At 43.7% G+C, this 1,153,433-nt stretch overlaps 7 protein-coding genes and 1 long non-coding RNA gene across 19 annotated transcripts; 4 read left to right on the forward strand and 4 right to left on the reverse strand.

Moving 5' to 3' along the window:
* Window positions 1–6,185: 6,185 nt before the first annotated feature.
* FLT1 (fms related receptor tyrosine kinase 1) lies at window positions 6,186–144,104 on the reverse strand. Of its 5 annotated transcripts, XM_075127622.1 has the most exons (31): window positions 143,747–143,819; window positions 137,498–137,552; window positions 122,273–122,369; window positions 121,744–121,967; window positions 110,978–111,102; window positions 105,026–105,188; window positions 104,794–104,930; window positions 101,536–101,710; window positions 98,942–99,059; window positions 96,408–96,577; window positions 95,835–95,994; window positions 74,506–74,620; window positions 60,925–61,033; window positions 54,969–55,259; window positions 49,591–49,737; window positions 47,698–47,829; window positions 41,795–41,901; window positions 35,438–35,573; window positions 26,276–26,380; window positions 23,590–23,703; window positions 23,050–23,138; window positions 22,321–22,480; window positions 21,840–21,937; window positions 21,205–21,327; window positions 20,100–20,211; window positions 16,343–16,442; window positions 14,840–14,945; window positions 14,603–14,745; window positions 13,762–13,846; window positions 12,700–12,791; window positions 6,188–8,585 (listed from the first exon to the last, which is right to left on the reverse strand). In XM_075127622.1, exons 4-31 carry the CDS (start codon window positions 121,958–121,960, stop codon window positions 8,381–8,383), a joined length of 3,834 nt encoding a protein of 1,277 aa, XP_074983723.1. In that variant the 5' UTR covers window positions 121,961–121,967; window positions 122,273–122,369; window positions 137,498–137,552; window positions 143,747–143,819; the 3' UTR covers window positions 6,188–8,380. The 5 variants fall into 5 exon arrangements, with proteins under 5 accessions (XP_048702478.2, XP_074983723.1, XP_048702460.2 ...); XM_048846503.2 differs by lacking the exon at window positions 137,498–137,552 and having other exon boundaries at window positions 143,747–144,104; XM_048846512.2 differs by lacking the exons at window positions 6,188–8,585; window positions 137,498–137,552 and having other exon boundaries at window positions 12,564–12,791; window positions 143,747–144,104.
* A 59,967-nt stretch (window positions 144,105–204,071) lies between these two features.
* Window positions 204,072–215,662, forward strand: POMP (proteasome maturation protein). Its single transcript, XM_048846575.2, has 6 exons — window positions 204,072–204,202; window positions 206,650–206,747; window positions 209,728–209,788; window positions 211,438–211,539; window positions 213,626–213,719; window positions 215,120–215,662. The coding sequence occupies exons 1-6, from the start codon at window positions 204,200–204,202 to the stop codon at window positions 215,185–215,187; spliced, it is 426 nt and encodes a 141-aa protein (XP_048702532.1). The 5' UTR covers window positions 204,072–204,199; the 3' UTR covers window positions 215,188–215,662.
* Window positions 215,663–217,568: 1,906 nt separating this feature from the next.
* On the reverse strand, window positions 217,569–236,831 carry SLC46A3 (solute carrier family 46 member 3). Of its 4 annotated transcripts, none has more exons than XM_048846543.2 (6): window positions 236,688–236,830; window positions 235,277–235,490; window positions 225,463–226,336; window positions 224,927–225,010; window positions 222,614–222,770; window positions 217,569–220,940 (listed from the first exon to the last, which is right to left on the reverse strand). In XM_048846543.2, the coding sequence occupies exons 2-6, from the start codon at window positions 235,466–235,468 to the stop codon at window positions 220,853–220,855; spliced, it is 1,395 nt and encodes a 464-aa protein (XP_048702500.1). In that variant the 5' UTR covers window positions 235,469–235,490; window positions 236,688–236,830; the 3' UTR covers window positions 217,569–220,852. The 4 variants fall into 4 exon arrangements, with proteins under 4 accessions (XP_048702500.1, XP_048702509.1, XP_074983738.1 ...); XM_048846552.2 differs by lacking the exon at window positions 236,688–236,830 and adding an exon at window positions 236,336–236,635; XM_075127637.1 differs by lacking the exon at window positions 222,614–222,770 and having other exon boundaries at window positions 236,688–236,831.
* A 77,265-nt stretch (window positions 236,832–314,096) lies between these two features.
* MTUS2 (microtubule associated scaffold protein 2) lies at window positions 314,097–803,925 on the forward strand. Of its 5 annotated transcripts, none has more exons than XM_075127651.1 (17): window positions 314,097–314,296; window positions 334,263–334,335; window positions 348,860–348,999; window positions 522,870–525,470; window positions 531,527–531,767; window positions 551,506–551,712; window positions 668,380–668,541; window positions 697,277–697,375; window positions 704,757–704,968; window positions 752,898–752,964; window positions 767,456–767,670; window positions 777,957–778,062; window positions 782,998–783,071; window positions 786,436–786,534; window positions 788,044–788,163; window positions 789,688–789,785; window positions 796,841–803,925. In XM_075127651.1, exons 4-17 carry the CDS (start codon window positions 523,167–523,169, stop codon window positions 797,055–797,057), a joined length of 4,221 nt encoding a protein of 1,406 aa, XP_074983752.1. In that variant the 5' UTR covers window positions 314,097–314,296; window positions 334,263–334,335; window positions 348,860–348,999; window positions 522,870–523,166; the 3' UTR covers window positions 797,058–803,925. The 5 variants fall into 5 exon arrangements, with proteins under 5 accessions (XP_074983752.1, XP_074983762.1, XP_074983740.1 ...); XM_075127639.1 differs by having other exon boundaries at window positions 314,098–314,296; window positions 697,274–697,375; XM_075127661.1 differs by lacking the exon at window positions 789,688–789,785 and having other exon boundaries at window positions 697,274–697,375; window positions 796,841–796,966.
* A 6,182-nt stretch (window positions 803,926–810,107) lies between these two features.
* SLC7A1 (solute carrier family 7 member 1) lies at window positions 810,108–863,431 on the reverse strand. Its single transcript, XM_048846628.2, has 12 exons — window positions 863,300–863,431; window positions 838,451–838,834; window positions 834,511–834,669; window positions 830,894–831,068; window positions 828,842–828,969; window positions 826,619–826,841; window positions 825,647–825,786; window positions 823,497–823,599; window positions 819,494–819,705; window positions 819,036–819,202; window positions 817,602–817,710; window positions 810,108–817,330 (listed from the first exon to the last, which is right to left on the reverse strand). Exons 2-12 carry the CDS (start codon window positions 838,818–838,820, stop codon window positions 817,221–817,223), a joined length of 1,896 nt encoding a protein of 631 aa, XP_048702585.1. The 5' UTR covers window positions 838,821–838,834; window positions 863,300–863,431; the 3' UTR covers window positions 810,108–817,220.
* A 269-nt stretch (window positions 863,432–863,700) lies between these two features.
* Window positions 863,701–867,649, forward strand: LOC125635242 (uncharacterized). Its single transcript, XR_007356186.2, has 2 exons — window positions 863,701–863,831; window positions 865,988–867,649. It is a non-coding gene; the product is annotated as an uncharacterized LOC125635242 (long non-coding RNA).
* Window positions 867,650–879,904: 12,255 nt separating this feature from the next.
* LOC125635235 (uncharacterized) lies at window positions 879,905–881,756 on the forward strand. Its single transcript, XM_048846639.2, has 2 exons — window positions 879,905–880,504; window positions 881,093–881,756. Exons 1-2 carry the CDS (start codon window positions 879,922–879,924, stop codon window positions 881,632–881,634), a joined length of 1,125 nt encoding a protein of 374 aa, XP_048702596.2. The 5' UTR covers window positions 879,905–879,921; the 3' UTR covers window positions 881,635–881,756.
* Window positions 881,757–949,055: 67,299 nt separating this feature from the next.
* On the reverse strand, window positions 949,056–1,019,060 carry UBL3 (ubiquitin like 3). The gene is made up of 5 exons (XM_048846674.2): window positions 1,018,899–1,019,060; window positions 961,787–961,895; window positions 957,535–957,621; window positions 951,118–951,195; window positions 949,056–950,788 (listed from the first exon to the last, which is right to left on the reverse strand). The coding sequence occupies exons 1-5, from the start codon at window positions 1,018,923–1,018,925 to the stop codon at window positions 950,736–950,738; spliced, it is 354 nt and encodes a 117-aa protein (XP_048702631.1). The 5' UTR covers window positions 1,018,926–1,019,060; the 3' UTR covers window positions 949,056–950,735.
* Window positions 1,019,061–1,153,433: the final 134,373 nt, after the last annotated feature.

The raw sequence follows: 1,153,433 nt of genomic DNA on the forward strand, positions 1-1,153,433 counted from the left end.
CATTTTTGGTAAAACTGGAGTAATACTTAGATATATTTGTTATGCACCCATCCACAAGTGTCCCCTGGTGACAATTTGAAGTGCGCTTTCAGTCTGAACCTGGATGATTTGTTTTTGAAAAACTTTATTTTTCATTTCAGAGTAGCAGCCGTGTTAGTCTGTATCCGTAAAAAGAAAAGGAGTACTTGTGGCACCTTAGAGACTAACCAATTTAAGTGAGCTGTAGCTCACAGAAACTTATGCTCTAATAAATTTTAGTCTCTACAGTGCCACAAGTCCTCCTTTTTATTTTTTTGTAACAACCAGAGCATGAATTTTTAAGTAACGTGAAACAAAACCTAAAATCAGCTCTTTGACTGACTACCATAATGCAGCAGTGCACCTTCTTGGGCATATCTCATGTCTGAACTCCAAGGAAAGGTGGCAAATGTGTGGAATGTTTTTCTAGCATACTTGCAAAAAGAATGGTCAGTAAGCAATCTTCAGAATTACTCTGTCCATACTTGAGTTTGAATTAGCGGAATTGCTGTAGAAATGAGCAACATTCATTTGAGAACCTGTTGTAGGTAACCACAAATGCTTCAGTAATTTGTGCCACTGCTAGCCTATGTTATTGTATTAGTATTCTACTTTAAATCCTTAATGCACAGTAGTAGGTACAAGACTTTTTATCCTCCAGGTGTGGCCTCACCAGTGCCGAATAGAGGAGAAGAATCACTTCCCTCAGTCTGCTGGCAGTGCTCCTACTCATGCAGCCTAAAATGCCGTTAGCATTCTTGGCAACAAGAGCACACTGCTGACTCATATCCAGCATCTCATCCACTGTAATCCCCAGGTCCTTTTCTGCAGAACTGCTGCTTAGCTAGTTGGGCCCCAGCCTGTAGCAGTGCATGGGATTCTTCCATCCTAAGTGCAGGACTCTGCACTTATCCTTATTGAACCTCATCAGATTTCTTTTGGCCCAATCCTCCAATTTGTCTTGCTCACTCTGGACCCTATCCCTACCCTCCAGCATATCTACCTCTCCCCTCAGCTTAGTGTCATCTGCAAACTTGCTGAGGATGCAATTCATCCCATCATCCAGATCATTAATAAAGATGTTGAACACAAGCGGCCCTAGGACCAACCCTTGGGGTACTCCGCTTGATACCAGCTGACAACTAGGCATCGAGCCATGATCACTACCTGTTGAGCCCAACAATCTAGCCAGCTTTTTATGCACCTTATAATCCATTCATCCAGCCCATACTTTTTAAAACTATTAACCATACTATTTACCCCTTTTGCTGCCTCTAAAATTTAATGAACAACTGGATGGAATAAGAGAACAACACTACTAGGGTCCTATGATTATATAACTAGTGCTGTGCCCTTACTCCCCACTAAAAATTAGATTGTCTCCAGCAGCCTTCCACCTAGAGGCCTAGCTAGTCTAAACATTAGCAGTAAGAGCCAGTGAAAGAATTGAGAAATATTCAAGATGGAGTGGATTTAGCATTTTGGTTTCTATACTTTAATCTTGCTTTTTATTCAGACAGTATTATCCTCACTGTGTGGCTTTCAAGGATGTAGTGAGCCCATTTCTCTTCAAATTAAATCATACTGTGGCCAAATTAAACTGTTTTATTGGATGTGGGAGGAGGAAGTAAGATAGAAGATCGTAAATATACACCACTCCCCTGCACTATTACTACTTTCCATGTGGATAAGAACATTTTATGACTTTACTGCTGATAAATGTGAAGTTCTTGGGCTAGCCAAGTGTAACAAGAACAGTAGTACACAGCCTTTCTCCTTCAGTTCAGTACTAGCCTGCTTTCATACATTTGTTCAGAGGTGCTGACATGCTGCATTAGACCACTTAGTCAATCTAGTCCAGTATCCTGTTACTAACAGTGGCTGGTACCAGCTGCTTCAAAGGAAGGTACAAGAAACCCTGCAGTAGGCTGTCAAGGGAAAACCCTGTCCCTCAGGGAAGGTTTCTTGCTAACCCCCATTAGTTAGAAGTTTGTTTAAGCCTTGAAGCATGAGGTCTTATATCCTTTCCAAAACTAATTTAAAGGGTGAAAAAGCTATTCTTTGTTCCATCTAAATGTCCAATCTGTTTCTGCATCCTGCTAAACTGTGGCCTCAATCTCCGGTTCCCTTCTCCATGGCAAACGCGCATCGTCTTTTCAATCTTTCTTCATATGAAATTGTTTCATGTACTTAATTATTCTTGGAACCCAGCATTGAACCAACCACCTGTTTCTTCATGTGGTTGTTTTTTTGTTTGTTTTTTTTTAGTGGAACACAGTATTCCAGGTGAGGTTGTTACTGATTTACATAATAGCATAATAATTTACATAATAGCATTTTCCATATTCTTCAGCCTATTCCTTATGCATAATAAGTTTCCTTTTTGCCCTCCGACTGCATATTGATAACTGGTCTCAACTGAGCTGTCCACAATTCCGAGGACTCTTTCCTGAGCTGATAGTTAATTTAGCATAGTAAGGTGTGTGAATAGCCCAAATTGTTGCCTCCAATGTGCATTTGCCAACAATGAGCTTAATATTGATTGTAATGCCCGTTCACTAAACTTAGATTCCTCTGCAGTTCTTTGCTCTTCTCCCAGCTTGAGCAAACCACATGCAAGACAGCTGCTGATTTACTTTTATCTCACTGACTAGACCACTTCGCTGTCTAGTTTTTTGTGGGGAATTTAAGCATTGAGATTGTTAATGTGAAACGGGCTCCTGTGTGTTCTAAGTATTGTCTTACCTTTTTGACCAGTTTTAAACTTCTCCTGTAATTCTCTAGCCATCTCCATTTTTTTTTTTTTTTATGTAGCACCCTAAATGCTGTCAGTGGTATAATCTCAAATCATCACTTTACACCTGGGAAGCAGACACTTTTGGTTCCTTTTCTTTATTCCAGCATATGTGTATGTGTTTCTCCCCGCCCCCACCTGCCCTCCCACCCCCCCCCCAAAATAAAAAAATAAAAAATATAAAACATCACCTCACTCATCTGCCTCGATTTCTAAAGTTAATTATGGAATTTTGTATAGTTAGTTTGACAACCTGGCTCAATGATAGGTAGGGTAGGTGTTTTTCACCCTGAAAGAAGTTTTAAATAGTTAAAAATCCTTGAATTGTTTGAAAATAAACTATCAATATTTTATACCATGATTGCTGTCCTTATTTAATAACTAACAGGCAAATGGTGCTAAAACTGCTTTCCTTTCGGGAATGTGTAATAAAAGCTAGAAGACACTAGTGGCTGTCAAACAGAAAAAAGCAGGATTGAAAGGTGCAAAATTTTTCCTCGGTAGCTCTCTGTGTGCTACATAGGGTAGTAAAAATGGCTAAATGCCTCCAACTGAAAAGAATTGTAGACCTTGGTTCATCCTACCTTCCCAGCCTGAATGAAGTGATTGGGTTAGATGTGCTTGCAGAGAGATCTCGCAGCTGCTGATAGACAAAGAGGGAAAGTGAGTTACAGAAGTCCGTTTACCTTTCCTCCACCCCCACTTCTGAATTTTAAGGCAGTTCAAGGTTTCTTTGAGCTCAATGGTCAGGGAACAGCACAAACCCCACACTGTGAATTGCCAGAAACGAACTGAACCCCATTGCCTTTGCTTAAGTGGAGGTATAATAGGCTCTGTGTTGGATGTCTCCCTGGGATGCTGGCCGCCTGCATGTTGCACCCATTAAAATGTGGGTATTTTGAAGGGTAATGTGTAAAGATATTAATAGAGGGCTGTGGTCAGTACAAATTCGAACACAAATCACAGCCTGCCTGGCAAGAGTTCCTTGCCCATTGCTGCTGCTCAGCCACCCAAAAGCAGTGAAGGCTCCAACAAGGTCTCTCATCTGGAGCTGAGGCATGGGAAGTGGCCAGCTCCCAGATGGGCAGTCGTTAACTTCTTCAGTGTCTGCCACTTACTCCACCTACTGCTCCCCACAAACTCTCTTCGGTGCTATTAGTTCAGTATTGGCTACGCTGAGCTTCAGTTGACTAGCTTTCATCCCCCAATCTCTGGCATAGGTTGGAAAAGGGGACGAGGTGTCCCTGCCCTTCAGAGCCAATTAAAAGGCTGTAGAGTTGTTCGCTGTACAATAGCAGTACTGCAGCCTGACCCATCCCTCTGTCTCCTCTTGCCACGTCATGTGCAGGTTGAACAGCCGAGGTAATAAAAATAAAATCCCGGGTGAGAACTCCCAGGGCAGAAAAATTGCTCAGTGCTATTCTTTGATCCACTCCCTCAGAAGAACAGAGCTACTCAGCTGTAATCCCTATTCTGGCAAGGATCCACCACTGTGCCACCATCCCTTCAGGTGACAAAGAGGGCTGGTGGGTCTAAAATAATAAACATGAGCCCTGGATATTCATTCATCACTAGGAAGTCATGGACCAGTACTTTCTACTCCAGCTACTCCTGAAAATGGTCAAAAGTTTAGAAAATTCCAAAGCTGCTTCATAGCAGCCTCATTTTTTTCCTATAAATGGGGGGATTAGAGAGCGAGGCAGTAATTGGCAAGAGTGACCAGCCCCTGATCAGGGGATTTAATAATTTGAGGGATTCTTGCACCCTACCCATTAATATCATCTACCCCTTGTAGGCTCATGTTTTATTGTCCAAGAGAGCCATCATGCCAGTTTATAACCCAAACCTCCATCACAATCAGTTCTCTTCCTGGCTATCAGCCAGCGAGTAAGACCTTGCTTTTGCCCTTCTCTATTCCTTATAGGAATATGGTGCCTCATTAGCTATCCATCTGGCCCACATCTGAGCAGTCATTTCCAGAACATAGTCCTCAAGTGCTGAGACTCTCCGTACCAAGTAACGCTCCATTGGGCAGGTAACCTGAATTTACTGGACGCTCTGGTGCTGGTATAATGATCAGCACTTCGGATATGCGCTTATGTGGCCTCTATTGGAGTATTGTATCCATTTTGAGCACCGCACTTTAAAATTGGGTCAAATGGGAGAGAGCCCAACAGAGAGCAACAAAAATGATAAAAGGTTTTAGAAAAACCTGTTAAAAAACTGAGCATCTTTAATCTTGAGACGAGAAGCTGAGAGGGGCTGGGATCGTCTTCAACCAGCAAGGATGGTTATAAAGAAGATGCTGGTCAATTGTTCATCATGTCCACTGAAGGTGGGACAAGAAGAAATGGGCTTAAGCTGCAGCAAGGGAGATTTAAGTTAGATGTTAGGAAAAAATTGCTAACTATACAGCCTGGAATAGGTTACCAAAGGAGAGTGTGAAATCCCCCTCATTGTTTAACCTGTTAAAATTTTCCAAACACCTTTCAGGGATAATCTAGGTGGATTTGGCCCTGCCTCAGCATGGGGGGATAAAGTGGATGGCTTCATATTCCCTCCCAGCCCTACATGTCTTTGATTCTATGCTGTGGGAGAGAAGAAAGTCACTGTTCCTTCCATTCCCCTCATGATGACATTAGAACACCTCATGTCTCATCACTTTCAGAATATGGTTTTTGCACCAGCCCCATAGCTGCCTTTCTTCCAGTTTTATTGTGATAGATCATCTAGATACATACAAAGGTGACAAACAGTGCAAGTAAAGGTGGTATTTAGGAACCACCATATCTACAGCTGAAGACCAAAGTTTGTAGAGGCCAGCCAGGATACTGAATGGGTGACCCCACGAGCTAAAAGTACCCCTCCCCACAGCAGCTTGGGTCCAACGGTCTCTAAGTTTTAAGAAGTACAAGACCTAATATCAAACTCAATAATAATCTCCCAGCATGAAGTATTAAAATGGAGTCAGGTGGGCTTGAGTGTGAAGCATCAATTCCTGTACAGTGCATGTGAGGTTCATACTGTGTGGAGGGTGTCATTTAGTCAGGAAGTTGTATTCAGGTCTTTCATATTCTTGTAGAAAGGAATTTGAGGCAGGCAATGCATGGATTGTGCACATAGACACCACGCTACTGGGGATGTTAGGTGAGCATTAACCTGAAACTTGTATCAGAGAGAAATGATGCTATGAAGAGCAGCCATCATCACTGTCCCTTCCCTTCCCACAGATGCAAGGAGATTCAACAGGTTTGTGGGAGAGGAGGAAAAAGGAGAGAGCTTGCCATCCTTATATGAGCACAGAGCTCCACTGGGCCTCTAGGTATGGGCAATCCATCAGGTTCAATGTATTCAATGAATTTCACTTTATTTACACAAAACATTAGGAACACTGCAAGTGTCCATCACCCCTCCCCATCCACTTTTTGCCTTACAAGACTGTGAACTCTTACAGGCAATCACTGTGTCTTCCCATGTGACCACTCAGCTGTGAGCAAATCTGGGCGAGCAAAACTATCTCCACCGAGATGTCTGAATTGTGCCTAATGGTAAGAGATGTCTTTTCCAGAAGCTTTGACCCATGTATTTAGTTAATTAACCAAGCAAAATTCAGAACTTGTTTATTATGTGAATTTAGCAATTAAAATACATTTGATATAAAAAGATAAATGTAAGATGTAAGTGTGTTATTCACATCCAAAGAAATTTTTAGTAAAGTTCATATATAAGTAATCTTAATATGTTTTCTTAAATATTTATGCACAAAAAGCATATTTATAAATGTACAGTGTGCAACACACTCCTCTAGAGATGCACTATCTGTGAATAATTATTTTGGCTGGATTGAAAGGGGGAAACATTTTGTGGATCACCCATAGGTATGGATCAAGATAAATTCTGCTCCACCAGCAAGAGACCGAGCAAATGGGTCATAGTTAGAATTAATGGTCCCCTCAGTTAAGATGGATGCCAGTTGAAGTGTATCCAGAGCATTCTTCAATAGCCTACTGCAAACAGCTCACTCTAGGGCTCTGTATGTGGCTGCTTTTCCTCAAATTGGCAGAAGGGGATTTTCTACCTCTCCCAACCTTTAATAGGGTAAGCTTTATCCAAGGCCTTTTTTTACATTAATATTGCATACGAAGATGAAGGGGGATAGTGCATCTTTATAGCTTTTAAAACTAAGACTATCTGTTTCTCTTCTCAGTCAATATACCTGGTGTCTGATGCAAATTACCAACAAATTACCAAATTTTGCTGCTGTACACCAATACCGTTAAGTAAATTTGAAAGTCAACTGTGCATGTATAGAAGAGTCACCATAGCCTCCCAAAGGATTATATGGTGAGTTATGTGTTAGGAACCCTTGCAAGGCATCTAATAAACATTTGTTCAGTTTAGTAATATGTAGATCTTACTGGCCATCCTGGCAAATTGTTAGTTATGGGACTCAGTCAGCAATCAATACAATATGTTAGACGGTCCAGTAGGTAGTGTAGACAAAACTTGACTTAAATATCTCTAACTAAAATAATTTCCAGTGCACATTCTTGGGGAGACCAAGCAAATCTTCTTGAAGGTTGCACTTTAACTAGTGCCCCATCAAGCTTGAAAAAGCTTCTAATTAATCTGTAATTTTCATTATTTCGGTCCCAGATTTTTCATCTCTATGTAATCTTGACAACTGCATTTTGTGGTGTGTGTAGAAATTCCTGGGCCCAGGGAGGCCTTCAGATCTCTTATGGTCTAAGAATGGATTAAAACTAAATCCTGATCTACCAGAATGCCATTATTCATCAAGGCATTAATCCTCCCTCAAACTTCTATAAGCAGAAGCTGTATATCCTGACCTCCAGGAAGTGGGCCCTTTCTCCCACTCCCAATCCCACACAGGTAGACTTGTTTTCTCCCACTTGCTTTCCCCTCACTACTGCACTGGGATCTCTCAGTCCACGGGGCCCAGATTCCAATGGGCCTGCCTTGCAGTGTAACCTTGATGATCGCACCCAGTTTCTTGCCCACTGTTGACTCCCTCAGCATTAAAGGTACTGTACTGCCCTGATCTTTTTGCCTGAGGAGAATGGAACTGTATTCTTGTTTTCAGATCTCACAGCTATTCCTGAATCTGAATTGAGAATGGATTATGTTAAGTGACAGAAGGCCACCCTTGCTGTGGGGCAGGGCATGCTGCTTCCATGAGACTCCAATCCCTTACCAGGGACCAGAAACTGAAGTGGGGGTCTTGTACATGAACATTAGGGAACAGTCATCTAAGGTACAGAGCTCCCATTAACTGTTAGGAGAGCTACAGAGATTCGGTACTTGAGAAAGCTGGGCCCTTAGCACTGGTGCCCTACTTCATTTTAAACGCAGACATCACACTTCGTGCTGTCTGTAGAAAAGCAGGTCATCTGAGTTTAAGTCAATGCCTGGTGGGGGGCGGGTGGAAAGAAAGCTTTTAAGATCACACAAACAGCAGCTGTTTCAAGTAGAAGCTTTTGAACTGACAGTGTTTAGGAAAAGCTGGTTCAGGTTAAAATACGCATCTGAATCTTTGCGCAGAACTTCTTAAACAGGTGGGGGGGAATAAAACCCCAGTGAACTGTAATCAGGAAGAGGAGGAGAACGGCATGCTCTCATTTTTTCCAGCACTATGTTACCGTAAGGAAATCTCCAACTAGCTTCACTGAGGTGGCCACAGCTGGAACTGCAGAAACTTGGCCTGGTCATTCCAGAAAGAATGGATTCCTTGCTCCTGCTGGCAGCTTTCAGACTGTAAAACAGAGCAGTGTCACTTTCAATGCATGGGGCGGGAGGGGATCTAAGATTATTTAGTGAATTGAATGAGACCGCATAGAAGGAAACAGCCCCATTCATTGGTGGTGGCGGCAAGCACAGTGTTGTAGGGATTGACTGGGATTGTGTACACTCAAGGGAATTTGTGCCTCCCAAGTACTTCATCAAAATACATGGGACCAGCTCTGCATTTAGGCCACCATGTAGTCATGGGATAACATTTGATCACTCTTAACTTGGGCTGCATTTGATGTGATACCATTCACAAGAGTGATAAGACACTGAGCCTATCACCGGAGCACTCCAAGGAAGTTAGTGTTTGCCTTATTTTGCGTCCTTACCCTCCAGTTACCTTATTTTAAATGGTCAGGACTCAAAAGGGTTATTTCGAGTCCTAAGAGTAAGTTTCTAAGAAGTCATGCACTTCCCCCTCACAGCTACCATGCTAGATTCCCAGGGAAGAAACGCCCCAGCCATTGGTTAGAGCTTTTAGGAAACTTTTAAATTTGTATTTAGGCAATAAGATCTTTGAAAGAAAAATGAAGCACCAAAACCTCTATATGTAGCACAAGGCATTTCTTATTTGGGGAGCTGAGGGGCAACAGCTCCTGTTGGATTCTACAAATTCTTACATTTTGAGCCATAGGACATATGTTTTCCAAGGGACATGTTCCCAAGGCACTATGGAACCCCTACTATCTGATGCCCCTAAACTTCTAAAGGAAGTTCTTTTTCTGGCTTTTACACCTTTAAGGGTCAAATTTTAAAGTATTTTCTCCCTACAGGCATAAGGATTATTTACCTTAAAAAAAAAAAAAGAAGAAGAAGAAGAAGAAGGCAAATATTCCAGCATGTCTGTATGATCCAGGGTCTAGGGCATTAGGAAAAGCATCAAATATTACAATATTTACCATTAAATCATAAGCATTGGTAACTTCTAAGCTATCATACATTTATGAATTTCATTAAACTCCTCAGCTGAAATAGCCCCTGAGGGCTGAAACAAACCCCTGCCAAGACTAAGCTCCCCCAACTAACTACCTTTACTATAAACAATAAAGCCCTAGCTATTTTTACCTGAGGAAAAGGTAGTCAGAAAATTCTGTCTGTTGGTGCTGAGACACCATTTTGAGTCAGGTGAAGAGGGCTAATTGGCCAGAACCTGTTGGGGGTGGGGCTAAGGAACTATAAATCTTCCTTCAGAGATGAGGCATTCACTCCATTCTGGGAGATTAGTCTAGGGAGGAAGTGTTTGCTTATCCTGAGTAGCTGGGGCTATACTGGGGCTTTTGCCTAGGGAAGGGCCTGTTTTGGTTCTGAGGGACATGCTAGTTTGGGAGGCTTAATTCAGTAAAGGTCTCTGTTATAGCTTTGAGGAACTTATTCCGATTTAGGAGTTTAATACGGCTCAAAGTTTATTTTAGCTTAGAAACTTGCTTTAGGTGAGCTGCTTTCTCTGGCTTGGAATTTTAGCTTGCTCTAGTCTTCAGAGCTAGAGAATTCCAGTTAAATGATTTCAATTAGAAGGTTTCCAACCTCTTAGGGGGGCATTTATAAAGGCATACTTAGTTCTTCTGAAGCTGTTAGTAGAATCTTGTGATCTAAATGACCATGTGTCCTTGGAAGTCTTAAATCAAAATAATTAATTTTTCTATATCTCTAGTGGACTCAATTTTTTCTTTCTGTTACTGCACTTATGAGTCCAAGACCTTCAGCACAATATGACCAGTGCAGTGTGACACTACAGTGTTCCCTTTTGACCTGAGTGGTTAGCCAATATTTGAGGCCTTGCAGAGTTGTGATGGAACTGATGATGGAATCAAATATTCCTTTGATGCAATCCTATTTATTTACAAAGACTGTACACAAAGTCCTATTTCCTGAACAAAGTAGGAAACAGCAATCAAACAGCAGGTACTTTCCTTATCTCCAAGTCTTCCCAATCTGATCAGTTCCATCTCCATGGAGCTCTGTCTCGCTGCGCCTTCTCAGGGCCATGCTTTTGACCATTTCTCTTGCTTCTTGCTGTCTGCTGGCTTTCCCTTCATTTTCTGCCTCTCAAGCACACCCTGCAACCAATCCTCTAGCTCCTGTGTTTACCACCAGACCTAAGGAAACCCCTCAGATCACATGGCTTGCCCTGCTCAGGCTTCACCATGTGGCCCAGTGCCTTGAGGAGTAACCTCCTATTGTTTCCAGCTATCACTACATAAAGTGGCATTTAACTGTTCCTTCCATTTAGCATGAAGGAAAGGGGGTTTAGCACATCCATCAGCTTTAATCAGGTCTGTGATTGTTTATATATTGAAGACCCGCTTGATAGCAGCTACTAACATCTTCCAGCATATATATTGAAGACCCGCTTGATAGCAGCTACTAACATCTTCCAGCATAACACTGTTACAGATTGCTTTTATCATATGGTTTTGACAACCTCACCTGTTCTCTGCTAACTAATCTAGCTCCCTTTAGGACTTATTCTCACATTCTCCGAACAGCCACCATTTCTAAAAGTCAATTTGCCACCAAGACATTCTCTTCTCTTCTGCAACTGTAGCTTTTTTGCAAAATGACACTGTCCTGAAGAGCAATATGTAGCCTTGCACCAATCATAGTCTTAGAAACAAGAGCTTTATGCCATTAAAGAAGGGAGATTTCTTGGCTTCACAGAGACAAGTAGCACTTGCTGCTAGCCCTGGAATGTCACAAGATATCAGACTTTAAAAATGGCATGTTTGTTTAAAGAAAAGCTATTTTAGGTCATTTTTAGAGCCATTTTGTTCTACTGAGCCTTGCACAGTCCATATGTATTGTTATACATGGCTTTTCAATTGAAAGGATACAAGAAATCATCTCAAAATGAGTGCCTTAAATTTTTCTTTAAAAATCTGTAACACGTGTCCATGGGCAGAACATATGAGGGATTGATTCAGTTATTAAGATTTTATGGCCACTTTATTAGAATGACCTGCATAGCTCTTGGCTTTAGCACTCATAAGTGATTCTTCCATTTCAAATTCTTGCCAATAGAACCTTTCCACTACATCATCAGTATTCTGTGTGTATGTAGACCCGCACGCACACATACACACTCAGCTAAAGTAATATAGCTAATCACTGAAATTTTCCTATAAGTAAATCATTTTAGATCTTGACCAAGAACTTTATCATCTGTGGCTGCTCAGATCCCCCATACCATACGCCACAGTCGTCAGTGTGACCAATCCAGCACAATCAAGATGGCATGATGGCTGTAACTTATTGTCAGAACAAAATGAATGATCACTCGGGTCAGCACAGCCTCCATACTGTGAACTTGCCTTAACCTGGGAATTGAAACCAGTCTGAGACTTTCAGTCTTATAACCGCCCTGGAACTGAGGAACCACCTACCCGTAACTGAGAAAATAAACATTCCTCGTCTAGAACTAGGTCATGTTAGTACAGTACATTGAATAGACAGCCCTTGTTCCCCTCTCAGGCAGCTGTCAGGAATTAGGCAGAGGAAGGTGGCCAATATATTAAAGTGCTTAAAAGCAGGAAGAGAAATGAGGCCCTCACATCCATCTATTGTAAAGTTGCCACTTGAGCATCCTGAGCCTATGGCTCTTAAATGGGTTATGCTTAGCTGATTCATGTAAGAGAAGGGCAAAAACAAGCATTGTTAGATGAATATCTGCTGGGTGCATTTGGTGCCTGCTGAGAACTTCTAGGACCAACAGCAAGTCATTGTCAGCAAAAGGCCATCATCTTTGGAATTTGTTTCCTGCAGCCATCCACCACTGTCCGGGATTAGTGACCTGGGTCACCTGGTCCCTCAGGTGTAGAACTAGCACATGAGGGCAGTGCAAATATATCTAGGTAACTTTTGTAATTTGTTTGATTTTCATTTACTGCCAGATTCCTGGATGATCCGGTCCCCGGTACTGAATAAATAAACCAGTCACACAGCATGATCACCAATAAAATGATTTACAGAGTGTCAGACTGTTCTGTCAAGTGTGATTCAGCACAAAAATATGCAAGACTCTCTTTGATTTTGTGTGTGTGTGTGTGTGTGTGAAGGACAAGAAAGAGGCATGAAACACAGACCCCAAAAGCGTTTGCTTTTGTTTGCTCTCTGTCCAAGTAAAGCGTTTCAGTTCTTCTGAAGCCAACACCATCCCACTGTCTGCCTGATAATCCTAAAAAAAATTAAAACCCTATTAGGCATATAATGAAAACAAGTTATTTTTAAAAGAATCACATTCTTTTTGGGTCAAATTTTCAAAAGCAACTTAGGTGCTGATTTTCCATGAGACCTGGGCTTCTGAGTGCCTATTTTACTTTTGAAAATGGGTACCCATTGTGTGGCTATAATGAACACATGAAACTAACACGGCTGCAACATTTTAAACAAAAACACCTATGAAGTGTCCAGCTCTGTTTCTATAATAGCAATCCAACATGGTGTGTTGGGTTAGCCACCCCTATGATCAGCCCATGGGACAGCAGCAGTAGGAATGGGGGAACTGATATGGCAAACCTGAGTGTGGAGCTGAACCTCAGTCCATCCCCTAAACATTTCAAAGGTTTGGTTTGATTCAAATAAGTACCCTTCCTGCACCCTGCTCCCATCTCTCATCTCCCTCTCTACAACTCCACAAGGTTTATAATAATAATATATAAGGTTTATAATAAGGTTTATAATAATAATTTAGGGAGGGGGAGGCAAACTTTGCCTCATAGAGGGACTCATTGCCAGCTCACTAGGTTCCTAGCAAGCTTGCCTAAAATGGAGTAGAATTCAGTTGCTCTCTTCTTTACTGATACAGAAGTGCAACCACAAAACTAGAAATCCCACTCTGCATGCTCAGGCTGCTCAGATGAAGATGGGTCACAGGGCACCAGATTCTCTAGTCTCTGTTGACTACACCTTCATATCAAAGGAGAGGGTGGTGGCAGACCATGTGATGGAAATGTGTGGTCCATACTGGCCAACTCTTGATGCTCTTCATTTTACTTTCTTCAGCTCTTCACCTACAATATTGTTTATAAACAACCTAACTTCTAGGAGCAGATAATGCTTCACTGCACAGACACACAGACAAACTAAATGTAAATATATGAATAAAGAACAAATTGTCCACTGTACTTGGGCTGAGTATCACTTACATCAAATACAAAGATATCCTTGGATGAAAGCTCTTCAAAGGTATTTACCCTCTGGGGTGGCTTCATTTTGAAGGTGTTTATGTATCTATTCAACAAACAAGCAGAAGACAGATATCATCAAGAAGTTTTTTCTAGGAAACCTCAGCAGCTATGCAATAAAATGAGTTTTGCATAAAAAGCATAAATAGGGACTGTTCTTTCATTTTAATATTTTAAAATGTATTAACTTGTTTGACGGCTAAATGGTTTACATACAAAACCCATTCTATGTAAACCTTCATTAACTTGTGATTCAGTGGCCATGTGGGAAGGCTTCCCCTCTTCACCAGGTCTTTTATCATCTCTCCCCTCCCCCCAGTCTACCAGTAGATACTTCTCTGCATGACCTTGCCCATATGTCACTCCTTTAGCTTTGAAGATGTAGTACCGAGCTCAGAAGCCTGAGTAGCCTCTGCTGGGCCTCATCCACAACTGACAATGTGTGGGTTATCTCCCCCAGAATGCACTGCACACAGCAGAGCAGGTAGAATTTCAAATCAGTGGCAGGTGGGGATGGGAAGGAATGTAGTGGGGGCAGCTATTGGAGGGTTATACAGAGGTAGTGCGAGATTCATGGAGAGGCAGGGAAGGACCAGGTGCCATTTTGGAATCCACGGAGGAAGAGAGAAATTAGGGGTGATCTTTTTTTAAAAAAGTAAAGTTTTGAGTCAGATGATGGACAGGACAGAAAGTTCAGGGTGGTTTTTAATGGTTTTCTCATCCTAATCCAAACCATGCCTGAGGAGAAATTTCCTCTGCATAGTTAATATAAAGAAAAACCTCTTGGTATTTTTTCTCTTACCCAACATTTTCAGTGGTTTCACAGTTTGATTTTGGAACTGAAATATCTTCACTCAAATGAGAGTTGACTGAGGTGGGACTTGAGTGTGCAAATCTGCTATCTGCTGTAAAGATAGTATTCAAAGGGATATAGTCTTTGCCATCCTAAAAACCCAAAAATATATTTAATTACAATAAAGACAGTCCAGGGTATAGCTAGTATATATACAGTAATATGTTGATGCATTTAGTTCTGTACCTGTTGCACATTTGCTTGAAGCAGGTCCCCTAACCTTTCCACCAGTTCAGAAAATCTCGGTCTTTCATTGGGGTTCCCATGCCAACAGTCTAACATGATTTGATAGCTGGGAAAATAAAAACAAAATGAGCACATTTTGTGGTAACACACGATATGTTCCTCACTGGGGCATATCAAACAGGTTTTTTATGGTAGTGTCATGTCACTGGATTTAATTATTGTTCTTCATAATGCTTTAATCTGGAAAAGCCAGAAGGATTTCTGCATTTTAACAAGGAAGATGTCCGGCATTACCAGGGACTGTTATTGAAAAGAAAAGAGCCAATCTTCAGAAACAGACTCCTCCTTGGGGGCACTGACGGGTCTTGAAAAGCAACCCGAGAAGGTTGCAATCAGAGGATAACTTAACCAACAGCTCCTAAAAGATATTTTTTTATTCCTAGCACAGCTTTAAACCATGGTATAGAGCATTTATTATCTGGTAATGGAAGGCACCGTAAGATGACTCATATGAATGTCTCACTTCCTTGTATTGGTCAAGTCTAGTTTTCCTTCCTGCAATAAAATATTTGAAACAACAAAAAAGTTCTTAAGTGTCAGTAGGATAATAAAATTAGCCAGTAGGTTACACTTCCAGAGAGGATTAAGTCTAGTGTGTATCCTTTTACTCCACCTTCTGCCATTTTTTGTTAGTGTTGCTATTTAGAGTCCTGTTGATGATCTCAGGACGTGGGTTGCGGACAAGGCACCATAAAAACCTTCAGTCTATTTCCTTTTGCAGAGGGAGGCCCAAATGACAGATGTGCAGAATGAAAGTGGATTCTGATTTCTGTGATTCATTCAGAACTGACATGATTAAAGTTTTTTGAGCTTTTTTTTAAAAAAGGCTGAGTATGGTGTGACTTGTATCCGATGAATGAATAATACAAGTGCAGAGCATTTGTTTAAAGATTACATAGGCCAAATGCTCTGATAGGACTTTATTGTCTAAATGTCAATTGTATCTGTTGAAAGCACTTCTCATCTTTACCTGAGATGAAATCAGGGCTCCGAAAGGCTCAGGTGATTAGTAACAGTGTATGGAGCCTTTCATCTCTAGGTCATCTAGCCAGGGAGGCAGAGACTGAAAGTTGTTATCACTTGATGACCAATTTGGTGGTCTATGTAAAATGAGTCATCACTTTTAGTTCAATTCCTAATGAATTGTCTGCACAGTTGGCAGAACGGTTGAAAACTGCAGAGAGGCCAAGGACTAAAAAGGCCTGGAGACCCTTTCACCTTCCCTTACTGTTAGAGGTGGTCTCCAGAAAAGGGTTGAGTCCACAGCAGCTGAATAGCTGGGGGGATGCTTGAACTGTTACTGCCCAAGTTAATAAAATGATAATACTTGGCACTTGTATGGTGCTTCTCAAGCAGATGTGTTAATAATTATCAAACTTGGATGGATATAAAGTGGATATCCATGGATTTGCATGGCTCTGCATATAGGAAAAGTAAACTCACATTTCTGATGTTGCATATTCTGGGGCCCGCATCCTTGTGCCTTCTTTTAATCTGCTGCAGAAGTCCTCATCTATTTGCACCCCTGGGTAAGGAGAAGCACCTAAAGGTAACAGTATACAAATCAGTACTTGGACCAAGGTAGGTTGAGTAATTGTCTATACATGTATAGTTCTAGTGTTATACCACTGAACACATAGTCAGGGGCCCTGATCCTGTAAGGCACCAGCGCCTTCAACTTCCATGGATGCCAACCCACATTAAAGGCATTTAGGCCCAGATCCTCAAAGGTATTTTAGACTCTTCACTGCCATTGAAATCCCTTTTCCAAGCTGTTGACACCAATGGAATTGACAAGGCTAAATATCTTTGAGGTAAACATCTTGCAGGATCAGGTCCATGAGTATTAGCAGCACTTGGCTGGATTTAAAGGAAACGAGCAATTCAGTTTTAAAATAGATACCCAATAAAAGGAAATGCGATTTATCTTTTCTTCATACCTAAGAATGGTTAGATTCCTCAATACACACAAATACTGCCCTAAAAATTCTAACAGACACAGTCTCACCAACTCCAACTGTTCACACAGCATAAGTCATGCCTAAAAAATCATGACATTGGTTTATCAATTGTGATTTTTTTCCTAAAATCATAGCAACATTTGTGTTCTTTGCTTTCTGAGAGCATTTAGGGTGCACTCGGGTCATTCAAGCTTTTCTCCACGACCAAGAAGACTTTGAAACTTAGTTTAAAAAAATGAAAGCCGAGGTTTTCAAATAATTACTTGAGACCAGGAGCTGGGGCTTTGAAAGAAACACCAAACATTGCCATAAAACCACCAGAGTCAGCAGCACTGCCAACGTGTATTCAAACTAGTCAATGATTGCATGAGGGACAGCCTGGGACTGTTTCCTCTACTGTTGTGTCAGTCTCTCTATTGGACCCAGTTAAGATTCTTCTCTTCTGAAAGTCATTGTTTCCCTTTCAGTATTGATTCTATAGCCTGCAGTTTTCACTTAAAAAAAATTGCCCCGCACTTGTTTTTATTTCAAATTCTGTGCTCTAGTTTGTTCCACAGCGTCTGTTTCAATGTTTATTCGTCTGTGCCGGCCAGTGATGAGTGTAAGTAGGAAGCAGCTGTGAACGGTGAAGTGCTGGCATTGTGTTGCTGAAGGATAATTGTGGCTGGTAGATTTTTCAAAGAGTGGAAATAGAAGGTGTCATTTTAAGCACATCTCAACACAGCGAAATTAAAGAGGTTCTGTTTATTGGGGCATTTTTGGTTTTGACTAGGTTTTTATTTGCTCTCAAAGGAAAAGTTGAAACCAATTAGGGGATTCTAAATCATATAGAGCCAAATCCTAGACTCAGTGAAGTCAATTACACACTCCCAATGACTTCAGTAGGATCAGGGTTATGTCCTACAGGAATATTATGTCCATAGCAAAGGCTCAGCGCTGCAGAGGTCACTTGCATGCAGTCTCAGAATTCAGCATAACCATTCTCTTGGAGAAAAGGCTACAAGACTGGGCCCTAAGAGCTACACTGAGGGTCAAATCCTGCTTGCCTTATACGCACAGACCCAGAGGTATTTACATATTAAAATGAAATGTTCAAACATTGATTTTACTTTCCTGTCAAGCCCTCCGTCTGGGAGTCTGTGTTCCCCTTTCAAACAAAGCACCTGAAACTAGTCAGGCTGTGTTCACCTCAGTGGATCAACTATCAATAGATCTTATAGGGCATGTCTTCGCAGTGACCGACAGTGAGTCTCGGAGCCCAGCTCACCAGACTTGGCTTTACAGGGCTTGGGTTACGGCACAACAAATAGCTGGGGAGACATTGCGGGTTTGGTCTGGAACTCAGGATGGAAGCCTAGGGAGTGGGAGTGGGCTCCAGACCAAGCCACAATGTCTGCACAGCTATTTTTAGGCTGGTAGCTGGAATCTTGTGAGCCCAAGTCTGTAGACCCAGGTTCTAAGACTCGCTGCCACTCATGCCATAGACATACCTATAGGGGAATTCTGAGCCATGGTCTTGGAGGGTAAATAAAGGAGAAACTGTTCAAATACTTTGGTTATCTAGTTGTAATTTGTAACAGTACTCTAGCTGAGGCCTAACCAGTGCTGGGTAGAGGGGTACTATCAGCTGCCATGACTTGCATGCTATGCCTCTGTTAATGCAACCCAAAACTGCATTTGCTTTTTTTGCAACAGCATCGCATTGGAGACTCATGTTGAGGTTGTGATCCACCACAACTCCCAGATCCTTCTCAGCAGTGCTGCTGCCCTCCAGTTATCTCCCATTCTGTGTTTGTGCATTTGGTTTTTCTTCCCTAAGAGTAGCACCTTACCTTTGTTTTTGTTGAATTTCATTTTGTTGTCTATAGCTCAGTTCTCTAATTTACCAAGATCCCTCTGAATTTTAGCTGTATCCTCAAAGTGTTTGCAACCCCCCTTGCTTTGTGTCATCTGCAAATTTGACTCTATGCTCTCTATTCCTACATTCAGGTCATTAATACAGATGTTAAAGAACACTGGACCCAGAAGAGAACGCTGTGGAACCCCACTTGAGACCTCCTTCCAATCTGACATGTCCATTAATAGTTACTCTGTTTTGTGGTTCTTTAACCAATTATGAATCCACCTAATGGTAGTTCTACTGAGCCCATATTTCTCCAACCTGCTTATGCGAATGTAATGTGGGACTATGTCAAAAGCCTTCCTGAAGTCCAGGTATGTCATGTCCACTGCATTCCCCCTATCTACCAAACTAGTTACCTTGTCAAAGAAGGAAATCAAGCTGGTTTGGCATGATTTGTTCGTGGTAAATCCAGGCTGGCTGCTAGTGATCACTCCTTCATCCTCCAGGTATTTGCAAATTGAATGTTTTATACATTGCTCTAGTAGCTTCCCAGGTATCAAAGTCAGGCTGACTGGTCTATACTTCCCCGGCTCCTCCATTTCCCCCTTTTTAAAGATGGACACTATGTTAGCCCTTCTCCAGTTTTCCATGAGTTTGCAAATATTATTGCCAGTGGCTCTGAGATTTCTTCAAGTTAATTCCTTCACCACCCTGGGGTGAATTGCATCAGGCCCTGCTGACTTCTATTCACTCAAATTGGCCAGAAGATCTCTGACATGTTCTTTACTTATCCTGTTCTGCATCTCTTCCCCTTCATTGTCTATGATAACTTCACTTGTCATCCAGTCACAGTTATTTTTTGTGTGAAGACTGAAGCAAAGTAGGCATTGAGCAGCTGCAACTTCTTATCACCTTCCATTACCAGTTCACCTTCTCTACTGAGGAGCAGACCCATACTATCCCTGATCCTTCTTTGTGGTCTGACATTTGTAGAGCCCCTTCATGTTGTCTCTAACATTCCTTGCCAGTTGCAATTCATTCCTTGCCTGGGCTTTCCTGATTTTGTTCCTACACACTTGTACTATTCCCATGAATGCTTTCTTAGTGACATGCCCCTCCTTCCATTTCCTGTATGTATCACTTTGGGGTTTTAGATAGCTAAAATACTCCTTGTGCAGCTATCTTGGCCACCTATGGCTATTCATTGGTCTCATGTGGTTCTCCATGAAATCGAACAAACAGCTACACACACAACATAGATCATATGTACCTAGGATCAAAGGACTGAGCCGAAGTCAGCTGAAGTCAGTGGGCATTCTTCCACTGATTTAAATGGGCTATGGATTAGACCCTAACTGTTAATTCTCTGATTTCCATAATATACATTTAAACCTACCCAAGGAAAATATTTCCCACAGCAATACCCCATAAGACCACACATCACTTTTTGTATTGTAGATCTTATCAAATATGGATTCTGGAGCCATCCACTTGAGGGGAAGTCGTGCCTGTAACAAAATGGACAAGCCAGATAATTTTCAGTGGATACAAAATTCAACCAGAGATGATATAAAAATATGTATCATGTGAATAGTTATCATTGGAGTAGGATTTTATTGTATTGTTTTACAGAAACCAAGAATACAATAAGCACTCAATCAACCAGAACATTTTATTCTCTATTTTGCCGGGTAATTTTTTTTTTCTATTTAAAATTAAATGAATTTTCCATCTATGCTACGTGGTGTAAAAAAATGTAAACTGAGAAGCCTATTACATTTTAATAGGGAGACATTTTCAGTTATTCAAACAATAATTCTTGGTGCCCATTTAGTACTCTAAGTCTTTAAAGCAATTTATAAACATTAACTCCTGGAAGGTAGGTAAGATAAGTCTTGATTCTGTCAAGAGAACCACATGGGTGGATCTCAGAACCCACACCAAGTTCCATTCACTTCAATATGCACAGGCGCAGTTTGCCTGCACAGGTTTCACTGGGAGCAAGCCTCCCAGCCCAGGAGACAGACTCATGCTAGCTCAGCCTGATTTTACAGGTGGGAGGCCAAACTTACTCCTGGTGCAACTCCATCAACTTCAGTGCAGTTATGTTAAATCTACCCCAATGTCACTAAGAGCGGAATTTGGCCCTGTGCATGTACACTCAGGGACACGGACCCCTTTTGGCATAAATGATTGCTTTCAAGGAAGCAGCTCACTTTGACTGGCTTACTTGGCCAGGCTAGCCAAGAAACAAATGCCAACATGTAAACTATTAAAAGACCAGAGCTGTGAAACGGTCAGCATTTCCGAGCATTGTTTTTAAGGATGCAAATGGTCACTGTATATACAACACATCTGGATTGCTCATCTTCACATAGAATCTATGATAGCTTTCAGACCCTTTTAAGTGCAGGGAATATAAACATTTACAGACCATTTTAATGAAAGTTTAAAATGATATGTTATGAACAACTGGACAAACAAACCGAATGTTGACTTACATCTCCTTTTCTCACATAATCGGGATTCTTATAAATATCTCTTGCAAGGCCAAAATCACAGATCTTCACTACATTGTTCTCAGATAAAAGGACATTTCTGGCTGCCAGATCACGATGAATACACTATAATAAAACAGTTGAACAATCAAACTGCATTTCTTTAATCCTACCCACAAATTTCCTGAATCTTTCCGTTTCCTTTTTTAAAAAATATTATTATTCGAAAGATCAAATTAATATTTTCTTAAGGAAGTTGACAAAAGTTTATATGAAGTTACTGTAAACAATGGGCAGTTCTTCACAAACAAACATTTTTCCAGACCAAAAAGTCATGAGCCTTTAATCTGTTACCTATTACGAAGGTAGGCATTAAACAGGTTTGTGCTCCATGGTTAATATAGCTTGAAAAAAAATTCTCTGAATGAATCAGCTTCAACCACAGTCTTCCACCTTAATCCTGTGTTTATAGTATGAAGACTTGAATAAACACATGCTTATATTTAGAACATCAAGAGAGAAGCCACCCTTCCTTTGGGAGTTCTGCCAAGGAAAGGTGTCACTAAAATATAGACATCATTTCACCTCTCCTAAGTCTGATTCTGCTGGAGAGGAATATCCAAAAGGGTAACACTGACCTTTCTGGATGACAAGAACTCCATGCCTCTAGCCACCTGAAAACTGTAAGAAATCAGATCTTCCATAGTGAGGGGCCATTTGTAAAAGTCATCAGAATCTGGAAGCAATTTAACACATACTAAGTTAATAAGGTATTTTTCCTAACTGCCGCTGTTACCTTGTAAGTTCACTCTTAGTCTTAGTGCTTGGACATCCAACCACTGTCACCAACAACAAAAATAGTATTTGCTTTATACTCTGTTACTCCAGTGTTTTTCCCAAAGATAAAGAGAGTCAAGAAGAAACAGTCACACGTTTTCCTGTCAGATTTAGTAACCCAGTAAATAATCTTTTTTTAAAAACTTCTAGCTTCTGGACATGATGCTGTGAGCATCTCCCACGGATGTTTAGGGTGATAAATGAAGAAAAATTTTCAGAGATGCAGAGCACATTGTAAAAATATCACAGACTGTGTAGGAACAGGAAGGAATTAATACCTACCCTCCTCTTCCTCCTCCACATCACTCAGACTTTTATCTTCCTGAAATCCGGAGCTTGCTAAGCTCTCGCTGCTGGTGACACTAGCCAGTCTTTGTTTTTTACCTTCCACCAGCTCAATATCTTTTTTCTCTTTCATCGGTTCTACTTGCAACAACGCATCCTTTAAACAGAGGGAGCAAGAGATACTGTGTCAAAGTTGTAGGAGCTGGATGAATGAAATCAGTTCAGCCAATGAAACGGTCTCATCTGTGATCTGTTACTAAAATCTTCCTCTTCCCTCTATGGGCGTGATGCTCACATAGGCAAGCACAGTCTCAAGAATGGCTGGTATTGGTTTACTCATGTAATTAAGTAAGTGTCCACCAACACAAATAAGGTTGGCACTATTGGCCCCCATGGTTGTGACAAAGAAAGAATCCACTAAACCAAGTGAAACCAGCAGATTCCACTGCAGGGAGTGTGCTGTGTAGGCACAAGGGATCCACAATCTTTTATTCTTGATGTTCCTATTCTTCATGAATTTCAAAAAGTAGTTTTAAACCTTTGAAAGCTTTCCTAGCCTCATCTCTTGCGTGTTCCTGACAGCACTGGGATCAGGGGGTCGTGCTGCTTCTCCTATGCTTCTGTTCCATAAACCAAAGCTCTAAACCCATCCATCGCTCAGCATGAATGATCTTGCTAGCAGAGAGGGAGGACACCCATTGAAACACAAAGCATCTGCTTTTTTACCTTGTTGGGGAAGAAAAAATTCCTTTTGCTTTTCAGGTAGTTTGATAAGTTTCCATATTTGCAGTATTCAACAATCACCATCAGAGGCCCTGAGCAGAAGTCAAAAACATTTTCAGTGGCGTAAAATAAGATATAAGAAATAAGTTCTGAGGAACAGCGAAAATCTCTCCTGCACTCAACTAGCCCTAGCTCCCAGCATAACAATTATCAATACATTTTAATGGAGAGGACTCCATGCCTGAAGGACTCCAGATACCTTCACAAAATAATGGTGCTGAAAATTAGGGATGAGCCAACACAAAACCCTGGATGCTGGAAAAATTTGGGTTCTCATTAAAATTTTGACCAAAAGGAATGTGTAAAAAAGGGGAAGGGGCCCGCAGTTATTAGGGTAAATCTGACTCCGTGTTTTAGCTGAGGGTGGACACTGACAGAACAAGCCAACAGCTGGCCCTGGGGACGACATTGCAAAACCAACACAGTCAAAAGACTATTATCCAGAGAATATCTCCACGTTTAGCACAGTACAATTTCTTTTACCGCCATTTTTTGTGCAAGCTCCTAGGAGGTTCACAATATTAAGATGATGCCCAATGTGTATCAGGATTTTCAGCTCTGTCATCAGTGCTTTGTATTCACTGGCTGTGGCTCCTTCTGCGAACACAAAATAAAGCCAGTGCATAAAGACAGTTTCATTTTGGGATCTATGCCACCACCTGCCGATTGTCAAGGATTTATACATGAAATAATTGTCATCCCTGGATACACTTCCATGTATTTGTGTTCACTTTTCTACCCCTTCCTTTCCTAGCGGCCTTTTAATTGCAGTGAGACCCATAAAAGAATTAGTCAGTGCTAACTTCCTCCCAGTGTTATATTTAACAGTGTGTTGGCTCAGCTTTGGTGCCATGTAGGGGTAGGAGGGATGGTCTGGTAGATTGGGCTCAATGGACTTGGGATCAGCACCTGGCTCAAAAACAGACTTCCGGTGTGATCTCGGGCAAATCATTTAATTCACCTTGTGCCTCAGGTCCCCATTCTGTCAAATGGGGATAGCGCTGCCTTCCATCACAGTTGTGATGAGGATAACATCCATGAGCATGAGGTGCTCAGATACTACAGTGATGGGGCCATATAGACAGACAGATATGGGTATGCTACAGATATCTTCTCCCAAATCCCCGACTGGCTTTATGGAGCTGAAAATCAGTGTTTCGCAAGAATCCTAAGTGCTATACCTAAAGCCATGGACTATCCAGCTGACTATTCTTAGATCTTCAAGCACATAAATTCACATGCTGGCCAACCCATTCTGTTATGAAGGGTTAGATTCTGAGCTGGCTGACATAGGCTACCCATCCATTGGGATCAGGTGCACAGGGATAAGGGACTTTGCACAGCTTCTTACTCCCCACCACTACAGGTGGGAGAGGAATGAGTGAAGTCTTGGCTCCAGGCCCCTTCCCAACATGCTGACCAGAACTGCTGAGCTGGCATGGGGCTGACTGGGCAGTAGTTTATTGCTGGTGTAGGCCAGCAGAAACTTACCACACCTCTGGAGCAGTGAGGAACAGGAAGGAATTGTGTTACCCTGACCCACAATTCCTTCCTCCGGGATGCTGCCATGAAGCTCAGCAGCAATGCACTACCCCCTACTAAGGTATTTGACTTAGTAATGCACAACATTTTCATTACAAAATGAGCACCGTACAATATCAATATGGGACACGTTAAATAGATTAAGAACTGGCTAAATGACAGATTTCAAGAAGTGGTTGCCAATGGGGAATAATTGAAATGGGGTGTTTCTAGTGGGGTTCTGCAGGGATCAGTACTTGGCCCAATGCTAGTCAACGTTTTCATCAATGATCTGGAAGTAAAGATAAAATCACAGCTGATCAAATTTGCGGATGGTACGAAGATTGGCAGAGTGGGGAATAATGAGAAGGGCAGGGCACTCAGACTGAGTGACCTGGATCACTTGGTAAGAGGGGCCCATTCAAATAAAATGTGTTTTAATACAGACAAATGCAAGGTTTTGCATCTCAGAACCAGGAATGCAGGCCAGACCTACAGAATTGGTGGACTGTATCCTGGAAAACTGCTTCTGAAAAGGATCTAAAGGTCATAACGGACAAACAACTCGACATGTGTCCCAGTGCTGTGCTGTGGCAAAAAGGGCTAACGCAGTCCTTGGAGGTATAAACAGGGGAGTGAGAGTAGGGAGGTGATTTTTACCTCTATGCGGCATTGGTGAAACTGTGCACTGATCTGGTGTCCACATTTTTAAAATGACACTGAGAAATTGAAGAGGGTGCAGAAAAGGGCCCCAAACATCATTTAAGGGCTGGAGAAAATGCCTGACAGTGAGAGGCTTAAAGAGCTTGCTCTGTTTGGCTTTTCAAAAAGAAGATTGAGAGGCAACTTGATTAGCGGGTAATGACCTTCACGGGGAGCAAATACTAAGTGCTAGTAAATGGAGCTAAAAAAGGCATAACAAAAAGCAATGGCTGTAAGATGAATTAAAAGCTCATGCTCAAATAAATTGGTTAGTCTCTAAGGTGCCACAAGTACTCCTTTTCTAAAAGGAGAAATGAGACACAAATTTCTAACCGGGAGGCTGATTAACCGTTGGAACAAACTATCGAAAGAAGTGGTAGATTCTCTATCTCTCAGTAGGTTCTGTGGCCTGCGATGCGCAGAAGGTCAGACTAGATGATCATGATGGTCGCTTCTGACCTTAAAATCGATGAGTCTATACTGTTGGGCTTGACGCAGGGGTAACTGGGTGAAATTTAATGGCCTGTGTTATTCAGGAAGTCAGATTAGATGATATGAGGGTCTCTACTGACCTTAAACTCTATGAAACTATGGGCTGTGTTCTTGGGATACACGGTAGCCCCCAAACCACTCTCCCCTTTCTATTTTTCCTAGTGGGGGCCAGATTTTTAAATGTTCTCAGAAGCAGCAGCAACCAGGTGCGGAGTGCTTCTGAGACCCTGGCCCACAGCACGTGAACTTTCATCAGCACTTTCACTAAGAACCTTGTTTTTCATTTTAGGGGCTCGCCATTTAGCTTGAAAACTCTGATCCAAACTGACACGTGAGCTATACAGCCTTTGTGGGGTTTCAGAATAAACTCTTGCTTTTGAATGACATGCAGAACAAGGCAGGGGAGAGGGAGAAAGGGGAAACCAGTGCAGTATATCTTCCAACACAGCCCTACCTTTCAGCATTTTCACCGCAACTATTCTGCACGGGGGGGAATTTTTAATTCCAAAAGCAGCTGCCTCTACCACTTTTCCAAACGCCCCACATCCAAGTGACTTTCCTGTACAGAAAACAAATTGTGGAAATACACACATGTAAACAAACAAACTTGTGGTCATTGAAACCATTCATACATATTGAATAACAAACCGTGCTCTGCAAATCTTCCTTGGTATATTTTCACAAAAAGATAATGCTCTGTGGTCCACTTTTTAATGGGCTCCCACATAGGTGAGCCAGAATGTGGTCAGAAAAGGTGACTCTAAACAAATGGCACTCTTAGAAATATTTGCAGTATTGTTGTAACCATGTTGGTCCCAGATTAGAGAGACAAGGTGGGTGAGGTAATAATTTTTATTGGACCAACTTCTGTTGCTGAGACAAGCTTTCCAGCTTACACAGACCTGACGAAGAGCTCTGTGTCGCTCGAAAGCTTGTCTCTCTCACCAACAGAAGTTGGTCCAATAAAAGATTTTACCGCACCCAGCTTGTCACTCTTATCAGTGGATGTATGTTCACTTCTGAGCCTCTCTCTGCAGTTTGCTGACAAAACCAAGTTTTGTGCTCATCATTACAGCGCTATTACCTCCGTAGCACGGGCCTGAGCCAATTCCCATTGATCTCACTGGGCTGTGGATCAGGCTGTAGAAGGGTAAGTTATATTCTGCCCAAACAGCCTAGTGCCATAGCCCAATTCTATCCAGACTGCGCCAACAGCTTTGTTTGGTAATCTTTATGTAGGCCACACTTTTCTTATGTAAGGTACCAGCCGTGCAAATGGGACCGTTAAATGTATGTGAGCTGAGGTTCGCGGGGGTTTGTGACAGGAGATGCAGAGCCACAAACATTGGGTCACATGGGAGTGACCGCAAGGTTTCCAAACAAATGAGGTGTGTAGCCCATTCTGCAGGATGGCTGAGTTACCCCTCCCACCACACTGGCTCCTCAGGGCAGCGTTGGGCCTCATGCTGTAGGGTCAGCACGTGTCAGAGAGCCACCCGCTCCCCCACATACCACATGCCTTCCAGCAATGTGGATGCACAGACCATTCCATTTCCCCAGGAGGGTCCCGATTTCAGGTGCTCTCTCATGGGCTCCCTGTGGGGAATCTGAAGCCCCACCATCACCCTCCCCTCTCTCAAGGCAGACGTAAATATAAAGTGGGGGTGAGACATACTACCCAGTTATCCTCTTAGTCTCTAAGAGTTACTCCACCCTGCTGAGAGCATGGAAACCAGAAATAAGTGGGTGATGCCTCTCACGTTAACTCCTGTCAGACCCTAGAGTGCAGAGGATGGAGTAGCTAGGGGCCGAGTGCCTTACAGCCCCTGCGTGTGCACTGGGGAGGAGCTGTCACAGAGGGAGCGGTGAGTATGGTGACAGCAGAAGCACCAGCATCAGTGGCAGAGTAGGGTCTGGATTTAGGGAGCGGGGCAGGCAGGACTGAAACAGCCCCCTCAACCCCAGAGAGGCAGCCAGGCAGAGGCTCCCCTTAGAGGAACCAGGAGTCTCAGGGTCACGCCTGCTCACGGCCGGTGGGCTCCAGTGATTTCAGCGGTGACACCATGGCACTTTCCGTGCTGTGGCTGAGATGGTGTTGCCAGCTTCTGCAATTTTATGACAAATCTCACAACATCCAGTGTTCTTTCTAAAGCCCCAGCTGCTGGAATCACAAATTGGTATGAGAATCTCAGCTTTTATTTTTTGTTTTGTTTTAAAAAGAGTATGTTTCTAGCCCTCATGGTTGTGCAGAAGAGCTTGAAAACACGACTTGAGCACATCCTAAAGGCTCAGAGACCAGAAAGCGAATAAAAAGAACCCACATTTATTATTAATTATTATCATTAAAAAAAACCTCATGACTGTTATGTCAGTCTCAGGATATTTGGGGACCTGACTCATGATTTTTGAGCATTTGGTGCTGGCAATACGGATTTCTCCCTCTCCCTCCACTTCACAGTGGGGTCTGGGGTCCTCACTCCTCTTTCAGTGGCTGATGGAGGTTCCGATAGGTGACAGGATGTCAGCAAATAATATTTTTTAAAATCACAAACCCAAGTGTTTAACTTCAGCTTGATTTCTGCTTCAGTTTCACTAGGACTTAAAGACCCCTTAATGCTCATTAAACTTTATTTTTACTGATTTTCTAGCATGCCTGTGGCTGTAGTAGAACAATTGGTATGATGGTGAGGGAACAAGGGTAGCACATAAAGACAAGTTTTTCATTCAGAATAAAAAGGATAGAATATGTAACAGGGAGAATGTATATTCATCAAATATGTAAACTGAGACATTGCATTACTTGTGTAAGATCTCTCTGTTTTTGGACTTTTAGTCTTAACAGATAGGACAATGCAAAATAGAGCCATTGCTTTGGTCACCACAGTTGTAAAATGACACACGTGCACATCCCTCTGCAGATGTTCGGAGCCCAGGAGAGTTGAGCTGTGCTCCTGCAGACCTCAGGAAGTAAGCAGAAAGGAGGGAATTATCCGCCCACCCTTCCAGCCCAGTTCTCCCTGTCCTCTGTCAAGACTATTTTAAATAAGGAACTTCTAAGACAACCCCTGATAAGATGGAGTGAAAGTACAGATCTATGATGTAATCGGATCATATTGGAGTTTTACAAAAACAAACAAACACATAATTCCAAACAAGCAAACATTAGAAAATCAAAATTTGGAGTAAATATTTTTGTCTAGGAATTGGCACAAAGTGTTTTAAAATACAGTAGGCTCTCAGAGTTACGAATACCAGAGTTATGAATTGATCAGTCAACCACACACCTCATTTGGAACTGGACGTACACAATCAGGCAGCAGCAGAGATAAAAAAAAAAAAAAGCAAATACAGTACAGTACAGTACTGTGTTAAACACAAACTACTAAAAAAAATAAAGGGAAAGCACCATTTTTCTTCTGCAGTAAAGTTTCAGAGCTGTATTAAGTCAATGTTCAGTTGTAAACTTTTGAAAGAAAAACCTTAACGTTTTGTTCAGAGTTACGAACAACCTCCATTCCTGAGGTATTCGTAACTCTGAGGGTCTCGTGTATTGCAAATAATGAACAAATTTGTGAAAACCAGTCTACTAATGGACTGGTTCGGTAGGACATGTAGGTTCAGGATCAAGAATGCTGTTTAAAATAAAAAGCTACTTGGGCTTTCTACATCCAGTTTCTAAATCCAATCCCTCATAAGGATTTAGGGCTAGATCTACAAAGGGGTTTAGGTGTCTTCCTACCACTTTCGGCACTTAAATCCAAAATGCATACCCTCAAAACCCCTGCTCAGCTGCCACCTAAACTTGTAGGCATCTAAAGTCCCCGAGGGCATACGTTTCTGCTGATAAAGTCCTTAAGTGCCTAAGAATTTGCCGCTGAGCATGCTCAAAGTTGGCTGATCCAGCTCACACCTGTAAGCCCCAGTGGGATCCTCATCTAGACATTGCCCTATCTTAGCTGCACAGCCTGACCCAGAAGGCATGCTCAGAGGCTGCCTGATAGATTTGGCCCTGTACAAAATGCCAGTTGAGAAGGGGGTACCTTCCTTTAAAATTACAACTTTAGCCCAGTGGTTAGAACACTAACCCAGGATGTAAGAGATGTTCAAACCCCCTTTTCTTCCCCCCTCTTGAAGTGGAACAGCAAACTGAACCCAGGTGTCCCTGGTCTCAGGTGAGTGATCTGAGCTATGGGATTCTTGAGTTGGCAGGGTTTTAGGTACCTATCACACTTTATCATTAGAAAGATAGGCACCTGGGGAATTTAGGCAGTGTGACAGTCTGCATCCCTATATTCACCCTTTTTACAAAACTATAATGGATTTTTTACAAAGTATGCCTGGTGAGGTATCATTTGAAAATTCATAATATGCTGATCATTATTGTCCTGGTAAAATATGTGTGGCAACATTGTATGTAAAGTTATAAGATTCTACTGTATAACATTACTGAGCTTTAATTCAAGTTTAGAAAAGCAGGCACAAACCGATTCTTCAAAGACAAAAGGCAAACTGATTCCTCAGCCAGGCATCAACAAAATCAGATGGACTATCACTTGCTAGGGAAAAAGGTATGAGCAAGAAATGTACATCTTGGCAAAGAAGCAGCTGGAAGTTCCATCTCCCCAGATTTTGTCTCCTGAACCCCAGCTGGAGATGATTCTCAAAGAAAAGGAAAAGGATAAAAGGGAAGAACAGAGGCCCCAAATGTTCTCTCCCTTCATCTCTACTCATGGCATCAAGAACACCTGAAGGACAAGGAAATTAACACTGAACTGGGGGAGGAGTCTTGGCTGAAAGGATTCCAGCCAGTAAGATTTCTAAAGCATGTGGTGAGAGAAACCTTTGCTTTGAATTCATTTAGCTTGTTAAGTTAGGTATTAGTCTGCAATTAACCTTTTATTTCTTTGTAACCAATTTTGACTTTTATGCCTCATTACTTGTATTCACTTACAATCTTTCTGTAGTTAATAATACACTTGTTTTATTGTTTTATCGAAACCAGTGTGTTTGGATTGAAGTGTCTGGGGAACTTGAATTGAGACAACAAGGTTTCTATTAATGAAATGACGGACTTTATATGAGTTTGCATTGCCTAGGAGAATGCTGGGCAGTACAAGATGCACATTTCTGGGGAAAGTCTGGTACTGGGAATTTGCTGGTGTTAGCCTGCAGTGTAATTCATGGTTGGCTGGCAATAGCACTCCTATAGTATATCTAGGGGTGATTTACATGCTGGAGGCTGTGTGTGGGCAGACGAGACATGGTTGCTCTCACAGCAAAGCAGTGTAAAGGGCACCCCAGGTTGGAGAATTGAGGGGACACAGCTGTCCATCAGTCCAGATGGTACCCTGGGGAATATCATAGGCAGCTATAGGGTTAGGCAGCAGCTGAGTGAGGATTTTGAGGATCTAAATTTTGGACTTAGGTGCCTAAATGTGTATCCACATCTGATCTGCAAAAGTTGTTTGTGGCTTTGCAGGGCTCTAAAAAGCTCCACAGGTCACTACACAGCAAGCCCCCCATCCCCAGCTGTCCCCATTTCTCCCCAGAGACCTTCTGCCCCCGCCATACTTCCTTCCCCACTCTGAGTAGGAAGGCTACAATCCTGGGCCCTCGTGTGCAGTGCCACCCTCCCAGTGGGTGCGGAGGAGGGCTCCAACACCCCTATGCAACTGCGGGAGCTGTAATGCATGCAGACCTGGCCCAGACAGAGAGTGGCAATAACTGCTGTCTTCATAGCACGTGCCCTTGCCGCCCACTAGTTTAAATTATAACACCACACCTCTTTCAAAATGGTACTCGGCTCACTCCCTTCTGGGAGTTGTAGTTTGCCTCCTCTGTCCATGCAAGCTGGGGACTACAATTCCCAGAATGTCCAGCAGGCTGTCCCCTGCTGCGTGATTCAGAGAACTGAGCTGAAGCCTGCAGGCTGTGTGACAGATTCCTCATTCTGGTGAGTCTGTGCATCCAATCTGCTCTCCGCAAAAATGGTCCACGGATATAAAGCGGATAACCATGGATTTGCAGGGCTCTAGCAGTTGGTGGTGTGCTCCAATATGAAGCTTAATCCAAGACACTACAACTCCTGTATCCACAGTAAAACTGTGTTTAATCAGTAATTGTAATTGGTTTCATCAGTAATAATCCATTTCCCATTTTGAGATGGGAACTATTTAGCCACCACTTAGAAAACAAATTTGTTGCCATTTAAAGCAGCATATGGCTTCTATTCTCCCTTTAATCAGTTTGAATGCTAGAAATGTGTTTTTCCTCTGAACAATAACCTTGATTTCATGATAATCAAACTGAATTGATAGCTAATTCTGTTTTGCGTTATATTGAATTTTAGAGCAGATCGTGGATTCTCAGACTTTCTCACTGTGTGGAACAAATTTTAAAATACAGATTGTGCCTTCGACAAACTCTCCTCCCATTTATGACAGTATATAATCCTTGTGACAACAGCCACATATGTTTACATGCAAAAGTAATATTAGGAAAGTATCTAATTGACTTTTAGTGCAGGTTAGCAGATGAAAAGAAGGACCCGGTACCATGTGAGCTACCAGCTCTCCACAGACCAGCGTTCGTGACCACATTTTGAGAACTCTGATGCAGAGAATAATGCAGCTGAACTTTGGTTAAAATTCTTCAAATTTGCTAACCCTTTCTGAGGCTAATCCAAACCCATTAAAGTCAATGGGAATTGACTTAATTGGCTTTGGGCCAGGCAATTTCTGTTCAGGCCCCAATTCAGCAAGATACTTAAGCACACATCTAACTTTAAGTATGTGAGTGATCACGTTGTCATGTGCATGTCACTTTGCTGGAGCAGGGCCCCAATGGAGAGTGCAGGCAGAGGCTAATCCACAAGTCATTCTTGCTATATGCTGTTGCCTCTTAGGACCTGGGAAGGCAGGAGTTTCAAAGAGGCTTTCAGTGAACATGAACAATTCGTGTGACACATTCCAGACGTTCTGTTGCTCTGTATTAGAGGATTCCTGTTTTAAATTATTGATAAATATGAAAGTTCAGTGTGTTTACAAACAGGGTGGGAAACTCACTCATCTCTGGCGGAATGAGAGAATAGTTGTATAGTGCATAGTAGGAGTGTGTAACTAATGAAATTGTTTACTACATAGATTTCTGAATCTATACTCTGCCCGGTCCATCGGTGGCAAGAATTACAATGGGTCCCTGTATCACAACTTTAGCACTTTCATGGATGTCCTAAATTATGATTTATCACCATCATTGGTAAGGTCATAAGATACAAAATTATATCAATGCTAAAGGTACAGGGTTGTAACTAAACACAGCTATTTGCCTTAATGCACCAGAGTTTTACAATCTAAGTTAGGGGCTAGCATTTAATTTCATTTCCATTCATCTAAATTGGGAAGATGTCCCCTGAATTCAATGGAGTTAGTATGGATTGGTTTCTGTAACACCTGTAGCCTCAGGGCGTGAGGAGGAAGTCCTCCTACAGCATTGCATGGATGTTACCTCAACAATACGGACTAAGGGATGAGGAACATAAGGCAACTGAGATATAAACAGAGAGTCTCCTCTCACTGGTTACAATAACTATGTAAGCTGCAGTCAAATAGCTAGAAAGGGAAGACACACACATCTGGGATTGGAAGGAACTATTCAAGTTTATGTGATTATTCCCCTGCAGAGCTGCAAGGGTCATTGAAAGGTTGGGCCAACTGCCATGTAAATGGGACCTATTCATGTGCTAACCTAACATCCCTTGCTGACCCAACTTTTCAGAATCCGGTTCTCATTCGTTGTTAACATTTTTTACTTGTTTACACCAGTACTTTCAATTTTAACTAATTCCCCATTCTCTTTTTACTTTTCACAGCTCACCTCCAAACCTCTCTAAAAAACCAAAACCAAATCCCTTTTCAGACAAGTTTTCTTTGGAATTTCAAAGAACTTTAGTTAATTCTATTTCTACTTGATTCTTTCCATGTACTTTATACACATTGAACTCTCGATGCAATAAGACCTTTTCAAAGATGAGGAGACTCCCAACAAGATTTCATGCTTCGGCACTCACAAAATAATGTACATGTGTTAAAAATTACCTTTAAAATATTTTGGCTGTGCTTATTCACATACTGGTCGCCCTGCACCCTGTATAGCAGACAAATTAAGTGAGATCTGAATTGTGTGCTCGTGCACTGGTGAATGTGTGGCTGGATATGCCCAGATCTCCCTCTGTGCCAAAGCCACAGAAAGTGTGAATTTGTTACAGCCCCCAGCTAGAGATCCATGTATCTTTAGCTCAAATAGTAGCAGCTCATGCTTTTAGATCTGGAGGTCCCTGATTCAGTCCACAGTGTGTCAGCCACTGTCACCTTAGCACATTGGATTGGCTTAAGTCTAATTTGTGACTGAAAGGACATGTGGCCATGTTGCCATAGCTGACGCTGGAGTTGGAGGCCCCTTAATATAAATGAGATCTGCCAGCAGGGTGTTCTCAACTTTGCAGTTTGCACCTCCCATGGTCTGCCAGAGCTCAGACTCCTTCAGCTTAAAGGAATACTTCAAAACCCTTTTTTTTTTTTTCACTCAGGCATTCGAAGACTGGATGGCTAAGGGATGGAAGATTCTATGCACATTTGTTTAGGCATGGCCAGTCCTTTCTGTTATCTCCTATTGTGCATTTTAATGTATGGGATAGGTGCCCCGTGCACAGGAAAGACACTGATAGGTTTTTTTATAAATTTGAAGAAAAGAAGTAAAACAGAGTGGGTTAGAGGAAAATGCAAACAGGACAATATGGGCTCATTTCTGCCCTCATTTTCACAGGCAGTTGCCCCTTTATAAGTGAGAACTGAATTAGGCTATGGGAAAGATGGATGCCTCAGATTAGGCTCCTGAGTCCATAGTTAGGCTCCTAAATAATGATACCTAACTCTTGTATGGCGTTTTCATCAGTAGATGAATAAATATGATAAATAAGTGTGAGGTGGGAGTCTGGGAGGGTCCCAGAGTTTGGGCTGCAGCCCGAGCCCGAACATGTACACAACAACTAAACAGCCCGTTAGCCTGAGCTCTGTAAGCCTGAGTCAGCTGGCATGGGCCAGGCACAGGTGTCTAATTGCAGTGTAGACATATTCTTAGGCATTGCTGTAATACTTATAAATAACAGTACTACTAATAAAGCTCCCATGAATTTCAGGAGGGACTACTGGGTGCTCAGCATCTGGCCACTTATTTTAGATGCTTCAGCATGGACTCAGGAACCTAATTTTAGGCTCCCAGGTTGGAAAATCTTGGCCTGTGTTTTTACTTTATGTTCTATAGTATCTCAGTTCCTAAGAAATACATAACAGCCCAATCTGCACTACAAATAAAATGACTGGAAGTACTCCCCAGCTGGAGTCTAATCATACAGAAAGCCAGGTAATAGCAGTTTTAGATCTTGATAATAATTCACCTGAAGAACAATAACAGCTCACTAACAATCAAGTGTAGAGTTGCCCTGCAGATCTGCAATACATGGTGAGCTGCCTGTCTGTAGTCTCTAATTACAAACACATCCAGTTTAATAAACACAAAGGCAATGTGCTGTGTGTTAATACCATAACAAACCTATTACCTAGTTTCAGCCTTTCCCTTGCAAACTCCCACTTGCTGGCATCAAATGGAAGACGTTCACATTGTTCATCTAAGGGGACTTCATCAGGATCCATTATGATTGACAGGTAATTGGTCTTTATTTCAGAAGAATAAGGCTAGGAAATCAAGAACATTTCAAAGTCACCACCAAATGGAAAACAGTAGTGGGCAGCAGCTTCTGGTTTTGGTCAAGGTTTGCAAGTTGATTATATCTGACAGATGCATGTAAAGCACCCCCCACCATAAGGACGTATGTTTCACACTCCAATATACAATTGGTTAAAAATTCTGTTGTTTAATGTTGTGACATTTTTATTTTTATACCAGCCCTTTCTCCACCTTTTTCTTATACATGACACTGTCCATTTCTCCAGTTAAATCCATATAAATTCTCACGCAAATAATTGCCATGGGATATAGACTCTGTACTTTAAAGAAGTAAGAAGTATTTTCAGAAACTGACTAACCACCATTGCTGAAAATAACTTTTGCTGAATGATTGTACAAAAAAAAACCCAAAACCACCCCCCAACAACCCCTCTGCCACCCCCACTCCTCTCCACCCCCACTAGTACATGCAACAGATGGAGTTTAACTGTCAGTGTTTTTTTTATTTTATGAATTCAACAAAAAAAAGTCAGATGTGGTTTGAGCTGTGCAAGACTTGGACTTAGTCTGCAATACACTGAACTGTACGTTACTCAGAAATTCTGGGTTGTCATTTCTGACAACTCTTTTGGAATTATTGGGCTACTAAGGAAATTAATGAAAACCCAGATTCAGACAGATTACTTCAGGTCTTAATGAGTTTTTGGCCCAGAAAAGCATCCTCCCCAAAACAAACAAATTGCTGCCTTCCCATGAGAAATGTAAGGAATCGTCTTCCTTCTAAAGGTTTATCGCTGCACACCAGTTTACATTTTGAAACTTATTTTCTTCTGTGAGCATGCAGAGTTACCAACCACCTCAGCTAGATTTCTGCATAGTCCTAGGAAGCGCTTGTATTTGTGTGGAAAAGGAAAAATCTCGGCCTGTATAAAGTCTGATTTCATCGCTATGGGCTGGAAGTTGTGCAAGCTTCATGGAAATGAGCATCAGGGCGCTTTCCATCAAGCCATGCCAAAACAGCAATGGACTTTTGTCCCTGACATCTTACACCCACATCCACATACTTCCAATTCGTACTCAAGCTGCTCTGAAGCTTGCAGCTCACCTCCTCCATTGCCAGGAATTGTCCTCCTTCCTGCAAGCATTCTCACTACATTGCTTAAAAGGGAAAATGCACACGCTGTAAGTAGGACCACCTCGAGCAGAGAAGCATGTTGAAAATTATGGGCAACTTCCTGACTCTTGTTTCAGCTGCCTTGTGCTGCCCAAAGCACCCAGTCAGCTTCCCTAAAAGGACAACTGAGCATCCCTCCAAAGGAGGGGAATCCTTAAGTGGCACAAAGTCTGCAATATTTGCTTCGGACCTGCTGCCGCTTTCTACAGAGAGGGTGTGCCTGGGCAGGAATGAGGAAAGGCCAGAGCACATGTGCGCCAGCTGATCCGTTTTGCACTTCTCCAGCTGGCACAACTTAGAAACAGCTCTTAGGCTGTCACGTCGGGTCCCAGGATCAGAGAAGCAGATAAATGGCATAGAGCTGCCTTCTCCCGCCTTGGCTGCACTGAGCACCAAATCCTGGGCACTGCTGGAGATTCAGCCCTATATTTGTAGTAAAAGTGGAAGTAAAAGTGTGACACAGAGCAAATACATGTCAGGGAGAGGGAGGTGTGTATGACTTTAAGAAGATGCTCTATTTCTCTGACAGCGTGAAATCGTTCTTGATGTGATAGCTGCTGTAGCTATCACATTTCTGCCTGAGCCCTAAATATGAAGTTTTAGCTTAGAGCTAATTTTTATATTCCAGCCATAAATCTCTAAGACTAGGGATTTATAACAGAAACTTAGAGAGCCTTAAATAGGCAATACTGAAGGGAAACTTTTGGATTGGAAGAGACCATTACTATGTTACCTAGAAGCTGGCCTCCCTTGTTTTGTGGCAAGTCTGGGCAGCAAACCCAAACTTTCCTGCAGCTCTTTTTCCCATGGTTTAATTGCTCTTACAGTTAAGGTTTTTCATAATACTTAACCATTTCCCAACTGTTTAGTGCCATTACTAATTATTCTGTCCTTAATGACATGTGGGAATAATTGGTCCTTATCCCCTTTATAAGATCTCTTTACCGATTTGTAGTCCGGTATAGTTCCCTTCTATCCTCACTCTTCTTTTCGCTAGACTTAAACGTGCCAGGTTCTCTTTATTTCAGTGTGTGTGTATGTGCGCATGCACATATGTAGTGTAGGAGTGGAAAGAGAGGGAGAATACACATTGAAATACAGTGACCGAAACAATGGTTTTAAAGGTCTGATCCTGCATTCAGTGTCCAAAACAAAATGCAGCACTGGGCCTTAAATTGCCTCAGGGCAGGTTTACACTTAATAGACTGCATCGGTGCAGCTGCCCTGCCGGAGCGCTTAAGTGAAGATGCTACCACGCCAACAGGAGAGCTTCTCCCGTCAGGGTAGTTATTCCACCACCCTGAAAGGTGGTAGCTCTGTTGATGGGAGAATCTCTCCTGCAGACGTAGCGCTGCTTACACCAGGTGTTAGGGCAGTAGAACTACGACACTCAGGGGAGTGGATTTTTCACACCCCTCAGTGATGTAGTTATACCAATATAAGTCTGTAGTGCAGACCTGTCCTAAGATTCCCCTTTTTTTTTTTTTTTTAAGGCATGGGCTGAAGAGTACTCCTGGGGCATTCTGTGCCAAAAAATTAAAAATGCTGTGCACAATATTTTAAAATTCTGCAGAATGTTGCAAATTTTATTTCTCAAAATAACACACATAATCACACCGGTTTCAATTATTTTGGTAATTTATTTCAAAATACCTGTCAGCAAATATGTCTGTAACAATACGGACACACACCAAAATCCCCCTGGGAGTGGAGAGTTAAAGAAACCCCTATGACAACCCAATTCCTGTTTCTCTGCCCTCTTCCCTCCCAGAGCCTAGTCGGGGGGACAGATACCCACAACCTCTCCCCTCTGGAGCCCAGCTGTGGTGCCTCCCCCAGCCAACAAACTCAAGCCCTCTCCCCCTGAGCCCAGCCATGGCCCCCCCTGCCCAGATACCCACACCCCCTCCTCCCCAGAGCCCAGCCATAGGGACCTCCAGCACAGATACCTGCACCTCTTCCCCCCAAAGCCCAGCTGTGGAACCCTCCCTTGCCCAGACGCCCGCACGCCCTCTCCCGCAAAGCTCAGGGATCCAGAGGGAGAAACAGACTGATGCTCGGTCCCAGGCTTGCACAGAGTTTCCTGCGCACCGCCCTCTCCTTCCCTCAGGGCATGCTGGGAACTGCAGCTGCCAGAAACCCTCTAGCTGCCTCCCCCTCCCCCAGCAGTGTCTTCTATGTGCAAGCTGGGCTCTGCCGAGTCCAGTGGCCCATAGTGGCAGCCAGCAGCACTGCAGCCCATTTCTGTGGGGGAAAGGAAATTCTGAATGCACATTAATTTCTGCAAAATTCTGCATTGCACAGTGGTGCAGAATTCCTCCAGGAGAAGAAGAGGCAACATCTTATAATCAGACTTTGACTTGATTTGCCTACACTTGCTCAGACATGAAGACTGTAGGCCTGAGTGGTCTACACTTAAAATTTAGGTTGACATAGCTACATTGTTCAAGGGTATGAAAATGCCACACACCCTAGTGATGTTGTATAGAATCTGGGACACACTTTAGGATCTTATGAATACCAATGTTGTAAAATTGCAATGAGTTGTGCCAGATATGCCGTGTGAGGTATCTGCGAAAATGTTATAATTTGCCAAGTCTGATAATCTTGTTTATATGTATCATCTTTGTATTATGAGTTACAGATATGTAGGGCATATCTGTATTTCTAAATGATACCCCCAGACAGAATGGCAACAACACTGAGCTGGCTTGATGGACCACCAAGGGCCATCAACTATACAATGAACCTATTGAAAGGAACCAGGAACTACACCTTACAACTCAGCAAGGCATGTAGGGGCATGCCAATGGACAGAACTCTAAGGTTTTTCCATGCCATGTGCTGGACAGCTTGTGTTTGGAACAAAGGGAGTACGAGCCACATGGCAAAAGGAATATATAAGCAGCTGCATCAGCTCCATTTTGTCTTCAGTCCTGCTTCTTACCTCTGGAGGAACTTGGCTACAAACTGAAGGTCTGAACAAAGGACTGAATGACCCATCTAAGCTGTGGATGTGTTCCAGAGGGACTTTCAAGTCAGCAAACTCACCAATACTGCTAAGAACCTGATATATGGACTTGGAAGTCTTTTTGTATGTATGTTATTGCTTTACTATTTGACATCTCTCTTCTTGTTCTTTCCTTTTTCTTTATCATAAACCTTTAATTGTAGACACTAAAGGATTGGCTGGCAGGGTGGTATTTTGGATAAGATCCAAGCTAATATTGACCTGACAATGTGGCTGGCCCTTTGGGGTCAGAAGAACATTTTGTATAGTGAGCAGAGTTTTAAAACAGTTTCTCACTGTACTGGACTTAGGTGCAGATTGGGTGCCAGAGAACTGGAATGCAAGAAGGGGGCTGTGTGATTTCTTTCTTTCTTTTTTTCTTTCTTTTTTCTTCTTGATAACCAGTGTGGAGAATCAGAAGCACAGTCTGTGACTGGTTGGGGAGTTTAACTTTAGTGTTACCCACCAGTCTTGGGAGTACCTGCTCTCTCTTTTGCAACCTGCCCTGACCTTGGCATTTCCTTTGAGGGCTGCCCTAGGCACCACTGGGTCACAACCCCATAGAGATGTAGCTGTGCCAACCTAACCTCCAATGTGGCCATAGCTAGGTCAATGGGAAAATGCTTCTGTCAACCTAGTTACCGTCATTGGGAGGTGGAGTTCCTACAGCGACATAAAACCCTCTTCCATCGGTATAGGCAGAATCTATACTACGGGATTATGCCAACATAGCTACAGCGCCATAGCTATGCCGGAATAGCCTCTATAGCATAGACACAGCCTCGGTTAAACAAAGGTTACTTAACACCACTGTGGCAGTTTAAAGGGGCCTTAAAGTGGGCACAAACTACATTTTACATTCACTCTAAGGCCCTTTGACGCGTTCAGATCTCTGTAAAGGGGCCTTAGTGCTTTTCTACACACACACAGTTGCACTGGTTTCATTATACCAGTGTAGTCAAGGGGGTACAACTTCCCCTAGGCTCCCTCTCCAGTACAGCACTTACAGCGGTGCGGCAGCACTGTTTCACCGCTTGTGGTGGAGACGCTGCAAGCCGATGGGCGAGAACAACCCTGTTGGCTTAATAACTCCTGCCTCCGCGAGAGGCGGTAGCTATGTCCCGCAGACATCATGCCTGCTACACCAGTGCTTAGGTCAGTATAATTAACGTCGCTCAAGGGCGTGGATTATTCTCACCCCTGAGTGCCATAAGCTATACCGTCGTGGAGACGAGGCTTTTGGACACAGTTATATTGGTATAAAAGTGCTTTATAGCAGTGTAGCTACGCCTCCCAGGGAAGGGGAATGAGCTACGCCAGTACAAGGCACCTTTTATACACAGTAGAGGTGATACTGGTACAGGTGTTTCCGTAAAAACAAATCACACCCCAAAGTGACATAGTTACACCAGTGCAAAGACCAGGTCTTACCAGTCCCTGTTCTTCTAATTACCCCGAAGAGTCAACATTCACAGGCACTTAGGCCGGATCCTCAAAGGTGTCTACACCAGCACTGTTGTCAGCAAAACTTTTGTCAGTCAGGGGTGTGAAAAAACCACACCCCTGGCCAACATACGTTTGACCCGCAGAAGTGCCGGTGTGGACAGCGTTATGTTGGCGGGAGACACTCTCCTGCCAACATAGCTACCACTGCTCATGAGGGATGGTTTAATTACACCAGCAGGAGAGAGCTCTCCTGCCAGCATAGAGCAGCTCCATGAAAGACCTTACAGCAGCACGGCTGCAGCCATACAGGTGCGCCGCTGTAAGCTCGGTAGTGTAGACATAGCCTAACTCCGGCTGAAATCAATAGGAGTTGTGTGTGTAAACATCTTTGAGGCTCTAGACCGTAGCAGCTGATTCACTCCTGCTTTGCACCTTCTGTCGCATTAGCATTTTGCACCTACTTTGCACCTGGTGTAGAGGACCAGGTGAATTAATGTAATGTTCATGAATCTCATTTGACATAGGAACATTTTCTAACCAGAGCAAATGCCAGTGAGAAAAGGGGAGCAGGGGGAAGCTTAGTAATTAGTCATTCTTACCCTTTTCAGCTTGCGTATAAAGAGTGTTAATAGGAGCCAGAAGAGCGTAGCAGCCACACAGGTACATGTCAGAGTTATTAGCTCCAGGTTTGATCTCTCTGCTGTTCCTGGGGAAATGAAGCAACAAACATTTTATAGAACTACACTCAGAACAGCAGAGTTTGCTTTCCCTTGGCATTTAAAATGTATCTGAAGAACATATCAGTAACGACCAACTTCCTTTCCAGAGATGTTAATGACTCTCAGAATGTAGAAAAATTCACCCCCTGGACAAAACTCACTGCAATAAACACATTGAAATGAAACTCTTGACACCCTTGCTGGAGAGCTTGCTAACGCAGAGCTCAATCCTTTTGAGGGGTTGGGGAGATACCATAGGACAGGCAGCAGGATGCTAAGAGGTGGCTCACTTGCCTGTGACATTAGAGATGTGACTATGGAGTACCCTTTTTTCAAGAAACTGGTTGCTGTGCTCTCTATTCCCATTGCAGGGAGGAGAGCTTAACAGCATTGCCCCAGCTATGACCAGCCTTGGCCCTCAGTGTACAGTCCCGGGTGTGACTCCCACTGACATCAGTGATGTGGGGGTCAGATCCCACATGTGCCTTCCCAAGCAGCACCCCCTCTATACATGTGCTGGCTGGCAGGGTCACACCCTTAGGGTAGGTCTGCACTGCAGTTAGACAACCACAGCTGGCCCATGCCAGCTGACTCAGGCTCGCAGGGCTCAGGCTGTGGGACTGTTTCATTGCTGTATAGACTTCTGGGCTTGGGCTGAAGGCCGGGCTCTAGGACTCTGGGAGTGGAAGGGCCCTGGAGTTCAGGCTCCAGCCCAAACCTGTAAGTCTATCCTGCAGTGAAACAGCCCTGCAGCCCAAGTCAGCTGGCATGGGCCAGCCGCAGGGTTTTATTTACAATGTAGACATACCCGTAGTGAGCTTAGGGAGAAAGTTGATCCAAATAATGCAGAAATTACAAATGGGAAAAATGGGAGCAGGAAGAAAATATTAAAACTTCTAAATCTGGAAAATAGTCAGTCTCACTGATGGTGCTTTAAAAATATCCAGAATAAAATTTCATTTCATACTGCTCCTTTGGGGGCTCATAAAATGTCTTCAAAGCAGAATGTTTTGCAAATGCTGTGATCATGTCACAATAATACACTTCCTTATTGGTAGCAAACGCGAAAACCCATGCTCTGCCCCTTATTGTGATACGCTCACAATTCCGACTCAAGTGCACAGCTTTCAGACCGAGAGACAGGGAACACGGCACAGCATTCTGAACACGAGTTCACTCTTTTTTGCTGGCCATACTTGCAGCAATGTCAAAGCTTGGCACCATTCCTGACAATTGAAAGAGGAAGGAGTGATGTCTCACTGGTGGGCCGATGGGGTAACCAAGGAGTATGCGGTGCCTTGTTTTAGGCAAGTCTGCAGAGCTTTGTTCGGCGTTTGAATTGCTTTCTGCAGCGGTGACAAGTCTGCTGTGCAGGAATTGTGAAGGTGATAATCAGATTCCTGCTCATGTCCAATATTTAAAAGACTCCTCAGGCTTGTCCCTATTGGAGCTATGAAAGTAAGTTCTAGCAAAATAAAAAATATGAATACAACTACAAACTGGGATTCAAGGCATTTATTCTTCCAAACCCTGGGATGTGATTAATTTCTCTCAGGTGTGAGTACTTAAAAAAACAACAACTCCATTTCAAATACAACGCAAATGATGCTTTCCTTTATAATGTTGTTATGACAAATGTGCTGTGAGCTGCAGACTAATACAGCTAGATTGTCCTCTAACATAACACAGGACCTTCTCCAGACTGTGTATTTACACATCCATATTCTTGTTTATCCTGTGAACGTGACTCAGTGCCTGTGCAGGTGACAAGGAACCGTTTCTGACATTTATTCAGCAGCAGCTGGAGGGGAAAGAGTGTCTGCCACCATTTTTTAACATAGAAATCACTGCACCCACAAGCTGACGTGCAGCCAGTTCCTGGTGGAATGCAGCAGCTTTTTCACCGCTACGGTTTGCTCTGCAATTGTTAAGGAGTGAAGTGAAGAAGGATAGTGTATCCATTTGAAACTGCAAGGACAATTTAGGTCAGTAGAATATCATTATCCACGCTGGGATTCAGCTCAAGTAGCAAATTTAAGAACCCTGCTCTTGTGACAGGTTTCAGAGTGGTAGCCGTGTTAGTCTGTATCAGCAAAAAGAACAAGGAGGACTTGTGGCACCTTAGAGACTAAGAAATTTATTTGAGCATAAGCTTTCGTGAGCTACAGCTCGCTTCATCAGATGCTGTAGCCCACGAAAGCTTATGCTCAAATAAATTTGTTAGTCTCTAAGGTGCCACAAGTCCTCCTTGTTTTTTCTGCTCTTGTGAAGAAGTCACAGCCTCTGTCGTGACCACAGGTAGTTAGGATGTCAGTTTCACTTCTCATCCTGACTATTTTATCTCTCGTCTGCAAGACAGCACATCCACAAGTGCAGTATGGGGAATGCCACGCGGTGTCACTGGTTCAGCACTGAACCAGAAACACCAGTACCATTTCCAGCAGCTCCCAAGACTTTTCCATCCATGCACTGATCTGATCTATCCCTGCTTAGCTTGGGCAGTCTACTGAGACAACAGCCCAAGGCAGCATGGAATCAGACTAATGACCGCCCACCATACACTCAGAGAGGCAATTTATTTCATAGCCATACAAACAAAATGTAAGAGTCTAAGTTTCACCTCCCGTTAAAGTTGGGGAAACACTCCCATTGACTCCAGTGAGCGTTGGATTGGGCCCCTTTGCACAAGCTACCATGACGTGTTTGTCAATATACAAAATGTGCAAGTAAGTAACAAACTATTGTCATGAGTTCAGTCCAGCTGAATAAAGTCCAGCACAATTCATAGTTCCTTTGTCGTATCTCTGAGAGTCACATAAAGCTGTCCAGAGGCAGCTTTAAACCAAGATACATTATTGTTTATTTATTTGGGTGGAAGCCTGAATTTAATTGGGTATAAATTGTAAAACTAGCTCCTTCTTTTACACCTAGACCCCTTTTTACATCATCCTACTCCTTCATAAACTAGCTACTTAACTGAGACACGCCCCTCTGCAGTGTGCATAATACCTGCAGAGTCAAACTTCAGTGAGAGGACTTTATTAAACGGTTCTCCAGCTGGAGGTCTGAGCAGTGTGACAAGTGGCTGAACTGACCCCTAAGTGCAAGCTGCAATAAGTAGCTCGCACGCACTCCTTCCACAGCAAACATCCACTGAAAACCTTCTGCATCATTTAAAAGGATCTTTTTGTCCATATGTAGGTGCCTCACTCTGATTTGCTATTTGTATTCATTCTATTATTTCCCATTCAGTTCTTAAGCTGAAGGTGATTTGATGGCTTATGGTGACATTTTTTGGCTACATCTCTTCCACAGACTGTCCTACATGTGTGGCTTCCAAACTAAACAAGGACTGTGATTATTTAAAGAACCCTCTTGGATTCCGCAGTCCATTCTTCCCTTTCTGATACAAAAATAACACATTGTATTATCTGTAAGTATAAGAACTTTTTTTCAAAGGAAATAAAAAGAGCAGACAGTTTCCTTCCTGGTTATTTTACAAACCACTTTTCCAGTCTGTTAAACATAGCCCTGGACACGAGGCACTTGCCCAGCCTTCTTTCATATGATCTACTGTACTTGGCGAGCTACTGTATGCAGATCAAAAACGTCAGTATTTTTTGTAACACTGGCAGAAATTGTACACTGTGCATTTTCGAGAATGCAGTAAAAACTGGAGATGAGCCCAGCTCTCGACCCTCCAGAGCCAAAGCTGGGTGAATGGCTACAATTCCATGTCCCTCGGAAGAGGGACACTTGTTCAGGGGATGATGAGCTGCTTGGGGATGATGGCAGGGATCACTTTTCATTTGACCATTGTCCCCTTGCTGAGACCACAGAGATTTCATGAGGGTGGGAGAGACAGGGTGAGGATGCCTTCTCCCTGAGCATGATCTTTTGCGGGGGGTTGATTAAATGATTTGTCTCTTTCCTTTTCCAGACATTAGAGCTGGGGAGTCTTTAACTCACTGGCCCCCATTTCTACTTGGCTAAAGCTTTTTATCAGAACCATCCAAAAGCTCTATCTAGCATCCATGAAGGACACTTATCCAGACAGGAATCCACTATCCTCCCTTTCTCCCCTGGGTCAGGCAACAAGGAGACACTGCTTCCCCAGAAACTAGCCCACAAAATGTTATCAGTAAATAACAGAATACAAGTACAATACAGGGTAACATTACGTTGTCCAGACAAATTAGCTAATCTGCCGGGTGTGTTAAACTGAAAGCACTCTAAAATGAGTCATTTTTTGAGAATACCCACACAAATTTAAAATTACCCCCCAAAACATAACTGGCAACAAGTCCTTCCTCTGTTGTATGTAGCCCTGCTCATATATACACGCTGACTTTTTACAGCAATGAACTTGCCAATGGGCCAAGAAAGCCAAAGGACTTGCAACTGGAACATTTCAATCCTGATTTCTTTCTCACGTTGTGGGTGTTGTGGCAGTACCCAAACAAACAGGGATGGGAGTCTATTGTGCTACAAGCTGTACAAACACACAGGGAGACAGTCTTTGCCTGAAGGAGCTGATAATATTTTGCCTAATTAAAATGTTTCCTATGGAGAGAGATTGAAAGGCTTGGGATGGTTGAGTTGCAAAAAGAGGTTGTGTCCAAAGTGCACACAATAATTAATGGCATGCAGCACATTCAATGAAGTTGAAAAATGACAAGCTTAAATCTGATAAAAGAAAAAATACTTGTTCACGCAATGCACAATTTGCCTGTGGAACTCATTGCCACAAGGCACCATTGAGGCCAAGAGAATTAAAAAAAAAAATGTTTGGACATTCAGATGAATAGCACGAGGATCCTGAGGAGGAGTAACAATAACAACCCCTAGCTCCTATAGTAAATACCTCTGAAAGATGCATTTGTGTTTACCGGAAAACTCTTCTGCTTGGACATAACAACCCACTTGATATTAAAACCAAGAAAAGGAAAATATCAAAAATGTCTCATTCTGGCTTATAGTAGCCTGAAATGAGAAAATGAATGGGTAGGGTTTTTTATTACACTAAATTTACATTTATCTTCTTCCCTGGCCCTCTCTTTGTTGGATTGAAGCAATTCCTCTTTTTAGGTCAGTATAAACACATTCAGAGTTAGCATTTCCCATTGGCTTCCTTTCCAACCTGGTACATTCCCCTTGCTAAGACTTTCCTCAAACTGCTGTATTCAGAAATCACACATGATGAACAAAAGAAAAGGAGGACTTGTAGCACCTTAGAGACTAACAAATTTATCTGAGCATAAGCTTTTGTGAGCTACAGCTCACTTCATCGGATGCATTCAGTGGAAAATACAGTGGGGAGATTTATATACACAGAGAACATGAACCTTGATTATCACTACAAAAGGTCCCCCCACCCCCACTCTCCTGCTGGTAATAGCTCACCTTACCTGATCACTCTCCTTACAGTGTGTATGGTAACACCCATTGTTTCATGTTCTCTGTGTATATAAAATCCCCCTACTGTATTTTCCGCTGCATGCATCCAATGAAGTGAGCTGTAGCTCACGAAAACTTATGCTCAGATAAATTGGTTAGTCTCTACGGTGCCACAAGTACTCCTTTTCTTTTTGCGGATACAGACTAACATGGCTGTTACTCTGAAGCATGATCAACAAGCCACTTACCTGCCTTCCTAGTCAGAGCAAGAACTCCACTTATAAGCCGCTTAGAGAAAATAAGAGGGGAAAAGAGAAAAAGTAGATCAAATAGAGAACAAGAACTTAGAGCGATTTTTCTCATTTCCATCTAATGCAATGCTTTACCTTGTACAGTGACATAAGCTTTACTGTCCACAGATCCTTTTAGGTTGGTGGCTATACACTGGTAAAGTCCTTCATCCTCCTCTTTGACTCTTTCGATAAACAGCATTTTGCTTCCTGGTCCTAAAATTATTCCTGTGGAGTAAAAGATCTTTAAATGAGTGGGACCTGGAGTATAAACAAATAAACTCTTTCTGTAAAACAATCCTCTTCTGATTATTAGGGATGAGCCAGACATAACATAACACCCTAGGGGGTGGATGGGTCTTTAATTTTGCATGTTGGTTTCACAGTTTCAAAGTGTTCACAGGTTCTGAGGCTCTGGTGGAAATTGGTGTTTATACAGCACTTACATTAGTAAGAAGGCTCCCTCTGTGGCAATGGTCTTGAAAGTGCTTTATTTCTGGGTGTAATGCTTAGTACTTGGCTTAGACCTCGATCCAGGCAAACGCTTAAATGTGGTTAACTTTAAACACACAGGTAGCAGTCCTACTGTAGTCAATGGGAGCATTCATGTTGGTCTCATTGTAACCAATGTGCTCAGTACTAAGTGTTTGCAGGATTGGGTCCTATATCTGGTTTGGTGTCTTGTTGCTAAAAGAGCATAATGTGGTCTGGGGGTTATTACTGGTAAACGTTCTAAGATTTTTCCAGTTGCTTACGTTTGTTACAAAATAATTAGAGATGGCCAAAGCCAGAAGCTTAAACACCAAACCTCCTTGGATTTTGCTACAAGAGATTGGGGATTGGATTCCAATTCCTGTAGTCAAACCTGTCAGAATGACTTTGGTTACAGATCAGATGTAAAACCAATGGGGCCCTATTTTCAGGTTCTGGTTAGGATACGGCTGAAATCTCATTATATTTCTCCCAGCCGAGATTCCTACCAACTGAAGCTGAAATCTCCCAAGAATAGTATGATTGCATGATTTTGGTGCCATTTTAACTGAACATTTAGCCCCATCTGAGCCTTGAACCCAAACCCCAGTGCAATCATGATCCAGCTCTAAGATGCCTCCTCCCCCAGCTCTTTTCTACTCATATCAAGAAAAGCAAATCTAAATCCAACAAAGTAACAGCTCCTGGATGTCTCATAATAGGATGTAATCATAGAATCTCACAGTTGGAAGAGACCTCAGGAGGTCATCTTAGTCCAACCTGCTGCTCAAAGCAGGACCAATCCCCATTTTTGGCCCCAGATCCCTAAATCGGCCCCTCAAGGATTGAACTCACAACCCTAGGTTTAGCAGGCCAATGCTCAAACCCCTGAGCTATCCCTCCCCCATGTAATGCTACATGACAAATGGATCCCCCTACTACAGGCAGATGAATTCCAATTCTGTTCTGATATCCCAACACCAGATCTGTCCAGAGGTTAGGGTGCTAGCCTGGGGAGACACATGCTCAAATTCTTACTCTCCCATGGATTTCCTGTGTGACCGTGAGCAGAAGTAACTTAGCCTCTCTGTGCCTCAGTCCTCTCACTTGTAAAACGAGGGAGGGGAAAGTTCTGCCCAATCTCACAGGGGTGTTGTCAGGATGAACACATTAAAGGTTGTGAGGTGCTCAGATACTATGGTAACAGAGACATAAGTATCTAAGGCTATGTCTACACTGGCAATTGAACAACAAAAACCCTGAAAGACGAAAGTTTTGCTGGTGACATGCGCCAGTGTGAGCAGTGCGTCCTGCCGACAATGCCAACGCCGCTCGTTGGGGGTGGAAGTTTTTTGGGCCAGCCGACAAATGACGGCTACACTGCACGACTTTTAGTGTCACAGCTGTGGCGAGACAGACCTGTCGCTAAAAGCTGTGTAGTGTAGACATAGCCGAACAGATACAGAGCAAATATAAGAGAAGAGATTGAGGAGGGGAAAGGGTGTTTGCAGCTCTCACCTGGTTCTTGCTGTATTTCTTCGTGGTTTTTAAACCAGGATATCTGGGGCTCGGGGATGCCTTGAGCCTGACATTCTAAAGTAGCAGAATTGCTGGTGTTCACAATCTGATCACTGAGGTTACGCAGGAGGGATGGTGCTTCCTGAGCTACAAAATAAAACGAGAGTTCAACGATTACATTCCGAAAATCATGTGTGTGTATATTTAAAATAATCTCCTGCATTGTCATTAACGATCTTGTAAAATGTCAGAGCTTTCTGGAGACATTCTACCAAATTCCAAGCTTACACTTTCCCTACTTACTATCCCTGTTTGAAAAGAATATTTAGTGTGGCTTAGTGATGCCTTTTCCTTTTGAGATAATTTCCTTTCATCAGTTGTAACTGGTTATAATACAGATCATAATGGAAATGATCCAACAACAGATGCTGTGTTAAGACAAAGCTTTCTGCATTCATTCTCTTACAAGCTAAAGTAAAGACTCTTTGCGATCTCAGGATTTTGCTATTTTCAGGAGAAATGTACTATGAAGTGCAAGATTTTAAATAGGTTCAAAGGGATCTGGTCTTTAGGTTAGAATATCCCTGAATTAGTGATAGCTTTATACAGTTAGATGTTGCATATATACTAGTCTGTGTATGAATAAAATTTACATAGTTTACTCACTGTGAAGATCAACTTTATTGTAAGACCTATTGAGTAAACTATCATACTTCAAAACCAGAGTGTGAGCACTGAATCACTGAGTTGTATACCCCCAAGTCTTCATATATCTTTGGGTTTTGTGTTTAGCTGAACTCAAGGAATCTTGGCAAAACCACATGACAGCTAGCCAAACACAGATAGTCCTTGTATTTGTGAGAAATGTGTCTATTTTCCCCAGGCAACATTCCCTCCCATAATGCAAGTGTCTAAAACACTGATCCCAGAGGCAGAAGTATGGGTTCCACAGTTCAGTGCTATATAAAGGCATATAATTCCTATTTTATATTAGCCACTTTTATGGATTAAAATTCATTCAAATGTATGAAATAAAATGGAGTTCAATGACTTTCTCGCTAGTGTTTTGGAAGCACACCTCGGCATGTTCTGATCCTATCCAGCATTTACATCCCCCTCAACCAACGATAAGAAAAAACCTCAAAAGTTCAACAAGCACAATATTAAGTCATCCCTGGGCACCCAAAGCAAGCAGACGATCCTGATGTTGTTTTCCTCCCCATCTCCAAACCAATCCATTTCCCCCTGCCTTCTTGCACAAAGTTGAAAGCTGGTATGACCAAGATTAGGAGGATAGCTCCAGAACGGACGGTGATTACACAGCAACAACTTTTATACCACATTTGCAACTTCTTATATTATCCCTTTTGCACTTTGGTCCTGTAGAGTGCAGTGCATTCCTGCACAATCCTGCACTGCATTGCCGATTTCCTTGAATTCCCAGTTCCTGCAGGAACTGGTTGATGCTGCAATCTTTCTCTGCAAGGAAACTTCCGAGATTAGGGTTCACTTTTTCACAGCGACATATATCTATATGCTAAGATCAAGTACAGCATCAGTTTAGCATCTGACACATTCTTGTTGGGAACATTATATGCTAATCTTTCAGGAGGGTGGACTTCATGATCCAACAGGTCTGTCCATTTCCACTATGATCCAACTACCTGACCTGATTAAAAACTCTCCAATACATTTCACACTAGTTCTTAGTCCATTTATATAATTTGTATAAACCCAAACGCACTGAAAGCTTTTCAGAAGTTCTGAAACGAATGACCTCTGCTAGACTTTTATCCCCTGAAATCAATTCCAACACATCTATAAACCATCTGTGTCTGATTTTTTTGTCTATGCCCAAGCTAGAATGTACATTCCTTGGGGCAATAACCATTAACTTATGTGTTTATAGTGTAACAAATAGTCTGTTCTTATCAACAAACAACAATTCCAGTGAGTGAAGTTTAGATGTACATTCTTCATCAAATCTATATGCATTGGTATTAACATCAACAATGATTTCTCCCCATCCAACAAGATTGCTCGCTTTTCAGCTATGGATCCTGGACATTTACATTATGGTTCCATTTTGGCAAAATAAGCTGTCTATGAAGATGTATTGTTTGAAAATCTGTTCACACACAAAAGCTGACAGATTTAAGTCACTTGGTCCAAGTTTTCTATTTATAAATAATCCCCACAGAACAACACAACCAACCCATTCAAAATGAAGTGTGTCAGAATGACAGAACAAAGGCAAATCACACATTCTGTAAGTTATTTCTGATTAATTTTAATTTGTTTATATCCATACACTAAAGACGGGTTTTCATAGTGAGCAAAACTTTCTTGCTTAAAACTTTGAGCCAGTTACCATTCACATATTTTTAATAATTTCTTTGACGCAGTTGGCGGGTTTTCAAGGACGTGGTTAAAACAAGAGGTTTCTCTCTCCCAGACCACCTGCTTCTCTGGTTGATGCTGGAGTGAAGCCATAGGATAGGATTTTCAAAAGCACTCAGTGTTGGCCTAACTGTGCTCCCGTTGAAGTCAGGTAATGCTCCCATTGTCTTCAGTAGGAGCAGAGTGAGGTCACTGCTCAGCGCTTTTGAAAAATCTTACCCCTAATGCTGAATATTGCACATTAGCATCATAGCCATCATGTCTCTCTGTGAGGTCATAAACATGGGCTGATGGACCAGTTCTGCCCTCAATCACGCCTGGGGAACCTCACTGTAGGCAGAATTTGGCCCAGTGGAGTTACATGGGGGTGTCACTGAGGGCAGAGCATGGCCATATGACTTCAGACTACAATGACTCAAAGTGACACTGTGGCTGTGGAAAAGCAAAATCCCTATTGCAAAACCAATCCTTGGCAATAGGGAAAACATGGAAAGTTGTTAGCACTTTTTGTAGAACTTTTCATTTCACATACTTTTACCTTAGTACACTTAATGTTCCTTTTTTATTAACCAGTTTGAAAATATAAATACACAGTTGCATTTTAACACTTGTTTTTAAAAAAGGAATATAAATTTAAATTACATAATTATTCTTTCTAAGTAATATGCTACTCAGAGGGAGTTAGAGAAACAGCCAGAAATTGACATGATTCTTCAGTTTAATCTGATGAGATCAGCACTGACAAAAACTTTATCTCACCATCGAATGCAGAACCCTTTTCCTCAAACAGTTTCACTGAGGTTCTTCCATGCCTTCCAACACTGGCCACTACGCCCAGGCACTAACATAGCATTGTACAGCATCACAGCTGTTCAGAGCCTTGGCCAACACCATACTAGGAAGTGGCTATCAAGCTGTCCCTTTGGGCAATGTGGTATACATCATCACTTAACAGTTCCACGCAGGGACAGTTTCCAACCACGACATCGGTTTGTGACCCAGGCTCAGATCACCTGGTTGCTGCCAGCAACTGACTTCTACACGCGACCACACTCTGGCTTCCAATTTCATTAAAAATGCATAAAGTCCTGTCACTGCAGTCCACCGGGCCACCAAAGGTTTTCTCAAGTGCAGCCCCATAAAGAGGGAGACCTGCATTGTCACAACAAAACAAGCTTGCCCCATTTTAAAAGCAATTACCATTATCATTTCACTTGCTTTTTAAGCATTTAAAAAAAAAAAAAAAAAAAAAGAGAGAGAGAAAGAAAGCGACACAAATTCCTTTGCAAGTACACATTGTTTCTGGGAACCATCATGCTAATAATGAACAAAAGAGCTACTGTACACAAGAAGGCTGTAGGTGACATTTCAAGATCTAAATGATTATTCTTTTCTTTACTCTGACAACTTCCAGGTTACTAATTGTTTTCTAAGCATTTTAGGCTCCGTGAAGCTGGCATGATGGGGAAATGCTATTGTTTACCCTTTCACACTTGACAAAAGCAATTCCCACGTGAAAGACAAGTTTGGCCGTGGGACACAGTCCCAATACCTAAAGGAGGAAACAGTCTGGTGAGTTCCCAAGCACAAGGAGTTGTCATGTTGTCACCCTCTATTTTAGAAGCACAGCCACTTTGTTCCTTTGCAGTGGCTATTTTGGTCACTAAGGCTTGTTTTGTTATGGTTTATGTAAATCCTATATAAATGATCAGTCATAAATGAAACAAAAATTATAAAAGCTACATATTGTAAAAAAATAAAGTTATCAGATCTATTAAAAATAGTAACTTCTTCCGTATACTGCATTTATAATACACAGAAACACCTCGTGGTGAAATCATATAAAAAGGAAATGCTTAAAAGGAAGTTTAGATTACCCTTAATTCTCCTTCAGTAGTTTGGCCATTTCTTAATCCCCATAATAAATCCTATTGTCATCTGCATACCAAAAGGGAGGGATTTTTTTAATGGCCTTAATTTTAAATTTAAATTTGGAGGAATATATTAAACATTTCACTGTGATGGCTTTAGCCTTGTCAATGGAATGAGTGTAGCACTTCTACTTTAACATTACAAAGTCCTTTATCCTCATGGCTGCCACAGAATTCTTGCTGATGTCCACAGGTCTTTTTTGGTAGTGCAGTAATTAACTTTAAAACTGACCAACACAGCAACGGGAAATCGACCTGGATTTATTTGGAGAAACAGGGTTCATCTCTGTCAGCTTTTAAATCCTCATTATTAAAAATGATAAGATAGGTCTGTGCATTATATCAACATTTTTATTTCTTTCCTGCATCCACAGGGCCTTCCTCAAGAAGATACTTCATAAGATTAATGTACTTAGCATAGAAAATTATTCAAATAAATAAGCATTAGAACTTGCTCAGCAGGTAATATTTATAAATCCACCAAAATCCGATTGAAATAAAAATGTAGAGTCCAGTCAATCTCAAACTGAATTGTGCTCATTCCACACGTTAAAATTAACTTATTAAATGTCCATTGTTGACCAAAACCAGCAGTTTATAAAGTTAATCAGTTTATGCAGCTTTGACTTTCGAAGAGGCCGATACCAAAGTGGAAGATAAAACTGGTCCAAAGTTTTCATTATCACTCAGTAGGAGGCAGCAACGGACACAACAACACAACATACACAATGCAGTACAGGGGATCTTCCAAACCCCAACTTCCACCAGCTTTGCCAAAGCAGAACACACCCGTCTGAACTGAACTGGAAGCCCATGTGTTATGCTTTTGTTTTGCTACTCCTCCTATGTCCATACCCATTTTTGGAGGTGCACCACCTCAGAGCCTGAAAGGTAGCAACTGTAATAAAAAATCAAGATGATATGAGACAACTGTGACTTTTTAATGAGTCCTTTAATGTTTTACATTGTTTTGTGTTGTACAATCATTCCTTGTGCTTTTAAATTTGAGGATCCGAGAGTAAACAGCCTTTTTGTTGCAGTGCTCACCTCTAATTGTAACGTCTTTCTTTTGAAGCACTTCTTCCCCCGAGTATATGTTCCTTGCTCTGCAGGCATAGGTGCCTGAGTGTTCCAGGGAGACATTCTTGATGGTGAGAATGAGGGTAGTGGAGTATTCCTTAATGATGTGTTTTTTTGCTTTTGTTTGATTGTTAACTGTCCTTGGCAAAATCCAAGCAATGTCTTTGTACAGGAATTTGTTGACTGAACAGGACAATATCAGGTTCTCTCCTTCAATGGGCATTTTTTCCAAATTAATATGAAATCCATTTGGCACATCTGTCAAAAATCAAGAACACTTTTAGTTTATAGGAAAATCATGGGTCAAAATTAAAGTTATTTCTATTTTCCTGTTAGCCTGAAGATCCTTCAGCTAATACAGTGGACCCTCGGTAGAGCATGCATCGTTATCGCGCGGATTCGCATATAGAGTGAGCGTGGCGATGGAGCCCAAATTTAAACATTTAAATTGGGATCCATGGTAACGCAGCCCCCGCTATAAAGCGATCATATCTGATGCTGACTAGCAACTGCTGCAACTTCTTTGCTTTCCCCAGGATTCCGTAAGACCAGATTTAGATCTCAGCAAAACCAATGTAAATCAAGAGCTCTTGAGAGCCAAACTTACCTTGGAGGTAACTGGTTTGTTTTAAAACATTAGGCCATAATCAGACCTGCTGTAAGGAGGTGCAGCAACTTCCCTGGGCCCAACTCTTGCCCAAGGCATACCATCTGGCTCACTTGCGTTACTGCGCCACCTTATGCCAGCTCTGAATTTGACCCAGTGTGTCAAGAAATAGCAAAGTATCCACCTGAAATTCTTTTAATTTTCTTGCTATGAAAATGTCAGTGCTCAGTATAGGCTAGAAAAAGCCAAGCAAAACTCTTAAGACAAAATCAAGGAGGACCGTGAGACTCAGTGGGAGATGACCTATTTTTAACATGAAAGGATAATGTGCCCTCCGAATACCATAGCTATAGCTACTTTATGGTGTCGCATTTGGGACATTTCCTAGATGTCACCAGAAAAACACTTTTTAAAAAAAACAAATCTGGGGACAAAAGCAAAATTCACTAGATTCCAGTCAAATAATTTGTTTAATGACTCCAAACTCCTAATATATGACACCTAGCATGAAATCTAACAGCCTGAGGCGAGCTAAGTAACATGGCTGGAATAATGTAAAAGAGTTTTATTTACTTTAGTGATTTGAAGCTTCCTGTGGAAATAGCTCCCAGGTTTCCTGATGGAAGATTTTGTTTATCTTTGCCAAGCACCATCAGGAATCTCAAAATAAAACACGTCTAGTGACATTGGGAAACCAGGGAGATAAGGCAGAGCCGTTCCTGTCTCACCCTCAGTAATTGCAAACACGCCCATGGGCCTGCTGTGTGCCAGCAAAACATCCCCAAAAGTAGGGGAAGGGACAGATTCAGGGGGAGGGGCCTAGTGCAGTGTAATTTGGCACATAGGAATTACTCTCAAGACTGCCCCAGTATCAATGAGCAGGAAGTCTTTTAGGAGGGAACACTCCATATTTTCTCTGCATAAGATACCTCCCTACAGTTATTTGATGGACTAAGGCAAAGGTGCACATTTAAAAACACATTGAAACAAAGCCTAAAATGGCCTCTGCTCTTGACTGGCCCATAGGAAGGAAAAGCTATTCAAGGGCATATCAGATTCACTTCTATCAAGATTCACCAAATCACACTCCCCTCAAGGGAGGGGTGTAAAGTTGCACCACTCATAAATCTCCCAAAGATACACATGGGAATTAAACTCCAACCTCAGAAATACCAAGGGCTCTACAATAATAAACATGAGGGTTTGACCCCATGTGTTCATCTTCAGCCCCTTACCTGTGCTCCCTTGTGCCCCCCCCCGCCCCGCCCCCATCCCTCTCTGTAGGAAGTAGAGCCCATGGAGGTAAGTGCTGCCAGGAGCAGCCCCAGTGGGGATACTGAGAGCCATTGAACCAAACTGTAAACCTGTATATAATGGAAACCACTTCAAGCCAGCGTGTGCGGAAGCACCCCCAGAACCCCTAGTTCCAGCCCCCCAATTCCAGCCCTTAGCCTCTGATAACTTTCTAGCTGCTATTTCAGTCACTGTCAGAGAGGAGCATGTCACATAAAGAAACTGCCCCTCTCTACCCCAATTCTTCCCATTGCTCTAGCGCAAGGTTTCTTGCCACCTAAAAGACAAGGATTGACCCACACAGTAATTCAAAATAAGGGGCATATTGGAGAGGGAGGTATTATCTGCTTAGACTCTACTTGAGCTTTTCGCCATGTTCATTGTCCTTTCTGACCTCCCTTGCTGTGGTGGGCAGCTTCTGACTCTACAAGCGTTCATGTTCTCCTTCTCTGGATATTTTCATGTGAGACTTTCAGTCTTTGTGTAAGTCAGAGCCAAGTGAGAACAGCCTCCCAGCCCCACCCACAAAAACCAAACAAACCTCCGGCAGTCACCCTAGCCCTGAAGTATCTGTTTGGAATACATTAGAAGGAAATCCTTTTCAGTGTCCTGTCTGTTCACACCATCAGCATTTTTTGGACTGTCATTTTTTCCCCAAGTGCGCTTTTCAACTAACACCAAAAACAAAAAAGGCTCTCAATTGCCTTGAAGTATAAAATGCTACCTGACGAGAACAACAGTCTCAGCCTGAAAGGGTGTACTTGCTAGAGTAATGTGTGAATCCAAATGAGTATTTCTGATCTTTCAAATTAGATGTGCTGGAAGCAGGGGAGAGAAGAACAAGCCCCTTTTAAATGTGCCAACAGCAGATAGCAACAAGTCGAGTTTAATTAAAGCAACCAGATGTCAGTAGACAAACAGGTGTTTATAGATCACACAGTTCAAGTCTCACAACACACCAGGAGTCCGAAGGACAAATACACCATTTTAAAAAACTGATTTAAAAGCTGAGTTTATATCAGTCTCACTACCCCACATAAAAAGGGTGCTACCAGTGAAACCATGAACAATTTCCAGACAACAGTAAACCAACCACTCCAATATCCATCCCATTTCTGAATGGATGCCAAAACCAAAGCCTTCAGGGGAAAGTCATAGCTATTCACCCTCTCTGCCATTATACATTCTACCAGGTAAAGTATGGTATCATGGAGCGGGTTAGGTTCCATTCAATATCTTCATAAATAATTTGGATAGAGAATACACCTATAAAGTTTGAGGACAATACCAAGCTGGGAGGGGTTGCAAGCACTTTGGAGGACAGGATTGGAGTTCAAAGTGATTTTGACAAACTGGAAAAATGGTTTGAAACAAATAGGATGAAATTCAATAAGGAGAAATACAAAGGACTACACTTAAGAAGGAATAATCAGTTGCAAAAATACAAAATGGGAAATGACTGCCTAGGAAGGAGTACTGCAGAAAGGGATCTGGGGATTATAGTGGATCACAAACTAAATATGAGTCAACCATGTAACATTGTTGACAAAAAAAAAAAAGTGAACACCATCCTGGGATGTATTTGCAGGAGTGTTGTAAACAAGACATAAAAAGTAATTCTTCCGCTCTACTCAGCAATGATGAGGTCTCAGCGGAAGTACTGTGTCCAGTTGTGGGCACCACACTTCGGGAAAGATGTGGACAAACTGGAGAAAGTCCAGAGGAGACCAACAAAAACAATTAAAGGTCTAGAAAACATGATATACAAAGAAAGACTGAAAAAATGGGTTTAATCTGGAGAAGTGAAGACTGAGAAGGGACATGATAATAGTCTTCAAGTACATAAAAGGTTGTTATAAAAAGGAGGGTGAGGACAGGACAAAAAGTAAATTGCATCAAGGAAGGAAGAGTTAGGTTAGATATTAGGAAAAACTTTCTATCAGTCAGGGTAGTTAAGCACTGGACAAATTTCCTAGGGAGGTTGTGGACTTTCCATCATTGGAGGTTTTTAAGAATAAGGTTAGACAAACACCTGTCAGGGATGGTCTAGATAACACTTAGTCCTGCCTCCGTGCAGGGGACTGGACTGGACGGCTTATCGAGGTATTTTCCAGTCCTACATTTCTATGATTTTTCTGCGCCCAGCTAATAATCAATTCATACCCTGAAATATAACGATATACGTCATCATGCTCTAGTATCAGACAGTTAGGTGGGAGAGCAACTGAAGATGTTAAACAGGCAGGTATTATGGCACCAAAAGATCTTCTTCACTTGACTTCAGGGTCTTACACAGAGCATTAGGTGCCTAAAGAGATAGGGCTAGAGCACACAACTCAATGTCTTGCACATTGAAAGAGCAAGTACCCAGTAGGCTGACTGATGATTAGAATGTTCCTATTCACTGTCCTACGTTGTGTGTAAAGTCTTTATGTGACATATGTACAGACAACAACACAGACAGATTAGCGTCATTGTTTGAGTAAAGGTTTTAGCTTTCAAGGAAATGTACACAATTTAATGCCTGAAAGCAAACAAAAAAACTATGATTCTAGAACTCTTAGTCAGCAAATACTCCTGCCATATCTATTAATAGAACAAGTAAATATTTTCCTTTTTCATATTTTACAAATAACCTCACCATGTGTTACTTATCTATGTTCACATTTCAATGACTAGTTCTGGTGTTTTATTACTGAACTTCTATATTTATAGACCACCAACAGTTCCTAAATGTGGGAGTGTATTATTACCGTTGGTCAGAACATTTCAAAAAGTGTAAAATGTAATTCAAAAAACGGGGAGGGGCAGCATAGTACCAGCATTATTTTCATTGATCAGAATGACAGGCAACAGATCAACAACAAAACCGATTACAATATTAGAGCAAGAACAACAACAAAACATGCTTAATTAAAAATGTATCCCCTTTTCAGCTGTGAGGTTATGGCAGGTTTCTCATTTCTAGTATTTTTAGTATTAAAGATAGATTGGCCTGTGGTTTCTAAAATATCTGCTATTAAATGATTAAGTCTCATTTTCTTTCACCAGGATCTTTTCCAAGACTATACGGGACCATTAATGTAAGCCTCACATCCCATGAGTCCACACTTGGTAAATGCATCGTGCAACAGCCAAAGCAAAACCTTCAACCAGAAGGTAGCTCCTTTGCAATGTGATCTTGCTACGTGATGGTTGATAAATTGTGTACTGGCTATTAGTGAATTCCCATTTATTTCCTTAGCTCTTGAAGTCACAGCATTTACTCCTTAAAGTCCTGTTCCTGCAAAGACTTATGCACATGCTTGACTTTATGCCATTGAAGTCACTAGAATTACTCACATACATAGTTAAACACATATTTAAGTCTTTGCTGGATATGGGCCTATATTATACAATGGTATCTTCCTCAGAAGGGGATAGTAGAATGCATTAGGTCCTATCATCTGTGTCCAAAATACTCATTGGTGTCAATGGGAGATACACCTGCAAAAAGATGGTCAATTGTGATCCACCGGCCCTGGTCCTGCAATGTGTTCCTGAGGTAGGCAGATCCCTATGCCTGTGCTGAATTGCATTGACTTCAATGGGGCAGCGGGCAGGCACAGCGTTCTGCTTCCAGGGTACCTGTTGCATGCTCAGGGCCATAGTTGGCAGAAGCTGATACATAGTGTGAGCACACCTGATGCTGCCTGAGATGGGTTTCACAAATTATAAAGTAACATTACACATGTGCCGACTGCACTAGAAAAAAGTCATAGCAAGAGACCATTATTTTCATGAGCAATTTGCATCTTCATTAGAAAGCTGATAATGGATCATGTGTGCTAATCCCATTTTTAGCAGCCAAGTCTTAGCAGTTCTGTCAAAACCCACCACAGAAGCAGTGAAAAATATTACATTAGTTAACATCTGCCTCCAGTAAGTATCACACCTAGGGGAAGTGTAAACCACATGACATCCTAACAAATGCAACATTCTGACCAGGGTGGGTGTTTAGTTACTGAACGGATTGTACCTTACCTGTTACATAAAAGCTAATGTTTCTTTCAACATTTCCTACTTTATTGGAAGCCACGCAGCTGTAGATTCCGGAAGATTTGGCTTCGGCTACAGCCAGAATGCTAGCAGTCTGTGAAAGCAAGAATAGTTTTAGCTCATGTTAGATTAAGAAGTTGTTTGAACCCTTTTTTAAAAAGTTCCTATTGACATTAATATGATTCAGTTGCTCCATTCATTCAGTGGTGATTAGTAGGAGGTGTCACCATGTCAGGCTCTGGTAATGATGGAAAAATAACAGGAAACTAGCTGCCCAGGAGACCACTCCATTATCAGAATCACTACAATCCAAATCTTTGCATGTGCCTTTCAGGGTGATTTATCTCATGCTGCTGATGTAATAACGACAGGTTATAAAACATGAGGTGTGGCATAGCATGTTCTACCCTAGGAGGCTGCCCGTGGGTCAGTCAGTCAACAAAGGGAGTAGGTGAGGAACGCCTTATTTGTTTGGATAATACTGGGAAAATGAAGCTCCATTTCATAACAGATGAGTTTGTGGCATCTTTCGTTGTTTCTTGTAACTGCTACGAGAATGAGGGCAGGGGCTGGACAGACATTACTCACCTCTTCCTTTTTCACATTTTTTTCCTTTTGGATTTCAGTTTTAATACAGTTAATATAGTAGCAGTCAAAACTCTGCTTTGATGATCTATGCCTCTATTCCGCTATTCTGATCACACCATCTTAGAAAGCCTAGCACACTGAATGCTTTCCTGAGGTGATATAATTTGTACGAGTAGATAGCTGAAGGGCATGGCACAGTAACATCTAACATTGCTTCAGAGAAAAACGTTACACTGATGCCTACACGAGGGAATACCATGCATAGTGGTGGATGGATGGTCTAGTGCTTAGGGAACTGGTCTAGCCCATGGGAGACCTGGATTCAAGTCTCTGTTCCACCACAGACCTTCTGTATGACCTGGGGCAAGTCTTTTAGCCTCTGGGTTTCAGTTCCCCATCTGTAAAACAGGGCTAACAGTACTTCCCTGCCTCACAGGGGTATTGTGAGGATAAACACATTAAAGATTGAGAGATGTTAAGATACCATGTTAGTGGGGGCTCTAGAAGTACCTAAGATAGAGATTTTGGGGAGGGGGATTCCCCAAATAATGATTGGTGGTAGTCTTAATTTCTGTTATTTATTATTATTAATTAATATGAAACATGGTGCTATCCAAAAAGAGCGTGGGCATGGTGCTGTGTGTGTGTATATATATATATATGTAAGAAGGCTCAAAGTCTAAAAGGATAAACAGACAATGGGTAGGGAAAATAGGTACAATGGTCGTGGCTGATCACATCCTGATAATTCAGTTTAGCTCCCCAGTTGTTCGTCAACCCAACCATTCTTAATTTATTTTGCACAGGCATCATGGTAGAAGTAGGTTTTGAGAAGAAATTTGAATGCAGACAGAGCAATGGGGCTGCAAAGTGGTTCAGGAAGGGCATTCATTTTTTCATGCCACCTCGAAAGGAATGGCATGGATAAGAGCATGGCGATGGGTCTAAGGAAAGCAGATAAAGGCATGCTGAGCTGGCGTTATTGGTAGAGTTGTGTGATAGGCAGCAATGAGAAAAGATACGTCTATGTCGATTAACATGTTTGAGTTTTTTAAGCTATTTTCAGAAGCCTTCAAAAATTATTGTAGTGCAGTTAATATTTTCTTCTGTTCATTCTGTCTGTAACTAGAGTCATGAGTCAAGATCAACAACATTGCTCCTTACTGAGGCATAGTGACCTTCTACATCGCCTCACTAAGTGCTGGTCAAACATGCTAAAAACAATGTTTATGAACTGTGATGATTTGGGGGTCTGTTTGTTCAGCTTATGAATTCTGGTTGATGTTATGAAGTGGTTATTATGAAACTGTTGTATCAGGGAATGTCTCTGTGACTGGGAAATCCAGCATTTGCTGACAGGGCCTGTAGCATGTCTGACAGACCAGGGACAATTATCAGTCATTAAACTTTCATAGCTGTATTCAGGTGAAAACACTTTGGGAGAGTGGGTTGGCTGAAGCTGAGAGAAGCTAGCTCTTCCAACCTGTCTGCAGGGCGGGGAAGCGGAAAACCCCAGCAACAGAACAAAAAAAACCAGGTGTTCGTAGGGGGCCATAAAAACTCAAGGGACTCAGAGACACATAGGAAGCTTTGGGCAGGAGAGAAAAGCATGCTTGGTGGGGCGGGGGGACAGGCAGAGGGGTCCTGTTTAACTGTGGGACCAGTCAAGGTCAGAGGCAGCTAAGTTATGTAGAGAGAGATGAACTACTTGATTTTGAGGAGAAGCCATGAGCTGCAGGAGAAGGCTCCTGAACATCACAGAGGACTCTCCCCAAGACCAAAGAACTCTCTAGAGAAGAGAGGAAACTGAGGCAGGATAATGCATACAGATGTGTTTGTTATTTTGCCTAGATCTGTGTATCTTTCATGCTAAGTCAGAGTAATCATGTTTGGAAGTCTGACTGTGTGTCTCTGTTGGCTTGCACTCTCATGTGCTCCTGAAGAGTGAAGCTGTAAATCCAGAGCACCCACAAGGTGGAGTTCTGGGTGTGTTTAAGATATGGGGAAGTCTGAGGGGTCAGGACTGTTCCCAGGAGCTGGGCAATTGGCTCACTGAGTCTCAGCTCTCAGAAGGGGAGCTAGACAGAGGATCTGATTCCAAGTGTGTGCCCAGAGACCACAGCCAGGAGCAGTGTCTGGACTTTGCTCACTCTCAAGAGGCTTAAAGCACACGGGGCCCACTGAAGTGGGCCCCAAACACAACAGTCTGTTCAGTGCTTAATTTGTGCCAGGGCTTGGCAGTTCATAGTCCCGGCTCCTCTGGGCTTGCTCAATCAGTTATGAATGTAAAAAAATTGTTTGAGCCCGGCACCTCTTTCAGTACAAATTAAGCACTGAGTGAGCTGGAGCTCATGAAAGCTTATGCTCAAATAAATTTGTTAGTCTCTAAGGTGCCACAAGTCCTCCTTTTCTTATTGTGGATACAGACTAACACGGCTGCTACTCTGAAACCTGAGTCTGGTGAGTGTCCAGCCAGGGGAAACTCTAGCCAGGTTACGTGTCTGTGACATGAATATAAATTCACACTCTGCACTAGCAAATTATAGAGTTACAGATAACTGAGGCCAGGTGGGGCATCTATGATCTTCTAGTCCATCCTCTGGGATACCACGGGCCTTCTAATTTCACCCAGTGATTCCTGCAGTGGCGGGGGGGAAGGGATTATTTTCCCTGCTACACAAGCCAACACTTTCAGGCTCAATAACTTGTGGCTGAACTAGATCATCTGTTTTAAAAAGACATCCAATCTTGATGTAAAGACTAGAAGTGGTGGCAAATGTACCTCTTCCCTGGGTAGGTTGTTCCAACGGTCAATTGCCTTCACCGTTAAAAAGTTACATCTTATTTCCAATTATATTATTTCTAACTTGGCCTTTCAGCCATTTTCCTGCTAGATGAAAGAGCCCAATAATATCAGATATCGTCTCTCCGCATAGGTACTTACAGATCAAGTTGCCTCTTACATTTCTTTTAGATAAGTTAAATCAGCTGAGCTCTTTAAGTCTCTCATGATAGTGTATGTTTTCCAGCCCTTGAATTCTTTTTGTGGCTCTCCTTTGAATCCTCTCTAATTTTTAAAGGTGTAGACATTAGAGCTGGGAGCAGAATTCCAGCAGTGGGCTCACCGAGGCTATATCACTTGATATTATTTCACACCCATTTTGCATAGATGTAAACAACTACACAAAGTACCTGGCAGGGGAGAAGCAGGCCTTGGTCTCTGACTCTACTGGTATCTGATATCTATTTTATTAGACTGAAGCCCATAGTGTATTATTCCTGAGCCTGAGGCCTATATGGTAAATACGCCTTCTGCAATTCCCCCAGTTTGTGGGAATTAATTTTATCATCCAATACTTTGTCTGACACAATCAGGTCTCATTTTTAAAAGGGAAATTTCCTCTAAAGCATAAGTTTTCTTATTCCATCAGACTTAGATATATTAATTATACCCGGGCAGAGGCCTGTGCACTCCTTTAGATATGTATATAGTATTACCTCAGTTATTGCCTTAGGTACTTGTAGTGTATAGGAATAAGACCGTATCCCTTTAATATATTGTCTGTGAGTCTTCTAATGGTGCACACTGTGCTCTGTGTTGTGAAAGCTGTCTGAAAACTCTCAAAAAGCAGTGTGTACGTAGCTAGTCTTGGTTTGTGTATACTGAGTAAATAGCCTTACTGGGGACCTATCTGAGCTTTGTGTTTTCTTCATAGTGTTGCGTAAAGAGAGTATTTGATATTGACTTCATGTCATCTAACTCCTTCAGCATCTGACATTCTCTGCAACGTGAAGAGGTTTAGAAATTGGCCAGAGCAGCGCTGTCTGCACAAGAGGACAACACACAGCAGTCAGATGCCACAGCTAGCTATGACAGGGTAAAGGCTGGTATCTGCTAGCTTCCACCAACGTTTATCTTGTATCAAACCAACCCAGGCCAATTGAAGTATTAAGTTCTAAGAAACAAGGCACATTGCCAAGTCAGAGGCTGGGGAGATTATTCTCCTGTTGCTGCTGCCATCACTAGCAGCTGAGAGAAGAGGAGATCCTGAAAGCAAGGAGAAGGCGGAAATGGTGGGCGGCCATATCTGAGGCTGATGGGGAGGAGGATCAGGAGTGCAGGCGCACTGATTAAGAGAGGTGACAAAATCTTTGTAGGCAGGAGGAAGCACAGGTTGATTCCTCCCCTCATGCTGGCGGTTTCTACATTAAAGTCCCATTCCGCGTAAGAGCCTGTACAAAGGACTCACACTGTTGAGACGGGTGGCAGAGAAGCCAGAGGGAAATGGTTGGCAATTTTGACAATTTTCCTGGGGAAGATACCTCCCTCCCTCCTAAAAGGTCTTTACATGCACCTCCGCTGAGGGGGAGACCTTATTGTGGGAGACCCTTGTTGAAATACTGGAGCACATCACTGTGTTGTTTTAATTGTGCCAGTGATGTTACATACTTAATAGGCTTCACCTGTTGGCAGGAGGTATCTGTGTCAAATACCTGGACAACATGCTTCACCTTCAGAACAAACATCGTTTTCAATATAAGAAACACCTACTGAAATATCTCTGAATTGAATAACCAGACGTGGAGAAAAGTTATGGGGAACCTTTTTGTCCTAAGTTTGTGCTGTCAAGGCAGGTGACTTTGTTGCTCATAAAGCAGAGCTGTATCTTCAGCAGCACTCCAAGCAGAACACATTATCCCCTTGAAAGAGCAGTGGCAGGAGCAGCCCTAACCATTTTGCTGGCCAGAGCAGAAAACATTTTCAGCGCCCCGCCCCCACCCCTCTTCCCCCCGAGTGGTGAGACAGGGCCTCCTGAAAGAAGGTGCCCCAAAACAACCGCCCTATTTGCCCACCCGTAGAACTGGCCCTGCATGATTCTAAAGAAGCTGTAGTACAAGCAATGAAGTATTCCTGGATGCACCCATCAGGCCGTCTTATTCAATGCCATATGGTTAATACACTAAGATTTGACTCACTGCCTCTGTGGCACCTGGAGGGAGGGGATGTCAAGGAGCCGATGGCAGACAGAGCTCTGCAACTGCATGTGCCAAGTCATGCTTTTTAAAATGTGTCAAACTCTAGGCCCTGCCCAGAATGCCCCTCTGAAGTGATTCTTTTAAAAGTGATAACAAATTCTAGTAGCACTGAGGAGGATGGACACCCCAGAGAAAAATTATGTGTGGTACATTGAAAATAAGGCAAACTAAAATCCTGCAGTAATGCTCTTAAAGTAAATAGTACAACCCATGGCCCAGATCCTCCGAAGAGCTTAAGCATATGAGTAACTTATGAGCATAGAAACAGTCTTACTGAAATCAGTACAACTGCCACATGGTTATAACTGCCCATATTCTCCACTGCTTTGCTAGGTGTGAACCAGAAGAAACAAAATAGAGGGTGAACTATCAGAAATACTTTCATTTGTTAGGATCGACTTTATATAGACACATTTATGGCTCCACAACTCGTAACACACAGGATCCATCCCTACCTTCTCAAAATATTAGCCTAATTACACTCTCCGAAGTGATGTATTATTTATCTAATGTACGTAAGTGTTTAACACATTTTTATTAAACTACTGTCCTGCACGAGTTTGTATTTTACACTGCAGCGTCACAAACTGTAATGGCACCTACACATCTGTGACCAAAGATGGTATCATCAATCAAACTAAAGAGGGACAAAAACAAGAGTAGTTTTAGGTTTGGAAAACCTTTACGTTTGGGTGTTTAGTTTGCATTTTATCCTAAATCCTGAAGTCAAGTGGCTTTGCCACTCATAAATGATACGTCCATCCAAAACGTATGCCAATAAGGTGCACAGATACTAAGGTGATAAGGGCCATGTAAGTAGCTGGATGGATAGATAAATAAATAAAACCTTCATACCATACCACACTACACGGTCATGTATTAATTCTCGCTAAATCATATATTATCATATATTGCATAGCCAAACACTCCAAAGTTAGTAAATGCCAGAATTAAGGTTTCCTGTGTAACCTTAATTTGGCCCTCTTGTACATATGCACTGTGATTTAGCTTTTAATTACATGATTACATACTATTTTTTCCACAGGAGCCCTGCATCGTTCAGTGCACAATGCTCATTTAATGAGCAGTTATTCCATAGTTTGTTTTCTCCTCATTGTTCAATTTGTGGCCCCCATACCTTATTTACTGCTCATTATTCAATCCTGATCCAAAGACAGAATCACTCATTTCCTCATGGGCTTTTCTCTGGTACGCGTCACTATAATATTTGAGTGCTTCACAAACTTGAATTAATTTTCACAAGTCCCCTGGATAAGGGGGTGGTATTATCCCCACTTCACACATGGGGAACTGAGGCAGTGAGAGTTTAAGGTTTAAAGTAGCCAGTAATGTTGGGTGCCCAATTTGAGATGTTGAGGAGCTGATTTATCAGAGTACTTAGCATTACATAGCACTGTCTATGTCCAAAATACAACTCACGTTGACTTCATCACAGCTGCAAGCACTCAGCACTTCTGCAGATCATACAGCAGGATCTCAATAGGCACCCAGAAAATGAGGAACACACAATTAGTGGCCACCTGGGAAAAGTTTAGTTTAAGTGACTTGACTAGCATCACATAGACATTTTGTGGTAGAGGAAAGGACAGAATCCATTTCTCTCAGGCATTGTTCAACTGCGTTCACCATGAGACCATCCCTTCTCTTTCTGAAACCCTCTGCCTCATTCCCGACAGACCTTCCAACTTCTGCAGCAAATGAAGCAGGGGTCTTACAAACAAGAGTCTCCTTCACTACAAATTCCTGAGTCATCCTCATCCCACCCCATGAGGCAGGAGTCCTGTCGGAAAAACTAGTATGTGATCATGTAATTGAAGACTGTATCATAATGCATAATACACACAAGGGGGCTGCACAAATAGCCTGAACTCTGGCATTTCCTAACTTCTAAGTGCTCTTAGTGTCCTTTTAACTTAGTTTGTGTGTGTGTGTGTGTGTAATTCCCAGCTTGTAGAAAAACAAACTGAAAAACAGTAGTTCTGTCTTGTGGCATCATATTGACAGCCCCATGGTTTCATCAGCAGGGTTGGAGCTTTGAGCCACATAGCACAGCCATCTGACACTTGAGCTAAGAGAGTAGCTCACAGCGGTAGTAGGTTGTAATCCTCTATGTGGACCAGTGGACCAGTATTAGAGGAGATGAGACACACTCTTTCTCAGAAGGCTTCACAGCTATTTGCTGACAGCAGATGAATGGAGAGACTCGGGGATCTTTTGTTCCATTCCAGTCTCTGGAGGGGAGCATGCTCTAGTGGAAACAGACTCTTTTGCTCCAACCTGTCCCTGCCCTGTTTCTTTCCCAACTCTTGCTCTTTGTCCTAATCCCATTTTCCTTGCCTACATAGTCCCAGTCTCCACTCCTCAGACTTCTTATCCCAGTCTCCTTGCCTAGCAAGTCCTAGTCTCGCTACTCCAGACTCTCCATTCCCAGTCTCCTTGCCCAGCCTTTCCCAGTTCCCCCTACACCCCAGTCTCCTTGCCCAGACAGTATACGTTCCCCACTACCAATTCTTCATCCAGTTGGTCTTTCTCCTCCCTCTGGCCTCCATACATGCTCCCCCCCTGCCCATAGAATCATAGAATACCAGGATTGGAAGGGACCTCAGGAGGTCATCTAGTCCAACCCCCTGCTCAAAGCAGGACCAATCCCCAATTTTTGCCCCAGATCCCAAATGGCCCCCTCAAGGATTGAACTCAGAACCCTGGGTTTAGCAAGCCAATGCTCAAACCACTGAGCTATCCCTCCCCACATTCGCCATCCCCACTGGCTCTCAGTCCAAATTTTCCTTCCTGAGATCCTTGTCCAATCTCAGAGTTCCTCTCCCCAACCACCCAGGGCCTTGTCCCAATCCCTTTGCCCAGCCCGTCCTAGTTCTTCCCACACACCCTGGCTCTCTGTCTCTCCTCCTTCCTCACCTCCTTCCCCACACCCCGCTGGTTCTCAGTCTTAGTTTCTGCTCCAGTTCGCAGTCCCAATCTCCTTGCCCTGCCAGACTTTCAGTCCCAGTTTCCCTCTTCCCTGACAGCAGATGAATGAAGGCCTGCCAGCCTTCAACTCCAGTTTCTGCCCTCACCCCCAGTACCCTGTCTCCTCTCCATTTGAATCAGGCAGCTTTCTCCTCCACATTATCATGGGAACACCAAAAGGCACAGCCCCCACAAGAAAGCCCTCATCTCTGCCATATTTCAGGTCCCTGCCTCAAAGCATGAGGGAGTCAGAGCTTTTGAAAGAAAAGGTTGCCAGGATTTTTTAACATGGGCAAAACAAGTTATTTCCCCAAGCCTCATTCTTGGAAACAGCTGAACTGTTTTGGCTGAAATGTTCAAAAACAAATTCATCCTGTGGCAAACACGTGGAATGAAAAATTTCAGGCCAAACAGTTGAAGTTTGGCAGTTATATGCAACTGAAAACAGGGTCTTATAATGGGAAGTGTCAGGCAACACACACACACACACACAGGGATAGATTAATGCACCATTTCTTACTTTATTTTTATTGCAGGTCACCCACATATTGCCTTTGCAATGAGTTGTTGCTCCAGTTAAGGATAACTGCCAGTATTAGCATTGCATGAAATATAGCCCTAATTTTAGCTGGGAGCACTCATAACTGATGTTTCTTAAGAACTGAATGGATCAGTTTATATGAAGAATCTAAAAATAATCTGAGTTATTACACTGTAGAAAATCAATGAGAAAGTCCAATGTGAGAATGAAAACTTTGGGTGTGGGAATTGAATCACTTGAACAGTTATTTGATGATTAAGTATTATTGCTTACATCATTGACTTATTCCATTATACCACTCAAGTTTCTCAATGTCTGTTTAGAGAGGTTTCAGCGGAAATGTTACTAAAATACTGTCACAACCATGGTTTCTCTGTGTCACTAAATGAATAATGTCGCACACCCTTCCTGTGTTCTTTTACCCATGCAAACGGGGGGGGGGGGGAGAAGGGGGGGAGGAAGGGCTAAACTTAATAATAAACTAGAGGTTGCATTTATATTTCCATACAGACAACAAACCAACTCACTGAAACAAAAAGCCAAACCAATGAGAACCATGACCTGATATGGCTCTAATGCTCTATTTACACACAACGTGGACAGAATTGGCAACTCTTCCTTAGGCAAGACCCAAACACTTACCTTGATTACCAAAAATAAACCTTTGAACATGCCTTGTTCATCTCTTGCCTTAATTACTGTAACTGTCTTTGGCCTCCCCTGTCTCAGTTTTCCTCTCTCCCTCTATCCAAAATAACTATCCTTTCAAGTTTCTCTAATCATGTTTGTTGTTCCATCCCTCAGTCCCTTCACCAGTTTCCTCTGTCATTTCACATCAGTTTTAAGATCCTTGTTCTCAGGTGCCCAGCTCCATCTCAGCTCACTCCTCAGCTCTTTCCTCCTTGCTCCATCCCATCCAACTTTCCACCCTGTCCTTTAAGTGCTGCCTTTGTCTACTTCTCACACTGAGCTTCATGCCTTTTATGCTTGGAAATAGGAATAATAGGAACATGGATGTATCAATACAGAAGATATTCAGAAGTTCTCTGAGAGTTTTTTTTAAAGTAACAGCTGACATTGTGATGAAATGTCATATCCAGTCTGCTTAGTTCTGTGAATGGACTCAACATTCCTCCCAATCAGGAAGCTTTTGTCTCAACTGTCTCCACTTTGACTTTGCTTTGGAACACAATGAATGAATTTTTTAACTAGATATGTCAGTGATTCTAATCCTACACAAGTTGACTGCAAAGACAGCAAAACCACAATCTCTCCTGGCAATAAAAATGTCTGACTACTCTATGTCAGCCACGTATGTAGAAATCAGGCAACATAAGACTTGGCAAGAAACTATGCCAAGGGCCAGAGAGCACATTTAGAAGAGCTATCTGTCCTCAGCCAAACAGGGCCCGAAGACCTGGGAAAAGCAACTCTTCAGAGGCAAGGAGAACTTACACTGACCTAGCTGGAGCTAACCACCACATTTCAAGAAAAGATTATTTGTGCTTCAGATGGCTCATAAAAATTACAGAAGCCTCCTTATCAGCTCCCTTTTTGCTATCAGCGTTATAGCTAAAATGCATGAAAAACTTTGGCAGTAACTCATAACTCTGGTGACTTCTAAATGCTATTCTTTTAGTGCAGACACGTGGCCACAAAGCAACCCCACACAGTCCATTCTGGGATTAACAGCACGTTGGATAGATAAGGAGAACAACTGTGTTTCATTGTAAAACTTTCAATAATACACACACACAGGAACCATCATTTCAGATGCACTTCTGGGCATGCTTCAAAAAATGGCTGATTGCCAAAGACTTCAAACAAACTCTGCAATCCCGCAGCGAGGATCCATTATTAGCATCTTCCTCCAGGGAGGAACTTATTTGCCGTGGGCTGGAAGTTGGCCTGACATTTAAGCCCCTCCCCTTCCACTGTCTCCAAAAAGCACAACACACAAACAGATTAGGTCTGGCTATTGCACAGCTGATTCAATGTGTGGTGGCCAGTTAGGACCACTTTCAGCATGGCTAGATGCCTGCTGGAACATAATTGGGTTCTCACTGTCTTTTGTTCATCGTATCCCCACGTGGAACAGCTTCCCTCTTCCTGTGCCCCAAATGACTTCCTTTTCCTCTTTCAAAACCCTCCTTAAACCATGTTTTTCATGTAATCTTCCAATTCTAGCCTCTCCCATCTTTGCCTCGATCCTTAATCATTTGCACAGTCCCTGGCTGAATTGGACTAAAAGTCCCTCAGGGCCAGTAACCATTCTTATATGTACAGTGCCACGAACACCTTTGGGAACATATAAATAATACAGTAGTGGTGGAAGTCACGATTCCCAGGCCTGATTCTCAGTTATACTAATCCCCATTTATATTGTTCTGACAGTGGACAGGGGTCTTAAAGTGGGTGTAGCTGTAATTCACGCACTGTAAGGCCCTTTTACACAGCCACAGCAGAGTAAAGGGAACTAAGGGTATGTCTACACTGCATTTTATAACCTGTGGCAGCAAGTCGCAGAGCCCAGGTCTACATGGGCTCATGCTATGGTGCTATAAACAGCTGTGTAGGCGTTTGGACTCAAGCTGGAGCTCAGGCTCTGAAGCTCAGTATGGGTGGTGGCACAACACATATGCTGCTGATTTTAGTGTGGTAGTATGGGCCTGAATCCATAGACCCGGACTCTGAGACTCGCCACTGTGGGATTTACAACACAGTGTAGACGTAGCCTTAGTGTAACTGAGAATGAGGGCCCCTGTGTATGTCACCTGAAGTTTTATGAAGCCCTTCACAAATATTGGGAATTAAAGGCACTAGGACAGTGGTTCTCAACTGCGGTCCACCGCTCGTTCAGGAAAAGCCCCTGGCTGGCCAGGCCGGTTTGTTTACCTGCCGCGTCCTCAGGTTCAGCCAATCACAGCTCCCACTCGCCACGGTTTGCCGCTCCAGGCCAATGGGGGCTGCGGGAAGGGCGGCCAGCACATCCCTTGGCCCGCGCCGCTTCCCGCAGCCCCCATTAGCCTGGAGCGGCAAACTGCGGCCAGTGGGAGCCACGTTTGGCCGAACTTGCGGATGTGGCAGGTAAACAAACCGGCCCAGCCTGCCAGGGGCTTTCCCTGAACAAGCGGTGGACCACAGTTGAGAACCACTGCACTAGGATAAGGTTTTACTTCTTTGTAATACTATCTGCCATTATTGCCACAAGTCAAACTAGACTGTAAGACCAGATACAGTGCTTAGCTTTTCTAGTGGCAAACTATGTTAATAGATTTTAAGGACAGAAGGAACCACTGTGATCACAGGTCTCATCTCCTGCATAATACAAGCCCCAGAACCGCACTGAGTGATTCCTGCGTGTAGCTCAATAACTTGTGACTGAACTAGAACATCTTTTAGAAAGAAATCCAGTCTTTATTTAGACTTCAAATGATGGAGAATTCACCACATCCCTTGGTAAGCTGTTCCAATGATTAATTACCCTGATCTTAAAAACTGGAGCCTTACTTTCCATTTGAATTTGTCTAGCTTCAACTTTCACCTATTGGATCATACTATGCCTTTGACTGCTAGATTAAAAAGCCATCCCACCATCAGCTCAAGACACATCCTAAATGTCTCATCTATACTTTAAAAACATTTAACCCTTTAAGTCTCTCACTGTATGGCAAGTTTTTCAGACCCATAGTCATTCTTGTCGCTCTTCTCTGAATCCTCTCCAATTTTTCAACACCTTTTAAAAATGTCTACAGCAGTATTCCTATAAATTAGTATTCCAGCTGTGATGAGAGCAGAGTGTGCTATACTCTTATCAAAAATAAGAGAACTTGCACAATGGCATGAAATGGAGTAAATATCACATGAAATTTTGGTACAAACCTAAGCAAAGTGTAACTTTAGATTACGCTTGTAAAGTTATTGGTCCCATTGGTGCTCTATGTTCTCACTGGTCTTTTGACACTTTCATGTCTTCATCATATTCCCAGACAGCATCAAAGTGAAAATGTAAATGTTCACACAGAAAATGAACTGTGAGTTGTAATTATAAGTTGCCCCTTCATGCTTATGTTCAGTTCTGACAAAGCCTATAGGCCCAGGGCTACCAACAGTTATTCTCATCCATAGTCCCAAAGCCTTTCATAGGACAAGGCACAGAAGGAAGTACCTTTTTGCAGCACCAGGCCCTATATCTGTAAATAAAAACCAAACTCTGTGTGTGTCCGAGAGAGAGAGAGAGAGAGAGAGAGAGAGAGAGAGAGAGAGAGATGCATGTACGCAGTCCTTCAAATTTAAAACATTTACAATACCATGGCATTCAGTTATTCAGTGTTAGCTCAATGATCTCTTAAAATACATCCCCAGATAGTGCCTTAGCATCGTAGTGATATGTTTGACTCCTCCAACCATACCTTATTCTTTCCCTCTATCATTGCCATGTGTTGAGTGATGCTCTGGATTCTGTTCCCTGTGCTGCTGCCACTTTTCAAGATGAAAGGTCCCTCGGTGTTAGAGCAAACTTCATACCTATGGACAGGAGCAATCAAATGCTTCTCTTAGCAAAATGAGTGTGGAATGAACAGTTGATTCTGAAGAACAAGTCGCTGTCCTAACCACCTGCTGCTCCTAAGGGACGTCAATGGGAGCTGTAAGGGCTCTGATAAGCTGGCCAATTACATCTATGCTTCTTGATATCATTGGCAAACATGGGCTGGAGGCTGAAGTTCAGATCCAGATCCAAACTTCCCCCAAGAGCGAAAGTTCTTTTGACTCTGTGTTCTTGTTTGACCCACAGTAGAGTTGGGCTTCAGGCGTGAAATTCAGCTATAAACCAGAATCTGAACTGAATCAAAATTTGGGACTGTTTGGGCCCAGTATTCTGATTCCAGTGTTCCAAAGTTTGAAGCCCACCGTTCTGGTTCAGCCTTAGCTTTAATTATTATTTATATTATTGTAAGACTTAAAATGCTGACAAAGTTTAAAAACTTCTGAGGTCAATTTTTTAAAAATGATTCCGATGCAATTTCTTTATGTGCAGGTTCTTTTGGTTATCACAAAAAATATGTCACAAGCCCTGATTTTCTTTGTTTCAACAGATTATCTTCCACGTTATCTTTCAATTTACAAATGGTAAAATATCTACTGCTGTGACTTCCAGTTTACTAGACAGGCAATAAAACTACAACCAAATAATCTTGCAAATTAAACAAAATAAAAAGTTCTATCTAACTGCCAAAGGGTTTCAAAAAAATTTTTTAAAAGCTGAATTAAAATCATACTACATTAATGCCTTACACTACAAATCATCTTTTAATCAGAACATGCAGATGTGGCATGGTGGAACTAATTTGTTTTCCAAAACTTAATTTGGTACATATGGAAATAAACACTTGGGAATGTTTGTTACATTCTGTCCATCTCATATGTTTTCTCAGGACATCTAATTATAGTTTTAACTAACACGTTCAATCCCAGTTTAAAAGGGAGAGATTGCCCCTTCATTTGTGTAAAAGGTCTTTCAAGTTTGATATGTTCTTCAAACACACCAAAGTTTTTAAATATAATACATTTAATGCTCATCAGCAAATTGGATTCATACGTACATCAGGCTGTTTGGAGAAGTCACCTTTAAAACCACTTGGCTGTGCACTGACAGCTACAGTACTACTAAACTGATCAAAGAATCAAATAACTCTACATTTTGCTTGCTTCCTTTATTGTTTTTGTATCACTGTAGATGGTTTACACCATACAATAATTTTAAAATGCTTTGCATTACATCAAGAGTAATATCACCTTAACTATTGTTATGTTAACTAATTGAACAACCTTTCAAAATGATGATTCATTAACTAATTTGGACATCATTACAGATGTGTGGCTTTCTGCCCCAAGAATTCCTTATGATGCAGGGATGGCTCAGCCATCTTACAGTGAAGGGTCATGCTCCTTCATGTGGAGGGTGGGGGAAGCGATGGAGAGGACTGGGATGGCAGGTATGCACTCTGGGTACAATCCACAAAACAACTCAGGGGCCTAAATGCCAGTGTTAGGTGCCTAAGTCCCCACTGCGACACAAAACCGCTGCTTGGCTGCTGCCTAACCCTGTAGATCATTTCGAAACTTATTTGGCTCCTAATTTTCTGCTGTAAAAGTTCCCTAGGAACCTAAGTTTTAGGCCCTGGGGCATATGCACTGCTGCCCCACTCTAGGTGTCCGGACACCTGTCTTGTACCCAACCCCAGAGCGATTCACAAACCAGGGGAAGATAGACATTCAGCTGCCTAAGTCACATGCGGTGTTTGATCTAGCAGGCAGCCTCTGAGCATGCCTACCAGCTCAGGGCCCATTCAAAATCTGGCTGGATGAGGCCAGGAGGTATTAGTGTACACTTCATCATGATTAGTCCAATGGCTAGAGCACTCACCTGGGATGCTGGAGACCTAGGCTCAATTCTTCCTTTTTCCAGAGGGGGAGAAAAGAATTGAAGTGGGGGAGGCCATCTCCCACCTCCTAGGTGCGTACTTTGACCATCAGGCTAGAGTCATTCTCTCTCTTGCTGGCTTAATGACTATTTAAGAATTCATCCACAGTGGAACAGTCATTGGGGCAGAGTGTGAGAGAGTGTTTGTGAGGATCCACCTGCATGGTGAAAGACCCCAGGGCCAGAAGCCCTGCTCCAATGATTTGTTCAGTAGTTATCCACAGTGCAACAGCTTCAACAGGAGAGATTGAGACAGCCCCACATCAGCACATGCCATAGCCTGGTGGTTAGCACACCCTTCTGGAGCCCCCCTTCCCGTAGCAGAGAAGGAGGAACTGAACCCAGGTGTCCCACATCCCAGGTGAGTGCTCTAACAACTGGGTACAAGTTACAAGGTGGTACCACCACCTCCTCCTCAAACCATTTTGTGGGGAGCAAGGCAGGCACAGAGTTAATTCATGCAAGAAGTGACTTAGGCTCCTAAGCTAGCTGCCATTGGGTGGCTGGTTCTTGTTCAAAGGTCACTAGCAGAGTGAGGCACCTCCCTGCAACCCAGACTTAGGGCTGGTCTATGCTACAGACCTATATTGGTATAACTACATTGCTCGGGTGTGAAAAATCCATAGTTATTCTGACCTAACGTCGCATGTAGACAGCGCTATGTTGGCGGGAGAGCTTGTCCCAGTAACTTAGCTGCCGCCTCTTGGGAGGGTGGATTAACTGCACCGATGGGAGAACTCTTGCACAGAGTTGCCCTTAAGCTCCTATCTCAGAGAGAGGGGCAGGGCTCAGCACACACTCCTCTGGTCAGCATTTCCCATTGGCTAGCTTAGGCAGCTCACCCCAGCAGGCTGGCTTTGTGGATCTCAGTCTAAGGCACCTGTCTCCCCCACCCTTCATTGTATAAAGAGCCTAGGTGCCTAACTTAGCCCTGGTCTACACTGGGGGGGGGGGGGAGAGTCAATCTAAGTTACGCAACTTCAGCTACGTGAATAACGTAGCTGAAGTCAATGTACTTAGATCGACTTACCGCGGTGTCTCCACCGCAGTGAGACGACTGCTGCCGCTACCCCATCAACTCTGTCTGCGCCTCTCGCAGCGCGGGGGTACAGGAGTCAACGGGAGAGTGCTCGGGGGTCGATAATCGCGTCTAGACTAGACATGATAAATCGATCCCCGCCCGCCGATCCAGCGGGTAGTGAAGACACACCCTTATAGCTTTGTGAATAGCAGTGTTGTTCCTGTGATTTTCTAGGCACTAAGAAGTTAGGTGCTGTGATACTCAGCATTGCAACACCTACGTCACTTCACATGTCCTGCCCTATCTACCCAAATATTTCTCTCATGCTTTCCATATGCTGTTTCAAAAATCAGTTTCTGTGAGCACACTCGTGGAGGCCTGAGTAAGTGGATAGGATATAACCTTAAGATGATTTTATCAACTCATTCAAGAGCACGCTAGGACAAAAATAGGGTTTAGAGAGGTTCAAATAAAGTTAACCCCCGTCCACTTTGCCTGCACCACTCTTCGACAAATACAGTGTTTTTAACAGCCTGTTTGAAAAACAGGAAACTAAATTGGAGGAAACTGTAATATAGATGGGGCCAATAATGCTTCCATATTGCTGTGATTTGCAGTGACCTCTAGACTGTCTGTACACAAATGACTATTCATCTAGTCTCTTGTAGTTGGGGTAGGGGAGGGATCTTATCACTATCAGGTGAGGCATCATGATCTCAGTTCAACTGTTTTTCTTGTCCCTCAGGTGTTTCTTTGTCAGATTTTTGCCCTTTGAAGCAGGTGAAATTGTAGTCTTGCCTCATTGAATACATTGACGTCTCTTTGCTGCAGTGTTGAAAGTCTGGTCTCTTTTTGATAAAAGTACTTGTTGAAAAATAATTTGGCAAGGGAAGGTGGGAAGGGTTAGAAGAAAAGGGCTTCACAATCAGAATTAGGCTGTGCATCGGCTATGCCAGAGATCTCATAAATCCCTTATAGGTCTGCAGCCTCTGAACCTAGTTGAAATTATTCTCTGTAAGAGAATAATTTACAGGGGAGTATGTATGATTAGACTGTAAACTCTTTGAGACAGAGACTATCTCTGTTATATGTCTGTATGATGCCCAGCATAATAATAATAATAAATAAGAAAAACATTGGATGGAATTTTCCCCAGGGATGTGCATATGTGGCTTCGATGGACTTTGCGTGTTGTATTATATTCACACTGCTGACTATAAAGTAATGCAATTATAATGGAAAATCAAATTCATTAGTACCAGTTAGCCACATTTTGAATGACTTCTTTTAATTCTGTTCTCAAACCATTAAATATATCAATGCAGAACGAGAACGGTTTTCAGTGTCCTGACCTTGTTAGCCAGTTCAGTACCTAATCTTTCCCCCCACCCTGTTATTTCTGAGTGAGCCACATAGTCTCATTGTTTAACCCAGCAGAACTGGCTAGAGCTGTGCAATAGGTAAAGGAGAGTAATTAAAAACATGCCTCCTACTTTGGTTTATAAGGGCACATATCTTGTAACAGAAAGGGAAAAGTCTGAGCTGGATTTAAATATAAGCCCTGAGCCAAGTTTGTGTTTATATAATGATGTTTGAAAAGGTACAAACAAGAATGGAGCTATACAAATCCATTCTGGCTGGGACTGAAAAATCATAATCATCTTCCAATTATTTCAACTGATGCCTCAATGTGGGTCTCCTCGTATAACTTCATCTGTGCATTTTTGTCTGTGTTGTTGTTTGCCAATCTCTTCAAATTATTCACTATGTAAAATAGGTGGGGTGCTCCGGTTTGTAACCAAAAAGTGAATTGCTGTGGGGAAATCCCATAAATCTTTGGGAATCAGGGACTGAAATGATTATTTTTACCTGGAACTCTCTGGAGTTAGGGGGACTCCAGTTGAGCTGAGTTTAGTTTCCTTGCACACCCAGGAGGGTTTACACCAGAATTGGAGTCAGACCAATGGAAAGCACACAGCAATTCACAAACAAGTTAGAGCTGTGCCAGCATGCTCATAAGTAATGCGGTCAGTCTCCCCAGTCTTACACCTGCCTTCGCACAGATCCTTTCATGCCCTTTTGTGCTGGTTCCATGTATACACATGTAGGTAAGTGTATATATCAGGGCACAATCAGACCCCAGTGTTCACACTAAGTGGTAAGGAGATTCCTGTGGGGTTAAAGGTTAGGAATCCTTCCCCCCGTGACTGGAGGGGTAAGGGTCCATTGTGCCAGGCACTGTACAAACACAAAGAGACAGTCCAGGCCCCAAACAGCTTCCAGTCTAAGCAGGACTGACAAAAGGTGGAAGAAAGGAAGCACTATCATCCCCATTTTACAGATGGTGAACTGAGGCACAGAGACATTAATGGTGAAATCCTGGCCCCACTGAAGTCAGTGGCAAAAATCCCATTGATATCAATGGGGACAGAATTCCACCCCAAGGGAATTGCCCTAGGTCACACAGGGAATCTGACCAACCTGGGACCGAATACAGAGCGCTTAAGTTCCAGGCCAATGTCTTAGCTACAAGATCTGGTAAATTGTGTCTCTTGAATTCCGTTTTCTCTTCCCCTAATTAAGATGTGTGCATGCGTGTGTGTATACAAACACACACGCTTTAGCCCTGTTGTGTCAAGTGCTTGAGAAATAGGCTATTCATTTGTAAAACCAGAAGCCATTAATTCTATTTTGGATTTTCAGAGGAAAATGCCGAAGGGGGAATGAAGGGTCAAAGCTGTTAATCTGACACTCCCTATTCTCAGGAAGCTCAAAGCACATGCATCGTAGTTACAGTCAGAAAACAAAAAACTTCCCGCCTTTTAAAGAAGGGACTTAAGACCATGGACAAACTTAACTCCCTGGTTTTCAGTTTTATGAATTTACATGCTTGTGAGGGTTTTTGTTTGGTTGGTTGTGGGAGTTTTTTGGAACCCGAAGTTCAACTTTAAATGCCATTTGTGGAATTGGCCACATACCAGCACTTCAGAAGTAATTTGGGGGAGGGGCGTGAGCCTGACTCTTAAGAATACATCAAGCTCTTAAGGAAGTAGAGTGTGCCATGTTTGAAGATGCAAAGATAATCACAGTGCTGGGAACCGTCTTGTGTAGAGGAGGAAGCCAAACAACAAGAGGAAAGCAGCATATGCTTCTGATTTCGCACAGGAAGCTCACAGCACCTCCTGCCAAAGCAAGATAAGAAAACTCCCATGGCCTATTCTGGACAAGGCCACTGTTATCAACCTTAGCTTCACGCTGTCCTCACTCTACTCCACAGCCCTCTCCCTTTCCTAATGAGTTTCAGAACTCTTACCTCTATTTGCATACCACATGCCAAGCATAATAGTGTGGTATATTTATAACTATTGATGGGGAAAAGTTTCCAGGGTGAGAGTGTACTACATGTCATTTTGGCTTATTCCACTGAAGTCAAAACACAAACCAGTTTCATTCTAGAGCCTAATAGGTATAAACACCAATATTAAAATAAAAATAGTCATGTTACCAGTATTGATGGTTTACATTGATTTGCGAGGGCTCCGGCAAAGGATTTTTCTAGTTATTCTCTGGGTGTACTGAACTTCCTGTACTACAGATGGACCTGAACCAAAACTCTGGAACCCAGCATGCCCCAACCTGGAACAAGATCTGAAAGTTGCAGCTCAGATAATATAGTGATGTGTACCACTATAAGAACCTGGATCTCTGTATTATATTAGGAAAGAGGGTGGCAACTTCTGTATTCACATTATTTGAATTCCTCATTCCCAAACCTACCAGTGAGATCCTGGGAGCCTACCAAAGCTGTCCCAGACTTAAAATCTCATTCTGTCCTCAAAAGAGTATTCCATTCTCAGCAAATCCATAGGTATTGTAAAGAAATATTGAGATCTTAAGAACAACTGACACCTTGTCCATAAAAAGAAAAGGAGGACTTGTGGCACCTTAGAGACTAACAAATTTATTTGAGCATAAGCTTTTGTGAGCTACAGCTCACTTCATCGGATGCATGCATCTTGTCCATAGTTCATCTTATTCAAGGTGTCTCTCATATTTATTAACTGAGTTTTAATGGTTTTCGGGCACTGTCAATAAACAACTACTTCTGTGAAGCTGGAGTGATGAGACTGAATTGGGAGACAGCATAGGTACTAAGAGCAAGAGAAAGCCACACAGCCATTGGGGTTAATAACTTTTAACACTGGTTAAAAAAAATAAAACCAAATCATATCACCTTTCTCAGCGTCTATCATGTTTATACTAAAGAATTGTCTTCATCAGAGTTTGGGCAAACTTACGGCCAAGAGATGAAGTGTTTTGCATCATTCAAGATATGATCATGACAATACTGACTTAAAGATACAGGATCCGGAAAACCTAAGCTCTAGAATTGTGAAGAACATAGGGAAACTAGTTTCCCCTTTGGTTACCAAAAACACAGATTACATGAGACTATGCTTATCTGCACATTGGGGTTCTACAACAAAAGCCATCTGTGCTGTTGTGTAATCCATAGCACAAAGCACAAAGTAATCACACATTGTTAGGAATCCTGAATCATTTTCAGTCAGAAAACAAAGGGGCTTAAGAGTAGCAAGGAGCAAGGAGATGTTGTAAAATGTCTTCTATGGGAGTGGGGAAGAATATTTGCTGGTACCTTGCCAATGTGTTTGAATATAATTGGCTGCCAGAGTTATAATGTGTTCACCTGTTGAAGAGACAAGGTATAAATGTTCCTTTGCTACTGCAGGTGCTGTGTCAAAAGTAATCAGTGATAAGGTGAAATACCTGCCCTATTGACATCAATAGGGCCGAGATTTCACCCAGGATGGCCAGACTACCATATTAAAGGAATAAATAAATAGCAATATGCTTTTGGAGCACATTTTCAGTAAGTGTTAGGACATGGCTACATTTTTACAAATTGTTTCTCTTTTTTAAAAGTGTCTTTGTATTTTAGTGCTTATGTAAGAGGGCCGGACTGAAAGCCTGGTACATGAAATCCTCCGTTTATTCACAGTGACAGGTACAGCATGACAGCAGCGGTCCAAGCTTCCCCGCACTGACTCCTCAATGTGCCTCACACCTGACCTGGAGATAAGAAGGTAGGTCATTCTTCACTCTCGCTGGTCCTTGGCCTCTCTGCTGTGACTGTCACAGGTGCCAGCCAGGGCCAGCTGAGGTGGTGGTATTTGTGATGTCAATGCCTGCCCACTGGAAGCTGATCAGACATCACAAGCTCACGTCAGATTTGACACCTACCAGCTTGCAGATGGCAACCAACTGCTGGTCTCTACCAACCAGCACCACTCACTGGAGTCGGTCAAGCCCCCCTCTGCATGGGAGACCTCTGGCCAAAGACCCTATAAGCCATGCTGAATAGTTATCCCTTAATGAGCAGCAGGGGAGCAAGGGACTGCTCAGTGACCACTCCCTTGGACTCTGCCACTTGTGTGTAGGATGAAGACAAAAGTTTCTTTTCAATCTCTCTGCTCAGGTCACAGGAGGAGAGGGACCAGTGTATGTTCTTTGTGAGCACCCAGGTGTCCCAGGTCCCATGCTTTAACTCTGGCTCCCATTCTCCTGGCATAGATCCGGGTTACTCCGCATGTACACTAAAAAGCAAGTGACAGAAAGCATGACCCCACAGGGCTTTCCTAACATGCAGCCATGGACTTAGGGTAAAGCTGGCTGGGAATTACAGGAGTCTTTCTTATTATTAACCGTGTGTAGCTGGACTATACAATCCGTTCTCTTTCCATGGTCACAGTTTCAAGCACTACAATTTGTCCTGAACTATTTGCTGGGGCTGCTACTGGGGACTGGTTGTTCTGAATTTTCTCAAACAAAACATTATCATCCTAAGAGCTCCCAGGATGATCAGGAAATTTGTCTGGGGCATGGAATGAAAAGAAAAGTCAGATGTGTCAGAAGCCAGGAATGACATTCCCACCTCAACTGAATTGTCCATATTCTTCTCACGACCGTCATAAACCCCTTAGTCATCCGACTTTTTTTTTCCTGGCTATCATATCCATGAGAGATACATTAATCGATATAGTTAAGTGTCCTACAATAGTAGATCATGAAGATGACTTGGCAAATGGTTGCTGAAAGAATGAGTTCTCTTCCAATTGCTTTACAGCTTGTGAGACCAGTGGCCCACCAGGAAAGTGACAGTGCTTGAAAGCAAACGTGCATCAATTTTTCTGGTCATTAAGGCAACATGGGATTATTATACCTTGGTTTTTGTTATTGGCTAATTGCATTTTGCTTCTTGACACTCTGCTTCCTGCTGCACACTGCTCAGCAGTTCTTACAAACTCAGAATAAGATTTTGTTTCAGCCAATCCTTCCTTCCTTCCTTCCTGGTCCTCCACCTCCTTTCCTCCCTCTGCTAGATGCTAATCACTCAGATCTCCTGTACAGTCACTGGGACTCAGCCTCTCACTTTCCCTCTCTGACTCTGAGAAAGGGCCAATTCCCCTACCTTTCCTATAGCTGAGATGAGCATTGGCTGGAGCTACGGAGATGTTGCTCAAAGCATAACAATGGAGCTAACAGCTGAAACGTCTTTCCTTACTGTTGCAACACAGATTGGTTTTAACATTTCATTTAGTGGAGGAGGAAAGGACATGCTCAAGTATCAGGACTTCTGAGAAGTCAGAAGGCTAAAGGGAAGGACCATAAAGGTAATAGGACCAAATTGGGCAATCTGACTCCCTTTTATTCTCAATTCTCAAATCTCTGATTTGGAAACACAGCCCAAGCTCAGGGTTTCCAAGAGAACACAGGCAGATGTTGTTCAGTGCCTGCTACGCTAGTCTATTTTCTCTACTCAAACAGAACGTTCTGCTCAGTCAAGAATGCAGTCAAAAGACCCCACTTAGATCCTGATGCAGAGCCCTGTATCTGCATCCTTCCAGGACCCAGATCATCATGAAATCTCCATCCTCACAAAAAAACCGTTATACAGGACCAAGCTTATTGCTGTCCAGGAAGAGGAGAGCCTCTTCCTCCTACACTACACTTCTCCAGATTATCTGGCATGGCACAGTTGTCTCACCTCCACCCAAATAACCTATGGGTTACTTGTATTATCACTAAACAGAGCTGCCATTCAGGGCAATGTTGACTCAAGGTTTAAGAAGGATACTGGAATTCCTCTCCCATGTTCCAGTGGTGCTGGTTGGAGATACCTGGCTCTAGACAGCAATTCCCTCCCTGTACTGCTCACCAGACAATGTCAATTCCATTCGCCAGAGAACAGCTGAGCGGTAGTGGAGACAAAGAGCCACTGCTACACTGAGTTGCTGCCAGTGCCCTGCCGGGTGGTCCGCCCTCAGCACGGCTTTGGGTAGAGGACTTAGGGCAACTCTGAGTCAATTGTGGCACTGGATGTAGGAGGAGGGAAAAAGCCATCCCCAAGGAGAGGCACAAAAAAGGAGGAGAATGAGACTGAACAGAGGGAGATATTTAGAGGGGAGAAGGAAAATGTTAATTAGAGGAAAGACAGGGAAAAGGGTGAGGAAAAAATACCGACAGACATAGCAGTTTACTTTTATTCTATGTGAAGGGGGAGAGGGAATAAAAACAAAGGAGTAAGAATGTTAACACTATATTTTGAGAAAGGTTTGCTTAATATAATGAAATATAATGATAAATACATTAATAATTATATTTAAGCACAGATACAGTCTGATCCTGCAACCACTTATGCAAATGGCAAAGCTTCCATTGACTTCAGCAGTGCAGGAATCGAGCATACGTTACGAGTCCTACTGGTTTTAAAGTTTCTGTGTGTTCCAGAGTTAGCATCTATCTCTAACTTGGGGAATCCTCTTCGGTGTGGCCGAGCATTTTCAACTGGTTGAACTTTCAAAAGGGCTGTTTGTTCAAAGTATTATTTGCACAATATCCAAATGCATTTTCATTATGGTTTAATAACAGTCAGTAACAGTCCTCTGGGATATCTGGGACATTGTTGTATTTTTTTTTTTTTTGTGTTTTAAACCAACGTGGTTTGATTCATCTCTAATTAAAAAAAAAAAAGACCTTGGCAACATCTTGTATCTTGTGCTTAAGCATTCTTTTATTAGACTTGCGAAACTCTGATTAAGAGCTATTTTAAATCTAGTACTGCTGAAATTTGAACGATCAAACTTTTGGTTCATTTAAGGCACATAATGAATCCTTTGATAGCATTTACAATATGCACAGTAGATTCATCAGAAATAATTGTTTGCCACATTTACTGTATCATTACAAGAAGGACAGACAATGGCAAACTATCCCAAGCCTCGATATACAAAAACAAGCAAATCTGTGTTTGACAAATACATCAGGTCTTATTCTCAGGGCATTTTATAGGTAAAATATTTGAAAGGATTATTTTGCAAGATGCACATAAAGGACCAGGGGCACTTTTCTAGTAATTTCCACAGGACAGAAGTGGCTGCTCATTAGTGAACATCAATTTTTGGCTCACAATGGAAGCCTACAGTATAGGATGACCTGCTTTAGTTGCTCATTTGTTCAGTGTGAAGCAATGCTGAAAATATTTCAGTTGGGAGGCTCCTTCTCATTCTCTTTACTTGATTTAAAATTCTTTAATGGGAATTTCAGTTCTCTGCCCATGCTACGTGCAAACCGACACATCATAGCATGTATGCGTGCACGTTTTTAAAAAGATGAGTGAAGAATGTAGACCAGGAGTCTCATTTATACTTAGATCTCTTTACACATCTTTGCCAATGTAAAGGTGCATTTAAGTGGGGAAAAATATATATACACCTGCTCTAAGCCTACTTTAGGCTACCAGAATAACGTAAAGGCTCCTTTGTGTAAATGAGAATCAGACCCATAGAGTCCATCAGCCAGATCCTCAGCTGATGTAAAATTAGACCAGCTGAGGATCTGGCCACGTGTCAAATTAAACAAAGGCATTCTTGAACTACCTGTTGATTTAATGGTATCTGACCTACTTTTGCCATCTCTTCCTCCCTTCCTGAAAATAGAAGGTGGCACAGGGAACAGCATACAACACAGACACTGTGGACAAGCTAATGGGCATCCATGGTTGCAGACAGCCACAATTAAATTTGGGTGCTTCAGTACATTTCTAATTAAGTCCAATTAACATTTGTTCTTTACTTGTTAATTTTACATACCTCACCAATGTTCCAACCCTAGTTTCCTCCAGTCATCTATCCAAGCACATCCTAATGACTCTGCCCTTCAACCCTTTATTAGTATACCCACATAAGCAATGTACAAATGCAATTAGACTGTCTCTGCACACAGGGCCTGCTTCGAGTCCCATTGAAGTTGGTGGGAGTTTGGCCACTTATTTCCACGAGGGCAGGATCAGGCCTTCTATGCCTAGGCTGTTCTCAATGCAAACTCTAAGCTTCTGCCTGGGTGTGAGCTGCTCACATCTCTTTGTCTCTGGAAGGTGCCCGTCACTGTGGTGTAGGAGGGCCACCTATGTAGAAATGAGCTCAAAGCTTATTTAGAAGGTGATCACTCTCACCTTCAGGGGATGCTTTGGAAGAGAGGTTGCCAGGCAAATCTTTATATAGAAAAGGGCCATTGCAAAGTGCAGATAGGATTCATGTTCAGATATTGAAGACTCTTGGGGTGTTCTGATCCAGGGTTTTAGTTCAGGCCAATTTCCAACTAAACTAACCTGTCTTGTCCTTAATCTGTTTTTTCTGTAGCACTGATGTTCTTTTCTGCAGTTTGGTGCTGAGTACCTTGAATTCTCTGATTGCTTTCTGACAAAGACTACCTTTTAAAATGGCTATAATAACTGAATAGGGTCAATCCGCTCCTCTGCCATCCATTAACCCAGATCATCCCATCTACTGGCAATCACACATGGCCCTCCTTTGTTGCACCTGAGCGTTCTTATTTTCGTCAAAGAGCCCTAGCTTTTCCTGCCCACAGTCTCAACAGTAGTGAATATGCTGGGAATCCCACGTGGATGATTTCTATGGGCAGGCACAAGACTCTCAATCCTTTATTACTGCATTTTCCCAAAGTGCACGGGAAAGAATGTATGCTTAGGGCTTATGAGGGTGTTCTCTCAGTACAGCCTACAGCTATCTGTCTCAATTCCTGCAAGTGAGGGAAGTCCCAGATCTGGGATTTTTAGGGCCCCTTTTATGCTGCTCTGGCCCTTTTACCTGGTGGAAAGGGCCAAAGCAGGGATGAGAATTTCACTCAGAGGGCCTAAACCTTTTACTTATTCTGTATTAAATCAGCAGTAACTCCATTGAACACAATGGACCTACAACCAGGCTAAAAGTGGTGTAAGAGAGGAGAATCAGGCCCCAACTTTCCCAGTGCCTAATATTTTGTAGATACCTCCAAAATAGTAACCAGCATTCAAAGAAAACAAAACTCATTCAACATAATAATGTTGCTGTGTTTGCAGAGTTGCTCTCTGGGGAGCTGGCATAGGTTATTCACTTGGTATTCAGTTTGTTTGAGCCTAAACATAATGGAAGGGTAGGGGGAGAGGGAGCTAAACCATCGAAGATAACATTCCAGTGCTGTGTGTGTTTACAGGTTCAGACGGGTCAAATCAATTGAAACTCAGTCAGAACATGATGAGGATATCTCTTCAACTGTCCACGGTCAATGTGGAACTGTCCAGAGACAGAAACGCCCAAAGAATAACACCATGTCAGTGCTGAGGAAACCAGTGATTGTGCTGAACAATATCAATATCCCACTGTGCCTTCCTTGGCAACCTCTGCCCAGATAAATGTAAGACAAACACAAATCTGCAGGGCACATTGCAGGATCAGTCATTTTGAGCAGGTGTTCCACACTGAGACGCTAACCTCTAAAGCTTCAAGGCATGACTCCCATTGATTTGAACGAGCGTCCCACAGCAAACACTTCTGCACACCACTGCTTATGGCACCTGTTTAATTCCACCCAGAATGAGACTTGTGGAGAAGAAGGGCCAGAAGCTCAGCTGAGGTAAATCAGCCTGGCTCCACTGAAGCCATGGACCTTTGGCCCTGAATCTGACAGAGGAGATTCAGACGCTAGATAAAATGAGACTAGAGGTGACAACTCAGGTTTGGTATAAATATGCTGGGGAAGATGATTTGTACTGTTGGGACTGCTCTGCCTTTTCCGACCTACACTGAATAACTGTTGGGGATTCTCCCCAATACATCTGATGCTGGGATGAAACACGTAGATGTATATGAGCAGTGGCTGATCTAGCTATGGGATATTAACACACATTCATTACTTTAGTTGGGGTGAGTTGAGGCTGGAGAAAGGTTTTCCAGAGAAAATCAACATTTTAAAACAACATGCTTTTCTCATTCGTTTTTATTATTCTATTTCCCTCTGTTTTTAGTCTCATTTTGTTCTCTCCATTGATTTGCATTCTCTCTGGGCCCATTAGTTTTGGGTGAGCTTCAAAAACAACCTTTTCTCTTATCCCCAGATGGGTCTTTCCTTGTCCCTATATGACTAGTGTTTTGGGAGGGACAAAATCCCACCAGAAATTTGAAAAATATATAGGAACAAGTTCCTTAGTAGCAAATGAGTTAATTTGAGCAAAGTAGGGGAAAAACAGGGACATTTTAATTACATTATTTGTCCCCCTCGATTCCATAAAGACAAACTTGTTGAGCAATGTTAGAACAATTTTTAAAAATCCCATTCTTTAATTTGCCATCAGGAAACTATGGAAACAGGCTTAAACGTAGCCATCCTGCTGGTACTAGCCCACATAATTGACAAAGGTGAGTTACTTAAGTTCATTGCATGATTAATCACATAGTATCAATGTATCTGCATGATCTTAAAACAATACACAGAATCCAAGGACTATACTGCAATATGTTTTAAATTTCAACTATAGAAATACTGAGGGAATAAAGATTTAAAGAAACAGCCACATTTTCAAGTGGTTTCCATTTTTGTACCTTTATGCCCCAATCCTGCAAAAATGTAAGCATGTGTTTAATGTCATGCATTGTGAGTAGTTCCACTGATTTCAATGGCATTACTCACATTGGGTAAAGTTAATCATATGCAGAAATCTTTGCAGAAACTGGGCTCAGACTATAAGCTCTTTGAGAGAGGGACTGTTTTATTATTATATGTGTGGAGGATCCTACCAAAATGGGGTCCTGATCCCTGATTGGAGCTATAATAACCGCTGTAGTACAAATAATTGTGGGTTTATCAAGTGGAGTGTGCAAATCTTCACATTGTGCATATAAACAGGCACTGGCTGATCTAACTACACAAAGCTGACACTAATAGAGGTCTTGGGTACCTAAAGTGAGGCAGTTAAATCCAGAGAAGGGGAACACCCGCAGCTCCCAGGGACTTCACTAGGAGAGATACCAGTGGTCAGCATCTTTGAAAATGAGGCCAAGTTTTATGTAGATGGCAAACTCTGGAGCTCCATACCTAACTTTATACATCTGAAGTCTGAAAATTTTAGCTTTAATTTTTCTGTACCGCAGTTTCCAAACTAAATATAGTAATGCTGACCTACCTCACAGAGAGGTTTTGACTAGGGCTGTCCATTAGTTGTAGTTAACTCACATGATTAACTCAAAAAAATTAATCATGATTAAAAAAATTAATCACGATTAATCGCAGTTTTAATTGCACTGTTAAACAAGAGAATACCAATTGAAATTTATGAAATATTTTGGATGTTTTTCTACATTTTCATATATATTGTATTCTGTGTTGTAATTGAAATCAAAGTGTACATTATTTTGATTACAAATATTTGCACTGTAAAATGATAAACAAAAGAAATAGTATTTTTCAATTCACCTCATACAAGTACTGTAGAGCAATCTGTTTGTGGTGAAAGTGCAACTTACAAATGTAGATTTTTTTTTGTTACATGACTTCACTCAAATACAAAACAATGTAAAACTTCAGAGCCTATGAGTCCACTCAGTCCTACTTCTTGCTCAGCCAATCGCTAAGACAAACACGTTTGTTTACATTTATAGGAGACAATGCTGCCCTCTTCTTATTTACAATGTTACCAGCAAGTGAGAACAGCCATTTGCATGGCACTTTTGTCGCTGGAATTGCAAGGTATTTATTTGCTAGATATGCTAAACAGTCGTATGCCCTTTTATGCTTCAGCCACCATTCCAGAGGACATGCTTCCATGCTGATGATGCTCATTAAAAAATAATGCATTAATTAAATTTGTGATTGAACTCCTTGGGGGACAATTGTATGTCCCCTGCTCTGTTTTACCCACATTCTGCCATATATTTCATGTTATAGCAGTCTCAGATGATGACCCAACACATGTTGTTCGTTTTAAGAACCCTTTCACTGCAGATTTGACAAAACGCAAAGAAGGTACCAATGTGAGATTTCTAAAGATAGCTAAAGCACTCTAGCCAAGGTTTAAGAATTTGAAGTGTCTTCCAAAATCTGAGAGGGACAAGATGTGAAGCATGCTTTCAGAAGTCTAAAAAGAGCAACACTCCGATGCAGCAACTACAGAACCCGAACCACCAAAAAAGAAAATCAACCTTCTGCTGGTGGTATCTGACTCAGATAATGAAAATGAACATGCATTGGTCTGCACTGCTTTGGATTGTTATCGAGCGTAACCTGTCATCAGCATGGACACAGGTCCCCTGGAATGGTAGTTGAAGCACAAAGGGACATATGAATCTTTAGTGCATCTGGCACGTAAATATCTTGCGATACTGGCAACAATAGTGCCATGCGAACACCTGTTCTCACTTTCAGGTAACATTTTAAACAAGTAGTGGACAGTATTATCTCCTGCAAATGTAAACACACTTGTTTGTCTGAGCGATTGGCTGAACAAGAAGTAGGACTGAGTGGACTTGCAGGCTCTACAATTTTACATTGTTTTATTTTTGAATGCAGTTTTTTTGCACATAATTCTACATCTGTAAGTTCAACTTTCATGATAAAGAGATTGCACTACAGTATTTGTATTAGGCGAATTAAAAAAATACTATTTTTTTTGTTTTTACAGTGCAAATACTTGTAATCAGAAATAAATATAAAGTGAGCACTGTACACTTTGTATTCTGTGTTGTAATTGAAATCGATATATTTGAAAATGTAGAAAACATCAAAAACTATTTAAATAAATGGTATTCTATTATGGTTTAACAGTGTGATTAATCACGATTAATTTTTTTAATCGCTTGACAACCCTAGTTTTGACAACTGAATGTTTAGTGTTTTGTCATGTGCTATATACATCCTAAAAGTCACCAGGAATGCATATTCGATCCTCCACTGACAGGATATAACAATCTTCAGAATCCCAGCCTTTCTGGACAATTGTCCCTTGCAATGTCAGCTGGGATTCTCATGCTGCAGAAGGGAAAGTGCGGAGAACAGGACCTCAAAATTCCATGCACACACTTTACATAAACTATTATTATTTTATCTCACTTGTATTTTGGTAGGACCTACAATGTGCTATGCACTGTCTAAACACAGAGTATGACATATGGCCTGCCCAAAAGAGCTCACAATTTGAGAAGACAAGCAAAAGTCATAGAGCAGGAAGAGGGATAAAACTTACAATCAACACTGCTTCCCTCCCTTCCAAACATCAATAATCCCCAAAGGGCTCTTGGCCTAGCAATTAACACCTAGCTACTTTTTTAATAGATAGCACACCTAAGTGGGTCTGAAAGGCCTGAAAAGAGGAAAGGGTCATGGTCTTATGGATCAGCTCAAGGAGAGTGCCCATGTGTTAGGGAGCAGCATAGGAAAGACACTAAGGACAAAATTCAGGAAAGCATCTCTTTTCAAGAAAGTACTGAAGCACATGCATAATTTTAAGCACAGCCTTAAGTCCCAGTGAAAGTCAGTGGGACATAACACATGCTTCAGTGCATTCCTTAACTGGGGCCTGTCACAAGCTGGCTGGCCCTTAAAGGTTCAGCCTGTGACAGTTCAATTACTCACCCGACTCCCAGACCCCATACAGAGCTCATCCTGAACAGCTGGAGATGAGGTGGCTCAACTTAGTTATCAGACCCCCGCTGGCGGAAAGCTAGGGATACGCATGAAGAGTTGGGTGAGTCTAGCTGGGGAGAGGAGCTGGATTGTTCCTCCTCTCTGAGAAGCAGCCCTGAAAGCTGGCTGAGAAAGCAGAGAAAAGGAGGCAGGAACCCTGAGGAGCAGCATCCTGTCTGAACCCCTGAGTGGGAGGAGGAATGTGCCAGCCCCTGGGCAGTGGGTTGTTGGAGGCCCAGGAGCTGGGACTAGGCATGGCCCACACATGAGCAAGAGGCAGCCTGCTGAGCAGTGGGGCTGAAGATTCAATTGTTTTGAGTATTTCTGTTGGACTGTGATACAGGACTCTGTGGCCCTGGAAGGGGTAGGACTTTATATAGTGGTCTGGCCAAAGACCCAGGTGGCCAAAGGACAGTGGGAGAAACTGAGGCAAAAGTTGCTGCAATGCTAGAGCAAGCCAGGAGGGGGGTGTTGGGGCAGCAACTTTGCCACAGGACCAAGGACTTGTGGAAGATGCAGACAATCAGGATGTCGCTGGCATCACTTGTGATGTACCGGGAATGGGAGGCAACACACTAAAAGCTCAGTTTGGAGCTATTTTATGTGCCCCACAGAGGGCAGTAAAGGGGCATAATCTACTTCCTTACTCCCCTGTACAGGCTACCTGCATTGCTAGTCTTTGTGCAAGTAGGGTGACCAGATGTCCCTATTTTATAGGGACAGTCCCGATATTTGGGGCATTTTCTTCTATAGGCACCTACTACCCCCCACGACCCTGTCCCGATTTTTCACACTTGCTGTCTGGTCACCCTACATGCAAGGGAGAGAGCAGTGGCCACAGGGCCACTAATCACTCTCCTGGGCAGGCGGGTAGGGAGTCGGTGAAGACTTGGCTCTGCCTCTCCAATGCACCAGACAGTGCAACTGAGCTGGCACAGAGAGGGAAGTAAGCTGTGCCAGGTTACTTCCTCCCTGGAGCAAGGGGCCCCCAATTATTTAGGTATCTATGTCTTTTCCTGACGACTAACTTTCACCCAGTATTTCAAAGGGCATAAATAATATGTGAAGTAGTAAAAATGGAGCATCTATATTTTTTATTTGTTATGAGGGCTGCAAGGAGGAAAGGGGAGTATTAAAAGAGAATCGCAACAACGGTTTTGAAAGCACATTTGAAACAGATCTGGAGACAAACTTGCAATAGAGCCCATGACTGATATTTAATGTGTTGCTTTTATCCTTTGATCACATGTTAAAGCTCATTTCTTCTCATCTCATTAACTGAGGCTTCAGGGGTTAGAAATGATTAAGTTTTATTTCTCATTATCTGATCTACTATATAGTAGTGCAGTCCTGTGTTTGTGAAGAGAGAGAGATGTTGCGCAGACATAGGACATCACTCTGATTCCCAAGCAAGAAGAACCAACTCTTGTATCAATTCCACCCTATATTTCACATAAAAATATGAAAAAATGATAAACTTTCAGGTCAAATTAAAAGGATCCAATGTCGTAGTCTATATGGCTTTCACCAGGGACTCCTCAGTGAAAAAGCCATTGTAATTTCTTTAAACCTATGCCTTACCTACAAGTAAAAAGATCAAATTTAATTACAGTTTTGAAGCTGGTACTTCTAATGGAACAAATATAGGAAATACTGTTGGTGAAATGGAGAACTGCAACTTTTCCTTACTAAAGCACATGTAGAGATTTCTGGTGCCACCTATTGGTGAGAATAGTACAGCAGATGATTCTCATTTGCATAATCTTAAAGAAGGGTACAATCAGGGATGAAAGTAAAGCGGAACTCTTACCAGTACGGAGGCCAACTCTGCGCGCCCCCCCCAAGGGGCAGGGCCTTGGACAGAAGGGGCGGGGTTGGGGGTCAGCGTCCCCCAGCCAGCCCATCCGCACTGCTTGGCCTGTACCGCCAGGGGCTCCAGCAGCGATCTAAAGGGCCTGAAGCTCCAGCTGCTGCGGCTGCCAGAGCCCCAGGCCCTTTTAAATAGCCGGCCCCGGGGCAGCTGCTCCTTTTGCCCCTCCCACCACTGGCAGCCTGACGGGGGGGGGCGCTAAAGGAGCAACGACATTAGGGCACTGCCACGGCAGCGCTTTAAGCAGGGTCCTTTGCTGAGTGTTTTAAAGTCAGCTGTACGGACCGGGACCAGTGGCCACTTTTTACCAGGACACCGTACTAGCCCATACCGCCTTACTTTCACCCCTGGGTATGATGGGAAAATTAAGGTGTGATCCTACAAGGTGCTGAGCACTCTGGCCATGAGCCACCAAAGCACTTAAGCATATGCTTAATTTGAAACATAGGTTGTCTTACTGAAGTCTGTAGGACTATTCATGTACTTCAAGTTAAGCATATGCGTAAGGGCTTTGGTAATTGGCAGTAACTGCTCAGCATCTTGCAGGTTGCACCCTTCATTAGTAGTTATTATTCTATTGTTTGTGTCAAGGATTTTTAGTTAAGAATCTGTTTGACTTTATGAGTTAGGCCACGTTTTGGCAAAATGAGTCGGTGTTCAAACTAGTCATAAAAGAAACCAAAACTAGGGAAGGAGGTTTGAATACAAAAGATTTGCTGAACTTCAATATCACGTGAGTCTTTATGATGGTGTTACGTTTTACACTGCTAACATACAACGAGGTAAGAGCTGGGCATGTGTGGATTTATGATATTTCTATCTATTTCTATCTATCCATATCGGAAGGTATATTTGTCTTTGTTCTTTTAGAATCCAAAATATCCTGAAAATGTTTCTGCAGAAGATTATTCCTTTGGCATTTTAAGAAGAAAGGGGAACTCGTCTATTGTAACATGAATTTATAAGAGAAGCCTTGCAGAGAACATATTGTAGAGTACATTTGCTTTCTAATACTAAACTATTAGTGCTGTATATGGTACACTTCTAATCATTGCATGCATGATTAGAAGTGTACGATATACAGCACTAATAGTTTGTACCCTCAGCTCTACCTACAACTGTAAAGTAATGATGCAGAAGGTGCCACTTCTGGCATATTTTGCATAAGAAACTGCATTTTGCCCAGATGTGTTAAAATACAAAAGACAGTGATACAAAATCATACAAACTCCGCTGATTTCTCTACTGTAATTGCAAGCTTTACAACTGTAAAAAAAGAAGTTCTTTTGATCATTGTAGTGTGGGAGCAGAACAGGTAAACAAGCTGTCCTACCTTGCTTTGGAACGATTTTGTCTACAAGGATGCCATATCCATGTAATTGTAGGCTGAGGAATACCATAAACAGTGCAAGTCAGCACTTGCTTGCTGCCCAGTAGATAGAGATTGGGATCAGGAAATGATGACACTGCTTTTTCATAAATCTGGGGTTTCACTGTAAAACGTGTAAATAGACCAGAAGTCAGAAGGAGTTGAGTTTCCACTGCACTCTATCATCAAGAAAGTAAAATAATCCTGCACAGTGGGAAATTAGGAAACTGAAACCCCCTCAGGAACTGAAACAACACCAATGGGGAAAAGTACAGTGAGATGCATAGGTATTAAAAATACTTAAGTAATGTGGAAAAAATGTAATTGTGGAGGGCAGACCCCAACCTGGTATAAATCAATGCAGTTCCTTTGGCTTCAGTGTAACTCTGCCAATCTACACCAGGAGCTTGCTCTTACTTCCAACAAATAAATGGGAAAATTTCCCATTGACTTGACTTGTACAAGATCAAGCCCTAGCTGAGAATCTGACCCTTCAATGTGTTTAATAACAAAGTAGATACCAGCCTGCAAACTTACCATTTACAATGAGTGTGACTGTTAGGTTCTTATACAAGTTCCACTGTCGTATACTCAGTGTTATGGTAAAATTCCCTGCATCCTCTTCAGCAACATCTCTGATGATTAATGAATAGTCTTTAACCACATAGCGGGCACACTCTTCCGCAGCGGGTAACCCATCTTTTAACCTGTTAAAAGAACATTATAACATAGGATTATGAAAATGGTGTTTTTCAGAGTAGCTATACGCTAGAGTGTGAACATCCTCATGTTGAAGTGTTTTAAGCTATGAGCATCTATGGCAGACCAAGCTTGCACTTTAATGGTCAGAGGAAATCACATGGAAAACAGCATTCTGAGAGATCATGTTGCTTAAGTAGCCTATACTCCTTCATCTTGTGTCTCTTCTCTGGACCTTTTGACTAGGCTCTAGTATCTGTTTAATGCCTGATATATGCTCTACCAGTGGCATAGCCACCACCTGCAGGGAGCAGCACTCGCTAGACTTAGGCCCAGATCTGTAAGGGTATTTAAACATTGCTGCCCTCAGTGTTACAACCCCAAACTCAGCCAGAATCCCATTTTCAAAAGGGATTTAGGCACTTAGGAGTCTAAATCCCACATGCAGATGGAATTTAGACTCCTAAGTGCCTAAATCCCTTTTGAAAATGAGATTTAAGCTCCTGAATCAGTCAAGCATTGAAACACTCAGCACAGCACTACCTAAATAGTTTTAAAATGTGGGCCTTTGTAAAATATTTATAAAGTACTTTGACAATGAAAATTCTATGCGTTAATATCAATATGATCTAACAGACCTCTCCAACTTTCAACTGTTCAAATCTGTTTTTAATATGTATGTTTGTATGAAAATGGAGAGTCCAAGCTCTCCAGCCGCTTATTCCCAATTTTACATCATAGGGACCAATCCTTCACTCCTTACCCACATAAATAATCCAGTGAAGTCAATAGGATTACTCTTATGAGTAAGGGTTACTCCTATGAGTAAAAGCTGCATGACCCAGTTCCAAACCCTTTCTTTATGACATCATAAAACTTTCCTGAGTAAAGAGCTCTGATATCACAAACATGACTGTGATTTCAGATGGGAAAAGAGCAACTGGACTGTGAAATTTTAAGAACCAGATATCTTGGGTTCATGCAGATATCTTTATAAACAACAGAAAGTAGAGTCATTTCTAAACAGAATATTGTTTTCAAAGTTTTATAGCTGGCATCAACAGTTCTTCCATAGCTTGAAATAGTAAAATTGATGTATTATCAATAGAGTACAAATAATTTTTTTCTACAATGGTGACTTAGTTCACTGAATTGTTGGACACACTACTACACTGTCATGTTCTAAGAAACATTTCGGGTAAGGTCCTAAATGTCCATTGCCCAGTCTTTCCATGGGCAATGGAAATCTTATCTGTTTAGTGACTGTAGGTTTAGGACTTTTGGTTTCCTTCTGCATTTCTGTTTCTATATGGACAGTCAAGAAATCAAACCACTAACTAGAAATGCAAAAGATTGAATAATGGCTTATACCAGTTTCATATATATATATTTCTTAATTTTCCATTTGGAGCAGCAAACGCAATGGGGGAGATTAAAACAAAACACAATGTTTGAAGCAAAAATAAATTCTGGCTGAGAGTACTATGAACTCACGCTGTTCATGTATTTATGGATTGTTTTTCTAATCAGTCTTGTCACACACCCTTTGTTAAAGTGTAATGAATCAAGCCAAAGCTATTGCCATTTAAAATTATTTAAACAAAAAAAATGGAGATCATAAATAGATAGCATTGTTTGATATAAAGGTGCTTGGACAAATTCAAAAAACTTCTTAAAAGATTTCTTAATATAGTGCATTTAAGCCAAAAAAAAACAAAAAACCCTTAAGTCACTAAATTAGGTATAGAAACTACAGTCCACCAGAAAACTAAGCCAACCTCTAGTAATACTTTATAAGGCTGACTCTTTCAACCCAGTCATTACTTTTAATTAAAGTTTTTATTTCTTTCCAATATTCTCTCTGGCTGATCTGAAGGAAGATGGTCTTGTGGTCAAGACAGTGCCAGGAGAGCTGGATTCTAGTCCCACATCTGCCACAGATTTCCTGTATGACTTGGGGCAAGTCGCCTACCCTCTCTGTGACTCCCCTTCTCCATGTGTAAAATGGGGATACTATTTTCCTAACTCATGGGTATATTGTGAGGATTTAGGCCCAGCAAAGCACACAATTAACCTTAACCTCGGGAGTAGCTTCATTGAAGTCAATGGGACTACTTGTGTGCTTGAAGTTAAGCACACACTCAAGTGCTTTGCTGGATCAGGGCCTAATTAATTAATATTTGTGAGTACTCTGAAATCCTCTGATGGAATGTGCAATAAAACTGCTAAATATTATAATCATTTATTTCCATATCAGGGTATCTTATTTCAATATTTTACCAGGAAATCAAATGATTAAACCTGAGCAAAGGTGTTATTTCCCCACCCAAGAGGTAGTTCCTTTATCTATGTGGAAATAACTGTAATCCTACCATACAACCTCTGGTGAGGGAAATGCCTTCACTTTCATTGACAGCCGATAGGATTTTCTGCCAGCTACAGCCTCAAGCACACTTTTCCTTCGGTGTTTCAAAGTAATGAATGTTTTATCTTAAAAAACCAAAATACAACATAGTTAAGATACTGATTCTCAATCAGGCTTCATACTTATTACAGACAATAAGACATATGTTATGGTGACCTTTACAAGAAGGCGTCTAATAGGGATCTCTGATCATCATTTGTGCATCCATGGATTCTGAGATCAAGGCTATGTCTATATGACGCAGCTTTTAGCGACACAGCCATGCCACTACAGCCGTGCCGCTAAAAGACATGCGGTGTAGCCACTGTTTGTCGGCTCTCCTGCCGACAAAAAACTTCCACTCCCAATGAGTGGCATTAGCATTGTCGGCAAGAAAGCACTTCAGCCGACAACACACTGTTTACACCAGCGCTTGTCGTCGACAAAACTTTTGTCTTTCCGGGTTGTGTATGTGGCTTTTTTTAACACCTCTAAATGACAAAAGTTTTGTCTTTCACTTGCCAATGTAGATAAAGCCCAAGACTGAGCTCTGAGTTACCAGAGATTTATAGCGATCAATCTAGCCATTACAAAACCTAATGGATCAGCACAAACATTCAGAAATTTGAGATTTGGTCCATGGCCCATAAACCTGGCTATATATTCCAAAGAGGATTTTTTCAGAGGAAGAAATGTTCTATTTATCTTCATCAGAGATATAACAACCACAAGACAAAAAGACTCTGGATCAGTGGCTTACAATTGCATTGTCAAACAAAGAAATTCTTCATAACTTCATTATAATCATGTCTAATCTCTTCACTTTGTACAATTACATTACTGTATATTGTCCCATGTTTCAGTCTCTATGATGAGTTATTTGCATCCGATGAAGTGGGCTGTAGCCCACGAAAGCTTATGCTCAAATAAATTTCTTAGTGTCTAAGGTGCCACAAGTCCTCCTTTACTTTATGATGAGTTAGTTTGCCTAACAAAGTAATGTATGGAGTATTCTTTAACACCGGAGGAAGATTTTTTTCTTCTAAAAACTGTAAAGTTTGGTTCAAAGGAAAACATACGACAGATCAATGGGTTGTAGATGTCCTTTGAAAGTGCAGACGTATCTATACTTAACTATGTTTTGAGTATCAAGGATAAGGTTAAGAATAATGCAGGCAAGTCCCAATTCAATATTGTAGTACCATCAACCCGATGCTACCTAGAGTTCAGGAAGATTATTGGCTCAAATAAAGATTTGCAGGCTGGGCCCAACGGGCTGATACCTTTCATTTTTTCTGTTCCTTTACGAAGTGCATTTCTACACCACCCTTCGGCACAGTGTCAGGAATGCATGTTTTACAGCCATAAAAAATAACTACAAATCTTTGTAATCTAAATGTAAAAAATAGTTTCACCTTCTTTAACTGTTGGCAAAAGCCTGCTCCCGAGCTGAGAAAGCTAGCTGTTGAAAGCTCAGGTCCTGAGGATTTCAGGTTGATTTATTCTAATTTATAAAAATGTAGCTGTAATTGTTCAACCTGTGCTCTGGACACCCAAATCAGTAATTAAAACAGACAAAATAATCCCGCAGGACTCCCCATGAATATAACCACCTGGACCCTCAGCACACACCTTGACGGGCTTTGCAGCACGGCCAGAACACATGCAGGTTCTGGACAATAAGGGATGTGAGTTCCAAACCCAAGAACCCCTCCCAGAGAACTGCCTTCCAGCAGTCCCCTCTCATTTAGTATCAAGGCAGGGAGCTCCAATGTGAGTGCCTTGGCTGATCTCTGCTGGAGATATGTCATGGAGAGAATGATCTCTCAGGTAAGCAGGTCCTAAACCGTTCAGAGCACCCTCAATTAAAACCAACACCTTGACTTCCAGCCGGAATCTTACTGGAAGCCAGTTCAGCTGATTTAATGCCCTCAAACTGAACCTCCTTTTCATAAATCAGCTGCAGTAGCCTGCACTTGCTTCAGCATTTGAATTGTCTCAAGGTGTAGTTCCATACAGAGTGCATCACATCAATCTACTCTCCGTGTGTGTCTGGTAAGGAGTGAATCATATACGCAGCTGGAGATGTAGTTCTCATGAGCTTCACATAACAAAGAACTTCCAGGAGCGGAAACCAGTATCATGGGCTATATGGTTTGCATACCACTGGGCATAGATAACGAAAGTAAATGTTGCCCAGAGAAGAAGCATTGGGGTTTTTCCATTTAAATTAAGCCTGTTTATTTGTCTCTTGTTTGGGAGTCTTTCTGGTGCTGGTGACTACTTTTGCTGGTATTGACAAGTGAAGAATTTTCATGCACTTTGCAAACAAAAGTGATCAGCTTAGTGATCAGACTTAGCTATCTACTACCAATGAAATAAAAGAGCATCTTGGATCAAATGGTACATAATCTGTTCCCAGGCTCTTTTCTCTTCCTACGACTGGCTTGCCAAAAATTCACCTCCATTTTGTCCTTGTATACAAAAAGCTTCTAACCATTGTTTAGCTTTGAACAGGGATCATGAGCATTACACATTCTATACATCCACACTATTTTTTACCATAAACGTGGACTGTTGTGTTAACAGATTTGATTGATGGTCCACTCTTCACATGGCAGGTATACTGGCCTTTATCAATATCACGCACTTTGTCAACAACAAGAATACTGTAGAAAATATTGGCATCTGTATTCCTTTGGCCAATGCGTTTGGTTACAGATGCTCTGTGGTTTGCCTAGAGAGAAAAAAAGTGTAAATCAAATGTTATTTTTTTATGATTATTATTTATTAATAATAATATTAATATGTTTTTATGATTGTGCCCAAGAACCCCAATTGAGATTCAGACCCCTGGTGCTGTTCAACACACACAGAAAGACATGGTCTCCACCCCACAGGGCTTACAAACTAAATTAGACATAATATTACGAGCAGCAAATAGTTATTATTATTTAAATTGCAATAGCATCCAAAATCTACTAGGCACTTTCCGAATACAGAAGAGGGCCAGGTCACTTTGTACAGTCTAAAATATAATGATACAGTGAATAGCAGCAATCTCATCCTTGGCTGCTATTACCTTTAGTGCTAGTGGCAATGTGGAGTGCACTGTGAGAGTTGCCACTGGGACTCAATGTACATGGGCAAATTTCCCTAGCTCCAGGGTGATAGGGGTAGAGGAGGACTAGCAAGCCCAGCTGCTCCTGTACCTTCTCCACTTTTCTTTCTCTGCAGGAGAATCATAGAATCGTAGGACTGGAAGGGACCTCGAGAGGCCATCTAGTCCAGTCCCCTGCACTCAAGGCAGGACTAAGTATTATCTAGACCATTCCTGACAGGTGTTTGTCCAACCTGCTCTTAAAAATCCCCAATGATGGAGATTCCACAACCTCCCTAGGCAATTTATTCTAGTGCTTAACCACTCTTGATAGTTTGGAAGTTTTTCCTAATGGCCAACCTAAACCGCCCTTGCTGCAATTTAAGCCCATTGCTTCTTGTCCTGTCCTCAGAGGTTAAGAAGAGCAATTTTTCTCCCTCCTCCTTGCAAAAGCTTTTATGTACTTGAAAACTGTTATCATGTCCCCCCTCAATCTTCTCATCTCCAGACTAAACAAACCCAATTTTTTCAATCTTCCCTCATAGGTCATGTTTTCTAGACCTTTAATCATTTTTGTTGCTCTTCTCCTGACTTTCTCCAATTTTCCCACATCTTCCTGAAATGTGGCACTCAGAACTGAACACAATACTCCAGTTGAGGCCTAATCAGCGTGGAGTAGAGCAGAAGAATTACTTCTAGTGTCTTGCTTACAACACTCCTGCTAATACATCCCAGAATGATGTTTGTTTTTTTTGCAACAGCGTTACACTGTTGACTTGTATTTAGCTTGTGATCCACTATGACCCCCAGATCCCTTTCCATAGTACTCCTTCCTAGGCAGTCATTTCCCATTTTGACTGCCTAGGAAGGGGCTGGGAGAAAAATGAGAGAGTTAATTTGAACAAGATTATCTGATTGCTCAGCAAGGGCTATTGCAAGACATACTGGAACAGAGGGGTGCTTGGGGGGGGGGGGGTTAATTCACCGTAAATGCAGGTCTTAGCTAAGCATGCTTGTGTAGCTGTCATGGCAGAACCGGATCTTAAGGAGGTATTGGATTTGGGGTCCTATAATTCTTCCTAACTAAACCAATCCTCTGCTCTGCCTGTGTGACCCAGTGAACTAGAATGACACTTCTCCATATAGAGTCCAGTCCCCCAAGACAGGAAACACTGGTTTAGGGGGTGAAAGGCTCATGTATTAACCCAGTGTGCCTGCTAACCCTTAATTTAAAATTTAATCTGGTTATTAATTACTATAGTCCTACATCTACCAATTTTGCATATGGCTACATAGTCACTTCCCAACTTTAAATATTGCCAGCTATAGGGCCCCAACACGGGGGAGTGAGTGGAAATGAGAATGGAGGTGCGCTTGGGGCAGAGTTATGTCGCACTTAGGAAATGAGGCTGAAGAATCCGAGTGATCCTGACAAGACATACAGACAATGAAGAGACTCCACAGGAAAGGGTGGAAACAACAGGAGAGGAAGATTGTGTTACCTGCAGCATGTTGAATAAAATGGAGAAAAAATAGGAGGCCAGAGAGGAGAAGATTTACAGTAGACAAGGTGTGTACCAGGGTGTTAGCAGCAGGAACAGAGAAGGGGAGAATTCTGGAAACATTACAGAGAGAGAGAAATGACAAGATTTGGCAAGAGAATAGGGTGGAGCAGACGATAAACTGAAGCTGAGGGGTTATTTCCTGTGACTCCCCCTCAGCCTTTGGCCTCAGAGTTTATTTAACCCAGAACATTATTATTGTCTTATAAAACATGGAGCAGCCTATCATCTAAACAAAAACAAAACACTACTTCACAGCGCAAAGTGTAATGTTAAGCAATGGATCAATGGCAAGGCAACAATGTGCCTCTCTAGCATGCTCAGAGTATTGTTTGTTGCTAAGTTATTTATTTCTGAGATGAAAAAATGTTAGTGCAAACAGCCACAATATGCTAGAAGCTGCTGGTGTAATCATTCTGACATAGTGTAATCGTAATTTCAGGTTGTGATTAGGCACAATGACTGACATAATAAATGATCATGACTTGAATCTACAGTATAAATCAAACTGACATGAAAGGACTGGGAGCTGTAAACCTTAAATGAATGTCAAATTTCTTATCAGCTTAACACGGACTCCCTGGCAGTTGTTTCATAAATGACAAGTATTTATGAGGATGCTCCCAATCTGGGGGGAGGCAGGAGAGGGGAAATACATTCAAGATCATTCTTGTAGTTGTCAAAACAAGAGAATTGTTGGTGTGACACTTAACAAATGAGATCTTGGCTAGCTGAATAGTAATATCTTTTCTAAACATGCTTGAGTCGGGTGCCTGACTGTCTGCCAGTCCTTTACATGAATGGGCTTAGAAAGATGGCTTAACTGAAAACTTTTCTGTTACAAAAGAGAACTTGGCTCTGGGTGATAAATTTCGATTACTTCACCGAAACCAAGAAGAAATTCCCAAGGATGAAACAATTCTGTTCACTCCTGATTATGCAATATACCTCAGCGTATTGTGGAAACATGTTTACTCATTCAATTAAGCAAAATAATAATTGTAAAAAGGCAATAAAAGACATGTCAGCGAGGGTCATGACTATGGAATGCCAAGTATGGCAAGTATTTCAAGCCAAAATTCCTAACGGGGTTGCTTATTAATGGGATGCTGTTTCAGAAAATAAGTAGCATTTTTACATACAGACCAAAGCACTCACCTCACCAGGGTAACTCCATGTCATCTGAACTCTTGTGTTCCAGGCTGCAGCAACTGTACAGTTAATGGCCAGGGTGTCTCCTTTCAGCAATTTGACTAGGTTTGGGGTGTTTAGTTGGACATCAAATATTGTGTTGGCTGCAGATCACAAAGAGAAAGGAAAAATGAATAGCATCACACCAACATAAAGCCATGTTTCCAAGACTGAGACAACTGAGGTGAACACTACTCACTTTGTCGGTGCGTTAGGTATTTCGTACTATACTTATGCCCGCCAATGGTTGTCTCGCAGCTCATGAGACCTATGAATCTGTATGTTGCCTTTGGTATTATAAAGCCTTTTGTGCTATCCCAAATTATTGTCTTCCCATCAGGAATCAGAGTTTCTAGTGGAATCTGAAAATTAAGAACATATTTGATAAAAACTAATCCATTTTTATTTCCACATAGCCCCCTCCCCAAAAACCTGTGGAGGCTTAATAAAAAGGAATTTAAAAAACAAATCTAAAAAATGCCAATCAATTTACAAATGACAAGATTTAATTAGGCATATTTTCAAGTAAATGTTTTATGTTAAATTAAAAGAAAATCTGGGTGCAGAATGTGAAGGTTTCATTTGTATCCATCATTTACATTATTTACTGCAGGCTGTAAATTAATATACAAATGAATGACACTAGCCTTAGCCTAGGAGCTTAGTCTGCCTACAATACTATTGGCTTTTGTTGGCAGTCAAAGTGCCTCAGACAGACAGACTTTGTAATTAACTATTCTGGTGTGGCTATTGAGAAAGAAATACACATTTTCCCCTATGGTTGACGGATTAACTTCCTTTGCTGTCATCTTGTGCCTTTTACAAATGCCAGCTCAGATTCAGTTTGATGAGTCTCTTGATTTCTGTTGTCTTCTAAGGCCACTGAATTGTTTCTGAAAGGGTGTGAATATTATGTGCACATGTTCCCAAACTGACACATCATAATATACATGCTTCTCATGACTATCACAGCACACAATCCATGAATCATAAGGCCGCAGAGCTTCCTCAGTCATGCTAATTGTAGTTCTTACTGGAAAATGAGGAAAGCCACAGGAGGTTGTGACCTTAATTTTTCAGAAGTGACTAGTGATTTTTGGTGCCCAACCTGAAATACATTAATTGGGCCTTATTTTCAGAGGATCAGTGCTCAGCACTGAAAATCAGGCACCTTTAAAGTATCTCAGGTTGAGTACCCAAAAACTGAGGAATCCAAAATCATTAGTACGGAAATTCACAGTGCCATTTTTTATTGTCACGTTTTAAAGAAGAACTGCACGTTTTTTTAAGATTTCTCCCAGTTGAGCTGCAGTGTCCTCGTGGTCTAAGAAAGGACTGGTGTGTGCCCCTTCCCCTCCCACGTCAACAAAGCACCTTTGCCGTTGCCACTGCTTTCTGTCACCAGCCTCGCTGCATGCCTTTCACCTCTGTCCTGCCCCCTGGCTTGACCAGAGAACTCGTCTTCTGGCCAGCCCTCCTCTTCTTGCAGCCAAAGCCTTAGGGATGGATGCCCAGAATCTGGGGACTTGTGACGAGGTGGCTTCTTCCTGCACAGAACACCTTCCCTCTGAAATGTGGCACACTCGGTGCTGCCTATTCAGCACAGGCCTAAAGCTGCCCTCAAGATCCCCCTCGTCATCGCATGCCATTTCCTCTGACAGACATGAATGATGACTAATTACAGCTGGCACAAAAGTGCTGCAGTAGAATAGAATTCCTTATCTTTACAACATCTGATAAGAAGCTATAATAAGCTTGCAAATCACAGGGGACTTATGTGTTACACGCATAAGTGCAGTCCATTACTTTATAGCCAGCTGGCTGACACTCAGCAGTGCCTTGTATTCTAGGGACGGCGCTATTGTAGTTACTGTTTCTACATACAAACAATATGTTAAACCAGTTCACGGCTCTGGTTTTCAAGCCATCCAGCTGGATTTACCCCCGGCTGGTTCAGTGGAGGTGCAGGTTGTCCTTATTGTTTCACTGCTGCATTCCCCCAGGGGTTCTGCTGGGAGATAAGAGGAGGATTCGATTTGCAGTCAAGGCTCCACAGGAGCCCCACAAGCAGATGCTGCCCAGGGCAAGCTGAATTCCTATTCATTAATTAATCAGTTAATAAATTTGCATTAGCCTAGCTTTAGGGCTAAGAGTGTTATTCATCTAGCCTTAATACATAGCACATGCTTCCCTTTAGCTAGAAAAGCTCTTAACACTGACCCTCTCTGGGAGTGGCGCAGAGCGAGGGAGAGAGTCTAAATTACTAGAACAAACCTTTACAAACTTCATCTCATTTTGTGAAGCTGGAGTATAGTTTGTGCAGTTCACAGACCCTCAGGCTCCAAGAGCCCCACCCATCCCTAATGCAAATCCATGCACAAACAATTTACTAGTCCGGCACCTCCCGGAAAAGGTTAGAGTTACATAAGCAGCTTGACAGGTTTCAGAGGAACAGCCGTGTTAGTCTGTATTCGCAAAAAGCTTGGGCATCTTTAAAAAAAAAAAGTGTGTGGGAAACTTCAGTTACCATCAAGGACACATTAGACAATTGAAATCCATGACTAATGAAAATTAAAAGCAGGGGCAGAACATGAAAGCAAAGCCCTCTGGGATCTTACACAGCAAAGCTGGTCTCCTGTGGCTGAGTCAGATCAAAAAGTCCAAGGTGCTCCAATCAGCTGTTCTCTGAGGAGAGGAGAGCTAAGGTTTTTTTCCAACTGGAAAGAACCGAAACAGGCCAGGTCCTCCCTACTTATTTGCTGTTATATCTTACTGAGCCACCCTCAGCGCTCACTCCATTCCACCAATGCCACTACCCTCTGTGACCTGCTTGCCCACTTTCCTCACCAGCTTCTCCACGCTGCCCCGATGCACAGAGCCACTGTGACCGAGCACTACCCTCTCCTCCTTCAAATCACTCCACTTCTGCCAGGGGGCCAGCAGGAAACCACCAGTGACTGATTTTTAAAAAAGTTGAAATGATCCAGAATCACTTAGTTGTTGTTATTATTGTTTTATTTTGTATTACCATGACACCTAGAAGGCCTAGTCATGGACCAGGACCTCACTGTATTAGGTGCTGTACAAACAGAACAAAAAGACAGTCCCTGCCCCCAAAGAACTTACCATCTAAAGAGAGCCAAAAGAAGGAGTCAGACACATGAGGGAGTTCAAGAAAAGAACGAGACAATATTGGTCAGAATAACCTAAGTAAACATGGGATATTATCATTATTATACATCTAGGTACTTAGATCACCCACATCACCATAGCAGCTAAGTTTCCCTAGTCACCCTCTGCTCTTCTTATTTCCAATTAGACTGTAGGGGACTGTCTTCCTATGTGTACAGCATTTAGCGCAATGAGCCTTGATCCTGCATGGGGTCTTATGGCCCTGCCACAATACAATATTGAAAGCCTATGAATATAGTAAAGATATGTTTCCCATATGTTTTGTAAGATATATTGTATTAAAAATGCCAATTTAAAGCATACTGAAATGTGTAACAGATTTTGAAATATCTACATCTTTCTTCATGTGAGAAGGAGGAATCTGATTTGGGGAAGGAAGGGCCTATAAAACCTCCCATTCTTGTGGTCAATAATTCCCTAATCTTCCGCCCCTTTTTTCATTTTGTTTTTCAAACATGGCTGCCCCTGTGTGTTAAAACTGTCGTTGGCGTTTTCAGCCGGGAGGAAGAGATAGGGAGACAAAACAACTTCTCCAAGAGATGGTTCCTTCATGGTGGGACTGAGGCAAGTTACCCTGGTGATGTGGGGAAGGCACATACTGTTGCTGCTGTGGTGCCCATTTGAACTTTGGACAAAGGTTACCATAAGCAGTGTCAATGGTGGTTTCGGCAATGTGGCAATCTGTCTACTAAGAATTAGACCAAAACCATTAACTAATTTTACAGGTTGTCAAACAATGAGGAAAAAAAAATTCAGTTGCTATAGACCTAGGATAGATTTGAATTTGTGACCCAGAAATGAAAGTTTCCATCTTCCTTTTCCAATTCCTTGTACTGTCTTAATCCCTGGCTGCAAGATTTTTATGGCTCTTTCTGTGGTATGTATATTGATTGCCATCTTGTGCAATACGCAAACGTTGGCCCACACACTTAACTTGAAGTTATAGCAGCTACACTTCTCAAAGCTCACATAAAGCTGCAATTACATTTGTACAATAGGTAATTACCGTATTTCACTGTAATTCAATTACAGTATTTCATTCTCATAGCTCTAGAGATGAATAATAAAATTTCCCCACATTGCATTTCACTGGCTAACATCATTCATAGCACTAGAGATGAATAATGAAATTTCCCCACATTGCACCATTGAAACTAAAAGGTAACAATACTAAGAGAAACAAAATGCGAATGGCAGTGTCTCCACATGACTTTAGGATTGAGTTGACTCCAAAGGGAGGAATTGCTTCCCTAGGAAGCGTGAAACGTGACAGAGAACCTATTTTCTGAATTCCTGTTAACACAGGATAGAGACCTAATGGCTCAATGCTGTTCTTCCAGCTACAGAAGTTCCAGAACAGGAATCCTGGCTTTTCACTTTATTGCCAAGTAGAAAAAAGAATGACTGCTTTGCCATCTAGACATAAGTACTATGACAGCAGTTGTAAAATAAATCTCAGGCCTCTCTTAAATGTTACTTAAGCAAAAAAATTGCTGGAGCCTACATCCACTGGTTTCATAGCATGACAAATAACCAAGTACATGATCTAAGCACCTGTAGCTTACATGTTCCAGGAAATTTGGATATGAACTAGGGAGGCACATTTCTTTTTCCTGGAATGCAAAAAGTATACATAACCAATTTCCTTAGTTAAGGCAAGCCTCCTCCTCCCTTATAATCCATGTTATATCTGACTTTGGTGCTATAGAGCCACATGATCCTACACCACAAACTTCAGCTACAAGGGTAGTGGATATTCCCTGGCAGTGGAGGAAGAGTGGTGGGTATAAATCTCATTCATTGGAAGAGGAGGGAGAGGAGAAACTCATTTTAAAAAGATCCTTGTAGGCAGAATGCTTCGTGAAACAGGAGTTTTCCCAGTTAGGAATTAAATACACTGAGGTTTAAGACACAACAAGGAAACATTTTTAACCACACAACCTCCAAAATCTAAAAAATTGATTCTCATTCTACAACACACACACTTCAGTCCCAGCCCCATTTATTCTTTGCTTCTACAGCCATCAAATTTTCTGCACAAGCCAACCCTGCTCCACACCTCACTAAGGAATTGTGCTCCAGAATCAAAAGTGCTTTAATCTATAGAGATCGTTTTTAGATTCAAGTTGTTTATTTTCTCTGCATTTTTAGCTTCCTTTAATGTGATTTAGCAGTTGGAAACAAGGAGGAAAGTTAGTGTCATGTCACCAGCCAGGTCTCTACAGACCATGAGCAAGTGCTCCATGGACCACTGCAGTTTGAGAACTTCTACCTTAAGTTAAAACACAAGGGCCACATCTTAGCTGGTGTAAATCAACAGAGCATTGAAATCAGTGGCTCTATGTTGATTTTCACGAGCTGAAAATTTGACCCTGCATGTCTTATTTGAACAGTTCATCAGTTTTCTTGAGTCCTGTCTTACTATTTTCTGCTGTTTTACACAAAGAGTTGACCTTCTCTTTCCTGAAACAATACCATTCATCTATCCCTTCACATATGGAGCTCTCCAGTCATAGATAAAGCATCCCATCCTTGACTTGCACAGCTCTCCTGTTCTATGAGCCGTCGTCTCTATTTAAACTAAACAAGACTAACATTAACAAAGAAGTACTGTTCTCATCTTGATACCTGGGGATTTACTTCATGTATGTAATTCTACTAGCTTCCTTGGGAGCCCCGTGCATACATTTCTTTGCAGCAAGCTCTTGAGCTTGGGTCAGTGGAAGTATCTTTATTGATTTCAGTCATTGGACCAGGCTCCAAGAGGAGATTATCCCCTAAATCAGAGGTGCCCCCAGAATATACAGTTAATATTTAACACAAGGGAACAAGTAATTGCTCAAACACTCCAATCATTAAAATAGTTGCAAAAAAGTAATACAGCAAATTTATGTCTGCAAGACATATACGTGAATCAAGAAATATACGTGAATCAAGAAATATACGTGAATCAAGTTACCTTTTTTAAAGTAACAGCAATGTCTGGTGCTGTGACTCTGCATGGAATGATCATCTCTCCTCCATCAGTCATGTGTATAATTTTAGGTATGTCACTGTGCAGCTCTACAAAGGGACTGCCTGTGTCTACAGAGAAGGATAAAAAGAAAAGGTAACTGCCTGAAACATTACAACTGCATGGAAAATGTGTGGCTCACTTAACCAAACTATACTAACAGGTTACCACAACAACTAAAAAGAGCCTACTCATTTATTGTGGTAAATCTGAAGGGCCTAGAGAAAATTCTCACCACAGGTCCCCCATCTCTTTAAAAATGTTTTTTTCATTATTTACAGATAACTAGAACAACAGATCAGCCAATTCTCCCTAACTATCAGTGTTGATAAGTTCCAAAATACCTGTTCCATTTACTTTCATTATTTAGGGCTGGTAAAATATTTTGGCAGTGTATGAAAGATCACTAATCATTAATAATCAACACAACATTTCTTTACATTTTTGCATCATCTTTAATATAGATAGATAGATAGATATTATATATAATATAGGTGATGTTAAGTAAGCAGATTTTTTTCTACTTATTGCATCTCACATACAGCTTGGACATAAATAAAATACCATATTTCATTGTGTTTGGGTTCATTTATTTTTTATTGTCATTGGAAGAAGTACTTACATGGGACTGAGCTGGAATTCACCTATCAAAAAACACCCCTCTAAGGGCCTGTTCCTGCTCCCTTGGAAGTCAATAGCAAAACTCACATTGGCTTCAGTAAGACTAGGACTGGGATCCTAAACATGGTCATTAAATCAGATATTCAAGTAGCTCTTAGAATTTGGACGAGTAAGCATTAATAATTGCATTCCTTCCCACCAGCACAATATATTTGTGTCTCTTTTGTAAGTGACAAGGTGAACGAAAATGACAGGAAAACATTTATTTCATTTAACTCAACAAATAAGACTTGACAGTATAATTTACTGTCTCCTTAAGCAATCACCATTGACAAAAGGCATTGGCATAAATAGCCCACATTGGAAATAGGGAACATTACTGTTGCTTTTGCAAATGTTTTATTGTTTGTGTTGTTTAACCAAGATGGACAAGAGCCACAAACTCTGGATCCAAATCCTGTCTGCAGATGGTCAGATCTGGGGGATTGGTTTTATGCAGTGTAAAGAGAGAGGCTATTTGCAAAATTCAAAACCCTAGGTTTGGCTTTTTTAACACCTCCAAAATGTGGACTTTTTGATTCCTAACTTGAGGCCTGTCTCTAGTTCTGGTGCATTTTCAGCCAAATTCTGCTGTTTTCACTCAGTCAGAATCCAATACATAGCAATAGTATTCTTCCTTCCAAGGCTTGGCCATTTGTGAATGTTGAAATAGAGTATCACTGCCAAATTATCCCAGTCATGAATCTCTGAACATTCCTATATGTTCACTGAAGCTGCTACTCTTTTAAATACATTATTTTGCTTCTCTTTCAGTCAAGAGTATGTGCATCACTTCACATCGTAATAAAATCCTTTAAGATCCTCATTTCTTATTAGACTACACAAATTAAAGTACATCTTAGGCACAGGGCAGGAGGGAAGCAATTCTGCACTTATTTACAATGGGCTAAATTCAGAAGTACCTTAGATTTACCCCTACGCAAGTGAGAGATAGTTTTGCCCAAAGAGTTTAAGGAGATTTGATAGATGAGATCAAATTGTTGCATGAAGAAAATCATTTGAAATTGAAAGCCTGGATCACAGTCAGATCTGTTGTGATCGTAAAAGGAGCTCATGCACAGTAGAGACTGCGTATGCAATAAAAATACTCAAAGACTTGTTAGTCTAACATTTCCTTTGCAATATGATTCAAGGAAAGACCAAGACTGCGCCTGCTTGTACCATTGTAAAAGAAACATTTTTGTTTTGCAGGGGCTGCAGTTATGGAAGAGGTCACTAGACCTTTAACAGCACTAGTGAAACAGACTTGTTACTCCCCTAAGGCTCATTCATCCTTGTCACAAAATTAAGAGCTACTTTCCCAAACCAGCAAACTTTGCAGAGTAGTTTCCTGTATCATAATCTCCAGATCGTTACAAGTGTGAGGAAGAGCTGCCCTGAAGACTACCGGTACTGTCTCCAGACAAAGTGTCACCACTAACTGATGCCAACATTGCTCTAGTGGGAGCTGTACTGCCCTAACCTCACAGGACTCCCTGCCCGTCTAAAGGCGGTGACAGGAAACCAGCACAAAATGTGAAGAACCATTTTTTCCCTTAATGGAAACGTGCATGCTGCCATTCACACTTGGAGGAGACAGTCAAGTGCTGTAACAAAGCTAAAAAAGTTTCCTTGACTCCTCTGAATGAAATTATTACATTTGAAGATGGCTTTCCCCTGTAAATCTGAAATTACAATTACACATTAGAGCATTTAGACATTAAGAGCCAGCCACAGCTATAGCTCGATTCGTATGCAGAATTCCCATTGACATCACTGGGGAGTTCCGCCATGGACTGAGGGCAGTATATGGCCCAAAGCCCTCCAAATGTCTTCCTGCTTTTGATTAAAAGGAATATGCATCATGTTTCCTAGCAGCATTTTGTTTTCATAATTACTTTGGAGGCTTTTCCTGAGCCCCTTTGATTTTATTCTCCTTCCTTCTTAATGGTCATAAGGGGATATAGTCATTACTTCAGGACTAGCAGCTGGTGCTGGAGTAACACAGTCAGAATACTCCAGTGAGATAGAACCTTTCTTCCCCAATTAATAAACCCTCCTGATCTCATCTTAGTCTTTTCTCCCCACCCCCCACCCCACCCCCCCAACCTACCTATTGCTAGCAGCTCCTGCCATGTTTCCCTTCTGATTGCCAGAGATTAATTTTTCCTTCCTGAGGTGATGTTACACAGTGGTGAATTAGACCCGTAAAGTCTAAATCTGACTTCCCTCCTCTATTCTTCTGGGCCATCTACAATATGAAGTTTCTCCACCCTTTGGGTCTGATTCACCACTCTACTTTTACGGTGGTGTAACTAACTCTAGGTGTAAAAGCAGAGTAACACTGTGGTGAATCAGGCCATGGGGGTCTAATTCTGACTTTGAACAGAATGGTTTATCTTAAAAAAAGAGTATTTTCAGCAATGTTGAAGATCACAATAGCACAATGTATTATGCTATTTTGGCTTTAAGTATTTCATTGGGAGGAGCATGTTTATTTTTTGCTAAACAACAGGGGGAAAAAACCTGAATATTTGCATAAGTTGGAGGTCACTTCTTACTGAATATTGTATTTTAAAACAATAATTGTGCCTGCAGTTAGTGGTTTTGTACTGTGTTTAACAAGGTTACCCGCAATATTTCCCACTCACAATCAACATGAGGCCACAAAAAGTGGTCACAGAATCACAAACCTCATGAAGGTCATTTGCTGTATTGTCTGTGAACATAAATAGCAGCTATTTTATTGAACTGGTCATAAAACAGATTAAAACATAAGAGCCTTAATTCAGGCAAATATTATGACAAATATCTTGCACAAACAACTGGATTAGCACATATTGAAATGGCAAAGTCAGACAAACGGATGCTCCTCCTTTCCATACTCTGTGCCCGCAGGTTTCTTAACTTCAACTACACAAATCTCTGCCTCTGAAAAAGATTTGGAGGCCATGGTCGACAATCAACTGAACAAGAGTTCCCAATATGATGCTGTGGCTAAAGGAGCTAATGTGATCCTGGGATACGTAACCAGGAACCTCAAGTAGGGATGGAGTGGTTATTTTAACCACTGGAATAACCACTGATCACCGCTGGAATATTGTGTCCAGCTCTGGTGCACACAATTCAAGAAGGATGTTGATATGTTGGAGAGGGTTCAGAGAAGAGCCACAAAAATGAGTAAAGGACTAGAAAACACGGCTTACAGTGATAGACTCAAAGAGCTCAATCTATTCATCTTAACAAAGAGAAGGTTAAGGGATGACTTGATTACAGTCTATTTGGCTCTACCTGGGGAAAAATATTTAATAATGGGATCTTCAATCTAGCAGGGAAAAGTAGAACATGTTCCAATGGCTAGAAGTTGAAGATAGACAAATTCAGACTGGAAATAAGGTGTGAATTTTTTACAATGAGGGTAGTCAACCTTTGGAACAATTTACCAAGGGTCATGATGGATTCTCCATCACTGACAATTTTTAAATCAAGATTAGATGTTTTTCTAAACAATATGTTCTAGGAATTATTTTGAGGAAGTTCTATGGCCTGCATTATACAGGAGGTCAGACTAGATGACCACAATGGTCCCTTTGGCCTTGGAATCTAGGAGTCTATGAAAGTCAAAAAACACAGAGATAAAAATGTCAGAAGCAAACGCTGTGGGTGAAACCCTGGTGCCACTGAAGGCTAAGGGAGTTTTGCCATTCTACTCAATGGGACGAGGATACCTGTCTATATCAAGCTTATCTTAGTGGTATTTCAGGCTCAAAAGAAATGGTTTCCCTACTTATAGAGTATACCTTTCTCCGATTCATACAGACATTTTTAAGGATCAAATTCTGTCCTCAGATATACTCATGTAAATTGTATTAAAATCCATGGGCCAAATTCTCCTTTCATTTACATTAATGCAACCCTTGACTTCAGTTATATCAGTTTCAGAGTAACAGCCGTGTTAGTCTGTATTCGCAAAAAGAAAAGGAGTACTTGTGGCACCTTAGAGACTAACCAATTTATTTGAGCATGAGCTTTCGTGAGCTACAGCTCACTTCATTGGATGCAACTATCAGTGCAACTTCATGGAAGTCAATTGGGTTGCACTGGTGAAACTGAAAGAAGAATTTAGCACATTGGGAATGGACTGTGCACAGAATCTAGCCTTAAGTGGACAAAATTATTTCTAGAAGCCCTTCAGTCTTCTTTTCCTTTCCTAGCCCCAAAAATAATGGCCCTCCAGTGAAAATGATTGCTGGACATTGAAGAAAGAGTGACATTGAGACATAAATTAATAAACTTAGAAATAAACCCTGGACAAGAATAACTTGGCAAGCAAAATCCAAAGTACAGAGGAGTTGAACATCTCAAGACTAAAGCACTTATCTTCAGACACAACAGGCTTATCAACATGGTGGAGCAATGCGCTTTACCAGGGTATGATTTCTAAAGTGCATTGACATGTTGCACATTAATTGGTCAGTGTAGACCCTGCTGGTGCCCACTAAAGGTTTCCTAGCACGCTTCAACAATACATCAAAGCACAGTCAGGAACGGGCAGATGCTTATCTTTACACATTGCGGGTAGTCCCAGTAAATCCAATGGAACGACTCACAGTACACAAAGTGAAGCCTCCTTCCGCAGGAATGGAAACGACAAGTGATTTATGTCAATGTGTTTCTAAGGGACTCTATTTTGTAGCAGGAACTTTCTTATGCACTGAAAATGTGTCCACATACTGCATACAGCTGTAATATAGTTTAACCTAGTTTCCCTTTCATAACAAATGTGCTATTACATTATTGACTTTGACAGATTGTTAGCCAAAAAGTACAATTCATATGATAGAGATTTGCCAAATCGCAGAGATGGAACTTGAAAGGGATAAGGGAGATGCAGAGCCTCCCACACTGGGAACACTGGGGCAAGTTGTTCCATGGCCAGGTTATTACTGATTTAAAAAAAAATACAGGAAGAAAATAATCTAAATCTTTGGTCAACATTCAGAGATTTGGGGGAGGGGGATTTGTGGGGTTTTGGGGTTTTTTTTAGTTTTTTTTTAAGTCACACCTTTACCAGTTAAATTCTCCTGACACTGGGTTTTTTTAACTTTAAACCAAAGTTTTTGGAGAGCTGTTATTAGACAGTCTGCCTGTTATGAGATGTAGTATCATGCAGGGTTATGAAAAGTGAATCCATTAGAGTCACATTTAAAATCCATTCCAACTCGAAGGCTTGATTCAGCCAGCTGCCAACAGAATTCCCAGTGATGTCAAAGGGAATTCTGTGCACCAAGGGTTTGCAGGGTGTGACTCTAGGGTTTCAAAATGTGCTCCCAAAAAACAAGCACTTTGAAAGTCCAAAGGCTTAATTTTTTCAGTGTCCACTAATTCTGGGGGCCTTCATTTTTGATTGCTCAGCTTGAAACACTTAAGTCATCTAATCTTGGGCACCCAAAAAATTGAAACAATCAAGATTAGAGGACATGTTTGAAACTGTAGTCATTGGTGATCTATGAATGTGTATACTTTAAATTGTATTGAAGTAAAATCTTGTTTAGTTGCTTCATTTTCAACATCTGGTACCCAGAATATTGTAAGAAGGGCGCATAGCAGGAGTATCGTTAAATATTTCACCATCCAGGGAATAGTGTCAAGGAGATAAATTAGCATACATGAACATTGACAATGCTAGGAAAGACCTTGAAGAATGACAAATTGGAGACTGATAATCAGATTAGGACTACATAAAACAATTCCCATTGCTGACCAAGATGCAAGACAGATAGCAGGTTCCCCTCAAATTCAGTGATACCCACTTTCATCCAGAAAGACAGGCCTGAAAGTGACAGACAGTCACTGGGGAATCCTGCCTTAGGGCAGCCAGTCAGTCAAAAGAGCTGGTATGCTACTAATTTGGTATGTTTTTTAAATATCTTCATCGCATTAATATGATCTAGTTGCAAGTGGAAAACCCTGCCCACATCACTCCTGTGAGTAACGTGAGTGTCCCATTAAGGGAGGTGTTCAGTGAAATGACCCACTTCAGACTGGTGAGCAGGGTGAGAACTCAGAGCAGGATTTGGCCTCATGATCATAAGGAACTTGCAGAAAGCCTTCCTGAGTTTCAAATTCCAATGTCCTTCTCCCTCCTCGGCTCATAGGGTTTCTATGGGCTTATGCACTATACGGATCCCAGTTTTCTTAGTGAACTGCAACAAAGTTAATGCTCTCAAGAATATTTGTTTCTTTTGCCTGACGCATCAGTTCCTGGTTGTCTGGGGCCAGAGTAACTACTGCATAGACTATGCACTCACCCCCCACAGCAACTCAATATTGGCCGTTCCAGTGGAAAAAGTGGTTTTATATATTGACTGGCTTCTGAAAGAATTTCATGTGGCCTGGCAGGATGATAATGGAAACCTAGGATCTTGAAAGTACCATGTTGAGTGTTGGGGCATATAAGATTTTCATCTCATCTTCCTCAGCAAGAATTTTCATTATCCCACAGGGGAAAAGGGACTTATATCTTCCTTTCTGTGTATATAATCTTTTCCTCTGCAATAGGATATTTGTATTACTGAACTGAAAGTCTTAATATGTCTATTCTTTTCTATCCAGTTCATATTCGAAGTCACTCTAATTACGGAAACAAGTAACATTTTCAAAACAATAAGCGAGGACTTCCTGTACAAACAATATTAACTTTCATGATTCCGTTTCTGTGTTTGTAAAGAGCAACTATTTACTCTCCTGTGCAGAGAGTTAAAACATGGGAAAGAGGCACCTTAGTGATCCACATGGTACTAGTATGGGGAATTGACTGACACATATGTCCTGTGACAGGAAACAATACATAACTACTAGTGATTCAGATTTTATACTAGTTTATTTCCCAAGCACCCAGAAATTAGTTCAAAAAATTAAAACCTTCAAAGGAAGTTTATTTATTTGTTTCCAAACTGAGCTCAATAAATGAGTTCCATGCTGGTTTCCAAAAAGCACTGATTTAAGTTAAGAGGCACTTTCATTGCATGCGCTTTCCCTTATAACTGATAACGCCACACTGATTCCATAGGAGAAACAGCAGACTGCAGCAGCAGGAATCATGAGGCACTTGGGTGAGTTAGATTTCTGTTTTTCTGTGGTTCTTTTATGCTCGTCATCAATTTGTTTTGTACCTTCACCCTTTGAGGAAGACTTGGGAAGCTTGATAACAGCAAAGGTAAGCTTCATTCCCCTCACTCTTTCACAGAGCTCACATTCTTCTTTTCCCTCTCTCTCTTTCCCCCTCTCTCTCTTTCTCTCTCCCCCCCTCCACCCCAGTGCATCCTGGGAATTGTAATTCCTGGACTCAAAGCTACAGGAGCCACCTAGGAACAAATTTACAAAGACAAACTGGGCTAGCATCTGCACCTAGCTAGATATAACAACTGTCCTTTTTTCGTGTATTCACAAAAACGCATCTCCCGTGGCTTGCTCAACATTTCTTCCTGAAGTTGTAAAATCTATGTAGGCTCAATAACTTTTCTCCCCACCTTACAAAAGTTCAGAGGAATACATTCATCAGGCACAGATCAAGCAGTTACCCTGCAACTTATTCCATTACCCCTAGGCTGGCACATGTATCCATTGTCATTTATATTGAGATTATCAACACCTGGTTGTTAAGGAACTGACACACCACTGAAAGCAATGTCAGATTCTAAAAACTGGGGTGCCAGAGATATCTCAGCTTGGGACAGGATTGCCTCTTGAACAACCTTTCACAAGTTTCCTGGGAAGCAAGGTGAAGGGTAAAATTTTCTAAGAATCTAAGTCCCACTTTCAAAAGAGACGTAGGCATTCGGGAGTCTAAATCTCATTGAAAGTCAACAGCTCCTAAGTCACTTAGGCACTTTTGAAAATGTTACCTGGCATATTAAAGGTTTTTTTCCTGCCTGCAGAAACCACGCTGTCTCTCAGGACCTTATGTTTCTCTCCAGCCATCTGCATCCACTAGGAAGCCCACCCTGATTCTTGTGCATCTGACATAGATTCTCTTTCAAATACAAGGAAACAACACATAAAGCACTCAAGAGGGAGAAAGACTGACGGTGTCTCAACTTAATTCAGTGATAAACAAGTAGTGTTAACACCTCGTGCAGGAAAGAGAAAGAGAGAAAGTGAGAGAGAGACCAACATGTAGGAGTCTCCTGTATGTAGCAATGTAGACCTAGCACATGGTTTTCAGTCTGGAGTCAGGATGTCAAGTGGTCACAACAACTACCTTTGCTCTTCTCATATTGCTAAATGGGAGAGTATTCTCAGCTAGATGGGGTGGAAGGCTCAAGGGGGGTCTCAACAGGAAAAAGGTTAAGAACTACTATTCTAGAAAGCTGCATATTTTCATGGGCAGCAGGAAATGTTAATCAATAAATTAGTAACCTTCTTTACACTTCTAGGGATACGTTCATAGCTGGCTGCCCAGCATTATGCTACTGAAAGTCACATAGGTAAATGTTTAAACACCAAGAGGAGTATATACTTTCGTAGTGTTGTTCAGAGGTAGAAAAAGCAGAAGTGACTATATAAATTTATTGAGCAATTCTAGGTAAGGCAGGATATAGAGCAGTGGTTCTCAAACTAGGGCCACCATTTGTTCAGGGAAAGCCCCTGGCGGGACGGGACGGTTTGTTCACCTGCTGCGTCCGCAGGTTCGGCCGATCGCGGCTCCCACTGGCCGCGGTTCGCCGCTCCAGGCCAATGGGGGCTGCAGGCAGGGCGGCCAGCACATCCCTCGGCCCGCGCCGCTTCCCACAGCCCCCAATGGCCTAGAGCGGTGAACCGTGGCCAGTGGGAGCCGCGATCGGCCGAACCTGCGGACGCAGCAGGTGAACAAACCGTCCCGTTCCGCCAGGGGCTTTCCCTGAACAAGTGGCGGCCCTAGTTTGAGAACCACTGATATAGACCAAAACGGATGGGTCTCTTGTTTTCTGTCAGACATAAATAACAGGTCTGATTGCTTCCACTTTTACACAGCCTCAGTCATGTTCTTCATTTTGCAAGACCAAAACCAAGAACGATCCAATCCAGCATCCACTTCAATAGGGGAGGCAGACACATAAGTCGGAAAAGTTTCCATTTTGGATTCTCTCTATCGCAGATTTTTAAAATCTATTAATCTGATAACTGACATTAATCTAGTCACGTTTTTGCTGTAAATTCAAAGAATTAAAGCTCAAGGAAGAATAAAATTCAAAAGCAAATGCAAAGCTTGTATTATAATTTTATTTTATTTTTAGTGACTGTTGTGCTTGATTAATATCCCTGCAGAGAACAAGGCCAGCAAGCCATTCTTAGTATTATAATGCAGGCATTTCCCATATATTACACAATCTTTGGTTGTTGAACACAAAAGAGCTGATATTCAGAATGACATAAAATAGAATCAATACGTTTAATATCTGATAGAATTCCGGAGTACTGAATGTTTTGAAAGTGACAAACACTTAAATATTAATTTTCTACAGGATGAGAAAATTCCCTTGGTGAGCTGGAAAATGGATCTTTCCATCTGCAACAAGACAGTATTTGGCATCCTTTGGCCAGATAGCAGCCTATGGTCTTTTAATGGCAATTAGCATCGATAAGGAGTACCATGGCAGAGATATTTTTGAATTACCATTTGATACTGTGAGATGGTTCTGCAATGCCATAATCATTTCACAGATGCACATCTGGTCCATTTCATTTCAGATAAATCAACCTTGCAAAATTCTACTTGCCCAATGTGATGTGTGCTTGGATTTGCGTTTTTTCCTTCCATTCTTTTTCACTAGCAAATAAAACATTGGCACTAAGTTTTTTGCACTGTCCTCCAGCCTCACAGTAAATGATGGGCAAGCAGATTTTGTACATGGGCTGGTAAATTTGCATAACCATTTTGCAAAGCTGAAGATGTCATTCACATGCAGCATTTAGATATTTAACGACAGTTGACTTGCAGCACTTTTGACCACTTTAACACTGTTGAATTTAAAGTACCAAAGGAGCATTTTAAAAAATTGGAATCTTACCGTTAATAAATATATAGACCGTAGATTCTGTCTTCTTTTTTACAGCACTTGATGATGCATATTTGCAGCTATAGTATCCAGTGTCATTTGCTTGAGCTCTGCTCAAGGTCAGGCTACTACAGAACTGTTTGCCATTCCTTCCACAGGCATATTTAATTACTTTCAGCCTTTTGCTCTCCTTACTTGGAGCTTCAGGCAGAGACCATGAATGAACCATTTCCCCCCTGCAAACACAGATAAGGAAATAAAAACAATGATGTTGGGCTACAATTATATAGCTCCAGTTCCCAAGCTTTCTGTTTTATTATATCAGGCTATTTCTGGGGTTCTCTTTAATCTTGTTCTCCAAAAACAGCAACGGAAACAGAGAGCTATTAAACAATTGCCATTGAAGTTAGCCCCCCATTATCCCCCGACACTGTTCCCTGCTCCCCGTTTTATCTATCACAAAAAAAAAAGAAAAGAAAAACAAAAAAAGTCCTGTGGCTTAATACCCAGGAAAATTATCCAACCCAAGTCATCTGGTTACCTGCATGTGAGATTTAAAGTCTGGCCTGCTCGAATGACGTGTTGTGCGCCTTTTATACTCAGTTCAGGACCTTTTAATTTTGACCCTGAACTAGAGCCTAGAAAAACAATAAGAGAAGCATTAACAATGGTAAATAGCCTTCCCATATTCAATCTCCTCACATTCACAGTGTTATCATCACTGCAACATTGCAGTGTAGCTGTTGGGTTTTTTCCCCCACACACCTTCCCCTGGGCCAAGGAAGTCTTTACTCAGGGCCCAAGAACCTCTTCTATGGAATTAACAAACAAAGCGGGGAAGGAATAGAGAGGAAACTTCTGCAAGGTTCCCCACACTGAGTTTGCTCCAAAATTGTTTCATTCGGGGGGACATGATTTTCCCACATGGAATAGGCCCTGGACCCTGTGGCTCAGTAGTAGACTAGTATCATGCACATGGTAGCTTGCTACCCCCATAAGCCTCACACTGATCACTCCCTAGCTATCTATCATCAATGGAACAGCACTAACAGGGCTCCCACAGCTAGTTACTGCCCCAAAGACATCTGACTGTGTCCTCTCTCCAGGAGGAACTCCACAGGGCCAGCGGGAGGACAATGCAAGCCCTAGCCCATTCCCCAGGTGAATGCCTGGGTTCATAGAGAGCTCTCTGTGCAGGCCAGAGACAGAGGGAAAGGATGAAGCCATGGAGGTGGCTGTCTCCCCTTTCCACGGAGGAGGCTGAGATGCATGTGTGGATCTCTAAGGCCCTCAGTTATGCTCAACTCTTGTATAAAACTCTCTGCAAAGTCAATGGGAGCTTTGAAAAGACTGAGTAAGGATGGCAGGATTTACCCCTTTTCATTTAAAGCCATAGCCCCTCTGTCTAACATCCCCTATGCTGCAAGCTCCTCTGCTGTAAAGAAGTCTTGTAAGGCCACTTGGTCTGTCCTTGCCCATCAATATAATATTTACATGGAATCTTTTATGTCAAGCAACCTAAAATATAGTCCTTTAAAAACAAGTAGCAGAATTCCTGTGGGGAAAAAAACAGTCAATGCACTGATCCTGATCTCCACTCACATCAACTGCAAAGCATCCAGAAGCTCGCAGCACAACAAGCAAATGTCAACTGTCTTAACCTAAATTTCGGCAGTACCAAAAGGCTGGGAAATGAAAGGGATAAGGATTTCATACTGCGGTAAAAGAGTGTCTGTAAACCTGAAAGGATCCAAGAGTAGTTTGATTTGAAGAGAAAAGGAAAGTAGTTTATAGCCAATATATGAAGGGGACAGCATTATATGGACAATTATATTGTCCATTATGCACTGAAATATGAGGGAGTAAGAGTTTAATCTGTCTATTTTAGATCATTTGAGGGGGCCTATCACAGTTGTGTCTAGGCACCAAATAGCATAGAGATCCATTTCCATGGTGGACTTTGTGCCATTCCCAGGTTCAGCAGCTTCTGCTTGTTAAGTGGTGTGTGCATGTGAATTTCTTGTCTGTAATGTCTGGAAGGCTTTTGCGAGAAGACACACATCTTGTATCATGTTCTGAATAGGGACAGTTCTCAAGCTGAGCTGAGGGCCTGCCACCACAATCTATCTCCTACTTTGGAGGTCTTAACCCTGGGCACTGTTCACTGCATTGTCCAGAGGAGGGGAGATGACTTGGTAGGCTGTGAGTGGAGAAACAATGTAGCTGGGCTGTGAGCCACCAAGAGTCTCAGTAAGCAAGATAAAGCCTTTTAATTGGCAATGGAAGTGAACGGGGAGCCAGCTGTGGGCACACAGCACCGAAGTGAAGTGTTCTGAGCAGTCTTTCCTGCTGGAGACGTGAGACACTGTGTTCTATACAAGCTTGTGTTTCCTTGTTGCTTTCCTTCACACCCCCAGGTGCAGTGAATTGCAATAGTTTTGTATGGGCACTGTGTCCCTTGGGATCCTCAAGCGAACGAGATTAATGTGCTGATGAGTATGTCTGTGTGTATCTGCACTACTGCCCTCTCTACCAGATGGAACGTCAGACCTGCTCATTTGCTGCTATTTGTATGTCTGGTAGTTGGCCAGCAGAAAATACAAATACTACTACAGTTAACAGAGGTTCTCCTTTGACGCTGGGTGCGGACACAGAAGGTCCAGTTTGAGCCCTGCTGTAGACCATAAAGTACTTGTGACCAAGGTGTGAGGTAAAAATGCTGACAAATAAGTCATATGCATCCATAGAATCACTTCTATATGTATCTCATAAGCTATCACAATATGCAAAATTATATAAAGTTAAATTAATAAAATACAGCACTACATGAGGTTGACTGGCTGTCTACAAAGAGATTAAATGGCAGTTTCCTGCACAGATATCTTTTTAAAAAATCTATACTGGGTCTCTGCAATTTCTTTGAACAATGGTGGGCTGAAATGTGGAAATTAGTCTTTCATAAGAAAGCTGACTTTTTAAAAACCAATGTCACTTCTTTCCCTCCAAATCAAAGAATTTGCCTGAAGACTATTGTTTTAAATAGACAGTTTTGACAAATCAGCACAGCAATGGTCTGGTAACAAGTGATACATCAGTTTTTATTGTGTTCTCCTCATCAGCAGAATTGTTATAAAAGATAAATTCTAGCCCATCATAACATTGACACGTGTCAAACATCAAATGCCTGGCAACCCATTCTGGGAAATAAAAAACCCAGTATTTACAAAAGTCCAAACAATCCTTATAGGCTGAAGACTGAATTCAACTTGTATTTGACATGACATATTAAATGCTTATGCTGTGGTGAAGTCATCAAACCCTTTCATGGTTGCTTAGTCCAGGCTAGAACTTGAGGGTGACCATGTGTGGGACACAAGAGAGCGATTAGTCAGTCTGGGAACTAGAAAGCCAGAAAGAACCACAAGATCTTTCTGTGCTCAGCAGCCTCACAAAAGAATTCCCTTTACAGTCATTACAACTGAATCCCATCTCTCAGCTGCACTGTACGGTATTCTGCAATTGCAACATGTAAAGTCTTAGCAAAAAGGTGGTTTAACCTGCATTCTGCACATTCTAAAGTGAGAGGTTTAGAATGCATAGCATTTCCTACTTTTTATTTCCATAGCATCCTTAAAAGTCTGGCCACAACCAATTTATATTGCCTCTTTTCCTATTGCAACTAAGCATTATACTGATGTTCTTGTCTATGCTGAACCTCTGGGGCTCTGCCTTAAAAACACCATCTATCTGCAACAGGGTGGACTAGGCCCTGAGGCCCCCTGCTGGATGTCTTGTGGTTTTGACACACCCTGCCCCAGAAAAGAGCAGTAGAGAGGTCCTCAAAGCTGCCTAGAGTGGCTGTGTGGGAAGCTGCCAGTCAGGGCCAGGCAGGTCAGTATAAAAAGAGCTGCTGGACCAGAGTGAGTTTAGTTCCTTGCTAGAACTAGGGGAGAGTAGGTGTGCTCCAGTCTGGCTGCTAGGACTCCACAAGGACAAGGCCTCGAGGTAAAGGTGAAGAATGTGTGGGAGCCCTGGGGAAGTTGCCCACGGAATTAAACAATGCAGTTTATTTAAAGGGACATGGTGGAAGGCTGCTACCTAAAGGGTCCCTGCACTGGGACCCAGAGTAGAGGGTGGGCCCCACCAGCCACTGGGAAAATGACCTGGACTTTGAGGTACCCCAGAATGGGAACTGAACTGTAGTGGCCCAGCTAAAGAGCTGGGGCCAGAAAGGGCCTGAGAGGGTGAAGACATTGGCTCCAGGAAAGGAGCCCTGCGTCACTGTTCTATTCTAGAGCAGGGACAGACAGAGAGACATTACAGAGGGCACTGAGAGAGGCCACTGTTGGACTTGTACCCCAAAAGGGGTTTGTGTTGCTTTTATCTCACAGACAGACTGTTTTTGACTTGGCTGAAGGGCTGAGTCACTGAAGACCTGCCAAGAGATCCATCAGCCAGGTGGGTTCTCGCAAGAGGTGGGTGCCACCCCAATATAAGAACTAAAACCAAAAGCAGGCTCATCTCTAACCAAGAGAAAAGGGGCCATCCACAAGAGGTGGGTGCCCCCCCCCAAGAAAAGACTGTGATTGCAGTTTTATTGGCCAGAGAGAAAAGGGGATACTGTGAGAGGTAGGTGCTGACCCTGTTACGCTATCTTTAATCATTTGTATTTACTGAGGCACTGGAAAATTGCAAGTAGACTCGTCAAAAGAAATCTCTCTTTAAAATATTCCCTATGTATTTCTGTTCTATTTCTAGAGCACTTCTTCAGCACACTGCAAAACCTGTGATATTGAAAAGCACACAGCTGAGTAGTGACATCAGGATTTGACCCTGAGGCAGAACACTTAGCCAAAGCCCATTGAAACCAATGGGAATCGTTCCACTGATTACAATGGACTTTAGAACAGACACCCTAAAGACATGAGCTGAAGTTCACTGAGTATTGACATGAGGGATTTGGCCTATAGGACTAATGCATAATCAGTCCCAACAAATGCAAAATCCCTCTTCATTTCAATGGGACACTTTTTTTCCATCTTAAGGAATGCAGAATCAGTTCCTGCAAGAAAATGTTCTCCTATATATTAGTCTCTTGAATATAACTTCTGAATTATTCAGTTGCCTTGATTAAATTTAATTCATTCATTGGAGGAAGGGCTGCTGTCCCTACATTCTAGTTATCTTCAGATCACTGTCTTATTTGTTAAATTTGTTTTGTATGTAAAAATTAATCTGAACTTGTCAAAATATTATCATAGGCCAGAACCGCAGCTGGTGTAAAATCAGCGTAGCTACATTGAATCTGACCCCCAGTATAATGAGTAAGCTCTCAAGGCAGGTCTTTGTCTTAATTTTCTTTCTACCTTTTTGGGGTATTTTCAACCACGTTTACATACCAAAAGCAGATGTTTATTCACTAGAGACCAGGTAAGAAAAGATCCTGCAGCTGTTTCCTAGATTATTTCAATTACTATTTTTACATGTAAAAAGTGAGTAAATAAATGTGTCTGCTGGGGTATGCAGACAGAAGACACTTGGTGATTGAAGTTAATGTGGTTACATTACATTTTTCTCATTCAAGGCCCGATTGAGGAAAGCATCTAAGCTTATGCTTAAAGTTCAGTATGTGCATAAATCCAAGTCATTTAAAGGGAATTTAAGCCCATGCTTAAGTGGCTCCCTGAACAAGAGTGCTTTCCTGAAACAGGACCACAAGCATTATCAGAAACTTGTACATGAGTCATAAAGTCTTTTGTGGCTCATCGACAACCACATTGTTCATTGGAAATAAAATTCAGTCTGTTTCTAAATGAACTGTTAAGTGACGCTTCACTCCATGTGGTTATGGAAATATGCTTATGAATGTAAATATAATGTAACTGGAATATGCTTTATGCAAAAAGTCTCTTGTAAAGTATCATTACAAAGCTTATAATCTACTGAGTGTGTTCATCCTATTTGTATGAATGTATCATTCTTGTATCTGAAGCTAGAAATATGAAGTATTACTGTGAGGTCCTATTGTAATTATGCAAAGTGTGGGCCTTTAATGGTGGCTTGGAATCTTGATGGCTCCCATTAACTAGAACAATTGGTTGTAAATGGCTCTGTTTAATTGTAAGTGTTCCTGTGAGTCAAGCCGGAAAGAATGGAGGTTTGGGGTCTAGCAGAATTTGTGACCATGTCACCTGGTACTGGAATCCATCTTAAACCTGGTGCTTTTCCATTTAGAAGGAGGGATGGAGACCCAGAGAGACAAAAGATTCCCGCCTTGTGCCAAAGCCATAGAAGAGGGTGGAACAGAAATCCCCTAATTACCACCTGAGCTGGAACAAGGACTGTACCAGGGGAAAAGATTGGGCCCAGACTAGGAAGGAATCTAGCCTGTGAAAGAAGCTTATTGGAACATCTCTGAGGGTGAGATTTACCTGTATTCAGTTTCTTAAATGTATTAGGCTTAGACTTGCGTGTTGTTTTTATTTTGCATGGTAACGTACTTTGTTCTGTCCATTATTACTTTGAAACCACTTAAATCCTACTTTTTATACTTAATAAAATCACTTTTTTGTTTATTAATAAACCCAGAGTAAGTGATTAATACCTGGGAGAGCAAACAGCTGTGCATATCTTTCTATCAGTGATATAGAGGACAGACAATCTGCGTTTACCCTGTATAAGCTTTATACAGAGTAAAATGGATTTATTTGGAGTTTGCATCCCACTGGGAGCTGGGTGCTGGAGACAAGTGACTTGCTGAGCAGTTTTTGGTTAAAATCTGCAGCTCTGGGGGCGTGGACCAGACCTGGGTCCGTGCTGCAGCAGACTAGCATGTCTGGCTCAACAAGGCAGGGTTCTGGAGTCCCAAGCTGGCAGTGGAAAATGGGCTCAGAGGTAGTTTCAGTACATCAGGTGACAGTCCCAAGGGGATCTCTGTGACCAAACCTGTCACAAGAAGAAAGGGCCACAAATCTATAAAGAAGTGATTTATGATTTGGCAACTCTGATAGGAAATTTACAGTGTTTTTTTATCGTCTTTCTAAAAACTGATTTTTTGGCTCTGCTAACAAGTGCACTAATGATGTACTGGATAAACTCTTGTAGACACTTAAGGTCTGACTGATTTTCAAATCTGAATCACTAATGCTAGATGTAAAGACTGAGAATCTGATTAAATTTGCTTTATAATAAAAATCCAAGAAGGGTTGCAACTAGCCAGTAGTGGTCAGGCAGCTGTTGAGAAGAAAAATTAGACACTTCGGCTTAACTTTTGTCAATGCTCTCAAGCTAAACAATTTGAATATTCCAATGACCATGTATTTGATGATTATGCGCATTCCTCTATTCATGAGGATTCTAAGATTCAGGCAGCAAGGAAAATTATTTGTTTTATTGAATTATTTGTTTTATTTGTACATAAGGGCAGAAGTCAGACCAGTGATTGGAAAATATGGGTGCCCATGACAATACGTACCACCAGCTTGACTTTTAAGAACAAATTATTATTAAATACAGTAGCTGCCAAAGATCAATCAGGACCAGGGCCCAGTTGCACTAGAGTCTTGTTGGCATTGACACTGTACAAACAAAAAGGAGACAGTCTTTCCTCCACAGGACACAATCGGAGGCTGTCTACACCGCAAAGCTTACAGCGGCACAGTTGTGCCGCTAAGGCTTGCCATGGTAAGGCACGCAGTATAGCCGCTCTTTATCGCCAGGAGAGAGCTGTCCTGATGACAAAATAAAACCACCCCCAATGAGGAGCAGTAGCTTTGTTGGCAGGAGAGCCGGTGCTTTTCATTGGTAAAACTTGTGCAGGGAGGTGTGTGGGTTTTTTTGTTTTTTTTCCCCACACCCCTGAGCAATACAAGTTTTAATGACGAAAGTGCAGTGTAGACATAGTCTAAGAGGTTTTCTGGGGATTCTATCTCATGGAGTGGGTATGGCCTAATTGCCACCACTGAACTCAGGTCATCTACGGGGTGCTTCAGAACACTAATCACAGGGTCAACCAGCTAGTCATTCATTGGAGTGTTCTGGTTATGGTTTGTTTTTTGTCTTTTGTTCTGCTAATGGCGAAGGACCAAAAATGTTACAAATGTTGCACTCTTTTTTCTGTTAATCTGTGGTATCAGAAGCAAAAATGTCCCTGTACAGAATCTCAAGAAACACCGTTCAGAACTTTTATAAAATAGGAATCCTTGGAAATGCATGCTTCATTATAATCCAGGAGACCTGCCTCATAGTTACTGAGCTCAATGCAGGAAATTCTCTAAGCACCCCAACCTGTGATCAAAAGAAATCCCAGATACATTTGATATGTATCCAGGTTTTGTCCTACTACATACATTAACTAATCTAAAAGATACAGCTGTGTTTTGTAATCACTGTGTGCAGAATTTAAAAACCGCTCTAGTGTTGGCCTAACTCTGCTCCCATTGAAGTAAACTGGATTCTTACTGTTGACTTCAAGTGCACTTTAAATATTTAACTCCACTAATTAACCACATTAACACTTAGGCACCTAACTTAATATTTGCCCTTACAGACCCAATATATAAGGCTTGACACATGTTTAATTTTTCAGATTTCCAGCAACAAAGCCCTGAAATACAGAATCCTATTTGTATTAAAAAGTCCACACACACAATAATAGAGTTACCACTTAAGTGGTACAGGTCTGAAGAGAAATAGCTTTTCTTTACATTCCATCCCTGCATGGGTCATTAGCTTTCCTACATTTTTTTAAATGATACAAAAATGATTCAAAGAACAAATGCAATAGGGTTTGACAAGCTTACCAGAAAAGACAAAGAAAAGGAGAATCGCACAGAAATTCCTACTGTCAATATTTACAAGGGGATCACGCCTTCTGTGTACCTTCTTCAGGCATTTTACTTGACACTGGCTTTTTGGAAAGGTCATGGCTTAACAGGACATGTTCATTAATCATTATGCCTGTCACTAAGCGACCATCAGCAACCTACCCTTACAGTGACCTACATTGGCGTGTAACTTCTTTTCATGTGACAACAGAATGACTCTCCCCTCCCCCATATTCACTTTTTTTTAAAGTTTGTAGGACACCTTTAAGTCAGCCAATCAGATTATTGAACCAATGTGTGACCTAAACTAGTGTTTGCGCCAAAGTTACCCACGCTGCCTAAAGACAGGGTCAAAGAACTGTTTGAAAAGGCACAGAACCCAGCTTGGGCAGTATTTGGTATATGAGGTAGAGCTTTCAGCTGGAGATGCAAAGAAGCTAAAGAATAAGTGCTTGAAGTATGTTCAACATATGACGGAACTACAGCACCCTTTTTGCACTCAGTAAACAAACTTGTACTCTGACTATTTTGTGGACTTATACATAGCCTTATTTCACATTATTGTACACCCCAGATAAAATACATGTGTATATGTAAATGTTACTGATATTGTGTCTGATCTACAGAGTACATATATGCCCCAATTCCGCAACCACTTACACACATGGGTAACTGAACACGTGGGATGAAATGAACAAATCTTCTGTCTCGTTAAATGTTGTTTTTTACTAACATCCCTTCACCACACCAGTTAGCCTGAATGTATTACCTAAGCTTTCTTTATCTACACAATGAAGAGGTTAATGAGAACGATCCGTTTATCTTTGCCAACTGCGGTGTACACAGAGCTTCTGGATTTAAAGTGCCATCAGTGTGCAATAAAGTTATCCATCATAGCCTAATTGTTTTACTAAGTGTCAGATTTGCATGCATTTTAAAGCTCATTAAACATATCTCGCCCTTAGTGCTTTCTATTGTCAATTATATTTTCCTCCCAACTTAAACAAATTTATACTCAATCATCAGACATAATTTTTATATTGGTACAGGACACTCTACCATTGGTAGGAGAATGGTTAAGGTCCCCTAAGGCCTTTCACCTCTCTAATTCCCACTATTCACAATTCTTCTTAGCCTGAATAATTTAAAGATTCTTCATTTAAAATATGGGCTAGACTGTGCATTTCTTACTTATGTGTATGTTCGCTGCCTCATACGAGTCAGCCCACTGAAGGGAATGGAAACACTCACACTGGTAAACACACATGTAACAATTGCAGAATGTAGCCAAAATAACCAAAAGTGTGGCTCCATTCAGTGGACCTCTATTGAAAACAATGGTCCTATACTGATTTACACTTGCTGGCTCATTGTATGGATATTGGCCAATCTATTCTTCTGTATACATGACTTGTTCTATTCTAATTTATTTTTAAAAGACACTTTTGTGCTCTCAAGTCTTTATTACAGAATTCTTGTTGGCGTACTGTTACATTATGACCTTTTCTAAAGAAACTTGGTGCTGTTCAGTGAGTAAAGTCAATTTATTTTTGGTTGGAATATTTGTGTCTGTGCATAGTTTTGGTTCCATTACTGAGCTAAATGATACCTTTGCTTAAAATCAATCATAAAATATCAGGGTTGGAAGGGACCTCAGGAGGTCATCTAGTCCAACCCCCTGCTCAAAGCAGGACCAATCCCCAACTAAATCATCCCACCCAGGGCTTTGTCAAGCCTGACCTTAAAAATCTCAAAGGAAGAAGATTCCACCACCTCCCTAGGTAACGCATTCCAGTGTTTCACCACTCTCCTAGTGAAAAAGTTTTTCCTAATATCCAACCTAAACCTCCTCCACTGCAACTTGAGACCATTACTCCTTGTTCTGTCCTCTTCTACCACTGAAAACAGTCTAGATCCATCCTCTTTGGAACCCCCTTTCAGGTAGTTGAAAGCAGCTATCAAATCCCCCCTCATTCTTCTCTTCCGTAGACTAAACAATCCCAGTTCCCTCAGCCTCTCCTCATAAGTCATGTGTTCCAGTCCCCTAATCATTTCTGTTACCCTCCGCTGCACCCTTTCCAATTTTTCCACATCCTTCTTGTAGTGTGGGGCCCAAAACTGGACACAGTATTCCAGATGAGGCCTCCCCAATGTCAAATAGAGGGGAACGATCACATCCCTCGATCTGCTGGCAATGCCCCTACTTATACATCCCAAAATGCCATTGGCTTTCTTGGCGACGAGGGCACACTGTTGACTCATATCCAGCTTCTCGTCCACTGTAACCCCTAGGTTCTTTTCTGCAGAACTGCTGCCTAGCCACTCGGTCCCTAGTCTGTAGCGGTGCATGGGATTCTTCAGTCCTAAGTGCAGGGCACTTTGAAGAGTCATTTATAGCTCTGATTTCCTTCTATTTGCAAGAAGAGCTATTCACCTCGTCTATCTTTGGTTTAACTCAGTATATTTTTTCAGTTACTATCCATACTGCATGTGGCAAAGCAGAAACCTAACAAACAGCTACAGTGCAAAAATCTGAGTTATTCTGACTTTCTGAAAAGTTCACAACACCACCCTCTAACTCAGCTTCTTCTATGGTAGCCCCATTACCTATTATAATGAATGCCTCACAATCTTTAATGCAGAGGTCCCCAAAGGACCCTTGGGGGGAGTGTGGATGAATGTTGGGGGGGGGAGCAGCAGGACCTAGGCCAGCCCTCATAAGGGGCAGCAGGGAGCACCAGCCAGCCTTGCTCCACCCCCAGCTCTGCTCCAGCCCCTGGCAGTGGTCCCAGCTGAAGCTCCACTCCAGCTCCAATCTCGCCCCCAGCCTTGGCCCCTGACCGCAGCCCGGCTTCTGCTCCCAGCTCTGGCCTCCACTCAGCCCTGGCCGCAGTTCCGTCCCCATCTGTGGCCTCAGCCCCTAACCCGTATCCATGCCCCCCACCCCCAGCCATGGCCCTGCTCCCAGCCTCAGCTCCGAGCCGGGGGCGCAGATGGAGTATGGTAAGGTATGACCATGAAAAGTTTGTGGACCACTGCTTTAATGTATTTATGCTCATAGCACTCCTTTAAGGATGGGATGTGTTATTATCCCTTGTTAGAGATGGAGAACTGAGGCACAAAGACTTGCCCAAGGTCACACAGGAAGTTTGTGGCACAGCATCCTGTCTCCCACATCCTAGCTTATTGCCCTAACGGCTGGACCATCCTTCCTCTTAAGTAGACCATCTCAATAAACTAGCATAATGGAATAGTAGCTTTAATTTAAATGGAACTATATATGGCAGTAGCACTATATACAGTAATAAGAGTTTATAGGTTTTCAGCAAGGATATCAACAGCAATAATTAGAAACACACACTGTGTGTTCATGCTGACCTGCCTTGTTTCTCACTGACTCTGCTCTATAACTCATGCATACCTCGCTTGCAACCGCCACGTGTCCTATTTTACTTGCAAGTTCAAGAACGTCATTAAAAGTTACTTGCATACAAAATGGGCATCACCACATCAGGATGATAATTCACAGATTCTTACCTTAAAGCTAGAAGGAACCATTGTGATCATCTAGCCTGACCACCTGTGTAACACAGCCCAAAGAATCTCACCCACTAATTTTTGCATCAAGCTCAAAACTTCTGTCTGAGCTACTTTAAACTATCAAACTATTTTTAGGGCATAATCATCAGACTATGAGAGTGGATGAGCTAATCTCCCAGTAGGACCTGAGCCAGCACATTTTGAAAATCTCAGGGTTTACTACCCGGTGTCAGAAAAGTCCTGTGTATGGTAATTAGCTCCTACTCTGGCTCCATGTCCTGGAGTCAAAAGGCAGTCAGATATACAGATGAGTAGCTAGCTGCCTGTGGGAGATCTTGACAGGCAGAGGAAGATGTACCCTTTTCACCAAACCTCATGCTCAGGTCTGGATCTGAGATTGAGGTTCTGAGATTGAGGTGGCTGCACTATTGTTTAAAATGTATGCATTTAGCATTTTGAAAAAATAAAAATTGCCATCTGCTACACAAGCAACTTGTAACACCTAATAGTTAAAACGGAAGGCAGTACAATTCTGACAGCCTCTCAGCTGCATACTTGGGTGGTACACGCTACCAAGCCTGCAGCAGTAATGTTCTTGTATATGTATGTATTCTCATATGTAACCAGACACGTACATCCCAAACACTGACTCCTCCTCAGGAGTGAAGATATTCCTGGCCTAGTGGCGAAGTGAAGCTCACAAGAATCTAGGCTGCAGCCACTTTATTTAAAGGTGTAAACATCTTTGTTGATGGTATCTAGAAATATAATATCAAGTCACAGTTACAGGTGAGTGCATGAAATAAACATGCATGCCAATTAGCAGCATCCAAAGTTCTGCCATTTCCCATAGTACGTTGACAGCTATGATCATCACACAAGTAGTAAAGACCATAAAAAGGATGCCAGCAGTGCAACGCTCTGAGCCCAGGTATTAGGTGCTCACAGAAACTTTCTCCATTCAGATACTTATTAGCTAAGTATTTGGAAAGTACTGTACTACTATAGCGTAAATACAGTGAGACCAAAACTTCTATAAAGGAGTCATGTAAAATTCCTACATAGAGCAAACAGATGAGTTTCCCCACTCCAACTAAACTGAACAACAAATACACAATTCCTTTCCTAGCAAGCTTCCTAACATTCATTATAGCATCTCTTGCATTAGAAAGACAAGTTATAACAGACTGGATTTGGGGAATATTTTGTATGGACATCTTAAAAACTCAGAACTCTGCCTACAACTCTCTGGGAACATAGGACTGGAAGGGATCTCCTGATGATATGGAGTCCAGTCTCCTTCTGTCACCGGCAACCCCATCATCTAATCCAGTTCGTAAATTTATCAAGCTCCTTCTTAAAACTAGTTACATTGTTTGACCCCCCACTATTTCTATTGAGAGGCTGTTCCAGAACCTCACTGCTCTGATGGTTAAAAACCTTCTTTTCATTTCTAGCCTAAATTTAATCATGGCTAGCTGTCCTTGCACCGACGTTGTTCTTCACCATAAATAGCTCTTCTCCCTTCCTGGTGTTCACCCCCCTGATGTATTTATATAGAGCAACAATAACCTCTCTCAGCTTTTGTTTTGTAGGCTAAACAAGCCAAGCTCTTTTAATTTTCACTAGCTCCATCTGACATCTCAGCCTACCAAATTCCAGCTATTTCACAGTTTATTACTAATCAAGACACAGAAGCAAACTGAGTGACTAAGCAGAAAAGTTGCAGCATTTCCCCTGAGCGCAAAGCTTTTGAGTTATTATTTTCAATATTCCACAGATAACACCCCCCAAAAATGCTGTAACTTTAAGAGAGAAAATACAACACCAGAATGTTACTTTCATCTTCATTTTTTTAATCTGTAAAATAGATCTATTATTCAAAGGCCCTGGATACATGCACAGGAAAAACCTAATGCAACAATTAACTTTTAAAACTAGAGAGTCAAACAGGAACAGCAGATTCAGAGTAAAGGACTTTCCCACTTCCTCTAAGACACACTCCACACACCCTGTCCCTGTGTAGGGTCAAACTTACCCGCTTTCTTGGTTTGGACTTTGTGAATAAATAAATCAGCAATCAGACAAAAAAGGCCAGTCCAAGACTCCTCCTGAAGTTTGGCTGTTCTTAGAGTACTTAGCTCAGGACAGCTCAGCCCACCTCCTAGGTCCTCTGTCTCATACCCAAGCTTCCTCGATCAGGGCAGCCTAGTGCTGAAGGCTGCTTTCCCCCTTTTTTGTTAGAGACTTCCTCCCTTCTGGCAGGTGTGATAGGGCAAGACCAGCTTTAAGCAGCTGTCTGAAACAGACCACTAACTTCATCTTGCTTTGATCCACTGTGTGATTTGTCAGTAGATTAGGACCTCAAACTATTAACCAGCTAAAAGGACAATAGTGCTAAATTAATTGCAGTCATTTAACTCCCTCTCAGCAAATCAAATGACATTTGGCTATTAGAGCTGCCATAAATATGACCTGATTAATGGCCCAGTTCATGCTATCTTACAAGGAAACCTGTATTGAAGGAAAAGGAAGCATCTGATGAAGTGGGTTATAGCCCATGAAAGTTTATGCCCAAATAAATGTGTTAGTCTCTAAAGTGCCACAAGGACTCCTCATTGTTTTTGCTGATACAGACTAACACGGCTACCACTCTGAAACCAGTTCCATCGTGGTGGTTCATTCCATTCCCCCCCATATAACCACAGGGCAAGATCCATCTACAGAAAGGAGCTAGGGAGTATGAGATTGCACTGTTTTATGAATATACCCCAATTTAAAAGGGAAAAAATATACACAGATTATAATTTTATACTACAGCATTACATCAGACAAGGACAGCTGGATTTTTTACCCCAAATTTTGAATATCAGGACAAAAGCAGGAAAAGTTATAAAACATAATATGTTAAAAGACAGTTGTTATTTTATACACACTCGCTATAAAGGCTGACGGCACCTAACTTAAACAGGCATCAAGTTTACGTTGGCTCCTTTGGCCCTTGAGTCTACAGCTTTTTAATACTCTAATTAACAAAATTGTTTTGGATTCTACCACAAACAACTTTCCTCAAGGAAACTTTCCCTGGGGAAAGGTTATTCCATAACTGCCTACTGCAGGGTTTCTTGCACCTTCTCTGAAGGCTCTTACACTGGACACTGTGGGTGACAGGATACCGGGCTAGATGGATCTCTGGTCTGATCCAGTGTGGCAATTCCTATGTTAACACTATTCCAAAGAAATTCAGAATTTTGTCTGAGTCATTTCCATGGGAGACTCATTCATTCAGTTAAGAGTGAAAATAAAAGACTTGGATCCTTCCATTCCATGGGAAATCACACAGGAAGCGGGTTGGGGGAGAATGATGTGAAATTCTTCTCATGAAGTTTCCCCACACTCACCCCCAGGGAGTGGAGCTGATCGTTCTGGCCTAGGAAAGCAGGGCTCTCAGGGGATCTGTCAAAAGAACAGAGAGATCTGTTCAGAGATCCTGTACCTCTACAGTGTCTGAGAGGCCCTGTGCCCTCCTCCCTCACTTTCTGTCTAATGGAGCCAATGGGGAGGTGGTGTCAGGACCTTCCCAACCAGCTAATGTCCTCCCCAGTCAGCTGATGCCCTCCAGTGAAGTTCCACAGGGGGTGGGGGAGAGGAGCAGGGGCAGAATGACTGTGTCTCAGGCTGCAGTAACACTTGGGTGAATTTAGTAATAGCATTCAGGGGCCACGGGCAGAGAAGATGATGTGGTTGTGTAACTGAATTCCAAGGGACTCTGCTTAGGAGTAATTATGTGTATGTATGAAAAACTGTTTGCAAGAGTGGTCCCATATTCCAAAAGCATGCTGGGATCCTTCTGGAGGAAAATCACGATACAACTGTAAATCATTATCACTGTCATTACACGTGAGCACACCTGCTATGAGGGTATGTTATTAAAAAAAAAAAGGCAGGAAGTAGTGGCAGAATACTTTGAAGAATTATTAACTGGGATGTCAGGTGTGTTTCTTCATAAACACAAAGCAGACAACGTTCTGAGAAACAGAACGGACAAAAGTAATAGATTCACAAGGATTTATAATGATCTTGAATTACTTCTGATAATATATTAGGCAAAATCATGCTTTCCTTTACATTAGGCTGGTATATTTCCTCCCACCTTGCCATGAACAAATCATACCCCTAGGCCCTCTCTCCCTCGCTGTATGTACTGGCTTTGCACCATGATACTCCTTTCCAGGGTGGGGGAATGATACTGAGTTTCTACATCTTGGTAAGAGAAGATCGAGAATGCCCCTTGTCACCAACAACTGAAGATGAGAAGGTAATAGATTTTAGGGCTGCATCAGAATGAACAAAAAAAAAAGGAGTACTTGTGGCACCTTAGAGACTAACCAATTTATTTGAGCATAAGCTTTCGTGAGCTACAACTCACTTCATCGGATGCATACAACCTATCAGAATGAACAGTTCACACACAGTAAATGGAAAAGGCAGCCCATTCCTGGTTGTTAAATGCTGAGGAAGGTCATTTCTTAGGTTGATGAGTAAAGTGTTTGTAAATTACTTTAAATGGTCAAATGGAAGGGATTCTCAGATATGCTCACACAAGCAGCCATTCCCCCTCCCCCAAATACTGATACATAGCTTTGGCTTGGGGCTTTGTAGTGTAGAAATATTACACAGATGGTCAAAAAAGGGCAAAGTAAAGATAAAGTGTGTTTGTAAAGGAACTCTTGGTGCATAGCCACAGAGAAATGGTCCAACAGTTGACTGTGATTGCCAGACATCCCTCTCTTGATGGGAAAGCATCCCCCACTCTTGCAGCAATCCCTGCTTCCTGCTCCCTTCTGGGTTGCATCAGGAAGTCTCAACGCCTATCTCTAGCAGACTCAAAGGAACAATTTCCTCAGTAGAATTCCACCCACAGCCCATGAGACAGTTCTGCAATGCTGAGCCTTACCCCTGCCTTTCAAGTCCTTCCTCAATCACCCCCTCTCCCTTTCATTTCCTTTCACTATCACTATCTCAGCCTGACACGAAAACCACCAGTCTGATACTGCAACCGCTTGCAATTTCCAAACTGCACAGAAGTGTGAGGAGTCAGCAATCATTCTGGAAAGCAGCAGGCATTGCCTTCTGTCCTAACACACGGCCCAAACGGTTAGCCACGCCCGCTGCAAAGACCCTAGTTCTGGTCTTTGAAAAGTCTGACAAAGCAAAGGTCACACTTGTTCATGAGCATTTTGAGCTTAAAAAACAAAAAATCTCATCTCACATCACCAATTAAAAATGGTAAATGTATTGAATGTTTGTGGGTGTGAAAGTCATCTTTATTATACAGTATACTATACTATACTATAAATGCTGATTTTCATCGACACTAGTGCAAATCTGGAGCAGCTCAGCTGAGTTCAATGGACTTACTCCAGATTTACACCAGCATACATGAGAGCAGAATTTGGCTCAAAAGAGCTATACTGTACAGAGCACCTTGCCAAAATACCATGGGGTAATTCCCATTAGTGCTGGTGAATCCCATTAGTGTGGTTAAAAAGTTAGAGGCTTAAATTCTACATATAAATGGAAGAATAGATGCTTCTGTTCCACACCAGTTTCTAATCCTCCAGCCTTATGTAAATGTACGCTGGAATTTTTCAAGGAGGGAGTCAGGTGCCCAACAGTCATTGAAATTCAAGGGATGTTGGATGTCCAGCTTTTGGGTTCTTTTATTGCTCCCAGTCCTAATAAGACAGTGGGACTGATCAACCCCTGCAGGCACATATAAGTGCAAAGTGCAGCCCCCTGTGGCTAGGAAGGCCCCAGCACCTGAGGGGGAATTCATATCTGGGTCAAACACATGGTGCCACAATGATCATCCTAAAAGAATACACAACTTGAAACTCAAGCCCGAGCTCCATAGCCATCCCACCTGTGAAGGCTTCCCGGGACAGGCACTGAATTACCATGTCTCCTGCATGTCCTAACAATGCCCCTTCCCAGCAAGATCTCTGGATTTGCATTGCTGCTCCAGGCCTGCTGATGGAGAAGGGGTTAAGAGTGGCTTGTGACACTGCACCCCTTGTTTCCATGCTAGGCAAACTTTCTGCTACCAGGAAGCTCACATCATTCCACTGACAGGACCAGGATGGTGAATCAGACTCTACACACTTTGTGAATGGCAGGATCACAAGACAGTCCTTGTCCTGTTGCCTTTTGCCCCACCAGCTATGCCAGCCTTGTATGACCCTTTGTCCTCTTCTCCAACATATGCTCCCACTACTTCTTACACACTGCCCGGCCACAGGAAATGCCTTTGGGAGCACAAGGCCACTAACCTCTCCGCCTTAAAATTCCTTCTCAAGCTATAACTCTGCTGTGATGCCTCCAGGAGATCAGCCAACTAAAGATTGCATGGGGGGGAAGACTCAGGGATCATTGACATTGTTTATTACATTTTTTTAAATCATATGATTTGGAAACATCAGGTCAGGCATTATCACTATCTTACATAACCACATGATCTTATTATCATTATCTCTTCCTTCCTTACCTCCTATTGTTTGGTTGATACACTTGTCACATCTTGTTTTGAGTTATACTGTAGGCTCTTCCAGGCAGGAACCATGATTTTAGAACATCTAGTTCACTGGGGCCTGACCCTAGCTGCCACTGCAGTACTAATGATGACAAAAGTTAATGTGTAAAGTGACTAGCAACTGAAGCTCTCTAGTCTCCTATTTCTCATTCTATCGTCGTGCTCAGTCCTAGTCCCATTGCTGGTACAACTGACTTCAGTAGGACAAGGGTGCAGATCCAAGGAGGCTTTGGCTTTCGCTCTGTGCTGTCATTTAAAAATGAAAATACATATTAGCTGATCTCTCTGTCTGAAGCCTCTCTGAATGTACATGGTCTCTGGTTCTTCTATCACTAGCCTCACATATGGATAAGGGGCTTGGGCCCAATCCTTTAGCCCTGACTAGGACATAATCCTCCAGTGAGGTCAAGAGAAGAGGACTGCAGAATCTAGCTCTTTAGTTAGCCTCCTGTAGTCCTTCCACACGCCAAACCCCCATTGCTTGAAATGGGAGTCATAAGTGTGCAAGGACTGCAGGATCAGGCCCTAATATGGCATCAAAAGTTTAATTTTTACCATTTGGTAAAAACCTCACCCTAGACCAGTCAATAGTCTGGTGATCAGGGCACTTCGGATATGGGAGAGCCACGTTTAAGAAACCGTGGTCTTAATCAGGCAGAACGGGGACTTGAACTTGTAAGTCGTCCACTTGCCACATGAGTGCCCTGACCACTGGGCTATTAGCTATTCTAAGGGGGTTTCCTCAGTCATGGGGTTTTTCATGAGACTGTTTGAAAGGTCTCCATTTCCTCACAATGCAGAATGGGGAAATGTTTTGTTTCTCAAAAATTGACTTGGGATGGGAAAATCATTTCCTTCCCAGATTGACTACAGGGGATGGGAGTAAGAGTCTATGGAGAATCAATGCTTTTACTTTAACATGTAATTTCCCAACACCCCATTCCTCACCCCTTTAGTATTCAGGATCTGATCCTGCTCAAAATTAAAATCATCAAGAGTTTTGCTATGGACTTCAAAGGAGCATGGTCACCCCTTCTGGGAGATCTACTACATAGCAAGTGACAGAATAGGAGATTTTGCAGGATTGATGATGACCAAATCATATAGTCTGCCACAGTACCCATGCCCAACCACCAGCTACCCATCCCAACTGAAAATCACTTGGCAGGATTTGACCTACTGTCTCTAATTGTAGATATGCAGACAGCTCTGTATTCTCAATGCTTTCAAGTCAAAATCTGAACTAAGTTTCAATGCAAGAACAAAATATTTCAGGGTTGTTTTACTCATTTACACAAACTATTTGCATTACTGCCATGGTTTTAGGAAATTAACTCAGCCTTTATAAATGTATTGGTCATCATCTATTTAGTCTGGATTTAGTTGATTGAAACCATAAAGTAGAATAGTTTGCAATAAAATGTAACACTTCAATGGTTTTATAACTCCTCCATTCAACTAATTTATAACAAATAATGCAACAGATTAAGTTACAACAAGTCTGTGTTTGGCCCTAGGTTCCATATGCATTTTAGTATTTTCTCTCACTCGAACTCAAGACCTCCCTGTGCCTGGTCCAACTCCCGTGAACCTGCAGATGACTTTACCTCTCATCTGGAAAGCTCTGTTCCAGCGCCAGAAAAAGCAAGCATGCCACTGCGAAAATCCATACTCCGGTGCATCCCAGCTAATTAGCACTTCGCCCTGTTGGTCCTACTGTTTTGGGGTCCCCCAAATTGTACCATCAAAATAGACAATACATATTGCTTTTCCTATATGACCAGAAAAAATCCAGGCTCCAACACATCCCGGTGCAAGAGCAATCTGGGTTTTACCGAATCCAGGGAATTTTGACCACAGATCTCTACATTCTGTTGGAAAAATGGAAACCAAGTGTAGCTGCTTCCAGTCCTTGCTAAAAAATCTGGTCCCTGATACAACTCGGCACACAAAGCACTTGTAAAATCCAAACATGGACCGGGAGCCAGCATGATATGGCCCATTTTTTTCACCTAGATCCGCAAAGTTTTACTCTCTATACAGATACTCTTTTACATCAGGTAAATCTATGTCCAGAGCTCTGCTTTGATGGTGGATCTATGTCCTGGCGGTGTTATTTACCAAGGATATATCAGGATCTGGATCTTTGCAGTGGGATTGGAGCTGGTGCTCTTCTTTTCTGGTAGAATTTAAGGCTTTGAGATTTAAAACCCCCACCAGTATCTAGGTACCGGATACATCTTTTTGCGGGGCTGCTGCTCTCCTCTGCTATAGGGTCTGGATTTTCGAGTTCGCTAATAGTTGCTACATTTTTTCCCCTCTGTTAAAACTGGAATTTTGCGGAACTAGGATTACAGTGGGCAGGGTCAGGGCACTAAATGTGTCTTTTTTCCCTCGCTGTTGGGCCAGGATGGATCAGAGTCCAGATTTCTCCAGGGACGTGCGACTACAGCGGTTGTCTGTTTAAATTGTACAAGATCCTGCGGGAGCCCAGTGCTGGAACCGGGCTTCTGCTGCGTTCGCTGCCCGGGATTCGTTGGGGTCCGGATTTTTGGCGAGGCGGGAGCCGCTAGCCTTGCTCTCTGTTTTGATGCTACAAACTGGGGGCTTGAGGCCACAGATCGATAGGATCCAGCCTCTCCCCGAGATTTCTTTTCTGCCCGTGAGAGTCAGACACGGGACAGCTCCGACGGGCGTTACGGGAACCTGCTTGCACAGCAATAGGGACAGAGCCCCGTTTGGGCACCCGGAAAGCGTCCCGGGGTAAGCGGGTGTGCGCAGCAAAGCAGCCTCCTGCAGGGTGGGAAGCGGGGTCCAGACTGGGCACCATGGGGGTGAGGAGAAATGGCGTGCGGCTGGGACCCCAGCTCCGGCCCCCTGCGCTGCCAGGGAGCGGGGAGGGTCACACTCCCCCAGGCAGGGGCACGGGATTGGGAGGGTGTCTCTCTGGGGCGCAGAGCCAAGCGCAGCCGGCTGCCTCCTGAGTCCTGGACCACTTAGCTTCGGCCGCCCCCCGCCACCCCGCCACCCCCACCCCGCAGGGGAACGGGCCACTTACCTGCGAGGAGGAGAGCGGGTGCCAGCAGCCCGCACAGCATGGCACCTGCGAGCGCCCGGCTGCCCATGGTCCTGCCCGGGAGGTGCGCGCAGGGTAGGAGAGCTCCGCCCGAGCCTGCTCGGAGAGAGGACGCGGCTCAGGGACACCCAGCAAAGGGGCTGATCCTCCGGCAGCCTGGCCGGGCTCGCCTTGCCCGCGGTGGCGAAGCTAGCGGGGCAGCTGGTCCCGGAGAGAGATCACTATCCAGCAGCCGCCTAGCCCCGGGACAACGCTGTGCTCCGCTCCGCTCCGCAAGGCGCGTCCAGCTGCGCGCTTAACCTCCCGTGGACATCCCTTCACAGGGAGCTGCCTGCCGCCCGGCTGATTTATAACCTCCACATCCTCCCAGCGGATCACGCCCTCCTCTCCCTGCGTCACCGGGTCCCCCCTCCCCTACATAGCCTGGAGCCCCCCGGCCCCCTGCCGTGCCCCGCTGCCGGCGCAGGAGTGACTCCGGCTCCCGAGCGCGCCAGGCAGGGCTCCGGCTGGGAGTCAGTGCCCACTTCCCGGCCTCTCGGGCCCCCGGTCAACTCGCCTCCGCGGCCCCCCACCCATGCCGCCCCCTGTCACTCCGATCGCTCTCCGGTCCCCCCACACGGAGACCCCCGCTCCGCTCCTCCAGCCAAGGGCGGCTGCGCTCCCGGCCGGAGCCAGGCGCAAGCCGGGCTTGGCCACACGTGTGTCCTTGTCCATCTGCCTCGCTCTCTGCCTCTGTCTGTTATCACCCCCCTACCCCACCCCGCAGCAGCCTGAGTCGGGCAGGGCAGCGCCTCTCCACCGCCGCCTGAGGGGCCCGGCTCCGCTCCAGCCCAGCCGCGCTGGGGACCGCCCGGCCCGGCTCTCGCTGCCAGCTCATCCCCGGAGCCGCGAGCGTCCGGGTGCCCTCCAGGCGGATCGCGTGCCATGCTTGCCGCGGGACCTTTCCGCCGGCCGGCACCGTGCTGCCCTGCACGTCTCCCAGGTAAAGTACCGCGGGCTGGGTCGGTCGCCGAGCGCAGAGAGGACTTTCACCTCCGGGGAGCGGCTTCAGATCCTACCGCACACCAACGGAGGTGGGCTGGCTTCAGCTTCCCCTCCCCGGTCGCCCCACGGCGCTGAAAGCCGCTCAGGGCCGAGCTCGGGACTGCTCAGCCGGGAGATGCTCCGGGGAACCTGCCCACACTCCTTCGGATGCTTCGAGGAGCTTGTGCAGCGCCTTTGCTGGCGCGGGGACAGCCACAGTGCCTGCCTGCCTGCCTGCGGGGTGCCGATTGCCGTGGTCCTCTCACTGGCATGAGTGCCGGGCGTAAGTCCCCCGTCGCCCTCTGTGGGGCAGATAGGTGCTAATATCCCCCATGTCACAGGTGGGGAAATGGAGGCACCCAGGCACCTTGGCCAAAGTCACGGGGAATTTGTGACAGAGCCAGGGATAGACCCCAGCTGCCTGAGCCCCCCAGGACCATCCCGTGCAGGAAAAAGGGAAGACGCCTGCTTTTAAAGGAGTAGTTTAACGTTCAAGTTTAAAAATAGTAGATCAGAGTGTTTGTGTGAACTCTGGGGAATTTGACTGTGACTTATCTAAGGACTTGATCCTGTATCTTCAATACTGTGACCAGAAATAAAACGTCTATATACAGAAGCCTCCACTCTCATCCCCACAGACCATGTAAGAAGGGCCCGGCTGCTTTTTCTCCCAGAGGATGACGCATGAGATCCCTGCTCCCCAGGACAGAGAGGGAAGGACAGCAGCAGGAGACCCATCAGGAGAACTCTGACATTGGGACACCAAGCACCTTGAGGCCTCCCAACACCAGACAACATAGGCAGGACATACCAGCTTCCTCCCCCAGGGGACCTCAGGATCAGACAGAGAGAAAGAGCAGAAGCAGGGCATGAAGAACGCACTTTCAGAGCCCATGATATCTGCTCTCAAGTGGTCAGTGGAAGCCAGAAAAGGGGGCGGGGGGGAGTGGATGCTGATGAAGGATTGAAATGACCCTGTGAGGGAGATGCAGAGAAGAACTAGACAACAGACATTGAAATAAAGCAAAATGCATGGGGATAAAATACAACAGGAAGGATTAAATACTAAACAAACACTTGCATGGCATGGGTTGGGTTGGGTGGAAGGAAGGCAAATCAGAGTACATTGGCCCAGGCACTTGGATATTGTGTGGGTAGAGGAGCAGGGTGGTCTGGGAACTACCTACAAGATTTTGTTTGATTTTATGTTGTGCTATTTCCCTATCTTGTCTATTTAGATTGCCAGGTCTACAGACTGCCCTTGTCTATTTATTTAGGCCCTGATCTTAATGATTGTGGGTGGGTGTTACTGGTATATAGATATTAAATAAGCAACCCCAGATCTACAGAAGAGTCAGTACCAAATAGATGTACACACCTGCTGGTGGAGGGTTTGGCAAGCAGGGGGAGAGGTGTACTGCCCTGAGTGTGATTATTTTGCACCAGAACCTGGCATACGGATAGACATTTTTGTCCTCGTATGTTTTAAGGCCTGTCACAGTCCCTTTGGCAATGAAATGTGGGAAATTTATTTTCTAACATTTGGTTTAAAAAAAATATATTACCAAATGCTAGAAAGGAAACCTGCCAAATTTAACAACTCAGACTAAAACATCTTTAAAATGTAACAGAGACAAACATCTCTGCTGAAGGGCTGATTGGGACTAGTTGCTTTGTCTGTAGTTTTACAGACCTCTGGTGAGGGGTAGGAAATGCCTCTAGCAGCTGACCTACTTGTTTTTGAAATTGCAGAGAATCATCAACTTCATGGCACCACAGCTCCCAAAAAGTGGGTGTTACTGCTCTTGGTCCCCCTGCAGTTTTAACCCACGGCTGTGTTTACTGCTCACACGGCTGACAATGCAATAGTACCAACTACCGTGCATGCCCTAGTTCTTGCTATGGAGTAAGTTGGCTTCTACCCAGCCATTCTGGTTAAACAGTATGTACAATTGTTTTGCCAGGACCCAAGAACACTAAGTCTCTAGTATTATACAGAGCATGCGATGTAGAAGATAAGCACAGAAGATGAGCAAGCCATGCACTGTAGCCACTCCTCCAGTGAGTAATCTAAATATTCCTGCATAGGGCATTGGGGCCTTTCCGAGGAGAGTATGCTGCAGGGTGTTCAGTATTAATGCTGACCTAACAGAAGAGAAGAAGAAGAGAATCTATTTGGCTGCTGAATTAATTCCAACTTCTTCCAAGTCAGTTCTTCATAAAAATTATTCCCAGCTCTCCCCCAAACCATTACCAGGTTAGTGAAATCTCAGCTAAATACTGAATTGGACCTGCCCTTTCAGTACTCAGCTCATAAATGCTTGGTGCTTGTGAAAAGGTGAGCCTTGTGTAGGCATTGGCATTCGTGTTGGGGTAGAGCAGAGTCAGAGATAGATGTGTGATGTAGGGTCCAATTGCCAGAAGTGTTGACTGATAACAAATTAAACTTACCCACAGCAAAAAGTCTTTGCGAGACTTGCCCTGGACTAATGTGCACTGGTGACTTGGACCGCCCTACAATCCATTACACTGCTCCATCCGAGCTATTGCCATTGATATGCTCAACCTAGGGACTTGCTACTCATGCTCCAGCGATGGTCATACATGGTATATTGGGTTTTCATGCAAATGTCAAACACCATCCACTGTAAACAGAGTGATCTTACCCAGGAGATGTGAGTAGTTTAAAGCTCTCAACACAAGCCCGCTGGGCGGGGAAGATCACTTGATATAGCTTCCCCCTTGGAAAATACGTTATTAGCAAAGACGGTATCATACCCCGACCCCAATAAATATGCTGAGACATGAATATATGTGTGTGAAACTCCCCTGGACCTTTAAGAGAGGGGAAACCCACTTGAGGCAAAACACAAACTTCCATAAAACCAAATTAGGGTGGGAATATTCTAGCAGGAAATTCCTTCCTGATTCCAGTGGTGGTTGAGATCTAAAACCAGGGGTCATTTCAGTATGAGCAATAACACAGAGAGATATGGCAAAGCACCTTCTCCAAAGATGACAATCCTCTACCAGTGGGCACACTAAAAAAGGAAACTAAGCAATTATATATGGGAAGGATTGAGAGAGAAACAAGGTGTTCACACAGGTGGAGAGAGCATATAAAAGTTGGTACTATCTGAGGAAGTTCTGTACCTGCCCTGCAACTAAACCTCCTGGCCAATGGCGTTATATGACCCGTACTCACTGAAGGCCAATCTGATTGTCTAGCCACCAGACTGAGGGGCCACGGCATATCGCAGGTCACAGAACCTCACCCCACCCACTCCTATAATAGACCCATAACCTCTGGCTGAGTTACTGAAGTCCTCCAATCTTGATTTAAAGAATTCAAGTTACAGAGAACCCGCCATTTACTCTGGTTCAAACCAGCAAGTGATCCATGACCATGCTGCAGAGGAAGGTGAAACCCTCCCAGTGTCTCTGCCAATCTGACCTATAGGAAACTTCCTTCCTGCCCCCAAATATGGAGATCAGTTGGTCCCTGAGCATGTTGGCAAAACCCATCAGCCAGACACCTAGGAAACAATTCACTGTCGTAACTCAGAACCCTCCCCTTCTAGTGTCCCATCTCTGGCTGTTGGAGATATTTGCTAAGATCAGTGGTGGATGGGCCATATGTCATTATAGGCAATCTCATCATACCAGCCCCTCCATGCACTTACTGAGCTCAGTCTTAAATCAAGTCATGTTATTTGCCCCCATTACTTCCCTTGGAAGGCTGTTCCAGAATTTCACTCCTCTGATGGTTAGAAACTTTTGTCTAATTTCAAGCCTAAACTCGTTGATGGAGAGTTTATATCCATTTGTTCTTGCGCCAGTCATTATAATTATTTTTCACATCCCATTCCATCATCCCCCTTGCAGAGGAGTAGTGTTTGAAAACCATGTCATTAAAGCATAGTTCAAACATAATCACCCAGTCATTATTATTATCAATTGTAATTGAAACAGCGGGCATGCCCCATATTGAAAGCCCATTTCAAAAGCTGCACTCAAGAGTAGCAGAGTTCGACACTATTTTCAAACACAGTGAGGACAGGGCCAAGAAAGCCTTGTCGGCACTACAGCATCTAGCTGTTGCGACCACCACGGTAAGCCCCTGGCACATCTGTAACATACCATGCAGCCACACACAAAAGTATCTACAAAGATGAACACCCGCTGTTGTGACTGCACTTTCTCTTAGAAAGGCTGAGCATCACCTCATCTCCCACCACGTTGCAATTAGTCCCTCTAGGCCAGCCCCACCATGTTCCTGCCCAACATTCAGCGACAGATTGGACAGCTCAGAGCACTGGCTATGTCACCTGTCAAACCAACCACTTCCCAGCTGCATGCAGACCCAAAATATCCAAGGTAATATTTGGCTGGTCTCGGCGCTGCCCTGTTATCAGGGTCATTTCAGAAAAATTCAGGGGGAGAGAGGGGAAAAGTTGTGTCATCATACAGAACATTATATGTGATTATATATCCTGCAAAATCAGGGAGGGGGGCAAACGTGGAATACATAATGGAGCACATAAACCTATGAAAAGTCTGTAGGGACAACTTCACACCTTGCCCCACAGCAAATGACATCCCTGCCTGTTTTGTATCTGCTCCCTCTTCCAGGCCTGGCCATGAGGCTGAATGCCAGTGCTCTTCCTTTACCCAGTCCCCACTGAACTTGTTGACAGCAAGGTGCTATTACAATATACATCTTATGTAAAAACATTAGACAATTTGTTCGACAAGAAGAGCATTGAGAATTGCTGCTGAACAGCTACAAAAATATCATTACATTTTTGATCCATCAGGTTGTTTATCTCCTACAAAGCACAAATACAATAACGAAAGGCTGGGAAGCATACCCACTACATCTACCTGCACAAAGGTAGCATGACAGCATGCACACAGACAGCAACGCTGGCATGGTCTTATCATAGAGTGGCTGGGGTGGCATTACAGCAAGGCAGCTGCCTCACCTGCATCTTCCAGCCTCACTAAGATCCTCTCCTCCCCCTATTCTCTCTGCTGATATGTACCTTCCCTGAGGGCACCACTACATGAAGTAGATCAGAGCAAGCTGTGAGGGAACAGACTGGACCTCAGGGAAGTAGCCAGCTGGATCTACTCCCAGGACCACTCCCTTCATAGCATTTCAGTGGGAGACAGACAGAGAGAGAGAGACAACCAGAAGATCAGGAAAATAACCACAAAACCAAACCAAAACACCAAAATATTCAAGAAAAGAAAACTCCACAAGAAACTAGACCATCAAAAGAAGCAGTGTGTTAAAATAAAAGCAAAAGCTCCTTAGACCTGACCTCCTCAAGCACCATCCCTTAGAGAGTCAGGGTTTCCTTCATTGTAGTAGACACTGGGCCTCCAAGCATAAAGGCCATACAACAGTGGCTAGTGGTTTCCCTGGGCAGCTGAAATGGGAGCATGAGGTATAGCAGGATGTAGCTCCCATCCCCACATCATATCCATGAACGGCTCCATCCTACTTACTTACAACAAGCCCCCCAAAATAATAAAAAAGTGAACAAGTGGAAACAGCCATCTACAATAGACACCATCCTCCTGGGAGCTTCCTGGGAACTCTGGGTTAGGTGTAACACGATACAGGCCCTGTAATGCTGGCATGATAGGCACGGTACTCCACATGTATCCAAAACAGTACAGTTGGTAGACTCATTACACCATTGCTGCCACCACTGGTTCGGTTGCACAGCCGCAAGTGGCAAGCGTGCAGTTCTGTGGGAGAAGGTATAAGGATGGTTACACTGTCTGAGAAAGCAGCAAAGGGCCTTTTTTGAGTTTGTTATCATTGGCAGGTTTGTGGTTGTGGGGGTTTTCAGGGGTTTTTGGTAACTTACTGCAAACATTTAAATAAAGCAGAACTATTAGTATGGGAAATTCTTGACATTTGGACTAGTTCTGTTATTACACTCTTTGTGTGTTTGTGTGTGTGTGTGTTTTAAAACATCTTTTGTGGCTTCTGTTTCATTTAAATGTTTGCTGTGACTTAAATGATCACACAATGGGTTACAATTGTTTTTACTCTATATTTCAACCTGAGATAACTTTTAAGTTTATCACTTTTCCAACATTTAATTTCCTTTAAAATCATAGACCAGAAACTCACAGTGACAGGAAAAGTTATGTGGGAGATTTGTTTCTCTTCCAGTTGTGTCAGAGGCTCACAGTGAGAAGTAGGATTTTACCTTAATGACATAATGTTATTTCCACACTGTGAGTGAAACAATCCCCTATGCTTCCTCTTATGTGGAAAAACAAAAAGCCACAGACCGAGATAGTGGGGGTTGGGGCAAAGAAGGGTCCCTGAAGCTGTAGCATGATTTCCCATCCTGTCCCCACACCTCAGTGACACCCTTTGGGGGTGCTCTGTGTTTACCATGCTCTGTGGCTGAGGTCTGGGACTGGTCCAGGAGGAGAACTGCTCTGCAGCATGGGTTAATCCCAAGAGAATTCCTGGCTGTTAGCATTAATTTATGGGCTCTACACAATACCAGCCCCACTCCTGAGGGAAGGTTTGGGTGGGAGCATAGAATCATAGAATATCAGGGTTGGAAGGGACCTCAGGAGGTCATCTAGTCCAACCCCCTGCTCAAAGCAGGACCAATCCCCAATTTTTGCCCTGGATCCCTAAATGGCCCCCTCAAGGATTGAACTCACAACCCTGGGTTTAGCAGGCCTGGGTTTAGTTACCCCCCCCCCCCCCAAGCAGCCAGAAGGGAGGCGATGGCAGAACAGGGGCCTGGAAGCTCAGAGGAGGCAGGAATCCCGGGGGTTACCCAAGATCCATGGAATTTGCCACTCACCTACCGTCAGTCCCAATGTGCGGGAAAGTGTGGACCCCTGCACTCCTATGGAGCAATAAGGTGGAATCTCTGATACAAACACTCACTTGCCTGTCTGCTAGGAGGCAATAAGGAATACACCATTTAGGGGACAATCAAGCCTTGAAGAAATGTGTATTGTACACACACACACCTACCTACCTTACAGTTCTTATTGAGACAAAACCCTCCTTGAAGTAAAGACACATAAAATCCACACATCTGTTTACATTAACTGTGTAATACTGGGTGTGTAGGTGTGTGATAGTCCAGATGTGTAAATTCGGTTTCGGAGATATTTTAAAGTTCTATTACTGGACGTTGTATCTCTGTGATAGGTATTGTTCATGTGTCTAGACCAATGGAAGATGTAAATTAAAATGCATCCCTATAGTCACACTTTACAGGTTCCACGTGATACAAGAAACAAGATCACCTCTCAGGATTTTAGATTCTTTCAATAAGGAACAGCCCCCCCCCCCCCTGCCCCGGAAGCAGACAAAGATTAAAAACAAGGTTGTATTTTTTAACCAAAGGAGTAGGAAGCGCTCCCCCACCCCTCCCCAGGCCTGGGCATGCAGACTAGCCAGTGTGCTGATTCCCGCAGGGCTTGGTGAAAGGTGAAAGGAGCGTCTACTGAAAGGACGCCCAGGAAAGGTCGTTTATGAGAAAGAGCCAAGAGACCCTTTTTGCGCTCTGCAATAAGACAAAGTGAGCCCAATTCACAAAGAAGGTGTGACTCCATTGAAGTCGCTGGGAGTTACACAGCGGAGTAATTTGACCCACTAGGTCTCCAGCACAAGGGCTGAAGCTTTGATGTACAGATTAAGGTGTAATTATTTCTTCCAGCTTCTGGACCAGCAAGTGAGGGAGAGCTCTGGGATCTCGCTTGGAGTGAATCACCTACATCGCACCAGCGTCTTCTCCCACCCCAGAGAACTTCAGGCTACCAAAAGCAGCTGTCGGTTAATCAAGTGGCCCATTAATCAGCGTGCTGTGTTATCCCGCAGCGAGCGGGGGAAATGTGCCACTGTTGGCATAAGGCCAGGGAAGAGATGCCCAGCCCAGACGAGTGGGAGGGGCACAGATCTCTACCTTGCTGGAGAGTCACGCAGAGGCAAGGGGAGATTGTTATTCGACACGCCCCAGACAGACCCAGACACGCTGGAAATGGCGTGTGAATGACACGAGACTCGAACATGCAGCCACGCCCAGAGATCCTCGTTCGCGCTCTCACACAGCGTGTGTGTGTTGTGCATGGCAGGCACACAGAGATCTACGTGTGGGTACAGCCGTGTGCTACGGGTGCGCGCCCACCTCTCTTCCTGCCGGCGACGTTAGGAGCTGGCTTGGCCGATCGGCTTCGCTTCGCTTCCTTTACGTTCTTTCCTCTCCGCACGTCCAGTGGGGAGGAGGCGGGAGGGACGCTGCCCCGCGGCTTCCTCTCCCTGCTCCGGGACCAGCGAGCCGAGTTTCCCGGGGTGCGTGCGGATGAGTCATAACAAGGGACAAGCGCGATCCACCTTCATTTTCCAGCCCCGAACGGAAATGCTGCTTCCCGTATTGTACAAAACTGGTGCCAACAAGACGGACCCAGGAGTCTATTGTCCTTTTAACAAAGCCACGGCAGAGAAAGACGCCTGAGAAAACAGACTTTTGCAGCAGCGAGGCGCGTTTGATCTTTAGGGGAGGAAAGTGTAGGTGGTGCGACCTAGGGGCTTGGGGAACACCCCTTCATCGGGAGAAGGGACGTGCACACACACACACACACCCCTTTATTGGGAAAAGGGACGTTCACACACACATTCATTGGGAGAAGGGACGTTCACACGCACACACCTTCATTGGGAGAAGGGACTTTAACACACACGCGCACACCCCTTCATTGGGAGAAGGGACTTTAACACACACGCACACACCCCTTCATTGGGAGAAGGGACGTTCACACACATTCATTGGGAGAAGGGACGTCCACACGCACACACCTTCATTGGAAGAAGGGACTTTAACACACACGCACACACCCCTTCATTGGGAGAAGGGACGTTAACACACACGCACACACCCCTTCATTGGGAGAAGGGACGTTCACACACCCCTTCATTGGGAGAAGGGACTTTAACACACACGCACACACCCCTTCATTGGGAGAAGGGACGTTAACACACACGCACACACCCCTTCATTGGGAGAAGGGACGTTCACACACACATTCATTGGGAGAAGGGACTTTAACACACACGCACACACCCCTTCATTGGGAGAAGGGACGTTAACACACACGCACACACCCCTTCATTGGGAGAAGGGACGTTCACACACACATTCATTGGGAGAAGGGACGTTCACACGCACACACACCCCTTTACTGGGAGAAGGGACGTTCACACACACATTCATTGGGAGAAGGGATGTTAACACACACGCACACACCCCTTCATTGGGAGAAGGGACGTTCACACACACATCACACATTCATTGGGAGAAGGGACTTTAACACACACGCACACACCCTTTCATTGGGAGAAGGGACTTTAACGCACACACCCCTTCATTGGGAGAAGGGACGTTCACACACACATTCATTGGGAGAAGGGACGTTCACACACACATTCATCGGGAGAAGGGACGTTCACACACATTCATCGGGAGAAGGGGCGTTCACACACACACGCCCTGTCGGCGTGCTGGAGAGCGGCGGCGCACACACCTCTCTCCCCCAGTCTTTTCCCTACAGCGCCGGCGCTGCGAACGCTTCCGCCGCCTGCGACCCAGCGCAGCGGCGTCCAGGCGCCTCTTCCTGCCCCGCGTGACGGGCAAGCGAAGAAAGCCTTGGTCGCCGGATAGAAGCCGGGGTGGGACACGTCCCGCTCCGGGCTCGGGATGATTCGTTGGTGGCCGGTGCCCCGAGCGCGAGGGAGTCACTTCCGACGGGGAGTTATCTCCCACGGCTGGGCTCCAGCGAGGGGCGCCCTTATTTGCCCGTCATAGCAACAGTCCCCGCCACAGGACTCCCGCCAGCGCCATTGCTCTGAGCCACCGCTTGCTGCGTGGGGACTCAGCTGCGGGAGTAGCCGCGGGGCCTGTTACTCCGCTGATACGACGGGAAACTGCACCCGCGCGAAATCTGCCCCTTGCCCCTTTTTGACCCCGGTACCAATCGGAGCCTGCCAGCTACTTTTGGAGGTGCGCTCGTTTATCGGGGCGGGGAATTGACCAGAAATGGAGCCTTTGCTTTGCCCCAGCTCGGGAAACGCACCACGCAGAGGCGCGCACCACCAGTCCCGCCCGTGCGGACAGACCCGGGATGAGCGCTGGAGCTGGGGGCGGTGCCGCAGGATGCACAGCACCAGGAGCCCACGCGGGCCGCAGGCGTTTCTGAGCCGGAAGAGATAAGTAACATCTGAAGAAGAGCCGCGGGGTTGCCGAAGGCAGCTCGGAAGACACGTCTTCCTGTCAGGGGCTTAAAAACAAGCACACACACATGCAAGCCGTCTGCTCCACCATTCACAAAAGCAGAAGCACATTCTGACTTTACCCCCCTCATATACAGATCAGGTTAGACCAAACAACTGCAATGAGTGCAAAAGAAGGCAGGGCTGAAAATCTTGGCTATTTTCTCTTCTTTTCATTTATTGTTACCGTTTTTTGTTGTTATCCACAAAGATTCCTACTAAGAGCAAAATCCTCCCTGCTTATTGGGACAAAACTCCCATTACCGGATCAGGTCCTTGAATAGTTTAGACTATTTGGTCTCCACTATTTTTTTTTTCAATTGCCCCTCTCCCCAAACTTACCTAGTGACTACAGGATATTATCAGGTTGAGCTGTAGCTCACGAAAGCTCATGCTCAAATAAATTGGTTAGTCTCTAAGGTGCCACAAGTACTCCTTTTCTTTTTACAGGATATTAGAGAGACAAGGTGGGTGAGGTAATATCTTTATTGGACCAGCTTCGGTTGCTGAGAGACAAGCTTTCCAGCCACACAGAGCCCTTCCAACTTTCTCAGCCCCGAAGAAGAGCTCTGTGGGGCTGAAACCTTATGGCTCCCGCCAACCAAAGTTGGTCTAATAAAAGATATTACTTCACCCACCTTGTCTCTCTAATGTCCTGGGACCAACAGGGCTACACTACACTGCATCTAGGATTTCAGTTGTTTTTTACTGACTCTGGTAATCCCTTGTAGACAATTGGCGCTTAGGAGAAAATGCAGATAGTTTTTGAAAATGTGCATGCCTGAAATCAGAAAGGAAACATGATGTTCCTCTTTGACATCCTTAAAGAGAACTGGCAATGGCTGGTTTGCAGGAAATCCTTGGGGAACTTTGAGAACATGTAAGAAGGACCCCAATCAGGTTTTAATGTAAAAACAATTGGATTCCCTGAGTAAGAACAGAAAGTTGTTTTTTAATGAAGTCCTGTGCACAGCAGTAAACCTTAACCATTTTCTGTATCCTCTGCAAGAAAATAACCAGCTCGTCAGGGCTTGAGGGAGACACTCCTCCTAGAGATGGAATTTTTGTACTATCTCTTGCACCAGATCTCAATGATCCTGGTTCACTTTCCTTCTCTGCCACAGACTCCTGTGACCTTGAGCAAGTAAGTATCTGTCTGGGCCTCCTGTCCCCATGGGTAAGAAGATAAGTAAAATCATATGGTCCTTCCCTACCTCACAGGGATGTTATGAAAATACATACATTAACAATTCAGAGGTGCTCAGATACTATGACCATGGGGGCCATACCTGTGGTCTAAAATACTCACATAGTATTGCGCAAGGAAAGATTTTTGATTTTAGTTATTACTATCTAATATTTGAATTAAATTAGTGCTTAGAGGCCCCAGTCAGGGATCAGGTCCCCCGTGTGCTAGGCACTTCTCACAATGAAATGAAGAGACAGTCGTTGCCTCAAGGAGTTTACAGCTTAAGTATAGGATGGGAAACTAAGCTAGATACAACATGGAGATGGAAGGAGCACAGGTAACAGTGAGACTGTTGTGATAAGTGCAATAAGCAGCAGTCATTGCACACAGGCAGCCTGATCGTTGTCAAGGGTTTTGGAGGCCTGCTGGCAAAAATGAGTTTTAATGTTAAGCTCTTAAATATGAGGATTTTCCCCTCTAGCTTTTGGTAAAGGCTGATCACCAATGTTAGACACGTGATCTGCAACATAATTACTATCACCACAACACTAAGTCAAAAAACTAATACAGTGGTCTGTGTGTGCCATTCGTGGTGCAGCTCACATGGTGGCGGATAACCAGCCCCTCCAGTCTTCTGGTTGCCTCTACAGCTGTCCAGGTTCTTCATGGGGAAAAAATTCCAGCTGTAAAAAGTATCTGAAAACAAGGAAGATGAGCCCCTAGTAGCCACTGCTTTGTGGACTCCATCCCACTGCCACTGAAACCAACTGGAGTTTTTCCATTGACTTCAACTGGAGATAGATGAGGCCATTTAAAAGAGGAGAGGAAACTGGAGCCACCACTGGAAGAGTTAAAAATAGCTAAATGCTTTCCTATCACTTTTCCATGTAAACTCTTGCTGAAGTTGCCACAGGGATGCTGTGTGATCATGAAGCAGAAGGACCATGTCCAGGCAATAATCTCCCTCTCTCTCTCATGAGGTAGCAGGGATTCTCAGGCTTTTCCATAACATGGGCTACCTCATTAGAGAGAGAGAGATTATTGCCTGGACACGGTCCTTCTGTTTCATGATCACACAGCATCCCTGTGTTACAAATCCAGTTAGGTAGAATCTTGTCAAGTGCAGCAATGGGGAAACTGAGGCACAGAGTTGTGCAGTGAATTCCCCAAGTCCCCACAGCAGGTCAGTGGCCAAGCCAGAAATAGAACCCTGATCCCACTGGGCCATGCTGCCTCCCTATATAGGCTTATAAAATTGAGGCACTGGCCACTTTGTGATTATTTAAAATCTGTCATTTTTTGAAAGCAGTAAATGTAAGGAAAATGTAGCTTGAAAGGTGATTCTGGTTTTACTTTAGTTTTTCTACACATCATGGAAACTTGAGACGTGACAGCAAAAGTTAGCAGACAACAGAAAACAAAAATTAACTATTCTTCTTCCTTATCCTTGCCCCTCCCTTCCACCACGAGCTGTTGCTCAACCTGCCAAAGAGAGAAACAAGTGCTTTCTCCAGAAAAAGGAGAAGAGAATATTGCCTTGTTTTATTGTGCAAAATATGTTACTATTTCTGGAGACAAAACCACCATCAATGTAACTGAGAGGAAAAGGAAAATTCTTGCAATTGTCTATTCACCTATGAATGAAAAGAAAGTTAAAAGTGTAATTAATAATGTCTTCACTTTGCACTTCTAGTACATCCTGCATTTGAGGATCTCAAAATACTTGAGATAATCTATTAATGTAAGACTTGCAATGGCCCTCTGTAGGAGGTGTCCTTACTCCCATTTTCTGAATCTGAATCCTTCCTACACTGTGAGATGTTGCTTAACGCATAAACAAGGCTCTGCCATCCCACTCTGTCCTGGGCTGCTCTTTGCATGTCCTCAATGTTGCTAAGTCTCATAAATGTTCCCTCTCTGTGTGCTGTTTGATGGAGGGATTCTCTCAGCTCCTTTTCTATGTTCCTCTAGCTACACAATAGCATGCCTGCCGTGTGTCCCAGGTAGATCATCATTCTTAACATGTGTCCCAGATATTCCCATCTTCTTTTCTGGGTAACTCTAGGCATGAGGATTGGGCATTGAATTCTGATGAATCTCAGCATTGTTATGAATTAATTGCATTTCATACCTAGTATTTTCCTCAGGCATTTGCTTTCAAAGGCATTTAGACAGTTTGTACCTTTGGTGGATTTCCACTTTTCTCATCCATCTGTTCAGAAATAACATTTGAATTGAAGATTTGAGGTTTGGTCTGTAAGTTGTAGAATTTCAATAACCAAATCTTGGTTAAACTGATAAATGCAGCTGCCCCCTTCCCAATTTGTGACATTATTTCTTGCTTGAACATTACTGCTTTTGATGTTATCTGATTAAAATATGACCATATTGATCAATGTTGCAACCACTGTTATATATTTGCAGCAAATATTATACAAAGGTTGTCTAGTGAGGTGTCTATGAAAAGGTTATGTTTTGCTGGTTATGATTATGCTATCTGTATGCATGTATCATTTTTGTATGTGAAGTTATAAGTATTGGCTCTATACTTGTATTTCAAATGTTTGCTCCTGGGGTAACGCCCACAAGGTAGGTAGCCAGCACATCTTGGAGGAACTGTTCAAATGAAGTGGTTCATCAAGAAACACTTGGTTGACAGTGGACCATGGGAGACGCCCATCTGCACTGAGTGGACCGTCTTGTAAACGTGCTGTCTGGAGTGTAGGTAATGGCTGCAATGACTGTGGGAAATTGGGCATGAACCTAGGACTTGCCCATATGACTCCAAACTCCATCTTGTTGCTGTAATTTTCCACAGTAAGAACAATGGGATGCCCTCCACATGGCAAAAGCTATAAAAGGCCCTGGAAACACTTCTGTTTTGTCTTCAATCCTGCTTCTTACCTCTGGAGGAACTTTGATACAAACTGAAGCGCTGAACAAAGGATTGAATGAATCCAAGCTGTGGATGTGCTCCAGAGACTTGACTTAAACCCGCAGTTTATTCCATCACTGCTACAAGCCTGAACCAAGAACTTTGGCATTAGTGTATGTAATTGATACCTTTAACCAATTTTAGCTCTCACCTTTCTCTTTCTTTCTTTCCTTCATTTTATGAATAAACCTTTAGATTTTAGATACTAAAAGATTGGCATCAGAGTGATTTTTGGGTAAGATCTAAGTTATACATTGACCTGGATGTGTGGCTGGTCCTTTGGGATCAGAAGAACCTATTATATGATGAGACTGGTTGTAAAGAACCACTCATCTCTGAATCCAGTGTTTTTGGTGGTGATATAAGAACTGGAATGCCTGAGGAAACTGCCTTTATGTTTTCTTGTTAGCCAGTGTGGTGAAACAGGAGTTTACTTTTGTGGCTGGTTTGGTATATCTTATAAAAGAATAACCACCAGTTTTGGGTTGTGTTTGCCCTATTTCTCAGCAATTTGTCCTGCATTTGGCATCCTCAGTCATGACCCACTAAGGCATGGGTATACTGCTAAAGAATGTTAATTGACTCATCTCTTGTATTCCTTTGCCTGCTAAAGTAATTCTAAGTTGGCAGTTGCTGGGGTACTTATTAGATCTGTGTTTTCATAGCTGATTGTTAATCCTGTCTTTTTTGCAATACTGGACAGTCTTTTGCGTCTTTACTTGCATACTGGTTAAGCTGTCACTTAGAGCTATGTTCATCAGCAATATCCAGAGCTTCTAGTGTACTATTGTTGAACTGTGCAATGCCTGTGTTGTATCTGTCTACACTTTTTCCTGTAGTGAAATTAATGGCAATGTTAAACGAGAGGTGACAGAATGTATTCTTGTTTGACACCAGTGTCTATGCTGAACTAGCTGCTCAAGTTTATGTTTACTTTAACTGTGCAAGCTGCACCCTGATACAGAGTCTCAATAATGTGAAAAGAAAAGGAGTACTTGTGGCACCTTAGAGACTAACCAATTTATTTGAGCATAAGCTTTCGTGAGCTAAGTTGCATCCGATGAAGTGAGCTGAAGCCCACGAAAGCTTATGTTCAAACAAATTGGTTAGTGCCACAAGTGCTCCTTTTCTTTTTGCGAATACAGACTAACACGGCTGTTACTCTGATCAATGATGTGAATTATTTTTGTTGGCTTACCATGACACTTCAAGAGGTTTCAGAGTGAATCACGATAGAGGCTGTCAAATGCTTATTTAAAATCTGTGACGTTTATGATAAGTGTTTTTTGGCATTCAATGCTGTCTTCAGTGATTATTCTTCGGGTGCAAATCTGGCTGCCATGATCTTCCAGGTCAAAATCCAGCCTGCTCTTCACTTAGCTTTGCCTCAAATGCTTCCTTTATTTTGCTCTAAATGGTGCTGCAGAAGACTTTGTCCATCACCGAAAGCAGTGTAACAGCTTGCCAGTTGCTGCAGTGACCTAGGTCACCTTTCTTTAGGTATCTTGACTATAATGCCATTTTCCCATTGTTCTTAAGGCTGTTCCTGGCCCCACTCATTGAAGGGTTCAATAATAGCTAGAGACATAAAGGGTAACAAGAAAACAGCCTAGAAATACATTAGAAGGAAGGGGAAAACCAAGGAAAGGGTAGTCCTGTTACTCAACAAGGGGGGAAAGACAATTACAGAAAATGTGGAAATGGCAGAAGTGCTAAATGACTTTTTGTTTCAGTTTTCACCAGAAAGGTTAGTAGCAATTAAATGTCTAACATAGTGAACACCAATGAACATCAGGTAGGATCTGAAGTTAAAACAGGGAAAGAACATGTTAAAAATTACTTAGACAAATTAGATGTCTTCAAGTTGGCAGGGCTGATGAAATACATACCAGAATACTCAAGATGCTGAGGAGATATGAGCCATTAGCGATTATCTTTGAAAAGTCATGGAAGATGGGAGATATTCCAGAAGACTGGAAGAGGGCAATGCGCCAATCTGTAAAAAAGGGAATAAGGACAACCTGTGGAATTACAAACCAGTCATCTTAACTTCAGTACCTGGAAAGATAATGGAGCAAATAATAAAGTAATCAATTTGCAAGATAGAAGATAATAAGGCAATAAGTAACAGTCAGCATGGATTTGTCAAGAAAAAAATCATGTCAAACCAACCTAATAGTTTGTTTGACGGGGTAACAAGACTTGTGGATGGGGGAAAGCAGATGATGTGGTATATCTTGACTTTAGTAAGGCTTTTGATACTGTCTCGCATGACCTCCTTATTAAAAAAACCAGGGAAATACAGCCTATATAGAGCTACTATAAGGTGGGTGCATAACTGTTGAAAAAACGTTCCCAGACAGTGGTTATCAGTGGTTCACAGTCAAGCTGGAAGGACATATTGAGTGGGGTCCTGCAGGAATCAGTCCTGGGTTCGGATCTGTTCAATACGGGGCATTGGAACAGGGTCCAAGGCACCATGGCCCTGCCACTTTTGAAAGAGGATGGGCTGACCCCCTGTCGCTCCTCTTCCCCTTGAAGCTGGAGCCTGGCCAGGGGAACCTGGGCAGCTGTGGCGAACCCCGGACCTTCCACCTGCCCAGGGTTGGGGGATCCTGAGAGCAGCCCCTGCCCCGTGTACCCACCACTCAAGACCTCCCGCCCAGGGCAGATGGAGGGTCTGTGGCTCCCCACAGCTGCCTGGGCAGCTCTTATTATAGCACAGCTGTGACTCTTTGGCCCCTGAGGCCCCACCCCCAGGCTAGGCCAGGAGCCCGGTCAGGGTAAGAGCCATGTGGGCAGCTGTGGGACACCATGGACCCTCCATCTGCCCTGGGAATGAGGCCTGGGTAGCAGGGACATGGGCCAGGGGCTGTTCTTGAGCCTCGTCACCCTGGGGAGGTGGAGGGGCCACAGAGGGGTGGGGCCTCCTGCCCCCTCCCACTTTTAGGAAATATCTGTCACCCCTGGTTCAATATCTTCATTACTGATTTAGATAATGGCATAGAGATTATACCAATTTGGGAGGGGTTTCAAGTGTTTTGGAGGACAGGATTAAAATTCAAAATTATCTGGACAAACGGTCTGAAATAAATAGAATGAAATACAATAAGGACAAATACAAAGTACTCCACTTAGGTAGGAATAATCTGTTGCACACATACAAAATGGAAAATGACTTTCTAGGGAGGAGTACTGCGGAAAGGTATCTGGGGGTCATAGTGGATCACAAGTTAAATGAGTCAACAGTGTAATTCTGTTGCCAGAAAAAAAAAAAAAAAGCAAACATCATTCTCGGATGTATTAGCAGGAGTGTTGTAAGCAAGACATGAGAAGTAATTTTTCTGCTCTACTCTGCACTGATAAGGCCTCAGTTGAAGGGCTGTGTCCAGTTCTGAATGCCACATTTCAGGAAAGATGTGGACAGATTGAAGGAGTCAAGATGAGAGCAACAAAAATGATTAAAGGTCTAGAAAATATGATCTATGAATAAAGATATGATTCTGTCACTTTGGATTCCATAACTTTGTAGGAGGTCTGGGACTTCTTCTGGAGCATGGCTGGAGCAGCTGTCAGTCAGAGCAGAGGATGCTAGAATAGCTGACTAGCGGCCAACCCCAGGGCCATGGAGCAGCAGCTGCCAGAACAGCTACGAGGAAAGATTTTTTTAAAAAACCTTGGGTCTGTGTAGTCTGGAGAAGAGAAGATTGAGGGAGGACATGATAACAGTTTTCAAGAACATAAAAAGTTGTTACAGGGAGGAGGGAAAAGAATTGTTCTCCTTAACCTCTGAGGATAGGACAAGAAGCAATGGCCTTAAATTGCCGCAAGGACAGTTTAGGTTGGACATTAGGAAAAACTTCCAAACTGTCAGGGTGGTTAAGCACTGGAACAAATTGCCTTGGGAGCCTGTGGAATCTCAGTGACTGGAGGTTTTTAAGAACCGGTTAGACAAACACCTATCAGGAATGGTCTAGTGTTATTACGTAGTCCTGCCTTGAGTGCAGGGGACTGTACTAGATGACAACTTGAGGTCCCTTCCAGTCCCATGATTCTGTGCTTTTATCTCTATTATCACAAGCTTTCACCATGTCTCCAGCAACTTGATCTTCACCTGAAGCATTCTCAGAGTTTAGCTTTTTGTTGTTGCATGTTTCTCTTCTTTGTTTGTGATGTGAGATATTATGATGTCTAGTTCTGGATGTTTAATTTCTTTATCAAAGTCCTTTGTTCCTTGTGGTGTTGGTCTGTTTAGCACCACTTCAAAATGCTCTGCCCATCACTCTCTTTGTTCTTTTTCTCTTATTAGGCTCGGTGATGTAGAGTCTATCCCACACAGGATAAGAAGAGGCTAAGATGGCTAGGTAGGCCAATTAACTGCCCAGGCAGCACCTTGAAGATGTGGGCATTGATTAAATGAGGCTCAGCCTATAAAGCCAGGAGCTGAGAGCAGAGGGGGCTGCTGTGAAAGGGCAGTTACACCCTGGGAAGCAGGAGGAGTGTATGGAGGCTGAAGGGAGGTAGTCTGCAGTTAGTCCCTGGAAAGAGGGAGGAGGGAGTTGTTTGGAGCTGGTAGCCCTAGAGAAGGGGGAACCTGGAAGTGTAGGAAGCAGTCCTGGGAAGGAGCAGTGAGGTCTGAGAGGGTAGAGCCCAGAATTGCTGAACTGGACTGAAACCTGGAGTAGAGGGCAGGCCCAGGTTCCCCTACTGGCTACTGGAGAAGTGGCACCATCAGGGCAGAACAAATGAAGACTGCTTGGAATTTTTTGCATAGTAGGACTTTGGGTAACCCCGGAAGGGGGAAACTCAGATGGTGACCTGGCCAGAGGGATGAGTCATGAAGAGGACACTGCAGTTCCTGGAGTGAGGTGGGTCCACAGGGCAAGAGGATGATGAGAGAGACACCATCTAAAGAGGGTGCAGCAACGGGCAGAGCTAATTTCCAGGGTGGCCAGCAGGAGACACCACTGCAGTGAGTAGACCCCTGACAGGATCTTTCTTTGTTTATCCTGAACAGTCCCTCAAGTTGGTGTGAACTTGCCAGCTGAACCTGGTTGAGTTGATAAAGTTATTTACTATCACCTCTTTCAGCAGCTGCTTCAGCTTCTTTGGCAATGTTATCCATGTTTTTACCCGTGTCTCTTCTCATGCTGCTTTTTACTGCTTCGTCCTTTATTTTATACAGGTGGTTTTGTTTTTTTGTTTTCTTGCCACTTCTTTTTCTAGAGATGTTTTTGAGGAGTTGAAGTTTGCTTTGGCTTGTTTCCTTTCTTTCACACATGCCCTCATTTATCCAGACTTCAGGTTTACTTGTCTGGAAACCAACTGTGGTTGTTACGTGGTTTCTGTGATGTCACGCAGAAAGGGCTGTGACATGTTCAAGTTGATTTCTTCCCATTTTATTCATGGGGAAATTGACACAGAGAGGTTAAGTAACTTGCCCAAGTCACACGAGAATTCTGTGGAAGAACTGGAGATAGAACTACTCCTGGGGGGATTCCACAGAAAATGCACCCCCTCCTCCCCCTGAATTCCTGTGTTTCCCTGAAAACACAGTTTTTTGGGAGGAATTTTCCCCCCAAACAGAGGTGAGGTATGGGGGGGGGGGGCAGACGTGTCACTGCTCCCCTCCCCCCATTTCTGCAAGTGCAGAGATGCCCCGCTGAAGGAGGCTGTCTCCAGCAGCTGAGCACAGCCTCCTGGGTCCTAGTGCCAGTTGTGCTCCCCTTCTGTGTGCTGGGAGCCTTTCCATTTTCTGTGGAACAGTGAGAGCCCACGGTGGGGCTGGGTAAGGGGGGGGAGGAATGGCAGAAGGGAGCGGGAGGGGAAGAGGCAGTGGAGAAGGAAGTAGGGATGAAATAGGGCAGGGGAGGGGAATGTGGGAGTGAGATGTAGAAGGTAGGGGAATCACGGGGAAAGGTGGGATCCTGGCATGGGGCATCCCCTTAGCAGCAGCTGGGGCTCCCCCATTAAGCAGGCCCATCAAACCCTCACCCTGACAAGCCCTACCCCTGGACCCCTCTGACAAGCCCCCCACACCCAGACCCCCACCCCACTAAGCCCCAGCCAGCTGCACCTAGATCCCCACCCCCATCAAGCTCCACTCACCCAGACCTCCCCCCTGCAAAGCCCCATCTCCCCGCACCCAGACCCCCCTGCTGAGCCCCAACCACCATCGCCTGGATCCCCTGTAGAGTCCCATTGCCCCTGCACCCGGAACCCCACAATGAGCCCCTGTGCATCCAGATCCCCCCACTGAGCCACCAGTACTCAGATTGCCCCACACAGAAACCTGGATCCCCCCATACTAAGCCCCTCCACACTTGGATCCTGCTGGCTGAGCCGGCTCATCCACACCTGGTTTGCCTGGCACAGAGGGCAGGGCCCTCGGGTGTTGCTGGGGCAGGCCCAGCCCTTGCACTGTGTCAGGGTCAGGTGCAGCCTCGCTGCCAAGTCCCTCTACTGGGGAAGGTGGGAGCTTCAGGGTGATCTCCCACCTCATAGCAGCCAGTGGCCTGTGTTTCCCACTGCCATGCTGGAGCCACATTTATTTATTGACAAATAAAATTTGCAGAATTTTAAAATATTGGGAGCATAATTTTTAATTTTTGGTGCCAAATTTTTAATTTTTTTGGCAGAGAATTCCTTCAGGAGTCTTAGAACCCATATCCCCTGTCTGTTGTCTGGTATCGTAACTACAAAGCCATCATTTTGTTTATCCCACCTTGTGGCTGTTATGATCCACAGAGGAAAACTTCTTCTCATTTTTTTTCTGGTAAGAAATATGTGGAATATATTGTAAAATCCAAGGCCACTATGCAACACACTGTAGTAACTAGAACATCATGGCAACAACAAAGATAGAACTCATCCTGCTGCTCCAAGAATCTCCTTTGATTGGAAGCAGGAAGGGACCTATGACACACTGTTGAACTGTTCAGAGCCTCAGTTGCACATTAGCAAACTATTGGCTGGTGTCATAAATATAAAGGGAAGGGTAACCACCTTTCTGTATACAGTGCTATAAAATCCCTCCTGGCCAGAGGCAACATCCTGTTACCCGTAAAGGGTTAAGAAGCTCGGCTAACCTGGCTGGCACCTGACCCAAAGGACCAATAAGGGAACAAGATACTGGGGGGAAGGGGCAGGGGAGGGAAGGTTTTTGTTTGTGCTCTTTGTTTACGTGGTTGTTCTCTCTTGGGACAGAGAGGCCAGACAGAAATCCATCTTTTCCAACCCATCCTAATCCAAGTCTCCAATATTGCAACCAGTATAGGTAAACTAATCCACCTTGCCTGGCTTATCTTTTGTTTTGTGTGAATTTTCCCTGTGTTGAAGGAGGTTTATTCCCGTTTTCTGTAACTTTAAGATTTTGCCCAGGGGGGATCCTCTGTGTTTTGAATCTGAATACCCTGTAAAGTATTTTCCATCCTCATTTTACAGAGAGGATTTTTACCTTTTTTTAAATAAAATCCTTCTTTAAGAACCTGACTGATTTTTCCATTGTTCCAAGATCCAGGGGTTTGGGTCTTTGATGATTTTGTAACAAATTGGTTAGGATATTATTCTCAAGCCTTCCCAGGAAAGGGGGTGTGTAGGGGTTGGGGGCATATTTTGGGGGAAGACGTCTCCACGTGGTCTCCTTCCCTGTTCTTTGTTTAAAATGCTTGGTGGTGGCAGCATACTGTTCAAGGACAAGGCAAAGTTTGTACCTTGGGGAAGTTTTTAACCTAAGCTGGTACGAATAAGCTTAGGGGGTCTTTCATGCGCGTCCCCACATCTGTACCCTAGAGTTCAGAGTGGGGAAGGAACCCTGACAGCTGGAAACAGATTTTATTAACTGTTCGTGAGTAATCAAGAAAAATGCTGAAAAATCAATGGAAAAATGCTTATCAGCAAATTTATCAAAATGTCCACCTTCTGTGCAGCCATTTAAACAAATCTAATTCTTAGGTAAAGCTTATACTTTTTATATTAAGCCAATCAGAACATGTCTGCCAGAAACAGCCCAATCATATCTGATGGTGTAAAGTCACCCTGCATAGTCTTGCGTGACTTTCCCATGCAATGTTATTTCTTTCATTTAGCCAGATGCACAATTCTTTTAGAATGGCACGATTGCCTCATCATGGGTACTTTTTATAGATTATTGTGACATGATCTTAAAACGTTTGTTCAAAAACTGAGCTCTTTGGTTTTAATTTCAACAATGCCAAACAGTCATGGGGCTTGGCTTTCCTGGGGCTTTATTTTTATTTCTAAATTATAATATTGAAATAAGGAACTACCAGCAATAGCTTTCCATAGAATTCTAGTTCAGTCACTTTGACATGTGAATAACTCCATCCGAGGCAACCAATAGTCACCCAGAAGTACTTTTCCAGTATTTTAAAACTATTTCACAGTTATCGATAATTCACACAGAACCAAACTGCTGTGTAATTCAAAGTTTTGTGCATCTGACCAAATGCAAGAAAAGCTACAGAAGCCATGAAAGACCAAGCAAGGTGATTCCACAGCATCATGCCATGTATGCATGTATCCACAAATTAGTGGTGTGGACAAGGAAAGAGATGTTAGAGCTCTAGAGAAAGGGAGATCCAGTCAGTGAGAAGAATACAGAGCCCCTGAGGAAGGGATTATCTAAACTATTGCTGATATTGTCAACATTAATTTAGGTCAGAAATATGCTCATGGAATAGAATACCCCCAGCAATGCCAGGCGTGTGCGCCACTTCAGCTTCCTGTCAAAATTATATATTCAAGCATATATTGAAATTGGATTGTCCAATGTGTCAATGTGCTGCAATACCAAGTGGCTGTGTAGGTGTAACTGTGCCTCAGTGGGTCACAACTGAGGATGCCAAATTCAGAACAAACTGCTGAGAAATAGGGCAAACACACCCCAAGACTGGTGGCTAATCCCCCATAGGATATATCAAACTAGCAACAAAAGTAAACTTCTGTTTTACCACATTGGCTAACAGGAACTCATAAAAGCAGTTTCCTTAAGCATTCTAGTTTTTATACCACCATCAAAATACTGGATTTAGAGATGAGTGGTTCTTTAAAACCAATCTCTTCAAGTAAAAGGTTCTTCTGATCCCAAAGGACCAGCCATGCACCCAGGTCACTATATAACTCAGATTATACCCAGAAATCATGCTAATGCCACTCCTTCAGTATCTAAAATATAAAGGTTTATTTATAAAAAGAAAAAGAAAGAAAGGTGAGTTAAAATTGGTTAAAGGAATTAAATACATACAGTAATTGCAAAGTTCTTAGTTCAGGCTTGTAGCAGCAATGAAATAAGCTGCTGGTTTAAGTCAAGTCTCTGGCTGCTTCTAAATCATTGGAAGGATATCAGTCCATTGGTTAGAATGCTCCCATTAGTATAAGTCCATAGTCCAGGGGTTTGAGCAGGAACGAAGCAAAATGGAGGAGTTTCCAGGGCCTTTTACATCTTCTGCCATGTGGAAGGAATTCCATTATTCTTACTGTGGAAAAGTACAGTAACAAGATGGTGGTTGGAGTCACATGTCCGTGCATTTTGCCTAGTCATTTCAGGAAGTCAGTACCTATACTTCAGATGGAACATTTGCAGGACAGTCCATTCAGTGTAGATGGGCATCTCCCATGATCCACTGTTAACTGTTTCTTGATTAGCCACTTAATTTGAAAAGTCCCTTCACGTTGTGCTGGCTAACTATCTTGTGGGCGTTATCCTAGGAGCAAATATTTGAAATACAGGTACAGAGCCAATACTCATAACTTCAAATACAAAAGTGATGTGTGCATACGGATAGCATAATCATAACCGGCAAATCATAACCTTTTCATAGACTTGATGACCTTTGTACAAGATTTGTTGCAAATATATAACAGTAGTTGCAACAATGATCTATATGGTCATATTTTAATCAGATAACATCACAGTAGGGAAGGAAGAGGTTGTTACCTGCTCCTATAGCCTTACAGGCTGGGCCAGTGTGATCAGAATAGCATGTTCAAACCATCACAGTGCTGACTGGTGCTTCAGAAAAGAAGGTCCATTTGTCATTTGTGCATTGAGATAAGTGCATTACTCCTATGGGAATTCTGCACCACTGCACAATGCAGAATTTCTGCAGAAAATAATGTGCATGCAGAATTTCCCTTTTGCCCTCACAGAAATGGGCTGCAGAGCTGTTAGCTGCCACTAGGGGCTGCTGGACCTGGCAGAGCCCAGCTTGCAAATAGAAGAGACAGCTGTGGGGAGGGGCAGGAAGATGGAGGGTTCCTGGCAGCTGCAGTTCTCAAAACCTCGACAAAACTCTACCTCTCACAAAACTGGGTGACTGGGCAACAAAATGGCCCATGACATTCAATGCTGATAAATGCTAAGTAATGCACACTGGAAAACATAATCCCAGTTGTACATATAAAATGATGGGGTCTAGATTAGCTGTTACCACTCAAGAGAGAGATGTTGGAGTCATTGTGGATAGTTATCTGAGAACATTCACTCAACGTGTAGTGGCAGTCAGAAAAGCTAACAGAATGTTGGGAATCGTTAAGAAAGGGATAGATATAAGACAGAAAATATAATATTGCCTCTATAAATCCATGGTACACCCACATCTTGAATACTGGGTGCAGACGTGGTCACCCCATCTCAAAAAAGATATATTGGAATTGGAAAAGGTTCAGAAAAGGGCAACAAGTTATTAGGGATATGGAACTGCTGCCATATGAGGAGAGATTAGTAAGATTGGGACTTTTCAGCTTGGAAGAGAGACTACTAAGGGGGATATGATAGAGGTCTATAAAATCATGTCTGCTGTGGCGAAGGTAATTAAGTGCTATTTACTCCTTCTCATAACACAAGAACTAGGGGTCACCAAATGAAATTAAAAGGCAGCAGGTTGAAAACAAAAGGAAGTATTTCTTCATGCAATGCACAGTCAACCTGTGGAACTCTTTGCCAGAGGATGTTGTGAAGGCCAAGACTATAAAAGGGTTCAAAAAGGAACTAGATAAATTCATGGAGGATAGGTCCATCAATGGCTATTAGCCAGAATGGGCAGGGATGGTGTCTCTAGCTTCTGTTTGCCAGAAGCTGGGAATGGGCGACAGGGATGGATCACTTGATGATTACCTGTTCTGCTCATTCCCTCTGGGGCACCTGGCATTGGCCACTGTCGGAAGACAGGATACTGGGGTAGATGGACCTTTGGCCTAACCCAGTATGGCTGTTCTTATGTTCTTAAGGAGGCGGTGTGCAAGAAATTCCATACAAGCCTGGGAGCCAGCATCAGGTTGCTTCTCCCTCTGGATCTCTGGGGGGTAGGGAGTGTGGGTGTCTGGGCTGGGGGGAAGGGGGTGTCCACAGCTGGGCTCTGGGAGGGAGGGCTGCATGTGTCTGGGCTGGGGGGTGGGGTGCCCCACAGCTGGGCTCTGGGAGGGGGGAGGGGCAAGGAAACAGAAACTGGGTTTTGTAGGGGTTTCTTTAACTCTCTACTCCGGGGGAATTTTTGTATGTACTGTTACATACATACTTGCTGACAGGTATTTTGAAATTACTAAAATAACAAACTGGCATGATTATATAGTGTTATTTTGACAAATAAAATATGCAGAATTTTAAAATATTGTGCACATAATTTTTTGGCACAGAATTCCCCCAGGAGGAATCACTGTGATAGAACTTGCAGGCAACAGAGTCCTTGAGTTCCTCACACGTGGAAGGACAGGAAGAAGGCTGAATTCACATCAACATCATCCACTGCCTCTTGAAGGAGGACGCTGAACAGAGAGCCTGAATCCACAGAGCCCTGTTTTAGCACCATGTCCAGACACATGAGAGAAATAAGTGAGGTCTCTATCCCGTCCCTCAAAATTCCCAGTTGCAGTTAAAGATTTAACAAAATCTCAAACGTTTATCAAGCCAATAACAGACAAGCAGCCAGGCCATGGGACTTTCTGGATCCAATCCATTTATGGTGACCAGCCAGGAAATCATGTATCAGCTGACATACTTCAGGATGGTGTTCCAAGAATACAAACAGCTGATACATTACTGTAAAATGTAAACAAGGCCAGTGAACTTCAGTGCCCAGCATATATTTTATATATCATTAGGACCAAGATTTTCAAGAGTGATTAATGATATTGGATGCCCCAATTTTTGAGTGCCCAACCTGGGACACCTTAAATGGGTCTGATTTTCAGACAGTGATGAGCACCCAACCTCTGCAAATCAGGCCTTTAAGGTGTGTCAAGTTGAACATCCAAAAAAGAGACCCAATTTTTTTTTTTAAGTCTGGGCCTAACTTCCCTAGTGTGACACTGTAATTAGCAAGTGCCCTCTTACATCATCAGGAACAAGAGCAAGGGATCTGAAACCTAGAAGTAGCAGCTGATGATGATGTCAGGAAGTAGGACCTGACTCGTGGGACAGAGCTGCTTGAGACAATGACACAGGGGAAGCCAAATAGATGGCAGTGCCAAGTGATGAGGAAATTGTTGATCTGATGAGGACAAGAAATTCATGCCCTTGCCACCTACATTCCTAGCCACTCAAACAGTGATTAGGGAGGTGTCCTTCCCATCCCTGCTTCTGAGATCCTCAGGTACCTGTTCGCTATACCTCGACTACTGTCTTGTGTTTAACGTTGATTGTTCCCTCTAGCATGACTCTAACACACTTTACATTTAAACACAAAATTTTCCCCAGGTGTCCTAGGACTTCCCAGAGGGTTAATCTTGACTAAGCCTCAAACATATTAGCTCAGTCATTTTACCACCTGTGGGCTAAGATCAATGTTGTGTTTTAACAAACAGGATATCTTAATCTTCATGGGTTTTCCCAAATTCAGTCAGCACCTCTGTTCACCCTCTCATTGTACCCTGAACACAGAAGCAAGTATTGAGACCTCAGCTTGCCAGATGTCCCGATTCTATAGAGACAGTCCTGATTTTGGAGGCTTTTTCTTATATAGGCACCTATTACCCCCCCACCCCATCACGATTTTTTACACTTGATATCTTGTCACCCTATTGCCAAAAGTGCTTTGCCTGTCAGTGCTCAGCTGAGTTATTTTGTGCCTGTGACTGACTTGCTATGAATATTGTGACTGGCTACTGCTGGACCCCTGTGAGATTCAGGAATTCCCTCTTGTATACATCAATACTGTCCCTCACTTCCAGACACAATGTGCACCTGCCTCTGGGACACTCACTGTGCGGGAGGGGGAAATGGGCTCCCTGGATCCACCCAGGTCCCACTGGCCATTGTTGACTCCCCTTTCTCCCCCCATTGGCTAACTTTGGGGAAACTCTCTGCAGGCTTCCACCCACAAGCTGGGGGTTGGCTCCTGTTCTTCCCTTCCCTTTGCAAGAGATTGAAGATCTGGCTGGAACAAGGACCAGGCTCTCAGGCAGCCCCTAGAGAGTCAGCTCTATGGGCTCAGTCTAACAGAGTCTATTGCCCCTTTGCAAGGTTTACCTTATACCCCTCTTCCTGGGTCATATTGCTTTACTGTCGGTGAGGGAGGCTTCAGGAGCAGTGCATCTCATGGCTGTCTCCTCCTCGGCTGGACTCCTCTGTTGCCAGTAGTCCCTGGGCGGAGCAAACTTCTTCCTTTCCATTGCCCCTGCCTGTGGTAAATTCCCTGCTTTTAAACTCCTCCCCATCCAGGCTGAACAAGCCTTGCAGGTGAATCTCAGTAGCATGGAACTGACCCAGATGAGCTTCTTAGCCTCCTCCATACCAGGGTGAGGGTGTGTCCCTTCACACTCACTTTGGGGGAGGAGGGGAGGGTATCACTATGAGATGTGCTACAGCCCCTCTGAATGCAGACTTCCCCTGCAGGGCTCTCCATCTGTAGTGATCCCTTCAGGAAATGTGAGACTGGGGAGCCTCTGCTACTGCTGCAGCATAGGCTGGATGAAATTTTCCAAATTAAAATAATAGAAACATTTTGATTATACATTTCACCAAGTACATTCCCCACACACCAACCAATACAGAGCTGGCCAAAGTGCTTCACATTTTGTTTCAAATTTTGAAGTTTGGAGGAAAAATTGGGGGGGGGGGGGGGGAGGGGAAGGAAATCCAAAGCATCTCAATATACCTCATACGTTGTTTTTCAACCAACTTTACTGTCAAACTTAGTCTGTTAATCCATGTATTTTATATATCATTCCCTGGCTTCTGCTTAACATTCACACTGTTTCCATGCAACTGTGTAATTACACATGATACTCCACAATGACACTGGCACTTTTACATTTCCACCTATAATGTAGTATAGGGGGAATTGGGTAGCATCCCTTTAAATGGGCCCCCACTGGGCCCCCTGTCTTCTATTGTGGTAGCCACCAGAACCCTGCCATAGTAGCAGGGAACATAGATAAGTAGGCCTTGTGTATTTGTACATAGTTTACTCCTGAGGGAATTCTGTGCCAAAAAATTAAAAATTCTGTGCACAATATTTTAAAATTCTGCATATTTTATTTGTCAAAATAACAATATAATTATGCTGGTTTCAATTATTTACGTTATTTATTTAAACTACAATACAATGAATGGAGAATGGGAGTGGGGAGCTGTCAAGGTTCCTCCCCCACTCTGAACTCTAGGGTACAGATGTGGGGACCTGCATGAAAAACCTCCTAAACTTATCTTTACCAGCTTAGGTCAAAACTTCCCCAACGTACAAAATATTACACCCGTTATCCTTGGACTGGCCGCTACCACCACCAAACTAATACTGGTTACTGGGGAAGAGCTGTTTGGATGCGTCTTTCCACCCAAAATACTTCCCAAAACCCTGCACCCCACTTCCTGGACAAGGTTTGGTAAAAAGCCTCACCAATTTGCCTAGGTGACTACAGACCCAGACCCTTGGATCTTAAGAACAATGAACAATCCTCCCAACACTTGCACCCCCCCTTTCCTGGGAAATGTTGGATAAAAAGCCTCACCAATTTGCATAGGTGACCACAGACCCAAACCCTTGGATCTGAGAACAATGAAAAAGCATTCAGTTTTTTACAAGAAGACTTTTAATAAAAAATAGAAGTAAATAGAAATAAAGAAATCCCCCCTGTAAAATCAGGATGGTAGATATCTTACAGGGTAATTAGATTCAAAAACATAGAGAACCCCTCTAGGCAAAACCTTAAGTTACAAAAAAGATACACAGACAGAAATAGTTATTCTATTCAGCACAATTCTTTTCTCAGCCATTTAAAGAAATCATAATCTAACACATACCTAGCTAGATTACTTACTAAAAGTTCTAAGACTCCATTCCTGTTCTGTCCCTGGCAAGAGCAGCATACAGAGAGACACAGACCCTTTGTTTCTCTCCCTCCTCCCAGCTTTTGAAAGTATCTTGTCTCCTCATTGGTCATTTTGGTCAGGTGCCAGCGAGGTTACCTTTAGCTTCTTAACCCTTTACAGGTGAGAGGAGCTTTCCCCTGGCCAGGAGGGATTTCAAAGGGGTTTACCCTTCCCTTTATATTTATGACAGGAGCACTGGAGGAAATCCCCAAACCCCCTTGCCTAATAGTAGTGTAGCTAGGTTTGAGCCTTTATTTCTAGTTATTAGTCAAACATATGCAGCTATATGCTCAGTGTTACATGACAGGCAACTGAAGACCAACTGAGGGCTGGGGAATCAAACTCACAATTTATATTAGCTGCTGACCATCTCCAGAAAAGTCAGTAGCAAACAGTTTTTGGAGCACATTTTGATAGGAAACTTTTTCAGTCCAAAAATTTAGTCTAATCATGAAAGCACCATAAGCATTTATAAGGCCATACTGTTCTTTGGACCGCTCTTGCAATGTGAAAGAGCCTTATAACTTTTACACCTGTTTTATATTCCTGGGGAAATTCACAAAGACAATGGGAACAATTCACTAAGCAGGTAGGCTGCTTCTTTCTGCTCTGCCTGAGGGGACATAGCCTAGCCCATGCCTACCTCCTCAGAAACTCCCCAAAGCCCTGTCCCTCTACGCCGAGCATGCTGCAATAGCGAGCGAGCGAGACCTTGTCTCTCTCTCGCTCTCACGCATGTCTGCCCAGCCCCCTGCCCCTTCCAGAAGTGATTTACATCTCTACTGGCTTCTCCAGGTACCTGAACTGACCTGTCTGTGCTGCCAGGGAGGGGTGCATGACCGCTCTTGCAGCTTCCCCTGTCAGAAGTCATTTTTCTGCGGGGAAGCAAATAAGTCTGCAGGGGACATGAATTCTGCACACGCGCAGTGACACACAATTCCCCCAAGAGTAATTTAACAAACACAGTTATTTGGAGCTCAGCAGTGCCTGTGTGGCTTCCCTGTTTTCTTAAAGTTGTGTAAAGAGCAAAGACACGATATAGCTGCTGGCCTGATACGGAGTCTTTTCTGACAGCTTTATATATTATATTTTTATATATTTTTGTTTCTTGCATGCCTTAGTGCATACTTTGGGACTTATTTTGTGATCGATATGTATGATTTGTGAATGTCCAGTACCTCTCAGGAACACTTAGGCCAAAATGTTCATATTTTGATCCCTAAAGTTTGGCAACAAAATAAGTGTTCTGATTTTCAAAGGTACTGAGTGCTTGCATCTTTCACTGAAATCAGTGGGAACTACAGGTACTCATCACATTTAGGAAAAAAAAAGGATACATACTTTGGGACCTCAATATGGATTTAGGTGCCCAGCTTTAGGCATGCAAAAGTTTGAACATTTTGACTGGAACTACTTGCAGGATCAATCTAAAGAAAGAAGGTGAGACAGAGGGAAATGGTGGCAGAAGGAAAAGTAGGATGAAGCCTTAGAATAAAAAGGTCAACAAACTTATTTTTAGATCCCTGAGAATGGGGCCCGAACAGAACAAAACCATTTAATCATGGACATGGGTTCCCCTCACATTATCTCTTGTATTCAACCACTTACAGAGACATACAGTCATTTTTCCTTAGGAGTTCTAAAAGAATCATGTTTGGATTCCAAAATGTGTAAGCAATCTGTTAATTTGGTTCTACATAGAGTTACATACAAAGTCCCAGACCAAAGTATTCAAGTTTCAAAGTATAGTATTATCTTATCAATCCCTCATAGTTTCTATAGTTGAAAGATTTATTGCCAGGGTATATGTTAGATTATTCAAAGCAGAAGTGAAAGAGAGACTAAGTTATTTAATGCATCTCTATATGACCTAAGCATCAGACTTAGAAACCATGAATAGCAATCTTTCACATTTTCCTTTCAGCAACAATGAGATTAGTCCAGGAAGACGGGGGTGGATGAATAATTTAAGAAAATCTCAGTTAGGAGTTCATGAGCCATACACCAAGCTCTTTAAAAAGTGAAGTGAAATTTCATTGTTGTTGTGACAATGCTGGTCCCAGGACATTAGAGAGACAAGGTGGGTGAGGTAATCTCTTATTGGACCACCTTCTGTTGATGAGAGAGACAAGCTTCTGAGTGTACACAGAGCTCTTCTCCAGCTCTGTGGATGCGTGAAAGCTTGTCTCTCTCACCAACAGAAGCTGGTCCAATTAGAGATATTACCTCACCTACCTTGTCTCTCTAGCGAAATTTCAGCCAGCATTGTTGCTGAATCATATTATATGAGGCACTTCCATCGACATGGTACAAGGACAATGTCAATGGAATACACTAAAAAAACCCTGCCCCCTCCCCGAGACCAAAGTTGTTGTTTTTAAATACTAAACAAAAGGGCCAAATTTTGCCCTCAAGTACATGTGCATAACTCCCATTGGATGCAATCTGACACACAAACTATCATCAGAAGTGGGAGAGCCAGAAAATTAAACCACTTAAATTCAGGAGCTTCTGGGCTGAGGCATGGCAACCTGCCACCTTTGTGAGGCGATGGGTCTTAACGGTTTTTTTTAAATTTAGAACTTCATCCGGCCTGAAAAATTATAGCCCAAGTTTCAGCCTGGTATAGTTTAAAATGGCTGGGTATAACCTCCTGCATTATTGAAAATGCCAACAGGACTTTCACTATAGTAGCACAATGGGGTTTTGTAGTAATAATTAGGGCTGTCAATTAATCGCAGTTAACTCATGCGATTAACTGAAAATTAATTGCGATGAATCGCACTTATAACAATAAGAAAAGGAGTACTTGTGGCACCTTAGAGACTAACCAATTTATTTGAGCATGAGCTTTCGTGAGCTACAGCTCACAGCTCATGCTCAAATAAATTGGTTAGTCTCTAAGGTGCCACAAGTACTCCTTTTCTTTTTGCGAATACAGACTAACACGGCTGTTCCTCTGAAACTTATAACAATAGAATACCAATTGAAATTTATAAATATTTTGGATGTTTTTCGATATTTTCAATATCAATTTTAATTACAACACAGACTACAAAGTGCACAGTGCTCACTTTATATTATTATTTTTGAAAAATGATAAACAAGAAATAGTATTTTTCAATTTACCTCATACAAGTACTGAAGTGCAATCTCTTTATTGTGAAAGCGTAACTTACAAATGCCGATTTTTTTGGTTACATGACTGCACTCAAAAAAAACCAGTGTAAAACTTTAGAGCCTACAAGTCCACTCAATCCTACGTCTTATTCTGCCAATTGCTATGACAAACAAGTTTGTTTACATTGATGGGAGACACTGCTGCCTGCTTCTTATTTACAATGTCACCTGAAAGTGAGGACAGGCATTTGCATGGCACTTTTGTAGCTGGTGTTGCAAGGTATTTACATGCCAGATATGCTAAACATTCGTATGCCCCTTCCATGCTTCAGCCACCATTGCAGAGAACATGCTTCCATGCTGATGCTCGTTAAAAAAATAATGCGTCAATTAAATTTGTGACTGTACTTCTTGGGGGAGAATTGTATGTCTCCTGTTCTGTTTTACCCACATTCTGCCATATATTTCATGTTATAGCAGTCTCGGATGATGACCCAGCACATGTTGTTCGTTTTAAGAACCCTTTCACAGCAGATTTGACAAAACACAAAGAAGGTACCAATGTGAGATTTCTAAAAATAGCTAGAGCACTCGACTTAAGGTTTAAGGTGCCTTCCAAAATCTGAGAGGGACGAGATGTGGAGCATGCTTTCAGAAGTCTTAAAAGAGCAACACTCTGATGCAGAAACTACAGAACCCGAACCACCAAAAAAGAAAATGAACCTTCTGCTGGGGGCATCTGACTCATATGAAAATGAACATATGTCACTCCACACTGCTTTGGATCATTATCAAGCAGAACCCATCATCAGCATGGACGTATGTCCTCTGGAATGGTGGTTGAAGCATGAAGGCACATATAAATCTTTAGCGCATCTGGCACGTAAATATCTTGCAATGCCAGCTACAACAGTGCCATGTGAACACCTGTTGTCACTTTCAGGTGACATTGTAAACAAGAAGCGGGCAGCATTATCTCCTACAAATTGTAACGAACCTTGTTTGTCTGAGTGATTAGCTGACCAAGAAGTAGGACTGAGTGGACTTGTAGGCTCTAAAATTTTACATTGTTTTATTTTTGAATGCAGTTTTTTTGTACATAATTCTACATTTGTAAGTTCAACTCTCATGATAAAGAGATTGCACTATACTACTTGTATGAGGTGAATTGAAATATACAATTTTTTTGTTTTTTACAGTGCAAATATTTGTAATAAAAAATATAAAGTGAACACTTTACACTTTGTATTCTGTGTTGTAATTGAAAATTAATATATTTGAAAATGTAGAAAAATCCAAACATATTTAAAATAAATGGTATTCTATTGTTGAACAGCGTGATTAATAGCATGATTATTAATTTTTTAAATCTCTTGACAGCCCTAGTAATAATGTAAACATAACTAGACATATTGCTTGTGATTTCACTTTGAAAAAAGCCACTGAGCTCTATGCACAAGTAGCAGGCAATAAAATATCAAATGCTACTGAAGTTTAGAGATTAGTGATTGCCAGTGGAAGCATGGAAACACATTTACACCTCATAAAATAAGGCTGATTAGCTGTTTAAATAATAGGAAGTGTCAGCCAAGGACACAGAAGAGACGGCAAACAATAGCTCAGACATTCACTTCAAAATTAGTATTTGTACTTAAATAAGAGTCAACTAAAACAAATTAAAGCAATATCAAGGGTTTGCCAACCCATTCAAGAAGGAAGGAAATGTAAAGTAAGTGATGAAAACAATAGCAATAGAAACTCAGAGTTAATTACAGTAGTGCAAATGGCACTCCCAGTTTATACATCTCTTAGGATATTCATGTAGGTATTGAACATACATTCAGTGATAATTTGGAAAATTCTGCAGCTCATCGTGACATATCCACATGTAGGACTCTTGCTGATATCAATGGGAACTGTGTCATTAATTCAGGACCACATATATCCCTGAGAAGGTTAATCAGTGGAAACTATGGTTCAATTAGAAACACTACCTTTCTCTGATAATTTTTGTCATTCCATACTCTTCTCCTTCTGAATTTCAGGGGTGGATGAAACAGTCCCTGCATACAGCTTGTATATCATATTGGGAATGCATTTGATTATGTGCTTTATAGTTTGGTCTTCTGTAAAGTACCTTTAATCTAAGGATCTCAAACCTCAGGTCATTTTCCCTGTAGCGAGGCGATGACTCACGGGTGCAGCGCCTCCTGCTGGTCATCTTGGAATTAGCTCTTCCAGCCTGGAGCGCCCTCTACAGGTCGGTGTCTCACCCACCACTGGCCCCGTGTCCCTCTCGGACCCCAGTGCCCTTTACCCTGGGGTTCTGCCCCAGCAGTACCCCCACACTCTGGGTCTCCCCTCCCAGGGGAACCCCCAACCCTCTAAACCCACCTTGCCACAGTGGCTACTGCCAGTCATCATCTAACCCCCGCTCACTGGGGCAGACTGCAGTGTAATGGCCACTCATCATTGGCAAGGGGTTAGGACCAGCTACCTCTGCCTATTCCCAGGCTGCCCCTCTGCAACCCCAGTATCTTTCTGGGCCTTTACCAAGGCCTTCAGCCTGGGGGTTTACCAGGTTTTGCCCTTCCCCAACACTGCTCTGCTTCAGGTACCATCCTCTCAGGCAGCTAGCCCTTCCCACTCCAGGGCTAGAGTGAGACTCCTCCAGCTTCTTGCCCACAGCCCTCTTATAGGGCAGGCTGTGGCTGCTTCCCCCAATCAGCCTAGCTTTTCCCCAGCTGCAGCCCTCTCCAGGGCTGCTTTAACCCCTTCAGGGCCGGAGCGGGGTAACCACCCCACTACATTCCCTAATAGATATAGGGCCAGCAGGCCATGTTCATTCCTGATATAACATCTCAGGCTTGAATTGGAGTTACGGCAAGCACACGTTTTAGCTCATTGTGTTTCATTTTGCCAACTCTTCACTGAGTGCAACCCTTTCCTGAAGACACCCAGCATCTCACAGGAATACCCAGGATCAAGCTAGTGTTGCATTGAAAACAGTTCTCTCCTCAACTGGAATACTTGGAAAGTCTTGAGGTAAAGAGGTGGATTGCACTACGCAGTGTAAAAAGCAAGATCAAAAATGTGGTTAAAACCAAAATCCCATGAGACCTAGTATCTGCTGAATTCTTGGACTCATTATAGTCAGGAATTAGACTAGGTTGTGGCAGGGAGATGTCCCTAGTAGAATTAATGGAGGACCTCCTTATGGCTATCAATAAAAGTCAAACCTCAGTGGTGTTAATATTTGACCACTCCTCAGCTTTCACACTGACAATCACAAGGACTCCGATGTAGGGAAGTACTGAAGCATATCCTGAAGTCCAATTGGCTTCAATGGGATTTAAACACATGTTCAACTGTTTCCTGAATCAGGGCCAAGGTGCTACTGAACCAATTAGGATTAGACAGCTATAAATCGCTTCAAAGATTGCTCTTCGGATGGTCGAATGGTTAAGGTGCAGGACTGGAACTCAGGAGATCTATTTTCACTTGCAAGATTTTCCACAGACTCTCTATGTGATTTGGGGCAAGTCACAAACTCTGTGCCTCAGTCCTTCACCTGTAAAATGGCAATAAATCCACTGATATCTGAGGCACTCAAATACTATCATGATGAAGGTCCAAGGAGACAGGTAAATTGACTGATAGATAGGAGAGGACTCAGCAAGTGGTGATGGGTAACTGCTTCTCTGCCTCAGCTGCTCTCACATACAGAGCCCCCAAAAGATCCATCCTACCTGCTTCTCTTCAGTGTCTACATAAGAACTCTTGGTGAAGATGTGAGGTGCTATAGGCTCCATTGTCAAAAACCAACTCTACATTTCATTTTCAAAAGACGCTGTCAAGCTGCTTCACAGTGGCTCAAGAGCATGAGTACCAACCTCAGGGCAGACTGCAAAGAACCAGGGCGCTAACTTCAAAATGGCTGTGAGTTCTGTGCTTAGATTTCACCAACCAAATATCAAGTGTAAACTCCTCAGGCACTGTAACAGCCTAACCATGGAGTCACAGCCAGTCCTGCTGAAGACTCTGCTCCATTTTGCCACCCAGAAAGCTTGCCTTTGTGATAGATGGTCTCTTACATCAAAAATCACAACAGTGTTCAGTTTATTCCCAGTCCTAAAGTATTGTGACCGGGATGAGGGGGGGTCAGACCAGAGTCAAGCTGAGTAAGGTACCAGGAGATCAGAGTCAGAGACAGGCCAGAGGGCAAACTGAGAGTTGGTGCCAGGAGGCGGGCAGAGTCAGTTTACCAGGAGACTGAGGTTGTGCACCAGGTTACAGATAGCAATCCAATAGCAAAGTCAGGGACAAACCAGGATCAGAAGCTGGATTCTACGGTCTATCATAAGCAGGGTCTGGAGCAGAGTCAGGCAGCCAGGCAGTCTGTGTTGTTGCTCACACAACTCCCCTTCATGGCTTCCTAGTTTAAGTCCTGGTATCTGCAAAGCAGGAGGGTTGCAGGCTTGCCACACAGGTCCTGCAGGGCAGTAATTCCAGCCGAGCCCAGAGTCTTCTGTTGCAGTGCAGAGGCATCAGCAGCCAAAGCCCCCATAGTCCCAGGTACCAGCTCTGTGAGCTCTAACACAAAGGACCAGTCACTTACCCCAGGTCAATTGCACCTTAGATCTTGCACCAAAGACAATGCTTGTAGCCAAACCTATAGATTTATTAACTAGGAAAAGGAAATAAGGGAGTTATTTACAAGGTTAAAGCAGGTAAACATATATCCACACAAATGAGTTAGTCTTACATTTCAAAAGGTAACAGAAGCTTCTATAATAAGCAAGCTTTATATACTGTTTAAGGCTAACCCAGGCCAAGCACTGGGGATCTTTTGCTTATGCTTAGTAATCCTTGTCCCTCGGAGTCCAAGCAGCATAAAAGATACAGTTCCCCCTTGTTAGGGCTTTTTATTCCTTCCCTCCTTGTGCTTCGAGTTGCAAATTCAGCTTTGGGAGAAATCAGTTGCACGTCTCTTCTCCATGGGTGGGCAGACAATTAACAAAGTCTTTTGTCTTCTGATGTTCCCCCCTGGTTCGCCTGGTGGTGATGGGCCTTCTTTTGTTGGACAGGAGATAACACCTCCTGTTGGCTACTAGTATTTCACAGTCGTTAATGCTTCTCTCCTGTCTGGTGATTTACAGTTACAGAGCAAACACTTAAATATTACCTTATAATATGGGATACCGATGTTATAAGTGAGATTAATGCATGCAGCACTTTACAAGCATTTCATAAAGTCTAAATGTGAAACACATTTTTATAATACCTGTTTTAACAATACTATCACATAGGTGAGCCAGACTGGTTCCAGCTATTGTCAGTGTTCAGCTGAGACATAGGGGCCTTGGCAAGAGCTGGGACCTGGTCTGCCAGAATCCCAACGCAAAACTGGTGTTGGAAGGGGTGTCCCCAACGCTCCTGAATATGCCTCAGGGTCTCCCTATTCTTGATAAGGCATTGTCCACTACATTTTCTTTCCCCTAGATATGGATTATTTCCATGTTGATCAGTTTTTTACTCAAGACAGCAATGGGGTGCCTCTTGTCCCCCACCCTATACTGCATTAGCACTGCCCCTAGCCCAGTGTTAGAAGCATCTAGACAAATTGGAGGATTGGGCCAAAAGAAATCTGATGAGGTTCAACAAGGACAAGTGCAGAGTCCTGCAATTAGGACGGAATAATCCAATGCACCGCTACAGACTAGGGACCGAATGGCTCGGCAGCAGTTCTGCAGAGAAGGACCTAGGGGTGACAGTGGACGAGAAGCTGGATATGAGTTAACAGTGTGCCCTTGTTGCCAAGAAGGCCAATGGCATTTTGGGGTATATAAGTAGGGGCATTGCCAGCAGATCGAGGGACGTGATCGTTCCCCTCTATTCGACATTGGTGAGGCCTCGTCTGGAGTACTGTGTCCAGTTTTTGGCCCCACACTACAAGAAGGATGTGGAGAAATTGGAGAGAGTCCAGCGAAGGGCAACAAAAATTATTAGGGGTCTGGAACACATGAGTTATGAGGAGAGGCTGAGGGAACTGGAATTGTTTAGTCTACGGAAGAGAAGAATGAGCGGGGATTTGATAGCTGCTTTTAACTACCTGAAAGGTGGATCCAAAGAGGATGGATCTAGACTATTCTCAGTGATAGCAGATGACAGAACAAGGAGTAATGGTCTCAAGTTGCAGTGGGGGAGATTTAGGTTGGATATTAGGAAAATCTTTTTCACTATGAGGGTGGTGAAACACTGGAATGCGTTACCTAGGGAGGTGGTGGAATCCCCTTCCTTAGAAGTTTTTAAGGTCAGGCTTGACAAAGCCCTGGCTGGGATGATTTAGTTGGGGACTGGTCCTGCTCTGGGCAGGGGGTTGGACTAGATGACCTCCAGCGGTCCCTTCCAACTCTAATATTCTATGATTCTATGATCAGTGCACAGCACAAATGGCTTGCTGAAGTCAGGGACATAGGTGCCGACTCCATGGGTGCTCCAGGACTGAAGCATCCATGGAAAAAATTAGCACGTGCTTAGCTCCCCCACACAGTCCTCCATAGTGCCTCCCATCCGCTGGCAGCCCCACCAATCAACTCCTTCCCCTCCCTCCCAGCATCTCCCACCCGCCACCATCAGCTGTTCTGTGACATGCAGGAGGCTCTGGGAGAGAGGGGGAAGAGCAGGAGGGGGGGGGAAGAGGCGGGGGGGGCAGAGAAGGGGTGGGATTTGGAGGAAGGGGTGGAGTGGGGCAAAACCTGGGATGAAGCAGGGGCAGGAAGAGGCGGAGTGGGGTGTGGTCTTAGAGGAAGGGATGGAGTGGGGGCAGGGCCTGGGGCAGACGGGGGTCGAGCACCCCCCGGGTAGAGAGGAAGTCGGCATGTATGGTAAGGGCTGACTAAAACTGGCTCTGTAGACAAAGCCTTTTTGATGTCCTTGAAGGCTTTCTCACAGGCCTCAGTCCCTATCATCTGGTATGGCTTCCCCTTTTTTGTAAGGTCTGTTATAGGGGCCACAATGTCACTAAATCCCTTTACAAACCTCTGGTAATAGATGGCCAGACCAATAAAGGACTGGACCTTTTTCTTGGTTTGTGGAGCAGGTCAACTCAGAATTGCTTTTACTTTTAAAGGGTCAGGGCAAACTAACCCACTGGCCATTCAGTGTCCTCAGTAAGGTACTGCTGCAGCCCCCATTTTGCATTTGGACATCTTGACAGTGAGATTGGTGTTTTTACGCTTCTGCAATACAATTCCCACATGGTTCATGTGGTCTTGCCAGGAGTCACTAAAAATAGACAAGTCGTAAACCCCACAGCACTTCATTGACAATCCTCTGAAAGGTAGCCCCTTCATTTTTTAATCCAAAAGGCATAACCTTGACTCATATAGGCCAGATTCCATTATAAAGGTTTGCTTTTTCCTGGATTACAGTGTCAAAGGGAATTTGCCAGTACCCACAAGTCAACTCCAGAATGCTTATGAATTTTGCACCCCGCAATAGATCCAATAGGTCCTCTATTCAGGGTGTGGGGTAAAGGTCAGGTTGGGTGATGGCATTTGCCCTTCTAAAATCCACAAAAAATCTCATGGTTTTCTCTCTTTTAGGCAACATCACAACAGGAGACACACAGGGGTTTTTTGATTTACTAAGCACTCCCAAATCCAGCATGTTTTCCTCCTGATTTGTTTTTACTTTTCTCCTTTAGCACGGTATGCTCTGCTAAGAGCAGGGTGGTGCCTTGTAGTTTCAATGGAATGCACTATTTTTGTTAGTTAAACCTGGCCAGTTGGAAAATACCTGCCTGTGGGGTTTCAAAAGGGCCAACATCTCCTGCTTTTGCTTCGGGTTCAAATCCTCCCAAATCTCAGAGCTCTCCAGAGGAGTCTCTTCCTTACTCTCCCTGACCAAATCAATTAAAGCACAACCAACAGCATAACAAATCATATCCACTGCCATCTCCCTTTCATGGTAAGCTTTCAATCTACTGGCATGTATTGTTTGCACTGCTCCCCTGCCATGGGGTGTCCTTACTCATAAGTAACATCATTCACTCTCTCTATCACCTCAAAAGGTCCCTCCCAACAATCTTACATCTTGCTCTTCCTCACTGCAATCAACAATAGCACCAAGTCACCTATATCAAAAGATCTTTCTCCATCATGCCTGTCCCACCAAGCTTTCTGAGACATCTGACTCCTTTCAAGCTTCTGATGCACTAAGTCCATTGCAGCCTTTACATTCTCTTTAAAACAAGTGACATACTACCCTAAAAGCTGTCCAGTCTGCTCTTTACTACCATCCCAAGAGCCTCAAATTAAATCTAGGGGTCCTCTCACTTGTCTCCTGTCAAGCAGATCAAAGAGGGCTCTTGGAGTACACTCCTTTATGTGAATAACAAATGAGGGAGCAACACATCCTAGTCATTCTGTCAGGAGGTAATATATATCTTTAGCATAGACTTCAATGCCCCACTGAATCTTTCTACCAGATCATTAGTTTCTGGTTGATAGGGGGCAGCCTTTATATGCCTCACTTCACACAACTCCCATAACTTTTTTAAAACTACAAACATGAAATTTGAACCATGGTCTGACATGATTTCCCTGGGAAAAACTTATTTGCTAAAACTGGTAATGAGGGCATTAGCCACAGTTTCAGCTTCTATATTAGCAGGAGCTGCCAAATTGCCGCCACGGGACACTGGACTGCCGCCCCATTCTGAATGCTGCCACAAGCAACTGCTTGGAAAGCTGGTGCCTGGAGCCGGCCCTGTATATTAGACAGAGCTGTAAGCTTCAGGCCATCTGGTGGCAGAATCCACCACAACTAGTATATATTTCCTCCATTCCTGGAAGGCTTAGGTAAGGGCCCCACAATACCTACAGATACTCTGGCAAACACCTTTTCAATGATGGGCAATGAGTGAAAAGGTGCCTTGCAAGGTCCATTTAACTTCTCATGCTTTTGACATAAGACGCAATTCTTACAGTAATTTTTTTAGTCTCAGTAGATATTCTATTTAAGCCTGTCACAGGTTCTCTCCACACCCAAGTGTCTAGCAAAGAGGCAATCATGAGCTACCTGCAGCAACTCTGTCTTGTACTTATCAGGCACAAGCACCTGGTTGCAAACCTCACCAGGGCACCTTTTTCCCTGTGGGAGCCTCCCTGTACAACAAACCTCCCTCTAGGAAAAATTTACCCTTCCTTTCCCCAGCCAGAGAATTATTCTGAGCCACATCCCTCTCCTTGTCTAAGGAAGGATCAGCCTGTTGAGTCTCAATAAATTCCCTTTCAGTCTCACTTAAGTTAAGAGCAGACTCTGGCAAACGTGCAGAAGAATCTCCAAACCCCTCTCCTGAGGACAAACTATTACTTTCCAAGACAAAGGACTTGAGGGCGTTTCCCGCCCTCTCACAGCTCTCCCTACTGTGCACAGACAAAACAGGTGAGGTAGACCCACACTCTTTCTGACTGCAAATTCTATTAACCTGCTTAGACATGGCTATCATTGCCTATTAAAATATTAGCAGCAAGCAGATTCCTAATGTCTGCAACGTCTCCCTTAAAATCCTCGCTCTTGAGGTAAACCTTGGCCAAAGGTACAGTTACAGACAACTCAGCCATCTTCCACCTGCAGTTTAGTAGGAACAGTGTTCCTTGCTCTCTACTGAGGATCTGGCCAGAGTGGCCCATGCGTTCTTCACCCCTGGATTCGATTACTTTAATTCTCTAAACTGAAGATGGAAGCAACAGGAAAGCACCAAGCTTTTCCAGAACACAGCAGCTAAACTCCTCAGCAGGATGATTGCCTGGAACACATCACATCTGTGCAGAACCCTACTTGGCTCCCAGTGGGCTTCACTGCCAAATCAAGCCTTTGGTTTTACTCTGCAAGACTATCAGTGGTTTGGGATCTGGTGTTTCAGAGATTATCTTCCCAACCATGAACTTCTGAGGCAGAGTCACTCCTCTGACAAAAGACACGACAAAAATTTAAAAAAAAAAAAAAAACAGCTAACAAGGTCAAGGATAACAAGCATTTGAGCTGGAGACAGAGTGAACTCTGTAAAGGGAGCTCAACTCTGGAATGAGTTACCAGAGAAGATAAGACTAAGCACAGCCTGGCCATCTTCAGAACACCATCTGTTTCCCACTTATTTACTAAAATCTTCTCACTGAAACAGAAGGCAGAAAAACACTAACATGGGAAGACAATGAGTTATAACTTATAATAATAAAAAACAACACAATCCACATAAGGAGGGCTGATGGCTAGAGTTTAGGAGAGGAGATGAATCCATTAGATACACGATCTTGGTCATTGCTCGCAGAAGCAGCCAAAGAAGGGGCTACTGCACTGGCATGGGGAGAGAGACCGGGCAAAATGGGGCCCACCTGGGCCCACTCCTCCCCACAGCACCATCCCGGACCCAGAACTGTACAGGAGAGGCCCCCTCCCCACACCGCCATGTGGCCTTGGGGAAAAACTACAGAGGAGCCACCCAGAGATAGCCATTCAGAGAACTTTGTACAGTTTTGACTGGACTTTCTGTGCTCTGTGCTGATTGGCTGTTTGCTGCGACACTATCCTTCCCCTTCCTCATCATCTCTTCACCTCGGCTTCACCCCACACTTGATCCTCTTACCACCTTCTCCTCTGCCCTGTCCCCCTCATCTCTTTCCCTTCAATGTCCCCTAACTCATTACTTTACTTTCCATTTAGCTTATCCCCTCCTATCTAACCCTTCACCAAACAAATCATGGAACTCTAGAGCAATACTAGTATTATTAATAATAAAAATAATAACCTGATGTTTGCTGCCATCACATTGTTCACTCTGCTTGTGTGTTTCCATCCCTTCCCTCACCCTTTGACTGTCCAGTGATTTTCAGTTGTAAGCTCTCTCAGGCATGGACTGTGTTCTGCTCTGTGTCTGTGCAGTGCCTACAATAGTGAGACCCCTGTGACGAAGTGGGACTGTTCTTAATGTTTCCTCTGAATACAGTAGGGGTGCCTCAGTTTCCCCTATGCATGTCTTAAGTCTCTAGGCAATGGGATAAGGGGGTGTAATTGTTGCAGAGCAAAGGGCCAGTGTACATAAATGGCTGACACTCTGTCTCCTGGCAACTGATGGCCTGGGCCCTTACCCCCTGCAAGGTGATAGCTAAAGGTGTTGGAGAACAAAAGAATCAGGTGACCTCCTGGCCCAGGAAAGGGACAAAGCCCAGAGGAGGAGGTGGTGGAGAGTGAGTCATTTGGGGGCTGGCTGGGGACGTGGAGTGAAGTGCAGAGGTGGTTGTCTGGCTCACTGCCCCCCAAAATCAACCCAGCTGAGGGGTCCTGTTCTCTGTACCTACAAGCTCTGTTTTAGACCATGTTCCTGTCATCTAATAAACCTCTGTTTTACTGGCTGGCTAAGAGTCAAGTCTGACTGCAAAGTTGGGGTGCAGGACCCTCTGGCTTCCCCAGGACACCGCCTGGGCAGACTCGCTGTGGGAAGCGCACGGAGGGGCAGAGGATGCTGAATGCTCCAAGGTCAGACCCAGGAAGGTGGAAGCCGTGTGAGCTTCTTGCCCTGAAGACAGTCTGCTCACAGAGAGGAGACTTCACCAGAGTCCTGACTGGCTTCATAGGGAACAGTTCCAGAGCATCGCCCGGGGACTCCGTGACAACCCCATTCTGGGTTGGTCCTTGTACACTACCATAATAAACAAGATTAATACTAATCTTAATCAGTAGGCACCGCTGAAAATCCTAAAATAGATTAAATAGGTGTGGCACACATACACTGTGCCAGATTCTGGGCTGAGCTATCATCCTGTGTAATCCCATTGAAGCCAAACATAGTCCTAGTCTAAAGTTACATCTCTGAATGGTTTGTGCTTCCTTATGTTACCACATGGTTTCCTCCTAAATGTCTCTGTGAACAGTGAAGTGAATGGGGTTGCATGGTCAGTACAGTGCTCAGGCCTATAAGAGTCTTATTCACACTGTTCTTGTCAGAGGTCTATCAGCATTTCCACTCTTTCACATGCGTACTAACTTCCGACAAAGATTAGGTCATTTTAACCACTTTTCTCACATTATGGCAAGTCAAAATTAGTCAAAACAAAAACAGCAACCATATGTGTTCGGGATGTGAGCGAAGAAATAAGGATAAACAAATCTGCTGTCTTGCATATCCTAACAGCAGTTTGCCTCAGCATGCTCTTTAAAAGCAGCAGGGTGCCTAGCCTCAGCTGTTGTCAAATAACATTTATTAGACACCCCGCATTCTCTACCGGTAGACCACAAAGAATCCACAGGGAATTAATAGCCAATCCTTTATTTCTGAAATGTTAGGGTCTAGCTTAATCAAAAAATAGTGTGACGCATTTTGTTTTGTTTTGTAGCATGGGAAAGAATGAGAGAGAAATGACCCAGGCAGGCTGATGTATGAAAAGTATAAGGTTAATGCACAGATATATTCATGAGGAAACCATATAATGGTGTAAGGAAAAATAAACCGTTCAAAACCACAATTTTAGAGAGCCATTCTTAGCCACATGAAGTTTTCAATAATGTCAATTTGGGGAAAACCTCAGTTTTTCCATATAGGAAAAGGGGAGAATGGTTAAGCCTGGACATGTCTGGACAGCTGTGGGTGTTGTCCCTAGACACAAAAGGATATAGGGCATTTGGATGGGACAAAGATTGGCCTCACTATAAAAGAACCAGTCACTTCCTGGAGGGGAAGGAAGATGCACTGAATTTTTAGGAAAATGCAAACATTGTGAACTCCAAGGAACAGTGATGGAATGAGGAAGGGAGAGGCTGGTGCTGATATTTGAGGACTAAATATGTAATTAAGGCTGATATAAATGAATCTTAGCACAGTCCTCATCTGTATGAGAACAAGTATATTCTTTTCTTTACTGTTTTCATGTTTCTTCTCTGTCGCTTAAAGAAACAGTCTTTTGTTTAAAGCAACTATAATTTGGGTTTGACATTTGTAAGGAGGGAAACAAGTGCTGAATGATCATCCCAGGAGAAGAGAGAGTTTCTGCACTCAGGGGAGGAAGAAGAGTACATTGACCCCCAAGATATCCAAAGGCATCAGAGTATGGGACAGAGGTGGGGTCTTGTCCCACAATGATGCCACAGATGGAGAAGCTCCGTGTTGGAATAGTGAACCCTTGCATCTTCACATTGCTGGGAAAGGATTGCCAGGTGTTAGAGGTATATAGAATCATAGAATATTAGGCTTGGAAATGACCTCAGGAAGTCATCTAGTCCAATCCCCTGCTCAAAGCAGGACCAACACCAACTAAATCATCCCAGCCAAGGCTCTGTCAAGGCAGGCCTTAAAAACCTCTAAGGATGGAGACATAATAGATGTATAAAATATCAGATAATAATAAAATAATAAAACATTTTGTGATGGCAGCAAGACATATCTTCCCACACGAACAGTACCAGAAAAGATTTGAAACAAAAATGAGAGGGAATGCTGTGATGTTTGTTGCTTGTTTCAGATTCCATTATAGAAGCATACTGCATCCTATAGACCAGGTAGCTTTATCTAGTGAAATGGACACAGAACTGGGAGACAGAAGCTCCTGAGTTTGATTCATAGTTCTGCAAATGGCTCATTTTTGACTTCTTATTTAATTACCTGTGTTACTTTCCCCATCTTACAAATGATGATGACACTTCAGACATTATGTGAAGATTAAGTAAGTAATGTTTTGACAACATTTTGCAGATACCAGAGTAGCAGCCATGTTAGTCTGTATCCACAAAAAGAAAAGGAGGACTTGTGGCACCTTAGAGACTAACAAATTTATTTGAGCATAAGCTTTCGTGAGCTACAGCTCACTTCATCGGATGCATTCAGTGGAAAATACAGTGGGGAGATTTATATACACAGAGAACATGTTCTCCCCACTGTATTTTCCACTGAATGCATCCGATGAAGTGAGCTGTAGCTCACGAAAGCTTATGCTCAAATAAATTTGTTAGTCTCTAAGGTGCCACAAGTCCTCCTTTTCTTTTTGTGGATACAGACTACTATGCAAGCGCTGAATTTCTATAGGAGTGAAGAGGAAGGGGGAATAGTAGAAACAAATAATTTGAACAGAAAGATAATCCTCCAAATCTATTAACTTCATTCCTAGAATGTAGCATTCCCATCTTTTTCTTTTCATATATGTTAGACAATGGTTAACAATAGACAAATGTATCTAACATGAAAGACAAAACACAATTTTATAGTCCTGAAATCTGTAATCTTAGTTCACAGGGAACCTCTTCTTCTGGAATCTGAAATAACATTTTTGAAATCACAAATGAAAAACAAATTGCGGAAAAGTCAATAAATTATCAGTCCCCACAGCATGGGCTGGAAGCAGAACAGATGAAGTAATCAAAAAACAAAAGGTTTTCACATCAAAATGTGTCATTAGAATAAAGAAAGCATGAGCTCACAGCATATTAGATACTGAATTAAATATAGATAATTTTACAGGGTTTTAAGGAAAATTGCCAGACAAAATATGTGGAAATTTTGAGTCTAAACAGAGCAGTAGATTAATGCATTAGCCTTTCACTTTTAGATAGTATGAATCTGTCTCAGATTACTAACAAAATGAGCCTTTGGTATCCATGTAATACATAGTTAATGTTTATCTCAAAGGCATTAAAAATTGTTAGTTTTTCTTTGTAGGAAATCCAGGACTAAAATTTCAGGAGCATATGCTGCAGGTTAGAATTGAGAATATTTGCAGAAATAAATATTATGCAAATAAACAGCTTGCTGCTAAAGTGCATATGATATAATAATAATTAATACTGAACACTTACATAGTGCTTTTCATCAGTAGATCTTGAAGTGCTTTGCAAATGAGATAAGTATTATATCCCCATTTCACAGATGGAGAAATATTCAAGTTTATATTGTTTTTAAGGTTAGGAAATTGTAGATCTGTAAAACTTTAGAATACCATGTTATTTATTGATAATACATCCAGATCAGTGATACTCAGACTGAGGTTCGGGAGCCGCATGTGGTTCTTTAATGTGTCTCCTGTGGCTCTTTGCATGATATTAAATACTGTGATATTAAATTATTAACCAATCTAAGTTATTAACCAATTAGGATGCTTTTACTATGTTAGAATTGTAGAATACTTGGTCAGTCATTTTTCTGTGAAAATTATATATATATATATATATATAAAAATAATGAAACAATGAATTCACACTACTGTGGCTCTTTTGGGTAATGCTGATCACTACTTTGGCTCCTGAACCACTGAGGTTTAAGTATCACTGATTCAGATAGTATAGTTTATGAATTTAGGGCTGGATGCACAAAAGAAGTTGGGCATTGTGATGCTGAGAATCACCTAGGCCTAGTAAATTGCTGCACATGACTTAGGAGGACCAACATCTATCTTCCCCCAATTTGTGAATCACTGTGGGGCTTACATGAGAGATAGGCAGCTGGATGCCTAGAGGTAGGCAGCAGTACCCATGCCCAGAGACAGGAACATAGACATCAAAGGAGCTTTTACCCTGAAAACTTGAGGTGCCGAATGAGTTTAGGCGCCTACAGGGTTCAACGGGAGCTTTGTGCATCACAGTGATCTTGAAACTGGGGCTTAAACATCTAAAATGTGGATGTAGGCACCTAATTCCTTTGGGCATGCAGCCCTTACTATTCATGCATAGTGTTGGCTTGACAGTTCGAAGCCTTATGTCCTTTTTCCATAAACACAGGTATAGAACAGATAGCAAGAGTGCAAGTGTCTTCCTGACACATGTCCTGTCCCTGAGTTAAAGAGTAGTTCAGACGCTATGCCCAGCCAATCTTTTGCTTTTTTGCTGAGACTGTCAACAAGGGAGCCAATTAATACCAATTGTTGTAGTGTTTTTTGTCATGTGAACCCCACTTTACAGGTGGCTGGGCTGTAACTACCAAATTCTTTTTACCAAACCGCAATCATGCAGTAATAATTTTCACTCACTATCTACTTATCCTGGATGGATGTTGAGCTTGAGCTATCAGCTAGACATCCACAACAAGATGTCAGAGAGACAGGCTTAGATTTTAGGTTGGCCAGGTCTGGAGTAGCGAGATAGCTGTGAGAATCATCCACACAGAGATGGTAGTTGAAGTTGTCTATGTGGATGAGATTATCCAGAGATTAGGAGTAGAGGGAAAAGAGAAGGGGACCAAGGACAGAGCCTTGCGGAAGCTGACGGGGATGAAGAGGGAGGAAGGAGGAAAACCATAAAAGGAGAGAGTCATAGAAGCTGAGGGAGGAAAAGATTTTAAGAAGACAAGCTTGGCTGACTGCATCAAAGGTAGCTGACAGATTGATGATGATGAGAATGGGTGTACTGGTTCTGAACTTTGGCTAGGAATAGGACCTTGGAGACTTTGATGAGAGCAGTTATAGTGGAGTGCAAGGTGTGGAAGCCAGATTGGAGAGGGTCTAGGATGGAATTGGAAGAATGGAACTCCAACAGTGATTGTAAATATTGTATTCAATGAGTTTGAATGATATGAAAGGGAGATGGGGTGGCAGCTGGAGAGGCATGTGGGGTCTAGGGTAGGCTTTTTAAGATGGTAGAAATTAAAGCATGTTTGTATTATAAAGCCAGGGATGAGAGGAGAATGGGTGCAAGGGAAATTAGGAGATGGGATAGGGTCATTGGAGCAAGTAGAGGAGTTAAAGGAGGAGAGGAGAAATAAACTTCTGCATCTATGACTGGGGGAAGGAGGAGAGAGTCATAGGGGGGAAGGGGAGCAATCTGAGGGGAGAGGGAAGGCCACATATTTTATCAGTGTTCTCTTTGAGGAAATCAGCAAGATCCTGGGCAGAGAAAGAAGGGGAGACAGGAGGAATGAAGGGTTTGAGGAGTGAGTGAAACATAGCAAAAAGGTGACCAGCAGGCATGAGATTCAAAGAAGTTGGAGAAGTAGAGTTGTTTGACTAGGAAGATGGCAGAACTGAAAGAGGAGAGAACAAATTTGTAATGGAGGAAATCAGCCTGGTTGTGGAATTTCCCCCACAAACACTAAGCAGTGCGAGTGCAGGAGCACAGGAAGCAAATGTTGGGAGTGAGCCAGGAGTGGGGGTTGGTGGCAGGGCAGACCTTGTGACAGGAGAGAGTGCAAAAGAGTCAAAGGTGGGGAACAGTGAGCAATGGATAGAATAAACAACCATATTGATGGAAGATGGAGAAGACACGGTAGGAAGGAGAGGGCTGAGAACAGATGAGAAGTTGCAGCACTATTGCCTGGAAGTCATGGGAAGGTGAGTGACAGCGGTGGTCGGGGGAGAGGGGTGCTGACGGGTGATGCTGAAAGAGACCGAGTGTTGGTCAGAGAGGGGAAACTCAGCAACAGAGAGATCAGAGGGATAGCAGAGCGCTGTGAAGTCCAAGTCAAGGGATCAGCCCTTTTAGTGAGTGGGAGAGTTGAATCAGAGCTGTAGGTTGAGTGAAGAGGTTAAGGTGAGGAAACATGAAGCTGTGGCGTAAGATGGGTCATCAACATGGAGGCTGATTCACCGAGGACAAGTGTGGAAGATTGTGAAGAGAGGAAGAGAGAGAGTGCCAGGAGTCAAAATCAGGGAGAAAGGTTCATGGGGTGGAGTTTAAACTTAGTTCTCATCTCATTAGGCACTTCCTGTGCATTGAGGCCAGAAGATAGATAGGACACTTTATAGGAGAGAATTCCTTATTCTGTGATCTTTAGACAGAGAATACCCAGCGGAGTACATTCCCGACACTCTTCCTTCCCTACTCTTTCAGAAGTCTTTTCATCTCTTCAGAATGGTCTGGATGAAATTCCCAAACAACGTTCTAAAACCACGTGAGTTGCAGTAAAACAACGTTTATTAAGAGCTAAGAGAGAAAATCAGATTTGAAAAATAAAAATGGCATATGAGTAACATATCTAGTCTTAAACTTCACATCAATGCTCTAGATAGATACCATTTGGGGGTAGTTTGCAAAAGCAAAAATCTTACATCTCCATGCACTCTGTTCAGCTGTTTTTCTCCCCAACTCCTCCACCAGGCAGCATGTCTGAGACTCAGACTCTGAACTCCAGATGCCTAATTTGAACCCCTTTGACGTCATCTTGCATCTTTCCATTGACTTCAATGGGTTTTGGATGAAGCCCTATATAGGTGTAATTCCTGTCTCGTATAAGGGGTCTCATGTAAACCTCGCTCTCTTTGTGTCTCCAGGTTACTTTGATCTGCCCACTGTGATCCTCCACCACTAAGGTATTCTCACAAATTTGTACTGTCAGAGGAGGGTATGACAATCTCTCATGAAATGTCCTCTGTATATTTCCCAACCCTTCCAGTGCTATATTTGCTGCTTCAGATAAACAGTTTTGAGTTTATGTTTTTCCTGTACCCTTTTACAATTAAAAAAAGTTGTTTTGAAGGAGGATCCACACAATAGATCTCCCAGCTCACATTTGCATCATCTTTGTTCTAACCTAACCATAGTGCTTAAGGGTGTTAATTTTTATGGCTGGATCTGTCAGTCTGAATCCTGTTCTCAGTTTTCCTTTAAAATGAAGAGGGGTTTTTTTTCTATTCTATATCAAATATGAATTATTGACAAGTTAAAGGTAATCTATTAGAAGGCAATAAATCCCCCTGAACTATTCGTCCTGCCTCTCAGCATTTGAATACTGGGATTTTTTAAAACACTAGATATCACTTAGAGGATCTGTCTAATGATAAACTGTTGATTTTGCTCCATTTCTTTTTAAATAATTTTGATCCTGTCAGACAACAGCAGCCTTGCAATGTTATATTAGTATGTACTCAGTTAGCTTTGTGCAAGTCAACTTATATTGATGATTTACTGCATTATGCAGTAATATTTTTAAAAAACAAGGGGCTGGAGCTGTTTACAGCCCTGTCCTAGAAAATGCTGTTATCTGACAATCTTTGTCTCAAGATCTTCCCAATAATACGACACAAACTGAATAGGAAATTTGCATTGTAAAAATGAAGTTTAACTGTACATGCATTCAGTGACTGTCTTTCAACCAATTACTTGAAGATGGAAGCCTGATTTAAGATGTTGATATAACAAAAATAGTTACTTCATTTCAAGATACAGGTAGATCTAGATACTAAAAATTAGGAGGCACAGTATAAAGAGTAATAAAATTACAATAAAAGTTCAGATGACTAATAATAAGGAAGTATGAATAAAACCAGCCTTGGAAAATGTGTAGTCAGAGTTTCCCAGGAAATATAACACAACTAGAATACTAAGTAAATCAGTTTATAAACAGAAACATTTTAACATCTATCAGCACTCTTTATGGTCAAATTTGGCACAAATCCTTCATTAAAAAAACTGAAACAATTTTGCTCTACAAGAATACTCTAGCTATTATACTAGTCTTGATTCAGCAAAGGGATCCATGCAGATGGACTGCTGCTCATGTGCAGAGTACCATTAACTTCAACAAGGCACCATACAGGTACTGGGCTCTGCTTACAGGCAGCATATTGTAGACTGTAGAGCTAATTTAATTACATTCTGTGAGTCTGTTTGGTTTCATCCAGCAAATATGAACTGTAGTTTCCAATTAGATATGGGTCTTCACTGCACAGTTCAGATCCAGATCCAAACTTGCCCAAACATCAGGGGTATCTATGGTTTTGGAACTTCAAGCCCTCCTCTATTTCCAGTGAATACAAGCAGACGCTTAGTTACTTGTACAGTGCCGGTCACCATGCATCTAGAGACAAATTATAGTGCTAAAACATTAAGACGTAGATTATGGCTGGATAACCAGCTAAGCATCTAGCTCTTCTTTAGAAGATACTGTAGAAAGTGAGCTGGTGGAAATTTTTTTGTTGACACTATTTTGTGGTAGAAAAATGAGTTTCTCACTAAACAAGATTTGTCGGAAAGTATCTGCTTTCCCCTGAATAATGTAGACTTTTTGTTGGAAAACTGAAAATCCCCAAACCAATACTTTTTTTTGTTTCTGGCCATGAAAACTTTTCATTTTCCATCAAAAATCAAAGTGTTCCATGGGAGACATTTTTTTTCCCCCAACCAGCTGTAAGTAGAAATTAGAGATAGCCTGTAATTACCAACCTGTTTATGTGGATATGACTGTGACTCAGAGCAACCTCCAACTCCCCTATCATTGCTAGGTATTTTGGCAGACTCATTGGGGATTTTTTCCTGCACAGTAGGAGGAATGGGAAGTAACTGTTGCATTCAAACACTGGAGCTGGAATTACTATAAATTACTTTCAGGCTTCCTTTAGGAAGATGCACTCACAGGAAACTCCCTTTTCAGGCTCACCTATAGTTGGGCACGGTTCCACGTCTGGGAGGCCCACAGACCAGCACTGATTTAGAGAGAGGATATAAACATCTTTTTATGAGCTCACAGAGGGGCTTTGATTTTGCTGCCATTATGAGTTAGTGCAACTGCTTGTAAATACTGAGCTAGTGGAGTATTTTTGTCCCTTATAGGTGAAAACTGGATGTGGAAAGCATGGGACTTTGTTCCAGTAAGTAACAAGATTTATGTTGTCTCAATAGTGCAATACAACCTTGCAATACGATCCCTTGAAAGGGACACACTGCACTTATATTTCCCTTATTACTTTCTATACTTTTGTCCTTTGCACACGTTCTACTGGTTTTATCTATCTCTGACCTACAACTTTTTATACATTCACATAATGTTGGTACTAATTGATCAAGTTACTTAAAACACCTCGTGTCCATCTAACCTGTACCTATACGGAACAAACAGCTCATGCTGGCAGTCATGACAGAGGATGATAAAGATTCAGCATGTTTGACTCCTGAGCAACCCCTAGTGACTGGCTACAAATGTTACTGCCTCCAGGTTTTTGCCTTCACAGCAGAGCGGGAAACAGAAGCTTGCTGGAAAGAAGAGAAGGAATGAGGGATTACATAGGTTAAGGACAACTGTACAGGGGACAGCTGCAAATCATCCTAGAATTACAGACACCGACAGGCTACAGAATGAGTCACTACCTCAGGGAGGTGGGGGACCCCTTCTTATGCACCTTACCTGACGTATTAGACAATGGAGAGTCCTTGTTCGACTATCACCACCAAAACAGAGAATAAGAATGTTTTAACAGAAGGGATGTTATATTTTCACTTGAAACCAGAAAGTGGCTATAAACTAAACGCTCAGAAATGTTTGGTGTTTGTTCCCCCATTGTGCTCATTAATAACATTTCACACCTCACTGAGATGGGTTATTTTTGTCATTCATCAAGTTCCTCACTGCATTTGAACGATTAGGATAAGTGAATTCAGCATGGAGAAAATCCCAAAAGCTGTAACATTTGCTAACAAACAGGAAAAAAAATCATCTGCTTTGGCAATATGTTGAGATTCAATTATTTTTTTCACTGAAGCAGTAACTTTTTTTAAAATACTTTCACCAGTTTCAGGAAAGGGTGGGTTAGAGTCAGGGGTTTCCTGAGCCTTTTCAGAACACAGTTTTAACGTAGCCATGTGTTTAGAAGAGCCCCTAGAGAGTCTTGTTTTGGAACATACTGACGCCTACACATTATCTTTGTTACATTTTGCAGTTTTGTGTGAAATTTATTTTTAATCTTTATCAAAACATGCCCATGTTTATCTTAAATTCAGAAAAGGTTTAATAATTTAAAACAAAATAACTTTTTAAATAATTAAATTTACAATGAATATTAAAACATAAAAGTCTAAAGCAAGTTAACAAGAAAGGACTTCTTAAAGATCAAAGGAAAAGTGTTTATTTTACTTGATTAAAACAAATAAAAAGTACTTTCACTTTAGCAGGTTCTAACTGGCTGTTGACAGAGACTAGTGGAAAAGAGTTGTATCCCCAACAGAATAAACGTTTTTTCCTATAGAGGTTCACGTACTCAGAACAGACTGCTCACTGACATTACAAAGGTATTACATTTTTAAGGAGGGATGTTCATTATCAAAATCAGAGATTGTTGATACAAAAGAAAGTTTTCTTGGCCAGTATTTTTCTGAGTTCCTACTGCTATTATTAACTGGGACCTGCAGAGTATTAAAATGGTGTGTCTTCCCCCCACCCACCCCATGATGCATAAAAAAGGTCTGAAGAAGGGAGAGGTAAAAACTGCAATGGTATAGTGCCATTTAAGTTAATGGAGCTACTCTGACTTACTGACCCAAGTTGAGGATCTGGAGCAACGTGTTTTTCTGTTTATTTTTTACATCAGAAATTCAGGTCTTGTCTATCTTAGAAAAGTCTATTGTGACTAGGATCTAATCCACCTCCCAGGAAGCCTGCGTAAAGACTCCTGTTGACTTAATGGGAAATGCACAGGCCACTAGAGAAATGATGACATAAGAGCCAAAAGAGTGAAAGCCGCACAATTCAGAATTAATTTTTAGTCAGGCAATTCAAAACTTTTTGTTTATTGGGGTTTTATTTTTGTTAACACCTATTTAACCCCAATGCCTAATGGGTATTTGAGACAAAGTATGTCTTTTAAAAGATTCAAAACCCTCAACATTAAAATAAGGTGTGAGAGCTCATGATATACAGTAGAACCTCAAAGATACGAACACCAGAGTTACAGACTGACTGGTCAACCGGACACCATGTGAAACCGGAAGTAACCAATCAGGCAGTAGCAGAGCCAAAAAAATAAAAAGGAAAATACTGTGCCTGTATTGCGTCTTAAAGGTAGGTACATCTGGGCTGTGCCCACTCCCACCTCCATGTATGAGGACAGCCACTTACAGCAAGATGCTGGGGCTGCCAGCCCAAGGTAGCCAGAGCCAGCAGAGCAGGAGCAGCACTTGGGGTCTATGCTGCTTTCACACACACACCCGCCTGGAGGGGGACGGGCTGTTTTTTCTCTGTCTCTCTCACTCACTCATCCCCCCTTTCCCTCCCCCCAGGAGGACAAGCTTGCAAACTCATACCACCACTGAGTAGGGAGCTCAGCTGCTGCTGAAACCTGGCCTGGAGTGTCAGCTGCTGGATCTGGAGCCTGAACGGTGCTTTGCTCAGTTACAAACATTTCAGAGTTATGGACAACCTCCGTTCCTGAGGTGTCCATAACTCTGAGGTTCTACTGTACATCTCTGAAATCCCAAAGATGTTTTTCAGCAAAATCAGGGAAACAAGATTTGCCATTCCGGTATTTCTTTAAAAAAAGGGGGGGGAGGGAGTAGGGGGTCAGAGGGATGGAAACAAAGCCATTTAAACAACATTTCAGGGCTTTATATACAAAGAAGGAAAAATGGGCAAACTTTTATTCTTAAAAAATTATGTAGATGTCGCTTTTAAAAGCAATGTGCCAAATTCACCTCTGCTGTAACTTCACGAAAGCTACTGGAGTCACACTAGCTTTGTATTTATCTCACTGTGTCTGAGTAACAGGAGCTTTCACCATCCAACTTGGCTTCCCAGGCCTGATCCCAAGCCCTGATCATCTTGTCAGTTGCACACGTGCAACTCCCACTGACTTCAAATGGAACTGCATTTATGCACCTATAGTGACAATCAGACCCTTGCCATAGAACTGGAAGAGATATCACAATCACCTAGCATTATAACTTTTACTACAGGATCAACTGGGAAGAGAAGATAGGCTGTGAGAAAAGCAATCCTTGTTCAAATTCAAATTCACTTGGTAACGTGATGAGAAAAATATCTGTGATTTATGTTTATGTCTGGAAGTTTCCCCTAGTGTGAAAGTCTGTCTTTAAAGGAAAACCAGATCTTTCTTGCAATGTACATTCTTTTATGTTATGCAGCCTAAACTATGCATTGCAATGATGTCAATAATGTACATGGAGTGATTGTATCCTGTCTGCGTCCTGCAAAAGATGACTTTGAAAGTTAGATGTTTCATCTTGACAGCCATATCCTGATCAACAAACTCAAAGAGCCAATAAATAAATATATTCATTGAAAAAACTGGTCTCTGTGTAAGCTGCAGTTAAACAGGAACTTGACTTGTTTTTGTATTCACATCTAGTCTATGATAATGCCCCAACACCAAAACATTTGAGCACCACTTAAACTTACAAGGTAAAACTTGCTTTTCATAAAAGAAAACAAAGATACTGTCTTTCACTCTCATCCTTTTGAAGTCTGTGATTTAAGTGCAAGTCTTATTGATACAAATGTAGAAAGTGCCAATACTTTGGTTTTGTAGAACTTTCTGAGTGGTGATCTTCTACTGCTAGAGGAAAACCAAGAGACACAGGCACCAACTTTCCCAAGTGCCAGGGGGGTGCTCAACCCCCAGCTCTGCCCCAGGCCCCACCCCCACTCTACCCCTTCCTCCAAGACCCCAGCCTGCCTTTTCCTGTCCAGTTCCGCCCCTCCCGCGAGCACGCCGCATCCTTGCTCCTCCCCTCTCCCCCCCAGAATGCCACGAAAAAGGTGGTGAAACACTGGAATGCCTTACCTAGGGAGGTGGTAGAATCTCCTTCCTTAGAGGTTTTTAAGGTCAGGCTTGACAAAGCCCTGGCTGGGATGATTTAACTGGGAATTGGTCCTGCTTTGAGCAGGGGGTTGGACTAGATGACCTTCTGGGGTCCCTTCCAACCCTGATATTCTATGATTCTATGAAAGTTGATCTGTGGGGCCCGCCAGTGGGTGGGAGGCGCTGGGGGCAGCTGATGAGGGGGCTGCTGATGGGTGCTCAGCACCCACCGTTTTTTCCCCATGGGTGCTCCAGCCCCAGAGCACCCATGGAATCGGCGCCTATGCTAAGAGAAACTGACTGGCATGAGTCTCTCAGGAATTAAGGCTGTAGCAAAGTCTTTATTTTTGTGTACTGTATAACAATAAAATAGAAAAACAACGTTCCCAGTATAAAATTGATTTCGCACATACACATGACCTCCTTCAAGCTACACTCCGTGCACATCAAATTTCACACATGAAGTTTGTAGCAAAAGAGCAATTTTTGGCAAAACATGAGGTGAAGTGGACAAATTTCTGAACTTCAGTTCTTAGAAAAAAAATCAATAATATAGGTATTGGATATTTACGTCTGGAGTTGTGGAGGAACAAATGAATGCACACTTCATTAACCTTCCAAATGGATGGATTTCAGAAAGTCTTCATAAGTTATTTATGTCTTCTATAGCAGGTAAAAATCAAACATAAATTTGACACAGGTCTCTATAGATCACCATAAATTATAAATTGATTATAAATACCAAGACGACTGCTGCTGAGAGCCTCTTGCCTGGCTGGCAGTTCCCTTCTCCACTCAAGAAGAGAATAATAGAAATATGGAGCTGAAAAGGACCTTGAGAAGCCATCAAATCCAGCCCCATGAACTAATATGAGACCACTAAAACACCTGGCTGGGATGGTCTAGGTTTCTCCAACCTAGTCTCAAAAACCTCTCATGACACAGACTTTACAACCTCCCTTGGAAGCCTATTCCAGAGCTTAACTACCATTATAGTCAGAAAGCTTTTCCTAATATGCAACATAAGCCTCCCTTGCTGCAGATTGATCCCATTACAGTACCTCCTGTCCTACATTCAGTGGACATGGAGAATAACTGATCCCCAAACTCTTCGTAACAGCCCTTAACAAGAGACTATCAAGGTCACCCCTCCTCTGTCTTCTTTTCTCAACGCTTCTTTTAACATTTTCACATAGGTCAGGATTTCTAACCCTTTTATCATTTTGGTTACTCTCCTCTGGACAGGAGCAGCAGAAGGTCCCTAGAAGTGGGGGGTGGGGGAGTTGAGAGGTGGGCACCAATACCCAAACCATGGCCCTGCCGCCCCTCCCCCCCGTTGTCCCCGAGGCCCCACCCCTCGCATCGCCCCTTGTTCCCGAGGCCCTGCCCCCCTGTTGCTCGCCCTTCCAGCTGGTAAAAAGCGGGAGGGGCCACGGCCCCTGCTCCCGCGCCACTGCCTCGGGGCTGGCTCTCCGCACTGGATGCGCCCCGTGCTCCAGCTCAGGGCTCACCAGCACGAAGGACCGTTACCTGCCGCGTGACGCCATGCGGACCCCACTCCTGCTAACACACCCCGCACCCGGACTGGCCTTGGCTGCCGCCGCGGACTCATCCCGCCTTGCGGGTCCCCTCTGGCCGGCGCGTGGAAACAGCGGCCCGGGCCAACAGGTCCCAGCAACCTCCCCGCACAAAGCTGCGCCGGCGCCTGAGTCAGCGGCGTGGCCCCGAGGCCGGGCTCCCCGCCCCGTGTCCAGCCCGCGCGGCTCTTCCCCGCGGTCGGACACGCTGCAAGGCCCGGCCCGGCCCGGCGCCCCACGCGACCTGCCCCAGCCCGGGCACCTGAGGCAGCGCTACAAACTGCGCGCGCGTTCACTGCCTGGACGGGCCCTGCCGCAACCCCGCCCTGCCTCGCCTCATGGCGTTTCTTGCGTATGACGTAATAATCTGCGCTGAGCGCGGAAGTGACGTCATCAGCACAGGCGGAAGCAGGGGTGGCTTGTGCGTGAGGGGGACGAGATGGTGAGTTCGGGCTCGGGGTGCAGGGCCCCGGGAGCGCTTTGGCCGCTGCTTGAGGGGGGGGAGGCGGCGGTGGTAGTGCTGGCGGCTACCTCTGCGCCGTGAGGGCCCTGCGCCCCGCCACGGCTCCCGTCCGGGTCTGGCAGCTAGGAGCGGCGGGGCTGTGCTGAGTCATGGGGGTGGCCGGGCCCGGCGTGTTCAGCGGCGGGGAGGCGGCTCGTGGTCCGCGGTCCGGTGCCTCGGAGCAGTGGCCGGGGGTGAACCGGAAGCGCGAATCGCCCCTGCCCGCAGCAGCGCGTTCCCGCCCGGCGCGTTCCCTGCCTCGCCCCTTCCCCGCCCCCTTCCCCCCGTGCAGGGTCAGGGCCGCCATGGCACCAGCCCCGCCGCCCACCCCCTGTGGGATCAGTGTCTCGGGGATGGGAACATCTGTTAGATTATCTCTCTCCCCCCTCCCCCCACTCTGGGATTGTTTCCTACTCCGCATCCCGAACTCTGGCTCCAGCATATGAGAGTTTGATTTCATGTCAGTTGTGGGTGTTTTCTTGGGGTGGGGGGGAGGAGAGAGTTAAGTCTTTTATTTGCCTTCTGGTTTCTGAGCTTTGAGGGCGCATTTGAGGGCGTCTTTAAACTTGGCTCGGTAGCCATGAGGGCTAGACAACTACTTCCAAGAAATGAAAGCTGAGGTTTTTACAGAAGTATTTGACTCAAGGAGTTGGGGCTTTAAGAACACCACCAAATGTTGTAAGACTTGTGATAGAGTGGCTAGAGTTGGCAATGCCTCCTGCTATTCCTTTCCCAGGACTTTGCAAAGATTAAGGTTTAGGTATCCACCCCTGCTTTTGGTGCAAGGTCATGCACTTAGGGACTAACAATAATAATTTTTGCTATAAATTGGGATCATATCAGTTAGAGGTGACAAGAGAAAGATATGGTTATATTGATCACTCAAAGATGACTATGCACTGCAAACATGATGTTGCTGTGAAAAAGGCTCATGCAATCCTAGGATGCATCAGGCAAGATATTTCTAGTAGAGATAGGGAAGCATTATTACCATTGTACATAGTACTGGTAAGACCTCATCTAGAATAGTGTGTGCAATTCTGGTCTCTAGTCATTGGTTAAGAAAAACTAATTCAAACTGGAACAGAATGGTTACTAGGATGATCAGAGGAATGGAGAACCTGCCTTACAAGAGAAGATGTAAGGATCTTGGCTTGTTTAGCCTAACAAAATGAAGGATAATCAAGTACTTCTTTTTGCAGTACTTGATGTGTTTCACTCTTGGGAATATTTCTGGTTTTTCAGCCTTTATTTACTTCATCCTATTGTTTTCTAGTCATTCCCTCTTGTACAATAATAATTTCTCCTGTATTTTCATATTCCAAATATGTGTGGTGATAGTGCAAGGAGGCTCCATTGTGCTAAACACTGTACCTTCACATAGTAGGAAACAGTTTCTGTCCAAAGAGCTTACTGTTCAAATAGACAAATCAGGCAGTTTGAGAAGGGAAACTGAGGCACAGAGAGGAGCGGTGGCTTGTCCAAGTCTCAGTAGCTGAATGGCACAGCTGGGAATAGAGTCCAGATCTCCTGAGTGCCAGTCCAGTTCTCTAATCGGTAGATGACGCTACATTTATTTAACTGTTTTATGTTTCCTTGAAAGTCAATGCCTTCAGTCCCACACCCCAATAAATAAATACCTACATACCTACATTTTGTTGATCTTCCCTGAGTTCCCTCTAATTTGTTACTATGTTTCTGGGGTAAAAAGGCGTTCAAAACTGAATTGAATATAAAATTCCCCAGACAGCTACACCAGTCAGTTCCACTTTATAGGGCTTATCTTCTACCTTCTTTACTACCCTTTGCCTTTGCATAAAGAAAAATAGCAATTGCCATGTCCGATCATTGGTCCAATATCCTCCATCTGACAGAGGCTAGAACCAGATGCTTCAGAGAAGAGTTCAAGAAACCTTGTAGTGGACAATTATGGAATAATCTGCTCACAGAAGTTTCTTCCTAAACCTTAGTTGATGGCACAGTCATTTTTGTATTTGTATTATAGAAGTGCCCAGAAGCCCCAATCAGGATGGGGACCCAGTTTAGGTAGGTACTCCCATATATGTAGTAAAAGAGCGTTAAGTTGTTCTTTTTGTTCTGTCTTAGCAAGTTTGAGGAGCAAACAGCATGATATTACACTATTCCAAGAGATCTAAGGACTGCTAAATCACTTTGAGGTGTCCTAATTAAATGTCATTTATAGTCTCAGTTAAAAAGCAGTTACCCTGAAGACTAAGGCTTGTGCGTATGTAGTTTTAAAGAAACATCAAACAACTCTTTTTTGGTATAAAGATCAAAAGATTAATCTAAATTTTTGTTTGCCAGAGCTAACAGAAGCGCTGAATGGGGCCTAATTCTGTAAAAGTAATCCTTGCTTTTTGTTTCAGAATTCCAGAGGAGTTGGATCTCAGCTTAAGGATAGCATCCCAATTGCTGAATTTTCAGCTAGTGGAGCATTTGGAGGTCATGATATTCTACGCAGAGGGTATGCCTTGTCTGCCTGCTAATATATTATTACCATAACCAAATTGAAATTCTAAGTATGCAGGAAGAAAGTTTTTATGTATTATGCACCTGCTTTAGAATATACGCTTCTTGGCCGTATACTTTATATCAAAAGATATGTCTAGTCCAGTGATTATCAACCTATTTACCATTGTGGGCTGCATATGCAGCTCTCTCTGTGTTATGTGGGCCGCATTCACACGATATATATACTACCTGTACATCTACATGGGCCACAGCTGTGTGCTGATTAGGATGCAGGTTAAGAATCACTGGTGTAGTCACTTTGCGTATAATTATTGTAGGAGCATTATGCATCAAGAACTTGTTTCCTATGAAACTTTACTCTTAGAACCAAATAATAAATACAAACAGCTGTGTAACTAGTGATCTGTATAAGGCTGTACCTTTAAACAACTGATAGAAAAAGCTTAATTTTCATCCCTGCGCATATATGAACTTTGTCTTTTAAATAAATAAATAATAATAGTTGCGTGTGCTCTTTTAACGTTGGCCAAAATGGTTGACTTCAGCTATGAATGGCATATGCAACAGTATTAACAGTGTGGAAAATGGCCTAATATTTTTACACTACTTGGTAGTGTTTCAGATGGTTGGTGGTCAGAACCATATCTGTATACACACACGTATATAAAATATACATGTAGAATAGAAGTATAAATATTTCTGTTGAAATTTAAAATGCTTATCAAACTGATTCAGAAAGAGATAATCCAAGGCTTGCATGTAACAGTATAGTCAGGGAATTAAGGTTTGTCTGAAAATGAAATAATGTCAAAACAAGTACCATGTTGTGATGTTCAACCCAGATTGGTAAGAGTTGTGTCACCACCTGCCCTACAACTGTGGGTGTCTTAAATGCTGTGCTGCTATGGTCCACTGCCCTGATACCACCAGCCAGCCTTACAAGCATGCAGGTCACACCCTGGCTTCCACCATCCAGTTACTTTTTTGCATAGTGACCCCAATGCCTTCCCAGTCCTGAATTTCCACAGAACCATCTACCATTACTACAATCTGCTGAGGTTCCCAGAATTGTGAGTTACAGGTCAGTGTTTTGCTACTGCTAAGCTGTGTGACAACTCCCTGACACACCAGCTTGTCCTCCTTGCCAGCAGACTCTTCAGGGCTTTGTTATCCAAACCTTGCTTTGCAGGTAACAATCGGTGAACTCCCAAGCTCCCCAGAAATGTCACTGTGCTGTGTCCAGCCCTCCTGAACATTCAGAGAGTAGTCATTTGTTGCTCCTTTAAAAAGACAATACACTGCAGCTTATTAATTCATAGGGGTAGGGGGGCTACAAATGCTCTTATTTCAATCACAGCACAGAATTGATTTATGGTAAAAGTAAAACACGGTCATTAAACAAAAAGTCATAGATGATACCAAGAATAAAGACAGAAAGGATTACAAGGAAATAAGTGAAAACACTTCTAAGACTAAAACCTGGTTTAAGTCTCTTGTTCAAAGAAGTGTTTCTCGCCACGGGTATGTTTACACTTCAGTGTAAACTCAGAGTTCGAACTCAGGCTCAAACCTAATCCTGCCTGTATACACACAAATTGTGCTAACCCAGGGCTCGGACCCAGGGTCCCAAGACCCCATGGGGTGGCAGGTCCAAGCCTGAGTCAAACCGTGACCCCGTGTTCAAGCCCTATTGCTTTGTAGAGTAGATGTAGCCCCACTGGACTTGTGCTCTGGGAGTCTGCTAAAAGTATCCCACAAGATGACTTTTTTATCCTCTGAACAGGCAAGCTGGGTGGACAGTCAAGTTTTCCCATGCTGCACCATGAACAAAAGGCTAGAGTGGCCACGTTTTAGGAGGGTGCTCAGAAGACTGGGATATAGGTGGTTGGACTCAGACCTACATAATGCAGTGTAAACTTTGGAACCCCAGGTTAGGACCCAGAGTTCAACAATTCCTAACCTGTGATTACAAATGAGTGTAGACGCTCAAGCCTTAGGTTAACAAACCCAGGGTCTGCTAATTTGAGTTCTTCAAATTCTGGGCTTACATTGTAGTGTAGACATACTTGACGTCTGTTTTCCAGGATTGGCTAACCAGACTTTCTGGTGAGGACTCTTCACAGAGCTTAAAGTGCTTGGTTCCTTTGTCTCCTAAGGTGAAGGATAATTTAGGGGTTCACTCCCCCTCTATAGTCCAGTAAACTTCTGAAGTGTACCCCTAGATAAATTTCCTTTTCACTGCTGGGTGTGGATGCCATGATGCCTTCTGCAGACTCTGTTGTCTTCTCCTCCACTAGTGACTTTTACAGTGCAAATGATCTCTTCCTGCAATTTCTTATACAGCTTGTCAAATGAATAGCCCATTGAATTTGGCCCCACCTGGCCTTTTTCCTTTGTTTGGGGAAAACCTGTTTAAACCAGGCATGTCGGGGGATTTGATAAACACCTTTCAGTCATATATTTCCAGCCTATCTGTAAAGTTCTTCATGGGTTGACCGTACATGTCACACAAGAATATTAATGATCAGTAAGTTATTAGTTTTCCAGTGACATGTTACATTACACCTTTTAGATACAGATTGTAATATTAGTGAGTTGGAGTACATTGAGTTGGTCAGGGCAGCTGAAACTCGTTGCTGGATACCAAGCAGACCCTTTGGCACAAGGATGCTCTTAGGGTCACACATGTAGATTATCCATAAGTGAACCAATAATAGCAGGGTTTATTCAGGTATTCAAGTTAAATTTGTCTTCTGTTTGTGAGCTGGAGCCAGGTGAAGAAAAAACATGACTGCTTTTATGTTAAGCTTGAAACTGAAGCAGAAAAAGACTGAAATTCTTGCATAGGTTTTTTCCTTGTTCTAAATGAGCACTGATGTTTGTATCTGGAATTAATGTCAGACTAGACATTGGCGCAGTAATTTTTGGTTCTTCTGTGACTTTAAAAAAACAACTTTTGTTTGCCTTTGTAGCTTTACAAGTGTGAAAAATGAACTTTTGCCGAGCCATCCTTTGGAACTGTCAGAAAAAAATGTAAGTGCAATGCTGAATTTGATAACCTTTTAATGTTTTCTTACCATCAATTAGTTAGAAAATTTAATTAAGGGCCACTGTTAATGTTAACTTCTTGACCAGAGCAATTTCAGTGCATCTCAGTCACTGGTGAATAGGATCCTAATATTAATGGAATAAAGATGCCTAACAATAGTATTGTTTTGATATAATTTATGCAATTAAAATGATATTTCATTATGAATTTTTGATTGGGCGGGGGAGTTGGTTAATAGCTGAAAGAACTGCTAGGGTTTATCTCAGCACAGGAAATTTGACGCAGTAGAATTAAACATCTTCAGGAGATACACTTTTAGGTTCATTTTAGTAATATTCCAAAATATTACTCCTGTATTATGCTGAAATGGTTATGGCTGTTCTTATTGCTGTAGAAGTTTATAAACTCTACAAATAGCATTAATAGCAAAGAAACTAAATGTCTTTGCTTGGTATGTCATAAGCCCCACTTTTAAATAGCAAAAGACACTGGCAAGGCTAATGTAGTAAGTTAAAGAAGTGAAGCTGGGGAATGGGGAGGAAGTATAGTTAATATTTTTCTTCTAAACTTCTGATGAAAATTACAGAGACTGACTAGACCTTTGATGTTTTGCCTAGAGATGGTATCCTGTCCTGTAACTTATACTTCTGCTTGTTTGTGCTAACTATCTTCTTTGGAAACATCAATGGCTCTTACACCAATATATTGTTACCATAACCATCACAAGTATAACTTCTGAATATTAAGAAAATAAAAAAAAAAAATAGAAAAAAATCACTATCTTCTGTCACTGATCTCAGTAGCATCAATGCAAAACCTGGAGCCAAAACCCCCCACTAAGTACTGCAAATACATGCAAAATGATTTTTAGTTTATACTTGAAAAGTTTATTTGGCCAGTCACAACTTCTTTTATCAGGAACCAGTACCTCAGTACCTATTAAGTAGGTATCCATATACTATATTTCATGTTATTGATTAGTGCCAGAGGACCCAGTAAGGAGTCAAGACTCAGCACTTGCTTTCCTAAATGATTTAAAACAGTGGGACTCGCGTATAAGATATTTAACAAAAATAAATATCTGCTGAGATCGTATATAAAGTAATTTCACTATTCTGGAAATAGGAAAAGTTTGCCAAATATAGGCTTCTTATTTTTTTTCAATTAAAGCAAAAAAAGTTACTCTTCTTGTCAGTTTATAAGGCTTGCCATGGATTCTTTTAGGCCAAGATGCTTGGCTTTCCTCTTTCTGGGCTACTAATATATTAAAATATCACTAAGCAATTTCAAGAAGTTATTAAAGTAATACACAACTACTCCACTTGGTGGAGTCCAATGCATTCTGCTTGCCAAAAATAACAAAATACAGTTTCAGCCAGTAGCAAGCAGCATGTAATGCATGGGGATTTTAAAATTAGATTTTCTTTCTCAGTTGCTTAAAACAAATGAGTTAATGTTTTGGCAGTTTTCTTACACACTGAGGTTTATAAATCTAGCAACCTATTTATTGCATTTTTTAAATTTATTTGTGCTGTGGACAACTTCCATATGCATGTTCACTGAAGTATAATTTTACAAATATATTTTCTATAGCTATAATTAAATGCAGCTTTAAAAAAAATTCTTTTGATAGTTTCAGCTAAACCAAGATAAAATGAATTTATCGACTCTGAGAAATATTCAAGGACTCCATGCACCTCTAAAGCTTCAAATGGAATTCAAAGCAGCAAAGCAGGTGGGCACTTTAAACTATTCTAGTAATATGAATTGCCTTAGTTAATTATAGACATATCTGCAAACATGCTTTTTAAAAAGCATTTGTTTATTTCAAAATACATTAGATAACAGCTGTTCATCTACTATACATTTTTCAAGCAAACTCTAAGCAGAACTGGCTCTATTACTTATGATAAAACTAACGCTGGTTATTTGAAACATTCAGAGTTCTGTTATCACAGCAAATTCCAGGTGAAGTAAAGCCGAACTTCTTAAGTCTTGTGTGGGATTTTCCCATCCTGCGGGCCCTGGGAGGAGGACCACGGGAATGGAAGTTATATCCCTGATTTCCTTCCCCAAGACCAATGTTCCTTCTGGCAAACCTCCTGAGAATTCATAGGAAGGGAACTCTGCTTCTGCAGACTAAAGGAGTTTGGGGGGCTGGAGCGCACAAGGAGGTGGGGGAGAGATCAGGGCAGTAAAACCCTATGTGCACCCCTCCATTAGCCCTTCTTTGTAAGCTGTGGGAAGTTCATTGGGAGCCAGCCCCCAAAGTTTAAGTTCAGTGGGAGATTGTACCCACCACCCCTTGTGAGATAATCTTTGAACACTGCACGTCTGTCTTCCCCTCACTGTACCCCCAGGAGCCATAATAGACTGGTTTGTCCTCACTGAATGTATTTAAGGTCATTAAAGACTGACAAGCCTGTTTGGGCTTGTTTACAGCTGAGGCACCTACTACAGATGTGTTTTGAGGTAGAATAAGGAACTACCCCATCCTAAGGGTTAAGCGTTGGCCCACAACAAGCCTCATAAGGTTTGCTGTGGGTTTCCTGCCCTGCAGACACCAGAAGACTTACAAGAAATGCTGGAATTTGTCCTGCTCTCACCCAGTCACTCCTCCCTGCAGATCTCCTGAGAGCTTTTTCTCCCACAGCCTCTTGCATATCTGGCAGGAAGAGAGAGTGGTGAGAGCAAAGAGACTTTTTTCCCCCTATGTGTGGCTCGCCTTAGTTATGCAGGAGAGAAGAAATTCTTGTAACCTTAGGATACCTGTTGGCCTTTGATTGTTATCTTTTTAATGTTCTTAGAAGATAATATGAACTCTCACCACTGATATGTGCCTGTACCGTAACTTAATCTTCTTACAGCATTTGAGTTGGAATAGTATTAGTATTGGAACTGATTAAAGTGCAGCTGTACTAGCGAATATTATGGATAATTACAAATCCAGTATATCCACAAGCAAGAGACAGCTATGCTTTGTTATATATAAAAAACAAGTACTCGCAATAACTTACCAGTAAAGTTTTTCTATGTCAAAGGCAGTTGTGAATCCAAATATGTTGCTGTCCGATGTGCATCTTGTGATCTGAGCTCTTTACTTCTCGTTTTAGTCAGTTGCCTGTGACACGCGCGGAGCCTTCCTTCCTCCACAATCATATAGTGGTCTGATGGTTCATATGGCATAAACCTGTCCTTTTGAGCAAGAGCCAATCTCAAGCTTTGTTGTTGTTTATTTGTATTATTGTAGAGCCTAGGAGCCCTAATCATGGACAAAGACCTCATTAAGGCTGATTCTAGTGGAGATTGGAGAAATGATATTCATAATCTAAATTTAACCTAAATGACTCTTAGAGAAGGCCATATAAGTTCATTAAAATAATGATATAGCCTGTTGATGTGCTTTTTACTCTCTTTTGATATATGGATTGAAAAAATAAAATTGAAAATAAAGTAGCTAACCAGATTATTGAAATGTATGTTTATTAATCACGTAACTCTCAAGGTAAAGATACTTCGTAGTGACCATTCACAGATATTTGGCAGAAAACAGTGGGCATATTTTTCTACTGAAATTGAAAACTGTTTTTCATAATAGTACATTTTGATGTTTAGATCCTATGCCTTGACTATAAGACAAGGTGCCAGACAGGTCTTGAGACAAATGTGTGCAGGCTAGAATATCTCTACGCTCGAGTCCATGTTATCATTCTGTCATTTCCCAAAGAATTTTGCCTGTCACTTTTAATTACAGTCTGGACTTGGGAAGCCTGAATATAGAGAAGCCTGCGTTTTTTCTGACTCTTGCTGTGTTTTCACAGATCCAGCGTCTTCCGTTTCTACATAGCTCAAATATAGCGCTGGATACACTGAGAGGAAATGATGAATGCATTGGTTTTGAGGATATTCTTAATGGTAAATATGTTTTCTTTCAAAGATTTTGTAAGCTGTCAAAATTTTCTCAGGGCTATCAGGGAAAGGTGAGATTTGGGAACAGTCAAGATTTCTGTGCCCCCGACAGTTAGGTTTTTAAAATATCTTGTTTTTTATTAATTTAAATTTAGGGGTCAGAAAAGGGATGTATCAGGAAAAAAATAAATATGGTGAAGCTGCTTGTTATCCGGAAATGTAAAACATGGGTTAGGGGATATGGTACACATCCAAATACAAGACACAGTTTTGCTTTAATAGTAGTTAAAGAGAATAAATGCCAATAAAAATTATTGGAGAAGTGGTTTTATCATCTGGGGCTAAATTATGGAGCCTCCATATTCCTGGAGGAGTGCTGAAAGGAATGTGCCTCAGAGAGGCCCAGTTTGTACTGTGCATGGAAGGAGCACTGTCTGTTCTATCCATTAGGGCAGAGCATATTGCTCCTCAACGTGCATTGCCCCCACTCCAGGGATTGATTTGAAGGGGGAGTCAGTCTGCCCCTTGCATAATCTTGCTTCTTGAAGCACCATATGGGGTGTTTGGGTTGCACTCCAGTATGAGTGCGGTTTTTTAGTATATTCTGTTTGAAGTTCTCATTCTGGTATTTCTCTTTTGTAGACTATCTTACCTATTAGACTTGGGCTCTGTCTCTTTCTATACACATGCACCCCCTTGAAACTAATATTCACTGTTGCTTTTTAGTGTTATAACTATTCTCTAATTTTTTTTTTTAAACTAAGTACTGGGCTTTGATCACTTTGAAGACTTTGTAAAATCTTTCTTTTGTCACGCTCATGTTGCTGATATGCCATTTCAACTTAGTTTAAAACTTGTTGTTTTTCTGTCTGTTGTACTTAATTTATTGTCCTAGGTCTTGTATGTGTAACTCTCTGGTGCTTGAACATAGCATAGCTCCCCCCTCCCTCCCTTTCCCTAGAAAGGAAACCCTTGCCAGATTTCCTTCCCCCTGGTTGTTGCTTAGAACAAATATTTACAGGGTTGACAGATTTGCAGCATACACTACAGAACTTTTCTCAGTAATCAAGATGTGCACGTTGCTATAAACCAGTGGTTTTCAAACTTTTTGTATTGGTGACTCCTTTCACACAGCAAGTCTCTGAGCATGACCCCCTCCTTATAAATTAAAAATGGGGGTGGGGGGTAATTTAATGTAATGGGGGCTCAGGGCTGTCAGCCCCACAGAGCTGACACCTCATGACCCCTATGTATCCACCTCGCAACCTTCTGAGGGATCACAACCCCCAGTTTGAGAACCCCTGCTATAAACAAATACATCTAGAGGAAATGTAGTCATTTTGTCTTATGATGGTTTGTTTCAAAGTGTTACTAACTTTGTAAATATTTTACTGTCTATTTCCTAGACCCATCGCAGAGTGAAGTTATGGGAGAACCACATGTGATGGTGGAATACAAGCTTGGTTTATTGTAACACAAATGTAGTCTGAACCTCCTGTTCATGAAAACATTTCTTGTATGTGTCTTTATACTATACTACAGGTTCAGTGTACAATATATTCATATTACATTGATACAATGTTTTTGTTAACTTACTCACAGGAGAGCTGTTGCCTTACTTGATAAATAGGCACATTAAATGTTTAAAGTCTATTATGATTTGTTCTCTGCTTACTGTCACTATAAATGTCCTAGAACTAGGTATTTTAAAACTGTACAAGACGACTCTTCATATATTGCTCAGGACAATAGCTGCTTAGTTTTTGAAATATTATACATATACTACAAGAGTTCAGAAATGCATGTGAATTTTAAAATTGATTACTCAGTAAATGTAGGGAATGCATGTTCTTGCAAAAGAACTTTTTGAATATAAAACAGGCATTTTCCACTGAATCACTTTTTGTTCTTGAAATCTTTTAAACATCAAATAAAAAAGTTGCTATAAATGCTGTGGTTTCCAAAAATATGTAATCATAACTCAAGTCCCTGACCTCCAACCCAAGCAATGTTACTCTTGTCACTTGCAGTCCTTTTAAGGATCCTTAGTAGCTCATGGGTAGAAAAGAAACCTGCCACACACATTTGTCTCCCCCAGCTAAGATGCTCACTCACTGGAGCTCAGTTGCCCCTTAGGATAGAATTAGACACTGCTCCCTAGGAAGAGTTGGGAGCTGAATTTGGCTTTACCCAGCTACTTTTGAGGGGGGAACCCCTCTTTTCGATTTCACAACAGTCTCGTCGGGCTCCATTGCTCTGTAGAATGAGAGCTTCTGTAGCCCTATTTTGGGCTATGTTCCCGCCTACATGGAAACTTAAAATAACCTTTAAATGCTGCTAAGTGGTTAAGGGAAAAATACCAATATTGAGAAAGAAAATGTAAAATTCATAATGTTTGCATGAAAAAGGCACATCTGACAGACTGCATAACAAAAGTGTTACAGTAAACATGAATTTTTATTTTACATAACTGCAGAACATAAAATTAAAACTGAACTGACTTGGTTGTAATAAACAATCTTATCTGGGGATAACCAAAGGGAGAGCCTAAAATTAAGCTACACTAATGCATCTTTTATAAATGAATAGCCAGATTAAAGCTGTTTTCTGTAAGTTTAAAGGGTGTATTTTTATTTAAATTACACAGGCTCTTACAAGCTATTCAAAGTTAATTATATGCATAACATATTACAAATCCTTGCAATAAGTTTAGGACAATTCTGTTTGTTCTCTTACTTCATACAGTGGTCAAAGTGTGTTATGTACACTTTGAGAATGTAACCAGCCTAAATGCTATGGATTGCTGTCTTTTTGAAGTAGGGTCCTATTAAAAAAAAAATCATAGAATCATAGAATACAAGGGTTGGAAGGGACCTCAGGAGGTCTAGTCTAACCCCCTGCTCAAAGCAGGACCAATCCCCATTTTTTGCCCCAGATCCCTAAATGGCCCCCTCAAGGATTGAACTCACAAACCTGGGTTTAGCAGGCCAATGCTCAAACCACTGAGCTATCTCCCCCCCCCCGAAATCATCCATCTCAAGACCCAATCATTGCAAAGAAAACCTTCCAAAAATAAGCTTAATGCAATGAAGTCTACCCAGGTTTGTAAATGGCCTGAAACAGTAATTGTGGGACATGGGAACTACATCCATTCAGCAGATTTGGATGTTAACTCTGAAGCATAATGTCGAGAACTTAAATGTGAGCCTTGTTCTCTACTCTAGCATTGCTGAATACTTCTGCAGAAACATGCAGGTACACGTTTATTCCAAAATCCCAAGGCATCTCCTATGCCCGTCTGTGTACCAAAAGTCCCAGCTGTTCCCTACTCCTGTGGGCCAAAACAACCAGCTTCCCTTCCTGCCAATTCTCCAGTGCAGTTATGCATTTTTAATACAAAGTCTTGCAGCAAATTGAAGAATGTGGAGGCAGCATGTTGCACTCCAGAAAGGATACTTTCCTGACTGCATTATTTTTCATATTTAACTTAGTAAAAAGAAAAAAAACCTTCAATTTCTAAATTACCTGAGGAGGTTGTGGAATTTCCAGTCTGCTTCACTGGAGAGCTGCAGGAGTCAGGGAGTCTTGTTACAAAACAAAACAGCATTTTGGAATAGCATTTTTACTGTCCATGTAAAAACTGTGAAAGGCTAGCCCATATTAGCTCACATGCTGTTTTGTTTGCGTACGATGTGATCTCCAGTCATTTCACTTGAGTGTCAAGTACATAGTATTTTGTATCACTAGCTGCAAAGGAAATTCAATATGGTGGTGGCCTGAGCTGCTTCTAAATATTACTCCACCAATTGTATTGCTTTGTGCATGCTTATCTGTCAAAAGAACAAGAGCCAAACGTTTAGAAGACTAGACAGATCTCTGCTTTATTGACTTATAGCAAAAGGGTGCTTGCATTTTTACAAAAATTTCACTTCTCAAATCACTCAATTCCTACAAAATTTAAGGTTTTATTATTAAAAATGTATAGTACAGGAGTGCCTGGAGGCCTCAACCCATCTGGTGTCTCATGCTATATACAGAATAAATGAGAGAAATGATTCTACATACCTTTTGGCATAATCTCCTACTTATTTTAATCGTGCTTATTTTACGTGCTATATTCACCAGAAATATTTTGCATCTCCATATAGACAAGTCCACAAAACATGGTTTTATACATTGTGTGCTGCAAAATTGACATAAAATGTTGCATTCTCCCACCCATGTAATATGATCATGTGTGAAAATTCTCATTTGGGCCAATGGAATGTCCCATTGTAGAACTAGGTTTTTCAGATTGCCAGGGACAATGACAGAACCTCCATAAAGAATGGGAAATGAATGAAGGTATCGTTCCTCTTTTTTGAATCACTACATTTTTCAGGAGCTATTAACTTCTACACAGCAGCTTCACTCTACATAGTTAACACCAGAAAATATTATATAACCTGTATGAGCAGAGTAGGCAGATCAGAATTGTGTGTGGTCTATATGAAGAGCCTAAAAAATCATCACAGCACTCTTATGGAAAAAATGTCCTTGCTTTTGTTAAAAGCAAAAAGTTGTTTACAACTCAAGTGCTTTTTTCAGTTTGTGTTTAAGAGTCCTTAGACTCTCCTGTGAACTTATGCTCTCTATTTAGTGAGCATCACCAGTGTACTTGGAGTTGTACAAAAGTAAAGGAAGGCAAAAAGTCCTTGTCCTGAAGAGTCTGCAGTCTAGATCATACACATAATATACACCTTTTTTAGCACCAATCTTGATATGGTGCCAATATTTTTGGTGGATTACCTCTGAAAGGCTTTGCTAAAGCCAAGTAGGGTGTTCTTAAAGTGAATTTGAAAGAAGAGAGGAAGGTCATTTGAGTTGTGCAGATTTGTGGTCTGTCGTCTGTCTCTCCTATATGGTAACAAAGAGGTTTCTCTTACCCGAATTCTGTCCTTTTGCTGTTTAAAGTGTATGTGCATATACAGTTAGTTCACATTTCACAGTTGATTTCCTAAAATAACATCCTTCCTAATATGGAGGCTAAAGTGAACTCCAACCAATTTACTTTATTCTAATTACTGTACCAAATCTCTGCTTAATAATTATCTATGGGTTTTTTTAAAAAACAGGGTGAGAAGGGAAGGGCAGAGTTGTGCGTTATATAATGCAATTGCCTGCCTGACTTGCGCATAAAGCTATCATACTGCAAGACCAACGAGCCAGGAATTCCTTCTGAATTCCAGTTCTGGTGCTAACTTGCTCTGTGGCCCTGGATAAGTCACTTAACCTCTCTGTTTCCTCATCTCATAAACAGGGATGATAATATCTACCCCAGAGGGTGAGAATTCATTACTTAAATAATTGTAAAGTGCCTTGAAGATGAAAAGTGCTATATAAGTTCTAATTACAATTAGAGTGCATTCAGTGCAAAACAATTAGATGTGTGGATCAGATTTAGTCACTTCACCAAGGTTATAAAAGAAATAAAAAAAGATCCACAGAAGAGAAAGATCTTATGGTCTTTCAAGAGAGGAGCTCTTAAAGATGCTACAATGATTTAAATGGAGCTATGATGTAGGTAAATGAATGGTATATATATCTTGCCCCATAATGGGGGGGGGGGGGGGAAGGACACGATGAAGTTAAAAGGCAGCATATTTAGAACTGGTTTAAAAAAAAACAACAAAAACCTTTTATACAATCTGGCTTATGCACATACTTGAGTTTACACAATGCAAGTAATATTTGAAGTGCTGAAAATGCATGTGCTTAAGTCTTTGCAGAATCGCAGCCTCTATAATTAGCCTAGAATATTATTGAAACAAATTATTTAACAGATTATTTAAAAGGCTTAAACATTTAGGGCTAGACCTTGGTCCTGTTGAAATCAATGGCAAAACTCTCAGTTACTTAAATGGACCAGGATCTGGCTCTGTAGAAGAACATCTGCAGTTAAAATAACTAAGAAAAAAATCCCTTCTACTTCACAGCATAGACCAGTCGCTAGCTAGGGTCAGGAACAGATATCCCTTCTCACTGTGGTTACTGCCACATGCAGGACAAGGAGTGGATAGACTATGAGTCTGTTCTGGCACAACAGTTTCTATATAAAATTAATAACTTACTCATGAGTGAGACTTTGTCCATGTCCATCCAATGATTGTAGGAATACGACTAGAGATTAGAGCGTAAATTGAAGGCAATGAGCAAAAGTTACCACAATATTGCAGCTGGTTGATGTTGTGTATGAAATGAGTTAACCTCAAACTAGTTCCAACTGGCCAAATGTCGATATCACAGATCCCACCAATGGAATGAGTGCATCTAGCTGCCATGAGAAGGAATGCATTGGAAAGAGTCCATGCTGGTTTCTCATTGGCACAGGTTATTCACATTACAACATTAGAGGGAAAACCCATCTTGAGAACAAAGTTACAGGTGAGTTCCACACTCACAAATGTTTCACATATAAATTAAACCTGCAGAAAAATGGTTTAATTTACAGTATATGCCAGAATTTTCCCAGTTTTGCCTTTTGGAAGAGAACACACATAGTTTGCTCATTTTTGACTGTCCTACAGGCCCCACAGTAACACAAAAGTCCTTTGAGATGCACACTATAGGCCAGATCCTCAGCTGGTGCAAACTGGCATAACTCCATTGGCTTCAACAGAACTACAGTGATTTATACAAGCTGATAATCTGGCAAACTATCATTGTCACACAAGTATAGATCACACAGCTGCATCATATGCCTCACTTAAAATCATTTTCAAACCTGAGACACAACAAAATATGGCTTTCACTTATTTTCTCTTAATTCTGAAAGAGATATTATTTGTAAATCCAAGAGCACAGCATGTAAAAAAAATAAGTCATTCTAAATTCTTATTCATAAATCAAACATTTTTGCTATACTTTAAAAACTGATAAGGACCCTCCACTCTCACCCTATTTGCATAGTTAAGTATAAGGATTAAACTCATTCTAGCATAAAATAGAAAGACTGGAAATGCTAACAGTTTTATGGTAACTTACAGGGCTACTGTCCAGATTTCATCTACAACTGTCACACCCATTCCCCTATCAGCGTGTATGTAACAGGTTGTATCATGCACAACAGACTAGAAAACCAAGGTAGTTAAATTCTTCGTTCAACTCTCAATACTCTCTTCACTGGATTGTTCTTCATATACAAGTGATGCCAAGTCCTCCTCATGCCAACGGGTGCACATAAGCCAGCTGAAAGAGAGAGAGAAGACACTAAGACATGTTTAGCAAGACAGTAATGTACAGTATGCTGAATCAGCACCAACACCACCCAATGGCTTTCTGCACAGAAAGGTCCAGGTGGCTTAATAAATAAAGCAATGATAATACTTGCCCTATGTAACATAAGTTAGACAATCTCATTTGGGTTCTCTGTGAAAAGCACTAAGCCAGCATGCCTGATTTAGCACAAATTGAAACAAGCTGCAGTTTCTGCTCTGACACCTCAGAAAGGATGGTTTCTCAGGGTGAGTGAGGTTATTCTAAAGGCAGTATACCACAGATAAGGCACAATCTGGAGTGGAGAGGGAAGAGAGGACCTTCAGAAATAACTATCATGCTATTCTATAGTTCTGGATCCAAGATGGATTAATTTACTGGTATGTGTCTATGACCCTTTGTACAGAAAACCCTGCCTTTTTGAAAGGAGATTTCCCTGTTATTCTGGAAATTATAGATTGTTATAGCTCTCTATATCTAAGGTACTCATATGGCCCCATTAACAGAGTATTTGAGAACCTCAGTATCTTTATGTTCTAAAATACTCTCCACTTCCAGGATGAGACTCTATCTTCCAACTCCATTAAACTTAGTGGTTCAGAATCACTGATATATTACTCCAGTTTAAAGCCAGGGTAATTCAATGGAATTAGAGTGGCATAAAGCTGGAGTGATGCAGTAGTGAATCAGGTCCAACGTTCTGAAATGTTGAAAGGCACTGAAGTCGGAAGTGTTCTTCTCGTCTCACTACTCTGATGTATCCGATGAAGTAAGCTATAGCTCACTAAAGCTTATGCTCAAATAAATTGGTTAGTCTCTAAGGTGCCACAAGTCCTCCTTTTCTTTTTACTCTGATCTTAAAACTCAGCTAATCCAGAACAAAAGGTATTTGAGGTGAAGTTTAAGCACAAGGTGAAAAGGTACAAGACTTCAGGAGGAATAACACTATCCCTCTTAGTAAATATTTAACTTTCTATGAATCTAAGAATATACATGAACTGGGTCAACTCCATTCATGTTTCAAAGTCTCAGATGCATAGTTTACGTTAGAGAGAATGCAAGTGAATTCAGATATCATGAATGCCAAGGAAAGGTGTAATTTGTCCTGAATATTACTGAAATACAGCTGGTTGAGTGTGGGTAAATATGACATAAGTTTGTCTTTCCCCCAGCTTTTCTGATATGCATGGAGATTTGTCCACACAGGGCTTGATCCCATGCTCAGTGAAGTAAATGTCAATATCAAAGATCCTGTTGATTTTAATGGGGCAGGATCAAGGCAAAGGGGCCTGGATGGAAATGCTCCCATTCACTTCAGTGGGCTTTGGATCAGGCCCATAAAACTCCCTCTGGTAAGAATATACAACAAAACTGAGCTCTCTGCTTTCATACAGCTCAATTACCCTCATTTTGTGCCAAACTCTCCCTCAGGATGCACACACTCAAACAGGGCTCCCACTCATGCCAATGGAAGCTACACACATGCATCCAGGGGTAGAATTTAGCCCCATATTAGGAAACTCAAGTTAGACTTAAATATGGAGCCAACAGGTGAAAGGCAACATTTATCCACTAAACCACCCAGCTTCACTTCATACATAAATATATTTCTACTCTAATAAAAAAATCTTATGATATATACTTACCACAAGATGCCCAGGGGAATTATACAAAGACCAGCTGATAAGAGGAAACTAAAGCCTGGAAACCAAGCTACAGTGGCTGCATAGAGACTATTAAAAACTGTGAGTGAAATGGCAGCAGTCATAACTTCCAAGCAGGCAATGCAAGCAAACATGGCACCTGTCAAAATAAAAAATATCTGGATAACAATACAGTGCTCTGCATGTATTGAAATTAAAGTCATTCACTTTGGTCAGAGAAGAGGATTAATAAAAAAATACAAAAGATCCACTACAGTTACAATTCCACATCGTACAATTACTGTGCAGCATCTCACTATTAGAATGCTTTACCCGGGGGGCGGAGGGGAGGAGAACCACCTTCAAAATTATTATTTGTTAAGAGACAAGAGCGTGTTGCCAGTGGAGATTATCTTTACGACCACTCTGCCCATGTATCTCCTTTCTTGAATCTTTTCAGTAACGCTCACTGTCCTTCCATATCAAACGACTCATTCTCACTTGCAAAGTTCTGTACAACTCCACCCACTATATCTTCCCTTTTCCTGCTCTCCTCTTCTATTTTTTCTCTATGTCCATCTTTTCCCAACTTTGTTGTTTCGTTCATGCTACCTCTTATATGCTGAACAGCTTCCAGCTAATGTTCAACACGGGTCTAATCCAACAAAGCAAGTGCTTTGCTGGATCAAGACTTCAGTGCCTCTATCCTCTTCCTCCATTTCCAGAAATAAAAAATTCCTACATTTGTCTGCATTTTTTGTATTATACTCCATCCAGATTACACCTTTAGACTGTATATTCTTTAGGAAAGAATGTCTTCTTTTGGCATGCTTGCCCATGCCACAGCATTATATATGCTCATGGTGCTATATAGATAAAATGACTAATAATTCAGCATAAATTCACATATTCATAGTTTCCAAGGCCAGAAGGGACCATTGTGATTAACCAGTCTGACCTCCTGCATTACAAAGGTCATAGAACTTCCACAAAAAAATTCCTAGGGCAGATCTTTTAGAAAATCATCCAATCTTGATTTAAAAATTGCCAATGATGGAGAAGCCACCATCACCCTTGGTAAATAATTCCAATGGTTAACAGCAAACAACGTTAAAAAATTATGTTTTATTTCTGGCCTGAATTTGTCTAGCTTCAGCTTCCAGCCACTGGATTCTGATATACTTTTCTCGGTTAGATTGAAGAGCCCATTATTAAATATTTGTTCCCCATGTAGATCCAAATAGACAGTAACCAAGTCACCCCTTAATCTTCTCTTTGTTAAGCTAAATAGAATGAGCTCTTTGAGTCAATCACTATAAGGCAAACTGTCTCCTACATCAAGCCACTCAACTATAGGCAATCCTAAAGAAAGATATTTCCACATTTGTAGTTCCTTGGCAATGTGAATGATTAGAGACCAGTACAGATAAAAACATCTTTGTTTCACTAAATATATTATCAATATGAATAGCTTAAGAGAAACTCCTTTGCAATAAATGATCTGGCACTTTCACAAAGTATCAGTTTGGCTACTCAAAATTCTGTGAGAGCATTCGGAGCTAAAGGTGCCAAAATATGGTACATACATACTTCAAACAATAAGCTATTCTTTACCATCTTTAAAATTAAAAAAAAAAAAATCAATGAAATCCTTCCAGAATAACAGGCTTCATTTCTGCACTACACTATATAAAGTGTTTTTAGTTTGAAATCTAAACATCCATGGTTTTACATAGGTAAGAATTGATGTTATGTCCTCTGGGAAATTTACTATAGCCATGAGGCAGTGGTGCACAACTCAGTATCACAGTCCTTAATTGTTTCTTTTCATCCTTTCAAGTGTTTCAAAGATTGGCCGTTCACCCTGTGTAATGGCTGACTAAACATGAGATTTATTTATCTCTCTGAATGTGAAAACTTGCCGAATGTTAAAAGCACTTGTCAAGTCACAACTGTATAACAAATCTTTAACTCCACTTCAAGTTTTCAGAGGGTCACTATTTTTAACCAAAACGCTAACCAATCTTTTAGGGTTTTTGTTTTTTTCCCCAAAGGAGAAATTTTGACCAGGTGTTAACATCTAATCTTGTTTACATTAACTTGGAAACAAAAGTCACAAGGATTTTACTGAAATAAAGTAGTGTGATAATAGATAGAGCCTGAAATTAAAGAAATTACCTTTAAAAGCTAGTACAAGCAAAAAAAAAAAAAAAAAAGGAAACTCTGCACACAAATATGTTCAAAACATTTTATAATTTAGAGCCTATTTGTTTGAAGATGCCTAATGACTGTGTTTCTTTAATAAATTCAACTCACCTTGTTCACTAGTCAGAACCACTTTTGACATCATGGACCGTAGAACTGGAATGGGCATAAAACATAGGAGAGAGGGCACTCTCACTGCAAAACAATATAATTAGTCATGAGTCACTCAGGTAACAGCACTTTTAGAATTTAAAGGTGAACTGCCATTTTTTTTAAATGGTCTAACTGCATTTTATGTACTGAAGGCCCCAAATAGTAAAAGCAATAGAAGATTCAAACCATAACTACTATTGTATGTGACACAATCATCTTAAATTATCTTAGCACAGAGAAACATTCATAAATCCAGTGTATATATGTGATATTAAAAGCAAAAAGCTATAAGGAAGTGCTTTCATTAACTTGTCACACTTTTCATTTTTGAATTTACACTTAAAATCCAACATGGATTTGATTGAACATTACTTTTTTGTTGTTGTTTTTAAACATATCTTTAGGTTTTTTTAAGGGATCAGCTGGCTTAATTATATAGAATATAACAATTTTCACGTATTTCATGAATCTAAAGGGCCTGCTTTTGAACTCACTTAAAAACATGAGCAGTGTAGTTTTGGCAAAGGCAGCCATGACCATTCCTCCAATGTAAGAAAATATCCCAATGAAGACAATATAGATGTCCCTGAGACAATGTGAAAAAAAGTATATTCCTAAAAAACTGGTCAGAGAAACAGAAGTGAATGCAGCTGCTCCATATCCTATGTAGAGTTCATTCCAGCAGAGAGGTTCGTCCAGTTCATACAATGTAAAAAGAGAACTCCCACCAATCAAGGTAAAAAAATACATCATGAATGTAAAAAGCAATACAATGATTAAAGTTCGTTTTTTATAAGTGGAAGTTTTAAAAAGCATGTACACTCCAGAAAATGTTTCTTTAAGGCCTTCAGTACAAGATACTAATGCATGTTGCTGGAATTCAGGTACACGTACTGTATCCTCCAGCCAAAATGTAATATAGAAAATATTAATAAAGTGAAGCAGAGAAGCAACCACAAATGTCCAGGGAAAGCCTAATCCTCTTATGAAGTAGCCGGAAGTCAGTCCTGCTAATCCAGATACAAGTCCAAAAATCAAATCGACCACAGCTATACGTATCGTTTTCTGCTTCTCTTCATTACATAGGTCAGCTATAAAGGCAAAGGCTCCTCCGAGGAAAGTTGCCATGCTTCCAAACAGTGAACCAAAAAATACAACTGCAAAGAAAATAGAGAGGGATAGGGAGAAATACGAGAATGCACCGAGGAAAGCATTGGATATAAAAGCTCCCACTGAAGGCAGAACTAAAGATTTTTTGCGTCCATGACGATCCCCATCAGCTACAAGGACAATGGCAACCAAAATGCTGGGAACTGCGCCAGTTAAGTCCAACTGCATAAGAAAAAGAGAGGCCTTTTCTTGGACTTCCTGCAAATGAGGAAAAAAAAAAATATGAAACAGTTACGTATCCAAAAAATTCTACTTCTGTAACCTTTGTCCTTCCTCTCCCTTCCCTTAATATTGTCACTCTTTCGTGCTGTATTTTAACTTAGGACATGATCCTGAACTCTCTTATTCAGGCAAGTAGTCCTTACTTGATGAGTAGTCCCAATGGAGTCAACGAGACTACTGTTGTGAGCACGCATTTGCAAGTTCAGGCCCCTATGCTGTGAGCCCTTCAGCAACATTGGTCTGCTTCTGCTCTTACTGAAGTCGGTGATAAAACTACTACTAGTTTATGGCCAGATGCTGATTCCCTTACTCACACGTAATCATACTGAAACATGCAATTTAATGCAGATAAGGGGGATCAGAAACTGGCCCTGAATGGGATTATTACAGAGCCCATGGTATTTTACTTATCTGTAAAGTGCCATGCATATTGATAGTGCTATATCAATAAATAATAATGCACATCAAGGAGATACAGTAGAACCTCAGAGTTACCAACACCTCAGGAATGGAGGTCGTTTATAACTCTGAAATGTTTGTAACTGAACAAAACGTTACAGTGGTTCTTTCAAAAGTTGACAGCTGAACATTGTCTTAATACATCTTTGAGACTTTACTATACAGAAGAAAAATGCAGCTTTCTAACCCTTTTACTTTAAATGAAACAAACACAGAAACAGTTTCCTTACCTTGTCAAATCTTGTTATTAAACTTTCCCTTTATTTTTTAGTAGTTTATGTTTAACACAGTACTGTAATGTATTTCGGGTTTTTTAAAAATTTTGTTTCTGCTGCTGCTTGATTGCATACTTCCAGTTCCAAATGAGGTGTATTGTTGACTGGTCAGTTCATAACTCTGAGGTTCTAGTGTATTGCATAAAAACTAATCATACTAACACATCTATACTTAATATTATCACATAGTATCCCATGACACGAGAAGCAAGACATGAGAAGTAATTCTTCCACTCTACTCCAAGCTGATAAGGCCTCAATTGAAGTACTGTGTCCAGGTCTGGATGAAGACAAAGATGAAGACAAATGGGCGAAAGTCCAGAGGAGAGCAACAAAAATGATTGAAGGTCTACAAAACATGACCTGTGAGGAAAGACTGAAAAAACTGGGCTTGTTTAGTTTGGAAAAGAGAAGACTGAGGGGGGACATGATAACAGTTTTCTGCTACACATAGGTGTGGGAAGTAGGAGTGTAGGGGGTGCTGCAGCACCTCCAGCCCATGCCCAGGGCTCCACTCCTGGCCCCACATTGGGTCCCAGCAGCTGGCCCCGCACCCGCAGCTCTGCTTCCAGCCCCAGCTCCTGGCCCCCTTACCCCTGTCCGTGTTCCCCTCCCAGAGCCCTGGCTCTGGGAGGTGGGGGAGCACAGACAGGCGTAAGGGGGGTGCGAGGTAAAACATTTGGGGACCACTTCTTTACAGTTTCCTTAGCTGGCTTCCAGCACTCCCACTACAAAAAGTGTTCCAGCATCACTGCCAGTACATAAAAGGCTGTCACAAGGAGGAAAGTGAAAAATTGTTCTCCTTAACCTCTGAGGACAGGACAAGAAGCAATGGGCTTAAATTGCAGCAAGGACAGTTTAGGTTGGACATTAGGAAAAACTTCCAAACTGTCAGGGTGGTTAAGCACTGGAACAAATTGCCTTGGGAGGCTGTGGAATCTCAGTGACTGGAGGTTTTTAAGAACCGGTTAGACAAACACCTGTCAGGAGTGGTCTAGTTATTATGTAGTCCTGCCTTGAGTGCAAGGGACTGGACTAGATGACCTACTGAAATCCCTTACAGTACTACACTTCTATGACCCTCAACAGGTCTGTGAAGTCTTCCTGCAGAGCGTCAGTGTGAAGTACCTGGATAATTTACCTACCAGGTGCAAATACATTTAATACCAGTGGAAAGGATTTCTCAGGCTCAGAAAGCCTCCAAATCACTAACCTCCAGTATCTCCCCAGCCCTCCATTGCCCCTGGTCCCCACTGCCTCCCTACCCACCTCTCCATTCACAGCTTAATTTGTTCCCCCGCTTGCCAGGGTTGAGTAAGTCTGCTATGAAAAGTGATATTAACAAACCTACAAATATCAGTCTTCACAGGAGCAGACTTACTACTTAGCAAGTCTAAAAAAAAAAAAAAAAAAGCAAAAGAAACAACTACAAAAAAGGCAAGGATGTGCAAAGCACCTTATTTATGGTTCTATTCGGTTTAGGTCCAGTAAAGAATAGAGACAACTGTATATAATTTTTATTACTGAGTCTGAAAAAACCCTACATAAATAAATTACAATGATTTGGACATGGATATGTGCATATTTATTTGTTTTTCCTAAAGTTAATTAAGTATTTTAGGAAAAACCGTCAGAGCGGCCACCAAAAAATTTCTTGTGAGAACCCCAGTCTAGACAGCGAGAAAGGAAGCAACCTGATCAGCACAAAAAGAGGGACGGGCCCTGTCTACAGAGTGCAGTGGTGCAAAGGAAAGACAAGCATCATGAAAGGAGAGTAGTGGTGTTAGGAAAGGAAGTAATTTATCCTAAAGAGTGAGAGAGAGGGGAGCATGGGAAGGGAAACTACTTGCTCTGCAGAGACAGCAGCAATGAGAAGGGAAGCAATAGCCTGCAGACAAATGGGCACAACGAACAAAGCAGAGGCATCTTGTGAGACAAGGATTAACTGCAGTTGTGAAGACCGAGAAAAAAATTGATTCCTGGGTAGCACTTTTTGTACAGTTAAGAAGCAAACAGCTTTACATTCACTGTACTTGTTCCATGTTGTATGCAATGTTTCCTTACTAAACCTGGTACTCCAATACTAAGCTGGCACACCACAGTGATGAGCATCACAGAAATGCCAATACTCGGTAACAAAACTGTACTTTACCATCCTGTCCCACCCCATCCCACATAGGAATGCTCAGGGTACTGAAAAACCCATACCTAAAACAGTCTAAAACTCATACAGATATGATAGCTAAAAACCCAACGCCCTTAATAACATTGAACAAGAAGAGAAAAATGGCATGTGTGCGTGTGTGTTTTGGAGGAGAAAGTCCAACACAAGCGAAAAAGGGGGCGAGATGCTCAACTCCTGTAAATCACCCATCTCCATTAATTTCACTGGAATTACCATGGCTTGCACCAGCAGATCTAGTTCAAGGACAGAGGTGGGGGGACATATGCCACATTTAGAATGCATGAACACGATCAATGACCAGTTCAGGCATTTATAAAGTAAACGAAAATGAATGTAAAAAGTTATGGGCCAACTCCTCAGCTCGTTCAAATGAGCACAACTCAATTGAAATCAATGGAGCTACACAGGTTTAGAGCAGCAGAGAATCTGGCCATATTTTCTTAATCTGCAAATCCACTACACTCTAAAATATGATTATACAGAACAAAAAATCCTAGAATACAAAATTAAATGGATGAAAATGAAGAATCCCTTGATTTAAATAAGGCTTTAGTTAAGTGAGGAATGTTGTGCCTAAGGCTGAACAATGACCAGGACAGGGCAAACTGATACTGGCTCATATAATTAAAGAATGTTACATACTAGCAAAGGATACTGTAAGATAAATAATGCTTCAATATAACTCCTCTGAGCTCAGTTAAAAGAGATTTTGTTCAATCCAGCAATCAGAAAGCACCAGCTTTCATTCCAGTGAATTCTGAACCTCTTCTTAATTAATTATAAAGTGAATACATTTACCCAACGCCTATGAGACAATGAATTTAAGTGCCGCAAAGGCCTTATCCACATCTTATATATCTTTACAGACCCCAAATGCTCCCCTATTGTCTTAAAATTTATTTTCTAAATTTGCCCTGACATTGTAGAGATTGAAAAGCCCCTCCCAACCCTAAAAAAAGGGGGGGAACTACACAGGATGAAGAGAGAGGATAATTTGTCTTTTCCTGAGAGACTGACAGAAACAGAATTTGAGGAACACCACAGCAAAATGTAGGCCCTCTATGTATAAAAGTCACTAATATCTTGGACTCCCGGGAAAACCCAGAATACCTGGTGCAAATATAATCTCAGCAAACTGTCTGGAGTTTAAATTTCTCAGCCTCCTGTTTTCACCCACTTGCAGACAGAATTCTTTCTCAGTGTGGAATCCTGGCCCCCTTGAAGCCAATGGGGATTTTACCATTTACATCTATGGGGCAAGAATTTCATGCTCAGATGCTATGGTGATGAGTGTGGTGTAAAACACAGACAGACAGACATGTGATTATTTCAGAGTTTACAGCTACCTGAGGCCTGTATTGATGGAATAATGGGAACTGGAAACAGGCAGGGGATGGGCAACAGAAAAGTTCTGCAGGACAAGATCCCACTTACTGGAGACCCATTGCCCTGAAAGGAGTTATCCAAGTACAGTGAATGTAAAGCTAGTTTTTATTATGCATCCTTTATGTCAAATAATTGCAGTGAGCAACTGTGTGAAAGAGTAAATTCACAATGATCTTGTTGCGAGAAGCCATTTGAAATTCAGCTGACTCATGGTGAATAAGCACTTTGGTTCAGTGCTTTGCATTGAGTGGAAAAGTTTTCTTTTTCCAAGCATGTACTGTCGTGTTTTGAAAAACAGCTTGAATTTCAGGGGCTTTCCAGCAAACGTCAACTACAGAAAAAAATTATCAAACTAAGTTTTTACAAAGTTTAACTAAATTTCCAGATCAGAAATCTGCAGCTGGCAGATTTTTCATCATTTGTGGGTTTGTAGTTGCTATAATGAAAACAACATGACAGCATATGACTATGTCTACACTAGTACGAGTAAAACTTTTGTTGTTCAGGGATGTGAAAAAAAACACAGCTGTCTGACATAAGTTTCACCAACAGAAGTGCCAGTGTGGACAGCGCCATGTTTAATTATGCCAACAGGAGAGCTCTTGCCTGTCAGCACAGAGCTGCTACACAGGAGACTTTACAGCAGCACATCTGCAGCGGTACACCTGTGCCACTGTAAGGTCTGTAGTGTAGACATAGCCTATGTCTGACACTAAGAAGCCCTCAATGCCAACTGGCAAAGGGCTCACTGTTCTGTCAGCAACTCCAATAAGGCCTGACAAACTCACTGCACCTAACACATTGCTGTCACAGTAGTTATCCATAAAGAATGTTGTGTGAGGTATGAAATGAAAGCCAATGACACACTGGCCATTAATATCATTAATGTGAAGAATATGTATTAATACTATATGAGGAACTGTGTACATGTACTGATGATATGCTTTAAAGTCTGTAACCAAACAAACAGAGAAAGAGGCTTCCAAAAGGAAAGATAGGTATCACTGTCACATGTAAATTAAGCATCATGAGCCAAAAACAATGGGAGCTACATTTGCATGTAAAGTCAACAGGAAAAACAGGTTGACAGGGGGGAGGAGGGATGTGAACACAATATGGCACCAGCACCGTGGAGAATAAACAGCAGGAATGCTTTCAGACGTTTACTGGGCTATAACAGGGATGCACGAACAACTCCCATTATCCATTTCACTGAGGAACATCCTTAGTGCAGGGGATGATTTGTGAAGGAATAGATCCTAGATTGACTGAAAACAAGCAAGCTCTACAGAAAGACTTTTGAGGGTGAGAAACTACTTTAGACAAGGGTTGCAGCCTAAGTTTTTATCTCTGGAAAGTGTGTTATAGTTTTGTTTTATTTGTAACCATTTTTGTTTCCCTTACTCTTTCTCAATACTCATTTGAATCTGTGAATCTCTGTTCTTTGTTAAAAAACAATTACAGTGCTGTGTTGCTATAAAGGACCTAATCCTGAGTTGTAACCATCCAGCTGTGTAAACACCTAGCCATGTGTACGCTATCTCTTTAGGGACAGTTTACCTGGTAATTACTGAGAGTGTCCATCGACAGTGGCTGGACACTACCGGGGCGGAGGAGGCGGGGAGGGATGCTTGTGGAAGGTTCAGGGACTGGGATACACCAAGACTTAACCTGCAGGCAAAGTAAGGGCTGGAAAAATTCTGAGGAGTTTGTTTGGGTGGCTAACTGACCATGAGTGCCAGGGAACTGAAAGACAGCAAGTATGTCTCTTACTGAGGCAGGAGGTAACACGTTGACCTCTGGTTCTGGACACCCTGAGAAAGAGTCACAATATGCCAAAATTCATCTACCTAAAACACAGCATGCAGTAAGAGCTAATACTGGATGAAAATACCTGTTGTGGGTGATGTACAAAGACTATTAAGAGAAAAAGCCCAGATCCACAAACCCAACTTTTAGGCACCTTGGAAAAATCACTGGAATTCACAAACCTTGAACTAGGTTCCCTATTCAATTTATGAGGAGAGGTAGGCACCTGAGAATAGAATCCATAAACGCCAGCACATTCTCACTCTTTGTCTAGCCCCATTAATATTTAATTATTTAATACAAAAAGTGGAATGGCTTCAGCAAAAGAGACCCACCTCAAAATATTCCATAGCCCAGTGGTTAGAGCTTTCCCCAGAGAAGTGGGAGATCCCTCTTCAAATCCCTTCTCCTCACAAGGCAGAGGGGGGAATTGAAACAGGGTCTCCTGTATCTGGGGTGAGTATCCTAACCACTGAGGAGCTAAAGGTTATAAAGGGAGGTCTCCTCCTCGTGGCCATTTTGTGAAGAGTTAGACATGCTCGCTGAATTGGGCCCAGCAAGCAAGCTAGGCAGGCTAACACCTACTTTCACCTGGATTAAAGACCACACTGGGGTTTAGGCATGAGACAGGTGTCAGGTCACCTGCCTGAGGGAGCAACGCCATGTCCAGAGGCACAAACTTTGACAGCTAGGGCACTTTTACAGTGAAAATTTAGGTGCTGAGTGAGATTAGGTGCCTACAGTGTTAGGCTGCAGCTGTGCAGGTGGATTGTAGATCACCGTAGGACATAAAAATCCCTTTTAGATCTGAACCAAAAAGCCTTGATCTAGCCAAAAGCATCCACAGTCTTCCACTTCACAAGAACCTCAGGAGACCCTGAGTTCTGGTTCAGGTCAAGCTATTTAAATGTCAAATTGACTTGCAATAGAAGCCTCTCTTCCCCTTCAAAAAGGACAGCTTTGCAGCCAAACATTGCAGCCTTGAGGAGTGGAGAGTTCACGTGTTCTCCTCCTCCTGTGCTCTAAAAGTTATTCCAGTAGCTAGCTCTCCTGCTGTCTGATGCTGGGAGAGAGGCGAGTAAGGTCTCAGCAGCCCAGCCTCAGGGTTTTGAGTTTATTTGTGTTCAATTACATGCTGCAGAGCTAGTGAGATCAGTGCCTACTAGCATCTCTACGTGGATTAACAGATTGCTAGAAGGTGCCTCCTACTCCCAATCACCAGAAAGCTGCTGGGGTCTCTTCTTCCCAATTGCAGCTGTGGATCATGCACAGCTGCTTTCTTGCTGTTTAATTAAAGCTCCATGGGTTGGGTCAGCCAGGAAGAGCTGTTTATGCTTCTACTGGACTCTGACTCCCATAGGATAGTATTTGGGAGATAGAAGCCAAGTAAATCAACACTAAAGGGGATTCATGGGAATCATAAATGGCCTACCTTGGCTGATCTGTCAGCCAAAAAAAACAAAAAACAAAACAAGAGTCCTATGGCAAAAATTCAACTTTGCCCTCTTAAATTTTTCCTTAGCTGACTAGTCTCCTGTCAAATGAGGAAGAACTCATTGTCATGGTAAAAAGTCTGACCTATTCCTTTAAGCAAGTTCAATGGAGTCTACATATGGCATTGACAAGCATGCCCTTATTATATATAGCAAGTGGGCTACATAAACTTGGATGCTCTACTCTTGAGAAGGGGCAGTGCAGAATACCTAATTAGTAATTTTATGGTAGCAGCCCAGAGATTCAGATCTAGGATTGCACAAAATCCTTCACTTCAAGTGCTACTTAGAGTTTTGTAACAATCTCTTTGTCTGATTTTGGAATGATGTCAACTGATGGTCTCTTATTAACACATGCCTTTTTTATAACTCACAAATCCATGTCAACTACCACTTTCCCCTAAATGTAAAGGAAGCTGTGGTCTAACAGGGGATTCTAATCAATATCTAATTCAAGAAGAGTAAATTGTACAAATAATATTAAAATATGCTTTACATATTTTTTAAAAGGATCATTAACAATCAAATTGAAGAGTTGCCATCCTTATATTCTGACAATACAGGAAATGAATGTCACCACTGGCATAAATGAGAAATCAGAGATTTTCAAAGTTGTTGAAAGATCAGCTCAATTAAATACATATTTTAAAATTCTCTTTAATTTTCTCCTCCTGGTCCCGCATCCCTGTCTGATGTCATCTCTCTCTGTATAATGCTATATTTATCTAACTTGGTCCTGCAAAGATTGACATACATGCTTAACTTGACACACGGAGAAGTCCCACTGAAGTCAAAGGTACTAATCACACTGTGTAAAGTTAAACACATGCATATGTCTTTGCAGGATCAGGGCCCTGGTTTCTATACTTCTCAGAGTAAGGGCAATATCTTCTTTTTGGGCCAAACCCTCTAAGGGAGTGGTTCTCGACCTACAGCCCAATCAGCATACAGCTGCAGCACATCCTCAGGGCCATACAAGTAGTATATATATTGTGTGGATGCTACCCACATAACACATAGAGAGCTGCATAGGCAGCCCACAATGGTAAATAGGTTGAGAACCACTTCTCTAAGATAATGTGCACCCTCAACTCCTAATAACTTCAGAGGGAACTGAATATCCTCAGCATCTTGCGAAGTTGATTCTTTGTAAACACTATACACACCTATGGCACCACATAGATATTAATGAAATCATAATTTTATAAAAAATAAACCACTGTTAATTTCATATTTATCTAGTACTCACTGCAAATTTTCCTTCGTAATATGTTTTCATTGGTACTTCCCCCTCTCCCCCCGCACTTACCTTCTGTTTGATATAGGTTGGGTTACTTTTGTTTCGTTCACAGTAAGTAGTGTTGTTATTTTCTATTAAACTGGAGTTGCTTGCTTCTTCCCATAGTCTCTGATAAATATACTGCTGAATCAGCGGTGCAGTCAAGAAGGAGGCAAAAGCGTAAATGACGATGACAGGTTCCACTAACAAAACCTTCCTCATGTCTGGATTGCCCTTCAGTTCTCTGTTCAGAAAGAAAGAACATGTATTAGCTGTCCGATATGAAAGGAACGCACATACTAGTGTTTCAGAATAGTCTAAAATTCAGGTGGGGGGTTTTGCACATTGCAGAGAGAAAGGAAGCGTCGATGGTAATTCTCTGTCAGTTAGGGAGGAGCTTACACTCTGTTTTGAGCCAAGCTCGGTTTTAGATTGCTATTGTGTAATTTATATTGCTAAAAATCTGAGTTACAAATGAGTTGCACATTTAATTCAGTTTCTGTTTTAGCCTGCCAATTATTTAACTAATTAAAAAGAACTGAATGTTTTAAAGGTGGTGATGTCTTCCCCCCTCACTATTGTTCACCTTGTTTATGTTTTGCCATGTTCAGTAGTTTCTTAAAAACATGTATTTTAAAATTCTAAAAGTAGTTAATCAGTAAAAGATCATTTTAAAACTCATATCACACCATTTTAGAGAACCCAAAGGCAGACATCTTTCCTCCCCAAATAAAATGTCAGGTCTTGCTACGCTCTCTGGGGGTGTTTATTCAGCTGCTCCAAGCTATAGCCCAGTTATGCAAAGTCCAGATGTGCAAAATGACCAAAATTACAAGCAGTAGTAGCGAGATCACTTGCTGTTGTGTGACATCACCCCCCACCCCCAAAAATCCGTTTTCAGTGTTAGCAAAGATTCGTGTTTGTGCGTATCTAAGCGTTCAGGTATCAGAGTACATCTGAATGTCTGTGTGACACGTCTTGGTCTGATAACGTGTGTGTTGCTATCTCAAGTAAGCCTGAGTGGCGGTACGCACTGGTCTGAATGCGTCTACAACGCAAAAAAAAAAAAAAAAAAAAGTCTTCACTCACCTTAGCTAACCCATGTTAAAATAGCAGTGAAGACAGGGCAGAGGGGCTTTTAACTGGGGTGAGCAGATCCAATTCAGCTCTAGGCTCCCCTACGGGCTTCCACCCAGGGTGCCTGAGTGGCAGGGTGGCTGCTGCTGGCCTCTCTTCCTGTGTGAGTGTGTTGTGTGTGCCCGCCTCTAGGTTCCCGGGCGGGTTCTGGGGGGCGCTCCAGTCCCGATGTGCCTCCCCCGCGCGGGCTGTGGGGTGGGGGTGCACGCTCAGCCCGCGCTGGGAGCGCCGGGTGCAGTGCGCTGGCTGGGGGAAGAGGAGAGATGCCCCTCCCCGCCGCCCCACGCCCCGGCAGCGCCCTCACCTCCTCTGCAGTGCCCGCCGCTCGCGGCCGCGAACCCCCCGCCGGCTGGCGCCCGCAGAGCTCCGACCCAGGCAGCGGCAGGGACTCCCCGGCCAGCTGCTGCGCCAGGCTGCTCCCAAACAAGGACACGTCAAAGCCGGAACCCGCTCATTGGGTGCCGGCTCACGGAGCCTGTCCCACGGAGCGCAGCGATTGCTCACCCCCCGCGCCACTCGCCCCGGCCCGGCCTCCCCTTGGCGGGCATGAGACAACACCTGCCAGCCCCGCAGCGCGCCCCGGGCCACCCGGCACCTTCCCTCCCGCCCCCGCCGGATCCAGCCGGGGCCCCAAGCGTCGCGTGTTCCCCTCCCCCGGGCCCCGCCGCTGCTTCCGAGGGGAGCCCCCTCCGCGCGGCGGAACGGGCCCCTGGGGGTTTCCGCGGCGGACAGGGGGAACCCCGGCCTTCTGGTTCTCCTGCAGCCACGCTGCTAAGGCAGCTCAGGCTGGATCCACTCCCCGGCGGGGCGATCAGGCAGTTTCCCTCTGCCATTCCCATCCCACTGGGATGTGGCGTGGAAGAGGCATTCTCTGAGCCTCAGGCCGCGCTTAACCCCATGAAATCTAGACACCTGCTCATTGGGTTTGGGTATGGAAACTGGTCAGTGAAGTAGCTGGCCTGGGGGTGAAAACAAATCACTAGCATCCGCCATGTTGTGACTTTACTTCCCCCTGAAATGGCAAGGTAATAGAGCAAATAATTATACAATCAATTTGCAAACACCTAGAAGATAATAAGGTGATAAATAACAGTCAGCATGGATTTGTCAAGAACAAATCATGTCAAACCAACCCGATAGCTTTCTTTGAGAGGGTAACAAGTCTTGTAGATGGGGGAAGCAGTAGATGTGGTATCTTGACTTTAGTAAGGCTTTTGATATTGTCTTGCATAGGGAACTACAACCTAGATGGAGCTACTATAAGGTGGGTGCAAAACTGGTTGGAAAATCACTCCCAGAGAGTAATCATCAGTGGTTCACTGTCATGCTGGAAGGGCATAAGGAGTGGGGTCCCACAGGGATGGGTTCTGGGTCCAGTTCTGTTCAATAGCTTCATCAATGATTTAGATAATGGCATACAGAGTACGCTTATAAAGTTTGTGGCTGATACCAAGCTGGGAGGGGTTGCAAGTACTTTGGAGGATAGGATTAAAATTCAAAGTGATTTGGACAAACTGGAGAAATGGTCTGAAGTAAATGGGATGAAATTCAATAAGGACAAATGCAAAGTACTCCACTTAGGAAGAAACAATCAGTTGCACACATACAAAAATGGCAAATGACTGCCTAGGAAGGAGTACTGCAGAAAAGGATTTGGGGGTCAGAGTGGATCACAAACTAAATATGAGTCAACAGTATAACGCTGTTGCAAAAAAAGCGAGCATCATTCTGGGATGTATTAGCAGGGGTATTGTAAGCAAGACACTAGAAGTAATTCTTCTGCTCTGTTCCGCGCTGATTAGGCCTCAACTGGAGTATTGTGGCCAGTTCTGAGCGCCACATTTCAGGAGAGTTGTGGGAAAATTGGAGAAAGTCAGGAGAAGAGCAACAAAAATGATTAAAGGTTTAGAAAACATGACCTATGAGGGAAGATTGAAAAAATTGGGTTTGTTTAGTCTGGAGATGAGAAGACTGAGGGGGGACAAGATAACAGTTTTCAAGTACATAAAAGGTTTTGCAAGGAGGAGGGAGAAAAATTGTTCTTCTTAACCTCTGAGGATAGGACAAGAAGCAATGGGCTTAAATTGCAGCAAGGGCGGTTTAGGTTGGCCATTAGGAAAAACTTCCAAACTATCAAGAGTGGTTAAGCACTAGAATAAATTGCCTAGGGAGGCTGTGGAATCTCCATCATTGGGGATTTTTAAGAGCAGGTTGGACAAACACCTGTCAGGAATGGTCTAGATAATACTTAGTCCTGCCTTGAGTGCAGGGAACTGGAATTAGATGACCTCCCGAGGTCCCTTCCAGTTCTATGATTCTAAGGTAAACCTGCTCTCCAGTTTAGGGTTTGCTACATCTGCAGCAATGGACTTTGTTTCATCTAATAATGCAATGAGTATTTTCTTATCTCTGGGTAAATGTATGGGCTAGGTTAACATCAGCTATAAAACCTATGGGTCTAATTCTATTCTCAGAAGTATAAATCCATTGATTTCAATGGGGCAGGATCAAATCCTAAACTCCCCAGAACAGCAATAATCAGGGACAATAGAAATTGGTGCTGATTTTGATTTTTTTACTGGGTCCTACCCATCTCTTAATCTCAGTAATAGGGTCACCAACTTTCTAATCAAACAAAACCGAACATCCTGCCCTGCCCCTTCCCCAAGGCCCCGCCCATTCTCCCCCCACTTGTTCCATCCCTCCTCACTTGCTCTCCCCCTAAGGTTGCCAACTTTCTAATCCAGGGGTGGGCAATAATTTTTGCAGGGGGTCCACTCTTCGAATTCTGGTAAGTTGTCATGGGTCGCACATTTCTACTATATTAATGGAGGGGGTCTGGGAGGAGTTTGGGTGCAGGAGGGAGCTCCGGGCTGCTGCAGAGTGTTGGGGTGCAGGAGGGGGTGCAAGTTGCAGGCTCTGGCTGGGAGGCTCTTACCACAGGCGGCTCCTGGCTGGCGGTGCAGCAGGGCCCAGGCAGGCTGCCTGCATGACATGGCCCCATACTGCTATAAGAAGTGGCTGTGGCTGGCTGCTGCTGGCATGTCTCTGTGCGCCCCTTGCGGGGAGGGGGGCATTGGGTCTCCATGCGATGCCCATGCCCACAAGCACCATCCCTGCAGCTCCCATTGGCTGGTTTCTGGCCAATGAGAGCTGTGAGGACGGTGCTGGGGCTGGGGGCAGCGTGCAGAGCTGCCTTCTCCCTCCCCCCGCCAGGGGCGTGCAGAGACGTGCCAGCAGCAGCTGGCCGCTTCAGGGAGCGGCATGGGGCCATAGCAGGCACGCAGTCTGCCTGAGTGCCCCGCTGTGCGGCAGGACTTTTAGCGGGCTGGACTCGGAGATTGTGAGGGAGCAGAGGAGGCCGGACAGAAATGTTAGACAGGCTGGATCCAGCCCACGGGCCGTATTTTGCCCACCCATTAATCCCACAAAACCAAACACCCTAGCTCTGCCCCTTCCCTGAGGCCCTGCCTCCCACTCACTACATTCCCCCTCCCTCAGTGGCTCGTTCTCCCCCACCCTCACTTACTTTCACTGGGCTGGGGCAGGGGTTGGGGTGTGGGAGGGGGTGCGGGCTCCGGGGTGGGGCCAGAAATGAGGAGTTCAGGGTGCAGGAGGGGGCTCCAGGCTGGGACAGGGAGTTGGGGTGTGCGAGGGGGTGAGGGCTTTGACTTGGGGTGCGGGCTCTGGGGTGGGGCGGGGATGAGGGGTTTGGGGTGCAGGGGGGCTCCAGGATGGGGGGGTGGGGCCAAGGGATTTGGAGTGCAGGAGGGGGCTCTGGGCTGGGCCATGGGTTAGTGTCTGGGAGGGGGTTGAGGGCTCTGGCTGGGGGTGCAGGCTCTGGGGTGGGGCTCGGGTTTTGAGATGCAGGAGGGGACTCTGGGTTTTGGGGGGGACTAAGGGCTGGTTCCCGGCCAGTGGGAGTGCAGAGCTGGTGCTCAGGTCAAAAAGACAATCCAGGGTCCTAGGCACATCACCAAATGGGGGCATGTATTATGCAGGAAACTCTTCTCCAAACTGGGATGGGCAGCTGGGGTCTCCTTCAGAGCAGCAGGGTCTGCTTTGCGGATGGAGTCAAATAACTTTCTCCATGGCTCTACTGGCTGCTGCACCTAGTCTGGTGCATGCTGTCTACAAACTCAAGCGAACATCACACCTGGGTGGAGTTTTTCTTTGCATCTATGAGTCCAGAAACATAATAAACCTGAAATTCTGATATAGTTACATGGCTCTGGGAGTTGGGTCCCTGGCCCGTGCCTATGCCTTAATCTGATGTTTACTGTGGTAGTGTCTAGTGGCTCCAGTCAGGAATGGGGCATTGTTCTCTTAGGCACTGCACAATCACAAGAATAGAGGTAGTTCCTGTCTGTTGAGTTTACAGTATAATATGAGAAAAGAAGTGACAAAAATGAGAAAAACAGAAGGAAAGAAGTAACGAAGGTAATGAAAATAAGATCATGTGGTTACTTAGCTATTGCATAACTCAGTAGTTACAGATGGTTCCAAGCAATCTGCCTTTTTTTCCCAGTAAATGAAATCACCTCTCTTGAACAACCAAACCATAACTGATTAGCTGATTTGTTGCAGGAATCACATGGTTCTTGAACTGGGATCTGTAACTGCCCTTCCTGTTATTGAACCAGACTTAATTATTTCCTGATCATAAACTTCACTTCATCCCAGTTTTAGGGGGGTACAGTAATAAATGTCTCATTTATCCTGATAATCCAGATATTCAACTAATTGCACATTCAGAATATTCAGCTTTGTATTATGGAATGTCCTTGCATATCAATGAAACATAAGAATTGTGACAGGAATGTCAGGCCATATTAGGTAAGCACAAGCTATGACCATTGGCTGGTTATTTGGAAGTGAGCTGGTGCTCTCAGGCAGTTCTTCATTAAAATTGCTCCCCCTGTTCTCTCCCCAGCAGTTTCAGACTGGAGGATATTTGCGTAAAAGGATTTTATTTACTGTACTTACAATCTCCTCCAGACCGACAATTTGTGACATCGCCAACAGTACTGGGAGCATCACCAGAGTGGGAGCTGTGTCACAGTCTTGAGGGCTGCAGAATAGGTTTCCCTTTCACTAGCCCTGTTCCACTGACCAGTACAGAAAGGGGCAGAGCCACAGGCCACCTCTATCTGGCTGCTTTGGGGGTTCTAATGATGTTCTGGATACTGGATATTCCCCTTGCACCAGGAGTTCAAGGACTGGGACTTCCGCTGCCCCTTGCACAGGTGAATAGAGGGTGTTCTTTGCACCCTGCCATGCTTGCCACCACCTCTGTAGATGCCTGCCAGGCTAACAACAATCCAGCCCTATGAGGTATCGTAAAGAAAAGAAAGAGGTAACATTTAACAGGATGGAGAGCCTGGGCATGCTCAGAAGCCCCTATTTCAGTCTTAAAATATTGTCAGTTATAAAATATCATTACAAATCTTTATGAGCACAAATATTTCTAAACCATAAATTATTCAAAATTGGAGAAGCCCCTTCCTCTGGAGTGTTTCCTTTTAAAACAGAAGTTCTTTTTATATCTGCACGAAGTTTCAGTTCCCTCATAAACTGATTTGATATTAGATTAACTGTAACATGGGTCATATGAGCCGCAATAAAGCATTTCTTGTGTCAGTTGCATGTGGGCTGGATTTACTCAGTCTCAGGTTTAGGGGCTGGAGTGAATACTGAGCGTACAACACTACCCTGTCACGTGTTTGTCAGCTCAGAATCAGACCAAACTAAAGCTAATTAGTATGGATTATCCAATTCATATGACTAACTGGTTTGTCCGGATACCTGTGATTCAAGGCAAATACCATCTAAGTGGAGATGCGGTTTCAGATTAACTGCACTGAATACCACCCTTGTGGCCTATATATCCTAGACTCCAAGGCTGGCTGGGATCTACAAAAGCACGTAGATGCCTAAACTCCAGTTTTAGGCACCTAAATCCCAGTTTTAGGCTGCACCGTGATTCACAAAACTCAAACTCAATTGGTATCTAAGTTTGCATGCTAAAAGTTCCCTCATCACCTAAGTTTTTGCCTCATGTGCACTGAAGGACCACAAACATAGGTGCCGACTTCCTCTCTTTCACGTGGGTGCTCGACCCCTCCTCTGCCCCTGGCCTCACCCCCACCCCACCCCTTCCATGAGGCCCCGCCTCTTGCACCCCTTCCCCACCCCCATTCCAACCCCTTCCCCAAAGTCTCCGCCCCAACTCCGCCCTCTCCCTGCCAATATTTCAACTCCTTCCCCAAATCCCTGCCCCCCCTCCGCCTCTGAGCACGCTACGTTCCTGCTCCTGCCCCTGCTCCCAGAGCTTGCTAACCAGGCGGGAAACCCTGGGAGGCAGGCAGAGGAGCGGGGACACAGCGCACTCGGGGGAGGAGGAGGTGGGACTGGGAGGAGGGGAGCTTGGCTGCCAGTGTGTGCAGAGCACCCACTAATTTTTCCCCATGGGTGCTCCAGCCCCAGAGCACCCACAAAGTCAGCGCCTATGACCACAAACTGCTCAGTGCAAGCAGGACTGAGCCCAGGGAGGGCTGCTGAAGACTGGGGGAGCTAAGAAGGAGCTCCTGGCTGACTGTGGGGACCAAGTAAGGACTGAGCCCAGAACCTAGCCAAACCAAGTGAGGGCACCCTGATGGGCCCTGTTGGTCTGCTTAGAGACTGAGCCCAGGGAGGGCTTCCAAAAAGGACACACCAAGTGAGGGTACCACAATGGGCCCTGGTTGGACTGTTATAGAAGGCAGTGTCTCCAGGAAGGAAGCCTTGACAGTACGGCCCTATACCTGGCCTGTGAAAAAGAAGTTAGAGACTGTATACCCCGGAAGGGGTTTGTTTGTTCCATCTACAGACAGTGTGTGTAACTCAGCTGGAGGGCTGAGTCACTGAAGATCTGCCAAAGAAACAATCGGCCAAGGGGGCGCTTGCGAGAGGTGGGTGCCACCCCCATTTCAAACAGAGAAACAATAGGCTAACACCCGACCAGAAGGGGGAGCTCGTGAGAGGTGGGTGCCGACCCCATTACAAGCCCATTTTTAAATGTTTGTTCCCCCTGTAGGTATATATAGACTGTAATCATGTCATCCCCTAATCTTCTCTTTGTTAAGATAAATAGATTAAGCTCCCTGCGTCTGTCACTATACGGCAGGTTTTCTAATCCTTTAATCATTCTCGTGGCTCTTCTCTGAACCCTCTCAAATTTTTCAACATCCTTCTTGAATCCTTCTTGAAACAGCAGAAATGGACACAGGATTCCAGCAGTGATTGCACCAGTGCCAATACAGAGGTAAAATAATCTTTCTACTCCTACTCAAGAATTCCCATGTTTATGCATTTTAGGATTGCATTAACTGTTTTGGCCACAGCATCGCACTGGGGTCTCATCTTCAGCTGATTACCTACCATGACCCCCAAATCTTTTTCAGAGTCACTGCTTTCCAGGCTAGAGTGCCCCATCCTGTAAGTATAGCCTATATTCTTTGTTCCTAAATGTATACATTTACAGATAGCCATATTAAAACTTTTATTGTTTGCTTGTGCCCAGTTTACCAAGTGATCTAGATTGCTCTTTATTAGAATTATAGAATCATAGAACTGAAAGGGACCTCAAGAGGTCATCTAGTCCAGTCCCCTGCACTCATGGCAGGACTATATTATCTAGACCATCCCTGGCAGGTGTTTGTCTAACCTGCTCTTCAAAATCTCCACTGATGGAGATTCCACCATCTCCCTAGGCAATTTATTCCAGTGCTTAACCACCCTGACAATTAGGAAGCTTTTCCTAATGTCCAACCTAAACCGCTCTTGTTGCATTTTAAGACCATTGCTTCCTGTCCTATCTTTGGAGGTTAAGGAGAACAATTTTCTTCCTCCTCCTTCTAACAACCTTTTATGTACTTGAAAACTGTCCCCTATCTAGAAGGCTTGTTAGCCTGTCAAGGAAAGCAGTTAGGTTGGTTTGCCATGATTTGTTCTTGACAAATCCACGCTGACTGTTATTTATCACCTTATTATCCTCTTGGTGTTCACAAATTGATAGCTTAATTATTTGCTCCATCATTTTTCCAGGTACTGAAGTTAAGCTGACTGGTCTGTAATTCCCCGGGTTGTCCTTATTTCCCTTTTTATAGATGGGCACTATATTTGCCCTTTTCCAGTCCTCTGGAATCTCTCCAGTCTTCCATGACTTTTTGAAGATAATCGCTAATGGCTCACATATCTCCTCAGCTCCTTGAGTATTTTAGGATGTATTTCATTAGGCCCTGGCGGCTTGAAAACAACTAATTTGTCTAAGTAATTTTTAACTTGTTCTTTCTCTATTTTAGCCTCTGACCCTACCTCATTTTCACTGGCATTCACTATGTTAGACGTCCAATCGCTACTAACCTTTTTGGTGAAAATCAAAACAAAAGTCATTTAGCACTTCTGCCATTTCTACATTTTCTGTTATTGTTTTTTTCTCCTTATTGAGTAACAGGCCTACCCTGTCCTTGGTCTTCCTCTTGCTTCTAATGTACTTGTAGAATGTATTAGTGACTTGTCCTCTTCTTTATTTACCGCTCCCCCAATTTTTGTGTCATCTCTTCTCTCTTGTGTGCAATTCCTCCTTCTGAGTTTCTCCATTTCTACCCACTTGCTCTCCCACAAAGCTTTTTGTAGCTAACTATCTGTTCTTAGTGATGCATCACAAGTGGGGGAAATTTATGAAGCACAGCTCAATGTTTTTCTCTGCTTTTGCTAATTTAATCTAACGTCCTCTGGAGTTTTCCTCTGAAGCTCCCTTTCTTGCTCAACAAGGTTTTCTTTGAACTCTGTTGATCATCATATAGCTAGTGTTTGTATTCAGCAAATTGTTTCCTCTTCAACCTTTGCTTCCACTTCAGGTGTTTGCAGAAGCCTTTCTGTGTCATTGGGATCTCTATGTAAATCTAGATTATGCAGTTTTTGGTATAAACCACTCCTTCCATGCGAGATGAGGAAGTGAAACTAAGCAGCTGCTGTGTAGGCTGAGAGAGATAGTGGTCTGAGGCATTCTCTTTCCTGTTGTAGGAGGGACCTTGTTAAAACTTGCCCTACATTTGCTAAAATGTCTTTTGTTAGTTGGCCTTGAATTAGTGTCCTTTGCATCCATTAAACAGAATCTAATTAAATACTCCATCTCAGAGAAGTACATCTCCAGTATACCATTCATATTTTTGTTTGCAAGTGAAAGCTGCCTTTTCACTTCTGAGAAGTAATGCTGGACTATATAACAACTCATTCCCATCCCCATTCAGAAAGCAGAAAGGAGGCAGACTTGACTCTTTAATTTTGCTGTATGTATGTCAATTTTTGCACAGCTCTGTTAAAATTCTCCTTTCAGACATTAGCCCAATTGTCTGTCATCAGTAAGAAAGAAAGCAGTTACATTTTGCCTCAGTGTACAACTATTGGTGAGCAGAAAGCAACATAATATTTAGGGTGCTACAAGTCAGTGAGACAATTAAATGAAAATTTAGGGTAAATATCAGGAAACATTCTTGGTAATGAGATCCAGGGAGTTGTTCTAAAGCCCCTTGGAGTCAATTGGAAGATTCCTATTGATTTCTTTCAATGGGCTTTGGATCAGGCCCCAACAGGCTGTGCCATAAACCTGAAAGGAGGTTATAACAGTTCCATCGCTTGGCGTATTTTCTAGTCAATTCTAGTTTTAAATGGTAATATACCATTAGCAGAGGTTGATTTAACATGTCTTTCCTCGGTGACATGGCAAAACTCCTGTTGACTTCAACAGAACCAGAATTTTATTCTGTCTTTCTATGGTTTGGATGCTAATGGCATTTTCTAAGGAGGAATCACAGGAGCTATTCTTGGTACCTGAGACAGGAATTAACTATTACCAATTATCAGCTTTCCTTCCGGTCTACCCAGAAAAATGTTTATTAACTGTAACATTTTCTCACTTTTCAAATGATTGTCCTAGTCTGTCAGGGGAGACCTGTAGAACAGCGTTCTTCAATGTGATCTGCTTAATAATCCTTCATTGAAATCACTGTAATTAATTATTAATAAAGTATTGTCATTGTTCTGCTCTGTTTAAGTGCACTTGGACATCACTGATACATTACTCCTGGGGGAATTTTGTGTCACTGCGCGTGTGCAGAATTCATGTCCCCCACAGGTTTCTTTGCTTCCCCACAGAAAAATGACTTCAGATGGGGAAGCAAAGGGAAGCCGCAAGAGCAGTCATGCACCCCTCCCCGGCAGCACAGACAGGTCAGTTTGTGCACCTGGAGCAGCTGGTAGAGATGTAAGTCACTGCTGGGAAGGAGGGGCTGGGCAGTCGTGCATGTGTGAGAGAGAGACACTGTCTCACCTGCTATTGCAGCATGCTTGGTGTGGAAGGGCAGGACTTCGGGGTATTTCTGAGGAGCTATGCATGGGGCAGACTCTGTCCCCTCAGGCAGAACAGAATGTAGCAGCCTGCCTGCTTAGTGAATTGTTCCCATTCTCTTTGTGAATTCCCCCAGGAGAATAAAACAGGTGTAAAAGTTTTAAGGCTATTCCCTCACAAAAGCCTTTTCTCATCTGTTTCCCCTTCTTCCCCCTCTCCCCCCGGCTACAGAATTATCTTTCCACTTTGCTGTGTTGGGTTTGTTTGCACCTGGATTGCACACCCTACCCCAGTTTCTACTTTCAGGATCCATTATCAAGGGTTTGTTCCCAAAAACAGATGGTTGGTGTGATGGGTTCCCCCCAGGGTGGCACCTGGAACTGGGATACCACTGAGTCCTCTCACCCACTACCTTGGGCTCCCTCTCACGCTGTGCTGCTGTGACAAGCTGCAAAGCCCTCCAAGCTTGCACTTTCACCAGCATTCACACAGGTAGGGACATACGCAGCTGCAGTTACTTGCAGGCTCTCCAACCATCAGCCTAGGACCCCGGGGCAGTACTGTCCTACCCTGGTTAAAATCTGGCCAAATTATGGGATTAATACCTGGTCAGCCTCTCCCTCAATGTGAAGAGGATCGTGCACATTTGTGATAACCAAGCTGAGATTTTCTCCGGACACCTTAGTCAAACACACACTGGTTTGGATTAAAACATAAAATAAGTTTATTAACTACAAAAGAATGGATTGTAAGTGATTATAAGTGTTAGCAAACAGATCAAAGCAGATTACCTAGTAAATAAACAAAACTGCAAACTGAGCTTAACATACTAGATAGGTAGGATATGAATTAGCAAATTCTCCCCCTGAGTGATAAACAGTCTGGCAGATTCCTAAGGCACAAGCTGCCTTTGCTTTTCAACTTGGGTTTCCCAGGTTTTCAAACACAGGCTAGAAATTCCTTTAGCCTGGGACCATAGCTTCCCCCAGTTCAGTCTGTTCATAGAATCATAGACTCATAGAATAACAGAGTTGGAAGGGACCTCTGGAGGCCATCTAGTCCAACCCCCTGCCCAGAGCAGGACCAATCCCAACTAAATCATCCTAACCAGGGCTTTGTCAAGCCTGACCTTAAAAACTTCTAAGGAAGGGGATTCCACCACCTCCCTAGGTAATGCATTCCAGTGTTTCACCACCCTCCTAGAGAAAAAGTTTTTCCTAATATCCAACCTAAACCTCCCCCACTGCAACTTGAGACCATTACTCCTTGTCCTGTCATCTGCTATCACTGAGAATAGTCTAGATCCATCCTCTTTGGATCCACCTTTCAGGTAGTTAAAAGCAGCTATCAAATCCCCCCTCATTCTTCTCTTCCATAGACTAAACAATCCCAGTTCCCTCAGCCTCTCCTCATAACTCATGTGTTCCAGTCCCCTCATCATTTTTGTTGCCCTTCGCTGGACTCTCTCCAATTTCTCCACATCCTTCTTGTAGTGTGGGGCCCAAAACTGGACACAGTACTCCAGATGAGGCCACACCAGTGTCGAATAGATGGGAACGATCACGTCCCTCAATCTGCTGGCAATGCCCCTACTTATACACCCCAAAATGCCATTGGCCTTCTTGGCAACAAGGGCACACTGACTCATATCCAGCTTCTCGTCCACTGTCACCCCTAGGTCCTTCTCTGCAGAACTGTTGCCTAGCCATTCGGTCCCTAGTCTGTAGCGGTGCATTGGATTCTTCCGTCCTAAGTGCAGGACTCTGCACTTGTCCTTGTTGAACCTCATCAGATTTCTTTTGGCCCAATCCTCCAATTTGTCTAGGTCCCTCTGTATCCTATCCCTACCCTCCAGCGTATCTACCACTCCTCCCAGTTTAGTGTCATCCGCAAACTTGCTGAGGGTGCAATCCACACCATCCTCCAGATCATTAATGAAGATATTGAACAAAACCGGCCCCAGGACCGACCCTTGGGGCACTCCGCTAGATACCGGCTGCCAACTAGACATGGAGCCATTGATCACTACCCGTTGAGCCCGACAATCTAGCCAACTTTCTACCCACCTTGTAGTGCATCCATTCAGCCCATACTTCTTTAACTTGCTGACAAGAATACTGTGGGAGACCGTGTCAAAAGCTTTGCTAAAGTCAAGGAATATCACATCCACTGCTTTCCCTTCATCCACAGAACCAGTTATCTCATCATAGAAGGCAATTAGATTAGTCAGGCATGACTTTCCCTCGGTGAATCCATGCTGACTGTTCCTGATCACTTTCCTCTCGTCTAAGTGCTTCAGAATTGATTCCTTGAGGACCTGCTCCATGATTTTTCCAGGGACTGAGGTGAGGCTGACTGGCCTGTAGTTCCCAGGATACTCCTTCTTCCCTTTTTTAAAGATGGGCACTACATTAGCCTTTTTCCAATCTTCCAGGACTTCCCCCGATCGCCATGAGTTTTCAAAGATAATGGCCAATGGCTCTGCAATCACATCCGCCAATTCCTTTAGCACTCTCGGATGCAACGCATCCGGCCCCATGGACTTGTGCACGTCCAGTTTTTCTAAATAGTACCAAACCACTTCTTCCTTCACAGAGGGCTGGTCACCTCCTCCCCATGCTGTGCTGCCCAGTGCAGTAGTCTGGGAGCTGACCTTGTTCGTGAAGACAGAAGCAAAAAAAGCATTGAATACATTAGCTTTTTCCACATCCTCTGTCACTAGGTTGCCTCCCTCATTTAGTAAGGGGCCCACACTTTCCTTGGCTTTCTTCTTATTGACAACATACCTGAAGAAACCCTTCTTGTTACTCTTAACATCCCTCGCTAGCTGCAACTCCAGGTGTGATTTAGCCTTCCTGATTCCATTCCTACATGCCCGAGCAATATTTATATACTCATCCCTGGTCATTTGTCCAATCTTCCACTTCTTGTAAGCCTCTTTTTTGTGTTTAAGATCAGCAAGGATTTCACTGTTAAGCCAAGCTGGTTGCCTGCCATATTTACTATTCTTTCTACACATCGGGATAGTTTGTCCCTGTAACCTCAATAAGGATTCTTTAAAATACAGCCAGCTCTCCTGGACTCCTTTCCCCGTCATGTTATTCTCCCAGGGGATCTTGCCCATAAGTTCCCTGAGGGAGTCAAAGTCTGCTTTTCTGAAGTCCAGGGTCTGTATTCTGCTGCTTTCCTTTCTTCCTTGTGTCAGGATCCTGAACTTGACCATCTCATGGTCACTGCCTCCCAGGTTCCCATTCACTTTTGCTTCCCCTACTAATTCTTCCCGGTTTGTGAGCAGCAGGTCAAGAAGAGCTCTGCCCCTAGTTGGTTCCTCCAGCACTTGCACCAGGAAATTGTCCCCTACAGTTTCCAAAAACTTCCTGGATTGTCTGTGCACCACTATATTGCTCTCCCAGCAGATATCAGGATGATTGAAGTCGCCCATGAGAACCAGGGCGTGCGATCCAGTAGCTTCTGCGACTTGCCGGAAGAAAGCCTCGTCCACCTCATCCCCCTGGTCCGGTGGTCTATAGCAGACTCCCACCACGACATCACCCTTGTTGCTCAGGCTTCTAAACTTAATCCAGAGACTCTCAGGTTTTTCTGAAGTTTCATACTTGAGCTCTGAGCAGTCATACTGCTCCCTTACATACAGTGCAACTCCCCCACCTTTTCTGGCCTCCCTGTCCTTCCTGAACAGTTTATACCCATCCATGACAGTACTCCAGTCATGCGAGTTATCCCACCAAGTCTCCGTTATTCCAATCACATCATAATTCCCTGACTTTGCCAGGACCTCCAGTTCTCTCTGCTTGTTTCCCAGGCTTTGTGCATTTGTATATAGGCACTTGAGATAACCCACTGATCGCCCCTTGTTCTCAGTATGAGGCAGGAGCCCTTCCCTCTCACACGCTCCTGCTTGTGCTTCCTCCCGGTATCCTGCTTCCCCACTTACCTCAGGGCTTTGGTCTCCTTCCCCCGGTGAACCTAGTTTAAAGCCCTCCTCACTAGGTTAGCCAGCCTGCTCGCGAAGATGCTCTTCCATCTCTTCGTTAAGTGGAGCCCGTCTCTGCCTAGCACTCCTCCTTCTTGGAACACCATCTCATGGTCAAAGAATCCAAAGCCTTCTCTCCGACACCACCTGCGTAGCCATTCATTGACTTCCACGATTCGACGATCCCTACCCCGGCCTTTTTCTTCCACGGGGAGGATGGACGAGAACACCACTTGCGCCTCATACTTCTTTATACTCCTTCCCAGAGCCACGTAGTCTGCAGTGATCCACTCAAGGTCATTCTTGGCAGTATCATTGGTGCCCACGTGGAGAAGCAGGAAGGGGTAGCGATCCGAGGGCTTGATGAGTCTCGGCAGACTCTCCGTCACATCGCGAATCTTAGCCCCTGGCAAGCAGCAGACTTCTCTGTTTTCCCGGTCAGGGCAGCAGATAGATGACTCAGTCCCCCTGAGGAGAGAGTCCCCAACCACCACCACCCGCCTCCTTCTCTTGGGAGTGGTGGTCATGGAACCCCCAACCTTAGGACAGCGCATCTCATGCCTTTCAACTGGTGGAGTCTCCTTCTGCTCCCTTCCCCGATACGTATCATCTGGGCCACTCTCCGCAATGGTACCTGTGGAGAGAACATGAAAACGGTCACTTACCTGTATCCGTGTTGCTGGTACATGGACATTCCCCCTTCTTCTTCTGGAGGTCACATGTTGCCAGATTTCTTCACCGTCCTCCTGTCCCCACTGTGCAGCCTGCTCTGAATCTTCAGAACCTTGTGCCTGTGGAAGCCTATCCTGACGTCTGTCCAGGAAATCCTCAGTTTCTCGTATGCAACGCAGGGTCGATACCTGTTGCTCCAGACCTTGAACCTTCTCTTCCAATATGGAGACCAGCTTGCACTTTGTACACACAAAGTCGCTTCTGTCCTCTGGAAGAAAGACAAACATGGCACATCCAGTGCAGGTCACAACAGTTGAACACTCCCCATCCATATTACCTTCCTACTATGAGCTTCCTCAGGAGATGCAGTAATTACTCAGAGAAGTCATTAGGGTGTAAGCCTCAGTGGGCTCACTCCAGGCGAACTCCCAGGCAAACTCCTGCTGTTTGCTGCTCTGCTGTCCCCCGCCGCTCAGCTGGTTCGCGGAGCGCTGGCTTTTTTAAACAGCCAGGTTCACCTGTTCCTCAGGTGTTTCCAGGTGTGTTGTTGTAGGGAGAGTGAGGTACCATCATGATGTCATTTCCCCCTTTTATATCTTCTTCCCACTTGCTGGAACGCTCTTTTGCTGTGACCTGGGTCAAACAGTCCCCATTGTGTGGTGCTGTCTCTGAGACATTTTTATTGTACACAGTTCCTGGGGTAATCCTTGTGCTTGTGTGCATTTCCTCAATAAACCATTAACATTGTTTGGCTTTTTTACTGTTGTACCTGAAAGGCTGCTTGTGGGTTTTTTCAACATTACAACATGTTTCAGTCAAAACATACGTAACCAAACTTCATAACTTCACATACAAAGATAGCACATACAATCCAACAAGATATTAATGTCTAGCAGATCAAGACTTTTAGAATGACACCTCACAAGGCATACTTTGTGCAAAACATACCCTAATTATATGACAGTGATGAATAAGGGGATGCCAGGGTATCACAGTTGGGTTTTCTCCAAGTCCAGCAGCCACGCATTTGCCAAGTTGTGATACATGATCACACCTAGAATAGTAGCCATAGCCGATGCAGGCTCAACTCCTGACTGCCTGGGGGTCTGGCAGCTATAGGCCTAATTTTAAGGGTGTTAACAGTGACATTTATCCAGGAACTTTCAGCAGAAGTAGGTGGGACAACAGTGCCCCTCCTGCAGAAAAAAATCTGGGGGAGGGGTGTCAGGAAACTCAGCCCCAGAGCTGGAAGTGCTGCTGTCAACAACACCAGCAGCCCTGCCGGCTGAGAGCCACCTCCCAGCTGCAGGGAGAAGAACTCTCCTCTGCAGTCCTATGCTCAGGCACCAGAGGGAGCTGGAGAGGAAGAAGTTTTTTATTCCTTCCTTCTCTAGCCTGATCCATGATAGTGGAGAGAAAGAGGGCACCAGCCATCCACCTGTCCCTTCCAGTGGAGGGGAGAAAGGTACTTCAACGGTGGGAGAAAATGGAGGCACACACAGAGCCCTTGGCATGGGAGGATTGAGAGCCCCTGGCATATGGAGAAGGAAAGCAGGGGAGCACGCAGAGTCCCTGGCAGGAGGGAGGGGATGGCGTTGCTGGGAGTCCCTGAAATGGAGGAAGATGGTGGTGTTGGGGGGCAGGGGGACACAGGGAACTTGCAGGGGAGGGGATGGAGGAAGTACCATGTGTGTGAAGGGGGTGGGGGAACAAGGATGAGCTACAGAGCCTATGGTTGGTAGGATCTCCTGGGGGACAGAGGTGAACTTCTGAGAAGGTTTCACCAAGGTGTGGCCATGAGGAGGAGGGAATATGATGAAGGCCCTAGGGGAACAGAGTGGGGAGAAGGAAGGAAAACAAGGGAGCCATTGTGATGTTGATTCTCTTGTTATGTAAATGTTCATTGTGTTTTTGTTTATAAAACCCACTGTCATTCCACACACCGACTTTTAGTGGATTGTTCAGGGTAAAGCTGAAGTATAAATGCATGGCAGGATGCTGCTGGCAGCCTGCTGGGCATAAAGGGGCTGAGGTTGTCTGTGAATCTAGCTCTTTGTCTTCCCCCACCCTCCACTGCCAACTGTTAGGTCAGAATTACTCCACGGCTGGCAGCCTTGAGCGTATGTGACACTGCTGATGGGGGTTGATGGATGAGGTTGGTTAGTTATGGAATGTGGCTGCCGAGTGTGCGAAGTCTCACAGCAAAACACAGCCCTCCCTTTTCATTCACCCTATTCCCACCCTGTTCAAGAGACCACTGTTGCTGTTATCTCAATGCTTGTTTTATTTCACACCACAGTCAGTTTTGGTTTGGCGCAGTGATGAGAGCGGTTACATTACCCCTGTTCTTCACAGGACAACAGTAAAACATTTTTTAACTACATTTCTAGGACCCAATTCTATGAGATGCTAAATACACCCTGGAAATGCCAAAAGCCCGTCACTTTTCAGTCACTGAATTGGAAATTGAGGGGGTCAAGCGGTCCTGCAGTGGCTTGAGTGTGAGTACCAACCTCAGGGCAGACTGTTAAGAAGCAGGGTTCAAACCCCAACCTGGCTGTGAGTTCTATACTTAGATTTCACTGACCAATTATCAAGTGTAAACCCCTTAGCCACTATAACAGCCTAACCATTGAGTCAGTCCCCTTGGATACTCTGGTCTATCTTGCCACCCAGGCAAGTTTGGTCCCTTACACCAAAAATCCAGGTTACTCCCAGGCCAAGGGCAAGTCACATACACCAGGTCAATTGCACCTTAGATCTCACACAAAAGACAAAGCTTGTAGCCAATCCTATAATAAACTAGGAAAAAGAAATGAGAGAGTTATTTACAAGGTTGAGGCAGCTAAATGTTTATACACACAAATGAGTTAGTCTGGCATTTCAAAAGGCAATAGAAGCTTCTATAATAAGCAAGCTCTATATGTCCTTGCATGCTAACCCAGGTCAAGCACTGGGGATCTTTTGTTTATGCTTAGTAATCCTTGTCCCTTGGAGTCCAAGCAGCATAAAAGAGAGTTTTTCCTTGTTAGGGCTTTTTATTCCTTCTCCCCTTCTGTTTTGAGTTGCAAATTTAGCTGTTGGGAAGAATTCAGGTGCATGTCTCCTCTTCGGTTGGGCGGGAGGGAGCAATCCACAAAGTCTTTTGTCCTCTGATGTTCCCTTATGGTTCATCTGGTGTTGATGGGCCTTCTTTTGCTGGGCAGGAGATAACACCTCCTGTTGGCAACTAGTATTTCACAGTTGTTAATCCTTCTCTCCTATCTGGTGATTTACATTTACAGAGCAACATGAGATACAGATGTTATAAGTGAGATGAATGCATGTAGCAATTTACAAGCATTTCATAAAGTCTAAACATGAAACATATTTTAATAATTCTAATATCTATTTTACCAATACTAACACACAGGCGAGTCAGACTGGTTCCAACTATGTATTTGTCAGTGCTCAGTTGAGACCTAGGGGCCTTGGCATGAGCTCGCACCTGGTCTGCCAGCATCACAGGGGGGTGCTCAGTTCATTCCCATGAACCTCACAACGTCTCATAGGATGTGGCTTTTTAAGCAGGGGTAGGAAGGGGTGGGAAAGTTTTCCATGTTCGGTAGATCAGGTATATAAAGTCGGCATTGGGAAAATTGTTTTGGGCCTTTAAAAAAGGATGGGAACCAGCAAGCTCTTTAACTGAGGAGAGCTGCACACCAGAGCTGTATTTTTCAGCTGGCAGCCAAGAACGTGAAAGACACCCGAGAAAATATCAGTGGGCCTGGATGTGTTGTGGGTCTGGAAGCCATGGGAGTTGAAACATCTTCCATGCAGCCTACCAAGTGACTTTGATCATACGGTAAGAGTACCCCTAGCAACTAAGAAGTTTGCCTGTGGGGATAAGTTAAGCCTACCATCCTTTTCAAAGTGGGGTTTGGGAAGGGGACACTGAAACATTTTCATAGAATGGATTACATGATAATAGAGAAAGGGTCTCATGGATTCTTCCTCTCTTATTGACAACTAAGTGGGCCAGACCACCCTCCACCACCTATTTGTGCTTGTGCAACATCCCTGTGTCAGCTAAAACTGCTTATGTGGAAGAGTAATGCTAGGAAAGTATTGACTGCAACAAGAGTTTGTCCTTCTTGAAAAACAAAACAAAAGGCCTCACCCTGTTTCCTTGTGTTTTTGTTCCATATCTCTACCTCCCATCTGTTCTGTTTCTCTCTCTCCCTCTGCTTCCCTCTACATGCTTTGTTACCACCTGGTGATTTCCTCCTTCCCCTTTGCTCACAATTCTCTTGATGCTCCTTTCCCATACATCAGCTGCCTGGCTCTCTTCTCCCCTGACCATTTCTCTCTTGTTGAAATCCTGTGATGGTCTCTGGTGGCTCCAGTCTCATTAGTGCTTCTAGTTCTGAGGGTAGCACCTGTCTCCTCTCCTCTCTACCTGTATAGCACTAGATCCTTGCAGAGGCAGCTAGGCCATCTTACTCTAGTTGTTTTTAGCTGCTTGTTCAGGCACCAGGCAATAAAAAATCTAGGCACATGTAAAGCAGCTGGAAACAAAATGGATGAGCTGACATTGTGAGATCTGGCTTCTATTTCAGAGTCATTCTGTGAGAATGGCTATTGTAGTTAATTTCACTTTTGTTGTTTCTGGTCAGTTTCACTTTCTGTGTTGTCATGTGCCATGACTACAATGCTGCAATGTTTGGACTGTAACCCTTGAAGGGGAGGTTTCAATCTAATGCATTTTCTTTTCAATTACCTCAGAACAATTCTATTAATATTATGTTTGTAAAATTACTTTACAAAACTAAATTTTGGACCCAAACTATTCCTGCTCCCATGAACATCAGTGGAAATGTTGCTGTCGTTGTTATGATCCTCCATTCACATTATTTTAAAATACATTTTTAGCACCAGTAATATCACTAGTGAAACATGCGCTGTTTGTACTCATATATATTTGAACCATAAATCACTTATATGTTGTGTAAGTCTAAGCATTTGACATTATTCTCTTTCTCTCAGTTTGCTCAAAGTACTGCAATAGTTTAAGACTTTCCAAGGATGGTAAACTCACATCGCCATAAGTTGATTGTTGGTTTTAAAACAATAAGTGCTTTAAGAGATAACTGGAGACACATTCATTCAGAAAAATCACAGCTTGAAGTTTTGTCTTTTCTATTGTGTATTTCCTGAGTGTGGTTTTTGTTTAGTCTTAAATGATTGTATAATCATTCCTGAAGCGCTGAAGGGTTACCATTCTTGTGCTTGAGTCTGCTTTTCTTGAGTACCCAGTATTCTTCTTGACTTCAAAGAAAGTTTTTGGCGTGCAACAATTACAGGTCTGAGCTCCATATGTTCAACTGAAGTGTACAAATTCTTATCTGAGACCTGCATGGTATATCTTCGCGTGCTAGACGGTTTTCTTGACATGGATGGATCTCCATTGGTGTCAGTGGGAGTTCTGCATGTGGAACAAGTGCAAAGTGTACAATAGAGAGATCCACACAAGAGGAAAAGAAGAAAAGTTCGGCCCAAAAAAATATAGCAAAGACAATTGTAACTATTTATGCGGTCTCCGTTTGATGTGAGAATCAAGGAGTAGAATCCGTGCCCTAACTTTTTGCATCTTTTTTCTTTCTGGCTTTTCTTACTTATGTCTAATCACCACTAGCAGTTTGAACCTTGCACAGCCCTTGTGCTCAGTTAAAATGAAGGGACTGCAACTTTGCCTGGCCTCTGTGCAGGCTTCAAGTGGGGATCCAGCCCATGTTAGGACCTAGCCACTACAATAATGGGTGCTTTAGCAGTTCCTCAGGTCACACAGCACAGTGATTCCCCTAAGGAGGGCCAAGAATTAGCTGTTGGATATGGACAGCCCTCTTAATTATTCTCCAGAGTCTCCGTTCTCATTTAAATATATAATAATCCTCTAGCTGTTATAGTTGTAAAGAAGACCTAAAAAATCTGACCCAAGTATGACTGGTGCAGCACTGTTTACCTGAGTTCACAGAAAGGATAGTTTGGAGGTGTGAATTGTCCCATTTATTATAATGGTTGCTAACTTAGAAGCCAATGCTAATTCTTTAATTAGGTGTACCTCTTTCACGACTCATCAAAGCATGTGAAAAAAGAGAGGCATTTTATTAGGAAGTTTTGCACAATCTAGTTGAAGTGGCCACTCTTTAGACAGATCTTTAACAATGTACAGCAGGCTTGAAAGGGGGCACAGTTGGTATGACTTTGCTGAAGAAGCGCTCCACTGTCTAAAGTTTGGAAAACACTGATGTAGGTACACATTTGACTGGTGTATTTTATAAATCATTAGATTAGCTAGATACAACAGGGCCCAATCAAGCAAGTGAAAATGTTGTCACTCATTTGAACTGTAGCAGAAACAGGCCCTTCCTAGTCAATAAAATGTTGTATTCGTCTGTACTAAATCTCAGGGCCTGAAATCCACGCACAAGCACACCTACATTTGAGGGCAGAGTAAGTGCAATTGTGTAAACAAAGTGGATATTTTCACATGTAAATGGCCCTTTAGACATCTGAAAGATGATGTGTATCTACAACTACTCTATGGACACTCACTGTAACAGTAGGCGCAAATACAGACTAATAACCGCATCCCTCATTTTGCACATGAAAATGGACAAGCACTTAAACAAAAATTGGCTTAAAGGTCCCCAGTAAAATTGATCTCACAAAAATTTACCTTGACTTCCCTTTCTCCCCAGGGCTGGCCTTAGGGAAAATGGCACCCTGGGCAAGCTTGCTGCCCACCCCCTACAGGAAGCCCTTGGGAAAGGTGTTGTAGATGAAAAGCTCATCCTCTGGGTAAGGCAGGCGGGTGAAGCGAACCCAGGTGCCCGCGCCCTGTCTGGACTGCCCGAGCAGCGGGTGACCACTCAGCGGGCAGAGTAGCAGCAGGTGGAGTGGGGCTGCAGGTGTCATGCTGCCAGGAGGGCAGAAAGGGGACGCATGTGAGCGCCTGGCTCCCGCCCCGCAGCCTCCTTTATCTCCTCCCCTGCCCCCCAAGTGGGCACAACTATTAATCATTATCAAGGAGCTCAGCGCTCCCCCGACCACAGCACCCTGGGCAGCTGCCCATCTGTCAGGCCAGCCCTGTTTCTCCCACTACTACCTCTGCCTCTTCCTCCACGCTGCCCCCTAACTGCAATGCCTTCCCAAACCTGTTCACCAAACAGCCTCTTTCTCCTCATTCAGATCCTTCCTAAAAATGTGCTTCTGCACGGTTACCTACAAGAAACGTGAGAATGAAAGAAAGCTAACCTAAGAGAGCTGCCAAGATAGGTTCTGCAAGGCGGGGACTCTGCTGGCTTTTTATCTGTGGAAAGAGCTTAGCAATACTGGAAGCAAATCATAGATAATAAACATGGCAGATTGAGTGGCTGCATAATCTTATTACTGTAGCCCTTATATTTCCTCTCTGTTTTCCCATTGTTTGGGCTCAGTTTATGCCCTGCTGCATGCCTGTGAAGAGGTACAAAAAGGCATAAGGAAAGGAGCACAGGCTCTGCCAGGTTGTTGTTGTCTCTCCTGCATAGGGAGTGGGTGGAGCCTTAGTTCTGATTCACATACCTCCAAACAGCAAGCGCAGCTGAGCTGACACAGAGGGGAAGCAAAAAGAAAAGGAGGACTTGTGGCACCTTAGAGACTAACCAATTTATTTGAGCATGAGCTTTCGTGAGCTAGAGCTCGCTACTCTGCACCAGCAAAAGGTCTGGTGGTGATTACTGGAAGCAAGGACCACATGATGAAATCTTGTTCCTGTCCTGATTTAGAGACAGCTCAGCTATAAGTAAACCCTTACTTGGACTGGATTCTTAGGATGCAATCAAGCCTAAATCTGCCTATGGCAATCACAAGTGTCATGGCTTAGACTGTGAGCTCTTTCAAGTGAAGTACATATCTGGGAGACCCCAACATGCTTTATCATACTCAAAAAATAATACATAATAAATGTAAACCCTGATGACTTTGAAATTGAACTATTTTCATTTACTGTCCAGATCATAGTGTTTTGATCACGGCACAGTGCATTGCAAGGGATGCTATGTTGGAGTCTCCGTGAGTAAAAGCCAATTGTGACAGGAGGGCAGGCCAGAACAGACATAGTTTCTCTAATGCAGCCAGGTAAACATAGCATAATGGAACAAGATTAGCCCTGGGCTACACTAGGACTTTAGGTCGAATTTAGCAGCGTTAAATCGATGTAAACCTGCACCCGTCCACATGATGAAGCCCTTTATTTCGACTTAAAGGGCTCTTAAAATCGATTTCCTTACTCCACCCCTGACAAGTGGATTAGCGCTTAAATCAGCCTTGCCGGGTCGAATTTGGGGTACTGTGGACATAATTCGACGGTATTGGCCTCCGGGAGCTATCCCAGAGTGCTCTATTGTGACCGCTCTGGACAGCACTCTCAACTCAGATGCACTGGCCACGTAGACAGGAAAAGAACCGCGAACTTTTGAATCTCATTTCCGGAGACTGCGGGAACTGTGGGATAGCTACCCACAGTGCAACACTCCGGAAGTCGACGCTTGCCTCGGTACTGTGGAAGCACTCCGCTGAGTTAATGCACTTAATGCACTTAGAGCATTTTCTGTGGGGACACACACACTCGAATATATAAAACCGATTTCTAAAAAACCGACTTCTATAAATTCGACCTAATTTCGTAGTGTAGACATACCCTTAATGTGACCCCAGCAGGAATGGAGGCATAATCCAAATTTTTGTGTGCATCCTTATTAGGCTGAAACTATTAATTGCAGGTCTAATCAGTACATCAATATTTTCCTAAGGAAATTTGGTGTTGGTATTTTAATTAATTTTCTTTTAATTCGATTCTTTATTCTTAATGAGCTTGGTACTATTTATCCATCTTTGAAGGCCAGTTAAAATAATGTATACACTGTATATACATAGCCTCAAACCTGATTTATTATTATAGGAGCAAAATAGGGTTGCTTTGTACTAAGTCAGTAACTTGAAATTATTGATCAAAGACTCATTTAATTTCCCATTCTAATGAAATTCTGTAGCCAAAGTCCTAAAGCCCATAAAATCTCACAGTTCATTCAGCATAAAATATTTGAACTGTTAAGTGAAATCGTCACCTCTGACACACTTATAAACACAATACACTACCTGCACCTCTAATGAGAACAACTAAAGACACGGGGTGCATTTAAAGGGCCCACAGCATATTGTATGAAAGGGGAAAGAATATTATATTTTTCACCATTACAAGCAAGATTTTGTTTTTATAACAGCTTGTTTTTAATTTAGTAGAAAACAGGGTATAGTTTCAAACTGATTTAACAGACAACATGAATATATTTTCTTTCCTTTAAGGAATTTATAGTAACAAGGAGACTGATTATTTCAAAAAGAAGTACAAGACCCCTCACTATCTCTCTAGTGAACAATCAGTTATAGAGGATCAAAGCAAATTTTCCAAACTAGTCCAGTTTAGTTCCCCTAGTCTGGCATGTACATTTGGCAATGGTCATATTACTGGAAAGAAACATAGTTGATAATAGGCTTCTGTGGACCATTCTTGGGGGCCAGAGCTCTGGGAAAAGCTGAAGAAATGAGAAAGAGGAACTACAGAAATGTAGTTTACTATGCTATCATTTCTTTTAAGCAAATAATTTTGTTCAGTTTAATATGGGTGATGCTGGCCATGGAAGGGAGTGGCCAGGACAGCTAGGGTCTTGCTGATTCTGTGCCTCTGTGCAACTGATGTTCCTACGAGCCCCACTGTCCATAATTAAAAGCTGCCCTTCCCTGGTGAAAAGCGGAGGGAGGACAGCAACAGTATCACCACCTGCCCTCCATTGGGTGGACTCCCCTTGGGATGCAGGGGGCTAGGTTGGTGGAGAGAGATGTAATCATGGAGGGACTGGCCAGCACAGACAATTCCAGGGACACCCTCCCACGCACACATACACTCCCCCAATACCCCCTTATTGAGTGGCACGTGATGCAGGGATCCCATTGATCTGTGGATGTGACTCCTGGCTGTTAGAGGGCCAACAGAATGTACATCTGCAAGACCTTTTTTAGGGGGGGACCCACCCACCACTACAGCAAAAAGTGGCCGAGAAGCACAGACGGTTTGGTGGCAGGGTCAGGCTTATCATGCTACTGTATTATGCACAATGAGGCGTGATCTGAGGCATAGCAGAGTAGCATGCTAAATTCAAACTCAGGAAGTAGCAAAAGGCAGGTGGGATGCACATGTGGCAGGACAAGCACCAGGGCAGCTTGAAGGTGAAGCTTGAGCAGTGGTGTTTCGAACCTCCTTATCTGAAGGAAGACAAGCCCATCCCTATTCCCCTGGCTCCTTAGCAGTGGTAGCAGTGAGTAGACACAGCACCGCGATGACCATTAGAGGCCCCTCTTCTCTCCTTTCCCTGGAAGTCCTCGCTCCCCCAGTCTGGCACCCAGTGTAATTTCCACCTCTCTGCACCAGCACAGTGGTTCTGGACCCAAAGTTTTCCACTCTTGGGGTGTCACTCAGACTAACAATCTTCTGTCTTCTTACCACCTTAGAATAAAGCCAATCAATATTGAGTTAGTTTCAGCAAACTTCTATAAAAACCATCACACACCCAGACTGCACAATCAATGTTAATACTATGAACATATAGAATAAGCGCACAGGCTTGTAGGGCAGAAGTAGATAGTAGTCTCCAGTTAATGCACTAATCTCTAGTGCTGTGTGCAGATTTCATAAAGAAACAAGGAACACTTCAAGTTAAGAGCTAGATTGTACTTGCCGTAAGCTTTATGTAAGGGGCATCACCTGAGGAGCAGCACAGGGAAGAACTGAGCCTCTGAGAGGCACAATTTCCTCTGGCTTCCCCCTTGTTCCAGGACAGGGAGTCATAATTTGTTACTAAACAATAACAGGTAGCCAATTACAACGCTACTCCCTGCACTGGCTCAGCTCTGCTGCTGGTAGGCTCACAGGGTGGGTCCAAGGTTCTGCCCCCTCTTCACCCACCTACTCAGGTAAAGGAATAGCATCCACACAGCACCCCCTTACTTCTGTGTGCCTGGACCCAAGGTCCAGAGGCTGTGCAGAAGCTAAAAGTGGGGGGGGGGGGGAGGCTCTTAGGGACAATCAATCTTAGGGGCAATCAAATGCTGAGTAGTTCTGAACTTGACTGAAAATTTAAAATTTGCCCTACACTTATGGAAAAAAATCATGATAATTTCCAGGAAAACTGACCTATTTTTGAGCAGGAAAAGCTGACATTTTGCAAAAATAGGATTAGAATTTTCCTCAAAGGTAGATTTGCAATGAAATAAAAAAAGCAAAATATACAGGGTTTGGGGGGGTTATTATTTTCCATACAAAAAACTTGTTTTGCAAAATGTCACAAATCATAAACTTTCAGTAATATTAGTACTGCATCCCCTCCGACTCTGTGGAACCCTGGATATGATGGATGGAATGGTACAGAGACAAGTTGGGGGTCATGAATGTGTCTATTAAAATAAATTAGTGTAGTGCATGGTGATAACAGAATTATAGGAAGATAAAAGAGGTGACTTAAAAATAGGCACCTGTGAATTGGCTTACAATCTATTACATATTCCCTTTCAATAGCAGACACCCTCCTCTAACATAAAAAACATCTGGCTCTCAGTAAGATGACAATGTTGCAGGTGGAGGGTGAAAGCCCTTATTTCAGCAAGGTGAAAATTAATGGTTGCCTTAAAGTCCTTCTGGTCCACATCAAATGCCAATGGACTGACTATAATGTGTATGCAGCTACAATATTGTTCTAATAATGGTTCCTGGTCACTGACTTGTAACAGCTGATGTCTGCTAGATGTTCCCTCACGTTTTTAAGCAATGGAGAAAATGTAACTGTTGTTCTGTTCTTATGAGACAGTCAGCATTTTCACTGCAAGCCTGACTCAGCTACTGAGTCCCACCCCTAATAATCACAGGATAAACAACAACTGTAAAACGAAGGTAACAATTAAGAAAAATACAGTCCATTTTGTTCTGGGCATTGGAGATTCACACAATTGGCAAAAATGTCAGAGAATGATGCCTTGTTTTCTAATTACACCTCGAGTTTCTTGTGTTCCAAAAAATGGAAAGGTGATTTTTTTTTCCACAGTGAAAATCCCAGATTATTTTATGGGCAGAATGTAATCAATTTTGCTAGAACGATTTATGTAAAAATGATGGAAATGCAAATATTTCAGCCAGGATTAAATTTGTAAATTTCTATGAAATAAACTGTTTTTTCCCCACACTTCTAACACCGATTGACTTTCTGGAATGCCAGGCCCTATTATATGGCATGTTAAATTTTTATTAGGAAGCATGAGTTATCATTTCAGCCATACCTGATGTGCATCACTAATGTGGTAGCTGGCAACATTTGATTTTGTAGCTATCATAATGCTCTGTCTTCCCTATTCCCTTGAGGCTATCATTACTCTCTTGAATGATTTGCAGGCAGCCTGACATCTGAGGGAGCCAGGAATTTTTTCCTGTTCTTGCTTTGAAGTTTTGCTTGTGATAGCTCTGCTTTTATCCCTCCTCCTTTCTTAGTGCAGCTGTCAGATACCATTTGCAGTACTAGAGATTGATGGCATTATGCAAAGGGCTTCTCCAGCTTTTTCTTTTCATTGCTCTGACTAAAGTCCTGGCAGTCTGGAGGCCTGTCCTCTCAGTGATATGCTCCCATTAGCATATCATTCTATCCACCTGCATATTGCTTTCCCAGTGCTTAGCCATGAGGGGGATGACAGCAGACATTGTACAAGCTTTCCTGCACATCTCTACCAATGCATCTGAATCCTGGCCTGCAGCACCTTTGCTGTTTTAAATTCTCGGTCTGTCATGAACAGAAACTACTGATGGTGTCCAGTTATGGGGTAGCCTTGTGATGCATACAGACATCTGCTAAAGAAGATTGGCTCTGCATGCCTCTGCGTACAAAAACCTCCATCCACACCTACATACATCCTCAGTGCCCTCAGTGTCATCACATGGGCACGACTGCAGCCTCTGCACTCCCAGGCTGCTAGTGTTCCCGCTACAAAGGGGATGGGGAGGAGGAGTCAGGGCCATGGCCTTGTTCTCTTCTACTTCACACCAGCCAACAGAACTAACCAGGTGCACAGGGGAACATACTCTACACCCCTTCCAGTGCTTCAATTAACCCAGCATGCCAACCCCTGCCAATCAATGCCTCCTGGCGCAGCTGAGCCCTATACTGAGCTCATTAAACTCCTTTGATTGTTGGCTTAAGACAGACTTCCGAGCTGAAAGGTGGGGATATAAATCCGAGCTGGAGAGCTGAAGTCCTCAGAACTCCTGAGATCTATTCTCACCTTTGCCTCTGGCTCAGTGTGACCCTGGGCAAGTCATTTAGGTCAACATCTTCAAATGTGAGTGCCTAAAGTCAGGTACCTAAATAACTAGCTTGGTTTTCCAAGGTAACTAGCACCCACAGCTCTCATTGACTCCAATGGCAGTTGGAGTTCAGCACCTCTGAGTATCTGGGTGATTATTTAAGGGCCTAATGGTGGATTTGGGTGACTGACTTGAGGCCTGAAACATTCCATGTTTCAGTATTTCTCCATCCATAAAATGAGTACTAATAATACTTAGCCTGAAGGGCTATTGTGAGGGTTTAATCAATTAGAGCAAACTTGTGCTGTGAGATAGGCATGCATAAATATCACTGAAGTCAATGGAAACTTATGTAAAAGCAGAATTTTATCAATGTCTGTAAAGTGCTTTCAGATCTTTGTATGTCAGGTAATAAAGGGCTGTGACAGACCCAGACCAGTGGGGTACAGGAGTCTGGTCGAAGGCAAATATACTAGCCACTGGATGAATAGTTTTCTGTTCCCTGAGTGACCAGAGCAGGGGCTGCCCTAGAGCAATCAGGAACCTGCTAGAACCAATTAAGACCTTTCTAGAATCAGTTATGGCAGGCAGGCTAATCAGGACACCTGGTTTAAAAACGACCTCCCATCAGTTAGTAGGGGTGTGTGTAAGCAGCTGGGAGTGAGAGGATGTGCTGCTGGAGGACTGAGGAGTACAAGCATTATCAGACACCAGGAGGAAGGTCCTGTGGTGAGGACAAAGAAGGTGTTGGGAGGATGCCATGGGGAAGTAGCCCAGGGAGTTGTAGCTGTCACGCAGCTATTCCAGGAGACACTCTAGACAGCTGCAATCCACAGGGCCCTGGGCTGGAACCCGAAGTAGAGGGTGGGCCCGGGTTCCCCCCAAATCTCCCAACTCCTGATCAGACACAGGAGGAGTTGACTTGGACTGTGGGTTCCACCAGAGGGGAGGTCTCTGGGCTGTTCCCCGACCTACATGGTGGATCAGCAGAGACTGCGTGGGGTTGTTCTTCTCTTTTGCCCCGTGCTGGCCAGTGATAAGGTTATCTGAGTGAACGGCAGATTTGAGCCACGAAAGCGGACAAACTGAGGGCTGCCGTGAATCTCTGAGGCAAGCAAATCTGCCAATAAGCACAGGACCCACCAAGGTAGAGGAGGAACTTTGTCACAGGGCTGTAAAATATTAGCCACACTTTTTGCCTCCTTTGCAGTATCTCACTTAAACGAAATTGTTTTACACCACCCAGTGCATGGGGCTGCATCCTGATCATCTTGGCTAATAGCCATTGATTGACCTGTCGTTCATGAACTTATCTAATTCTTTTTTAACCCAGTTATACTTTTGGCCTTCACAGCATCCCCTGGCAATGAGTTCCATGGGTTGACTGTGTGTTGAGTGAAGAAGTGCTTCCTTATGTTTGTTTTAAACCTGCTGCCTTTGAATTTCATTTTGTGACCCCTGGTTCTTGTGTTCTGTGAAGGAGTAAATAACACTTCCCTATTCACTTTCTCCACACCAGTCATGACAGGAGTAGATGTCTGTCGTATGCCCTCTTAGTCATCTCTTTTCTGAGCTGAACAGTCCTAGCCTTTAAATGTCTCCTCACCTGGAAGCTGTTCCATAACTCTAATAATTTTTGTTGCCCTTCTCTGTACCTTCTAAATAGAGCAAACCAATCTAAAGCATCAAATCTGGTACAAGATGATGGACATATTTAAGACACTCCTTAAAGATTTCCATGGCAAGTGATAATGGACACCACCCAGAAAGAGTTAAAGAGGGTGACCTAGAGAACAATTACACAGAAAAATATATTGAGAAAAACCAGATCAATCAACATGACACCCAGAAACCTGAACACACCAGCATGAGACCAAAATAAATAGCAGAAACTGGTGGATGCTCTAAGCCAGTGGTTCTCAAAGCCAGTCTGCCGCTTGTTCAGGGAAAGTGCCTGGCGGGCCGGGCAGATTTGTTTACCTGCCACATCCGCCAGTTAGGCCAATAGCAGCTCCCATTGGCCACGGTTCGCTGCTTCAGGCCAATGGGGGCTGCGGGAAGGGTGGCCAGCACATCCCTCGGGCCGCACCGCTTCCCGCAGCCCTGATTGGCCGAGAATGGCGAACCGCCGCCAGTGGGAGCTGCGATCGGCCGAACCCACAGATGCGGCAGGTAAACAAACCGGCCCGGCTGCCAGCGGCTTTCCCTGAACAAGCGGCAGACTGGCTTTGAGAACCACGGCTCTAAGCTATTGTGTGAGGGTGAGGATTAAAGCCATACGTTGCAGCCACTGCTTATAAACCACAATGTCCCAATCTGGTTCTCTCGCTTTACAGCATTTTCAGACATAATCACCAGGCTCAAAGTAGGACCTGAAGAATCATGACATTTTTAGCTAAGGAAATGCTCTTGATCAGAAACCAGATTTTTAGTAGTGATACTACAGTTAAATAAGCCATTATCAACTTCCTACAGATCTTCTAAAAGCAATTTTCAATCATTATGGAACCCAAATTACGGAAGCAATCTTCATAAGGGCCACTTCCCCAGCTATAACACCTGCTGTGCTATGATTCATGCCTTTTGTGTTCGGCTTGGAACTGGGGGATGTTTATGAAAGGCTGTTATAAATACTACTTGTAATTCCTCTTTTCACAAGATTCTTTATTCAAGAAAAATGAGAAGTGCAACACATGGACGTCATATCATTTCCATTCCCATTGTCATCTGGCACTATTCTCATTACCACCTTCATGCAAATATTAAACGGATACGAGACCAGTATCATGCAACATTCTAGAGAACCTGCTTTCCAGTTATGGCTATTAACATTTGTATGGCACAAGATCCAACTTACAACCGAATTGATGCAAATATGTGTGGGCAGGCCTGCAGTTGAGCAATAAATGTTTGAGGAGGAGGAGAAACGTGTATGAATAATTCACATTCTTCACGCTGTGCATTATTAGTGATCTTACAAAATAATTGCCAGAAGCAACATTAGAAGCACCTCGTATGTTATTTTTAGACTTTATTTTCTTCAGAAAATGGTTTGTATTTGAAAAGTGCATAGCATGCTGCAGGTGCTGCTTCATTCTAAATTACAATACTTTAAAAATGAGTCAAACCTCATTGTAAGCTCTCTGGAGCAGGGATCATCTTTTCACTAGGGGAGTATTGAACACTGCCTAACACAAGAGGCTCTGTTACTACTGCCACTCATCATCATCATGGATCATCCTGTAGTCCTTTCTCAGGCAAACTCCCTTGAAGTCAATGGGAGGCCTGTCTGAGAAGGAACTGAGTAAGGACCTCAGGATCTAGCCCATGGTTGGTTGGTTTGTTTTTTCCCCAGGGAAACAGCTAACAAAAAACTGGGATACCGTAATAACCATGTGACGGGCTGTATTAATTGTGAATTGTTACTTGTTCCCAGTGTTATAAAAACACGAGAAAGACGTGGACTCTGCCAGTTTTAGAATCCAGCCATAGTATTTGGGTGTCACTTCTGTGCAATTCATTGCAGTTGTGATTCAGGATATACAGCCATTGTTCCATATAAGCTACATACGCCCAAAATAACATGCTGTCAAAAAGGCTGCACGTAAGTGTGATCACATGCACACACCGCACAGCTGCTACAGCCCCAGGAAAGGACAGAAGACACCCACAGCCACATGAGAGTTCTCATAGGGGAAGAAGAAGAAGACACACAGCCATCCCATGTATGGGCACAAATGAGCTGTCATCCTGACATTTGATCCTGTAGGGACTATGTCCCTGAAGGCCCATGATGCCTCTGACCTGCCTCCATCGCTCTGCTGGCCACTGTTTTGAGTTCCTATAAGGAACACTACTAATAAGCATTTCCTGTCTCTATGGCAGTGAGACTAATGGCACTTCTTAGACTGGCTGTTTTTTCATAATACTTTCCTACGTCGGAGAAGAGTTATGAAGCTAATTTATTAATATTGGTGCAGTGTCAGTTTATGGTGGTGCATGCCATATAAGGACAGATGCACTCTATAGAGGGGCCATCTTGGGTTCACTGAGGGGTGTGATAGTGGCCCATGTGGGGACACACATCTAGGAAAAATGGGGAAGGCAGTGACCAGCAAGAATTGGGGAACTGGCAGTGGTCCAATGTAGCGATGAAATGAATGAGAGGAAGTGGGAACATTACAAGAGCCTTTGGAGTGAAAGATGTGGAGGCACAGGAGTTCCCCTGCAAACACCACTAGTGGACTAAGCAAAAATAGATGGCAACTAAAATGGGAAAGATCGGAAAATAATAAATTGGCATCGCTCATATTTGGGAGGCAGCATTGTATAGCGGCTAGGGCACCGCACTGCGAGTCAGAGGACCTGGGGCCTAGTTTTCGCACTGTCACCAACCTGCTGTATTTAACGTGAGCAGCTCACGTCACCTTCCTATCTTTGTTTCTCCTCTCACTGTTTGTATGTCTTGTACACTGAAACTGTGAGCTTCTGGGGGGTAGGGACTGCCCCAGGCTATATGTTTGTATACCACCCACCTAGCACAAAGAGGCCATAATTTCTGCTGGGGTCCATAAGCACTTCCCCAGTACCACTCATAAAAGTAATTTCAAATGTCTCCATCTCCCAGAGGAAATGGTAAATGGCCACTATAGACCTACCCAGCTCAGTGACCCGTTTAGCTAATGAGTGAGGATAATAGCTATCTTTATATTGGGTAGGTTGTTTAAAGCAGCCATTTGAACCTTTATTCTAATAAGAGAGAGAGTGTAAGAGAGAAGCAGAGAAAGTCTGGCTGAGGAGCTGAACACACAGCTGATCCTGTTATCAAGGGCATATACTTCCAAACAGATGAGAAAAGGATATCCTGGGTCTGTCTCAACTCCTTCCTCTGCCCATCCTGAAATCCAAATCTTTCTGACTGCTGGAACCTGTTGCAGTATTGTATTACCATAGGCACTGACTCTGTGGGTGCTCCGGGACTAGAGCACCCATGGAAAAAGTGCACCTCTGTGTATTACATATCTCAAATAGTCCAGAGTCACTGCCTGGATGCTGATTCTTCCAGCAGAACCATGGTTGCAGGCCACTGGGCAGCAGAAAGTTTACTTGGAAAGATGGTACAGTGGCAAAAGACAACCCCACTCTGCCAGAGGCCCAGAGCCAATGGGTGTGCCAGCATTTTGGAGAAGCATCAATTCAGCACATCTCCGTGGGAGCCTCAGCTAGTGGAATAATTATAGAGCCCAGGTTGGAGTTTAAAGTAGTCTACCTCTGGCAGAGATCAGTCGCTGCACCATCATCTGCCCTTCCATCGGGGTAAATCATGTTTAAACAAAGAGGGTGAAAATTACAACGCCTAAGCCTGTAGGGACAAATTAGGCTTAGTAATAGTAATATTTATAGCACTAAATTTGTGTTTATTTGGTAAAAAATAGTTGCCACTCAGTAACGGTGATGGTTTTCCAAGTTGTATGAAAAATTAGAGGAATTGTTGCACACTCTGGTTTTGTGGTCTGACATTAAAAAAACCCCAGAGATGTTTAAAATGATAAAAAATTACCCTTCACAAAATTATATCAGTTGATTGCAAATTGGCCAAACTGCAAAAAATCAAACATTGTTCTATTTGCAGAATGTTAGTAAAAGTAAAGTCTGGATTCTCATCTCCCCAGTTCCCATTTCTACAAACTCAGATAAATAGGGTGCTGTGCGTCCATGCGGGTGTCTGTTTATGTTTGCCACACTGATGTCGAAGGTTGTGTACCAGTCCTGAACTGCAGGAGACACACCAAAGCTGGGCAATTTTAAAATAACGAAGTGTAGCAACGGTGTCATAGGGGCTGTGCATTTCCCATGTCCTTGCAGCAGTATTTCATTTAAAATTTTTTTTTTTACTGTAAATGAAAAATTGCCAGCCAATACCAGTGACAGCCAATTCTCAGCAAGTTCAGTCAGGAGATTCTCCAAAGTTCAGACTTAACTGCATAATTCAACATTTTGACAGACACATTGTCAAGGAATGTGACTGCAGTATGAAAGTACAGCATGTGTGGCAGCTGAATAATTGCGGTGATTGTATTAGAGACAGAGGTCCTGAACTACACACAAGATAAATACCACTATAGATAATTCAATACAGAGTAAACTGAACATACGGGTTGGAAGACTTCTGTTATAAAACTCTGAGGCCCAAATTGTGCTCTCATTGACACTGTTGTGATTTGGAGTAAAAATGGTAAAGTCAACATCGTTACTCTGGAATTATACAGTGCAATGGACATATTTAGCCCTGAAGTTGTATATTAGTGTTAGCTTAATATACACTGGAGCAAATAGAAAATCCATATACATAACCACAGAGTCTCTCCAACTTCTGCCAGAGTAATGCTGCTTGGCTATTATATAGTCACAGTCCTCCTCCTCTCCTTCAAAGTGCTTTTGAAACATTAAGGGCCACGTCTTCCTGCATAGGGCCAGGAAGCTGCAAGCTTCCACCTTTGGAGTTCCCCATTGTCTATCAAATCTGTCTATAGGCATTCATACCATGCTCATCACCATGGTGTCTGAGAGCCTCCACTACAGTGAGTGTAAGATTTGCCCTTCTGAGGAATGTGTAGCCCCTGAAGCTCACCAGCCTTGGTGGATGATGTGTGCAGAGACCCTGTCTCCACACTGCCTCCAGCAGCACCCCTACCCAGCAGCAGGTGACATGATACCTGTGCGTTGCCCTGCTTGTTGCTGTCCTTCAACCAGCCCCTAGGGTACATATCTAAATTAATCCTGAAACTGCCACCAGCAGGGATCACTTACATCTGTAGCCCCTACAGGCTGGGAGAAGATACTGTGGAGAGCAGACACCCAAAAACAAAAAAATTTTCTGCCCAGAGCAGTTGCGGTGTGGAGGATGGATCCGAAAGCTGTCTCCTGTCCCAGCAGATCTCTTTAACAGCAGCACGATAGCTGCTCACTTTTTCCTAATTTTGCAGTTGCCTGGCCCGTTTACGAGCTGCCTGAGTAGCCTTGCTACTCAAACATCCCCACCCCAGTGCAGCCTCTCCTCCCCACAACCCTCCCCACACATGTGACACTGCTGAGCAAGCTGCTGACTCTGATTTTGGCCGATTAACAGGGATTTGGGGGCTTGTGTAGCTGTTTGGTAGACTTCACCACCACAGTGGTGTTTGAGTATTTTAAATCTCTCTCTGAACATAAACAGCTGTAATGGGTGAACGTGAAAAGGTCCAGATAAGCCTGTCAAAGTTGTTATCATTACCCTGTTGGCAAAGGGCCACGTAGACCTTTTTTTAAATAACTGATCAAAAGATTGTTATATTAAGAAACCCCTATGTCTTCAGTATTACTGTTCCTAATTGCTTTATAAATAAGGTCATCTGTCACTCTGAGTTCACGCTATTAGAGTTATGCAGCATCTTGTTTTCAAGTTTCTCCTCCAGCTGCAGAAGCATTTTTGTTGTTCTTTCATGTTGGCACTACAGCTCCTAATAAACTACTTCTTATGGAGTGCCGCAGTAACCAGAGAATTGGTCTCATCTCATTTTTCAAGGCAGCAGGTGGGTATTATTTGCCCAACCCGCTTTAACCTGTTTTTATGTATATGTAAAGGTGACTTGCTTAAAGTCTGCTACTTTAACTCTTTTCTACCTTTTCAATGTTCATATTAAACATAAACCAGTGTCCATGGTCAACAGGATATGAATAATAAATCTGCAAATCTGCCCCTTTTCTCATGTAGTCAAGCAGTTAATAGCTGAATGTGCAATACTAATACATATTTTTTTTTACATTTTGAAACGGAGCACATACGAATTTTTTAAGCTCTAGATCTTGGGAGACTATAAAGTCTGACCATATCCTAGGAGAGATCTTCAGTTTTTTTCTGATTTTGTAGGTGTTCTTCCAGTGGCATGCAAGTTTGAATCCCTTGTGTCCAACCTTCCTTTGATGATGCTGTTTCTTTGATCAAGTGGGATGCAATGTTTTTCCTGGCAGTCACCAGCGTAACGCCCTTGAATTAGTTTTGAAAATGATCCAGTGTAGTTTCTGAGAAATTATTCAATAAACAAACTTTTGAACAAAATAAATTGGTGACTTCCATTATTTTTTTAAACCACTTCATAACCCATCCCTAGAATTCTTGCATTTTCCTGCACTCCCATACACTGTGCCAGGAACAACTTATCTCTAGTTTACATCTATCACAGAACTTGGAACTGTTTAGATTAAGTCTGGGCATTCTTTTTGGTCTGAGATAAATTACGTCCCGGAAGCTGAAAAGGGTTACCTGGTGTCTTGCGCTTACAGGACCAAAACTCATCCTGTGTTGTGCGTGTATGCTGCAGGGAAGAGAACACAGGAAGTCTTTCCTCTGGTCTCATAACACATCTGCCTCAGAGCATGGCTGCATTCCTTTCTAGCATTCAGAAGTGCTAAGGAAGGCCTGGCTGTTAGGCCTGCCAGCACAAAAAGTAATAGCATTAAAGAGGTGTTTAGGACACCTGGTTATGCTGTATTCACTGGCATGCAACATGCTCTAATCAAAGCACATGCCTTATCTAAAAACACAAAGCACCACCCTCCCTCAACAAATAAACCCCCAGCACTGTGCCCCCAACCTATCCTAGCTTAGTCTCGGACGACATGACTTTGCACTAGGCTGCCTTGCTCTGCCAAGGAAGGAAGGCTCATTTTGTATAACTTCAAAGCCACTGTGCATTATTTCTATAGTGTATGTGGTTTCAGTTATGAGGATCAGACTGATAAGAGCCAAACTACAATACTGTATGTCGACAGGTTTCAGAGTGGTAGCCGTGTTAGGCTGTATCAGCAAAAAGAATGAGGAGTCCTTGTGGCACCTTAGAGACTAACAAATTTATTTGAGAGTGGATGAGTCTTTGGGAGTGGACGAGTCATTACACAAACTAAAAACTATTTCCCCGTGCTAATTTCCCCCCTACTGTTACTCACATGTTCTTGTCTACTGTTTGAAATGGGCCATCCTGATTATCACTACAAAAGTTTTTTTTCCTCTTGCTGATAATAGCCCACCTTAATCAATTACACTTGTTAGAGTTGGTATGGCAATACCCATTTTTTCATGTTCTCTGTATATATCTATCTTTCTACTGTATTTTCCACTGCATGTATCTGATGAAGTGAGCTTTAGCCCATGAAAGCTTATGCTCAAATAAATTTGTTAATCTCTAAGGTGCCACAAGTACTCCTCGTTCTTAATATTGTATGTGTGTCTTTCCCCCCCATTCTTAAAAAATGGGAAATCAGTTCAGACATCCTCAGGCTACAATCAGTGGTGACTTCATTAAAGACAAGGAAAGCATCTGAGGACTGGCTATTTGGTCAGGACCTGGATGGCAAAGGGAAATGGGATGGCAAAGACTTAAACAGGGAACAGCAGCTGTTACTGGTGCACTAGACAATTTCCTGTTCTGTTCATCTGAGCAGCCCACTGCTAATCCAGAAAGCCAATGATCTTCTAGCAATGGAAGCATGGCTGATCTGCTGGAAAACCACCATTCCTGGCGAGAAAGTGGAAGCTGACCTCCGCACATGTATGGCCTGGAAAACTGAGATTGGGCGTCTTCACCTATGGATTTGTGTAAAGGAGAACAGATGCCATCATAAGAAGTGGGATGTTGTGTCATACGGTTGGAAATGAGATGTTAACTTGTAAGGATCTTCCTACCTAGTCTAGGGAATCAGAAAGAATTAGAGAGGCTGATTTTCCTCTCACACATGTCTCCGCAGGTTTAACTCCACTGAAAAACTGGAGTTTTTCTTAACTTACACTATTTTATGTTAGAGGAAATTCAGGTCCATTGTTTTATTCTGCTGAAAACTGATAAGTGAAATACTTTTGTTACTGGAAAACCTGCAACATATTTAGTGTCTTATTGGAGTTCACAATCTACCTTTGGAATACAGAAGCTATAGTCCCTCTACTGCAGTAGAATTTAGTGAGTGCCTTAAAAACAGAGGGTCAGATAGCTCAGTGAGAGCTGCACTTACTTATTCCAGCTGAAGATCTGTCCCAGAATATGTATTGTAACACTACCATCAATGGTGGAAAAATTATCATTGTTAAAGTCAGGTTTTCTAGGCAACACAGACATTTCCATTTGTGAATGTGGATCCAAGGGTTACAATCAGCTCCATTTTAATTGGAGGTTTAATTAGTGTTAATAACAATGTAAGTTGTTAAACCTATTTTTGTGATAGCCCAATACACATGCATTAAATCTGTAATACCCTAGTAGGAGCTGGACCATCACTTTTACCTTACTAACTTTATACTCTTCCATTTGCCAAACATTTGTGCATCAGCTATATTTAAAGAAAAGAGACTGTAATTATGCAAAGTTCTTAATTATTTTTGTTGTAAATAGGTGGAAGCCTAATCCTGCTCACATGTGTCAAAGGGAGGTTTTGATCTTTAAGTACAATGGGAGCTTTTCAGGCACTTAGGAGTGTTTGTGTGTTGCTCTCTGTTAGCAGGCTACAACTTAGAAAGCTCTTTCTGTAGTTGATAGTTAACAGTCCCTATTATATAGGTAATTTTGATTCCCCCAGTAATTAAAAAAAAAAAAAAAAAAAAAACAGAGAGAAATCCTCTTGCTTTAACATTTTTAAGTTTAATTGACAATTAGAATATGTTGTGAAAATTTTGATAAAAGTGAGCAAGTGCTTTTCAGATTAAAAAAATGTAACACAGTGTCTTTGTGGCATTTTTGCAAAGTATTTTCTGTTTTATTGTGTCCTTCAATCTGTCCAACAAAATCATAGTACACCACAGCATCTGAAACATAGGCAAAATTTGACATTAGTTTAGGCAAGAGGTAGTTTTCAGGCGCAGGAATAGGAAATCACCATTATGTGAAAAATAGGCCCAATTCTCTGTCTGTGAAGCAGACAGAGAAGAAAGCCTGGTGTCAGATTATTATACCATCCACCTATGAACCACCCTGGGCTCCTTTTCAAAACTGAAAGAAATTCCAAGATCTAGTAAGATTATTTCTTCTCCTACAACACCCTCCATCCCCCCACAGCTGTCCCTTTGTCCTGGAAGGAATGTGCATGGGATCCATTCTTATGAGACAACTGAGGAACAAAATTTACTAACAAGAACAGAAAGAGATTTGTGTTTGAAATGCAAGCCTGATTTCTGAGTTGGAAGACATATAACTTAGCCACTAATATACAGTGCCTCTCAAACAAATTGCTTCAACTCACTGTGTTTAGGCCAAGTACAAAATCGAGCTAATGTTTACTTGCCTTTGTAATCTAGAGATGAAAAATATCTGTGTAAGTATGAAACAATATTATTTGCTATATTTAAGGATGGGACACCTAAAAACAGAGAGGTTGAGTGACACAGGTGGGCAATGATATAGCCTGTCAGGTTAGGTGCTGCTTGTAGAATCAACAACATGGAGTTGTCCTCTTGGTTCTGACTTGTCATTTCCTATTAGTTTATAGCACTTTTTACCAGTATTCACAATGAAGATCAGTACAGCTGCACACATGACTAACTTAGCTAGAGAGTTAACATTTATATGTAGCCCTTCTGCCAAGTGGAGTCGGCAGCAACAAGGGCCAGGTTCAATATCCAGGGGTCCCTCTTAACAATAAAATACAGAATTGACTCGAGCCCCCAACCCAGTAATCTGGGAAATTAACTACCACCCCCTAGGGTGACTCTATGAGGCAATACTTCCCCACTCACCAACACTGAGTCTGTATATAGCAGACAAAACTTTTAATACAAAGGGAAGGAACCTGGCTTTAATTTGGGGAAACACCACAACTATGATTTGAACACATCTGACCATGAGCAAAACTCCCACCACAGAGTACATTGGGCAGTGTCCTTTACCTCTGTCATAAATATAAAGGGAAGGGTAAACCCCTTTAAAATCCCTCCTGGCCAGAGTTAAAAATCCTCTCACCTGTAAAGGGTTAAGAAGCTAAAGGTAACCTCGCTGGCATCTGACCAAAATGACCAATGAGGAGACAAGATACTTTCAAAAGCTGGGAGGAGGGAGAGAAAAAAGGGTCTGTGCCTGTCTATATGCTGTTTCTGCCGGGGATAGAACAGGAATGGAGTCTTAGAACTTTTAGTAAGTAATCTAGCTAGGTATGTGTTAGATTATGATTTCTTTAAATGGCTGAGAAAAGAACTGTGCTGAATAGAATGACTATTTCTGTCTGTGTGTCTTTTTTGTAACTTAAGGTTTTGCCTAGAGGGATTCTCTATGTTTTGAATCTAATTACCCTCTAAGGTATCTACCATCCTGATTTTACAGAGGTGATTCCTTTATTTCTATTAACTTCTATTTCTATTAAAAGTCTTCTTGTAAGAAAACTGAATGCTTTTTCATTGTTCTCAGATCCAAGGGTTTGGGTCTGTGGTCACCCATGCAAATTGGTGAGGATTTTTACCAAACCTTTCCCAGGAAGTGGGGTGCAAGGGTTGGGAGGATTTTTGGGGGAAAGACGTGTCCAAACTACATTTCCCAGTAAACCCAGTTAGAGTTTGGTGGTGGCAGTGGATATTTCAAGGACAAAGGATAAAATTAATTTGTACCTTGGGGACGTTTTAACCTAAGCTTGTAAAAGCAAGCTTAGAAGGTTTTCATGCAGGTCCCCACATCTGTACCCTAGAGTTCAGAGTGGGGGAGGAACCTTGACAACCTCCATTTCTCACCTTGTGGTGTGAGAGTCGAACCAATTTCCCTTTATCACGCCTCTCCCCTTTCTCTCTGCCACATTCCACTCACAGCTGCTGTCCTTAGTCAGCGAAGACCCAGTGTTCAGAGGTGCGTTCATGTGAGATCACCTCCACTCGGGGGAGGGGGGAGGAGAACTGTCAAGAAATGCCCTGCCACTGCAACTGGCTCACAGTTGCTGCCATTCACTTGGCGTCACTGCCTGCTGCCACCACTGCACCATCATTCACTCCGCTGCTGTCATTCATTGTGCCATGGTGCCAGCATCTGCTCCATCGCTGATGGCCCTGCGCCCTCACCTTCTCCTGCCACCTGTCTCTCTGCTGAGACCTCTGTCAGTGGGTCCCTTGAGGTTCCACTCAGCTCTCAGTGATTTCAGCTCTCAATGGGGGAACCTCACTTCTAATGCAGGCTGGGCAGTCTCTTGTGCAGAAACGCTGTCCCAGAACAGATTTAAGCAGCATTTAGACCAGATTATTGGTGATTTCCGCTCTAGTAGTGATCACTTAACACAACAAAAGACTCAAAATGGAGCCTAATTAGCTCTATCTTTAAACAGTGGATAGGGGCAGGTTAAATGGTGCCTAGGGCTGTTTGGCAGAGCCCACACCACCAGGCAGGAACAACTGTGTCCACCCACTCTCACTCACCACTGGGATCTGGCATCCGAACCCCCTACTTAGTGAGTTCAGTTTGGTTGAGGGTTACGCCATCAATCAGGACAGGCTAAGCACAATTCTGCTGCCTTTTACTCATACAATGAAGATAACATTTGATTACCTCTGCATTCAGTACTAAAACGATTTGTAACCCAACAGCAGCCAAAATTGATCACTTGGGCAACACAACTCTGTCTGCTGGGTACCTAGGCAGAGTAGGTATGTTGCTGTAAAAACAGCCTGATCTTGAAGACTTTCCCCCCACAGCTCATCACCAGGGCTGGCCTTACCATGAGGCAAACTGAGGCGGCCGCCTCAGGTGCCAGACTGTGGGGGGCGCCACTAGGACCCAGAGTGTAGAAAATTGTGTCTGCTGCTGGTGCATATGTATTCTCTCTGCTCTAGATGCACAGAGATGGTGGAGTGCTGTGCTGGAGGAAGGAGGGCACAAGAGACATAACAGGCAGGCAGGAGAAAAGGTGAGAGGGAATAACAGAAAGGAGCAGGAGCTGCAGGGAGAGAGAGGAGGAGTCTCTTATACCTCTCTAGCACCCCCAGGAGCCTGGACTGATTAACACCAGCTTCTCTGGGAGCTTCCTGTTTCCTGCTGCTTCCCTGAACCCACTTGAGGAGAACAGGCAGTCAATTGAAGTAGTAGGAGCCAGTTAGGCCCTTAAGACGCTGATATCTTCCCTCACTCAGGCCCTGCTACCAGCCTGCTTATTTGTCCGCTTCAACTGAGTGTTGAGAGCCACTATAGCTGGCACAGAACAGCCGTCATGAGCGAAAGAAGAAAACGCCCCTCTGGGGCAGCATTCAGAAAAAGAAAGAAAGCAAAGGAAGCTTTTCTATCTAAGCAGGAAGGAGCTCTCCTGAGATACATAGACACAAATGTTCACAGTGAGCCTTCCGGCCCCAGTGAGGATGTGAGTGGTGAGAAGATGACTGATCTTCCAGTTAGTCAGAGTGCAGGTGACCTGGCAGCTACTGCAGCATCTATATCTCCATCTCAAATGGATGTAACCAGTGTTGCCTCTAATTTTTGACAGGCTGTGTGTGCAAAAAATTTCTTCCGTGCAAATTTTTGTGTGCGCGGTGTTTCACTGTGTGTGCAGGGTTTAGGATTTGTGTGCGCACGCACATGTACACTGCTTAGAGGGAACAGTGGATGTAACCATGCACATTGCTGAAGAAAAGTGTAGATCAGAGAAGAGTGTGGTAGAGGCACAAGAAACAGCTGCTGCTGAGTTTAGTTCCTTAAGTTTGGATGATCCAGGACTGTGGACCCACTTCAGCAGTAGCCTGAGGGACTTCCTTGTACTGCATGGGCCACAGCAAGTGAAAAACTTCATGTTCCCCAAAGACAATGAAAATAGAAGTTTCCATTCAACACATTACTGGTGTGAAATCCCCAATGGTGACAAACTGGAGAGGCCATGGCTTATGTACTCAAAACCCCAGAATGCTGCATACTGTTTTTGTTGCGAACTCTTCCAGTCTAATGTTCCAGCCACATTGAGTTCTACAGGAACAAAGGACTGGAAAAATCTGGCTAGAAATCTGGCATGCCATGAGAAGGCAGCAAATCACCGGAGAGCATTCCATGGGTGGAAAGAGCTTGAGATGAGACTAAGGTTAAAGGCCACCATAGATGATCAGCATTCAAGAGAAGATTGCATCAGAGTCTCTTTACTGGCAAAATGTTCTGAAAAGGCTCATTGCCATTGTGAGCATGCTTCCTACCCAAAACCTAGCGCTGCGTGGCACTTCAGAGCAGCTGTATGTACCAAACAATGGAAACTTCCTTAAAATTGTGGAGCTGATGGCTGAGTTTGATGCTGTACTCCAGGAGCATTTAAGAAGAGTCACCACCCAAGAAATGTACACACACCACTACCTTGGAAAAACAATTCAAAATGAGATCATACCATTACTGGCAACAAAAGTCAAACAGAAGATTGTGGCAGATCTGAAGTCAGCAAGATATTACTCTGTTATTCTGGACTGCACACCTGACATCAGCCATACGGAACAAATTACTTTAATGGTGCGTTTTGTAACAACAACAGAACCTGGTGAAAATGTCCCTGCAATGGTGACTGTCAAAGAGCATTTTCTAGAATTTATTGACATTGTTGATACTACAGGAGCTAGTATGACAAACGTGCTTCTTAAAAAGCTGGAAGATATGGGAATTGCGATAGCTGACAGGAGGGGTCAGGGCTACGATAATGGTGCCAACATGAGAGGAAAGAACAAAGGCGTGCAGACACGGATCCAAGAGTTAAACCCTCAAGCTTTTTTTGTCCCATGCAGTTCTCATTCATTGAAACTTGTTGGTCAGTGATGCAGCATCAGCTTCTAGTGAGGCTGCTGAATTTTTTAATGTAATTCAAAGCATCTATGTATTTTTTTCTGCATCAACACATCGAAGGCAAATTTTGAAGCAACATCTGAGAACATCCTCTCTGACACTGAAACCACTGAGTGCCATACGATGGGAAAGTCGAGAGGAGGCGATAAAGCCTATCAAATACTAAATTGGGAAGGTAGATGATGCCATAGTTGCCATTATGAAGGATAATGCTATGACAGGAACTGTTCATGGGAGAACAGTGGCAGAGTGAAATGGAATCATCAGATACATATATAACTTCAAATTTCTGTGTGGTTTAGTGTTCTGGCATGACATACTGTTTGAAATAAATGTTGTAAGCAAGAGACTCCAAGATGATGACCTTGATATATCTGGAGCAATGGAACAACTGGACAAAGCAAAGTCCTACCAACAGTCTTACCGGTCAGATGAGGGATTTCAAAACGTTCTGAAGTGTGCACAGAAGTTGGCAGAGGAACTTCACACTGAAGCTATTTTCCCACCCATTCAAGAATACAAGAGTCACCAAAGAAGAAGACATTTTGATTATGAGGCACAGGATAATTCCATAAGAGACCCCAAACAACAATTCAAAGTTGAATTCTTTAACCAGTGCTAGATTGTGCAATACAGTTAGTTGAAGAACGTTTCAAGCAGCTCAAGGAACACAGCAGTATATTTGGGATATTGTATGATATTCCAAAACTCCTCACTATACCTGAAGACCCATACCAGCAATGCAGGGCACTAGAGACAGTGTTGACACATGATGACATGCACGATATTTATGCGAGTGATTTAGGTGATGAACTGAAAGCCCTTTCAAGATATGTTTCAGCAGGATCAATTCCAAAGGCTGTTCTGGAATATATGTGCACAAATAAGATGACCACCCTCTTTCCAAATGCTTTTGTTGCTCTGCGCATAATTCTAACACTTCCTGGAACAGTTGCCAGTGGAGAACGCAGCTTCTCCAAGCTGAAGATAATAAAAACACATCTACGCTCCACAATGACACAGGAGAGGCTGGTCGGCCTTGCAACCATCTCAATACACCATGAACTGGCCCAGACTGTGGACCTTCAGGAAGCAGTTCAAATCTTTGAAACCAAGAAGGCACAGAAAGCACCACTTTGATTATTCAAACAGATAAGAAAAGTCACATTTGCTGTTCAGGCATTTGAAAGTTAAGTGTTACTTAAAATTTTTGAACAAGACATTTTAAGTTGTTAGTTCTCCTTTATTGGGGTAGGTAGCAGAGAAGTACCATGAGAAGAGTAGAACAGGAAGAAGGCAAAACTGAGACCTTTCGAAGTTTTGGCCCAAGTGAGGAGGATGGGGGCCATCATTTGAGGTCCCTGCGTCAGGTCCCAAAATGTTGTGGGCCAGCCCTCCTTTTCAGGGTAAGTCTACATAGCTAAGAAAAACCCAACTCGGGCTCGCAGAGTTGCGGGGCTGTTTCAATGCTGTATAGATTTTGGGGCTCAGGCGGGAGCCCAGGCTCTAGGACCCTGTGAGGTGGGAGGATCCCAGAGCTCGGGCTCCGCCCTAGCCCAGAAGACTACACAGCAATGAAACAGCCCCGCAGGCGCGGCCCGAGTCTGCTAGCACAGGGTAGTGGCAGGTGTCTAGTTGCTGTGTAGACGTACCCTCAGAGGGTGGCTGCTCAGCACTTTCTGAATATCAGTCCCCTTTACAAGGCTCAAATTACCTAAAAAAAAAATCACTCAACACTTTTGAAAATCTTGGCCATTTTATTAGTCAATAGTATCAATGTTCCCTTTATGTTGGTGTAAAGGGGCTAGACCGGGGCTCGACCCTCTCCGGGGCGGCGGGGAGCCACACCGGCTCACTACACATAGTTGACTTTGGGGAATTTGTCCAGCCACCGAAGTCTCCCACGGCAGCCTTTGCGGTAACTGGAATGAGCACCGTAGGCCCGGGCCCTGAGTCAGGGTGGGGCACCAAATAGTCAGTAGCTCAGACCCTCAGGCAAGGACAGAGCAAACAGTTCAAGATTAGGCAGGCCCAGGCCCTGGGTCAGGGGGGGCAACAAATAGTCAGGCCCTCAGGCAGGGGCTGAGCAACACAGCATGTGTGAATTAGCCCAGGCCTCCAAGGACCTGGAAGAGGGGGAGACTGCCACCCACAAGTTGGGTGCCAGGGCGTCGCAGGCCCACCCACTCCACCGCATCCCAGCCCAGGGCCCTAGCAGCAGCAAATGACCCGCTGCTGGGTCAGTGGGGATCCTGACCGCAACACTCTGACATGGGTTCTGGCAGAGTTACAGCCAGACTAGGGTCGGCTGCCCCTGGGCTGCTTCCTAACTCCCCTCCTTCTGGTACCTGGGTCACGGCAGTGTTCTCCGGGGGATGCAGCACCATGGAGCAGTAGACAAGCGGCAGGGCCGGTAAATCCTCTATGTAGTGGGCGCAGGACAGGTCCGGTAACTCCCCTGGAGAGCGGGCGCGGGGCAGGCCAGGCCAATCCTGGCGTGGACCTGGGGTCGTGGGGTTTTCCCAGTCGCGGGCTAGGCTGGCTGCGTCTGGCCTCCCCAGCGGCTGGTCCTCTAGTGAGCTCTGAGGGCCCGCCTTTCTACGTCCTGTCCCTCTGAGGGGTGGGCTCAGAGCTTCCTGGCTCCACTCAGGCTGGTATCTGGAGGGGCTCGACCCTCTCTGAGGCGGGGGGGAGCCACACTGCCTCACTACAGTTGGTAATATGAAACACGTTGTAAAACTCATATTTAATGATACTATGACTAGAACAAAATATCCACAGCTTATAAAATCAAATTTTGCTCAATTCTGCTAGCATTTCATAAGTAAAGAAGAGCTTGTGAAGAACTATTAGGATCTGCACTAGATGATGAGATATGGAGTCTTTCTTTCAGGAATATGAAGTAATTTCAACTTGCAATTTAATTACAAAAACTCAATTAAACATAATGCATAGATTTTACTCTCATGCTGAACATTAATACTCACAGTGGAATTACTCCTTATTTGAAATGTGGTTATGACTAATTAGCTGTACATATTGGAACAAAGACTCTTGGTTATGGCCATATGATGAAATCTTATGGGAAGAGATATTATCTGTGATCACTCATTGGGTACACAACAGATGTCACTGTAATTCAGAGCCACGCTTATGGCTGTTTTATCAACATCTAGGACAGCTCTTTTTTAACCTCTTATTCATAGCTTGGAGACCATTCTTACGGTCTGGATGAGAATTGATATGCCACCAGCATTCCGCTGGTTTAGTTTGATTTGTGATGTGTTTGCCTGTAGACAGATACAAAGCTTAAGTGAGGATTGAGGTGGACTGACTCTTCTAGAATGTGGTCTCTTTTAATCTCATATCTCATGCACTGAACAGAACAAATCTCTTTTATATTTAGAGAAATCTAATTTATAATTTGAATACCTTTCCTGTGGGTGTTATGATTAATAGTACTCTTGCATGTGTGATCACTCTTTTGAGGGAATTCAGGAACAATGTTGTAGATTTTTTTACACTGAACTATACACTGTGGTCTAACTGAATAATGAAAGTATGTTGAAAGTAAATTAGCACCCTATAAATACTGAACTACTACTGTACATGCATTTTAATTTTGTCTCATTGTATGGGCCCCTCATGGAGCCTTCTTTTCACCAGTGGCATTATGTTGTGCCATGACGGTAAGTATGAACTGAAAAGGGACCTAGAACTATGGAGGGCTGCATTAGAAGAAAATGTCCTAGGAATCACCTGACAAAAGATGGAATACATGTGATGCTTCATTGAGAGGCACAAGGAGAAGTCAGTAAAACTAGATGGCATAGAGTTAAAGTCTGTGCAACAATTTAAATACTTTGGTTCAATGATTGAGCCATCATGGGAATGTGGCTGCAGATGTTAGGACCCACATGAAGAGCACTTGGTGTAAGTGGAGGGCGTTGATAGGAATTCTCTGTGGTCAGAATATGCCAAGTAAACTACAGAGCAAAGTGTATAAGAGCATGATTGGGCCAGCCATGACATATGGGTTGGAATGCTGGCCAATGAGGAAGAGAAAAGAACACACTGCAAAATGAGAATGCTCAGGTGGATAGTGGGTAAAACAAGAGCTGATAGGCTACACAGTGAAATGGAAGACATGACATGACACAGGTAGCATCCGTCATTGAAAAGCTGAGGGAGTATCGGCTGACATTGCTGGGTCCTGTGAGACTACACAGTGTGGGATATGTTGGCCAGAGACTACAAAAGCTAGTAGTCATGGGACAAAGACCACGAGGAAGACCTAGAGAAAGGTGGTTTGAGATGCTGAAGGAGAACATGAAGAAGGTTGGTGTCAGCTTGGAAGATGCACTTAGCAAGAATGCTTGGAGACAAAGAACCAAAGCCGACCCTGACTGACAGGACAAAGCAAAGGCAAAGAAGAAGTACACACCCTTTTCAGTTCCTGTGCTCCTCCACACATTCCTTCTCCCAAACTCCCACTCTTGGCTTTTTTCCACACTACTTCCTCCTACACTCAGAAAAATCTCCTACTTCCCATATGACAGGTATTCTTCTCCTCCATCACATCCCTCCCTAAAACCTATTCCTTCAGTAAGCAGCCATTGCCAGACACCCTGTGTAGTCACTACAGTGATGGGCAGCAGTAAAAAATCTTTAGATTGTGAGATTTACATCTGTGTAAAGAGGGTGTAAAACACTATCAATTCATAATTTTTCACTCGCTTACACATGTGGAAACACTTCTACACCCACTTTATACAGGTGTACATGACTACACCAAATTTAAAGCAGTGGAGTGTCAGGTCCACGACAAGAAGGAGTTAAAAGTCTGTACAGGAAACCAAGGCTAAAGTCGAACCTGCCTCACAACACCTGCCACTAATCGTGAGGGAGGGTTTGCCAATAGTATGGAATGAAAAAGGGAGAAACCCGGCTTCAGAACTGGGCTGCAATGACAGAGGGATTTCAGATCTGAGGAGCCCTAGGGTATGTCTACACTACGAAATTAGGTCGAATTTATAGAAGTTGGTTTTTTATAAATCGTTTTTATATAGTTGATTGTGTGTGCATTAAGTGCATTAACTCGGCGGAGTGCTTCCACAGTACCGAGGCTAGCGTCGACTTCCAGAGTGTTGCACTGTGGGTAGCTATCCCACAGTTCCCGCAGTCTCCACTGCCCATTGGAATTCTGGGTTGAGATCCCAATGCCTGATGGGGCAAAAAACATTGTCGCGGGTGGTTCTAGGTACATGTTGTCAGGCCCTCCCTCCCTCTGTGAAAGCAATGGCAGACAATCGTTTCGTGCCTTTTTTCCTGAGTTACCTGTGCAGACGCCATACCACAGCAAGCATGGAGCCCGCTCAGCTCACTGTCACTGTATGTCTCCTGGGTGCTGGCAGACGCGGTACTGCATTGCTATACAGCAGCAGCAACCCATTGCCTTGTGGCAGCAGACGGTGCAATAGGCCTGAAAACCATCCTCATCATGTCCGAGGTGCTCCTGGCCGCCTCGGTAAGGTCGGTCAGGAGCGCCTGGGCAGACATGAGCGCAGGGACTAAATTAGGAGTGACTCAACCAGGTCATTCTCTTTAGTCCTGCAGGCAGTCCTATTGTACCATCTTATGGTGAGCAGGCAGGAGATGTGGATGGCTTGCAGTCCTACTGCACCATCTGCTGCCAGCCAAAGATGTAAAAGATAGATGGAGTGGATCAAAACAAGAAATAGACCAGATTTGTTTTATATTAATTTGCTCCCCCCTCCCTCCATGAAATCAATGGCCTACAGTTGTTTTGGTGAGGTCTGTCAGGGGCACCTTGAAAACTTTAATGGAGATTCAGTCCTGCCTGAAATACCAGAGGGAGGGATAGCTTAGTGGGTTGAGCATTGGGCTGCTAAATGTTTTGAGTTCAAGCCTTGAGGGGGCCATTCTGTGTGACAGTTGTTTTTGTTTCTCCTTGATGTAAAGATACCCACTTTGTTGATTTTAATTCCCTGTAAGCCAACCCTGTAAGCCATGTCGTAAGTCGCCCCTCCCTCTGTCAAAGCAACAGCAGACAATCGTTCTATGCCTTTTTTCTGTGCAAACACCATACCATGGCAAGCATGGAGCCCGCTCAGATCACTTTGGCAATTAGGAGCACATTAAACACCATGCGCAATATATGCAGCACCAGCTGGCCATATCCAGCAGTATATGCAGCACCAGAACCTGGCAAAGCGAAACCGGGCAAGTAGGCGACATCAGCGCGGTGACGAGAGTGATGAGGACATGGACACAGACTTGTCTCAAAGCACGGGCCCTGGCAATGGCATCATGGTGCTAATGGGGCAGGTTCATGCGGTGGAATGCCGATTCTGGGCCCGGGAAACAAGCACAGACTGGTGGGACCGCATAGTGTTGCAGGTCTGGGACGATTCCCAGTGGCTGCAAAAATTTTGTATGTGTAAGGGCACTTCCATGGAACTTTGTGACTTGCTTTCCCCTGCCCTGAAGCGCATGAATACCAAGATGAGAGCAGCCCTCACAGTTGAGAAGCGAGTGGCAATAGCCCTGTGGAAGCTTGCAACGACAGACAGTTACCGGTCAGTCAGGAATCAATTTGGAATGGGCAAATCTACTGTGGGGGCTGCTGTGATGCAAGTAGCCAACACAGTCAAAAATCTGCTGATATCAAGGTTAGTGACCCTAGGAAATGTGCAGGTCATAGTGGATGGCTTTGCTGCAATGGGATTCCCTAACTGTGGTGGGGCCATAGACGGAACCCATATCCCTATCTTGGCACCGGAGCACCAAGCTGGCAAGTACATAAATTGCAAGGGGTACTTTTCAATAGTGCTGCAAGCACTGGTGGATCACAAGGGACGTTTCACCAACATCAACGTGGGATGGCCGGGAAAGGTACATGACGCTCGCATCTTCAGGAACTCTGGTCTGTTTCAAAAGCTGCAGGAAGGGACTTTATTCCCAGACCAGAAAATAACCGTTGGGGATGTTGAAATACCTATAGTATCCTTGGGGACCCAGCCTACCCCTTGATCTCATGGCTCATGAAGCCATACACAGACGGCCTGGACAGTAGTCAGGAGCTGTTCAACTATAGGCTGAGCAAGTGCAGAATGGTGGTAAAATGTGCATTTGGACGTTTAAAAGTGCGCTGGCGCAGTTTACTGACTCGGTTAGACCTCAGCGAAACCAATATTCCCACTGCTATTACTGCTTGCTGTGCGCTCCACAATATCTGTGAGAGTAAGGGGGAAACGTTTATGGCAGGGTGGGAGGTTGAGGCAAATTGCCTGGCTGCTGGTTACGTGCAGCCAGACACCAGGGCAGTTAGAAGAGCACAGGAGGGTGCAGTGCGCATCAGAGAAGCTTTGAAAACCAGTTTCATGACTGGCCAGGCTACAGTGTGAAAGTTCTGTTTGTTTCTCCTTGATGAAACCCCCGGCCCCTTGGTTCACTCTACTTCCCTGTAAGCTAACCACCCTCCTCTCCTCCCTTCGATCACCACTTGCAACGGCAATAAAATCGTTCTTGCTTCACATTCATGCATTCTTTATTAATTCATCACACAAATAGGGGGATAACTGCCAAGGTAGCCTGGGAGGGGTGGTGGAGGAGAGAAGCACCGGGAGGGGTGGTGAAGGAGGGAAGGACAAGGCCACACAGCACTTTAAAAGTTTAAAACTCTGCTGATGAGCTCTGCACTCACCTGCCGCTTGCCAAACTGGCCAAACAGGAAATTGAAATTCAAAAGTTCGCGGGCCTTTTCCTGTCTACCTGGCGGTGCATCTGAGTTGAGAGTGCTGTCCAGAGCGGTCACAATGGAGCACTCTGGGATAGCTCCCAGAGGCCAATACCATCTAATTGCATCCACAGTACCCCAAATTCGACCCGGCAAGGCCGATTTCAGAGCTAATCGCCTTGTCGGGGGTGGAGTAAAGGAAATCGATTTTAAGAGCCCTTTAAGTTGAAAAAAAGGGCTTTGTCGTGTGGACAGGTGCAGGGTTAAATCGATTTAATGCTGCTAGATTCGACCTCAACTCCTAGTGTAGACCAGGGCCTAGTAGCAGCCAAACCGGGGGGGGAAAGGCTTAGGCTGCACTTTGTTGTCTTATTATGCATTTTGTTTTTAGTAAAGTTGGACTCTAGGGTGAAGCTGAATTTTGACTGCACACAGCATGTGTGGAGTATGGTATTTTACAACAATATGAAAGTCAGCTGTTCACAGCCTCCATACCTTTCTACCTGTTAGCTATAGGGGCAACTCAACAACAAAAAGTGGAGGACCAAGAAATGAGATTCATTTTAAGGGGGACATTAACAAACTAGAGAAAATGAGGGTTGGGGAAGCAGCTTGAAATGTTGCCCTTTGTACTGCAGGTATCTGAGTTAGCTTGCAAGTTCTTTTAGGCAGGGAGCCTGTCTTTCTTATATGTTTTGTAAACCACTATATATGTTTATGGTGCTATATGGGAAGGGGGGTGTCAAAATGCTCTGATTCTGGTCCACTACTGGTGGAAGGAAGACAATATTTTAAATTCTCCAATATATTCATGCTCATCAAGACCTGACTAAGTGCCCTTTTATCTCTATGCAATGCTTAAAACCATTGGAATAAATATATAGAATAATTTGCTTTATACTTAATATGCTTGTTTTGCTTTTTGGGGGGTGAGGTATGACTCTTGGACCATTGAAACTGAAAAGGTTGTCAGTTATGGGCTGCCCAATAATAGTGGCCTTGTGTTATTTTCATCAGGCAGCAGTAATCCAGTTCTTGGGTTAATAAACTCCCAGTTCTCTCACTGGGATAAACTGCATAACCTTGATTATCTCTGTCAGGAAGCAAGACAGTGGTATTATTGTCACTTTCACATTTTACAGATTAGAATTATTTTTTACCTCTTCAAGTCATGACTGTGCATCATGATAAATTATCTTGTGAATGTGAGCACCACTGCCCTCTACTGGCTGTCAAAACAGGCTTTTAGATTGATGTGTCAACTCTTTCATGCCTCAATGATCCATTGACAATTGCTAGGCAATTGCTTGGTCAAAATATTTGCTCTTGTACATTTCAGGAGATTGCTTTGGGCTTTTGTAAAGTCAATTTAAAAATGCAGCTGACTGTGTTTGAAGTTTGAGAGAAGAACTCCAAAACAGGTGGGATGTATTACTGTTCTAGAACCAGCCTGGGCTGAGTGAACCTATGACCCTTGAAGAGAAGACATTCTACCTAGTGAAGCCCACATTACACTAAGGGCCAATTCTAGTTTCTGTTAAAGTAAATGGAAAGAGTCCCACTGGCGCAAATGGAAGGTGAATCAGGCTCTAAAATAAAAAGCACTCTACCCCACATCCCTGCATTTCTCAGATATAGCTACAGTTGCAGTGAATGGCTGATCATCAGAGTGTAGAGAGGTCAATAGTGTGGTGCCCAAGAGCTGGTCTGGGGACCAGTGCTATTTAATTTAGATTGTAAACTTTTCAGGGTAGGGATAATTTCTTTCTTGTATGTTTGTATATTCCTAGTGTCCAAACTAATAGTATTCTTATGCCACATGGATCTCAGATGCAAAATTAGCATCTGAGTCTATATACTGAACACTTGGATCTATTCATAGATCTCCTTCCTTTGAGGTTTTTAAAGTCAGGCTTGATAAAGCCCTGGCTGGGATGATTTAGTTGGGGATTGGTCTTGCTTTGAGCAGGGGGGTTGACTAGATGACCTCCTGAGATCCCTTCCAACCCTGATATTCTATGATAAGAGACTATTGTGGTTATCTAGCATGACCTCCTGTTTAACATGAGCCACCAGAATTCCCTGGAATTAATACCTGCTTCAAGTCCAGTAGTTGTCATTGAATGTGTGGAACAGTGAGGAGGTGGGTGAGGAAGAGTGAGTTTTCTAGGCAGTGGAAATAAGTGAGGTTACATGGAGAGGGCAAAACCATGCCTGTCAGTTGCAAAGACTGAGTGAGGACTCAACTAATGAGTAGGCACTTGAATGACCTTAACTGTCTTTTAACTAACCTTCTGGAATTATGAAGTCACCAGTAGAGACTCCAGTCAAATTGTTTAAAAATGATTAGTGATTTTGGGTTCCCACCTTGACACACTGATTTTCACAGGGTGTATAGCTGATCTGGCCAAATCCTATATAGAGCTCCACTGACTTGCCCCATTTGTGGATCTGGTCCATATACTAAATTTGTCTGTGCTTTTGATAAGGTAAATAATGTAGAGTGTATAATCAACTTTGCAGTCATTTTCTGCCTAATGCATGATAAGATTATGGGAATAGTCTCCTGAGGGCTGTATTACTTTGCTCCAATTCTAGTTGTTATGCTTGGGTGTAAAGGTGGCTGGGTGGTATTGGTGGCCTGTTATATACAGGAGGTCAGACTAGATAATTTGGTGGTTCCTTCTGACTTTGTGGTAAGGTAACATTGCGAGATCAGAGTCAAGGCTGTGCAGTGCAATTTTCAGTTCTTCGAGGTGTGTTCTAAGGATGATAGCATTGTCACAATGAAAGCAAGTGTGTATTAGAGAGGGTATTAATGAGTGGGTGTAGTGGAGTGTCATGATGGTGGTGGGTGGCTAATGCTTAGAGATCGGGTTTGTGTTTGATGCAACTGTTTCCTTAACTGATGATGTTCTTGCCTTTTATTTTTTGCATTATGGTAAAATACACTAGGGCAAGCTAAACCAATTATTTTGTTTGGGAATACACACAATAAGTGGGCTATGCTGGAATAATTTGTTTGTTCTAATGTACAGAACAGAAAACAAAAGCAAATCAAAGCAAAGGGTATGCTTCTATAGAATATTTTTCTTACAGCCCTGAATTACTTTGTCAATTGTTCAAGTGACTCATAACACATTTGAAATTCAAACAGCCTTCACAGATTGCTATCATTTTTACCATCCTAATGTTTCAGTTATGCTAAACATAATGGCCTCAAGCACTTTTACCATTGGTACCTTCAACTGAATGTGCAAGACTAGGGTCAGAATTAGTTTGATGTCATCGTAGCATGCAAGCGAGCAAAGGAGAGCATTAGCACTATATGTTTTTAAACGGGGCAAAAGGACCTGGATGAGAAACACAAGACAAAGCAGTACAGAAAATTCCTTAGGTATAACAAAGCTTTTCTAGAATCTTAGGAACAGAGGTCAACGCTGTGTTTGTTATGAAATCACAGACTGAGAGAGTGAGAGAAAATATGCCAACTAAGTGTTATCAAGGCAAATGTGAATCAAAATACAAGACAGGGAGGATAGTTCAGGAAGTGTTATATAATAATGGAGATATTAAAAATACAACATAAAGGATACTGACTTCTGTGCTATGCTGTGTGTTAACATATGAGGAACCTTACAGAAGAACCCCATATAAAATGTGATGAATTCAATGAAGATTTCTTAGGCTGAACTGGCAATGAAGGATACATTTAAAAAGTTGTTGAAGATTAAATTAGTCCACTCACCTTAGTATTACCAACCCAAATATTCAAAAAATCATGAGTCAGGTCCCCAAAATATCAGAAAATGGGCTCAGAAATCATGAGACTTAAAAGAAAAATTGGGTTCACACTGTCTGGTTTTTTAATCTTTAGGATGTACATTGTTGGCACCAGGTGACTATTGCCCCCGAATGGATCTTTAATGACTGCCAGTGGAGCAGATTACTGTCATGCCAGTGAAAAAGGTCCACAGTAGTTATCTTGCATACACTGCAGTTTATTTGAGAAGGAATTACACAAGCGGTAAAGGGTTACATTAAGCACATATCTCCTATGTTAGACATTAAGAAGGAACTATACATTAAGAGCTATACATTCCTCTTAGCTAGCCTCTCTTTCACAAACGTAGACAAACAGGCCCTGTGCTAGCCTCACACAGTTCCTGATTGGCCAACAGAGAAGGTGGTTACCCATACTATGGATGGCTTCTTCTCTCCAGGTCTGGTCTCCTCAGCCCTTTGATCTGTCTCAGATTCCCTCGAGGCCAGGCCTTGGCTGCCTGGAGATCCCTCTGGTTCATAGTCCTACTTGAGCCCACAGAGCAGAGTTTTGGTACTTTGTCTAGCAGCATTGTTTCTTTAAGTGTTAATTAAAGAATCGCTCAACAGTAATTTAATTTGCTTGATTTTTATACTCTTTTTCCTCAAATAATGACAGGTTTCAGAGTAACAGCCGTGTTAGTCTGTATTCGCAAAAAGAAAAGGAGTACTTGTGGCACCTTAGAGACTAACCAATTTATTTGAGCATAAACTTTCGTAAGCTACAGCTCACTTCATCGGATGCATCCGATGAAGTGAGCTGTAGCTCACGAAAGCTTATGCTCAATAAATTGGTTAGTCTCTATGGTACCACAAGTACTCCTTTTCTTTTTTCCTCAAAGGAGTCACGTCTTAAAAGCATGCCCACTGGGCATGTATCTACCAATTTTTACCTAATTAATAATTTAGGAGGATACTGCAGAGTGGTGCCAACTGAACATTACCCCACATTCACTCCCTTATCAATCATTCACTTCAGTCCGCTGCGTATGTCCTTTAATAGGGTCGAGATGCCCCGCTCAGCCCATGCTCCACTCAGGATGTTCTACATATGTTGTTTGCTTTAAAGTGGACATATTTGCTGACTCAAAGATCAGTACTGATCATACACACAGCATGGAGCCAGTCAGTTTTACCTCTGACATCTGCCTGATGCTAATAGAAGGATTCTGCTCTCAGAATCCCCTTTCGCAGTTCAGTCATGTCAAGCCATGTTCTCACCATTCATTCAGTATGGCCACATGAATTTGGCACTATCCCAACACACATGGGTCACATTTTCAAGCTTTCCTCCTCAACGATGAAGATTAGAAACTTACGTTTTAAAAAATGAAAATGGACATTCTCATGACTCCAGGAGCTGGGGCTTTGAGAATAACACCAAATATCACAAGACTCACAATAAAGAGCTGGGGCTTTGAGAATAACACCAAATATCACAAGACTCACAATAAAATCACAGGAGATAGGAGCACTGTCATTTAACCCTAACAGGATCTGTGCTCAATGCTCCAAGGTCCCTGCCTGTTCTGTGCAGTTCAGGTTCTTATACTGTGCCCATCATGGTGGGAAGCTGAAAACATTTGCTGTGATATCTTTGCGCTTGAGACATATTTTCAATCTTAAATTAGTAGCAAGATCATGCATCTAAGGCACAGCCCTGGGTTTGGGACAGTATGGAGCTGCAATACCTCAGCAGGAGCTCAGGAAGTAATCGCGCTTTGTGGAAACATAAACCCTCCAAAAGCTCCCTGCACACACATTCACAGAAGGAGCAGTTCCTGTACGTCCTAGGAACACAGGGACTGCAACTGTAGCCTTATGCAGGCTGTGCACCCCCATAAAAGGCCAGCTACAGTCTGGTCCTTGGGGATGAATTAAACCCTGTGCATGTAAACAGGAATTACCATGTTAAATATCTAATCCCATATAAGACTTGAGAAATACCATGGGCACCCTAGTAATCCCCAGCTGCCACCATAAGCTTTGCCACTTTGCATCCCAATTGTATCTATTCTGCCATAATCTCCTAAAACAGACAGCTCCCTCCCTCTCGCAGGGTGGATCCAGCATTGATTAAGTTTTGGCACCATTGGCTGGGACTGACTAGTGATAAGATCAGCACAAGATGGCTGCTGACTGGTATATGAACTGTCTGGACGGCCTAGGGGAGGAAACCAAAATGGCAGATGGCCAGGAAAAGAGTGGCAGCTTATCATATGCATGTGAAACAGCTGGTGATAGACATGGGGAATTAGTTATAGAAGTGAAATGAAAATCATGCCCCATTAAGAACTGACACAAACGCATCATTTACTGCCTTAGCAACTAGCTTCACAGCATGCTAGGCGGGGGGTGGCTTATTTGTATTATTTATAGAGTGTCTGCAACTAACTACTGGAAAGATGAAAGGTCAAACTTTGCTTGATGCTGTTGAACAAGCACAAAAGCAAGCTTGCTGTAATTCAGTATTTTCTACAGGACCGAACAAGTAACAACTGCCTTTCTGAATCTAAAATCCTGGTAATATTGTCATACTATGGGATTTATTTACCTGACTTCAGAGAGAAGTCTGCGTGCTCAGCAAGTCCTAAAATCAGACATTACTAGGTGATGGATGAATTGTTTGTATGTACTGATTTTTTAAAGATCTTTCTATGTCCTTCATTATAGGATATGAATACCTCACAAACATTAATGAACATAGTCTTACAATGTCCTCATGAGGCAGGAAAGCATTATTTCCAAACCAGCTCTCCTGATTCCCAGTTCTGGTCCTTAGCTACCAGACCAGCTTCCTTCCTCTCTACAAAGCACTGCTACCTTCTCATACTAGCTGAAAACACTTTTAAGTTTATGTCTTTGTAATTTTATAGTGACGACATAGGTGGACGCAAATGATCTTCAGACTGAGGGCAGTGAATCCACAATTCTCTCACCACTCCACTTCCATGGTGTTAGGATCTGGAATTTCCTGGCATGTAATGACAGTTTATTTTGCATACATACTAATGCTATATACTGTGAGGTAGACACCTTCTACAGCAAATTTACAGAACTCGTAGAAAGATGATGAGCTCCTAGTTTTGAGGAGCTTAAAGTCTTTCTCTGACAACTAAAATACACAAAACAATAGTTTTCAGAATAGCAGCTGTGTTAGTCTGTATTCGCAAAAAGAAAAGGAGTACTAGTGGCACCTTAGAGACTAACCAATTTATTTGAGCATAAGCTTTCGTGAGCTACAGCTCACTTCATTGGATGCATAAAATGGAAAATGCAGTGAGGATGTTTTATACACACAGACCATGAAAAAATGGGTGTTTATCACTTCAAAAGGTTTTCTCTCCCCCCACCCCACTCTCCTGCTGGCAATAGCTTATCTAAAGTGATCACTCTCCTTACAATGTGAATCATAATCAAGGTGGGCCATTTCCAGCACAAATCCAGGGTTTAACAAGAACGTCTGAGGAACGGGGGGGGGGGGGGGGGAGGTAGGAAAAAACAAGGGGAAATAGGTTACCTTGCATAATGACTTAGCCACTTCCAGTCTCTATTCAAGCCTAAGTTAATGGTATCCAATTTGCAAATGAATTCCAATTCAGCAGTCTCTCGCTGGAGTCTGGTTTTGAAGTTTGTCTGTTGTAATATCACAACTTTCATGTCTATGTAATCGCGTGACCAGAGAGATTGAAGTGTTCTCCGACTGGTTTATGAATGTTATAATTCTTGACATCTGATTTGTGTCCATTTATTCTTTTACATAGAGACTGTCCAATTTGACCAATGTACATGGCAGAGGGGCATTGCTTGCACATGATGGCATATATCACATTGGTAGATGTGCAGGTGAACGAGCCTCTGATATTGTGGCTGATGTGATTAGGCCCTGTGATGGTGTCCCCTGAATAGATATGTGGGCACAGCTGGCAACGGGTTTTGTTGCAAGGATAGGTTCCTGGGTTAGTGGTTCTGTTGTGTGGTATGATGTTGCTGGTGAGTATTTGCTTCAGGTTGGGGGGCTGTCTGTAGGCAAGGACTGGCCTGTCTCCCAAGACTTGCGAGAGTGATGGGTCGTCCTTCAGGATAGGTTGTAGATCCTTGATGATGCATTGGAGAGGTTTTAGTTGGGGGCTGAAGGTGACGGCTAGTGGCGTTCTGTTACTTTCTTTGTTGGGCCTGTCCTGTAGTAGGTACCCAGAAGTTACTCTTCTGGCTCTTGTCAATCTGTTTCTTCACTTCAGCAGGTGGGTATTGTAGTTGTAAGAATGCTTGATAGAGATCTTGTAGGTGTTTGTCTCTGTCTGAGGGATTGGAGCAAATGCGGTTGTATCGTAGAGCTTGGCTGTGGACAATAGACCGTGTGGTGTGGTCTGGGTGAAAGCTGGAGGCATGTAGGTAGGAATAGCGATCAGTAGGTTTCCGGTATAGGGTGGTGTTTATGTGACCATCACTTATTAGCACCGTAGTGTCCAGGAAGTGGATCTGTTGTGTGGACTGGTCCAGTCTGAGGTTGATGGTGGGATGGAAATTGTTGAAATCATGGTGGAATTCCTCAAGGGCTTCTTTTCCATGGGTCCAGATGATGAAGATGTCATCAATATAGCGCAAGTAGAGTACGGGCGTTAGGGGACAAGAGCTGAGGAAGCGTTGTTCTGAGTCAGCCATAAAAATGTTGGCTACTGTGGGGCCATGCGGGAACCCATGGCAGTGCCGCTGAATTGAAGGTATACATTGTCCCCAAATGTGAAATAGTTATGGGTGAGGACAAAGTCACAAAGTTCAGCCACCAGGTTTGCCGTGACATTATCGGGGATAGTGTTCCTGATGGCTTGCAGTCCATCTTTGTGTGGAATGTTGGTGTAGAGGGCTTCTACATCCATAGTGGCCAGTGAAGATCACTGATGGATTGTAGTTTCCTTAGGAAGCCAGTGGTATGTCGAAGATAGCTGGGAGTTCTGTAGCGTAGGGCCTGAGGAGGGAGTCCCACAAGTACTCCTTTTCTTTTTGCGAAAATAATAGTTCAAACTCCAGAGAAATATCTCTGGTGAAACCAGTGTAGGAAGGCTTCCTGAAACAAGTGTGTCCTAAGGAGGGAGGGCACTTGTCACAGCTAGAACAGCAGGCTCTTCACAAGAGGGTCAGGAAAGAAGGCACAAACAAGGACTGGGGAGAGGAGGCAAAGGGATCAGTCTGGAGAACATGTGTAGATGAGCATAATGGGTAAGAAAAGGCAGAGGCTGAGATGAGAACATGCTGATCACCGTGGTGTTTGAGCCGCCACAGAGAGGGAAATATATTACTTATACAACACTGTTAAGTACACATGGATCTGCCAATGCATGTCCTTTCTCTCCAGTTTCCTAGGCAGAGATTACTGTGAAGCTCAAACGTAGCCCATAACACTTGTCTATAAATCTCTACTCTACAAAAGAGCATTTGCATGATGGATTTTAAAACAGGGATGTTTTAGCTAACTCCAAGTCCACGTAGTCTAGTCACAAAGCAAGATCAAACACCCAGAGCAAAATCCTGATGGCCATTGTGACAGGTGTACGTGACCCCTGCTGGAAGCCCTGCTGTCCTACTACATCCTGCCCCATGAAGGAGCAGTGAAAGTGGGTCCTCCAGGCCTGCCTAGAAGGGCTGTATGGTAGCAGTCAATCAGAGACCAGCCAGGCTTAACTAAAAGGAGCTGCAGGTCCTGGTTGGGTCCAGAGGGGTGAGGATGGATTGATCCTGTGCTCTGGCCAGAGCAGCTTGATGGGCTGCATTTGCTAAATCTGGGAGTGAGAGGTTGAGAATTCTAACCTTAAGGTAATAGGCGGAGGTAAAGGGACTAGGTGGGAAGAGGCCCAGCTAATGCAGCAGCAACTAATTAAAGGAAGCAGCATGTGGCTGCTGTTTACAGAGTCTCTGGGTAGGAACCTGGTGTAGTGGGTGGGCCTGATTTCCCGCACTGGCCGCTAGCAAAGCGGCCTAAGCTCTCAGAAGTGGAACAAGGCTCCCTTAGAAATCTGAGTAAAGGCCTGGAATTCAAGGGCTCAGAGATGGGGATGAAGACCTTGGTGAAAGCACATAGTTTGTTAAATTCTGCTATCCTGGAAGGAGTCCATTTGACTGTGTGACTTGGCCAGAGGGCTGAGCCACTGAAGACCTGCCTAGGCAGGTTGGCAACCTACAGGGGGTGCCAGGAGTAGGGGAAACTTTGCAGCTGCTAGGAGGGACTCAAGAAGTGAGAGCCCCCCTCTCCCCCATTACAGGCATGTTAGCCCCTTACCGCTGCATATAGAAGTATCATGCAAGTCTACTTGCTCCTGTGGATGAGGGTAGTGTGGTAGGGGATGTGGTGTGGTACTTCAGCTGTTCTGTTGTCAGGCTCTCTGGAGAACGTAAGAGGCTCCTCATCTCCCTGACTGAATCTTTGCCTTCCCTGGATAGGCTCCATGAAAGCTACTGAAGCCCTGGACCCAATGGTTACTATAACCTTTGTAAAACCATAGGCAGAGGAGTCTGGGGACTGGGATTCTGTTACTCTCTCCCCCTACCCGCAAAAGTTAGCTGCTATGAGGTTAGAGAGGTCTAAGGGGGTAGGTCTGTGCCTTGCAGGGTCCCTGTTCTGCAGCTGTCTAATATCTACTGGGAGGTCCATTTTGGAAAGGTCCGTTACTTCACATGTCTGCAGGGAGCTCTTGGACCCTTCCTTGCCTCCAAAGTTGAACTCCCTGTCGCACTGATAGCTGAGGAAACCTTGCCCCCACAGACAGGGATTTTAGGGCTGTACACCTGGTGCCTGCCACAAATGGTGGTATGAGCAAAGCCTAAATAAACCCTTTGTGGCCATAAGGTCTAGCTGGGTTGCAGGTCTCTGGTATTCTTGCCAGCAAGTTAAAGAAGTATGGGCTGGATGAATAGACTATAAGGTGGATAGAAAGCTGGCTAGATCATCAGGCTTAATGGGTAGTGATCAATGGCTTCATGTCTAGTTGGCAGCTGCTATCAAGCGGAGTGCCCCAAGGGTCAGTCCTGGGGCCGGTTTTGTTCAATATCTTCATTAATGATCTGGAGGATGGCGTGGATTGCACCCTCAGCAAGTTTGCAGATGACACTAAACTGGGAGGAGTGATAGATACGCTGGAGGGTAGGGATGGCATACAGAGGGATGTAGACAAATTAGAGGATTGGGCCAAAAGAAATCTGATGAGGTTCAACAAGGACAAGTGCAGAGTCCTGCATTTAGGATGGAAGAATCCCATGCACCGCTACAGACTAGGGACCGAGTGGCTAGGCAGCAGTTCTGCAGAAAAGGACCTAGAGGTTACAGTGGACAAGAAGCTGGATATGAGTCAACAGTGTGCCCTTGTTGCCCAGAAGGCTAACGGCATTTTGGGCTGTATAAGTAGGAGCATTGCCAGCAGATTGAGGGACATGATCATTCCCCTCTATTTGGTATTGGTGAGGCCTCATCTGGAGTAGGGTGGGGAGAGAGAACCATTTTTTCATGGTCTGTGTGCATAAAAACATCTTTTGTATTTTCCACAGTATGCATCCGATGAAATGAGCTGTAGCTCACGAAAGCTTATGCTCAAATAAATTGGTTAGTCGCTAAGGTGCCACAAGTACTCCTTTTCTTTTTGCGGATACAGACTAACACGGCTGTTACTCTGAAATCTGGAGTACTGTGTCCAATTTTGGGCCCCACACTACAAGAAGGATATGGAAAAATTGGAAAGAGTCCAGTGTAGGGCAACAAAAATGATTAGGGGGCTGGAGCACATGATTTATGAGAAGAGGCTGAGGGAACTGGGATTATTTAGTCTGCAGAAGAGAAGAACGAGGCGGGGATTTGATAGCTGCTTTCAACTACCTGAAAGGGGGTTCCAAAGAGGATGGATCTAGACTGTTCTCAGTGGTAGCAGATGACAGAACAAGGAGTAATGGTCTCAAGTTGCAGTGAGGGAGGTTTAGGTTGGATATTAGGAAAAACTTTTTCACTAGGAGGGTGGTGAAGTGGGTTACCTAAGGAGGTGGTGGAATCTTCTTCCTTAGAGGTTTTTAAGGTCAGGCTTGACAAAGCCCTGGCTGGGATGATTTAGTTGGTGTTGGTCCTGCTTTGAGCAAGGGATTGGACTAGACGACCTCCTGGGGTCGCTTCCAACCCTGATATTCTATGATTCAATGGCTTCTGCTCATTGGCTTGTTATGAATTTTTAAATATAAGTAATACTGCAATGAAAAATGCTTAGTTCCATGTACAGTAAAACTTCAAATATCTAAAGACTTTTTGGTGGGTAGCACCCAAAACCTAGGGGAAGCTGAGGGTTTGGAAAGTGAGATGAACGTGAAATAACCAACACAACGAGTGAAGAGACAGATCAATCACAATCAAAAGTAGGCACTGTTGTATGAATCATTGTGTATACTTAATGGTGGTTCTTGTAAGATGTTAGTTACCGCTGCTAAGGTGTGAAGAAATTTATCACAAATATTTTTCTTTTTACTACGACTTTTTTCTCTACTGCTGTTGTGTGGCGCTATCTCAGTAACAGAAGCTGCACACAATCTGTGTCACTTTTGCTATCTAGCTTGGATAAGCATTTCCCAAAGCATTCTGCTGGCTCAGAATCTGTCAGTCATTGTTAATTTTTTTCCTCTTCCACTTCATTTGCGATATTCTTTCCTGGAACAGAGTCCATGTCATTCAGAGTTGTGAATAAGCCAAATTGTCAGACATATTTCCACAACCCTCATTATTCTGTATCCACTTCCTTGATGATTCAGAGTGTGAATTCCATTGCTGTCCTATCTGTTGGTTCTTTTTCTTATTTCACAGTTGTTACTATGACTGTCCCCACACTACTTAACCCTTACCTACAATAAGCTCTTCCTTAAAATTGCCAGCCATTGTACTCCCAGCAGTGGAGCTTCACAGCTGGTAGTAATGGTGAAAGCTGTCTTGTAAACCTGCTGCTGCTATCTTTATTACTGTCCTCTAACCATGCTCAGAGCAAACCTAGATGGCACAGGGATTAAAAACCAGGGTGGCTGCGACACAGCTATTGGTGCCAACTGGCAAAGCACTCACTGTTCTTTGCAAACAACTCCTGTCTCAGGTGTAGTGAGTTTGTCAGGTCTAATACACCATCATGGTATTTATCTACAAAGGCTAGGTGAGGTGTCTACTGAAACTTATTAATACTCATACTTATCAGTACTCATAATCATTGTGAGATGTGCACAGGGAATTATTAAGGAATAATGTAACTACTGAAAACTATAACTTATGGTCATGGAGTGAAAGTGAGTCATCAGGGAATGGCCCATTCTAGGCCATTATGTAATGTATTGCTCAGTTGTCCACCACTGCAACTACTAAAAAAGTCAAAGAAAACCATCAAAGATGAACTATAAACATTGAAACCACTAGGAAGCGAAAAGGAACGATGGGACAGTGAAGGGATCTCCCAAACTGGGAATAAAGACAAACGACTGATTCAATATACGACAGGGTTTCCAGTTTAGTAATAGTGACTTAGCCATAGGCCAACGTTCCAAAACCAAAATATATTACAATAATATTTAAAACTAAATAAAAAAATGTAAAATCTAAATACAAACTTAAAACTAATTATGTTGTGTATAATCATCATGCCACTTGCCTTTGCCTTATTTTAGTGGCTGATGGTACAAATAGGGCAACCACTCATTCAGATATGGAGTACTTGCTGCCCCTTAAAGACTAACAGATTTATTCGAGCATAAGCTTTTGTGAGCTACAGCTCACTTCATTGGATGCATTCAGTGGAAAATACAGTGAGGAGATTTATATACACACAGAACATGAAACAATGGTGTTACCATACACACTGTAACAAGAGTGATCAGGTAAGGTGAGCTATTACCAGCAGGAGAGCGGGGGGGGGGGGGAACATTTTGTAGTGATAATCAAGGTGGGCCATTTCCAGCAGTTGACAAGAAAGTCTGGGGGGTGAGGGGGGGTGAGGAATAAACATGGGGAAATAGTTTTACTTTGTGTAATGACCCATCCACTCCCAGTCTTCATTCAACCCTAAGTTAATTGTATCCAGTTTGCAAATTAATTCAAATTCAGCAGTCTCTCACTGGAGTCTGTTTTTGAAGTTTTTTTTGTTGAAGAATTGCCACTTTTAGGTCTGTAATCGAGTGACCAAAGAGATTGAAGTGTTCTCCGATTGGTTTTTGAACATTATAATTCTTGATGTCTGATTTGTGTCCATTTATTCTTTTACATAGAGACTGTCCAGTTTGGCCAATATACATGGCAGAGAGGCATTGTTGGCACATGATGGCATATATCACATTGGTAGATGTGCAGGTGAATGAGCCTCTGATTTAGGCCCTATGATGGTGTTCCCTGAATAGATATGTGGACACAGTTGGCAACGGGCTTTGTTGCAAGGATAGGTTCCTGGGTTAGTGGTTCTGTTGTGTGGTGTGTGGTTGCTGGTGAGTATTTGCTTCAGGTTGGGGGGCTGTCTGTAAGCAAGGACTGGCCTGTCTCCCAAGATCTGTGAGAGTGATGGGTCGTCCTTCAGGATAGGTTGTAGATCCTTGATGATATGTTGGAGAGGTTTTAGTTGGGGGCTGAGGGTGATGGCTAGTGGCGTTCTGTTACTTTCTTTGTTGGGCCTGTCCTGTAGTAGGTACCCAGAAGTTACTCTTCTGGCTCTGTCAATCTGTTTCTTCACTTCAGCAGGTGGGTATTGTAGTCATAAGAACGCTTGATAGAGATCTTATAGGTGTTTGTCTCTGTCTGCGGGGGTGGAGCAAATGAGGTTGTATCGTAGAGCTTGGCTGTAGACAATGGATCGTGTGGTGTGGTCTGGATGAAAGCTGGAGGCATGTAGGTAGGCATAGCGGTCAGTAGGTTTCCGGTATAGCGTGGTGTTTATGTGACCATCGCTTATTAGCACCGTAGTGTCCAGGAAGTGGATCTGTTGTGTGGACTGGTCCAGGCTGAGGTTGATGGTGGGATGGAAATTGTTGAAATCATGGTGGAATTCCTCAAGGGCTTCTTTTCCATGGGTCCAGATGATGAAGATGTCATCAATATAGCGCAAGTAGAGTAGGGGCATTAGGGGACGAGAGCTGAGGAAGCATTGTTCTAAGTCACTCATAAAAATGTTGGCATACTGTGGGGCCATGCGGATACCCATGGCAGTGCCGCTGAATTGAAGGTATACATTGTCCCCAAATGTGAAATAGTTATGGGTGAGGACAAAGTCACAAAGTTCAGCCACCAGGTTTGCCGTGACATTATCAGAGATACTGTTCCTGACAGCTTGTAGTCCATCTTTGTGTGGAATGTTGGTGTAGAGGGCTTCTACATCCATAGTGCCTAGGATGGTGTTTTCAGGAAGATTGCCGATGGATTGTAGTTTCCTCAGGAAGTCAGTGGTGTCTCGAAGGTAGCTGGGAGTGCTGGGAGTGCAGGGCCTGAGGAGGGAGTCCACATAGCCAGACAATCCTGCTGTCAGGGTGCCAATGCCTGAGATGATGGGGCATCCAGGATTTCCAGGTTTATGGATCTTGGGTAGCAGATGGAACCCCGACCAGAGGTATTCTAGGGGTGTGTCAGTGTGGATTTGTTCTTGTGCTTTGTTCTTGGGGTAGGTCTTCCACTTGTCTAGAGCTGTATGGACAGAGTTGATTACATTTCTCAATGCCACTATATAGTCCTTCTGAGCAAGTTGGCTTCATAGACTGAAAACAAAGCTGTAAAGGCCCTCCTTAACTTGTTGGACAAACTGTCTAAATAAGCAGCATACTCCTGACCTTTTTAACAAGGGTGAACTAGAAGACATATTTGTAATGGCAACAACTGCCATGTTTAGTTGCTTATTAATATGCTCTAATCTCATTTTGATTAGGGATTTCCCATTTTTTAAACTTAAATCTAATCCGTTCCAATTCTGAGAGGCCTAGAGAATGCAAAAATTTCTGCATACACTCTAACCAAGGAAATTTACGTGACAAAGCCTGACTGAGCAATTCCTCTGTGCTTATCTTTGGCAAACATTATGGATGCAGACTATGAATGTGAAACCAAAAATTGATATTATGGAATTGCACTTTAGCCACAATAGAATTAATGCTTGCCTTAGCTGTAAGGAGAGTGGCTGGGGTATTATTTGGGAGACTCAGAATTTTCCAAAGAAACTTGTTTTGGATCACTTCCAATCTCCAATCACCATGACACCCTTCTGATAACAAAAATTACTACGTATCCCCAGGAAAGGGGACCAAAGCCTGAGCCCACCCAAGCCCACTGCCCCAGGTGGTGGTGGTGGCGGGGAGGGCAAAGCCCCACCGTCCCAGGTGGTGGGGCTCAAGTTTCAGCATCAGCCCTGGGCTGTGGTGCTCGGGGTTTGGCCCTGGGTGGTGGGGCTTGGGCTTTGGCCCCGGGCCCCAGCAAGTAAGTCCAGTCCTGACGACTCCATTAATATGGGTTTGCGACCCAGCTTGGGGTCCCAACCCACAGTTTGCGAACCACTATCCTAGAATCATTCCACTTCATACTTCTGCACCATACCAAATTTGAGTGCGTACCTTGGCCTCAAACACTTTAAGGTCTGGAGCAATTAAGTTGCCTCTGTGAGTCCAGTTGAAACATAACTCAGCTTGCACTAAATTTGAGACCTTCTCTTTTGATCTCTGAACTATATCACAGGGTAGAGAAGGAGTACTTGTGGCACCTTAGAGACTAACCAATTTATTTGAGCATAAGCTTTCATGAGCTACAGCTCACTTCATCGGATAGAAGGGTAGAGAAAGAACTCTGTAACCACTCACTGAGGAGGTACCCTAAAAAAAAAAAATCCATTAAAGACTGGGCCCTGTCTCCTTGAGGCTAGCAAACACTGCAAAAGACTGAATTTTGGGTTGAAAATTGAAAATTGAAAATAGGAAAGGTAACTATTAATAAAGTGTAGGCCCTAGTTCACGTTTTGTGCTTTTGTTTGTTTTGTATTGTACCCATTTGTTTTCATCACTCACCCTTGTTTCTATTTGAACCTCTGTTTCTTAAAATTTCAAACTTCCTTTGATTTTACTACAATCAAACATAAGTGCTGTGTATGATATAGGAGTGGTGGGCTAAGGTTAAATTGGTGTACACTGCTCCTTTGTGAATGGAGGATCTGGGGTGTCTTGTGGATAGCCTGTGATCAGGGGTTAGATACTACAGGGGGATACTTTGAAGGGATTCAGGGGCTGGGATGCATCTATTGTCAACCGGCAGAGTGGTATAGGCCTGAGGAGAGTGCTTGAGTGGCTGTCGGCTGGCTGTGTTAGGGAGCTAACATCCAGCTGCGACAGGAAAGGTTCCCTCCTGCTGGAAGCAGGTGGCAACAAGGTGTCTGACAGTCCGGGATGCTCTGAAAAGCATCAGTCACCCTGTTTGCTCTAGAGCTTTCAGTTCCCGCCCACTGGCAGAGTTGCATCTCTGAATTAGTACACTCATGGGAGACTTTTTAAGGAATGTCTCAGTGTGGGCAGGTCTTGGTGGCTCAATGTTAAATTGAGCTAGTATTTGACCATGGTATCTATTCTCATCTCATTCTATTACAGTGCACCCTTAATTTTCAGACTTTATAACGTCTACTATGGAACTCTCCTCATCTTCCTCTTTGAGACCATGGACTGATTCTCCCCTATGTTTGGATACAGTGCTGGCCATAGGGAGCCAGTTGCAGCTCCTGGACCCTTGGCCACCAGGCCCCAGTGAAAATTAGAGCAATGGGGGCCTACTAACATCCACTACTGACACAAGGGGCACATCAGGCATAGTGGAGCTCTGCTCCTCCACCAGGCCTCTTCTCTCCCCAGGAATGCCCCTGGCACCTCTTTTTACACTGCCATAGGTGGTGCAGGGGGCAGCTTTGCCTGGGGAGAGTTTCCTTTCTCCACCTGCTCTCCAGCCATTTTAAGGTCACTTTGTGGTACCTAAGTGACTCCGGAGAACCAGAGACTCCAGCTTAATTGTAAGAAGTTGACGTCTGTAGTACCACCATCTGAAATTGTGGTTTTTCAATAACTTACCGAAAAATAGGGTATTATTAATAACACTTATATTTTTTATTTATTTGTATTGCAGTGGTACCTAGCAGCCCCAGTCCTGGACCTTAATTTTCAGTGTGCAAGTCAGCTTCTGTTTTTCCATTCACCAATCTTCATCAGGAATAAAGATTCTGCAGGCAGAATGTAGCTAACTATTTTATTGAGACTTAAGCCAGAATAGAGCCCAGCTCACTCTTTTTAGAGCTGTATCAGTTCTCTAACAGTAACAGAAGTAAAATTAGGAAAAAAAAGTATCTTTGCTAGCTACAAGCCTAATTCTGCGACGTTTACTCATGATTACAAATTACTCACATCAATAGTCCCATTAGTTCAGGCAAAATGTGTTCAGTTATATTCGTTCAGACAGTAAGCATAGCTTTGAGCAGGCTGCCATTTTTATCTGACCATAAGTGCACTTTACTATGGTAAGAATTCTTTGGTCCCAATGGGATGAATGTTTTCAATGGTATCCTTCAGGAGAAAACACAATTTAGCATGAGTATCAGTTGTGTCTAGTGTGTCATTACTGTTATCAATGTAACATAAGAACGGCCATACTGGGTCAGATCAAAGGTCCATCTAGCCCAGTATCCTGTCTTCCGACAATGGCCAATGCCAGGTGCACCAGAGGGAATGAACAGAACACATAATCATCAAGTGATCCATTCCCAGCTTCTGGCAAACAGAGGCTAGGGACACCTATGAAGCAGTAATACAGCTCTGAGAGGCAACTGTTGTGATCTCAGATGACTGAATTTATGGCTTAAAATAATCCAAGTATTTAAATCCATGCACTTGGCTGTATTCTGTCAAACAGGGAGGTTATCCATGTTACTGTGTTTAAAGCAATATGGTTTAATAGATTTGTCAGTCACCAATTTAAAAATATGAGATGTTCCTTATAACTTGAATCAATTTGGCGGTGCTTTTCTGGCAAAAGTATCCAGAAAAGTCCTGTGTCAGACATTACAAATTTCCTGTGGTAACAATATTTTGTTTCATTAAATTAGCCAACCATCCTCTACAGATAAAGGAATCGGCTGATTCATAGCAGCTCGCCTGGGGCTCAACTGTATCTTTAAAGCAGTGGCTCATTTTGGGGTTGAAGTAGAGCTAGATTCTCCCCCAGGAAGAGTTTCAGGAGACAATACCTCAGTTTCTGAAGCTTGTTTAAATGCATATATTGTACCATGTTAATGATACTGGTAGAGCTAAAGAGATACACTCTCCTAGTGTGGATGCAGTTATCAGTACAAAGATGCTTCTATAAATAAAGCTATTCCATATGGGAAGGTGAATAACATGATTTAATAAATTGGTCTTATGTCACCTATTTAGTGATATAGCTGTGTCCACACTAGGGCTCTTGCCAATATAACTATTTCAGTACTACCACCACCCTACCCCACCGCAAATCTCAGCCCTAACCAAAATAGTTGTACTAGTGAAACTTTTAGGTGTAGATGAGGCCTGAGTGCACAAGGAAAGTGTCCCTTAAGAGGGTGTAGCATATGCTTCCTGCTGTGGCTGGCCACTGTGGGGAGAGGATGGATCCAGAGCCAGATTTCCTACCTATTCCTCTTGAGGTGCCTAAGGACTTGTCTACACTTAAAATGCTACAGTGTTTCAGTGAAGACATCACCTGTGCTAATGGGAGTTGTTCTCCTGTCAATGTAAGTAATCTGCCGAGGCTGACAGAAGAATTCTTCCATTGACCTAGTGCTGTCTACACCACTGGTTAGGTCAGCCATAACTGTGTCTCTGAGGGGTGTGGATTTTTCCAGCTCTAGCACAACTAGTGTTACAGGTGGAAGCCGTCCTCGTACTTGTGAACATAAGAACCACAACAATGGCCACAAGCTGCAGAGGTGTGCAGAACAGGGAGAGGCTGTGACACAGTGAGGAATTTTTCATAATAATTTGGATGAATATGGTGTGCCTCAGTTTCCCCATGGGGGATTTGTGTGTTCTTTAGAGATCCAGATGTGACTGATGCTTGGCTATTTAGGCCTGGGGGCCATGCCCCTGGAGAGTCCCAGAAAGCAATTGGCTGGATTTTGGCACCTAGCAACTAATGACTGTGGTGGGGCCCACCCTTGGGAGGGCTTACACTCTGCAGGAAGCCAGCTGGTTACCACCAGCTGGAGAACAGAGGACTAAGGACACGGCCAGATGACCATGTTTTCTGGGGAACAAGATCAAAGGACTAACGAGGGGCCCCTTGGGGTTGTTAAGTGTGGGTTTCTGGAAGCAGGAGAAGCTTCCAGACTGGGACTAAGAAGGGGTCAGAGGAGAGCTCTGGGCTCTGAACTGACCTAGATGGACTATGCTGTAACTTTCTGTTCTCTGTGATAACCAGGGACATTCTATACTGTGATCCAGACATTTAATAAACTCTTCTGTCTTTACAATGCAGGCTGAGAATCAGTAGTCCATAGTCAGGAAGTTGGGGGTGCATTGCTCCCGTTGGGTGTGTAAGTCTCCCTCTGGGGTCCAATGCAGGTGGACTTGCTGGAGGGAGCTCCTGCCATGAAGCAGGGGTGCTGAAGGCTGTGAGGTTTAGTCCCAGGAGGCAGTGAAGCCAAGGGGATTACCCCAGTGAGAGTTACCCTAAGGAGGTTGACTCACTGCAGGGGTTCTCCCACGGACTGTTCTAAAGCTGTATGAGAGCACCGGGCCTCTGGATCTGTGACAGAAACTCATGATACCCTCCCCTGCTCCTCCACTTGCGCTGGGATGGGCCACAATCTGGCCCATAGCTTCCTCAACTGGAGAGTCATTCTGTTTCCATCTCTATGGTTGACTCTATTCAGCCAACACCCACTAGCCATGATGGCTCATCTAATTGGATTAACTGAAGTGGTTTTAGAGTAACAGCCGTGTTAGTCTGTATTCGCAAAAAGAAAAGGAGTACTTGTGGCACCTTAGAGACTAACCAATTTATTTGAGCATGAGCTTTCGTGAGCTACAGCTTAAGCTCACTTAAGCTCACGAAAGCTCATGCTCAAATAAATTGGTTAGTCTCTAAGGTGCCACAAGTACTCCTTTTCTTTTTGTGAAGTGGTTTTAGCTTTGACCTTATACTTGAAACTGCTGTACCTTAATTCAAGCATTCGTTTGTCCCAGGATTCATTTCTTCAGGTTTTAAAGTTTTTTTGTTTTTTTTTCCCCTTTATTCTGTGCTGGACCTGCTCATTGTCTGTAGAGGAAGCAATGTCTCCTCTTTTTTGCTTGTCTTGAGTCACATACTGTGACATTCCTTGCTATAAACTTAAATGCAACTTGCAGTTTTTTCAGTCTTTCCCAAATGTTCCCAGAAACATAAATTGTCTTTTGCAGAGATTTCCCCATTGCACACAGAAACCAATGCCAAGAGAAACGCCTAAGTTCTGTGTTTACATAGTATTTGATTAGGTGTCATGATAGCACTAATTGATCTCTGGAATGCAAACAGCTAGGTGATCAAGGGTGTTAATGATTTAGGTGCTAATTGGCTGCTAAAATGTTGTGTTTAAAGAAAAAGGCCTTCTCAAGGCCAGGTACAGATCTCTCTTTCAGAAAATCAGGTTTTGATTGACCTGGTGATATTTTGGACCAATTTGGGGGGTGTCCAATTATTTTCCACACTGTGAATATGGCTAGTAAATTTTGGCAAGTACCATTATACGAAGAAGACTGAAAGATTGCTTTCTCTGTCAGAGTGCCTCATTGAGAATTCAGTGATGCCTTGGGGATGACTAGCGGGCCTGCCACTTTCTTGAGATTAATGACTAAATTGACGGATGTCTTAAAAGGATGCTTGTAATCTTGGTATTGTCATTATTATTGTGTACAATCCCAACTGGATGGACTATGTCTTTGTAGCATTCCCTGCAGACTATTCAGGCCTGGGCTTGAGTTCCTGTTCCTGTACACAGTGCACTGTGAAACTTGGGGGAAACACATCAGTGGTGAGATTGCACCTGATCAAAACAAACTCCTCCTTGTATGGGATTCTTTAAGTCCTTTTTTGAAGTGAAAACTAGCTTTACTGAAAGGGCAATGTCCTTGAAAGCTCTCAACACCCAAGCCACTACAGATGAATTTCACGTGCACTAATGAGTCAGAGCACACTTCTTACTAAGGCTTGTCATGCTACAAGTACGGTACTTACAGCCCTCTGTACCATACACTAATACAAGCAGTATGGGTTGGGTAGTAGTCCTTGAGCAGAAATGGTATCCTACTAATACTTATTGTGTGTGTGTATATAATATATATAAATATAGGCAAAAAGATGAGATGAACTACTCTACAGTACAAGAACAGAGCAGAGTCATAATGAGCTTGATTCAGTGCCCCCTGAAGTCAGTCTTGAGTTAATGGGCGTTGGGTCAGGCTCCATATGGACACTCTGTGCTAAATGGTACCAAATATGTTACATTATGGACAGATCATAACCTCAAACCTGGTTCATTTTACATAGCAGGTCTTAGGAGCTGATTGAAACAATGGATGCTGGGGTTTTTTTTTTTTAGGAGTATATCTTTAATATAGTGGTATAAACTTACACAGAGCTTTAAAAATATAGATAAGACGAATTGCCACACAGAGCTTTTAGTTCATGTAAAACTAAACCAGACACTGGGCAATAGCTCAAAAGTAAAAATGCAAAGATTATTACTTGAAGAAACTATTTTTAAAAAGGGATTTAGAGGTGCAGGGTACTCTCCGCATATTTTGAAGGTAACCTCAAGAGAGAAGAGGATTGGAGAGTAGCCAATCAAGGATCAGCCATGGCCAACAAAAAATAGCACACATGCAAGTTGGCCATTTGTTCTCAAAAGGCCACTAGCACATGTAACCGGTAACTTCATAGAAAAAGGAACAGGGATACAAATTGGCATATACTTTAAATGCCATCAGCATACAAATATTTACTAAATATAATTTTTGTTTTCTTAATTTCATCTTCTGGATATCCCAGGGCTGGTCTGACCCTTCTATTGCAAGCTCCTATGTCCAGGCACCAGTTATGGTTTGTACAGCAGGTTGTAGACTGTCATCACTTTAATTTCCTACTTTTTATATGACATAGCTGTGATGCTGGCAGACCAGATGCCAGCGCATGCGATGGCCAATAGGCCTCAACTTGAACACTGACAAATGCATAGCTGGAAACCAGTCTGGCTCACCTGTGTTAGTATTGTTAAAATAGATATTTGGATTATGAAAATGTGTCGAGACTTTATGATATGCTTCTAAATTGCTGCATGCATTAATCTCACTTATAATATCTGTATTCCATGTGATAAGGTAATATTTAAGTGTTTGCTCTGAAATTGTAAAACCACTAGTCAGGAGAGAAGTATTAATGAATATGAAATACTAGTTTACTACAGGGGGTGTTATTTCCTGCCCAGAAGAAGAAGACCCATAGACACCAGACAAACCATTGTGGAACATCAGAGGACAAAAGACTTTGATTGCTCCCCGCACACCCATGAAGAGATCTGCATGGGGACTCATCCTATCAGCTTGAACTCTGGGGGAAGGGAATTAAAATCCTTAACAAGGAAACACTATATGCTGCTTGAACTCTGAGGGGCAAGAATTACTAAGCATAAGCAAAAGCTCCCAAGTGCTTGGCCTGGGTTAGTCTTCAAGGACCACAGAGCTTGGTTATTATAGAAGATTCTACCACCTTTTGAAACCTAAGATGAACTCATTTGTGTGTGTTTGTCTCTTTACCTCATAAATAATTTATTTCTTTTATTAGTTTTATTATAGGATTGCCTACAAGCATTGTCTTTGTAAGTGACTGGTCCTTTGGGACTGGGAGTAACATGAATATTGCTGTGATTTTTGGTGTAAGGGACCAAATGGCACAAAGGCAGGCTTGCCTAGGTGGCAAGATAGAATGGAGTACCCATGGCGACTGTTTGTGACTCCATGTTAAGGCGGTTATAGTGCCTGAGGTGTTTACACATGATACTTGGTTGGTGAAATCTAAGTATAGAATTCATAACCAGTTTGGGGATTCTACCCTGCTTCTTGACAGTCTGTCCTGAGATTGGTACTTCTGAGCCACTCCAGATAGCTTGACAATTGCCACAACTGCATATGCTATTCAGTCGTGTGTGTGTGTGTGTGTGTGTTTCCTGTTTGTATGTACTAACAGTTAATTTGCATATATTATTGTTGGACTAAAAATCCCTTTCCTAGTCAGTTGCTCAGCCTGCATTTTTGATGCGTCCAGTATTGTCACTTAATTTGTTCTCCAGTTATCATAGTTTTCTAGATCAGACAGGACCTGAATTTCTAATGTGTGTTTTGTTTTGTTCTTTTATTTTTAAAAAACAAAAAACAAATTTTTGGGGGTGGGAGGGTGGTTCGAGGGGCACTTTTTTGGCGTTCTTTATACATCATCAATAGGCACAATTTGTTTTCCTTTTCAGCATTAAGTGAGAGCATACAAGAAATTAGAATCTTGACATTTAGAATAGGAACTCAGAAATGGAAGGCCTTAAGCATACATTCTGTCCTCAGTAAAGAGAGTACCCTAAAGCAGTGTTTTTCAAGACCCTGTATCACCTTGCTCTGGTCAGCACCACCAGCTGGGACATTAAAAGTCCCATCAGCAGTGCTGCCCAGCTAAGGCAGGCTAGTGCCTACCTTTTTTCCAACACTGCTCTGCACCCTGGAAGCAACCAGCTGCGTCTCTAGCTTCTAGGCAGGGGGACCATGGGGCTCCATGTGCTGCCCCCGCCCTGAGCGCTGGCTCGAACCCCTCCTGCACCCCAAACCCCTCATCCCCAGCCCCACACCAGAGCCTGTACCCCCAGCACAGAGCCCTGACCCCCCCTGCACCCTTGTCCCAGCCCAGAGCCCCCTCCCATGCTCTCACCCCCACACCCCAACCCTTTGCCACAACCTTTTGTCCTGAGCCCCTCCTACACCCCAAACCCTTCATCGCCAACTCCGTTGGGTTGCAGGCATCAATAATTTTCTTCAGCTGGGTCCCCAGAAAAAAAGTTTGAAAACCACTGCCCTAAAGGTCAGCAAACTCAGGCTATTTCAGACCAGGGGCTATCACATTTCAGACACCAAGATTTAGCACATCATCATCCATCATGTGGTAGCATTGCAGAGTGCTAGCTTCTAATGGTCCCTGAAACAGTGTTGTCTACTGCAACTGTATCTCAAATCTCACAGTACTGGTGTTTTTCTGTTTTTAAATCCCCAGCATCTGGAATCATGCTGTTGTTGTTACATAAGAATCCCAGCCTTCATTTTAAAGTTTTTTCGCCCTCACGCTTGCAGAGAAAAGCTTGAAAATGTGAACCCAAAAGGCTCGAAGAATGGAAGGCAAATGAATTTTTCAAAATCTCACGAATTTTAAGTCAATCCCCTGATTTTTGTGGGGCAGATGACTCTCCGCTTTCAGCAGCCTGGGGCTGGCAATGCTTCTGGAAGTGTTTGTGGACCTGCCAACGTCCCATGAGCAGTGTCCACAGAGCCGGGCGACAGCCCTATTAAAAAATGGGACAGAGTTAGTAATAGCTGCTGCTTTTTATTTTATTTAATTTATTTATTTAATTATTTTTACATGCAGCCTAAAATCCATCCCTGTGGGCTTTCTTTGCTGTAGCGGCAGGATTTAGCAAGTCTGGACCCGGTTCCTTTGGAAAACCAGCCTCCAAGGGGCACGGCTGCCGGTGTGCCTGCAGAGGGCGCTGTGGCTCCTGCCGTGGCCGGCGGCCGGAGGCTGGGGAGCGGGGAGGCAGCGGGCGCCGCTGGAGGAGGCTGCGCGCTGGGTGTATATATAGCTCCCTGCCCGTGCCCGCATCTCCCCTTCGCTGTGGCTGGCCGGGTGCGATCTGAGGCTGTAGCAGGAGCCCTCGGCTGGGAGCGGGCGCGCTGGTGCCCCCCCCCCCCCCCCGGCTTCCCTTTGTCCTGGAGGAGAAGGCGGCTGCACCGCGGAGCCAGGTACGGATCGTGCGTCCTTCCCTCCACCCCTGCCCCCCGGGAGCTGCTCCCCGCGTGGCAGGGGCGGGCGGGGACTTCTCGGACCCGGCCAGGCGGATGCGGGTTTCTGCGTGTGCCCAGTATCCTTCCAGCCGCGGCTTTGCCTGGGCAAGTTTTTACCCCCTCAGCGGGGTCTCGTTCCCGGGCATCTGCCACTCGGGGGTGGGGGCTTGAGGACTCCACATCCATGGTCCTCTGCAGCACAGGACGCTCCCCCCCCCCCCCCCCCCGCAGCCTAACCGCGCAAGGCTGAGCAGACCCCCAAACAAAACCAACCTCGCCACTGCCCGCTTTTGTGAGTAGCGCGATCCGCCCCCGGCCAGCTGCGCAGGTTGTATATTTCCCAGGGCTGCAGAAGATGCTGTTTCTCCCCCCCCCCTCCAATGGCACAAGACACCTTAGCACCCCCCCCCCCAGCCCCACACAACACCCCCAGCTCCCCACAGAGAAAGGGTCACACGTTGCTAATAACTGTCTATAGTGTGACCTCATCAGGCATTTCTCGCCTTCTGGGGCTGGGACAGGTACTGCAGCATCTTGGGCAGCTACTAGTCCTCAGAGTGCTGCTCATGTCACTTGCACGGGTTGATGGGGGAAGCTGGGCTGCATGATGGGGTATGATGAGACAAAGTGAGCTGGTTAGTGTCCTAGAGGCGCAGAGTAAGGTGAAAGCTGCCCCTGAAGAAATTCCAAGTCCCGGCGTTCACTGCCTCCTTCACCTACCTCGCTGTGCTTAGGTGGAGCAAGCACATCTGGTGTGTGGAAGCGCTCACTGAGACCTCAGTGGGTGACCAGAAAGCTGATGCATCAGCCTAAACTTTGAACGTCCTCCTCGCTCCTTTTACCATAGACATAAGCACATAAAAAAAAAATATCTTTCTTCAAGATGGCACTTCCCTGTAGGACCTCTGACAGGAATTGCTATTAAGGGGCTAGATTTTTGTTTTCGGCTTGTGTAGTGCTTTGCTCATTGAGTCCACTGAACATTTGTTTTCATTTTGCATATAATTGCTCTAGAGAGATCTTGGGATATGTGCTTGAGCCTTCCCTGGAAGGAGATTAGTTTATTTAATCCTTAGACTTTTGTATAGTAAAAATTAATACAGAAGAAAATGCATAGAAAAGAACTTTAAATATGCCAAATGTTACAGCTATATTTTAAATACTAATGTAGTTCTCTTTGAAACACAGTTTACAGATTTTTTTTGTTTCAATATCTGAATATTGATAGAGCTATTACTGCCTGTGGTGAAAACATATGTTGATATTATTCCTAAAATGCTTAGTAGGGAGAAGTAATGTCACCAGGATTTCTCATACGTTCAGTGAAGAGTTCTAAGGAACCTAATGAATTAAATAGTTAAGGTGCCATTTACTCCTGTACAGCATCGGGATAAAGACCAAAGGTTGCTTGTTGATGTTCACTTTTAACAGCAGCAACACTGCTGGGTTCTGGGTGCCTACTGACAAGTGCAGAGCACCCACAGCTCTTGGATTCAGTGGAGCTGACCTAATTTACTTCAGGTGGTGATGTGACCCAGTGTGGTGGTCAGATTTCTTTAGCAGCACTCTGCAGCACCTAGTTACTTTCTTTAAAGAGTATAAACAATAGTAGCTACACTGGATTATAAACTGGCATATATCTTCAATCATGGGGAAAATGACAAAATCATTAAAGATAGAGGACCTGACTCTGCAATCCCTACTCAGACAAAACACCCATAACTACAGAATAAGGTCATAGTTAATCTTCCCCCCTACATTAGTGTAACATGGTAGGGACCAGTGTAATTTGCTAGGGGCAAGCCACTGAGGCTCTTGTCATTTATTATTGTCTAGTGTGAAGTATTTGTACACACATAATGGTATATGTGTGTACAAATACTTCACACTAGACAATAATAAATGCAACAGATGGGTATAAGATTGTTACAAAGGCACCTGGTAGCAACTCCATAATTAAAATTGCATTTTGAAATAGGACCTAAATTCCGGGTTTTTGTCTAAATGTTGGTGGCCAGTTGGGATGAGACTTTTCTGTCCTTTGGGTTTTCTGATAGACTTTGGGTGGTTTCTACACATTAACTTTGAATATTTTGCCCTGCATTTGGGCTATCTGAAAATTTTCCTTGATAGGCCAGCTCTTTCATTGTTTTTTTAAGCAAGAGTTACATTTCTGAAGCAGTGTAGTATTGCACATAGCACCAGAACTATCGGGTAGCATTAATACAATATTGCCAAAAGAGTTAGCAGATATAATTTATTATTGGTGGAAGCAATAGTTTGTTTAGGTTAAATAGCAGTTGCCATAACATACTAGTTAGGAACAGTTCTTGTAGAGGTCACCCTAGTGCACCCATGTGGTCAGGTGTGGTGCTGCAGGTGAGCCCCTGCCTTAGTTTTCCATCACCTGTGAAACAAACAAGTCAAAGAAGGCCTTTCTAATATTAAAAAGCATCCTCATCAGTGGGTATCATGTTTTTAACAGAAAAGGACAACATGAAAACAAAACAAAAGCTTCAGTCAGCTGCTCCACAAGAAACTCTCTGCCTCTGGGTTAATCAGTCTTACATGTTGTCCCTCTAGCCATAGAGTTCACACTCAGGCTAAATTCCCTGCCTGGATCTTAGGCCTCTGTTAAGTGATCAGCCAAACGCCACCCTTCTCCTGACAGTGCTGAACAAGTTCCAAGTAGCTCCCGTGGAGGTCCCATGCCCAGTTTGTTCTTCTTAGCTGCTTTGGGCCCTTGCTTGGGAGTTGTTAAATATTCCCAGTAATACATTTTTAACATTGTTCCTGGAAAAACAAATGCTGCAATACCAAGGTTTGGTGCAAGACCCACGTGTGGGCATGGGGGAAGAGAAGTGGCGTTTTGCCACTTTTTGAATTCCCTGGACTCTGAGCTGGGCTGCTCTAAGTTATGCCTAGATAGAATGACCCTTTGAGAGTGGCCCTTTGGCAGCCATTGTAGCAGCCAAGGGCTGCCTGAGTACAGAGATGCTCCAACCACGTTCTCTTCCTGGACATGCCCACTATGCCAACGGCCGAGTGGGATCATGATGTTAGAGCTTTTTCTGCCACCTGAGATTTCTCCAGTCTGGGGCAATCCTCATTTTGCTGTTTAAACTGACTTTACAGCCCCCTTTTACTGCCAGGGCAATACAAAGGGGCTGGAGCAGATCTGAGGAGTTTGTATTTTATGATAAAAAAAACAGCACAACAATACTATAATGGCATTAGCAGGTGCTGTTATGCCATAAGTAAAGTTGAAAGCTAAAGAGAAAAATGAAGATTCAGGGCATCGTAACAGATCTATACAGCCTTGGCAAGATTTGCTGATGCCAACATTCCAGAATCATTATGATGGTTTGTGCAGAGGGAATGTTTTAGAGTTCTTGTCTAAAGCGCAAGATACCAGTAAAGACCTGCTCACCAGATAGTTTCACTCTGTACAAGACCTTCAAGTAGTGTCCTTATGGGTGCTCACAAGAACGGCCATACTGAATCAGACCAAAGGTCCATCTAGCCCAGTATCCTGTCTTCCGACCGTGGCCAATGCCAGGTACTTCAGAGGGAATGAACAGAACAGGTTATCATCAAGTGATCCATCCCCTGTCACCCATTCCCAGCTTCTGGCAAACAGAGGCTAGGGACATCATCCCTGCCCACCTTGGCTAATAGCCATTGATGAACCTATCCTCAATTTCATCCGCCATTTTGTTGCCCAGTCACCCAGTTTTGTGAGATCCCCTTGTTACTCCTTCGGATTTAACTATCTTGAATAGTTTTGTATCCTATGCAGATTTTGCTACCTCACTGTTTGCCCCTTTTTCCAGATCATTCTTACAGTTAAGTAGTTTTTCCTAAGATTTAATCTAAATATGCTATTCTGTAGTTTGAACCCATTGCCTCTTCTCCTGCCTTCTGTGGCAAGAGAACAACTTTTCTCCATCTTTAATTCTTCAGCCCTGCTCACCTGAATTCATTCAGATTTGTCGAAGATCTGATGTGTTTACTTATCCTGATGTGCATTCCTTCCCCTTTATTTTCTATGATAACTTTGCTAGTCATCCAGTCATGTTTTTTTGAGAGACAACTGAAGCAAAGTAGGCATTGGGCAGCTTTGCCTTCCTATTGTCTTCCGTTAACAGCTCATCTTCCCCACTGAGCAGTGGACCAACACCATCCCTGATCTTTCTTTTGTCTGACGTATTTGAAGAACCCCCTCGTGGTTTTGCTAACATTCCTTGCCAGCTGTAACTTATTCTTTGCTTTGGCTTTCCTGATTTTGTCCCTACATGCTCGTGCTATTTCCATGTTCACTTCCTTGGTGACATGCCCCTCCTTCCATTTCCTGTATGTGTCCCTTTTGGGTTTTAGGTAGCTAAAAAGCTCTTTGTGCAGCCACATTGGCTTCCTGTGGCTCTTATCCATCTTTTGCATTGGAATAGTTTGTTGAGCCTCTAGCACAGGGGTCGGCAACCTTTCAGAAGTGGTGTGCCAAGTCTTCATTTATTCACTCTAATTTAAGGTTTCGCATGCCAGTAGTACATTTTAACGATTTTAAAGGTCTTTCTAGAAGTCTTTAATATATAACTGAACTATTGTATGTAAAGTAAATAAGGTTTTTAAAATGTTTAAGAAGCTTCATTTAAAATTAAACTAAAATGCAAAGCCCCCCGGACCGGTGGCCAGGACCCAGGCAGTGTGAGTGCCACTGAAAATCAGCATGCCATAAGTTGCCTCCCCCTGCTCTAGTATTACATCTTTTAGGAACTGCCAGCCCCCTTTGTCTCCTCCTTTTCTTCCTAATGGCATTCACCTTCAATTGGAGATTTTTAGGTGGCAGTGCCCATTCGGCTCATATATGCTCTTGTCAAGGTTCCTTTCCCACTCTGAACTCTAGGGCACAGATGTGGGGACCTGCATGAAAGACTCCCTAAGCTTATTTTTACCAGCTTAGGTTAACACTTACCCAAGGTACAAACTATTTTACCTTTTGCCCCTGGACTTTATTGCTGCTACCACCAAGCATCTAACAAATATATAACAGGAAAAGAGCCTGCTTGGAAATGTCTTTCCCCCCAAAAAATCCTCCCAAACCCTACACCCCCTTTCCTGGGGAAGGCTTGATAAAAAATCCTCACCAATTTGCATAGGTGAACACAGACCCAAACCCTTGGATCTTAAGTACAATGAGAAAGCAATCAGGTTCTTAAAAAGAAGAATTTTAATTGAAGTAAAAGAATCACCTCTGTAAAAATCAGGATGGTAAATACCTTACAGGGTAATCAGATTCAAAACATCAAGAATCCCTCTAGGTAAAACCTTAAGTTACAAAAAGACAGACACAGGAATATACATTCCATTCAGCACAACAAAAGAGAATCTAACGCATATCGAACGAGATTGCTTACTAACTCTTTACAGGAGTTCTGACCTGCATTCCTGTTCTGGTCCCGGCAAAAGCAGCACACAGACAGAGAACCTTTGTTTCTCCCCCCCCTCCACCTTTTAAAGTATCTTGTCTCCTTATTGGTCATTTTGGTCAGGTGCCAGCAAGGTTATCCTAGCTTCTTAACCCTTTACAGGAGAAAGGGTTTTTCCTCTGGCCAGGAGGGATTTAAAAGGTGTTTACCCTTCCCTTTATATTTATGACACGCCTCCCAAATCACAGATGGGTGAAATGCTGGCTGTGATTTCTTCCTGGAGCTCTAGGAGAAAACAGAGTTAAGACACATGCACCTCTAAATATACTACCTAGTATATAAAGACTAACAATATTTTCCACATCTCAAGGATGATTTTAACCAGTTGATTCTGGGAAACTTTCACGGGAGAGTGCATCAGCCACTTTGTTAGAAGCTCCTGAGATATGCTGGATGTCGAAATCAAAATCTTGGAGAGCTAAACTCCACTGAATAAGTTTGTTATTTCCTGTGGCAGTATGAAGCCACTGTAGCGCAGCATGGTCAGTTTGCAGGTGGAAACGCCGTCCCCAGACATATGGGCGTAGCTTTTCCAGAGCGTAGACAATGGCGTAACATTCTTTTTCACTGACTGACAAGTTGCTTTCCCTCTCAGACAGCTTCTTGCTGAGAAACAAACTACAGGGTGGAATTCTTGATCCAGTCCTTCCTGCATTAAAACTGCTCCCACACCACTCTCGGATGCATCTGTAGTTACTAGGAACGGTTTGTCAAAGTCTGGGGCCCTTAGTACAGGGTCAGACATAAGTGTCGCTTTAAGCTGGTTAAAGGCCTTCTGACACTCTTCGGTCCACTGAATGGCATTTGGCTGTTTCTTTTTGGTTAGGTCTGTCAGTGGGGCGGCGATTTGGCTGTATTGCGGTACAAATCGCCTGTAATAACCGGCCAAGCCTAAGAAGGATTGGACCTGTTTCATTGACTTTGGGACAGGCCACTTTTGGATAGCATCCACTTTGGCCTGTAGGGGGCTGATGGTTCCTTGACCCACCTGGTGTCCAAGGTAAGTCACTCTGTTTAGGCCTATTTGACACTTCTTAGCCTTAACAGTTAGTCCTGCATCCCTTATGCGCTCAAAGACTTTTTGTAGATGTTCCAGGTGTTCTGCCCAGGAATCTGAAAATATGGCCACATCATAAAGGTAGGCGACTGCATATTCTCCTAATCCCGCTACGAGACCATCTACAAGTCTTTGGAAGGTGGTGGGTGCATTCCGCGGCCCGAAAGGGAGTACATTAAATTCATACAGCCCGAGATGTGTGATGAAGGCTGACCTTTCCTTGGCGGATTTATCTAGCGGTACCTGCCAGTACCCCTTAGTTAAGTCCAAGGTAGAGATGAACTGGGCCCATCCCAGTTTCTCTAATAGTTCATCTGTGCGTGGCATTGGAAAGTTGTCTGGGCGAGTTACAGCATTTAGCTTACGATAGTCCACGCAAAAACATATCTCCCCATCTGGTTTGGGAACTAGAACCACTGGAGATGCCCATGCACTGCAGGAGGGGCGGATTACCCCTATCTGTAGCATTTCCTGGATCTCCCATTCTATAGCAGTTTTAGCTTGAGGAGACCCCTGGTAAGGTTGGACTTTAATTGGGTGAGCATTACCTGTGTCAATGGAGTGGTATGCCCGTTCAGTCAGTCCTGGGGTGGCTGAGAACGTTGGCGCGTAGCTAGTGCACACCTCCTTGATCTGCTGTCGCTGCATACGCCCAAGGGTCATGGAGAGGTTCACCTCTTCCACGCCACCAGCACTTTTCCCTTCGTAGTAGACACCTTCGGGCCACTCAGCGTCATCTCCTCCCTGGGCTGTAAACTGACAAACCTTTAATTCTCTGGAATAAAAGGGCTTTAGAGAATTAATATGGTACACCTTAGGCTTTCGATTGGAGGTGGGGAATGCTATGAGATAATTAACAGCTCCCAGGCACTCCTGGACCATGAATGGCCCTTCCCACGACGCTTCCATTTTATGGGCCTGGAGCACCTTTAAGACCATGACCTGGTCCCCTACTTTGAAGAAACGCTCTCTGGCATGTTTATCATACCAGGCTTTTTGCTCTTTTTGAGCATCCTGCAGGTTTTCTTTAGCAAGGGCTAAAGAGGTTCGGAGGGTGTTTTGTAGGTTGGTTACAAAGTCCAGAATGTTAGTTCCTGGAGAAAGTGTAAACCCCTCCCATTGCTGCTTCACCAACTGTAATGGCCCCTTAACCTCGTGGCCATATACAAGTTCAAATGGTGAAAACCCTAAACTGGGATGTGGTACAGCTCTGTAGGCAAAAAGCAACTGCTGCAACACTAGGTCCCAATCATTGGAGTGCTCATTTACGAATTTACATATCATGGCCCCCAAAGTCCCATTAAATTTTTCCACCAGGCCATTTGTTTGATGATAAGGGGTGGCAACCAAGTGATTCACCCCATGAGCTTCCCAAAGGCTTTCCATAGTTCCTGCCAGGAAATGAGTTCCTGCATCTGTGAGGATGTCTGAGGGCCAACCTACCCTGGCAAAAAGTCTGCTAGTGCCTGGCACACACTTTTAGCCCTGGTGTTGCTTAGAGCTACTGCTTCTGGCCATCAGCTTGCAAAATCCATGAAAGTCTGTATGTACTGCTCTCCTCTGGGTTCCTTTTTTGGAAAAGGACCCAGAATATCCACAGCTACTTGCTGAAGTGGAACTTCAATGATGGGGAGTGGCTGGAGAGGGGCTCTGACCTGGTCTTGGGGTTTTCCCACTCTTTGGCATACCTCACAAGACCACACATAGGTAGAAACATCCTTGCCCATCTCCTCCCAGTGGAATGACCTCCCCAAACTGTCTTTGGTCCTGTTCACCCTAGCATGGCCACTAGGATGATCGTGGGCCAAGCTCAAGAGCTTGGCCCGGTACTTAGTTGGAACTACCAACTGTCTCTGAGGATGCCAGTCTTCCTGGTGTCCACTAGAAAGTTTCCTTGTATAAAAGTACTCTTTCTACACCAAACCTGGATCAATTAGAAGAGCTGAGAGGCAGTGGGTTGCTCCGTACCACTGTCCTAGCTCTCTGGAGGCTTTCATCTGCTTCCTGTTCGATCTGGAACTGTTCCCTTGATGCTGGAGACCTCAGTTCCTCATTGGATTGTGGACCTAGGCTTGGTCCCTCTGGAAGCGATGTAGGAGATGGGGCTGTTTCAGCTGACTGTGAACCGCTCTCCGCTGGTGCACTATGTTGGGGTTCAGGCTCCGGCTGAGCCTCTTGTGTAGGGTTATCAGCTGCTGCCGGTTCCGGGACTGGCTCTGTCTGGGTCTCTGGAACTGGATCCACTACTGCTGTTGCAGACGTTGGCCTGGGGTTCGGGTCCATCACCTCTGACCGGGTCCTGGTAGTTTCCAGAACAGAGCTAGGCAGGACGGCTTGCTTAGCCTGGCTGCGGATGACCATTCCCACCCTCTTGGCTAGCTTCATATGATTGGCCAAGTCTTCCCCCAATAGCATGGGGATGGGATAATCATCATAGACTGCAAAAGTCCACGTTCCTGACCAGCCCTTGTACTGGACAGGCAACTTGGCTGTAGGCAAATTGAAAGAGTTGGACTTGAAGGGTTGAATTGTCATTTGGATCTCTGGGCCGATTAAATTGGGGTCCACTAAGGAAGCATGGATAGCTGACACTTGTGCTCCGGTGTCCCTCCATGCAGTGACCTTCTTCCCACCCACACTCAGTTTCCCTCCGCTCCAAGGGTATCTGGTAGGTATCTGGGCCTGAGGACCTCTGGTGTGATTCCGGTGCAATGAACTGTAATCTGTTGAGGTTCTGGGGGCAGTTGGCCTTTACATGCCCTGGCTCGTTACATTTAAAACATCGTCCAGCTGATAGGTCACTGGGGCGAGGTGGGTTGCTGGAGAATGGTGTGGCAGGACGATAAGGTGTCTGGAGTATTCCTTGGTGTGTAGTTGGGGCCTTGGGCTGCCCCCGGTAGTAGGGTGTGGTCTGAGGGTGTCCCTTCTGGTATCCGTTCCAACTGCGACCAGGGTTGTTCCTCTCTCCTCCATCTACCCGTTTTGTTCAGGCTTGCCCCACATCTCTAGAGGGCAGTCTGGGACTGCTCGTATCGATCAGCATCAGAAGAAAGACTTTCTGCTGAGTCCATTTCCTTATCCCATAAACACTGTTTATTTCCTCCTTGGACATATTCAGGAATTGCTCCTGAGCTGTCAAATCACACATTCTGTCAAAGCTAGTGACACCCCTTCCTTGGACCCATTTATCTAACAGATCCTTCATCTGGTTCAGATAAGCCACATTACTTAGTCCAGGCCCCCTCAAGCATTCGAAATTTTATTCTGTACGTTTCAGATGTAATTTGAAATTGCTTTAAAACCAAATCCTTGAACTTATTATAGTCAAGCCTCATCAATAGGCATCTTATTGAATATGTCCAGAGCTCTTCCAGTTAATTTTGCGACCAATGTTGTCATCTTATGAGCTTCAGGAATTTTATAGAGAGTGCAATCCTCTCAAAGGTGAGAAAATATTCAGCAATATCACTGGATTCATCATACTGGGGTCATAGTCGCTCCCATTTGTGGATTGTTGGGGAAGGATGGTTAGGGTTATCCAGTAGATTCCACTCAGCCTTTGCCTTCTCCATCTCCAGTGCAGGCTTCCTTTCTTTTTCCTTTGCCTCCATAGCTCTCCTGTGGGCAGCCTCTTTGGCTGTTTCCTTGGTTTCGGTCATGTTTGCCTCTCTGTTTTTAACTAACTTTACACCCGAGAGTTAGAACTAAAAAACAAACAAACAACTTGGCTTGTCAAAACAAAAATAGGTTGTGCTGTAACCGGATACCTATGTTCTCTGATAGTGATTGTCAGCCTACAGAAAAATCCTTAACAAAACAAAAAACCCCCCCCAACCTAACACCTTTGTCTCCAGGCAAATAGACAGAAAACCCCTCTAGTTGCTCTTCGGTAAAAAAACAATTTCAGGTCTGTGAAGGTTGAGAATTTCCCTGCAGGAGGTTAACTAACGTGCCTTTAGGTAGAGAACCTCAGCTCACAAAAGACAAGACAAGGTCCCCAAGCAGAGACAAAAAAACCTAACTGCTTTCAACTTAAAACCTGCTTTCCAGTAGCCCAAAGGAAAAAAAAAATTCCTTTTAAAAAAATCTGTGCTTCTGGTTCAAAAAAATCTCAAATTGATCTCAAAATGATTTCAGGTTAATCCCACTGCTCTGCCACCATGTCAACATTCCTTCCCCACTCTGAACTCTAGGGTACAGATGTGGGGACCTGCATGAAAAACCCCCTAAGCTTATTTTTACCAGCTTAGGTTAACACTTACCCAAGGTACAAACTATTTTACCATTTGCCCCTGGACTTTATTGCTGCCACCACCAAGCATCTAACAAATATATAACAGTGAAAGAGCCCGTTTGGAAACATCTTTCCCCCCCAAAATCCTCCCAAACCCTACACCCCCTTTCCTGGGGAAGGCTTGATAAAAATCCTCACCAATTTGCATAGGTGAACACAGACCCAAACCCTTGGATCTTAAGAACAATGAAAAAGCATTCAGATTCTTAAAAGAAGAATTTTAACTGAAGTAAAAGAATCACCTCTGTAAAATCAGGATGGTAAATACCTTACAGGGTAATCAGATTCAAAACATCAAGAATCCCTCTAGGCAAAACCTTAAGTTACAAAAAGACAAACACAGGAATATACATTCCATTCAGCACCACTTATTTTCTCAGCCATTTAAACAAAACAGAATCTAACGCATATCTAACTAGATTGCTTATTAGCCCTTCACAGGAGTTCTGACCTGCATTCCTGCTCTGGTCCCAAAAGCAGCACACAGACAGAGAGAACCTTTGTTTCTCCCCCCCTCCAGCTTTTAAAGTATCTTGTCTCCTCATTGGTCATTTGGGTCAGGTGCCAGCGAGGTTAACCTAGCTTCTTAACCCTTTACAGGAGAAAGGGTTTTTCCTCTGGCCAGGAGGGATTTAAAGGTGGTTAGCCTTCCCCTTATGTTTATGACAGCTCCCTACACATCTTCATGCCCTGCACTGAGGATGTATAGAGACATAGGCACTGGCTTCCTTCAGCCCTGGGGGTGTTTCCCACCCCACACCTTCTCCCCACCTCTTTCAAAAAAGTGGGAGGGGGAGACCCCCAGTTCCAGTGCCACTGATTTTATCCCTAGATCATTCCTCATTCTATGAGCTCATACTCTGTGTCTGTGGCCCTGCTAAAGGACATGTCTGTTATGGGAATATGCAAAGCGGCTACATGAACTTTAATCCATGCTTTCCTTGGTTGATGCTTCTCAGATGGATGCTGCCTTTGGGTTTGAGCTTCAAAGTGCATTTAAATCAAGGGTTTTTAATCCTAGTTTGCAAACTGTAGAGCAAATATCTAAAAATTAGACTGGACAAAACTGCAAAATATACCAGAAGGAAACAACCTTACTTTGGCAGCACGCTGGACAAGATAACTTAACAGGACTCTTCCCTCTGTGAAGAAGTGAGACAATTGCACCTATCTGTCCTAGATATTTACAGATCATGGATAAGGCTGCGAGTTTGTCATGAAAGCCACAGATTCTGTGACTGTGGGACCTCCATGACTTCTGCGGTAGCTGGTGCAGCTGACCCAAGGACTGCCTGCGCAGCTGGTGTGGCCCTGGGGCTAGCCACACCAGCCACTGCTGGGGCAGTCTTGGGCCTCTGTGCATGCCCCCCCAGCAGCAGCAGCAGTTTGGGTTGGGGGCTCCGGGCTGGGGCACAGGAGAGGGTGAGGGCTCTGGGTGGCACGTACCTGGGGGGGAGAGGGGAGTTCCCTGGAAGCAGCAACATCCCTTTGCTCCTGGGGGGAGGCGTGGCCAGGCGTTCTGCATGCTGCCTCCACCTGCAGGCACCACCCCCTCAGCTCCCATTGTCTGCAGTTCCTGGCCAATGAGAGCTGCGGATCCAGCACTCAGGGCAGAGGCAGAGTGCAGAGCTGCCTGGCCACACTTCTGCCGAAGAGCTGAGGGAGGGGGATGTTGCTGCTTCTGGGGAGGTGTGGGGCCAAGTAGGGAGCCTGCCAGCCCTGCCAACTGCCCCCCATGCACCAGCAGGGGTACCAGGCCACATGCCACCTCCTGCCCCAGCACCTGTGGTGTCCTCCAGGCCCCCACCCCCTAAAGTTTTAGTCAGGGTATATAGTACAAGTTATGGACAGGTCACAGCCCATGGATTTTTGTTTACTGCCAGTGACCTGTCCATGACTTACTAAATACCCATGACTAAAACATAGCCGTAATCATCAATTAACATAGAATGTACATGCTGATCTGTATATAGCCTGGTCCTAAACAATGGTGGCTCTTAAGTGTTATTTCTTAGATGAGCTGTGTTTGCATGCATGGAAGCATAAGATCCTGTGTACAGTCTAATTGTTTTGTTTAGTCTAACTGGAAAAGAAATGTAACTGAAAATGATGCAGGCTTCATCTTACAACTCCCATTGATCAAAGTCCTATTATATGAAATGAGAACAGTGCAAGTTTACAGGCTATTAGATGACACAGCAGAGTTTATGGCCCAATTCTGTAGCCTTTACTCATGTAAATTGACTCTCTTGATTTCAATAGACTGTGATACTAATGCTGGAGAAAGAGAAGCCTAAAAGCCCAAAATTGCACTCTGAGCAGGACCCAAGTGCATGTGGGGCAAAGGTGGCTTAATCCCACCTCTATGAATCTCCAGTTCTATTGCTGGGTCATCTCCAGCATAAATTAGAGCAGCCTTAAGGTAAAACCTATCAGACTGAAACTATAACGTTAGAGTCTAATGAACCCAGAACAATTTTTAAATGCACAGTTTTTTTAAACATCAACTCACAGAAAATCTGCACTGTTTGTTCCTCTTATACAATAGCAGTGTCTCTATTTTGACTCCACAAGCAATATGTCTATTACATAACAAATGGAAGCTGCACTAATCTTTGCCTGGCTGCCTATGACCTCCAGCAACTGTTCCCACAACTAGGAATAGCACTAGAGAGAAGAGATGTCATAGCCACACTCCCTATGCTGAGGCTGCAGGGATAATATGGAGCAGAGTTGCTACACTGCAGGAGAGTCCCTGCCAGACAGGTCTGATGGGTTTATAGTCCCTTTCTGCTAGAAGAGGGACTGTAGTGCAGTGGTTCTCAAAGCCAGTCCGCTGCTTGTTCAGGGAAAGCCCCGGGCGGGCCGGGCTGATTTGTTTATCTGCCGCGTCTGCAGGTTTGGCCGATCGTGGCTCCCACTGGCCGTGGTTCGCCGCTCCAGGCCAATGGGGGCTGTGGGAAGCGGTGAGGGCCGAGGGATGTGCTGGCTGCCTTTCCCGCAGCCCCCATTGGCCTGGAGCGGCGAACCGCGGCCAGTGGGAGCCGTGATCGGCCGAACCTGCGGACGCGGCAGGTAAACAAACAGGCCCAGCCCGCCAGGGGCTTTCCCTGAACAAGCAGAGGACCGGCTTTGAGAACCACGGCTCTAGATAGCTGCCTCTGCCACCTACTCCACCATGGTAACATGGCTGTTTGCCATGATGTCATTGGCTGCTTCCCCATGCACTTGTTCAGAGACAACAAGGCAGGAGTTAATGCTGCTTGGAGTGTCATTTATTCCTGACCGCGTCTCCATATTGTATGTAGGGAAGTATAATGCAAAGGGTTGCTGCTCCCAAGCTCCAGTGAGAAATTTGGGTGTGAGTCTGACTCTGAGCTCAGGTGGCGGGGGATCCTACCATGCAGGGAGTCGTCTTCCTCCCCAGTGGGTTCTGCACAGTTAGGCAGGCAGAGAGGAGCCTTATTGGAGGGGAGAACAGGATACTGAGGATGCCCTGCAGGGTTTGGCCCTGTGTGAGCATAAGGCAAAATGAAAACTGCACAAAGGTGGCTGGGGTGGGAGGGGGGATTTGTTTTGGTGTCTGATACCTGCTAGGGAGTGAAATGTGGAGAGATTATTTAAAGACTAAATACCAATTTAGCATCTTTTTAAAATATAATTTACCATGTAGCCTATAACTTGCTTTTTCTTAGAGTTTATTACTCAGGTGAAATTCCTATTGAAGCCAATAGGCCAAGTGTAGCCCTGACTTACTCTTTCTGCAAAGCTATTGAAATCAGTGTTGTTTCATGGACTATAAGCCAGGGCAGAACTGGGTTATGAGTTTCCTTAAATAAGGACTGAAGGATCCAACCTGAGTTTTATTTTAGTTCTTGCCTTTTTAATTTTGTTTTCTGAATCTTGTACTTATTTGTGCACAGCAAATACCAGAGCACAGCTGTTTGTATTCTCTTTGTGTACCAACCAGAGAGTTTTTCATGTGTTCTCCACAATCTGCTACACTGATGCCACAAAACCATCTAACTGTTTTTTTTGTTTGTTTTTTAAGAAGTGTTTCAGAGTAACAGCCGTGTTAGTCTGTATTCGCAAAAAGAAAAGGAGTACTTGTGGCACCTTAGAGACTAACCAATTTATTTGAGCATGAGCTTTCGTGAGCTACAGCTCACTTCATCGGATGCATCGGATTTTAAGAAGTGTTTGTCGCTCAGTGAACTAGGCAGAATGAGTTCTTTTCTTGCTACTGGTTTAACATACAAAATGCATTTGGTAACAGTGAGCTTTTTTGGTTGATACTGTTTGAGGGCTGCATAATCCTATCTAAGGTATTTACATGGCTCCCATTAGCACAGTGTGAGCAACAATCTTTAATGTAGTTATCCTCACAACACTCCTCTAATGTTGGGAGGGCCTATGACTAGAGAGACTAAGCATATATTAGAGCAAAGAATTGCACCCAAGTCCAAGACTAGTGCTCTAACCACTGGACCCTACCATTACTGGTACTCTCTAGTCTAGGCACACTGGGCAGGTATTCCATTTTGCTAACCTACAGGTCCCAAGCACAAACCTACTTTGCTCTTTTTAGAACACTCTTTGCTGTAGTTTTCAGTCAGTGCTCTAGCTATAGTAGATATTTTGTTAGTGCCCATTATTGTAGTATCAAAACACTTCCCCCCCCCCCCGTCGTCTTTATACTGTGAATCTTTATCTCCTTAACCCGCTGACAGAGGCTGCTAGTCTAGAACAAAGCATAATGATATGGGTCAGAGCCCAAAAGAACAGAAAGGAGACAGTGAATGGGGATAATTTTGATATTTGGATCTTAGGACGTTTCCCTTAATATAAACAGCAGCTGAAAATGGCTGACAAAGCTAAATAATACTGTTTAGTAAGCCCTTGTAAGATGAAGCCTAAATGCTAGAAAGCAAACACTGCCCGAGTCTGTATCATGGATGTAAGCATAGGAGCAGTGGGCTCAGACATGAGGGGGTGGGAAGAAGTGTGTTGACTTTAGTGTCTTTCCTTTTCTGTCCACACTGTGTTGGAATTTTCTCCTGCATAATATCTAATCTGCCAATGTTTTCTGGACCCACGCCGTTTAAACTTTGACTTTGAGTATAAATCTATTAGCTGAAAGGAGTAAATCTCTAATTTTGCTTTTAAAACAAAGGTGTGTGTTGTGTTTTTTTTTTTTAAAAGAACTATACAAAAAAATCCCTACTGGGATGGTTTGAGGGAGGGATTGGAGGTAACTGTATAAAGAGACCCATCTAATTAAAGCAGTGAAGAAATGGATAGATTAGTTAATGAGGCAGAAAATACAACTAATGCAGTTATTTGAAAAAAAATATACTTCCCACAATATCTTGTGATGGGGAATGGAAGGTGGAAAATAATAGTCCATATTTGGACTCTTGAGCTAACTCACACAAGGTGAAATCCAGGCCTAACTGAAATCAATGGAAATTTTGCCCCTGACTTAAGTCAGGACAGGATTTTTATCTGTAGTGTTTGGGTGGATTTTACTACAAAAGGTGACTACAGCCTACAGGGGAGAAATGAGTGAATGACACACTATGGTATTTATCTTTTTTGTGTATGTATTGTCTTAGTGTTAACATGTACGGTTAAAATCTCAAATCCTCAGGCGCTAATCCAAATTAATTGTTCTCGGAGCCAAAACTATAGCTATGGGGCATTAGTTGTGCCTCTGATGTAACCCTTTCCATTGGAGGGGCTCATTTTTATAAGTGACCTATCCTCCATTTTTAACTCCTGATTCAAACACACATCACAACTATGTACATGCAGAAATATATTTTAATACCACATGAAGGGAAGAGAAATGGTAAATTCTGAGACAGCACCTGCCTTCACTGTCCAGTTGGTGTATTCTAAACTTAGAAAATAAATGGGAGGAAAGGGGGGAAAAATAATCTTTCCTGTGAGGCTGCTGGGCCAGGAGCCATATTAGCTCTCCTTGTCACAATGTTTGTGTGTAACTAAATGCATAACTTCAACAGGCTCGGAAAATATAATTTCGATCAGTCCTACAACAACAGGACATGTACTGAAATAGAAGGAAAAATACACAACATGGGTTGAAACTACTTATCAGAAGGAGGCGAGATACACAGCCACCCATGTGGGCCAACTCCATGAGTGCTCTTGGGCTCAAGCACCCACTGAAAAAAAATTAGGGGCTGTTTACCACACACAGGGCCAGATCAATCTTTTGTGGGCCGCAGTGCCCAGACCAGCTCCCTCCCCTTTTCCCCCCACTCTGCGCTCTGAGATCCCAACCCCACTCTTCCCCCACTCCCAAGACTCCACCTCTGCACCAAGGCCCCACCCTCACTCGGCCGCTTCCTCCCAAGGCCTCACCCGCTGCCCGCAAGGGGTGGAGTGGAGCACCCACTGGCAAAACCAAAAGTCAGCGCCTGTGCAGCCACCAGTCTCAAAATTGTTGCTTTAAAGGCACAGCATGTATGTTTTTGCCTATGTTTTTGCCAAATGTAAAGGGCCAGTCCATTTCCACCACCAAGGCATGCTAGGAAAAAGTACCTGTAAGATGGCAGACTGAGGCAAGTCAGTAGAGAATGGGTAGTGACTGAGAGTCTTGGAGGGGACTGCTTCTCTTTATGTCACTACCAGATAACAAGGAGAAAGTCTTTTTCAAAAAAAGAGGGAAGACAGCAGCTGGTGGAGTGACAAGAACCCTAATCTATTAGTTTTATATAATGACCCAGCAGAGGTTACCTGGTGTGCAGTTTTCCAGAACCTTCTACGTGGAAGTGGTCTCCAGCCTCAAGCAGCTTACTGGCAGGACCTATCAAAGTCCCTCATCCCAGGAATTTCTTCCCCTCTGAATCAGCCCAGTAGCAGGGGTATTAGCCTTTGCTGTTCTTCCTCCCCCCCAAAACTCAGGACACTGATATTTTCTTTCTATGATTCTCTCCTCAGTCTCCTTTGTGAAGTTTGACCCTGGTCTGTGTGGGCCTCTCCTTTGTCCAACTCCTACTTTATTTCTTGCTTCTCTTTTCACTGCTGAGTGTTCCCCAGCTTCCTTTGAATGTTCTGGTTTGTTTCAGTTTTCTTTCCTGCTCTTCCACATTTCACCTGTCTTCTCCCTAAAATCTAGCATTCACCTGAAAGGATGGCTTTTCCCCCCACTGTTTTCTGCCCCCTTCTCTGCTTTCCCTTTACAGCTCCTCATCTTCCTTCCCCAATTATTGTCACCCCATTTCTTTAGCGCTCTGTTCTCCTTTCTTCCTGAATTCTTTTCTTTCTGCTTACTTCCCTAGCTGGCCTTGTGTGCTCTCCCTTTCCTAGTTACATTTACTCCTCCCTGCCTACTTTCTCCAATTTCTCTGGTGGGGCCTATGGAGTCTCCTCTAGCACTGAGCTCGAGTGGTATAGTAGAGAGAGCCTGAAGCATGGGCCTGGTGCAAGGCCCGCAGGTGCTAAGCCCATGCTTCAGACTCTTCTTCTACTACAAGTGGCTAGAAAATATCTGTGTTGGGGATGGGAACCCAAAGATCAGCTGCCATCATGGAAGGTGCTTCCTGCTGCAGTGACTGGACATGAAACTGGCAGATGAAATTCAATGTTGATAAATGCAAAGTAATGCACATTGGAAAAATGTAATCCCAACTATACATACAAAATGATGGTCTAAATTAGCTGTTACCACTCAAGAAGGAGATCTTGGAGTTCTGACAACATCTGCTCAATGTGCAGTGGCAGTCAAAGCTAACAAATGTTTAGGAACCATTAGGAAAGTGATAGATAAGACAAAATATCATAATGCCACTATATATCCATGGTATACCCACACCCTGAATACTGTGTGCAGAGCTGGTCATCCCGTCTCAAAAAAGATATTAAAATTGGAAAAAGTACAGAGAAGGGCAAGAAAAATGATTAATGGTATAGATCAGCTTCCATATATGGGGAGTTTTAAAAGACTGGGCCTGTTCAGCTTGGAAAAGCGATAACTGAGGCAGGATGCGGTAGAGGTCTGTAAAATCATGAATGGTGTGGAGAAAGAGAATAGGGAACTGTTATTTACGCCCTCACATACCACATGAACCAGGGGTCACCCAATGAAATGAATAGGCAGCAAGTTTAAAACATACATGAGGAAGTGCTTTACAAATCTCCAGTCAGCCTGTGAAACTCGTTGCCAGGAGACATGAAGAGCAAAAGTATAACTGGGTCAAAAAAGAATTAGATAAATTCATGCAGGACAAGTCCATCAGGGTCTGTTAACCCAGATGGTCAGGGATGCAACTCCATGCTGTGGGTGCCCTTAAACCCCTTGCTTCTAGAAGTTGGGATTCGACAACAGGGGGATGGATCACTCGATAATTGTCCTGTGCCTCTGAAGCATCTGGCACCAGCCACTGTCTGAAAACATGGACCATTCATCTGACCCAGTATGGCCATTCTTATGCTTTGTATTTAGTCACCAGAGGCCCTTGCCATGAATGAGTGCCCTTCCCCCCACCCCAACAAAATGTGACAAAGGGACAGGTGTTAGCCTGACACTTGAAAAATCACCCAAATCCAAACAACTGTCCCTCTGAAATAAAATATTCCCCAAAGAAACCTGAGAGACAAGGTGGGTGAGGAAATATCTTTTATTGGACCCAACATCTTTGTGAAAGAGACAAGCTTACACAGAGCTCTTCTTCAGAAATCTGTCAACTTTAGTACTAATCTTCCCCCCAGTTCAACTGATGTACTCTTAAGTGATAGTACCCAAAGACATAGCTAGTTTATTAATTGTCTGTGAAGATTGTTTTAAGCAGTGTTGATAGAGAAACAGTGTGAACATTTGGAGTTCTTGGTTCACAAGGGCCTGTACCTCCCAGTGTTTTTAAAAACCCAACAAAACATGGACCAATTTATCTGTGAACTAGTTGCAGGAAACTGAGAAATAAGCACAATCAGAAGTAAAGATTTTTTTGACAGGTTTAATCTTAAGCAAGATGTTTACAAAACAAAATAGGATGCACCATGCGTGTACTCTTGAGAACCCATTTGTTTGATTCTAAAGCCTCTTTTGTCCTTTTTAAAAAGGTTTCCAGCATTGGATTGTCTTCCTGGGCAAATTGTCACCAATGGCAGTAAAACTTGTTTTCCAGCGTTCTGGGTGAGTTTGTTTTCTGTGTTGTTGATTGATTCTATGATTACATTTGAATCTAAAGACATTTTAAGAACAGTATCTTTCATTTTTGTACCAAATCTGTTATTCATGGTGGGGAAGAATGGGGAACCTTTCAACAATTCTTGTAAACAGTACAGTAGTTGAAAGAGGTGACTTGAAAGCATAATTAAAAGTGAGACTTATACCAGTAGAAACTGTCAAGCATAAATAGAAATAAATGTTCACAATATTTCTTACTGTGTCTAGCAGTTATACTATATTGATAGTAAATACGATATTCATGTCTAAACCAAGCTTTGCTCCTTCACTACCTAGTTTCTCTTCTGGTTTGATTCTTGTAACAGAGTGCACTCACCTCTCATGAGTGTCTTCTGCTGGGGGTGAGTGAACCTGTGCGCTCGCTCTTTGCTCCTGGTGCCCCCGGTTGGCAGTTAACTCGTCAAGTGGGTCTTCAATGGCTCAGCCCTCCAGCTAAGTCACACATATTCTAAACATATGAAGGAACCCCTTCCAGGGTAAAAGATCCAACAGAGCCTGTCCCTGTGCCCTTGGTTATGTCTGCAGCTGTCTTTGGGCTCAGTTGTCAGCCCCAGCTGGGCTAGCTCTAAGACTACCCCTGCCCTATTATAGAGCAGCATCCCCAGGGCTTTCTTCATGGAGACTCTTTGTCCTCTGCAGTTCTCACTTACTCAGGCCTCCAGCCAGGTCACCTCTCACATTGTCCCCTTCTGGGGGTGGGGGTGGGGGTAACAGAGCTCAACAAACGGTTGGGACAACCTTATGGTTGGTATTCTAAATTAAACTTGTCCCCTCCTTGGGGCTTTGGCTACCCTGTCAGTGGCTTGCAGGGCAGAAGGGGCCAGGCCCACCCACTACTCTGGATCCCAACCCAGGGACTCTACAAATGGCAGCCACATGCTGCTTCCTTTAACTCAGTTGCCGCTGCTATTGCCTGAATCACTTCCCATGTAGCCCCTTCCTCTTCACCATTACCTCAGGGTTGAGGTTCTCTGTCTGTTCTCTGCTTGAGCAGGGTCTCGCTGAGGCTGCCTCACCTGGAGAGTCACACAGCCTTCCTTGCCCTTCTGGTCCTAGCCAGCAACTGATCTGCTCAGCCCCTGCAGCTCCTTTTAACTGAGCCCTCTGCACTCTGATTGGCTGCTTCCCTGCAGTCTCTCTAGGCAATCAGGGAGGACCCACCTTCACTGTTCTTTTTCTGGGGTGAGGTTTGGTAGGACCATGAGGCCTCCAGCCGGGGGCCTTAAAGGGCCTGGTACACCCTGTCACAATTCTCTAGTGGAGTATTAAAGCCATTTGTGGGACAGTCACATAACCATGGTGGTAATGGTTTTTTGATGTTGTGGGGGAGAGGTGGCCATACTCTGATCTCAAAATCGTATGAGTGAAATTGTAACCTGCAGTTCCAGCTGATTTTTGGTGTGGCTTACACAGTTTTTGTACTGGTGTAAGTCAGTTTGCGGTACGATTATTTTTCCTGAAATGGTTATACCAGTAGTACCCCTACTGTGGATGTAGTTACACTGCTATAGCCTGTTCCCCTTCCCGTATAGGAATAAGCTATACCGGTATAAACATTTGTACTTGTATAACTGCATCCACACTGGTGTGGGGAGGGGTTCTACAATTTTATCTATACCAGTATAGTTAAAGCAGTACAACTTTTGTGTGAAGAGAAGGTCTTCAGTTAGACTTGCACGTGTATATCTGAGAAAATGGCCTGATACTGCATGGGAATGGGAGCTTGCTATGGATTGGACCTGGAATTTGGCCCATGATTATGACTTTGCTTCAGAGCCAAAGGGAAGATGCACTTAACTGCAATAGGGAGGGGAAAACAGAAAAAAGTGCACGTGAAATACACTTCCTTTTGTATAAATGTCCTTGTCTTTCCCAGTTTGCTTCAATAATCTTCAGTGTTTGGCTGAAAATGATGCGGTCCATAGCAGGACTACGGTAGATAGCACTGCTCTATTAACTTTATATGTTTTTAATTTTTGTATAACCATGCTTAAAGGAGATAAGAAAATATAAACAGGCGAGGGATTAGTTTCTCCAGTTGTCCCCTTCTAAATGCCATAATTAAGATGTTCCCGCTCATTAATAAAGTCCTCTAAGTTTCACTGTTAACAGGCATCAAATGGTTTCATTAATTTAATGCATTTGGTTCCATTTTTATGAATTAATCTGTTGGTGGTATTTAAAGTATGGCATTTGAAAAGCTGAATCTGAAGTTTGATTCCTCTCAGAATGATTAAACCAAGAGGATGATTCTTCGACCAAAGAGTACCAGCTGAAAAAGTCTGAGGAATCTTTTAAATGAATTTGCTACATGTAATGAGATTTTCAGGAATATTCAGCGTGTGAAAACCCTTTGAATACTTCAGTGAGTTTTTTAAGAAGAAAATTGCAAAATTAATAGAGGTCAAATAGAGCAACAGATATCAGGCAGTGCCTCAGAATATGAATGCTTTCTGCAAATCTAGAAAAGTGGACATTTCATTTAGGAGACTGAGTTATTGATCTCCTAAAATGTATTGTTTCAAGGGGAACAGGACCAAAGTGCGTATATGAAGGAATAAAGTGGCACTTATTTTTCTGTATGGATCTTAGAGAATTGTGTGGCAGGGTAACAGGTCCCTTTGTATTTCCCAGAGCCCGAGTGAGTCCTATTTGGACAACAGCATAATTCAAGAAGTCTGTGTATCAAAACCAGGATTTTTTTCTTGTCAATGGTTTAAAGAAATATGACCTTGTTTTAACAATTGAATTTTGTTACAATACATGACTGACACAACTGCATATAATAGGAAGTAACTTGAAACATCACCAAAGAAATATGATGGGATTATAACAGTCCTTTTTTTTTTTTTTTTTTTAAAGTAATAGGTCATCATGGTGCTTGCATACAAGGATTTGGGTCAAATGTTTAATACTGTTCCTATACCTTTGTATAATTAGCTGGTAGAATGAGTCAAAGATGAATGGCTTTTTGCTACTGTTGCAATTAAAAGCAGATACTCCAGCAAGCAATCTGATAACACTTTACAGAGTCATCCTGTTAATTAATGCTGGATTACAGTAGAAATCCTACTGAAGTACTTACAGCACCATCGATATGTCAGATGGATTAATCATGATTAAATTTATTGCATTAAATACCAAAGGGATTAATAATGTCTGGGTCTTTATATCCTGGATTCATAGGTTTTTAAGGCTAAAAGGGAACATTATTATCATCCAGTCTGACCTCCTGCATAATGTATGTCAAAGGAACTCACCCAATAATTTCTGCATGGAGCCCTTCACTTCTGTTTGAGCCATAGCATATTTTTTAGAAAGATATCTGATCTTTAAATCAAGACTTCAAATGATGGCGAGTCCACCAGGTCCCTAGGTTAGTTGTTCCAATTGTTAACAATCTGGCTGTTTTAAAGAAAAAAAAAAAAAGAGAGAGTGAGAGAGAGAGAATGAAAATTGCTCCTTATTTCTAGTCTGAATTTTCTTTCTTCAGCTTCCAACCACTGTTCCTTTTTTCATCACACTATTCCTTCCCCCCCCCCGCTAGTTTAAAGAGCTGTCTACTGTTAGAAGTAAATGAATGTCGATTACTCATTTACAATGACTTTTTGCAGTCTATCAGTTAACCCAGTTTTCAATTCATTTAATATGGGCTCCACTGATTTGGCATAGTACAGTTTTTTAATCAGAATGTCACATGAAACTAAGGGTATGTCTACACTTAAAAGCCACAGTGCTACAGCTGTAGTGTTTCAGTGTAGGCACTACCTATATCAAGGCTAGGGGTTCTCCCATCAGCACAGGTAATCCACCTCACTGAGAGGCCATTGCTAGATTGGAATTCTTCCACTGACCTCGCCCTTTCGTTACAGGGGTTAGCTTGTCATAACTACGTCTCTCAAGATGTGGATTTTTCCTGAGAGACAAAGCTATGCTGATGTAAGTTCCCGGGGTAGACCAGTCCTTAGTCAAATGCCTTACTGAAGTCTAAGTATATTTAAATCCATACAGTTACCTTCCTACTTCAGAGTGATACCAGTCATTGTAGTTAGCAAATTTCTAAAGAAATAGGTTTAGCTTGACCTTTTTAAAAACTAAGGAAGTTATTCAAACAATCCTGGCCATATTGGTGAAAATGTCATTATAGTTAGCTCCATAGTATACAGTCAGATTTTATACTTTTTGACATTGGAGTGCTGTTGCTAGCCATTGAGAGCTTGATTCTGCAGACTTCTGAGTCCATATGGCCTTTCGCAAGTCTGAGGTCATTACTGTGCTGCCATACAGCTGTAGTTGAGAACAGAGAATGTACATTTCATGAAGTGGAGGTCTCTTTGTGTGTTGGCTTTGGAGATAACTTTCTACGGCAGCTGGTCCTTGAGACAGAAAGGACAATAGCCAGGGTCAAAAGTTGATATCTCTTTCCAGCAGTAGGTTGTGCAAAAGAGACTTAAAACAATTGGAGAAGATCCTTCTACTAGTAATCCAAATTACTAATAAAAAAATACCCAAAGAGTGAAAAGCAGCAGTCACCTAGGCTTAGATCCTCAAAGATATTTAGGTGCATACTTCCCATTGAATGAATGAGAGTTAAGCACCTAAATAATTTCTAGGGCCCAGATCATCAAAGGTAACTTCCCACACTCTTTGAAACAAGTTAAGGCATGTCTGATGTGACTTGTCAATGTGCTGTGTCCCTTTCTCTCTTTCACCTGGATCCTGACTGCTACTGGTGCTGTGTCCCCTGGCATAGTCTAGTCATGGTAAGTGATTATAGGGAGCTGTGAATAAAGAAAATTAATTTGGTCCAGGTCTCCACATGTGAATGCCTGAGCCACAATCACACTATCAAGGTTTTTATTCCATACTCATCACTATAGTATCTGAGTGCCTCTCATCTCTTTGTGCAGAGGAATTAGAGAGTGGCCTTCTATGGCAGTTTGGAGGGATCAGGATAGGAATAGCCATCTTCCCTGTTTTACATGCACAAGGTGAATGATTGTGCTGTTTCTAGGGTATGGCAAATAGATAGATTTTAGCTTCTACAGAGCAGTAGCAGATTTGTAAACTCTTTGGGTCAAGGACTATCTTTTTTCTGTGTTTGTATAGCACCTAGCACAATGGGGTCGTGGTTCTTGACTAGAGCTCTGTGATGGGATGTACAAACCCCACACTGGACAGCAAGGGATTAAGGAGCTGCTCTGGGCTCAGTCAGCTTTGCCCCATCACACCTGTGAGGCATGCACAGGCTGGAGGAGGAATTAAAAGTACTCCTGAGGGAATTCTGCTCCACTGTGCACACGCAGAATTCATGTCCTCTACAGAATTTTTTTTCTCCACAGAAAATACATTCTGCCAGAGAGGTGCTGCAATTATGCCTTTTGTGGTGCTAGAACAGCAGGCAGGACAGCATGGGGCACACGGGGCAGTTGGGGTGTGTGTCACAAACTGGGGTTGAGAAAGGCTAGTCGGGGGGACAGATTTGGGTGGGGGATGAATAGGAGTGGGGTTCAGGGACACATGGGGATGGGGGACAGGGGTGGAGGGGGGCTGAGCGGCAGTGCAGTGACACATGTGAATGGGGGAAGGAAGGGTGGCTGAATGAGGGTACAGGGACACATGGGTAGGGGATGCTGAGGTGGGGCGTGTGCAGGGACACATGGGGACAGGGGCAGATGTGCCTGACTGAATGGGAGAGGCTAGAGGTCAGCCAGGGTCTGCATGGGAGAGGCTCCCCAACTCCTTAACAAACCCTCCTCCCCCCGCAAACCCCTGTTCCATACTTCTCCCACCCACACCCAACAACCCCCCAGGTTTACTCCCAGGTTACTTCCCAGCAATTACTTCCCTCTCACTCAGCTCCTCTCTTACCCCTGACTCTCCCATGCCTTAGCACTGCTTCTGAGGGGTGCAGGAAATACGGTTCTGTATAGTAGTTTGAACTAATTATTACTCAGTGTTCTGTATTAATATGCCTCATAAGGAATCTATCTGTCCTAAAAAAAAAAAATTCCGTAGTCTTTTTTGTTGTCTGTATTGTTACAGACATACTTGCTGGCAGGTATTTTGAAATAAATTACCAAAATAATTGAAACTGGCATGATTATATTGTGTGATTTTGACAACTAAAATATGCAGAATTTTGCAGAATTTTAAAATGTTGTGCACAGAATTTTTAATTTTTTGGCACAGAATTCCCCCAGGAGTAGAAAAGGGAGCAAAACAGCTCACTGGTGGGCAGACGAGGGAAGGGAACAAATCTCCAACCCTCAATTCCTAAGGAAAGGGCCGAGGAAAGGCAGGAGCTTTCTTGACAACCACTGCCTGAAGGAAGGGAGGGCCTGATCCTGATTCACCCTGAGGGGGAATCATTCCTTGCTGTCTTACTAACTTGGGTGTATTGTGTAAGCTCCCCTTGCTTTTTGTTTACAAACTACCCCGGAAGGGAAGAGATTTTGAAATGACCTGGCCAGTACCACTGGAACACTTTTTTTAATAGTGGCGGTGCTGAAAGCCAGCCCCCTTACCCCGTCCGTGCCCCCTAACCTCCCCCCCCCCTCCGAGCTGGGGCTGGGAGCAGGGCCATGTCTCCGGGAGCGGGGAACCTGGAAAGGGGTAAGGGGGCTGAGGCTGGGGCTGGCAGCTAGGGCCCTGTGCAAAACCTGGGGGTGCTACAGCACCCCCACACCTCTAGTTCCCACACCTATGGACCTGGCCAGAGGGCCAAGTCACAGGAAGAGACAGGCCACTGTAGAGGTTGAGCAACCAGTGACAGCAGACCCCAGCAGAGAGAGACAGCTGCCAAGCCACCTCCAGCCACGAGTTGGTGCTGGTGATGAGCTGATCCACTCACAAGCTTTTATACGCTATTATGATATAAAATGAGGAGTGTAGACTGGATGTGACCAGATACCGTGAGCTTGCAATGACATAATAGAAGGCATAGCTTCATAAACTCCTAGATAAGCCCACCAATGCAAAGTTACTTGCAAAAGATCTTTGGGCACGTTAATTTATTGGTAGCACCTTTTTGGATTGCAAAACAGTTTGATCTTGGCTGTGAAGTAAAGATGCATAAAAGCATTTTAGGTTTATTTTTCGTAATTAATCATGCAAAAGTCAATTTTATGGTAAAATAGACAAATGAGATGTCAGGAAGCATTTGATGGTGAATATGCCGCCTCAAGATGTTAGCATGATTTGTGTCTCAGCTAAAACAAAACACAGCATTTCTTTTATCTGCATTGTAAAATGAAACCCATTCAGGAAAGTAGACTCCAGTTATTATATATTTATATTGTTTGATTATTGAAATCTGTCTAATTTGTAATCTGTGTGTATAGGTATGTATATATAGGCTTGCAAGGATTAGATTATAGTAAATGTCAGTAAGCATTGATTTCACTGTACATACACAAACTGAAAAAATATTTCCATTAATAAAAATTGAAAATTACAGCTAGGCAAAGTAAGAAAAATGCTCCCTGAGGACTTATTTGAGTTTGATATCAGGATATTTACTTTGTATATTTTGACATGTGATGTTGACAATTTGTTTTAACTGCTCTAAAGCTTGAACTTTTTGAAATCAATGTCTGTGAATAACCCTGCTGTCTGACCCCCATCCATAATTTCCTGCAATTGTGAACATTTTATATTAATAAAAACAAAAAGTGCTTAAAACCCATAATTTTGCTCAACTGTGAAAATTTACATTAATTAAAAATTGAAAAAATGCTGAAATGAACATTTGATATCTTCTGAAATTCTAAAAATCAAATTCTCCTAGGCCTAAATATATATCAGACTTTCCCCTTATTCCCTCTTTCCCCCCTCAGCATTTCGGCATAGGCTGTGGCCATGTTTTCAGTCAGGGCAGCTTTTTCCTTCCCTGAAGCTCCTCACACACCTGTCAATTTCTCTCCATCTTCTTCCCTCATTCCTTCTGAAGTAACTGGCTCCAGTGACTGTTGAAGAACAGGATACTGGAGTGGATGGACCATTGGTCTGATTTAGTATGGCCATTCTTCTATTCTTCATATTGTTCTGGAAATTAACTTTGTAAATATCAATAGCTTACTGTGCTACAGTGAAGCAGAGATCAAAAGGATAGTTCAAAGGCTGCGTCTGCTCACATCAAGAAAAGCTGCAACAACCTTTCCTCTGAATGTCAGAGAAATACTTGTGGCCTCTTCTGGAGCTTCTGACAAAACTATTCTACAGATCATCCAGGAGAGTGACTCTCTTGAAAAGGGGTGGGGGGTAATTTACACTTCCCTTTGGAGAACAAGAATGTTGCTGAAATTACATTAATGATGGTTGTTACTGACACACTGGGTATGTCTTCACAGCAAAGAAAAACCCGCGGCTAGCCTGTGCCAGCTCACTTGGACTCGTGGGGCTGTTTCATTGCTGTGTAGACTTCTGGGCTTGGGCTGGAGCCCAAGATCTGGGACTCTCCCACCTTGCAGGGTCCTAGAGTCTGGGCTCCAACCCAAGCCTGGAAGCCAACACAGCAATGAAACAGCCCCACAACCTGAGCCTGAGTCGGCTAGCATGGGCCAGCCGCAGATGTCTAGTTGCTGTGTAGGTGTACGCTCAGAGGGTGGCTGCTCAGCTCTTGAGGAATTTTGGATCTGGACCTCAACTTCATGGATAGGGCCATGTTTTAGAGATAACAAAACCTTCAGTGAATATGATATATAGAGATAATTAACTCTTATAATGATGTTAATAGTGGCAGCCACTGAAGCATTTATTATCATAAATGCCTCTCTTAATGGGATTTCCTGACTTCTAGTGTAAATTGTAATTTTATTAAAAAATATCTTCTTTAGTGGCTCACTTCTATTGTCTTGTCCTTTCTATTTCGTCTGTCCTGGCCTGTTATATCTGTTACATATGCTCTGTATTAATCTTCAACGTAAGCCTGAACTCCGTAATATAAAGCAGTGTGACTGGATTCTTGTGATATGCGTTGCCTTTCCTTCTGATCTGTACAGGAAGGGGGAATGAGGATGAGGTAAAGTCACTTAGGCTCTCTCAGTGAACTAGTTTGGGGAACAGTGGGTTCTTAGCTGTGGGGTTTCGCACTGAAGCCATGTGAGTGTCAGATAACATGTGGTTAAATCCCACCACCACTTTTTTCCCCCTAGTGTGGGTGCACCCACAGTTTTGTGTGCTTTTGACACACAAAGAAATTAAAACAATTCAGTATCGGATTTGTTTTGAAAATTCATTGGAACCCAAAACACAAAGTGAAACTCAAGTATATTGTGAAAGGATCACCCCATACCTGGCATCAGACCCAGTTTCTGCCTCGGTTTCCCCACTAATGTAAGCCCGTGGGCCAGCTCACTGGCCAGTGCATCAGTGAAGGTCCCATCGTCATCAATATTTCACTTTTGTTTCCAAGGGATGGATTTATTGCATTATTGTTCTTGATTAAGTGCATTTAATAATCCAGGGAATATAGTGGGAGTTCTCCATGGGCATATGATGTTTTCAAAAACAAATGTAGGGAACTTCTAGTTTATCCTCTAGTCTTTTGAGTTACAGTAGCATTCTTACTTCACTAGTGGTCTTTCATATTGCTCAGCAATCTGTTCCTGTAAATATCAATAGTCTAAATTGTATGATAAAAAGAAAAACTCAAAATTTCAAATTAAGTTTCTGCTTGGAGCAAGAGTGCCTGTTGGCATTAAAAAAATTAAGATGTTCCCATTTTGAATATGAGATAAGATCAGAGCTAAACTGAGATCCTTTCTTTTTGAGACCTGTACTCTCATGAGAAACACAGTTGGAAGTTGAGGGGTATTCTTCATCTGTGTTTAAGATTTTATGAATAGGGGGAAACTTGAATTTAGGTGCATAACTTGCTTTAAAATGTACATTTTACCATTTTTCACTCACAAGAAGAATAAAAAAACTTTGTATTTAGGGACGTAAGCTACTGCCAAACTAAAGTGGAATACATGAATTTGTGAACCTGCTACAGCTTTTAAAAGAAATCTTAATATCACTATTTTTTTCCCTTTGCATACATGTTCACTCATACTAAATTTCAAAGACTTCTTTGGTAAAACTTCTTGGGCAACTGGCTTGGCATCTGTTAATTTAATTCCCCTGTACTACTGTAATAGGATATAAATTAGAACTCTGGGGATCACTGATAATGTTCAATGAATAAGATGAAACTTTGAAGGATATGAAAGGGATTGCTCTGCTAAGTAGTAACATACAGAGCTAGAGGGAGATTTTACTGTACTGTAGTCTTCTGGGAGAGTTGGGGAAGGAGGAGAGTGGGTAGTCCAAAAACCCAAACTCAGAGTTCCTGTACATGAAGTATATTTGCTTTATATTTTTATATAGACTCCAGTTCCTCCCACTCACAATAAAAACATTCTCTGGCCTCTCCCTTCCTAAAACAACCCATTCTCTTAACCCCACCTGCCTTGTCAGCTAGCACCCTATATCCTGTCTTCCCTTCATCTCTGTGCTCAAGTGTACTGCCTACAATTGCTGTTTCAGGTTCTCCTCCAACTCCAACTGGTCTGATTTCTGCCATCTTTACTCCACTGAACTTATTCTCGCTAAGATCCTTAATGACCTCTGCATGGTGAGATCTCAAGACACCTTCTCATCCTCCTTCACTTTTCTGCTTTTGATACAATTAAGCATTCTAGAGCTGAGCAAAAATCAGGATTTCCATCCACAGGAAATTCCAATGCTTTATTATTTTCATACTGAAGTGGGGCAAAAACTCAACCTATCAACATTTTTATGGAATGAACATTTCCAAAAAAATCCTATTTTGAAATGCCAGACTTCTGTTTTGACATTTTTGATTGGAACACTTTGACAATCCTGAACTGAAATGTTGTGTTTTAGTGTGCTGAATCAAATTGAAACAATGTTGTGAGAGTGTTCAGCTTTCAGTTGCATCTGCCTATGGGCCAGGTTCCTTGGCTGGACTACATCTCCCATGATGCACCACATAATTTGGTTAAAGGGAAGGCTGCAGTGCATCATGAAAGATGTAGTCCAGGCCGAGAGCCTTCCGCAGAGAAGCAAATGAGGGAATGAAAAACCCAAACTATAGCTCCCATGAAACACTGCAGAAGCATAAGTAGATGCAGTTTAATGTTGACTTGTAACAAAGTTTTGCTTCCATTCAACAAAAAGAAATATTTTGATCTGGATTGAACTTACTCAATGAAATTTTGCTTTGCTTTTCCTAATGGAAAATGAAAAATTCAGTAAAATCAGAATCCCCCTTCCCCTCCCCCCCCCAGTTACATGTAGTAGAAATGGCACTTTCCATCAAAAACATGTAATCAGAAAATTCCCAACAAGTTCTAAATCATACCAGGCTTTTTGAACCCGTACACTCCCTTGGCTTTCATGAATCCATCCTCTCCTAGTTATCCTCCTACCATTCTGGTTGACCCTTCAGTGGATGGTGATCCTCCTTCTGTTTCTTACCTCCACGGAGATCTGTCCTTGCTCTGTACCCTCTCTAGATATTTTTTTCATCTCACACAGCTTCCATTAACAACTTTATGTCAGCAATCCACAAATCTGCCTTTCCACTCCTGATCTGACTCCCACCATCCAGGCCTACATGTTGGCCTTTCTCTCTGACATCTCCTGAATGTTTCATCATCAATTTAAAACTAACATGGCAAACATGGAACTTTTCTTCCTCTCCTTCTGCTCGCCTTTCTCTGTCACTGTTGATGGCATCAGCATCTTCCCCTTCTCTCTCTTCCCTCTTTTGCTCCATGCATCCCAAATTTGCTGTTGCTTCCTCCATAGCATCTCTTAGATCCAGTCTGTTCTGTCTGTCAGCACAGCTAATACTCTCTCAGCTAGGCCCTCATCACCTTCTGTTTTGACTACTTTCTGGACACCACATCACCCACTTCAGTCCATTTCAAACACAGCTGCTCTGGTGCTGTCTCTCCATCACCTTCTTTGAATCCTTCCAGTGGCTCTTCTTTGTGGCCACATCAAGTTCAAGTTATCTTCACTGTTAAGGTTCTTTGCAGCTTTGCCCATCCTTATGTATCTGTTCTTGTATACCACGCAGTCACCCTCTGCTCTCAGTGATGCTCACCTCCTCTGCCCACTTGTCCAATTCTCCCTCAAGCACTTTTTCAATTCTTCCACATTGCTCTTTACACATGGAATGGCCTGTTAGAACACATCTGTAAAGAAACTACCTTCTCCCCCCAACCCCCCCACTACCATTATACCAACTGATAAAGGCTAGCTAGGGGCTAGAGGGAACTGCTGATTATTATTTATTAAAACCATAATAACCACTTTTAAACTATTTGAAATGATTAAGTGGAGCACATAGATCTCTGCGTTGAGATAGAAAACAGAAGTCCTGATCACTTGTGCTCGTTAAAGTTCCTATTACGGCTTTTGGAGTGGAACATGAAACCAGACAAATCATCTGTTTTCAGATTTAGTAACTAGCCCAAAACCTGGCTCTTCAATGGCACTTTTCATCAGTAGATCTCAGAGAGCTGTAGGGGGTCAGGATCATTATCCCCATTTACAGATGGGGAAACTGAGGCACAGAGAAGCAGAGCAACTTGCCTAACGTCATCCAACAGGCCAGCAGCAGTCAGGAACAGAGTCCAGGTCTCCTGAGTCCCAGTCCAGTGCTCTTCCCAATAGGCCACACTGCCTCTCTATGTAAACACATCATATTATGGTTATCGTCATCTTCTCACCTCCTTTCCTCTAGCTGTTTGTTACATCCTCTTGTCTTAAACTAGACTGTAAGCTCTTTGGGGCTGGGGCTGTATCTGCATATATTTGTACATAATGAGTCCTGATCCTGACTGGCAATTCTGGACATGGTCACAAGACCAATAATAAATAGGTAAAACAATCCCAGTGCAGAGAAGATGCCAGTGAAAAGTAGCCTTGCTGCAATAAATTAGGGGTTTGTGGATAACAACAGGCCAATATTCATCTTGATTTTTCAATCTGCAGAAAATTGCTAACAAAAAAAGATGGAGAAGCTGCTATTTTCTACCTGGAAAACTGTCTTTGTGTCTTGAATGGCTGCTGATAGTAGTTATTCTCTTACAGCTTTTCTTCTCTTGTATTTTGTGAACCTATCAATTTGTAAAAGCTTTCAACCCTGATGTCAGTTAAGGACACCACTTTAAACCAGTGGTGAGGAAATACAAAGAAAATTACTGAGGGCCTGATTCTCCTCTCACACACACGTTTTACTCCGGAGCAGCTCCACTGACTTCAGTGGAATTACACCTGAGTTACACAGGAGTCAGTGAGAGGCCCTTTATGGAAGTTCATTGTGTGGTGCAGTGACTAAAGTGGGGATTTAAAGTGTAAGATAATAAAGCATAATGTCTTTGTGAAGTGGGATTTGTATGTGCATGGATGTGAGCTATGTTTCCTTCTGATGGTCAGACTCTCTTAGAGGGAAAACTCCACAGGAAATTACAGTGGTGAGGGTCATTCTGCAAACCGTCTTCCCAGGAAGTCACTTCTCAGCATATTGCTAGGAGACACTGTGCTGACGGAGGTGGCATCTCTGCGTTGAGATAGAAAACAGAAGTCCTGATCACTTGTGCTCGTTAAAGTTCCTATTACGGCTTTTGGAGTGGAACATGAAACCAGACAAATCATCTGTTTTCAGATTTAGTAACTAGCCCAAAATTCAGCCCTGCTTTGCAGAAAGAGTTGTTGAGCTTTACTGATCTTTTGGGTGAACCTGGCCATGCTTTTTTGAACCATAGTTTTCTTCCAGCAGGCCCTGGGCTAACTGGTTTGCTGGCTCCCCTAGTCCTAAGTGTTTTGAGGTTGGCATCCTTCTAAATCCTCTAGAAATGTCTTCAAGGTTGTCAATTCCTTGCCCATCAGTGGGACTCATAAATCCTCTTTTCGTCTAGCAGATGCGGCTTTAGAGGCAATTTACTTTTATTCTGGGGCCTGAGGTACCTCCAGAATGCACCTGGTGCTATTTGGGAATTGTTACTTGATGTTTATGACCCTACAGGATCTATTTTGGGCACGTAGTGTAGGTACTAGAACATGGAGTCTCTGCCCTCTAAGTAAGTAAAGTCCTCTAAAAAACTGGTCTTTAAATATGAAAATGGGCCAACTGTAAAAATAACGAAAGTTTTTATGTTTGGGGCTTTTTGTAATTATTGCTAAAGGGATTTGCAGTCTGGGTGTCAGACAAGCACCGTGACTTGCACCTCTGTAAAAACCTGACTGCATGCTGCTATAAAAATGGCTTAAGACTTGGCCTGATTCACCACTGCTTTGAATCCTGTGCAATGACTTATGCCTGAACTCAGGAAGTGCAAAAGACTTCCAGTCTGGGTTGGTAGCCCATTGCAGAGCGGTAGGCAACTGCACAAGGTTCAAGGCGGTGGAAAATGGAGCTCCTGATTTTCATTGTTCTCCTCCTCCTCTCCAGTTCCCAGGCCAACAGCACCGCAGGAAACAGACAATGAACATTGCAAAGAACAACTTTTTAAAAAAAAAAACTGAGCCAGTAATAGCTGCAGAGACTCCCAGAGCATCACAACCAGTGAAAGAAGAGCCCATCTTTCATTTGTAAGTATGCTTAAGCATATGGATTTTGCCATCAGTCAAAAAGTAGGACAGGACAGCTTAGACAATCTAACCTTCTATCTGTAACAGAAGAATATTTCCTTTATGAAAAATCTTTAGATGTCAGAAAAGACCTATTACTCTGCTGAGAAGTCATCTTCCCACAGGTCTGGCAAAATCAGACACCTTTATTGCTTATTACCTTGTATCTATTAAACGTGCTGCTTCAGTGATGCTGTTGTCATTCTCAGAGGCCAAAGAACACCGCTTTGTACATGCAAAAACCTCCCCATATCCAGAAAATGTTCCGCTTGTATCTATCCAGAATTGTTACCAAGGCTCCATATACTCCATAGCAAGTTTGACATGACTTCTACAACAGAGTAGAGATTCTGTGGCAGGTGCAGATACATTCAGTAAAAACCTCGATTTTAAAATTATATATGAAAATGGATAATATAATCACCACAGTCTCACCCCTTATTTAATTTGATACTAAATTCTGTTTGTTCTATGCTGCATCTATATTTTTAATTTTCAAGTTGCTGCAGTATTTTTTATTGAAATGCATAACTGCATAGCTAAAGTGCCAGGAGTGGGAATGAAGCTGAAGATTTGGGAAGCTGGAGAGAGGACACTTAGACCTTCTCTTCATTAGGCAGAAAGGTATGTTCTTAACACATGTTAGTTACCAAGAGGTAACTTCGACCTGCTAACTTGTGTGAAAACTACACACTGCTTTGTCTTCATCCTGGTTTTATCCCCATGTTATTTACCATGTGTTAGCTAACACAGGTTAAGAACACACCTTTTTTCCAAGTAACAACTCACCCTTTGGACTATTTGACATTGGTGAGGCCTCATCTGGAGTACTGTGTCCAGTTTTGGGCCCCACACTACAAGAAGGATGTGGATAAATTGGAGAGAGTCCAGCGAAGGGCAACAAAAATGATTAGGGGTCTGGAACACATGAGTTATGAGGAGAGGCTGAGGGAGCTGGGATTGTTTAGCCTGCAGAAGAGAAGAATGAGGGGGGATTTGATAGCTGCTTTCAACTACCTGAAAGGGGGTTCCAAAGAGGATGGCTCTAGACTGTTCTCAATGGTAGCAGATGACAGAACGAGGAGTAATGGTCTCAAGCTGCAGTGGGGGAGGTTTAGATTGGATATTAGGAAAAACTTTTTCACTATGAGGGTGGTGAAACACTGGAATGCATTACCTAGGGAGGTGGTAGAATCTCCTTCCTTAGAGGTTTTTAAGGTCAGGCTTGACAAAGCCCTGGCTGGGATGATTTAACTGGGAATTGGTCCTGCTTCGAGCAGGGGGTTGGACTAGATGACCTTCTGGGGTCCCTTCCAACCCTGATATTCTATGATTCTATGACTTCTTTCACCTGGGAAGGTGTGGGAGGCAATTTAGGATTGTGGGACATGCACATCAGGCTATTTCTAAAATTATCATCATTTAAATAGTTAACATGGATATTGGCATTGTTGTCACTAGATTTCAAAGTTAAAACGCTATTGTGACAAATGGAAATGGTTCACACTTTTTCCAGAGCTGCTGTTTTGGGTTGCCTGCAGGTATGTCTTCACTGCAAAGTTAACTCACATTACCGACACTTGGGTTACTCACAGCGCGTTAGCCTAGCTCAAATAACAGCAACACACCGCAAAATAACACTCAAGCCGCTGTGTCTACACTGGCGCTGCACTCTCGAGTGTGGCATTGAGATTTCTGGGGACGCATCTCATACTTTCCGCTGCAGTAAGCTGAGCTGCTCTATGAATTTTTTTTTCTCAGTGAGCTTTGGGTGAACTCGGCTGTCCTTTCTGGGCACAGTTTATTGGACTACTAGTGGCACTTGAGCCTGTACTCCTCCCCCCCCCACACACAATGGGCAAAATCACACTTGAGTGAAGGGGGTTTGTGTGTGGATGGGACTCAAGTTAGGAGCAAACACTCGAGAGAGACAGCAGTTGAGTCAAGACAAGGCCTCAGAAAGAGAACACTACATGAGTTTGCACTCAGTTTGTTTGGAAGGTTTCGTTTGCAATCACAAGCTAAAAGCACTGTGTAAGACCTCATCCTTGCCTCAAAGATCCTACAATTGTCAGCAAAGAAACAGAAGAATAGTTCACGAAGCTGGGAGAAGCATGCAGAGACACTTATTTGTGAGGAAAAGGTGAAAAGTGTTCCTGAAAGAAGTGGATTTGAAAGAGGGGGAGACAGAGTTTGGAGAAGAAGGCTATTGAGCTATGGGGTAACACTGGAAGGCATGAAGCTGAGACTGGGAGAAAGATAAAGAGGCAGTGTAGGTGAGAAGACTGGGAGGAGAATAAGGAGTGAATAGAAGGAAATAAGATCAGAAATGTAAGATTATGAACGGGCCTGGAAGGTAAAGATGAGGACCTAGAAGTTGATGTTGTAAGGCACAGGGAGCCAATGAAGGTTTTTGAAGAAGAAGGTGAAATTGTCAGAGGGACAGGAGAGGTAGATTACTTTAGCTATGGCATTGTGCACAGTCTTCATTAGAACTGTGCGTATGGTGTTGCTTCCCCATTTCTAGTGTACATTGTACAGGTTAGTATGTGCTCAGGAGAGAATGCATGGCCCTCATTAACTGTGTGAGCACTCAGCTCATACTGACTCTGCTCTGGTATCTGGAAATACCAAATTCACACTGGGAATGCTGGAGTCTTAACACAGGTACTAGTATTGTTTCTTCTATACTACTGTAGTCTCTTGATACCATCCCTTATATGTGCCAGCCACTGTGTGAGTTCTGGAAATCAGAGAGGGAGTAGCAGCCATTTAGGAACTAAAAATCTTTATGCTTTTGGTTTCTTTCTTTGTACCATGGCAGGAAAGCAATCAGTCATGGTCAGATTTTTCGTTTCTGTTGAATGCCAAAGGCAAGATTAGAGGCGGTATGGTCTACTGAATAGAGCATTGACCCTGGGAGTTAGGAAACCTGGATTCTATTCCCAGATCAGCTCCTAATTTGGTGCCTGCCCTCCTGGCAAGTCACTTCACCGCTCTGTTCCTCTATTTCCTCTCCTATTCTTTCTCTGCCTTGTCTATTAAATTACAAGCTTTTTGAGGCAGGTCTTAGTACAGTGGGGCTCCAGCGTTAGTCAGCGCTACTGTAATACAAATAATAATATACAATTGAATTAGGAAGAAAGAGAATTTACACTGGAGTCTGTGAAGCTCTTATGCTGGTATGTATGCTGGTATGTGCACAGTTACACAGCGTGAAACGAGAGTAAACAAGAAGGTTGTTCCAGAGTTTACTGTTAAAGATTCCGTTGTGTTTGACCAATGAAACAAACCTTCAGAGAATATTTTACACACCATTAGGAATGTCTCTTCTTCCGGTAGTACAACACAAGAACAACAGGGACATTCGATTAAATTGAAAGGTGGCAAATGCAAAACGGACAAAAGGAAATACTTTTTTATGTAATGTATAATTAGCCCATGGAACTCATTGCCACAAAGTCATTTAGATGAATAATTTAATACATTTCTAAAAGAGAACGGACATTTATATGGCTGTCCAGAATATCCAGAGTTATAATAGTGAATGCTAACAAAAAATTTGGAAGGGGTGTTAAACCTTATACTTCAGGGCTTAAGCAATCTGTAATATTTGGAGACCAGGATGATAGGGGGTGGAGGGAACCGTATCCCACTTCTGCCTACTGCAGGGTTCCTGTATCTTCCTCTGAACCATTTTGTACTGATCACTGTTGGGGACAGAATAGATAGATTGGCCTAGATAGATCTCAGGTCTGATTTAGTGTGGTGATTCAAATGTTCCTCTCTGAAAATATCCTTGCTTTTCTTTATAGGAAACTGCTCAAGGCATAAAATACCCATGGTATTTTTATAAGAATCTGACTAGAATAAATGCCAGACAATGAGCTGCTACCGGTTGGCAGCTTTATCAGAAAGGCTAGCAGTTCAATGTGCATAGAACAACCGAACCATTCTCTCAGACCTAAAGGTGGTCCCCCCCAGGTCAGATCCAAGTAGCCTGGTAGGAAGATTTCATTTTCACTTGTGCTGCCCTGTAGACAAATAGGACTTTAGTTTCTGGAGCTGTCAATCTGGCACTTCTCACAAGCACTAAATTCACTTAAAAAATTAAACAAGTGCCCTAGAACTGAATGTTAAAAACACATTATAGATAATTGGGCTTTCTTCTCCCCATAATAAGAGCACATAATTCTCATTTGTAATGGAAATTATGTATGCCAATCTCAAGGGAAAATGGAGCCTATTGCAGGTTGAAGCTTATTGCAGATGTTAGCACTGATCAGACAATTTGTGTATTAATATTCTGATATTTCCACTTTAGACAGAAAACTGATTGAACATGCTGGCTTGTTTAGTTCAAATATATTTTTCTGAAGAGAACCAGTGATGTGTTCACACAAGCTGTGATTAAAACACTTACAATGTAGAATTTGATTTTAGAGCTGTACGAACCCTGGTGACTGACAGGTCTTGCCATGTGATAAAAGCATTTCAGATTTCATTTCTGGCACTGCTGTTCTCTGTGATGCATATTGCTCCTGTTGTATCTGATTTCAGACCCAGCTGCTTTCCTGTCGTATATTCCTTTGTAGCATTGGGTAAAACAGGTTTTTGTACATTTCTGCTGTGCTGTTGCTGGCTTGACTTTTGAGGAATGTTGATATTAAGTAAGTTGCCAGTCCTTTCCCAATGGAAAAACAGATATCCTCTTTTGCTGAGCCAGTATTCTCTTTGCTGATCCTGGAATTCATGATAGGACATTCCTCCACCTGCCTGACTCTGCATCAAAACTGGGTTGTAAAACCAAGCAAGATAAATAACAATAATGATCTAATTTATTATTTGTCTTGCTGTAGTGCCTAGGAACCATAGTCATGGATCAGGACCCCACTCTGCTGGGAGTTGTAAAAACACAAAATATCAGCAAAAAACAACCAAGCAAACAAACAGTCCGTGTCCCAAGGAGCTTACAATCTAAGTATAAGATAAGAGATAACAGATAGATACAGACAGACAGGGGAGTTCAAGGAAACAATGAAACAGTATTGGCTAGCATGATAGGCAGCGGTCTCAGCACATCAGCAACTTAACTGTTGCAAATATTTTTTGTCGGTGTCATGGAAAAGGAAAGTTTTGAGGCGTGGTTTGAAGGAAGTCAATGAGGTAGCATTGCTCATATTTACAGGGAGCTTCTCCTAAGCATGAGCAGCCATGTAGGAAAAGCACAAAGATGCTTGTTTGAAAATGTAACAAATGGGAGATGGAGGCTGGCCAATCAGAGACAGACATCAACAGCTCACTGGCGAATGAGAGATAATAGGTAGGGTGACGATAAACAATGAAGATGTGTTTGTAGCTTGTAGAGAGATTCCCTACAGGAGTTACCAACAGTGTTGTTCACAGTGTGTGCGTGCTGCGCGTAAATATAAGACTTTATAATAAATAAACCAGAAGTCCTTTCTTGAAAAAATAAAGATCACAGATGTTCAGGGTAATTTTTTAGCCATTAGGTAGTTAGCATCCAAACAAGAGAGGTGGTCAGACCTTTGTAGAACTTCAAAAAAAATTTAAAATGCTCACACTCAAAGGATTTTGCAAACCACACCCCTAAATTATATTAAACATACCTTTCTACTTCTGTGGGCCATAATCCAGCACAAGATAATGTTTAATTGGAGTGTTGTGGGGAATGACAGACACACTTTGTTTACTATTGAAATATATCATTTTTGTCATCTAAACATAGCTGTTATGTAACTTTTAAGTTCATTCGAATGGAGCCCAGCTGTTACTACTTCAGTCAGGGAAAATGGTAAACCACATACATCTCAACCTTGTTCACCCTTTTGACAAACAAAATGTGATGTGCAATCACTTTAATTGCAAAAGCCATGCAAACATACACATGCAAAACATAACTATGGTCATGTCCTTTTTTTATGCAGCCCTGTTCTTTTCAATAAACCTGCAGAACATACCATATAACAGACAATCTGTGCCTGATTCGGATCTCACTTGCACCATTTTTTTTCAACTGTTTCTCCATTGATTTCTGAGTAGGAAATCTGCTGGCTGGAAAATAAAAATTCTGTTTCATGTAGATTTTTGAGTTTGATGCTTGTTTTTGTTCCGGATTGGGATAAAATGGAGACCTTTTTAAAAATTTTCAGGATGGGGAGAGAGTGAGACCCTAGAATAGCCAATAGCCCAGTGGATGGAAAGCTCAAGTTCAAGTCCCTACTCCAGGTAGCACAGGGACTTGAATCTGAGTCTCCTACTTTCCAGGAGACTAGCCTGACCACTAGGCTATTCGGGGGTAGATGCCTTGTTTCTTCAACCAGAAACTTCATTCGGGTCCTGAGAAAGTTTGGGTTTTGTTGAGAAATTCCTGACAAGCTTCAAAGGAGGTACTCCTCATTTACACCATTGTAACTGAGAGCAGAGTCAGGCCCTAGGGAGTTAGTGGCAGCCAAAGAAATCTGCTAAATCTCCATGATTTTGATTGTCTAGGCACACTGTATATGTACGTTCTATGATTTGTAAATTGAAAGGGCAGGGGGGAAAGAAAAAATGTGGGTTAGCTTTCATTTAAACTACAATGGGTAGTTTTAGTGCTGTCACGCAAGGCTGGCTCTTGTCTACCAAGACTGAATACAAGTCTGGATGAGAAAAAGGCCGCATTTCTCATAAACTGAGTTTAACTGGATTTTTTTTTTCATGGGCATAAAATGTGTAAATATAGCCATTGCAGTACAGCAACTGTTATTGTCAAGTTACTGCTTCTCTAACCCCTGTTGTCAGTCACTTAATGTTTTTCATCCTTTTGGGATGAAGTTTTTACTTGCTTGGTGTCAGCTCAAGGGTAATTTATTTTAGAAAATTTGAACTAATTTTCTTGCATAGTTTTTGAGTTATCAGACTATGGAAAACATACAATATTGCCTCCTCCTTACATCCAATTTTCTGCAAATAACAGGGCCAAATGAGGAACAACACAAGCAGTAGATTTAGGCCACGTAGCCACAGTATTATAAGCAAACAAGTTAACACATAAAGACAAACTCAACTAGTGTCAGTGAAAGTTAGGGGGAAGGGAACAGCTGTTGTAGGTTTTTACTGGCCTGCTATACTCCATTTGACACTCCAGTCCTATGCATCCAAACTGTCAGAAGCCTAAGAAACCTACTTAAACCTAAGGCTTCATTGGGTCACTGCATTTCCAAGGCCTGCAGCCCCATGTAGGCTACTTTTGGGGAAAACAAGCAAGGAGAGCTTGGACATTCTTGTAGGTCCATCCCCCTTTAACAGAGAAGATTAATGATGATTAATTTGAGGATTAGACATTATCCCCTCTCTCAATCTCCTCAGGCATGGTAACATCCAAGCTTCACTCCCCAATAACTATAATGCTGCCACAGGAAATATAACAGCTAGGGCCAGGATAAACTACTACAGATGTCACATAACTCCCCGGCAAACCTTGTAACCAAATCCCAACCTGGGATGGTATGTCCAGGTTGAAAAATATCAGCTTCTGCACACAAGAGGTGCATGCCACCTGGATAAAGAGAGTCCAGGTTAACCGTAAGCTTTCATGCTTCAGCATCTGGCTCCTGGTGGAATGCACAAAACTCTTCAGTGCCTTCTTCTGCACCGGATCCATTATCACAGGTGTAGAAGTGCCTCTCCAACTCATCACAGTAGTAGCTCAGACTATACTAACATGGTCTCTTGCTTATACTGGTGTAAGACAGGAGTATCTCTATAGGAGTCACTGGTGTAATTGAGGGTGAATCGCAGGAGCTCTGCTAGGATTAATTCTCCATGATTAACTAGATTAATAAATGGATTTTAAACTGGGATGATTTCTGTTTTTAATTTCTTCCTTATTTGTTTTCAGTATTTTTCTAAGCTCCGACTTCAAGTGGCAGTTTATTTTTTGACTAACACTACCCTTCTCCTTCTCTTTCTTATTATAGAATGCTTTTCCTGAGTCGGTTTCCTCTTTCAGTTCTGTTCCCCTTTCTCCCCTGCTGTTTGTCTATTTCAGTGCTTTTTCTATAGCTCTGAACTTTACTTACTTACTTACCAGTTTACTCTTTTTATCTCTTTAAGTCCTTCTCCTCTTCCTGTGTGCACACTGCCATTCTCACCCCCTGCAAAAAAAAGTCTCTCTTCCCCTTCTGCTCTTCTCTCCTAGTCTTTTCCTCTTCCTGGCCCAGCCTGTATTCCAAAGTTGCCCCTCTCTTCTTCCTGTCCAGATTTGCCCAAATTTCCCTTTTGAAACTGCCTCCCTCCTCAAATTGCCCTGTAGTCTGCTTTAGCTTCTCAGGGTCTCTGCAAGGTGCACCTACATGAGACTTGGGCTGTAGGATTTTTCAGGAATGCCTCCAAACTCTCAGGACTTAGGAAATTTCTATGGGATGGCAACAGTCCCAGAATGAAGGAGAAATACACTGATGGGTCCTGCCCAAGAAGCTACAAAGAATGTGATTTTTGAGCTCCATTGGTGTCCAGGTGCACTCAGAATCAGAAGGTGATTATTTTCCTTATTTAAAAACAAAATTAAATTTGATGGCCATTTAAAAGAAGAAACTGGCAAGGCAATATGAGGTAGGATGCAGCCAAGGTGAAAACCTCAGGCTTGTTACTTTCCCATTTTAGGCAGATATGCCGCAAGACTAATGGCTGCCAGCACTGTATTAATTCCCCTATGGACTGCTAAGAATTTGGGAGAAGCACTGGAGAAGTGGTAGGGAGCAAGGAGAACTAGTCGGAAGCGCTGTGCAGTGCTACCTGGAGCAAGGGGGTGGGGGAGCAGCACAGATTTACCTGAGTAATGCTGAGGCAGAAATATTTGAGCAGTAATCACGGGATTCCCCTGGCAGACATAGCAGAGGAATCTGTCAGTGTTGGCTCCCGTGCAGCATTCTGAGCATGGCCATCCAGAAGAGACAGTAAAATCCAGGACACAACACATACAGATTTTGCACTCTTGAGTAAAAATAAGCTCCAGTGACATGTTAGTGGTATGCTAGTGCATCTGCTCCTGCAGGACCCCAGAAGTACAGAGCTGCATGAAAAGGATAAATAAACTTGTGAGGGTGAGTGTGGTAACAGAACGCTCTAACTCAGCAGTCTGATTAGAGCTCTCGCTGAAACCATGGGAGTGGGGAGACTGTTTGCTCTGTCCCCCACCCTCCGAGTCAGTTCACTCCTAATGGGTATAGGTACTTATCTATGGCAGCATCCCCTTAGTATCTGTGAAGCTCCCAAGCATTTAAAAATGGAAATGGCTGTAACAATCTCTCTCTCTCTTTCTTTCTTTCCAGCCTGTGGGATAAATATCTTGGTTTAGAGAGGTTTTTTTAATTGTTCGTATGTCAGGAATTTATTGTAGGAAAGCTAAGCTGAAGGAGCTAGTTTTGCATTTAATTGTAAATGTGGTGAGGTCTGTGGTCATTCTTACCTGTTACAGGAAAGACTTCTACAGCCTAGGTCCAACCCTTGTGAAAATTCCATCTCCTGAACTCACCTGCCTCCCCCATGAGTTGACTTTTCATTGTTTTGCTGCAGAATAACTCTCATGTGAGGTTATGGTTTAGTATGGAGGGGAAGGTGATCTCTCTGGTAGCTAGAGCAATGGTTCTGAACCTTTTTTCAATTGCAGACCTCAACATTTTTGAATGAAAGCGCGAACCCTTTGGAAATCTTAGACATAGTCTGCGAACTCCCAGGGTTCCTCAGACCACAGGTTGAGAACCACTGCCATAGAGGTTTGACTATCGGGGCAGAGACCTGGGACTGGACTCTGTATTCAAAAGGGACCAGTACAAAAATCTGAGCATTTGGGCGATGAGTTCACAGGGATCAACCCATCTATCTTAGGGTTTTACACTGTTGCCCATCACTGTAGTTTCTTAGCACCTTCCAGATAAAATCACTAGCAATAGCAAAGTTTCTAGTGAACTTCATGGAGTCGGTCGTTCTTCCGTTGTTGGGGTTTGGTGTTTTGTTTAACTGTGTTACTAAGTAGACTGGCTGCTCTATTTTGCATCAGTTGGAGCTAGAGTTTGTGGCTTCATACCCAGTTAGGAATTGCAATAATCAAATCTGTTGTTCATAGTGTTGTTGTAGCCGTGTTGGTCCCAGGATATTAGAAAGACAAGGTGGGTGAGGAAATATCTTTTCTTGGACCAGCTTCTGTTCATGAGAGGGACAAGTTTTCGAGCTACACGGAGCTCTTCTTCAGGTCAATAATCAAATCTGGAGGTCATGCAAACACACACAAACCTTATATGCTATCTTTTGAGTTTATGCTGTTAAGAGACTGACTTGAACTAATCAGTTCCATTGAGCTTGGAAAACCAGAGTTAGGACAACCCACTCCCTCTTTTATGCATGATTTTTGAGGTATTGCTGCATATGTTGTACATATATTAAGAATATCCACTGTTCTCCAGCTCTTGAAATATAGGACAAGGACACAATGGGATAAATTTTCAAACATGAATGGAGTCATACAGCTAGCCTCTGCCACTTTGTTAGAAAGGTCTACTGAGAGAGCTTAAATAATCAGAATTTCCTTCCTTTTAACATTAAGGTTTTAAACACAGGATTTTTTATTTCTTTTTTGTTTTCAAAAAGCCAAACTGCATTAAACTGTAATGGCTTCAAGATTTCAGTGGAATTATTCTGATACTTCCATTGATTGAAATTACTTCTTTGCAATCAATACAATATGATTTGGAAATATGAGACATTTTATAATCTGCAGGCCTGTTACAATATTTTGTGTGAAGGTGTATTTATAAAATCTTTAATCTGTGGATTCTTGAGAAGTACCTGCCTTTTAAATATCTTTGAGAAGCAGTTATTGCATATGTGGAGTAGCTGCATTCCTAGATTAATATATTGTCTCTCTGTGTTTGTGAAATATCTGAAGGCTCTAGGTCCATATTGGCCTGCAAGAGTACATAAAAATAATTGACTTTTTTTACTCCTCCCCCACAACAAACCAATTCTTTTCACAATTGTTAAAAGTTGTACCACTCCCCTTCTCAGTTTTTTTATACTGAAACAATCCAGGCACTTCCAGAATGGGAACTTTGTCAAACTTCAGCTCCTTTTAAAACAAACAAAAAAACAATTTCTTTATCATTAGTCCCATTCCTAGCATTGTGCAGAGTAGATGGTAAGGAAATCTGCATGCAGTGGACTATTGTGAATCTGTTCCAACACCACATACCTTTGGTTGGTTGAAGGTGATTTTGGGGGATAGGAAGTGGTACCCTAAGTTAGGATACAGACCATATAGTATGCTCTGTTCTTATTTCTAATTAATTAATTAACATTGTATCATAGAGTCACAGACTCATAGACTTTAAGGTCAGTAGGGACCATTATGATCGTCTAGTCTGACCTCCTGCACAAGGCAGGCCACAGAATCTCACCCACCCACTCCTGTAACAAACCCCTGACCTATGTCTTAGCTATTGAAGTCCTCAAATCATGGTTTAAAGACTTCAAGGTGCAGAGAATCCTCCAGCAAGTGACCCGTGCCCCACACTGCAGAGGAAGGCGAAAAATCCCCAGGGCCTCTGCCAATCTGCCCTGAAGGAAAATTTCTTCCCGACCCCAAATACAGCGATCAGCTAAACCCTGAGCATGTGGGCAAGACTCACCAGCCAGACACCCAGGAAAGAATTCTCCGTAGTAACTCAGATCCCACCCCATCTAACATCCCATCACAGGCCATTGGGCATATTTACCGCTAATAGTCAAAGATCAATTAATTGCCAAAATTAGGCTATCCCATCATACCATCCCCTCCATAAACTTATCTAGCTTAGTCTTGAAGCCAGATATGCCTTTTATCCCCACTGCTCCTCTTGGAAGGCTGTTTCAGAACTTCACTCCTCTGATGGTTAAAAATCTTCGTCTAATTTCAAGTCTAAACTTCCTGATGGCTAGCTTATATCCATTTGTTCTTGTGTCCACATTGATACTGAGCTTAAATAATTCCTCCCCCTCCCTGGTATTTATTCCTATGATATATTTATAGAGAGCAATCGTATCTCCCCTCAGCCTTTTTTTGGTTAGGCTAAATAAGCCAAGCTCTTTGAGTCTCCTTTCATAAGACAAGTTCTCAATTACTCGGATCATCCTAATAGCCCTTCTCTGTACCTGTTCCAGTTTGAATTCATCCTTCTTAAACATGGGAGACCAGAACTGCACACAGTATTCCAGGTGAGGTCTCACCAGTGCCTTGTATAATGGTACTAACTCCTCCTTTTCTCTATTGGAAATATCTCGCCTTATGCATCCCAAGACGCATTAGCTCATTTCACAGCCATATCACATTAGTGACCCATAGTCATCTTGTGATCAACCAATACTCCAAGGTCCTTCTCTTCCTCTGTTACTTCCAAGTGATGCGTCCCCAGTTTATAACAAATGTTTTTTGTTGTTAATCCCTAAATTCATGACGTTGCACTTTTCACTATTAAATTTCATCCTATTACTATTACACCTCTACCCCAATATAATGTGGTCCTCGGGAGACAAAAAATCTCACCATGTTATCGGTGAGACCACGTTATATTGAACTTGCTTTGCCCCCCCCATTCCTTGTTCCCTTACCGCCCCCTCCAGAGACCCCCCTGTCCCTAATCACCCCCAGGACCCCACCCTCTACCCAACTCCCCTGCTCCCTGTCCCCTGACTGCTCTGACCCCTATCCACACCCCCTGCCCCCTGACAGGCACTCACCAGAGGCTGGAAGCAGAGCAGCCCTCTCCACTCCGCCACCTCCCAGCCGCGGTGCTCTGCTTCCCACTGCCGGTGAGTGCAGGGAGGTTGGGAAAAGGACGCCCCCCCATACTCACCTGCAGTGGGAAGCGGAGCACCGCGGCTGGGAGCTGGTGGAGTAGAGAGGGCTGGGACCAGGCTGCTCCACTTCCCGCTGCTGGTGAGTGCGGGGAGGTTGGGGAAAGGACGCCCTCCGCACTCACTGGCGGCAGGAAGCGGAGTGACGCAGCCCCAGCCCGCTCCGCTTTCCTTGCACTGGCCCCAGCTGTGTCGCTTTGGGGGGGGGGTGTTGGGGAAAGGTCCCGCACTCACCTGCTGCAGGAAGCGGAGCGCCACGGTTGGGAGCCAGCAGAGTAGAGTGGGCTGGGGCCGGGCTGCTCTTCCGCCGCTGCCGGTGAGTGCAGAGGGGATCCCTTCCCCCAAGCTCCCTCCCCTGAGCGACACAGCTGGGGTGAGGGAAGTGGAGCGGGCTGCTTCCGGCCCCCCCGCTAATCTCCTGGGCCACTCTGGGACTGTGGGGCCCCCAAAAGTCCGCCCCCCAAGCTCGTGCCTCCCAGACCCTGGGGGGGAGCCCCTGACCACCCCTGAGACCCTCTGCTCCTTGTCCAACCCCTCAACCCCGGCCTGGCCTGGCCTGGCACCCTTAACACACTGCTCAGAGCAGCGTGTCAGAGCTTTACCGCATTGTATGCGAACCCGCGTTATATCTGGGTAGAGGTGTACTCCAGTTTACAAGGTCATCCAGATCTTCCTGTATGGTATCCCGGTCCTTCTCTGTATTGGCAATACCTCCCAGCTTTGTGTCATCTGCAAAGTTTATTAGCATATTCCCACTTTTTGTGCCAAGGTCAGTAATAAAAATTAAATAAGATTGGTTCCAAAACCGATCCCAGAGGAACTCCACTAGTAACCTCCTTCCAGCCTGACAGTTCACCTTTCAGTGTGACCCATTGTAGTCTCCCCTTTAACCAGTTCCTTATCCACCCTTCAATTTTCATGTTGCTCCCCATCTTTTCCAATTTAGCTAATAATTCCCCATGTGGAACCGTATCAAATGCCTTACTGAAATCAAGGTAAATTAGATCCACTGCGTTCCCTTTGTCTAAAAAATCTGTTACCTTCTCAGAGAAGGAGATCAGGTTGATTTGGCACAATCTAACTTTTGTGAAACCATGTTGTATTTTGTCCCAGTTATCATTGACCTCAATGTCCTTAACTACTTTCTCCTTCAAATTTTTTTCCAAGACCTTGCATACTACAGATGTCAAACTAACAGGCCTGTAGTTACCCGGATCACTTTTTTCCCCTTTCTTAAAAATAGGAACTGTGTTAGCAATTCTCCAGTCATATGTTACAACCCCTGAGTTTACAGATTCATTAAACATTCTTGCTAATGGGCTTGCAATTTTGTGTGCCAGTTCCTTTAATATTCTTGGATGAAGATTATCTGGGCCCCCCGATTTAGTCCCATTAAACTGTTTGAGTTTGGCTTCTACCTCGGATGTGGTAATATCTACCTCAATATCCTCATTCCCATTTGTCATCCTACCATTATCCCTAAACTCCTCATTAGCCTAATTAAAGACTGAGGCAAAGTATTTGTTTAGATATTGGGCCATGCCTAGATTATCCTTAACCTCCACTCGATCCTCAGTGTTTAGTGGTCCCACTTCTTCTTTCTTTGTTTTCTTCTTATTTACATGACTATAGAACCTTTAACTGTAATATTGTAATATCGCTTAGAGGCCCCAATTAGAAATGAGAGCCTCATTGTGCTAGGTACTGTACAAATAAGTAAAATAAAGATAGTCCCTGCTCTAGAGTTCGCCGGTGAGATAAAAAGGTAACAATAAAGACACGCATTCTTGTATAATCCACTGGCAGATATAATAGCAAAAAATAGGATAGAAATAAAATTAAGCAAAGTAGAGTTAATACTTGAACAATATTTGTCTTAACTGTATATGCCAGTACAAAATGTTATACAAAGATTCAGGATTCACAAGCTGGTGTGTAGTCACACAGGATGTTTCTTATTTCAGGCACAGTGCTTTGTGAGTCAATAGGTGAAAAGACTGCATGCCTTCAGCCTCTGAGAAATGTGAGTTTCTGGCTGAATCCTGCTCCAAATTATTGGGCGAATTCTGCTCTCAGCTACCTAGGTGCAAATCCAATGAGCAATATCCTATGTAACTGCACACCGCGAGTACTAGTAGATTAATCTTAAAAGAATGCTGACAGACAAATTCCAGAGCTGCTATCACAGCCATCAATGGAGTTGGACTATGCACTAACTGAGCAGACTGACTCAAATCTAGATGTGAGTCCTAGGGAAAAAAAAAGTATTCTGAAGCTTTGCATTTGCAACCTACATCTGCCAAGTTGCTGTGTTATTTGAAGGAGAACAGTAATTAGCTGTACACTTGGAGCAAGTATAAAAAGATGTCTAAATCTTTATAACTGCTCATATGGATTGTAAAGAGAAAATAAGAGTGCTGTACTTATCAACACGTAATGCTGAGGTTTGCAATAGCATGCATCTGTTTGTTTGCTTTAAAACTGTGCCACTGTGGATGTAACCTCGGAAACCTAATTGATGAATTTATGTGTCTATACAGAATATGGATTGTGCATATATGATAAGATGGGTGACCAAAACTGATTGGAGTAGGTCTTTCAAAAGTATTTTCTTGGAACCTCTCATATGTGATAGATTTCTTTCCCCCACATTTTATGATTTAAAAAAAACAACAGGATTGCAAACAGCAATACACTAATAATATGGTAGTGATGACTGAGAAATAAAGCCTTTCTACAATAGCTATTCGTAAACAGAAAGTAAGAAAAAATTGGAAGTATACATATCTTCAATTACGGGTGAATGTATACTTGGGTGATATAAGGGAATTTACTTATGAATTTACCAAACCCCTGCTAATTGATTTTTGAAGAGTCATGGAGAGCTGGAGTACAAGAAGTTTTGAGGCAAGAAATGTTGTAATGATCTTCAAAGAAGGATTAAAAGAGTGCTCCTGACAATTACTATTGGGTAATGCTAAATCCAAATAATCATGCGCCTGTTAAGACAGAAATTTGTAAATTATCTTAAAGATAATGGACTTGTGAGCAATAAATAACATGGATTCATAAAGGACAAATTGCAATATACAAACTTGATTTCTTGGTTTTGGAAGAATTAAAAAAAACGTTGACAAATACAGGAATACGGTATTTGCCATTGGTCTTGACGTTATATTAAAACAATTGATAGATTCTCTCAGTCTTTATCTAACAAATTAATTTAAATTGGCATGGGTAGGAGTACTATCACACATGCTGAAGACCTCATGAAAGACGGTAAGTGAAGGGTACTAAATGATAGATAATCATATATCACATTGGGAGGTAGTGGCCATTGGGGTCCCATAGGAATTAGTACTAAACTTGGCCTTAACTAATGATCTGTAAATATAAAGAACACATCAGTTGAATGTGGAGAAGATACTAAACTGGGAGGTGCTGAGAATACCAGTGGAGATAGAGAAATTTCATAACAAAGAACTTAGAAATAATAGAAATATAGACAGTACATAACAAAATAAGGTTCAAATAGGAAAAATGTAAACTGACACACCTGGGGGAAATGATCTAACCCAGATTTTAAATGGGAGGGTGATAATTCATAAGTAGTAATGCCAAAGAATTTGGGGTGATAATGAACAAAATATTAGTTTGAGCCTGTAATGAAGAGTACTTTAACCATGGAAAAAAGCAGGGGAGATTTATGGACTGCATGCATGGGGGCCAACAGATCTGGGAGTTGGCCCATCCTATGTTATACAGCACTATCAATTCTAGAGAATTCAAACAAGAGCAACCAAAATCTTGCTTCCCCTGAGGCAGCAATGTCAGGGGGTGTTCTTTCAAAGCTGCTATCCTAGTGGAGCAACATTGGGTATACCCATTACCTTTAACCCTCTGTCCCACATACCCACCCACCTACCTCTCCCATATTTCTGCTCATCCCTATGCTCCATTCCTGTTCCTAAGGGGGGTGGGCAGTGTCTGAGAAAGTGTTCATATGAGGGTAACATGGATACAACAAAGAGCACTTATGGGAGAATAGGAAGGAGAGCTGGGATGGGGAAGGCAAGGAGCCACCAGTGATCCAGACTGCAAGGGAGATCTTCACTCCAGTTGGCTAGAGTTCTGAATCGATGAACACACTCTGGTCTTGTCCAGCCAGGACTTCCCTTTGGAAGTTCACCAGAGAGAAAATCAGCCTCTGGAGCAGAGAGGCTAGCTCTCCTCCCAAAGTATCCTCAGCTGCAATTCTGATCCTCTCCCTGCCCATGTTTACAGGTTCTGGTATAAATCAGAACAAAATTTTAATTGTTTCCTGTTTACAATATTTAGTGGTTCTTTGTGCATTGAAAATCTGGAAAACTTAGAATAGCTACACATGCATGTTTGCATACAGACTGTAGAATGGATTATATTTTGGTGATTGGCAAATAAGTATTAAGTCAACCATTTGTCATCTTCAGGGACTTAATACTTATTTGTGTTGAGTTAGTGCTTAGAGGGCACCATCAAGATTGGGTTTTGCCTTCTAATAGCAGTAGGATCTGAATTCAGTTCCTACTGCCCAGGAGTTCACATGGCCAAAACCACCAGTTTTTGGCACCTTAGTTCACAGACTTACCAGAGAGGCCATTGAGACCAAGCATCTGTCTCCAAGTTCGACCCTCCAGGTCAGTGGTTATGACACATTGTAGGGTAGTGATAGGGAAGCTGGCACATCTGCTCCCTGTTCTGTGTATGACCAGAGGACTTTGGCCACCTTTCACAAGCTCTGAATTCTCCTTAAAATAATGCATAATGGTAAAGCTCATTTTTGTGTGTCTTAAGAGTTGGACATTCTGGTTTGATAGTGAACATTTTACACAAACATATACTTTTTTTGAAGGAAGGGGTGGAAAAAGCCTTTTTTTTTTATTGAAGCATGTAAAAAAAATCTTTAAGAACTCAATAGTACATACTGTTCTACACTGGAGAAAAAGCCTATGCACAGTATAGTTGTAAGCATATCAATGCTGCAAATGACTTTCATTGTTGCAACCAAAAAAAAAGGGAGGGGGAGAAGTACAAAAAGAAAAGAGAGCAGCCTACTGTATAGAGCTCAGGTAACTTAAGCATTTATTGGATTGGATGTCTTCACTGAAATAAGCTGGGTAAGCATAAACACAGAGGACATTATAGGGTTTGATTTCAAAATAAATCTTGCTGATCAATACACTTCACTGAGACTGCTTCATCCAACATTTTATGTTTTCAGGGATTAACAGTTATATTTATGCTGTATAAGGCTGCATAAGCAACTCATAAATATAATAACATCCACTGTAAGGTTGATTGTGAATTTTCTCAGCTGAAACTTGACATGTGCTATGTAGTTTCAGACTATGGCTTGCAAAAAGCACTCATTTGGGTATATGCATTTTGGATTTGCACTTCTAGAATATCATTTGTTTTTGAGGTTTCAGACTTTACCTGAAAGCGAAAATGCAATATATGATCTCATCCAGCCACATGTGGTACATTTTTGAAAGAGATGAAGAAGGAATGGTTTCAGAGTAATAGCCGTGTTAGTCTGTATTCGCAAAAAGAAAAGGAGTACTTGTGGCACCTTAGAGACTAACCAATTTATTTGAGCATGAGCTTTCGTGAGCTGTAGCTCACGAAAGCTCATGCTCAAATAAATTGGTTAGACTCTAAGGTGCCACAAGTACTCCTTTTCTTTTTATGAAGAAGGAAGAAGATCAATAGGGGAGGCAGCATGGTTTAGTGAATAAGGTCCTGGATTGGGAGTCAGGAGACCTGAGTTTTAGTCCCAACTCTGCTACTCACTTGCTCTGTGACCTTGGGGAGGTCACTTCACCCTTCTGTTTCCCCACTCCCACCCTTTGTTTGTCTTAATTGTTTAAACTGTAAGCTCTTTGGGACAAGGTCGGTCTCTTACTAATGTGTTTGCACAGTACTTCTCTTAATACTAATCATTAAAAAATTGAAACATTTCCCACAAGTGAGTAAAAAATGATGTTACAGCACATAAAAGGATTAGAACTTTTATGCCTCAAAAGAGGAACACAAAAGAAAACTGACTTGAGAAAATATTAATCTGTATTATGAACTCTCTAAAATGCCTGCTAAAGGGCCAATTCCTGTGGTCCTTACCCAGTTTGTACTGAGGCACCGTCCAATTTACTTTAGCAGTAGTAAACTGAGTAAAAACCGCAGGAATTTAGCCCAAAAGGAATAAAGTTGCTGAAAAAATAACTGTCTGCTGTATCAAGGTTATTCATCTAACTCTAATCTGTAACTTGCAATTTGATCTTTCAGACATGATTTTTTTAATATTATGCATAGCAATGTGTTGCCATGTCTCATGGAGCAGGTTCAAATATTACTAAGATCTGGGGAGTATCTCTAGTTTCAGAATGCTACTTGCTGTATGTGATTGTTTCTCCCTCTCTTTCCCTCTTCCCCCCCACCAAATCAGCATCTACAGCATATATAAGCTAAAACTTTTGGGGAAGCTGTGTTAGCGTCATGACAGTATTAAGCATGAAACTATTCTTTGCTCCCACAGATCCACTTCCTTTTACAAAATAGTTCAGTAATGGGATATATATCAAACAAATTGGAAACTCCACCCCATTCTTTTCCATTCCCTCTTCATATTCATTTGCATTGAAGTTTATGTTGCATCTGACTTAGAAAATTTTGCATTCTTAGTAGATCTTAGGTCTGAATGAAAGGCCACATATTGGGCCTGATTTTGCAGCTGGAAACTCCCTTGACTTCAGGTAGGCTGTCATAAATATAAAGGGAAGGGTAACCACCTTTCTGTATACAGTGCTATAAAATCCCTCCTGGCCAGAGGCAAAATCCTGTTACCTGTAAAGGGTTAAGAAGCTCAGCTAACCTGGCTGGCACCTGACCCAAAGGACCAATAAGAGGACAAGATACTTTCAAATCTTGGGGGGAGGGGAAGGTTTTTGTTTGTGCTCTTTGTTTACATAGTAGTTCTCTCTTGGGACTGAGAGAGGTCAGACAGAAATCCATCTTCTCCAACCCATCCTAATCCAAGTCTCCAATATTGCAACCAGTATAGGTACGACAGGCAAGGCGGATTACTTTATCTTTTGTTTTATGTGAATTTTCTCTGTATTAAGAGGGAGGTTTATTCCTGTTTTCTGTAACTTTAAGGTTTTGCCCAGAGGGAGCTCCTCTGTGTTTTGAATCTGAATACCCTGTAAAGTATTTTCCATCCTGATTTTACAGAGATGATTTTTACCTTTCTTTTTTTATTTTTTTTTTAACAAAATCCTACTTTTAAGAACCTGACTGATTTTTCCATTGTTCCAAGATCCAGGGGTTTGGGTCTTTGATGATTTTGTAACAAATTGGTTAGGATATTATTCTCAAGCCTCCCCAGGAAAGGGGGTGTGTAGGGTTTGGGGGAATATTTTGGGGGAAGATGTCTCCAAGTGGTCTCTTTCCCTGTTCTTTGTTTAAAACACTTGGTGGTGGCAGTATACTGGCCAAGGCAAAGTTCGTACCTTGGGGAAGTTTTTAACCTAAGCTGGTAAGAATAAGTTTAGGTGGTCTTTCATGCGGGTCCCCACATCTGTACCCTAGAGTTCAGAATGGGGAAGGAACCCTGACATGGGCATTTTGTTTGAACACTGTAGCACAAACACCTTACTTTTTGCTGTTTCTGTGACATTACATTCATGGAGCAATATGAGCTCTTCCTGGCAGCTAGTGAACAGCTGCAAACTCCCACATTAAAAGCTATTACCCAAGAGTCTGTATCTTAATGGATGTATGCTGTAGCCTCCCACTGTGTTTAGAAAGGGGAGGTCAAATCCTGCATGGTTGTTCTCTTACTAAATTCTGTTTGTCTGGGGGAATCAAACAACTCAGTGGATTTGTAACTGGCAGTAGTTGGAGTTAATATGTACTTGACAACTGGCCCATTTTTTCCAGGATTGTCCCAGATTTTACTCTGCTGTTGCCTTCTCAGGCCAAAGTCTTAGGAAGCTGGCTGAGTCCTTTAGGTACTATAAGTGGGGCGGTAGTACCACTTACTATTAAGGTTACCTGAAACTTCCCCTTATGAGACCCTGTTTTCAGTTGCAGCTCAATTCCCTGAAGATTCTGTTTGCACTGGGCATGCTTCACCCCTCGGGCTGCGGGGCCAAAGCCAGACTTTCTCTGCAATTGAGGCTAGGGTTGCCACCTGGCCAGCTATTAACTGGCCTGTCTGATTTTTGTATTTCTTTGCTGGTGAAAAGATTTAATGTGCTGGGTTTTCTTACCTGGGACCAAGGTTTCCTTTAAGCTGTGTTCCTGTGCAGCAACCTTGTAACTACAAAAAGAAAAGGAGGACTTGTGGCACCTAGAGACTAACCAATTTATTTGAGCATAAGCTTTTGTGAGCTACAGCTCACTTCACTGGACGTCTGGGCTGCAGAGAGGGTAGGGGGAGTAGATTGGGACAAAGAGCTTGAGGAGTAGTGGAAACTGGGACTTGGAGGCAGGTGAGGAGAGGGAAACTGGGACTGAGTTTGCAGGTGGTGGTGCTGGGCCTGACTGGGCAAGGAGACTAGGACTGGGAGTCAGGGAGGTGGGGATTTGGGAGGAGGGACACTGAGTTTGAGTGTGAAGGCTGGGGAGAGAGATTGGGGTTTGGAGCCCGTGGGTGCAGGGAATGTGGTGGTGGGGTGACTAGAAGTCAGAGCAAGGGAGAGAGACAGATTGGATCAGGAGCTGGGGGGACTGGGAGTGTGGAGGGGTGGAGAATAGTGAGGCTAAGTGAGGAGAATGGGACTAGGACAAGGAGCCAGGGGTGGGGAAGAGACAGGACTGGGACAGGTTGGAGGGGACAGAGCAGAAGGGATCTAGCTCTGGAGGAATGGGCAGAAAACTGGAACACACTCCCCTCCAGATCCTAGAGTAGAATCTATTATTCCTGAGTCTCACCATTCCTCTGCTGTCAGCAAATATCTGTGAAATCCACTGACAAGGTGTCCCATCCCCCTTTAGTGCTGACACAGAGGATGACACCTTACTGCTGCTATCAGTTACTCCATTAGCTTAAGTGGCACAGGGCTGTGCAGAGGATTTAAAAGTTTTAACACTGCTAATGAAACATGTGGGTGTCGGTATGATGCCATATTATGAAACTTCTGTTTTTTCAGTTTGCTTAAAAAAAACCCAAAAAACCTCGGAAATTACACACCAAAAATTGTTAAAAGGCCATTATTATGCTTGTAAAACCAATCACTCAAAAATAGGGAAATGCCAGAATTAAGGTTGTTTGTGCAACCTTCATTCAGCCCCTTTGTGCATATGCATTATGATACAGTCCTTTATACATGATCACATCCTATCTTTTTCCACAGGATCCCTGTCTCATTCATTGCACAGGATGGGCCTGCTCTAGGGATGAATCAGGACTGTGTAGTGAAGGAGACTGCTGTCTCCTGCTTCGTTTCTTGCAGAAGTTGGAAGATGTGTACCTGTTGGGGTTTCTGGGAGATGGCTGGCCTGCCCAAAGCTAAAGGCCTGCCCTTCACCTGATTAATATGGGGTGCAGTGTCACACTGTTCTTTCTCTATTTTGGCTTGCATCATTCCCCCTTGTTGTTAGTATTGTGTTGAGTATCTGCTCACCATTAACCTTTTTAGTGAAGACTGAAGCAAAATAGACATTAAATACCTCAGCTCCTTTCCCATTAAGTAGAGGGCCTATACTTTCCTTCTTCTTTCTCTTACTCCTAATGTATTATGAAGACGTTCTGTAATGTCTCTTGGTAGGTGTTACTCATTTTGTGCCTTAGCCTTTCTGATTTTGTTCCTACATGTTTGTGCCTTTCTTTTGTACTCCTCCTTAGTAATTTGTTCCTGTTTCCACTTTTTGTGGGATTTCTTTTTGATTTTCAGGTCATTAAAGCGCTCCTGATGGAGTCATATTGGCATCTTACTATTCTTATCTTTCCTTTGAATTGGGATAGTTTGCAGTTGTGCCTTTAATATTCTCTTCTTGAGAAACTGCCTGCTGTCCTGAAACCCTTTTTCCCTTAGATTTTCTTCCCATGGGACTTTACCTAACAATTCTCTAAAATTGTTAAAATCTGCTTTTTCTTTCTTGAAGTCCATTATCCTTATTCTGCTGCTGTCACTCCTTCCTTTTCTTAGAATTAGGAAAGCTATCATTTCACGGTCACTTTTACCCAAATTGCTTTCTACCTTCAGATTCACTACCAGTTCCTCCTTGTGGGTCTAAAATGGCTGTCCTCCTGGTTATTTCCTCCACTTTCTGGAATAAAAGGTTGTCCCTAATATATTCCAAGAACATATTGGAAACTTGGTGTTTTGCTGTATTACTTTTCCAACGATAGTTAAAGACCCCCGTTACTCCAGGTCTTGTATTTTGGATATTTCTGTTATTTGTTCTAGAAATGCTTCATCCACTTCCTCTTCCTCATTTCGTGGTCTATATTAGATCCCTACCATGATGTCACCTCTATTTTTTACCACTTTTATCTTTACCCAGAGAGACTCAGCCAATCTGCCTCCCACTTCCCACTGGATCTCAGAACAAGTGTATATATTCCTGATTTATAATACAACACCTGGTCCCTCTTTACCCTGCTTGTCCTTCCTGAACAAGCTATACCCCTCTATGCCACGTTGTGACACTTAGGACCTGAGATTTTAGAACACTTGCTGTTGGGGTGGAACATGAGGGCAAGAAAGTGGATGGTATGAAACATGAGTGTGTACAAATGTTTCATGGGTGCGGTTCAGAGACAGACTGGCTGAATGTCATTCAGCCAACTCAGGTGGCATGTTGGGGCCTGCCAGGGAGGCTTGTGGGGCAGGAGCCCGCTAAGGAGTTCCGGAGGGCTAGGGTTGGAAGGCAGGTGATGAATGAGGCAGGGGACTGCAGGAAGAGCAATAGTGGTCTCATGATTAAGGCTATTAAATGCAGCCCTGGAGAGCCGGATTCTATCTCTGCCTTTGCCACAGAGTTCCTCTGTGATGCTAGACAAGACACTTAAACCAAATATTTCACAGGTAGTCACTAATTGTGTGTTTCTCATTTTCTGGGTTCCTGGCCTGAGATCCTGAAGTCTGATTAGCAGAAGTGCTGCGTGCTCCCAGCTGCAGCTGAAGTTCATGGGAGCTGCGGTTTGACCATATACAGTGCTATATAATGCTAAGTATTCTGAAAGATCAGGTCCTGGATGCCACAAATTAGGCATCCGAAATTAGTGGTACTTTTGACCTTAATCTCTCTGTGCCTCAGTTCCCCATCTGTAAAATGGGGGTAATACCAACACCTCACCCCCCAGGGGTGTTGTGACCTTCCCTGTGTTTGTTCCCCTATTCCCATAAAATAGCAGGATGATGAAAATATTCACACCACTTACCTCACACAGTTGCTGTGAAGATTAATGTTTGGACAGGCCTTTGAAAATAAAATGTAACTAAAGGGGCTATACACTTACAAGAGGTCAGGAGCCACAAAGTACTTTTCCTTTAGAGGGCTTTCTCTTTGATCTTTTGTGGCAAATGAGGGAGTTATATGTATTTTTAAAATATCCTGTTCACCTCAATTTACCTGTGTGTCTGCCTGGTTGAACACAAGGGAAACCAACAGTGAACAAAATAATAGCAAAGATAAGGTACAGTCTAGCGTAAAGCAGAGGTCCTTGGGGAAACAATGGGGAAGATATTAATTGGGGAGTATCCTTGGCTTGGCTCCATCTTGGCTGGCAAAGTTGACTCTTCCTAGACCTGAGGCTAGAAAGAAAGAAGACCCTAAAACTGTAAGGATGCTGGCTTAAGGAAAAAGTGTGTGTGTGTGGGGGGGGTGTTGATCGGGTTGTCAGCAGCTGCCCAAGAGTGAGATGTTGACAGAGACACTCCGAGAAAGAGACCAAAACGGCAGCAAGCAGGTTGTCTCTCCCAACCCAGATATGAAGGTGACTGGGCTGAAGGGAAAACTTACAAGGAGTGATTAAGGGTATGTCTGTGCTACAGCCTATGTCGGCATAACTTATTTCATTCTGGGGTGTGAATAAACTACCCCCAAGCGAAATAAGTTACAGTGGCATAAGCAGGCATATGCACAGCATTATGCTGGCCTGAGAGCTTCTCCCACCAACACAGATTTTGCCACTCACGGAGGAGTTTTATGCCGACGTGAGAGCTCTTCCGTTGGCATAGAGCATCTTTAGCAGATGAGCTGCAGTGGTGCAGCTGCAGCCCTGTACACAGAGCCATGGCTTTAGTTTTAGATAAGGGGAAATAGGTATTTAGGATTTTTGTTCTATCCCATTGCTCTGTGCACGATGCCCCTTCGGGTGACTAAATAATGCTTTGGTTTGAAGAAGATGTTTTGGTGTCATTTTAATTAGCTGCTGGTCAGAGGTCCCCAGAGGAAAAGGGCTTACAGGTGCCGAACCCAGCTGGTCCTGTCAGGTTAACAGGGTTGGTAAACGGGGGGGCTGTAGCCCAGACTCCATCTAAGAAAGGTTGGACCATGTGGTACCACCCAGAGAGGGCTTGTGAAGCCTGTCACCAGATGGGTGCACTCAAGGGGGACTCAAAGGGATCTAAATGCATCTCACTCTGTAACTGTGACACCCCTCTTCCTTTTTCTGAGTGTCCTTTTCCCCTCCCTCTGTCTTCTCTTCTTTCCTCTTGGGCTGAAGGCAGTTAGGAAAAAGGAAGAAATTTTCAGACTGCAGATTGAGGTAAGGACACCCTTGCATCCAGGCTGAGGTGACAGAAGGGGGCTTAGGTGGCAGTAACTGACAGGGCTCTTTGTCTCTTTCATTCTACGTAGGTGGTGTCATAAGCGTTTACAATGTACTGTGTCTTCTGTGAGCTCTACACACATTAAAGTAAACCTTGTCATTGCCATCTTCCAAATGGAAAAACTAGGGGTATGTCTACACTGCCAGCTCTGTTGCGGTAGCACTGTAGTGTAGACACCTGTTATGACGAAGGGATTTTTCTGTTGCTGTAGTAAATCTACCCTCTTGAGAGGCGGTAACTAGGTCGATGGAAGAACTCTTTCATTGACCTAACTGCATCTGCTGTGGGGGTTAGGTCAACCTAAAGTATATTGCACAAGTCGTTAAATTTTTCACAGCGCGGAGCAATGTAGTTAGGTTGACCTAAGTTTTAGGTGTAGACCAGGCCTCAGGCAGAGAGAAATTAAGGGCCTTATCTAGCTCCCATGGATTTCAGTGGGAGTTGAATCAGATCCTAAATGTTTTACTCAGAGCCACACAGTAAATCAATAGCTGAGCCAGTTTTAGAACTCAGCAGTTCTCTGCCCTTTCCCTCCCAGTCCTGTGTTTTATTCCTCTAGCCGTGTTCTCTCTGATGCTCTCCATTCTAGATGTTTCCATTATAGGACAGGTGGGAAGGGCAGGAGAAACAGTCAGTTTTTTTGTGGTTTTAATCAAATGCTAATTTGAAAAAATAAACTGTTTTACAAATATGTTGTGAAAAATTCCGGTTGCTCTTTCTTAAAGTAAATCTAAACCCATGACGTGTGCTGAGCACATTGTAGAACTTGTACCTCTTAAAAGACGCTTAATGGTTTAAGCTCCAGGTTTTAGCATTATCCAAGTGTAACCCTTCTGCCCGTCAGAGTTGGCAGCAACAAGGGCCGGGTTCAATATCTAGGGGATCCATTCCAATAACACAATGCAAACCGGCTCGAGCCCCCACCCAGTGACCTGGGACAAATATATACCACCCCCGCTGGGCGCCTCCAAGAGGCAATACTTCCCCTCTCGCAAGCACATAGTCTGAGTGTAGCAAAAGCCTTTTAATAACAGAGAGAAACAATGTGGCATTATGTTTGGGAAACACCACCAACAGGATTCATAACAAAACCCATGAGCAAAAACCCACCCCAAGAAAATTGGGGCATGCCCTTTTCCCTTTGGTTCTTGAGTCCAGCAACCCCAAATCACCCAAAGTCCCAAAAGTCCAATGCCCCAAAAGTCTCTGTCCCTGGTCAGGGCAGCCCCAGAGTTCGAAAGTTTATCTGCGGAGCTTTACCTCCCAACCTGGGTGGAAATGGGATGGGGGTAAGAGGCACCTTACATGATCTGAAGCTGACCACCCCACGAACTCCTTCGCTCAGCTGCGCTCCGCTCCGCTCGCCGCCCCACGAACTCCTTCGCTCAGCTCCACGGCCCACAAGCAGCTCCTGCCATCCACAAACTGCTCCACCAGCCGGCCCACCAACTGCTCCACAATATATCTTCCGGCTCCCCCACTACTTAACACAACACTCAGTGATTTCAGCTCTTAGGTGAATTCAGCTTGTAGTAGGGGAGCCCCAGTGCTGGTGCACTGTCAGCCCAAAATGAGCTCAGCAGCCTATAACTAGACTTCTAACAAAATCAAAATTAGCTCTGATATTCCACAGTGGAGAGAGGAGGAAGTGCAATTAGCATGTAAGGCCCTCACCAAGGAGCCCATACCACCAAGTATTAGTACTTGTCCCCAGCCTCTCTCCATTCACACAGTTTTGGAACCCATGACCCTTGCCTAGCGAGTGCTACTTAGTTGATGGTGAATCCCTCCATCATAACAAAAGGCCACGTACAGTTCCAAGCACAGTTCCCATAATCAGGGTAATAACAATTTATTCTTCCTGCCCCAATAACAGAGACACTGGGGATCCCACAGCAGCCAAAGTGACCATTTGGGCAGCTATGGTCTCATTCTAGGCGTGGTGGGTGTGCCTATGCAAATGAGATCGGCCCCTGAAGTTCTTTTCCACAACTTGCCACACCTCACCACCAGATGTCAGGGTGGAGCTCATCCTGACACTGCTTACACAAGAATCACAGGACTTTTCCATTTTCAAATTAATTAGAACCTTTAGAGCCCAATGCTGCTCACACTGGCGTCAATGGGATTTTTATACCATTGACTTCAGTTGGTACATGATCAACCCCCTGTCGTCCTTTGCCAATTTCTTTTTAGGTTGTCCTGTATTATACAGTATTGATGTATTCTGCACTCAGCTATGATCATTTTCCTCTCTAAGCTGATCATTCCAACATTGAATAATTGAGAAAAAATAAATAAAATAAAAAAAGAAGAAAGCCTGGCACCCAGGACTAGGATGGCAGCACCACATGCAGAATGGTATCCAGTCCTTAGTGTGGACCCAAACATAAACGAAGCTATACCTTTACCATATCCACAGTTATAGCATGCAAATTTAGCATTTTAAAATGTGTAATATCCAGACTGAGTGTTAGTTGGATATTTAAGAACATAAGAATGGCCATATTGAGTCAGACCAAAGGTTCATCTAGCCCAGTATCCTGTCTTCCAACAGTGGCCAATGCCAGATGCTTCAGAGGGAATGAGCAGAACAAGTAATCCTCAAGTGATCCATTCCCTGTTGCCCATTCCCAGCTTCTGGCAAGCAAATGCTAAGGGCACCATCCCTGCCCATCCTGGCAAACAGCCATTCAACTACAGTACTTGGTGCTGGAATTGTAGACCAAAATAAAATGAGAATATATAACCCATTTTCTGCTCTAAAGTATGATAAATGTGGGACAGCATGTTCTCTTACAAAGAATGCTCTCCTTAAAATCTGATCTAAAACCATGAAGCATGCAATAGTTTTCTAACTTATTTCTGCAGTGCAATAAAAAAAATAAAAAGAGAAAAGAAAAGAAAAAACAGAACATTTTTATGGACCTGCAGGAAGCAAACTGAAATCTCTGGGCTAGCTGCCAAGAGCCCTGGATCCTGAGTCTTTGAATGAACATCAGGAGTTTGTCGATCTAGTTCCTTAGTATTTCACTTTTTGTAACAATATTGTGATGTGTTTTATCTTTTGCCTCATACAGTGGCTTATCTTTTGCTTCTAGATTTCCAGAGAAAACAGGATTCAGAAACCTTGGTAGACATACAGTTCAGACTAATCTGTGCATTTTTAAAATCTGATTCTGATTGAAACGAAACTATACTTAGTGCTGTGGTAGAAACGCTGGGTAGAAATAAGACTACACAACCCTCAGGAAGTATTAAGATTTAATAGCAAGACTGAAACCTGACATACCATTGCAAAACCCTTAGAGCTTTACAGCATGGCATTTTGATTCCATTGTAAGTGTGTTTGAAAATGAGTCTATACTTGATTATGCAAATTATTCTAATATCAAGGAACCACTGTGTGCTATAAAATTAAAACTGGCAGAAAAAATAACCACTATGGAATAATATGCAATAAATCTACTGCAGCGGTTGGCTTCTGTAACTTAATGTCTCATCCTTGTAAGAATGAAATATTTCTCAGTCGTATCGTTATTGTTCCACTCAGAAATATCCAGTTGATTGAACTACACTGGAAAGATCAGTAATGTGAAGCAAATATCAGGTTTTCCCTATAGGAACATTCTGCTGGGGAAGGGGGATACACTAGAGTGATGGTCTGGAAAGCTCAGCTGTTGCAGTTCTTGTAATTGCTATTCTCTTGTGATTTCTTTGCTGAATGAACTAAAACTGCTTCCCACAAACAGATCTGAGAACAAAACATTTGACTCCTCACCAGAGCAAAACTCTTCATAAGCTGTGGTTCACGAATAGCCTTCTTCCATTGTTTCCCAGGCTCACTATATGCTATTGAATCTCTCATCTGATTTTATGGTGCCAGACTTAAAACAGAGAGCGAGTGCTTCTGTTTCAGTTGGTGGTGGTTAATTTTTCATGATCAGTGCAGTGCCTCCCCAGGTAGGTGACTCTGACGCTAATTAGCAAGGAGATGTTTTCTGGCTGCATGGGACACGTGTCCAATGCATTTTGGTTCTATTAAACAAATGGGGGTAGTGAAATTGGTAGTGCAGCTAACAGTGACCACCATCTCCCTTCTTACTACCATTACTATTTGACCAAAGCACTGTTAAATGTAACCCATGCTGGGCCACACTGCTGCAAAATAACATGTTTTTCTGTGTGGGGACTCACTGTTGAAGGAGAACTGTGGTCTTTCTTGATAGAAGCTGGTGAGCATCAAACCTTATAGAAGTATTCTATGTGCATGGTGCGAACAAAGGGCAGATCGTGTTTCATTCTTGCATGTATCCTTTTATGATTAGGGTATTGTTCCTTATGGCATTAATGACATCTTGCCTCACAGAACTATAACCAGTACAAATCCATGGCAAATAAATAAATCATCTCAGATCTCCAGTGTTGCATTTAAAATATTTGCTTTTCTTCAGTACACAATAAGAAAGAACTATAATGCCATAAAATCCAGGTTATTTTAGATGTTGAATGAAATAAATGTCAAGGTTTATTTTATGGACTTTTTCTTTAGAGTGTGTATCGAGATAATAGATTAGCACAGTAGCTACTGTATCTCATTTAAGAGATGGCTGTATCAAATAGCGTAGGAATTGCTAAAGGGAGTTGTTTAAAATGCGTAAAATTAATTTTTTGCATAATTTCTTAAGGCATTTTTATCGTTGCCACTTTTTTTGAACAAAGAGAGTTCTCGCTCCAAATTTTATATTGATTGGCAATAGGTTTTTCAACAGCATCGTGTTTTGACGGCTGTCTGCATTTTTAAGGCTGTTTACCTTAAAACATAGAGGCTACAGTATTTTAAAAGTTTCTGAATTAGGAAACTGATGGGAGCAAATCGTGGTGTGGGTGTTTGTGTGTGTGTGTGCATGCGTATGGTAAAGTGATGCGGGCAAAACCCCCTGCCTGCATTGAAGTAAAATGAAGGTTTTGCCAGAAGTCCACAAGTCAAAGTTAGGAGTACCCTTTAGGACAGGCTTGCTTTTTAACCTGATCTCTCCAGAAGAATAGTTGAGGCAGGACAGGATGGTGAAATCTGTGGTATACTACAGAGCTTAACTGAGTGCTACATGTGCCCCTGTTTTCTGAGGCTCCCATAACCCGCACCCCAAGGAGGGGTCTTGGGAGAACCATGAGGGACTCCTTACAGAGTTTTCTGTTAGTCATTCAGAGTGTGTGCATGTGGGGGGGGAGTGTGCTTCCCCCATGCAGAACCGGCAGCAGTCTTCTCCCCCCAAAAACCTAACTATCTGTAGGATCTGTATGAAGGCCCTGCACCAGTTCAGATTTCCTGGTCCCTACTTTGGCCTCAGGGAATCTTTAGCCACTGTCTGTGCCAGGGATTTGTGCCTGGGTGGAGGGGACACAGAAAATGTTATGTATTCTGAGGCCATGGGGCTTGGACCCTATGAAGGGCTCTTTTGGGTTCCACAATGTGGGTAGTGGCAGAGGAGTAGTGCCTCAGAAGTGATTGATTCATCTCCCCCATGCCTATTCCTCAGCACCAGGTGGGAGGGAGGGAGTGATCGGCATTGGAGCAGATTCCCTATTCACTCCCTGTGAGATGGGGCAGATCCACACAGGGGCGACCTTCCATGCTCCGCTGATGAAGCCAGAATTAAATGGAGGCTGTGAGCATGGCATCTTTCTAAACCAACACCCGAAACAACAGAAAATTTAAGGCTGACACTCAGTTCTATTGATCCCAGATATTGCAGTATTTATCTACCTCTACTTATTGGTGCGGAGCTTGCCAAGCCAAGCTGTGGCAGCCTCATAAGCGAAGTAGAGAGCTCCCAGACCACCATCAAATCTGGTCAGAGGGCAGTCGTCAATGATGTGTGACATTGTCCTTTTGGCCACAACTGCATGAGGGATCCTCTCGTTGGCCCCAGGTGTGAAGGGTGGCTGCACGTTGACTCTGGCCCATTTGATATCAGTTCAGAAGGGCCCACGAGTGGCATGGCAAATCAAAGCTAGGTACATGCATGGTCAGGTCAGTTATAAGAGACTGGTTTCTGATGTCATCTGCAGACCATTCTTCGCCCACATTGAAGTTGCAGAGAAATCTAGGCAGGGCAAGTGGGCCCACAATGTATATACCTCAACGACCAGTGTGCTCTTGGATGATTGAAGAGGTCTGTGTATAGTGGTAGGCTTTGTTTGCCCTGAGCTTCTTAACCATTCTGGGTGTAGCATCGGATAGATTTGTGGAGGAGTGATGTTGATTAACATGGGGAGCCATGCTACTGGTGTGGGTCGAATCATTCCAGTTATGATGTGTATGGTTGTGGGTCGTTGTGTGGCAACCAACTTGACATGAGATGAATAGAGCCAGACTGGACCACAGTATTCTGGTGCAGAATAACAGAGGGCTAAACTGGATGATTGGAAAGTTTGAATGTTTGCTCCCCATGAAGTGATGGCCAGTTTGTTTAGATGGTTGTTATTCATCCTCACCTTAGGTACGCTTTTCTTTAAGTGGTTAAGATACGTGAGAGACCTGTCTAGGGTTTGTTTGAGGTAGACTGGAGAGGAATCGCGTTTCAGGCAGGGTCCATTGAGAAAGATATTCTGTTCTTGGTCTGCTCTGGCCTTGTAAAGATGGAACACATTCAAAACCGTCTTGGTTATCCTTGGCTGTAAATGCCACCGACTACAATATTCAGCCACCTTAGTCAAATCAGCGTTTAGGGCATCTTCAAGTTTCATTTATGTATTGAGATCTACTGATGATAAGTGCTAGTATATTATTATTATTTATTATTTATTATTACAGAGTGTCAAAGGTTAATGTCTTGAGGTTGCCCCCTGGGGCTGAGAGCAGGCACCTTGCTTACCTCTTATGTCATTCTCCAGGCAGTTGTGACCCTGTGGTATGCTGCTGGGGTACAGTGTACAGTCTTCCGGTTGTGCCTTTCAGTGAGTCTACTCTCTTTTGGAGATACAAATCAGTCCAAACAAAAGGAAAATACATCCCAACCCCATTCCTTGTGCTAGAGAGAGGGAAGCAGTTTCTCAGGTCCTGCAGGTAGTCTCAGTTCCTGCTCCTCAGTCTGAGTCTGAGTAAAGGTTGGGCTTAATCTTGGCGGGTTTTCAACAAGAAAATCAACCTGGCCTGATGACTTCCTCAGAGGGCTCAGACAGGTGGCATTTGCAAGTTGGTCAGTTGGTGCCACAGGGGTCCCAGTCTGGGAGCTGAGAGCCCTGGCTCTGCTTGTTTCTGAGTGCCACCGCCACTGCACTGAGCTCCTCCATTTTAAGGGCCCACTTCCAGGCCAGACAGGTGCAACGGGGTTGACTGCGACAACAGGAGTTCCTTAACCCTTGCCTGGCTGGTGGAGGGGAGGGGGCATCTGCCCCCTCACATACCACTCCCCTTCCCCCAAGACAGGGTCTCATCCTCCAAGCCTGGTTCACCCACTTCTTGAGAGAAGAAGTCTTCATTGTTGTGTTCTTTTCCTTTGCAGTACTGGACTTGAAAACTGTAGGGTTAGAGGAATAGGTACTAATGCATTATTTAGGGGTTTGGCTCCTTCATGGAATTCAGCCACTTCAGCAGGGTGTGATTGGTAATGAGATAAAAAAGATTACCCAGCAAATAATAGCTGAAGGCATCTATCGCCCATTTGATGGTGAGAGCTACTTTTTCAGTCGCCATGTTGGCGCTCTCTCTGGGGAACGGCTTAGGACTGAGATAGAGGACAGGATAGTCACTATTGTTCACCACCAGGTGAACTGCTCCCGGCATCCATTTGCAGGATAAATGTGGTGCTTAATTTGTAAAGAATTAAAAGGTTTTCTTCCAGCCCAGGTGCACAGCACAAGGAGTGTCGTGTGCCAGGCACTGTACCATCCAGAGGTACAAGCGAGGTACCAGTAGTTGGATTCTCACCTCACCTGTTAGCTTATTTAGTCTGACACAACAGAGGCATTCATCATGGAGCACAATGTGTGGCCACTGCTTGACCCACTGGGGTTCCACTACCTGGCCATTTACAGAGGCTGTTTGCTCATAGGCCCAGCTCAGTGTCTGGCCCCCTTCTGTTCCTGCATAAAATCTGTGTCATGATCTAGTGCCTCTAGATGGGTAGCACCAATTCTTGAGTCACCTCCTCCCTGTGGGGTGGTGTTAGGTGAACTGTGACCCTCAAGCCAGCTAGACCAGTTCTGGGACCACTTCAACAAAGGGCCACTGCCATTTGTCCTGGTACATTGCTTCCCCATTTCCTGTATCAATAACGGTAGCCCCAATAATAACAGGATAGGCCAAGGTCAGAGACAATCCTATCAGGAGCACCTCTGTGTGTGGTCCCATGGTTAGTTGCAGCCATCTACTTGGGTGTGCCTTCATATACATGTGGATACACTGGAGGAATATTGTTTCTCTTGGGACCGCCTCTGTCCCCAGCTGATGAGTCTGCATCAAAGTCTGGCTGCACCCCAAGTCCAATAGCTCTTGACCTGGTCCTATTGATCCACTTGGGAACTGTTAGGTTGGCGGACCTTCGTATACAGACTTGGTTCTCAGCTGTCCATACGTGGGCATACCCACACTCCATTAAAGGGCTTTCCTATCAAAGGTGACCTCATTGTACTGTTGTAGGGTGTAACAGGGTGCTGGCCAGGAGTTCCTGAGCCAGGCCTCTGTTGGCCCAGCTCCAATTAGGAAGTATTAATTGGGGCTGGCTGAGTATGCCACGCCTAATTGCTAGAAGAGAAGCACCTGCGGGCCTTATTAGCCACGGGGCTATGTAAGGCTGGCAGGAAGGAAGGGGGGGGGGGCAGGGAGAGGAAAGAGAAAGGAAAGGGAGGAGCCAAAGGCTATGCATCCCTGCTGGCTGGAGGGCTAGCTGTCTCCCAGGTTGCTGGTTTGGAGCAGACTGTAAATAGAAGGTGGTGGGACCTGACGTTGAAAATAAAAAGCACTGGTGATTGCACTCAGAAGGGGTCTCTGGCTGATTTTTTGCGAGGGCAAGCAAAGGCCTCGTTACATGTGGGGGCTTGTCTGGGATTCAAGTGCCAGCGAACGTGGTTTGTGGCCCGGATATGGTGGAGACCCTGCAATGGCTGGTCAAACAGAAGGAGCAGATGCAGCAGGCTCTGCAAAGTTTTCAGCAGTCCCATCAGGCTGAAAGACAGGCCTTACTGACCTGGCAAGCTGAGCAACAGCAGAGTCTGTGAGAATTCATACGGGAGCAGATCGGCGTGCAACAGCAGCTCCTGCAATGAGTGGTGAGTCCTGCGGGAGGGGATGGCACCCGGTTGCCGGGCTGGGGACTTTGTAAAATGAGCCCGGCAGATGATCTGGATGCCTTTCTCAGGACCTTCTAGTGGGTAGCCACGGGCGCCGGGTGGGAGAGGGCAACCTGGGCCCTCCGACTGGCTCCATACCTGACGGGAAAGGCTCAAGAAACCTATGTGGCCTTGAACGATGAGCAAGCTCAGAACTATGAGGCCGTGAGGGCTGCCATTCTAGACCAGGTGGGCCTGTCGACAGAGTAGTACCACCAAAGTTCTGGGCGGCCCAATGGATGGTGGTTGTGCAGCCCTGGATGTAAACCCAGAGACTAATGGACTGGGCCACATGCTGGCTGAGGCCGGAGTTGCGCATGGTGGGAGAAATGATGGAAACATTGGTCCTAGAACAATTGCTGCAGAGCCTCCTCGAGAAGATAAGCGTCTGGGTGAGGAGTCACCAGCCTGTCACCTTCGAGGCAGCCGTCAGGCTGACCGAGGAATATATTGAGGCAGAGAGTCCCCGGAGGGAGGACAGACCCCGGAAAGACAAGGAGTCGGGGAAGAAACTGGCAGAACCCTTTTCCAGGAATGGCCTGGAGAGAAAGGGGGAGCCCAAGGAGCACCCGAGAGGCCCGCCAAGCTTGTTTCCTGGGAGTGTGGGAGACCTGGACACACAAAACATGACTGCCCTGATATGGAGTGTGGGCGGGATGAGTTTTGTGGCTGGACTCAAGTTGGGGGGCAAAAAATGGGGCAGAAACTGTCCACCATCCCAGTGAGGATTGGAAGGAATCCCCAACCAGGCCTGATAGATACTGCGTCAGCCTGTTTGCTTGTACAGAGGGGGCTGGTGAAGCTGCACTGGCTGATTGTGGGAGCAAGGATGGCCCTCGAATGTACCCATGGGGACAAGAGGTCCTGCCCAGTGGCCCAGGTGCCCCTCAAAATGAGGGGCCACTTCAAATGAAAGCGGATTGGGGTGCTAGAGGGGCTACCATACCTGGTGTGTTAGGTAGGGACTGGGGCCCACTACCTAGAAAGAAGCGGCGGGGTGCCCCGAAGGAGGGGGCAGATGTCCCTAAACCGAGGATCCCAAGTGGGGAAGACGAGCAAAGTCCCAGAAATAACAAAGGAGAGAACCCTAGACAACAGAGCCCAGAGCAAGCAGACCTGCAGGAAGGGTGTACAGGGGAGTCGGCCAGCCTGAGCCCCTTGAAGGGGAGAGGGAGCAGTTGGAGCACCCCACAACGCCGCTCCCTGGGGAAAGGACCCAGAACCTGCTGGGTGGTGTGGGGGAAACACAGAGGGCCCCTGGAGGACAGTGGGATGGATCCTGACCCCCTACCAAAAGTAAAGGGGGAACAGGGGATGGGACACTTGCCAGGGTGCAACTGGTGTGACGACCTGCGGGCAGAGGCAGAACTATGGGGGCAGCCACTCCCTGAGCAGCGTACGTTTAGTGGGACGGGGAGGGACGCCAGGGGTTGCCTGGACAAGAACGGGGAACTTCCCCGGAGGAGCCCCGAGGGCGGAAGGGCCGAGGCCGGCCGGACCTTGTGGTTCTTAAGGGGGGACGTGTGTAACAGGGTGCTGGTCAGGAGGTCCTGAGCAAGGCCCCTGTTAGCCCAGCTCCAATTAAGAAATATTCATTGGGGCTGGCTGAGTATGCCACACCTAATTGCTAGAAGAGAAGCACCTGCGGGCCTTATTAGCCAGGGGGCTATGTAAGGCTGGCAGGCAGGAGGGAAGGGAAGGGAGGAGCCGCAGCCGCAAAAGGCTGTGCATCCCTGCTGGCTGGAGAAGCTAACTGTCCCCCAGGTTGCTGGTTTGGAGCAGACTGTAAATAGAAGGTGGTGGGAGCTGACACTGAAAATAAAAAGCACGGGTGATTGCACCCAGAAGGGGTCTCTGGCTGATTTGTTGCGAGGGCAAGTGAACGCCTTGTTACATAGGGATATTGATCACAAAGGCCCAAAGAGTTAAAGGTGTTTATAAACTTACTGTCCAACATTAAAATGTGGCTGATGGGCTTGGGATTATTTTTAAGAGCCTTTGGTTTTACTTGGTTACTTTGCAAACATCCAAAAGCATTCATACAAATTGAAAGTTTATTGATTATACACAAGAATGAACAAGAAATTAAAACAGGCATTGTATACTGAAACTGTGGTTGAGGGATTTTGCAAAATGAACGTAGTCAAACCTTATTAAAGTCTTTCTCCTTCTGGAGTCAAAGAGAAACCTTTATTTGGTGAAAAGGAGAAAGTTAATTTTATTCTCGGTCTTGATATGAAAGACATTCACTCAACCTGTCTTCGACAGACAGGCAGACACAAGGTAGAGGAGAGAGTCAATACAACAGATGGGTGAAATACAGCTTTTGTTAAGTTTAGTTATGATCTGGTCAGGGCCATCATCTCATTGGATCGTTTCTCCTTAGACAAGGCATGTTTGGATGGATGCAATCTGACTGGCATCAGGATTCAATGAAAAGTCAAGAGAATGAGGTAGGATAGGAAGGAAAAAAAGAGGTGCAGAAAATAACATAAGGCAAGGGAATACAACACAGGCTCTTACATGCCTTTGCTGTGCGGATAATTAGCTATCCCCAGTGGGGGGCTAAGGACTGGATGTCATGTTAATGTGATGACTTCCAGCACTCGCAGATGAAAACAAAGTTTTTTCAACAAAAGCAAGAAGAAAGTCCTGTAGATGAGTCAAGATGAGTTGCAGTGCTCACAGCTCAGAGGATGAGCTGGGGGAAGATGAGACAAGACGAGTTGGGATGCAAGGTGGGACAAAGGATAAGAGGAATGTTTTTTCAAAGTCTCTTTTAAAGAAACCCAAAAAGGGAAAAGTGGGTGGCATAGTTCATCCCCCTCATTATTTTGTCGACCAATTAGGCCTAAGATTCATCACACCAATTTTGATGTGTTTAACTTTTAGTTCCTTATCTTGTGTTTTTACCATGCAAAATTTCAATAGTCTTTGGATTATATAAACATGCCTTTTTGGTTTAGACTAATCCAGCTTCTTTGTCTGGTTCTCTTGCACTTATTACAACATTCATTGCCATAAATAGCTTGACCTATTCTTTATGGTTATCGTAACATCTTATGAACCTTCACATACCTTTTACGTTTGAGCACACAATAGGGGTATATTTTGTGAGCCCAATAGTCACAACAGTCCACATGAGAAGGAGGTCACTGGGTTACTGCCCAAGCCTGTTGCCTCATTCAGTAAGGAGTCTCCCTGATAGAGAAGTCAGACCTCAGGATTGAACAGGACCCTCCATGTGAGACCATTCAGCCAGTTCTGGCACCTCACTGAGCATCCTCTGCCTACTGCTGGAGCCAGGTGGAAATTGGAGTAGTCGGCTTGAGTACTGGTGGGGCCAGTGTCACCGATACCTGTCCTGGATGTGTGGAGGGCAAACTCCGCTGATCAGGACTTAATTCAGGTCAGGTCAATTTCTTAATCCCTGGGTACATCCTTCCTCCCATCCCTGTAGGCTCTTCAGCAGCCATGAAGTTCTCCATTAATTGTATTGCTTCCAACAATGTCCCTGGCAGTGTCTTAACACCCTGTCTCATCCCCCGGCCAGGAGTATTTGTATAAACTGCTCTACCAAGATTAATTCTGCCACTGGGGCACCGGTCCACTGTTCAGGCCATTGTCAGTGCCAGCAGTGTAACATTTAAAATTAGTAACTTAAAAATAAGGAATAAAACTTAACTGAATTTTAAGGGTTGAGCTTTTAGAGCTGTTACAAGTAATCTAATTTAGGGGAGGACTGTGAATAACAATGAGAGATAAAATTAAAAACTTCATTTAAAATAAAATAGTTAATTAAAAGCAAACAGACATTACAATACAACTATATACTGCATTTATATTGATGTTTTAAGATGAAATGATGCATCTAGAGGTGAATAATCTGTTGCAGCCACAAGGTCAAGTCCTTGGTAGGTGGCCTGTGCTGGGCAAATCAAATAGGGGGACAGGCCAAGGGTTTAATTTTCCTGTGGCCTCTGTGTGGAAGTTGCCAGGTGGTCAAGAATGCTTTGGTGTCATCGTCTGGTCCCATCTTTTGTAAGTTTCACAAATACCGGTGGACGTGCAAGTCCTGAATCCATGGTTCCTGCTGGTAGGCCTCCGGCTGCCCCAACTGGCTTCATCCTGCCATTCACTATTCTACTAGCAGCTGTTGTTGATTTTACTGCCGCGTAGCCAGCTTGCATAACAGCCGCGGCTGGTGGGCAGTCTGGAGCTGCTGTTGTGTCACCCACTGCTGTAATACTTGTTGAAACTGTTGTTGTTGGGCTGCCTGCTGTTGCAGGTTCTCGGCGAACCACTTCAACTTCTGTTCTATATCCAGGCTTCGTTTGGTCTACGTCTTTTCGTGTCCACAGACCTTCAACCTTGTTTACACCACACCTTATTACAGAGCTGAGACTATTGCCTCTATTCTCCACCACTCGCCAAAGGTTACCACTTTGGGGTGACAGCTACTACATCGCTTCGCTCCTATGTCATTCTACGGGCAGCCACAAGGCTGTGGTCTGGTTCTGGCCCTCCAACTGGGCCTTTCTGAGAGTCCACTCACTTTTGGGGGATATAAAGCAGTCCAAACAAAAGGAAAATACCTCCCTGACCCCCTTCTTGTGCTAGGGAGAGGGAAGCAGTCTCCGTTCCCACTCCTGAGTGTGAGGAAAGATCGGTGTTTAATCATGGAGGGATTTCAACACAGAAAACCAGCCTGGTCTGTCATCTTCCTCAGAGGACTGGGGCAGGCAGTGTTTGCAAGCTGTAGATCAGTTAGTGCCATGGAGCCGCAGTCTGGGAGCTCACAGACTGAGCTGACTGAGACCACAGAAGTTCCTTAACCCTGGCCTGGCAGGCGGGACGGGGTGGGTGGGGGGAGTTATGCATTTAAATCAGAGAGACGGGCACATAAACTAGTGAGACATCACCAAAATTAAGAACTTCAATTACTGTAACATTGTTTTATGCACAATAATCGCCTGGTTTTTTTAACAGCAGGTATGAACCGAGCAAATAAAATTACATAGAATCATAGAAGTGTAGGACTGGAAGGGACCTTGAGACGTCATCTAATTCAGTTCCTACACTCAGGACAGGATTATTTACTACACCATTCCTGACAGGTGTTTGTCTAACCTGTTCTTAAAAATCTCCAATGACTGAGATTCCACAGCCTCCGTTGGCAATTTGTTCCAGTGCTTGACTACCTTGACAGGAAACTTTTCCTAATGTCCAACCTAAACCTTCCTTGCTGCGATTTAAGCCCATTGCTTCATGTCCTATCCTCAGAGGTTAAGGAGAACAATTTTTCACCCTCCTCCTTGTAACAATCTTTTATGTACTAGAAAACTGTTATCATGTCCTCTCCCAGTCTTCTCTTCTCCAGACTAAACAAACCCATTTTTTTCAGTCTTTCCTCATAGGTCATGTTTTGTAGACTTGTAATCATTTTTGTTGCTCTCCTCTGGACTTTCTCCAATTTCTTCACATCTTTCCTGAAATGTGGCACCCAGAACTGGACACAATACTCCAGTTGAGGCTTTAGCATGGAGTAGAGTGAATACACAGTGTATTTCAGTTAGCAGTTATTAAGAAAACTTTAGGCAATAAAAGCATATTAATAGGGTTTTGGCCTACAGATTCTAGATTAAGTAGGTCAACTTTTCACAGCTGTTATGATCTGCCATAGCTATAGTTGAAAGCTTGTTAATTTGTGGCTCACCAAGACTTTAAACTTTGGAATTATTACTATTCATTTATGTAAGTGTCGCTGAAATTCCTGTTGAAAATTCCAATGACATTTGCTTAACAAATGTACTGTGAATATACAGTAGCCATATCTATAAGCAGAATAAACTGTTTGGTCTAAAAATGTGTCTTCTCGTCCCACCAAAAAATTGTGAACTAATGTCTTACAACATTTCAGTGTATTTCATTGGGGGGGGGGGGGTCAGCATTCACGTCGCACTCCCACTCAGTACCTGGCTCAAGCTGGGGCAGCTAATGATCCAACCAGCAGACCAAATTCGGTGATGAATCCTGATCATGTGCCACCTGAGGCATGTTGCTCTTACGCTAAGATGAATGCAAACATCAGAAACAAATAATGTTTTCTTATATTGATATAACCTAAAAAAATGGCTCAATTGACTGTTTTTTCCTTCACACTTTAAGAGCCACTACTGAGACTGAGTTACTTTGGTGTTAAATTAATGGTAATGGTTGATTAATCTTTTAAATCTGTGTCCATATTTTAAGAGCTTTAAGCATCTGTAAATCGGAATGTGTAATAGGACTCCACATACAGGATGGTATTTGTACTTGTTTGAGATGTAGATACAGGCAAATGAGTTTAAAAATGAAATTTCACATATGATCCCTTCTTTAAAAAAAATAATTTGTTTAAATAACAGCTGATTGAATTCTGGTTTGTTCTAGTTGATGCCCAGGAATTGTAGCCTAGTTTCTCCTGGGCAACTAATAAAATGAACAGCAATAGTAGTGTTGCCTATTCTTGCAATTTTATCATGAGTCATGCACTATTTGGTGTTTATCTTAAAGCCCCATCTCCTGGATTCATGTGAATACATAAAAACCTCAGGTTTAATTAAACAAAAATAAAAAATTAAGTTTCTAGCCCTCATGGTTGCGGAGAAAAGTTTGAAAACATGACCCAAATGAATCCTAAAGGTTTAAAAATAAAAGTAAATAAAAACAATCCAAATATGTTTGTTTAAAATCTCATGATTTCTTGGGGCCTGACAGATGATTTTTGAACACTCAGGGTTTGCAACATACTAACCCCCTAGGGGATTTTGGAGGAGGGGAGAATCTGGATGACAGGAAGGAGTAGCATGAAATTCTCCAAGCAGGTCCCCCCCGCCCCTCGGAGCATACTAGGCCATGAAGAAACATGGCAGATTCTGTGGGGTGCAAGGCCTGGCCCTCTGAAACAAAATAAGCCCATGAGACGCAGGTTTGGAGTTATGAGCAGGTGATTTTCCAAGTCTGCACTCACTGTATAAAGTCAGATTTGCCCCCTTCTTTGGGTTGGGATTTATTGGTAATTCAATAACTGACAATAGCCTCAACCTAAGCTTTCTCCTCAGGTGTAGCTGTTCCTAGGTTTTCCTGCAGCAGCCTGGACAACACCAAACATACTAAAATCCTAAGTCAGGCTCTAAAAATCATGAGTTTAAAAAAAAAGCAAACCCATAAACAAAAAAACTGTTTGGGTTTTATTTGCTTTCTGTCTGCTGAGACTTTAGGGTGCACTTGCTTCACATTTGTAATATTTTCTCGAGGACAAAGAGGACTGGCTACTTCTTTTTTTAAATGAAAGCTGAGATTCTCACCTAAGCACATGCATCTCGGAGGTGGAGCTTTAAGTAAAAACACTAAATATGGCCAGAGTTAGAAACACTATTACTATTCCTAGTTCCCTCAGGGTAAAGGGGGTCATGACCATCTTTTTTTATAACAGGTTGAAGTTAACAAGCTTCACATGCCACCACTAGTGAATTGGCAGAATTTACTCAGCAGTTGTATGCAGCTTTGTAACGTGTTAATAGGCTAGATCAGTGGAAGAGTCCCGAATCCTTATTTGAGGCTGTAGATCCCACTGCCCTGTTACGGGGGTAACACCAAAAATTCTGAGTAAGTCCCCTGAATTTTATACCAGCTCTAGTTGGGTTAATTAAGCATATTCTGTATGATGTGTTCAAAATATTGGGGGTTTTTTGGTAAATATAAATGCATTTATTTTGTTAGCCACAAGCATTTTGCTTATATGACTAATTCCATTTTATTACCAAGATTTACAGTGTTATCTACAGAGTTCAGTATAGCTGAGTAGCCTTTGTGTGAAAGAAACACTTGGAATAGTAACCTGAGTTGAATATGTTGTTGCTTTCCATATCTGTGGAAAAACATAAATGTCCATCTGTCACTGCTGAATTCTGTCAGCTCACATATTGAAAGTTCTTGGTTTAATATCTAGATTTAATTCCCAAAGGGATTTACAAAATCTACACTGTTAGGGATGGGAAAACACTAAGTAAACATAGATTGATTGAGTTACATGAACGGAGCTTATTGCTGTGGAGAGGCACGTCAGAGCTGAATTATGTAATGCATCATTTGGTGTCTCTCAATAGAATACTGATGACCCTTTCAATGATTTGGGTCACTGGAGTGGATGTAATTCTACCTTCATAACAGAAAATGTGTTTACATTCACAAATTTTTGGGATGCATCATTAAGAATGTTATTTAGAAGAAGACTTAATATAATGTTTTTGTCATTTCTTAATATATTTTATTTGTTCACTATTTGTACTATTTTTCCAGGAGACCATTTGAATCTTGTTTTTATACACGTAGGAGAAAACAGGGGAGGGCAAACAACACAAAACTCTTCTCATATCTGGTTTAAACCGACAAATGCCAGGAATTCAGAATGAATAGTACTACGTGGCTAAGGCTGGTTTTGCCAGAGATTTATAAACAGTAAGCAGTCTTATATAATACATCCTGTGGCATTACCTAGCAAGGGATACAAGTTCCAATCTTAACTCCTGACTTGTCCATTTTTGTGTACTTGGTTTTTCCCCCCCTCCTTTTTTAATTTGAGGGAGGAATGGCCAAAAATAGCTGGTGAAAAGGGACAGCTGAGGGGAAAAAAACCAACAAAAAAAAAACTGAAGAAGAGCTCTGTATAAACTATAAGCTTGGCTCTCAAAGATATTATCTCACCTACCTTGTCTCTGAAGCTATTATAGTCCTGTCATGTAAATGCATATTAAGGAATTTTGGCTTTTTTTTTTTAAAGCAGGTAATATTTTACACCTCTGTGCACACTCCTTCCCCATGCCTGCAGAGATTGCAGGGTCTCTGCTGCTCCTCAGAGCCCAGCCATGAACTTCTAAATGCACAACTTCAGTGCCAATTGCAGGGTAGATTTTTTTCCCCCCAAAAAGTGACACTCACAATTTGAACATCTCTTTTATTCCCATACTGGGGCTGGCAGGAACGGGAAAGGTTGTACAGAGACTTAGACAGTTACCGTTCAAAGTGAGCAATAGAGCTAAATGTTTGGATCCCTGGGGAAGTCCAGTTGAGAGTTGGAGCTCTGCAGGCCTATAGCCTGGGTGCATTCTCCAGTCTTGTCTCTATTCAAGTAATTAGGAGTTTGTGGATTTCCAGGCCAGGCTCAGTTAGTGTCTTTCATTGGGGCCTCTCTGTACTTGCTCCCTGCCTAGCTGCTGCTGCTCCCCCACGGAGACCTGCACCTGCAAAATTGCCAACTTTCTAATTGCAGAAAACCAAACACCCCTGTCCCGCTCCTTCCCTGAGGCCCTGACCCCGGCTAACTTCATCCCCTCTCCCTCCCTCACTTGCTCTCTCTCTCCCCCCACACTTGCTCATTATCACTGCCAGGCCCAAGCAGGCACCAGGAACATAGGCGCTGACTTCCTCTCTACCTGGGGAGTGCTTGACTCCTCCCTCCCCCCCCGCCAAGCCCCCATCCCCACTCTGCCTCTTCCCACCCCCGCTCTGCCCCTACGTCCACTCCACCCCTTCCCTCAAGGCCTCATCCCCGCCCACCTCTTCTCACCCCACCTCTTTCTGCCCTTTCCCCGGAGTGCGCCCCGTCCCTGCTCCTTCCCCTCCCTCCCAGCACCTCCTGCCCGCCGCAGAACAGCTGATCTGCGGTGGGCAGGAGATACAGGCTCTGGGAGGGAGGGGGAGAACTTGATCAGCAGAGCTGCCAGCGTGGGGGAGGTGCTGGAGGGAGGAGGGGAACTGGCTGCCAGTGGGTGCTAAGCACCTGCTAATTTTTTTTCGTGGGTGCTCCAACCATGGAGACGACACCTATGGCCAGGAGCTGCAAAAGTTTGAATGTGGGAGATGGAATGCGTGATTCAAATAGCCTTCACCTCACCAGGGAGAGATTTTAAACACTATTGTAAAATTAATTGCCCCCCAAAAGAGTCCCACTCACTCGCAATGAGTGAGAGTAAAGAGACCTATTGCAGGAGCTTGATTTTTCTTGCCTTCTCCCAACTGTCCTGGTAGAGGATCCAGTAGTGCTGCAGCCACTGACTGACTCCTTCCCTACCTAACAATGAACTGTACAGCAGGGGAAAAAAGTTATGCTGGTCCATGTGTAATGACTAGTTAAATTGTTGAAATGTACGCTTTAATAGACAATATATGCAATGTGGACAAATTAACGTTACGGGAGTCTTAATGTTAACATTTCCTGACACTTATGTTTAAATATATAACCTTAATATTGCATTGATGTTATTTTACGAATTCATTATAGCTCTTTCATGTTAAGAGGTGAGGTTCCATAAAATGTAATTCATGCTGCAGAAACTGACCCCTCCCTATTTTACCATCTTGCTAACCAGTAGATTTTCCAGGGTTCTTCGTTTCAAGCTTTTTCACCTGTACTGTGTGCCAGATTTGCCCTAATTCAGGTTGAGAGGAAATACCTTAGAATGTTGCACACAGCATGACCACCTGTCCTTTGTTCGGTGCCCAATGTTCCACATTACACATCAAATCAATAACTATAGTCTTGTATACAGCAATAATCATGCAAAGGATTGTACACTCTAATACAACGTGGTGTTTCTCTATGAGTGTGTGTCACAAATAAAACATAATTTTCCTATATATAATTCTCCTATAATTTCCAAGTTGTCCTTTATTTGAAACATAAAGGGTTTGTATAGGGGCATAAGGGAGATTACCATAGCCAGGGACTAGCTCTTCCGTTTCACGACCATCAGTCCTAGTGAAGCTGTGCATTCCCTGTTGCCAGGCCCCTTTTGTGCTACTTGTGGGGTTGGTGCCATCAGACCATATGACCCACTTACCTTTTGCAGACTTAGGCGGGCACCCACCAATGTGAAGTGCCAGGCTTTGTGCACAGCGATGTCTGGCTGCTGGCATGGCTCCTGATGTGCCCTGCTGACTGGGTGCGTGGCAGTGGCCATCCCAGTGGTGGAGGCCTGACTAGTCCCAGTGCACTGTCCCTGGATGCACTGACAGAAACACGCTCAAAACCACACTGATCTACATGAACCTCCTGCAGGGAGGGACTGGCTTGCACAGCCATCTAGGCTAGCAGCTGCTGTGTTCCACTTGCTGGGAAGGGGTGTGTGTGTGTGGGGGTGTCTACCCAGCAATTAAAGCTGGCTGCCCCCTGTTCGCTGACTGGGGCTTGCTGTGGGGCTGTTTGGACTAGCTGAAGCCCAAGCTCTGAGACCCTTGAGTGGGGAGGGACTCAGAGCCCAAATGTCTACACAGTAATGTTACAGCCCCAGTCTGCTGAGCCAGGCAGCAGGGTGTTTAATTGCACTGTAAACATACCCCAGATTCCACAGAGGGGCTGAAGTGGAGGCTCCCAGGGAAGGGAGTTGCAAATTTGGAGCATCTTCTCCTGATGCCTCCTCCTCAAGCAGCTGACGGCTGCTTGTGGGGAGCAGGACCCCCTAGGTGGGGCAGCTGCTAGGAAGAGCAAGAGGGTGCTTGGGGCTGGGGGTTAGGGTGAGGGAGCGGAGTGCAGGTTGGGAGGCAGGGGGTTGGGATGCAAGAGGGGGTATGGGCTCTGGGCTGGGGGGGTGAGGGCTCCAGGATGGGGTCAGAAATTAGGGGTTCAGGGTGTGGGAGGGGGCTCTGGCTGGGGTAGGGAGTTTGGGTGTGGGAGGGGATGGGGATGGGGCTGTGGATGAGGAGTGCAGGAGGGGACTCCGAGCTGGGACTGTGGGTTGGGGTACAGGAGGGGGTTTGAGGTGTGGGCTCTGGGCGGCTCTGGCTGATATGGTTTGTGGGGTCTCTGGGAGGCGCTGACCTCAGGTGGACCCCCTTAGCAGCCGCACCAGCTCTGCCCCAGCATTTCCTGGGATGGAGGACTTCCACATGGCTCCCAGGAAGCTGCAGCATGTCCGGCTCCTAGGCAGAAGGTCAGCCAGGGGGGCTCTGTGCGCTGCCCCCGACTGCAGGCACCACACTGAGTGCTGGCTCTGCGGCTCCCATTGGCTGCGGCACCCTGGATTTGCGCCCGCCCTGGCTTCCCGGCCAATGGGAACTGCGGAGCCGGCACCCCCAGGCTGCCCCTCCACCTAGGACCCGGAGGGACATGCCGCCGCTTCCCAGGATGGGAGGCAGCCTTAGCCCCGTTGCAGCCAACCGAACTTTTTGCAACCCTGTCAGCTGTGCTGACTGGAGCTGCCAGGATCCCTTTTCAACTAAATGTTCCCGTTTAAAACCGGACATCTGGCAACCCTACCTGCACCCAGCTGTAATATCTGACAGTCACAGCCTGTTCTGCACGGAGCTCTGCATACGCTTCTTAGGGAGTTCTTTCTCCTCCAGCTTTTCTGCAGCTCCTGGCTTGGTGTTTGGCCACTGCTTCCAAACAAAACACAGTCACCTTCCGATTCTGGCCCTTTCCCCTCCTTACCTGTCCAGGAGAAAGGACGGGTGTAGTGGGGAGAGGGCTGATGGGAGTTACCTGCTTAGCAGATCCATCACACCATTGTGACGATAGTCCCTGTGCATGCACAATAATTATTTTTTCATGCTTATAACTTGGAAATTTTAAATATTTCTGCAAGTGGTTTTAGGAGCATGTGGTTTAAAACTTAACATTGAATTAGTGTTCATGGGTGGTGTCATGTAGGCAGCACTACCAAAGCCCTTTATGTCCGTCCAGCAGGTTCAACTTGGGCAACAGCATTCCCTCAGCACCGGTCAGGAGGCTCAATTGTAGGAGTGAGAGAGAATTCAGCCTCCAGGCTCATTCTTTTTGGCTCCATGCTCATTGAATCGTGCTCTTGGAGTTTGTTGATTACAAAACAAAAAACAGCAGCAACGTTGGCAATCAATCCACTGTTCCACTAGGAGCTGGAGTAATGGCAAAAGCACATTTCAGATAGGGTGCCTGCAGATGATTGATTGCTTCCATCATGGGGTTTTTTTTTACTGTGTAGATCTCAAAGTGCTTCACACAGATAGGTAAGTATCACTGTCCCCATATTACAGATTGGAGAACCTGAGACACAAGCAGGTGAAGTGACTTGCCCAGAGTAACAGAGCAGCTTAATGTTAATTAACAGCTGTATTATAGTAGTTCCTAGAGGTCCCAAATGAGAGTGAGGCTCCATTGTGATTGGCACAAGACAAACCTAGTGAACAGTCTCTTACCTGAAGAGATTAGATTAAATAGACAAGACAGACCAAGGGTGGAAGGGGAAGTAGACATACAGAGATTTCCAGACTCAGTCCTATATTTTATCCAGTATATTGCAATGGCTGCTATCCCGGGCAATATTTTAACAAGTAAAAAATATCCCCACACAATTACAAATCCCAATCCTATAAGTGATATAGTTCCTCCATAACTTGTTTTCAAGAAACTTTAAATTGTTTTACATTTTTATAGTCTTCTCATTATCATTGGTTGTAATACCCTCTTGAAAGCTTGGAAATGACATTTTTGTCTTTTATCCTTTTTTTGTTTCTGGCAACCACTGGAATTTTAAAAACATCTCTTGATTCTTTTTCAATACAAAGCAAATATATAGTAGCTCTGAATTATATATTTCCTCATTTGCTATCAACACCATGAGGGTGTAATAAATTACTGTGTATCAGCATAGTTTTCCAAAAAGGCTTTGTTAGCCGTGTAGCGATCTGTCTGGCTTTGCATTTCAGATGGTAAGTCCCGGTATTGTTTGTGCCTTACTTTAAAATAACTGTGTGTGTGTGTGATTTAATTTTTTTTTTCAATTTACAACAGTAACTTTAACGTTTCTCTATAACGGAGCAGTGGATTTTACAAAAGCAAGTGAGGAAAAATATTTACAGTTTAGTTAATTGTGCCTATTAGTATGTATGGGTACCCGTTGTATTGTTGGTCAAATTTTGGGCCTAAGTGTGTTTAGATTTTTAAAAAAATATATTATTTAAAAGTAATGGGCTAAACTATGATTGTCTTCAAGAGCAAAACAGGTTTTGAGTTCCGGGAACTCAGAGAGAATGTGAGATTGGTAAAAATTGGTTTTTATTTACCACTTTTACTTTATTGTATAGCTCAAACACCTTGGTTTGATGGCCATTCTATACTGCAAGTGAATTTTCCCCCCATAACTTTTGAGAAGAGTTTGTTAAGAAAATAAAATATGCTTTTGATATGAGTGATTTTCTAGTAAGTGGCATTTGAGGGGAATTCCTGTATGTCAGAGTTGTAAACCCTTGAGATTAAAGATAGTAGTGATCAAATGTTAAATGTAGTAGCACTGCAGTGACTGGCCCTATTATAACACTTTCCAGATTCTTTTGCATTTCTGTTTTCATTTGCATCACTGGTCCGGAAATCCTTCTAACTGTGTAGGAGCTATTGGCACAGGAATGAACGCTATCCTTCTTGCAAGTGAAATATGAAAATAGGAAATATAAGCAGCATATTGACTTACTCATGTAACTTCTACAAATTAAAATCCTGCTTACTTTACTGATATAAGTAGACTGAATGACTTCATGGGTGGGGGTGGGGTGTGTGTGTAGGGGGGGTGGGGAAGGAGCAGGATCTGTCCTAGAAGCTGTTTGAAGGTGAATTATAGGGGAAACCAGTTTGGAAGTACCACTTGGTAGATGCAGGTGTTCTGTGGGCTTATTTGCCTCCTACAGAAAGCTGCTGTGTTTGATTCGGTTCTTTTTGAAGGGCCTGAGCTGCTTTGCACAAGGAGTTACAATTGGTTTCAATGGGCCTTGTATACACAGGCCGCATTCTACAAACTGCTCTATCTTTCAAGGTGATCCGCGGAGGAAAAAGAAGATTGGGATTTTGCCAATTTCCCCTTCATTGTGAGGATTAAAGATGGCCTGAGAGGTGTATTATCATGTCGTGGGTTTTTTTATGATTTGTTTTAAATCTGAGAATATAAGGAGTGTTAGATCTCCTCTTCCTCGGTTAGATGTTCTTGGAGGGTTCAGATGTTTATTGTGAGCTTTCCCCACCCTCCATTGAAAGGGCAGAAGGCTTTGAGTCATTAGCATGCAGATCTTTTCTCCCAACGGTTTATACGGTATCTAAATGAAATAGCTGAAGCACACTTGGGAGGGGTGGTGGTGGTGGTGGTATGCAAATCCTAGACAACCTTTTCAGGCCTTCTTTATACATCATAAAGAAACAAAAGGGCCTAAACACTTTTTTTCCCTTTTCCTTTTAAAACAACTACTGCCTCTACCTAAAGACTATGAGTGTAATCCTGAATTTCGAAGGCAGTGGCAAAACTCCCATTTCATCCTATAACCTGTAGAACATATTCAGTCCCTACTCAGGCAAAGCTCCCCTTCTAGTCAAGAGTAGTGGGGCATTCCATCCCCCTACGGAGACTCTGGAAACCTTCCTTGGGTCTATGTACAGTATATTATGTTGTTTGCTAGATTCTGAGCTCAGTGGGGATACTGGCTTATTTAAAAATGGTAGGGTTATCATACGTCCGTATTTTCCCGGACATGTCCGGCTTTTTGGTTCTTAAATTGCTGTCCGGGAGGAATTTTAAAATATCTAAAAATGTCCAGGATTTTGCTGTTATTATTTTTCCCCAAAGAAGGGTTGATCATTCAAGAAAGAGAGTGAATGCTGATCATTCAAGAGCGTGCCCACTTTTCCCCCCTAGCTCCCAGTGCTTGCACCGCGAAACAGCTGTTTCGTGTGGCTGGGAGGGAGGGGGAAGGAAGGGGGAAGGAAGGGGAACGTGGTGTGCTCAGGGGAGGAGGTGGGGAAGGGGTCCAATGGGGCAGGGAGGGGGCAGAGTTGGGGCGGGGACTTTGGGGAAGGGGTTGGAATGGGGGCGGGGAAGGGGTGGAGTTGGGGCGGGGCCAGGGGTGGGGGTGGTCATGAGCAAATACCCCTCCCCGCCATGGAGTGTCCTATTTTTTGAATGTTCAAATATGGTAACCCTAAAAATAGAAAGTTATGTAGCTTCAGGAGCCATCAAGCTACCTAAGTAATTATGATTTTATCTTCATAAATGTGGATAAATTGGAAAGAGTCCAGCGAAGGGCAACAAAAATGATTAGGGGTCTGGAACACATGACTTATGAGGAGAGGCTGAGGGAACTGGGATTGTTAAGTCTGCGGAAGAGAAGAATGAGGGGGGATTTGATAGCTGCTTTCAACTACCTGAGAGGTGGTTCCAGAGAGGATGGTTCTAGACTATTCTCAGTGGTGGAAGAGGACAGGACAAGGAGTAATGGTCTCAAGTTGCAGTGGGGGAGGTTTAGGTTGGATATTAGGAAAAACTTTTTCACTAGGAGGGTGGTGAAACACTGGAATGCGTTGCCTAGGGAGGTGGTGGAATCTCCTTCCTTAGAAGTTTTTAAGGTCAGGCTTGACAAAGCCCTGGCTGGGATGATTTAATTGGGGATGGGTCCTGCTTTTGAGCAGGGGGTTGGACTAGCTGACCTCCTGAGGTCCCTTCCAACCCTGATATTCTATGATTCTATGATTCATTTCCCACCTCCCCCTTTCCCTCTTTTGGTTTGTCATACTTGCTTGTTGTGTCTTGTCTCAAATTAGAGCCTAAAATCAGCAGGTCTGCTATTACATCTATTGCTAATAATAATAATAAAAATAATTAATTAATCACTGCAGCATTTGGACCTAAAAATCTAAGCTTTTGTCCTCTTGAGGCAGAGTTTTTCAACTTCAGGGACTCTGACTTCCTATCCCTGAGCGTCAGCGAGCTCAGGAACGTCTGTGCGATACTAACGTCATGAAGGGAAGACGTGCTGCTACTGCCATCGTTCATTTGAAATGGAAATCCTAAAAATCTTCTTCTTGTTGTTGAAAATTGCTGCTAAAAAATGTTTCCATCTTTAATCTCTCTAGATCATAAGGCATGCTAATCCAGCCTTTGTTCTGAGTAACGGAAGCCCTAAAGCTTAATCACCGTGGGCCTGGTTCTGCCACTCTTAAATTAGCATACCTGCAATGGCATTACTCTTAGAGTAAGGTTTCACATTGGGCCTACAGAGGTTAAACTAGATGTCCAGTATCTGTTGCCCCAGGAGGGCTTGATTAAGTGCCCTATTTAGGGTCAGACTGTCCTCTGGTGTCCGTGCCTTGTCGTGGCAGGACAGCTTGCATGCTCTAATGATCCCCAGAGTCTGTGTCAGTGGGGGCTTTTCTCCTGGTAGGTTCAACCATGCCGGATTAGTCTGTGGTGGAGAGGCCAGACAAAACAGACACCCTGGTCCTCCAGGTTGGGGGTTAGTCACAGGGCTAACAACCCTGTCCCGTAGAACAGTGGTTCTCAAAGCCGGTCCGCTGCTTGTGCAGGGAAAGCCCCTGCCGGGCCGGTTTCTTTACCTGCCGCGTCCACAGGTTCGGCCGATTGTGGCTCCCACTGTCCGCGGTTTGCCGCTCCAGGCCAATGGGGGCTGCGGGAAGCGGCGTGGGCCAAGGGACGTGCTGGCCGCCCTTCCCACAGCCCCCATTGGCCTGGAGTGGCGAACCGTGGCCAGTGGGAGCTGCGATTGGCCAAACCCGTGGACACGGCAGGTAAATAAACCAGTCTAGCCTGCCAGGGGCTTTCCTTGAAAAAGCGGTGGATCTGCTTTGAGAACCACTGCCATAGAAAACAAAAGAATGTTATGGAAAAATCGACCATTACTGTGTGTGATGACCCATATAATTGCCAGTGGTGACAGCCAAAAGGAAGCCACTGGCATGAAGACCGAAGTGCTCAACACTAAGACAAAAACCAAACTTGGTTTTTGGAACATACGGGAACAATGTACGAAACGGGGAAGCTACCTCAGGTCACAGCAAAGATGAGACGCTACAGCTTCAACATGGTGAAGAGCTGTGGAAGCCAAGCTGAAAAACCTGGGGCACAGCTGGGGAACCATTGAAAGACTTGCCAGAAACAAACAGGAGTGGAGGAGCTTCGTCGCTGCCCTAAACGCCAGAGGCAAGATAGGAACATGATGATGATGATGATGATTAGGGTCAGAGTCTGATACAGTTACTCATGTTGAGTGGCACCTGGCTCCTTGAGTAATCCCATTGATTTCAATGGGATCACTTGCAGAATAAGGTATCATTCAATATGAAAAAGGGGTCAGAATCTTACTCTTTGTGATTTGGGGTAAAATTTTCAAAAGCACATAAATCCCATTTTCAAAAGGGACATAAGCACTTTGGAGCCTAAATCTCATTTTGTAAATCAATGGGACACATGTCCCTAAGTGCATGTTACTTTTGCAAATAGGACGTAGGCTCCTAAATTGTTTAAATGCTTTGAAAATTTAACTTTGATCTAGTAAGATTTTAATTGTTCAGTCCTTTGTCTGAACACGTGTGTGCTTGTCTGAACTTAAGAAACATTTTAAAATATCCTTTGCTCTAGGTAAAATATAAATCTTACCATGCTCTTTGTCATTTGTGCATGAATTATGGCATATTTAGGCTTTGCAGGATTAGATTTTTATGGATAAATGTCAGTAAACCTCGATTTCATCATACACATACAAACCAAAAAAATATTTCTATGAATAATAATTGAAATGTACAGATAAGCAAACTAAGAAAAATGCTTCATGAGAATGTCAGAGTCTGATTTAAGGATATTTACTTTGTGTATTTTGACATGTGGTGATGACAGTTTTGTGTTTTAAGAGTCAATAAGCTTTAACTTTTTGAAAATCAGTATCTATGTCATTAAGTAATTGTCTGACCCCATGTAATTTCCTGAAACTGTGAAAATGTAAATGGATTAAAATAGAAAAATGCTTAAAAATAAACATTGATATTATCCATCAAAACTATTCAAAAAATAAAAATTGAATTCTGCCAACCTCATCTTCAGTGTGCTGCATAACTATTGATAGCACAGTGTTACCATTTGTGCAAATGTAGAAGTGTTGTGAATAGAGTGAAGCAGGTGGTAACTAGAGAATAATGAAACGATAGTTGTCTCAAGAGCAATACAAATTCATCTAGTATGAACCCTTGCAGGCAAATGAGTTTATCAAATCAGGGATAAAATTAGGTATTTTACCTTTGGATTTGGTGAAGTGTAAAGCCTAGATTATGGTAAAATTTAAATGCATTCACATCAATCATTCAGAAGGTAATTGTCTCCAGTACCGTACATTCCGTTTAGTACTGCCTTTAGCAAATCAATAAAAGAAAAGCGGAAAAATTGGCCTGAGGTGATGCCTACACTTTCCTTAGAGAATCAGAGACTTTTTTTTTTTCAACCATTCATTTTGCTCAGGTGTGTGTGCGTGTGTAATCATTTATCTCCTAGCCAGTCAGACATCTATTATCCCCTGAAACAGCAGAAGCCAAAATGTTTTGTGGATTTATACATTGCTGGATGTACTTGCTGAATGACTACTGTCAGGATATTGTAAGTTCCCATATGTATTAATGCATGTGTGTGTGTGTGTGTATTCTAAAGGATGCAAGAGGCGACAGCTGTAGATAAGATTGCAGAACAATTTCCATTGCAAGCTTTCAGATTTTTACTTGCTCATAACTTTCTGAAACCGCTGTCTTTTGGGGTGAAATTTTCCATGGTCCATGTCAAAAGTTGACAATCTTTTTATGAAAAAAGAACAGGAGTACTTGTGGCACCTTAGAGACTTAACAAATTTATTTGAGCATAAGCTCTCGTGAGCTACAGCCCACTTCATCGGATGCATGGTGCCACAAGTACTCCTTTTCATTTTGCGAATACAGACTAACACGGCTGCTACTCTGAAACTAATCTTTTTATGGAAGATTGAGCAATATCCTGTCCAATACTTTTGAGAGACGGGAGAGTGAAAAAGTAAATGTTCCCATTTTAAAGAACTTCTGTGGTGTTTCTTTTGGTGGGATTGTGTGCAAATTTAAACTTAAAATTTTGGTCCTGTTTGTACAGTTAACGGTTCACTGTGTTTCAGAAAATGTGTAAAATAATGGAGTAATGGCTATTTGAAAATCAGCGCAGGTGTGCATATGGTAGAAAACACTACTACCTCTTAAGTTGTGATGTAAATCCCCATATGAACTGGGTATGCATGCAAAGTAAGTAGGGCCCTTCATTTTCGGTTTTTATTTTATTTAATTTATCCTGGGAATTTAATGGTGTTTATTACTACAACAATAAAAACAGGTGAAAATTGATGGGAAAAACTATTAATAATTTTGCTGGGTAAATATCGGGGTTTATTTTGGTGGACGGAAGGACGGAGGGAAAACGTATTTAGTAGATTAATGCTTTGATGAACGGAATTCAATGTGGTTTGCTGCAGAACTAAAACAGAACTCAAAACACAATGCCACCTCTGACTTTAAGGAAACAATACATCTCTAATCCCCAAATAACCTTTTCATTTGAATTAACAGTTTACTGTTGCAGACATAAAACTATTAGCCTATAAATATTTACGTTTAATAATTGGGCCACACCATTTGCACTGCATACACTCAACTTCATCGTTTTCGTTTTTGTTTTTTTAAACTTTTGAATACTTGCTTGTGTTCTGGAACTTACTCTGATACAGATTTTAATTTTCTTCCCATTTCAGTGTGTCAGATCTTTAAACCATTATCTGCTAACAGCTTGAAATGTATACATGGTGGGCAAGAGATTCGTCTGTACATTCAGATGCGTGCGTGCATGCCTGTTTGTTTGTTGTCTATCTTCTAGACTAATACATAGCCTTACTTGAACAGGCAGCTCTGCATATACACAGGCTAAGGTATTATCGTAATACATATATCTCATGCAATGTATTGTATTTTTCCTAATAAAACAAGTTGTTGGTTTTTTTTATATATATTTGAATGATACAAAAGTAGGGTGAAAATTGGGGGGGGGGGAAGAACAATGCTTTTTGTAAAACCCAGGATTTTTTTGGTAAAAATCGGTTTAAACTGAAAATGAAGGGCCTTAAAAAGTAAGGTAGCTTTATAGCTAACCACCAGATCAAAAAAAAATGCTCCAAACCATCCCAGGAACCTTTTCAAATGTCTCTGGTCCGATAAAAGGAGCCTCTTCCTCTGGCAGCAGCAAAAGGCGGAGGGGAACAAGCACACCGCCGACATGCTCAGGGTAGCTAACCTGGGGGGACGTCTGTTTACAATGTGGATTCTTCAGACAAGTCTTTGAAACCTGAAGTTCTGTTGTCTGAGTGTGGATGCCAGAACTGGTACTGCCCTACTGTTGCTGAACAGAACGGCTCATACTCCCGCCAGCGGTGTTTTGGCTGCTCCTGTCCTCCCCAGAGCCTAGTAGAATTCCAGGCTGCTGCGCTTTATATATTCATATGTAATCCCTGCTACATGCAAGTCGAGAGCTGAGAACAGGCCTATAAGAATTCCATATTAAAGCTGCATGGTGAAGTACTCAAGACATAAATACTCCAAATTAAGGTTGAATGTCTGGCTTTAAGTCTGCCCCTGTACATATTACAATAGTCATCATTATATTCTCTTTTGTGTTACATGACGAATCAGGTCTTGAGAAACCAGCTTGCCCAGGAAAAGCAGAAATTTTGCTCATGCAAGTGGGGTGAGTGGAACCAATGACCTACTGCTGCTTTCTCTAGGGGCAAGTGTGGGGACGCACGTAGAACAGTGCCACTGCTTGTTTAAGAAGGGAGCTGAACAGCCTCTGCGCTGCTGGTTGGTTTGGAGTGGGAGGGAGCTAAGCAGATGGAGCTGTTACATCTTTGACAGGGAGGAGATCAGGGCTAGAGTCACTGCTGTTTTCACAGGCTGGGAGTTAGGATAGGAGCAGGGGGCCAGGGGCAGAGGAGAACTCGTTAGGAGGCCAAGTGCCATTTGCATGCTAGGAAGGCACCAGAAGCAAAAACAAAGGAGACCTGTGTAGCAGTAGGGCTCCACTTAAATTGATTTATTGCAGGGGAGAGGCAGCCTACCCTGTGTCTGTGTTTTGTGGTGGGGGTGGGGAGGCAGGGGTACCATTAACTGGGAGTGTAGAGTTTAGCCTTCAGGAAACCAGGATCTTTGGGCCCAAGCAGTAAGTGGCAGGGGACTGGGCAGGAGGAAGTGTGGCTTGGAGCATGGCCAGTGTGTTGCTCTATAGTAGGGTGGCCTGTCGCTTTAAGGGCCACAGAGCCTGGAAACAGCAGCCCTGTTGAGTTTATCAGACACAGCTGAGGAGTGATCCTTGTTCTCTACAAAGGGCTGAGAGGGCTCAGTTGAACATCAGCTGCAGGAGGGAGGTTGGCTCCTGTGATTAGCCCAGGAGAGGGAGGGAAGAAAAAAGGAAGTGGGATGGGGGGGGTGAGAGAGGCCTCTGGGTCCTAGTATCCTTTGTGTGAGTGACAGTGAGTCCTTCCTGGAAAGGTTGGGTGAATGTGGGCAGGTGATTGGCTCTGGATCTGAAGAGGAAACTGAGGCAGCAGCAGTTAGCCTGAAGCCTGACTGGGTAGGCCGTGCTATTGTAACACCAACAGACCCCAGTTGTTGTCTGGCGGGATCGAACCAGGGACCTCTGGAGTTTAAAGCATGAACCTCTACCGCATGAGCTAAAAGCCAACTGGCTGTTAGCTAAGGCTGTAGAGCAGACTCATGTAACTCTCTCTCTCTAAGGGTATGTCTACACTATGGAATAAGGTCGAATTTATAGAAGTCGGTTTTTTAGAAATCGGTTTTATATATTCGAGTGTGTGTGTCCCCACAGAAAATGCTCTAAGTGCATTAAGTGCATTAACTCGGCGGAGTGCTTCCACAGTACCGAGGCTAGAGTCGACTTCCGGAGCATTGCACTGTGGATAGCTATCCCACAGTTCCCGCAGTCTCCGCTGCCCATTGGAATTCTGGGTTGAGATCCCAATGCCTGATGGGGCTAAAACATTGTCGCGGGTGGTTCTGGGTACATATCATCAGGCCCCCGTTCCCTCCCTCCCTCCGTGAAAGCAAGGGCAGACAATCATTTCGCGCCTTTTTTCCTGAGTTACCTGTGCAGACGCCATACCACGGCAAGCATGGAGCCCGCTCAGGTAACCGTCACCCTATGTCTCCTGGGTGCTGGCAGACGCGGTACGGCATTGCTTCACAGTAGCAGCAACCCCATGCCTTGTGGCAGCAGACGGTAGCCGTCATCGTCATGTCTGAGGTGCTCCTGGCCACCTCGGCTAGGAGCACCTGGACAGACATGGGCGCAGGGACTAAATTTGGAGTGACTTGACCAGGTCATTCTCTTTAGTCCTGCAGTCAGTCCTATTGAACCGTCTTATGGTGAGCAGGCAGGCGATACGGATTGCTAGCAGTCGTACTGTACCATCTTCTGCCGGGCAGGCAAGAGATGAGGATGGCTAGCAGTCGTACTGTACCATCTTCTGCCGAGCAGCCATGAGATGTGGATGGCATGCAGTCCTTCTGCACCGTCTGCTGCCAGCCAAAGATGTAAAAGATAGATGGAGTGGATCAAAACAAGAAATAGACCAGATTTGTTTTGTACTCATTTGCCTCCTCCCCTGTCTAGGGGACTCATTCCTCTAGGTCACACTGCAGTCACTCACAGAGAAGGTGCAGCGAGGTAAATCTAGCCATGTATCAATCAGAGGCCAGGCTAACCTCCTTGTTCCAATAAGAACAATAACTTAGGTGCACCATTTCTTATTGGAACCCTCCGTGAAGTCCTGCCTGAAATACTCCTTGATGTAAAGACACCCCCTTTGTTGATTTTAGCTCCCTGAAGCCAACCCTATAAGCCGTGTCGTCAGTCACCCCTCCCTCCGTCAGAGCAACGGCAGACAATCATTCCGCGCCTTTTTTCTGTGCGGACGCCATACCAAGGCAAGCATGGAGGCCGCTCAGCTCACTTTGGCAATTAGGAGCACATTAAACACCACACGCATTATCCAGCAGTATATGCAGCACCAGAACCTGGCAAAGCGATACCGGGCGAGGAGGCGACGTCAGCGCGGTCACGTGAGTGATCAGGACATGGACACAGATTTCTCTGAAAGCATGGGCCCTGCCAATGCATGCATCATGGTGCTAATGGGGCAGGTTCATGCTGTGGAATGCCAATTCTGGGCTTGGGAAACAAGCACAGACTGGTGGGACCGCATAGTGTTGCAGGTCTGGGATGATTCCCAGTGGCTGCGAAACTTTCGCATGCGTAAGGGCACTTTCATGGAACTTTGTGACTTGCTTTCCCCTGCCCTGAGGCGCATGAATACCAAGATGAGAGCAGCCCTCACAGTTGAGAAGCGAGTGGCGATAGCCATGTGGAAGCTTGCAACGCCAGACAGCTACCGGTCAGTTGGGAATCAATTTGGAGTGGGCAAATCTACTGTGGGGGCTGCTGTGATGCAAGTAGCCCACGCAATCAAAGATCTGCTGATATCAAGGGTAGTGACCCTGGGAAATGTGCAGGTCATAGTGGATGGCTTTACTGCAATAGGATTCCCTAACTGTGGTGGGGCCATAGACGGAACCCATATCCCTATCTTGGCACCGGAGCACCAAGCCGCCAAGTACATAAACCGCAAGGGGTACTTTTCGATAGTGCTGCAAGCTCTGGTGGATCACAAGGGACGTTTCACCAACATCAACGTGGGATGGCTGGGAAAGGTACATGATGCTCGCATCTTCAGGAACTCTGGTCTGTTTCAAAAGCTGCAGGAAGGGACTTTATTCCCAGACCAGAAAATAACTGTTGGGGATGTTGAAATGCCTATATGTATCCTTGGGGACTCAGCCTACCCCTTAATGCCATGGCTCATGAAGCCGTACACAGGCAGCCTGGACAGTAGTCAGGAGCTGTTCAACTATAGGCTGAGCAAGTGCAGAATGGTGGTAGAATGTGCATTTGGATGTTTAAAGGGGCGCTGGCGCAGTTTACTGACTCGTTTAGACCTCAGCGAAACCAATATTCCCACTGTTATTACTGCTTGCTGTGTGCTCCACAATATCTGTGAGAGTAAGGGGGAGACGTTTATGGCGGGGTGGGAGGTTGAGGCAAATCGCCTGGCTGCTGGTTACGCGCAGCCAGACACCAGGGCGGTTAGAAGAGCACAGGAGGGCGCGGTACGCATCAGAGAAGCTTTGAAAACCAGTTTCATGACTGGCCAGGCTACGGTGTGAAAGTTCTGTTTGTTTCTCCTTGATGAAACCCCCTGCCCCTTGGTTCACTCTACTTCCGTGTAAGCTAACCACCCGCCCCTCCTCCCTTCAATCACCGCTTGCAGAGGCAATAAAGTCATTGTTGCTTCACATTCATGCATTCTTTATTCATTCATCACACAAACAGGGGGATGACTACCAAGGTAGCCCAGGAGGGGTGGTGGAGGAGGGAAGGAAAATGCCGCACAGCACTTTAAAAGTTTACAACTTTAAAATTTATTGAATGACAGCCTTCTTTTTTTTGGGCAATCCTCTGTGGTGGAGTGGCTGGTTGGCCGGAGGCCCCCCCACTGCGTTCTTGGGCGTCTGGGTGTGGAGGCTATGGAACTTGGGGAGGAGGGCGGTTGGTTACACAGGGGCTGTAGTGGCAGTCTGTGCTCCAGCTGCCTTTGCTGCAGCTCAACCATACACTGGAGCATACTGGTTTGGTCCTCCAGCAGCCTCAGCATTGAATCCTGCCTCCTCTCATCACGCTGCTGCCACATTTGAGCTTCAGCCCTGTCTTCAGCCCGCCACTTACTCTCTTCAGCCCGCCACCTCTCCTCCCCGTCATTTTGTGCTTTCCTGCGCTCTGACATTATTTGCCTCCACGCATTCGTCTGTGCTCTGTCAGTGTGGGAGGACAGCATGAGCTCGGAGAACATGTCATCGCGAGTGCGTTTTTTTTTCTTTCTAAGCTTCACTAGCCTCTGGGAAGGAGAAGATCCTGTGATCATTGAAACACATGCAGCTGATGGAGAAAAAAAAAGGGACAGCGGTATTTAAAAAGACACATTTTATAAAACAGTGGCTACACTCTTTCAGGGTAAACCTTGCTGTTCACATTACATACATAGCACATGTGCTTTCATTACAAGGTCGCATTTTGCCTCCCCCCACCGCGTGGCTACCCCCTCAACCTTCCCCCCTCCCTGTGGCTAACAGCGGGGAACATTTCTGTTTAGCCACAGGCAAACAGCCCAGCAGGAATGGGCTCCTCTGAGTGTCCCCTGAAGAAAAGCACTCTATTTCAACCAGGTGACCATAGAATCATAGAATATCAGGGTTGGAAGGGACCCCAGAAGGTCATCTAGTCCAACCCCCTGCTCGAAGCAGGACCAATTCCCAGTTAAATCACCCAGCCAGGGCTTTGTCAAGCCTAACCTTAAAAACCTCTAAGGAAGGAGATTCTACCACCTCCCTAGGTAACGCATTCCAGTGTTTCACCACCCTCATAGTGAAAAAGTTTTTCCTAATATCCAATCTAAACCTCCCCCACTGCAACTTGAGACCATTACTCCTCATTCTGTCATCTGCTACCATTGAGAACAGTCTAGAGCCATCCTCTTTGGAACCCCCTTTCAGGTAGTTGAAAGCAGCTATCAAATCCCCCCTCATTCTTCTCTTCTGCAGACTAAACAATCCCAGCTCCCTCAGCCTCTCCTCATAAGTCATGTGTTCTAGACCCCTAATCATTTTTGTTGCCCTTCGCTGGACTCTCTCCAATTTATCCACATCCTTCTTGTAGTGTGGGGCCCAAAACTGGACACAGTACTCCAGATGAGGCCTCACCAATGTCGAATAGAGGGGAACGATCACGTCCCTCGATCTGTTCGCTATGCCCCTACTTATACATCCCAAAATGCCATTGGCCTTCTTGGCAACAAGGGCACACTGCTGACTCATATCCAGCTTCTCATCCACTGTCACCCCTAGGTCCTTTTCCGCAGAACTGCTGCCTAGCCATTCGGCCCCTAGTCTGTAGCAGTGCATTGGATTCTTCCGTCCTAAGTGCAGGACCCTGCACTTATCCTTATTGAACCTCATCAGATTTCTTTTGGCCCAATCCTCCAATTTGTCTAGGTCCTTCTGTATCCTATCCCTCCCCTCCAGCGTATCTACCACTCCTCCCAGTTTAGTATCATCCGCAAATTTGCTGAGAGTGCAATCTACACCATCCTCCAGATCATTTATGAAGATATTGAACAAAACCGGCCCCAGGACCGACCCCTGGGGCACTCCACTTGACACCGGCTGCCAACTAGACATGGAGCCATTGATCACTACCCGTTGAGCCCAACAATCTATCCAGCTTTCTGCCCACCTTATAGTGCATTCATCCAGCCCATACTTCCTTAACTTGCTGACAAGAATACTGTGGGAGACCGTGTCAAAAGCTTTGCTAAAGTCAAGAAACAATACATCCACTGATTAGTCAGGCATGACCTTCCCTTGGTGAATCCATGCTGGCTGTTCCTGATCACTTTCCTCTCATGCAAGTGCTTCAGGGTTGATTCTTTGAGGACCTGCTCCATGATTTTTCCAGGGACTGAGGTGAGGCTGACTGGCCTGTAGTTCCCAGGATCCTCCTTCTTCCCTTTTTTAAAGATGGGCACTACATTAGCCTTTTTCCAGTCATCCGGGACTTCCCCCGTTCGCCACGAGTTTTCAAAGATAATGGCCAATGGCTCTGCAATCACAGCCGCCAATTCCTTCAGCACTCTTGGATGCAACTCGTCCGGCCCCATGGACTTGTGCACGTCCAGCTTTTCTAAATAGTCCCTAACCACCTCTATCTCCACAGAGGGCTGGCCATCTCTTCCCCATTTTGTGATGCCGAGCGCAGCAGTCTGGGAGCTGACCTTGTTAGTGAAAACAGAGGCAAAAAAAGCATTGAGTACATTAGCTTTCTCCACATCCTCTGTCACTAGGTTGCCTCCCTCATTCAGTAAGGGGCCCACACTTTCCTTGGCTTTCTTCTTGTTGCCAACATACCTGAAGAAACCCTTCTTGTTACTCTTGACATCTCTTGCTAGCTGCAGCTCCAGGTGCGATTTGGCCCTCCTGATATCATTCCTACATGCCCGAGCAATATTTTTATACTCTTCCCTGGTCATATGTCCAACCTTCCACTTCTTGTAAGCTTCTTTTTTATGTTTAAGATCCGCTAGGATTTCACCATTAAGCCAAGCTGGTCGCCTGCCATATTTACTATTCTTTCGACTCATCGGGATGGTTTGTCCCTGTAACCTCAACAGGGATTCCTTGAAATACAGCCAGCTCTCCTGGACTCCTTTCCCCTTCATGTTAGTCCCCCAGGGGATCCTGGCCATCCGTTCCCTGAGGGAGTCGAAGTCTGCTTTCCTGAAGTCCAGGGTCCGTATCCTGCTGCTTACCTTTCTTCCCTGCGTCAGGATCCTGAACTCAACCAACTCATGGTCACTGCCTCCCAGATTCCCATCCACTTTTGCTTCCCCCACTAATTCTACCCGGTTTGTGAGCAGCAGGTCAAGAAAAGCGCCCCCCCTAGTTGGCTCCTCTAGCACTTGCGCCAGGAAATTGTCCCCTACGCTTTCCAAAAACTTCCTGGATTGTCTATGCACTGCTGTATTGCTCTCCCAGGAGATATCAGGAAAATTAAAGTCACCCATGAGAATCAGGGCATGCGATCTAGTAGCTTCCGTGAGCTGCCGGAAGAAAGCCTCATCTACCTCATCCCCCTGGTCCGGTGGTCTATAGCAGACTCCCACCACTACATCACTCTTGTTGCACACACTTCTAAACTTAATCCAGAGACCATGAATTATATCTCACTCTCCTGAGGATAACACAGAGAGATAAAGAACGGATGTTGTTTGAATGCCAGCAAACATACACTGCAATGCTTTGTTCTACAATGATTCCCGAGTATGTGTTACTGGCCTGGAGTGGTAAAGTGTCCTACCATGGAGGACGCAATAAGGCTGCCCTCCCCAGAAACCTTTTGCAAAGGCTTTGGGAGTACATCTAGGAGAACCGCGAATGCCAGGGCAAAGTAATCCTTTCACATGCTTGCTTTTAAACCATGTATAGTGTTTTAAAAGGTACACTCACCAGAGGTCCCTTCTCCGCCTGCTGGGTCCAGGAGGCAGCCTTGGGTGGGTTCGGGGGGTACTGGCTCCAGGTCCAGGGTGAGAAACAGTTCCTGGCTGTCGGGAAAACCGGTTTCTCCGCTTGCTTGCTGTGAGCTGTCTACAACCTCATCATCATCATCATCTTCTTCGTCCCCAAAACCTGCTTCCGTATTGCCTCCATCTCCATTGAAGGAGTCAAACAACACGGCTGGGGTAGTGGTGGCTGAACCCCCTGAAATGGCATGCAGCTCATCATAGAAGCGGCATGTTTGGGGCTCTGACCCGGAGCGGCCATTCGCCTCTCTGGTTTTCTGGTAGGCTTGCCTTAGCTCCTTCAGTTTCACGCGGCACTGCTTCGGGTCCCTGTTATGGCCTCTGTCCTTCATGCCCTGGGAGATTTTGACAAAGGTTTTGGCATTTCGAAAACTGGAACTGAGTTCTGATAGCACGGATTCCTCTCCCCAAACAGCGATCAGATCCCGTACCTCCCGTTCGGTCCATGCTGGAGCTCTTTTGCGATTCTGGGACTCCATCATGGTCACCTCTGCTGATGAGCTCTGCATGGTCGCCTGCAGCTTGCCACGCTGGCCAGACAGGAAATGAGATTCAAAAGTTCGCGGTTCTTTTCCTGTCTACCTGGCCAGTGCATCTGAGTTGAGAGTGCTGTCCAGAACGGTCACAATGGAGCACTCTGGGATAGCTCCCGGAGGCCAATACCGTTGAATTGTGTCCACAATACCCCAAATTCGAGCCGGCAAGGCCGATTTAAGCGCTAATCCACTTGTCAGGGGTGGAGTAAGGAAATCAATTTTAAGAGCCCTTTAAGTCGAAATAAAGGGCTTCATCATGTGGACGGGTGCAGTTTACATCGATTTAATGCTGCTAAATTCGACCTAAAGTCCTAGTGTAGACCAGGTCTCAGTGGCCTTGGTGGCACTAGATGGGACAGAACACTACACCCAGGAGATGTGTGGGTTACACTGTGACACACCCCTTGACTGGGTGCAGCCCTACCACACCTGGGAAGCCATCCCTGGTAGACTTCAGTGATGCATGTGTGTATTATTTAGTGACCTAGGTATAATGATTTCAGTATTTATTCAAACATTGTACAAAAGGCTAAGTGCTCCATCATACAGAGAATTTGTGATCCTTGCTAAACCCCCCCTCTGGAGAGTGGTCTGATTGTCCCTTTCTACAGGATGAAGAGGGAAGAAATCGGCAAGGCTCTCCTTGGGGAGTTTTCTCCTCAGTGTTTCTGTCAGTAGGGTGGGGTTTGCTTTCCCATAGAACAGGCCTCTGGGCTGGTTGGCAAAACCAGCAGCTCCCCAGAGATCTACTGAAGGCCAAAGCTGCCTTAAACAGCTCTGTGACTTTAGCAGCACAGTGTGTACCAGCTGCTGACATGGCTTCCACAGCTCGCAGCTGCTCCCAGGGCCCTCCTTAAAAGGATGTTCCAAATCCTAGCCACTTGGGAGCAGGCTGCAGGAAAACACAACCTGGGGCTATGGATGGAAGGATGCACCCTCTTCGCCTTTCCTGTCTTTGGCTGGATTTAGGTACCTGGAAAGGGGGATAATACTGCCTCCGCCTTTCCTGTGCTGGATGAGAGAGATCTGCATGACCTTCCACATAGGTGCAACCAGGCCCTTTGTTTTGGTTTTGCTGTTATTAGCAACACAATTGTGTCACTATCTATAGAAAACTAAACTTGACAAAGAAGAAAGGTTTTGAAGAAAGGTTTCACTCCTTTATATCACACGAATCACACGTGTATGTGGGATATTTAATTTCAATATGCAGCAGAATTTCTCTTCTGCATCAGTACACGTTGCACTTCCTCTCTGAAGGTTTAGATAGAATAAGCCACACTGTTTTGAGTGAGGCCATCCAGGAGGATTTGATTGAAGTGTTCCATCTGGTAGCACAAACAAGCTTTGTGTGATATCTGCATCACTGCATTTTCCAAAATACCTGGTGTAAAGCAAAAATGTCTGAAGTTATGTAAATATTTACACACACTGATTTTTATTTAGATTTGAGATAAAGATAGTCAGAGTGGTAAATTTGAGGACAGGGCAGTCATACAGTGCGATCTGTATCTCTTGGTAAACAAAGCCCATTCAAATAAACTGTGCTTCCGTACAGCCAAATATTAAGGCTTGGTATAAGGAATGCAGGCCAGACCTACAGAATGGGGGACTGTGTCCTGGGAAGAAATGTCTCTGAAAAGGATTTAGGAGTCATAGTGGCCAAGCTCCCAGTGTGATGCTATGGCAAAAAGGACGAATGCGATCCTTGGGTGTAAAAACATGGGAGTAGTGAGTAGAAGTAGGGAAATGATTGTACCTCCGTACATGGCATTGGTGAGACCTATACTGGAATATTCTGCTGTCCACAGTCAGACACATTTCACTGGGAAATAAGGCACAGCTTTTTAACAGTGAGGGTGATTAACCATTGGCACACTGCAAAGGTGGATATTTGGCTATTAGTTTTTTTATTAGAGCTGTTTGAATTATTCATTGTGAATAAATTCTTGAATAAATTTGCCCCCTTTTCCTGTTAGTGACTAATTTGCAAACCACTTCTGAGTTCTGGGAATACTTTGAATGAGATATTTTCAGCCTTTGGGTGTTTGCAAAGTTCACTTTGACTATTCACTGTTTGGTTATTCGTGGAGTGTAATTAGTCACCTTCATCACATGATATTGGTTCTGCTCCTTGACTGGATTCCTACAACTTTTAAAATAGTATGAATGATAGAGAGAATTAATGCCATTTAAATGAATGACAGACAGGGAATAGTGAGTACATTTTTTAACTTGTGAATCCCCTTGTTCACATCTAAATATAGACATATGTTCCAAGAGTAGCCATTCACTAAACATCGATGCGATTTAGCTTCAGGGGCAAGAAGAAGCAGTGCCCTCTCTGCGCAGGCATGTGTGGTTTTATCCACAATTTTTCTTCCCTCCACATAGTCTCACAAGGTAAAGGCACGGAGTGGGGGGAAGAGAAAGACGCACATACAGACCTAAAACGTACTGAGTAAGTTAGCATTATTGGGATGTTTCATGCATCAGATTGATTTAAATTTATTTTTAGTTCTTTGTAATTGTGGCATTGATATACTGATGTATTCATTGTTCCCTTCCATTAGTTCTATAAAATAGTTCTGATTCTCAGAACAGTCTACGCTGATGGCCATTTGAAATTACATTAAAACTAACAGAGATGTTTAGTCCCTTTCATAAATATAAAGGGAAGGGTAAACCCCTTTGAAATCCCTCCTGGCCAGGGGAAAGCTCCTCTCACCTGTAAAGGGTTAAGAAGCTAAAGGTAACCTCGCTGGCACCTGACCAAAATGACCAATGAGGAGACAAGATACTTTCAAAAGCTGGGAGGAGGGAGAGAAACAAAGGGTCTGTGTCTGTCTGTATGCTAGGTCTTTGCCGGGGATAGACCAGGAATGGAGTCTTAGAACTTTTAGTAAGTAATCTAGCTAGGTATGTGTTAGATTATGATTTCTTTAAATGGCTGAGAAAAGAATTGTGCTGAATAGAATAACTATTTCTGTCTGTGTATCTTTTTTGTAACTTAAGGTTTTGCCTAGAGGGGTTCTCTATGTTTTTGAATCTAATTACTCTGTAAGATATCTACCATCCTGATTTTACAGGGGGGATTTCTTTATTTCTATTTACTTCTATTTTTTTATTAAAAGTCTTCTTGTAAAAAACTGAATGCTTTTTCATTGTTCTCAGATCCAAGGGTTTGGGTCTGTGGTCACCTATGCAAATTGGTGAGCCTTTTTATCCAACATTTCCCAGGAAAGGGGGGGTGCAAGTGTTGGGAGGATTGTTCATTGTTCTTAAGATCCAAGGGTCTGGGTCTGTAGTCACCTAGGCAAATTGGTGAGGCTTGTTACCAGACCTTGTCCAGGAAGTGGGGTGCAAGGTTTTGGGAAGTATTTTGGGGGGAAGGACGCATCCAAACAGCTCTTTCCCAGTAACCAGTATTAGTTTGGTGGTGGTAGCGGCCAGTCCAAGGACAACGGGTGGAATATTTTGTACCTTGGGGAAGTTTTGACCTAAGCTGGTAAAGATAAGCTTAGGAGGTTTTTCATGCAGGTCCCCACATCTGTACCCTAGAGTTCAGAGTGGGGGAGGAACCTTGACATGGTGGCATAGTGGTGGGATTAACCTGAAATCATTTTGAGATCCAGTTGAGATTTTTTGAACTAGAAATACAGATTTTAAAAAGGAATTTTTTTTTTCCTTTGGAAAGGAAGTCCAGAAAGCAGCTGAAACTGAAAGCAGCTTGGTTTTTCTCTGCTTTGTGGCCAAGCAGAGACAAAAGGGGATTATCTTTGTGAATTGCAGGTTTTCTTGCCTGGAGGCAGGGTACTTAACTCCTGCAGGGAAATTCACAGTCTTCCAACCCAGAGGTTTTTTTTTTTTTCTTTTCTTCCTAAAAGTAAATAGGGGGTGTGTGTTCTACCCATTTGCCTGGAGACAAAAGTGGCAGGGGTTTTTTTTAGGATTTTGATTTTTTTGTTTTACAAGGAGCACAGGTTTGAAAAGGAATTTTTTTTTCCTTTGGGCTGCTGGTAAGCAGGTTTCCAAGTAGTTGGAGGTTTTTTGCTTTGATTTGGGCCCAGAGCAGAGACAAGGGAATTGTCTTTTTCTGTAGGCTGACAATCACTATCAGAGAATAGGTATTCTATTCCAGCACAGCAAAATTTTACAGCCAAGTTTTGTTTGTTTATTTCTAAACCTCGGGTGTAAAGTTAGTTAAAAACAGAGAGGTTAGAATGACCAAATCCACGGCTCGACAAAAGCTGGAACTAGCCAGATTTCAGGCTGCGGAAAAACAAAGGGAACATGAAAGACAGATAGAACTCATGCGGCTGAAAATGGAAGCAAGGGACAAAGAAATGGAAGCAAGGGCCAAAGAACTGGAGGAGAAGGAAAAAGAGAGGAAGCATGTGGAGGAGGTGGAGAAGATAAAGGCTCAGCGGAATATCCCAACAAACCCTAGCAATCCTTCTCCAAGTACCACTTCCCATCCCAGAAAGTTCCCCACCTACAAGGCAGGTGATGATACTGAGACCTTCTTAGAAAACTTCGAAAGGGCCTGCCTTGGGTACAACATCTCTACTGACCAATACATGGTAGAGCTGAGGCCGCAGCTCAGTGGACCCTTAGCTGAGGTGGCAGCTGAAATGCCTAAAGAACACATGAACAAGTATGAACTGTTTAAATCCAAGGCGAGAGTCAGAATGGGGTAACACCCAAGCAGTCTCGTCGGAGGTTCAGAGCCCTAAGGTGGAAACCAGACATGTCATTTACCCGACATGCCTACCACATTGTGAAACATTGGGATGCCTGGATATCAGGAGCAAGTGTTGACTCTCCAGTAAATTTGCCCTTCCTAATGCAAATGGAACAATTCTTAGAGGGTGTTCCTGAGGAAATAGAAAGATACATCCTAGATGGGAAACCCAAAACTGTAATCGAGGCAGGAGAGATTGGAGCCAGATGGGTGGAGGTAGCAGAGAAGAAGAAAACTGGTCGCAGTTGGAGCGGAGAGCAGAAGGGACCACCCCAGACCACACCCTATTACCGGGGGCCGCCCAAAGCCCCACCTACCTCCCAAAGAACCCTCCAGACCCCTTATCGTCCCACCACCCCGTTCTCCAGCAACCCTCCTCGCCCCAGTGACCCGTTAGCTGGACGATGTTTTAAATGTAACGAGCTGGGGCATGTAAAGGCCAACTGCCCCAAGAACCCCAACAGATTACAGTTCATTGCACCGGAATCACACCAGAGGTCCACAGGCCCAGATACCTCCCAGATACCCTTGGAGCGGAGGGAAACTGTGAGTGTGGGCGGGAAGAAGGTCACCGCGTGGAGGGACACCGGAGCACAAGTGTCAGCTATCCATGCTTCCTTAGTGGACCCCAATTTAATCAACCCAGAGATCCAAGTGACGATTCAACCCTTCAAGTCCAACTCTTTCAATTTGCCTACAGCCAAGTTGCCTGTCCAGTACAAGGGCTGGTCAGGAATGTGGACTTTTGCAGTCTATGATGATTATCCCATCCCCATGCTGTTGGGGGAAGACTTGGCCAAGCATGTGAAGCAGGCCAAGAGGGTGGGAACGGTCACCCGCAGCCAGGCTAAACAAGCCGTGAGGCCTAGCTGTGTTCCGGAAACTTCTATCAGGACCCGGTCAGAGGTGATGGACCTGGACCCCAGGCCAATGTCTGCAACAGCAGTAGTGGATCCAGTCCCAGAGACCCAGACGGAACCAGTCCCAGAACCGGAACCAGCCGAACAACCAACACCAGACCCCGTGTCAGCACTGAATCCAGTACTTGCAACTTCAACACCAGAGGGCCCCACCGAACCTGAACTGGCAGCAGCCGATAACCCTACACAAGAGGCTCAGCCGGAGCCTGAATCCCAACATAGTGCACCAGCGGAGAGCGGTTCACAGTCAACAGAAACAGCTCCATCCCCTATATCGCTTCCAGAGGGACCAAGCCTAGATCCACAATCCCATGAGGAACTGATGTCCCCAGCATCAAGGGAACAGTTCCAGACCGAACAGGAAGCAGTTGAAAGCCTCCAGAGAGCTTGGACGGCGGCACGGAGCAACCCACCGCCTCTCAGCTCTTCTAATCGATCCAGGTTTGTTGTAGAAAGAGGACTTTTATACAAGGAAACTCTTTCTGGTGGACACCAGGAAGACTGGCATCCTCAGAGACAGTTGGTAGTTCCAACTAAATACCGGGCCAAGCTCTTGAGCTTAGCCCATGATCACCCTAGTGGCCATGCTGGGGTGAACAGGACCAAAGACCGTTTGGGGGGGTCATTCCACTGGGAGGGAATGGGCAAGGATGTTTCTACCTATGTCCAGTCTTGTGAGGTGTGCCAAAGAGTGGGAAAACCCCAAGACCAGGTCAAAGCCCCTCTCCAGCCACTCCCCATCATTGAAGTTCCATTTCAGCGAGTAGCTGTGGATATTCTGGGTCCTTTTCCGAAAAAGACACCCAGAGGAAAGCAGTACATACTGACTTTCATGGATTTTGCCACCCGATGGCCGGAAGCAGTAGCTCTAAGCAACACCAGGGCTAAAAGTGTGTGCCAGGCACTAGCAGACATTTTTGCCAGGGTAGGTTGGCCCTCCGACATCCTCACAGATGCAGGGACTAATTTCCTGGCAGGAACTATGAAAAACCTTTGGGAAGCTCATGGGGTAAATCACTTGGTTGCCACTCCTTACCATCATCAAACAAATGGCCTGGTGGAGAAGTTTAATGGAACTTTGGGGGCCATGATATGTAAATTCGTAAATGAGCACTCCAATGATTGGGACCTAGTATTGCAGCAGTTGCTCTTTGCCTACAGAGCTGTACCACATCCCAGTTTAGGGTTTTCACCATTTGAACTTGTATATGGCCACGAGGTTAAGGGGCCATTGCAGTTGGTGAAGCAGCAATGGGAGGGGTTTACACTTTCTCCAGGAACTAACATTCTGGACTTTGTAACCAACCTACAAAACACCCTCCGAACCTCTTTAGCCCTTGCTAGAGAAAACTTACAGGATGCTCAAAAAGAGCAAAAAGCCTGGTATGATAAACATGCCAGAGAGCGTTCCTTCAAAGTAGGAGACCAGGTCATGGTCTTAAAGGCGCTCCAGGCCCATAAAATGGAAGCATCGTGGGAAGGGCCATTCATGGTCCAGGAGCGCCTGGGAGCTGTTAATTATCTCATAGCATTCCCCACCTCCAACCGAAAGCCTAAGGTGTACCATATTAATTCTCTAAAGCCCTTTTATTCCAGAGAATTAAAGGTTTGTCAGTTTACAGCCCAGGGAGGAGACGATGCTGAGTGGCCCGAAGGTGTCTACTACGAAGGGAAATGTGGTGGTGGTGTGGAAGAGGTGAACCTCTCCATCATCCTTGGGCGTATGCAGCGACAGCAGATCCAGGAGCTGTGCACTAGCCACGCGCCAACGTTCTCAGCCACCCCAGGACTGACTGAACGGGCATACCACTCCATTGACACAGGTAGTGCTCACCCAATTAGGGTCCAACCTTACCGGGTGTCTCCTCAAGCTAAAACTGCTATAGAACAGGAGATCCAGGATATGTTACAGATGGGTGTAATCCGCCCCTCTGAAAGTGCATGGGCATCTCCAGTGGTTCTAGTTCCCAAACCAGATGGGGAAATACGTTTTTGTGTGGACTACCGTAAGCTAAATGCTGTAACTTGCCCAGACAACTATCCAATGCCACGCACAGATGAACTATTAGAGAAACTGGGACGGGCCCAGTTCATCTCTACCTTGGACTTAACCAAGGGGTACTGGCAGGTACCGCTAGATGAATCTGCCAAGGAAAGGTCAGCCTTCATCACACATCTCGGGCTGTATGAATTTAATGTACTCCCTTTCGGGCTGCGAAATGCACCCGCCACTTTCCAAAGACTTGTAGATGGTCTCCTAGCGGGATTAGGAGAATATGCAGTCGCCTACCTTGACGATGTGGCCATATTTTCGGATTCCTGGGCAGACCACCTGGAACATCTACAAAAAGTCCTTGAGCGCATAAGGGAGGCAGGACTAACTGTTAAGGCTAAGAAGTGTCAAATAGGCCTAAACAGAGTGACTTACCTTGGACACCAGGTGGGTCAAGGAACTATCAGCCCCCTACAGGCCAAAGTGGATGCTATCCAAAAGTGGCCTGTCCCAAAGTCAAAGAAACAGGTTCAATCTTTCTTAGGCTTGGCCGGTTATTACAGACGCTTTGTACCGCACTACAGCCAAATCGCTGCCCCACTGACAGACCCAACCAAAAAGAAACAGCCAAATGCTGTTCAGTGGACCGAAAAGTGTCAGAAGGCCTTTAACAAGCTTAAAGCGACACTCATGTCTGACCCTGTACTAAGGGCCCCAGACTTTGACAAACCGTTCCTAGTAACCACAGATGCGTCCGAGCGTGGTGTGGGAGCAGTTTTAATGCAGAAAGGACCTGATCAAGAATTCCACCCTGTAGTGTTTCTCAGCAAAAAACTGTCTGAGAGGGAAAGCAACTGGTCAGTCACTGAAAAAGAATGTTACGCCATTGTCTATGCTCTGGAAAAGCTACGCCCATATGTTTGGGGACGGCGTTTCCACCTGCAAACCGACCATGCTGCACTGAAGTGGCTTCACACCGTCAAGGAAACTAACAAAAAACTTCTTCGGTGGAGTTTAGCTCTCCAAGATTTTGATTTCGACATCCAACACATCTCAGGAGCTTCTAACAAAGTGGCTGATGCACTCTCCCGTGAAAGTTTCCCAGAATCAACTGGTTAAAATCGTCCTTGAGATGTGGAAAATATTGTTAGTCTTTATGTACTTGGTAGTATATTTAGAGATGCATGTGTCTTATTAACTCTATTTTTCGTAGAGCTCCAGGAAGAAATCCCAGCCAGTGTTTCACCCTAGCTGAGATTTGGGGGGCGTGTCATAAATATAAAGGGAAGGGTAAACCCCTTTGAAATCCCTCCTGGCCAGGGGAAAGCTCCTCTCACCTGTAAAGGGTTAAGAAGCTAAAGGTAACCTTGCTGGCACCTGACCAAAATGACCAATGAGGAGACAAGATACTTTCAAAAGCTGGGAGGAGGGAGAGAAACAAAGGGTCTGTGTCTGTCTGTATGCTGGGTCTTTGCCGGGGATAGACCAGGAATGGAGTCTTAGAACTTTTAGTAAGTAATCTAGCTAGGTATGTGTTAGATTATGATTTCTTTAAATGGCTGAGAAAAGAATTGTGCTGAATAGAATAACTATTTCTGTCTGTGTATCTTTTTTGTAACTTAAGGTTTTGCCTAGAGGGGTTCTCTATGTTTTTGAATCTAATTACTCTGTAAGATATCTACCATCCTGATTTTACAGGGGGGATTTCTTTATTTCTATTTACTTCTATTTTTTTATTAAAAGTCTTCTTGTAAAAAACTGAATGCTTTTTCATTGTTCTCAGATCCAAGGGTTTGGGTCTGTGGTCACCTATGCAAATTGGTGAGCCTTTTTATCCAACATTTCCCAGGAAAGGGGGGGTGCAAGTGTTGGGAGGATTGTTCATTGTTCTTAAGATCCAAGGGTCTGGGTCTGTAGTCACCTAGGCAAATTGGTGAGGCTTGTTACCAGACCTTGTCCAGGAAGTGGGGTGCAAGGTTTTGGGAAGTATTTTGGGGGGAAGGACGTGTCCAAACAGCTCTTTCCCAGTAACCAGTATTAGTTTGGTGGTGGTAGCAGCCAGTCCAAGGACAACGGGTGGAATATTTTGTACCTTGGGGAAGTTTTGACCTAAGCTGGTAAAGATAAGCTTAGGAGGTTTTTCATGCAGGTCCCCACATCTGTACCCTAGAGTTCAGAGTGGGGGAGGAACCTTGACAGTCCCATTCAAGGAGGTGGGGGCGGGGAGCCTGAAACTTTCAAGAGAGGAAATTGCTTGTAAAGATAGCTGTTCTGAGAAGTTTATTGCTCACCCTGCAGTAATTAGGCTTATTTCCATAGCAACATTATCAGTTCAGCACGAGAATTTTGAGATTTTGTACCATACAGTAATTAAACTTTCTAATTTTAGCAAATATCACGTTTGTATTTGGCAAGAGTCTTATACGCGCATATGCTTGGGTGGTGAAATAAGGCTCCATTTTGTTCGTTTTTTTCTTCTTGGCTCAGTGTAGGCTGGTTATGTAGCTAATAGCAAAGCCCTGAAGCCTGCTCTCATCACTTTTACCTAAGGGATCTGTCCAGCTGACAAGGTACATGTATGTATGTATTTATTTATTTAAATTTCTAAAAATGCTAACAAGTCTGGCTGCCCATACGCGCTAGGTACCCTTGATCTAACTTAAAGATATAATTGAAATGCAGCAATTTAAAATAACCCAGACAATCCTCATTTAAATTGCTTGACTTTATTAAGGTAGCGAAGGTTTCCTTCCCTGATGAATAGTGCACAGTCACGGACCAGCCACCAATCCAGATAAGCTGTGGAGGGGGAATTCCCATTTGCCTGCTTTCTTTTCAGGAGATTCACATCTAGGAACCCCAAAGATCTAGCTTAGATTGCAAAGATTCAAAATTATTGTAACCCTTCCTATGGCTCTGGGAGCAATGGCTATCTATCAGCCTTACCTATAAATCTCTGATTACTGTCATCTCAGAGTGCCTCATGTCCCGTAGTGTAGTTATCCTCCTAACACACCTATGAGGTAAGGAAGGTGTATTATTTCCATTTTACAGATGGGGAACTGAGGCACAAAGATTTGACCAAGTCTGCAGCAAAGGAGGGGGCTGAACCCAAGTTTCCCAAATCCCAGGCTGGTGCCTTAACCACTGGATCATAAGCAGCTGTCACTGTCCCTACACCTTTTACAGGGACAAGGAGGGTTTGCTGTAGTCCAGCAAGAAAAGTAGGAAGAAAGGGGGAATTATTGACCTAAAACAGCTTGTGCTGCCCATCACAGGTACCAAATATTCAACTGGGGCCACTATTCTCAGCCTCCCAAGCTGATAAGCAACACAGCTAATATGGTTAGAAGGGGAGAGAGATCACAGCAAGGTAAAGGTTGCGATGAGCCCAACAAAACATTTACAAATACTTGGGCCCCCAAGTCAAAGGATATTAGAGGGTACGCCCAATTGCCATTGAGGGCTCTTTACCTTCATATAGATGAGGATTCCATTCTGTTCCTATTCATGGGCAAGGCGATTCAGACCTCTTCAGATCCAAGGGCGACTTTTATTCACGGAGTTACTAATGGAGTAAAAGTAGTTAGAGAAAATTCTTGTGCAAGATCCTTAGCTAGTGTAAATGATCATCTCCATTGATTTCAATGGATCTATACCAGTTTACACCAGTAGAGAATCTGGCCCCTTACATCCTAACTCCTCACTCTTTCTGTAACTGCCCTGGAATTCTACATGTATTATCATTCGGGTTAGGCTGTAAACATTTACTAGTTGAATTAAAACAACAGTTTTCGACTCACTGAAGCTGTCAGTGATGGTTTAGTGAGAAAGATCCTGAAAAAAAAATGGGTAGGAAATATTTTAACAGTAAATCTTCCTGTCTAGGCAGATTTTGCAGAAACCCATTGCATCCTCTTGCTTACTAGGTTAACTTGTTTTTCAAGAAAGTGGGATATTTTATCCATGGGGGGGGGGGGCAAAAATTCACCTTCTAAAATAAAAGTAAGAAAGGAAATGTAACAATCTGGAGTAGCACAGCAGGCTCAGCAAATGCAGTGTTTATAAAATATAAAATAGCATCAGAATAATCATTTCTGTTGCTAATGAGCTCTGAAGGTAAGAGAATAGTTAATGTATTCATCTGGGACTTAGACTTGTAAATATTTTATGATTTTCAGGGATTGGGAAGCAAACTACCATAAAGCTTGTACCCAGATAGAAAGTAATTTTGATCAGCCAAGGCCTTTGGGTTTTGCAGATGCAGCAACTCAGCCACAATCCTTCTGGCAGGGGAAAAGAACTGCTTACTGGACTCACTATACAGTGTCTGGGGACTTACAACTTAGTCTTTGTGGCCTCCTGGGGTTCTATCACAATTTGGCATCTCCCCCTCTCCAGGGAAAATGAAAGTCCTGTAGTATAACCAATATTTTGCTAACTTGTATTTATCTGCAGAAATTCTGTTATAAATCTAAATTAAGGACAGTTGTGAAGCATATTGTTGGCATATAAAGCGCTCTATTGGAGATGGATCTGTGTGTAAATTGGCAGATAGTAACTATTTTTAGGAAATATTAGCGATATGGGCAGACATTTTTTGTATGTGAATCATTGTAATACTTGGGAGTCTGGAACACTGATTTCTTTTCCCATGGAAACTTCGGGCCCTAAAGTATTTAAATAGCTGAAATAATGTTCAAATATGAAAATTCTTCTGTGCATGTGGTGGTTACTCATTGCTCATGACTTACAAAGCACAGTTAATTTTTCCATTATTACCAGGGTCAAACAGGACTACTGGGTGGGAGAGAGTTCCAGGTTGGCATTGGTGTCCACATTGCCGCTGCCTGTAAACAGGTGATACTTCCAGGCACTAACAGTAAATATCTCAGATATTGCCGTCGTTTCCTGTTCTAAATGTGAGACAGTGACTACAGTTTCTCCAATACCACCAGTATGGAATTATTTACGAATATTGACCTTTTAATAGTGACAATTGTATTTCACAAGAAACGAATCACAAACAAAAAGGAAATTACAATAGACCAGAACAGATTGAGTATTTAGGTCCTAAATCTGCAGAGGGAACCACACCAGCATTTGCACATGCAGATCCATTTCACGATTGGAAGTGTAATGATCTCACTTACGTTCCACCTAGACCGTGCTCTACAGCAAGCCCAGCTCTGGGAGGTGGAGTAAGTGTAGCAAAACCACCTAGAGTGAAAGACAGGAAATAGTTTTCTCTTTCTATCTCTAATAGCTTCCTCTTAATTGGTCCAGCAGCTCTCTTGTTAATAGGTCACTTCAATCAATCCATCTATTCTTCCCCTTTGGGAACTTTCCTCCATACTTGGCTACCAAGGTAGTACTTTGGAAGAGGTAAAGGATTTTAAGCCCAACAAACATTGTGTGGGCTCTGTGTATTCCACAAACACTGGTTTGTCTTTTTTCTTTCATATTAGGATGATGGTAGAACATCAGCTTCACACATTACATCTTTCCAATCACTACTTATGGTGAGTGGTCTATTTACCTAATGCCCTGAGAAATGGAGATTCTACATTCTGTTTTCCTCTTGGCTCAAAAGGGGTGGTTTTTGTTTTTTTGGTGTAGTCCATCTTTCCCTCTATGGAAAACTAGAGTAACAATTAAGAAAATATCTTGAGCAGCAAATCTGTTCAGGATATAGTAAAATATAGTAGAAATAATTTTACTTGTCTGAAAATAGGGGTACAGATTACAATGCACTAAATATTAATTACTGGGTATTTCACTGAACTCTCCAAATAAAAGGTATTTGTTTTACTGTAAGATCTCTTCTGAATCATGTTTGATAGTGATTGTTTAAAAAGTCAAGATGCTAAAAGTAAGGATCAATAATCTATCTTGGATTACTCTGAATTGCACACAAATATCTAACATAATTAACTTGTATGGCTAGAGTAGCTTAACACACGCACCTGACAGCAGCTGTCTTTTCGCGAGAGACAGACTGGGGATGAAGAAGATAGAGTCAAATCAGTCCTAACATAAGCAGATGCCAATGCATGATTTCCCAGTGGTGTGTAACCATTTTTGCTACCACAGAAACCTGCTCGCCATCCTCAGGTTCCGTCTAGACAGAAATAGAGGAAGAGCTTCACCTGTGAAGCACCTTCACTGAAGCTACCCATTTGAGTCCCTCTGAGTGTTTGCTTAGGGCTTGAGGTAAGTCCTCCCCATTAGGAATCATTTTATTCACGATCCTATGTTGGTGATATACATTTGAGGGGAAATAAATATACGCTTTTCCCTTCTTTTCTTGATCTTGTTGCTGTATAAGGGTCGGGCGAAGGAGAAGAAATGCCACCATGCTGGTCTCAGTTTCAGCTGACCATAGAGGAATTTCTTTTATCCACCATGCTGTGGATTCTGATTCTGGTTGTGTTGGGTGTCGAGATGCAAGTTGTCTTGTGGCTTCTCTGTAAGTCTCTTGTGCCTGATCCAAAACACATTTACTTCAATGGGCTTTGGATCCAGCCATTAGTTAAAGGAGATGCTCATATTTCATCCCTAAAATGGAACTTGTGGAAAGCATTAGAGGGTCTATAGGAGAGTGCAAGATCTATTGCAAAGAGTAAAGAGAGCAGGAAAGCCTAATGAGAATCCTGTGACACTTTTTCAGTCAAAGAATTTGCATAGCTTTCTACTAGGAAAAATAGGACACGTGGGATGATATTTTTGGATTTAAAAATTGTAGTATGCAGTGATAATGTAAGAAAGAAAAGACCACGATGGACACTGTCTGTACATTTAGCACTTTAGTGGAAACCTGATTTCATGAGTACAAACTTGAATAAAACCATAACACCATAACCTACAGCGAACAACCAAAAAGCATCCAACAACTCCCTCCAATCCTCACCTTTTCTCACTTTTATTGACCATGTTTCCCATATTGTCTCTGTGGAGTCTCACTACTTATAAAATACTTTTATGTGTCAAGTCCAATATATAAGGCATCTCTTTCATTTTAGTACACCTTTAGCGATTTGTTTGTTTAGGGCAATGTGAAAAGGAAATAACGTCTTACATTTATTTAGTGCTTTTCATCCCAAATGTTCTTAGAGAGTTTTACAAACCATACATAGGGATTCCGCTGAAATGGAGCCACCTGTGGGCTGAACCCCAGAAAATGTATAATAATAGCTTAGATAGGAAGTGAAAAATACCGTATTGATTTGAAATGGTAGAAGACACTTAGCTGGGCAGTGTGAAACTAGGTATCCTGAAATATGGCTAGGGCACTAGGCAACTCATCTCTTGTGGGATCTTTTTTTGACTGGAAGCAGTCAGTACCTCATTCCAAACCTGTTACCTTGTGTGCCTAGATGTTCTGCTAAGGCATTGGTTCAATGCTACTGACTCAGAATGAGGAGAAGTACCTATATAATCACAGTAACTATCTGGCAGCACTCTGGGGCCCTGAATCTCTATTAGTTGCATGTTAGTTAGTCATTTACACTTGAGAAAACTAAATGTAAAGCACTACCAGGTCAGAATGGTGGCATTTTACACCCAGGTGTAAACAGCCACACAAGGTGCAAGGCAGTGGAGAATCAAGTCCAGCCTGTTCCATAGGTCTCAGAATCAAGTACCAAGCTTACTTGACCCTGTTTAACTTGTAAGAGCTGCCTAGGTCAGAGCACAAAGCGGTATACATTCAGACAATATTATTAAAATAATCATTTTTTTTAAATATGGGAAACAACTTGAAATGTTATAGCTATAAATCTCTAATCCACGATTAAGGGTTTTCATTTCAAAGCAATTAAATTAACCATAAAAATATCAATTGCAAAGACATAAAAGAATAAACAACTCATTCTAGTCCATTTCCCAAATAGACTCAAAGCTGGTCAGCATTGCTGTGAGTTAATTTTGTTAAACTTTAACTGGAAGCAGTGCTTACTAAAAGTCAGCTGAAATCATTTAGGGAAATTAAAGTGCTGACAAGCTAATAATGACTATTCTGGTTGTTAAATAGGATTGACTTGGATTTAGCATTAGGAGGTAGGTGATAAATTTCTGGATTTGCAGCTGAAGAATATTTTATTAGAATGACAGCTTCTGGAATCCGGCTGCATCAGAGCATTCAGATGTGGGCTAATTACAGCCATGTGAAAAAATCAGTAACCAATGAGAGAGACACTTACTTAGAACACAATATAGTTCTTAGGTACATTCTTCTTCATACTTTAGCAATTACAGATTGCCTCTTATCGCTGCTGGCATTCCTGTGATTCCTCAGCAGCCAAGAGTTATCCATTCTGTTACAGTTTATTTGTTCTGTTTAATCCCCTTGATGCAGTGGATTCTGTACAATTATTATTTAAAATTAATATGCAGCCCAGTGAAGAGAAACACGTTTATAGTGGTTTGAAAGAATTTGCCTGATTAGTCTTGTTAAGCTTTCATCATAAAATCATTTGGATTAATAATGCACTGGCATTCTAGAATTCACATCTGTTCCAACAATAATACATGAGGCAGCACTGTATATTTAGGATACAAAAGTCACAGAAAGCTGGGAACAAAATGTATTCTACATAGAAAATCAAAAAGCTGGTGAATATTCAAGGTTTCTTTTTTGTCCAGTTAATTTCTGCAGCTGGGTTCTCCTTTCTGTATTGCCAGACAGATGGATTCTGTAGAGGGACTACCCCAATGCAAGAATGAATGTGTGCATGGAACCAAAGTAACACTTTGGCTTTGGATGCCAAAGTCTGAAAGTTTCAGATGTCTTGAGACTGAGATCAGCACTGAAAGAGAGAGGGGAAAATGAGGAGATGGTATTTATTGGATGTGAAAGTTACAGGGTCTGCCATTATGTGTACAGAACCCGTATTGAAGTTGGAGTTTTGTGTGCTGATCTGTTACAGGATTGGGTAGTTGACTTGTTAGTAGCAGCAAAAGCTGTTGCACAAGTTACTTAACCTTTGAGTATAATGGGGATGTTGATCAGAGTCCTAAATTAATGTGGCTGAAGACAGTCTTCCTCATTATCCCTTCTAGGACAGGGAAGGACAAATGATTGAACACTATGGGGGGAAAGTCTGGTGTTCTCTGAAAGGTGCTATATGGAAGTTCATAGAAAAAAGTGACTAGATTATAGCATGTCTGTTGGACTAATAAAGCACAGAAGAGGGACTTAAGAATGAAATAAGAATCTTAACTCCAGATTTTTACCTTCCTCAGTTTGCAGTGTCAATGTTTTTTTTAATGTAGCTGTTTGTATTTAATTATGAAACAGTACAATGTGTCCTAAGAAAACCTATGGCAAGTTATATGGTAGCCCTGCTTTATAATGTGTTCTTTTCTTGAAGAGACTGTATACTAGTCTTTTCTCATTTAGGTCTCTACAATTCCACAGTCAAAATTCTGAAACCTCTGACACCTTAGTCACCTGCCTTCTCACATGCATGCTTTCATTATCTAGGAAAGCTTGGTCACTGAGTGCACCAAGCAGATATAATGAAAGATAATGGGATGAAATTAAGAGAGGGAAAATTTGGGCTGATTATAAGAAAAATGATTTATTGACAGCGAGAGGTATTAAGCTGTGGAACAAACTCTCAAGGGAAGTGGTGAAAGTTACATCACTTGTGGTATTCTAAAAGTTAGATGGGATAAATAACTAGAAAACACATTGTCAGGCAGAGGCAACATGTAACTGTTGGTAATGGGGGGGGGGCACATATTTTGAACCCATTCCTCACAAAAAAATAAATGAAAATCCTGGCAGACATCTGGCAGGGCACATGACCCTGTGTGACCTCCTCCCCTCCACCTCACCTCTGCTGTCGGGAAGAATCCTGAACTCTCAGAATATTTTCCCTATATCAGTCTAATTTTTCTCTTTCTTAGTGTCATCCACTTTATCACCCCAAATCTCGGTTTCTCATGGGCTTTTATATAGCCTCTCTGGTATTGGTTTCTATCTATCTAGGTACTTACATGGTATGCATCACCCTAATACTGAATACCTCCCACGCGTTTGTGGATTTATCCTCACTACACCCCTGTGAGTTAGGGAATTACTATCCTTTTATATCCTCTCCCTCAAGCATGCACACATACTAAACCTACCTGCAAATGGGCAGCTAATGTGGGTCTGAATCCTATAGGGATTTAGAACCTAAGACCCTGAGCTCCAAAAGCTTTTTTCCTGACTTCTAACCACTAGAGGGCAAAACTGCCATATACAGACCTGCTCCTACATTCAGAAAGGGATACGCTTTCAGCTCATAAATACTTGGTATCTATCCCATTCCAGCAGGCACAAACTAAACAGCACCAAGCTTTACACACACCTGTGCTCACCGCATGTGTTGGAGCCCTCTGCTTCTCCTGGGACTTGAAGCAAGGATTGTTGGATTGAAAATAGACACTCAAGCACTAGAGCTAAAGGAAAATTTTCTGCAAGGCAGTTCAAATATGTTGGTTGGTGTTTATGTGAAAATTCTTTGTTGGGACTGTCTTGCTCCTATATCAGATATAGACTGACTGCAGAGCTTACTTCTGAGCAAGATACACACCAATGTGTTCATCACAAGATCCTTTAATGCACTGCTAGGTATGGCTGAGGTTAGCTTAAATAAGGTATGTTACACACAGAGCCCCCGGTGGATGAACAATGTAATACAGGCAAAGAGTCCTGTGGGACTTTATAGATTAACAGACGTATTGGAGCATAAGTGTAATATCCACTTCGTCAGATGCATGTAGTGGAAATTTCCAGAGGCAGGTATAAATATGCAAGCAAGAATCAGGCTAGGGATAATGAGGTTAGTTCAATCAGATAATACAGTTTAGCATTCCATTACATCTCCCCCTTTAAGTTCTACATTCCTACTATTAAGTACCTTTGAATTGTACTGCTTTTCTCATTACATGACCCGAATGTGTAACAGTTTGGTCATCTGGCTGTCTGTTAGTTGCAACAACTGGCCGTGGTCAGTTTGGAATCTGAGTTGTCGTCATCTTGTTCTGCATCCACCATCTGTAGAATCTGTTTTGTTGATTGTTCTTTCTGAGGAACAAACTGTGGATGTCAACGGTTTCTGTGGAACTCTGCACTGACCATCCGAATCACGTATGATTGAGGCACTGAATTCTTTTTCTTTACAACAGCTGGTGTTGTCCATCCTTTTTCTCCATCCAATTTGTCATGAACACAGAACCAGGTTCTAGACCTGAAAGCTCTCTGAGTGACTTCCGTTGTAAAAGAATCCATAAGCTCTTTTACCCTTTTTTTATCCAATTGGGCTACTCTCTCCATGTCTGGCCACTTTGGAGATAGTCTTTTCCAAAACGGGATCAGTAGTTCTGAGCTGTCTCCCCATTACGAGTTGTGCTGGACTGTATCCAGTAGTTGCTACTGGTCTTCATCTATAGCTCAGAAAAGCAAGGAATGGATCTTTGTGCTATAGGATTTTTGTGGCTGTCTATACAGCTCTCTCAGCCCTCTCCATTCACTTGTGGGTAATGCGGGCTGCTAATAATATTAAAATTATATTTCATTCAGAATGATTTAAATTCTGCTGGAGTGGACTGTGGTCCGTTGTCCATCACTAGATGTTCTGGAATACCAGAGTGAGCAAAAATGCACTTCAGTATCTCTATTTCACTGTGACATGTTATGTCTTTCAAGTACATTATTTCCATGTAGCCAGAAAAATAGTCCACTATGACCAAGTAAGGATGTTCTCTCAATTGGCATAAATCTGCAGCTAGTTTCTTCCAAGGTCTGTCTGGTAGGGGTGTTTGGTATGGTTCAGCATTATCTCTTAAATTGATTTGTATGGGATCTCCTTTCAAAAGTCCAGTATCCTCAAATCCGCAATCAAATTCTTCACCTTTCTCATTAGTCTCATCATGGCTGCCACACTGCGGCTGAGAAAGTTGTTGGTCTTTGTTCCTTTGATCACATGCATTCTGAATTCAAAGCTTTTGTCTTTATAAGTTGTTTCTGTAGTGAACTGGCCTATGCAGTTCAGGATATTTCCAAGGCTAGTCAGAACTGTGTCAGGTGACATCAGCTCTGGGAGGGATTGAAGATGATTGTATGTCCCTTCTGAGATGATTGTGACATCAGCTCCTGAGTCAATTTTAAAGTCAACAGTCTTGCCATGAATATTCAATTTCACTCTTCAGGCAGATTGTGACATCACAAACAATAGCTCCCAAAAATAATAGCTCTTGATTGTCTGTAATATGTCAACTCCCTGATGGTTTTGGTGTGGCAAGCAGCAGCAAAATGTTCATATTTTGTGCATTTATTATACGCTTTTCCTCTGGCTGGAGACGCATCGTCTCTTGGGATATGACTTTTTCAACACCTTGTGAGTATAGGCTGGAATGTGTCCCTTTTAGTCGCAGGGGTCTTATGATAATGACTTTTTAGAGTCATGCTGAGTCTTCCTACTGCTTCTAAGCTAGTTTCTTGTTTCTTTAAGTTTGGCAAGTTGCTCTTGGTTTTGCTGTCTCACCAGCTCAGATTGCTTTGCTATTTGAATAGCTGAGTCTACGGTTAAGTCTGTGTTCAGTGGTGGCTGCTGTGAAAGATTTTTTTATCTGTTTACCCAATAAGCAGTGTCTCTGATATTTTCATGTTCTGCAATGCCAAAATCAGTTTTCAGCCAATGTATGCAGCGCTCTTATAAAACATCCAGCATGTTCTCCTTGTTCTTGAATTATCTGGTGGAAACATGCTCTTTCTTAAACCACATTTCTCTGAAGTACAAAGTATGCTTCAAACATAGCTCAGAATCCTTTCATAATCATCTTAGCGACTGTCTTCAGTAAAGTCAAAGGATTTAAAGATATGTTCTGCTTACTTCCCCACAGCATGAATTAAAGAAGATACCTGTATATCTCCAGTTTCTTTGTGGAGCTTGTTTGCAATTGAAATCTTGCAAAATACTGCTTCCAATCTGTCCATTGTGAAGTTTTGTCATAACTGACAGGTTTCAGAGTAACAGCCATGTTAGTCTGTATTCACAAAAAGAAAAGGAGTACTTGTGGCACCTTAGAGACTAACCAATTTATTTGAGCATAAGCTTTTGTGAGCTACAGCTCACTTCATCGGATTCATACTGTGGAAAGTGTAAAAGATCTTTTATACACACAAAGCATGAAAAAATACCTTGTGTGTATAAAAGATCTTCTACACTTTCCACAGTATGCATCCGCTGAAGTGAGCTGTAGCTCACAAAAGCTTATGCTCAAATAAATTGGTTAGTCTCTAAGGTGCCAAAAGTACTCCTTTTCTTTTTGTCATAACTGAAGTTCTCTGGGGCAGTGGAGGGGGATGTTGATGAGATCCTGCAATCTTTGTTGCTTTGTTTCTTCTGTTTCTGTTCTCCGCTGGCACTAGTTTACTTCTGACACCATATCATGCTCCTGTCTATGACTACAGAGCTTACTTCTGAGCAAGATAGACACCAGATGTGTTCATCATAAAATCCTTTAATGCACTGACAAGTATGGCTAAGGTTAGCATAAATAAGGTATGGTATATACAGTGCTACCTTCTGGTGGAACAGTATAATACATGTTAGCATTCCGTTAGAGGGAGTGTAGAAGATTCTCTGATACAAAACCAGTAACTCCTAATCTGAACTAAGAAAATTTCCAATTCCTGTCACTGATATCTTTTTCCAGGCTTCTAATGAACAGAGAGCAAAGAGCTTTGATAAGGTAAATGCATTCTCAAGAACCAGACAGCAAGTAATAAAACAAGCATGTGCGGGAAATGTTCTCAGATATCACAGTCTAAAGTCCCTTAGAAAGAAAAGGAGTAGTTGTGCAAGTGAGCTGTAGCTCACAAAAGCTTATGCTCAGATAAATTTGTTAGTCTCTAAGGTGCCACAAGTACTCCTTTTCTTTTTGCGAATACAGACTAACACGGCTGCTACTCTGAAAAAAGTCCCTTGGGTATCTCTCAAAGGCAACACTCATTTGAATATGAAAAGTACAATACCTCGTTAAACAGATAATCAGGTATCCCTTTCTCAGAACTTGAGGGGACAGCTATGTATCTTTAACAATGAGATCTTTTATCTCATTCACTATTTATCAGGTGATAGCAAAACCGAAGTGTTTTAAACATTGACTAAAAATTCCCTTTCTTTTCCATTGCTCAGATTTTACTCCCCTGGTACTTCTAATTTCTGTATAGAGCAGCATGAGCTGCTCCACAGCTAATGGATAAACCCAGTTTTAAATTCCTTCCCATAACTTCCCCCCTAATAAACCAATTCCTCTGAAATTTCACATGCTGCAGCTTATCCCTGGAACTTTTCTGGGAATTTTTGTAACGGAGTTTGGAAGATAGGGGTGTTTGCGAAACTTACCTCAGTTCACTTTTGAAAAATTTTCTAATTCTTTTTGGCATTTTGGTTTACAAAATAACTTGACCTATAAATTCCAAACTTGCTTTGCATTGGTGTTGCTTCGAAGAAATTCCTTTCGGTAGTGGAGATTTTGGGGGAGCTAATGGATAAATTACAAAGATGTTCAGTAGAAAAAGCTTGTGATACCCCACACCGAGGGAAGGTGGGAAAGGGTTAATTAGAAGCTCATTAAAGCATAGACACTAAGTTTTGTTCTGCTTCATGTGATATTTTATACAGAATGAGTTTGCATATTAATAAATGGTTTGACTATTACCATAAGTTTATGCTTATGGGTAACACCTCCTGTTGTAAACGGTGGAGGGGGCTGGACATGAAGCTGCAGAAAACTGGCAGTTCTGTTGGGGTTGACGGTTGGTTGGGTACTAAAGGGTGTTGCTGTGACTGGGGGAGGAGGTAATTTAATGCGTGGGCAATTCAGGCTGTTGATGGTGCTGGTGGTATAGGAGGAGCTGGGATTGGGGTGACGGATTTTTCCTAAAAGTGGGAGGCCATGAGGCCCAACCCCCTCCATGGCCCTGCCCCCTGGCCAAACCAGAAGCCAGAGCTAGACCGGGGAGCCCCGGTCCCTCCGACCTCCCAGGGTGGGGGGCCATAGAGCAGCCCCCAGCCCATGTCCCTTCCCCACCCGAGCCCCTTGCCCAGGGCAAGTGGAGGATCCGTGGCTCCCCACAGCTGCCCAGACGGCTCTTACTATGGCTCAGCTGCACCTTTTCGGCCCCCAAGGTCCCGCCCCCAGGTCAGGGTAAGAGCTGGGCAGGCACATGGGCCAGGGATGCTCTCAGGCCCCCACACCCCAGGCTGGTGGAGGGTCTGTGGCTTCCCCAGCTGCCTGAGCTCCCTGGGCCATTCTTACCTGGGCTGAGCTCCAGCTTCTGGCCTGGGTGGGGGACGGGGGGCAGGGCCTCTGGGAAAGAGGAGGGGCAGGGGGCCGGGCCTGTGGCGAAAAGTGGGAGTACTGCGCCCCCCCCGCCACCATTCCCTGCGCCCCTTGCTGGGATTCATGTGGGGTAACAGGATACCCGTGTCGGAGAGGGTGCTGGGACTTTTAGGACTAGGCTGAGACTGGGTTGGTATGGGGCCCTTCACCTAGTGGAGCTGGGGGTAGGGATAGGCTATCCTGCTGTGCCAACTTCTCTGCAGGAATTACTTCGGGGAAGTTCTATGGCCTGTGTTCTGTAGGAGGTCAGGCAAGATGATGGAAGTGGTCCCTTCTGGCCTTCTGAATCACTTCACCCCCTTTCAGCTGCCTGGTCCTGGTCCAACAGGGGCACAGCAAAAGAGGTGGTGTCTGACCGCCTACTTATCAGATGCCACAGCAAAAGGCAGAAATTCAGACAAATGGCTCTAGCCTTGCCACAGCACAGCTGGCTGTCAATCCATTTGAGATGGAGGGATATGTAACAGAGCTGCCAAATGTGCTTGTGTGACACTCGGCAGACTTATTAAAGCAGAGCTATAAAAAGGAGCCAGTGAAATGCTGAGGAAAGGGCCTCAGAAGGCAAAAGGAAGAGGAGGCACTTGCCTATCTCTGCAAGAAAAGAGGAAGGATTTTATTCATACCATCATTATTGTTTCTAACTGTACCTGCACAACTTGAAATTGCAGACTTTTTTTTTCGCAGACCTAGGAGAAGACAGTTTTTTCAGTTTTGATAATTATTTTATTCATCATGCTATGCAATTATTATGCAGGCATTACAGTACTCTGTAAATCCAAGATCTGTATTGTTTGTTTGTTTGTTTGACCCGTCTAGTAAAACAGAATCTTGCAATTGTTTGGACTAATTCACTACTGACAGAAGCATATACAGTTCCATTGCAGTCAGTGGCCCTCCACCCAATAGTATTACCAGTGAATTTGCCACATTTAAAAAAATAAAATGTAACAAATAAGTTTCATGACTGTAGATTAATTTAAATTGCCAGGTAAAAATTCCCAAATGGGCAATTAAGGGAGAAACCTTTCCATCAACATCAAAAATTGATGGCATTTGCTAGAAAGACACCTTGCTGGGAAATCTGAATGATTCCACAGTGCAAGTCTGTAACAGATAAACTAATGAGCCTGTCACATTTTCAGTGTAACTGCACCTGTATTCTCCCCCAATCCCCATGGACCTGCAAGGGCATCCACTTAAAGGTTTCTGGCTCCCAGTCATCCCCTCTCTTGGGCAGAGATCCACATCTCACTCTCTCCTAACTGGGGGTTTTAAAGCTGCACAGCTCACTGGATGACACTGTGATATCAAGCCAGACTGCCTACAAGACCAGCTTAGAATCGTAGAAATGTAGGACTGGAAAGGACCTCAATAGGTCATCTAGTCCAATCCTCTACATTGAGGTAGGACTAAGTATCATCTAGACCATCCCTGACAAAGTTTGCTTTGCTTTCCGAAGGCTATGACCAGTGTATTGCTCGTAGTTATAAACTACCACACATCCCTTCTAAGCGAGCACATTTATTCTTAAGATAAAATCATTACAGAGAAAACATTAACAAACAACAAAACAAAGAACTACATGCATCCTAGAAAGTGTACCAGAGGTCACCCCCTATTCCAGCTCGGGGCTCTGGTAGGTTTCAGTCCTTCAAAACCCACAATTGTTTTTTTCCCTTGTTTACAAGTTCATACATCTTAGAACCAGAACCCCAAATGGGCAGATCAGGGATTTCTTTGTACAGCTTAGACCTTTAATCTTGGCCTTCTGTAACAGGTACTCAGTGTTGGGTGTTTGCATAACCCAAGTTGGGTAATTTGCATCAACTTCTCCCTAGGGATTCCCTAGGAAATCTACTTAACACTTATTGTCCCCAAAGCCCCCCTTGTCTGGCACATTTTCAATATAGTCTTTTGGACTCCCAGGTCTCACATCTGTAACATCTCCCTCCTAGAGAGGTTACATTCAATCCAGTCCCTTGATGATAGATAAACCTAATACAATTAGGTCTTTCAAGGATATTACAGGAAATTGCCATATCTGTCACATTTCCCCCCTGAAGAAGTGGGTATAACTAGGTTGCTTGACTGGCATCAGAATTTCTTATTTCAACTATGTGTAGCGCCCCCTCTCCACCTGGTTACCTCCTTTAATGCCAATCTTCTTACAGGTTTTGATGGACAGGCTGGGTTCTTTGGGATCCCGCCACCCACTCAGCAGGGTGTATCTTCTTTCTTTTTTTCCTATGAAATTATTTGGCGGTCCCTCCACCCCCCTCGCTCCTTCCTGGCAGGGTCACCAGGGCAGCTTGGGCGGAAAATTCTAACTACAGAGTAATCCCCAATTACTTGCCAGATAGTTGGAGACTTCCAAGAAATAACACAAACACATAAAAATATATTCAACACAATAATTATATTAAACAGGAGACAAATACAACGTAACAGGGTAAAACACTATTTTTAGAGTCACCTGTGCCCACACTGCAAATACCTGTGACTTGATGTAGCAAATGTAAAATTAGTGTCCCGTTGGTAAGCGTACTTTGCTGGGGCCCTTTATGACCTACAACCACAAAATTCTTCTCTGCAGTGGTTTAGCAGCGTGGCTGACTGGATTCAGTACAGCCCAAAGGACTCACAAGGGGGAGAAGGTGGTAAATCCATCCACAGGTGTAATATGCAGCAGGTTGTAAAATCCTCAAACCCTTACTCCCTGGCTTGAGGACACAGTTTAGGGAGTAGGGGGTCCCCAGAACAAATTCCCTGACTAACTAACTAAATGATGGTGCACTCACAAACTCCATGAATGATCCTCAGGTTCGAAGATGACTCTGGACTCCTCAGTCACTGCAGAGGGGCTGCTCTCTGCTGGCAGGGATCCTCCTCAGGCAGGAATCCAGCTGCGTCGGTCCCAGGATTTCCCCTCACCACAAAGGGGTGCAGGGCTCAAGGTGTAGGTTACACAACTACACTAACATCCAAACGGTCGCCTCCCAGCCCAGCCTCCAGTCACACATTCAGCAGGCAGCTTCCCTGGACTTGCAGACAGAGCAGAGCTGACCACCTGGTGACTGGTCTCACCTAGGGAGCTGGAGGGCGAAGTCAGCCTGGCTGGGAAGTTTCCCAGCAAATGCTACAAATTGGGAATCATCAGTGGGGAAGGAAAAAACCCAGCTGAGGGATCTGCTGTCAGGTCCCTAGAGGCCTGTTCTCAGGGGGAGCCCTGCATGCGGGCCTGGGACTCACCAGCTCCCCACATAGCCAGTCCTCCCCTTTTCCTGGCTGGCTCCAGACTCACTCCCAAATGGCTTCTCCCTGGGAGGGCCTCTCACTCCCTATTGGTTGCTGGGCGGACTCTGAGTCTGCCTTGGCTCCCCCTCCCTCCCAGGACAGTGTGTCTCTCCCTGAGCTGCCAGCAGACAGAGTTCCAGGAATCTATGTAATCTCCTTGGGGGTTACATATGCTTATGTGGCTCTCTCCTGTTCACTGGCCTAGTATTAGGTTGTTCAAGATAGGGAAAGTCTGCCTTGTGACTTTTTGCACAACTTTGGCAAACTGGGCCTGAAGCTCCTCAATGTGCTCTGTGTTGTGTGTCAGTGTGTGTTCACCTCAGACTAGACCCGCTCAGACAAACCACCAGGGACAAGGTTTTATTCTGTAAAGAAACATAGAACGGGTTTACAATCCAGCAGCCTCCTCTCTGCTTTCCTGCCTCGTGCTCCCAGCTCAGTCAGCTCTCAGACTTCTTGCTGGGAGGGCAGAGGGTACGTCCTGGCAGGAACCAGGAAGTTCTCCCAACGTGCCGTAGTTTGTAGTGCACAGCTTGCCGTTCCCAAGGCTGCTGTTGAAGCACACTGGAGCTTGGGCTACATATATAATAAACATTCTGCTAGCACGCCAGCATACATCCTTCAGAAACCCCTACAGAGCAGTTCAACAACTACCCTGTATAATTTCTCCTGGTAGAACCAATGGACTAACCTCTCGCAAACCCTCTTGTACTGTTGTTCACCCCAAATCTTTGGCTGTGAACTTGAGATTTGGTTCTTTCACTCCCACCACCCATCCGGTTCCTAGGGAGTATGTGTAGTGTCCCTTTGTCACTCAAGGGGTCAGCTGCCCCAACAGTGGTTTGAGGGTCTCCCAGCCCCACTCAAAAAACAAGAAACAAGGCAGGGCTGGCTCCTTGTGAAGCAGCTCATAACCATGTGCTGCTTTTAACATCAGAGGGGGCAAGTAAGGGAGATTCTTCAAGCTTTCCCCATGGCCAAATTTCTTTCTCTTCCCCATCTCCTCAGAGGTTGGGGCCTGGGGATTCTGGTTTCTTAACTTCAGCTTCTCCGAGGGGAGTGGGAGGATGTTGATCCTTCACCCTACTGGGGTGGCCCTTTGATCCACACATACTGAGTCAAGGCCCACAGCATTTCTTCTCCCACCAGGCTCAGGCAGTTGTAGACTGGGAGGAGACATTCCCGTTTCTTCCTGGCTGTAGTTACTGCTATCCTCTCCCAAGCAGCTGCCGTACACTGTACTTGGGCGTTCCTCACGTTATGGAGGGTGTTCTAGTTTTGGCAGAGCACCGCAACTGTCTCATTGTCTCTACTTTTGGCTGGAGACACTGCCATCACCCTGCTCTGTATTGCGTTTGGTTCCCTGTTCAGGGTAGGCAGAGAGTTTATTTCCCTGGCCTGGGCTTCAGGACTCAGAGAATTTCCCTTCAAGTCAGGAGGCCCATCTGTGTGCTACATATTCCACCCAATCTGGTGCAAAGTGCTAATTTTATTCCATCACTATTAAAACAACAAGAAGATTATAAAGCTGTTTTAAGTAACTCCACAGACCAGAATAGAAACATTATACATAGTCTCTTCACTATGCTGCTAGTTCTAACACTTCTTTGGATGTTCCTTCACACTCTAATTGCCCAGCTGAAAGTGCTCTCATTATAAATTTGTTTATAACACTCAAAATGTTTGGATGCTGAGGGTTATATATAAAGAGAAGGCAGGGTAGTTTAAAAGCTTGTAGTAGTATTTTCTTTCCCCCCTAAGAGCCGCCCCAGAACTCAGCACACTTCTAGGGCCAGATTTTAACCTCTAATATGATGCACATTATTCTGTAACGTGAAAAACTTTGTACTGTGCTTTCATGCACAAACACAGTAACAGATTGTTTCTGGTTTTGCATGCCACTCACTGGAGATTAGAATTTGACTCTGATGCTATGAATGATCTTGCAGTCATATCAACTTCCAAGGGCATACTTTGCACATGTAATTTTCATTGACATCAATTCATGTTCTATGTACAAACCAAGTGTAGAACATGTCCCTTAATATGTAAGATGTATTCAGTTTCTCTGTCTCCAGTTATTCTCAACATAGTACGAACAAACACACTTACTTCAGTGGAGAATGAGAGAGAAAACAGACCATTGTTCTTAATCCCTCAAGTAACCCCACCTATGGATAAGGTAGTGACACTAATTACTGATATAAATAGTAAACAGAGCAGAGTAACATCAATACAGTAAAATAAAGCCAATCTGTTTTGCTAGTCCAACATCATAGATGAGTTTTAATGTTACATACCATGGGCCACACTAACATGGGCTTACTACCCAAAGAAGTGTGTTTTGTTTTTTTTAAATGTCACTCACTGTCAGTGGGTGACTGGCTCCTTTCTGGGTCGATGGGGCCAGCCAGCCAGCCACACCGGTGCCATAATTAATTAGTTGCTTTCTAGCCTGAGGGTGGGGGCAAGGTAATAGTTTAATGGACATCTGAACCTCATAAAAGGACTGAGACACCTCCGTCTGAGAAGAACCACAGGGAATGGGCAGGTTTCTGTGGAAGTCCCTGAGCCAGGGTCTATAGGAGGTGAGTTTCTCCAGGGGAACCAGCTTGGGAGTCAAGTGCTCTGTCCCAGAGCCAGAAAATTCTCCAGGGTAACCCAAAAAGGGGCTAGGAACAGGGCCCAGATATCAGGCTGAAGAGAAGCCCTGAAGGGCAGAAGAATATTTTTTCCATTGGGACTTATTTGTCCTTTTTGCTACCCCAAAATGAATTAGGTTTGTTTGTGATTTGTCCAGAAGGCTAAACCACATCTTTACCACAGACTAATGTGAAAAGCCAAGGAGACCCCTCTCGAGGAAAAAGAACTGAGGCAGGGAGTGCCAGCAGTGCCATACTCAACCAGCAGGGGATGCTATGGGGCAGCCATGCCTTATGACACCCTCTAATAATCCCTGTGCTTTGCTGTGTCATTACGTTGTGAATTCTGTGCGGGGAAAGAAACCTCCTTTTAAAATGCAAATTGAATAGTTTATAGTTTCAAATGAAATGCATTCACTCCAGATCCAATAATAGGATGACACTTCTGTTGCGTGATCAGTGAAATACAGACAGTTGTAATAATATCATGATCATATTTAATGTCAAAGCTTCCATTCAAAGACTGCCACCCAACTAACCATATAATGTGATATATACATGGAGCTAAATGTCTCTGGTGTGACTGTCATTTCCATTGTGTGTACTTTAGTCCCTTTCAGATCAGTTGTGCTGTTGTATATTAAACTGTTTATGACCCCAGGTTTTGTATTCCATTGTTTTGGTTTACATTGCACTTTCTAAACTTCCATAAGAGTTTGTCTTGTTCCACAGATTTCACTTAAACAGCAGCTACTAAAGTTAGACATTTGAAAATCAGCAGGTTCAGATAACTTGCATTCAGGTGTTTTAAAAGTGCTGGCTGTGGAGCTAGCTGGACTCATTGATTTTTCAATAAGTCTTGGAATGCTGGGGAAGTTCCAGAGGACTGGAAGAAAGTTAATGTTTGTGCCAGTATTTAAAAGGGTAAGTGAGAGGATCTGGTTAATTATAGGCTTGTCAGTCTGACATTGATCCCAAACAAGATAGTGGAGCGACTGATAAGGGACTCAATTATTAAAGAATTAAAGGAGGGTAAAATAGTTAATGACAATCAATATGGGTTTATGGAAAATAGATCCTGTCAAACTAATTTGATATCTTTTTTTTGTGGGGGGGGGGTGATATTACAAGTTTGGTTGATAAAGGTAATAGTGTTGATCTAATATTCTTAGATTTCTGTAAGGCATTTGACTAGGTACCACATGACATTTTGATTTAAATGAAACCTCCTTAACATGGCACATTAAGTGGATTAAAAGCTGGCTAACGGATAGGTCTCAGAATGTAATTGTAAACAGGGAATTGTCGCTGAACAGGTGGGTGTGTTTCTGGTATGGTCCCATAGGGAGCAGTTCGTAGCCTTATGCTATTTAACATTTTTATTAATGACATGGAAGAAAACATAAAATCATCACTGATAAAGTTTTCAGATGACAAAAATTGTGGGAATGGTAAATAATGAAGGGGACAGGTCACAAATACAGACTGATCTAGGTCGCTTGATAAGCTGAGTGCAAGCAAACAATATGCATTTTAATATGTCTAAATGTAAATGTATACATCTAGGAACAAAGAAAGGAAGCCATACTTGCAGGATAGGAGACTGTATCCTGGGAAGTTGAGACTCTGAAAAAGATTTGGGGATTGTAGTGGATAATCTGCTGAACACGAACTCCTAGTGTGATGCTGTGGCCAAAAGGGTTAATGAGATCCCTGGAGGCATAAACCAGGTGTCTTGAGTAGGGATAGAGAGGTTATTTTACCTCTGTATGCGCTACTGCAACTGCTGCTGGAATACTGTGCCCCGTTCTGATGTCAACAGTTCAAAAAGGATGTTGATAAATTGGAGAGGGTTCAGAGAAGAGCTGCAAGAATGATTAAAGGATTAGAAAACCTGCCTTATTGTGATTGAACTCCTTGAGTGTATCTATTTTGTTTATTAAATAAAAGGGTAGGCGTGACTTGATTACAGTCTATAAATAGCTGCATGAGAAATAAATATTTAATAATGGAGTCATCAATCTAGCATGATCCAATGGCTGAAAGTTGAAGCTAGACAAATTCAAACTGGAAATAACTTCCCAAGGGTTGTGGTGGATTCTCCATCACTGACCATTTTAAAATCAAGATTGAATGTTATGCTAAAAGATCTGCTCCAGGCATCATTTGGGGAACTTCTCTGGCCTGTATTATACAGGAAATCAGACTAGATGATCTGAATGGTCCCTTCTGGCCTTGGAATCTGTGAATGCTTCACTTTTTTTGTATTAGTCATTACAGATGCCTCCTGACTTCTCTATTGTTAAATGAAATTCTGTTCTTCTGTACTTACCTGTTTTGCTTGTTTCTTCCATTCTCTTCTGTCGTTATGGTCTCATATTTAAACTTTATCTTAAGCCCGATCTCCAGTAGTGGACTTGCAAATGGGACTAGTTCCATGGTTCTACAGCTCCTCTGTGTTTACTGAAACATTGATTTTCTTCAAGTATATGTAGTTGGGGGAAGATGTATATCCCTTTACACAATGCAGAACCAGTAGTAAAGGAGCCCCCTGCCAACCTACAACAAAGAGCTAGTGCCCAGAGAGGAATATCGTTGAGTGAAACAGAAACATATACTTCTTAGTCTAAGGCAAAGGAAAGCTTGGTTCTCTGAACTGTGGCACTAAAGTCACCACACATAGAGCCTAAATACTTTCCAACCAACTTGCAAGCAAAGATCCAAAAGAAATCTCCCTCCTTCAACATGCTGTGGAGAAACTGAGGGAATATTACACAACCTGCCTGTCACAGCATTTTCAAATAGTAGTGAACACACAGCATGATTCTTTTAAAATAAAATACAAGAGGCGAAATGTAAATCAGTGGGAGTTTTGCCATTGATCTCAGTGGAGCCGCATTTTCACCCAGATCTCTTTCATGCAGAAAATAGCTAATTTTCATTTTGGTAAATATATTATCTTCAATCTTTAGAAGAAGAAAAAAAAGTGTGGATGGTATGTGCCATTTCACAAATGTAACTTCATTTTCCATTCTTATGCAGCAGGGATGTGCTTCTTGTGACAGACAGATAACAAGAGATGTTCGCTTTGCATGTTATAAATGTGTTTCAAGCTTCTTTTATACCTCATTCTGTAAAACTTGAAGGAAACATGATGAGCTGCATTTACACGGAGAGTTGATGAAGAAGCGGGGTGGTGCTTTGGTACTGTAATTATAAGCTTTCTCCAGCTCTAGTACCTAGCTGTGTGTGTGTGTTTGTTTTAAGATTAACAATTAAAAGCAATATAAAGAAATGCCTTGTTGGGACTGCAGATGCTATTTCATGTATTATTTTTGGATGGCAACCCCATATAGTGTCTGTCTCATGGCTTGTAAGTAGGTCCTTACAGGGGAAAAAAAGTCTCAGTGAGAAATGTGTTGTGTATTCTTTTGTCTTGGTGTTGTGCCAGGCTATTAGTACTATGCAGGAGCGGGGAAGACTACAATGGTATTTTGGAGGAACTATGGATACTTAGAGTGGCGAGGGCCCCAAAAAAGGCTGATGCATTCTTAGGGCTGAGCGTCATTGGGGTTGAGTGACCAGCAAAGTTTTTAAGCTATTGTTGACCATGAAGAAATGTTACAAAGGCAGGTATAAAGGTCTGGGATTAAGCAAACTATGTGAACAGCAAACAGTGGAGTTACTAGAAGAAATTCCAAGAGGCAGAAGCTCATTCATGACATGACAGATTCTATGAAGCCAAGTGGTATCTTTGAAGTAATAACATCAACTGGGAACAGAATGACCAACGTGGCTGAATTGTGGAAGTTGTCTGTCTCTCTTTCTGAACTAAGATAAGAAGGGCTAATATATGAAGTGAAAGTTGGTTTTCTTTCTAGAGGGGAAGATGCAGGGGTTCAGACAGCAATCAAAATCACTGAGGAAAAACCAAAGCTAAACAGATGGAATAAGAAGGAAGACATCATAAATCACCAATGCTTTCTTCTCTATCTGATTTTAAATAATTTTATGTGTATTTCCAACAATCAAAGCAAGACAAGTCGTGTTCTGCAACAGAAGAGGTGACATATTTAATGTACAAAAATGTATATACAAATGCAAGGAGTATGGGAGTTAAACTAGAAATCACACTAAATGATGGATATTATGATCTAGTAAGTGTCACTGAGACCTGATGCAATGTGTCTCGTGAATTGCAATGTCAATATAGATAGGTACAATCCATACAGGAGAGACAAAATGAGAAAAGGTGGTGAGTTGGCACTATGCCATTTATCCTACAGATCTACAATGCCACTGAGGTACAAAGAAGAGAGGAGGCGTGTCTGTCATTGATGCTTCAGGGCCAGGATGGAGAAATGAACATCCTTCTGAAATGGTCTGATTGTTCACTTTTGCCATAACTGCTCCCTCACACACACCCACACACAAAAGCTTGAAGTATTGAATAGTTATTCAAAAATGCATATGAAGTTAGACAAATAGCTAGTAAATGCACACTGAAGAACCACACGCACAGGCAAAGAGATGGAGTAGATGATTTCCATCTCTGGACTGTAAGATCTAAAGAAAACAGAGTGAACAATGAAGTGATTGCTTGGTTTGGTTCAAAAGTTGATGGCAGCCTGACCAATATGATGGAAGATTGGATTTTTTATGTCAGCCAAACCCTGTATACCTCCTGATCTCTATATGCTTACTAATATGATAAAGAGGGCTGAACAATTTTAAATTTAAACCTTCTCTGGTGTGCTTAGCGAAAATCAGTTTTAGAGTATTTACACTCTTAGTACCGTACTCAGACAGGGGTGAAGTGACTGAGGAGACTGGAGTTGAGACTGAGAAGGTGAAATAATGACTGACAGGTGTTCAATTATTACAGGTTTCAGAGTAGCAGCCGTGTTAGTCTGTATTCGCAAAAAGAAAAGGAGTACTTGTGGCACCTTAGAGACTAACAAATTTATTTGAGCATAAGCTTTCGTGAGCTACAGCTCACTTCATTGGATGCATTCAGTGGAAAATACAGTGGGGAGATTTATATACACAGAGAACATGAAACAATGGGTGTTACCATACACACTGTAAGGAGAGTGATCACTTAAGATGAGCTAATACCAGCAGGAGAGTGGGGGCGGGGGGGGGGAGAAAACCTTTTGTAGTGATAATCAAGGTGGGCCATTTCCAGCAGTTGACAAGAACATCTGAGGAACAGTGGGGGGGGGGGGGGGGAATAGTTTTACTTTGTGTAATGACCCATCTACTCCCAGTCTCTATTCAAGCCTAAATTAATTGTATCCAGTTTGCAAATTAATTCCAATTCAGCAGTCTCTCGTTGGAGTCTGTTTTTGAAGTTTTTTGTTGAAGAATTGTCACTTTTAGGTACAGGGATTCACACTGTATAAAGAAGAAAAATGCCCATATTTTCCATGATGGGACAAGGCTATTTCCTCTGCATACAATAACAGACACTCAACTACTCCCTAGTGAGGCCACATTTTTATTTTCTGAAGTTTGCTGCTAGAGAACATTGAAGTGTGGTCTTTGTGGACTCTCAGCAGACATCAAAAGGAATGATCATGTTCTGTGTATCCAGTACTTTCCCACTCAGTGTTTTTGAAATCTATTTGATAAGCAGTAACTATAAGTAAAAGTGAATAGTTAAGGATATAGTTAATCTAAATAGTCTGGTCTAATGCTGTTTTTATATATGCTGGGAAAGCTTTTTGGTTTTATGTTTCCTTTATATAAAACAGTGTTGTGTTATTCGGTCACATGTATAAGACCTCTTGTCTTGTCCCCTTGCCCTTTTAGATGGAGAGAGTTTTTAAAAGGATACCGCCCTCGCTCTTGTTTGACAGTCTCTTAGGTAGTATCAAAGATGGTAAAAGCTGTCCTTTTGGGGGAAAAGAGAAGAAGTTAGTTGAGATGGGTTGGAGCTGCTGCTGCTGTTAAAGTCCGATCAAATTTCCTAAAATAAAACAAACATACACAACATGGGAGAGAAAAGAATAATAAACATAGAAAGTGCGGCTTCTGCCGCTGGTCTTGACTTCTGGAGAAACAGAGGCCTGGCACAAGACCAAGACCTGGCAAACTTGTACCAGCATTGGGCTGTTTAGGGCATTACTTTTAGCTGCCTCTGGCAGGATTGCAGCAGTTGCTGCAAAATATAAAATCTTGGCTGGCTTACCCAGGCTCTTATTAGACAGAAGGAAAAAGAAGAGAGATCAGAAAGAGAAGAAATAAGGTAGGGGGGAAAAAGGACGCTTCTTGGGGGTGGAATGACAGTCTCACTTTCTAGGTGGTGTTCAGGATTCATCCATTGCTGGTGGAAGTGGCAGTGGCAGCTGGCTCCTTCTTTTTCTGGCCTGGTTTGGTCAGGACATCTCTCAGGAATCCGATTGTGATAAAGACTGTCCAGGGTTCTCACTCTGGATCCCTGGGTCCCAGGAGATGGGGTAGGGGAAGTGGGGGCGGCAGCCATGATGGTTAAGATCGCTCTTTCCCCTTTCAGTCAGCCATTGTTGCCAGTAGCCAGCTTTTCCCCTCTGCTTGTGTTGTTATAGGTTATTGTGGCACTTTGTGAACTGGTCATCCTCTTTTTACAGTAGAACTCACAAATAGGGTAAATTTGTAGGCCCAATTATTGCAACAGGTCTCTCTCAATCTCTTCTCTTGAGATTGTTCCATTTTGTATGAAATACTTAAATATTCATTGGGCCAGTGAAAGAGTGTGAGAGAGACTCTCTAGCCTGGTGGTTTGGGCACTTTCCTGAAGGGGACAAGGGACACCTGGTTTCCAGTCCCTGCTGTAATGACTATTTAATTGTTTATATAAAATAGAACAGCTTTAGCAGAAGAATTGAGAGACCTCCTGTCAAGGTTCCTTCCCCACTCTGAACTCTAGGGTACAGATGTGGGGACCTGCATGAAAACCTCCTAAACTTATTTTTACCAGCTTAGGTTAAAACTTCCCCAAGGTACAAACTATTTTACCTTTTGCCCTTGTACTTTATCGCTGCCACCACCAAATGTCTAACAGATACATAACTGGGAAAGAGCCCGTTTAGAAATGTCTTTCCCTCCAAAATCCTCCCAAACCTTACACCCCCTTTCCTGGGGAAGGTTTGATAAAATCCTCACCAATTTGCATAGGTGAACACAGACCCAAACCCTTGGATCTTAAGAACAATGAAAAAGCAATCAGATTCTTAAAAGAAGAATTTTAATAGAAAAAAAGTAAAAAGAATCACCTCTGTAAAATCAGGATGGTAAATACCTTACAGGGTAATCAGATTCAAAACATAGAGAATCCCTGTAGGCAAAACCTTAAGTTACAAAAAGACCACAAAAACAGGAATCTACGTTCCATTCAGCACAGCTTATTTTCTCAGCCATTTAAAGAAAACAGAATCTAATGCATATCTAGCTAGATTACTTACTAAGTTCTAAGACTCCATTGCTTTCCTGTTCCCGGCAAACACATCACACAGACAGAGAGAGAGAGGCCTTGTTTCTCCCTCCCCCTAGCTTTTGAAAGTATCTTGTCTCTCATTGGTCATTTTGGTCAGGTGCCAGCGAGGTTATCCTAGCTTCTTAACCCTTTACAGGTGAAAGGGTTTTTCCTCTGGCCAGGAGGGATTTTAAAGGTGTTTACCCTTCCCTTTATATTTATGACACCCCCCCCCCCCACTGAAGAATACCCTACAGCTCACAGATTAGAGCATTCACCTCTAACATTGTTTAAATCCCTGCTCTGCCACATTTGAAGCAGTAACTTGAACTTGGGTCTCCAACATCCCAGGTTAGTGCCTTAACTTTGGGAGGGGCATTGACAGTTCCTCCCCCTGTTCCATGAAAGCCCAAAATCAAAACATTTTTGTTTTGGAATTGAACAAAATGTTTCATTTGACCCAAAACTAATTTTGTTTTCTTTTCTTTACTTTTGCTGAAAAAGTCAAAACATTTTATTTTCGGATTGATCTGAAGCAAAATCTCTCTGTTTTTTTCAGTTCATCCAGTGAACTGTTAACCTCTGAGGATAGGACAATAAGCAATGAGCTTAAATAGCACCAAGGGCAGTTTAGGTTGGACATTAGGGAAAACTTCCTAACTGTCAGGATGGTTAAGCACTGGAATAAATTGCCTAGAGAGGTTGTGGAATCTCTGTCATTGGAGATTTTTAAGAACAGGTTAGACAAACACCTGTCAGGGATGGTCTGGATAATACTTAGTGCTGCTATGAGTGCAGGGGACTGGACTAGAAGACTCTCGAGATCCCTTTCAGTCCTATAATTTTACGAAGCAAAAATGATTATTTGCACAGTTCTAGTTAATATCTCCTACTCAGGGTTATTAAGGATCACTCTTTGTGAAACTGCTCAGGTTTTGTTTTAAGTCTCCTCCAAAAGATGACCCACTCTAACAACATAGTTGCCCCTAACAACACTCTGGGTTGTTTATTCAGTTCAGGCTCTTAGAAAAGTGCAGCACACAGATACCTGTTCCAGCCAGGGAGACCCAGCTTAGCTAGTGGAGTCTAATGAGGTCACAGCCCACAGTGTTATAGCACCAGTAATTGCTGAATAAATAAATCACTAATAACTCTCCAATGTTATAGCGTCAACTTTCTTCATGTAGAAAAACACTGTCTCTCCCTAAGTATGAGATTTTCCAATATCAGTATTAAACTTCCACTATTATTAGGACTACTGTATGCCCAAGTTGCAAAATTAACACCTTGTAATTATCTTGTACATTTCATGTCATTCACTGCCAACATTCTGAATATAAAGAACAATGTGCAAACCCAGAAGTATTTTCAAATGACAAAGCCATTATCAGTGCTAAACTCTGTTATCAGCCAGTAGCCAAATGTTTCAGCAGATGCAACCAAATGCGATTAAAGTTTCGAGACCAGAAACATTTAGATGCAAAAAGAACTTTTGCATAAACAGTTTTGCCTTAAAACATTATCTCCCAGTGCATGTACCATAATTTTTCCATCTGTTTACTATACATCTGAGGAAAGCAAAAACTAGAATATTGTAAAATTATAGTTATCTGATTAATTTCTTTTTCAGTTACTGGGTATTCTTCTAGGTGGGAGATAGAAATTCACTTTTTATTGTGAATGTGGATAATTGTGGGCTCCAGAATATTCCCTGAAATTCAATGGCTGCTTATTTTTTCTTTTCTCTGATTTGAGATTATATTATATAAACACAAATAGCCTAACAATGGATATTCTTTCTATGTGGTTAAATAGGGCTGGTTTAGCTACATTCTTAAAATGGCTGGCTGCATTTCAGTGAGACTATGCATTTGCTTTGGAAGTGTCCTGTTGTGCCATTTAATTAACTTGTGTCATGTGAAACATGTGAACTAAGAGATTTACTATAAATTCTGAAATCCCAGAGGACATGAGTATGGACGTGTTTCTGTCATGCTCCATTCCCAATATGAGCACAAGTGTTTTTGAGACTGTATTAGAGGAACTTCATTAAATGAGGAAAATCAGTAGGGAAATACTTAGCAAAGTGAGAGAGAAGCTTTATTATAATACAAGCTAGTACACTGCCACTTATTCTTCAGTGCATCCCAGTGAACATAACAGCTACAAATCAGTGATAGAAAATAGATGATGTTTAATATATCTGATGGTGGCCTTCTCGTCCCACAAATCTATACCATCGAACAACTCTGGTGCCCTTGGAACTGAAGCAATTTAAAAAAAAAATATTTAGAGTATCTTTCTGGAACGTTGGCAAGTAGTTTATTGGGAATTTTTGTTGGTCAGTTTTGTTATTTGCTAGACTAGGCATTAAATTACAGCATAGTATTTTATTAGATACCCAGAGGCCTTTGGGCATGGAAACCTATAATGTAAACATAATAAATTTCACCAAATTTTCACCAGCGAGTACATTCAGCCTAACTGTTTTCTTAACTCTCACTGTTACTCCAGATCTCAGGGTTAACATCTGAGGGGTAAATAATGCAAATTTGCTTATTTGTCACATAGAATCATAGAATCATAGAATATCAGGGTTGGAAGGGACCCCTGAAGGTCATCTTGTCCAACCCCCTGCTCGAAGCAGGACTAATTCCCAGTTAAATCATCCCAGCCAGGGCTTTGTCAAGCCTGACCTTAAAAACCTCTAAGGAAGGAGATTCTACCACCTCCCTAGGTAACGCATTCCAGTGTTTCACCACCATCTTAGTGAAAAAGTTTTTCCTAATATCCAATCTAAACCTCCCCCACTGCAACTTGAGACCATTACTCCTCGTTCTGTCATCTGCTACCATTGAGAACAGTCTAGAGCCATCCTCTTTGGAACCCCCTTTACATGACTTTTGTAGCCAGTTATGAGACAATATTTTTCCTTCTACATAAACATAGAAAGTGGAGATGGAAGGAACTACAGCTCAACTGTGTTGTGTTTAAATGATTAAGTGCCTCATGGATGTATAGAAGGAATGTGTGTTAAGTGTGTGCCTCGTGTGCTTCCTACAGGGATGAGAAGTCCATGTTCTGCCTCTGCAAAATTAAATTATTAACCTCAAATATTCAGTCTCCTGTAATGTACTGAAGGAACCACCCGTTAATATTTAGAAAACCAAAACATTCTTCTGTGTGGTAGTGCATGGAGCTGGAGTTGTAGAACAGATGGTCTTAGGCAAGTGTTGCGTTTATTAATGCAGGTATTGTACCTGCAGAATAAGGACAGTTAGAGGATATGCTGCCCAGGTGCCCAGAACTGTGTGTATTGTTCTGTGAGAGGTCCCACCAGTGCTACATGGATAGGAGCTGTCTTTTTTCTGGTCTGGAATCTGATGTCCTTGCATATGCAGCCCAAATTCGCATAGGATTTTTGCCATCGTATTGTATTCTGAGCATATATTTAGTTCATTGTTACAGTGAAGTCTTTCAACATTGCTCCCCTCCCTCTGAAAATTTCTCACCTGTCATTTTTTTTTATTGCCTACAAAGTCTGTATAATGTAGCATTCTCCTATTATCTTTGTTATCACTTCACCTTGTGGGATACAAGCTCCTTATGCACCAGCTCCTTGGGCGCTGAACCACCATTGCATCATCATCTCCTTTGCTGGCCTCGTGCCTTTTACACCCGGAACATCTTCATGTCCTCATTCATCAACATGCACTCTTTCTTCCTTCAAATTCCATTTTAAAATTCACCTCTTCAGTTGATCCATCCTTCCCTTTTCTTATCGTTCAGGTCATGTCTGTGCTTGGAGCGGAGTGTGTGATTCCCAGCTTGCATAGACATACTCACTCTAGCTCTCATCAAGCTAGTGCACTAAAAATAGTAGTGTAGTGTAGCCATGATAGCATGGACAACAGCAAATGGCACTACAGGCTAGCTATGCAGAGTACCAACCTGAGTGGGTTTGTACTCTGCACACCCCTGGCTCCAAGTGTAGATATAGCCTTAATACCCTGTAGACCCTGAGCTAGACTAGCGGCTATATGTTTCTTGTCTTGAATGTATGTATTCTTACTTAGATTGTAAGAATTTCGGGTCAGGGAACATGTCTCATCTGTTTTGTAAAGTGCAGAGTAAATTCCCAGATATATGTTTTATTATCATAATTTCCCCAAAAATATTTTTTCTTTTATTTTTCCTAACTGAATTTCATTTTGTTACATGCTGCCCGTACACCCTGCTCTTAGAGAAGGACTCACAGATCTATTTAGTGAGATTGTTTCCACAGTTACAGAATGTGTTTGAAGAACTAGCTGGTTTGTTGAAAGGTATGGCTCAATAGTTTGCCGGTCTCAGAATGGTAGCGACAACATAAGGGCTGCTGCTTGTACAAAATGTAACCATTAGCATGGCATTGGTAATGAAAACCATCTGTGGAATTTTTGTCTAATGGTAGGAAGCACTCTGCTAATAATGTAGGACAAGGAGAGGCACAGAGTGGATGCTATCCCCGAGAGTTGGTGGAATGGAGACTTCTTCTCTTTTCGGATAAAAATCAGTGTGAGAATTAGGTCACACATGCCTCTTTAGTTGAAGTAAAAATAAATGTGGGACATAGAATGCAATTCTATTATGTGTGTATTAGCCTACTGGGCTTGAGATGGTTTAGAGTGAGTTTCTGTGTTTGTACTGAAGAAACAGATTTTCTGCTGAGGGATTTCTTCTTCGGTTATCTTTTGGCCTCAGTCACTGATGGCTCTTGAAAAACAAAAGCAAAACAAGATTTTTGTGTAGCTGATCTGAAATGGTTGAGAGCTTAATTGCATCGGTTTTTGCGATCTCTCAGAAATTATACACAATCCATATCTACCACAAAGTTCCTTAAATGGTTCTGTGCTGCCCACCATCCTGGTCCCTAGTATGGGGTGAACTAGTAGTGTGATGTAGGAAAGTAGGATTGTGATCAGAGTGCTGCTTTGCTCTGGCTAGTGTTGGGTGGTAGATGGCCCATTGGGAGCCGATAAGAACATAAATTAGAGCAGCCTGTCATGAGGCACTGAGGTCCAAACCTGACGGTACCACCTAGTAGCAATGGTCTGGGCTGTAACACCCAGTGGTGAGAACCCATGGCCGGGGTAGGGGAACCCAGGACCTCCCTATTCCACCAGCTTCCAAACCAGGGCACAATAGTTCAAATATGTGGCCTGGAGCAGATGCCCTTAGGCCTGTTCCCTGGGCCACTTCCTACCCCAGCTTCGGTTCCTCTGTCTGCACAATTGATCAGTTTCTGGATTCTCCCTGGAGTTCTTTCTGATCACACTCCAGCAGGTCTTCCTCTCTAAGCCACGGCCCATCGTTCCCTGCCTTCGTGGAGTGAAGGGCCTGTGGCGGTTCGGCAGTGGGGTCTTGTGCATGGAGCCCCAATGCTTCTTTGCAGGAGCTTTCAGTGCATGACTTCTCCCCTGCTCTGTCTGCCCAGACTGAATTAAGCTGCTCCCTTTTGAGCCCAGCCTCCAACGGGAGAATGCCCAGCAGGTGCGACTGGGCAGGGCCTTCTGGGCCCAGAGCTGGTGTCTCTAACCTCACTTCACCATTCTGGGACTTGTACACCCCATCACACACCTCTAATTTACAGTCTGGGCTGAGAATCCAGGGCATTCAAAGGTTGCTTGAAGCCATCTTTTTTCCTTCCTTCCTTCCCACCCATTCCCATGCTGACTGAAGATATGGAGAATTGAGGGGTATGTGTGTGTGGTTTCAAATTATGCATATACTATCTAATTGGCAGATGAATATATATTATGTAACTGCTAATCACATTAGAGAGACAAGGTGGGTGAGGTAATATCTTTTATTGGATAGACTTCTGTTGGTGAGAGAGTCTCTAAAATCCTGGGACCAGCATGGCTACAACACTGCATACAATCATATTAGGAAGATGAAAATAAAATAGAATAAAAAGAACTAGGAATCCATAAGAGGTGAAAAGAAAAAGTGGTTGGCAGATGTATTACTGGCAAGGCAGGAAAGAAGAGGAGAGAAGGAATGGAAAACAGGCTGACAAGCGAGGACCTGCTGGCTTGCTTGTTTTTGGACGATCATTATTCCTGTGGGGCGCATCTGTGTTATGAAACTACCTTGTAGCAGCTCCTAGGATGAGGAGAATAGATCCAGATTGCCTCATATTATACACATATTGCACAGCCACATTTAATTTGATGTTTGTCTCTTTCAGTTTTCAAATTTAAATACAATCCTAGTGACATAAGGTAAAATCCTTTCTTCTTCCATATGTGTGGAGGGGGGAGGGAGGCTTAAATTCAACAGAGCCTCTGTGATTTCAGTATGCACGGTGTGAAAGTCTATTTGGGGCACAGTCCATCCCTTGCGGTGGTCATGGAGCAATGGTTTGCAGTGGCTCTCTGCAGCAGCACAAAGGGGATGTTAGGGGCTGAGTTGGGGCAGGACAAGGTAAGGAGAGGATGCAGCTGTGTGGACCGAATGGCTAAATCTCCTAAAGAGGGGTCAGCAAATAATGTTCTGGGAAGGATTCTTTCTTCCCTGTTCTCCATGGAGATACCCAGCACTTAATCTATATGCTTAGGCCTTGCTTCTGCTGTGGGTCAAGGACTTGGCAAATTGATCATGTTAAAGTCTTTCTTGTGGCCTGAGGAGTCATCTCAGTGAATGGAATTTTGTTTGTTTGTTAAGTGAATGATATTTATTTTTTGTAATGAGGAAACCATTTCAAACTGTATGCTAGCAATGTACCTAGCAGCTTAAAATGCACTATGTTGCTCTGCAGTGTCTAATAGATGGTTTAAAAACAATAAATCATAAAATAAACTGTCTTGTATTTTTTTAGAAAGTTAATAATTACTATGAATGATACTGAAATTATGCAAGAAGAAGTGAAAGGCAGTCTTCTAATGGAAGTTATGGGGCTTGATTCTGATCTCCATTACAATGGTGTAAATCTAGAGCCAGTGGTATCAATTAAATTACTCTGGGTTTGCACTGACATAACTGAGATCACAATCAAGCCCCATGGGTTCTAATCCTAGTGAGTCTCTATAATCTCTTCCCTGGCATCATGTTGTAAGGAATCAATTGCATTATCAAAATTGTTCAGCTTTTAAATTGTGCTGATATAGTCCGGTTGAACTGTCACATCTACCTCCTAGATGAAGAAAATGTTAAAAGTCCTCTATTGTATAACACACAACTCCAGTGGAGAGCCAATACATTTTAGTGTAAAAAGGAAAGACCAAGTATTTTGGTTCCAGAAAAGTAGCTGTGTGAAAGTACAACACAGAAGAATTAGTCACTAATAAAAAATGTATTGCCTTTATGATGTACTTAAAGCTACATAAATAGTCTTTGATTGCACACAGCTGGAGAGCTATATATAAAGAGAGCAATAAACATGATACTGTACCAGTGAAATGACTGAGTGAATTAATATAGTTTATATAAAATTTGTACCTAGTTCTGTTGTGTTCCTCTTCCTCCACTTTTTGTATGTTTTATCATAGAATGGTAAGACTGGAAGGGACATCCAGAGGTCATGATTCTAATCCAGTCCCCTGCACTCATGGCAGGACTATATTATCTAGACCATCTCTGACAAGTGTTTGTCTAACCTGATCTTAAGAATCTCCAATAATGGAAATTCCAGAACTTCCCTAGGCAATTTATTTCAGTGCTTAAAACCACCTTGGCAGTTAGGAAAAACTTCCTAATATCCAACCTAAACAGCCTTTGCTGCAATTTAAGCCCATTGCTACTTGTCCTATCCTCAGAGGTTAAGTAGAACAATTTTTCTCCCTCCTCCTTGTAACAGCCTTTTATGTACTTTAAAAACTGTTATGTCCCCTCTATTTTCTCTTCTCCAGACTAAACAAACCCAGTTTTTTCAATCCTCCTTCATAGGCCATGTTTTCTAGACCTTTAATAATTTTTGTTGCTCTTCTCTGGACTTTCTCCAATTTGTCCACATCTTTCCTGAAACGTGGCACCCAGAACTGGACACTATATTCCACTTGAGGCCTAATCAGTGCAGAATAGAGTGGAAGAATTACCCTATATACTCGTTCATAAGCCGAATATTTTTGGTAAAAAAGTGACGCATCAAAGAACGGGGGTCGGCTTATAAATGGGTCTACACCAAAATTTGATGATTTTAAACTCTATGGAATCATTGAATTGAATACCTAATACATTGTCATTTTGTTTACATGGAGCTTCTGCAGGCATGGAGTCCTTCAGCTCCCTGTGGCCGCGGTTCGCTGTTCCCAGCCAGAGGGAGCTGCGGGAAGTGGCACATTCCCATTGGCTGGGAACGGGGAACTGCGGCCACAGGGAGCTGAGGGACTCCATGCCTGCAGAAGCTCCACGTAAACAAAACATCCAGGCCCGCTAGTGGCTTACCCTAATGGGCCAGGATCCAAAGTTTGCCAACCCCTGAAATATAGGGTCGGCTTATGAAAGGGTCATACAGTTTTTGCTATATTTACCTATCCATCTTGGGGGGTCGGCTTATAAATGAATGGGCTAATGAACGAGTATATACAATACTTCTCTTGTCTTGCTTACAACACTCCTGTTAATACAAATCTAAGACTGAAATTTGTAAGGCCATTTTTTCTTTGTGAATAAGAGTGCTTAGCACAATGAGACCTCTAACAGACATTCTAATAGAAATAATAAATAATAATTATCCCTTCTTACATTTTATATTATCAATTTCCATTCTTCCTGTATAGCGTTCTGAAGAGTTAAATAAAGAGAGCAGTAGTGTGATGTTAAGGTCCATATTAAGATATCTCCTACCCAAACCTGGATATTTTAAGAAAGATGTGGACAAATTGGAGAAAGTTCAGAGGAGATCAACAAAAATAAGAGGTTTGGAAAAAATATCCAAGAGGAAAGGCTGAAAGAATTGGGCATGCTTAGTCTGGAGAAGAGAGGAATGAGTGGGGACATAAGTCTTCAAATATGTGGAAGGTTGTTAAGAAGATTGTTAGAGAATGAGCAGGCTGACCGAAAGGTGTATTGAGTAAACGAGCTTCTTTATTGCGATACTTGTTCCCCTTGATCCAATTGTCGAGTAAGCACTGAGCTAATCACATCACACTCTTTTATCTAAGTTAATATGTAAATACCTACTTTTACTACAATACCCCCTAAACCTTAGAGTAATATGAACACTCATACAATGAATATTAATAGCTATATGCTGAATATATTTATTCCCACCCCTGTTTACTGTTTACAGCATTAAGCATATTCTACAGACATTTTTACCTTGAAGATACATTTCTCTGCAGCAATTGCAGCCACAAATTTCCTTGAGCAGCAGTTCACAGGTAAGGGAGGAAGGGGCCATGACCCCAATGTCGTTTACGTAGCTGGGAAAGGAAGGGAGGGGGCGATAACGCTTCTTTACACAAAGGATATTGTTTAGACACCCACATTCCTTATGCAGCTGCAACGCTTATCAATCCTTAACAAGCAGAAGGGAAGGGACAGGGATGGCACTTTATCAAGCGCAGTAACTGTACCTGCCCGGGTTCTACTCCCTAATACCATATCAGCACATCAGCAGTTTCCCCAGTTTTTACTTAACCCTTACACATCCCAATAAGGATGGTGATCAATTGTTCTCCATATCCACTGAGAGAAGACCAAGAAGGACTCAGTTAATCATCAGCAAGAGAGATTAAGGTTAGATATTAGAAAAACTTTCTAACTAAAAGGATAGTTAAATATGGGAATAGGCTTCCAAGGGAGGTTATGGAATCCCCATCACTGGGAGGTTTTTAAGAACAGGTAGACAAACATTTGTCAGGGATGGTCTAGGGTACACAATCCTGCTTCAGTGTGGAGGAGATGGATAGATGATCTCTTGAAGTCCCTTCCAGCCCTGCATTTCTATAATTCTATATTCAATATGCTGATAATTCCAAACTGTATGTCAGTATGACAACTGACCATGTATCACCTAACCTAGTGTAAAACCCATCTGTAATCCTGGACTTTTGTGGAAAGGGGATTATTTTTGGACTTTAGTTGTACAAATTCTATTATATTTTGGGTTGATACCATTAGTTTTGATTTAATTTTATTTGAATTTATATTTTGTGCAGCGTTTTATGGTTTTAATATTTCAAAAGTATGCAAATAATGGTAGCTTATTCAATTTTTAAAATAAATAAATAAATAAATAATGGAAAATATTTCCAGCTTCTCCTGTTCTCATTCCCAGTGATAAGAGAATTAGGCTCATTTGTAATTTGTATTGAATTATTACACAAAAAGCATTTCTCACAAATCTACCACTGTTTAAAAACAGAACTTTTAAAAATGAATAACACCAGTTCATTGGTTTCTGGACCCCAAAATCCTCCAAAGGTGATTAAAAAAATCAATATAATATCCTTGAACTGGAAATTTTAAATTAGGATTTGGATTTTAGTTGAAAGATATACAAAATTATACATAGACAGCTCTCCATTGACTAAGTGTCTGAGATTATATAATTGTGCATGGGTTTTCAGCTAATGTAGAAAATAATATTAGAAAAGGCATACGTGATGCCTTTTATTCTGACACAAGTATGCAAATAGCTTGGGTCCAAATCCTGCATGCTCCCTTCCACAGGTTGTCTGAATAGACATACCTGGGACATTGGAGCTGGATGGGAAACTACTTTCCTGTCCCATGAAAAAAATTGAGATTTAATTGTTTCCACGAAGTGAAACAGTTCTAACAGGAAAGACAGAGAGAACCACCCCGGAATTCCCAATAGCCTGGTGGTGAGGGCACACACCTGGAATGTGGGAGACCCCGGTATAAGTCCCTGATCAAACCTTTGGGCTATTGCCTATTCTGGGGTAGTCTTTTGGCCAGAAATTCCATTCTGGACCCAAGAAGCTATTTCTCGACAAAATTTCACTGAAACAGATATGTTCCTGAGAAAAGTTTGTTTCAATGAGTTGGCATTTGCTGACAATAACAGTTTCATCAAAAAATTTCTGACCGACTGTACTGGACAGCTAGCATAGACACTATTTCTTGCTCATACATACCTGTTGTTCTATTTCCAGATGATACTGATGTACACATTGGGATTGAGAATCAGGCCCTTACAGTTTTGGTCTAGACGGCAATTCTTTGCATAAGCTTATCAGAAACAAGTGCACATTTCATGAGCACTGTATATTCTATAATGGAAGAAAACAACAAACGTAGCCTCCTCATAGTCAATGGGGAGCTATCTTCCTCTGTGTGGTTTTTACATATCTCTCAGCTAAATCAGTTACATTAATGCAAATTCTGTCAGTTGGGGATATCCTATAGATTTGGGAGTCTTTGGATCTATATGTAAATGAATGGATTATATTGCCCCAGATATATGGCTGGTCATCTGGTGACAGAAATGAGTAGATATTCTTTATTTTCTAAAGATTACAAGTCAAATTCAATACACATTTACTGATATTTGTTTGGAATACTCTGGACTTTATTAAACTGCTTTTAGAACACCATATGTGAAATAACACACCTGACTGGAAATTGCTTTTACAAGCCATGCAGGGTGACTGCTGCATTTGATGGAGAAGTGAAGTGAAAGGCAAACATACTCTGGTTTTTAGGAGGCAAATCACATTCAAGATGACATCCCATGCCTTTCACTTCACTGAGATATGCCACAAAATACTGCAGTCCCAACTCTCAAATTCTGCCATACGAGTTTTTCAGGTAATATTGTGCTATGTATTGTGTAATATATGGTTGCAATGTGAGTGGAAAAATGATAGCCAAATATTATATATTTCTTTGTCATAGATGTGCTGGATATGCTGTTTGGACTCCATAGTTTGAGGCAAAAATGTTGCTTATTTCTGATATTTTAATTGCTATGTTTTATGTTGATCTAACCCATCATGTAAAGAAATAGCTAGGAAGGCCATTCTGGATTGGACAGTAAGTAATAGACCTAAACTTAAGCAGAAATGCTTATTTGGTTTAAAATTTGCTTGAAAATGACTATTTATCAGACCCAAGATATGGAATCCCCAAATACAGCCAGATCTGGACACGCACATTTGGCAAAATAATCAGATTAATGTGTTGGCACCAGGAATTGTTGGTCCTCTGGATAAATTCATTCTTCATTAAGCAAGTCAAAATGCAACATCAAAAAATGATGATATTTCATGGGACATAGATAATATTTGGAACCCTTTAAATCCTCCAGGCCAGAAAACAGAATCTCTTCACTGAAACAGTGAAGATAAGAGAATATTATGTGTGGCAACTGATAATCTACTTTTCCCACTTATTGCTTTTCACACTTTGATCAGCCTGGTGTATACTTCTGTTAAAAGGTTTTTTTCTTTGCTGGTTGCCTTCTCACTCCCCAAGAGGTAGGGAAAGAATAGGGCTGGATGGAAGGAGTAAATGGGAATTTGAGAAATGAGGTGTGTTCCAGCAGCACTTTGAGATCATAAATTTATTTCAAATGTTTTCTCAGAGTAACAATAAAAAAGAAAGCACAACTGAGGACAGGTGTGCAATGTGGACTGAATGTTGATTTTTCTGTGCTTGCCTGCAAAATGTCCCTTTATTTTAGCCTGCTTTGAATATCAAACTGTATTTCTCAGGGAGAATATTCCCACCTTGGGGCATAATACATTAAACCAGGGGTTGGCAAACTTTTTGGCCCGAGGGCCACATCAGGGTTTCCAAATTGTATGGAGGGCTGGGTAGGGAAGACTGTGCCTCCCCAAACAGCCTGGCCCCCGCCCCTATCTGCCCCCTTCCACTTCCCACCCCCTGACTGCGCCCCTCAGAACCCTCAACCCATCCAACCCCCCTACTCCTTGTCCCCTGACTGCATCCTCCCAGGACCCCTGCCACTATCCAACCCCCCCATCCCCTGACAGGCCCCCCGGGACTCCCATGCCTATCCACCCCCCCCCCCGTTCCCCATCCCCTGACCTCCCCCCAGAACCTCTGCCCCATCCAACCTCCCCTTACCCCCTAACCGCCCCCTGGGACCCCACCCCCTATCCAACCACCCCTGCTCCCTGTCCCAACTGCCCCGACCCCTATCCACACCCTCACCTCCGACAGCTTCCCTGGGACTCCCACGCCTATCCAACCGCCCCCTGCTCCCTGTCCCCTGACTGCCCCCCCCCAAAACCTCCGCCCCATCCAAGCCCCCTTACAATGCTGCTCGGAGCAGCAGGAGCTTAGAATCATAGAATATCAGGGTTGGAAGGGTCCTCAGGAGGTCATCTAGTCCAACCCCCTGCTCAAAGCAGGACCAATCCCCAATTAAATCATCCCAGCCAGGGCTTTGTCAAGCCTGACCTTAAAAACCTCAAAGGAAGGAGGTTCCACCACCTCCCTAGGTAACACATTCCAGTGCTTCACCACCCTCCTAGTGACAAAGTTTTTCCTAATATCCAACCTAAACCTCCCGCAAACGGAGCCAGCCTCGCTGCGCACGCCGCTAGACAGGAGCAGCGGGCCAGAGCACTGGCGGCGCAGTGCACTGAGGCTGCGGGGAATGGGGAACAGCGGGGGAGGGGTTGGGGGCTAGCCTCCCCAGCCGGGAGCTCAGGGACCAGGCAGGACAGGCCCATGGGCCGGATGTGGCTGGCGGGCTGTAGTTTGCTCACCTCTGCATTAAATATTTGCAAACCACTGATGCCTGGAATGGAGTGCTGCTTACTATCATTAATTCCAGATTTCCAAGACCATGTGTTCCTCCCTCCACATCTCCTGTGTTGCTCCACTCACATCTCCATAGCAATGGTTCAGGAGAAGAGTGTGGGTAAAAGATGGAGCTGCTCTGATGGGGTTCATTTTTCAAGGGTACTATGAATGCCACAGGGAAGCTTTCATCATTGCAAGCTGCCTCTATCAACTTGTCATTTCTTTTATGGGCACCATCCTGCGTACATACTAAGCCTGCAGGGGCCCGATGCATTGGCTGTCACAGGACCCCGCCAGTTCCTTTGTCTTGGTTTTTCTTGAACACTAGAGGGATATCCTGACCTGTTGCTTGCACATGAAGGAAGAGAAACATACTGGTACAGCACACAACATGATCTAGCCCTAAATGTAAAGTGCATATTATACGTCTCTCCATTGGTTCAGAGTGAGACATATTTTAAAATAAGAGCCACTCTTATTTATTATTTTTCACTTTTATGTTAATATTTAAAATAATGTTAACCCCTACCTGGGCTTTTCATGGGGGCAACGAAATAAAATCCTGATAAAACCAAGAACTCAGCATTTTGAAATCACAGGTGAGCAATGACTATTATTCCAATGATAAAGAGGATCTGATGGCTGTAGGAGAGGAACAATGTCTCTGATGTGGCAGCAATCCTAAAATAGGGTAATGTAGAAGTTAGATCTGGAAAAGACATACGTTATTGGATAGAGAGCCTATTCCCCTCCCACTGTAGGATACTGAGCCCCAGTAAAGGATTAATAAAATAATAACCTGATAATAGATACTTGTTCTGGATACTACACTTTCATGATCTGGAAAATGAACCGGATGCCTTCTAGCCACAGAACCATCACCATTAGCAAAATGTAGTCTATTTTTAAATGATTTTCAGAGTGAAAACGGAGAATCCCTTTTATCTTGACTGTGTTTCATGCTTTGTATTAAATAAGCTAATGTATGTGCTGCAGACAGCTGTCTGTTTAGAAGCACCTGACTTGTAAGAGCTTACTTTGTCTCGCAAACTCAATAAAACAGTTAACATCGCCCTATCTTGTGTATAATTCTTCAGTTTAGCCAGATAGGGAACACTCTCCAGAATGGACCAAATTATGAAGATTTGGGATATAAATATGCTCATTAGGTCTAATTCTTCTTCATATGCTTAACACTACATATTCTCCTCTATATGACCTTTTGGGCTGTATCTGGTAGTGTTGTAGTAATTAAAGGGCCAGATTCTTCCACCCTTACATTCAATAGTACCTCACTCCACAAGTATTTTCATTAAAATCAGTGGGACAACTTGCAGGCACTATGCAGTTTGAGTAAGGGTAGCAGAGTCTGACCATGAAGTAGCTGTACCTCAATCATAAGAAGTGAATGAAATGTCTAGGAGAAGACTTGTCTCCTCTAGGACCTTAATACATGTCTAGCATCTATATTGACCGTGGCTAATATTTTCAAAGGCACCTAAGGGAGTTAGGCCCCTTTGATAATCCGAGCCCGCATGACTTTCTACATATCTTAGTAACTAGATTTTCCTTGGAAGTTCAGTAGGTTTAAAAAAGAGAAATCTGGATGCTTGCAACTCATCATTTCATGTAAAAACTTAATTGTAATTTTCTCCTTACAATTTTTCACTCACTACTGTAGAATACTGTAAAGAGAAAAGTAACAATAAGATACAGTAATGGTAGGAAAGAATGATAATGACATGAGGTGTGAATTAAAATGATCAAGGGTTCTGTGTCAGAGCACAGCAATAAAAAAAGAAAAGACATTCCCCAAAAAGTCTCAGTCTGAGGGAGATAAAGTATTGGTGTTAGAGATGCAGCTTTGGGGCTGTTGAAGCTTTCATCTAAAACAAAGTGTGGAAGAAGGGAAGGTGGCTGGCTGACTTTCCCTTTCTTCACAGATTCTTATAAAGTTTTTACAGGTGCCCAAACCAATTCTCACTACCTTCTAGACACTAAGATTGGTTGGCTTGTTGTTTTTTTCTTTGCCATTGTAAATTTGAAGGAGAGTTTTACAGAAGAGTCTCTTATTGGCCACCTTGAAAGACAGGGACTGAAGGTATGATATACAGAATAGAACTAGGTTCATATACCACTCATCACCATGGCTTCTGAGCAGCTTCCAGTAGTGCATCAAGTGATGGAACTAACATCCGTCATGTGTGGTTCATTCTCTCTCATCCACATCTCCTGGTAGATGTACTTTTCCCTGAAATTATGTTTCTGACAGTATTCCACTATCTCTACATTTCCTAAATTCAAGGCTATCCTAATTTTATCCCAAGTCTTCTGTGCCAGTCTGGTGGTGATCCTGAATAAGGTGTGACAAAGTTCCTCCTCTATCTTGGTGGGTCTTGTGCTTATTTGCGGATTTGCTCGCCTTGGAGCTTCACGGCAGCCCTCAGCTTGGCCGTTTTCGTGAACCCACAGTCCAGGTCAACTCCTCCTATGTCTGACCAGGAGTTGGGAGGTTTGGGGGGAACCTGGGCCCACCCTCTACTCCGGGTTCCAGCCCAGGGCCCTGTGGAATGCAGCTGTCTAGAGTGCCTCCTGGAACAGCTGTGTGACAGCTACAACTCCCTGGGCTACTTCCCCATGGCCTCCTCCCAACACCGTCTTTATCCTCACCATAGGACCTTCCTCCTGGTGTCTGATAATGCTTGTACTCCTCAGTCCTCCAACAGTATGCGTTCTCACTCTCAGCTCCTAGCGCCTCTTGCTTCCCGCTCCTTCCACGCACACCACAAACTGAAGTGAGCTCCTTTTTAAACCCAGGTGCCCTGATTAGCCTGCCTTAATTGATTCTAGCAGCTTCTTGATTGGCTGCAGGTGTTCTAATCAGCCTGTCTTAATTGTCTCCAGAAGGTTCCTGATTGTTCTGAAACCTTCCCTGTTACTTTACCCAGGGAAAAGGGACCTACTTAACCTGGGGCTAATATATCTGCCTTCTGTTACTCTCCTGTAGCCATCCGGCCCGACCCTGTCACAAAGGGTAGAATTGTAGAAGGTGGCAGAGTTTAAAGCTTTATTTAACTTCCTGTTTCAATTTTTTATTTGAAACAGAGTTGGGGTAAATTTAGGCTGTATTGTGTCAAGTTTTCAGCAGTACTCCCCATTGATTTCAAGTGGAGAGTTCTACTTAGAAATTGATAGTATAATATCACTCTGAATTTGGGATATTCCATATTCATATGAAATGAATGATATAACCAGTAATACTTTTGTAAAGTATTTTTATATCAAAGTTCATTATACATATACTATTAGACTTTAAAGTTCCAAGTAACATTATATATTCTGAAAAAAACGAACAGCTGAAAATCAATTTCTCCTTCACATACCTGCCAAGACCTGATTTGAGAAGTGAATGTTTTACGCCACTAACATCTCCACCCCTTGAGCTGTGATCTGGTATGTGCCCGGTGCCACCCTTCTTGTGCCATGCACCATCCACTAGATATATAGTGCCAACCTGTGGGGCAACCTGTGGGGATTTTTGCAGGGAAGTGCAGCTCTTTTTATATTAGCCTGCTGATTGGCTGCTTCCCACACAGCTGCTCTAGGCAGTTTGGAGGATCTCCCTACTGCCCTTTTTCTGGGGAGGAGTGTGGCAGGGCCACAAGGCCTCCAGCAGTGGGCCTCAGGGCCTAGTCCACCCCATCACAGGGACCCTCAGAGCTTTTCTTTTCCTTCCTGTGGGTTCCCCTGGGGAAGGCCATCACCTTACCCACAGTTCTGAATAAAGAGTGGCATTTCTGAGCAATCTTCTGCTGGTGTCTGGCATCCTGAAAATTTGCATAATCATTGACATCAGCAATAAAGTAGTACAGTTTAAGAAAATTGTGAACCAGTTATCTACATCAGAAGATTAACACAAACTAGATGTATACACATTACAGTTAAACGCTAATGATTTGCATTAATGCTGAAACAGCTTATGACAGAATTTGATTTGTAATTTTTTCTTAGGATTCCCATACTTCTGGTATGAGAAATGGTGTCATTTTTCACCAAAATGTTTATCAGCAGAAAACATGCCCAGCAGTTATCAAAGCACAACATATTAAAATGTTGGAAGGAGGACAAGTCTGGTCCAGGAAGGCTCCATCAAACCCTATAGCCCTCCCCTCCACTTCCTCAACTGACACTGTCCCACATACAGGCCTGGATTCTTCTCCTTGTTGTATTTTTCTTCTTGAGAGAGAGGAAAAGACTGGCAGCCTATTATCCCTCAGGGGTGGATGTTCTTACTCTCTCAGGGAGGGCCAGGAACCTGCTGCTAGCCCCACCCTTTATAAAGCATTGTTTCTCTTTGTGGGGCAAGCTGCTGGCCCACTCATGCTTTCTGTGGATGTCCTCAAAAAGTAGCATGACCCAGTCCCTCTGCTGGGTTCCACTCATTTGTCATTTTAAACATAAGAACATAAGAATGGCCATACTGGGTCAGACCAAAGGTCTATCCAGCCCAGTATCCTGTCTACCAACAGTGGCCAATGCCAGGTGCCCCAGAGGGAATGAACCTAACAGGTAATGATCAAGTGATCTCTCTTCTGCCATCCATCTCCACCCTTTGACAAACAGAGGCTAGTGACACCATTCCTTACCCATCCTGGCTAATAGCCATTAATGGACTTAACCTCCATGAATTTATCCAGTTCTCTTTTAAACCCTGTTATAGTCCTAGCCTTCACAACTTCCTCAGGCAAGGAGTTCCACAGGTTGACTGTGCGCTGAGTGAAGAAGAACTTCCTTTTATTTGTTTTTTTAACCTGCTACCCATTAATTTCATTTGTGGCCCCTAGTTCTTATATTATGGGAACAAGTAAATAACTTTTCCTTATTCACTTTCTCCACACCACTCATGATTTTATATACCTCTATCATATCTCCTCTTAGTCTCTTGTCCAAGCTGAAAAGTCCTAGCCTCTAATCTCTCCTCATATGGGACCCATTCCAAACCCCTAATCATTTTAGTTGCCCTTTTCTGAACCTTTTCTAATGCCAGTATATCTTTTTTGAGATGAGGGGACCACATCTGTACACAGTATTCAAGATGTGGGCATACCATGGATTTATATAAGGGCAATAAGATATTTTCCGTCTTATTCTCTATCCCCTTTTTTAATGATTCCCATTTGCTTTTTTGACTGCCGCTGCACACTGCGTGGATGTCTTCAGAGAACTATCCACGATAACTCCAAGATCTTTCTCCTGATTAGTTGTAGCTAAATTAGCCCCCCATCATATTGTATGTATAGTTGAAGTTATTTTTTCCAATGTGCATTACTTTACAATTATCCACATTAAATTTCATTTGCCATTTTGTTACCCAATCACTTAGTTTTGTGAGATCTTTTTGAAGTTCTTCACAGTCTGCTTTGGTCTTAACCATCTTGAGCAGTTTGGTATCGTCTGCAAACTTTGCCACCTCACTGTTTACCCCTTTCTCCAGATCATTTATGAATAAATTGAATAGGATTGGTCCCATGACTGACCCTTGGGGAACACCACTAGTTAGCCCTCTCCATTCTGAAAATTTACCATTTATTTCTACCCTTTGTTCCCTGTCTTTTAATTAGTCTCAATCCATGAAAGGATCTTCCCTCTTATCCCATGACAACTTAATTTACGTAAGAGCCTTTGGTGAGAAACCTTGTCAAAGGCTTTCTGGAAATCTAAGTACACTTTTACAGTTTTAAAAGGCATTCTGTAGCCTGTATCCCAAAGCTCATCCACAGTACTGTGAAATCCCTTCGCACAAGGATAGCAGATCCAGCCTTGGGATCTCAGATCCTCTCCCCCATTCTGAATTAACAATGGAGTCCCTTGAGTGGAAGGTATGAGCTCTAGCGGGACAGACTTAAATCAATGGACAGCCTGGCAACTCCTGAAAAAGGACATCCTGAAGCCAGAAAGGATAGCAGGGTCTTCTGAAGAGCAGAAAGATTCACCAAAAAGGACAGTACATTTCTGGTTTCTCCTTATGCAAGAAGACAACATAGCAGATAACATGCGAGGACTGCAAGGACCACTTTAGATAATCTATCTCTAGTCAGGAGAGGACACGGAATCTGAATGAACCTCAAAAAATGGTTTGTTTGGTTTGAGATGTTTCTCCTACTGATTTCATTAGTTTCCTCATCCCTCTCAGAAATGCCAGTGTTGTTGATTAAAAACGTTGTGGTATAATCTCTTCGTCGAATGCCTTTGTGGACCCTCTTGGTGCGCTGTGGATGTTAATTTACAGCAGAACATTTTTCACAATATGTGTAACAAATAAAAATGGCTTGTTTTTGTTTAAAAGTTTGATCAATGAAAAAAGAATAAAAAGGACTGCACTTTGAATTTTGGTTTCCCTCGAACATCTGTCTCTGCTGCAAGACCTAATTGAATGTGCTGTTTCTGAAGTGCCTCCCAAAGTTGCAAATTAATAAAGGTTGAGAATAACCCTGATTGATGATTACAGAATGCACTGTGAGGCTGGAAGATCGATAGCACTTTACTACCTACTAAAGAAGCTGTTTATTTAAATTGTTACTTCTTATGACATATACCAGTAGATAAACAGTGTGTAACTTAGTAAATTTTGTGTGACTGAATGCTTTGTGACTTGTCTCTTCAGTTCATTTTTATGCCATTCATTTCTGAATTTATTCCACAGTAAACACAGATACTGCCATTCCATAATTTTAAAAAGAATTATGTCTCTTCAACTGAGAATCTGTGTGTGTTACATGAATTGCCTATCAAATTTTCATTGTTTTAGTCAATTGAAATTGAAAGTGATAAGTACTTGTTTTCAGTTGGGAAAGTATTGTAAATTCACATAGTAATTCTTCCGTCTAGAAACCCTACTCTCTGTTTTACAAAGGATCATAAAGAAACTTTATGCCTGTGCTCCAAATTTTCACCCCTTTCAGAAGTATTTGTGCTCATGATAAAAAAAAATCACAATTTTTCATATATCAAAACTATTTATTGTACGTGATCTTTTTTCTGTTCCTGTACCAATAGCTGCAGCCCAGCCTCAGTTTGCCTCCACAGCTGCTTATTGTGAAAACTGCCCTCTCTTTTCTGAGAGAGGAGAGCACTTTCTCCTGGAAAAGTGGGCACACAATTGTAAGCAGAGTCTGGCTGAGCTCTCCCCTGGTATCTAGTGGTGAGCTGTGGAAAAAGACTTCAGAAGGTGATCTCATTTGCATGGAAACACCCACCCTGCCTAGATGCTCAGCATGATGGGACTGCTTGCCCAAATGGTCATAGAATCATAGAATATAAGGGTTGGAAGGGACCCCAGAAGGTCATCTAGTCCAACCCAAGTTGGTCACTTGTGGCTGGTGTTGGATCCCCAGTCTCTTTGTTATTGGGACAGGAGTAATAAAGGATTGCTGTCCTCGTTGTGTGACCTGAGGGCAGCAGAACTGTACCTGGAATACCCCAATGGAGGGACTCACCCTCAGCTGATCACTTGTTAGGCAGGGGACATGGGTTCCAAAGCCCAATGAGTTTAGAGAGGGTGTGGCTTCTGTTTAAGGATCCTAGACACTATTTGACCCTTCCTTGGTATAATAAAAGAGCTAATTTAGGCTCACTTGAGAGTCTTGTTACATGCTGCAGAGCTGAAATCACTGATGCCTTGGTCTAAGTCGTAGACCTACTTTGGGACAGTGTCTCTATTGCAAGAGACTGTACAGGGTGCACCATCAGTGAGGCTCCCCCACCAACAACTGAAATCACTGAGAGCTGTGTTAAGTGTGGGGAGGGCCCTGAAGACATCTTGGTGAGTGGGCAGCTGGTGGAAAGATGTGGCAAGTGGTTATCAGGGTGGCTGGTAGAGAGGTGCGACCAGCAGTGCGGCTTGGGTAGAGATGTGGCAAGCGGCCTGCAGAGAAGCTGGTGAAGAGGGCCAGAGCAGTGCAGCATATAAGATGCCTCTTTCCACCCCCACCTTCCACACAGGATGGGAGGTGAACTCTGCAGATGAACCTCTGAACTCTGGGGCTGCACTGGCCAAGGACAGCAACTGTGAGTGGGGTACAGATAAGGGACAGGCACGTTAAAGGGACTTTTGAGTTGCTGGACTTAAGACCCTGAGGGGAAAAGGACACTACCCAACTTACTTGGGGGTGGGTCTTTTGCTCACGGTTTGTGTTTATGAACCCTAGTTTCAGCATTTTCCCAAATTAATGCTGAGTTAATTCCCTCCTTTTATTAAAAGTTTTTGCTACACTCAGACTCTGTGCTTGCAAGAGGGGAAGTATTGCCTCTTAGAGGTGCCCAAGGGGTGGTGTATGATTGTCCCAGGTCATTGGGTGGGGCTTGAGCGGTTTTATATTGTATTGTTGAAAAGGAACCCCTATGTACTGAACCCGGCCCTTGTTGCTGCTGGCTTCACGTGGCAGAAGGGTTACACAATGCTGGTCTCAGTTCGGTCCCCTGCCTAGATGTGGAATGTGGCATAGGAGTGACATTGGGATGTGCTTCTGGACTGGGGTGGGGGTGTGGATGTCTCCTAAGCTGACTGATGTCATGGAAGATATGTCACATTTAAAGAGGCCCTGTAGCCCAAATAATATTTTTTGCCTGATAGCTCTGAAAGGGAAATCTGTGAGGGGGAGAGTCTTGGCCCACTGAGCTAATGATTCCCACCACCACCAATTTTAATGACAAATGTGGCTTATAGGGAGGAAAAAATGCACAGGATTTCTCTCATTTTCTAACTAGCTCTGCTGTCTATTTTGTTCTCCATATATTTTGTTTCTTTCAGTGACTAATCATTATGGCACTCTGCTCTACACTTTACCACAGGGGTTCCCAAACTTTGCTGGTATGACACCATTTTAATGCATTATTTCCTCCTGGCACCTCAGACAGCATGGAGGACACATTTCTGTAGAGGAAAATGGTATCCTCCACACGGTGTGACCTTGCATGCGCTATATGTGTGGCATTGTCTGCACAGCATGACTTCATACGTAAAAGGCATGCAAGGTCATGCTGTGTGGAGGATGTCATATTGTAGAGCAAAATGGTGTCTTCCCTGCATTGTGTCCTCGCATGCATCATACATGCATGGTTATGCTGTGTGGAGCAAAATGGTGTCTTCGACACACTAGTCTTCACCAGGGTCACTTGGGGTCATGACCAACAGTTGGGGAACTGCTGCTCTCTCCTTCTAGGTTCCAACTGATGGATCCAGTGGTCTCAAGTTTATTAATTAGTGAGATCAGTTTCTAATGGCCATCTCAGCTAGGCTGAATAGCTGTTTACTCTGATCAGCTTAATCTGATTGTGATGGGTTGGACCCCCCGTTCCGGAGTGTCACTTGGTGTGCTGGAGTCCCACTGAGCCCACCTGTTCCACCAGCCTGGGCTCCCTCACCCTGTTCCACTGTGCTAGGCCCTCAAGCCTTCTCCAGCACACACACAGGTAGGGACATACCCAGCTGCAAATGGTCACAGAGACACTGAGTTCAGCTCTGTGTGGAAAGAATAAGCTTGCGGATTGCCCAGCATTCAAGTGCACACTGCCTTTGGGATGCAAACCCAAAATTATATTATCTTGCATAGAGATCTATAAATTATATTATGTAGAGATCTATTCAGCAAAAGTTCATAAAAATTGCCCCCTCCCTCAATCCAGACAAAGATATGCACAGCTTTTTGGCAACTCCCTCCCCTAGTTATGAATTGCACAAACTGGATTTTGGAATAAACAAGAAACAAGTTTATTAACTATACAAGGTAAATTTTAAGTGACTAAAAGAGATAGCAAACAGAACAAAGCAGATTACGGAGCAAATAAAACAACATGTGCAAACTAGGCTGGACACATTAAAGAAATAGGTTACAAAAAGTAATTTCTCACCCTAAATGTTGTTTTAATCAGGTTGCAGAGTTTCTTGACGGTAAACTGCACTGCTTGCAGCTTAAATCTCCAGGAATTCCTTTTACAGGCTGATCTGTTTCACCTGGACTCAGCCCCCTGCCCACCCCAGGTTAGTTCCCGTGTTTCTTCAGGTGTTTTCAGCAGTCTTCCTTCTTGGATGGGGAGGCAATGGAGAAGAGCCTTGATTAATTCACTGCCCACCCTTAAATAGAATTTACATATGGCCAGAACTTTTTGTTTTCCCAGTCTGGCCCCCACCGCCTCTTTTAATGGAAAAACACTGGAAGCCCAAGATGGAGGGCCGGGGGAGGGTCTAGTATCAGGTGACACGATCACATGATCCTGCAGTGTCAAAGCAGCAACCCAGGAAGCTTCTCAGGAAGGTAGGAGATTAGTATCTTCAAAGTCTTATTGTTCTTCCTAATGGCCCATTCAGACTGATTGCTTACTGGCTGGTGGATGTTTCCCAGATGCAAACACTTTTGCAATTGTTACAGATCTTATATGCCTAACTTCAGATACAGCAAAGATACATGCATACAAATAGGATAATCGTATTTAGTAAATCATAACCTTTCTAATGATACCTCACATGGCCCCTTTTTCATAAAATACATTTGTTATGCCATTTTCATATCGTAAGTATATTTCTATGAAGAATATGGGGCATAGTATGACACTGATGGCTTTTGAAAATTGCCCTCTGTAGAGACATTTGGTAAGAACTGAATTCTCCAGCAGTCACTGTGTCTAGTACTGAAACTGAACATGGAGAAGAGAAACACTTTCCTGCAAATTAGTGTGCACTTTTCAGCACCTTTGGGCTATTAGACATGACCATGGAGAGACACCTCCCTTGAGGCCTGAGATTGACTGTGAGCATATCTGAGGGTAGCAGTGGGAGGGGGAGGGATAGCTCAGTGGTTTGAGCATTGGCCTGCTAAACTAAGGGCTGTGAGTTCAATCCTTGAGGGGGCTATTTAGGGATCTGGGGCAAAAATAAGGGTTGGTACTTACTTCTGCTGTGAAGGCAGGGGACTGGACTCAATGACCTTTCAAGGTCCCTTCCAGCTCTATGAGATAGGTATATCTCCATATTAAAAAGTTAGGCCCCAGGGGACAGATTCCTTTCTTATTACATCTGTGTATGTGAAGTAAGTGGAATTACTCAGGATTTACCCTGGTTTAACTGATTCAGAAAACCTCCTGAAAGAAATAGGAATGTCACTCATAATGTTAACCTGCCTTTGCTTCTTCTGCTTACTATGTGAATTCCCACTTCAGCTTGTATTTTCACAAAGTGGCAATCACCCGAAGGGTCTATGGCAATCATAACCCAATCTTCCAGGTCAACACAGACAATTAATTGCTTAGCGCTTCTCACTTCAATGCCTATTTCTGATGTGCAAAAGCTTTATAGTGATAATGGCAAATAACTCCAGTGTGTTATCCCTGCCTCACAGAACTGACTAATCGGTTTTAGCATTTTGATATCATTAATACACTATACCCCTGGTCAAATGTAGTGCAAATCATTGCTGTGAGCAATAAAAGAGAGGATTTGGCAGGAGAAAAATAATGGAGGAAATAGAACTTCTTTTGCATATCAGAGAAATCAATTTGATTTTGCAACTGGAGTATTAATACATCTGTATGTTGTAGAGTATAGTGCAAGTCATTCTTATGCAGTAATAAGCATTTCTGTCTTGAACAGAAGGTGGGATTTTTGTTGTATCCAAAAACACTTCAATACAAAACATGAAGAGCTTTTTCTTTTCTTTTTTCCTCTCTAGAAAGTCTTTACTTGTGCTTATCTCAATTTTTCCACTGCATGGCTTGACTGAATATTTTTCACATTTCCATGTTTTCTTACTTTTGGGCTAACCAAAAAAGTTAGTTAAAAAAAGATTATGCTGTCGACCCTGGTGTGCACAAGGGGTTATTTCTTCTAAAATTTAAAAAATCTTGAACTTCAGGTTCACAAAATAAATGAGCAAAGGAGCAGTTTTTAATGATCAACTCACTGATTGCTTCACTGCTTGAATTGCTCTCTGCTCTCACAAAGAAAACAAACCACACAAAAATATGGCTAATAGTGACAGGATATGTTATGTTAACTGTAACATGCATATTGTTCAAAGGGGAGTTCCAATTATCAAATACTAATGCCCCTCAATATTTTCTTGCAATTAGTATATTATCAGAACTAGTGAATGTTTGGTGTGGAGAGCTCATGGCTTACTTTCATTCTCCACAGTCAGGGAACTATAGTTGAAAAATGTGAGCTGCTGTCTAAAAAATTAACTAAGGTTAATTATGTATGAGGTTGTGATTACATTCATGGTGGGAAACATAACAAATATTGATGATAGGATGATTAAACAAGATGCGAGAGAATGAACCACACATATCACATGTTAGTCATGTCACAATGCACTTTTGGAAGGCTCTCAGGCCTACAACGACGAAGATGGTATAAGAATCTCTATAAAGTAGTATAGAATTTGCTTGCACTTGTGTACCATGTACCTATCTTGGATTTTCACTTAATTTTCATGAATGAGGAGCATAATTATGCCATTGCATGAGGGATTCTGCCTCCCAAATCAACAAACTAAAGATACAATGTGCAACCCCTCACCCCCACCAATGGTCTGCTGCAAACTCGGGGCAGAGCATTACGACTCTAGTCCTGAGTGATTGAAATATTATGATGTGGAATGTGTGATTCTGAGACAAGAATACCATACATAGATCTTTTCCTTATTCGGATTGGTATGTTTGGGAATACGGAAGCCCCTTTAAGGTTTTAAGACTAGAAAATTGTTTGGGATTTGAACACAACTATGTGGAATTGAGTTAGCTGACAAAATGCTGACTATAACTGGTCAGTGGAGATCAGGCCAAATTGTGTCAGCGAATTGTAGTTAAAACCTGCTGAGGTTATACTGATACAAAGTATCATGATTTGTTTTCTTCTACACTGGCTGGTCAGACATGATCATCAGCACTGGGTCAGCAAATGTAACTCTAAGTTTGTCGTGTTCAGACATGACTCAGTTTTCAGGTGAAGACAAGCCCTAAGATGGTATTGACTCATAAGGATCCCATTTAAGGGGTCACCTCTGATTGCTCATGTGGCTAAGAGATGTATAAAAGGGCTTACAGTTGGTATTGCTGTTGGCCCTTGATGAAAGCCCATAAGGCCCAAATGTCTGATTTTTTTTTAAATGAATTGGTTTCCTACCTCTCCCCCCTCCCTGCCCACTGTCTCTCTCTACCTCACTTCCTACCAAGGAATGCAGTCTCCACTAGAGGTAGTGCAAAACCAACTTGCTCTGTCATTTTTAAATTTTTCCTCCTGGGGAAACTTTTATGCCAAATTTCAGCTTGGAACAAATATTTACAACAGAGATGTAGATCACTGCAAACCAGGGTTTGAAATGGTAATTGTTACACAGCTTCAACTGTAACGGTGCTTTTGGCTCCTCTATTGTTTTATCACCAACAGCATCGAGCTTCCTAATGAATTAACGATGGAGCTGTGTAAATGTTCCAGAATTCTTTGATGGGCTACGTTGAATGCCATATACTCTACTCCATTTTATTTTGAAAATCCCATTCTCCTGTTTACTTCCAAACCCCTTGATCTAGCTAGGGGATAAAGAGATGTCATATATAATAGAAGATTCATTATCGTATTCCAGTATCCGTATATCATATCTGGGCAAATATATGGAACCAGAGCCGGATTTAGGAGCAGGTGACCGCCTGGGGTGCTGGGCCTGGGGGTGCCAGATTTAGGGTGCTGTTTTTGTTGTTATTGATAAAAGGGAAAACAGAATGTTTTTGAAATAAAATGTTTCAGGTATTCTGTATGTGGATTAATTTTTCACTACCGTTCTAGAATGCTCTGGACCTTTGTAGAATCTTGGGAAATCTTCCAGATTTTCTGAGGAACTACATTTTCCTCGAACCTCCTAGAATGTTGTCATTCATGCCCTCGCAGGTATATAAGGGCAGGGCATCACCAGTCAGTCAGTGAGATATAAGAATGAACTGAAGTGAAGTGAGCCCTGCTATGATATCATGAACCTTTGTTTTATTGTGGAAGTGTACTTGCGTTTTAAGACTTGAAGAGTGTAAATAGCAGCTAATAAAGAACATATTTAATGAGATGCCAGAGTTATCTGTCGAACCCCTCTCTATGCAACAATCTAAAAGAAATACTGTTACTTCTTTTGCCATGCTTAACATGCAGTGTGGATGACTTTCTAACACTGCAGAACATGGACTTTGGCTCTCCCAAACACTGTCTGTTTTTTCCCGCATAGAAAATAAAAGATGCCCCTGAAGATGCCTTCAGGAGCTCAGTATAGGAAGCGAAAAGCTCAATTGCATCTATTTGCAGCAAGGGGCAAATCTGATGGGAAAATATCTGAAACAGAACAACATAGACCGGGTTTAGGCAGTCGCAGTTGTCCCAGTGCAGAAGAAATTAAGGACTTTTTAAAATTAAAAAGTTTCTATAAGCTTAGAGGAAACAATTTTTATTTGCTTATATACGGCATGACGAGATACAGATTTACAGATCCTAGCATGCAAATTTATCATTTTATGTGACAGGGATAAATCATGCATGCAAATTGTGCATAAAAGTCGTGAAAAGGGCTACAAATGCAATAAAAATAAGGTATTCAAAAGTTTAACAAATAGGGCGTGTAAGAGGGTGCAGCTGGGTCCCTCTTTGCTTCCAACCCTGCTGTGCCCACAAGCCAGCCAAAGACCTCTGCGTTGGTGTAATCACCTGTGCTCTTTATTTATCTTTTACTTTCCCACCACCTTATAGCTACCAACAGCTTCAGTCTTACAGCCCCAGGGACTGCTAGCTCCTGCAGCCAGCAGGAAAGAGCTCCACTCCCTCTAAATCTCTGGTTCCTCCCTTTTCTGGCTTCCTTCCTGCCAGCCTTTATGTAGCCCCTGGCTAACGAGGCTGGCAACAGTTCTCCGTTTGCCACTCAGGCCTGAGCTTACTCAGACAGCTCCAATTCCCCTTTCTTGATTGGAGTGGGCAGGACAGAGGCCTGCACCCTGTCACATACCTCCCCCCTTATGAACCACCAGGTTCGTCCTTCCTCATCCTCTCCGCCCACTACTGGCGGGATTCAGCCGGGGGAGTCTCTCCCCTTCTTCCTGGTGATCCTTGGCATCATTTTCATGGGGTTCCTTCATCCCCCACCTGCAGAAAGTACACTGTGTACTCATGGGGACAGGAGATATTGTCTAGTGGCCCAGGTGCCCCTAGAAGTGGGGCAGATTTAAATGGAAGCAGGTTGGGGTAGTAGAGGGGTTACCGTACCCCATTGTGTTGGGTACGGACTGGGGCCCTCTCACTGGAGGGAAAAGGAAAGGTTCCCCGAAGAAAGGGGCAGAGATCCCTTGACTGAGAAGCCCTGGGGAGGAAGACGAGCAGGGTCCTCAGGGAAATGAACACAGAAACCCCAGAAAAAGAGCCCCGATAGGGTAGGAAGAGGGGAAGGAGGTGCGGGGGAGATGGCCAGCCCAAGCCCCTTAGTGGGAGAAAAGGAGCAACTGGAGCTCCCCACAATGCAGCTCCTAGAGGAGGAGAAGCGGACCCTGCTTGGTGGCTTTGGAGAACCTGAGGCCCGGTGTGTCCTAGAGAAGGTCGGGATTGACCCCGACTCCCTACCGGAAGAAAAGGGGATAAAGGAGAAGGGATGCACTAAGCTTTCCTCAAGTATCACTAGACCAGGGGTTCTCAAACTGGGGGTCATGACCCCTCAGGGGGTTGCGAAGTTATTACCTGGGGGGGTTGCGAGCTGTCAGCCTCCACCCCAAACCCCGCTTCACCTCCAGCATTTATAATAGTTTTAAATATTTTAAGTGTTTTTAATTTATAAGGGGGGTTCGCACTCAGAGGCTTGCTGTGTGAAAGGGGTCACCATTACAAAAGTTTGAGAACCGTTGCACTAGACAATCATGGCATGTCTGGTGTATAGTAAAATTTCATACTTGTGAGAACATTCATTATTATGCGAGAATTTTTTTTTAAACCTTAGCACCTTAATAAATTGAATGTGATCAAACAAACAGAACAGTAACCAGAAAATAAGCTTTTAGGGCTAAAAAGACTGTGCACAATTATATTTGTGAGACATCTTTAGCCTGCTATTTTTTTAAAGCAAATATTTGAGTTATGTTTGAAAGTGAATTGCTTCTTCGGATTTTTGAAACATATTGTAAGGGGTTTGGATGCCTGTGAGAATTAAATCACATTTAAAACTTTCAGCACCCAAATCTTGCATTGAATAATATAAAGTATAATGAAATGTTTGACATTTTCTCCAGTGCTGAACCAGCATGATTTTAGCTGACTATCTTTCCTGGCCATCTGGTAAAATAGTGTGAAAGAACTTTATAGGGACTAATTATTTTCTAGATTAATATTGCTGACAAGCACTCCATGGTGTGGTATGAGTGTTTCTGGGGTTTTATGCTATTAGAAATGTCATTAATTATTATGCCTATGATTGCTGTGATTCTGTGTGTTGGCATTCTGCCCCAACATCACCATCTGTGTACAACATTCCTATATCACAGGATATACTATGTAATTTACTTCAGTTTTCTATGGATGTTATTACATTTACAGATCTAAGAAGCTAGATTCTTTCCAAATTCTGTTTGATTGTGGATTTTTTTTCTTTTGAGTATAATGACTGGACAAAAAAACCTTTGCTTTTTTTTTTAAACTTTCCCCTCATAAATTGTGAACGTCTAATAGTTATTCTTAACGATAAAGTACTTTTCCTGCATTGGCTGCTTTCAAATGTAGCAATAGAAATTGAGTAATAAAATCTCAGGCATCAGATGATTTCTCTATTTGTGTATAACACATACTGTAACTAACATGGTTTTTATTTGTACAGAAATTAAAATGCTATACTTTATGTACTATGCTGTAATGTAAATACAGAAAATCACTTGTTCTATTTGCTGTTTCAATATTTATGATATGAATAGAGAAGTAGCAGTAATTTGACAAAACACAACAAAATTAATCCTTTTCTGTCAGGGCTTTTATTAAAATGAGGATGGAAATTATGCTAAATCAAAATACAAAAGAATATTTTAAAGTTGTAAACTGATTTTGCTTTCATTAGTTTTGCATACTGCACATTTCTCATTATTTTCTTTCCAAAACACAAACATGGTATAATTCCAAACTTAGTCAAAGACTCAAGAAATCATTGTTCTTTTATGTATAAATTTGTAAAGCCCTCATTAAGAATAATTTCAGTAGTAACATGCCAATAGGTTTTCTTTGACCTTCTCTGTTGTTTACTATAGCTTCAAGGTCTTTTGACACCTAAGGTGTAGAAAAACAGTCTGATGTAGCAAACTCCTGCAGGTTCTTCTGTTGTTAAAACAGATGCCTTGCCTTATGTACTGTACAATGGGACATTCACCCAGTGGAACAACATACAAATTCAAAAGACAGATATCCACTGGGTAAAAGAAAATCTCAAGTGAAGATGAGGGGAGGGAAGGGCAGTCACATGGTACTTCAGCAGAGAAAAGACACACATTGACGAGTTCATATAGTGCCAGGGATCGTAAATCAAGAAACCAATTTAAAGATGGGGAACTTGGGATAGGTGAATTAAAGGTGTTTAAGAATGTGTACATATGGCAACAAATGGGAGAATGACTTGGGTTTGGGAGGGGCAGGGCAAAAATGTTCAAAGCTTGGTGGGAAAAATGATAAAAGTTGCCAGAGAACGCCCAGCAATATTTTGTAAAATATAAAGGTATAAGACAAGGGCGTTCTCTTGGCCATGACAATCCCTAACCCATTTTGCCCACTGAGAAGTTTCTCCACCAATCTAGGCAGCTGCATGGGACAGGTTCAAGCAACAAAAGATGGACTTGAGAACAAACTACTCCACCCAGGGAAATGAGATAAATGTATCACATTCCCATATTTCAGATCCTGGTTAGGTCTTTTAGATCTCTGTTGGAGCTCCTGAAGATTATGTAGGCAGGAAGTTCTCCTTCAGCTTTTGGGCAGTTAAGAGAAAACAGCTATATTACTTGCTGAACCTGCATTAATCATACAATATCCTATTCTGACATTCATAAAAAGGGCTCGCTTCCTCTCAATGAGAGATACAGTAAAGCCACTGCGGTTGTTCATTATTTATATTACAGTAGCACGTAGAGATCAGGGCTCCATTGTGCAGGGTGCTATACAGAGACATAGCAAGAGACAGCCCTTGACCCCAAAAGGATAAATCTAAACTGACACAATAGACAAAAGGTAAGAGAACGTAGGGCAGTGGGGAACTCTCCATAACTGAAAAAGGGGCTTAGTATGTACCCACAGCATTCATCTGGATTTGATCTTATTTTTGGATCAGCTGTTTATTGGAGGACATCCAGAGGCCAACGCAGATCAAATGAATTCAGGACACCACTTGAGCTGAAGCACGGCATTGAGTTCAGTGGGGCTATGCTGATATACGCCAGCTGAGGATCTGGCCCAAAACTTTATTGAACACATTCACAGATTTGTTTTTCTCCTGTTTAACAAAAGACTCTTGTGTTGCTTGTGGAGAAGTTTCCAGGGCAGGCTCTGGCCTCTCAGAAAGAGGCTTGGCTAATTCTGTTTTTCTACAAGCACTCCAGAAATACTTTCTCACTGTAACTTCAGAGAATACCTGGAGAAAAATCTATAAAACTTCTCAGGATGTTCTTCCATTTCCCAAATGGCTCCTGTCACACCTGACCCCTGAAGTCCCTAGAGAGTAACTGGATTAGATTGATTTTTAATGTTGGATATTTCCAAGTGGGTCATACGGCTGCCTTATGTAATTAAAATACACTGTTGGCAATAGCTAGCTCATTTACTAAAACGTGCATGAACTAGATTCTGAAACCTTTACTCGTGGTGAGTAGTACCTTACTCCTGGAACCCGCCCATTGAAATCAGAGGGGCTACTTGTGGTATAAGGTACTGTTCATTGTGAGTAAGGATGTTTCACTTTAGCTCAATGTTAATAAATATCTCTATTGGGTGTGTTTTCTTCTCCAGTTTTCTCTCTTTAAATCAGTTGCTTTGTCTTGGGTGTGGTTTCTGTATCAATTTTAAAGGGGACAGAAGAGAGGAAAACATGCTCTATTTTTGCAAGAAAGAGAGTATGATATTTTTGGAGTATATGGACATGTTTGGTTAAATACAGACTCACTTTGTTTTGGGAAAGAGGCAAAATATCTACCTTAAAAACATAAATCAGCTTACAAAGGAGCTACATATAAACTGTACGAGAACTAGGTTCTGTAATGGAAGTAATTTTGGCCCTGATCCTGTATCAGGAGCTGCTAGTGTGGGGTCTAAATGAGACTGTATAGAGGGAAAAAGTCTGCACTAGTGGATCTGAATGCTGAGTTAGGGCCTTCAGAACCAGGTAATGTGGAAAATGGTAGAATTTCTCTTCACAGACCTTGAAAAGCACTAACTAATACAATACCCCTCTTTTGGATCCTTTTGTAAATGAGACAGAAATGTTGTGACCTCCTGAATGCCACAGAGAATCAATCAGGATTAGAACTCAGAATTCCTAGCTCCCAGTCATGTGTTCAGATGCCAGGTTATGTCTTGCTTTCAATATTCTTCAAAACAAAACAACCCAAAACCCAACAATAAAAGTTAGAACCATGAAAGTAATGGAAATAAATTATTTCATATTTTCCTTTGTCCTTCTACATGAGAACATCCTAGATTTGCATTATAACCAGGAGGAATTTTCAGAACAGCTACATTGCTTATCAGGAGGAATCTATATCATTTCTGTAAGGCACAGCCATTGCTGTTCAACTCATTTGCATTTGTGGTTCTCAAAAATTATCATATCATAATTAAGTTTATAGAAAAGGAAGAATAGTTTTTGATTTTATGCAGAGTTTTCTGACCCAGTGAGGTTACTTGTTCTGGGAGATGAAACTGGCAAATGAGAACCTTTTTTTTTTTAACCCTTCTGATGGATAATGCCTGTAAAAAAGGTGTATGCACTACTAGTGACAAAAATGAGATGATGATTGGGTAGTTAGAATAGCATGGCAGAATCCAGGCTAAACAATCACACACTTAATTCATATATTAAAGAGCTTAGCACAACCCACCTGTGATCAAACATTACCTTGGACAAGCCAGACTTTGGCACCCCATAACTGGTGCCAGCAGGGTCAGATCAAAGAAAGCTGCTTCTGAGTCAGTAGCACATGCAGGAAGAAATGTGTTTTGCTGGGGAGGCAGAATGGCATAATGGAGGTAGCCTTATTTAGTTGAGGGGTTAGTCTGGTTATGCCCCTAGTTGGGTCCATTGGCAACGCCCTGGCAGGCAGCAACAGGCTGCCACTGATTCTGAGTGAGACAAAGAGAAGAGAGGATTAAGAGATGGCAAGGAAAGGAGAAGAATTTGCTCTAGGTTTAGATTCTCAGATGTGGGTGGGAGGTGGTAGCTCATGGGCATCCTGTCTTGGAAGAACTTCGAAAAACAGACACAACTTGGAACCAGTTAGTTGCCAAAGGAAACATGAAATCACTCCTTATCCTTCCTTTCTTTCTCCCCTCCACATCCCCAGTTTTCCTACTGTCTGTCACTTAAATTGTGCTTCTTTCTTATTCCTTCTGTTTCCCAAGCCTGAATTGGGGTTTTTGGAAGCAACAGTTCTGTCTGAGATAGACAAGAGACACTTTTTTCCCACCCAGGGTGTATTTGCTATTACTTTTTCTCTTGTCTATACTGCCTTCCTGTGTCTTTTCTCCTAACCTTATTGTATTTTTCCATTGCTAATCACCACATTTTCTCCCTGCCTTTTAAGTTTTTATCTCCTATAATCTGTTAACTCTTCTCTTCCTTCCTCATGTGTTGGTGTTTCCCCATCTTTCCTCCCCTTCTTGTCTCTGCAAAATTCTTCAGCTCTCTGGTATGTTGTCATGTCGTAGACACTATGCTATCTGCAGACTGAGGTTATTTAATGGAGTGTTTCCTCTTTCTCTGCAGACAGATCCCTTCAGTGTAATGTGAGACACATCAGAAGAGCATAACCAAGAATGGCCCCAACCATATTGCTTACCTGTTCCTGAAGCTCAACATAAAAACTAGAATTGGTCAAATAAATAGTATAATACGTGAACATTTTCAAAAGAAACATTATTGTTCCTTAGAAATTTGAAATGATTTTTTGTGGTAGTTTTTTAAATGACATTTTTCAAAATGTACCTGCTTTTTAAAAAATGTCACTTGATTTGGCAGAAAAAAACAACAACCCTCTCTCACTTTTTTACTCCCCTCCATTTTTCCAGGGGGGAAAAAATAAAAAGAGGGAGTGTCTTTCAATGAAAATTTTTGAAATCTTTTGAAAGATTTTGTTTTAGTGAGTAAAAAAAAAAAAAAAAAAAAAAACCCAACAACCCTAGACAACCACAAAAAAGTTTTGACAGAAAAATTTTCACCAGCTCTAATAAACATTAATTCCCGATTCCATTGAAGTCCATGGGAATCTTGCCATTATCTTTAGTGGGGCTCGGATTTCACCCAGAGGGTGAAAATGTGCAGTATTTTATACGTCATGCCGTTCAATTGAAATAAATGCTATTGATTAAGAGCCAGGTGTTGCACAGGTGTTGTATTACCTTGGTTATGGTTCTAGGTCTCAACCTTATGCAAGACATAGGGCAATAGAGCCATCCCTGTTCTCTGAGGAATTCTACTGATAATATTTATTTCATTATGAACAGCAAGTATAATACAGATGTATTTTCTATAGCATTTTTTCCTATAAGCTGGATTCCAAAATGTTTTATGGAGTTAAATAAGAGAGTTATAAATTTAAGTATTAAACAATGGAGAGAGAATGAAGAGACTAGAGGAAGAGTGTTCCAGGAGTTAGGAGTGGTAGAGGAACCAGGTTGTGGCACTTGCTTGAGCTTTAGTAAGTAACTTTCCCTATCACTAATCGGAGTGAATGGGCAGCTTCTTTACTTGATAGTCTTAACTCAGGAATAAATTAGATCTTCCACAGGACTCTGAATATTTAAGTGTTCTCAATGCACCGGGTTCAGATCAGGCTTATTTAAGTCTCAGTTAAACCTTAACTTGATCAGGCCCTCTGCACAGAGGTGACTTTTACCATATTTGTTTTTTCTGGTGTGTGACTGGTCACGTGGTGTTTTTGCTTCTTAATTGGATGACTGGAACTCTTAAAATGAGAAGTTGGGAAATCAAAGATTTCAGTGGGATCTCTGTGTCAAGATCTCTCATAGCTGCATAAGTGGCTGCATGCAAGTGTATGAATATAATGGATTAGAAATGAGCATGAATTGACTTGATATAGGCTAAACAAACCTGAGGACAAAGATTCATTCCCATGCATTTTAAACTGGTGGGAATGCAAAATGTCTGAAGATAAATTTAGTTATAATTCCACCAGAAAGGAGGAGGAGGAGTTTCTTTGAGCGCCAACTTTTTCCTGCAATTTTAATGCATATAAATTCAGGTATCTGTTTCACTGTGTGATCTTTGTTCCGTTTTTATAAATTTTAACATCAAATTATGGGTGGCTAGCCAACCTGTCTTTGGGACTGCTCTATTTTGTATTACAGCAGTGTTTGAGGTAGGGCCCTTTTATGCTAGGCACTCTACAAATGTGTAATACAAGATGGTCCTTGCTGCACAGCATTTACAGTCTCCATAATCAAGACAGACCGAACAGTGGTAGGGGAAACAGAGAGATGAAGTGTCTTGACCAAGGTTACACAGCAGACCAGTGACAGAACTGGGAATAGAAATCTGGTTTCCTGACTCCAGGTCTAGAGCCCTAATCATGCTCCCTGCTATAAAATACCTTCTTTATACCTTTGTGCATCTGACGAAGTGGGTATTCACCCACGAAAGCTTATGCTCCAATATGTCTGTTAGTCTATAAGGTGCCACAGGACTCTTTGCCACTTCTTTATAGGGCGGAGCCATAATTATTTTCCATGCTCAGCAAGCTGTTTGGAATTGAGTCTTGTGCTTTAACAGAGAATATTCTTGCTAAATCCTAGGGCCAGAGAGAGAACAGCCGAGGAATGTAGCTAAGAACCATGAAGAACACAGTATGCAAAACTTTGGTCTTTGACACACTGTTGCAGAAGTAACAGTGCAGTAATTTACTTTCACTGCATGTTAAGGGTGTGGATTTAATTTTCAGACAGTGCAGAATAGGTCAGATAAGAGCTTCAGTGTCTCAATCTACCTGATTCCTTATGCACTCAGAAGCAGAAGAATTTTTGCCCACTGCTGCAAAATATAATACTGGCTAGTAGTTTTCAATTAATAAAGAGGATATATGCTGGAGGGACTTTGTTACCTCTAGTTGATGCTTTGCACATTCCCTAGGGGTAAGATAAAATAATTTTGCTTGACTTGTGCTCTGAATAGAACATTAGAAAGCAAGAATGTAAGATAGGAAAGAGAGAAGATGAAAGCTGAGACATTATTAGGTATACATGTATTACAGAGGAAGCAATGAAAACCCAGATAGATTTTTACAAGGATTCAGGACCTGCAGAAATATGCCCCACCACTTGTAAAATCCTGATTATGCATTATATCATATTATGGCTATGCCCTCTAGCATTATTATAGTGAAGGGTCTATCACTGTCTCCCTTTTGAAACCCTGTTATCAGTGGTTTAAAACTAATTCATAAAAGATTAGCTCTGGGTCGAAATTTATGATGTAGTCTCTCAGCCCTGAACATTTATTTTATTTTAAAAAATGGGTTGGCATTTTAACTTACAAACGTTCAAACAAAAGAAAAGAGCCTTTTCGAATGGCTACTTGCCACATTTTAAGTTAGTATGTATATAGCACTTCACATGTTTAAACTGCTACACAAGCAAGAGCTGTTTTGAAAAGCTGTCCATAATTCAGTGCGGTGAAAGAAAAGTGAAAAGACAAAGGTATTTTGAATAGAAGCATGGCTACTGATCATATGCAGTGACTTCTGTTATCAAGCATTTCAAGTAGGATTGCCAACTTTCTACTTGCACAAAACCGAATACCCTTGCCCTGCCCTGTCCCTCCTCTGAGGCCCCGCCCCTTCTTGGAGGCCCTGCCCCTGCTCACTCTGTTCCCGCCTCCCTCTGTCGCTCGTTCTCCCCACCCTCACTCACTCACCCATTTTCACCAGGCTGGCTCAGGAGGCCGGGGTATGGGAGGGGGTGAGGGCTCCAGCTGGGGATGCAGGCTCTGGGGTGAACATAAGAGTGGCCATACTGGGTCAGACCAAAGGTCCATCTAGCCTAGTATCCAGTCTTCCAAGAGTGGCCAATGCCAAGTGCCCCAGAGGGGATGAACAGAACAGGTAATCATCAAGTGATCCATCCCCTGTCGCCCATTGCCAGCTTCCGGGGTGGGACCAAAAATGAGGAGTTCAGAGTGTGGGAAGGGGCTCCAGTCTGAGGCATTGGGTTGGGATGCGAGAGGGGATGAAGGCTCCGGCTGGAGATGTGGGGCCAGGGATGAGGGGTTTGGGGTGTAGGAGGATGCTCCGGGCTGGGACTGAGGGGTTCAGAGAACAGGAGGTGGCTCCAGGCTGGGGCAGGGGGTTGGGGTGCTGGGGGTGGGATGAGGGGTTTGGGGTACAGGAGGGTGCTCTGGGCAGGGACTGAGGGGTTTGGAGTGCGGGCGGGGGATCAGAGCTGGGACAGGGGGTTGGGGGTGTGGGCTCTGGGGTGAGGCTGGGGATGAGGGGTTTGGGGTGCAAGAAGGTGCTCCAGGCTGGGATCAAGGGGTTTGGAGGGTGGGAGGGGGATTAGGGCTGGGGCAGGGGGTTGGGGCGCAGGAGGGGGTCAGGGGTGCAGACTCCCAGCAGCACTTATCTCAAGCAGCTCCCGGAAGCAGCGGCATGTCCCCCCTCCAACTCCTATGTGATGGTGCGGTCAGATGGCTCTGCACGCTGCGCCACCCCTGCAGCTCCCATTGACCGTGGTTCCCAGCCAATGGGAGCTGCGGGGGCAGCACTGGGGCAGGGGGCAGTGTGCAGAGCCCCCTGGCTGCCCCATACATGGGAGCTGGAGGCAGGACATGCCGGCTGCTTCCCTGCGCGGTGTCGCCAACTGGACAGTCAACGGCCCGGTCAGCAGTGCTGACCGGAGCCATCAGGATCCCTTTTCTACCAGGTGTTCTGGTCAAACACTGGACACCTGATCACCCTAATTTCAAGATGGATTCTTACTATGTAGATTTCAAGTGTGTATGTTAATTGCACTGAGCCCATTTGCTAGAATGGTTTCAGAGTAACAGCCGTGTTAGTCTGTATTCGCAAAAAGAAAAGGAGTACTTGTGGCACCTTAGAGACTAACCAATTTATTTGAGCATAAGCATCCGATGAAGTGAGCTTTAGCTCACGAAAGCTTATGCTCAAATAAATTGGTTAGTCTCTAAGGTGCCACAAGTACTCCTTTTCCATTTGCTAGAAATAACTCTGGAGCAGCTGTTCTGACATGTTTTATCAACAGTGTACATATTTGTGCAATAGACAATAGATTCCTCATGTTAATAAGTTCCTAAATACATATTTACAATATAGACTTTGACATCTCCTCAAATCAGATACGACTACAACACTGTTACCAAGGGGTTTTGGCATCTGTTACTTGGCAACCGTTTTTATTGGAAGAAAAATAATTAACATACAAAGCACAGAGAAGCTATCTATTAAAATGTCCACTTAGTGTTTGTTCTAAACCCAACATTAACACATTAGCTGATTGAGTCCTTGTGAGGCAGTCTAATATAATGGTATAACTGCTTTCTGCAGTCCCCATTGGCCTGGAACGGCAAACTGCAGCCAGTGGGAGCTGTGATAGGCTGAACTTGCAGAAGCTGTAGGGAAACAAACTGTCCCGGCTCACCAGCAGATTTCCCTGATGGGCCACGTGCCAAAGGTTGCCGATCCCTGATCTAGTCTATTCCCTGTGGCCAGGACAGAGTTGTTGCTTACAGTACAGTTTCCAGTACTTTCTCTTAAGCAGTTTTGAATGATTCCAGCAATAGATTTGAACTTGCTCCTATTCAAGGCAATGAAAAACTCCCATTGACTTTGGTGGGCCAAGACAGAGCCCTAATAGAGAAAAAAAATGTTTCCTGATATTAATTTAGCCTAAGTCTTCCTCTGCTCATTTCTATCCCATTCCTACTGTGAACACCCTCTTGGAAAACTCTGAACAGATATGCTCCCTCCATGCTGTACAGTGGGTGGGTATTATGGTCCTGATCCTGTAGATACTTAGGCACGTGCTTAACTTTACTGCTTATATCCCCCTGTAGTTATAATTTAGCCAAGTTATACACATTTAGTTCTTTTTCTGTTTCTTCACAACATATGTTAACACCTCCAGCCTTTTAATAATTTCTGTTGCTCTTCTCTTTATGTCCTCTAATTTGTTGCCAAGTTTCTGGTATATGAAGTGCTCAGAACCACACACCTAATTCTAGGCAAAAGTCTTATCTGTATCAATATAAGAGACTTTTACCTTCTCGGTCAGTGATGTGATGCTTCTATGTCTGAAGCGCGAAATAACAAAGGTTAGGAATAAATACTCAGTTTTCTGAATGGAGAGAGGTAAATAGTGGTGTCCCCCAGGGGTCTGTACTGGGACCAGTGCTGTTCAACATATTCATAAATGACCTGGAAAAAGGGGTAAACAGTGAGGTGGCAAAATTTGCAGATGATACAAAACTATTCAAGATAGTTAAGTCCAAAGCAGGCTGCAAAGAGTTACAAAAGGATCTCACAAAACTGGGTGACTGGGCAACAAAATGGCAGATGAAATTCGATGTTGATAAATGTAAAGTACTGCACATTGGAAAACATAATCCCAACTATACATATAAAATGATGGGGTCTAAATTAGCTTTTGGCAATCAAGAAATCTGATCTTGGAGTCATTGTGGATAGTTCTCTGAAAACATCCACTCAATATGCTGCGGCAGTCGAAAAAGCTAACAGAATGTTGGGAATCATTAAGAAAGGGCTAAATAATAAGACAGAAAATATCATATTGCTTCTATATAAATCCATGGTACACCCACATCTTGAATACTGTGTGTAGATGTGGTTGCCCATCTCAAAAAAGATCTATTGGAATTGGAAAAGGTACAGAAAAGGTCAACAAAAATGATTAGGAGTCTGAAACAGCTTCCATATGAGAGGAGATTAATAAGACTGGGACTTTTCAGCTTGGAAAAGAGACGACTAATGGAGGATATGATAGAGGTCTATAAAATCATGACTAGTGTTATTTACTCCTTCTCATAAAACAAGAACTAGGGGTCACCAAATGAAATTAATAGGCAGCAGGTTTAAAACAAACAAAAGAAAGTTTTTCTTCACACAGCACACAGTCAACCTGTGGTACTCTCTGCCAGAGGATGTTATGAAGGCCAAGATTATAAGAGAGTTCAAAAAAGAACTAGATAAATTTATGGAAGATCGGTCCATCAATGGCTATTAGCCATGATGGGCAGGGATGCAAAACCATGAACTGAATATCCATAGCCTCTGTTTTCCAGAAGCTGGGAATGGGCGACAGGGGATGGATCACTTGATGATTATCTGTTCTGGTCATTCCCTCTGAAGCATCTGGCATTGGCCACTATCAGAAGACAGAATACTGGGCTGGATGGACCATTTGTCAGACCCAGTATGGCCGTTCTTATGAAACCTTATTAATACATTTTATTGCCAGAAGGGACCACTGCGATCATCTATTCTGACTTCCAGCATAACACAGGCCATACGACTTGTGTGATCATCTTTATTTATTTTGATTGACACATCTTTAAGAAGTGCCTCTCCAAATGCTTTTGATAACTGTTAAAAAACTCAGTTAAAATAATTTAAAACAATATAGTAGATAAAAATATCAGCATACAGCCTATTTCTGCCATATTTCATTTGCAACTCATACCGTATTTGAAGTTCATTATGATCCTGAGGTCTTTTTTCACACCACTTTCTTCCAGACAGCTACAGTGTCTTTCCAATTAAGTCCAAAATTAAGGTGCACATGGATCATTATTTGATTGTGGTGCATGCATTGGGTGCATTGTGGGCAGAGTGACCAGATGTCCCGATTTTATAGGGACAGTCCCGATATTTGGGGCTTTTTCTTATATAGGCTCCTATTACCCCCCACCCCATCACGATTTTTTACACTTGCTATCTGGTCAGCCTAATTGTGGGACATGAGTTTGAAGGCTAAGTAGCTTCAACCAGCTGAGAAGGCACAAATAGCCAAGTAAATGATGACCCTGATGTAGCTTCATTGTTACTAGAGTAATTCAAAAATATGACAGAACCCTTTGAGAGTTAACAATAGATTATTTTTTGAAAAATAAATGAAGTAATCCCATGGAATTTCCATAAGCCAAACTTGCACTGACATCAATGGGAATGTTGTCTGTCGGGGCCAGGCCCAAGGACCTTTTGACTATCACTGTGTTGGAAAATAGTTCAGAGAGAAAAAAAATGAACAAATTAAAACTGTTAAGAAGGATGGTTGGGGCCCCTCTGCGATGCAACAGATGCACAAAATGGGGAAGTTATGGAAGGAATTGGCTAGATAACAGACTTTTGTCTTCTGTTTTGGGGTCCAGTGCACCACTAGTCAAGGTGGCTCTGAGAAAGACAATGGTGTGATGGTGGAGATGGCCAGAGGGGACAGATGCTCTGCTGTAGAGCTAGACCAGTGTATAGTTACTGAAGCTGCATATACTATCCCAGCCATGCATTTCTTATTGTGTTGATCATGGCTATGTTCATTTCTGTGTAGTTACATACTTATTCAGATTAATATTTTCTCAAATGCTTTGCAAAGGATTGAAATTATAGTTATTGGAGATGGTTGTGATTTTTGTTTTTTGTTTTTTTCCCTTTTGAAAATTGCCTTCAGGCTTGCTTTATTCCATTTGGCTGGTGCTTCCGGGATTTTCTGATTGCTTTTTTCCCCCTCCCCTCAGAAATAATTGCTGCCAGTTTGGTGAGTTACCATTTTCTTGAGAGTGCGGAAGGCACGGTTCTAATGGAAGTATGCCACTGTATAATTGAAGTAACACAATGATGAATCCGGCCCAGTAGTTTTATGCTGATACTGCTATTAAGTGTTCCCTTATACAATGTACTGACAAGATCATTCATTCGCCTAATTCCTCCTCTTGTTAAAGACTAATTTTAAAAAACATCGGAGAATTGATTTTGAACTAGAGTTGTTTTTCTGTCTCTTCATTTCAGAATCATAGCTCAATTTTTATGGCTTGTTTTCTCTCTAGAGTTTCATATACTCCTGATGTGTTCATAAAGCTATTCTTATACCTCTGAAGACCATGAGCTACTATTAACATATATTGCTTTTTCTGCTGCTCTTATCTTTTCTCTGCAATACTTACCTGACTCTGGATGTTCTTCCTTGATTCCCTCTGCAGTTATCCACTTCCTGCTGTTTTCTTTTGTATTTTTTAACCCATAGGCCTTGGAGCAGGTCCTCCTGGGGTCACAGTGACCATTTCTTGTTCCTTATGCTTTTCTACTGTAAGATTGTGTAGAATGACTGTGTTGTTTTTTCAGGATGCTTGAAATCGTACTTTCAAAGTTCAAATTGAAGTAGATATGAGTACAGTCACTTGTAATGAAAGCTGTCCAGAGGACCCCAGAGAAAGGAATGGCAAATGGTGATGTATTGAGTTGTGGAGAGAGATAGAGTAGGGTGGCCAGGGACTGATAGGGCCACTTTTATGTAACACCTTCAGTATTCACTATAAGGCGATTAACAGCAAATTAATTAGGGCAGCAAATTAAATAGGACAGCCCAAATCTGGCAAGTATGTTACTGTCTGAATTTAAAAGAGAGATGCGTATATAGGGAAAAAACCCAAAGCTCCTCTTTTTTTTTTTAAATGGATTATAGGCCAAGCATGCTAGTGCACATGTAACCCTTCTGCCAGGCCAAGTTGATAGCAGCAAGGGCCGGGTTCAGTACACAGGGGTTCCCTCTCATCAAAGCAAACGCAAAACTGGCTCGAGCCCCCACCCAGTGACCTGGGAAAATCTTACACACCCCCTGGGCGCCTCAAAGAGGCAATACTTCCCCTCTCGCAAGCACAGAGTCTCAGTGTAGCAGAGAATCTTTAATAACATGAGGTAAACGACATCAGCATTAAATTGGGGAAACACCACAACTAGTGTTCATTAACCAAACCATGAGCAAAGACCCACCCCAGAAAATTGGGCCACATCCTTTCCCTCGGGTTCTTGAGTCCCAGAACCCAAACGTCTCTTGAGTCCAGCAATCCACAAATCACCCAAAGTCCAAAAAGTCCAGCCCCAGAGTTCAAAAGTTCATCTGCATAGTGTTACTCCCCAGTCTGGCTAAAATGTGCCTGTGTGTGGGGGAAAGAGGTAAGGGGCACCTTACGTGTCCTGAAGCTGACTGCCCTACAGGGCTCTGCTCTGCTACGCTGTCTCACGAACGGCTCTGCTCCACCACGAACGGCTCCGCTCTGCACAGCTCGCCGTCTCACGAACAGCTCTGCTCAGCTCGCCGTCTCACGAACACACCGCTGTCTCACGACCGGCTCTGCTCTGCACAGCTCGCCGTCTCACGAACACACCGCTGTCTCACGACCGGCTCTGCTCTGCACAGCTCGCCGTCTCATGAACACACCGCTGTCTCACAAACGGCTCCGCTCTACCACGACTGGCTCCGCTCTGCACAGCTCGCCGTCTCACGAACAGCTCTGCTCAGCTCGCCGTCTCACGAACACACCGCTCCACCACGACCGGCTCCACTCTGCACAGCTCGCCGTCTCACAAACAGCTCTGCTCACCTCGCCGTCTCACGAACACTCCACCAGCCTATCCACGAACAGCACCGCTGCACTCTAGATCTTCCGGCTCCCCACTACTTGACACAGTGCTCAGTGATTTCAGCTCTCAGTGATTTCAGCTCATAGTAGTGGGAGCCTTAGTGCTGGTGCACCATAAGGCCAAAGTGAATGCAGCACAGTACCTGTAGCAAGACTCTTAATAGACTCAAAATTAGCTCTGACATTCCACAGTGGAGAGAGACAGAGGTGTAATTGGTGCTTCAGGCCCTCACAAAGGGGCCCACACCACCAGATACTAATACCTGTCTCAAGTCTCTCCCCATTCACAGAGGATTGGAACCCATGTCCCTTGCCTAGCAAGTGCTACTCAGTTGATGGTGAGTCCTTCCATCATAACAAAAGGCCAAGCACAGTTCCCATAATTAGGGTAATAACAATTTATTCTTCCCGCCCCAATAACACAGACACTGGGGATCCCACAACAGCTCTGACATTCCACAGTGGAGAGAGACAGAGGTGCAATTGGTGCTTCAGGCCCTCACAAAGGGGCCCACACCACCAGGTACTAATACCTGTCTCAAATCTCTCTCTATTCACAGAGAATTGGAACCCATGTCCCTTGTCTAGCGAGTGCTACTCAGTTGATGGTGAGTCCCTCCATCATAACAAAAGGCCAAGTACAGTTCCAAGCACAGTTCCCATAATCAGGGTAATAACAATTTATTCTTCCCACCCCAATAACAGAGACACTGGGGATCCCACAACAGCCAAAGTGACCATTTGGGCAGTTATGGCCTCATTCTAGGCGGGGTGGGTGTGCCTATGCAAATGATCAGAGATCAGCCCCTGAAGTTCTTTTCCACAACTTGCCACACCTCACCACCAGATGTCAGGGTGGAGCCCATCCCGACTCTGCTTACACACAAGGCAATAACAGGGTTTGGAGCTCTTCTCTCCTGCAAACTTGCCAACGGAAGGTTTTGTACTGGCTGCACCGTTGGGTTCAGAGGAGCCATGGCAACTGCCATGTGGATAAAGGATTCTGAAGTGCACAACTGCAGATTTGCTATTGGATAGTAGGCATCACTACATATTTAAATTTGGTGCATAATACATCATTTTATCAAGGGGAGACACTACTGTAGTGCCACCTTACTAAACTCCTTGTCTGTGCCTAAACCTGGCCCAGACAAACTTTGGCTAACATCCTTGCATCAGAGAGGTTTCTGATTTCAGTGTCATCATTTAGGATATCAGTCACTACAGGAACTTAGAAGGGTTTTAATCTTTTTTACAGTATTTATACAGAACCCATTTCAACTTAAAACAGTAGGAGTAGTTCTGTTCCAGCAATAACCCTGAAAAATTCTACTGTACTAAAACACAAGAGCAAGATCACAATCTATAGATTCCCATCGGATAACCCTAACACTGTACAGACCGTATCTTAACATACACAAATTGAGTATATTATGAAACTTTTAATCAGATCAATGGTACCAGGTTTGTAGTTCAGTAGGCAGTTTTTTCCACCTATATGGTGGAAATGCCCCAAAGTTATAGTGTGGTTCTAGTCTGAAAAGTGACTACAGAAATGATACATTCAAGCACAGCACATCTGGTCCCTGTGTGTATTCAAAGTCATATCTACTTACTTTTGTGATAAAAAAGTAAGTTTTTTTTAGCTGTCCTTTTAAAAATAAACAACCTCTGTTAGCCCAGCAGAGCTGAGAGTGAGCTATGGATTCTATTCCTATTTATATGTCATCAGTGGGATTATTTATGGAGTTCTAAACAGTTAGACCTGTGTAAACATATTGAAGGCATTGGGACGGCATATATTTTCCATAGGACATAATTTTCTGACAAAGACATGGCACAGGTGTAACTGAGGGAATAATTTGGCCTGCAGAAATATTGTTATTGTTGGTGGTGATGTATGAGAGTAGAGCCAATCAGAAAAATGCAAATTAGTTGCAACTGAAATATTTAGCACAAGAGGTTTGACTTTGACAAACTTCGAACCCTATCCAGGGGATTTTGTTTGAGCCTTGAAGCTGCTCTTTCAAGCTATCGGCTCCCTATCACTCCTCTAGGTGGGCTACCCAGGAGCCAAGTTTTCTTGGACTTCCAGGCTCTCCGGGTCCCTGCCAGGTGGGCTGCCATGAAGATGGGGACCCTGAATGGCAGTGGTGAAACTGACCAGCCTAGTCATACTACTCTGGCTGTTTCACCTGCTGTTCCTTGTGGGCAGCAGTGAAACTGACAACTATGTCAATTCAGTCAGCAGCTACCAAGGCTTCCAGGGTTTCTGGCTCCCTGTACCATGCCAGATGGGCAGCGAGGGATCCCGGCAAGCATATTTCATTTTGGAAACACTATATTCTGCAGGATTTTAGTTCAGCAAAAAATTGAGGGTTTTTTGTAATAATTTGGGATGAAAAATATATTTCTGAAAATTCAAAAATTTCCACAGAACTAAAAATCAATTTCCCACTGAGCTCTAATGAGGAGGAAGGAACTCAGTGTAATGTTCACATTTCAGGTTCAATATACAGTTCTGGTATTTAGAGCTCAGTTCAGATAAAATAGAAGTGATGTTAGTACTATGAAGGAAGCAATCAGAAACTATAGTGAGGATTATCTCTTCCCCTTTCATCAGAGGCGCATACCTGCTGGTTTTATATGAGCTGGTGTAACCCACAGGTCAGTGTGCATTACATGTCCCACTCTGTGCCTGAGCCACAGAGGCATTCAATCTGAAGCTCCTCATTTTAACAGAGTGGGGCTGCTGGCAGGCTGTTTTTCATGCAGGGCTGAGTCTTTGGAATTCACTTCCCCACTTTGCCGGAAATAGCCAGAATCTGTTGAGTTTAAGGGCATGCTGCAAAACTCCTATCTTTTCCCAACTTTTGAGAGAGGAGATAAGAATCTCAGGCCAGAAGAAGTGGATTGTTGGAATATTTTGGGCTGGGGTCAGTGACTTGAATGAGGTGTCATTTTCTCCTCTTTGGGGAGGGACTCGACAAGACTGCTGGTTTGCATTTGTGGTGTTTAAGTTGATTTGTATCTCTAATGTCAGAGATACCTTGAGCTTTTGTACAGGTGATTTTTAGGTGAAATTGAAATAATCAAATAAAAAAAAAGAGTGTAAATGTATTTAATCTTCCCACTAGAATCCATGTATTCTTGTTGTTGTAAAGTTTGCATGGAAGAAAAAACTGAAATGAGAATGGTTTTTATTTTGTCTATAAGAATTAGAAATGGTAGGAGGTTAGAAAATGTTAAAGGCACATAAAGAATATCTGCCTGTTTCCCTGTTTTGTGAAAAGGAGAATGCAATTATGTGACAGACACATTTCAGAAAATGGCTTTAAGATATACATTTTTCTAAGCAGAACAAACATAATTGCTTACAGAGAAGTGATCATTGTGATCTATTTCCCTTTTAGTATTTTCAAGATTAATTAAACAGCAGACTTGTGATGCATTATCTGTGCTTGATATTTCTGAATGACAAGGTTTGGGTTCTGTCCTCTGTGATCCTTAACGAGGATTTTCTTTCTTCTCATCCTTGATAGGTCCAAAATCACCAAAACCTGCTTGGGCAAGTGTCACAGGGTCACTCACCACACTGGCACCTCCTGCTGAGTGTTTTGAGAATTAGCTCAGTTCCAGAGAGTGCGCCCTCAGGCGGTGGTAGCTCTCCCATCTTTGCCTCCTCCTGTAGACCCGTTGCAGTTCCTTTCTTTCGGCATCTGCTTCATGGCACAGCCCTCTGGTCATGTCACCATCTGGTTTCTCCCCCTTCCAGGGGACTTCTCCAACAAGATTCCAGCCACTCCTCACAGCAGCTTGACAGTCCACAGCCAGGCTGCTCCTTCAGCCGCTAGTGGTGAAGGGAGGGAGGCACCAGGCCCGCCCACTACTCTGGGCCCTGGCCAGGGACCCTGCAAACAGTAGCTTCCCGCTGCCTCTTCCTTCCGCTCACTGTCTCTATTCCCTGGGCCACTTCCCCGCAGCCTCGGTTCCTTCTGCCTCTGGCTCCAGCTCCTTTGCCCTCTTCCCAGGGCCTCGAGCCTGCAAGTCCTGGCAGCCCATCAGGATCTCTCCCAAACTCCCCAGGTCCCTGCTAGCACCTGCCCTTCCCTGCAGCAGATACTTGCTCTCATCTGCAGATTCTTTTATATGAGCCAGCTGGGCCCTGATTGGCTGGTCCAACGGCTGCCCTAATTGTCTACAGCTGCCGCCCTAATTGGCTGTTTCCTCTGCAGCCACTCCTTTGGCTGCCTGCCGCTCAGCCTCCCTAGGCTGGTTTTAACCCTCTCACGGCCAGTGCTGGGCAGGCGCCCCGTCACACCAAGAAAGAGGGGAGGGACTGGATGTTACTTCTTCTGACACACATCAGTTCAGCTTCTTGTTCAGTCACAGGGGTTCCAATGGAACAACACAAAGAGTTCCTTGTTCCCTAATAGCTGAAATTGCTGCTGGTTCTTACTGGGCCTGGGAATCTAACCCATATCCCTTGGTAAGATATGGTGATGGAGATTAACTAAAGAATCAACGAACTGACCTCACTATGCCAGTCAAAGTTGGTTGTTTTAATTTATGGAATCAGGGTCCCATAATTAAGATTGTAATCTAGATTGAACCACTATTTTCATCTCACCCCTTCCCTCCAATTTGTTAAATAAAAACTTTTGACCATTGAGTCTCAGGTCAAGGATAAACAGGTTTTGGAAATTTAGAGCAAATTATCTCCGCTTATTCTGAATTACAGGTTAGTGGAAATGTACAGTATTTTTGACCATGTATGTGTGTCGTGGTTGTTGTATTTTTTTGTTAATACTTATTAACTGGTTCAACATGTCTGCAGTGATATTTTTGATGATTTGACAGTTAACCTAAATTAGCATAGATTCTATAATGTTAACATTTTCAAACCTGGATGCCTAAAATTAGGCTTCTAAATCCCCACTTAGGGACTGTGACAGGGTCAGGCCAGATGGCTATATGAGAGTAATAGAAGGCAGATATATTAGCCCCAGGCTAAGTAGGTCTCTTTTCCCTGGGTAAGGTAACAGGGAAGTTTCCAGAACAATCAGGAACCTTCTGGAGACAATTAAGACAGGCTGATTAGAACACCTGCAGCCAATCAAGAAGCTGCTAGAATCAATTAAGGCAGGCTAATCAGGGCACCTGGGTTTTAAAAAGGAGCTCACTTCAGTTTGTGGTGTGCGTGTGAGGAGCTGGGAGCAAGAGGGCACTAGGAGCTGAGAGTGAGAACACATACTGTTGGAGGACTGAGGTATACAAGCATTATCAGACACCAGGAGGAAGGTCCTATGGTGAGGATAAAGAAGGTGTTGGGAGGAGGCCATGGGGAAGTAGCCCAGGGAGTTGTAGCTGTCACACAGCTGTTCCAGGAGGCACTCTAGACAGCTGCATTCCACAGGGCCCTGGGCTGGAACCCGGAGTAGAGAGCGGGCCCGGGTTCCCCCCAAACCTCCCAACTCCCGGTCAGACACAGGAGGAGTCGACCTGGACTATGAATTCAGAAAAACGGCCAAGCTGAGGGCTGCCGTGAAGCTCCAAGGCGAGCAAATCTGCCAATAAGCGCAAGACCCACCAAGGTAGAGCAGGAACTTTGTCACAACTGGTGTTAGAAGTGGGATCTGGTGTCCACAGCACGGCAGAAGAAGGAGGGTGTTTGGAAGGGGGGGGAAAGAAAAAAAAGGGAAGAGGGTCTATTTTTATTTTTTTCACCACAATGCGGGAGGTAATTCGGGCACTGATACAAGCCACAGCTGCCCAGCAGGAGGCTACTCGTGTCCAGGCAGCCGCCCAACAGCAGGCTGTGCTGCTGCAGCAAGAGACTAATCACCTGCTGATGGACCAGGCTGCTCAAGACCGGGCTATGTTGTGGGAACTGGTAAACCAGGTAAAGGCCCTTACAGAGCTGAACCGCGGTCATGATGGGATGCAGATCATGAGGACCAGCAACTGGCTGCAGAAAATGACATGGGAGGATGATGTAGAGGCATACCTCCTGGCCTTTGAGAGACAGCCCTGCGGGAGGCTTGGCCCCGAGAACAGTGGTCTGGCATCCTTACTCCATTCCTGTGTGGGGAGGCCCAGAAGGCCTACTATGATTTGCCTGAAGAGGCTGCGGCAGACTACCCCCAGCTGAAAGCAAAGATCCTGGCCAGATCTGGGGTAATGACCGCAGTGCGGGCCCAGCGATATCATGAGTGGAGGAACCAGGAAAATAAAACCTCGCAGTCCCAATTATATGACCTCATCCATCTCGCACGAAAGTGGTTACGAACTGAGTCCCGGAGTCCGGAGGAGATACTAGAGGTTCTGGTCATCGACTGGTACATGAGAGGACTACCGCCAGACCTTCGCGCTTGGGCAAGCCAGAACGAACCCTCCACCTATGATGAGGTTATCGTGCTGGTAGAAAGGCGAAGGATGGCGAGGGAGCTGACCCGACCAGAAGAAGCACCCCGGGTTAAACTAGCAGCACCAAGCCCTAGAGCTCCGGTGACTGGGCCACCAGGAGAGCCCAGGTGGGAAAAGAGAGGGGATGAAGGCCCACCAGAAGCCACAAAGAGTCGGAGCACTGAGGGGGAAGAGGATCATGATGTTAGACTACCCAAACCAAGAGACCGGGGAATGCCTAGGGCTCCATACAGATGTTACACCTGCGAGGAGTGGGAACACATATCTGCACAGTGTCCCAATGCCGAGGAGCCTATGCAGTGTAACCTGGGGAACTGGGCAGACCCATGCTCCCTAATCCACCTTGTGGGGGGTCTCACTAACCCCACATATGTATACTAGACCAGTGAAACTAAATGGGAGACCACAGCACTGGTTGATTCGGGGAGTGCTATCACGCTTGTCTCGGGGAAGCTCGTGAAGCGTAGTCAGCTGCTGTGGGCCAAGCATACGGGGATAACATGCGTCCATGGGACAGTTGGTTATTACCCCACCATCCCAGTAAAAATCGAGATTCAGGGGAACACTACTGAGGTAGCAGCAGGTGTAGTCCCTAAACTCCCATACACAGTGCTCATAGGGAGGGACTTCCCAGGGTTTGGAGACTTACTCCCGATAGGGGAATTGGAGAAAGGGGGAAGCCCTGAAAGTAGTGAGGTATCCACAGTAGACTGTCAACCCCCAACCTTCTCTGAAATATCCCCAGATTTGTTCTCCACTCCCAGACAGCATAGAAAGACGAAAAGGGAAGGAAGGGCAGCTAAGGCCTTGGGAACCCAAATACTGGCCCAAAGCCAGAGGGTCGCTCTCGTAGGTAGGTGGACCCGAGAAGCTGAAAAGGAGGCCACCCAGGAGGGAGAAGTACCTGAGTCTGACCCACACCCTAAAGCCGCTGAACCAGTAGAGGCAACAGAGACTGGCCCCCTAGATCTCGGGCAGATTAGCTCCGGGAGAGGAAATTTTGGACGGGACCAGGCTGAAGACCCAAGGTACGACAACATTAGGAAGGAGGTGACCGAAATAGATGGGATCCCCGTGGAAGGGAAAACCCAGGGACCAGGACCCTACTTCATAATGAAGAAGAATCTCTTATACTGGGTTGCACCAGTACAGGGGCAGAAGGTACAGCAGATCCTAATACCTCAAAAACACCAGAATGCTGTATTAAGTCTGGCCCATAGTCATCTTTTTGGGGGCATTTGGGGGTAGAGAAGACCCTGGCACGGGTCCTGCAAAGATTCTTCTGGCCCGGAGTACATGAAGAAGTGCAGAGGTACTGTGCGTCCTGCCCGGAGTGTCAGCTGCACAGTCCCCATCCCCACTTGAGGGCACCTTTAGTACCCCTTCCCATCATAGAGGTCCCCTTCGATCGAATAGCCATGGATCTTGTGGGACCCCTGGAGAAGACAGCCCTGGGCCACCAATATATACTTGTCGTTCTGGATTATGCTACTCGCTACACAGAAGCCGTCCCCCTGCGGAACACGGCCTCTAAAACGATAGCTAAAGAGTTGGTGGGGATCTTTGCCCGAGTGGGGCTACCAAAGGACATATTAACAGACCAAGGTACGCCATTTATGTCTAAGCTAATGAAGGACCTCTGTATGCTACTCCATATACATACCCTGAGAACTTCAGTCTATCATCCGCAGACCGATGGGCTGGTAGAAAGGTTTAACCGAACCCTCAAGGCAATGATAAGGAAAGTGGTAAGTCGAGATGGGAAGGATTGGGACACCCCACTACCCTACCTTATGTTTGCAATCTGGGAGGTACCTCAGGCCTCACCTGGGTTTTCTCCCTTTGAATTATTATACGGACGCCATCCCCGTGGCATACTAGATATTGCAAAAGAAATCTGGGAAGAGGAACCCAATGAGGGGAGAAATATAATTGACCATGTGTTGCAGATGCGAGAACGGATAGCCCAAGTCACCCCTATTGTATGGGGACATTTGGAAAAGGCACAGGAGGCCCAGCGAACCCATTACAATCGCCAGGCAAAAGGCCGACAGTTCCAACCAGGGGATCAGGTGATGGTGTTGCTACCCACGGCAGAAAGCAAGCTTTTGGCCCAATGGCAGGGGCCCTATGAGATGGTTGAACCCGTGAGGGAAGTAACCTACAAGGTGCGGCAGCCAGGACGCCGGAAACAAGAACAAATTTATCACATTAACCTCTTAAAGCCTTGGCACCAACGAGAGGTGTGTGTAGTGGCCCAAGAGACCCCGATCCAGGGAAATAATATGCAGGAGCAGATCAGGATATCCACTGATTTGACACCAAACCAGAAGAAGGAGGTAACTGAGATGATCAACCGATACCAGGACGTGTTTTCAACCAAACCAGGCTGGACCACCGAAGCATATCACCACATTATCACAAACCCTGGGGCAAAGGTAACTTTAAGGCCCTATCGGGTCCCAGCAGCAAAAAGGGAGGAGATCAAGGCAGAGGTAAAAAGGAGGTTGGAGCTGGGAGTCATCGAAGAGTCCCACAGTCAGTGGTCAAGCCCGATTGTGTTGGTGCCCAAACCCGATGGCACCACTAGGTTTTGTAATGACTTTCTCCGGCTGAATGAGATATCCAGATTGGATGCATACCCCGTATCAATGAGTTAGTTGACTGCCTGGGCAATGCCCGATTTTTGACCACCCTTGATTTAACAAAGGGATACTGGCAGATTCCCCTTGCCAAAGATGCGAAAGAAAAGACGGCATTCTCCACACCAGAGGGTCTGTTTCAGTATACTGTTCTTCCTTTTGGACTGCATGGGGCACCTGCCACCTTCCAGCGTCTTATGGACAAGCTCCTACGGCCCCATACCAGTTATGCAGCGGCATACCTGGAGGATGTGATTATTCACACCCCTGACTGGGAAACCCACTTAGGAAAGGTGGAAGCGGTTCTGGACATGCTAAGACAGGCTGGCCTCACAGCCAGCCCAGTGCTATAGGGCTAGCCAAGGCTAAATACCTTGACTACATTGCAGGAAGGGGCATGATCAAGCCCCAACTAAACAAACTAGAGGCTATCCAAAATTGGCCACAGCTGAATCGGAAAAAGCAAGTCCGGGCATTCCTGGGTGTGGTGGGGTAAAAGCGATGATTTATTCCCCATTTTGGTACCAGAGCAAGTCCCCTGACAGACCTTATAAAAGCCGGGGGTCCAGACATGGTGAAGTGAACAGATGCCGCAGAGAAAGCATTCATGGATCTACGGACAGCCCTCTGCAGTAACCCCGTGCTTATAGCCCTAGACTTCATCAAAGAATTCATTTTACAAATAGATGCATCTGAAGTAGGATTGGGAGCTGTCCTATCGCAGATGATCGGAGATGAAGAACACCCAATCCTCTACCTCAGCAGGAAACTCCTCCCGAGAGAGCAGAAGTATGCCGTGGTTGAAAGAGAGTGCCTAGCTGTGAAATGGGCCATGGATGACTACATTATTACCTTCTAGGATGACGGTTTACCCTTGTGACCGACCATGCACCCCCCCAGTGGATGCAGCGAAATAAAGAGAAGAACGCAAGGGTGACCAGATGGTTCCTGTCCCTACAACCTTTCCAATTCACTATACAATACTGGGCTGGAAGCCACCATGGCAATGCAAATGGCTTGTCACGAGTACACTGCCTGACGTCCCAAGTTGCCCAACCCCGTAGTGTTGAGCGGGGGGGGGGAGGGGATATGTGACAGGGTCAGGCCAGATGGCTACAGGAGAGTAATAGAAGGCAGATATATTAGCCCCAGGCTAAGTAGGTCCCTTTTCCCTGGGTAAGGTAACAGGGAAGGTTCCAGAACTATCAGGAACCTTCTGGAGGCAATTAAGACAGGCTGATTAGAACACCTGCAGCCAATCAAGAAGCTGCTAGAATCAATTAAGGCAGGCTAATCAGGGCACCTGGGTTTTAAAAAGGAGCTCATTTCAGTTTGTGGTTTCAGAGTAGTAGCCGTGTTAGTCTGTATTCGCAAAAAGAAAAGGAGTACTAGTGGCACCTTAAGAGACTAACCAATTTATTTGAGCATAAGCTTTCGTGAGCTACAGCTCACTTCATCAGATGAGGTTTGTGGTGTGTGTGTGAGGAGCTGAGAGCAAGAGGCACTAGGAGCTGAGAGTGAGAACATGGACTGTTGGAGGACTGAGGTGTACAAGCATTATCAGGCACCAGGAGGAAGGTCCTATGGTGAGGATAAAGAAGGTGTTGGGAGGAGGCCATGGGGAAGTAGCCCAGGGAGTTGTAGCTGTCACACAGCTGTTCCAAGAGGCACTCTAGACAGCTGCATTCCACAGGGCCCTGGGCTGGAACCCGGAGTAGAGAGCGGGCCCAGGTTCCCCCCAAATCCTCCCCAACTCCTGATCAGACACAGGAGGAGTCGACCTGGACTGTGAATTCAGAAAAACGGCCAAGCTGAGGGCTGCCGTGAAGCTCCAAGGTGAGCAAATCTGCCAATAAGCGCAAGACCCACCAAGGTAGAGCAGGAACTTTGTCGCAGGACCAATATAAGAGTTCACATATTTTCAGAAGTGCTGAGCACATTTACCTGCCATTGACTTCAGCAGGATTCAGAAATTGGTGCTGAAGATAGTTTACCCTTGGCTACACTTGCAGTTAAACTGAATTCAGCATTAGTTGTAACTGCATTATCAGCAATGGGTAAACTTGTTAAAATAGACAAGGTTTATGAGTTTCTCATTCTTACTTCTTAGAAAGCAAAATTCCAAACTTATACGTGCTTAAATTTTGCAACTATATACATTTTCCCCCTTTCTCAGCTGTTTTGCAAGAGGGGAATAATTTAGCAATCTTAACAAAATGCATCACTTTTGAAATGTTACACACTTCACAGGTTATGTACAGGTTTGGTACTGTAGAACAATAGATTAAGCAGAAAAGTGAATGGGGGCCCAAAATATCTGATCTTCAGGTGTTAGTAGATTTTATGATAATCCATAGTTTGTGTTTTGTGAGGTGCCTTATATTGATCTGTTCATCTTGCTTTTTATAGAATGGAATGAAGTTGAGAAAGCTACAGAAAAAGCCCAATAATCAACTTCTAGTGTTTACCTTTTCTCAGAAATCCTTCCCTCAACCATCCATGCATCCATTGATCTATTTTAGGATTTTATATTTCTGCCCATTTCTGGAGTGTCTGACCAACTTCTATGTAAAATCTATAGCAATAGTGAAGTCTCTTGTGGATTTCATGGAGTGTCTGGCTCATCTCCCTTTTTAGAGTAAACATTCCGCTTTGGGTATTTTTTATTGTTTGAGGGGTTTGACTTCTTTTTCGCGGGTTGGTTGATTTGTTACAGTTTAAAATATTTGGGTAGAGGTATGGGTAGATGGGGACTCAATGTTGAGAGTATCCTTCTTGCTGTGGTAAAAGGGCTCTAATGAGGAGAGATTTTCAGCATTTCCTAAAGACTCTGGATTAGTGTAATCTCCTCTGGAAGTTTGTTCCATAGCAAGATCCCCTTGATGGAGATGCTTTGTCCCCTGTTCTCCTGTGCATTATCCTGCACTTTGTGACCAAGACCTTAAACTGGTATTTGAAATTGAGTGGGGGCCAGCGGAGAGACTTGAGTATGGTGCTTATATGCTCCTGGGAGCCAAGACTATGGAGGAAACAAGTGGCTGCATTCTGTACCAGCAGGAGACTGTGCATTGTCTTTACATTCAATATCAGATACAGTGAATCAGAGTAATCAAGCCTGGAGGTGACAAATAGGCAAAGTTTCCTGGAGAGCTGGAGATGAAAGAAGGCATTTTTAGACATTGATGCTATGTGGTCATCCAGTCTTAATGAGGAGTCACACCAGACTGAAGGCCTCACACTGCTTTGACTAATGGGGTCTGTACATCTGTGCAGACAGTATCTCAGCTGGTTTTTCGAAGTGTTTCCCCCTTGCAACTGTAATCCACGCACCTTCTGGATGTGGTGTGCTGTCTGATCTAGTGGCACCGAGACCACTTAGAGAGATAAAATGAGTCTGCTCTACAGCCTTCACGAATAGCCAGTTGGCTTTTGGCTCATGCGGTAGAGGCTCATGCACTAAGCTCCAAAGCCCCAGGTTCGATCCCGCCTGCCAACAACCAGGGTCTGTCAGTGTTACAAGTGGGGGCTCGTCTGGGATTTCAGCTGGGAAGACTCTGAAGATTGGGACGCGCTTCCTCAGCTAGGGGAAGTATGTAACCCACACACCTTCTGGGTGTGGTGCTCTGTTCCATCTAGTAGCACCGAGACCACTTAAAGAGAGAGATAAAATGAGTCTGCTCTACAGCCTTAGCTAATAGCCAATTGGCTTTTGGTTCATGCACTAAGCTCTGGAGTTCCTCGGTTCGATCCTGCCCACCGTTGACAGGGGTCTGTTGGCGTTACACAACCAGCATCAGTTCAGTCTTGCCTGGGTTCAGCTTGAGCCAGCAGGTCTTTATCCAAGGAGGTATTCTGACATCTCAGTTGTGATGGTGCTTGCATCAGCTGAGAATGGGCTAGATAGTTGTGTTGTCTGCATATTGTTGTCAGCTGTACCCATGCTATTTCACTAGCTCTCTCAATGGTCTCATGAGATCAGTGAAGAGAAGCAGATATAATATCAATCCATGTATGATGGTACAGGTGAGGAACTTAAGAGAGGAGCAGTTACCCATTACCATTGTGAGTTCTGCTGGAGAGGAATCATTGGAGCCACTGTAGCGCTTGTTCCATCTACTCCTTCTATGTCATCCAGGCAGGCTAGCAAAACCTTGTGATTTATTGCATCAAGAGCTGTAGTAAGATCCAGCAATGTGAGCATGGAGACAGTGCCTGTGTCTATGGCCATAATGGATTCCTCTTTAAGTGCCTGTAGTTCTGACCCTATGCTTTGCCCTGGTCTGAACTCTGATTGTAATGCACCCGAAATGCTGGCTGATGTCACATTTGTTGGAGCTTGGAAGCTACTAGTACACCTCACTATTCTTTCTTTCTCTACTTCCTACTGTCCTTTAAAGTTCCAGTTCTATTCTCTTTTAGAAAAGTGTGTGTGGGGGGGGGGGAGGGGATCATTCTACATATATTTAGCATCTCCCTCTAAAAGAAATTCCTTGTCGACTCTTGCTTTTACCATTTTCATATTACTAATTTGGTCTATCTAAATGTGATCAACATTACTTCCTTTATCCGGCTCAAGCTCCTGCCCTCTTTTTACACTTTCTATGTTGCCCTGGCTGCTTGTGGCTATGTGCTACTGACCTCACTGGTCAGGAACAGTTTGCTGGAATCTCACGTTGCTGACTTGGCTTCACTTCTACTTACCCACTTGCTCTTTTTACCCTTTGGACTGACAATATGCACTCATCTAGCTCTGTATCTCTCCACAGCGGTAAATCCTGGGTTGTCCTGGGTTTTAGTCCTTAACTTGTACTGTATTAAATGGAAAGCTTCAGTTTTCTGATAGTATGCACAAATTCCAATATGTTTAAACAAGCAACCTAATCTGAAACTAAAATAAAAATGAAACTTGTTCAAGAGTAGTTTAAATGATAATCTAATTAGCTTTGTGGTTGACTTTATTCAGAAGATCAGAGACATATGGCTTTTTGGAACCTTATTAATAGGATTGTTTATATTGCACTATGTGAAGTTCTCCAACTGTGAATTTTTTTAAAAATTAGGGTTGGAAGTACACAATTATTATGACTTATGCCTTATAGAAACTTGTTTGATGCTAATTATTAAAATAATTTGTCAGTTTTGATAATCAGGATCTTTAATCCTAAAGCCTACATTCTTTTGAAATAACAGAAAGCAGGATTCTTTCCACATAATGTCCTTGGGGATTACAGACTGACAGGTAATAAATTATTAGGTTAGCTCTTCACATTTTTGTTTAAAATATGCTGGTTTTGAAAAGCATTCATAAGGTAACTTATGAAAAAAATGTTTGATATATTTTCTCAGAAGTTTTTTGATCTGAGATCTGTTCTCATGTAAAATGCACTGAACCCCAAAGTGTAACTGGGGAAATGTTATTTGAGATATAGAGGGCTTGTTGCCCTCTACACTGCTGTTGCCTCTTCTATGGTATGGTAAGTTGTAGGCCTGTTCCCTAGAAAGCTGTACACTCACAACTCCCATTAGTCAGCCAGACTTGCATGTGGTAGTGGCCATTTCCTCTCAGGAACAGACCTGTGAAATCAGTTACCCCCTTATTGAAAAGGGGTCTCTGGCTGTGAAACATGCATAGTATTGCCAGCCCCAAAAGTTCAAAAATTCTGAGTCAGACGCCCAAAACCATGAGGTTTTAAAAAATATTGTATTTTGGTTTTTGAACCCCCTTCTGCCCATCCCCAGCGTGTGACCATTAGCATTGCCTACTCTCCCAAATTTACTGAGTAAGTTGATTTTGGCTCTCACTACAGGAGACTTGAGACGTCCCCATCTGCCAGTCTCCTGCCCAGCAATTAACTTTGCTCCCCAAACCTCCAAATCCTCCCCCACATCTGTTCTATTGGTGTCAGTCCAGGTTTTCCAATGATTGCCCTTTTTTTTTTTTTTCTGAGGTAGCTGTCCCAGGACATTAAAAGTGAATTAACTCCTGTTTTTTGTCCGTTGAGTCACCTCTTGGGCTGCTGCTGGGGTGGGGGAGTCTCATCTTTCTCCTCCTCATGCTGCTGCTCCTCCACGCTACTGGCTGCTATGCAGTTGCCGCAAAGAAGCCATTCAGCAGAAGCAGCTGCTTCCTACCTGACCAACAAGCTTCTCAGAGCAGTAAAAAGAGCTCAAGGAAATAGCCCCACAGTGCCTTGCTTCTCGCCATAGTGGCAGCTATTCCTGCTCAGCAGGGCCCTGATCCACACCCACGAGCCACCTCCTATCTTCCCCTGCACCTTCCCAGCTCAGGGATATCCTGATTTTTGTACTTCAAAGGTGGCAATCCTACAGTCTCCCTACCCCTATCTGCTCAGCCCCTATTGGTTGTGCCACACCCTCCCTTCCCCTGCCACATTTCTGATCCTCCTGGAGCTCTTCAGCCCCTCTCCAGACCTGGGGGCTACAGTAGAGTCTCCTCTCCCCCTTCCAGTCTGGAGGGGCAGCTCCAGGGGCTCTTCACCCCTTCTCTGCCCCCTTCCCAGGCCAGGTGTTGCAGGCAGCGGGGGGAGGATCAGAGGAGGCGTCTCATTGCTCACAGGAAGGGAGGGAGAAGAGGGAGTGAGCTGCCGGGCCCTGTGCTCCCCCTGCCACCTCCCCTCCTGTGAGAAAGATGGTGTCTGAGGGGAGCAGGAGGGAGTTCTGTCGCTTTATGCAGCAGCCTGGATTGGCTGTTCTATCCCCCAGAGGTGGGCTAGTGGGATAGGCAGCCAATCAGAGGAGGTCCCATCCCCCTCTGGCAGGTCTGAAATTGGCTAGAAGGTGGGAGCATCTCACCTTGTCATAAGACAAGCTCCAACCCTGGCCAAACTCCTGTCACTCCTGAAAAAATCCCTAGAGTTAGCAGCTCTGAAGGCAACATAATCCCTTTGCTATCCCTCCTGTGCTAGGGCCCCCTTTCTCCCTGCCACCACATGCCATGCACAAGGAAGTTAAACTGTATCAAAATGCTTCTAGTGGGGCAAGTGCTGTTGGTTTTTTACTCAAAAAGGAAAGTGAATTGTAAACTGATCATGCACCCCTTAAATGGACAGAAGCAATGAGAGATCGTAGTGCTGTTACCCAGGGTTTCTGAACCCAGAGCTCTTGGTAACTTTTACTCTTGATGAAGTGGTGGCAGGAAATAAATCACTAGAGACACAGACATTCAACTGATAGATGGCTTGCACAAACAGCACAATACAAGAGTGCTTTCACTGAAAGCTGTACTTTTAGTCTCAAGCACTTATACACCTCCACATAGGGTTGCCAACCCTGACTGAAGCTATTCTGGGAGATTTTTCCCCCCAACATGATGTAATGTCCTTTTCTTAAAATATCCTATTAAAATGTCCCGGATTCCTTTCAATAGTCGCCGGGAAATCTATGCTGATTCCGGAGACTCCAGGCCAATCCTGGAGGGTTGGCAACCCTATCTCCACAACATATTAGTAAAACACCCCCCCAAAATCTCAGATTTGTATTTACCCAAAGTCTTGAAGAGATCTCGAGTGGATAACTGCAAACGTCCAGTGGCCGGTCTTCTGTCTGCAGGGGACCTTGAGAGGTGTTCAGGTGTCCATAGAGCTCAGATTTCTCCCTCTTTTTATACCCAATTGTTTTTATTACATAGCTTGTTCATCAAAACAAAAAAACCCAGACAAACTGCTGAGCAGAAACTAAGTTAAGTGTGGAGATTTCCAGCTTGTCAGGCAGAGAGTATTCCATCAGTTAACCAGCTGTATAGCAATAGTTAACTATTGTCAGACTTTCAATCTTGCAAAACCGCATGCTTGGGAAAAACAACTCAAGTCAGGAGGGCAGAGGATCATGTTTACTCCTCGAGGTCACTCACTTCCCTCTCCCCTCCTGGTCTGTTAGTTGTGCTAAGGTTTCAGAAAGGCCTTCTTTTAGCTGCTTTCAGCAATAAGCATAACAATTAGTACTGCAGCAACTGGCAGTGGTTTAAACACATTGCTTGGTTCCGGGATATCAAAAATCTGCTCCTACAGTGCCTGCTGGCACAAGATTCTTCAGTTCTGTTCTTTCATGGTGAGTCACAGGTTGTGTAAGGCGCACCGAGATGCTGAGCTTCCCTTCCCCCCCATTGTGGGGTGGGAAGAGTGTGGCTCTCCTGCATTTAATTTTGGCTATTCTTTCAGGAATGCCGTGTCTGACAAGTTGAAGAAATCCCCATTGATTTCCAGCAAACAGGGAATTAATTCACTTCCTAGGTATTCCCTTGAAGCTTAAGGTAGAGAAATAAAATGGAAGGAGGCTGAAGGCTTTTTGGCTTTTTCTGTTTGGGTTCTTTTATTGTATAGGAATTGGGTAGAATCCCTATAAATAGTCACAAAAAGAAAAGGAGTACTTGTGGCACCTTAGAGACTAACCAATTTATTTGAGCATGAGCTTTCGTGAGCTACAGCTCACTTCATCAGATGTTTACCGTGGAAACTGCAGCAGACTTTATATACACACAGAGAATATGAAACAATACCTCCTCCCACCCCACTGTCCTGCTGGTAATAGTCAGTGAGCCCTCTGGTGGTGCTCTCTGTGGTCTTAGAAACATGCCAGAGCAGTGGTGTATGTATGGAACTCAGCCTTGCACGTTGCATGTAGTTAGTAAAGATGGTTATTTGACCTCCACTGTGCCATGTGACTGCTTCATATTACATTTGTTGTGTAAAGAGCGAAAGACACAGCAGTTGGCAGCGAACATGGGATACTGATCCAGGAATACAGTGGAACAGAGCGTGCCTGCGGAGGCCTGGTACAACTGAAAAGCCCTCCAGCCACTGGGACTGTGAGAACACTGCTGATTTAGGGAGAAAGAAGGCTTAAAGTATGCATCTGTGTAGGGCAAATGGACTTTGGACTTGGATAGCTCAACAGAAGATTGGCTCACCTATACGGAGAGGCCAGAACGTTATATAGTAGGTCATTAGATCACCTAGTCTGACCTCCAGTATAACACAAACATTACATTTTACCCAGCTACCCTATAATAGGGCCCACTGATGTTAGTGAGTCTAAAGCATTTCAGTCCTCAGGAGACAACTGTTCAGTGCCACAGGCAGAGAACAGGAGAGACCGAGGAGCCATCAATGCCTGAATCCCCTGCAATGTCAGAGGATTCATTAAGTGAGATATGCCCAGATGATCCTAGCAGGTGATCCATGTGCCATGCAGAGGAAGGTGAAATCCAGCCAGTGTCCCTGCTAATATGACCTGGGGGAAATTCCTTCCTGGTGCTGAATCTGGTGATTAGTTTGACCCTGAGCATGTGAGCGAGATACAAAGGGTTGCCAACTTTCTAGCTGCACAAAAGCTAACACCCTAGCCCCGCCCCTTCCCGAGACCCTGCCCCTGCCCCAAGGTCCCACCCCCACTCACTATATTTCCTCTCTCTCTGTGGCTTGCTCTCCTTCATCCTCACTCACTTTTATTGGGCTGGGGCAGGGGGTTGGGTTGTGGCAGGGGGTGAGGACTCTAACTGGGGGTGCGGGCTGGGTGGTAGAACCAGAAATGTGGGGTTCAGGGAGCAGGGGGGGGGGGCTCTGGGATGGGGCAGGGAGTTGAGATGCAGGAGAGGGTGAGGACTCCGGCTGGGGTCGACAGTTTTGGGGTGCAGGAGGGGGCTCCAGGAGGGGGCTCCAGGCTGGGGCTGAGGGATTTGGAGTGGAGGAGGGGGCTGTGGGTTGAGGCAGGGGCTTGGGGTGCAGGAGGGGGTGAGGGCTCTGGGGTAGGGCCAGGGATGAGGGGTTCAGGGTGTGGGAGGGGGCTCTGGGTTGGGGCAGGGGGTTGGGTTGCAGTGCGGGTGACAGCTCTGGGCTGGGGGTGCAGGCTCTGGGGTGGGGCTGGGGATGAGGGGTTTGCAGTACAGGAGGGGGCTCTGGGTTGAGGGGGCGCAGGGCTGGGGGTGGGGGTTGGGGCTCAGGGTTGGGGCATGGGCTTACCTCGCATGGCTCCCGGTCAGTGGTGCAGTGGGGGGGACTAAGGCAGGATCCCTGCCTGTCCTGGCACTGCACTGCACGCACCCCAAAAGCAGCCAGCAGGTCCGGGGCCTAGGCGGGGGGGCCAGGGAGGCTCCATGCGCTTCTCTCACCCGCAGGCACTCCCCCCCGCCACCAGCAGTGCATGGAGCCTTGTGGCCCTCCCGTCTAGGAGCTGGATCTGCTGGCTGCTTCTGGGGCACAGCGTGGTGCCAGCCAGGACAGGTTGGGACTAGCCTGCCTTAGTGCCGCAGCACTGCCGACCGGACTTTTAACAGCCCGGGTGATCGTGCTGACCTGAGCTGCCAGGGTCCCTTTTCGACTGGGTATTCCAGTGGAAAAACAGACACCTGGTCACCCTAGAGCGGAGGTGGACAAACTACGGCTCGTGGGCCTGATCCTGCCTGGCCCCTGAGCTCCTGGCCAGGGAGGCTAGCCCCTGGCCCCTCCCCTGCTGTCTCCCCTCTCCCATGGCATGCCACTGCGTGGGCAGCGCTCTGGCCCGCTGCTCCTTTCGGGCAGTGCAGCTGGCTCCGGCATGGTAAGGGGGCAGGGAGCAGGGGGGTTGGATAAGGGGCAGGGTGCCCCGAGGGGCAGTCAGGGGACAGGGAGCAGGGGTGGTTGGATGGGGTGGAGGTTCTGGGGGGGGTGGCAGTCAGGGGACAGGGAGCAGCGGGAGTTGGATAGGGGATGGGGTCCCGGAGGTGGTTAGGGGCCGGGGTGTGGATAGGGGTCGTGGCAGATAGGGGACAGGGAGCGGGGGGGGGAGGCGGGGGGAGTTGGATAGGGGGTGGAGTCCCAGGGGGCGGTTAGGGGCGGGGGGTCCTGGGAGGGGGTGGTCAGGGGTCAAGGAGCAGGGGGGATTGGATGGGTCAGGGGTTCTGAGGGGGGTGGGAAGTCGGAGGGGGTGGATAGGGTGTGGGGGCCAGGCTGTTTGTGGAGGCACAGCCTTCCCTACCCAGCCCTCCATACAGTTGCACAACCCCAGTGTGGCCCTCGGGCCAAAAAGTTTGCCCACCCCTGCCCTAGAGACACACCAGCCAGGCATCTGAGAGAGGGGATTCTTTGTACCACCTCAGAGCCCTAATCCACCGTCTGGTGTCCTGTCTCCAGCCATGGCCAATCTGTGATACTTTGGAGAAAGGTAGGGAAAAAATTCCAGAATACATCTGGCCAATTGTGCATGATATAATGATATAAATAAATATATCACAATGAGAGAAAAGTGGCAGTTTTGCTTAGTGTCATGGGGGCTAAAACCTGTAACCTGGGGCATGGCTCCTATTAACCAGCAGACAAAGCATTTGCTGAGATTGTGGAAATGCTACAAAAATCACCTGTCCCTAGAGCCACTAGTGCTTGCAGAATGTTTATTCTTTTATAAACAGAATCCAAAAGAAAATTCAACATTTCTGAATGTGGCTGAATTAAGGAAATTAACAGAGCATTGCCAGTTTAGAGAGAATTTAAATGATGCATTAAGAGATATATTGGTATGTGGTATGCAAAGTGAAACAATCCAAAACCAGCTATTGACAAGATTAATTTGACCCCACAATGTGCACTAAAATTTGCTGTATCAAGGAAGACAGCTACTAAAGATGTCAGGGAGCAGCATCATTATGTAATCTGTGCAACAAATACACGAGGCGTCATGCAGGAAGCACGACCTGTGCAACACTCCAACACTGCATGCTTTCATTGTGGGAAACAGTCTCACAATGCAAATGGAGGGCAAATCTTGTAAAAACGGCAACAGACAGGTACACACCGAAAATGTGCGGGGTAGTGCAGCAAGTACAACCGCTACCTCTGGAGGGCAATTCCAGAGGATTTCAGATGCAGCAGCTTGCAGATAAATGACAACAGGAAGTCGATCTGTGCACCTGTTTAAATTAAAGGCCAGGACTATGTTACAAAGGGTTTTGTCAGCAAAACTATATCTGATGGGGTGTGAAAAAACACACCCCTTTGGCCAACATAGCTATGCCAGCAAAACCCCCATTGTGGCCACCCTTTTTTTTTTTTTGCTTGGGCAGTTGCACTCTCGGAGCTTGGGGTGGCAAATTTTTTGCTTGGGGCAGCAAAAAACCTAGAGCCGGCCCTGGTTCTTGTAAATCAGAAATCAGAAAGAGCTGTCAGCATAAGCTCTAGGTACTGTACTGTAGCAGCCAATGCATTTTTAGCATCAATTTAACATCATAAATATTTAGTTGATAGAATTGCAGTGCTGGTGATGAGGGAATATTTATGATATTCTATGCACAGGAAATAGATTTTATTAGAGCTGGTCAACAATTGCAACCAGCTTCTGGTTTTATTTCTTTGCTTCTAGCTTTTATTTCTTGTAATGTTTCTTGAGCATTCCTCTGTGGACCTCAAGATTATCGATGCTCTGTTTTTGGTCTCTTATTAAAAACAGAAAAAGCCCCAATAATATGGTGAGGCTTTATCTTTTTTTCTTTTATGTAGCGCCTTCTGAGAATACAGCCAACACATGCCGCCAGTGTTATTCCTAACGTGCCTGTTTTACAATAACAAAGGGAAAAATTGCTACTGTTGTTTCAAATGGACTGTCACCTTCCTGGTCTAGCTGACCCTATTCTGTTAAACAGGTCCATGTGGTATTATTGTCCCCACAGTGTGTGGTAAGACATAAATCCTCCAGTTCTGCCTTCACTTTCTTCCTTGTGTTGCACGTGGTAGGTTGGAATCAGCTGGTAAGAATGAAGTTTAGGAGAGGCCAGGGCGTGTGAGATTAGGGACCTTGTTATAGCTTGAAAGAAATCCTTAGTTAGCTTGATGACCACCTACTGGATTATGGTGACCATATGAGATTTTATGGTGACCAGATTTTATATTTTATTTATTTAAAGTATATTTTTCCTCAGTTATTTTGCCTTGTTTTTAGCTGATCGTTATTTTCTGCTGCTTTTCACTTGGGGTTATGATTTCAAATCTCACTCTCTCATTTTTTAATGTTCTAAAGTAAATTGTTTCTCTCCCCACCCACTGTATTTTTCTTTTTCTCAAATCTTTTTCCCCACCCCTTTTGTTTAATTGTGGTTATGTCCTCTGTGTTCAATCTTTAAAATAATTCCATGCATGGAATCTCCCTTTCAGGTCAGTGGGAATTCGGAGTTTGGATTTGTAATAGCTACATGTTCACAAGCAATCATCATTGTCCTGTGGTTATATACAGAGGTAAACTTTCTTGAAGTCAGACATCTGGGAGAGAAATGGAGGTTGCTGAAACTAACAAAATTACTTAGCAGCGTCTCAGGCTTTTCAGAACTTTTCTCTTCCCTATAGGAACCGCCGGTAATCATAGATTGATAGCTTGTCTTATTCTGCCCACCAGCTTCTCTATTTTGCTTTGTATACTTTGTTCACAGCATACTGAAATTGTATCCTGCCATGATTTCAAGAGCTGTAACATAACGTGAGTTTCCACGCCCACAAATTCAGAAGAAAGATTTTCTACCTTGCTTCATATTGTAATATGAGACTTTTACCCACATTGAGACTTTTGTGTATTAAGTCCAATCTTTAAATCTTTCAGTCCTACTCCTTATCTGGGATCTGCACGGCACTGCTTCTAGGGGATGTGATGCCACTGTCTTTGGTATCTAATGTCAGTAGTTTAGGTTTAAAAGGTTGCCTTTTAGGAATTGTTAAGACCTTCCAGAGCTGCAAGAAGTGATGTAAGCTATGTGTGTGTGACCAGTTGCTAACAAGTTGATTTAGAAAGAACTCAGACACATTTATCTCCTTCCTCACTTCCCTCTTGATATTTGTTTCATCCTAATGACTCCCAAACAGCTTATTGAAGCTAGGGTTAGACATGCCACTTAGGGGAAGCTAGGCAGCTCAATCCCCAGTGACATAATTTATTCACATAGAAGTTATCTATATTAGAATGATCAGATGCAGTAGGTGCCTACATTTAATACAAAACTATAAATCATACACTCAAATATATCTGTCATAGTCACCTAAAATATTTATTGTGCTGACTCAAACAAAAAAAATGTTTTGGATTCCTTATCATAGAAGCCTGAATAAACAGTATATTTATTAATCAACATATGGATTCTTATCTCTATTTTATGCATTGGTTCTGCAGAAAACCTACAGCTTTGAGCATATTTTAAGTCAGAGTGGAGCCTTAAGATTTATTCCAGCACCACTGCCGCATTCTTCTGAGTCGATAATCCTGACAGCTATATTTACATTGCATAAGTTTTGATTATTGAAACAGGGATCATATGGCATAAATCCAACTATTGGTCTATCTAATCAAAGAATGTATGTCATGCTAACAAGATTGGGGACTGTATCTTGAACAACAGTGGCTCTGAAAAGGACATAGGGGTCACGGTGGACAACCGTTTGAACAGGAGTTGATGGTGCAATACTGTGACTAAAAGAGCTAACACATACCTGGGATGTATAAATAGGAGAATAGTGGGTAGGAGTAAGGAAGTGGCATTAGTTCTGTATATGGTGTTAGTGAGACCATTACTGGGTGAAATCCTTGTCCCACTGAAGTCAAATGGGAGTCTTGCCATTGATTTCAATGAAGGCAGGATTTCACTTACTGTGTCTAAATCTAGTGTCCACACATTGAAAAGGATGTTGTAAAACTGGGAAGAGTTCAGAAAAGAGTCATGAGAATGAGTCAGGGTCTGCTTTATAGTGAAAGACTAAAGAATGAATCTTCATCCTTAGAGGTTTTTAAGGCCCGGCTTGACAAAGCCCTGGCTGGGATGATTTAGTGGGTGTTGGTCTTACTTTGAGCAGGGGATTGGACTAGATGACCTCCTGAGGACTCTTCCAACCGTAATATTCTATTTTTAGATTCTATGATTCTAAGCTCAAGCTATGTAGTTTATTAAAGAGAAGGTTAAGAGGTGACTTGATCACCATATATAGGTTCTCTGCGGGGAGAAGATATCTGATACTAAAAGTTTCTTCAACTTAGCCGATGAAGGCATAAAAAAGATCCAATGGCTGGATATTAAAACTAGACAAATTCAAACTAGAAGTAAGGTACACATTTTTAACAGTGAGGGTTATTAACCACTGAAGCAACTTACCAAAAGGATATAGTGGGTTCTCCAATCCTTGGAAGTCTTTAAATCAAGAATGGATGTCTTTCTAAAAGAGATGCTCCAAGTGAGACAGAAGTGATGGATTTGGAATCACTGGCTGAGATTCTCTGACCTATGTTATGCAGAAGGTCAGACTATATGATCTTAGAATCTAGAGGTAGATTGGGTACCTCCCTTGCGAAGTGGCCAACACCTGATGCTGTAAATTAATCAGTGATCAGTTTGTGCCCCAAAACTTGACTTTTGACTACCTCATTTTAGCTCTGAAATGTTCCACTGTAGTGAATGCTCCAGGATAAGCACATGTTCTGTGAAGTGTTTCTAATTTTTTTTTCAAATTTACCTTCCATCAGTTTCATTGAGTGCCCACTTGTATTCACATCACGGAGCAGTGTAAAGAGGGGGTACTAACTAGTGTTTACCTTATCCACCACAATCTTAAATACCTCACTTATTTCCCTTCTAACATTTTGTAAGACATTTATTTAAAAACTATCAACAGGCTACACTGCTAATCGAATTGCACATTTAAAAATATGTACGATCTAATTGTGCACCTGCAAGCGGCTTTATTTATTTATTTATTTATTTGTGCTGCTGTAGTGCCTAGATTGTTCTCCCTTGGGCCGAGAATCCATAAGTGGGGAAGGGACAAGGAGTTAGTGGCCCAAGGCCAGAGGGGTCCATCAGCCTTGTGCTATTGAGGAAGAGTATATAACGCAACGTTGGGAATATTGAGTCTTAGCCTTTACCTTCGCAGTGGGGATCCTGTTTAAGGGGGCTCCTTACAGCTGCTGCTAGCTTCAGAGGTACTGTCAGTGTAGCTCCACTGGAGTTCTGCTGCAGGATGCGCCCGAGACCCAGAGGTATGAGGCCTCCGTGTGAATGTACTTGGTCTTCTTTTGGTTCTGGGGATTCATCAGATCCTGGGGATTTCATGGAATTCAGGGGTGGACCCTGCTCCTTGTTGTCTGGGGGGAGCCCCTCCCTCGGGTGAGCTGACAGAATAACTGGGGAGAATTTCAGTGAGGGAATATCAGAGATTTCCTCCTATTAGTTTCCCTGCAGGAGTGTGTGGGGGGAGAGTGACATTCCCTAGTGATGTCATCCCTACTAATCTGCAGAGAACATGATAAAGTTTTTTTTAAACTAACTTAAATTATTGCAAAATATCTGACACCAAGATCACGCACTACTAAAAAAAAAAAAAATTTATTGTCCTTGTCAGTTTTGCTTTCCGTTTGAGGGAAATACAGTTCTATTTGAAGAACAAATCCTGAGCACATCTCTTCAATTTAGTCAGATTGGTCGACTTTCCACTACAGGGAAACCATATGCCAAATAAAATTAATTATGTGCATTCCACATGCTAAGCAAATACAAGTTTACTTTATTGACTAAGAGGTGAATATATATGGCTTTTGTTTTTTATTTGGTTGAAAAATTGTATTTGGCAAGCACAGTACAAATTTGAGAAAAATATTTCCTTGCATGTACTTGAAAAGTGATTTGCATTACTGGTGAGAGTAAAGTGACAAAGAGGAGGTTGGGGTTTTTGTTTTGTTTGTTTGTTTTCTTGTTAAAATACTATTTTGTTCATACATTCTATACAAAAGTAATGGAGCAGAATGCAAATCAGCCTATGACAATAGCATTGCTCCCCTCCCTCCACCCGCTGCCCCCCCCCCCCCCCAAAAGGCATGGAACACTGACAACTGAGCACCTGTTCTGAGTAAGCATAGTTCATACCTTTGATTCTGACCATATAAATAAATTAGTCAAATAGTGACTCATAGCATTAACTTGGGTTACGTACCTGGGAACCGTAATTTTTATGATAATCTTCTCTTTATTCTCCCTAACCCCAGGAGGAATGGTGAGGAAAGGAAACCCATTGCTTCATATCAGTTCTGGTTTTCGTTCCTTCTCAGCAATTACACAATGAAAATAAGATTCTGCTAGATAGCCTCTCTATTAATTTCTTTATTAGTGCAATTGTATTATGTATAGTGTTTGAGGTTTTTTGGAGGTGGCAAGATGGAATTAGGAAGAGGGAAGGGATGTTGGGTAGAGGCTGAATTTGAATTTTCCCATCCTTTTCTAAGCCCTGATGCTCTCCTTGCTGTTCTTTTTGTTTTAAAATCCCTTACCTTTGATGCCATGCACCCTAACCATTGACTGTCTACCAGAGAACCCGAGGGTCGCCATTTAGCAACATGAATCATCCCCTATAGGTTGAGAGTTTAGCCTTCACAATTAATTTGTAAATTCTGGTACTGTAATTCTGCAAAATATTTTAATTTGAGAAAGTCCAAATTTTAAATAAAACCTTTAAATATCTACAATCAGTTCAATAATTTAATCTCTGGGAGTAAGGGCAGAACATAACATTAATTTAAAATTCATATCCTAAAGTGCTCCAAGGATAAGATGTATAATAACACGGTTCTGTGATATTGAAATGGAGGTCTGATATAATGTTCTGTTTCATGAATTAATGTAATTAGTTAATGTTTGTTCTAGAGGGGGAACTGAGCCAGAAGCTGGAATCCAAACCCAACCGTGTGTCTGTCTGTGTGTGTGTGCACACGTGCACAAATCTGGACTTGAACTCTGATCTGAAAGTTAGGATCAGGGCCTTTTTGTACAATGGGCTGAACTGGAACCTTGAGTCTAGAGGGATTTTGAAATTCCATCCTAAACTTGCATCCAGATGTTATAGATAGAGCCTATCTCCAAAATGGGCTGATCCAGTACCTCCTAACTGGAATCTCAATATCTTAGGGTATTAAGGTGGTGGTTTCAAATCTGGGTCTCAGTTTTTCAGCTTTGGTTCATTTCTAGTTTTCCAAATGCACATATTACTACATGTTAAACATTATTCATATTACTAATTACTTTTGAATTACTTGAGATAAAATGCGAGGACACAAGAGTAGAAAGCTGTCTTCCTGCCATTGCAGTTGACAGAGGATGCCTGCTCCCTTTGAGCGCCCTACAAAAAGTCAGGGAGGGCCTGCTTTGATGGCTGTAACATAGCTTACATCTGTTCTGCGAACGAAGGGTGTGATTTCCAGCTCGTGTAGACATATTTGTACTAGCTCAGATCTGAGCTAATATGCCAGAAGTAGTGGCCATGGTAGCGGCAGCACGGCTTAGCCATGCCAACTACAAACCTGCCTGACTGGTGGGAACGCACTTGGCACAGCTAAGCCGTGCCTCCACTGCAGCTACCCATGCCACCACGGCTGCTATTTATGCTCACGCCAGCTCTTGTTGAGCTAGCATGGGTATGTGTCTGCAAGCATGGAAGCCCATCCCTAGCTCCTAGAGTAGGTAGAGCCTTAGCATGTGTATCACTGCCATCTGGGGGAGGGAGGGAAGCCAAGTAAACTTTTCCTGATGTTGCCAGAATTTTGTTCCTCAGGACTTGTGTACACTAGAAAGTGTTGTCATTTTAACTATACTGGGATGGTTAAGTGGCATAACTCTCTCAGTTATATCCGTATACAAGTGCTTATACCAGTGTAGCTTTTTTCTGTATGGGAAGCGAAGAAAGCTATGATATAATTACATCCACACTAGTGCTTATATGGGTATAACACACACACATCACACCCCTTTCCAACATAGTTATGATGATACACCTTTTCTGGCGTACACCAAGCCATGGTCTACAAATATTTGTTATTAGCAATAATTGAAAATGTACATAAAGTGTTATGAGACATTAATCTGTGGATGCAACAGTGAGTATTGCTAGTGACATCATTTGAGTTAACAACATGTGTGTGGGGTTTTTTTTAAGCCCCGTGACCTAATGTAACTTTTTTTTCTTCCCTTATAGGTTAAATGGACTAACTGGCTCTCATTCTGAGGGAACCTAATGTCTATATCTTGCTTTAAATAAATCTCTACTGTATGTCAAAAAGATTTCTCAAGTCAGGAAGCTGCTGTGAAAGCCATTGAAGCAGCATAAAAATGTGAATCTAACAAGACTCCAAACAGCTTGAGAAAGAATTTTCTACTGATCAGTTTGTAATTTAAATCCTTAACTGAAGCATGAATAATAGCTAAACTGGTTGAAGAGAGAGCTTGCTCCTTAAATAGGACTGTCAAAAAAGCAGTCACCTGAAATTTCAAAATGAGTGCATCACTGATACCAAGTGAGCCATGTTACACCCAGCTGCAGGACAACAGAAATGAAATAAAAAATAACAATGAAAGCATAATAAGTATGGGAGATACAAATGCCAACCAAATTATGACAAAGGTCAGAAGCACTGAAGGGGAGGTCAAGAGATGTGATTTGACAGCTGATCCTGGAAGTGTGCATACTGGTGGGTCAGAGAACATTACGCAGTTGGATACAGAGCAGAATAAACTTCTGGTCTTTAAGGAATCTCAGATTTGTGACATCAATGTACAAAAATTTAGGTTGCCTCCCACCATAAACAAGGAATTGGATAAAGATTACAGGACTGATGAAGTTAAGGATACTTCAAAGAAAATTCGAATTAGCCGAGGAAAAAGTCTGTCTAATTTGAAGAGCAGTGCAAATGACACCAGTTCAGGGGTTCTTTCAAAAGATGATGATGAATTTACCCGGCATATTTCTAAGGATAAAATGATCAGGACCATGGAAGCTGAAGGAATAAAAAGGCTTTCTTTGGGAAGATCAAGTAAATTTTCTACTAAAACAGAAGCATTTTCAAAAGAACGGGTGTCGTGTAAACGTTCGCTTTCTGTATCACTGGATTCCATTGATACATCACATCATTTGATTGGTGATACTGAGAAATCACAGAAAACACCAGTGGATCATTTTCTAGGTATGGTTTTTCATCCACTTGACAATACCTCAGAGGAAAATACAGTGTTTTATTCAAAACCATCTACCTCAGAAAACAAGAAAGTAAATATTCCGGAGATCCAAATGGATGTGGAAGATGTACCAAATGTTAACAGTAAAAGCACACTGCATCCTACTCACGTAGATCTAAATTTAAGTGGTAAGCCCAGTGAAGTCTCTAGTAAGTCAGAAGCACAATTAGGTCAGGGTGATAAGAGTAAAAAACTGGAGCTAAAAAATCCACCACTTGTACCATCTAAGAATATTTGTCAACAAAAAATTGAGAGAATTATGTTGGTAGAATTTCTAGGATGTCAAAGAGAAGAAAGTACATTGGTACAAGAGAAGAAAGGATGTGGAGCTGAAGTGTCCAAAATGCAAGCTCCCCAGTTTCAAGACTTTTGTAGTAAAGTAGGGGATCCGCTCTTAAACCAAGTGGTAGCCTATGCTGAGGACAGACTACTAAGTGGTAATAACACCTGCCCTGGGTTAGGAAGAGGAAGTAGTAATGATGAAAACAGGGCAGCTAATCAAGGTCGTCAGGAATACATAACAGACAAAGAAATTGGATCTGTATTTCCTCTTAGTGATGATAGCAAATCCAGTGGCAAACTGACACCTACAAGAAATAGAAACTTACTTGAAGCTGGTACAAGTTGCATTCAGACAGTTGGTGGGCATATATCTTTTCTACACAACGTTAGTCTTCCTTACAGCAAAACCATGAAAGTTAATGAGAATAAACTGATGCTAGTCAAAGGGAACACTGAAAACACCACAATGTCTGCCTCTGATCTCTCAGATCAACACAGAGTGCTTAGTACAGAAACAATGTCAAATGAACAGCCAAACAACCAGAATAATGATGTGGAAACCACAAGCTTTTCAGTTCAGAATAAAAAGACAGCTATTGCAAAGAAATATCTTTCAGATGAAGCATCAGAGAGTTATAAAATTTCAGCAAGGGCTGATGCCTTTTTCTGTGTCCCAACTTCCTTGCACCCAGTGGCAACTGTGAATGTTAATAATCAGCCCACAATTTCAAACAGCAATTTAAAGGATCTTTATTCACTTCATGTTGACAAGCTGTCACCCTCCTCAGTCCTATCTCCCATTGACAGTACCCAGTTGTTAAACATATCCCCTAAAGTGCCTATCAAGACTGCTGCCAACAGTGGAATCCCCAAACCAATCCTTGTCCATTCCAAGGGCTCCCTTACAGCCAAAGGTGATGTGGAGAGCGACGGCAGTGAAAAGCCTGAAGAAAACATAGAGATAAAACCTGCCATACCCAAACCCAAACACGTGAGACCTAAGATCATCACTTACATTAGAAGAAATCCTCAGTCTATAGACCATCTTGACCCTTCCTTTGCCTCAACTGAGCTGCCCTATGGTCCCCCTGTGTGCGGTATGCCCATGGCAAAAGAACAGCAGATACTGAGTGGTGGGGACATTAAACCATCTAACATTCTGTATGACAAATTTAAACCCGACTTGCAAAAGCCAAGAATCTATGGTTCAGGACTCGTGGTATCTGGCATTAAACCCCCAGGACATCATTTTGGTCAAATGAGTGAAAAGTTTTTACAGGAGGTAAGGAGATAACCACCTCTTTTGTATACCTATTGACATTTGTTTGTTTGCTTGTTTCTTTGAGGAAAATAGCAGAGATTGGCTGTAAAACCTGAAAACAGTAAATCAATACTGGGATATATGTGGGCATTGTAAACAAATTTTCTTAACTGTTTCGACGAATAGTCTGTTGCTGGAAGCTGTCATTGTATTGTCACAGAATATTCCCAGAAGCACACAGTCACCCCCTAATATTTGAAAGCTATAAATGGGAACATTGGAGAGAGAGAAAGGCCTGTCTCTTAACTCCATTGACATACATGGGTCTAGGCAAGCCTTTTGAAGAGACAGCTGAAGAAAATGGTCACTATTTGCTGGTAAACAGGGGCTTTTCCTCCTCCAGAGGAAGGTTGGCAGGTATGTCCAGCAAGAGCTCTGGACTGTTGACATGCAGTAGGACTAGAAGAGTTTGCCTCTCATTTGGCAGGTTTCAGAGGAACAGCCGTGTTAGTCTGTATTCGCAAAAAGAAAAGGAGTACTTGTGGCACCTTAGAGACTAACGAATTTATTTGAGCATGAGCTTTCGTGAGCTACAGCTCACTTCATCAGATGTTTACCGTGGAAACTGCAGCTGCAGTTTCCACGGTAAACATCTGATGAAGTGAGCTGTAGCTCACGAAAGCTCATGCTCAAATAAATTCGTTAGTCTCTAAGGTGCCACAAGTACTTCCTCTCATTTGGATGAACCGAAAAACAGGGCCTTTCAAAGCTGCTGTAAGACAATTTATAATGTTTAGTAAAATGTTTATGTCTTGGTTCATTTTGCAGTGGACGGGTATATTAACCATTCTCTCAAAATAACAGAATTTTCATTTCCCCAGCTGTTTCTCAATGCAGTCAGAGGATAACTGAATTCCCTATGGCCCATTCAGTACCGCCTTGCCAAGATGTCTGCTTCCAGTTTGGTCACTCTGGGCAAGATCATGGTTCACCTTCTACCCCCATTGTCAGTTACAGACTGCTTCTGTGCCACTACGCCCCCTCCAGTGCAGAAGGGCAGGGGAGTGGGCAAGCAGGGGTCACAGTTGAGTCCCTGGTTAATTTGTGGGACAGCTACTTACTGCCCCTTACTTGGGACTTGTGGTACATTATGATACAGTCGTTACATGGTCACATACTATTTTTTCCACATTCCCCCACACACACTCCCAGTGCACAGATGAAAGGTGCTCACTGTCTGAGCAGCTATTCAGTATTTTGTTTTATCCTCATTGTTCACTTTGTGGCCCTGGCCTTATTAACCACGTACAATTCAAACCCCTCTTTGAAGATGGAATTATTAATTTCTAATGAGTTTGTTGGTGGCACCCATCACCATGGTATCTGAGTGCTTCACAAATATTAATTTATTTTTGTAATACTCTCTGTCAAGTAAGGTGGTATTTTTTATTCCCATTTTACAGATGGGGAACTGAGGCACAGAAATTAAGGCCTAAGTATCCTCTAGCTTCAGGTGCTGTAACAGGGCAGTCTGTCCAGCTAAGGACAGTGGGCCCTGGGGCCAGCCAACCCTGTTCTAGAACATGGCACCTTTAATTCAGTTATTCAGGAAGAATCAGCAGACCAAGCTGGGAAGGGGGGCCAAATGCCAGAATCAGGTTACCACCTCCTGAGCGTTATGAAGGACCACTCTTAGCTCAGTGGAGGGGAAGGCCAAGAGTCAGGAGAGATGACTCTGAGGGGGTAGAACCAGAATCTTGATGGGCCAGGGAGGCCTGCCAGGATTAAAGTACAGCCCCAGGAAAGAAGGGCTGTGGATACACTGTTCACAGGGGAAAGGAATTTTAGCTGATGATTAGAGCTGAAAAGACTTGAGGAAAAAGACTTTTCAGAGAGGCCAGGCTGGTACGTAGGAAGAAGTTCTAAGAAGGAAAGGTAGAACGAGCTAGAGTTTTTGAATTACGTAGCATATAGCCCAGTAGTTTAGGGTTCCCAGGGTCAAGAAGCCACAGTAGAGGTTAGGTGTGTGTTCTCCCAATGCTGTCACCCTATGAGGGGATGCAGCTACTCTTGCTAGTAAGGGGAGAGAAAGGGACTGACCAGAGCCCAGGAGGGCTGGAAGCTGAGCCCAAGAGAAGGGCCAAAGATTGTGGTATGGAACAGTCAGACCCTGTGGAGAAGGGCTCTGCCTGGCACAGGTCCGGAGTGGAAATCTGATGTTGGTGTTTTACTTTGGACTTTTGCTACCTTGGAAGGGTTTGCATTCTGTAGCCTAGCTCTAAGGCTAAGTCACCTCTATAACTGAACCTTGCTGAAGGCTTAAAGAACTAATGGAGACAAAGGGAAATCAAGGCAGGGTGACTGCAGTGCCACACCATGGGGATGGGTTCTGGTAGTGCTGCCTGTCAAATTTCAAGTCCTTGCTCCAAAGCATGGAGGCCAGTAGAACCTCTCAATGAAAGGGCTATAAGAATCTTATTTTACATGGGTCATATAACATAATTTTCCCTTGTATGCAGTGTAGTTGTAGCCATGTCGGTCCCACCTTTTATTGTCTCTCAGCAACAGAAGTAGGTCCAATAAAAGATATTACCTTACCCACCTTGTCTCCATAATTTTCCCTTATCTCATTCTCAGAAAAGGTTGAACGAAATAAATAAATAAATAAATAAATCGCCAGAGCGCAGACACCCAACAAGGAAAAGCTTGTCCTGAACGTAAAGTTTATTAAATGTAAAGATTGTAAAGTCTTATAATGGAAAATGCTGGGCAATCTTAACTGTAGGCATTGCTACCAGTTCTGTTTAGAATTAGCCGTCTTGTGGACGTTTCAGTTGCTAATTTGCACTTAACTGCTGACTTTTCAAGTGATGGAGGCACATTGGTTTATACATAGAGTGAGTAGGAGATATTTATTGCATACCATGGCATGTGAAATCAGAAGTCTAAAATTACAGGAGTTGGGAGCTTTAACAGGATATATCAGTTCATTCTTTAAAAGCAACAAACAGCTAATGCAGAATACTATAGGCCAAAACGAGCCTTGTAATCAGGTACAACTCCACTGAAGCCAATCAAATTACACCCTATCTACATTTGTCCCAAAGTACAAACCATAAAAACGGACTCAATCCACAAACAGCAATTTTGTCTCATTCAGAATAGAGCGATTGTGTGTGGAATTTTTTTTTTAAACAAACATATTTACTGTATTTGCTGAGAAATGATCAGGCAAGTCCTCCTGGATTCCATCAGAGGATTCATTTTAAATTTGTGATAATCTTTTCATGTTAGGGGGTAACCAGACAGCAAGTGTGAAAAATTGGGACGGGGTTGGGGGGTAATAGGAATCTATATAAGAAAAATACCCCAAAATCGGGACTGTCCCTATAAAATCGGGACATCTGGTCACCTTATTTCATGTCTGCAGCCCTGCTGTCTTACCTATAGAGCACTGTCAATAAAGATAACACAAGTAGTTTGAAGCCTTGGCAAAACTAACTCAGCTTATTAAAAATGCATGGTCTCTGTATTCAAAGAATTTCTCTGTTCCTTCTGTTTAGGAATTTGTTGTTGGTCTATTCACTGCCAGTTATAAACAAAATGATAGGAAGTGTATAATGCAATCTGACTGAAATATGCTGATATGAGGAGAAAAGGTAACTAAATCTTATCCAGGAAAAAAATCTCACACCTAAAAGCTTCAGTAAAACTACTACATTGATTAATTTTGAAAAATTAAGATAATTTACTTTTCATACAAGTTAGGCATCAGGAATCAGACATATGTAATGAAAACCTGAATTCTAAAATAGAAAAGTAGGTCATATAAATATAATACAAAGAAAGAAGAATGTTACTGAAGATTTAATGGTGGAAAACGAGGCTACATTTATGGTGAAAAATGTAGAGCAAAGATAAAATGCTCAGGCCTGGTGTACACTAGGAAATTAGGTCGGTATAACTGCATTGCTCCGGGGTGTGAAAAATCCACACCCCGTGAGTGACTCAGTTAAACTGACCTAACCCCTGGTGTAGACAGCGCTAGGTCGACAGGAGAATTCTCCCTTCAGTGAGGTGAATTACGCTGACAGAAGAACCCCCTCCTGTTGGCATAGGTTGTTCCTTTGCTGAAGTGCTACAGCAGCGCAGCTGCAGCGTTTTACGTGTGGACAAGCCCTAAATATCTACAGTATCTGTCTTATCAGAATTTCAGTATAAAATATGCAAAACCCTAAAAGATTCTAAACTGATTCTGTAATAGTTTAAGGCCAATCTTATGTATTTTGGAATGTTAAAGATGTGCTTATGAATCTGCAAGGATCAAAGCTCCTATAGTCACTGTTAAAGTGCATCCTCTAAATGCTTATAATTGCTGAAAAGATATGGGCTTGCCATATTAAATACATTGTAATTTACAGCAGAATTAATTAATCAGTAGATATTCTTCTGCATATGTGATGGCCTGAGGCTATTTTTGATTAATTTTTAAAATAAATTTAGCCCTGATTTCCAAGCCACTCCCCCCCCCCAAATAACCCCAAACCCCTAACTGGGACACACTGGAAAATATTAAAGGGTCCTTAACAGAGAATTATGATTTATATTTTAAAAGAAAAGTCTACAAAAGTTGGACTCCAACCCAGAGTGCTAATCGGGTCAATAGTGTAAATGTGTCTTAGCAAACTGTGGAGAAGTGAACATCCATAGGTATGTGACATCGCTGTCTTCTTTTATCCCAAGTCATGGAAAGCAGCCACAGCCTGAAGAGGTGGACTCAGGGCAGGTCTACACTTCAAGCGTTGCAGCTGTAGTGCTTAGTGAAGACGCTACCTAAGCTGACGGGACTCGCGGGAGAACTTCTCCCATCAGCTTAGGTACTCCACATCCCTGAGAGTTGGTAGCTATGCCAACAGGAGAAGTCCTCCCATTCACATAGCACTCTCTACACTGGGAGTTTGGTTGGTATTACTACGTCGCTCACGGGGTGGATTTCAGTTAAACTGACATAAGTTTGTAGTGTAGACCAAGCCTCAGCATGTGTGGAGCTAAGCACATATATAGGTCTTTGCAGGTTCACGGCCTTTATGTGGAGAATTTGCTCTGCTGTTGTTTGTGGGGCTGTGCCTTTCATCAGGATTCAGACAACAGCCCGTTTATTTGGGACATGAATCCTGAAAGTTTATATGAATCCTGAAAGGTTCATATGAATCCTGAAAGGTTCATGAATTGGACCACACATTTGTCAAAAATGTTTCCCTCTTTTAAGAAGCTTCAGTTTCAGGGAGCAGAAACAGCACCATGTGATTTAGGTTACCTACTACATACCATGAATAATGAATAACGAAAGCCAAAGTGAACAGTTTGTGATTAGCCTGTATGGTAATGTGTTTCATACCAAACTATCTGGCAAATGCTTATGAATAGCAAATAAATTCATAGGACTCAGGGTCATTCTGTGAACAAATAAGGCCAAGTTTCTTTGTATACCTTCATCACAATGAATGTGAACATATTAATCTCAAATGAGATTATTTTTCTGATGAAATTAGCTAAAAGTACTTTTAACTTTGTTTATAATTGTTTCATTCATCATGGTGTAAAAATTAAATTCTCCACATTCCTGTAATAAAAGACAACTTGCTCATCCAAGAAACTTTGCTCGAGATGAGTATCTTTTTTAAAAAAATAGAGCTCTGGTTTATCTTCCAATAAGGAGTATTTTAAATAACATCCAAAAAAATTCCCTTTACTCATTTTCTTGGCACATCATTCTCCATGGTCAAGGAGATTTACCTTTCAGGTGTTAATAGTGTCACTTCATTTTCACTACTTGAGGCTTTTTCTGAGAGCAAGGGTCAGTGGTGTGTTGCATTTGGCTGGGTTGTGAATGAAATTTTTATTCCATGGCTAATGATCAATGTGATCAAACCATCACATTTCGAATCTCCTCCCATGCTGATCTCAAAGCAGCAACCACAAAGAGGAGAAATTAGTCATAGTCTTTACAAGCAAATGTAAGCTCCTGGATGTGTGAGTACACTGCAGTGATATCTGTTTCATTTGTTTCTCTATAGGTTGGGAAAAGGCCTATGAAAGAAGAATTCTGTTCTCCGCCATATACCCACTATGAGGTATCCCCAAGTTTTTATCGATCTGCCATGATACTTAAACCACAGTTAGGACTGGGTGCGGTTTCCAGGTTGCCCTCTGCAAAAAGTAGGATTTTGATTGCAAGTCAAAGGTCCTCAGATAGCTGCCTCCATCAACCAGGACAAATAACAAATGCGTCCAGCCTTTATCATACTGAGGCTTCAGGTAAACTACAAACACTTCCTTTCTTTTAACTATAATCAGTAATTATTTTTTCAGACAGGCATATGACAAAATGAGCAATACCTTGGCCTGATACCAGAAAGCTCTAATATCACTCTACAAGATGCCTTTATCCAGTCTGAGGTAAGACTCTGCTGACTAAGGAGCCTGGGGCTTGTAGGAAGGTTACTGGGTCTCTTGCCAAGGAGGAAGGATCAGTTTAGTACCAGTCATTACAGTGCTTGTGTACCTGATCCTCCTCCTCCCTGTAGGTGTCTGAAATGTCTTATCCGCAATAGTTGGAGGTTAGTTACCTTCGCTGTTGTACCAGGGAAGTTAATTGAACACTTTTTGCCCCATCACAAAAGTCCTTTTTAGAATTTACTATCTCATTCCACCCCCTCCCCCATAACACTGTGTTCTGTTCTGATGTGCGTCACAGTATTAAAATATGCTGGCAGAGAAGTGAAATTTACTACAGTCCTGATCTTCTGAAGGCCTGGCAAGGACCTCTTCTGTGCCAGAACATTGAACACAGCGCAAGATCAAGCAGACTAATATGAAGGGGGAGGGAGAGAACAATAGAAGAATGTGAGGGAAAGAGTCAAACACAGCAGGACAGAAATAATCCTCATCATCATCATCAGACCTTACACAATTTATCCATAATGGCTTTCATCCTGAAGGATATCAAAGATTGTTAGAATGTGTATATATAAGATCTGGTTCACAGACCACTGAAATGCAGCCTTCTCTGGAGTGGAACATGGTAGCCACTTAACAGCATACCATACTACACAGAAATGCAGGACAAGAAGTAAAGCTGCAGTTAAAAACTCCCGAAGGCATTTAGGTAGGCAGAATGGAATATGACCCCAACATAGTGCTTAACACCGCCTCTGCCCTTGAAAAGAGTGCCGTTCGATAGTTAAAAGCACAGGTTGTCTGGATCTTAGTTCTGCATCTCATCAGAAAGTCAGTACCTCCAGCAGCACAGTGCCTCCTATCGCCATCTTGGTGAAATTGGTGCTGTATTGCCTCAGTACCTGGATTTTTTTCTCTGAGGTCCTATTTGCAAATATTGGCCAAACCCGTCTCTGCATAACTTCTGAGAATTTACAAGATCACAGAATAAGGTAGTAAAGCTGTAAGTGACACAGGAATATAGGGGGACCCGGGTGGAGGGCTAGGAAGCTAGAAACAATACTGACACTGAGTGGAGATGTAAGAGCTTGAAGGAAGGGAAGGATGAGACAGTCCTTAAAAGGTGGAAACTCAGAGACAATGTAAGTTTATGGGAGAGGCAAACACAGGGAATGGGCATGCTAACATATTTAGTCACTTATCTGATGGTTCAAATGAATGATTTTTATTCACCCTCTTCATAAATAAAATGATTTTATTCACTCTGTACTTTTCATTTTGCAGTCTCTGCTTTTGCCAGTCCATTTCTTTGTTCATTCAAGGACATGCTGTCTTCCACGTATTAGACTTGTCTAGATTATGCATTGTGTCTTACTTCATTAAAGTGGTGTTGTAGCCATGTTGGTCCCAGAATATAAGAGAGAGAAGGTAGGTGAGGTAGACACCAAAAAACATGGACTTTAACAGGGACACTGATTTTATGGCTCATTACAACAGTTTGTACCACACCACATTGCCTGCTACCTTTAATTGCCCAATTAAACAATCTGTGCATAACAATCTAAGCCCAGTTGCCCACTTCATTGCAAGTGACTGGCTCCAACACGATATGCCTTCTGCTTAACAATCTATCCCAACTTGTGTTTAGCTCAGACACTCTGGATTGAGCCTCCTCCTCTAGACCGGAAGAAGAGCTCTGTGGAGCTCAAAAGCTTGTACTTTCTACCACAAAAGTTGGTCTGATAAAATATTTTACCTCACCTACCCCATGTCTTACTGTATGGAACACCATCTGGAAATCCAAGCAGTATCTGTCTGTGCCTTGCCTCTGTTTCTTTTCTGTAATGTCATCTTAAAGTTTCTAATTGACGAGATTTATCCCTTATGAAACAGTTGGCCATTAATTATCAAGTCATATTTTTCTAGTTATTTTGTGATCTCATCACTGATTATCTCTAGGATCTTGTCTGCCATCAAGGCCAGATTTAATTCCTTCGCTCCCCATAGCTTCCTTCTTAAAGAATTTCATTACGTTTGCATCTCTCCAGCCCATTGTTATCTCACCAATTTCAAAGGTACTATTAAAAATAACTCTTGTTGGACTGCTTACGATCTGTTGTGCCATCTCCCTCTGTATCTTGATGTGTAACCCATCTGACCTTGGCATTCCATCTGTTTTTTATTGATTTTTAAATTACACAAAACTTGTTCTGGAATGATTGCCTAATGCCTTGAGTTTTTCATTGTGTTGCCCCAGACACGTTATTTCCATTTCTGTCATCTCACCTCCAATTTCCCTTATGAACAGTGAGATGAAGAACTTGTTTAATTTTTCTGCCATATCTTGTTCCTGTGTTGTTAAATTCTTTCCACTGTTCTCTGGTGATTCACTGGCTTTCCTTACTGATCTATTCTTTTTATTTATTACAAGTATCTTCTATTGTTTTCCTTTACTTCCTGGGCAATCCCTCTTTTATTTGCAGTATTTTCTTTCCTTAATACCCATGCAGTATTGGTTAGTATTTTTCTTTGTCATCTTTATAGTTTGTATCCTTCAGTCTTATACAACCCATTTTTCCCTTTGACAGCTTTTTGACTTCTTAAGCCATCTTTATCCGTCTTTTTTTTTTGAACCGTGTCTCTGAAAAGGAATATATTGCTTATGAAATATGCCAGAGTGACAGCATTGGAAAATGATGTCCTTTAACCGTGGAACAGGCATAATATAAGCAGTGGCAGTGTAAGCTTCCGCACAGGTTTCTAGCAATATGTTTCGCTCTCTAGAACAAACTGAGGTTCAGTCTACCATTCGTGCCTATTCTACCCTTTGCTTCAGTGATTAGACTGCCAATGAAAGTATCAATTCGCAATAATTGTGAAAGTGATTCTTGTCTTGTGGACACCTCTCTATTAGAATCCGTTCTGAAACAAATATCTTCTTTCATCTAAACCGCAAGCCATCATAGAGTAAAAATTGTTTCAATGTACTTGATGGCACATATGATTTGGTAATTTGATACAGAGCTTTTACCTCTCAGTCATTTCTTAGGATCCAGCTCAGGTGAACAGTTGCTGAACCCCATTATTTTCTGATAGCCATTGAACGATTCATGTGAAATGAGCATTTGGAGTGAGTACAGTTCTCACAACTGCCTGTTTGGCTGGCTGGCTTCATTGTCACTGTGCCTCAGTGAATCACAGCTGAGAATACCAAATTCAGGACACACTGCGGAGAAAGAGGGTCCCCCAAACTGGTGGTTATTCTATCATTAGATTAGACCAAACCCAGAACAAAAGTGAACTTGTGTGTCACCACACTGGTTAACTAGAAGTCAAAACCACAGTCTCCTTGAGATTCCAGCCCTTGGCTCACCACCCAGACACTGGACTTTATGATGAGTGGTTACTGAAAACCAGTTTCATCAGAATTAGGGTCCTTCTAATCCAAGGGATCAGCCACTTAGCCAGGTCAATCTGTAACTCAGGTTTTACCCAATAATCACACTGATACCAATCGTTTAGTAACTAAAAACTAAAAAAGGTTTAATTATAAAAGAAAAGTAGAAGAGAATTATAAGTGGTTAATAGATCATATACATACAAGTGATTGCGAAGTCCTTATGTCAGGTTTGAAGCAGTTATGGAATAAACTGCAAGCTTGCAAAATTCTCTCTGGAAATGTCAGGAAAACAGATTTCAGTCCTTATTCCTTATTTAGAGTTTAGTTGTTAGAAAACCAGTCCAGGGAAATGAAGCAGGAAAAGAAGTCAAAGGGACCCCTGAAACATCTCCATTTTATATCCTCTGCCATGTGCATGGAATTTTAATGTCCCAAACAAAGCCTACAGCCCAGATACACAGAAAATTACTAGCCCAAGATGGATTCCAGGGTCACATGAGTATATCACATGCCTTTTAGGGTGTCCAAATGTCTGGATTTCGACCAGAACGCCTGGTTGAAAAGGGACCATGGCGGCTCTGGTCAGCACTGCCAACCATTAAAACTCCAGTCGGCGGGGCTGTGGGGCTAAGGCAGGCTAGTCCCTACCTATCCTGGCTCCACTCTGTGCCCCGGAAGCGGCCAGCAGGTCCAACTCCTAGGTGGGAGGGGCCTCATGGGGCTCCATGCATTCCCCCCCCCCCGAGCACCGGCTCCATACTCCCATTGGCCGTACTCCGTACTCCCAATGGGAGCTGTGGGGGCGGTGCCTGCGGGCGAGAGCAATGCGCAGATCTGCTTGCTGCGCCTCTGCCTAAGAGCTGGACCTGCTGGCCGCTTTAGGGGTTCAGCGCAGTCTGCTGTGCCAGGACAGGCAGGAAGCCTGCCTTAGCCCCCCCACTGCACCACTGACCGGGAGCCTCCGGAGCTAAGCCCGTGCCCCAACCGTGAGCACCAATCCCTTTCCCCAGCCCTGAGGCCCTCCGAAACCCAAAGCCCCCTCCTGTATCCTAAACCCCTCATCCCTGGCCCCACCCCAGAGCCTTCACCCCCAGACGGAGCCCTCAACCCCCCTGCACCCCAACCCCCTGCCCCAGCCCAGAACCCCCTCCCACACCCTGAATCCCTCTTCCCCACCCCCAACCTGGAGCCCCCTCCTGCACCCCAAACCCCTAATCCCTGGCCCCACCCCAGAGCCCACACCCCAGACAGAGCCCTCACCCCAACCCCCTGCCTCAACCCATAGCCCTCTCCCACACCCTGAATCCCTCATCCCTACAGCCCCCGCCGAGAGCCCACACCCCCAGCCAGAGCCCTTGCTCTCTCTCACACCCTAACCCTCTACCCCAGTCCGGAGCCTCCTCCTGCACCCTAAGCCCCTCATTTCTGGCCCTACCCCAGAACCCGCACCCCCAGTTAGAGCTGTCATCCACTCCTGCACCCCAACCCCTTGCCCCAGCCCAGTGAAAGGGAGTGAGTGAGGGTGGGGGAGAGCGAGCCACTGAGGGATGGGGAATGTAGTGAGCAAGGGCAGGGCTGTGGAGAAAGGGTGGGGTGGGGGTGTGGCCCTGGCGAAGGGACGTGGGGTGGGAGTGTGGCCCTGGGGAAGGGGCGTGGCTAGGGTGTTCAGTTTTGTGGGATTAGAAAATTGGCAACCCTAATATCCGTACATGCTCTGATGACTCACAGAGGCAGCGATCCCATATTCTTCCTGAGGCATCCACAGGAAAGTCTTACTGGGTGGGATGAATTTCTTAAAAGGCCCATTGTGAGCTGACTGTCCTTAGTAGGCAATCAACACATAGTTCGTTGGCCCTAATATAAATTCTCTCTGGGGGGTGTTACCCAGAAATAGAACACATATGTAAGATACCAATCCATAGCCAATATTCCTAACTTCAGATACAAAGATGATACATGCATATAAACAGGATAATCATACTTAGCAAATCATAACTTTTCCATTCACACCTTACATGACTTACTTTGTACAAGATTTGTTGCGACTAGGTAACAGTGGTAGCATTAATAATACAAATGGTCATATTCAATCCTACAGCATCACTTTAGTGGAGAAGACAAGGAAGGAATGGGCCTGGAACTACTGTCTCAGATCCAGAAGGGTTAAGGCACATTGGCGAAGCAAGATTGGGAAGCTTGCACTGTTGCTGTATGTGTACTGTGAAAAAATAGAGAACTTCGTTGTCTAAGCCTGTCAAGCTGGTACTTTCGCATATGCTGAATCCACTAAAATTTACTCTACCCAGTCTATGTAAATGGTTGCGTTTAGCTCTCACTTTTGCACTGGAAGCGAGGAGTGGAATTCCATTTTGTTTATAATTTTTGAAGCATTGGTTTATAATTTGAAATGAAAAGAGCAATCTAGCAGAACCCATCCCATCCAGAGAACTGAGTATGACATACAGATCTGATAGAGTAAAATCAGTATTTGCTTTGTTTGAATCTAACTGTTTTATGGTCAGAACAAACCTATTATGTTTCCAGGAATTTGACACCTTTTATCTCTTGCTGTCAACTTATTTCCCTTAATTTGACAGGCTGTTGTGGTGTTATGTTAAATTATTTCCTTTTATCTGCCTTATTGTTTTGTATGTGGTATTAGAGCAACAGGATGAACTATAGCTTAGATAAACATAATATAATCAAATGAAACACACAAAACAAAGCCCTTTCCTTGATATAAATGAAGGCAATGTTTTGTTCTTAAAAGTGCACATTTATAGGTTTGCTAGATTAAAGCATAATCAGCTGTGGTATCATAAGTGCTTTCCCTTGCTAGGCTTCCATTACTACAAGCAAGAAATGTTAGTGAGCACCCACTTGAGGACTGATCTTGAGCCCTTAGTGCGACAAGCCTTTCACGGATTTCAGTTTTGCAGGATTAGGTGTTCGAGTGGTGGAAATGGAAGGAACTAGCCGGTTCCACGGTGTGATGTTACTACTACATGAATCTGCCTTACCACAGTACAGGAGCCAGGGCAGAACCAGTGCCTTGTAATGGAGATCTTATTCTTCTCCGCTCTGCCTTCCCTAGCACAGCAAGTCGTTTAACCAGCATTGGTGTTGCTGTGGCACTGAGTATTTCGGCTCTCAGACAATAACAATAATGAAGACAGTGCTGTCTCTAAAGCAGTTGAGCATTAAATCCCTGAACGCCTGCTATCAGACAAGCCACAGAGCAATGCATTAAGGATCTTGTTAGTTTCAAGCAGTTATAGTCTTCATTGGATTACTGCACTCCAGTAAGGCAGTGTTGTGGAGGAGAAATCTAATAATGAATGGTTCTGTGTATAATGCTGGTAAACATCCCATGATGAGGCTAAAAATGTGATTGAGTTGATTACAATTCTGTATCTGTTATATATTCAGTCCATGGTGCACTTCTGCATGTGTTATACTGTCATTTTCGTATTTAGTGGTACTGTTCTTTAGAAACGCTTAAATGGATGACTAACTTTAAGAAGAGGATATAAAGTGGGCAGGCAAGGAGTAAGAAAGTGTTATTGTTATGGGGAAAAGTGTTCAACGCTATAGGAGGTATAGTAAGTCAATGAGTTGTGATGTATTCAAAGGATGTTGGGTGTCATTCTCTCTCTCTCAGAGCTTAACACTCATTTATTCTGCATAAATTTTCCTTACCTCTTCTACAAGAGCCATCAAGTGTTGAACAGGTATTTAATAACACTTTACACTATGTCTGTAATGTATAAGTTGTTAATATGCTTTCCTCTGTTATGAAGACTTTTTGGAGCAAATATGGTAATGTTTGTGTGAAGTGGCTGATTTTGATTGGCAGACTATCTGACTTTGAAAAGTAAAATAGTGATCCCTTGACCATCTTTTCAATTAAATTAAATGTCTGCTACTTTTTTCTGATGTTTATGAATATTTTTTCCTTGTGGAGTGTGAGTTAATTAAATTCTCCCCCTTTTAATTTATGACGTTTACCATTTAGGATTTTGTGGCAATCTTGAACCAACTCCACACAATGGAAATTGAATCAAAGCAAAATCTGTTACTAATAAAAGGATACTCAAAGCACTTATACTTTTCTCTCTGTTAATGAGTTGGGGCCTAATCCTGACAGGTGCTCAGCACCCCCAGCTAGGTGCTAAGAGTTCCCAAGTCCTACTGGAGATGTATTTTTTTCTTCCAAAAGATAGAAACAGGACTCTATTTTTCTCTCCCACACATGCGCACACACACACACATGTAAAGTACATCACTAGTGCCACTATGTCTCTGCAGCTTTCTCCTTCTGTGTCATTTTTTTTTTTATGTTGTCACTCAGGGCTACTGAATATCAAATGAGATTTGAAGATAAGAATTGCACTTTGAAGTTGCTTCCTGTAATTTTGTATTTATGCTATTCAGGCTTCAATTTCATTCATTTGTTCTGCAATCTGATAAACCTGGGTCTGGGGGCAGATCTGATCTGTTGAGCTTCTTAGTTTTTTGAAGAGAGAGATCACACACTCAGAATTCAAGGAGGAATATGTGACACTGCTCTGTTCTGTATCTCCTAGTTACTCCGGCGTAATGATTCTGAACAGCACTGCCTACTTTTTCAGCGGGCGGAATGGTGATTTGTATGTTTTTGTGGAGATTTAGAAGTGTCTCAATATGACACTCTTCAGAAGAATTATATGAAGGACAATTATTGCCACCTTAGAAACCTAGCTCTATTCTCCCTCCCCTCTCTCAGCTAATAGTGCCTGTTTAAAGTAAACAACCTGCAGTAACGTTTTACATGCCACATTCTCTGGGTGTCTCCATTGTTCTGTGTCACGTAATTCTACACCTGGTGCCACAGACATTGTCAGTAACAGTATTGAAATACATTGCATCGATCTGTATTTTTGTACAGTGCAAGGAAAATGCTAAAGTGATTATTAAATACTAAGTGCTTATGTACCGCTTCGATCTCACCCTAGCGTAGAAAATCTGACTGGATGCATTTCCATGGGGAGTTAGGAAACAGAGAGGACTTAACATAATTCCATAATCAGTGTGTAAATGAAATGAAAAGGTGTGAAGGTGAAAGTGGATAATGAAAAAGGAGAAACGTGGAATGAGACAAGAGTGAAAAAAGCAGGTGAGTTAGAGGCAACCCTTAGTTAAGAAGGGAGGGAGTAGAGGCAGTTGGAAATGGAGAGAGCTATCCATTGTGTGACATAATTGTAAGTGGACGATAGCCATTCTCCAAAATACATTCTAGCCATCTTCTTGAGGATTTCCATTCAGTTAACTCCTAAGGCAGTTTCTCATGAGACTTTGCTTAATATCAACAAGCTTCTGGACACAGTGAGTGTGGAAATCTGATCCAGAACAGGCTCCAGGAATAGAGTATAGGATCACAGAAATGTAGTACTGGAAGGGACCTTGAGAGGTCTTCTAGTCCAGTCCCACCTCCTTGTAACAACCTTTTATGTCTTTGAAAACTATCATGTGTAACCCTGCCCCACCCCCCCGCACCCAGTCTTCTCTTTTCCAGACTAAACAAACCCAATTTTTAAAATTTTCCCTTGTAGGTCATGTTTTCTAGACTTTTAATCATGTTTGTTTCTCTTCTCTGGACTTTCTCCAGTTTGTCCACATCTTTCCTGAAATGTGATGCCCAGAACTGGACACAATACTCCAGTTGATGCCAAATCAGTGCAGGGTAGAGTAGAAGAATTACTTCTCATTTCTTGCTTACAACACTCTTGCTAAAACATCCCAGAATGATGTTCACTTTCTTTAGGGCTATCGATTAATCGCAGCTAACTCATGCGATTAACTAAAAAAAAATTAATCGTGATTAAAAAAATTAATCGTTATTAATCACACTTTTAATTGCACTGTTAAATAATAGAATAACAATTGAAATTTATTAAATATTTTGGGTGTTTTTCTACATTTTCAAATATATTGATTTTAATTACAACACAGAATACAAAGTGTACAGTGCTCACTTTATATTATTTTTATTACAAATATTTGTACTGAAAAAATGATAAACAAAAGAAATTGTATTTTTCAATTCACCTCATACAAGTACTGTAGTGCAGTCTCTCATGAAAGTACAATTTACAAATACAGATTTTTTTTTGTTACATAACTGCACTCAAAAACAAAACAATGTAAAACTTAGAGCCTATAAGTCCACTCAGTCCTACTTCTTGTTCAGCTAATCGCTAAGAGAAATAAGTTTTGTTTACATTTACGGGAGATAATGCTGCTCACTTCTTAATTACAATGGCATCTGAAAGTGAGAACACACGTTTGCATGGCTCGGTTGTAGCTGGCGTCGCAAGATATTTACGTGCCAGGTGCGCTAAAGATTCATAGTCCCTTTATGCTTCAACCACCATTCCAGAGAACATGCTTCCATGTTGATGACTCTTGTTAAAAAAATGCACTAATTAAATTTGTGACTGAACTCACTGGGGGGAGAATTGTATGTCTGCTGCTCTGTTTTACCTGCATTCTGCCATATATTTCATGTTATAGCAGTCTTGGGTGATGACTCAGTACATGTTGTTCATTTTAAGAACACCTTCACTGCAGATGTGACAAAACCCAGAGAAGGTACCAATGTGAGATTTCTAAAAATAGCTATAGCACTCGACCCAAGGTTTAAGAATCTGAAATGCCTTCTAAAAATCTGAGAGTGTCGAGGTCTGGACTATGCTTTCAGAAGTCTTAAAGGAACAACACTCCGATGTGGAAACTACAGAACCCAAACCACCAAAAAAGAAAATCAACCTTCTGCTGGTGGCATCTGACTCAGATGATGAAAATGAACATGCATCGGTCTGCACTGCTTTGGAATGATATTGAGCGAAACCTGTCATCAGCATGGACACGTCTTCTGGAATGGTGGTTGAAGCATGAAGTGACATATGAATCTTTAGTGCATCTGGCATGTAAATATCTTGTGACGCCAGCTACAACAGCGCCATGTGATCACCTGTTCTCACTTTCAGGTGACACTGTAAACAAGAATCACAGCATTATCTCCTGCAAAAGTAAACAAACTTGTTTGTCTGAGCGATTGGCTGAACAAGAAGTAGGACTGAGTGGACATGTAGGCTCTAAAGTTTTCCATTGTTTTATTTTTGAATGCAGTTATTTTTTGTACATAATTCTACATTTGTAAGTTCAACTTTCATGATAAAGAAGATGCATTATAGTACTTGTATTAGGTGAATTGAAAAATACTATTTCTTTTATTACAATGTAATAAAATGTACAAATGTACAATGTAATGTTTGTAATAAAAATAAATGTAAAGTGAGCACTGTACACTTTGTATTCTGTGTTGTAATCAAAATCAATATATTTGAAAATGTCAAAAAGACCCGAAAATATTTAAATAAATGGTATTCTATTGTTTAACATCATGATTAATCGCACAATTAATCACAATTAATTTTTTTAATCAACCGATTAATCATGATTAATTTTTTTAAGCGCTTGACAGCCCTACTTTTTTTGCAACGGTGTTACACTGTTAACTCATATTTAGCTTGTGATCCACTATGACCCTCAGATCCCTTTCTTCAGTACACCTTCCTAGGCAGCCATTTCCCATTTTGTATGTGTGCAACTGATTGTTTCTTCCTAAGTGGAGTTCTTTTCACTTATCCTTATTCAATTTCATCCTATTTACTTCAGACCATTTCTCCAGTTTGTCCAGATCATTTTGAATTTTAATCCTATCCTCCAAAGCACTTGCAACCCCTCCCTGCATGGTATAGTCCACAAGCTTTATAAGTGTACCCTCTATGCCATTATCTAAATCATTGATGAAGATACTGAAAAAAGTCAGACCCAGAACTGATCCCTGCAGGATCCCACTCGTTATGCCCTTCCAGCTTGACTGTGAAACACGCATAACTACTCTCTGGGAACGGTTTTCCAACCAGTTATGCACCCACCTTATAATGCTCCAGCTAGGTTTTATTTCCCTAGGTTGTTTATGAGAAGGTCATGCGAGATAGTATCAAAAATCTTACTAAAGTCATGATATACCACATCTACCACTTCCCCCCCATCCACAAGGCTCATTACCCTGCCAAAGAAAGCTATTAGGTTGGGTTAACATGATTTGTTCTTGACAAATCCATGCTGACTTATCACCTTATTAACTTCTAGGTGTCTGCAAACTGATTGCTTAACTATTTGCTCCATTATCTTTCCAGGTACTGAAGTTGAATTGACTGGTCTGTAATTCCCCAGGTTGTCCTTATTTCCCTCTTTATAGATTGGTGCTATATTTACCCTTTTTCAGTCCTCTGGAATCTCTCCCGTCTTCCATGACTTTTCGAAGACAATCACTAATGGCTCAGAATCTCCTCAGTCAACTCCTTGAGTATTCTAGGATGTATTTTATCAGGCCCTGGTGACTTGAAGACATTAACTTGTCTAAGTAATCTTTAACTTGTTCTTTCCCTATTTTAGCTTCTGATCCTGCCTCATTTTTACTGGTATTTAATAAATTAGATGTCCAATTGATACTGAACTTCCTGGTGAAAATCGAAACAAAAAGTTCTTCATCACTATGATGGGTGGGTTCGGAGTAGGGGTGGAGTACTGCCTGCTGCCAAAAGTAACCAGCAGCGTCCTCCCTGTGACAGAGCCATATCCCCATTCCCCAGGGGCATGACAGCAATCCTCTCTAGCTCTCTATCCCATAGCTATCCCACCTGCTTCCTGAGGGATTCCACCAGGAGACACCTTTCACGCTGGACGGTCCTCCCATAGCCTGGATTTGCAGAGAGGCCCAGTCTCTGCAAAGCCACACCAGGAGATGGGTAGAGGCATCCATGATTAGCTTCTCTGTCTGGATACAGGTATAGGTGGAGGAGACAGGAGCAGTGTTGGCACTGGCAATGTGGCCCTTCCTAACCATAGCGATTCTATGTTAGTTAACAGCTGACCTTCCTTCCAAAGTAATTCTTTTCATCTAACATGTTAATTCCTGATATTTTTGAGAGAGAGAAGGATTTTAGTGCTAGCTGGAGGGCGAAATGATGAGGAAGAGCAAGAAGTGTGGGAGGGTGGGGGAGCTGAGTGCTTAGAGGATTGGGAATGGAGACTGGTTGACCATCCACCTGTCTCTCAGTATTGTTCTGCTCTTCTGTCAGTTTTCTTATTGAAAGGACAAAGGCGGAGCTGGGGACCAGCTATTCCCTTCACCACAGGAAGGTAGTGGCAGCCATTTTTACTTTCACTTGCTTGTTAGAGCTGGGCACAGTGCCTTGCGGGAGCACACAAGCAGAGGTGGCTGTCTCTCTTGCTGAATATGACGAAATGCCAAGCAGAGTCCCCGCTACATGGAGAGTCCATCTTGTATCAGAGCAGCCGCAACTGGAGGAAGGAAAAGCAGTGTCGACAGACAACTAAGTGGCCTTACCTTTTTCAGGGTGGTATTGCGTTCTCAGTCTGAGGTCAGGGAGTCTCATGGGGAGTGTTATATTATCTGCACTGGCAGCTCCAGCTGAACCTTCCTGATCTGTATACTTCAGTAAATCGCAAACATGGAAATCCAATGTGGATTTGTAATCTAAGTGCAAATTAACAAAGTTCTTCTGTGCAGTGAAAATTTCCTAAAGGAGGCCAATTGGGTTTTGTAGACTGGATTGTTCAGGAGCAGTAACATAGTTGAGGGCAAATGCAGGTAAACAGAGTTTACCCCTTTCTCATTCGGGAAACATGATGTTTGCCACTGCCCAGCCTGGAACAGCAGAAAGGTCAGTTTACCCATTCAATTTTTTTACCATTACACCACTGCTCAGCAGATTGCGAGACACATAGCTTTTTTGACTCTGGGTCACTGGTTCAAATCCGACCCAGGTTTATTTGAAAACTTGTTTCCGTTGGCTGGTTGCCATTAATTGAAGGTCAGTCCAGTGACTATTGTTTTAATTTTGGAAGCCAAACAGTCCTTGGCCTGGCTAGTACTTGGGTGGGAGAACACCTGGGAATCCAAGGTGCTGCATGCAGTCCAGTGACTCTTGTTCATGTACAAGTAGCAAAACATCTTAAGATCCATTTTAAGGTTTTTACTCAGATAAAAACTCCTGGTGACCATAGCAGGAAAATTATCAATCCTTGATTGGAACAATTGTTGGAAGTTCCAGAAGAGATCGAAGATTGAATTACCTTCTGTGTTCATCCAAAATATGCATGCGGCATCAGTGATTGCTGTGTGACCTGGGACAGCTCACTTCACCTCTGCCTCAGTTTCTCCATATTTAACATGGGGGTAACCATTAGAGCTAGCTGTAGTACGTCAGTTCCATTTTGTGACCACTTTCAAGTTTTTGACCATTTTTCCCCCCTCAATGGAATGAAAAAAAAACCTTGAATATTTTCATGAAAATGGAATTGTGTTGAATTTTCAGTTTTTGAAATACAAAACCTGAGGCTTTCATTTCAGTAGGAGGTGTTTGAAAAGAGAGTAAGAGTATGTCTGCCCTGCAGACAATCAGCTGCAGCACTGAAGCTACTCCTCTCTAGCATAGACACTTACTATGAGGATGGAAGAGGGTTTTCCATCACTGTAGTAAATCCATCCACTCAAGCCTATGTCAACAGAAGAACATTTTTGTCGACCGACCGTTGTCTATTCCAGAGCTTAGGTTGGCTTAACTATGTCTTTCAGGGGTGTAAATTTTTCACACTACTGAGTGACATAGCTAGGTTGACCTAAGGTGCAGCCCAGCTGCCTGTGTGTGTTGGGTGAGGAGGTTTGGCTACTGGCCTGGGATGTAGAAAATCCAATTTCAAGTCCCTGTTGAGGGAAAATGGTATCTTTGGGGGAAAATGTGTCACAAAAAACAAAAACTTGAAGGGTCCTGAATTTCAAGGAGGGTTTGAGTTGTTGAGCTACAGATCCCTTTTATGCATACCGAAATGTACTCAGCCATTTTCTTTTACTTATTGTTTGTTTTAGCTGAAACATTTTCAGATTTCACAGAGAGCTCACTTGAAAGTTATTGTTTAGTTATTTGCATCTATGGAGATGTAGTTTACATGCTGCACGAATGCTTACAAAATGATTGCTTGGTAGTTTCCTTGAGGCTTCTAAGGCACGTCTGTCTTGCGTTACCAATGACCACCTGTAAACGCTTTCTCGTTCCCAGATAGAAACAGCTGAAGTCTCACAGAAACTGACTCATGTAATGTACAGGCAACAATTCTTAATTCTATAATTAGCTTCAAGCAGGTAGACAGCTGGAAAATTTTTTGACAGTTTTTGTTAGCTTATTTTGGCAGATTTTTATTAAAAGGAAAGCTGCTCATTAAAATAACTTAATTCTTCTTGGAGTGCTTGCATGTGTCCGTTCCACTTCAGGTGTCTGCACACCAGTGCGTTGGAGCCGGAGAACTTTTTCCCATAGAGGTTCCCATCAGGGAAACATCTTTGTGCTGCCAGCCAAGAATAAACAGAATCCAGGGCTTCTCTCCATGGCACTGTGTTACAAGATCTCCATCAAGGCACTGTTCTCTACCCTCTACCATCTTTGGTACCAATATTGGTACCTAACAAAGTATGGATGCTGTCCCTTTCCGTGTCTGACCCTCCTGCTCTAAATGCTGGGTTTCAGAGTAATTCTCACTCTTTACTAGACCAACTAATATTTAATTAAAGTGAAAAAACTTCAGTAAGAGAGATTGAGGAAGATCTACCTCCCATAGTCCAGTGGTTAAGGTACTCAACCAAGAGGTGGTTCAAATCTCTTGTCCTCATCAGGCAAAGAGGGGATTTGAACTAGATGTTTCCCGTGTCCCACATGAGTACCCTAACCACTGGGCTAAAGGGAGGCTCTCCTCTAGCTGTTTTGCAGCCTCTGAGTTAGGCAGCCTCTGAGCACACTACTGGATTGGGCCTTGCATGTGACTAAGGTGGAGGAACATTTGTCTTCCCCTGTTCGTGGATCACTAGCAGAGATAAGCAAACACTTGCAATCCAAATTTAGGTACCTGTCTCTGAGAGATGGGACGTAGCACACACCCCTCTTGTTGGCATCTCCCATTGGCTAACTTAGGTAGCTTCTTTTGTGGAGTGCAATCTAAGGAATCTGTCTTTCCCCTATTCGTTGTATAGGGAGACAAACTCTTTGTGAATTGCTGTAATTTTCTAGGCATGTAAAGGTTAGATCTTGTGATGTAGTGTCACAAGGCCTAAATCCCTTTGTGAATCCAAGCCTTAGTACTTGAACTGTAAGGCAAGAAAGTTGTGCTTGAAAGCTATTTATGTTTTACCTGTAACAGTCATCATTTGTTCATTGGCTTACAGGAAATGAGTTGGTGATTGCATTCCTGAACCCATTACTCAAATGTCCACATTGCAGAGGCCCATTTGTTTTGCCTGGCCTTTGAAATATTGGCCAATGCATGAAGGTCTTAGTATTTGTATGGATTGTTGCTGTTTACAAAACCAAATACACATTTCAATTTTAAATAACTGGTGGGGTGCATGGAGCCTGTGTTTTGGGCACTTTTTAGTGTTCTTAATTGAAAGAGAATAAATAAAAACAACCAACATGATTTGCATTCATTGCCAACCTTGTTGGCAGTGACAGGAAAATATCAAGACCCAGTTCTCCAGTGCCTTGTCCCTTGTGTAGTCATTTCCATGTAAAGTGAGTGTAAAGTCCCACATGTTGTGTGAGTGAAGAATTCACGTTTGGTAGTTGTAACAGGGTAGTCTGCCCTTTAAGGGTCAGGGGCCCTGGGGCCTGCTAGCCCTGGGCAGATATAAGCCCCATCTGGAAAGGGGTCAAGTAATTATAAAAGCCGGTAAGTGGCTCAGTTGAGAGAGGAGTTGCAGGAGGGAGAGGGTTCCTGCAGTAGACCCTGAAACGGAAGGGTGGGGTGGGATGTGGTGTGTCCACCTTTTAGCACTGAGAGAGACGAGGAGAAAAGCCTTGGGGAGTTGTAGCCCATGCTGGGAAGAAGAACTGTGTTGTTTAGATATTTTTTTTTTTGGCTGAAGTTTTATGTTTGAAGAATAAAACAGACTTGGGACATGGCAGCAAGTCCTTCATGGGCTGGGGAGGCAGGCCAGCACCTAGAGAGGTGTCTCAAGCTCATTTTACACAGGTCTAAATGGCACCTACACATGATGCAAGGCAAGGGAAAATCAGACTCAAAGGATTTAATGGTCAAAAGAGACCAAATTATCCTCTCAGTTTCTAGGGGTGGTCCCTCCAGGTCATGGTCATAGCACCATGGAGGAACAGTGTAGGTAAGCTAGTAACTGAGGGCCCCCCCGTTTTTTCCCCAGTTTTTTTCCTTTGTTTAAGTCAAGTAATAGTTGTTGCCACATGTCAGATCAAACACTAGAAAATGCATGAAAGAATTTGTGCTGTATTTTTGTGTAATAATTCGGAGGCAAAAAGATGAGAAAGTAGAGCTCACGTAAAATACACTTGTTAACAAAATAATGCAGAAGTGTAAAAGCAAAAATCTTTTTTGTGCATGTGTGCCCATTGTCATCTGATGGCCTGTGAAAAACTTTACACTCAAACACCTGGCTTCTTAAATGTTAGTACTTATCTAAAATCCTGAGAAGTTATTAAATGTTTTTCTAAGTACAGTTATAAGGGATTACCATGTAAATCCCATTGTTGGCTTAGTGGATAATCTTTTACTCTTATGTCAAGTACTTTAAAGGAAAATCATTTAAAAAAACAGATTGGGGATTTTTTTGCATTTCTGTTACATATATTGTTTTCTTTTAAAAAATATCTGGTTAGTATTATTGTGCTGAAATTCGCAAGTATATGTCAAATTCCAGTATTATTTAAAACTATTTTTCTGTTCAGACAGATAGTTACTTTTGTTTTCCGTAGAGTCTTGTCAAACAGTAATCCCTAATTAAACATAATAAGGCTATGACCTACATAATTTACGGTGGATTTAAATATTGTGATAATACGAATGCTGTATTTGTTTCTATGCAGTTAATTCCCATTTCCCCTATACAATTATGAATATACACTTAATTTGAAATATTCTTCAATTCTAATGTGTAAATTGTTTTCACAAAGTGGGGAGAGGAGTTTGACTGAATAAACGTATAACCTTGCTGGCTTTTAAACATCCCACTACTTTGTTGAAGAACTTCCAGGGCAGATGAAAGTAGGGATAGGTTCAAAAAAATCGTAACTTTCTTACCCCCATGCAGACTCTGAATCTTTCCACATTTCTAGAACCCAATTTTTCAGAAAGTTTTGGAAAATTTTGGTTTTTATTTATTTTTTCTTCTTTGTCACCTTTGTACGTCTTTGCACACCTGGATTCCAACAGGGATGGAAACCCAGAAGTGCCAAAATATCAGGAGAGAACTGCAGTATTTGTAGCCTAACTGGAGGAAAGAAATAGCAGAAAACTCAGAAGAAAACCTGTTCTTGCAAGCCTTCTAACAAAATTTTGTGTACTAAAGGGGCTTGCATAGTTTAGATCTAATTGGGCTAAGCATCCAGACTTTTTGTGCTTTTCAAACAAAACTCAAACTCCAAACCTTTGGAGGATCATATATCCCTAGTTGAAGATAATTTGGGAAAGTTATGAAATGATATTCCTGAGTTGTCTAGAAAAGTCTGGCTGAGCCATAGCAGTTAATAATAAGGTCAGAGGTAGAGTGGAGAAGAATGGTCAGTTAACGGCTATCAGAGGTACTATAGGTAGATCTGGTGGCAATTTCTATTGCTGAGGTTGCCTAATATTTTCCATTTTAAACTCTAGTTTTCAGTAGTTTATAACTTAGCCAAACATCATCTGCTTCGGTTGAACTTCTGTAGCAGGGAGGAGTCTGACAGTAGAAGTGGTGAATGTGGGATATTAAGGGTGAAGGTGTACTAACTAAGCATACCTTAAGTGTAGGTCACACTTACACAATGGTAGGAACAAAGAATGTAGGCCATACTTACAGGGTGGGGGAAGCAGCAACTCTGAAAAAGCTTTGGCCGTCATGGTGAATAATCAGCTGAACATGAGCTCCCAGTGTGATGTTGTGGCCAAAAGGGCTAATTCAATCCTTGGATGCATAAACAGGGGACTCTTGAGTAGTAGAGAAGTTATTTTACTTCTGTATTTGTCACTGGTACAACCGCTGCTGGAATCCTGTGTCCAGTTCTGGTGTCTACAGTTAAAGAAGGTTGTTGATATATTGGAGATGTTCAGAGAATAGCCATGAGAATGATTAAAGGACTAGAACAGTTGCCTTATAGTGATAGACTGAAAGAGCTCAATCTCGTTAGCTTGACAAAGAGAAGGTTAAGGGGTGAGTTGATTACAGTCTATAAGTACCTACATGGGAATAAATACTTAATAAGGGGCCCCTCAATCTAAGAAAGAAAGATATAACACGATCCAATGGCTGGAAGTTGAACCTAGACAAATTCAGACTGGAAATAAGGCATAACTTTTTACCAATTAATGTAATTAACCATTGGAACAACTTCCTAAGGGTTATGGTGGATTCTCCATCACTGGCCATTTTTAATTTAGGATTTGATATTTTTCTGAAAGATAATTATTTTGGAACCGTCTCTGGCCTGTGTTATAGGAGGTCAGAATAAATTATCACAATGATCCTTTCTGGTCTTGGAATCTGATGTGGACATTTCCTTTCTTTTAAGAGTTTAAGTGGGTGGGTGATTTCATTTAGCAACTTTATCTGGTTTTTACAGAATCCTTTTCTTTTTGGGAATACAGCTTTATGCTGCCATTTTTGAAACAATCGTTCTACCATGTAGCTTCCAAAATCATTCATATATATATATATATATATAATTTTTTTAGCTTGCAGAACTAAAACAGGATTTAACGGTGGAAAGTAATACAATAACTCACTTATAAAAGATTTTATTTGCTTGTTAGTCCATTAGTTGGATGGATTTTTGACTTCATACATTCCGATTCTCAATGTATTTCACCTTTTGCAATCCATTGTGAACTGTACCTGTAATTGTTTTAAATGTATATTTGGCTGAGGAAAGGCGAAGATACCCATGCAGTTTAGGCAGCTTTTAATACTCATGTTCATTTTCATATTACATTAATTTATTGATTTATTTTAAGTACTCTGCGACATGTCCTGGTTTCCTAGTTTTAATACCAAATTGTTTCTTCTTTCAGTTGATCTAAAAAAAGGCCCGTGCCCAAATGCTGCAAAATCCAATCTCCCCAAGCCATGTCAATCTGGACTTCGTCCTCCTGGCTATTCACGCTTGCCAGCAGCTAAGTTGGCAGCATTTGGTTTTGTCAGGAGCTCGAGTGTATCCTCTGTCTCAAGCAACCAGTCAAATGACAGCGTTCAGAGTGATCAAAGCAGAACAACCAACCGTAAGTCAGAGAAAAAATGTTCTGTATTTTAATATTAAAAAGATGTATCCCAAATATGCTCAAAAGGGAGCCTGGATGGAAGGGTTAGTTTAATCCTCGTGACAACTTAACAGTCTCTTCTGTTCCATAAGGTTGGGGGTTTAGAATTCTGATTTTTCCCATTTGAAAATGTTTAATAAATAATGGTGGATGAATAATTACTAGAGATAAATTGCATAGAGGGGATTGCTCTCCCTGTTGAAGAGGAAATTGCTTTAAAGGATGCACTTAATTCATTTTTGTACTCTACTTTTACTTACTTGGAGAATTTTCCTTCTTTAGTAAATAAATACAATAGATGTATTTGGTCAGCACATTGCAATCATGGACAACAGGCATTTTAGGGGGGGAATTATATGAACTGACTAGTATATTCTTTCTCATTTACTATTTTTCTGCACATCTCTTAATGTGTTGTGTGCTAACCTAGGTTTAGAAAGTTAATCAAATAATGCGAGGGGTACAAAATAGGATCAGAATTGGTTTCTTAGCTGTGGTCTCTTCTCCAGTCTTGGAAAGATCTCTTGGCTGAAATGTCATCTCAAATCCTATTTTCTGCAGCTAATGTTAATTTTATTAAGTACTAAATAATGCAAGCTGGAGTGTGCACTCCTTGTGAAATACACACATACCATGGGCTCAGAACATAAACGGAGATTGAGGATTTTTAATGCAAGTTTTTCTTTGAAGACTGGTTTCAGCCTGAACCATGTCAATTTCAAAGCAACTATTATCAGTCTTGAAGTGGTTCAAATTGAATGTGCCAGATTGCATAAAATTCCAGCGGCTTTAGGATGCTGTTGGGTCCTAAATATTTTAGATTTTATATTACCGTAATTTTTAAATAAACTACATTAAATAAAAACAAAAATACACAAAAAATCCTCAGGATTTCTTCTTCGCACTTTTTTATATGGGGTCATTGAAATGCAGGCGATTAATGCATCTAATGAGTTCTGACACACACAATGGTTTTGAAAGCTAAACGTATGTTAGAATCCTTATTACACTGTTGGACTCTTCTTTATTCTTACCTGTCTCATACCTGTCTTTTGTTCTGAAGTTTTTTTGTCCCCGCCCTCCCCCCAATTTTGTGTGTTCATAAAATTTGTCTTTTTTCAGGTACTAAGGCCTTTGTAGGGGGGCAAAAAAACTCATGTCACCACTTGTTTAATCCAAGCTACCGTATTTTGGCTAGAAACTGTGTGTGTACAGATGTAATACAACCTTAGTAGATATTGTTGATACCTATAATTCCAACCTCTTCTATTAGAATATTTTAATTTTAGTAAATTCTCTGAGTAAGATTCTCAACTCCAAAATCCGGAGTCTGTTGATTTCAGTGCAGTTACTCTGGATTTACACTGATGAAAATGTGATCAGAATCTAGCCTTGTGTGTATTCCAAGGATTACAAAACCTCATAAACTTTGGAAGAAGTATATAGTCATATGAAAGCCAGGCAGCTGAGTCCAAGTTTTGGTGAGTTTGAAATACAGAGGTAGTTTAGTTTGTATGTAGTGATGGACCCGGTCCACAACATCTGGGTCCAAGTTTCCAACACCACAGTTTTTGTGGAGATACTTGGATCAGAGATTTTGATTCAGGCCACTTGATATTAGGAAAAACTTTTTCACTAAGAGGGTGGTGAAACACTGGAATGCGTTGCCTAGGGAGGTGGTAGAATCTCCTTCCTTAGAGGTTTTTAAGGTCAGGCTTGACAAAGCCCTGGCTGGGATGATTTAACTGGGAATTGGTCCTGCTTCGAGCAGGGGGTTGGACTAGATGACCTTCAGGGGTCCCTTCCAACCCTGATATTCTATGATTCTATGATTCTATGATTAAAGATTGTAACCATTTGTACAAGTCAAACTTAGATTCATGTTAGGATTTCTGAACAACTCTGAAGTTTGTGTGTTTGAAATTGGGGTTTTGGCTGGACCCATCTGTAACTATTGGTGGTTACCTATCACATACTGAGTTTGTGACTTATGAGCAGGACCAAAATAGAACCTTATCAGCTCCTGTGTCTGCTAGGGCCATGCTGTTGCCCACAATCAGACCACCAGATCACTTTTTGCATTTAAGAAGTATAAAGAACAGTCTTCTCCTCATCTGAATACATGGAAAAATCCTTTTCTTGAAGGCAGAGAGGTGATTTTGTATTGCCGTAAACATCTTCCAAGCGCTGTGTCTGTACATGGGATGTATAGTAACCAGGAGATTTCTGGACTAGAAGCAAAACCTATTTTTATTTTGTCTTCAACCCAATATAGATAATTAACCCTTCTCTCCCTATCCCTTAAACTTGGTCAGATGGATTTATTTCTAAATAACTAATAGGAGATATTGCATTTTATTTTCTTACTTTTGAATAATTAACTGTAATAGAAATATTATCAAACTGAAACTCCCAACTCCTCCTGAATATACTCTGTAGATCAAGGAAAGTTGAACCACTGGTATCACACCTAGTGTACTCGAATTAGACTAACGTTTGTTCTGTTCCAGTGAGGTTTGTATTCCACCAAGGTCACCGAGGTACCTGAGCATCTATCGCATGGAACAAAATAGAAGGGGCGGGGAGGAAACTATCTAACAAATCTTAACAGGATAAATGATTTATTTTCCCTTGCTGTCCATTGGAAGAGTGGTTTTATTTAATATAAATAGCTGATTCTATAACTTCTAAATTGGATCATAAGATGTAACTAAATCCGATTCATTTGCTGAGCAGGGGGCAGGGTAAATTTTGAATATTTATATCCTGCCTCAGTGGGGTGCAGAGTGCTAAATGATGAATCTTTATAAATCTTTAAAGATAACATGATTTTCTATTCTAGCAGCACCACTGTGTATCAGGAAAACAGAATATTATTGAAACCGCCTTGGCAGTCCAAATATACAGTAAATTGAGGGGCATATAGTTGTGGATCTGATCAGTGTCATAGTGAAACAAACAAACACAAGCAAATGGTAAAATATTGCTTCTGCAAGCAGATATCTGTAATTGCAGAGTGGGGGGACATATAGTAAAGGACGATATTAGATCCAGATGATCTTTTCCTCAGGTGTTCCTGTCTCTTTTTTCTCTACTCTTGATTGGTTCAAGATGCTAGTTCTTGCAGTGGTACATAATGGTCATATTACTTTCCAAAGCAACTATACTCCTGTTTAGTTTTGGCAAATTAATATGGATTCATTAAATACCCTCTGCACAGATAAATGTCTTTGAATTATGGTTGTCTAAGGAGATAGGTAACATTCCTTATTTGGAGAAATTTATTAATGAGGTTGTGGTGAGGCAGCTCTGGCATTACACCAAATTCTCAACTTTTCTTGACCATCCTGAAGGCTTTAAGCGTGGGTATGGCACAGATCCTGTTCTGGTTTCCTTGGTCTACAGTCTCATTATGGCAATGGATAAAGATTGCATGCTTGCTGATTCTCGTACAGAGAATTACATCTGAGTTGCTCTGTTTTTCACTTAGAGAGGACCCAGTGAGGTGATTTCTTGTTTGTTGTGAGTAGAGTGAATAATAGATTGACTTTTTTTTTTTTGTTAGTACTGCCAGGGAACCAAAAAGATCAGGGAAAATACTTGGTTTGGTTCAGAAAATGTTTGTGATTTGTCAGCCAATTGGAAAAGTCCACATCTTCTCTGCCTGGTTCAGAGGAGGGATTTGAATCCACAACTCCCAGGCGAGTGCCTTAGTCTCCAGGCTGTAGAGTCGTTCTCATTGCTGTTGGTCATTGGCACAATGCATATTTAAATATTTATTAAACATGCAGCAGTTTCAACAGGAGAAATTGAGAGCGACCCATCCCAGAATAGCCAATGGCCTTGTGGTTAGAGCCCTGGCAGTGAGGAGACCAGAATTTTAGGACCTGCTCCAGAGTGGGGAATCAAACCTGGTCTCCCCCATGCCTGGCAAGCCTCCTACCCTTTGGGATATAGGTTATAAAAGGTCGCACGCTCACATAGTTTGCTGGTCCTGAAAAACTTTTCCTTGGGCATAGTTGTCACGTCAAATTCACAAATAGTTTTGGGTCAGCTGATATTGCAGTTTTTGGTAAATAAACTCTTTGGCCAAAAAAAAATCACCCAGCTCTAGCTTTAGTTGTGAGGTCTTTCCTGTGTGGGGTACCACAGCGTTCTATTCTCTCCCCCCTCTGGTGCAGCATGTAAGTTAGGCTGCTATGGGAGATCGCGTGAGAGTTTAGATTGCATTACCCTCAGTAGCTGATGACATTGCTCCCTGGGGCAGATCGAGTTGTAGGGGAGCAGCTCCAGTGTATGCCGGTGGAGGAGCAGGCATAGTGGAGTTATGCTTCCTCATGATCCTGCCGGCTTCTCTGCTGGGGACAGAGAAGTGGCTGGAATCAGAGGGGGTAATGGATGTTGAATATAAGAGGCTTGGGGAGGCTAAGCTTCCCCAAATAAGGCTGACCATGCAGGAGGGCAAATGCTACAGATGCGGTGTGGGTCACCTCCCTTTGGAGGTGCACCAGCCCACCACCTTTGGAGCGCTGGAAGCGAAGATCCCTAGAAGCGTGGGGAGGCACTGCCCACTCGGCCTCTTCCCCCATGGCGCCATCCCACCAGCTGCTCGCTTCTCTCTGTGGAGAGGAGCGAGTGGTGGGCAAGGGGGGTCCTCGTGGGAAGAGGGGGAGAGGGGCAGGCAAGGGGGGGTCTCGGGGGAGGGAACAGAGTGGGGGAGGGGCTTGCATGTAAGTCTCCACAAATGGAAGACTCATGTGCCGCCTATTGGGGAGGTAAGGTCTCTCCACCAGCTTTCTATTGGCAGGAAGTTTCCTTGCACAGGGCAATTCTGCACTGGCCATCTCTGGCCCTTTTAAATCCACTTTGTGCTGCTTACGGGCAAAGTGGATCAAGCACACTGGTGAATCTGGCCCCAGGTCTCCATTAAATCAAACTTGGATGGTGCGATCACACAGCTTTCCCAGTGGCTGGCTGAGACTGGAGCTTGGGCGGGAGCTAGCAGCTATCTGAAGCTCATTCTGGGCAAGACTGAGTTGTTGCTGATGTTGGCGCAACTTCTGTCCAGGTTGACTGGGGAAGCTGAGGCCTGCAGACAGATCAGGGAGCCACAATACTCTGGTTAGAATGTTCTGCCATGTTCAAATAAAGTTAGTTTAATTGTTAAAGACAAACTCTCTGTGCCTTACTGAGAACAACACAGCTGATGGGTTGGGAAAAACAAGCAGAAGAATGCAGAAAGTGATTTCTGTCATAAGAACATAAGAATGGCCATACTGGGTCAGACCAAAGGTCCATCAAGCCCAGTATCCTGTCCTCTGACAGTGGCCAATGGCAGGTGCCCCAAAGGGAATGAATAGACAGGTAGTCATCAAGTGATCCATCCCCTCTCGCCCATTCTCAGCTTCTGGCAAACAGAAGCTGGGGACAACATTCCTGCCCATCCTGGCTAATAGCCATTGATGGACCTATCTTCCATGAATCTATCTAGCTCCCTTTTGAACCCTGTTATAGTATTGGCCTTCACAACACCCTCTGGCAAGGAGTTCCAGAGGTTGACAGTGCGTTGCGTGAAAAAATACTTCCTTGTGTTTGTTTTAAATCTGCTACCTGTTAATTTCATTTGGTGGCCCCTTGTTCTCGTATTATGAGGAGTAAATAACACTTCCTTATGTACTTTCTCTATACCACTCACAATTTTACAGACCTCTCTCATATCCCCCCTTAGTCGCCTCTTTTCCAAGCTAAAAAGTCTGTTTTATTAATCTCTCCTCGTACAGAAGCCGTTCTATACCCCTAATAATTTTTGTTGCCCTTTTCTGAACCTTTTCCAATTCCAATATATCTTTTTTGAGATGGGGCGACCACATCTGCATGCAGTATTCAAGATGTGGGAGTACCATGGATTTATATAAAGGCAATATGATATTTTCTGTCTTATTATCTATCCCTTTCTTGATGATTCCCGACATTTTGTTCGCTTTTTTGACTGCCACTGCACATTGAGTGGATAATTTCATTAGAGTTTACTGGTTTGGCCATCTTCTGTAACTCAGATTTGCTATTTGTGCCCCACTGACTGCTCATCTCTACTTGACAAGGAGGTTGCAACCTTCCCTGTTAGATACAGAGTTCCCACACCAGGGTTATCCAAGTGTTCGTCACCTCCAGGTTGGATTACCACAATGCACTCATCACAGAAGACCAGCTGGAGTCTTCTGCTGGGATAGAATGCGGTTGCCCAATTAAGTCCCAATACTGTAGTGAGATGCTCACAGGCAGACTCCTGCAGTTGTACAGAGCCCCACTGAAATGAGTGGGTCTCTGTGGGGGTGTGAGGCCTGTCTTTGAGCACACCTGCAAGATCAGAACCCATATTAGTGTTTCATGCAGGGAACATGTTATCTCTGTGCTATCTAGTCTGCAAGGGTTTCAGATTAGTTTCTGGATGCAGTTAAGATGTTAGTTTTATTCTCCGAGGCCTGGGTATTTTAGGCTAGACTTATAGTCTGAGCGTGTGATTCCCCTGCTCGTGTGCACATACTGACACTAGGTCTCACAGAGCTAATGAGTATAAATAGCAGTGTAGCTGCGAAATCATGGGTAGTGGCATGGCTGAGCCATGCCGAGTACAAACCCACTTAAAACCGATGGGTATGTACTTGGGAAGCCTCTGCTGCTGCTTGTGCTACTGTGACTACACTGCTATTCGTACTCCCACTAGCTGGATGAGAGGTAGGGCAAGTATGAGTCACAAGCTGGAAAGTCCCACCCTAGCTCATAGTGTAGTCAAAGCCTTAGAGACCACCTCTCTTCTCACAAGAACCCAATTATGCATGAATAAATAAAAACATATTAGATCAGCGTACTCAGACATCTGACAAACCCTACATTGTTATTTCTAAGATCTGGGGAAGATGTTGGGTGCAGTCAGTATCTCACTACCCCCTTGGTCCTGAATTTGTTCACCTTCGAGGCGTGTTGCAAGATCAGCTCATGTGCTTACCCTTTTCCTTGGGTCTCAATTGAGTTGAGCCATTCTTTCAGAGCTGATTTTGATCATTATGTCCATCTGGATTATTATTGTTGTACTGTAGACTGGATGGCTCCTCCATTTTTTTCCACTCTATAAGAACTGAAGGCCAGAAATAATGGGTGGGCTGAGGTGAGAATGATGGTTTTCTTTATGAAAACCAAAACTGGCATTTTTATATTTATTTTGGTGCTTGACACAAGTTTTTGACTCAGTGTCTGGGATGTTGGATAGGATTAAGTGCAGTGTCCTGTTCCATATTTGTTTATGAAACAATAGTGAGTCAATACATAAAATTCCTGCACCAAAATATTCGTGTTCACTCAGATGCAGTGGACACTGTGTCCAATAATGCTGTACTTTAGTTGTCAGTAAAAATGTGTTTTGTTATAGTGGAACAAACTGTTAAGAATTCTGCTTTCACGCAAGCATGCTTTTAATAACTGGGACAATATAAAACAATTTTAGCATTAAATGTGTGCAATTTGTTGTGGTTTAAGTGTGCTTAATTGTGCAATTAATATTGCAAAACTTGACCTTTAATTTTTTACAATAGATACCTGGTTGCAAAAATGTAAAAGGCCACATCTTTGTGGGTGGAGCAGAATGTTGACTTCCATTAACAGAAGTATTTATTTCTATAAACAATGTAATGCACAATACATTCTAAGTAGATACCGTAGAACCTCATAAATTTACACATGCTAGGAAACACAGATTTATTTCCAAATTCTGCATACTAGTGACTAAGCAGACAACTTCAGAGAAACTTCGCACTCAGGAGGAGGAGGAAACATTTCTCTGGCAGATTGATTTAAAAAAAAAAGGTGTTTTGTTGCTCTGGGGTTTTGGACTGTTAGAACAAGTCATAGGGAGATGGCTTAGTAAGCAAGTGAGATGGTCAAAGGTACACCATATATTAATTAATCACATATTTTTGCAATTTACCACAGGGTTCTACAACTTATCACATGGATACTCTGAGTGTATTTGCCTCCCCCCCCCCACACACACAGAGGGGTGTGTGTGTGTGTAAAACAAGGTTATAAAGAAATGTGTTAGGCAACCATATGTTGGCTTCAGTGTGGTTACTCATAAATCACACAAGTGTCATAGGGATATCCGGTCCATAAACACACTACAGAGGCACTAGCTGTGACTCTGTAGTAAAGGTTGATTTGTGTTTTGTCTGAGCAGCTTTGTTCTATATGAAGAAGACAGTGCATCATCCCCAAGTTTACAATATTTACTGTGAGTATAGAATGAATTTTCTGAGAAGTTTCAAGTACATATGTTCATCAGTTTAAGTTAAAATTAAGTAAAACTGGGTCCTGTAAGATATGTAGCAGTTGTTAGACGTTTCTCGGGAATGATCTCTCTGTGTTTGGATGTATTAAGTTTAAACGTACCTCTGTATTTCCTGGGTTTTTAATACTTGTTTTGGGTTTAACTGCAACAATCTCATGACTGTTTTTGTGTTTTCTTTTCTACCCTTAAGTTACAGATCTGTACTCTCAACATTAATTCCAGTTTAACCTAGTGGAGGTTTTTTATCTGGGAAGATAGGTAAGACTTAACAATGACTTTGAAGTTCAGCACTTAATTGCCATTGTACCTTTGAAAGAAGATGTTTAGGATGGAATGGGCATGTCAGCAACAGTAGCAGAATTAGCTTTACATTATAGGGGGAGATTTTCAAGCACCACTTTTTGCTCAAAATTAACCATGAGCTACAAATTTATGCTTGCTTTCAGCCCCACTGCTTAATATTATGAGGGTTTGAATAAATGTGATGAGCCATTTTCCTTTAATTGAGCATGGGTTTTGAAAGGATTTTTTCACACTGTAGAAAAATTATTAAAATGTTGTGTATACCCAGAATTGGTGAGAATACAGAAGTTAAAATGTGCCATGTATTTAATTTTCATATTGGGAGATTGAGAATTTTGCCAAGTAAGAGGAAGAGTTGGTTGAGAAATAAAGACGTAATAAGGTAGTGGCTGAAGTCAGTGAGAGTTGGATCTGAGTAGGACTGAGTCCTGCAACAGTTGTGAAATGACTGTTTCTTTCAGAATTTAAGATTTTCAGTTCTTTAGCTCCTCCCATATCTACCTCTCACGTAATTTGTCTTAGTTTTTGACGCTGAATTCCATACAGTATGCTAAAGTTTTCTGTTTGTCGTGTAATTTCTAATTTATACACTTCTATAGTTTATTACATAGCAATATTACAATGTTTGTGATTTTGTTTCAGTTGTATGTGTTATAAGCGTAATTCTCATAATTCTTGGCTTTAATGTTATCTGTGTTGCTTGCATCGGTATTTCTCCTGGTTCATTTAATATAACGTTGATTTAATTTATTTTGTATATTTAATCCAAAGGGATTCCAAAGTGCTGTAAGTACTATACAGAAAACACTTCGCCAAACAGTGTAATACAGCCTCAATTGGGGAGAAATGCAAAAAAGGAAACATTGTTTAGGATGGTATGAATGAGATAACTGGGATGAATTCAAGACATGGAAAATGTAGGTTTTAAAACAGGGAAATACTTGTTAGTCATAAAATCTATTAGTAAAAATAATCTTCCAAGTCAAGTGGTGAAAGCCTTATTGCTTAAGATTCTTAAAATAGAATAACAGCGTAGTGTAAGAAGCAGTTCTCCCTTGGCAAGGGAATTGACTAGAAAAGATAGCACTATTCAGTCTCTACCCAACATTCTAGGAATTAAAGAATTCCTTTAATGTGGTGCAGAGAAAGGATAGGGTGATGGGTGCTGTTAGAGAGCTTATTCCTTCTCTCTCCCACTTCCCTGGTCCTTCTCACATGAACAGAGAGCAACAATATCTGAAGTCCAAAGGTGCAAACAATTCGATGTTTATTGGGGTGAACTTCCAGCAAGCATGATTCCAGTTTCCTTCCTTAGTGTCCTCCTTCCCAGCTCTGATACCACAGAGCCTTACATCTATGTTCTTGTTCCCATTCCTGCCCTTAGCCAAACATGATTCCAATTTCCTTACCCCCATTCCCTGTTCCCATCTCCCCCTTTAGCAAAACATGATTCCAATTTCCTTACCCACATTCCCTGTTTCCATTTTCCCCACACACACACACACACCCACTCACTTCCTGATTGACTGCAGGCTATATAGTAAAACTTGAGTTCTGCTTTGCTATACCTTAACCAATCATTTTCCTGAAATTTAACTAACCAATCCTAACATACTGTAACATGATTGTGTAACCAATTATATCCCACCACCTTAATTAGTTTACACCCAGCAAAATTAATTATACAGCAGACAGGAACAATCACAGAGCCAGACAGAGATTATATAGACAAACAATAGCAAAGTGGAAACTATAATGACAAGACAATACAGAAGTGAGGATTTCACATCCCAGCTATTGATAAGTGCGTTCTTGCCAGACGACAGTATGCTATCAAACTAAGTTTCCTTTTACATTTTCTAGGCACTTCTCTTTCTCTGGAGGCGATAGGCATTATCAGGACAGGATTGTATTCCTAACAGCCCAATAGCACCTTCTTTCAATGTGACTAGGTTGGAATGTGAGGACGTGACTGTTCGCTTCCTAGCTTATGGTTGCCTCTGCTGCTTAGCCAAAGGCCTTAGCCTAAGCACAGGGCCTCAGACTGTCACAGTAAGAGAAGGCCCTTACACCAGCAGACAGTGATTTTGATTCTTTCTTTTATACCTCTAGAACTAGCCAAGTGATAAGAATACACCTAAATTCTTAGAGTATAGGCCTTTACAGTCAGGCCTGAATATCTATATCCTAACAGGTGCTTCTATAAGCTTCACTAATAATATATCAGGTCAGCAAATGTTTGATGGTTAAAATTGTTGAAATAGGAAACTCTTCAGTGTAATTTTATTTTGGTTTTATCATCTCTTACAACCTACACATTTCACCACACAGCTTCATACTTTTTTGGCCTTTCTTTGCTTGCTTTATTAATATTGGATTTCCATAAGATTAAGCAAAGGTGTCAGAGTAATCAAACATATGCAGGTGAGTGGAGAGAAGGAGAAATTAGAGTGGACACAGAAATCTTGAATCAACTGCTGATTGCTTCTAGAGAGGTAGAAACATCAGAAGTGTAACTTGGTGCCATGAAATACTCATTCATCTAAAATATGTAATTGTGTAAATCCAGAATGTTTTTTATCTATGAAAAGAATATCTCTGTATATTTTTGTGTATATGTCTTTCTGTTAATTTTTCCAGCCCCCAAATCCAACTCTTTTTCCTTTCCACTTGTCTTTTTCCCCCTGACTTGAATACTGTGATGTGTCCTCTAGTAGGAAGTACGTTTTCAACTGCATTAGACAGAAATTGTATTAGGCCAGTGTTTCCCAAAGTGTGGGTCACATCCCTTAAGGAGGCACACAAAACAAACCACGGGAAAACAGGGTCCAGAAAGGCCTCTCAGTCATTCTCCGGAGTCTCAGCTTTCATTAAAAACAAAAAAGTCTAAACCTTCAAAGCATGAAATAACTGATGCAGCATTGTCTGCCTAAGCATGTAGAGAAGCTGAACCAGTAGCTCTGAGGTGTGAGCTGTCCCATTCCTTTTGATGAGCACTGCTAAATCAGGTGCCAGTGATAATATCTTGAAACAAAAAGACTCTTCTGGGGCTTTTTTAATTTTTTTGGTTGGTTAGTTTTGTTTTTCTTTTGGAGTTACAGAGCTAAATCAGCCTTATCATGTAACCATGGTTTCAATCTTAGCAGTCTCCCATTAGTAAACCACACACCCTGGCAGGACTGGGCCAAAGACCCTGGTCCTATAGCTCCACAAACAATGCTTTTGCACCCCCCTCTCTCTCTTGCTCACAGCCACATATAGGTCAACCTTTAGAAAGTGTTCACCAGTTGTGGGTGCCTCCGTTTTGGAGAGTCTAAATAGCGTGTCTACTGATTTTCAGAGATGCCAAGTACCTGGAACTCTCATTAACTTCAGCTGGAGCTCTGGTGCGGGGTCTGAAATTCAGGCCTGTAGGTGTCCAAAATTAGGCACACACAAATTGAATGATCCTGAAATGAAAGCCACTGTTGAAAATATAGGCAGTAATGTCCTAGCCTGCACCCACTGAAGTCAATAGCAAAAAAACTTGGTAAAATTGTATGGCCTATGTTGAGTAGGAGGTCAGACTAGATCAGGGGAGGCCAACCTGAGCCTGAGACGGAGTCAGAATTTACTGATGTACATTGCCAAAGAGCCTCGGTAATACGTCGGCACCCCCACCCTCCATCAGCTCCCCCCACACACTCCCAGTGCCTCCCACCTACCGGCAGCCCCACCAATCAGCACCTCCCCCTTCCTCCCCACACCTCCCGATCAGCTGTTTTGTGGGGTGCAGGAGGCTCTGGGAGGGAGGAGCGAGGGCACTGCAGGCTCAGGTGAGGGGGCGGGAAGGGGTGGAGTGGGGGCAAGGCCCGTGGCAGAGCCAGGGGTTGAGCAGTGAGCACCCCCCGGTACATTGGAAAGTTGGCGCCTGTAGCTCCAGCCCCGGAGTCGGTGCCTATACAAGGAGCCGCATATTAACTTCTGAAGAGCCCCATGTGGCTCCAGAGCCACAGGCTGGCCAACCCTGGACTAGAGGATCAGGGTGGTGCCTTCTGGCTTTAAGGTATATGCCTCTATGAGTGCGCAATCAAACCAAACACTGTCAGTGACAAAAATCATTATGAACTGTGCTGTATTCCTATATATTTTCTTCAAATATAGCTGATGAATAAACATTCAAGGAGATTTAACAGTCCAGAATAGAAAATTTGCCATAGTTGTTTTTTGAGTTAGAGGGAAGCAAAGAAATGCCAGAGAAGTCAAAAATTCAAATCAGAGTAATTTTTAAAATGACGTTTAACTGAAAATGACTTTGATCCAATTTCTTTAAACTTTGTAGAAACTTTCTCCTTTGCCTTCCCAGTAACTCTGGCAATTTTCAGACTAACTGAATTTTGTAAGCTAAAGTTACAGCTAAAATTGCTAAAGTTACAGTAATGGAAGCTGGTTGCAACCCTAACAGGCTGCTACCTCTCTGTCATGTTCCATGTTGATGAAACACATGTTTATTATATGTAGCTTCCCTGTAATGGCAGCAAACTATTGTTTTAAATCACCCAGCACATTTTTCTCAAACAAAACAGGAAACGAAAAAAGCTTTCCCTGCTCTGTATTGGCCAGGAAGAGGAAAGAATAAAATAAAAAGTTAGACATGCTGTTGATCATCTCATTAAGATTATATAGTTAGCATCTGCTGTGGACAGCCAAACCTTTGAAGTTTGTCACATGTAGAAATAAAGCACTATGTTCCGTACTAGTAATAACTACATTAAAAAGCCCAAATGATATTGCTCTATGTTCTTGATAGACCTCATTTAGCCCACAGTTATCTGAAAACAGCACTGGCCTCCTTGTACTACATGGTTCACAACTGGTTAAATTAAATCTTACACCCTTGCAAAATGAATATGGATGATAAGCACAAACAAACAGGGATTTAAAAAATGTGTGTACAATGTCTCTTCTTTTTAAGGAGGGGAAGAGACTGCTTAGTGTAGGGGAACCTTGCTAAATTAGTGAAGGTATGGATTTATAATAGAGCAAAAAAAAGCAAACTTCAAAGCAATTCCAGTCTTTGATCCCCTTATGACTGCCTGTAGTAGACTTTTGAATTCTGATTTTGTAACAACAATAGTGAGTATAGCCAAAAGAACAAAAAACTCTCCATCTTGAACAAACTTTTCCAGCATTATAGGGTGGGTTGGCATCTCCCTTATGATGATTTTCCATCATGTTTGACAAGTCCAAAGAGCATAAAATTAAGGTCAGACCAGTAGCCTCTCCATTTGTTCCTGAGGTTCTCTGCAGTAAAATGCAGAAATCGCATCACTTGATAGTGTCAAAAGTCTGTTAGTTGTGATTTGAGAATGGAGATTGCAGCTTTAACAGCTGCTCTTTCAAGCTTGCTGTTTGGACGTTTTCTAGAGTCTCATCTAAGACTGCATGATGCTGTAAAGAGTTAACAATTTGGTAAATTTCTGCACTGCATTAGGTGCAAGACCACAAGCCATCAATTTCTGCCAGAAATTCTGGTGTCTCAAGATAATTTAGATGTTAATCAGATGCTGGTTGAGGTCTAAAATAAGTCAAAACAGTAGTGGCAGAAAAAATGACAAATGGAGACCCGCTGACAAAAAACCATAAACCTGAATAAAATAGAAACAGTTGCACATTATTTTCCTTCTGAGTAGCGGTTATAGGAAACGGAGGTAATTGACACACTAGACATCTACAGCAAAGCCATCAGCTGCTAACAACCATTTACTCTGCTCCCTTGGATGTGAGGCTGAAAAATGGTAACATGCCTCCCATGCAGTTAGCCTTAATGTGTACCTGTGGTGTCAATATCATTACAGGAAAAGTTGACCGCTGTTAGACTTGTTTGCAAATTACAGTCAAGACTGGATTCCTTTTCTCATGGCAACAATAAGTAAATTAACCAGGATTATGTGGAGTGAATAGGAGTCTGAGTTCTTAATTTACACAGAATAACATCTCATAGGCTGCTGATGTGTTTTCATATCCTTTATCTCAAGTTATCATTCTTTGCAGAAAAGGCTACATTTTCAGAAGCTTGCAAAAAATTGAGCCGCCAGTGTCGGTGAATAAATATCTCAAAGCATAGGCGCATGTTGGGATTTGCATAAGCACATTGCAGTATGTATGCATAAACTTCAATTAAAAGTGTGCATCGTGGATTTTCTGCACATACCCAGTGTGCTTGCATATTTGTAATTACATTTCAGAGTGGCCCTCAATAGTCTCATCTTCAAAAGCAGCTTCTAATTTTGGAAGCCCAGCTTGAGACCTCTAGGGTCTGATTTTCAGAGCTGCTGAGCACCCAAAGTACCCTCTGACTGCAGCTGGAATAGTGGGTGCTCAGCAATGGCCACTGCACTCAACTCAACTCCACAATGCAGCTCTGCAGCTGCTCACTGGACTTGGTCTGGGGGGAAGGTCCAGGCTCCAGTCTGGCTGCTGGTGTTTTGAGCACCTGGCGAAGGATTTACTCCAAAAACAACTGCAATTGATTATTAGAAAAAAAAGTCAGGCAAATAGACTCCTAATAACACCAATGCAGCACTTCAGTGCTCCTCCATACCCCGTGAAAGAGGGTTTAGAATACTTGGGTGCATGTACAGTGCACACAATTTACCTCCCTCCTAATCCTGAGAGAGAGAAATCGGGCACTGGCTGATGGGCTATGTTCTGCTTCAGTAATTTATTACTACCACAAACACAAAAACATTAATTCTCCATGCTGCTCCCTACTGCAACAATACAGAAACAGAGCAGCTTGCTCCAGTACTTCTGCTCGCCTTCATAGCAACACCAAGGCATTTCTCCCCCAGTACATGGAATCGTTTCTCCTTTTTTATTGTTTTTAAGGCACACAAATTCCAATACACAGAGCTATATTTTTTTTAACTATCGAAAAAGAAAGAAGAAAATAGGATTTTAATTGACAAATATGAATTGGAAGTTATTTTTTTTCAATGTAACTGTCAGACTGCAGGGTGTTTCCTTCAGGCGCTTTGCGTGTCAGAAGTTTTGTGTGTGTGTGTGTGTGTGTGTGTGTGTGTGTGTGTGAGAGAGAGAGAGAATAAACAATATTGCAAAACTATTCTTTAATCAGAAATTTTATTTTGAAACACTTGAAGTGTCTTGGGATAAAACAACCCTGCTCTGACATGTTCCAGTGTTTACTAAATACTTATGTAGTATGGACAGCCCTCAAAGGAATTTTAATTATCTCCTAGGTACACAATAGCTGTTTAGAATTAAGGTATTTATCACTTGTTATAACAGCTTGTAAATTTAGATACAAAACAGACTTGCACACTGTGCAGTGTATGTGAAAGTAAAAACAAGAGAGGTGGTGCTGTGGCTCTCTGTAGGCCTTCCAAACAGATCAATAACGAATGCACGTTTAAAATGTTTAATGCACAACTAAAAGTAAATTCAAATCTACAAGTAAGATGCATAAAAATAAAAATAGTACATATCCCCACCCCGGTATACTAGTCATATGTGTTCTAGTCATACCAATATCCTGATCCAGGAGCAGCCAGAGTAGCTAGCCCTCTAAATTAGACCTGTATTAGTAATAAATACACTGCCAGAACTCTAGAAGCACATTGGAGCTTGGATCCTTGTGCCAAAAGAAACACTTATGGAAAAGGTGTGCATTATTTAGTGCAGGACTGTTATCTATATGTTGTCTGAACCAGTGTCCACCATATGATAAAAGGCCAAATTAAAAGACAAAAACCCCTCCATGTACAAAGGCATAATATAGCTATAGGAAAAGTCGCAGTAGAAAAGAGCTAGCTATTGAATCAATCAAACTAGACACAATATAATTTCGTACTAATTTGGTCTTTCTTCCCCAGTTCAGAGCTCACTGGCTAAACATGTTGATTTTCCTAAACGTCTTCTAAAACAATAATTCATGCAAGTGTAACTTATTTTTAAAACAAAATGATTCTTGTATGAATCCTACCACAGGGAGTTGGTTGAGTTATCTGTGACCATGTCTTGTTTAACCTGATGATTTAAATGGTTAATCTTTTCCTAACATGGATGCTTTTCCAGCTGTCACAGGCCAAATTCTGCTCTCAGATACTATATACTGGGGTAAATGCTCTCCCCAGTTGAGCTGTGAGGCAAGAGGGATACTACCAGACAGCCCCACCCCTGGCCTTTGATGAACACTGGAAAGTGTCTGGAGGAGGGGGAGGTGCTTCTCTGCCTCCTGTTGGTTGGCATGGGGGGGAATAGTGGAGGTGATTGGCTCCAGTGAGAGCAGAATTTGATCTCACATCTTTACATGACTGAACTGTTCTTTTTCTAACTGATTTTTTTGTTTGTTTTTGTTTTTGCATGTGGAATATCTTGGACTAGAATTTGTTTTAGGAAAGTCAGAAAAATTAATTTTGATACCACTTTGAATTGCTACATTAGCCAGTGCCTCCCATCTGCTGGCAGCCCTGCCAATCAACTCCTCCCTGTCCTTCCCCGTGCCTCCCACCCACTGCGATCACCTGTTCCGCGGCGTGCAGGAGGTGGGGGAGGAGGAGCAGGGAGGGGGATGGAACTGAGTGGGATGAGGCGGAGTGGGGGCAGGAAGGGGCGGGGTGAGGGCTTGGGAGAAGGGATGGGGTTGGGGTAAGATGGGGGTGGGGGTTTGGGGAAGGGGGCAGGTAGGGGCGAGGCCTGGGGCAGAGTGTGGGGGGTTGAGCACCGGGGCTTGCCCCTTTTACAGATTCAGAAGCCCGGTCCTTTTACAGAAGTTTGGTCCTTTTACAGATTCAATGGGTGAAGGCTGCCATTCTGATCCAGGTCAAAGAGGGCTCATCTGGGACTAAATGGGGTATAAATACTCCCTCCCTTCTTCTGGTCAGATGTGAGAGCCGCGTGCTTCTTCCCCACGTATCCCTCACCAAGTCCAGTCACTTTATGCTCCTTCCTGTTCTGTCCTGGTAAACTTTCTCCTTCCTTCCCTCCTGCTACTGGCAGCTGGACAAGGATCCACCACATATAGTTGCAGTGATTACATTGCGATAGGCACTGTACAAACACATAGTGAGAGGCAGTCCCTGGCCCAGATGGAGTAGAGACCCATTACTTGAATTTTACCCATTTTACCATGTTGTATATATATTATATATACATTCCTGACTATCAAGTGGTTTTGTGTTTACACCACACAGTTACAGTGGGTAGAAATTATATTTAAATTCAACATCTCTTTAACATTAGCCTAAAAACTTGAGGGGAAAATAAAAATTAACAATAGATTTGCTACAGTTGGCAGCAGTCTTCTGTTGCTCAGCAACCTTAAATGCTGCTTAGTGGATTTTCAAACTAACTGTTCAAGCACAGATGCATTTTAACAAGGATAGCATAAGAAACTACATTATATCGCACACATTGAGCTGATAGATGTTTTAACTTTCTCTTCTATTCTTACAGATTTGTGCCTGCAGTTAAATAATTGTTTATAGTTAATCAAAGAGAATGGATCAAAGAGGATAGAAAAGTTCCTGACCAATGTTAGACTCTTTTCATATGGATTAAATAGAAAAATGCAGAAAGCAATTAAGGGACCAAATCTGAAAACACTTACAGTACCAGTCTGTACTGCTTACTATCTCAAATAGTTTCATTAACTGACTTCAGTGGGACTGTTGAGTGTAGTGCACATTAGCAAGGTTGGGCCCTAACATAACGCTCTTGCACCAGCTTGGAAATCCATATCATGTGGTGTGCTTACAGAACAATATGTTCCCACTATATTTACATTTGGGAAGCCCAGTAATATTACCTACTACTTCTCTAGCAGTTGTCATTTAAATGCATATGGCAAACATTACTTTTGTTTCGCAGTACCCATGTGTGGTAAGTACATCTTATCCCAGGTTTTGCAGAAGGGAAAATTGAGGTACAAAGAGACTAATGCCGTATTTTTCAAAACCTTGCATGGAAGCAAATAACCGTTTAGGAGCCCATTTTCAGGCACAAATTGGGATTGGGTATACATGGAATTTTTAAAAATTGTTCTTGTTTGGGGTAGAGTGCCCTGACCACTCCAGGTCTCTTGTGTTCCATAGAGGCAGGTTTGGGATGTAGTAGTAGGGATGAGAGCTCTAAGAACATCAACAGAATCTGATCAGGGATTGCAGAGACTGACTTGTAAGTAAAGCTTAAAGAGCTGGCTTGGCTAAGTGACGACTGAGGCGGTCATGATAAGAGTGAACATATTTGAAGGACACTTAGTGCTATATTTAGCTACCCACAACACAGAGTGGTGTGAAGCTGCACCATGCACCTGCCTGGGGCAAGCTTTGATTGGGATTCTGCCTTAGATAACACATCTACTCCCCCAGGTCCCTCCCGAATACAGGGAGAATGTGCATGGGAAGCACTCCAAGCGAAGGTGCACAACAGTCCTGGCCTTCCATATAGATGGATTTTGAGCTTACCATATCAACATATTAAAAATTATAAGAGAGACGAGGTGGGTGAGGTAATATCTTTTATAGGACCAACTTCTGTTGGTGAGAGAGATAAGCTTTTGACCTTACACAGAGCTGTTCTTCAAGTCTTGGGACCAACCCGGCTACAACACTGCATGCTAAAAATTATAAAGCAATTTGTAGGCATTCATTTTTTTCAATGGGTGAATTGTTATGAAATGGGAGAAATGGGGCAGCTTTCATGTTGACAGTAAATAGGGAATTAAGGAACAATTATTTCTTTAACATGGTACTGAAATTAGAATGACTTTCTATGTAAGCTAATCAAAGCAAATATAGAAACAAGTTCAAGACATTTTGCCCTTTCCATGTAGAAACCAAAAGGAGGGGACGGATATATTTACAGAGTGCCTATATTTCTGTATTCAGATAAAGACCTACACTATGGTAATTAGCTGAATACAACAGTCTCCCATGGGAAAAAAGCCAGTCAAAATCTAATAGTTACTTTTCTCAATCAGAATTGATAATGAATAATAGCGGACTATGAAGTATTTTTTATAGATATAGCCTAAAAATTAGCTAGGACTCTCAGTAGTGGTAATAACTAACTCTCAAATAGAACTTTTATCCATAGATCTCAAAGTGCTTATTCACCCACGAAAGCTTATGCTCCAATACGTCTGTTAGTCTATAAGGTGCCACAGGACTCTTTGCCGCTTTTACAAAGGAAGTGAGTATCTGTAGCAAGGTGATGACTCACCGGCACGGCGCCTCCTGCTGGTTGTCTTGGGAATTAGCTCTCCAGAATATGGAGTGCCTCCTCCTGGCCGGTGTCTTGCCTGCCACTGGCCCCTGTGTCCCTCCCGGACCCCGGTGCCCTTTTATCTTGGGGTCCTGCCCCTGGCAGTGCCCCCACACTCTGGGTCTCCCCTCACAGGGAAACCCCCAACCCTCTATCCCCACCTTGCCTCAGTAGCTACTGCCAGTCATCATCTATTCCCCGCTCACTGGGACAGACTACAGTCTGTAAACCACTCATCGTTGGCAAGGGGGTTGGACCAGCTGCCTCTGCCTAACCCTGGGCTGCTCCTCCCAGCGCCTGTACCTGCATAGGCCTCTACCAAGGCCTGCAGCCTGGAGGTTTACCAGACTGGAGCTCCCCAGCTCCCTTTGCCCTTTTCCCCAGCACAGCTTTGCTTCAGGTACCTTGCTCCCAGGCAGCTAGCCCTTCCCACTCCAGGGCTAGAGTGAGATTCCCCCATCTCCCGGCTCCCAGCCCTCTTATCAGGGCCAGCTGGGCCTTAATTGAGCTGGCCAACCTGTGGTCAGCTACTCAGGTGCTTTCACTGCTTTTCCCAGTCACAGCCCTCTCCAGGGCTGCTTTTACTGTATCATTGTCCCATTTTACAGCTGGAGAAACTGAGGCATAAAGAGGTGAAGTGACCGCTCAAGGTCAGCCAGCAGGCTAGCAGCAGAGGCAGGAATAGAATCCACATCTTCTGCATCCCTGTCAAATGCTCTCTATTCACTAGGCAACACTACCTCCCATTGCAAAATGGTAATTTATAAGTCTCTCATTAGTGAAATTAGAATGTATCATTTCTAGAATACTTCCCCCTCCAAATACATATCCAATTTGTGTGTTACTTATTCTCTGTGTAAAGCAATTCTACCTAAATTTCTTTAGTTCTCAGCTTTTTCTCAGTTTAAGTCTGTGCCCCTTCTGCCTGTGTTGACACTATTGCAAATCTGCCTTCATTATTTCTCTGTTTTCTCCAGAACATTATATAAATCAGAGTCATTCCCTCTTAATCTTTCCCATGATAGCACTAGTAAGCCTTCTATTCAAACATTTTATACAATGTCCAAATACGAGCTTCCAAACATTTAAACACTTGTATCAGTAATAGAGGCCAGATGCTGAGCATCTTCTGAATCCATGAGAGTTGAGAACACTAAATATTAGAGCGGAATGGGAAACAGTTTTCCCAATCCCGAAAATTTGAGATTTCAAAAATGTTCCCATCCCAAATTTGGGTGAAAAAGTCATAATCGCAAACTTTCACAGACTGAAAATCCAGACAAAAAATTAGCTAGTGCCAGTCAAAACATTTTGTTTTCGTAATTTGGATTTCAATCCTTATTTTTTTAAAAAATGCTATAAATGAACTTAAATTTCAAAACAAAAAGTTGTTACGATCTGAAAAATGTAACTTTTCATTTTGAAAACATCAGGACAGGATTTTTGATTTTAAGAATTTTTTTTTAATTGATCTCCTTTCCAAAGAAAATTTTCAGTGGTTTCAAGTTAGCAGCTTTCAATAGAAAACAATATTTGAGCGAAAAATTCCCAACCAGCACTATGTTAAACATTGTTCACGATCAAGATCTTAGTCACATTTGGATGTTGAAATGACTGTTTCAGCTCCCAGATGTTGGCTACAGACACTTAATTTGGGCACCATGTTTGATAATATGGTCCACAGATTTTGGAGGTTTGGTATTGCAGCTTTTTAACACATTAATCTTTAACATTGGAAATCTGGGATCTAAGGTTTCCTTAAACTATTCATTAAAACAAGTTTACTTGTCTCATTCAGAGATGCATTAGTAAAAACAATCCAAGCAATTGAAAGAAACCTGCGTGTAACCTACATGTCCTATTATATCTGGCTCTACAGAACTATTAGACCCTTAATTTCATAATCTATGCAAGTAAAAATACTAATAAATTAAAAGTAAATTGGAAGAGAAGCTTCTCAACATGGGCTGCACAATGGGCAAAAATATTTCTCCTAGTAGTGAGAATATTGGGTCATTCAGATTTCTCCTCTTAGTTGTGGGCTGTTTGCAGAGCCGCACAGTCAGCTTCTGCTGCATGAGGCAAACATACCCTATTCTATCTGATGAAAAAAATTCTAATTAGTATTCAAATAATTTATACATCAGTGAAATGGCTCAGACGTGTGTTTGCATATTCTTTTTGGCTAAGCTGTATCTGTTCTTCTCAATAAGCCTGGTGTAGTTTAGCTGTGATTTTTAAAAAGCAAGAACCAAGCCTATTTAACACAGTGGAATCCAGTGTGCTCGTTTAATCTTGGGCAATTGTTTAACCTATTGAGTGCCAGAGGGATTCCAGTGCAAGACGAGGGCAATAATTACAGCTTTATGAATGTGCACCGGTTCTGCTGGTGCTCTGCTGATAAAAATAGGTCTACCTCTGGGCATGCAGGAGGCACGTCTTCAAAGGGCTATTAGTATAAGCTCTTGGTGCCATTTTCACACACAGTTAAGGGTGTTTTATTCTCCAGAATACATTTGCTAGACTCATTTAAATTCAAGAGTAATTAAAGCTACACAAGGAATTGATTTTCAGGTGGCTTGTCTTTCACTTAGAACAATTGTGGGAGATATTTTAGTTAATAAATATATCCACATTTAAAATCCTTCAGGATCTGTACAGTCTGCTACTGAATCTTTTAAACCTGTGCATTTATGATTATTTAGAGAGCCAGGCTCAGAATGGTTTAGTGGCCCGGTGGTGCTCTGTGCTGCCATGTGTGAGACTTAGTTTTGATGAATTACTATTTATTATTTCGACAGCTTCATATGCATGCTTGGTATTTTGCACCTACAAGGCCACAATCTCCCTGCCTTGAACAATTTACAGTCTAAGCCCCCAGTCCTGCGAAGGCACAAGCACAAGCTTAGCTTTATGCACTTCTAGTGGGACTACTTATTGCATAAAGCACATGTGCAGGTCTGTGCAGGATCATGGTCTAAGGCCTCTGCTCTGCTCTCCACACACAGGCCCCTACCCCTTCAGAGTCCCAGTGACTTCAGTGGGGCTCTGCACAGGCACTGGGGGCAGCATGTACAGAGAAGCTCGAAGGGCTGGCATCCAAATTCTATCATATCTCCTGTTCTGACAGCACGTTAGACAGGGGCCCTGAGTTCAGAAGCATTGTGGAGTCGGCCGAATAAGGCCAACATTTCAAAAGTGACCACTGATTTCAGGTGCTTCTGTTTCTGGGTGTCCAACCTGAGACAACTTTGTTTTCTTTTAATTTAGATCAGTGTGATATGGATAATAGTCTTCATGTAATAAAGTAATCTAATTTGAAAGACTTAAATACCCTTTACATTCTTTATAACATCATGTATGAGACAAGGTAAGTAGGAAGGGGGCTTATTCCACTAGCCTGTGCTCTTGTAGACTCAGAACTAGACAGGACAGAGGGGGCCATCACCACCCACGACCCCCAGAGCAAGAAAAACTGGTGCTATGCAATAGAAATGACCTTATCCTCCATCCTTGAAACCTACTGATATAATCAAAGAATAGGCACTGGAAAGCCCACTCCCCACCCCAAACAATGTCAAAATAGGAGACGTTTGTTAGGAACCCCAACATAAGAGCATGGCACAAGTGGGGCAGTAGTGCTCGTAAAGTCATGCAAAGCAGGATAGCCACTGCTACCTATGACATGACAAACCCATACTGGAGAGGATCATGACGTTTGTGTCATAGCATACGAAAAGGGCAGCAGACCTGCAGGTCTCCCCTTTTTAAAAAACAGGCAGCCAGCCAGGCCCATGGAACTAAAAATCCAAAGTGCACGGAATTGTGGATAATCAGGACAAATCATGCCAGTTAATGCCCTCGTCCTTCCTTCCCTCCCCCTCTCTCCCCTACACACCCATGTCATGTAGAGAGAACCAAATCCATCCCATGCATTAATATCCTCTCCCTGTTTTTTGCTGTCAATGAGGGAGGAGGAGTGGAAGGTGGGGAACCCGGTTCTCTGGAAAAGCATCCAGAAACAAGGTATTCATAATAGAATTCCCCATCCTGAGAGAATTTCATAAATATAAATGTTTGCATTAGTACCAGTATGGCGAACTAGTCAATGTAGGCCCTTACAACCCTGTATAAAATGAACTGGCTGGGAAGTCTGGTCTGGATTATTCAGTCAGAACAAGGCATGTAGTGAACTAAAACCATGCTACTAAAGATCACAGAGATGGTAATACTGCAGGCATAAGGGTTTTAAACATGTGTCAGAAGTCTGGACATGTACAGCCAGATCCTTATATAGGTCGGCCAAAGCAATCAGAGCATAAAAAGTATAAGCTTTGCTGCTGTAAGTAGATATACCTACACTTTCTTGTTTGCTTTTATGAACAAAGCAAAGCATTATACTCCCAGAGCTAGTTAGCTGACCTAGAGTGCCACAAATTGTATGACAATAAAAGATCCTTTTCCAGGGTTTTAGTTTTGGTGAGAGACTTATATGCTGACAGCTGCAGTGATATTAGAAGTATTGTGACAAAGAAACATATTGTATATTTCCTGAAAGATCTGAATCCAAACAAATGTTGTGTTTTAAACCCAAATCTTCCCTGCAATACAAAATGAAACAAATACAATGTTTTGTTTAGAGTGATGATCCTAATCTTAAACTAAATTACATCCTATCTCCCAGTAACCATAATCTATTTATGATTTATCTTATGAAGCTGGCTAGCCATGGAGGACCAGTTTTATGACTGAATACTACTGTTACCTCTGGGTTATTTGCTGTTCCAGAGAGAGAGAGAGGTGAAGGCTAGGGGTTTATACAGTGAAAAGCTGTGAAGTGATATAATGCTTATTGCTTCAAGAGACAGCAGTTGCTATACTTGTCTTCACAGTATGAATGCGCAAGTATTTTGTCTTTAAACATACTGTAGTAAACTATTAATAGTTCTGTTACTGGAAAATAACATATTTATCAATAGATGTCAACTTTGCTGAACCGTCAAGATTTTCATTGCATTCATTGGTAACTGCTTATGACAGAATAGCAGTGTGTAGAGGGAGACTGCCATGTTAAAACTGGTATTTTAAAACAATCCTTCTTTGTTACAAACACCACCTGAGGTTGTTAAAACTAAAAGTGCTCAAAAATAGCCAGTTTGCTTTTATATTGTCTGCTATCTTGGACATTTCACCAACTTGCACAGTGAAATTAGATTAGTCAGTTTTCCTTTTTCCTAGCCTGTTTCTAGTTTCTAGGCTTGAAGTTAAATTGAAGTCAATTTAACTTCAAGCCTCTCCTGCAGCAGCAACCTATGGAGTGTGTTTGTTTTTAACAAGCAATCCATGGGGACTTTTTTATATATATAAAAATGAGCCATGTGTGACCTGGGAGTGTCTCTTTAAACAAAGACTTTCTCTTCACCCTTCCTGTTCTCCTACTGTACCTACTGTGCAGTGCAATCATAGGACCCAACACCACAAGTCAATTTCTCTAACTCAAGATCAGAGTTTGGCCCTTCCAATAGTGATGGGTGGGAGGAGGAGGGCACAAGGACCTTCCTTCTCCTTAGTGCAACCCAAAAGCGGGCAGGGCTGAGGCAGTGTCATTGCTTGGTACCTCCATACATGCTGGCAAGTAAGCTGCACCCCACAGTGGCGCATAGCAGTGGCCACTCCAACTCTGTTTGCTCAAGCGTTTCAGGAGGCTTACTGTCCCACGGAATCAGGCGCAGTGGGTTCACACTGTCCCTTACTGGGGGCTGTGTCTAAATGGCGTAATTGAGCTCAAAAGTATTCTTATTGACTTCAGTGAGACTGTTCTAAGGATCAAACCATTCATTCCTTATTTCTGGCATAATAAACTCTTGTCACTTGAGCTTGGTTTCTGGAATGCCATAAATTCTTCTTTGAGTGATGGTCCCTCTTGTATTCCACTGAGTGTTAGGCACGCGCACCATACACCCAGAGTCAGAGAATTTGACAGTAGTGTCCGTTGGTCTGCGCATACACCCTGGCACGCCTTGTGCTTCTGTCCAAGGTGATAAATTGCGGAGCGGACCAACTGCGCCGGCAGTTTCTTCTCACCGCCGCATGCTCTGCGTCGGAACTTTCAGTGACCTTGTCTCTGACACTCCTTTAAATGCATAGTTGTAAAAAGTTTCAAGTTTTGTAGTATTTTTACCAGTTTTATTGTAGTTTTCAGTGCTTAGTTTAGATAGATTGGGGGTTCATTTCTCTTCAATCCCCCATACCCACCTGCAGCTCCAGGACTATGTCCAGGAAGCTCACATCATATCTAGGTGCATAATCTGCCAGTCCTTCCCCAGCCATACCTGAGAAGGTCAGGCTCTCTGCCTCCAGAGGCACCTCATGGAACTCACCATGAGGCCTCACGTGGACCGAAGCCAGGGGACACACATCGCCTGAAACTGCAAGGAGTGCACCTCCTGCTACTGAGTCCAAATCCGATACTGGTGGAACCATCCCTATGGATCCCGTGCTGGGCCTAGTCGGGAGGTAAGGAAGCATACCCATAAGCATGGCACTAAGTTTTCCTCAAAGGCAAAGAAAGTGGATTCTCCTTCCATGAGTTCAAGGCATGGAGATGGAGCTTGTGCCGAATCCCATAGACATGAAAAGAAGTGTTACAAACATGGGGATCTGGCAGTTCCAAGCACTGGTCCACGATACCGTCCATACCGGTGCCCCACAAGACATGGGATTCACCTGCTCCGGGGAAGTCCACAGCATCAACATCGGTACTGAGTAAAGGGAGGGTACCTCTGGCACCAGGGAGATCAGGAACTGTGTTTGTGCCCCAGGATGTATTCGCCTTAACCAGGGTCACCCTGTCTGTTGGGCCCTTTTACTTCTAGAGAGATTATTTCTCCCCCTCGTGATATGCCCCCACTGTGGGAGCCCTTGCTGCCCGCTCCAATGGTCTACACCCTTCCACCAGCTCCAACGGTACCGCCAGTGGAACTGGAGTCTGCCTTCTCATCCTCCAAAAAATCAGAAGTTGGAGAGGGACTGTTGATGTCTTACCATCCATATGTGCATTTGAATGTCCTGGTCTTGGCAACAACTACCAGTTCAACCACCCTGGAGTCACTGGTCCCACATGCTGTGGGGTCTGCCTCAACATCCCCCAGATCCAGCCTATTGTCTGTACTGGGGACCCTGGTCCCAACACCCTCCCTCAGAACCAGCCTGAACTGCAAGGGAACCTTCACCTGCTTCTCCATTGAGAAGGAAGCACCAAGGAAACAACAGAAAACCCAGAGATCCTACCTCCTGGGACCCCTTTCACAGGCTTTCACCTCACAGCTACAACCTCCTACCAAAAGATATTTCTGAGACAACCTTGAAAGCTGCTAACCACTTTGCCTACCACCTCACAACCTCCCTCCCCCTTTGGGGGTTGTTTAGCACTCTTTCCCCCAGTTTGGAGTGCAATAACAATGGACAAATGGAGAGCTGAACATCATCCACCGTGGCTATCTGATGGAATTCATCATGCTACTTCCTCCAAAACTCCCCTCCCTATCCCTCCTCAGGGACCACTCTCATGACAGCAGTCTCACCCAAGAGGTGAATTCCTTACTACAATGGGGAGTGTAGAACGTGTTCCCCCGGAATATCAAGGAATGGAGTTCTATTTGACTTACTTCCTGATATCTAAGAAGAAAGGTGGGTGGAGACTAATCCTCGATCTCAGCCATCTCATTTGCTTCATCTACAGATTCAAGTTTTGTATGGTCATGTTGGCAGTGATTGTTCCATCCCTATGAAAGGCATGTGGTTTATTGCTCTTGATATGCAGGATGCTTCTTTTCACATCGATATCTATCCACCCCACAGACGTTTCCTGAGATTCACATTGTGCACCCACCATTTCCAGTACAGGATGCTTCCTTTCAGAATAGCCACTGCTCCCAGCATCTTCACAAAGTTTTCTCTGTCGCAGTGGCCCATATCAGACATGAACTGAAAAGCACTCGCACAATGTTAAGCACCTGGCACTCCAGCTGAGTTGTGCACACAGTCTGTATGTAAAACAAAACAGACCCCCTCTGGGGTATATAGCCCAACAGGAGCCTATCCCGGTACCCCTCGTTGGTGTCTCTGTAGTCCTCCCTGTAATTGCTGGAGAGTGATCGTCATCCATGTGTCCCACACCCAAGGACACTTCCTTGCCATTGGGTCACTGTGCTATGTGTTACCAGTATTTCCAAGCCTCTGTTCAAAAACCACATGGCAGAACCCCAAAAATCATGAGATGCTTTTAAAATATCATTAGACTTCAAAAAAAAATTAGTCTCATGTTTTTGGTCTGAAATACTTCTGTTTATTTAATTGTGAGAGAAAGCTCCCCCTCTCCTGATCTGTGTGAGATTAATTTAACTTGAAAATTCAACCTGCACAGAAGAGGCGCCTCCTTGCTGGCAGTGTCAATGCATGGCTTCAGGGCAGCCCTGCAAGCAGGGCCGGCTCCAGGCACCAGCTTTCCAAGCAGGTGCTTGGGGCGGCATTTAGAATGGGGTGGCAGTCCGTGTCCCGCGGCGGCAATTCAGCGGCAGCTCCGCTGCTCTTCCTGCTGCAGCAGCTTTCGGCGGCGGCGATTCGGTGGCGACTGCTTGGGGCAGCAAAATTGGTAGAGCCGCCCCTGCCTGCAAGTGGCCCCTCAGTTTCTTTCTTGATTCCTCAAACTCAGGACAGCCTTTGGCATATGTAAGTAGCCCTTTTTGCAGCATTAATTTATCACCAAAAGTCCCCTTACTCTAAATCAGAATCACTCCAGCACAGTCCAAACAGGTTTTGGACCCCAGCAACTCCAGGTACGGCTCCAGTTTCTCTGACCATGCCTCACCCCCACCGCTCTAGCTGGGGTTATAGAGTCTAGAGTTTGAGATCAGAAGGGGCCACCAGATTACCTAGTATTACCTCTTGTATATCACAGGCCACCAACACCACCCAGCACCTATGCAATAATGCCAACAACCAAAAGAGACCGGAGTATTACAGCCCACAGGAGACCAGACTATTATGTCCCGCAGGCTGAGAACAGGAGGGACCAAGGTGCACCAGTGCTCGCGGTACCCGCAAAGGCAGGGAAATGATTGAGAAATACCCAGATAATCCTGCCCCGCCCCCACACAGTGGAGAGGAAGGCGAAAATCCCCCGAGGTCACTGCCAATCTGACCTGAGGGAAAATTCCTTCCCAACCCCACATATGGCAAACAGTTACACATGAGCATATGAGCAAGAGCCAGCCAGCCAAGCACTTGAGAGAGAGAGAGAATGCTCCATGTCTCCTCAGAGCCCCAACCCTCCCTGTTTCTCCACACCTGGCGTTTCTCCATCCCATTTTTCTTCCCAGGTAGAATTCCAGCTCTTGTATGGAGACATCTTCGACTCACCCCATCATCATTCCCCAGCCTTCAGCCCCCTCTGGCGTAATCTCTCTGGCTCAGAGATCCAGCAGACATCTCCCTCTGCTGCTCTGTCTTCAGTCCTTTCCAGCCATCTCAGGCTGCAGCTGTCTGGCCTGGGACAGTTTGCAGGTGACCTCCTGACTGCCTTCCTACCTTCTACTTTCACAAGCCTAATCTGAGTCCACTGCTCAGCCAGGGAACACTGACCACTCCCTCCATCAGGAGTATCCCCTCCTTGAAGCGCTCAGACCAGCTCTGATCTTCCTCTGAGCTCTCTGGCCTCTGTCCCTTTCTAAACACTGAGTTGTAAACTCTCCCTCCAAGTTCTGTCTCTCAGCATTCTGGACTCTCATGTATAACTCCTAGGGGCAGCCCCACCCTCTTCATTACACCAAACTGGGGTGCACCTGAACTGAAACAGGAGAGCTGAGCCCAATTTTAGTTAAGGGGCCAGCTACCCTGTTATAGGCAAGTAGGAGGGAGATTCTACTGGGGTAGGGATAGAGGTGTTGTCACCCCTTCCCTCGCTTGTTCTCGTTCTGTCTCCTGGTCACCTGCCCCCACCCCCTCCTGCCTCTTTCTTGCCCTTTTCTTATCTCATGTCTCCCTTGTGTACCTGCTGCCTCCATTCCCCCTCTGCCAGTTCTGCACCAGTATTATCTTCAGATCTCCCACTTTAAAGCAGTTATGACTTGCTTTAATTTATACTGTCCTCATGATGAATTCCTATGCATGGCCAAGAGCCCCTGCAAATTTGTGTGGTTAGACCCATCTTTCCTGGTGTACATCAGCACTTGGTGCATTATATGCACATTGGAGAGCGCTCAACCTGGTGGCACTCCTGTGCGGAGAATTTGATGCACCTATATACTCATTTGCTCCCTCTTGTGTGTTGCACACTTGGAGGGAAGCTAGGAGCTTAAGTTTTGAGAGGATAGTCACATAACAGCTTTCAGGGCAATAATGCCCCTTTAAACCTGAAGAAGAGCTCTGTGGAGCTCGAAAGCTTGTCCCTTTCACAACAGAGTTTGGTCCTTTAAAAGATATCACTTCACCTACCGTGTCTCTCTCAGATCCTGGAACCAACATGGCTACAAGAACTCTGCAAACAACCTTCATATCAAAAGTAGTTAATCTAATTGATTATAGGTGGGCAAAGATGTTTAATTAAAATAAAGTTTTGAGTAGTTTAATCCCTTTCAAAACTATAATTTAGGGTTGAAAGTCTGATGACAATGAGTTGCTGTGAGGCATAGTTGTTTGTTGGCTGGTAATTTAATGGTAATAACATAGTACAAGCCTCCTCCTTAATCACCAAGCAACTAATATTACATTTGGATTGTGGCATAGATTATACTACTTTGTAATGACAGAATCCTCTTAATGACACACAAAAGCACTGCATTTCTGAGGCTGCCCACACCCAGTGGATTTGTTCTTTTAAAGACTGTCTCAGAGAAGGATGCCTTTCAAATGCTATGCTGGGAAGTTACAAAGGCACTAGTTCAGTAATCTAAGATTTTGAACCAAAATCAGCTAGCCATGGGATTTGGTTTGCTGGGATGGTTCACAGTCCTGATAAATAATTTTTGGAAATGTGAACTATTTGTTGCAGCTATGAGGATTAAATGATCTGGAATTCTATCTGCTCATAAAGCCACCATAACTGAGTGCCTAAACAAGGTCTCCTCTCTCTCAGTATCCCAAGAAATGACTGTTGACCTATTTTATCCCTGCTATTTCCCTTCTGAATTTATAGATTATACAGAAAATGCAGACGTTTAACCGACGTGTTTTTAGGTCTCTCGCTGGCCCCTAGCCAAGTTTACTTCTCTAGTAACCTTTCTTTTCTTCTTGTGCAATATGTTTATATTGGTTGCTAAGCAGATTACTTCCTAGTTGCATGTTTAACAAGGATGAAAATGCTAATATAGAGTTAGGAGGTGCCAGATAGCAGTATGGTATTTTTTAGTTAGGAAACTGTAAATAAGGGACTAAAATAATGATAGCTACCACTGCCTGGGATGGAATTTTTATGCATGAAATACTTGGGATTTTGATATATACTGTGTTTTATGTTGTGTCTTTATTTCCATTAATGTCTGAAAATGTCTGCACAAACAGCAAGAAATTTCAGCTGAGGAAATGTAAGTGGTGTGTATATATTACTATTATTATTATTATTATTATTATTATTAAATAGTTTTTGAAAGCTTTAATCTTTTTTTCCAGTCTGTTCTCTTTCAAATCCCATGTGCAATTATGCAAAGTCACATTTAACTCCATCATTTTAACCCTTCTTTGTATAATAAGTAGGGCTGTTGATTAATCGCAGCTAACTCACGCAATTAATTCAAAAAATTAATCGTGATTTAAAAAATTAATCGTGATTAATCGCACTGTTAAACAATAGAATACCAATTGAAATTTATTAAATATTTTGGATTTTTTTCTACATTTTCAAATAGATTTTTGAAATTTGGAAATTTGTTTTCAATTACAACACAATACAAAGTATACAGTGGTCACTATATTATTTTTGTTTACAAATATTTGCACTGTAAAAATGATATAAAATAGTATTGCAATTCACCTCATAAAAGTACTGTAGTGCAATATCTTTATCATGAAAGTACAACTTACAAACGTAGGGTTTTTTTGTTACATGACTGCACTCAAAAACAAAACAATGTAAAACTTAGAGCCTACAAGTCCACTCAGTCCTACTTCTTGTTCAGCTAATCGCTAAGAGAAATAAGTTTGTTTACATTTACGGGAGATAATGCTGCTCACTTCTTAATTACAATGTCATCTGAAAGTGAGAACACACGTTTGCATGGCTTGGTTGTAGCTGGCATTGCAAGATATTTAGGTGCCAGATGCGCTAAAGATTCATATGTCCCTTTATGCTTCAACCACCATTCCAGAGAACATGCTTCCATGTTGATGACTCTTGTTAAAAAAATGCACTAATTAAATTTGTGACTGAACTCACTGGGGGGAGAATTGTATGTCTGATGCTCTGTTTTACCGGCATTCTGCCATATATTTCATGTTATAGCAGTCTCGGGTGATGACTCAGTACATGTTGTTCATTTTAAGAACACCTTCACTGCAGATGTGACAAAACCCAGAGAAGGTACCAATGTGAGATTTCTAAAAATAGCTATAGCACTCGACCCAAGATTTAAGAATCTGAAGTGCCTTCCAAAATCTGAGAGGAATGAGGTCTGGAGCATGCTTTCAGAAGTCTTAAAAGAGCAACACTCTGATGCGGAAATTAGAGAACCCAAACCACCAAAAAAGAAAATCAACCTTCTGCTGGTGGAATCTGACTTGGATGATGAAAATGAATATGCATCGGTCTGCATTGCTTTGGATCATTATCGAGCAGAACCCATCATCAGTATGGATACCTGTTCTCACTTTCAGGTGACATTGTAAACAAGAAGCAGACAGCATTATCTTCTGCAAATGTAAACAAACTTGTTTGTCTGAGCGATTGGCTGAACAAGAAATAGGACTGATTGGACTTGTAGGGTCTAAAGTTTTACATTGTTTTGATCTTGATTAATTTTTTTAATTGTGCAATTAATCACGATTAATTTTTTTAATCGCTTGACAGCCCTAATTATAATTTTTTCCCAGTACAGGGTAAATAATGTTTTATTGACAAGCTATGTTATGTTCCGGGCCTAACAAATCTGAATCAGTGTATACACACTCATTTCAGTATGAAAATATGTAAAGAGGAGTTCAGTTTGATTAAACTGATTTTTTTTTTCATTTTAGATTATAAAATTGATACAGGCTGTATATCCTGGTATCAAGAGGAAAATTATTGCTTGATCCTTCAGTCCTTACTCGGGTTAATCTCCCCATTGAAGTCTATCTGGAGTTCTGCCTAAGAACTACTGGAGTATGCCCGAGAACAGGAAAATATGGGATGAGTATCGTGGGTAGAGGTGGGAGAGAAACTGTGACTTTGAAAGGTAGTTGGATAAAACATGAAAATATGCTATAGAGAAAAACCCACATTGTCGGGAAGGTAGGCTTGATGACACCATACCTCTTACCAGTTCTCATTGTCATTACTATAGAAGTCAGTGATCCCACATTTAATCTGTTTTTTTTTCAGTGTTCCAGAGTTCTGAATTGTCCATACAATTAGTTTATGCTAAAATATCCCCTTCTTGTTACCCAGTCCACTTGCTTGCTTGTTTCATTAGTCTATTATGCCTTGTCTTTTGAGTCAGGTCTACACTACCAAGTTTTGTTAGCTTAGTTATGTCCATCAGAGGTATGAAAAAAACCGCACCCAAGAGCCGACATAGCTGTGCTGGCAAAAAATCCATGCCATGCCAACAGAAGATTTCTTCCATTGGCATCGCTAATTGTTGTTTGGAGAGTTGGTGTTCGTGCACGGGCAAAAAAACTCCTCCTGTTGTCGTACACTGTGGGTATGTCTACACTGCAACCAAAAGACCACAGTTGGCCCGGGGCAGCTAGCTCGGGTTCATGGGGCTTGGGCTAGGAGCTGTTTAGTTGTGTAGATGTTCAGGCTTGGGCTGGAGTCCAAGCTGTCGACCTTGCGAGGTAGGGAGGGTCCCATAGCTTGGGCTGCAGCCTGAGCCCAAACATTTACAGTGCAATTAAACAGCCCCTCAGCCCGAGACAGCTGGCATGGCCCAGTGTCTAACTGAAGTGTAGCCATACCCTGTATTTACATGGGTGGGTCTGTCTGTATAGCTATACCAGTATAGCTGTATCAGCAGAGGTCAGTATATTGTATACTGGCCTTTAGATCGCAAGGTCTTTGAGCCAAGAACTGTTATTCTCTAGCCCAGTAGGACCCCACGTTGGTTGAAGAGGTTGAGAGCTACCACATCGTAAATGCTAAATAACAAGTTAAAATAATCTGAAAAGTTTGGATTAAATTCACATATTTCATCGTTTTTAAAAAGAAGCACAGCTTCCTATGAAGCTATCTTCTGCCAATTAGACACAGCACTGCTTTTTGGGGACGATGTGCGCCCACACTGCCCTACAGGGAGCTCCCACAGGTGAGTGGGGGAGGGTCCGTGTGTACGTGTAATAAACACTTCCTGGGTGTGGTGTTCTGTCCCACCTAACGGCACCGAGACCACTTGGAGATGAGATAAGATGAATCAACTCTATAGCCTTAGCTAACAGCCAGTTGGCTTTTAGCTCATGCTGTAGGGGCTCATGCAGTAAGCTCCTGAGGTCCACAGATCGATCCTGCATGCCAACAACCAGGGTCTGTCAGCGTTATATACGCACAAGCTACCACATATTTTAGAATTGTGCATCCTGCTCCCACCCAGTGCATCTAGTCTACTCTGTGAGGCACTGTGGGGAGGTGCGGGACTGTGGCCCTGTCTCCTTCCTGCTCCCTTTCAGGGCGATATACACTTCAGGGGATACATAGACGGGGCAGTCCCTGCTCTCCACTCTTGCCACCAGCACACTCCCACTTCCTCAGTGCTCTCCACTTCTTTTCCTGTCCTGATCTCCTGCACAAACACCAGTCGAGATTTGGCCCACATCATTCCCTAGTACTGCACTTACAGCTGACCATGGATGGTTACATGGTTTTGTCTGTTGAGCCATTAATAATACACATCTAAACACTGATACCTAATACCCTGAAAGGCGGGTTTCTCGCTGCTAGTTAAATTGTAGTTTTTTTCCAGATTAGATAGGAATGTGATTGAGAATGGCTGAAATATGGAAGCCAATTAAATGACACCAAATTATTGTTTTTGAAAGTGAAATTGCGGCAAGACATAAAGTGGTCTGTTGGCACCCTTTACATGTGCCAATCGCAGTGTCTGCCTCAAAACTCAAATTATACTGCACTGCATACAATCAGATGGCAATGTGGTGATTTTTATTTTGCAACAATAGTGGGTAGATCAAAAAGAGGTTCATTTCCACCGCTTGTGGTTTCTTTATGGGCAGGTTAGCCAATCCCAGTGCTTAAAAGAAATGTAGGGAATATATTGATGGCAGCCTCCCTAACAGAGGAGGGCCACAATTGGTTAGCAGCCACCATGCCCCGCCCAAGGATGTGACTGCACATTTTGGCCCCCAACCTGCTATTTGAGATAGCCATAGGGTGCCAGCCCTTGTTTGACATAAGTTTGGAATACCCTCATTCCATCAAGTAATGCTTCACTTGCCACAACTTTACAGATCTTGTTTGTCCCACACATTTTAGGGAAAAAGCTATTTTATAAACATTTTATACTTCGTGTGAATTTACTGTTGACATGAGTCATAGACACTAAAGCAATCCAACTACAGGATTTAGAATGAAAGAAACATAAATATCAATATTTTTCTTCAGTGATTTTCCTCTATCATAGCATGGAGCAATATAGACACTGTTGCAGTCATGTCTAGCTCTTTTCCCTGAAATATGCTGGCTAATCAGTATTGTTTTTCTTAGTAAGCACTGCCCTACACTTACCTTTATTAAAATACATCTGCCATCCTGTTGCCCAGTCACCAGCTTTGATTAGATCCTTCTGGAATTCCTCACAATCCTCAGTAGTTTCTGTAACCTAAATAATTTTGTTTCTTCAGCAAATTTCAATATCTTGCTGCCTACTTCATCCTCAAGATTATTACTAAATTAGTTGAATAGCACTGTTATTAACAGCACCCAAATATTCACCCTGACAAAAGACCCTTTAGTTTCTTTCAATGCTTTTTTTCTCTACTTTTAATCCACAAAAGGATTCTGCATTTCTCTGGATATTTACAAAGTATCATTTGTATTTTATTGTGTGCAGTCTCCTCAACAACTTTGTGTAAATCCAAATAAACTGTCTGCTTTAGTATCCCTTTGTCCACATAAAGAGTTCTACCAGGTTTGCCAGGGACAATTTACTCTGACAGAAATTTTGCTGGTTTCTCGCTATTCATTTATATTTAGCCAATTGGTTTTATTAATCTGTTTTTAATAAGCCTATTGAAGTATAGATGATCACATCTATTTTGTAGCACTAAGCAGTAGTAAAAAGAATATTCCAAGATAGAGAGCATATTCATAAGTGCACCTTGGGATGTATGTATCAGAAATACAAAAACACAACGACAGTCTTTCCCATTACATTTTACTGCATGTATGAGACATATCTGTGGATTGTTTGCAATTAAATGAGTTGAAGTGTAAAAGATTCTTAATTGCAAAGCTACCTTGATATCGTTGTTCCTTTCTAGGAGTCTTTTCAGTTTGTCTTCCATTCATTATATGGTCTTTGTTTTTTTGTGTTCTGATAAATATATATTGATAAGAAAAATAGTACAGATTTAGCTTACAGGCTATAAAAGGAAAAGATCTGTAAGATTGCATAGGAATGGATGGATATTATGTTCTCCTTATCGTTTTTCTGCATTTAGACTGAGGATTTTGCATCTGCAAAAGAAAAGATCAAAAGTGACCTGCAAATATATTTGTGATAGTCTATCAAGTACAAAAAGACAAAGTAAATATCATGGACACGTCAACTCTCACTGGAGTTTATATTTGTTGATCACTGCTTTGAGTATCATTGAACGTTGGGGATTTAAAATCCTATTTTCCACACACAAAAAAACAAAATAAAAAAAACCTTTCCCATTGTTGCTGATTCCTTTTGCTTATGCTGATCAGTGGGGTATATCGCAATGGATTTCTGTCATTTTCTTTGATATCTTCAAAGATAAGAAGGAAAGAATTTCATTTCTTTGAGTGCTACTGTGCTGCAGATGAAGTGTTACCACTTGTTGGATTGACAGATAGACCCAGTACTAACTTGCCCAAACAGCAGTGTCCAGTTACAGATTATCTGGAGGGGTTTGGAGAGGTTGTTAGTGAAACTGGGATTTTGTTCAAATTGTTTTAAGCTGTAATGTTAGTGCGTGTACCCAGAGCATCGAAGTGGTGTGTTTTTACAAATTGCAGTAAATAGATTAAAATGCTTATCAGGACACCTTTTGTTGTGATAAAAAGGTGATTTTGCTTCTTTGCGCACATCTAATTTGTGAAGCTCATGCTGAAAAAGGGGTGGCAGCATTAAATTGATCTTTATAACAGGATTCCCCCATATTTGAGAAGGTTGTACTATGTAAGCATTATTTTATGTAAGCATTTCTGATTTTGACATTGCAGCTAGCACTATGTTGTGTGATTATTTTTCGAAGAGAAACTCTATTATTGCTTTCCGCTAAGAACGGCTAACTTTTTCCTAGCTGATATATTATGACAAGCAAGTTTCTCAATCTCTTTTCAAGCCCATAGAAATGACAGAAATGTTACTTCTTCTGAATTTGTTGTGTAACGTATGCCCTCAACAACAGTGTCAGGCTCAACTCATGTATTAGGATCTGAAGAGCGGACTTATTGATTAGCTTTCTTTGGCTCCCATGCTTGTGAACTTTTTTAGAGATCATCTTTAGATGTCTGCAGGCTCATATTATAGCCTTTATAATATGAAAGGGAGAACCCAGCTGAATGCAGTTATGTTTGTTCTTTGCTTTTCATCCCTTAATATTAAAACGAAGCAAATACTGCATGATATTTTCCACTAATTTTCTTTCAACTTCAACAGATTACCTTTTGACTGTGCATGCACCCTTTGTGGGTTCACTTCTGCATATATTCTAATGCAAGCTTTTGAGTTATTGTTAATTTTATAGGATTATATCCACTATATGATTTGTTCAGTCATTTGCCAACCTCATAGATATGTCAAGGTTATTATTTAAATTGCATAACATTGGCTATTACTGCTTGCAAGTGGAAAGTTCCATTATAAAAGCTGATATGAAAGTAAAATCTAACCCTCTGCCAAAATGAATGACAATAACTTCTCAGTAAAAGTCATAACTAGCAAAAAGTAACCTTTTCTTACTAGTGTCCGCTGTTGAAAGGAAATGATAACACCAACGACAGCAATTCTAATGGGCTTCTCCCACAAACAGTGGATGGTGTGTCTAAAGAGGACAGTTCCCCCCCTAAACTATTTGGTAATATAATCTGTGCAGTGGGAATGGATAGCTCAGTGGTTTGAGCATTAGCCTGCTAAACCCAGGGTTGTAGTTCAATCCTTAAGGGGGCCATTTAGGGCAAAAATTGGGGATTGGTCCTGCTTTGAGCAGGGGGTTGGACTAGATGACTTCCTGAGGTCCCTTCCAGCCCTGATATTCTATGATTGTCTTTCAGTTATCACAAGGTTGAAGATAAATCAGTGAAATAATCACTGTTCTCCACTTAAAGCGACTATGTTGCCTTGTTAGGCCTTTATGTGATCAAGTCTAGTACAGTTTAACATTCCAGTCAATCAGGGCTGACTGTTAGAACAAATTCAGCCTTCCTCTTCTCAGTCCAGGGGAAGAGTGCTTTCTCTCTCACACACATAGCAGTAGTAGGTGTTATTTTTGTATTACTGCCTTGAAATGGCACCCAGAGGCCCCGATCAGAAGTGGGGGCCCCACTGTGCTAGGCATTCTACAGTCACATAAGTAGATTTAGACCTTGTCCCAAAGACTGTAAAATGTTAAAATGCTTATGTAATAGAGTCCTCAGAGGGGCAGGTTACCTAGTGGTTAGGCCTCCCAGCAAGAAGGCCCTTCAGTCCAGTTCCTAACTTTGTATGTGGTTTATCTTCATCTCAGGGGTTTCAACATCTTTACCTACCCTTTACTAGAAGGCGTTGGGGAGAAATGAGGTTTATGCCGCTCCAGTAACAAGGGCAGTTGGTAGGGGAGCCTAGGCCCTCCCACTCCACTGGGCTCTGACTCACCTCAGGGTTTTCAACGTCCTTACCCTTTTCTAGCTAGAGAGGGTGGGGGGTGGAAATGAGGTTTATGCCTAGCCTGCAGCAGGGGCAGTAAGTAAGGGGCCCTTCCACTCCAGGACCCTATGAGAGACAACAGCATCATGCACTCTGGGGTGCCCCAAAGATACCTCCCTGGATCAGTTCCTATCATCTGTCTACCCCCGTGGCACCAAGTCCAGTATAAGATAGCAAAAGAAAAGACAACTAAACCTTCAGCCCCAGCTAGGCTCAGCAGATAGCCTTTCTTCCTCACAGGGAGGCTTCTTTGGGACTCTTGTTCCAGGAGCCTTTGGGGTAGGTCTGTCTTCCTCCCCCATCTGAGCTGAATTGCTCCCTTTTAAGCTTCCTTTCCAGTAGGATCATGCTCTGCAGGTCTGGAGGGATGGGAGTGTTCCCCTGTGCCAAGTCTGCTGGCTCCCTAGACACCTTTGAGGAGCAGTGAGCACTGTCCAGGATCCTTCCGGATCCCTGATTTTGAATTTGTGACCCTCACTCCTGACCCTGTTTGCCATTACTTGTCCCCTGACCTTGCTTGAGCCCTGGGTATGGTAGCTCCTCCCCTTAGTCTGGCGGAGGGGGTCTTCAGATGTGAGTGGGCTTGTGCCTGCCCACCCACCAGAACTTACTAGGCCTGCAGGGGTGGGGCTACCTGGGTCCAGTATTGGCCTTTAACTCCTTCATGCCCTGTGTGGGATTTGTACAGTCCATCACAGTTTACAGTTCTGAACATGAATTTACCAGCTAATCTGGAAAATGCCTGGTTTATCTGCTTTTAATATATCAGCACAGAAATTCTGTTTGAGCCATATTGATGATATACATAGTTCAGAAATAAGTTTAGTGTGTAGGCAACACCTTTGCTTACAATTAATGGCTAATCTATTGATGCTGATGTGTCTGTCATTTATGATTCTGGATATTGCTGTGTGAGTCAAAGTATATTTGACGTTTGCTTGCTTTGCAAGTTGTTGATGATAGAGTAGTAAATGCAAGTGTCTGATTTCACAGATAAATTTTAAAGCAATTATCTACACAGATATCAACCGTGTATCTTGATCTTGGGCTTCCGTATCATGCATTATTCCTGGGTCTCCCCTAAAATTGCTTGTTTTCTTTTGAAGCATTAGATGGCTAGGAAATGCTCAGTAGGACCCAATCTATGATGACCAAACTTCTTTCTACATACAGATGATATGGATACAGATAATTGGGATTTTATAGTAAAGTTTCATATAAAAAATTACTGACAGTAGAGAATATAATGGTGTCATTCGAATGCAACGGAGCAATGGGTCATACAGAAGGGACAGATGAAATTATAATTAGGGAGGTTCTATGCTATGCTGGGGAATAGGGCCATGCTGTGAAACATGCATATACAGTATGACAAGTCAAAAGAAATTGCCTTGAACATGAACAGTACCTGAACTAAACACAGATTTCTTTGGTACAGCATAGGTAGGACTCAATAAGTGGGGTTGTGGGGAGGAGATTTCAAACCACTCATGTAGTACAGGTCGTCTCTCTAATCGGTGTCTAGTTTCATTTTATTTGAGATCTTAATTCTAATCCAATCCCCTGCCTACCAGTAGCAAAAGGCTAAAGCATTAGACTGCATGCCAAGTCAGAAGGCCTGAAAAGCAGACTAAAATCAAAGAATGTAACTGTATTTAGGCAATAAAACTGGACAAGCACTTCCTCTGTGAACAGAGGACTTCTGACTGCATCGCTGCTGACATGGTGCCTTTCGCCATCATGGCGTTGTACAAAGTATTGATTTTGTTTTCGATGAACAACAAGGCTAACACTCAGAATAATACATCAACTGCCTTCATTTCTGTTTTCCCCTTTCTGATGCCAACCCACCTACTCCTATTGGGTACTTGCTTACCGCTGTCAGTGGTTCACAATATTAAATTTAATAAATTATATTAACAAGTTTCTGTGTGAGTAGATCTTGAAGCCTGACCACCTCCTCCTCCTCTTTCTTCTCTTAAGGACTTTGTTGATTTCGTCTGGGTTTCACTCAGTCCACTTACACAGACATGATTCTTTCCTTGTTGCTTTGAGAGGCATTACTCTGAGTAGTAGGAAAACCCCAAATGTGTGACTCTGCTGCCTTCATGGCCTAACAGACACAGGACAGGAAAAAAACCCAAAAATATTGCTAAGATATAGATTGCATGGAAATACAAATATTCAGTGTTGTTTGGTGACTCAGTGAGAGAGCATAACAATTTATAGAGGGACATTTTAGGACTAATACAAAATGTAATTCATTAGTGGAGCTGTGCGAGAATGGGATTTTCCATTCTGTAACAAATTTTCACATTAAAAAAAATCATACTGAATTGAAACAAAATTAAAATCTCAATTTTTTGCAGGGAGGAAAGGCAAAAAAAGTTTGGGGATGTTTTCAGTGTGCCAGCTGCCTGCCTGGTGAGTGAGCACTTGGGCTGGGTAGCTTCCTGAGCTGCCTTCCAGATGAGGAGCAAGGCAGCCCAGGGAACATGGGAGCCCCATGTCTCCACCAGGTAGCCAGCCGGGGATCTCACCTGCTATTCAACTCCTCGGGTAGCCTGGAGGAGATTCAGCCAGCTCAGAGAACCAGTCACCTGCAGAGTCTGAGAGCTGGCTACCCATGGAGCCAGCAAACAAGTGACTGGTTCCCTTTGAACCCACCAGTCAGGATGCTGAGGAGCCAGGAAGCTTGGAAGGCTGGCAGGCATGTGGATGAGCTGGCAGAAAATCAGGCAAGTAAGCTGATTGGCTGCCTGCCTGGTTCTGTCAAAAATTCTGACAAAATTGACCCATTCCCACTGAGTGTTTTGATTTTTGTGGAATCAGCATTTTCTGATGGAAAACTCCTCTGTCAGAAGACTTGTGACCAGCTCTATTCATTTGCAGCATTCAGAAATCTAACAGCTACGTTCATATGGCTGGTCTAGTACAGCTCTTACGTTTGAGCCTATCATGTTCAGGTCCTAACTGCAATTGTGTTTCTACTATAAGAATGGTCATACTGGGTCAGACCAATGGTCCATCTAGCCCATTATCCTGTCTTCCGATAGTGGCCGGTGCCAGATGATTCAGTAGGAATGAACAGAACGGGGCAATGATCCATACCCTGTAGTCCAGTCCCAACTTCTGATAGTCAGAGACTTAGGGACACTCAGAGCTTGGGATGCATCCCTGATCATCTTAATAGCCACTGATAGACTTATCCTTCATGAACTTATCTAATTCTTTTAGTTACACTTTTGGCGTTTACAACATCCCCTGGGAACGAGTTCCACAGTTTGACTGTGCATTTGTATGAAAAAGTACTTCCTTTTGTTTGTTTTACACCTGTTGCCTATTAATTCAAGGTGTGCCTGTACCATGGATTTATATAGTGGCATTATGATATTTTCTGTCTTGCTATCTACTCCTTTCCTAATGGTTCCTAACATTGTTAGCTTTTTTTGACTGCTGCTGCACATTGAGCAGATGTTTTCAGAGAACTATCCGCAATGACTCCAAGACCTTGTTTTGTTTTGTTTTTTGAGTGCTAACAGCTAATTTATACCCCATCATTTTGTATGTATAGTTGGGATTATGTGTTCCAGTGTGCATTACTGTGCACTTATCAACATTGAATTTCATCTGCCATTTTGTTGCCCAATAACCCAGTTTTGAGAGATTCCTCTGTACCTCTTTGCAGTCTGCTTTGGACTTAACTATCCTGAGTAATTTTGTTTCTTCTTCAAACTTTGCCACCTCACTGTTTACCCCTTTTTCCTGATCACTTATGAATATGTTCAACAGCAGATGATCCAGTACAGATTTTTGGGAGACCCTGCTATTTACCTCTTTCCATTGTGAAAACTGACCATTAATTCCTACTCTTTGTTTTCTATGTTTTATAACCAGTTACTGAACCATGAGACAACTGTCCCTCTTATCCCATGATTGTGTATTTTGCTTAAGAGCATTTGTAAGAGACCTTGTCAAAGGCTCTCTGAAAGTCCAAGTACACCATGTCCAGTGGCTCCCCATGTTTGTTGACCCCTTCAAGGAATTCTAATGGATTGGTGAGACATGCTTTCACTTTACAAAAGCTGTGTTGACTCTTCCCCAACATATCATGTTCAATCTATGTATCCGATAATTCTGTTCTTTACTGTGGTTTCAACCTATTTGCCTGGTACTGAAGTTAGACTTACTGACCTGTAATTGCCGGGATCGCCTCTGGGGCCTTTTAAAAAAATTGACGTCACATTAGCTATCCTTGAGTCATCCGCTACAGGGGATGATTTAAACAGTAGGTTACATACCATAGTTAGTAGTTCTGCAATTTCATGTCTGAGTTCCTTCAGAACTCTTGTGTGAATACCGTCTGGTCCTGGTGACTTCTTATTGTTTAATATATCAATTTGTTCCAACACCTCCTCTACTGACTCCTCAATCTGGGAAAGTTCCTCAGATTTGTCACCTAAAAAGAATGACTCAGATGTGGAAATCTAGTTTAATCTGTATTATGGCATGCCTCACATCTCATGGAAGCCTTGGTGAATGGTCTTTTTCACTGGATATCCTGGGAACAGTTACACTGATCCCTTAGCTAAGGTTTTGTCAACTTGCACCTGCCTTTTAATTGTATCTTAGAAGTCCATATAATGTGCCTTTCTCAGACTGATCCCTGAGCTCCTCATTACTGGAAAGATGTTGCCAAATTGGAGGTAATTCAAAGAGGAGCAAAAAAACATGATTAAGTGGCTGGAGGGATTAGATTTACATGAGGAAAGATTAAAAGAACTAAATATATACAGCTTGACTGAACAAAAACTAAGGCGAAGAGCAGGGGGACATTATAAAGAATGTAGAAGTGTTTGAAAGGGTATAAATAACAATGAGGTAGGAATTTATTTAAGGCAGTACAATGGAATATAACTAAGGGTAATGGAACAATGTCAAAGGAAGGAAAATGTAGGGTAGATATCAGAGGAGAAAATAATCATTCTGATAGAGAGAACTGTTAAACTGTGTGATAGTCTTCGAAGGGAACGGTGAAAGCCCCTTGCATGGGAAATTTTAAAACTAGGTTGAACAAAGTTCTCAAGAGCATACTATAAGGAGCAGTCTTTGGACTGATCTCCAGGGATTGACTATGGGATCTACAAATTCATTTCCTTCATTATAATTCTGTTCAGTTCTGTGACAATGGCTGATCTGTTGCTATTCAAAACTTTTCTCGGAGCTGAAAGCATCCTGCTGGAATATGGCATGCATTTGACAGTCATATTTAAATTGTGTACACTTGCACAGCAGTTTCCAGATTCAGCAGTTAATAGAAACTAATTGAAATCAGGAATTCTGGGTGTGTGTGTGTGTGTATGTGTGAGTGAGAGAGAGAATTTTTTCAGACAAAAATGCCAAAAACCATGGTGGAGATGGTCGGGCCTAGTGGATGGAGCTGGGGCAGTTGGGCCTAGTGGTCAGAAACAGGGGTCAGAGCCGGAATCAGGTGTCTGGAGCGGGGTTGGAGCGAGGCCGGAGTGAGAGCAAGTCTGGAGCAGGACTAAGAAAAGGGCTGGAGCAGGAGCAAAGCTGGAGCAGGCTAAGGTTTGGAGACTGTGGTGCCACTGTCAGGCAGGAGTGAGTTCCAAGCCCTGGAGTGACACTGAACAGACTGAGTTAATGTTACTGCTGTGTGGTTTATATACCTGCCTGGCGAGTCATCAGGTTTATGGATTAGCTGGACCCTAGCGCAGGAGTGACTCGTCACTTTACAAGGAAGTAACAAAAGGGAGCCATATGTAGTTTTGGCCACCAAGGGGCATAAGGGTAAAGCCCCGGTCCAAAAATTGCTGGCGTGAAAAGGCACTGCAAGTGATTTAAAGACAAGAAGTAGTAGTAGAGATATTGAAAAAAGTTGAATTTACTGTAAATTTTGAATCTGAAATCTGGAAGGGATGGACTGGTGTAGGGCTCCTAAGTGCCATTGTCATATCTTTAAAAAGGGGAGCAAAAATAATATATGGAATTATAGACCAGTCAGCCTAACTTCGATACCTGGAAAGATATTGGAACAAATTATTAACCAATCAGTTTTAAGCACGTAGAGGATAATAGGGTTATAAGGAATAGCCAGCATGGATTTGTCGAGAACAAATCATGCCAAATCAACATAATTTCCTTCTTTGACAGTGTTACTGGCCTAGTGATCTCTCTGGATGTAAAGCACTATTACCGATTATTACTCTTATGTTGTTGAGGCAGTCTTGTACTGTGATTGTGCAGAAGGTAAGGCAGGGATTCTTCACCACTCTCATAACATCTGCAACAGAAAGCTGGTTTTGGTGCCTCCAATTAGATACTTCTGACTGAAGAATTGTTGTGTTTCTTTGTGGATAAAATTGTTCAGATCCTAACTGATCTTTTTATCATCACTGAGACAGGACAGTGTCTCAAATGCTACATTTTCCCTGCTTGAGTTCCAGCCACCTGTTTGGGCAACAACTTATGAGTTGGACCCACATGCATACTTCATGGTTGGTTGAAGAATTGATGGAAAGTATTGGGGTTGTCATAAATATAAAGGGAAGGGTAAAGCCCTTTAAAATCCCTCCTGGCCAGAGTAAAAATCCTCTTACCTGTAAAGGGTTAAGAAGCTAAAGGTAACCTCGCTGGCACCTGACCAAAATGACCAATGAGGAGACACGATACTTTCAAAAGCTGGGAGGAGGGAGAAAAACAAAGGGTCTGTGTCCGTCTGTATGCTGCTTTTGCCGGGGACAGAACAGGAATGGAGTCTTAGAACTTTTAGTAAGTAATCTAGCTAGGTATGTGTTAGATTATGATTTCTTTAAATGGCTGAGAAAAGAGCTGTGCTGAATAGAATGACTATTCCTGTCTGTGTGTCTTTTTTTTAACTTAAGGTTTTGCCTAGAGGGATTCTCTATGTTTTGAATCTAATTACCCTGTAAGGTATCTACTATCCTGATTTTACAGAGGTGATTCCTTTACTTCTATTAAAAGTCTTCTTGTAAGAAAACTGAATGCTTTTTCATTGTTCTAAGATCCAAGGGTTTGGGTCTGTGGTCACCTATGCAAATTGATGAGGATTTTTACCAAACCTTCCCCAGGAAGTGGGGTGCAAGGGTTGGGAGGATTTTGGGTGGAAAGACGTGTCCAAACTACGTTTTCCCAGTAAACCCAGATAAAGTTTGGTAGTGGCAGTGGAAATCCAAGAGTAAAATAATTTTGTACCTTGGGGAAGTTTTAACCTAAGCTGGTAAAAGTAAGCTTAGGAGGTTTTCCTGCAGGTCCCCACATCTGTACCCTAGAGTTCAGAGTGGGGAAGGAACCTTGACAAGGGTCATTGTTGGTGGAGGTTGTTGTGTCTCACTATGGAGGATCAGTTGCCAGCTATCCTTTCAGTAGCTTTTTTTGGGCCTCTGCTCAAGAAACTGTCACTGGATGCTGACAAACAATGTCTAATGTTCCATCTTGGGGAAAGGTCTGTAGGAAGGTTGTGTCTAAATAACTGCAAATTTCTGGAGTCTTAGATTTTCTTGGTCCTAGACCAATTAACATAGGTATAGTACTGAAACTGCACTATTTGAATTGGTTGATGTTCTGCTAGTGATAGATGAAGCTCAAGTGTCTGTGTGTCAGCCACCTTTGATGCCGCTGATCTGTACAGTTTTGTTGACACAGCTTTAGGCCCTAGCAGTAATGGATGGAGTGGTTCCATTCTTTTCTTTCAGAGACCTCTTAAAAGGTGGTTTCAGCCAAGTATGCATCTGCTTAGAGGAATCTTTTATCTAGGATACCTCACCAATCTATTTTGTCATTCTCTCCTGTGCAAGACTGGAAAGGTTAGTGAGAGGGAAAGCAATTTTATTAGTTTATTTTGGAGTTATTGTTTTTATTATGTTAGCTGTGCTATAGGTATGATTATATTTTAGTAAAAATATTGTTTGAATTTGCATTAGGTGATATAAAGTAGAAATAAACAAAAAAAATCTCTATACTTACCGTGTTTTCTTTTTCTTTGCTTTCATTTCTCTGTTGTCTCTTCATCTCTAATTTATCATATTTTCCCCTTCTTCTATTAACTCTCTTCCTTCTTCTGCCACTATACTTCTCTCTTCTCCAGTAGTTTCTCCTTTTATTTCTCCTGCTGGTGCCTTTTAAAGTTAGTTAACAGTGCTGCATCTGATCTGAATACATGGCTTCATCTCCTAGGCTGTCAGAAACTGCGGTACCCAGCAGAACAATATCACTGTGGTTCAGCAGTGGGACAAGTAGGTCAACTATCCTTGTTTCAGAAGGGCCCAGGCCCTGAAGATCTCCCCTGCGTACAGCATATGCCCAACTGTAATTTTCTGTACAAATGAGTACTATCAATAGTAAGCACTCATACAAAATTGTCATCTCCTTGCTCACTGGGACTGAACAGTTGCATACCCAAAAGGCACAGTGAATTTGTAAGTTTAGTTTTTAACACTGAAGCATTAAATATTTACTCAACCCAAAGATCATTTTCAATGGTTTAGAAGATTTAAACTTGGAATATAGGGATACTGCCGCTATATTATTTTGTCTGAAAGAAAGGTGAGTGGCTGAGATTATATCATGGAATGCATAATGCATTTCCTCCCCTTTCTGAAGAGGATTTACAATTAAGAGTAATGCTGAGTGCTTTATCAATGAAGAAAGAGTGTATTGATTGGACACCATAATGAATGAAGGGATAATGCATTGTTTGAACACTTCTAAGCAAACCGTTACTTTGCCTTGTTATAATGTAGCAGTTGCAATGCTTGTGTCATGAGACTCAATGGCACCATTTAGACTGAGCCCTGTGTCTGGGTGGTGTGAAGTTGCACCACCACCGGGGGAGTTCACCCCTAAGATCCTGGTGCAAAAGAGGAACATGCTCACTGCTACATCCCTTCAAAGGTGCAGCTTACTTACCCCTGCTGCACCAGTCCTGCTCCTTTTGGGCTGCTCTGAAGAGGGGAGTGGTGAGGAGTGGCCGACACCATAGCTCTCTCGCTTTACGCACTGTGCATTTCCAGGGGGGAATAGAAAGGTATTACCTTGAACAGCTTGCACTGGGGCTGTAGCTATGCATGACCTTTGGGTAGGCTGTATGAAGGGGGTTCCATACATGCTCTCTGCCATTGCTAGATTTGGGTGAAGTTTTTCACGATGAACACTTTTCTGCCAAAAAATACAGATTTAAGTCAATTGAAATAGTTTGTGAATTTGGACCAATTTTGACAAATTGTTTCAGTCGGAAACAAAAGAAAAAAATCTCAGCAATATCAAAATGATTCAGTTTGGGCATTTCCAAAACTGCACGTTTTGACTTTTTGTTTTGGAGGGATGTGTTGTTTCAGAATGTCCCTAAATGTTGTTGAAAAAACATTTTAAAATGTTTTTAAAACCTCAAAACTGAAACAAAAACAGTTTGTTTAGAGTTGACCGAAGCATTTTGGTTGACATGAAATGAAACTTTTTGACATTGTTTGATGGAAAACTTGGAAACGTTTTCATTTCAGGTTGTCCCCAAATGATTTTTTTATTTTTAATTTTCATTCACACCTGCATCTGCACCAAATATTCAGTTATTTAAAGAGCCCTAGCCATTGCACACCCCTGTAAGGAGCCAGGCAGAATCTGGCTCTAGGCAACAATTCCTCTTTTGTGTCCAGAGTAAAAGCGCCTACATCTGACCATATGTAGACACCTTCACTTGCTTTATGTTTGGTTTCAGTTTAACAGCCAAAGTCCCTATGGATTCGGAATTCTACATCCAATATATTATATTCTTTTTATATTGGCCACTAAGAAGCTTGAAACTGGTAAAGCAGCAGCCGTTTAAAGTATTATTGAAGTGCTTTCTCCTCCCTCGTGTGTGTTTTCATATTTAGCATTATGCTATTGTGTGCTTAATTGTTGGATTGCTGGCCTGGATTTCCTTTTGGGGGTTGACGCACTCTAACCTTGACAAATACCTATTAAATGCATTTAAATTTGTAGTTATGTTAATTTTGAGGGAAAACTAGCTTTCAGGTAAGTCATTGCTTTCCTCCTCTCCTCCTCCTCCCCCTTTAAATCAGCTTATTCTTTACATATTTAGAAAACGTGCTTCATTGATTTCAGTTGTTTTTTCCTGCATCTGGAAGTCATATAATGACAGGCATGTACCATTTAGTTTGCATAGCATGGCACCTTTTCATAGCATATGTTTGGATGCACGCTTCTAATGTATTCTCTTTACCTTTGAGATTATCGGAAACCAATTTCCTGACGACAAAGGAGGGACCCATGGTAGTTTGCACATTTCTATTTACTGTGTTACCCTTGAGAAATCCTTCACACACTTTAAGCAGCAGTGTTAAAAATAAAATCAGTGAGCTATCAAAAATAGAGCAGCAACTTGCATACTCTGTCATTAGTGTGGTTCATGGCTCTCCATGTTGGATTATGGAACATTAAATATTTGAAACTGTGGAAGGAAAATCTTGGGTTTCATGTTAAATCCTGATGCCATGAGTGATTAATTAAATTATGTAGCATTTTGTGATGCATACATGCTCAGAGTTTGATTAAAAATGCATTATTTTGCATTGTTTCAAACTCACTTCTCATTAAACTAACTCATCCTTGAGAAAACAATTTAATAGGTTTTTCAAGTAGCAAATCTAAAACGGTGTCTTTTGAACGTTTATAGTATCTGGTCCAATTCAGCTACAACCCTGCTTTGTCTTTCCTTATATCATTAATGTAGACAAACTCTTAAATGCATTTGAAGAGTTTTTTCTATTTGCCTGAAATAAATGAACTCTGATACTATCTACTGAATGTTTTATAAGACTAAGTTTTTACTTTTAAAGCTATAACTTTTTAAAGCAAAATGTGTCAAATACTATATAATACCTCCTTGTGACCCTCCGAATATCTCAGTATTGATTCTGGTTTATATTTATGACTTTCTGCACTTACAGACTCCATACATAATAATGACTATTGAATATAGTATTGCAAAACTAACATTACATTCTTACTGTAAATACAGACACACAACACAGTCATTGTATAGCATAACTAGTGTATTGGATTATACATCCGTCTTCCAAACTGAGAGAATCTGAATTGAAATATCTATTCTTTATAAGCAGTCCTACAAAAAAGAGGGTTAAATTCATTTTATTGCTTGTTTGGGGTTGGCTGCAGTTGTTATTCCTCATTGCTTAATTGCCAACATTTATTTTTTAATTAGGATCATTTATTACTGCTTGAAAATGTTGTAGGCACTGACACAGCAAAAACTGACAATAACAATAACCATGGCAATAATTTTTAGCCAATATGTAATTCGTGTTTGATGGGTGTATGTAATTGATTAAAAATTGCTTTCAGCTGGTAACAATAAAAGGATACACCATGCTCCATCTATCTGTCACTACAGCTTCGTATTGACTTTTGATAATCTTAGGGAGCATTACAATAACACAGAATACCAATGCATCCTTTTAAATGGGTATCCCTATTCTTTTGTGTAATATGAAAGCGTCCTCACTGAAAGCTTCCTTATCAAGTCTCCATTTTTGTGATAGATTAATGCTGGCATAAAATTTAAGCGGCAATATTGCTTGTTAAATGGAAGATATTTAAACAAATCAGAAAATGGTACGTGTGGAGCTTCCATGATTTTGTATTAATCAGCAAGGATACATCTCCTGTAATAGTTTTGTGACAACATAACCTTTAGTCCTGATTGGAAGCAGTCTGCACTTTCCATATATATGCATCTGATTATTGGCTAACTGAGGAGGCCTGTACAAAATACTGTTCATAGCCTTGTCTTGTAGCTAGACCCCATGAACATTCTTAATATCCTTTCCTTTCTATGTGAACCAGGGGTACCCAACAATTGATTCTTATGCATAAATAAGACTGGAATGAAGGCAAACTCAGCTTCCTACTCTCACTTAAGGACACATCTCACTTTACTGATTCAGTTCCTAATCCAAAGCCAATTGAAATCAATAGGTGTCTTTCCAATGACTTCACTAGGCTTTGGATCAGGCCCCTCATGACCTATTCAACCAATTAAAAAGGTCTTAATTCAATAACATTAACCATAGTAAAATATGAATTTTACAGCCAATAAGCAAATGAAGAGTTCTGCTCTCCTAGAATTAGAGCAGGGGTGGCCAACCTGAGCCTGAAAAGGAGCCAGAATTTACCAATGTACATTGCCAAAGAGCCACAGTAATACGTCAGCAGCCCCCCATTAGCTCACTCCCCCCGCCCCCCCCGGTGCCTCCCACCCACCGGCAGCTCTGCCGATCAGCGCCTCCTCCTACCTCCCTGCACCTCCCGATCAGCTGTTTTGTGGCATGCAGGAGTCTCTGGGGGGGGAGGAGTGAGGGCACGGCAGGCTCAGGGGCAGGGCCTGTGGCAGAGCCAGGGGTTGAGTGGTGAGCACCCCCGCCAGCACCTTGGAAAGTTGGAGCCTGTAGCTCCAGCCCCGGAGTCGGTGCCTATACAAGGAGCCGCATATTAACTTCTGAAGAGCCGCATGTATACAATTTTATGTATGCTAGTAGACCATTGAAATTATTGAACAGTTACTCACATAAGTAAGTACTCATCAACATAAGAATTACAGAGTCAGGCCTGAATACTTCTAAGTGTTCTAGAAGCATCTCAGCAGCTTTCCTGCTTTGAGTTATAACCATGTATAATAGCCGAGATTATTTTGTCAATATTTTCATTAATCTCTGCTTCCTCAGGCATAATGGAAGCTGCCTACACCAACACAATTTTCTTTTCAAAATTACAAATGTGTCATTATAATTGTAGCTCCGTCCCCTTCATTATTTGTGCCTGGCGTGGAAGTAGTTGCACATTTGTTAACAGTTTTTTTTAAAATGACGCTGCGTATCTGTTTAACATGACTTGAGCTGTAGAAAACAGCCGCTAATTTTTTGGGCAAGATTTCAAAATAATTGTCGTTCTGCAGGTTTCAACTGGAACAATTTTTCATGCAAACTTTTTGCCAGAATTTTTCAGGTTTTTTTCAACTTTTCATTTCCCCCTCTTTGCTATTGAAAAAGAGGGGAAGAAACAGGGGAAACAAACACAAATGTTGAAAATGAAAATGATAGCAATATTTTTTGTAAAAAAAATGGAGAAATATTTTTTGGGTTTTTTGTTTTTGTTTTAAGAGAGGCCATTTTTCATTAAAAAATGTTTCAGAGAAAAATATGTTGGCCAGTTCTACTTGAGAGATTGGAAGACGATATGTATTGACTTTTGCTCTCTTTCCCCGTTTATTCTTGTGTGATATCTAACTGCAGGATGCCATTAAGGGAGTTAGACACTAATTCTGCAAATACTAACCCACGTGCTTACCTTTGCTACCAGAGTAGCCTAATCAATGGAGTAACTCATGGTAGTAAAGTTAAGCATGTGCTAAGTTTTGGCATGATTGGGAGCTTTGAGTGATACGTTCATGTGGCGTGCAAAGTTTTGGAAATCTGTCTGTCCAGAGTTTTTTTCACTACTGCTCATCACCAGAGTAGCTGAGTGCTTAATGTAAGTACTAAGTTTCAAATTTTCCATTATTAGGTGTTTTCTACAGAGATTTTAGATAAGAAAGGATATAAAAGTTATCATATTTCAGTTGTCTGTGAAGACACTTTTTATGTTTCAGGCACATTAAAATCAAAGGGGTATATATATTCTCACCTCTGTGATAGAGATTTATGTGCATAATAACATTACTAATAAAAACTTACATTTATATAGCCTTATCACCCTGAAGCATCCCCAAGTGTTTTATCAGACTACTGTATACACAATAGAAGAATCACTTCATCTGTCACTGAAATGCAGCCACCTCAGTTGTTAAAAGCAGTTAACCATGTGCATTCTTTCAGAGCAAAAAAAGACTAAAAAGCTAGACTTGTTCAATTGTCAGGGAGAGATATTGTTTGGTAAATGATTTATTGTTAATTCTCTACGGGATAAATTCTGCTTGACCAAAGGATCAGCACAAGGCCCTTGAAGCACTTAAGTGGGATTTCAGTAATGTATAGATTATGTGCTGGTCCTATGCCCCGGGTGTCAGTTTCACTTATTTCATTTATCTTGGTTTCCCAAACACTGAGGACTAAATTCTGCCACCATTACTCCCACTAAGTAGTACCGTATTTGTTTACTAGTCTCTTTGGAATTAATGGGCAAGGTATTTCTCATCATGAGTGAAGATGCAGGATTTGTTCCAGGAAAACAAAGAAACCTCTGTCTGTTGCAGTTGATAACATGGTGTTTTTCTTGCCTTGCTCATGCCTCAAAACATACTGTATTTCAGTAGGTGAGCTATTCCGGTGTAATTTTATTGGAATACCTTGGGCTTGTTTTTCTAATAACATTTTGTCAATTAAAGAAAGAGACTGTATTTTGTGGAGAGAGAACATTTCATAGATAGCTACGGCATATGCTCATTTTCAGTACGGGGGCAGAAAATAACCATTAAGAGTTAAGCTCCAGTACAGTACTGATGACTCCTACAAATGCACTATGTTATTTTGCACTGTTAAATTATTGTCAGGTAAAACATTACTCTGGTTGAACAGCAAAGGTCATCTTGTGGGCTTTTGATCTTTTTTGTTCTCCGTAACATTGTCAGCTGCAGACCCTAGTTTGGGAATCAACTCAGATTTTTTTTTCTTTTTGTCCCAGGCAGATGGAAACTGAATGCATCATGGAAGTTATTTGATTGTTTCAGCTTTTTTCTGTTCAATGTTATCTGCATCACATATGAAACGTAGGTCACATATAAGAGTCACTACATTAAAGATGCCTATAGACGAATAAGACTGAGACTTGTGATTTAACTAATAAATTATTTTTGTTTAGTTGAGACCTCCTTTTCTCTCTCTCCCCCCACCCTTGCCCTTAAAATCCCAGTGTGTGTAGATATAAACAATATATTTTACTAATTTATTCTTTAATAAAAGAATTAGGCCATAAGGTGAGTTCTAAATATAGGGGACCCTACAAGGAAGAAGATGCAAAGACTATTCTAGCAGTAAACCTCCAACTAACAAGGGCCTGGAGTTCTCTAATATCCAGATGTTTGAGCAGAAATATGATTCTAATATTAAGAGCTTCTTTGCAAGTCATAAGCGATTTCAAAAAATTGCCTCATGGGCCAATGTCCCACTGACAAAATACAGTGGAGAAAGGCCACCAATGCAGCTATTCGAGAATTCTTGTCTAAAATAAAATCCATGAAGTCTGAGATGCAAACCACCTCCGGGGAATTCATTAAAGAATCAGAAGAACTTGCTGATAGTGACTGATGGCAAGCAAGGTTAAGTGAACTTTCCCATATACTGACTGAATGCTGCTAAGAATCGTCATGTGGCTGAAACCAAAGATTGACTTGGAGCTTACAATGGATGATTGGGAGAATAAGGAGGAAAGAAATAACGTAACATTGAAAGCACTTGTGGAAGGGGTAAAAGAAGGGAACCATAAAAATATATGGAGACAACTTCTGGAGCAGGGAAAAGACGCTTGCTCCATTGCGGTAGTTTTCTACTCTCCCCATGCCTGCCCCCGCTCCTCCCGCACACTTTTGGCATTGTTTTTATTTTTATCTGACTATATACAAACTATTTGTGACTCCAGTGCAGCACCCTCAGGGTGCGGTCCTACCATGTACTGAACACTTCTGTGAGGTGCTGAGAGCCCTCCACTCCCACTAACTTCAAAGGAAGTTGAAGGCACTCAGCACCTCACAGGAGTCCTCAGCACCTGGCACCTCAGTGTCCTACATTTCTTGCTTTGTCCTTAAGCTTTCTGCTAGTTTCCTTAGCGTTTTAAAGTCCTCCCTCTGAAAAACTTTGGCCGCACTGTGTTGCCTTTAGGGGACTCAACATGATATCAAACTTAATGGTCCTGTGGAGACCATTCATGCATCAGAGTGCCTCCATTTTCCTCTTGTATGATTGCCTTAGAACCACATCTGAAAAAGCTGTTAACAACTTGTTTGTGCCAAGGCAAGTGATCTGGAAAGCAATGTGTGCCACCAAGAAGTTGCTACTTTAAACTGCGCCCTGGTGTGCCATTCAACCAGTGTAAATATGTAGAAGGGTACTTAAAATCACCCATAATAATAACAAAGGTGCACCATAACATTAAAATTCCTGTTTAACCATACCTTGGGTTTAAATAACACTGCAGAGGAAAAGCTGGATGAACTAGTTAGAGTAAGCAGTTCATTTTAAGGCCCAGATTCTGAGCTGTGGCCAAACACAAAAGTGGCTGACTAATCCTACGGGTATCTGGCTGCCAGGCTGACCCCTGGGATAAAGTCGTCCCCCTCAAATCCATGCAGAACACTGCTGCTCTCTTTTTGCCCTTTTAGCCCAGACCTAAAGAAGAGCTCTGTGCATGCTCAAAAGTTTGTCTCTCTCACCAACCCAAATTGGTCCAAAAAAGATATAACCTCACTCACCTTATCTCTTTGTCCTGCCATTCTTACTGTGCCACCCCTTTCTTTGAATCTGTCCACTGAATTTGCCTTCTCAGCCACCTCAAACAGGCCTCATGTCCTTCTCTTTAACGACCTTCATACTTCAGCCATGCCTTACCTTACCTATTATAGTGTTGTTGACTGCTGCCTTTAATCCACCAATGGAGCAAGCTTTTATCACTCATTATTCTACTTCTGCCATAAGCATGGTCCTGTTTTCTTCTATTCTAACACTTATTCTTGGAACAAAGTTCCTGAAAAGAACACATAAAATCACTACCTCCTTAAAGTCTCCTCCAACTCTCCAATATACTTCTTCTGTGACTCTGGCAAGTATTAGAAAATAACAATATTTTTGAAATCCAAAAAAACTGAGATCAACAAGACATGAGCTAAACAGCATGGTTCTCTCCCTTGCCTTTATTTACAGCTAACCCCTCATCAATACGTAGATTGTAAATTGTAAAAGGGAAGAATCTTTTTGGCTTATTGTTTATTTGTTTTATGATGCCCACAAGCGTGAAACATGATTCACAGGAAGCAAGCAGAAGACAGGTCCCTGCAAAGTTTCCCAATCCCAAGTGATAGACTTTCTGGTCATGTGAAGAGAATATACTTTGCACCAGAAACTTGAGGGGTGAGGTATTTAATTTCTTACCTTACACATGTGTATATTTACAGTGCCTATCACAGCTGGGCCCTTGAGCTGAATGGGGCCTCTTGGTGCTAGTGCATTGCTATGACAGACAGATATGGCAATTTCCTCCAGTATCTTTGTGAGATCATACTGTAACAAGTTTATGTATCATTATGGGCCAGGAACTGAATGTAATTCCCTGGTGGAGGGTGACCCTGGCCCTTCAGGAACTAAGAACAGTCGGGAGGTGATAACACATCCAGAGAAGTACCACCACCTGGAGAAGCTCACATATATTGGTTCAAGACCAACAGACAGAGAAAGGACTTTTGGATAAATAGTCTGAGTTTAAACTGACTCGGAGCCTTCCTTCTGATCCAGCAAACGGACAGGACCGTCTGTCCAAGGGGGGCCCAATTCCTCCTGGGAAGGGTTGGAAAGACTTTGACCTACTGATGCTCCATAAGACTGATGTTGTTGATGTCTGGTGAGCTTTTAGAATGTGTATAGGAACTTCTGTTGTTTTTAATACATTTTCTCTGTCATGCTTTCACCTGAAGAGTAAATGTGCTTGCTTATAAAGAGCTGTGTGGTTGCTCATAACTGCTGGCAATTATGTTATTCACAGCCTTTGAAGAGAAAGCAGAGCACAGACGCTGGTCTGTTTAGGCAGTTTGACCAGCTGGGAGTATCACAGTGTATGCAGGGAGCTGTACAGCCTGGCAAAACCCTGGTTAGGAAGGAAAGACATGCAAGTCTCTACCCTAGAGTGGTGATGACTGAGAAGCCAGGAGCCTAGAATGAGTGCTCCTGGTGGATCACGGAGGAAGATTACAGGTGCAGTTGCCTGAATTGTGACAAATGCTATTAAATAACCGGCAATTTAATAATTTTTTAAAATGCAAAGTGTGGACATAATCATTTTTCCTGTAGGCACTGCTGCAGAAGATAGCATTTAGGAATATTTTTTTAAAATATGTGTTGACCTCTCCTCATATTTGCCTTTAAAACACCTAGCACCGATGCTGTGTAAATAATAGTGGCAGCAAATTAGATATGAACTTTCAGAGATAGATAGATAACGATAGATGTAGATATATTTACAACTACCAGTGTATCAGGTATACAACTGAGTAAGTAATAGTTTTCCTTTAGTACAGCTTTGGTTAAGCAATGTATGAAACAGTGTCTGTTGTTGTTTTTTTTTAAAAATAAGTTTGTTAGAATCCAAAGTAGATACAAATGCAAACATTCTAAGGATTAGAGGGAATGACTGAAGGAGGCAGATTAGGGAATTTAAACACATCCACATCTTCTGAAAAGAAGAAACGAGGAGATATAATAGCAATCTAAGAATACTTAAGGGGTAATAACATAAGAAGGTGAGGCATTATTTTAAATGGGTGAAGTTGTTAGAATAAGGTCTAATGGCCTGAAACTCAAAGGCGTTAGATATTAAGAAAGCATTATTAACAGTGAAGTTATTTAGACAATGAAACCATTTGGCAAAGCAGGTTGTTAAGATGTGTCAACAGAAGCTGTGCGGACTGGTCCTGCATTCTGTAGAAAGCGAGACTACATGATGCAGGCAGTGCTTTCCAGCTCTGTAATTTTTGGTGCCCACACACAGCACCTACAAGGGGTCACAGGATTTGCAGTACTAAATAATGGAGATCTCTATGGCCTGCTGTTGCTAATAGCCACATGTGTATAGTAGCCACAAGATGCTTGGTATTTTTAGACATGCTCCCAAACAAAAATGTGAAGTTGCTCCCTGTCCTCCGTCACACAGCTGTTTTCCAACCTTTCCCTTGTTCCACATCTTCTTTCCATCCCCAGTTTCTACCCCTTCTCCCCTCCCATGCGCATCCTCCAGTGCATGCAGATGCCATTCACCTCCATTCCCAGGACCAGAATCACCAGGGGGCAGGCAGGCAGGCTGACAGCAGTGTGTTTCTTGGCGTCCACGAAGAAGAGGAGAACGAAAGCCGTAAAATGTGAATGGAGGGGCTAGGGCTCCTCTTATCCAGAGGGTAGCCTGGGGAATGTCTTCCAAAGAGAGCTAATGGAGCGTCGTCTTCGCCCCACCCCACAGCGAAATAGGGTGCATCGGGCTATGTCTTTCCCTCTCCTCTTCCTCAGGTCAGAGACTAGGGCAGGGCCCTTCCTCTCCTCTGCAGGGGGCGGAAGGTAAACTTTGATTTTGGCAGGGCGAGGGAGTTGTGATCTGTGCTCCACTGCTGCTCTCAGTGCTGCTGCTTGCATCTGTCAGGACGCTGTATTGAGTACACCAGCCAGAAGCCATGGACTACGGCTCAAAGTTCACTCTCGGAGCCTAGCCCTGCGGCTTACACAGCCAAGCAGTAGTGCCTCAGAGCCTCAGGAGCGCAGGTTATACTAAGCGGGTAGCCACCTAATGAAGTCCTTAATTTCCACTGGATAAATCTACCTGTTAATTGGTCAATACCTAAACTGATCAATCCACGTCATAAAACAATCCCCCCTGTAAAACTTTGTTGTATAAGGTGGTGGTGTTTTTGAGATAATTATCACAAGGAGCTGCCTAGAAAGATTCTGTTTTGCTTTTATTTTCTTGTGGCACAAAATGAGTGTAAGAAAACTGAACTCTCTCAAAATAACGCTATCTATCTTAGGTTTCTGCCTGAGGAGAATTTTTAGGGCTGAGTTATAAACAAACATGAACTTTATCATGGAAAGGCTTGCAGTCCCATAATGGTGGTGATGTTAGCCGGCACCAGTACAGTGTCTTCACAAGGGGGATGCAATGAATTCGCTTCTCTCCTTCGAACACGAGGAGCTGGTAAAATATGTTTGAAGAAAAATCCATTTCTATCTTAATGCTTTTGTGCCTTAATAGATTGTTTTTCCCCGTGTTTCAGTTACTTCTCTAGTCAGAAGTACTTAACAGGGACTATATTCTGTAGTGGGTTATTTTTCTTTTTATACACAGAGCTTGGTTTGGTTCCTCTGCAGCTGAAGAGAAACTGTGCAACGGGAGGGCTAAATAATTTATACATCTTTAATACTGGAGTGGTAAATTATTCCTTAAAGGTCAGCATTTCATAACTTTTTTTTTATGCCTGAACTGACTTCTCTTCACGAACTGAGAAGCTTTCATGAAGCACGCAACTCACTATCTCACTTGGGTCTGGTACCACTTAAAACAACATAGGTGAGTGTCATCACTGCCTTCTCTCTCTCTCTCACACATACACATATATATAACTTGGTCACAGAATTCATATTCAATAATATTTTACTAGCACTGGCATATATCAGGATATGGTGTCATCTATATTAAAGTTTCCCATGCTTTCCCATTCTGAAGGATCATTTTTAATTTCTCATCACTTTCTTAATGTTATACTTTTTTGCTTGAAATTTAGTATGCTTGCTTTCAGTTTTATCAAAAGCATACCAAACTGAGCTGTTTTCAAGCATGGAGAGGGTGGGCTTTTGCACTAACAAATAGTATTTGTTTGTAGAGTTGTTTTAGCCATGTTGATCCCAGGATATTAGAGAGACAAGATGGGTGAGGTGATATATTTTATAGGACCAACTTCTACGAGCTTTCGAGGCACGCACAGCTCTTCTTCAGAATAGTATTTGTGGCTTTTTTTTTTAAGTCGTACCTCCCACCTGAGATATTAGAGCTAAAAACATGAAAATGCCCAGATTGTAAATGTGCCTTTTGATGGTTTGACAAAAATAGGTTTTGATTTTGGTCAGGTGACAAGGGTTTAAAAAACATACTTCACATGTGTATGATGATTTTCGGTATAATACAAAACCGTCTGCCAACGTTCTCTTGGCTCATGGCTTATGTATGCCTGTATGGATTGAGTGAGTGGCTACACCAGATAAAAACTTGTTCATTATTCCATTGGATTTATGCAAATGTGCATAAGAAAACTGAGTGTAATTTCAGTTTTAAAGTGTAAGAATTGGTTGAATATGGTCCACAAAGATTCTTACAGTGTGGAGAAAAGTGTATCTAGAGGTCTGAAGGTATCCTACCTCCTTCCATTTGGTAAGTGAGGTTGGGAATGAAAGTCTTTCCATATTTTGTGTACAGAAGGTGGGTATAGGCAGGCCTCTCCACCTGCTTTCCCTAGAACTCCTATCCCTAATGCAGGACAGAATACCCTCTTAAAGCCCTCTAAATACTATGGGCCCCATGGTGTGCTGGCTTGCAGATGTGCCCAAAGCAGCACCCTTGCTTGTATGATGTATTTGACAACAGATGCAAGGAGAGTGGAGTTTTCTGTTCCTTTCTGTATCGTCAGTAAGCTTTTACTACAAAGGGCATCTCATCCAGCCCCTTGGATCATCCTAAACTGTGCCCATCACAACAACGTAGGGCAAGATTTGTCAGCATGTGACATGTGCTCACAGTTTAGTACAGGAGGTAGTGTAAGATTATGTTGATTATAAATTCTGAGATTAAGAGTTTAAGTGACTTGTTAAATTTCCTTGCTTATTAGTAGACACAAAGCAAGGGGATTAGTACTGTATGACAAATAATTATTCCTAAGAATACTTAGGAAGTTTCCATCTCTTGATGCTCCACATTAGAGTAGGCTACAGCTGGTAGAATATTTCAGTTGAATATTAAATTTGCGGCAAATTTCAGTTTTGGGGCAACAAACTATTTGCAAATCATTTTGGCCAAATTAAAAATAAGTGGGTTTTTTTAAGTCGAAATGATTCATTCTGACATTTTTGAAACAAGCCATTTTGCTATCTTGTTTCTAAACAAACCATTTTGTTTTGATACGTCCCTTTGAAATCTCGTTTGGAAGATAAGCATTTCATTTGCAAATTCAAAACAACCTTGGAAACTTTTGGTTTACTCAAACAAAATGTTTTTGGTTTTCCGTTTTGATGAGGGGAAAAAAGCCCCAAAACTTCAGTTTCAGTTCAGACAAACCAGAAGATCAGTTATATGCTCACCCGTAGCATAACCAAAGTTCTGACCTCCAAACAGCTAACGTTAAGTCTCTTTCTTCAGTACCTTCTTAATGTAATAATACTGGGGTCTATTCTCCCCTGGATGTAATTTAATTGACATTAATGGGAAAAGTGCAGACACGTCATGGGGTGAACGAGTCCATCTGATATCAATGAAACCATACTCAGCACAAATATCCATTTACACCAGTTCAGGATCGGGGCCTTAGATTTTAACAGCATGTGACACTTAATATTTCCCATTCACTTGTTTAATTAAGTTCTTTCATTACTTCAATTCCCACCATTCTACTTCTTTTCACTAGTGATTCCTCATTTACTTCAAGATTTATCTCTCTTCTGCCTTTATGTTACTTCTCTTTTTCTCAGTGTAGGTATCCCGTTAATTGTTTGTCTTCTAGTAGCACTCAAAATGTGCTATAATACATGCACACGAGAAAACTGTCCTTGCCCCTGAAAGGTTTCAGTCTAAGATGACAAGCATGGAGGGTGCTGGTGAAAGATATAGTCAAAATAGGCACATTTTCTGTGTATGTTATGTATATTGGCTGTTTTTTATTAAGTAGTTACATATCAAATATACCCAACTGCCCCCTCAGTCATTAATTGTCATTTTGTTGTGGGTGTCACAAAGTGTTAGCACTCACCTCTTTACATATTAGACAAACTCATTGGAGCAGCATTAGTTGGTATCACTCTGTTCAGAACTGGAACACCGATTCCCGTCCATGCAGGGTATCTTGGTGCCCATACTTCCCATTCATCTTTGTAATTTAATTATTTCTAATGAATTGACCTTTAGCTCTTTCCCAAACAGACCATTTGAATATTAAATTCTTCCCTTTCAGCTATTTCCTGTTCTTTCCTGTACTGCCTCCTGTTTCTAAATTAAACATCACCATCTGCTCTCTTAATCACTCATTTACATCTTACTCCCTGGTCATGTTCACAGCCTTCATTACCTATATGTGTATTTCCTTAACTTCATGTAGATTGCTGAATGAAAGGCCTCTAATTCTAGTCGCTTGTATAGCTGTGTTTCATCACAATACTCTATTAATCTTTGATTAACCCATCTGAAGAAAACCGTGCACAGCAAATTTCTGAGTTTTTCTTCTGCAAGTTTTGGGGAACGTAGAGTGTCCTTTAGGCCTGACTTTTAGGCTGAAGCACAAAATAGTGAACTAATCAGATTCAATCTCTGTCAGTATGATTTAGTAGGCTTACTAGTGTGGAAATATTTACAACCTTCTTAGTTCTTCTAGCTATTGCTTATAGAGTTTTGTGAGCTGGATTACCCTAGATTGGGATAGTGAATAGGCACACTGGGGGCCAAATCCGGAGTGCCAGATGTTTCTGAATGGACCGTGAAGTCTTTTTATTTACTTATTATTATCATCAACATCATCGTTGTTATTTTTGTATTATTTTCTCCAGTCTAGACCTTGACAATATCTTGACCAAGAAATTTGGACCTTGACAAAAATAATTGGATTTCCTCTGTCCTAGATACAACAAGGCACGCAGTTTTAGATGACCAGCTATAAAGAAAACTTTTTAAAGTTTATTATATTTTTTATTAAAGATGCAATATGCTTAGTTCCACAGGACCTCCTTATCACTCAACATGGAGGCTACACAACACCTTGAGTGAGCCAGCTGCTCAATATTTATTTTCATCCTAACTGTTCAATGAGAAGCCCCTCCCCACTATCTCATTCCTTGCACATCATCCAAGATGTGCATTGGATGAGGCTGCAGAAGAAACAGTATGTGATCATGTAATTAAAGACTGTATCATATGCACATGCACAAAGGGGTAGTTAATATTTCATGGGCAACCTTAACTCTGGCATTCTTCACTTTCTAACCTTAAAAGTAATTTAACAACAATAATACCCTAAGTTATTAGCTGGAAAGACTTTTCTTTCCCAAAACTCTATGTTCACAATCAAAAGTGTTGTAAATGTTCATTTAGGGATGACATTTTTCATCCTTTATCTCAGCCGTAAGGTGAATTTCCAGGAGAGGGTTCAACAAAATTCTGCTTTTTTCCCCAAGCTATCTGAGCATGGGGGAAAAAGCACCCGTCTTAAACAAAATGCTTGTGGTGCAACCCCCCACCCCCACATCATGCTTTTTGCACTGAGACAATTGAAAGTGGGTTAATTTTCAGATACCTTTGACAGTCATCAATAAGAGGTGTCTTTGTAAAGTCTGAAGAAAATTCAGTTTACATATAAAAAAGTCTTAAGTGATCAGAAAATAAATACTGACCATACCTACTCCTTAACTGTCATGGGAATGTGCCAATGAGGACAAACATCTGTTAGGGTTTGAAAAATGGCTGTCAAAGCAGCAAGTTTATTAAATCAAAATACATTAAAAATGGTAGCCCGGAAGGCAGATGGTTCTGGCAGATGTTGAAAGGTTAGATGTGATAGTAAATCCCGTTACTGTTGCAAGCCTCCTTTTCTGTACTCAAAATAATGAACAATGGTGCTAATATTATTTATTTGAATAGTAGTGCCTAGGAATCATGTGCTAGACATTGTATGAACACGGAACAAAGACAGTTCCTGCCACAAAGAGTTTACCATTTAAGTATAAGATAAGACAACAGATGGATACAGACGGATGGGGTAATACAAGGAAACAACAGTGATCAGCATGAGCATCTGTGGTCTCAGCATACCAGTGGCCTAACAGCTGTCATGTTTTTATAGGCCTCATGGCAAAGGAGAGTTTTGAGGAGAGATCTGAAGGAGGACAAAATGTTAGTTCTGCAGATATCTACAAGGAACTTCTGCCAAGTGTGAGGAGCAGCATGGGAGAAAGCACGAAGGACATATAGCAAGGCGGTGATAGTGGCTGGTATCATGGGCCGATAGGAGCTGACCTTTTGATACTGAATGAGAAATGGTAGATAGGAATGGGGATAGTCATGAAGGGTCTTGAAAGTTAAGACAAGTAAGCTTATGTTTGATATGAGAGGGAGGAGGGAGCCAGGGAAGAGATGCAAAGAGAAGCTTTGTCAGGAACAGATCAAGGCCCAGAATTTAGCTTCTGCTTCTGGCACATGCTTTTTAAGTTTACAGATGTAGAACTTCTTACCTTGTCAGCATACCACTGATGGACTAATGAACAGATGGAATGGGTAAATCAGTTCTTGGATCCTCCATTGCTTCCTAATGATCAGGATTACTGGGTCTCCATGCTGCCCTTCACAGAATTGTCCTATAATTATTCAGTCCATGTGTCTACCCAACAGAGCCATTCTCTGTCAGCTACGGCACCACACTTTCACCCAGCATTACCCACAGTTTCCCTGGTCCCTGCAGCAGTGGATCTAGTCACCTATTTGTACCACGTACACGCACAGAACATCTGGAAGCTGCCAAAAAGAAGAACATCTGGAAGCTGCCATAGCTACAAGTGCTATGCCAATCAAGGCCGTCAGGCTGTACCTAACCTTACCATAGGGGACAGGGTCTGGTTGTCTACGAGAAGCCTCCGATCAACCCAACCACCAGCCCAGTTTGACCATCAATACATAGGTCGGGTCAAGATCATGGAGCAAATCAATCCAGTGACATTCAAACTGCAGCTACTTGAGTCAGTGAAAACCCACCTGGTATTCCATGTCTCCTTCCTAAAACCTTTTATAGAAAGCCCATTCCCTGGTCAGTCCAGCCCACCAGCACCACCCATAACAGACCAAGGACAAGAGGAATACTTAGTCCAACGGATTCTGAACTCCAAGCAAGTGTGGGGTAAGCTTCGTTGCCTAGTGGATTGGGAAGGCAGTGGACCTGATGGCCAGTCCTGGGAGCCAGTGGGCAATGCTCATGCACCAGATCTACTGCAGGACTTCCACCAAGCTCATCCTGAGATGCCTGGGTCGAGGGCCCCTAGAAGTCACCTCAGATGGGGGTGTGGGTAGTATCATCAGCATGAGCTCCTTCAACTGATCCTGAGGACTAGCCAGCTCAGCCTCCAGGCAGATTAATGAGCTCAGCTGGGTTGTGGTAAACCTGGCTGATTGTCTGGCCTGCCTGATTTGCTGAAGAGATCCAGCAGGCCTGTTTTGAAGCTCAGCAGCAGCTGCAATTGCTCTGTGTCTGCATTGTTCTCAGCTTTGTTCCTGTCTTGCTCCATCCCTGCTTCCCTCTTGTGGCTCTGACCCTTGGCTCTCCTGGTTTCTGACTCCGGCTCTGGCTCTTGGCTCCAGTACCTGACTCCTGCTCCAACCAGTAGGCACGATTGCCCATGCCCCAGTTGTGACAGGCCTGATATGGTCAAAGAGGCAGGCTAAGAAAATGATCTTTGCAGTAGCATTCTGAACAGATATGAGCAGGGCAAGACTGCATTTGTCCAGGCCAGAGAAGACGTTGCGGTAATGGAGGCATGAGATAAGAACCTGGATGAGAGGTTTTAGCTGTGATGGAATCTTCTGCTAACCCACTAATCTGGTATTGCTGCCAATGCCAAAGTCTAAACAGGCTACAGTGTCATGAAAGTTACTATTCCATGCTCTCACCTTCTTTGGCAAATGGAAAATGACACACTGGCTATTACTGTAGTTCATTCATACCACAATCGTATCCAAGAAATTCAGTTCACAAATTCAAAAAGGCATAAGTGAGTGAGGATAATCAAAATGAAGCAATGCTATGCATGGGCAGCTCAGCATTTTCCAGTCACACTTTTTCTTTATTTGGGAAAAACATTTCTGCAGGCATGACAAAGGAACCTTGTGCGTGATTGCGTTTTTTCTTTGCACAACTCTTTCTCTAAGCAGGGACAATTTTTGACAGCAATCTATCATATTCAAGCACTGCTCCTCTGAGTGGCACAACAGCATGGATAAGTATGGCAGCAGAGAACCCCTCTGGAATTGTCGAAATACTACCCTCCACTGAACTACATAAAATCATCAGAAAGGGGGAGTCTGAAATGGTGTGCCTTTCTGCTGCCACACTAATGGTAGCGGAAACATCAAACGCATTTTGTAACTCTCGGCCTCAATTCTGCAATTCCTTCTGAATCTCACATTTTAAGCTTTCCATTTCAGCCAATATTTCAGCCAACATGCTTTAGAATCAAGTGCTTTGTTTACTCCTTTGAAACTGTTCATGTTCTCAACTAAGAAAAACAAGGAAAGGTGCAAGATCTTACTGCGCTGCCTCCTTACAGGAAGTATATGAAAGACTTTCATATATTTAACAAGTTGTTGGTGTTTTTTTCTTTCTGTAAGGAAGAAAAGAGCAATTTACAGAGGGAAACAAACATGGGTTTTTATGAAGTGGAGCTGATAACGAGCACTTCAAGACTTCTGTTTCACTCCCTCAGCTGATATTAAGCAGCGAGTGACTTCCTTTAACTCTGACTGGTACAGTAAATTAATATAGCCAAAAGGCATTATTAATAAAATATTGAAAGAGTTGTGGAATGTTGTCTCATTGAATATGCTTCGCATTGTACTCTAAAAGAAAAATTGAGAATGCAATATCCCAGGCACGTTATTCTAACGAAGACTCTTGCTCCAAGACATGAAAAAATTTTGGGGCAAGAGCAATTTACATTATCTTTTTGTTTAAAAGTTGGAGCTTTGTTTCTTCATTTTTTATTCATTCAGTTTATAATTAAGTGCATGTGTGCACACGAGTGCGTGCTCTCTCTAAATATACACACATGCACATGCAGACGGTGACAAAAAATATGTTAAAAGAACATTAAGGCTGCAGAATTATGCATTTGAACTGTGCCTCCATATTTTCTTTACTACACACTATTCAAGCCTGGCTCTGCAGACGGAGATATTAACTCTCGTGCTTCACAAACACCAATTAATTTCATTTTCACAACACCCGTTATTCGTCCAAAGCAAAGCTCTCATTGACTTCACTTGTGAATAGAGTCATAGAATTTAAGGCCAGAAGAGACACAAAATGATCTAGTCTGACCTCCTGTATATCACAGACCGCCACCTCCACCCAGCACCCACACACTAAACCAAACCACTGAAATGAGACCAAAGTATTACAGCCCACAACAAGGCCAGACTATTATTTGCCACCGGCGGAGGATAGGACCGACAGAAGTGCACCAGTGCCTGAGGCTGCCACAGTGGCTGGGAAAGGATTAAGTGATCAGCAGTTCTGCAAATAAGACCCGAGAGTTTCAAGCAGAACTGGGTGAATAATTGATTTTTTTTTCAGGTTTAACAAACACCTGGCATGTAGAGTTTCATCCCAAATGGATAAAGTTTGGGAAGTTATAAGCATTGGAAAACAGGATGTTATAATACAAAGTGTCTTATAATACTTTCTGTGCACTGCCTATAATACACACATGTATATAGTGGGGTGGTGTCCCCCAAATATACATATACACATATGTAAGTAGTGCTGGACAAATTCTAGATTGCATTTAGCATGCTCCTTCGATAGTCACCTGCATTCTGCCTATTAATTCAGCTCACGTGGAAATTATTCTAATGCCGAAATCCTCTGAGCAGCTTCAAGTAACAAAAAAAAAAACTGCCACAGAAATATGTTTTCCTTCCCAAAGTACACTGGTCTAAGTTGCAAGCTTGGCAATAATCAATCCCACACCAGAGACAGAGTTAACCTCCATATCTTGTGACCCTGAGCATCGACAAACTTGAAAATCAGGTAACAAAAGTTGCATCTGCAATGTTCAGTGGCTGAATGGAGATTGGTTTCTGTATCTCATTTTCTGTTCAAATGCAATAGTACTTGGCTGGGTTTCAAATGTTTGGAACTTTCAAATATGTATATTGTACATGTACAGTGTGCTAAATGCAGAATGGGGAGTGACACCATTCCAAATGCAAGAAGCAGTGATATTTTCTCCCTAGGGCTATTGAAAAAGGTTTTAGAGCATCACAGTACAAATGCAAAAATATAGTTGTTATTCCTCACTTCCTCTGTAGCAGTCTCCCTGACTGTGAATACTGTAAAATAGAAAAGTTTACCACAGAAACATGAGGAAAGAAATAGAGTACGTGTGTTTTTTCTTCTCAGATGTTTTCTTATCTGTACCCAAAACAAACAAACTATTTTATTTTGTAAAAAGAAAAGGAGGACTTGTGGCACCTTAGAGACTAACAAATTTATTTGAGCATAAGCTTTCGTGAGCTACAGCTCACTTCATCAGATGCATTCAGTGGAAAATACAGTGGGGAGATTTATATACATAGAGAACATGAAACAACGGGTGTAACCAGAGTGATCACTTAAGGTGAGCTATTACCAGCAGGAGAGTGGGGAGGAGGGGGCACCTTTTGTAGTGATAATCAAGGTGGGCCATTTCCAGCAGTTGACAAGAACATCTGAGGAACAGTGGGGGGGTGGGGAAAGGGGGATAAACATGGGGAAATAGTTTTACTTTGTGTAATGACCCATCCACTCCCAGTCTCTATTCAAGCCTAAGTTAATTGTATCCAGTTTGCAAATAAATTCCAATTCAGCAGTCTCTCGTTGGAGTCCGTTTTGAAGTTTTTTTGTTGAAGTATTGCCACTTTTAGGTCTGTAATTGAGTGACCAGAGAGATTGAAGTGTTCTCCAACTGGTTTTTGAATGTTACAATTCTTGACGTCTGATTTGTATCCATTTATTCTTTTACATAGAGACTGTCCAGTTTGACCAATGTACATAGCAGAGGGCCATTGCTGGCACATGATGGCATATATGTAGACTCCCTCCTCAGGCCCTGCGCTACCAGCACTCCCAGCTATCTTCGAGACACCACTGACTTCCTGAGGAAACTACAATCCATCGGTGATCTTCCTGAAAACACCATCCTGGCCACTGTGGATGTAGAAGCCCTCTACACCAACATTCCACACAAAGATGGACTACAAGCCGTCAGGAACACTATCCCCGATAATGTCACGGCAAACCTGGTGGCTGAACTTTGTGACTTTGTCCTCACCCATAACTATTTCACATTTGGGGACAATGGATACCTTCAAATCAGCAGCACTGCTATGGGTACCCTCATGGCCCCACAGTATGCCAACATTCTTATGGCTAACGTAGAACAACGCTTCCTCAGCTCTCGTCCCCTAATGCCCCTACTCTACTTGCGCTACATTGATGACATCTTCATCATCTGGACCCATGGAAAAGAAGCCCTTGAGGAATTCCACCATGATTGCAACAATTTCCATCCTACCATCAACCTCAGCCTGGACCAGTCCACACAACAGATCCACTTCCTGGACACTACAGTGCTAATAAGCGATGGTCACATAAACACCACCCTATACCAGAAACCTACTGACTGCTATTCCTACCTACATGCCTCCAGCTTTCATCCAGACCACACCACATGATCCATTGTCTACAGCCAAGCTCTACAATACAACCGAACTTGCTCCAACCCATCAGACAGAGATAAACACCTACAAGATCTCTAACTACAATACCTATCTGCTGAAGTGAAGAAACAGATTGACAGAGCCAGAAGAGTACCCAGAATAGTAAATATGGCAGGCGACCAGCTTGGCTTAATGGTGAAATCTTAGCGGATCTTAAATATAAAAAAGAAGCTTACAAGAAGTGGAAGGTTGGACATATGACCAGGGAAGAGTATAAAAATATTGCTCGGGCATGTAGGAATGTTATCAGGAGGGCCAAATCGCACCTGGAGCTGCAGCTAGCAAGAGATGTCAAGAGTAACAAGAAGGGTTTCTTCAGGTATGTTGGCAACAAGAAGAAAGCCAAGGAATGTGTGGGCCCCTTACTGAATGAGGGAGGCAAACTAGTGACAGAGGATGTGGAAAAAGCTAATGTACTCAATGCTTTTTTTGCCTCTGTTTTCACTAACAAGGTCAGCTCCCAGACTGCTACGCTGGGCATCACAAAATGGGGAAGAGATGGACAGCCCTCTGTGGAGATAGAGGTGGTTAGGGACTATTTAGAAAAGCTGGACGTGCACAAGTCCATGGGGCCGGACGAGTTGCATCCGAGAGTGCTGAAGGAACTGGCGGCTGTGATTGCAGAGCCATTGGCCATTATCTTTGAAAACTCGTGGCGAACCGGGGAAGTCCCGGATGACTGGAAAAAGGCTAATGTAGTGCCAATCTTTAAAAAAGGGAAGAAGGAGGATCCTGGGAACTACAGGCCAGTCAGCCTCACTTCAGTCCCTGGAAAAATCATGGAGCAGGTCCTCAAAGAATCAATCCTGAAGCACTTGCATGAGAGGAAAGTGATCAGGAACAGCCAGCATGGATTCACCAAGGGAAGGTCATGCCTGACTAATCTAATCGCCTTCTATGATGAGATTACTGGTTCTGTGGATGAAGGGAAAGCAGTGGATGTATTGTTTCTTGACTTTAGCAAAGCTTTTGACACGGTCTCCCACAGTATTCTTGTCAGCAAGTTAAGGAAGTATGGGCTGGATGAATGCACTACAAGGTGGGTAGAAAGCTGGCTAGATTGTCGGGCTCAACGGGTAGTTATCAATGGCTCCATGTCTAGTTGGCAGCCGGTATCAAGTGGAGTGCCCCAAGGGTCGGTCCTGGGGCCGGTTTTGTTCAATATCTTCATAAATGATCTGGAGGATGGTGTGGATTGCACTCTCAGCAAATTTGCGGATGATACTAAACTGGGAGGAGTGGTAGATACGCTGGAGGGGAGGGATAGGATACAGAAGGACCTAGACAAATTGGAGGATTGGGCCAAAAGAAATCTGATGAGGTTCAATAAGGATAAGTGCAGGGTCCTGCACTTAGGATGGAAGAACCCAATGCACAGCTACAGACTAGGGACCGAATGGCTAGGCAGCAGTTCTGCGGAAAAGGACCTAGGGGTGACAGTGGATGAGAAGCTGGATATGAGTCAGCAGTGTGCCCTTGTTGCCAAGAAGGCCAATGGCATTTTGGGATGTATAAGTAGGGGCATAGCGAGCAGATCGAGGGACGTGATCGTTCCCCTCTATTTGACATTGGTGAGGCCTCATCTGGAGTACTGTGTCCAGTTTTGGGCCCCACACTTCAAGAAGGATGTGGATAAATTGGAGAGAGTCCAGCGAAGGGCAACAAAAATGATTAGGGGTCTGGAACACATGAGTTATGAGGAGAGGCTGAGGGAGCTGGGATTGTTTAGCCTGCAGAAGAGAAGAATGAGGGGGGATTTGATAGCTGCTTTCAACTACCTGAAAGGGGGTTCCAAAGAGGATGGCTCTAGACTGTTCTCAGTGGTAGCAGATGACAGAACGAGGAGTAATGGTCTCAAGCTGCAGTGGGGGAGGTTTAGATTGGATATTAGGAAAAACTTTTTCACTAAGAGGGTGGTGAAACACTGGAATGTGTTACCTAGGGAGGTGGTAGAATCTCCTTCCTTAGAGGTTTTTAAGGTCAGGCTTGACAAAGCCCTGGCTGGGATGATTTAACTGGGAATTGGTCCTGCTTTGAGCAGGGGGTTGGACTAGATGACCTTCTGGGGTCCCTTCCAACCCTTATATTCTATGATTCTATGAAGTCATCTACTACAGGACAGGCCCAACAAAGAAAACAACAGAACGCCACTAGCCATCACCTTCAGCCCCCAACTAAAACCTCTCCAATGCATCATCAAGGATCTACAGCCTATCCTGAAGGACGACCCATCACTCTCAGGTCTTGGAAGACAGGCCAGTCCTTGCTTACAGACAGCCACCCAGCCTAAAGCAAATACTCACCAGCAACCACACAACAGAACCACTAACCCAGGAACCTATCCTTGCAACAAAGCCCGTTGCCAACTGTGTCCACATATCTATTCAGGGGACACCATCATAGGGCCTAATCACATCAGCCACACTATCAGAGGCTCATTCACCTGCACATCTACCAATGTGATATATGCCATCATGTGCCAGCAATGCCCCTCTGCTATGTACATTGGTGAAACTGGACAGTCTTGAAAACCTGGACTAAAAGGGGAAAACGGGGCTTTTCAGTAGAGAAAGTCAAGAGAAACAGAATCCGCTGTCCCTTACCTCTTTCCTGGTGTAACGGGGTCGTGACTCACCACCGCTAGCACCTCCTGCTGGTTGCTCCGGGAATTAGCTCGTCGGCTGTGGAGTGTGGTGTCTCACCCATTGTCTGCTCTGCTGATTTGGGAACCACCTTGCTCTCCGCTCGGCGGTGTCCGCTTCAGGACACTGCCCTCCAGTAGCACCCACTACTCCATTCGCACCCCCTTCCGGGAGAGGGGAAGGTAACAACAGTCCTTCAGCTTGCACCTGCCTCAGTGGCCAACCACAACCCCAAAGTCTAGCCCCTCACCTCAGGGCAAGTTGCAGTCTGTCTCGGCCACACTCCTCTGTGGCCAGGTGCAGTGTAAAGAGGAGAAGAGGGGGACCCAGGCCCACCCACTACTCTGGGTCCCAACCCAGGCACCCTCTAGTGGCAGTTTCTCTCTGCCCTCCTTCTTTCCCCTCTTGTCCATCTATCTTCCCTGGGCCACTTCCCCTTTGGCCCAGTGCACCTTCTTGACCCTTTCTAGCAGGGGCCGCAGCCTAGCAGGGGCCGCAGCCTAGCAAGTGGCCGGGCCGGGCCGGGCCGGGCCGGGCCCGGCTCGGCTCGGCTCGGCTCGGCTCGGCTCGGCTCGGCTCGGCTCGGCTCTGCTCTGCTCTGCTCTGCTCTGCTAGCCAGGGAGAGACTGCCCTCTTCTTTGCTAGGCAGCCTTTATATAGGGCCCAGCCCAGCACCGATTGGCTGCCTCTTCCTTTGCCCTGATTGGCTCTCCAATCTTGACATGAATTATTATAACATTCAAAAACCAGTCAGAGAACACTTCAATCTCTCTGGTCACTTGATTACAGACCTAAAAGTTGCAATTTACAACAAAAAGACTTCAAAAACAGACTCCAAGGAGAGACTGCTGAATTGGAATTAATTTGCAAACTGGATACAATTAACTTAGGCTTGAATAGAGACTGGGAGTGGATGAGTCATTACACAAAGTAAAACTATTTCCCCATGTTTATTTCCCCCCTCCCCCCCACTGTTCCTCAGATGTTCTTGTCAACTGCTGGAAATGGCCCACCTTGATTATCACTACAAAAGGTTTTCTCACCCCCCACCCCCACCCCCCCGCTCTCCTGCTCGTATTAGCTCACCTTTCCTGATCACTCTCCTTACAGTGTGTATGGTAACACCCATTGTTTCATGTTCTCTGTGTATATAAATCTCCCCACTGTATTTTCCACTGCATGCATCCGATGAAGTGAGCTGTAGCTCATGGAAGCTGATGCTCAAATAAATTGGTTAGTCTCTAAGGTGCGACAAGTACTCCTTTTGTTTTTGCGAATACTGACTAACACGGCTGCTACTTTGAAATCTGTGAGAATTGTAATATTTATGTGAAATTTATTCAGCCACAAATGGTTCAAAATCTCCAGTAATATTCGCAGTGTTGTTAATTTTAAGAGTGGCAGCATATGCACTTTCCCACCTTTTGTATAACAAAAATGCTTTGCAACAATGTAATCTTCCAGTCTTACCTTCTGGTCTGTCATCACATGTTTGCAGAATTGCCACTGTCATTCAACTGATGAATCATATCATGAGCCACCAGCTGAAAGATTATTTCATGAAGGATGTTTGTGAAAGAAGGAACTGAATAGTTTATCTGAGCTTAAAGCCATGGGCATCAGTGATAGGACTTTTCATAGCTGACATTAATTGTTTTTATTAATCTGGAAATCTTAGTAAATTGGTGTCAAAGTTATTGTGGTTTTTGGTGTAGGTAAGCAGGTAGCTTTTTTAGAAAGAGAGCATAATGTATAATGGCTCATAAATTGTGTTTCATTTTAAAATTCAAGTGAAGTTGAATCAAATATGGTTTTCTTATAGCCTGAGATGGGTTTAAGGTTCAGAGAATTTCTTTCAAGATGTATACAATACATTCACTACAATATGCACAGTATTGTAATCACTGGGTCAGATTTTTTCAATAATTCAAAATGTTGACAAAATAACAATCTAAGGAGTTAACAATTGCTCCCTCTGTTCGTTGCTTTGGATTCATTAATCCATTGCAGGAAGCAATTCATTTGGATTTGATAATTAATTAGCTGCTTTTAAAATGTGAGAGTAGATTTATCCAGTAGGAGGTATTCTGTAATACTTGGTCTTTCACATCTGTGAGATCTGCAGAATTGGATTTCACCCAACAGGCTGCGTAGATTAGCCTTGTTGTGCTTCAAAGGATCGAGATCTCCCTTACTACACACTGGATGTAGGGGCCTGTACTGCATTTTGAGTTTTATCCATTTAAGCCACTTGAGTGGTAAGTGTGTGTATAGGTCATCCCTGGTTTGTTAACTCAGCTGCAGAAAATGAAATGGTGTTTTGAAAAAAAACAAGAACATGGCTAGTCTAATAAGCAGTTCAACTATATAAAGAATACCTAAACGTGATAAGTCTGAAAGATCTTGTGGCTTGCCCGAATTATGCTAGTGTAACATTGCTAAAACTGAACATTGGGTTTGTAAGTGGTTTTCAGTGCCCTTTTCTGTTCCTTGTAGAGATTGGAAGGACTGAATTTGCTCTTTAAATATTAAAGGTCCAGAGCCACAAATCTGCTGTGGTTGAAATATAACATTCTCTGTACAGTTTGCTTAAGTATCAGGCACTTAATTTTTCGAAGCAATTCGGCACCGTACCAACTTCTGAATTCATTACATATCTCTTGTTAATTGTATTCCTTACATGAGAAGAATGTTTAATTTAAAAAATACATTCTTGAGAGATTCCCAAGAGAGAGCCATTAACAGGGACCTCCATTGTGCATATTTTATAAAATATGAAAGCACACAAATTGCTTGAATCGCTTATTATTTATTAATGCATATATAATAAATCTTCGCAAAATAACTAACTTTCTTACAGGTTTCAGAGGAACAGCCATGTTATTCTGTATTCGCAAAAAGAAAAGGAGTACTTGTGGCACCTTAGAGACTAACCAATTTATTTGAGCATGAGCTTTCGTGAGCTACAGCTCACTTCATCAGATGCATACCGTGGAAACTGCAGCAGACTTTATATATACACAGAGAATATGAAACAATACCTCCTCCCACCCCACTGTCCTGCTGGTAATAGCTTATCTAAAGTGATCAACAGGTGGGCCATTTCCAGCACAAATCCAGGTTCTCTCACCCTCCACCCCCCCACACAAATTCACTCTCCTGCTGGTGCTAGCCCATCCAAAGTGACAACTCTTTACATAATCAAGTCGGGCTATTTCCTGCATAAATCCAGGTTTTCTCACATCCCCCCCACCCCCATACACACACAAACTCACTCTCCTGCTGGTAATAGCTCATCTAAACTGACCACTCTCCAAGTTTAAATCCAAGTTAAACCAGAACATCTGGGGGGGGGGGTAGGAAAAAACAAGAGGAAACAGGCTACCTTGCATAATGACTTAGCCACTCCCAGTCTCTATTTAAGCCTAAATTAATAGTATCCAATTTGCAAATGAATTCCAATTCAGCAGTTTCTCGCTGGAGTCTGGATTTGAAGTTTTTTTGTTTTAAGATAGCGACCTTCATGTCTGTGATTGCGTGACCAGAGAGATTGAAGTGTTCTCCGACTGGTTTATGAATGTTATAATTCTTGACATCTGATTTGTGTCCATTTATTCTTTTATGTAGAGACTGTCCAGTTTGACCAATGTACATGGCAGAGGGGCATTGCTGGCACATGATGGCATATATCACATTGGTGGATGTGCAGGTGAACGAGCCTCTGATAGTGTGGCTGATGTTATTAGGCCCTGTGATGGTGTCCCCTGAATAGATATGTGGGCACAATTGGCAACGGGCTTTGTTGCAAGGATAAGTTCCTGGGTTAGTGGTTCTGCTGTGTGGTATGTGATTGTTGGTGAGTATTTGCTTCAGGTTGCGGGGCTGTCTGTAGGCAAGGACTGGCCTGTCTCCCAAGACTTGTGAGAGTGTTGGGTCATCCTTTAGGATAGGTTGTAGATCCTTAATAATGCGTTGGAGGGGTTTTAGCTGGGGGCTGAAGGTGACCGCTAGTGGCGTTCTGTTATTTTCTTTGTTAGGCCTGTCCTGTAGTAGGTAACTTCTGGGAACTCTTCTGGCTCTATCAATCTGTTTCTTTACTTCTGCAGGTGGGTATTGTAGTTGTAAGAAAGCTTGACAGAGATCTTGTAGGTGTTTGTCTCTGTCTGAGGGGTTGGAGCAAATGCGGTTGTATCGCAGAGCTTGGCTGTAGACGATGGATCGTGTGGTGTGGTCAGGGTGAAAGCTGGAGGCATGCAGGTGGGAATAGCGGTCAGTAGGTTTCCGGTATAGGGTGGTGTTTATGTGTTAGGCTTAAATAGAGCCTGGGAATGGCTAAGTCATTATGCAAGGTAGCCTGTTTCCTCTTGTTTTTTCCTACCCCCCCCCCAGATGTTCTGGTTTAACTTGGATTTAAACTTGGAGAGTGGTCAGTTTAGATGAGCTATTACCAGCAGGAGAGTGAGTTTGTGTGTGTATGGGGGTGGGGGGGATGTGAGAAAACCTGGATTTATGCAGGAAATAGCCCGACTTGATTATGTAAAGAGTTGTCACTTTGGATGGGCTAGCACCAGCAGGAGAGTGAATTTGTGTGGGGGGGTGGAGGGTGAGAGAACCTGGATTTGTGCTGGAAATGGCCCACCTGTTGATCACTTTAGATAAGCTATTACCAGCAGGACAGTGGGGTGGGAGGAGGTATTGTTTCATATTCTCTGTGTATATATAAAGTCTGCTGCAGTTTCCACGGTATGCATCTGATGAAGTGAGCTGTAGCTCACGAAAGCTCATGCTCAAATAAATTGGTTAGTCTCTAAGGTGCCACAAGTACTTAACTTTCTTTCGGATATCAAAAGAGCACAGATAAATCTCCCGCTCCTACAGAATGTAGTAAATAGAAAAGACTGCATTAGGATGGAGAGAAATAATTTTCAAAGCTATGACGAAAAGTAAAGACACAATCTGGAGAAAGTAAGCAGTGTTTAATCATTTGGCCTACAGGCTGCGAATTATATGGAAAGAGTTATTGACAGCACCATTTTGAGTAAGCAGGTTTCGTTCTAATTTGTACCCTTTCACGTGCACTGAAAGAATGAGGTAATATGAAGAACAGAGAATCAAGAATTTGTCTGATACAGATGAGAAAGAAAGGCAACTTATTTTTTAATTATTTATTTCCTGTTCTAGGTACGTTATAGATATAAAAACTAGCTTTTATTACAGGGTATCAACAACTAAGTAATGGGAAGGAGTGAGGTTTTAAAAATTCTCTCTACCCCAGACACCACCTCTGTCTTTCAGCCACAGCTTATTTTTCTCTTCCATTCCTCACCCAGTAAAAGCCCAGAAAACACTGGGTTCTGGGGTTGTGCCTAGAAATCTATTGCATAGGGCTTCGGCACACCACAGCAGGAAGTGAGATTTTAAAGCTAAGGGAACTCCTCACCAGCATGCTGCTGCCACCCCCTGTCCCATTCATACCAAGATAGGGCAAAATGGGCTAGGACTTCTGCATTGTTCAGGGATCATTTGTGTGGTTCCTGCTTCAGGTCTCTGCGTGTACATGGCTTATGCCCAAAAACCTGTCAGTGATGGCAATGGTATAAGAACCTAGAGAGAGGCAGGTGAGATACAATGGAGAACATACTACTTCTGTGGTCCAGGGGGAAGGGCCTTGGAAGCCAGATCCAGTGACCTTAGATCTATTACTATTATTTGCATTATATACTGTGCATGAGGCTTTTCACAGAGGGCAAAGCAAGACACAGTTTCTTTCCCAAAGAACTTACAATTTACATTTTCCATGGGGCACAGTGAATGGCAGTGACAAACAGTGGGATGGGAATGGGCCAAGAAAAGACTAGGTTTCCAGCAATACAACTACATTGCATGTGCACATCCAAGGGGTTTGGGTTTTTTTAATGCATATTATAACATTTAAAGAAAGGTAAAAATCTGTGATGGTGGAGAGCTGTGAAACACGTTGTAGGTCTCTAGGAAGTTTGAGTGTAGTCTTTTCATAGTCTTGAGTGCAGGTTTCCAAAGTCTTTGAATAGTTGGATGAATCAGGTAGGCCCCTCAAACTGTCCCTAAGGCATTTGTCACAGTCACCACCAAAAAGACAGAAGACTGAACCGTTCTGCCCTCTGTGCATTTTCTGGCAGCATCCACCACATGAGTGAATCTCAGACTTCCCAGTGGGTAGATGCTGGATGATGACTAATGGAGGAAGCAAAGCCATCCTTAGCCAGTGCTGTGAGGGCCTTCTCATGAATCTGGAAAATTGAGTGACTATGTTTGAGAGGCCATTAACTATAATACTCTCAGGAAAAAGTGAACTGTGCTCTGGGTGTGAGATATTGTTGAGCTGACTGCATACACTGTCTCCAGAACCAGGTCTGCACTAGATGCATACATCACTTCCTGTTGAGAGGAAAGGGAGTGAGACAAGGCAGGTCTAAGCTCAGACTAAGGAGGGAGTTAAAGACCAAGACAATCTGTCCTAATGCTTGCAGGCATCCTTAAAAATGAGCTGTGCTGAAAAAAAAATGCTTTTTTTATTAGTTATCTTTCACTTTACCCTGAAATTGTATCCTTTGTCTCCGTTAAGTGGAATCAGCAAAACTGAAATCCAGCTTGTAGGAGTTTGTTACTGACTATCAGCAATGACGTTCTATGTTAGTTTTATAGCCTCTTGACCGGCAACTGTCCTCGGATGTATTCCTGGGGCTTTCCTAAAAGATCATAGACCTAAAATCATTCTCATTTACATTTTACACTATGCTAAAAATGGTGTTTCAAAAAGTCACCAGTAGTTTTAAAAATCCAGACGAAGGGTGTCCCAGAGACGTGTACCTTAGTGCTTTTTATGGCTAAAATATTTGACACTCAAATAAAATGATACAAATGTAAAATCAAGTATCCGGCCAGATTAGAAAGTATTTTAAAGTGAATTTTGAGCAGCTATCAACCCTACACTATTTCTAAAAGAAAAATGTAAGTGGTATTGAGAATCAGTTTGAAAAAGAAATTAAACTATTCAGACATATGGCTATAATAGTGGAATAGAAAGAAAAGAAGCTTATGATGAGATTATCTAGTGTAGTGAGCAAATCCCACTTGGAGTTCTTGTTCAGTTATGCGCTTTTGTGCCTTCTTTATTTAAAGGATAAGTTTGATTTTTAGCCTGTCCTTACAGTTCATTCATTTAAATCATGGGAATAGCCTTATTCTTCTTGAGTGCAGCTTTTGTGTGTGTGTTTGTGATATGAAAACCAGAAGTGAAGTGGATAAAATCATAAACAATGTAGTTGTCACTTTAGATTATTTCTTCCATCTCAGCCTGTAAGGTTGTACAAAGACGTACAAATGAAAGCTAAAAAATGTCTGGAACTGGACTTGCTGGAATGTTTTTGACAGGGTCAGATCTAGGAAGCCACAATGGAGAAAGAACATGTCCTATATTTCATCAGCCTTTTCCCCATCAGCAGTGATCTCGAGCCAACTGGTATAATCTGGCATAGCTCCATCAGTGACTTCAATGGAGCTATGATGGTTTACAGCAGCAGAAGATCTTGACCCTGGTATCATCTGCCAACTGAGGCACAGTTTTTATTCTTTTAGAGACCAGCATTTCTGCTGCATTTATCTGAAATAAATTTGCTTCTTCTCTTGCCCAACTAGCCACCTTCCATTGAATGGCTCTGGGATAAGAATGAGAAGAGTCACTGTGTAGTTCCCGTTTCTGGATCAGATTAGCTTGTGGCACAGTCAAGTTTCCTTCCTTGCTATCATTCACATTGGCTTCTTTACTCCTAAAAGGGGACACTCTCAGAAGAAACATAAAAAGATCATTTTTGACAAATAGCTTAAATAAGTACATGGAACGATTGAACCTACCTATGTCTGAGGCAGAGCATTTGGGGGACTCTTCAAAAAAACAGCGAGCTATCAATGTACTGGGAAGGATTTATGATTAGCATGAATAAGCTCTGATTGGGCTGAACAAACTTTTCCCTATATAGTATGTTTTCAAATCTAAATGCATGTCAGGAATGATACTAAATATATCCACCAGCCTTATTATTAGCATACACATTTATAAACCAAGTATCCTTTCTACTACAGTACCCTGGCAACCTTTGCCTAATTAATACTTTTTTCCATTGAGGGGATTCCGATGTGATGAATAGCACAGTTCATGACAAGACGCTTTAGGAAATGTGCACATGAAATGCTGTTATAAATTAGCAATGTCTTTTCAACAAATAGGTTTGACTATCTCTATAAAAGTCCATAGGCTGTCACGTGGGGCAGAGGGAATGTGTTGTGAATTCTTGTCTTGAGCGCCTTCTTTCTAGCTGTACTAATGTTTTTGCGTGGTCTGTATTAAGTTACATTAAATTCTGGGCTCTTTCACAGTCACATCATTGAATTCAACCCAGGACAGTGTAAAGCATGGCTCTACTCTAAAAAGTGACATAAAAATGGCATAGTATGATTACATCTTTGTGTTGTCTCAGGGCCAGCTGCTGTCTGGCCCTTCTGTAGGGGTGCAATGGGAGGTGGTAAGGTTAGCCATTTGCATGACAGGGGAATGCAGGAGCCACTTCCTCCCTCAGTGCCCCAGGGACATGCTGTGCACCAAAATGGAAGGTCGTGCCTCTACCCTTTATGCCCTGACACATCGAGCTGGCTCACTGGACAGGGAATAATCAGTTGCCCCTTATAAAAAAGATATAACGCTGGATACAAGTCTTCAATGATTTCCATATTAACAACACTCAATTTCCAGGTAAAAGGATGTTTGTTTTTAACTGCTAGCCAGCAAGGTCAGGCTGGGATATAGGAGTCAAAATGGGTCACTTCCCTCCTGCAGAGCACCAGTACTAACCATTCTGCGGGTTCCGCCTGTGTGACTCCATTGCCCTGGATGGGTTTGTATAAGGGTAGCTGGAATTTTGTAAATAATTCTGTTGACGATACACAAAAAAGAAGGAAATCATCTCACTGTCTATTAGTTGTGTTGGCTCTGAGGAAGTAGAAAGCAGTAAAATCTTTACTTTTGTCACTCGAATACACAGGCTCTGTGCTCAGACTCTTAGTGTACTAAGAAAACGGATGTGCTCAGAAAGAATGTAAAAATGGCACCTTATCAAAACTACTGAGATTTCTGTATGGTCCACTGCCATACATTTTCCTCGATCTAGGTGCTAAACTCCAGTCAACATCAGTGGTTTCATTTTAAATGGCTTGGCAGTTCTATGAAATATGTTCAGATTTGACAGATTTATTCTTTTCAGGGGTCAATTTTTATTGCACTTTTCTTTTTATTGAAGTGGAAGTTCATTCTTTTAAAAAGTGTATATATAAGCACTATAATCATTTTAAAAGCTTTTGCTATTTTAGTGGGTTCCAGTGAATCATGTGGGTAATTATCCACCTTTTACCATGCTGCTAGAATTTCAAGCTTGCTTTTTCTGAACAACTTACAGGCAACTTACAACTGTAAGGGAACTTACAATGTATAGGCAAAGTGGCCATTGAAGTCAACTCTGCACATGCTCAGCAGTCCGTGTTGTAAATTTCAAGATTAGGGCCGGTGTGATTTGGTCTCAACTGTCCAATAGTCAAAGTTGCCCTTTACACTTAGTATTTTATCTTGGTATAAGACTGGTTTTCCATCTCAGGTTCAATCTTTGCCAGAGCAACTCCAATATCCTCTCTTGTCCAGAATAACAAGAGTGTTTACAGTTTATCCAGAATGTGAAGAGAACTGTCCCAGAATGGAGGAGTCTGACCTGCACAGGGTCCAAGAATATAATGGGTGCAAGAGCATAAGTGGATATATGAGGATTCATTTTATTTCCCAGTTTGTTGAAAAAGCTCCCTGTTGTGTACCACTAGGCAGGCCCATGCACCACTGCACTCAAAGAGAGTCATCGAACAGACAAAGTAAAATGCTGAGCTGAGCAGCAGGTGGAAGATCCTGAAAGCAAAAAAGAAAAATTCCCACTGTGGCTGCAGCCATGGTACCAATGGTTCTGGTGTCACATGCAGGAGAAATTTTCCATCACGATCCTCAGTAATGGCAACAATCCATAGAGTCACAGGGCTGCCCTGGACATGTCCGTTTGGTATCAAAACACAGGGGAGACCAGCCAGAACAGCCTGCAGCATGTTAGGCCCTAAAGGAGGGGTAGCTATGGCCCCATCCACCCTTCCCATCCCCATGAACAGCTGACAAATGCAGAACAACTCTGCAGGAAGCATAGGCTTGCACTTGTAAAACAGGAGTAGCAAGTATCAAAGGCAAGGCCCCTTGGGGCCATTATGCCTGCTCCAGCACTGCACAGGCATAATGCCCAAGAGGAGCTCAGCTCGGGTTTTTTAATTTCACATGATCATTATGGTAGTGCCTAAGGACCAGCCCAGAATGGGGCCCTATTGTGCTAGGCGCTGTACAAACACAGAATAGCAGGCAGTCCCTGTCACAAGAGCTTACAATCTAAATAGACCAGACAGACACAGGGTGGGGGAAGGGATATAAACACACCAACAGAGAGAACAAGGTGATGGCAGCAAATGTCAGGCTAGTTCCATGATTTGGGTGGGGGGGTTAGTTGGAGGGGATCAGCTAAATGGAGAGAAAAGTGAAGGGCATGGGGGATGAGGATGACAGGGCAGGGAGAAGAGGGTTGGAGAGGTAGGTGTAGAGTGCAGCTGAGGTGAAGAGACTGTGTGGGAGGGGCAGGGGGCGAGTTGGAGCAAACAGCCACTTAGCACAGTGCAGAAAAAGTCCAGTTAAAACTGTGGAAAGTTCTGTGAATGATCAGCAGTCCAAAGGTCCCTGCTTTGGCTGCTTCTGCCCCTATTGGCTGGAGGCTCTGTCTGGCTACTCCCTGCAGCCCACGTGGTGGGGATGGGAAGGGACTATCTGGGTTCTAGTGCCCCCCTAGCAAAGTTCTGTGTCCAGGCGGTTACTGGAGGCCCTGTTTTAAGTTCTTACACACACACACACACCCCAGTGCAGCAGTCCCTGATTTGGCTACTTCTGCCTTTGCTGCCTGGAGTCTCCAGCTGGATCCTGTCTGTCTAATGCCTGGCTAATGCTCCTCTTCTCACCCCTCCAAGCCTGGCTCAGGTTTGTAGCACTTTCCTACAGATAATAGGTGAATGTAGGTATATTTAAATCTGCCATCTTCCAATTCAGGTAGAATCCAATAATCAAGATGCATAACTTGATTTTTGAATCTTGCATATTGTGAGTACCTGGAACATCTTTTCCATACAAATGTATTCCATGAGCATGTTTACCCACAGTTACAGCTTGGTTGCATGAGGCAAGGGGAAGGTAGAATGATATGCCCAGTTTGAGGTCACACTGTCGGACAGGGACACAGATTGAATTAGATCCCAGGACCCTCCAGGCTCCTTGTGCCTGTGCTCTTGCACCACAGACCCTCCTTAAAAATAAAAGCATATCACCTTGGCTTCCCACCTGCTCTGTTAACTGAATCTAAAAGCACTCTAGCAGTGAAGCAGTGCTGGGTTTGGAAATGCTATGGTACAAGATGCTTTGCCTTCTTTGTTTCCATGTTGTAGGGACATTAGCTTTGTTCCAAAATATTCTGAGGTTTTAGTTTGCTAAATATTGATGATTTCTACATAGATATTTACACGATTTCAAAGCCTCTAAGCCCTGACTTTCTGCTCCTGACAGAACATCACTGCTTTGAATCTTACACACAATTTAAGAAATCAAACAAGATTGAAGAGATCTCGCTAATTAGTCACTAGACACAAAGGTGGTTATCATCAAAAGAGACTGTCTCATCTTTCCTGGCTGCAATCTTACATAAATGCCTCACACTTAGATCTTGGATGCGTGGCTATTTAAATGATTCAAGCCAACAAACAAATTATCTCTGGTGTACATGCTATGAGTAGAAAATAGGTAGACATGAAGCCTGAGTTGTGAGAGCTGCTGTAGGCAATGAGGGCAAAAACAAAGGGAATATTCTGTATAGCAATGGTAAAATTATTACCGTGCATGATAGGAGTTATCATTTGTATTGCTTTTGAATGTTTGGAAGGCTAACTTTCAGTTCTGAATAGTAATAATTATAAATACTGCCAGGAAAACCTTAAGAATGGAGTGTTCTTTTGAAAGGACATTGTTTTGTGGGTTTTTTTTTTAAAGGTAAGCAGTGGAGTGGCTTGCTCTAAGGGATAACACCCTAAGCCATCATCTAAATTGCATGTGCAAAGCGAGAGACTAGGGATGAAATCCTGGCACCATTGAAAGTTCCCATTCTATTCAAAGGGGCCAGTATTTCTCTCCAGATGTTTGGGTTTTTTAATGGATGCAATGTATCAATTAAAAAGAAACGGAGTACTTGTGGCACCTTAGAGACTAACCAATTTATTTGAGCTCAGCTGTAGCTCACGAAAGCTCATGCTCAAATAAATTGGTTAGTCTCTAAGGTGCCACAAGTACTCCTTTTCTTTTTGCGAATACAGACTAACACGGCTGTTACTCTGAAATGTATCAATTGGGAATGGCATTTGAGGAGTAGTTGTGGGTAACACAAAGGGCACAGGGCTGGGGGAGAGGGAACTGTTCTGTTGACAGCAGCTGGAGATGACTTATGAAGTATAATAAAGAATGTGGTGCCCTCAGCTCATGTTGGGTCTGTATGTCAAAGAAACCTTAGTAATGGCACTGATGTGTAAGCACAGAGCAGTCGGCAATGACAAATTATGGGGAAAAATAGGCAGAGTAACAGAGGAAGAATGTGGCAGTAACATGACAATGGCCTTTTATAAGACTTTCTTTCCTATCCTTTATTACCTAGTACATCAGCATTAAGTATATAGGGCTCTTTACAATATGTTGACTGTACCACAAAGAATAGAAAATCTCCTTTCATCAAGGCACAGGTGCATACCACAGCATCCAAAACAACAAGGACAAGTGCCTATTAGGCAATCTTGGTATGATGCCACTGCAGCTGGGATTCTTCCCTTAATAGATCTGTTCTCAGTAGCATTTGGAAAGGAGACTGTGGGGAGCGGGATACTTGTGAATCTGGAAGATTGTCCCAGGCATAGAGGGAAGCATGAAACAGAGCACATAGACATGTGGAGGCGGAAGAGGAGACAAAGGGAGCCATGAGGAGTGTAACACTTGATAGACCAAAGAGCAGAAGATGAAGACACAGATGTAAATGATTATAGAATTATGGGGAGCGCCGGAAATAAAGTAGAGTTTGAATTTTACATGGAGGAGGAGATGATGCCAATTCAGAGGTTCAAGAAGTGGAAAGCTGGTGGCTCAGCACAAGAATTCTCACTTACCTCATTAGACCTCACAAAACACAGCCAATACAGCAGTGTTTTCTAAATCAAATACCACAGCTATGGTGGTGGTATAAGAACCTAAACCAAAGCAGAATGGAATAAGTGGTAAGAGCAGACAAAAAAGACCTTGGTGGCAGGGCTCAGATGGTCTGGAGAAAGAGAGACGAGAGAAAAGTAGGAGTTTGTAGTAATTAAGTAAGAAAGTAACTAAAGCATGGAATAACATCTAGACAATAGCAAAGTGCTTTGGAGAACTTGTGCCTGATCACACTTCCTCTAACAATCTACCTGTGAAGAAAAAGAAACAGCAGGAAACATTCTAGGAAAGCTGCATGAACAGCAGCCATTAACGTTGATGATCAGCATTCATAATCAACTCATATTAATTTGAAAATGAGTCTGGATCAGCCCTGATATTTAGTCTTCAACATTTTTCAAAGAAAATGCATTTTGAGTGGATTTTTATTTGGGAACAAATACAAAACACAGCTCTTGGTGAAAGGAGGTTATTGTACATCTTTTGGGGTCTGCATTAATTGGTATTAAAACTTTTAGGAATGGTTCCATCATCTGGGAACAATTCCCATTCTGCCCTACTGACAACCATTGTGAGACTGCTAACCAAGGAATACATCCTGCATGGGTCCAAAAGAAATAATCCTGCACAGAAATCACAGATGACTAATTCAGAGCACCATTTGCGCAGCAGTTGAGAGCAGGGAGGAATGGCATCTCAGATATGTTGTATAGACTGAATGGCAAAGAGCAGTCCCACTTCATTTTTCTTCTTTCTGTGCTTTCTGTGGTATTATTCTGTTTTTCAGGCTGGATAGGAAGTGGCCTTTTGTTGCTTGCCTATTGGACATCTTGACCTTTGGGTCAAAATGTTTGTCTGCCCCTTAACCAGAGAAATTTCTAAATGTATTATTAAGTTACATCTTTGCCAAGATCTGTGTTTTTCCTCTGCTCAATTCTAGTTTGCTATGAATGGACTTGATGGCAGATTTCAGCACAATGCATTTCTGATTGCATGAAAAGTGAAAGGCAACTGTTTGCCTTGACTAACCTTTGAAGTCATCTCAATTGTTCGTGATTTTTTTTGTGGGGCTGTCTTAACGTTTCACCCAAGATAGTTTTCGTGTTGTCTTACTCAGATAGTGCTGCTCAATGAGATGTGAAATTTGCTAAGTAGAAAATATCTGATTTTAAAAGAATTCACACAATATTTAATTATAACTTTCTACATTTTCCCTCTTTTCAGCAAATGTCCCTGATTGATCTTTTGCTGTTAATTTTTTTTTTAAATTGAATATGTACTTGATAATTTCTCTGCCGTAGTGGAACATCATCAGAAATGTATCAAATTATCACTTTCCAAAGAGAGGTTCTTTTTTGGAAGTCGTTCATTAGACGCTTTGCTTCCGTCCTCATTTATATTTTTATAGATGTAAGCAGAGTCAGGATGAGCTCCACCCTGACATCTGGTGGTGAGTTGTGGCAAGTTGTGGAAAAAAACTTCAGGGGCTGATTTCATTTGCATAGGCACATCCAACCTGCCTAGCATGAGCCCATAGCTGCCCAAATGGTCACTTTGGCTGCTGTGGGATCCCTAGTTTCTCTGTTATTGGGGCAAGAAGAATAAATTGTTGTTATCCTGATTATGTGAATCAAGGACAGTGGAACTGTACTTGGCCTTTTGTTATGATGGAGGGGCTTGCCATCAACTAAGTAGCTCTCGCTAGGCAAGGGACATGGGTTCCAAAACTCAGTGAATTGAGAGAGGTTGGGGATAGGTATTACTACTTGGTGGTATGGGCCCCGATGAGGGCCCTACATGCTAATTGCACCTCCTTCTTCCTCCACTGTGGAATGTCAGAGCTAATTTTGATTCTATTAGGAGTTAGTTATAGGCTGTTGTGCTGAATTCACTTTGGGATAATGGTGCACCAGCACTGAGGCTCCCCTACTACAAGCTGAAATCACTAAGTGTTGTGTTAAGTTGTGGGGGAGCCTGAAGACATATTGCGGAGCAGTTTGTGGGATGGCTGGAGCGGCTCATGGGACAGCTGGCAGAGCGGAGTGGCTGGTGGAGCGGAGCAGTTTGTGGGATGGCTGGAGCGGCTCATGGGACAGCTGGCAGAGCGGAGTGGCTGGTGGAGCGGAGCAGTTTGTAGAATGGCTGGAGCAGCTCATTCGTGGGGGCTGGCAGAGCAGAGCGATTCGTGGGACGGCTGGTAGAGCGGAGCGGAGCCCCATGGAGAGGTGGGGCAATCGGCTTTGGACCACGTAAGGTGCCCCTTAACCCTCCCATTTCCACCCAGGTTGGGAGGTAAAACTCTGCAGCTAAACTTTCAAACTCTGGGGCTGCACTGATCAGGGACAGAAACTTTTGGGTTGTTGGACTTTTGGGACTTTGGGTGACTTTTGGGTTGCTGGACTCAAGAACCAAAGGCAAAGGACATGGCCCAATTTGCTTGGGATGGGTTTTGCTCATGGGTTGTGTTATGAATCCTGTTGGTGGTGTTTCCCCAACATAATGCCACATTGTTTATCTCTGTTATTAAAAGGCTTTTGCTACACTCAGACTCTGTGCTTACGAGAGGGGAAGTATTGCCTCTTAGAGGCGCCTAGCGGGGGTGGTATGTATTTGTCCCAGGTCACTGGGTGGGGGCTCGAGCCAGTTTTGCATTTTGTTATTGAAATGGAACCCCTAGATACTGAACCTGGCCCTTGTTGCTGCCAACTCTGATGAGCAGAAGGGTTACATACATATATATATATATATATATATATATTATTTTTTTCAGTGTAAAAAGCCTTTCACAGTCTGTTTCATGTGAATTTTTTCCATAATGGAAGATGTTTGACAGCTTTATAACCCTCACCAGTTCAATGTACATTGAACTTGAACGTTGCTTTCTCTTTATTTCTTAATTGTATATGTTAACTTTACCTGTCTGTGCAGTAAGTTTTGTGCCATGCAGTATAAAAATAATAATCATGTAAACTCAAAAGGTAATACCAGGACTCCAGGGCCTTCCAGTAATTTACAAATCAGATAGGATCCTCTGAATGAGTGCCTAATAATGAACAAATATCACTTAACAGGTCATTGTCATTTTAAAAAACATACTTCTCCCTGATTGTTTTTGAAATCTACTATTATTACAATAGATCAGTATAAAAGAAATATTGCAGGAAAATATTTTCTTAGTTTTACACATTATTTACTTTATACAGCTAATACCATCTTGCACGTAGTCAGTTTCACTGTTTCACCTGTATGGTCAATTAAGCAGTTTCCTCTATTTGTGTAGCAGGAGGGGAGAGAGAAAATGTTTGTAAAAACAGAAAAATAGGAAGACCACAAAGTCTAGCAGGGGTTCTCCAGAGCAGGAGTAGTACTTAGAAAACCACTTTGATTCATTTTTTTTTTTTTTTTAGACTGACTAGTCTTCAAGTTGTGGTGTCCATTTTTTCCACCCTTAAATTACAGAATCTCAGTTCTGATGTGGTAGGGGCATGCTTTCCCCTTCAGTTTGGGCACAGAAAATCTATGTTCATTTCAATACGACTGTTGTCGCATTGAAAGAATATGTTTCTTTAATGTTGTATTGGTTGGATTCTGAATTATTGCAAGTAAATGCTTTTTTGCAATCCCATAACATCTCATTCATTTTATTTAATCTTATACAGCTAAACATGGAGTGTGTTTTTCCTCATGACTGGGAAATAAAACAGTGCTTTTCAGAAATGTAGAAACACCGACAATTCAAATAAGCATCAACCCATTTCATTCTTTCCCATCTTTTCTCAAATTCTTGGGCTGTTGATCAACAAACATGTACCTGCCAGCTAAGATACCAATCAAACTGTTCAGTCACAAGTGGCCCACTCTTCACACCCCGGCACTGTGCCTGTTTTCATTGATTTTAATGATGTGACCTTTAGAGCATAACTTTCGTTGTTTTATTGTAGTTCCTGAAATAGGTTTGCTGAATAAAAACTGTACCCTGTGATTTTGGCCAAAAGGCTTCATGCTTTAAAAGAATTAGTCTATGAAATATCCTAGATTTTTAGGATAAGATTGTTTCTTCAGGGTGACTCTTATCTCTTGAAAATTACAATTGAAAAAGTATGTGACTTAGATGGCTTGCTAAATCTTCTGATTTAGAAAGCTATTTTACACTGAGAAAGCTGGCATTATTTGATCCCAGACAAAGAATAATGGATGAAAGACTTCTTTCTGTAAAGTCATGAGTTCCTAGAAGTCACTGACATCAAGGCAGTGCACTAATGCAATGGACATTTTCTCTGACTGTACAGTACAAATGCATGAATAAAAATTAACTAATCCACAGTGCTGCTAGTATTAAGTAGTCCTTTCAAAATAAATGTTTTCCTCATGTTGTGCCATTGCACAACTGGCCTCATTCATTATAGGGTTTTTTCTCCTTTCTCTGAAATTGTTCATTTTTAGAGTCAGATACCATACTAGATAGACCACTGATCTGATCCAGTATGAGAAATCCTCTATTCCCGTGTAACTCTAATAATCTGAATGCAAATGGTATGGGCTGTGATCCAGCAAAGCACTTAAGGAGGTAATTCTAAGTGCCCGTGAAGTCCCATTAACTTCACTGGGACTCTTCAAACCTGAAGAATTAAGAATGTGCTTAACTGCTCTGCTGGATTGGGGCCTCAAACAGTAAATAATACTTATTTCCAAACCAAGCCCACTGACTAACTATTGAACACTTAGGTGCACTTGCGCCCTTCTTCTACTGTTTCAATGTCTTTGCTGCTTATCAAAACAGTGAAATCAAATAATATATCAGAGGCTAGCTGTGTTAGTCTGTATCCACAAAAAGAACGAGGAGTCTGGTGGCACCTTAAAAACTAACAGATTTATTTGGGCATAAGCTTTCATGGGTAAAAAACCCCACTTCTTCATGCATCTGAAGAAGTGGGGTTTTTTACCCACAAAAGCATATGCCCAAATAAATCTGTTAGGCCTGGTCTACACTGGGGGGGGGGGGGGGATCGATCTAAGTTACGCAACTTCAGCTACATGAATAACATAGCTGAAGTCGATGTACTTAGATCTACTTACCGCGGTGTCTTCACTGCGGTAAGTCGACTGCTGACGCTCCCTTGTCGACTCTGCCTACGCTTCTCACTCCGGTGGAGTACCGGAGTTGACGGGAGAGTGCTCAAGCGGTTGATTTATCACGTCTTCACTAGACGCGATAAATCGACCCCTGCTTGATTGATCGCTCTGGAGGTAAGTGTAGACATGCCCATAGTCTTTAAGGTGCCACTGGACATCTTGTTATCAAATAATACAGTACTTCTATTTTAGGATCTCAGAGTATTTTATAAATATTAATTAAGCCTTACAACACCTCCACCTTGCAATATATAGCGAAGTATTGTTATCTTTGTATTATCTACATCATGATCACTGTTGTTGTTATTATACTGCCCCTAGTACTGTTTTGCAGATGTGGAAAATGAGACCCAAGGAGTTTAAGTGACTTGCCCATAGTCACAAAATAAGTTAGTTGCCAAGCTGACATTACTAAATAGTTGGGTTTTTTCACTGACAGTCCTGTTCTTAGCTGGTAGAACAGGGCAGCCTCTCTATGTTATGTAGCATGGGGAGTTTGGGGAGTTCAGAAAGTTAAGTGAAAGTTGGAGGACAGAAATGAATGTTTTGAATATAATAGAAAACAATCCTGATTCAGTGGGGAAATACTTCAACCTTCAGAGGCACTCAAGTCCAAAACATTCTTAGAGATACCACCACCACCATTACCACTAGAAGGTCCAAAATCATTGCTGATAGATGTTAGGATGATCATGGTAGCAAAATCGTAGACTGACCTGTGAAGGATGTGGAAGATGCCTGTGATTATGAATATTATATGCTCTGTTTGTTTGATTACTGTTGTATTGTTTTCTATATGATTACCAGGGATAATTCCAGCAGGCACTGATGGGTACGTAGGCAGGAAAGCGGACAAACTCTTCTGATAGTCACACATTTACCAGTAATTAAAGGATAATGCAGAGAACGAGCCACTTGAACTCCTATCCCTGGCCCCTTAGTGAGCTGCATATACCAGTTTGACCAGGTTCAAGAGACACAGGGGAGACAAAGAACTTGAGGGTGGACATTAAGGGAAACCCTTGAAGAACAGGCAGAGAGAGAGATAGGGACTGTTGGGGTGCAGAGTGGTGCCCTTTTATTATGCTTTGTTCCTGCTGTTAAGATCAAATAACACTTTGTTTTGAAAAAGCTGTTTTGGGTCACTATGTTAGCCACTGGTCACAGCTCTCAAAGACTTGCTGGGTTTGAATCTAATTGGGCCTGCTGAGAAATCACTGTCGGTACACAGAGAACTGTAGCCTTGGTCCTGAGAGTGGAAGAATCTGAGGAGTCCACCTGGAGCGGTGAAGGTGCAGGACATGTCACATGAGTGGGTGCACTTAGAGACTAGAGCAGGGTCAAAGGCGCAGCTAGCTGTAAACCATCCCCTAGAAGTCTCCTGAGATGTTTAAAACTTACTGGGACCATTTGTGCCCTCCACAACCTTCCCTCCCCCCCTCCCACCCCCGATGAAACTGTTCTCTCAGCAGTCAGTCAGTACTAGTATGGAACTTTCTGGTTTTATTTGTATTTGCTGGCCTCTTTTTTGTGTTTCATCTAAGTTAACCCATACACTTTTAATATCTAGAGTTGGAAAACAACCAGCAGTTGTTCGCTTGTGAGCACTGTGAGTTGTTTGCCCTGGCGCTTGTGAATTACACAAATCTGGTACTGCCCAAAAGAGAATTCTTGAGTGAGTTGCCACAATGGGTCTTCCAACATGGCAACAGGATAATGAACCAGTGAAGCTCAGTGTTCTCGATTTATCATATTGAGCAGTAAGTCTCAAACTTTGGCAGGTGGAGAGCCACTTCTTCATTACATGGGATTGCAGAGAGCCCCAAACAATTACACCCAAAGATGTGACATGTTTGAAACATGACATTTCACAAAAATGGGATGATACATTAATGTGAAGACACTGTGACGCAACATCATCACATATGGAGACAACATCCTCCTCCTCCTCTCTCTCTTATCTCCTGACATCTGGGAGGGTAGGGCAGGGCAGTGCATTTCTATCACCACTTCTTCCACTAGTGGCTGAAGAGGAGAATTGATTAATGTTGTCTTTTCTTTCCCATTTTTCCCCCATTCCTTCTGGGAGGGAAGCAACGCTCTCACATGTCATGTGATTTGATTAGCTCTTTATCTTTCCCTCCATGAGCGAAGGCAATCTCTGTTCCATTTGCACAGTGCATTCTGCACTCCCTGACAAGCTGCAAGTAGGACAGTGGAGAGCCATGTGTAGCTCTAGAGACATGGGATGAGAAAAGGATCTGAAGTTCTCCTGAAAATGGCACTCCTAGCTTTGCGTCATTTGTACTGTCCCAAACCAACCACCTTATATTTCACATCTGTATTTTATAGTGTGAGAATGCATAGTCCAGGGCTATGATGATCCTACAGAGCTGATGTAAACCATGTAGTTTGTTGACAGTGTTTGTTTCCAAAGAGCCAGTGACTGACCTCTTGTGACTTAATTTGTCATTCCCTGTGTTGTAACAGGTTGGGCTGTGATCTTTGCACTTCTCACAAGGAGCATTTTACGTCTTTAAACGTAACAAAAAGTCTCTTTACAAATAAGCTAAACAGGGTCAGGTTAATAATTTCCTGGGCCAGTGGATCAGAGAGGCTGAACAGATGAATGTGGATTTTCAGTCCGATGTCTCAGAAGTGATTTTTCCCTTCTGTTCTGTTGTTCTCATTATGCAAATTATGTGGATTAATGAGATTGCCTGTGTTAGCTACCCATCATTTCTTGGTAAAATTCCAAAGTTACACTGAAACTTACACTAAGAACCACTTTCAACAGACAAGTCTGTCTTAAGTGACAACTAAAATATCCCCCAATGTGTCTAATGCAATGTAGTTTGGTAGAGACCAGTGTTTGTTGGTCCATTTAGGTGGTGGCTTAAGGTAGACATCACTGTATTTCATATCAGTCTTATTTCAGTTAAAACATTTTAATGTCTTGCTGTACTTGGGAACCGAACCCTCCAACCTCATCAAAAGCTGGATTCAAGTCCACTGAAGACAACGGGAACTGGAGTGTGGCTGAGGTATTTTAGCAAAGTTTACTTTTGCTACATCCAATTAAGTAAGCAAAGTCAAGGTAGGATGATCTGAAGATGTAATCTTGTCAGAGAATCTAAGAAAGAATTTTTATCCTGTCTTTACTGTATGTCAGAGAGACAAGGTGGGTGAGGTAATATCTTTTATTGGACCGACTTCTATTGGTGAGGGAGACAAGCTGTTACAACAAACAGGATAATGACTGACCTCTAGTGGCAGTAAAGGTGAATTACCAATTGATCCTGTTGAGGTCTCTTGGTAACCAGGTGTTTGATTTGCAAACATCTTGGCAATTGTGCAATATACAGTATGGTTGGGAAATGAAAATCAGTAAACTTAATAGAACCTATATTTAATAATAATATCTGGTAACCTGAAATTGATTACATTTGCCACTAAACATCTCAGAGAAGAATGCTACAATAAAAGCTGCTGAGTCAATTATTGATAAACACTGATGTTGCAATAAGTCAATAAAGGGACTGAGGCCCTGAACAGAAAGAAATTTCTCAGAAACTTTGTCCATGCCTCCAGATGTTAGGACAGGATGATACAAGGGATTTGTACATCTCTATTCAGTCTTGCTGGTTTCCATGCTGTTTTCAATACAGAAGCCTGTTTGTCTTCTGTGTGCTTGAAATCTTTAAATAGTGCACTGTTTTAAATGTAATATAATATAATTATAATTAATATATACATACACCACTTATACATAGTACCAATCCGTAACATATATGTCCATTCAGACCAAGAGAGATAAGGAAAGGAAAAAGAAAGTCAGGACTAGCTCACCTACCTCACTCCTACCTACCAAAAGAACTCCAACCCTCTAGTCACTGTGGCTATGTCTACACTTATGGTGGTGTGTAGAATATATACACTGCATGCCCCCCTACAAAAGGTATAAACAGCAGTGTAGATGATGAAGCGCTGTTTAGATGAACAGAGTAAAGACATACCAGATGAAGTTCTGTGGCCTGCAATGTGCAGGAGGTCAGACTAGATGATTGTTTTGGTCCCTTCTGGCCTTAAGGTCTGGAAGTCTACACTGCTATTTTTAGCAGTGTTTTGTCCTGCTGCCTCAGCCTTTCTCCATTACAAAGAAAGGCTCCAGCAGCAAGGAGAGGCTCTAGCAAGGGGGGCACAGCGGGGAAAGGCTGCAGCATCTCCCTGCTGCCAGAGCCTTTCTTCACTGCCTCTCCCCACCTAAGCCTTTCACTGCCATGTGTAGCTACACACTGCAGTGTGGACACAGCCTGCTTTTCACTGCAGCCTGTAGCTGTACATACCCTACATGCCACCGCAAATGTAGACAAGGCTTAAGACTCTTTATTGGTCTTACTCCAGCTGACCACAAGCCAGTCATCTCTTCTAAGAGAAAGGAAAAGAATCCAGTTCATATGACTCCAAAGCTAAGCAGCTAGACACTTGATATATAAAATATTCATACAATGCTACCTCAGTCATATATACCCTGATAGAGGTACACTAAGGCCAAGATTTTCAAAAATGTCTACTAGTGATTTTGGGTGCCCAAATTATCTCAAATTGAAGGGACCTGATTTTCAGGGGGTGGGTACTGAGCACTTTCTGAAAATCAGACCTCTGAAGGTGTGTCACATTGAAGCACCCAAAATCACTTTTGAAAATCTTGGCCTAAATCTTCAATGTGGAAAAACCCAATCAACAGTTGATGATAACATTTGCTTTATCATCTGTGTCTGTCCATGTATTGTTACTAGGAAGCAGAGCAGGGTAGCAAAATCTGCCCCACAGTGTTAATGCTTAAGTATGCTTAATTGGTTTAACTGTTAAAAAGCATACTTAAAAACCAAGTTAACACTAAACAATACATAATAATCTAATTTAGTTGCAAAATGTCATTAATTTACTTAATTTGGCATAATTTTTTTTTCATGGAAAACTAAAACACATGGTGGAAGAATATAAAAATAAAGGAATAAAGCATATGTGTACATAGTTTACACAGCTGCTTAGTAATCATTTCAATTTACATTCTACAAAAGGCTGCTAGAATGGCTGCTTAGAAGAGAGATAGGAGAATGAGTTTGGGGAGATCAACTTTCCCACCCCGAATGTTTCAGATTCAGGAAGGAAGTAATTAATTCAGTTAATATAAGATTCCATTTTATATGTTCACATCTGGAGTAGTATTGTACATAGTTGATGGGATACAAAGTGCTTGTCAAAATTTGTTTGTTATCACACTCACACACACACACACACACATATAGTTGGATTTTGGATAGCCCTGGTTCTAAGAAATGAGCATCAACAGAGTCCAGTCCTCAAGATTGAAGTAGTCTGACTATGCGAACCACATATTTACATTTTGACAGAGGCATGTTTTTAAAAGTAATCATTTCTTTCTGAAGTGATTGTTTCAAACCATAAAGAGTTTAATAACAATTTTGACAAACCCAAATGGCAAGTTGAAGTTGATTTCAGGTCATAATCAAATTGAACACAGTCAGAAGTGCTTTTACTTAATAAGACATCTATTAAACATTGGCTGAAAGCACTTCCCTTTCGGTAATCCACTCAAAGTCTTTGTTTCTGAAGGATTCATATAGTGGTTAAGTTAATATATTTCACATAAATAGTTCTCATTTTGATATCAAGATTTATGACAGCTGGATTTATTGGGAAATGTCCTCATTTAGGGCTGTATTCTTATTTCAATTGGATTTGTGCGCATCTGTCATACCTCCCAAAGCTCACCTTTCAGAGAGGCTAAGTATGATTCCAAGGTTACTGCCACACTCCTACAGTAACTCAGAGTTCTGACTTGGGCAACACCTTGACTATCTTGGTGTCTCCCCATTCGCCTGTGCAGGGAAAGTCTTCTCTCCTTTCCACTTCTAAACTATGTCATAAAATGCCCCTTTCCCGAGGTGTTTTTTTTTTTTTTAACAAAATGATTTCAATAGGGGAGACGCTCAGAGAGGACGCTGGTGTTTAAGCAGAGCGGGATAGTTCTCATAAGCTCATTAAATACAACCATGCAGAAGATCAGCCTGAAAAACAAATACACATCTGTTTTTAGATTCCCTGCACTCAACTAATGGGAAGAACTAAGTGAAATATTCATGAGGAAACCCAAACTTCCTTTTGTCTAGTTGTGCTGCAAACTTGAAACTTTTCCTAGCTCACTGGAATCTTTTGCTAAATCTTTGTGCCATTTCTGGATTCCAGGGAATACAAAGAGAATTCAAAAAGTTTGATTGAAACTCACAAGTAATAAGTGCTAGGATTTCACTATGAAATCTAACAAACTCACTTGTAAATGTCTGGCCTCATCTGATGATGATCACCATCCACTCTGAGTTTCCCATTAGATTTTTGGTTTGTATGAAAAACAAAAGTTAGAGTAAAACCCAGGGGAGTGTTATGCAGCTGTGCCAAGTAAATCTAGCAGAAAGCTTTGGCGACACTCATGCAATCTGAAGCTGATTGGCTTTATCCAGCTACCAGTATGCTACTGAATAATTTACAGCCTGGGATCCTGATAGAATGGAGCTCTGTTAACATACTTCTAACAATAGGCATAGTTTGCATAGGAGAAGTGGTTTACATTACCAGTGTTACCTCCAGCTGTGTCCTACGTGGTCAGCACTATATCTTCTTTTCAGGCAAAAGACAACAGTGGCCTGGCAAATTTTCTTGGAGTTTCCATTCATGAAAGACCATCTGAGAGCTTGTTGCTGACCTTTCTGTGTTACGCCTCTTCAGATACTAGTCCACGGCTTTGGGTTAAGTGCGTAACATGTTTTGGACTCAACTAGATGCATTTCAGTGATGCTTAGTTCATCCCTTAGTAACATTGTTTGCTATGAGATTGCGCGTACAAACTGCCTATGGTCATTTCCATTCTACCAACCCAAATAGTGATCCTAGGTTTTCCAGGTGTCCACTACAATATATTCTGTCTGAGGATCATCAGAACTGCCCTTGAAGTCTATATCTTCTTTATTTCCCTTCTCAAATATTTTGGTATTGACACAATAGCGTCAAAAGAAAGGATCATGTATATGGAGGCATTTGAAATTATGCAGTTTCTGTAATGCCACAGCAAAAAGTTGCAGAACAACACTTTTGTCCTTGTAATCTATTGAGAACCCTCATTTCCTGGAACATATAACCAATGGCGAGAATTTGACCAACTGGTTAACAAATAACCACTAGGCTAGCCTGACAGTCATACATGATGGTAGGAACTTACACTAAAAGACCAATTGTGCTGATGATGACTTTAAAGAGCAACATTCTGAGTGACTGTCTTCCGCTTCTAGGGATATTCTGAAGAGGGTATGTTATCACTAATCCAGCTTGTATCTGAATTAATAACTTTGACTCCCTATGGAAATTACTAGCAAAGTAGTCAATATGAGCTTTCCCAGCCCCCACAAATCTAGGTCCAAATTCCGCCACCCTCTCATTGAACAGTATGTTGTTCTCCAAGTAATCCCATTGATTTTTCTGTGAGAAAGTAGTATGAAATAGATTGGCCTGGGGTGGAAATCTGATGCCTGAACGGTTGTAAAATGTTTGCCAAAAATAGAGCACTAAGAAAAAAGGGTGTGAAACAAGACAGTTTTAACCATTTAGTGCCTATGTAGAGCAATATGCACTAGAGGAGTGTGATTTCTAACACGCACCAATGTGTTGTGCACTAACTGACCCTTGAAGATCCTGCTGGCATCAACTAAAAGTTCCCTCATGCATTAATGTAGAACTGAAATCACACTTTATTAATGTGCACTAGGGAACTTTTAGTTCACACCAGCAGGTCTACATGGGCCAGTTAGAGCACAACACATTGGTGCGTGTTAGAAATCACACTTCTCTAGTGTGCATTGCAGCTCGGGGTAGACAAACCCTTAGGGCTAAATTCTGCCTGCCCTTATGTGGGCGGGCACGGTGTTGAGGAAGGGCTCAGAAAGTAAATTCAGCAAATGTAGTACAAGGAAGTTAAAATCCACCCACATGCCAGTAAATAAAATAATACTTGTTGCAGGTTTTTCCCCTTTCTCCTCCTCCAAAAGGTTCTTTATAAATATTTGCAGGACAGATTTATAACAACATGATTGCTTTCTGCTACTAACCATATATTGATAGCAATAGCAAGTGTGGTTGGTGGAAGGAAGTCATAGATTGGCATAGATTGGATGTTTTTACATTTACTAATCTACCTTATTTTATGGGTGACAGAGACTAGAGTGCTGTAGCTTGGTAAAGCCATTGCGTTTATGCCCTTACTGCTTCCGGTTCCATTTGACTGTTAGTTTGATGCAAAGATTTCTCTCTCACATATCCAGTGTATAAAATCCATGTGGTGAAACTGCAAACACAGTTAATATATCATGAACACACACACACACATATCTATCCCTATCCTCTGTTGGCCAGAAGCTGGGAATGGGCAACAGGGGGTGGATCACTTGATGATTACCAATCACTCGATGATTACCTTGGAAGCACCTGGCACTGGCCGCTGTTGGAAGACAGGATACTGGGCTAGATGGACTTTTGGGCTGACCCAGTATGGCCGTTCTTATGTTCTTATTATTTCTCTGGGGATGTGAGACTGGAATCCTGGTCCTTTGAATAAAAATCCCACCGGTTTCTACCATTGGAACAAAAGGAAAACTTCTTTAGCTAGCAACAGTAGTAGTAAGTCCCTTATCCTGTCCTCAATTTAGGTCAGCCTCTAGAGAGTAACATCATTCACTGTCACTTTCACACAACAAACCATTTAACTACACTACTATGCAGCTATAACACATGGTTATGTCCTGAACTCAAGAGATATTTTTCAGAATGGTAGCCGTATTAGTTTGTATCAGCAAAAAAACCGAGGAGTGCTTGTGGCACGTTAGAGACCAACAAATTTATTTGGGCATAAGCTTTCGTGGGCTAAAACCCACTTCATTGGATGCATGAAGTGGGTTTTAGCCCACGAAAGCTTATGCCCAAATAAATTTGTTGGGTCTCTAAGATGCCACAAGTACTCCTCGTTTTTCAAGAGATATTGGTGTTTATTTAGATGTCAGGTTTCTGCTTACTGTAAAGTGAAAAATGCCCCATGTTTAAATGTTTATATAATGTAAATGCCACACACTTGGTGGAGACCCACCACCAACACTCTTAGGGAACCAAGGCATACTTTGGGCAATACTGGTCTGAAAGAGGGTGGCTTCTAGTATGGATTCTAGTCTTCTAAATTGATTATTCTGCAAGCAAAATAGTTTGCCATAGCTCACCTTGTTGTTCCAGAAAATGACTTGGCCAGGAGAATTTTTCATATTTCTACAAGACACACCACCCCAGCAACCCCCACAATCTCTTCTGTATGTTTTTCGTAGATGGGGATGATAAGATGGCAGGACAATAAGGTCAATCAAGTTGTAGGAATAAGTGCAGGGAGTGCTACTTCTCCATGATACAGCAGTCCAGTTTTACATCATATCTTGTGAAGATCCCTTGTGCCAATTTATTTTCAGAATTTTCTTTCATTTTAAAGCAATATTATTTGTATATTAAAATATTGTTGATCCAATGGTGGAGGTTAGTTTTCATCCAGTTTATGCAGCAATATGACTTTGAAGGCATTTTACTCTGAGAAGTCCTTGGCAGATAGAAACTTACTAGCACTTTATAAATATTTTAAGAAACAATTTATTGCTTTCCTATTAAACCCATGAATTACTCATTGCATAGCATGTCTTCTCTCTAGGCAAACAGCAGTACTTGCCATCCTGTTTAAAAATGAAAGCTGTTCAAGATAAAGTTGGGTTTCATTAACTAATTACCACTGCAATATTACACCTAAGGCTATAGCAGCTTGGCTGGGGGTAATTTGACACACATTTACAAGAATTTGAATGGCACAAATGAAAAATGTCCTCTTATCTGTATCTCCTCTTATTTTTCTCAAATGCTGCTTAATAATAGTACTTTACATTTCCATAGCACCTTTCATCCAGGGACAATAAAGCATTTTACATTAATTAATCCTCTGAGCGCTCCTGGGAGATGAGAGGGAATTATCATCACCATTTGACACAGGAACAAACTGAGACGCCCCAGAAACGAGGCTGACTTGCCCCAGGTCACATAGGGTTAGATTCTCCCACCATTTCTCACACTGAGTAGCCCATTGCTAAGCCCCTATTGATTTCAGTGGAATTGTCACATATGAAGAGAAATTGCTCTTGGCCCTTAAACGCTGAACGTCAATCAAGATACCTTCACTTGAAAATTGTGACCACACTATGGTAGCACAGTCCCTAAATTCCTCCTTTAAGGAGAAGGTGGCATCAGGCCAAATCCAATAGCATCTTTGTTTACTTCATTTTTTGGGGGCCCTGTCATTCAGGTTTCAAACCTCAGTATGTTATAGAGGCAGTATAGATCTTGCAGTGTCAGAATTTTTTTTGTCTCCATTTGTCCAATGGATTGTATGCTTTCCTCTCAGATATGGACCTTGCTACAGACGTGTGTCCCTCCATCACCTCCAGCCTAGGAAAAATTCAACTAGTCCTGAATATGGATCCCCATCTTTGAAGCAGGACAGACTGACAAAAGCACATTGCACTTGTGATTCAGACTCCATACTGGGTTGCTAATTATTAACCATGAAGCCCTAAGTGCTCTAGGACCCAGTAGCCTCTGAAGTCAGTAGTCCCTCTGCACACACAGTTCCTTCTTCCATGTGGAAGGGGCAATCAGTTACCTCTGCTTTTCCTACTCCCCATCGATGCCCACCATTGCTTCAAGGATCTTTGGGGGTTGGGAAAGGACTTGGAAGGGTGGAAGCTGGGGCTGGTGTATATTACCCTCCATCTGGTCCCATGGAGTTCACATGGAAAGGAATACAGCCTGAACTTGTTTTATCTTTTCTGAAGTAGGAAGCCACTTCCTCCCCATTCTAAGGGGCTCCCTGGGGCATTGGTTGCCAGGGGAGGCCCCTCATAGCATGGTTCCAGTGCAGCCATGCCAGTAGTGCCAATCCTAAGCATTTAAATGTCATGAATCAAGACCCAAAAAGTCAAGAGATTAACTTAGAAATCATGATTTTTTTAAAAAATTACCTCTCAGAGTAAAATGCCTTTAAAGTCATATTCCTCCCACTATTGTATAAACCATTTTTAATTTAAAAAATCCTCTTCTCCTTTGCCTCCACCTTGTCCTGTCAATCGGGGTTGGTGGCTCTTATAGTTAATCTCCAAGCGTTCTTGTCAAGTGTGTCTTCCAGCCTTCTTCATGTTTTGCTTCAGCATGTCAAACCACCTTTTTCTAGGTGTTCTTCATGGTCTTTGTCTGTGACTATTAGCTCTTGAACTCCCTGGCCAACATATCCTACATTTTATCATTTCACATGACCCAGCCATCTCAATCAATATTCCTTCGGGCATTCTGTGATGGGGGCTACCTGCATCATGGCTACATCAAACTTCATTGCATAGTCTATCAGCTCTTGTCTAACCCAGCATCGACCTGAGCATTCTTATTTTGGCTCTGTGAAATAGTTGTTCTTCTCTCTTTCTCTCTGGCCAGCATCATGGCTGGGCTATTCATGATTGCATATTTTGCTCTTTAGTTGGCATATTCTTACTGCAGAGAATTCCCATCAACTACTTCAATTTACCCCAAGCACTCTTCATGTAGCTTCTAACATCCAGATCCACATTTTCATTGTGGTTCAACACTAACCCAACGTATTTACGTTGTTGCACAGACTTTAACTCTTACCATCTAATTGTACTGGCTTCTGGTTGTCCCTCTCAATGAAGCATCACAAGAGTTCTGACTTCTGTCAACTGATTCCTAAACCATTTTCTTCTAATGCCGCCCTCCATAGTCCTAGGTCCCTTTCCAGTTCGTATTTATCTTCATGGTACAATATAACGTCACTGATTAAAAGCATACTCCATGGAGTCCCCTTCTAATCTCCTGAGTCATGGTGTCCTTACAAATAGTAACAGGTTTAAGGCTGATCCTTGATATAGGCCTACTTTCATATTGAATGACCAACTGTAGCCGCAGCTGCTTCTCAGTACTGTTGTGCTACTTTCCTACATGTCCATGATGGTCTGAACGTATGTCTCCAGTGGATTGTGCGACTGAAGGCAGGACCACAACAACTCTCTGGGAAGTCTGTCGTAAGTCTTCTGTAAATCCACAAACATTGACGTATAGTTCCTTATGTTTCTGCTTGTACTTCTCCTGCAATATTCAGACTGCAAGCACCATTGTTGACTTTCCGGGCATAAACCTGAATTGGTTGTCACTTACTTGATACTCCAGTTCCTCCCAAAGTCTTTTCTCAACAATTGTTTCCAGCCATTTCATCGTGTGACTAATTAACTTGATGGATCAGCAATTACCCTACATTCTTGTACATCTCCTTTACACTTGAAGATAGGAACCAATGTGTTTTTCCTCCATTTGTCAGGCAATTTCAAAGATGGAGAATTAAACTGAAAAAGTTTGTCATTATCACCACTCCCTCATGGCCTAATGCTTTAAATGCCTTAATTGGTACATTGTCCAGTCCTACTGCCTTCCCACATTTCATCATCTTTAGCATGTCTGATTCTCCAGCATGATGATAGGTCTTGTAACATTGTTGCTTGCTCATACTTCCCTCAGTGGTTTTTTCACGTTGTTTTCATTGAGGAATTTCTCATAAAATCACTGCCGTCTCCTAAAGATTTCAACGTCTGCCATCAATACTCTTCCCTTTTCATCTTTGACACACTTCACAGCCCCCAAGTCCTCTATGCTTCTTTGCCTAATCTTGTCTGAGCTATATATTTCTTTCCCCCATACTTTGCTTAGTAGTCCTGTGTATAAGGCTTCAAATGCCTGACTGTTAGGTTCTGCAACTGCTCTTTTTATGGTTTTCTTTACCAGCTTGTATTCCCTCATAACTTTCTGCCAATGCTTAAAACTTTTCTCCTCTTTACTGCCTCCTGCACATCACTGGACTACTGTCATGTCTCCTTGCCAGGAAATTTCCTTCCTTTCTTTTGGCCACAGACAGCTTTTGCTGTTGTGTAATATGTTTAGGTATTTCCCCCCAAACCTCGTTGGCGTTGTTTTGGTTTGGTCATTGTCCAACCACTGCAGAACCTCATCCTTCAGTCTCAGACTAACTTTTCCTATCCATGGGTCTCTACCACTTTATTCTGTGTTCCATACTTCGTCTTTGGTCCCCCACTAGCCTTTTCACACACAAATCCATTACAAACCATCTACGTTGCTCTGCAGTCTGCTCTTCCTGGATCACTTTACAGTTTCTTATGTTTTTTACATCTCTTCCCTTGTCAGGAGGTAATCCTGGAATCTGGGACCTGTTGGCACCACTGTTGTGTGTAATTAAGTGCTCTTCTCTCTTTACAAAGTATGTTTTGGAAACAAACAGACCATCGGCTTTGGCTAACTCTAACATTTCTTTATTTCTGATTCCAAAGCTTCATCCTCCATGACAGTCACTATAGCCCTCATTGTGTTCTCCCACATGTCCATTGAGATCTGCTTTGATAATCAAGTACTCTGCTTGTTGTACTTCACCTATTACTTGGTCCAGCGCTATCTGGAATTCCTCCTCCTCAATCATACAACCAACCTGTGGTGTGTCTCCAGGTATAACATTAAATATTTGTTCTCTACTCAGTGCTATTCTCACTTGCATCAGCTGGCCACTCTTCCTTTGGATGTTTGCTACCTTACCTTGTAATATTTCTGCTACGATTATTCCTACTCCATTTCTCCTTGACTGAGCCACGATACATTATCTGGTCACTCTCCCAATGTTCATGGATTTTGATCCCTTCCATTTTGCTTCTTGTATGCAGGCAGTGTGCACACTCCTTCTTTTAAATATCTCAACTACTTCACTTGATTTCCAGTCATTGTTTCCACAGTCAGAGAAGCCAAATATAGTTCTCAGACTCATTTCTTTAGCCACATGCACCCAGAATGCAGTAGGCTTTCCCCATTTTCCCGTTTTCCGGGGAAGTGATCATGCACTGCCTCCGGGGACAGCCCTACCATCATACTGATGTATTCCCTGAAGACAAAGACCCATAAAGTGTGTGTGAAAGGTACAACTTTTACAAACTGCATGATATTCTTGGTTTGAAATCTGAGTCCCTTCCAGGTGGCCTGTCTGCCATGGCTATTGAGCCCCATCTGTCCAGAATATTTCTTTAAAATGAAGAACCTTAAGGGTGCACTCAAGTCACATTTTTAAGTTTCAGGCCACAGCCATGACTGCTAAACTCCTTACTTTTTTTTAAATGAAAGCTGAGATTCTCATTTAATCACATGCCTCCAGGATCCAGGGATTTAAGGAAAACACCAGATATCATGACACTCACGATAAAATTGCAAGAGTTAGCAACATGCAGCGTTGCTATGGTCAGATGGCTGCTGTTGCAGAGACTCAGGCCTCCTGCTGATCCCCCAGGATCCATAGGTTTTGGGGCAGGCCTACAGGCCTATTCCATGATGGGGAAGAGGCAATAAAACCCTATCCAACTGACAGAGCAACATAGGGAAATCTATCATGCTATCTGGAGGGGCTCACAAGCGTGAGTACCAGCCTCAGGGCAGACTGTTAAGCAGGGCACAAACTCCAAACTGGTTGTAAGTTCTATACTTACATTTTACCAACCGAGTATCAAGTGTGAACTCCTCAGGCACTACAACAGCCTAAACGTGGAGTCACAGACAGTCCCCTTGGTTGCTCTGGTCTATCTTGCCAGCGAGGCAAGCTTGCCTTTATGATATGACACCAAAAATCACAGCAATATTCAGGTTACTTCCAGTCCCAAAGTATCGGTCACTTACCCCAGACCAGTTGTACCTCAGATCTCATCCCAAAGACAATGCTTGTAGCCAATCCTATAATAAACTAACTAAATAGTTATTAACTGAGAAAAGAAATGAGTTATTTACAAGGTTAAAGCAGGTAAACATATACACACAAATGAGTTACAGTCTTAGGTTCCAAAAGTGTAATAGAATCTGCTATAATATGCAAGCTCTGTATGCCCTTGAGGGATAACCCAGCGAAGCACTGGGGAACTCTTGCTTATGCTTAGAAATCTTCACCCCTCATAGTTCAAGCAGCATAGAAATAACAATTTCTTCTTGACAAGGATTTTTACTCCATTCCCCCAGAGTTCAAGCTGATGGGACAAGTGCTTGTGCACGTCTCCTCTTGATGTGCATGGGGGAGCAATCAGCAAAGTCTTTTGTCCACTGATGTTTCCCAATGGCTTGTCTGAAGTCTGTGGGCCTTTCTTTTGTTGGAGAGGAGATGACATCTCTTATGGTAAACTAGGATTTTTCTACGGGATTTTCCACGGGATTACATTGCTGTAACCTCCATTCTGTGTCCATGTCTTCATCACAATCGTTCTCATGCTGCCATCTCTTAGCCAGGTTCTCGACATACTCCAGTATATTGTGCGAGGTGTTTACAATGCTCACAACAGCAGCGGTGAACTGAGCGGGCTCCATGCTTGCCATGCTATGGCGCCTGCATGGGTAACCCAGGAAAAAAGGCGTGAAATGATTGTCTGCAGTTGCTTTCATGGAGGAAGGGGAGACTGACAACATGTACCCCAAACCACCCACAACAATGTTTTTGCCCCATCAGGCATTGGGAGCTTAACCCAGAATTCCAATGGGCAGTGGAGACTGCAGGAACTGTGGGATAGCTACCCACAGTGCACTGCTCTGTGAGTCGATGCTAGCTACGGTAGTGAGGATGCACTCTGCCGACTTAATGCGCTTAGTGGGGACATGCACAATCGACTGTATAAAATCAATTTCTAAAAATCAACTTCTATAAAATTGACCTAATTCCATAGTGTAGACATAAGTGTGGCACAGAGAACTGGACACAGTACTCCAGCTGAGGCTTCACCCAATGAGTAGAGCAGGACAATTACGTGCTGTTTCTTACATTGAACACCCCTGTTAATACAATCCAGAATTATATTAACCTTTTCTGCAATTGCATCACATTGTTGACTCATATTCAATTTGTGATCCAGCTCCTTTTCAGCAGTACTACCACCCAGTCAGTTATTCCTGATTTTGTAATTGTGCATTCAACCATGATAACATTGTCATTATCTACCCCAATTGCAAGCAAGGCAGAAGGACGCCTACTTCCAGAACAAACATCTAATGGAGAACCCAAGTAAAGAACCCAGTGGCTTTTCCCTCCCAGGGAAAATATGGTCCACTTTGAACTGCATCCACATACCACACAGCAGGTGCACCTACCTCCTCCAGAAATAATCAAACCCTGGTGGTATCTCTGCCATCCACTCTGTGTCACCAGAGACAATCAATTGGATCACTAACCTAGGCTTGGATCATCTAACATTACTGTTTTTAAGCCACATGGAAGAAGGAAAAGATTTTTAAAAAGTGTTCAGTACCCATCCTCTGAAAATCTGGCTTCTTTTAAGTATCTTAAGTTGGGCACCCAAAAATTGAGGCACCGAAACGTACTGGTCACTTTTGAAAATCTTTCCCAAGGAATTTATTCAGTCCAATGTACGATTATTGTCAAATTGACAAGAAGCAGCCTCAAGTTATTACCATCATGAAGAAATGTCTGATGAGATATTTTAAGAAACAGATGTGGTCAGGGTGAGAATGTTTGTTTTTTTTAATTGCGAAGAAAGAGGAGTACCTGCATATATATGCAACTTCTGGGGATATGGGTGAGAATTTCTGACAGAATAGGAGATGAGCAGGGATCCTAGATATCCGTTAGCTACCAAAAAATGCGGAAAAATGAGGAATTTGCATTTTTACAGAGAATCTTTAGTTTTTTGCATTTTGTGAAAAAATAAAAACATATTAACAATTAACTAAATTTTACTGAAAGTACCAGTGTCACTTATTCAATGCACACAACCTCCCCCTCTTGTGGTGGATTTTTGAATGTGCTTTAAATTTACAGTGGAACCCCGTTTATCCGATCTACTTGGGACCAGGGCCAGATAGGATAATAAAAAATTGGGATAATCAGGAGAATTGGCAAAGAGCTTTCTATCCCTTATTTTAAGATGTGGGGAAAGGGTACAGCTAAAAGGATACAACGTTGATAAAGGTGACCTGCCAGTGGAGTTAACTAAATTCTATCAGTTTTAGCAGTGTGTGCTGGCGGCCGCATCTCACCAGACTAACACAGGGGCCAAGCAGCACCTTACCAACTGTCAGCATTTTAGGTCGGTAACATCCAGTCCTGTTCCTGCCTGCCAGCTCCCAGAATGATGCTGATGATATCAGCAAACATGGAACCCTGCTAGATCACGCAGCAAGCATGCATGTGTCTCTTTTCACTCTTTGGCACTGTGAGGCAGAATAGTGCATGCTGTTACATTGTTATGGGGAAAGGAGCTGGCAGACTGGATGTCATGGGACATAAAGAGTGGTGGGGTGGGCCCCACAAATGGATTTCAGATAATTAACTGGGTTTTATTAATTCCATCTTTTGAGACAACTACCCATAATGAAGCTTCCATAAACTGTACTTTCTTTCAGGCACCTCACTATCACCATGACATTTCTTTTTTATTATTCTTTTAGGGAGGAACACAAGAGATATGCTGCTAGGTCACAGCGAGGAAAATGTTGCTATAGTGCACTGACTTCTGAGTGGGATCAGGAGACCTGTATTCTAATCCTGGCTGTGCCACTGACTCCCTGTGTTACATATGTGCAAAGTATTATAGTTATCTTCCTCCTTCCCCTACATTAATCTGGATGATCTCAGAGGCAAATAATGAGTCTTCAGACACTGTCTGGACCAAAGCATCAGACAAAGCACTGAGAAAAATCCATGACCTCATTACATTCCAAAAGTGGCAATCATGCTTTCTTTCTCCTCATCTGTATTGCAGGGTCTGACCACTTACGGCAGACAGGCCGTTGCAACAGAGTGGTATTCCATGCACTTTAATTGCAAGAGCTCTTTGTACAGCCCTCCTCAGATTTTGCCATTTGTGTTTGGGAGCCTCATTAACTCTGGGTGTGCAGTGAGGCTTCTGAACCAGAGGCTGAGAATGGGCAGTCAGTACTGAGTGCACCCAAGTCAAACAGGATGTACAAGAATCTCACCTATACTTTGGGAAGACAAGAGGCCAGCCATCCACCTCTTCCTAGGTTGCTGCTGCCGTCACCTAACCTATTGTTTGTTCCTCAGTTGTTGGGTAAAGGAGAGAGAAAGAAAGGGTAAGAGAGAGGCAGGAAGAGGGAAGATCAAGGGACACCTAAGTCAGATCCAGAATTGCAAAGTATCCCCTGCTCTTGAAGACCATGGACTGAAGCAGAGGACAATGCTATAGCTCATGAAAAAGGAAGTGATAGAGTGGCATGAGTGCTGATGGAATGGGAGTACACAGCTGTTTTCTGGTATTATAAAGAGTCAGAGCTGAGATCACCCTTGTCCGAGAGTATGTCAGACATAATGTGAGCACGTACCCATGTCCGGAACACTAAGGGTACATCTACGCTGCAATTGGACACTCACGATTGGCTCATGCCAGCTGACTTGGGCTCACTGGGCTGTTTAACTGTGGTGTAGATGGCCAGGCTCAGGCTGGAGCCTGAGCTGTGGGACCCTCCCACCATGCAAGGTCCGACAGCCTGGGTTCCAGCCTGAGCCCAAATGTCTACACCGCAAGTACATGGCCTCTTTGCCTGAGTCAGCTGGATAAGCCAGCCTTGGGTTTTTAATTGCAGTGTAGACATACCCTTAGCGGCAGAGTTTATGTAATGTGTACATGCTCCCCTTCGCTGGGGAAAAATGTATTTAACCCTCCGCCCCTATTGGAGAAAAAATAGAATGGAGAAAAGAAAGAGACCGGCCTGTTTAACTGTTACACTGCAAGTTTCATTAGTGGCAGAAATGTCTGAAAACACCAGGGAACCCTGTTTTCCTCCATAACCTGTAAATGGCAGAGATGAGCCTGAACCAGGTCCAAAGACCCACAACTTTTGCATGTAGAGTCCCAGGTCTAGATTCACAAAGGTAATTAGGACATTAAAGATGCAGATGGGCACTTTAGTAAATCTCACTGACTGCCTAAGTGAGTTAGGTGCCTAACTCCCATTGAAAGTCAATGGGAGTTAGGTACCTAACTCGCTTAGGTGCTTTTGCAAATCCCACTACGTGCCTATCTTCATCTTTAGGTGTCTAAACACCTTTGTGAATCTGGCCCCAAACCCCAACCTGAATCTGTATTTTACAGTTAAGGCCCATCTGTAATAGCTACCTGTCTCTAGCAATCTTACAGAATAAAATTGCATTTAAGAGAAAGTCCATAGAGGCAACAATACTAAAATAAAAAGTAGATAAAAATCTTGTCATGCACCAGGGCTCAAATTGTCAGACAGCCTATTTAGCTGTGGGAAGCTTTATTTTCCCGTATGCTAGATACCCTGCTTTTAGTTCTGCAACAGTGAAACTGACTACATTAAGCTTATTGAGTTTTGCTGTTTAAACAACATTTCCCCCCGCCCCACAAAAAAACATTTCAACTTCCTTAATCAAACTGAATTTTTCTTTTAATAAATTCTTTCACTTTGGAGGTGCTTGGAAGAAAACTGCAATTTGAAAATCTCTGCAAAATAAAAAACAAAAGCAAATGTGGTGCTTTAGATGGTTATTATTTATGGGGAGAAAACATATACTTTCCCATGGGACTTATTGAAAATCTGCCCCATCAAATGTTTGCTGAAAACAATTACTTTAATTAGATTCCTTTGAACATGATCTGGTTACTTTGCAAACCAGCAATTCTAAACACTGTGACCCAGTTTAACAAGTTTTTCAAAGTTTGTTACAGATATAATTGTGCTTCTATGAACTAGAATAATCTAAAACATTTGATGCATAATATTTTGCAGTGAGTAAACAGATGTTAAATTGCAGATACTTTGCAAACAACAATTCTTAAAAGTACATGAAATAACACTTGCAGTTAAACAACAGAAGTTAAATGGATTTTTTTTAAATTTATTGTTCAGTTGTTAACACTTTTATAACCAAAATTACTTAAATTTTCTCCGTCTTAAAACAAAGATCAAACATAACATTTACTTGTTCATTTTTGCCCTGGTCTTGCTCTTCCTACTCAAAAGATGTAGGCTGGATTATTGTCTTGAAATGAGTAGACTCCTTTTATTATAAGAAACACTAATAAATTACAAAATAGTAATAGGTTTCAGAGTAGCAGCCGTGTTAGTCTGTATCTGTAAACAGAAAAGGAGTACTTGTGGCACCTTAGAGACTAACACATTTATTTGAGCATAAGCTCTCGTGAGCTACAGCTCACTTTAGCGGATGCATAGTAATAATAAATAATAATATGCAGGGTCACCAAAATGAGACTCAGAGAGATTAGCACACAGATGCTCAAAGGTATTTAGGTGCTTAACTCCTACTGATTGTAATCCAGCCTGCATCATTTGGATAGGAAAAGCAAGATTGGGCCATAAAGGATTTCAATGGGAGTTAGACACATAAATACCTTTGAGGAGCTGGGTCTAAATGACTTGCACAATGTCACACAAAATCAGTGGGAGAACCAGAAACAGGACATAGGAACAGGAATAGGATACAAGAATCCTGATTTCCAGTCCCGTGCTGTAATTGCCACAAATCACTGTCTGCCCATGTGCCATAAACAGTAATATTATATTATATATTATCTTCATCCCCTGTGCAAAGTCAGAATACCTGAGCTTTTGCAAAGGTCCTCTGTATATGTTGAGAATGGACTCCTTCTATTCCAGATACAAACTAACTAAGGCTCATAATAATAAATCACATTATAGAACTGTCCTGCAGCTGCAGCAATAGAGAACCATGCTTCGTGCTCCCCCTCTCTCATGTAACAGAGGTAATTTCTGTCATAGAATCATGTCATGCATCACACAAGCATTAGGTGTGGGTACTGAATGCATAGAATCCACGACTGATGCTTCCCTCCTCTACAAGGTGGGAATGAGGGAACTGAAGAGTGGGTCATTATCTTTGTAATTGTGGACTCACTGGACAGTCCCTTGCTTCTGCTTTCTGCATTACTCATGAGAAATCAGTCACCCATTGGTAGCAGTACTCTATAGTGCACTGGGGACATGGAGTAGTTCCCCTGCATGGCCTATCTGTTCCCTGAAAAGTGAAACCACTAACATTCCACTGTCTTTAGGTCCATCCAGACCCCTAAAGAAGAGGGACAAGGTTTCATCTATTGGTAGAAAATCTTCAGTGCTTTGTCTTTACATAGCCTCCTCTGATCCTCAGATAGACAACAACAATTTAAAGCATGTACTGTAGGATTTCTTGGGGAACTGTTATTTAACATCTACGCTCTTCATGCATTATATGCATAACACAGCAAACAGTGAAGACTTGAATCAAGAAATCATTTTCCCGATCTTCGTGAGCAAATTGGTACAGTAATTCCACATCTCTACACTTTCTTCACTCACACATATCTTTAAATTAAAAGTTAACTCACGGCCAATGTATGGCATTGACAGCTTTAGGCCCTTACACAGCACATGATGAAAACTCTTTTAGTGCCTATTCTATGGGAAAACACAATTCCAAACCTACAGTGGATGTTAAGGCACTGACATCTGCCAGTCATGTCGGGAAAGGAGTACTGCGTAACATGTCAAAGTTCAGTTTATATAGGAAGGATGTATTGTTTTCCCGTTTGGTTTGTTGAATATGAAAGGTACCAGCATTAAAATCCTCTGTTCAGAGATCAAGTACAGCCGGACATCCAAGCGCAAGGTTCCTTACGCTACCTGCCCAATGTACCTTAACTCTGACCTAGAAGGACCATCCCAAGAGGATGAGACCTATTTCATTTTCATCCAGTCCTCATTTCTAGCCTCTACATTTTTCTAGCAATGTAATCCCGTGGAAACTCCTTTCATGCATCTGCTCATCTTGCTGTTTCTGTATATTCTTTTTATTTAAAAAAATAAGGAATAGGTAGATTTTAAGAGAGCAAATAATATTGAGTCACTCATGGGCCTGTAACAGGGTGCAGACTCACCCAGCGGCGCCTCCTGCTGGCTGTCTAGGAATTAGCTCTTTTTACCAGCTCTGGAGCGCCCTCTGCCAGTGTCTCGCCATCGCTGGCCCCCGTGTCCCTCCCAGACCCCGGTACCCTTTTGCCTGGGGAGCTACCCCTCCAGGCAATACCCCACAGATTTGGATCTCCCCTCCCGGGGAACCTCCCACCCTCTATCCCCACCTTGCCTCAGCCTATGGGCTACTGCCAGTCACCATCTAGCCCCCTTTCACTGGGGCCGACTGCAGTCTGTATAAGCCAGTCATCATAGGCAAGGGGGGGTTTGAACCTGCTACCTCTGCCTACCCGTGGGCTGCTCTTTTGCAACCCCAGTACCCTGGCTTAGGCCGTCTGCCAGGCCTGCAGCCTGGGGCTTTTCCAGTCTGGAGCCTCCCAGCTCCTCTGGCCTTCCCCAGCCCTGCTTCACCTCAGGTACCCTGGTACGCTCCCCAGCAGCCAGGCCCATCCCCCTCCACAGCTAGAGGAGACTCTGTCTGCTCCTGGCCCACTGCCCTCTTATAAGGGCCAGCTGGGCCCTGATTAAGCCAGCTGCGGCCTGATTGGGGCATGGCCCCCAGCTGAGGCTGCTTCTCCCAGTCAGCCCCACTTTTCCTTCCCTGCCACAGCCTCTCCCCAGGCTGTTTTAAGCCTTTTAACGCAGGAGCGGGTGACTACCCCGCTACAGGGCCATAGATGGAAAAGTGCTGTCATGACTGACGGAAAATTGTTAAGTGAGGAGTCATCACGTTACCTAATTTGCTTCCGAGAGGTAAGTAGCTGCACTGAGTTAATTGAAACTATTATTCTCCTCTCAGGAGGTGAGGAATAGTGGGTTTTAATTTACTCTCTGCTTCAGAATGTTAGCTTAAAAGAAAAGAAAAATTCCGGAAATGTATGTAGCTAGCTGGAATTCCAGCCCTGCTGCTCGACTGATTGGAACAATGAGGGCCCAATCCTGTCCCCAGTGACATCAGCGGGAACAGCCTTGAGATTATGTAAACATACGTGTGTCTGTGTGCACACATGTATTCCCACACACATTCACATGTGTATAGACTTCATATTTGGGTGAACAGAAAGATGAGATATATTGTCCCTTAAGTAAAACACTGACCTTAGCGTGGTACCTCTTGGATCTATAAATCTTGCTATTCAACTTGACATCTTCAAGAAGTCAATATCTCCTTATTAAAAGATGAATAACGGAACAAATAATTTAAAAAATTCTGAGAGTATTTGTTCCTCTTCTGTTCTATTATCAGCAATACAGTGTATGTGACAGGAAATGACCATAGGCTTTAACATCACTCTCCAGGTACTGGGCATTTCTGGATACCTGGTATATGATCACATCACATTTCAGGTGGCTTTCCATTCAGCCTGTAATGATTCTTTAATTATTGGCCCTCTTCTGTTGTGTTTCAAAGGGCAAGGCTTTTTGTTGCCAGCTGCACTTCATACTAAAAATCTGAATTTATTTATTTATTTATTTGTAATGCAAGATCTCTCTCAGAAGAGATTATATAGCTTCCCCTGACACCTCATGCTTCAGACAGAAGAATTGCTTCCCTGCTGGAAGCTAGCCAGATTTCTAATTTGAAATATTCTCTGTATAATAAATTTCACATAAGAGAATAAAAGAGAGGCATATGAGGTTTAAATAAAAGGACATTTGATGTGTATATCTCTGCAAATAACAAGAAATATTTCCTCTTGAAGAAATTTTAGCAGCACGTGGTTAAATGATTAAATGAGAGCATGCCCAATAAAATATCACTAACATCCAGGAGAGCCTTCAGCATGCACAACTGCAGTGGACATTACATAGGTTGGGCCAAATTTCCTGGTGGTCTAACTTCATTCAAGTCCATGGAATTCTACCAGCAGAGAATTAGCTCCATAATCTTTAACCTTTGTTAAACTGGTGAAAAATTCCTGTAATTCTGAAGCAACACAACTGTGTAATGCATTTGGGGTGTTATGTGCATGGCAGTGTTAGGATGATACATGCTTGTGGTTTTTCTGCTCCCATTCAAATACAGTAGATGGTTTAATTTGAATTTTTAATGTAGCTTGTTATTTGAGTAAAGGTCAAATGAGTTTGTAGTATGCAGGGTAGTTGCAGCTGTGTCAGTCCCAGGATATTAGAGAGACAAGGCGCGAGAGGTAATATCTTTTATTGGACCAACTTCTGTTGGTGAGAGAGACAAGCTTTCGAGCTACACAGAGCTCCTTCTATCTTTCCCAGACCTGAAGAAGAGCTCTGAGGTCCAATAAAAGATATTACCTCACCCACCTTGTCTTTTAAATGTGTTTGTAGCAATTAATGTAGACTTTAGGCACACTCCTTTAACTTAAGACCGGCACGCAAGGGACAGCAAACCTTAAGGTATTTTTTCAAAGCTGGGTGATACAGTTTTTCCTTTTATCAGAAAAGGTGCTTTTCTTTTTGAAACGTGCACCTTTTTTATAACAGATCCTAAGATGTTCAGAAAGAAAATTAAAAGTCTCTTTATGCATGAATAGAAGCCTACATCTTAAAAAGACTGAGGACTTTGGCATGCTAGCTATTTTAATAATGTTATCATTTCCCTCCAGGCCATACCTAAATAGCATTTTATTCCTCTCTGTTTAAAATAATGAAAATAAAAAATGATAGTCTTTCTGTGAAATTCTGTATCTTTCTTGCCAGTGTCTGTGCTCATTTTTCAAGCAAATGCTTCATATTCCTGCAAATGTTCAAGTCCAAACCTGCTGTAATCTCTCACTCCGCTTAGGCTTTCTACTTAATAGATAAGAAGACACTCCACTGTTTCTTTTTTAAATGTAGAAAAAAACTGATTTCCTTATATCTGCAAGGAGCATAGGATGTGATTATTTCTGAGGTGGCAAATACAGGAAAGCCAAGTAAACATGTACAGGGGTTTTGAAAGGTTTGTATCAAATGGAAACCTTGGCAACCTTAGATTAAGTATGAGAATATGATTGAAAAGTATGTGCTGATTAAAGCAGATTTTTCTTTTCATGTTATCATTCAAATTTCTGTATAAGATCAGAAGAATTGATTGTAACAAACCCTAGCTGATTAAGGACTTGATTCTGCAAGGTGCTATGCCTTCTGGCCCTGATCTTACAGTAAGTAAGGTGCTTACTGCCATCGGTGGTTCCATGGACAGTAGTCAAGCAAAAATGCTCACAGTAGTAAGCACTAAGGAGGCCGGTAGTAAGTGCTGTCAGAAAAAGGCCCTAAAAGCAGCCTAGACTTAACATAGTAGAAATCCAGTATTGGGAACCCTTTACCTGTGAATAACCGGTGGGATTGGGAGAAATATACATGTAACAGAGTCAGTCTGAGTAATGAGGAGAATATGCCTTTATAGCTTATAATTGTAAACATGAGCTCAGTCTATGCTCCAGAACTTGCATACATTTTTTATGAAGTTATAATTAGTGCAATTTTGGCCTCCTGCAGGTTCAAACTTTGGCAGTGAAGAGCAAACCCCTCCTAAGGCATCTGTGCCTTCTAAAGATTTACCCAAGGGGACCAGTAGGACTGCACTGCAGGTATCAACCAGCACAGCAACTCCCCGCAGGAGTTTACTTCCAGCACCAAAAACTACCATAACACCTGCTGGTAAGTTTTTCAAGCTTGTGTATTCAAGTCGCCGTCTGCATTACCTAAGTTCTGTTTAAATAATATTACTAATATACTTTATTTCTTGTGTGGTTACCTTTCACATGGCTCTGAGACATATTACCAAAACTGATCTGATTTTGATTCCATTTGCCAGTAAGGTGCCATAGTCTATTTGAACCACTGTTAGTGACACAGCGGTAGTCTCATTTTGCAAACTTAAGAATCTCTGGAGTTCAAGGCTTTTAGTGCTGCTGGCTGCACATGCCACAGGTTTGCTGTGTACAGTATTCATGTTCATTAAAATACCCACAAAATGGCCTTTTGAAGACATGAAACTTCTCTAGAGACTGAACGCTTCCTTTGAGAAGATAATTCATTGTGAATTATATTTCCAAGGACAACAACATGGCATTCCAAAACCAAGGAACTCATGACATTTTCACTTGAGGGAGGGAAAGGAAAAAAAGAAATCAACCAGGGTAAAAAGTCCTGGGAATTCTGTTTCCAAATCCTCCCTGTAACTAAATCCTCCTTCAAATCCATCAAGACTGATTTCTTCAAACAGGCCTACAACCACTCCTAGTCTCCCTAACAGTACAGGCCTTAACCCAGAAGAATTTCATGAGTGAGGAGGGAACGAGCAGAAGAGCATGTTCTTAAAATATAATTTCTTTATATATAAATGTGAATTAAATGTTTGATCAAGTATCAAAATGCTCAAAGCAGGAATTAGCCACATTTTAGAAATAAAAAAGAAAAGGCATAAGCTTCTTTATCAAAGTGTTTTTTCTACTATATGTCATCAGCTTTCCAATGAAATAATCCATGTATCATGGTAATACTGATGACTCTTCTTTCTTTTTAATTCAAAGGCATCAATATTTTTGCATAAGAAATTGGAAAAAAAGATTGTCATGGTTCATACAATGACCTCACTGGGACTCCTTGCATAGAAAGAAGCTGCTCAGTGAGTGTATGGGTGAAAGAATCAGACCCTACATGATTAACTTTTAATATTATGATGCCCTTTCTCATGCTGAATAGTACCTTACTTCATGAGTAACCCCCTAAAGTCAGTGGGGTTACTAAACCAGAGTATAGGTATCAGCATCTGGCCTTAAATGATTCACATTTCTAGGCAAATAAATTGAGGGGACGGGTAAGTATATACTCACTGGTAACATTTTCTTGTTATTTAACTCACAGGTGGATTTTTCTTTTTCTTTAGTCTTTGTTCATCTAAATGTTTCACATTAAGTTGCAGCTAGGACAGAGCTCTTCTTCAGATGAACCTATTTCTCATCTTTCTGAAAGTACCTCAGCTTAGAGACTAGCCCTGAAATCCCTTACTCACAGGAGTAATCCTTGCTCATAGGACAATGATACCAATGAAGCAGCATGTCAGAATGAGGGTTTACAGGCTCTGGGTCATATTTTGTAATTTTGAGGATATATTTGATCCAAGCCATTATGAGGGTGTAGCTGAGTCAAAGTAACCCCAAATCTATGGCAGTGAACAAATGCATATGGACAGACCAGGCCTGGAGTTTTCAGCATCTTTATCCCAAAAGCTTTCCTGGGGATGAAAGCAAACTTAATGTTCCAGCCAGTTAAACATTCTTAGGATGGTATATTTTGATGGTGTAACGCAGCTAAAGTGAGCTAATTCCACTTGAAGTGTACTGGATTTATTCTACATCAACTGGACAAAAAAAGCCTTTCTCCGAAGCCAAGCAGTTGTTCAGCGCAGCTTGTTTTGCTCACACCCAACCGGAAATTGGAGGTGGGAGATTCTCTAATGGCTCCCCTGCTCCCTCTCCTGCCTCTGCTTCTGGACAAATCATACTTCTCATTGCTCACTGCACTCTTGTCCCTTGAACTCCTTACTGATTTCCCTGTTGCCTCCCAAGGAAAAGATGCCTCACTGACTTCCCACTGTTGGGCTCCCACCTCTGCTAAGACTCTCCATTGATTTTCTGATCCCTCTGCTTCTTCCTTCCCTATACCTTCTTCCATCTGTTAACACTGCTTGCTGCTATATTACAGGATGCCTTAAGCCTACCCATGTCACAGCCTCTTCATCCTCTCAGGTATTGCTCCTCCTGATATGTGCTGGGTAGTTGCTTGTAGAGTCAAACGCACAAAGCAATGCACAGATCCAAGACATCCGCTCGGCTACACAACACCAATGCTGAGTCAACTGAAGTCACAACAAAGTTTTCTTGCCACCATTAAACACAAAACATTGTCACCCAACAAAGGTTCAGTTATGGCAAACAAGAGTAGAGAACGACCCTGTAGCTGTGTGCTCTGGCTCCCACCAGTCGAGCACCTACCACCCAGTGCAGATCAGCCTTGGACTTCCCTTAATCAATAGTGCACTGGCGTGGGTCTGGTCTAGAGAAGTGATGATCATCTGGGGTTATATCACTGGCTCCAATACCTCTGGCTGCGGCAGAGAGCCTCAAAATACGAAGCATCTCCTGTGATGCCAGCTGCTTGAGTGTGAATGCTCTTCCAGTGACCTGGCGGAGTGCAATGATTAGGCAATGGTATGTGCATGGATGTGTTAGGAAGCAGTATGAGGACATGACAAAACGAATCCCTAAACCTGGCTCCCTGTTATCTGTCTGCTTGGAATGGACATTGGCTCAGAAGGACAAAATGAGCATTGCCCATTTCGTATTTTCCTTTGGGAAATATGGCTTGATTGGGCCATCTCTTTTATAACATGATCTTATATAAGAGCTAAATATTATAATCCATCACGGCCAAAATAGGAAATACCCTTTATGCATGTGGGAATGTCCATTTTGCCTGGATTAATGATAACGGTCTAGGCCTAATAGCAGAGATTGTTACTTATATTAGAATCCCTGTCCTACAGATTTTGGCCCTGATTCAGCGAAGCACATCTACTTATGTCCCATTGGAATCAATATGACTTAAGCACATGCTTAAAGTTAAGCACGTGGTTAAGTACTTTGACTATTCAAGGCATTTGAGATTATATGTGAAAAATATGGAGCACCAGTTCACCAAAAATCTTTAATTTCCATCAGAGAGACAAGTTGGGTGGGGTCGTATCTTTTATTGGAGAAAACTTCTGTTTGTGAAAGAGATGAGCTTTCAAGCTTACGCAGAACTCTGGGAAAGGTACTCAGGATGTCACAGCTAAATACAAGGTGGAACAGATTGTTTAGCATAAATAGTTAACACATATTTCAAGAGACCATTCAAGGGGAAGTGGCCAGTTAACACCTCCCCAGTCGTGGGGGTGGGGGGGATGAAGAAGAAAAAACATGGGAGGGGTATTAGTGGGTTATAGATTGTTGTAATACGCTTTAAATCCAGTGTCTCTATTCAGTCCATGATTTTTAGTGTTATGAATTTAAGCTCCCGGGTTTGTCTTTTGAAGATGTTGTGCAGGTTTCCTTTGAGGATGGGGCCTGAGAGGTCACATATAGAGAGATTGCTTTGTGAAAAGTGTTCCCCCGTAGGTGATACTGTGTTTTTGTCTTTTATTATTTTTCTGTGTGAGCTTATTCAAGAGCATAGTGATTGTCTGGTTTCACCCACATAGTAGTTATTGGGGCATTTAGTGCACTGTATGAGGTATATCTTGTGACGGGTTGGATCACAGAAACCCCCTGGGGGCTGTCAACTGATGTGCCAAGACTACTTCTGCCACGGCTTTCTTGCCCTCCCAGCTTGGGACTTCAGTGCCCTGCCTGGTTTAAGCCAGACCCGCTAGCCTGCTGCAAACCCAGACCCAGGTCTGAACCACGTCCCCTAACAGCTGTAGGCTTAAACTGAAAGCAGCTTAAGAAGTGTTCCTGTCTTTAACACTCAGATGCGCAACTCCCAATGGGGTCCAAACCCCAAATAAATCCGTTTTACCTTGTATAAAGCTTATACAGGGTAAACGCATAAGTTGTTCGCCCTCTATAACACTGATAGAGAGGTATGCATGGTTGTTCCCCCTCCCCCCCCCCCCGCCCTGGGTATTAATACATACTTTGGGTTAATTAATAAGTAAAAAGTGATTTTATTAAATACAGAAAGTAGGATTTAAGTGGTTCCAAGTAGTAACAGACAGAACGAAGTGAATTACCAAGCAAAATAAAATAAAACATGCAAGTCTATGTTTAATACAGTAAGAAAACTGAATACAGATAAAACCTCACCCTCATAGGAGTTCCAGTAAGCTTCCTTTTACAGACTAGTCTCCTTCTAATTTGGGTCCAGCAATCACTCACACCTCCTGTAGTTACTGTCCTTTGTTCCAGTCTCTTTCTGGTATTCTTGGGGGTGGAGAGGCTATCTCTTGAGCCAGCTGAAGACAAAATGGAGGGGTCTTCCAGGGGTTTAAATAGACTTTCTCTTGTGGGTGGATACCCCTCTCTCCTGTGTAGAATTTCAGCTCCAAGATGGAGTTTTGGAGTCACATGGGCAAGTCACATGCTCATGCATGACTCAGAACTTACAGGTAGCAGCCACGGTTCACATGCTAGCTTGAACGTCCTCATGTAGACTTATGTGGATTGGAGCCTTCCAAGATCCATTGTCTGTTAAGTGCTTCTTGACTGGGCTCTTAACTTGCAAATTCCTTTCTAAAGAAGCTGACCAAATGCCTTACTAAGGCTATTTAAAATCAAACAAGTATACAGCCAATATTCATAACTTCAAATACAACAATGACACATGCATAAAAATAGGATGAATATATTCAGTAGATCATAACCTTTACATAGATATGTTACATGGCATATGTAGCATAAAACATATTCCAGTTATGTCATATATACATTCATAAGCATATTTTCATAAAGCATTATGGGGTGCACCTTCACATATCGCATATCGTGATAGGCATGTTGCAGGACCTATGGATCTTGAAAGGTGTATTGCGGGGGTGTTGATCATCATAACAATGGAGATATGTTTACAGGTTTTGCATCTGTTGTCCTGACAGGGTCTGGTGCTGCCTTGAGCTGGTATGTTCTGGTCTCTGGGGAGCTTGCTTCTGATGATGAGATGATGAACTGGGGGGTTGTTTGAAGCCCAGAAAAGGGGGTTCAGAAAATAATTCTTTCAGGATGTGGTCCCCATCAACTATGGGTTTTAACTGTTTGATGATACCTCGTATGGGTTCCCGTGTGGGGTGGTAGGTGACAACTAGGGCTGCGGGGGGGGGGGCAGAATTAATTCTGTACTGAAGCAGATTTTCTTGGGATATTTGGGTGGTCTGTTCCATGATGCATTCTACTTCTCTGGTGGCATGTCCTGGTCTGGTGAAACCGGTTTTAAGTGTGTTAAGGTGTATATCCCAGACTTTCTCCTTGGAGCATATTCTGTGGTATCTGAATGCCTAGCTATAGATCACAGATTTCTTAGTGTGTTTACTGCATTTGTGAAGTTAGACCAATTGCCCTCATCAACAGTACGTGCCCAAATCAGTCGCCATCATTACCCAGCTCAAAATCAATCCGTTATCCATCTCCCTCACTGCTTTCTCTCCCTGAAGGACAGACTTACTGTGGTTAATGTTGAGCAGCACTTCCATAGTGCAGTCACTCACACTGCGCCATGGACACAGGGTCTTAGACACAGATAACTGTGCAACTGAAAAGGAGTACTTGTGGCACCTTAGAGACTAAACAATTTATTTGAGCATGAGCTTTCGTGAGCTACAGCTCACTTCATCGGATGCATACCGTGGAAACTGCAGAAGACATTATATACACACAGAGACCATGAAACAATACCTCCTCCCACCCCACTGTCCTGCTGGTAATAGCTTATCTAAAGTGATCATCAAGTTGGGCCATTTCCAGCACAAATCCAGGTTTTCTCACCCTCCGCCCCCCCCACACACAAACTCACTCTCCTGCTGGTAATAGCCCATCCAAAGTGACCACTCTCTTCACAATGTGTATGATAATCAAGCACCTTGGGGTGCTGGGGAAATCCAGCTGGGGATTTCCCCTACATAAGAGGAATGTGTTGCACTCTGGCAATCCCCAACTGCCAGGTGGCCCATTAGAGGCTGGTGCAGTCTAGGTATAGCATAGAGCAGCCCTGATGCTGCTCTAAACTGCTCGGGGCTCCACAGTCGCTTTCCTGACCCCTCCCCGCCCCAGACCAGGGAGCCTAAACCAGCTCCCCCACTTCTGGTTGCGTCCAGAAAAGACTGGATACAACAGTGGGTTGAACCCACTATCTCTACCCTAAAGATTTTATATTCTAAATTAGGCAAGGCAGTACAGTTCAAACAATTAACTCTTTCCCCTGTTTTATTTCTGAAGCAAAATAAATGTGCAAAGTGGGAAAAAAAACCAGCTACATTTTGCAAAAAGATAGAAACAGACCCTGCTAAACAGGTGCAGTTGGCAGGTGCTGTATGTTGCTGTTATAGTATGTAACATGGGCAGGAGCAAAAGCAAATATGTGCAGTTTAGTTGTCTTATTTTATTTTTGTAAGAGCCAAAATACCAGCAGGTGCATCTATGCACTGGTCATACATTTCTTCTTATGAGAACAGTATTCCGGTTCCTCACAATGCTAAATATTTTATGGAGACAGAGGACAAAATAAACAAAGGACTGAGAAATACAAGTACTTTAGCACAAGTCTGATTCTAGCTCCCATACCAGAATCTATGCATGCTGTCTAGATCCTTATGCAATATGGAGCCACCTACAAGGTAGTCTTCTCCTTTTATGTTCTTAGTTATTGGCACTTCTCTTTGTTCAGTGCACTTAAGCATCTTCTTGTCAGTTCTTCCTGTCTCCTAAATGATAAAGCACTAAAAGACCTTTGTGAAATTAAATTCTTTATTAAATTGGGAGGAAAATGCTAAAAATGACCTAGAAGGGGAAAAGAGGAAAGTGGAGGGTTCATATTACTTTGGGGTTTTCTGGTCCCAGACAAACAAAGCTTTATTACAAATGGTCTTTGCTGTTGTGTCAGGTTTGATATTTTAAACTTGACAGAGGAAAGTGTCTGGGTGTCTAAATGCAGACTGAAAAGGCTATCCTTCAAAAGGACGTCCTATAGTCCAGAGACAGTCTGAAGTTTCAAAGTGTTTATGCCACATTGAGACAGTGCAAAGAATAATGGCTAGCGTGGCTGAAATTCTGCTCTGGGCAAATCTGCATTGGCACTGTAGCTTCACCTCATTTATCAATGGACATCAAAGAATGGCAGACTGAAAAGGATAGGGGAATGCAGAGGTGAAATCAGTGTTTAAAAATGTTGGAAGAAGTCATTAAAGAATAATCTATCCCACCCTCTCACTTTCGGTCACTGACATGTCATAAAGATGAGAAAAGTAATTTCTAGGAGAAATGGTAAGGGAGAATGCCAACCTCATCACTAAAAGAACCCTTACCGGTGCTCCAAGCCAGAGATAAAGTGACATCCAGCAGCCAGTAATGAGTCGGGAAGGAAGGGATGGTTGAGAGCCAGAAGGCTAAAGTGGGAGCCCTTGGTGGACCACAGAGGCAGACTATAGATGCAGTTGCACTGACACTGGGCCCCCTCTAGGCTTAAAGGGCAGCATATCCCATTACATGTCACAAAGACACCGTTCCAGGAACATTGGAACAAAGACTCATGAAACGTCCAAAGCTGGAAGAGAGGAAGCGGTCCTAGGGAATTAGTAGTTGAATGAGAAAAACCCAGGAGACTGTTCCTTTAAGGGCCTGGGACCAGGAGCCCTGTACTGTAGGGTGAGGCAGAACTCCCCTCTCTCCCAGCCACCCAGGAGTTGCTCTCTGTAGAAGGGCAATACATAGGGTGACCAGACAGCAAGTCTGAAAAATCGGTACTGGGGGTGGGGGGTAATAGGCGCCTAGATAAGACAAAGCCCCAAATATCAGGATGGTCCTTATAAAATCGGGACATCTGGTCACCCTAAGAGTACATGTGCTGCCTTCTCCCTCCGAACAGGGAGAGTCTGGCAGGAGAAGCAAGCCAGAGCCAGGAGCTGAGAAAGGGCTGGCAGTGGCAGCTTCGAGAGGAGCAGACAGGGACAAAAGGATAGTGCTGTGTATGGTAGCAGAGCCAGAGCTGAGCGTGAACTTTTGTGTTGTGGTGATAGACTTGATTTTGGGGGCCTGCAGATTGTGTTCAGCTCCCTCTGTTATTAAACCAGCCCTGAGTACAGGGGCAATTAGCTGCGAGAAAGACTGAAGAGAGGAAACAGAGGCAGGGCACGTCTACACTGCAAAAACAAACCCCATGGCAGTGAGTTTCAGAGCCCAGGGCAAGTGGCACTACAGGGCTAAAAATAGCAGTGTAGACATTCCCACTCGAACTGGAGCAAGCCCGAGTTCCAGCCCAAGTGGGGGCAGCTACGCTGCTATTTTTAGCCTCCCTCAAGCCTAAGTCAGTTGGCCTGGGCTCCGAGTCTTGCTGATGCAGGTCTTTTTTTGCAGGGTAGACATGCTCAAAGAGGGTGAGCAGGAGGCAGCTGCCCTTATACAGTGTATTTAAGGTTAGAGTCAGAGCATCTACAATAAATCTCAGAAGGTCTAGACCAGGGGTCGGCAACCTGCGGCATGCATGCCAAAGGCGGCACGTGAGCTGATTTTTAGTGGCACTTTGCTGCCAGCCAGGTTCCTGGCTGCTGGCCCCATTCAGCCCGCTGCCGGCCTGGATGGACGGAACCCCGGGCTGAGCCGGGCCAGAGGCCAGGACCACGGCTGGCAGGGGCCGGCGGACAGAACCCCAGAGCGGCAGCGGGCTGAGTGGCTCCGTGTGCTGCCGGTCTGGGGTTCCATCTGCCGCCTGGGCTGCTGGTCTGGGGTTCTGGCCGCCGGCCCCTGCCAGCTGGGGTCCTGGCCGTGGGCACCGCTCATCCCGCTGCCAGTCTGGGGTTCTGTTGGGGGGCCCCTATAAATGTAAACTTTATTACGGGCACGCGAAACCTTAAATTAATGAAGACTTGGCACGCCACTGCTCAAAGGTTGCTGACCCCAGGTTTAGACTTTAGCATAGATCTCCTTCATTTACTGAAGTCTGTCCATCCCAGTCCTCCCTAACAAGACATTTAACAGTGATCAAGATATGCAGTCTTTGGCCTGGTCTACACTGCACAGTTAAGTCGAAGTAAGCTGCTGTGTGTCGAGCTCGCTGTGGAAGTATCTTCACTTAAATTTGTCTCCCGCTGACATAAGTGCCTCTCTACGCTGACTTAATAACACCCCCTCGCCCAGTGGCATAGAGTCACGGTCAGTGTAATTACGTTGATGCAGTGTCAGTATAGACACTTCATTGGTTATGTTGATTGTTGCTGGCTTTTAGGAGCCATCCCATAATGCCCCACACTGATAATACAATCAATACAAGAACTCCTGGTGAGGACGTGCATCACCGACATGAGGAGCCAAGTGTACCCACACAGAAGCAATTTAATCACTGTGGTGGCTGTATGCTGATGTAAATTAAGTTGACATAATTTTGTAGTGTAGACATGCCTTCAGGAACCTGTGAGAGCTTTGGAGGGTGAAAGGGGAAGTGATTCACATTCAAGCAAGACTAACCTCTTCTCAGATTAGGATATCATCCCAAGAAGGAAGAGGGCTGTCCAAGGAGTCAGTGGATATGTGACCCTGACCCTGTCTGTTATTGGTCTCCTAATACGGTCTGGAACTGGAGGAAAATACCTATGTGGAGGGTTGGTTGGAAATAGGTCTAGCTTCCATCTCAGTGGTATTTCCAAGTTCCTGCAGAACAGATACACCATCAGACCAGATCAAATGGAGTGAGGGTTGGAAGCAAAGAAATCCACAAGATAGGATTTTTTTCCCAGCCCTTGCAGAGAGACAAGTTGGGCAAATGCTCAGAAGGCTGCACCTAAGGAGAGGAGGGGCTCCTCCATGTGGGACGTCCAGTGATGAGCATCAGGTGAAAAGATCAGCTCTGTCTAGAAGATAAACCTTTATAGACTGAAGAGGAATTCACATTTCTGGCATGAGGGACTTCTAACCATCACTTGACATCATCTTAAAAGGCAGGGTGATTTTCTAGCCATAGAAAAATAATGTGATGTTGTTGTTGGACTCTTGCATTTAGGTACAAACTACATGCTCCATTCATCGCTCACCTGAGCAGTGCCACTAAAGTCAAAGGGTGCAGCAAAGCCCCTAGAATGGTGAAGAAAACTCCACACAGATTCCTTTGTGGATGTTTCCCCATCATTCCATCGGAAGGTTCCCCTTTCACAGAACAGGCTGCAGGACCCCTATGTAGAATGCTCCTGGGGAACCTATTTACCATGCCTCACCTGGCCACAGCTGCCCCCAGGACTCCACTTAAAGGAGGATGCTCATTGTGCAGGATCCATGGGGACGATGAGACAGCTCCATCCAGCTGGCTGTATTGCCTGTCACAGGTAATCCTCTCCTTGGCCTGTGTGGGGATGATGTGTCTTCTAGCCAGTGCTTGCTCCCGTTCCATTTGTGGATCCTTGAACCAGTGGAAAAGCCTCCACAGAGTCTGGCAGAGGGATGGTGGTGTTGTGGTGGCAGCTGAGCAGCTCTTTTGGGGCGGAGAGGGCCAAAGGGCAGCAGATCTACATCTAGAGTGTCCTCTCCACATGGGGATTTAAAAGCGGGGTAGAAAATCCCCCCTCCCCATTGGGCCTGTTCACATAAGTAAAGTTACTCACTATGTGTTTGTAGGACCAAGCCTCGTAGCAGTTATTATAAATATATTTATTTCTTAAGGCTCCTGTGCAACCCACCTCCATTACTAAAGCCAAATAAAGCTCGGAACACTGCACAGGCAGAGTTAAAATATAGCAACACAAACGTTATATAAATTATATACTGCAGCATCACTTTAAATAATGTAGGGGGAGGGGAAGAGTCTTGCACAAAGGTTGGCATTAATTTTAATGCAAAACATTTCTGAGGGAGAGGGTTACGAGGTGAGATTTGAAATGTTTGGATATTTTGAAAACGTACATCATTATAACCATTCTAAGTAGGATATTTATTTGTAAAAGCACACGTCCAAATGTATTAATGAGAAAAAAATAACCAGCAAGCATCGTGTGAAACCTTTCATGTGTTAGATTCTACCTGAAGAAGGACCACCTGAACAGTAAATTCTCATTAAAAATAGTAAGTTCAAGAGAGATTATATTACTGGTATTTCACTAAATCTGCTTGTCAACTAAATTGGACTACAGGGGATAGATCTCCTTGAATTAACGCAAATGGGCTCCTATAGCTGCTGCTCTACAGTAATTCAGGCAGTTAAAAAAAGCGGGGAAGGGGGGGACCTAGCATGGGACAATAACAATAGAAGATCATTGTCATGCAAACTGTTTTGATGACATGAACTGATTGCTTTTCTATCGGTCTGTGAAAGCAATACATTTACTTTGGTTTAATTAATCTTTTTGTACGTTGCTTTTTGTGCATTGCATTACTGGACCTCTTTCATTTTTGCATACCTGGCAATGTATGAAAGATTAAAAAAAAGGAATTCATTTGAGTAGGAAAACTGGGACACATCCTTTAAATCCACTGAAATACATTAGCCTAGGAGAGTTGTCTTGAGGAATGCAGTGGAAAAATGGTTAACATTTCGTTTCTATTTTGTTTTAAACCCTAGAGCCATGCACCTTTGAGCTTTGAGAAGTTCTGATCTGGAAGCTAACTTTGTAGTTCAGAGCCATCCCTTAATTTTTTTTTTAATGGATTGTCTTTTTCAATAGGGGTAATTGTCATGTATGGTCTACAAGCCACATAAATACTGGATTTTCTACCGTACATCTCTGAATATGCAGGGACACCTGCAAGAGGAAGTATTCTAAGAATGTGTGCAAGCAGTTTTTCACCCATTTGTGGTCTCATTCTTGCAAGTGGTTTGGGCTTGTCTTCAATGCAAGTTCAAGTTATAACTCAAGTGTAGCCTCTAACTCAAGTCCCATCCGCACACTAAAACCCTTAAGTGTGGTGTTGCTGTTAACTCAAGTTGGCTGGCCCACCAGGGTATAGTTCCAGTTCAAGTTAGAGCGACTCATCAGCTGCTAACATGACCACTGTGTATTATGGGCATAAACTAGTGCCACTCAAGTGCCGCTAGACTGCCAGTGCTTTCCCACAATTCCCTTTGTGCCCAGAAAGGTCAGACAAGTTCCCTCAGGATTCACTGGGAAATAATTCATAAGCGACTCAGCTTCGTGCAGCACTAAAAACATTTAGATGTGCCCTCAGACATGTTAGTGCCACACACGAGTGAGTACAGCACCAGTGCAAACATATAGACGCAGCAACTCCAGGGTTACTTCACAGTGTGGCCACTCTGACTTCAACTAGGCTAACTTGAGAGGAATAATTTGAGTGTAGATAACTCAAGTTAACGCTGCAACAAAGACATAGGGCAGGTCTACACTTGTAAAATGCTGCATTGACACAGCTGCCTTGATGCAGTTGCACCACTGTAGTGCTTTAATGAAGACGCTCTGCACTGAGGGGAGAGAGCTCTCCCCTTGGCATCGTATGCACCTCCCTGAGAGGCGGAAGGTATGTTGACAGGAGAAGCTCTCCTGCCATCTAGTGCTGTCTACACCAGGGGTTAGGTTGGTATAACTATGTTGTGTGGTGTGTGTGGATGTTTCACACCCCTGAGCAACATAGTTATACCAATGTAAGTCGAAAGTGTAGACAGACCATAGCCTTTGAGTGTGAGACTCCCACAGCAGCCAGCAGGAATTACACACGTGAGGAGGTGAAGGATCGTTATACATTTGAACATAAAAAGAAAAAATGCATTTTAAGTCTTTAGGGAGTGGAAGGATTTTCTGTTCTATGCACATACTTTTTGATGGAATAACTATTTCTGCCTGATTATTCTTTTTACTTTGTATTCTCCTCATGGACAAATTCCTGCTGTCCCTCTCTAAGAATGTGCATAATTTGAGTGTAAATGACAGCATCAATGAGAAATTCACAAGTAGTTGGGTTTTCTCTGCTTGCCTAGTGAAGTAATGACAACAAGCATTGCTCTGAAAACTGAATTAACCAAAGAAAGATGTTTCTGTTGCAACTACAATGTAAACAGCATCTCCACACTTCCACAGGTACTGGTAGATCGTAAATAAGTAGTGTGGGATCTAAGTGCAATCAGTGTGATGGACAGGAGCCCAGTATACTCACAGATCTCATCATATCACAGTAAAGTACAATTGCACTTCTTTGAATTAGCTTCTTCACAGCCAGAATAAAGCCAGCAACAAAGAAGAGGATGGGGAGGGCAGTGGGGGAAAAGAAATAAAAACTTCTGTGTGTCTGGAGATGTAGGGCGGAAACTTATCCACTGGTTAATTGCGACAATGTTCTCTTTATAAGATATTCGGGTACTTCGCCATAAAATTGTAAATAGATGAATAGTAAGAAAGTAGCAGATAAAACATGAAGTCAGTTCAAAACTTTAAATACTCATAAGAACAGCCATACTGGATCAGACCAATGATCTATCTAGCCCAGTATCCTGTCTTCTGACAGTGGACAATGCCAGGTGCTTCAGAGAGAATGAACAGAACAGGCAGTCATTGAGTGATCCATCCCCTGTCGCCCATTCCCAGTTTCTGGCAAACAAAGGCTAGGGACACTGAGATCATGGGGTTGCAGCCCCGACCATTCTGGCTAATAGCCACTGATGGACCTATTCTCCATGAACTTACCTAGTTCTTTTTTTAACCCTGTTATAGTTTTGGCCATCACAACACCCCCTAGCAACGATTTCCACAAGTTGACTTTGTGTTGTGTGAAGAAATACTTCCTTTTGTTTGTTTTTAAACCTGCTGCCTATTAATTTCATTGGGTGACCCCTGGTTCTTTTGTTACATGAAGAAGTAAACAGAACTTCCTTATTCACTTTCTCGACACCAGTCAAGATTTTATAGACCTCTATCATACCCCTTCTTAGTCATCGCTTTTCTAAGATGAAAAGTCCCAGTCTTCTTAATCTTTCCTCATACCAAAGCTGTTCCATACCTGTCAAGGTTCTTTTCCCACTCTGAACTCTAGGGTACAGATATGAGGACCTGCATGAAAACCTCCTAAGCTTACTTTTACCAGCTTAGATTAAAACTTCCCCAAGGTACAAACTATTTTATCCTTTGCCCTTGGACTTCCACTGCCACCACCAAACTTTATCTGGGTTCCTGAGAAAACATAGTTTGGACACATCTTTCCCCCCCAAATCCTCCCAACCCTTGCACCCCACTTCCTGGGGAAGGTTTGGTAAAAACCCTCACCAATTTGCATAGGTGACCACAGACCCAAACCCTTAGATCTTAGAACAATGAAAAAGCATTCAATTTCCTTACAAGAAGACTTTTAATAGAAGAAAAAATAATCACCTCTGTAAAATCAGGAGGGTAAATACCTTACAGGGTAATTAGATTCAAAACATAGAGAATCCCTCTAGGCAAAACCTTAAGTTACAAAAAAGACACACAGACAGGAATATTCATTCTATTCAGCACAGCTATTTTCTCATCCATTTAAAGAAATCATAATCTAACACATACCTAGCTAGATTACTTACTAAGTTTTAAGACTCCATTCTTGTTCTGTCCCCGCAAAAGCATCACACAGACAGACCCAGACCCTTTGTTTTTCTCCCTCCTCCCAGCTTTTGAAAGTATCTTGTCTCCTCATTGGTCATTTCGGTCAGGTGCCAGCGAGGTTACCTTTAGCTTCTTAACCCTTTACAGGTGAGAGGATTTTTCCTCTGGCCAGGAGGGATTTTAAAGGGGTTTACCCTTCCCTTTATATTTATGACAATACCCCTAACCATTTTTGTTGCCCTTCTCTGTATCTTTTCTAATTCTAATATATCTTTTTTTTAAATGCGGCAACCAGATCTGCATAAAGTATTCAAGATGTAGGTGTACCATGGATTTATATAGTGGCATTATGATATTTTCTGCATTATTATCTATCCCTTTCCTAATGATTCCTAATATTCTGATAGCATTTTTTGACTGCCGCTGCACATTGAGTGGATGATTTCAGAGAACTATCCACAATGACTACAAGATCTCTTTCTTGAGTGGTAACAGCTAATTTAGATCCCATCATTTTATATGTGAAGTTGGGATTATGTTTTCCAGTGTTTATTACTTTGCATTTATCAACATTGAATTTCAGCTGCTATTTTGTTGCCCAGTCACCCAGTTTAGTGAGATCCCTTTGTAACTCTTCGCAGTCTGCTTTGGACTTAACTTCTTAAGTAGTTTTGTATCGTCTGCAAATTTTGCCCCCTCACTGTTTTGTCACTTCCTTTTTCCAAATCATTTATAAATGTGTTGAACAGCACTGGTCCCAGTACAGATCCCTGGGGGACACCACTATATACCTGTCTCCATTCTGAAAACTGACCATTTATTCCTACCCTTTGTTTCCTATCTTTTAACCAGTTACTGATCCATGGAGGACCTTCCCTTTTATCCCATGACTGCTTACTTTGCTTAAGAACCTTTTGTGAGGGGCCTTGTTAAAAGTTTTCTGAAAGTCTACATACACAATGTCCAGTGGATCACCCTTGTCCACATGTTTGTTTGACCTCCCTAAAATAATTCTAATAGATTGGTGAGGTAAGATTTCCCTTTACAAAAGCCATGTTGACTATTCCCCAACAAATCGTGTTCATCTGTGTGTCTGTTCATTCTGTTCTATACTGTTGTGGTACTGAAGTTAGGCTTACTGGCCTCGAATTGCCAGGATCACCTCTGGAGCCTTTTTAAAAAATTGGCATCACATTAGCTATCCTCCAGTCATCTGGTACAGAAGCTGATTTAAATTATAGGTTACATACCACCGTTAGTAGTTCTGCAATTTCATATCTGAGTTCCTTCTGAAATCTTGGGTGAATATCATCTGGTCCTCGTAACTTATTACTATTTAATTTATCAGTTTGTTCCAAAACCTCCTCTATTGACACCTCAGTCTGAGAGGTGGAAACTCATATCTGACAAACTAGGAAGCAGTTTATAGTAAGACACTGAGCCTCAACCTTCCCCCAAGAATTTGGCCCAGAGACTCACCCCTCAAAATGGGGAGGATTGTGTATAAGAGGATTACATGAGTCCATGAAATCCACAATATAAGGAAGAGATCAAATTTTTATATTATCTCTACAATTGAGCTCTGATGTGTTAATAAAGTTACACTGAAATGCTGCACTTATTTCAAGGAACTTTTTAATAAATTTTCCTATATGCCAGACTTTGATTTTGGAGTGATCGTTTAGTATATTTTTGACTTTTTTCTCTTATTTTTGTTTTACACCAGCTAATTTATGAAAAACTGTCTCCATTTAAAGAATGTCAGAAAATAATCACCTTCATATATGCGAAGGAAATAGTCGTTGTCCTCTTATCTCTTACCAGGTGACTTCAAACTTGAAAAACACACAAAGGGAAAAACTACAAGCGTTAGCTGTTTCTCGTTCAACAAACGTAGTCTTTCTTCTACATCTACTTATTTATTCACATCCTTTCAGTGTCTCATAGATCACAGGATGTATGGAATCTCTAGAGAGAATTGGATTGTTCTTATTCCAGAGAATCCATCAAACTTCTAACTTTGCTCATTTTGTCTCAAACAATGTGTGCACGGAAGTCTCATTACTCACCATGGACATGACTAGTCATGATTATCACTGAGGGAGAGGAGTAGAAGAAGCTTGGTGTGGTTGTCTGTCAGTTCACGACTGGAAAACACTTCCTTGGCTTTTTTTTTTTAACTCACTAAATGCATTATTAACATATATAATACGCCTGAGAACAATTGCAGTCCAAACTCACAGCCAGTGGTTACACTGCATTGTTAATGATATATATAGCATGTTAGGGTTTGTTTAGGAATGAATATTCATTACTTATTCGCCAGTACGTTTTCAGTCTGAAGGGTAAATGCAAATTGAACCAATGTTAAAGGCTGTATTATGTGGGCTTTTAAAGACTAGATTGGCAAATACACAGTATGGATCAATGCTGCACTGGCCTCAGGAAAATGGCCTAGATAATATAATAGATGATTTTTATGTCTAATTTCTATTATCAGTTTCTATACAGTTTGGGAAAAGACAAACAAATTTTGGGAGTTTACCCATAGCCAAATTCCTGATGAATGACTCAGCACCTCTGTATTGTTTTGATAACATAAGAGCTCCCATTTTTAAGTGCTACATTTGATTTTTATACCTTTATCTTTGCATCTTGTGTACAGTTTGAAGCAAATTACATAGTTCTAATTTGGAAATTTAAATATTTTTAAATACACACACGTGAACAAATGTTCAAAAATTAGCACCTAAATTGCGCAAACTGAACCCATCTTTGCACCCTCTGACAGGTGCTTATGCGTGCAGTTACCTATATTGCAAACAGAAATGCCCATTTCCACATGCAAATACAGGCTTAAAGAGAGCTACAGTACTTAAGCCAAAGCCTTTGGAAAGGTGGTACAGAGATTTATTTTAAATAAATACAACAATGAGTAGCACATGGCTTGGTTCCTGGCTGCCTCAGGGACCACCTCTCTCCACAAGATCTGTCGGTTAAGGTCAGCTGCCACACAGAATCCAACAAACCCTAATGTCTGGGGGCTAGTGGTGAGATGTTCTCATTGAAAAGGCCCTTGATTCATAAATCTGATCCCCCAGCTGGTCAGAGAGAAGCTATATTTTTGACTTTTAGGATACAGTGCCAGGGACAACTCTTTTCTCAAGAATTTGCCTGCGGGTGATGGGCTTGGTGAGAAGGCCAGTGTTTGCTTTTGGGGATTATGCTGCTTTCTTTTGCCTTTCACGGACTTCCTAAATCCCTTCCCTCTAAACATCAGGAGGTCCACAGTGCTACAGTAAGACTACTCTCCCTCCAGAAAGCAAGACCACAGTCATCAACCCCTATCATCATCATCAGCTCCTTAGCTAACCTCAGATCTAATTAGAAATTGCCCTCCTGGCTTTTAAAATTCTCCAAGGACTTGCTCCATCCTACTCCTCTAACCCTGTATCCACCTGCTCCTCCCCCACTCGCTCTGCTCCACCACTCTCTATCTCCTCTTTCCTCATCTTTCCAGTTGGGGGTCATTCTGTCGCTGTGCTGCTCCATCTGCTTAGAATTTCCTCTTCACCTCTCCTTGAGTCACTGAGTTGCTTTTCAAATGTGAGGTTACAAACCTTCCCATTCATATAAGCTGAAGGATGTCAACCCACTCCTGTTTCCCTGCTTTGTTACTCATTGTTCTGTTCTTCCCTCACTGCAATATAAAATAAATTACTAAATAGCAATCTGTAGCTTTTCTAGTTGTAGATTTCAGCCTTCATTGCTCTTGCTCTGCTCCAGCTTTGCACAGTACAGTATGTTGTTTTTCCCTTGCAGCCTGCTTCAGAGCTGCTGTCCACCGCTCCGTAAAGAATCATCTCTCTACTACGCTATCCCTTCTTGCAAAATGTTCTTTGATATTTTGTGACACGTATTGCCATCGGTTCTGGGGTATAACTCTGATTGCTATCAGGAAAAGTAATATATGCCCTTACCATAAAGAATGCTACATAAAAAAATTGTGTTTTACTAGTGAGGAGTTGTGTTGGTGGTTGATACCTTTCTTTCCTTGTTGCTTCCTTCATTTAAACTGAGATTTACTTTTTTGGATTTTTGTGCCTGCCTGGTGTGTGGGGGCAAGAGCCTGTACTAATTCCCCTGAGCTCCTTGTTCAAGTCTTCTTAAAAATCAAAATAGTTTTGTACGTCCCTTGTCTCCAGTGAAAGCATTTCCTTTTATCAGTATTACCCTGAGATTCATTTTCTGAGTGTCGTGGCAGATGGCCCACTTGTGCATCACATTTTTATTGGTAAACCACAGAATCCCTCCCCCACCCCCCCAGGCATCATTGCCATGAAAAAAATAATTCTAGACTCTGTAACTACATAAATTATAGCTTGTAATATGAGCTCTCTCTTTTGTCTCACAGCTCCCATCACAGGTAGCTTTCACTCAGTCGTTGGCAATGAAATGGCAATATAAACCTGTTTTTATGTTGTGAAGTACTGTATAGCAGGTGCCAGATCCAGAAAATATATATCCTCAGGCATTTCATTGTGAAATGTGTTAATCACAAATGTGAATCTTGGCCTCAATATTTCCAGTTTACAAATGTCCCAGAATATATTAGAAATGTTCTGAAGTCGTGGTGCTAGGGGGACTGTCCTCATTCCCAGGACTGGGGTTGCATGGAGATTCACTGATAGGCCTTTACCATCCAGTGCTGAATGTTGAGGTGATTAGAACTTATCTGAACTTCTCAGAATGGTGCGACTCTAAGAAGATGTTAGTTCTTCTCTTTGTGTGCCATCCTACCAGCTATTTCAGTTTGTGTTAGGCTATGTCTTCACTAGAAAGGCTGCAGTTACATGGCTGTAGTGCTTCAGTGTTGATACTCACAACATCAACAGGAGGGGTTGTCCTGTTGCTGTAGTTAATTCATCTCCATGAGAGGCAGTAGCTAGGTTGACGGAAGAACTCTTCCATCGACCTAGTGTTGTCTATATCAAGTGTTATGTCGACTTAACTACGTCACTCCGGGGTGTGGATTTTTCACAACTTTGAGTGATGTGAAGACAAGCCCTTTGACTGTGAGTCGCATCCATGGGTATGAGGTGAAACAAAAAATCTATTAACATGTGAGACTTTTACTTACCTATCACTCTAAAAGAGATTCACCATGTCCTTCAAACTCTGTGAACGAAATTCTAACAAGAACCTCAGTCCAAAAGTATTCTTCCCCCTGCCTCCCTTTGGAAACAAACAAAAGAATATATTGTCCTGGTTGTCCTGGTTTGGGGCTAATTCTGCCCCGTCTTTTTTCTGGTCTCTCTAAGGGCACCCCCTCATGCAGCAGCCCTCATGCCTTTTCCTGACCTGAGGTGGAATTTTGCAGTTCTCCCACTCTTAGATTGGGCCCTGGACTCCAGTACCATGTGTGTCAACCTTTCTTACACAGCAAGTCTGACTGAGTTTGGTTACCTGCGGTTCTTCCTTTTGGGAATGTGTGAGCAGCGGTATGCAGTGATCAGAGAGCTTTCTTAGATCAAAGGTATTGTTTGTTTTAACAAGAGGAACAAGCCACGAGAGAAAAAAGGGATTTTAATACAACAAACTGTGTACACACGTCTATCTTACTTAAAGGCTTACCAACCCTGATGATAAACTAGGCAGGCCTAACTTCTTCAGACACATCCAGGGGAGGGTCTCATGTTTCAGTCCAGTTCCCCCAAACAACCTCCTGCCTCCCTCTTAACATTGCCAGAGTGGTGTTGTTTTGTGTCTGAGGACCTTTTCTTGTCCTTATCAAAATCAGTTTTGTACGGTAGCTGGAGGTGGAGGCAAAAAGTTCTTACAAAAATCTAAATGTTCTGACATTGTCCCTGAACAAAGCTTAATTGTTTGCTAACGGGTGGTTATTTTGAGACATTTTTTCCTTCCTATTTTTCCAGACAGACTCTTGTTGTATTAAACCAATGTAGTCATACAGAAAACAATCCAATAACAAGTTCACATACAATGTTCATAAATTATTACAGAGCAGCTCCAAATCTGTCATATAAAGCAACCGTTCTATTCTGAGTTACAATACTATTAATCTGGAATAATTTCACTGGAATAACTTCAAATTTACACTGGTATAACTGAGAGCAGAATTTAGCTCAGTCTCTGTGTGTGCTGTTACAGGAGTGCTCTATAAAAGAGAGATGTCTGTCTGTATGTAAATGTTTAATTTACAGAGTGCCAGAAGGTGGCACTAAAGAATATGCAGCGTAGTTCATGGTATTGTAGGACTAATAAACTGCTTGTTCACTGAAAATGTCCTCTTGTGTGAGCTAATTTCATGCAGCTACCAAGATGTGGTGAAGGGAAGGTGGTGTGTCAAAAAACAGGGCATATCATGGGACCTAACTTGTAACTCTAACTACAGCTTTGAATATTATGAAAACTATGTTAATCCAACAAGAATTTACCGGCAGGATTTTAATCTTAATATAAGATTACCAAATTCTATTGTCCTCTCTCTGTGTGTAGCACACAGACTTGCATGAAGCAAAATGGAATAGGGTCTCAGATGCAGGACTAGATAATTGCAAGATGTTTTTAAATTGTATCAACAGTGGCTTTGTTTTTCTGCTTCAGATATCCTGCAGGGTACACAGTGCAATGTAATTGTTCTATTTGTTATTTCCCTAACGGACATATGAATGTACACATGAAAGATTTGGATGTTTATAATGTGAACATTATTTATATTCTACCAGAAACCATTTTTGTGTTTCCTTTGTTTGCATTTTATTTCCAATAGCTGTTATACAGTCTGAGAACTACAATTTAAAAAAATTGCAAGTATTTAAAAATAAAAAAGGCAATCAAATGGGAAAATATATTTGAATGGTTGGCTTTTAGCTTTTGTTTTCTCATTCTTCATAACTTACGCATGTAAAGAGCTTTTTATCATTGACTGAGTAGAATATTGTGTGTCTGTGATTGTCACATGGCAGGGAAAGCGGGAGAGCAATGTTTTCACATGACTGTGCTCAGGGTGATTTTTCATTGTACAGTATGTTGATCAGTGAAACTGGAGTTGGACAGCCCATGTTCCCTGGAGGGACTGTTATTGAGGGGACACCAGTAGAATAGGAAGCACAGGGCATTAGGCTGGAAGCAACTCAGCCGTATGGACAGGGTAGTGCATGGGGTTAATAAAATCGTAGGTTTCAGAGTAACAGCCGTGTTAGTCTGTCTTTGCAAAAAGAAAAGGAGTACTTGTGGCACCTTAGAGACTAACCAATTTATTTGAGCATGAGCTTTCGTGAGCTACAGCTCACTTCATCGGATGCATACCGTGGAAACTGCAGTAGACATTATATACACACAGAGACCATGAAACAATACCCCCTCCCACCCCACTGTCCTGCTGGTAATAGCTTATCTAAAGTGATCATCAAGTTGGGCCATTTCCAGCACAAATCCAGGTTTTCTCACCCTCCGCCCCCCCCCCCCCACACACACACACACAAACTCACTCTCCTGCTGGTAATAGCCCATCCAAAGTGACCACTCTCTTCACAATGTGTATGATAATCAAGGTGGGTCATTTCCAGCACAAATCCAGGTTCTCTCACTCCCTCACCCCCCTCCAAAAACCACACACAGAAACTCACTCTCCTGCTGGTAATAGCTTATCCAAAGTGACCACTCTCCCTACAATGTGCATGATAATCAAGATGGGCCATTTCCAGCACAAATCCAGGTTTTCTCACCCCCCCACCCCCATACACACACAAACTCACTCTCCTGCTGGTAATAGCTTATCTAAAGTGATCATTAAGTTGGGCCATTTCCAGCACAAATCCAGGTTTTCTCACCCTCCGCCCCCCCCCCCCACACAAACTCACTCTCCTGCTGGTGATAGCCCATCCAAAGTGACCACTCTCTTCACAATGTGTAGATAATCAAGGTGGGCCATTTCCTGCACAAATCCAGGTTCTCTCACCCCTCTCCAAAAACCACACACACAAACTCAATCTCCTGCTGGTAATAGCTTATCCAAAGTGACCACTCTCCCTACATTGTAGGGGGCAACTGAACATGCACACTTGTGCTTCCCCGTAGCTCATAAAGAGGGTGCTCTGCCATGGATAGATTTATGACACGGCTGTTTGTGCAAAAGCACTACATCCAGCCCTTTCTCTCATGTATCACACAGGAGTGTCAGTAGCTCTCCTGACTGTTAGTACTACAGGACAGGGGCATCTGTATTCGTTTCAACATGTCAAATGTTCCACAGTACGCATCCGATGAAGTGAGCTGTAGCTCACGAAAGCTCATGCTCAAATAAATTGGTTAGTCTCTAAGGTGCCACAAGTCCTCCTTTTCTTTTTTAATAAAATTGTACTGATTCAACTTAAGATGCATTTGGTTTTACGCTTTGTGAATGAAACAATCATGGTGGGCAGAGGCGATAACTCTAGGCTTAGGTGGTCACATAAGCTTCTAAGAGGGAAAGCAGTTCCTCGGTACAGGATCTACCCTCTCTGACTGGGAAACCTAGAGGACTGAAGAGCTTTTAAGAACCAGCAGCTGAAAAACTCTGCAGGTTGGAGGAGGCAATAATAAAGGCCATGTTACTTTCTCCTGCTTAAAAATTAATGGAAGGGGCAAAGCTAATACAGAGTTTCCATGGCTTCATAACCAATGAAATCTCCAATGCATCACTGTCAGAGGAAGGGCAGGGTGAGGGGGTTAGTGGCTGCATGGGGAAGGGTAAATGTTAGACAGAAGGCATGGCACCTGCAGAGCCAGTGTTGGGTTGGTGAGAGGGCACGTACTGGGCTGCCGGTGCACTAGAACCATATGCTGGCTCAGCCTCGTGGGCAGCAAAGATAATGGCATGGATCCCTTTGGCACCTGGGGCTGCCAGATCAGCTCTTGCACTGATTTGGTTGGCATTAATTTACACTTGCTATCATGGCATCAGCTATTCCGAGGGAAGCCTCTTCCTCCTTCCACTCCTCTTCCCATTCCCTAGCAGACCTGTAGATCTTCAAATTTGTTGAGGAGTTATGCTGGGCACACAGGAGCCTGCCTCAGAGGCTCAGCTCTGTTTCATTCACCGAGTGTGAAGCTGACTGTAGTTTAAATTGAACATGTGAAACTGTATTAGATCCCATGCACTGCTCTGTCCGTGTGGCTGAGTTGCTTCCAGCCTAACTTCCTTCTTCCACTGGTGTCGCCTCAGTAACAGTCCCTCCAGGGAACGTTGGCCCTCCAGCTCCACTAATCAGGATATATCTTCCCTATTTTACAAACATTTTAATATAAACATAAAAAACAAATACACGCCCAGACTCCTGCCCCGGTGTATCTTCAGCCAGAGGTTGCTGGCAGGTAGTCATGTTGGAGTCTCATCTTTACCACAGAGTCAGCTGATTACAGTCTTTGAGATAGTTTGCTCTCCTCAACAGGCAACCACACTGGGAAAGACCTAGTCCTATCTCCCTGCCACCTGTCTCCGAGTCTACCAAACTCTCTCTGGCATCTCCTCCCTCCATGTGGGGCTGGCCACTGGATAGGTCTCTGTGTGTCTGTTCTGTGACGATCTCAGTATCTCCACAGGCTCTCTCTGGGTGTTGTGTCTGCAGACTCACAAGTGCCACCTGTTCCTTTGGATCAGTTGTCCCCCTTGCATAGTCAACTTGTATGATCTGGGTGTCACTGCGCCCCTCACAACTCCTTTAGTCCACTCCTTCTGGTGTCTCTCTAATGGCTGGATCCCCACAGGAGTGCTGGTTTCCAGGGTCAGTGGGTCCTTGGCTGACCTGTCGTACTTTAGTGCCTGCTTTCTCTGATTGTTGGCCATCTCCTCTTAGTGGTATCACCATCCTTATAACTGCAACTGGTCTCCCTTCCTTGGTTAGCAGGGCTTTGGTCTTATGTCCCTTTGTCCCATCTGTTCCTGTCCTGGACTGGTTTGGCACCCCTGGGGTGGGATATTCCTGTGGTCCAAGAATGCTAACAAGGGGTCAGAATCAGAAGAAACAGCTTTGAGTAACCGTCTCTTAGCTGTTTTCACAGCTGATTCCAGTTTACCAATACTTTGGGGTATGCTGTGGAGGAGGCATGGTGCTCAAACTCTCATTTGCATGCAAAATCCTTGAATTCTTCTGAGGCAAACTGGGGTCCGTTTTCATTGAGTACAGTGTCTGGAATGCCATATCTCACAAAGTGGGCCTTCAGTTTGCCAATCACTGACTTGCTTCTTGTATCAGGCAGGACATGGACTTCCAAAACCTTTGAATAGTAGTACTGTAATTAAGTACTGCTTTTTCATGTAAGTTAAATAAGTCTGTTCCCATCTTTTCCCGGTGGGGCTGCGGCGGGGATTTAAAGGGCCCCGGAGCTTCAGCTGCCGCTACTGCCCTAGGGCCCTTTAAATCCCCGCCTGAGCCCTGCTGCCCGAGCCCTGGGGTAGTGGCAGTGGTGGGGCTGCGGCGGGGATTTAAAGGGCCCTGGAGCTTCAGCCCCAACTACCCTCCCGGGGCCCTTTAAATCCCCGCCTGAGCCCTGCTGCCGAAGCCCTGGGGTAGCGGCGGTGGGGCTCAGGCGGGGATTTAAAGGGCTCGGGGCTCCGGCAGCTGCTACCACAGTGGAGCCCCAGGCCCTTTAAAGCTCTGCCAGAGCCCAGAGCCCTGGGGTAGCGGTGGCAGCCAGGAGCCCCCAGGGCTCCTCAGTGATTTAAAGGGCCTGGGGATTTAAGGCCCCTACCTCTTCCGGTTGAGGCCACACCCCCTGCTCAGCTTGGCTGCCAGTGGGTGCAGAGCACCCACTAATTTTTCCCCATGGGTGCTCCAGCGCCTCTGCCCAGTTCAGTGGGTTTGGGTCTATGCAGATGTGTAATTTTCCTGATGGCTCCTTTACCACCACCATGTTGCTCACCCAGTCCCTACTGGCCTCTACAGGTGCTACAATACCCCTGCCCTGCAGACTTTCAAACTCCTTGTGTACTGGATTATGTAGTGCCGCTGGAATTTTCCTTGGTGGTTGCCATAAATATAAAGGGAAGGGTAACCACCTTTCTGTATACAGTGCTATAAAATCCCTCCTGGCCAGAGGCAAAATCCTTTCACCTGTAAAGGGTTAAGAAGCTAAGGTAACCTCGCTGGCACCTGACCCAAAATGACCAATGAGAGGACAAGATTCTTTCAAATCTGGATGGGGAGGAACAAAGGGTTCTGTCTGTCTGTGTGATGCTTTTCCCAGGAACAGATCAGGAATGCAGCCTTACAACTCCTGTAAACTTAGTAAGTAATCTAGCTAGAAAATGTGTTAGATTTTCTTTTGTTTAATGGCTGGTAAAATAAGCTGTGCTGGAGGGAATGTATATTCCTGTTTTTGTGTCTTTTTGTAACATAAGGTTTTGCCTAGAGGGATTCTCTATGTTTGGAATCTGAATACCCTTTAAAGTATTTACTATCCTAATTTTACAGAGGTGATTCTTTTACCTTTTCTTTATATAAAATTCTTCTTTTAAGAACCTGATTGATTTTTCATTGTTCTTAAGATCCAAGGGTTTGGGTCTGTGTTCACCTGTACCAATTGGTAAGAATATTATTATCAAGCCTTCCCCAGGACAGGGGGAGTAGGGCTTGGGGGAGAAGACGTCTTGGGGGAAGACGTCTCCAAGTGGGCTTTTTCCCTGTTCTTTGTTTGAAACGCTTGGTGGTGGCAGCATACTGTTCAAGGCCAAGGCAAAGTTTGTACCTTGGGGAAGTTTTTAACCTAAGCTGGTAAGAATAAGCTTAGGGGGTCTTTCATGCAGGTCCCCACATCTGTGCCCTAGAGTTCAGAGTGGGGAAGGAACCTTGACAGTGGTAAACACAGAGGTTCCTCTATGGGGTCTACTTCCAGTCACAGCTTTCCTTCAAGGCACGTGTCACCTTTGAAAACATCCCCTCATGATTTTCATTATCCATGGACTCCCCCTTTTGCTTCTTGCAGCTATAAAATTCTGATGCTGCACCCATATCAGATCCATGTCTTGTATGGCTGTATTCTCCAAGAGGGGTCTGTGGTGCTTCCCATCCACCCACAAACTGCAGTTGATGCGGTCTGTGTTTTGGGGGGTTAGTTACTCGGAGATCACAATCTCCTGTGGGCTGCATTATGCTCTGATTGTATGTTATTTGAGTGCACCTGCTCACGTAATAGGAGTGTTTGAGCCCAATTCACCCTGAGGAATCACATTGCAGGAGGCCCTGCTGTTCAGCTGAAATTGCATAGGGCATTTCTCTGCTAACATTGTTGCATGCACGGAGGTTGGTATAGTCTCTTGTTGCTTTCCTGTCATGACAGCCTGAATCTGATTTGCTCTTGGACTCAAGAAGAATAAAGCTGTCATCTGATGTGCCATCCCCCTCTTGTACAGGTCTGACTGAATCTTTCTGGGACTTTCCTCTGCTCTGGCAGAAACTAATAAAGTGGTTCAACTTGCCACGTTCCTTGCAATGCTGTCCTAGTGCGGGGCACTTCTCCTTTACCTGCTCATGTTCTCTCCCACATCACTATAGGTATGGAGCCCTGGCCACCGGCTCTCCCTTGCTGTGTCTCTCTGCCTGTACTTCTGGGGGTGTTGTGCCTCCTCGGGCTTTCATCCTTTCTCTCAAGGCCTCCGCCGCACGCCCCAGAGCTAAGCACCTAATGTGAGATTGTCTTCCTGGAGCAGCTGCTCCTGCACATGGTGATCCCAAGTGCCACAAGTCCTGTCCCAAATCAGGGGGTCCCAAATCAAGGAGTCTGTCAAGTCCCCCACATTGCACGTAGCAGCCAGTGTGTGTAAGGCTGTAGCATGGCGGGTCTACTCTCTCCCCTTTGGATTGGTTGCCAGTGAAAAACCTGCCGCTCCACGGTTTCATTCTGCTTTGGGGAGCACTCATTCCTCAGGGCTCCAAGGAGTTCTGTGATGCTCGAGGCAGTGGCGAGCTGCAGATCTTTCTGCCTTGGTCCCCGGTAAGGTAAGAGTTTTACTTTTGTGCATGGCCAGATCCCTGTACCGCTCAAACTCCTCCATCCACTGGGTCCATCCCTGAGCTAGGTTTGTGTCTGCAAAATCCAGGGTTCCAGGGACCTTCCATGGCTCACGCTGCCAGCTGCTGCACTGCAGCGAACTCACAGCTCAGACGCTGCCGCCATGTTTCACTCACAAAGCGTGACGCTGAATGCAGTTTAATTTGAACGAGTGAAACTTTATTAAACCCTGCGGACTCCGTGTATCTGAGGCTGAGTTGCTTCCCTCCTACCTGCCCCCTTTCCCTGTTCCACTGGTGCCCCCTCAATAACAGTCCCTCCAGGGAACATGGACTCTCTGATAATGATACTGGCTTTGCAATTAGCTCCACTTTGGGGCTCATTTTATGCAGTTCACGTGGCGTAAGAGTGCATTCCATAGTATGGGATGGCAGGGCCCAACTCATACTCTGATGAGAAGCTTTTTATTTCAAACCTGTGTTTCTATTTGAATTTTTTCCCCAGTAGTCTGATCAATAACAGGGGAAGCTTTAGTTTACAGACAGCCTTGAGCTTTCAGGAGAGAGCGCCACTGTGCACCAAGGTGCCCTGCTAGATGAGTGAGACAACAGTGTACTCATCCTGTCCGGACTCAGAAAGTAAATGCTTGTTGGTAAGAACAGGTAAAGCAACTCACAAATAACATGGTGCTGTACACCAGAATAGACATCAGGTGCCAGAATTTTAAGGATGTGTGTGTGCATGAGTGAAGAACACCACATGCAGAAGGCCAGAGGATTTGCATAGTGTGCATGGCCTTGTGTTGGCCCTCATTAGTGTGGTGAATTTCACTCCTATTTGTATGTGCACAGTTCCATATTTGCAGAGGCACATGGTCAGTTAAGTGTCTAACTGGCCATGTGCTCACTGAACTACCCAGTTGGCACACAGCATCATGATATCTTCATACATGCAAGAGGCATATGTGATTGTGCACGTTCAAAGGCATATGCAAAGCTTTCAGTATCTGGCCCAAAAGTAATATTGAAAACGTATTTGTGTTTTGCCATGCTGTTACTCTTGTTAGAGGCATGCTGCTGTGTGATGGCAAATAAAGTAAAGATTGGGTTTCTTTTTTTAAAGCAGGTGTGAAGAAAGAAGTACAAAAAGATCAAGATGCAAATAAACCCACTGTGTCATCCCCTAAGAGATTAGCAGTATCAGCCACCAAGCTCCATTCACCAGGTATTTATAAACTGCCGGAGCACTCTTTTGAGGGAAGATTTAAACTTGTCGAATTTGTCTTCCAAAACAGAGTCATTGCTTTTCAATGTTTAAGGGTACAAGGATCATTTTAAAAAATCTTTATTATTTTTACGTTAAAAAAAAAGAAAACAAATACAGGGACCAAAAACCACATGTAATACAATCACCAACAGTAACAGTACACCACTTGATATCGAAGGTCACTGATGTGCAGAAGTGTTACATTTCCTAGGTTATTTCTGTAGATAACTGGGAAAGAGATGATCTTTAGAAATAACCTTCAGATAGCTATAGCAACACTGTCAACTTAAAAATTAATGTTGTAAACAAACACATTTCTTTACTCGGTGTTACCAATAAAACCTTAGATTCTTTACAGCTAAAATAATTTTTAAAAATCCAAAGTACTTCTTACTATTTATGCTCTTTGGGCCAGATTTACACATGTCTTTAGGCACCTAAAGAGGCAGATCGGTGCCGTAAGTCTGTCCCTTTGGGCCTGAAACAAACACCGTTGAAATCATGAGCCCATTGACTTCAGTGGGCTTTGGATCAGGCCCTTTGACTTTTCAGGTCAGACCTTTAAAATCACTGACGTTAGTTTCACTTTCAGCTTCTCAGTGCAACCGTATTTGGGTTAAGAAGAGTTCAAGGGGAACATTATGTTTTATAACTCTAAATTAATAAGCAAAAGAGCATCTGTCCATTCACTTTAGTCATCACTTACATCACTTAAAACACACACATCAAGATTCCCATTGTTGTAAATAAACTGCAGCAATTCCATCGCATGTGACCCCCAGCCAACAAAACCAAGCAAGTGAAAGGTTAAAACCAATCTTCCTTTCCCAGTCACTAACCTCAGAATTCCTTCCCTTCTTCAGATGCCAGGGTTAAAAGATGAGCATTCAAGCTATTTTGGCACCATGGCTGGTAAAAAACAATTGTTTCCGTTAGAATTTAAAAAGAAATCACAGGAACATTTCTATTGGCTTTGTAAAGCTGCTGGGTTTTACAAAGGCCTAAATTTCCAAAAGTGGCTAATAATTTTCAGTGCCTTAATTTTTGGGTGCCCAGCTTGAGACATCTTAAAGGGCCCTGATTTGCATAAAGGACTGAGCACTTGTCCTCTGATGATTGGGTCCTTTTAGGGTGTCTCAGGTTGGGGCCCCCAAAATGATGGCACCCTAAAATCATTAGTCACTTTTGAAAATTTGGGCCTAAATCAAAATCTAAATGAAGTCTACATTTCTTCAGTGGCCCTTTGCTTTCTTTAAACAAAAATAATAAAATAAATAGTGACAAAGGAAAATTGTACTGCAAATAGAGTAGTTTTGTATGACAGCATTCTGAAAACTTACCAAACTATTCCAATTAGTTAGATAATGTGCTGTGAAAAATTGCTATTCCTAGTATAACAAGTTTATTTTCCTTCTATTATTGTACTATTCAAATACACCCCCCCGTCCCTCACTGTTGTTTTTTGGCTGCCATAGAAACCCCTATTGCTGCCACAGAAGGAGGGATTATCTGGTGTGTTTTATCAATGGGTCTGACCTTCAGAGTTTGGATCAATATCCGGATCTGTATTTCCCCAAAGCTCTCGTGAGAGTGTTTTTTTAAGAATTCAACATTCCTGAACCTCCATCTGATCTATCACTATAACCCTGATCCTACAGTTTGATCTGTGGGGGACTTTGCACAGACACAAGGGTCCACCCACATGAATGTGATTGACAGATTAGAGTCCTTGTCTCTATTTTAGTTATTTCTAAGGTGCCTATCACTGTGGTAGCTAACACTGTCCAATCTACTTATTATCAGCCTCCTCAAAATTACTTCTTCACTTTCTTTATCTAAATACTGGAAACTGGAGACAAAAATGTATTAGCTTGTGTACCACATCTAAATCTTCATGGATTGTATTAAATATCACTAGGTATTTATTACAATATTTTATTTCAAACAGTTAATTTGAAAAAAGTGCTAAGAATTTTGAAGCTATCAGTGATTCCTGGATTTCCGAGTACAATGGGTGTGGTCCTGCTTTTCCACAGCACCCCATATTCTAATTGACAAGAGGAAGCAGGATCAGGGCCAGCATTGTCAGTGTATTTCCCATCCTGTGCAGAGCAACAGAACACAAACATCAATGGGCAGAAGAAGCTTAGTGAGCTGCTTTTCAAACCCAGAGGAATTGAGAAGTTCAGATTTATCCCTGAGGAAAATATCACAGTTTAATTTACAAGGACAATTTATGCCATTGACAAGGACAACTTAGAGATGAACACTTCAAATGTTAGAAGGCAGGGGAAATTTAGAATGGAATTAAACAATTTAATAGTTTGTGTTAATTTAATCTTGACTGATTTCAAGGTGACTGGTTTTTTCTCTTTGCGTTTATGACTTTTGTTGCATCACCATCTCCATGGTGTCTAAGCAGTGAAAGACTTTTTTATCAAAAAGACAGACAAACACAGTTATTATTAAATATTTTGTATTGTGGTAGCACCTACAGGCCCAGTCAGAAAGGAGCTCCATTGTGTTAGGTGCTGTACAATCATACAGGAAGACACTATTTCCTTAACCGAAGTCAGTCTAAATAGAGAAGACAAACAGCGGTGAGGGAAATGGGTACAAAGTGATGAGTGTCATAGTTGAGCCTGTCTGAAAAGTGATCATCTATTTAACTGTCAGAGTTTTCTGTAGCACCCATCACTACAGTATTTAATTGCTGCATCATAATTAGGGCCCTATCAAATTCATGGTCATGAAAAACGCCTCACAGACCATGAAATCTGATCTCCCCCATGAAATCTGGTTATTGTAGGGGAGGGGGGCTCCTACCATGCACTGGGCTCCAGCTGCTAGCTCCGGCCAGGCTGGGCAGGGATGGGACTTCCTCTTCCCCTGCCAGGGATGCTCCCAGGGGGGACAGACCCACCTCCAGGAACTTTTCTGGCTGCAGGAAGCTCTGCAGCTGCTGGCTGGGAGCCCAGCTCTGAAGGCAGCGCAGCCACAGAGCTTCCTGCCGCCAGGAGGAGGTTCCCAGAGGTGAGTCTGACTGGCCCCGGGAGCGGCCCCTGCAGGGGAAGAGGAAGTCCTGTTCCTCCCCAGCCCCACCAGACTAGGAGCTAGAGTCTAGTGCACAGTAGGAGCCCCTGCTGGGGTGCCCCCAGCCCTGCCCCAGCTCCAGGCCCAGTGCTCGGGAGTTAAAGGGGCCTTGGGCTGGTTGGACCATGGTGCCCCCCGACCATGGAGCCCTGGGTGGTTGCCCACTTGTAAGGCTGATCCTGCCCCCCCGCCGCCCCCGGCAAAAGTTACAACCTCCCCATACCTGAGACCATCACTTCTGCACTGCTGCTGGCAGTGGCACTGGCTTTAGAACTGGGTGCTCAGCCGGCAGCCGCTGCTCTCCAGCTGCCCAGCTCTGAAGGCAGCACCCCTGCCAGCAACAGTGCAGAAGTAAGGGTGGCAATCCTGCGACCCCCCTACAGCCCCATTTTGGGTTGGGCCCCATGGTTACAACACCATGAAATTTCAGATGTAAACATCTGAAACTGTGAAATTGACTATTTTAAAATCCTGTGGCTGTGAAATTGACCAAAATAGACAGTGAATTTCATAGGGCCCTAATCATAAAGTATTCAGTTATGAAATGTTGCTAAATCTGGCCTCCTTTGCAGCCATATGTTGTAGACACAGTTAATCATGAATGCTGGATTTTTTGTAGCTGTCATTTAAGTCATTTGCAGATCTAAGAACCTGACTGCACACTCAAATAGGGTACTTAAGTATCTACAATATCTGAATCATACTTGCAAATACTTGTGGGTCCCAAAATGTCAATGCTGGCCCATTAAACTATGTAATGTCACTGGTGTGTAGACTGGCTGTCCTACAAAAATTACAGCTATTTTCTAACCCCCACCTGTTGCCATATTGCCAGAAATGAGGTCAGTGAATTCCCTGAGGATTAAAGTTCATGCAGCTTTTGTGTTAAAATTCTGTTTGTTCTTCTTGGCAGTTGTGTGAAATGTAAGCTCACTCATTTGTAACATCAGTTCAGAGTTCTGCATTGCTGTATGAGAGAGCTATTTATTCCTTTGTGACTGGGTTAGATTTGTCTTTTCAGTGTAATAGCTACAGAATTAAGGAAGCTTTTCTGTCACACTTAGTGGTGAAGGGTAGTTGGAGATGAATGTCCCGTTTTTATTTTTACATTTGGCAGGGCCATGTAACCTCCTCCCCTTTTCAGCCTTCCCTCACAAATGCATATTCCCTTTTTAGCTTTCCCTTTCACGAATACACACACCCTTCTTCACATTTCCCTTCCATCCACACTCATGATATGCACGTGCACGCACACACGGAAGTCTATCTTCACCTCTGTCTTCCTCTTAACACCCCCATACACACTCATTTTGGGTATGGTACCTAGGCCAAATCTATCTTCTACTGGAGCACCTATTAACGAGATGTCTGACCCTTTTCTTCTCTCCCCGTTGCTGACTAGAGCCTCTGGGACTAAGGTCTGGGAGGAAAGTTCAACCAATGAGACCCAAGAAGAGATTTAAAGTAGATGAGCTTGTAGGAGCTAAAATGTTCCAGCATGGTGTGCAGGAGGGAGCTAAAAAATATAAAGAGATCAGAGATGAAGAGGGAGACAGTGTCGTAATCCATGCAAGGTGTTGCCCAGTAGAACACAAAGCGTTTGGTATGGAAGCTCCTTAATAAAAATATGAAGCCAGAGCAAATTTCCAAAGCGATGAATCCAACACCTCCGGAACATCAGCTTTCCTTGTTTCTTCAGTGCGACTGAGTAATAAAACCTAGGGAAATGCTATATGCTAGTCAAGTATCAGAGCAGGATTTGGAACATGACCATATCTTACAGAGGGACCATATAAAGTGGCTCCAGTATGACTGACAGTTCAGATAGAACAGCCATGCAGAGGCTAGGGAATATCAGGTCAACATACTCACAATAAGGCCCTATCTGCTCTATAACTATTAACAAGTCTCACAGCCCATTTACAACCCAATAAAAAGATGTAGTGTAGACAGGACTTACTTTTGTCCTGGAATTTCACTAAAGCCATGGACTGTCTGGGGTTTTAACATGTCTATTGGAACATAGAGAAGTCCCATCCATTGTACATTGCAAATTGTAACTGTTTTGTAACTGGGTTCCTGCCTGGACTCTGTTATAGCTGTAGATGGGATCTAAAAAATGATGGTACTGAAAATACCTATGTATATTACAAACCAGTGAACGCCAGCGGGGTTTTGTTTTCAGGGAGTGACAACTCAAACCCGATTTGTGGAACGGTGGTAGAAACGTTCTCTGGTGTAAAGTCTCCGGAGCGCAGACTATCCGTAGTTCAGAAAAATATATCAATGTTTTCAAAAGTCTCAGAGCAGACCTAAACCCATGACGAGCCAGTGGTGCTTTAACCACCACCTGCAGCTTGCTGGTTATTAGTTTTGTCCAGGGTTGCTGTCACTGTGGCTGACTCCCTTAGCACTTCCCTCAGCAACAGCATCAGGAAGGCTGCTAATGCTGCACAGGGATAATAGAACCCCCCCCCCCCCAAAAAAAAAAAAAAAAGAGGGAAGTGATGGTAAAGTTTGAGCACTATATTTCCAAGCTGATGTTTTTTATATAGACCTGGAAAGTAATTCCTTTGGGTTCTGGTGAGTCAGTCAGTCAATGGAGAATTAATTATAACTTCTAGAGATGGAAGAAAGCACTGAAATTTTAAGTTCTGCTCTAAAAACTAACTGTAAAAATAGCATATTGGGGGTTCTGTACGGCTTGTGTCTCAGTGACTCCAGAACAGCTTTTCAAACTGCCAGCCCTGCGAACTCATCCCCAGCACTGCTAGTCAGACTGGTTTATTTCTTCCTCACACATCATCACCAGATGTAAAGGTTCGACAGCTGAACAGGCTATCAGTGATGGCTTTGCAATCCTATTTTCTTTATACTGCGTCCTCAGTGATACGTGTGCAACTCCGTTGTCCTCAGTTGGGTTGCACAACTATAAGTGATTGGTCCGGGAATTGGAATGTGCTTACATATCTGTTGATGAGGCACAAAAATGAATAGACTCCAGCTTGCTCTCTCTTGGCTGTACTGGCATAGCAGGGTTAACAAGAGCACAATCCTCTGGCAAAATACAGGCAGTGTTGCAGCCCTTGGTGGATGTGGGTATCACTAAATGCTCGTTCAATTTAGAGCAACCCCAAAGCTGCTTTAAATTGCACCAAAAGCTGAATTGGCCATCACCCTGTTCAGAGGAGGGGCAGAAAGGTGAAGTAAAGCTACCTTTAGTGCCCTCCCAGGTGCACCAATCAATTCTTTGGTACACCTGAGGTTTGGGTCCGCTGTCTCCATTTCTGTGCTTAGTCCACTGGATCCCTGTTTCCATGAATTCATTCTTTTAAAGGCAGAATCTCTTCCTGTTCCTCCTCCCCCTTTTCCAATCTCTAGCTACATGGATTCTGAATCAGACTTCGGAAAGCCACTGACCTGTGAGTTTGATTACCTGTGTGCCAGATGGCATAGAGAGTAGTGTATTCAGAGAAGAAGACTAACTTAAATCCATACTCACAAAACAGTTTCACAGCAAGTGAGCAAGTATACCTGACAGTCACCCTAATTCTTGTTTAGCTTTTCTAGAAGGATATGACATTTGTCTGACAGAACATGCCTTTCCTTTGATTCTGTGCCCATCTTGGCTTGTATGTAGCTGGAGGGTGTACAGAATACTGACAAGGGGCACAGGTTTGTTAATGAGAGGAGGACCATTGGGCCCAGTCCTGCACTGCACTGACACCTCCTGTGAGGTGTTGAATGCTCTAAACTATCATTGCATCAGTGGGAGCTCAAGGTGCTCGCCACCACGCAGGACACACTTCGGGTATGTCTACACTGCGATGAAAACCCTGTGGCTGGCCTGTGCCAGCTGACGTGGGCTTGCGGGGCTCAAGCTAAGGGGCTGTTTAACTGCAGTGTAGACGTTCAGGCTTTGGGGCTGGAAGCTGGGCTCTAGGATCCTGCAAAGGGGGAGGGTCCAGTGCTTGGACTCCAGCCCAAGCGTCTACACCGCTGTTAAAAAAGCTCCTTAGCCCGAGCCCCACAAGCCTGCGTCAGCTCCTTGAAGGATTAAGCCCAAAGGAGTAACTTGTGCTTTGATGTGCCAGCACTTTTTACAAGTAAATTCACTAGAAAGCTTGTGTGAATGCAGCAGGCTATTTTTTTAGTCGAGTTCCAGGAGCTGTCAAAACATGAGAGGTTGTGTCCATGCATATACAGTAACGGGTTATGGTCTTTGTTTTTATATTTCATCTTGTAGGACACCCTAAACAAAGGGCAGCTGTTCCAAGGAATGGATTTTCCACCAAGGCAGATCTGCAGACTCGAGAGGCCGAACGGCAGTTCATGCAGCAGCTGAAGGAAAAGTGTGACAAGCAGTCCAGGCAATTCAGCTGTATTCAAGAGGAACTTAAAAGGGCCAGTCGTGGCTTCGAGGTCTTCGCTGTAACAACACAGCATTTCTTTCGGAAGGTAAGTGCACCCCATTAGAAGCATTCGTGAGGGTGTTTAATGCTGTGTCGTAATGCTAGTCATCTGCGCGAGCTACTCATTACTCCAGCCAAATTTTAACTCTGTTCTTGGGAGCCAAGTGTATAATTTCATTGTAATGGTTGCTATGAGAAGGGTATTATAATTAGATACTATGTAGCTGGGAATCGAAGATCGGTGCATTGAGCTAGAGGAGAGTGCTGTAACTGATGCCTTTGTAATGAAGGTGGAGGGGTTTTAGAATAGATTTAAGGATGTAAGACATGCAGAAACAAAAGGTGCCAGCCATCTGTACATTAGCGCTGGAATGGACAACTTCACTAAAATTGTGAAAGCTGCAACAAAGGTGCAAACTGGTCATAGACTTAATCTCTCAAAGTGTGGCAGAGGGAGGAAAAGAGACTTTCCTAGTATACCTGGTTTCAGAGGAACAGCCGTGTTAGTCTGTATTCGCAAAAAGAAAAGGAGTACTTGTGGCACCTTAGAGACTAACCAATTTATTTGAGCATGAGCTTTCGTGAGCTACAGCTCACTTCATCAGATGTATACCGTGGAAACTGCAGCAGACTTTATATACACACAGAGAATATGAAACAATACCTCCTCCCACCCCACTGTCCTGCTGGTAATAGCTTATCTAAAGTGATCAACAGGTGGGCCATTTCCAGCACAAATCCAGGTTTTCTCACCCTCCACCCCCCCACACAAATTCACTCTCCTGCTGGTGCTAGCCCATCCAAAGTGACAACTCTTTACATAATCAAGTTGGGCTATTTCCTGCATAGATCCAGGTTTTCTCACATCCGCCCCACCCCCATACACACACAAACTCACTCTCCTGCTGGTAATAGCTCATCTAAACTGACCACTCTCCAAGTTTAAATCCAAGTTAAACCAGAACATCGGGGGGGGGGGTAGGAAAAAACAAGAGGAAACAGGCTACCTTGCATAATGACTTAGCCACTCCCAGTCTCTATTTAAGCCTAGTATACCTGTACACTTCCCATTCACCACAGGCTGGGTAATGCTGACTTGTCATCCAAATTACAGTGATCACTCTTATAAACCTGTCAGTTCCCTTAGATACATAAAATAACGATACCTCAGTATTTGCAGTATCCCTTATAGCAGGAACAGAATAATTAGAAAAGCATATCTGTTTACCAAATCCAGGACAACATTGGGAAGGTTTAAAGGGAAACCACGGTATTCTTGAAGCGTTTTAACTATCACTTTCCTCAAAAGCCGCTTGCTGTGGGATGTGGGGCCAGATTCACCAGTCTGTTCTGTTTGCTTTGTACCCCTCCAGGTGAAGCCGGGTTTGTGACTGCTTTGCGTTGCTGGGGCAGTGCAAAGCAGACAGAGGTCTCAGTGGATCTGGCTCGGGATTTCTGTAACATCCCAGAACTGTCAGTTTGTCTCTAAGTTTGGAACAGCGAATACTATACTTTGGGCACGGAGTGGAGAAAAAAAGAGCCCAGCTTTAAACCTTCTAAAACAATTCTGAAACGCTTTACATGCTTTTTTTTTATGTTTTGGTTTGTGGTTTTGATGGGGCAGGAGAGAGCTGCCTTAGAGGGGGCACCAGAAGTTCTGTCTTGTTCCCAAGTAGGAGTTGATCTAGCTGGCTGGCTGGGGAGTCTGAATGAGGGGGAAAAAATTGGGTGACGGGAGGATTTTGTGAAACACTAAATATTTAAAATATTTTTCTGAGGGTTTCTTTTTCCTTTATTTTTTTTTCCAGCCTTGAGACTTCTGGGCATTTTTGAAGCTCTTTTCTGAGCTGACTGTGGAGTGTTCTTGATTAAAAGCAGAGGGAAATACAAAAAAGTACAGAAGTCCCTACACAGGCAAAATGGTTGAGGGTTGAGTTAAAAGGCAATATGGCAGGGGAATAGTCCTAATTAAGGAGAGAGACATGGCTTTGTTCCTGAAGAATTTAGTTTTAATTTGTACAAGCAATGAGTGCTTGAAAATTCCATGGTCTGCATGCATGGTGATGTCTTGCTAAGCAAGCAGAGGTCCTGATCCAACACCCATTGACATTGGTGGGAATCTAAATGTGCATGTAAGGAATAATGTGCTGCATACAAGTAAAATGCTATCTTTTCTGTTGTGCCTCAGAGTTGCTCCCATCTGGATCAGATAAATGTCCAGATTTTGGGGGAAAGCCAGGATCTTATAAAAGATCCTCTCCCCCCTCCCTCCTGTTGCTCTGTTCTCAGCCAAAATGCTCCCTTGAGGTTGAGGAATATACACAGGCCTGGGAGCCAGTTCCTGAGTTCCAGTCTTACCTCTTTCATGAACAAACATTCTGGAGGGCTTGACTGTGCACCTGTTACTCAAGTTGAGTAGTAGTCACCCTTGGGAGTAGTCCCATTCAGTTCAATGGTACTAACTGCACAATTGCTGCTGTTGGGCTAGATGCTGCAGTTTTCACACAGCCCTGCATTGGGGATGGTATAGAACTGCACCCCCTCACAGGTGGGAAGCACTAGAATAGATCATGTGTGAGGAGGCACCCTACAAATTCCCCAATGCACTAGTCCTATCCTACAGGACAGTAGAGAGGACAGGGCCATGGTCACTTCCTCCCTATCTTTGAGTAATTTGCTCAATGAAGGGATGAGCAGTCCCTGCTTACGGTGATGGCTATTGTGATTAAGCATTTGTGCAGCCATGCAAAGGGAGAGGCAAGTTTTCTTGCATGCTTTCACACTAACCTTTGTGCAGATTTGGCCCTTACCAAGGTAAAGATCTTCTTCAGACAAAAACTATACAGTTAATTTAGTTACATGGCAGTATTCAATTTCTCCTTTAGATAAAGACTGTATTGCAGTGTGTACACCAACAGGGATAGAGTTAAGGTTACATGTGCAACCTTAACTTTAGTATGTCCTACCTTTTAAGTGACTAACCTTGCAACCTTAAAGTTTCATGAGCTTTTTCCATTTAATCTATACTAATATGCCTTGACAGCCATTCTGAGAGAAATTTGACTGTTCAATGATATCTCAGACGAATGTTCCTTTCTCCTCCTCCACTGAACAAATCCTTTAAAAAAAAAGATTAAAAACTGTTGTAAAACCAATAAGTATCAAGGAATTTGAAACACAAAGTAATGCTTACTACCCATCAAATTGCAACTAAAACAGACTGCCACCTTGTTATCTAGAAGGATAGATAACAAATGTGGTGCTGACTCAGAGTCAGAAAGCAAAGGAAAATGAAAGCAGTGGTTCTTACACAGGCCATTAGCCAGTTGTGAAGGGTAATGATTGGTATGCCTGTGGACAGCTATATTTTAATTAATAATTAATTAGCAGATTAATTAGCTAGGGTCAAATTTTGCCCTCAGATATATATGCATAACTCCTATTGACTTCAGTGGGAATTTCAGACTTATCTGAAACAGGATAGTTCTTGCTTAATGTTTCACATTCATAATGCTTAATTCTATCCTCAGCTTATGTGCTGAAGATACCAATTGTGATGAGAAAAGGAGGACTTGTGGCACCTTAGAGACTAACCAATTTATTTGAGCATGAGCTTTCGTGAGCTACGCTCATGCTCAAATAAATTGGTTAGTCTCTAAGGTGCCACAAGTCCTCCTTTTCTTTTTGCGAATACAGACTAACACAATTGTGATGGTATATTACGTGAAGTGAGGAAACTGTCCACGAGGAATTGAACTAAGATTATCCAGTCATTTCACACAATACAATATAAACAGCCTTCTGTGACTTTGGTCACTACTGACCTCCACCAGCTAGTTTAGCCTGATAATCCAAGAAATTCCTGGCCCAATTTCAAGCCCTGTGTTAAAGCCAAAGGATTTTCTTGTGTTGCAGATTGCCTCTTGGAAGTGGCAATAGTGCCACCTACAGGAGAGTAGCCCCAAGTGACATGTTTTGGAAAGGTTTCAGAGTAGCAGCCGTGTTAGTCTGTATCCGCAAAAAGAAAAGGAGTACTTGTGGCACCTTGGAGACTAACCAATTTATTTGAGCATAAGCTTTCGTGAGCTACAGCTCACTTCATCGGATGCATGTTTTGGAAAGGAATCCCTTATTTAAATAAAAAGTAGACAAACTATATGTAAATATTTCTGTCGTATTTATAGATAGAGCTTTTTCTGCTGAACACTAGCATGGCCACACCACCCCAGTGCACTGGGCAGCTCTGTGATAATGGCATCACCTCCTCTTCTGCCAGTTCCAGCTTAGATGTAAGTTTGAAAAACAGTGGAGATACCTTGTTAACAAGCTCCTGATTCTTTGGGTAAATGAGGAGCCTATGTAAGTAGGTACAGAGTTTCCCAACCTTTCTCAAATAAAATTGTTGCAAGAAATTGCTCTTTATATAATGTGTAGGGATGTTGTTATTGGAACTTTCATTTCACTGAGGATCTGATATTTCTTTTATTCCAATTAGGAACGAAACATGAACATTTTGAAATTGACTGAAAGAAAGTTCCAAAAAAAGTTCCATTTCATTTCAATTATGACTTTTAAAAATTGAACATTCTGTCATAATATACACTATAATACAAAATAAAACCTTTTTAAACAAAGGGTCATTTTGAAAAGAAAAAACTAAGTGTTTTGGAACTTTTCCCCTAAAATAAAATTTCAGCAAAATCAACATGATTTCATGAAGCATTTCAATTTCAACAGAACTGCATTCTCAGATGGGAAGTGGGTCCATCAAAGATTTTCTAGCCAGCTCTAATTATTATTATTATTATTATTTATACTAATTTATTATTTATACTAATATTTATTGTCATAAATATTAATGGAGCTTTTCAGAGAAATCTTTATACCTAAGGAGGGATATGTGTGCATTTGCAGTACCCTAGGTGTTCCTTGTTGTGCTCACAGGGAAATACAGGGATACTGCAAATACTAATGTAACCATATCAAAGGCAAAATTGGTATATTAATAAGGGTGGCCATTGTTAGAGAATATGTAAAATACTTCATTTACAGATCTTTGAATCAGATAAGTAGTCATAGACAGGAAACTTTCGCTGTGTCCAGAGAAATATAACAAAGCCAAGGAAAGTGCCCCTATCCTCTCCGTTCAAACACTGTTCTCTGTATATGTCTGAAGAGTAGTGGTTTTGTCCTTTGAATGAACCCTATTGCACCAATGTAATGTGTTCTCCCAGGGGGAGCATACAAACCTTGGAACACTACATTCCCCGCAAACAATGTAGAGAAAACCCATGGGAGGGGGCTAAAGGGGAGCAAGTCCCAGGGAGGTTGTAGCTGAGATTTCTTCCTTATTGTTCAGATGGAGTTTGCTGTCGTGCAGAACAGGCCATAGGGCCAGACTCCATGGATTCCTCCGGAGCTGCACAAATCTCAGGGGCTTCAGCAGGAGACCAGGGCTTTCTGCATAGAGGCTCCATGCCACAGCAGCAGTCACGGCCAACCTTCTTGGCAGCATGGCTCCAACAGTGCCACATTGCCAGGAACTCCCCTGGCTGCAGTTGCCTCCAGGATCCTCACTTGTTCATTGGCAAATGCTGGCAGCTGAACAGCTCCAGAACCAGGAAACTAGCATTTTGCAACTTAGCTGCATTGTTTCTGCTGGGTATGAGACTCCAGAAGGTGTCATGGAGCGTGAGATGACATCACGAGCTGTACTATGAAACAAAACGTTACAGAAGATGAGGTCAGGCCATGAGCAACGTGTGGTGGGGAAGAGGCATGCGGGGTCAAGTGACTCCCCCTCTCCTCCCCAGAGATTTCTGCTTGGCCTGCAGGGTGGAGAGGGAGAGGGGCTCTGTCTTTCTCCTGCTGGGCCCGCCCCCCAGCATGCTCAGCCCCTGTCCCTGGCAGCTGGGCCCAGGTGGGAAGTGGCAGGGGCAGGACAGACACTTCTCACACCGGCCGCTCCAAGAGAGCCTAGCCAGGGAAGTGGCGGCAGGTCGCCCTCCGACCCAGCTCAACTGCCAGGGACAGGGGCTGAGCGAGCCAGGGTCCCCTCTCCCACTCTCCCCTTCCCGGCACATTTCCAGATTGCTCTGCCCCTGTCCCCAGCAGCCAGGCCTGGGTGTGGGGACAGCCCCCCACCTCCTCCCCAGCCAGGCTGTCTCAGACAGCTTGCACTGCACTGAGCAGCGACCCGAAGCATCCAGCTTCAGCCATGTGAGAAGCAGCCTCATCACGCTCTCCACCCAGGCCTGGCTGCCAGGGAGAGCGGCTGAACATGCCAGAGGTGCAGCGGGGGAAGGACAGAGCCCTCCCCCACATAGATAAAGTGGGGCGGCAGAGCACCGTAGCTCCGGACTAGGCACAGGGTCGGGGGAAGGTTGTTGGGCAGAGGAGACGTGGGGCAGTCACATGTCCTCCCCTTTAGATTATGCCATACACACACACCACAGAATGGAGAGGCACAAGACATCTATGGGTCAGGCATAGAAATCTAAACACAGTATGTCCATCGCTTTTACTGCAGTAAAGTCTCCAGAGCTTCCCAGGGTTAGTATTCCAGAAGAAGAGGGATTTCTTGTGGATCAAATGTGAAAAATGCTTCTTTCCATCCTGCCCTTTATATCTGCCTCCTGTTTTCCATTCACAACCATTCTGCATCTCCACATTGGAGTCTCTCCTTCACACCCTCTTCCTTTCCATCCCTGCTGATCTCTCACCCATTGCTGTTCATATTATTTCCATCCAATTTAGACGTTAGTGCCGTGGGCCATAACTAACCTATGCATTTTGTAAAGTGCTGCACATCGGTGGCACTGTGTAAGTAACAAATAGTGAGTATTGCACATTGCTAGGTAACCGCTGTGACGAATAGGAACTCTGGGGTTGAGGGGCAGGGGGAGGCTTGGGAAGCGTACACAATATTTCCTACTTTCCGAGCCAGATTTGTAAAGGTGGCTGTCCAAGCTCAGGTTTCAGAGTAGCAGCCGTGTTAGTCTGTATCCGCAAAAAGAAAAGGAGTACTTGTGGCACCTTAGAGACTTTTTGTCCAAGCTCAGTGTGCACAAATGTGGACAGCGTAGAGCTTGTGCTCTTAGGAAAAACAAGTCAGGGAGAGAACGAAATTCCTAACCCAACTCTCTCACACCTGTATTCCCTGGTTCTCCTCTCTTTTTCCTCTCCCCAGCCCTGAACATCTGGCCGCCCATTGCTTGATGAAGATAATTAGTCTTCAATTAACACCAGATACATTTTTTTACCTGTTCCACTTGCAAATCCCTAGGCCTCCAAACTTGTCTAATTAGCATGTTCAGAGGCATCTCCTTCTGGCACAGAGCAAGAAAGCAGCCTTTCATTAAGCAATTAACTCTTCATCTGCCACTTTTCTAGGTATGTCTCAGTCTGAATGAGACCAAACAGACCCGAGTACTTGTCATTAAGTGCAGTTCTGTTCAGGGCCTCGGCATACTTACCATTTGAGATAGGGAAATCAGTTTGATGCTGCCTACTTCATGCTCTCTTTAAATGCCATTGCTGCTGGGCCCTCCTCACACCTGTAGCTAGTGATAAGTCCTTCCTTCTTCCTATTGCCTCCTGGTGGGTGACTCTGGTGAGAGGAGGGGCTTTTCTACCTCTGCTGCCACAGAGGACATAGTAGGTCCTGCTGGAATAGTTCTTCTGTGGAGACTGAGAGGGCAGAACAGAGGAATAGTTTTCTGCCTCCATTTCTTTCTTCATTTCCATTTCTGGTACATGTTTTTCTTTCCCCTTTGCCCTGCTGCTCAGTGTAGCAGGACCTCTCTTGCTGACAGACATATTTTAGAGCTAAACTAGAGAGAAGGAGCGGGGCCCATTAGGCTGAAGATGACTCCTGTTTCTCTGCTATTGGAAGGAGGAAAACACCATTTAGTTCTCTTGGCAATTAGGGGGAGTTCTCTGTACTGTGGCAGTGAGGTTCCCCAGCATCATAACTTCAGTGACGGGGAAGAGGACATGCTCGCCACATTCTTGGATGATGGTGGACAGAAGTCACCACCCCATTTCCGCTTCCATGTCCCCTCTGACAGATTCCATGGGCTACATGTCCCCAGTGAAGAGATATAGATAGACCCAGGACAGGCAGTTGTGCAGCTCACAGGGTGAGACTATGTACCTGTGTTCACCTCTCTGTGAGCCCCTTTCACCAGAGTTTGTCAGATTTGGTTTATGGGGGATGAACCTTTTTCAGGTCAGCTGATCTCCTGAAGAAAACCACGTGCCATGAAGGCAGTATCCAGGGCCACAGCCAAAATTTACAGGGCCTGGTGAGTCCACCCTGCCCCTCCAGTGACTGCATTGTCATCATCTTCTGCAACTTTATACCCTCCCACCAGAGGGCTCACCTCCATCTCCTCTCTACCTTGCCCCAGTGTTCTTATATCCCTGCATTACCCACCCAGCAACCCCCACTTTGCTCCAGCCAGCCCACCCACATGTAGACTTACTTTTCTTTCTTCATATACATTGATAATTACATTAAAAAATAACTATATTCAAAGAACACTACAGTTGCAAAGTCAAGCACTCATAAGTTAGGAAATGCAAGAATAGTTCATCCCCTCTGTGTGTATGAATTATGATATAACCTTTAATTACGTGGTAACATGCCATTTTTGCACAGCACTCTTGCTTTATTCGGTGAATGGCAGTGGTCCAGTCCTTCCCTTTGTGATAAAAAAAATACAAGTAAAAATCCAAAACCAAAAGATCCTTCTACCCTGTCTTGGGCTGTTCCTTTTACCTCTCCTTTAGTCTCAGTCTTCAGCCCCACTCTGGGCTCAAAAGTATTTAGATCAGATTTCTGTGCTCCTGCCTTGGGGCTGTTATGGGAACCCACTTGCATTTGGTGCTCTGGGGTCTGGCCCAGGGATGATATATTGAGCAGGTGGGTCTGGTCCTTCAAGATGTGCTGCTGTTTCCCTGGGCCACTTGCTACCTCATGTGCTGCTTCCCTGTAGCAGGTGCTTAAATACAGCTTCTCCTCTGATTCTTAGTCCTGTGACTTCTCCCTAGGTCCTCCCAGCTCTTTTCTCTGGTGGAACATTGACCTTCAGGACTTCTTCTCCACGCCTTGTCCCCTTTCTGGGGCCCAGGATTAATTCTGTCCCTGTGGTCGTCTTCAGTCTGCCTCACCCAGGCCCTTCCCAAAGAAAGGGAACTCCCTACCTCCTCTCTCCTGGGTTTCTCTGCTCTCTCTTTTTCAATAGCTCTTGGAGCACTGGGGAAGACAGGAAGAATGCCAATGTTGTGACAATTTTTTAAAAACGGAAAAGAGATGACCTGGGTAATTATAGGCCTGTCAGCCTGACATCAATCCCCGGCAAAATAATGGAGCAGCTGATATGAGACTTGATTAATAAAGTGTTAAAGGAGGATGATATAATTAATGCCAATCAACATGGGTTTATGGAAAATAGATCCTGGCAAACTAACTTGATATCTTTTTTTGATGAGATTACAAGTTTGGTTGCTAAAGGTAAGAGTGTTGATATAATATACTTACGTAAACTTCTGTAAAGTGTTTGACTTGGTACCACATGGCATTTTGATTAAAAAACTAGAACAATATAAAATTAACACAGCACTTATTAAATGGATTAAAAACTGGCTAACTGATAGGTCTCAAAATGTAACTAAATGGGAATTGTCGTCAAGTGGGTATGTTTCCAGTAGCATCTGACAGAGTTTAGTTCTTGGCCCTATGCAATTTAACATTTATTTCAGGTCGCTAATAAAAAATTTCAAATGACTACGGATAAAGTTTGCAGAGGACACAAAAATTGGGGCAGTGGTAAATAAGGAAGAGGACAGGTCACTCATACAGAGTGATCTGGATTGCCTGGTAAACTGGGCTCAAACAAACAGTATGCATTTTAATGTGCCTAAATGTAAATGTATACCTCTAGGAACAAAGAATGTAGGCCATATTTGTAGAATGAGGACTCTATCCTGGGAAAGCAGTGAATCTGAAAAAGATTTGGGGGTTGTGGTGGATAAACAGCTGAACGTGAGCTCCCAGCAGATATTTTGGCCAAAAGAGCTAATGTGATCCTGGGATGCATAAACGGGAATCTCAAGTAGGACTAGAGAGGTTATTTCATCTCCGTATTTGGCACTGGAGCAACTGCTGCTGGAATATTGTGTCCAGTTCTGGTGCCCACTATTCAAGAAGGATGTTGATAAATTGGAGAAGGTTCAGAGACGAGCCACAAGAATAATTAAAGAGCTAGAAAACCTGCCTTTAGTGATGGAAACAAAATGTAACTATTCATGAAATGGTGTTGGATTGGAAGGAGGTCTCAAGTGGGGTTCCACAGGGTTTTGTTCTGGGTCCAGTGTTATTTAACATCTGTATTAATGACCTGGCTGTAGAGCACACTGATCAAGTTTACAGATGACACAAAGGTGGTGGGGGGGTTGCCAATACTTTTGAAGACAGAGCTAATATTCAGAGGGATCTTGATAAATTGGAGAACTGAGCTATAGACAACAAAAAGAAATTCAACAAAGACAAATGCAGGGTGCAATATTTAGGGAAGAAAAAACAAATGCACAAACAGAATGGGGGTTAACCGGCTTGGCAGTAGCACTGCTGAAAAGGATCTGGGAGTTGTGGTGGATCACAACCTCAACATGAGTCACCAATGCGATGTTGTTGCAAAAAAAGCAAATTCAATTTTAGGTGGCATTAACAGAGGCATAGCATGCAAGTCATGGGAGGTGATAGTACCACTCTGGTACTGTTTCCAGTTTTGGTCACCAATGTATAGAAAAGATGTAGAGAAACTGGAAAATATTCAGAGGCAAGTGACAAAGACGATCAAAGGGACGGAATGAAAGCCATATGAGCAAAGGCTGAAGGAACAGGTATGTTTAGTCTGGAAAAGAGGAGATTAAGGGGGCGGGGGGTCATGATAGCTGTCTTCAGATACTTGAAAGGCTGCTGCAAAAAAAGATGGAGAAAAGTTGTTCTTTTTTGTCAGAGAGGACAGGACAAGAGGCAGTGGGTTCAAACTGCAGCATAGCAGATTTAGATTAAATCTCAAGAAAAACTTCCTAAGAACTAAGAACAGCAGGGCAAAGGAACAGACTGTCTCGAGAGGTTGTGGAAGCTCCTTCACTGTAGGTTTTAAAAAAAAAAAGCTGGAAAACCATCTGTCTTGGATGGTTTAGATACAACAAATACTGTATCTTGGTAGGTGGTTAGACTAGAGGGATGACACTTGCAGTCCCTTCTCACCCTATGTTTCTATAGACACAAAGAGCTCAATATATTTAGATTAACAAAGAGAAGGTTAAGGGGTATTTGATTAGTCTTTAAATATCTACATGAGGAGCAAATATTTATTAATGAGCTCTTCAGTCTAGCAAAGAAAGGTGTAATGTGATCCAACAGCTGGAAGTTGAAGCTAGACGCATTCAGGAAGCTAGATAAATTCAGAATGGAAATAAGGCATAGATTTTTGACAGTGAAGGTAATTAACCACTGGAACAATTTACCAAGGGTCATGGTGGATTCTCCATCGCTGACATTTTTAAATCAAGATTGGATATGCTCTAGGAGTTATTCTGGGGAGTGTTATGCAGGAGGTCAGACTACATGATAACAATGGTCCCTTCTGGGTTTGGAATCTCTGACTTTAGCCCCAGAGAGTGACTGCAGACTCCTTCCCTACATCCCTCTTCTGCTCTCAACTCCCTCTGTTTATAGTCCTCTCCCAGCCCCTCTCTAGCTGGGCTTCATCCTCAGTTAAACATGGCTCTCCCTCCAGGTGCAGCCTGGTATGTTAATTGATCTCCTTATTAACCCTTTTGGAGCCTATGTGGGGGACACATCACATGACAGGGTCCCACAGCCAACAGCCTCCTTCACGGCACAACTCTGATTCAACCTGTGCACTGAGTGAAGTAGGAGTCCCATGGGAAAAAATGTATATGATCACATTATTAAAGACCATCATAATGCATAAACACAAGGACAACAAATTAAAATTTGCACAGGCAACTTTAATTCTGACACTACACAACCTTTGAGTCCTTGATTTTGCAACTTTACATTCTGTTAAGTTGTTTTTGTATGTACTTTCCTACGTTTATTTTAAAAAACAATTTAAAATAGAAAATCAATCTTTTGGAACCATACTGACCTCCAGCTTGGATCACCATCAGGGCTTAGCCTTTAGATCCAAAGCACAGAGCTCTACCACTTGAACTAACAGTAACAGGTAGCCAGTAGTAGGCTGTTATCCTCTATATGGACCAGTCACTAGATGGAGGATGAGACACACCTTGCAAATGGGATTCACATCTATTTACTGATAGCACAGAAATGAAAAGCCCTGGGTTCAATTCCAAGTTCTTTAGGGAAGTCTGTACTTGTGGTATAGGCTCTTCTGCCCCAAGCCTGTGTCTGTCCCCCAGCTGTTCCTATCCAACCCACCTCCTCTGGCTACTGCAACCCCTTCTTCCCCTCCCCCACTCCATTTCTCACTCCTTTGCATTCCAGTATAGCATCTTCCTCCTCCCCAACACTGTCTGGGCCCCAAAAGTAGGAGCACTGAGAGCACAAGGGAAACCGTCTCTCTGCAGCCAGTTCCGATGCCCAGCATCACAGTAGCCCCTGGCAACTGGGTGAACAATTGCAGAGAAAGTTCAGATCAGCCCCTACAGCCCAGGATGGGGCATGCTCAGTCAACGTGGTGGCCACCTGGGCGCAGTTAGTGGTTGTGAGGGGCTGGAATCATAGAATCATAGAATATCAGGGTTGGAAGGGACCTCAGGAGGTCATCTAGTCCAACCCCCTGCTCAAAAGCAGGACCCATCACCAATTAAATCATCCCAGCCAGGGCTTTGTCAAGCCTGACCTTAAAAACTTCTAAGGAAGGAGATTCCACCACCTCCCTAGGCAACACATTCCTGTGTTTCACCACCCTCCTAGTGAAAAAGTTTTTCCTAATATCCAACCTAAACCTCCCCCACTGCAACTTGAGACCATTACTCCTTGTCCTGTCCTCTTCCACCACTGAGAATAGTCTAGAACCATCCTCTCTGGAACTACCTCTCAGGTAGTTGAAAGCAGCTATCAAATCCCCCCTCATTCTTCTCTTCTGCAGACTAAAAAGCAAATCTAAATCCAACAAAGTAACAGCTCCTGGATGTCTCATAATAGGATGTAATCATAGAATCTCACAGTTGGAAGGGACCTCAGGAGGTCATCTTAGTCCAACCTGCTGCTCAAAGCAGGACCAATCCCCATTTTTGGCCCCAGATCCCTAAATGGGCCCCTCAAGGATTGAACTCACAACCCTAGGTTTAGCAGGCCAATGCTCAAACCCCTGAGCTATCCCTCCCCCATGTATGCTCAGGGCCAATGGAATCTTCAGCGAATTTAGCTGCCAAACGCTAACCTCTCTACTGATCATGCGCAACCTGCCATTTTTCTGAGGCTTTTAGCCTGGACAAATTTGAATGAATTTTCATGACAGTGACAACAGGCACATCCTTAACACAATTCCTGAAAAATCATTTAGAGCCTGCTCCAGCTCCCAATTAAAGTCAATGGAAAGACTCCCATTGACTTCAGAGGGCTTTGGGTCAGCCCTTTGCTGCGTTAGTGCCACGTCTTTTATGTCAGAAATATCACGGTAACTTCTGTTGTGCATATAAACACATGCCATGTTACAGTCTCTAATTGAAATGAGGCTTTAAAAAGTCCTTCACAGATAATGTGCACATCCAGCCTTGAGTCTCGTGGTAGAGCAATTGTGTAAATATGATGTGCATTAAATATACATATAACATCAGTCTCTATTCACCAGATAAATGGCAATGATTACACAATAGTTGTTCTCGTCTATTGAATTAATAATCTATGGATTTTAAATTGCCTTAATGCCAACTGTAACATTAGACCTCATCAGCTAACCACCTTTACCATAAAGTGCTACATTCCAGACTGTGCAAACATCAGCACTTTACTAATGGCATTGACCTAGTACCCATCTCCCACACTTAGCAGTAAAATGCATTAACTGGAGCTGGGCAAAACCTGCAAAAACACTTTCTACCCATGTTCCTTCAGATCTTTAAAAGAACTGGCTCTGGCTGGGTCTGCCCCACTCTTGTGTTTGTTTCCCACACCTACTGTAGCAAACGAGTTTTCGGGCAGGAATATATGGGGAAATGAAATAATTTTATATTAACCCATTATTCACACCCGAAACCTAAGTCTAAGAATTATATTCACCCGATCAGGGAACACAAACATACCATATGAATTACATGTCCAATAAAAAGAGATTGAATTTCTGATATTGAATGTTCACAGTGGGACTGCATGCTAGCATTTTTGGCTAAATGAACTGTTGTTGAAATGTTTTGAGGAGACACATCTGTTTTGATGAAGTTTTTATTGGGGGTGTTGGGAAAGGAAGACTCAGGCTTTATAGTATTGCTGGGTGGTTAGGGCACTGCTCAGAGAAGTAGGAACCCCAGGTTCAAGTTCCTGATTCAGATGTATCTGGAATGGAAAACCTCTGTCTTGAGTAAGGCAGAGCAGAGTCTTGAACCTGGGTCTCTCACATTCCAGGGCAGTGCCCTGAGCACCCAGATACATACACCCCTGAATCATAAAGTTCAGGTTTTGATCTGAAAATGGGCATTTCTGCACAATTGCATTTTCCTGAAAACATTCAATAGGTTTTGATTTGGTTCCAGTGCAGAACACAACCAAATTTTGAAACCTTGACAGTTACCAAGAAACAGAATTGTCATTCTCCAGTCGGCTCTGTGGCTCACATACAAACTACCAAAAATGATTTCGTGAAAAATTCTGAAAAACAAATGATATCAAGAAAATCATGATTAGCCCTGTGAAAGGGGCAAATAATGTATTTGTTATGAATTCTCCACCAGCAACAACTATCGAGTTATTTGACAACTACTTATGTTATACAATAGGTATTATCTCCAGGGGATAGTTATGATGGCATTGCTGTGGCAGGACTCGGCACAAGAATAACAGAACTATTACACTCTTGTGTATTCAGCCGGGAAACCGCAGCGTAGCTCCGGTGCTATGGGAATTTCTCCATGGTCTGGCCTGCCCTCACATATACACTTATCCTTTCCACGTGCTACTCAGGGCAGCTGCCTGACGAGTCATACATGTGCATATACACGTATCCCCCGGCTCCACCTGCCCATGTACTGCTTTCGTGGGCTTTTTTTAAAACGATGCTTTTGCACAAGTGAGAATTGACGTATCCACCTGCCTACAAATGTACCTGTAGCGTTTAGCTTCCTCGCCTCTCACGGTAATGCAGGCTGCCTGTCCCGCCAGTACCGTGGAGGGTGAGCAGGTGGAGGCTGTGATTTTATCAGCAGCGCTTTACAGGTGGGACGCACTGCAGGTGCCCCTGAGGCCACGTAGAGCCAGGTTGCCTCACTGCCACACCTGTCCCCTGTTCGTATCACATCACAACTGACTTCTCAAGGGCATGCCCAGTGGCGCTGTGATTGTGGCATTCAGTGCCAGTGCCGTGGTGCTGCCTGGTTATAGTTACTTCTCATGAGGAGTTGGGGCAGGGAATTCTTTAGTTCCAATTTGTCACCATATTCATGTGTTTGTATGTTGTATCCCCATCCCTTATGTTTTATCTGTAGATTTTGATTGTAGGTCCCTCCTAGGCAGGGATTATCTCTCTTTCTGTGTCTATACATCACCCAGTGCAATGGGGCCCTGATCCCCACCCCCCATAATAGAAATATTTAAAAATAACGAAAGTTGGTTTGTTTAGGGCTTTTTATTGTTACTTTTGTAACATAGCAAGAGGAACAACTTATTACCGATAACAAAGGGTAATGGGACCACAATATTAAGTGTCCATCGAGCCATTTACACTTTTCAACGGCAGAAACAGCAGGCTCAGCACACAATTGCCTTGATTTGTTTTTAACCGTCACAAACCAGGAACTTTAGCTTTATTTCAAACATCCGTTTTTACCCACGTGTTTCCCAGTGCAATAACATCACTATAAATAACGTTTGCATGTTTTGTTTAATTTAATTATGTGGAGAAAAGGGTAAACATGCATTCTGGACTGGAATTAGATGAGTTAAAAGAAAAGGAAAAAATATGACTAACTGAGGGCTTGTCTATATGACAGGTTATGTTGCTCACGCCGACCTAAGCGCCGGTGTGGACAGCACTATATAAGCAGGAGAGCTTCTGACTATGTCAGCGGGAGGACCTGAAGGCTGTGGTTACTTGTGTGGCTTGATTGAAATACAGGCAACAAGGGTGGGTGTTGGTGCATGCCGCACATATGAAATATGGAAGTGGCTACATTAAGTGCTGTTTACCTTTTCTGTCGACAGGGATGTTGTTGGTGTTCACATTAATTTACACGGAATGAATGTGATTAATATTTGGCGTCCCACAACATGTTCCTTCTGTAGTGCTGCGGGCCAGCCCCCAGCAACAATTCCTACTGGAATTCCTTCGGAATCACTCAGGTTATAAGATGCCATGGCTGTACACCTCTTTCCCTTTGTTGTGTTTTAAGCACGCAGTGTGTGGCCAGAGCTTTACAGAAATGAGCACTGTAACATTTCATAGGCAATATTCCATAGTGACGGCCTCACTGGAGAGGCATCACTGGAGATACGGTTAGTTTCTGGGGCATTCTAATTGCCTCACTCTGGTTTCACTGGTGGGGAAGTGAAATATTTTCAATGGAATCCTTGGAGGGATTGCCTAAGAAACTGAAGAGGGGGAGCAGCTGTGAATTATATAATATGAAACATGATAACTGAAGGGAAATGAAACAGAAGATATACAGGAAATAAAACAGAAAACCTGTAAACACTGGATGCTGATCTAACAAAATGTGATTGGCTAATGTTGATAGAGGGTATGTTTGCCATAGATATGAAGATCCATATTTTGACACTAACATTAATCGGACAGTGGTGCGATTTCTATAGTGCACTAGTAATGACATAGTCATAGGATGATGATGAGGAAAGGCTAGCAATCTTTATGGAACAAAGAGCAAAACTTTAAGGAGCCGTCGTGTTTGAAGCAACGATCAGGATGAGGTGATCCAAGAAGTTCTTGAAGTAAGGACCAAACCCTGCTCACCTGACTGACCTGAGGAGTCCCATTGGCCAGAGAGTAAGGCTGGTCGTGCGGTCAGAGTGCAGACCAGGAGACCCAGGTTCAGTTCCCTGTTCCACCACAGACTTTCTGTGTGACCTTCGGTGAGTCCCTTAGAACATGTCTACATAGCAGTTGGGAGTGTGCTTCCCAGTGCAAATAGAGAGATGTGCTAATTCTGCTCAAGCTAGTGTGCTAAAAATAGCAGCATGGCACAGTCAGCAGCTCGGGCTAGCCACCTGAGTACGTACCCGGTGGGTGGGGCAGGATTGTACTCAACTGGTGCCACTATGACCACACTGCTATTTTTAGTGCGCTAACTCAAGCAGAGCTAGCAGGTGCCTGTCTACCTATGCTGGGAAGCATACTCTCAGCTGCTGCGTAGACATACCCTTAGTCTCTCTGTGCCTGAGTTCCCCATCTGTGAAATGGGGTTAATAGTCTCCAAGTGATGTGAGGGTGAATTATTAAATATTGTGAGGTGCTCAGGTACTACAGTAATGGGGGGCCATATTAGTACCCTAGATGGAATAAATTCATCTCTGGTGTCTTGAATGGGGTGGCACAGGAATTAATTTGGCCTGACAGAACACGTTTCTGAGTCTTTTCCACACAGTAAACCCATGTCACAACAGAAAAAAAGGTTCAGGAACCCCCTTCCATCTAAAACAGTGGGTGGTTGTGGTCCCCAAGTTGAGAACCCATACAATAGAACCTGGCATGTGTGAAGAACTATAAAACATCGGATTTATTTTTATGGGAGGCGGGGGGAAATGTATGATCCAGTTCAGAACTGTCACCCAGTGGGTGTGAAGCGGCGAAGTTCATTATGGAAACAGGACAGGCAATGCTATGACAGGGGTGGAAATCACATAAGCATGTATAAACTGCCAAGGACTGTCAACCTATGAACTGAGCTATAGAATCATAGACTATTCAAAATCCAGTGTAGCGTTATGCGGAGAGATACTGGTGACTGTATGGATCACAATCCACCTTGAGACTGATGAGAGTTAACCTTCAGTTAAAATATCTGCAAGGATAAATTAATCACAAGCCCCCACCTAAGACAAAAGTGGTCTGTGGACCCACTCAGGAGTTTAGGAGTGAGTAGGCAGAGGGACTTTGCTAAGTATTATCTGGGTAAGGAGTGGGGGGAGAGGAGGCAGAACACAGAGAACCACACAGACAACCTGAAGGAGCAGCTAAAAGTCCAGTGTCTGACCATGGAAGGAACCTGGGGAGAGGTTTTTGGGTCAGGATGCGGGTTGAAAAAGGTGTTCTTGGTGCTGCGAGCAAAAGAAGCTATTTCCTGGCCGTGGATTCCTTCTGTGTTCAGAAGACTTTGGGCATTCTTTGTAATCAAAACTGCATCCGAGAAATACCTATCACCAATTTCTCCTAACTAGAACAACCTAGTAGACTGAAATTTTGGGCTAGCTGCAGGGATCAAAAGGAGTAACAGTACTCACTTCGATGAAGTGAGCTGTAGCTCAGGAAAGCTTATGCTCAAATAAATTTGTTAGTCTCTAAGGTGCCACAAGTCCTCCTTCACTTTATAAATGTTATATATATCTGTATGGCCTGGGGGCGGTGAGGGAGTTACTGGAATTTCCTGCAGGAACTAAAATCGCTGGAGGAGGTAGGCTATTAATATAAATTCCTAGGCGAGTAAACAAGTCAGGAGAGAAACCTCACCCCCTGGGAGGAAAATGCATATACCAGTTGAAACTGCTTAAAGGAGGCTACCCAAGCAAAGCAGGTAAGAAATGAATAAACCCAAATGACCAGCCTGCTACACAGGAGTGGTCACACTCACTGGGATCCAAGAACTGATGCAACACTGTGACAAAGAGGGATAGGCCCTGCAGAAAGGGTTTGAAGGACTTTGATATCTGCTAGGGTTCTAGGGGTAGACAGGTATTGTCTGGTAAGCATGCAAGCAAGCTGTTCATTGTTTTATATGTTTTTTTCTGTAAATAAATATTTTGCTCTATGAAAGCTGGCTGGTTGCTGGTTAACCCTCTCTTTTCCCCTGGGAGAGAACAGAATAGCAAGGGCTGGCGTGAACTCAGACTTGCTAAGGTGATCGCACTGAAAGGCAGAAGCAATTGCAACCTAAATCCCTGGTCTTGGCGGAGGGGAATGTGGGTCCCATGCTGAGAGAGGTGATGGGTAGAGGCCTCAGATCTGAGTAGTGGAAGGCCTCCAAGGAGGTCACGAAGGGGTGAAAGGCGCAGTCAACCCAGGAGCTGTGACAGCATGCACAAGGCCATCAAGATTTGTGCCTAGATTGGTGATCGGATTCCAAATATTTGGCCAGAAGTTTTGTCTTTGCAACAGGAATCTCTAAGTTCAGTCATACGGTACAACAGTACAGGCTGCTCAGAAAGAAAATAACTATAAACACATTACAGTTCTGAGTGTAATTAATAAACACAGAACTTTTGAATATATTCCAGTTGCCTAGGTTCTTCAGATCTTGGGGCATGGGGGAGAAGCTTTTCCCCCAAACAATTTTAATCACCAGTTGCAGAAGGAAAGAGTTTGGAGGATCATTTACCATCTTCCCTCGCTAACGCATATAGTTAAATAAATTAATAAATAAATAAATGCCCTCCTGGTATAACTCACTGTCTCTCCTAAATTACTGTTGCAGTCCCAGAGGACAGGAATGTTAATAACATAACTCTTCTCATGAGAATCCATCAATCCATGAACAGAGCTATTGTATGTTACGGATTTTTGCAGCACGATAGTTGCACAGATGTAGCTACACTGCTGCAAATTCTCAGTGTAGATGGGTTGCTCCAGTGTCAACCAGGGCTTGAAACTGGGGTAAGTCACACCAGTCCAAGCCATGCTTTAAACAACATTCAGGGGTTTGCATTGGTTTGGCTACACTGATGCAAACATCCCTAATATAGACAAGCTCTTCAGCAACATTATTCGCTTTTTTCAGTCAAGCTTAGTCAAGAGTAATTAACCATTGGAACAATTTACCAAGGGATGTGGTCAATTTTCCATTACAAATAATTTTTAAATCAAGGTTGAGTGCCTTTCTAAAAGACCTGTTCTAGGAATTGTTTTGGGTAAATTCTGTGGTCTGTGTTATATAGGTCAGACTAGATGATCACAATGGTCCCTTCTGGCTTTGGAGTCCGTCAATCTAGGAAAGTTTCAATATGACCTCTGATTTCCTGGGTGCAGTTTTGTATCTACATTCAGAATGGATTGTCATTGCAAATTTTAGCAGTTAAATGTCCAAAGGCTGGATTTGGAGGCATAGATCCAAGTGGTTGGGTCATCTAAGTACTATTATTTATGCCCTCAATTATTGTAGGTGCAAATCTGAAGGGGAATTGTCTTGCAGGAGCAAAAGTGTTGTTACATCAAAGAAAATCGCATCTATTTTTTAAGTCATACATTTAGTCATACACTTTCAGAAAGCAAGAGCAAATTAATAAAATGTCGAGGAGTCCGTGGCACCTTAAAGACTAACAAATTTATTTGGGCATAAGCTTTCATGCATCTGAAGAAGTGGGTTTTTTACCCATGAAAGCTTATGCCCAAATAAATTTGTTAGTCTTTAAGGTGCCAGCAGACTCCTCTTTGTTTTTGTGGATACAGACTAACATGGTTACCCCTCTGATACTTAATAAAATGTGTTTGCTTTTTTCATTTATTTGAAATACTGTCTTTTCTAGATTGACTGGAGTACATTGTAAGGCTATTATGAAAAGATTCTCTCCAAACTGTGACAGAAAAATTCTATGATTGTCACTCTCAAAAGCCAAAGACTCTGAAGAGATTCTCGGATTGAGTAAGATCATATATCAGACCTTTGCTTGCAACATGAAACAGACCATGGCAAATTAAAAATGTTGAAAATACCATTAAGAGTTGGTTACACTCCCCAGGCTCTTGCCTGGTTATTACAAGATACTTCAAAACCCCACATGACAACAATTTGAACATCAGCCTTAATTCTGCTGTTGTCCGATAAATTGCTCTTGCCTAATAGGTTGCATAAACACAAATAATCTGACAAAGACCACCTGCATATCCCCAAGCCTCACATCACACATAACTGGAGTTGCTATGAAAAGCCGGCTGAAAAGACATTAGGGTGAAGAGGAATAAGGATTCCATACAATCACTTTTCCACGATCTCAGGAAGTAGGCATTGCTGGATCTCAGTCTTTCCTGTTGTGTTTATTATCCTTATCAGTAATTGCAACCTTCTGCACACAAGAAACCTTCCAAATAAACTCCAAAATCTCTCACTCTTAACGTGTGGCTTGAATAACAGCTTCATTCTACCCAGACTCCAGCTACCTTAGACAACAAGCTTCCATCCCCTGCTAAAGGTGGTACTGCTGGGCCATCATGGAACACTAGTGCCACAATCTTCAAATGTGGATCCCTCAGGTTAGGCACTGAAATAAGTGGTCTGATTTTGACATGAGCCTGGGCACTCACAATTTTCCCTAAAGTTAATGAGAGCTGGGGATGATTAATAAACATGAAAATCAGTCCTTCACCCCCACCCCCACCTATATGTGCCTATATGTGGGTTAAGATGCCTAACATTAGGCACCCAGGTTTGGCTTATATTGTATTTATTCAAAGCATCTCAGTGTGCCAGGATGCACTGATGAATTCCCTGGCCAGAAGAGTTCTAGCCTAATAGCAGAACAATGCAACAAGTGGGAGCGATCAACAACAAGCGAGGAAATGAGAGGCTGGGCAGATGAGAGATACAGCAATAAGGTCACACTGTTAGTTAGTAGCCATGTATATGTCCCATTCAAAACATGTTCCACTTCCTTACTTATATGTTGCCTTTTACTACTGCAGCCCCCTGCTCTCTGATCTCCCTCTCTGCCATCTTACTCTATGCCCTCCAAAAGAATGCCTCCAAAAGCCTTTTCCTTTCCTGCCGTGTGTCATCCCCCTCCTTGAATGTGTGTGCTGGTTTCCCCTCTTCTAAACAGCAAGGTCAGGCTCCTCCTCTTCATCTTCAAGATTCTCTGCAATTCAGCCCCAACTTCACATCTCTGTCCTTATCCTCTCCGATATTCTTCCTGCTTTCATCAGTCTTCTTGAGCATCATTTCTAACCTCTCCCTTTGTCTCCTTCCCAGTTTTATTTCTTCCCTAACAAATGGAATAACTTCCTGCTTAACATATCTCAGGACCATACGCTCTCCTTCCAAACAACTCCTTAAAACCCACGTGTTCCCTGAGGCATTCCACCTTTGTGCTTCATTGTATTGTTCTTTACTGCACTTTAAACAGCTTGTGTCCTTGGATCATTATCCATTCAGCATAGGTGTAATATTTATTTGATATACTTCTTCTGTGCAAATCAGTGTGCACTTACAGTGCATAATGAAAGTTTAATAATAATACACAGTTTACATAAGGAAACCCCTTCTCAGTGATATAGATATTGCACCAGGATACTACCTTTATTTCCTTTCACATGAGGTGTATTTAGTAAGTCTGTTCCCAGCGGTATCATCTCTGCGGTGAGCTGTCTCTTGTCTTCCGTTCAGGCTATTTGCTCTCCCTCCCAGCAGCAGAGTGTTTACTAAAACTCACTTGAGCTCAGACTGGCACTTTGAGGAAGTTCATGAAAGGCACAATCTGTCTGCTGTGGGTATTAGCCAGCATCCACAAGGTGAAGTAGACATTGTGTACCGGCTTATGATTAGCAGCCCAAAGTTTATTATGTATATTTCTTGTGTTAGAAAAAGGTTTGCCACAGTTCTGCCAGCACAGAAAAGAGAAATTATCCTACATAGCAACATAGTCTGATTTTCCTCTTGCACTAATGTAAATCAAGAATAACCCCGCTGAAGTCAATGGAGTTACACCATTGTAAATCTGGTGTGAGTTAAATGAGAATCAGACCTCCAGGATATTGCGTTTTAGGGGCCATTGCATAAGTAGACCAGCTATGAACATACTCCTTATGTAACAGAAGCACAAAACAATAATGAGTGATAGACAGCACACATTATCCCTCATGTGTCTATTCTGAGGTTTCTTGCAGGTCCCGAAGCATCTGGCACTGGCCAAAGTCAGAGACTGGCCACTGGACTAGATGGACTATAGGTTTGATCTAATCTGACAATTCCCATGTTCCTATATTGATCAGATTGGTTTGTAGCCACTGTCAGGTTAAGCAGCAAGTCCAGTTTCTCCCCTTGATTGGTTGGACCAACCAGTGAGATGTGATGTGGGCACAGTCCATGGTCTTCATAGGGCAGGGGAATGTGTTCAGCAAAGTATACCCTGCATGTTTCTTCAGTAAAACTGTTAAAAGAGTCTGGAGTAGGGGGCTCCTAGTGGTTGTACCCACTGTTTGTCTTGTCAGCAACTAAAAATTAAGACCCAGGGTGGTGCATGAACTGAAAAGCAGCAAGCACCAGCAAAGACTTTCAGTCTACCGAAAACGTCACAGCTGAGATTATTGTCCCATTCCATCATTTTGACCTCATCAACCCTCCCTAAATACTTGTGCTTGCTTCCTCTTTCCTTTGAACATTAAGTTCAAACTCCTCATCTGCACTTTAAAGCTCTACACATCTCAGCTTCTGCCTACAATTCTGCAATGATTTCTTCCTACCCCCTTCTCACTACCTGTGCCCCTCTATTCTGTCTCTCTACTACTCCCATAGCATCAGATCCCAGTAGTTTTACTCGTGTTAATTGGTATCCTACTCCTCCGATCAGAGGTGCTGGAACAATTTGTCTAGTGGGGGTGCTGAGAGACATTGGACCAAACTGCAAACCCTGTATATGGTGGAAACCCCTTCAAACCAGGGGCTGCGGCAGCATCCCTAGTTCTAGCACATATGCCTCCCGTTGATGTAATGGGGCCCACTAGAGGGGTAAGGCACTACTCCGGCTGTGTAAGGGTATCCGAATCTGGTCCTTAATCATCTTCTTCCACTCCCCGCTTCATACTTTCACTCATGCATCCCACCCCCACCTCCCTCAATGCTTGGAACAGTCTTCTATCTGTTGCTCATCAGACGTCCTCCCTTTCCTTGTTCAGAGCCTTCCCCAAGGCTTGTGGTTCTACTCTGACAAGAGATTCTTTTAAGAACAGATCAGATAAACACCTGTCAAGATAGTTATTACATAGTCCTGCCTTGAGTGCAGGGGACTGGACCAGATGGCCTCTCGAGGTCCCTTCCAGTCCTATGCTTCTATGATTCTATAGGGATGCTCACACACCCAGTCCTGTGCCCTGAGCACTGGACCACACAGTTTTATTTTCAGATGAATTAAAAGGGAGCATTACTCTGACTAGTAGAACAGGTTTATCTCTGACCTTGTCCAGAGCTGCAGTGTGGGGACTTCTGGAGAGAGAGACTGCTTCTTTCTTCTGGTTCATGGTGGAAGAGGACTAAGAGACTGTAACCTGAACAATGCATGTGTATTATCAGTGGGCCAGAACCTTGGTCCTGAGCCTCCCTCCCCTCTCCTGAACTTTGTGAAAACTTGGAGTTATTTGAATCTTAGCTTGACAGATGGCTTTGTTTTTTGTCTTTCTGTTTGTCTTTTCTTTTATGTTTGTACAGCACCATAAGGCTCCTGTGCTAGCTGCAGCCCCTTGGCACTACTATAGTACAACTAGTGCAGGTTAATAACGCTGAGACGCAAACTGTTCGGCTCATATTACTAACACGCTGGGAAGGCCCCGCTTTTTCCTTGGAGCTGTTATTGCAGCAGTTCTTTTATTGCACATTTGTAAAGTTTTGTTTCCAATACAGACTTTTTGCATGTTTTATTCAATGCTCCATCTGCATGTGAAGCATTATAATAAAGAACAGTCCCTATCAAAACTCAGCTCCATCTCCAATATGTCATGAGAACTGAAGAGAGCTGTTTACTTAGGAGTACCATGAATGGGGGATAGAGCCTTCTGCTCTAGAAGAGAGGAAGGATGGTTTTGTGGAGAAGGCACTGGAATGGGACTCTGGGCAATTGGCTTCTCTTCCTGCCTTTGATGCAGATTTTCATAGATTCCAAGGCTAGAAGGGACAATTGTGATCATCTAGTCTGACCTCCTGTATAGCACAGGCCATAGGACTTCCCCAAAATAATTCCTTGAGCAGATCTGTTAGAAAAACATCCCAGCTTGATTTAAAATTTGTCGGTGATGGACTTTCTTGTGTGCCGCTGGACAAGGCACCTCATCTCTCTGTGCCTCCATTCCTCATCTGTGAAATGGGAATAAGGGTACGTCTACACAGAAAAGAAAAACTCTGAGCCAGCCGACTAGGGCTTGTGGCGCTCGGGCTGCGGGGCTGTTTCATTGCTGTGTAGACTTCTGGGCTCAGGCTGGAGCCCAAGGTCTGGGGCTCTCCCACCCCACCAAATCCTAGAGCCCAGGCTGCAGCTTGACCCCGGAAGTCTACACAGCAAAGAAACAGCCCCGCAGCCCAAGCCTCGTAAGCCCAAGTCAGCTGGCCTGGGGCGGCCATGGTTGTCTAGTTGCTGTGTAGAAATACCCTTACTGTGCATTATACAGATATTGTAAGAATAAATTTGTTCATGTTTGTTAGGCACCTCAATGTTATGGTGATGAAGGCCATAGGAAAGCCTTCAAGTGCATAAATAATAAAACATGTTTTTATATAGGAAGTGGCACCATCTAATGCAGACTTAAGAGAAGAGACACATATCATAGTTCTTGCACTTTTTGTGTTGTTGCTAAAAGAATAAAGCTAGAGCATGAGAATATTTTAAGTAGGAGACTTAAATGCTTCTTGCATGGAAATCCTGTAAATAAAATAACCTCACAGTTACAGGTCTTTTACATAAAGATCCTCCTCAAAACTGTAAAATATATGGTATGTTCTGTACTATTTTTAATCTTCTGAATCTCTGCTGCAGTATTTTTAAATCCAGTAAAGATGTTTGCAGAGCACCCATTATCTCTGTGGAGAGCACATTAGCTTTTGAACTTGCTCAGACTATAAATCATTCCGTTCGAAGGGGACCATGGGCCAGATGAGGTAAATTGGCCTAGCTCCAATCTGGCCTTGTGTGTTTCACGCACTGCTTTCACAATACCCCTGGTACCTATTTAAAATGTTTGGGGGACAAATCCTGTGATCCTTACTTATGCCAAACTCCCACTGATTTCATCCTAGAGAAATTATTGTGGTCTGATCTTGCACCGTTGAAGTCCAAGAGAATGTTGCCATTGACTTCAGTGGGAGAAGAGCAGATCCATAAGTTTATTTCATAGAATCATAGAATATTAGAGTTGGAAGGGACCTCAGAAGATCATCTAGTCCAACCCCCTGCCCAGAGCAGGACCAATCCCCAAATAAATCATCCCAGCCAGGGCTTTGTCAAGCCTGACCTTAAAAACTTCTAAGGAAGGGGATTCCATCACCTCCCTAGGTAAAGCATTCCAGTGTTTCACCACCCTTCTAGTGAAAAAATTTTTCCTAATATCCAACCTAAATCTCCCCCACTGCAACTTGAGACCATTACTCCTTGTCCTGTTATCTGCTATCACTGAGAATAGTCTAGATCCATCCTCTTTGGATCCACCTTTCAGGTAGTTAAAAGCAGCTATCAAATCCCCCCTCATTCTTCTCTTCCGTAGACTAAACAATCCCAGTTCCCTCAGCCTCTCCTCATAAGTCATGTGTTCCAGACCCCTAATCATTTTTGTTGCCCTTCGCTGGACTCTCTCCAATTTCTCCACATCCTTCTTGTAGCGTGGGGCCCAAAACTGGACACAGTATTCCAGATGAGGCCTCACAAATGTCGAATAGAGGGGAACGATCACGTCCCTCGATCTGCTGGCAATGCCCCTACTTATACACCCCAAAATGCCATTGGCCTTCTTGGCAACAAGGGCACACTGTTGACTCATATCCAGCTTCTCGTCCACTGTAACCCCTAGGTCCTTCTCTGCAGAACTGCTGCCTAGCCATTCGGTCCCTAGTCTGTAGTGGTGCATTGGATTCTTCCGTCCTAAGTGCAGGACTCTGCACTTGTCCTTGTTGAACCTTTTTCTTTTGGCCCAATCCTCCAATTTGTCTAGGTCCCTCTGTAATCTATCCCTACCCTCCAGCGTATCTACCACTCCTCCCAGTTTAGTGTCATCCGCAAACTTGCTGAGGGTGCAATCCACACCATCCTCCAGATCATTAATGAAGATATTGAACAAAACTGGCCCCAGGACCGACCCTTGGGGCACTCTGCTAGATACCGGCTGCCAACTAGACATGGAGCCATTGATCACTACCCGTTGAGCCCGACAATCTAGCCAACTTTCTACCCACCTTGTAGTGCATCCATCCAGCCCATACTTCTTTAACTTGCTGACAAGAATACTGCGGGAGACTGTGTCAAAAGCTTTGCTAAAGTCAAGAAACAATACATCCACTGCTTTCCCTTCATCCACAGAACCAGTAATCTCATCATAAAAGGCGATTAGATTAGTCAGGCATGACCTTCCCTTGGTGAATCCATGCTGGCTGTTCCTGATCACTTTCCTCTCATGCAAGTGCTTCAGGATTGATTCTTTGAGGACCTGCTCCATGATTTTTCCAGGGACTGAGGTGAGGCTGACTGGCCTGTAGTTCCCAGGATCCTCCTTCTTCCCTTTTTTAAAGATTGGCACTACATTAGCCTTTTTCCAGACTTCCGGACTTCCCCCGATCGCCATGAGTTTTCAAAGATAATGGCCAATGGCTCTGCAATCACATCCGCCAATTCTTTTAGCACTCTCGGATGCAATGCATCCGGCCCCATGGACTCGTGCATGTCCAGCTTTTCTAAATAGTCCCGAACTACTTCTTTCTCCACAGAGGGCTCCTCCCCATGCTGTGCTGCCCAGTGCAGTAGTCTGGGAGCTGACCTTGTTTGTGAAGACAGAGGCAAAAAAAGCATTGAGTACATTAGCTTTTTCCACATTCTCTGTCACTAGATTGCCTCCCTCATTCAGTAAGGGGCCCACACTTTCCTTGACTTTCTTCTTGTTGCCAACATACCTGAAGAAACCCTTCTTGTTACTCTTAACATCTCTCGCTAGCTGCAACTCCTGGTGTGATTTAGCCTTCCTGGCTGCTGGTGCTTTAGCAGTATCTATAGGGTCGGCTGTGGCACCCCCCTGAGTCCCGCACTCATGCGTCGGTACACTAGGCGCCGCCAACCCTACGCCCTCTCAGTTCCTTCTTGCTGACAGCTCCGACAGAGGGGCAGGAGGGTGGGTAATGGAATGGACATGAGCAACACATCTTGAAGAAAAAAGTTACGAAAGGTAGCGAACTGTTTTTTCTTCTTCGAGTGCTTACTCATGTTGATTCCATTCTAAGTGACTCACAAGCAGCATCCCTGGAGGTGGGCTCGGAGTTCACGGTCATGCGGCCTGCAACACTGCCTTACCGAAGCCAGCATCGGCTTGGGCCTGCAGGGTAAGTGCATAATGAGACATAAACGTGTGGATGGATGGATGATGAGGTAGCAGACATGCAGATATCTTGAATGGGCACTTGGGCCAGGAATGCCACCGCCATGGCGTGCGCCCTAGTTGAGTGGGTGGTTGCCATTGTTGGTGGAGGCACTTTCGCCAGACCATAGCAGAAACGGATGTAGGAAGTGAACCAGGATGAAATTCTCTGGCCAGACACTGGAAGACCTTTCATCCTGTCCGCCACCGCGACGAACGACTGTGTCAGCTTATAGAATAGCTTGGTCCTTTCGATGTAAAAGGCCAGGGCTGTCCTGATGTCCAGAGAGTGCAATTTGTGCTCCTCTTCTGACTTACGAGATTTTGGAAAGAAGGAAGGAGAGAACTGCTAACCACTTGCTAGGCAACGGGAAAAAGGTGCTCCAACCAACGGTCACTGGCGGTAAGAAGGAACTGAGAGGGCGCAGGCCGGCTGGCACCCAATATACCGACGCATGAGCGCGACACTCCAGGGGGCCCCGCTGCGGAACCTACCGATACCGCTAGGCAAAAATCTCTGACAGCTGTGCACGTGGGCGCACATGTACCTCAAACGGAATCGACATGAGCAAGCATTCAAAGAACAAGCTTTGTAATTTTAACTGTTAACTGCAGCGCCAGCACCTTTGTAGCCTGACAAATTTCCAGAGTGCTAATCTACATGACAGCAGTGCTTTGCCTCTAACCTCACCAGCATTTCCTGACCCATTTGTTATACTTGTAGGAGAGAGTAAAAGATGGAGAAGAGAAAGACCTACCTTTCCTCTGTATCTGATGAATGTACACAGTAGACTGATCTGCTCTTAGGAACCTTCAGAGAAGGCATTTCTTTAGATGAAGAGGATTCTGACTTTGGTGTCACGATTCTGTCTTTCTTAACAGAGTATAGTGCACTGTCACAGGGAGGCTTGAAGTTTCCCAGTTCTGTGGCGGCTGATTGGTAACTGACAACGAGTTTTGCTTTGGACTTACATTTATATAGACCTAGAAGCAGAAGCATGTAAAAAAGAAATGGGAAAAGCTATCTTGTGTGTATGGATAAAATTTACAAAGCATCATTAAAAACAGCAGTATACAACACTGACCTAAAATTAAGAGGTATCGGACTTTATGTTTATAATGAAATACTGCGATAATGTTGTCTGTAGAAGGCGTTTTACAGAATGTTTTACAAATAAAGCAAGGAGATGTTGGTTTAAGGCCTGATCTTGCAAGGTGCAGAGCTCCACTTCTGAGTGGACTGGAAATTCATAATAACAGGCTTCTCATGGTATCTCCACCACGGCCTATATTCTGTTGGGCTGAAAAAATCATGAGAATGGGTTTTTTAAGGGTATTTTAGAGGGATGGACGAATAATCTGATCGCTGGATGATATTCACAGTCAGAGGTTTAATTGGTTGGATGATACTCTAGGATGTTTGAAATCAGAAATGTTCATAATAATTATGGAATAATTTAGAATATCTTGGTAGAATATATCGAATAATATAGAATTTAGAACAATAACATCCTCCATTGGAGGATCTCAAAGCATTTTACAAACAGATGATTAAACCTTACTAATAATCTTTCCCAGTTTAGTTTAGACCGAGATCAATGAAATGTATTGGAACTGACCTGTAAGTAAGAACTGTATTGGGCCTGAGTGGAGGAAAGAATTGATTCTGTCAATGCAGGAATGAATTAATGCCCACAATGCCTCTTTACCATTAAAAAGGTTGTTTATAGAGTAAGCTCCCCTGGGACATTTGAGAAAATATAGAAGTCCTTCTTGAGGCTTTAATTACCCTGAGGCTTCAGCCTGAGATGGGCTGAGCAGATTCAGCTTCCACTGAAGTCAGTAGGTTTCAGAGCACACAGTGCCATGCAGAACTGGACCATTAGTTTGCATGGTAAGTGACAATAGCATCCTACACTTTTGTGAGAGGGGCTTTATTATCCTTATATGACCAATGGGGAAACTGAGGCACAGAGCCTGTAAGTGACTTGTTCAAGCTCCCACAGGGAGTTTGGGGCAGAGAACCCAGATTGTCCTGATTCTTATTCCTCTGGGCCTTTTTTCTGCAAGACTCTCCTTTCTGCCCTTACTTCCAGTCTTGTATTGGATCTGCCAGCATGGACCCCTATATGATGCAGTCTTGGCAGAGAGACATATGCAGTTTGGGTGCGTACAAGCAGCAAGTGGGAACAGAATATGCAGCAAGTATTGGTGGTGGTGAGGACACAGGCAGGTGGAGTTCAGCACATAGGGTGGAATTCATCCCAGGACAGAGGAGCAACCCAAGGCCTTTGCCAAAATTAAGTCCTAACTCTCAATTTATTATCAGGGTTTAAGTGGTGCATAGGCCTTCATTAATTTTCTGCACTTAGATGAACATCATAAATAGAGAAAATACATCACTAAATGGGAAGTACTTCACTTCCGCATCAGGGGACATTTAGGTGAGCTATTAGAAGAAACTTTCTATCTATCAGAATAGTTAAGTTCTGGAATAAGCTTTTAAGGGACATTGTGGGAATCCCCATCATTGTAGGCTTGTAAGAACAGGTTAGACAAACACCTGTCAGGGGTGGTCTAAGATTACTTGTTCCTGCCTCAGCACAGGGGACTGGACTAGATGACCTCTCGATCCCCGTCCAGCCCTATATTTCCATGATTCTGTGAAAAGCAGACAAAGAGGAGAACTGAGGGTTTGGGGTTTTTTTATTCTGAATGTCAGACAGGGTGATCTAAACATTATAATCTTAATGGCCAAGTCTCTCTCACAATTTTTGTGGAAATTTGACCTCAGCAGGATTTTTTTCTTCTCCAGCACTGAGAGCAGCAATCTGGCTCCAGTCCTTCCAGGACCCAAATCGAGTCAACAATGACTGCAAAATCCCCAAATGCTTACATAGGGCATTAGATGGGGAGGGCTCTGAGTTACTACAGGGAATTCTGGTGGGTCTTGCCCACATGCTCAGGGTCTAACTGATCACCATATTTGGGGCTGGGGAGGAATTTTCCCCAAGGTCAGATTGGCAGAGACCTGGGGTGTTTTTCATCTTCCTCTGCAGCATGGGGCACGGGTCACTTGCAGGTTTAAACTAGTGTAAATGGTGGAGTCTCTGTAACTTGAAGTCTTTAAACCATGATTTGAGGACTTCAGTCATTCAGCCAGAGGTTAGGGGTCTCTTTCGGGAGTGGGCGAGGTTCTGTGGCCTGCAATGTGCAGGAAATCAGACTAGATGATCATGATGGTACCTTCTGACCTTAAAGTCTATGAGTCAAATCACAGATTTGAGGGGCTGGAGCTGTGTCTGCACTATAAGTTAGGGATGCGATTCCCCTGCTAGTGTGCACATACTTGGCCAGCTGTGCTGAGTATAAACCCTGCTGAAACCGCTGGGTATGTGCTCAGCGTGGCTCAATCGTGCCTCTAATGTCTCTATCCGGGCTACCATGCCTACGCTGCTATTTATATTTGCACCAGCTCAATGAGAGCTAGCATGAGTATGGGTACCCAAGCAGGGGAATCACACCCCCAGCTTGTAGTGTAGGCATAGCCTGAGTCACGTGACAAAGTCTAAATCCTCCCACTGAGGATGAAATGCTTTGGCATTGCCTTCTAACCTTACCCTCTTGCTCCTGAATATCCAGCAGCTCAATAATTTCCAGGTGCTATGTGGAAAACTTTGATTCTCTGAACGGGATTGTTAAAACTCAGGGCCACAGAGTGGGATTATTCCTTTATTTTTCAAATTCACCCATCCCTGATAGTCTGACACTTTGCTCCAGCCCTCACTGGACCCAGGAAGAACAGAGGTTCACAGAAATGAAAGCTAATATGGGCCAGGGAGTTATCTGAACCTTTAGATTTGGTTTGGCTCAAATTTTGACCAAAGGTTCTTTGTTGGTTCCTCTTTTATCCAAGACACTGCACACATCCCTGAACAGACTGAAAACAAAAAAACTGTGCCGACTTGGGGACACCCAGAACTGAGATATGCTCAGGCTTGCCGATGGGGGGGTTGCAAAGGAGGCAATTGGCCAGGGCCCCAGGTGATTTAAAAGGGCCTGGGGGCCCGCGGCTGGGAAACCTGGGCCCTTTTAAATTGCCCGGGCAGGCAGCCCTGCGCTTTGGGGGGCCGGCATGGACAGTCCCAGAAGTGGCGTATTCGTCACTTGCGCCCTGGGCCCTGCCCACCCTAGGGACGGCCCTGGCCCTGGCCCTGGCCCTGGGGCCCGGAATTTCTGCCATCTGGGCTGGCTATGCTAGCATGACACTTGAGTAGTTCCCCCACAGTGAGAGTTGTTCTGGGTTAATTGAAAGGCAGTATAAATGTATTGTATGTTTGATTGGCTTGAGATTAGGCTTGTGGAAAAATAGTGCCCGTAACTTTTCTGTTTCTACTCCTTTAACATTTACAGTACACATGTTTCCTAAAAATAGGGAAGGGGTGGGGTGTGAATCAACAGGCTCTCTTGTCTATTTTCAGCTTTATAAAAAAACAAAGGTCTAGTCTCTCTCTCTCTCTATATATATATATATAGGGTCTCTGAAGAGGACTCCCCTAATGTGGGTCTTTTAACCCTATGAAAAGTGCTAAATCACTTATAAATAGCTGCCCATTTAAGGTATTTCAGCAGAAGGATGCCTGGAGGGTACAAAGCCTTTTATAAACACAGGGTTAATTATACAAGCACTCTAATGGATTGTACTACCCAGCCACAAGCAGTCACAGACTCAATTATGTATTTAGCATCAAAATCTCATCTAACACCAGTAATTAACTAAATAAAAATTCACAAGCAGTCACAAACTCAATTATGTATTTAGTGTAAAAATCTCATGTAACACCAGTAACTAACTAACGAAATAAATGAAAATTCACAGTCTACAAATCTAAAAAGCAGCAATTAGAGTTTCAGGCTTGGGCGAGGAATTCTGAAAGGCAGAAAAAGGCAAACCAAACACATTCATACCATAATAATAATACTTAGTGCCTATATGTCATGTTTCATCCCTCAATTTCTTAAATGCTTTACAAAGGAGAAGAGGTAATATTATTCCCATTCTATAGATGCAGAGAGTGAGGCATGCAGAGGTGAAGTCACTTACTCAAGATCACCAGGGCTGGATTTACACTTTGGGTGCCCCTAGCAGCAGGGGGTTGGAGCTCCCCTCCAAACTGCCTGTGGCAGCAGGGAGCTGTGGGGTCACCCCGCCGCCCTCAGCGATTCAGAGCTCCGGGGACCCCTGCCACTCGGAAGCAGCTGGGAGCTGCGGGGGAGCTCAGAGTTCCTAACCACCGCGAGTGGCCTGGGTACCCTGCCACTTTTAAATTTAGGCATCCCACCGCCCAGCACTCCCCTGCCCACAGACCCCCCACTGCCCAGCGCTCCCCTCTCAGCCCCACCACAACTTCCCAGTGCCCCACACAGACTCTCACGGCCCAGCGTCCCCTGCCCTCTCACTACCCAGAGTGCCCCCACAAACTCCCCCTCCAGAGACCTACTTTCCCAAGCCCTGCCTCCTGGCCCTGCTGGGAGGTGACGCTGTCCGCCGGGCTGAGCGAGGCGTGCTCCAGCAGGGCTATGTGGGGCTGTCTCCCGCTCAGCCAGCCCCACCCCCTGCCAGGACTGAGGAGCAGCAACATTTGAATTTTTTGGTGCCCCTAAAATGCTGGCATCCCTAGGCATGGGCCTGCTGTGCCTAATGGGAAATCTGGCCCTGAAGAGCACACTGCAAGTCAGTCTCAGAGTCAGGAACAGAACCCAGGTCTCCCAATCCCAAGCCACAGTCGTATACACTGCATCATGCTACCCGCACAGAGGGCTTAGTGGTTAAAGCAATTGAGTGGGAGTCCAAAAGTCTTCTGTTCCTGTCTCTGCCGTTGACTTGCTGTCAGTGTGTCACTGAGCATAGCACAACAGCGTGCCTCAGTTTACCCAGCCATAAAACAGGGCAAATACTTAGGGTGGTCAACTTTCTAATTACACAAAACCAAACACCCCTGCCCCACCCCTTCCCTGAGGCCCTGCGCCTACCCCCCTTCTCCAATGCCCTGCTCCGCTCATTCACTCCATCCCCCTTCCCTCAACTGCTCACTCTCCCCACCCACACTCACTTTCACCAGACTAGGGCAGGGGGTTGGGCTGCAGGAGGTGGGTGAGGGCTCCGGCTGGGGGTGTGGGCACTGGGGTGGGGCTGGGGATGAGGGGTTTGGAGTGCAGGGGAGCTCTGGGCTGGGGTTGGGCTGCAAGGGTGTGAGGGCTCCAGCTGGGGGTGTGGGCTCTGGGGTGGGGCTGGGGATGAGGGGGCCGGGGTTTGGGGTGTTGGGGAGGTGCAGAGTGCAGGCTCTGGGAGGGAGTTTGGGTGTGGGAAGGGACTCCGTGCTGGGGCAGAGGGTTGGGGTACGGGAGAGGTTTCGGGGTACAGGATCCCGGCGGCACTTACCATGGCTCCTGGGAAGTGGCTGCCAGGTCCTTACAGCCCCCTAGACTCATGAGCAGCCAGGGAGGCTCCATGTGCTGCCCTCATGCCCGCAGGCGCTGCCCCCACAGCTCCCATTGGTCACAGTTCCCGGCCAATGGGAGCTGTGGAGCCGGCTCTAAGGCAGGGACAACACGCGGAGCCTCTCTGGCTGCTCATGCGTCTAGGGGCTGCAGGGACTGGTGGCCAGTTCCGGGAGCTGCGTGGAGCTAGGGCAGGCAGGGAGCCTGCCATAACCCCGGGCCCCCGCTGCGCTGCTGACCGGACTTTTAATGGCCCAGTTGGTGAGCCGCCAGGGTTCCTTTTCAACTGGGTGTTCCAGTTGAAATATGGACGCCCAACAACCCTACAAATAGTGCGTCCTTCTGGTACAGCGATGTTGTAAGAAAGAATGAATCTTGCCCATATGCTCAGGGTTTAGCTTATTGCCATATTTGGGGTCGGGAAGGAATTTTCCTCCAGGGCAGATTGGAAGAGGCCCTGGAGGTTTTTCGCCTTCCTCTGCAGCATGGGGCAGAGGTCACTTGCTGGAGGATTCTCTGCTCCTTGAAGTCTTTAAACTACGATTTGAGGACTTCAATAGCACAGATATAGTTGTGAGGATTTTTACAGGAGTGGTGGGTAAAATTCTGTGGCCTGCGTTGTGCAGGAGGTCAGACTAGATGATCATAATGGTCCCTTCTGACCTAAATATCTATGAATCTATAAAGAATTTGCAGATGTTTGGATTAAAGGCAGTATATAATTGCACAGTATTATTATTATCATCATTGCAAATAACTCAATGTAACTTTGAGGACCAGGACAATAAAGACCCACCTTTTATGGGGAACATGGATCCGCAGCTAGATTCCACTGTATTTTGTGCTTACTCTGTTAAGTTTCAAAATCTTTTTCCTTTTTTGCTTTGCTTGTATACATTCATGTTATTGTGTTCTTCGTTACTGTCTTTTGTGGGCAAACGTGTCAGATAAACCAGATCATAATGCTGAAGAGGCTTGAGTAGGACAAGCTGATGGCCATTAGTTTGCAGGGAAAGTCTGGCTGTCCTCGGAGGGTGATGAAATTCATAAAGGCTCTATTATTGTGTCTCTATTGATCTGCCTCACTCTGAACCTTCTAGTGGCAAAGTGACTCTCCCTTCTTACATCAGGATGCTGACACGCTGCTCACTCTCTGCATGCTCCGCCTCCTCTTCCTATACCTCCTTCTTCTGGATTCCCGAAGTTATTAAGAGAAATAAGGTAGCTGAGGGGACCACATGCAAGTTGTGGCAGCCTGCAGCAGTGTGCACCTGCCTTTTGTGACATTACTGCTGCCTGGGAATTTCACTCTGAATGAAGCTGGTTTCCTTTTCAGCAAGCCTGCCAGGATGGGCCAGTGCTGCTGCAAGCTTTATTACTGCCTTCAGTGCCTGGACAAGACGGTACTTTGCATCTTCCTTTTTATGCTTCATTGAAAGGGCAGAGAGCTAGCCGTTACGCTGATTAAATCTGTGCTCCTTCCTCTAGCTAATGTAGGTAATGTGCCTGGCGTAACTAAAATGGGTGTAATGCTCATCTTATTTAGAATGTGCTGACTTCTCATTCATTAGTATCAAATCAAACCATTGGTTTCACATACACTGCAGTGCCTTACATAATTTTATCCTGCAGTCTCAAAGTGACAATTGCATTTTCATAAAACAATAAGGTACCAGGGACATGGGCTCTAGTTACAGCTGCCTTGATTTGTCGTTATGATTTTCATACATTTTTCATAGACCTTCAGAGCTCGAGTTATGCAGGATCCCTGCATGGAGTTTTAAAGTTAGCTTTTCACTTGCAGAGATTATTCATTCTCATGCTGTCCTAAGATTTTACCTCTCTGTTGTTCCTCCTTTTCTGACATTATAGAATCCATTAGAAAAGAAACAAGGCAAACTATATATTTTCCTTTGTCAGGGTGAATCTGTAGACAAGCAAAACCTTGAACACTGATCTGAACTGTGTTACATGTGTCAATACCAAGAGCAAGATCATAGCCACAGGTAGTTAGAGGATAGCATGTGGGAGAGAATTTGTATGTCAGTTCTAACATGTAGCTCGTCATACTATTCTTTTGGACACTTGCCTAGATTTCTGAGCATATACAGAACAGGAAGGGAATGTACATATGATTTTAATTTGCTTAATAGAAAATATCTTGGCAGGAACACTTGCTGGTACAGTATATTTCATAAAAGGCTGGATTTTTGAAAGATCCGTATAATAGGTCTAATGAAAAGCTCTCCCTGCCTCCCATTTATTTAATATACATTCAAATATAGCTTGAGGTATGTTGCCTGCCAGGTTAAGGAAAATATATGGTTTAATATAAAACTCATTAAAATATAGTCACCGGGGAACATCCTGGTGATCAGTTCTGCTTGGGAACTTTAACCTAAGGGGAATTATGGGGGGAGGTTGCCTGCTATCTAGTATGATTAAAATGGCACTTTTAAAGTCACCCCTTTTTGGAAAGGAAGATAGTCCTTATGAACATCAGTTGCAATGGGATTTCATTATTGCGTCTTCAAGAATCAGCTGAAATATTTATTGCTGTAAGAGTATTATGAATGTGTCTGCTTGCCCTTCCAATGATAATATAAGACCTTGCTCCAAGTGACTGTGAATCAAGCACAATGGTGACTAAGCACCATTTCCACACTAAAACATTCTGAAATATTTTCAAAGCAATAGGTGCAGAGGGGTGACGTAAAACAGTGGCTATAATCACAAATGCTATAGAGCATCTGTGTGCAATGCATGTTTGTACTAGGTATAGTTCAAATGGAAGAAATGCTCAGGGTGGTACTATATGTATGGTTATAACTTGGAATATAACACACCAAAAGTGTCCTTCTTAAAGACCTTGTGGCGGAAGGGAGTATGGTCTGAGGAAAGAGCACAGACAGGGTGTCAGGACTCCCATATTCAGTTCCCAGCTGCTGCTGACTTCCCAAGTAGCACCTGGCAATTCTCTACACCTCTCTCTGGGTAATTTTACCCATCCGTAAAGTGGGAACAATAATATTTACCAACCTGACAAGGTGCAGTGAGATTTAATAATTAGTATTTCTCTGAGATCCTCAGATAAGAGGCTCTCCAGGGCAAATCCCTTTGGAAGTCAACACTTCTGCCTGAATAAGGACTAAGGGTCACAGGATACAGACCAATATTGGTAAATATAATAATAATGATTATTATTACTCCAGTTTACGTCTACATCTTGACCATATTTTTAGTTTGCACTAGTCCATAATATGTGCAATGTAACTATGTGCATTACTTCATAGGATGTAGCTGCAAATGCTTCTGAGCAATACAAATACAATTATCAAAAACAAAAATCACACTTAATAAGGCTGCGTGAATACAAGGGAGTCAGAGGCTGCTTACATGGAGAGCCTGTTTCTCCAGTGGGTCTCTTCAGCTTTACCCTGGTGTAACTCTGTTGAAATCAGTGCAGTTACACTGGTGTAAAACAGGCTCCATAAGCTTTGGTCCCAATCCTGCCTGCCTTAACGAGGCAAATTTCCAATTGCCCAGTGTCTCATTTCATTGTCCCTGGTATAAATATAGTGTATCTCTTTGTCTGTCATATCAAGGCATTTTAAAAATGCCCAGTCACCCTGGTACCTGGATGCAGAATTGAGCTTGCAAGTCACTTAACCACAGATGGTGACATAACCTATCACTGTGATTAGCCGCTGTTATTTATTTGGATGAATTGTTTTTTTCTTTTTTGTCACTCTGTTGGAGTTACTCTGGATTTACAGCAATGTAAGTGAGGTCGGAATCTGTGCAAAGGGAGTTTTGATTGAGTGAGGAATGTACAATCAGGCTCATAGTTTTATTCCCTTCTCATCTAGTGGAAATGGAAACACCGTGAGATGTGGCACTGGCTTCACTGGAGTTGGGCCTTTTTACACTGGAGCTGAATTTGGCCCTTGGCCGCTGTCACCGGGGGGGCTGGGTTCAAACTGGTGACCTGGAGAAGAAAGGGCTACAGATCCCTTTAATCCCTTGAGCCCTCTAGTCATGAAGCTTGATTATTAAGGCTCAGGGCTAGGGAGCATGATTGTTCCTTTGTCTTCTGTTACATATTCTTTGTTGCTATAAATATTAATGGGGTGGATTAATTCAGTGGTCTGTCATGTTCATTTTGATGCTTACACATTTATTGTGGCAGACATTAGCTTTTGTTTTGGGGAGTTATGTAAAAGTAGTGATGTTTTTGACACTAGACCCAACTGAACCTCAGCACTGGATGTGATGATGCTGTGTTTTCTCATCGGATTCAGTTTGACTTTGCAGTCCTGTTTAGTTTAACTGGTGCTAGAATCTCTGATTTGCTGGCTTTATTTACCAGGATTGAAGTAGTGGCTTTGAGTAGAGTCGTGTTGATGAAGATGAAGAGAGGCTTTTTCATTTCATATTAGTGTAGTATTTACACTGGTCTCACAAATATCTCCAGTCCAAACACATAATGTACCACGGACAAAGCAAATTAAGATAATAGAACATGTCAGGGATTTGTGAGTTCACTGCACATCCAGGATATTCTTGGTTGTTATGAAGATTAGCTAATGCCATACCTATCTCCTCTGTCAGAGAGAGAAACCAAAGGCGAATCTCTAAACCATCAGTTAAAGGGTCAAAGGAAATCAAGGGCTATTTATCAAGGATGTTTATAAAGAATTGGAAAATTGAATGTATTTGTTCTAATAAAGAGAAAAAAAACTTTTTCAAAGAGGGGTATTTTAAAATTTGGCACTGAATTTAATCTACACATCTCACATCCAGCAAACAGCTAAACAAGATCCAGGAAGGCAGTCAGAAATCTCTGGCCAATAAATAAACTGGGCTATTACTGACAGTGCAGAGCCCAGGGGATGCTAAGAGTGGTAGCACTGTGGTCTTTATATGGGTGAACCCAGTGTCTAGTTATTGCACATCCTCTGTACTCAGAGAGCATAACACATTCAGAGAAAACGTTTTTATTTTGGAAAGAGTAATCAATATATCAGTCATCTCCAAGAGTAGGATAAGCCTTTCAACAGGAATAGTGGGGGCAAACAACACAACTAGTTTTAAGATGGAGTTTGATAAATTCATGAACAGGACCATATGACAGGGTTGCCTGTGATAGCAGGGGTCTGGACTCGATGACCCAAGAGGTCCCTTCCAGTCCTATGTCTTCTATTCCTAGCACTCTAGTAGTAGCAGGCGTCTTTCAATCTCGAGAGACTATGGATATGTTCCCCTGAGAGGTAAAGAATTTACTCAGTTGGTGTTATGGCATCTGTGGCTGAAGAGACCCACTCAAGAGACACAATCTCTGCCGTATCTGTCACGTTTAAAGGTGATGTTTTGACCCTTTGGGCTCTGCCTTCTGCAAGCTCTTTTCCCCTCTGCTAAGCTGGACGGCTTCCTCTCATAACTCCGGAGACCTTTGTTAAGCTCTTGTTTCCAAAGGCTGCAGTCTTGAGTGTGATCTTCCCAGTTGTTCACATCCATGTCCATTTCTTTGAAGTCTTGCTTGCACACGACCTTGAAATGCAATTTGGGGCATCCTTTGGGTCTTTTTCCAAATGCCAATTGGCTGTAGAGGATGCCCTTTGGGATGCACCCATCATTCATTTGGCACACATGCCCAAGCCAGTGGAGGTGTCTCTGTATGAGGAGTGTTTGCATGCTGGGTGTGCTGGCCCGCTTGAGCACCTCAAGTGTTGGTGACTCTGTCCTTCCAGGAGATTCCAAAGATTCGACGAAGGCAACGCACATGAAACCTGTGGAGTCTTTTTTCCTGATGAGTGTAAAAGGCCATGTCTCACTCCTATACAAAAGTGTGCTGATAACCCATACACGATACACATAGATCTTTGTGTGTTCTGTCAATTTGTTATTTTGCCAGACCCTTTTGTTCAGTCTAGACATTGTTGTGGTGACTTTTCCAATGCAAACGTTGAGTTCCATTTCAAGTGAAAGGTTGACTGCGATTGTGGACCCCAGGTGTGTGAACTCCTTCACCACTTCAAGTTACAAGTTAGCATAAAATGATCCTATGAAGAGAGCTTATGCATTCATTCATGCTGGGTTTCATCACGGGATTTTATTTTAGTTTTGTTAATTTTAACTGTAAGATAAATAACTTGGCAGAAATTTGCTGAAGTTCCATTTTTAACACTCTCTCTTTTTTTTGCAAAAATGTCATAATTATTTACTTATTTTTCAGTGTCTTCATTTAAGTAGAATAATAACAAGTGTCGGTCTGACTTTGGTATGTATGTATGTGTTTATCATTGGTTTATGTAGTTCTTCCTTGCATTAAATAGATTTTGTTTGAAAAGGTGAGAGCTGGTGAGACAAGTAAGTGCTGCCCAGCTTCAGCAGTGTACTGGCAATAAAATAGCCAGTGTACCCCCTCACACTCTGCCTGGAGCCCTGCCCCTCCAGCCCCCACAAATCTATTACATCTCTATTGACTGTATCACCATTAAAATTCTTCTTAAAATGACCCCACTGTGTTAGTCAACCGGTATTGGCTATTGCTGTGATGTTCTGCATAAAGGGGATCCTGTTCAGGGCTGCTGCTTTGGGAAACAGCACTCAAGATTGCCAGTATACTGTCACCAACAGAGAGCGCTTGGCGGAAGCAGAGGAGCATTGAACATACCCATACACTTCTCAACCAGTTCAGCTCACCTCTTTGTGTATTTTATTCAACAAAACTTTGCACGCTGCCTAGTGTAGTGGGGTCTCCAGTCCTGACTCAGGCTTCCAGGCATTACTGCAAAACAAATATCATGTAACAATGCTGATGGGTTTACTGTTCACTCTAGTAAACAAAAGTGGTGTAAAAAGAACAGGAGGACTTGTGGCACCTTAGAGACTAACAAATTTATTTGAGCATAAGCTTTCGTGGGCTACAGCCCACTTCATCGGATGCATGGAATGGAACATATAGTAAGAAGATATTTATACGCACAGAGAACATGAAACAATGGGTGTTACCGTACACACTGTAAGGAGAGTGATCAGTTAAGGTGAACTATTACCAGCCGGGGGGAGGGGAGGAGACAAAAAACCCAACCTTTTTGTAGTGATAATCAAGGTGGGCCATTTCCAGCAGTTGACAAGAACGTGTGAGGAACAGTAGGGGCGGGGGGGAAACAAACATGGGGAAATAGTTTTACTTTGTGTAATGACACTTTGCAGGGTTAACCAAGATATTTGGAGTGAATCACTGTCGCCTGCTTGCAGCAGGAGGGAGCCTTGTCTATGCCCACCAGGGGAAAATATCCCCAGCTACTAGCCATTGGCAGCACAAGTATGCCACTCTGGGCTTCACAAGCCTCACTTTTTCCCTCTGCAGGTTATCTACACACCCCACTTTTCAGAGTAGCAGCCATGTTAGTCTGTATCCGCAAAAAGAAAAGGAGGACTTGTGGCACCTTAGAGCCTAACAAATTTATTTGAGCATATGCTGTCGTGAGCTACAGCTCACTTCATCAGATGCATGCAGTGGAAAATACAGTGGTGAGATTTATATACACAGAGAACATGAAACAATGGGTGTTACCAAACACACTGTAAGGAGAGTGATCAGGTAAGGTGAGATATTACCAGCAGGAGAGCGGGGGAGAAGGGGGGCGGGAGGGAACCTTTTGTAGTGCTAATCAAGGTAGGCCATTTCCAGCAGTTGACAAGAACCTATAAGGAACAGTGGGGTGGGGGGAGGGAAATAAGCATGGGGAAATAGTTTTACTTTGTGTAATGACACATCCACGTCCAGTCTTTATTCAAGCCTAAATTAATTGTATCCAGTTTGCAAATTAATTCCAATTCAGCAGTCTCTTGTTGGAGTCTGTTTTTGAAGTTTTTTTGTTGAAGAATTGTCACATTTAGGTCTGTAATCGAGTGACCAAAGAGATTGAAGTGTTCTCCAACTGGTTTTTGTATGTTATAATTCTTGACGTCTGATTTGTGTCCATTTATTCTTTTACGTAGAGACTGTCCAGTTTGGCCAATGTACATGGCAGAGGGACATTGCTGGCACATGATGGCATATATCACATTGGTAGATGTGCAGGTGAACTAGCCTCTGATAGTGTGGCTGATGTGATTAGGCCCTATGATGGTGTCCCCTGAATAGATATGTGGACAGAGTTGGCAATGGGCTTTGTTGCAAGGATAGGTTCCTGGGTTAGTGGTTCTGCTGTGTGTGGTTGCTGGTGAGTATTTGCTTCAGGCTAGGGGGCTGTCTGTAAGCAAGGACTGGCCCATCTCCCAAGATCTGTGAGAGTGATGGGTCGTTCTTCAGGATAGGTTGTAGATCCTTGATGATGCGTTGGAGAGGTTTTAGTTGTGGGCTGAAGGTGATGGCTAGTGGCGTTCTGTTACTTTCTTTGTTGGGCCTGTCCTGTAGTAGGTAACTTCTGGGTACTCTTCTGGCTCTGTCAGTCTGTTTCTTCACTTCAACAGGTGGGTACTGTAGTTGTAAGAACACTTGATAGAGATCTTATAGGTGTTTGTCTCTGTCTGAGGGGTTAGAGCAAATGCGGTTGTATCGTAGAGCTTGGCTGTAGACAACAGATCTTGTGGTGTGGTCTGGATGAAAGCTGGAGGCATGTAGGTAAGTATAGCGGTCAGTAGGTTTCCGGTATAGGGTGGTGTTTATGTGACCATCACTTATTAACACTGTAGTGTCCAGGAAGTGGATCTCTTGTGTGGACAGGTCCAGGCTGAGGTTGATGGTGGGATGGAAATTGTTGAAATCATGGTGGAGTTCCTCAAGGGCTTCTTTCCCTGGGTCCAGTTGATGAAGATGTCATCAATGCAGCACAAGTAGAATAGGAGCATTAGGGGATGAAAGCTGAGGAAGCGTTGTTCTAAGTCAGCCATAAAAATGTTGGCACACTGTGGGGCCATTCGGGTACCCATAGCAGTGCCACTGATTAGAAGGTATACATTGTCCCCAAATGTGAAATAGTTATGGGTGAGGACAAAGTCACAAAGTTCAGCCACCAGGTTTGCTGTGACATTATCGAGGATTATTCTGATGATCATTATCATTATCCTGATGACTTGTAGTTCATCTTTGTGTGGAATGTTGGTGTAGAGGGCTTCTACATCCATAGTGGCTAGGCTCCCCAGGGCCGCTTGTGCTGGCCGCTTCCGGGAGCGGAACGGAGCTGGGACAGGTAGGAAGCGTGTTCCCCGACATGCTGGGAGGCAGGGGGAGGAGTTGAGGGATGGGGAGGAGTTTCTCAGCAGGGCCCACGGACCCCCTGGAGTACCCTCAGGGACCCACAGGGGTCCGCGGACCCCAGTTTGAGAAACGCTGCCCTATGGCATAAACTGACCTTAACAGCTATAGAAGTTTAGCCAGTAAATATTGTCCTTTCATTCACATAGTGTTTAGAACATTATTTTTTTTAAAGTACCACTCAGTCCAAGTCTGGTGCAGGACATAGGCAGGGCAGGTCACAAATCTCAATTCACTTGGTCTCCCCACTTCCAGAAACCTTCACTGATACCCAGTGTAGCGTGCCCAGTGCCACCTGCTTACCTGCTGCTGGTTCCCAACCCAAAAACTGAGGAACAAACTAGAAGAGGAGGAGGAAGGTTGAGTTGGAACATACACTGGTTGGTGTATGAAAGCACTGGTTGGAAGCTGAAGTGAGTGGTAACAGACAGCCTGGCAGCAGTGGATAGACAAGTGAGTGTGGTAACAGTATCACACTCACTGACTAATGGTTGGAACATATTTGATAGCAGATATATAATATATTCTGATAAATTGGACCTTCTAATTCTTGTTGATTGTGTTGGATATTTTATGATATCGCCATCACATTTACTAAGAGTTTAAACCAGCTGAATTATTTAAGTTAAGGCCATTTTACACTGCTGTAGTCAAGTAAAAAGGGCCTTTAAGTGGATGTAAATATAAATCACTCCCACTTTGAGGCCCCTCCACACTGCCAGAGTGGTGTAAAGTGACCTAAGTGTGAATGGAAATCAGGCCCTGGATTTCTTAGGGACTGCGGTGCTCTGCAGTTCTGTGGCAATGAAAAGGGGCTGCAGAATCACCCCGACTACAGTCTGCTCCCAACCATAAAATAGCACATTTAAAATTATTTCTAGCTCTTTTCTAAGACTATAAATCATTTGTATGTTTGTGTATGTACATGTGGTTTCTACTCTAAAATATGGCCTAGATTTTAGAACAATATATATTTTCCCTTTTTCTTTCTTCTCAAAATGCTTGCTACAGTTCATCCAAGATGGCCTAAAACCAGTCAAATGGTGTAGTGTCATAGAGACAAGCATCGGGTGGGAGAGGCTTTGCTGAGACATGCTGATTACAGAGGCAGTGTGAGAGCAGAACACACAGGAGCACAGGAAGGTTGCAAAGGGATTGTGCTCACTGCAGGCTAAAGAAGAAACAACAGGGGCAGGAGGGGGAGTCTATTAATCTTTTTTTTTTATCGGTATTTCTGCCCTTTTTATAGAAAGTTCCTTCTCTAGCTCTTAATTTTATCTTTTTTTTCATGTATTTCTGTTAAAATTTTTGTTCAGTTAACTGTTGGACTGCAGGGAAATAAAAATTGGTTACAGAATCACCAGCTTTCTGCCATATGTTTCATAGTGCCTGCTGCTGAACTGGTCCTTAAAGTGCCTGGATTCCCTTCAGCCCTGCATAGTGCTGACCAGTTTACTTGCTGGGATTCCTTTCCATTGAATTTGCTACTACCTTGGATGTTCCCCTGAATATGATTTTTCTGTAGTGCCTTTTAAAGACTCTGGTTCTCTCCTTGCTGGGGGCATATTTATATAGTAGCTTGATTTAGTTTTCCTAATCATTGGTGACGTTCCCAGTAGGATATGTTCCTTTGTCTCCTCCCTAATGTATCACAGGGTACATTCCAATTTAAAAGTGGCTTTATGTGCATGCTGTTACTCTGGGATCACTTGTACTTAATCACTCTCCTGTGGATTTCCCTGCAGATAGCTTTCTCTCATGATTCATTCAGCTCTTATGAAATATCTGCTACCAAAATCCTTACTCTTTAGTAGAGACATCTTAGTATTGCCAATATAAATATGTTTTATATTCTTCCGGCTAAATGTCTGTCTTAATTCTTTGTTGTATGTTAAAAGAATTCAGGGGTTCCTTCTTTGAGGTGGTCTTTTTTCTTCTGGTCTAATTAAAATGTACCATATCCATGCATAAAGCTGGAAATATAGACTTGAAAGTCGGGTTATTACTGGTATTTGTGTGTGTACTGTGTATACTATCCACATAATGCTATAAATATATTAATATACACAGTCCAATTTATGTGTATGTGTATATTGCACTATCTAGATCTAGCTGTATTGCTATATGCAGGGACACAAATATGTTTGTCTATGTGAATATCATTAATACCATTTTATATGTGCTGTGCACACAAACTGGAACACAGACACGCACAAACACTGACTTGCAAATACAGATGTGTGTGTAAATATAATATTGTATTCCTTAGTCTTCCGTGAAACATGATTGTGTCAATGCTGGCTTCCACAGTTGGTTTTAAAAGAGAGGTTTCAGAGTAACAGCCTTGTTAATCTGTATTTGCAAAAAGAAAAGGAGTACTTGTGGCACCTTAGAGACTAACCAATTTATTTGAGCATAAGCTTTCGTGAGCTACATCCGATGAAGTGAGCTGTAGCTCACGAAAGCTTATGCTCAAATAAATTGGTTAGTCTCTAAGGTGCCACAAGTACTCCTTTTCTTTTTAAAAGAGAATTAGTTCATAATAATTACAAAACTAGATCTGAAGAATTTACCTAATCCAGCTTAGTAAATAAACATGTGAAAGTGCTTATCTGGGATAAATCGAGGAACTAGATGTTAGAGATCTTATTCCTTCACTCTCCCACTTCCCTGGTCCTTCTCGCATGAACAGAGAGCAACAATACCAGAAGGTGCAAACAATTCAGTGTTTATTGGGTGAACTTCCAGCAAGCTTAAATCCAAGTTCCTTTTTCCTTATTTTCGAATCCCAATTTACTTCCTGTTTGCCCCTAATTTATATAGTAATATTCTTAGCTATACCTTAACCAGTCATTCTACTGAAATTTACCTAACCAATCCTAACATATTGTAACATGATAGCTAACCAGTTATATCCCACCATTTTAATTAGTTTACACCCAACAAAATTAATTATACATCAGACAGAAACAATCACAGAACCAGACAGAGACCATGCAAATAAACAATCATAAAGGGGAAACTATAATGACAAAACAATACAGAAGTGAGGATTTCACAACTACATCTGTAAAGACATAAGTGTTTCCCAGCTGTGTCTATTGATAAGTGAGTTCTTACCAAACAGAAAACTATCAAACTAAATTTCCTTTTACATCTTCTAGGCTCTTCCCTTTCTCTGGAGATGATAGATCGGATCACCTTCCTAACAGCCCCAGATTGCCTTATTTTAAGATGACTAGTTTGGAATGTGAGGATGTGACCGTTCGCTTCCCAACTTATGGCTGCCTCTGCAGCTTAGCCAAAGGCCTTAGCCTAAGACCAGGGCCTCAGACGTCACAGTGAGAGAAGGCCCTTACATAGGCAGACAGTGATTTTGATTCTTTCTTTTATACCTCTATAACTAGCTAAATGATAAATGTATACCTACATTCTTAAAGTATAGGCCTTTACAGACAGGCCTGAATATCTATATCCTAACACTATACATATACTTTTATTTTTTTTAACAGAATGAAAGTGCCCTTGTGAAAGAAAAGGAGTTGTCAGTTGAGCTTGCAAACATCAGGGATGAAGTTGGTAAGTAGGGCTTCAGATACTAACATATGTGAAAAATGTCCTTTCTCACATGTAACAAAAGCAATTATTCCTTGTTGTGTGGTACAAGGAAACCTGCAGAGCTGTAATAAAGTATCTTCCTAAGCCCAGTGGTGAATTTTTGTGGCCTTGCAGGGAACAATAATTTTACCTCGTTGTTGTGGAGACAGGTTCATAACCATACACACTGGAGCTAATCCTGCATTATCTTTATTATTCACAGACGGTGAACTATAAATCTGTATCCTCTGTTCTCAAACAAAAAGAACAGGAGTACTTGTGGCACCTTAGAGACTAACCAATTTATTAGAGCATAAGCTTTCATGGGCTACAGCCCACTTCATCAAATGATTAGAATGGAACATATAGTAAGAAGATATATATGTATATATATATATACACATATAGATAAGTTGGAAGTTGCCATACAAACTATGAGAGGCTAATTAGTTAAGATGAGCTATTATCAGCAGGAGAAAAAAACTTTTGTAGTGATAATCCCATTTATCTAAGCCCATTTAGACAATTGACAAGATGTGAGGATGCTTAACATAGGGCAATAGATTCAATATGTGTAATGACCCAGCCACTCCCAGTCTCTATTCAAACCCAAGTTAATGGTATCTACTTTGCATATTAATTCAAGCTCAGCAGTTTCTCCTTGGAGTCTGTTTTTGAAGCTTTTCTGTTATAAAATTGCCACCCTTAAATCTTCTACTGAGTGGCCAGAGAGGTTGAAGTGTTCTACCGGTTTTTGAATGTTATGATTCCTGATGTCAGATTTGTGTCCATTTGTTCTTTTGCGTAGAGACTGTCCGGTTTGGCCAATGTACACGGCAGAGGGGCATTGTTCTCAAACAGCATCTGAACATGCCACCCAGCTCAGAAAGCCTTCCGCTGTGGCAGTGCACTGTTAGCTAGGAATTCATTACTTTGCTTGTGTGAGTTTACACGTACTGCACTCCCGGTTACAAATGGAAGAGCACCAAGATCAAAACCCCAAATCAGTGTTCTACAAAAACTAACACTTAGTAAATTGGTTATAATCTCTACGTGCCTTGAAAGGCAGGGACTAACTCAGCTGGTGCCACTCATCCCATTTATTCTATGTACATCTTGGTGAGCACATTTCCCTTTTTTGTTCTGTTCTGGAAGCTGATAGGAAAGGCAGTGACCATTAGAACATTGATTGCATCTCTAGGGAGAGGAAAATGGGTCCTCCTCAGGACCCAGACATCAGGCTGAATTCTTTGTACCTGAATCATCCCAGCATAGGTGGGGTGTGTTATGCTTACCATAGAGCAAAAAATGATTAACGGAACCGGGGTGCTGGGTGCAGGAACAACTGAACGCGTATCAATGAAAGCATGGCTGTGCAGCTTCCACACTACTCCTGCTTAATGGCAAGACTAAGGGTAGCTAAGAGCCTCATTAACTTGGTTGCATTTGATATGAAGGTTCCATTTTAAAATGGTTCATAAAGGGTTAATAAATGGTCAATAGGTGTTTTATATAAATTGTTATAGAGTCCGTTAGGTTAAGTGATTGCTTATAACAATGGTTTATAATCATCGATAACCCATACTCCAACATGCTTATAACATATAGTAACCATTTGGTAACCCTATATAAACAGAACCTTAATATGAAGTCTGATTATTAGCTTGATCAGGCTTGTGAAAAAGCCTTGTCTCCCCAGACCCTGCCATCCTGAGTCCCCCACATCCAGTTCCTTTTTAACCCACACCCTGGAGAGTCAGAGAGCAGGCATTCAAGAGCATGAGACACCCACTGAATGCAGAGGACTTTACTTCGGGCTTAACTTTATTTGTCTTCTTCCATTTTTAAAAACCCTTACACCACCCTTCCCTGACACTTGTGCTGGAGCTCAATAACTTGGGCTCCCTGCTGTGCCCTCAAAGGGATTTGCATTACCAAGGCCTACTGTTGATGTAGGAATTTTCAGACTGTGGTAGGGCTTCGCTTCTCCATCCCCACAGAATGGTCCAACGGGGGCCGAGATCACATTTGCAATATCTCTGTTTTCATCTCTGCTGTGTATTCCCCTTCCCCTTCCAAAGGAATTGCTGTGCTGCTTTTGCTTTTCAGGCAGGGAGGGAACACTTGAAGGGCTCTGCTGTGGTTCAAAGACCTATTCCCTGTTTTCAAATTCTGTGTATCACTGACAGTCTGGCTTTGATCCTGCCTGTCTCTGAGTCTGAAGAGTGCACGGTAGGGAGCACAAGGTTGTTGCACTCCAATGCATTTGTGAGTGCCGGCGCAAGGAAAGAGAAGCACTGGCTAGGGCCAGATTCTGCTCCCAGTTACTCCAGCTTTATGCCAGTGTAAATCCACTGAAGTTAATAGAGCTCCTTCCAGATTTACACCAGTGTTGCTGGGAGCTGAAGGTGTAATCCACTGTACACAGTCTAGAGGTCACACTGCAGCATTCTCAATAATGCAGGCTCAGGTTCCTCTTTGCTTCCTGCCCTACTCATCACTATTTACCTGGCACTTATGTACACAACAATAGACACCTTTGCTGTGCAGGATCCAATCCCAGATGAGGAACATAGGCAGCTGTTTTAAGTGCTTGCCTAAGGAAATAAAATGCACCTGAAATGGTCTCTGCTTCTAGGCCCAGCTATAGCCAGGAGCACCAGGTGCCTGCTGTCTCCATCCAAAGGAAGCGTAAGAGATCATTTACTGACCATCAACTTTCCCATTCAGAGATGGAAGGGATCCTGTGAGGCAGCCCAGCCCTTTCCTCGGGTCACAGGAGGGACATCTGAGAGGAGGTCACTGCTGGCCTGTGATGCCCCTGAACAAAGCACCTTTCTTGGAGACAGCAAGGGTTTGAGGAGAGGCTGCAGTTCGGCCATGCCTCCCACCAAAGATAGCAGGTGACCTGCTCTTACTCCCCAGAGACAGCAATCACTGAATAAATAACACTACTGAGGGCACACCTTGGGCTGGTAGAAGGACCCTCACTCACTTGAATAGGCCTTGGAGTGGGGCTTTAAACAGCAGGGGCAAAACAGCCATATATAAAGATATTAAAAATAATTATTCTAACTTGTAAACAACAGATCGGTGGCAAACAACTGTAATCGGACTCCACTGACTCCTTATATAACCATGTGCAGACTGGGCCAGACTCAGGCTCAGGATAAGTGGGCGGGACTCCCTTGCAGTACCAGAATGGCACTCACTTTACCAGGGCTGAATTTAGCCCTGTTGTTCTTTACTCTAGACACATCGGTTTTGCAAACAGAGATAACAGAAAAAGTCATTTGCTCCCATGTGTGTGCTTGGAAAGGATCCGTATCAGTTAGTCATCAGGCCCACCTGCAGGACCCCTTGGAATGACTAGAAAGGGTGTTCCCATCCTCCTGTGTGCTTTCTGTAGAAAACTTGCAATAGAAAGATTGCAAAGTTGTCTATACAAGGCCAGATTCTATGAAGCGCTCCCATGGGTGCACAGGGGCAGAGGGACGTGCAAGAAGACTCCCCTCATCTACCTCCTTGCATGCCTGTGCAAGGTCCTCTCACAGTAGCAGTCCCTTCGCTCCCTGAGTTCTGGGGAGTGAAGACATTGTTCATTCCATTTCCCCACTGGGGAGCGAGATGCCTAAAAGTGGGAGGATAAATAACTGGATCATTGCTTTGCCCCGCCCCCTTCCCACTCCATCCTGTCTATATCGGGGCACATGGTTGATTAATCTGTTATCCCTGTGCACCAGGAGCAGTGCCAGGAGAGAAGGTATCCCCCTACGCAGGGCAGAGCCTGTCACAATTTAGCTGTGTTATTCAGACAGTTACACGCCATGTGCACTAACAAGGGTTTGCCTTGCTGTTTTAAAATGAAATAATAGATATATTATTTACATAATAAAAAATGCAGAATGCACTTGAATGACTAGTTGGATTTTTTTCTTAATCATCAAAGCCAACTTCACCCTTACGCCTGGTGTACAAATGGTCTTTAAACATATCACAGGCCCAAATGGGGAGGTGAAGGCATCTAATAAAAAGCAGTATTGCATACTGAAAATATCCTCCAAAGAGCTGGGGATGTGCCCTAGCCAAAGGCTCAGGATTTCATACAATCTGTCCAATTCGAAAGGCCAATTAACAACACAATTGCTGCAGCCATATACGATATATATACTTTTCCTCTGCATCTTTAGTCAAATAGTGACCAAGCCACAACTTAGCGAAGGGCAGGGTATATCAATGTACAGCTTTGCACCCAGCTTCCAGCACAGAGGGATTCTAACCTAATGATCCTAACCTGTGTCCATCCACTTTCTTAATGTACCTGTCATCATGCTTCTCATCCCCAGCCAGAGGGGCTTCCTAACTCGTGTCAGTGAAGTAGTCTGTTAAAGGAAAGGAATGCTGGGAAAGAGACAACCTATGAGAGTAGTTTGTAAACACTGGATTAGAAAAAGTGGTAAGCTTAAAAATGGAGACAACTATTTTCCCTGCTTATAATTCTTCTTATCAGAATGTGTTCCAAAGACCAGCAAACAGTAGCTGTACAGGGCCAGATCCTCAGCACTGACCAAGAGGCACACAGGGCACCTCAAGAGGGCATCACAAAGGTGGCTTTAGAGTAGTGCACTGATCTTGTCCCCTGTGTGAGATAGAGCAGTCTGAGGTGTGAGCTAACTTGCACTGGCTGCCAAAAGTCAAAATGGGCCAACATAGAAGCCAGGAAACAATAGGTCACAAGAAAACCTTGGCCTCACCCCCTTAACCCAGACCAGACCAGACCTCTTACTACTACATTGGCTCCATGCCACTGGAGGGGTCCCCCTACACTGGGGTAACCCTCCCATGGTCTGCTAGAAGTCTACAGGGTCCCTTTGTGCCAGCAGGTCAACACAAAATGGCTGCAGTACAGCTAAGGATCTGGGCCATAGTACAGTATTTTTCTGTTTAAACATCTGAGTAACTTCTGCCATCCCTACTGCCCAAACAAAGAACTCTTCTTAACATAGTATTGGTTTTGCCTTAGAAAGTTTCTGCCTTCTCTTCTTAACATTCAAAGTGAGACAAGGACTTGTAACATACTTACAGAGCTCAAATACTTGAGAAGGAGATATCTTCTGGGCACACAGAGCCCCTAACCCAGTGGCCACTGAATTCAAAAGGGAGGCTTTCCATTCACTTCAATGGGTTTTAAATCAGGCTCCTATTTTGGAGGATTATTATTGCTCCTTGTATGCTTATAAAACAAGATGTTTTTTAAAAAGCAGACATCCTACACTGGAGTCGGGTTCTGAGGAGGCCTGAGGCAGTACAACAGAGCTCTGAACTGTGGATTTTTAGTTTTTATTAAAAATACTTGTAAAAAGTCAGGAGGAAGGAGATCTTGGTAGGACATTTTCCAGTCATGGATTGAAGGACAAAAGTGTGCAGGCATTTCACAAGGGCAGAGTATTAAAAAAACTGATCAGCAGGACACTTTTTGGTATATATCCATCCATATGAAATATGAACTTCTCTGCTTTTTAATGGGTTTTTAAGGAAGACATATTTCACAATAAGCTGACTTATTTAATATTATTTTCATTACAAAAGCTGTTCTACACAGCTTATTTTTAGCCTTTTCTTCAATAAAAGAAAAGAATTTGTGTTTTAAATCTGTGGGCCAGGGGAATGATGAGTGCAAAGATTTATGATATCTCTTCACTTTCGCACAAGCTTTTGCTTTTTTTTCTTAATAGTAGTAATGGAAAACAGGAGCTACATATATCTTGATGAAGAAGAAATGCATAAACTCCTTATCTCAGGGCATGTGTAACTCAGGGAGCAGTAAGGGAAGGTGTGACACTTTGCAGGGTTAACCAAGATATTTGGAGTGAATCACTATCACCTGCTTGCAGCAGGAGGGAGCCTTGTCTTTGCCCACCAGGGGAAAATATCCCCAGCTACTAGCCGCTGGCAGTACAAGTATGCCACTCTGGGCTTCACAAGCCCCACGTTTTCCCTCTGCAAGTTAGGTACACACCCCATTTTGTTACACTCAAGTGCCCAGTCCCTTGCCCTCTGGACACATGCAGTGTGCACCATTGCGCTGCCTCTGTGGAAGGAGTGCAATCCAATTTACTGGCTTCATGACTGTTCAGCACATCTTTAACAAGAACAGATTTAATAATTTTATTAAGATGATGTTGAAGTAAAAAGAAAACGGTACAGAGTTTAAGCATAGAAGTTTCTGGTTATCAGGAAATAAGGTACAGATTATCAAGGGGTGCGAAATTCGGTTTAGGAGTGGGTGGCGTAAGGAATACATAATCTGCAGTCTCCCCGATTGGGGCTAAAAGTTTAACGGGTCAAAGTACAGACACTGAGATATGGGGATATGTTGTTCATATAATGGCTATGTTCAGGTGTGGAGTATAATGAGTGGATACGATGGTGAGGATGGATTTACCCTCATTTGGTGGGATTTAATGTTCAGTGAGTTTATGGTTCCAGTTCATATGGTCCAATGAAAAAAGTCTCTCAGTCCCTTTCCCATAGTGGATGCACGATGTCGTACCAGCTCACACCTCCTGGTACTGTCGGTGGCCGGTGATGTGTTCAATGTAGATGTCCCTGGACCATCGGATGGTGTGCGAGACCATGAGGCGCCGCATGAGCTGTGCTTAGCTTCAACCGATCCCACAGGTCTGCAGCACACGCTCATTGCAGGGGTCCCAAGCATCCAGGGCTCCGACGATCAGGGCATCCATCTGCACCTCGTAGCCCTTCGCTCTCAGGGTGTCAGCCAGGGGGGTGTATTTGTCCAGCTTATGAGCTCGGGCTTCGCAGAAGGCCAGGGTCCTGTTCTCAAAGGAGACCGTGACGTCGACAAGGATGATCAGTCAGAAATAAGGTTCAGGAAAAGAGAGCCCATATGTAATTAAAGATGTGTGGATCATACTCTCTGAACAATAACTGTAGAGCCAGCCCTCTGATCAGAAACAGATAAACTCTGAAGGAGACAAGGTGGGTGAGGTAATATCTTTTATTTGACCAACTTCTGTTGGTGAGAGAGACAAGCTTTCGAGCAGCTACACAGAACTCTTCTTCGGGTCTGGGAAAGGTACTCAGAACTCACAGCTAAACACAAGGTGAAACAGATTGTTTAGCATAAACAGTTAACATATATTGTAAGGGAACATTCAAGGTGAAATGGCCAGTTAGCAACTCTGCAATCATAGGACAAAAAATTGTGGGGGTTTAGTGGGTTACAGATTGTTGTAATAAGCCAAAAATCCAGGGTCCTTTTTAAAACCAGGATTTTTAGTGTCCAGCAAAGTTATGAATTTAAGTTCCCAGGTTCCTCTTTGGAAGGTATTGGGCAAGTTTCTTTTGAGGATGAGGACTGAGAGGTCAGATATAGTGATAGTTTTGTGAAAACTCTTTGCCCTCGGATAATATGGTGTTTTTGTCTTTTATCATTTTCCTGTGTGAATTCATGTGAGAGCGTACTGATTGTCTGGCTTCACCCACATAGTTGTTATTGGGGCATTTAATTAACTGGATGAGGTATACTGCATGTTGTGATAGGCATGTGCAGGACCCATGGATAGGGTTGCCAATTTTAGTTACACATACTCATGGAAAAAGAAAAGGAGTACTTGTGGCACCTTAGAGACTAACCAATTTATTTGAGCATAAGCTTTCGTGAGCTACAGCTCACTTCATCGGATGCATCACATTGGATGAAGTGAGCTGTAGCTCACGAAAGCTTATGCTCAAATAAATTGGTTAGTCTCTAAGGTGCCACAAGTACTCCTTTTCTTTTTGCGAATAGTCTATAGGTCATTCACCAAGGGAAATAACATCAGCTTGGTGCTAGGAAAGCTGAGGAGCAGTGATGTCAACTCTGTGATTTAACCTGGAGCAGGTTGTCATCCTAGTAAATGTCATTTTATATCAAAGTCCCTTCCAGCCTGGAAAGCACAAGTGAAATATCTGCGGGGGAAAATATCCAGCCTGAAATCCTCTTGATGGGATGTAGATTTTGTTTTGTTACTATGTCAGTGACTGTAGCAACTTCCAAGAGCACCTACGTTTTTGAAATTTTGCATTTGCTTGGGCACATGTGGACTTTCTGTTTGTTAGCAATAAACACTGCCTTCATCCTGACTTTGGCCTTGTGCCGTTGCACCATATGAATTGTGCTTTGGACTCTCCTCTGAAGCTTTGTACTATAAAATGAAGCCCACGTCTGTTTCCAAAAGTGGGGGCTAGGGCATTCATTTTCATAGTAAAGAACTGACTATTAAATATAGGTTAACATGTTATACCAATAAAATAAAAACCAGCAGGATCTTAATAAAGGGGAAAAGGCAAAATGCCACATTTATTGTGAATACAGAAAGAATCATAGTAAGCAGTTAGTTATAGCTATAACATTCCATTCAATTTCATATTTATTCACAGATTCATTCATACACACACACACAGGTTCTGCAAGGTTGTTATCATGGTTACCAGCCTTAGAGTTGCTCGTGCCAAGCCACTGGCCAGGTGGCCTGGACACGAGGAGGAAGCAGGGCCTTGTCAGATGCTCATCTGATGCTCCTGGAAGTTGGTTTCCAGAATCAGACCCCAAAGTTCTCAGTTTCTAGAGTCCATTTTTATAGGAATTTATTCCTATGCCAGTCTATGGGAATTGCTTCATTATGCTGTTGCTGAATCAATCAGCAGATGGCACATTCCTGACGGCTCTGTGCTGCCAGATGTTATCTTGTTCTTCGGTTCTCCCATCCTTGAGGCTGTTGGGTGGATTCCAGTCTGCCCTCTGGGGGTCCTCTGGTTGTTTCCACTTGATGCCTTCTTCAGCCGATGGACACTGGATTCTTAGGCTGGCACCTCCCTGATCAGTCAGTTATTATCCACACCAAGCATTCATCCACATACATCCTCTATCTCTATTTTAATCACAATTGTTAACAAAGCGAGATGAATACAACAAAAGGGCAGGGAGTCTCTGTGTGCTGTTTCTGTTGTTACAAAGTATCGCTTTGAGTCTCTCTCTGTGTGAGTAGTTGTTGTTACAAAGTATTGCTTTGAGAACAGACTCTGTCTTAGGATGTACTAACACAATTAGCAGCTTGCAAGTTTCACACAGAGGGAGAGAAACAGTAAAAATAAGAGACCAAAAACCAAGAGACCTCTTAATTAGTAATACCCTGGGGAATCAAACTCATTTGTGATTTTAATACAGAACTTCTTTAATATGATCCAACAAACAGACCAACCCATAAGCAAGGCCATTCTGGCCATAAATTACTGGTTATTATTGTCTTCTTTTCATTAAATATATGTAGGGCCCCATTGTGAGTTTGATGCCAGACCCAGGCTGCACGAGGAGCCCCCAGGAATAATTCTCAGACAGAATTCTTCCTGAAGACTCCCAGAGAGCACATGATATAGCACCAGCTCTGCCACCCCTTCAGTGCATGCCACATGGATGCTCCTCTCCATGCCCAGAAACCTGTGGTAACCAGTGCAAAGGAGATAAGAGAGATGGCCCCACCCTACCCTCTGAGCTACCCCCCTAGGTTAGTTAGCACCTGCAGGGGCAGTAGCAGAGAGCAATGCCTGTATTCCCTAGTAGTTTTGTGTCTGGACAGTAGGATTGTGTCTGGAGCCTACAGAGAGGCACAAGGGAGGGAAAGAGAACTCCTTGTGTTCTCTGCACTTTCCTCTTCATAATATGCCCCAAGCTCTAACCAAATCACAGATGGTTCTTTTTAAATAATAAGTATCAGATCTGTCCCAGGTGAACTTCAAATAATGCTGGGCCAAATTATTTCCACGTAATGTTAACTAGGAATCCTTTTTCATTGCCTGAAAAGCCAAGATGTGACAACAAGGAAAATGCAAAAATGTAGGGTTACACATGCATTAAATATGGACCTTATTTAAAAGGGGTTTTGATCTGATAATGCTATATGCTCAAGAACAGATCCAGAAAAATCAAAGAGCATAATTATGATCTCAGTTCTATTGCTCCTACTGCACACAAAGATCCAACAATATTTTGAAGTTATGGGGTGTGGATCTTCTAAAGAGCAGAATGGAGCTCCTAAATTAAAATTCTCATTTTACCTGTTGTATTTAATCTTTCTGTCTATCTCACCTAATCTATATCTGTGGGCATGTAGAGCATCTAATCTAAAAGGTCAAGTTCTCAGCTTGTGTAAATCACTATAGCTCCACTGACTTGCTCCATCTGAGAAACATTATATTTTTTAATTTGCCATCTGTCACCGTGACAGTGAAGCTCTGGGGTTTCAGGCATTTATTTCACATTGCTACTGCATTGTGTTGCAATTTCTCTATGTTAAGAAAAGCAAAAGCTCAGTGTCACAATACCAGTGACTCACTAGCTCAGGGGTGGGCAAACTTTTTGGACCGAGTGCTACATCAGCGTTGTGAAACTGTATGGAGGGCCGGGTAGGGAAGGCTGTACCTCCCCAAACAGCCTGGCCCCTGCTCCCTGTCCGCCCCCTCCCACTTTCCACCCCCTGACTGCCCCCTTCAGAACCCCGACCCATCGAACCCTCCCCCCCCGCTCCTTGTCCCGTCACCGCCCCCTCCCAGGATCCCCACCCCAATCGCCCCCCCATGGGACCCCACCCCCATCCAACCCTCCGTCCTCCATGTCCCCTGATTGCCTCGACCCCTATCCACACCCCCACCCCCTGACAGCCCCCCTGGGACTCCCATGCCAATCCAGCCCCCCAGTTCCCTGTCCCCTGACTGCTCCCCCAAAACCTCCACCCCATCCAACCCCCACCCGCACCCTGCCCCCTTACCATGCTGCTCAGAGCAGCAGGAGCTCGCAGCCCTGCTGCCTGGCCGGAGGCAGCCATGCCACTCATGCTGCCCGACAGGAGCGACGGGCCAGAGAGCTGGCGGTGCGGTGCACTCTGGCTGTGGGGGACGGGGTACAGCGGGGGAGGGAGCTCAGGGGCCGGGCAGGATGGTCCCGCGGGCCGGATGTGGCCCGCAGGCCGCAGTTTGCCCACCTCTGCACTAGCTGATAGCAAGATCCATTATTATAAGAACAGCCGTACTGGGTCAGACCAAAGGTCCATCAAGCCCAGTATCTTGTCCTCTGACAGTGGCCAATGGCAGGTGGCCCAGAGGGAATGAACAGAACAGGTAATCATCAAGTGATCAATCCCCCATCCCCCATTAGCAAAATTAGTGGGCTTTCTATTCAGACCTCTACAATTGCTTTGTATCTGAAGGATTTTGTTACCTTTTTTAACATGTTGGTTTATGGTTTGTGTTTGAGAGTTACTTTCTTCTAGTTCAAAAAGTGTCATTTCGTAGCCTTGGCCTGTGTGTTGAGCAATCTCATTAAAGAGACTGCTGAAGGACAGGTTTCATTATAATTCCAATATAAAGCTTGAGTAGGTTTCAATTATAATGAATACAGAGCTTGAAGCTTGATCTCATTGTACTTTGGCTCTTTGATAGTTTCACACAGCAATGGAAGCTAATACAAAATGTAGCTCTGCATAGTCACACAACAAAATAATAAGAGAACATTTAAAATTATAACACAAAACCGCAAGAGGAAAGCAACTTCATCTAATGTCCATATAAATTGCTGATCTTCTACTTCACATACAAGGAAAGTAATAGGACTTCATACATTGCGTATATTGATCTTGCAGAATTATTGGTTTTTCCCTCCCTCTGTAGGGTGCAGAAGACGTGGGAAGGGCAGAAACTCCATTTCAGTGCTCTCAAAACTATCAGATGGTGGGAAACACACACAGAGAAGCAGCATCCAACTGTTCCCTCCAGTCCTGTGAAACCTCATCTGTGCAAAAACCAATGGTCAGGGCCCTGGGTTTTGATAGGGGCATGGCTGAGTGAAGGTAGTGGCACTGGGTGATCAGCTGCTGTGCATCACATCATTCCTCCAGGAAGCCTGCTGGCAAATACTTATGGAAGTTAATAGCGACCCTGAAATCATTAACTTCCACAAGTTCCATTCCATGCTGTCAGCCCCCTCAAAAGGGGTTCCAGGGCTCAGAAGCGGGTGGCAGGCATGGCAGCCTGGCTCCTGATCAGCCATGGTGCCGTGGAAGAGGAGAGTCCGAAGAGTAGTGCAGAGGGGCAGATCACCTGTGTAGCTGCTTCAAGATCCATGAATCTTAGAACATCAATGGATTTGGGCCCTACTGAAATCAGTAGAAAGATTCCCAGGGACTTCACTGGGAGCTGAATTACACCTGGAAGGGCCATGCCTCCAGGCGTCTCTGCAATTGCCATCCCACCAGCAGGACTAGGCCTCAGGAATTCAGGAAGTACAAACACACATATTTCCCTGGATCATTTTCCCCTTTCCATGGTTTTTCTGCAGGAAGGAATGATGGGAGGTTGTGGAATCCTCATCATTGCAGGATTTTAAGAGCAGGTTAGACACAAACTTGTCAGGGATGGTCTAGGTTTACTTGGTTGTGCCTAGTTGCAAGGGGCTGGATTGATGACTTCTCGAGGTCCTGTCCAGCCCTACATTTCTATGACTCCATGAATTATGAGGGGATTTCTAGAATATATAAACTAAACAGGTTTCAGAGTAGCAGCCGTGTTAGTCTATATTCGCAAAAAGAAAAGGAGTACGAGTGGCACCTTAGAAACTAACCAATTTATTTGAGCATAAGCTTTTGTGAGCTACAGCTCACTTCATCGGATGCACAATCTGTTTATAGCTATGTTTGTACTGTATGTACTCTGCAGGCCGCTGAAAGTAGTACACAGTGTAGATGTACCTTATTTGACAAACTAGTGCTACCATGGCAGCTTCTGCATGAAGAATGGGCTCAGACTGAAGACATAGCAAAAAGGAGAAAAGAGCATGACCAGTGATAAAAGTAGTAACCACTGGCTTTGGCAAGTAAGCTGAGTGAATGTGACATGGAAATTATAGAGCAAGTGTGTTTATGAAACGATATGAACCTTGTTCACCAAGAGTTGCAAGCATCCACCATTCTAATTTATGCCATTATTCTGGTCAGCAATCTTGAGATTTGAAATGGGGGGGGCAATTTGAAATGGGAAGGCAGGAGGGGTAACTAATTGGTGCAGCCAGTCTCCTCAGAAAGCTGCTTCTTCTTCCAAACAAGCTATGTCTATGGGTGGAGGATCTCAGACAGAGGAATACCATAGTACAGTTCAAAACACATCTGTTTCCTTGCTTTACTAATTTTTTTCTCACTTTAAATTTCCTGTTGATTTCAATCTTCCCCTACTTGAAAGATCTCAAAAAAGTTAGCAAACTTGCTCTCTCAGTGGGTTCTCTCCAACTTCACTCAGCTTGAACCCAGACATGGATTTTGAAACTCTCTGGCGCAGATGGGTGAAGAAAACAAAGAACCATCCACACCATTGACGTACTCAGAGTTTTGAAACAATATCTGTATGCTCCTACAGCCAAATTCAGGCCTGGTGGAAGCAGGTTAAACTTCACTGACTTCACCGGAACTTCTGTTGGGGTTGCACCCAGTTACACCAGTTCTAGGGTGACCAGACGTCCCGATAAAATCGGCACTGTCCCGATTTTTAGTTCTTTGTCCCGCATCCCGACCGATGTATGGTTGGGATGCCATTTAACGGCTTTGGCCGCTCCAGCGGTGGTTTTTTTTTTTACTTCGGCAACTCCGTCCGCTTTTTTTGTTTTGTTTCCCCCATGGTCCCAATATTTTGTCCCTTACATCTGGTCACCCTAAGCAGTTCTGATATGGTCCCTTAACCCAGAGGAATAATAATAATGATGGATCATGAGAGTGTAAATCCCACCATCGCTTGTTGCCTTAAATGTTACTCTTACATTTATATTCCTTAGGTCCATGAAACACACAAACCACTTAATACAAAAACAATTTTAAAAAGTGGGCATTTATTTCTTCAAGGTCTTCTTTTTATATGTGATTTGTTGCTGAACCAGGACTATGCTATTTAGTTTCTTTCCAGGCTCCAGTTTTTCATGTAGATAGAATGATTTTTCACTGTGTCTCAACAGAGAGCAGTGGAAATCCACTTCTTTCCTATTAATTATTGTTAGACAAAGCATTAAATCAGAATCAGAAAACAGAAATAAAAATTATGGCATCAGAAATCTAGACTCATATTCTAGATCCAGGGTAACACCTATGACGTCAATAGAATTGCCTTCCCTAAGGCAACGTATAATGCCTTGTTAAATCTGTATTGTGAGTTGAAGTGTCTGTGTGTGCGTCTGTGGTAATCATTTCTGTAGCCACTGCAACGTTGTTATTATTTGTTTAATACAGATAGTATTGTGGTGGTGTCCAAGAGCCCCAGTCATGGACCAGGACTCCACTGTGCTAGGCCCAGTACAAATACAGACCAAAAAGATGGTCCCTGCCCCATAGAAATTACTATCTCAGACCTTACCAATTGTGCTTTCTTCTCTCCACAGCCCTCAACACAGCAAGATGTGAGAAATTACAAAAAGAGAAGGAGGAACTGGAGAGAAGGTTTGAGGAGGAGGTGAGGAAGCTGCATTGGCAACAGCAAGAAGAGCTGCGTGCACTTGAGGAGAGGTTGCAGTTACAGTACAGGGGCGAAATGGACCTCTTGCAAGAGGAACACAGTCTTCAACTTGTGAGGATCAAGTGTCAGCACCAGGAACAGGTCAGCCATAAGTTATTCATGTTAGGGGGATAGAGCAATGCAATTACAGTGCAGGTTACTGGCCAGCTGAATGTCGTGACCTTCTCCAGTACGAAGACATTGGTAACAAGCTGATAACTAGTAGAAGATCCAGGTTTCCTACCCTTCCTAGTCTAAAGAAAAGCACATGCTTCTGACTGTACAATGGCTTTCATTCACACATCCTAAAGTGCTTTACAAATAACTCACTTGTGTGGTACCAAATATAAATATTGGGCCCTGTCCACCACCCTTAGTCACAATGAGCAGTACCTTACTCCCGTTGATTTGAATGACTCTACATGTAAGTAAGATACTTCTCAACACAAATAAGGGCAGCAGAAGCTTGCCCGGTTATATTTCAAATTACAGGTAAAGTGGGGCAAGAGCGGTGAAGTGACTTACCCAATGGCACATGTTTTGTCAACGACAAAGGATAAAATCCAGGTTTTCTGTCTTCTGTTGTTCAACCATTTGACATTATTGCCTCTAACCGAGCACATAACTTTGACTATGAGCCTCAAAATTTCTCCTGCTTTTCTTTCCTAAATAAATTGAATTACACAGTATTTTTAGCCTCATTTTTTAATAAGTTAACTGAAGGGCCATTTTAACTCACATATGGGCCTATTACTGTACTCGTGTGTAGACTGTGGTAGAATCGGGTGTGCTAGCAGGATGCTCTGCTGTGGTTTATGGAAATGACTCCTTCCATTGACTTTGAATAATTATTCATATTGCACACAATTAACAATTGATACGATTAAAAAGATTTCAGCCCTGACAGACTCTACCAGAAGACTAAAGGCAAATCGACACTACAGCACTACATTGGCACAGCTGCACCACTGTAGCACATCTGGTGAAGACACACTATGCCGGTGAGAGAGCACTCGCCTGTCGGCATAATTACGCCATCTCAACAAGAAACAGAAGCTATGTTGGCGGGAGAGCGTCTCCCACTGACAGCGCTGGCATGGACAGCGCAAAACTTGTGTTTCTCAAGGAGGAAGGTTTATTGCACCCCTGAACAACGTAAGTTAGATGGACTTACGCAGTAGTGTAGACCTGCCCTACCAAATGCTATTTGTGGAAGGCTCTTCTCATTTTAATTTCTGTATCTTCATCATATCTGGGTGGAATCTAACCCTGAAACCTAAGAGACAGCCTAGTCCTGTTGCCTGCAGGGTCTCCTGGCTGAAATTTCACAGTACTTGGATTCTTTAATATGTACCTCATAGTTTAGTGTTTGGATCAAAAGCCTGAGACTCAGAATTCCAGGGTTCTTCTATTCTTGTCTTTGCCTCTGAAACACTGAGTGATCTTGGGCAAGACACCTAACTTTTCTGTCCCTGATCCTTGTATGTAGTCATTTGCAATTGTGTGAAGTGGATGTAAAGCACTAATCAGTCAAAATGACTCTAACTTTGCACAACGGTAAATGACTACATATGGTGCAAGATATGGAGAAGGAGACACAATGTCTCTGAGTTCATCTGTCTGTGAAATGGGTAGGATATTATTCACGTTCTGTACCAAGTGTGTTGTAAAACACTTTGAGATCCTGGGAAGAGAGTACAAGTACAAAGTGGGGAGATGTTGATTTTATTTTTATCAAATGGTTCCTTATGGAGGCTTAGAGAGTAGGCCTGGAAGAGATGGGGTGCTGCACCATGTTATGTTGCTATCTACTGTCTTATCGTCTGGATGGTATGCAGAGAAGGAAAGTGGTGGAAAACGTGTATCTAGGACTCACAACCAGAGGGGCTAGCACTAGAGTTGCCAGGATTAAAATTGGGCAGGAAACAGTCTTCCCGTCCTGCGAAAATTGTCAAGATTTCAAAGCATCGGGTTGAAAATGAGACCTTCCAAAATTAGGGAGAAAGACAGAAAGAGAGACATCCTAAAATAGCCTATAGCCTAGTGGCTAGGACATGCCCATGGGATCCTGCTCTGAATCCTGACAAGCTCTAGCCAGGATAACTGCATAACTGCACGAAAGCTCATGCTCAAATAAATTGGTTAGTCTCTAAGGTGCCACAAGTACTCCTTTTCTTTTTGCATAGCCACAAGCTCTCCAATGTAGCTTCATGCTGAAAAGGGAGTTGTTGGCAAAAGGAGGCTTTTTGTCTGGGAATGTACATAGAGAATATCCGTGCTCCTCCATTTCTAGCCTGAAGGTGTCTGTTCACATGTTGTTGGGTTTTTTTCCTCACAGCCGATGAACTAATAATCTCTTATGGCAGATTCTAGTTAATGTCTTTATCAAGGATGTTTTCCTTCAGTCTGCTATGTAAGGTTTGATTCCTTTGTGGCAGGGATGGGAGTGCTCTTGCTGGGTTTTGACCATTCTGAATTGCTAAATCCTTTTGTAGCTATTGATCTTAAATCCTTCCCAACTGTGCTTGTTTTACCCAATGCTTCTGTCTGAGCATTGGGTAAAACAAGTACTCCTTTTCTTTTTGCGAATACAGACTAACACGGCTGTTCCTCTGAAACCTGTCTGAGCATTGATATCCTAGTATGTGGTGGGAAGTGTTGTGAAAGTTTGAGTCAAAGGGTCTTTGTGTTTTAAGCTAGAGAGTTTCCTTATCTTCGTTCTTAATCTTTTACTATCTATACTGAAACGTACTTCTTGTTGTTTTTACCCCTTTATGTTGAGTCATTTTTGTTGGTTAAAGATGTCTTGTTGTGAAGTCTATATACTATCAGACATTACTAATTGTTCAAGAACTTATAGGGGAGGTTTTCAGTTGCTGAGGATTTAAGCTTTGGGGTTTTTTTTGTTTTTTGTTCTTTGTTTTCTTTGCAGTGCTGTGTTTCTATTTATTTCTTGGGCAGCTTTTAGAGATATTGGGCAGGATGGTGCTTTGCTCTTACTCAGGTCAGACAGGTTGTTCTGGGATTGGACTATTAGCATCTTTATCTTGCTCATTTCTCAGTCTGTTATGGTTTAATCCTCCACACTATTGCCATCTGAAGTAATGGAAGTAAGTCTGTCTGTCTGTCTCTTTGCCAGACACTCCTCTTTGCTCCCTGCTCTGGACCTTTTCCCTCCCACGATTGCTAAAGATACTCAAAGCCTCTAGCTCTGCTGTTCTGAAAATAGCATTATCATTTAGCCTCACTTCTTCAGTTTAACCCTTCTAATGTCTTATCTATTCCCCTCATTCTTCTAGTACTGTGGGTTCTGACTGGTCTATCTGGTGCTCTCTGAAGAAAGATTGCCATTGACTATTCAAGCTTTCCTTTCCCACTCCCCTTTTTATGTTCTAGGAGCCCTGTAAAGGGCTCCCTGTGGCGCTTTCCAATGTGTTTTCCCCCCATTCATGCTCCACTGTGTGCTCCCCCATCCCCAAACACAGCAGGGCTCTCTCTCTCCCCACCACCTGTGTGTTTTGGTAGGGACTCAGAGGTGGGAGGAGATGGCAGTATAGAGGGAAGCTGCTCTCTTAACAGAAGGATTTTCAATGGAAAAGATGCCTAGAGTTACTGCTTCTTGGACTAGCTTGAACTCCCTCGCATGTGTCTTCTGTCAGGGTAGGATGCAGGGATGGTGGGGGTTAGCTTACAGGAGTAGTGCTGCCCGAGTGGGAGTTGAGACCCTCTGGAATCCATGAGGTCCACTTTTGCTGTCCTCATTCATCTTAGGCGTCCACTGGGTTTGTAGACCTCAGCCCCTACCCTCTCTTCCACCCCCAAACCGTCCCACAAAAGGGTACGATCCTCCAGGAAGTAAAGGAGTGTCAAACTACTGGTGGGGTTTGCTGGCATTTTAGTAGAGTTGGTCAAAACATGTTCCAGAAAATATATATTCATTGAAGTACCATGTTTTGTCCAGGTTGAAAAATTCCCTAGAGATTTCTTGATTTTGACTTAAGTTCTTGACTGGAAGTTTTTTGAGGCCCATGGATCTCTGGTCATTTCTGACCAGGGAGAGAGAGACCTCAGTCCAGAACCTGACCTCTTTAGTCTGAAAATGGGCATTTTGACACATGCCCAAAAACATTGGAAAGGTTTTGGTTTCATTCCAAAGTGGAATGAAAACAAACTTTGAAACCTCGAAAGTTGTCGTGAAACAGAATTGTTGTCCTCCAGCCTGCTCTAGATTTTGTCTGCCTGTGGGCTTTCTCCTGGAAGTGTGAACGTGGGCCAGTACCACCGCGGGGGTGGGAAGCGGGGTTGACACTGTGTATGTGTACACAGCAAAAACTGTACTTGGTCTAGCTTACCCCAGATAGCTTGAATGAAGCTAGCATGGGTAAGAATAGTGCTGAAGACAGCTCAGCATGGGCTTCAGAGTGGGCTAGCGAGCTGAGTATGTACCCAGGGTCTATGCCAGGCTCATATTATCCACACTGAAGCCCACACTACGCTGTCTTCACTGCTGTTGTTACCCGAAATAGGTGGATTCAAGCTAGCTTGGGTAGGCTAGCCTGCATGCAGTTTTTGCTAGGTACACATATGTGACTGGGGTCCCAGTGAGGACCAGCTGTGGTCACACAATTAGGGTGAACTGCAAAGAATGGGGCAGACAATCCCCAAAAATCTGGTGGATATTCCAATACTTAGATTTACCAAGCCAGCATAAAACAACTTCTTTTTTGCCTTACTGGTTACTCAGAAGTCCCAACAACACAGTTTCCTTAAAGTGATCCAGCCTCAGGCCTCCATCCAGGTACCCATGTCAAATATGATGATTTCTGAAAACCTTATTTCATCATATAAAAGAAAAGGTTCTACCAATCCCAAAGGATCAGACACGTTACCTCCCAGGTTAATAAATATTCCAGATCTTACCCAAAATCACGCTTACAGCCAATTCTTATTACCTAAACTAAACTTTATTAAAAAACAAAAGAGAGAGAGCATGGTTAAAAGATCAATATATATGCAAACATGAGTTCAGTTCATTGAGGTGCAGATTCATAGCAGAGATGATGAGCTTTGTAGTTGCAAAGAGTTCTTTCAGAAATGTCCATAGGTTATAGTCCAACGTTCAAGTATCATATTCAGGGTGTACCAGCGTAACTGGGACCTCAGTCTTGCGACTCAAATTTTCCCTGATGAAGCCTAAGCAGCTCTGAGATGAACAGGATCGGGACCCAAGGATCTTTTATACAATTTCATGTCCTTTTTGACAAGTTGGAGTTCCTGCGGGTAGGGGGAAAGGGTAATTAGGATGACTTTGAAGGAGGTCCATCACCGGTACTTAGCTATACGAATTAACATAAGGCAATTTGCTTGTTCCTCCACCATTCACAGTACATTTCAAAGAGAGATGAATACCAAGATATCCTGTTTTTAAGGGGACAGTCCCATATTTAAGCCTTCCTGCAAGTGTCCCAGAGGTGAAAGTAATCCTGTACGCCCAAGTACTGTGTATTGGCAAGAGCCGGTGCACCGTACCGGGACCGGCTTTCCCAGACGGCAATTTAAAGTCCTGGGGTAGCGGCGGTGGGGCTCCGGCAGGGATTTAAAGGTCCCTGGAGCTCCAGCCGCCCCTACCGCCCCGGCCCTTTAAATCCCCGCCGGAGCCCTGCTGCCAAAGCCCTAGGGTAGTGGCAGCAGGGCTGCGGAGGGGATTTAAAGAGCTGGGGTGGTAGCGATGGCTGGAGCCCCGGGGCCCTTTAAAGAAAAAGTTGGGAAGAGGCTGGGCCTTAAATCCCCGGGCCCTTTACATCTTGATTTAAAGGACCCGGGGCTCCAGCTGCGGTAGTGGCGGCTGGGAGCCCTGGGCCCTTTAAATCACCCCCAAGCTACCAGCTGCAGAAGTGGCTGGGAGCCCCGGGGCTCGGGGGCGATTTAAAGGGCCCAGGGCTCTGGCTGACGCTACCGCAGCAGAGGCCCGGGCCCTTTAAATCACTGAGGAGACTGCTGCCCAAGCCCTGGGGTAGCGGCAGCTGGGCTCCATCGGGGATTTAAAGGGCCCTGGGGCTCCAGCCGCCGTTACCACCCCTGCCTTTTAAATTCCCTCTGGAGCCCCGCCGCCACTATCCTAGGGCTTCGGTAGCAGGGCACTACCCTAGGGCTTCTTCACCTGTGCCTCCTCCCCGCCAGGAGTGTGGGGCTGCTCCGTCCCCCAGGCACCCTCCCCTGCTGAGCCACCTGTCTGGCCCAGTTTGCTGAAGCCCCTGCAGTCTGGTTCCCTAGGCCCTGGTGCACAATGCTAGGGCTTAACCCCTTCCTGCCCATGCTGTAGCCAAGGGACAGGAGGCGGCTGGGTTATGTCGGTGGCCAGCTGCAGGCTGGAGGTGTTAGCTGCCTTTCCACACTGTATGGGCAGGAATGGACAAGCTGTTTCCAGCCACAGGGTAGCTGCAGTGGGTGGGGAGGGAAAGAGATGAGCTCTGCAAAGACATGGGCCAGATCAAACCACCTCTCCCCTCCCCCCACGGCTGGAAGCAGCTCCTGTCCCTTCCCTCCCACACAGTGCTGAAAGGCTGCTACAGTCCACATTCTGGTTTGAACCCTGGCTGAAATCTGGGGACTGGGAGCATGTGACCTGGCATGCCCCACACATGTTCCCTCGGGAAGATGCGGCACCCGGTACTAGGAGAGGTGGGTCCATCTCAGACGCCCAGCCAAGCATGGAGGGCAGAGGGCACAGGCAGGGAGGGTCAGGTCGGTGGATCACCCCCACAACCCGTGTAAGAGAGGTGTATGGGAGTGTGTGTGTGTGTCACCTCTCTCCGTGTGAACCATAAAGCCTTAAAGATAAGAAGGTAAATAAAAAGAATCCAAGTACGCAGTATTTCTTTTAACAGGGGCTCAATCAACTTGATGTTAATTTGAACATTTGTACTGCATAGTTCTGGCTGATTGCCATTGAACTCTCTTGAATACAAGTAATTTTACCAGATGTCCTGTATTCAGCATAGGAAATATGGTCACCGTGGTCAAGGTTGCGACCCAGTGGACTGGGTGTCCCTAAGCCTCTGACAGCTAGAAGCTGGGACTGGATGACGGGATGGATCACTCGACAGTTGCCATCTTCTGTTCAATCCCTCTGAAGCATCTGGCATTGGCAGCTGTCAGAAGACAGGTCTTCTGAACCACTGATCTGGCCCCACATGGCCATTCTTACATTCTTACGGCTTATAACTCCTTTGGGAGGTAGTTGTTACAGATGCAAAAATGAGGTTAGGTGACTTTGTCAAGATTAATGAGTGAGTCAGTGGTAGACCTGAGGTTAGAACCCAGGAGATCTGATGCCATGTGCGAAAGAATCGACCTACTATGAAAAGGGGCAGAGGAGGCCACAGTGGGAGAACAACGGGAGCCAGAAGGAAAATGGGTATGGAGTCAGAAGTGTAGGCTGTGCAAATCCGTGGAGAAATTTTTGAAAACTAGCTTTTTGGCTTCATTGAGCGGGAACCTGCCGGTGAAGCTGGTGGTGAGAGGAACTCTGCTCCTGTTTCCTAGATCTCAAAAGATTAGGGATTTAGCATCGTCATTCCAATGGAGTGTTGTTCATACAGAAAGCAAGTAAGGCATGAAAAAAGATTTAAGCAAGCACAAGGTAAAGAATTCTGGCAGTGCTTCAGAGGTGTTGATAGGCTGACATACAAACAAAGAGAATATACATACTAGGGGAAGGGGTTGATGGTATTCATACACATTACCAGCCAGGGCCTGCTCCAGGCACCAGCTTTCCAAGCAGGTGCTTGGGGTGGCATTGAGAATGGGGCAGCAGTCCGTGTCCCACGGCGGCAATTCAGCAGCAGCTCTGCCGCGCGCAGCGGCAATTCGGTGGCGACTGCTTGGGGCAGCAAAATTGGTAGAGCTGCCCCTGTTACCAGCTCACTAAGCCACCCAGCCCTCTACTCACTCACACTTTAGAGCTCATCTCAGCAACTAAATCCCACTTTGTTTTCTGAATAATTCTTAACTATAGCACCGTCTCTTCTTGTTATCATTAAGACAAGTTTGTATAATTTCAAATTCCAAACTAAATGTATATTTTTCATTCTAAATGTAAATTTATCTAATTTAAATAGAAATGTGGCAGCTAATGGCTGAGCTAACTTAGATATTTTGAATGATTAAATGTAGTAAAACATTTATTCTTATCTACACTAGTTCTGTGGCTCTGTCTTTGTTCTCTAATCTAACATTGTGTAAATAAAACAGCTGTGTGCATGAAGCAACTTCACAGTGAACAGCTGTTTCACTCTAAAAAATACAATTGGTATACCACATTACAAAACAACACAAGAGAATATGTTTGATTAGGGAATGTGATCATTATAACTCACAAAGCCCAGAAGAGCAAGTGACTTATATAGTCCTTTATATATGGCAATCAGAAAATTACTCTGAAGGAGCCTGGAGGGCCCAGGAAATTGGAAATTTTCAGCATTAGGTCATTGGGTCAATAGTGGCAAGGACTCATTCCCATCTGATGTTTTTGCATTGGCCTGCTCCGATGTGAGTTGATGGTTCTAGTCCATTTCTATTAGGACAGTTGTCCAAATCAACAGAAACCACCACCGGAACTGATACTACATGGCACCATTGTAGACTAAGGTTTGAGCAAGCATGGAGACCAAACAAAGAGGCAGTTCCTCCAGCTCCAGGTTGGAACGATTTGGAGAAGTTTATCTTGTCACAGCCTGTGATGTGTCTGTTCCATAGAGATGCCAGGTGCATCAGTCTCCAGGGGTGCCAACCTGGCACCTTTCAAGAACACTAACTGTACTCAAAATATAAAGTGGAGGGGAAAGCCACCTGTAAAAGAGATTGAAATGATTCCAGTGTCTTATGTGGTAGATTAATTGTCTGATCAGCGCTGTCACAAGAAACAATGTAGTTGTAGAATCTTTGCGATAGTTAATCAGTTAATTAGTTAATCAGTTAATCTTTGCGATAGTTAATTTATACTTGTCCGGTGACTATTTGTCACCGGACAAGTATGAATGAATATTCAAAAGGCTGAGGCTGTTTTACGTGATTTTTTTATGAGCATTGTGTTTTGATAACAGCTACATGACACAATTCCATTATATTTGACTTGATGCCCATCTCTGGTGCTAAGAATGAATCTCAGCTAAATTAAGAGGTTTTAATCCTATGTGATTTATTCAGACAAAACTCCCATTAGTCTTATTTATATATATTTATTCTTTATTGTCATTATCATATCAAAAATAAACCAGTGTGTGATCCACCAATGGGAGCTGAAGAATAAAGTGCACTTTGTTGAACCACTTCTTAATATATTCACCTCCTTGCCTATTTAGCCACTGGATTGGCCTAATGTTGCAGTCAAGTAATTCTATATTCTCACTCCTGGGTCTCATGGACATAACAAGAAAAATTTGGAATCTGGCTATATCTTATCCACAGGCCCTATAATAAAAGATGTGAAGGAACGATCCATTGTCACGCCTTACACAAAACCAGCAGTTGTGTTATCTGAATGTAGGCAGTGGAAAGTGGAAAGGCAGTGGTCTATATATTATCATGTAGCTTTTGTCGTTGTTTGCATCTGACTGAAATAACAGGAAAGCTTTCAGTGATCAGTAAGAGAAGAAGAAGGGAAACTTTCTGATTTCAGGGGCATCTCAATCATTTATTTTTGCACCAAGTTGAAAATGCGTGTGCTTATATTAACAGAGTGTATCAGTGATTTACTGGGATTGGATTAATAAGCATATGAGCATTTTAGCTGGGAATAGGAGTTTGTAATGATGATTCTCTAAATAATTATTGTTCAATTAACAAATTATATTTGCTGTTAGCTATTATTTTCGCTGTTTTTCTATAAATAAATGCTAAATCTTTTTGGCATCTTCCATTGAGGTTAATTCAAGGTCTTAAAATAAAAATAATTGTAGTAGAATACTATGAAGGGCAATAAACCCAGGATATCTTGGAATTGGATCTGTTTATCAGATCATATGGGAGAGTCTGGTTTGTTAATAACATTTCAGTTTATGGGCTGCTGAGGTTTCCGAACACATAAATGGCCTTGACAAATGAAAGGTTTTCAGCCTGTGTTTTTTTTTTTTTAATTACCACTATTGTTACCATTAAGTTGCAAGAGCAGCAAAGCAGGCTGCAGTGGCCACATGCCGTCACTCGGGGAGTCATAACACACTTTCTGCAATTAATCATTACACTCGATAACGTAAGAACTGTTGCACTCAATCCATGTCATCTGTAATTTTCCACATCCCTGGTGTTTTCTGATAGTTCCTCCTGTTGGTGCTTCATAGCACTAATATTTTTATGTCCATAACTTCATTTTGTTGTCTTTTGAACAGGTGGAAGATATTTCAGCCACTCACGAAGCTGCAATGTTAGAGATAGAAAACAATCATACAGTTGCCATTGCAGTACTCCAGGATGAGCATGGCAACAAAGTTCAAGGTAATCCTGAGACACTTATACATACGGAACCATCCTAGTCCTAAAGTTGGGAGTGCTGTGAGATAGGCTTGAAGCTCCTTAATCCCCATCAGATGACAAAATCACAGTTGACCGATAACCCTGGCCCTCTAACTTTGGACTGAATTCTCTCTATGTAGTTGCACTGTAGGGAGGTGATAAAGGGAGGAAACAATATTCCACAATGAAACCCTATAAACCTTCATCGGCTGTCTTTGCTGCCAAGGACGAGAGCAGAAAAGCACCTCAGTACATGCATAATGCTTAAGATAGGGGTTGACTAGAAAAGGCAGAACCCATGCCTTTTGATTGCTTAGTATACCCCGACATCCACTCCAGAACACAGGAGGACTCCAGTCACTCTTAATGGAAACATCATTGTTGTACACATTTAAAATTAGACTGAACTCACTCATAAATACAGGGCAGGGAATAACTCTGCACTTTAGAGTCAGTGCTGCAATGGGCAGAGGTTTGATTTTGCCAGGTGTAAGTTAAGGGCTATTGCTATGGGCGCCAGCGTTGTAGAATGGCTGCTCCCCAACACCTTCCCCTTCCTGGTCAGCCACTATTGAAATGCAAGACCTTACGCACACATTGTCACTGCAGAGAGGCTCCCGGCAGGCACATAGAATCCAGCCCAGTGTAGTCACCAATTCCTGCCCTTCGTTTTGTAAAACTGCGTGCCAGCTTTTCTGTTACACCAGGGGCTTTGATGAGAATAATATCATAAGCCTACATTACTGGCCAGTTCTAGGGAATTTATACTGATTGATGTGGCGTATAATAGATACCTACAGTATGTGCAAATGATTTTGACCCCTGAAAAATGAAAGGACAGTTGTTTTTATGGCAGCATGGTTACAGCCTTAAACTAGACATGTCACTGCTAATGTCAAGCTGGACCCTGCAAGGTGACACCTGCCCTCCGCTCTCTGGGGGTTAGTGAGAATTGAGAGGTACTGGGGACCATGCACAGTCAGGCCCTTCGTGAAATGAAATGTTAGTTTTAGCCAATAGTCTTAGGCTGTGAAGGATGGTGAGCATTAACCGTGGAGACAAAAGAAATTAAACGGCTGCGTTGGAGAGTGCAGCCGTGATATGATTTAAAATGAAGACCCTGGTGCTAATGGTGTTGTATATAAGCCCACCAGTGAGTAGCGTTAAACACCTATAAAGGGAGCTAAAAAAGGAAGCGGTTAGTGCTCCAGTGCATTTCAGACCGAAATACTGCATGGGAGGAATCCTTCACTCAGATTGGAAGGAACTGTCATGCTGTGATCAGCAAACTGTGAACAACTTCAGGCCTGATCCCACCAGGTGCTGAGCACTCAACTTCCCATAGCTTCACTTGGCGGCTCTCTGCACCACTCAGGATCTCACAGTATGAGAAGTCTGCATTATGCCAAATGAGATTCAAATGCATGACTCCCTTTGAAGTCACAGGGAGCTGCATAGTTGCAACTGAGAGCTGAATTCTGTCTGTATTGGTGATATTCCCAGGTAATGGAGATCCAGAACTTAGGGTAAAATTTTCAAAAATGTTCATTGTCTTAGAAGCCTACATCCCATTGTCAGGAGAGATATAGATACTTTGAAGCCTAAACTTAATTGAAAGTCAATAGGAATTAGGTTTCCGAGACCTGCATTTTAAAGATATGTAGATGTTGCTCCGATCAGCACTGTAATACCTTGAGACTTAGGAACCAAAGTCTCATTTTCAAAAGTGACTGAGGCATTTAGGAACTTAAGTCCCCTTGACTTTCACTTTTGAAAATGAGATTTAAGCTCCAAAATAACTTAGGCCTTGCAGTGCTGAGCAGAGCAACACCTAAATACCTTTTAAAATATGGACCTAAATCTCTTTGGAAAATAGACATATGCTTCTTAGTCACTTAGACACTTATGAAAATTTTACCCTCAATCCTTTGCCTTATTGTTGTGTGTCCATGTGATCTGATCAGACAATCAGAACACAGGCACTTCAGAATAAAACACAAAACACATCAATTTTCTTGTGTGGATTGATATGCAGTGGGTACCACTCTCTCTTACACACACACAAACAAACACCGGATGCCTAATATTTAAATAACTATGTAACGGCATGGCACCCCACCTCTCTCAAGCACCCCTTCTGATTGGGTGTGTCTGCTGTCTTTAAATAGTCCTGGCCCTAGTATCAGGCCGTACTCCCAGGGCTTCCTGCCTGGAGGCAATAGTTTCGCCCTCATAGTCTATTCTGGTTCCTAGCTCCCCAGCTGGGCCGCTAAGTAGTTCAGTTCCCCTTCTGGGGGTTTATTGCTGTCCGATTGTAGGCCAGTTCCACAGTAGCTATGGGTGGGGGACGTCTGGTCCACCCACTACTCCGGGTCCCAGCCCAGGGACCATAAGAATAGCATACACATGCCATCATGTCTCTTTAATTACACTGCTTTCAGTTCCCTGGGCCACTTCCCCACAACCCCAGCCTTCACCAAAGCTTCATCCTTACCTCAGGACTCATCTAATTTCAGGCCCAGCAGCCAGGCAGGAGCTTTTCCTCGCTCCCCTGGTCCCTGCAAGCACTGAGCTGTCTATGGTATTTCAGTTCCCTCTGACCAGCCAGGAACAACATCTGCACTTCTGTATCTCCCTGTTTCTCAGCCAGGGTTCGCATACCCCTGGGGGGTATGCAGACATCTTCCAGAGGGTACATCAGCTCATCTAGATATTTGCCTGTGTTACAGCAGGCTACATAAAAAGCACTAGCGAAGTCAGTACAAACTAAAATTTTGTACGGACAATGAGTTGTTTATACTGCTCTATATACTGTACACTGAGATATACATACAATATTTATATTTCAATTGATTTATTTTATAATTCTATGTAAGAAAATAATTCTATGTAAGACTATGATTTAGTCATGGGTATTTTTAGTAAAAGTCAGGGACAGGTCACGGGCAATAAGCAAAAATTCATGGCCTGTGACCTGTCCATGACTTATACTAAAAGTACCTATGATTAAATCTTGAGGGGGGGGGTGCTGCTGGGGGACATCCATGGGGGCCACTGCTAGGGGGGAGCCGGGAGGGCTGCTGCTGGGGAAAGGGGGGGCACCCAGGGCCTGCGACACCAGCTGTCCGGGACCGTGGACTGCAGCTGCTCCAGATGGCCAGCCAGGGACCGCTGCTGGGGGCCACGGACCATGGCTGCTCTGTCCAGCTGCCCGGAGACTGCTGCTGTGGCCAGTGGACCATGGCTGCTCCAGGACTGCTGCCGGGGGCCACAGTAGCAGTAGCTGATATGGCTGTTCCCGGGGCTGCTCCAGCAGCAGCTGATGTGGCTGTCCTGTGGGCCACCTGAGCAGCTGGCCCCAAAGCCAGCTGCTTAGGTGGCCCTGGGGCCACACTGGCCTCTGAAGAAGTCACAGAGATCATGCAAAGTCATGGATTCCATGACTTCCATGACCTCTCTGTGACAGACACAGAGTCAAATTATATGGTAAAAATGAGAAAGTAAGCAATTTTTCAGTGATAGTGTGCTGTGACACTTTTGTATTTTTGTCTGATTTTGTAAGCAAGTAGTTTTTAAGAGAGGTGAAACTTGGGGGTACGCAAGACAAATCAGACTCTTGAAAGGGGTAGTCGCCTGGAACGGCTGAGAGCCACTGCTCTAGCTCCAGCAAGGAACTGTCTCTGGAGCTTCTTTTATATGGCCCTCCTGCAGCCTTTCTGATTGGCTGTTTCCCCTGCAGCCACTCTAGGCTGCTTGGAGGAGTCCTCTACTGCTCCTTTTCTGGGATGGGTGTGGCAGGACGCCGAAGCCTCTAGCAAGGGATGTCTTGGCCTAGTGCACCCTATACCACTGTACTAGATTTTTCTATTACATTCCTGAATTAAGTAATATTGCTTAGGTTTGTGCTCAGCCTTTTAGAAACACAATTCAGAACCATCTACTCTATGTTAGTTGCACTCTGCAACCTGTTTCCTCATCCTATAGACAGAAAATAGTTTGATGTCTTTTAAAATTATTATTCCTTTTGAAAACAAAACTCTTCCCTGACTGAGGATATTTTTAACTACTCAACTACTTTATTTTTCAGTGATGGAACTCCAGTGTTACTGTTGAGGCATGTGCTGTCAGAATTTTTGTGGGTTCTTCTCATAGCACAGGTTTCAAGTACCCTCTTGTGGATGAAAATGGCATTGCACCAGTTAAATTGTAATGTACTCCAAGCATTCATGAACAAGGCTGATCGGAGAGAGCTGATTTTATTTATTCAATCACAGTTTGCTACAATTGGTTTAGTTATTAAAATTTAATCTACTTCTGATTATTAAATCATAGTTGGGTGACTTATTGCAATAATTATAAAAAGAATCATTTAATACTTATATAGTACTTTATGATCTTCAAAGTACAACATGCTCATTAATTAATTAACCCTCCCAGTATTTCTGTGAAGAATCCTAGGTAAATATTCTTACACACATTTTTGCAGATGGGGACCTGGACACATACAAGAGATTTAAGGCCCAAACTTAATATTGTCCATTCATTCAGTGTACCTCAGTTTTTGATGCATGCCTAGAAATATTAAGGGCCTGGTTTGCAGAGGTCTGAGCGCCCACCATTCCAGTCAGACTCAGTGAGAGCTGTGTGTTCTCAGTACCTCTGATTACAAGGCCCTCAGAAATGGAGGCACGCAAAATCAGTGGATGCTTTTGAAAATTTAGGCTTTTGTGATTTGCCCATGGCCATGCAGTGAGTTATTGCCTGGCTCCTAGGCCCTGCTCAGTCCACTAGAGCTGCCTTCCTAATAAAGTTTGATATTGATATTTCATGATAGGGAAGATAAATGTACTCGCTGTCCATGATTTATACTGTTTCTTAGAGCCATTTAGCAATGTAATGTTTGTGGATTTTCCCTAGAACTGATGTCTGCCCACGAACTGGAAAAGAAAGAATTGGAAGAGAGTTTTGAAAAACTGCGGCTGTCACTCCAGGTTAATACTTTTGTTATGTCCAAAGCCCAATGATGCTGCAAAACTGGTCATTATGATAGCACTTTAGTGACATGGAATTCTCTCAGCCAGTCTAAGGGCTGCTGTATAGTTACTGCCCCCTAACTGTACAGCATTTTCTCAGTAAGGCAGTCCCCCCCACACGGATGGGTTCTGGATGTCTGATTTGCAACATGACCATGCCAATAGTTCTCAATAACTATAGTATGTGAATCCCGGCACTCTGATTGGCTAATTGCTGTTATTAGTCAATCCGAGTTTAGGGATTTGCATAATTACTGTATGATGATTTTTAAAGGACTGTCCAGCAATTATGCACATTTTATCTGTGCTGATTGGCTAACCCCTCTGCTCTGCTTGGCTCTTGTGCTCATTCTTTTCAAGCTGTATGCTAGCTACAAAGATGCCTCCTCAGCTTCTCTCCCTCCAGTGGAAGCAGCAAAATGCTAAATGCGCCTGAAGGAGAAGAGGGAAAACCCCAAAAGCAAAGAAATTGCAGCTGGGGAAATAGATTTTAAGAAGTTTTTTTAAAAAATGTTTTGATTCATTTGCCTTCTTCAGGCCCATCTTGCTCCCAGCCAAGTGAATGGGAGCAAAATCTAGCTTTCCTCATCCATCTCAGCTGGACTCTTGTCCTCACAATAGTTTTATATACCAATTTGTAAAATCTCCCCTTTGGGTTCTGCAGCTCTAATCTGTCACTTGCACTGTCCTGTCTCTGTTTGCCTGGCACAATTTCTCCCCATAATGACCAGCTGGAAATCAGATCAACTTAGAATGGGTATAGCGAAATTCAGCTTTCTGTTCTCTAGACTGAGATCGAAATCCACCAGGAGAAAGTGTGTCCCTGTGATGCATGCTAAATGTGCAGCTCTTGTATGAACAAGTAAAGGTGCCATGTTAAATGGTGTTAGCGCTGCTTGTTTATCTAGTCAAAGACTAATTTTGCTTTTCAAAAACCAAGTAACTTGCACAATTCCACACAGCTATTGCAGCAGCATTGACTGTGTAGCTATAGAATTGAAAATTCTATCAGTGGTTCTATTATTCGGTGCAATAAACTACATTAATGGAAGGTTATGGTTAAGATTTTACGCAGACAAAAGACAGAACTTCAAAATGATTGGCCTCCACAGCAACTGCAGCTTTTGCAGATGCTGTACGTAAGGTAGGAATATTAAAATCTTGACCTATTAATGCGCCATTTTAATACAATCACTTTTCTGATCAGATTGTTTCTCAAATCATTGGTCCCCTTCTGTGTATCTTGCTTACTTACAAAAACAAGATTTCCTTGCTATCGTGCAAAGTCATCCACAGGCCACAATCAGGAACTCTGCTCATCATGAGGCAGAGCTATAACTGGTAAATAATGCACCTGCATGAGTACTGAAACTTCCAAGACAGTGGTTCACTGAGGTTAACATTTAAAATCCTTTATTCCATAAAGTAATTAAAGAGATTAGCTATAGCAGTAGGATCAATAGCACCTACATGTTTCAGTCTGAAGCCTTCACCAGGGTCAAAAATACATTGAGTGTCTCTTGAATCCCATCACTGGGCTAGGTGAGTTGTTTTATAACCTGTAGTATTGTTTTAGTGCTGCAGAGCTAATGCCATGATGAAAGAGTAAGCTGGATTCTGTTCTGCCTCATACATCATCATCAAAAGAGTTACCTACATTCTGACTGCAGAATCTCTGTCACTGATAATGATGCAAGAGGCAAAAAGAACACAGCGTAGTTTTCAGATCCCAAGTTAAATTTTCTAGCAAGGCAAAGGAAGAAGAGTTGCAAGCAGATCCTTTGTTACTTGACTCCACAATCCTTAATTCTCCACCTCATCGTTTTCCTCACGAAGATGGCAGAGATCCCAGATGCTGCTAAAGCTGATGGATAGCAGCTCTGCAACTATTCTGAACCAAGCTGCTGGACTGAGAGGGAATTATTTTCCCCTAACCCATCTGATGCCTCCTAGCAAAGCCCATTTATTTGGGCTTTAGCATTTGGTCCTTAGAGTGCTGTGAACAACCCCCTTTCATCTTAGTGGAGTGTTAACTCTGAAACATAATGATGACAGTCCAAAGTCAATCATGTTAGCTCTTTCCAGAGGTGGCACTGGGGGGAGGGGAGGCTTGCAAGGGCTATAGCCACCCCAAAATTTGTCTTAGCCTCCTACAGCCACCCCTCCCAGGGCAAAGGTTAAATGTTATGCAGCTACTTCTCAGCTGCTGCTGGCAGCAGTGCTGCCTTCAGAGCTGGGTGCCCGGCCAGCAGCCACCACTCTCTGGCCACCCAGCTCTGAAGGTAGTGCCGTCACCAGCAGCAGTGCAGAAGTAAGCCCAGACAGGAGGCCGGGAGGCCTGAGAGCAGCCCCTGGCCTGTGTCCCCGTCTGCCGGGGCACGCCACTCAGGGCAGGTGGAGGATCCACGGTTCCCCACAGCGGCCTGGACTGACCCACTCCATCCCATGCTCCTGGGCCCTGCCACCATGGTTGCTGCTCTCTGAGGACTCTGCCAGCCCTGGAGCCAGGTCGGCTGCGAGCAGTCGAAGGGTGGTGGGGAGCTGAGGAAGAGCTGCAACCCTGGGGCCCCAAGCAACAACAGCAAGAGGAGAAGACGGGGGAGTGGCATGGCCCCTCAAACCATGGCACCAGCCAGCGCATCAGCTGCTTTGCACTGCCTGGCTCTGGCTTCCGGCCTCCAACCTGGCCTGGGGAACAGGGCCCCAAGGGGGAAGGAGGAGGTGGGACCAGAACTTACCTGAGGAGGAACAGGGGGTGTGGCCTTGTGGTGATGTGGGGTGCAGCCCCACAATTTTCTGTGTAGCCCACCTCAGCCTCCCCACTGGGAAGAAACTGGCACCGCTCCTGACTCTTTCACTGCTTATCATTTTAGCCGAGGCTTCTAGCTGCTCTGAAGCTTGGGACTGTGAGCAGTATTTGAGTACCTCCCCACGCTGATCCCTGAGGAGCACTAACCTTGTAGAGGTTATCTGCTTCATGTGTATGACACAAACATGCCTGTCCTTCAAAGCAAGTGGACTGGGTCTCACACAGCCAAAAGGGCTGGGATGTTTTAGCTTGATACAGTTTTAGAAGCAGCTGTTGGTGGCCAATTTAAGCTAACCAGATGATTAATCTCCGGTTCTCCACGTGAAATCCTGATTCTGTTAGTTACCAAGTTATCAAAATCTCCACTGTGAGTTTGAGTGATTTCATGTAAAAATGTCACCTCGCAGTAGCTTCTAAGCCCTTCTACTCAGTTCCCCCATGTACTTTGGCAGTGGTGGGAAATGATTTGCATCATTAGAGCCTAATGGTTTTTTTATTTGTCATTAATTGCAGGACCAAGTAGATACCCTCACCTTCCAGAGCCATTCTCTAAGGGACAAGGCAAAGCGATTTGAAGAGGCTTTAAAGAAAAACACTGAAGAGCAACTAGAGGTAGCTAACAACCTTAATATACATTTTAAAAACAGCAGGACCTGCTTGTAAATATGGCCCACATTTGTATTGGTAGATTATTAGCAAAGGAAATCTCAGCTCAAATGGGCCCAAACCAAAGCTCTGGGTCCTGAGCTTTGTAGGGGGGGTTGGAATCTACATGTGGCTCTGGATACAAAGCTCTCCCACTCTCTCTTATTACTGGGTCATTATCCATCCATTTCTGGTTTTGCTTCATTTTATCTATTTCTCACTTGCTTCTGTAGTTCTGTTTCTTGGGCTTTTTCTCTGGCTCCCTCCATTACTTTTTAGTACCCCCAATCCTCTCTCTCTTCTCCCCTCTGTGGTGTTTCTCCTACCTCTTCACATCTTTTCATATTAATGTGCCTCTCCCCCTCACCCTGCTGGGATTCTTTGCTATCCGTCCTCATTTTTCCTGTAATGGACTGTCTGGCCCAGGGGATATCACAGGAGAGGTTTATTCCATCAACATCCTGTTCAAAATACGACAAAGCAGTAGAATCCCTAAAGCTGGTGGTCGAAATGAAGCCCATTATTAGCAGACTCTGTAGGAAATTGGACCTAATGAAGACCATTTTCTAACGTTGGGCCCCACATACCTTTTGAGAATGCAGAACTCCCTGCTTTCTAGTGCCTTTCTAGAACTTTCCATGGGCTAGATTGAGGTCAGCGCCTGCTTTTTTCCATCCGAGCAGCCAAACGACTGGGGTATGCCGGTGAACTTGCCCTCTCAGAGCAAAATGTGTGTAAAGGATCAGATTCTGTTCTGAGGTACACTGCTGTAAATCCGGAGTATTGACACCAGCGACAGTGGAGCGAGTTGTACCTTTGTAAAGCCGAAGTAACTGAAGTCATTGGTATTACTCTGGATTCCATTCAGTGTAACTGAGAAAAAAGTGTGGGCCAATACTGCTTTGGTAAATTGAACCCTAGCCCCCGAACTTCAGAGATACTAAGCTGGAAAGGGGAGTATCTTTGTGTCTTTCACTGTCTTTCTCCCCTCTGGGACTTTAATCTTTATGAATAGTTCACCTGTTTTGCCACATACACCACAGACAGCGTGATCCGTTACTGTTCTAACCTGCAAACACCCAGCCCCCATCTCCGAATTTTGTTGCTATTTCACACTTGTGCTCTTCTCCGGAAAGAGTAAAGCTCCGCACAGACATAAACAATTCTGTATATTAGGAGACCTAGCAGTGGGTTGGGTCATGGGTACTGAGTAACATTCAAACTTCTTTCACCTACTGCAAGTACCTCACCCACCGTGTCTCTCTTATGAAGTTAGGTATATAGCTAAAATGATTGAATGGTGATAGTGGGTAACATTTTCAAAACACCCCCAGTGATTTCGGAGCCTGCATCCCCTTGGCTTTCATGGGAGTTAGGCTCTAAATCAGTTGGGTGTTTGGGAAAATTTTACCAAGTGGCTGAATACATGATTACAGTTGGAAAACTTAGAATTCACTGTCATCCTTCTTTTCCTAGGTTGCACTAGCTCCATATCAGCACTTAGAAGAAGATATGAATAGCCTGAAGCAGGTTTTGGAAATGAAAAATCAGCTCATTCATCAACAGGAAAAGAGGATCATGGAACTGGAAAAGCTGGTCAGTTATCATTTTCCCCTCCCAGAACAGGGAGATAGGAAGCTAGGAGCTAAACTGGAGTGGGAGGAGGCTGGGACTGGAAAAACACAATGAAGGGATCACAGAGGGCTAAATACTGTTTTCTGCCCCCTGCACTTTCCTGTGAAGTGTCCCAGTTTTTCATTCTGAAAGGGAGAGTGGGAAGGGGGATGCTTCTTTTTATCTACTTCCCCACCAGCCTCCTTCATCCCCCATAACATCCCCCAAAACCTCTCCATGATTCCCCGTGCTGGTCTCTCTGGTTTTCACTTTGAAATCTGCTCCGCTTGCAGGGGGAGGTTAGCTAGGGGAGGAGACAGTGGAGGAGGGGGGCCGCTGTGATTCCTGCATCCCTATAGCTAAGTATGGAGCACCAGCTGTCCCTGTTCCCTGCCTCCAAAGTCAGGAGTAGGGGCAGCCAACAAGGCGGGAGCAACATGGGTGGAAGAAGGAGAGGACACTTGTGCCGTGTGGCTCCTTAATTCAGTAATTGGTGAGAAGTCTTGCTCAGCAGTGTAAATTAGCGAGGGTGCAACCAGAAATCCCAGGTTAGGGTCATGCTGCGAGTGCTTTGAATTATAGCTCCCCACCATAAAGATAACACTGCCTCCTAGCCACTCTATTCTCACTCTATTTGTGTTTTGGTCTCGCCAGGTATGAACTTTTCAGTTAACCAGGAGTTATGTTTTCATTGTAAAGTGAAGCCATTTTGTGAGACTTGACCTGTGTGAACTTCTAACACAGTGACAGGATGAGCCATTGCCACAGTGGGGCAGCCGGGCTGGCTGCTTTAGCACAGCACTTAGCAAGCTTTGTTTCTATTTATGGGGAAGTTTGGGAACCCAGTTGATTGAACAGATAGAGGGTGAAATAGACCTTCGCAGCTCAGACTTCTTAACAACATTCTCTAACCTGCTGCTTCCTTAAGCTAAAGCTGAATGTGGAAACAGCTGATACAGTGGCATGCCCTGGCCTAGGTGGTCTCCAGTCATTCTGTTTGTGCTGTTTCTCAGCCATGCCAGACAGTAGGGTTCTGCTTCCACGAGGCATATGATTTATATAACCCTGTTACAGGAGGTCTCAATGTGGGGTGTGTGACCCCAGCAGATGTCAGGGGACCATGACTCCCCTGCCCTTTGGGAGGGGGAACTCAGACACATGTTCGGGAGGTTCTGCGGGCGGAGCAGAGGGGTCCAGTACGGATAACAGGGGTACTGGGGGGGAAAGGTTGACTCTCTTGACTCAGAACATTGTACCTAATTCACCGCTGCCTCACTCCTGTGCCATACCAGTGTCACCCCACTGATTTCATGGGAGTGACGTGCTGGTGAACCATTCACAACCTAAAATCGCATCTGCAGCCAGGATAATCTACCTTCCCCTGACAAGGATTGTTGGCTCTTACTGTAAGGAAAAGAGAGCTTCTTCCTAGGGATTAAACCCCAAATTCCCCCGCATCAAGTGCTGCGACTGCTGCAAACTCAGCAAGCCCTTCTCGTGTTGCAGGCTGAAAAAAACACAATACTGGAAGAAAAATTGCAGGTCCTGCAACAGCAGAACGAAGACATGAGAGTCCGGATTGATCGGAATACCCTTGTGACCAGGTTCGTGCAGAGACTTGGGAACCACCCTGAGTTTTACAGGAACCAGTAACACTACAACTACCCGGGGCTAACAGCTCCTTCGGGAGCAGTCGCACTAAGCATCCCCCCCCGGAAACTCCCTTCTGCTTATTTTTGCATAAAGGAGGTTGGCTACATAACCGTGTTACATTAAGCTCCCGGCCTCACCACTGAGAACAAAAGTCCCAGTTGCCTCTGAGTCCGGAGTCAATGCCGCACTAATAGTCAGCAGCTACCGGGTGCGGGAGAGCTAGCAGTTTGCACTGTAATATACTAACTGTGCTGGTAGCATCACTGTACCTAAGGCTGCTTTAGCGTTTTCTATTCTATTCTATACTGCAGTAGAAACTTTTGTGCTAGGCGCCGTATAAACAGAGAAGAAAAAGACAATCTCTGCCCCAAAGAGCTTACAATCTAAGTGCAAGACACCAGACGGGATACAGCGAGACGGGGGAGTACCAGGAAACAGTGAGACAATATTGATATTGTGGGCCAAGCACAACAACAACCTAACCACTGTCAAATTTTTTGTAGGCATTGTGGCCCAACAAATAGTATCACATCTCGACCATTTCCAGGCTCACCAGGTTAACACTCAATGTCAGTTAGATACAGTTATTTTCTACACATATTTGGAGAAAGGATGCTGCTAAGTTAAAAGAGTGTTTTTCCTTAGTGGCTGGGTTTCCTTATGGGTCTTAACTTCAGGAGTTCCCTAATATATATATGAACCAAAGCTTTCTGAACATAGACATTTAAAAGCAAATATGCCCCATCAGCATTCATCGAGGACTGTGGTTTTCAATCTGTGGTCGCAGACTCCTGCAGGTCTGCAGATTGTCTAAGATTTCCAAAGGGGTCCGCACCTCCATTTGAAATTTTTTAGGGATCCACAAATGAAAAAAGGTTGAAAACTATGGCTCTAGGAGATAGGTCACCACAGTCACTTGTAGGTGTTGTGTTTTGTTTCTTTTATATACATTTCTCAATGTGGGGAATGTTGCTTTAAAAATAAACTATTCAGAGAGGATCCTGAACTTAAGATCTACCTGGAAAGTCAACTTTAAAGCAAATCATTTTTCAGCCTTGTTAGATCATAGAATATCAGGGTTTGAAGGGACCTCAGGAGGTCATCTAGTCCAACCGCCTGCTCAAAGCAGGACAAGTCTCCAACTAAATCATCCCAGCCAGGGCTTTGTCAATCCTGACCTTAAAAACCTCTAAGGAAGGATATGGGTATAGGGAGGGGTTAACATAAGATTTTTCACACAGAGGCAATCTAATGACATCCAGTAATTTGTCTCCAACAGTGGTTAATGCCTGATGCTTCAGAGGAAAATATAAAACTCCCACAATTCACCCTGTTATGTATGGAGTGAAATGTCGTCTTGCCCTCAGTTGGTGGTCAGGTTGAACAACAGACAGGAGGATAACCCATATCATTTTATCTTTGCTAGTGTAACAGCAGGGGCTATTCTCATTCACAGAAATGTGTAATCCTTTAAAATAATCTATGACGCTGCTTGCCTCCTTTAACAAGGGCTCTGTCCAGTCCACAGCATAAACCTCTAAGAGTCTCGTAGCTCAGCCCTGCACTAGGCCAGCTCCAGAAAGCCATCTGCCACTCAGGTGGGTAACACAAGCCAAACCCTAAGCTCAGCAGTGTACAGGCATGGAGCAACTCGGACAGGTTGGTGGGCTCATGTACTGGGCAATCTAAGATCATGTAGTGAGCAGTACCCAAGCCCCCTGTTCCTTTGGCGCCTTCTGGGCAGATGCAGGGAATAGGAGTGACCCCTGCTGCTTGACCTCACTAGGACGGAGAGAGGCAGCCCCACTCTGAGGTGGGGACATGAAAAGATCTGCATATACAGGCATCAGCATAACTGTAGGGGTGGGCCCAATCAGATGGCCCAATCAGATGGCATGGTGGGGGGCTCCCACAGTGGAAGGCAGGAATCAGCGTACAGTAGATAGTGTTAAAATAGGTGGCTGATGATGGAGACAGTGAGGAGATAATATTTGATTCTAATCCTTTCTACATCCTCCTCCTCCTTCTTGAGAATTCCAGGGGTTTTAGCAATCAGAGGAGAGGGCTGGTCTCCCAAGGAGGAAGAATTGCTTGCAGTTAAATTGTTGGTGATCCACGTTCAGTTCCCAGTTCTGCCATAGATTCCTATGTGGTGTTGGGTAAATCACTTAACCTCTCTATGCCTCTGATTCCCATCTATAGAATCATAGACTATTAGGGTTGGAAGGGACCTCAGAAGGTCATCTAGTCCAACCCCCTACTCAAAGCAGGACCAATCCCCAGCTAAATCATCCCAGCCAGGGCTTTGTCAAACCTCACCTTAAAAACCTCTAAGGAAGAAGATTCCACCACCTCCCTAGGAACCCATTCCAGTGCCTCACCATTCTCCTAATGACATTTTTTTCCCTAATGTCCAACCTAATGGTCTCCCCCTTGAGACCATTACTCCTTGTTCTGTCATCTGCTACCACTGAGAACAGTCTAGATCCATCCTCTTTGGAACCCCCTTTCAGGTAGTTGAAAGCAGCTATCAAATCCCCCTCATTCTTCTCTTCTGCAGACTAAACAATCCCAGTTCCCTCAGCCTCTCCTCATAAGTCATGTGCTCCAGCCCCCTAATCATTTTTGTTGCCCTCCGCTGGACTCTTTCCAATATTTCCACATCCTTCTTGTAGTGTGGGGCCCAAAACTGGACACAGTACTCCAGATGAGGCCTCACCAGTGCCGAACAGAGGGGAATGATCACGTCCCTCGATCTGCTGGCAATGCTCCTACAATGTCGTTAGTCTTCTTGGCAACAAGGGCACACTGTTGACTCATATCCAGCTTCTCATCCACTGTAGCCCCTAAATCCTTTGCTATAGAATGGGAATAGTAATCCTTCCTTCCCCCCACTCTGTGTCTGTCCTGGCTCTGTAAACTGTGAGCTCTTCAGGGGAGTGTGTCTTACCTCTGCTGATACAGTGACTAGTACTGTGGAGTCCTGATCTCAACTGGGGGGGGTCTCTAGATGATACAAGAATAATAATTGGTTTCTTTTCCATAGCACCCATGACAAATCCTACTTGAAAGATGGAAAAGAGCTAGTTGGGGCATGTGTCTTCATAGGCAGCATGTGTATTGTTAATGTGCAATCACTTTGCATCTGTTCATACGCCATCAACACTGATAAATTTCAAATCAGCACTGATAAATTTTGCAGATGACACAAAAATTGGGGAAGTGGTAAATAATGAAGAGGACAGGTCACTGATTCAGAACAATCTGGATCACTCAGTAAGCTGGGTGCAAGCACACAGTGTGCATTTTAATACGACTAACTCCAAATGTATTCAGCTAGGAACAAAGAATGTAGGCCATCCTTACACAATGGGGAACTTTGTCTTGGAAAGCACAGACTCTGAAAAGGATTTCTGGGTTGTGGTGGATAATCAGCTGAATGTGAGCTCCCAGTGTGATGCTGTGGCCAAAAGAGCTAAGGCAATCCTGGGATCCATAAACAAGGGAATCACAAGTAAGAGTAGAGAGGTTATTTTACTTCTGTATTTGGCAGTGGTGCAACTGCTGCTGGAATTCTGTGTCAGTTCAGGAAGGATGGTGATAAATTGGAGAAGGTTCAGAGAAGATCCATGAGAATGATTAAAGGATTAGAAACCAATCCTTAGAAAATGATTAGAAACCAATCCAGTGGGGGAGGTTTAGGTTGGATATTAGGAAAAACTTTTTCACTAGGAGGGTGGTGAAACACTGGAATGCGTTACCTAGGGAGGTGGTAGAATCTCCTTCCTTAGAAGTTTTTAAGGTCAGGCTTGACAAAGCCCTGGCTGGGATGATTTAATTGGGGATTGGTCCTGCTTTGAGCAGGGGGTTGGACTAGATGACCTCCTGAGGTCCCTTCCAACCCTGATATTCTATGATTCTATGATTCTATAGTGACAGACTCAAGGAGCTCATCAGTCAATTTAGCCTAACAAAGGGAAGGTTAAGAGGTGACTTGATTACAGTCTATAAATACCTACATGGAGAACAAATATTTAATAATGAGCTCTTCAGACTGGAATTAAGGTGTAAATTGTTAACAGGGAGAGTAATTAACCATTGGAACAATTTATCAATGGTCCTGGTGGATTCTTCATCACTGGCAATTTTTAAGTCAAGATTGGATATTTTTCTAAAAGATTTGCTCTGGGAATTATTTTGGGGAGGTTCTATGGCCTGTGCCATGCAGGAGGTCAGACTTGATGATCACAGTGGACCCTTCCGGCCTTGGAATCCATGATTCTGTGAATAAAATGACACAGGCAAGGCTGGCATAACGTGACCAAGCACGTGGCAGGGTTGCTGGAGTACGTGGCAAAACACAGGCAGCAGGAGCACTGTATTCTACCTAGGAGGGAAAAGCCACCTCAATCTCCAATGCAAGGTGACGCTTGTTTCTCCTTGTGTCTGGTTACATGACATCATATGACACAGCAGAAACGGCGCTATCCTGACACAGCATGTGGGAGATGAAACAAGCAGTGTAACAAGCCAGGGCTCTTTTCCCTATCTGCATGCTAAAGCAGGTTGTCTTCTGAGGACATGTCTGTATTGCACAACCTATTCACAGATGCTTGGCTATGAAGGCACTATTCTACTCAAATGTCTCTCTAAATTACCTGTAGGTTGTGCATATAACTCACAGCCCTCCTCCCCGCCGCCAGCTCCGGTGTTTATTAGTGTCATAGAAGAGAGTATATTGGCTGACAGTCTACCAAGTTCACTGTAATACTGGATATCACCCTGTGTAGCTGGCAAGCAGTATTACATGTAAAAGAGGCTAATATGTTCTGAGGGCCTGATTCTCCAGCTGCTGCATGCGTATTTCTGCTTCTGAGGGCAGCCCCATTGCCTTCAGTGGCTTTGAGAATCATTCACGGGAGTAAGATCTGTAGGGTTACTCCCTAAATGTGCTCAATGAGCATCCTGCTAAACTGTTCTCAGAAACCAGGCAGGCACATATTGGTTGGTTGTTGGCCTATCTGGGCTTGCATAAAAGCTTTATGGCCCACATTGCTGTGCGGAGGCAGGGGAAGAGGAAAGTAATACAGTCTTTTAAGAAAAATCAAAACCCCTCCCCCAAGCTGACCCTGAAAAAGGAGCCGTGTCAGAGACTCCATGAGGTCCCCTAAGAACTTCGCTGTTGCTGTGGATTTACAGGGCAGGTGCTCAGATACTGCAGTGATGGGCAGCAGTATAAAACAAATTCATGGGTAGATTGCTAGTCTCCTTAGACACACTCTCCTCTCACAGCTCAGAGCATACATGGAAAAGTTAAAAAAGAGTTGGGTAGAAATCTCTCCAAAAATGTTCAGTTTGATATTTAATAAATGTTGTAAACATGAAGCCAAATTAATTTCTGAATAGAGCATGGGCAGCAAGTGAACCACCTATTTGGGGAGGCTAGCCCCTGGTCCCGCCCTGCCCCCGCTGGAGCCCCGAGATCCCCACCGTGGCCCCGGCTGCCCCCCTCAGCCCCGTACTGCCCGAGCACCCCTAGCCCCAGAGTGCCAGTTGGCGCAGCCTCAATGCCCTCAGTACCGGGCAGCGAGGCCCAGCACCCCCATTGCCAGGTGGCGTGCCCCAGTGCCCCCATCCCAGCTCCGGAGAGCCCGGTGGGTGGCCCAAGCACCCCCAGCGCCCAGCCCCAGCACCCCCAGCCCCAGAGCACCTGGCGGCCAGCCCCAGCACCCCCGGTTCCAGAGAGCCCGGCGGGTGGCCCGAGCACCCCCAGCGCCCAGCGGGCAGCCCCAGCGCCCCCAGCCCCAGAGTGCCTGGCGGGCAGCCCGAGCACCCCCAGCCCCAGAGTGCCTGGCAAGCGGCCCAAGCACCCCTAGCCCTGGAGTGCCAGGTGGTCATCCCCAGCATCGGGCGGCCTGAGCACCGGCCCCAGCCGCCCCGAGCCCCTGGTGGCAGGCCAGCCCTGCCTAGCCCCAGCCCCAACCCTGGCCCACGGGAGGGGAGAGCGGGAAGTAGGAGGGGCCTCAGGGCAGATCATGTGCAGGACCATGCCTGGCTGTTTGGAGAGGCTCAGCATCCCCTGGCCTGCAATACCTGACATCCATGGCATTGAGCTAAGTGGCCCATTGTGCTCATGATCAGTGTTAGCTTGACCACCCTAGAGATTGAACATGTCCTATTCATTCACAGAAAAGGAACAGCATGTTACACAGTGCCCCACCAACATGCTTTAAGCCTGACCCGAAGGGAGCATCAATTTAGTCTTCATGATCTTTTCATCCTGGCTGCATATGCTGTGACTGCCATCAAGGATACCAGGAAGAGCCAATAGTAATTCGGGGAGTGTTTTGTTTTGCAGTGTGGACACCTGTCCACTAGGAATCAGACTAATTTTACCCGATATTTCATGTGGTCCTCCAAACACCCATCGGATGGCAACAACTTTAAGTCACTCCCAACCTGGACCTAATTCAGACCCCAGTGACAAAGACTTGAAAGGCTCTAATCCCATTACGTGCCCCTGAGCCATCCAGTCCCGTCCCTGTTTCTGTGATTTGTTTAAAAATTATTGTTTTTTGTGTCATCTGGGAAAAAATACACAATTCTAAAGTATTCAGAATAACTGATTTGCTTAATAACAAACTCAAGAGGGTTTGCCCTCACGCTCACATGCAGTACACCTGGTGTCGAAAATGAGAGCAAATGGAATACAAAGGGCCGGGAATTTTCTGTCAGGTTGCATTAGGTCACTGTGATCTGACTCAGCATCGTGCGATGGAAACACTGTGCCAGGAACTGCAGGTGTATTAGCTGAAATACTCTGCTTGGCTTCATCAGGAGCGAACCATTGCTATGCCAGCATGGCTCTGGTATGAAGCTATCACAGGGGTTGACTTTAACAGCTGTGTGGGGTAGTGGCCTCAGCAGCTGTCATATTTGCTTTAATGACAGTCCAGCACTGTTTAGACTTGTGAAATGTTAACTGGTGCATTATTTCCCTCTGCAGGCAGTTATCTGAGGAAAATGCTAATCTTCAAGACTACGTGGAGAAAGAAACCAAGGAAAAGAAGAGGTTAAGCAGGACTAATGAAGAGCTACTTTGGAAGCTCCAGACAGCGGAGCCCATGAGCCCAGTTAAACTGTCTCCTACGTCTCCTACACCAATTTATCGCTGTTCATCAGGGCCTCCTACTCCCGCAAAAGTCAGCACGGTGCCAAGATGACCGCTCCACGCGGCTGCAGAAGTTAACTGGGCTTTTACACATTTTTCCAATCGGCTGAATGTGATCATCCAAGAAAGTATTACCAACCGTAGATACCCAGGGTTGGTTACTGCAAGCATGCTCTGTAGCTGCATAAGTGTAAGCTAGGCAGTGTACTATTATCAGTGTACTATTATCATAGAAGCTCCCGGTACTGGCACACTGATGTTGTAGAGTAGTATAACCAGTGTAGTCTGATGTGTAAACATTTTGCCATGGTTAGAGCCAAAAGAAAGAAAATCCTACTACTAATGGTTCATCAAAATGAACCTTTGCTGCAGTGTTTCAGGTTAGTTACAAACAGTACATGTTTTGAATATCTATATATGTATGTGTGTTTATATATATATGTATGTATTCATCCTAAATAGGTGTATATATTGACACACGCAACATATATGGAGTTGAAGATGTTCTGAATTGCATTTTTTTATATTGTTGGATACACTACTAAGTGCTGATATATTTTCATTATGGTCAGCAGTTTTGTAACTTGTGCCTAAAACTTATAGCTAAATGAAATGCATTTCTGTCAAGCCTCCCAGGAATATTTCTACCCAAAATAGAAGAAAGTTACTTAGAAATAGAAGCGCCTTCCAAACTACCACCAAGTGGTACACTATATACCATGAACACCAGCGACAATGAGATTCTAAAATAGTACTGCCTTCAAAACCATCACCTTCATACTCAATGCCAGATAAGGCCACGCATTCCAGTCTCCAATTTTCAATTATTATTAGCATCAATGTTGTGAGTGGATGTAGGATAGAGACCGAAACCCAGAGGGCTTTAGCACATTCCATACAGTTTATTTGAAAGAGTAACTCCATTTTACTCTCTCAAATCCTAGTTATCCTTTTTTTTTTTTTAACTGAACACTTTTGGAAGCACTCCGAATCTATAACAAATCCAGTCCCACATTATTTTGTTGCAAACCCTAGAAAGAAGGAAAAAAATATTTGCTGTGAGCTTGACATTTGGCCAAAAGCATTAAACCCCTAGTGGGATGTTCTAAGAATTTAGATCCAGTTTGCCTCAGGGTACAGGGGATCCTGCACATACTAGGCTCTTGTTTGCCCTTGTTAATGGCCAGGAGAACCCCAGGGAAGATCTATGGGGCTTCATGGATCCAGCTGAGGCCAGAATTTTGTCCCTCGACATATAACCCATATATTTTGAGGCCAAACTACCTTAAACCTCTGCCTTCCAGGCAAAATGCAAATACTCTTAGGTTTCCCTGTTATATTAACCCCCTTTGCTGCACCTGTTAACCATGCATGTGTTGCAGCGGTAACTTTCAGTGCAGTGCCTGTCTAGACCAGATGGAATGTCACACCATGCTGAGTGAACACGCTGGTTTCCCAGGGGTACAGCACCTCAAACAGCAGTTAGAATGAGAAGGGGTTAACAGTATTTGATCTGGATCCTGGGTACAGGAAGGGAACTGCACAAAGCCAGGCGAGGTCCTGTTGTCTTTGATGTTCTCTAAATGTGGGTCCCAGCATTTGTATCAGAATTGTTTGGATTAGACTGTGAAAGCATTTGATGTAGGCAGGGTAGGCGTGTGAGTCACCCACACAAAAGCAAAAACAATTTTTTAAATGATATGATGCTTTTATTTTCAGTTTGTCGCAAAGACCCTGCACTTTTTCCTGCCTATTCACAGAGCACACTGTGTGCTCCAGGACCTGACCAAGTTACAGCCAGGATGTAAATACGTACATAAAATATTCCAGGGTCATGAAGCAATGTGAAAGAGTTGTTGTCACAAGGTGGGTAAACAGCTAATGATGTGCATGGAAGCAGGCAGGAAGGCATTTACTCCAGCAAACATGCGCATTGTTTGCACTTGAAATATGCTTCAGCTTTCCTGTGATGTATTCAGAATGCTCAGGCTGCAGCTTAGGTACAGCCAGCTTCAATTTAAGTGTCTTTGGCCCACCCCAAGGTGTAAAAATTAGGTTAATTTTTTTTTTTTTTAGAGAAATTTATTTTTGTAGCAGGTTTGCATGATATTATGATACTGAGTATGTTGAACATCTTATTAGACTAGACCAGGCCATATTTGACTAACACCATTGAAATACATGACTAGATTGTATGTGTTCAGCAAGTACACCCTGAAAGTAGGAGAGTTGTTAAAGAATAAAAACCACTATCACTATAATTTTAGTCACTTTCATACTGCACTTGCTCAATGCACAGGTACTCTGCAATACCTACTTCATTGTTATGTTCCAGTCTAATGCAATGTGTTCTATTACAGTATGAGTTGTTACCATGATGTTAATCTAAATTATCCCATGTGCTACTCACTAAAACGTTTTACTGTCCTGATCTGAGCTGACTAAGCCAGTCTGTTTTGCTTCGTCATTTCTCTGTTTACGGTGCTTTACTCATCCTTTTATCAGCTAAATGCACATGCAATGGATGCTCCTAGCAATGAATTGGGAGTTGGGGCTTTAGTGGTGGGTAGATTGGGATGCCAGCGACCCCAACATCATTTGGTGTCGTTTCTATTCTCCCTGTCTTATAATAGTCATTTTCTGATGGTGTTTGACACTGGATGCTGATGCTTCTATTCATGTGACTGCAGTTGGTTGTCCGGGGTTTCTCTTCCCCATTCCCTGTAGGGGGAAGCCACCTGGGATTTCTCTTCCCGGTTCCCTACAGGAGAGGGGGGAGCTGCCTGGGGCTTCCCCTCTCCCCCCTGCCAGAGCTGGGAAGCCTTGTCAATTTCACAGCTCAGCTATGAAATTGACAAGCCTGCCCAACTCCTGGCAGGGAGCTGGTGGGGAGGGGGGCCCGCTGGGGCTTCTCACCCTGGCTGCTGGCTGGGACCAGGGTCTGAAGCCCTCCCCCCCACACACTCCAGCTTCTAGCCCAGGCTCTAAGTCAGGGGCGGGGTCCAGCCACCCAGCAGAGTGACACAGCTGAGCTCTAGCTGCCCAGCTTTCTTGTCAATTTCAGGGCTCCTGCCATGAAATTGACAAGACAGCCAACAGTAGATGTAAGGGACGCAGTGTCTGTCACCCTAATTACACCAACATAAGCCTTTCGCCTCTCATGGGGGTGGAGTTATGATGTTGGTGTAGTAGGGCACTTACAGCAGTGGGAGGAAGGCTGTAGTGTAGACACTGACATAATTAGGTTGACGTAAGCTGCCTTATGTCGACTTAACTGTGTAGTATAGACCAGCCCTCAGCAGCAGTATTACCACTAGTGAGCCTTTCCCTGACAAGTGGTAAGCATATCACCCTCCAGTATAATCCATAAACCAAGCTTTTTTAAATGGCAGTGGAGAGCACTGCCCCTCTGTCATATAATCTTGTTTCCTAACCTAGCACCCATCCCCCCTCCTCTTTCCCTGCCCACACTTCCACTTACAAACGCTAACATCTGCTGGCATGAAGTGGTTGGTCAGGGAGATGTAACTGTCTGGTGCAAGAATGGCATTGAAGTGAATGCAGTAAGAGCCAAACCTGTTTTCCTTGTGCAACAGAATTCCCACTAAAATTTCACTGGGAGTCACAGGTGCACTAGGAAGCTAGTACCCAGGTCTGTAGGTTGAGAGAAAGATTTTGTTTTCAGGACCTGGGTTTGTTTACTGGCTGGACTTCAGGCAGCAACACATTTGTGGCTGACTTGGCTGATCTTTCATCTACCATCGTTAGGGTGTTGGCTGAAATGACAGGAACTGTACTGCGCTCTAGATAGGGTTTTAAAAAGCAGAAGCAGCAGGATTTTGATAACTCATCACTATCTATTCAGAGGAAAAGTCAGTGGGGGCCTATCCTCTATACCAAGCCACAAGAAAAGAGCAAATATGTTAGGGGGGAAATTTGCTCAGAGCCCTGTAAACTCATGTAAGACCCATGGAAGAGCTACTGGGTGAAGAGGGGCCAAGGACAGTCCTGCTGTACAGGAGTTCTTTATGCACACTGAAACTGTGGGTGCCCAGAGATCTGTGACTCCATGGATTCAGTGACTCTAACAACCCTATTTTAGCCCTTGGGTTTAAATAGCAACCACAATGGGGCACTGCTACAGATCCCCAGGTTGCCTGTGGGCTGGGTTGGTAAGATGCATCGCCTCTAACTCCACAACACAGGCATCCGATGAAGAGAGCTGTAGCTCACGAAAGCTTATGCTCAAATAAATTCGTTAGTCTCTAAGGTGCCACAAGTCCTCCTTTTCTTTTTGCGGATACAGACTAACACGGCTGCTACTCTGAATCCAGGAGAGATGAATCTCACCCTGTTACAGTAGCATTTCCTGATGGCATGAGTGCAGGCCTGCGGAAGACACTTGGGGAGGATTACAGTTTTTTGGCTGAATTTATCTATGTTTTGCAGCCAATGTAAATAGCAGGATTTTCAAGCACATAACTATGGTGCATCGTATGTCCTAGACCGTAACAATGTAGGGATTCACTGTCAAAACAAATGTCCTTATATTATACCAAAACAGCAGCAGGCTAGCAAAGCATTGTGATTGTAGCTGGAGTTCTCACCCTGTCAGCACATGCTCTTAATGTTGGTTAGCATGGGGCTGTTCATGCATTGTGCCTCAATACCAGAACAGTAAATGATCCACTTACAAATAAACCCTACCGGCTAGTGAAGGCTGAATAAGGATTGTGGGGAGAGGGACTATCTTTTACAAGGCAAGTGCTACTGAGACTTAATTATGGAGGAACCCTATCAATTCCTCCGCTTGGTCTTCTCATTAACCCACACTGTGAGAATACAAAGGCTGCCAAACCACTCTTTGATTTAGCCAGCCCTGTACCCACTAATCATTAGAGTTTCTGCATCTCTCAAAGGGCTACAGAGTGTATACTTTTCCTCCACAGCAAATGTCCACAAAGACAGCTATTTAGCTACTAAAAGTGACTTTATTGTTATATTGGAAGCCATCCAATAGAAAGTGAAATAACAATTTTACAATAAAGGAACCAGAATACACGCCTGAGCTTCAGTGGGCTTTGTGGATGCTCAACAATTCTCCTAATCAGGCTAGTTTAACTTACATGCTTAAGTGTGGGTTTTACTAACTTTAGGCATCCAGGTTTGAACATTTTGGCCTAAGTTTGTAATTCAATGCACATAATTATGGCTGTGCTGTAAACCTCTGTAAAACCACATTTTATAATGGAAATGCCTTTAGCTGTGGAAGGATACAATAAATCCCTCTTTTCCTCCACCTCCACTGCAAACTCAAACTGTTCAGTAGCTAAAGCAGAATTACCTTCACTTCTATAGGTCACTAGGTCCTGCTTTCATTAATACAACTAAGGCACAGGGCTAGCATCTGAAATGAGGTTCTGTCCAAATGTTGCTGGGGGGGGGGAAGAGGGTGGTCAGAAGTCAGGTTTTGGTTCAGTCCGTTTCTAGGACATAGCAAGGGGAAGTTGGCAAGAGTAGTCGGATTGCTCCCATTCATGGCACATCACTTGAGCACCAAGTTCGTGACTGGTTTATGAATAGCATTCGACTTTAGTTTTCATTTAGTTTGTAAGTATTGAGCAGGTGAAATGATCAGTGTTGGGCTCAGCAATGGGTAGGGCGGGGGGAGGGTGTGTGTGTGTAACGTTGGTGGCCCAGGGCCTGTAGGTAGCACACGTTATGTGATTATTCTTCCACTCCCTTTCCCTTACAGAGATGACTCAGCCAGGCAGGTCAATGATACTTGATTATTGCTATTACCTTTTAGATAGCAAAAGAGTGCAGGTGACATATACATAGGGAATAATTACTCCTGGGGACCATTGGATGTCACAGTTGCTCTATAAAAATACAACCGCAAGCTTATTTGGGGGCCTGGCCTTAAGCATATGTATTATCTCTACTGCAGCAGCACCCAAAGGACCCTATCAGACTGAAGGCTCCATTGCAGTTGCTGTACAAACACAAATTAAACCATGGCCTCTGCCCCAAGGATGGTCTCTGGAGAGAGTTTTTAAAGAGCCCATCCGCCCCCAACCACCTTCAAATTCCTCCCACCCAACAAGTGTCTTCCTCAGAAAGAATGAGCATATGAAGCAGGGCCTCCTTGAGACCACAGCCAGCTGGTGGGCAGCCTTACTTAGGGCTTGTCTACACTTCTGGCTAAATCAGCACTTCTGCAAGCGATTTAGCGGGTCAGGTGAAGACAAGCTAAGTCGATGGCAGAGCACTCTCCCATTGATGTCTGTACTCCACCTCCCCAAGAGGCGGAAGGTTAGTCGGCGGGCGAGCATCTCCCATTGACACAGAACTGTGTAGACACTGCTGTCAGTCTACGTAAGTTCCGTCAACTTCAATTACTTAACTGAAGTCGCATAACTTAGGTCGACTGACAGCTTTAGTGTACACCAGCTATTAGAGGCAAATGATGAAAAAGAGTCAGAGAGCAACAAATTCTTTCTTGTCTCTTTTTTTCTTCACATCTGTCTGTGGGACATGAGCAGTGTTTGAATTCTTGCAACTAAGAAATTTACATAAATCAGATCAGTAGTTAAGTTCCTGCATTTCACTGAAATAATTTGCTTACGATAAATCAGCAGGTACCTAATGGTTACGTTCATTTTTTGGCGAGAAAAACAAACTAACAAAATCAGGTATTTTATGTCTCTGCACTGATTGCATTTGTGTCCCATGGACACACTGGGGATCCTTCTGTAAAGTTTTTCCCACGCAGTAGGAGTTCTGTAGTCTGATTTAATACGTGGTTAATGAATTACAGGAAAAGTTTGTATTATTTCTGTTATGATGTACAGATGAGTGTAATATATTCCTGATAATAAATTCATGCTCCAGCAAAAATATGGATGGAAGCATGCAAACTGGTGTGTCTTGCTGTGTTTTCTTTATGGCTGTGTATGTGTGGCTGGAGGGAGAGCATGGGGGGAAATAGGTCTGGTTGATTAGGTACATGACTGCATTTCCCATGCTATAAATTAGATTAAAATCTTAATGACTAAATTTCTCCAAAGTCTAAATGCAGTAAATATATTTTCCTTATTCTTGATCCTCTCCTGAAATTAGGAACTGTACATGTGAAAGAGATGGTTGGCACTCACTCAAGAGACATGGATCCTGGGCAACATAATGGAGCAGCTGATATGGGACTCGATTGACAAAGAATTAAAGAAGGGTAATGTAATTAAGGCCAATCAGCATGAGTTTATGGAAAATAGATCCTGTCAAACTAACTTGATATCTGTTTTTGATTAGATTACTAGTTTGGTTGATAAAGGTAAGAGTGTAGATGGAATATACTTAGACTACTGTAAGACATTTAACACATGATATTTTAATTCAAAAACTAGAAACATAAAATTAAGATGGCACACATTAAGTAGCTTAAAAGCTGGCTAACTGATAGATTTCACAATGTAATTGAAAATGGGGACTCATCATTCAACAGATGTGTTTCTAGTTGGGTCCTGCAGGGGTCAACCTTGGCCCTATGTTTGTTTTCTTCCAGGTCATTAATAAAAATGTAAACTATCATCACTAACAACATTTGCTGGTGACACAAAAATTGGGAGCACAGTAAATTATGAAGAGGATATGTCACTTATACTGCGCGATCTGGATCACTTGGTAACTTGGGTGCAAGCAAACAATATGCATTTTAATACAGCTAAACATAAATGTATTCCTCTAGGAACAAAGCATGTAGGCCATACTTACATGATGGGAGATTCTCCTGGGAAGCAGTGACTCTGAAAAAGATTGATGGATAATCAGCTGAACATGAGCTGCCAGTGCCATGCTGTGGCCAAAAGTGCTAATGCAATCCTGGGATGCATAGACAGGGGAATCTTGAGAAGTAGAGAGCTTATTTTACCTCTGGATTTAGTACTGGCGTGACCGCTGCTGGAATACTGTGTCCAGTTCTGGTGCCCACAATTTAGGAAGGCTGTTAATAAATTGGAGAGGGTTCAGAAAAGAGCCAGGAGAATGATGAAATAATTAGAAACCATTCCTTATACTGATAAACTCAAGGAGCTCAATCTATTTAGCTTAACAAAATAGTTACGGTGTTTCTTGATCACAGTCTATATGTACCTATATGGGGAACAAATACTTTTCAGTCTCGCAGAGAATGCTCCAATGGCTGGAAGGTGAAGTTAGGCTGGAAATATGTTGTATATTTTTAGCAGTGAGAGTAATTAACCATTGGAAGAACTTACACAAGGTCCTGGTGGATTTTCCATCACTGCCAATTTTCAAAACAAGCTGGGAGGTTTTTCTAAAAGCTCTGCTCTAGGAATTATTGTGGAGCAGTTCTGTGACCTCTGTTATGCAAGAGGGCAAACTAGATGATCACAGTTGTTCCCTGCTGGCCTTGGAATCTGTGACCCTATGAGTTAGTCAGAGCCTTACAATGACTTCTATAGGAGTTTAGACTTCCTGGACATGTCCATTATCTAGCAGGATAAAGCCTTTAGACAATATGACATATATTCCCAATGCTAATTCTCCTATAGTTTGCTAGTGCAAAGAAACACACAGGGAACCTGCACTTACTGGACTCAGTCACCTCAAATTAGGATTGCCTGACACTTATCATCATAAGAAAGGCCCTATTTTCGCGTATAACTTTGCTGAACAACCATTTCAGGCTGTAATTTTGCATGCCCGATTGGCTGCCTGCAGATGAAATTCTTTGAAAATGTCAGCAAAACTGCTCAGCCATTTCACAGACTGAGATTAGGGGAACCTATGTTGCTTGCAAATGTTAAAAAAATTCTTACAATCTTTTAACTGAGAAGCTCTAGCACTTCTGTGCTTTGAAATTTGGCAGTGGTGCCGGGGATGTGCCTTTTCCATTCCCTGTGAAAATTTGCCAGAATGTAGCCAATTTATAAGCCTCTGAACGTCTGTTTTCACATATTTAATAGAGACTTGTTAGCAAGGAGGAAAAGGAGGTGGGCCTGGTGAGGGAGAGAGATTGGGATGACCAGCTGGGGGGAACTGGGATGTGGGATTGAGGGGGACAGGGGATAGAAGAGGGCAGGGGGAGACTGGGACAAGGACAGACAGGCTGGAGGGGCTAGCAGCAGAAGGGTCTATAACCACTACAAAACAATCTCATAGCTTGGAAGAGAACCCAGGGGTCCTGCACCACTTGCCTCCTGTTAGCAAATACTTGTGACACTCACTGGCAAAGTGCATGTCTCATCCTGCCTCTAAAGCAACAAATGCAGCCACCGTGGCCACATGCGGCCACCAGGGGCTTTTCTTGCAGCCATAGCCTCCTGGGCTCTGATTTGGTTCCCCATAGAGGTACGTATAGACTGTGATAAAGTCCCTGGTGTGCCTGGATGCACTGCCTTGGTTTTGGTTGCTGGGGCCACCAGCAGGATTTGGAACATGTCCCTGCCCCCCTCTAAACACACCTGGGCACAACACTGGAGGAGCAGGCAGCAGGTGAGTTTCCCACCTTCCCAGGAGCAGTGGGGCTCAGGCTTTGGGCTTCAGCCCCAGGCTCCAGCCTTATGGCTTTGGGCTCTGTCCCTGTGCCCCATCCTCCAGCCGCAGGGCTTCGGGCTCTGGCTCCCCACTGCCTCCCCCACCCACCTCTGGCCCCTGCTGCCTCCCCGACCCTCCATCCTGTTCTCACTTTCAGGTGACATTGTAAATAAGAAACAGGCAGCGTTATCTCCCATAAATGTAAACAAACTTATTTGTCTTAGCAATTGGCTGAACAAGAAGTAGGACTGAGTGGACTTGTAGGCTCTGAAGTTTTACATTGTTTTATATTTGTAGTTACATAAAAAAATCTACGTCTAAGTTACACTTTCATGATAAAGAGATTGCACTACAGTACTTCTACGAGATGAATTGAAAAATACTATTTTTTTATCTTTTTATAGTGCAAATATTTGTAATCAAAACTAATATAAAGTGAGCACTGTACTCTTTGTATTCTGTGTTGTAATTGAAATCAATAGATTTGAAAATGTAGAAAAACATCCAAAATATTTAAAATACATTTAAATTGGTATTCTGGTACTGTTTAACAATGCGCTTAAAACTGCGATTAATCGCAACTATTTTTTTTTAGTCTTGTGATTAATTGCAATTAATTGTTTTAATCAGTTGACCGTCTGAATGATAACCTACTACTGCTATCAGTTACTGAAGTGGCAGAGGTCTGTGCTGTGGGGCAAAGGTTCTAACCCTACTGCTGAACCACGTGATGTTAATATGGGTCCACATCATGGAATTTCTATTTGTGTGGTTTGTGTTTGTTTTCAGTTCATGTTTATAAAATTTAGACAATTATATTTACAAAAGTTATATTAAAAGACCCCCCCCCCACCCTTGCCTGATTCAGTGCACTTGATGGCCCATGCTCTAGGAATTGAGCAGGTCTGTGTCATAAAGGAGGCTGTTGTCTGCAGGACCCCCTGATTCATTTGTTGCAGAAGTTAGAAGGTCTGTAGTGAATGAGGCAGGAAACTGCAGGAGAAAGGATGGGCTCATGGTTAAGGCAATTGAATGGTGGCCTGGAGAACTGGCTTCTATCCCTGTCTCTGCCAGTGAGCTCCTTATACCAAACTTAAGGAAGTGTAGCGTAGTGATTAGTTCATTGGACTAGGATGCAGGAAACCTGGGTTCAACGCCTAGCTTTAGCACTGGTTTTTGGGTGACCTCGGGCAAGTTATTTCACCTCCCTATGCCTCAGTTTTCCCATCTATAAAATGGGAATAATAGTACTGCCCTCCTTTTTAAAGCACTTTGAGATCCACGGGTGAAAAGTGTTGTATAAGAGCTAGGAATTATTATTGGTTGTTCCTTATTTCCTGGGTAACCAACTTTTGAGCCACTTAGACTGCTAAATACTTTTGAGGCTCTGGGGCCAAGTCCACTCTGAGGTGCCACTGACATTTGCATAGCTGTCACCTACTCCAGTCCCCTTAGGGGAATGAAAGTTGCCACTGGTCAGCATTTGCAAAATTGAGCTGCCCAGGAGCTGTGGGATATATGTAATTAGGGTTCAGGCAGAGTCCGGCTGAAACCCCACAGCCCCCAAACTGAGATTCTCAAGCTAAGTGGGGGTAATATCTTTCTCACCAGTGGGGCTCAGCCCTAATCATGCCTAACACCTGCCACCTGTCAGACCCCACAGCAGGCAGGCTGCAGGCAGGCCACCCCTAGGTTTAAGGGCAGCATGTCATCCACATGAAAATGGAGGCACAGGGTGAGCAGGAGCAAAGTAACAAGCATGATCAGGAGACAGATTGTTTCAACTGCTGAGGCATGGGCTGCCTTCATGGCTGTCCTGACTACAGTGCCTAACTCCAGGAGAGGGCTCATGGCTGAGGTTCCCACATGGAGCAATGCACTGAGCCATGTGCACAAAGTCAGCCACCAATCAGGCAGCTGCTGCTGGCTTCCGAGAACCCCTTTCTGAGGCACCTGTTTCTCCCCAGGCACTTTACAGGGAAGCTGGTCAGGGAGCTCAGGGCTGGGAATGCCACTGGGTGGCAGAGCAGCTCGATGTTGCAACACTTAAGTACATGTAAGGCTCTAGGCCCTGGTGCCTGATCTGAAGAAGTGCTGAACCCTCGCAGCTGCAACTGAAGTCAATGGGAGCTGTGTTTGAAGATACACAGTGCTACTTAATGCCACATACTCTGAGCAATCAGGGTTCAGGTGTCTCAAATTGGGGATGAAAAATTACCGGATACGGCTGACCTTAAACTCTTGGTGCCTTTGTTCCCCATCTGTAAAATGGGAATAATACAGGGATGTTGTGCAGATAAATTCATGAATATTTGTGATGCACACAGATACTGTAATGATAAGCACTATAGAAAAACTCATGAGGAAATTAATACCGGTGGTTGAATGGGGTGCAGTGAACAAGGCATGGGTGCCACACCTCTAATGGAGCTAAAACGAAATATTAAATAGCTGCTGGTTAAGTGAGCAATGGCCATCCAGAACACTGAGTGAGGCAGGGGACCTGTAGAAAAAAACTGTATGGGATGAATTAAAGACTGTACCATAATTCATATGCACAAGGGGGATGAACTAAGGTTGCATGGGCAGCCTTCATTCTGGCATTTCTTAACTTTTGAGTTCTTGACTTTGCATTCTTTTAATGGAGTTCATAGAATATCAGGGTTGGAAGGGACCTCAGGAGGTCATCTAGTCCAACCCCCTGCTCAAAGCAGGACCAATCCCCAATTTTTGCCCCAGATCCCTAAATGGCCCCCTCAAGGGTTGAACTCACAACCCTGGGTTTAGCAGGCCAATGCTCAGACCACTAAGCTATCCCTTCCCCCGTTATGTAATATATAGGTGAGATCAAAAAGAGAAGGTTTCTGTGAGGCACTTGAGTGGTTCATGATGTGACTAAAAAATGCAAAAATAGAAAGGAAATAGTAGGGAAGAAAAAAAAAAAGCTTATTACTGCAGTATTGGGGGTCATATAAGCACTTAGACAAATAATACCAAGGAGAGTGCAATACATAATTCTTGGCACATTATATAGACCTTATCAGCCAAAGTACTCTACAAAAGTGGGTGAGCATCAGTAACTTCCACTGGCTCATGGATTAGTAAACACAAAGAAGTTAAGGGCCAATCCTTAGGAGTGGAGGAGTGCCTCACTAGAAGTACAGGGCCCTGAGCAACTCACAGGAGCAGGGCCTTACACTAATAAAAATGGACCCACCCTAGGACAACTGCACCCCAAAAATCTTAAAGACTGTGAAGTAATAAGAGAAATAGGAAAGTCTTTGTCAGGCCCAATTAAATGAAGATGCAGCTTCTGGATTGTTGCTAGAGCAGTTAAGAAAGGAGAATCTATTAAACTACAGACCGGTCAACAGTTGAGGAGAAAGATCCCAGGAGTGTGGGTAAGGGACAGAATTATATTGGGAATCAGATTAACAATAGACTTCTGAAGGATGGATTTATACACGTAAGACCATGTCTGACAGATCTGGTGAAACAAGTGGGAATATAAAAACCAGAATGGAAAATAAGGATGAATCAGTAATTTGTCTGAATTTCATGAAAACATTTTAATACTGTGCCATTTAATTACAAGTCGATTTCAAAAGTCAAAAAGCACAGTCCAGGGGAGATTTATTTACAGTGTTGTCTGTTGAAAAGTGTCTGTCTGCCCATGCTGTGCTCTGGGTGAAAGTTTCACATTTTTAAAACGTAATTCTATGGTCTAAACAGTACACAGTTTAAAAAAGAATTTATAACGAAACAACCAAACCCCACACAGAGACAAAAACTAGATTTGCAGAGCTAGGACTAGGAGTCTAACCATTTATCATAATTGTAAGAAATTCTGAGAAATCATTAGAAATATTGAACAAACCAAACAACAGAAACGTATGTACATTTTGATGAATAAAAAAAGTAGGTAAACTCTTCCATGGCTTCTTGGTCAGTAAAAGCAACTTCACCGAAGAAACCCCCCCGTTTTGGGTAGGTTTGTGATACATAAAACGACCCAAAGTTGTCATCAGTCTTTGTGCTCCTACGATCAGTTGAAGCTGAAAGGCACATGTAAACACGTGTCACAGCCATCCCATCATCTGGAAACACCGATGTTACTATGCCAAAGACTTGCTGTAAGTTATCAGTGGGGAAAAGATGCCCTATTGCTTAGAAGTTTCCACGTCTTGGCCTAACCTCACTTCTTGGAGCATGAGCTAAGAGCAAATACCCTGAGGAAACCGTGGCTTGGAGTTTCATAACAAGAGCATTCTTACACCATTTGGTTTCCAGTTTGGTTATCAGACATGTTTAATATGATAAAAATCAGCTAGTAACTGACTAAACATGAAGGGTTCAGAAAACCTAGAGGCCTTTTCATGTCCCTTTTCTCCAGTCAAATGCCTGGAAGTTTTTGTATGATACATTTGTGTATGTAACATGCTCTGAACCCCATTCGTCATTAAAAGCAGTGAATTATCTACCCCTCCCACTGCTGAAACAGGAATAGTGTGAATAGGGGCAAACCTTTAAAATTGCATCAGGCATCATGGTTACAGTGATGAAATGCTGAACAGAACATGGCTTCTCATACCAGCACGTCAATAAACATTCCACTAGAAATTCCAACTATCCTGGTAAAACAGAGTCCCCTCCTTTATGCCTATGAAGTGCCTACCACCCATGCCTCCCCCAACTATTCCATCCCACCATAATCAAATACACACAAAAATAGACATTATTTGTACACAATTCTGCCTTTACACGATTTCAATAAGACTTGGGTAATGCAGTTAAAAAACTAGAATGTGCTTTTGGATCTTCCGACAGTCCCCCCAAGTCTGGGAACGCATCACCCAGCTACCCTGTCAATAGCGTGTGTGCAAGCAAAGAATGATGAGAGTCCTCAGAAGGCAGTGTTAAAAAAATTCTACAGCAAGGGTGAACTGCAACCTTGCACAAAGGCCTATGCACCTCTTTAAAAAACTTAACACAAGTGGTGCCAAGTCTCTAGGGGCTTCTACTTGAGTGGGAGGCTGGGGATGGGGTTGAATTTCATCCAAGTGAATGATGTACCAAATCTGTGGCACTCTCCAGTCCAGTGAAGTATATCCTGATGTGGATTTGACAGTTGGGTGGTGGGGAGCGGGAAATACTATTGCACTTACATGACACCCCCCCACTCCAGTAGCCTCAAACACATCAGAGTTTTGGCTTCAACTAAGAAACAGCCACCCACTGGCTTCCAATGAGTAGGAGGATGCAGTGAGTTGTAAAGAGGAAGTCATGGGGCCCCTAATGCAGGTGTGGTCAGTAAACCCACATCTACAATGGAGAACAAAAGGGATTTTTTAAAACAACACACTTAACACGAAGTACATTTTTGGCTAAAAAGGATTTAGACGTTTCACTGAAACGTCCCAGTAAATATATGTCCAATAATCAAGCTCATGATGCTGAAAGTGTATCCACCTCAAGGCCTAAGAAACAAATATGCTCTTGTGCTAAAGGGGATAGCAGCCACTCTCTTAAAATAGAAGACTGGCTCAATATTCATTCTGAAGTGAAGGCGAGAGAGAAACCAGCAGACCTCTCTGCTAGTAAGCACATTGGTGTGCTTGGAACACATTCCCCGTTCATAGGATTGGAAGGATCAGGTTTTGATTGTCTTGATTACTTTTGACAGATGATACGGGCGAGCATTTCTCACTATCTTTTTCAGTGTTCATGAGTGGAAATTTTTGTACTAACAGGAATTTAAAAATTTTAAATCAAGGCAATATTTGTATAAACTGTAGTGACCGATTGTCCAAAATATAACCATAATAGTTCACATTGCTGTCTGTTAATTGAACTGACAGCAACAGAGGAGGAAGATAGATATCTACAAGAGCAACATATCATATGATATGTTCTTAACTTTCCCTCTCTGTACATTTTTTATTGTTAGTGATGGAATTTCTTTTCACCCATTTCAGCTAAAGGGCAAAAATGACAGTTGTAAACATTTTCTAATTAAAACCTAACCTTTCCAACACTAACTCTAAACAGATGGTCACTAAAACCAGCAAAACAGAGCACTGAAGCCATTTGGGACTTCAGTCTGCTAACCATCTGCAGAGTTTTCATCATGGATCCATCCCTCCTTGCACTGAAGTCAATGGGTCACATTCATCCCTGGAAGAAAATTCATCCGTCCAACTCACCAGGGATGAATTTAGCCAAATAAGTTAACGGACATTTTGTCACTGACTTCAACAGAAACAATCAAATCGTCTATCTTCCTTTCCTTCAAAAGATAGTTGAAGACCCACCCCGGAAATCATCTGAAAATTTACTTGCGATAGTTTTTGAAGCAAGCTGATGTTTTATTTTTCTAAATTTTTCCACTGCATTTTTTTAAATCAGTAGTTTTCAAAAGTGATTTATTTTTTAATTTGGAAAAAAAAAATCCCACTAAGCAACTAAGGTGATCAATCAATAGTGGCAAGTAAGAAATAAAAATCAACAACTCAGGATGATAAAGACTGCAAAGAGTAACAAGAAGAAATCAGCACCTCAACACATACATGAGGAACTCAACAGTAATGGAAAACAAAGAGGAAAAATGAAGACAAAACCCAACAGGTTACATTTTTCATTTACCATTTTCAAAGAAAAAATATTTTTAAAAAAATCTAATAGGTTTCGCACATAAAAATACCTCTTTTTGAAACAGACCATTTTTTGACCTAAGTTTTCATTTGAAAAATGTTAAGAGGCTCTAGTGACTATACCTAAAAATAAACATCTACAGGTCTCCCCTAGAAAGCACCTTCCCTCAGATATGTATGAGCAAATAGAGTTCAAATGAGATCAAATTCCTGAGGGAAGAGGCTGCCTTGAAAATTCCGACTGGCCACATTTGCCACGGCCTCTCCTTTGAAAAAAAGTGGCCAATTCTTCTTGCTTTCGTTATCCCAAAGAAGGCATCATTTCTACACCCAACTTTATATACAGAGAAAAGCTCTGGCAGCTATACAAAATACTCTTATAAACATAGAATAATTACTGAACTATTTACAAAAAGCAGCTCAACTCAATGCAGGCATGTTCTTCACAACAGCAAGATTACAGCAGTATTTGCATGTCGTCCCTGATACGCAGCTTGAGCTATGGTACATTTGGACATCAGAGGGAGAAAAAAGGGCTTCATATATTTAGCACAATCAGTGTCATTATCCTAGAAAGTTTTTGGCGGAACTTTGCCTTTCAACTTGTGAAAGAAAACTTTGGACATGTGTACATAAGAGATAATTTAACTGCCGGTTATAATTAAATAGGATTTTTTTTCCTCTGAACTTTCTCACAGAAAAGGAAATGAAAGAAAAATGATCTCCCACCAAAAATTTCCTTTTTCTTCTAAGTGCTGCTATTTTCGACACTTTATGTGTAATTCGCTGAGCTAAAGCAGTGGAACATGAAGACCAAGCAGGTCCCAAAGACGACAAAAAATGCAAGACAAAAAAAAATAAGTTAACATTTATCAAAACATTTTTACAGCAAGCAATCTGCCTAAATTTAAATAGTTTTCCTTTCAAAACCCACCTTTCAGCCAGCGCTCACCCCTTTCAGATAGTCATGCAGTGCTAAATTTAACAACTGCTTAAAAGCTGTAGCCCAAGTTGAAGAAAGCACTCAGCTGTTTTTGGTACCACAGGAAACGTTCCCTTCTCTGACATCAGTGGTTTTCTCTGACATCAGTGCTTTTTTTGAGCATGTGAAGTGTACTAAGAGTGTCTCCGTTTAGGATAAAAGGATGAGAACTGCACAGTCTGACATTCTTCCTTCTCGCTTGAGTGGAGCTCTTGGAATTTCACGTCTGAGGAAAGAAGAGACCTGACCAACAGTCAAGAGCCATTGTATAGCTCCAAGAGTAGGACGTGGTCTTTATTTCGTACAATAAGCAGCACATGGAACAGTGTTAAAATGATCCGTGTGTTACTGAAGTCCCACCAACTGTTATCACTGAAATGGCACTAGACAAATTCTGAACCTGTGGCAGATCAGCAGTGTCCTACAAAAAAGGGCTATGGGTTAAATTCACTCCTGTGCAGAAAGCCAGGACAAAGTCTCTACACCAGGGGTCTCCAAACTATGGCCCGCGGGCCGGATCCTGCCTGGGGCTTCCATTTGTCTGGCCCTCCAACCAACAAGGGACAAGCGAACAGCTGAGTAGGCATGCCGAGCAGCCAAGGGGAGGGGCCGCCGGCAGCAGCTCGCACCGGGGGAGGGGGTCTCAGCTGAGCTGTGCGGAGGGGTGAGTGCCCCCAGCAGCCAGTGTCCCCCCAAAAGGGGAGCCAACTTAGGGGAGAGTTGCTGCTGCAGCTGAGCAGGCACGGACCCCTGCCTTAGAGTAAAAATACAAGCCAGATGCTTAATTACATCTCCAATAAATGGAGTAAAAAAGATAGAAATTAACAAATTTCATAATGGTTAAATTTTAACTACAGCACTAATAGAACCAAACAGTCCCAACCAACAATGGGAACCTGGAGCTTCTCTTACCAAAGTGCAGCCAAACTTTCAGTCCTGTGTCATTTTCTCCAGCAGAGCAGGCATGCCGAGCAGGCACAGGGAGAAGGGAGCAGGCACGGGGCAGAAGAGACCCAAAAAGGGGAGCCTGATTTACAATTTAAAGCAATACTGACAATTTTTTTAACGGTTTTGCATATATTTCATTTCTTTCACAGTCGCTTCGGCCCGCGAAGCCCCTTCAAAAAGCTAATATGGCCCTCGGCTCATAAAGTTTGGAGACCGCTGCTCTACACCATTTAAGCCCTCCTCGGTGTAACAGGTGGAAGGATGGTCAAGTGGTTAGGTCACTAGCGGGAGACCTGGGTTCTATTCCATGCTGCATGCCAGACTGCCTGTATGGTCTTTGGGACAGCTACACTGTGAGCTGGGGGTTTGCTTCTCAGCTTGAGGAGCCATACCTGTGGCTAGCTCTCAGTATAGCTGAAGTGGCAGGAGGTGCGAGCTGCCTGAATACAATCCCATGCAAAACCCTAGGCACATCCTTTGGGTGACTAACCCCTCACACCGCTGTAGCTACATTCAGGCTAGCACATGTGTGTCTCCTGGAGCTGCTGGGAATCACAGCCCCAGCTTGAGGTATAAACAGGTATAGGTTTAGTATCCACTCTGGGGATAACATAGGGGCATTATAAGGACCAACACATTAAAGTTTGTGGAGTGCTCAGACATTATAGTAATGGGGCCCTTATAGATACCTGAGATACCTAGACAGAGCTCTGCTCAGGGTGGGAGAGAAGACTTTCACCATAAGGAATTGTCCACTCCTGGAAAGTTTTTTCAGCAAAAGCAAAGGAGTGAATGTAACCCGATATAATTACACAAGTATAACTCCTGTGGGGACACACTTACTCTGGCATAGGAGTCCCTTTTTTTCATTTTAGTGTACATTGCTTGGGAAGGGATGTAAGCACAACCAAAAAGAGTCACTTGTATACCAGAATAAGCGTGTCCACACACTGGGTTTAACTGCTTACACTTACCAGCGTTGATCAGGCCTTTCAGCTTACCTCAGCCTTGCTGGGCAGGAGGTGCCATGCTCCATTGTGTGAATGGCTAAGGGGACATTTTACATTGCACACGGGGGTTGCTTGGGAGAGCTGGCAGGAGCCAGGAGAGTCTCAGATACTTTCCCCCACAGAATTTTGAGTACCGTGAGACTCTTTTGTGCGTCATTTTCTACAGGCTTCAACCTGTTGTGCCCATTGAAGTCAAAAGCAAACTCCCAGGGTCAGCTTCTCTTCTAACTCTGACGGGCATAAATCAGGACTATCTCCATTGACTTTAACGGAGGGCTCTTTGGAGACACCTGCGCCTAGCACCACTGAACTACTTACACCGAGCAGATTTACAGCTACAGCTGGAGGCCCCTCTAGTGAGCGATGGGGTCTGTTATTCACAGAAGCATTTGTCTGTACTAGCTGCATGAAGGAAAAGGGAATTCAGCCTAAGAGCAGCTCCCCTAAACATCATGGCAAAGCTGCATTTTAAAGTATACAAGTACCTATTCAGAAGTTAAATACAATTAAAATAAAGCCACTGGATGCTTTTCTTTAACATGTAACTCACTGTAGGCACTTCGAAACCAGATGGGAGATTATTTTTGGTGAGAGGCTTTTTTTTTTTTTTTTTTGTGATACAGCCCACATCACTTGATCCAAGGATCTGATCTAGGAACGACATTAGCATTGCAGAGTCTGCTCCATTTACAAACAAGTACCTAGGGAGTTAATTCACAGGGCTACTGAAAGAAGGACTTTCAGGAGGCCTAGTCTAATAGCAGCATTGAAGGTTAACTGGCACACAGAGGAGCGGTTTTCTTTCTATACATTTAAAATAGAAGAGAGAGCGAGCGCCGGCAGCTTCAGGGAACAGTGTTGTTGGGTGTATGCCAGAGGTGCGGCGTTTTTCTTGGGATCCCTTTTAACTGCATCATCAAAGTAAAGCGAGCTTCAAGTTGCAGCAAGCAGGGCTGGGAATCCCATGCTCTGCTGCACACATTGACTGAGGAAGTAGTTCAGGGTCCCCGAGATGAAGCTTCCTCATCTGAAGCGACAGTTGGGTTGCTTGTCAGCCGAACACGCTATCATTTACCGCTGTCCGAGTTGGTGTCCGTGTTTCTTTCTGGATCTGACGGTGCTGAATATGGAGCTTCCACGCTGTGCCCCATTCCATATGCAAAGTAAATGATAAAGCCTGTGGGAGCGAAGGTGGGGAAACGTCAGCACTATAACCAAGCGAAAGCTATTTTTCACACTTATGGGCCGCTTAGTCTCAATAAAATGTTTTGGCAGCTAACACTAATCTTGCTAACGCTTGAGATCGTAGCAATATCCAGCATTGCAACTAAAGTCAATGAGGTTAACCCCTTAAAGACACACGGGAGGGCAGAATTTGGCCGTACACATTTAAAATAAGTTTGGTTTCTCAACCTCAAATGGCTAAAAAGACACATTTTTAAACTCACCCATGAACATCCAGACAGCAAACCGTATCCAGGTCCCTTTATCCAGCTGCATCATGAGATAAACATTCACAAAAATACTCAGAATAGGAAGTAAAGGCAAAAGAGGTACCTGAAAAGAAAGAGAGGCCAGTGACGTCCACAGGTCATGATACCACAGAGACATGAATGTCCCTTGTAAGCCGGAAGCTGTGCTAACGTCCAAGCCTCATCTGCCAGAGGCTCCTGGAGAAGCGATGAGTCTGTCAAAACGCAGCTCTCCATTCCCCAAGGTGAGGACCACCATGAGCACCAGCCCCGTGTGCGCAGAAAGAAAGCCCTTTGGCTTGGATTTTCCCTCCAGGTGACGCCACAAACTAATCATCTTCCTTCCAAAGCCCTTTCCACTATCCTGCTCTGATACTGTTAGCTGCACTGTCTTCATCCTCCCCTACCTGGGAGTCAGCTTTGGTTCCTCGCTGTCTTTTTCATCTCACATCCAGGACCCCACCTAATCCTGCTCCTCCTACAATTCATCCCCCTCCTCTGTGGCCTCCCTCTCTACCCGCTCTCCTTATCCCAGTCCACCCAAAGAGCTGCTGCCAAAACCATCTCCCTTCACTGCTGCTCTGCCCACATCATCCTATTTCTTGACTCTCTGCAAAAGATTCCTCTATTCCAGCCTCTCCTCTTCACCTTCTGGGCTCTGCGCTCCCACTTACATTTCAGCCCTCCTCTCTTCCACTTCCCCCTCCTGCTTCCTCTGTTCTGCCCCAAGTGCCACTCTTCTCACGCTCTCCTAACTTAGTGCCTCCCTGTCCACAGGACAGCCTCACAGTTAACATATGCAAAGCTCCTTCATTCTCCTACGTCAAAACCCTACCCATTCCATGGCACATTCCAGCTTCAGTGACCACCTGTTGCTTCCTTTCTGTACTGCACCGACTATTTGTTCTGAACTGAACCAGTTTGTGCTCACAGAACATAAGCCCCTCAGGGTTTTGATCTGTGATTTGCTTGGCTCAGCTTCTCTTGCTGCGCAGCACTCTGCTAGATAATACGAGAGAATGAAATCTGTCTCCAGGGGCTTGGTAGAGGGGCAGTCAGTTGTTAACACACTAATCTTTTGCTTTTGGGAATCTGGGTTTAATTTTGGTTTGGATCACAAGAGGAAAGCGAGTTTGGCGATCTCTGCCTCGCTCCCGCAGGACATCTCTCTACATATTCGAGGGTTAGTGCTGGAACAACAGGACCGCTCGCAGTCAGGTTGGAGCTGCACGGGCAGTGGTGTGGGATGGCTTGCCCAGTGTCCCTGCCTGAACTAGGCCCACCTTTAGCCAAGAAGATCAGCCCCTCACTAATATGCACCACAATTCCCTCTCTCTTTTTTCCTCTCACACACATGCACAGCCAGCTCCCAAACAGCTCTTTGCCATTCCTTCCTCACAGGCTGCTTACCTTAAACGAGAGCTTGGTTTTGCTTTCAGGTTGTCTCCAAATAATTAAACTGACAATGAGGCAAAGGAGAACGAGCACGGCAATCATGACGATAGCCCCCGCAGTCCCTTTTATCAGCAGGTCTTTGCCAAGGACAGTAAAGCTACAGCAGCTGACAATAAGTAAACCTGAGAACAAGACGGGCCAATGTTTATTGAATTGTGACTGAGCAAAACATTTGTAATTTCTGAGCCAGCCTCTGCATGTTCAACTTCACTGTTTGAGGGATTTATTTTTAAACCAGTCATTTAATCTATGGTTTTCTATGTCTGTTTTGTTGCCTCAGGCAAGCGTTTGGGCTCCAAAACAGTTAATCAAATGTATTAATTATCGATTAAGATGCCAAGAAGACTTTGAATGAGCTTCCCTAGACTGGCAGCTGGCTCACGGCAAGAGAGATGCCAGGTCACAGTACTCACCTATGATACAAGATGAGATGTTCACCACCAAACCAGAGAGTCTGGAGGGATCTGAGTTTGGGGGAAACAGAATGCCTTTTATGGAATATTTCTCCTCCTCTTCAGGCAGAAACGCAGCCTGCGATTCACTGGTGCTTGCAGACTCATTGGTGTCTGGCTCCTCCGTTGTACTAGCCATCTGGTAGGCCAGGTTAGGCTGCTCTGGCTGGTACCTTGGAGAAGGAAAACAAAACCAAAAGAGCACTGCCTTGGTAGAGCGTACAGTAAACTGTCATCCAGAATTAGAAGAAAGCTTGCTCAGAGCTCTCCACATGGCTACGGACACCTGCGAGGCTTCAGAAGACATGCTGTGGCCAAAATTTACTGAAATGGGAGCCACACTGGCTACTTGTCTGGAGCCGAAGGGAACCATCTGGTATGCACAGTTGGAGGACACTGCTCAGGGATTAGGCAACTGGGGGTTGGAGCACACAAATGGGGGCTGGAGTATGGAATACATACTGTAGGCAGCAATCCTGGATTTGGGAGGAGCACGGACTAGATGTCCTAATAGGTCCTTTCCCACACTCTTGTGTTATCGTCCCAGAATTCAATGCTCTGTCCTTCAGCTGAGCAGAGGCTGCTCAGATCTAGATGGAGGATTGCACGTTGGGTCACATAGGCCCTGATTCTTGGGTGTGTCTGAGCTGTGCTCAGCAGAGGAACCAGGGACGGGAGACAAAGGTGGCTTTTATGTCACCTTTGAACGCTCCCAAATCCCTTGGGCAGCTGGAGACCAGTTCACCCCCTTGAGCAATTTAGAACAGCCTCAGGGCAGCTCTGTCACACCAGCTTCTAACAGACCCCCACAGGGCCATCACCGCAGTGAAGTAGCACCAAAACACAGTACCTAAGCAGTCGGTTGTGACAGTGAGTAATGGATATGGCAGTAGGGAACTGGCTGGCTCTTTTAATCATTCATTTCCAGACTTTCTAATGTTTGGGAGTTAAGTTTGAAGGAATAGCTATTTTGGTCTGGAGGCAGGATAGCTGGACTAACAGCTAGACAGCTGGCATGTTGTAGCTGCTGTTTATTATACAAAACTAGATCATCTCACAGTTGCCTTATCCTTGTTCCTCCCCCACCCCATCTATCTATTTGCTGTATCTGCCTATTGTCTCATGTCATATGTTAAGATGGTAAGCTGTCTGCAGCAGGGACTGGTTTTTATTACATGTGTCCAGTATCTAGTACAATGGGGCCTTGATGCCTGATCAGGTCCTACCACAACAGAAAGAAAAACTCCTCTAACACACGCTTTCACCCTTAACTCTCTTTTAACCAAGAGCCTTACTGGTGAATCTCCGTAGGTTTATAGCACCAGCTTCAATTAAAGGAACAGGCCATTTCAAAGGGCCCCTTTTAAATCTCTTCTTGCAGATGTATTTTAAATGAAGATTCATGTGGGATTTTGTAGATGTGCAAGCTCAGCAAGATTGCACCAGCAGTGAGAACCTCTAACAACTTATGCAGCAACTCAAACGCTGCAACATCAGGCAGCGAAGTGGGAAACTGAAGCTCAGCTGAACTCAGGCTTCCATTCTTCAGGCCTATAGGCAGCTGTGGCTTACAACACTAGCTCTACCGGGATGCGGCTGAGGCCTTGTGAGTGCAGCACTGCATGCCAGATGAAACGCACAGCAGCTTGTAGCAGCAGACAAGGGAGCCACCTGCCCATCTGAAGGACTGGAAGGGAGCTGCTATTTTGCAGTTGCTACACAGGAGAGGAGATTGGGAAATAAAATGAAAACACAGGGGTGCCTGGACAGGGGAAATCCAGCGAGGAATAAATCCAGGCTTTGAATAAATGATAAATACTTTAAAGTCACCTGGCACCTTTCAACTCCGAGCTTTTTACAAACATGAGGGGCGTGGAATTTATAATTGCTCTGTGGAGCAGGAAAATATTATCATCCCCCTGGTAGCTGAGTAAACTGAGACACAAAGCAGCTAGAGACTCAGCTTTCAGACGTGCTGACCATGAGCTTCGGTCAATGGGAGGTGTGGGTGTTCAGCACTTCTTTTTTTTTTTTTAAAAAAAAAGGCATTAAGGCCCCAATTCTGCAAACACTTATGCACATGCTTAACTTTACCACTATTACTTTCCTTAGCTTTACTATTTATTTACAGTACTGAAGTTCAGCACAGCATAAGTGTTTGCAGGATCAGGGCCTTAGTGACTTACCCAAGGTCTGTGGAAGAGTCAGAAATAGAACCACAGGAGCCCTGTGATCAGTTCTTGCTCTAATCATTGGACCCCATGGCCCCTAATCTCCTGAAGCACACGCTTTCCTACAGGTGGGAAGAAGGACAGAGGAAAACTACATAGTTCCTCCTCTAGCAACGTTTCCAAAAGACCCTGGGGCAGGATTTCTTCCCCTATCTCAAGGGATTTGTCTCCCTGACCTCTGCAGCTCATCCCGTCCCCTCTCTTAGCAAGGCTCCACTGATAGGCATCCCCATACTGGCTTTTCCCCCCAGATCCCCACCTAACCAACGGCAGGGTTCCTGGGCATGCAGTGAATCCTTGCACAAGGCAATGTGGCTTTACCACTGGAGTGGATTCCTTGGCGGTTCATGTAGGGGGAGCTGTGGCAGCAGAGCCCGGGTGCATCAGACATTTACAATGACTTGAAGTCTGGAATAGGCGTTCAGTGACCCCTTTCACCCATGCAGGAAAATTGGCTTTCTGGGTTTAAAACAGCTGACATTTAAACTGAGGCCAAAAGGAAAAATCTCCACACAAAAAAAGGCTTACGATGAAATGACAGCCTTGGTCCTGCAGCGTCCTCGTCTTACCTCCCCCTTGGTGACAGTGGTGGATGTTGCAAAAGGGTGGGGGCAAGGGGGGGATGGAAAAAAAAAGAGGCAGATGATCTTGCACATTGTACTTTACTGAGCGCCTGCCCGCTTGTCTCCCAAGGCTGGCTTAAGCCTTCACAGCCACCCTGTGCCTGCACGCAGCTGAATGCCACTGGCTGCCTTGGGATCTCTTGGATATTATTAACGAGCCAAACCAAACCAAACCACACCTGGGGAGGAGAAAGAGTGAGGAGAGAGCGGCTTAAGGCATTGGGCACGAAAAGCCCCTTTGCTCTTTGTTCTTTGCAAGGAGAATTAGGTCCAATTCCCTTTGCAAAGAAATAATAATAATAAAAAAGAAAGAATGCAAAATCTGAGCGGTGCACCCGCCACCCAGAGCAGTTGGGGAAAGGAGGCGCTTTGCTGAGGGGGTGGGAGGGATTTGGGTTGTAACTGCACCGATGACGTGCCTATTCAGTGCTTTGCGTGGAGAGCGAAGGAGGAGGCTGGCTGCCTTTAGGACTTTGTATCGCACCCCTTTTGAACAGAGTTGTATCAATTCAGGGTTGCCAGCGCATTTTATTTTGTAGCAGATGCTAATAAGGAAGGAGGATCTAGACAGCGAGGTTTGCAAGCCCACCCTGGACAAAAAGGAAAGTCATTATGGAGGGTTCAGTCCAAGGTGTCGAACGGATTCTGTGTTGTGCAAATAATAACTGCCCGGTGGGGACAGGGTTGTGAGTCCCCGATGAGCGCTGCCCAGAGGAGGCAGATTGCAAAGTAAATAAACACAGGAGCTCTCCCACAGCACTACACTCCTGCTCAGATTTGGGTTGGGCTGGATGCTAAGATTTGGGTTGGGCTGGATGGCAGGCCCACCCATGGCTATGCCCCTGTCATGTGTTGGCACGTGTGCTACATTTGAGGATATTTTGTGTTCCCAAGAGATGATTCTTTGTGCAGGGTTCCAGGATATCATACGAACATAAGAGCAGCCACACTGGGTCAGACCAAAGGTCCATCTAGCCCAGTATCCTGTCTTCCAACAGTGGCCAATGGCAGGTGCCCAGAGGGAATGAACAGAACAGGGAATCATCACGTGATCCATCCCTGTCGCCCATTCCCAGGCTCTGGCAAACAGCTTGTCACATTAATCCATACCTCAGTACCAATACACAGGCAGCCACCATGGAATAAGCCAGCAGGGTCCCGATGGACATAAGATCCACAAGATCTTTCAGGTCGAAAAGAAAGGCCATGGCAGCTGAGGAACGTGGAAAACAGAAACTGATAAGCTTGCAGAAGAGTCACATTATGGGAGTGTCAAATTCAATACAGTTGAAGCAAGACCATTGCTCTGTCTTCAGATCTGCACTGAGAGAAACCCCAAGGACACATTGGGCTTTGCAGTGTCTCTTGTGAAAGGAGAGATGTGACTCAGGTGTAATGAATACATACCAAACTCTTTATTGCTGCTGATTGCCACAGACAGATCCTGTATTTCTCTCTGGTTCCCACACTAACGCAGCCTAGAATGACTCTAAGAGCTTTGTTTGGTCTCCAAAACACTTCCCTCCCACCTTATAATCTGGAAACAAGAACCAGACCGTGGCAGATTGGCCCTCTTCTAATCAGGCAGGGAACAGAACAGACCCAAAGGGCATTCCAGGAGGAATTAGTCAAAGCTCAGTAACTTGTTAACAAATGCTAAGGCCACAGGGCAGATTCCTGACACAGTTACCTACTAGTATCTGCCCACCTTAGGCTGCTAGGTAAAGGCTGTATACAGCTCAAGAGGAGGTGGGGTGCGTAACACAGGAAAGAAACATTCCAGTCTCTTTCTGTCTGTGACCCTTCTCTGCCTGTAATGTTTGCTCAAGTTTACAAACCCCACAGAGGTTTTATCATCATGTTGGTAAAAACGTGTGGAAAAGACATGACCGGAGTCCCTGGGACTAATCACATCAGGAAGGGGAGCAGGCCTTGGCCGTGCATTGCAAACTCATTTTTGGGAGGTGTCACAGGATAATTTGGGCCTTAAAGAAGAGCTCAGGCCCCAGCTCCTGCTTTTCCTCCCAGATCAGGTGACTTCAGGCCACAGCAAGGCCTGATGGGGAAGAAGGCAGGACAATATAAGGCTCCTTTCCGGTCCAGGAGTGAGCAAGCTGGGGAAGGATTACTGATTTTGTGTGATGAAGGTTGATTGGTGGAGACCCACTGAGAAGAGATACTCTGGTCCCAGTGGGGGGGGGGGGGGGGGCGGTGAAGGGGGGGTGAGGGAGGACGGTTAAACCCTGCACCAGGGCAGGATTAAGACATAGGGGCACTACAGGCCTGTGCTTAGGGCCCGAGCTCCTAGGGTCACATGATCATGTTAGAGCAAAGCATCATGCCACCCATCCAGCTGGAGGATGGCTATTTCTACCGGCCATGCATCTTGATCAGAAAGTTAAACCAATGCCCCCATAGGAGTCTTTAAAAAGAGCCATATGGAGCTTTAGAAAGGAGACCAGCTAAACACTTGGAAGACACTAAAGAAAAATATTATAAAAATAACCTTAAAGCTGAGACACAGGCTCAGCCCCCACAACTAAGGTCAGAGTTTCATAAGAGCTGAAATGACCGCAGCAGCCACATGTGGCGCATCCAGCATCAATTGCCAGTCCCAGCTCTGGGGCTGGGGGTAACGCGGAGACGCATGCACAGAGTTAGTTGTTAACTATTTAGGGAGTTTTTGCTTTTCTCTGATAGCCAGGAGGCTAAACTTCTCAGATTTGTGAGGGTTGGGAGGCAATCTTACCAGCTGTAAGAAACTGGTTAACAAATGCGTAGGCCACAGAGCAGATACCCGACACAGTTACCTACTCTTATCTGCCCAGCTCTGGCTGCTAGGTAAAGGCTTTATACAGTGTCTGTGGCCATGGTACATAGGCACAGGCAAGTCTACAGCCACAGGGACCCTGAGTTGGGCTTGTTCACCTTCTGTACGAAGCTAGTTTTTTTTAAAACCCACAGCGGTGCTCTGGGACAGGAACAGTGAGTGGAGTACGGTGCTACTTGGCGTGAGTAAGGAAGGCAGTAGTGGGTTCTGAGAGAGACCCCATGAGAAAGATCTATATCCACATACAAAGATATTTTGTGTTTCCCTAGTCCTGGGCTATTCAGACTTTGGGAACCCAGAACTAAGCTCAGGAAGCCATGCTGTGGAAATACAGAACACAATATGGAGAACTAGAGCTGAGTTGCTGTATTTTCCCAATAGAGGACCATATTTTTGCTTTCTGTGGATTCATGCAACTCTTGGCACTTACCTGCCACAGCCCCTGAAGTTACCGTAGCTATTGCTGGGGTTTTGGTCCTCTTGCTGACCGTAGCCAAACATCTAAACAGCAGTCCGTCTTCTGCCATAGCATAAATTACTCGAGGCATCGGAAACATGGAGCCAAGAAGGCTAAGGAGAGAAAAAGGCATTATCTACTAGTACAGTTCTCATAGTACACACGGGCCGAAGGCAGAAAAATGGAAGTGCGTTCATCGCAGCCCAATAGCGGAATGGCTTTAGTTAACAAAGCTTCAATTCCAAGGTCTTCCCCAGTGCTGCCCCCACTACACAGACATACTACTTACTACTGGGAACAAGACGTCGGATGTGCAAATTTGGATACCTAAAGCTAGCCACTTAGGCCCAGATCCTTAAAAGGTCCTTAGGCACTTAACTCTCATTGATTTCAATGGCATTAGGTACCTACGACCTTGGAGGATCTGTGCCCTACATCCAGATTTCGACTCCTGCATGGAAGTGGCCTGATTTTCAGAGGTGAGGAACACCCAAAAACCCCACTGGTTCCATGGAGCTGCTCCCACTTACAACTGGTCTGTCTGAGTCAGTCGTGTCTTGTTTCCCCAGGGCTACTGGTAAAGGAGTGCTTCTTTTTTATGTATTCAAGAGATACACTGTTTCAGATGGTCCTTAAGATGGAGATTTCCTGAGTCACAAATGGGAGCTTGCAGCTCTGAAACCAATTCTAAGAATTTGTTTGAACCCTTTGACACAGGGTGAAATCCTGACCCTTTTGAAGTCAGTGGGGCCCGGATTTGACCCAAAGGGCCTGAATCCTCTGGCACTTACCCCAGCATAGATCCAAGTAACATCACTGAAGTCAATGGAGTTACACCAGTGTAAGGGACATAGGACTAAGGCCCTTAGCTCATAACACACAGAAAGAGGAGACAATGGAAATACAAATCTGCACTGAGAAGGGTACAAGACAATAGCATCTCACCTAGTAGAAAGGGCACAAAGTGAACCAACGGCCACTGCATAGTTGGCACCCTCCCAGCCCACGTATTGGAATGCATTGGGTAAAGGACTGTTTGGATCAAGCAAGTAGTAGGGCATCATGAGCGTGAGAGCAGCTGACACGCCAAAGTAAGCAACGAAGCAGATCAGGAGTGAGGCGACGATGCCAATGGGAATCGCTTTCTGAGGGTTTTTCACTTCTTCGCCTAGAACAAAGACAGTTAAGTTACAGCCAAAGAAAACAAAGAGACTAATTCAATGAGACTCACAGGCGAGGAGGGGCTTTCAAAGGAGCCAGGGAGAGTAAGGTGGCCAGGTACTAATGACAGTCAAGAGGAGCCAGGTGCCTGCCTGCCATTTATGTCCCTGGAGATCTTCCTCATAATCATTTCCTTAAAGGGAACTGCCAACACTTTGTGTGACAAGTTTTAGAGTTGAATGTTTGAAAAGAATCATTATCACTACAATTCAGATAGCCAGCATTCGTTCCAAAAGAGGGCTGTGTGCTTCAACCCCGATACAGTTGCTCTCATCTTTAATTCAGAGGGGCATCGGGCACTCTGAATCAGGTTCATCTCTGGTGTAAATTCAGTGAGTTCAGAGAAGACTTTGGTCCTAGGTGCCCCAGCAGGTCAAAGGGAATGGAAGGTGCTCTGCTCCTATCAGGAAGCACTTGAGCTAATTGGAAAAATGGACCAAAAAAATTCTCTGTGGAAACTATCAGTCGCTTTCCTTCCACAGGTTCCAAAGAGCGGGGCTGGATTTTCATGTATTCAAAATTCTGTGAAAATGTATCCATTTTGGTTTTGACATGTCATAGATTCATAAAGTCCAAGGCCAGGAGGGATCACTGTGATCATCTAGTCTGACCTCCTGTATAGCACAGGCCACAGAAGTTCCCCAAAATAATTCCTAGAGCAGATCTGTTAGGAAAACATCCCAGCTTGATTTAAAAATCGCCAGTGATGGAGAATCCACCATGATCCTTGGTAGGTTGTTCCATGAAGAATTATCCTTTCCGTTACAAATGTATGCCTTATTTCTAATCTGAATTTGTATAGCTTCAACTTCCAGCCATTGGATCAGGTTATACCTTGCTCTGCTAGATTGAAAAGACCATTATTAAACGTTTGTTCCCCATGTAGCTACCTACAGACTGTGATAAAGTCACTCCTTAACCTTCCTTTTGTTAAGCTAAATCGACTAAGCTCCTGGAATCTAATAATATAAGGCAGGTTTTCTAATCCTTTAATCATTCTCAAAGCTCTTCTCTGAACCCTCTCCAATTTATCACCATTCTTTTTTTCCATTCTTTCTCCTCTCTAGCCCCCATCTCAGTTTCTTTTATTCATTTTATTCCGGGGGAAATAAAGAGGAGAAAACTCCACAAAACCTACGTTTCCATATTATGAAACCGAAAATTTTGAAAACAAATGTTTTGCCAGAATTTCTAAATTTTGAAAAAAGGCCATTTTTCTAGTCCCAACCCAAAAAAAACCCCAAAAACCCCACCATTAAAACCTGTGACTAGCCAGCTCTCTTGAGCACCTTGTAGATCAGGACCCATGAGGCCAAGAGCCTGTCTCAAGGACACACAAGGTGACCGTATCAGAGCTGGGGACAGAATCCTGTCTCCTGACTCCCAATCCTGTACTTAGCCCAAGATCATTTCTCCCCACTGCCCCACACTTCAGCATAGCGCACTGCTGCATTTCCTGGTTTCAGCTAGGACTCAGTGCAGTGGAAGCCTATTCTTGAAGTTTTACAAACCAACAGAAAATGGGAAGTCCTGGAATTTCACAAGAATAAAGAATGGAAGGGTACCATCTGGATGTGCTGTTCAGTGAACGAAATCAGAAATATTATTTAGTTGCATTGTAGTAGCAACTAGAGGCTCCCAGTCAGGATCAGGGGCTCAGTGTGCTGGCAACGGTACAAATCCAGAATAAAGGATATTCCCTGTCTCAGAGTGTATAATGCAAGTCTTAAATTTAGAAAAAATAGGCAAGAGAAGAAGATGGATGGGTGACCCTAAAACTGAAAAGATGAAGTGATCCCACAGGACAGCCAGTGCACAGCATGATTTCCTGATTCAGCTGAAAAGAGGTTTGAGTTATTTGTAAATTGTGTCATGTGAGGTTACTGAGGGCAGCCAAGCTCATAATGGGAAACAAGTGTTCTCTCACAATGAGAGCTTTCTGCTTACCTGTGGTGGCAATACAGTCAAATCCTACGAAGGCGTAAAAGCATGTGGCCGCCCCCGAGAGGACTCCACTGAATCCAAAGGGCATAAAGCCCCCAACGCCACGCTCCAGATCTCCTACCTGTGTTTGACTGAAAAGAACGAGAGATCAGGAGAGGTTCTGCCTCGGTACAGACACCTATCTGAAGTGCGTTCCTGTAACAGAATCCACCATAACTGGAGCTGGAGGGAGTGTGGTTTCAGGTACACATGGTCAACAGACCTATAGAGGACAGGATGGCATGTACTACAGCTTACACTACATAGAGATTTGAGTCAGCCTGTGACCGGCTCGGGAACCCTTTGAACACTCAGCATTTAAGGCTTGTTCAGATCGTCCATGGTTTTCTAGGGTTTATTAACATGGCTGAGGTGGGAGGAGGAGTGGGGAGGAAAGACTGAACTTGGTCTCCTAACATCTCAACCTGGCAAAAAGTTTAAACTTATTGAATTCTGAAAATGGTGAATGGATACAAATGCTCAAAGGAAGTTTACCCACTTTCAGGCCCTCCACTGATCTTCTATTTTAAACAAAAGTTTATTTTAAATAACTCTGGCCAAAATATGGCCTCATCAGATTTTTATTTTCAAATATTACATCTCCTGCTTACTATTGTAAAGATTTTTAGGTAGGCCCTAAATCCTGAACAGACTTAAACCCGTGCTGCATTCTGAGCAGTCCCATTGTAGTAAACAGGGCTACTCTCAGAGTGTGAGTTAAGCACATGCATAGATTGCAAGTGATCAGGGCACAAAGGAGGTGGCCTACAAATGCAATCATGAGCCACATGTTCTCACACTGGCCTCCAGTTTTGGTTGTATAAATAACTGTGGGCACAACTTTTATTAATGGCATTAATAAAAATTAAATTAGGGCCATTAAATAATCTAAACCCTGGATTTGTCAATTCAGCTATATAGACAGCTAAGTCCCCTAAGCTTTGGAAGCCCCATTACATGTGAAAATAATTTAGACAGTCCAATGTTGATGTTTCTGGAGATGCAGCTAAACTATGCACAAACCCCAGCTCCTCTGGCACATGTCACCAAAATGCAAATCTAATGGGTTAAAAAGCTATAACTAAAGTGAATAATTATCACGACATGCAGGGCAATGCTGGTGCTGAGTCATGCTGTGTCCTTTTCTACAGAGGGAATTATTTACCAGAGAATAAGTCCACTATGGGCTGAATCCTGAAAACCGAATGAGGCCCATTAAAGGCCCTACATGCATCTGAATCAAATGGTTGCAGTGCAGAGGGGTGGGCAGGATGTGGGGAACCCAGGCCAGGGGCCTGCACCACTCCAGCTTGCTGTAGAACTATGCTTTTTGGGATTTCCCTGCACTCCAGCACAAGGGGCTAAGGTAGAAAGCCAGGTGATCAGTCCCAGGTTTAGGAAAAGAGAGGGATAACTTGACAGTGCTGAAGTGTGCACAGTGATGACAGCGTTACTAGAAGTGGAACGAGCCATTAGCTTCACAGAAAATCTCCTAGTAAATGTACGGGTTTAAATGACTCAAGCTGGACAATGACCATTTAAATGCCTTCCAGTACTGTATATATGCCCAAGCTATGGTGGAAAACAACTAAAAAACATTTCACTGCTCAAATGATTTCAGAAACTGTAGGATTCATCCAATGTAAGCTCTTAGGAGATGTTGTTACAGAAACAGAGCTCAACCTTAAATTCCTTATTCAGAGCCAGACTGTGTCCATGTCCCTCTCACCCTCCTAGCAAATAGATCCTCACAGGGGTTTTCTCCCACAGGGCCTCCCAGCTGTGTTTTTAAACATGGGTGATCTAGTTCTAGTCCCAAGTGTCTAGTCAACCCTCTCTCATGCAGAGCTCCCACTGACATTCATGGAATTTCTGCCTGAGTGCAGACCGAGTGACCACTTGGCAAAGCCGTGAAATTTGGCCCATAATGACTACACGTGAATCTCTGAGGTGGTCCCTGAAAACAGATCGACTTGACTACGCAAACCTGAGAAGAGAAGAAATGCTGTGACATACTTGTTTCTAGGTGAATCATTGGTCGTGTTATAGATGTCGTCGATGGTGAGGTGCCAGTTTTTGACTGATCCCTTCACAAAACCTGACACCATAACAAAGCCGAGGACGAGAACGTTGATGCAGGTGAATATTTTGTTAACCATTGCAGATTCTTTCACTCCACAAGTTAAAAGCCCTGGAAAAATTACAAAGAACAATCATCAAAGGGGTAGTCGTGTTAGTCTGGATCTGTAAAAGTGGCAAAGAGTCCTGTGGCACAGGACTCTTTGCCGCTTTTAAAGAACAATCAGACATTCCTTCAACAACAGCACATGGCCCAGCCACAGCAGAGCAAAGGGAAGCCCTCACTTTTTGTGCATGTCTCTCTCACTGCATTACTGTGCTAATAAAATACCATTTAAGTGGTCTCTCTACACTGGAAAGCTGCTAGGTTGAGTAAAAGTCTAATACAAAAAGATAGGGCCCAATCCTGCAAACCGTATTTTTCATGAAAACAGTCTTATTAAAGTCAATAGGACTGAGCCCTTAGTAAATACAAACTTCATCCAGAGACCACAGATCAGATTAGCTCTAAGCCTTGGAGAAAGCACCACTGGTGGTTTTTGTGAAGTAGCTCTTTGTGGTCATGCAGTCCCTGACTAAAGAGTAGAAGTCAGCAATACCAGCCATCTTCAACACTTCCTTGGGAAGATGGGCAGGTATCATGCCAGTGTAGGGATCAGACAAAGCAGGTCAGTTATCTGACACTTAAATTGAATGAATCATAAGAACGGCCCTACGGGGTCAGACCAAAGATCCATCTAGCCCAGTATCCTGTCTTCCGACAATGGCCAATGCCAGGTGCCCCAGAGGGAATGAACAGAACAGGTAATCATCAAGTGATCCATCCCCTGTCACTCATTCCCAGCTTCTGGCAAACAGAGGCTAAGGACACCATTCCTGCCCATCCTGGCTAATAGCCATTGATGGACCTATCCTCCACGAATTTATCTAGTTTTTTTTTTACCCTATTATGGTCTTGGCCTTCACAACATCCTCTGGCAAGGAGTTCCACAGGTTGACTCTGTATTGTGTGAAGAAATATTTCCTTTTGTTTGTTTTAAACCTGCTGCCTATTAATTTGGTGACCTCTAGTTCTTGTGTTATAAATCACAGAGGAAGAAGCCATGGGGAAAATCCTGACCCCACTGTGGCCAAGGGAAGTTCTGGCATTGACTTCGCTATGAGCAAGTTTTCAGCCCATTTCTTAAAAAACTTTCATCTTGAGGAATAGCATGTTTTTAAAAGTGTGAGCAATAACGACAATGAGTCAGCACTCTACATTCAGAATAACAGATTTTGTTTCTCTTTTTCGATCTTTAGCTAATAACTAGAATTCCTACTCCCTTGCTTGCTGTTTAAGAAAGAGGTTACCTGTGTAACCAAAATCTGACATGTAGTCTTAGTGATAAACACCAACGAGAGGTGTGAGCAGTGCTTAATTTCTAATGGAAGAGGCGCTGAGGCTCAAGCAATTAGGTGCCAGGGCTCAAGCAATTTTTTCACATTCATAACTGATGCCGCAAACCGAGAGGTGCCGGGGCTCTGAACTGCCAAGGCTAGAGGTGCCAGGGCTCAGCCCTGGCACAAATTAAGCACTGAGTGTGAGGAGGGGGAGGGAAACACTGTGATGGGGACCAGGATTTGGCCAACAGTGAGTTTATTTCACTCACAAATGTGGAATTCATAGATTATATGGTGAGAAAGGACCGTTGTGATTGTCTGGTCTGACCTCCTATACAACAAATGCCCAAGTTTGTCTTGTTTAAATAAGGAAATAAGCCATGAAATAGGCGGTGGACATAGCAGAAGGTCTAGATAAAGCAGGGTGGGCAACCAGAAAATAAGAAATCAAGCACCAAAAAGGAGGTGATTTCGAGAGCTGAGACAGGCATAAACTACAGGGCATATATACAATGGCAGAGCTAATAGAAGGGCGGGGGGGGCGGGGAGGGAGGGACCACAGGCTTTAGGTGCATGTGTAGCACCTTTTTCACAGGGCTGGAGCGAGAGTCTGCCCTGCGCTCACCTGGCAGCAGCAGCTGGGACCAGCTCCTTGCTCCAGGCATTGTGACATGAAGTGACATTGTGACATAGTGCCACGTGACCCTGTGTGCCAACACCACTCAGTCAGATTTGACCCGGCCGCCCCTCTGTCATGCTGGGCCAAACCTGAATGTTGCTGTGAGCTCGTGCGCCACGTTACAACGTCAGGAGTGAGGAGCCCGTCCCAGCCTGGGAGCCGGGAGCCACCACGGCTGCGTGGTGTGGAGTGGGCTTGTTCTCCAGCCTGCCACCAATGGCCCAGTTGCAAAACCTAGCTCTGCCACTGCTTACATGTGGCAATAAAGCTGCTTATTCTGAAGCTTCCTGAAGCTGCCAAGGTTTAGCCTGTTTGCAAAGTTTTCAAAATCAGAAGAGTTTTCCCATGCAGCAGGAAAACGCTGCTGACTCAGTTTTACTCTCAAATAGCAGTGAGTGAAACTCTACAGATAAAGAAATGGAAGTAAGCACATGCGTTTGAATACTGATCCAAAACAAACCCAAATGGAACCTCAGGAGGCAAATTCTGATCAGTCAGACCACTTTATATCGAGATTAACAGAGTACAGAATGTGTCCTCACATCATCTAACTCAGAGCTCAACACTTCAAGTCCTGTACAGGAGGGGTTCCGATGGACTCCATAGGAGTTCCACACTCATCAAAGGGCTTGCTAGTTCAGGGCTCTCGGCTGGGAACCTCATAAGAACATGGTTCCTTGTGAGAGTTCTGACACTTCCTGCTTCTGATCAGGCCTAAAGTATTGCAAGAAGAGCCTCTGTTGTGGTATCATGATATCGCCTACCCGCTAGGAAGCATACAGGTGCAGGAAAATGATTTTCTTTTAATTAATATGAAGTTTGACAAAGTTTTGAAAGGTTCAGCTGATACCTGGGTGAAAGTTCAGCTGGGTTTTCGTTTTAATTCCTGCTCTTGTACAAAATACTCCCTGCATTCCGATCAAAAACCAAAGACATATTTTGCATGTTATGGAAAGAGAGAAACCAGTTTATTTTTCATGCAGAATTATTTCTCTTGAGTCCTGCAATCACTGCTGCAAATTGAAGTCCACATATTTTAAAATAAACAGTCATGCACCAGGGTGTTACTTAGTTCTGTCCTTTCCCCCCACATTTTCCTGGCCAGTGTGCTATATAAACTGGCAGATCATCAGAGTGGGAGTTAGCGTAATAGAACAGAGTCCCTCTGCGGTAGTTTAAAAAAAATAAAAGCCCTCCATACCTGTCTCAGGGTAACAACTCTCTCTGTCTTACTCTACATGGTATAAAGATTGATTGTTTCCAAGTTTTCCTGTAAACACCTTGGATGCTTCCCTAATGAAAGAGCTTGCAAACAGGATGTGCAGAGTCTGAACTCCAGAGCTGCTAAATAGGTCAATCCAACACTTTGGGCAAACAAAGGAGCCTTTAATAAATTGTCCAAAATAAATGAGGGCGTTTGCTTGTCCACCAAAAGCAAAGAATGAAATTACAGAAAAGGAACGTATTGTCCCAGCAACCTTCCCAAAGGTTTTACCTGTTAAGATGAAGATGATGAACACGGAGAAGATGTCTGGATATTCTGCTAGCACCCCCGGAGCGTTCATGGTCATGTGCTTTTGGCAGAAGCGCTCGATGTGCTTGCCTGTGAGTTCATCAAACGTCGCGCTCCATGCTCTGGCCACGCTTGATGTTCCTACCAGAAAACAGGAAGGACGCAAAGCACTTTTCATGACTAGAAAATATTTCTAAATGAGCAGCACTACGTAGGGCAGAGCTGACCCCTGCTATTCAGTTAGAAGGGGCAAACAGTGAACCCTCCCCCACAGGTCCACTTGGAGGTTCGGCTTCTCTACAAAACCAAATCTCAGAAGACAACCCCTCCTGCAGAAGACCTAGCCTAGCAATTGCTTACCCTCCCCCCAGCAGCCTTCATGCCCCCAAGACCCCTTGTGCAGAAACCGCTTCTCACACTGTAATAAACCACTGACTTCAAAGGCATTCCACTAGTGTAGACGTTGGTGTGAGAGGAGAAAGAGGCACTAAGACGGGAAAAGGGGGATGAGCAGGTTAGCAGGAAAAGCAAATCACAGGAAGGTATAAGATATACCAGGCCTCCTCCTTTTAAGTCACAGTGTTTCCCCAGTGCTGCCCATCCCTCCCGTGAGCAGGAACAGCTCCCACTGACTGAATGGGAGTTGAAGGAAAATGCAAACTGATCCCTGCTCTGCAATTCAAACCTAGGTTTACAGGGAGATAAAATCTGCTCAGTCACACTGCTGAAAATCCAGAGAGACTCTACTGATTCCGGCTGACTCAATGGGAGCCAGGTCAGTCCTTAACAGAGAGCAAAGCAGGCCCCATGTATTTCAAACCCAATTCTTGAGCAACTGAGCCACCCCCCAGCTTGAAGCATTGCCTAGGAAATAGAAGCTATCATACAAAATAAGAGAAATCCTGGAGTGCTGGGTAAATTCATATTCAAGTTCTACAGCAGGGACAGAAAAATACCGCACTGCAAGACAAATGCTGAAATGCAGTTCGCAAATTCGGACACGGTGTAAATAACTTTGGAGCTTTTGAAGATTAAAAATCCCTCAACACTCTTTCAACATTGACACTTCCTTTCCTTCTCCTGACTGTCTAACCTCTTCAAGTGCATGCATGTAATGCACATCCAAGGAGCTACAGAACAGACCAGCATTCAAATTGGGTTTTATCTAGGGTTTTTTTGTTTTGTTTTGTTTTTTAAATATATATCCTCAAAACTGTGGTTTAGGCTCCAGAAGTTCCCCATTGCTGACAACAGGTGCAGCTGATCCAATGCTGACCATGCTTCAGATGCAAGTGTAGTAGACAGGGATCAACATCGTTCAGTGCCATTCCAGTAGCTGCAGCCAAAACCTCCTGAGACACAATGTAGTCCCAGTGACTTCAACAGGATGAAGTGTAGCAGTGGGCACTACTCCAAGGAGTGAGTATTGGCAGGGTTAGGCCCCACCAATGACCCCTTGTGACTATATAGTACCATTTTTTATAAAACTTTTCACCCTAACAACTGTAATTTTTTCACTGTTAACACGGATGTGAAATCGCTCTTACAACTGAAAATGAAATTAATACCAAGAACGAGAATTCTAATTGAAAATACGGGCTGACAAACTAATTCTCACAGATCCACTATTTAGCCAAAAAGACCTGAGTGAAGGTCTTGTGATCATTATAAACTAATACAGCTGTGCAGGAAAAGATAGGGCATAACTGAGTCCTGCAGGGCTTGCCCATATCTCAAGTCCAAGCACAAGGGGCTAGGGGAAAGCAAGCTCCCTTATCATCTGTCCCTGTTTTCTCAGACCCATTTAGCAGGGCATCACCCCCCTCTAACAGACATTGATGAGCTATAGCCTTGGCCTAGGCCAACATAGGTAGGTCTTTTTGCTCAGGCAGTAAAGGCTCAAGCCACAGGGCCCCAGTTCAATCCCCACAAAGGTGTTGTGTTACAAGTCACTACTCCCTCTTGTGAGCAAGCTGGCAAAGAAGGGCATGGAGTAGGGTGACCACCCATCCAGAATTGAGCAGGACAATGCTGAAATGCAGAATTCAAGTCTGAGTCCTGGGCTGCATGACTCTGGGATAGGGTTGCCAATTTTGGTTGGCTGTATCCCCGGAGATTTCATCACATGACATAATCTTTAATTAAAGATTAATCTTTTAATTCCTGGAGACTCCAGGCCAATCCTGGAGGGTTGGCAACCCAACTCTGGGACAGCACTTGTCCCAGATTCCCTGCAGTGCTGCTCTGTGCCCAAGGCTCAGGGGTGGTGCCAGCCTTTTCCCGGTGGGGTGGGCTGAGGCGGGCCCCCTCTTGCCATGAGGCTCTGCCCCCTGCTCCACCCGCCCCAGGTCCTGCCTCTGCCCAAGCCAGAAGCTAGAGCTGGACAGTAATAAGAGCTGCCCAGGGAGTTCAGGACACTGTGGGAAGCCCTGGAACTTCCACCTGCCCTAGGCGGTGCACCTTGGCAGGCGGGGACAGGCCCATCTAAGCCCAGATCCTATGATTAACTTTGCTCAAGTGAATGTGTTTGCAGGATCAGGACCATGAGACCCTATCTAGCCCTAAATCCCCCAGACAGTTTCTGCTTTATTGGTGCTCTCATACCGTGGTGATAAAGGCCATATAAGTACAGTATCTAGATAAACGAGAACTGCTGGACTACAGAAGTCTTCTGTTTATTGCCACAATTAAACCCTGGAGGATGCATCTGTAAGAGGTAATTAACATTTTTTTATAGAACAAAACACCTTGAGAGGAACCTATTTTGGATATCGGGGGGGGGGGGGGGGGGAAGAGGAGGATCAGTTTGTTTGGAGTTTTTTTAAACTACATGTTATCCCCTTCCTGACATCAACCCAATTCAAAAAGAATATCCGAACACTAACTTCTGGGCATCTTACCTGTCACTCTCTCATTTTATACACAAAATCTAGAATGTAAAGAGGTTTCATGTAACATACAGTATGGAATCAATACTAGCCAAGACAAGCAGCACTTATGTTACCAAGCAAGTCTTTATCTGATTTCCAGGGTGCCTGGCAGGAGATCAATCTCAGTTTTAATGGTAATATTTCCCATAAAGTAAAAATTAACCCCCCCGCCCCCCCCTAATAATATAATAGCAAATTGTTTGTCATTGTAGCTAATGGAGTTCTTCCCTTAACTGGTATGGTGATTTCAGCCTGAGCTCTGGCACCATAATACATTTGAAACGTTTGATAACTTGATTAAATGGACGAATCTTTAATTAACCAAAACGGTTTCTTTTTAAACCTTAGAAGTGTGAACTGAGTTGTCCACTTACTCAGGGCCTGAGCCAAAGCCCATTGTAGTCAACCAGAGATTTTTCCATTGACTTCAAAGGGCTTTGGATTGGGCACTGGACTGAAATCAGCAGAAGTTAGGCACCTAAATATCTGTGAAAATTTGAGCCTGAGTGCTGCAACCCACACTGAGCCCAATCCTGCACCCAGTAAAGTCAATGCAAAATACCTACGGATTTCAATGGAAGCAGAACTGGGTCCTTAATCAGCAAACACCATAGATGCTGAAGCAGTGAGAAGCTGACCCCCCTGCCACCTGAACATCAGATTTTTCTTCCATAGCAGAAGGAAAACTCCTGATTCCTGGTAGATAGCTAGCAGGGCCTCAAGCCAAAATTGCATAAATCCGTTTAAACTAAAGGAAGCGGGAGTGGCAACCTGGCATTGATCCAAACTGTTAACCTATAATATTTACCAAGTTCACTGAATTTCCAGAAAGAGCTCTGAAATGCTCAGATCTGGAGGCTGCTGTAGGTGCAAGGTATTCTGTAGTTTCTATTTTTTTAACAATCTGACTGTGCAAGTGAAAGTTAGTGTACAAATAAGACAGGCATTCTGGATGAATGCTACAGTATTTCTGCATGCCCCTCAGTACTTACCAATCACATAAGAAAGAATTAAATTCCATCCAGTGATGAATGCCCACAGCTCACCCACAGTCACATAGCTATAGAGATAAGCAGACCCAGTCTTTGGAACTCTAGCACCAAATTCTCCATAACAAAGTCCAGCCAACACAGAAGCCAATGCGGCAATCAAGAAAGAGATAACAATCGCAGGTCCCGCGTTTTCTCGTGCCACTGCTCCAGCCAGTACATAGACGCCCGCACCAAGTGTGCTACCTACACCAAGAGCTACCAAGTCAAAAGTGTTGAGGCATCGTGACAGCTGGCTCTCATCTCTGGTCCAGTCCACAACTTTCCGGCGAAGCAGCTTCTTTCCAAAACTGAGAAGTCCTTGGCAACCCATCCTTTTGTGGAGACCTGTTAGAAAGATGCTGCATAATTAGTTAAACCAGTGGTAACTCAGGAAACGTCATCTCTGCATAGTAATACCATACTGCTCTTGTATTTAAAGAACAAAACCTTTTCACTTTACACCTTTTGACTCTACAAACTGGCTGCCTGGGTCTTCAGAGTTTTATCTGCTTAGTGCACAGTCAAATCACTCCTGCTCATAGAACAACATATATGTATAAAATACTAAATAAAATTTACAATAAGGCCATGTGAAATTTACATTTCGGATGTTAGGTTATACACAATGTAAAAGGTGATATAACACTTAACTGAAATAGATTTATATTACAAAACTGAACTCATTGTACCAGCTATGAAATCTATAATATCAACCCATGGAACAGAGACATTAGCTGAAGGAACAAACAAATTCATTATTCAGAAGACACTAGCCACACACCCTGGCTTAACCCCGTGATATAAATCAATGGCTCTTACTCAGTAAAAATCATTATTACAACTGCAGGAAGAAAGTTTAGGATTTCATACACCCCCCTGTTTAGTGTTTAGGAAAATATCTAAGTCAACGCTAACAGTAAAGCTTTTCATGAGCTACATGAATTCAAACAAGCAGCAAGGCAAATCTCAGAAAAATCTGCTGAACTGTAGGCGTTCCAAAGCACACAGGGTGAGGAAAGTATTTTCTCCTTTCATATAGAAGGCAGAACTCTTTAACTGTATTAGCATGTCAACACCCTCTGACAATTCTCTGTTAGGACCAAATGCAAAGATACATCTGCTAGATTTTTCTTCAGACAGGTGGTCGTTCACTCCCAAAAACCAGAAGTACCAGAGAACTATAAACTTCAGATTGGTACAGTAACTCCTCGCTTAACGTTGTAGTTATGTTCCTGAAAAATGCTACTTTAAGCGAAATGTTTTTAAGCAAATCCAATTTCTCCATAAGAATTAATGTAAATAGGGGGGTTAGGTTCCAGGGAAATTTTTCACTCAGCTGGGCCCTCAAGGGTTAACACACTACTGTTAATGTAGCCTCACACTCTACAAGGCATCACAAATGGAGGAAGGAGACACAATAGATGCATGGCAGCGGCTGCAAACATTCCCTGCCAAAACTGAACAGGATGAACTGAACCCATGCTATCCCACTGTAATGCACCACTCCCTCCACTTTCCACAGTGCCGCGGGGTGCGTGTGTGTGTGTGTGTGTGTGAGAGAGAGAGAGATGCTCATTGCCCCTTTAAATACGCTAACCGCACTCTAAGTGCATTGCCTTTTTAAGTAGATCAGCAAGTTGAGACACCAGCTGCTGCCAGCAAGCTCCTTCTGTCCTGAGCCCTGTCTCTGTGGAGATGGGGCACAGGAGCAGGGGTGCAGAAGCAGGGGGAGGGGGACACTGACATCAGCACCCCTCTTCCCCCCACCCCCTGCACAGCAAGCAGGAGGCTCCCCGGAGTAGCTCCAAGGCAGAGGGCAGGAGCAGCACTTGGCAGTGGGGTGAGGGACACCTGAACTGTCCAGCAATTGATAGCCTGCTGGGAAGCTGCCGCACAGGGAACTTAGGGGAACTGATGGGGGGCTGCTGGTCCATCCTGGTTCCAAACCCCCACCAGCTAGTCCAACGGACTGCTCCTCCTGCAAGCAGTGGACAAAGCAGGTGGTTGCCAAACAACGTTATAAGGAAGCATTGTGCGACTTTAAACAAGCATGTTCCCTAATTGATCAGCGACGTAACAACAAAACAACGTTAACCGGGAAGACGTTAAATGAGGAGTTACTGTATATGATAGCAACAGCCTGAGTATGAAACTCACCCCTGTGCAGAAGGTTAGCACACTCATAGACTTTAAGGTCAGAATCTAGTCGGACCTCCTGCACACTGCAGGCCACAGAACCGCACCCACCCACTCCTGTGACATTCCCAGGCCAGTTCCTCAACTGAAACTCACTAGAGCTCCAGTGTATCCAACAGAGCTATGTGGATTAAAGCCAGACAAGGATCAGCCCCAGAATCCCTTTTAGACTATGCAATAGCATCTCAGGGAAGTGGTGGAAACCCCTTGCTTGGGATTTTTGCATTTGACATCACTTCAGTCCCACTGGCCTTAAGTTGCGTAGGCCTTGTGCTGCCCTGCATTCACAATGGATAGTGATGGGCTGACCCAGTCGGCTAAAGGCACAGCAATCCACTCCCAAAGAGGGATCCAAGTTGGAGCTGACCTAGCACTGCACTCCCTGTATTCGCAGCACTTGCTTAGCACTCCCCATTGTCACATCCTAGTGACTTCACCAATCAATTACAGAGGGAACAGTGTCTGCCTGCGGGAAGGTTGCCAGAGAGCAGGGCCTTTATGGGGAACAGGAAGGAAATGGGAAAGATGGAGTGCCACCTTTGAGGAAAGAAATACGTATGTTGACTTTGCACCAGCAGGTTCTTTATACCTTAGCCATTTTGTTCAGACATTTGTTCAGTCAACAAATCACAAAGGTGTGGAGAGAGACAAAGGAAGAGAATTTCTACCATGTCAATCTATTGCAATTGAAAGTATTTCTCTGGATCTTTCAGTAGAACAACAAATAAAGAGGTCCCACAGATTTTAAGTTTTGCATTATGTCCGCAGAGTGTCCTTTGAACAACCACACGACAGGTATCATTGGCAACTCATCCAGTATAGCAGGTGATCCCCCAGCCCATGTTAAGAGTTGGCTAAGACAAAATTTTGGTACCAGCACACAGGCGCATGCCAATGGAGAAAAAAGTTTATATCCCAATAAAAATACAGTCATGGCCATTTGCTAAAGAGGTTTCTTGGAAGACATCCCAGCATGGCAGCTGTCATGAGGCAGGGCCCAATCCAACTCCCACTGACGAGACAGAGTCTTTCCATTGACTTTAGTGGGAGCTGGCTCGGGCCATAAATGCATCCCAATTACACATTTAGCTGGTGCAAAGACAGTGTGTCAGTATGCTTGTTAAAATCTTTAACCTCCTGGTTCACACACACAAAACCACTATATTATTTGAGGGAAAAAAATCTAAAATGTCTTATTAGACACCTCAGCAAGAGATCAGTGCACATGTGTGTCTGGTGCAGTGACATCCTTCCCTCCTTTGTCTCTCTGCAGTCCATCAACCTTTCAAGCTACTTTGATTTGCTTCCTGTGATCTCACCTACAAAGGTATTTACCCAGCTATACCACCCTTCAAGGAGCAGAAGACAGCCCCTTGCAATACCGTCCATTCTATGTAGCCCAATCTATTCAAGATGGCATTTATTGCTTTGGATGAATGTCCCGGGGGGCTGATTTTTTTTCCCCTGTATCATTTTTAACAACACACAAAGTCATTTTGATAGTTTTCTCTCAGCCCAGGTTGGAATTTTATTTCCTTAATAAGCATCCCTTACTCCAAAGAGCACCTGTTCTTTATTCTGGCCTAATGACCATGATTTTTATATGTTAATTGACATGACTGTAGGTGCCCATCTGAAACTAAGTAAATCCTTGTCATCTTTTTATCTGAGCTTTAAGATACAGAAGAAGCACACATGCTTAATGTCATTTCACAGAACACAGAGTTAATCTACTCCATATCAAATAAAAAGGCAATCTGTCACAGGCTCTCATTTGTCCAGTCTAATTACCAACAGAGTTCCCCTCAGATTTTAGGACACACTGTGTGAGCTAAACCATGAAATAGTCTTGCAGTGTGTTTTGCCAAAACAGAAGAAGTAATTTTAAAAGGTGTTCAGAACAACAGCAAAGGGAGCGATTCAGTAAAGAGCAGTCAGGTGAGGTCCATCGTCCCATACAGCTGTCTGGGACTCTGCAAGCAGCACCAGAGTCTTGGGCCACGTCTACACTGCAGACTTCTGTCAGCATAGCTTTCAGTCAGGGGTATGAAAAGGGATGATCCCTGACTGACATAGCTGTGCCAACATCCAGCGTAGATGAAGTTATACCAACAAAAGCGCAGTTGTGCCACTATAAACTGTATCCACAGAGGGAGTGCTTTGCCAGTGTAGTACATTGGTATAGCTATACCAGCAGGTTGCTCTTAGTGCATGCCTGGCCATAGTGAATTCTTCATTTTGAACTGTTCTGCCTAATTCAAGCTTCCTCTTTCACTGTGCAGCTGCTTGCAAGGGGAATGCAATTTGGAAGAGAGGGCAGGACACCAGGCTTTCCTACAAACTAAAGGAATTCCCCCTTCCACCCTTGAGCTGTAGGGTAAATGGAGAATACATAACTGACACATCGTCCCAGCCTTCCATAGCTCTGGGAACAGAAATCTGCGTAGTTCCCAAAAGTGTGTGGCAGATCTATGTGCTGGTATCCAAGCAACGCATTTCTCATCTAATTAAAAAAATAATTGTGATCAAAAGAAAAATGTAACATTGTTGTCAGTTTCTATTGCTCAGCAGTATCTCTTTAATCATGAATAACATAATAGGTTTTTTTGCACACACTCTCTCTAAGTGCAATAAGAAAAAAATCATTCTCAGAAGAATGTAAAAATGGCCACACTGGGTCAGATCAAAGATCCATCTAGCATCCTGTCTTCCGACAGTGGCCAATGCCAGGTGCCCCAAAGGGAATGAACAGAACAGGTAATCATCAAGTGATCCATCCCCTGTTGTCCATTCCCAGCTTCCGGCAAACAGAGGCTAGGGACACCATCCCTGCCCATCCTGGTTAATAGTCACTGATGGACCTATCCTCTGTGAATTTATCTAATTCTTTTTTGAACCCTGATAGTGTCTTGGCCTTCACAACATCCTACGGCAAGGAGTTCCACAGGCTGACTGTGCACTGCGTGAAGAAATACTTCCTCTTATTTGTTTTAAACCTGCTGCCTATTAATTTCATTTGGTGACCCCTAGTTCTTGGGTTATGAGAAGGAGTAAATAACACTTCCTAATATACTTTCTCCACACCAGTCATGATTTTATAGACCTCTATCATATCCCCCGTTAGTCATCTCTTTTCCAAGCTGAAAAGTCCCAGTCTTATTAATCTCTCCTCATACGAAAGCTGTTCCGTACTCCTAATCATTTTTGTTGCCCTTTTCTGTACCAGAATACGATACATTCCGTAAGCTTTAAATTCTTAAAATGTGCATGTACTTTATAATCCCAACATTTTCTGAGTGGCACAAAACACTTTCATATATAGGTACAAAATCAGCAGTCTCTCCCCTTATAAAGTTGCTACCCTCAGGGCCGGCACTCGTCTTTCCGCGGCAGCGGCAATTCGGCGGCAGCTTCTGTCTTCAGACATCCTGCTTGGAGTGGCAAAAACAGTAGAGCCGGCCCTGGTTACACTACTAACCATGTAGATTATTTTAGTTTTCTCACAGAGATTTCCTGAGGCTTCACTCAGGTTGCCTTGCTCAGGTGTTGGTCCTGCTTTGAGCAGGGGATTGGACTGGATAACCTCCTGAGGTCTCTTCCAACCCGAATATTCTATGAATTTTTATTAAAGATTCACATCCATCTTACTCATCTGTACAGAGTAAATGTCTTTGATTCTCCTTCCACTTTTCTAAATCCAGACATTGAAAATCCACATGCACCCTCCAGCATACTGTAGACTATTGGTAAATATCATTTTTATTTAAGGCAGTTCTGCAATACAACAAGTTTTTTCTTCCAGAGCCAAACCCCTCAGCCAGGCTGGCATTATAGAGCTGTTCCAGAGGAAAGCATTTTAAGGTACTTCAGACAGCATGTTCAGAGTTTACTGAATGGGGCAGTGAGACCAAGAGACATAATGTTCTCAGCCAGACTTAAGACCTTTTACTAAACAAATAAGAAGAGGAAAAGACAGGATGTAGTCATGGCTTTATATTTTCTGACATTGTATTTCACCTCCCACTTCCAAAGCACCGTGGGCTAATGGGTACTTTATAAAAAGGTTAGCCACTGAAACGTATCCTAGGGCAGGGGTCGGCAACCTATGGCACGTGTGCCAAAGACGGCAAGTGAGCCGATTTTTAATGAACCCAGGCCGGCAGCAGGCTGAGCGGGGCCTGCGGCTGGGACCCTGGCAGGCAGCAGCATGCCATTAAAAATCCTGCCCACCCCAGCCCGCTCTTCTCCGCCCTCCTGCGAGGGCAGGGTGAAGAAGCTTGGTGCTGCTGGCTGCTGCTGCAGGGCAGGCAAGCTCCCTCCTCCCTGGCCTCTTCCTCCAGTGTGCTGGGTTCCTGCCCCTCCTTCTCTCCCTCCCTCCCTGCCACTGAGATCAGCTGATGGCCCTTGTGAGGAAGGGGGAGCGCGCTGGGGGGAGGAGGCGGAGAAGAGGTGGGGACAGGGCCTTGCAGAAGACGGGTGGAATCAGGGCATATCCCCTCCAGCCCCTGCCGTGAGCCGTTCTGGGCAGGGGGCTGGGAGCACCCCCATGACCCTAGCCCACACCCCCAGCCCTCTGCCCTGACCCCTACATCCCCACACACACACCCCAGCCCCCTGCCCTGATCCCTGCACTGCCCCCACACACTCCCAGCCCTCTGCCCTGACCCCTGCACCCCCCTCACACACACCCAGCCCTCTGCCCTGACCCCTGCACCCCCACCCCCACACTCCCAGCCCCCTTCCCTGACCCCTGCACCCCCCACGACCCCAGCCCTGACTCCAGCACCCCCCCACACCCCATGCCCTGACTCCTGCAACCCCCTCACATGCCCCCAGCCCTCTGCCCTGACTCCTGCACCCCCCACACACATACCCAGCCCCCGCACACCCCATGACCTGACTCTTGCACCCCCCACATTCCCACCCCCACCCTGAGCACCAAACGGGAGCTCCCGCACACACATACCCACATTCCCACCTGCACCCCTGGCACCAAATGGGAGCTGCCCAGGTAAGCACTCTACACCCAAACCTCCTGCCCCAACTCTGAGCCCCCTCCCTCATTCTAGCTCCTGGCCAGACCCTACACCCCAACCCCCAGCTTGCTCCTTCACCCCCAGCCCTGTGCTCAGTGCACTCCCACCCTCAGCTCAGTGCAGTGAAAGAAAAGAAGAGAATGGGCTAGAACCAGGGAGGAGGTAGGTATCCACTCTATGTGGGCAGGGCCGGGATCCCAGACCGGCAGCAGGGGCTGAGCGGGGCCCTCAGCTGGGACCCTGGCTGGCGGGAGCCGGTGGACGGAACCCCAGACCAGCAGCGGGCTGAGTGGCAGCAGGCTGAGCTGCCAGTTTGGGGTCCCGGCCGCCGACCCCGCTCAGCCCGCTGCTGGTCTGCAGTTCTGGCTGCCGGCCCCTTGCCAGCCGGGGTCTGAGCCGCAGGACCCGCTCAGCCTGCTGCCGGCCTAGGTGAACGGAACCCCAGGCTGGCAGCGGGCTGGCGGCATAAGATCAGCATTTTAATTTAATTTTAAATGAAGCGTCTTAAACATTTTGAAAACCTTGTTTAGTTTACATATGACAATAGTTTAGTTATATAATATATAGACTTACAGAGAGAGACCTTCTAAAAAACATTAAAATGTATTACTGGCACGTGAAACCTTAAATTAAAGTGAATAAATGAAGACTTGGCACACCACTTCTGAAAGGTTGCCGACCCCTGTCCTAGGAGAATGGTGCATCTGATAGTTTTGGACATCTGTAGCTGGTATTTTTAATGTTAACACATCTTCAATTTGCTTTCACCCCCAGTGACCGAAGGAGACCTCAGAACTCTTCTGATCCTGTCTGTTCCTTCCCCATCCAGCAGAGGAAGACTAGATGTGGCTTTCTCCATGGGACATCAGCAATTTTCCTTGAGTTAGACAGATGGGGCCTGGAAAACACATCATCATGGGGTGCTTCCAACATATCATGGTAAAGTATGAGCTTTGTATCTCTGCAGTCTGCTTTGGTATGTATGTATCAGAAGGCAAAGAACTCAGAATTCCCCAAATCTACTTTCTCCATATGCAGGCGGAAAAACTAGGCATAACCTTGCGGGTTTACCTGTATACACCTGCCATGATAATCCAGGGGTGAAAATACCCATAACTGAATTACTTCCAAATAATTGTGCTACTGGATAAAATCCACCTCCCCATCCCAGGCGCATCCAATAAGGCCACAGTGCAGCATCTGTGCAGGCAATATACTAACTAACTAATAGACTGGAATAGCATCTGCAGCTCCTCCACACCCTTTACATGAGGATTCGTGAATCCACATAACCCAGCACCCAGTAGCCTACACTCCTCTGCTCAGACATGCCCCTCCCACCCCGATTACAAGGATGATTCAGAATTCGCCTGGAGCTCACTCTGCAGCACACAAGTGATATGGATACCCTTTATGCCCCCCCTCTCCCCCGCACATCCCTACCAGGGGGCAGAGGGTCTGGAGCCAGCTGTCCTCAGCTCAGTTCACTCACCCATATGGAACTCTTACACTCTGCAAGTTGGTGTGTATACCTACAACGTAACGGGTGGTCTCATGGTTAATTGTTTATCATTAATAGTTTGGGGGGTGGTTACAGGTATGCGAAAACACAAATACAGTGCATCAGAGCTACACACAGACACTAAAACATGGGTGGCATAAATGTTAGCACAACAGTTCAGCTGTTAGGCTTTAAAAAGGGCAGGAAAGGGAAAGTTTTATCCACAGCAAATGTAAACGAGCCCCTTGAAAATATGTTCTGTACATGTGGTGTTAACTTCTGTGCTCTACTATCCAGTATGTACAATCGAACCAAAAGCTATTGCTCACCACAGATAGTAGCAATGGCTCCATTGATGCTCTGTGGCATTTGTGTGTGTGTGTGGGGGGGGGGGGGAATTTCTCCCCCTTCAGGCCTCACACAAATGCCTTATCCTAAACCAGCTACTTGGGATTGGCACCAGGGGGAGGATTTAGCCCTTAGTGAATAAATAATGCAATTGGCGGGGAGAAAAGATATTACTGCAGCTCCAAGGGGCCGAGTCCACCAGAGTGTCAGAACAGATTGACTATACATTGACTATACATTTTCAAGACAGATTTTACCATCTTCCCAATAGAACTGCATCTTCTGATACTGAATTACACTAGACTTGCTAAAAAAATTAATTGGGATAAATGGGATTACAATGCATACCAAATCAATTAATTAGAAATGGCTTTCCTTAATCCAGGAATGTTTCCACTGATTTTGAGGCCATTCCTGCAAGCCATCCATGCACGGAGCTCTGAATCAGGTCAGGGTGAGCCCTAGACCTGTGTTCAGTTTCATCAGATTTGCAAATGATTTGACACAATGAAAGTTTTTTTTTTTTTTAAAAACTGCTCCCTTTCTATACTGAGTGAAGTTAATTTCTCCTATAAGCAACTAAGCTGCATTCCAAACTATATTACTAACTTCCAAGGGCATTATCATGACTATGAATCTAATACTGTTGCATTCCTGTGATTTTAATTAATACAGCATATAAAAGAAACCTATAGTGAAATTAACTAAAAAGGTTGGCTTTGGCACTAGCATTCCTACAGGTGATTTAGAATTTGAGGAAAAAAAGTGCTAGATTTTTCAAAGCATCTTCCAAAGTCTGATATGCAATTGTTGCATATACACATGAGGATTTGTATGTATAAATCAAGTAATTAAGTGCACAGTTACTGGTCTGGACTCTCATATCCTCTTGTACACACATAGATATACACTCATATTGCGTGTGTACAGTCGCAGAGGTTGTGCTTGCACAAGTCACCCCACGTAGCTAAATAATCTCCACTGAAGTACTATTCAATAAGACACTAAGAATCATAGAATATCAGGATTGGAAGGGACCTCAGGAGGTCATCTAGTGCAACCCCCTGCTCAAAGCAGGACCAATCCCCAAATAAATCATCCCAGCCAGGGCTTTGTCAAGCCTGACTTTAAAAACCTCAAAGGAAGGAGATTCCACCACCTCCCTAGGTAACGCATTCCAGTGCTTCACCACCCTCCGAGTGAAATTTTTTTTCCTAATATCCAACCTAAACCTCCCCCACTGCAACTTGAGACCATTACTCCTTGTTCTGTCATCTGCTACCACTGAGAACAGTCTAGATCCATCCTCATTGGAACCCCCTTTCAGGTAGTTGAAAGCAGCTATCAAATCCCCCCTCATTCTTCTCTTCTGCAAACTAAACAATCCCAGTTCCCTCAGCCTCTCATCATAAGTCATGTGTTCCAGTCCCCTAATCATTTTTGTTGCCCTCTGCTGGACGCTTTCCAATTTTTCCACATCCTCCTTGTAGTGTGGGGCCCAAAACTGGACACAGTACTCCAGGTGAGGCCTCACCAATGCCAAATAGAGGGAAACGATCACGTCCCTCGATCTGCTGGCAGTGCCCCTACTTATACAGCCCAAAATGCCGTTTGCCTTCTGGGCAACAAGGGCACACTGTTGACTCATATCCAGCTTCTCGTCCGCTGTAACCCCTAGGTCCTTTTCTGCAGAACTGCTGCCTAGCCATTCGGTCCCTAGTCTGTAGCGGTGCATGGGATTCTTCCGTCCTAAGTGCAGGACTCTGCACTTGTCCTTGTTGAACCTCATCAGATTTCTTTTGGGCCAGTCCTCTAGTTTGTCTAGGTCCCTCTTCTCTGCTTGACCATACATGAGCATACATCAAACACCTTCAGGCTATAACAAAATGAACAGATGCCATAAATTGAATGAATTGTTGAAATACTGTATGCAATACTGAAGAAAACACAGTCCCTGCCTTAGAGCATAAAGGGCTAAGTGCTGGGCTAACTGTTGACACCATAGGGAATTTACGGTGTTTAGCATCTCACAGGATCAGGCCCTAAATTAGAAAGGCAATATAGTTCAGATAAAATAGGGCCCTAGTCCATGACAGTGGCTTCTAAGAGAATATAAATAATAATTAATAATGCATTGGAATAATCATGAGAATCTAGAGGTGGTGCCTTTTTTTAAGTATGCATGTAGGCTAACCATATATGTGGCTTATTGTTAACAGACTACTGTACAGATATATGTTCTAAGGCGGGATTTGAAAGAGGAGACGGTGGCCATTTAGCACACATGGAACAGGAGGGAGTTCCTAGCACAAATAAGGAGCAGTATGGAAGAAGGCACAAAGACTGGGAGTGGAAGGAAGATACAAAAGGAACAGTAAGTAGAGTAGAGAACAGGCAGCGTTAGAGAAGTAAAAAGAAATGAGAGCAGAGATGTAGGCAGGGGAAAATAATGTGACACCCATTCTGTTCTGAATCACTTAGAGGGGGTGTAGTGGGACTGGAGCGACCCTCCTAATCCCTGTGATTGTCTACAGAGAAGAACTACAACGTCACCTGGCTTGCTGATCATTGTTCCCCTCCTCATTCCTCATTCAGCTCCCACATGAGGCAGTGGGTGGGAGCAGGCAGCTGACCAGAGTAGGCTACATTGCAGCTGCAGAAACATGAGTGCCCCCCTAAACCACAAGTGAGAAGTATCAAGATCATGGAAGTGACCATAAACTTAAAGTGCCTTGAGGCAGACACTATGTACTGAGCATAGTACATTACATTATTATTATTATTAACTATGGTATATCTCCCTTAACAGTAGATTGTACTAATAATTTTTACTTGGAGGGTGACTCTTTTGGGAGGAGCAACCAAGGAGAAATAGATGGAAAGAAGGCCCTAGAGGACCAGATCTTCAGTTGGGGGAAACACAGTGGTGCTGACTTTATTAGCAAACGTGGTGTAACTAAGAGAGCTACAGCAGAATAAAGGGGAGAAAAGAAGAAATAAGAAGGTAGGGAAAAATGCCGGGGGAAGAGGAAATAAAGAATGGGGCTGTGCAAGGGGGTAGATGACGGGACGGAAGTAGGGGTCCTTTCCACTATTCTGTTTGCATAACAACCCTGACTAAATGCACCCAAGCTCCCCTGCTGCAGAGACCCCACCCCCAGTGCTTAATTTGTGCTGGGGCTTGCCAGAGCTGAGCCCCTGCACCTCTGGGCTTGCTGCATCAGCTATGAAAGTAAAATAATTGCTGGAGCCCCAGGACCTCTTTCATTACAAATTAAGCACTGCCCACCCCCACCCTGCACACAAACTGAGCACAGCACAGCTATAGACTTTCCCCATTTTTTCTCAACTCTCCTGAAACACTTTGTAAGAGATACAGAGAATGGACAATGGATACTATTGTTTTGTTCCAGGTTCCTGAGTGAGTACTATCCCTCTGACCTCCACCCGCTATGACAGGGATACCGAGGAGTCATTTCTAATTTGGGATTAAAAAGGTCAGGTTTCAACCATTCTGACCATATTTTTCTTCAAACCCCACACTCTTGCTGTCACTTCTCAGTAATGCTGCTATCCTGCACTGACTGCCAAACTTGCAATGAACCTCTTGAATTGCATCATCCCCTCTACCTCACTCCTCCCCACCCCCCCCCAGGCCAGCCTCTCCTGTGCTCCCAGCTACCATGAGTAAAAAGCACCTGCCATTTTAACAGCGTCCTAGTAATCAATAATATCAACACTGTACAGCTTGGCAGTTCCCAGGCACGTTAAAAGCCATTGCCATGGCAGCCTCGCCCACAGACTGATCCACTTTCAGTTAAAATTTTACATTATACAAAAGTCACTCATGTTTGTTTCTGGGCAGGATCCTGTAAGGCACTCTGCTCCTTCAACTCCCATTCACTTAAGTGGAGAAAGCTCAGCACTCTGTGGGAAGGGAGTCCTGGCTAATATAACAAGCAACCCTCTGAAATAGGGTCATTGGTCTGTTCAAAAAATGTCAAAACAAAAAAGTCTTACACAAAAGAAAACCACAACATACACCACAGCACGCTGTCACGGTCAAATTTAGCACTCAATCAGTAACACTTCAGCTCTTCAAAGTGCACCTTTTATACGCATTAGCGAATTCATCTGCACAGCACCCATGAAAATTAGGGCCTCCATTTTCAAACCTAAAGTTAGACTCCTAAACCCACAGCTCAGCACCTACCTGATTTTTCAAATGTCCTCAGTCCCAATGGGACTTGTAGCTGCTCGAGGATCCTGAACTCAGGCCACTTAGATTGAGGTGCCTAAATATAGATTTAGGAGCCTAACTGAAAATCTTGGCCAGTCAGTAACATCATCCTTCCCATTTTACAGAGGGTAAAATAGAGTTAAACATCACAGAACAGTGGATGTAAAATCAGTTCTCATGTAATGAATACTGTATTCGTAGCTACTGAATTATTTGTAGTAACAGTTGTAGCATTTGCTCATCTTTCCGTACTGTGTTTACTATGCATGAAGCAGAACGAGAGCAAATGCCGTGTTTTTAACTTGACTCTCTGTATGTTGCATCTCAAAGCCCGGCCCTGATGCGGAACAGAATAGTTTGGCTCAGGACTGGGGCTTCTCTGAACAATATATTTGCTACTACATACAGAATAAAATTGTTTAAAAAATGATATTAAGGTCCCAAAGTCAGGTTGTTCATTGCAACTTTAATTCAGCCCCCTGGAGCATATGCAGTATGATAGAGTCTTCAATTACATGTTCACTCTCTATTTTTTTCACAAGGCCCTCTGCTTCATTCAGTTCACAGGATGGCCAGTGCTCAGTGAATCAATTAAGACCGCGTGGTGAATGAGGCTACAGTCTAGGAGAAAGAAGACTATCAATTTTGTCTGTGTCCTATCCCAAAGTTCTAGTCTGTGTGGTTGCTTCAGAAGGCTCAGTGGGGCTGGGGAATATGCTCAGTGAACATATTCAGAGATTTTAGAAACAAGCCTCTAGCATATCCTACTGCACATAGGAAAATGGTGATTTACTGTCATTTATAACTTAGCCATATCTAGCAAGATTTTCACAGGAGCAGCACAAGGTAATACTCGGATCCCAGGACTACATCCCTGCCAGATTTCAAGTTCTTGCTCCAACCTCTGGAGGTGCAAGAGCTCTTTAAAAAAAATGGGACACAAAAATTAGTCAACATATATTTTAAACCAGCCTGCTCCTTGGGGGGGAGGGGGGGGAAGGGAAGGGGTGAGAGAAAGCCCTCTTTCAGTTAAAACTCCCCAAAAATGCAACCTAAGGCAGAGACCGGGCATAGAAAATTTCAGCCTCAGTGGCTGAAGCTTAGCAAAATTATAATCAGTTGAAATCGGGTGATTATAATGGAGCAGGGGTGGGCAAACTTCTTGGGCAGAGGGTCACATCTGGGTGGGGAAATTGTATGAAGGGCCGGGGCAGGGGGTTGGAGTGGGAGGGAGTGCGGTGTACAGGAACGGCCTCAGGGCAAGGGACTGGGGCAGAGGAGGGGTGCGGGGTGTATGAGGGGGCTCAGGGAAGGGGTTTGGGGTGCAGAGTGCAGGAGGGGTGCGGACTGCGGGAGGGAACTCAAGGCAGGGGGTTGGGTGCAGGAGGGGTGCAGGGTGCGACAGGGGGCTATGGGCAAGGAGTTGCGGTGCGGGGTGCAGGAGGGGTTCGGGCTGCGGCCTGGTGCCGCTTACCTAAAGCGGCTCCGGGGTGGCAGCGGCGTGCACCGGGGCCAGGGCAGGCTCCCCACCTGCCTGCCGTGGCCCCACACGACGCCACTCCAGGAAGCAGCTGGCACGACGTCCCTGTGCAGCCCCTGGGGAAGGGGGGGCACAGGGCTCCACGCGCTGCCCTTGCCACACCTCCAGGTACCTCCGCCAAAGCTCCCATTGGCCACGGTTCCCTGTTCCCAGCCAATGGGAACTGCAGGGGGTGGTGCCTGGAGGCAAGGGCAACGCATGGAGCCCTCTACCCCCACCCCAGGGCCCCAGGAATGTGGCGCCGGCCACTTCTGAGAGCGGTGTGGGCCTGCAGCACCACAGGGGGCAATCCCGTGGGCCGGATCCAAAGCCCTGAGGGGCCGGATCTGGCCCACGAGCCGTAGTTTGCCAACCCCTGTAACGGAGAGTAAGAGGCAACCTTAATAATAGGGTCATAACTAGCACCCTCTATAACAAGAAACAGATTCCTGGGAGATGGTGATTAAACCTGGACTTTTAGCCAATTGTGAGGGAGAAGTGTGAACTACTATTGCAGTGTTGTCATAGAAACCAGGCACGCAAGTTCCAAAGGCATCTTCTACAAACTTACCTGACAGTTCTGTTGGAGCTGTAGAAGAGAGGGTGTGTGCTCCAACTCACGAAGAAATTTGTGAGGGAAAAACTTAGACTGGCTAATAAGCCTCTAGGAAAGGAGGGTATAATACCAGCAGGCAAAAAACCCCAGAGGATGCTATAAAAGGAGCTTATAAAAAGCCTCTATGAAAGGAGGCAGAATACAAATATTCCTGTTATGCCAATGCAAGGGGCAGGCCAGATAGGGTAACCTCCCTGAAGAATGATCATAGCTGTCTTAGCTATTTCTAAAAGGCACTTATGTGGTATATAAGGAGGAGCACTACAGGGTGGGTTGAGAGACTGTCGTGATATTTTAGTTTTACTTAAAGATCAGTAAGAGTTTATTTAGGACTTATTTTTCAGAGACGTTTCTGTATATAAAGTGCTTCCTTCTGTGGTAAGTGCACACTGCATTCACTTTCACAAAGAATGAAATTCATAAGGCCATTTAAGTCCCACATAAAGCACAACCCAGCTAGTCCCCTAACTACATGTGTCAGGCCCATTGATACAATTAGCCATATTGAGCTTAGAGAAATGGAGGAAGCAATCATCATTCTGCAAATCCCGTCACCTGAAAACTCCTGCCTTGTTGCTCGGAGTGTAATAGGGTGGCCTTGCCAGGGACCATTCAAGATGAAAGTCCAATCTTCATGGCTACATCTCAGCCACATGAACCTTCTGCTGCTGTGAAGTTCGCCCAGCAACATAGGGACGGCGGACAGTGCAGCTGAACTGCTGCTGTTCCACCCAAAAGAAGAATAGGTGATGGCAAAGCATGAGTGCAGCAGGACCCGGCACACCCTATGGAAGTGGAGCTGGACTCCATGTTGACCAGCATAGAAGGGGATTAAAGGAAAGGCAGGGTCATGGTTAGTGTGTCTGAAATCATGCAGATCCAGGTCCACAAATCACCACCGAGGAGGGGTGTTAAGGTATTTAAAGCCTATGGACTGGGGTAGCAATTACAGAGGGGTTGTGACGCTGCCTTATTCCTTGTCATAAACTGGGAATGGATTCCATCCACCTACCCCCCATGTAGTTTATCAGTCAATTTCTTGTAATCTCTCCACAAGAGTCAGGTACACGGCACACACAGCCTTTCAATCATCTCTCCACATCACAGCACATAACAAAAGCTGCATCCCAGTTCCAACTCATCTGGAATACTGTGTGCAATTCTGGTCTCCCAGGTTCAAGAAAGATTAATTCAAACTGGAACAAGTGCAGAGATGGGCTACTAGGATGATCGAGGAATGGAAAACTTACCTTATGAGAGGAGACTCAAAGAGCTTGTCTCGTTTAAGCCTAATCAAAAGAAGGCTGAGGGAAGGTATGATTGCTTTCTATAAATATATCAGAGGGATAAATACTGGGGAGGGAGAGGAGTTATTTAAATTAAGTGCCAATAGGCTTGAAATTAGATGAAGGTTTCTAACCATCAGACAAGTGAAGATCTGGAACAGCCTTCCAAGAGGAGCAGTGGGGACAAAAAACTAAACTTGCTTCAAGGCTGAGATTGATAAATGGAAGGCATGGTATGAGACTGCTATGAGACTGCCTATGAGACTGCTTATGAGACATGTGGCCCATCTGCAACTGCGAGCAACAAATATCTCCAATGGCCAGCAATGGAACACTGGATGGGGAGGCTCTGAGTTACTACAGAGAATTCTTTCTCAGGTATCTGGCTGGTGGGTCTTGCCCAAATGCTTAGGGTCTAACTGATCACCATATTTGGGGTTGGGAAGGAATTCTTCCCCCGGTCAGATTGGCAGAAACCCTGGGGGTTTTTTGCATTCCTCTGCTGCATGGGGCACAGGTCGCCTGCAGGTTTAAACCAGTGTAATGGTGGATTCTCTGTAACTTGAAGTCTTTAAATCATGATTTGAAGATTTCAGTAACTCAGCCAGAGGTTATGGGTCTATTACAGCAGTGGGTGGGTGAGGTTCTGTGGCCTGCAATGTGCAGGAAGTCAGACTAGATGATCATGATGGTCCCTTCTGGCCTTAAAGTCTTTGAGTCTAAATAATCACAATGCACTGCTGATGTGTTTCAATCCAGTCAGTGAGTTCTCATTAGGTTTAACATAATGTTACTGATACTTAAAAAATAAAGTGCTTTAGATTTTCCTGTGTCATTGATTTTTAGATTGAGGCTTCACATCTTTCCCCATGCCTGCATGCCAAGGGCCAGATTTATCAGTGGCCAACACTGCCTGTAAGTGCCTCTCATAGAATTCTCCTCATACAGGGACCGTCCCTAACAGATGAAGAGTCAGTGTGGCTGCCTCTGGGTGGTGACACAAAAGTCCGGGGTGCAGAAGCATGCCAAAGATGTTCCTAGAATGGCCAGGAACCTTTCTACACCCCAGTTATTCCCAGTTTCTACAACCTGAGGCTTCTCTAACCTGCACAAGTGCTGAACCAGCCCCCAACACCTCCAGCATAGGGTGCAGTGCAAAACCACCTTTGTCCCCCTCCCTCCTCTGCCCCCAGGATTTGGTAGCCTTTTGGTCCCACTTGGCACAGATGTAATTGACTCCACAAAGCACGGGGAAATCGAGTCTCAGGCCCTTGCCCTTTGGGTGACAGGACATTTGATTTTTATGCACTGCTGTGTTACCTTCACTGGCATTCAGGCAGCTGAATCACTGCATTTTTAAACCAAGCACAGATCTTATTTATTTGTTATGTTCTGCTCCGATTTAATGGGAGTTAATGTACTTAGAAATGTATTTAGAAAGCTCATTAAAGTCCCTCTGTCAGAAATTTTCTACGTAAGACCTCTACTTGTATAGTAATCAGGAAACTCTGAGGGGGTAAGGAGACTGTGAGATAATTGGTCCACTAAGTTTTCCTTTCCTCTGCAGTTCTTTATTATTAAAGTGTAACCAGTAAGCAAAGCCCAAATGAAAGCCACACGGAGGAGCACTGAAATGATTTTATCTCTAGTGTCATGTATGCTCAAACTATAGAAGTTTGGGGAAAAATCCAGGGAGAATTACAGGATTCCGGAAGCAGAGGGGATGACTCAGTAAGCTGAACATGTGTGTGAAATAAGTAGGCCCTGTGTAATACAGATTCAAATCTCACCAGGATTAGCTCCGCCCCTCATTTTTAGGCCTGTAGATGAATTTGATGCAGTTTATGAAAGGGTTGTGTGTGGAGTAGTTTCTTCTATGAAACCCTAACTACTGAGATCCTGGCTGCTCTGGATAGTCATTGAACATCCCATGGCACTTTCTGTTCCAACAAGGCTTTATTCCACTATCATTGGGTAAAAATCCTCCCACCCCTTCCGGCTTTATGGCTTCTGACTTCCATCCCAAGGCTGGCTGTATTTCAGTGATGCTGTATGTGTATCACTGCCCCAAAACTTCACTAATCCAGAGCAGAGGTTGCCCATCGCTGCCTCGTACCCCTCCAGATCATCAATTGCAGTAATACTAGAACCTCTGAAAACTACAGCATACAGAGTTACATTGGTTCTGAGTGTGAGCACGTGATAAAGAGAGAAAACCACTGAATAGTCAAACTCCCAGGCTTGGAGGAGATTGGTCAATAATCACTCCCTCTTCTCCTTCCCCCTCCCCTCCAACCAGTTTGACAGAAGACAGAAATGGAGAAGGGCTGTTCACTGTTTTCTACCCCTATTGCATATTTAGCACTCCCTCTGTCTCATTCTTTAATCTGCATTAGTACATCTGACATTCTCCTGTTTTCATAAGCTTTGAATAGCTTTTTAAATATCACTTCCTGAAAGGGGCAGTGGATGTCAGACATTAGCTAAGATAATTACCAAGAGGGTGTTATCAGCTCGGGGAGGCTCAGAGTCACAGTTTGAGCTCCAGGTGTGTGCAAAAAAAAGTTACAAGAACTATACAATTTTGATGTAACATGATTTGTTATGGGGGCTGACTCTCAGGAACCCCTGGCTTGAACAACCTCACATTTGGACCACTTGCCTTATCTCAGCTTTCCATCTGTCACAATAATTTTCAAGTCAATCCAAGTAAGCATGTGGATTTTAGAGCACTTAAAAAATCAGTTGTTCAATAGTAAGGCAAACTCAACCTTAACTATAGTGGTGCTACCATTCCACTCTAATAAAACCGAACTATGGCTGCTCTAATGTAAGTGTGTTGGAACGGACCAAAAGGGTGCACAGAACTCCTTCCTCTCTCACTGCTCCAGTGTAGAAAGCAGCCATAATTTGGTTACTTGCATGCCCCACATGCAGAGTATGGGCAGCTAACATTATTGGCAGGGCAGAATGACCTGTAGGGGGCATGTCTGGGCAGAGTGGGCCCCTACCCATGCTATGCACTGTAGACAGCAAGCAGAGAGCCCACCGAGTTGGAGCCCTTCCAAATGGTATAATAGGGGCTTTCAATAGCATGCTTAATAATGCAGGTATACTACCTCTAAAGACTGATCCTTTTGAGGTGACCTTCTTTTCCTTTATCGGAGCCTTAACTTGGACCACAGTTTGTAAAGTGCTCTAGGATTCTTCCTCAGTGTTGAGAGATGGGTTAGAATTAGATGACCTCTTGAGGTCCCTTCTTGCCCTACATTTCTATTATGAGAGTCATTGTACAACACCATTAAACTTTATTCTGTTTGCATTCTGATTTTGCTTTCTAATTCGCTCTGTGGGAATCTAGTTCTTACAGTCTTATCATGTCTCCACCATGGAAGTTAATTTTGACTCATTCTAAAACGGAAGTCCAGTTATACAAGAGATGGACTCTGAAAAAGTTTAACTGATTTTCCATGACTCCTTTTACAATCCTGGCAGACTGCACATTGTCTGCTTTGCTATAATAAAACCTTACTCAGTCTTTTTGCTTCTATAGCAATCTACATTCACATCTGCCTACATCAATGGTTATTTCTGTGGAAGTCAGGTCTGGACAAAAGCCTGCTTCCTATCCCTTAAAAGTCACTCATTCAACTGTACTTAGTTTTGAGAACATGCTTTGACAATATTATCACTGGGCCTCTCACGTTACTGATGTGGAACTCCATGATAGAAATAAGTGAAATCACTTAGTACCCAATATTATCGGAGATTACTATATTTATATCCACAACAAGATAACATCCTCATCAACCAAATGATGTTTTAGGAAGCAAGTACACATTTTCCTTGAGAAAAATTTGTCAAATGATGTTTTAAGACCAAAATAGTGTTCTTTTTTGCATTGTCATCAACGCCCACATTTTTCAAGGAAAACACCATTTAATTTTGTTTCATCTTTGTCATCATATTTTAAAACAGCAGATTTCAGCCAATATCTGGATATATTGTTGAGTTATATATTTCAACATACCTTCCTCCTAGAATCACCCCATTGGACATCCCGTCTTATCCCTACAGAGCAGTTATGCAGAATCAGATACTGAAGGCACTGTATGTCAGACATATACAATAAGTGCTAATACTATCAGAGCCTTTAAATGACAGCCAGTGGTAACATTTTAGTTTCATCCCAGGCTTTAGGAGGGGAAAGGAGGGGTTTAAAATAACACTGGATAGTTTAAAACAAGATGAATTATTGGGAAAAAATGTTAATTACTGTTATCACCAAAAGTTTGGACTATGGGATGAAAATGAAAGCTGTTGCTGTATTTTGTTATTTTCTTGGAAGATAAGGCACGAAGAAAAGGATACTATCATCAGTTAGTGGTTCTACTAGAACAGTAAAGATCTTTCCACACCACAGCATTGTGCAGTCTGTATATATACATATGTTTAAAAAAAAAACTATTTCAGGAGTTTTTAGAGAGTTTCTAGAAGTCTTATTAGGAATCTTTTCTGTATTACTCCACCAGCAAGCCAGGTTCCTTCAATACCAGGGCTCAGAGAGAGCTATGAAAACCTCTAGCAACCACCACTTTAAATAGATTTTCTAGAAAACTAGCGCAGCCATAAAGCCACTGAGAGCACATCACTCTGAGGATCCACTCACTACAATGGCTACCCACAGACCGATCAATTTCAAAGTCTCAGGCTTCATCGTCAAGGCTCAGTCTATCCCACAGACCACATTTCTCCCAACAAGAATGCCTTCCTGCAACAGGGACATTCCTCAAGAACTACTAAACTATAACCCTCAAGGGGGAAAACTCATGGGAGTAGGTTCCTTCCTACACAAGGCTTTGGAACTCCCTACTGAAGGAGTATAAAGGACCACAGTCTCAATCCCTTTTACATAGGCCACCAAATAGTAGGTTAGATTTTAATAAGCAATGCGGAGATGGAAGATTCCATATTCTGTTACTAAAGCCATCAAATCCCATATACTTAGAATAATTTTTAAAGATGCATAATACTATTAACGTTTCTAATTGGAAGTAAGATAAGACCCACTTCCATAAAATAAACCCAGTCCTACAACTGACAAGTCCGTGAACCCAATTTTCAAATTCACAGTTGAGTCTCTTGCTTCTAATTAAAAAGAAAAGGAGTACTTGTGGCACCTTAGAGACTAACCAATTTATTTGAGCATGAGCTTTCGTGAGCTACAGCTCACTTCATCGGATGCATACCGTGGAAACTGCAGAAGACATTATATACACAGAGACCATGAAACAATACCTCCTCCCACCCCACTCTCCTGCTGGTAATAGCTTATCTAAAGTGATCATCAAGTTGGGCCATTTCCAGCACAAATCCAGGTTTTCTCACCCTCCGCCCCCCCCCCCCCCACACACACACACACAAACTCAATCTCCTGCTGGTAATAGCCCATCCAAAGTGACCACTCATTTTAAAGAGAGTGGTCACTTTGGATGGGCTATTACCAGCAGGAGAGTGAGTTTGTGTGTGGGGGAGAGGGTGAGAAAACCTGGATTTCTTATCTAAAGAAAACTTTAGATAAGCTATTACCAGCAGGAGAGTGGGGTGGGAGGAGGTATTGTTTCATGGTCTCTGTGTATATAATGTCTTCTGCAGTTTCCACGGTATGCATCCGATGAAGTGAGCTGTAGCTCACGAAAGCTCATACTCAAATAAATTGGTTAGTCTCTAAGGTGCCACAAGTACTCCTTTTCTTTTTGTGATTACAGACTAACACTGCTGTTACTCTGAAACCTTGCTTCTAATTCTTTCTCTCCATTATTCAATCACTGCATTAGCCATTTATATGAGCATATCAAGCCCGATTCACTGCTGCATACATTTCAGACAGATGGTTAATATACTTAGGTTTTCAATTGATCTTTTGATATCTTTTTCTTGGGACACAGAGGACCAGCTGCTATGATCCATCCAAGCTGTACTCAGAGCAAAAGAAGGGGGGCGGGGGGTGGGCAAAGGAGCCAGGAGAGGAATCAAAGATGGCTAGCTCCCAGATCCTCCAACAGGACCACTCTGGTGTGTGAGAATCATCAGGGTGTATATATAGTCCATGACGTTATCTCAGTCATATCCTCTATGCTGGGGGAAGGAAGGTACGGACTTAGGCTTTGTGTACTCTACACACCTTTTAGCGACGCGGTTGTGGCGCTGCAGCCGTGCCACTAAAAGGTGTGCAGTGCAGCTGCTGTTTGTCAGCAGGAAAGAGATTTCCCGCCGACAAAAAACTTCTACCCCCAACGAGCAGCGGTAGCTTTGTCGCAAAGCGCTGTTCCCACCAGCGCTTTTTGTCGGCAAAACTTTTGTCATTCGGGGGAGGGTGGGGTTTTTTCACACCCCTGAATGACAAATGTTTTGTCATTCTGTTTCCAGTGTAGACAAAGCCTTAGGTGCCACTACCATGGCTATATGCCACCTGATGACTTCCCAAAGCAAGGAAATCCTCAAGGGTCTAGAACAGCCCGATTTAGGTCTGTTTTGTCCCACTGAAGCAGCACAAAGCAGCCGGCGCAGCGTTAAGGATTCCAGAGTTGCCAAAACGATGTTTTTCTCAAATTACTGATCAAAGACACAGCTGAGTAGAATATGTATGCAAAATAGTTACCCAGGTCTCAAACCAACAAACAAAAGGTTATCCACTTCTTTTTTGTGTGTGATGGTGTCAGCATCTACCTAAGTAGACAAAAACATTATTTTCACTAACCTTTGTTCAATTATAGTAATCTCAGGTGTTACTTGTGACAACAGCAGGTAAAAAATGTCAGACATAGTGTGATTTTTAAGTTGATGGTGTTCCTTTAAAAATTAAGCAACAAATAGCTGAATTCCAGCATCACGAAACTTCCCTTGCAATTGATAGAGAAAAGAAACATGGCATTGCAATCATGCTTGAATGATGTTAGGCAACTAAAGAGAACTAGCTACTTCAAGAAAAAGAAGCGACAGATTCTCCATGCATTCAACTAGAAAGTACTCACAGGACCTCCTTTCCAGTACGTGGCTTAATGGCTTTTACTCCACCACTCAGCTCGCACAGGGGGGTGAACAATGACAAAATGTGATTGATTGAAAAAAGTCACAAGGGAATCTGATCAAATTCACAAGTCCAGCTTCCCCTCACCTCTTACCCAAAAAGGGGGGGGAAAGCACCGGCCATAGCGGCCACTGTAGTCATTATTAGACTTCGCACGTGGGTTTGAGCGGATTCATCGGCCGCTTTTTTCTATTCTAATCAAGAGAGATTAGTTGCCTATAAACGTGGGATCTGATGCCTATAAATGTGGGATCGCCATTACCTCTGCTAAAGGCATGCCAGGCCATTTCCCTCCCACAAGCAGGTAGCTCGCCAGCTCTGACTTTTCATTCAGCGCCCCACCCCGCAAGCCAGGACAGCCAGTTACAAGCATCACTGCGAGGTGGGAGAAGCTAGCAGCGTGGCACTACCTCGGCAAGGAGGAGAGGGCGATAAGCGGCGACTCATTACAACCAGAAGCACCATGTAAGGCGAGGTTCCCAAGACGCAGCCGTAGATCTGGCCGGCTGTCTCCGCATGTGGGGCGTGAGCAGGGATCTTGCTCCCCGGAAGCTCGTTGTAAGAGCGTTTTGGGGACAGGGAGGGGGGGTTAAGTCCGTCTACAAGAGCGGACACCCCCCCCGCGCGCGCACTGACCGACTCAATGAAGCTGGCGCTGCTTCCTCTCGCCATAGTATAAATATTGCATCATGCACCATGCCGCGTAGTAAAATGGATCCCCGCGCTGCGGGAGTGAATTAAAGCAGCCCCCGCAGCGGGAGGACACCACATGCCTGCGGCAGGGCGAGCAGGCCAGCACCCCCGGGCGGATCACACGTGGGCACAGCAGCCGGGAGAAAGCCGCGTGGAGCCCGCACGGCCCTGGCTTCTCCGCATTCGCGCCAGCCCCGCGTGTCCCCGGGGCGCGCGGCAAGGTGAGGAGCAGCGGCGGCAGCAGCCCGCCCGCGGGGCAGAGCAAGGGCAGCGCATCACACTCACCCTGCCTGTGCCCGGCTGGAAGGGCGGCTGCAGCAGCAGATGGGCCAGGCTTGTGCCAAGGGCGCTGAGACCGGCGCAGGGGCCCGAGGGAGAGAGGCGCAGTCCCCGGCCGGCGCCCACAGGAAGAGACGATGCAGGTGCTGCTGCGGGAGGGGGGCGGCTACGTGCGGGGCGCACGGGCTTAGTTTCCGGCTCTCTGCACACCTCGCCTCCTGTCCGGTCCGCGGCAGCCCTGCCGGGTGGTAGGCTCGGCGGCTCCTCCTTCCTGGATGAAAGAGAAGGGGATGGGCGGGCTTGCGAAGAGCCGACCGGGGAGCCCCCTGCCTCCTCCCTTTTCGCAGACAGCAGCATTGTGGGAGCTCGGCTCACCTCCTGCGAGCGCCTCGCCGCCTGCCCGCCCGGGAAAAGACTGCGCGCAAAAGTACCGGGAGGCCGGAAGGGGGGCGCGCCTAGGAGTGGGGCTAAGTAAGGAGAGGGTCTCCGCCAGGGCTGGGAACAAAGGCCGGATCGGGCTGGTTAGCGCGGAGGCTAGGTAAGGGCCGGGTCTGGGCGGTCAGGGCTGAGGGCAGCGCTGTAGGGAGCAGGCACCGGGGTGTGAGCGCAGGCTCAGCCCGCGCATACAAAGGGATCCAGCCCGCGTGGCCCGGGCCGCCCCCCCGCCTGCCTGTGCGCGCCTCGCCGGGCTGGGTGGGCTGCCGGCGCTGTCCGGATGTGCAGGGCGGGCTGCCAGCCGCGGGGAGCCGGCGTGGGGGGCAGGCGAGGACGGGTAATTGCATAACGTCTCCGCCTAATGGGGCCCCCGAGGGGCTTCTGCGGCCTGGCGAGGAGGAGAGCTGGAGAAACGCAGAGAGCGAGGCTGCCCCTTTAGAAGGGCCACTGCCTGCATTTTAAAGATAAAAATGTAACCACCCCCCCTTCGATGGTGCCCCCCCAGGAAAACTCATCTGCCACCAAAGCTACCTCCAAACCTCCCTGCAGCTATTAGCACCTGCTGAACACACACACGTACACACCCCCTCCCTTCCTCCCTCCAAAGCGTGTCTGGCTCATCAACAGAAGTTAATCTAATATATTACCTCCCCGACCTTATCTCTCTCTCGCACACATGCATTCTCTCCCACTCTCCTTCCCTTCTGCGTGCTGCCAGCTTCTGTTCTCCGCTCCAGGGGCCAAATTCTGCTCTCAGTTTTGTGTCCGCAATCCCATTAACTGCAGTGAGGTGGTACATGGACAACTGGGAACAACTGAGTGGACACAGTGCAATGCTGTGGCAGAAGGGGCCAATGCAATTCTTGGCTGTATAAACCGGAAGTAGAGAGTAGGAGTTGGTGATTTTGTTTCGAAAGGGCATTGGTGAGATGGATATTCGAATACTTTGTTCATTTTGGGGTCCATAGTTTTAAATGGATGTTGTAAAGTTGGAGAAGATGCAGGAAAAAGTCACAAAAATGATTTGAGGGCTAGAGAACATGCCTTACAGTAAAAGCGGCAAAGAGTCCTGTGGCACCTTCTAGACTAACAGACGTATTGGAGCATAAACTTTCGTGGGTGAATACCCACTTCATCGGATGCATGTCTTACAGTGAGACACTTAAAGAGCTGGAGCTGGTTAGTTTACCGAAAAGATGATTGACAGTTGACTTGATTAGTGTCTAAGTACCTTCAGGGGGAGAAATACCAGATATTAAAAGGCTCTTCAGTCTAGCAGAGGAAGGCATAACAAGAACCAATAGCTGGAAGCTGAAGCCGGATACTCAAATTAGAAATTGGTCCCAACGGTTAAAAGTATTGTGCCTAACTACCAAGGGAAGTGATTGATTCTCCATCTCTTCATGCCTTCTGATCAAGACTGATGCCTTTCTGGAAGTTATGCTTTAGTGAACACACAAGTGTTTGGGCTTAGTACAGGACTAACTGGTGAAATACGGGAGGTCTGACTAGATGATCTAATGGTCCCTTCTGGCCTTAAACTCTTTGAATCTATAAATTTGACCATGCCATTTTTATGATTGGCTACGGATTAGACTGAGCTGGTACGTGGTTGAATGAGCCTGTACTCAGTGGTATGCCATACGCTGGTGTTCCCGTTTGTTTCTGCAGAATGTGAGCTTTCATTTACTGAAAAATATTAAATTTCTAACCTTTATGGCTGTTAAGAAACTCTTGGAATGTGGACTTGCTGTATGCACAAACAGCCTGAAACTGTAGCTCTGAAATGTGAATTGTACACATTAATTTCCAGGCGGTGTTAATTCAGAAGCCTAATGATGACAATTAAAATGTTGCCATTGTGAACAATTTCATCACCAATCACTTTAGCAAACAAACTGTCTGAAATCAATGGAGCTGTGTTGCCAATTTACACTAACTGAGGATCTCTGTTTTGAAAGTTCTTTGTCAAACAGAAAGCAAACAGCAAAAATATAATGCTTGCTTTAAAATCTTCTCTGTGCTTTGGGTCGCTGATGCTGATTTAATCTGGAATGCCCCATTAAATGCATATAGAATAAATACCAGGAAAATCTGAATAATTTCATGAGAGTTCTGTTCTATAAAACAGGATAACAGAGCTTCTGATGGGATTCTGGCACCATAATGCAAAATGTTCCTATTTGATGATATACTAATTTAAAGCAATCCTTCCTCTCAAAATCTTTAACCTTCTCTTCTCGTGTCTGTCTCTCTCAGGTGGAGCAGCTCCCTTGGGAACACTACCCAAAAGCCCCCTTTGAAGAAGTACTCGAGTGACCATCTGTGAAGTGCTATCTGAGCAAATCATTCTGAAACCTGCTTGCACCTCCCCTTTTAAAGTGCTTCCTAAACTGCAATCCCACAATGTTAAGATGTTTACCTTTGGTGGGCAAAGTAGCTCGCTGTGGATTTTTCATTTATATTCGGCTACTTTTTATAAAGGAGTTCCAGTGTATGTAAAGCTACAGTCCAATTTGCTCCATATAGATCATTGTTACAAAGGACCAATTCACTTTCCTCACACACAACTCAGTGGGACTGGTCACATCAGTAAGGTTGGCAACGGCTTGAGAAAATAGCCCTCAATATAGACTTTTTAAGAAATGGTCTGAGAAATTCTCTTTTGTTGCAGGTTTCAGAGTAGTAGCCGTCTTAGTCTATATCAGCAAAAAGAATGAGGAGTACCTGTGGCACCTTAGACTAACAAATTTATTTGGGCATAAGCTTTCGTGGGCTAAAACCCACTTCATCAGATGTATGCAGTGGAAAATACAGGAGGGAGAGAGAGATAGATAGATAGATCTCTCTCTCTCTAATATATATAGAGAGAGAGAACATGAAAAAATGGGTGTTGCCATACCATCTCTAACAAGACTAATCAATTAAGGTGAGCTATTATCAGCAGGAGAAAAAAACTTTTGTAGTGATAATCAGGATGGCCCATTTCAAACAGCTGACAAGAAGATGTGAGTAACAGTAGGGGGGGAAAAAGTCTTAATGCAAAAGAATAAATGGACACAAATCAGACGTCAAGAATTATAACATTCAAAAAACAGTCGGAGAACACTTCAACCTCCCTGATCACTCAATTACAGACCTAAAAGTGGCAATTCTTCAACAAAAAAACTTCAAAAACAGACTCCAGCGAGAAACTGCAGAACTGGAATTAATTTGCAAACTGGACACCATTAAATTAGGCTTGAATAAAGAGTGGGAGTGGATGGGTCATTACACAAAGTAAAAACTATTTCTCCATGCTAATTTTTCCCCTACTGTTACTCACACCTTCTTGTCAACTGTTTGAAATGGGCCATCCTGATTATCACTACAAAAAAGTTTTTTTTCTCCTGCTGATAATAGCCCACCTTAATTAATTAGTCTCATTGAGTTGGTATGGCAACACCTTTTTTTTTTTCATGGTGTGTGTCTGTCTGTCTTCCTACTGTATTTTCCACTGCATGCATCCGATGAAGAGAGCTGTAGCTCACGAAAGCTTATGCCCAAATAAATCTGTTAGTCTGTATCAGCAAAAAGAATGAGGAGTACTTGTGGCACCGTAGAGACTAACTCGGCTACCCCTCTGAAACCTGTCATAGTTTTACAAGTTCTTTTCTGTTCAGCCTTTGAAACAATGCTGTAGTGTTAATTTTGCACTGCAGGCTCTTGGGCAAGCTGTGGCAAACACCAGGAGAATACGATCTTTGCCTTAATCTCTCACTAGAGAGAGCAATTTTTGGTACACAGTTGCTTTCTGATAACCAGGCATTGCTGCTGGGGCTGAGATTTCTGAAAGAGGGTTTGCCTGCTTGCCCCTTGTGATGACCTTTGATCTAGGATTGCTGTAAGTGTGTAAATAAAACAAAATGCACTAGGAATATACCCAGACTCCATAACAATGATTTATCTTCCACTAGGAGACTGACGTGTAAGGCCCTGAAATCTGCTAACACTCAAATGAGGAGCAATATTATAAACCAGCTTTGGAATTTTTATTACATATGTACATAAGTTATTTCCTGCAGAGAAAAGGACTAGATGGGGCCGAACCCTATGCGGAAGTACAACAGAGGAGAAGGCACAAGGGTTGGGATTTGAAAAAGCACTCAACTGCACAGGGCCCAGGCCCCACCTTAGTCCTTGCACTCCAGACCATACTAAATTTGGGAGAGTCTAGTAGCAACAGCAGCTATAGCCTCTGTGGAAAATGCACACAAACATGCACACAAGCCAACAGATCTTGGCTAGAGCAAGGGAGTATACATTGCAACCCCATTAAAGGCTGTATCAATATCCACTGTTGTATGCATGTATCAGATCCAGAGCCATTGGTAAGGAACTACAACCTGAAAAGAGCCCAGGGGCTGCACCCCTCTTCCAGCTCGTGGGCTGGAGTTGTAGCTGTGGAGAGGCTACATTGCATCCCCACAGGCTGCCCATGGGTTGAAGGTTTGATTTCCATTCCCTCCACTACACCTTTGGAGTACTCCGCACAAAGCCCGGTTACTCAGGCTTTGTGAGAGAAAGGCGAATTGCACCCTAGCAGCACTTTAAATCATCTCTACCTTTTTAATTAAAAGCGGAATCACTGATTTGTTTTAGTTACAGGTAAGATAAGTCCATCTATCTAAGCCTTTATACCACGCTCAACACCCTAATATTTGAGTGCTTGTACCCAGTACATCAAATAAGCCTTTGATTTCATTTGTCTTTGTCCTGTCCCCTTGTTTCTTGGAAATAGAATCAGAGAAATGTAGGGCTCGAAGGGATCTCGAGAGGTCATCAAGTCCAACCCCCTGTGCTAAAGTAGGGCCCAGTAAACCTAGACCATCCCTGACAGGTGTTTGTCTAACCAGTTCTTAAAAACTTCCAATGATAGGCTTCCATGGAAGGTTATGGAATCCCCATTTCAGAGCTTAATTACCCTTATAGTTACAAAGTTTTTAATATCTAACATAAATCTCCCTTGCGGATTAAGCCCATTACTTCTTGTCCTTCCTTCAGTGAGCATGTAGAATGACTGAACACTCACCCTCTTTATAACAGCCTTTAATATATTTGAAGACTGTTAACAAGTCCCCCCTTTAGTCTTCTTTTCTCAAGACTAAACATGCCCTGTTTTTTTAACCTTTCCTCATAGGTCAGGTTTTCTAAACCTTTTATCGTTTTTGTGGTTCTCTGGACTCTTTCCAGTTTGTCCACATCTTTCCTACAGTGTGGCACCCAAACCATGTGAGGCCTCACCAGTGCCAAGAAGGGTGGGACAATTACCTCCCATGTCTTGCATATAACACTCTCGGTTAATACAGAGTGATATTAGCCTTTTTCATAACTACAACGTATTGTTGACTTCTATTCAATTTGTGATCCACTATAACCCCTCAAATCCTTTTCAGTGATACTACAGCTTAGCTAGGTGTTCCCCATTTTGAAATTATGCAATTGATTTTTTTCCTTCTTAAGTGTAGTATTTTGCACTTATCTTTTTTTTTTAATTTCATCTTGTTGATTTTAAGCCAATTTTCCAATTTGTCATGGTTGTTTTGAATTCTAATCCTATCCTCTACAGCAGTAGTTCTCAACCAGGGGGTACACAGAGGTCTTCCAGGGGGTACATCAATTCATCTAGATAATTGCCTAGTTTTACAACAGACTACATAAAAAGTACTAGTGAAGTCAGTACAAACTAAATTTTCATAGACAATGACTTGTTTGTACTGCTCTGTATACTATACACTGAAAAGTAAGTACAATATTTATATTCCAATTGATTTATTTTTATATGGTAAAAATGAGAAAGGAAGCCATTTTTCAGTATTAGTGTGCTGTGACACTTCTGAATTTTTATGTCTGATTTTGTATGCAAGTAGTTTTTAAGTGAGGTGAAACTTGTGGGTATGCAGACAAATCAGACTCCTGAAAAGGGTACAGTAGTCTGGAAAGGTTGAGCCACTGCTCTAAAGTGCTTGCAACCCCGCCCAGGTTCGTGTCTTCTGAAAATTTTATAAGAATATTGTCCACTCCATTATCCAAGTCATTAATGAAAATATTAAATAGTATTGGACCCAGGACAGACCCTCCCAGTTTGACAGCAAACCACTGATAACTACTCTTTGAGTACGATTTTTCAACCAGTTGCGGACCCACCTTACAGTAATTTCATCTAGACCACATTTCCCTAGTTTGCTTATGAGAATGTCATGTTTCAAAAGCCTTTCTAAAATCAAGATATATCACATCTATTGGTTCCCTACTATCCACTGACAAAGAAGGAAATTTGGTTTGGAATGATTTGTTTTTGATAGGGTTATAAGGAATAGCCAGCATGGCTCTATTATCCTCTAGGTGCTTACCTAAACTGATAGTTTAATAATTTGTTCCGCTATCTTTTCAGGTATCAAAGTTAGGATGACCAGTCTATAATTCCCCAGGTCTTTTTTGTTCCCATTTTTAAAGATAGATACCATGTTTGTCCTTTTCCAGCCCTCTTGAGTTAGGTGTTTTTATTTTACCTCTCTCCAAGCTAGCAACCCTTGTAGAAATAACCTCTCGCAAATAAGGTTATTGGAAAATAATTTGGAGATGGGGAATTTCCATTTCAGTAAAAAGATCTTCCCTACTTTGACTGCAACCAGTATTCTCATGTTTCACTGTTTCTGGTTTATTCCATTTCTTTTGCTTTGCTCCTGGTTTGGTGAAAGCAAGAATTCAGTAACAGTTAAAGAATCCAGAGATAAAAGGTAAATAAAAGCTGATGTAACTAGAATTGAGCTAATGGACACCTTTAATTCCGACAAGGGATTTTAACCCTTGGAGGTCAAATTCTGTTCTCCCAGCACTGTAAATGTGGAGTGCCTCCATTGAAGTTCATGGAATTACTCCATATTTACAGCAGTAGAAGTAAAAGAAGAATCATGCCCTATGCATTTACATAATTTTCTCATCAGGATAAAGAGATTCCTAGAATGTGCTCAGCCAAGGCAGTTTTGGGGGGTATTGTGATATGAACCCTTTTGTACTACTTTAGAACTGTGATTTATTTATTTATTTATTTCCCCCCTGAAATGACCATCTACAGTCCCATCCTTTTGTCATCCTGTAAACTTCTCTTAAAACAACTGGAGCTAAAATCTTGGTACTATTTTGGGCTGGCCAGATTATTAACAACATTGTTCTTTTACCATCGTTTCCCAATCAGGTCCTTTCACCTGTTGAATGAGAACTTGTCTAAGTACTTCATCATCTTACAACATGACTTTGTTCTCCAGTTAAGATTTATTGGGCTGTTGTGGATGGATGCCTGTGTTTATCTGGGGGGAAATAAAGTGATGACTTTACTGGAAAATATTTGTGTAGTTCACGTTTCATGCTTTATAAAAATTACTACCAATGAAAAAATATTTTGTACCTTTTGCTCTTGAAAAATTATAGTTCTGGGCAAAGCTGCATTGCTTGTTCCCAGCTATGAAGTGATGGGAGTTAACAGTCCAAAAAGCCCCACACCTAGCAGTGCTGAGAGAAAGTTTGAAATGCTTTAGGACAAGTTGATGGGATCCACTGTGGAAGCTGTATTTTCACAATCGTCACCCAGCAGGGTGCTGTAGCTGTGAGGCCAATATCCTGGCGATGTCATCATCACTGCTTGTGGCTGAGTTGCCTGTAGAAAGTGATGAGTGGCCTCCTCCTTGCTTCCAGTTCCTGCTTTCACAGGTACCTGTGAGGGATAGCTCAGTGGTTTGAGCATTGGCCTGCTTAAACCCAGGGTTGTGAGTTCAATCCTTGAGGGGGTCATTTGGGGCAAAAATTGGGGATTGGTCCTGTTTTGAGCAGGAGGTTGGACTAGACTGACCTCCTGAGGTCCCTTCCAACCGTGATATTCTATGATTCTCAGAAGGGAACTTACTGCTGAAGAAGCAGTCACTTGTGGGTCATCTTCTGCATGTAGAACTCAGGTGGCTGGAGACGAGAATATGATTATGTTGGGTTTGGAGCCACTAGATACAGCAGCTTTCTCCAGGTTTCAGAGTAGCAGCTGTGTTAGTCTGTATTCACAAAAAGAAAAGGAGTACTTGTGGCACCTTAAAGACTAACAGCTTTCTCCAACAAGTTATCATCCCTGTGTGGGGATTGAGGCCCCTAGATGATGTCACACCCCACCTTATATAGCTTTAACATATGGCAGGAAAAAACAGTTCCCAGCCCAGTTTGTGGAAAAATACAAATACCCAAAATGGAGTTCATTGTCATTCGGTTTGATCTCATGCTTTTGCTGAGTCATAGCAGCCATTACTTACAGGCTTGCTGAAATGTTTACAGGAGGGCTAAGCTTTTCCATATTCCATTGTCTTTGCTGATGGGTCATTAGTACTATCTAGCTTCACCACAGTTGTACCTGAAAGGCTGGCTGTGGGTGTTTTCCAGAGTAAACCCATTTGAAATACAGATCCAGAGTCAATATTCATAACTTCAGATCCAAAAATGATACATGCATACAAATAGGATAATCATATTCAGCAAATCACAATGGGGTTGTCTGTCTATCGAATATGCTAACATATTAATATGTCCCCCATCATCATGATATCTGAGCACCTCACAATCTTCAGTTTATTTTTTCTCACAACACCTCTGAGAGGTAGGGAAGGACACAGAGGGTTAAAGTCACAGAGACACAATTCCTGCTGCCTACTGGAAGTCACAGCCTGAAGCGAGGTACCCAGGTTCTCCATGCGCTGTACTGGGAGAGTTAGGCGTCTAAGTAAGGGATTCTCCATGCATGCTGAGTGGAGAGCTGCCCAAGCTAATCAGAAGTGAAATGCAGAGAAAAGGGTTAAGGGCCCAGATCCTCAAAGGTACTTAGACACCTAACTCCCATTGAAATAAGTGGAAGTTAGGAGCCAAAATACCTTTGAGTATCTGGGCCTAAATGACATGCCTAAGGTCATACAGAAAGTATCTCTATGTAAATACCTAGATAGACAGATCTTATTTACTAATAAAACACAAAGCAGGAATAATTTCTTTGAAGTCAATGGAGTTACACAGCAATAAAGTAGAAGTGAGAGAAAATTAGTCCTAGAGTCTCTATTATTCACTGATTAGAGCAGCATAAAGTATATTCTGTGAATAAAATGGAAGCAATCATCTTAAGTCACAAGGATATCAAATGAACCTTTCTCCAATGACAGATTTAGCTCACATTTCCTTTCATCACAAAAGGGATAATTACTCTGCCCTTCAGGTTCCTCCTTCAGACCAGTCACATATTTACAGTATTTTAACAAGCAAGTTACACTGGGAAGGTAAAAGGACACTGATCTCAAATGTACGGCTGAACTTGGCCTGCTACTGAGTCCTATTAGCTCAGTGTAACGTCAGTTTCAACAAAATTTTCTCAGTCATGGTATTTTTGATTCATTAATTGGTCATTGAAGACACCACCCATAGGATTCCCCCTAGCATCAGACAGGTGGGAACTATCCAAGCTCTCTGGGTTTTCAGCTCACAGAGGTACTGGCATTTTGGCCTAGCCCCGTGCATCCCCATCACCCTCAGCATGTTCCAGTCCAACTACAGCTGACTCAGCTCCCTCCCAGTGCGTAGCATCTTCTCAGTCAGTCCCTTTCGGTCTGCGGTCAGCTCCCCACAGAAGCTATGCACCAGTGTTATGGCAGGCCTGTGCTGCAATCAGGAGGTGTGATGGCAGCAGATGTAAACATACATGAGCTAGCTTCGGTGTACCTACTATTAGTCAACTTGGGATGTTCTCTTTACTTCAGACAGATATGCAGTATCCTTTATTGGTGTCTCCCTCCTCAGTCATTCCAGTGCAATTATTTATCGATTGGTGTTGAGCTTCTGCTCTAAGTAGTGGCTTCCCTTCAAAGCAGTGGTTGTTTTCCTCTGAGGAGTGATGGCTCTGGGGGTTTGTGGCAGCTATGTGCTAGCCTTCCTGCCTGTGGAAGCTTGGAGATAATGCTTTTTCTAGGGCGATTTTTCTTAACTGTGATACCTTAGGGTGGTTGCTCTGTCCTCAGGACTTCTATCTGCGTAGCCAGTCTGTGCTGACTATTTCCTGGCAGGGTTTGGAGAGCTTACCTCTAACGTTCGTCCTGGTTTCTGACAGGACCTGGCCAATGTGGAGATCTCTCTCATCTGTGACTCACTGAAGAGCCCTTGGGATGTTCCCTTGGGATGATCTGGAGGTGGCACCCCCTGGTGCAGGCTTTTGGAACTTACAGCTCTAGCCTCTGGAGTTGTTAAGAAACATTCCCCTATCTGTGAGTAGAGAAAGATGCTAGAGCAGTTTCTCCAGCCTCTGGACAATGTGGCCATTGAGGCTTAAACTGTGGCCCTCAAGGCCAATCATTATGGACATTTGTGTTTGATAGGGAACACATTTTCAATTCCCAATGTGTCACCCTGTGATTTTTAAACCAAGTGTTTGAATCAACCCTGAGAAGACGGAAGGAGGCACCAGTGGCCCTCCAGCCCAGGAGCAGGTCTGACGTGAGCTGGGAGCACGCTGAGCAGCTGCTGTCCCTTCCCGGCTTCAGCTGTTCAGCAGCTCCCTGATGACTGCCTGCTGCATGACAGAGAAGGGAACAAAGAGTAATTGGCTGCTCCATTGCCTGCTTCCCTTCCATGCTATGGGAGCTCCAGGGAGAACAGAGTAAGAGCTCAGCTTGCTTTGCCATCACCTAAAGACACAGCCACTCAAGGCAGCCCAGCAGAGGGCGAAAAGAAGAGAAGCTAAGGACTTACAGCCAGTGACAGCTGCCAGTTCTCGGCCCTACCCTGCCCCTGGCACAGGTTGAGCAGCCTGAGGGCTGTTCTAACTTGCACCAGCGGGCGGTTTCTCCAGGGACAAAGTGACCACATGTCCCATTTCTACCAGAACAGTCTCTGTTTTTTCATATGGTGTCTTGGTGGCCCAGGAACTTCTTTTGGGACACCTAAAATGTCTTCTTTTTTTATCATCAATCAAAATATTGTTTACAGCTATAAATGCTTGTTCAACGGGTAGTGATCAATGGCTCCATGTCTAGTTGGCAGCCGGTGTCAAGTGGAGTGCCCCAGGGGTCGGTCCTGGGGCCGGTTTTGTTCAATATCTTCATAAATAATCTGGAGGATGGTGTGGATTGCACTCTCAGCAAATTTGCGGATGATACTAAACTGGGAGGAGTGGTAGATACGCTGGAGGGCAGGGATAGGATACAGAGGGACCTAGACAAATTGGAGGATTGGGCCAAAAGAAATCTGATGAGGTTCAATAAGGATAAGTGCAGGGTCTTGCACTTAGGACGGAAGAACCCAATGCACAGCTACAGACTAGGGACCGAATGGCTAGGCAGCAGTTCTGCGGAAAAGGACCTAGGGGTGACAGTGGACGAGAAGCTGGATATGAGTCAGCCGTGTGCCCTTGTTGCCAAGAAGGCCAATGGCATTTTGGGATGTATAAGTAGGGGCATAGCGAGCAGATTGAGGGACGTGATCGTCCCCCTCTATTCGACATTGGTGAGGCCTCATCTGGAGTACTGTGTCCAGTTTTGGGCCCCACACTACAAGAAGGATGTGGATAAATTGGAGAGAGTCCAGCGAAGGGCAACAAAAATGATTAGGGGTCTGGAACACATGACTTATGAGGAGAGGCTGAGGGAATTGGGGTTGTTTAGTCTGCAGAAGAGAAGAATGAGAGGGGATTTGATAGCTGCTTTCAACTACCTGAGAGGTGGTTCCAGAGAGGATGGTTCTAGACTATTCTCAGTGGTAGAAGAGGACAGGACAAGGAGTAATGGTCTCAAGTTGCAGTGGGGGAGGTTTAGGTTGGATATTAGGAAAAACTTTTTCACGAGGAGGGTGGTAAAACACTGGAATGCGTTACCTAGGGAGGTGGTAGAATCTCCTTCCTTAGAAGTTTTTAAGGTCAGGCTTGACAAAGCCCTGGCTGGGATGATTTAATTGGGGATTGGTCCTGCTTGGAGCAGGGGGTTGGACTAAATGACCTCCTGAGGTCCCTTCCAACCCTGATATTCTATGATTCAAGTTGTATTGCTGTGCCAAATAAAATTTTCTCTGTTTGCCAGGAACAGAGTCTACACACCACTGCAAATGTAGACATACATTTAGAGTACAGACACTGCGGGCTCAGCTAGGTATAAATAGCAGTGTAGATGGCAGAGCAGAGTTCCCTACGTGCATAGGGCATATGAACCCTAGGGCATATACCCTACTCTACACACCCATGTAGTGCCTCCCAAGGCTACACTGCTATTTTTAGAGGCACAGTGTCCTCCTGTTGATGGATTTTCCCCTGCTGCCTCCCCACTGCATGAGCCTTTCACTGCTGTATGTGTGGACACAGCCTGCCTTTCGCCGTGGCATGTAACTGCAGGTTCCCTATGCACCGCCGCAAGTGTAGACACAATCTAAGTGGACGGGTGGACAGGGTTTGGGGTAAACAGAAAAGTTGACTGAACATCAAAGCTGTTCTTTTGCTCCAAGTGACTGCTAATGACATTTGTTCAGTGTTTCATGACAAATTAGTTCAGAACACTCTGTTACTGGAAGAATCCTCCACTTTGAGAAATATGTTTGTGCGGCTGTTTAGTCTGAAATTGGCAGTAGTGACACCAGCCCGTATTTTTAAAAGTGCACTCCTGTCTTTCGTCTGACTGCTAAGAAATGTCAGCACAGAAGTGGCTGGTTTTTCATTTTAAAAATATGGTCACCTAACCAAGGGGTCATAGGTCAGCTGGAGCAAAACCCATTGCTGCCACTCCCCCTACATGCCCCCTGTACCAGGAGCTGCAGGGAGAGAGGCCTAGGAGCCAGCTCTGCCAGCTGTATGCCTGCTCCCCCAAATCAAAGGGCTTATGATGGTTTCTGCTCTTTTTCCACTGCTCGAGGGTGCAGATGAAGTACAATAGGGCAAAGAAACTTCCCCAAAATATTGGTTGTGGCTTCATGACCTTTTAGAAATAATAGGTTTGGCCCTCAGGATGAAAAAAGTTGGACTATCACTGCAGTGGAGGTTACAGGGCTCATTTATCTGACCTCAGGGCAGGGTGTTAATGTCAAAGTGTTCACAAGCACTTGACCCAAGGAACATGGAGGGCTGGGGATCCAGCAAGGAGATGACACTGTTGTCTGAAGAGATGGTTCACCAGTGCCTTAGCCATGGCACACAAGCACCTGGCAGAAGAAGCTTTACAGCATGGGATCTCTAATTTGGAGCATCAGCATCTGGGAGAAGAAATGGTTCCGGCCTGCTTCCACCTCTATTTTCCTCCAGTGAAATGGTGCTTGGCGAAGAGATGCAGTCCAGTGGATGGGTACCTCCACCTCCTTACATCACTACCAGGCAAGAGGTATGTTGTCCTGTCTGCATTAGCTGGTTGGTGAAGCATAAAGCCAGGCAACTCAATGCCCACAGGAGACTGAGGATATGTCTACACTGCAGCTGGGAGCATGCCTCCCATCCCAGGTAGACAGACACGCACTAACTCTGCTCAAGCTAGTATGCTAAAGATAGCAGTGTGGACAATGTGGCCTGGGAAGTCCACAAGCCAGCCACTCCAGTATGGACCCAAGGGGCTTTCCAGGGCTTCTACCTTGGGCCGCTAGCCTGTGCTGCGATGTCCACACTGCTGTTTTTAGCACACTAACTCAAGCAGAGCTAGCGTGTGTCTGTTACCCAGGCTGGGAGGCACACTCCCAGCTGCAGTGCAGACATACCCTTATTCTTACTTTTGGTCTGCCCATTAGCCTGCTTGGTTTGCCCAATTTTGCCCTCAGTAATTCCCAGATCAAGGGTAATTTACCCTCCATCTGTCATTACTGGGAGTTGGGATACCTAGCCAGGCAGCCAAGAAGAGACTCCCTCAAACAGACTTCAAAGAGAAACTGCAGAACTAAAATTCATTTGCAAATTTAACACCATTAATTTGGGCTTGAATAGGGACTGGGAGTGGCTGGCTCATTACAGAAGCAGCTTTGCCTCTCCTGGAATTGATACCTCCTCATCCATTATTGGGAGTGGACTACATCCACCCTGATTGAATTGGCCTTGTCAGCACTGGTTCTCCACTTGTGAAGTAACGTCCATCTCTTCATGTGTCAGTATATAATGCCTGCATCTGTAATTTTCACTCCATGTATCTGAAGAAGTGGTTTTTTACCCACAAAAGCTTATGGCCCAAATAAATCTGTTAGTCTTTAAGGTGCCACCAGGCTCCTCGTTTCTGTGGATACAGACTAACACGGCTATCCCCTAATACTTTCCCCTCAAATATAGTCAGTTTATAACCGGGAATTCCTAACTTTTCATCATTGGTACCTTAAAGTTCAGCCCATTGTCTACAAATCCTTTTCCTTCTGCTTAGTTTAGCCTCATAACAGCTAAATCTTCTGGAGTCTGTAGTCCCCTGACTGGACATTGACACACAAACCATCACAGAAGGCAGCTGCAGTGTGGAAACATCTTTCTGCAAATACCATAAGAGTAAAATATTATCACTGCTGGGACATTAAACCTGTATGATTCAGAAGCCACACCGAACCCAAATTTCAAAGACAGTATAGCTTTCATTGAACGTCCAAATACCTAGTGGTAACAGCATGGAACTGGGAAGTGGGGCTCAATTCCAAGTTTGCCAGTCTTCCCATGCAGCCTTGGACATACCTCACTGTACCACAGCTGCCTCATCTGTTTGCATTATACTAAAACTCTTGTACCTCATAGGTGTGTTGGGAGGTAAAATTGATGTTTTTGAAGTGCTCAGTTACTATAGTCATGAGCACCAAGAATAGCCTATTAATATAGTCCCAGATAAAAACACTGCATTAAGATGGCAGTAACGTGGAGAGTATGAAAACATGCAGCCTCAAAAGCTTTGAACAGCATTGACAGACTAAATAATTTACTAATGAGAACTTTTGACATACGTATCCAGTCTCTTTCACACCCCTGATTCATCACAACCAATACAACTGTAGCATGCAAATTAACTATAGATAAAGGTTGGTGATTGATTGAATTACCTGAGCTGTTGGTTTGACCCTGTCTGTAGCCTGTATAATGATAACAATTAGATACAACAATCATTAATAACTTAGCTTAATTACAACTTAATTTGTTTCAAATATAGCCTATACACAACATTTCTATTATTTTTAACTGTAAGGAAAATTTGAAGGGTCTGCATTATTCCACTGTTAAGATCATTCAGGACAAAGAAAAGACTGTCACAAATGCTAGATTTCTTAAAGGGCCCAATATTTAATAATTTTAAGTTATATATTAGTTAACAGATTTACTTGTAACTTTTCAGAAAATTCATTCTGTACTCTGGGAGTAAGTGCTGTAAGTTTGGGGAGGATACACTGTATTTTTCATACAAAACAGAGGGATGGGATCCTTGTTTTAAATGCGAAACAGAATTCAATCTTAATTATGATGAGTGCCCCCTTATTTACTGCGAACATAATGACAATGAGAGTGTAAAATTTAGAGGCCTTTATTTTTTGAAGTTTGCATCGATATCCATATAGGCAGTATACTAAAAAATTGAGCTCTTCATTCTTTGAAGTGTGCCTATTTTTCTGCTTGTATAATATCCAAGAGCACGATTCCCTTGGGTCAATCTGATTTCAGATTTATTCTTTTTGTATTAGTCACATCCTGGATTCATCACAAATATGCACAGGCCTTGATTATGCCTGTAGGCATAGCCCAGAGCAAGGGATGTACATAAGCTATGCCTCCCCAAGACTAGCACTGGGAGGCATTGGGACTTTGCCCTGGTCTACACTAGGACTTTAGGTCGAATTTAGCAGCGTTAAATCGATGTAAACCTGCACCCGTCCACACAATGAAGCCCTTTATTTCGACTTAAAGGGCTCTTAAAATCGATTTCCTTACTCCACCCCTGACAAGTGGATTAGCGCTTAAATCGACGTTGCCGGCTTGAATTTGGGGTACTGTGGACACAATTCGATGGTATTGGCCTCCGGGAGCTATCCCAGAGTGCTCCATTATGACCGCTTTGGACAGCACTCTCAACTCAGATGCACTGGCCAGGTAGACAGGAAAAGAACCGCGAACTTTTGAATCTCATTTCCTGTTTGGCCAGCGTGGCAAGCTGCAGGTGACCATGCAGAGCTCATCAGCAGAGGTGACCATGATGGAGTCCCAGAATCGCAAAAGAGCTCCAGCATGGACCGAACGGGAGGTACGGGATCTGATCGCTGTTTGGGGAGAGGAATCCGTGCTATCAGAACTCCATTCCAGTTTTCGAAATGCCAAAACCTTTGTGAAAATCTCCCAGGGCATGAAGGACAGAGGCCATAACAGGGACCCGAAGCAGTGCCGCGTGAAACTGAAGGAGCTGAGGCAAGCCTACCAGAAAACCAGAGAGGCAAACAGCCGCTCTGGGTCAGAGCCCCAAACATGCCGCTTCTATGATGAGCTGCATGCCATTTTAGGGGGTTCAGCCACCACTACCCCAGCCGTGTTGTTTGACTCCTTCAATGGAGATGGAGGCAATACGGAAGCAGGTTTTGGGGACGAAGAAGATGAGGAGGAGGAGGAGGTTGTAGATAGCTCACAGCAAGCAAGCGGAGAAACCGGTTTTCCCGACAGCCAGGAACTGTTTCTCACCCTAGACCTGGAGCCAGTACCCCCCGAACCCACCCAAGGCTGCCTCCTGGACCCAGCAGGCGGAGAAGGGACTTCTGGTGAGTGTACCTTTTAAAATACTATACATGGTTTAAAAGCAAGCATGTGAAAGGATTACTTTGCCCTGGCATTTGCGGTTCTCCTAGATGTAATCCTAAAGCCTTTGCAAAAGGTTTCTGGGGAGGGCAGCCTTATTGCGTCCTTCATGGTAGGACACTTTACCACTCCAGGCCAGTAACACGTACTCGGGAATCATTGTAGAGCAAAGCATTGCAGTGTATGTTTGCTGGCATTCAAACAACATCCGTTCTTTATCTCTCTGTGTTATCCTCAGGAGAGTGAGATATAATTCATGGTCACCTGGTTGAAATAGAGTGCTTTTCTTCAGGGGACACTCAGAGGAGCCCATTCCTGCTGGGCTGTTTGCCTGTGGCTAAACAGAAATGTTCCCCGCTGTTAGCCACAGGGAGGGGGGAAGGTTGAGGGGGTAGTCACGCGGTGGGAGGAGGCAAAATGCGACCTTGTAACGAAAGCACATGTGCTATGTATGTAATGTTAACAGCAAGGTTTACCCTGAAAGACTGTAGCCACTGTTTTATAAAATGTGTCTTTTTAAATACCGCTGTCCCTTTTTTTTTCTCCACCAGCTGCATGTGTTTCAATGATCACAGGATCTTCTCCTTCCCAGAGGCTAGTGAAGCTTAGAAAGAAAAAAAAACGCACTCGCGATGAAATGTTCTCCGAGCTCATGCTGTCCTCCCACACTGACAGAGCACAGACGAATGCGTGGAGGCAAATAATGTCAGAGTGCAGGAAAGCACAAAATGACCGGGAGCAGAGGTGGCGGGCTGAAGAGAGTAAGTGGCGGGCTGAAGAGAGTAAGTGGCGGGCTGAAGACAGGGCTGAAGCTCAAATGTGGCGGCAGCGTGATGAGAGGAGGCAGGATTCAATGCTGAGGCTGCTGCAGGACCAAACCAGTATGCTCCAGTGTATGGTTGAGCTGCAGCAAAGGCAGCTGGAGCACAGACTGCCACTGCTGCCCCTCTGTAACCAACCGCCCTCCTCCCCAAGTTCCATAGCCTCCACACCCAGACGCCCAAGAACGCGGTGGGGGGGCCTCCGTCCAACCAGCCACTCCACCACAGAGGATTGCCCAAAAAAAAGAAGGCTGTCATTCAATAAATTTTAAAGTTGTAAACTTTTAAAGTGCTGTGCTTAAAGTGCTGTGTGGCATTTTCCTTCCCTCCTCCACCACCCCTCCTGGGCTACCTTGGTAGTCATCCCCCTATTTGTGTGATGAATGAATAAAGAATGCATGAATGTGAAGCAACAATGACTTTATTGCCTCTGCAAGCGGTGATTGAAGGGAGGAGGGGAGGGTGGTTAGCTTACAGGGAAGTAGAGTGAACCAAGGGGCGGGGGGTTTCATCAAGGAGAAACAAACAGAACTTTCACACCGTAGCCTGGCCAGTCATGAAACTGGTTTTCAAAGCTTCTCTGATGCGTACCGCGCCCGCCTGTGCTCTTCTAACCGCCCTGGTGTCTGGCTGCGCGTAACCAGCAGCCAGGCGATTTGCCTCAACCTCCCACCCCGCCATAAACGTCTCCCCCTTACTCTCACAGATATTGTGGAGCACACAGCAAGCAGTAATAACAGTGGGCATATTGGTTTCGCTGAGGTCTAAGCGAGTCAGTAAACTGCGCCAGCGCGCCTTTAAACGTCCAAATGCACATTCTACCACCATTCTGCACTTGCTCAGCCTGTAGTTGAACAGCTCCTGACTACTGTCCAGGCTGTCTGTGTACGGCTTCATGAGCCATGGCATTAAGGGGTATGCTGGGTCCCCAAGGATACATATAGGCATTTCAACATCCCCAACAGTTATTTTCTGGTCTGGGAATAAAGTCCCTTTCTGCAGCTTTTGAAACAGACCAGAGTTCCTGAAGATGCGAGCATCATGCACCTTTCCCGGCCATCCCACGTTGATGTTGGTGAAACGTCCCTTGTGATCCACCAGAGCTTGCAGCACTATCGAAAAGTACCCCTTGCGGTTTATGTACTCGGCGGCTTGGTGCTCCGGTGCCAAGATAGGGATATGGGTTCCGTCTATAGCCCCACCACAGTTAGGGAATCCCATTGCAGCAAAGCCATCCACTATGACCTGCACATTTCCCAGGGTCACTACCCTTGATATCAGCAGATCTTTGATTGCGTGGGCTACTTGCATCACAGCAGCCCCCACAGTAGATTTGCCCACTCCAAATTGATTCCCAACTGACTGGTAGCTGTCTGGCGTTGCAAGCTTCCACAGGGCTATCGCCACTCGCTTCTCAACTGTGAGGGCTGCTCTCATCTTGGTATTCATGCGCTTCAGGGCAGGGGAAAGCAAGTCACAAAGTTCCATGAAAGTGCCCTTACGCATGCGAAAGTTTCGCAGCCACTGGGAATCGTCCCAGACCTGCAACACTATGCGGTCCCACCAGTCTGTGCTTGTTTCCCGAGCCCAGAATCGGCGTTCCACAGCATGAACCTGCCCCATTAGCACCATGATGCATGCATTGGCAGGGCCTATGCTTTCAGAGAAATCTGTGTCCATGTCCTGATCACTCACGTGACCGCGCTGACGTCGCCTCCTCGCCCGGTATCGCTTTGCCAGGTTCTGGTGCTGCATATACTGCTGGATAATGCGTGTGGTGTTTAATGTGCTCCTAATTGCCAAAGTGAGCTGAGCGGCCTCCATGCTTGCCTTGGTATGGCGTCCGCACAGAAAAAAGGCGCGGAACGATTGTCTGCCGTTGCTCTGACGGAGGGAGGGGCGACTGAGGACACGGCTTACAGGGTTGGCTTCAGGGAGCTAAAATCAACAAAGGGGGTGCCTGTACATCAAGGAGTATTTCAGGCAGGACTGCACGGAGGGTTCCAATAAGAAATGGTGCACCTAAGTTATCGTTCTTATTGGAACAAGGAGGTTAGCCTGGCCTCTGATTGATACATGGCTAGATTTACCTCGCTGCACCTTCTCTGTGAGTGACTGCAGTGTGATCTAGAGGAATGAGTCCCCTAGACAGGGGAGGAGGCAAATGAGTACAAAACAAATCTGGTCTATTTCTTGTTCTGACCCACTCCATCTATCTTTTACATCTTTGGCTGGCAGCAGACGGTGCAGAAGGACTGCATGCCATCCACATCTCATGGCTGCTCGGCAGAAGATGGTACAGTACGACTGCTAGCCATCCTCATCTCTTGCCTGCCTGGCAGAAGATGGTACAATACGACTGCTAGCAATCCTCATCTCTTGCCTGCCTGGCAGAAGATGGTACAGTACGACTGCTAGCAGTCCGTATCGCCTGCCCGCTCACCATAAGACGGTTCAATAGGACTGACTGCAGGACTAAAGAGAATGACCTGGTCAAGTCACTCCAAATTTAGTCCCTGCGCCCATGTCTGCCCAGGGGCTCCCAGCCGACGTGGCCAGGAGCACCTCGGACACGACGAGGACGACTACCAGTCGTATTGCACCGTCTGCTGCCAGAAGGCAATGGGTTGCTGCTACTGTGCAGCAAAGCCGTACCGCGTCTGCCAGCACCCAGGAGACATAGGGTGACGGTTACCTGAGCGGGCTCCATGCTTGCCGTGGTACGGCGTCTGCACAGGTAACTCAGGAAAAAAGGCGCGAAATGATTGTCTGCCCTTGCTTTCACGGAGGGAGGGAGGGAACGGGGGCCTGATGATACGTACCCAGAACCACCCGCGACAATGTTTTAGCCCCATCAGAGTGCTCCATTGTGACTGCTCTGGACAGCACTCTCAGATGCCCGATTGTTTGCCGTTGCTCTGACGCCGGCAGGGGCGCTTACAGGGTTGGCTTCAGGGAGCTAAAATCAACAAAGGGGGTGGCTTTACATCAAGGAGTATTTCAGGCAGGACTTCACGGAGGGTTCCAATAAGAAATGGTGCACCTAAGTTATTGTCCTTATTGGAACAAGAAGGTTAGCCTGGCCTCTGATTGATACATGGCTAGATTTACCTCGCTGCACCTTCTCTGTGAGTGACTGCAGTGTGATCTAGAAGAATGAGTCCCCTAGACAGGGGAGGGGGGGAAGCAAATGAGTACAAAACAAATCTGGTCTATTTCTTGTTTTGATCCACTCCATCTATCATTTACATCTTTGGCTGGCAGCAGACGGTGCAGAAGGACTGCATGCCATCCACATCTCATGGCTCCTCGGCAGAAGATGGTACAGTACGACTGCTAGCAGTCCGTATCGCCTGCCTGCTCACCATAAGACGGTTCAATAGGACTGACTGCAGGCAGGACTAAAGAGAATGACCTGGTCAAGTCACTCCAAATTTAGTCCCTGCACCCATGTCTGCCCAGGCGCTCCCAGCCGATGTGGCCAGGAGCACCTCGGACATGACGATGACGGCTACCAGTCGTACTGTACCGTCTGCTGCCAGAAGGCAATGGGTTGCTGCTACTGTGTAGCAATGCCGTACCGCGTCTGCCAGCACCCAGGAGACATAGGGTGACGGTTACCTGAGCGGGCTCCATGCTTGCAGTGGTATGGCGTCTGCACAGGTAACTCAGGAAAAAAGGCGCGAAATGATTGTCTGCCCTTGCTTTCACGGAGGGAGGGAGGGAACGGGGGCCTGACGATATGTACCCAGAACCACCCGCGACAATGTTTTAGCCCCATCAGGCATTGGGATCTCAACCCAGAATTCCAATGGGCAGCGGAGACTGCGGGAACTGTGGGATAGCTACCCACAGTGCAACGCTCCGGAAGTCGACTCTAGCCTCGGTACTGTGGAAGCGCTCCGCCGAGTTAATGCACTTAATGCACTTAGAGCATTTTCTGTGGGGACACACACACTCGAATATATAAAACTGATTTCTAAAAAACCGACTTCTATAAATTCGACCTTATTCCGTAGTGTAGACATACCCTTAGAAACACAATGCTCAGTCACAATTCTTCATCTGCTTCTTTACCTCCAGGTAGTAGTAACTGATTGCTGCCCTGTACCAACAGCAGTGAATTACTATTATTCTGGCCAGTCAGGGGAGGTGGAGGGGATTTTGAACAAAGTCTTCCCTCTCCCCACCTATTCCTCATCCTACTCAGGGGATGGAGTCAGTGAGCAAGTAGCCCTCCTTACTCTTACACACCTGTACCCAAGGTCTAGGTAGCCCACTAGAGGTGCCTGAGAAGTTCTTAATAGCGTTCTGTGACTGGTCAGGTATAGCGGTCACCCTGAAGTTCTTTCTAATTTTGCATTTGATAACTAAACAAGATTACCCCAGTGCTCACTCAGATCCCTCAGCACTCAATACAGTGAATGCGCAGGGAGCACTGCTGACACTGAAATCACACAGTATAGCTACATGGTAATTGAAAGTTTTGTCTGGGTGACTGCTTTAAGTTACATGGCATTGTTACCGTTAGCTGGATGGACCAGTGAGCAAGAGTTCCAGCTCAGATAGTCCACAGCAGGAACTGTAGAATGGCTTAACATAAAAACTTGCCGTAATGACTTTGCCAGCTGTTTTCTAGGGTATGTCTACACTAGAGCTGGAAGGGGTAAATCTGAGCTCGAGGAGACATACCTGCTTTAGCTCTGATCAAGCTAACACACTAAAAATAGATGTGTAGCCGTGTCAACATGAGTGGCAGGAGAGGGCAAACTCTCCAAGGACAATGCCATTCCAGACACTAGGCATACACTTGAGGCAGCTAAACCCTCCCACTGCTTGTGCCACCACAGTGGCACTTCTATTTTTAGCATTCTTGCTTGCTCAAAGCTAGCACAGATGTGTCTCCTCAAATTGGAATTGACACCTTCCAGCGCGAGTGCAGACATACCCCTAGAGACATCAATACAACGCCACCTACCAAAGTCTGATGGAGACTGAACACAAAAGGGCATTCATATAAAAACTCAAGGAATACTTGCAGACTTTTTTTTTTATTGTATCGTTAACTAATCTCTAGTCAAAACGGACAACCTCCATGTCCTTTGCATAGAATCATAGAAATGTATGACTGGAAAGGACTTCAAAGGTCATCTAATCCATCCCTTCACAGTGAGGCACAATTAAGTATACCTAGGCCATCCTTGACAGATGTTTGTCTAACTTGGAAAACCTCCAATGATGGGGATTCCACAACCTCCCTATGTAACTGTTCCATTGCTTACCTATCCTTATAATTAGAAAGCTTTTCTTAATATCCAGCCTAAATCTGCTTTGCTGCAAACTAAGCTGATTACTTCTTGTCCTACCATCAGTGGACACTGAGAAAAATTTACCACTATCCTTTCCAGGCTGCGCAGGCTAATTCTGCCCCGTCCCTGCAGCTCAGCGCAGCAGCAGTTTCCCATTCTCATGAGTGAACACTGGGACATCTTCATCGACTCTGTGGAGCAATTGTAGGAATGTTTCTTCAATTGATATGAGGCTATGTGGTTGCTGGGGGGAGGGGGTGGTGGGCAGTGAGCACCGATGGATCTGACACTGGGCTTGGGAACAATAGACAGATCTCTCCGTGGCTTTGCCACTATCCTGCTGTATGACCTTGGGCAGTCACTTTGCCTTTCTGTAATATGGAGATAATGATGCTTACCTTCCTTTGTAAAATGCTTTGAGATCAACAGACGAAAGTAACAACCTATAGTAACAGGTAAGTATTATTATTATTATTACTGTGGTGTTTCCCTTGCCTGCTTGTGGGCCAATGCTGCAGATAAGGCACTCCCTACTAACAGCTGGGGAGACTGTAGTTGGCATAGAGTCCCCAAGACATGTGTCTACACTGGAGCTGGTGGTGTAATTTCCAGCTTGAGTAGACATACACTAGTTCTGATTGAGCTAGCATGCTAAAAATAGAAGTGTAGCCACTACCATCTTGTCTTTTTCCTAAGAGGGAGAAGACATCAAGGTATCCAAGTGGGAGTAGTCCGTCTTAGCCATGGTAAATCCTGCGTTACTTCAACAACGGACTTGGAAGGGTTAAGTCCTAGACAGAGGTACACTATGGGGACAATTTCATAAAAATGGCAGAGGATCAGTTATGCATGGAAGAAGTCAGGGACCTAAAAGGGTTGTGATAACATTTTTTCCCTCCTTCACCCAAATTCTCTGTGGGTTGCACTGAGGCTTCTTTGTCCAAGCTAATCGGTGGTGAATCATGTTTCTACTACCTCCTTTCTCAAACACTCTGTACAACACCACCTTTCTGGGGATTGGATCTCACAGAGACTTAAACTGATCAATTATAGTGCAAATTGATATATGGCAAGGATTTTTAAAAGTTACACCTACACTACCAGATAAAAAGTCTTTGCACTATTCAAAAATAGAATTCTCTCTCCATTACAATAATTATCTTGTAGAAATGCAGCATTTAAGAAAGGTAATAGACTGTGAGCTGTCAGCCTGTGTGTTATATATTTGATTGATTATAGGGGATCCATTTTCCAGTTACAGCAAAACCTATATGGAAACTACCCTTACTGGCCACCTTTCTTAAAAGGCCCTCTAAAGACAGTAGTAAAAGTCCCGAGTACAATTCTCCTCCACAGTTTTTTAGGAAACTCTGCTCAGCAACCAGGTTTTGTTGACTTGTTGCTTTAGACATGTTTCACTCGACTTGTTCTTTATGCATGGCAAGCATTGCACAGTATTTTTGGTAATAGCTTCAAAATCAGAATTGAGAGCCATCTTTCAAAGGACCCTTCCCAATACGTGGGGCAAACTAACCACAGACAAGAGGGTGGAATGACTCAGCATTAAAAACAAACACAGCTGCAGTTGCCCTTAAAGAATCATGCTCATAATAGGGGGAAACCAAAATAACTCAACGTAAGCAAAAATAGAGAGAACAGAATATTCCCCAATTTGCAGGTCATCACAGTCCCGTGAGCCCTAGGTGTGCAGTTGCAATGTCATATTCCTGTCTCTGTCTCCCCACTATCCACCCGCACAGCTCTCCTGAGCGCCCATGGAAGAGGAAGGGGAAGCTGGGGAAAGCCCTATACCCCATCACCAGGTGCTGCTGCTTTCAGGAGCGAGGTTGTTCACCTTCTGCACTTAGCACTTAACTGTCTCTGAAATCAAACTCCTTTTCATTAGGCACCTCTGGTTCTTCCTGCTCATATATATCCCCTTTCCATTGCATTAGCTGTACATCTCTAATAAAGCCTTTCCTCATTTGATAGGTAAACGGTCGGGGCCTGGCATTTAGCCTTCTCTCCTGCCGACTGTTGAAAGGGTGACTGGTAACTAGGAACTGGGGAGGCTATGCCCCAGCAGGCAGCCCCACAATAAATACTGATGAGTGGCTGTTGTGCTTCAGAGCATACCACCACCACAATAAATAACATGTTCCTTTGGGTCAACAACTCTCTGTGGACCCACACCATCCCAGTTCCCACACCCCAACACAACCATCACACCACACAAAAATAACTCACCTGTTGGCCCTCACATCTTCTTTCACACCAATCTACCACCCCCACATTACCCCTGGGCTTTACACTTCCCGCACCTGTAATAAAGATCAAACAATATCTATTACAGGCCCTGAATTTTTCTTTTCCCCCACCCCCCATATCATCCCCATCAGTAGGGTACATGTACCTCTGCATTATGTGACTCAGATTGGAGGTCAGTCTGGCAGTGAGACTCAGGTCCAGATCTTCATCAAAGGGATAGGACTCTCAATATGAGCCAGCATCTGATTCTGGTCTTTCACCCACTAATACTGCACTGACATTGAAAAATAGAATCATAGAATATCAGGGTTGGAAGGGACCTCAGGAGGTCATCTAGTCCAACCCCCTATCCAACTTCTCGTCCACTGTAACCCCTAGGTCCTTTTCTGCAGAACTGCTGCCGAGCCATTCGGTCCCTAGTCTGTAGCGGTGCATTGGATTCTTCCGTCCTAAGTGCAGGACCCTGCACTTATCCTTATTGAACCTCATCAGATTTCTTTTGGCCCAATCCTCCAATTTGTCTAGGGCCCTCTGTATCCTATCCCTACCCTCCAGCATATCTACCACTCCTCCCAGTGGAGGAGTGCCTTGATTTTTCATGGGCTCTCCAGTCCAACTTGACACGAGGTGAGATACACTCACTGGTTTTTAGCCAACTCAGGATCTGCCTAGATGTTCTCCTCAGACCAGGGTACTGACCTCAGTGTCAGACCACATGCTCAGCCATGGCTTCTCCCATTCAGCACAGTCACTGTGGGCAGCGGCTAGCATGAGAGAATTCAGCTAACCAGCAGACATCAATACTCTTCTCCCATTCCTTGCTTTTCATCTCCATGCTATCACAGCAAAAGTGGCCAAAATATTAATTAAGTTTTTCACAGCGGTCCAGAGAATTTAGATATACATCTTCCTTTAATTTTAATGGAAAATGTGTCTAAACCCCCTACACAGCCTTCATTTCATAGATTTGATCTCAGTCACAGTCAAGGGCCTGATCTCGCAAGCTGTCTGTATGCAGAACTGCCACTGGAGTGAACCAAGGATTGCAGGACTAAGCCCTTAATAAAATAAATTCTACACAAAAATGGGAAGTAATTGCCAAGACAGAGAAAACCAGTCGCAGACAATTCCAACAGTAACACTCCAGGATCTTGGCTCAGCTGGAAAGTAATTAAGATATTTTGGAAATCAGATTCAAGGCTGCGCACACAAGAATAGATCCTGCTGCTAACAGCAACAGCCTTGTAGTGTAGAGTATGCATACCATTCATTACAAGGTAACAAAGAACAGTTTGATCGTAACTGATAATTCCTCTCTTGTGTTAATCAATAAAGTCTGTATTAGCACCCACGCCTCTTACACAGCTTTTCTTTTCTTCTTGCTGCTTCTGCTGTTTAATACATTTCTTTGTGGAAAATAATGCTCTGCAGGAACACATAAGGCCAAGTCCTGAAGTTCTGACTCCATTTTTACCCAGCCAAAACTTCAGGATTTTGCCAGCTGCAAATAAAAGCAGACCAAGACTCTGTAGCAGACTAAAATGGATACTTTAGTATCTCCTTTTTTCATAAAAAGAAAATAAACTAAACGAGGGATCCAAAGTTTCTTGATCAACTCAGGAGTCATGTCACTATTTTCTTTTTGATGCTGAGCTACACTTTTCCATCTTACTCCTCTTCTCCTCATTTATGGACCTGGTCCAACTCCTATTGATTTCAGTGGGAGTTCAATCAAGCTCTCTCACTGTTACCCTGTTCTCAATTACCTTTATGTCTCTCCTTGCCGTGCTTATGCTCTTCTTGTTTTACTTAGAGAAAAGAAAAAAATTTGGTCTTATGTCAATTTCAGTGTAAGCATCGTTTATCACTTACCCCCTGGAATCACAATGAAATTGTGAAATCACAATCTCCGATAATATTTGATTGAGGCATTTGAAGGTAAGACAAAAAAGTCAATAAAGTCTAATTCGTACAGAATCTCTGTGGTGCTCTTTTCTCATATTTGCCCTGTGGGATATTTGGCAACTTTGCCCACAGTGGCCATAACAAAGTTGACTTATTACATACTTTACAATAGTACAAAAGGAATTCAAGTGTTCTGCTTAACAAAATATCACGAAGAAATGATTCAAGTTTCTATTTGCATTTGCTACAATTTCTTAATCCCCCAGATATGCAGCCAAACCATAAGTAAGGATTAAATTATAAAACACTGAGGAAATAATCTGATGTTTTAGTGATGAAATCTGAGCTTCTCTATTTGAGGTTGCTAGGTTGTTTTTTTTTTAAGAACCCTTTTCAACACCAATGCTATTTAGTTAGATAAATCCATCTGGGAAAGCCTAGACCCTCATTTACACTACGACTCCTTTACACGCTTGAGCCATGTAAAAAGGCCTTAAAATGGGTGCACATGAAGGCCTTTTTACACTGTCAGAGCAAGGCCTTTACGTAAATGATATTGGCACTTGAAAGTTATTGCTTGTCAGTGCAAGCAGGCACATGTTCTTCATCATCATGGTTGGTGGTATACATAGCCCACAGTACCATTTCAATTTAGGTTGATTTCCCTTTGTTGTACAGGACAATTATAAGAGACTAAGAACTCAGTCCTACAACCCTGCCATGTAGCAAATTATCATTGACTAGTTTCATTAGGGATAAATTCAATGGCACTTCAAAGGAAGCTTTGTGTGCAATAGGATTGTAGGGTCAGGGCCTAACTGTCCTACCTCTTATTACGTTCATTCCACACTAGTCACACTTCCCTTTTATGGTCCTGCCCAGATTTACTGTTCCCAGAGCCAATGCATCAATACTTCATGTCTCCCATGAATCCTTTAAGACATGCTGCATGTTCTCCCAGACTGGAGGGTGGGGGGAAGCAGGTTGTTTGGGGAAGTGATTATTTGATTACATTGGTCATCGTTACTGTATTTTGGTTGTCATAGTGATTTTACTAGGCCAAATCCTGAGGTCTTTACTCAGTTTCTACTCAGTCCTTACTTAGGTAAATGTCTGATGTTAATCTGTGTAAAGAATGACCACAAGGTTCAAGATTTGGTCCATCGTTTATACTGTAAATGCACCTGGCTGCTGACAATAGGTGCATCTTATAAATGGAAGCATAAACTAAAATAAATAAATGGAAAAGTTCTTAACTAAACTTGAACCCCAAACACCAGCCCGAAACATCTCTTGTGCTACGACATTCTGCAGCGAGAAAGATGCAGCGTGGGAGGGATATGGGCAGCACCAACAAACTTCAGCCCCTGTACTGATAAAACTTGTAGTGGCAGATATTGTCATGTGCCTTGACCCTGTTTGAGAAGGCCCATGTCCAGGGATGAGGGTATTTCAGGTTCCATGCTCATCCCAAAGCCTGGTCTTTTCTGTTGAGATCACCTGGGGTTATGATATAATGTAAACAGCTGGCCATAAGGAACTGGATTGAGGCCACCAATTCCTGCCATATAAGCTACTGAAGAGCTGTCAGAAAATAATGCTCCTTTTGGTCATACCACCTATGCTAGATTCAGTTGGTAACCTAGACATCAAAGGCGCTCTGTTCATTTGCCAGTGTCTTGACCCTAAACAATTCGGAGAACTGCAATAGCCGTGCACTGTCGAGAAAAGGTAAATTTCTGAAGTTCACTTCTAACTAGGAAGCAAAAATATGGGTCACTAAATCCCGCTCTGATTTATACCTGTCTGAACCCAGAATAACGGCACTGACGTCAAGGGTTAAGCACCAGCAGGGTGTTTCTCCAGAAAGCTGTTATCTAGTGCATATTCTAAAAATTCCAGCTTTTAAGCTGCAGACTTGTCTGACTCCATCCTAACCATACTTTTTTACAGCCAGTTTTTACTTCTCTCAAGAATGTCTCAGTGCTGATGCAATCCAGTAATATAATAATAGAGGCCTCAATATGAATTTTATTCATTATGAAAACTTCAGAACTCTGTATCTCTTCAAGAATATATCAATTATGTAACTGACAATGTTCTGAAATGAGTCAGTCTATGAATCATGGAAGATAAAACGAGAAACCAAGCCACATTATGCTCTGTTCTTTAATAATACAGAATTATTTTTTTCTGGCACATCAAATGAACTTATGCCTTTACTCCACTGTTCAGATTTTTAACCATATTTTTTTCACTGAACAGAGCAATGTCTGATATGAATGTGTTCCTAGTCAATTTGTACTGTAACTTGATGTTGCAAATTATATAGAAAATTGAACAGATTGCATACAGACCCTAACATAGATTCTATGTAAATATATTAAGAAGATCAGTTTTATTTTATTTATTTTATTTACCATTTATATTGGAATAGTTCTTAGAGACCTTGATCAGATTTGGGTGCCTTTGTAGCAGGTACTGTGCAAACATTTAATAAATAACAGTTATTGCCTCAAGGAGCTGCAGTCTGAAAGATTTGATAGTGGCTTTCACCTGGAGTGCCTTGTTTTCATCTGTTTTCTCATTTATGGGAAATGGCAATCCAGCTCAAGTCTTGCTATGAGGAAACTGAAATGCATTGGAAAATAAAGAGCGTGGGTTTCAATGAGCAACTGCACACACATATTAGTGAGCCTGTAATGTGCACATACCAGTCTAATATTAAATATTCCTGCATGCTCACTTCAGGTATTCACATGCATAAGTGAGGTACACACAAATGTATGCTTGTAATTGCAAATGCCTAACTCTGATAACTTGTCCTAGCCCTCGTAACAGCAGAAAGCGTTTTGGAGCTTCTGTGGTTGACGGTTTTGGTGGAAAGCGCTATAATTTGTGATACTGCCAGATAGAAGCCTAATGTAAAATAAAGGCATGAATTAATGTTGTGAAAAAATTTCCATGACTATTTCATCAAATTCTAAATAATTTTTCAGTTCATCCCTTTTTGTTCTGGTTTCGCACAAACCTGGTTTTCAGTTCATAAATGTTTGGAGAGGAGCTTTTCCTTTGGTGTTGAAGTGTATTCATGTATGAATGTGAGTGTACTCATGATGGAAATGCTGACCTAGCCTACTTATGTATATCAAAATCTCTGCCCCACTCCCTCCTGTCCTGGGGACAGACAACAGGAGAAAAAAGCTGGGTTTATTTTCCCTGCTGGGAATTCTTCTGGTTTCAATTTTTTGTTTTGTTTCAAGTTTGCCTTAAAAAACTTGTAATATAAAATAAATTTCAAAACAAACCAAAAAATCAAAATGTTGCATTCTGAAAATGTCAAAACGTAACATTACAACCTCACCAAAAGTCTTCTTTTCCATTTTATTGTTTAAGTGAAATTTAATCAGAATTGACACATTTCTGCTGAACGTTTCAGTTTCAACAAAATGGCATTTTCTGATGGAAAATTTCCAACACACTCTAATAATAATAGTAACAGCACTGAGCAGCACCAGCCCTCCACCCCCAGCATGTCAGCCTCTGGTGTGTATTAGGTGCTGCCCTCTGTGCTGCTATTGGTTGCCTGTCCATCACGCGAAAGACAGCACTGTACAAATCATCAGCACCTCTACCGGGCCCTCCTGCTTCTTTTATTCCACTGGCTTCCTCTTGCCTCCCTGATGGTCCTCCAGTCAGGGAACAGAAATAATACCATGTGACATAGGTGACCAATCCTGCATCACAAATAGTACATTGCAAGTATCAAGCCTTTACTGTGAATGGTTCCTGAGCATAGGCTGAAATATGTTTGTAAAAACTGCGCATTACATAAGAACATAAGAATGGCCACACTGGGTCAGACCAAAGGTCCATCCAGCCCAGGATCCTGTCTACCGACAGTGGCCAATGCCAGTGCATTGAACAGGTTTGAATAATAAATCAGGATGGAAATTTGACATACAGAAAAAAAGGTCTAAAGTCTATAAATAAACAAACTGGTTTCAACAAGTAAGGTGAACAGTTCTGCTCAGAGATAATATTATAGTAGTTCCCTAGAGGCTCCAGTCAAGAATCAGGGCTGCATTGTGCTGGGCACTATACAAAGAAATAATAAGAACAAGATTGCTCCCAAGCCAGCTTTGTGACAAGACATGACAGGCGAACGAAAGAGACAAATCAGCTGGGGCGTGACACCGAGACAAAAGTGAAAAAGCACATTTGGCATAGGCACAGTAGTCTCAGCTCACCACCTGCCTACAGTCAGGAAATCCTGCATTCAGACAGCAGGACTGGGGCCGACACTGCAACAGGCTTTCCTTGGGGTGAAGGCGACAGGGTGATTGAGATGTTGCATAAGAACATCACATAAGAACAGCCACACTGGGTCAGACCAAAGGTCCATCTAACTCAGTGTCCTTTCTTCTGACAGTGGCCAGAGGGAATGACCAGAACAGGCAATCATCGAGTGATCCACCCCCTGTCGCCCATTCCCAGCTTCTGGGACACAGAATGAACGCTGGGTGTCTGTAAAATGCGCAGCTTAGGCTTTGAGGATCACTTGTCCTAATCCTCCAGAGCTGACAGCTTCCTGCTTCACGTCTCTGGAAAGTGTTGGAGTCCTGCCTGGGGATAAGCCACTGGATGCCACTGCTATACCAACACTGTTCTGGTTCAATAGCCTTTGAGGTAATTTAGAATAATAGACAGAGAGAGAGAGAGAGACAGTGATGCTGTGCTCCCGACGGAGAGCACAAGGCTTTTCTTATTCCTCTCACACAGGTGACACAGGTTCTCTAGCAACACTAGTCAAAAAACATCACATGCAGGTACTCCCACAAAGGGAGGGAAAGGAGCTGGCTGCAGCCGGGTTTGCTGATAGATCACATCAGCCTTTGGCTGGGATTTACAGAGCAGTGATTAACACAAAGGAGAGCAGACAGAATCAGCATGTGACTGTCTGAGTTTAACTAACTGACAGTTAAAGCCTGGGAAAGAGACTGACCTGATGGAGCTATTGATCAAACCTGCGATGGCCACTTCATATTTTCAGCTACAATCTTTCCTAAGGAAAAAAAAATGTTTAATCTGTGCCTGTAATTTTCCATAAATCATTTTTCATGCCCGAATAAACCTCATTCTCTTAGGAGACACTGGAAGCTCAGAGTGCCACTGTGATCTTCTTTATAAGGTTGCTTGAGCATGGGGGTGGTGGCAGGCTAGGCTGAGCGACTGGAGGGGGTTTTCATTTCCAAGATGTCTGCTGGAGAGTGCTTATTAGAGTGGGATGCACAGCCTATTATATGGATTTTTGAATGCTGTTTGTTATTGTGAATTTTAAACAGTGATGTTCCAACTAGAAAAGTTGATTCCCTCCTCCATGATTTTTTTTTTTAAATAGCTGCAGTACTTTCTACTGCTGCCCAAAGGTGCAGCATGTTGCTTCTATGAGCATCTGAGACAATGCAAATTGGGACACCCTTACAATGGAGGATACATTTTTTAAAAACAACTTCATCAATAAAAAAAATCCGTATTTTTTTCTACTTGGGCTTCATTTATGACTTTTACTTAATCTAATATACATGCCTAAAAAGCTAGAAAGTCTATTGTCCTTTGAGCAGTACAAAAATGGGTAGTGTTTTGTCTTGAGCTGTGTAGAGAATGGACATTCTGTTTCTCAGAGGATTCTGAAATTTGGTTTAATTCCAATTTGGAATTTGGAATTAAGCCTGAAAATTTCAAAATTCTGCATGAAAGAAAATTTGGAAAAAAAATTCATTTAGAATCAAAATGTTTTGTTTCAATTTTGATTTTTTAAAATTTTATTATATAAAATATAATAAATAATTGAAAATGAAAAGTGATTTTGAAAGGAAAAATCAAACTGTATCATTCCAAAAATCTAGAAATGTGGCATTGACATTGTTAAAACTTTCCCCCATTTTTTTTCTCTCAAATGAAATTTGAGCAAAATCATGTTGATTTCAAAGCGTTTGGATTTTGACAAAACTCCATTTTCCAATGGAAAATTGTTCCATCCAAGGTTTTTCCAACAAGATCTAGTTTTGTCTTTATGTGAATAGCTGTTGTACACCATTTTGTGTCCATATTTACTGTTGTAGGATTATTCATTTCAATACTTGCTTCTGTTTGCTACCATGCAAAAATTCATTTAAAAACACCAACACATGAAAGAGATGCAAAGGGATTTTCTTACACATCAAGACAAAGAGGAAACCCAAAAAGCTACTGAAGCTTCAGTGCATGACTTCCTGCCATGGCCTTTCTCTCAGAAGGCTGCAGCTGTGATCTACTACTCTGCTTAGGGTGACCAGATGTCCCAATTTTATAGGGACAGTCCTGATTTTGGGGTCTTTTTCTTATATAGGCTTCTATTACCCCCCACCGCCTGACAGGCCACATGCCAAAAGTTGCCGATCCCTGAGCTAAAGGATTACAAAACAAAGAAGCTGTACAGAGCCGAACTACCATTGCAGGGGACTAGTGTGGAGCACGATATTTCCAATATACCAGGGGTCGGCAACCTTTCAGAAGTGGTGTGCTGAGTCTTCATTTATTCACTCTAATTTAAGGTTTCGCGTGCCAGCAATAAATGTTAACGTTTTTAGAAGGTCTCTTTCTATAAGTCTATAATATATAACTAAACCATTGTTGTATGTAAAGTAAATAAGACTTTAAAATGTTTAAGAAGCTTCATTTAAAATTAAATTAAAATGCAGATCTTATCAGTTTAATGTGATCCTTGCCCTTGCTTTTCCTTGCTGAGTTTTCCAATTTCTGGCACGTATTTGGATACTTTAAGCTGCACACAGGCTTCTGAGTGATCAGTTGTTACCCGGCTCCAAGAGGGACAGAGGACAGATTTCATGTGTGAAAACACCTGTTCACATAGTTATGTGGATCCAGATGCTGAAAGCATTGCAAACACAATTTTCTTCAACCAATTAAATTTCACTGGCAGGGAAGTCCAGAATAGAGGCCCATGATCTCTCTTAGTAACTTCAAGTGAACTCCGCAGATCTCTAAACTTTGATGCCCATAATTCAAAGCTTTTTACTGAATGAGCTGCATTTCGAAATCTTCAACACCCATCCACTGAAATAAAGTCGCTTTCGTTGAACTTTTCAGCTTTAATTAGAAAAGAAAGCATTGGGGCAGATTGCGGGAAACCTTGAAATCTATTAGAAAATTCAGATTCCAGTTCTTGCATGTACATTCTAATCTCAGCGTCAAACGCAGTGTGCTGTTCCACGTGGCAGGATAGTGATGTGAGCAGCAAATCAGGTCTTAAAAATATCCCAGCACCGTGGTGCTGGAACAATTTTTAAGGCGGGGGTGCTGAGCTGCGCCCCCCTTTTGCCTCTGTCTGCACCCCTCCCTGCCCCAGGCTGGGGCCAGTGGGCCACCGCTGGGAGTGGCTGCAGAGCCCCGGGCCGGCAGCCGGGACCCCAGGCCACCAACAGAGCCCCCCAGACCGGTGGCCAGGACCCGGGGCCGGCAGCTGGCTGAGCGGGGCCAGCGGACGGAACCCCGGCTGCCAGGGAGCTGGCGGCTGGTACCCCAGACCAGCAGCGGAGCCCCCGGGACCAGTGGCCAGACATCAGCTCATGTGCCGCCTTTGGCACCCGTGTTTTAGACAGTCTGTCAGGGGAGTGGGGTCTCTTACATTTCGTTGCCTTCTGTGAGATTGAAATTGTCCCTTGGTTTCTGGAGGTCAGAGCCAATGAAGTCTCTGGATAATTCTCCATGGCTGAGCCCAATGTAGAGGCAGAGGACTCTGACCACACAGGTCTAAGGGAGCGTTCCATGAGAAGCAGTTTCCAGCAGTCTTCCAAGATATAAACTGGCCACCAGAAAATTTAGACTAGAAATTAGACGAAGGTTTCTAACCATCAGAGGAGTGAAGTTTTGGAATAGCCTTCCAAGGGAAGCAGTGGGGGCAAAAGATCTATCTGGCTTTAAGATTAAACTCGATAACTTTATCGAGGAGATGGTATGATGGGATAACATGGTTTTGGTAATTAAATATTCATGGTAAATAGGCCCAATGGCCTGTTGTAGCCAGACAGCCAGCACCCCCCCCCCTCAGACCAGCATTGCTGGGAACATAGGAGGAAGCCGGAACAGGGCACTTAACATATATTCCAGCACAGCCTTTGAAGCTGTGAAAAGCACAGGTGTGCTGCTACAATGTGCCTCTGGGAACATATACAACGATTAAGTTCACAGCAGGCAGAGGCCCTGTGACAGACATGGCTCTTAGCCCCTACTAAGGATACACACACACACCAACATCCTAGGTGGGAAAATATTTACCCTGATAAAAGGAATGTCCAGTAGTCGAAACTTATTGTTTCTCTCCCTTGCAAGTGTAAACTACTCTTGCGAAAGCTGGCGTCACCCCGACAGACCAGCCTCAATTTGGCATAAGAAAGGAGAAAGAGAATAAAGGAGTACAGAGGTATAAGTAGGGGACCTACAGCACCATGATTTTTGAGTGCTGTTCACTATCTATCTGCTGGTCAGATAAGTGACAGCCTCCCAAGGCTTCTGCAGCTAAGAGGGTCCCTAAGCCTTGTCCCTTATTCATCTTTCCGCGGAATTGAGTGACCGATCCTGGCTTGGCACCGCTGGAATCGAGAGATGCAAGGAGGGTAAGAAGCACCCACACCTGATCTCCTATCTTTAGTGTACACATATTTTGAAATAGAGCTCTATACTTTGTTTTCTTTCTTTGGGATTGTGGCTTCAGTTTTGTAACTTGTTTGTGTGTGTAACATCTCTACATTTAAATAAGTAGGCACTAGCAATTTTGTAACCACATGATTAGAATCCAGCTTAATAAATTTTGGTAACCATTTGTGCATAAGCCTGACTTGTTTTCTCTGGTTTACTGTAAAGCAGCCAACACAATTAAAGAACCTCAGCCGTTTTGGCTCTAAAGCCTGGCCATTAGGTGAGAGTACTAAGAGCCTAGCGTTGAGTTGTGCCGCCTCCACGGGGCAAACTCTTGGGACACCTGTCAGTCAATCCTGGCTGCCCGCTGCGAAGGAGCTCTGAGCTCTAGCAGTTAAAGTCACGGATGTGGAAAGGCTCTTAGTGCTGCCATTGGGGCACCTGTCAGTCAGTATTGACTGCCCGCTGCGAAGGAGCTCTGAGCTCTAGCAGTTAAAGTCACGGGTGGTTAGGACCTTGGGGCATCCGTCAGCCTAGCCCGGGCTGCCCGCCGCGAAGGGACAGTGCGTCCTAGCGGTTAAAGTCACGGATGGTATAAATGGGCATAGCTGGCACCTCACCAAACATCCTTGGCCGTCGGCTAACACCTATGATGGGATATTAGATGGGGTGGGATCCGAGTTACCCAGGAAAGAATTTTCTGTAGTATCTGGCTGGTGAATCTTGCCCATATGCTCAGGGTTTAGCTGATCGCCATATTTGGGGTCGGGAAGGAATTTTCCTCCAGGGCAGATTGGAAGAGGCCCTGGAGGTTTTTCGCCTTCCTCTGTAGCATGGGGCACAGGTCATTTGCTGGAGGATTCTCTGCTCCTTGAAGTCTTTAAACTACGATTTGAGGACTTCAATAGCACAGATATAGGTGTGAGGTTTATTGCAGGAGTGGTGGGTGAAATTCTGTGGCCTGCGTTGTGCAGGAGGTCAGACTCGATGATCATAGTGGTCCCTTCTGACCTAAATATCTATGAATCTAGAAGATCTGTCTCAAGGTTTTTGAGATCTGCTCTTGAAGCCAGAGCAGATCTTACACTTGGATGGGGCACGAACCTCTCCAAGGCAGTTGAGGCAGCTGGAGTGCCCGTCACTGAGTGGAAAAGACCCGTGGCAGGTCTGACACTTGAATTCTTGGGTCTTGAGCATTCCCTCCCAGAATGTCACCAATCAAGAAGGCTTGAGAGAAAAGGGGGGGCCTCAAAGAAAGAGGTAGAAAAAGGTTGGGGAGTGTGACAGGTTGCTCCCTTTAAGGTGCCACTGATGTACTGGGATACCACGGTGCCCACCTGTTCCGCCACCCTGGGCTCCCTTTACCCTGTCTTACTGAGCCAGGCTCCTAAGCCTCCTCTAGCACACACAGAGGCAGGGCCACACCCAGCTGCAGACCCCAAGGTATACTGTCTTGCGCTGTATAGAAAAATCTGCACAGCGCAAACTCATAAAAATTCGCCCTCTCCCTCAATGTGAAGAGAGATATGCACAGCTTCTTGCTCCCACCCCCAGATATGGATTGCACAAACTGGGTTATGTTATAAACAAGAAATAAGTTTATTAACTACAAAAGAATGATTTTAAGTGATTATAAGGGAAAGCAAACAGAACAAAGCAGATTATTAAGCAAATAAAACAAAACACACAAACTAAGCTTGATTCACTAAGGAAACAGGTTACAAAATGTAATTTCTCATCCTAAATGTTGAATAAGGCAGGATGCAGAGTTTCTGTAGCTTAGAGTTCCAGGTCTCTCTTCTTATCCCTGTCTCAGTCTAGACTCACCCCTGCCTTTCCCCTCAGGAACTTTCAGCAGTCTTTCTTCTTGGTTAGGCAATGGAGGGGAGACAAGACCAACTCCTTCCCCAGCCTTAAAATGGATCCACCTATGGCGGGAAACCTTTCTTTGATCCTCATCCCTCTACAGAGAAAAAGTACCAGCAGTGTCCAAGATGGTATTCTGCATCAGGTGACATTATCACCTGACCAATGTAGCATCCCAGGAAACTCCTCAAGAAGGTGGGAGATTAGTATATTCAGAGTTCTATTGTCCTTCTTAAATGGCTTATTCAGGATGATTGCTTACTGTCTGGTGGGCATTTTCCCAAGTACACACACAGTTATAATTGTTACATAGTCAATATTCCTAAGTTCAGATACAGAAATGATACGTGCATACAAATTGGATAACCACATTCAGTAAATCATGACCTTTCCAATGATATCTTACATGAGTCATCTTGCATAAATTATATCTTAGTTATGCCATATTCATATCATAACCAGATTTCTATGAAGGATACGGGGTGTAACGTCACAGGGAGAATCCCCTTCAAGGCACAAACTGTGCTGGAAAGGTAAATTAAAAACAAAATAGCTAAGGAACTAATTATAAAACAAAAATTAAAAGTAAAAGGGGCAGAAGAAAAATTGCTTCAGCTAGGTGGCGGGTGCCACACAACTCCATCTCGAGCTGCAGGTGGCTGAGAAGCAACTGGAGTGGCATGGGTCCTCATCTCTCTGTATGCCCTCATACAGGGGCACAAGGAGCCGTACAGCATAGATACAGGGCCACAGGCACTACGAGCAGAAAAATCTCAGACAGAGTGCAGAAGTGTGCTCCCATTCTCACATGGAGCACCCATAGGGACAACAACTTGAAGAAGAATCTCAAAATTTATTAGTTAAAAAAAAATTAGGTAAGACAAAATGCTCCTAAGGCATTTCTACCAGGGGTCATCACTTTACAGAGTTTTATAGAGATTAAAAACAGCCTGGAAAATAGTTGACTCCATTCATGGTTTGTGCTGACCTAGTATACGTAAGGATCACCATTTCTAGCTATGTCTCAAGGCTGCGTGGGGACAGGGCTAAGCAAAAACTAGCAGGATGTATCTGTGCTCTAACATGGTCCCAGTGTTGTGAAGGTCCTTTCTAGCTATGTCTATCTCAGTGGTTCAACCAGGGGTCTGGCGGGCTGAAAGCAGGTTTCAGGGGGAGAGCCAAGCAGGGCTAGCATTAGACTTGCTGGGGCTCAGGGCAGAAAGCCGAAGCCACACTGCCTGGGGCTGAAGTCCGGGGCTCCAAGCTCTGCCACCCGGGGCTGAAGCTAAAGCCTGAGCAACTTAGCTTCGCAGGGCCCCGAGCAACTGCCCTGCTTGCTAGCCCATAACGCCGGCCCTGGCTTTTATATGCAGAAAAACAGTTGTGGCACAGATGGGCCATGGAGTTTTTATAGCTTGTCGGAGCAGAGGGGTCTCAAAAAGAAAGAGGTTGAGAACCTCTGGTCTATCTTACCTGCTTAGCCTCCTACTTCCCTGCTGTCATTGTAGGAAGCCATCCCAAAGTGCATTGGCCTTTCAAGGAGTGTTTCAAGGAGTGCTTTCTAACCAAGTCCTCTCAACACTCTAATAGCCCCTTCATACTTTGTGGAAGGTTGCTGACACATGTCTGTCTCTCCCAATGCCCAGCTTCTCCTCGGGATTAATGTAACCTTTGTACTAAGTCTGGGTAATGCTCAGCGCTGAACCAAAAAAAAATCTGCAATGAAGAATTTAGATAACAAATTAGCCTCTTTTTGTGTCCCTGGAATATCCATGAACAGCTTGTGTTTTCCTGGAATGCATTCAAGAATCAGTCACGTTTTTAAAAACTCTGTTAATTGCAGCCTGTTTGGTATTTGCCCCATTGTAGCAGAGCACTAACTCTGCCATACTTAAGGGTAAGACCAACTTTTTATTCAAAGCTTGACTGTTCAAAGTGTTCTAAAATCCATACACTTAGCCCTGGTCTACACTAGGACTTTAGGTCAAATTTAGCAGCATTAAATCGATGTAAACCTGCACCCGTCCACATGATGAAGCCCTTTATTTCGACTTAAAGGGCTCTTAAAATCGATTTCCTTACTCCACCCCTGACAAGTGGATTAGCGCTTAAATCGGCCTTGCTGGCTTGAATTTGGGGTACTGTGGACATAATTCGACGGTATTGGCCTCCGGAAGCTATCCCAGAGTGCTCCATTGTGACCGCTTTGGACAGCACTCTCAACTCAGATGCACTGGCCAGGTAGACAGGAAAAGAACCGCGAACTTTTGAATCTCATTTCCTGTTTGGCCAGCGTGGCAAGCTGCAGGTGACCATGCAGAGCTCATCAGCAGAGGTGACATGATGGAGTCCCAGAATCGCAAAAGAGCTCCAGCATGGACCGAACGGGAGGTACGGGATCTGATCACTGTTTGGGGAGAGGAATCCGTGCTATCAGAACTCTGTTCCAGTTTTCGAAATGCCAAAACCTTTGTCAAAATCTCCCAGGGCATGAAGGACAGAGGCCATAACAGGGACCCGAAGCAGTGCCGCGTGAAACTGAAGGAGCTGAGGCAAGCCTACCAGAAAACCAGAGAGGCAAACGGCCGCTCCGGGTCAGAGCCCCAAACATGCCGCTTCTATGATGAGCTGCATGCCATTTTAGGGGGTTCAGCCACCACTACCCCAGCCGTGTTGTTTGACTCCTTCAATGGGGATGGAGGCAATACGGAAGCAGGTTTTGGGGACGAAGAAGATGATGATGATGATGAGGTTGTAGATAGCTCACAGCAAGCAAGCGGAGAAACCGGTTTTCCCGACAGCCAGGAACTGTTTCTCACCCTAGACCTGGAGCCAGTACCCCCCGAACCCACCCAAGGCTGCCTCCTGGACCCAGCAGGCGGAGAAGGGACCTCTGGTGAGTGTACCTTTTAAAATACTATACATGGTTTAAAAGCAAGCATGTGAAAGGATTACTTTGCCCTGGCATTTGCGGTTCTCCTGGATGTACTCCCAAAGCCTTTGCAAAAGGTTTCTGGGGAGGGCAGCCTTATTGTGTCCTTCATGGTAGGACACTTTACCACTCCAGGCCAGTAACACGTACTCGGGAATCTTTGTACAACAAAGCATTGCAGTGTATGTTTGCTGGCATTCAAACAACATCCGTTCTTTATCTCTCTGTGTTATCCTCAGGAGAGTGAGATATAATTCATGGTCACCTGGTTGAAATAGAGTGCTTTTCTTCAGGGGACACTCAGAGGAGCCCATTCCTGCTGGGCTGTTTGCCTGTGGCTAAACAGAAATGTTCCCCGCTGTTAGCCACAGGGAGGGGGGAAGGTTGAGGGGGTAGCCACGCGGTGGGGGGAGGCAAAATGCGACCTTGTAACGAAAGCACATGTGCTATGTATGTAATGTTAACAGCAAGGTTTACCCTGAAAGAGTGTAGCCACTGTTTTATAAAATGTGTCTTTTTAAATACCGCTGTCCCTTTTTTTCTCTCCACCAGCTGCGTGTGTTTCAATGATCACAGGATCTTCTCCTTCCCAGAGGCTAGTGAAGCTTAGAAAGAAAAAAAAATGCACTCGCGATGAAATGTTCTCCGAGCTCATGCTGTCCTCCCACACAGACAGAGCAGAGACGAATGCGTGGAGGCAAATAATGTCAGAGTGCAGGAAAGCACAAAATGACCAGGAGGAGAGGTGGCGGGCTGAAGAGAGTAAGTGGCGGGCTGAAGAGAGTAAGTGGCGGGCTGAAGACAGGGCTGAAGCTCAAATGTGGCGGCAGCGTGATGAGAGGAGGCAGGATTCAATGCTGAGGCTGCTGCAGGACCAAACCAGTATGCTCCAGTGTATGGTTGAGCTGCAGCAAAGGCAGCTGGAGCACAGACTGCCACTGCTGCCCCTCTGTAACCAACCGCCCTCCTCCCCAAGTTCCATAGCCTCCACACCCAGACGCCCAAGAACGCGGTGGGGGGGCCTCCGTCCAACCAGCCACTCCACCACAGAGGATTGCCCAAAAAAAAGAAGGCTGTCATTCAATAAATTTTAAAGTAGTAAACTTTTAAAGTGCTGTGTGGCATTTTCCTTCCCTCCTCCACCACCCCTCCTGGGCTACCTTGGTAGTCATCCCCCTATTTGTGTGATGAATGAATAAAGAATGCATGAATGTGAAGCAACAATGACGTTATTGCCTCTGCAAGCGGTGATTGAAGGGAGGAGGGGAGGGTGGTTAGCTTACAGGGAAGTAGAGTGAACCAAGGGGCGGGGGGTTTCATCAAGGAGAAACAAACAGAACTTTCACACCGTAGTCTGGCCAGTCATGAAACTGGTTTTCAAAGCTTCTCTGATGCGTACCGCGCCTGCCTGTGCTCTTCTAACCGCCCTGGTGTCTGGCTGCGCGTAACCAGCAGCCAGGCGATTTGCCTCAACCTCCCACCCCGCCATAAATGTCTCCCCCTTACTCTCACAGATATTGTGGAGCACACAGCAAGCAGTAATAACAGTGGGCATATTGGTTTCGCTGAGGTCTAAGCGAGTCAGTAAACTGCGCCAGCGCGCCTTTAAACGTCCAAATGCACATTCTACCACCATTCTGCACTTGCTCAGCCTGTAGTTGAACAGCTCCTGACTACTGTCCAGGCTGTCTGTGTACAGCTTCATGAGCCATGGCATTAAGGGGTATGCTGGGTCCCCAAGGATACATATAGGCATTTCAACATCCCCAACAGTTATTTTCTGGTCTGGGAATAAAGTCCCTTCCTGCAGCTTTTGAAACAGACCAGAGTTCCTGAAGATGCGAGCATCATGTACCTTTCCCGGCCATCCCACGTTGATGTTGGTGAAACGTCCCTTGTGATCCACCAGAGCTTGCAGCACTATCGAAAAGTACCCCTTGCGGTTTATGTACTCGGCGGCTTGGTGCTCCGGTGCCAAGATAGGGATATGGGTTCCGTCTATGGCCCCACCACAGTTAGGGAATCCCATTGCAGCAAAGCCATCCACTATGACCTGCACATTTCCCAGGGTCACTACCCTTGATATCAGCAGATCTTTGATTGCGTGGGCTACTTGCATCACAGCAGCCCCAACAGTAGATTTGCCCACTCCAAATTGATTCCCAACTGACCGGTAGCTGTCTGGCATTGCAAGCTTCCACAGGTCTATCGCCACTCGCTTCTCAACTGTGAGGGCTGCTCTCATCTTGGTATTCATGCGCCTTAGGGCAAGGGAAAGCAAGTCACAAAGTTCCATGAAAGTGCCCTTACGCATGCGAAAGTTTCGCAGCCACTGGGAATTGTCCCGGACCTGCAACACTATGCAGTCCCACCAGTCTGTGCTTGTTTCCCGAGCCCAGAATCGGCGTTCCACAGCATGAACCTGCCCCATTAGCACCATGATGCATGCATTGGCAGGGCCCATGCTTTCAGAGAAATCTGTGTCCATGTCCTGATCACTCACGTGACCGCGCTGACGTCGCCTCCTCGCCCCGTATCGCTTTGCCAGGTTCTGGTGCTGCATATACTGCTGGATAATGCGTGTGGTGTTTAATGTGCTCCTAATTGCCAAAGTGAGCTGAGCGGCCTCCATGCTTGCCTTGGTATTGGCGTCCGCACAGAAAAAAGGCATGGAATGATTGTCTGCCGTTGCTCTGACGGAGGGAGGGGCGACTGACGACACGGCTTACAGGGTTGGCTTCAGGGAGCTAAAATCAACAAAGGGGGTGTCTTTACATCAAGGAGCATTTCAGGCAGGATTTCACGGAGGGTTCCAATAAGAAATGGTGCACCTAAGTTATTGTTCTTATTGGAACAAGGAGGTTAGCCTGGCCTCTGATTGATACATGACTAGATTTACCTCGCTGCACCTTCTCTGTGAGTGACTGCAGTGTGACCTTGAGGAATGAGTCCCCTAGACAGGGGAGGAGGCAAATGAGTACAAAACAAATCTGGTCTATTTCTTGTTTTGATCCACTCCATCTATCTTTTACATCTTTGGCTGGCAGCAGACGGTGCAGAAGGACTGCATGCCATCCACATCTCATGGCTGCTCGGCAGAAGATAGTACAGTACGACTGCTAGCCATCCTCATCTCTTGGCCTGCCCGGCAGAAGATGGTACAGTACGACTGCTAGCAATCCGTATCGCCTGCCTGCTCACCATAAGATGGTTCAATAGGACTGACTGCAGGCAGGACTAAAGAGAATGACCTGGTCAAGTCACTCCAAATTTAGTCCCTGCGTCCATGTCTGCCCAGGCGCTCCCAGACGACGTGGACAGGAGCACCTCGGACATGACGATGACGGCTACCAGTCGTATTGTACCGTCTGCTGCCACAAGGCAAGAGGTTGCTGCTACTGTGTAGCAATGCCGTACCACATCTGCCAGCACCCAGGAGACATAGGGTGACGGTTACCTGAGCGGGCTCCATGCTTGCTGTGGTATGGCGTCTGCACAGGTAAGTCAGGAAAAAAGGCGCGAAATGATTGTCTGCCCTTGCTTTCACAGAGGGAGGGAGGGAACGGGGGCCTGACAATATGTACCCAGAACCACCCGTGACACTGTTTTAGCCCCATCAGAGTGCTCCATTGTGACTGCTCTGGACAGCACTCTCAGATGCACAATTGTTTGCCGTTGCTCTGACCCAGGGAGGGGCGACTGAGGACACGGCTTACAGGGTTGGCTTCAGGGAGCTAAAATCAACAAAGGGGGTGTCTTTACATCAAGGAGTATTTCAGGCAGGACTTCAGGGAGGGTTCCAATAAGAAATGGTGCACCTAAGTTATTGTTCTTATTGGAACAAGGAGGTTAGCCTGGCCTCTGATTGATACATGGCTAGATTTACCTCGCTGTACCTTCTCTGTGAGTGACTGCAGTGTGACCTAGAAGAATGAGTCCCCTAGACGGGGGAGGGGGGGAAGCAAATAAATACAGAACAAATCTGGTCTATTTCTTGTTTTGATCCACTCCATCTATCTTTTACATCTTTGGCTGGCAGCAGACGGTGCAGAAGGACTGCATGCCATCCACATCTCATGGCTGCTCGGCAGAAGATAGTACAGTACGACTGCTAGCCATCCTCATCTCTTGGCCTGCCCGGCAGAAGATGGTACAATACGACTGCTAGCCATCCTCATCTCTTGCCTGCCCAGCAGAAGATGGTACAATACGACTGCTAGCAATCCGTATCGCCTGCCTGCTCACCATAAGACGGTTCAATAGGACTGACTGCAGGACTAAAGAGAATGACCTGGTCAAGTCACTCCAAATTTAGTCCCTGCGCCCATGTCTGCCCAGGCGCTCCCAGCCGACGTGGCCAGGAGCACCTTGGACACGACGAGGACGGCTACCAGTCATACTGCACCTTCTGCTGCCAGAAGGCAATGGGTTGCTGCTACTGTGCAGCAAAGCCGTACCGTGTCTTCCAGCACCCAGGAGACATAGGGTGACGGTTACCTGAGCGGGCTCCATGCTTGCCGTGGTATGGCGTCTGCACAGGTAACTCAGGAAAAAAGGCGCGAAACGATTGTCTGCCCTTGCTTTCACGGAGGGAGGGAGGGAACGGGGGCCTGACGATATGTACCCAGAACCACCCGCGACAATGTTTTAGCCCCATCAGGCATTGGGATCTCAACCCAGAATTCCAACGGGCAGCGGAGACTGCGGGAACTGTGGGATAGCTATCCACAGTGCCTCGGAAGTCGACTCCGGAAGTCGACTCTAGCCTCGGTACTGTGGAAGCGCTCTGCCGAGTTAATGCACTTAATGCACTTAGAGCATTTTCTGTGGGGACACACACACTTGAATATATAAAACCGATTTCTAAAAAAACGACTTCTATAAATTCGACCTTATTCCGTAGTGTAGACATACCCTTCCTCAGATTGCCTGGAAAGTGGGCGTGCCTCATAAGGCACGCAATTAGGTCAGTGATTTAAATTTGGGGGTCTTTTAAACAAGGGGTTCCTGAGATACAGCCCTCCAAATAAAACAGCTTTTCTTACAATTCAAGTGTGCTAGGAACACATTTTTGCACACAGATAGCGATCAAACCAGGGCTGCCGGAGATCATCACATCAGACTTTTGAGAGTTACCCCAGCAGAGTGCATGCCACCAATTAGGCCTTTGGGGAAAATCAAATTACAGTGTCATAGCCAAAGACTTGAGTTCTTCCGTCATGGGCAGCAGCCTTTGAAGCACTTAGTATCACTCGCTGATGGATATGTAGGACCCCTTCCTCCACTATCTGTCTGATTTCATACAATATTACCGAGGAGCTGCACCACAGCAAAGTCCTTGTGAGTGGATTTTCATGGAAACGGTTTTGCCGGGTTCATTGAGTTCTAGTTATAACTCAGACACATTCCTTATGTAAGTACCTATTGAACAGCAACCTGAACTGAGAGGTAATTTTTAAATTTAAATTCAGCATGGCTTCAGCAATTAAGAAAGGCTGAAGGAGAGCAAAGCAGCAGGGTAAGATCTCCAGCTCTCCGAAATGACAAGGATTAGTTGGTGAAACCTGTGCAAGGGATGTTTGCTTTCAAGTAATCGCTTTAGATTATGCAACCATTTTTCATTAAATACAGCCCTTCCCCGACCCTTTAACTTGAGAGAGAGAGACCTCTGTGCTTCTATAATAGATTGTTTGAGTTTTTGCTTGGCTGGGACCAGATGACTCCCCTTTATAAGTGTCTCATACTCTGTTTGCATAGTGGGCTACCATTATGATTAATAGGAGAAAGGAGCATAAGGACCCAATCCAAAGCCCATCAAAGTAAGTGAGAAGCTCCCCCTTCACTGCAGTGGGCATTGGATCAGGCCCTAAGTCTCCAGAGTGATGAGAACGGACAGCTTTGTGGTTGGCTTGTAGAGCTGTCACTTGGAAAGCTGGGATGGGGAGGGGGTAGGTGCAGCGATGAGCTGCCAAAGTCTTAACAACCGGTTCCCTGTAAAAAGTTCTGATGTAAGGGATGTGCCCCAGTATGTATTTTTTGTACCAAGAGGGTTACCAACCATATGCCCGTATTTTCCCGGGAGGAATTTTTAAAATTTGCCCCATTGTAGCAGAGCACTAACTCTGTATGGAGGAATTTAAAAATTCCTCCCGGGACGGCGATTTAAGAACCAAAAAGCCTGACCTGTCGGGAAAATACGGGTGTGCGTTCACCCTGCTTAAAGTTCTTTTTTAAAAAGATGGGCCTGAACTAGAAATGAGCTCCCTTTCACAGGTGTGGGTCCCTGCCACTCCCTGGGGGTGCGCTAGGGTGACCAGATGACCTGATTTTATAGGGACAGTCCCAATATTTGGGGCTTTTTTTTATATAGGCTCCTATTACCCCCCACCCCCTCTCCTGATTTTTCACACTTGCTGTCTGGTCACCCTAGGGTGTGCACATGTGTGGGTCCCAGCTGCTCCCTGCCCCCCTCATTGAAGCAGGTGTGCAGGGTTACTGCCCTGGGAACTGCAGGGCACCAGTGGACATGGGGCCAGCTGCAGACAGGGGTGTGGGGCAGGGCTAGCTGGAGGCAGGGGGTGCAGGGCTGGCTGCGGGCAGGGCAGGGGGTGCGGAGCTGGCTGGAGACAGGAGGGTGTGGGGCTGGCTGGAGACAGGGCAGGGGGTGCGTGCGGCAGGGGCTGGCTGCGGGCAGCGCAGGGGGTGTGGCAGGGGCTGGCTACAGGCAGGGGGTGCGGGGGTGGCTGGAGACAGGGGCTGGCTGCGGGCAGGGTCCTGGGTACTCGTGGGGGGAGTGGCTCGGAGCAGCCCGAGCAGCAGGACGCAGCCCAGGCCCAGCAGAGCAGCCGGGGACCCACCAGGCAGCAGCGGGAGCCCCAGGGCCAGGGGAGCAGCAGCAGCAACAGGGCTCGCGCCCAGGGCCAGGCGGCAGCCCACATGGCTCCCGCAGCCCAGCGCCCGCGGCGGCTGGAGGAGGAATTACATCACTTCCCGGCCGGAGCCCCTCAAAGCCTCAGCGCCCCCTGCAGGGAAGCGGGTTAACAACCGGTTCTAAAACTGCTTCAAAATTTAACAACCGGTTTGCGCGAACCAGTGTGAACCGGCTCCGGCTCACCACTGGGTAGGTGTCCCTGGGGCTAACGGAACCTCACCCTTTTGGACAATCGGGGGCGGCAGCCTGGCAGAGCTCCCAACAACCCCTCAAACCTCCCATCAACTAACTTTTCTGGGAGCTCCCAATAAGCACTCTAACCCCCAGACCCCTGTCTTCCCCCGCTGGCTGCTCCACGTGGGGCAACCGACAGCCTCAAGACCTGCACAAAGGAGTCAGAGTGTCAGGATCTGCAGCTAAACGACAGACAGTGGGGAGTTCACTTGCAGGAGCTCCCCTTAATCCATTTCAGGGTCCCACAAAATAAGTAGCTGCTCAACACCCAATATTACACCAGTCTGGCCATCCCCAGGATTGCTCAGGCTGGCACAAAGGAACTCCCCTTAATGGGAGCAATGATCCTGGATGGACCACAGGCTTCAGCCCCAGTGTATTGTGGTCTTGTGCTTAAGGCTCCAGACAGGGACTTAAGAGAACTGGGTTCAGCTCCTGGCTCTTCCATGGACTTATTGTGTGATCTTGGGCCAGTCACTTACTCAGTGTATGTTTCAGCTCTGCATCTGCAAAGTGGGGATAATCATAGTTCTGTGCCCTCCTGAAAGCCACTGAGAGGCTGTATTCGTTAATGACTGCGGGGGTCTCAGAAGTGACATGGACCACAGAGATACCTAGATAGTAAATATGAGGGTCTCAGTGCACTTAGTCTGGCACATGCCTCCTGGTATCTAATACACAGTTACTACTCAATAAAGAGCTTGGTAAATAATCAGGTTGTATTTAAAGTGCAATAGCTGTAGCTGTCTTTGGGAATCTAAATTAAACCCGCTTCATAATTCTTTGCAATAGTAAAGTGACTATGTCAAGAGGGGACTTTACTTACAGCTAACATCATTACACTCCCAATCAGTTTTAAACTGTGTGCTTTAAAAGGGGAGATTTTCAAAGGCACAAATGGAAATTAGGCACCTAACTGCTATTGACTTTCAAGGCGAGTTTGGCACTTAACTGTCCTTTATCCTTTGAAAATATCCATCTCTAAGGTGCTGCTCCGCTGGAAGTTCGGTGAAACTGCATTGAAGCTGGAAGTGCATGACAGCTACCCATCGTTCAGCATAAATGTAAGAAGCAATGAAGTTCCTTTATAGAGTAGAGAGCTGAAACAATAGGAGCCACCGCCCAAAATACGGGCCACGTGCCAGGCTGGTGAGGACCTGAGCTATGTGGGCATAGGGGTTTCACTGGCTAATGTTTGATGGAGGTAGGTGTGCATCAGAGAGCAGAAGCACACAGCAGCTGCCAGAGAACAGGCAGGAGAAGCAACCAAAAAAGCCAAACAGACAGCAAGAGAAGCTTTGGAGACACGGTGTGACAGATATAACAATATCCTGGCCAAACCTTACAGAATTAAGATAAACATTATTGAATTTAAGTTGAATAGATTTGGGGTCCATTATGTTAAAAATGCAATTGTGTATGTGCTATTATGGGATTGTATCTAACCTCTCTAGATGACTGACTCAGGCAATCTCTGGGTACGAGCCTGAGTCAGCTGACCCTGGCCAGCTACGGCAGGCAGTGCAGCAGGTCTTTTCTGGCAGTCTAAATGTGCATCGAGTCTACCCTTTTGCAGCTGTGCGGCGTGACAGACCCATAGTTTACTGACCACCTGCTTCTGGAAACTCCAGATTGAAGACCCCTAAACTGCATAAAGGATGGACTAAGCTGTTCCTGAGGGTGCTGGTTCTGAGCTGGGACTGTCACAAACTAGTGACTCCAAAACAGACTCCTTTGGCGGGATTGGAGGACCAGACCAGAGCCCATTTTGCAGACAGTTGGACAGGATCTCTGGTGAGCTTATTAGCATGCGTGTAGGTTCATTTATTGTTTTTAATGTTTTCTCTGCAATGCTTCTACCCTAAGAATAAATATGCTTACCTAGAAAGTGCTGAGTGGTAATTTATAACTGTTGGCAATTACTTTGTTATGAGCCTCTGAAGAGAAAAAAGCAGGCCTGCTTAGTCAGACTGTCTTTTGCTGGGAATAACACAGTGAAGGCAAGGAACTGTTCAGCCCAGAAATACCCCTGTCAGAAGGGAGAGAGATGTGGGTCTCCACCCAAAAGAGGCAATGGGTGGGGAACTGGAAACTTAGAGTGGGTGCCTTTGCTGGACCACAGAGGGGGAGTACAGGTGCAGTTGTCCTGTACTGTGACACAGAGGCCTGAGAGAAAGCCAAGAGAGGGAGTTTTTGGGGCAGAGTGCAGGATGCAAAGAGGCTTAGATCAGGGGTCTCAAAGTCCCAGCCCGCAGGCCATCTGCAGCCCGAGAACCTCCCCACTGAGGCCTGTGGAGGAGAGACGCATGCGGACACGCTGCCGGCAAAGTCTGCTGCAGGCCCTGCCCCCCACAGTTCCCACAGGCTGGGGGAGAGGGACAGAGATACCATCATTAGTTGCCGGGCAGAGTCAGCATCATTAGTTGCCGGGCAGCGTCACTTTTTTCCACAATGAATATAAACATGTCAAAATATTGAACACAACTATCTGATGCCCACCTTGCTGCAATCCTGAAGGTTTCAACTGCTCAGTCACTGAGGCCAAACATCAACAAACTGACAGAACTAAAGCGTTGCCAGGTGTCTGGCAAACACTAAAAACTCGCTGGCAGGTGAAGAATTGTACAAAGTTGTATGACAGTTTTATTATTTCTAAGAAATTCGAAATAAAAAATACAATATAAACATTTTCTTTTCTGAACACCATCTTCAGTGACATTATTGGCCCGCTGGGAGGATTTGAGGACGAGCACTGGCCCTAAGGTAAATTGAGTTTGAGACCCCTGGCTTAGATCTACGAGCAAAGAAACTGCCTCTTGTTTGATTCCAACTGTGTTCAGGGGAAACAGAACTTTGGGCACAGTCTGTGTAAATACACTGAATTGCATCAAAGAAATACCTGACTCTTATCAATTTCTCTTCCTGACCGAAACAACCCGTAAGACCTCAAATATTGGCTGACTGGTCAGGTCAAAAGGGGTAACATTATCAATGATAGAAGAATGTCCTACATTACACATGAGATTTGCTAAAGTGCTTTAACAGTCAAAGGAAAGTTACAAGTCTTACATCACTGTCTACTAGATTTCAGTGCAATATGCTTGCAAAGCAAGTCTTTATGAACAAGGGAGCATGTTAGAGCTAATCACTGAAGAATGGTATTATCCTCCTGGGAGTTTTAAATGGTCACACTGTTTGCGTTCAGACTCCGTTTCACTGTGCTGGCATTGTGTTCGCAGACAATGGCAATAGTATCAGGTATAAATATGTGTAGTTTCAAGTTATATCGATTTACACCAGTTGAGGAGCTGGTCCAATATCTCTTGCTACTAGAATACTTTGCAGAATACAGACAGATTTAGTCAGTCTACAGAAGTTTGCAAAATATCATTCTTATATAGCTGTAAATGACTTCAAATTATCAAGTGTGTTTTATCTGCATAAAAAACAGACAACATGGCCTAACAGGTCAATGGTAGGGTATATACTGCCTCCCCCCTGAAGCATGACCAAGGTACTCGCAGTGCTAAAGAAGTTGCCAAACTCTTTTAAAATCAGTTTTTACTTAAGAAATCGAATTTGGAGCTGATTCAGAGCACCTAGTGCAGTCTTTTAAAGAAACCATAAATGTTTAAAAGAAGATGAGGGCTGACGGGGGAGGGGAGGAAGACAAGAGAAAAGGGAAAAGATGATGCTTACGGAATCTAAGTGGTAATTCTACAATGGTGCCACTCCCTTCATCCCATTAGCCCGCTGCCCTTCCAATAGCAGCCTTCGTGGGCCAATAGCCACTTTGAATCCACTTTATTATAAAACGGAATTGGGAGCATTTCTTCAATAGCGCCTGGTTGAGTTTAGATAATAGGAAGTGAATTAAAGTGACAATTAGGCCACAGAGTGCTACTAAAAGGCAGGCACACTGCTGGGAGTTATGGAGACGGATGGAGGAATCTGACACACCCATGGAACCTCACAGTAAGATTGAAAACATGAACCGATTGTGTCAACTGTGTCAAGGATCTGGCCCAACAGAACCTTTGCTCTGTTTATTTTCCTCTTATCCTTCTAACATAAAGTCTTTTTTCCACCGTGAAGGGATATTTTACTTTAAAAGGTCTGTACTCTAATAGGAAAAATCCATATCAGGCTGTGCCATGATGTAGCTATTGGTCATCTGCACTTATTGGGTGACTGTGGGCAAGAGGTCAAAGGACATACAGAGCAGACCATAAAACCTGCCTGCTAATGCACACTCTCTTGTGGCTTATTGCTAATATTAGGTGAAATCCATTCCTGTGGAGAGGGCCAGAACAAGGTCTATGCACCACTTAAGTGAGGCCTAAGTGGTATATAGATTTTGCACTGGCCCTCTGCACATCTCCTCAGAATTTACAGCCTTATCGTCCTATCCAAGGAACAGAGTATCAAGAATGACAGGTATATCCCACCTCGCAGGATGAAGGCATTAGGGAGATGTTTCTGATAAGACAGCGAGGATGAAATAGTTAACATTCCACTGACCTCCGCGGAAGTGGTAAGTGCACCATTCTCTTGGTGCTATCATTTCTCTCTGGCAGCAGCTGCAACAAAACAGGGGAAAAGCAGATTTCAGAGAGTACACTCAAATCTGCAGGTGGCCCCCGAATTCTCAGAAGTGATGGATTTTCTGCAGCTGTAGATTTCTATTACTCCAATTAATACTCTGTGTACCAGATCAATCATACATAACAATTATGAAAGAGAGCCGGCCTCTCTACTATCATACCTGAAGCCTTATGTCACAAGCTGAAAACGAGGGCTTACATATAGACCCAGGTCTGCTGAGGGATCCCAGCTGTATGAATTATCTCCATTAGATAATCATTAGACCGCAGTGTTAAGGAGCTGGAAACAACCAAAGAAAATAGTCAAATGGAACTTACAAATGGCCAGGATAGCATAGTGCATGTCAGTATCTTCTGTGTTAAATTGTGTATTCCGGTAGGTCTGGTGAGATACTAGTATGCTGTAGTAGTAGGCAGACACTCCCACAATCTTATCCATACAACTAGAAATGCTGAAGAAGAAAGGCAGATCAGAGGAGAAGTCATTAGACTTAGTTCTGCCACCTGATATAGATGCAAAACTCCCTTTAATTGCAGTGGGATTGGTGCACAGACCCAACCCAGAATGCAGGACAGAACGCAACTGGTCAGTTAAAGCTAGGTGCTCAGATACCATAACGATACGCACAGCACATATGCCACAGACAGAATGTATGCAGTAGTGTTGGAGCTGTGCCAGTCTCAGGATATTAGAGTATAAGGTGGGTGCAGTAATGTCTTTTATTGGACCAACTTCGGTTGGTGAGAGACAAGCTTTCGAGCCACACAGAGCTCTTCTTCAGGTCTGGGGAACATACTCAGGGCTTGTCTACACTTAAAACACTGCGGAGGCACTCCTGTAGCACTTCGGTGCGGTCAGTATAGGTACTCCAACTCCCTGAGATGTGGTAGCTAGGATGACAGGAGAATTCTCCGGTTGACTTAGCGCTGTCTGCATTGGGGGTTAGGTTGGTTTAACTGCCTCACCCAGAGGGTTGGATTTTTCACACCCCTGAGTGACATAATTATACCAACCTAATTTCCTAGTGTAGACCAGGCCTCAGAATGCCACAGCTAAATACAAGATGGAACTGATTGTTTAACATAAGTCGTTGACAAGTATTTCAAAAGGCCATTTCAAGGTACAATGGCCCGTTAACACCCCTCCACTCATAGGGGGGGAAGGAAGGGAGGGGGAATAATACAGATGGGGGTAGTTATTTGTGGGTTATAGATTGTTAAAAAGTCATAAATCCAGTGTCTCTAGTCAGTCCATGATTTTTTGTGTACAGCAAAGTTATGAATTTTAGCTCCCAAACTCATCTTCTTGTGCTGATGTTCTTTGAGAATAAGGAGTGGGAGGTCAGAAAGAGAGTGATCATTTTGTGAAAAGTGTTCACCCACAGGCAACAGTGTGTTTTTGTCTTGTTATTGTCCTGTGTGAGTTTATTCAAGAGTGTAGTGATGGTCTGGTTTCACCCACATAGTTGTTATTCGGACAGAATGAGGAAGAATTTTTGGACGAATGCACCACAAAACCAATAATATACTCAAGATACATTGATGATATTTTCATCCTCTGGACAGATAACCTAAGCTCCCTCATAGATTTCTACAACTTCAACAACCGTCACCCATCCATTAACTCTCTCTGAAACACTCCCACACTTGCATCAACTTCCTGGAGACTACAATTGGCTTCAACAGTGGGATCCTACAGTCAACTATACTGTGTACAAGAAATCCACAGATCACCACGCTTATCTTCACAGATACAGTAACCACCCCAAACACACCAAGCAATCTGTTCTATAAAGCCAGGCACTCAGATACCACAGAATGACCTGACGAGAAAGTCTGGGATATATACCTTAACACACTCAAAACCACCTTCACCAAACAAGGACACTCCAGCAGAGAAGTAGATCGCATCATGGAACGGGCCACCCAAATACCCTGACACACCCTGCTTCAATATGGAAATAAAACCGTCTCCAACCGCACCCCCCCAGTTGTCACCTACCACCCTGCACTGGAACTGATATGGGGTGTCATTAAATTAAAACCCATACTCCCTGGGGACCCTGTCCTAAAAAAATATTTCCTGAATCCCATTTTTTAGCCTTCAACCCCCCAGCCTCTCCAAGCTCCCCACAGACCTGGATATACCTACTCAAAGTGGCACCAGAGCCTACCAGAACAGATGTAAAATCTGTAGACATCTCGCCACTGTTATGATGATCAACAACGCCCACCAAACACACCTTTTAAGATCCAGAGGTCCTCCATGTGCCTACTATGTGTGTTGTACCTCGTCCAACTTCGGTTAAAGCTAGGTGCTCAGATACCATAACCACTAAATGCCCCAACAATAACTACTGTATATGGGTGAAACCAGACAATCACTGCGCTCTCGCATGGACGCACACAATAAAATAATATAAGACAAAGACACCCTATCACCTGTGGGTGAACACTTTTCACAAAACCATCACTCTCTATCTGACTTCTGTCCTCATTCCAAAGGAAGACTTTACATCAGCATACCTGTAATGATTTCAGCAGAGTGTCTCTGGATTTACACTGATGTGACAGAAGAGAATCAGAATCAATGGTCATGATTCTCATTCACACTAGGAACCCGTTGCACCACTCTAATGTCTGGTTCCTAGCTCTGCCACTGCTCTGCTTTGTGATCTTTGGTAGGTCACGTAGTGTCTCTGTGCCTCAGTTTCCCCATCTGTAAAATGAGGATGGTATTATTCATCTTCCTCACAGGATGATATAAGGCTTAATTATGGAGGAGATGGTATGATGGGATAACATGATTTTGGCAATTAATTGATCTTTAAATATTCATGGTAAATAGGCCCAATGGCCTGTGATGGGATGTTAGATGTTGTGGGATCTGAGTTACCCAGGAAAGAATTCTCTGTAGTATCTGGCTGGTGAATCTTGCCCATATGCTCAGGGTTTAGCTGATCACCATATTTGGGGTCGGGAAGGAATTTTCCTCCAGGGCAGATTGGCAGAGGCCCTGGGGGTTTTTCGCCTTCCTCTGTAGCATGGGACAGGGGTCAATTGCTGGAGGATTCTCTGCTCCTTGAAGTCTTTAAACCATGATTTGAGGACTTCAATAGCTCAGACATAGGTGAGAGGTTTTTCGCAGGAGTGGGTGGGTGAGATTCTGTGGCCTGTGTTGTGCAGGAGGTCAGACTAGATGATCATAATGGTCACTTCTGACCTTAGTATCTATGAATCTATGAAACCTGCTCAACACCTTCAAAAGACGAGCCTGGGAACTTAAATTCATAACTTTACTAGATACTAAAAATCACGGTCTTAATAAAGACACTGGGTTTATGGCTTATTACAACAATCTATAACCCACTAACAACCCTCTCCAGCTGCCTTTTTCCCCACTCCCTTCTTTCCCCGCCTATGACTTGAGGGGTGTTAACAGGCCACTGCATTTTGAATGGTCCCTTGAAATACGTGTTAATTACTTATGCTAAACAATCCATTCTGCCTTTTATTTAGCTGTGATACTCTGAGTCCCTTTCCCAGACCTGAAAAAGCAGAGCTCTGTGTAAGCTCGAAAGCTAGTCTCTCTCACCAACAGACGCTGGTTCAATAAAAGGTATTATGGCAACCATCATGTCTCGCTAATAGACAGATTGGGCAGATAGGAGTAGATAAAGCCAACAATACCTAGATTTTTATAAAAAGAAAAGAAGGACTTGTGGCACCTTAGAGACTAACCAATTTATTTGAGCATAAGCTTTCGTGAGCTACAGCCCACTGAAGTGAGCTGCAGCTCACGAAAGCTTATGCTCAAATAAATTGGTTAGTCTCTAAGGTGCCACAAGTCCTTCTTTTCTTTTTTGCGGATACAGACTAACACGGCTGCTACTCTGAAACCTAGATTTCTATAGTAAACTCTATGAATAGAAGGCAGAGAGGTTTTTCATTGGTTGATAATTCTTCACTGCATTGCCCCACCATGATATTTTAAAGTTAGATAAGAGATCAAGGAGACTAAATGCTCCTTAATTGTGGGAGGGCACTACACCCAAGTGGATGGCTGCTGGATGGTTATTGTAAGCATAATTACAGTCGATGCACCTAGAGGACATTCTCTTTTTATGTTAAATCTAAAGAAATAACAGCCTCAGACTGGGCTTTTTAATTGGATAGCTGTACCCCGCCTCCCCGTCTTCACTGGACATGGAAAATTGCTTCATAAAACAGGAATCCATGCTGAATTTGATGAATGCCATCAGTATCATTTTTCTACTTAAAACCAAAGGATCCTGAAAATGCAAATACTGTTATATTTGATCAGAAATAAATGCCAAAATTATAACCAGCCATTTATTAGGTCATGTGAGGTCACCCTATTAAACCAGATTGTAAGTGAATAAACTGCTGTACGCTATGCAGTTAACGAGTCTGATGACCTGTGTGACGGATTGGACTCCTCCCACCCCGGGATGCCACCTGATGTACTGGGATTTCACTGAACCTCTCCTGCTCCACCAGCCTGGGTTCCCACTCTCTGTTTTGCTGAATTAGGCTCTCCAGCCTCTTGCAGCGCACGCACGCACACACACACACACACAGGGCCACACCCCGCTGCCTCTCACAGACTGAAGTCAGCTCTGTGTGAGAGGACTCCCCCAGCACTCACATGCACACCCCTTTTGGGAGTTAAACCCAAATTAATACTGTCTTGCACTATATAGAAAAATCTGCACAGCACAAGCTCATAAAAATCCACCCTCTTCCTCAATGTGAAGAGAGATGTGCATAACTTCTTCCTCCCCACACCCCGTTACCCCCATTAGAAATTACATAAACTGGGTTTAATAATAAACAAAATAAGTTTATTAACTACAAAAAGTAGATTTTAAGTGATTAAAGGGATAGCAAACAGAACAAAGGAGATTACTTCAGTAAATAAACAAAAGCTGCAAACTGAGATTAACACACTAGATAGGTAGGATACAAATTAACAAATTCTCACCCTGAGTGATAAACAGGCTGGCAGATTCTTAAGGCACCAGTTGCCTTGGCTTTCCCTGGTTTTCATACACAGGTTAAAGATCTTAGCTTGGGACCATCACTTGTCACAGTTCAGTCTTTGTTCCTCAGGTGTTTTCAGGTGTGTTGTTGTAGGGAGAGTGAGGACCCTCATGTTGTCATTGTCACTCCATTATATCTTCCCCCCACTTGCTGGAAAGCTTTTTTGCTGTGACCTGAGGACATCTTCCCATGAACATGTTCCCAAGAACATCTCAAAATGACGATATCATCACAACTATTACAGGCCCCAGCTACAGAGCCTTGCCTCTAACTCAGTGCAGCTCATGCTTTTAGTTCTGGTCGTCTGCGGTTCAATCCCTAGCATGTAGATAAAATGGTGGCCATCACACTGGTATCCCCCTCAAGATACCACAACATTGGAGGTACAGGTAATAGACAGTAATTGTGATCATTCAATGTTACATGTTGTGGGGAACGTCAAAAGAGTTACAGAAGACAGAACAGTGTTTCCGTTTATGGTCACTGACACCATTGCTGAATTCTTTCCTGGGATAGATAATAGCGTCTTAATTTGGTACATTTCATCAGATTATTTCAGCACAGGTATGTTCAGGTAGGTCTGATATCAAAACTTGGAGGCCACTAGCCCTGGAATCCTCTTGTTCTTATAAGAGAAGGAAAGAATAAAGAGTCAGGACACAGGCATCCTGAGATAATTTTTTTCATGTTTTTGACAAGAAACTATCACTAAGAAATTCTTAACAGCTATTGTAATGCACTGAACAGTCAAGTCAAACAGTACTTACTAATAAGCCATTTTATACATATAATTCATAATTCTCCTGGAAAATCTGCATCATTACGATATGGAGAGATTAGATAACATGTACCGCACAGCACGGAAAGAGACATCTCTCTCCTGCAAACTTTTCACACCCCTGTCTCCCCAAAGGCAGCACGCTAAAATGGGAGAAGGATCTGCAAAATGCTCTCTGGGATTATGGTGCTTAGAGTATAGCAAGGAGTAAAAGGCACACGTGTGTATTAGCACCTTTGCATGCTAGTTTTATTGAGCAAAAAATGTGATCCACATTATGATACATGTGCAAAAAGGAAGACTGAAAAAGGATAGTTTATTTTCTTCATTGTTTTGGCAATGTCTTCAATGCATATTGTTCCACCAAAAACACACACAGTGAATAAGTACGATGGAGTCCATTTCCTGTGCAGCTCATCCTTTCCTGTTGGCAGATCTCTCACTGCTTGGAAGAATTCTACAGCTTCAGCTAAAACAATCGGACTTTCCTTTGCATCTTACTGCACCAACATGATTTTGAACCCATTCGACCAATATAACCCCCTTCATTACTTTGGTTCCTTATCTTCAGGGATGGGCCAGGCTTGAATTCACCTTTGATTTGTGCGTGAATTTGTTCATATTGAGTGTTTTCAGATTAGTTGAATCTCAGTCTAAAAATCAGCAGGCTAGATTGTCCCATCCAGCCAAGCCGCACAATGCACCATACCAGAGTAGGAAGTAGAGGTAGCTTTAAAACACCAAAAAGATGGACAGCAGGGATTAGGGGAGAGGAAGTGAGAGACCTACGAGAGAGATGTTGGCAGGAATCACTGTTGGGCTGAAGAACCTCAAAGGGCTTCCAACTGAGCCAATTCACTGGTGTGAACTGGCTGCTCTCAGCATCTCTCTAGCTAGCAATAATCTGATCAATCCATTGTAGATTCTCAATTTAGGTTCCCATACAGCTGGCATTGCTGCAGTATCTGTGTTGGGATGGGGATGCCTAAAGGCTGCCCTTGTCCTCACCATAGAGCTATACATGAGGACACTGCCATCAAGAGGCTGTTCTTTGCCTTCCTACCCATCTCCCCTATTATTCTTTTGACACGTGATGTTGACAATTTGTGTTTTAATGGTTATAAAGCTTTGACTTTTGAATCTCAACAACTACTCTCATTAAGAGATTGTTGTCTGACCCTGGCTCCATAGTTTCCCACAAGTGTGAAAACTTAAGGAGATATAAAAGAAAAAAGTGTTTGAAAACACACCATTTTGCTCCAGTCCATCGGTGATCTTCCTGATAACACCATCCTGGCCACTATGGAATTAGAAGCCCTCTACACCAACATTCCACACAAAGATGGACTACAAGCCGTCAAGAACACTATCCCCGATAATGTCACGGCTAACCTGGTGGCTGAACTTTGTGACTTTGTCCTTACCCATAACTATTTTACATTTGGGGACAATGTATACCTTCAAATCATCGGCACTGCTATGGGTACCCGCATGGCCCCACAGTATGCCAACATTTTTATGGCTGACTTAGAACAACGCTTCCTCAGCTCTCGTCCCCTAAAGCCCCTACTCTACTTGCGCTATATTGATGACATCTTCATCATCTGGACCCATGGAAAAGAAGCCCTTGAGGAATTCCACCATGATTTCAACAATTTCCATCCCAACATCAACCTCAGCCTGGACCAGTCCACACAAGAGATCCACTTCCTGGACACTACAGTGCTAATAAACGATGGTCACATAAACACCACCCTATATCGGAAACCTACTGACCGCTATTTCTACCTACATGCCTCCAGCTTTCACCTTGACCACACCACACGATCCACTGTCTACAGCCAAGCCCTGCGATACAACTGCATTTGCTCCTACCCCTCAGACAGAGACAAACACCTACAAGATCTCTATCAAGCATTCTTACAACTACAATATCCACCTGCGGAAGTGAAGAAACAGATTGATAGAGCCAGAAGAGTTCCCAGAAGTCACCTACTACAGGACAGGCCTAACAAAGAAAATAACAGAACGCCACTAGCCGTCACCTTCAGCCCCCAACTAAAACCCCTCCAACGCATTATTAAGGATCTACAACCTATCCTGAAGGATGACCCAACACTCTCACAAATCTTGAGAGACAGGCCAGTCCTTGCCTACAGACAGCCCCCCAACCTGAAGCAAATACTCACCAGCAACCACATACCACACAGCAGAACCACTAACCCAGGAAACTATCCTTGCAACAAAGCCCGTTGCCAACTGTGCTCACATATCCATTCAGGGGATACCATCACAGGGACTAATAACATCAGCCACACAATCAGAGGCTCGTTCACCTGCACATCCACCAATGTGATATATGCTATCATGTGCCAGCAATGCCCCTCTGCCATGCACATTGGTCAAACTGGACAGTCTCTACGTAAAAGAATAAATGGACACAAATCAGATGTCAAGAATTATAACATTCATAAACCAGTCGGAGAACACTTCAATCTCTCTGGTCATGCGATTACAGACATGAAAGTTGCAATATTACAGCAAAAAAACTTCAAAACCAGACTCCAGCGACAGACTGTTGAATTGGAATTCATTTGCAAATTGGATACAATTAATTTAGGCTTGAATAGAGACTGGGAGTGGCTAAGTCGTTATGCAAGGTAATCTCCCCCCCCCCCCCCCCCCAGACGTTCTTGTTAAACCCTGGATTTGTGCTGGAAATGGCCCACCTTGATTATCATACACATTGTAAGGAGAGTGATCACTTTACATAAGCTATTACCAGCAGGAGAGTGGGGTGCCAGCAGGAGAGTGAGCATTTTAATCTATAAAAATTTTAAATGCTGATCAAAAATAAATATCAATATTAGCCGTTGAAATTGCAGGAAAAAAACATTGAATTCTGCCAAGCCTGCTAATAACTATGACTCAGTTAAGTCCTCCGGTGAGATTACCCACTCTCCCTTTGGCCAAGGCCAGACCCTGGCTCCATAGCTTCTGGCCTTGGCCAAAGGGAGAGTGGGTAATCTCACCGGAGGACTTAACTGAGTCATAGTTATTAGCAGGCTTGGCAGAATTCAATGTTTTTTTCCTGCAATTTCAACGGCTAATATTGATATTTATTTTTGATCAGCATTTAAAATTTTTATAGATTAAAATGCTCACAGTGGAGCAAAATGAAAAGGAGTACTTGTGGCACCTTAGAGACTAACCAATTTATTTGAGCATAAGCTTTCATGAGCTACAGACTTAATGTTTCGTCTGTACCCTGGGCATTGCAATAAAACAAAACCAGACAGTTGTGGAAACACGCGAGATCAATGCACAAGATCCTCAGCTGGCGTAAATTGGCTTAGCCCTATTCCAGTCTATGCCCATTTATACCAGCTGAGGATCTGGCCCAAGGTTTTTATTACTACATGATTAAAGCACAAATTACCAGCCTTTAGATGTACATAGTCGCGCCAAGCTGCAGCTGATTCTTTAATGTGTTCCTTGTTCCCAGGTGAGTAGAATGGCAGAGTTCCCAAGGCTGACAGGTTCTGTTTGGTGGCCCCCATTACAAAATAAACACACCTTAGGAAGGTATTGTATCTACCACAATAGTTCCCCTGCCTGGGGGATGAGATTTGCAAAAGTACTCGGTGCTGGATTAATTCTGCTCCTATTTAAGTAAGTTAATGGCAAAATTCCCATTGACCTCAATGGGAGCAGCATTAGACCAGTACAGAGCACTTATGAAAGTCACCTTCAGAGCACATGCTGCAGCAAGGTGTGGATACTGCAAGAAAGCTTTCAGTGTGACTTTCAGTCACAGCCTGCACTGGGGAGAGGGCTGTGTAGTAACAGGAGGGTTCAGAGACATTCTAGCTGACTCAGTGATCATAACAAAAAGGATCACATTCCACACACACACACACACACACACACCTCTCAACCCCCAAATATAATGGCCTATTGCATTGAAAACCAGAGAACCACCAAAGTGAATTAAGATAAACTGAATTTAATTTTGAATGAAAGTGTCCACACAGAGATTTAATGCAGTTTAACTAATGCACTTGTAATTCAACCTTTAGTTAATTTGGATTAACTTTTCCAAGTACCCCTGTGTAAACAAGCCCCAGGTTTCAGGACAATCTTTCTGAGCAATATGTTGCCCTCCCCTCCCACTTTAACTTGACCCAGCAGGAGAGATGTCTGGAGACATGGGCATTAAAAAGCTTCTTTCAGTTCTATAAAGTGCATTTTCAGTCATTTCTGTAGCTCTCAGGCACACAGATTTTCCATGAGAATATTGGGAAGTGCACAAGAACTGGAGCGCAGCTGGCCTTTTACAGAATGCAGGATCTGATCCAACCAAAGTGATAGAGGAGGTGGAACCCTAGCCCATTCAACCCCCTTTGGGATGGTGGCACTAGATTCATAGACTCAAAGTAGGGGAGTGCAACTAGGGAGACTGGCTGCCCCCACATAGGATGTATAGAATCATAGACGATTAGGCTTGGAAGAGACCTCAGGAGGTCATCTAGTCCAACCCTCTGCTCAAAGCAGGACCAACCCCAACTAAATCATCCCAGCCACGGCTTTGTCAAGCCAGCACTTAAGGTAGTTGAAGGTTGCTATCAAATCCCCCCTCACTCTTCTCTTCTGCAGACTAAACAAGCCCAGTTCCCTCAGCCTCTCCTCACGAGTCATGTGCCCCAGCCCACTAATCATTTTCAGTGCCCTCCGCTGGACTCTCTCCAATTTATCCAAATCCTTTCTGTAGTGGGGGGCCCAAAACTGGATGCCACCAGGGTTTAGGGTGGGAAAGCTCCTTGACATCCTCTTCCCTGTCCTTCCCCCACTTCTGTGAACCTATGAACCACCAGCTACAATCTGGCCCGGTTTACTTTTTAAAGGTGCTCATGATGTGCTGTATCCAAAGCCTATGAAGCCAGTAGGAGACTTTCCATTGACTATCATGGGCATCGGAAGAGGCTTATAAGTTCTTTTGTCAGTACCTTTTCCTTTTTATTCTTCTTTCTAGGCAATCCTAGAGATGGTTACAAAGCAAAATATTAGTCCCCTTACCTTGCTCCTAATTTGCTAGTGTATTCAGAAAATCAATATCCTTGCACTGGCTATTTGTGCTAGCACATTGTTGGAGTTCCCCTGAGACCTCTTCCACTTGCTTCCCCAAGAACTCAGCCTGACTCCAGCCTCGTCACTCACGTTCCTCTGTTTGGCATACAGCCAAGCTACATGGAGTTGCTCAGACTCAAGTGCAGGGGGCAGGTATATGATATACCACGCATCCAAAGTTACACAACAAAACTCTCCCTTTATATTAGGGCTGTCGATTAATCACAGTTGACTCATGCGATTAACTCAAAAAAAATTAATCGCGATTGATTGCAGTTTTAATCGCACTGTTAAATAATAGACTACCAACTGAAATTTCTTAATTACAATGTTACCAGAAAGTGAGAACAGGCATTTGCTTAGCACTTTTGTAGCCGGTATTGCAAGGTATTTACGTGCCAGATATGCTAAACAGAAGTCTTAAAAGATCAACACTCTGATGCGGAAACTACAGAACCCGAACCACCAAAAAAGAGAAACAACCTTCTGCCAGTGGCATCTGACTCAGATAATGAAAATGAACATGTGTCGGTCTGCACTGCTTTGGATTGTTATCAAGCTGAACCCATCAACAGCGTGGACCAATGGCCCCTGGAATGGTGGTTGAAGCATGAAGGGACATATGAATCTTTAGTGCATCTGGCATGTAAATATCTTGCGATGCTGGCTACAACAGTGCCATGAGAACGCCTGTTCTCACTTTCAGGTGACACTATAAACAAGAAGCGGACAGCATTATCTCCTGCAAACGTAAACAAACTTGTTCGTCTGAGCGGCTGAACAAGAAGTAGGACTGAGTGGACTTGCAGCCTCTAAAATTTTACATTGTTTTATTTTCGAATGCAGTTTTTTTGGTACAGAATTTGTAAGTTCAACTTTCATGATTAAGTGATTGCACTACAGTACTTGTATTAGGTGAACTGAAAAAATACTTTTTTTTGTTTTTTTACAGTGCAAATACTTGTAATCAAAAATATAAAATGAGCACTGTACACTTTGTATTCTGTGTTGTAATTGAAATCAATATATTTGAAAAATGTAGAAAACATCCAAAAATATTTAAATAAATGGCATTCTATTAATATTTAACAGTGCGATTAATAGCGATTAATTATTTTAATTGCTTGACAGCCCTACGTTATATACATTTACCCATTACATTGAATTTACTGTATATTGCATCAACACATTTTAGGATTGGTTTGGTCACTTGGTAGGAACCAATCCCTGTACTGCATGCACTGTCCATGCACGGCTTACTCTTTACCTCATCTTACGTTCCAGGTTTATCTAATCCATTGTTATCTTGTTCTTTGTAAATGGTTCCCTGGGTGTTCTCCCTTATCTTAGCTAGCACAGACATTCTATGTCCAGCCTGCCAGGTCATTTACCTCCCTAATCCTCCATTTCTCCCAAGAAATGAGCCTCAACTGTGTCCAATTACTCATGTGAAGCCAGGCCTAGACACACCACTGTTTCCCATAACAAGGATCATTTGACAAAATAAAGTGTAATCTAATTAAAGTTTACAGAGTAACTCTGTTGATATTGGTTCTCTCATGGTCGGGATTATGTTTCATACAGTTTCTTCTTGGGAAGATCACAAAAGTCTTTATTAGTTCTTTTCAAGAAGTTATCCTCTCTCCTTACTTTCAGAATACACTCTAGGTTCACAGTATCCAGTCCACAAATCCAGGATAACACTTAATTTTGAATATAGGAGGAGAACTCTAGACTTTATGAGCCTGATTCTCATTTACACTAAAGCCTCTTTACATCACTTTGTCAGCATAACAGGGCCTTAAAATGTGTGAAACTGACATATAGCCCCACATAAAAACCCCTTTATGCTATCACAGAGGCGTAAAGGAGCTTTGATAATCAAGCTCTGTATCATCACACAGCAAAAGAAGCTTGAAGAACAGAAATTTTAGTCAGATCAGATTCCGATCTATTGTTTCTGTTTATCATTTCAACTTTTAATTTAAGTTCAATATCTGCCCATTAACATATTGTGTATTGTCTTTTCAGTCTTTCAAAAGATGCTACAGCTTTCATGTCCAGATTATGAATTTTAAGGTACCACATGACTCGACACTTCAGGCTGATTTATAATTTACCACATCCATGTTTATTATTTGACAGCAATTCTGTTGGTCATATTTAAGCCCTTACTTTAATATTATTATAATCTTCTTAGTACTCAAAAGCAGACATAGCACTAGATCTGCAGCTGGATCCAGGGGATGGAGCTATGCCAAATTACACCAGCTACATGGATCCACTGGATAGAGCTAGGTTGATTTACACCAGGTGAGGTTCTGGTTCATAGTTCACACTTCTAAGCAATGCAGCAGAATCTGGCTAGTGCATATTACAAAGTTACAGCCATTACCTCTGCTACATGCTTCTTTACACTGGTCACATTCGCATTTTGCAGTGTAGTCAAATCAGCTATCGAGTACCAGTTCTTATTGCGAAGGTGTAATTTCTAGGCACTCATGGCATTTCCCATTTTATAGAAGTAGTAAAAATTCATAAGAATAAATTTCAGGGACTAGACATTACCGTGAGTGCTTCTGATAAATGCCAGAGTTTGAATTATTTATAAAAATGCTCCTATGATAAATGATAAACAGCCTTTAGTTATGATTTTGGTGCTCAGAAACTGGGATACACCTGCTTCATCCAGACTTGATGAAACGGTGGCGTGTGTGCAATGTTTTTTCAATGGGATGCTCTCTATGGTATGTTCTGCATGGCTAAGTTGATTAACTCTTGGTATTGGATTTTATTACTAACATCCTGCCTCAGCAAATGAATAAATATAATACATGTGACTCTGATTTCTCTATGAATATTTGGCTTCTAATTCAGCTTTGGCCGAATACCACTTTGAGATGTTAGGCCAAACACGACAAGAGGAGATTCCATACACCACAAATTTAAACCTCATCATATGTTTTAGAAAATCCAAGGATAGCTGCACCTTGCAACATTGTCGGAGAGGATGCTGTGCCCATCCGCCCCCACCCTTCCCTGGTTCCAACATGTCTGGGAAGGAAGGAACGCTCTTTGGTCTACTGGGGTTGTGAGGCACTTAAGGGCTATCGAGTTTCAGTGGCTTCTCACCCAGCAGATAATAGGTTTCAGCCTGTATTTTTATAACTCCCAGTACCTTTCTGGAGGGAGAGGGAGAGAGGAATGCTTTGAGCCTTTAGAATCCAGTGTAAATATTGGGGCTGCTGGAGTACACCAACCCCCTAGGGTGCTGGTAGTGTGCCCGGTGTACTTGGATTTGGAGGCAAGCACTACAAGTGTTTCAGCAGCTAGGCTTTGCAGGCACCAGCCCTGGTGGGTCCCTAATAACCCCTCAGACCCATGGCTGAGTTAAAGGGTATTTTTCTGGGACTGGCAGGAGAGGGAAAGGTTGCAAATATGCTTGGTACAGAGATTTAAACCGTTACAGAGAAAAGTAAGCATGACAGTGATTCCTGTTTGGGACCCTACGGCAGGCCAATCATCAGGCCTCGTGCCTGGGGTGTCATCTCCAGTGCAGTTGCTATTCAAGCAAATAGGACGTTGCAGATTTCCAGGCCAGGCTCAGTTAGTCTTTCACTGGGGCCCCTCTGCACTGGCTTCCTGCCCAGCTGCTGCTGCTCCCCATAAGTCCCACACAGACCTGCATGCAGCTGTGACGTCCAGCCATCTCAGCCTGTTCCACACATGGCTCTGCATACAGTTCCCGAGGGTTACACTCTGCACCTGCCTTCTCTGCGACTCCTAGCTTGCCGTGTGACTGTTGCTTCTCAACGGAGCCCAGCCACTTCCCGGTTCAGGACCCTTCCCTGGCCAGGGGAAAGGGAAGTTCTGGGCAGAAGGGGTGGGTGGGAGTTGTAATCCTCTGTTTAGCTAATCAGCTCTTGTGTCCTGTAGGTTGTATATGAGAGTTCTCCAATATATTCCAGATATAACAACCTGTCCAGTATTCCGAAGATATGCAATTTGAACCTGCAGCTTGTTAAAAAAGGTATGTAACAGGCCATCAGCTGGAAAGGGGAGTTACATATAAGCTCTCAGTTATATTTTAATTATAGTGGCTTCATTTGGCTCCAGTCCCTCATGATTTCTGTGACTCACAAAGGTAGGAATGGATTTCCATCTCTTTTCTTTTTCACCGCGAAATAGAGGATGGTTCAGTAAGTGCTGAAACAAGCGTGCAGTATCAGGAGGGTGTGACATTCTATACCTTGGGGGACCACACTGTAACCCCCATATTCCTCATTTTCATATAGTCGTGATCTTAAATATAAAGCATGCCTTGTAAGGTGTCAGGGGAAAGGTTATGATCTGCTGAAAGTCATTTCTCTATCCGTGTATGTGTATCATTAATGCATGTGAAGTTATGAGAATTGTGTTGTATGGTGGTCACTAAAACATGCTGTAAGTTGAGGAATCAGCCAGATATTAGCTCCCCAGAGGCAACAGCAAGGAAAGTAACCAACGCCCGGGTGGGGTGTCAAACAACCCATCAACAACCATTGTCCAGCAAGGGAGCTACAATGCAATGACTCACCTGCATGAGACCACACCAGGGGAATTGCTGAGTCTCTCCAAGCAAGGTTGAGCAATGACCCCCAGACATGCCTGGACTCGTGCTCCCCAAGCACATGGACTAAGGGTATAAAACAGACAGAGTGGACACATACTGGGCCCTTCTCCTGCCCCTACCTTCGCTGCAAGCAGCTAAGACACTGAGAAGAAGAAAATAGAGGAGATTGGTCCAGGTTTAAGGAACAAACCTGTATATTAAGGACTGCAATATCCAGTGGGGTGAGAAAAACTGCTTAATCTAGATGTTGCCCAGTCTAATAGGGTTGAGAGTTTAGACTGCGTGCTTATATTTTATTTTGGTAACCACTCTGACTTTTTGCCTATCACTTAATATCATTTAAAATCTGTCTTTGTAGTTAATAAATCTGTTTGCTTCAGGTAGAGTAAACAGTGCATTTGGTTGTAAGCGTGTCAGAGATTCACCTTGGGTTAACAAGCCTGGTACATATCAATTTCTTTGTTAAATTGATGAACTCATATAAGCTTGCAGCATCCAGCAGGCATAACTGGACACTGCAAGACAGAGGTTCCCAGGGTTGTGTCTGGGATCAGAGATATTGGCTAGTGTCATTTTCTTGCAAGTAGCTGGGAGCAGCTCACATGCCAGAGGCTGTGCGTGAACAGCCCAGGAGTGGGGGTTCTCACAGCAGAGCAGGGTAAGGCTGGCTCCAAAAGTCAAGGATTGGAGTGACCTAGCAGATCACCGGTCCAGATAACACCAGGGGAACATCACAGAGGGTTCATTCAGAGTTTTAATCTGAGTTGCTGCTGGATTTTGTACATTAAGTTTACATTAGGTAGTAAGGAGAGAGGTCTAATGTGGCTTCTTATTTGACCAATGCTCTCCTGAGGGGCATGCACAGAAAAGTAGACTATTGAATCTCACCCTTCAGCCAAGAGATCTTCAGGCAAACTGTCAGCCAATCAAAAACAAGGGGAACAAGATGGGGCAATGGTGCAAATTGTTTACCTTTTCCATAAAGCAAAGACTCTGTTCTCTCACAGTAGGACTAAGGATTTCACAACAACCAACTAAACCCATCAGTCTTCAGGTCCACATTTTTTCATGCAACCCTTAAAATAGTGCCTGCAATCTTTGACATTGTGACACAGGGCCAGAAAGGTTAAGCAACTTGCAGGCTAATTGACCCAGATTCAACCTTCAGAGACCTATTAGTAAATAATGATGGTGTTTTTGTGTATTTACATATATATTGTTAGAGGTTGACGGTGTAACCAAACAGATCCTGTCTATCGCTGTATTCGTTAATTCAGAGCTCAAAAGGAGATAACATTTAAATGAACCGTGAATGTAGTGATATCACTGTCTTAATTTCTCTTTGAAGTTTGTGGTAAATTATCTGTAAGTGGCTGGAGACAGGCAAGTGCCTTATGTTAATCCATGTCGCTAATTACCGGTGATGCTTAGGAAATAGGAGGCTACTTCAAAAGCCTATTGTTCACCCAAGGACTGCATGCTGTCAAAAGGCTGCAAAAAAAACAAAAAAACAAAAAAAAAACTATAAAAGGAATTCTTGGGCCCTGATCCTTTTATCTCTGATCCTTTTATCTCTTTTATCTTTTATCACACTGAGTCAGCAGTGTGCCCTTGTTGCCAAGAAGGCCAATGGCATTTTGGGATGTATAAGTAGGGGCATAGCGAGCAGATCGAGGGACGTGATCGTTCCCCTCTATTCGACATTGGTGAGGCCTCATCTGGAGTACTGTGTCCAGTTTTGGGCCCCACACTTCAAGAAGGATGTGGACAAATTGGAGAGAGTCCAGCGAAGGGCAACGAAAATGATTAGGGGTCTGGAACACATGAGTTATGAGGAGAGGCTGAGGGAGCTGGGATTGTTTAGCCTGCAGAAGAGAAGAATGAGGGGGGATTTGATAGCTGCTTTCAACTACCTGAAAGGGGGTTCCAAAGAGGATGGCTCTAGACTGTTCTCAATGGTAGCAGATGACAGAACGAGGAGTAATGGTCTCAAGCTGCAGTGGGGGAGGTTTAGATTGGATATTAGGAAAAACTTTTTCACTAAGAGGGTGGTGAAACACTGGAATGCGTTACCTAGGGAGGTGGTAGAATCTCCTTCCTTAGAGGTTTTTAAGGTCAGGCTTGACAAAGCCCTGGCTGGGATGATTTAACTGGGAATTGGTCCTGCTTCGAGCAGGGGGTTGGACTAGATGACCTTCTGGGGTCCCTTCCAACCCTTATATTCTATGATTCTATGATTCTATGATCTCAGATCTGCTTAAGCTTTATCAGGGGAAGTTTGAGCCGAAAGACTGGTCTCCAGTCCCATCTGGATCGCCCTGATACTGGACATTGGACTGAATCTATGGACTAATTCTGAAAGAACTCTTTGCAACTCTAAAGCTCACCATCTCTACTTTGGAACTGATGTAAGAATTCGTTTCAAATTGGTATCTATAATGATCTTTTAACCAATACTCTCTTTTATTTTTTAAAAAAGTTTAGTTTAGTTAATGAGAATTGGCTGTAAGTGTATTTGTGAAAGATCTGAAATATTCATTGACCTGGCAGGTAATGTGTCTGATCCGTTGGGGTTGGTAGAATTTTTTATAGGGGAACAAGATTTTCAGTAATTCTCATCATATTTGACTTGGCTGTCTGGGAGGAAGCCCAAGGCTGGGCTGCTTTAAGTCAACTGTGTTTTTGGCTTCTGGGTAACCAATAAGGTATTACGGAAGCTGTTTTGTTGCTGGCTTGGTGAATCTATGTATTAGAATAACCACCAGTATTGGGGATTGTCTGCCCCATTCTTTGCAGTTTGCCCTAACTGAGCAATCTCAGTGTGGCTCCCCTAGGATTCTGGTCACAGATATATTCAGATTGTTCCCACAAACTGCAGGGGCAAACACGGACAAGGCAGACCTCTCTTCCAAGGTAGTTTGTGTTACATATGCACGCACAAAAGGAATTTCCTTTTAACTGTGGAGCATTATGCACAAACGCCTGCAATTAGAGTGGCCAAGCTGAGCCCAAATGTACACTGGGGAATTTAACCATTATTAATTTTCAGTGGATGAAATGGGTCCGATTCAAGGCACATGCACAGTATTTCAGAGAAAAAAGCAGTTACTCACCTTCTCGTATCTGGTGTTCTTCGAGATGTGTTGTTCACGTCCATTCCAATCAGGTGTGTGGTAGCTGGAAGATAGCAGTATCCGTAGGGTCGGCCTGGGCCCCCCCGGAGTCGCACCTACATGGCGTCCAATATAGGACCCTGCCGACCCGCCGCCTCCTCAGTTCCTTCTTGCCGGAGGGTATTGGAATGGACATGAGCAACACATCTCAAAGAACAACAGTTACAAGAAGGTTAGTAACCATTTTTTCTTCTTCGAATGATTGCTCATGTCAATTCCAATTAGGTGATTCCCACGCCTAAATTTTAGAGGCAGGGTCGGAGCTTAAATGTCCGCTGATTGGAGTACCTCTCTACCATCGTCTCTGGCCTGCTGGGTAATCACTGTGGCAGAGCTCCGACCTTGTCCCCGTGGATCCCACACTTCCAGGTGGTTTATACTAGCCTCAGAGGCTCACTGCAACCCTCCATGTAGCCCTTCTCTCTCTAGGGTCAGGGTTTCAGTCTACTGAGCCCTTTTCATCATAAGCCAGCAAGGAGGTTGGTGAGAGAACTCCCAGTCTCTGTTGTCTCTATAAGCTTATTCCAGAACAGTTTAGCCTCCTATCCTGACAGGGGCCTGTCTTCCCCTCCCAGGAGGTGTTTCTGTAGTGGCGGGTTGGGGGGAACCTGGGCCCACCCTCTACTCTGGGTTCCAGCTCAGGGACCCTAATGGCAGCAGCTGTTGGCAGACGACCTTTCACTGCTACATTTCCCTGGCCACTTCCCCACAGCTCTCCCGCTTCTCTCTCAATGCCTTCTTCACCATTACCTTAGGGCTCCCTTTCCAGTGGCTTGAGGGTGTCTTCATTACCCAGCCCTTCGGCCACACTTCCTCTCCTCTGGCTCCCTGGCTCTCCTCAGCCTGACTGGAGTGAGTCCTTTTATAGTATCAGAGGGGCCTTAATTAGAGTCAGGTGTTCACATTAGTTTAACGGCCTCACCTGACTCTTTGCAGGTTAATTGGAGTCAGGTGTTCTCAGTCTAAAGGCTTCAACTGCCTCTTTGCAGGCTAATTGGAGTCATGTGTCCATCCTAGCCTGGAGCAACCCCTGCTCTGGTTAGTCAGGGAACAGAAAACTGCTTATCCAGTGGCCAGTATATCTGCCTTCTAATACTCTGCTGTACCCAACTGGCCCGGGTCTAGCACATCGGATAACACGAGGTGAAAGTGTGTTTTGATGACCACGCCACCGCTCTACGTATTTCCTAGGTTGGAACATGCACCAGCAATGCCACTGACAAAGCCTGCACCTTGGTGGAGTGCACTATGAGCAGAGGGGCAAGCACCCCTGCCAGGTTGTAGCATTCCTGGATACAGGACGTGATCCATGACAAGATCCTCTGGGAGGAGACTGGAAGATCTTTCATCCTGTCTGCTACAGCAACAAACAGTTGGATGGACTCCTGGAACGGTTTTGTTCACTCCATGTAAAAGGCCAATGCCCGGTGAACGACCAAGTGAAGTTTTTGCTCCCTGCTGCTGAGTGCGGCTTAGGGTAGAAAACTGGAAGAAAGATGTCCTGGTTGACGCAAAACTGGGAGACAATCTTAGGAAGGAATGTAGGATGTGGCCTTTGAGCTGAACTTTGTCCTTACAGAACACAGTGTAAGGAGGTTCCGAGGTTAACGTGTTAAGCTCAGACACCCTCCTAGCTGACGTTATCGCTAGCAGAAACGCCACCTTGTATGAGATTAGAGCAGAGAACATGTCGCCAGCACTTCGAAAAGTGGTCCCATCAGTCTGGAAAGGACCAAATTAAGGACCCAGGCTGGGACCGGCTTTCAGACATGTGGATATAGCCTGTCGAGACCTTTCAGGAAACGGCTGACCATGGGGTTGGCAAAGACCGACTGGCCCTCTATGCCTGGATGGAAGGCAGAAATGGTGGCCAAGTGAACCTTTATTGATGACATGGACAAACCCGCTGCTTAAGGTGAAGAAGGTAGTTCAGTATAAAGGGTATGGACACAAGCGTTGGAGACGGATGGTGTTGTGCTGACCAGATCAAAAACCTCTTCCACTTGGCCAGGTAGGTAGCCCTCGTGGAAGGCTTTCTACTGCCAAGGAGGACTTGTCTGACCAGGTCTGAACAAGTGAGCTCTGTTGGGTTCAACCATGGAGCTTCCATGCTGTGAGGTGCAAGGACTCGAGGTTCGGGTGCTGGGGATGGCTGTGATCCTGAGTTAGCAGGTCTGGAAAGAGCGGCAAGGTGATTGGAACCTCCACCAACATTTCAAGGAGAGATGTGTACCAGTGTTGATGGGGCCAGGCTGGAGCTATCAATATCACCGAGGCCTCGTCCCTCCGAACTTTGAGGAGCACCTTGTGAACAAAGGGGATGGGAGGGAATGTGTAGAAGAGGTGGCCCTCCCAAAGAAGGAGGGACACATCCATGATGGAGCCTGGGTTCTGGTTCAGGAAAGAGCAAAACTGCTGGCACTTCCTGTTGCATCATGTGGCAAATGGGTCTATCTGGGGAAACCCACACCGATGGAAGATGAAGTTCATGACGTCCAGGTACAGGGACCATTCGTGGCTGTGAAACAACCTGCTGAAATAGTCCGCCAACTTATTCTGTACTCTGGGGAGGTACAATGTTTCCAGGTGTATCGAATGAGCTACACAGAAGTGCCACAGCATGAAAGCTTCCTGGCAAAGGGGAAAGGAGTGTGCACTCCCCCGTTTATTTATATAAAACATCACTGTGGTGTTGTCAGTCATGACCGATACACATTTCTCTGCCAGGTGGACACAGAAGGTCTGGCATGCCAGGTGCACCGCTCTCAGCTCTCTGACGTTGATGTGGAGAGCGAATTCCGCTTAAGACCAGAGACCTTGTGTCCTGAGGTCTCCCAAATGTGCGCCCTAACCCAAGGCTGACGCACCCATCAGAGCGAGAGGGATGGCTGAGGTCTGGTGAATGGAACCCCCCCCACACACTACCAGTGGGTCGAGCCACGACAGGAGGGAGTCGAGGACTGGGCGAGGCAGTGTGATGAGCCTGTCCAAATTGTCCCAAACCGGCTGATGCACCAAGGCTAGGCAAGCTTGGAGCAGCCGAAGTCTGAGCCTGGTGTGCTGCACCATATAGGTACAAGCGGCCATATATCCCAGGAGTTTCAGGCAATTCCTTGCCATGGTGGTAGGGAACTGCCCAAGACCTCGAATAACATCACCCAGGGCCCGGAACCTCGCTTCCAGGAGGTATGCCCTGACCTGTGTCGAGTCCAGTACTGCTCCTATAAATTCTATCCGCTGAACAAGGGACAGAGTCGATTTCCCCATGTTCAGGAGAAGCCCAGTTCATCGAAAGTTGCCCTTATGAAGTCGACTTGTGCCTCCACTTGCTCTCTGGAGCTGCTCTTGATCAGCCAATCATCAAGATATGGAAACACCTGTACCTGTTGCCTGCGCAGGAATGCAGCCATGACTGCCATACACTTGGTAAACATGCAAGGCACCACTGAGAGGCCAAGCAGGAGGACTCTGAACTGGTAATGAATGTGGTTTACCACAAACGTGAGGTACTTCCTGTGGGATGGAGTGATTGCGATATGAAAATAAGTGTCTTTTAGGTCGAGGGCAGCATACCAGTCCCCTGGATCCAAGGAAGGGATGATGGAGGCCAAGGAGACCATGTGAAACTTCAGTTTCTTCATGAACTTGTTGAGATCTCCCAGGTCTAGGATGGGCCTGAGCCCACCTTTGGCTTTCGGTATTAGGAAATACTGGGAATAGATGCCTCTGCCCCTTAGCTCCTGAGGAACCTTTTCCACTGCCCCTAGTGATAGGAGTGAGTACACTTCCTGTATGAAGAGTTGCTCATGAGAAGGGTCCCAGAAGAGGGACTGGGAAGGGGGTGGGAGGGCAGTAGGGTTGAGAATTGGAGGGCATATCCCCTTTCTACTGTGTGGAGCACCCAACGGTCTGATGTAATATGGGCCCATGCAGGGTAGAAAGGGCATAGTCAGAACAAGAAGGTAAGACAGGGTGGATCCAGTGTTTATACTGGTGAGCTGTCCTCGAGCGCACCTTCAAAAGGCCCGGTTTTGGCCTGAGGAAGGCTTCGACTGGCCAGAGACCTGGTCTGAAGAAGGGTGAGGTCTCTTTCTGGAGTTCCTGTTCCTCCACCGGGAGCCGTCTTGCCCGTTATGTAGCTGACCCTTGGTAACTGTACTGAGGTGGCATGGCCTGACAGGAGCTTCCCAATCAACTGGTCCTTGGACTTGGCTGTGGAACGACCCCTCTCTGGTCTCCTCCTCTTCTGGGGCATTGGGGATTGAGACCGGTGCCTCATAGAGGTGCATGCCGGGGCTCTGTGGGCGGAGTCATGGTGATGCCGAGGGTCTCTGGATGAGTCCTTCCTCGGGGCCAGCGCACTATGCACTGTGGAGGAGGTGCTTGGGGCCGGCTCCGCCGAGCCAGGGTCTGATTGAGGATGGAGCATGGCCTCCATCAGGAGGATACAAAGGCACTGGTCCCAGTCCTTTAGGGTCCTGGGGCGGAAACCTCTACAAATCTTGCAGCACTCCTTGAGAGGACTCTCTCCCAGACACTTCAAACATAGAATCATAGAATCATAGAATATAAGGGTTGGAAGGGACCCCAGAAGGTCATCTAGTCCAACCCCCTGCTCGAAGCAGGACCAATTCCCAGTTAAATCATCCCAGCCAGGGCTTTGTCAAGCCTGACCTTAAAAACCTCTAAGGAAGGAGATTCTACCACCTCCCTAGGTAACGCATTCCAGTGTTTCACCACCCTCTTAGTGAAAAAGTTTTTCCTAATATCCAATCTAAACCTCCCCCACTGCAACTTGAGACCATTACTCCTCGTTCTGTCATCTGCTACCATTGAGAACAGTCTAGAGCCATCCTCTTTGGAACCCCCTTTCAGGTAGTTGAAAGCAGCTATCAAATCCCCCCTCATTCTTCTCTTCTGCAGGCTAAACAATCCCAGCTCCCTCAGCCTCTCCTCATAACTCATGTGTTCCAGACCCCTAATCATTTTTGTTGCCCTTCGCTGGACTCTCTCCAATTTATCCACATCCTTCTTGAAGTGTGGGGCCCAAAACTGGACACAGTACTCCAGATGAGGCCTCACCAATGTCGAATAGAGGGGAACGATCACGTCCCTCGATCTGCTCGCTATGCCCCTACTTATACATCCCAAAATGCCATTGGCCTTCTTGGCAACAAGGGCACACTGCTGACTCATATCCAGCTTCTCGTCCACTGTCACCCCTAGGTCCTTTTCCGCAGAACTGCTGCCTAGCCATTCGGTCCCTAGTCTGTAGCTGTGCATTGGGTTCTTCCGTCCTAAGTGCAGGACCCTGCACTTATCCTTATTGAACCTCATCAGATTTCTTTTGGCCCAATCCTCCAATTTGTCTAGGTCCTTCTGTATCCTATCCCTCCCCTCCAGCGTATCTAACACTCCTCCCAGTTTAGTATCATCCGCAAATTTGCCGAGAGTGCAATCCACACCATCCTCCAGATCATTTATGAAGATATTGAACAAAACCGGCCCCAGGACCGACCCTTGGGGCACTCCACTTGATACCGGCTGCCAACTAGACATGGAGCCATTGATAACTACCCGTTGAGCCCGACAATCTAGCCAGCTTTCTACCCACCGTTGAGCCTCTTTTTTATGTTTAAGATCCGCTAGGATATCACCATTAAGCCAAGCTGGTCGCTTGCCATATTTACTATTCTTTCGACTCATCGGGGTGGTTTGTCCCTGTAACCTCAACAGGGATTCCTTGAAATACAGCCAGCTCTCCTGGACTCCTTTCCCCTTCAAGTTAGTCCCCCAGGGGATCCTGGCCATCCGTTCCCTGAGGGAGTCGAAGTCTGCTTTCCTGAAGTCCAGGGTTCGTATCCTGCTGCTTACCTTTCTTCCCTGCGTCAGGATCCTGAACTCAACCAACTCATGGTCACTGCCTCCCAGATTCCCATCCACTTTTGCTTCCCCCACTAATTCTACCCGGTTTGTGAGCAGCAGGTCAAGAAAAGCGCCCCCCCTAGTTGGCTCCTCTAGCACTTGCGCCAGGAAATTGTCCCCTATGCTTTCCAAAAACTTTCTGGATTGTCTATGCACCGCTGTATTGCTCTCCCAGCAGATATCAGGAAAATTAAAGTCACCCATGAGAATCAGGGCATGCGATCTAGTAGCTTCCGTGAGCTGCCGGAAGAAAGCCTCATCTACCTCAGCCCCCTGGTCCGGTGGTCTATAGCAGACTCCCACCGCTACATCACTCTTGTTGCACACACTTCTAAACTTAATCCAGAGACACTCAGGTTTTTCTGCAGTTTCGTACCAGAGCTCTGAGCAGTCATACTGCTCCCTTACATACAGTGCTACTCCCCCACCTTTTCTGCCCTGCCTGTCCTTCCTGAACAGTTTAGGGGGTCACTCTTGGGCATAGTCCTCACAGGCTTTAAAACCCTGGTGCTGGGAGAGAACAGAGGGGTCGGGGGGGGGGAACCCCCAACTAAACCTATAGACCACTAAATAATGAATACTAACTGCTAACTATATACAGAAACAGGAAAAAGTTCACTGCTAAAAGTGGGGAAGCTTGCTGAAGCAAGAGAATGAGCGTTCCAGCTAGCCATCACTGGCGGTAAGAAGGAACAGAGGAGGTGGCAGGTCGGCAGGGCCCTATATTGAGTAAGATGAAGGCATGACTCCAGGGGGCACTCAGGCCGACCCGATGGATACTGCTAGGGGAAAAATCTTCCAGCTGTTGTGCACGCAGGGCACGCACAGACACCTGATTGGAACTCACAGGAGCAATCACTTGAAGAAGAACAATAGAATTCTCACTACTTTTAACCAGCAATCAAAAAGAAACTAGCCGTCACCTCCAAACTCCCCCTGCAGGTAAACACTTGAGTAAAGGGACGAGTCTTGCAATAGACTCTTGCTCTGTTGGATCTGTGAGGCAAGTGAAGCTAATATAGAGTCAAGGGCTCTCTTCTGGGAGAGCTTTCTCTGATGGTACAAGGCATTTTAGGTGGTATCCTGGCATCCTCTGAAGCCAACAGCAAAACTCCCATTTACTTCAATGTGGTCAGGATTTCACCTTTAAATCTACCACTCAAGAATCTCAGCTGATCTCAGGGGCCATAAGAGTTTGTACGGAGAGAGACCATTGCTCAGGAAGCCAGGACCAAAAGGCCTATAGAACATTATAAATCAAGGCCAACAGCGTCCATTGCAGCCAGAATCAAACAAGCCAGAGTTTTATAATGTCTGACAACATGTGCTCTGTGGCTAAAAACACCAAGCAGGCAGGCAGCTGCTTTCTGCCCCAGTGGTAGTTTCCAGGTGGTCTCCCAGGGTAGCCCTGTGTAGACTGCATTGCAACAAGCCAGTGCAAAAGTCCTGAAGATATGGATTATTGTAGCAAGGTCCGGATCCAAAAGAAACAGTGGCAATCACCTTCCCTGAGTCAAATAAAGGTGCTTTCCAGTGTTGCCAATTGGGATTTCCTGGCCAGCAGGGGATTATAAAGCATCCCCACACTGCGGACCCTTTGGAGTGGAGCGCACTATGTCAGTAGTGGTGGCAGGATCCAGTTCTGCCACTCACTCCAGAGCCTTGTATCAACCCCATTAGCATTACCTCTGTGTCTTGTCTGGTTTGATCTTCAGCCAGTTTGTTCTCTCATTCGCAGCCAGCTCCTGAAAAAAGCAGACACACCAGACAATTGGGGTCAGACAAAAATGACGCATGCTGTAGAGGTGCTGATGGCATTGCAGCCCAAATCATTGTGCTCTCTCCCTCAGCAGCCGTGCCTGCCCATCAGACAGGAGACTTGCAGAACCCCTCACAAGTGATTCCCTAAGGCAGGATGAGCATTTGCCCCAAACTCTTGGGGATCTCTCAATGAGAGAAGAATGGAAGAACTCAGGGGTGATACTGGCAACACCAGTTATGGTCAATCCAGTCTGCAGTCTAGCAGTGCCCCTGGGTTCCTCACTGCCAGTAAGCTCCATCTGTCAGCAACATTTTGTACCATCTCTGGTTGGCTAGGAGACTCCATCCCACCCCGGTGGACTATAGCCTGGTGATGGTCCTAGCTCAAGGGTTGGTTGGTAGGGTAGTGTCACCTAGTGGGCAGGGCTTAGGCCTGTGACTTGCCAAGGGAGTTGTTGGTAGGGGAACCTGGGGCCTCCTGCTCCAGCAGGCTCCCACCCAGAGTCCTTTGAGAGCTATCAGTGATCTGACAGCCAGTGGCTGCTTAAAGCTGCTCTCCCTGGGCCACTTCCTATCACCCCCCAACCCTCTGCAATTGTTCAAAGTCGCCATCTGGGTCCAGGTGGTATGAAGGTGTCACCTCACCACCCAGCACCTTCTGGTGGCTGCACGTAGCGGGATAGCTCTCTTCCTTTCTAGGGTAGCAACTGTCTCCTTCTGCAGTATGGCCCACCCTCTTAGGCCAGATCGGTCCCAGGGCTTTCCCTGGCTGGGGAATTAACAGAACTAGGAGTCCATATGAGAGGGAGAAGGGATGCTTCCTTCTCAGGTCCTCACTTCCCTCAGGGAGGGACTTTTGGGCAGTTGTCGTGGGGAGAAGTCCTACCTTTCCCTCAGCTTTCCTCTGCTGGAGCTGCAGGTTGCAGGTCTGCTTTCTTCCCTGGTCTGCCACCAAGTAAGCTGCTCCCCTACCTTTTAACTCCTCCTCCAGGTGAGGGGAGAAGGGGGGCTGACTGAGGCTAGAGCGGCTCCTTAACCCCTGGCTGCCCAATGTGGGGTTTGTACACCCCATCACACCTGGCCTCAGTTATTCACCCCTCCATCATCTCGCTGCTGGAACACGGCAATGTGATATACCTGGGAATGAAGCCCTCAGTATTAGGAAAGACCACCTAATACTGAAATTTGCAGTGTCTCCCCTCAGCAACACTGGCTGCTGCAACCACCTCACAGCTTGAATAGCTCCCTGGGGTGAGAATCCCCAGTAGCAATGGTGGAGAAAACGCCTCCTTTATACTTGTAGCACAAGACTTGAAAAGAAACTCCGTCACAAGTGATCACCATTGGTGAGCAATTTCTGCCATGGGTGTGCTGACCACTACCCGATGGTTCAGCTGCTTGTAATATCCTACCACCACCCAGCCTCCAACTGAGCAGAACACTAACAGAGCAGTCTCTGTTATAACGGTCTACAATCACTAGTTTCCATGGGCAGCCGAATTAAACATGCTCTGATCAAATAGCAGCGGTGTTTTCACCTCAAATGGCAGCAGGTGGTTGTCAGACAATGACAAAGGTATAACTGACAAATGACAATTATATAAATGACAACGCCAAGATACCCAACTCTCTCCAAGTCAGCTCCGAAAAAGCACTCAAGCACAGAACAGCTGCAATACATATGCCTTAATCCCTAAATTAGTATGGAACGAACATAACATTCGTTGCCAGTCAGACTAGATGATCATAATGGTCCCTTCTGGCCTAAATATCTATGAATCATGCTGTTCATTCTGCTGGTGTGTTATGCCCCTTCCCCCATTTATGTGGATAACAAGAATATCCAGACTTATAATTAATAACAAACATTTTGGAAGGGATATTAAACCTCATGCTTCAGGGGTTAAAACCAATCTGTCTTGTAAGCTCTTTGAGAGAAGGCCTATCTGCTACCCTGTTTGTACAGTGCCTAGGACGATGGAGCCCCACTCTTGGTTGGTCTTTAGGCACTACTGTAAGAAACATGATTAATTATATAACGGCATCAACTTGTTATCCTATTTCTCCACAATTGTCTGTTGCTACTGCCTGTTAGATCAGGCCTACTTTTAGGTTGTAAGATCTTTGGGACACGGGCTGTGCTTTCTTTATGTTCAGTAGACATTAGCACATTTTCAGGGCGTGGATAAATAAGATACAGTGAAGAGGAGAAAACCTGGGATTTGCAGAGTGGAACAGGAATTGCTATATTAGATTAATCCCTGGTCCATCCAGTCCAGTATCCTGCCTCCAACAGTGATCAATACCAGATGTTTCACAGGAAGGTCCAAAAAAATCACAGTATGCAGATGTGGGATAATCTGGCCTCACATCAGGTCTCCTCCTTATCCCTAATAATTAAAGATTGGTTTTAACCCCTGAAGCATGAGGTTTAATATCCCTTCCAAAATGTTTGTTATTAATTATAACTCTGGATATTCTTGTTATCCACATAAATGTCCAATCCCTTTTTGAAACTTGTTAAGTTTTTGGCCTCAATGACTTCATGTGGCAATGAGTTCCACAGTCTAATTACACATTGCAGCAGAAGTATTTTATTAGTTTTGCAATCTTTTAATTTCATTGAACAGCCTCTTCTTGTTGTGCTTTGAGATAGGGAGAACCAGAAGCTCCTGATCTACTTTCTCAATAGCACACATTACAGGGCAGCTCATCAGCCCCAGCAAGGGAGGATAACCAAGAATTCCCCAAAGCTCCAAAATACCTTTTGCATAGTCTTCTTTACTTACTTGAGAAATCTATACAGACTGAAGGACAAATTGTGATTTGATTTAAATGCCACAACTCACTCCAATAGCAAAATGTAACACCAGAAAGTTTAAAGAACATAGTGTTGCATGAGGCTCAAATCTCGGTACAGCCAGTAATGCCTCAAGACACTGCCTTGTTAGCATGGTAATTTCCCCCTCCCCGGAGTCACTTTCTAAGGGTGTTGGACTGGTAACCACTGCTTGGTGAGGCTGAGGCAGGATTGTAGTGATTAAATCTGAGCTGTAGGAGGCTTGCAGGGGGTAGGGATGGGGCCTGTGCCCTGTGACTCCCCAGCTCCCGCCCCCACAGGGTGTTCACTGTGCATGTGCACCAGGCACCTAAGCCCCAGGCCTGCCTTGTGCCCCATCCCAACCCCAGTGGCCCAGGTAGCAGCAATGGCAGCTCCAGCTCCTGGGTCTGCCTGCTGCTTCTTAGCTATGTAAAACATACCTTATTTGTAGTGATTAAGTTATACGCTGGGCGGGGGAGGAAATATCTATTTTGTGATTTATGCCTCACCTATCAAAAATGTCACGAGCCACCACTAGTCCATTCCTGTACACACGGTTACCACATCTGCGCTCATATGCCGCCTTTCTAAGGTAAACGATCCCAATCGTTTAACTCTGTCATCATATGAGAGATTTTCCACATCCCTAATCCCTGTTGCTCTTCTCTGAACCTTTTCTAATTCTGCAATATTCTTTTTGAGATGGGGTGACCGGTTCTGCACACATTGTTCCAGATGAGGCTGCACCACTGACTTTTATAATATGTAATATATAAAATTTATTAGATTTTCCATATTATTCTCCATACTATTCGCTATGCATACTCGCATCTTTTCTTTTTGGGTGAAGCTTCACATTGAGCTGAGTTCTTCTCTGACTGAGCTGTCCACTCTGATGCTCAGCTCCCATTCCTGAGTTGATAGTTACTGTAGAACCCTGAAATTTGTGTGAGTAGTTTAAATGTTTCCCTCCAAAGTGCATTATTTTGCATTCATCAACACTTAACTTCCTTTGCCATTGTGCTGCCCACTCAGCTAGGTTGGTTATGTCCCACTAATGTTCCTCCTTTTCTTCTCTGAACTTGACGAACCTAAATAATTTTGTGTCATCTGATCATTTTGCATTTCACTGCTCACTTCCATTTCCAGATCATTAAGAAATGTATAAATCAAACTGGCAGCTGTTCAAAAGCACTCAGAAATCTTAGAACAGAATAAACATTATTTTTGTTAATTATATTTCTCATTATATTTTATGTGGCATAATTAGATCTTCGGGGTAGGGACTGTATTTTAGTGCAACCCCCAGGACAAAAGGACCCTGATCCCAGTTGGCATCTGGGGATGCTGCTACAATATAAATAGTACTAACATATTATAAATTTAGTTGATAGGATACTGACAGACCTAATACACTGTTACTAGGGAAAAACACTCTTTTTCAACTTGCACTCTGAAGTTAGATTTTGACACTCAAGTTCACAGAAAGACGATACAAATCTAAGGAACTCTAAATATTTCAGTGGAAAGAAAGAGGTAGAATAATTTCTTTGACAGTCATGGAATGCTTCTATATTCCCTTTGATCAGCATACAGGATTTCCGTTGATTTCAGTAGTGCAACTGGTATCTCGGGGAGCTCCCAGTACCAATCTAAGGCAGTGCTTGACCCTAACTCTGTACTAATCAGATGGGTACACTCAGGCAGAGCGAGCAGGAGAAGTTTAGATCAAATGGCATATCCGTGAGTTTGCCTCTTGAACAAAGACCGCAAAGGTGCATTCAATCAGACTACAGAGCCACAGACTGCACACGATTTCCCTTCTTGAACTATGCTCTGGAACCTATGAACACAACTTAAAATTGCAGGAGGATGACAGAGAATCAGCTCATGACTTTGCTTTCAGATGTGCTGAAAAGTCTGCATGCTGGCAATGTTATCAGCAGCCCGTGACTGCAGTGCACGCTAACTGAAGAAGAGATCAAAAACTGTTTGGCTGCATGCCCTTTCAGCATATTTACAAAACTCATGAGAGTATCAGTGGAGCAGGTACTGAAGACACATACTGGAGGGAAACAGCATCTTTTCATATGTTGATAAGGAAGATAATGAAAAATTCCTACTTGTTGACCTTTTTCTAACCATGTTTCCCTCTTCTAAAATAAAGGTCAGAGTATCAGTGATTCTAGGTGCTGCCTACTATAACTGGAATTTTAGAGACAGACAAATTATTAGTACTGGATGAACATCAATGCAGCACATTGATGATGCCTACAGAATAATTCGGAAAGGCATTTACCATGCTTTCTTCCTCCAGTTGGTAGCTTAGGCAAGCCCTGAGGCTGCTGCAACCTTGATTTACTCAAGCTGTGATTTATGAACACTAGAATCTGTTCAGCATCTTACTATGGGGCTATAATCCCCCATATGTATTTCTTGTATCTGATATGGCCAATTTACAATAGGGAGCTCCTTTCTCATGCTTCCATGTCTAAGTATTTTAAAACACAACATGTCTCGAACAAACCTTACCCTTAACTATCCAGGCACATTTGTTCCCAGAGTCCACGCAGTAGCAATGCGATGGAATAGGTGGAACACCATTCTGGATGCTGGCAGGCAAACAAGCATAAAAGTGTTCTACTTTGCTTCTAGAGATCCTGCATATTCACAAGTAGTGACTTTTGAAGCTGAGCAGAGTTTAAAGGATTTATTTCAACATTCTTGTGTGTGTACTTTGTTCTCCTCAAGAGCAGGCAAAAGCATGCTGATATTTCTATTAAAATTAATCTCTGCAAAATAGCAAATAGTCAGCAATCTTACTTAAATGGATCAAAGAAGGGTCACACGTTTTCTAATAAGTATATAATGTGGCATTAGTATTAATACCTTAGATGACTACAAATTATTTTACTATACCTGAAGCTCGTTATCTTCTTCAGTGTCCAAATTTACTGAACAACATAAGAGGAAATTTCTTAATTTTAGGCTACCACCACAAGATCTGTCTCTTCAGTATTTAATATATAATTTTCAAGCTATCAGCAACACACTAGATAATCATTTTTCAAATACCACCAGTTCACACTAAAGATTTATTGAACTAACAAGACATGAATCATACTTCATCTCATTCCTTTTTCTTGTACTATGTGGCAGATCCTTTTCCCATATAATTTCCCTCTTGCAATTTCCCCTCTCTTGGTATTGACACTTCCTCATCAATTATTGGGAGTGGACCACATCCTCCCTGACTGAATTGGCCTTCAACATTGGTTCTCCACTTGTAAGGCAACTCCCTTCTCTTCATGTGCCAATATATATTTATGCCTCTATCTGTAATTTTCACTCCATGCATCTGAAGAAGTGGGTCTTTTACCCATGAAAGCTTATGCCCAAATAAATCTGTTAGTCTTTAAGGTGCCACCGGACTCCTCGTTGTTCTTCTATTTTTATCTCTTTGGGGCAGGGTGTTTTATTCCATGTTTGAGCAACCAAGGAAACAAGAAAAAATGATGTTGAACACAGACTAAAACCAAGAATTGTTCCATAAATAGTCTTATAAACAGTTATTTTTTCAATCAGAGGGGAACTAGGTTTGACACTTCACCAGTTTTCATGATTGTGAAAACACATATAAACCAGTTACAGACCCAGTCATTAATTTTAGACCACCACCAAAATGCACTACAATATTCTTTTATTTAGTTTACAGAAGAATCTATCAGTACAGGTTGCAGAAAGAAAATGTTTAGTGCTATTTACAATTTGTTTTAAAACTCTGCTCTATACAAATTTAATTCTGATCAGTATGAACAATATTTTTGTAGGCCTATGGCATATAAAGCATTTCATCAAAGCAGTAACAATGGGTAAAATAACCTGATTACGTTTGAATGATGCTGACCATTTGAAAAAACAATTACACAGAACATCTGTAAGGGCTGTGAACACTTATTAAGTACAGAACACAATGTCAACCTGTGACTTTTTTTTATTTTTTTATTTTTTTAAGGCTAATGCTATTTATATGGAATATTGTTCTATTATGCTACACGCCAATCCATATTTAAGTTCTATAGTTATGCATTTTATAAGATTTTTATTAAATATATTCTACACTTATTTGTAATTTCATCCAGGAAGAATTCTTCCCGAGTGAAAAAATATAAAATCTTTTATATTTTTACAGGTTTAGATGAAACTAGCTCATGCTTTAGTGCTGTGCAAATTTCTTTAGCATATCAACCTTTAAATTATTGATATGAAATAAAATGGCATCCTTTTTAATTATGTATGCCTTTAAAAATCAGCTTCTGATTTTAATACACTTGCAAGCACTAATACCAAATGCAGATTACATAAAGAAACAAAACTAGTACTATGGCAGAGGTTTTTTTCTTTTAACTTTAATAATTCTTTTGAAGTCTCTTATGAGTAAGCATGACTCTGGACACAGATACAGAGGAGTAAGAATTACCGAAAAACATCAATTGCTGATATTCAAATACATAAAATTGATTAGTAAATGAAGTCTTCTAATATTTATGCACAATAATAAAAGCCTAGGAACTACAGGAAATTACCCCTCCCATATTAAGGCTAGGAAATGCACTCTGCACTTGTTTGTGCTGTATGAACAAGCACTCAACTAACATAGGAGAAAAGAGTGCATATAATAATGAAAAAAAAACCAGTTTCAACAGCCCTCTACAGAGTGCTTGTAAATTACAGGCACATAGTTTTTTTTGTTTGTTTGTTGCAGTGAAAATATATATAGCCAGGCTCGGTTTAGTTAGTATTCTGTGCCAGTTCGGCCACCAAGGTTGACTTGGTAGAATTGACTTCAGTTTTTCCTTTGAGTTGGCCATTAGTGAGCTTTTTTAAATTACAGATTCTATTTTCCAGTGTTGTATTACATACTGTAGATTATTTCTAGGTGTCTCAAATATCATTAGAGATTGCCGAAGAGAAACATACTGTCAACTGTTTTTAGTGCAAATTGCATCTAGAAAGCTTGATTGATTAGTTCCGGTTAATGAAGATTTTTGTGGCAGCAAAATGGTTTCTGCTGTGGAAGAGAACACTAACTTTTTCTGGAGATTGAATGCATTCAAGAACTGATGTATTATAAGATTATTCAGCAAGAAAAAATAGAAATAAAATCATAATGCAATTGTTCATAGATCTCTCCTTTAAAAAAGAGAATAATGTGACAGTGTTTATGTAATATTTCAGTTCAATGGATTTACTGACAGGCTCTTCCTAAAGATGTTTGAAGCAAGGCTGGGCCTCTTCTATTGCAGCAGCATGAAAGACAAAGACTATATTACATCACACTTAGCAGGTAAAGCAGACAGACTTTACAGGATCACACAGCAATTGCTCTCTCCAGTTTTTTCACGGTTTCTCTGACCTGTGGAACAATGAAAAGAAGGTTTTCTTGCAAGTCATTTACAAAACATTCAGTTGGGGTGAGCGGGGGATAATTGTTAATGATGCAAAAATTTTATCTTGTGCGATTTTATAAGCTCTGGAGAATACAAAAAATGTTACTCAGATACATAATTAAGAAATATGCTTTTTATTTTAGTGTGTCCAAAAACATTTGGTTACTTGCTTGACAAGAACTATTCATAAACCATGACGATTTTTCTCCTTTCAAAACAACCAATGAAAACCATAACATTTTTGAACACGTGCCTATGCAGCTGAAGTTGGAAGCTCACCTACTGTATAGCCTACCTTGAGAGTTTGGCTCTGGCAATGTCTCTCTAGCCACCAAATGCATCACTGTTGTCTTGCCAAAAGGAAGTTTTAATGCTGTGTGAAAAATAGAGGATGATTTATTAACACACTCACTCTTTTCATCACTACAGAACACACACAACTGAATCCATAACTTTAACTGGATTCGGTTGTTTCACAGCTTCCTACTTCTTACTTTACAATTCATACTGTTTATTTACCAATTCCAGAAAGAAGTTTTGTATAAATGTTACATAGATCAGGGTCTTATAGAATGATCAGATTAAATACTGTGCTTTTAATGTTTGTCACTGTGAGGATGATAAAGTTCTGAGGCCTGACCCTGCTCCTTTTGAAGTCAGTGGTACAATTCACTTTAATGGGAGAAGGAATGGTCACTTACACCTTGATTCAGCAAAGTGCTTAATTTTAAGCATGTGATTAAGCCAATGTGACTAATTTAAGCCATAATATAAACACTTACTGTCAAGGAATTGAACAGCACACTAAAGCGTGCATTACCAGAACCCTAACATTTTTCCAGTTCTCTTGAAGAGTAAATAAGCCAAATCTCTGCTGATATGATGTGATGTTTACAAATAATTTCATGGAACCTCTCATTGCAATGCCTCATGCTTTGACACTGAACACCCATCACATCAGTAGTATGTGAGAACCGTGCATCTCCAGAAACTTTAAAATGTTTTTTAAAACCAGTTGTTTAAGACAAAGTGTTTTCCTTAATACTGTTACTACTCTGTATCATTGAAATTGAAAGAATTTAAAAAATCTGATTTTCTTTTCACAATTCATTCCACTTTGCAGTAAAACTAGATGGTCAGCTTCATATTCCAGTTTTCACAATATTGTGTTTACGTTTTCAACACTCTGGAATTTTAATACATATTCCACTGCAATCTCACTGACTGAAAAAACAAAACAAAACAAAAAACCACAAAAGCATTTATACCCTATTCATATTAGGTTTGACCCACCCTTTTTCAATGCTCCCCTCAAGGCTTCTATGTTCTGGACCGCAACTTTGTGACAGCATTTGTCAGGATGGTTATTTGTAAAAGTTTCACACATTACTAGAGCTTCATTTTCTCCTGAGGTTTTAAATTTTCCACTATAAATTAGGGGAAAAATATCTTCCGCTGCATGCTCCATTAAAAAGATCAATCAATCAATCAGGGAATATCATCAGCAATAGATGAACCAGCTCAGTTTCTCTTTAGGAATTCAAGGTACTTCCTCCCCAGCCCCTTAGTACTTGTGCCCAAATACATAACCACTGTGACTTAAAGCAGAACCTTAACCTCTAATGAGCAGGTCATAGCTTCCATTTTCACCTCACAGTCTGCCATCTGCATTGAGAAATAATCCATCTCACAGTAACTGCAGAGGGAGGATGGAGAGGAAGTATCCCAACAGTCTCTATTTTCCATTTCAAATCAGTTTATTGCAGATCCAAGAATCAGATATAAAACTAAACCTGGCACTTGCTGGGCAGAAACACCTTGCTGGGCAGAAACACCCTACTTTAGATGGACTAATGGCATCTGGACAGCATGCTCTCTTCTCTCTCCACCCATCTTTTCACACTGACTACTAGCAGCAACAGAAAATGATGGATCTGGCACTTCTTGCAACAATGACACTGCAGACTTGAGAGACAAACGTTTTTTTCTATTACCATTTCCACTGATACTTTTGCTGTTTCCTCAGTCATTCTTGCATCAGCAGATACTTCAAAAGATGCGTTAACACAGGCTGGCAAACAAGCTCAAGACTTTTTTTTTTTTTTTTTAGTTTTAAGCTTCAACTTCAGTCAGTATTTACAAGATAAAGTTTGAGTTTATAAGTAGAAAACTGCCACACTTTGACAAAAAGAACCAAAGATGATATTTAGTTCCCAAAGAGACAATCTGAGGGTACTGTTGCCTCTCCAACTGACTAAATGACTTTCAGTGGTGAGCAAGCCCAAACTCCAGTCAATATTCACTAACCACTTGAGATAAATGTAATGCTCTTTATAAATGTTATAATTCAACACCCCTAAAATCCTTGGGTGAAAAGCACTATAGAAATGCAAAATATTATAACGTCATGAGAAACTGCATACTGGACTAAACATTAAGTTACTATTTTCTTTTGTTATGAAATGTATCCATGTTGCTTTAGTAAAGGTTGAATCAACATTCCTTTTCAGGAATTTATACCTCAGATGTATAATCTTACTCCAGGTTGAAATTTATTACATTATTTCATTAGTGTTGAAATAAATGTTTAAAAACAAACCTCTAAAATATAACAGAAATAAATCTTTGTAACACATGAAATATCCCTGGGGTGAAGCTGTGATGATTAAATTGCAATACATCAGTGAACAGCAATCTGAACTAATGACAGGTTTCAGAGTAGCAGCCGTGTTAGTCTGTATTCGCGAAAAAAAAAGGAGTACTTGTGGCACCTTAGAGACTAACAAGTTTATTTGAGCATAAGCTTTCGTGAGCTACAGCTCACTTCATCGGATGCATTCAGTGGAAAATACAGTGAGGAGATTTATATACACACAGAACATGAAAAAATGGGTCTTTAGCATGCGCATGGGAAGTCCCAGATGACTGGAAAAAAGCTAATGTAGTGCCAACCTTTAAAAAAGGGAAGGAGGAGGATCCTGGGAACTACAGGCCAGGCAGCCTCACCTCAGTCCCTGGAAAAATCATGGAGCAGGTCCTCAAGGAATCAATCCTGAAGCACTTACATGAGAGGAAAGTGATCAGGAACAGTCAGCATGGATTCACCAAGGGAAGGTCATGCCTGACTAATCTAATCGCCTTCTATGATGAGATTACTGGTTCTGTGGATGAAGGGAAAGCAGTGGATGTATTGTTTCTTGACTTTAGCAAAGCTTTTGACACGGTCTCCCACAGTATTCTTGTCAGCAAGTTAAAGAAGTATGGGCTGGATGAATACACTATAAGGTGGGTAGAAAGTTGGCTAGATTGTCGGGCTCAACGGGTAGTTATCAATGGCTCCATGTCTAGTTGGCAGCCGGTGTCAAGTGGAGTGCCCCAGGGGTCGGTCCTGGGGCCAGTTTTGTTCAATATCTTCATAAATGATCTGGAGGATGGTGTGGATTGCACTCTCAGCAAATTTGAGGATGATACTAAACTGGGAGGAGTGGTAGATACGCTGGAGGGCAGGGATAGGATACAGAGGGACCTAGACAAATTGGAGGATTGGGCCAAAAGAAATCTGATGAGGTTCAATAAGGATAAGTGCAGGGTCCTGCACTTAGGACGGAAGAACCCAATGCACAGCTACAGGCTAGGGACCGAATGGCTAGGCAGCAGTTCTGCGGAAAAGGACCTAGGGGTGACAGTGGACGAGAAGCTGGATATGAGTCAGCAGTGTGCCCTTGTTGCCAAGAAGGCCAATGGCATTTTGGGATGTATAAGTAGGGGCATAGCGAGCAGATCGAGGGATGTGATCGTTCCCCTCTATTCAACATTGGTGAGGCCTCATCTGGAGTACTGTGTCCAGTTTTGGGTCCCACACTACAAGAAGGATGTGGATAAATTGGAGAGAGTCCAGCGAAGGGCAACAAAAATGATTAGGGGTCTGGAACACATGACTTATGAGGAGAGGCTGAGGGAACTGGGATTGTTAAGTCTGCAGAAGAGAAGAATGAGGGGGGATTTGATAGCTGCTTTCAACTACCTGAGAGGTGGTTCCAGAGAGGATGGTTCTAGACTATTCTCAGTGGTAGAAGAGGACAGGACAAGGAGTAATGGTCTCAAGTTGCAGTGGGGGAGGTTTAGGTTGGATATTAGGAAAAACTTTTTCACTAAGAGGGTGGTGAAACACTGGAATGCGTTACCTAGGGAGGTGGTAGAATCTCCTTCCTTAGAAGTTTTTAAGGTCAGGCTTGACAAAGCCCTGGCTGGGATGATTTAATTGGGGATTGGTCCTGCTTTGAGCAGGGGGTTGGACTAGATGACCTCCTGAGGTCCCTTCCAACCCTGATATTCTATGATTCTATGAATACCAAAGAACATCTTGTATAGCCATCTTTGGCTGGAGAATGATAATCTGAGACAAGACACCATGGGAATAGAACTTGATGATGATCCAAGATTGGGGTTGGAGGGATGAGGCAAAGGGTAGGGGAAAAGAGGCAATATCTCGACACCATCACAGGGCCTAATAACATCAGCCACACTGTCAGAGGCTCGTTCACCTGCACATCCACCAATGTGATATATGCCATCATGTGCCAGCAATGCCCCTCTGCCATGTACATTGGTCAAACTGGACAGTCTCTACGTAAAAGAATAAATGGACACAAATCAGATGTCAAGAATTATAACATTCATCAACCAGTCGGAGAACACTTCAATCTCTCTGGTCACGCGATTACAGACATGAAAGTTGTGATATTACAACAAAAAAACTTCAAATCCAGACTCCAGCGAGAAACTGTTGAATTGGAATTCATTTGCAAATTTGATACAATTAACTTAGGCTTGAATAGAGACTGGGAGTGGCTAAGTCATTATGCAAGGTAACCTATTTCCCCTTGTTTTTTCCTCCCCCCTCCCCCCCCAGACGTTCTTGTTAAACCCTGGATTTGTGCTGGAAATGGCCCACCTTGATTATCATACACATTGTAAGGAGAGTGGTCACTTTAGATAAGCTATTACCAGCAGGAGAGTGGGGTGGGAGGAGGTATTTTTTCATGCTTTGTGTGTATAAAAAGATCTTCTATACTTTCCACAGCATGCATCCGATGAAGTGAGCTGTAGCTCACGAAAGCTCATGCTCAAATAAATTGGTTAGTCTCTAAGGTACCACAAGTACTCCTTTTCTTTTTGCGAATACAGACTAACACGGCTGTTACTCTGAAACCTGCTAAGAACACACTACTTCTCACTACTTTCACGAGTGGGCCATAAAATTGCACAATAGAGATTACGTATATTAACTAACTGAAGCCTAAATAAAAATTCCACAGGTAAGCGAGAGTTACTACTAAGCAGTACACAGTGAAGTTTATCATTATCTAGCCAGTATATAAAGCAGCATTAGAAAACTGAACCATATGGAGGATAAATTGTCCAAAAGGAGATTAGCAGCCCAGGTTAGTAATGGCTAAAAGCGGTTATCTATTTACAGTGAATTGGTGGCTCCAGTCCAGTTCTTAATGGAGAAGTATCCATATCACAACTAGCACAAAATGACAACCTGGTTACCATTATCAGCAAATAGGGCAACAATTAAAGGAGAAAAATGGAATGAACTGCCCTGTCATTCTACAGCTAATCTCTCCGAGTTGGTGTGGAGGCACACTGACAGGGCACATATGAAACTTTCCCCTTAATGTATTGCATTTGTTTTCCAGAGTCTTTATATTGTGAGATATTGTGGGATGCCAAAGACTTAAGTTTCTAACTAGTGCCACCACAGAGTGATAGAAAACAAACAAAAATGATAAATACAAAGGAATAAAAAGTCATTCCAGGTTTGACTTTATATTACATACATACAGCTACCCCAGGTATGACTTTATATTACATTTTCCCCTCCCTGTGCATTCATAATTACCAACAGCATCAACAGAAGGAATTTGTAGATGGAGAGAATAGGCCCTTCAGCTCACTTCTTAGATTTGGTAAGAGCAAAGAGAAAAGAGATCTATTTTCTTTACACATTGATTTTACTTAAGATTCATATAGCTGCCACCACCTCTGAAAGGAAATATTGTTAATTACAATACATTGTACTACATTCTGATAAATAAAAAATAAATCTACAAAATATAACTAGAAAATATGACACAAGGGGGCACAGTTGAGCTGTATTTCCTCACCATACAAAGTGAAGCCATTTACTTTTGTTCTCACATAACTATACAATTGTATCCTTGGGACAGAGCTAGATAGCAAAAATATTTTCCGTCATTCTAATTCACAGGGTGTCTTTCTTCATTACACTAATTCCCTAGTATTGTTTAGCCAATCATCATAATCTTTATCCATCATTTTTAATATACTTAGAGATTTCTGAAATGTTTTACACTGTAAATGCAGTATATGAGAAGTGGAATAAAATCATCTCTCTTCCATTAAAAGACAATAAAGATAGCATAACTATTCCTTATGTGAAAAAAGTTTTAATTTACACAGTGATATATACCATAGTCTAACACCCGATTCTAGCAGGATGGAAAAATATAAAGGTAACAAGAGTATCTCATGTTATGCTGCAGCAAAACTGTGCAGAAAACCATGCTGTGACCTTGAAGTCTAGAGAGGGTTTTACTTAAATGAGAATCTACTGTATTTTAAATAAATATTCACTTTGCCTGGGAAAAGTTGCTAAATTATACTACCCAAGTTATTTCATTACCTCCTAGTGTCACATTGCCATGAAGAAACCGTCCTTGATAAATAAGCCGCAGAATATTTGGACTGCTGACCTGCTCTTCTTCCCAATCTGAAAAAGAAGGAAGAGGGCTTTGTTAGAAACAGCCCAGCATATGCATCTTTTGTTTATTTCCCACCCATCCAGGGTAGAAAAGAGAAAACAGAACTCTTCCAGTTCAGTACTAACAGGACAGTGCGGCCTGCTGCTTAGTGGAGAGGATCTGAAGTTAAGACTCCTAAATTCTGTTCCTAACTTCCCCATTCAATCTTGGGCAATAACTATTCTGTGTCTCACTTTACTTCTGCTTTATTAGTGGTTATAAGTGATATATATGGTTATAAGTTCCTATGCAAAATATTTTTAAATGGATGATAAGGAAGACACTTCCTGTTCCCATTCAGACTCAATATCCATCTGGTTAATTTAGTACCATTTTCCTTCAATGGCAGGAGATTCTCAATCTCTCTGCCCTCCAACATTCAACTGGCTGAGTTCAGCCTCAGTCTAGGACTGACAAGCAGCCACATATATAGTAGGAACACATCAGTTCTCTGATCTGAAAATCATTTTAAATCAGTAAGCAGAAGTGCTCCTCTCTGTGGCTACTGCGCAGTGTTGGATTAGATTTAGCCAGTTGAATTTCCAGAGGGCATAATGAACTGAACATACCCTGAAATTCCTGGAAAAGCTGAATGGTAAGCATCTGACCCTCGCAGAAGAGAGACATATTGATAGATTTCAGGAAATGTCTCATAGCACAGTCTGGACAGATTTATGTACCACAAATTAACTGTAAGAATCATGTATTTTCCCATGAAGTGTTTTAGCTAAAGTAAATAATGTATAAGATTAGGTGATCACTTATTATTCCTGTTTGAAATTTCTGTCAATTTTCAAAACAAGTCAGCGAATCTGCATTAAGTTTTAAGGGTAAATATTGCAAAACGTTAACAAAATTATTTAACTTCAATCTGCTCTTTCAGAATGCTGACCAGGTATCTGATACCAACTGTTCACAAATCTGCTTCTGCTCTGCTCCATCTATTGTAACATTTATATAGCAAACACGAATATTCAAGAAGGGATAGGAGAAGCCAACCTGTATGCCCAGAATACACAATGGATACAATGGGCAGAGAGGAAGAGAAAATGAAACAGGGGTGTTGGGAAAGGTATTTAAACATTGTGGCAAGTGTGCAACCAGCATCTGGTAGGAAAAGATGCAGGAAGAGAAGAGTGAAAAAGGAACTATTACAATTGATGTCTGTTCACTTTTAGAGGCATCAGGCACAATGACACCTGATTAGAGGTGTACAGAGCACTACAAAGTTAGGGCTGACATCAGAAACAAGTATGAGCGGAAAGTGTGTAGAAGTGGCAATATTTACTAGATGCCTTACAAGATATGATCAACCTAGACAACTGAAACCATCTGAAATTCAATGTTTTCATTTACTACCTGTTTTAATTGCAATGCATTGATATGCTGTCAATAGAGTAGCTAAAATGAAGTGTTACAATTATCCTGATTATTAGTATCAGCTATTTATCTGCTTGACGAAACGTTATCTATAATTTTCTGCTTTAAGATTTCACTTCTCTGACTACCATCTGGACTGCAGTACTAAAGTTTAGCCAATTTGTAGTACTAGAAAGATGCAATAATACAAGCGGCCAGAAGATAAAAAGTGGCAATTTGGTATATTAATTCCTGACTGATGATCCACCGTTTTATGTTTTTAATCTTTGCTCCTTGGCAGAGTCTCAAGAATTCTTCCCCTTAAACAGTCACTCGGGATATTTAATTTTCATAAGGAAAACACTTCTCCACTAGCTAAACCAATGAAAAAAAGTTCAACTGAAAAGTGTCATAACGCTTATCAGACAATCATCGTAAGAGAAAATTTAATTATACCAACAAGGATAAAGTAATTTTAGAAAAGAGGGAATAAAGAGAAACTTTTCTAGCTTGGATATCAACTATCTGTCTGAGCAAATGAATCAAACTGGACAGCCTCACTGGGAGTGAGGAAGTTTTTAAATTAAGAGTATTTCAACCTATACATGGGGGGAAGGGAATAGAAGAGAGGTGGCTTAAGCATGCTAGTTTATAACCCTTTAAAATCATCAAATTTAGGCAGCTGACAGGACATTTCAGATATATGGCAAAATTCTGCCCTCAGTTGCAGTGATGTAAACCGAGACTATCTCCACCAAACTCAGTGATGTTAACTTGGATCTGTATTATTGTACCTAAGAGCACAATTTCGTCCATATCTCTGAAAGACCCCAAGGCAGATTCATCTCTGCACATCTTATGGACAAATCAAACAAATAAAAAACTTGGGGAACAGATTCAACATAGTCACCTTTTTAAATAATTTTAATGTGTCATTCTAGGTCAGTTATAATCAACCCTTGTAACAAAGATAGTTTTCAAATTTTAAAGAACAAGAGATTATTCACATATGCTCATTGCTTGGGAAGGCTTAAACAAGTCAATATTTAATTTCAGAGCTGCCTCAATTTTAAATAATTCCAGTTTCTTCCTCTCAGAACTAACCTAACACATGAAATGGGATTTTTAAAGAGATGGAGAAGAGAGATCACAATTTCACTGACAAATCTAGGCACTGTACTTTCTCCTACAATATAAATAAGGCCATTAGCAGCTATTTGTTCTAAAGATTTACATACACATAACAACTTGATCTGTAATCATATTCAGCCTATGAGCCATTTCTCTTGTACATGTTGCATACTATGATCACACATTAACTTTAGCTGTCGTTCCTTAGGTAATATGGAATGGCTTTCTTCCTATTAAAATATGTAAATTTCTTCATTCTTTGTTATGTGTACAAGGTACAAATCTCAGTTTTAATTGCTGCTGCAAAAGTCTGAAGTAGTCAATTTGATGAAATGCTACTAATTAGATTCACTGACACATAAATAAGAGTCACAAAATATAAATCCCTGATTCTGTGTTACATAGTGCCTGTTATGCGCTTTAATAGCTAGGCAGGGTGCCGACTTGAAACTGCAATGTAATATACTCAGGAGTAAATTTAAGAGGAAAAACAGTTGTTTCAGTCATTACTAATTCACACAAATGCACACTAGATAAATTTTATTTTGTCAGTTGTGTTCCAGAAGCACACTAAAACAATGTACAGTAGATACTGAGTTGCCATACCAAAGAGAAACATTGGTCCAGCTAGTTTGGTATAAAAAGTCTCCAACAGCCGTGTCTCTGTATCTAATACTTTAGAGGACCACAAACCTCCTCATTGTGCTTTTTGTCAACTGTGTAAAACTGCATCAGGGACAGAAAAATTCCTTCCTAACCTTCAGAGGAGACCAGTTTAGGGCCTAAGCATGTATTATTGATACTCCTATTGACATAGATAGCACAGATGCACATTATTCCTGTTCATGTGCAGTAATTTTCTAGCCCTCTTGCAACACTAAGTTAATGGCCTCCCATGACCTCCAGTATCAGAGAATGTATAAGTATTTTCTTTCATCAAATTTAACGTCATTTCTCAGTTTTGGCTTGTGTTTTGGATTGAGGGACAGGGAGATGAAGATTGCCTGATCAGTTTTTGTTGAACAATTCATTATTTTACTTACACCCACACCATCTCAGTTTATACTTCTACTTTCCAAAATAATTACTCCCAAATAATTTAAAATATCTTCATATTTAAATTTGTTCCCAGTTTCCCTCATCCTTTAAAGTCATTTACAATTGCCTTTTATCATTACCTTTTTTCTGGACATTACTGTATTTTTGTAGGTTGTTTCTGAGGCAAAGCGATCAAAAATACAAAATATTTGAGGTTCAGTTTTGCTATTTCATTCATATAAAATGGCATATTTTCCTTACTCATCCTTAGACAAAGGGTATAATATCTAACACCCACCAGGATCAGTCTGCAGTTATTAGATTTGTACCAAGTCTGTCTAGAAAAAAATTCAAGATGAGGGAAAAGCAGTACGTAGGGCACAATGAATACGAGAAGTAGCCTCAGAAATAAACTGGGTAATGGATCATACAAAATTTGAGACGTTGAAGTACCATTGAAAACAGAGGATAAAATATCTCTATATAAACTTCCATTTGAATATGAAGAACAATGATAAAATTGTTAACATTTCAGTCTTAATTACAGAAGAGTAAACAGTTTTAACTGGACAGTTAGCAGCTAAAGGACACATAAGAATGACTCACCCATAGGCCAGTTGTCATACACATGTTTTGCAATATCTGCAGCAGAATCATTTGGTGAAAACAAGAACTCTTTCGTTTTCCCACTTACCAAGATGAGGCGCAAATTTATCTGTAAAGAAAATGGAACATTAGGAAGATTTGCTAAAAATAAATACAAATGCACTATTTAATCAAAAGGCTATTTAAATTGCCAAAGTCATTCACTAGTTTTAGCAACTAATCAGTCCAAATTAGTCTGGAAAAAAAATCACAACAGATTTAAACAGAAAATATTAAATATAGACAACCGTATTTCAACCGTATTTGCATCAACCAAAAAGGATGGACAGAAGGGATTTTTCTCATAGATGGGCCAAGAAGATGACAATTATACTAATAAAATGTATCATGTATATTAAGGCTCTTTAATTCAATCACAATATATGCAAATGCCTTTTATTAGTTAACAGTACCATCAAATACAGTTTTTCAAGGAACAAACAAGTTCATTAAAGAACACTGCTAAATGCTAAGAATTCATCTTCTCTTGACCTTTTACTTAACTGAAGGAAGAAAAATATGCAAATTTAAAAATATGAAATTCTGCTTCTAAAAATTAAACCCTAGACTAACTCCAAACCCCTCTTCTGTATATCTGCACCTTGACTGTCAGACCTGACTTTACCACATGGACCCACTACAGAATATTAGAAAGTCAAACAGCCTCTAGACAGTGCCTGTACGTTTTAGGACTTTGAATCTTCTGCTGATCTCTCTAACTTGCAACTTTATTTTTCTCCCAAGGAGAATAAGATCCTGACTCCGTGAAGTAATTAATAACACCATCATTTTTCTCTTAGATGTCATCAAACGATACGTCCAGATATTGGCATCTTCAGTTATTATTTCCCCCCTTTCTGTTTGAGAGTTACTAATGGACTGAATCAAGACATTCCATCCCTACAGGACCCAGCCCACAGACCAAAAAATGATAGAAAGACGTCCTAATGTCTAGGTTTCAAAACGGTCCTGGTTACAGCAATATTAGTAGTGGCTAAATGATTTTCAAAGCCTAAATTTCCATCCCCACCCCCTCACCATCTACCATTCTGTTCCAAGTAATATTGCTTAGTCAGGGCCGGCTCTCGGTTTTTTACAGCCCCAAGCAAAAAAATGTTTGGCAGTGTCCCCGCCCTTTTTTTTTTTTTTTTTTTGGCTTTTATACATGTTTGCACTTTGAAATGTTTTTGTTGGTTTGTTTTGGGTTTTTTTGACTGTTTAAAATTTAAAAAAAAATGAAAACAGAATTTGTAGTTAGTGAAATAAAACAAATTTCCTACTAGTGTACTCATTTAATTTTAACAAAATCACAATTACAAACAATTTGGGTTCAACTATACAGTGTAATGAAAAACATTAGTGTTTTCTGGTGCGCGCAGTTTTTCATTAATTAAAAATTTATATGAACTGAATTTTTCTGGTTTTAATACTTGCATAGTCTTTTAATAATTCAGTGAAATCTACACTTTGTGCAATGGTACTTTCAACTGAAATTCACGTGAGTCCTGACAAACGATTTTCAGACATGGTGGACCTCAAATAATTTTTTGGTAATTTCAGTTTTGAGAAACTGCGCTCCCCAGAAGTCACTGATACTGGTAAATGTTAAAAGAATGTGTAATGCTATAGCAGTGTTTGGAGTGAGGTGCTCGGGGCTGTACAGCCCGCCCATGGGCCCCCCACCCAATCTCAGACCCGGTCCCACCCCTGCAGAGGGGACAGTAACCGACAGAGAGGCTGGGGGGCGGGTCAGCCATGGGGAGGGGGGCGGACCAGCGTCGAGCCGCCAAGGGCAGCAGGTCCCTTACTGGCTGTGGGTCCTGCCCCGATCCCGGGCTCTGCTCGGCTCCGACTCCTCTGCCACTTGTGACACACGCTGCAGGGGCAGGCAAGGGGGGAGGAGCCACATCGCCCCGCTCCCCCAGTGGCGTGGGGCCAGGGCAGGGACCGCCCCCGGGGCCGGGACCCCTGCGCTGAGCCCACCGCCCCGGCCCCACACAGGGGCTCATTGGTTGACCCTGAGCAGGGCCGGGGGAAAAAAAAAAGGATGGCCGGAATCCCGCCCCTGGAAACGTACCGCCCCAAGCATGTGCTTGCTTTGCTGGTGCCTAGAGCCGGTCCTGAGCATAGTGATAACCACAGGGCTAACCTCCGCAGCACACTTGGGTGTGCTAGACAAAATGCCTTTAGATATATGGTTCCCCTTGCCATTTCTCAGCCCTTGAGCTGTAAGACAATGAATAATTACTATAACAATAAAAAGTGAGGCTTTACTGGATTTTGACCTGTATTCTACAGGGTTTTTTTTCCACTTGCTATACTACTCACAAATAGGAGCTTGAACAGAGATTCAGCTTAAAAGTTCTACAGGACATGATATTTCTATCAGTTTTTTCTTTGTCTGAAATTCACTTAGGAATCCAGTAAGGGGGAAAATAGGCTACTGTACAAATGAAATGATTATTCTTTTTCTTAAACTCCTGTCATAATGGCAGAAACCTTGTTTTTGACTGTAGTCCAAATGTCAATGTTTGTTTATTTATTTTTGCATAAAGCCCATAAATAATTTTATGGTATACCACAGTATTTATTATCGTTTGCATTGTTCTGTACAACACAGATCAAGTCAAAGAAGATGTAAGGCAGGAAGGGGCAGGAGTTGTAGAAAAGTTATTTAAACAAGGAAGATTCTTCAAATGCTCAGACCAACCCCAACAGAAAAACTTAAGAACAGTCATACTGAGAAAGCAACAGAAGATTGCCAAATAGGCTGTTCACAGACACACATTACAGCATATACAAGGACTGTTTGAATTGTGTGTGTTTGGAGATATTCAATGCTACAGAAAAACCTTTAAACCTACAGTACTAGATTAATCTGTTTCAACAATCTGTGTTATATTTTAACAACTCCTGTCTCTACTCTCACTGAATTGCCAAACAATCCAGAAGGTTGAGAAAGGATCACGTAATCTAAAATAGTTACACTACTACTTTTTTAGGTGCTGAATAGTCTTGTCACCAAACATTGACTGTCCAGCACTGCCAAAGACTGATGAGCTAAAACAGACAGAGCAATGCCTAAGGCAATAGTCCTTGTATTAATCAGAGAACTTATTCCCCACTTAGTACAGTATTTAGGGGATGGCATATTTCCTTGTTTTTCTGCTTCTTAGGCTTGTCAGGCTCACTACAGAAAACAAAGATGACGTAAAAATAGTGTGAAAATGTAAGTAAAGTTAAAGTAACTGCAACATTTCTGTCAGGACCTAATGCTGTCCCTTACAGATCTCTGAGTAAATACACAATTTAAAATGAAGATAAGCAACAGAAATGAAAAAGTGAGTAAAAATGTTCATTGACATTCATCCTACATGGCTGACTCCATTACTGCTGAAATTCTGCTATTGTCTCAGAGGTTCACATGATCCTGTGATCCAATATCAAGATGCTTCAGGTAACGCTAACAAATTTTTAAAGAGTATACTACAACTATATGTAGACCAAGGTTTTTGTTTTTGTCTCAGAATGTGACCATTACTGAATATTAGCAAAAGCCTGAAGCAAATCCCTAAAATACTTAAGCAGATGTTAGGTCAAGTTATGTAAGGAAACAACTGCTCTAATAAATGGTTAAATATTTTCTTATTTATAGCACTGCAGACTATAGCCATATTTTTAGTGTGCGTGCTTGTCTAAATTTTAAATCTAATTTTTTAAATCTTCTCTTGAAGGAATCTTACTGTTCATTGTGGTGTGACAGTCCCACAAGGTCTGAATCTGAGAGTCTAGTCTTTAAAATCTCCTTGAGGCACCGTGAACTGTTATAGGCATTCAACTCCTACACTACTTACTCTGCAAAACTCTCCGATTAAGATGATATTTTTAAAGATACTATTGCAAATTTGAGAGTCTGAATGCATATAGTAGGGGAGAGCCTGAGTAATGGACGAGTTATCTAATATACAAGTAGCTAATTTTAAACTCCTACGGTTATACAATGATTCAGATGCCAGTTGTATAATACATCATATCTCATCATTTGAAAGGCTGCAATGGAATTAAAATGTGTCCCCAGATGATTACCAAAAAGAGTTATTTTTCTTCCTTCTTCCTAAGGAGATCCTCTACCCTTGTTATGCCTTCTGTGCTTTTCATGATCGTGGCTGGTTTGTCCCTCCATGGGGGATAGGACAACAATGAGTCTTGTGATTCTTTTTATGAAGACTACAGAAGATAGGTTCCAGCCTCTTGCTGTGGGCAAGACAACCCCAGAGTCTTTGCTATGAGTTTTAAAATTCAAGTTTCTTTATTGTAGTAAGAACTGAGATGTTATTGATGAAAGGTGAAAAGAGCCAGCGATGTTAGAAGTAATATTTAGTGTCAATTCTGGACTATGTCCACTCTGGTTGGTTCTTGCAGAATCAAATTATGAACATTACGTTTGAGAATTTTAAGCATATAAAGTCACTAACTTTTAACATTATCTTTCATAACCCTCATCTCTTGGCAGCTTAAAATGTTTTTATGAACATTGTAAATGTGGGGAAGGAAGTGGCTTGGTGAACAAATTTCTTCACTGCAAGCGTGTTTACTGGGTGAAAACGACAGCCATTTTTGAAAAACAGGCTATAAAATTGTTTGAATGCTGCAGATTCCCTAGAGTTTCATTTTCTGGCCCAAGATAGGATTCTGCAACACAAGAATACTGTAAACCGTTGTAAATAGCAAGAAGTGAGCAAAGTAAGTTACAGTATTTCCATCCTATTCTTTTAATTTAGATATTGATATTATCAATTTTTATATTACACTGATGACTAGAGGCTTCCAATCAGAAACAAAGGATCTTCATAAAGCTATACACTATACATACATAGTGTTAGTACCTGTCCTGAATAATTACAGTCTATGATGTATCAGAGGGGTAGTCGTGTTAATCTGTATCCACAAAAACAACAAGGAGTCTGATGGCACCTTAAAGACTAACAGATTTATGTGGGCATAAGCTTTTGTGGGTAAAAAAACCCACTTCTTCAGTTGCCAGAAGTGGGATTTTTTACCCACGAAAGCTTATGTCCACATAAATCTGTTAGTCTTTAAGGTGCCACCAGACTCCTCGTTGTTTTTGAGACTATGATGAGGTCTCTGAGATAACTTGGGTTTGCGGGTATTATTTTTCCACAAAGTATGCAACATTTACAAAATTCATAGAATCATAGAATATCAGGGTTGGAAGGGACTTCAAGAGGTCAACAAGTCCAACCCCCTACTCAAAGCAGGACCAATCCCCAACTAAATCATCCCAGCCAAGGCTTTGTCAAGCCTGACCTTAAAAACCTCTAAGAAAGGAGATTCCAGTGCTTTTACCACCCTCCTAAGGAAAAACTTTTTCACAATATCCAACCTAAACCTCCCCCACTGCAACTTGAGACCATTACTCCTTGTTCTGTCATCTGCTACCACTGAGAACAGTCTAAATCCATCCTCTTTGGAACCCCCTTTCAGGTAGTTGAAAGCAGTTATCAAATCCCCCCTCATTCTTCTCGTCTGCAGACTAAATAATCCCAGTTCCCTCAGCCACTCCTCATACATCATATGCTCCAGCCCCCTAATCATTTTTGTTGCCCTCCGCTGGGCTCTTTCCAATTTTTTCGCATCCTTCTTGTAGTGTGGGGACCAAAATTGGACACAGTACTCCAGATAAGGCCTCACCAATGCCGAATAGAGGAGAATGATCACGTCCCTCAATCTGCTGGCAATGCTTCTACTTATACAGCCCAAAATGCTGTTAGTCTTCTTGGCAACAAGGGCACACTGTTGGCTCATATCCAGTTTCTCATCCACTGTAACCCTTAGGTCCTTTTCTGCAGAACTGCTGCCTCGCCACTTGGTCCCTAGTCTGTAGCAGTGCATGGGATTCTTCCATCCTAAGTGCAAGTCTCTGCATTTGTCCTTGTTGGACCTCATCAGATTTCTTTTGGCCCAATCCTCTAGTTTGTCTAGGTCCCTCTGTATCCTACCCTTACCCTTCAGCGTATCTACCACTCCTCCTAGTTTAGTATCATCTGCAAACTTGCTGAGGGTACAATCCACGCAATCCTCCAGATCATTAATGATTATTAAATTGTGGGAAGGAAACTTCTTCTCTGTCATGCACAGGAAATATGTTTAATGAAAAACTTGTTGGGCCAAGGGAGTAGAGAGGGTGGTAAACAGCATATAGAAACACAGAGATTTAAGTTTCCCTTTTTGCAGTCTGATATATTTAGTTCCTGGTTCATTTTCATAATTAATGTTTTAAAAGAGCGAGATGTTCTCCAAAGCTTAAAGATAAATCTGGGGCTCCTAAAGATTCAGTATCACTAGCCCAGAAAAAGTCCTCTCTGTCTCTAGGTACACATCACCACACAATACAAACTTTACTTATCAGTGTCAGATTTGCTTAACAGAGATTGTAAAGAGCTGGAAAAATCAAACCAGTGGCTTGAAGAAAAAGCTTGGATCAATGCTAAGGTTCTTGGAACACACAGGCTAAAAAGTGAGGTCCCCTTTCTCCACCAAAAACTATGAGGATTATACTGTTTTTTTGAGTATGCCATGACTCTTTTGTATCTCTGGGACGTCCTAGCAGGCAACACAAACACATACCTGTCAAATATCCAAATATTTTTTAAAGCGCCACACAATCACTCTACAAAAAGAAAAGGAGGACTTGTGGCACCTTAGAGACTAACAAATTTATCTGAGCATAAGCTTTTGTGAGCTACAGTTCACTTCATCCGATGAAGCTCACGAAAGCTTATGCTCAAATAAATAAACCTGTTAGTCTCTAAGGTGCCACAAGTCCTCCTTTTCTTTTTGCGGATACAGACTAACACGGCTGCTACTCTGAAGACAATGATTCTAGTTTTTCAGGATCAGGAATACCATTTTACAGTATTCTGCTGTTCAGGGACCTCAAACTAATTATGAATATATGTTTAAAAAAACATTTTACCCTTATAATGTCCCATTCTTCAGAAGCATGCTCTTCTTTACACTGCTATGACTAAAATAAAAATTAAACCAGAATGTAATTTTACACAGGATCATTTCATCCCAAAGGAACCCAGAGCACTTTACAAACTTTATATACTACTTAATAAAATAGATAAAACCCCTAATTAAAAACATCTACAACATAAAATACATCCACATGACATTATAAAATTTTTTTTAATAATGTTTTCACTACTGGTTATTCTATTTATTGTAAGAGAACTGACAGTGCAAGAAATGGCTTTGGAGAACTTTCACCTTTAAGTAAACTTTGATTAACTATTTTACATTTCCTAAAAGGAACTACTACTTTGACATTTTTTACCTAAGACTTCTATAGCCAAGAGATTAGAGGGAGAAAAGTTAGTTTCCCTGTATTCAGTTTGTTTACTCTGGTGCAGTTAGGTTCACTGTTTCTCCAATGTAGTTAGGCTCGGCAGAATTCAAATTTTTATTTTTTATAATTTTGACTGATATCAATGTTAATTTCAAGCATTTTTTTATTTTTATCTATTTAAATTTTCATAGTTGTGGAAAATTATGGGGTGAGAGGGTGTCAGACTATAGTTATTTAATGGCTGTCACGGAGATTCAAAAAGTTAAATTTTATAACCATTAAAACACAAACTGTCAATATCACGTCAAAATAGAAAAGTAAATATCCTTAAAATCAAAATAAAATAAGTTTTCAAAGAGCATTTTTCTTACTTTGCTTATCTGTAAATTTATATTATTATTGACGGAAATATTTTTGTTTGTATATGTATAGTGAAATCAACATTTACCAACATTTAATGATAAAAATCTAATCCTTCCAACTCTAAATATAGTCAGTTTCCCTGAGTACAGGTCTTTCCCACAACATGAAAGAAAACCAGTTTTTTTTAAAAAATAGGAAAATGTGGTCCTAAACCTGCACTGAGGACCATGCAGTCATATCCATGTCCACACAGAGCCCCTACTGAAGTCAAAGAGGGTCCACCTGCTTGCTTCTCAGTGCAGGATGGGGGCCTATGAGCTGTGACTGTAAAACCACACATATTAGCTGGTGACAAGTATAGCCCCTGAAATAACTGAGGGGCGGGGCGGAGGGGCAAAGAAGTTGACTGCCATTTTAATAGTTACCACATCACATATGTTACAAACGCTATTCCATTAATGGCTATGTTTTGAAGATACATATTATAAGTTGACTTATACAGCACTTGTGGAAATCACTAAACTCGGCCCATAAAATGGCCCTATTTCTATAGTAAATTCCTTATTTTGAAGCAGAGGGAGATGAACAATGGACAAAGATTAAAGAAAGTAAGTGGCAAAAACAAATTTATGGCATGGAGCACTATGAAGTTTTATTGCCACTCATTTGGTAGACCTGCATAACTCACTTGTAGCCACACCACTTTTGAAAAAGGTGGTCATCCCAAACATGAGGCCATAAAAACTTTATAGTATGCAATACTTCACTCTCTAGATTTATATGAACTATGTAACTATTTTCATAACAGGAGCACTGATCACTTTATAGGGAATAGTTTTAAAGAAAAAAACAGACTTGTTTTGTATGTGTAATTGGCCCCTTGAAGTGAGGAATGATTGGGAAGTCTTTGTACAGGTAAGGCAGTCGCAATATACATTGGCAAAGTCTGGAGAAGCAAGTAAGGGGAACAGAGACAACACTAAACTTGTTAAATTAAATTACATTTAATTCTAATACAACTCAGATTTTGAACTGATTTGTTCTGTATCTAGAGCTCTGTTAAACAGTAATAATGACCATTTCAAAAAATTTCTTAGAGATAAGGTGTGTGAGGAAATCTCTTATTAGACCAACTTCTGCTGGTGAGAGAGAAAAGCTTTTGAGCTTTCTGTGTAAGCTTGAAAGCTTGTCTCTTTTACCAACAGAAGTTGGTCTAATAAAAAGTAATTACCTCACCCACCTTGTCTCTCTAATATCCTGGGACCAACATGGCTAAAACAACACTGCATTCAAAAAATTCCTTATCATTCAATCCCCCTTTTCTCGCCCTCTCTCCCCAAAGATCTTTAGGACTGGGAATGTACCTTTGCTTGTTATGTGAAATATCTAAAACACTATTATATGACCAAAACTAAAAATAATTATTATTGGCCTAACTAATCAAAAGATTCAGAACCACCTGGACAATGCAAATCCCAGATGCTGGCTCCATAGGAGGCTAACTTATTCAGGGTCAAATGGACAAAGTTCACCTCCCAAATAAATTATTTTTACCTGCTGTCAGATGTCTGGCTACGCAGCTCCTGCTAATTCAGTTTACAATTCCCCATTGTCTCCCCCTGGAAAGCTATTGCATATGGCTAAGCAGCCCACTGGAATTATTCTAGTTCTATTGTAAAAAACAAAAAAACCCTCAAAGAAGAAAGAGAAACTCCATAATTTATATATGCTACTATTAAATTAACGAGCAGTCCCATTCCCCCCAATCCCAAATTCCTCACTTCCCATAAACATCACCCCAATAACATTTGCTTTTTACGCAGCCCTTCTCTACAGAAGCATCTTTCCCTCAATGTCAGTAGATTCTGGTTATTTTGGACCAATGAGGGGAGTAGTATCCACCAAGTCCCATAGAAAACTAGTGTATTCTACCCACAAAGTCATCTTTAAAGAGCCTGCAAACATGTAGAGAGGAGCTACAAGGAGTGGGGCAGGAAGAGCCAAAATTATCCATGCCAACAGTAACGTGGGCCTCCCAATTTGGAGGTAGGGGTGTGTGAGTGCACACACACTCTGTGGAAGAGAAAGAAAGACATGACTAAAGAAAATGGAAAAAAAATTAAGACAGCTGCTTTATGGCTAGCAACTTTTATTTTATTCATGTTCCTACATATTTTCATGTATGACCCTTATAAGGAGAGGAAGAAAGAAAGACATTACTGGTGCACTAGAGAGAGCATACAGAAAGGTCCTTGTGCACTAGGAAAAGGTGGGAGTGAAATGGCAGTCTGGGTTTCCTGCTGAGAGACAGAAGGGAATGAAGCAGAGAACATTGAAGACTGGGGAAGCGTGTGCAGTGGAGCTGGACATGGAGACATCAGGAACTCTAAAGCCTGAATCAAGAAGTCAGTGAGACCATAGGCAAAGATGAATACAAGCTTCCAGATGTAAATCCTGATGCAGCTGAAATTAAGGGCAAAATTCTATTAACTTCAACGGGACCAGAATTTGGCTCTTCAGCTGAAAATCAAATACAAGGATGTCACTAAAGCACACAATATGAAACTGAACATTTCAGATCTGTGTTATTAACTGGCAATGAAGTCAGCATATTTAGGACTGCAAATGACATTTGGTCATGTGATCTCATTAGATCCAATACACTATTTTTCCAGCACATTAAGATAGACAATGCTCGTTCAGTGATACTGCATTTACTGTGAATACTAATTTCTCTGAACTAACTTAAGAATGTCAGTTGTGCATTGCCTAGGGAGCTAATTTATTTACTTACATTTATTTTAAATGGATTAAAATGAATAAAAATGGTTTAAAAAACAACAAACAATATACATAGGAGCACTCAGTTTTCCAAAATTTACTTTAGCCACACCAGGATTCTCCCATGAGCCCAGGTTACATTAGGAACAGAGCAGGACCAGAGGAGCATTTCCATGTTAAAGTGTGTATTATTTTTTTTCAAATTATGAATGACATGTTTTACTACCAAGAGAAACAAAGGTAGTTACGGTATTTTAGAAGCTTCCTTGAAAGTCTTCAGATATAAGACCTCAGGGGGGAGAGAAAGAGAGAATTTCTTCATCCTTTAAAATTATTTTGTTTGTTTTTTCATGGAGATGGGAGTCCCATGTATCAGAGCATATGGACTAATGTCATGGTGAGTCTCCCACCAGCAGACGAAGGCCGGATAGCTCTCCTTCTGAAAGCTATTAAAACTGTTCCTTGTTTGGGCCCGAAGTGGATGGGTACAAGAGAATGCCAACATGCTCCCATCCAGGGTGGCAAGGGAAAGAGGGACAAGCCTACGGCCAAAATGCTGAACCTATATGCCAACCTGAATGGCTGGTAATGCAGCCATTAATTCAGCTCAAATTTCTGTTCTATTCATATTCTATTGTGAAGCATGTTGCATTTGTTATGTTTTTAATGCTGTATTCAGAACTGTTTTAAATAGAAATCTTTGAACAAGTGCAATAATTTTACATGAAATGCTGAAATGAACAATATCTGCCACTGAATTTAGACACAGCTTGAATAATTCTAGAAAAAAAAATGGCCATGCTGCAGTGTATGGAGAAGTGAAGAGTTATTGGCCATTCATGTAGTGAGGTCATTGCTTATTCTTTAAACACACTACACATAAGTTACTAGCCAGAAAATGATGTGGAAAATGGTGGTCCCATGAAGGGTCCCCAGGGTCAGCATCCCTACAGAAACCTCAGCACTCTTTTCCGACCCGACAGATGAACATAGTAGAATTTGGGCTTCTCACCAATGTGTTGTCCTAGAGTCCTGGTGGTGGGACCCACAGTCCTCTTTTGTTTCTATGGCTTGGCTACTATGCATCTGGTAAGTTTTTCTAGCCTTGACTGCAAGTATCAAGAAAAACTGAAAAAATTCTGTACTTACAAGTATTTTTTTTTAAGTGAGCAAAGCAGAGAATTACACCTTGAAGCAGAGACAGATTTCAGTTCACTTGAGCAGAAATACCATGAAATTAAATTTTTATCATCAGCAACTGATTCCAAGTTTCATTGAACTTACTGTGTACCATGGCAGTCAGCCAGAATTTTGCCATTTCAAAGCACTATCTAAACCATTGAGCTGTGATAATTAAAGGCAAAATACAGGACGTAAGATATTTTTATCTTTGATGCAAAAGATAGTACAGTTTAATTGAAATGGCTGTTTAAGTAACTATAGATCTGGTTTACTCAAGTGAAAGTAAGCAATTCGGACATGAATGAAAGCAAAATCCCTTCTTCCTAATTGGGTTCTTCCTAATATAGCCCATAGGAAACATTTAATCACATGATAAGAGGATTAAGGATTGTGAGGTTACTTGCTAGTTGCCCTAGAACAAAACTCCTTACAAGCCAACAACATGATCTAGGCCATTGAATGTGCTTCTCAGAGCAGGCCAATGGTCATTCCTTACCTTCAGAGATTTTCATCCTTAATGAGTAACGCTTAAAGCACAATAAAACATAAAACTTGCTTTTAAAGAAATCTACATATTTGTTTTGTTCAAACACCAAACGGGATGGGATAAATTCATCGCTGATGCAGCCCCACTGCAGGGGGCTGACTGACATCAAAGGCATTACATCACAGATTAAGTTTGACCCAGGTACTATTCTGTTCAGTATATTCAGTTGTATATTAAAAAGGGTAAATGTAGCTTTTCTGGATTTTTGCTGTATCATGCCAGTCCACTGCATGTGTCCTACCAATCAGTAGGCAGACAAAAGTTACGATTATACCACTTCCCTTACAAAGGGAGCTTGGGCAGCATGTACTAGCTACTTGTTATTAATGGGTAGAGATCATTACTCAATTTTTCCGCTTTGAATGTTTCTTCTACATCTACTGTAGACTTCTATAAAGAAACCTGTACTTTATCAATTGCTATCTGATCACTTGATCCCTTTTCAGCCCTGAGTTCCCAATCCAATATTTCCTAACAACCCCGGATGCCTCTCTTAGGGTTTTATGCACCACTCATTGCCATAGTAGCGAAGAACTTCCAGCTGAACTGGATCTGCACCAAGATGTCTAATGGATTTTGTGGAGTCTAGTGCTTTTTCTCCCTTCCCTGATATAGGAGGCTCTGCCTGGGAAACACTTTAATATCCCTCACAGTGATTACAAAATAGAAAGACTTAATATTAGCAAGTTTTTTCCTCCATCCAACAACAATTCTTTTCTGATAAGCCACCTGATATGCTTCACCAAAGAAGCAAGGTTAGGCTCTATAAATTTGGCCTACTTGTGCAGTTCTCTGCATCTTAATAATTGTTTGTAAAGCACTCTGAAGTATTCTCTTTAGATGATTCAACAGTAAACAAAAATAACTTTCATAAGCTTCTTACCATTTAGTAATAAGTCTACAGCACAACTGATTCGAACATGTATGCAGCACAATGTATGATGATCCACATTTAATAGGCTTTCCCCCTCCCCCATCTAACAGCATTTTTCCATCACACCTGGCATAGGATAATTTTAGACCTGGGATATTTGGACGCTGAAGAGCAGCAGATTGACTGTTTTGATTCTCATTGTCTTTGTCAGCTGCTCCAAATTAAGTGGCAGGACAAGATCAACAATGAGGATACTTGTAGCCAAACCCAGCAACCGCCTCCATCAGCACTGGTTTGGTTTTGACACCTTTCTTGGTGCAGGCATTTTAGGATGGAAGATCAATGAATTATGAAGTTCCTTTACCAAGCAATGCAGCTACAAATGATCAGCAATAACACAATTGCCGAAGCTTCAATGCCACCATAAGATCGTCAGTGATGGAGAGACTGAACATCCAACCAGACCATCTTAAGGACCTAGCTACACAGCAATCTGGGTGGCACTTTATCTGCAAGGAGGCTACATTCATTTTGGATTTGCCTTGAATGATGAATGAATGAGTGACTAGAATCAATCATATTCAACATCATCAAGAACATGTTTTCACCACTTATGTTTAGCACAAACACAGTTAATACATTGATAGAACTAAACCTTGAAAGGAAGGATGCTTTTGCGGCTAAAGCACTGGAACGAGACTCAGGAACCCTCTTTATTCAATTCCGGTCTTTGCCACAGACTTCGCAAGTCACTTCACCTCCCTGTCCCCAGTTCTCATCTGAAAAATGGGGATAATAACCCTTCCCTCTTCCTACACTCTGTTCCTCCTGTCTATTTAAACAGTAAACGTCAAGGGTCTGCACTTGTAAAGTCATCACTAAAATGGGGTCCTGATCTCTAACACCATATGTGTTAAAATTGAGTAATTCTGTGATATTTTAATGGATCTCATAATGCTTCTCACAGACTACTCACATTACTTTAAAATAAAGGCATTTACATAGCACTCCCAGCTATCTTCGAGACACCACTGACTTCCTGAGGAAACTACAATCCATCGGTGATCTTCCTGAAAACACCATCCTAGCCACTATGGATGTAGAAGCCCTCTACACCAACATTCCACACAGAGATGGACTACAAACCATCAGGAACAGTATCCCCGATAATGTCACGGCAAACCTGGTGGCTGAACTTTGTGACTTTGTCCTCACCCATAACTATTTCACATTTAGTGACAATGTATACCTCCAAATCAGCGGCACTGCTATGGGTACCCGCATGGCCCCACAGTATGCCAACATTTTTATGGCTGACTTAGAACAACGTTTCCTCAGCTCTCGTCCCCTAATGCCCTTACTCTACTTGCGCTACATTGATGACATCTTCATCATCTGGACCCATGGAAAAGAAGCCCTTGAGGAATTCCACCATGATTGCAACAATTTCCATCCCACCATCAAACTCAGCCTGGACCAGTCCACACAAGAGATCTACTTCCTGGACACTACGGTGCTAATAAGCGATGGTCACACAAACACCACCCTATACCGGAAACCTACTGACAGCTATGCTTACCTACATGCCTCCAGCTTTCATCCAGACCACACCACACGATCCATTGTCTACAGTCAAGCTCTACTATACAACCACATTTGCTCCAACCCCTCAGACAGAGACAATCACCTACAAGACCTCTATCAAGCATTCTTACAACTACAATATCCACCTGCGGAAGTGAAGAAACAGATTGACAGAGCCAGAAGAGTACCCAGAAGTTACCTACTACAGGACAGGCCCAACAAAGAAAACAACAGAACACCACTAGCCATCAACTAACCTTCAGCCCCCAATTAAAACCTCTCCAATGCATCATCAAGGATCTACAACCTATCCTGAAGGATGACCCATCACTCTCACAGATCTTGGGAGACAAACCAGTCCTTGCTTACAGACAGCCCCCCAACCTGAAGCAAATACTCACCAGCAACCACACAACAGAACCACTAACCCAGGAACCTATCCTTGCAACAAAGCCTGTTGCCAACTGTGTCCACATATCTATTCAGGGGACACCATCATAGGGCCTAATCTCATCAGCCACACTATCAGAGGCTTGTTTACCTGCGCATCTACCAATGTGATATATGCCATCATGTGCCAGCAATGCCCCTCTGCCATGTACATTGGCCAAACTGGACACACTCTACGTAAAAGAATAAATGGACACAAATCAGACATCAAGAATTATAACATTCAAAAACCAGTCGGAGAACACTTCAATCTCTCTGGTCACTCGATTACAGACCTAAAAGTGGCAATTCTTCTTCTTCTTCAAAAAAAAAACAGACTTCAAAAACAGACTCCAATGAGACACTGCTGAATTGGAATTAATTTGCAAACTGGATACAATTAACTTAGGCTTGAATAAAGACTGGGAGCGGATGGCTCATTACACAAAGTAAAACTATTTCCCCATGTTTATTCCCCTCCCGCTGCTCTTCCTCAGATGTTCTGGTCAACTGCTGGAAATGGCCCACCTTGATTATCACTACAAAAGGTTCTCTCCTCCTCGCTCCCCCGCCCCCCGCTAGTAATAGCTCACCTTACCTGATCGCTCTCCTTACAGTGTGTATGGTAACACCCATTGTTTCATGTTCTCTGTGTATATAAATCTCCTCACTGTATTTTCCACTGAATGCATCCAATGAAGTGAGCTGTAGCTCACGAAAGCTTATGCTCAAATAAATTTGTTGGTCTCTAAGGTGCCACAAGTCCTCCTTTTCTTTTTGCGGATATAGACTAACACAGCTGCTACTCTGAAACCATTTACTTGAGCGTTAGTTTTAAAAGAGATTATTGACTAAAGGGTTAATCAACACAAGTGATGAAGAAGAGCTACTTCTCAGAAAATAAGAGTAACTAAACCTTTGGTACAGGCCAATGCGGGGGTGGAGGGTAGATATTACAGTTTATATCAGAAAGAAACACTCCTTGTTAGGACTGCTTCTTTTTAACTCAGAGTTATGGAGGCAGGCATAACTCAGTTGTGCCAGGTCATTTCTAACAACAGGAATTAAAATATATATATTTTTTTTATGACACACACAAGATGGGTGATGTAATATCTTTTATTGGACCAATTTCTGTTGATGGATGAGACAAGCCTTCAAACTTCATAGAGATTTTCAGAGTTTACATGAGAAATGCTTTATTTTTGGCTATGGAAGACTGGGATTTAAAATCTCTTCACAATTGTTGTCATGGCATTATAAACATTACTTCAACTACACGTTCTGGTATAAATGAGTATCAGAAAGTAATTTAAACTGATTGCCCTTGGAACAAGTCACCACCCTGTGTACACAAAATCTTTATGAAAAATATATACAAAGTACTGTTGACTTGGGGGTTACAAGTGGGAGTTATTGGTATTTTGTGAATAGCTAGGAAATCCATTTGTTCACAATTCCCTAGATGATGTTTGATGAGCTCTGTCACAGTCATGGCATAGTTACATTTACAATTCCACAACTGTCTTGCAAAAACTGAAGTGTACCATCATAGGACACTACAATGAATACAAGAAACAGCTGCTCAATATGAAGAGAGAAAAAATCCACATAGTTAAAGCTATTCTATTCTTTCCAATATGTTTGTCAGACAAATCATTGTACAAAGCTGAAAGGAGGAACTGGTGTTTAAAAAGAAGACTGCATTTGTTTTACAAACTAGTTATCAAGAAAACTATTGTCTCAAGCTATCCATGCTAACCACAGACAATTTGCATCAACCTGCGACTAGTGATACTGTCACTTAGTGGTGCCACAGACAGCTATGGCATCATCTGCTTTACTATTACCATTCTTATTTATAAATTAGCGTTTTTAGAACATTTATGAATTCTCATGTGAATACAATTGTATTTCATTGATTTCTTCAACAGACAAGATGCTTCAGCTAAAATAGACTATCAAGTTATACAGGATGACTGTTACAAATACTGCACAGCTGCGTAGTATCAGAAACCGAGGAGCTGAGTAGGTGGATAAATGCATGTAATGTCAGACGCTGTCTAGCATTTTTCCTCCCCATCCCCTGAACACACGATATAAGAAAGTTGCACCTCTTGCTGTCTTTGGAACAATTAGGTAGAAAGGACAAAAATACAGCTGCATATATAATTTTATTTCCATGAACCTGCCCAAGTGTCAGATCTTCTGCACAGAGAAGCACCATTCGGGACAGTTAGTTCTGATTTGCCCCATAGAACTTTGGCCAGCATTTAAAACTTAAACTGAATTTCTAGTTGAAGTCTCAGACTTTTATAGTAAATTTAAGACCACTACTAAGCTCTTAACTGAGGCAGAGATAGGTGCAGCCCAGAAAACAAAGATGAAAGAAACTGGCAGGGAGTAGCACGAGAGAGAAAATAAAGACGACAGGCAGAAGGAATAACTGAAAATTAAACTCATGGAGAGCGAACACCAGTTTGGCCTTGTGAAGAACAAAGGATTCCAGAAATAATGGCGGAAAGCATAAGAACAGTAGCTAAAGGAAGGTGCTCAAATACCATGGTGATGAATGTATTATAAAGTGAGACAGATGTAGTCATCCAAAGGAACACTAAATAAAATGGTGAAGAGAGTTCCCAAATTTGAACACGAGCCAAATTCTGCTCTCAGTCTCACTTGGACGATAGCATTACATGGATGCCATAGTTCTGAATTTGATTTGTTATGCCTAAATTAAGGCAACAAAGGAAACGAGTAGGAAGGAGAAAAAACACAAAATACCTCACCTAGTGGAGGGGAAGGAGGAAGCAGAGAAAAAAGGATTTTTATGAAAAAGGGAAGCTACATTTAATGGACTTTTCTTTGTTAATTTAACCTAAAAAATAAACATTTCTGGACCAGAAGAGGAGTTGTCATATACCTGACATGTATAACACTCCTCTAGTCCCCTCCCTTGCCAAGAAACAATTTTCTGCAATATCTGTCCCAATCTACTCTCTCTTGCTAGTGGTACCTGAAACAGCAGGATTTTCATCAACCCCACAAAATTTGTGGGTAATTTAATGTTGAATTCATCAACATTAATTTAATCCACTTCCCTTCTTCACTCTTTGGATCAATCTCTCTTTGAAAGGAGCTCTAGGGTCGCATCCAGAGAGAGCAGATGGTGGTTAAGTACATTGGAGAAGCACAGGGCTCCCAGACGGGCAGTTTGAGATCCACTGGTTTGGAGCAAGGAAGATGTCCCCTGCTCACCATCAAGCAAACAGAAGAACACATAGAAACTTGGAACAGTTTCTTGACTGATTCAACAGTAGCCCAGAATGATGTTAGGTTTCAGAGTAGCAACCATGTTAGTCTGTATCCGCAAAAAGAAAAGGAGTACTTGTGGCACCACAGAGAGTAAAATTTTTTTGAGCATAAGCTTTCGTGAGCTACAGCTCACTTCATCAGATGCATTCAGTGGAAAATACAGTGGGGAGATTTATATACACACAGAACATGAAACAATGGGTGTTACCATACACACTGTAAGGAAAGTGATCAGGTAAGGTGAGCTATTACTAGCAGGAGAGCGGGGGGGGGGGAGGGGAGGGTGGGAAGAGGGAGGAGAGAACCTTTTGTAGTGATAATCAAGGTGGGCCATTTCCAACAGTTAACAAGAACAGTAGCGGGGAAATAAACAAGGGGAAATAGTTTTACTTTGTGTAATGACACATCCACTCCCAGTCTTTATTCAAGCTTAAGTTAATTGTATCCAGTTTGCAAATTAATTCCAATTCTGCAGTCTCTCGTTGGAGTCTGTTTTTGAAGTCTTTTTGTTGAAGAATTGCCACTTTTAGGTCTGTAATCGAGTGACCAGAGAGACTGAAGTGTTCTCCGAATGTTATAATTCTTGATGTCTGATTTGTGTCCATTTATTCTTTTACGTAGAGTGTGTCCAGTTTGGCCAATGTACATGGCAGAGGGGCATTGCTGGCACATGATGGCATATATCACATTGGTAGATGCGCAGGTGAACAAACCTCTGATAGTGTGGCTGATGAGATTAGGCCCTATGATGGTGTCCCCTGAATAGATATGTGGACACAGTTGGCAACGGGCTTTGTTGCAAGGATAGGTTCCTGGGTTAGTGATTCTGTTGCGTGGTTGCTGGTGAGTATTTGCTTCAGGTTGGGGGGCTGTCTGGAAGTAAGGTGATGTTGTACACTAAGTGTCTTAAGCTTAAAACCAAAAACGCACAAACAGGAAGACACCATGACAATCTGATGATGCAAAGTGGGAATGAAAGACTCAACTTTCTCATTAAAACACTAGAAAAAAGCGAATACAGTTATTTATATATATAAAAATAGGACAGAAATTTAGGAAATTTGCCTAAAATAATCAGTTGTGTTTTCCTTTAATTGATCTTTTCAATTTGTTTTTACCTCCTTTCCATCCTCTATGTCTACCACACACAAGCCATCTCAATAACTCAAGCAGCATATACATGGTATACATGAAGTGTTTTGCTAATGTGCATGACATCTGGGGTTCTTATGAGTTTTTTGAGCTGGGAGTATACATAGTTAAATTTTAAAACAAAAGAAACAAAAAGCACCCCCACACCACCTATCTAAGAGACTATCAGATACTTATATGATTCCTATTACTGGAGTATCTGAGTGCCTCACAATCTTTAATGTATTTATCCTCATAACATCCCTGTGAAGTAGGGAAGTATCACCCCCATTCTACTGATGGGGAACTGAGACTCAAAGAGGTTAAATGACTTGCCCAAGTTCACTCAAAGTCTGTGGAAGACCAGGGAACTGAATCCAGGTCTAGCAAGTCCTAAACTAGCACCCTATCCACTGGATCATCCCATATATAAGCAGAGACAAATTTAAAGATGCGTGTTTGACTTAACTGCATCTTTTAAAGCTTCATTCAAATTGATTTCTGGCATGTGGCCTGAAGATGTTTGTTGATCTCATGTGTTTTGCCATCAATACTCAAAACATACCAAAATAAGTACAATAAAAGCCCTATTCTCCATCCACACACAAACTACATCTTCATGGAACTAAGCGGGTTTTAAACGGCTGAAAAACTGCATGGTGCTGTTAGGAGCAAGCTGATCCTTGTTTAAAAAATGAATTTTAGTGCAGGCATCAAATTATCCATAATGTTAAAAATCAAGTTTATAATCTCTTCTTCATCAGACCTGCTGAGACTGTAAGCAACTCAGATAATAATCTAAGAGAATGTGTTTACATTTATTTATTCATATTTACCCATCTATAGGCGTTAAGAAGGGATTCCCCGCTTCACCCCTCACCGTATTTTTTTCCTCCTTTCTCTGAAGCATCAGGAATAGCCACAGCTGGAAACTGGACGTTGGAAGAGAAAGGACAGGGCTCTGAGGTGGCACCGAGCATTCTCTTTCCAAGGTGGTTGGCTGGCTGGTTATTGCTCATATGTTCAGGGTCTAGTTGATTGCCACACAGTTTGGTTGGGAAAGAATTTTCCCCAGGTCAGATTAGCAGTGACCTTGGGTTTTTTTCACCTTCCTGTGCAGCACGTAGGTGTGGGTTACTTGCCAGGATTATCTGAGTATATCTAACAATCATTTCCTTTCTTCTGCGGGGGCCTTGGGAACTGGTGCACCTCAGTCCCTCCTATTCTCTGCCTATGGCACATAATAATCTACTCTGCTATAGGCTGTAATAATGGTCTAATTTCAGTTGTTGGGTTTAAGGTGCAGGTGCTGGGTGGTTTTGGTGGCTTGTGATATATAGGAGATCAGACTGAATGTCCAGTAGTCCCTTCTGCCCTTAAACTCTATGCAAAGGTTGTTTTATTTTAAAGTACATTTGTACGTTATCAGAATACACTATTAGTTCTTAAAACTATAAAGCAAGATACATACACACACATTTGTCTCAGCCTCAACATAACTAACATATCTAGCTAAGAACTTATTTATTAAAACTCAAATGAAGGGAATCAAAGCGTCATTTCATTACTGCATAGAGGAAATATTCAAAATCAGCCACAACAAACATCTACTTGCGTGCAGCTGTTATGTAGGAGTTATTTAAATGCAGGGAAGCTGAAAACACATATTCACACATGATAAACTTACCCGACTTCTTTAATCAACATACACTTATGAAAAAGTTAAATTATATAAACTATATAAGAAGTGGAGTACATCAGTCTATGCTCACACATGGTAAAATACTATGGTAACAGAGATTAGAGAGGTTTCAGAGTAGCAGCCGTGTTAGTCTGTATCCGCAAAAAGAAAAGGAGTACTTGTGGAACCTTGGAGACTAACCAATTTATTTGAGCATAAGCTTTCGTGAGCTACAGCTCACTTCATCAGATGCACGCTGTAGCTCACGAAAGCTTATGCTCAACTAAATTTGTTAGTCTCTGAGGTGCCACAAGTACTCCTTTTCTTTTTTTGAGAGATTAGAGAGGTGTTAACATCAGCTTCCTTATACAATCAGCAGGTGAGAGGATGCCCCATTGCAACAGTCCGATATACAAATCACTGAGGATTCCTAGAAAAAGCAGAAGCACAATAAATGTCTTGTTGCTAATGTAACTGGTTTTGTAAGTTTAAGTTTTCATGAGCACATTTTGTGACATGAAATTTTTATGGGAAGAGGAACTTGTGCACTGGGGGACTTAGATTTACCAAAGATTTTTTTAACTTTCCCTTGTTTATCTACGTATTTCTTACTAAATTTCCTATTTCTCAATTGGTATTGATGACAAGGACTTGCTTTTCTTCTCAACCCCCTCTCCTACTACTTGATCCTGCAGAAATGCCGTAGTGTTGACCCTGGATTCAACATAATTTCCACAGCAACAGACCCATCTGATAGATACAGAATTAAGCACTTCCCTATAGTATCAAGAAGGAGAAGTTGTGCTGAGGGAGAACATGTATCCATGTAAGAGTACTGGTAAACTGCTTTTGGTACAAATTGTCTCTTTATAACTTTTGCATCAGCGCTAAAATCTGTCTTTGATGTCAAGAAGGACGGTCCAGTGGCTAGCACTAGCCTGGAACTTGGTAGACCTGGATTCAGTTCCTTGCTCTGCTACAGACTTTGTATGACCTTGAGCAAGCCACAATCTTTGTACTACAGTTCACCTACATGTAAAATATAGATAATAATACTTCCCTATGTCACAGGTGTGTTGTGAGACATTCAGATACTTCTGAAAGGGCATGCAGAGCGGATAAAAATTGGGGTTTATTTTATTCAAATTTTTAAAAATCCAATTTTTAAATCAGTTTTTTATTTAAATGAGATTTAAAATAAACCTAACTTACATTTAAAAAAACCTGTATTTAAATTTTAAATTATGACAAGTTACATTAAGGCATAAATTTACTGTAATTTATTAAAATAATTTAAATAAAATAAAACAATAATATTAAGCAGCATATGTTTGCTGCCAAGTTTTAAAGAAAATCATACCACTGAACTGAAGGAAGTCACTGGCCAAGCACCAGAGTTTGCCGAAGGGCTAATGCAGCTTGTGAATAGCAGTAGCCTTTTCTGCAGATGCGGAGAGAATATTTTCTTCATTTCAGTTTATTCAACCAGTTCAGTTCAAAGAGGCATTTACTGAAAGTTAATAAACTAATGGGAGTTGAAAAACGCAGAAAAGCTTCCAATCTATTAATAAAAATCAAATGCCAGAGGATAAGATCTACTAGTTCTAAAAATCTCAAAGGACACAATGACCAAAACCAATCAGTTACATTCACTAGCTACAGATAATATTTATTTTCTTTAATAAATCAATTCAGTTTTAAATTAAAAACAATTTCATATAAAGTTTCTGATAAACTTTATGTATCCAGCACATTTAAGAGCCTTATTTAACTAATGAACACATTTTAAAATTATAGTTTTATGCATTTTAATTTCCATCCAAATAGAGCTCGGCAAAAATCACAACTAAAAATTAATCATTATCTAGTAAATAAGAAATACATCATTCACCATTTTTAATTGCTTAAATAAATGTGGATAGATATGGTGTATCCTCCTGGTTAGCAAAAAAGCACCAAAATATAGCGTAAAGGCTATATTTAATTGAAAAAAATCAATGTTTTAATCGTTACCAGCCAATAAGAATAAAACTTTCTTTAGGAAAAGAGTTAATGCAAATACTAAACAAAATTAAAATTATTTAAATTGTTTTGATTTACATCAATCCATTGGGGAAAGAGGGGGCATATAAGTACCTACGATTTTTTTTGAATAATTAGTGTACTAATCCATGCCCTTTCTCCAAATTCTTGAGGACTTTCACTGAAGCTTCAATAAAGTAACAAACTGTGCATTACAGCCAAGAATAAAAGCTTGTCCAAATAATTCTAGTTGATTAGAACTGTACTAGGAAACTACTTTTGATAGAAACACTTTAAAGTCTTTCATCAGACAAACATGATAAATACTCTACTTCTATTAGGTCCTCACTAAAATTTAATTTCAAATTTTAAAAGCTGACAACTCACTACTAAACTGCAGTACTGACAATAAGTGAACTTCTCCCAGATCTAAACCCATGGTATTTTGGACCTTTCCAATATCTGCCTCAAAGGTAGCATTAAAAAGTTTAATTAGTTCTTGATGCAAGTACTGAACCAGCTGATCATCTTCACCTTCCTCCCTAAATGCGTCACTAAAATCATCAGGGGGCTATCTGTGCTGTGAAGGAAGAGACTATTATTGTGATTACCTGCTGCAATCTCCCTCTCAAACTACAGCAGCTACAGTGCAGTTCTTTAGAATGAATATAGCTCTGCACTTGATAGTACACTACTCCCAGTGTTTGCAGTCATTCCAAGGCTTCTTAGAGCAGAGAACACATCAATATATTTACAATTAGCCCATTATTTAGATGTCAGGAGAATGAGTTGACCTATACCAGAGGTTTTCAAACTGTGGTGCGTGCCCCCTAGGGGGCGCAGCAGAATGTTCGGGCTGGCCCCGTGTGAGAGAAATGTTTGGGGACATAACGTCACAGCTACCCCGACTCACCTCAGTGAGCCACCCAGTATGTGGGTCTATTTAGTCGGGGGAGGGGGAAAGAAGGGGTCAAAACCAAAAATTGTAACTTAAAGGGAAACCTCAGCTCAAAAAGTTTAAAAACTACTGACCTATGCTATATTAAAAAAATCCTTGTATAGTAGGTAAAAGAACTAGACTTGCAGAAGTCATTATATTGGAATACATATCAGACAAATATAATGGACCAGTTTCCAACCCATTAAAACACAAAATAAGAATCTCTGGGGATAGAATGTCTGATAATAACTGATATTAATAAAGGACAAAATAAATTATTTGAAAGTTCAAAATATAAATCAGACATACTATTGCATCTCAGGAGAGAGACAAGGTTGTTAGCAAACATACAAACGAATACAAATGATGAGAACATTTTCACTACCATCTAGAATGCTAATGCTGGGCCAAGTCAATTATACCAGACTGGAAGATAAATCTCCATACAAAATGTTCCTGGGAAAAATAATTCAAGGAGGTATTACATACCCATAAAATATTAATACTAAAATTTTATGTAGAATTCTGAGAAAATTTGTTTGCCATTGCATAAAGACAAAAGCAAACTGAGACAGTATTTCAGTACTATATTCCATAATAATTGCCAGTATACAGATTTGTGTTTTTTTAAAAAGACGCTCTTTGGGAAGCTTTCATTTGTAGTTAGCAATTATTGTCATTTATCATATAATACATGCTAACATTCATAATTTACTCTTCATAAAGACCTCCGCTAAATCAGGCAAAACTTTTAGTTCAGCGGTTCCCAAACCTTTTATTAAGGTGACTTATCAACTGCATTTTGACTTTCTGGGGGACCCACCATTACTCCTGCTATCACTCCCCTTCCTTTCTCAGCCTTCCAGTCCCCCACTTCTCAGGCCAAGCCCCCTCTTTGGTTCCCCCCAAAAATCCCTTGCTCTCGCTCTCCCAGCCATGCCACCTCCTGTACCCCAGCCAGCTCTTCTGTCCTCACAGCAAGGCCAAGATCACTACACTAAGCTATTGATTGTCTGCCTGCTCACTGGCTCTGCCCACTTTCTCAGCACTGTTGCTGCCTGCATCCTCCACACTGCTGCTTGCTGACCAGAGGAAGTGAGCTCAGGATCCACCTAGCAGTGGCAGCATGGAGGAAGCAGCCTGTGCTTTCCCCACCCATTCCCCTGAAGCGTTTCCTCCACGCTGCTGCTTGGATCCTGCTCCCCAAAATGCTGTTGCCAGATGACTATGGGAAGTGAGAGCCTGGAGCAGGGGAATGCCTCTGAGGCACACACAAAGCAGGTAAAAAGAACAAGCAGTACTTGTGGCACCTTAGAGACTAACAAATTTATCTGAGCATAAGCTTTCGTGGGCTAAAACCCACTTCATCGGATGCATGCAGTGGAAAATACAGTAGGAAGATATATATACACACACAGAACATGAAAAAATGCACGTTGCCATACACGCTATAACAAGAGTGATCAATTAAGGTGAGCTATTATCAGCAGGAGAAAAAAACCTTTTGTAGTGATAATCAGGATGGCCCATTTCCAACAGTTGACAAGAAGGTGTGAGTAACAGTGTGTGTGTGTGTGTGTGTGGGGTGGGGGGGAGTAAGCATGGGGAAATAGCTTTACTTTGTGTAATGACACATCCACTCCCTGTCTTTATTCAAGCCTAATTTAATGGTGCCCAGTTTGCAAATTCCTTCCAATTCAGCAGTGTCTTGTTGGAGTCTGTTTTTGAAGTTTTTTTCTTGTAATATTGAGACTTTTAGATCTGTAATCGAGTGACGAGGGAGATTGAAGTGTTCTCCGACTGGTTTTTGAATGTCATAATTCTTGACGTCTGATTTGTGTCCATTTATTCTTTTATGTAGAGACTGTCCGGTTTGGCCAAGGTACATGGCAGAAGGGCATTGCTGGCAAATGATGGCATATATCACATAGGTAGATGTGCAGGTGAACGAGCCTCTGATAGTGTGGCTGATGTGACAGGTCCTATGATGGTGTCCCCTGAATAGGACCTAATAGTGTGTATGGCAACACCCATTTTTTCATGTTCTTTGTGTATATATATCTTCCTACTGTATTTTCCACTGCATGCATCCGATGAAGTGGGTTTTAGCCCACGAAAGCTTATGCTCAAATAAATTTGTTAGTCTCTAAGGTGCCACAAGTACTGCTTGTTCTTTTTGCTGATACAGGCTACCACGGCTACCACTCTGAAACCTGTCACCATGCAAGGCACGGCATTTAGCTGTATGAAGTGGAAATCCATCAACTTCATCAAAAAACTTGTACAGATACAGACAGACATCTTCCTTTCCAAATGCAAACAGATGGACATCATACCAAAAGGACTGAAGGTAAAATATCCACTACAATCTACATACCACACAGATTATGCTGACAGATTGTGCCACACACTCTCAAAGACACTGAAGAACGACCTGATCATCATCCTATACAGCAAACAGGGAAAGATTAAGAATGAGCTCTCAAACCGGACACTCTAATAACACCAATCTTCCACACAAACTTCCTCGTGGCTGGACTTAACAAAAATTAGACAAGCCATTTACAACACACACTTTGCTTCTCTACAACGGAAAAAGGACACTAAACTATCTAAACTACTTCATGCCACAAGGGGCCACAACAGTGGTTCCCTTAACCCACCCAGCAATATTGTTAATCTATCCAGCTATACTCTTAGCCCAGCAGAAGAATCTGTCCTATCTCGGGGCCTCTCCTTCTGCCCTTCCACCCCCATGAACATGATACAATTCTGTGGTGACCTAGAATCCTATTTTCGATGTCTCTGACTCAAGGAATATTTCCAACACACCTCTGAGCAGCATACTAACCCACAGAGACCTTCCTACCAACACTACAAAAAGAAGAATTCTGGGTGGACTCCTCCTGAAGATCGAAACAGACTGGACTTCGACAGAGTGCTTCCGCTGACGTGCACGGGCTGCAATTGTGGAAAAGCAGCATCACTTGCCCCATGACCTCAGCCATGCAGAACACAATGCCATTCACAGCCTCAGAAACAACTCTGACATCATAATCAAAAAGGCTGACAAAGGAGGTGCTGTCGTCATCATGAATAGGTCGGAATATGAATAAGAGGCTGCTAGGCAGCTCTCTAACACCGCATTCTACAAGCCATTATCCTCTGATCCCACTGAGGGTTACCAAAAGAAACTACAGCATTTGCTCAAGAAACTCCCTGAAAAAGCACAAGAACAAATCCGCACAGACACACCCCTAGAACTCTGACCAGAGGTATTCTTTCTGCTACCCAAGATCCATAAACCTGGATGCCCCATCATCTCAGGCATTGGCACCCTGACAGCAGGATTGTCTGGCTATGTAGACTCCCTCCTCAGGCCCTATGCTACCAGCACACCTAGCTATCTTCAAGACACCACAGATTTCCTAAGGAAACTACAATCCATTGGTGATCTTCCAGAAAACACCATCCTGGCCATTATGGATGTAGAAGTCCTCTACACCAACATTCCACACAAAGATGGACAACAAGCCATCAGGAACAGTATCCCTGATAATATTACAGCAAACCTGGTGGCTGAACTTTGTGACTTTGTCCTCACCCATAACTATTTCACATTTGGGGACGATGTATACCTTCAAGTCAGCGGCACTGCTATGGGTACCCGCATGGCCCCACAGTATGCCAACATTTTTACGGCTGATTTAGAACAACGCTTCCTAAGCTCTCGTCCCCTAACGCCCCTACTCTACTTGCGCTACATTGATGACATCTTGATCATCTGGAACCACGGGAAAGAAGCCCTTGAGGAATTCCACCATGATTTCAACAATTTCCATCCCACCATCAACCTCAGCCTGGACCAGTCCACACAAGAGATTCACTTCCTGAACACTATAGTGCTAATAAGCGATGGTCACATAAACACCACCCTAAACCGGAAACCTACTGACCGCTATACATACCTACATGCCTCCAGCTTTCATCCAGACCACACCACACGATCCATTGTCTACAGCCAAGCTCTACGATACAAACACATTTGTATCAATGCCAAATTTGTATTTGCTCCAACCCCTCAGACAGAGACAAACACCTACAAGATCTATATCAAGCATTCTTACAACTACAATACCCACCTGCGGAAGTGAAGAAACAGATTGACAGAGCCAGAAGAGTACCCAGAAGTCACCTACTGCAGGACAGGCTCAACAAAGAAAGTAAGAGAACGCCACTAGCCATCACCTTCAGCCCCCAACTAAAACCTCTCCAATGCATCATCAAGGATCTACAACCTATCCTGAAGGACGATCCCTCACTCTCACAGATCTTGGGAGACAGGCCAGTCCTTGCCTACAGACAGCCCCCCAACCTGAAGCAAATACTCACCAGCAACCACACACCACACAAAAAAAACCAATAACCCAGGAACCTATCCTTGCAACAAGGCCCGCTGCCAACTCTGTCCACATATTTATTCAGGGGACACCATCATAGGACCTAATCACATCAGCCACACTATCAGAAGCTCGTTCACCTGCACATCTACCAATGTGATATATGCCATCATGTGCCAGCAATGCCCCTCTGCCATGCACATTGGCCAAACTGGACAGTCTCTACATAAAAGAATAAATGGACACAAATCAGACGTCAAGAATTACAACATTCAAAAACCAGTCGGAGAACACTTCAATCTCCCTGGTCACTCGATTACAGATCTAAAAGTCTCAATATTACAAGAAAAAAACTTCAAAAACAGACTCCAACGAGACACTGCTGAATTGGAAGGAATCTGCAAACTGGACACCATTAAATTAGGCTTGAATAAAGAGTGGGAGTGGATGTGTCATTACACAATGTAAAATTATTTCCCCATGCTTATTCCCCCCTTCTCGCCCCCCCTCCCCACTGTTATTCTCACCTTCTTGTCAGCTGTTGGAAATGGGCCATCCTGATTATCACTGCAAAAGGTTTTTTTCTCCTGCTGATAATAGCTCACCTTAATTGATCACTCTCATTATAGTGTGTATGGCAACATGCATTTTTTCATGTTCTCTGTGTGTATATATATATCTTCCTACTGTATTTTCCACTGCATGCATCCGATGAAGTGGGTTTTAGCCCACGAAAGCTTATGCTCAGATAAATTTGTTAGTCTCTAAGGTGCCATAAATACTCCTCAAACCCCCCCCCCCCAACAACCACACCCAATACTCACCTGATTATATTTTGAAAAAGACTATTTATCTTAAGGATGTCAGAAAAAAATAGTGTAATCTTACCCAAGAACGGTATACTTACCCTTTCATGTAATGTGTGCATTCCATATTTCTCCTTGAGTTTAGAAGACAACAAAGCAATTTACAGCTACTCAGAATACATTATTTCCTAACTTAAGGTTAACGTTAACGTAATTCATGTGGAGGCATTTCAATTTATTCATTTGGTTGGAATCAAATACGATTTTATCAGGTATAAACTCCTCCTCCTCCTCCTCTTAGACTTTATCTGTAGGTATTCCTCAGGTGATGAACTTCCACACTTAAGGACCTAGACAGAATTTGATCTAGGTAACACTTGATCTACACTCTACAAAGAGGCTACATCACTTTTGGATTTGCCTTGAGAATGATGATGCTGACGATGAAAGTTTTCATATGAAAGTATAGTGGAGACTAACCCTATCTAGTATTGTACTGGCTGCTTTGCCAGAGAGGGGATGCTGGGGAGCGAGTCCAACTGACGTTGTCAACCACAGAAAATGAACAGAAGGTAGGAACATTTTGTTCTTCTGCTAGCTACTTTCATGGTGGACAGTGAGCTCCCAACTGGAGCACATTACAGGTGAAGTGGAAAGAGCCTCATCTCCACTCCTCCTGAGAAGTATGAGACCTTCTGATTTGTAGCTCTTCTAGCTGCTATACTGCTGTAAGAGAGAGGACTTAAAACAAAAGAAACAACCAAAAAAAGACTGGGGAAAACTTGCAAAAAGAGCATAGTGAGAAAGAGGACTCGATGCAAAAATCCCTTCTGACTGGCCACCATCTACCTAACTGACACACAGTGAAGAATATAACTCATTATCCAAACTGGTGGCAGTCAAGCTACAGAAACAGACACACTGGCAATCATTTCTCCAACAAAGTGCTGCCACTTATGTGGGTTGAACTCTGAGCAACTGATTATTAAGTATTTAACTAATGCCATAAGTGTACTTGAGCTCTACAAAAACAAGACACAGCCCAGTCCCAAAAGAAGAACTTCAGTTCAATCCAGTTTAATCTGCAATGGTTATTTAGGCAGGCAGAATGCAATTTCCAGAACTGGAATTTGTCCAGGATGCAAACACACCACTCTTTCAAAAGTATGAGCCTGTGGTTTAAGTTTCAAAGCCCATCCCTCCAGCATTGAAGCCCTGACTTGGAGCATTGGTTTAACACAGACTCAGAGGCCAGAAAACCATCTACTGAATCACCATGACCCCTACTGTCTGTGGTCAACATAACTAGGAGATCTTAGAGGAAAGCTAAGTATTGACAAAAGTAGAACTTGATTAGCTTATGGGATCTGGTGAGATTACAGACGGAGATGTTATGGGTTCAGGCCAAAAGTATGTCTTTATTGGGACTGGATTTAAATTATTCTAAAGATATCAATCTTACATATATTATTTAACTAAAATGTGCCTTGGCATTGAAATTAGAACCAGTAATAAAAAAAATGTATTTCCCTTTACACACTCAAGCCTGAGCAGTACAAAACGTAGAAGAAATATTTGATTTCATGAAGTAACACTGATTACTTACCTCTCATTTGGTTAAAGCAAACATTTAAGTGTACACAGACTGCTAATAATGAATACCTTGACATGTATTAGATCTTTATTGCACAACACATTAGACCTATTCTGGGCAGAATATTCACTATTCTTAGAATTTGTCACAACTATTTTAATGGCTCTTGAAAACCATGAAATTCCACAGCAGGCTATAAATTTAACCCAATTATGTTCAGAAAATATTCAGTAATACAGATATGGTTAGAATGGAAGCGACAATTAAGGTTGCCCAAACATTTCCATTTTAACCTTTGGTTATCACTCATGCTTAACTTTCTGAACCTTGCACCATTCAAATTCAGGTTGAAATTTCCCAAACCTGGTCATTGCTCAAGAGTCTTTTTATTTATTTATTTATTTTAAAGTATGAGTAAGAACAATTCAGTCATTTTTGAAAATAGTGGAAAGAGGAGGAACTACTTTCTCACATTACAAAAGAGAGCAATCTTTTTCTGAACAGCTCTAACCCAAAATGACTGAAAATGGAAAGCAGAAAATAGGAAGGGCAGATACACATCTGTAAATTTAAAAAGAACTACATACCACATATACTCAATTTTTAACATACGTACATATGTAGGAACTTTCCAATACAAAGAAAAATAAAGTATTTTAGCAATTAAATAAAACTGTTTACTTGAACAGGCACCACTATGCCCATCTGGAAACAGCTTTGCCTTATTTAAGAGCAGGTGTCCCCAGATCTCTATTTGGCAACTAATGCATGAAAAAGTATTTAACCTTCTCTAGGCAAACATTCTTTAACTGAAGTTCTATTTTGGTTTCCTACTTAGGATTCACAACAAACCAAATGTGATCACAGACTTTAAGCTCTGCCGGAGACAGTATCTGCTTCAAGATTCTATTTCTGTTAAAGCCGATGAACAGTTCATTTAAAAAAATGAATCTTTAAGCATATTCTGTAATATGAACTCTAGAGTATCAATGCTCAATTTCCCAACTGAAACACCAGCATAATAGCCAATTTCCCCAATACCTTCTGAGAAGTCACTTCCTGCTTTAACTGCTTTAGGTCTGTTATGGCTTTGTACCACATAGCAAAGAGGAGCCACCAATCTTTGGCCAACCTCATGAAATATTGGATTGGCTGACACAGGAACAAAAAAATCTTAGTGAACATACAAATAGCTGAATTACAGTATTTAATGAAATATCAATGTGACAAGCAAAAACTAAAAGGAAAAGTTCCTCTTCCCCCACCCCCCACCACTCAACTTCATAAGAACATAAAAATGCCCACAATGGGTCAGATCAATGATCCACGTAGCCCAGCATCCTCTCTTCCCATAGTGGCTGATGCTGGATGCTTCAGAGGCAATGAACTGAACAAGGCAATTATTGAATGATCCATCCCACATTGTCCACTCTCAGCTTCTGGTAGTAAGAGACTTAGGACACCCGCAGAATGGGGTAACACCCCTGATCGTCTTGGCTAGTAGCCACTTATGGACCTATCCTCCAGGAACTTATAGTAGAACCTCAGAGTTATGAACACGAGAGTTACGAACTGACCAGACAACCACACACCTTATTTGGAACCGGAATTATGCAATCAGGAAGCAGCAGAGGGGGCGGGGAAGCAAATACAGCAAAGTACTGTGTTAAACAAACTACTACAAAAAAACCCGCATTTTTCTTCTGCATAGTAAAGTTTCAAAGCTGTATTAAGTCAATGTTCAGTTGTAAACATTTGAAAGAACTAAAATGTTTTGTTCGGAGTTATGAACATTTCAGAGTTACAAACAACCTCCATTCCCAAGGTACTCGTAACTCTGAGGTTCTACTGTATCTAATTCTTTTTTGAATCCAGTTATACTTTTGGCCTTCACAATAACCCTTGCTATGAGTTCCACAGGTTGACTGTGCATTATGTGAAGAAGTACTTCCTTTTGTTTGTTTTAAACCTTCTGCCTATTCATTTCATTGGGTGACTCCTAATTCTTGTGTGGAGAAAGTGAATAAGAAAGTGTTATTTACCCTTTCACAGAACATCAGTCATGATTTTATAGATCTCTATCATATCGCCTGTTAGTCGTCTCTCTTCCAAGCTGAAAAGTCCCAGTCTTTTTAATCTCTCCTAATAAGAAAGCTGTTCCATACCCCTAATCATTTTTTTGCCTTTCTGTACCTTTTCCAATTCTAATATCTTTTTTGAGATGGGGCAACTAGAACTGCCCACAGTATTCAAGGTGTGGGCATACCATGGATTTATATAGTGACATTATGATATTTTCTGTCTTATTATGTATCCCTTTCCTAATGGTTCCTGATATTCTGTTAACGTTTTTGACTGCCGCTGCACATTAAGCAGATGTTTTCACAGAATTATCCACGACTCCCAGATCACTTTTTTGAGTGTTAACAGTTAATTTAGATCCCATCATTTTGTATGTAAAGTTGGGATTATGTTTTCCACTGTGCATTTATCAGCATTGAATTTCATCTGCCATTTTGTTGTCCAGTCACCCAGTTTTGAGACACCCCTTTGTACTTCTTCACAGTCTGCTTTGGACTTAACTATCTTAAATAATTTTGTATCGTCTGCAAATTTTCCCACATCACTGTTTTGCCACCGCTTTTTCCAGATCATTTATGAATATGTTGAACAGAAGTGGTCCCAGTACAGATCCTTGAGGGACCACTATTTATCTCTCTCCATTCTGAAAACTGACCAATTCTTTCCATACTTTGTGTCCTATCTTTTAACCAGTTACTGATCCATGAAAGGACCTTCCCTCTTAACCCATGACAGTTTACTTTGCTTACGAGTCTTTGGTGAGGGACCTTGTCCAAGGCTTTCTGAAAGTCCAAGTACACTATATCCACTGGATCACCCTTGTCCACATGTTTGTTGACCCTCCCTTCAAAGAATTCTAATAGATTGGTGAGGCATGGTTTCCCTTCACAAAAAACATTGACTCTTCCCCAACAAATTACGTTCATTTATGAGTCTGGCAATTCTGTTCTTTACTATACTTTCCACCAATTTGCCTGGTACTGAAGTTAGGCTTACTTTTGGAACCTTTTTTAAAAATTGGCTTCACATTAGCTATCCTCCACTCATGTGGTACAGAGGCTGGTTTAAGTGACAGGTTACATACCACAGTTAGTAGTTCTGCGATTTCATTTGAGTTCTTTCAGAACTCCTGGGTGAATATCCTCTAGTCCTGGTGACTTATTACTGTTAAATTTATCAATTTATTCCAAAACCTCCTCTACTGACACATCATACTGGGACAGTTCCTCAGATCTGTCACCTAAAATGGATAGCTCAGCTGTGGGAATCTTTCTGGTGCTAAATGAATCGGTCTTCACTGCAGAGGATATCCTCTGCAGTGAAGACTGATGCAAAGAATTCATTTAGCTTCTCTGCAATGGCCCTATCTTTCTTGAATGCACTTTTAGCACTTCGATCATCCAGTGACCCCACTGATTATCTGGCAGGTTTACTACTTCTGATGTACTGAAAAACGGTTTGCTGTTAGTTTGTGTGTCTTCGGCTCGTTGCTCGGCAAGTTTTTTTTTTCTGGCCTGACTAATTATACTTTTACACTTGACTTGGCAGAGTTTATGCTTCTTTCCATTTTCCTCAGTAGGATTTGACTTCCAATTTTGGAAAGGATGCCTTTTTGCCTTTAACTGCTTCTTTTAATTGTTTAGCCATACTGGCACTTTTTTGATCCTTACTCTTTTTTAATTTAGGGTACACATTTAATTTGAGCCTCTATTATTGTGTTTTCAAAAAGTTTCCATGCAGCTTGCAGGCATTTCACTCTTGTGATTGCTCCTTTTAATGTCCACTTAATTAGCTTCCTCATTTTTGTATAGTTCTCCTGAAACGAAATGCTACTTGGTGGGCTTCTCTGGTATCCCCCCCACAAGGATGTTAACTTTAATTATATTACGGTTGTTGCCACCAAGCGGTTCAGCTATATTCACCTCTTGGACCAGATCCTGTGCTCCACTAAAGACAAAATCAAGAACTGTCTTTCCCCTTGTGGGTTCCAGGACCAGCTGCTCCAAGAAGCAGTCATTAATGGTGTCCAGAACTTTAATTCTGCATCCCATCCTGAGGCGACATGTATCCGGTCAATATGGGGATAGTTGAAATCCCCCATTATTTACTGAGTTTTCTGTTTTTATAGCCAATCTAATCTCCCTGAACATTTCACACAATCACCATCACAAGCCTGGTCTGATGGTCAGTAACAAATTCCTACTGCTATACACTTATTATTCAAGCATGAAATTTCTATACATAGAGATTCTATGGTACAGCTTGATTCATTTAAGATTTTTACTATATTTGACTCTGCTTTCTTTCACATATAGTGTCTCTCCCCACCAGCATGACCTATTCTGTCATTCCTGTATTATACCCTAGTACTATGATGTCCCATTGATGATATTCATTCCATCAAGTTTCCATAATGCCCATTATATCAATACCTTCATTTAATACCAGGCATTCAAGTTCACCCATCTAAAAATTTTTACTTTTAGCATTCATATACAAGCACTTTTAAAATTTGTCACTTTTTAGTTGTCTGCCATTATGTTCTGTAATTAAATGGGACACTTTCATTTGACTGTTTCCCTCCTATTCCTACCTGTACTTTATCAATTTCTATCCTCTCCTCTTTACTAGAATTTAAAGAATACCCATTAATTGAACCTCCCCTATGGGACATCTTTGTCCGAACTATGCGCTCCTCCACACCTGTCAGCTTTGCCCTCATTCCCTCAGCCCTTAAAAGCTCCTCTATGGCCTTTTTAATTTTATGTGCCTGAAATCTGGTTCCCTTTTGGTTTAGGTGGAGCCATCTTCCTGTATAGGCTCCTCATTTCCCAAAAGGTTTCCCAGTTCCTAAAAAACCCAAATTCTCCTCTCTACCCTATTGTCTCCTCGACGCATTGAGACACTGACGTTCTGCCTGTCTAACTGGCCCTGCAGATGGAACTGGAAGCATTTCAGAGGATGCTACCACGGAGGTCCTGGACTTTAATCTCTTACCTAGCAGCCTAAATGTGACCTCCAGGACCTCTCCCCATGTCTCCTGGCACTGCTATTGGTACCAATCTCTTCTCTCTAGAGCAGAGGTGGGCAAACTATGTCCCGCAAGCTGCGTCCAGCCGGTCACATGTCTTAATCTGACCCTCGAGCTCCTGCCAGAGAGCGGGATTTGGGGCTTGCCCTGCTCCTGCGCTCCAGCCGGGGAGCGGGATCAGGGGCTTGCCCCACTCCGTGCATGCCGTAGCTGCGAGTGATTCCCAGAAGCAGTGGCATGTCCCCTCTCCGGCTCCTACATGTAGGGGCAGCCAGGGGGCTTCGGATGCTGCCCTCACCCCAAGTGCCACCCTCACAGCTCCCATTGGCCAGGAACTGCTACCAATGGGAGCTGTGGGGGTGGTGCCTGCAGATGGGGCAGTGCACAGAGCCGCCTGGCCATGCCTCCATGTAGGAGCCAGAGTGGAGCCATGCCACTGCTTCTGGGAGCTGCTTGAAGTAAGCGCCACCCAGAGCCTACACCGCTGACCTCCTCCCTCGCTCCAACCCCCTAACTCCACCCCGATCCTCCTCCCACCCTCCAAACCCCTCTGTCCCAGTCCGGAGCACCTCCTACACCCCAAACCGCTCATCCACAGCCCCATCCCAGAGCCCGCACCCCGAGCCCGCCATACAATTTCCATTCCCAGATGCAGCCCTCGGGACAAAAAGTTTGCCCATCCCTGTTCTAGAAACATCCTATCTTTTGCTGACTTAACCATATGCACACATTTATCTACCATTTTCTTTGCTGATGACTCATGTTTACCTTTGCCCCCTTCATCCAGTCCCACAAATCTCTTTCTCTGGGTGTGTTGAAATTGCAGCTGGTAGTATGCCTTCCAGTCTGGACAGACTGACACATGCCAGCTCCACTTCAGCCAGCTAAAATTAGCAATATGGATGTTGCAGCACAGGCTAGCTGCCTGAGTGCAAGAAGACCCAATCTCTGGGTCCAAGCTCAGGCATCATCATCGAATCTGCAATTATTAGCACTCTAACTCAAGCGGAACTAGTATATATCTTTCTACCCAGACTGGGAGGCATACTACCAGCTGCAGTGTAGACACACCCTGTGGTATTTCCTCCTGACTGATCTGCTGCTAACCCAGTTTGAATGTGGCCAAAAATAAGCTTATTTTTTATTCCCAAACCCTGACCCCTTCACCCTTCCCCACGGCTCGGTGGCACACTCACCAACATTCTTATAACTTTGAGGTTCTGTGACCCTTCTCCCTCTTGCATATATATAAGACAATGTCTATCTCATCACTTTCCCCTTATTCATATATTATTTGTACAATCATAGCACATAGCAGCCCTAGTCATGGACCAGGAACCCACAGTGCTAGACTCTGTACCAACACAGAACAAAAACATGCTCTCCAAAGTGGCAGAACTGCAACCACTTCAGAACCCAAGCAAAATGGGAATTGAAGACCCTCTGACTTAATTTAGGATTTTGTACTGCCACCCATTACCACAGTGTTTGAGCACCAGCTGATGGCCTTTGGCTGTTGCCACCAGTATTCAGAGAGAACACCCAGGTTAGAATGTAAGTACCAATCTCTTGGGACAACTGATACATTTCTGAAATGAATAGGTACAACAACTGCAGATTCACAAGTTGCACTGATTAAAAGTTTGGCCTAGTATTATTACTAATAAAAATTCACATTCCCACCTAATTAAAAGTTCTTGTACTGTAGTTCAGTAGAGTTTATGTAGTGTTCTTCAAACAGGACATCACTAAAAACTTCAGAGTGAGACAGTCACACTGTAGTCGAAAGAGAAAAGGAAGGTTTTTAATGTGAGATTTAAAAAGAAGAAGAGACTGAATTAGAAAGGGGAGAGGGGTTTTGGTTGAACAGAAGAATATATGGTAATCAAACCAAACAATATTGCCACCCCATGAATCGGAGGGTGGATCAAAACAGTCTCTTTTTATAAAAATAGATGTACTCATTCAATATAATAGCTACAATTTTCAAAGAAGTGTAAAACATCTGGAGATTCCCTGGCAGCCTTTTTTTATTATTTGATTTTTTTAAAATAGTGCTTTTATTTTGCTTTTTCTGCCCAATCAACCAGGCAGCTAGTGTTTTTTTTTTTTAAAATTAAAGATATCTGGCCTGATTTTGGCGTTCTAGGCAAATTCCGAATTTGTGTTCTCAGTCAGTCACTGACTATTAATTCGCTGCTCACAAATGTACATTTGGTTTCACAAACTGAGTTTCCATACAGCCTGATTTCTGACTGAAATTTGAATTTTATATTAGTATTCTTTCATGTTGGTCAGTAACTAATGCTAAGTCATCGTCCGGGGAAGGAGAAGACGTGACAAAACAGTGTGACCAGATATCCCGATTTTATAGGGACAATCCTGATTTTGTGGTCTCTCTCTTATATAGACTCCTATTACCCCCACCCCCAACCTGATTTTTCACATTTGCTGTCTGGTCACCCTATGACAAAAAGACTTATTACCTCTGTATCAATTTTTGTTGTCCTTCCTCTGAAGGCTAGATGGGAAAAGAAATGGAACTTTTCTCCTTCATTTAGACTATGGTTTTATCCAATCTTTCATCAAGATATTTGCCCTCAGTTATCTGAACAGGACCATTAAGTGCTTGGCTTGGCTCTTCATTTGTCAGGACTTCAGAGGTGCTCTCTTGCATCATCAGTGTTAAATAGTATAGCTGTAGCTGCAAGCATTCAGTGAGGCATTGGAGAGTCCAAGACTGCGGCAAAAGAGAATTTTTTTAAAAGGGTAGATTTGATGTCTTTGATCTGCCTAGAATGATCCTCTGATGCTGAGACAATGCCACATGGAGGTAGCCCATGCAAAACATGTAGCAGCAGTAGAGGCTGCAGAAAATGCTTCATTTTTTTTTCCAGGGCAGTTTCCCATCCACGCAGGAGATTAGAAGAGCAAAGCATTTCAGGCACTTACGTAGTAGGGTAATGAGTACTATAGGAGACCATAAAGACATCAGTAAAACAGCCCTACCTTTTTGCTTCTTTTTGGTGTGTTTATCTACCACATTGAGTGGATCAGAATGAGTGCCCTGCCAAAATAAAGTGTTATTCTTCTGCGGAGCCCAGAAAATAAAGCTTGGCATAACTAAGAAAGATCCCTGAACCCCCTAAACTTTGCAAATTAACAATTTTTCAGTGCTCTATGAATCTGTAGGCCCACCGGATAACTCTGCTAGTAGTCAGAAAGAAGTGAGGATTTTCCATAGAGTGGAATGAAGTCTTTCTTCAGTTGACAATTCTGTTCCTGCCTGAAGGAACAGGGAAAGCCCGCTACTAGAATGGTAAAATTGCCAGTGGTGAAGAACTCACAATTCTGTACAATATACTGCAACATCCACTGAGTATTCCATGGAAAACTAACTGAGTAAATATACAATACATTATCTCATCCAGTTCCTTAAAAATATTTCTGCTAGATTTCACTGAAGTCTTACAGTCTGATTCAACAGATCATAGTTCCTGTAGAAGATGGCAGAATGATTTCCCAACATTTACTTTTAAGATCACATTAAAGACATTTCAAGTAATTCTCAGTCTGAAGGAGACCTGTAATCTTGAACTGCTTTCAGTAATTTTATAGAAAAAAACACTGATATCAGATTTAAAAATAAGTCTACTTTTACTGCACAACGAATGGCAGAATAATGCAATTATATTATATAACTGACCTACAATAACAATGTACTGTCTTTTTGCAGAATTAATATCAAATATTCTCTTGATCTCAACACCCCAATATGTTGTTTATTAAATTGCAATAGCTACAATAGTTAAATATATCTGCCAGTTTCAGTTTATGTCCATGCTAGAGAGTTTATAACCCTGTAATTAAACAAAAGTAAACATTCAAGAAGTATATTTTCAATAAACATCACTAGCCTGTATTACAACGAGAGCTGGTCAAAACATTTTGGCTGAAACTTTTGGGAGGGATAGAAAACACAGATTTGGGTTAACTGAAAAATTTCACGAATTCATGTTGATTTTGGCAAATTGTTTTGATCAAAAAAGGAAGAGAAAAAGATTCAGAAACTACTAAACGTTAATTTCAGCATTATCTAAACTAAATGTTCCGATTTGGGGGGCTAGATTCACAAGGGGACGTTTGTCCCATTCATAAAATCATAGGGCTGGAAGGGACCTCGAGTCTAGCCACCTGCACAGAGCCAGGAATAAAGAAATGAAGGAAAATCTAAAATGGAGGAAGAGGAGTTGTGCTCCTGCCTCTTATACCAAACAGGTTGGTAGTCAGGGCACTCACCTGGGATGTGAGAGACTCAGGTTTTATTCCCTTTTCTAGGGTGGGAACTTGAACCCAGATCTCTCCCCTACTAGGTGAGTGCTGCACTTGTATAAAATACTTGAATATTCATTGAAGAGACTCTCAGATCCCCTCTCCCAGGTGACTGCCCAAGCAACATACTAACAAAGTCATTCTCTCTCTCTGGCCCAATGAACATTTTTTATACAAAGCAGATTTCAATTTGCTAAGAAGTCTGAAAAATGTTGGTTGCGGTTGACCCAAAATGACCTTTTTTCCCAGATGCCAGAGAACCAAAAAAACCCCCCAGTATTTATACAGCTTGAATTAGAACAATGACACCGCTATCTCTTAGCTAAAAGTTACAAAAAGCTGCATCATCTCAATGGATCAGAAAGAAAGGAGAATGTCAGACAGATTACCTAAACCAGTGGTTTTCAAAATGGGGTACCCAAGCTCTGATCGGGGACACACGAAACAACATATTTTATTTAGTGAGACTTGGCAATCTAATAATAGATATATTATGACCCTATCTCAGATGGGAGTATGTGGTAGACTACATTATTTGGAAAGAGGTACACAGCCTAAAAAGTTTGAAAACCACTGACCTAAATGCTACTTGGGTTACATGACAATAGAAATTGAATGCACTGAGAGTTACAGCTACAAAACACATCAACGTTCCTCACAAAGAATTCAGCAGGAATGTACATCTCTAAGCCCTGGTCTACACTAGGACTTTAGGTCGAATTTAGCAGCGTTAAATCGATGTAAACCTGCACCCGTCCACACAATGAAGCCCTTTATTTCGACTTAAAGGGCTCTTAAAATCAATTTCCTTACTCCACCCCTGACAAGTGGATTAGCGCTTAAATCGACGTTGCCGGCTCGAATTTGGGGTACTGTGGACACAATTCGATGGTATTGGCCTCCGGGAGCTATCCCAGAGTGCTCCATTATGACCGCTCTGGACAGCACTCTCAACTCAGATGCACTGGCCAGGTAGACAGGAAAAGAACCGCGAACTTTTGAATCTCATTTCCTGTTTGGCCAGCGTGGCAAGCTGCAGGTGACCATGCAGAGCTCATCAGCACAGGTGACCATGATGGAGTCCCAGAATTGCAAAAGAGCTCCAGCATGGACCGAACGGGAGGTACGGGATCTGATCGCTGTTTGGGGAGAGGAATCCGTGCTATCAGAACTCCGTTCCAGTTTTCGAAATGCCAAAACCTTTGTCAAAATCTCCCAGGGCATGAAGGACAGAGGCCATAACAGGGACCCGAAGCAGTGCCGCGTGAAACTGAAGGAGCTGAGGCAAGCCTACCAGAAAACCAGAGAGGCGAACAGCCGCTCTGGGTCAGAGCCCCAAACATGCCGCTTCTATGATGAGCTGCATGCCATTTTAGGGGGTTCAGCCACCACTACCCCAGCCGTGTTGTTTGACTCCTTCAATGGAGATGGAGGCAATACGGAAGCAGGTTTTGGGGACGAAGAAGATGATGAGGAGGAGGAGGTTGTAGATAGCTCACAGCAAGCAAGCGGAGAAACCGGTTTTCCCGACAGCCAGGAACTGTTTCTCACCCTAGACCTGGAGCCAGTACCCCCCGAATCCACCCAAGGCTGCCTCCTGGACCCAGCAGGCGGAGAAGAGACCTCTGGTGAGTGTACCTTTTAAAATACTATACATGGTTTAAAAGCAAGCATGTGAAAGGATTACTTTGCCCTGGCATTTGCGGTTCTCCTAGATGTAGTCCTAAAGCCTTTGCAAAAGGTTTCTGGGGAGGGCAGCCTTATTGCGTCCTTCATGGTAGGACACTTTACCACTCCAGGCCAGTAACACGTACTCGGGAATCATTGTAGAACAAAGCATTGCAGTGTATGTTTGCTGGCATTCAAACAACATCCGTTCTTTATCTCTCTGCGTTATCCTCAGGAGAGTGAGATATAATTCATGGTCACCTGGTTGAAATAGAGTGCTTTTCTTCAGGGGACACTCAGAGGAGCCCATTCCTGCTGGGCTGTTTGCCTGTGGCTAAACAGAAATGTTCCCTGCTGTTAGCCAGAGGGAGGGGGGAAGGTTGAGGGGGTAGCCACGCGGTGGGGGGAGGCAAAATGCGACCTTGTAACGAAAGCACATGTGCTATGTATGTAATGTTAACAGCAAGGTTTACCCTGAAAGAGTGTAGCCACTGTTTTATAAAATGTGTCTTTTTAAATACCGCTGTCCCTTTTTTTCTCTCCACCAGCTGCGTGTGTTTCAATGATCACAGGATCTTCTCCTTCCCAGAGGCTAGTGAAGCTTAGAAAGAAAAAAAAACACACTCGCGATGAAATGTTCTCCGAGCTCATGCTGTCCTCCCACACTGACAGAGCACAGACGAATGCGTGGAGGCAAATAATGTCAGAGTGCAGGAAAGCACAAAATGACCGGGACGAGAGGTGGCGGGCTGAAGAGAGTAAGTGGTGGGCTGAAGACAGGGCTGAAGCTCAAATGTGGTGGCAGCGTGATGAGAGGAGGCAGGATTCAATGCTGAGGCTGCTGCAGGACCAAACCAGTATGCTCCAGTGTATGGTTGAGCTGCAGCAAAGGCAGCTGGAGCACAGACTGCCACTGCAGCCCCTCTGTAACCAACCGCCCTCCTCCCCAAGTTCCATAGCCTCCACACCCAGACGCCCAAGAACGCGGTGGGGGGGCCTCCGGCCAACCAGCCACTCCACCACAGAGGATTGCCCAAAAAAAAGAAGGCTGTCATTCAATAAATTTTAAAGTTGTAAACTTTTAAAGTGCTGTGCTTAAAGTGCTGTGTGGCATTTTCCTTCCCTCCTCCACCACCCCTCCTGGGCTACCTTGGTAGTCATCCCCCTATTTGTGTGATGAATGAATAAAGAATGCATGAATGTGAAGCAACAATGACTTTATTGCCTCTGCAAGCGGTGATTGAAGGGAGGAGGGGCGGGTGGTTAGCTTACAGGGAAGTAGAGTGAACCAAGGGGCGGGGGGTTTCATCAAGGAGAAACAAACAGAACTTTCACACCGTAGCCTGGCCAGTCATGAAACTGGTTTTCAAAGCTTCTCTGATGCGTACCGCGCCCTCCTGTGCTCTTCTAACCGCCCTGGTGTCTGGCTGCGCGTAACCAGCAGCCAGGCGATTTGCCTCAACCTCCCACCCCGCCATAAACGTCTCCCCCTTACTCTCACAGATATTGTGGCGCACACAGCAAGCAGTAATAACAGTGGGAATATTGGTTTCGCTGAGGTCTAAGCGAGTCAGTAAACTGCGCCAGCGCGCCTTTAAACGTCCAAATGCACATTCTACCACCATTCTGCACTTGCTCAGCCTGTAGTTGAACAGCTCCTGACTACTGTCCAGGCTGCCTGTGTACGGCTTCATGAGCCATGGCATTAAGGGGTAGGCTGGGTCCCCAAGGATACATATAGGCATTTCAACATCCCCAACAGTTATTTTCTGGTCTGGGAATAAAGTCCCTTCCTGCAGCTTTTGAAACAGACCAGAGTTCCTGAAGATGCGAGCATCATGCACCTTTCACGGCCATCCAACGTTGATGTTGGTGAAACGTCCCTTGTGATCCACCAGAGCTTGCAGCACTATCGAAAAGTACCCCTTGCGGTTTATGTACTCGGCGGCTTGGTGCTCCGGTGCCAAGATAGGGATATGGGTTCCGTCTATAGCCCCACCACAGTTAGGGAATCCCATTGCAGCAAAGCCATCCACTATGACCTGCACATTTCCCAGGGTCACTACCCTTGATATCAGCAGATCTTTGATTGCGTGGGCTACTTGCATCACAGCAGCCCCCACAGTAGATTTGCCCACTCCAAATTGATTCCCAACTGACCGGTAGCTGTCTGGCGTTGCAAGCTTCCACAGGGCTATCGCCACTCGCTTCTCAACTGTGAGGGCTGCTCTCATCTTGGTATTCATGCGCTTCAGGGCAGGGGAAAGCAAGTCACAAAGTTCCATGAAAGTGCCCTTACGCATGCGAAAGTTTCGCAGCCACTGGGAATTGTCCCAGACCTGCAACATTATGCGGTCCCACCAGTCTGTGCTTGTTTCCCGAGCCCAGAATCGGCGTTCCACAGCATGAACCTGCCCCATTAGCACCATGATGCATGCATTGGCAGGGCCCATGCTTTCAGAGAAATCTGTGTCCATGTCCTGATCACTCACGTGACCGCGCTGACGTCGCCTCCTCGCCCGGTATCGCTTTGCCAGGTTCTGGTGCTGCATATACTGCTGGATAATGCGTGTGGTGTTTAATGTGCTCCTAATTGCCAAAGTGAGCTGAGCGGCCTCCATGCTTGCCTTGGGATGGCGTCCGCACAGAAAAAAGGCGCGGAACGATTGTCTGCCGTTGCTCTGACGGAGGGAGGGGCGACTGACGACACGGCTTACAGGGTTGGCTTCAGGGAGCTAAAATCAACAAAGGGGGTGCCTGTACATCAAGGAGTATTTCAGGCAGGACTGCACGGAGGGTTCCAATAAGAAATGGTGCACCTAAGTTATCGTTCTTATTGGAACAAGGAGGTTAGTCTGGCCTCTGATTGATACATGGCTAGATTTATCTTGCTGCACCTTCTCTGTGAGTGACTGCAGTGTGATCTAGAGGAATGAGTCCCCTAGACAGGGGAGGAGGCAAATGAGTACAAAACAAATCTGGTCTATTTCTTGTTTTGACCCACTCCATCTATCTTTTACATCTTTGGCTGGCAGCAGACGGTGCAGAAGGACTGCATGCCATCCACATCTCATGGCTGCTTGGCAGAAGATGGTACAGTACGACTGCTAGCCATCCTCATCTCTTGCCTGCCTGGCAGAAGATGGTACAGTACGACTGCTAGCAGTCCGTATCGCCTGCCCGCTCACCATAAGACAGTTCAATAGGACTGACTGCAGGACTAAAGAGAATGACCTGGTCAAGTCACTCCAAATTTAGTCCCTGCGCCCATGTCTGCCCAGGCGCTCCCAGCCGACGTGGCCAGGAGCACCTCGGACATGACGATGACGGCTACCAGTCGTACTGTACCGTCTGCTGCCAGAAGGCAATGGGTTGCTGCTACTGTGTAGCAATGCCGTACCGCGTCTGCCAGCACCCAGGAGACATAGGGTGACGGTTACCTGAGCGGGCTCCATGCTTGCCGTGGTATGGCGTCTGCACAGGTAACTCAGGAAAAAAGGCGCGAAATGATTGTCTGCCCTTGCTTTCACGGAGGGAGGGAGGGAATGGGGGCCGGACGATATGTACCCAGAACCACCCGCGACAATGTTTTAGCCCCATCAGGCATTGGGATCTCAACCCAGAATTCCAATGGGCAGCGGAGACTGCGGGAACTGTGGGATAGCTACCCACAGTGCAACGCTCCGGAAGTCGACTCTAGCCTCGGTACTGTGGAAGCGCTCCGCCGAGTTAATGCACTTAATGCACTTAGAGCATTTTCTGTGGGGACACACACACTCGAATATATAAAACCGATTTCTAAAAAAACCGACTTCTATAAATTCAACCTTATTCCGTAGTGTAGACATACCCTAAGATGATTCTGGGTTGCTGAAAACCTGGACTACACTATGCTTGGTGGTGGATGGAATCTTTGAAGAATTTAGCAGCAAAGTTCTATTAAATCTCTACTGAGCATGCAACTTGGCCAAAATGCAACTTGGCCAAATTTGGGTGGATTTTTACAGGGATGGCAAAGACATCACTGACACAAAGGTCAACTCCCTGCCAAAATTTCAAATCCCTGCTCCAAAGCATGGATGCACTAGTGGGTTTCAAAAAAAAAAAAAAAGATTACTGGAATTTTTAATGTGGTCAAAACAATTTTTCTCTAACCTAGTTCTCTGAAATGGCTGAATTGTTTTGGCTGAAGTTTTTCATAAAAAAACAAAGCCTAAGGCAAACATGGTGGTAAAGTTATAAGAAACTGAACAAAATGGGAAGTATCAGGTAACCTTAGTAACAGACAGCACTACCAGCCCTACCTATAATAATATACTGTTCTTTTTTCAGAGGATGATGGCAAACAGCACATAAAAGTACTTTCATTTTAGGTACATAGTAATATTACCAGCTCACCTGTTGCAATACAACTGTAGAGAGTCACCAATTCTTTTACATATTTTCAATTCTGTTCCAATATTTTCATTATTCGCAAGATAAAAAGAGTTCACGATGTCTACCTCTCTCAGTAAAAAAACTTGATAAATCAAAATTTGAAATATTTTTGCAACCAGTCTTGGTATTGTTGTAAACAGAAAAAAGAAAAGCTGCATACAAGTATCATATATACAAATACAGATGAGTCCCCATATAATGATTTACCTTAAACTGTAAAGATTAAGACAACACGCATAACTACGTAAATCCAATAAGAAATGTAATTGTGTCCATTTACATCAGTAATTCAGTTTTCACAAATGAAAATTATATTTGCTTTATGATGTTTCACACAGGATGGATTTGATTTAAATCATGATTTAAATTACAAGTCAGGAAGACTCGACTTAATCATGGATTTCTACATAAAAGTGCATTCTTGTTGGTTGTTATAACCTTAATACATATTCTTCACAACTCAGAGACAGATGTAGGTTTCATTTTTAGAAGGTACACACTATACATATTTAAAGTGATTTATTTTGAAAACTTTTCAGATTAGTTTTACAGCTATATCAGAAAATGAATGATTGTTTGGTTATTTCAGGTCCCAAACGATTTCTCAATTTGGAATGAATTAGTCCAAAGGAAAAAAATATTTTTTCTACACCGGCAGAAGAAGCTACTGCTGTTAAAAGTGAGATTATCACTTCAACAGTCTCTGAATCCAACTGCTTAAGTGACTTCCACCAGTTCACTGGTGAGACTTTCTTTAGAACATCATCAGCAAACATATTTCTTGAATGGTTCATCCTTAGCTCTGAAGTTTACTATAGCTGGCATTATGGAGGGATCATTGCTGGATACATTTTATAAAAAAAATAAAAAAAATCTGATTTATATACAAAAAAATCAGATTTTTTTTATTTTATTTTTTAAATAATTGATTTTTATCCACCCTGGTTTCACAACAGCTATTAATTACTCTGCATAATTCTTCTTTGTAAAGACTAAAATTAAAAATGCATAGCACCAAGATGACATACAAACTTCAACCCTTATTAGTACACTGTACAACAACTAAAGTAACTGAACATTATTCCAAACAGTCACATTCATGCCACCGGCCCATCCAAGTACCAATGTGTAATAAAACCTATTACATCCACGATTTTAAACCTTATCGATACTGTATAGCTCATTATTAGCCATTCTCTCAGTCACTAATGATACAATACATAATGCTATGAAAAGAATATCTGAGCCAAGGTAACCTGGTACTTAAGCTCCTTTGGAAACTATAAACTTTTTTTTATATTTATATACATATACATATACATATATATATATATATATAGGCCACAGATCTAAAATAATTGAAGTGCTCTCCTGATGACTCATTAGGGTAACAAGGAAATAGGGATTGTTGGATAACTAATCAAGCTCAACACACCATCAGCATCTTAAAGTTATACCGCAGTTCTGAAAGGCACAATTAATTGATTAAATATTGATCTCCACTATTTATTTTTATTACGAACAATAATGGAATCTCTATATTAAATATATACGTCAGTATTCTAAGGGACTATAAGCAGTATCATTTGATATGTTTGTTAGAGTTCAGAAACAGATTAGTGTGGCACAGGCGACTGTTAGACCACAATGCACTGGGACATCTTGCTTGCTGCACAGAGGAGATATTAACCAATGTTGCAATATCCAACTCTGAAATGAAATTACTTTGGAAATAAAACACATTCTTCTCACTGTTTAATCTCAAAAGAAGAAAAAACCCCACCATGTTATGTTTATTTTAAAAAGGTACCAAATTTACATCTAAGAGAATTTCTTATCTTACATAACATAATATGGTGTAAGAAAGATCAAGGGAAAGCTTCCAAAAGAGCAAAGACCCAAGTTTTTCAAGGTCGAAGCATTCATCCATACCTGAAATATTGGCATTACAAATTGAAGTCCAGATCTGCAGCTGAATAGCACTAAAAGAAGAGAGCCAGAATTGTTTCCCCCTGAATCTACTATGGCTGTCCTGGCACAGGTCCAGGTCTTTGGTGTAAATCAGATGAGCCTGAACAGTACTTGAATCGATGACAGCTACCTGGAGCAATTAGGGGCTATTCCAACAGATAGACATACAGTGTAGGAGTGTCACAGACACACTTCTTAGATGGTGACTATGAGATACTATTATCCAGGAGCTGGACCCACTAAAGTATAGGGAAGTTTTTTTTGGTGGAGGGCTAACACAAATCTGGCACAGTGCTGAACAGGACCTGGTCCTATTTACATCTGTTTTATGACTTGGCTAATAAAAATGGGACACATTAAACTCAGTCAATTTATATTTATTTCTATCTCCATAATAACTATCATGGAACAAAATACTATCTTAATTGGAAAGATAATTAATTGTATGGGATTCTACCACTAGTTTTCCATGAAGTTTTGAAATCTATCTCCCAAAGAATTTTAGGTAAGAAATATAGATATGTGGACCTAACATTGACAAATTATTTTTAAGCCACTTAGCCACTGCCAGAAACTATAGAAAAAAATTACTTGAAAAGAGTCCGATCCTGCATCAGGGGCGTCATCACCTTGCAATGTGTCAAGTTCCCTCCTCTTTCAGATGCTTTTATAAGTTTAGTGGCTCTCTGTGAAGACTCTTTTTGGAGAAAATTTATAGTATGTTTTGATCAACGCCCTCTTCCTTTTTAGTGCAAATTTCAAACACATCTATGATGATTGCTAGATACAAGTTTAGAGAGAACCTGCCAATGGATTCCACTGACTGCAATTGTCAAACTAGAACATATCAATCCTTCTCTGTCAAACAACCAACCAACCCATCCTGAAACTGAGAGTGGCTGTCAAAGAATATTTCAATGTTCACTCCATGCTTTAGGATGGTTCAATGTTACTTCTTTAACAAGGTTTAAATATTTCTGAAGACTTATACATCAGAAGTTTAGAATGACTACAACTGAGAAGTCTCATCTTTTTTCCGTTGATTTAACAAATAACAAAGATATCCTTGACACAATTTTACCAACGTTCTTGGAAGGCCCCTTCAGCAACTTTGACATATTATTCTCTAAATTTTCTTTTCTGATGTATAATCAATAGCATTAACTTGGAATGCATTTGGCTGCATAGAGACAATTTCAAGAATTTTCTCATATTTGACCAACAGTCCTTACAATTATAAGTGTTCGTTCTTTAATTTTTTCCTTCAATATTTCTTCATTTTCATCACAAGTAGCATCTGGTGGTGGACCTGCCATTTTAAATTTGTTTTGGGAAGTATAGCCAGGCCAAAATACTTCAGTCATTTCTTTAAATTGATCATTTTGTGCTACCCTGGAGGTGGTTAGCATAGTAGGAGGTTGCAAATCCTATCAAATGCAAGTTGTTGTTATAGCATAGTCATAGATTGATCTTTGCCAATTTTTGGATACCAAAACCAGAGACTACTCCAAAACTAAGCTGAAGTTGTAGATGTGCTAAAAGGTCTGAAATTTAGACTTAAATCAGCATCATGGCTAGGATTAGATGACAATGATGGAATCAAAAGTTTTCACTGTTACTAAATTTAGAATAAATGGCCAATATCTAGTGAATGCAATAGTGCAGATAGAAGACTGAAAAATAAGAGGAGCCATATACAGAACCATCAAGATTACCCAGAACTTTCCAGAAGACCACCTTCCCAAGAATAATGTAAATTCTTCAGAGCGAGGAAGAAGGTCAAAAGTTAAAAAAAACAAAAAACACAGAAAAAATTCTCTAAGATCCAGGGGCTTGGCTTCTCTGTGGGGAAAAACAGGTTTTATTTTGGGGATTTGGAATTACTGTTGTGGCAACATCACTATTTTTTCAGATTATTTACTTTGTGTATTTGACAGCACTTTGCATATAGTCAGTTCCACAGTTTCTCCCACATTATTTCTAGGATTTATCTTACAGTAGCGCTCAATGGGTGCAGACAGGACTGGAACACCATTGTGCTGTGCACTGTACAAGCATATACGAAAAAACAGTTCCAGCCCTCAAACCTTATACTCTAAAACTTATTAAAGCATAGAAACGGACAAAAACTGGATGTAAGTGTATACACAAGCAGGCCCCACGTATTCCACGTTGCATAGCCTCAGATTTCACTCCTTTTACAGAGCTGTGCTCCAGAATCTGAGTTTTTATTTATATATATAGCAGCGTTTCCCAAACTTTTTAGCCTATTACAGAACATTTATAATATTATTTTGTAGTCGTTTGGTTTTCAAATAAAAAATTGCATTATTTATGCTCAAATATATTTTATTTTATAAAACAAAGCAAAAATATAAATTTAAAATAACTTGAACTAACAATTTCTAACTGGAAAGCGCGTATAAAAAGGTACAAAAATCAAGCGCAAGAGTCAAAATTAAATTCTAGATTCTTTCAAGGAACACCTGTTCACATTGTGTGGAACACCAGTGTTCCGTGGAAAGCAGTTTGGGAAATGCTGGTCTACAGTCATAGTGATCATGGAAAAAACCTTGAAAGCATCAACACTGTTACCTGCCTGCATTTGCACAGAGACCAAAACAATAACTCTGAGAACTGTGAATTGCCCCATTTATCTCAAATAGAGCCCTGTGGACTCCAGAGCTGCAGAATTTGGCTATTTTTTGACAAAATTCAACTTTTGTTGCTGTAGAATTCATTTTGCTACTACCAGGTGCCCAGCTTTTGTTTTCCGTCTCTCAGTCTTTCCAGGACCTGCCAGCAGTTGCCTCTGCTCCCCACCATTCCCCAAAAGGGGAAATTAATTGGATTACAGTGTGTGCTCCCTGCACTGTTTCATGGAACTAGACAGCGGGGAGCTGGAGAGCAAGAACTAGAGTCCAGCTTACAGCCAGGAAACAGGGGGAACCAGAAAATAGGCTGATGACTTAACTTGCCTGGAAAACAGTGCAGCAGCCAAGGCCAGGAGGAAATGTCCCAATGAAGCAGACTATAAGCCCTGTCAGTTCCTTGCACAATGGTGGACGCAAGTTCTGTGCCAAACAACTTGAACAACAACATAGGAGCCAAGGCCCAAGGAGAGGAGCTGGGCCACCTGGAGAGCATAGCAAAAAAACCTCATCTTCAAAAATAACCATTGACAAATTTTACATCTGAGTATTTTCAACTATGAGACACAGATCTGTGTTCGTGTGTGGGAATAAGATATGGAGCATTTTATTGTGAAAAGAGTAAATTAACACTTCCTAAAAGTTATGGATGAGTACTGTGGAATTTGGTCCTATTCTGCCACGGAGTACACAATGTCCTGTATACAAACAAATGATCATAATAATGATTGGTACACCTGGTTAGATACATGGGTTGTTCCGTTTTGTTTGTTGGGCAGGGGGAATATTTTCAGATAATTTTAGTAGAGGTTGCCAAGTATATATGTGACATCAGCTTTGAGCATGTATGGCCCTGATCACAGCTGCAGGTAACAAGAGAGTGTTGGAAGACAGGCAGGGAGAAATGTCTTGTCCCTTTAAAAGCAGCACTGCAATATGTTACACACCCTGATTCAACATATAGGGAACCAGAAAAGGGGCTTTCTTCATCCCGATCCCCTCCCACATCCCCGACATACACACACAAAAAGGAAAATGACGACAACACAGGAAATGATACACTGTGATATGTTTCACTCTCTCCTGTATCAGGAAAGAAAGAATACCCAAATGCTTCCTGGCTGCAAACTGGATAACATGTTACAATTAAATACAGAACACAATATACCAGGAATAAATACTTAAAACTCTTCAGATTGGAGAAGGGGATGTAAAATGCACAGAAATAACATTTTAGCATTTATTAGTCACTCCCTCAAGCACTCCTTAATAAACTTAACACAGTCAACTTGGTATCTAATCAGTTTAAAAAATAAGAAAAGTTATTTCAGATTCAGCCTATGAAAAGGTAAAAGGAGGAACAGTAACTAAAGTAAATAAGGTAAGAGGATAAAGATGCACCACTTTTTGAATTTTGTCCCCATAAATGAAATGCTGTGAATAAAATCAAATATGTTTAACTACTTTATTTCCAATATATTATGTTGATATTCTCCTTGAGTATTCTTATATTTAGAATATTTTTAAACTGGTTGGTGGATACTGAAACTTAACTGCACACAACTACTTCTTCAGGTTCTTCTTCCACTCTCCTACTGCACCTTCTTTCAGGCTGCACAATCTGCCTGAGGCCATATCCCTATCTGATTTTCTCCATCAAGTCCCTCATGAAATCACAATTCACAGGTGCCAGTATACACTAGGCCACCCACCTTCTCCCTACCTTTTACTTCCTGAAATAGCTTGTACAGGCACACATATAAACCACTTCAAAAACCGTGGAATAAGTTTGGAACCAGTTTTTGTTGTTGTTGCTGCCCTTCTTTTGTCCACTATCCTCATTACCCATTAAGACGATAGTATTTCTGCCCGACAAGCACCTGTCTTGTGTCTGTTAAGTGCCTAGCACCGGAGACGCTAATTAAGTTTTACTAAAAATAGGCATTCCACACACCATGATGTCTTTTGCTTAAGTCTTAGTATATGGATTCAAACAGACTGTATAAAATAATTTAATAGTCTATAAATTCCTAATTTATAAATGTTTTGTTGTTTACATGGTGCCTATGCAAAAGGGGTCAACAAAAAGAATATCTCCCTCGAACATTACTCAGAGAGAGAAAACGTATGGGACTTAACAACATAGAAGACATACAAAGGGTGGCCCTGGATAATCAGGGGTGGCAGAGTCTTGTTCATGCCCTAAGCAATGTCTGAAGGTGCAGGAAGGACTCAGTTTAAGACTAAGCCATACAAGGTGCTGTTCAAAGATGGAAGTCCTTGAAAAGAAATTAGATTTGTAAGGAAGAGTGTAGTAACAGTACAAGAGACATGGCTCACATGACAGTCCCACTGAAATCCCTGGAATTATTCATTTAAGTAATAGCTTCTGTACTGAGCCCATGTTTTGAGTCACTTGTGCTGAAACACTCAACTATGCTTATATCAAAACTCAAACAGAAAACTAAATATTTTCATTAAGTTAAAAGAGTAGAGTCAAATTAACTACATGAATCTGCAAACCACTTAGTGCCTTCTTATTTTTACTTAAGAAATATGACTTGCAAACAGATCACCTCTTATCTACAATCTATTTTCAACCACTACTGCATGGCAAAACTGGTCAATTTTCTGGTGAAAGTGTTTGAAATATTCAGAGATGATCCCTATGGTCACTGGCACCCCCAATATTCTAAAACAGGGAACTATGAGAAAACAAACAAAATTATGATCCAATCCTGCAATACAATCTGCTACCACTGACCCCTACACATGTCTAGAGTCCTAATTAGTTGATGAAAAGCCACACAGCCACATAGGTCAACACTAGCAGGTTTCATTGAAAAACTGGAGCCTTAACCTTTGAGTAGCATGTATTGCAACAGCAGCAGCAAAACACATACTTATAAAATAATGTTTGGAATGTGACGTGTCATAATCTACTTTGTTAATAGAATGCAAATGATAAAGAATTATGATGTTAATCATTTAGGACTGATGTATTGAAATGTTTAGCAACATAAAAAGCGACTAATTCTAGAGGAAGTCAATCAAACGTGACTGACGAGAAAGAGGTCAAAGTTTTGCACATATTCAAATACTGTACTAGCTTGAAATTTCTGTACAGCTTCCATAGATTTATATAAATTCAGAATATATATATATATACACACACACACACACACACACCAGAACACTGCTAATTTCCACTGATAGAAAGAGCTATTGCAAATAACTACATTTTGCAAAGTAGCCATTAAAATAATAAAAAGCAGACACTAAATCATTTATTTGACAAATACAGTTTAGTTTTAATTATTTATTATACTTCAGTGTTTTGTAAATGGTTTTGTAAACGTAATGAATTTTAGTAATACAACATCCCTCTAGACTACTATTAAATCGTTGAGAACTGGGAAAAAGACCATTGCTTGTGCATACAAATTATGGAGTGGGTGGATTAGGGAAATGCAAATTACCAAGACTCTACAGTAAATACAAACAAACAAGGTGACAGCCTGATAAATGCTTCTCTTTTAGGAACAATCAGTTTAAACAGCGATTACTAGCAAATGTGAGCTTTTGGAGTGAGGACGTTGTTGATAATAGGAGACTAAGGGCTAGTCTACACAGCAGCGCTTTAACTTGACTTGTGTAGTTGCGGCAGAGCGCTGGGAGAGAGGTCTCCCAGCGCTCTAAAAATCCCACCTCCACGAGGGGCATGGCTACCAGCACGGGTGCACTGTCTATATTGGCATTTTACAGCACTGAAACTTGCAGCACTCAAGGGGGTGTCATTTCCCCATGTTCCTTCTAACAATTTATCCATACTTAATAGCCCAATTTTCCACAGTGTATATGACTCAAGCCTGTTAAGACAAGACAACTGCAGCTAAAAAAAAAATGCAGAAACCTATTGAAATGGTCCTGAAAAAGCCAGCATGAATTTATACCCCCAGTTAAAATGAATGGATACTGATGTTATCATTTGATATTTCATCCCCATATATCCAAAAAATCACTACTGCTAACAATCTTCTTGAATATGAACAAATGGCATATCTTTAGGCCTATTTTACTAGTAGCAATGTGCCAATATGGCATCAGAATAATTACTACTTTTAAAAGATAGAACAGTTTTTATAGCTAAAATTTTTTTATTTCTATCATTTAAATGTGTACATTGATATAAAATCAAGTCTTCAGCACAAGATATCTAGTGACAGCACAATGATTCCCAAGTAGGTAGGGTCCAGGAGTACTGTGGAGGGGCAACTTGCTCAGCTCAGGGAAAGGGGAGAGAAGAGTGCTTCCTGTTGCTATCTAGAGACCCCTCCAGCAAATTTCAAAAACAATGCTAAGGGATTTGCATCCAGCCCTCCTCAGCTAGAGTAAGATTTGCTGTGATATGACGCATTAGTCAGTGAGGGGAAGGGGAAAGACTATTCAGCGTATTCTCAGGGCTAAGGAGACCCTGAAAGGAAACATACACTAAATAATATTATGACTGAAAATTACACTGCAAAGGATTCAAACTCAGAGACAACAGTCCCCCCATTCTCCAAGTCATAATATACAGAATATATCTGAGAGAGGAAAAAAAGCCCACAGCCACCGATTTTTTTTAATCGTTTATCTTATTACTTCTCTTTTTTTGGCAAAATTTAATTTTTCTACAGCAGCCAAAATGACACTCTGCAAGAAACAATGAAAGTAAGCTCCCAAATGGTACCACTATTCCAACAGCCTGATTAGCATGAATATGCACATTAACTGCATACCTACTATGCCTGAAACAAGGGCTATCCATCTTTAAATTCTTTCTACAGCACTAGGTTATCAAGGCAAAATGTAATTTCACACCAAATGACAGAAGCATGGACGTGTCTTCTGCTCTAAAACAAAGTCACCACCAATCACCTTGAAATATGAAGAATGAAGTGATATGTGGAAGAGTTTTGCTGTAAGAATAAAGAGTTAACACATAAAAATGTATTAACCAGTTTCTTTCAATATATAACATCAGAAAATAGATTAATTAGCAGACCTGAAAGACTAGTGCAAGAACTCCCTCCTCCTCCCCCCAAAGCACCAGAACATGCCCATCTATACACCTTTCTGGTTTTAAATTTATTGATCTGGCAGGTCCAACGGGAGCTCAACAGAGAACTATACTGGTCGAAGTATAGTTCACTAAAAGAAATACAACTGTCCTTGAAAAAAGTCAATACTGCAGCTAGTACACAAGAGATCTTATTGTGTAAATACATATGTGAGTTTTTGCCTGTTCACCTGTATCAAGTGAAGAGATTATCTCCCTATCAATGCTAGATGCCAAAGTGTTGGTGGGAAGCCAGGGAGGTGGGAGGAGAGAATAGGGCCGAATTTCAGCTGGTTCTGGAGGATAAACGCTTTCCAGTATGCTATGGTTTGGACACAAATGGTTTCCGGTACAGTTTTATTTTGTATAGCATCTCGTTCACACATTATAATTCAAAAATGCTTCACAGAGTTACACAATACAGCTACACAAAATGAAAGGACGCAGACAGCTATTCACTAGTGTAGGTAAAGGAGAAGGACAATTACCTCTCCGAGTTGCCTTACTACATACAAGACGACACTGCAGCTCCCCGATTCCCTTAGGAAAAATCAAAGCAGCATCTGGACGTATGGGGGGAGGGTGGGCGAGGAAGGAGACACTAGAAGGCTGGAACTTTTTGTCCCCTACATCCTTAAGGGACAGGAGTGTCATTTTCTGCTAACCCTCTTTGCTGAACCCCTCTCTTTTTCCGTCTTCATCTCCCAAACACACACCCAACAGACTGTCAACCAATGGCTGTAGTAACGACAGCAAATAAGGCGCCCGGTACTTACCATGTCAGCTGGGACACTGCTGGACATCTTGCTGTTATACTCTAGTGGTTTAAAACAACTTTTTTTAAAAAATAATAATAATACCAAGCTCGCACAGCAAGGGATCCGCGCCCGGTTCGGCGGCAGTAAGTTCAATGTTCCTGTGAGTGGTGGATACGCAGAGAGGAGGCTGTTTGTTGAGGGGGAAATATCCAAGAGGAGCCGGTCTCCAGCGGGCACAGCAGCAGCCCGGAGATGGCAGCAGATCCTTGTCAGCAGCAGCGGTGCCAGGTGGACCAGACAGGGCTGTACAGTGACATGAACTGCGGGCGGGGGTTTTTCTTCCTTCTCCAGCCCAGACGGATAATGACGGGATGATTCACGGGATAGCTCTGCGCCCAAGTCACCTCCTCATTAAAGCGGGCGACCCAGACAGGCTGGGCGACCTTCCGGCGGCCGGAGCGAGCGGCTGAAGTTTGTGTCCTCCCAGGAGGCGGGGGGTGCCGGGGGCGGACCACCCTGCACGGTGTCTGCGGGCGAGGGAGAAGGGCAGCGTCTCTCCCCGGCCCGGGGTGCCCTCCCCCACACCGCTCCGGGAGCGGCAGCGCCTCAAGGGGAATTTAAACGGCAGCCGCCTCCAGCCCGCAGCAGCCTCAGGTCTCTGCTCTCATCGCCGCTGCCTCCCCCGTCCAACGGCTCCCTCAGCGGCCCGGCGGGGACCCCAGTGCCGGGCGGGCTGCCCTGCCTCGTCTCGCCGTGGGCCGGGGCCGTCTCAGTGCGATCCGCTCTCTGCCCCGCGCCCGCAGCCGCTGCCTGTCATCTTCCTCTCAAGCCAACATGGCGCCCGCCGAGCCGAGGGAAGGGGACACAGCAGGGGAGAGACGAGCCCCGCCCCTCCCCGTGCGTCACGCACGGCATCCCCCGCGGGGCACCATGGGGATTGTAGGCCGCGGAGCGGGGGAAGCCCCAAGAACGAACAGCCCAGAGAGTCGAGCGCCGCCCTCACTCAGCAACGGTTGCTAGGGCTGGCAACAGGTCGTGGGGGCGGTATCCTGCCGTGTTGTCACGAGGGAGCATGTGGGGGCCAGCAAGTTCCCTGGCTCCGAGGGGCCCCACACTTCCCCAGGGGGCTGCAAGCTCAGGGGGCCCCACACTTCCCAAGGGGGCTTCTAGCCTAGGAGCCCCACACTTCCCAAGGGCCCCTCCCTGCCAGCAGCAGGGGCTGCAGTCCCAATGATCACCCTGCTCTCCAAAGTCTCTGGCTGGAAGCTGAGCCACCTGCAGAGCTTGGCACCACCAGGGCACCCAGTTCCCTGAGCTCCTTACAGGCCCAGCTGGGCCACAAGCAGATGTAGTTTTCCAAAGTTCTCAGCCTGGATTTCACTCCATATTCCTAGTGCAACTTCTGTGAGTTTGGCCCAGGGGCCAGGCACCAACTAAGACACAGCCGCTGAAACTGATGATGTGTTACAATGCACCTGTTTTCTTTATATATTATAAACCTCCACATAAATATTAAATGAATTGCACTGTTTTCATGAGGTGGGCTGTAACGTACTTTACAGCTACTTGGAGACCACTGGGAGCCCTTTTAGATGGTATTACTTACAAAATATGGTTGTATGTTTTGTTCCTGTACATTTTCCAGCTGAATAGAAGAGAATTATTTCTTTATACCACAGGTTCGCATGTCTCAGGTGCCACAGCACTTCTTTGTACTTCTCAATTCTTAGATTTTTTTAGCCTGAAATATCAGTCATTTCTAGTCTGGACCATTCTTTCTAAGCTGCGTAGTTCTTCCACTGAAAAGCTCCAATGGGACCCATAGCAGAAATGATGACTTATTGCAGGTTCAAAAGGAAAGTGGTCCCTCACCAAATGCTTCCTTACTTCAAGGCCAAATTTTCTTAAAAGGAGGCTGTAGGGCAATTTATGCCTTACCACAGTCTGATTTGGAATCCCAGCCCTGACTAAGTAAAGGTAATGTCAGGTGGAAGAGATATTCCACCTCTAAAAAGGAAAAACTGATGTCCAACTGTTTAACCAAGATGCAGATGTGTAGACACACATATCTGCTCATGTAAAAGTGTCAAAGGAAATATTAAGAAAATCAAGTAGATGATTCCTTAAGGATGGGTTTCAGAGTAGCAGCCGTGTTAGTCTGTATTCGCAAAAAGGAAAGGAGTACTAGTTGCACCTTAGAGACTAACCAATTTATTTGAGCATAAGCTTTCGTGGGCTACAGCTCACTTCATCGGTTGCATTCAGTGGAAAATACAGTGAGGAAATTTATATACACACAGAACATGAAAAAATGGGTGTTATCATACACACTGTAAGGAGAGTGATCACTTAAGATGAGCTATTACCAGCAGGAGAGTGGGGGGAGGGGGGGCCTTTTGTAGTGATAATCAAGGTGGGAGTAAACATGGGGAAATAGTTTTACTTTGTGCAATGACACATCCACTCCCAGTCTCTATTCAAGCCTAAGTTAATTGTATCCAATTTGCAAATTAATTCCAATTCAGCAGTCTCTCATTGGAGTCTGTTTTTGAAGTCTTTTTGTTCTAATATTGCGACCTTTAGGTCTGAAATCAAGTGACCCAAGGAATATTTCCAACACACCTCTGAACAACATACTAATCCACAGAGACCTTCCTACCAACACTACAAAAAGAAGGATTCTAGGTGGACTCCTCCTGAAGGTCAAAACAACAGACTGGACTTCTACATAGAGTGCTTCCGCCGACATGCACGGGCTGAAATTGTGGAAAAGCAGCATCACTTGCCCCATAACCTCAACCGTGCAGAACACAATGCCATCCACAGCCTCGGAAACAACTCTGACATCATAATAAAAAAGGCTGACAAAGGAGGTGCTGTCGTCATCATGAATAGGTCGGAATATGAACAAGAGGCTTCTAGGCAGCTCTCCAACACCACTTTCTACAAGCCATTACTCTCTGATCCCACTGAGGGTTACCAAAAGAAACTACAGCATTTGCTCAAGAAACTCCCTGAAAAAGCACAAGAACAAATCCGCACAGACACACCCCTGGAACCGACCAGAGGTATTCTATCTGCTACCCAAGATCCATAAACCTGGAAATCCTGGACGCCCCATCATCTCAGGCATTGGCACCCTGACAGCTGGATTGTCTGGCTATGTAGACTCCCTCCTCAGGCCCTACGCTACCAGCACTCCCAGCTATCTTCGAGACACCACTGACTTCCTGAGGAAACTACAGTCCATCCGTGATCTTCCTGAAAACACCATCCTGGCCATTATGTATGTAGAAGCCCTCTACACCAACATTCCACACAAAGATGGACTACAAACCGTCAGGAACAGTATCCCCGATAATGTCACGGCAAACCTGGTGGCTGAACTTTGTGACTTTGTCCTTACCCATAACTATTTCAAATTTGGGGACAATGTATACCTTCAAATCAGCGGCACTGCTATGGGTACCCGCATGGCCCCACAGTATGCCAACATTTTTATGGCTGACTTAGAACAACGCTTCCTCAGCTCTCGTCCCCTAATGCCCCTACTCTACTTCCGCTACATTGATGACATCTTCATCATCTGGACCCATGGAAAAGAAGCCCTTGAGGAATTCCACCATGATTTCAACAATTTCCATCCCAACATGAACCTCAGCCTGGACCAGTCCACACAAGAGACCCACTTCCTGGACACTACGGTGCTAATAAGCAATAGTCACATAAACACCACCGTATACCGGTAACCTACTGACCACTATTCCTACCTACATGCCTCCAGCTTTCACCCAGACCACACCACATGATCCATCGTCTACAGCCAAGCTCTACGATACAATCACATTTGCTCCAACCCCTCAGACAGAGAAAAACGCCTACAAGATCTCTGTCAAGCATTCTTACAATACCCACCTGATGAAGTGAAGAAACAAATTGGCAGAGCCAGAAGAGTACCCAGAAGTCACCTACTACAGGACAGGCCCAACAAAGATAATAACAGAACGCCACTAGCCGTCACCTTCAGCCCCCAACTAAAACCTCTCCAACGCATCATCAAGGATCTACAACCTATCCTGAAGGACGACCCATCACTCTCACAAATCTTGGGAGACAGGCCAGTCCTTGCCTACAGACAGCCCCCCAACCTGAAGCAAATACTCACCAGCAACCACACACCACACAAAAAAAACAATAACCCAGGAACCTATCCTTGCAACAAAGCCCGTTGCCAACTGTGTCCACATATCTATTCAGGGGACACCATCATAGGGCCTAATCACATCAGCCACACTATCAGAGGCTTGTTCACCTGCACATCTACCAATGTGATATATGCCATCATGTGCCAGCAATGCCCCTCTGCCATGTACATTGGTCAAACTGGATACTCTCTACGTAAAAGAATTAATGGACACAAATCAGATGTCAAGAATTATAACATTCATAAATCAGTCGGAGAACATTTCAATCTCTCTGGTCACTCGATTTCAGACCTAAAGGTCGCAATATTAGAACAAAAAGACTTCAAAAACAGACTCCAACGAGAGTCTGCTGAACTGGAATTAATTTGCAAATTGGATACAATTAACTTAGGCTTGAATAGAGACTGGGAGTGGATGTGTCATTACACAAAGTAAAACTATTTCCCCATGTTTATTCCCCTCTCCCCCCCCAACCCCACACTGCTCCTCGGACGTTCCTGTTAACTGCTGGAAATGGCCCACCTTGATTATCACTACAAAAGGTTTTCTCCCCCCCTCTCCCCGCCCCGCTCTCCTGATGGTAATAGCTCACCTTAAGTGATCACTCTCCTGACAGTGTGTATGATAACTGCCATTTTTTCATGTTCTGTGTGTATATAAATCTCCTCACTGTATTTTCTACTGAATGCATCTGATGAAGTGAGCTGTAGCTCACGAAAGCTTATGCTCAAATAAATTGGTTCGTCTCTAAGGTGCCACTAGTACTCCTTTTCTTTTTCCTTAAGGATGGTTCACTATCATCTACACATTCAGTCTGGTGTCTATAGGTCATAGGTCTCCTGTAAACTCACATCAAAATATGGCTAAGTTCAATAGTTCAGAAAGTTAGAGACTGCCTCTCTCCCCACACTAGACTACAGCAGTGGTGTTCAGAGGAGGCATTTGAGCAGGAGCCCTCTCAGTATAATACAGAGGGAACTCACAGCAGGATGTTCTTCATGATGGGTCCTCCGGTTTGGAATGCATTTCTCTACTCCTTGGCCCAAAATACCACAAAGCTGTTGACCTCCATGGCTTGCAGCAAGGTCCAACTCATTACCAAAGTTTTGGGGGCATGAGCAGTGTTACAAGAGAGGGCTAGTGGAGAGGCCATGTGAATAGGGGATCTGGTTTCTATTCCCAGCTCCCCTGCTGTTATGCTGTGTGACCTTGGACACATCACTTCACTTTTCTGTGCCTGTTTTCCCTGCTACCCTTGGTCAGTCTTGCTTGTTTAGTCTGTGAGCTCACTGACTGACTCTCACTCTGTGTATATGGTACCTTACATAATGGGGCCCTGCTCTCAGCTGGGGCTTCTAGGGCTGGCACTACATGACCAGAAATAATAATAAAAGGACTGGTAGTTGTGGGAGCAGCAGGATAGTGTTGGGGCATTGATTGTATTGATCTCTCTGGTAATTCTCAAGTTTTGGAGTTGCTGGTGGGTTTTTATGTGAAAGAGCTAAGCTCTTTGTATTTTGATGTATCACAAAAAGAATTTAAAATAATGAGCATTGTAGAACACCAACAATAAGGGAGTCTCAGTCAGTAATACTTCTCCATCCTACATAAGACACATTCTTCCCTGTGCATGCATGGTTAAATCTGTGACAGACTGAGGAACTGTGAACAGGTCAAACAGATTATAATTTTGTCCCCAAACTATGATTAGGCCCAGGTCCTGCAAAGACTTACACATGTGCTTAACTTTATGGGCTGCAAGTAGTCCCATTTCTTGATACTGCAAGAAACTGCCATATCTGTCACACTGAACTCCTCCTGATATGTCCTGAGCATTGTCAATTTCCATTGTCCACACTATGTGGTAAGGATATTCAGCAGCTCCCAGGACTGGGCCTTGATAAGGACATCAGGATTTGACCCCAAGTTTGGAAATATTTCCCTCCTACTACAATGATTCCTTTTCTTTTTGCAAAATATTGATTTTCCCTCGTTTGTTTCACAAGTTCTGCTTATGTCAAGCCAACACAGCCACATCAATTGATGTCAGCAGCATTCTGGGAATAACATTTATTAGTTAACTTCTGCTTCAGAGCCAGTAAGGAGATTAAAAGAAAACTTTTGAGTTTTTGCAGTGTTTACATTACACACTAGTGGTTACTTTTTTTCAATATTAGGTGTCAGACTGATATAATTAAAAATACTATAACAACTCAGTTTGTGGGTCTAAAACATTAACAGTATCCCTTTATGTTTCAAGGGTTTACTTTTTCCATGCACCTGTTTATATTGTAGTATCTATATACAAATGTAAGGAATATAAGGAACAAACAAGAAGAATGAGAAGTGCTACAAAGTGATGATAATTATGATCTAGTTGTCATAAATTAAACCTGGAGGCAATAGTGCAATGCCAGTATTAATGGACACAAGTGGTAGAAAAGGCAAGATGGAATATTGGTGTCATGTATCAAACATTTTTATGCCAATGAGCTGCAAGTCAACAATGAAGACTGTATGGAGTAAAATTCGATGGAGTAGGATATAAGGAATGAAAAAACAAAGGGGTGGGGGTGGGATACAGTAGTAGGTATGAAGAGAACAAAGCCAAAACATTCCTAGAACTACTTTTGGAAGTATATGAAGCCCCAGGATGCTATACTCAGGGCTTTTAACTACCCAGAAATCTATGAGGTAACAAACACAGCCAAAAAAGCAAATGGAAATTCCTAAGTTACATATGTAAGACAAGAGCCAGAAAATAAAAAAATCCAAGCAGACGACAATCCATCCTGGGGTCTGTTTCCTACCAACAAAGTGGAACTGAAGGAAAACATTGGAAATAATAGGGAAGATCTGAGCCAGGAGCTTGAATTTAGCATTGTGAGGAATGGGTTTCAGACCACAGCAGTAAAAGGATATTAAACATCATGAAATCAAATCTGGGGAAATTAAAAAAAATTGTGACTAAAGGTGTGACTAAAGAAATACTAAAACTGTCAGCATTGGAGAAGGCTGGAGAATCCCAAGGGTGCCATAATAAAAGTACAATGGACTGCAGTTCTTCAGAAAAAGGAACAAGGAGCAGCAGCTTCATGAATGACCGCTACAACAAGTTTATAAAATCAACTGCACAGGAAAGAGAAATGGGGAAAAAACAAAAATACATGCTTAAGTTAGGAGGGAAATAGAAGAGCACTAGAAAACAGAATTTCTTACTTCTAAGAAAAAGTTCAAGGAGAATAAGAAGGGCTTTAACAAATCTTAAGGAAGAAAAGTGATGCTCAGGGTGTTTGTTAGTGTCACCAAAATCCCAGCCTTCATTTATGTTTTGCAGAAGCCATTGTAGCCCAGGGCTGAATGTAGCCTGTTGTCTTCAGAGAATCAAATTTCATGGGGAATCTGGAGTACGGTTACAGTTTGTCATTTCTATTTTTTGCTGACTAACACAGGGTATTTTCTGGACTTGCAGCACATAGAAGCAATGCTATATTCATTTATTATTATTAGGGCTTCCATTCCTGATTTCTCAGTGTTTATGTTTGCATTACATAAACTCCACTAGGACTCCTAGTACTGTACTAAGACAAGTTTTCATTTATAGAGCCCTGCATATCTGTGAATATCCACTTTATAATCCCCAATATTTGCCAATGCGGATATCCATGGACCATGTTTGTGGATCGCTGACGGATGCGGATCCAAATTTTATATCTAGAGCCTTGCAAATCTGCAGATATAATTTTGTATCCACGCAGGGCTCTATTCATTTACCTAAGGATCTTAACTATATTTTTTTCATTCTCTGAAACACTTCCTCTCAGTTCAACTATACCAGCCAGTGGAATTACTCTGAATTTATATGGTTTAACCAAGATCAGAATGTGTCCTTGTGTTTTTTATGATGTCATAATTAGCAACAATAGACCTTTTTATACCAAGCACGTATTTATTGGTTGCATACATTATTACATCAGTGTAAAAAAACCATCAATGTGACTTATATTCTAACATTCACGAGCCGCAAAATCTGAATAAAGCAGCATTTAGAAATTCTGCTTTTTTAATTGACTCAAGAGACCACTTGTCCTTTGGTTACCACTTGCTGTTTGCTCAGGAAACTCTTTACAGTCACTGTTACATTCTTTAAACATAATAGGACAATGGTATAGTGTCGTCTATGGGGTACGGGGACACCACTGTTTTGTATTTCTTTAAATTTATTACTAGAGCTACTAGGAACAATCAACAAAGAGTTCCTGAGGATGAATGTTGTCAGTATATGAAACATGTGAATAATCCTTTTTTTTTGTTTTGCTGAATGCTCTGCTTTCTTTTATATGTAAAGGGGAAAAATAACAGTACTGGGGAATGGAGTTGTACATATATGACTGTTTTTTTTAATTTAAAAAAAAAGTGGGGACTTTGGGCTGGATTATGATCTCAAACTAATTCCATACCACCAGTGTATCTCCATTGACTAAGTTATTAATGATTTACACTGATGGGAGAACAGCAGCAGGCCCTTTAACTGGAATTTCCATTACATTTCAATCTGAATTTTATTCTGTTTATATTGCCAGACCCAGATAATCTAGAATGCTGCAGCTGTTGCGACAGATTGTTTTCTTTAAGATTCAGTCATGGCACTGGCATAGACTCAGACTATCAGGTCAGAAGGCACCATAATGATCATCATTGGCAGATTAACAGGCCCATACCCAAGGGCCCCAGACAATTTGGGGGTCCCTGCAGAAGTGCAGGAACCTGTTTTGAGGTGGTGGGGCCACTGGTGCCAAAACTCTGGCCCTGTCCCTCCTCTTCCCCCTGAGTTCCTGCCCCCTGGCTAGGCCGAAGCTGGAATTGGGCTGTGGTAAGAGCCACCCAGGGAGCCTGGGCCGCTGTGGGGAGCCCTGGACACTCCACCTACACTGGGCCTGGAGGCCAGAGGCCCAAGAGCAGCCCCCGGCCCGCGCCCACACTACCCAGGGAAGGTGGAGGGTTCAGGGTAGGGTTGCCAGGTGTCTGGTTTTCGACTGGAACACCCAGTCGAAAAGGGACCCTGGTGGCTCCGGTCAGCACTGCTGACCAGGCTGTTAAAAAGTCAGGTTGTGGCACAGAGGGGCTGGCAGGCTCCCTGCACGGTTCCGCACAGCTTCCAGAAGCAGCGACATGTCTGCCTCCTAGGCAGACAGGCAGGCTCTGTGAGATGCCCCTGAGCGCCAGCTCCGCAGCTCCCATTGGCCAGGAACTGCAGCCAATGGAAGCTGCAGGGGCGACGCCTACGGGCAAGGTCAGCGTGTGCAGTCTCCCTGGCTGCCCCTGCACCTAGGAGCCATTGGGACATGTCGCCACTTCCGGGAGCTGCCTGAGGTAAGCGCTGCCCGGAGCCCGCATCCCTCACCTCCTCCTGTACCCAAACTCCCTCCTAGAGCCTGCACCCCGGACCCCCTTCCACACCTCAACCCCCTCCACAAGCCCGGAGTCCCCTCCCACACCGTGAACCCCCAGCCCAGAGCCCTCACCCTCTCCTGCACCCCAACCCCCGGTTCCTGCTCAGAGCCTCCTCCCACACTCCTAACCCCTCGGCCCCAGCCTGGAGCCCCCTCCTGCACGCCAAACCCCACATCCCCAGCCCCACTCCAGAGCCCGCACCCCCAGCCGGAGCCCTCGCCCCCTCCTGCACCCCAATCCCCTGCCCCAGCCCAGAGTCCGCTCCTGCACCCTGAACTCCTCATTTCTGGTCCCACCCTGCACCCCCAGCTGGAGCCCTCACTGTCTCTGACATCCCAACCACCTGCCTCAGCACACACCCTGAATCTCTCAGTCCCAGTCCAAGGCCCCCTCCTGCACCCAAATCCCCTGCCCCAGTCCAAAGCCCCCTCCTGCACCCCAATCCCCTTCACCCCGGCCCCACCCTTGAGCCCAGCCCCCCAGCCAGAGCTCTCAGCCCCTCCTGCACCCCAATCCCCTGCCCCAGCCTGGAGCCCCCTCCTGCACCTGAAACCCCTCATCCCTGGCCCCACCCCAGAGCCTGCACCTCCAGACCTCGCTCCCTCCTGCATCCCAACTCCCTACCCCAGCCCGGTGAAAATGAGCGAGTGAGCAAGGGTGGGGGAAAGCGAGTGGCTAGGAGGGAGGGGGGGGGGCTTGGAGAAGGGGTGGGGCAGAGGCATGGCCTTGGGGAAGAGGCAGGACAAGGGTGTTTGGTTTTCTGCTATTAGAAAGTTGACAGCCTAGTTCAGAGCTTTCCACAGCAGCCCAGGCTCTCTGGGGGCCTCTTACCACATCCCGGTTCCAGCTTCTGATTTGGCCAGGGCCTCAGGGGGAAGAGGAGGAGCAGGGGGTGGGGCCCTGTAGTGAGCAGTGACTAAGGCCCACCTCAGCCCCTGCACTTGAAAGAGACTGATCAGCTCCCCCACTGTGAAGCGCAGCCTCTGCTGCAGCTGCTCTGCACCTGCCCAAGGCTACTACGCCCAGATTAAAAAGTGGGCAGGCAAGGCCCCTCCATTTCCGTCGCCTCTGAGCCCCCAAGGTGTGGGGAGCCCAAATGTTTTTTGTGCCCAGGGCCCCAGTAAATCTTAATCCGCCTCCGATGGTCATCTAGTCGGACCTCCTGCACACTGAAGGCCACTGAACCTCGCCCACCCGTCACCTCTGGCTGAGGTACTGATGACAGGTTGCAGAATTCCAGAGTGCATCAATTAAATCTACCCCCTGTGCATAGATGTACAGTAGCAGTATTTATATAGTATAGACCTGTACCCCCCAATCAGATAACTAGCATAAAAAAATCATATAATTGATGTAGTGTCAGCAGAAGGTTGAAACAGGACTTTGAGACACCCACACAACAGTTTTTAACAACAGTGTTTGAGCTAGTTACGATTTCTAATAGTGCTGAGCAGGCACTACCTGCTTCTATCATTCATTTAAAAGCTCAATTATAAGCTGTATTAACTCAAACTTAAATAAAAGGAGAATTCAATGCACATTTATCTCATCATTCAGTGCTAAAGCATCCATCACTATTAGTATCTGGGTGCCTGGAAACTACACCCACATACAACTGTAATGGCATAAATATTTGTCCATACACAAAACCTGTGATAAAATTTCAATTCTTTTTATTAGAGTGTAAATGATTTCTTAAAAGATACCATAAATCCAACGTTTGCAAGGTCACACATTCAGTCCTCTATTTAAAAGTGTATTATTTATTAATTAATTGCTAACAATGTTCCTGGTGCAGTATGACATGCAGAATGGGAAATGATCCCTGCTCCAAAGAGCCTATGATCCAAAGTCCAGGATCCTGTGAACATTTATGCTTGTGCTCAGCTGAAAGCATGGGAGTAGTCTCACTGAAGTCAGAATTAACTAGCGCACACAGGACTAGTGCTGTGCTTAAGAGTTAAATCTGTCCGTAAACTTTTGCAGGATTGAGGTTTTAGATTGTAAGCTCCTCAGGACGAGAATCTTGTCTTATTTTATCTCTTTTACAACATTGAGTATGCAGCTGGCACTTAATTAATAATACATTTTCAAACAGATAAATGAGTGTGTGACTTCACAAATGTTGCAGTCATGGTATCTTAAGAAAATATTTAAACCTCATAAGAAATAGACAAAAACTCATCACTGGCTTTGCTATAGACATTTACAATGTGGCAACTGGAGTTTGTAGTTAAGTATGCCCATCAGTGTTTGCAAGATGGGGGCCTCAGTCCAGCTGCCATTAAAACAAATGGGAAGACTCCCACTGCCTACCATGAGAGTTGTATGAGATCCTAAATCCATTCACTTTCCAGAAAGCCTCACTTTCTGAAGCACTGAGGATGTTGTGAGAGACTCCATAAAAACTTGTAAAAAATAAATTGAAGAAAAATTGAAAGGGGGAAAATATATCTAGCTCTCTTCCGGGCAGCTTCATTGTGAGATTAAATACTTGTATACTTTCTATTTTATTAGAACAAATTTATTTGCAGATCCAGCAAAATGTATGTTTTAACACAGAATATTAATGCAGAACAATACAGTGTATTTTGCAAAGTATTAGAAATGCCACCAAACAAAAATGCTGTTCACTTCTTAGCTGTTTTGTAATAAATGACTGCAGTAAAAGCAAAATCTATGTTTCCTTATTGATGAAACACCTCTTCAACTTTGTATGAAAACCTAACTCTCCCATGACCTAAGAAGGGCATGAATGGTACTTTAAAAAGTGGGAGATGGCTTGAGTATTAGTCTAAAGGAGCAAAGCATGCACCTTAAAACAAAAAAGCTATTCAATATTTTCCGTAAAAGAAATGGAGTGAAAGCTGTCATCAGATTTAACTTGTACTATTCCTGACTACCATGAACTACATAATGAAATGAAAAATATATTTTGTCATAAACTCTATGTAAGCAGTGTCAGGATGAGCTCCACCCTGACATCTGGTGGTGAGGTGTGGCAAGTTGTGGAAAAGAACTTCAGGGGCTGATCTCATTTGCATAGGCACACCCACCACGCCTAGAATGAGACCATAGCTGCCCAAATGGTCACTTTGGCTGCTGTGGGATCCCCAGTGTCTCTGTTATTGGGGCAGGAAGAATAAATTGTTATTACCCTGATTATGGGAACTGTGCTTGGAACTGTACGTGGCCTTTTGTTATGATGGAGGGATTCACCATCAACTAAGTAGCACTCGCTAGGCAAGGGTCATGGGTTCCAAAACTGTGTGACTGGAGAGAGGCTGGGGATAAGTACTAATATGTGGTGGCATGGGCCCCTTGGTGAGGGCCTTACATGCTAATTGCACTTCCTCCTCTCTCCACTGTGGAATATCAGAGCTAATTTTGATTTCATTAGAAGTCTAGTTATAGGCTGCTGAGCTCATTTTGGGCTGACAGTGCACCAGCACTGGGGCTCCCCTACTACAAGCTGAATTCACCTAAGAGCTGAAATCACTGAATGTTGTGTTAAGTAGTGGGGGAGCCGGAAGATATATTGTGGAGCAGTTGGTAGGCCGTCTGGAGTGCCTTGCGGACCGGCTGGTGGAGCAGTTTGTGGATGGCAGGAGCTGCTTGTGGGCCGTGGAGCTGAGCGAAGGAGTTCGTGGGGCGGCTGGCGGAGCGGAGCGCAGCTGAGCGAAGGAGTTTGTGGGGCAGTCAGCTTCAGATCATGTAAGGTGCCTCTTACCCCTGTCCCATTTCCACCCAGGTTGGGAGGTAAAGCTCCGCAGATAAACTTTCGAACTCTGGGGCTGCCCTGACCAGGGACAGAGACTTTTGGGGCATTGGACTTTTGGGACTTTGGGTGATTTGGGGTTGCTGGACTCAAGAACCAATGGGAAAAGGGCATGCCCCAATTTGCTTGGGGTGGGTTTTTGCTCATGGGTTTTGTTATGAATCCTGTTGGTGGTGTTTCCCAAACATAATGCCACATTGTTTCTCTCTGTTATTAAAAGGCTTTTGCTACACTCAGACTATGTGCTTGCGAGAGGGGAAGTATTGCCTCTTGGAGGCGCCCAGCGGGGGTGGTATATATTTGTCCCAGGTCACTGGGTGGGGGCTCGAGCCGGTTTGCATTGTGTTATTGGAATGGATCCCCTAGATATTGAACCCGGCCCTTGTTGCTGCCAACTCTGACGGGCAGAAGGGTTACATTTTTGGGGGCTCGTCCGGGATCGCCTGGGTCAGTACCCCTCGCAAGCACCTGTTGAGTGATCCACTACATTGGGAAACAATTTATATTTTTTGTTTGTGCTTATATTTTGAGGAAATTACTGTTTGTATAATGGCTAATATGTCAGGTTTGTTGGGCCCTGGCTTAGCAGCTTCTAGCTCAGAGGCTGCAGCCTCGGCTGATGATTGGACAAAAGCTCTGGGGCAAACATTGGAAAAGGTTGTGCTGCCCCATGCTGAGTCAGACTCTTGTCGTAAGTTAAGATTATTTGCTGGGGAGGAGGAGTTTGAACCCTGGTTAGAGCATACCACTGAAATGCTGCAAGAGTGGGCCGTACCAGATGCAGAAAAGCGAAGATGCCTTATAGAGAGCCTTGGCGGCCCAGCATTAGATGTGATTCGCACCCTGAAGCTCATTGACCCTGGGGTCAGTGTGGAGGACTGCCTAGAGGCCCTTGAACACAACTTTGGGAGCGTAGAGGGCCCTGAAGACAGCTACTGTAAGTTCCTTAATTCCCGACAACAAAAGGGCGAGAAGGCTTCAGCCTACATACAGAGACTGGAGAGACTGCTTCAGAGAGCTGTCATGAGGGGAGCAGTGACTGCTGAGCAGATGGATCAGACCAGACTGGCTCAAATTGTAAGAGGAACTCAGTATCAGAACCCAATTCTACTTCATCTCCGGCTAAGAGAACGACGGGAACATCCCCCAAGTTACTCCCAGCTGATAAAAGAGGTCAGAGAGGAGGAAGAAAGGCAGGCTGCCAGTGAGTTTTGGGAAGCCCAAACATCGGAGCCAGCCAGCACAACACCACTGCAAACGGCCAGTGTACTGATGGTGAGCACCAGAGAGGAACTTGCCCAACAAATGCAGGTCCTGGCGGAACGGATAGCTGAGCTGCAAAGTACCGTTGACCGAGTTAAGACTTCCAGGAATAAGAAGCCTCAAACTGTGGTGATTGAGAAGCCCGCACTTAGAGCCACCATCCCCCCCAGGCAAAGGGGGAAAGGTCAATTCTTCTGCTACCGATGTGGTCAGGATGGACACAGTGCTGCCAAGTGCCGTAATGAAGAAAACCCCTCCTTAGTGTATGGAAAGCTGAGGATCAGTTGGGAGAGATCCGGTAGCTGCCAGAGGGTCTGGGGAGGGGGACCCCCCAGGTCTACAGGATTTGAAGATTCCCCCAGAAAAGACTGTCCAGCTGGGATCCCTGCAGGACTGATAGGGCCTCGAGCAGAGGTCACGGTGAGGATCGAAGGGGTGGAGTGTAAAGCAGTGCTTGACACTGGATCTCACGTGACTATTATATTTCAGTCATTCTACCAACAGATGCTTAGGCACCTGCCTATACAGCCACTGACTGGCCTTGGCCTGTGTGGCCTCAGCATGGATGAATACCCCTACCAAGGGCATGTCATAGTGCACCTGGAATTCCCAGAGGAGGTTGCTGGGGTAAGAAAAGAGGTAGACACAGCTACCTTAATATGCCCTGACCCTAAAGGGACTTCTGATGTGTCTGTGCTGATAGGGACCAACTCCAGTCTCTTCAAGGTACTCGCGGATTACTGCAGAAGGCGGGCTGGGGACCAATACCTGAATACCCTGATGATCCATACGCTTTGTGCTGAAGCCTATAGGAAAATTGAGAGCGCTAAAAGGGACACATCTGAGCTACCGCTTGGGGCACTGAAGTACGCGGGCACAACCCCCTTAGTAGTGCCTGCAAGGACGGAGCAAGAAGTGCTTGTCATGAGTACCTGTCTGAAAGGCAGTAAAGGGACGTTAGCAATGATAGAGCAGCCGATGGGAGGAGAGCTCCCTGAAGGAGTGCTGGTCCCCAGTGGAGTCATAACCCTACCTGCTGAAGCCCAGGAAAGGGTGACTATACTGATTGCTAATGAAACGAGTCGTGATGTTGTTGTGAAGCAAGGACAAAAGATAGCAGACCTCTTTGAGCCTGAGTCGATTGTAAAACCCCAGTGTGAAACTCAAGTTCCGACAATAGACCCAGCAAAGTTTGACTTTGGAGATTCACCAGTGTCCGAGGACTGGAAAGATCGCCTGAGGAAGAAACTTTGTGAAAGATCCAAGGTGTTCTCACTGCATGAGTGGGATGTGGGATGTGCAAAAGGAGTAGAGCACAATATCAGACTACATGACTCTCGACCTTTCAGGGAGAGATCTAGGAAGATTGCTCTCTCTGAGATGGAAGATGTGCGACATCATCTTCAGGAGCTGGCTGCGAATGGCATCATTACAGAGTCCCGCAGCCCATACGCCTCACCCATTGTGGTAGTCCGCAAAAAGAATGGGAAAATCCAGATGTGTATTGACTACCGCACCCTAAACAGCCGTACTGTGGTCGACCAGTACACTATGCCTCGAGTGCAAGATGCCTTAGACTGTTTGCTGGGAAGCCAGTGGTTCTCTGTGTTGGATCTTCGAAGTGGATACTACCAGATCCCTCTGGGAGAAGAAGATAAGGAGAAGACAGCCTTCATCTGCCCATTAGGGTTTTATCAGTTCGAACGCATGCCCCAAGGGATTTCTGGAGCACCTGCCACCTTTCAACGTCTCATGGAGAAAGTTGTGGGAGACATGAATTTACTGCAAGTGTTAGTTTATTTGGATGACCTGATTGTGTTTGGAAGAACCTTAGAGGAGCATGAAGAAAGACTTCTTAAAGTGCTTGATAGGTTGGAGGATTATGGTCTGAAGCTTTCAATTGACAAATGCCAGTTCTGCAGAACCTCAGTGAAGTATGTGGGTCACATTGTGTCCCAAGAAGGTGTGAGTACTGATCCTGATAAAATAGAAGCACTCACTACATGGCCACGTCCAAGTAACTACAGAGAACTCAAGACCTTTCTTGGATTTAGTGGCTACTACCGCAGATTTGTGAAAAACTATGCTACGATTGTAAAGCCTCTGAATGATCTTACCAGGGGACATAGAATCATAGAATCATAGAATATAAGGGTTGGAAGGGACCCCAGAAGGTCATCTAGTCCAACCCCCTGCTCGAAGCAGGACCAATTCCCAGTTAAATCATCCCAGCCAGGGCTTTGTCAAGCCTGACCTTAAAAACCTCTAAGGAAGGAGATTCTACCACCTCCCTAGGTAACGCATTCCAGTGTTTCACCACCCTCTTAGTGAAAAAGTTTTTCCTAATATCCAATCTAAACCTCCCCCATTGCAACTTGAGACCATTACTCCTCGTTCTGTCATCTGCTACCATTGAGAACAGTCTAGAGCCATCCTCTTTGGAACCCCCTTTCAGGTAGTTGAAAGCAGCTATCAAATCCCCCCTCATTCTTCTCTTCTGCAGGCTAAACAATCCCAGCTCCCTCAGCCTCTCCTCATAACTCATGTGTTCCAGACCCCTAATCATTTTTGTTGCCCTTCGCTGGACTCTCTCCAATTTATCCACATCCTTCTTGAAGTGTGGGGCCCAAAACTGGACACAGTACTCCAGATGAGGCCTCACCAATGTCGAATAGAGGGGAACGATCACGTCCCTCGATCTGCTCGCTATGCCCCTACTTATACATCCCAAAATGCCATTGGCCTTCTTGGCAACAAGGGCACACTGCTGACTCATATCCAGCTTCTCGTCCACTGTCACCCCTAGGTCCTTTTCCGCAGAACTGCTGCCTAGCCATTCGGTCCCTAGTCTGTAGCTGTGCATTGGGTTCTTCCGTCCTAAGTGCAGGACCCTGCACTTATCCTTATTGAACCTCATCAGATTTCTTTTGGCCCAATCCTCCAATTTGTCTAGGTCCTTCTGTATCCTATCCCTCCCCTCCAGCGTATCTACCACTCCTCCCAGTTTAGTATCATCCGCAAATTTGCTGAGAGTGCAATCCACACCATCCTCCAGATCATTTATGAAGATATTGAACAAAACCGGCCCCAGGACCGACCCTTGGGGCACTCCACTTGATACCGGCTGCCAACTAGACATGGAGCCATTGATAACTACCCGTTGAGCCCGACAATCTAGCCAGCTTTCTACCCACCTTGTAGTGCATTCATCCAGCCCATACTTCCTTAACTTGCTGACAAGAATACTGTGGGAGACCGTGTCAAAAGCTTTGCTAAAGTCAAGAAACAATACATCCACTGCTTTCCCTTCATCCACAGAACCAGTAATCTCATCATAGAAGGCGATTAGATTAGTCAGGCATGACCTTCCCTTGGTGAATCCATGCTGGCTGTTCCTGCTGTTCCTGATCACATCAGTCCAGCAAGAACAAATCTAAGTCCAAGAATAAGGGGAGGTCCCCAAAGCCTCCTGTGCAGAGACACAATGGCCCCTTTGCACCATTTGGGCCACGGTGGGATGAGAGATGTGAAAGGGCTTTTCGAGAAATCATTACTTGCCTAACTCATGCTCCAGTCCTAGTTTTTGCTGACCCAAGCAAACCATTTATCCTGCATACTGATGCCAGTTTGGAGGGTCTGGGAGCAGTCCTGTACCAGGAAGTGGAAGGCAAATGTAAACCTGTAGCCTTTGCCAGCCGAGGATTGTCTGATAGTGAAACTCGCTATCCCACCCACAAGCTGGAATTTTTGGCCTTGAAATGGGCCATTACTGAGAAATTTCGAGACTACTTGTATGGTGCTCAGTTCCAGGTGTGGACGGACAACAATCCACTGACTTATGTGTTAACAAGTGCTAAGCTGGATGCTACAGGGCAGAGATGGGTGGCTGCCTTGGCTAGCTATGAGTTCAGCATTCAGTACCGATCAGGGAGAAGCAATGTAGATGCAGATGCATTGTCCAGGCATCCGCAGGCTCCAGAAGTTGCTGTGATACCCACAGATGGAGTGAGAGCTATTTGCAGTGTGAGTCGCCGAGAGCCAGAGGCCCGTGAGGGCCTTCAGGGATGTGTTGCAGAAGCTTTGGGCCTGCCCCCTGAATGCATGCCTTCTGCTTCAGTGAACTATATTGCATTAGACCAATCTCCTTTGCCCATGCTCAATGCGGCTGACTGGCAAGAAGCCCAGCGGCAAGATATTGACATTCGTGATACACTACTTGCCAAAAGGGAGGGGCGAAGCCCAGCTGCGGTTGTCCCACCTAACCCGGAGGGTAAACTACTATTGAGAGAATGGACCAAACTAAAACTGATTCAGGAAGTGCTACACCGAATGACCACTGACCCTTTACAAAAACAACGAGCACAACTAGTACTGCCAAAAAAGTACAGAGCCCTGGCCATGAGGGCCCTGCATGATGACTTTGGGCATTTAGGGATGGAGAGGACCCTGGAACTTATTCGTAGTAGGTTCTATTGGCCCCGAATGGCTGAAGATGTTCGCAGGAAATGTGAGACTTGCGCTCGATGTGTTCAAAGGAAAACTCTGCCCACGAGGGCTGCATATCTCAAGAACATCACCAGCAACAAACCTTTGGAGTTGGTATGCATTGATTTCTTGTCTGTAGAGGTAGACAAGAGGAATGTTGGGAACATTCTAGTAGTGACTGACCATTTTACACGGTATGCACAAGCATATCCCACAAGAGGAATGTTGGGAACATTCTAGTAGTGACTGACCATTTTACACGGTATGCACAAGCATATCCCACACGTGATCAGAGGGCCACCACCGTTGCTCGAGTATTGTGGGACAAATATTTCTCAGTCTATGGATTCCCGGCTCGGATACACTCTGATCAGGGGCGGGATTTTGAGAGTCACCTTCTGAAGGAGGTGCTGAAGATAGCAGGAATTAAAAAGTCTAGGACAACGCCTTATCACCCCCAAGGTGATCCTCAGCCAGAGAGGTTCAATCGAACCCTATTAGATATGTTGGGAACTTTGCGACCAGAGCAGAAGGCAACCTGGAGCCAGCATGTCGCATTTCTGGTGCATGCCTACAATGCCACAAAGAACGATGCTACGGAAGTCACCCCATATCTCTTGATGTTTGGGCGAGAACCAAGATTACCCATAGACTTGTGCTTTGGTGTATCAGAGGATGGAGATAGCTATGAAACTCATCAGCAATATGTATCCCGACTAAGAGAAAAGCTGCGGGATGCTTATCGCTTAGCTACCGCTGCGGCTCGGAAGAACGCAGACCGCAACAAACATCGATATGATGCTAGAGTGCGTTCGCAGGAGCTCCAGCCGGGGGACAGAGTCCTGCTGCGAAATTTGGGTATTGCTGGCAAACACAAGATAGCTGACAGATGGAAGGCAATACCTTACCTGGTGATGGAAAAGCTGGGAGATCTGCCGGTCTACAAGATCAAACCTGAAGACGGTCCAGGGCAAATAAAGACGGTGCATAGAAACCTTTTGCTCCCTGTGGGGGAATTGGTAAGCACCCCTTATGAGATGGGCCACGGCAGGGCCGCCAGGCAGAACAGAGGTGCTAGACCAAAGCCGCCATCCAACACAGACAGTGGGCCCCCTGCAGCTAACTTACCCCTATTCTGCACATCTGAGAGTGAGTCTGAGGAGGAAGACACAACCCTGGTGTATCCTGGGATGGAGACAAGATTTCAGTCTCGATCAGCTGAACCAAACGAGAGTTTTCCCTCTTCCGCCCTAAACCCAATGGCGGAACTATTTAGGCCCCTTTCTGATACCCCGGTACTGCTGATGAGACCCCCCTGTGATGACACACACAGGTTATTGGACAATGGGGACAGACAGGTAGAGGATGTCCTGGGCACCTTGGACCCTCCAGCGTTAGAACTAGGAGTGCAGGGGCCTACGCCAGTAGCCGAGGGACCCTCCAGGGAAGCCTCTCCATCCGTCACTCAAGAGGATGTTCCCCCTACCTCGGCAACAGAGATTCTCAATAGACGAGACAGGGTGATAAGACCAGTGAAACGGTTAACTTATGATGCACCTGGGGTGACTAGTGAGGAGCCAATACATTTAGCACACAGGCTTGTGGAAGCTAAAGTGGGCTTCCTGAGGCCCTTTGGAGGAAACCAATGAGTTGGTATAAAGGGAGTGTGATTTGTCGGGACGACAAAGTCTCGGCTGGGGGGAGGATGTAAGCAGTGTCAGGATGAGCTCCACCCTGACATCTGGTGGTGAGGTGTGGCAAGTTGTGGAAAAGAACTTCAGGGGCCGATCTCATTTGCATAGGCACACCCACCACGCCTAGAATGAGACCATAGCTGCCCAAATGGTCACTTTGCTGTGGGATCCCCAGTGTCTCTGTTATTGGGGCAGGAAGAATAAATTGTTATTACCCTGATTATGGGAACTGTGCTTGGAACTGTACGTGGCCTTTTGTTATGATGGAGGGATTCACCATCAACTAAGTAGCACTCGCTAGGCAAGGGTCATGGGTTCCAAAACTGTGTGACTGGAGAGAGGCTGGGGATAAGTACTAATACTTGGTGGCATGGGCCCCTTGGTGAGGGCCTTACATGCTAATTGCACTTCCTCCTCTCTCCACTGTGGAATATCAGAGCTAATTTTGATTTCATTAGAAGTCTAGTTATAGGCTGCTGAGCTCATTTTGGGCTGACAGTGCACCAGCACTGGGGCTCCCCTACTACAAGCTGACTTCACCTAAGAGCTGAAATCACTGAATGTTGTGTTAAGTAGTGGGGGAGCCGGAAGATATATTGTGGAGCAGTTGGCGGGCCGTCTGGAGTGCCTTGCGGACCGGCTGGTGGAGCAGTTTGTGGATGGCAGGAGCTGCTTGTGGGCCGTGGAGCTGAGCGAAGGAGTTTGTGGGGCGGCTGGCGGAGCGGAGCGCAGCTGAGCGAAGGAGTTCGTGGGGCGGCTGGCGGAGCGGAGCGCAGCTGAGCAAAGGAGTTCGTGGGGCGGTCAGCTTCAGATCATGTAAGGTGCCTCTTACCCCCGTCCCATTTCCACCCAGGTTGGGAGGTAAAGCTCCGCAGATAAACTTTCGAACTCTGGGGCTGCCCTGACCAGGGACAGAGACTTTTGGGGCATTGGACTTTTGGGACTTTGGGTGATTTGGGGTTGCTGGACTCAAGAACCAACGGGAAAAGGGCATGCCCCAATTTGCTTGGGGTGGGTTTTTGCTCATGGGTTTTGTTATGAATCCTGTTGGTGGTGTTTCCCAAACATAATGCCACATTGTTTCTCTCTGTTATTAAAAGGCTTTTGCTACACTCAGACTATGTGCTTGCGAGAGGGGAAGTATTGCCTTTTGGAGGCGCCCAGCGGGGGTGGTATATATTTGTCCCAGGTCACTGGGTGGGGGCTCGAGCCGGTTTGCATTGTGTTATTGGGATGGATCCCCTAGATATTGAACCCGGCCCTTGTTGCTGCCAACTCTGACGGGCGGAAGGGTTATATCTACATGCATATATACCCTCGAAATCTGTTTGATACAGAGCTCATTTGTAAAAACACTTCTGTACTTAGGTGTTGTTCCTACACAGCTCTCCATGCTGACCAAGCTTCTTTCATCCCAAAAGAAGATTCGGGCTTTCCCCAGTTCCTTTTGGGCAGCTGGACTCCAGCATATTCTGTAAAGCAGGTCAGTTTATTTCATAAATTGGTTCTGCACTTACAGGGCTCCAGCCACCATGTAATGTTTTGGCCTTGTGACAGATATAGCAACCTCATGCATGTAGCAGGGTCGACAACTCACAGGCACAGCACCTTTTGCTGGTCATCTTGGGGATTAGCTTACTCCAGCTCCAGAGCGCCCTCTGTTGGCCAGTGTCTTACCTGCCTCAGGCCCCATGTCCCTCCAGGACCCCAGTGCCCCTTTTACTCAGGGTTTTGGCACCAGGAGTACCCCCACTCTTTGGGTCTCCCCACCCAGGGGAGACACCAACCCTCTCATCCACCTTGCCTCAGTGGCTACTGCCAGTCATCATCTAGCCCCCTGTCACTGGGGCAAACTGTAGTCTGTAAAGGCCACTCATCATTGGCAAGAGGGTCGGACCAGCTGCCTCTGCCTAACCGTGGGCTGCACCTCTGCAACCCGAATACCTGCTTTGGCCTTTAGCAAGGTCCGCAGCCTGGGGATTTGCCAGGCTGGAGCTCCCCAGCTCCTCTTGCCTTTCCCCTGCACTGCTCTAATCCCAGTACCCTGAGCTCCCAGGCAGCCAGGTCCTTCTCTCTCAACAGCTAGAGAGAGACTCCTCTCAGCTCCTGGCCCCCAGCCCTCTTAACAGGGCCAGCTGGGCCCTGATTGGCATGGCCCCAGCTGCGGCTGCTTGCCCAATCAGCCTAGCTTGGCTGCTTTTAACCCCTTTTCTCCAGGAATGGGGCAGCCGCCTCACTATAATGCAGTATCTTTGGGGACTATTGCATTACATTTATGAATGGTTTATGTATGATTGTGTTCTACTCCATTGGGGAGGGTTACCACACCTCCCCCAGAAACTAAACACAATGTGTGTGTGTTAGGGTGTGGGTGTGTGTGATTACCCCGGTGATTATAAAGAACTCCAGAGAAGTTCCACTCACCCCCAGGATGGTTTGCATATACTGGTTCAAACTGGGTTTTCCGGAGACCAAGAGACAAAGAAAGGGCTTTTCGTATAAAAGCCTGAGTTTAAACTGATATAGGATCTTCCTTTTGACTCAACAAACTGACAGGACCTTGGGTCCTAGAAGGACTCCTCTTTGTGGAAGGGTTGGGAAGACTGACACCTACCGGAGCCCTATGTTGGAGCTGGGAGTTACTTTGGGCAAGATTTTAATAAACATGTAGGAACTTTCTTGTATTTTATATATTTTCTCTGTAATGCTTTTAACTTAAGAATAAATGTACTGCAGAGAGAGCTATGTGGTCATACTGGTAAATCACACCTGTCATAGCCCACAGAGAGTAAGCAACACACAGGGACTGGCCGTTAGGCAGGCCGTCTTGCTGGGAACATCACAGTGTAAAGCAGGGAGCTGTGCAGCCTTAAAATCCCTTAGTCAGAATGGATTGGGACATGGGTCCCTGCCCAGCAACAGGTGACAGCTGGAGACCTGAGACCTGACTGGGCACTTCGGGAGTGGACCTCGGAGAGGGGAATTCAGGAGCAGTTACCCTGAAACTGGGACAGGCATCACGTAATGTTTTGTTTACTTGCATTAGTAGGCAAGTTACACCTAAAAATAGATTCAGTCAGAGACAGACTCAGGCAGAACAGATTTGACTGGTGATATTTTCAGCATCAAAAGAGAAGTGCAGCACAGCTGACAATAAATTTATACAATCTGTTAATCTAAACTAACAACCATTTGTAATAGCACCTTCTAGTGACTCTCAACAATGTTATAATGTGGAGTGCTGCAAATATGTCACATTTTGGGATGCAATCCAGACCAGTGAGGGGTTGTGTCACCACCTGCCCTGCAACCTTGGGTGCTCAAAATACTTTGCTGCTGTAGCTCCCCCCTTGAGTCCCTCCCAGACAGCATGCAGGTCACCCCCTGACTGTATATAGCTGCAGCCTGCCAGCAACACTCCAGTCACACTCTCCGTTACTACTTGCAAGGTGACCCCAACACACTCCTAGTGCCAGATTCCCCCCCCCCCCGCAAAAAAAAATGTGTGTTCTGCACTGACTAGCCATCTCCTGAACTGTTCAGACATTAGAGGTCCATCTCCCCTGTAAGGGGTCAATATACAACAGCGTGCTACTTTAATTGGAGTTACCAAACAGCTCAGTTTAAACACAACACTGGATTAGTTTTGATTAAAAAAATAAAACAAGTCTATTTAACTACAAAGAGATAGATTTTAAGTGAGTACAAGTATAAGGCATTAAAGTCAGAAATGGTTACAAGAGCAAAATATAAAATCCTTTCTAGTAACTAAAACTTAAACTAGACTTGGTTCAAGATAAAATCCTTACCACATGTTCCCGGCAACGTTGCTAACCACATTTTTAGGTCAGAACCCCTCCCAAAGTCCTTAGGCTGGTTCCTATGTCTTCTTAGGTGAGAAAGAAAGAATCCCTGTGGTGTTTTGTCCCTCACTTTTTATAGTCCAGTACCCCTTTGAAATGCACTTTCCACAGGGTTATCCCTAGGTACAGTTTCTTCCTGCTGTGAAGATAGAGAAATGGAGTCTCACGGTGAAAGAAGTTCCATGTTGTTGTTTGTTAAAATGCAGACCGATCTGTCCCTGTCACCTCCATTGCCAAAGAATGGACACTTGACTGGTGATTGCCAATCAACTTTGATGACACCTGGCTAGAGGTGTCAGCTTGCCCTTTGTCTTTGAGGAACTGGTTTACCCCCTTCCCAGACTTGTCTGGTAAACACATTTCAGTCATAATTTCAGCTTATGTTAATACCTTTACATATAATGTTGCGACACACATTTCTCCGTGATATTATTGACCAGCAAGTTCTGAGCTTTCTAATGATACCTCACAAGGCATATTTTGCACCATGATTATTACAATAGTGTGTAGGGAGTGAATACAGGGGGTGTATTCGATCACAAAGGTTAAAAATTAATGAGCAGGACATGCAGAGCATGGGAGCCCAATTCTGTATTAATAAGAGCACTACCCTGGAATAGCTAGCAGCAGTAGCAGGAATCAGACCTATGAGGGGAACATATAGCTAAGAATTACTTAAACACCGCACCATTCCCCATGCTTCCTGACACACTCATTCCCCAATACTGTCCTGCCCTACCTTGCCCCCCTAACCTTTTTTTTTTTCACCCTGAACATGTGGTAAGTGACTGAGCATCAAGAGGTTCAGAATTACTATCATTCCATGCAGAGGACACAACACCTTGCACTTAACACTACTTCACCTATGTATAGCCTTCACCCCACATTTCTGGTGGAGCACAAAAACCTTGTGTGTGCTGTTGCACACGATGTGAACAGTTATGAAATCAAAACCACTGATTTTTAAAAAAATCTTTTTGCCATTGTTTTCCAGAATCCAACTTTTACAATAATTTCAAACTGTGTAGTTTTTTTATATAGTCCATGTTTCTTTTTCCTTTGCTCCAGCAGTAGAAACACATAAAGTAGATAATGTTCAGAGTTAGGAAGGAAAAGGATTTGAACAGCTTTCTGGGTTCTCTAGCATACCATCTTTATTGCTGCTGGAATGCAGCAAAGTTATACTTGCTTTTATTCCATTGACTGAAATGCCAGGCTAGCCCACTAATGAATGTAGGATCACTACATCATATGATTATTACTTCTATGGATAAAAGGGAGTGTTTACCAGTAAATGTGAATGGGCTGATTTCTTCTGGCTGGAAATAGTCTAATAGCGTTCTATCAGCTTGGTCTTCTAAAGACAGGGGTTTTATTTGCGTGGATCTGGACATGCTGGTGAATGTAAATAAAACCCCTCAGATGCTGATAATGAGATGAAGTCGAAAGGCTCAAAACATACCAGAAAAATGAAAAAGAGAGATCTTAAGATCAGACTGGTATTTTAGTATGAATGATCTTGCCAACCTGAAAAATATTTTTCCAGTGAATGAGCGATTAGAGAATATTTAACAACATTAGGTCTGATTTCTCATATGTGTATGAATAAATAACAGCATACTTGGTGTAGTGTATGTTGATTCTTATACTAAACCGGTTGTTTGAGTTAAGCTGTTAGAATTGTGTGAATGTGTCTCTGTTGCCAATATCCGTCTCCATACTTCCTCTTCCCTTCTATTTAAAAGAATGTTTTTCAATTAAAGAAAATAGCAACTAACTGTTCTGTTCTGTTCTATCCATGGAAATCCAGAGTAAATCGAGCTAGCTAGATCAGAATCTAGACCAATGCTGCTAGCCATTGTTTGCTCTAAATGCTCTAATCCCTGATAGCACAATCTCCTCCAATCTCAATATATTTGAACTGTTAACATCCATCACTCAGTTTATAGGAGACCCAGGATACTGAATCAGTTAGGATGATAACAAAATTGGAAGAAGTTTTAGGGCTCAATTCAGGAAGGTGCCAAACACTCTGTCCCCAGTCAAGCAAAGCACTTTGGCATGTGCTTAACTTTAAGCATGTGAGTAGTCCCAGCCATGCAGGATCAAACCTTTACCCAGTAGGCTGTATTGTGTGTGTTAGGCACTGCTCACAGTAAAAGGTGGAGCAAACTTGCACTGCCCAAAGAAGCACCAAGAATGTCAAGGCCAGGTCATGGGCAGCCAGACTTAGGGGTCAGAGGCAAAGCCCACAGTCAGAAGTGGAGAGTCAGTAGGGTCAGGATACTAGGAGAAGCAGGAGGCAAACTGGAGATCAGAACCACAAATCAGAGGTCAGGAGCCAAGCCAGGGGAGCTGGAGCGACAAGGTACATAGTCCGGAGCAGGGTACATCCCAGTTGTTCAGACAGCTTCCTGTTCCTGTTGCTGCATTAAGTTGGGCCAGCGGGCCAATCCTGCTCTGGGACTCCACCAATGGGACTTCAGGAGAGGAACCTCAAACTGGAGCTGGACTTCATGGGTCCTGGGTCAGCAGTTGTCAGCAGGCTGGCAAGGGGAAGGTTGCAGTCAGCAGGCTGGCAAGGTCCACACTGCAACCTTCCCCTTGCCAGCCTGCTGACAACTGTGGACTGGGATTCGAGGCTTGGGGGTCATGACAAAGAAGCATTTTCTTCCCTATGGACAGAATAACTCCTTGTCATACAGGAGGAGAGCATGGTGCAGCTTTCTCCCTTCTGAGTGTGGGGACTGCAATTCTGCCTGGCCCTTATGTAGGTCATGGGGTAGGCCCTTTGCATCCACCCCCTTTGCCTTGCCCCTTGTGTACTTGCATAAGGACTGGGATTGACTTGTTTTCTGGGATGTCCCACTGGCAATTCCTATTATCATCCATTCTGAATACTCTGCATTTTTTTGGATTTTTGACAGAAGTAATTGGCATTTGTTATAGAGTATTATGTGTTGGGCACTTTGGGTGTTTTTGTTGGTGCCCAAAACACTCCAGAACCACAGGCAGGTTTTATAATGGCCCTTACTCATTGTACCAAAGTGCATATGTCATGTGCAGAATAGTGAAGAGAGGTATACCATGCCTTTTACAACTGGTTTAGCTTGACAAAGTATGTTAATGTTTCTTTGTTCTTGCTCTCTAGTTTGTTCTTTATACACTTCTGTGAGCAAATGAATGTGTTAAATTAGGTCCTATGGAGGCCTGTTGGCAATTTTAAAGACATGCATAATGAAGCCTGTTTCAAACAGCCTGCAGGAATATATTCTTTTGAAAACCTGGCAAATTAAACATTGGGTAGGCTTGATTCATTTGATTCATTAACAAATAGGGAGAGGGTGCATAGAGCCATACCCTTTTCCCCTTCCAGCTCCACTTCTGTTGCAGCCAGAATCCTTGTTTTCAGAGGACAGGTGCTCAGACCCCTTTTAGGTGTCTCTGGTTGGGCACCCAAAGTCACTAGTCGCTTTTGAAGATGTTGGCCATAATCTCTAACAGCCAATCAACAGATCAGGCATTTGTTAAAAGTGCCCTGGTCTGTAGCACATTCCAATCCACAAACAAAACATCACATCCCCCAACTCTAAGCAAAGTCACTTACAGCAGCACCAGACACTTTGGCCTTGTCTACACTACACAGTTTGGTCAACAAAAGTCAGCTTTCATCAACAAAACAGTGGAGGTGTACACACTGAAATGTTCCTCCCGCCGATGTAACTACTCTGTTATGCCAACATAATAAAATCACCTCAACGAGTGGCATAAGAGCTTTTTGTGACTTATTTAGAGAGTCAGTGTAGACACCGCACTGGGTTGTTGCCCTAATTGGCCTCAACGAGGTGTTCCACAATGCCCATCATGACCACTCTGGTAAGCAGTTTGAACTCTGCTGCCCTGAAGGTACACAAGTATGTGCCCCTCCCCCATTAAAGGCCCAGGAATTTTTGAAATTTCTCTTCCTGTTTGCTGGGTGTGCACAGTTCACACAGCATCTTCCCAGCTGACCATGCCAGCTTTCTGTAGCAGACGCGCTCCCGTGTGGTGTACACCAGAGCTGTTGGATCTGCTGAGTCAAGTTGCAGTGTGGGAGGTTTAGATTGGATATTAGGAAAAACTTTTTCACTAAGAGGCTGGTGAAACACTGGAATGCGTTACCTAGGGAGGTGGTAGAATCTCCTTCCTTAGAGGTTTTTAAGGTCAGGCTTGACAAAGCCCTGGCTGGGATGATTTAACTGGGAATTGGTCCTGCTTCGAGCAGGGGGTTGGACTAGATGACCTTCTGGGGTCCCTTCCAACCCTGATATTCTATGATTCTATGATTCTATGGGGAGAGGAGGCTGTGCAGCTGCAGCTTCTCACCAACTGTAGGAATTTCTATACCTGTGGGCTGATTGCTAGTGGCATGCAGGAGAAGGGGCGCGAAAGGGACATGCAGCAGTGTCATGCTAAAATCAAAGAGCTGAGGCAGGCCTACCAGAAGGCAAAGAAGGCCAACCATCGCTCTGGTGCAACACCGAAGACATGCCGCTTCTATAAGGACCTGCACGCCATCCTCAGTGGTGACCCTACCTTCACCACCAAGAGCCCCGGGGATACTATGGGGGGACTGGAGACTGTGGCCAGCAGACTCAACCCTGATAAGGAAGTGGAGGGCAAGGAGATGGAGATGGAGGATGATGTGGAATATACACAGGGTTGTCCAGTGTCGCAGTGAGTAGGATCTCTTTTCCACTCCAGAGGGGTCTAGCCAGTCCCAGCGTTCCAGCTTTGGCATGCAGGATGCAGGAGAGGGGAGCTCCGGTAAGTGTTCAGTTTGCTTTCATACTGCACAGTGAGAGGAGATTGAGCTCTCCTGTACTTTGTTATATGATAGAGGAGGGATAAGGGACAGAAATTAACAACAGAGCCTGTCAATCTACGCCATGGCAGAAAAGTTTGTTAATGTACACAGGGATGTTTCTTGAATCCTCCATAGTGATCTCTAGGAAATTCTTCTGTAGATATTCTGCAATCCTCCGCCGAAGGTTCCTTGGGAGAGCTGCCTTGTTTCTACCTTTGATGTAGGAAGCTTTGCTACACCATCTGGCAATTATTTCTGCAGGGACCAGAGTGGCACACAGGCGAGTGGCATATGGAACTGGTCTGAAGGCAAATGCATGCAGGAGATGGGTTACCCTTAGGAGTGAGATATCAGGTTCAATTACCCTAGCCTGTGGAAATAGACTCCCTAGCTGCTTATAGTAACCCCCTTCGCAAACCTCCCTTTCTCCCCTTTTCCCCCCATGTCCATCCTCCCTTCCCTGCTAATTAGCCATAATTATGATTTATGCAACATGTGTGCTAGCCAAGGGGCAGTGAGAAAGAGATGTGTGTAACTATTGTGATTCACGACTGTGAGTGCACTCACAATCCTGTCTCTGTTCATTGTTTCTTTGCCTTCTGCATATGTGCCCTTGGGGAACACACTCCTCCACACCTGCGGAGCCTTATCCATCAGATAAGACGACAACCTAGGATGAGTAAGGAGGATTTATTTTGCAAGGCGCTGCAGTCTACAGATGCAGCTCAGAGCAAAAGAAGAGCATGGAGGGAGACAATATATGAAAGACTGCAGCTGGATAGCCAGGAAAGGACACAGGGGCAGGAGCAGATGATAAAGCTCCTTGAGGATCAGACAGAGATGTTGAAGTCCCTCGTCAGCCTGCAATTGCAGTAAATCTGTGCCCAACTCCCCCTTCAGCCACTACACAACACCAGTCCATGCCCTCCCCAAACTTCCCGCACCCTTGCATTCATCACATGTTACCGGTCCCTCACACAATCCCATGCACTCCACGCCTGGGGACTGGTTTCCCAGTGAAAGCTGGAGTTACACTCAGGTGTGAGAGCCCTAACTGTGAGACTGTTCCTCACTTTCATGTCCCCTGTTTGACCAAAAGTTTGCATTTGATCCTGTTATTAAACTTGAGTCTTTGAAATTAAATGTCTTTATTTGTGAAATACAGACATACCTACATCGCTCAGTGCTAACATTGAAACACACTGGCTATAGGTAGGACTATCTGCTCCTTGCAATTAATGCTCAAGAAGCAAGCATAGCAGGGGCAATGCATGGCAGCAAGTAAACATTGTCTAGCCAAATGAATCACATAAAAACATATTACTGGGAATCATTGTCAAACTGCTCCTTCAAAGGCTCCCTGATTCGAATAGCCTCCCACTGCATCCCACTAATTGTCCTTGTATATGGCTGCTGAAAATCAGAATTCCAGCTCTGGCACTGATCAGCCTCAGTGGTCCACCCCTAGGGAAACTTTTCTCCCTTTGATTTGCAAATATTATGGAGAGTACAGCAGGCCACAATGATCATCAGAGTATTTGCCTTGTTGAGGTCTAACCGGCCAAAAAGATAGTGCCAGCATCCTTTTAATTGGCCAAAGTCACATTCAACCATCATTCGGCACCTGCTGAGCCTATTGTTAAAGCACTCCTTGCTGCTGCCTAGGTTCCCGGTGTAAGGCTTCATGAGCCAGGGGATCAAGGTATGCAGGGTCACCCAGGATCACTATGGGCATTTGCTCATCCCCCATTGGAATCTTCTGGTCTGGAAAGAAAGTCCCAGCACACAGCTTTCTATACAGTCCAGTCAGTGTTCTGAAAGATGCGTGCATCATGCATCTTCCCTGACTATCTCACATTGATGTCAGTGAGTGTAGCCACTGCTCATCGTAGCAGACCTGCATTACAATGCGATCCCACCAATCAGTGCTTTTTTCCCAAGCCCAGTACCGACAGTCCACTGTGGCAAGCTGTTCCGTGAATGTGAGCAGCAATCTTGAATTATTTGTTTCTATGGCAGACAGCAGGACAAGCATCACTGATTCTTAAACATAAAAAAGAAGCGGATCTTAAACATAAAAAAGAAGCTTACAAGAAGTGTAAGGTTGGACATATGACCAGGGAAGAGTATAAAAATATTGCTCGGGCATGTAGGAATGATATCAGGAGGGCCAAATCGCACCTGGAGCTGCAGCTAGCCAGAGATGTTAAGAGTAACAAGAAGGGTTTCTTCAGGTATGTTGGCAACAAGAAGAAAGCCAAGGAAAGTGTGGGCCCCTTACTGAATGAGGGAGGCAACCTAGTGACAGAGGATGTGGAAAAAGCTAATGTACTCAATGCTTTTTTTGCCTCTGTTTTCACTAACAAGGTCAGCTCCCAGACTGCTGCGCTGGGCATCACAAAATGGGGAAGAGATGGCCAGCCCTCTGTGGAGATAGAGGTAGTTAGGGACTATTTAGAAAAGCTGGACGTGCACAAGTCCATGGGGCCGGACGAGTTGCATCCGAGAGTGCTGAAGGAATTGGCGGCTGTGATTGCAGAGCCATTGGCCATTATCTTTGAAAACTTGTGGCGAACCGGGGAAGTCCCGGATGACTGGAAAAAGGCTAATGTAGTGCCAATCTTTAAAAAAGGGAAGAAGGAGGATCCTGGGAACTACAGGCCAGTCAGCCTCACCTCAGTCCCTGGAAAAATCATGGAGCAGGTCCTCAAAGAATCAATCCTGAAGCACTTGCATGAGAGGAAAGTGATCAGGAACAGCCAGCATGGATTCACCAAGGGAAGGTCATGCCTGACTAATCTAATCGCCTTTTATGATGAGATTACTGGTTCTGTGGATGAAGGGAAAGCAGTGGATGTATTGTTTCTTGACTTTAGCAAAGCTTTTGACATGGTCTCCCACAGTATTCTTGTCAGCAAGTTAAGGAAGTATGGGCTGGATGAATGCACTATAAGGTGGGTAGAAAGCTGGCTAGATTGTCGGGCTCAACGGGTAGTGATCAATGGCTCCATGTCTAGTTGGCAGCCGGTATCAAGTGGAGTGCCCCAAGGGTCGGTCCTGGGGCCGGTTTTGTTCAATATCTTCATAAATGATCTGGAGGATGGTGTGGATTGCACTCTCAGCAAATTTGCGGATGATACTAAACTGGGAGGAGTGGTAGATACGCTGGAGGGCAGGGATAGGATACAGAGGGACCTAGACAAATTGGAGGATTGGGCCAAAAGAAATCTGATGAGGTTCAATAAGGATAAGTGCAGGGTCCTGCACTTAGGACGGAAGAACCCAATGCACAGCTACAGACTAGGGACCGAATGGCTAGGCAGCAGTTCTGCGGAAAAGGACATAGGGGTGACAGTGGACGAGAAGCTGGATATGAGTCAGCAGTGTGCCCTTGTTGCCAAGAAGGCCAATGGCATTTTGGGATGTATAAGTAGGGGCATAGCGAGCAGATCGAGGGACGTGATCGTTCCCCTCTATTCGACATTGGTGAGGCCTCATCTGGAGTACTGTGTCCAGTTTTGGGCCCCACACTTCAAGAAGGATGTGGATAAATTGGAGAGAGTCCAGCGAAGGGCAACAAAAATGATTAGGGGTCTGGAACACATGAGTTATGAGGAGAGGCTGAGGGAGCTGGGATTGTTTAGCCTGCAGAAGAGAAGAATGAGGGGGGATTTGATAGCTGCTTTCAACTACCTGAAAGGGGGTTCCAAAGAGGATGGCTCTAGACTGTTCTCAATGGTAGCAGATGACAGAACGAGGAGTAATGGTCTCAAGTTGCAGTGGGGGAGGTTTAGGTTGGATATTAGGAAAAACTTTTTCACTAAGAGGGTGGTGAAACACTGGAATGCGTTACCTAGGGAGGTGGTGGAATCTCCTTCCTTAGAAGTTTTTAAGGTCAGGCTTGACAAAGCCCTGGCTGGGATGATTTAACTGGGAATTGGTCCTGCTTCGAGCAGGGGGTTGGACTAGATGACCTTCTGGGGTCCCTTCCAACCCTGATATTCTGTGATTCTATGATTCTATGATTCTATGATTCTCTCTCTGATTTGCAGCTCATGAAATACTGCAGGACCAGCTGAGTTGTGTTCATAATGCTCATCACCACAATGGTTAGCAGCTCAGGATCCACACTGTTAGGCAGAGACGGCGGTTCTCTGTTCAGTTGGGGCTGTTGAAAAATGGTGTGAAACCAAGTAGGAAGTATGAAACCCATGAAATGATGGGACGGAAAGAACTACATCACAGGATTGCGAGCATGTCCCCATGATGCACCACGATCTGTTCCCAGAGCTCCCAGTGGCAAAGGGTGACAGAGGGTGGCAAGTTACACAGTGGGATAGCTACCCACGATGCAACACTCTCTCTTGTTGATGCAAAAGCAATGACTGTGGACATGCTCAGGTGTTACAAGGAGTGTTGTGTGGACATGCTCCACCAATGTTATTAAAGCAACTTATGATCGTCGACAAAATTTAAGTCGACTTAACTCTGTAGTGTAAACATGGCCTAACTTTTCTCATTTTAGTTACCCTCTGTCCCTGTTAGAACCCACTGACCCATTTCCAAAATCCTTCTTCCTTCCAACCCTCCTAATGATCAGAGCAGAGGTCTTGTCCTAGGTAGTGGTGAAGGTCACAACATTCAGTATAACAAAGTCCTTCAGCAATTTTATGGCTACAGATGTTGAACAGAACACCTCCATGTTATTGCTCCCAGAACATAAAAACACGAGTACACACAGCCGCATAATGAAACCTGAACAGCATATTCATGCCTAACAGCATCATACAGTGCAGCTTTTAGGGAACATACTATTAGAAACTGTGACAGAGTTGGGCCAGATGGCTATAGGAGAGTAATAGAAGGCAGATATATTAGCCCCAGGCTAAGTAGGTCCCTTTCCCTGGGTAAGGTAACAGGGACGGTTCCAGAACAATCAGGAACCTTCTGGAGACAATTAAGACAGGCTGATTAGAACACCTGCAGCCAATCAAGAAGCTGCTAGAATCAATTAAGGCAGGCTAATCAGGGCACCTGGGTTTTAAAAAGGAGCTCACTTCAGTTTGTGGTGTGCGTGTGAGGAGCTGGGAGCAAGAGGCACTAGGAGCTGAGAATGAGAACACGTACTGTTGGAGGACTGAGGTGTACAAGCATTATCAGACACCAGGAGGAAGGTCCTATGGTGAGGATAAAGAAGGTGTTGGGAGGAGGCCCTGGGGAAGTAGCCCAGGGAGTTGTAGCTGTCACACAGCTGTTCCAGGAAGCACTCGAGACAGCTGCATTCCACAGGGCCCTGGGCTGGAACCCGGAGTAGAGGGCGGGCCTGGGTTCCCCCCAAATCCTCCCAACTTCTGATCAGACACAGGAGGAGTCGACCTGGACTGTGGGTTCAGAAAACAGCCAAGCTGAGGGCTGCCGTGAAGCTTCAAGGCGAGCAAATCCGCCAATAAGCGCAAGACCCACCAAGGTAGAGCAGGAACTTTGTCACGAAACATAATATACTGATTTCATATTGCATATGCTATAGAAACAAGAACGGCCATACTGGGTCAGACTGGGTGAGACCAAAGATCCCTCTAGCTCAGTAGAAGTCAGGGGCTTGGTTCAATTCTCATTGAAGTCAATAGAAAGTCAGTGGGAGTGGGATCAGAGACCAGGTAGATCACACTTATATTATATCCAAAGCCATCAGAGTCTGCTTATAGGTGAGCAAAGATGCTTTTGTACACAAATAAAGTAAGCCAGTTAAAAATGCTAAAGATCCAAATTTAGTATCCGATTATTTATACTTCTCACTTTGAAACTGTAAAGCGCTTATGTAGGTGCTGCATATTTTAAACTTTAGTCCAACGAAATAGTTGAAAAATCATTGATAATTTAAATTACTTACCGAAACCTGAGTGCAGGGTTAAGGGTTTTGTAGCCTATCGCTGGCAAATTCAACACTGCAGAAAACATCTGGAGAAGCTGCATGCCCCACACAGCTTTAGAGGTTAATGATGTTATCAACTGTACTCAGGTTTTGACAGGAGAAAACATCAGTTTATTTTCTTTATTTTGTTTTTTTGGGTATAGGAAGAGAAGAAAGAGGAAGCATTCATATCAGCTTAACAAGGAAGTCCAGTGCTTGAGCCCTTCCTTGCAAATTGAGTATGCAGCTGTGAATTTAACAGTGAGGTTTCAATTTGCCAAAATGTAAGTGGCTACATAAACATTCATAGTTATCAAGACAGTAGCAAAATGTCCATAATTATTTGCACTGTCACATTTGGAACAGTTAAATAAAAAAGAGTAAAAAACAGTTAAAGTAAATACTATTTACTTGTACATATGCCATTATACTCCAGCTTCTAAAGCCCAATGAAATTCTGAGCCAAGCACCACGGGCTTAATACAAGTCGCATATTTGATAGAAAGTAAGAAAAAAACCAGTAACAGCTAGATATCCTATCCTATAGACCAGTCCTATTCAACTTATTCCTAAATGATCTGCAGAAAGGGGTAAACAGTGAGGTGGCAAAGTTTGCAGACAATACTAAACTGCTCAAGATAGTTAAGACCAAAGCAGACTGTGAAGAACTTCAAAAAGATCTCACAAAACTAAGCGATTGGGCAACAAAATGGCAAATGAAATTTAATGTGGATAAATGTAAAGTAATGCACGTTGGAAAAAAATAACCCCAACTATACATACAATATGATGGGGGCTAATTTAGCTACAACTAATCAGAAGAAAGATCTTGGACTCATCGTGGATAGTTCTCTGAAGATGTCCAAGCAGTGTGCAGTGGCAGTCAAAAAAGCAAACGGGATGTTAGGAATCATTAAAAAAGGGATAGAGAATAAGACGGAGAATATCTTATTGCCCTTATATAAATCCATGGTACGCCCACATCTTGAATACTGCGTACAGATGTGGTCCCCTCATCTCAAAAAAGATATACTGGCATTAGAAAAGGTTCAGAAAAGGGCAATTAAAATGATTAGGGGTTTGGAACGGGTCCCATATGAGGAGAGATTAAAGAGGGTAGGACTTTTCAGCTTGGAAAAGAGGAGACTAAGGGGGGATATGATAGAGGTATATAAAATCATGAGTGGTGTGGAGACAGTGAATAAGGAAAAGTTACTTACTTGTTTCCATAACATAAGAACTAGGGGCCACCAAATGAAATTAATGGGTAGCAGGTTTAAAACAAATAAAAGGAAGTTCTCTTCACACAGCACACAGTCAACCTGTGGAACTCCTTGCCTGAGGAGGTTGTGAAGGCTAGGACTATAACAGGGTTTAAAAGAGAACTGGATAAATTCATGGAGGTTAAGTCCATTAATGGCTATTAGCCAGGATGGGTAAGGAATGGTGTCCCTAGCCTCTGGCTGTCAGAGGGTGGAGATGGATGGCAGGAGAGAGATCACTTGATCATTACCTGTTAGGTTCACTCCCTCTGGGGCATCTGGCATTGGCCACTGGTAGACAGGATACGGGGCTGGATGGACCTTTGGTCTGACCCAGTGTGGCCGTTCTTATGTTCTAATGTAGATCTGTGCAGGCACAACATTCACAATATCAGGGCAAATTGACCACCAACCAGTAGTTAGTTTCCCTCATTATTTCCAGAGCACATACAATTCTCTAGTGTGAAAATGCCATAGGTTCACCCTGTTTGCAGAGAGTAAGCTGGAAGCCCTATTATCTGTATCCAGATGGACACCCTGCTGTGCCAGACTTTGCACATGCAGTCGCTGCTCCAAACAGTCACATAATTCATTCAAATAAGTCAACAATGCTTAGATTGCGGGTGGGGGAGATGCTACCTCCAGAATAAAAAGAATTGCCCTGAACCCAAACAAACAATGCTGCTTTGTGTGCATGGTACTTCAGACTGGCTCAGAATGAAAATCATCTGAAAGGTTCGCATACATTCAGGTGCCCTTATCTCATCTGGCAGAACATAAATGGATTTTAGAATCTCTGTTAACTCTCCTTTTGGTCTTCATAGACATCCCAAGTAGGACAAACTTTAATATTTACACTTCTAGAATCTCCTGCCCCAGTGCAAACATTTTTACAGAGCAATAGCGCTCACTCACTGAGGGGGTCTTTTTTCTTTGAAAAAATAAACCTGCTAAAGATAAAGGCCGTGATCTTTTGCTGCTCACAGGTAGAGGCAAAGTGGCTTTCTGATCCTGGGGCTGGCTCGAGACTGGACTGGTCCCTTACATAGGAGGCTGCTCTAACTTACGCACACCGGCCTACAGAGAGGCCTTTTCCTCCCAGTCACTATCGTTATGCTGGGTAAGGAATGGCAGAAGAACCATTACAGCAGCTTACTTAGATTGTAAACTCCATGAGGTATGGGGCGTCTTTTTGGTTTGTGCAGCACCTAGCACAGAGGTGCTGGTCTCTGATTGGGGTCTGTAGATATTACTGTAATACAAATAAAAGCAATCAATCAATCAATAATATACCACTTGGGGATTCCTCACTCTAGAGGAACCTTCCGCCAGCTGGTTAAACTAGAATCATGGCCATGTGCGTCACGAGAGCAACACAAAGTAGCCGTAGCCAGAGGCAGGATAAGGTAAATTAAGAACGACATTAAAAATGAGGCTTGTATTAGTTTAGTGGGAGCTTTAGTAATTTGAACACATATAGCCCACTCATTGCTCCATTATTCAAAGTCTCCCCCTGCCTCCCCAACAGTGACTTGACAGCTCCTGCCATGTTGCCATATGGTTCATTTCTAATGCGGATGAGGAGATGCTTGTGAAGGCGATTTCCTAGAACTTACAGAATCCTCCTAGTGAAAGCAAAAGACTGATAATTTCTGCAGTTGGATTCTGGTGTCTGATGAATCCGTGTCTTGGCTTTCTTTCATCTGTAGTTTTATTCACAAAAACCTTGTTTTGCAGTGAATCATGTCAAACTTTTGCCATCACAACATCATTTCACACAGGATTTAAAAATGTAACAACTGCCCAAGAAAAAGTGAAATTCAACAAAATTATCTCCCTCAAATGGTAAGAAGGAGAAAGACATGATTGCAGAGGAAATATTACAATGCATGTATGAAAGGGATTCATGCTGTCATTTCCATTTTACAGTATTTGCCACTTCATTGCAACAGCCCACAAACTTCTCAGAAGCCTCTTTGTCCATCAGAATTGGGCCTCTTTATTTAGGTACAAATAATTCACAGTAACCCATGTAACTTCTGATTAGTTACAACAGTTCAAATAACAGAAAATGTGCTTATTATTTTAAAACCTGAAACAACAACAACAAAACCTTACATATAGTATCTTGCAAATATTTGTACATTTTCTTGACTACACTGAACTCCTAATCCAACAGCTATGAAAGGAGATGTTACATATAGCAGTTCTTTTCCTCTAAAGGTATGTCTACACTATGAAATTAGGCTGATTTTATAGAAGTCGATTTTTGGGAACAGATTGTATAAAGTTGAATGCGTGCGTCCCAACTAAGCACATTAAGTCGGTGGAGCGCGTCCACAGTACCATGGCTAGCGTTGACATTCCGAGTGGTGCACTGTGGGAAGCTATCCCACAGTTCCCGCTGCCCATTGGAATTCTGGGTTGAGCTCCCAATGCCTGATGGGGCCAAAAATTTGTTGCGGGTGGTTTTGGGTAACTGTCATCAGTCAACCCTCGTTCCTTCCCTCCCTCTGTGAAAGTAACAGCAGCCAATCGTTTCACGGCTTGTTTCCTGGGTTAACAGCGCAGACGCCATAGCACTGCAAGCAGGAGCCCGCTCAGCTCTCCATCACCACTGCTGTTGCAGGCAAGTCTAAAGGGTAGTGACTCTGGGACATGTAAGGGACTGGTTAGATTTTAGGCGCATCATATTCATCTCCTTTGTCGCCGGAGAAGAAGTCTTGCAGCCGTCCTCATCAGTAGGACTTGTAGCCATCTGGAACAGCAATGGTGTTTTGCTCGCTCCGCCGCTTCCGCCGCAACTCTGCCATCCCGAGCTCCTGCAATCCAGCAGCCGATCGTGCAATAGGCCTGAAAGCCGTCGTCCTGCATATGACTTTTAACTGTCCTCGGAGCGGCAATGCAGTGTTGCTTTGCTCGCTCCGCCACTTCCGCTGCAACTCTGCCATCCTGATCTCCAGCAACCTGGCTGCTGTCACAGGCAGCAGCACCGCACGGCCGCACCCACCCCCGCCTAGCCCTTGCTCCCACAGCTCATGACCCCTGGACAGGAGTAAGGAGCAATGGTGGTGCGATGTGCCTTTGGACATTAACAAGCTCGCTGCTGCTGTTGATCAAACCTCAGCGCAACTAGCATTTGCATTGTTTATTGCGGCTTGCTGTGTGCTACGTGATGCCTGGGTAAGGGGAAGACGTGTATGGTGGGATGGGCAAGGTGCGTGGTGCATCAGAGACTTTGAAAACTAGTTTCTCATGGCTGCAAACCCGCCCCCTTTGTTGAATTTAACTCCCTGTAAGCCAACCACCCTTCCCCCTTCGAAATAAAGCAACTATTGTTTTGAAACCATGCATTCTTTCTTTATTACTTAAAAATAAATGAGATAATGGAAAAGGTAGCCTCAGGTGGTTTGGGGTACGTGTGGTCAGTCACCCCCTATCCCCCCCCAGCCATGAAAGCAATGGCAGACAATCCTGTCGCACCCTTTTTCCTGGATTGCTCATGCATGTGCCATAGCTCTGAAAGCAGGAGTCTGCTCAGGTCACCGCTGGAGTTGTGAGCATTGTACATAAACACCTCGCATTTGCCCTTGTCGTCAGTCTCCCCTCCCTTGGTGAAAGCAACGGCAGACAATCATTTCACGCCCTTTTCCCTGGATTGCCCGTGCAGACGCCATAGGACTGCAAGCATGGAGCCCGCTCAGATTATCGCGGCAGTTATGAGCATTGTAAACACCTCAAGCATTGTCCTGCAGTATGGGCAGAACCAGAACCTGCAAAAGCAGGCAAGGAGGCGATGGCAGCACGGTGATGAGAGCAATGAGGACATGGACACAGACTTCTCTCAAAGCACGGGCCCCTGCAATCTGGCCATCCTGATGGCAATGGGGCAGGCTCATGCTGTGGAACACCGATTCTGGGCCCGGGAAACAAGCACAGACTGGTGGGACCGCATAGTGTTGCAGGTCTGGGATGATTCCCAGTGGCTGGGAAACTTTCACATGCATAAGGGCACTTTCATGGAACTTTGTGACTTGCTTTCCCCTGCCCTGAAGCACATGAATACCAAGATGAGAGCAGCCCTCACAGTTCACAAGTGAGTGGTGGTAGCCCTCTGGAAGCTTGCAACGCCAGACAGCTACTGGTCAGTCTGGAATCAATTTGGAGTGGGCAAATCTACTGTGGGGGCTGCTGTGATCCAAGTAGTGAGCTGCTGCTATCACGGGTAGTGACTCTGGGAAATGTGCAGGTCATAGTGGATGGCTTTGCTGCAATGGGATTCCCTAACTGTGGTGGGGCGATAGACAGAACCCATATCCCTGTCTTGGGACCGGTTCACCAAGGCAGCCAGTACATAAACCGAAAGGGGTACTTTTCAATGGTGCTGAAAGCACTGGTGGATCACAAGGGACGTTTCACCAACATCAACGTGGGATGGCTGGGAAAGGTACATGACGCTCGCATCTTCAGGAACTCTGGTCTGTATGAACAGCTGAAGCAAGGGACTTACTTCCAAGACCAGAAAATAACAGTTGGGGATGTTGAAATGCCTACAGTTATCTTGAAATGCCTACAGTTATCCTTGGGGACCCAGCCTACCCCTTAATGCCCTGGCTCATGAAGCCGTACACAGGCAGCCTGGACAGTAGTCAGGAGCTGTTCAACTACAGGCTGAGCAAGTGCAGAATGGTGGTAGAATGTGCATTTAGACGTTTAAACGCACACTGGCGCAGTTTACTGACTCTGTTAGACCTCAGCGAAACCAATATTCCCATTGTTAGTACTGCTTGCTGTGTGCCTCACAATATCTGAGAGAGCAAGGGGGAGATGTTTATGGTGGGGTGGGAAGTTGAGGCAAATTGCCTGGCCGCTGATTATGCGCAGCCAGACACCAGGGCGGTTAGAAGAGCACAGCAGGGCGCGCTGTGCATCAGAGAAGCTTTGAAAACCAGTTTCATGGCTGACCAGGCTACGGTGTGACAGTTCTGTTCGTTTCTCCTTGATGAAAACCTGCCCCCTTGGTTCACTCTACTTCCCTGTAAGCCAGCCTCCCTCTCCTCCCCCCTTCGATCACCGCTTGCAGAGGCAATAAAGTCATTGTTGTTTCAAATTCATGCATTCTTTATTAATTTGTCACACAAATAGGGGGATAACTGCCAAGGTATCCCAGAAGGGGTGGGGGAGGAGGGAAGCACCGGGTGGGGTGGTGGATGAGGGGAGGAGGGAAGGACAAGGCCACACAGCACCTCAAAACTTATTGAATACCAGCCTTCTGTTGCTTGGGCAGTCCTCTGGGGTAGAGTGGCTGGGTGGCCGGAGGCCCCCTCCCCACCGCGTTCTTGGGCATCTGGGTAAGGATGCTATGGACCTTGGGGAGGAGGGTGGTTGGTTACACAGGGGCTGCAATTGCGGTCTGTGCCTTTTCTGTACCTCAACCGTACGCTGGAGCATATCAGTTTGATCCTCCAGTAGCTTCAGCATTGCATCCTGCCTCCTTTCATCATGCTGCCACCACCTTTCCTCTTGATCCCGCCACCTCTCGTGTTGCTCCAGCCATCTATCCTCTCGCACGTCCCTCCTGTCCTCATGTTCATTTTGTGCTTTCCTGGACTCTGCCATTGTCTGCCTCCACGCATTCTGCTGTGCTCTTTCAGTTTGGGTGGACAGCATGAGCTCAGAGAACATTTCATCGCTCGTGAGTTTTTTTCGCCTTCTTATCTGCGCTAGCCTCTAGGACGGAGATGCTAGTCGCAGCGTTGAAACATTTGCAGCTGCGGGAGGAAAAAAAGGGAGATTAAAATTGAAAAAGACACATTGGCCATTTAAAAGGAGGGGCTGATGTTTTCGAGTTAACGTGCAGCACAAACCCAACTAAACCCCTCCCACACCCAATTCTCTGGGATGATCGCTTCACCCTTCCCCTCCACTGCATGGCTAACAGCGGGGATGATTTCTTTTCAGCCACAGGCAAATAGCCCAGCAGGAACGGCCACCTCTGATGTCCCCTTAAGAAAATTCCCCTATTTCAACCAGGTGACCATGAATGATATCACTCTCCTGAAGATAACACAGAAAGATAAAGAACGGATGTTGCTTGAATGCCAGCAAACACTGGGACCACACGCTGCCATGCTTTCATATGCAATGATTCCAGACTACGTGCGACTGACCTGCCATGCTAAAGTGTCCTACCATGGAGGATGCAATAAGGCTTCCCTCCCCAGAAACCTTTTGCAAAGGCTTTGGGAGTACCTCCAGGACAGCTTCATTGAGATATCCCTGCAGGATTTCTGCCCCATCCCCAGACACGTTAACAGACTTTTCCAGTAGCTGTGCTGGCCGCAAATGCATCCCAAGTCTTCAGGGAAAATTAAACATTAAACACGCTTGCTTTTAAACCGCATATTATATTTACAAAGGTATCCTCACCAGAGGTGCCTTCTCTGGCTTCAAGGTTCGGGAGCCCAGGTTGGGAGGGTATTGGCTCCAGGGTGATAAACAGTTCCTGGCTGTCGGGGAGAATGGTTTCTCTGCTTGCCTGGTGTGCGCAATCTTCAACCTCCCCCTCCTCATCATCTTCCTCATCCCCAAAATCCTCATCCCTGTTGCGTGAGACTCCCTTGCAGGAGTGTACATACAGGTGTGGGGTAGTTGTAGGGGCACCCCCTGGAATGGCATGCAGCTCATCATAGAATCGACATGTCTGGGGTTCTGACCCCAAGCGAGCGTTTGCCTCTTGGATTTTTTGGTAGGCTTGCCTGAGCTCCTTAAGTTCCACGCGGCACTGCTGCGGGTCCCTGTGATAGCCTTTGTCCTTCATGCCCTTGGAGATTTTTTCAAATATTTTGGCATTTCATCTTTTGGAACAGAGTTCTGATAGCATGGATTCATCTCCCCATACAGCGAACAGATCCAGTACCTCCCATTCAGTCCACGCTGGAGCTTTTTTGCGATTCTGGGACTCCATGGTTATCTCTGCTGATGAGCTCTGTCTGTGTGGTCACGCCACGGTGGCCAAACAGGAAATGAAATTCAAAAGTTTGCTGGGCTTTTCCTGTGTACCTGGCCACTGCATCCGAGTTGAGAGTGCTGTCCAGAGCGGTCACAATGGAGCACTGTGGGCCTGCTCCCGGAGGCCAATACTGTCGAATTGCATCCACACTAACCCAGATTCGACCCGGCAATGTCGATTTCAGCACTAATCCCCTCGTCGGGGTGGAGTGCAGAAATCGATTTTAAGAGCCCATTAAGTCGACAAAAATGGCTTCGTTGTATGAACGGGTATAGGGTTAAATCGATCTAACGCTGCTAAATTCGACCTAAACTCGTAGTGTAGACCAGGGCTAAGCAACTTCATTAATGAACTGAGTCTTTTCTTTTCAGTACTATCCCTTTACAACAGGTTTCAGTGAATGCTAACGAGGTACCACACTCACTAGGCACTTAGATACTCCTGTGCCAGGCATATGATGGATAATTAGATATTGGCTGGAGCAGTGTGAAGTGGCAGCTGAAGAAGAGTGCTAGCTGAAAAGAAATTAAGATCAATGAACCCCATGACAATCAGGTATAGTGTTCTCACACTTTTCCTAATTTCCCTTCTCTGCAGTGTATCCTCCTACTCGGGTACTACATAGTTCATATCTCAAGTGCCTTTCCTCCGCATAGACAGACCTGACTCCCACAGATAGCCTTATCACCAGATTGGACCCCAGTTCTTGTGATGCTAAGAAGGAGAGGCTCCTTGTTAGTGTTTGTATTACTGTAGCACCCAGAAACCCAAATCAGACTCAGGGCTCTACAGTGCTAGGTGCTGTACAGACAGAAACAGTTCCAGCTCTAAAGACCTTACAGTCTAATTTGGGATTTCCTTCCAACTCTATGTTTTTTTTACATGGGGAAATTGACTAGAATAGCTATTTCAGAATAAGAGTGTCCTTATGGGGAGGTATTCCAAAATAGCTACTTTAGGCAATTTCTTGACTTAGACAAGCCCTTACTAGCTGCCCTTTTCCCTTACTTTCCCTCTCTATCCCATTCTATGCCTTTCCATAAACATTGAATGATGTAAGAGCCAAGGGACCTATTCTGTGATCATTCCCCAGGCAATACCCTTTGAAGAAGTCAATGGAGTTTTACCAAGGTAAGGACAGATCAGGAGCCAAGTAGGGTGAAGAATTGGTACAAGTCAGAATAATATGTAGTAATGGAATGAAATTAAGCAAGAAGAAACAGTAGTCTAAATAAAAGGAGAAACCTTCTAGGAGTGAGAATTACAGTATTAGGCTATGGAACAGTCTGCGAAGGAAGTGATGGGAGCCCCACCACTTGAGACATTTAAAACTAAAGTCTGCTTGGAAGGGGGTATGGACCAGCACAGAGCACTCACAATCCCTACTCTGTTGAGGAACCTGAAGACACTTCAAAAGGAGTCACTGCGGAGGGTGGGTGAGATGGCTGGGGAGTCAGGGAGCTGAGCCAATTCAAGACACTACCCAGGCAACCTCCAAGGGTAGGACTCCTAGGCCATCCTGGTCACAGTTTAATGCTACCCTCCCTTGGGGTGAATTCGCCCTTTGGTGCAGTGGTCCCTGCTGATGCAGGGGAGTGCAAGTTGCACATATATTCATCCCTGCACCAGTGGGGGTGAACTAAGCCGCAGGAGTGTACCGTACCTTTCAAAATTCTGTTATTCAAAACCCACTGTCTATGTTGGAAAGAAGGAATTTGTGCGCCTGGACTGACGTGTGAGAAAAACTGCAAGAGTTGAAACCAACTGAATGCTTTTCATGCATATTCAATACCTACAAAAATAGTTACAAACAGGGAAAGAAGAGGAGATTAAAGTAAAAGGTGGTGGAGTGAAGGAGAGGAGCCTAGGATTCTTCGTTAGCTCTATGCAGCACAAAATCCTCACCTTCTTGGCTTGGCAGAGGCTCACAGCAAACCTCATCCTGCTCATGTTGCAGTCTCCGGCTAACCTGGAGTGGGATCGGGCCTAATAAAACTGCGCTGTGCAACCACTTCATTATGGCTGCTGGACAATGTTGAAGCATGATAATGGCTTCACCCACCACTCTGCCGGGGATTGAAAGTGATAACTGTTATGCCTCTAGACAGGGCCATAGCCCAGGGCAGGGTGAAGGGGGCAGCTGCCCATTGCGCAAAGCTGCGGGGGCGGAAAAATGATTAAAAAAACCAGGAGGGGGCACAAATATGGTTATTCGTCCCAGGCACTAAAATGCCTAGTTACGGCTCTGCTTCTAGACACTGTTGAGACATGGGAATAGGAGACCTCATGAGGTTTTATTCTTACAGTCTCCTGCACTAAGCGGTTCCCAGGGGGCTAGCCCAGAGTTTACTGCCGTTTTGTATTCCCTTCAAGTCAGGATACACTAGGGGACTTCCTGTGACTGTCTGCAATACACCCAACCTGGCAATTATTTAGATACACTTTGCTCTCAACCTTTACATCAGCCTCCGCACAAATACAGCTCCAAACAGAACAAGTGTCATGTAAAAATAAAGCAAAGAAGTGACCTACAAGTTTGGAGGAAGCAAAAATAAGATGCATGGTTTGAAGTTAATTAGCCCTCGAACTGTCAGGCCCAATTACTTCCAGTGGGCTCTGACATTTCTAAGATTAATTAGGGTGTTCGCTGTCACATTTCGCAAAGGGGCCACCATTATATGAGCAAGATCTACCCGCTTTCGGCACACAGTGTCTTGAAATTTTGCAGTGTGAAATTATAGCCGAGTGTTAATTGTGGAGTCTCTGGTAGGAGCCTCCCAATTTTTAGATTTCTGTTGAGGAATGCACTGTATATATACACTGAAATACAAGCATGCGGGTTTGAAGAAAAGGGCTAAATGAATGGCTGATGGATTTTAAGCATGTGAAATTGCTCGGTATGAGTCCCTGATCATGCTCTAACCATAGGTGCAGACTGGAGCACCCACAGCAAAAAAACAGTGGGTGCTCAGCACCCACTGGCAGCTCTGTAGATCAGCTCCTCCCCCTCCCTCCCAGTGCCTCCCACCCACCGGTGGCCAGCTGTTCAGCAGAGTGCAGACGGCACTGCGGCGGGGGAGGGGGCAGAGCAGGGGCGGGAAGAGATGGGGCGGGTGGGGGTTTGGGGGAAGGGGTGGAGTGGGGGTGGGGCCTGGGGTGGAGCAGGGGTCGAGCACCCCCCGGGAACGTAGAAAGTCGGTGTCTCTGGCTCTAGTTACAGGAATATTAGCAGTACACGCATACTGGTATAGTACACACAGTATAGACATATTATATAGCTTATATTCACCACAGGACAGTCCCAGTCCTACTACTTTATAACTGTGTCTGAAACTGGGTTTCCAAAATGTTTAGGAGCAACAGTGGATGCAGTGGACGGTTCCTAAAATCCACATTAGTGATTATTTCACCATTGTTTCGACGTTATTGAACCACACTCTAGAAAAGATAACAAGCAATGGCAAATTTCACAATGGGTGTGTGATCATCCCTCAGTTTCCATGAGTGGGTGCTCCACAGAGCAGGAGGGCCACAGGTCGGAAGGGGACAGGGCTAGTGTGGTGGCTATAGCTTGCAGCATCGTCCCCCCTCATTCATCACGTAAGCTAATGGTAACATTGTCAGCAGTATTGTATGCAATGTCTGCCTCTGCTTCAAGGACAGAAGCAGCTGTGAGTTTTCAAAGAAGCTCTGGGGATTGCTGGAATGCAGAGTGGAAGCACGGGCCTCCATGCCTATGGCTTTGCCCTCTGCAGGTCTCCATCATATCCACAGATCTGCCACGTTACAAGGGCTTAGGGGCTAACTCCTCTACTCATTCCGCAGAGACAAGACAAGACAAGACAAGGAGTGGGAGGAAGTTCTGACCGGCTCAGTTTCCTGCCCCTTCCATGTGGGTCTGTGGGGGAGAATTAAACCCTCTACATACATGTGTACAGAAATAATTTCTTTAGAACCCATATTTGTGAGCCCTTTACAGATGGGTAAATCTTTGCTTAGATCATCTACAATCTAAATCTTTGGCGTTTTTATTTTCATTTGCCATCTGAGCTGAATGCTAGCATAAAGAGGTGGAGTCCAAATTTCGCTCGGGATATGGTGACATCTGATGTCTGGTGGAAGGGAGTTCCATAGCTGCACAGAATGTCCAGTCTCCTGTGACTTTCAGCCCAGGCACAGCCAACTCTAGTGTTTCTGGTGATTGCAGTTGTCATGGTGGACCACTGCCATGCAGAGACAGAGGTGATCGATAAGGTACCTGGTCCCAGCCCTCTAAGAGACCTGAAGATAAGCACAGTGAACACCTAGGAGTGAGTCAGTGCAGAATCTGTCCTACTGCTAATATCCTTAGTTTTTACTTGTAGTAGAATAGCATGTAGCCGCCCCAACCAAGATTAGGGCCCTGTTGTGCTAGTCACTGCACAAACATACAGTAAGAGACAATCCCTGCCCTGACAAGCTTTGTCTACAGAGATCAAACAGACAAAAGGTGGGAGAAGGAAGTATTATCCCCATCTAATAGGTAGAGGACTGAGACACAAGGACATTAAGTGATTTGCCCAAGGTCATATATAGAGAGTCTGTGGCGAAGCCAGGACATTAATGCAGATCTTCTGAGTCTCAGGCCAATCCAGTACCTTAACCCCAAGCCCATCCTTTCTGTCATGCACCTCTATCCATACACATTTTGAAACCTAATAGCAAACAGACCAGCTAAAAGCTGTGGCACAGATTCCAAATGCTTTGTCATCCTCTGTATCATCAATGCAGTATTTACAAGTCCCTACTGAATCCAGTGCAATGCTGTTCTTCTTTCTCCTCTAAAGATGGCTAATGACTTTAGAAATGAAGGAAAAAACCAGTTACTCTAGCAGACAGCTGTTAATCATTAACAGCATGTGCAAACCAGAATATACTTAACCATTTGACACACTGCAAGAAATATAGATGTGTATGACAACAGATGACAAGATATAGTGGTTTGTGTTTCTTTCAGAAAGTACAGCATAGCTCAGTGGTGGGCAACCTGCGGCCCGTCAGGGTAATCCACTGGCGGGTCATGAGACAGCTTGTTTACATTGCCACATGCAGGCACGGCTGCCTACAGCTCCCAGTGGCCCCAGGTTGCCATTCCCGGCCAATGGGAACTGCAGGAAGCAGCAGCCAGCATGTCCCTGAGGCCCGCGCTGCTTCCCGCAGCTCCCATTGGCCGGGAACCGCGAACCACGGCCACTGGGAGCTGCAGGCAGCCGTGCCTGCGGACGGCAATGAAAACAAACTGTCTCGCGGCCCACCAGAGGATTACCCTGATGGGCTGAGTGCGGCCTGTGAGTCGCAGGTTGCCCACCACTGGTATAGCTACTAGGAAGAGGGAAATTAAATCTCATACCAGTTGAATTTGGTAAGGTAGCTGCTTTTTCAAATAGAGGAAATAGATACTTTAAAGCTGGTAAACTATCAGTGGATAAGTAATGGCTGCTAAAAAGCTGCAAGATCTTGTATGTTGTGCTCCTGATTAAGCAGAGAATCCATTCATGTATGTATGTAAATGCTTAGTCAGTCTGGTTTTGCCAACTCACATAGCTTTGCTCAGAGTATTGGAGAAAGGGCTGCTTCTGCACAGAATAAAAAAAGATGAACTGATTTAGGGATGGGATATTGATCAGAACCCATTGTGTATTTATCTATGTCACAGGTGAATAATACTAGCTAATGAGGTCTCTGTTGTTATCCGACAGAGATTTTCTTGGGACTCAGTCTGAATACCCCTTGTAAGGAACTGAAAAACTTTGACTCCCCCTGAAGTCAAAGGGATTTAAGGGTGCTCGGCACCTCAAAGGTTCAGGCCCTTGCTTTCAACGAAGAAATAGTGTATTGTTCCTAAGCATTGCTTGGGTTCTCATGAATCAGGCGCTTCAGCCTTTTGTAGCACCTTGTGTTCGATTAATTTACCAGTGAGACGTTTTTCTGCTCACTGTCCTTCAGGTTCAAAACAAATGTGATGATTGTTTCATTTCCTAAAATGGCTTGGCCACCGGAAGACATAGCAGTGATGGGACACAGGTTCTCACATCCTCATATGCATCAGCACTTTTCTTACCAGAATCCTTCCACCATTCAGAAACTCAAAGCAACAGTAATAACTTTGCGTGGGGAAAGGCAGCTGGCATGAAATCCCTCCCTGTGCTTCCCAAGGCCTGGAGCTTTACTCTCCCTAGTGTAGCTCAGCCTGCCTTGTCTTTCAAGATATGAAGGTACTGATGCCACCTGCTGGTAAGAACTAGAGGGGGAGGCAGAAGATCCATTTTCAAATTGCTTTTATAATGTAACATTAAGGTTTGCTTTAGGAAAAATGTTTATTGTTACTGAAAACATCCCGTGTACTAATTTTGGAAGCAATAAATGCGCTGCTATTGTTTGTCACAGAAATCAATTTATTAATACATTATTTTGAATTCATGGGGGGTTTTCTCGATATATTATGTATTATATGCATCACGGTTCAAACGGCATGTGTGGAAACACTTATGCTTCTTCACTGGTTAAGCGTTGTGGTACAAGGCTGAGCACCACACATATTGTGGATTTACCGACTTTTCTTGAGTACATTCGGTCATGTCATGTGTCATCTCATACTTCGCTCAACAGGAACCAACGATCATTTCAGAACCAGAATTTCTTTCCCCATATTAGTACATTGCTGGGGAACTCAAGTGAAGATTTGCCAATGTGTTTCAGAAGCTGCAGTGTTTTGTGTGGCTACCTTTATGACAGAGAGAGGTTAATGTCACAGCATTGCGGTATTACGGCAGAAGAAGGCGTAGCCGTTAACACACTGGACTGGGACATTGGAGGCCTGTGTTCAGTTCCCAGCTCTCCCAGAGACTTTCTGGTAATGTCCACACGGCCTGAGGCAGCGAGCCTCCCAGCCCCGACTGACAGACTCAGGCTAGTGGGGGCTCATGCTAGTACGAGTGCTTTGAAGTTGTGGCTCAGGCTCTGAAGCTCACCCCCTCCCGTCAATGACCAGGAGGTGCTCATATAGTACTGTGATAAGGGCTCTATAAGTACCGGGTTATTATTATAGGAATGACTTTAAGAAAAACATAAAAATTAACATGAAAAACATTTGACAAGAAATAAATGTCTCAGACCTGTCTGACAATCACCAAACTGAGTTAATCGGGCCCAACCTCTGGATCCCACATGCAGCTAAGCCGCGTGGGTCTGGGCAGGACCCAGCCTGTTTGTAGTGCTGGGCCTCTAGGGCACACTCCCAGGTACAGGTTTGTAGCCTGTCCTTGGGACTCCACGGTCCAGCTGCCCTAGGCCCCAAGACCTCCCGAGCCTTGCCAGCCCTTTGGGCACACTACCCAGAGTTTCCCCTTTGTGGGTGCTCTGGTTTCTAGTTAACTCTTCAAGGACACATGGCAGGTAAACCAAGGAACTCAGGCTTTGCACAGGAACTTCTTACACTCTCTCTCTCTCTCTTTGCTTTTAGAAACCAAGGAAAGTTTCAGATCTAGGCAAAACAAAAAAACACTGAACATGCTCCCCTCCCCTCCCCCTGAGTCGTTAACCCTCCTGAGGGCCCTTGGGTTGGTCAGTGCCCTTGGGGGACAGCTAGGGTTAACAACCCTCCCGGACTGGCCAGGAGTCTCCTGGAATTGGGCTCAATCTCCCGCAAGCTACTGAAGCCAATCCGGGAGATTTTAGGCCGCTAAAAGTTTGATGGCGCAGCAGGGTTAAGGCAGTCTCCCCACCTGCCCTGGCTCCACGCTGCTCCTGGAATTGGCGACATGTCTGGCAGCAGGTCCTCGGAGGAGGTGCAGCCAGGGGTTCTCTGTGCGCTGCCCCTACCCCAAGCGCTGACTCCGCAGCTCCCATTGGCTGGGAATGGGGAACTACAGCCAATGAGAGCTGCGGGGGCGGTGGTTGCAGGAAGGGGCAGAGTACAGAGCCACCTGGCTGTCCAGAAGCCTAGGAACTGCTGGCAGACATGCCGCCACTTCCGGAAGCCACCCGACGTAAGTGCCGCCAGGCCAGACCCTGCACCCTGAACTCCCTCCCACACTCCAACCCCCTGCCCCAGCCCCCTCCCACACCCAAACTCCCTCCCAGAGCCCGCACCCCCTCCTGCACCCCAACCTCCTGCCCCAGCCCTGAGCCCCCTCCCTCACTCAAACTCCCTCCCAGAGCCCACACCCCAAACCCCCTCCTGCACGCCAACCCCCTGCCCCAGGCTCAGCTTGGAGCCCCCTCCCACACTCCAAACCCCTCAGCCCCACCTCCCAGCCCAGAGCCCGCACCCCATCCCACACCCCAATCCCCTGCCCCAGCCCGGTGAAAGCGAGTGAGGGTGGGGGAGAGTGAGCGACGGGGGGGGGGGGGGGGCTGGAGTGAATGGGGGGGGTGCCTCGAAGAAGGAGGGGGCAGGGGTGGGACCTTGGGGAAGGGTGGACCAAGGGTCTTTAGGTTTGTGCGATTAGACAGTTGGCAACCCTAGGGACAGCAAAGCCCCGGCTGCCACCACTCCTCCAGTGGGGTCTCCTGTTTCTGGTGATGGGCTGCCTCCCTTGCCTATCGGGTATATTGTTTTTCAAAGCAGCCTGAGACCCATTTTTTCTTTCTCTTCTCTTCTTCCTCTGTGGATGTTCCATGCTCCAACCCCGTCTTGGATGTTGGGCAGAGGGTCATTAAAAATCAATGGCTCTGCCAGTAGCAACCCTATTGTCCCACCAAGGTAGCACTACAGTATTCAATTGTTGGTAGCCCTTTGAAGACCCTGTTTTAGCTTCTCAGACACAGGCCAGGTCTACACTCTAAGCTTTTGGCGGCATAGCTCCATCAGTCAGGGGTGTGAAGAAGTGTGGACCCTGACCAATATTGCTGTGCGGGCACAAGCCCCGAGTGTAGGTACAGTTATACAGGCAAACTGTGCTTTTACTTACTGGTATAGCTTTTTTCACTCAAGGGGGCTAGACTAAGATACACCGGCAAAAGTGCAGTTTTGCCAGTCTCAGCTGTGTCCATACGAGGAGGGCTTTGCCAATGTTGTGTACCAGTATAGCTATGCCGACGAGAGTATAGACCTGGCCTTACTCTGTTTCTGCTACAAAATGGAGGTTCTAATCCACACCGAAGGTTACAGTCATAAATACTATTTCACAAACCAAAAGGAATTCGGACACTGACACAGACATTTTCCCCAAACTGTCCCAATGGAATTTAAGTGAAAAGGGACAAATGTCGATAAATGATTACGATGACATGGACGCGACTAAACATTTGTAGGAAGTATTAGCTACGTGACTCCCACTAAGCCAATGTGACTTTCAGGACTTACCTCCAATCTGAGAATCATTTTCTGTTTCCACATAGAGTGATTCGTAGAGTTACAAAGTGGAAGCTGCAGTCTGCTGCATTGGTGTAGCTTCGATCCAGATGTGTTTACTTTAAAGGGACAGTGCCAAGGCATCTCCTTTTTGTCCAAAGGTGACATTTTCACATGCCAGACTTTAACCTAGTAGCTTTTTTTCTGGTTCACTATAGCACCTACATGCACACAGCACCTGTGAGCGTAATCACATCCCCTCATCCTTCTGTCTGTTGACTTCATTCTTGTGAGTAGGCAGGAGTTTGAAATACATAAATCACTTCAGAGAGCAGGATTCTTGTACATTCCAAACTGCCAGTGGTTGTTTTCAAAAAGTCAACATTTACCAGAGATACCTAGGTCTTTTCAACAGTAGACCTCAAAGCGTTTTACAAAGGAGATAAGTATTGTTATCCCCATTTCACAGATCAGGAAACAGGCATGGAGAGGTGAAGCAATTTGCTCAAGGCCACACAGCAGGCTAGGGAGAGAGCTGGAATAGAGCCCAGCTCCCCTGAGTCCCAGTCCAGTGCTCAAGCCACTAGACAACACTCCTAGATAGTACAAACAATAACAGTGGCATCTCACCTATCACCACAACGTGATAACTCGCTGTATGTTGCATGTATGCTTTCTAAGCTAAATTGTCCACTGGCACAAGCATGTGCTGCTCCACTGAAGTCCTTTTACACTGGGGAAAACTGAGAGAGAAAGTCAAACTGTAACTCCCACACTACTGGAGAGCTCTGCATACGAGGAAGAGATGCCCAGATGAGAGCGGGGCATGAGCAAATAAGGTCAGTCGTGCCCCTGGCTTCATCTTTGAAAAAGTGGTGCCATGAGCAGCGTGTGAGCTGCCTGTTCGGGGAGGCTAGCCCCCATCCCAGCCCCTTCTGCCCGAGCCCCCCATTGCAGCTGGAGGAGCCCTGCCCCAGCTGCCAGGAGTCCAGGCCCACCATCTGGCCCTGGCTGCCTGCTCCCCTCACCCCTGCCTCAGCTGGCCTACCTGAGCAACCCCAGCCTCAGATCGCCGGGCGGGTGGTCCCAGTGACCCCAGCTCCAGAGCGCTGGGTGAGCCAAGTGCCACCCCAGCTGCCCCGAGTCCCGGGCCACCAGCCGGCCTGCCTTAGCCCCAGCCCCACCTGCTTCTGGGAAGAGGAGCTGCCTGGGCTGGGGCAATGGGGGAAGAGCGGGAAGCAGGAGGTGGCCTCAGGGCAGAGCATGGGCAGGGCCATGCCTGGCTGTTTGGAGTGGCTCTGCCTCCCCTGGCCTGCAATACCCACCACCCATGGGTGTGCAAATAATCTTCACAGCGCAGTCAACCCACTATTTGGACAATGCAGGGATGAGCACAATGTAAGAGCCTAGACAAATAAACAGGCCATGATTCTGCTCACATCCCACAAAGAAATGCTTTGGGATGGGCCCAATCAGCACTGCAGGCAAAAGGAGCCTGCCCTGATGCTTAGTCTCTGGAGCCCTGCAAATCAGCTGTCTGTCTGTGCCCTGCAGAAATACAGTAAAGAAAGGAAGAAGATTCCTGTGCCTCCTGTCCAGTCTAGCACACCTGCACACAGGCAAGCCCATTTTAGCCATAATTGCCTTGTCTAAAAGCACAGAGAGAGCCAGTGTCAGAGCCTGGGATTAGAATTTATGACTTCCTAATTCCTAGCCTTGCACTTTAAGAACTAGACTGCACCTGTCTCTCGAAAGACTGTTCAGGATCAAGATGAGAATGAGGATGCCAGAGAAAGAAAAAAAAAAAAAGCAGCTTTAATGTAGGAGAAAGTTGGGCCCTGTTAACCCTGAGAGTGCCTCTTCAAATGTGTTGTTTGGTATATGTATCCCTGCCTCCATTCTGAGATCTGAGATGAATATTCTGTAACTGCTGTGGGAGGCACGCCGTAAGATCAGAATAAATGTTGCAATTTCTCATTTAGAGGCAACAGTTCTGAGTACGTCATAGAGTAAGGAAGATTACTCTAAGTATTTCTTTTGGATCTTCATGAAGCTATAACCCAACATGCTTGTATTGGTTGTAAGAATTTGCTTGGTTAAAGACCTGATTTGGTTAGTTGAATTAGGTGCCTTGAATCCATGCCCAGCTGGAGAATACACTGAGTTATAGGTGAAGAATGATGTGACAGATTCCCAAAAGATGAGCTACATTAAGTTCCACTGTAATAAATCACAGCATTTTGTGCATTTATTTTATTTCTCCGAATAATAAAAAACCCTACCTCAATAAAGTGTATATAAAAATCTCCCACGTTTCCTAGTTCAGCCCTTGCCCAGCATCAGCTATGTAAAATATAATTAAGAGCAAGGTTCTGGGGCTCCAGAGGGGTTGCAGAGGGACAGTGTGTTAGCTGGGGCCCCAGGAGGAATTGTGGCTGATTCATCCACAACTCGTTCTAGTGGGCCCCTAGGATGTGCACACTGGACTTCGTCCAAAATCCAGTTAACTCAGTGGAAAAACTCCCACAGAGTTTAACGGGCTTGGGATCAGGCCCGCTGAGCTGTAGCTCCAGCTGCTGTCAGAAGACAGGATCCAGGGCTAGATGGCCCATTGGTCTGTCCCAGTATGGCCGCGCTTATGGTCTTATTCACATATTCACAAGCCAGTGCAGGGAGGGGTAAAGGTCTCATACTCCCTGCTCCCTTATGCAAGTTAGCACACATGGGGCTGCTAGGAGGGAGCAGGCAGGGTCTGTGCTCCCCAATGGGATTCTGAGCAGCATCTACTTAGGGGTGCCGTGGTGGGAGGAGAGGGGAAGAGGATGTATCCTCCCGGTTTTTGTGCACTTGTGCTGAGTCTGACCAGAATCTAGCCCTACAGTAGTAACATTAAAGAAACCAGTTTCTAACTTAAAACTGCAGCAAACTGTTTCCACCCCCACAACATTGGGCCCATTTAATTGTGTCTTTGGTTAAAGCCACACCTGGCAGAAATATCAGTGCAGTTGGATCACTGCTTAAAATGGCCAGAAGAAATATGGAAATAGGTAATGTAAAGATGAGACAATTTTCAATGCCCACAAACCGCCCATGTCTTTGGTGTTACATGAAAGTCCCCAGTTCTGCTTCCTGTGCAATGCCAACGTCATGACCCAGATGCAAGAGTCCATGACAGCCTGCAAACTTCTGCAAAATGCAACATAAATAACAGCTGGACGGAGGCCTGGCGCCTGGCGGACGGGCATGACTCAAGTGTTCTCTAGCATATTAGACATAGCACAGCATCCTGGCTAAGAACAGAAGCAACCCTCAGTATGGAGATTATTGTCCACCCAGCTGGCCTGATTCACTGCTTCGGTAACTCCACCTATTCCAGGCAAAGCTGGAATAACAAAAAGGTGAATCAGGTTAATTGTATGCATAAGGAGCAGCTCAGAAGAGGAAGTTGCAAAGAAGAACTCAGGCTTAGTGGCTGCATACCCAGGGACTGTGTGCAGCAGGGAAAAGAAGAAGTGAAAGGAAAAGCCTCTTACTTGGGCCAAAGGAAACCAACCACTACAAGAAGTGTGACTAGCTGCAGTGGCAAAGGTCGCTGGTAGACAATGGTAACCAAACACAAAATGATTTACAATGTAAAAGTTATGTTTGGCTGGTAGCTATCATCTCTCATGCAACACCGTCTAACTGTAAATATCACACCAATGCCAACCCTTGAGGAGGTAGTGTGTCTAATGGTAGGAAGCTGGCCTGAAAGCCAGGAGATCTAGCTTCTACTCCCAGCTCTGTCCTTGCCCTGCTATGTGACCTTGGCAAATCTTTTCACCTTTCTGTGCCTCTGTTTACCCCCACTTCTTTGCCTATTAAATTATGTCTCTCACTATGCATTTGTACAGCACCTTGCACAGCAGGCATTGCTGCAATACAAGAAATAATAAACTGGTGGTGAGGTCTTTTGCGGTGTGTCAGTCAGTCCTCACCAGGCTGGGTTGGAGCTTTATAGAATCACACTTCTTTAAGTGTCCTGTTGTTTTATGGAGTTGTTTTTGAAAAACTATTGCCTGAGTCCTAATCACAGAATTAGAGATTCAGAAAGTTTGAGTCTCAGTCCAGCATCCCTGATACACAATCTCTCAATTTCTTTCCACCGATTTCATTCCTTCAGAGAGTTGTTTGACTCTGTTTCTCGTATTAAAGTCAGATTTTTAAAAGATGTTCAGCATCTCAGTTATATTTGAGTCTCCATTAACTTCATCCCCCTCCTTTATTAAGTGACCTACTTCCTCCCTTGTTTTTCTCTTCTCCTTGGTATATGTGTAAAGGCCTGGAAAGGGGCACTCACCTTTTGAGCACTTCCGAGTAACTGGGTGCAGTACCACAGTCCTTTCCTTCCCCCTGGTGCCCCCTGTAGGTGCCGAACAATCTTGGTGGGTCTTCAGTGGCATGGTCCTGCAGCTGAGTCACAAAGTCTGAATGAAAGAGGCCAATAAATAAGCGATCTCTCTGCCTTCAGTAAGGTCGTCAGCCCCAGGTCTTTAAATCCAGGCCTTGGTTTGGGTTTCCAAATAAGCCCTGTCCCCTTCTTGGGGTCTACACTACTTTACTTGTGGCAGTAGGAGAACCCAGGCACCGCCCATTACTCCAGGTTCCAACCCAGGGACTCTGCGTACAGCAGGCACTTATTGCTCACTTCAGTCCTTTGCTGCTATTTCTCTGGGCCTCCTCCCACTGGGCCCTGTCATCTCCAGCCCTATCTTAAGGTCAGTATCCTCAGGTCCTTCTGTCCCACCTATGTAATTTCAGCCAGCCATCAACCCTGCCTGACTGTCAGGCTCCTTTGGCCAGAGAGGAGAACCTGTCTTCTCCCCCCCAGCCCCCAGTTCCAGCCATGGACTGCCCTGCCAATGCCCTACAGCATCATTTTATCTGAGCCTGCAGGGCTCTTACTGGCTGTCGCTAGCCCTTGGAGGATCAGGTCTCCAGAGGCAGGCCTGGAGGACCCACCTTCACTGCTCCCTTCCTCCTATATCTCTGCTTCCTTAGGCAGGTTGTAATAGGACCGCAGGCCATCCTGTAGGGAGTTGTAAAGGACAGGTGCACCCCATCCCAGGGCCCTTCTTATTCCCTTTTGATTAGCTTTAGTCCATTTTGCTCATTGCTTCCCTCATCATTCCCTCTTCCTTAACAGATGCTGAAGGCCACGTTTTAAAAAAACAGCCTGCAAATTTTCACCTATAGTTAGCTATGCCAGTACAGCCATTGTGTGTGCAAATAATGACTTCCAGACCCCTCCTGAAGATATTTATTAAAACATCTAGTCAACAGTCATGTGGGGCCATTACAAGGGATCCAGACTGCACTGCTGACCTGCCATCCAGGCCTTCATCACCTTCAGGATGTGTTATCATAGTTTGCTTTACTTGGGTCTAGCAAAAAAGGAGCTTTAGCTGGTACACTGCACCAAGCTGTTGTGTGAGCAGGGGGAAGATTACAACAGCATATTGCCCCACTGCTCCCTAATATACCCTGTATCCCTCTTCATTACCAGGCCCAGTTCAAGGTTCTGATCTACAAAGCCTTTAATGGGATAGGCCCAGAGTACCTTGTGGACTGACAGGATCTTATGACTAATGAAGCCCACGTAGAGAGTCAATGGATACAGAGCAGGAGCCTTTTAATAGCAGGCCCAATAACTGGGAACAGCCTTCCCCAACAAGGCTCATATCTGAGCCTCACCATCCTCAGGTCATATTGCAGAGCCCACCCCTTCAGCAAAGCATCCCCCCAAAGGGGCCAGTGCACATGGCTGCCTGGCTACAAACAAAGAGAGGGATGGGGAATGGACTGTCTCTTCTGGACAGATCTCACTGGGCCTTATTCTCCTCTCACAAACTCTGGTATAAATCAGCACTGGTTCCATTAAAGTCAACGGAATTACACCAGTGTAAAATCAGGATGACAGGAGAATCTGGACCACCCCTTTCTAAGCCGCATGTCCAATTCCTAGATCCCGCAGCGATAGAAAGCCTGCTAGATTCAATAGATTTGCTTGAACCGGCCTCCTGTTCCTCCTCCTGTTCTTCCTACTGCTAACAAAGGAACTCATTGGGCAAGATTCTCTGCCCAGGTGAGCAAGGAGAGGGGAAAAACACAGGCAGCTCTTCCTACCATGGCACACCTGCGCCCAGCAGGAAAAACCCTTAGTGCAAGGAGTTCTTGAGCACAATGTGGAGTGGCGTCATTGTGCTGGCTATGGTAATAGTAGCATGCCCCCCAAAGGGAGTGTGGCTACAGGCCCATCCTCCTCCACCACTGTGTACAGCTATTGGTCCAAGGTCATTTCTGGGGAGAGTGCTTACTGCAGCTTCAAAAAAAGAGATGCAGAAACCAGTGTCTTTTAAGTGTCCTAAGACACAGTGTTCATTTCTGCCTCCAATAAAGCCCCTTATTTTGGGTTGTAATTTCTGAGCTTAATACAGCTGGTTTTGCTTCATAATAAGGTGATACATCGATTTTACCAGTTGATGGATGTAGCAGGCACCATCAATGTCGAAGGTCCTATTTCAATCAGTAAGTTATCTAAGCAATCTGTGCATGCTGCCAAATGCTAGACAATACCACATTGTTCAGCCACTTAGGCAGACATTTCTAATGTAACACTGCGATAATATGTCAGCCTTTCTATGTCACATTCCTAAACCCTTGAACACCTTGTGCAAAACAGAACTTGAATACTGTGCAGTACTTTACTACCATTATTAGCACCAGTATTTATATAGCCCAGGAGGCCCAGGCCCCCATTTTGGCCAGATCAGGGTTTGGGCCCTGGACAGCCCCAGGCAGGATTAGGTGACCCCCCCCCCCCATTAGCCTTGGGCTTCTCCCATCACAGAGGAGACCTGGCTGCTGCCCCAGAGACACTGGCCACAAAATCCATCTCTAAAGGACAACTACAGATCTTGACAACCCCAGGATCTTGGGAGACTCACACCTCCTCCACACACGCTGGGCCCCAGGTAGATCAGCACACTGTTCTTAAATCTAGCAATCCTATCTTAATGCAACTTAATCTTAATCCTAATGCAAGTCCCCACACAGCAAGTGTCTGTCCCCAGGTAGCACCAAACTCAAGAACACTTCTCACTTTCCATTTCTGCAGCCTCTCTCAAACCATATGCACCTGCAACCCAGAAAGTGGAAGAGAGGAACCCCATTACAATGCCATGTGGGTTCAGTATTACAGAATGAAATTCATAGTGCAGAGGGCCCAAACAAAGCCCTATACATTACATCAGCTCTTACAGTGTGGCCTTGTGGACAGGATACCAGCGTGAAAGTCAAGAGACCAATGTTCTATTCCCAGTTCTGCAACCAAATAGCTATGTGACCTTGGGCAAGTCAGTTAGCTCCTCTGTGCCTCATTTTCCCCATCTCTCTAAAGGGGATAAAGATACTTAATCTCCTTTGCTATCCAGTATTGCCAACCACAAGCATTCAAATGTCAGAAGTCAGGTCCCCGCAAAATCATGGGATCTGCTTAAAAATCATGACACTGTATATAAAGGAAGGTGACTGTCTACACTAATATTGTCACCATTGTCGCGCAATTGTGATAAATCTTGTACAAAATATGCCTTGTAAGGTATCATTGGAAAAGCTGTAATCTGTGGAACAGTGATAACTTGATGAAATGCATATATCATCATTGGGTATGAAGTTATGAAATTTTGCTTGTCACTAAACATGTTATGTTCCTGGGTAACACCCACAAGACAGATTTACATCAAGACTAGACAGCCATGCTTGATAGGCCAATCAGGAGAATCAGCTCTTCCAGTGGGCCCTTCTCAAGGATGCCTCAAAGAGCACATGGACAATGGAGACCCCATGATTCAGCGTGGAACGTAGAACATGTGATGCATAACTCCATGTTTGATCCAGTACGTGGCTGGAGATATAAATTGGAGATGGAGACAGCACCTCTTGGTCTCATTCCTGCCCCACATCTCTGAACTTCTAACAAGGGGAGCTTTGAACAATGGACTGAGGACTCTCATCGTTTGATTGAACCAGAAAGACTTACTACAAGCTAGCAGATTTAACATCACTGCTATTATCCTGATCTACAGACTCTGAAATCAACTGTAATGTATATGATTCACTTTAACCTTTTCATAACTCTCTTCTTTTTTATTAATAAACTTTTAGTTTACTAGAGGATTGGCATCAGCGTGGTTTTTTTGGTAAGATCCTGAAGAACATATTGACCTGGGGTGAGTGGCTGGTTCTCCAGAGCTGGAAGAACCTAATGTGTGATGACTTATGGGTTTAATAGCCTTTCACATAAAGTCTGGTTTGTCTGGGTGGTGCATGAGGAGCCAGAGGGCCTGAAGGTCTGTGGCTTCATAATAACTAGTATAGTATTTTGGAAGTTACACATATGTTACTGGCTTGCTAAATCTTATGAGAGAGTACGCCACTCGTTTGGGGTGAATACCCTGTATTCTGGCAGTCTGGCCTGAGATTGGTGCTCTTAGCTGTGTTCCAACATCTGAAGTAAGGTCCCTCCAAAATCATGGGATTTGCTTAAAAACATGAAACGTATAAAATAATACAGTTGGATTCTTTTCACTTGCCTTTTGAACCTTCGGGGTTTCTGCTTTCAAGTTTTCTTCCACAACCACGAGGCCTAGAGACATTAAAAATATCGAACACCTGTAATTCATGGTATAGTCACACGATTCCAGGGTCTCATGCTTAAAGACAAACACCAAATATTGCAACTTGAGTTGAGGTCACAAAAGTTGGCAACACTGGATCATATCTACAGATAAAAAGTGCTAGAATAGTGATAATCAATGGCTTTAGTATATTATCCTTGCATGGGACCATAGTGGCGAACACAAGACCTGTTTGTCTTGATAGGGAAGATGACTCTGGGGCCAGTGCCTGAATGGCAAATGTTTGTTTTTTTTTAACATTTTTTTAAAGCTTGTGATCTCTCCTCAGCTCTCCCTCAGTCCCAGTCCATTCTGGAGCCAATAATGGTTCAGTGTCTCCTTCCTCCCTGTTGTCTCAAACTTCACCCTCACTTCAAAGTACAGAAAAAATAGAAAATCCGTTATATATAAACATAAAATGTGCTTTGTATGCCAAATGTCAGACTGAGAGGATTCCTGTCCCGCAGGCTCATATGAGCTTGTTCATATGAAAATTCATTTCCTGTTTATTACATTGATTTCATCGGCAAGCTAACTTGTGAGTTTTCCTGCTCTTAAAATGTTTCCTCTTTTCTATTTATACAGAGAATATTCGCTTGATGTTTCTCAAGGAAAAGTAATATCCTTACTGAAAGATAAGGCAATGCTCCTTCCAGCACTCACAAAGGCACTAACTGTATGTCCATGGAGATTATGCAAAATTGGTTTTAGGCACATGTGGGTTGCAAATTATCTCTGACCAGTTTTAACCCAAGTGAGGCTCACATTAGCACACCCAGCGCCCGACCCAACAATTACCTCTCTTTCCTTGCTGTTTTGCAAATGAAGCCATAACAGCCAAAGCACAATAAAAATACGAGAAATTTACCCAAACATCCAAATTCATCAAGGCTCACCTGGGGTGGGATGTTGCCAGGTGCAATCTGCAATTGTTCCTGCTGCTTTCTCCGACCTGAAAACATGTTTCATATTAGACATTTACGGATGAAGGAATGAAAAACAGGTCTTTTTTCTTCTTCTCCTCTATTTTTGAACATGGAGCCAATATTTCCTGATTCAGGTAACCCATATGTGCCCTGAACAATTTTACTGGACTAGAGCGGGACACATGCTTTCAAGAAATGGCCCCTTCTGTACTGCTTATCAGCTGTTAGCACTTCAGGCATCACTGCAACCATGCCAAGGTGCTTCTCTTCCCACGCGGCGTTCACAGCAGCATATTGGGAACAGACAGCTGGGGAGCAAAGCATCCTCCTCTTAGTGTGCATCTTCGACCGCCAAATATGCCACAGTCCGGCTTGCCCGACTTTTCTTCGAAGAGAAAAGAAAGGGTTAATTTCCAATGGAAAGTTTTCTTCACCACAACAGCTTTCCCACTTCAGCTAAAATGATACCAGGTGATTAAGGCCCCTACAACGGGGGCATTGCGGGCACAGCCATAGTAAAAAGCGTGGGCCTGGGTCCCCTCTCGCTGACACCACTGACCTCAGCTGAGTTAATCCTGATAAACACTGGGGTAAAAAGGCGAACCTGGCCCGGCACACAGTGTTCACCAGTGGCAGGAGGGATTCTCTGTGTGGAGTACATGGAGGGGAATTGGGGAGGAGCATATGCACAGGGAGCTGTTTCCTCTCCTTTCGGGGGAGGGGGGGGGGGTTGAATCTGTATCCTGCCTGCATCTACCTCCAGGCTGCTGACAGGCATGGAAAGAAGTGGGCTCACTACCACTCTCCTGGCATGCTCCCCGCTGGAGTCCCTGGTGTGACTGGTGGCACTAATGCTCCTTGCAACTCAGGAAGCCAGATCCTAATCCCAATATCACTGGTGGAAATCCAGAGTAAAGCTGCTGATTTCATTGTTGTAACCCCAGAATTTACAGCAGCATCACTGAGGGCCCACGAGCATCTGAAATGTGGCTCACCCTGTGCTGGTGCACAAGGACGGGGTGAGCCTTCGAGCTCTCTCAGCCCCACCCACCCCTCCTCAGACAGAGTCAGCCAGAATCAGGCTTCTCACAAGAGAAATCTAAAGGTGGGACTGGCAGCTGACAGTGCGGGCCCCAGGCTGCTCCAGAGGGAGGCACCGATATTCTCTCTCTCTTTCTCTCTCTCTCTCTCTCTCTCTCTGGGACTCCACAGTCTAGATTCAACATGAGGAATTCTCTGCTATTCTGAAACACATCATTTTTGCTACACCTGATTAAAAGTCTGAAAGGCTTTTATATATATGGCCACATTTTCAAAAGCAGCATCCTTTGGGGTACGGCAAATGTAATTCGGTGTCAATTAGTGGGTCTAATTCCCTTAGCGTCCTTTGAAAACTACAGCCTTTATGTTTTGCCTCAAACATTAAGCATTTTTAGATAAAGCTCACCAAGCTTATTCTGTGTTGTTCTGAATTAACGTGCCTCAGAGCAGGGGCTTTGCCAAACCCCAGGGGAGGCTTGTTTTAAAAAAATTGTTTCTCTCCCAATCTCTCTCTCTCTCTCTCTCTCTGTTCAGCCTCCTCAAATGCGCCTTTTATCAGGTCTAGCTAAAAATGATGAACAGCAAAGAATTACTGTGTTGAATCTAGATGGTAAAGGTATCAGTGGGAAGTGGGTGCTAACACCCACTGACTCCTTTGAAAATACCAAAAAGTCATAAGAGGCTTGGTATGGGACCACCCCAGCAGTGTTTAATTTGTAATTAAAGAGGTGCCGGGGCTCAAGCAATTTTTTTACATTCATAACTGACATAGCAAGCTCAGAGGTGCCAGAGCTCAGCCCTGGCACAAATTAAGCACTGACCCCTCGCATGGACCAACTCATGAAAGAGAACAACTGGTAGCCCCAGGACCCATCAGAGGAGAGGATAGGGCATTCCCTCCTTGCCCCAGGGTCCTGTCAAGGGGGTTAGCCTCAAGAGCCTGGAGATCTCTGGGGATCTTCTGGAGGCACAGGGCCATCTGCGTGCAGACCCTAAGCTCTTCACAGCTCTGGGCCCACCTTGCTTCTACTGACACCCAGGCAGCGAGTTTCCCTTTGAGATGTACTGCTGGGGTGTACCTCACAGGTAGCTTCCCCCTGAACGGAAATTTTTCCCAATGCAGAGAGAGCTTCACACAAAAATTAGGCAGGCTTAACCTGCCTGCTGGCCCTCCTTCATCTCTGTCTTCTCCTGCTCTCTCTCCATGTGTAGATCCTAGGACTCTCAGAGGTGGATCTACAGATTCTGGGATGGAAGGATGGTGGTTTGGAAGTTGCTAACCAATCCCCACTTTCTATTCAGCAGGCAGGAAAACACAGTGCAGAGGATTCACTCTGTTGATGGGTCCTGGAGGAAATAATCCTCAAAGCTAATAGCAGAAATCAATAATAGCAGAAAAATAAACAATAAAAATGGAATCTATGATTCAGGTATCTAAGAGGCATTACTTAGAAAAAATTAACAGAACTGATAGAGCATTGGGATGGCAGTAAACTAGATACTCCACTGCACTTGTTTCTTCCTCTGTGGAGAGAAGGAGAAAACAAACAACATGAAATAAATGGACACAAATCAGACAAGAATTAGAACATTCAAAAACCAGTCGGAGAACGCTTCAACCTCCCTAGACACTCAATTACAGACTAAAAGTGGCAATTCTTCAACAAAAAAACTTCAGAAACAGACTCCAACAACTGCAGAACTGGAATTAATTTGCAAACTGGACACCATTAAATTAAGTTTGAATAAAGACTGGGAGTGGATGGGTCATTACACAAATTAAAAACTATTTCCCAATGCTAATTTTTCCCCTACTGTTACTCACACCTTCTTGTCAACTGTTTGAAATGGGACATCCTGATTATCACTACAAAAGTTTTTTTTCACCTGCTGATAATAGCCCACCTTAATCAATGATTCTTGTTAGAGTTGGTATGGCAACCCCCATTTTTTCATGTTCTCTGTATATATATACATCTTCCAACTGTATTTTCCACTGCATGCATCTGATGAAGTGAGCTTTAGCCCACAAAAGCTTATGCTCAAATAAATGTGTTAGTCTCTAAGGTGCCATAAGTACTCCTCGTTCTTTTTGCTGATACAGACTAACACGGCTGCCACTCTGAAACCTGTTAACATAGGATAGATGTGTGATTACATTGCTCAACACACTACTGGAAGGTGCTCAGATACTATGATGATGAACGTGGTACAAGAACCTATACAGAATAGTTAGAATAGACACAATCACTCATATTAAACATTCCTGGCCCAAGAATAGCCAAGGAAGAATCTGTACATTTCTACCAGCGTCTGTTCCATCAGCCATCAATACTAAACAGGTGGATATTAAGGATAAACATAGACATGGCTAAATTACACTAGCTGGTGTGGCTGAAGTAGAGGCAAGGAGAACAGAAGGAGGAAATGACCCACATTAGAGCCTGCCAGTGAACAAAGTAACCAAACTGGATGATTTTCTGGCTGACTTTTTAAGTCATTGTGTAGGAAGGAGGTGATGGTATAATTCTGACAAAAATATGTATGAGGTTTCAGTGCAGGTGTTCCCCCCCACTCCCCACCCCCGAATATAAGAAGTTAATATAAAATGTTGGAGATAGGCCAGGATCAACTTCTGGATCCAAATACTCCTACATTTTGGTAATGTTTGTCTCTGGATTTGGACTCTGATCCAAACATTCCAGATGACCCCCTATCTCTAGAATGAGCCAAACCTTACCCTTTAATCCAAATACCAATAATAGGTACTGAAGGATAAAGGTGAGAAGGGAGGAGTTTAAATACCTTCCTTCATTCTTCACCTTTGAGCTTGACAACACACAGACATCAATATAGAAAATGTCATCCCTCCCTCTCAAAAATTACAGAAGATTTTGAGGAAAGGTCCATCTCACTGGCTAGCTGAATGGGTAGAATAAATGTATAAATAAGCTCTAATTTTTATAATAAAGGTATTTGAGCAGGAGGAATGGTTGAGGAATGCTGAGGTTCTTGGTTTGGCTGTTTTCTCTTAGGTCAACAGGTTTTTCAACAGTTTAAATAAACGTTTGAAAAAGGAGGTGGGGCAAAAAGTGAGATGGGAAACGAGGTGAGAGCTTCCATTTGAGGGCATGTTTTGTTGGAAGGCTATTGCACAGCATTGCTGAGAGCATTCCCATACTGATAGACACTCCCAAATAATACCCATTGGGGGAGTTACACAATCATGTATAGAGGTGTCAAACTGGCTAGTTTGTTGATGAACTTCCCTACAGCCAGCTGTCCAGATCTAAGGAAATATCCCTTTGCTGTCATGGAAGAGTAAATCTGGAATGTGAGATTCGAGAATGCTTCTTGAAAGAGTTACAGCGAGCAAGGGACATAAAAAGCAAAAAGAGGTTCTTTAAATACATTAGGAGCAAAAGAAAGACAAAGGAAAGTGTAGATCCTGTACTTCCAGAGGAAAGGAGAGCAAATGACTTCAAGATGGCAGAAGTGTTTAATGCCTATTTTGCTTCAGTCTTCACTTAAATGGTTAATGGTGACCAGATACTCAACACAATTAATATTAACAACAAGAGGGAAGAATCAAAAGCCAAAATAGAGAAAGAACAGGTTAAAGACTAGTTAGGTAAGTGAGATGTATTCAAGTCAGCAGGGCTTGATGAAATTCATCCTAGGGTACTTAAGGAACTAACTGAAGCAATCTTGGAACCATTAGCATTATCTTCGAGAACTCATGGAGAATGGGTAAGGTCCCAGAGGACTGGAGATGGGCAAAAGGACACAGAGAATTATAGATCAAGCAGACTAATTTTGAACCTGGACAGACACTGGAAAAAATAATTAAACAATCAATTTTTATGCACCTAGAGGATTATAGTGTTATAAAGAATAGCCGGCATGGATTTGTCAAAGACAAATCATACCAAACTAACCTAATTTATATCTTTGACAGGGTTACTGGCCTTAGTAGATAGGGGATAAGCAGTAGACATGATATATCTTGATTTTAGTAAGGTTTTTGACACCGTTCTACATGACATTCTCAAAGGAAACTAAGGAACTGTTGTCTTGCTGAAATTACTGAAATGTGGGTGCACAACTGGTTGAAAGACCATACACAAAGAGTAGTTATCAGAGATGTCCTGTCAAAATGGGTGGGACATATGAAGGGTGGGGGTCCCTCAGGGGTCAGTCCTGGGTTCAGGACTAGTCAATATTTTCATTAATAACTTGGACAATGGAGTGGAGAGTATGTTTATAAAATCTGCAGATGACACCAAGCTGGGAAGTGTTGCAAGCACTTTGCAAGACAGGATTCGAATTCAAAATGCCTTGTTAAATTGGAGAATTGATCTGAAATCAATAAGATGAAACTCAGTAAAGATAAGTGCAGAGTTCTACACTTCTGAAGGAAAAATCAAATACACAACTACAAAATGGGGAATAACTGTCTGGGTGGTAGCCCTGCTGCAAAGGATCACAAGTTGAATATGTCAACAATCTGATGCAGTTGCAAAAAAGGCTAATATCTTTCTGGGGTGTATTAGCAGGAGTGTTGAACGTACGATACAGGAGGTAATTGTCCTGCTCTACTCGCCACTTAGCTGGTCTTAGTGTTCAGTTCTGGGTCCCACTTTTTAGAAAATATGTGGATAAATTGGAGTAAGTCCAAAGGAAAGCAACAAAAACGATAAAAGGTTTAGAAAAGCTGACCTATGAGGAAAGGTTAAAAAAACTGACCATGACAACAGAAGACTGAGGGGGGACCTGATAAGAGCCTTCAAATATGCTAAGGGCTGTTATAAAGAGGACTGTGATCAATTGTTCTTCATGTCCACTGAAGGTAGGACAAGAAGTAATGGGCTGAATCTGCAGCAAGGGAGATTTAGTTTCGATATTAGGAAAACCTTTCTAACTATAATGGTAGTTAAGTTCTGGAATATGCTTCCAAGGGAGGCTGTGAATCCCCACCATTGGAGCTTTTTACAAACAGGCTGGACAAACACCTTTCAGGGATGGTCTCGATTTACTTGGTTCTGCCTCTGTGCAGGGGGCTGGTCTTGATGACCTATGGAGGTCCCTTCTAGCCCTCCATTTCTACGATACTATGGTTCTTACCCTCATACACCATTATAGTACTTTGAGTCCTGGACTGATTTATCTGTGCAAGAAAATCAGTCCAGAACTCAGCAGGCATTGCTAAAATGACTCCACTACTTGATAAGGATGAATTGAAGACAATGCAACTTCAATATATAGCAAAGATTCCTTTTACCAGTGCTTATAATTACACCATTTTGTACATTATATAAAATATAATGCTCCTTTGAGCAGTCTTCCTTTAGGATTATTATAGAAAATACTCCCAGAAGGCTCAAGTATGTGGCTGATCCCCCTTATTTATAAAACTTGAGAAAGCGTTGCCTAGTAAAGAGCCTACGCTATTTCTCGCAGTCAGAAAAAGGGATTTGTTCGGTAAAGATACAGGAGTGTATGAGAAAGAAAATGGCAGTATATGCATGTGTTTTAATTTTTTATATGGTCAAAGAAGCTCAGCTAAAATTGTCGCTAAGAATATATGCAATACCTGAGTATTTTTAGCTTATCTCAGGTCACATTTCCTGTATGCATTAATCTGTGGTTGGACTAACAGCTCATACAAACACTCTCGTCAATGGTTCAGATCAATGTGCAAGAGGGATCACATTTGGGCATTTCAGATTGAAACAAAAGTGTTGGCTCTATAGTTAAATATTCTACTTATGGATCATAGTAAGGCTCTAGTGGCAACATAAGTCTCAGCAAAACACCACTGAAATAAATAGAGTTATATCAGGGATGAATTTGCTCCTAAGTAAACAATTCATATTTGTAAAGGGAAAGGCTCAGTGGTGGGAGAGAGGTTTCTGTTACTTCCAAGGTACTGTGGATTGATTGAGTTTAATACATTATGTAGAGATGGGCTACATTTTTTGGTCAAATAGTAATTTGCCAAAATATGCAGTTTCGGGGCAACTGAAACTATTTGCAAATTCAGGTCAAATTCGACCGATAGTTTTAGCCAAATAAAAATGTCAAAAAAGTTGAAATGGTTCATTATGACATTTTCAAAATGAAGTGTTTCTATATTTCATTTAGAAATGAACTGTGTCATTTCAAATCGACATTTCTAAAACAAAATGTGGATTCAAAACAATGTTCAAAATTTTTAGTTCAACCCAAATGAAAAGTTTTTCTTCTTGTCATCCATTTAGTTTGAAACTAAGCAATTTTTTTCCAGATTTTTTGGTTCAGCTAATCAATCAAAAACATCATTTATTTACTCAGCTCTAATATTTTGATGGATTAGCTAACATTTTCATTAAGAGGCAAGTACCAGAATTACGTTACATATCTCATTACAGAAATTGGGCATCATTACATCTAACCTCAACTCTAAGGGATGTCAAATGCTGAAGTGACTTAGAATAAAGACTGATGGGATTTTTACAATGTGGTCCATACAATGGCTTTGTATATGTTATGAGGGTTACTGTTGATTATAAAATTATAGTAATATTTGGACACCATGCATGGCAGAGACACAGACATTGGTTGGAATGGTAAGAATAGATATGCCAATATAGATACAATTCAGATTTTATTTGCTGCTGGCAATGACAATTCCGACCTCCTAGAAAGGTTTGAGTGGAAGAAGATTTTTATTTTTTCTTAAATAGTAGGAATGCGTTACCTTGGTGTTATGCCAGAGTTAGTATATGTCATAGGTCACAAGGAAGAATAAGACAGAAAAGGAGACTCTCTAGCTGATAATTTTCAAGAACAGGCACCTGAGTTGTTCATACAGATGCAGAGCTAATTCTTGTTCTTGCCAGTTCCCTGTTCGTGGTCAGCAACTTTTATAGCCTTCTTCCAAAACTCATGACTGTATGCATGGCTGTCATGCAAATCGGTCTTTCTGAGTCTAAGGTCTGCAGATATCTAGTCGAAGTACCGAGTCTTTGGCTTCCCCTTGGTTGTCTTCCTCCACAATCGCTAGGAAAAGGGAAATTCCGATTTCAAACCAAAGGCATGGGCTGCTAAATTTAATGATACAGAGCTAATAGCAGAAAATAGGCAATTTCTAGTAGTTTGCATATGAAACATACCTACTATTTTGAAAAATTAGCTCTATATTATGGGACACCTAATCACATAGGTGAGCAGTTACTAATCATGTCAATAGTCCCACTAGCCTGAATGAATCCATTCTTCTTCCATGCTCTGGCCCCAAATCGTTACATGCACAAATAAATCTAAAGAAAATTTTCAAGCAGAAGACCCTGCAAGAACCAGAGTCACTCCACTGCCCCAGTGTGAACTATATGAATGGTACATAGCTTTTTATCCTGTAAGGATGGACTCAGAAGGGTGATGAACTAAAGCACCATCTGGCTAGGTTTCTGAGACAGTACTGAGCAAAACATTCAGAAATCACGGGTGACTTTTGTATTGTGTTCCTGGTTATTCTTAAATCAGGGCATTTATTATTCTTGAGATTACAATAAACCCAAAGGCCCCACTCACCACTGGCCCCCATTGTGCTGTGCAAATATGTTTTCCACTGAACATCAGTAATTGGGTACATGACTTTATTAATTATACCTACACTGCATGAACATTCACACAGCAATGATTGAGGCCCCAGCATGGTACTTATGCAATGTGCTTAACTTTTAACATGTAGTCCACTGACTTCAGGTTAGACGTGTGCTTAAGTACCTTGCTAAATCAAGGCCTAAACTCTGCAAATCCCATTCCAGTCTTAGTGTGGAAAGGATTCCCTGGGAATTGTCTCTTCTATGCTTGTTACAAACTCCTAGGCCATGTCTACACTACAGCTTATCTTGGCATAATTTATCTTGCTCAGGGGTGTTGTCATAAATATAAAGGGAAGGATAAACCCCTTTGAAATCCCTCCTGGCCAGGGGAAAGCTCCTCTCACCTGTAAAGTGTTAAGAAGCTAAAGGTAACCTCGCTGGCACCTGACCAAAATGACCAATGAGGAGACAAAATACTTTCAAAAGCTGGGAGGAGGGAGAGAAACAAAGGGTCTCTGTCTGTCTTTATGCTGTTTCTGCCGGGGATAGACCAGGAATGGAGTCTTAGAACTTTTAGTAAGTAATCTAGCTAGGTACGTGTTAGATTATGATTTCTTTAAATGGCTGAGAAAAGAATTGTGCTGAATAGAATAGCTATTTCTGTCTATCTTTTTTGTAATTTAAGGTTTTGCCTAGAGGGGTTCTCTATGTTTTGAATCTAATTACCCTGTAAGGTATCTACCATCCTGATTTTACAGAGGTGATTTCTTTTCTTCTATTTACTTCTATTTCTATTAAAAGTCTTCTTGTAAGAAAACTGAATGCTTTTTCATTGTTCTCAGATCCAAGGGTTTGGGCTGTGGTCACCTATGCAAATTGGTGAGGCTTTTTATCCAACATTTCCCAGGAAAGGGAGGGTGCAAGTGTTGGGAGGATTGTTCATTGTTCTTAAGCTCCAAGGGTCTGGGTCTGTAGTCACCTAGGCAAATTGGTGAGGCTTTTTACCAAACCTTGTCCAGGAAGTGGGGTGCAAGGTTTTGGGAAGTATTTTGTGGGGAAAGACGTTTCCAAACAGCTCTTCCCCAGTAACCAGTATTTGTTTGGTGGTGGTAGCGGCCAATCCAAGGACAAAGGATGGAATATTTTGTACCTTGGGGAAGTTTTGACCTAAGCTGGTAAAGATAAGCTTAGGAGGTTTTTCATGCAGGTCCCCACATCTGTACCCTAGCGTTCAGAGTGGGGAAGGAACCTTGACAGGTGTGAATAAATCACCCCCCCCCCCCCACAAGTGACATAAGTTACACCTAACATAGTGGTGTGGACAGGGCTATGCCAGCTTTTCCCACCGACATAGCTACTGCCCCTCACAGCTAGTGCCCTTAGACAGGAATATGGACAGAATACTGCAGCTTAGATAACAAGGAGGAACTATCAGATACCTTGTAATAGGAGCAGATATAAACACACTAACCATTTTTGTAGTCTACATCCTCTCATACACTCAGACATGTCTGCTTAGAATAATCACGGGCATAAGACATACAAGATATGTTTATGCAGGTAAAAACAAGATGAGGCTACAAAAGACACTGAAAATGTTTTGTATTTGAAGCACAGAAATCAAGAGAGGAGCTAATAAAAACTAAAGTTTAGTTTCACCTGGTTAAAAGGCCTCCAGGAGAATGGCTGAGATGAACTGCCAAAGAGAAACACATTGGGAAGTACAATGAAAGCCAGAAACAATGATTGAGATAGGGTCAACAGACAAAGGGATAGGTGCTAACGACTTTTAAATGTCACAGCTACACAAATCTCAACGTATAGGTCAATAAAAAAGACAGAGAGAAAAGAAAAATAGGGAAGAAAAAACTGTTCTCCAATAGAATATTTCCTGAAGCACCAACTAAGATATTAGTCCCCTCTGAGCTCTCTCCTTGTATTCAGCCCACTCAATATCTTTGACCTTATCTTTGACTAATTGCAAGGTTATTATATATTATTTATGTTACAGTAGTGCCTGGAGGCCTCTACTGAGATTGTAGCCATGTTATGCTAGGTGCTATACAAAGTCCCTGCCCAAAAATCTTACAACCTAAATAAATGAGGCGCACAAAGAAGGATTGGTTTCAGAGTAACAGCCATGGTAGTCTGTATTCGCAAAAAGAAAAGGAGTACTTGTGGCACCTTAGAGACTAACCAATTTAAGGATTATTATTCCCATTTTGGGGATAGGAACTATGGCCCAAGTCACACAGAAAGTCTGTGATAGTGCCAGGAACCAACCTATATCTCCTGAGCGCTAGTCGAATGCCCTAATCATAAGACTATCCTTCTGCATCTTCTGTTTCACTAGTGATACCAGCGTTGGTGCCCTCTCTGCTCCCTTCTATCACCTCAGTATCTGCATCTTTTCCAATGCAGCCTCATACATGGAAAGCTCTATTTTTAAAGCTGTTTTCAAGCATCTAGTTTCACCATGTTCAAATCGTCCTTAAACCTGTGTTTCCTTGTTTGCGAGGAGGGAGGGGGAGGAAAGGTAAAGATAAAAATATATATTTTAAGAGCCCCCCCCACAAGTTAAAAGTTCCACCAAGATGCGTACACACCTTCCTGGGTAACTACATCAAATCACTACTGACATTTTTGTCCTATCTCTTCCCTTCTTCCTGGTCTATTTGTGACTTTCACTTAGGACCTGAGCCCAAGCCAAATGTAGCTAACGAAAAGTCTCTTTGAAGGCCTCCATGGGCTTTGGATCAGGCCCCTGTTTTATGTCCCATTTGGATTGTGCACTCATTAGAGCAGAGACTGTATCTTTGCTCCATTTTCTGAGGTGCTTGCACATTGTTGGGTGTTTGAAAAAAATACTAATAACGGTGTCATAAAACTGGATGGTCAAAGCAACCGAAGTGATGGCCCAGGGCGAGGGAGATTATTGAGTGACCTCTGGACTGCCAGTGTTAACCAGTTAAAACAGGAAAGGACAGGCTGGCTGGTTACCAGAAGTACAAAGGAGCTTAGTCATGTCAATAATTTCACTAGCCCTAGGACCCCTCTCATGTTGCATTGAGCATCCATTTTTCTGACTCCAGAAATGCCAGGGGACAGAACAGCCATTGATAATGAGTTGGAAGAAAATAAAGGCAGTGTAATCACCCAGTAGTGCAAAGAAACAGACAAGCCTCAGATTTAAAAAAAACAAAACAAAGAGCCAGACAATTAATCAGAGTAACTGTAGTCTCAAATAGTTTGTCAGGCCCAGAAATCAGCTGGAATTCAATAAATAGTCAAGAGAAGCACTGCAGCCTTTAAATGTAGTTACAGTCAGAAAAGTGACGTTCATATTCGACACATCTGCTCCCTGTGGCTTTGCATCATCTCTGCTGCCCAGTGCACTGTAGTAGGAGAAAGCCTCATGTATCACCAACGAAATTGACAGCTAAATTCTAGTAGCACAATCATTATCAACAGTAATGATATGAGAGAGAACAAAAACTGCTTGATGCAGAGATCTCATTTTGAGTTTACAATTATGGCCATTAGAAAAAACCCATCTTTTGTTTTTAAACATGAACATTAAGACACATTTCATATATAGTATTATTCATTGTGTTATCTTAGCACCTAGTTGTCCCAACCAAGTTCATGGCCCAATTTTCCTAGATACTACACAAATGTATAATCAGAGACAGACCCTGCCCAAACAGCTTAAAGTCTAAATGTACAGACAGTAAATAAAAAAGAATGAATATGGGATTTTATTAATTATTGTTATTACCTACTTGTAGACTGGTATTGTTGGAAACCTTGCAGTGTCATTTTCTAAAGAAATTCTTCTGATTATAACCATACTTCACACAATGACAAGCATTTTGTTTTGAAATCATTTTACACGATATAGACATATAGCATATCCTTATTACAGTAATAGCCTGGTTTCCAGAAATACTGAGCCCCTGTAGGTCACATTGACTTTAACTGGAGTTGTGGGTGCTCAGTCCCCCTGAAAGTCAGGTCATGATGGCTCATCGTCAATATAATTCAGATGTTTTAGATCCAGCGTCATAACATTTTAAAAGCAAGTATAGCTCCGAGGTAGTTCCAAAGCACCATCTAAAGATCAGAAGTACCTGAGTACTACATCCAGAGCACTTCTGGTACATATGGATCCTGAAATTTTGACTCGTGCCTTTATCTTTCCCCATTGAGATTATACTAATTCCTGGTTTGTCAAGGCTGACCCTTCTTTGTCTGGACCTTTATAAAACACCCCACAGCAAAAATCTTACCTTTAAAAAATTGACTGACCACTTGACCTGATTCTCAAAGTCTTTACGTGAGATGCCTCTGGGGTTTCAGATGTATATTTCAAAGCTGTGAAATTGGCTTAGATAGTAAATCCACTCAGGTAAAGGCCATAATTTCTGAACCCCTTCAGTGCTGATTGGCTGTTTACTCTGACTTTCTCCCACCCCCTCCAGCTGTCACAGAGGGTGACTTTGAACAGCACCAAAGTGACTTAGAAACATAAGTCCCATTGGAAGTCATCATTTTAGCTTTAAAAAAAGAAAAGATGAGTCCAGACATAAAATATTTAAGTCTGAGAAAGGATATCCTTGATTTTACAATAAACTTTTATTCAAACCATTTCATAATACTTAACTAATAGTTTTAAGCTATTGAAAGCCCCATAGTCCATTGCACTGGACATATACAGAACCAAATTTGTAAAAATATGTAGTGGAGCTGAACAGGATAAAAATGATGACTCTGTAGCGAACCCCACATCCCACCTCACAAAAATCATGGGTTTTGTTGCTGAAGATATGGTCTTAATGATTAGGGGCCAAGTATGTTTCCATAATGTTTGTTTCTAGGTGTTCCAGATATGGAAGGAATATATATTATGACATGCCAGTCATTTGACTGGATGCTCCTTGGAAAACTTGCTGGGATAAAAGCATTCTCTGGAAACAGCCAGGGAATTAATAGTCAGTTAACACTGCATTGGCCAGATCACTTTCCCTTCAGTTCTTGTCTCTTAGAAGTTTCTACAGTTTCTTCAGTGATTGCATTTGACTAGTCCTGCATAACAGTAAATTGTTAATGTGCATCTCACCCAGTGCTATGGTTTGGTCTGAAGCCTTTTCCTTTTTTCTTCATTACCTTTGAAACTTGACCTCAATTTATATGAAAGACGCACTCTTTCTACTTTACAACACCACTCTGGGGCTGATCCTGTACCCTCTGAACTCACTGGCCAAATTCCTGTTCTTTAAACGTGAGCAGGATAAGGCTCTCAAAGATGAAGGCAAAGATATTCCAAAATGAGTGCCTAAATCATTTGCCTAATTTTGAGAGATGCTAAGTACCTGTAATTCGCAGGTCACCATGATGACTTCTGAGGGACGTGCATGTGCTAAGCAACTCTGAAAATCAGGCCAATTTCTTAGACACCTAAGTTTTTAGGTGACTAGCTATAGACACCCAAGTTTTAAAATTTTGGCCTAATGGTTCAATCTCACCAGGAGCTGGGCACTTCCTAAAGTCACTGGCAGCAGAGAGAACTCACCTCTTGCCCGGAGGCATGCAAAACCTCACAGGATTAGGCCCTGTTTCACGAGTTTAACTTCCTGTTTTTACAACATCGTGGAAGGTGGTTCAGCACCCATCATTGCAGATACATACGAATAGATCCTGCGGTGATGATGGATTTTAAACTCAGACTGACATTTGGCAGGATGTTTTTTATCTGACTAACCTACAGAATCTGTGACATACGCAAACTAGCAGATGTCAAGGAACAAAACATGGGAACAATAAAGCATCAGCATTGTCACTTCAACAAACAAAATGTACCAGGTGAATACCTTCCTATGAGCAATGTAATTTAAGAGCAATTATAATATTCTAGGTTAGTCTTGTTGGTATTACATACCTATGTGCATTTTGGGAGTCACTCACATCACACCCACAGCATGCATGGCATATATGACGCTATAATTGCACATTCTGTTGCATATCACTGCTTGCATACATTATCAATCTTACAGAAATTAATGTGACACAAAACACAGGTGCAATGATGTGTCTGAATGTTATTAAAGAGGGAATACAAGTCTGGCTGTACAATATATTAGAAAAAGGTCATTCATTCCTTGCAGTCCAAACTCATTTCCCACACTGCACTTAACCTCAGTTCTCAGAATCTGCAAAACAAAACCTTGTGTCACCTTTTTGGTTTAGAAAATCTGCTCTTAGTTGTAAAAAAATATCAGGTAATACAGTACTTGATTTGGACGGAATCCAAGAAATTATACTTGCTATAAATACATGCTTCTGGACTTGGGTTTGTAACAGCTGCCTTTGCAGTCAAATGGGAGTTTTCCCATTGTCTTTATTGGGAGCTGGATTGGGCCTTGAAGCTATAGCAATTATACTTGCCCTGGGCTTTATCTACAGTATCTTGGCTATATTTAGGCCCCTGTTGTGCAACCCTTTCTCGAGATGCTGAGCACATACTCACATGAGTCGTCCCTTCGATGTTGACATGGGTACTCACAACAGTAAGTACTCACCAGGGTGGGCGGGGCTTGCATTTTGTTTTGATATCACAGTTCAATGAGACAAAGAACGGTCTCCTTAAGAAGATCTGGGGAAGATGGAAAGGTTCCCACTTTGGACATGTATATTGATTCTTAATTAACTTGTATTGCAGTGGTACCCAGAGATCAGCCAGAGCAGGCCCTATTGTGCTGGGATTACCGGAAGAGTAGGTTCGTTTTTCTGGTCTACTGGAAAATATTTGAACTATTATTTCCAGCTCATTTTATTTATGCCTTGATCACTTTGAAGGAGTAAGAAAGGAATGGGCATGTTATAAACACCATTACTTGCACTGTTATAATCTTTTGAAAAATAGCAGCTAATCAGAATATCTTTGTGACATTCCCCAGGGTTGTGATCACTTCGCTCCCACCTGCCCTTAGCATGCTGAAGCCTTTTCCGTGCCTGCCAGGGTCAGTTCCCCAACACCCCCCACCCCTGTCAGCACAAGCACTCCCCTCCCAGCCCAGTGAGCTCTGCTGTCCCTTGTGCAGGCTAGCGGTAGGCACACTGCAACCCCGAGTCCTCTGAGCATCCCCACATGGTGTGCAGCCCCTTATCCATTGGACAATCACAGAATGACCAGATCCGCTGTTCCCAAAGGAATGGTACACCACGGCTTACTGGTTACATTTTAGGGGATGTCTACACAGCAAAGAAAAACCCGCAGCTGGCCATGCCAGCTGACTTGGGCTCGCAGGGCTCAGGCTGAGGGACTGTTTCATTGCTGTGTAAACTTCCGGGCTTGGGCTGGAGCCGGACTCCAGGACAGCAAAGCAGGAGGATCCCAGAACAGCTCCACAGCCTGAGCTCCACGAGCCCGAGTTGGCTGGCCATGGGCCAGCTGCAGGTGTCTAGTTGCTATGTAGACATAGCATTAGACCCCCACTTTCCTTGACACACACAGCACTTAGTGTGATGCTGGCAGACCAGGTGCCAACTCATGCCAAAATCCCCATGTCTCCAATGAACGCTGACAGATACATAGCTGGAACCAGTCTGGCTCATCTGTATGTCAGTATTGTTAAATAGATATTAGAGGTATAAAATGTGCTTAGTGTTTAGACTTTATGGAATGCTTGTGAGGTGCTGCGTGGGTTAATCTCACTCATAACATCTGTATCCTACATTGTAAGGTAATATTTGTCAATCTGCAATGTAAGCCTCTGTGTCTGTGTAAATCACACATTAAATCCTGTGAAATGCTGGGCTCCCACAGAAAGTGTTACGTCTAACAAGGAAGGCCTATCAAGGACAGATGGACTAGAGTGGAACATTAAAAGGGACCAAAGACTTAAGTGTTTACTCTTCCACCCAGGAAGATGAGACTTGCAAGTGAAGACTTTGTTGTTTACTGGAGTGAAACATTAAAAGGGACAAAAGACTTCATTGTTTACTCTCCTGAATTCGTCCCATCAGCTGAGTTTGCAACTCCAAGCAGAAGGGAGGAAGCAAATAAAAACCTCTAACAAGGAGGAATTGGATCTTTATGATGCTTGGACTCTGCAGAGCAAGGATTACAAGGCATAAGTAAAAGATCCCCAGTGCTTAGTCTGAGTAAGCCCTAAATGCCAATATAGAGCTTGCTTATTATTGACATTTCTACTGTTTTTGGAAACTTAAGATTGGAACTTATTTGTGCACATATATATGTTTTCCTGCTTTAACCTTATAAACAACTCTCATTTCCTTTCCCTATATAATAAATCTTTAGATAATTTACTGTAGGGTTGGCTACAAGCTTTGTCTTTGGTGTGAGATCTAAAGTGAAATTGACCTGTGGTAAGTGACTGGATCTTCAGGATTGGGAGCAACCTGAATAGTGCTGTGATCTTTGGTGTAAGGGACCATCTATCACAAAGGCAGGCTTACCTGGGTGGCAAGACAGATCAGAGTAGCCAAGGGGACTGCCTATGACTCCATGTTAAGGCTGTTTCCATGCCTGAGGAGTTCACCCATGATATTGTTGATGAAATCTAAGTATAGAACTGACAACCAATTTGGGGTTTGGGCCCTGCTTCTTCATAGTCTGCCCTGAGGTTGGTACTCACGCTCTTGAGCCACTAAAGAGCAGTTTGTCACTTATATTTGTTTACAGAGAAAGCAAATATAAGTTTATCTAATAAAGAACAGAGATTTAAATAATAGCAAGCAGAAACATTGGAAACAAAGGGCTCCAGATAAAATAAAATACTAACACACATTCTAGGGCCTAAACTCAACTAACAAGGTGTTCTCTTATCTAATAAGATATTCCTTACTCCTTACCCCAAAGTCCTTCTCATGGTGTTTTTCAACCAGAATGGCTGAGACTCTCTTTCATGAGACCAAACCCACTGGCAACTTCTCTCCTGAGATGGAGGATGCCCGGGCATCTTTACGCATGCCCAGATATATCAGACCCGTCCTTTGGTCTTCACCTGTAAAACAGGGTTCGTTCCCCTTTCCCCGTCGCATCCCCCGGCCCGCTGTTTATCTCTTCCTGTTAATTTTTCCTTCTGAAGTCCCTGTAATCGCTTCATTAGCATTTTACTCAGCATGCTAATGGACTTCTATTGTAAGACACACAATCAGCTAGGCAGATAAGCAGCTGAGAGACCTGCCTTTAATTACAAGGCCTTAGGAACATAATTTCCAACATATATACCTATCTCCTTACGTATTATCCACACATACATTTCACAATGGCTATGATGACCTGTGTGGCTCAGGCCTTCAATAGAAACCTTACATGACATTCCTTGGTGAACTAGTATATAAATACGAGACCCAGGGGATCCCTGTAACCCTTATGCAGCCTTGTGTCCTCTGCCAGCTGCTAATCAGTGGTTCTTGGGTCACAATCTTGTCAGCCAAACTGTTTTAATTAGCAAAGGCAGGCAGTGACTAAGGCCCTATGTTCTGTTGATCTGGAGGATGGACAAAGGTTAGGTTCTTTGAGATGAAATCATAGTCAGCTGTAGCACACGATCAGTATTTTCTAATCCTTGGCTTTTGGGGACAGGCATATTGGAATGCTCTAGGGATGTAGAAGACTGATCGGTGATCAGAGACGTCTTTCATTACAAGATCACATATTTTAAAACAGGAAGGGTGATATCCAGTTCCTGACAAACTAAGGGAATGTCTATACTGCAATCACAGGGTGTGACAACTGCAACTCGTAGAAAGAGCTGAGCTTTGCTCAGGTTCCAGAGCAGTGAAGACGCAGCAGTGCACAGTGGTACACGGTAATTATTCATGGGGCTCGCCTGCGCTGAAGCCCACGCTCCCACAGCGCCACTGTGCCAGGACCCAAGCTAGCTAGATAAAAACTAGCTCAGGTGTGTCTACTCGAGCTGCAATCACACCCAGTGACTGCAGTGTAGACGTATTTGAAGATCTAATCCTGCTCCCACTGAACTCAGTAGAGGCCAGATCAGGTCTCATTGGGCAAAACCCTGATACAGGCCTGATTTTGGGCCACACTTACGCTCTTTGAGTAGTACCTTATTCCATGAGTAATCCCAATGAAATCAGTGTGTCTACTTGTGGAGTAAAGCACTAATCGACATGTCAGAATCAGGCCGTCTGCGGGCCAAGGATTTTTAGTGCAGAATCAACAAAAGCAGCTTGAACCCAGCAATCTGCCTTGCTTGTTGCAAAAGATGACTGACAGTTACCAAAGTCAGATTTATGTGTCACAGATTTCCATGGCAACTCGACACAGTAAAATAAGGACTTTTGTAAATATGCATTCCACAAGCCCTGGTATCCGCTCTGAGTTCAAAATAACAGCCTACAAGAAGTGTTCGCATTGCATGCATTGCTCTGCAGCTAACAGATGTTCAAGCACACAGAGAGCAAGGAGCCTGCATTTACCTTTCTTCCTTTTGTTGCGGGCTCATTAGGAGGCCAGGGCACAAAACGCCCATGTTATGTTATTTTACTCCAGGCCAATCAGGTGTGAGTCATGGTATGGATTGCACACCGCCTTGCAGTAAAATAGTCATCTCCACCAATTAAATAAATTAGCATAGATTGTCAAAAGGCTTTAAAGATGATTAGCAAATAGCGCCGAGAAATATGCACCAGCTTCAGAATTCTGTGCTGAATCCCCTGAGCAGCCAGGATGAGAAGTGGATTGCATGAGTCTGCAAAGTCTAAAATAATAATCTTTTCAAAGAAACTTTGCAAAACTAAACAGTCGCTAAAACGTGGCATCTACCTAACCTTCCCCGCTCCCTTATCAACCTGCTTTCCTGTCTCCTGGATAACCACCAGCGGATTGCCCCATGGACTGTCATATGGAGTAGACCTATATCATCTGCAACTTCAGAGGATCTGAGAGACAAAAGAAGCATGTTAGCTAACTTTGATATGTCTAATGACATTTTTAGCCTCAGTATTTGGCACATCCACCATATAAGTCTAAAGACCAGGAGCCTGATTGCCTCTTGTTTATGCCAGCATAAATCTGGCACAATTCCCAGCACAGTCAGTGGATTTACATCAGTAATGCACTGATGTAAGTGAGAGGAGAATCAGTCCTTTTTCTGAGCTGAACACAGGAACACCTTTAATTCTACATGTAGGGTTGCCAGGTGTCCAGTTTTCGACTGGGCAAAGGGACCCTGGTGGCTCTGGTCAGCACTGCTGTTAAAAGTCCGGTTGGTGGTGTAGCAGGGCTAAGGCAGGCTCCCTGCTGCCTTGGCTCTGCACTGCTCCTGGAAGCAGCCAGGATGTCCGGTCCCTAGATGTAGGGGTGATCAGGGAAGCTCCACATACTGCCCCCGCCCCCAGCGCTGGCTCCACAGCTCCCATTGGCCGGGAACTAGGGCCATGGGAGCTACGGGGGCGGCATCTGCGGGAGCGGGCAGTGCGCACTGTGCAGAGCCACTTGGCTGTCCCTGCGCCTAGGGGCTGGACATGCCAGACACTTCCGGGAGCAGCGCGGAGCCAGGGCAGGCAGGGACCCTGCCTTAGCCCCACTACACCACTGACCAAGAGCCGCCTGAGGTAAGTGCCACCTGGCCAAAGCCCGCACCCCAAATCCCCTGCCCCAGGTCGAAACACCCTCCCGCAGCCTAACTCCCTCCCAGAGCCTGAACCCCGCACCCCCTCCTGCACTCCAACCCCCTACCCCAGCTCTGAGCCCCCTCCCAGAGCCCACACCCCACACCCCCTCCTGCACCCAAACTCCATCCCGGAGCCCTCACCCCCTACCACACTCCAACCCCCTGCCCCAGCTCCGAGCCCCCTCCTGCACCCCAAACCTCTCATCCACACCCCACCCCAGAGCCCAAACTCCCAGCTAGAACCTGCACTCCCTCCCACACCTCAACCCCCTGCCCAAGCCCTGGGCCCGCTCCCACACTTCAATCCCCTACCCCGGCCTGGAGACCACTCCTGCACCCCAAGTCCTCATCCCCAGCCCCACCCTAGAGCCCACACCCCCAGTCGGAGCCCTCACTCCCTCCCACACCCCAACCCCCGGCCCCAGCCCAATGAAAGTGAGTGAGGGTGGGGGCTGGAGTGAGTGGGGGGCAGGGTCTCAGAGAAGGGGCATGGCAGGGGCGGGGCAAGGGTGTTCGGTTTTGTGCAATTAGAAAGTTGGCCACCCTGCCTACAGGCTATACATAGAATTGAAGCATATTTTGTAAGTCGGGCTTAATTTTCTTGCTGAGAGTGAATAAATTAAAAAAAAAAAAATGAAAATGCAACAGAGAGCAATTTCCTTCAGTGTATTAACTCAGGAAGCCTGATTCTGGCCAAGACGTTCTAACACAGATGTCTGTTTGCAAAGTCCGGTTGGTGGTGTAGCGGGGCAAGCACTTTGCAAGCACTGACTGGAACTAAGGGCAAGTGCGGCTAGTGAAGCTGGAGATTTCATGAACATCTTACATTATTTTGTGGGTTTGAAGTACTGCAAAAATAGGAGCTGCTCCCGCCTCCTGTAAGTACCACTGTGCCTCGAACAGGAAAGGAACTATGTGCATTCAGACTGTAGTCTAGAAATAAGGGTATGTTTTGCAAAATGAATATTCCAGATTCCTGGAGTCCTCTAGTATTTCAGGGCCAGTTATCATAAGAACGCTAAGAGATTTCCAGACAATATTTCAGTGGCAATAGCTTGTTCACTTACTCTAACCCTGCCTCTGAAAACAGCACAGAAGCCTGGATAAAGCAATGCACTTGAGCCAATGTCTTCAATGAGCATATTCGTATGCTTAAAATTAAGCATGTGCTTAAGTGTAATCCTGGAGTGGGACCAGAATGAGCTCATGAGCCCCTCTCCCTGCTGCAGAGAACACTGGCTGTTCATTTGTTGGCCAGGAATCACGAGCTGAAAGAGTTCTGTTAGGGCCCAAGCTTAGCAGGGGCTGTTGGGGGCCTTCCACTGCCAGCTGAATTCCCTGGGAACAGAGGGCACTCCTGGCTCAGCATCTCTTTGATGGGGCCATTAGCTCTGCTGGAGGTCTGGATGTCTGGGCAAAATTATATACGACAAACACTACCCGAGGTAGAAAAAAGTAAGGGTCTGAGCACTTGATGTTGGTCTGTGCTTTTCCTCACTTCACTACTCAGGGCCTTTGACTTCAGTGGGAGTTCAATGGAAGGACACTCAACGCTTTACAGTACATGCTCAACAACTCATAGCATTGGGCCTGTAAGGATTTAGATAATTATGGAGGTACCGGTTATAGCTCCATGGTTAAGGTATGTATATTATTTGCTTATATTTTTCAGAACATGCTTTGTCCAGTGAGTTTCACTCATGTTATTTTCCACTACTTATTGACTTCTTGATTAATCCTTTTAGGTTTCTGCCTTGCAAATCCACAATTTTAAGGGCATTCCAGGTTTGCTCAGGAGAAAAGTCAAATATTTCAGGCAGTCAGGATATTATTTCCCACCTCAAATGGTTGCGTAGAGCCTCTGTTATTATTCACACAATAGTGTTTTAAAAGAAAAGTCAAAAACAAAGTAAGCATGTTGGTTCTGAATTAATTCTGATGCCATTTTTAAAAAGAGAGTAGCAGATCTGAATGCAGTGCTGAAATGAGTCACAGCTGGCCAAATGCTGTAGTCCACTGGGAGTTTTGATTGGGAATGATACAAAGAAGAGCTGCAAAATTTAACTGAATACTGTCTATCATACACACAACCCTTGTTTTTCCCTTCACGAGTTTTCAGCTTCACTCCCTACAACTGAAGTTGATGTTTCTAGTTTAATTCTTGTCCTGCATGACATCTCCAATTTAAGTGTACTAGAGATGAAAGGCATGTTTAATTGATTTAGGATGATCATTCCTGTTTCATTGTGACAGGAAGGCCACACGCACAAACACACACACACACCCTACCTACCTTGTTTTTTTTTCCCCATGCTACTTTTGCAATCTGGGCCAAGGCGGTTTCACAAAAAGCTGTTTTTTTCTTAATGCCTATTTTGAAATCTTACCCATTGCCAGAAGTCACATACAGTCACACACTTGTTTCCATGCCAGTGAAACATGTTAAAGAATGCGTTCCATCTTGCAAAGCAATGGGGAATAGTGAGTGTGATAAAACGATGCACAACCAACATGGTATAACAACTAGGGTGCTTCACGCTCAGATATGTCCCTTTCTCTGTTTTCAGAGCTTTTTTAAAGGTAAGAATCTCTGGCTCCCTTAATGCCTATTCTCCCTTTAGTAATCAGTCTGCACTGCAGGCTCAGTAATTCTTACCAAAAAGAGGCGGGTCCTTGACAGGAAATACGTCACAATGCAGTGGTGTGCTATAGTGAGGTCTCACGTTAGTATAATACTGTACATTGCCAAGTGCAATGGAGTAACCTCATTCTGCAAATAGGCCCAATGAAGGTAATGGAACCACTTGTGGTTTAAAGTAGTGCTCTGGGTGAGGAAAGGTGTGTGCTTGTTCACTTACTCTAACTCAAGTTTCTAACTGTTTTACCTGAATTGAGGATTTTCATTTGTATTCACTATAACAATTATCGTCACATATTCTGCTGACTCTTGAAACACTGATCTCACTTGTGTGGGTTACCTTAAACCAAAGACCTTGTTACACCTGACATAATAGGCTTCCTGAATCTTGAGCAATAACAAAGTCAACAGGAAGACTGGAAGTCTATTAAGAATAATGACTCCTGAGAGTCCACAGGATGTAAAACAGCTGGTCCAAAGACAAGGGTGTTAACTTGGTCAGGAAGTAAACTACCTTGTTGTTGAACAAACCCAATACACTAGCTCAGGGTGTGGAAGGTGGATAACCTGGAATTGTAACGATGAATCTCCCATGGATATTTTGAAACTAATCTTCTAGGTATTGAACATCTGCAATATAGGAGAGGGTTCATTCTCCAGGGAGTGATCTTCAAGGGCAACGAGTGGTTGAAAACAAAGGAAGAGAACCTCAATTTTGACAAGACAGAGACTAGCTGTGTTTAGGATGCCTAACACTACCAGTCCTGATGGTGGCTTCAACTTCTCAGTGCTACTGTAATAGAAATAAAATATAAACAACAACAAGCTTGTTTGGACTGTTCAGAATACGACTTTGAATTCTAAGGGGTAATTTCTAGACATAGGCTAACATTTTCAAAAGTGCCTAAGCCCCACTGACATTTCCAGACACATACACACGGCTCTCTACTCTCCTGGGTGGGCCATAAAAATGCCCCCTCCCCCCTCCTGCTCACAAAGTGGTCAGAGATAATAGGTGATGATAGACTTTAAGAAAAGGAACCTACAGAGCACTGCAATTGCCAAGAGAAAGACCTCCTCTGTGTCACCCCTGGGCACTTGTGAGCTCCTTAAAAAGAATAACACAAAAATGGAGGAAAGGAAACCACAGATATGGCGGCGTGCCACAAAAACATCTGACTGGAAAAACAAGTAAGACAACTTAGATTGCTGAAATATTTGTAACAGGAAGGTGCTGCTCAGAGGCTTTGAATACTTAGGTAGGGCTGTGCCATTCAACAGCACGAGGGCACAGAATGAATCACAGCATAACGTGGCAGGCTTTAAAATAAAAAGCCCAATTCCCATTTACACCACAATCCCATTTTCACCGCTCAGCCAGTGTAAAGGGGCCACAAAGTGGGTGTAAGTTGTATTAGAAGTAGAGCTGGTCGATAGTTCTTAAACAAAAAACTCTTTCATTAAAAAGAAGGCTTTTTTCAAAAATGAAAAATGTTGTGAAAAGCGGTTGCCTTTTTAAAATGATGTGACATCTGTCACATTTCTCAGTAAAAATGTGATCAAAACATGACTGAAATTGGGGGCAAAAGAAACAAGGTGTGTTCTCTCTGTCTGGGTTAACCACACCAGTTCCCTCGGTACAGCTGAATTGACACTGACTGTACATGCCAGAGGGCATTTAGAATCCTGTCTTTTATACTTCCCAGCCTCTCTCAATCCAAGGAGGGAGAAAGACCACTTCTGGTTCTGAAGAGAATCAGTCTGTGGTCACCGCTTGTAACTGGATCTTAAAGACTGCAGGACAGGGAACCCCTCCTTAGTAATTGGTGTGGCCATAGGGGGTATTTGTATACAGTATGCTCATAGGCCCCCATGATGGTGAACCTATAAGGGTCACAACAGGCAGGACAACAGAAGCTGGCCTTGCCTGGGAATGATTGTGAATTATTTCCCCAACCACCACCACCTAAAAAAAATCTTCTTCTCTTACACTGAAAGGACAACTCTCTCGCCACAGACTGTCTCTCCTAGTGAAGATGAACCAGAGCATGTGAATAGAACAGCTGCAGTGTGAGCCTAAAACGTGTGATGGGCCGCATTCTCAGCTGGGGTAAACAGATATCACTACATTGACTCAGCTCCGAAAAATAGCCTTTCAGATACGGACTTCAATGGAGTTGCACAATTTGTACCAGCTGAGGAATTTGGCCCATTATATTTAAAAAATTTGTTCTCCAAGAGGTTTATTTTCTTCTGAATTGAGCAGGAAGTTGAGGATCTTCCCGGGAATATGAGGAGAAGTAAAGTTTTGGGGGAAACTGCTGGGGGAGATTTAAGGAGGCTCTTCTCCAGCCTTTGGTGTTCTTCAGTATTGCTCAGGGATACCCGGGCCCTTTCCAGCACTTCAAAATTTGCTAGAAGCAATAAGAGGAAAAGCGGCTCTGTGTAAGTCCCAGCTGCATCTCATTACAAGGTTCAATATTTAATGCATGTAGCCCATGTGCCGCCAGCCCACAAAAACCCTGTTGTAATCTCACTGTTTAATTTCCATACATTAAAGTGAAATCATGAGATTATTGAAAACTTCCTGGGTGGGGGTACACATCAGCATAGCTCCACAATGGTACTGTCCCAATGACCACTGGCTAAGGATCTGACCTAGGTATTGTAAAGAAAAAACGCATGTCATGGAAGCCTTCGTAGGCTGATTCTGCTCCTATGGTGGTTTCTGTGACCGAGCTTAGGCCCACAATCGTTTTATTATGAATGGATCTCATTCTTTATCACTAGTGCTGCAACACAGGTTTGTGGGGTTGACATTCTGCCTGTTCATGCCTGGGGCCCATTCTGCTCCCTTTCCGTCACTAGCATGGAGTCAGGGGAGCAAAAACTCCTGTAACTCCAACAGAGGCCACCCCGGCACTGGGGAGTCCCTGGCAAGTGGAGAGCTGCCAGAGCTCTCTCCCAGTGCAGGGGACGTGACAGGGCAGAGGAGGAACAGGCTGGAGGAGCAGTTGCAGGGTGAAGCCAGCAATCCCCAGGTTGCCTGTGGTCACTAGGCGACCATAACCAGCCTGTCCAGTCAAGGCAGGCCAGAAGCCGATAAACTGTTCAGGACTGCAGCAAAGAATCAGGAACCTATAATTTACAGCCCCGCTTTCTGAGGAGCCCAGCCTAAGTCAGACTCAGCAAAGAGCCTGGACCCCTTTCTTTAATAATCTCTTCACAGGGGGAGAGAGGGGTAAAGGTTTTCTTAATCTTTAAAATGAGGAGGAGGGGAAGCCATGTCAGTTTCACTTGTCCTGGGGAACAGCTGCCAGAACCCCAGGGAGCTGCCTCAGAGGAGCCATGCCTACAAAAGTGAATTGTGATCACAGGAAAATTCTCCACTTTTCAAATGAAAAAAGCAAGCCCAGTACCCCTTGTACTTAGGGGAAGAGAAATTTTAAAAAAAGACAGTCCCGCTCACACTCTTTTTACTATTTTTATCTCTGTCAAATTAAGAAAAAAAAACCCTGAACAAAAGGAACACAACCCACAGCCATCTGAAGTGATCTGCCAGGGGAAAAGAGGTGTACGGGTCTATAGACAATACAGAGTATATATATAACCCAGGGGATTTGCAATATCGAAACTGCCTCAACAAAACGCAAGAACATTCTAGAAGCACTGGGCCATAGGGCTGCAGAGGTGTCACTTACGGGCAAAGGGACAGCCCTGGGGAGTTTTGCTCCACAAGGGGAATGATGCCAGGATGCCAGAACCCATGTAAGGGATAAGCAGCTCTTGGGTTGCACATCCCAGCTCCATGGGGATCCTCCCACACTGATGGGAGAATGCGCAGATACAGTGTTTCTCTCACTGAGCTGTCCTATTGGAGTTTTCTCTTGTGGACGGCTGTTGCAACACTGAAAGCGTAGGAATAGTTATACAGCTGCTTACTGCTGCTCCCCAGTCTGGAGGAATGTTCTTTCCCTTCAACCCCTGTGGCGTTGTCCCTGCCACACCCCTGTACCTGAGTTTGGCGCAGGGGACAGGATTTGCCCTTTAGAGCAGAATTTGGTTCCTGGTAGTTAAGTCCTGGTATCAACAGCCAGGCGCCTTGGATTTGTTCCATGATTAAATCTGGGTCTGTAAGGGCATGATCCAAAGCCTATTGAAGTCAGTGGAAAGAACTCAGTGGGCTTAGATTAGGCTGTAAGTGCACAGGAGGTGACCAAGGTCACCATGGAAGGGGAAGTTTTCCTTCCTTCCACGGAGTAGGTGTTGACAGCCCAGGACTGGAGGTGTGGCCTTTCAGATCCTTATCTTCTCCTGACAGTGTTCTGGAGAGAGTGATAGGCTCCCGGGCAAGACACCTGCACACCTGGTCATACGGCAAAGGATTCTAAATTACAGAGCAGAGCCGGAATGCTATTGCCCCATGTGCTGGCATCTGTCCTGGGCCAGCGTGCAGCATGGTCACAGCATGGAATCTTCTCAGTCGTGCTCCAAGAGTGGCTTGGGAACAGGGAGAGCACAAAGAAGTGGATGATGGAAAGAAAGCATGCGGCTTCCCGGAAACTGAGCCTTGGCAAAGTAGAGTACAGAAACCTGACTAGAGAGGCTACCTAGCAAATGACCCTTGTAGTCTGGGATGGTGATGGGAGACTAATTTCCTCATTGCAACTGCGACATCGGGCACTGCCCAGTGGAGACTGGCACAGTGATTATCCTTGTGCAGAGCAGGTACAATCCATACAGTGGGGTGAATGTCTACACACGGTTGGTGCCAATTTAGTAGACACAACGGGTGAAATTCTGGACTGGGCCTCAACGTGTATATATACACTGCAGCTGGAGGGGTGATTTCGAGCTGAAGGAGACACACTTGTGCTAGCTCTGATTGAGCCAGCCCGCTAAAGATAGAAGTGTAGCCACTGCAGTGCAAGCAGCGGGACAGGCTCGCCCCTCCCCCCCCCCCCCCCCCCGTCCAAGGCCCTAGGTCTGTACTTGGGCAGCTAGCCCCTCCCTCTCCTTGCACAGCCACAGCTACACTTCTATTTTTACCATGCTGACTCGACCAGAGCTAGCACAGGGAGGTCTCCTCAAGCTGGAAATTACAGCTCCAGTGTAGACACACTGTCAGAGTGCCGCACACAACTCGCAGCCCAGAGGGAGAGATGAGTCAAGGAGGCTGTAAGCCACCTTTGCACCCTCCTGAGTGTGGGCTGCTCCAGGGGCTGGTGAGGTTCCCAGTGTAACTTACAGAGCTCTGGGAGCCTAAATTACAGCAGTCTCATTTGGCTGCCTTATGGGCAGAAGCGCTGCCTGGAGTCCCCCCAGTGCTGCGTGCTGTGGCCCTGCCCCCTACATGACTCTCCTACCTCCATTCTCATCCTATGCATGCTCCCTATGCCAGGGCTGGCAAGTGGGCCCTTGGATGTCAGCCTTATGATTGTCTTCCTTGCTGCTTTGTCAGGGAAACCTTGCCCTGAGAAAGACTAGACTTTTAGGGACCCTTTGCCAGCGTGAACAGGTCAGCGCATTGGGGCAATCATAGGAGCACTAGAGAGTCCACAAAGTGGTGAGCTCACCAAAATTCTCTGGTGTAGAAAAGTCTCTTGAACCATCTGCTTGGTAAATACATTTTAACATTTCCTAGGCATAGTTGGTCATTAGGTAGCTTAATGAGGAGTGACACGATGAACATCATCTCCCCTCCTGTCTCCCTCGGCTTTTTACACAACATGCTCTTGTTTTACTATGCTCAGAGAAGCCAACATATTTCCACTGTCTGCCCACTTACTAGGTTAGGGCGTAGTACTGGGAGTAATTATTTCATGTAAGAGAATAGCAGCAATAAAACAACCTGGCATCTCTCTGTAGAAAACAGTGCGAAGGAAGCTTGCAGTCTGTTTTTAAGTTCAAAGTTTCTTTAACACTCAGGCATTTATTTTAAAATGTAAAGAAAATGGACTAACTGGAATGATTCATCTCTCAGCTCAATGAAAAATGGAAGCATTTCAGGCTCCTAGACCGGGGTTCCCAAACTTTTTTCCTTCACACCCACCTGTGCAGCTACAATAGGCACTGCAGCCCACTATTAACATGTGTCTGTCAGGGAGAGGGGCCCCGCAGAGTGTGTGTGGCCCCTTGCCTCAGCAGGGACCAGGGCCAGCGAGCAGGAGAAGAGACCAGGCAGGTGCCACAGACAGCTCCCACAGACACCCTCTGCCTCAGCAGCCTGCTGAGTGCCTCGACCAGATCACCTGGCAGCCCTGCCTGTCACCCACCAGGCACCCTGGCACGCCTCAAAGGCACTCCCTGCCCACGAACGAGGGAAGAGTTCGGGGGCCGCCAGTGCTGGGCAGAGGCAGGCGCTCAGGCTGGGCCAGGGATCATGATAGTCCCGATTACCCACCACCGAGCCCCAAACCCTGTGAATTGGCACGTTGAGGTTAAGCAACTTCAGGAATTTAATCCAAATTTCACAGGCCCAAGTTCAGTGCCTTAGCCACAAGACCATGCATCCTCCACCAGCATTTCCCAGAGAGATCAATGGGAAATCCACTAAATATGCTTTATTGGATCAATGCTGCTTCAACGGGGACCTTTAATCCTGAACCTTTCACCTCATTGATACCATGCCAGCAGCTAACAGCAACAAGAAGGCAGTTTTCTCCCTAAGGTAGTTTTTACAACACCACATTCCTCTTGGTCACAGGGCTAAGGGAAATACAAGGAACAAATGATAGCATCAACTGAGATAAGAGGAAAAAGAAAAACTTTATCTGGAACCGCCTTCAAGTCAAGCGTGTATATGACCTGGCAAAGTCCACATTCAAATCCCCAGAGGGCTTCAATCAAACTATATTTCGGTTTTTGGATACAAATAAAATCTGGATACCTTTCAATATCCTTTCACAAGCATTTGAGAACAGTAACCTGACTGTTTACTTTTGCGTTCCTTTAATTCTACCTGGGTGGCTTAAATTTCCTATCTCTAGTGCAGCTACAGTGGAGCGGACCCCGCTTATCACCACTTGGCTTTCATGGCATGTTTCCTCCGGGTACCTTGTGGTGTTGGGTGCTGGAGCAGTGTTCTAAGAGCTTGGCATTCGACGGTTGCCCATAGCAACTAAGCTGCACTGGAGAGTTGTGTTTTGCAAGTATGCGTGGGTCTGACATTATTATTAATTCCACTGAGAAGAGCACAATCTGATTTGTACAAAGCCCTGACCAGGTTCCCTGTAAGCCTCCACAGCCATCTAGAGCGAGAGTCATTTTATCCTCAGCCCTCCCCTATACCAGCAGGAGTAAATATTGCCCAAGACAACAGGGGTTTAAGAGACTGAGGGCATGTCTAGCCGCTGCAGCAGCCCAGCTATGGCGCAGCAGCAGTGCCCAGCATAGTGCTGTGGTGTAGACACTTCTTCTTCTTACATTGATGGAAGGGCTCTTTCCAGCAGTGTAGTTAAGCTACCTCTCCGAGAGGCAGTCGGTAGCTAGGTTTCCAAAATTCTTTCGTCGGCCTAGCTGCGTCTACGCCAGGGGTTAGGTCGACTTAACTACAGCACTCAGATTATGACATTTTTCACAGTGTAGACCAGGCCCAAGAAGGCTCTGGCACCCAGATAACTAGGCCAGGAGCCAGGGAGTTACTGAATAGCTGAGGTGATAGAGAAAGGGAGTGAAACGTAGTTTAGTTCGTTCGTTAGTTCGTTCATTAAACCTACTACTTTTCTCCTAAAGGTTTATAACCGTGCCCAGTAGCAGAGCCCGCAAGATGTCAGAGAGAAATGATATGCTGTCACCAGAAAGATGACTGTCAACGTTAAAAATAATGGGACCACTTCATCCTTTCTGGCCATTCAGGCTTTGCCTGAGGAATCATTCAGAGAGAATCGAGGCTGCTGTCAGATCCACTGGCCGAGTTCATTTGTAATCACCCTAGTCAATTGTACATGCACAGTTCTAGTTGCAAAGTGTATGATCAGATCCTCGCCTGGTTTATTTAATGTCCACTCTGGGAGTGTTTCTGCTAACCCTGTGCCCCTGCCATCAGGAATGGGCAACAGGGGATGGATCACTTGATTACGTGTTCTGTTCATTCCCTCTGGGACACCTGGCATTGGCCACTGTCGGAAGACAGGATACTGGGCTAGATGGATCTTTGGTCTGACCCAGTATGGCCGTTCTTATGCTGAGTCAAGCAGTGTCACATCTGTATAAAATATAGTCAGGGTATTTCACTTACTGGGCTGTATTTTCCTTCTCATTGCTTAGCCATAGACACAAAATCCTGGTGTGTCTTCATTGACAGCCTGGTAGGGAAAGGTGGGGCCACAGTTTAGTCTGGTCATTTACTGCTCTGTTTAAAGTTAGCCTCCCATGAATCCACGCTGCAGCAGAAGGCCAATGCAAGTCATATGCAACAGTTAAATCCCTCTTAAGACAGACTTAAGAGGTACATGGCCCTTGAGCTCTGGCTCTCTGTAAATTGAGCAGAGCTCAATTGCTTACATGTCCATGGGAGAGTAAACACCAAAGGGGTATGAAGATGGATGAGACATGAGGGCTGTTCATTTTTAAATCCAACCATATATATTTGCAAGAATCACCCTCTTTTACTTCTATACCTTTGGGATTTAATCTAGTCTTTTATTGCATTTGTTCTCACAGGCCTGTGGGGGAGTCTCCTATCAGATTTTTCATTATATTGCTCAACATGTGAAGGGACACAGGACTTCTGAATCTTGCTAAACCTTAAGGAGGCAAAGCAAAACTGGATTGCAATTAGAGGTGGGTGGAATTTTTTGGCGGAAGCTTTTTTGGCAATAAAGGCAAATTTGGTAACACCAAAATGTTTCAAAAATTTGTATCAGTTCCACTGAATTGTTTCTGTCAAAAAAAAAAAAAAAAAAAAGACGGGAGGTGGGAGGAAAAAGTCTGAAAAAGTCAAACGTCTTTACACAAAATCAAAACATTTCGTTTGGCCCCAAGCCATTTCCCCCCCAGAACCGCCAGCAACGTGAACAATCAGTAATTAACAGCTCATGTTCCAAACTGAGTTCTAGCCCTCCCAGACAGAATTCAGACATTTGGGGGTTTCCTTCTCTTGGGCTTATAGGGTAGATCTTCTGCCCCACTCTCAGGGTATGCCTACACTGGAGATGTAGGTGTCATTTCCAGCTTGAATAGACACACCCATGCTAGCTCCGATCCAGCTGGCACGCTAAAGATAGAAGTGTAGCAAGGGTGGCATGAGCAGAGGGACGAGCTCGCTGCCACCCAGTACAATCAGGTCCAAGACCCTAAGTACATGGATGGCAAGCCCCTCCCACTGCTCCAGCTGCAGTAGCCATATTTCTATTTTTAATGTACGCCCAGCTCCAGTGTAGACGTACTCTCAGTTCTTTGCACTGCCCAGGAGCACAAACGGAGTAGAAACTAGTTGCACGTCCCCTGCTGAAGATTCTCCTAGTGGCTCTAGCAGGTGAAACATCGAGGCTAGTTTTTTGCACACATACACCACCTTGAACCTGCATAAGCGGCAATCAGAACAGGGACCTATTTGCCATTCACCATTCGTCATTGACCTCTTTAAAAAAGTTGTAGACATCCAACCAGGGAGCAGAAACAAATACCCTATCATGAGTGACTACTCACCTGTCACAAATATGGAGTTTGCAAACAACCCGTGGGCTGAAATATGCTCATGCAAACTATTCAGTGAATGCATGTGAATGACAAAATACACTGATGGGGAAAAACGGCTACATTCTTCTGATCATCTGTTCATAATTAATCTCTCCACTCACTGCCCTCACAGCCCATTTTAGGGCCAAGAATCAGTCAGTTTGCAGCCAAATCCATGCTGCTGCAAGGTAAGCTGCCAACTGAGTAAATGACTTAACAAAACCATAACATCCCAAAGGAAGTCAGATTTGGGCTTCACTGGTTTGGCTGCTCTCACTTGCATGCCAGATTCCCTAGTTTTAGTTCACTCAGGACAAATGGAAGCCGGTGCGGAGCCATATGTCTTAATAGTGGCAGCAGATTCACCATCTGCCGCCTTAATGTACAAGTTGTCCGGGATTTGGAGGCTTAACTCCAGAAAACGAATTTTTATTTCCCAGCTTCAGGTTTCTGGTGAGATTAGCCCTCTGTTCTGGTGTGGTCAGCCCTTACCTGACATCACTGTAAAGAACAGACGATAACCCCTATCTTTCCATTTTCCCTGTTGATAAGGTTCTGGCCAACTTGTTATCTAGATACAATCTGAATACTGACAAAATAATGGGTTGTGTAGCACTGAGCCCTCACTGAGTTAGCATGGTCTGCTTAATTAGCTCTTTAAAAGAGGAGCTTTTTTCTCTCTCACCCCTCCCTTGTCATTCTGGAATAGTTCCATTTATAGTAGATATGACTCAGGTGAACAGGCAATACACTACAATGCCTTTCATACACCAGCCATCTTGGCAAGTCAACCTTTCTTCTTTGAATTTTCCAGAAATCCATCTAGCACTAGAAGTTGCTTATAAAAATTTACTGATGCTGAATAGTGAATGACTAGATAGCCCTATTGAAAAACCTAAGCCGCCATGCCAGGATCTCAGTGAAACAGAAAGGACAATCCTATATCTTCCACAGCTCTGAGACTGCAGTTGGATGGAGGGGCAGCCTTGATAGTGCTAGCTGATCAGAGAAAGGATTGCAACTGAACTCAACCAAACTAAAGATTGTAATTTCCTTTCCAATCAACCTGGGAAGGAGGAAATGATAGACAGCCCTATGAAATACTAAGTACTGTAAGGTGTCTCGGGGAAGTATTCCTTGTCTATGGATTGCAGCATGAATCATTATTAATACAACATCCTGTACAAATGTATGGGGACTGCATCTCTTATAAAGAGAGGAATACTAGAGCAGGGAGTTCTTATATTAAATATATAAATAAGACATTCTGGTAAAATGTTACTTAAGGTGCGAAGAGAATACAAACACGGTTACACATTTCAGTCACGATTAAATGTGAGGCAATGGGAAATGGAGTGAGGGGCTCAAAGTCATTGACATATGGGACTTTGTCCACACCCTAACTGTACTTTCAAGAAATACACATGCTTTCTGCTGCATAGGTGGGTGTTTGGTAACAGTCTGTTAAACAAATATAATATTGGCACCAGTTGTATATTATTATTTACAGTATCATAGGGCCTAGGAAACCTGCTCCTGGGCCAGGCACTGCACAAACCCAGAACAAAGCCAGATCACACTTGTCAAGGCCAGAGAGAAGTATGCTGTGGTAACTGAGATGTGAGAGGAAAACAGCCAGGATGAGGGTTTTAGCTGAGCAGATGGATAAGAAATGCTGTATCTGAGGGTATGTCTACACTACGAAATTAGGTCGGTTTGATAGAAGTCGATTTTTAGAAATCGATTTTATACAGTTGATTGTGTATGTCCCCACTAAGTGCATTAAGTCGGTGGAGTGTGTCCTCAATACCCGTGGCTAGCATCGACTTATGGAGCGGTGCACTGTGGGTAGCTATCCCACTGTTCCCACAGTCTCCGCTGCCCATTGGAATTTTGGGTTAAGTGCCCAATGCCTGATGGGGCAAAAACATTGTCAAGGGTGGTTTTGGGTACATGTCGTCAGTCGCCCTTCCCTCCCACTTTCTCTCCCTCCCTCCGTGAAAGCAATGGCATACAATCATTTCGTGCCTTTTTTCCTGGGTTACCTGTGCAGACACCATACCACAGCAAGCATGGAGCCCGCTCAGCTCACCGCTGCTGTTGTGAGCATTGTAAACACCTCGCTTATTATCCTGGAGTAGGTGCAGAACCGGGCTAAGAGACGCCAGCATGAGGATGATTGTGATGAGGACATGGACACATATGTTCCTGAAAGCACGAGCTATGGCAATTGGGACATCATGGCGGCAGTGGGGCTGGTTGATACAGTGGAACGCCAATTCTGGGCCCGGCAAACAAGCACAGACTGGTGGGACCGCATAGTGTTGCAGGTATGGGATGATTCACAGCGGCTGCGAAACTTTCGCATGTGTAAGGCCACTTTCCTGGAACTTTGTGAGTTGCTTTCCCCCACTCTGAAGCACAGGAATACCAAGATGAGAGGTGCCCTGACAGTTGAGAAGCGAATGGCGATAGCCCTGTGGAAGCTTGCAATGCCTGACTGCTACCGGTCAGTCAGGAATCAATTTGGAGCGGGCAAGTCTACTGTGGGGACTGCTGTGATCCAAGTAGCCAATGCAATCACTGATGTTCTGCTATCAAGGGTAGTGACTCTGGGAAATGTGCAGGTCATACTGGATGGCTTTGCTGCAATGGTGTTCCCTAATTATGGTGGGCCGAAAGACGGAACACATATCCCTATCTTGGCCACCTTGCTAACTAGTACGTAAACCACAAGGGGTACTTCTTAATGGTGCTGCAAGCACTGGTGGATCACAAGGGACGTTTCACCGACATCAATGTGGAATGGCCAGGAAAGGTGCATGACGCTTGCATCTTTAGGAACTCCAGGCTGTTCGAGCAGTTGCAAGAAGGATGTTGAAATGCCAATAGTTATCCTTGGGGACCCAACCAACCCCTTGCAGCCATGACTCATGAAGCCATACACAGGCAGCCTGGACAGTAGTAAGGAGCAGTTCAACTGTAGGCTGAGCAAGTACAGAATGGTGGTAGAACGTGCCTTTGGATGTTTAAAAGCTCGCTGGCACTGTTTGCTGACTAGGTTAGACCTCAGCACAACCAACATTCCTATTGCTATTGCTACTTGCTGTGTGCTCCATAATATCTGGGAGAGTAAGGGGGAGATGTTTATGGCGGGGTGGGAGGTTGAGGCAAATCACCTGGTGACTGATTTTGAGCAGCCAGACACCAGGGCGATTATAAGAGCACAGCAAGGCGCGCTGCGCATCAGAGAGGCTTTGAAAACCAGTTTCATGACTGGCTAGGCTACGGTGTGACAGTTGGGTGTGTTTCTTCTTGCTGCAAACCTGCCCCCTTTGTTGATTTTAATTCCCTGTAAGCCAACCACCCTCCCCCCTTTGATCACAGCTGGCAAAGGAAATAAAGTAACTATTGTTTTGAAACCATGCATTCTTTCTTTATTAATTGAAAAAAAAAGTGAGATAACTGACAAGGTAGCCCGGGTGGGGTGGGGTGCGGGAGGAGGGAAGGACAAGGCCATATTGCTTATTGGAGCCACACTACAAATCAAAACTGTTTGAATGACAGCCTTCTGTTGCTTGGGACACCCTCTGGAGTGGAGTGGCTGGGTGCCCGGAGCCTCTGTCTGCCCCACATTCTTGGGCGTCTGGGTGAGGAGGATATGGAACTTATGGAGGAGGGCAGGCGGTTATACAATGAATGCAGTGGAGGTCTGTGCTCTTGTTGTCTTTCCTGCAGCTCCAACAGACACTTCATCATGTCTGTTTGTTCCCCCATTAGCCTCAGCATCTCCTCCTGCCTCTGCTCTTTGTGCTCACTTAATGCTTTCCTGGCCTCTGCCACTGAATGCCTCCATGCATTAAGCTGTGCCCTATCAGTGCAGGAGGACTGCATGAGCGCGGAAAATATGTCATTGCGAGTGCATTTTTTTCACCTTCTAATCTGCGATAACCTCAGGGACGGAGATGATAGGGGGAGCACAGAAACATTTGCACCTGGGGGGAGATAAAAAGGCAGAGTAAAATTTAAGATGATACATTTCTGAGAACATAAGGGAGACTCTTTCACAGGTACAAGGTCGCATTTTGCCTTTTATATTGAGCACCTGCCGGTATGGTGTCACATCACAAACGGCTGGGCAACAGAATTCGGTTTCCAGGCAGCCATGGTAAGCCTTTTGGTATGCGGGGTTGGCTTCCTAACATGTGGGAATGGTTTCAAACTGCAACGCCATCCTTTCCCATAGCAAGCAATGCTGGCTGGGTTTCACATTTAAAAGGAGGGGCTGCGGTTTTCGGGTGGATGTGCAGCACACACCTCCCCTCACCCCACTGCATGGCTATTCTCCTGGATGATCCCTTTACCCCTCCCGCCGCTGCATGGCTGTTCTCCGGGATGATCCCTTTTAGCCAAGCAAAAACAACCCAGCATGCACGGGGTCCTTTTACTGTTCCCTTACAAAAATTCCCCTATTTCAACCAGGTGACCATGAATGATATCACTCTCCTGAGGCTAACACAGAAAGATAAAGTCCGAATATTGCTTGAATGCATCCAAAACCCAGGACCACTTGCTGCCATGTTTTGTGCTGCAATGATTCCAGACTACTTGCTACTGGCTTGGTGTGATAAAGTGTCCTACCATGGAGGACAAAATAAGGCAGCCCTCCCCAGAAACCTTCTGCAAAGGCTTTCAGAGTACTTCCAGAAGAGCTTCATGGAGATGTCCCTGGAGGATTCCCGCTCCATCCCCAGACACATTAACAGACTTTTCCAGTAGCTGTACTGGCTGCAAATTCATCCCAAGTCTTCAGGGCAAATCAAACATTAAACACTATTGCTTTTAAACCCTGTACTGTAGTTATAAATGTGCACTCACCAGAGCTGCCTTCTCCAGCTTCAGGGTCAGGGATCCTGCCTTGAGAGGGTATTGGCTCCAGGGTGATGAAAAGGTCCTGGCTGCCGGGGAGGATGGATTTACCGCTTGCCTGCTGCGCAGTCTCGTTCCTCCTCCTCCTCCTTCTCTTTCTCCTCCACAAAATCCTCCTCCCTGTTCCATGAGACTCCCCCCTTGCAGGTGTCCATGGACAGTGATGGGTAATGGTAGGGTCCCCCCATAGAATGCCATACAGCTGATCATAGATGCAGCATGCATGGGGCTCTGACCCGGAGCGCCCGTTTGCCTCCTTTGTCTTTTGGTAGGCTTGCCTGAGCTCCTTGACTTTCATGCAGCACTGCTGTGTGTCCCTACTGTAGCTTCTTTCCACCATGCTCTGTGAGATTTTGGCATATATATTAGCATTTCTTGTTTTTGATCGGAGTTCAGCCTGCACAGATTCTTCTCCCCATACAGCAGTCAGATCCAGTGTCTCCCTTTTGGTCCATGCTGGAGCTTGTTTGCAATTCTGGGGGGACTGCATGGTCACCTGTGCTGCTGAGTTGGCCACGCCATGACCATACAGGAAATTAAATTCAAAATTTCCCGGGGCTTTTCCTGTATACCTGGCTGGTACATCGGAGTTCAAAGTGCTGCCCAGAGTGGTCACATTGGAGCACTCTGGGATAGCTCCTGGAGGCCAATACCATCGAATTACGTCTGCACTACCCCAAATTTGACCCAGCAAGGTCGATTTTAGCCCTACTCCCCTCACTAGGGAGGAGTACAGAAGTCTATTTTAAGAGCCCTTTAGGTCGACGGAACGGGGTTGATTGTGTAGACGCATTCATTATAAAATCAACCTAACATGGCTAAATTCGACCTAACCCCGTAGTATGGACCAGGGCTTAGAGATGTTATGCAGGAAGAATGAGTGACATTTAGGGCTTGTCTTCGTGTACAGTGCTACAGTGGCCCAGCTGCACCAGTGCTGCTGTGATGCTGTAGAGCTTTAGTGAAGAGTTTCTCCTGTTGGCATAGTTAATCCACTTCCCTAAGAGGTGGTAGCTATGTTGACAGGACAGCTTCGCCAGTCGACATAGCACTGTCTACACAGGGGGTTAAGTCGGTATAACTAGTCACTCAGAGGTATGGATTTATCACATCCCGAGCGACATAAGTTATACCAATATAGTGTAAACCTTGGCCTTAGATACAGCAAGGACCTAGAGGGAGGTCCTAGTTGAAGATGATGCCCAAGTTATGGGCTTGAGTGACAAGCAGGATGATGGTGCTGTCCTCATTGTTCAAGAAAGGAGGTAGTGAAGAGGATTATTTGGGGAGGAGAAAGATTAGGAGCTCTGTTTTAGCCATGATGAGCTTGAGTTGATGGCCAGACATCCCACGAGGAGATGTTCAAAAGGCAGGCTGAGATTTTAGTTTGGAAAGAAGAAAACAGATCTGAAGTAGAGAGGTAAATCTGTGAATGGTCAGCATAAAGATGGTAGTTGAAGTTGTGTCTGTGGATGAGATTACCTCGAGATAAGGTGTAGAGAGAGAAGAGAAGGGGATCAAAACCAAAGCCCTGTGGAACCCCCACAGAAGGTTGGAGGGTGGATGAGGAGGATCCTCCAAAGGACACACTGAAGGACTGCATAAAGAGGTAGGACGAGAACCAGGAGAGGACAGAGTCACAAAAGCCAATAGAGGACAAGTAGATACAGAAGGTGCCATGGTCTGAAATACCTTTTTATGTAAAACTTACAACATATTTCTCTTGCTTGGTGTATCTAGAAATACAATGCATTGTTCTGCTGTCTTCAAGCAGATGGTATGTTGTCTGACCTCTAGTGGCAGCAGAAATTAATTTTAATGCTATTTCTAATGTATTAAACATGCTTATAAAGCAGTGGTCACCAACCGGCCGATCGCCATCTCTGGCGGCACAGCAAGGCTGCCGCTAAGACAGGCTTCCTGCCTGCCCAGAAGCTCCCGGAAGCAGCCAGTGTGGCCCCAAGGCGTGGGGATGGGGTAGGCAGGGAGCCTGCCTTAGCAGCAGCCACACTGCACCACTGACAAGGAGCTGCCAGAGGTAAGTGCTGCCCAGCGGGAGGCCGCAGCCCAACCCCCAGCCTTGAGCCTCCTCCTGGAGCCAGCACCCCAAACCCCCTCCTGCACCTCAAGCCCCAGTTCTGACCCCCCCAAGAGCCAGCACCCCAAACCCCCTCCTACACCCCAGCCCCCCTCCCAGAGCCAGCATCTTGTACCCTCTCCTGCACCCCAACCCTCTGCCCCAGCCCGGAGCCCCCTTCTGCACCCAAACTTCTTCCCAGAGCTTGCACCCCTCACCTCCTCCTGCACTCCAACCCCCTGTCCCAGGCTCAGCGCAGAGCCCTCTCCCATACTACAAACCTCTCGGCCCCAGCCCAGAGCCCGCACCCCCTCCCGAACCCCAGTCCAGTGAAAGTGAGTGAGGGTGGGGGAGAATGAGTGACAGAGAGAGGGGGTGATGGAGTAAGTGGGGAGCGGCTTTGGGGAAGGGGCGGGGCCTTGGGGAAGGGGCAGGGTTGACCCTGAGTTGCCCTTAAATTCAAAAAGTGATCTTGGGCGTAAAAAGGTTGGAGACCACTGTTCTGCAGGGATAAGGTCACCATGTAACACACTGCCAGTTCAGTCAGTGGCAGAATAAAGGGGTGTAAATAAATAGCATAAATGAAAATTGGTCCCTGCTATTTAAAGAATGAAGAATGTAGCTTTACATTTGACTACAGCTGTAAGAAAAACAGAACTCCACTCCCAGAACGACAGTAACCATGGCAAGAAAGATTTGTATGAACAGCATTCCTACACCGGAATATCACATATCAGTTTCTGGAATACCTGGCCTTTGATAGTCTCTAGGACTTTTTGGAACAAAGTATCACCCCAGAGCCAAGCAGGCTGACCCCCGCACACGGATGGCGTCCCAGTAACACCAGCTTAGCCTCTGCTTGTTGGTTTCCAGGTGTAGACTGAAGTGCTGATTTTGACCTTTGAATGCTGTGGGACCTGCCTACCCAGGGACTGCCTCCCCCTCCCCCATCCCCGTGCCAAGCTGCCAACCTTGTGATCAGCAAAAACGCTCAATCTGGAGCTCTCTCTCAAAGAGAGGGGGCTGCTGGCAGAATGTCCTTGGTGAAGGAGCCTCAACTCTGGGATACAAAATCCACCTTGATCTTCTAGGGCCTGGCGCCATGAACCTTTGGGACATCCTGCAAAGCACATCCTTCCTCTTGGGTTTGTCTAAGCTGCAATCAGAGGCGAAGTTGCAGCATGTGTGGAGCTAGCTTTAAACTAGCCAATGCGGGTACCAAGAGCAGTGAAACTGCAGCCACAAAGGTTTCAACGTGGGCTGTACAAGTCCATCCAGGACCCTGGCAGCTTCCTTGTGTGGCTAGTCTGTGGTTAAGTCACTGCTATTTGTACCACACTAGCTAGATTAAAGCTAGCTCAGGTATGTCTACGCAAGCTGCAATCACACCTCCGACGGCACCATAGATATACCCATCCTTAGAGAGGGAGGCGGATTGGAGAGGTTGCTAGGAGATATTATTAGATGCCTTTTGCTGGAAGAAGGGGAGATTCTTCAGATGCTGTCTGTAGGTGGTATTATCCATTACATGTATGCTAAGTGTAGCATTCACTACATTAGTAGGCATTATGTCCATGGTATAAATGTACATTATATATATATATGGTGTTGGGAAGTTATGTTCACTAAATGTATTATGCTCTTCCCACAATTCTGTCCACCCATGTCAAGCATCCCACAGCACTTTACAAAGCTGAAACCAGCTTTGGCATCAGAAAAAAGACATTTGTCAAAGCAAAGCTGCATGAATACTTTGTACCAAACACCACGAGCGAATCACTGTCATGGCTCATCAAGCCTTGAAAGTAAATTCCAAACGAGATATAGGAAAGTATCGGGAGGTACCAAGGACAAGGTTGGTACAAACTAGTGTGTTAAACTTAAACTTTGAGTGGCATATAGGGGCTTTGCGCTTGCAAACAACTACAGTATACAGTAACTCCTCACTTAACGTCCTCCCGCTTAACGTTGTTTCAAAGTTACGTCGCTGCTCCATTAGGGAACATGCTCATTTAAGTTGTGCAATGCTCCCTTATAACGTCGTTTGGCTACCTGCTCTGTCCACTGCTTGTAGGATTCTGGGAAGAGCAGCGACTTTACAAGGGAACATTGCACAAGTTCCTCTTCTCCGCCTCCTCCCCCTCCCTCACAGTGCTTCCCCCGCCACCAAACAGCTGTTTGGCGGTGCTTAGGACTTTCTGGGAGGGAGGGAGAGGAGCGGGGAAGCGGGGAAGGGCCATGTCTCCGCTCCTCCCCCTCCCTCCCAGAAAGTCCTAAGCGCCACCAAACAGCTGTTTGGCGGCAGGAAGGTACTGGGAGGAAGGGGAAGGAGCGGGGATGCGGCGTGCTCCAAGGAGGAGGTGGAGTGGGGGTGGGAAGAGGTGGGCCTGGAGTGGAGTGGGGACAGAAAGAGGCAGGCCTGGAGCATCCCCTGGCAAAGTCGGTACCTGTTCTTCTGGGGGGAAGCTGCCGCTGCTGCTGAGCAAGGTGCTTCCTAGCCTCCTTGCCTGCCTCATTATCTGCAGCGGGCTGTGCCTGTGTGGGGTAAGCCAGGGGCACCTCCCAACCACAGTACAGTACTGTACAGTATATAATGCCTTTTGTCTGCCCCCCCCCAAATTTCCTTGGAACCTAACCCCCCGCATTTACATTAAATCTTATCGGAAAATTGGATTCGTTTAACATCATTTCACTTAAAGATGCATTTTTCAGGAACATAACTACAACGTTAAGTGAGGAGTTACTGTAAATAGAAGACGGTTTGAGGGCATATCTTTGTAGTACATCTTTTGTGTAAGGTGAGCATAGAATCATAGCATTATAGAAATGTAAGGCTGGCAGGGACCTCCAGAAATCATTGAGTCCAGGCCCCTGTGCTGAAGCAGGACCCAGTCAATCTAGACCATCTCTGAGGTGTTTTTCTAACCAGTTCTCCAATGATGGGGGTTCCACAACCTCCCTTGGAAGCCTACTGCAGAGCTTAACTACCTTTGTAGTTAGAAAGATTTCCCTAATATCTTACTTAAATCTCCCTTTCTGCAGATTTAGCCAATTATTTCTTGTCCTACCTTCCATGGACATGGAGAACAATTGATCATCATCCTCTTTATGCAAAAAGAAAAGGAGTACTTGTGGCACCTTAGAGACTAACCAATTTATTTGAGCATGAGCTTTCGTGAGCTACAGCTCACTTCATCGGATGCGTACCGTGGAAACTGCAGCAGACTTTATATACACACAGAGAATATGAAACAATACCTCCTCCCACCCCACTGTCCTGCTGGTAATAGCTTATCTAAAGTGATCATCAGGTTGGGCCATTTCCAGCACAAATCCAGGTTTTCTCACCCTCCACCCCCCCACACAAATTCACTCTCCTGCTGGTGATAGTCCATCCAAAGTGACAACTCTTTACACAATGTGCATGATAATCAAGTTGGGCCATTTCCTGCACAAATCCAGGTTCTCTCACCCCCTCACCCCCCTCCCAAAAACCACACACACAAACTCACTATCCTGCTGGTAATAGCTCATCCAAAGTGACCACTCTCCCTACAATGTGCATGATAATCAAGGTGGGCCATTTCCAGCACAGATCCAGGTTTTCTCACACCCCCCCCACCCCCATACACACACAAACTCACTCTCCTGCTGGTAATAGCTCATCCAAACTACAAAATCTACAAAAAACTACAAAATACTAACCTACAAGATCTCTGTCAAGCTTTCTTACAACTACAATACCCACCTGCAGAAGTAAAGAAACAGATTGATAGAGCCAGAAGAGTTCCCAGAAGTTACCTACTACAGGACAGGCCTAACAAAGAAAATAACAGAACGCCACTAGCCGTCACCTTCAGCCCCCAACTAAAACCCCTCCAACGCATTATTAAGGATCTACAACCTATCCTAAAGGATGACCCAACACTCTCACAAATCTTGGGAGACAGGCCAGTCCTTGCCTACAGACAGCCCCGCAACCTGAAGCAAATACTCACCAACAACCACATACCACACAACAGAACCACTAACCCAGGAACTTATCCTTGCAACAAAGCCCGTTGCCAATTGTGCCCACATATCTATTCAGGGGACACCATCACAGGGCCTAATAACATCAGCCACACTATCAGAGGCTCGTTCACCTGCACATCCACCAATGTGATATATGCCATCATGTGCCAGCAATACCCCTCTGCCATGTACATTGGTCAAACTGGACAGTCTCTACGTAAAAGAATAAATGGACACAAATCAGATGTCAAGAATTATAACATTCATAAACCAGTCGGAGAACACTTCAATCTCTCTGGTCACGCAATCACAGACATGAAGGTCGCTATCTTAAAACAAAAAAACTTCAAATCCAGACTCCAGCGAGAAACTGCTGAATTGGAATTCATTTGCAAATTGGATACTATTAATTTAGGCTTAAATAGAGACTGGGAGTGGCTAAGTCATTATGCAAGGTAACCTATTTCCCCTTGTTTTTTCCTACCCCCCCCCCCCCCCCAGATGTTCTGGTTTAACTTGGATTTAAACTTGGAGAGTGGTCAGTTTGGATGAGCTATTACCAGCAGGAGAGTGAGTTTGTCTGTGTATGGGGGTGGAGGGGGTGTGAGAAAACCTGGATCTGTGCTGGAAATGGCCCACCTTGATTATCATGCACATTGTAGGGAGAGTGGTCACTTTGGATGAGCTATTACCAGCAGGATAGTGAGTTTGTGTGTGTGGTTTTTGGGAGGGGGGTGAGAGAACCTGGATTTGTGCAGGAAATGGCCCAACTTGATTATCATGCACATTGTGTAAAGAGTTGTCACTTTGGATGGGCTATCACCAGCAGGAGAGTGAATTTGTGTGGGGGGGTGGAGGGTGAGAAAACCTGGATTTGTGCTGGAAATGGCCCAACCTGATGATCACTTTAGATAAGCTATTACCAGCAGGACAGTGGGATGGAAGGAGGTATTGTTTTATGATCTCTGTGTGTATATAAAGTCTGCTGCAGTTTCCACGGTATGCATCCGATGAAGTGAGCTGTAGCTCACGAAAGCTCATGCTCAAATAAATTGGTTAGTCTCTAAGGTGCCACAAGTACTCCTTTTCTTTTTGTGAATACAGACTAACACGGCTGTTACTCTGAAACCCATTCTCTTTATAACAGCCCTGAACATATTTGAAGACTCTGATCAGGTCCCCTTCCACTATCTTCTTTTCTCAAGACTAAACATGCCAGTTTGTTTAACCTTCCCTCATAGATCAGGTTTTCTAACCCTTTTATCATTTTGGTTGCCCTCCTCTGGACACTCTCCAATTTGTTCACCTCTTTCCTATAGTATGGTGCGCAGCACTGGACACAATAATCCAGCTGAGACCTCACCAGTGCCAAGAGGAGCAGGACAATTACTTCCCATGTCTTACATCTGACACTCATGTTAATATACCCCAGAATGATATTAGCCTTTTTCGCAGCTGCATCACAGTGTTGACTCATATTCCGTTTCCGATCCACTATAACCCTCCGATCCTTTGCAGCAATGCTACCATCTAAGCAAGTATTCCCCACTTTGTAGTTGTGCATTTGATTTTCCCTTCCTAAGTGTGGTGCTTTGCACTTGTCTTTATTGAATTTCATCTGCAAGATAAGATTTCCCTCTGGGAAGGAGGGTATGTGTATCTCCTTTTCGTATGGTACTGTTTTTTCTTTGTGCTAAGCGTGGTTAGTTCTAAATAACAAACCAGAAATGTAGTCAACAATTGGTTGCACCTTTTAAACAATGGTGTATATTTATGTTTACAGGGAAAGAGCAGTCCCTTGTGTGGATTGGTTAATTGTTAAGTAGGTCTTGGGAGGAACAAAGCCAGGAAGCAGCCACCCTTTATTCTGTTAGGAATCACCTGCCATCTAAAATAATACTTATTTAAATTGCATTTATACAGCTAGCTGAGTGCAAAGGAGTGTTTCTCTGTAAACAAGTTGCTCACATTTATCATCCGTTAGGAAGGCGGTGACACTCTGGGTGAAATTGATGGGGCTGCGGGCCACTGGGATTCTTGGGTTTTGTTTTCCAGCTCCGCTACTGCCTCCCTGTGTGTTCTTAGGTAAGTCACATAACTTCCATCTATACTTAAGACACAGGGGAGGAAGTGACTCACCAGTGCAGGAACTAGGAGAGTCCCTCTGGCCTGCACAGGAAGGAATTAAAACACAGCTTCCAAGAGCAGCAATAACCGCATGCTGGCTCTCAGAACAACTTGGTGAACCACAGTCTGATCTCACGCCCTGTGAGTAAATCCAGAGTAACTCCACTGAATTCTGCTGAGGAGCTGTGGATTTGCACCAGCATCTGACAATGGAATCCAAGGCAGAGACTTGAGGGTCTTGCCCCGAGTATGGAATCTCATCTTGTTGCCATTGTGCCTCCTCCTGCAGAGAGTTGTCTACAACTTTTAAAATAGAGAAGCCATAGGTCTCTCGGGACCTAAGCTAGGCTATGATTAATAATAGTCCTTGCTGACCCAGAGTGTACCATTCTGAAAGTGCTCAGACTGTAGCCCCAGGCAAGCAGAAGCAGTAATAGCTGTAGCTCCCATCACTACAAGCTGTAGCTCCCATCACTACATAGCTACAAGCCACAGAGACTGGAGGAGTCCTGAGCCTACTTTAAGTGGACCTGTGTTGTTTGTCACTGGGCTTGCTGCTGTGCTGAGATGCCTGAAGTTTGTAGGAAATACATAAATTTCTCTGACCCTAAACTACAGTATGACTAATAAACTGTCCCACGCGCCAAATGTGTCACTACAAAAACAAACTGTAGCCCAGGCTGGCAGCAGGGAGCCGATTGGAGCTGAACTCTGTGTCTATCACCAAGCTCTGGATGATGCAGGGACCTTGCTGCTGTTTGCCAGTTGTCCCTGTCAGCTCCAGGCTGCTGTGTAACTGCAGGAAGGGTTCTTTTTAAATTATGAATGTTTAAAAAAGAAGACGACGACAGATTGGGTCTCTCTCAGACCCTAAACTAACATCATCACAGTCCCGCTCTGACTGGAGAGTCCATCCGATGTCAGGACCTGGAGTATTAATTCAAAATTAAGTCAGCCCCAGCTGCTAACATTGTGCAGCAGCAAACAGCTTTGCTTGGAGCTTGAGCTGCCAGCAATCGCCACAATACTGACTGCAGTGCGGAGTGCACCGGAGAATAGAGCCCTGCTGGGTCCTGCTGTTTGCAGTTTGTGTTCCTTCCTAAACCCCGCTAATATTACATGATTGCCATAACACCAGCACTGTAGACAGCTGCAGAGCCAGGGAACTGCTGGCTCCCCACTCCTCATGCTCTTATCCCCTCCCTTTCCCTTCCTCCAGTAGACAGGATTGCAAAATCAGGGAGTTTTAGGTTGTTATTAAATTTAAAAGGGGGGTTTTAGAAGCATTTGACTGTGGTGAGCTATCACAGCTGCTTCTAATGGGCATAAGAGCAGCAGCAAACTGCTTCCACTCTCAGCCAGTACTCAAACTGGGGTTGGGGGGAATCCCCCGCAAATTTCTTCTTCTTTTTTGGTAAAAATTCTGTTTGCATCAAAATTTTCGAGCCTGCTTTGCTCAGAATGGAATAAGCAGAAGTGACACCATAGTGATTGATTCCCATAGGTCACATGACTGGGAGTCTACATCTAGCCCCTGATTGGCTCAAATCCTCTCATCTGACCTCCCACTGATGCATGTGCAGGCTCCCAAATGAGACCCAAACTTTTCCATTTGACATTCATGTTTATGAGTAAGGGCTGATATTCAGCTCAGATAGCTTTCCGTAATGGGTCTCACTTCCACCCACCACACACATGCAGGCCTTAGAAAGCTTTGCTTACACACAACCTAATTTGGCTAGTCAAAACAAAGTTTTAAGGAGGCAAAAGTATGAATCACTTTATCATGAGAACAATGGACAGTACATTTAGGACATGTTGTTACACCTCAGTCTTATGAACATTTAGGGCTGATTCCTGAATCCTTCCTCACTCCTAGACTTACAGTGGGAGTTTTGCCTGAGTAAGGATGTCAGTATTCGTCCCTTATAATAAAACTGGATGTCCCACCTTCCTGCTTCTTGTAGCTGTGATGTCACCATGACTAAGTTGTTGTGCATGGGGACTCCTGCCACTAGAGTGGAAGGTATAATTATGTAGTATGTAATTCTCTTACTAAATTGTTTAATTACTAAACGTGTGTCATGAAATCACAGCTCTGGAAGTGCTGAAGACACGAGCCAGTCTGGGATGAAAGCAGCTGTTCACCCCATCAGCTTATTCACCCTTACTTTGGACTGTCTGTTGACACTCAGCATCCCAAGTCACATGCTGCTGATTCATCTGGATTCTATTTTCCATACTAGCAAAGTTTTGATAATACATCCTACCGCAAAGATTTCATCTAAGTGTTGCGTTCCCACATGAAAGGGCCCAGCCATGATATAAGATTTGATGTTAAACTGGATTTAGATGATGCTATATAAACAAGAACTAAAAATAACCACTGCTCTGTAGGTTTCAGAGTAGCAGCAGTGTTAGTCTGTATCCGCAAAAAGAACAGGAGTACTTGTGGCACCTTAGAGCCTAACAAATTTATGAGAGCATAAGCTTTCGTGGGCTACAGCCCACTTCATCGGATGCATAGAAATGAACATATAGTAAGAAGATATATATATATATATATACATAAAGAGAAGGTGGAAGTTGCTATACAAACTGTGAGAGGCTAATTAGTTAAGATGAGCTATTATCAGCAGGAGAAAAAAACTTTTATACTGATAATCAAGATGGCCCATTTAGACAGTTGACAAGAAGGTGTGAGGATACTTAACATAGGGAAATAGATTCAATATGTGTAATGATCCAGCCACTCCCAGTCTCTGTAAACTGTTAACTTCATCTTTCAGAATGCTTGTCCTAGAGTGTTGTATGATGGATTCTCTCTCCATCTGTAATCATAACATCTAGCCTACATATATGTACAGAGTCTTAATTCGGACCCCTTGTGCATACGCATTATGATACAGTCTTTAATTACATGATCACACATTAGTTTGAGACAGGACCCATGCCTCATTCAGTGCACAGAATGGACCATGGTCTGGGGACAAATTAGAGTTGTGTAGTGAAGGAGGAGGCTGTTGGCTGTAAGATGCCTGTAGAATTTGGAAGGTGTTCAGTGAATGAAGCAGGGGATCGATAGCAGAGGTGAAAGTAAGCCGGTACGCCCCAGTACGGCGTACCTGTAAGAGCCGGTGCACTGTACCAGGACCGGCTTTCTGAGAGGGCAATTTAAAGCCCTGGGGTATCAGCAGCGGGGCTGCGGCAGGGATTTAAAGGGCCCTAGAGCTCCAGCCACTGCTTCCCCCCCAGCCCCCCGGGGCCCTTTAAATTCCGGTCTGAGTCCTGCTGCCCGAGCCCTGGGGTAGCAGCGGCGGTGCGGCTTTTGCGGGGATTTAAAGGGCCCTGGAGCTCCAGCCCCCGCTACCCTCCTGGGGCCCTTTAAATCCCCGCCTGAGCCCTGCTGCCGAAGCCCTGGGGTAGCGGCCGCAGGGCTCCGGAGGGGATTTATAGGGCCGGGGCAGTAGTGGTGGCTGGAGCCCGAAGCCCTTTAAATCCCAACCTGAGCCCTGCTGCCCGAGCCCTGGGGTAGGGGTGGGGGGCTCTGGCGGGGATTTAAAGAGCCCTGGAGCTCCAGCCACCGCTACTGCCCCAGCCCTTTAAATCCCCGCCAGAGCCCTGCTGCCGAAGCCCTGGGGTAGCGGTGGTGGGGCTCCGGCGGGCATTTAAAGGGCCGGGGTGGTAGCGGTGGCTGGAGCCCCGGGGCCCTTTAAATCCCCAATGGAGCCCGGCCACCGCTACCCCAGGGCTCGGGCAGCAGGGCTCAGGCGGGAATTTAAAGGGCTCGGGGCTCCCGCAGCTGCTACCACAGCGGAGCCCCACGCCCTTTAAAGCTCTGCCAGAGCCCAGAGCCCCGGGGTAGCGGTGGCAGCTGGGAGCCCCCAGGGCTCCTCAGTGATTTAAAGGGCCTGGGGCTCCGCTGCAGTAGCAGCAGCTGGAGCCTGGGCCCTTTAAATTGCCCCCGAGCCCCGGGGCTCCCAGCCGCCTCTGCAGCTGGTAGCTCGGGGGTGATTTAAAGGGCCCCGGGCTCCCAGCCGCCACTACCGCAGCTGGAGCCCTGGCTCTTTAAATCAAGATGTAAAGGGCCCGGGGATTTAAGGCTCTGCCTCTTCCAGTTGAGGCCACCCCCTCTGCTCAGGACTCCGACGTACCGGTAAGTCCTCTAACTTACTTTCACCCCTGATCGATAGTAAGAGGAGAAAGGATCCTCTCATAGCTAAGGCAGTTGAATGCTGTCCTAGAGAACTGGATTCCATCCCTGCCAGCAACGACAGAGTCCCTATGTAATGCTGGGCAAGTCACAATTCAAAATGTTCATGCTAATTATGTGTACCTCATTTTCTGGGAGCCCAGCCCTCGCAACTGAACTGGAGTCAATGGCCGCTGGGCTTTGAACAGATAAAGAGCTATGTCATACCAAAGCACTCGAAAAAATCAGGCCTCATGTGTCTCACATTGGGCACCTCAAATTAGTGGTCACTGTGCCTCAATTCCCCATCCATAAGAGGGGGATAATAATATCACCTATTCTTACAGGAAGTTTATGAAGACAATCAAATTCATTAGCATTTGTAAAGCACTCAGTTATTATGGGGCAAACACCACAGGAATGCCCATAAACAAATTAATAATTATGTATTCAGCTCAGGGGCTGGCTGCTATGCATTCAGTAAGGCCTGGAGGCACACGTTGAAGGTGGAGGATAAAAGGAAATACTGAATAACTTCTCATTCACTGAATAAGGCGGGGGTCCTGTGGATGTGATATGATCACACAATTAAAAACTGTATCATAATGCATTGAAGCAAGTGGACCAAATGAAGGCTGCACAGGCAACCTTAATTCTGGCAGTTCCTAATTTTTGACTGTTTGACTTTGCCACTTTAATGGTCTCCAGCTGCAGGGTTTTGTGGGGTTGTTGGTTTGGGGGGGGGGGGGTGTTTGGTCTTTTTTATATTTGTTGGAATACCAAATAGTCACTATCCACATTCAATGAACAAAAAATAATTAAAAAACAACAGATTTTCTGTGGTACTTAGCCCAGACCAGACCAAGGAGAACAGGATTTTGAGACCTTCCCTGTACAGTAGCTGAAACCTGGAAAAAGACAATTCTCTGATTTTGAGCCAAGCATTGCTAAAATTGCACCTCTCTGTGGTTACTTAGCTCACTGGGGCTACTGAGATATGTCTTGGCTCTTATCTTGTCCTCCTACTCCTCTCCCCCTTGCTTGTCTCTTTATTCATGCACTGCATATTGCCTAAGTTAGTAGTTCTCAGCCCACAGCCCAATTAGCACGCAGCTGCGGCCCAACTCAGCTGTGTGGTAAAGGCCGGCCCGTGAGCTGGGATCTGCCAGTGGGGGTCTGGGGTCAGGGCAGCTGTGTCCAGGGTCCAGGGTCAGGGCAGCCGCGCAGCAGGGATCCAGGGGTGCCGGCTGGCCCCACAGGGTCCAAGCCAGCCACCAGTCCCCATGAGCTGTGGCATCGGGACAGCTGGCCTACCCCGCGTGGTGGAGTCTGGGGTTGCCATGAGCTCTGGGGACCGGGGCAGCTGCCTGGCCCCGGGGCAGCCACATGGCGGGGGTCCAGAGCGGCAGTCGGCTGGCCCCACGTGGCAGAGGTGCTGGGTCGTGATCCGGGCTGCTGCTGCCCTGCCACCCAGCCCCTGTGGCCCAGGAAACACATTGTGGGCTGCATATGTGGCCCACAATGTGTAATAAGTTGAGAATCACTGGCCTAATTCATAGATTGCAGGCTCTCTGGGGCAGAAGGCCTCTGTGCCCACTATTAGTATAATACCTAGTTTAACAGGATCCCAATCCTTCTTTGGGATCCTTAGGCACAGAAATAATAACTGAGAACAGAGACCTGCAGCAATCCTCCCAGCTTTCAAAACATAAGTCTAGATTTTACATTTGTCTAGATTTTACTTTCTGGTCACTGAAAATTCCCTGTGATGGAACTGGATCAAGCACACTGAACTGTACAAAATGGTTGAAGCATGGAAGTGGGAGGAAGATGTAAGAGGAGGGAAGTTAGCCCTGGTCTACACTATGGAGTTAAGTCGAATTTAGCCGCGTTAGGTTGATTTTTATAATGAATGCATCTAAACAACCAACCCTGTTCCATCGACCTAAAGGGCTCTTAAAATCGACTTCTGTACTCCTCCCCGGTGAGGGGAGTAGCACTAAAATTGACCTTGCTGGGTCAAATTTGGGGTAGTGCAAATGCAATTCTATGGTATTGGCCTCTGGGAGCTATCCCAGAGTGTTCCAATGTGACCGCTCTGGGCAGCACTTTGAACTCCAATGCACTAGCCAGGTACGCAGGAAAAGCCCTGGGAAATTTTGAATTTCATTTCTGTTTGGTCAGCATGGCGAGCTCAGCAGCACAGGTGACCATGCAGTCCCCCCAGAATTGCAAACGAGCTCCAGCATGGACCGAAAAGGAGACACTGGATCTGATTGCTGTATGGGGAGAAGAATCTGTGCAGGCCAAACTCTGATCAAAACCAAGAAATGCTAAAATATATGCCAAAATCACACAGGGCATTGTGGAAAGAGGCTACAACAGGGACACACATGAAAGTTAAGAAGCTCAGGCAAGCCGACCAAAAGACAAAGGAGGCAAACGGTCACTCCAGGTCAGAGCCCCATGCATGCCGCTTCTATGATCAGCTGTATGGCATTCTAGTGGGGGACCCTACCACTACCCCACCACTGTCTGTGGACGCCTGCAATGGGGGAGCCTCATGGAACAGGGAGGAGGATTTTGTGGATGAGGAAGAGAAGGAGGAGGAGGAGGAGGAGGAGGAGGAAGGAGAATGCGCAGAAGGCAAGCGGTAAATCCATCCTCCCCATCAGCCAGGACCTTTTCATCACCCTAGAGCCAATACCCTCCCAAGGCGGGATCCCTGACCCTGAAGCTGGAGAAGGCAGCTCTGGTGAATGCACATTTATAACTACAGTACCGGGTTTAAAAGCAATAGTGGTCAATGTTTGATTTGCCCTGAAGACTTGGGATGAATTTACGGCCAGTACTGGAAACGTCTGTTAACGTGTCTGGGGATGGAGCGGCAATCCTCCAGGGACATCTCCATGAAGCTCTCCTGGGGGAACTCTGAAACCTTTTGCAGAAGGTTTCTGGGGAGGGCTGCCTTATTTCATCCTCCACGGAAGGACACTTTACCACACCAATCCAATAGTAAGTTGTCTGGAATCACTGCAGCACAAAGCATGGCAGCAAGTGGTCCTGGGTTTTGGTTGCATTCAAGCAACATTCGGTCTACATCTTTCTGTGTTAGTCTCAGGAGAGTGATATCATTCATGGTCACCTGGTTGAAATAGGGGAATTTTTTAAGGGAACAATAAAAGGCCCTCGTTCATGCTGGGTTGTTTGTGCTTGGCTAAAAGGGATCATCCTGGAGAATAGCCATGCAGCGGGGGGATGGTTGAAGGGATCATCCCAGAGAATAGCTATGCGGTGGGGTTGGGGGAGGTGTGTGCCGCACATCCGTCTGAAAACTGCAGCCCCTCCTTTTAAATGTGAAACCCAGCCAGCATTGCTTGCTATGGGAAAGGATGGCATTGCAGTTTGAAACCATTCCCACATGTTAGGAAGCCAACCCCGCATACCAAAAGGCTTACCATGGCTGCCTGGAAACCAAATTCTGTTGCCCAGCCGTTTGTTATGTGACACCATATCGGCAGGTGCTCAATATAAAAGGCAAAATGCGACCTTGTTCCTAAAGCACATGTGCTGTCTTCTGTGAATCGCTTGATTCACTGTGAAAGAGTCTCCCTTATGTTCTCAGAAATGTATCATCTTAAATTTTACTCTCCTTTTTTATCTCCCCCCAGGTGCAAATGTTTCTATGCTTCCCCTATCATCTCCATCCCTGAGGTTATCGCAGATTCGAAGGCGAAAAAACGCATTTGCGATGACATGTTTTCCGAGCTCATGCAGTCCTCCTGCACTGATAGGGCACAGCTTAATGCATGGAGGCATTCAGTGGCAGAGGCCAGGAAAGCATTAAGTGAGCACAAAGAGCAGCGGCAGGAGGTGATGCTGAGGTAATGGGAGAGCAAACGGATATGATGAAGTGTCTGTTAGAGCTGCAGGAAAGACAACAAGAGCACAGACCCCCACTGCATCCACTGTATAACCGCCTGCCCTCCTCCATAAGTTCCATATCCTCCTCACCCAGACGCCCAAGAACGTGGGGCGAAGGGAGGCTCCGGGCACCCAGCCACTCTACTCCAGAGGATGCCAAAACAACAGAAGACTGTCAAACAGTTTTGATTTGTAGTGTGGCTCCAATAAACAATGTGGTCTTGTCCTTCCCTCCTCCCACACCCCACCCCACCTGGGCTACTTTGTCAGTTATCTCACTTTTTTTTTAATTAATAAAGAAAGAACGCACGGTTTCAAAACAATAGTTACTTTATTTCCTTTGCCAGTTGTGATCAAAGGGGGGAGGGTGGTTGGCTTGCAGGGAATTAAAATCAACAAAGGGGGCGGGTTTGCAGGAAGGAGAAACACACCCAACTGTCACACCGTAGCCTGGCCAGTCAAGAAACTGGTTTTCAAAGCCTCTCTGATGTGCAGAGCGCCTTGCTGTGCTCTTCTAATCGCCCTGGTGTCTGGCTGCTCAAAATCGGTCACCAGGTGATTTGCTTCAACCTTCCACCCTGCCATAAACGTTTCCCCCTTACTCTCCCAGATATTATGGAGCACACAGCAAGCAGCAATAACAATGGGAATGTTGGTTGTGCTGAGGTCTAACCTAGTCAGCAAACAGTGCCAGCGCGCTTTTAAACATCCAAAGGCACTTTCTACCACCATTCTGCACTTGCTCAGCCTACAGTTGAACTGCTCCTTACTACTGTCCAGGCTGCCTGTGTATGGCTTCATGAGCCATGGGAGCAAGGGGTAGGCTGGGTCCCCAAGGATAACTATTGGCATTTCAACATCCCCAATGATAATTTTCTGGTCTGGGAATTAAGTCCCTTCTTGCAACTGCTCGAACAGCTCGGAGTTCCTAAAGAGGCGAGCGTCATGCACCTTTCCTGGCCATCCCACACTGATGTTGGTGAAACGTCCCTTGTGATCCACCAGTGCTTACAGCACTATTGAGAAGTACCCCTTGTGGTTTACGTACTGGTTAGCAAGGTGGTCCAGTGCCAAGATAGGGATGTGTGTTCCGTCTATCACTGCACCACAGTTAGCGAACCCCATTGCAACAAAGCATCCAGTATGACCTGCACATTTCCGAGAGTCACTACCCTTGATAGCAGAACATCAGTGATTGCATTGGCTACTTGGATCACAGCAGTCCCCACAGTAGACTTGCCCACTCCAAATTGATTCCCAACTGACCAGTAGAAGTCAGGCGTTGCAAGCTTCCACAGGGCTATCGCCACTCGCTTCTCAACTGTCAGGGCACCTCTCATCTTGGTATTCCTGCGCTTCAGGGCGGGGGAATGCAACTCACAAAGTTCCAGGAAAGTGGCCTTACGCATGCGAAAGTTTCGCAGCCGCTGTGAATCATCCCATACCTGCAACACTGTGCGGTCCCACCAGTCTGTGCTCGTTTGCCGGGCCCAGAATCGGCATTCCACTGTATCAACCAGCCCCATTGCCACCACGATGTCCCAATTGCCACAGCCCGTGCTTTCAGGAACGTCTGTGTCCATGTCCTCCTCACAGTCGTCCTTGTGTTGGCATTTCTTAGCCCGGTTCTGTACATACTCCAGGATAAAGCGCGAGGTGTTTACAATGCTCACAACAGCAGCAGTGAGCTGAGCGGGCTCCATGCTTGCTGTGGTATGGCGTCTGCATGGGTAACCCAGGAAAAAAGGTGCGAAACGATTGTCTGCCATTGCTTTCACGGAGAGAGAGAGGGGTGACTGATGACATGTACCCAAAACCACCCGCGACAATGTTTTTGCCCCATCAGGCATTGGGAGCTTAACCCAGAATTCCAATGGGCAGCAGAGACTGCAGGAACTGTGGGATAGCTACCCAAAGTGCACCGCTCTGTAAGTTGATGCTAGCCACAGTATTGAGGACACACTCCGCCGACTTAATGCGCTTAGTGGGGACATACACAATCGACTGTATAAAATCAATGTCTAAAAATCGACTTCTATAAAATCGATCTAATTTCGTAGTGTAGACATACCCTTAGAAAGACTCATTCTCCAGCATATGAACTGTTGGTGGCGTAGTTGAGCTGAAGGCTACATGAATAGCTGAGCGAAGGCCCAGTGCTAGGCCAGAGAAAGTCAGCGAAGCCATGTGCGATCACCGAAGACCAACAGGAATCACAGAACAGGAACCGGATTGTGAAAGCTAGTGGCATTGAGAGCTGGCTCCATTGACCATTATTAGTGAATACTATGGTTCAACATGTATTTAGACCCCTCTGTTTGCATAATGCTTTACATAGCCACTGGAGACAGTCACAGCCCTAAGAATCTCATAATCTAGGTTAAATATATCTATGATATGATGTAGGGACTGCTAATGGGTGGGGGGGGGGAGAGGAGGAAGGGAGAAATTAAGAACAACAACAAAGGATGAGGTGGCTTGTTTTGAATGGTGCACGGGATGAGCCAGTCCTGTGAAGCCATACACAGAAGAGTAATTTTACTGCCATGAGTCAGATCTTGGTCTTTGCAGGATCAGGCTCTATGTTAACTCCTTTGTTTGTTTGTTGGGCTTTTGTCTCTTTCAGTTGTGAGGTTGGCATAATGGAGGGGGGTCACTGTCAGAGAGCGAGATTGAAGAAAGAGGTGGGTTTTGAGGAGGGATTGGATGGGGAGAGGGAGCTAAGGAAAGGCATGGGGACATCCCAGAGCGAATTCATCCTCCAAAGAATCTCTTGATGAGCTATTTCATTTAGAACCTGTTGTGTCTGTTTTGTCTCAGAACTATTGGGCATTTCTGGAGGGCCTGATCCAGCAAAGGTAAACACATGCTTGACATCGACCATGTGAGTAGTCTCACTGAGGTCAATTAGAAAACGCATTTGCTGATGTACTTGGCTGGCTGGGGCCTGTTTGCATACGGTAAGAGAGACATACTCTGATGACTGTAGCAACAAGTGCATCATTTTGCAGCAGTACTAATTGTGGTGTTAATTTGCTATATACTTAGAATGGAACTTCTCCTTTCAGCCAAAAGTATCTTGTAGCTCACAGTCTCATCCCACAGCAAAGGTAGAGGAACCTGTTCCAAAAACCCCAGCATTGGACTGGGAATGCTATTTAACTGTACTAATGGGGAATGTTAGTTAAAACTGAGAGAAATGTCTAAGGTGGCAAAATATAAGAAAAGGTGCATATGAGAAAGTTAAACCCCTGGGATTTAGTCACCCTGACCAGACCAGTTACTGTCCGAATAACCAGAGGTGGAGACTATATTTATTGTGATCTATACAAATCAGAGAGATGCCACAAAGGGAACCAATCTACCCCAATTGCCCCAGGGAGAAATTCTTTTTTACCAAGCACATCAAATAATGTCAGTTGCGGAGCTAGTAAACTGAATTGTTAAAGAGGGAGAGGGGGTTCACCCACAGACCTCCCACCAGTCCCACGTTTCACAGGACTGTCCCACTTTGATCCCCCAACCCCACTGTCCTGGTTGAAGTGAACATTTCCCACATTCAAGGCTGCTCTTGAGGGTGGCGGTGAGGGAGGGGAGTGACAAAAGGGACAGTTTGTTCCAGGCAGTTTGTTCCCTGAGGGTCCCTAAACTGAGTGTTGTTGTTACCTGGCACATGGGTTTGCAGTACCACTCAGGTCTGGCCCGGCTGACCCTCCCTCTCTGACTAGGGAGAGGCTGACCTTCCATCTGCCGAGGGGCAACGCGGCCAAACCTGAGTGGCGATGCATCCCATTTTAGCCACCTGAAATGCTGGGAGATAGGCAGAAGTGATCAACATTATGGGAAGAGGCCAATATTTGGGAAGGAAACACACAGGTAAAAGCAAATCTGAATATGTACAGGACAATCTCCTCTCGGGTATACATTTCACTTCAAAGAAACCTGCTCTACAGTTTATCTGTAGGCCTAAAGTTCAAGTTGAAACAGACTCCATTTTGAGCAGGCTGGGGAGAGAGAGTCAGAGGAGGAGAAGGATTTCTCCTTCATAATGATACCATGTCTTTTATTATTTCTTTTCTCTTACAGAACAAGTGCAGCTGCTAGTGCAGCACTGCTGAGCAAAGCCCGGGCTCAGTTGGGCCACGGCTCCAGGCACTGCACTCCCTGAGATCCACTGTGGAATGGCCAGAGGACTGGGCCCCTAGTTCAAGATACAGCTACCGCTGAGGGTATGTCTACACCAGAAATGTTAGTCAACCTACATTAGCTCGATTTACAGCTGCATGTCTACACTACCCTCCTTGGGTCGGTGGTGCGTGTCCTCACAAAGAGGGGCAGTGTGGGGAGCTGAGAGCCCGGTCTCTCAGCTCTGCTGGCACTCCTTGCTGGGAGCCCAGCTCCCCCACAGGCTCCCAGAGGACTGCCTTCCGTCTCCGCTCCCCATTCTCTGCCGGGAGTGGGGGGAAGCTGCCTGGGGCTTCTCTTCCCTGCTTCCCCACCGGGAGCCAGGGACAGAAGCCCTGGCTTCTCTTCCCCATTCCTTGGCAGGAGCGGGGGGAAGCCGCCTGGGGCTTCTCAGCCCCCTCTCCCCACCCATCTGCTCCCTGCAGGGAGCCCAGCAGCCTTGTCAATTTCAGGGCTCACAGAGCCCTGAAATTGACAAAGCTGCCCAGCTCTGGCAGGGAGCAGGCATGGGGCCCCTTGGGCTTCTCACCCCCGCTTCCAGCTGTGAGTGGGGTCCAAAGCCACCTCAGCTTCTCAGCCCAGCTCCCAGCTGGGAGGGGGGTCCAAAGCTGCCCTGGCTTCGGCTCCGGGCTAGGAGTGGGGGCAAGCGCCCTGGGCTTCTCACCCCAGCTCCCAGCTGGAAGCAGGGTCCAGCTGCCAGCTCTCCAGCAGATGCAGAGCTTTCTTGTCAGTTTCACAGCTCCTGCCGTGAAATTGACAAGACAGCTGATGTAAGGGACACAGTGTCTACATAGACATCCTGTTGCCCTAACTACACCAACATAAGCCTTATACCTCTTGTGGAGGTGGAGTTATGAGGTTGGCGTAGTACTGCACTTACATTGGTGAGAGGAAGGCTGTAGTGTAGACACTAACTAAGACCCTTTGTGGCTTGTATGTTGTTGTGATGCCTTTGCTACTGAAGGTCTGTGTTCAGAGGTTGGAAGCTAGAGTTAGTTTCATAGTCCACATTTCATGTTTAACTAGTCTGCAAGGGGGCTAATTATTTATTATTTTTGCTATTACCATAGTACCTAGGAACCCCAGTCAAGGACCAGGACCCCATTGTGCTAGGTGACGTACAAAATACAGAACAAAACGATGACCCCCCTGCCCCAAGGAGCTTATAGTCCAAGTATGACTTGCTGATTCACCCAACAAGTAGCTTCCAAGAGCTGCCCAGGTGGTCAAAAATGAGTCTTGCAATGCTGTAAAACACAATCAGGTCTATGGCCAGAAGTCTGTGAGGCATACGAAGATTGCTCTAGCACAGGGGTGGGGAACCCGCAGCCCGCAGGTCGCATCTGGCCCATTGATTAATTTCATCTGGCCCACGGTAAGTTTCGGCGCCCCACCTGGGGTCCTCAGCAGGTGAGTGGCCCACGATTGATATGTTCTGTGGGTCAATGGCCCATGACAGAAAATAGGTTCCCCACCCCTGTCACAGATCCTAGGAGATGACAAAACAGAAAATAAACTAACCTCATCTACTCCAGCCCCTGGCTTAGCTTACAGATCTTCCTACTAGCTGAGATTGCAAACATCTTAAATAACCAAAGAAGGGGCTTTATTGGAAATGGAAGGGACAGAGCAGCAATAAAATATTTGGAATGAGAATACGTTTAGTGTCAAGGCAGCTAGGAGCCAAATCCTACAATTAAAGAGTCTATTCTGCTACTGACATGCCATCTCTCTCTCTCTCTCTGGTAGCCATCTCTCATCCACAGCAGCCTTTTGTAGAATTTTTACTAACCGTGGTACTACTGTTATTTTATTATTCCTACCAAGCTGAGGTCACTGTGGACTTTTCCATAAGCCATCCCACCACTCTGAGCCCCTTATAGACAACACAGAGAGAGAATAAAAGTATGGAAATGGATATAGAACCAGGAAAAGAAAGACAAATACTAAATAAGAAAATTAGGTAGGGAGCTGGCAGGGAAGGAGAATGAAAAGAAAGCAGAGTAACAGGGAAAATTAGCTCAAAGGATCTAAACCAAAGTAATAAAATAAGTCCCAGAAGAAAGAGAGCAGAATCTGAGTGAAAATAAGAGCAAGAACAAAGACCCAAATGTTGCAAAAAGTGAGAAAAATGTGAGAGAACCAGTGATGGAGGGATGGAGAAATTGTGAGCTGGGAAAGGCCTGCCTGTAATTTTCAGTTTTCCTAGGACACAAAAAGCCCTCAAAGCCAGCCCCAGGTAAGACAGCCAGATGCATATGGAGCTAATTGCTCCTGATTCAACAAAACTAAAAATAAAACCCCGGGAAAGACCTCAGCGAGCGATATGTCTCAGAAGGATGCTGACTCGTCCAGAAGTGGCACAAGGCAGACAAATGAGAAGGCAAAACCATGCAGTGCAGAAATCTCATTACAGCCACTGAGCTATTCCTACCAACCTGGCTTCTGTTTATTGCCCTGAGGGCTTCGGTGAAGAACATTAAGAATGAAATTAAGAAAATAAAAATTTAGGCTGAATGACAGCTAAAGCTTCCTGACACGGAGAGATGTAGCCTCCCGAAAGCCATGGAAGTACTGTTGTTTGGTTGGGACATTTAGCACTTGACAAGACAAAACACTGGAGACAACAGTCCCACATCGCCCCCTGGAGGATGGCAAAAGAATTTTCATCTCTAATTTCTACGACTGAGTCCTGCAGTGGCAAGTGCTACCAGGGGGAGCAAAGATGCTGCTTGCTACATCCTCTGTTATAGGATCCCTACTGGCCAGAGTAGGACTAGGCCAGGTCTCCATGCAGGGGAAGCACTGCTTCTGCTCAGAGGAGCGGTGAAAAGTGTGTCAAGCTGCAACTTGCTGCTCAATGGTGGAGACGTCTGCTGTCAGGCGGGGTGCGCAGCCATGGCTGCTGAGCAGCAGATCATCCTGTTGGACACATGGGTCACAGGCTGACACATCATTAGGCTTGGTGTTCGTGCCCAAAAAGGGACTTTTACAGCAGTTAGCTAGCGCATATTAGTTATCCCTTGCTAAACACATACCTGGTTTGGCAATGAAGACAAAGCTTTAGGCGCTCCCTCCTCCCCAGGGCTCCCGAGTAACATGACGAAGGCCATCTGCCTTGCTGGTTGTATGGGCAGAGGAGTCACCCTATTCCCTCATGCAGTAGTGGGCAGGATTTAGCTCCGGGAGTCTATGGGATATGTGATACAGTTTGATGTGCCTACAAATAGTTGAACAAACTCAGTTGATTACCACTTTGAACTGGCCAAATCCTGGTCCCACAGCCCTGGAAACCAGGCTGTGGCACTGGGGATCTGCACAGGGGCTGGGGCACGGGGGAGGGACAATCTGAACTCCAGAATGCAGAGTGACACCAGAGTGCTCCACTGCTGCGGCCTCAAGGCCCTGTACTCAGCCCTGTCTTCTCCAGTAGCCCCTTCCTCCTCCGTCACCTGTCTGGATAAAGAGTTGTGGATCTACATAGTCACAGATCCACTGGCTCTCCTCTGTCAAGCCCCTACACACTGAGGCACAGAGAGCTCCCCACAAAGCATGGCTCTGCCTTCTGCATCAGGCATGGGGTCCCCTGCATCCTGTCTCCCTGCATTACAGAACTGCACCAGGGGCCAAGGACTTGAGGCTCAGTGGCCTGGAGAACAGGCAGCAGTTGCCATAGAGTTACCACACTAACATGCATTTCCCAACATGCAGTTTATCGTATTGGCTCTGAAGTCTCTGCTAGCCCTTGCAGTCAAAAAATAAGGCTTGAAGGGGCAAATACAAACCCACATACTTATCTCTCTCTTCCCAGGAAGAAATACTGTATTCAAGTGCAGAGAAGCATTGAGTACTAGCACTCAGACTAGCAGTGCAATTAGATGCTCTCCTGCACGATCCATCCTATAATTTACGACATTGGCATAGACACCTGTGCTGGTAATTATGCACCCAGTGGGCTCTGCGGTATTACACTAGTGTCTGGTATGCAAAAGGAGCTGTGCGGGCTCAGGCTTCACCTAGCACAGCTGGGTGAAACATTAGGCATGGTCAGAGAGTTTGACAATGCACGGTCGGGCTTCCCAGAGGCAGCTGCAATTACTGAAAATATCAAACTGTATACATGATAACAATAAGCTATATAATATCTCAATAGTACCTTTTAGACTTTGCAACACTCGGAGTGACGACCAGGCAGAAATAGTGTGTGAGGCACAGGATTATAAGACAAATATATTTTTGATGGGGGGTAGAGGGAGACGTAGGATGGAAGGGTCTCCTCTCTTAGGTCTCCTCTCTTTTCTGAAATCCATTTCAGCAGATTGAGCAGTGACAGCTAGGACAGCTGCAGTTTCAGAGTCCTCCACAGCTCAGAGGAAGAGCAATATATTCTGAGGCACCTCTGCCCTCGGGAAAACTTTGAGCATTGTGATTCAAAGAGAGAAACCAGAGAGAAACCTGCAGAGCATAACTGACCTTCGACATCCTCCCTTCTCCCCCAACTCTCTCTCAGCAAAGCACTCAAACTCGTGCTTAACTTAAAGCACATGCTTAAGGCCCAGCTTCAAATGGGACAGAACATAGAGGAAAAGGAATTGCCATCAAACCAAATGGCCCACCTTGATAATCATACACATTGTAAGGAGAGTGGTCAATTTGGATGAGCTGTTACCAGCAGGAGAGTGAGTTTGTGTGTGTGTGTGTGGAGGGGGGGTGAGAAAACCTGGATTTGTGCTGGAAATGGCCCACCTTGATTATCATGCACATTGTAGGGAGAGTGGTCACTTTGGATGAGCTATTACCAGCAGGAGAGTGAGTTTGTGTGTGTGTGTGTTTTTGCGGGGGGGGGGGGGGGTGAGAAAACCTGGATTTGTGCTGGAAATGGCCCACCTTGATTTTCATACACATTGTAAGGAGAGTGTTCACTTTGGATAAGCTATTACCAGCAGGAGAGTGAGTTTGTGTGTGTGGTTTTTGGAGGGGGGGTGGGGGGTTAGAAAACCTGGATTTGTGCTGGAAATGGCCCACCTTGATTATCATACACATTGTAAAGAGAGTGGTCACTTTGGATGGGCTATTACCAGCAGGAGAGTGAGTTTGGGGGGGGGGGGGGCGGAGGGTGAGAAAACCTGGATTTGTGCTGGAAATGGCCCAACTTGATTATCATACACATTATAAGGAGAGTGATCACTTTAGATAAGCTATTACCAGCAGGAGAGTGGGATGGGAGGAGGTATTGTTTCATGGTCTCTGTGTATATAATGTCTTCCGCAGTTTCCACAGTACGCATCCGATGAAGTGAGCTGTAGCTCACGAAAGCTTATGCTCAAATAAATTGGTTAGTCTCTAAGGTGCCACAAGTACTCCTTTTCTTTTTGCGAATACAGACTAACACGGCTGTTACTTTGAAAGGTCCATCTAGTCCTTCAACAGTGCCCAGCACCGGATGCTTCAGAGGAAGGTGTAAGAAACCCCACGAGAGGCAGATGAGGGTAAATCTGTCCCCCATGAAGATCTCTTGGGAATCACTAATGGTTAGAGACTGGGTTATGCCCTGAAGCATGAGGTTTAATATCCCTTAGCATTAACATTAACTGTTATAACTTCTTGCTATCCATATAAATGTTTGAATCATGCTAAATTTTCAGCCTTGATGACATCCTGTGGGAATGAGTTCCACAGTCTAATTATGCATTGCATGAAAAAGTATTTCTGACAGGTTTCAGAGTAACAGCCGTGTTAGTCTGTATTCACAAAAAGAAAAGGAGTACTTGTGGCACCTTAGAGACTAACCAATTTATTTGAGCATAAGCTTTCGTGAGCTACAGCTCACTTCATCGGATGCATACTGTGGAAAAGTATGCATCCGATGAAGTGAGCTGTAGCTCACGAAAGCTTATGCTCAAATAAATTGGTTAGTCTCTAAGGTGCCACACGTACTCCTTTTCTATTTCCTTCTATCAATTTTGGATTTGCCACCTTTTCGTTTCATTGACTATCCCCTTGTCCTTGTGTTAGATCAGGAGCTTCTGTTCTCCCTGTCTTATATCTGCTCTATCCCATTCATTATTTTAGCTGCTTTATATAAAATAATGAATGATGTAGAAAAGACAGAACGCACTTGCATAAGTACTTTGTGAATTGAGGCTTTTGAAGTCTCCTGGAAGATTCCGATTGACTTCAGTGGGCTTTGTACCAACCCTTGTGGAATATCATTCACAGCAGGGTGTATGAAGACAAGAAATAGAAGAAAGGAGTGCGCAATATGCAAGAAAAAAGAAGGAACTGAATTGGCCGAGAGGAATAAAGAAAGAAGCTGGGAAGCAGAGGGAAGAAGCTGATACTCCTGACTTGGAAGAGTTTGCATAAACTGGGATAATCTTCAGTAGTAATGAGCTGACCGTTAGCACCTGAAGTCACCTGCCAATCAGTCTGTGTTCTCTCCTTGTTATTCCGTACCCTGATTCACATCTAAGGAGGTAAGGGGCCTGAGTCTCCACTGCCTGGTATCTCATATAGTCATTTACTCCCATGCAAAGCAACAGCAAAATGGAGGTAAAGCCTTGCCACTGGTGTGTGAGTGAATGGAAAATTTTGATTTTGTACCTTTTTTTTTTTTTAACACCTACTCTTCACAGGAATAGATGGCTCCACAAAGTGCAAGGCAGTGGAGAATTGGACCTAGCAGTCTAGTGCTTAGAGCAGGAACTGAGTTCTGTGGGCAGCTTTGACTTTGTGTCTGGTCTTAGACAAGTCATTTAGCTTACTTGTGCCCGAGTTTTGTCACTGTCAAACCAGGATAATACTACCGCTCTGTAGAGACCTGTGAGAGCCTCACAGGAAGAGTGTTATGCATGTGTGATGAGTGGGGTTTTAGTCATCTTGTTACGTTGCATGTGAGTCTTACTGTCCTATATTGATACTGTGTGTACCTTAGTTTCTCAGTGTACTGCACCAATGCTTCGGTGGTGGGAATTGGGTGTGTGACTTTGCTGAGGCCCTCAGGGCAGGTGAGACAGCCCAGCTATTTGCACCTATGGAACCTGAGACCCAGGAAGGGCATGTGACCTTTGGCCCGAGGAGGAAGCGAGACAAAGAGAAGGAGGAGGGGCATCAGGGGGGGTGTCGGAGGTTGGGTAGCTGGAGGCTGGCAGTCTGCGTGGGGGGACTGGAGAAGGGGGAATCCAGGGCATCTGGCCCAGGATTCCCAAGAGGGACTTGGCTGAAAGTCGCTGATGTCTGTAATAACAAGCTCTGTTCTACGCTGTGTTCCTGTCGACGAATAAACCTTCTGTTTTACACTGGCTGAGAGTCACGTCTGACTGCGGAGTTGGGGTGCAGGACCCCCTGGCTTCCCCAGGAGTCCCGTCCAGGCGGACTCCTGCGGGAAGCACACGGTGTGAAAAGGGGATGCTGAATGCTCCGAGGTCAGACCCAGGAAGGTCGAAGCTGTGTAAGCTTCTTGCCCTGGTGACAATATGCTCAGAGAGAGGAGGCATGCTCCCCCAGAATCCTGACTGGCTTCTATGGAGTAGTTCCAGAGCATTGCCCGGTGACTCCATGACAGCATGCACAAAATATTACTGTCAATCAGTGTTTTTCTCTTGTTTGAATGGACTAAAATGAGCAACTTACTGTGAGCATTTTTAATTAAACACTCATAAGCTACACGTTATGTGTAAAATATTTCACGTCAAATTACTTCAGTTTCCACTTTCCCAAAAAACAACAGTTATTGCTGTCTTTGCTGTTATGATTATGAATCATCCTAGAAGGTTTTCTCATTTATGTATTTCAGTGTCCACTAGTGATTCAGCAGATGTAGTCAATATAAAATTCTTACAGTTCCTAAAATTACGCCAAGCTATTTGCATCAATTGCTGTTGTCCAACACATTTATCATCAATCACATTGAATTTAAAAAACAAATCCGAAACAAACCCCCTGATGGTTACATTTCTGTTTGAAATGATCGCCTTCTGTTTCAAGCTGAGCAAGTGAAAGAAGAAGTTTTATCTTTCCACTTCATCTTGCAGAGATTGTGTCCAGAGCTTTTTCAACTATGTTTTTGCTGTTTTGCTAATGGCTCCAAAGTGCTGGGACTTCCCTTGCCAACGATAATAAATAGTGCCTTTTGTCATGGGGAGTCCAATGCATTTTGCAAATTATGGCCTCAGTCCTGCAACTGGATCTGTGCAGTTAGACCAGGGGTGGGCAAACTTTTTGGACTGAGGGCCACATCTGGGTGGGAAATTATATGCAGGGCCAGAGTTCAGGAGGGAGTGTGGGATGTGGGAGAGGGTGTGGTGTGCAGGAAAGGGCTCAGGGCAAGGGACTGGGGCAGAGGAGGAGTGTATGAGGGGATCAGGGTAGGGGGTTGGGGTGCAGGAGGGGTGCGGGGTGTGACAGAGGGCTCAGGGCAGGGAGTTCGGGTGCAGGAGGGGTGTGGGGTGCGGCAGGGGGCTCAGGGCAGGGGGTTGGGGTGCTCGGGGGTGCAGAGTGCAGCAGGAGCCTCAGGGCAGGGGGTTGGGGTGCAGGAGGGGTTCAGGAGGGGTGCAAGCTGCAGGCAGGGGGCTTAGGGCAAGGAGTTGGGGGGCGGGGTTCAGGCTCCGGCCTGGCACTGCTTTCCTAAAGCAGCTCTGGGGTAGCAGCGGTGCGCACCAGGGCCAAGGCATGCTCCCTGCATGCCTGCCCTGGCCCCATGCCTTGCCGCTCTGGGAAGCAGCCGGCACCACGTCCCTGCGCGGCCCCTGGGGGAGGGGGGCACAGAGCTCTGCACGCTGCCCTTGTCGCACCTCCAGGTACCTCCCCTGAAGCTCCCATTGACCTCAGTTCCCCATTCCCAGCCAATGGGAGCTGCGGGGGCAGTGCCTGGAGACAAGGGCAACTCACGGAGCCCTCTGCCCCCCCTCACCCCCATCCCCGGAACCCCAGGGACGTGGTGCCGGCCACTTCTGAGAGGGGCGCAGGGCCTGCGGCACCAGAGGGGGCAATCCTGCAGGTCGGATCCAACACCCTGAGGAGCCGGATCCAGCCCGCGGGCCGTAGCTTGCCCACCCCTGAGTTAGACCCTTGTGTCCCCACAGAGCTCAGCTGGTGCCAAAACAGAGAAGGAGAAAAGGGTCTCCTGACATGTGGACATCTGCCTCCATAGATCTAATTGCAGAACTGGGAACTATGTCATAGAGCAACATTTTGTCCACCACTGAAGTGCTCCCAACTTTAGGGATAAACTGGGGCAACTGTCAATAGGCAGAGCAAGAATACGTAGTAGTGGTGGATTCAGTCTGGATTGAGGCCAGGACATGGAACTGAAACTGCTTTGGTGGTACTGATGGATGAACTCCCGCTGTCAATGGATAAGAGACAGATATCCATTCTCATCTGCCTGGACTTCTGTTACGGATCCACAGGCCCAGTGCTCATGACCAGCTCTGGGACAATCCCTGGGAGGACCCCCTTAGGGTCACACTCTTTCACTGGGATAAGCCCCTTGGCTTCACTGAGACCGGACCTCAGAGCCTTCAGCACCCCCACTTCACGCCATAAGATCCCTGCAGCAAGTTGACCTGCATTGGACACCTGGGGAAGACTTCTGCACCCAATGGGAGCAATGCACCCCCGACTTTCTGACTCTGGAGTGACTCTCAGCCTGCGTTGCAAAAACAGATGGGTTTATTAGATCTCTGGCACACAGCGTAGAGAGTCCTTGGTTAACATGGAGATTAGAAAGTTACAGCAAAGTCCATCTGGGTCAGTCAAGAGCTCTCTCTGACCCCTCTGTAGTCTCAACCCAGAAGTGTCTCCTGCTACCAGCAGCCCACACTTAACAACCCCAAAGAGCCCCTCTTTAGTCCTTTTTTCTTGTTCCTGGGAAGCATGGTCACCTGGCCTTGCCCTTAGCCCTTTGTTCTCCAGGTGGTCCCAGCCAGCTGGCTCCCTACTTGTTAGTTGCTAGGTACCAGATGTCCAGGCAATTGGAGTAGCCATTGTCTTCTTAGGCCCTCCATGGACATCGGGCCTAGGCCCCAGACAGCTAGGCACCAGTCACACCTGGATCTCTGAAAAACAACATTTTGCCCACACCTACTTAACCATGCAGCACATAGGGAAAACTGAGGCACACACAATATTCATCCAAAATATTATAAAAAATTCCCACTCGGTCAAAACTTCTCTGTAGCACTTGACACCGTTGATCATGAAATACTGCAGTCTCACCCGAAAGAGATGGAAGGGGTCCAAGGTAATGTGCTAAAATGGTTTGAGTCCTTCCTGGAGAGACTCACCCAATGAGTAGTGATGGGAAACTGGACCTCCACCACTACACCCTTCATCTGTGGAGTTCCACAAGGATCAGTTCCCTCTGGTTCTTTTCAACAGCAACATGCCGCCACTAGGGATATGTCTAACTGCAGCTGGGAGTGAGCCTCCCAGAGTAGATAAACAGAACTGGGCTAGCAGGACTCACACTAACGCACTACAAATAGCAGTGTGGCCATTGTAGCAGGCACAGCAGCTGACCCCCTGGGTCTGAGCTCAGGAGGCTAGCCCAAGTCTCTGCCAGAGCCTAACGCCCACACTGCTATTTTCAGTACACTAGCTTCCAGCTGCAGTGTAAACATACCCTAGGGGAACTGATCAGGTGACATGGACTCCAGTGCCAGAAATACACAGATAACACACAGCTCTACCTCTCTTTCACCCGATACGACCAGCCCACTGCCATTAAGATGGCCTAGTTGCTTGGATGAGATCAGCTCATGAACGAAGAGCAGCTGGCGGAAGCTGAATTCAAGCAGGACAGATCTGATGCTGGTGAGCTGAGGAAAGCATTTTGAAGAACGTGCAGACACAGTGCAGTCCTCTTAGGTCGAAGGTTCACACTCACAATCGGTCAGTTCAGCCCAAGGTTAGGAGTGCTCCCGGATTCCTCACTCACACTAAGCGCTCACACAGCAGCATCCATAAGTAACGCTTTCTACCTTTGCCAGCTGGCTAGGAGACCATCCCATCCTGGTGGATGAAGGCCTGGCCTCAGTTATTCATGCCTTTGTCACCCCTCACCTGGACTACATCAATGTGATATACCTGGGCATGAAAACTTCAGCACTTAGGAAACTCCATCTAGCACAGAACATTGCAGTGCATCTCCTCAACAATACTGGTTAATGTGAGCACATCACACCTGCCCTCTGCTCTCTATGCTGGCTTCCCAAAGAATTTCAAATCAAGTTCAAGGGCTGGTCCTTATCTTCAAGGCACTCATTGGCCTGGGCCCAGGGTATCGAAAAGATCACCTAAGGCTCTGGGACAAAGACCAATGTCAATAACTTCACTCCTCTGGCACAACAGAACTCTTAACCAGAATGGTAAAACTTGCTTGTGCAGGACACAGAACTTTCTTGCGGCCAGTTCGAGACTGTGGAATGAACTCCTGCAGGACTAAGGACCATCACAAACTTCACCACCTTCCGCTCTAAGGGCAAGGTGTATTTCTTTGACCTTGCCTTTTCTAGCAAATACATAGCAACAGGTATATTACACACACACACAGACTCAAAAATAAAACTAAAATACAAGAGACACTGTACAAAAACAAGTCACCTCACTGCACACAGACCTCTTCCCCAGGGGGGAGAATGAGAGAACAAACATGTGACAGATGTTAATCATGTTACTTAGTGCAGTACCGGAAGGCGTTCAGGTACTACAGTGGTGATGGGCAAGGTATAAGAACCTTAATAGAAAAATTAAGGGGGCCAGTCCAATGAAGTGCTCAACACCTTTACTTACATGGGAGTTGAGAGTGCTCAGCACCCCAGAGGACTGCCCTCAGTGGAAGTGTAGGGAGAATTTTAAGGTACGTAGAAAGTAATTCCCCAAATTAGAATTTCTCCAATACACCCAGGTTAACATACAAACTCATGTAAAAAGTGCCATTTTAGACCATAGGTCTTGCTTTGGACGGGATCATGGTTTTACATTTTATCCAAATACCTCTCTTCCCGGAGCACAACATCCCTTAACAGTATGCTGGGACATTGGTTCAGCATTAATTCAGAGAGAAGAGCGCCACCTACTGAAGCACCAGCACCACTTCCTGCTAGGCTTTTTCTCCCTAGCAAGGCCTCAACTCGAGTACTGATTAGACCCTGCTTAGCTAAGGAGATCTGACAGGATTACACTCGGAGGAAATACTGCTGCAGGCTCTCCTAGAGAATTAGCACCCTTGTGTTCTCCCACTACATGGTGCTTTTTGTTACTCTCGTCCCTTCATCGTCCCTTTTTTCTGTTTTCAGAGTCCTGGGCTGCTCTGAACAGCTATAACAGGGAGTGCAAAAGGCACTTTAATGTTAATAGAATGGCTGGCCTAGAACCTAACCCAATTCACATTCCAACAGGGGCCCACTAAAACAATCAAATTTGGTGTCATTCCAGTGTTCTGGATCAGCAGTGTTCCCCTGACTCGGCCAATTATACATCGTTTTCCTAGGCCTGGGGAATTCCTCCCCACAGCAGGTCCTGCCACCATGAACATCACCTGGCTTGTCGACGCACTTTGGTGTTTTTGTTTGACTCACCATTTTATTGTACACTAAAAAAACCATCTATAGAGATCTCCCCACACAGTCATAGGCCCAGGAACACACTAGCTAGAGTGGGATTTAGAAAGCCTGAGATTTTGTTCTTGGCTGAGATAACCATCCCACCTCCCCACCCGCCACGCCAATTTCCCTCGAATACGTGTGGGGGGAAAGTCCTTAAAAAAATCAGGACAGTAACATACCCCTATGGCCGATGAATCCAAATACTATCTGCTTTAACAGCTAGAATGGACCCAAGACACATGTCTGTATTCTCCCTTTATTCTACTGAAGATTGCTTTCACGACTGCAGTAGCTACAACAGCTGTGGCTGAGAAACGTGGGGACAATCCTGAGGGTCTCAGGCCAAAAGCCCAAATTGGGGCATTGCTTGTGAGATATTTGTTCTCATGCTGCTCAGTTATAGGGCATGATCGTGGTTTTCTGAAGAGCAGTTCAAGAATATGCCAAATAAGAAGCGACAAGTGATACTTATGACTCATAGGACCCTGCACTTTCTGCACTCAGCCTGTTGGTTTGAAGTCAGAACATGAAAGCCAGTAGCAAGACATAAGGAACCTGATTCTCAGCTGGTGTGAATGGATGCAGCTCTGGTGATGACAGTGCTGTTGTGCTGATTCACAGCAGCTGAGAATCTGGTTCTAGAAATAAAGTTAAACCTAGTGGAACTGGCATGACAGTAGGTATCTGTGACACATTTTGCTTTTGTTCATCCAAGATGCAGTCACAGAATGGGAAAGTGCACCTTGACAATACCAGGAATATTTTGTGGCAGGATGGCTGAGAATTCTTTTTAAATCCATTGGTATTTAAATATCCTCTCTTCCTTTCATTCCTTTCCCTGGAAATCAAATTTAGATCGTCCTAATCTTAACACAGCTCAAAGCTTCTCTAAGAGCAGCAGAGATGGTTGAGAAACTGGGTATAAACATCAGGATATCCCTGCTCATAAATAGCATCCAGGGGCATTAAAGCTTTTCAAACAACGAGTCTCCACTTGCCCCCCTTTTCAGATGCAATGCAAATTCTACAATGCTTCTTTTGGGGCAATCTCAGATGTCACTTCATCACTCGTCATACGGTGTCTGATGGTCTCTGGGGAAGTTGCCAGACAGTAAAAAGAAATACAATTTGTCAACAC

This window comes from Caretta caretta, chromosome 1 (assembly GCF_965140235.1).
Source record: "Caretta caretta isolate rCarCar2 chromosome 1, rCarCar1.hap1, whole genome shotgun sequence".
NCBI lineage: Eukaryota > Metazoa > Chordata > Testudines > Cheloniidae > Caretta > Caretta caretta.

Coding starts and splice junctions, on each gene's coding strand:
- SLC46A3 (XM_048846543.2), bottom strand. CDS start 235,468: ATGAGGAAGGTTTTGTTAGTGGAACCTGTCATCGTCATTTACGCTTTT. Junction 226,337..235,276: donor CAACCTATATCAAACAGAAG/GTAAGTGCGGGG, acceptor CCTCATTTGCAG/GAAGTCCAAGAAAAGGCCTC. Junction 220,941..222,613: donor ATTCCCCTGGGCATCTTGTG/GTAAGTATATAT, acceptor TCTCTCTTTCAG/CTGGCTTATGTGCACCCGTT.
- SLC7A1 (XM_048846628.2), bottom strand. CDS start 838,820: ATGGGTTGCCAAGGACTTCTCAGTTTTGGAAAGAAGCTGCTTCGCCGG. Junction 834,670..838,450: donor AATTCTTTCTTATGTGATTG/GTAAGTACTGAG, acceptor GTTTTCTGGTAG/GAACATCAAGCGTGGCCAGA. Junction 817,331..817,601: donor TGCTGTCTGGATGTTCATGG/GTGAGTTTAAAA, acceptor TCGCTCCCACAG/GCTTTATCATTTACTTTGCA.
- LOC125635235 (XM_048846639.2), top strand. CDS start 879,922: ATGCAGAGCTCATCAGCAGAGGTGACCATGATGGAGTCCCAGAATCGC. Junction 880,505..881,092: donor AGGCGGAGAAGGGACTTCTG/GTGAGTGTACCT, acceptor TTTCTCCACCAG/CTGCATGTGTTTCAATGATC.
- UBL3 (XM_048846674.2), bottom strand. CDS start 1,018,925: ATGTCCAGCAGTGTCCCAGCTGACATG. Junction 957,622..961,786: donor GTATGACAACTGGCCTATGG/GTGAGTCATTCT, acceptor CTTCTTTTTCAG/ATTGGGAAGAAGAGCAGGTC. Junction 951,196..957,534: donor TGGCAATGTGACACTAGGAG/GTAATGAAATAA, acceptor TTTTTCACACAG/CATTAAAACTTCCTTTTGGC.
- POMP (XM_048846575.2), top strand. Junction 206,748..209,727: donor CATGATATTCTACGCAGAGG/GTATGCCTTGTC, acceptor TTGCCTTTGTAG/CTTTACAAGTGTGAAAAATG. Junction 209,789..211,437: donor TGGAACTGTCAGAAAAAAAT/GTAAGTGCAATG, acceptor TTCTTTTGATAG/TTTCAGCTAAACCAAGATAA.
- MTUS2 (XM_075127639.1), top strand. CDS start 523,167: ATGAGTGCATCACTGATACCAAGTGAGCCATGTTACACCCAGCTGCAG. Junction 704,969..752,897: donor CACAGCATTTCTTTCGGAAG/GTAAGTGCACCC, acceptor TTTTTTTAACAG/AATGAAAGTGCCCTTGTGAA. Junction 783,072..786,435: donor AACTGCGGCTGTCACTCCAG/GTTAATACTTTT, acceptor CATTAATTGCAG/GACCAAGTAGATACCCTCAC.
- FLT1 (XM_048846503.2), bottom strand. CDS start 143,813: ATGGGCAGCCGGGCGCTCGCAGGTGCCATGCTGTGCGGGCTGCTGGCA. Junction 96,578..98,941: donor CCCTCACCAGAGGTTGTATG/GTAGGATTACAG, acceptor TTCTTTTAACAG/GTTAAAAGATGGGTTACCCG. Junction 23,139..23,589: donor AGCTTGCACAAAAAATGGCG/GTAAAAGAAATT, acceptor ACTTCTGCTCAG/GGCCTCTGATGGTGATTGTT.